The sequence below is a fragment of the Chanodichthys erythropterus genome, chromosome 12, assembly GCF_024489055.1.
Source record: "Chanodichthys erythropterus isolate Z2021 chromosome 12, ASM2448905v1, whole genome shotgun sequence".
In the NCBI taxonomy this organism is placed as follows: domain Eukaryota; kingdom Metazoa; phylum Chordata; class Actinopteri; order Cypriniformes; family Xenocyprididae; genus Chanodichthys; species Chanodichthys erythropterus.
In genome coordinates this window covers 35,842,631-36,969,723 of record NC_090232.1, presented here as the reverse complement: position 1 = coordinate 36,969,723, position 1,127,093 = coordinate 35,842,631, and the positions used below count along the sequence as shown (strand labels likewise).

Sequence of the window (1,127,093 nt, the reverse complement as noted above, 5' to 3'; positions counted from 1 at the left end):
TTTCCAGTATGTTACTTTTGAACTAAGAAGACAAATCACATAGAGCATTGCAATACCATTTGGTGTAAATGGTTATGACTTTGAACAGCATAAAGAGGTAGGCAAATCATTACATATGAAATGATTGATATCATACAGCTTATAATACTGTATAATACTTTATTTAATTTATACTATGTAAATATGTTATATGTCTACATTAGCCCCTGTATCTGTTTGTATGATTTGTTGTCAACTTGTATCAACTTTATATCAAAGCATGGTTGTACACCTTTCAAAACTGAATTGGGAATGCCTTTTAAATTACAATTGCAATTTTGAATTTGAATTGAAGGAAGAAAGGTGGGAAAAGAAAGGAAGAAATTAAAATTCGAAAGCATTTAAATACATTTTCAATTAGAAAAGCAAAGCAATTTTTTACATTTTTATCTTGAATGATCCTTGTTTGAAACTTTTGAAAAAATTATTGAAAATATTATATAAAAATAGTCTTAAAGTGAACATTTACAGGCCTTATGAACAGAGAGAAAGATAGAATGATAGACAGACAGATGCACACACACAGAGACAGATAAATGAATAAATAAATAAATTTATTTTACTAAAATACCCAACATACAACATGAAAACATATTAAATCACCATTCAACACTTGAAGCTAACAGCTTGAAGCACAGCTACAACTCTTCATTGAGATAATTAAAGTTTGTAAAATACAAGATTTAACTAAAGGAAACATAGACCACAAGCAGCAACAAGAAGCAGCATATGTGTAACGTTAAGCAGGGCTGTAACCATAGACATTGAGGGGGACAATTCCCACCCAGTAATTACAAAATGGTTCCTGGCTATGCAGCGCTCTCTATTTTATTAGGATGACAAAAAGGTTAAATTTTTAGTCTGGTCTGTCTCAGCGGTTAACATCATAATAGCGATCATCAGTGGTATAGGTTGACGTCAGAATCTGGAAGACTAATTCGCCACTGGTTCCTTCAAAATTTCCCTATGGGGTTTTACAATGGGGTTTTTCGATTTAATTGTAAAATAAAACCAATGGTAAACATAACTTGACTATACTTTGATGTTTTGTTTGATGATTATCTCCCAACTAGAATTAGACCTAGAATTACCTTCACTGTTCTATTCCCCTGTCCCCTCCCAAATATTTTCAAAAAATATGTTGAATGATATCCAAACTGCAAACCAGTAAACAAACCACTTAACAAACAAATTAACAAACCAGTTACCAAACCAGTAAACAAACAAGTTAACTAAAGTCCACTGGATGGCATTTGTAACATTTGGCATATATGTTGTTGAGTAGTCCACTGCATATGGCAAAAGTATGCATTGAAGCTGCATATTTAGCTACTAAAAGGGGGTGCTCATGAGCAGCTTTTTCAAACCTAACATGACAAATGAGAAATCCAATGGTCTTGGGGACTTCACAGACATCAGCATGTGACAATGAAGACCATCTATACACATCAAATGTATAATTTGGGTCAGGGCTTGATTAGTCAATAAAATAAATAATTATTATTATTATTATTATTTAAAAGCATTTAATGGCCAAAGAGATTTGTTTGTAGCATTACCATTGAGTAGAGCAAAGGAGAGTTATAAAACAAATCACTTATAACTTCTTTGGACTTCAAATATATATATTTTTTCTGTTAATTGGGAACAGGTTTCGTCTAAATTTAGGGCATACATGGTGAGTGTTGTCTAACTAATTCAAATTTTAGCTTTTCTAAATGATAACTATTTACTTTATTATACAGAATTCCTGCAAAATATATCATGAATATGAAACTCATACAATTACATTGTCAACTGCATTGACAATCAATGCGATACGATTGGAATTGGACCACAGTGCCTTGTATCTTATTGTCTGTAATCCATCCTTAGAGGTGCAATAGGACATTTTAGGACAGGCTAGCAATAGCGAGCTAGCTTTCAAATTATAACATCTCACCCTCCCTTCAGAGCGTCTCCTCCAAAACACATGAACGTACACACAGCTGCTCTCGGCAAAACGTCACAAAAGACAGCATTAAACTACCTCATGTCTCGAAGCACATAACATTACAATAATAATGAATGTAAACAACTTAGAGAGCTTGTACCTGACTACTGCAGATTAATTTCAGCATTGATACTATTGACATGGAGATTTTGATTCAGTGGGAACAGTAAAAGGTGGCTGTTGTGTGTTTGTGGTGCTCTGTGACTGACAGCATGAAACGAGCCGATGACGTATGATGTGTGTGCGAACGGTGCATGAGGGTATGTAAAAACATATGTTAACAGGCAGGTAGGACATCATATTATTTAATTCGGATTAAATGTAATGATTGGATGAACATTTTATGGTCCTACGCCTTCGATATATATTTATAAAAATACATTTAGACCATTTAACATTGATTGCAATCGGGACATGAGGAGACTTTCAACCTGTATAACAAAAATTATTTCTGTAGAGAATCAACTATTGAACCTTTAATCTGTTTCAATGTTTATTTGAAAGCACTCCTGTACTGAAAACAGTAGAACTTGACACCAGGGTGATGGGTTAGATTCCCAGGGAATGCAAGAACCTGCAGAACTGGTATATATTTTGTATGCAAACTGAGCTTCTTTGGATAATGAGTACATTGAAGGAAATTTTGAGACAAAAGCATACTAAATCAATCAAAAAGTGCTTTGAAAACTAATCCATGCAGTTGGAACTGGCTTTGGAGAATGATATGAAAAGCATGTTTGTTAAACCTTTACTGTGTTTGTGACAGAATTAATAAATAAAATGTTTTAATTTATCTAAAAGCCTGACAATTGTTCATAATTGTAGTCCTTTAAATCTTCTCTAAAGGAAAGTTACATAGATTTATTTCTACAAAGATTTATCATTTGTAGATTGGTAATTCTGCAAGAGAAACAATATCAGTACTGTATAGCACATAGCTCATAAAGCTCTTTGAGGTCACCGTGATTTTGCAAAGTATGACATGTTCCTGGATCAACATTCCAGTCTGAAAATTTTGTGTTAACCCTATTCCTAAACCTAATCCTACCCATAACTTATCCCTAAGATCAGAGGGGGACAATAGGTGAATAACACTGATGTAGAAGCACCTAACCCTGGTTGCAAGCCTAAACTTGACATAAATGGTAAACTTGTCCTTCAAATCTGATTGGTTGTTTGGAATGTTGTTCCAGGATCAACACAGATGTTTTACTTGGCAAAATCACGGTGACCAGCTCTTTGAATGTAAATGTTCTGAAATTTCAGAAATGTTCAAATTTCATAAAGACATAAAATAAATGATTTATCTTTTATTTTAGGTGGTGTTTCATTACAAAAAATGATGTCAGATGGACAGCTTTTCTCACCATATGTAAGTATACTTTACATTAAATCGGTACATTATGTGCTGAGAAATTCATAAAAAAAGAAAATGGCAATGACTTTCTAATCAACTTTTTAATCAAAAACTATTAAAATCAAAAATAGTCTCAATTGAATTTTAAAAGATCAAAAGGTAATGATGAAATATGTTTGTTTATTTTTTCTCGACAGTATGTGTATGGTGCACCGTTTGTGGAGGTGTATCCTCCCCAACTGCACCCACAACACCAGTTTCACAAACAGCCAGTGAAGTTTGTATTATAAAAACTAAAGCATCTATTACCACAGCTATGACCCCCAAACAAAATCAAAAATGCACAGCTGTGACTTTCACAACTACACCTCCTACAACTACTGATTCATCATCAATGGAATCTTCTAGAACAAATGAAACTTCTACAGAATATCCAACAACAGCTACAGTTTCAAACACAATGTCATCTTCAATAACAACAGGAACTGAATCTTCAATAACCACAGATTCTACAACAAATGCTGCTTCAACAACAACACTCATAATTATTACTCAAGAAACGACAATGTCATTGTCAATGTCAACAACTGATGCCTCCCCAACTACTATTGTGACTCCACTTATTGAATCTGGAGCTGCAACAACTCAAACAACAGCAGTTGTCAACAGCACACTGCTGTTCAACTCCTCATCTCCAGTCCCCAGTGAAGCTCTGGTCCTCAAAGCTATCAGCACTCTCCGGCGAAACAGAGAGTCACAGCTCAATGATTCAGTGAATGTGGTGAATGTCACCTATCAGAGTAAGTTTTATCCTGTAAGGTTGAAATTGAAATGGGAATGAATAAAAAAGTTATCAACGGCAAGTTTTAGCCAAAACAATTAAACAATAATAATAAAAAAAAACATTTCTCTCCAAACAGAAATCTCAGGAACCTCCTATGCTGTCGTCTTTACATTTAACCTGAATAACATCAGCATGCCAGTGAATTCTCATCTCAGAGACGACACCTACCAGAAAGTGCAGAATACAATCAATAATGCGGTAAATATAAAAATGTATCTGCTAAAATGGTTTGGCTCCAATGCCAATCTTCCCCAGAGTTTCATGCACAGTTTGATTTTCTCCTGCAGCTGAACACTCTTCTGAATGATCCTGGGAAACAAGTTTTTGTACCCAAGACCTCCAACTTCACGTGAGATGCGATCTTATTTCTTTTATGTTCAATTTTTGATTTCAGGACAGTAAAAAAAGCAAACAAAATAAATAAATTTTCTTGAAAGTTTCAATAAATCAGTATTACAAACTCTTTCCAAATATCTCTTTGATTTTTCTTGCAGAAGCACATCAAACCAGATTGATGGCAGTATGGGATACACCTTCCAGGATGAAGATGTCATACAACCAGTCAGCTTCTTAAATGAGCTTCGTTCACAGATGGGTAAGTCAATAATGATGATATACATCTAGACAAATAAGAAGAACAATCTTTTGCTCAAAATGTAAGTTTTATTGTGTGTTTCTGCCTTTCATTGCAGAACTGACCACTACAACAGTGTCTTCAAGCACAATAACCAGTTTCCCCTCGACTTCTCCAAGCCCAATGCAAGTGTTGATTTTACACTTGCAAAAATTACAACCTTTTATGGAGTCCTAAATTCATCACAAAAAAAGTGAACTGTATTAATCAAAAGTGGTGCTCTTTACAGATCTGGTACAGCAGTGGTCACAAGCAAGCTGCTGTTCAGCTCCTCATCTCCAGTCCCCAGTGAAGCTCTGGTCCTCAAAGCTATCAGCACTCTCCGGCAAAACAGAGAGTCACAGCTCAATGATTCAGTGAATGTGGTGAATGTCACATATCAGAGTAAGTTTTATCCTGTAAGGTTGAAATTGAAATGGGAATGAATAAAAAAGTTATCAACGGCAAGTATCAGCCAAAACAATCAAACAACAATAATAAAAAAAAAACATTTCTCTCCAAACAGAAATCTCAGGAACCTCCTATGCTGTCGTCTTTACATTTAACCTGAATAACATCAGCATGCCAGTGAATTCTCATCTCAGAGACGACACCTACCAGAAAGTGCAGAATACAATCAATAATGCGGTAAATATAAAAATTAACCTTCTAAAATGGTTTAGTTCCAATGCCAATCTTCCCCAGCGTTTCATGCATGGTTTGATTTTCTCCTGCAGCTGAACACTCTTCTGAATGATCCTGGGAAACAAGTTTTTGTACCCAAGACCTCCAACTTCACGTGAGATGCGATCTTATTTCTTTTATGTTCAATTTTTGATTTCAAAATAAATACATTTTCTTGAAAGTTTCAATAAATCTGTATTACAAACTCTTTCCAAATATCTTTTTGATTTTTCTTGCAGAAGCACATCAAACCAGATTGATGGCAGTATGGGATACACCTTCAAGGATGAAGATGTCATACAACCAGTCAGCTTCTTAAATGAGCTTCGTTCACAGATGGGTAAGTCAATAATGATGATATACATCTAGACAAATAAGAAGAACAATCTTTTGCTCAAAATGTAAGTTTTATTGTGTGTTTTATTGCAGAACTGACCACTACAACAGTGTCTTCAAGCACAATAACCAGTTTCCCCTCGACTTCTCCAAGCCCAATGCAAGTGTTGATTTTACACTTGCAAAAATTACAACCTTTTATGGAGTCCTAAATTCATCACAAAAAAAGTGAACTGTATTAATCAAAAGTGGTGCTCTTTACAGATCTGGTACAGCAGTGGTCACAAGCAAGCTGCTGTTCAGCTCCTCATCTCCAGTCCCCAGTGAAGCTCTGGTCCTCAAAGCTATCAGCACTCTCCGGCAAAACAGAGAGTCACAGCTCAATGATTCAGTGAAGGTGGTGAATGTCACATATCAGAGTAAGTTTTATCCTGTAAGGTTGAAATTGAAATGGTAATGAATAAAAAAGTTATCAATGGCAAGTTTTAGCCAAAACAAATAAACAATAATAATAAAAATCATTTATCTCCAAACAGAAATCTCAGGAACCTCCTATGCTGTCGTCTTTACATTTAACCTGAATAACATCAGCATGCCAGTGAATTCTCATCTCAGAGACGACACCTACCAGAAAGTGCAGAATACAATCAATAATGCGGTAAATATGAAAAAATAATCTTCTAAAATGGTTTAGTTCCAATGCCAATCTTCCCCAGAGCTTCATGCATGGTTTGATTTTCTCCTGCAGCTGAACACTCTTCTGAATGATCCTGGGAAACAAGTTTTTGTACCCAAGACCTCCAACTTCACGTGAGATGCGATCTTATTTCTTTTATGTTCAATTTTTGATTTCAAAATAAATACATTTTCTTGAAAGTTTCAATAAATCTGTATTACAAACTCTTTCCAAATATCTTTTTGATTTTTCTTGCAGAAGCACATCAAACCAGATTGATGGCAGTATGGGATACACCTTCAAGGATGAAGATGTCATACAACCAGTCAGCTTCTTAAATGAGCTTCGTTCACAGATGGGTAAGTCAATAATGATGATATACATCTAGACAAATAAGAAGAACAATCTTTTGCTCAAAATGTAAGTTTTATTGTGTGTTTCATTGCAGAACTGACCACTACAACAGTGTCTTCAAGCACAATAACCAGTTTCCCCTCAACTTCTCCAAGCCCAATGCAAGTGTTGATTTTCCACTTACAAAAATTACAACCTTTTATGGAGTCCTAAATTTATCACCAAAAAAGTGAACTGTATTAATCAAAAGTGGTGCTCTTTACAGATCTGGTTCAGCAGTGGTCACAAGCAAGCTGCTGTTCAGCTCCTCATCTCCAGTCCCCAGTGAAGCTCTGGTCCTCAAAGCTATCAGCACTCTCCGGCAAAACAGAGAGTCACAGCTCAATGATTCAGTGAATGTGGTGAATGTCACCTATCAGAGTAAGTTTTATCCTGTAAGGTTGAAATTGAAATGGGAATGAATAAAAAAGTTATCAACGGCAAGTATTAGCCAAAACAAATAAACAATAATAATTTTTTTTAAAAATTCTCTCCAAACAGAAATCTCAGGAACCTCCTATGCTGTCGTCTTTACATTTAACCTGAATAGCATCAGCATGCCAGTGAATTCTCATCTCAGAGACGACACCTACCAGAAAGTGCAGAATACAATCAATAATGCGGTAAATATGAAAAATTAATCTGCTAAAATGGTTTAGTTCCAATGCCAATCTTCCCCAGAGTTTCATGCATGGTTTGATTTTCTCCTGCAGCTGAACACTCTTCTGAATGATCCTGGGAAACAAGTTTTTGTACCCAAGACCTCCAACTTCACGTGAGATGCGATCTTACTTCTATTATGTTCAATTTTTGATTTCAGGACAGTAAAAAAAGCAAACAAAATAAATAAATTTTCTTGAAAGTTTCAATAAATCAGTATTACAAACTCTTTCCAAATATCTCTTTGATTTTTCTTGCAGAAGCACATCAAACCAGATTGATGGCAGTATGGGATACACCTTCAAGGATGAAGATGTCATACAACCAGTCAGCTTCTTAAATGAGCTTCGTTCACAGATGGGTAAGTCAATAATGATGATATACATCTAGACAAATAAGAAGAACAATCTTTTGCTCAAAATGTAAGTTTTATTGTGTGTTTCTGCCTTTCATTGCAGAACTGACCACTACAACAGTGTCTTCAAGCACAATAACCAGTTTCCCCTCGACTTCTCCAAGCCCAATGCAAGTGTTGATTTTACACTTGCAAAAATTACAACCTTTTATGGAGTCCTAAATTCATCACAAAAAAAGTGAACTGTATTAATCAAAAGTGGTGCTCTTTACAGATCTGGTACAGCAGTGGTCACAAGCAAGCTGCTGTTCAGCTCCTCATCTCCAGTCCCCAGTGAAGCTCTGGTCCTCAAAGCTATCAGCACTCTCCGGCAAAACAGAGAGTCACAGCTCAATGATTCAGTGAATGTGGTGAATGTCACATATCAGAGTAAGTTGTATCCTGTAAGGTTGAAATTGAAATGGGAATGAATAAAAAAGTTATCAATGGCAAGTTTTAGCCAAAACAAATAAACAATAATAATAAAAATCATTTATCTCCAAACAGAAATCTCAGGAACCTCCTATGCTGTCGTCTTTACATTTAACCTGAATAACATCAGCATGCCAGTGAATTCTCATCTCAGAGACGACACCTACCAGAAAGTGCAGAATACAATCAATAATGCGGTAAATATGAAAAAAATAATCTTCTAAAATGGTTTAGTTCCAATGCCAATCTTCCCCAGCGCTTCATGCATGGTTTGATTTTCTCCTGCAGCTGAACACTCTTCTGAATGCTCCTGGGAAACAAGTTTTTGTACCCAAGACCTCCAACTTCACGTGAGATGCGATCTTATTTCTTTTATGTTCAATTTTTGATTTCAAAATAAATACATTTTCTTGAAAGTTTCAATAAATCTGTATTACAAACTCTTTCCAAATATCTCTTTGATTTTTCTTGCAGAAGCACATCAAACCAGATTGATGGCAGTATGGGATACACCTTCAAGGATGAAGATGTCATACAACCAGTCAGCTTCTTAAATGAGCTTCGTTCACAGATGGGTAAGTCAATAATGATGATATACATCTAGACAAATAAGAAGAACAATCTTTTGCTCAAAATGTAAGTTTTATTGTGTGTTTCATTGCAGAACTGACCACTACAACAGTGTCTTCAAGCACAATAACCAGTTTCCCCTCGACTTCTCCAAGCCCAATGCAAGTGTTGATTTTCCAATTACAAAAATTACAACCTTTTATGGAGTCCTAAATTTATCACCAAAAAAGTGAACTGTATTAATCAAAAGTGGTGCTCTTTACAGATCTGGTTCAGCAGTGGTCACAAGCAAGCTGCTGTTCAGCTCCTCATCTCCAGTCCCCAGTGAAGCTCTGGTCCTCAAAGCTATCAGCACTCTCCGGCAAAACAGAGAGTCACAGCTCAATGATTCAGTGAAGGTGGTGAATGTCACATATCAGAGTAAGTTTTATCCTGTAAGGTTGAAATTGAAATGGGAATGAATAAAAAAGTTATCAACGGCAAGTATTAGCCAAAACAAATAAACAATAATAATTTAAAAAAAAAATTCTCTCCAAACAGAAATCTCAGGAACCTCCTATGCTGTCGTCTTTACATTTAACCTGAATAGCATCAGCATGCCAGTGAATTCTCATCTCAGAGACGACACCTACCAGAAAGTGCAGAATACAATCAATAATGCGGTAAATATGAAAAATTAATCTGCTAAAATGGTTTAGTTCCAATGCCAATCTTCCCCAGCGCTTCATGCATGGTTTGATTTTCTCCTGCAGCTGAACACTCTTCTGAATGATCCTGGGAAACAAGTTTTTGTACCCAAGACCTCCAACTTCACGTGAGATGCAATCTTACTTCTATTATGTTCAATTTCTGATTTCAGTACATTAAAAAAGCATACAAAATAAATACATTTGCTTGAAAGTTTCGATAAATCGGTATTACAAACTCTTTCCAAATATCTCTTTGATTTTTCTTGCAGAAGCACATCAAACCAGATTAATGGCAGTATGGGATACACCTTCCAGGATGGAGATGCCATACAACCAGTCAGCTTCTTAAATGAGCTTCGTGCACAGACAGGTTTGTCCAAACTGACAATGAATTGCTCCACAGACTCCAAATACTGTAAATGTAAGCCTCCTCCACTTATAATTTCTTTATTTTACAGTCTCAACAACAGCCAGACCTCTGACAACAAGCACAACTATTCCACCAAGAGTGTAAGTGCAATGATTCCAGTTTAATTTTCTCAAAGCTAGATGTTTTCTGAAAACGTCTTTACATTCCTGTTTTTTTATGTCATCTTTGGTAGGACAAGGAGGGTTTATATAAATATTCAGCTCGTGTTCATAACAGTGGGTCCAATACCGAGTGAGGATTTCATTCTACAACTGGTCAATTCTTTTATCAGCCCACGTTTCAAAACTATACGTGTCTCAACAAAAATTTCAGATGCCAGCTTTGTGAATGCCACCTATATAAGTGAGTTTTTCGCTCCTCTTAGGCTCCTTTTTGTTCTGAATATGACATTTGATTGCAAATAATGGATATAGTGTAGATCTGTGCGATACCTTTCTTTCAAGGAAAATAAGAATAAATATTTCAGTCAATTATTCCTTTCTAAAAATGAATGTGTAATGCAGTTTCACCACTCATATATAAACACACAACTAATTTTTTTTTTCATTCTATATTTTAAGGAATTAATGACACCAGCTATGCTCTCAAATTTGGATTTGAAATCAGCAATGTATCCATGTCAGAGAAAATTGAATTCAGGAATGAAACCTACGTTTTAATCCAAACCACTATAAACAAATTGGTGAGGTGGAGACACTTCGATAGAGTTTTTTTTGTTGTTGTTTTTTCCACAAAAACTTGAAAATGAATGAAAATGAAAAGACCCTGAAAATGAATATGCCTTATTCAAATCACACTAATCTTAACATATTAATAAACACATTAATTTTTATATTTATTGCTCCACTCTTCAGGTCACTGAGATCCTAAATGACCCCTCAGCTCCTCAGTTTGATATCAAACAAGTTGATTTCAAGTAAGTTCTGAATCTTTTTTTTTTTTTTTTTTTTTTTTATATTTTGAGCAGAAATGTCTCAAATCTGAATTTATCAGTGAGTAGTATTTAGTATGCAGGTAGTTGACTTTTGTTCCTCATTGCATGTTTAAATCTCCCTACAGTGATAGTAACACCGTGCTTCAGGCCAATGTTGCATATGTTTTCTCTGAAAGTAACATAAACACTAACAGCTCCTTTGTCAAGGAAATTCTCAAACTTAATGGAGGTATTACTACATTCACACCTGCTATGTCATGTTTTAAATGCCTTGCTCCACAAAAAACAAATAGCAAATCCTGTAAAGCAGGATTCTCCTCCACTAACCATTACTTTATTTTACAGTCTTAACAACAGCCAGCCCTCTCACCACAATCACAACCTCTCCACCGACTGTGTAAGAGCAATAATTCCAGTCTGATTTTGCAATGCCAGTCATTTGAATTTTCTCTTTACATTTCTCTTTATTACCATGTTTTGAAAACTTCCAAAACTTTTGAAAACATATTGTATTGAACCTATTGGTGACATTGAATAAATCATCGAAATAAATAAATGTACTATCTTTTGCAGGGTTGTGAAGGTTATTATACACATAAGCCTTGTGTTTAAAACACGGGGCACTCTACCAAGTCAGAGTACCGTTCTACAAGTGGCTAACTCTCTGTTAATTGGAATGAAACTGAGAACTAAACGAGCCCTCTCAGAAAAAGATCTGAATGACCTTGTGAGCTCTGTGAATGTCACCTATACAAGTGAGTTTATGTCCCTTTTTTGTTGTTGTGAATATAACATTTGAATGCAACACAGTAAGCTTTCATCTCTTTCTTTGAAGGAAAATGTTTAAACCAGTAATCCCCTCTAATAATGAATGGATAGGTGAAATTTATAATATCATCCACGCATAACCACACAACTAATTAATGTTTTTTTTGTTTGTTTGTTTGCTTTTTCTAAGAAATTGATGCTAACTCCTTCTCTCTGAACTTTGGATTTGAAATCAGCAATGTATCCATGGCTGAGAAACTTGATCTCAGGAATGAAACCTACACAGTGATCGAGAACTATATTAACACATTTGTGAGTTAGTGACGCTTCAATGCAGTGCCCACAAAAACTTGCCCTGAAATTAAAATTAATTTATTTCAATCACAATAACCACAACATATTAATAAACAATTGAATCTCTGTTTATTTCTGAACTCTTCAGGTGTCCAAGATCCTAAATAAAACAACAACGACTCAGTTTAATTTCAGTGATGTCAATTTCAAGTAAGTTCTGGCTTAGTTTTTTTTTTTTACTTTATTTCGAGCAGGAATATCAGTGGGTAGCTTTTGGTACATGGGTGAGGGAATGTATATTGTAGTCATTGATCAGTTTCATTTCTCATTGTACATTTTAATCTCTCCACAGGGACAATTCCAGCGTGATTGAGGCCAATGTTGTGTATGTTTTCTCAGACAGTGACATAAACAGTTTTGGCTTGGTCTCCATTTTTCTCGCCACACCTGCTCCAACCACTGCTTACCCTACAGTTCTGAACACTACAGTCCCAAACAACAGTACAAATGCAGCATGGGTTGTGGCTATCATTGTCCCTGTGGCTATTGTCCTCGGGCTTATACCTTGCTGGATTCTCCTTTGCGTAAGTTCTACGATGACTGAATGTCAAATATGTGCTTTGGTAGTAAAGTGATTCATGACAGCAGTCATGTGTTATGCTTAGTACAAATGGGCTTAGATTTTTGCCTTTTAAATGATGTTTATATTCTATAATGAGGACTAAAAGTTGTTTTTTAAAGTGTATAAACTCTCAATTTGTCTGTTTGTGTCTTCAGTGTTTACTCTGTGGATGCTGTGCAGCAATCAGAAGACGTTGGCACAGAAGACAGTCCTACAACGTGCAGTACACCACTCGAAACAGCCTCTTCTAGAGATATTCAAGAACAAAACATTGATGTTTAAAAGATACATTACTTTTTCCTGTATTGCTGAGCATACAGGACCTTTACAACTGTGATTTTAAAGCTGTAATTTAAGAAATGATTTTATTTATTTGTACATTCTGTCATATAAAGTGATGGTGATCTTGTTTCCCTAATAAACAATTTGGTAGTATACATTTAATGTGAAGGGATTTAGAATGTGTTGATCACATTTTTATTTACAATTCATGTGCTTTATCTTCATCTATGATAAAAAATATTGCTCCCTACTAAAAAAGTTTCCACAAATCCACTGTGAATGTTTTAAACTTTAGTAAAAATAACAAAAAAACAATTGTTCAGTATAACAATGTTACTGTATCCAGAATGGGAATACAATGCAGATTTACACAGGAAATGTTTAAAATTCACCTAACCTTACCATAATGTTTCATTAACCTTGATTTTCATCATATTTATTCACACATTCATTCACCATTAATAGTAAATCAGTCTTAAATAAATCAGTCAGCCTGTATAATGCGCACACAATTTGAGTGTTTGTTGATCCATGTTTAATTGTTAACAAAATTAACAGTATTATCAGAATTTAGTAATGGTAATTAATATTAAAAACATTATAAAACATTATATCATAAATAAAACAACAGAGAATGTTCTTGTTTGGTTCCTTAAATAATAACAAAACAGGAACCAAATGAGAGGGAAATCTGTGTTTGATAAAATGATAGGGAGAGAGAGAGAGAGAGAGAGAGAGAGAGAGATTCAAGATCCAAGATTGCTTTGCTTGAAAGATAAATTATTTTACGACAGCATGGTGGGTTTGAAGCACAGTGTGTAATTCGTTGACTCTGGTAGTTAACAAGGCTTACATGTGTAAATGTAAAGGAGGAAAAATAATTCAAATGAAAGTTTGTTAAGGTCACAATAACAATTCAACAACCATGTTTGTATCATGTCCTATCATTTCAACAATAGGCCTTTATTGTTTTCAACATCAATTAATAGATTACACGGTAACACTTTAGAATACTGATCCTTCATTAATGAATAACTACACAGGAACAAATGAGTAATGCATTATTAACACTTTAGTAATTACTAAGTAAATCACTAAGGGTAGGTTTACATACCCTTACGTAGGACAGACGTAACACAACACTTTCATTATTTTTACGCCCACTAGAGGGCGCATGACTTTAAAACATAAATATTGGTCGTAATAAGGTGCTTGAAAAACGACCTATAGCAACTACTGAAGTTATTGTAAACTTTTGTGGTTTTTGTAAAGTATTGGATAGTAATAACTCAAGAGTTACTACATAATTATAAAGGAACTACTACTTATTTGGATCAGTATTCTAAAGTGAAGATAGTAATTGTTAGCAAAAACATTAGAAGGAATTACTGTACAAAAATTTACAAAAAAATTACAAAAACCTCAAAAGTTTACAATGACTTCAGTAGTAACTAGAGAGTTATCATGTGTTTCACTTTAGAATACTGATCCAAATAATTAGTAGTCATAATAATTAATAAATACTAAATTATTAAATAAATACTAAATAATTAATAAATAATTAAATAATTAATAAATAATTAAATAATTAATAAATTATTAATTAATAATTAAATAATTAATTAATAATTAGTAGATTTGGTAATACAGTCATTAGGGTTACCATGATCTTCACTTTAGAATTAATTATACATTATGCAATGTTAATTATGAACCTGTATATAGTAGTTCTAGTAGTTCTCTGGGAGGTATGAAAAACTGATTAGTTAATAGTGAACTACCACATTCAACTGAACACTATTACTTACTAATTCATTCATCAGAGTTTATCAGTATTCTAAAGTGTTACCGATTACACTACTTTACAAAAACCGCATATCATGTGACAGTTATTTTAAATTTCACAATAATGCTGTTTTTACAGAATTTTTGATCAAATAGCCTAAATGCAGCCTCTGTGAGCAGAAATCAAATTCTTTCAACAACATTAAAATCTTACTAAATTCCTAACTTTTGACCTGTAGTGTATTTAAAATAAGATATCAAATAAGTAAAAACCAGCAAAACCTGGTCATTAAAAAAAAAAAAAAAAAAAAAAACTTTCTGCTATCACTAGTAAAAACCAGCTCTTACATTCATGCAGAGAAGACCATCTCAGAATGTTTTATAATGCTGTGACTAAATCGGACTAGAAAACATACTGTTTAATAAAAAAGGTTAAGATAACTCAACTATGGGTAACACTTTATTTTACAGCGCCGTAGTTACATGATACTTGTACTACGGGGAGCTAGAGGGAGCTCGGCTCCCCTTAATAAGACATGGGCTCCCTTGAAAACGTGATTTTGGGGGGTGTCAAAAAATATTGACAATGTGTTATTTTGACGTGCAATTTCATTGTGGATTATTATGTGTAAAATTGCGAAAATATCATTCATTCATGCTTGATGGCGATTTAAACCTAATTCACTTCAATAAAGAGTGGGGGCGCTGCGGTGCAAAATCCACTGATGTTTAGTACATGCTAACTCGAGCAGAAAAGGAAGCTGACCCAGGCCTGTGTTAAGGTGAGGCATGTTATTATGTGTTGTGGCTGGGTTGTTATAGGTCTGTGTGACGCTCGATGATTTAGACTTTATTTAATGGAGGAATTCTGGTATTCTTCTGTAACCTGGCGAGTAACTTTAACCGTTGTTCAGTTAATGTGAACTCAAAGACCGCCTGATGCTCTATTGTTTGTTTCACCTATCAATTCAGGTCGATTACATATAATAGGGTAAATCCTGTATAGTGATTTATTCTATATAGTGCTTGCATAAAGTAAGTAGTGTACACAGTCATAGCTGTTATAGGCTATCTTTGTAAGTCATTGTAATCCTTCTTTTGAGCAAGCGCACAAATACACTAAGACTACCAAAATCTCTCTCTCTCTCTCTCTCTCTCTCTCTCTCTCTCTCTATATATATATATATAGATAGATTTTTTTTTTTTTTTCCATTTTCTGGCAAGTCTTATAAATATTATCTTTTTCCTTTTGCTAATGGTACAACTGGTAAAGCAAAAAAAAAAAAGAAAAGAAAAGAAATGTAGTTTCCATTTGCCACTATTAAAGTTTACTGAACCATGATGGCTGAAAAGTGGTGTCCTTTTTTGTTTTGTTTTGGGTTTTTGTTTTTTTGGAAGGTCGGGCATAGGCTACATATAATATAATACAATATATAAAATGTAATTTTTTTTTTTTTTTGTCCAATTTCTACGGGACAGATCTCCAAAAACAAGTATTGTCCATTGAAAAAAATATGTAAATAAATAAATCTGAGAACTCTGGAAATGTGAAAAGTGTTTGTTTGTTTTTATTAAGGGCATACATATATAATATAATACCATATACAAAATGTAATATTTTCTGTCCGGTTTCTAAGGGATTGATCACCAAAAACAAGAATTGTCAATTGAAAATGGGAATGGGCGTTCGTCTTATTTGCAACGTTTTGTGCTGTGTTTCAGTATAGAAACGCCAGGTAGTATAGCCTGTGGCACCGCTAGTAGATAGTTGTCTTTTGATGACCTCACTTGACATCTCACTATGTGAAACCACCCTTTCCCTAACCTGTTGCACAGGATCAGTCCCACATTTGGTACAGCTCTTCTGAGAAGACGAACAACAGCAAGATGTCTCAATTTGTTAGAATTTGTGTAAGGAGGTGTAAAGCCTTTGGAGCAGGATTACAACAGAGAGATTTTCCAGAGGAGCAGGAATGCTACTTAAGAACAGCCAGAAGGTGAATTAAAGGGTTAGTTAACCCAGAAATTAAAATTCTGTCATAATTTACCATCATGTCACATAAAAACTGTAAGACTTTGGTTTTTCTTTGGAACAGATATTTTTAATGAAACCTGAGAGCTTTCTGTCCCTCCACATCAGTTATGGTAAACCGAAGCTCAGTGCTTGACATGCGAGAACCAATGAGGTTCATTGTCGCGTGTTACGCAGCATGGCTTAAGAGGGCTGAGCTTCAAGAGCTGATGTTGGAGCTTCAGTGAAAGAACAATCTCACACTAATAATGTCAGAAACTCTCTGTAGCTGTCTTTAGTTTCGAATCAGAGTCTGAAAATGAACCCTACAGAGCCAGAGAATATTTGCTGCATGGAGACAGAACAGGTATAGTTTAGTTTAATTGCATTTATATCTTATGTTGTCATCTTGCTTTTATGATGGCCAAATCTTTACTGATGAGTTTATGAAGTTTATTGTACATCACACAAAAGATGATGTGTACGTTACCACTCCATAAAATCACCATAAGAGCTGAATAAAACAGGAAGTACAAGTACAAGAAGTGTGCATAAGTCTTTTATCTATAAACTCTCCTTTGCATTATCATTAACATACACAGTGAATAACACATAAACACTCGTTACAACTAACAGTAATATATACATACATAACAATATATACACTGTGTGCAGAATTATTAGGCAAGTTGATTTTCTGATCATATTTTTTTTCCAAGCACATTTTACCAATTCCAATCCACATCAATCTTAATAACTACTATTAATATTGTTTTTAATCATTTATAAGTGATATATAATTGTTCATGAAGGCTGGAAATGAAAAATGCCCTATATTCAGGTGTGCAGAATTATTAGGCAGGTTTTCTTTTACAGATAAAATGAGCCAAAAAAGAGATTTAACTCAGACTGAAAAGTCAAAAATTATTAAATACTCATGAGAAGGACGCAATACTAATGTAATACTAGAAATTGAAAAGTTAAAGCATGACCATTGGACAGTGAAATGCTCATTGGGTCAGCGGGGTCATACAAAAACAGCTGGAGAAGAAAAGACACGTTAACTGCAAAATAATTAAGAATTAAGGTGAAGAATTAAGTGTGAAACCATCAGGAACCCTTTAGTCTCCAGCGCCACCATTTCCCAGTACTGAAACCTACCTGGAGTCTTCAGAAGTGTGAGGTGTCAGGATCTCAGAGACTTAGGTTAGGTGAAGAATCCTAAAAAATGACCCGCTCTTAATAAGAATCACAAGCTGAAGTGTTATAAAGTACATGAAGACTGGGTTTTTATAGGCCTTATAGACAGACAGCTTGAGAGTGACTCCTGAAGGACCAGCACCACATCCTCTTGTACCACTGTTTGAATAATTTATCTTCCAGAATCTGGCAGTAAGGTGTGGGAGTTCACTTTTAGTCCATCTCTTATCCTGAAATGTCCATCTTGCAGAGATGGACTAAATGATCTTCCAAAACTTACTGCCAGATTCTGGAAGATAAATTCTTCAAACAGTGGTACAAGAGGATGTGGTGCTGGTCCTAATACCTGTGTCTCCGTCCCCTTCTGTGTGTAACAGTTAATCAGCACTGATGAAATTAATGTTGTCTCTGTATGTGAAAATACATTGAGTGGATGGTGGTTCTGCCAGACTATGGGAGTGCAGTGTGCTGCGATAGGTCTGCTGTGCTGCTCATCATAACCCAGCAAGACTGGAGCTGATCACATGCACCATTTTGTCCTGTCTTTATTCTACCATTTTCACAGATTATTGGGAATACTTAACACTCTCGGGTCGGCAGGATTGGTTCGTGGAAATGGCAGTGACTGGATCTGATCGTGGTTCGGGATTCAGCGTTTTTTGCGTCTCGTAGATACTCAAGGTTCTTATGGTCTGTCAGAACTGTAAAGGGCTCCCTCGAGCCAGTGCCTCCACTCTTCCAGGGCAAGCTTGATGGCCAGAAGCTCCCGGTTCCTGATGTCATAGTTGACCTCCGCTGGGTTGAGCTTGTGGGAGAAGGCGGCACATGGATGGAGCTTCCGGGGATTCCCCTGCTGCTGTAGTAGAGGCATCCACCTCCACGATGAAAGGGAGATCTGGATCTGGGTGGACCAGGAGGGGAGCAGTTGTGAAGGCTTCCTTGAGTTCTTTGAAGGCTTGCGTGGTGGCTGGAGTCCAGGACAGAGACTTGGGCTTATTTTTGAGGAGGTTGGTAAGTGAACTGGTGATGGAACTGTAACCTTTGATGAAACAGCGATAGAAGTTTGCAAAACCCAGGAACCTTTGTAATTCTTTCACGGAAGTGGGAATGGGCCAGTCTTTTACAGCAGTTACCTTCCTCTCATCCATGCGGACGCCATTGCGATACTGGTGGAAAGTGCACTTCTCGGCTTTCAGGAACAGATGGAAGTCTCTCAGGCGTTGGAGGACCTCCGCAACGTGGTGGCAATGGGCGGCCATGCTCGGGGAATATATCAGTATGTCGTCGATGTAGACCAGGACTGACTTGTGGAGAAACTCCCGGAGCACCTCATGCATGAAGTCTTGGAATACGGAGGGGGCGTTGACAAGTCCATACGGCATGACGAGATACTCGTAGTGACCTGTAGGGGTCACGAAAGCTGTCTTCCACTTGTCACCCTCACGTATTCTGATGAGATTGTAGGCGCTGCGGAGGTCCAACTTGGTGAACACGGTGGCGCCGCGTAGTTGTTCCAACGCTGCTGGGACGAGAGGAAGTGGATACCTGAATTTGACGGTGATCTTGTTAAGGGCTCTGTAATCGATGCATGGCCGCAAGCCTCCGTAATTCTTAGCCACGAAGAAAAAGCTGGAAACAGCAGGGGAAGTAGACGGACGGATGTATCCTTGCGCCAGAGCTTCATTGAGGTACTCCTCCATGGCCTTCTCTTCAGGGATTGACAGTGAGTATATCACTCATGAGGTCGATGGCGCAGTCCCATGGCTGATGAGGAGGCAGCTTGGAGGCTCTTTGAGGACAGAAGACATCGCTGAAGTGGGAGTAACATGCAGGGATGTCTGTAGAACGTTTCTCGAGTGGACTCTCCACAGAAGTAGTGTAGACTTCTCAGAATTTAGGAGACTTGACACAGGAAACTCGGGAACAGAGACTTGAGTTTCTTTGGAACTTGGATGACTTGGAATTGGAAACTCAGGAAAACAGTCAGGAAAACATTGGTTACCCCACTTCAGGATTTCTCCTATCCTCCAGGAGATGATGGGATTATGCTGCTCAAGCCAGGGATGCCCTAGAATCACATCAGCCGTTGACTCCTCCAGAACCAGCAGATGAATTTCCTCCATGTGCAGAACACCGATTTGGAGTTGAAGGAGTACCACACTGCAACGACCTTGACAAAGAGGTTTTCCAGTTACTGAGTGGATTTGGTAGATCTTCAGCGTTGCAGTGGTTTTGAGCTGGAGCTGACGACAGAGGTTTCCAGAGATGAAATTGCCTGCTGACCCAGAATCGAGGAGCGCATTGACTGGAAGACAGAGATAGGCAGCAGTAAGGTTTACAACAATAGTGATTGGTTTCACCTTATTCAGTACAGGCATGATAACACTCACCATAAGGTGCACAGGGCGGAAGGGGCATTCAGAGATTAAATGCTCGGAACGACCACAATAGATGCACATATTCTGGGTCAGCTTCCTCTGTCGTTCAGCAGACGTAAGACATGAGTATTCAACGTGCATGGGCTTGCTGGCTGGTTCTGGGTGGCTGACGGATTCTGGCTGGCGGAGAGGAGATGGAAATAGAGGCTGGCCCTGGTGCTCATCGAGATACAGCTGCATACAAGTGGCAAACCTGATGGATAACTGGATGAATTTCTCGAGCCCAATGGAATCCTCGTATGCAGCGAAATGCAACCACACACGTGGATCGAGCCCTTGTCGATAGGTGGTAATAAGAGCTTGTTCATTCCAGCTACTTGCAGCAGCTAAAGTCCGGAACTGAAGGGCATAATCAGACACAGACATTAAACCTTGTTTCAATTGACAATCTCTCACCAACTGATGAATCCCAGGCTGGTTTCCCGAACACTTCCTTGAAGTGATTCATGAAGCTTGAATATGACTTGATGATGGGTAATTTTCTGTGTCCAGAGAGGTTCAGACCAGCGAAGAGCTTTCCCTTTGAGTTGAGAGATTATGTATGCCACTTTAGTGCTGTTGTCGAGATACAGGTGCGGTTGCATCTCAAGGACCATCAAACACTGCAGGAGGAATCTGTTGCAGTTCTCCACCGAGCCAGTGAAGGGCGCCGGTTTGGCCATGGGACTGGCAACCGCAACGGGTGTAGGAGATGCAGTGTGAAATGTGAAAGTGGCCTCTGGAGGTGCCGGAGTGGAAGTGCTGGCTAGTGTTTGACGAAGTGCATCGACCAGGTCTTGAAATGGATCTGGATGGCTCATCATGGTTGTTGACGGTGTTGGTACAGTCTTCTGTTACACACAGAAGGGGACGGAGACACAGGTATTAGTTAAGATGAGTTTATTGAACAACCAGAGGATGAATGACAGGTGAGTAATGGGAGGATTGGTTCGTGGAAATGGCAGTGACTGGATCTGATCGTGGTTCTTATCTTTTCCCAGGGACGTGGATGCAGGCAGGCATGGAACAGACTGGACATGATGAAACTCACTGGAGACACAGAGACACTAGGAATCACGGAGAACACTAGAGACAGGTAAACAGGCGTTGAAGGAGTCCTTAAGGTAAGCATAGCAGCAGGGCCGGCTCTAGCCCTTTGGTTGCCCTAGGCGAGAGCCCCCCCCCCCCCCCCTCGAGGATATTTACCAAAATAAGTAATAAACTTAAGGAAGAAGGAAGATATACTATAGACCAGCATATAGAGTATAATAGACCAGTAGTGTTTGAAATTAATTAATGAGGAATGTCAATGTTTACTTGGAAACAAGTCACTGAAGTTTTAAATTGTGGTTGAATAAACGGTATTCAAGGGTCTTGCTTGCTTCAGGCTGAGTATCCCTGGTCTCAGTGGTCTGTGTTTCACTGGGGCCTGGAATGCTAGATGTGATTTCGGTAAAGTTGGTTTTATATTCGCACATTCGAACATCCGTATTCAATAGCCTTGTTAATCACACTACATTGGACATTCGGTGGACATTCACAAGTAAATATGCCATTAAAACAATACTTGCCTATTTTGATCGACTGTGAAAAATGTTGTAAGTTGACAATCGTTGGTTGTCAATATCATGTCGCTGCTTAAAATTTGCAAACATTAATTTATTGCACATTTATTGGAAAGTACAACACCGACCAACTGTCACAACATTCTTGCTGTACAAAGACATTAACAAGCAGAGAACGGAACAAACTGGATGAGAAATTAATATTGCTGCTCTCAGTAAATACATAGCACTGTAATTTCACATTGTGTCAACATTTTAAGTCTGAAACAAATTACCTGCAAAATCAGTTATAAGTAACAGTGCCGCGGATATTTCGTATCATAGCAACAAAGCGTCTCAACGGAAAAAAACGCTGCGCAGCTGAAGCGCTCACAGACGGGCGTTTTAAGCAAAGCGCCTAGCGTTTTCAGCTGGCTAAAAACGCTTTGGTGGACACACGGCCTAATGGCTGAGATGAGAAGATTTACCTCTATACTGGGTTTTCCTTTTATCTTCTTGCTTTCTCCGTTTTCGTCCCTGTGCACCGGAGGGTTTATTAGACCGCTTCATTTTCTTCATCAACTGCGCACTTGCCTAACGTAACGTAACGGCGGCCCTAGAGGACGCCCGCGCCCGCGCCCCCAACATATTTGTCGCCCTAGGCAACCGCCTAGTTCGCCTATAGCAATCGCCGGCCCTGCATAGCAGGTAGGTATGCATTAACGAGACCGGACAATGACAAATGTGTGATCTGGAGTGTGAATCAAGACTATGATTCAAGTTTCTATTTTTTTATCCAAAAATCTTTCAGAAGTGGTTGTAACGTCTGGATGGATCCGTTCAGAGTCAATAAACTTTGGAGTTTTCAGAACGCTTTTAACCTGATGAACTTTGTTTGTTAATCACTAACTCGGCTCCGGACGACTGTGAATTTCGGCAGGTTTGTGGACCTGTGAGGGTAAACAGAAAACTGCAACTTCCTCACTTTGGTGACTTCAAAAGGAGCATAAAGGAGTCATAAATCATGCAGATTAAGTCGTGAGGCCAAACAAAGGGAAAGCTTTCCCGCCAACTTTGCGCCCATGTTATTGGCCACCCCACCTCAAGGAGGTGTGTCGGCTTATCTGTGATAAAAGCAAAGACGCACAATTTCTTGGGTGTTCTCTCCCGATTGTCTCACGAGCATCTCGTGCACGTTTTTCCCGGACATCTCCGGTGACCACGCGCTGCCATCGCGCTCAGCTTCGGGACCGCCATCTTCCAGCGAAACTCACTCCCAAGTCCTCCATTCAAACCTTCCTGCGGAACGGAGGAAGCCAACGAACTGCACCAGCGCTAACCTGAAATTCGACACACACAACCAATGCAAGTATACTGCCGTTTCTCAATCTTAGATGATGAAACTGATTTCCGTGCTGGCTTAGGACTGGTTGTGAGTTTTCTACTTGCCTTCTCTCTTTCCTTCTCTACTTCCACTCTTGTACATAAGTGTGTATATTCTTGTATATATATTTAGATGTATAACCTCTGTATTCGTAGTTTGCATATATTAAAACGTTATTCACGCTCGATTGTTCTGTTTGTTCTTTCAGCTGAAAACCAAGTCACTTTAACATTTTTCGATCGCTTTATGCTTTGATGCTATAATAGCAAGTTATTTTCATGGCCAGAGAATAACTCTGTTTATAATATTCTGTGAGGGACTTAGTTTGCTGGACAAACTAAGTCCAGCAAACTAAGTAGGCAGCAGAGTATCGTATACAGGGAACAGACAGGATCAAAAACAGGCAGGCAAACAAGAATGAATGCTCAGAAATGTAACATAAGTTAACAAGACCTCGTAATGAAGTGTGGTGAATGAGAGTCTTATATAGTCTGGTTAATGTACTGCAGCTGGGTGTGGTGATTAGTGATTAGTGTGAAGTGTGTGCAGGTGACTGGCAGGGAGGATTATGGGAATATATATGGCTGGGAATATTACACTTATGTTCAGCACGGCTGCATTTATTGGACCAAAAAAAGTAAAAACAGCAATATTCTGAAATATTATTACAATTTAAAATTACTTTTTTCCTACACCAGCTTTTATTCCAGGGCTGGATATAGTTTTATTATATAGGCCTATACAGTCTTCAGTGACGTGTTCAGGGGGGGGCAGCAGGGGTTCCTTTTGCTGTTGATCTAAAGCCCTTTTGAAACAAAGTCTTGAATAGTCGTGAATAAAAGTAGGCATGACTACAGTAAACAACAGCTGAGAGTTTCAATATATGAGGCAATATGCTGAATATGTTAAAAAAACATCTTTGTTCCTCTGAAACAGAACAGAACGCTGCACTCTGACTATTTCAAGTTTCAACAGGTATAATGTTTATTATCTTCTAGTGGTATGTTATCAGCAAAACGGATTATATTTTAACTGTTGAATCAGGACTGTATGGGAAATCAATCTGACTGAATTATTTTGCAAACTACAAATACAGTTGACTTAAAAGTTGTGGATTTTTAACAACACAAAAGCTTAGCTTGTTTTTATTTGTAAAAAAAAAAACAACAAATCTCTTGGCAAGGCGTAAAATAAATAAATATTTAATTAAATATCACTGATAGATTTTTTGTCTTTTCTTTTCACAATGCCTCACATTTGAGTAGGTTGGGCCAACTAGCCATACTGGTTCTACAGTCTGTAAAGGTACAGCAACAGAGCAACAGATCTGTGCAGCTTCAAAACAAACAACGGATAGATAAAGAATTTGATAGTTTATCGATAAATTGATTTTCATCATGTTTACACAAAACTCCATACCACATTTCTACTTTTCTGTTTACATTTATGATTCTGTTCACTGACAGTCAAAATATCACCCTGTGCTTATGTGGCAGCTTGTTCAGCTGTAACAAATAATTTACAAATAATTTATGTCTCATTTATAACTAATAATAGTGATAATAGCCATATCTATTAGTGTGTTTTGGATACATGCACTAAAGATAGTGAAAGGGTCTGCAAGTAAATAAACTATTTCTATCTCCTTTTATCTCTTTGTCTCTATGGTCCCTGAAATCTTCTCACAGACCATATGGACCATTACGTGTATTTATTTTATTATAATCTCCTTTGCTCTAATCGGTCTGTTACATGCATACCTGTCATTGCAGCTGGGTTTTGTTTGGATCATGGTAAAAGAGATAAAGGGAAAGAAATAGGATAGTGACAGTGTGGTTACCATTGAAAGAGGTAGAGGAGATGGTATAAGAGGTGTGTGTAGAAAAAACAGGCAGCAGGGTGGAAGAGAACAATGAGATTATGTAGAGTATACAGTGGGTACGGAAAGTATTCAGACCCCCTTAAATTTTTCACTCTTTGTTATATTGCAGCCATTTGTTAAAATCATTTAAGTTCTTTTGTTTTTCCTCAGTAATGTACACACAACACACCATATTGACAGAAAAACACAGAATTGTTGACATTTTTGCAGATTTATTAAAAAAGAAAAACTGAAATATCACATGGTCCTAAGTATTCAGACCCTTTGCTGTGACACAATATATTTAACTCAGGTGCTGTCCATTTCTTCTGATCATCCTTGAGATGGTCAGAACGATAAATTATTTTAGCAAATGGCTGCAATATAACAAAGAGTGAACAATTTAAGGGGGTCTGAATACTTTCCGTACCCTATATATATATATATATATTAAAGCTTAAATTGACTACATTATAACATTATATCTGCTGCTGTCTATGTTGATTGACTCAAATCAATCAAAACTAATGTTTTTTTATACAAACATTGTACAATGATTCTTATTAAAACTACAACAGTCAAGTGATTTGAGGGATTCGCTTTCATTCGCTTTCAAGAGTTTTTTTTTAACCCAAATGCTGTGTTCAGCCTGTTTGGTCAGTTTATTATTTTTACACATTATTTTTATACAATATAAGTTTTACTTCCCGCCAAATGAATGGCAGGACCAGAGCTGAAACACGACACAATATTGCTGCCATAGCCCATAACAAAGTTGCTCTGCACTCCACTGGCAACAACAGGAGCAACTACCAATTTGACGCTACAAAAAATCATAAAGAGATCGGAAAACTAATCCATATGAATCAAGCGGTTTAGTCCACATTTTCTGAAGAGACTTGATTGCTTTTTATGATGAAGATTCAATTTAGGCTTTTACTTGCATGCAAACATTGATCAGCGAACATAAGCAGAAGTTCAACCAAACATGTATAACGCACAAGAACAAACCTCTTCCGAAAGCTCAAATGAACCTCATTGGTTACTCCAGCACTTTTGAGCTTCTCGAAGATGTTTTTTCTTGTGCGTTATTCATGTTCAGTTGAGTGTGAGTAAACATGTGAGTAAAAGTATGAATTAAATCTTTTCATAAAAGGCTATTGATTTTTTTTTTTTTTTTTGAGTATTTTATGATTGTAAAGATTTGCCATCAAATACAAATATTTTATATGAACTATACCATAATTATTCAAACTGAAAAATCGTCAGTTTGAATGGATGACTTAATGACCCAGCATTATTCAAAAAACCCATGTATTCTGTCCAATATTTACCCAGCCCTAGGTTGCCAAATAATCAAGGTTGGGTTTGGGTTGCGATATAACAAATAGTTATTTTTTTAACAGCCCGTTTTAGAGCATTTTAGGCTGCTGTTACTTTATCTTCTAATGCACAAATCCAATATATTGACACATCCAATTAGAAATAGCCAAATATGTTTATGTGAATACTCGCCAAGCTTGGCATTTTGACATTAGTTAGTGTTTATTTTCAATTTTAAGTGCAATAAACCACAAAAAGTGTCTTAATTGCTCTATAATGCTTTAAAAGCACTTGAAAGGATCAACTTTAAGGACAATGCAACGTCACGTGAGCATGACCACCTGGTTGTTAAGACAAAGGATATCTTAACAACAACCAGGTTAACCTCTATAGTTAAAATATGTATTTCTATTTGGGTTAATCCCTTAGTTTCCTATTCACAGACAGAAATGTTTTTCTGTTTCTAGTGTAACATTTTCAAAAATGTTGTCATTGTGATGTATAATTTGTCATATAGGATGGGTAAAATGGGTTGATGAGCAGCTAAATATAACCCTGTTGTAAATATATAAAACAGCTTTAATAAGACATTTTAGGAGATCCACATTTTTTTAAGATTGATGAAAGCAGCCCCACCTGGAATTACAATAGTACGTTATATTGCATCACCTTCAAATTGTTCTCTGCTCTGTCCAAAAGGAATCTTGGTCCACCTCATTCTTTACACATTAAGCCATTAATTATATCTTTGTGAAGCCAACACCCTTATGGCCTTTCTTGGCCTAAAGTATAAAACAAATGTTTCTGATTTGGATCTTGTTTCTTTATATTAGATTAATCTTCCATCTAACACATTTAAATAGGAAAAATCTTGATTTTCCTAATTTTTTTATTATCTGGAATTTGTGTTTTTCTTCCTCACCCGTTAGTTTGTCATTTAGTGCATGTGGCATGTAGGTGCATAATAACTGGTGTCTACACCAATGACTTACTTCCTTATAGTAAAAAATATGTACAAAAACATGCATAAAGGAGACCAACCCATTGTCCTTTAAAAAAGAGAAAAGAGAGACAATCTAAGAAGACAATTTAGTGTCACAATGACATTATGCTGATATTGAATGTCTGATTCATCTGAGGTTCCAATGAAAAATATATAGCACAGAGATTTGTGATGAGAGGATCAGTATGGAAGAAATAAAATAGACACTAAACTATCTTATTGAAAGGACTTATGTTATATATCAAAATAATTTATTGAGCTAAACTAGTAGAAAATGAACAATATTTAATTAATACCAAATTAAAGGATATACAATTTAAAAACAAACCATATGGTAATGATGTAGAATGTTGGAAACCAAAAAGTTTTGTGTTCCACAGAAGACAGAAAATCATAGGTTTAGAACATTAGCAGGGAGAGTAAATGATGACAAAATTTTCATTTTTTGGGTGAACTATCCCTTTAATGTATTATCTGTATAAACCCTATTTCTAAACTTGTAACAGAAAATATACTTATGTGACATTTTGCCTTGAACCATATTGCACATACGAGAATAATGAATGACGTGCTGGAATATGCTATTCAAAAAGGATGCCTACCTTGCCCTAAACTTATTCTTTCTTTAATAATTATAGCCTTAATGATTTTCAAAAACTGCCTCTATGCAATAACTTTAAACACTATGGTGACAGTATAGAAAAAAAAGTGAATCAAACACGTTTTACCAAGTAACACACTGTATTTTGTCTCTTCACATCGGTTAATCTATTTTACGCTGTAGAATTCCATGAAAAGTCAAAAAAAGGCCACAGAAATTACTCAGTAAGGAAAGATGTAGGCCCTATGGTAAGAATGCAGAGCTGGTGAGGTACTAAAAAACAAACGTGACATCATGTTTGATGTCTCAACATTAGACAAACTGTAAAAAAGAGAAGGGTGGAGCTTTACTTGTTCCAACTCCAAAAGTAGTCCCAACTAAAAAGCTTACAGATCAGGTATCATCAAAACAGTCAGTTGAATAGATGTGTGATGACAATCTAATTATTGGCTGTTGTAATGTTTCATTCAGTTGTTCAGTATAATGCGAGTATATGCGTATATGAAAGTCTGAGTCACTTTGGACCTGCTAGCTTTCTGTTACACCAGAAGTTTCATGTATAAATCATATCAAGTTTTTATTAATGGCTGACAGATTAAATCTTAAGTCAATGTTTGTCTTGCACTAATACATTACACAATTTTGGACATCTTAATTTCACTAAGGCACATGAAGTTTCTGAGGTATATATAAATATATATGTGTGTGTGTGTGTTATACAAATTTGTATAATGACATGCACTGTAAAAAATTACCATGATTTTAACAGTAGAAGACTGTAAAAATGCTGCGGTGAAAAACTGTTAATTGGTTTACAGAAAGTTTCCGTACTATATACGGTGAATAACTGTAATAGATCTAACGGTACATTTAATGTAATTTTACGGTAAAATACCGTTAAATTCACAGTTTTTGAAAGTGAAAAATAACAATTCATTGTAAAATTTACAGTGAAAAACCGTAAATTGACATTCCCACAATTCCCTGCGTGACACTTTTGATATATTTTCGTTGAAATAACTCTGTTTCTTCTTAGTTTTTCTCATTTTTTTTTCTCATCAGTTATGTACATTAGGGTTTTATCTTACATCTAATGTTGTTAAATTAATGAATGATGAACTTTGATTCATCATGTGACTCTTATCACCACTGTGTTTGGTGACTGTCAGTGTATTATAAAGATACAAAACAGATATTAGTACTTCATTAGGTTGGTAAATTAACATTATATCAGTTAATGAAATATGTTATTTTACTGTAAATTTTACTGGGATTTTTTTTACAGTGTACTGAAATCCAATGTTAAATATACATATTTAAAATGTAAAATTCACATGTAACTCCGTAAGTATGTTTACGGTTCGATGTCATTTTTACAGTATTGTTCTGGTAACCACAGCTGCCAGTATTTTTCCGTAGAAACAACAGGATTTTTTTTACAGTGTGGGTATGACATGGGTATTACAAGGAGAACGTGTCTTATGAGGACATTACCCCATGTCCCCATTTTTCAAAAGGCTTATAAATCATACAGAATGAGTTTTTTTTTTTTTTTTTTTTTAGAAAATAAAAATGTTCACAGTTTTCTGTGATGGGTAGGTTTGGGGGTAGGGTTGTTGCAGGGCTATAGAGAATACAGTTTGTACAGTATAAAAACCATTACGCCTGTGGAATGTCCCCACAATTCACAAAAACAAACCTGTGCATGTGTAATTTATTTTAATATAATTTTATCTTTCGTTGCTGATATCCAAAATGCATGTAAGAAATATGCAATCAATTTCACTTGTTTTAGTTCAGCTTGTATTTGCAAAACAGATCATATCTGTTTTGACATGGTGAAGTTTTTTAAGGTTATTCAGAAAATGATCCAATTAAATTACATCTGTCAGGATGTATCTATCTATTGTTCGATAGAAAATGATGAAGGTGTGTCTTTGTGTACGACTATGTCTATTAATGCGACAGAGATGTTGATGTGATAAGAATTTGTGCGTGTTAGTAGCAATCCACACCCAAGAGGAAATCAACAGAATACAATATGATTGTGAAAGAGGAACAGTTTGTGTTTGATATACTGCTCACACCCAAAAACAAACTGAAAGAATGAGAGAGAAAAAAGAAAGATTTTTAAACCAAAATAACTGTAGAAATAGAAGAAATTTAGATTAAGAATGAAGAGGAATCTGCACACCAAACTGCACTTTTAAAGAAACAATAGGTCTCGTAATTGTGGTAACATTTTTTGTGTCAAACATTTCCTTCCTTTTTGCCACCAGAAATTTAGTCATGTGATCCATGACTTATGGTTAAACAGGTCTTTAATTAGTGAACAATTCTTACATGAACACATCCAATATTATGCGTCATCTTTATACCTTAATAATATAATTTTTTCTTTATTATAAAACAATGTAGGTTTAGGTGTGCAATCTGTGATGTGACTATTGAGAATGTGCCATTCAGAATGACTAAATCTGAATTCTGAATTCTTTTTCTATTTGTATTTGTTTCACAATATTTCGGCACTTTTATATATTAACAAATGGCTTTTTCTACATTTTTTGAGAACAGACAATCATGTTTATCAAAAACAAAATAAAAATAACGACTTTTTCATACACTTCTAGGTTCTACTTCAGAACGCCGAGTACAACCTGGAAGCGCTGGATGTTAAAAGCATAGGGAAATGACACAAAAGAGAAGATATTGTTGAATAAAGTTGTTATTTTTGTTTCATTTTTGCACACAAATGTATTCTGGTCACTTTATAAAATGAAGGTTGAACCACTGCAGTCACGTTGAGTATTTTAACGATGTCTTTACCTTTCTGGAACTTGAAAGTGGTACCTTTCTCTGTTACATTCATTGTGACTCCTGTACACAACAGATGTGGGACCACCCTCATTCACTGTAGCTGAAGAACTGTCAATGTTGTCAAATTCATTCCTGGGGAAACACATCATAGCCACCTTCTGCCCATGATACATGTGGTTGCATAAAGTGTAAGTATTTTACATTCATATTTTTTACTTTTTAGTGTACTGGTGGCTTGTACTTTTGTTCTGCCCCTCTTTCTTTCTTTCTACATTTTTAAAAAAAGTTTGAGGTAGCCAGTTTAAACAGCCGTTCACACCAAGAACAATAACTATATTATACTACTATATGGTTCTGTTTATTCTAAGCGTGTGCTGCAGTTCTGTCATCTGCCACTTTAAATACGTAAGCTCTTTGAAGCAGGATGGAATCTGATTGGCTATCAATGTTTTTATCCTTTATCAGCTGAAAAAAAATTGTGATTCCAACATTGTATCTCTGTTATCGTTATAGTTGTGCTGTGGACTCTGCTCTTTTATATTTAGAAACATTTTTAGAAATATATAATTATAGTTATTGTCCTTGGTGTGAACAAGACCTTAACAGTTGGGTTTCTGAAAATGGATTTGTCTTCTTATGACCTACATCAAAGGTCAACCTGCTTCAGCACACCTGCATGTGTAGTTTCAAGCCATCCTGAAGAGCTCGATTGGCTGCATCAGGTGTGGCTGGAGCTAAACTCTCCAGCATAGTGGGTCCCCAGGAGCAGGGTTGAAGACCTCATTCTCATCTCTTCTTGTTGCCATACAAATTTGTCTGTGCATGTTTTTTTTTTTTTACTCTTATAGATGGAGTTCCCATTGACATGCATTATACAACTGAGAGACCGCAACAGTTGGAGTTAAAAATCATCATTTGTGTTCTACTGAAGAAACAAAGTCATCTACATCTTGGACGCCCTGGAGGTAAGCAGATAAACATCAAATTTTCATTTTTGGGTGAACGATCCCTTTAAATGCATGAATGTAATGTAAATGTAAGAAGCCCTAATGAACATCTCTTCCTCTACTCCATTTGGAGCAGTATGTGGCAGTGACTGGCTTTTACGGCAACAAGAAGAGATGAGAATGACATCTGCTGAAAATAATGCATCACAACTGTGGAATAATGTAGGTCATAAGAAGACAAATCAGTTTTCAGAAACCCAACTGTTAAGGTCTTATTCACACCAAGGACGATAATGACTGACAGACTGATAAACATAAAATGTTCATTTTTGGGTGAACTATCCCTTTAACAGATGCTTCTATCCAACAGCTTCTCCTTCATCATGGTCTTATTGTACAGTAGCTCTCAAAAAGTACATGCTGTACTACACAAGATCTGTAAATTTGATTAAGTTGTCCTAGTTCAATAAGTCTTGATTTTTGTTGGCCTTGTCAAGCACTTTGAGAGTCTAGACAGAGGACAAAAGTTGAATGTTTTGCTTTGTAATAGAAAAACAATGATCAACAGTGCCTAAAGCTTTAGTGACATCTAAAATATAACTCCACCCTTGTCTAGTGTAGATTTAACATTGAACGATCTTGGATCTAAAGCCAAACTGCTTGGGGTGTTATCTAAAAGAATGGGTGCTAAGTTGTTCTGTCACATGCCTTTGAATGACCTCTGACATAACAGGTGGAATACTATTTGGCCTGTAATTGTAAAGCACTAATGAATTCCATGCTTTAAATTTAGGTGTTTCTGTTGCTGTCTTCCATGGGAAATTGATTTAGGGAAATCCCTAAATTGATAGACCTATTAATGATATTTTAAACTGGACCAGATAAACACTCACTAAATATGTTTGGCAACACTTAGAGAATGGAACATTTACTCTGTTAAGCTCTCAGAGTCTATATTTATTTTGCAGGTCTACAGCAATATGCGAGATTGAAAATATATGACTGGATAGGATTTTATGAGGTAAACTTTATTTAATTATATAAATTTACTTTATACTGTAATAATTATAATAATCTGTTCTTCCACTCCCAATGTTCCTCATGAGTATTTGCAGACTTCCTCTGAAGCTTGATGATGCTTGCCTGAAGCAAACTAAATAGTTCATAACCTGCTTCACAACAGGCCCTGGCTCTAATATGTACATATGTATATATTTGTTTTTTGTTTGCTTGTTTGTTTATCTTTAGATTTACACATTTGGTCACATTTGGTCTGTTTTAGTATTGCCTGAGTTGGACTTTGAGTCGATTTCCTATGTTTGCATTTGTTTCTATGATGATTCACTTTTTGATTGATTCTCTGCACCTGTTTCTTGTTTCTTTACATTGATTGATCATGTGTATATATAGCCCTGTGTTTGTTACTTTCTTTGTTGATTTGATCGTTTTTTCATGAAAGATCTACTGCTTGCAAATAGATCCAGCCTTTTTATTTCACTTTTGGCTCAATCATCTGTGGTGATGATGATAATAATAATAATAATAATAATAATAATGTTTTAATGTTGGTCTATTAGGCTAATATTAGGCTATTATCTTATCTTAAATGGTATTCTTTTATCATTTTTTGATAATAACAAACTTCATTCAAATGCTGTCTATAGGCAACATCGCATGCAATATAGGCTATAAAAGTTAATATAATTATTTCTTAATACCGCCCTTATTCTTAATTTTAAAAAATAAATTGTAATACACCTATCAAGAGCAGCTGATCATTCAGGTTTGTTTACGCATTTAACTCGTTGACATAAAGAAGTCGTGGCCATGAGAAAATATATATTGTTCCCCCAACATAGTTTCGAGGCCATGACTTTACATTCCGTGGCCACGAATTATTAGGCTTGTTCGAGATGCATCGGCGCTGTGCAGGCCGATCAGCGTGTGACATCAAAGTACCGCAAAAGCAATTGAAAAGCATAAGGAGTTGTATGCTCTCCAAATGCTCTCGCGGTACTTTGATATCATACGCCGACCGGTCTGCACAGCGCCGATGCATCTCGAATAAAGATTATCACGTTCCCACAAAATATGATGTCCCTACAAATTAATGGCAGTTTCTCAATATGAGTTTCTTGACTGTACTTGTTCTTGTAGACTTGTAAATTGTCATCCAATCTGATCCAGTCAGTTAAAGAAATTGATGAGAAATTATTTCTTTATTAAAAATTAAACATTAAAATTGCAGAAAAAAGAATAATCGATAATGAACAAATGATAATAAAGTTTATTAGTTGAGTAGAATTGAAAAGACCAAAAGGTCCAGAAATCAAAAGTTGACCATCTACAATTCTAATATTCTGAATTCTGTTTTGTGGTTGACCTTGCATATGCATTTGTAGGAGTTTCCCTTTCAGACGCAAAATTTATGGGAGGAGAGTATTTAAATGAATCACGCAATGCAAGAGAAGGGTCTGGCTGCAGACATAGGCCCTGTCCCAAATGGCACACTCCGGACTTGTGGACTTCCTCAGAGTCCACACTTTGGTGACGTCATGTAGTGCAGACCTATAGGGCCCTTGGCACGAGTCCACGAGGGCGCATTGAGAGGTATTTTTGGGACAGACTCGATCGTCACACCGGAAATAACGGTCTGGTTTTTTTTTTGACAGGAGCTGCAGGTTCGGGGAATATGCTGCCTATTGTTGTTGTTGTTTTTAGCATTTTACCTCTCATACAGAGCTGAATAAACCGAAAGATCATCTCATCATTCCCTTTATTAGATAAATATCACAAATAATTAGCATTGAGAACAGGTTTCTTTTGTTTTGCAACATATCTCCATGTCAACTACACAGCCTGCTTTTGCTTAATATATACATGCTTATTTAAATAATGTAATAATACATAATGTTCCATTTGAACTAAGATTACAATTTTAACACATAATAAACATGTTTCAGATGATTTTACAGGTTTAAATATAAATACTAGGTTTACATATGACTCAGTAAAGCCCTGAAATTCGGTTCTATTTATTTAATGAATCGTAATGTGATCGTATTATTATTTTGACAGAAGTTTGCAGGTGACCTACTCTGAATAATTGTTGTTTAGACGAGGTGTTGCTTAAAATTATTTAAAATAAAGATGGAATAACATCTTAATGTTGTTAACAATGGTTCTTCAAATCGAGAGATACATGGAATATTACCAAACAGATAATAAACATTCAAAGAATATTATACACATAATTATTTTAATTTCTGTCTCATCAATCAATAGTCCTAGCAGGTGTAAAGCAGCTCATACCAAAATGCACATCTTGTTGCAAATTGTATAATTGCCCCTTGTGCCCTTGAACAGAAAGTTAAGGATCACTGGAAAGTCCATATAAAAGTGCAATCTTTTTCCAAGGTATAGATGTTTTTTTGTTGTTGTTGTTTTTTTTTTTTTTTTTAAGCACTTTAAGAAGGGTAGTAATAAGCAAAAGAGAGACATTTCAAACATATTCTTGCTTGCACACACTATCAAACTCTTTCTCAAACATTACTGTAATATCTTTCACACTCTATCAAAGATTTTCATGCATGCTGTCAAACTCTCATAGCCTGACTTCGTCATACTCATATTCTAGGCAGAATGTGAGTCTGATACTGCTCCATTGCACTTGAATTATGGGGCGTGTCTTAACCGAACCAGTAAAAAAAAAAAAACTGCACTCAATTGGATAGACCTAAAACCAATCAGGGCAACGCAGTAAGTGATATGTTGAACTTGTACTTAAACTTTTGCCGAATCCCGTTGGAAGGACGGCAAACACATCTTTCCCATCGACAAATGCTTTGATTGCGGTTCTTTGTTCGTCTTTTAAAATTAATGCGCTGTCGATTTCTTTTATTACAGACGTGATAGCGGAATCTAAACATCTTACTTCTCCAGCTGCATTCAACCCAAGCGCTTTTTGATGACGTGGGTGGTTACGTACCCGCAGATAGCCTGTCCATCATCGATTAAAGCCCGCCCTGGCAATTTGATTGGCTTGGCCTTCTGGCAGCCGAGCATAAAGGTGCGTTCACGCGGCCTCGAAATTCCTGTAGTTACGAGAGTCTAGCTTGTAAGAAGCATTCACGTCCTCGTAGAGCTCGTAATTACAGCTTGTAAGCTGGGAGTTTTCTGAAAGCTCCCACATGTACCATGTGGCCGCTGTACCACCTGACCGCTGTAGATTCATTTAGGCGTTGATAGTGGTGCCATGGAAACGCTTAGCTATTTCCCAGTCCGAGGACGTGAACAGCTCCGAATATAACGTCACGTGTTGTCATTTCAAGAATCCGGTAAATACGAGGTGACGTGAACGCAGCATAATTACTCCACAATGGATCGAGTCCAGACCGAACATCCCGTCCAAAAAATGTTATGGGCGGGGTTCGGGCTGGCACCCAGGCTAAAACTCTCATTCACTACTACACTCTTTCTCACACACTATCAAAGCTTTCACCCAAACTACCAAACTCTTTCACAAACACACTATCTACTCTCAACTTCAAGCACATACTATCAAACTCATTGTCTGTGTATCATCAATTTCTTTTTTTTTAACATTCAAGATGTTTATTGTGTCTATCTTCTACCCCTGAACAAAAAGTACTAAAGATAATGGGTTCAAATTCAATCTTCATAAACGAATGGTTTAACCCCGGAGTCCCTGACCGGAGAAGCAGGTGGCTCCACAAAAAGTAGGTTTTATTAGAAGGGTTGCAGCCATTATGGTTTAGCATATTTTTAATTATCCTCTTTTGCATTGTTTTTTTTTCTTAGGTGCGTACCATGACGAATCTTAAAGGATTAGTCCACTTTTAAATAAAATTTTCCTGATAATTTACTCACTCCTGTCATCCAAGATGTTCATGTCTTTCTTTCTTCAGTCGAAAAGAAATTAAAGTTTTTGATGAAAACATTCCAGGATTATTCTCTTATAGTGGACTTCAATGGAGCCCAAATGGTTGAAGGTCAAAATTACAATTTCAAGGCTTTAAACAATACCAGATGAGGAATAAGGGTCTTATCTAGCGAAACCATCTACCATTTTCTAAAAAAATAGAACTGTATATGCTTTATATTCTTCTAAACGCTTACGCTGTATGTCCTACGCCTTCCCTATTCGACTTGCAGAATGAACGCGGCGCCAGTTTGTTTGTTTTTTTTCCGTAAGTTGAAGACACAAGGAAAGACATGAACATCTTGGATGACATGGGGGTGAGTAAATTATCAGAAAAATTATTTAAAAGTGGACAAATCCTTTAAGATTGCCAGTCAGCAGTGCTTGGAGAACTCTGGTGATCTTCTTGGCTCAGTTCAGCTTCCTCGTATACTGTGCATGGAGGATGAAGAAGCCATTGAGGCCTTGGAACAGTACTGCAGTGAGAAGCATATAGAGGATGATCTTGTAGAGCCACTGATGTTTGTCTTTACATTTATGCAGGACATGCACACATTTTTAGAGAATGTTGTGGACAACATGCATCTCGCACCAATCTTTTGTCACACACAAAATTTAAGAAAATGGTAAAATTTTAAATTGTCCATTTCTTTTTTTCATGTAACATATATGCAATACTTAGCATTGTAAAAATAAATACAAAACTCAACAACCTGTAATTTTTTTTTTCAACCTGCTTTTCAACCTTGTTTTTCTTATAAACAAACCCGATTCCAAAAAAGTTGGGACACTGTACAAATTGTGAATAAAATCAGAATGCAATGATGTGGAAGTTTCAAATTTCAATATTTTATTCAGAATACAACATAGATGACAAAAGTTTAAAATGATACATTTTCTCTGTTTAAAGGAAAAATAAGTTGATTTTAAATTTCATGGCATCATCACATCTCAAAAGTTGGGACAAGGCCATGTTTACCACTGTGTGGCATCTCCTCTTCTTTTTATAACAGTCTGCAAACGTCTGGGGACTGAGGAGACAAGTTGCTCAAGTTTAGGAATAGGAATGTTGTCCCATTCTTGTCTAATACAGGATTCTAGTTGCTCAACTGTCTTAGGTCTTCTTTGTCGCATCTTCCTCTTTATGAGGCGGCAAATGTTTTCTATGGGTGAAAGATCTGGACTGCAGGCTGGCCATTTCAGTACCCGGATCCTTTTTCTACGCAGCCATGATGTTGTAATTGATACAGTATGTTGTCTGGCATTGTCATGTTGGAAAATGCAAGGTGTTCCCTGAAAGAGACGACGTCTGGATGGGAGCATATGTTGTTCTAGAACTTGGATATACCTTTCAGCATTGATGGTGCCTTTCCAGATGTGTAAGCTGCCCATGCCACACGCACTCATGCAACCCCATACCGTCAGAGATACAGGCTTCTGAACTGAGCACTGATAACAACTTGGGTTGTCCTTGTCCTCTTTAGTCCGGATGACATGGCATCCCAGTTTTCCAAAAAGAACTTCAAATTTTGATTCATCTGACCACAGAACAGTTTTCCACTTTGCCACAGTCCATTTTAAATGAACCTTGGCCCAGAGAAAATGCCTGCGCTTCTGGATCATGTTTAGATATGGCTTCTTTTTTGACCTATAGAGTTTTAGCCAGCAACAGCGAATGGCACGGTGGATTGTGTTCACCGACAATGTTTTCTGGAAGTATTCCTGAGCCCATGTTGTGATTTCCATTACAGTAGCATTCCTGTATGTGATGCAGTGCTGTCTAAGGGCCCGAAGATCACGGGCATCCAGTATGGTTTTCCGGCCTTGACCCTTACGCACAGAGATTGTTCCAGATTCTCTGAATCTTTGGATGATATTATGCACTGTAGATGAAGATGACTTCAAACTCTTTGCAATTTTTCTCTGAGAAACTCCAATATTGCTCCACTATTTTTCGCCAGAGCATTGGGGGAATTGGTGATCCTCTGCCCATCTTGACTTCTAAGAGACACTGCCACTCTGAGAGGCTCTTTTTATACCCAATCATGTTGCCAATTGACCTAATAAGTTGCAAATTGGTCCTCCATCTGTTCCTTATATGTACGTTTAACCTTTCCGGCCTCTTATTGCTACCTGTCCCAATTTTTTTGGAATGTGTAGCTCCCATGAAATCCAAAATGAGTCAATATTTGGCATGACATTTCAAAATGTCTCACTTTCAACATTTGATATGTTATCTATATTCTATTGTGAATACAATATAAGTTTATGAGATTTGTAAATTATTGCATTCCTTTTTTATTCACAATTTGTACAGTGTCACAACTTTTTTGGAATCGGGTTTGTATTTGGAAGTATATTAACATTGAATATTAACATTGAATGTGACAGTAGCAGTAGCAATGTGACTTTGACTTGTTAGGCTATGATATAATTCATTATAAAGTTAATTTGGACATATTTAAAGGTGATTTTCTCAATATTTTGATTGTTTTTGCACCTTCAGATTCCAGATTTTGAGTTATGTATAAATCTCAATTTCTATATATATAATATATACACACTGAACTTGAGCAGCTATATATATGTACATCTATGTATATGTGTATATATAAATGTGTGTGTGTGTGTGTGTGTGTATATATATATATATATATATATATATATATATATATATATATATATATAATGTATAAAATTGTGAAATATTGTTGCAATTTAAAATATCAGTTTTCTATTTTAATATTCTTTCAACTACACTTCAAAAATTTAGTATCATTTTTATTATTTTCTTTGTTGAAAAAGTTATATTTGTATTCAGGATGTGTTCATATATTAAAATGTGAAATGTGTAAGTAAAGACTTTTTTAGACTTTAAAGAATTTAATATTGAATAATTTCTGTTCTTTTTTTATTTTTCACACAATCTTTAGAATAAAATCCTAACAGGCTATAAAAAGAATTAAGCAGCAAAAGAATTAAGTTGTTTGCAACATTGATGATTAATCAGCGCATTAGAATGATTTCTGACAGATCATGTGACACTGAACACTGGAGTAATGGATGATGAAAATTCAGCTTTGCATGACAGAAATAAATACATTTTTTAAATATATTACAATACAAAACTCTTATTTTGAATTTCAATAATATTTCACAATACTGTATCTTTTGCATCTGTACTTTTCATCAAATAAATTCAGCCTTGATAAGCATTCAAATTAAAAAACAAATAAATTAAAATCTCACTGATCACAAACTTGAGCGGTAGTATATACAGTATGAGCGGCAGAGCGTGCATGTCTTAATGCGCATGCGCGGCTGAGAGTGCATGTGTCTTAATGTGCATGCGCGGGCCGCGCGGCTAAGAGTGCATTTTGTCTGCAGCCAGACCCTATTGCAACGCAATTTACTAATGTTTGCGATAGTCAATTTACTGGTATTTGCGCCATTATTTAATGCCCAAAAAAGCATGTCTTAACCCACTATGTGACATGGCTGCAATTGTTGCTGCTAGGAGGAGACACCGCAGAGAACAGAGAGTATGTGGTAGAAGGGAGAAAATATTTTCCACTCATATTAATTTCTTTGGATTGCCAGAGGAAGATGTTATCTGTATATTACATGTAGCATAACATGAGCCTGTGTCAACCCGCACATGATTAGCATCAGCATCTGCTTATTTGCAACCCAAGCTAATTTGCACAGCTCTTTGTAGATTGCATAAATGATTTGACTGCGTCTGTGTTCTTTAATTTGCGCATCAGCAGTAGATCACGCGCAAAATTGCCACTCCCATCGGCGCATTTGTGGAATTGTGCTCTAACGCTAATTTGTCCCATTAAGTAAATCTGGCCCCAAATCAGTTATACACCTTGAGCATAGGAAAAACTTACATCCCACTTAAAGGGTCTGTTTTGACAGATATTAAAGGTCAGACTAAACTCAGTAATTTATGTTTTCCAGCCATAAGAATAATGACTGTTTGTGCCTGGTCCCATGACAGTTAACATTAACCAGAAAGCCAAAAATAACCGCCCAAGATGTGAGTTGAACACCTTTTCAGAACAACAGGAATGCAAAGTCAAGTCTTACGTGATGCACAAAATATTATTGCAGGAAAAAGGTTAATCAAGTTCAAATGAGCAGAAATTCTGAGAACATCATTGATTCTGAAGTACATGGCAGACGTCCATATTAACCACAAGTGTCAACAACCTGTCAAAATGGAACATTTAAAGAACTTTTGAATATAACAAGCATACACTCAAACGAATTAAAAAGATAAAACAAACTGCTATGAAGAATAACCATAAAATGAGTAACAATAATGAGTAAATACTTGAATATTCGATGAAGATTAATACATGAAGTAGGATTACATTAATAACCTATATGAAATTTAAAAATAATATTGCTAAATCATAAGCCACAACTGATTAAATCATTAATATGAAATATGAATAAAATACATGCATATAAATACCATTTTGGATCCACCACTTATACTTTTATAATGGCTATTATTATATCATTACCATTAAACATTTAACTAAAAGAGACAGGTTTGTGTTTTATGTCATATTTCATTTTATTACAGTGAAAATAATCAGATCACATATTGACTGAACCATAAAAAATATGTTCAATATTTATAAATGTAAACGAAAAGAGGAAGGGTTGTGTTTTTCGTTTTGTTATATGGCACATGCAGTGCATCAATGAACGCGTTGCACGAACCACATTTGTGCAGCCTAATATGTTTATTTTATTTTTTTTAAATGAAAACGAAAGGAGGCGGAGTGGTGTTTTATAACGTATTTCGTTTTATTGTTGCCTAAAATAAACATACAGAGATAACCAGAGTAGCCAGAGCGAGCTGAATGACGCTATCAGGAATGAAATGACGCTGCTGCAGAATCACCGGATTTGCGTCCGCACGTCCTCGGGAGTCCGTACTCCTGAGTCAAACTTGTCAAATCCGGAATTTGTCAACTTGTCAAATCCGTAGGCCTACTACTTGACATTGAGAAACGCCTAAAATCTCGTGGTCGGTGGCCACAACAAAACTAAGTGAACCTAACACGTAGGAACCCGGTCCCCGAACAAATATGACGCGCCCGCTATTGTCATAATGGAATTTGTGGAACAGGGTAGAATAACGAGGGTTCTACATGCTATTTAAAGGGCTAAACAATTATAGATGGCATAACTAAGTATTATTAAGTAACATACAAAAACAAACAAACAAACAAACAAACAAACAAACAAACAGAAATGACATAGCATATATGGTCAATATTAAAATACATTTATAAGTTAAACAAACGACAGCTTCCTCCGATCTGACATAATAAGCTACATAATCCAACCATTTGATTTATACCTTCAATACATAGTTGACTCTTAACCAGGGCCGGATTTACCTCATATTGTAACAGGCAAAAGAATATAGAGAAGCAACAACATTATACTAACATTTTATAAATCTATAAGGTAATTGTCGTACAGGGTTTTACTAGCCTATTAGAGTACAATAATGATAATAATAAATAGCTGAGAGTTATTTGGGAGGATTAATTCATTTAGTTTTCCCCTCTATTTATTTTAAAAACGATACAAATCCACCGCAATCGAAAAGACACATTTGTGTAATTTGAACTTCTGTTATTGTTTCACGACTTTCAAATGTTTACAAAATTTAACTCTTCATAGTAACTTGAACTACAGTCAAACCAAAATTTATTCAGACACCTTTCATTCATTATTTCAGTTCATTCGCTATAGTTTAAAAATGGTAATAAAACAAGATCTCAGAGTTAAATTGTGTCAGAAAAAAAACATCTTTATTATGTGACATAACACTAAAGCAAAACATGGTCAGGTCAAAGTGTCTGAATAATTTTTGGTTCCAATTTTTTATCAGTTTAACTGGTAGTCCACTTTATGAAGAATTTTTGGGTAGTTGTTACAGTTTACTTTATTTTGCTATCCTCACTTAGCTACATAAATTAACTAGCACCCACTAGTAAAATGTATCAAATTTTTTTTGGTTTGACTGTATATGATCTTTTGTGATTTCATTTGTTTTCATCTTTGTCAGTAAATGTATTGATAGGCTGTCTCAAATAGTCTGTGTCGCGACGTAATGAAATGTTTTTTACGTAGTTGCAACCCGGTACACCCTTTATTGTGAAATAACTTTGAAAATCCGAGGCTAGTGCGCGCTGCAGAGATTCATTTCCTAATTACACCTGTTCGTGTGCCCCACCTTATACGTCAACAAACCTTTGAAATACTCTGCTCCAAATTTTTCTTGTCAGTCTTTAAACTTTGAACTGAAACGCATCGCATATAGCATCGCAAGGACTATTGAAAGGAATATTATCTGTTATTTATGGTTATGACTTTGAAGTACGGGAGGAGGTAAGACACTAGATGAATGAAGAATTAATTAATTTATTTATTAATATATATATATATATATATATATATATATATATATATATATATATATATATATATATATATATATATATATATATATATATAATCTGATATGCCAGTTTATCAATTAGCCTAATATTAATTTATTATAATTAATACATATATGTGAATTTAGATTTTATTATTATCATTATTATTATTATTACATTGTTTGGAGCATAAGAAGTACATGTAATATATATATATATATATATATATATATATATATATATATATATATATATATATATATATATGTGTGTGTGTGTGTGTGTGTGTGTGTGTGTGTGTGTGTGTGTGTGTGTGTGTGTGTGTGTGTGTGTGTGTGTGTGTGTTAAAAACCGTTATGCTATGTTCACTGTAGTGGACATCAGGACTCAGTTATTCAAAAAATAATAAGGCATAAAAAGACATGTATAGGCAAAAACAATGGATTTTTTCATTCACCAATCAATTTGTAGGTTTCAGGATTTTCTTTAACCAAACATTGTATAAAGATGATTCTCAACTATGTTATGAAAGATATAACAGAATGATTGGATATACTATTTTAATTTATGTGATATGTGTGTAAAAGTCCCATTCTATACAAAGTGTCTATAGATTGTATCTAATTTGCACATTAATGTGTTCTTAGGTCAATATGTAATGAAAAAGAAGTGTAATAATGAGAGTAATAATTAGCAACATTTTCATAAGAATATCTAATATTTCATATGAATAGTGATATATAATTTATTTCCCTATTCAATTGTTGTGTCACTTGTTGTAAAATGCCTGATTTACAAGTCCCGGTATCCACTAGTGGATATATGAAATCAATGTACTATTTTGTAACAGAAAGTCATATTCTGATTTGAAACCCCATAACAATTCAATTTCCTGAGATGTTGATTTATGACAAACAATTTGAAAATTGGTCAGATTTAAATGATAATTACAAAATATCATATTTCCAGTGTTATATTTGATAATTTAATCAATCTCAGTCATTTTTAAAGAAAGGAGAGGGAGTTGTCATGGTGAAACCTCCAAACATTTGGTATCTCTAAAAAGTCCTGATATTAATCTGCATTTTGTTACCCCAGGTTTCCTTAAAGCGTCAAGTTAGTTACACTGGACATCACTTAACGAGGACCATACGCAAACCTATTAGGCGAAGCAACTTAAATGGATATTTTCCCCCTTTTTTTGCTAAATTTGTCAAAAGAAAAAATAAATAAATGTATGAATGTGTTTTTGATTGTAAACCTTAGTTTTTAATGCAAAACTGAAGTATATAATCCAAATGAGTGTTTTATTTCTTTAAATCGATACACTGCTATCTGTTCATGCCAGTCATGACAATCATGGTCAAGACATTCCTGTATACCTTTACTTGATAAGCACAACTTTCTGTAGGCCTAATAAACATAACTGTCACAGTTAAGTATTATTAGCCACATTTTCAGGTGACCACACAGTATTTTTAGTATTAGCACATTATAGTCTGCATAATGCAAATAATAGCCTGTATAATATAATATAATATAAATTATTTAAATATTCAAATACTTACAATTTTCCACTGTGTACCTACCAAAAATGTTATTGTTGTATGCAGTTCAAATCTTTTCCAGTCTATGGTTAGTCACAAGTAGCTATTGCACAGTGTTTAGACTGCAAAGTAGATTGTATATACATGCACCAAGTAGGCCTTGGTCAGATGGGGCCTAGCAATTTATAATATGCTTTTGTGCTTAATGTGCTTATATTTTAATAGTGGATTGAACCAAATATGTTATGTAGCATACATTAGAACATTGGCACTTTTGATTTCACCATACATTTCACAAAAAGTTTACAATTCATGCATATTTATATTGAACACAAAAGAAAATCAATGTGCTGGGCTCTTTACCTGCTTTAACTACATGAATACTCATTTGTAGAATACTCATTTGTAAAATAACTGATTTGTTTTTTTGTTTGTTTTTTTTTAGCATTTTTTATCTTTCCAAGCAGGATGGCACTGGAAAATTTTTATTCACCCTATGTAAGTACTTAAAATATCTGCATATTTTATGTTCTGTGTTCTGCAGATTGTTTTAGAATTGTTCTGTTTTATATACAAAAAAATAATGAAAACTTATACAGCACTGTGTTTCTCTTTACAGTGTGTTTGTGGTGTGTTATTCATTCTACAAAAACAGCTGAGTAAGTGTAATTAAAAATAATTGTTTGTATTCTCAGTCATGTAATTTTTTATCTAATACATTTTTTTTTTATTATTGTTTTAAATATATATATATTTTTTTTTTTTTTTTTTTTTTTTTTTTTTTAAATCAGGGCTTCAACAACTGAGCCTACAACTACAGCTGCAGAAACCACGACTACAGCTTCAACAATAACTGGACTTCCCATGCCTACATCAGTTCCAACCTCGTCTGATTCTCAAGGTACAACAACAGAGGCTCCAACCACAACAGTTACTTCAGAAATAACAACTGCAACTGAAACAACAAATCCACCATCCACATCTCCCACTACTACAACATCAGCTCCAACTTCATCTGAATCTCCAACTGCAACAACAGTTATTACTTCAGAAACCACAACTCTTCCTTCGACAACAATTTCTACAGTTTCAGAAACAACAATTGCAATTGAAGCAACAAACGCAGCATCCACAACCCCAACTGAACCTTCCACTAGTACATTAGCTCCAACATCCTCTGCAGCTCAAAGTACAACAGCGCAGACCACAGTGCCTCTTGTAACCACAACTACTGAAGCTGTCACAACCACAAATGTTAGTCCAGAAACCTCAACTGTTCTTTCAACAACAATTTCTACAACTTCAGAAACTTCATCTGCACCTCCTACGACCACAACTACAGCTGAACCCACAACATCCCCTGACCTCACAACAACTCAAGCTCCCACAACCACAGTTGTCAGTACAGAAACAACACTTCTTACTTCAACAGTGCAGCCTATAACTGCGGAAAGTACAGCTGCAGAAACTACAGCAACAGCTTTAACAACTACAACATCATCTCCCACTACTACAACATCAGCAGCTCCAACTTCATCTGAATCTCCAACTGCAACAACAATTGGAACTTCAGAAACTACAACACTTGCTTCGACAACAATTTCTACAACTTCAGAAACTTCAACTGCAGCTCCTTCGACCACAACTACCGCTGAACCCACAACATCTCCTGGTCTCACAACAACTCAAGCTCCCACAACCACAGTTGTCAGTACAGAAACAACACTTCTTACTTCTACAGTGCTGCCTATAACTGCGGAAAGTACAGCTGCAGAAACTACAGCAACAGCTTTAACAACTACAACATCATCTCCCACTACTACAACATCAGCAGCTCCAACTTCATCTGAATCTCCAACTGCAACAACAATTGTAACTTCAGAAACTACAACACTTGCTTCGACAACAATTTCTACAACTTCAGAAACAACAATTGCAACTGAAACAACAAATGTAGCATCCACAACCCCAACTGATCCTTCAACTACTACAATAGCTCCAACGTCCTCTCTAGCTCAAAGTACAACAGCGCAGACCACAGTGCCTCTTGTAACCACAACTACTGAAGCTGTCACAACCACAAATGTTAGTCCAGAAACCTCAACTTTTCTTTCAACAACAATTTCTACAACTTCAGAAACTTCAACTGAACCTCCTACAACCACAACTACAGCTGAACCCACAACATCTACTGATCTCACAACAACTCAAGCTCCCACAACCACAGTTGTCATTACAGAAACAACACTTCTTACTTCAACAGTGGTGCCTACAACCTCAGAAAGTACAATAGCAGAAACTACCGCTACAACTACTGCTACAGCTTCAACAACCACAACTTCATCTCCCACTACTACAACATCAGTAGCTCCAACTTCATCTGAATCTCCAACTGCAACAACAATTGGAACTTCAGAAACCACAACACTTGCTCCGACAACAATTTCTACAACTTCAGAAACTTCAACTTCAGCTCCTTCGACCACAACTACAGCTGAACCCACAACATCTCCTGGTCTCACAACAACTCAAGCTCCCACAACCACAGTTGTCAGTACAGAAACAACACTTCTTACTTCAACAGTGCAGCCTACAACTTCAGAGAGTACAACAGCAGAAACTACCACTACAGTTTCAACAACAACAACTTCATCTCCCACTACTACAACATCAGCAGCTCCAACTTCATCTGAATCTCCAACTGCAACAACAATTGGAACTTCAGAAACTACAACACTTGCTTCGACAACAATTTCTCCAACTTCAGAAACTTCAACTGCAGCTCCTTCGACCACAACTACAACTGAACCTACAACATCTCCTGGTCTCACAACAACTCAAGCTCCCACAACCACAGTTGTCAGTACAGAAACAACACTTCTTACTTCAACAGTGGTGCCTACAACCTCAGAAAGTACAACAGCAGAAACTACCGCTACAACTACCGCTACAGCTTCAACAACCACAACTTCATCTCCCACTACTACAACATCAGTAGCTGCAACTTCATCTGAATCTACAACTGCAACAACAATTGGAACTTCAGAAACAACAACACTTGCTTCGACAACAATTTCTCCAACTTCAGAAACTTCAACTGCAGCTCCTTCGACCACAACTACAGCTGAACCCACAACATCTCCTGACCTCACAACAACTCAAGCTCCCACAACCACAGTTATCAGTACAGAAACAACACTTCTTACTTCTACAGTGCTGCCTATAACTGCGGAAAGTACAACAGCAGAAACCACAGCTACAGCTTTAACAACTACAACATCATCTCCCACTACTACAACATCAGCAGCTCCAACTTCATCTGAATCTCCAACTGCAACAACAATTGTAACTTCAGAAACTACAACACTTGCTTCGACAACAATTTCTACAACTTCAGAAACAACAATTGCAACTGAAACAACAAATGTAGCATCCACAACCCCAACTGATCCTTCAACTACTACAATAGCTCCAACGTCCTCTCTAGCTCAAAGTACAACAGCGCAGACCACAGTGCCTCTTGTAACCACAACTACTGAAGCTGTCACAACCACAAATGTTAGTCCAGAAACCTCAACTGTTCTTTCAACAACAATTTCTACAACTTCAGAAACTTCAACTGAACCTCCTACAACCACAACTACAGCTGAACCCACAACATCTACTGATCTCACAACAACTCAAGCTCCCACAACCACAGCTGTCATTACAGAAACAACACTTCTTACTTCAACAGTGGTGCCTACAACCTCAGAAAGTACAATAGCAGAAACTACCGCTACAACTACTGCTACAGCTTCAACAACCACAACTTCATCTCCCACTACTACAACATCAGTAGCTCCAACTTCATCTGAATCTCCAACTGCAACAACAATTGGAACTTCAGAAACCACAACACTTGCTCCGACAACAATTTCTACAACTTCAGAAACTTCAACTGCAGCTCCTTCGACCACAACTACAGCTGAACCCACAACATCTCCTGGTCTCACAACAACTCAAGCTCCCACAACCACAGTTGTCAGTACAGAAACAACACTTCTTACTTCAACAGTGGTGCCTACAACCTCAGAAAGTACAATAGCAGAAACTACCGCTACAACTACTGCTACAGCTTCAACAACCACAACTTCATCTCCCACTACTACAACATCAGTAGCTCCAACTTCATCTGAATCTCCAACTGCAACAACAATTGGAACTTCAGAAACCACAACACTTGCTCCGACAACAATTTCTACAACTTCAGAAACTTCAACTTCAGCTCCTTCGACCACAACTACAGCTGAACCCACAACATCTCCTGGTCTCACAACAACTCAAGCTCCCACAACCACAGTTGTCAGTATAGAAACAACACTTCTTACTTCAACAGTGCAGCCTACAACTTCAGAGAGTACAACAGCAGAAACTACCACTACAGTTTCAACAACAACAACTTCATCTCCCACTACTACAACATCAGCAGCTCCAACTTCATCTGAATCTCCAACTGCAACAACAATTGGAACTTCAGAAACTACAACACTTGCTTCGACAACAATTTCTCCAACTTCAGAAACTTCAACTGCAGCTCCTTCGACCACAACTACAACTGAACCTACAACATCTCCTGGTCTCACAACAACTCAAGCTCCCACAACCACAGTTGTCAGTACAGAAACAACACTTCTTACTTCAACAGTGGTGCCTACAACCTCAGAAAGTACAACAGCAGAAACTACCGCTACAACTACCGCTACAGCTTCAACAACCACAACTTCATCTCCCACTACTACAACATCAGTAGCTGCAACTTCATCTGAATCTACAACTGCAACAACAATTGGAACTTCAGAAACAACAACACTTGCTTCGACAACAATTTCTCCAACTTCAGAAACTTCAACTGCAGCTCCTTCGACCACAACTACAGCTGAACCCACAACATCTCCTGACCTCACAACAACTCAAGCTCCCACAACCACAGTTATCAGTACAGAAACAACACTTCTTACTTCTACAGTGCTGCCTATAACTGCGGAAAGTACAACAGCAGAAACCACAGCTACAGCTTTAACAACTACAACATCATCTCCCACTACTACAACATCAGCAGCTCCAACTTCATCTGAATCTCCAACTGCAACAACAATTGTAACTTCAGAAACCACAACACTTGTTTCGACAACAATTTCTACAGCTTCAGAAACTTCAACTGCAGCTCCTTCAACCACAACTACAGCTGAACCCACAACATCTCCTGACCTCACAACAACTCAAGCTCCCACAATCACAGTTGTCAGTACAGAAACAACACTTCTTACTTCAACATTGCTGCCTACAACTTCAGAAAGTACAACAGCAGAAACTACCGCTACAACTACCGCTACAGCTTCAACAACCACAACTTCATCTCCCACTACTACAACATCAGTAGCTCCAACTTCATCTGAATCTCCAACTGCAATAACAATTGAAACTTCAGAAACCACAACAATTGCTTCGACAACAATTTCTACAACTTCAGAAACTTCAACTGAACCTTCTACAACCACAACTACAGCTGAACCCACAACATCTACTGATCTCACAACAACTCAAGCTCCCACAACCACAGTTGTCAGTACAGAAACAACACTTCTTACTTCAACAGTGCAGCCTACAACTTCAGAGAGTACAACAGCAGAAACTACCGCTACAGTTTCAACAACAACTTCATCTCCCACTACTACAACATCAGCAGCTCCAATTTCATCTGAATCTCCAACTGCAACAACAATTGTAATTTCAGAAACTACAACACTTGCTTCGACAACAATTTCTACAACTTCAGAAACAACAATTGCAACTGAAACAACAAATGTAGCATCCACAACCCCAACTGATCCTTCAACTACTACAGTAGCTCCAACATCCTCTCTAGCTCAAAGTACAACAGCGCAGACCACAGTGCCTCTTGTAACCACAACTACTGAAGCTGTCACAACCACAAATGTTAGTCCAGAAACCTCAACTGTTCTTTCAACAACAATTTCTACAACTTCAGAAATTTCAACTGAACCTCCTACAACCACAACTACAGCTGAACCCACAACATCTACTGATCTCACAACAACTCAAGCTCCCACAACCACAGTTGTCAGTACAGAAACAACACTTCTTACTTCAACAGTGCAGCCTACAACTTCAGAGAGTACAACAGCAGAAACTACCGCTACAGTTTCAACAACAACAACTTCATCTCCCACTACTACAACATCAGCAGCTCCAACTTCATCTGAAGCTCCAACTGCAACAACAATTGGAACTTCAGAAACTACAACACTTGCTACGACAACAATTTCTCCAACTTCAGAAACTTCAACTGCAGCTCCTTCGACCACAACTACAACTGAACCCACAACATCTCCTGGTCTCACAACAACTCAAGCTCCCACAACCACAGTTGTCAGTACAGAAACAACACTTCTTACTTCAACAGTGCAGCCTACAACTTCAGAGAGTACAACAGCAGAAACTACCGCTACAGTTTCAACAACAACAACTTCATCTCCCACTACTACAACATCAGCAGCTCCAATTTCATCTGAATCTTCAACTGCAACAACAATTGTAACTTCAGAAACTACAACACTTGCTTCGACAACAATTTCTACAACTTCAGAAACAACAATTGCAACTGAAACAACAAATGTAGCATCCACAACCCCAACTGATCCTTCAACTACTACAGTAGCTCCAACATCCTCTCTAGCTCAAAGTACAACAGCACAGACCACAGTGCCTCTTGTAACCACAACTACTGAAGCTGTCACAACCACAAATGTTAGTCCAGAAACCTCAACTGTTCTTTCAACAACAATTTCTACAACTTCAGAAATTTCAACTGAACCTCCTACAACCACAACTACAGCTGAACCCACAACATCTACTGATCTCACAACAACTCAAGCTCCCACAACCACAGTTGTCAGTACAGAAACAACACTTCTTACTTCAACAGTGCAGCCTACAACTTCAGAGAGTACAACAGCAGAAACTACCGCTACAGTTTCAACAACAACAACTTCATCTCCCACTACTACAACATCAGCAGCTCCAACTTCATCTGAATCTCCAACTGCAACAACAATTGGAACTTCAGAAACTACAACACTTGCTACGACAACAATTTCTCCAACTTCAGAAACTTCAACTGCAGCTCCTTCGACCACAACTACAACTGAACCCACAACATCTCCTGGTCTCACAACAACTCAAGCTCCCACAACCACAGTTGTCAGTACAGAAACAACACTTCTTACTTCAACAGTGCAGCCTACAACTTCAGAGAGTACAACAGCAGAAACTACCGCTACAGTTTCAACAACAACAACTTCATCTCCCACTACTACAACATCAGCAGCTCCAATTTCATCTGAATCTTCAACTGCAACAACAATTGTAACTTCAGAAACTACAACACTTGCTTCGACAACAATTTCTACAACTTCAGAAACAATTGCAACTGAAACAACAAATGTAGCATCCACAACCCCAACTGATCTTTCAACTACTACAGTAGCTCCAACGTCCTCTCTAGCTCAAAGTACAACAGCGCAGACCACAGTGCCTCTTCTAACCACAACTACTGAAGCTGTCACAACCACAAATGTTAGTCCAGAAACCTCAACTGTTCTTTCAACAACAATTTCTACAACTTCAGAAACTTCAACTGAACCTCCTACAACTACAACTACAGCTGAACCCACAACATCTACTGATCTCACAACAACTCAAGCTCCCACAACCACAGTTGTCAGTACAGAAACAACACTTCTTACTTCAACAGTGCTGCCTACAACTTCAGAAAGTACAACAGCAGAAACTACTGCTACAGCTTCAACAACCACAACTTCATCACCCACTACTACACCAGCAGCTCCAACTTCATCTGAAGCTCCAACTGCAACAACAATTGGAACTTCAGAAACCACAACACTTGCTCCGACAACAATTTCTACAACTTCAGAAACTTCAACTGCAGCTCCTTCGACCACAACTACAGCTGAACCCACAACATCTCCTGGTCTCACAACAACTCAAGCTCCCACAACCACAGTTGTCAGTACAGAAACAACACTTCTTACTTCAACAGTGCAGCCTACAACTTCAGAGAGTACAACAGCAGAAACTACCGCTACAGTTTCAACAACAACAACTTCATCTCCCACTACTACAACATCAGCAGCTCCAACTTCATCTGAATCTCCAACTGCAACAACAATTGGAACTTCAGAAACTACAACACTTGCTTCGACAACAATTTCTCCAACTTCAGAAACTTCAACTGCAGCTCCTTCGACCACAACTACAACTGAACCCACAACATCTCCTGGTCTCACAACAACTCAAGCTCCCACAACCACAGTTGTCAGTACAGAAACAACACTTCTTACTTCAACAGTGGTGCCTACAACCTCAGAAAGTACAACAGCAGAAACTACCGCTACAACTACCGCTACAACTACCGCTACAACTACTGCTACAGCTTCAACAACCACAACTTCATCTCCCACTACTACAACATCAGTAGCTCCAACTTCATCTGAATCTCCAACTGCAACAACAATTGGAACTTCAGAAACCACAACACTTGCTCTGACAACAATTTCTACAACTTCAGAAACTTCAACTGCAGCTCCTTCGACCACAACTACAGCTGAACCCACAACATCTCCTGGTCTCACAACAACTCAAGCTCCCACAACCACAGTTGTCAGTACAGAAACAACACTTCTTACTTCAACAGTGCTGCCTACAACTTCAGAAAGTACAACAGCAGAAACTACTGCTACAGCTTCAACAACCACAACTTCATCACCCACTACTACACCAGCAGCTCCAACTTCATCTGAAGCTCCAACTGCAACAACAATTGGAACTTCAGAAACTACAACACTTGCTTCGACAACAATTTCTCCAACTTCAGAAACTTCAACTGCAGCTCCTTCGACCACAACTACAGCTGAACCCACAACATCTCCTGACCTCACAACAACTCAAGCTCCAACAACCACATTTGTCAGTACAGAAACAACACTTCTTACTTCTACAGTGCTGCCTATAACTGCGGAAAGTACAACAGCAGAAACTACCGCTACCGCTACAACTACCGCTACAGCTTCAACAACCACAACTTCATCTCCCACTACTACAACATCAGTAGCTCCAACTTCATCTGAATCTCCAACTGCAACAACAATTGGAACTTCAGAAACCACAACACTTGCTCTGACAACAATTTCTACAACTTCAGAAACTTCAACTGCAGCTCCTTCGACCACAACTACAGCTGAACCCACAACATCTCCTGGTCTCACAACAACTCAAGCTCCCACAACCACAGTTGTCAGTACAGAAACAACACTTCTTACTTCAACAGTGCAGCCTACAACTTCAGAGAGTACAACAGCAGAAACTACCGCTACAGTTTCAACAACAACAACTTCATCTCCCACTACTACAACATCAGCAGCTCCAACTTCATCTGAATCTCCAACTGCAACAACAATTGGAACTTCAGAAACTACAACACTTGCTTCGACAACAATTTCTCCAACTTCAGAAACTTCAACTGCAGCTCCTTCGACCACAACTACAGCTGAACCCACAACATCTCCTGACCTCACAACAACTCAAGCTCCAACAACCACATTTGTCAGTACAGAAACAACACTTCTTACTTCTACAGTGCTGCCTATAACTGCGGAAAGTACAACAGCAGAAACTACCGCTACCGCTACAACTACCGCTACAGCTTCAACAACCACAACTTCATCTCCCACTACTACAACATCAGTAGCTCCAACTTCATCTGAAGCTCCAACTGCAACAACAATTGGAACTTCAGAAACCACAACACTTGCTTCGACAACAATTTCTACAGCTTCAGAAACTTCAACTGCAGCTCCTTCAACCACAACTACAGCTGAACCCACAACATCTCCTGACCTCACAACAACTCAAGCTCCCACAACCACAGTTGTCAGTACAGAAACAACACTTCTTACTTCAACAGTGCTGCCTACAACTTCAGAAAGTACAACAGCAGAAACTACTGCTACAGCTTCAACAACCACAACTTCATCTCCCACTGCAACAACAATTGGAACTTCAGAAACTACAACACTTGCTTCGACAACAATTTCTCCAACTTCAGAAACTTTAACTGCAGCTCCTTCGACCACAACTACAACTGAACCCACAACATCTCCTGGTCTCACAACAACTCAAGCTCCCACAACCACAGTTGTCAGTACAGAAACAACACTTCTTACTTCAACAGTGCTGCCTACAACTTCAGAAAGTACAACAGCAGAAACTACTGCTACAGCTTCAACAACCACAACTTCATCACCCACTACTACAACACCAGCAGCTCCAACTTCATCTGAATCTCCAACTGCAACAACAATTGGAACTTCAGAAACCACAACACTTGCTTCGACAACAATTTCTACAACTTCTGAAACTTCAACTGCAGCTCCTTCGACCACAACTACAACTGAACCCACAACATCTCCTGGTCTCACAACAACTCAAGCTCCCACAACCACAGTTGTCAGTACAGAAACAACACTTCTTACTTCAACAGTGCTGCCTACAACTTCAGAAAGTACAACAGCAGAAACTACAGCTACAGCATTAACAACTACAACATCATCTCCCACTACTACAACATCAGCAGCTCCAACTTCATCTGAATCTCCAACTGCAACAACAATTGGAACTTCAGAAACCACAACACTTGCTTCGACAACAATTTCTACAGCTTCAGAAACTTCAACTGCAGCTCCTTCAACCACAACTACAGCTGAACCCACAACATCTCCTGACCTCACAACAACTCAAGCTCCCACAACCACAGTTGTCAGTACAGAAACAACACTTCTTACTTCAACAGTGCTGCCTACAACTTCAGAAAGTACAACAGCAGAAACTACTGCTACAGCTTCAACAACCACAACTTCATCTCCCACTGCAACAACAATTGGAACTTCAGAAACTACAACACTTGCTTCGACAACAATTTCTCCAACTTCTGAAACTTCAACTGCAGCTCCTTCGACCACAACTACAGCTGAACCCACAACATCTCCTGGTCTCACAACAACTCAAGCTCCCACAACCACAGTTGTCAGTACAGAAACAACACTTCTTACTTCTACAGTGCTGCCTATAACTGCGGAAAGTACAACAGCAGAAACTACAGCTACAACTTTAACAACTACAACATCATCTCCCACTACTACAACATCAGCAGCTCCAACTTCATCTGAAGCTCCAACTGCAACAACAATTGGAACTTCAGAAACCACAACACTTGCTCCGACAACAATTTCTACAACTTCAGAAACTTCAACTGCAGCTTCTTCGACCACAACTACAGCTGAACCCACAACATCTCCTGGTCTCACAACAACTCAAGCTCCCACAACCACAGTTGTCAGTACAGAAACAACACTTCTTACTTCAACAGTGGTGCCTACAACCTCAGAAAGTACAACAGCAGAAACTACCGCTACAACTACTGCTACAGCTTCAACAACCACAACTTCATCTCCCACTACTACAACATCAGTAGCTCCAACTTCATCTGAATCTCCAACTACAACAACAATTTCTACAACTTCAGAAACCACAACACTTGCTCCGACAACAATTTCTACAACTTCAGAAACTTCAACTGCAGCTCCTTCGACCACAACTACAGCTGAACCCACAACATCTCCTGGTCTCACAACAACTCAAGCTCCCACAACCACAGTGGTCAGTACAGAAACAACACTTCTTACTTCAACAGTGCAGCCTACAACTTCAGAGAGTACAACAGCAGAAACTACCGCTACAGTTTCAACAACAACAACTTCATCTCCCACTACTACAACATCAGCAGCTCCAACTTCATCTGAATCTCCAACTGCAACAACAATTGGAACTTCAGAAACTACAACACTTGCTTCGACAACAATTTCTCCAACTTCAGAAACTTCAACTGCAGCTCCTTCGACCACAACTACAACTGAACCCACAACATCTCCTGGTCTCACAACAACTCAAGCTCCCACAACCACAGTTGTCAGTACAGAAACAACACTTCTTACTTCAACAGTGCTGCCTACAACTTCAGAAAGTACAACAGCAGAAACTACTGCTACAGCTTCAACAACCACAACTTCATCACCCACTACTACACCAGCAGCTCCAACTTCATCTGAAGCTCCAACTGCAACAACAATTGGAACTTCAGAAACCACAACACTTGCTCCGACAACAATTTCTACAACTTCAGAAACTTCAACTGCAGCTTCTTCGACCACAACTACAGCTGAACCCACAACATCTCCTGGTCTCACAACAACTCAAGCTCCCACAACCACAGTTGTCAGTACAGAAACAACACTTCTTACTTCAACAGTGGTGCCTACAACCTCAGAAAGTACAACAGCAGAAACTACCGCTACAACTACTGCTACAGCTTCAACAACCACAACTTCATCTCCCACTACTACAACATCAGTAGCTCCAACTTCATCTGAATCTCCAACTGCAACAACAATTGGAACTTCAGAAACCACAACACTTGCTCTGACAACAATTTCTACAACTTCAGAAACTTCAACTGCAGCTCCTTCGACCACAACTACAGCTGAACCCACAACATCTCCTGGTCTCACAACAACTCAAGCTCCCACAACCACAGTTGTCAGTACAGAAACAACACATCTTACTTCAACAGTGCAGCCTACAACTTCAGAGAGTACAACAGCAGAAACTACCGCTACAGTTTCAACAACAACAACTTCATCTCCCACTACTACAACATCAGCAGCTCCAACTTCATCTGAATCTCCAACTGCAACAACAATTGGAACTTCAGAAACTACAACACTTGCTTCGACAACAATTTCTCCAACTTCAGAAACTTCAACTGCAGCTCCTTCGACCACAACTACAGCTGAACCCACAACATCTCCTGACCTCACAACAACTCAAGCTCCAACAACCACAGTTGTCAGTACAGAAACAACACTTCTTACTTCTACAGTGCTGCCTATAACTGCGGAAAGTACAACAGCAGAAACTACAGCTACAGCTTTAACAACTATAACATCATCTCCCACTACTACAACATCAGCAGCTCCAACTTCATCTGAATCTCCAACTGCAACAACAATTGGAACTTCAGAAACCACAACACTTGCTTCAACAACAATTTCTACAGCTTCAGAAACTTCAACTGCAGCTCCTTCAACCACAACTACAGCTGAACCCACAACATCTCCTGACCTCACAACAACTCAAGCTCCCACAACCACAGTTGTCAGTACAGAAACAACACTTCTTACATCAACATTGCTGTCTACAACTTCAGAAAGTACAACAGCAGAAACTACCGCTACCGCTACAACTACCGCTACAGCTTCAACAACCACAACTTCATCTCCCACTACTACAACATCAGTAGCTCCAACTTCATCTGAATCTCCAACTGCAACAACAATTGGAACTTTAGAAACTACAACACTTGCTTCGACAACAATTTCTCCAACTTCAGAAACTTCAACTGCAGCTCCTTCGACCACAACTACAACTGAACCCACAACATCTCCTGGTCTCACAACAACTCAAGCTCCCACAACCACAGTTGTCAGTACAGAAACAACACTTCTTACTTCAACAGTGCTGCCTACAACTTCAGAAAGTACAACAGCAGAAACTACTGCTACAGCTTCAACAACCACAACTTCATCTCCCACTGCAACAACAACTGGAACTTCAGAAACTACAACACTTGCTTCGACAACAATTTCTCCAACTTCAGAAACTTCAACTGCAGCTCCTTCGACCACAACTACAACTGAACCCACAACATCTCCTGGTCTCACAACAACTCAAGCTCCCACAACAACAGTTGTCAGTACAGAAACAACACTTCTTACTTCAACAGTGCTGCCTACAACTTCAGAAAGTACAACAGCAGAAACTACTGCTACAGCTTCAACAACCACAACTTCATCACCCACTACTACACCAGCAGCTCCAACTTCATCTGAAGCTCCAACTGCAACAACAATTGGAACTTCAGAAACCACAACACTTGCTTCGACAACAATTTCTACAACTTCTGAAACTTCAACTGCAGCTCCTTCGACCACAACTACAACTGAACCCACAACATCTCCTGGTCTCACAACAACTCAAGCTCCCACAACCACAGTTGTCAGTACAGAAACAACACTTCTTACTTCAACAGTGCTGCCTACAACTTCAGAAAGTACAACAGCAGAAACTACAGCTACAGCATTAACAACTACAACATCATCTCCCACTACTACAACATCAGCAGCTCCAACTTCATCTGAATCTCCAACTGCAACAACAATTGGAACTTCAGAAACCACAACACTTGCTTCGACAACAATTTCTACAGCTTCAGAAACTTCAACTGCAGCTCCTTCAACCACAACTATAGCTGAACCCACAACATCTCCTGACCTCACAACAACTCAAGCTCCCACAACCACAGTTGTCAGTACAGAAACAACACTTCTTACTTCAACAGTGCTGCCTACAACTTCAGAAAGTACAACAGCAGAAACTACTGCTACAGCTTCAACAACCACAACTTCATCTCCCACTGCAACAACAATTGGAACTTCAGAAACTACAACACTTGCTTCGACAACAATTTCTCCAACTTCTGAAACTTCAACTGCAGCTCCTTCGACCACAACTACAGCTGAACCCACAACATCTCCTGACCTCACAACAACTCAAGCTCCCACAACCACAGTTGTCAGTACAGAAACAACACTTCTTACTTCAACAGTGCTGCCTACAACTTCAGAAAGTACAACAGCAGAAACTACTGCTACAACTTCAACAACCACAACTTCATCACCCACTACTACAACACCAGCAGCTCCAACTTCATCTGAATCTCCAACTGCAACAACAATTGGAACTTCAGAAACCACAACACTTGCTTCGACAACAATTTCTACAACTTTAGAAACTTCAACTGCAGCTCCTTCGACCACAACTACAGCTGAACCCACAACATCTCCTGGTCTCACAACAACTCAAGCTCCCACAACCACAGTTGTCAGTACAGAAACAACACTTCTTACTTCAACAGTGGTGCCTTCAACTTCAGAGAGTACAACAGCAGAAACTACCACTACAGTTTCAACAACAACAACTTCATCACCCACTACTACAACACCAGCAGCTCCAACTTCATCTGAATCTCCAACTGCAACAACAATTGGAAATTCAGAAACCACAACACTTGCTTCGACAACAATTTCTACAACTTTAGAAACTTCAACTGCAGCTCCTTCGACCACAACTACAGCTGAACCCACAACATCTCCTGGTCTCACAACAACTCAAGCTCCCACAACCACAGTTGTCAGTACAGAAACAACACTTCTTACTTCAACAGTGCTGCCTACAACTTCAGAAAGTACAACAGCAGAAACTACCGCTACCGCTACAACTACCGCTACAGCTTCAACAACCACAACTTCATCTCCCACTACTACAACATCAGTAGCTCCAACTTCATCTGAATCTCCAACTGCAACAACAATTGGAACTTCAGAAACCACAACACTTGCTTCGACAACAATTTCTACAACTTCAGAAACTTCAACTGCAGCTCCTTCGATCACAACTACAGCTGAACCCACAACATCTCCTGGTCTCACAACAACTCAAGCTCCCACAACCACAGTTGTCAGTACAGAAACAACACTTCTTACTTCAACATTGCTGCCTACAACTTCAGAAAGTACAACAGCAGAAACTACCGCTACCGCTACAACTACCGCTACAGCTTCAACAACCACAACTTCATCTCCCACTACTACAATATCAGTAGCTCCAACTTCATCTGAATCTCCAACTGCAACAACAATTGGAACTTCAGAAACCACAACACTTGCTTCGACAACAATTTCTACAACTTCAGAAACTTCAACTGCAGCTCCTTCGATCACAACTACAGCTGAACCCACAACATCTCCTGACCTCACAACAACTCAAGCTCCCACAACCACAGTTGTTAGTACAGAAACAACACTTCTTACTTCAACAGTGCTGCCTACAACTTCAGAAAGTACAACGGCAGAAACTACCGCTACAGCTTCAACAACCACAACTTCATCTCCCACTACTACAACATCAGCAGCTCCAACTTCATCTGAATCTCCAACTGCAACAATAATTGTAACTTCAGAAACCACAACACTTGCTTCAACAACAATTTCTACAACTTCAGAAACAACAACTGCAATTGAAACTTCATCTCCAATTCTAATTATATCTCCAGCTACATCAACATTAGCAACAACAACAAATAACAATCCCACCACTGAAATTCAAGCTCAAACATCAGCTTCAGCTCAAAGCACAAACATGCCTACAGCAGCAATAACAACTGCATTCCAAATAACAACTGCACCTCTATCAAGCACAACTATTGCTTTTACCAATACAGCTCCAACTCTAAGTCAAACAGCACTTACGACAACAACTGCACCTCCAATAATCACAACTGTGTCTCCAGAAAACATAACTATTGCTGTAACAAGTATGCCTATCTCCACAACACAAGTAACTATATCCCCAACTTCAACAACTGAACCTCCAAGAACACCAGCTGCATCTATGACAACCATGACTGCTCTTCCCACCACTACAGTTCTAGCTGATATCTCAGCTACAGTTCCAAGCACAATTGCAACTCAAACAACAACTGCATTTCAAGCAACTACAGGAGGTCTGTTAAGCACAACTGTATCTTTTGCCAGCACATCTCCTGCTCCAGCCACAAACCTAATGTAAGTGTTGATTTTCTATTTTGAGATCTTTCAATCTAAAATAGAGAAATAATTTTATTGCAAAAGTTGTGAAATAGATCAAATAAATATTGTGCTATCGACAGATCTGGTTCAGCAGTGGTCACAAGCAAGCTGCTGTTCAGCTCCTCATCTCTAGTCCCCAGTGAAGCTCTGGTCCTCAAAGCTATCAGCACTCTCCGGCAAAACAGAGAGTCACAGCTCAATGATTCAGTGAAGTTGGTGAATGTCACATATCAGAGTAAGTTTCATTATCTTGAATTGAAATGCATTTAAAATATAAATGTTTTAACAAGTGATTAATCTCAAGCTTTGACTGAATAAAAATGAGTGATTTTTTGCCAACAGAGATTTCCGAAACCTCGTATGCTGTGGTCATTACGTTTAGTCTGAGTATTATCAGCATGCCTGAAGTCCCTGAGCTCAGAAACAACACCTACACGAAAGTGCAGGATGTTGTCGATAATGCGGTAAACATTCATCATTAAGAAATACAGCAGTCTGTATACGATATAAACCTTCTTCAGAGTTTAATGAAAGATTTGATTTTCACCTGCAGCTGAACACTCTTCTGAATGAACCTGGCAATACAACATTACAACCCGAATCATCCAGCTTCACGTAAGATACAAACTCACTTTGCAATCTTCATTTTGTCCATGCACATTTTAGCTTATTAAAATGGACAAAAAAATAAAATAATTTTCTTGGCATTTTTTTGGAAATTCTTTAGAAATATGGACTGAAGTCCTTAAACAATGTCTTCTGATTTTCCCACAGGAGCACTTTCGACCAGATTGATGGCAGGATGGGATACACTTTCCGGGATGGAGATGCCATACAACCAGTCAGCTTCCTAAATGAGCTTCGTTCTCTATTGCGTATGTCGATAATGATGATCTGTGGCTATACTAAATTATAAAAGTTAAAATGACTTTTGCTGTAAATCACAAAAGATTAATTTTTTCTTTTAATATATGATTGTAGAATTGACCACTACAACAGTGTTTCCAGAATCAACAACCGGTTCCTCTGTGACTTCTCAAAACCTAATGTAAGTGTTGATTTTCTATTTTGAGATCTTTCAATCAAAAATAGAGAAATAATTTTATTGCAAAAGTTGTGAAATAGATCAAATAAATGTTGTGCTCCTTACAGATCTGGTACAGCAGTGGTCACAAGCAAGCTGCTGTTCAGCTCCTCATCTCCAGTCCCCAGTGAAGCTCTGGTCCTCAAAGCTATCAGCACTCTTCGGCAAAACAGAGAGTCACAGCTCAATGATTCAGTGAAGTTGGTGAATGTCACATATCAGAGTAAGTTTCATTATCTTGAATTGAAATGTATTTAAAATATAAATGTTTTAACAAGTGATTAATCTCAAGCTTTGACTGTTTTTTGCCAACAGAGATTTCCGAAACCTCCTATGCTGTGGTCATTACGTTTAGTCTGAGTAATATCAGCATGCCTGAAGTCCCTGAGCTCAGAAACAACACCTACACGAAAGTGCAGGATGCTGTCAATAATGCGGTAAACATTCATCATTAAGAAATACAGCAGTCTGTATACGATAAAAACCTTCTTCAGAGTTTAATGAAAGATTTGATTTTCACCTGCAGCTGAACACTCTTCTGAATGAACCTGGCCATACAACATTACAACCCGAATCATCCAACTTCACGTAAGATGCAAACTCACTTTGCAATCTTCATTTTGTCCATGCACATTTTAGTTTATTAAAATGGACAAAAAAAAAAACAACATAATTTTACTTGCCATTTTTTGGGAAATTCTTTAGAAATATGGACTGAAGTCCTTAAACAATGTCTTCTGATTTTCCCACAGGAGCACTTTCGACCAGATTGATGGCAGGATGGGATACACTTTCCGGGATGGAGATGCCATACAACCAGTCAGCTTCCTAAATGAGCTTCGTTCTCTATTGCGTATGTCGATAATGATGATCTGTGGCTATACTAAATTATAAAAGTTAAAATGACTTTTGCTGTAAATCACAAAAGATTAATTTTTTCTTTTAATATATGATTGTAGAATTGACCACTACAACAGTGTTTCCAGAATCAACAACCGGTTCCTCTGTGACTTCTCAAAACCTAATGTAAGTGTTGATTTTCTATTTTGAGATCTTTCAATCAAAAATAGAGTAATAATTGTATTGCAAAAGTTGTGATATAGATCAAATAAATGTTGTGCTCTTACAGATCTGGTACAGCAGTGGTCACAAGCAAGCTGCTGTTCAGCTCCTCATCTCCAGTCCCCAGTGAAACTCTGGTCCTTAATGCTATCAGCACTCTCCGGCAAAACAGAGAGTCACAGCTCAATGATTCAGTGAAGGTGGTGAATGTCACATATCAGAGTAAGTTTTATCCTGTAAGGTTGAAAAGCTTTTGAAATGGCAACAAATATAACAGTTATAAATGGCAAGTTTAACCAAATAAAAACGTAACATTTGTCTCCAAACAGAGATTTCCGAAACCTCCTATGCTGTGGTCATTATGTTTAGTCTGAGTAATATCAGCATGCCTGAAGTCCCTGAGCTCAGAAACAACACCTACACGAAAGTGCAGGATGTTGTCAATAATGCGGTAAACATTCATCATTAAGAAATACAGCAGTCTGTATACGATATAAACCTTCTTCAGAGTTTAATGAAAGATTTGATTTTCACCTGCAGCTGAACACTCTTCTGAATGAACCTGGCAATACAACATTACAACCCGAATCATCCAGCTTCACGTAAGATACAAACTCACTTTGCAATCTTCATTTTGTCCATGCACATTTTAGCTTATTAAAATGGACAAAAAAAACAACAACATAATTTTACTTGGCATTTTTTTGGAAATTCATTAGAAATATGGACTGAAGTCCTTAAACAATGTCTTCTGATTTTCCCACAGGAGCACTTTCGACCAGATTGATGGCAGGATGGGATACACTTTCTGGGATGGAGATGCCATACAACCAGTCAGCTTCCTAAATGAGCTTCGTTCTCTATTGCGTATGTCGATAATGATGATCTGTGGCTATACTAAATTATAAAAGTTAAAATGACTTTTGCTGTAAATCACAAAAGATAAATTTTTTCTTTATATATATGATTGTAGAATTGACCACTACAACAGTGTTTCCAGAATCAACAACCGGTTCCTCTGTGACTTCTCAAAACCTAATGTAAGTGTTGATTTTCTATTTTGAGATCTTTCAATCAAAAATAGAGAAATAATTTTATTGCAAAAGTTGTGATATAGATCAAATAAATGTTGTGCTCTTACAGATCTGGTACAGCAGTGGTCACAAGCAAGCTGCTGTTCAGCTCCTCATCTCCAGTCCCCAGTGAAGCTCTGGTCCTCAAAGCTATCAGCACTCTCCGGCAAAACAGAGAGTCACAGCTCAATGATTCAGTGAAGGTGGTGAATGTCACATATCAGAGTAAGTTTTATCCTGTAAGGTTGAAAAGCTTTTGAAATGGCAACAAATATAACAGTTATAAATGGCAAGTTTAACCAAATAAAAACGTAACATTTGTCTCCAAACAGAGATTTCCGAAACCTCCTATGCTGTGGTCATTATGTTTAGTCTGAGTAATATCAGCATGCCTGAAGTCCCTGAGCTCAGAAACAACACCTACACGAAAGTGCAGGATGTTGTCAATAATGCGGTAAACATTCATCATTAAGAAATACAGCAGTCTGTATACGATATAAACCTTCTTCAGAGTTTAATGAAAGATTTGATTTTCACCTGCAGCTGAACACTCTTCTGAATGAACCTGGCAATACAACATTACAACCCGAATCATCCAACTTCACGTAAGATACAAACTCACTTTGCAATCTTCATTTTGTCCATGCACATTTTAGCTTATTAAAATGGACAAAAAAAAAAACATAATTTTTCTTGGCATTTTTTTGGAAATTCTTTAGAAATATGGACTGAAGTCCTTAAACAATGTCTTCTGATTTTCCCACAGGAGCACTTTCGACCAGATTGATGGCAGAATGGGATACACTTTCCGGGATGGAGATGCCATACAACCAGTCAGCTTCCTAAATGAGCTTCGTTCTCTATTGCGTATGTCGATAATGATGATCTGTGGCTATACTAAATTCTAAAAGTTAAAATGACTTTTGCTGTAAATCACAAAAGATTAATTTTTTCTTTATATATATGATTGTAGAATTGACCACTACAACAGTGTTTCCAGAATCAACAACCGGTTCCTCTGTGACTTCTCAAAACCTAATGTAAGTGTTGATTTTCTATTTTGAGATCTTTCAATCAAAAATAGAGAAATAATTTTATTGCAAAAGTTGTGATATAGATCAAATAAATGTTGTGCTCTTACAGATCTGGTACAGCAGTGGTCACAAGCAAGCTGCTGTTCAGCTCCTCATCTCCAGTCCCCAGTGAAACTCTGGTCCTTAATGCTATCAGCACTCTCCGGCAAAACAGAGAGTCACAGCTCAATGATTCAGTGAAGGTGGTGAATGTCACATATCAGAGTAAGTTTTATCCTGTAAGGTTGAAAAGCTTTTGAAATGGCAACAAATAAAACAAGTTTAACCAAATAAAAACGTAACATTTGTCTCCAAACAGAGATTTCCGAAACCTCGTATGCTGTGGTCATTACGTTTAGTCTGAGTATTATCAGCATGCCTGAAGTCCCTGAGCTCAGAAACAACACCTACACGAAAGTGCAGGATGTTGTCAATAATGCGGTAAACATTCATCATTAAGAAATACAGCAGTCTGTATACGATATAAACCTTCTTCAGAGTTTAATGAAAGATTTGATTTTCACCTGCAGCTGAACACTCTTCTGAATGAACCTGGCAATACAACATTACAACCCGAATCATCCAACTTCACGTAAGATGCAAACTGACTTACTGTATATCATATGTTCTCACATATTATCTTTTTAAAGTTATATATATATATATATATATATATATATATATATATATATATATATATATATATATAAAATATTTGTATTTTCTTCAAAATGTTTCCCAAAAAAATGCACTATGAATCGATGTCCCTAACAGATATCTTCTGTTTTCCCACAGGAGCACATCAAACCAGGTTAATGGCAGTATGGGATACACCTTCCAGGATGGAGATGCCATACAACCAGTCAGCTTCCTAAATGAGCTTCGTTTACAGACAGGTTTGTCAAAACTGACAATGAATTGCTCCTCATACACTAAATACTGTAACTGTAAGCCTCCTCCACTAATCATTACTTTATTTTACAGTCTCAACAACAGCCAGCCCTCTGACAACAATCACAACTTCTCCACCGACTGTGTAAGAGCAATGATTCCAGTCTGATCTTTAAAATTTTCATTTTCATTTCCTGTTTTAATGTGTATTTTTTTATCATCTTTGTAGGCTTGGCAGAGTGATTATATTTATTCGGCTTGTGTTTGTCACACTTGGTCCCCTACCAAATGAAAATGAGATTATTCAGGTGGCCAACACTCTGCTCTACTCACGTCTCATAACTACATTAGGCAGCAGAGCACAACCCCTGAGTGATCCTGTGAACTTTGTGAATATCACATATACAAGTGAGTGTTTCTTTCCTCGTTTGGCTTCTTTTTGATGTGAATATGTCATTTGAATGCTAATGGTGTACATCATGTAAACCTGTAGTAAGCGCATATATACACTGATCTTTAAGGAAAATAGTCAATTCGGTAATTTAATAATCTTAAAGAATGCATGATTTTTTTACCATCCGCATATACTATCACACAAGTAATTATTTTTGTTATGTATTTTTCAGAAATTAATGAGACCGCCTATACTCTCAACTTTGGATTTGAAATCAGCAATGTATCCATGTCTGAGAAACTTGAATTCAGGAATGAAACCTACCTGATAATACAAGACTCTATAAATACACTGGTGAGTTGGAGAAACTTCAATACAGTGGTCTTTTACAAAAAGTCATTATTTTAACCACATAAAGTCATCTAAAAAAAATTTTTTTTTCACTTTTCAGCTGAACAAGATCCTGAATAATGACACAGCTCCTACAATTAAGTTCCAACCAGGCGATTTCACAGATTTCTCGTAAGCAATTTCGATTTCTTGAGCAAATATGTTCTAATGATTATTAAAAAATCTTCTTTGTTGTTAGTTTGATAGCTTTTGTATGCAGGTAGGTGTCTAAAAAAAAATTCAGTTATTGACTTTCATTTCTAACTGCAAATTTTTAATCTCCCAACAGAGGCAATTCCACCACGATTCAGGCCAATGTTACATATGTTTTCTCAAACAGTAACATCACACAACCCAGCATCTTTATCCAGGAACTTCTCCAGGTTATCAGAGGTATTACCATATCCAACCTACAGTCCGAAACAATCATGTTTGTCATGTTTTATGTCTTGCACCAAAAAGACCAAATACTATAATTGAAAGTCTGATTCTCCTCCTTCTCCTGTACAGAGAGCACTTTGACAACGACAAGCCCTGTGACAACAGCGAGCGCAACTACTCCACAACCGTAAGTCCAATGAGTAATTTTGTTAAAGCCAGTTGTTTTCATTTTCTTTACATTTACAATTATTTATTGTCTTTTTTTCTGCTTTCTTTTTTTTTAGTATTAATAAGGTGGTTATTAAGATTCGCCTTGTGTTTGTCACTCTGGGCCCAGTCCCAAGTGAGAGTGAAGTTCTAAGGGTAGTTAAATCTGTGCTGGCCTCAAATCTCACAACTAAACTATCTACCAGAGCAACAGTAATCCCAAGTGACCCTGTGATCAAGGCGGATGTCACCTATTCAAGTGAGTTTTTCTCTCTTCTTTGTGTGTATTTTTTTTATTTTTTTGTGAGTATAACATTTGAATGCAAACAGTGTACATCGCACAGACCTGTAGTAAGCTTTTATGGCTTCTTTAGAAGGAAAATAATCAATAATTATGGATAATGATTCATGAAAATGGATAATGAAATTTCTCCACCCACACATACGACTAATTATTCTTGTTATATATTTTTAAGGAATTAATGACACTGCCTATGCTCTCGACTTTGAATTTGAAATCAACAATTTATCCGTGAATGATAAACAAAGGAATCAAGCCTATGGAGAAATACAAAACAAGATAAATAATTTGGTGAGTTGGAGAGGCTTGGATATTGTGGTCTTTCACAAAGTATTTTAATCACATTAACTGCTATTCTCTAATATTTATTGCTCACTCTTCAGGTGATCGCGATCCTAAATAACCCCTCAGCTGCTCTGCAATTGATTCCAGCCAGTTTCAGGTGAGTTCTGATCCACTACTATTTTTCATTTGTTGAGCAGAAATGTCTAAATGATTTAAAGAAATCTACTTTTGCCAGTGGGATGTTTTTGATACAAAATGGCAAGATAATGTTTAGTTATTTCCTTTTTTGTTTCTCATTGTATGTTTTTATCTCCCCACAGTGATTCAGGAAGTTCCTCCATAATTATCGCCAATGTTACCTATGTTTTCTCACAAAATGACAGCAACAGTTACACAGTTTTTGGTCGCTTGGTCGGACAACTTTTCATCACTTTTACCACACCTGCTCCAACCACCATTAATACTACAGTCCCAAACAACAGTACAAATGCAGCATGGGTTGTGGCTATCATTGTCCCTGTGGCTATTGTCCTCGGGCTTATACCTTGCTGGATTCTCCTTTGCGTAAGTTTTATGATGATTGAATTTCAAATATGTGCTTTGATAGTGAAGTGATTCATGACAGGGATGTGTTTTCCTGTATAAACCTGCCATTTTAATGAGGTTTATAATTGTATAGCTGATTAAAAATGTTTTGAAGTGTAAAGTGTTCCCTTCCAGGACTTTAACTCTCAATTTGTCTGTTTGTGTCTTTAGTGTTTACTCTGTGGATGCTGTGCAGCAATCAGAAGACGTTGGCACAGAAGACAGTCCTACAACGTGCAGTATACCACTCGAAACAGCCTCTTCTAGAGATATTTAGAGTGCAAAAAAAGGACTGAACACCAGTGAAAACATAAATATAATTTAAGCTTTGGATTTTCAATACTCCCTCCTTTGTAGTAATTCATGTAATAAATTAATGCTTATTTTATTTTATAAATTATTTATTTTATTATGCCTGTATTGCTAGACAAACAGGGTCTCCATAAAATGTTACTAAATGTGATTTCTTAATACTTTCTCTGTAGTGTATAATGATATGTATTGTTTTTATTTATTTGTATATATTTATATTATTCAGTTTACAGTTGATTAATAATCTTGTGCAAATCATGTCTACTTGACATTACACATTTAACTTAAAGGGACAAAGGTAGAAGATTTGAATTAGAGTTGCTTATATACTCATACTTATATATTCATACATGCACTTTATAATTGCAAAGCAAATGTAGGTTCTGCAAGTCATTGGCATGAACATGTCAAACTGCAAAAAACTAATAAAAATACTATACAAAATTTTGTCTTTTTATCATTGGCCATTGTCTTGAACATCAAAGTAGTTTATACTACAATATTATCAAAACTTCTCAGTGTTTCTCAGTTGTTCCATTAGGCGGAAAGAAATGTATCTACATTTACAACTTATTCAAGCTCGATTTAAAAAAGTTCTAAAGTACTGAATATCCACAAAGCAACAGTTGCTTTGAGATTTGTTGAGGTTATGCTTAACATCATTGCTCAAATCATGTTTTATGTCAGATGTGCAACAAGGCAGCAGGCAGTAGGCCGCTGTGGTCTGGTTTGCAATAGGCCATTAAAGATAGTGGAAGGCACAAAAATAGCAAGATTTAAAATTGTCAAGCAACCTCTGTTGGACCACTTGAGATAGACTGATACTAAATTGCACAATGAAGCTTTATAAACCACTACTTTGCCAGTCAACATTAACTGTCAACTTATTTCTTTTTGCCATGATTTTTGAACATCCATGTACCATTTTTCTTGTTGCATTTAAAATCTATGCATTTTATGAATGATTCATATGGTTTTTTATTAAGGCAAAACACCCAGTACTTCCACAGATGATTGGTTACATTAATGCAAACATTTTTGCAGAACAGTAATCTGAGCATTGGATAGAGCCATGTTCAAAATTCTTGTTTCATTTTGTTGACATATTAGAGTGGGATATCTGTTTTTATCACTCCAAAAATGAGAAATACTGCCAGAAAAACAAAAAAAAAACAAATGCCACCATGTTTTTAAGAATAAAATGCTGTATAAAATCAGGCAAATTACCCAACAATCCCCTCTGCAAAACCTTCAGAGTATAAAAAGGAATAAGTGCATTTGAAGGGAAAAAAGCACATTTTGAGAAAACAGCATTTAAAGTACAATAAAATAAATATTTCTATCTCTATCTATTCATACTGACTAGTGCATAAAAACCATGTTTTTGCCTGTAGTGTCTGTAGTTCATGCAAAAAATGAACATTCTGTCATCATTCCTCACCCTAAAGTTGCTCAAACCTGTATGAATTTCTTTCTTCTGCTGAACACAAAAGAAGATCTTTTTAAGAATGTCGGTAACTAATCAGTTGACTTCCATAATATATTCCAAAGTTAACTGTACTATGGAAGTTAGTTGGGCCCATCAACTGTTTGGTTACCAACATTTTTCAAAATATCTTCCTTTGTGTTCAGCAGAAGAAAGAAATCCATACAGGTTTGGAACTTGAACCGCCATGTTCACTTAATCGTGATATTGTGCTAAAGTTAAACTAACTCGACATGAAAATCACTCAGTAGGATGAGAGCTTTTTTTAGCCTTTGTACAGATGGTTAGTCACACCGTGCCCAATCTAACTGAAGCTCTGCATTTACCATCTTTAAAAATAAATGGTCAAGATTTTTTTACAAGTAGTTTGCCAAATAAATTAATCAGAACTTTATTAACTCAATATAAATTTCCAAATCAAGCCAGCCGAAATAACGTAACTCAAATTTTTCCCAAGAACTCCATTCATAGATTAAGAACTTTGTATCTCTCTTTTCCCATACCTCCCAAAGCCAAGGAAGTACAAATTTTTAATGATATGTATCCGTCGTCAGAATTTCTTAGACATAGATTTAAAGGTGCCCTAGAACCAGTTTTTACAAGATGTAATATAAGTCTAAGGTGTCCCCTGAATGTGTCCGTGAAGTTTCAGCTCAAAATACCCCATAGATTTTTTTTAATTAATTTTTTTAGCTGCCTATTTTGGGGCATCATGAACTATGCACCGATTCAGGCTGCGGCCCCTTTAAATCGGGCGCTCCCTGCCCCCTGAGCTCTCGACTATAATACAGTGCATTTACAAAGTTCACACAGCTAATATAACCCTCAAATGGATCTTTACAAAATGTTCGTCATGCATACTGCATGCATGCGTCGGATCATGTGAGTATAATATTTATTTGGATGTTTACATTTGATTCTGAATGAGTTTGATAGTGCTCCGTGGCTAAAGCTAACATTACACACTGTTGGAGAGATTTATAAAGAATGAAGTTGTGTTTATGAATTATACAGACTGCAAGTGTTTAAAAATGAAAATAGCGACGGCTCTTGTCTCCGTGAATACAGTAAGAAGTTATGGTAACTTTAACCACATTTAACAGTATGTAAGCAACATGCTAACGAAACATTTAGAAAGACAATTCACAAATATCACTAAAAACATCATGTAATCATGGATCATGTCAGTTATTATCGCTCCATCTGCCATTTTTCGCTATTGTTCTTGCTTGCTTACCTAGTCTGATGATTCAGCTGTGCACAGATCCAGACGTTAATACTGGCTTGTGTAATGCCTAGAACATGGGCTGACATATGCAAATATTGGGGGCGTACATATTAATGATCCTGACTGTTACGTAACAGTCAGTGTTATGTTGAGATTCGCCTGTTTTTCTGAGGTCTTTTAAACAAATAAGATTTACACATGAAGGAGGAAGCAATGGAGTTTGAAACTCAATGTATGTATTTTCCATGTACTGAACTCTTGTTATTCAGCTATGCCAAGGTAAATTCAATTTTTGATTCTAGGGCACCTTTAATATTGACCACAATAATTGTACTTTCTGTAATTCTGACATTGAAACGACTGTAAATCTTTTCTTTGAATGTGACTTAAAGTTCCTATTAAGGTGAATTCTCAGTTTTCTAAAAATGATTTAATTTTTGGTATTATTATGGAAGATACACACATTCAATTTTTGCTAAATAATTTTCTTATTTTGGGAATATTTTTCATTCACAAATGTAAGTGCCTTCAGACAAAACCATTATTTTCTGTCTTTAAAAAATAATTTTCGTTGTACTGTAAATCTTTAGGTTTGTTAAAATGCATAACAGGAAGAAACTACTTAGCTTATTGAGGAAATTTAAACTAGAAGACCCTGATGTGTAATTTTTCTTTTTTTCTTTTCTTCTTTCTCTCATTTTACTTTTATATTTTGCTGCGCACTGCTCTATTGGATTTTCTTGTATTGCCTTATTGTACTTGTTTCTTTCTGCAATAATAATAAAAAAAAGGATGAGAGCTTTTATTTTAAAAATCCCAAGCGGATGTTTTCGACTCATTGTGGCCAGCTTCGCGTTTCGAGAGAGAACCCCAGACCCGTACATACACTCATTTGAAATGGCTCACTAATGTTATATAAGCTTAATCAAAACAGATTTCAGCGCAATGGCAAATTTTGTTACGTTTCAAACGCAAATCGCTTCAGTTATGGAAGTACTTGCAAACGCCGCTGTGGCAGAAATCTGCAAACTTGTTGAGGACAGCTATGCTGAATTGCAGCTTGAAATATCACAAACAAAAAAGGAGAATAACCACCTCAAAAAGAAATTAAAAACGATAGAAATCAGGGATTCATTTTATCGAAGAGCGCATAAACTGATGAACGAGTCAACTGCTATAACCAGAACCAGTGTTCACGAAAAAGCACCAGGTAAGGGTGGTTGCACCAGTTAGACTGGTTTCGGACTAACTCTGTTGTATTAAAAGCCACTATTGTAAATTAATTGTCAACGGTGAAGTGACTTATGCTTATTTCCAGGGCGAATCAGCGTAAAAGTCGCTTCGCTGTGTGATAACGATGGTAGTGATGAAGATGGATCAGTTCACTGCGATAACGTCTCGCTTCTTCAGCCCGAAAGACTTGACCAGGTCTGCATAAACAATGAACTGAGTGTAACTCCTTGCCTTAAAGGGATAGTTCACCCAAAAATTGTCATCATTTACTCATCCTCAGGTTGTTCCAAACCTCTATAAATTTCTTTGTTCTGTTGAACACAAAAGAAGATATTTTGAAGATAGTGGGAAACTGAACAGTTTTGGAGCACCATTGACTTTTATTTTTATTTTTTCCTACTATGGAAGTCAATGGTGCCCCAAATCAGCCTGGTTACAAACTTTCTTCAAAATATCTTCTTTTGTGTTGAGCAGAACAAAGACATTTATACAGATTTGTAACAACTTGAGGGTGAGTAAATAATGACAGAGTTGTCATTTTTGAGTGAAACCCTTTAAACTTCATTTTTGTGTGTGTGTGTGTGTGTCTTTTTTTGTTTTTTGTATTTTGTACACTCTCTGATAATCGTTGGTTATCTGCAAACCTCTCTTAAAGGGTTAGTTCACCCAAAAATAAAAAATTCTGTCATTAAGTACTCACCCTCATGTCGTTCCACACCCGTAAGACCTTCGTTCATCTTCAGAACACAAATTAAGATATTTTAGATGAAATCTGATGGCCTGCATAGGGAGCAATGACACTTCCTCTATCAGGATCCATTAATGTACTAAAAACATATTTAAATCAGTTCATGTGAGTACAGTGGTTCAAAATTAATTTTATAAAGTGGCAAGAATATTTTTGGTGCGCCGTAAAAACAAAATAACGACTTATTTAGTGAAGGCCGATTCCAAAACACTGCTTCATGAAGCTTCGGAGCGTTATAAATCTTTTGTGTCGAATCAACAGTTCGGAGTGCCAAAGTCACGTGATTTCAGCAGTTTGGCGGTTTGACACGCGTTTCGAATCATGATTAGATACACTGATTCCTTATGCTGCGAAGCTTCGTGAAGCAGTCAATATCAATATCTTTATCTCAAAGCACTCAAAATGTTTTCCTAACAATGCTTATTTTCCCATTTATCACAGATTTTGTCTTTTGTCATTATACTAGCAGCATCTCAATGATGCCTATAAAAATAATATAGAAATTAAGTTTTTAGAGTGATGTGGCATACATACGTAAGTGTGCCTTTATTTTGAGTTTCCCAAATATGTTGCTTGCCATCATTAAATTGTGTTTGTTTATAATAATATATATATATATATATATATATATATATATATATATATATATATATATATATATATATATATATATATATATATATATAATTATTTTCAAAAGTTTGAGGTCAGTAAGGTTTTGAAATATTTGTATTACTAGTAAACAGTAATATTGTGAAGTATTATTACAATTTAAAATAGTTTGTTTTCTATTTTAATATATTTTAAAATGTAATTAATTTCTGTGATTTGGATGACAGTGTCACATGATTCCTCAGAAATCATTCTAATATGCTGATTTGCTGCTCAAGAAAATTTCTTATCAATGCTAGAAACAGTTGTGCTGTTTAATATTTTTGTGTAATCAAAAATCCCAGGATTCTTTGAAGAATAGAAAGTCCCAAAGAACAAAATGTATTTGAAATAGAAAGGTTTTGTGATATTATAAATGCCATTACTCTCACTTTTGATCAATACAATGCATCTTTGTTCAATAAAAGTATTAATTTGAATTTTGCTTTTGAACACTAGTCTATAAGCTCTTGGCCACCCATATCTCTAGATATCAAGATAGTGTGTCTAGCCCCTATCAGTTGATAGTATCACCACTGATACTGTTCAGAACAGATTTTCTTTTCCATACACATTTCCTCTCGGGAATCATGGCAACCTTTTTATCAGTCTGTAGGGGGTGGTGATGAGCCAGATGTTCTCATTATTAAAGAGGAGAGACCTGACAATATGAGGTGTGAACAGTCAGAAAGTGAAACAGAGGCTACTGAAAATCGTGAGTATGGGGTCTTTTATGTTTTTGTTTAATTGTTTTGTCCTTTGTAACTTAGGTAGGGGTAAAGTGTATAACTTTGGTCAGTTCTGAGATTAGTTGACATGTAATTCAAGTCAACAATAAGATAAAATATGGTAAAGATTGTAAGGAGAAATTATTCAATCAAATAATAATGTAATAAAATATATGAAAAAAACTATTTTATTACATATGAATATTACACACACACACACATGCCTGGTACATCTGTCTTGCAGTTAAAGATGACACCCAGTACCGGAGTGCCGAAGTCTTTGTAACAATCCCCAGAGAAAACGTCATTGACCAGAACACAGTCCAGCACTGCAGTCAAGAGGTAGGAAACTGTGTCAATCAGTCTGAAGGGGATGATGAACCAGATGTTCTCATTATTAAAGAGGAGAGACCTGACAACATGAGGTGTGAACAACCAGGGGGAGAAACAAAGACTGCTGAAAATCGTGAGTATGGTGGGTTTTTTGTTATTATTTGTAACTTCTTTAAGGGATAAAGTGTATAACCCAGTGAGTTATTATGCATGTTATGTATAGTGTGGAATAGATTCATAAAATGTCAAACATATAAAGAAATGTAACTATTAATAATAGTGTTATTTTATCTTTTTATCGTTTTTTTTTTATTTTATTTTCATGAGAAAAATCTATTAACTTTTGAATGGATATTGAGATTTAAAATGAAAATTCTTCTTTGTTTACCCTAAATTATTACAACTTCTTGCTTTTTTGGTAAGATGACGCCCAGTACAGGAATTCAGGAGTCTTTGTAGCAGTTCATAAAGCAAACTTCATAGACCAGGACACAGTCCAGCACTGCCATCAAGAGGTTAGTATGAGAGATGGTAAACTTTTGAAGAAATCTGCCTTTGTTACAATCACATTACACTCATGACACACAAATTGCTTTTCTACAGCTGTGGCAATTTCCAAACTGCTGCCCTTTTTCCGGGACCAAGCCTCTACTCCGTTTCAACTTAGAATCTCAACAGCAATTTATAAGCACACTATTTAATTATAGCACACATTTAAAGGGTTAGTTCACCCAAAAATGAAAATAATGTCATTAATTACACACCCTCATACCGTTCCACACCCCTAAGACCTTTGTTCATCTTCAGAACACAAACTAGGATATTTTTGATAAAAAAAATTTATCCCCCATAAAAAGCATCATAGAAATCCGATGGCTCAGTGAGGCCTGCAGAGCCAGCAATGACATTTCCTCTCTCAAGATCCATTAATGTACTAAAAACATATTTAAATCCGTTCATGTGAGAATAATCTGAATCATGATTCGACACGCTGCTTCATAACGCTGCAAAGCTTCATGAGGCAGTGTTTTGAAATCGGCCATCACTATATAAGTCGTCATTTTGTTTTTTTGGTGCACCAAAAATATTCTCATCGCTTAATAATATTAATATTAAACCACTGTACTAACATGAACTGATTTAAATATGTTTTTAGTACATTAATGGATCTTGAGAGAGGAAATGTCATTGCTGGCTATGCAGGCCTCACTGAGCCATCGGATTTTAACAAAAATATCTTTATTTGCTCATTATTATTTAGTTAGTTGTAATGTATTAACTAACATTAACTAATGGGACCTTATTGTAAAGGTAACAGACAAATCAAATTTCATATTTCACAGTACAGAGGTAGTTTGTCAAAAATACAAACAATAATATTTTCTGCTAAAATTGCTTTCAGAAGTCAAAATGACAAAAATTCACCATCAGTGTTTTTTTCCTCTGGCAGTCCAATGGAATGCAACCTGATCTTCTCGAGGACCCAGAAGTGAATGATATAAGTGAAGATACACATTTACTGAATGGTAATTACAAAGTTGTATTATTTATTGAATGGCTTATTGAAGTGTCAGTTTTACAAACGAATTCTTGTTGCGAGCCTGTATTTCAGGGACATAATTACTAGATATTTGCTCACTTTTTTCTGTAATTGAAGCATGTTGTATTTCACAATAGGTGAAACCAGAATGGACAGACGTTGTGATGGAGACGTTGAGACTAAATTGCAGCCTGTCTCTTCCTATGCCTCATGGGTTTCCGGAAGATTAGATGCAACCACAAACCATCAATCCTACGCTGAATCTGAATGCAATGGAGGACCTTCTGTGAATCAGTACTTGATGTATAGAGGGAGCGCAGATCCTATGTGTTCCTATGCAACTCCAATAGATTCTAATGGCTTGTCTATGCCTGATATGGAAGGCCATTTAACACACAGCGATGGAGGTAACATTTCTCAATCCGAGCGGTCCCCCTTCACAACGTGCTTTTCTTTCAAACAGTCAGATTCTCCTCACATGCAAAGGAAAGACAAGTTTATGTGTAAACATTGTGGAAAAGCATTCTCTCAACCCAGCACTCTCCTTTTGCATCAAAAACTTCATACCAGGGAGAGGCTCCATAACTGTACACTCTGCGGTAAAAGATTCAGTCAGGCATCTAGTCTCAAAAGACACCACAGCATCCATAGAGGAGAAAAACCATTCAGATGCTTGCACTGTGGCAAGCAGTTCTCAGATCAAAGTAACCTGAAAAAGCATGTGACTGTTCACACAGGTGAAAAGCCTTATGGTTGTAACCTTTGTGGAAAAATGTTCAACCAGTCTTCAAACCTCAAAACGCATATGAAGATCCACACACGTGAGAAGCCTTTCAGTTGCGATCGATGTGGGCGGACCTTTGCACACAAGTACATTTTGGTGAAACACCAACAGAGAATCTGTGTTTCGATTGGACAAATGTAGACTTCACAAGTCTTCCACCTTATTTTTCAATACTGAACTTAGCTATTTTCTTTCTGAGACTTTCGACTCATTAGCTGCTATAAGGAAATAACGAGAAGTGTAGAAAATGGTAAAACAATTTGTGCTACAGACCAATGTATTGATAATTATATCAATAATTATAATAAATTAAAACAATATTGTAAGAAATACCAGTTTGCACCATCAAGCAGTGTAACGTTTTGTACAGCTAAATTAACTAGAAGCTAATGACACCGAAAGCCAGATGCATTCAGTTTACAAATGGCCGTACCTGCTCTTGCATGAAAAATAAGGTGGACAGAATATGGTATGTCTCTCACAATAGATTAGTTTTTGTTGGCTGCATCTGAAATCGAATACTTTGCTACTATACATTAGGCAAAAAAAGGTATGTGACAAAAGAAGTATGTCTGAATTCACAGTACTCATAAAAGAGTACGCAAAAGTACCTGGATGACCTAGTACTTCAGGCGAGATTCTGAAGTGTGCATACGATGGACACTTTACTATCCCATGAGGCCACTGGAGAGGATTTGTGAATGGCAGTGAAGCGACACAACTGATGCTGGTACTGCTGGTCATATGATAATGACTACATGGTGAATGTAGTACGTCTAGATTACATTCATACTTCACATATTCATACTATATAGACCTTACTTTTTTAGTGGTCGTGAAGCAATTGTTTATTCAAAATAATTAATCGAGAGTATGCGATCTTAGACGCTTTCTGAAACCATTTCCTTTTAGGTAGTTAAAGGGTTAGTTCACCCTAAAAATGAAATTTCTCTCATTAATTACTCATCCTCATGTTGTTCCAAACCCTTTAGACTTTCGTTCATCTTCAGAACACAAACTAGTATATTTTTGATTAAAAAAATTTTTTATCCCCCATAAAAAGCATCATAATTACCACATTCAAGGTCCAGAAAAGTAGCAAAAACTAGCAACAAGAATATTTTTCTGCACAAAAATAACGACTTTTCAACAATTCAACATTTTTGTCTCTTCCCTGTCTGTCTCCTACGCTGTTTTAAGTTGTATAGACAGTGCAGGCTTCTGTGAGCAGCACGATTTATGCGTATGATGCTGACGCAGGAGCCGGCCAATGATGAGTCAGCATTCTGACGTAGAACCCGGAAGCCTGCACTGTCTAAAAAGTATTCATGTTGCTTCATAACATTATGGTTGAACCACTGTAGTCACGTTGACTATTTTAACGATGTCTTTACTACTTTTCTGGACCTTGAATAAGGTAATTACATTGCTTTCTATGGCGGATAGAAAATTAAAAAAAAAACTTTGGATTTCATCAAAAATATCTTAATTTGTGTTCCAAAGATGAATGAAGGTCTTAAATTTTTTGGAAAGACATGAGGGTGATTACTTAATGACAAATTTATTGTTGGGTGAACTAACCCTTTGACATCACAAATCCCTTTCAACAACTTCCCACTAAAAACGTGGTTACGTTCTGAAACTGCCACTTTTGGTGATCCAGACAATTCTCAATGGATAAAAACAAGCTTCTTGCTGGGTTGGTGCCATCATGAACCCTAGAGTTCAGTAGCCCCTCTCACTGATTGGAGCACGACAAATAGTAGGTAAATAACATAGGTGACGCTAACACTGGATTGAGCAACTAAGTGATAAACATGCCTTTGAAGAGTGCTAAATGTTGTGCAGTGCCAGGTTGTGGAAAAACACAGTAGCTGCATTGGATTTGCAGACAGCCTGAAATGAAAAAAAAATGATGCTGTGCCTTCTATGTTGGATCCGACAGGAACGGTGCAACACACTTGTTTGAGTAAAAAAGTTTTTACTGTCTTACTATTGTTTTGTTACAGATCGTTTGATATGTACAGATTATGTGTACATGTCTAACCAAAATTACCAGTGATCAGTGATTTCTGATATGTAATGATTCATGTAGGCCAACAGTCAGATGTTTTTGTTTCAAAATCATTTCAGTAAATCAAACCACTGACTAAATGGTTAACTTCACATTGTTTCTCTTAGTAGGATGAAAATAATGTTATGTAAACGGTAGTTCAATTACATAAAGAAAGCAATCAAAGAATGCTTCCTTTACGATTGCTGGAACTGTCAATCACACAGCATGAGTGTTCAGGACTCTTGCCAAAACTCCTGTTTAGAATCAACAAATCTCCTATTTACATTGTGTTTGCTGCCAGTTACGATGAAAGCATTTGCATTCATTACACTGAAGTCTCACATCAGATGCCCCAAATCAGAGGGCTAAAATAAGGGTAGTAAAAATACTATTGTGCATCCCAGGAAACATAATTTAAAAAAAAAAAAAAAATGCAGTTTATGACCCCTTTAACTTTTTAGCCATGGGTCTAGTGATGTCCAGTAGATTACCCTTTCAAAAAAATGTGAAATATTATCCCTATGTTTTTGCAAATAAAATATCACTATGTAAGAGACAAACACATCCAATTCTCTTTCTTGCAAGAAAAGGTCAACAGTACAGATACTCAAAGTTGCTGCAGAATGTGACAAAGAACGGAGGGCTCTCTCCTCCCTCCCACATTTATATCTCTATAACTTCCAAGGCCAAAGCCTCTGTTCAATTATAGTTTCTTTTACCATATTAGAAACGTTTACCATGCTTCTATACAAGCGTATTCTTTCTTCACTACTTGTGGTAGTCACACATTTCTTATTTTCTGTCATACAATGATCATACACATCTATAAGATCAATAACTGTTCTTTGTTTAAGCAAAGGCAGAGAAGCATGTGAGATCACATGCAATCCTTGTGAAAATTAACTACATCCTGTCTCTTTAATCAATACAAAAATATAAACAACACAATGTTCCATAAGCAGAACATATTCATAAAAAGTATACATATGAATAAAAATTCTTCCACACCTACAATAATTGAAAGAAATGTTCAATATTATTGTATACATACATTTCACAGAAACAGGGGTGTGAAAGACAAAGCATTGCTCAGAGTAGATTGCAGGGATTGATCTCCTGTGGGAGGTCCTAACAGTTTTCTATTATTTGTGGCCATTTTGTCTTCATGTATAAAGTTCTGTCCCACAGATAGAACTTTGGGTTCAGATATTTTGAAGGCCGGCGTGCTGACATCGATACTGAAGAACTGTGCTACACATTGGCGAGCCACCCAAAAGTCTGCTCGGCTAAATACAGCAAAATCTAACATACCTCTAGTACCTTGTGTACATTTGAAAATGTAAATGTAAGAGAGAGAGAAAACGTTACCTTTGATGGTGTAGGCCTGTAATTAGCTAATGTTAATGTTCCAAAGGCCTATAAAGGTGCTATATAGCACTAAAAGTGGTTCTTGCCTCGTAATCATAGGGGAACCACTTTTGGTGCTATGTAGCACCATATCTTTAAAGGTGCTCTACAGCACTTGTGTCAAATGGTGTTATGTAGAACCCATGAGAGGTGCCATATCGCATTTTATTACTTCAACAAAAATTGTGCTAAACCGCACCAACAGTGGTTCTTTGGCTCGTAAAGGGGCTTAACAAGTTATTTTTATGGCAGTGGTGCTTTATCACCTTAACCACCCCAAAGAACCACTGAAGAACTACTGTTCCAAGACTTAGTGCTATACCACACTTATGATTACGAGCCAAAGAACCACGTTTAGTACTATATAGCACCATTTCTTTTTAGAGTGTACTTGATCAAGTATATTCAGACGCACTGTATAAAAATTGCCCACATGCTGAACCATCCCCAGTTTTCCACTTAATTCTTCATTGCTCTGAAAACCACCTGTGGAGGTAAATAATGCCATTAAAGAGAACTGATCATTAATAATGAATATAATCAGTTATATGCAATACTCAGCTCAACATTTGTCTACCTGATGGGCTTGTGAACCATAGAGAACTGCTTGTAACATAGATTATCATATTTTTCAATGAGGAGTCCACAAAGAAAGAGAAGGTTTCTGGTTTTCCTGGGTTCCTTACAATTATAATATAAAGATAATGTTGTATACATATTTATTGATTTGATACTTAAAGAGTTAGTTCACCCACAAATGAAAATTCTGTCATTAATTACTTACCCTCATGTTGTTCCACACCCGTAAGTCCTTCGTTAATCTTCGGAACACAAATTAAGATATTTTTGTTGAAATCCGATGGCTTAGTGAGGCCTGCATAGCCAGCAATGACATTTCCCCTCTCAAGATCCATAAAGGTACTAAAACATATTTAAATCAGTTCATGTGAGTACAGTGGTTCAATATTAATATTATAAAGCACAGAGAATATTTTTGGTGCGCCGTAAAAACAAAATAACAAGTGATGGCCGATTTGAAAACACTGCTTCAGGAAGCATCGGAGCATAAATGAATCAGCGTGTTGATATTGATGAAATCTGTATTAATTTCTTTCTTCTGCTGAACACAAAATAAGATATTTTGGTGACCAGCAACTCACATTCTTCAAAATACCTTATTTTGTGTTCAGCAGAAGTAGGAAATTCATTTAGGTTTAAAACAACTTGAGAGTGAGTAAATGATGAGAGAATTTTAATTTTTTGGTGAACTATTCCTTTAATGTTAATACATTTATTACTTTTATCTTCCAACAGGTCCATCTGAGCTGTTCATTTTATGTCATTATGTAAATATTTAATATTAATATTGTTAATTTTTTATCAATATTGTCCATTTTGTTCATTTTCATTTATTTTTTATAAGATACTGTTTATCTTAAGTTATTTTAACTGAGGGGCCCCCAAATAAAATTCTGCTTAGGGCCCCATAAAAGCTTGAGCCGCCCCTGATAGTGGCCTAGGGAAAAGCAGTAGGTGAGCGAATGCGCATGTCAGAAACCTCAGCAATCATAAAGGAGTAAGAAGTTCACGGATGGCCTACTGCTTCTGTGCAGATTCTGAAGTGTTCCTCGATGGATACTTTTCTATCCCAGGAGGCCATGGGAGAGGATACGTTGAACAGGGAGGAGAAAAGCGGCTCAGATGCAGTCAAATGTGAGTATTGAAAACCAAAAACACGTTTCCTTGTGTTAAAGTCACATTTTTTTAACTTTAAGGCATACAATGTCCGATCTGCTCCTAACTTCACATGTTCGATAATAGTCCTGGCCTGAAGACATCAAAATGGCAATATTCAGTTACGGTGAAAGCGCCACCTGTTGGCATTGTAGCATTTCGAAATGACTTTGGCATAATTCTCCTGTATTCATTCGCTTACATGCATGTCGTCCACTGTTCACTGTTTTCCTGAGGCCAACGGGTGGCGGTGAGCCCGGTCTGTATGTGTCTGTATGTTTGCTACAGAGCTTTGTGGTGGAGCACGACCTGCAAGGTAAGGTGATGGCGGCATTTGTGAAAAAAAGAAAAAAAAGGGAAAACCTGAAACAAATATATAAAGTATATGATAAAATTTTATTAATTCTAATACAGAAATTGGATTACATTGTGCTGTTAAAATTACTTTACTTTTTTAGTTTTTGTGTTATTTCTGTGCATTTTTGTAGGATGTGACTGGTGTGAGCACTGAGGATGGAGAGCCACAGCAGATCCTGGAAATGGTGTAGAGCCACGAGACCCTCCATCACTCCACCGGCCCTTACTGCCTCATCTGACCCCGATGATGCTGTGATTTCTTCATCCTCAGTGATTTCAGAGCCACCGAGAGCATCTAGACAAAGACCAAAGGACATTGAGGATGTGATTTTGGTCAAGTTCGTTCTGCTGGTTTCTGTTCATACAATGGAGCTTCAAAAGCATCATCAAATAATGTCATGAAGCTTCTGGAAGTCAGGCTCCATTACTGATATGAACAGAAACCAGCAGGAAAAACTTGACAAATCACCTTTAAGAAATAATGTCTGAATTGATATGTTTGGGTGAACTAACCCTTTATGCCCCCAAATAAAAACTGTATGAAATGTATGTATGCATTTATATTATAGAAGTACCTTGAAAAAGTAAACTTTAAGAAATAACAGCTTTAGCATTTGTACCCAAGACACTAACAAAAAAGGATTTGCAAAAATCAAATTTATATTTGTACATTTGGCAGATGCTTTTATCCAAAGTGACTTACAATGCTCTTATTACAGGGACGATCCCGCTGGAGCAACCTGGAGTAAAGTGTCTCGTTCAAGGACACACTGGTGGTGACGGCTGCAGAGATCGAACCAGCAACTGTCTGCTTACCAGCTCAGTGGTTTAGCCCATTAAACCTCACAAGTAATAAAATTACAAGATAAAGTAGCATGTAATTGTAAAAATATGAAATTAAATATGGCAAGAAACTGAATGCAGGAAGGAAAGAAGGAAATCAAGAAGGAGATCAATGTAACTGTAAAATAAAACATCTACAGTGCAAAAATTATATCAGACAGGTCAGCTAATCACAGGTGACTGTCTCTTTCAAAAGGACTTCCATTCCCTTGTGGTGTCGTCTTTAAATTTTTTATGTTTAAATATATAATAATATAACACAGAATTTGTGCCTTTGCAACTTATAATTAATAATAATAATAATTATATTCACATAAAATTATATATTTATTTATAGGCTACATACATGGAATATACATGCATGGAAAATGAGTCACTCAACCCAGTAGCAGAAAAACAAAAAATAAAATAAAATAAAAAAATAACATCAATTTAAAAAAACTCACTGCTCTTCTGCTATTTAAAACCAATAAAACAGGGTCTCATCAATAAGCACCATTAGGACCAAAGTATTTTACTTTCAGCAGGAACCTCTTGGTTTTAATATCTGGCTTTATAGAGCATATTTGTTTTATTTGACTTTACATAAGGCTGAATAATTTTATTTAAGTGCATCCACAATTTCCCATTAAACACACCTGAATGTCTTTTTAAATGTTCCAACATTTGGTTGCTTGTTCAATATTTGGCTTATACCAAAAACACAAATAGGCTACTGCGTACATGAACATCCCATAGTATTTGCAGTTTTATTGAAACATTAATGAAGGGAGATAACCTCACTTGCTTTCTGTATGATTACTCATATATTCGAGGATAGTACTTCCTGTCTTCTGAGACCTGCATTCAGCAATGAATGCAGTTTAACCAGTTCTAAACTGCTTTTTGTTTTTTGGGGTTTGTTTAGTGAGAATATGAGCCTAAAAACCACCATGCACACATTCTATAGAAAATGCATTTTCCCTCAGTGATCAAAGAATAATTATCAAGTTATCTTGTATAACTACAAACACACCAATACATTAAAAATAGCAAATGCTTTAAGTATTTAATTTCATTAAAAGTGACAAATTGAGAAATATCTCAGCTGGTCTTTCGGTCAATTTAGAGATATATGAAAATTACATTTTGTAAACAGATTTAAAACCAGTGTTGTGATTTATTTAACATTCAAATACCAAAAGTCTGAGAAAACCAGCTACAGATTTCCAAAATGTTTTTACATACCCACTCACTGAAGCCTACAAATATTCCAAAAAGGAGGTAAAAAAGAATTTTACAGAGTCGTGTTATTGTCGCCACTGCAGCGGTCGTTAGAAGCTCCGGTTTTTATAGAAACAGTCAACCGCCTCCGAAATGAGACACAAGGGATGCACATTTATGTCTGCGCATGCGCATTAGGTTGATCCAGCCTGAAAAATACAGTTTTTTGTCATGATTAGAGTGTTTAGAATCTGTTGTCAGATTTCATTGGTGTTTTCAAATATGAAATTTAATCGAAAACTTGCCAAACAGCTTTAGAGAATTTGATGTTTCCCCATTCAAAGAGATAGGAGCTGCACTTGGATGCCCGAGAGGCATTTCAAAGATGGCCGCCGAGTGAAATGACTTGTCTTAAAGGGACTTTGATACAAACTCGTGGGAACTTAATAATATGTTGTGGCCACAAGATATTAATTCGTGGGAACGTGATAATAACTCGTGGCAACGAGATCGTTTTGTCGAGGTAACAATATCCTTATGTCGTGGCCACGCGATGTAAAGTCATGGCCTCGAGATCATATGGTGAGGGAATGATATATTTTTCTCTTGGCCACGACTTCTTTATATTGAGTGAACGACATCTATTTCTCATGGCCACGAGTTAAATGTGTAAACAACCTGTGCTACCATAGCAACCTGGAATTACCAGAAATGGATCATGATAATATTTATTTTTAATTTAGAAAAAGAACAGAATTAAGAAATTATTATATTAAAATAGTGCATATTATATTGCGCGAGATGTTGCTTAGACAGCATTTGAATGAAGTTTATCAATAAATGTTTAAATGTTGTACATTTTAATCCCATCCAACAGTCTTTTAAATCCATTCACTTATAGTTTATTTTTAATTTCATATTTTTATACTATTATTAGTTACATTTGTGCATTTATTTGCTTGGTTTTCCCCTTCATTTTCATTTCATATATATATATATATATATATATATATATATATATATATATATATATATATATATATATATATATACATTCTAAAGTCCCCATGAAATCAAAATAACATTTAGTATATATATATATATATATATATATATATATATATATATATATATATATATATATACAAAAAGCCCCAAAATGTTATTTTGATTTCATGGGGACTTTAGAATGTCGCCAGAAATAGTATGCCACTGGAGGACTTTTATTTTGACCATTCATGTATGATTGTTGTCAGCTTCACAAAGAAATGCGGAAGTGTCCGTGCTGCTGATTAGAATGTTCAATAGAGTACTGACACGTCCGTAAGGTAACGTAATCATAAGTATAATTTGTGTTTGGCTTGTTATAGTAATTCTTTCATTGCTTCGTCCACCTTTAGTGCAGAGAGAATGATCATTGCAGACGCGTTAAATAGACAGTGAAGAGCTTAATCTCATTCATACATTCATCAAGTCGTTCGTTCATTATTTAATTTCTTCATTCTTTATTTCAGTTAGCCAATTCAATAAGCAAATTCTTGTATATTGACAGGTGTAACATTATAGTTATATTTTAGGGGCATATTCCTGTAACGTTAAATGCATTACTATAAGACAGAAATGTCAGCTTTTAGTTTATGAGCTTCTTAGGCTGCAATCACTGTCTAAACATTTTGTGAAAACCTCTTGTTTTTTGGTGATTTTCAGGTGCATTTGAATGATTGTCATTCTCAGACCGGCTTGGTCAGGTCAAAAGAAAGATGGGGCGGCGAAGGAAGAGGGTTGCAACAGGTGATGGGGTACCTAGCCCAAGAAAGGAGGAAAAAGCACCTGCTCCACCACGCAAGGAGAAGAAAAAGAAAACTGACATTGGGAAGGTGTTTATTAATATATCCATCGGTTTGTGTATCTTCAGCCTCATCTGGTTCTTCTATGCCCTTTATATGCGATCATCCTTGGCCAGGAGGGTTGTGACTTTGCACCCTTCTCCACGGGTCTTGGATGCTAATAGCTCAAGTCCTGCTGTGTCTCCTGAAAGATATTGGGGTTCCTATCGACCCCAGGTGTACTTCGGGATGAAAACAAGAAGTCCTAGATCTGTTGTGACAGGTGGGGTGCTTCAGATTCACACCTTGTCTTTAAGCACCATATGCTTTCTTTCTCTATGTCTTTGTGATGTTGTGAGGTTATTACAACCCTGCCTTTTCTTTTGATTTATTTAGGCTTAATGTGGATGCGTCAGTTCACTGATATGGAGGGAAATCTAAGGCACACTTGTGAGCAAGGCAACCATTTGCAGGGCTACGGATGGCTAATGCATGACGGAGTCTCTTTTGGAGTCCAGGAGATTCATGACCGTGATTTCACACTGACCACAGAGTTTGTGAAGCGTATGGGTGGAGATCATGGTGGAGACTGGACTTGGAGGATTACTGCAAAACAACATGTAATGCTTTTACAGTTTTTGTTTAAAAGCCAGCATTATCTGATTTATTATAACAAAATAGAAAAATATAAGGATATTTTATTGTAATATAATAGGAGTAATATAGGTTTTATTATAATACTATATTTAATATATAGTTTTATAATAAATAAAGTAAAAAAAAAATAAAGAAACTTTTTTTTTTTTGCTGTTAGGGGAGCTACCCCACCGTTCTCCAAGTTTCTAAAAAGACAAATTTGATAACGAATACATTAATATTTATTAATTTTGCAACAACAAAAAAATTATAAAATATCTGGCTTAATTTCAAATACATACATGTGAAATTACTAATATTTATTAGATTTTTTAAAGGACATTAAATCAATATGCATGAAGATCACAGTTCTCACAGTCATGGAAAACAATTGGTCATTCCGTATCAAATAATCAAATTTCGCAAACTTCCCTGGCTCAAATTTTTTTTCTGAAGAAAGACAAACATAAATAGTGATGAGATCCAAAATATCAAATGTCATGAATAAATTGAGTAATCCACTATTTTGCATACCTGTAACTCAAGAAGTATTAACAATATCTTAATATGTTATATATATATATATATATATATATATATATATATATATATATATATATATATATATATATATAATTTTCATTTTGAAGGCCCTATATGAATTAATTCCAGATATATTTGGATCTCAAATTGGCTTCAAGAATGAATAGTTAAATTTTACATATTTTCAATGGTCAAAAACCAAATGTGGGCTATATTGCATATAGATGATATTTTTCTCTTTTAAAAGGAAATGTCTGAAGAACAAATAATGTTAAAACTAGACATGTATCTTGTTTCCCTTGATCAAAACAATTGCATAGAACATTCCTGTCTGTAACCATTAATATTCTTTTTCCAAAGTTTGCATGCATGTAACTCAAGAAACAAAAAATATAGAAATATCTCTGTCTGTCTTTGTTTCTGATTGGCAGAGCATTGCTTCCTCAGCTCCAGTGATTTCACTGATGTTCTACACTGCCACGGATATTCAAGGTTCATTGCAGGCTCATGTTGAGGAGAAAAATCGCTTGAGCTCTGTGACAGGAACATCTGAGGAGCTTGGCAACTTCAAGATCACTTTTGGCAAACCCACTGCGGGGGAAGGTGCTGGTGGCAAATATGCCAGGTATCTTACTTTTATGATACACTAGAATCTTATTTAATAAGTAAAAATTATGAACAATTAAAACAGGAAGAAATTTTCAATTTTGAGCAATAATTATTCAGAATAAAAATTTTATAATATTAAATTAAAACCTATGTATTTTAGTATTAAAATAGAAAGTTTTTTTTTTTACAAAAACTAACAAATAAAACATGGAAAGCATTTTTAGTTTTAAAATGTAGTGGATTTCAAAATATAGGAAATCTTTAATTGTTCTCAAACATAAAAGCTTATTAGTAGTATGGTGCTCAGATGGGAAGTGGTGGGTGAGGGGTGTGAGGAAAATTAAAGACATTGAAATTTGCTGTCATATGTTTATGGAAGAGGATTAGGGCCAAGTAATAATAATAAAAAAAACAATCTCAAGATTAAAGTTATTATAATGCAAGATTAAATTTGTTAAATTTTGAGAAAAAAAGTCGAAATACAATGTCGAGAATAAAATCATTACATTTTGAGAATACAGTGATTGTGTTTCAAGAAAAAACTTGTTAAATTTTGAGAAAAAAGTCTAAATAAAATGTCGAGAATAAACACGCATTCAATCCGTGTCATATTTATTGCATACTGATCCTAGAGGAGTTGGATAACTATATATTATAGGCTTTCTTTCAATAACAGAGAAATGCAGCTTTAGCTAATTAGAACTGAATAATAAGTAGCATACGAACTTTAAAGAGAATATGCAAGCAGCTGGGTCTTTCTTAGAAGAAAAAAACAGTACAATTTATGCGATGTAGGCCTACAAGGGATGTGACGATTTCAAAATCTTAGAGTACACGATAATACCTCGGTAAAAAAAAAAAAAATACGGTACAATATTTGTGATATTTAAGAAGACAATGTTTGAACATTACAGTGATGTAGAAATTAAACATGTCATATCCTGTCCTCTTTTCTTTAGTCTCTAATCATAACTGTTGCTTAGAGGTATGAGGTATAGTATGAGATGGGTCAATTTTGGAGACAATTCTGCTATCGTGATACCACAAAATTGATAATACTGTTACTTCCCCAAAACCTACTCATTCTAAAACTCTTAACGAGAAAACGTTTATTAAAAGATTCTGTACACACCTTATTAATAAACCATACTATGTGCAGGTAAGCATGAATTCACCTTAGGCTGAACGAGTGTGTATAGACATTTATCTTTCTGTGTAGGCTATTTAATAAAGTTTGCACATTTACAGTAAAACACAATGACTCCACTTTTTTCATTCTTGAAGTGAACTTTTTGCCTGTATGGTGATTAGATTCACTGTTCACTGCACTGCACTGCTTTGTCCATCGCGCACACACAGAGAGCACACAAATAACTTTTCCTGCACTTGATAGGACAAATACACATCAAAGTATGGCAAAAGTTGGAATCGAGAATCATTATTGAAAGTAAGCCTAAAATATAGCTCGATTAAGTGATCTAACTATGTCATGTCCTCTATCAGCAATGAACACTGATCGAATGTGTTTATTCTTTTTTTTTTTTTTCTTGAAACACGACTTTATTCTCAATTTAGTGGTTTAAAGGGATAGTTCACCCAAAAATGAAAATTTGATGTTTATCTGCTTACCCCAGCGCATCCAAGATGTAGGTGACTTTGTTTCTTCTGTAGAACACAAATTATGATTTTTAACTCCAACCATTGCGGTCTGTCAGTCAAATAATGTGGGTCAATGGGAACTTCTTTTATAACAGTAAATAAAACTTGCTTAGACAAATCCAAATTAAACCCTGCGGCTCGTGACGACACATTGATGTCCTAAGAAACACCACTATGTCCAACTGCGTTCATCACTCGGTTAGTGAGGTCTGATTGCGCTCTGACACTCACTGAAGTATATGCGCGAGACATCACTTCTGTTGTCAGAGCGCAATCAGACCTCACTAACCGAGTGCTGAACGCATTTGGACATAGTGGTGTTTTAGAGGTAAAAATTATATAAATACTGTTCAGTTTCTCACACAAACCGATCGTTTCATGTCTTAGGACATTAATGTGTGGTCACGAGCCGCAGGGTTTAATTTGGATTTGTCTAAGCAAGTTTTATTTATTCTTATAAAAGAAGTTCCCATTGACCCACATTATAAGACTGACAGACCGCAACGGTTGGAGTTAAAAATCATCATTTGTGTTCTACTGGAGAAACAAAGTCACCTACATCTTGAATGCCCTGGGGGTAAGCAGATAAACACCAAATTTTCATTTTTGGGTGAACTATCCCTTTAATTTTAAGTTTATTTTGGCTTTTTTTCTCAGAATTTAACTTTTTTTTTTTTCTCAAAACATGACTTCATTCTCAATTTAGTGAGTTTATTCTCAACATTTTATTTAGACTTTTTCTCAATTCAACAGTTATTTTCTCGAAACGCTTTTATTCTCAAAATTTATTGATTTTATGTTGACTATATGGCGAGTTTAATCTCGCATTATAATGACTTTAATCTCGAAATGGTTTTATTATTTTATTTCTTGGCCCTAATCCTCTTCCGAATATGTTACTTCAACAAGTTACTGTATTGTTTTACTCTTTTTATTTTCAGATATAATTACCTGCAAACTAGGAGCCCTGGCCTTGATAAGCTGACAGACATAGTGAAGAACAGCCTGAATCACAAATTTGTCTTCAGTCCACCCAAAGGTGAAAAAAGATCTTATTTTGCCGTGGATTCTTACAAAGTCACTAACCACCAGAATCAACAGAAAGATCCCAAGATGGAGAGTGATTTTGTGTTGCATCAGGTGACCGTTCAAACCCCTTTTCAGATTGAAGTTTTGTTTGAGTCCGGAAGCTTCCGGGAACGACCGAATCAACTTGTGGGCTCAGTGCTTACAGACGAGCTGGAGAAGCGTAAGATGGCATTTGATGAGAAGTTTGAGAGTACATTTGGCCTCCAAGCAAAAGGATTCACATCTTCACAGATCGAATTTGCCAAGGCAGCTTTAAGCAACATGCTTGGTGGCATGGGATATTTCTTTGGACAGTCTGTTGTACAGTCGGTTTATAATGAGCACCCTGTGCTTTACCCTGAGGGGCCACTGTTTACGGCAGTACCATCGCGATCTTTCTTTCCAAGGGGCTTTCTTTGGGACGAAGGTTTTCATCAACTTCTCCTCAACAAATGGGACAGTCAGTTAACACAGGAGGTCATTGCGCACTGGCTCGATCTTATCAACGTAGAGGGCTGGATCCCACGTGAACAAATCTTGGATGATGAAGCACGCAGCAAAGTACCGTCCGAGTTTATAGTGCAGCACAATGAAAACGCAAACCCTCCCACGCTCTTCCTGGCCCTACAGGAGTTGCTGGAGAAGCGGGATGCTCAACCAGAGTTGTTGTCCTCTCAGACCATGCTTCCTTTCTTGAAAAGGTTGTACCCAAGACTACAGATTTGGTTTGAGTGGTTTAACGCCACACAAGCCGGACCCATCGCGAACTCCTACCGCTGGCGAGGCAGGGACAAAGACACCAACCTTTTCCTAAATCCCAAGACCCTGACTTCTGGCCTGGATGACTACCCACGGGCCTCCCACCCATCTGCTGATGAGAGGCATGTAGACTTGTATTGCTGGATGACCCTCGCCTCTGGCATCATGGCGAATGTGGCACGTATACTTGGGGAACCCCATCAGGTGTACGAGAACACCCATCGTACGCTCAGCAATAACAATCTGTTAAACGAACTGCACTGGTCCGAGAATCTGCACACCTTCAGTGATTACGGCAATCACACCCAGGCGGTCTCGCTTCAGCAGGAGAAAGTGTTTGTGCCTCCTGGACAACCACGGCACCAGTTCCCGGTCTCACGGTTGGTTCGCTCTGTTCGCAGAGCCCCTAAGCTGCAGTACGTGAATGCATTAGGCTACGTTAGCCTTTTTCCATTCTTGCTTCATATTTTGACACCAGACTCGCCAAAAATGGAGCATATTTTGCGAGACATTCAAGACCCTGAACGCCTTTGGACGCCCTATGGCCTGCGCTCACTCTCGCGTGCAGATCCCCTATATATGAAGAGGAACACGGAACACGATGCCCCCTACTGGCGAGGACCGATCTGGATCAACATTAACTACTTGGCTGTTAGAGCACTGCATCACTATGGCAGCATAGAAGGGCCATACAAAGAGAAGGCAGCTACCCTCTACCAAGAGCTCAGGACTAACCTCATAAATAACGTTTACAAGCAGTATCTGGAAACGGGATACATCTGGGAACAGTACAGTGATAGCACTGGACGAGGGCAGGGTAGCCACCCGTTTACTGGCTGGTCGGCTCTGACTGTACTGATAATGGCTGAAGAGTATTGAAAATCAGTACCAGGCCAGAATCAGAATAAATCATGATGCTCAATTGGTGCCATATGTTTGTTACTACAAAGTGTATTTCATTTTTACATAATTTAGATAATTGGTGGATTTTTTTTTTATTTTATTTGCTCTTTTAATTTAATAATCAAGAGCCCTGTTTAAATATTTAAATTTTATGTCTGGTTTAATGTGATTATATCCTCAGGTTTGAAGAGCCGTGAGCTTTTTCTGGATCAGACAAAACAATATCATATGTTTGAACCAGGAGAAGACTGTGCACTTTTTTTGGTCCATTTCTGTTTGGCTTCATTTAAAAGAATAAATTGAAATCTTCTTATAAAATCTTTCTTTAGTTGAAATGAATCTTGTACTTAAATATTCAAATCACATCTCTTTATGGATTTTTTTTAAAGCATTGTGTGATTTATTTTTTTTATTTTTTATTTTTTATTACTCTGATTATAGCCAGGATTTGCTTCTTTGTACTGTATGTAATTCATGTGTTTGAATATAAATTTAATTGGCCACACCTCATGGGAAGTTGAATTGCAATAACAGAGGAATATACTGAATTGCAATCTATAATGTTCATAAGGTCTACAGACCTTTAAACTTCAAGGCTTTTTTTCTTCAGTTTTCAAACAAGGCTCTGTCAAGCGAACATTCAAAGTGAGTCTTGACAATTACAGTTAAACTAAATTAAATTCAGTTTAATTTTAGTTAGCTGTAATATTTACCCAAAAAAAATGTCTGTTCATGTACTAAATACAACAAAAATTCAAGTTAGCTTTAAATATTAAAGTTGCTTTTGTATTGTTGCAGGAAAGTATATATACTGTGTAGTCTGTGTCTCTACTCTCTACATGTATTTTTATTCTGTTTCAGGTAGACAGTCTCAGTTTTCATTGTATCGTAGATATTAGTGAACATAAGGTAAGTGTCTGTGTAGAAATCCAGTCAGCATTTCATGCCACATGGTCAAATGAAGACCAGTGTTTACACCTTTACATAAAGAGTGAGATTCATTGAACTGCTTCATGAACACTGAAGCTACAAGTCTTAATACAGTCTGTTTTTAGAGAGTACTTAATGGTGCCATTTTAAAAAGGGTTTAACAATAAGGATGGCCTGATGAACCAGTTTCAGTGTGAGAGCATTTCAGGCCAGCTGAAAGATCACCTGGCCAGTTTTCTGTTGCCATGGAAACTTTCACATTAATTAATCTTGTACATCCATTTTTTAAGACATATGTTGTATATGCCCTGTATTCTACATTTCTGTTGCAAATTCTGATGATTTGTCACCAAGATAATGTAATACAGAAGTGTAATATATAGTATCACAGAGAAGTGAGTACACCCCTCACATTTTTGTAAATATTTTATTATATCTTTTCATGTGACAACACTGAAGAAATGACACTTTGCTACAATGTAAAGTAGTGAGTGTACAGCTTGTATAACAGTATAAATTTGCTGTCGCCTCAAAATAACTCAACACACAGCCATTAATGTCTAAACCACTGGCCACAAGAGTGAGTACACACCTTAGTGAAAATGTCCAAATTGGGTCAAATTAGCCATTTTCTCTCCCCACTGTCATGTGACTCGTTAGTGTTACAAGGTCTTAGGTGTGAAAGGGGAGCAGGTGTGTTAAATTTGGTTTTATCGCTCTCATTCTCTCAGTGGAAGTTCAACATGGCACCTCATGGCAAAGAACTCTGAGGATCTGAAAAAAATAATTGTTGCTCAACATAAAGATGGCGTAGGCTATAAGAAGATTGCCAAGACCCTGAAACTGAGCTGCAGCATGGTGGCCAAGATCATACAGCGGTTTAACAGGACAGGTTCCACTCAGAAAAGGCCTCGCCATGGTCGACCAAAGAAGTTGAGTGTACGTGCTCATCATCATATCCAGAGGTTTTGTTTGGGAAATCGACATATGAGGTTGAAGGGGTGGGGGGTCAGTCTGTCAGTGCTCAGACCATACGCCGCACACTGCATCTAAATGGTCTGAATGGCTGTCGTCACAGAAGGAAGCCTCTTCTAAAGATGATGCACAAGAAAGCCTGCAAACAGTTTGCTGAAGACAAGCAAACTAAGGACATGGATTATTAGAACCATGTCCTGTGGTCTGATGAGACCAAGATAAACTTATTTGGTTCAGATGGTGTCAAGTGTGTGTGGCGGCAACCAGGTGAGGAGTACAAAGACAAGTGTGTCTTGCCTTCAGTCAAGCATGGTGGTGGGAGTGTCATGGTCTGGGGCTGCATGAGTGCTGCCGGCACTGGGGAGCTACAGTTCATTGAGGGAACCATGAATGAGTAGAGCATGATCCCTTCCCCTTGTAGACTTGTAGGCTGCAGGGCAGTATTCCAACATGACAACGACCCCAAACACACCTCCAAGATGACCACTGCCTTGCTAAAGAAGCTGAGGGTAAAGGTGATGGGCTGGCCAAGTATGTCTCCAGACCTAAACACTATTGAGCATCTGTGGGGCATCCTCAGATGGAAGGTGGAGGAGCACAAGGTCTCTAACATCCACCAGCTCCGTGAAGTCTTCATGGAGGACATTCAAAATGGCGCCGCTGAGTTCGGACGCCGTCCAGGCCGCTCCACGTAGATTGTGTTTTTATTTATTTCTGTATTTTATTTTGCTCTCTTTTTTTACTTATCGTCTGCACTGATCACTTACGACAAAGGAATACTTTTGGATATTGGTTATTGTTTCACTAACCGGTTTCCGGACACTTTATTGCTTAATCCATCATGGCCATCCGAGATTCTCCGGAACGCCGAGAGGAACCACGGCCAATTGAATAATCACCTGAGGCGACGGCCTAAGAAACATCGCGGGAAATGCGCTGGGATCCGCAACAGACTAAGAAAAAGAGCTCACAGTCCTCCTCTGCCGAGCATTTTGCTCGCTAATGTCCAATCTCTGGTGAATAAGATGGACGATCTTAGAGCCAGGATAAGTTTCCAACGGGACATAAGGGACTGCAACATCTTTTTTTGTCTGAAACCTGGCTTACGCCCTCTGTCCCGGATACCGTTGTACGGATGGACAGAACAGCTGAGGCCGGTAAATCTAAAGGCGGAGGAGTGTGCTTTATGATTAATAAGAAATGGTGTGATCCCAGGAATATTTCTATTCTGTCGCGCTCCTGTTCGCCTCATTTGGAACATCTATCTATCATTTGCCGTCCATTCTACCTGCCCCGGGAGTTCTCATCAATTATTGCTACTGTTGTTTATATTCCACCACAAGCAGATACTGGCTTGGCCTTGTTTAAACTCCACGATGTGCTCAGCGGCTACATTAATAAACATCCTGATGCTGCTGTTGTCATCGCGGGTGATTTTAACAGGGCCAACCTCAGGCAGGTTATGCCGAACCTATACCAATATGTATCCTGTCCAACTAGAGGACCGAATACACTTGATCATTGTTACTCTCAACTTAAGAATGCCTATAAAGCTCGCTTATCACCAGCTTTTGGCAAATCGGACCATGCTGCCATTTTTCTCACACCGGAATATAAACAAAGGCTTGTTCAGGAACCCCCGGTGCAGAGGGCGGTAACGCGCTGGACCGCCGATTCAGAAGCTATGCTACAGTCGGCACTTGACGATGTAGACTGGGACATGTTTCGATCGAGTTCCTCTGATGTCAGTGAGTTCACGGATGTTGCATTAAGTTTTGTAAACATGCTAACTGAACAAGCTACGGACACTATAGTTGTAAGGACTTTTTCAAATCAGAAACCGTGGATGGACAGAACTATCCGTGTTGCAGTAAGCAAACGTACTGCTGCATTTAACGCCGGGCTCGAGTCGGGGAACATGAGTGAGTACAAAACAGCGTGCTATGCTCTCCGACGGGCAGTAAGAGCCGCCAAACACCGATACAAGGAACGCATAGAGTCACATTTTCAGCTAAATGACTCCCGACGTATGTGGCAAGGACTAAGAACTATCTGTGCCTTTGGAAACAAATCCTCTGTAGCTGTGAGAGCAGAACCGTCGCTGGCTGACGAGTTAAATTCTTTTTATGGCCGTTTTGAATGCAACCGTGACAACGCGAGTCTGCCAATCTGCGTGTCAGGGAGCGGCAGTCAGGGCGGCGATAACTATGTGGTCACCGTGTCTGAGGATGAGGTTCGGAGGGCCCTAAAGCGAGTGAATGTCAGGAAAGCAGCAGGTCCCGATGGGATTCTTGGCCGTGTTCTAAGGACCTGTGCTGACCAGCTCGCTGGTTTGTTTACATCTATTTTTAATGAGTCCCTTGCTACCTCAGTAGTTCCCACTGTTTTTAAAAAATCAGTTATTATTCCTGTGCCCAAGAATAATAACCCTTCGTGTCTGAACGACTATCGTCCGGTTGCCCTCACGTCAATAGTCATGAAGGTCTTTGAGAAACTTATAAAGAGCAATATCTGTTCTTCCATTCCTGACACTCTGGATCCTCTTCAATTCGCTTATCGCTCAAATAGATCCACTGATGATGCCATCTCTCACATCTTGCACTCTTCCCTTGAGCATATTGACAGCAGTAAGGGGAATTATGTAAGGCTGCTGTTTGTTGACTATAGTTCTGCTTTTAATACTATTGTTCCCACTAAGCTAGTTTTTAAACTTATGAACCTTGGCCTGAACTCCGCACTATGCAACTGGATTCTTGATTTCCTCACTGGCAGACCTCAAGTGGTAAAGGTCGGTCAGTATACCTCTAACTCCATCACACTGAACGTGGGAGCTCCACAGGGCTGTGTCCTGAGTCCCTTGCTCTATTCTCTCTACACGCATGATTGTGTGTCTTCCCATAGCTCTACATCTATTATTAAATTTGCTGATGACACTGTGATTTTGGGCCTTATTTCCAATAATAGTGAAGCTGCTTATTTGGATGAGGTAGAGAAACTCACATCATGGTGCCAGGACAATTGTCTCTCTATGAATGTGCGTAAAACTAAAGAGCTAATTGTGGACTTTAGGAAGAGATATCAGCAGCCTTACACTCCTCTTATGATTAATGGGACCCCTGTGGAGAGGGTGAGTAGTTTCAAGTACCTTGGTGTAAACATCTCCGAGGATCTGACTTGGACTACCCACATTCAAACTCAGGTTAAGAAAGCCAGACAAAGACTGTACCATCTGCGACAGCTGAGGAAATTCAGAGTCTCACCAGCGATTCAGAAAACTTTCTATGTAGGGGCCATCGAAAGTGTATTGACTCAGGGTATTTCAGTGTGGTATGGGAACAGTTCTAGTCAAGATTGTAAAGCCCTGCATAGAGTTGTGCGCTTAGCTGAGCGCATTTCAGGCTCTGCTTTTCCCTCTTTGGAGGACATCTATCTTAAACGCTGTAAAAGTAGAGCTGTTAAAATTTTTAAGGACACAAAACACCCTGGCAACTTTCTTTTCATTTTGTTGCCATCTGGTAAGCGCTTTCGTAGCTTGATGGCAAAAACTGAAAGATTTAGGAGGAGCTTTTTTCCCCAGGCCATCAGATTTCTAAATTCAAGCACACCGTTTTTAACTTGTATATGATTGTGATGCTGTCAAGTATAAACTCTGCACAATTTGTTGCACATTATATTTCTTTGTACATTTTGCTTTTGATAATATTTATTAGTCTATAGTATATTGTAATATAGTATATTGTATTGTATAAGTTCATCATTTTTATTTGGTTTTTCATATTCTTTTGTATAATTTTCTTGTTTGTACTCTTAATATTTGCATTGCCTGTGGAGCGGACCTGTTTTACATTTCACTGCTGGTCATATGTTCCATATAACCATGTACGTGACGAATAATAAAAGTCAAGTCAAGGAAGAGGACTCTAGTGGCAACCTGTGAAGCTCTGGTGAACTCCATGCCCAAGAGGGTTAAGGCAGTGCTGAAAAATAATGGTGGCCACACAAAATATTGACACTTTGGGCCCAATTTGAAGATTTTCAATTAGGGGTGTATTCACTTTTGTGGCCAGCGGTTTAGACATTAATAGCTGTGTGTTAAGTTATTTTGAAGGGACAGCAAATTTAGACTGTTATACAAGCTGTACACTCACTACATTGTAGCAAAGTGTCATTTCTTTAGTGATGTCACATGAAAAGATTTGATAGTTGACTTCATTCATTGGAAGTCTCTGTAAGAATGTGCTTAAAACTACAAATCAATAAATAACTTTTTGCATCACAATCAATTGTTTTACAGAAAAATGTACAGCTTCCCAGGAGCAATACATGAATAAAAAAAAAAAGTGAAATAAAATATATTTTTTTTTATATAAAATATAAATATTAATTTAAAAACAATTTAGCTATTTCTAGCATTTAACTATTTCTTGCAAATATAAAATGTATATTGCTTAAAAAAAAAAAAGAAGAACAAATAAGCAATAAAAATCTGAACTACCGGCCCGAATGAAAAAAAAAAAAGTTTTGTTGACCTATGTTTTTTGTCTAGCTTGAGTTTAAAAACACAAAACTGTGACGGAGTAATTATGTAGCATGACTTAAAACAATTATGATTTTCTGGTAGTATTTAAACCAGAACAGGCTTCCTGCTTTCATTCAGGTGAGTTGCAGCATCTGTAGGCAGTGCTGGGGAAATTTACTTTTAAAATTAATGCTTTAAAATTAATGCAGTTTTGAGGAATACTGAATGTTTTCGTGCTAGTGAGATGAGTAAATGCATGTTCACATTTAGTCTAGAACTACAATAACCATCATGTTCACACAGCAATCACAACACCTCTGCACTTTATTTCTCTCAACATGGGGACAGGAAAGCTGTCAGTCAATAAATGTGGAAAAGCAACTTGTTGTAAATTGAAAAAGTAATGCTTTACTAGTTAGGCGACTTGAAAAGTAATCTGATTATGTAACTCAAGTTACTTGTAATGAGTTACCCCCAACACTGTCTTTAGGTATCAACATAATTGATACAAATATATATTAGTGTATTTAACTGCTGTTGCTTACTTAAGGTGTGTTATACACCTCTTGTCATTCATTATGTATGCTTACACTGAAGCAACACTGTTGGGAGGCCTCGAAGAGGAAAGGTAGGCAAGCTTGTTGATTAATCATGATTGTTTTAGTGTATTGTTGATGATGATCGGAGGGAAAGTTCAAAAGTGTTGACATCCCTCTGTTTACACACTCTTGGTTTCGTCAACAGTGTTTTGGAGACTTAAGCCTGTTGATGAGTCATGCTGTATTTGGTGTTTTAATTATTATTTTTTACTTTACCATCTTTTCAGAACCATGTGACAACGTCAGCAATCTGATGGTTGATCAGAAAACAGATAAACACACATCTTCCTCTATATTTGTATTCCCCTTGGGCATCATAGCATGTGTGCCCTCATAGCTATTGCCATTTGAAATGCATCTCCCAGCCTTTGTAGTTTTTGGTTGTTCAGTGTGACTAAAACACTCAATGCGCAATCCCCCTCCCTCCCCTCAGACCCACGGTACAATGGGATAATAGCCAAAACAGCATTAGTGAGATCTAACGCACAGGCATAAATAGATGAGTCAGAGTTCCTCCATTTGCGCATTGATGAGATCCTGAGCCTCTGTTTGCATCCATTGGTAAGAGTAGTTGGGGCATATTTACGTGAGTCACACTTTCTTTTGCCCCGTAATGGGACAATTATTGCATTAAATTCTCAAAGCTTCCTGTGTTATGAAGTGTGAAGGATTCATTTTCTGATTATATCAACTGAAGGATAAGAATGGAGCTGTTCATTCACACCTCGTTCAGTCAAGCTCTAAAGAATCAATATTATAGTGTAGAGAGTGTAATAATGGCATACGACTGCTAGGGGGAGCCATTTAGTCACGCTCTGTGCGTCAAAAGAAATGATTTTGTGACGCCAGGTCTGACAGTGCTGCCTTTAAACAGGCTGTCAACTATAGAAGACTTGTCAATTAAACCTCTTTACATTCTTTCAGTCCTTCCACTATCGTTAACCAAACAGATTCTGACATTGTCATCTCAGGCCCTCAGCTGTGTTGTCTTGATTTTGTGTGGAATGTAGTGAGTGTGGTTCACAGTGCCAGTGGGTAAAATCATGTGTTTGTTATCCCTGACAGCGTTCTTTCCATCTGTCATTAGCACTTGTTACCTCAGTGAGTCGGGTGGTGATGTAATCGCTGATACAGTGACGTTCAATGGCGAACATCTCCCACCGCCACAGGCTGATATGCATCCCATGGGAGCTTGAGTTGCTGATCAACAAGCACATGCAAGCATTCACCCTTTAGCAGTGCAACCATCAAATCCCATCCGCTATCGTCTTTTCCCCTCTCTGTTCAAATTCTTTTTTTCCCACTTCCTCCCCCTCCTGTAGCCTTTGGAGCTTGCTCATAATCTACAGCGTAACCTCCAGACACCACTCTCACGCACTCAATTCTAGGGCCGCGGCCCCAGTGCCACTCACCCCGAAACCCAACCTCCCGCAGCCAACGCTGGTCTGTGTGGAGATTATGTAAGCCTGCCTCTATAAATAGTGGTGCCCGGGATCTTTTGTCTTTACCTGCTCGCTCTTAGCCCAACAGTTTTATTTCTGGAGAGCTTGTGGAAGCAGTGCCATGCAGTGCGCCTGTTACCATAGTTACTTATGTTAGCGAGGAAAGGGAGAGAGAGACGCCACATTCTTATTTTGTTTCCTCATAGCAGCAGTGCAATCTGTTTGAATAGACTCATCCCTTTTCAGTCTGTAGTTGTCCCTCAGAAAAGGTGATGAATTCTTTTATAGGCTTTTATTGAATCACCTTGGTGGGGTCAGTCGTTATGAAGTCTGCCTGGTGAAGAAATACGCAGTGCTAACTGCTCGAATTACACAGTAGGAAGAGAACTGCCATGCGAGTGCATGATGAGTTTGTTGATTTCTCCAAATGGCTCAGGTGGCAGCTTGGGAGTTGAGGCAAAAGTAATGGGCCTCATCCCCATAACAAGCAAGAGCGCTAAAACATTGAGCACCCTGCTGCGTAACATGAAGTGAGCCCTGTCGCTGTGGTGCTAAGCTAATTTATCCTCATTTATTGTGATTAGATAACTCCAGGTATCTGGAGGAGAGCCAGATTGGCCTGCTGGTGTGCTCTGTAGCTGTGGCTCAGAGTAGAGAAGAGGTTGCTGGGAATGTGGGGGAGTCAGTCAGAGCGGGCGGGGAACTGCTGGAACCCTCCGCAGTCACGATCAGGAAGAAAGCCGAAGCTCCGGCCCCTCCCTGCCTGAAAGGCGAGGATGGCTGTCCGGGGACAAGGGTGGGCGAGCACAAGGGTGTATTTCTGGAACTGCAAGGGAAACCTGCAGCTCGCTGAGTGGGGTTTTGGTTGTGCAATCGGGCTTCCCTAACCCCACTCCCACACTCCGTAGACGGAGGAGAGCGATAAGTCGCTGGTTCAAAAGAGACATGCTTTCTGAAAGGGGTTTAAGCACTGGAGCATAGTCATGCATGGGATTGTGAGTGAAAGGGAAAAAGAAGGCAAAATGATTTGGCAGTGTGATGCAAGCTTGCATTGAGTCGTGTTTCCGGTCGTGGAATCTCTGATGTTAGCGCTCCCAATCCCTTTTTTCGGTTTTCTCATTGTTGCTATGGTTTGAGGAAGATGAGCCTTCATCCGTTGCCGTTGGGGGTTTGTAATATGGGACATATACTGCAGAAATGTGATGTGGAGGGCGTATGATTCCTCTGCCTCTTGACAACCTACCAGACATTCTTGAAAGTAGTCCAAAGCCTCTCTTCTCAATACGTCTTCGTGCATAGCAAGCCCATGAGCTAGATCTTTTTGCAATGTTAAATCAGTTATCTTATCATAATATTTTAGAGGAATCTTTGTTGTTCCTTTTTATAGATGCAATATTTTTCTAACTTTGTTTTTGCAGTGCTGCTTCTTCCCTCAGCTCAATCATTGCCTTGGGAATTCGTCAAATTATGTGTGGAATACGATTATGCCATTTGTTAATGGTGTTGTTGAGCGTTCTACAAAAATGCTGCTATGAACAGATGGATCACACTAGCATAAAAGAAAATGAGTGAAGACATAGTAGAGATGCAGTATTCATTTCATGTTCACATGCTTTGCAATGTCAGGAGCTTATTTTGACAAACCAGTATTATCTATAGGCATCATAAATTTTGCCATTTGATTGTTTAAAGCTCTCAATGCAATGGACTCTGTAGATATCTGCAGATATTGCAGTGCCAGCTCAGATCATCTGACGTTTCCTTTCAAACAAACTTTCAAGAAAATACAGACACATCGATGGTCTCATTACACTTTTACCTTCATTGCATTTCTTTGGTATAATAATCTTGGTAAGTGCAGGAATTACATAAATCCATTACTGAGCTCCGTGGCATTTTGCAGAGGCGAGAGGTGAGCGCTACTCGGCAGTTATCACAACAGCGTCTCAGTGTTATGAACTCTTTAAGAGGAGAGCTTTTTAATAGGTTTAGGTCAACTGGGAGAGACCACTGGAGAGGGGGATATTAGGGCCTCGAATAGGGGAAAGTAGCGTGATGCGAACAGTTACCTCCAGAAAATGTCAAACTCGTTGTTAAGTGCGATTTTGTATCATCATAATAAGAGGGATATTTCGTGCACCGCCAAACCCAGTTCCATCACGCATACGGCCGCTTCTTTGTCATCGTGCATATGTATTTATGGAAACCTATTGTACACCTAAATGGGTTGCATGGCCAATCTATTTACTCAGGGCTGTTCCAAAATAAATGAAAAATACGGCAACTGCCAATATTTTATGCACAAGCTGTTCAATACAAAAAATAAGCCATAAAATAATAATAAAAAATACAAAAAATACATAAATAGATTTAGTGAGCTATGGATACTTGAGTAGGCATGTGCTAAATGAGTGCCTCGCTTTTTTCAGCCCACTGCTCAACATATTCTTCCTCATCTCTTTTTTCTTTCATTGGTACTCCAATGGCCTGTGCAAAGTAGTGGTGCACAAACAGCTATTACTGCACAGTTGGATGGGGCAAACTACAGTTCTCAGATGATTCCGAAGGCACCTGATCTTCTCATAAAGTTTCCACCTGCATGCTAGAGGACAAGTCAATGTATCTCTTCTGTGGTTCTTTCACAGGGATTTTGCAAACCATGTCATAAAATACTGCTTAAGCTGGTAGCTTTGTTTTTGGAACATGATAGTTAGTCATTAGCTGCTCCAAGCTGGTAGACCATCTTGAACCAGCAGTTCAGGCTTGTTTTTGGATTGTGGTGGCTGGTCAACCAGCTGACACATTCCATAACACAGTTTCTAGATTAAACTGGATTTTGCAACAGGGAATTGTAGTTGTAGAGAGTAAAGCCACCCGTGTAGGAGTTCCCATGTGCAACTGTTGTAATTTTTAGAACATTTGGCTAAGAAGCTTCAAAACATAACTTGGATTTTCTTATTGTATTAATCTAAATCTATAGGCTACAGTTTTGCTCAAATGCCTTGGTTCCTCCAAAACCATATTGTTCCATAACTTGGATAACTTCCATAATTTCTTGTTGAAGAGGCAAAATTCTAGAAATTATAGCCTAGATTCAACATCTTTGGATCTGACAGCAGTACATGGTCCCCATAAATTGGGATGTCCAAAGTGGGAGCGGGGTGTTGGGAGGGAATTTAAAGTCACATAATTTTCTACAAAAAAAAACATTATCTCTAAGAATAACTCTAAACACTTGCACCTTGAATACAGGAGTGTGGAATTTTTTTTTTTTTTTTTTTTTTTTTTTTGTGAACGGAAAAAAGCTCAACGTAGTGACATTTTATATATATATATATATATATATATATATATATATATATATATATATACAGTCAAACAAAAAATTATTCAGACAAGTTTTATATTTTTTGATATATTTTTACTAGTGGGTGCAGGACACTATAGTTCATCTATGTAAGAGATCTTGTCATATTTTATTACCATTATTTTAAACTATAGTGAAGTTGTCTGAATAAATTTTGGTTGGACATGGTGAATGTGATTTCACCAAGTACAACATGGTCCTGGATCAACGTCTTTGTTGATCCTGGAACATTATTCCAATTAACCAATCAGATTTGAGGGACAAGTTTAACGTTTATGTCAAGTTTAGGCTTGCAACCAGGGTTAGGCGCTTCTACATCAATGCTATTCACCTATCTTTCCCCTCTGATTTTAGGGATAAGTTATGGGTAGGATTAGGTTTAGGGGTAGGAATAGGGATAAGACTAAATTTTTAGACAGGAATGTTATCTATCTATCTATCTATCTATCTATCTATCTATCTATCTATCTATCTATCTAATGTGACTGCATTTTTTTTAAGGAAATAATCAATTATTAGGCAAACTTACGCACTCATTTCTTGATATGACTTTATTTACAATTTTCTACACTTGAATTGAATTTGAATTTTGATTACCTCTAAAAGAAGAAAAAATGGGCAATGGAAAAATAAACCGTTTTCTGTTCTACTTTTATATTAAACCCATTGCAAGAATGTCACCGATATGGCTTCATACACAGACTGCAGGCCGTGAACTATAATTGTAGAATGAAGTAGCCTGCTATTTCAAGTGGCGCTCTCCATGGTGCTGGACAACAGTCCACTTTTACCGCCAGCTCTGCGCGACGGATGTCTGAGCGTCTCCACAACCTACTTGTTTGGGGTAAATATTCACCTTCGTCTCAGGGCCGTTTCACTTAATGTTGTACACTATAATTAGTTTAATTTTCCATTCATTTTATTATGATCCAAACAAGTGTGGGCTTTTCTGTATCAAATTATATCTAGAAGCAGTAGAGCTCGAGTAAAACAGGAATGTTAGGGCTGCAATGTCTTGACAGCCTGGTCAAGGGAGTGACAAATCATTAGCAAGTTAATAAGGAGATACTATTTTGCTTATAAAAGCAGGGAGATATGAATGAGAGTTGCTTTATGCTATATTGTAGCACCGCAATACCTTTTTACCTCAGAATTCGTTTGCATGACAAACCGAATTATATGTCTACGTTCACAGTCAGTTAATTGCTAAAGTTCATGTTTCGTTATGCTATTATGTTGAAAGTTTCTCAAATGTCTAGTAAATTAGTCAAATTTTACAAGACGTTATGAAACGAAATCAAAGAAAATGGACTTCAATGTCAATTTTTTGAGCTTTGCTCGACATGAACTGAAAATGAACATGCCAATTGTATAAGCATTCTGTGACTTCATTAAACACTTCCCGTTTATTTTCGTCAGGAACGCGTGCAGATGTATACAAAAACGCATTCTAAAGCATAAAATGCTTAATTTTGAATTAGCAAAGAAACATACATAGCCGAAGCCATGGCTCTCCCTCGTTCCCTTACACTTAACGACAGACTTGTTGAAGCGTCAGAACCGTAACTCTCCTTTTTTGGGGAAGCCCGTCATATCCTCTGTCCATATATGGTCACGAAGATGACACGCAGCGGGGAATCCTCTCACTGGAGACAATGAATGGGGAGGAGGGCTGATCGGTGAGACGGAGTGTATAAAAGCCGAGCGAAGGGAAGCCGTTGGTGTGAGAATCAACAGATCTACACATCTACAGATAGCTGGAGAGCTATAATACCTTGACGCAGATCTCAAAAAGGGGGAATTCCAAAGTATTTACATTTCTTTTTTGGACGAACGCCTTCACGGACTTTACTATCGGATCCGTTTTTTGCTCTTTCTTGTGTTTGCAATACTCCCTTATCAATTACCTAATCGGACTGACAGCCATTGGAAAGCCATTTACAGAAAGATGCTTAACAACATGGATTTGAACTCTCAAGATTCTTTCTACTCGCAGTTTGAAAACTGTAACAGTTCTGCGATAGGGATGGAAACTCACGGCTCCAAAGACAGCCAGGATGTTTTCATGGATTCTGGAAGGACAGCACCTGCCCAGTTTGCACACGGTAAGTTTCTGACAAATCCAAGCTCTATTCATTATAGACCAGATTTCAGTACTGCTGCGTGGAATATAATATAGTGCAAGTTCATTCAAGCCACTCACGAAGCTATATATATAGTTATATAACCGATTGCACATTTCACTGAAGGCACTGACGCATGCCTGTTTTTTTCTCTCTCTCCGTATCAGGTACTCCTATTACCCCCAAAACGGAGCCCACGAGTGCTGATCAGTATAACTCTTGTCAGGGTCCGAAAGAAAGCTACGCAACCTCCTTAGCTTACTCAGGCAGCTTCTATGTGGAAACGTCTCAAGGAACACCTTGCAGCACGGAAACACTGCTCAACATGATCACCGAAATCGTTGGCATCTCAACAACCCCTGTGTCGGATGCGCATCAGTGTGCAGACGGTACGATGAACGCAAGCCGTAGCAGTTTTGGCGACGAGGGGGTCCAGACGCAGGCCTCCACGTGCACCACCCCGCCGCTGTATTCCCCGGGACAGACAGGCCACAGTTACCCGGACTCCCAGAGCGCCACGCAGGCCCAAGACTCCGCTGCATCGCATTTAAACTTTGGCTCTTCCGCGCAAGACGCGGAGCCGCTATCCGAGAGCGCGACGTTCCCGGTGGTCATCAAAAATGAATTCGAGAGCAGCTGTTACGAGTGGGGGACCTTCAATAAGTCTTACTTGGATGCTGGCTTCCAGTCAGAGCCATTCTCCATGTCGAATAGTTTTCAAGCTGATCAACAACAGGTGGACGTGAAAGAACTTTTAGACTCGTATTCTCCCATTTGCTCAAACCCAGAGACTGAATTCAAAGTGGAGAGCACTTTAAAACAGGAGCAGTGTTTTGGAGATACTTGCACACAGGGCTTCAGCGCTCCCATGTTTAACTACTCCACCCCAGTTATGGATATCCCACCCACCAGTCTTTTAAAACCGAGCATTTATCCAAATATTGAACTCCAGTCCAGTTGCGACACAATCTACTCGACTTCCACAATAGACTCTGTTCTGTATTCATCATTACTGCCCGAGTCTTTCAGTCAAACTTACACACGGGCTCAGAAACCTAACCGCGTAAGAAAAAGCCCTGCTTCCTCAACCGGGCCGGCCAAGGAGAAACCCTTCACGTGTCCGATGGAGACCTGCGACCGGCGCTTCTCTCGGTCGGATGAGCTCAACAGGCACATCCGCATCCACACGGGACACAAACCTTTCCAGTGCCGCATCTGTTTGCGGAGCTTCAGCAGAAGCGACCATCTCACCACACACACCCGCACTCACACCGGTGAGAAACCCTTTTCCTGTGATGTGTGCGGCAAACGCTTTGCCAGGAGCGACGAAAGGAAACGGCACGGCCGGGTGCATCTTAAACAGAAAGAAAAGATGGAGCTGAAGCCACAAGTAGTCAACGCTTGGCCGTTTACTTTGCCCGAGGCCATTTAAGCGACAATTGTGAAAGGCGTAAAGAGCGCTCGTTGTGCGTGATGTCAAATCTTACCGTCTTGGAAGATTCAAGCTTACTAAAACAGTTGCTTAGGCTACAGAATACAACTCCAAAGCTCAAGTGAACGTCGTGGCAACTGAATCAAGCGACCCGCATGAGTGTAAAGGTCTACTGAGGTGACGGATCCCCTTTTCGTGTAATAGGGGGTAGAATTTGAAAACTGGACCTCCCACAATGAACCTTGCGCGCAGCTTGAGGTGCGTGCAGCAAGTACATAAACTTAAATCAAGTGTTTTTTTTTTTTTATTATTATTTATTTATATTGTTCCTCGACCGTTTTATTTCTTAATCGAGGAGCGTGTTTTGCAGAACACATGAACTGCAGTTCAGCACTTTCACTATGGAACAGCTCCAACCTCGACCTTGCATTGTAATGCGGCAGTAAAACGCACAGCTGGAATGTATTGCACTTATCTCCACTTTCGAACTTAAAATGGTTTTAATTCGTGCTTTTTGGTCTTTTCTATTTTAAAGCTGTCACCTGTTTAAGAATTCTTTAAAAATGCATGTATATGTTTACGTGATATTAATAATCACCGATAGATGCTTCACAGCACAAGTCAGATTTACCTCGTTTTACAACATGGTGGCATTATTGATTCATTCGTGCCAAGGTTTTTACAGCGTATTTTCCCCTTTATATATGTTTCATTTTGTTGCTATGCTCTAGCGAATAGTAATTGTGTTGTACAATTAAAGAATCCAGTTCTAATGTTGTCAAATTTACACAGCGAATGGGAAGAAATAAATACATTTATATGCCAATGATCATTTGTATTTTTCTAACAAGTGCAACTTTTTACATTTTATTTTGAACTGAAAGACTATTTATATCCTTATTTTTGATGTTCCCCTTGTGTTATGGAAAGCACAAGCTACACAACAAAATTTTTTGAATTTTTTCAGTCCATAATTATAATAGAATATTTGAATGTATTGAGCTGGGTGTACCATTGTCTACCCTAGGTATCTGCTATTCAATAACAGGTACTCAATTCTTATTTTTTTTTTTTTTTTTTTTTTTTTTTTTTACCAGATCATACTTGTGTGTTATTGTGTGACCTTGTGACCCTAATTCATGAATTATGAATTATCCACTCCTATAATTTGTGATGTGATGAGAAAAAAAAAAAAATAGACTAGCACAGGGTTCAACACTGCTGTTGAGTGATTAGAAAAGCAAACATTGCTACAGTTTTCAGTAGTTCTTTCACATGATACTAGAACAGTTTCAACATGCCTTTCAGTCTGAAAGCTTTTGTATTGTACTAGCTGAATTAATCAATAGAGGTAATGGGGGAAATGTAGAAAATGTGAACTTGCCTTAAGTTATAATAATTATACCGGAGAAATGATTTTGTACATATCAAGACCGTTTATACGCAATACTTTGGATGAACGTTGATGTTTGTTATTTTTATGACAAATATTTATGAATAAAACAATTTCTTGAGGTGTTTAAGGAGAAAGCTTTTTACTGAAAATGGTCATTCAAATGATATGGGTAAGCAACATTTGCCATAAATGTTATTTGTATACACTCCTCCCATCTGTCCTGTCCATCTCATGCAGACATCTACACTGGCTCTGAGATCTTGCAATCTGTCGCCAAAGTGCTAAGCAGCAGCAATAGGGACTCCTCAGCATGTAGGCTGCCCTGTACACATGACGCGTCCCGCTGGCAGTACATCACTGGCTCCCACTCCAATGCGTAAGAGCCTGTGCTGCTTCCCTGACACTCATCTACTGTCAGTGATCAGCGTGTGATGGACCGCACAGCGTTACATTACGCCATGTATTTGATCAAATTGTGGCGTAGATCTCAATGAAACTAGCTTCTGATGGAACAGGGTGTGTCATGAATGATAAGTGTTTAAGTGCTGCTTTTGTACTGTACTGGCAATAGTTATAGTGTAGCACTTTATCTGTGAATGACATTTTCAACAGGGAGGACAACAGATGGAAGCCTATATTCAAACCAGAAACCACATATAATAAAGTCACAGAAATATCAGAGAAGAACCATTTTTGGTTCTCCAAAAAACCTTTCACTGAACAGTTCTTTGAAGAATATAAACATTTTAAAAATCTAAAGAACCCTTTTCTTTTATAAAGAACTTTTTGTGGAATATAAAGACTCCATTGATGTTAAAAGTTCTTCATGGAACCGTACACTGTAAAACTCGACAAGTTCAGACTACTCAAAACATTTTTTTTTTTTTTTTAGTTACTAGAACTTAAAATTTTTGTGACAAGTGGGGCATGACCGAGAGCCGTGCAAGCGGAGCAAGGCCAGTGTAGTGCACAGATGTCTCTCATTAACAATCACATCACCGGCATCCCTTCGATCTCAGCCCCGCCCAACTCATCACAATCTTAATTACATACAGTTCATTTACATAAACATCACATTCAGATCTTGGTTAAATGTTAGATAGCAAATAACACATGCTATTGTAACTATCAAAGAGATTATCATTATATATTTGCATGTAATCAAACAACATACAGTATATATGGTTTTAAATGTTTTGCAGCCCATCCTCAACCTAACCACAGGCTCTCTTTATCACAATGGTAACCCTAAACTATAACAGAACCCCCTGTAAATCCCAACATAACACAACATTGAACACTAACTTATGTCCCCCTATGTTAATCTTGTGCAAAAACACACAAAATAACACTTAAGTTCAACATTTATTAATACAGACTGACGCAAAGCATACTGGGAATTAGAAATCTGCTGCACCTCAACTCAATCATATTAAGTTCAGCTTACTACAATGAAATTTTCAGTTCACGCAACTTTTTTCTATTAAGTACAATAAACTTTCATTTTTATTTGAGTGAAACAAACTAATTTCTTTTAATTAATTTCACTGTTCAGTTTTACATACCAATAAAGAACTTATTTTTAAGAGTGTATCATATTTTATAAATAGAACCATGTCTCACTAGTGTCAGTTTTCCATATCTGAGAATAGGAGTTAAGCTAAATCAAAATGAAATCCTAGTTCCATTAGCTCAACTCATTCTACTCCCCTCACTAAGTAGGAAAAAAAAAAAAAAAACTATTAAAACTCAAACTTTGCTGAAAGTTTTTCTTTGGGTTGATGTGGCTCCATGTTACTAAAAAAGCAACAGCCTACGTTAGGCAGCCATATGTCTTATACAGATATCAACAGCCACATAATTGGTGTCCTAGAATAATTCAGAGTCTTCATTGTAATAGAGTGCTGCAGGGATGACGTATTTTTGTAGGCCAAAACTTGGAAATGTGTAAGCATTTCAGCACTTCCGGTTCCATCGTCCTTGAAGTCAATGGGTTTTTGGTTAAATGCTTGAAATAATGTCTGTGATTAACACTAGCTCAAGATTTTTTTATGTTCTATTCTACGACATAAAATATATAAGTAATACCCCCTTTTAAAAGCATTTACTTGCCTTGAAAAAGACTGTTGCTAAGAAGTGTCTAAATGGGATTAGAGAGGGTGTTGGGGAAAATAAATGCCATCACGCTGAGCAGGAAAACTCATCTACTCACAAGCCCTCTTTCACAGCCTCATTATGTTTATATAATCACGCTCTTGCAAAATATTCAATTCCTAACTCAAACTTTCAGGGAAAATGTTTTTCAAAAAAAGACTCAAAAAGTTTTTGGAAGCTTAGTGATGGTGACATTAAAATTATGCTAAAAAATTAGCTTTTTACTTCTGCCGATTGTATTTGTAAATGATGTCCAAACTTAAGGTTTATGTGTTTGAATTGCATATAAATTTTCCGTCCGTTTGTGAAGCTGGTAATGCTGTTTGTGGAGTTGTTTAATCAGATCTTTAGAGATTTAATGTCTTCTTTTATCTTCAGTTGATTTCATTGAAGGCTAAGGCTGAAGTCAATTGTAGTTATTATGTTTCTCTTTCCTTTGGTGATTCTGCTTGTTAACAGCAGGTGTTCATCATTAATGCACAATCATCACTTAATTATCTCATTAACTTCAACACTGCTTCAGTGGTACTTTAACTCTGTAGTGTAAACACACACACGAACACTGGGCAGTGTTAATTTAACATGGGTATTTTGCTGTGTATAATTACATAAATCTTACCTTTTTCATTTGTGTATGACTTACAAATATGATTCACATTCTGTTTATTAATTTATGTTAAAACTATGCAATCCAATTGGATGGAAAATTTATATGCAATTCAAATACATGAACCTTAAGTTTGGACATCTTTTTTTTTTTTTTTTTTTTTTTTTTTTTTTGAGTGTAGGCTTCAAAATTCATAAAAGTTGTTCATTGTGAAGATTATCATGATGAACAAAATGTGTAAGAATCATAAACTTTTGTTAGTCACAGAGCTTATTTTATGCAATAGCCCAAAAGCTAATGGAAAAATCCTGTTGGGCTTTTGTCAAGGGAACCAAGGTGACTAACTTCCTAGCCTAACTTCCGGTTTGGCATACAAATCACTGCAGCACTCCATAGCACAGATACCTAGATTGCCTAATTTGGGCAATTAAATTGTAGGGGCAGAATTAGCTGTTATTTTTCACTATGTAGGCTACATTTTTCTTTAAATCAGTCAACATAGTCAACTATTTACAGTTTAAAAAAAGTGGTCTGTTGTAGTTAAATTTAGTCCATGAGTGACTTATTAACAGGCAGTTCTAGCCTACATATATTCATTGTCTGTCGCAAGTCCGTCCAACTCCTCCAGTTCACTGCCAGTGAAATTCTCCATGTCCGTCAAATTAAGTGTTTGTTTTATGACGCGTAAAAGCCCGACTTTCAAAAGCCGGAGGTCTCGTTAAGTGTTACTAGCTATATAGGTCTCAAGTACACCTTATTAATCATAGTTGCACTTCAGACTAAGCTGAAAGACGATGCGGCCGCTAGATTGATCCGTCCCAGTGCAATCATTGCGTGATTTTATATCCACCTTGACGATGTGTAGCCGGCGTAGCATGGTCCTCGGGTGGGCTTCGTAATCAGGGTGCATAATCATAAGCTACTGATGGCAATCAGCCTTAGCGGATTAATTCGTCGGATGGCTTCCCGGCCCGACGGTCCTGTCTCTGATCCTGAAGAAGGGTGTGGGTGTTTTGGAGAGTGCAAATGATTAAGATGGAGAAGTGGCGAGGTAAAAGAGCTCGTTATGCAAACATTTAAGTGTTTGATTCTCACCATTGTTCCGAAAGCGAATTTCTTCATTAGTATTACTGGTCAGGGTAGACACTAGTGGATGGATTCGAGAACTTGCCGAGGTGTTTTTATTCCGCACTAAATGGCAAGTTAATCCAAGGGGTCAAGGAGTCTTGTCCAGGCTACCGCTGTTATCCACGGTGAAACATCACTATGGCAACAAGGGTTAAGCGTCACGGTGCGCCAAAACGAAATGGAGAGGTGAACATTTTGAGTGAGATGAATTGCCTGAAAGCAATTCAATCACATGATAGAACAGTTCAGAGCTGTCCTTGATGGTGCGGTGGAGGCAAAGAGCCTTTAGACCCCAGAACAGTTCATTTAAAACTGTTAGGAGTTAATGCAATGCTGTCAGTATAATAATGTGAGATTTGAAGCAGGAGAATGGTGCTTACAAACAAATAAAGCGTGTCTTTTTGTCGGTTACACTTTGTGCTAGTAAGGAAGTATTGTGTGAGTTTTGCGTTTTGATAGTGTGTAGTGCACCAATGAATGGAACTTTGTTGATTTTTGATGCTCTGTAAGGCCACTGCTATTCTTTCTTCCCAATATAAATATACAATATTATAAAGACTCCATCTTTTATATTACTGCAATGTGTAACAGTAAAAAAAATATGTTTTACCTGGGGCCAAGTGGAAAGAACACTGGTTCAGAAATCTGAGAAATGCATTAGAACAAGTTTTTCCAGCTTAATTTTAGATGTCAAAAAAGTAAAAACGCTAAGTGATTTTGGTTACATGCTCACTACTGACACTCTGCAAATGTATGCATAATCTACATGTAATCCAGTATTGCAGTCAGCAAATCCAAACTTTATGGAAAATATAAGGAAGATGTACTTCTGAAATCTGGAATCAGACTGAATTCATTTGGACTGATGAAAATGAATGCATGTAAACTGAACCACAAACTGAATTTGAGCTAGGACTTCTTTGCTTCCATTATCTAGAATGTGTAGCTTTCTAGTAGTGAACTAAACAAACTTCCAGCTTTAATTTTGGTCCTACATCTGATGTGAGGACAAATGGCTTCTATTGGTATATTACGGGTTTTCGCAACGGGTAGTTATAGGAACTCAGTTATATAGGAACTAGCCACCAGGATGGTCCCTGAGAACTAAATGTTCCCCTAAGGGGGATTTTCCTGGTTGCATTCGCACCGGAAGTAGGAACTCTGAAGCAACGTCATTTAAATGCAACATTCAACAACATCGACAACTAGTGTCAAATTTGAGAACTTCCATGTTCGCGGAGTTAGTTCCTGGAGTAAGTATATGTAATTTTAAACAGCTTTTTAAAAATGCCGGGTTCGGGTGTTTCATATGGCATGCTTTCATACACTTGCATCACTGGTAGTTCCTATTTTGCTGGGTTAGACTAATTAGCTAATTCTAAATTTAATTTAAAATTATGTTCAGATTAAACATAAATGTGTGAGAGGGAAACCTCTGCAATCTGAGCCTTTTAGTCCAAATCCAAATAGGCTGCATCAATTTGCTCCAGTTTGTTGTAAATATACAAGTTGTATATATCAAAACCCAATACTAAGATAATCATCCAGGTTACTCGACACTTTAAGCTAAAATGCAAAAATACCCATGCATTTATAGCTCATATTCTCTAGTCAAAAAAAGCATTGAACAGAGGCCGTTACTCTGTCCTCAGCGGGACAGTGATTGTGGTGTGGCTGACATTTGTGCCGCGGTAATGAGGCTTGGCCAGCAACGGCTATGTCACTTTAGGCCACCCATGTCAGCGTGTGTCAGAAAGAGAGGAAGAGGTAAAGAAAGAGAAAGAGAGGATGAAATTGGCTAAGATAAAAAGAAAGAAACAGCATGACATGTATTGGGATATGGAGAGCTATTGAGATTGTTAAGTGTGAGAGAGAAAACAATATGGTCAGTCACAGTCACCCCGCTGCCAATGGTTTCACATGCCATGTCAGGCGATTGAGTGCCACAGTGAGGCAACAGTTACCTCAAATGAAGTTTACCACATCTGAATCCACTATCAGAACCAGGCTCCAGTGTTGCACCACTATAATCATTTCCAACATATTTGGTATTTTATAACCTATTATTTCGGCCTGTGTTTTGGGTTAATAGATGTTTTTTTTTTTTTTGCTTAATATTGTTTGTAGATTAGATTTCTATATGGCAATAGATTCCTGCATGTTTATCCATTTTTTTATACCACCCCCCAACCCCCACCACCCCCACACTATCAGAATGTAATAGTTGAAATCCTGTTCCAAAAGGGCATTAGCAAATGAGTGGGTTGGCTGTGCTTAACTCACACTGTCAGGTCTCAGCAGGAGTAGTCTATACGTACACTTGCTGTACTATACCTCAATACTGCCTATGAATCATGGTTCCATTATATGTGCATGAGCTGTATGCACATATATCATTTGTGTCTGAACAGACATGTTGCATTTTATGCTGACACTTTCACAATGGTATATACTTGAGAACTGACAAGTTTGTGGGAAAAAAAAAACTCCAAAGTGACTTGCACATAAAATACCATTTACAAAGATAAAAGAATGTAGGACAGCAGCTCCCTGTGCACTCTTAAAATGTTATTTACAGGTTATGTTATGGTTAGATAGAATCTTTACTACTCAAATAACGTTTGTGTATCTCAGAGAGTGTTAATGACATTAACGTACATTTATAATGTTACAAAATATTTCAAATAAATGCTGTTCTTTTTTTTAACTTTCTATTCAATAAAGAATCTTGAAACAATGGATTTAAAAATATTTTAAAATAGAAAACATATTTCAAAAACATTAAACAATCTTATCAACCTCAAACTTTTAAATGGTAGTGTATGTTTGTATGCATGCAATCTCTTAAAAGAAAAGAAAAGAAAAAAAAGATACTTTTAGTTTTACTTCTTTGTTAGTCATTGGTGTGTTTGACTTATGCAATCTATAAAGTAAATGTCCCATTTAATCTTCAATCTAAAGAAAATTTAAACAAGATGAGCATATAATGACAACTAAATGCATAATCACTTTAATATGTCCTTGACAGGTAAATTAATATTTGTGTTGAATGTCTTTCTAATTTATAACACAAATTATAATAATGACACCTGTCTGCTCTTTAGTCCACAACTTTGTGCTTAATGTTTACCTGCTATTCTTTGTTCAGTTTGATTTAGTTGACTTTACTTCTTGATTTCTAATGATTGTGAAAGAATATATTCAGAAAAAAACTTTTTCAATTGTTAATCACATTTCACATTTATTAATTATTTAATTCATAAGTCATATAAGCTCTTCTAAAAATGGTGTTTTTGCATAGTATCTCTACACACACATCTCGCCAAACATACGCTAAACTACACTAAACAAAGTTAAACATTACTATGTTGTGTATTTTGTTCAATGTGCGGCGGAGTGCACAGGAGTTTGTCATAGCACTAACACACACATGTATGTACACAAAATACACTGTATATACAGTATGTATGCTCAATTGAGTAACTTTACATTTATTGAACTGAACCGAATCAACACTGTACTGACTTGAGCTGTATAATGACACTATTGGCTTGCTAGAGCTGCTTTACAGCTGAATTTGATTTTTTTTTACTATTGTAAAGCTGCTTTGAAGCAATCTGTATTGCATAAAACGCTATAGAATAAAGTTGATGACCTGTATGCATATTCAGTATATATTTACAAAATAAACAGAAATGCCAGGGTGAAAACTGATTTGTTTCTCAAAACATTGAGTTTTGATTTCTAAGTAATCAAATTAGATATATTTACACTTTAAATAGAAATGCAAGGGTTGAGTTTTGATTTTTAAGTGAACAAATTAAGTGTTTTCACACATGATCATTGGGTGTAGGTAATTGGAAAATGAGTGTGGCATTTAAATTGCAGTGTTTTCCTAATGAAACTCAAGAGCTGTTAGTTTTGAATGATGTGTCTGATGCATAAAATGGTCAAAATAACAAAAAGATGCCATGTTTTCAGACCTTGAATAATAGGGAAAAAAGTTTATATTTGTTTTTTTAACAACACTATGCTAATGTTTTAACTTTAGAGGTCAGAATATTCAATATTTGGTGGAATATCACTGATTTCCAATCAGCTTTCATGCGTCTTGGCATGCTGTCTAGCAGTCGGTCACATTGCTGTTGGGTGACTTCATGACACTCCTGGCACAAAAATTCAAGCAGCTTGGCTTTGTTTGACAGCTTGTAACCTTGTGTCCTTCCTCTTGATAACATTTCAGAGGTTTTCAGGTCTGGAGCTTGGGCTGGCCATGACAGGGTCTTGATCTGGTCGTCCTCCATCCACACATTTATTGGCCTGCTGTGTGGCATGGAGCATTGTCCTGCAGGAAAAACCAATCATTTGAGTTAGGGAACATTGACAGAGCAGAAGGAAGCAAGTTTTCTTCCAGGATAACCTTGTACGTGGCTTGAGTCATGTTTTCTTCACAAAGACGGATCTGCCTGATTCTGATCTTCACTGATGAGTCCAGTTTTCAGCTTTGCCCAACACCTGGTCCTCTACTGGTTAGACCTATAACCCACAGAGTCCCGCACCCACTATGAGATTTGGTGAAGGATTGGTGATGAGAATGGAATTGGGAAGATCCGTCTTTGTGAAGGTAAACGGTAGATGAGTGTGGCATTTAAATGGCAGTGTTTTCCAAATGAAAACACAAGAGCTGTTAGTTTTGAATGTGTCTAATGTAGACCACTGTGTTTAGTGTTTTGCAAAAAGTTTGTTTTACAATTACAAACTGAGTGCAAAGCAGATAATGTGCTTGCAGTTTGGCAGACTTGGTCTGAAGATTAGGTATATGAGTGAATGGTTTCACTAAGTGGGCCTCAAGTACCACTTTCAGTGCTTAAGCAATTTTTAAAAACTGTAAAATCTAATTAGTTCATTTCAAAAGTAATATTTTATAATTGTGTCTTATCTGTGTTACACATTATATGGGAGATTTAAGAGCATTATAACCTCATTAACCGTCTCTGGTGCACACTGATGACCAAGAATATTAAATTCTTTGTTTAATCGGTTTCATTTTCGGCTTGTTTTCAAGCTGTGTTATTTGTTATTGGTCTTTGGGGAATATATGCAGGGCATTGTGAAACAAACTAAGAATTTCTTTCTTCTGTTTGGGCAGAAACTGTAAAAGCCTTGTCATCTCCCCACCCCCTCTTCTTCACATTGTGGTACACTCCCTCCCACTGTGGCTTTTTACTGAAAATGGATTGTCACTGAGAGTGAAGGGGGACCGTGAAATGTGGGAGGTGGTCTGTCTTTTTGGGGACCTTGCTGTGAAAACACAGTGGCTCTTTAAGGACTTTACTTGATCATTAGGTAGGCAAGACCAAGAAGATGAAACTGACCTCCACTAGTATCCTACAGTGCTTGAGCACTTTGAAAAACCCTTCAATTATACCCTTAATTACCAGGCCATTAGAAATTGTGTAATTATTTGACTTCATCTAAAGCATGCTGATTACTGAGATAACATGGGTTGGATGTTTGGTTTATGTGCAAATTAAATAGGACATTACCTTTAAAAGCAGAGCGGGAAACAATAGTTGCTCTGATTTTTCTTTCTTTTTTTCTTTTTTTTTTTTCATTTTAGAAACCTAGTTTTCTTATCCTCACGAGGCCAGATAAGGTGAGATGTTTGTGAACCACTGGGAAGACACATGTAGTCTTTTCTCTACAGTAATTATCAGCATTTACTACTGAGAGGAAGTGTTTCCGACAGAGATTTAGCCTTTTCATTCTCTGTATAAAATTACATTAGGATATATATATACCCAGCTAAGACAATGTCACTCCCTGGACACAACACAATCTTCACCTAGGTAAATGTGTTATTTTCTCACAGTAAGGACACTCAAGGTATTTTTCACAGCTTTGATTTTAATCTTGTTCATTTTGCTGACAAATCAAAGAGTTTTGGTCATTATTTCTAGTCTTAAAATATTCCACATGAAAAGGTGCAATACATCAACCAGCAGGAGCACCTTTGATCTCCTGATGTTCACCGCTTGTTAGATACCGTTTACATCCTCTTAAGAGTTGGCTGGCCATTCAGATCTATTAGAAGTCAGTGGGAGACAGATCTCAATCCTGTTTCTCTCGTCCTTCTCTAAATGAGTGCTGACAGCGGATTGGATTGATGGCTCAATGCATTCATGAAGTGTCAGCCTACTGCCATTGGCGATCATTTGAGTGAGGGAAACAGTATTAAGAGGGAACCCCATTCCTTCATTGGGCCGATCTACTCTGTTTGCTTCTTTGTGCCTAACAGGCTGGTGGCAGGATGTACAGGTTAAGTATTAACCAAATACAGTGTATCAGGACGCCTGTAGTAAAACTTATGGGCATCCTGTTGGCTCGGTCTAACAATTGATTACGTCAAAGATCTCCATAGGCATGACGTCCGTCGTCCATCTTTATTTCTACAGTGATAGATATCTGCATTTCAGCCTGTGATGGATCTACATACTCCTACTACATACTCATACTATATAGTCTGAGCTTTGATAGATATAAAGCGACTGAACACTGCAAAAATATCCCATTAAACTTACAGCTATGGTTGGCAGAAATTCATCATAAAAAATATGGTAACAATGTTCCCAGTATTACGGCATGGCATATTGGTGCTTGTAGATATGAATAAATATAAAACATTTAATTATTTTTTATATAATATAACACAAAAGTCTTTAATGTACAATGTAAAAATGTAAAATTGTAAAATAAGTCAAAATTAAATAATTCTGGGACTTCTGGGAATGGTGTTTTACTGGTTTTCACGAAATTATATAGTAATTCATAGATTTTACCCCCCCCCAAAAAAAACCCAAACAAAAACAAACAAACAAAACAAACAAACAAACAAACAAACAAACAAACAAACAAACAAACAAACACACACACACACACACACACACACACACACACACACACACACACACACACACACACACACACACAAACATACATTTGAAAGTATTTTACAGTAAATTCTGTTGGGGAAAGTTACTTTTAAAAGTAATGCATTACAATATTGAGTTACTTCCTGAAATGTAACTGTATTAGTTACTTTTTATGGAAGGTTACATTACTTTTGAATTACTTTTTCTCCCCTGGGTTGGGCTTGCTTATAATGACCAACATTTTTGGCAAATGTTAAAGCCCTTTCACACCAAAAGTGAAATGGTGCAGGAGAAGAAAGTTCAACACTCTTACTTCAGCAATAAAACAAAAAATATGACACAAATGTGCTGTCGATGTAGTGTAGACGAGGATCGTTTTCATTTTAAAAAGCCTTTTTAAAACTAAAAAGCAATACTGTAAATGAGGCCTCAGTCAATAAATGGGAAAACAAAGTAAAATGTGTTACTTATTTGAAAAAGTATTTTGTTTAAAATTAAGAGAAATACGTTACTTTACTAGTTACTTGCAAAAGTAATCTGATTACGTAAAGAAAGTTACTTATAATGCATTACCCCCAGCACTAGTAAATTAGTATGTAATGTTATGTTGAACCATATATATGGTAAGGTAACTTACAGTTTTGAAGAATTCCTTCATGTTTTTTGTTTTGTTTTGTTTTATACATACAATAAAATTCAATTCGTCAGTGTTGTTTTGGACCCCATTAACATTCATTTTATGCACAAAAACATTTCTTCAGTATCTTCTTTTGAGTTCCAACTATTCTTTTAACATTTTTATTTATGTAATGTGGAGTGTTAAATTAATACTGAGATACGCAATCCACCATATGAAATTATACAAATGTGTTTTTACCTGCTGATGCTTTTCCTCTAAATACAATACAACATATGTAACTACAACCATTTTTTTTTAGTTTATACAAATCAGATATCCATAAAAATCTTCTGCTCAGGCCACCAGGGCTCAAAGTTGCTCCTGCAGTAGTCCAGCATAGGCCAGATGTACTTTTATGTGTTCAGAGCAGCACACCTCATTATGTACCCTCACATCAAACATCCTCATTATATTTGACAATGGGATGTGTGCCAGGCGATTCCCTGAGCTGAGCGGGGGCTATAAAGTGTAACAGTTTCAAACATTTTAGTCTTTAAGGATATGTAAGGGCCACCCATCTTGTTTTATGCAGTGATTGTTGAATCAAGGGGTAAGAAGGGGGAATTCATGAACGTTGCCTTACAGCTCACAGCAGATTGCATGAGCTTCAAAGTCATGGATTGGAACAGTTTCACCTGTCAATCATTCCTGCCTGGGATTGTTAGTTCCCTCAGGATGCAAACGGGCACATTATTTTAATCATTACGAAACTAGATGTGTTTCTCTAAGGTGTAAAAAATTTGCTCAATGCACAGTTAATACCACTGACAACCATATCCACCCTAATGTTAAAATCGCCATTGATTCGCTCCCATCTGAAGTGACTATTTTTAGTTTACAAGTATCTTATACCATTTACATAAAAGCCCATATTGATCCTAATTCAGGCTATATAACTGCAATGGATGCGAACCCTTGCTAGAGGTTAAACAAACACACCATAGCTGTTAAATCTATTAACATGCAAATCAGTGTAACAACTCAACAGCCTGTTGTCATACCTACACTGAAAGCCCAAATAAGTTCCAGAAAAAAAACACACACACACACACACACACACACACACACACACACACACACACACACACACACACACACACACACACACACACACACACACACACAAGAGCCATACTTGATAAGATATACTCTGTTACTATGGCAACATCTGTGGCTCAAGCTAAGAATGCAGAGGTCTGTACTATTGTCATTGCTGAACGTGATTTTCACACATTTATCTGCACAGTGTCACTAACGGATAAAGATTACTTGACTTTTTTTGTGCACAAGCTTGACTGTGAAATTCTGCCTGCGAAATTGCAAAGTCTTCAGTAAGCCAACAATCTTCGAAATCTGGTTTTGTGCATTTGGTGCCTAATCTAGGTTGATATGCATATTGTATGCCGGTTAAATTCATGCCCTTCTCTTAAGTCCTGTTTGTTAGCTTTATCCTCTCATTATGCTCAATGGCCACTTGAGTCGTATTATTAGCACATACTTGCCTTTTCATCGTTTGAATCACAAATTTTCACAGAGAAAACAAACTTTAAGTGTTTGCTGTACTTTCAATGCAGCTTCTAGTGAATTCATGGAATTCTGGTTGATTTCATACACACACACACACACACACACACACACACACACACACACACACACACACACACACACACACACACACATATAAATAAATATAGCATACCATTTTAGTATATCTTCTCAAGGGACAATACTATAGAAATTAAACTTGGATATATTTTAAAGTAGTCAATGTGCTGCTTGTATAGCAGTATAGATTTACTATTAACAGTTGTACCATGCATGTTGTATGTACCTGTTGTTTAACCATGCAAAGCCACATGTCCTATTCATCATGTTCATGTTTTTGTCTGCTTGACAGGACCATACAAATGTGTGGATCTTGTATTAGAGCAGTTAAAATTGGGTGCTTTGAGTACAATTCTTTCATATCGATCATTGGATGTTCAACATGGCACCTCATGGCAAAGAACTCTCTGAAGATTTGAGAATTAGAATTGTTGCTCTCTACAAAGATGGCCTAGGCTATAAGAAGATCAGTAACACCCTGAAACTGAGTTACAGTACAGTGGCCAGGGTCATACAGAGGTTTTCCAAGATGGGTTCCACTCGGAACAGGCCAAAGAAGTTGAATCAAAGAAGTTGTGTCCTCGTGCAGGTGCAGAAGCTGCTTCAAAAAACAGATGCATGAGTGCTGCCAGCATTGCTTTAGAGGTTGCAGGGGCCAGTTGCACCAGCTGTGCGCAAGTTACAACGTAGACTAGTTTTGACGTAAATGGGCACTATTTTTGTGTTGCACCATTAAACTTAGTTGAAGCGTAACTCTACGTATACACTAAATATTTACGGAAGCCTCCTATCAGGAGTAACGGTTGGAATAAAATAGCAGACTGACTGAACTGCATCAATAAGCTCTTGTTTTACCTGACAGACTTCATTCTTTACACATATATGATGCTGCTGACATTTACACTCTCTTAAATTTTAAGAGAGAGAACATCATGTGAAAAGATTACTTTGTTAGACACTCTTCAACACGAACCCGTTAAACAGCGCACCGCTGTGTGCATCGGTCCTATCACTCCGTGTTGTGCATGTCAAATAAAATCAGTCATAATCAATAAATGTAATTTCTTATGTTTTTGTTGTTGTTTCAGTATTTATTTATTGATCCTTATTAATTTCGTTTCAAATACAGTTTCTGAATGTTATTTACATATAAAAACATTTATGATTAAGTAGCTAGAAGGCTATTATATTTAATGGGAACTTATTTTTACTGTTAGCTACGTGAGGCAAAATAAGTCAGAATGAAGGATAAACTGAAATTCACGGAATTTCAACAACTTCTGCTCCTGTATTTGAAGGATAACTGAAGGTAAACGTCATATTATGCGACTACGCATTACTTTACGGAGACCTTACGAGCTACTAGCTACGTTCTGCCTTAAGAACAAATGGTGCAACCGAATAAAGTACAGCGTTAGTTACAAACTAGCTAGTAGTTACTAAGCCACTAGTGTGGACTTTACGTTCCAATTTAAGAAAGAACTTACGAACGGCTGGTGCAACCCTACCCAGGAGCGGAAGGTCAGCTTGTCAGTGCTCAGACCATATGCCGCACACTGCAACAAGTCGGTTTGCATGGCCGTCGTCCCAGAAGGAAGCCTCATCTGAAGCTGGCTCACAAGAAAGCCCACAAACAGTTTGCTGAAGACAACCTGTCCAAGAGCATGAATTACTGGAACCATGCCCTGTGGTCTGATGAGACTAAGATAAACTTGTTTGGCTCAGATGGTGTCCAACATGTGTGGCGACGCCCTGGTGAGGAGTACCAAGAAAATTTTGTCTTGCCTACCAGTCAAGCAAGGTGGTGGTAGCATCATGGTCTGGGGCTGCATAAGTGCTGCTGGCACTGGGGAGCTCTGTTTCATTGAGGGTAACATGGATTCCAACATGCACTGCGACATTCTGAAGCAGAACATGATGCCCTCCATTCAGAAACTGGGCTGAACAGCATGATAATGACCGCAAAGATAACAACTGCCTTGCTGAGGAAGCTGAAGGCGATAGAGAGGCCAAGTCAGAGTTTCCGCTAGAAAAAAATGGTGCCGGTCAAAGTGACCGGCAGAGGTTTCGTTTTCCGGACATTTTGATGATATGCCGGTCAAATATCGCCTCTTAATTAGTCAAGTTGAGGAAAGCTGAAAGCAGTTTATGTAACTTAAAAAATGACATAATAGCGCCGTATATGCAACATGTTTATTAGCCTAACTTTCAAATAGGCGAAAAAAAACACAAAAAAACATCAACGTCCGATTGGCGTCAATAATCAACCAATTGTTTTTTTTACTATGGTTTCACATTTCATAGTTTAACAAACCAACCCCCCTTCCCCACATAAAATATCCGAATATTGTTTTTACTCAAGCAAACTTAATTATAAACTCAGTATGTCTCATTTAGCTGGTAACATTTAAATTGGCCACCGTGTGAAATGACTCCTTGTCAAATGAACTTGAACAAACAAATGACTATAGGCCTATAACATTGTCTCGCGTCATTTTTGGCTACTTTTTACACTTTTTTGCAGTGCTGAATTGTGCAGCTGCCGACTTAAAATCAAAACTTCCCAGTGTCTCTCCACAACTTACAATGCGCATAAGCCGCGTAACCTTGTTCTCCGCAAGGCGACTTCGCTGCTTCCGATTCTGCAGCGAGAACCCCCTCTCTGCAGGAATAATCGAGATAGGGATTACACAGGCTATCTTGGCGAGCTTGGTCCACTCTGGATACATTTCGTTGAAATCACATATGAGGACTTCGCAGGCTGTGGAGAAATGCAATCCTCCATAGCCACGGAGCGCTGTCATGACAGCGAGGGCATCACGTCGCAGGCTTACGGTATCGATAAGAGGAGCGGTGTCCGCAGACTCAAGGCTTGTAAAATGGCAAATAATCCTTCTGATCGCTGGTGGTTCTGCATATTCTTGGAGAGCTATATGATAATATAATAGGTGAGAACGATTTATTTGAAATGCAACATGCATGTTGTTTAAAAACTTTCAAACGGTCGATTCAGATTGTGTTAGGGGGCGGGGCCGGGATTATTAGGCAGTTTTAATCTGACAATTTGACCGGAGAGATTTAATTTTGTCGGACATTTAATTTTTTTCCCGGCCAATGTCCGGTAATTACCGGACAACGGAAACCCTGGGCCAAGTATGTCTGTAGACCTGAACCCTATTGGGGCATCCTCAAGCGGGAGGTGGAGAAGCGCCATGTGCCAGCAGCTCCGTGATGTCATTATGGAGAAGTGGAAGAAGATCCCAGCAACAACCTGTGCAGCTCTGGTGAATTCCATGCCCACAAGGATTAAGGCAGTGCTAAATAACAATGTTGCTTATACAAAATATTGACACTTTGGACACAGTTTTGACATGTTCAGGGTGTACTCACTTTTGTTGCCAGTTATTTTCAGAGGACAGTAAATCTATACTGCTATACAAGCTGCACATTGTCTACTCTAAAGTATATCCGATTTTCATTTCTATAGTATTGTCCCTTGAGAACATATATGGTTGCTGAAATGTGAGGGGTGTAGTCACTTTTGTGAGATACTGTATATATTCGTGCTGTCAAATCAATTAATTGCATCTAACATAAAATTTTGTAGTTATATAATATATGTTACACACACACACACACACACACACAACAATAATATATGCTATATATACACAGTGGCATGCGAAAGTTTGGCAACCCCTTGCAGAATCTGTGAAAATTTTATCAAAATAAGAGATATCATACAAAATGCATGTTTTTTTTTTTTTTTTATTTAGTACTGTCCTGAGTAAGATATTTTACAAAAAATATGTTTATATATAGTCCACAAAAAAATTGCTGAATTTATTCAAATGACCCCGTTCAAAAGTTTGGGAACCCTTGATTCTCAATACTGTGTGTGGTTACCTGGATGATCTACTGTTTTTTTGTTTTGTGATGGTTGTTCATGAGTCCCTTGTTTGTCCTGAGCAGTTAAACTGAGCTCTGTTCTTCAGAAAAATCCTCCATGTCCTGCAGATTCTTCAGTTTTCCAGCATCTTTTGCATATTTGAACCCTTTCCAGCAGTGACTGTAGGATTTTGAGATCTGTCTTTTCACACTGAGGACAATTGAGGGACATTCACTGTTCAAACATTCACTGATGCTCCAGGAAGAAATACGATGCATAAAGAGCCGAGGGGTGAAAACCTTTTGAATTTGAAGATCAAGGTAAATTACTTAATTTGTCTTCTGGCAACATTTAAGTGTCTTTTGTTGCTTCTTAAGGGCAGTACTAAATTAAAAAAAAAAAAAAAAAAAAAAAAAAATATATATATATATATATTACACACACACACACACACACACACACACACACACACACACACACACACACACACACACACACACACACACAAACACACACATATATATATATATTTTTAATGGCTTTTTATTTTAGGTGTCTCAGTCTATCTGTTGACTGGTCAATGACAAATATACCTATTGATGTGAATATTGCAGATATCTTCCTAAAATTTCTTTTTTTTCCCCCCAGTAATATATTAAGAATGAAACAGAGAATATATTTACACTTTGCATTTATATTTAATTTTATTGACTGTGTATATATATATATATATATATATATATATATATATGTATATACATGTGTGTATATATATATATATATATATATATATATATATATATATATATATATATATATATATATATATTATTATTATTTTTTTTTTTTTACAAAATAAGAAAAAATTGGACATCTTTATCCTGTTCAAAAGTTTTCACCCCCGGCTTTTAATGCATCGTGTTTCCTTCTGGAGCATCAGTGAATGTTTGAACCTTTTTTAATAGTTGTGTTTGAGTCCCTCAGTATGAAAACACATCTCAAAATCCTACAGTCACTGCTGGAAAGGGTTCAAATACGCAAAAGATTCTGGAAAACTGAAGAATCTGCAGGACCTGGAGGATTTTTCTGAAGAACAGAGCTCAGTTTAACTGCTCAGGACTAACAAGGGACTCATGAACAACCATCACAGAACATAAACAGTCGTAGATCATTCAGGTAACCACACACAGTATTGAGAATCAGTGGTTCCCAAACTTTTGAACGGGGTCATCTGAATAAATTCAGCTATTTTTTTTTTGTCTTGTGGACTATATATAAACATATTTTTTTGTAAAATATCTTACTCAGGACAGTACTAAATAAAAAAACAACATGCATTTTGTATGATCTCTCTTATTTTGATAAAATTATTCACATTTTCACAGATTCTGCAAGGGGTTCCCAAACTTTTGCATGCCACTGTGTATATATATAAAGATGAATTTTGTTTTTAGTAATTTCAATTGATTAACAGCTCTATAGTGACTTATTATTCTAATTGTTATTATTGATTAAAAAATAATTTCTCAGGCAGTAAATGTGGATCTTTCAGATGAATTTGAGGAGTGCTAGTCTGGTCTTGGACTTGACTCGGTCTCGACTTGCCTTGGTCTTGGTCTTGTCGTCTTGGTCTCAACCCCCCAAAGTCTAAAATGATTAGATTTTTAATGGCTTTTTATTTTAGGTGTCTCAGTCTATCTGTTGACTGGTCAATGACAAATATACCTATTGATGTGAATATTGCATATATCTTCCTAAAATTTCCTTTTTCCCCCCAGTAATATATTAAGAATGAAACTGAGAATATATTTACACTTTGCATTTATATTTAATTTTATTAACTGTGTATAAAAAAATATTTTCCTGCAATAAATATAATGGTAATATAAACTAGCACACAATATTGAAGTAGTTGTACTGTGTGTAGATTCATATTTCTTTTTTCCTGATCTCATTCACTTAACATGCAACAGCCTTTTTGTGGTTGTGGAACATGCAGTTGTTTCTCCCCTTTGAGAAGCTCTATCTTTTGCTGTCCCCTGTTGATAGTACCCTTGTAATACAGGATGTGAGTAATGCATATTGTTTGCAGATGTATTGATTTCCATTTGGCTTTTAAAGCAATGCACATTTTATTGTCATGCTGAACATACCATTTACACACAAATACACAATCATGCTCAGTTTATGCTAAGAGATTTCATTCTAATTTCTTGCTTAGCTCCAATCCTGCATGTCTCCAATGTCTCAGTGTTTAAATTACAGAGAAAAAAACCGACACATTTCAGACACATGCTATCGTTGCTAAGCAAACAGAAGCTAATAATATCCTCAGTAAGCATTTATTGCTAAAAAGCTATGGAAAAGCACAGCACGTCATGAATGGAATCCATCAAAATACAAAGGTAGATGACAGGCTAGTAATTAGCCCATAGTGTGGTTGTCACTTTTTGAAATGTCTGAATTAAAAAGACTGTAGAGAGAATGTGTGTGTATGTGTATGTGTGTGTGTGCGTGGAAGGGTTAGATGGAGAACACTTCCTTTAATTGAGCAGTACTGAAGATGACAGTGTTTCATATGCAGCAGGTGTTTAGGAATTACTGGTCTCATTAAAAAGGCTATTCGAGGACACCAGAACGCACACAGCCATGTTTCCTTGCAGATAACAAGATAGAACATTGTTATCTGTAAGAGAACGGATGAGGTTAAGGGAACTGATGAAGGTCTGATGAAATACCTGTTACTGTAGATCATGTATGTTATGACATGCTGTGCTCATAGTGGACTTTGGTTGAAGTACTACTGAATAGATAGATAGATAGATAGATAGATAGATAGATAGATAGATAGATAGATAGATAGATAGATAGATAGATAGATAGATAGATAGATAGATAGATAGATAGATAGATAGATAGATAGATAGATAGATAGATAGATAGATAGAGTGCGTATTTATATTGCAAACACAAGATGGCGCTAATGTCCTACTGTTGTCTAACTGTAATGATGTCCTCCAAGTTTTTGCTCTTTGTTTCAAGGTTCAAACTGTAAGGTTGCTTCTCAATCTCTGCACTGCGCATATTTGATCAGCTGTTTAACATTGTCAAACAACAAACCTGTTGAGGAAGACAACAGGCCACAGATTAGACAAGTTTGAAACATTATTTTCTATTCAGCGGCACACATAGCAAATGTTAAGCCTATAGTTTCTGAACAACGTTAATAAGTAATTGATTTAGCCTACATCTCCTTTTGACTTCAATTCAGGAGAATCTTTCCTTTAATATGCACGTCCAGGTCGGGAAAGGAAGCTTGGAATGCACCGCAGTGTCTAGGTTAAATTTGGTGAATGGTTTGTCCAGAGTGAGCTACTGTGCATTTGAGGTAAGCAGCACTTTTTTATTTTATTTTTTATTTTAATCAGCATGTGTGTTTTCCCTGAGAAACGAACCGTTGCGTTTGCTGTAGCGCCATGCTGTACCAGTTGAGCTAAAAAGTTTCTAGTAGGCACTCTGTTGATTGTAATGCTATTCTTTGTAGGCTAAAACTGCTATCCAAAACATTTCAGCTGAGCTGAACATATTTATATTGACGTTTATAGGCCTAGTGTGTAAAACATACACTGTCAACTTAATACAAAGTAAATAAAATAATATTTAAATAAGATAATACTGTCCAGATAATATTTTTAACAATCTGCTTTTGGCTATGGCAATACTATAAAAGGCAATATTTAATTTTGTCATCACAATAGCCTAACACATTCAATACTTTCCTTACGAAGTATACATAGGTATTTATGCAAGAATAATTATATTTTAGCAATTTGGGAGTCTTTGTATGAAAAACCTCTTGCCATATGGCGACTGAATGTGATAAACACATAAAATGTAGCCTACGCTGTGTGGCGTACCTTCATTTTCAGCCTGACGATAAAACAATCCGCAGTTAATGCTTTTTATCTTCAATACACAGCTTTAAAAAAGCTGAATCACAGTCACCTCAAACCCCGACTCCAGGCAGGACAAGTAGGGCATGTATTCTGCTCGCTGCGGTGAGCGTCACACACGCCCCTTTTTTATTATTTCCCTGCGCTACGCGACGCGTGTTCGCGCTCGTCTTCTGCTGCAGAGAGTGGCGCTCGTGACGTCATCCTGCTGGAGCGGCTGCTGCTGGGCACGGGCGGAAAATGGGCACAGATCTGCGAGGTGAGAGGCACACTTTCTGACACATGTAACATGTTTTGGATGGTGACAATGGGAACGGTGTGTTTCTAGGCAGAGGTATTGCTGATATTAGCAAGCGGCGGTCATGTAAGGGGCTCGAGGAGACGGATTTGTACCGCGACTCGCCTACGTTATTGGAGAAAAATGGTGAAAATCTGTTGAACCGCGGTTGCGCCGTCGGGCACGAATTTGCAGCGAGGTAACATACCTCCAAATATATGCCCATGGTCGTTATGCTTGAATTGCGTTATTATTATTATTAGTCTCATAAAATGTGGCATCTCCAGGTTAATTTGAAAAGAGATAGAGCCGCATGCGGTATCATTTCTCACATCCACTTACCCAAGAGAACGAGAACATGAGCTCCATTTCTGATTATTTAGTACCTCCACCCTTATCTTACATGACATGTTTGCCCACGACCGCATCAGCTGTCAATGACACGGAGCGCAATCCTGATCATTTAGGGAGAGATCCCCTGTGAAATGATAGGTTGTATCTTAAAACCTAGTGAGCTGCCTAACTAGGCAGCATTTTCTGCTGCCTACGTAAACATGGCCATAATGTCGCCGGCCTTTTCCTTGTCTGGATGATAGTGTGGACAGTTAATAGTAGGCTAATGGAGTTTAATTAGTTTATCGACACTTTTTTTTGCAGTTTTACTTCCAGTTCGTTTTGTTGAGTAAAAAGTTGAGTAATTATGCAAACAATTAAGACACTTTACCTGTGAACACTGTTACTTCCTTTTGAATGGTGTATGAGGCATAATGCAGTTATGCAAATGGTCGGTATTTATTGAAAATAAAGAACTGATAACTAAATAGAATACTAGTGTTGGTCAAAACAATTATCTTTACTTACAAACTGCAGTGTAATTGTACTTATTTCATCCAATTTGCATTTAATTACTGATACAGTTGAGCTCGAGTTTATATACCCCTTGCAGAATCTTTGAAAATGTGAATAATTTAAAAGAAAAAAAAGAGAGATCATACAAAATGCATGTTATTTTTTATATAGTACTGTCCTGAGTAAGATATTTTACATGAAAGATGTTTGCATATAATCCACAAGACAAAAAAAATAAAATAATGACCCAGTTTAAAAGTTTGCATACCCCTGATTCTTAATACTGTGTGGTTTCCTGAATGATCTACGACTGCTTTTTTTTGTTTGTTTTGTGATGGCTGTTCATGAGTCTCAGTTTTCAAGCATTTTTTGTATATTTGAACCCTTTCCAGCAGTGACTGAATGATTTTGAGATCCATCTGAGGACAACTGAGGGACTCAAACACAACTATTAAAAAAGGTTCAAATATTCACTGATGCTCCATAAGGAAACATGATGCATTAAGTGAAAACTTTTTCTTATTTTGTTTAAATATAAGATTTGTTTTATGTAGTACTTCCTTTCGGAAGCAAAAGAAGATAGATATTCAAAATCGATATACCTCGTTATTCAAATTCAAAAAGTTTTCACCCCCCGGCTTTTAATGCATCGTGTTTCCTTCTGGAGCATCAGTGAATGTTTGAACCTTTTTTAATAGTTGTGTTTGAATCCCTCAATTCTCCTCAGTGTGAAAAGACGGATCTTAAAATCATTCAGTCACTGCTGGAAAGGGTTCAAATATGCAAACATGCTTGAGAACTGAAGAATCTGCAGGACATGGAGTATTTTTCAGGGCTGCCTCTTTTTTTAGCTCTGCAGATGTTAATACGAGTTAATGAGAAATGACAGTGAGACATAGTATTGTTTGCTGCTTCTGACATTGGTGGTCCCCTGTGTCTGATCTGCTATTGAACTCAAACATACCCACTACTGGTTTGTTTACCTCCTGTATGGAGTCACGTTTTCTCAGATTTCACGTGTTCTGTCAGGGAAATGCGTAACAAGTTGCTTTCTAAAATTAACAAAACGAATCTAAAAATATTTGCATTATAAGACCTTGTAAGGATATTGAATTCTGTAATTATTGTTTGAAGGAAGTAGAGTTTTGACAGGGTTTATGGGATCAGTTATTGTTGTCCTCCTGTGTAAAAATGGGTTTAGTCCTGAAACATACAATAAAGACACATTTTAATATCATATACTATTACATTTTTGGCTATACATTGCATTTACTGATTTGACACAGGATCCAAAGTAACTTTGAGCCCTTTCAAATTACACATTTATCAGTAGGCCCTATAATTTTTAAAACCATTTCTGTAGTGCAGTGATTGACAGGTGAGTATGCCATCGTTCATTTTGTCTAGAATGCATTAACTTTTACACTACAGATGACATGTAGTCACAAACATTTCAGTGATCATTCGGTGTTTCAGATCACACAACTTTTTGGACCCTGACACTGTATTTAGTGCGCACCACATCGATCAGATCATTGTAAATGAATGTTGGTAAACAGGGTCATAAAAGTATCTTATTTCTGCCCCTTTAGGTAGCTGATTAGGAAGCCTGACAGATTCAATTAAATCAGTTCAGTTGGGGGGAAAATAATGGAATATTGTTTTAGCAGAGCTGCACAAAGTGTAATTCCAGAGAGTTCCCAGTTGGCTCTTGGCTGTGTTTTGTGTTTCACAAATGTGCATAATGGTTCAAATTGACCAAATCTGTCCTGTAAAAATGTTTTCACTGAGGTTTTTTGAATATTATTGGAGTGTGTTTTGACATTTAAAAACAATTATGATTAATTCAATGTATTACTTGCCATTGTCTAACATTATTTGCTAAATTTACTTGCACTTTCTGAGTAAAAATAGTTTTTAAAGTAAATCATACACTGTTTATACAGTGTGCTTCAGAGAGCAGTGTAAACGTGTTCAAAGTGCACAGAGGATTGACCACAGGCTACTGATGGTGATTAAACTCAAATATCTAAATGGAAAACACACAGAGGCGAGATAATGCAGTAGTTATGTTTGTTAATTGCATCTGTTAACACAATAATAATGTGTAATTTTAGTGTGTGTCCTTCCTAACAACTGAACCACAGCACACAGTGCACTCAGTGGATGTGGATGTTTGCTAACCTGTATGGAAAATAACATAATTGTGAAATCGATTGGCCTGCATCAGCTAGTGATACAGAAATGCAAGTGTGAGGGGGCCTTTAGTGTTTTATTGGGATGTCTTCCCAGACTAGTGGCATGTGATGAGCTGTGGGTAATGAGGGATAATTGGCTCAGTGAAATCCCATGGATCAATAGTAGCCAGACAAGTCTTTCGCCAGTGGGGCTTCAACATTTTTTGGAATCGGCCATCCTGAGCAGCCTTGGCCTTCACTGTCTTCAGTTCAGCAGATTTTTTGCATGCTTCATACAAGCAGTAGCATTGTCCTTGTGATTCTGCTACTATGCCAGCTGGCTCTTCTGGTTTTGCTCCTTCATGTTATAGCCTATTCCTACAAGGACCTCAAGTTTATATTACCTTCTTTCCTATACTTGAAATGGCATTGACAACCCGTTTTACTCTAGTCTGTTTCAAGTGGTTTAATGGAAGTCAGATGTGCTCAGTAGATCATTTGTGTTTCAAGAAGCTTGGACCATCCTAATGAGAGATACTGGAGTTTTCTGTAAATGTCTGTAGCTATAACACAAAGATGGCTGCTGTGATTAAACCAAGACTGATAAAATAAAAAAAAATGGTGGTTTTGCAATATCAATACATAGAGGTATTCGCACTGAAATAAATTATGAAAATTAAAAACCGCTTGTAATCGACTGACCCTTCTGTAATGCATTTCTGGGCGCTTGATTTTATTAATTGAGAATTGATTGAATTGATTTGAAAATTAAGACAGATTGGCACTATTGGGAAAATGATTTCAGAGGCATAACAAATTTATTTTTATGTAATGAAATGTGCACAATAAGATCATAAATATGTATTATGAATTATGCCTTATGTAAATTGAGTTTTCAGGTACACACTTTGTGCTTAAATTTGCATATTGAGCTCTTTTCTTTTTTATTTCTTATTTAAACTATAAGATTGGGTGGGGCAGTAATTCTGTAGCTTTTTTTTTTTTTTTTCCAATGCAAAAAAATAAGTCCTTAAAGATTCACTATGTAACTTTTAGTAGCCCTCTAGTGGTTAAAAAACAAGAACATTGTTTTGGATGTGCTTCGGCTCTGCATGACTATGTGGATTAATATGGTTCTTTCTCATAACTTAAAAAAGAGAGATTATTTTACTGCTCATGAAACATTCACTACTTGGCTTGACAGATATAACCAGTTTAGATAGAAAGAATCTCAAGCTGACTAGCTAAAGACGTTACTGTTTCTATACCCATTACACGGTACTTCCTTGCAAATAAATTCCAGCACAGTGCTACAACAACCCATAATGGAATGACCCTTCACAACAGAGAATGCTTTAAAAAGAACCCTGTTAGAAGGTTACATATGGTAATTTATCTGTTCAATAAAATACCTTACTCACTCGTTGAGTAATGAAAAATCACCGAAAGCCAGTGTTGATTCTCCTTTTAACACGAGCTCTGTCGTGTTCTCTTTTTGCCAGCAGACTCTCCTCTGTTCGGTGTCTTTTTAAAATGGGTGATTCCTCAGAAGTTCAAGATTTAGCTGCTCCATGTCAACCTTTCTCACTCATTGTGACAACTAACCTATGCCACTCCAACACCATACACACGTCAATTTACGGGAATGATGAGACACACATGGGCGAGTGACGCATGTATGCAATTTCTTGCGAAAACCACCCAACAGTAACTATAAGCACTTATAATAAGCTTACCATGGTGAATCAGGGTAAGACAAAAACATGTTTTAGAAGAAGGCTTAATGATGTATTGACTCATTGACTTAAAAAAAAAATTATAGTGTACCTTGATTAAAAAAAGAAAAGAAAAGTATGTTTATTGAATGTTAATATTCTATTGGAATTGTGTTGCAGTGTAGCTTGGTGCTTTTCTCTTTATATCAAATAGAGTCAGAGTTATTTGCCTGTTGTCATTCTTTTTTTTGCTGAAAGTAGATTTATGATCCAAATTACAATGGACTGTAAAGGGTGAGCTATGTTGGCTACTACTTTTAAGTCACAGGGGCATTGTGTGATCATGCTAGCGTTTGTGGCTTTACTCTCTGTGGAGAAACCAGCAGTTCCAGAGATGAGAATGAGTGCTATGAGCTGTCGATGTAGCAGTTTAAGAGAGGTCACTTCATAAATAAAAATGTGAAATGCATTATACATTTAGGTAACAAGGATCAGACAAAATGTTATTCTGGGCCTAATAATATGAATAATATAGGCTTACAAATAATATGACTGTTCAGTTTATTTTCCTAGACATAAAAAGTAAATAATAAAAAAATGTCATTGTGTTGGCTCAATGGATGAAATGACAGCATTCAGCTTGTACAAAGCCTCTTTCTATTCCATGAATAGAATTCAAAGATGTCATCCTGAAAATTATGTAATACACTGATGTGGCATAAAAATACAGAGAACATTGCTCACCATGACCTGATATAATAACGCCTAATGACGTGGACACATGTGATTTGCATATGTATGAACCTTTCAGTAAAATGCTAAAACCGTGTCTCAACCAGTCACGATGTAACAATCATTTTTTTTTCCATCCACAAATTGAAAGTTATGAACGACGTAACAAAATCGCAGAACACTAAAAATAAGGCCTCGCTATTATTTGTGTGCTTTCTCACAACATGTAATTTCACAATGTCCCTGATACTTTTTAGATACAATCCCTTTTATGGTTTTTCTTCAATCACTTCCAGTCCATGTGCCTTGTTTATTAAACATGAGCAAGAGGTCCAATGAGATTTGGTGTGGCTTTTCATTTGTTGGAAGGCAAAGCAGAAACATGAACAAACTATGCATATTTCTGCCTTGAAAATCAGTGATGAACTGATATCAAGTATGATAGTGATAATGTTAACCAATAAATAGCTGATATTAAGGTCTATACTTTTTTTAATCTATACTATATTTTGTCAAAATAAATTACAATTAAAAAATAAACACATCTGTCATTTTAAATGCTACAAGTGAATTAAATAAAGAATATATTTGACAGTGTTGTTAAATCATTAGCATTTTTAAATGTTACCTTTAAGGGTGTGTTCACACTTGGCAGGTTTGCTTTGATTAAAACGAACTGTGTGATTGCTCTGTTAGTGCGGTTCATTTAAATAAGCCCAGCACACAGCATGGTTTTGGATGTTCGGTAAGTTACTTCACAAAATATATGTCATTAAAACATTTTTTTCTCTTTCCTTTATTTGTATCTTTAGGTTTGGTGTTAAAAATGACAATGTGAACACTAAGCGAACCAGGACTAAATGTTTCATTTTCTTTTCTGGTCTGGACCAAAAGAACCAAGAGAACCAAACTACAAGTGTGAACACACCCTAAGTGAGCATTAGATGACAGTAAAGGCAATCTAAATCACAACATATATAATTAAACGTATATAATCAATACAAAAATTCAGCCAATAACCAAAAAAGTAACAATATATCCCTATTGCAAATATATATGTCACAATATTCTCATTCTTTCAGTGATTGGAACATATTCTCTGCATACGCCCATCTCTATGAAAACGAATCCAGTGTCATTTACTCTCTTCTCAGTCCATTCCAGCATTCGTCCTGCGTTCTTTGACTTATCCACCCCATCCTTCTTTCCTTGTTACCTCTCTCTGAGGATTCATCATTACTGGCTGGCTTGTTTGTATCCATTTATTACTGTGCTTCTCATTCTGAGCTTGTATCCCTGGCAACAATGGACCTCCATCTTGAAAGCAGCAGTTTCTCTGCAAGATTCAAACGGCTCTCTGTCATCAAGGTCAGAGCTGATTGCAAGAATGTTGATCGTGATGTAGCCGCTCTTTCTAACCTCTGATAGCACTGGGCTATATCTCAGGCTTAAATGGCTGTTGTTAAAAGAGCCCTTTAATGGTTTTAGTTATGTTTTTGCTGCTAATGCATGTTAAGAAGGCCTTAATCAGAAGTCTTTTGTTATCCCATTACAGATCTGAGATGAGAGAGTCTTCAAGCCCCCTTAGTAATGAAAAGGTTTTCTCTGTCTCCTCAGCTAAAAGAGGAAGGAGGTTATAGAGAGAGACAAACCCAGACAGAGATCATTTGTGGCACAATAGAAACAGACCAAGAACGATACCAAGTGCCTATAATGATGTGCACTCCTGACAGAATGACATATGAAGACATCCATATAATGAATATGATTGCACAGGTTGAGGATTCGCGTGTATTTCTGCACTTTAAAATGTGTGTCACAATAGATGACATAATGATGATGCCCTTAAATCAGCAAGCATCCTCAGGGCAATAGCCCATGTTTTGTACCCTGTGGGATAGAAACGCCACTAAGGTAACCAAACGTGATTTGGTGAGCCAAGGACTGCAGATGCGGTCTAGATTTTGACATGATTCTTTAAGCATGTTGTCAGATTTGTTTTCCTTCTTTCACTTTTTCTGCAATGAGATATAGTCCAGTCAACCCAGCTCAATGTCACTCCTTCTGAAATCACACTCCATTTATTACCTCAGACTAAATTCCTGGAGTGTGGTCACTTAAATAGTTGTAAACCAGGCCAAGGTGGATTACTGGTCTTATGGTTTAATCAGGTAACTGACTAGTCTAAAATCATCATAACAGACCATCCTGAACAACAGAAATCAGATTCGTGGTTTAAAATCACTTGTTAGTAGGGTGTTGTCTGATGTAAATTCATCATTAAATGAACTTTTTGATTTGGAGCTTCTGATCTCTATATATAGTCCATCTGCTCATCCATTCCTGTGATGACAAAGGTGAATTTTCAGCATCATTACTTTCACATGATCCTTCAGAAATCATTCTAATATTCTGATTTCAAGAAAATATTCTGTATTCAAGAAACATTTATTATTAATATCAATGTTGAAAACAGCAATTATAATATTATATTATATTGTTTTGTAACAATGCTAAAGTCTTAAGTGACACTTAAAGGGTTAGTTCACCCAAAAATGAAATTTCTGTCATTAATTACTCACCCTTGTGTCGTTCCACATCCATAAGGCCTTTGTTTATCTTCAGAACACAGTATTTTTGTTTTGTTTTTGTGCACAAAAAGTATTCTTGTTGCTTCATAAAATTAAGGTTGAACCACTGCAGTTACATGGACTATTTTACCAATGTCTTTAGTACCTCTCTGGACCTTGAAAGTTGTGGTTAAATTGCTGGCTATGGAGGAGTCATATACCTCTCGGATTTCATCAAAAAATTCTTTATTTGTGTTCCGAAGATGAACGACATGAGTAATAAATTACAGAATTTTCATTTTTGGGTGAACTAACCCTTTAATGCATCCTTACAGATTTTAAGTATTCATTTCTTAAAAAAATAAAAAATAAAAAATAATGGTAGTGTATGTTTTATATATCATATATTTTGTTTTTAAAAAATTTTTATAAGACTTTTTTTGTTTTGTTTTGTTTGATATTGGAAAAACTGACATTGCTATATTTTGTTTTTCTGCAATATATATTGCGATATGAAAAAAAAATCAGATGACTTGAATAGCTCTATTTGGAAAGAATTAATCATTCTAGGATGATTGGGGTGATTTTGTAGGTGAGTGAATGCACATAGAAAATAATGAGCAAATTACAATCATAGATAAATATAATAGAACAAATATACAAATGAAATAAACAGTGCTTTATATCAGTATTCAGGTACAGAAATTGATTGATCAATTTTAAAATATCACTGCATTCTCACTGTATAAATTAAACAAAATTATTCTGTGTTAAAACTACAAAAGTGATTTTTCTCTGTCTTTTGTTGTTTGATTAACATTCATGACACAGAAACCAGCAGGAGCTTCTGTCACTTTAAGACTGCGCGGCGCGGATCCAAAATACTGTTACACATCCGGTTTTCTTTCTCAATTGTTTCATTCACCCTAAGCCATAATCAATTGTGTTTATGGTGATAGGCGATCTTTTATGTGCATTTATACATGTTTTTGCATGTATGTGTCCGTTCAGGCACAAATAGACGCGGAAGAGAACGGCATTCGGTGTTCACGTGCGTCTGCGCGGCTCTGGATGTGCGCGCGTGTGTTCAGAAGAGTTCTTTCTCGCCATCTTGCGCTCAAATGGTTTAAAATCATTTAAATGTTTAAACTGACAGGACCTAAATGCCTAGTATGCGTTCAAATGATAAACTTTAATTCCATGATGGTCAAACTTTGCAATTAAACAGAGAATCACTTGCATTTTGAACCGTGGTGTATGGTCCATACGGAATAAGGATCCCTATAGTAGACATCACATTGTGTAGCCCTACAAATGACTGTTACATATGTGTGACATGGTTAATGTTATTAAATGAAATAAATGAAGTACTCATGCACACAGAAAGCCACCTCTCAGACAGCGTGTGATCCCGAATTCAAGTCTCTTTCACAGCATTTGACCAGATACATGCAAAATGATGTCAAAATGCCCATCTTGCTGAGTATTCACATAAACACAGTCAGTTATGTCTTAAGTGGACTAAACGGTTGAGAAAGAAAGCAAACGTTAAAGTGACAGCAGCCTAATAAACCAGCTTCCGTCTGTGTGCTTAATGTTAATCAATCGTCAATAGACAAAGAAAATCACTCACTGCTCTTGGCTGAATCAGTATATATTTATTTCATACAGTGAAGACCAACCAGAGTTTTATTTTTAATAAACCTAATGTAGGCCTACCTGAAACGCTAACATTTATTTTGCACACTTGAAGCATTCTCGTATTGCAAATCGAATATCGCATTATTTAACAAGTTATTGCATTTTTCTTTAATATTGTGCAGCCCTAGTTCCAGGCTTAGAACACAAATGAGAAATAAACTTTTAGAGTCAAGACTGCTGGACAATTTAGTGGTGGCTAAACCACTTGTACTCCATGATATTGCTTGCTAAATGCACTGCTCATGACCTGCCATGGCAGATTATTTGATTCAGTATCTTGGATTAATTTTGGGGAATTGTGCACGTCTAATCCCTAGTTGAATGAATATATAACTCTCTCTTTTACTAGAGCCTTGGCTGAAATTCATTTCAGGATCATATGTGCAGAAAAAATACCCATCATTTCCATTTCATTCCCATTCTTATCTGCATTGTTTGCAATACCGTGGGAATGAAAAGGGTGGGAATTGGAAGAGTATAGAAGACTGGGGAACACTAATTGGGATCCATTACACATTTAGACATGTCTTATGTTGATGAAGTGTCTCTTTGGGAATAGTTAGATGAACTGTCATGGCATATGAACTCCTAATTGTACACAATAGGTGTTTCCTTGTCTGATTCAGTGTTGTTAAGAGACTTTTCCTTGATCTACTGCCAGACACTACATTGAGTAATGACTGTGTAGTGTGGCATATTGAAAGATATACTTTCTTGATAGAGGTCCGGACAGAATATGTTAATTTCCATTAGTGCATTGAAATGTTCAGATAAATCAGCTAAATCAGTCCATTCTCAGTTCCTTAGAGGCTGAAACAACTCAGAGAGATTAGCAAACTTAAAATCGTACTACTCAACTCATGCTTTAAATTGTCCTGTGGTTAATTTAATTTGGTTATTTTTTATCACTGTACACTTCCATGCACTGTTTATTTTTCTACTTCATGCATGCAGAGTAGTGGAAATTGTCCAAAGAAAGACCAAGGTTAGAATTTCCAATTTAGGAACAGATTTATATTTAACCCATGGTTAATTTTATCTTTGCACTACATTGCAATAGACAAATATAAATGTGTGCCTTCTGTGAGCTGACATCAGCTTTTTATATTGGTCAGGTTTTAGGCATGTCTGTACACACTGTTCTCACTGAGTTTGCTTAACATCAGTATCACAAAGCTTTATTGGCCATGTATACTCACAAGATATTGTGACAGAAGATTACAGTACTTGCAAAATTATTTGTAATTATGCACTCTAAAAAATGCTGTGTTAAAAACAACCCAAGTTGGGTTGAAAATGGACAAACCCAGCGGTTGGGTTAAATGTTTGCCCAACCTGCTGGGTAGTTTTATTTAAACCAACTATTGTTTAAAAATTGCTATATGGCTAGCTTAAAATGAACCCAAAATAGTTGGGAAATTAAAAAACAGATGCAATTAGAGGCAACAATAATAGACAAAAGGTGAATGTTTATTAGTAAGCTTTAATATTTTATTAATATAAATTTAATAATTTAATAGTTTATTAATTATAAATTTATTAATAAGCAATTTAATAAATGTTTATTGTTTAATAATTATTCATTGAACATTAATAAATGTTCATTTCCAACATACTTTGGGTTCATTTTAATTAAGCAATACAGTAATTTTTAAACAATAGTTGAGTTAAATAAAACTACCCAGCAGGTTGGGCAAACATTTAACCCAACCGCTGGGTTAAAACAACCCAATTGCTGGGTTTGTCCATTTTCAACCCAACTTGGGTTGTTTTTAACCCAGCATTTTTTAGAGTGTATCGGTATCCATAAATGTGACCTTTTAATGTCATCTGTATTGGTCTGATAAATTAAATAGACCAGTATATTTAAACCAATAAATTACAGCCAAATGATAAGATAGTTCTACTTGGGATACATATTGTTAAGCACAAATAAAATAAAATGTTATCTCCAAGCTTGTATTATTTGTTTTGTCCATGGCACACAGTCAATCACTAGGCCTACAAGTTCATATTTAGTTCATAGTAGGCCTCCATAATGAATTAATAACTGCTATAATAATTAATAATTGCAATAAAAAATGAAGGTTCTTTATTGGAACTGATGACTCCATTAGGGATTAAGTTTTCACACAAGTAAATAAACTTGCGACAACAGCAGTATTACTGATAACTCCAGGGTTGGGGGCGAATTCGCGATCACACTTAGCCTACTCTGTGTATAATTTGTGGGCATCAGGGAACCACTATCAATGGGGCATTGAAATAGCTTTTGAATGCGAGCTCACTTTGACTTTTGCTTACATATTCGCAGTCACTATACTCTTTGTATAGGGAACGGTGGTACTAACAGCACATTTTACATTTTAATATTTGTCAATGATGCTCAGAATCTGTTGAGCATCATTGCACTAAACCCTCCACCATCGTCTTGTCTTAGTCATCTCTCCTTATTCTCGTCATGTGATAAGTGAAATCTGACTCCTGCTGCAACTCTGCAGCTCATGCTGTATGGAGCAGAGCAGACAGTTTCAGTTTATAATTGTAGAGTATGTTGTCCAACTGAACTAAATGGTTTTTATTTGTATAAAAAAGCAAAATGGTGGGGGCGGTGCCGCGGTGGGCAAGTTATATTATAAGTGTATGGCCGAACACCGTATGACACCAGTATATTGACTACCACAGCATGCCTAGACTCCATGAAGAACCATTAACATCACTGGAACCTTTCCATTGCACAAAAAGTTCTTTATAGTGCAAACGTTTCTTTAGATTATTAATGTTTTTCGCAGGACAAAATGGTTCTTTTAAGAACAGTTCACTGAAAGGTTCTTTGGGGAACCAAAAAATTGTTCTTCTACTGCATCACTCCAAAAAAAAAAAAAAAAAAAAACATATTTTGTAACATTTATTTTTAGTGTATACATATGATTTTATTAAGGAATTAAAAAAGCGTTAACATAATGAATTTCAGTAAAGCTGATTTAAAGGTGCTGTAGAACGTGTTTTCAAAAGATGTAATATAAGTCTAAGGTGTCCCCCGAATGTGTCTGTGAAGTGTCAGCTCAAAATACCCCATAGATTTTTTTTTATTCATTTCTTTAACTGCCTATTTTGGGGCATCATTAAATATGCGCCGATTCAGGCTGCGGCCCCTTTAAATCCTCGTGCTCCCTGCCCCGAGCTTACGACTGCCTTAAACAGCATAAACACAGTTCACACAGCTAATATAACCCTCAAAATGGATCTTTAAAAAGTGTTCGTCGTGCAGCATGTCTAATCGCGTAAGTATGGTATTTATTTGGATGTTTACATTTGATTCTGAATGAGTTTGATAGTGCTCCTTGGCTAACGGGCTAAAGCTAACACTACACACTGTTGAAGAGATTTATAAAGAATGAAGTTGTGTTTATGAATTATACAGACTGAATTAATAGTCTTGTCTCCGTGAATACAGTAAGAAACGATGGTAACTTTAACGACATTTAACAGTACATTAGCAACATGCTAACGAAACATTTATAAAGACAATTTACAAATATCACTAAAAATATCATGGATCATGTCAGATATTGTTGCTCCATCTGCCATTTTTCGCTATTGCCCTTGCTTGCTTACCTAGTCTGATGATTCAGCTGTGCACATCCAGACGTTCTGCCCTTGCGTAATGCCTTGAACATGAGCTGGCATATGCAAATATTGGGGGCGTACATATTAATGACATCCCGACTGTTACTTAACAGTCGGTGTTATGTTGAGATTCGCCTGTTCTTCAGAGGTCTTTTAAACAAATGAGATTTATATAAGAAGGAGGAAACAATGGTGTTTGAGACTCACTGTATGTCATTTCCATGTACTGAACTCTTGTTATTCAACTATGCCAAGGTAAATTAAATTTTTAATTCTAGGGCACCTTTAAACAAATATATTGTGAAAAGCACTATACAGTATTTAAATTGACAAATTGACCAAATGTAGACTGATATCTGCCAGCATATCTGCTTAAAAAATATAAGTAATTATCATTTATTGCTTTGTATGCCAAAATGCTTACTGTATGCATACCTAATTTTGTAAATTTTTTGTGTTGTTCCTTTTCCTTCTTTTACTAGGACGAAAGGTTTCGACCCTGAGGAAGACAGATTAAGTGCCAGAAAGAGTCCAAACAGCAGTCAAGACCTTACTGTAGAACTAATTTAAGAACTTGTGACTCAGAAGGAGCATGTGTGATGATCCCCTGTTCCTCGCTCAGCCTGTAGCAAACCCGTCGGGTCTGAGATGAGTCGTCCTCTGTGGTGCCCGGCCGCTGTCCCTGCTTGCTCTTGGCAGCGCTTGGTGGCGTGAGCAGATTGCTCCATCCTGGCAGCCACGGGAGCGTGGAATGGCCTCTTTGGACCTGCCGTACCGTTGTCCTCGCTGTGGGGAACACAAACGCTTTCGAAGTCTGTCCTCTCTACGCGCCCATCTGGAGTACAACCACACCTACGAGACCCTGTATGTGCTGTCCAAGTCCAACAGCGTATGCGATGCTGCTGCTCTGCTCCCCCTAGTGGCCGACGGAGCCCTCGCCGCCGAATCTCGTTTCCCGTACCGCGAGTTGCCCTGCTCTGGCGAAGAGTTTGGCCTTGCCCCCTCGTCTACTGCTTGCTACCTGCCCAATGTGGAGTTTCCCCTGGGTGAGATCCTGGTGAAGACAGCCATGAGCTCTGGCGACGCCTTGTCCTCCACAGGGAACAACGCTGTGGCGGTGGCCGCCAACGTGGCTGCTAGCGCGGTGGAGGCGGCTTATGAGGAGGGCCTGGCTCGGTTGAAAGCTCGAGCGTTTGAGAGGCTCGAGCTGGATGAGAGGCTTGAGAAGTTGTCGGAGGAGGTGGAGCAAAAGATTGCGGCACGTGTTGGCCGTCTGCAGGCAGAGCTGGAAAGGAAAAGCTCAGAGCTGGAAAAGGCAAAACTGGAGAGTGAGAGGCTCAGTCAGGAGAAGCAAGACCTGGAGGACAAGGCCACAGAGCTTTCGCGGCAAGTGGACGTGTCGGTGGAGATGCTGGCCAGCCTTAAGCAGGATCTGGTTAATAAGGAGCAAGAGCTCACACACAAACAACAGTAAGTTACCGCAGTTCCATCTTGTTTCATGACCAACCTCTTGTGGCTTTGATTCTTTCAAGAAATAATGAGAAATGTGCTCGACTGCTAGGACCTCGTTTTTGCTCAAACGCTTAATCTGCTCTCTGGCAGACCTTTCATGTTCATGGCTGATTCAGTTTAATTTGTTTTATTGGCATAACAAATATTTGTACATTTGTATAGCGTAGCTGGATACAAACATAACAATGCAGAACACAACAATACCAGTCAAACGTTGCTAAGCTTTTTTTTAATGTAAAAAATAGATGATATTAATGAATAAAATTAATTTACAAGAAAAAAAGTAAATAATAATAATAATATACAGATGCAAAACTTCATAATAAATAAATATCAAATAAAACAGCTCTTCCACAACCCATAGTACTTTATAGCTTACAACACAAATGCTCTTCAGTATATAAAAATTGCTAGTGTTATTTTTCATTCACCTATGTATATTCTACTATTATAATTAATATTACCTACCCTACTATTATTCATGTCTTCAGTCAATCCTGATGAAATCTCTATAAACATTTTATGTTTGCTCTTTCACTCCCTTCAGCAGTATTTGCATTTCTTTCCTCTCTATCTTGTGTTTCCTGAGGGTCTACCAACCTGGTCTCATGACAAAAACGTACCGGTGGGCACTTTTTCGCGAGTCGCGAAATACGTACCAGTGAGTACATATCGCTGCAGTTTCGATGCGAAATGTCCACTGAGCGGCGCTAAAAGCACGTTTCTTTTTTCTTTTCTTTTTTTTGCCGGAGCAAAAAAATTTGACATTTGTGCTCCGTTTCATTTTAAAATAACGTCCCACCAACGCTATGCCTAAACCTACCCGATGGCGTTAACGAAAGCAAACGTGACGTAAGAAGCGTCCGCGATCCTATACCATTTTTCAACTCGTTTAGATCTTTTTTTTTTTTTTTTGCCCCAGTCAGTCGCCTTTCATGGGATTCGTACCCAGGCAGGGAATCGACTCCTCGTCGTAAGTCCAACTCCATATCGGCTGAGCTACCGAGCCAAAAAAGCAAAATGCATAGAGCCGGAAAGTCCAAAGTATGTTAGTTTACAAATCGGGCACTCTGGTAAGAAGCGTTTTGAAGTCGTGACATGATATTGCACGAGGAGACGTCAAAACGAGACTTTATGAATCCATAATCCGACCCCGGCCGTCATCGAAACCGAGCCAAAGCACTCATTGACGTTTTACCGGCCTCTAGCGTTAGTTTCTGTCGGAAACTGCAGCCAGACATACACGCCGGTACGTAATTTTGTGTCTCGCGAAAACGTGCCCACGGGTACGTCTCTCCTATGAGACCAAATTGAGGTCTACATTATTTTGCAGGTGTCCCAAGCATCCCATGTCAACTGCGATCAGTATTGAATCTGAATTAGTCCAGACTCCAAAAGAAATAGCAGCATATGGCCTATTTAATGCTGTTTTCTTAAGGCTTGTGCTCCTGTGGTCTGCAGATGTTTTTATTGCCTCTGCCTAAGAGCTGATGCAAACCGAATTCCATATGGGCCATTGCCTCTAATTGCCAGTGTCTTTCACCAGTCCCCTCTGCTGTTATAATGGCACTGTCACCGACTTGCTATCTCTATTCCTCTGTAGCAGCTTCTGCTGAAACTCACAAATACACGTTCATGTTATCATGGTAAGATTTCACTGTCATAATGAAGTGGTAACACCAAGAGAAAGTGATAAATGGAGTCCATCTGATAAATATTTAGTTCAGTCATGAAAGTCTAGAGGGTGCAGGCTGATAGGTCCTTTACATGCAATCTGCAAGCGATTACATCACTGCATGGCACAAGTTGATTGGTGTCTGCTGACCCTGCAGCCAATGAGATTGCTTGCTTAACATTTAAATAGTCTGGTTCATTGTTTGCTGTAATCTTGTCAGGTTTGGTTAGGGACGAGGCGAGGACTCAATGATGCAGAGAACAAATGGGCTTTTTATTATTAATAAAACCAAAACAAACAAAACTACCCCAGAGGGGAAAACTCTGGATCCAAACACCAGCAGGGAAGAGCAGAACCAGGCAAGACAAGGCAGGGAGCAGGACACAGTGGGAACACGGTGATGATTGACAACTGGTACAGGGGAGTATTCCAGAAAGCAAGGTTAACTTACTGTCTCATATACCCTGAACTCTTGATTGATTAACCCAAACCTTGCTTACTCGAGGTATGCTGGTTCCAAAAATGCATCCGGGAGTAAGTTCAGCCAACCCAGAGTATGTTCCCGGTTAACACACAAGACATTTTCAACAGAGCGACCAATCGTTCATTTACCTTGGAAACAGACACGAAAAAGCGCGCCATTTTACTACCTTCTTCTTGTTTTGTTTAATGACGATTTACATAACCTACTTAGTGCACATCACCATCTATTTGGTGGTTGTTCGATTATTATTTTTTTAAATCTTTTAATTTAAGTAATTTTTATTCACTGAGAATAAGAATTATATTGTTTGTTTGATGCTACTTATTTAATAAGATATCACATGTATTTTATTATATAAATTATAGCATAGAAAATGTCTTCTTATAAAAAGGGGAAAAAGCAGATCCATGTGTGAGATGACAATAAAATAAATACAAGGTTACATACCCTACTTATATACCCTGTAAGTTATCTCCGTTTTTTGAACCGGAGGTTGAGGTTATCCACTTACTTACTCTTAAACATACCCAGGTATGTCACATAACCTGCTTTCTGGAATACCCCCAAGGACTGCAAATACATGGAGAATTAATAAGGAGCAAACAAGGCAAGTAACAAGGGAGGACAGGTGGGGCAAATGCACTAATAATCAGATAACAAGATGATCGGGGTTAAGACAATTGACAGGATAGCACATGGCACAAAGAAAAAAAACTTGACAAGCCATATGTTTACACCAAACCTGACAAAAACACGAGCACATGGCCAGCGAACACAAACACAAGCACAAGCCATGTGCTCAAACAAAACAAGACACGAACATGCAGCTAATGAGAAACACTCATAAGCCGCATTTTCACACAAAACATAACATGAAAGCACGAAGCTGAAAAAACACGAGCCACATGCTACACAGAATGCAACACAAGCGCCTGACCAAAGAAAACAAACCAGGCGATCACAAAACATATGAGAAAAGAGCGCACGGCGAGTGAACGGACACATAAACTGTGCGCTCACATGAGAGATAAGACAAAACCCAGACACAGAACCGAAATCAAACTAGACATGAGTGCCGGGATCCAAACACCACACTCTAAACAAAAAACAAGGAACTGGGATAAGAGAGTGCACAGCTCGAGCACGCTCCAAACCACACACTCACACAAAGACAAGACAATACAGGAGTTTCAGGACTCTGTCACAAAACCAAGAATAAACCAGTCTGAAGTAACAGAACCCTAACAAATCTGTAGTCCTGGAGCGCTCAGATTTTCTCTGAAACCTTCCACCTCCCCCAGCTCCACCTGCCTAGATCTGCTATGGGATTTATGTATGTCTGTTTATGCAGCAGCAGCATATCTTACATGCTCATAGCAGTGTGTCTGTGTATAGCAGTAGCGTCTTAGAACTAGTCCACCAAGACCAAATGCATTAACATTGCCATATTCAATAATATGCTAAAACTATTTTGAGACTTAGTGTATTTCATTGCCTGATATGAGCTCTTGAACCATCACGATTGCTAAGCAGTTTGAAGACATCAAATGCAATATTTTGGGCAAGTTGCATATTACTAAGCCTTTTGATTGTTACATTTCTTATTTCCTTTTTGACAAAAAAAAAAAAAAAAAAAAAAAACTAAACAGAAAATTACATACACAATCTGAATGTTGCTATGACAGTTTTCAGGTATTAGAGTAGTATGAAATAATAACAATATTGAATATAGATGCTTTGTTGTCAAGAAAAAAACAAACAAAGAAATTATAAAATGACACTTCCCTTTGTTAAAGCCTAGGTTAAAGCCATAAGTGATCACAAAGGGTCTTAACTTTCTACCCCCTATTCCAATAAAATAACAGTTCTCCCAAAATTATTTTTGTTTTATAGATATAGAATATAGAAGTCCAAAACAGAGGGCCAATTGAGCTTGTGAAGTGGTCTGAGTTTAGAGACTCATGTGGAGTGGGATATTCTCAGCAGGACTTCATCTGAAATATATACCCGCTGTGATTGATTTGTAGCTGCCTGTGGATTAGAGCTTTCTTGAGAAACCGGTCACGCACTGCTGGCAGGTAGAAAGAAAGAGGCCTCATTTCTCTTTTCTCTCTCTCACCTCTCTGTTTTTTGACCCTCAATACCCTTCTTCCATTCTCTCTTTTTTTCCCTCTCACTGTCACCTTGTCTTGTTAGTGCCTTATGTTGACATCTGATCTCTGTTTCTTCTTCTGCAGACTCTGGTTTCTTCTCTCACTTGCTGATTTTTTTGCTTTATTTGCTTATCGTGTGTATGTCCTTTGGAGCTTTCAAGCAGACTTTCAGACTATTTTTACTCGGTGTGCTATACGATTTCTAACTGATTAAATATCATCAAGGCTTTTAAAAACATTTTTAAACATTCAAGCTATGCTTGCTTTGTTGGCAGCTACTGTGTCGTGGCATAGTAATTTTTTCATGATTCATATTAATTAAACAGATCATCCTTGAATTCACTAGATTCTCATTTGTGTCTTGTTCAGCTGTTTTAAATGTGAATATTCCTAGAACCAATGTCCATGGCAGCCATTATTTTGCAAACATAGGTTTGTGGATCATGATTAATTAATCTGTCTTGCAATCAGAATACATATGTGGTGCCATAGTATAGGGCTGCACAATGAATATGCCTGCAATTTAATTAAATAAATATATACACTTTTACACTTTTATATACACTTTTTTTTTTTGAGCATGGCGCCGTGTTCTTACATGTAAATCTCTGCATGAGTATGTATAGCTTTTATCATGTATTTGGGCAACATTTGTAATTTTACAGTTGTATTGTCAAATAAAATTATCATTATATTATTTTTCTGAAATATATTTCAACATTGTTACATTTTTAAAAAATCTTAAATTGTTTTTTTTTATTTTATGGTGAAATATCACTAATATCATATTTCTTATTTTGTTTTATATTTTTAGTAGTAGTAAAAATAATAAATATTATTATTATCATTTTATTACAAAAATTCTGCAGCCTTATAAACAAGCACAGCAAACCTGCAGTTTAAATAAAAAAAAAAAAATCACATTTTAAATCGCATTCGAAATGATTAGATTTTTTCCCCCACAAATCAAGCAGCAATCTTACAAGACTGTAAATGATGGATCAATATACTGTGTGTGTGTGTGTGTGTGTGTGTGTGTGTGTGTGTGTGTGTGTGTGTGTGTGTGTGTGTGTGTGTGTGTGTGTGTGTGTGTGTGTATGTTTAGTATTCTGTTCATAAGGGGGCTCACATAATAACCTCTCTGCATACAAATGTCTGCAAATGTTCTCTGTCTTTCTCTGTGACCTATCCTGTCATACCGATCTCAGAACTACGGGACAGACACAATTTGAGGATATGAGCTTGTTGGCATCGTCTAGACATATACAGTGGGTACGGAAAGTATTCAGACCCCCTTAAATTTTTCACTCTTTGTTATATTGCAGCCATTTGCTAAAATCATTTAAGTTCATTTTTTTTCCTCATTATTGTACACACAGCACCCCATATTGACAGAAAAACACAGAATTGTTGACATTTTTGCAGATTTAGTAAAAAAGAAAAACTGAAATATCACATGGTCGTAAGTATTCAGACCCTTTGCTCAGTATTTAGTAGAAGCACCCTTTTGATCTAATACAGCCATGAGTCTTTTTGGGAAAGATGCAACAAGTTTTTTATACCTGGATTTGGGGATCCTCTGCCATTCCTCCTTGCAGATCCTCTCCAGTTCTTTCAGGTTGGATGGTAAACGTTGGTGGACAGCCATTTTTAGGTCTCTCCAGAGATGCTCAATTAGCCTTTCGCCGAGCCCCGCCCCCCTTAGTTACTGTTGCTTTGTCCGACAAGCCGTGGCGCTGTCACTCCACACACAGTGGAAAATACATCGCGGAACGAAGAGGATACTGACCACACATCGACAGACAAGACAGAGCAGGTTACTTTTGATATTAAACAAAGTCCCAGCTTTCAAACTGTGTTAGTTATTAAAGAAGTTCAAACAATAAAAAACGTTTTGTTGCTCTTTAATGTGTAGTGACCATGGTCGTGACAGATTGCTGTAGATCCTCAGCTCAACCGCTCGTAAAAACCGATCATCTCTTCCTATTAGTCCATGAACATGAGAATGAATGTTGTTTCAAACGCGGAAAGACGTCAATACACACCATTTTTCAGGTTTAACTCCACCGAGGTTAATCTTTTAACTACTGGCTGCTTTGTCGGACAAAATGGCGGATGTGGCGTTCTGATTGGTTAGATCGCTTGTCAATCAAACTCCCGGCGAAAGGTCAATTGGGTTTAAGTCAGGGCTCTGGCTGGGCCATTCAAGAACAGTCACAGAGTTGTTGTGAAACCACTCCTTCATTATTTTAGCTGTGTGCTTAGGGTCATTATCTTGTTGGAAGGTAAACCTTCGGCCCAGTCTGAGGTCCTGAGCACTCTGGAGAAAGTTTTCATACAGGATATCCCTGTACTTGGCCACATTCATCTTTCCTTCGATTGCAACCAGCCGTCCTGTCCCTGCAGCCGGAAAAAAAAAAAAACACAGCATGATGCTGCCACCACCATGCTTCACTGTTGGGACTGTATTGGACAGGTGATGAGCAGTGCCTGGTTTTCTCCACACATACCACTTAGAATTAAGGCCAAAAAGTTCTATCTCGGTCTCATCAGACCAGAGAATCTTATTTCTCACCATCTTGGAGTCCTTCAGGTGTTTTTTTAGCAAACTCCATGCGGGCTTTCATGTGTCTTGCACTGAGGGGAGGCTTCCGTCGGACCACTCTGCCATAAAGCCCCGACTGGTGGAGGGCTGCAGTGATGGTTGACTTTCTACAACTTTCTCCCATCTCCTGACTGCATCTCTGGAGCTCAGCCACAGTGATCTTTGAGTTCTTCTTTACCTCTCTCACCAAGGCTCTTTTCCCCCGATAGCTCAGTTTGGCCAGACAGCCAGCTCTAGGAAGGGTTCTGGTCATCCCAAACGTCTTCCATTTAAGGATTATGGAGGCCACTGTGCTCTTAGGAACCTTAAATGCAGCAGAATTTTTTTGTATCCTTGGCCAGATCTGTGCCTTGCCACAATTCTGTCTCTGAGCTCTTCAGGCAGTTCCTTTGACCTCATGATTCTCATTTGCTCTGACATGTACTGTGAGCTGTAAGGTCTTATATAGACAGGTGTGTGGCTTTCCTAATCAAGTCCAATCAGTATAATCAAACACAGCTGGACTCAAATGAAGGTGTAGAACCATCTCAAGGATGATCAGAAGAAATGGGCAGCACCTGAGTTAAATATATGAGTGTCACAGCAAAGGCACTGAATACTTAGGATCATGTGATATTTCAGTTTTTCTTTTTTAATCTTCAAAAATGTCAACAATTCTGTGTTTTTCTGTCAATATAGGGTGCTGTGTGTACATTAATGAGGGAAAAAAATGAACTTAAATGATTTTAGCAAATGGCTGCAATATAACAAAGAGTGAAAAATTTAAGGGGGTCTGCCACTTTTATGAGGGTCAGCTTAGTGACTCTATAGCATGTACATCTCTGCAGTGTCATCTAAACCAATTTAGTCAAGCTAATAATCTGTAATACTTCCAAGCATTCCAAGACCCTGTTTTTACCCTCCTCTAATTTCATCTCATTAACCACTTCTTCTGTTTCTTGTATCTAATTATCATTTATATTATCTGAGGATCGTGTGTTGCTTACAGCCTTACATAATGATTTACTATTCTGAACACTGAGCGGTTGATTAGACCTTCACTGCTATTTTTATGTGCGCTTGAAATAATTGTCACTGCATTAGTGTGAAGAAATGTTAAATGTCAGATGTAAGGCTCCTATTTCCAGTCGACATCTCTGTATTCTCATCTGTTCGTTTCTGATGCCAGAAATTGCACAGACAATTTGCTTCAGTTCTGACAATTCATGTTCATGTGGTCAGTTAGTAGTCTTGTTTTAGCTCATTTGTATGCAATATACATTTTAATATGTTGTTGTACAACAACTAACTAGTTAAATAGTTAGGATGTCTAGTTCATGTGTTGTTATTATTAAAAATACTTGCAGTTTTAGTTATTTCAACATTCATATATACACTGCATCTGTACTCATTTCATTTCATTCTGTATTGTGCAACTAATATTCCGTAACACCTTCTATTAGTCATCTCACCTTTTGTGAATATAATCTGAATGAGATGGCTAATGAATTTTAAGTAAAAATATTCTTTAAAACCCCTGGTGCACTGTTAGTACAATCTTTGTTGTAGCAATGAAAAGCATTATTGTTTAAAGACATATCTGACAGCCAACCAATAGTTGTTCCCATGGAAACTAGTCCAGAAACCAGTCTGTATTCATTGTAAGATCAAGGTTTCTTTTTAATCATTTTTCTCCTTTTTTAGAATTCTCTGAATACATGCTGAACCTAGTATGCCAGCTGCACCGGTGTCTTACAAGGCTGAACAGCACTATAATAGAATCTAGTCCCCCAGACCCCAAAGTGCAACAGTTTGGTTCTGGAAGTAAAAATCCCATTCATTTTCTCCATAGGAGAATCGATTTTGAATGTTAAGGCAGACCTGCTCTGAGCTCTGAGTTTTTAATCAATAAGTTTTTGTTGAAGCCATCAGCCTGCATTATTTCAATGTATTTTTTTTAAATAATCATGTTTAAGAGCAAAATTCCTTGTGAAAAACTACACTACCTACAATTTCTACAGACAAATCACCACCAATCAGAGAATCACAATAAACAAATCGCACAAAAAGAAAGCTTTAGCGCCCACCTCCCACTCCCAATAAACACTGCAAATTATAAAATGGAGTCAGTTTCCCTATGCTCTCAAACTACTTAAATATTTGTATGCATGATATGCATATTTTGCAATAAAGTTATTTTGTTTCCATATATAATAAACATCTTTAAATCAGTAAATTATTTAAATTGATTATTTCTTCCGCAGTGCTTTATGGGATTGAAGTTCCTTCCCTCATTAAAGCCATTTTGATGAGGGAAGTCACATACAAGTCTTGTATCAATCACTTTGTGCTTTTTGGACCTGCTTGGACTCGGGAATGGTGACGATCAAGTCAGAATTAACTGCCAGATTGGCTGAAGTAACTTTTTATGGATTTTTCTGTTTTGGTGAAATTACAGAAAATTAAGACTTAATGATTAAATACATTGAATATAATAGGGATTTGAACATAAAAAAAATATATGTTGCACTTTATTTTACAGTATGTGCACTTACGTGTACTTACTGTGTACTAAAAAAGTACTTGGTAATATAATGTAACTACATGGGTTGAGGTTAGGTTTAGGGTTAGTAACTAGTCATTACCCAGTTATTGCAATTACTATAATAAGTGCATAGTGTGTGCATGGAACAAGACTAAAATAAAATGCTACCAAAATATCTATAAAATCATATGCCAAATTCTTAAATGTATATAAATGCTTACCAAGCTTACTGTTTCGCTTACATACCTTAGCGCTAACTGATTATTCTGTTTATATCTTAATGTTAATGTCTACCAATAAAAACATCACCTGCTATCTGATAACCTTTGCTACAAATGCATAACTGGATTTTTTAATTAGATACAACCAGCTATCAGGAGAACAGCATATGCTTTTGATAGGGCATTAGAAAAGGCTACCCCTTTGGAGTCCAAGCAAAACTGGTTTCTAGGGGGACTGTATCTTGAACAACACCAGCAACATCATATCTGAGCAGTTTTAATCCGTTGCTTTTAGATAAGGGCTGTGTGGCAGTAACCTGGCACAGAGGTTATCACACACACTCTGTCAGTCTCATTCAGACTGAGTTCTGTCATACATTTCAGTTTAAACCATGAGGCATGGCCTCAAGTTGAGATAATATCAGATTGTTATTTGTTCTTGGTTATAGGGGTTAGAAAACTGTTAGTTCATTAGAAGACGCAAACTAAAGCACTTTCTAACTGCTGAACTTAGAATTCCCACAATGTGAATCTGAAAGCCAGGCTGCCTCTCTCAGGGTGCTTTGCTTGTAGCATATTGGAATTTAGATATCAGCTTTTTGGGCAGGTGTTCTTATTTGTATTCATGTTCCCCTGTAAAGATGTTTCTGTCAGCTTCGAGACTGTAAGCTAGACTGGGAGAGTTTTGATTAGGGCAGACAGCGGGAGGCACACTAAAATATGTCATGCTGCTTTGGTTACTTAATTGTGCTCACTTTCCTCTGACACTTAATTGTGTTCGTTTTAAACCTATACTGTAATGGCCTTTTTGAAATTAGTTTCTGATATCTTTTGTCTGTTTGGACAAAAGTTATCAGACAAAAGCTATCTGTTATCTGCCTTTCCTTTATCTCTGATAAATGACAGACCAGAAGTAATTTATTTCCAATGAAGAGTAATCATTTACATTTGATTCGAGCTTTGGATGCATTTGAGTATTTCAACTTTTGTTGAAACAAACTGTATCAGTGATTAGTGAGAATAACAATATTTTTCCACTAAGATTCTTTAAACTGTATTTTAGTAATTACAAATAATTTATGAATATGAATAATTATGTCAGAAATTATTTATTTTATTAATATTATTATTTGTTTATGTTGATTAAAGGCCTGTTGACACCAAGGATAATAACTATAACGATAAATATTTTGTTTTAAAAATGTTTCTAAATTTAAAAGAATAGTAGAGTCCACATCTGAATAATAACGATAACGACACAAAGGAGTAATATCTTTGCAATCGCTTTTAGAATTATTTTTTTTCCAGCAGATGAACAGAGGAAAGTTACTTTTAAAAGTAATTCATTACAATATTGTTACTTCCTAAAAAAGTAACTAATTGGGTTACTTAGTTACTTTTTATGGAAAGTAATGCGTTACATTACTTTATACAGTCAATAAATGGGAAAATGAAGTAATTCGTTACTTATTTGAAAAAGTAACTCAGATATTTTGTTGTAAATTTAAAAGCAATGCGTTACTTTACTAGTTACTTGAAAAAAGTAATCTGATTATGTAATGATTTACCCCCTATACTGCTGATGAACGATAAAAACAAAGACAGCCACTCTGCTTTAAAGAGCTCAAGCATTTAGAGGGGCAGACAACAAAACTGTAGTGTGCTTATCAAAAATAGAATGTTATTGTGCATTGGTGTGGATGCTAATATAGTTTCTGTTATAGTTATCTTCATGGTTATCATTCTGGCTTTAACCCTAGACAGAAAACTTACTTTGTTTTTCTTTCAGACATATTGGTGTTCAGCTGTTTTGTATTGTTATATTCATACATTCATTATTAATTTATTTTATCATGGTGAATAAGCAGAGGGTAATTGCTGTTTCCAATTAAAAATTTTAAATTGAAAATCGAAAAAATAAAAATGGCAGTATACTTTGTGCTTAAGTGGTCAAGGTTTTGCTGGGTAGCATGGCTCTTTTAGCCCCTGCGTGTAGATCCTGCTGATAATTACACCATCTGGTTCTAAAAACATCCTCATTGACAGCCAAAAGTAATTAGCATTCTTGCATATTTTTGAAATCATTGAAACTGGAAGCATAGGGTGCGCGTTGCTAAAAATTGCGAGCATTTTTTATGCAGAATTTGCATACACCCCGGCATACAAGAGTCATCATTACTTTTGGTCCTTTTTTCCATAGAGAAAGACTACTTTTTTATTAAAAATGCATATATTTGCATAAACGTATCAAAAAAAGTGTAGTCTTAATGCATTATACATGGACTAAGATCCATAAAACAGAAATTTTGATTCCATGGGGTGTTTAATACAAACGCACACTGATCACAGTGTTACTTTCCCTTGAGGCCCCACACATTATGGTTAAACAGATTTATCAAGCTGACCGAAGAAATTAGGTGCCAGCCCTTTAATTACTGAAAAGTCACTACTGGAGTTCAAGATACAGTGTTCAGCAGAGGCAGACATAATGTATACGGATGTGCATGTGGTATAGCACACAGTGAACACACACTGCTCTGCTCAGCCTCCACATTACTGGGCCTGTAATTAGTCTCGTTTACACTGTGTTGATTGACTGTTATTCTCTCTGTTATGTACCTAGTACTCTGTTTGTCTCTGTTCCTACAAACATTGTTGACCTTTACAACAGTAAGAAAACTGCAGTCGAGTGAATAGAGAGCAGTCTTTTGAATTGAACAGTACATGCAAAAAACAACAACAACAACAACAACAACGAAAAACATGAAAATGTATTCACCCCTAGCCTAGGTCATTTTCAACTGATGTGACTTCATCTGTGGAACAAAAAAAAGAGATATTTTTTTAAAAAATAATATACTGGTTGCTTTTTTATGTTTTTCTTTATTTCCCCCATAAAGTTGCAATGGGGACTGAAGCCTTCATGCTTCAAAAAGGACACAAAGGCACCATAAAATGATCCACATGATTCCAAGCAGTGCTTTTTTAGTATTATTAATATACCATGACCCAGAAACCTACAGAGGACTGCTATTGCAGTCTTCGTAAATATTTTTTTAATTATTTTTAGTATTATTAGTGTACTATTACCCACAAACATACAGAGGACTGTTATTGTAATATTTATCAATATTTCGAATTAGCTTTTATTTTTATATTTTCGGTTTTCTTTTTTATTTTAGTTTTAATTTTAGCAATTATATGTGCTTTTTCTCATTTTTATATATCTTTAATTTATTTGTATTTCAGTTTTAGTAATTTTAGTACAACTCAAACATATTTATTTCAATTATTTGCCAAAGGCAAGATTTCATTTTAGTTTTTTTTTTTTTTTCTAATCTTTTTTTTTTCTAGTTTCTAATCATCCAATATTTATATTTCATTTTATTTCAGCTTTATTTCAATTACCGAAAATGAATTTTAATAGTTTTAGTTGGAAATAATAACACTGATTCCAACTCTGTTTAAGTGTTAGCTCATGTATTAAAAATCCTTATCACCTTTGGAGGTCAATAAGAAGGAGATAATTTTAATTCTGCTCTTTTTTTGTGCCTTTTTGTATCTGATTTCACTAATGAGCATGACATAAGTCTTGACTTACGGATGATTAATTATTATACAACAGAAACATACTGGAAATAATAATACTAACGTGATGTTACCAGATCCATGAATTATAAAAAGGCTGCACTGCAGACTACAGTCTGTCTGACATGATAATTTAATAGAGCTTGATCTTTATCATTGTTATTTACTTAAAAGATCATTTGAGATTACACACAATTACATAAATGCCAGTGAGATCACATTTACGCACATTAATTTTCCTGGTTTATAAAATGCCGCTTTTAATTTTGTGGATAATTAAAGCTTCTTCCTTGAGCGCCAGAACTGTTGCATATTCAGTTTGTCCTGTGACGTTGTTTGCAACCTATGTTGATGAAATACTCAAGATGTCCGTATCTCGAAATACTGTTTTCTTGGCGTATGAAAATGAAAAGTCCAACTGTGTGAGAATCTGCTATGAGTGTGAGAGAAGCTCAGAATAGCTGAGGTGATGGTGTCGACAGAGGCGCAAGCCAGTGTTTATGTGTACAGAGACATTTCCTACACTAGAGATAACAGTTGTCATGCTTTCATTGGCTGTACACATGCTCCAGGGATTTGCAGAATGCTGGAGGAGATAAACAAGTATGAGAAAAGGGACAAACGAGAGGAAGAAGGTGGTATCAGATGCCCTTTTCCCATTTGCCAAGGTGTGACCGGTTTAAATTTGGATGGACTGTAGTCCTTTAAAGAGGACCTATTATACTTTTCTACATTTTCAACTTTCTTTAGTGTCTGCGAAGTTACAAAGCACAAAGTCCACCCCAAAGGGAGTTATTCTCTATATCAGTAAGCACTGTTTCTGAACTCTCTGAAACATCTTGATTGTAGTCTTGAGTTTTTACAATATTCCTAATTTTAAAAAATCCCTCCCAAGGCATACGCAAAAAAAAGGTTTCGAGCTAATTACAACACACTTGTCCTGCCAACCAATCAGAGCACATTGCACTTTTCCGAAGGAGGGGCTTCATAGAGACCAGAACTAAACAGAGCGTTACTGACAGACTGGCAAGAGAGGTGCTGCAACAATGTAAGATATGTGAATAATAATACGTTTTTTGAACATCCAAGCATGAAAACCCGAAAAACAAAATGAAGACTTTGTAAAAGAGCATAATATTGATTTAATAAAGGAAAAGCTGTTGGTGGTCATACATACGCCACAGTAAACCGCCATATCTTTAAAGTTACGCAATTAATACTCTGAACGCAGTCAGTACTCCTTAATACATTGATCAAACTGACAAGCAATCACTAAAGACTTTCTTTCTCCTTTTCGTTCATTTCCTCCTCACTCAGAGAGGTGGCCCAGATCGACCAGTTCCTGCAGGAAACAGCTGCGCGTGAAGCCAATGCTAAACTGCGTCTTCAGCAGTTTATCGAAGAGCTGTTGGACCGGGCCGACCGTGCTGAGAAACAGCTCCAGATTATCAGCAGCTGTGCCACCACCCCCAACGGCAGCCTGGGACACTGCAGTCTGCAAGGATCCAAACCTAATGGACGACAGGTACAGTAACTGAGAAAAAACATGACATTGAAGTGATCAGAGATTACACCTGTATTTGTAACATTTTTAGCAACATTTACTATCGCATCCAGAAAAAAACTGTCAACTGTACTCACTTCAGAGCCTGGGCATGTTGAGAAATATTTTAGAGAATTATACATGGTCTTTATAACAAGTTGAGGGTAGGAAGTGGAAATTGCCTGAGAGTGCTTTTCCATGGTTATATTTCTGTCTGCAATTTTCTGTGAGATAAATCAATCTTAATGCAGCACTCAGGAGATATCTCTTACTAAATTCAATGCATACAGATTTGTTCTATTAACCTCCAGATAACCTTTTACAGTGTTGGTAAATTGCAGTGGTGCACTAGTCTTATTTTCTTGGATAAAGACCACTTTGGAGCAAACGTCACAGTTACGTCACTTGCAGCTGTGCGCGCTTAATGGTAGCAGATAAATAGCGGTAACAAGTGGAGGAAAATGGGCGAAATCAATAGAATAAGAGAAAAATGTTTTGTTGTGCCTCTAGATGTCAGAATCGAAAAATATAGTCCTAATTTTTTATAAAATACCATAACTGAAGACGGCCTTTGAAGCTAAACGCAGACGTTTATGTTGCAAGTCACAGACTGGACTGATGAAACCAGCGATGATTAGTCTACTATTAAAGCGTGAATTTCATGTAAACCGTAAGTCTACATAATATTCACATATGCAGTTCATAGCAGTTACAGCATGAAATAATATTTAAACCTATAACATTTTACATAGATAACTTTTAAACATAGCCTATAACATTTTTATCTCACAATTCTGACCTTTTTTTCTTGCATTTGCGTGTTTATGTCTCCCAGTTCGGACTTTATAACTCGCAATTGTGAGTTTATATCACAATTCTGAGGAGAAAAAAGTAAGAATTGTGGGATATAAACTTACAATAAAGAGTATATCTCACAATTCTGTTTTGACTTCTAAGAATTGTGATATAAACTCGGATTTGCAAAAAAAAAAAGTCAGAACTGTGAGATATAAACTTAAATGTAACTTTTTTTATTCTTTTATTTCGTGGCTTACAGACTGCTACTGCAGAACGTAAGTTATGTCTATAACTATGGATCTATGAGACCGAACGATGACCGTCACCACGGTCTTACCTGGATGAATGACGCCATTCTTCCGCCTATCCTCGAGACCTAATATCAACAATGTCAGGTGACTGACCTTAGGGGTTGACTATATAACATCCGGATGAACCAACCACTTCCTCTTGCCTGGAACGCCCCAGTTCGTCCCGAGTGACAAGGGATGGTGACGGTCATCGTTCGGTCTCATAGATCCATAGTTATAGACATAACTTACGATCTATTTCGACCTCACTCAGACCGTCACCACGGTCTTACCTGGATGACTAATAACATCAGGGTCACGAGGGACTAATATCTCCTCCCTCTCCTGGCAATTTAGCAACAGATAAAACGGTAGACCCCAAAGAATTCGGATTTGTCACATTAATCCTATAAAATCTTGTAAAGGTACATGGAGTACTCCAAGAGGCTGCAGCACAGATGTCTGAGAGCGCTACTCCCTTGAGTGCTGCCCAAGAAGTAGCCATGCTCCTGGTAGAGTGAGCAACCAGATCACCCGGAATGGGGAGATTCTGGTTCGAATATGCTTGTGAAATTGTATCCACAATCCAATGAGACAAACGTTGCTTAGACACAGGCTTACCTGTACACTTCTTGTCAAAGCATACAAATAGTTGTGTGTGTGAGTGCCGCAATGGGCGAGTGCGGTCAATGTATGTACGCAATGCTCTAACAGGACAAAGAGAAAAATTATCCAACCCTGTACCCGTACAAAGAGGGTCAGGATGGAAAGCATCAAGCTCAATTACTTGATTTATTGTACTAGGCTTAAGGACCTTGGGTAGAAATGACGGGTTTGGCCAAAGAAAAACCTCCGTTTTCTCCGCCTTCCATCTCAAGCAGTCTTCACTGACTGATAAAGAATGCAATTCACCAACTCTTTTGGCTGAACATATTGCCAAAAGGAAAACCGTTTTCCATGTTAAGAACTTAAGATCAGCTTGTTCCAAAGGTTCAAAGGGTGCTTTAGCCAGTGAGTGTAAGACAATAGTAAGGTCCCAAGAAGGTGATCTCATAACTCTCCCTGGGTGTAAACGATGTGCACCCTTAAGAAATTGAGATACCAAGGGGTGTTTGCCAACACTTACACCATCTATTAATGTGTGGAAGTGGGAGATGGCTGCAATGTAGACCTTTATGCTATTTACCGATTTCCCCGAGTCCAACAATGACTGTAGAAACCGAAGAACAACATTGGTGTCACAACTGGCCGAGTTTAGCTGACGGTCTTGACACCACGTTGAGAAAATTCTCCACTTGCTAGAGTAGTTACTCCATGTAGAGGGCGCTTTGGAACTATTTATTGTCCTCAATACAGCTTCATCTAAGTCTTTAGAGAAGGACTTATCAAAGGCCATACCCACAGTTGTAACGTCTCTGGTTTCGGGTGCCAGATTTGGCCCTCCGCTTGGGAAAGAAGATCGACTCTCTTCGGTAACGGCCAAGGGTGACCTTGGACCAAACGTACAAGGGCTGGAAACCAATGTTTCTTTGGCCACCTCGGGGCCACAAGTAAAACTTTGTGATGGCCCAATGCTATCCTCCTGAGCACCAGGGGAATCAACGGTAGGGGAGGAAAAGCGTACAACAATTCTTTCGGCCATTCTTGAGATAGTGCATCTATCCCCAAGGGACCTCCCTGGTTGTTCAAGGAGTACCATAGGTCGCAATGAGTTGTCTCTGTAGTCGCAAACAGATCGATCCTCGCCATACCTAACCGACTCCATATAAGTCTCACTACTTCGGGATGGAGACGCCATTCTCCCGGGAGAGGTCCAGTTCGAGACAAAAGATCTGCTGCTTTGTTTGCTACCCCCGGTATGTATACTGCCCTGAGTGATGAGAGTTTCAGAAAAGCCCAGGAAAGCAGTTCCTTTGTCACCTGGAGACATCGTGCTGATCTGGTGCCGCCCTGGTGATTGATGTGGTACACTGCAGACATGTTGTCCGTTCTTACCAAAACATGTTTGTTCTGCAACAATGGGTAAAAAGCCCTCAGGGAGAGATACACTGCCCTGAGTTCCAGCACATTGATGTGCTCCAAGGTCCAAGGAGATTCCCAGACTCCCCTGATGGACCTGCCTTCCCAAACTGCTCCCCACCCCATTAGAGAGGCATCCGTTGTTATCACAGACCGCCTCGCTGGGATGTTGCCCAACGGAACCCCTTGTGATAGCAACGTCTTGTTGTTCCAAGGGCGTAACATTTGGATACACCTTCGTGTAACCCTTATCCTTGCATGTCTGTGTAATTTGGGATGTAACTGGAAGTTGTTCACCCATCGTTGTAGTGGACGGGCTCTGAGAAGGCCGAGTGGGATCACAACTGCTGCTGCTGCAATCATACCCAGCAATCGCTGAAACTGAATTAACTTCATCCTCTTGTTCAGACGGAATGACTGGGCTAGAGTGAGCAAATGCACCACCCTCTGGGGTGATAAAGATGCAGTCATTAGTTGTGAACTCAACAAAATTCCCACAAACACGGTCTGTTGTCTGGGAATTAGACTGCTCTTTTCCCAGTTCACTTTGAAACCAAGAGACTGGACATGTTGAAGCACTATTTCTGTGTCCTTCATGACTTGATTGTGAGAAGGAGCACAAATTAGCCAGTCGTCCAGGTATGATAGAATTTTCAAACCTGCACACTGAAGAGGTCGAAGGGCTGCTGAAACCACCCTGGTAAAGACCCTTGGAGACAGAGACAGGCCAAATGGAAGGACCCTGTACTGATAGACCCGGCCTTGAAAGCCAAAGCGAAGAAACGGTTGATGATCTTGACAGATGGGCACGTGGAAATATGCATCCTTTAAGTCTATGGAAGTGAACCATTCTCCCAGTTCTATGACTTCCAGAATTTGCACTGTAGTCAGCATTTTGAAAGGTAACACCTTTATGAATCTGTTCAGTTGTCGTAAATCCAGAATTGGTCGAAGTCTGCCATCTTTCTTGGGTACTAGGAAATATTTCGAATAGAACCCAGTTAGCTGTTCGTTGGAGTTTACCTGTACAATCGCTTTTTTCTGTAATAAGACTGTGATCTCGTTGGCCAAAATTTGTGCCTGGACTGGGTCTTTGACCATGGTCATATGAACCCCTGAAAAAGTAGGAGGGCGTCGCCGGAACTGTATCCTGTACCCTGTCTTGATGGTATCTAGAACCCAAGGATCTGATGTCACTTTTTCCCAACTGTCCAGGCATAGTTGGGAGCATTCCCCGGCGACTCCTAGACCGCTATGCATGGCCTCCCCGGGGTTTAGAACCCCTGGTAGTATGCCTTTTAAGAGGTCCTCCCCTGACTGGAGTGTGAGGCTGGTCAGTTTGGGGATTTTGGTAAAACTGTCTGGTGCCTCGATCATGGAACTGGTATCCTCTAGTTCGTCTTTTGTCATACCCCCAAGGTTCCGAACGAGGAAATGGTAGGGGCTGAAAGGAATGACCAGCTCTATGGCCATATCTGGCAGGTCCACCAAAAGTTTGCTGAACTGTTTCTCTTCTGCGTCTTGCCTGCTCAGCAGTATCCAGTAAAGACTGGGAATCATTGTGGAATATCCGTCCTGGAACCACTGGCATATTAGTCAGTTCCTTCCTAATAGTCTCAGGCAAAGATGTTTGGGCTAACCAAATCTGTCTTCGAGCTAAAATTGCTGAAGACATAGATGCTCCAATATCTCTCGTAAGCTGTGAATGTGTGATGAGTGCTGTGTCAATCAAATTCATGACATCACGCTCCTCTGTATTGACAAGTTTCCTCAAAGCAGCCAAAACTATTGCCAAAGCATTTCCTGATCGGGCTGCCCGGGTAGCTGCATTATACGCTTGGCACATTAACCGATCAGTCTTCTGACACTCCTTACCAGGACAACGAGGGTTGTCTGTAACCTTATCAGGTCCCAAAGTGGTTAAGGCTGCGATCTCTCGCTCCACTGACGGCATGTTCCCCATACCACTCTCAGAGGGATAATTTATTTTAACAAACTGCCTACAACCCGCATTAAACTGAGGTGCAGCTTTTGGATTATTCCAGGCTTTCCTTAGCATCTGTGAATAATCATCAGCCACAGGAATAGATGCAAGGGGCTGTGTACGGGAAATGCTCGTCCATACACCTTGTGTCGGAGCAGGAGCTGTAGCTTCTTCCTGAGTATCAAGGCCCAGGATCCTTGCTGCACTTAAAATGCTAGAAATAATGTCAGAATGTGGATACCCTTCTGAAACATCAGATCTAAATTCCTCTTCCTCATTTTCTTCAGCATTCTCTTCACTACCATAGAGAGAATTATTTGCATGTAGTGATACGGCATCCATAGAATCATCCCTCCTTTCCTGATCTGATGTTAACTCATCTCCAGGAGGAGGTGCAACAGGGAGTACCGATGGTTGTGCGTTTACTGGAGGATTACGTGTTTCAAGCTTACCAGCTAAGTCACGCAATGCTGCCAAAATTTGTAATTGAGTGTCACCTTCGGGCTCTTGTACTACTGTGGCCCTTTCCCGTTTATCCTGAGGTATGCCAGGACATGAGGACTTAGTGAAATCATCAGGCCTCTTGCGTTTATGAGGGGAAGTGCTAGGAATCACTTCTTTGCTACCACCAGTTGAATGTCTGGCTCTCTGTCTTCTTTCCTGCAAAGATAGCTCCAATGCAGCTGCACAAGGGTTTTCAATATCATCTAATAAATGCTGCATACTCAAACAGGAGGGGCATTCCCGGTGCCCATCACGTGGGTGTAAACCAGTTTGGCAAAAGCGACATTTTGAGTGACTCATGACAATCCAGAGTTCAAGTCACTCGTATAAATAACAGTCTATGGTAAGGGGAAAATAATAATTAAATAAACAAATTTAACTGTAACGAATCACAGTATTTTAATCAATTGAAATTAAACTGCAAGATTTAAAAAATAAACAATCTGGCATTTAGTTTACCATAAGTAAAAATGCCATTAACATAAAGGTTGTGACGAATCACAATTCATTAATCATCCTTAAAGTCTGCGAACAGAACACTTGGATTGACAGAAAACCCCTTTTTAAACTGTAATTCTTTAGAATAATCTACTTGGTCTTAGTTGAAAAATACAATTAACAATGTACCATTAATATATAGATTGTGACGAATCACTCTTCATAATCATCTTACAAAATAACTCTGCGAACAGAGCTCTAAGAGAAAATTATAAATCCACCATTCTACGTGCGCACACGCAGTAGATAGGATGGAAAAACACTTGTCAGCTGCGAACAGCCGACCCAACAAAAAAACACCTGAATACAAACAAAAGAAACACTCACCGACGTATGTTCCAACGACGCGCCGAGATATATAAATGAGGAGAAATCCACCGCAATCCTCAGGGACGTGAAGCACCTGCACGAAAACGTGACGGATTGGAACTGTAATCTCTCCTATAATTAAGCTCAAATTTTACCGCTTCGGTCTCAGATGAGGCGAGAAAGGCAAGAGGAAGTGGTTGGTTCATCCGGATGTTATATAGTCAACCCCTAAGGTCAGTCACCTGACATTGTTGATATTAGGTCTCGAGGATAGGCGGAAGAATGGCGTCATTCATCCAGGTAAGACCGTGGTGACGGTCTGAGTGAGGTCGAAATAGATCTGTCATTTTCTGCCACCAGGTAGACTCCGCCCATATAAACGTCATCTCTGTTTGCAAACACAAAATAGGCCTATAGAGGGGGTTAAACTGTGGTTGGTTACTCAGCGGACTCAACTGGCTCCACTGAGTGTGAATGCATTCAGATTGCCAATGACCTATTTGTCTATTATTCCCTAAGGGGAAAAAAAGTAATTTTTGTCAAAAAAAGTGAACAAAGTGTAGCAATGAGTAAAGTTTTGAACACAGTACAGGTGTATGTACAAAGTGTATTGTACATTTATCTGTATATGTCATGGTTGGGCAAAATTCAGTGTGTGTGTGTATGCCACGGTTACTCAAACTGCCATTTTTAGGCTTCTTATTAACTGTGGATGGCACATTCAGGCAACACCCTAACATCTCACCCTCTGACATCATTGGGGACCCCCTTCGTCACCATGGAAACAGCAATCTACATTTGCCATTTACTCATATATTCTATTGCACACAGCGCTGTTGACTCAGTTTGAGTTCACACACAGCCTGTGTTCCCAAATGCCAGCCACAGCTTTCCAGTCTCCTACTATCTGGAAAGGAAGTAGTCTTAGTGATGTCAGAAGAAGGGAACAGCATTTCAGGAGCATGCATGCTGTGATTCAGGACATTAGGCCTAAATTAGAGCATAGACAGGCACTGTGCAGGGTTATGACTACAGGAAAAATACAGAAAAAAAGAAGGTAAGCAAGAAAGAAGATGCAAATTCCTTGTTCTCGTCTCAAGCATTTCCGACCATCCCAGCCAGCCCTTTATGCTGTGTACTACTTGTGAAATCAATAGTGCTGCTTTCCCTTTCTGCCCCATTTCTGCGGGCACTGCGCCCAGTGTGTGTTTGTGAATATGTGTGTGTGCCCTGTCAGCACTATGGCACCTTGCTTGGCCCATATTTTCTCGGGTGTATCACCTAACCAGCTAGAGCAGTTATTTAAAGGCACAGTTTTCCTGCATCCTGTATGAGATCGTAGGGCTGGACGATATGGCCAAAATTTATATCACGATATAATTCTTAATTTCGGTCGATACGATATAATTCCGATATCGATATGAAATATATAATAGCCTCAGAAAAACTGCCAAGAACGGCCACAACGTCTGAAAAATGAATTTGCCAAATCTATGAAATCTCTTCCTATAAAACTATATAATATTTAAGAAATAAAAACAGTACAAATAAATTTATGTTCAGCTTTTATTTGTATTTAGCCTTCATACAAACATAAAAAATAAACATAAGACTCACTCACTTTTGTAATATTAATATCTTTAACATTAAACTATAACGTAGGCTGATTTTATTATCCTTAATATAGATTAAAACAAAAGTGCTTCAGCCAAGATAAAGATTATGAAAAGTAAACAGAAAAAAAAAAACAGTGAGAAACAACAAAAACACATTGCTGGGGCAGGAACATTGTTGAGTGTTGATGACACTAGGGGTGCAATGGTTCAAATTGCTCATGGTTCGGTTCGTATCACGGTTTTAGGGTCACGGTTTTGGTACAGTTCGGTATGTGCTATTAGCACGTACCGAAACCGTGACCCTAAAAACTACTGTTTATTTGACTACTGTCAAATAAAAATAAAGAAAATAAGAACAAACGATCAAACTACAAGCAAATAAGTACATCACAAATAAGTACAATAAAGCAAATATTCAAATAAAATAAACAGTGCTTTTCAGGTATCTAACAGCAGTTTTCAGGTACAGAATGGATAAAGTAATCAAATATAAAATAACACTGCATATTATCTTTACTGTATAAAATAAATAATATTAATCATTATTGAAGTTACAAAAACTATTCAGTCAAGAGCAGTGAGTGATTTCTTTGTTATTTGTTGTTTGATTTAACATTAAAAACAGGCAGCAGGAATATTTTTTTTCCCTTTTAAGACATGCACGATCCAGTAGCTACATATACTGTTACACATGCATGTCTTTATCGACTGTTATACGTTCACTTAAGACATAACCGACTATGTTTGCTAGGATACTCGCCAAGACGGGCATGTTGACGTAATTTTTGTATGAATTTGTCCGCCGAAGCGCAAGACGTGAAAGAGAACTCAGTATTTGCGCGCTGACTGAAATAAGCGTGTGCGCGCGTCGCATGAGCGCACACAAATCTTCTCACAGCGCGTGCGAGTTCTCTTTCGCGTCTTGTTCTTGAAGGTTTAAATCAGCAAAGCTTAAATGAGTTTAGTTTAAACAGATAGCATCGTGTGCTGTTCAGGTCTCACCTGCGCTCGCGCGCTATCAACACCCGGGTGATGACGGCGTAAATGACTGGACATTAGAGCATACGGCACTCGCTGTTAACAGTTTACAAAGAGTTACTGTTTTGTCCACGCTTTCTGATTATCGTTGTTGTAACGTTTTGTGCATCCATCGACTGAAACATACATTATCTGAACTCTGTCTGTTTTCCACGTTGCTATTTTAAACAAACCATATTAACCAATAGATACGCTGATGGCAGCGTGTCTGTGGTGTACGTCATCACTCAAATAGCCAATCGCGTTCTGCTCTTTCTAACGGCTGCGCCTCAAGTAAGTGAGAAATGTTGTAATGTATATATCGAAATACCGGAAATGTGTTTAAAAATCATATCACCGTTATCGAAAAAAATTATATCGCGATATATATTGATATTGAATTATTGTCCAGCCCTATGAGATCGGTGAGTCTAATAACTACATCTGACAAATAAAAGTCATTAGTAGTTGACCGCAATGGTTTTTTAGAGCAGAACACTTTTTTTTTTTTTTTTTTCTTTTTTTTAACAACACCTGAAGTACTATTTTATAGGGAAATCAATGTAGGCCAGGCTAATTTCACTCATAAGACCAAAATTTCTTTATAAAAACAAGAAAAATAACCATTTTTCACTGCATTTTTAAATCCCACATTTCTGAATAAGCCCTTAAAAGTATAGTTTACATGAAAATGAAAATTCTGTCATCATTTACTCACCCTCAAGTTGTTCCAAATATCTTCCTTTGTGTTCAGCAGAACAAAGAACTTTATACAAGTTTGGAACAACTTGAGGGTGAGTAAATGATGACAGAATTTTCATTTTCATGTAAACTATACTTTTAAGGGCTTATTCACAAATGTGGGATAAATGTAGTTAAAATCAATTGTTATTAAAACATATTTAGTTTAATGATAAACACGATTTTAGACAATATTTGCTTTAAAAATTAGAAAGCAGGAAATGTGCATTACCCTTTGACAAGGCTTTCAGAAGATTTGTTAAACTGACACAATCGGTCAAGTGAGCCTGATCGTAAGGAAACAGTTTGGTGTAATTTTACCAAATATTTGGCCTGGTTGAGTCTTTCAACAAGGCACAGAACCGCAGGTTGCACGAGGGGGATTGCCCATGTAATAAGTGTACAGTAAGCCAATTTACAAAAAATAGCTAAATGACAAATTAGCAAATAGCTAAATTTGAGTAATTAGCAAAATGAGTAATCAGTGATGCAAAGCAACCTGCTGTCTCTTTGGCTGTGCCGTTATTTTGTACTCAGGGAGTTTTGAAACATTATTATCAGTGTTGACCCAAACTAAACCTAGCCTTAAAAAAGCATGAATAGTGATGTAAAAGCATGTTAGTGGTAATCTTGTCAATAAAGTTCTGATGAAAATGTGACATGTTTTTCCCATGTCTCTCTTTACCCTATAACTCTTTATCTGCTTTGATTCTATTTATATTTACCTGCTGATTTTGATCTACAGAGTCTCAGATGTGTTCAGTGGAATTTTGGAGCATCTTTCTCTGTTATACACACACTCTCACTCGATTTATCTCTTTTTATCTCATAGAGAAATTCTAGTATCTCCGGGACATCCAGGGGAATGTACCAAGTGTCCGATCGACGTTCCTCCCCCAGCACTGCGTAAGTCTCAGGGCAGCAGAATTCTTCCAGCATGACTTCACAAATATATGAATGTTTTGGCATCAGCCAAATTTTCTGCATTTTATAATTATGTATAATTTAATAATATCACTAATGTAAAAATAACTAATAGAATTAAATAATTGTATTTATTTTTTAATTTGTGTATTGATCTGCATATTATGAATTTCATTTGAGGAGTTAAGTATTTAAGGTTAAGGTGTTAAAATATTATGCAAACTCCTATTGCCTAGAGAAGAATGAAATACTTCACAGTAGTATCACTGGTGTTTTGTTCCTGAGTGAATTAGTGTTTTTGAACAAACCGGTTGAATGACTGATTCAGTGACTTGACTCACTCATAAAGTCACTTGTTGCCAAAATGTCTTTTTAACATAAGGGCAGTTTGTAACTTGAATGTGTCGAGGCTTCCGGTCTCATCCGCTTCCAGTTATTTTAGCTGTACAAAAACTGTCTGTTATGCTGCTTTGTATTAATGTCTTGTATTTTAATCATAAACAAACTGGTTTGTAGGGCAAATTATTTTACCATTTACTGCATTTTGTTATTCAAGTTTTTCACTTTATCAACTAATGAATTGGAAGTTGTGCACATTCACAGAAAACAGATTCCGTGTTGCAAAATAAGGTGCTTAGATCAATGGAAGTATAGTTTTACTTCAAACCTTGAAGTTTTAGATCTAGCATTCAATTTGGCACCAGACGTTTTGCAGATATATCTCAAATATGGCAGAGCAGCAAGTTTTATCTGCTGTGAGCCATGGGTATGTTGGAGTCAGCCCGGTTTGGGATGTGTCTAGGGAAAAACGCTAGATTGTTGCATTTGCCTCAGGGTTAAACCAGTCTGTAATCTCTCAGCCATGCAGAAGATATGCGAAAAGAGTCCTGTTGCACACAGACACACACACACATAAACACACTGCTGTGTGTGGAAACCTAAAGTGCCTAAAAGCACAAGGCCAAAAACAACCAGTGCCCAAGGCTCCAGAAGGATAGTGGTGAACACATTTTTCTGCTTCCTTGGAAAGTCTTGTTTTGTGTTGTATTGAAAGCATGTGAGTGTCAGGTCAGCGTTTGCCTACATAGTGGAGACCAAAATGTAGTAAATGTAGTAAAACCTTAAGTAAAGTAAATGGCAGAATTCTCAATATTATTTTATTTTATTTATTATTTTGATTATTATTTTTAGGCATATCATATAAATACAGACAAAGAAAAACTGAAATTGAGGGGTAGAGGCTATACAGAATCCCTATGGACTAAACAAGATAATTAACAGGACACAGGTGAGACACATGAGGGCAAAAAACATGGCAACAGAAGAGCATGAACAAAGAAAATACAGGAAGTTAAACTAAGGACAGTGCAAACTATCTCAAAGTCCAATATACGTATATATATATATATATATATATATATATATATATATTTATATATATATATATATATATATATATATATATATATATATATATATATATATATTGTTTTCAGTTTTATAAATACTGTTGTTTAATAAGAGTTTAATTAAACAGATAAAAAAATGTAGAAAAATTGAATCATTTTTAAGGTGTTATATTAATCTAGTGAGATTCTCAGATAGTCACTAAGCATGACTAATATACATCACAAACATATTACTCTTGCTTTTATTTTTAGGTCATCATCCGTTTATATGATTCCCTGTAACATACCATAACTAACCTTTGTGTGGCTGCTCTTTTAACAAGTTTCTGATCTGTGAATGAGACAGCAACATCCATCTGTTGTGTGTGTTCATCTGCGCATGGGCCGTATCGAACCATTTGGTGCTCGAATCGGAGGGAAGGAAGGAGCGTGGGTTTGCCCCGGATTCTGCTGTCCCTAAATTGACATCACAGACTCCACAGGTTTTCCTCCTGAATCATATGGGAGAGGACTGAAATGATCACTGCTGTTCCTTCATTATGGCATAACCACCATCATCCATCTGAGTCAATTATAAAGACATTAAATACACAAGTGGCATTAAATAAACAAGTGGAAAACACTGAAAAGTGTGGGGGCCGTAAGAAATGAAAAGCTAGAGCAGTTTGGCAAGCATGGATTAAATTGATTAAAAGACATACTACAAAAGATTTCTATTTCAAATAAATGCTCTTTTTGATTATCAAAATATCCTTAATCCTATCACGGTTTTCACGAAAATATTAAGCAGCGCAACTTTTTCAACATTGATAATAAGAAATGCGCCCTACAGTCCACAGCAGCCATTTTGAAGGCGGATGTCTTTAGCCATCGCATCCCTCTGTTTTTTCAGCATCTCTATTTTTGACTTCAAATGAAAGGCACGGAAATGTAGTTCTTACATGAAGTAAGGGGTGCTGAAACATTAAGAACACAATATGATACAATATAGAGACCGAACTCTGCCTTAAAGATCTTTTTTATGTCAGAAACTTTACATATAAATTCTTTTTAGCCTTTATAAGCATTCCTGTGTAAGCAGTTATAATGTGTCCCAGCTTCATTTCTAGTGGGTCGTTTGCTCTTTAGCCCACAGTAAAATAGAAAAGTAAGTCTGTCATTGTAGTCATTTGCCTACAGCAGAGCCTACAGTGACTATTGACAGCAGTAGCACAGTTTCTCTTTAAGTCTCAGTGTTGGCTTTTGAACTGTAACATCTGGAGAGTGACTAAATGTCTGGCTGGAATCCCCAGTGGAAATTCTGTCCCTGCTAAGCCTTGGAGGAGAACATTCTTTACCCACAATCCCATGCATATGCTCTAACTGTTCCCCGAGTTTAGTGATTTCTCTTGTAATGATTAAGGGAAGGTCTTGAGCAGTGGAATTGTTCAGAAGTGTCAGACTCAATTAAACTGAAATTAAGTTGCATATTTATTGGAGGTAAAAAGGAATCAGGAATGATGCATTGACATGTCTAAATTTAGTCAGCCAATTGAGTCACAGCTTCTTCAGATAATTAACTTTAAACTGTCAAACTTAAAATGTCAAAGCTGCTTTATTCTATACACTATAAAGGTCTGCTTATTACCGGCTGTTATTATATGTATAAGAGCTACTAAAAGCTATAAGAGCTACTGAGAAGTTTAAACACTTTTTTTTTCTTTTCATGCCTGCACCAGCACTGACAAAGGTGGCCAATCCAAAAAAAAAGAAGATGCATGACATCTCTAAAATTGTTGATTTAGTGGTGTGTACCCTGAGCTTAGTGTTGAAAAGAATCTTCTGAGGAGTGTTTTGATAGAAAACAACGGAGAGTCACTATTGCATGTGCAATTAAGGAAATAACCCATTACTCATTCCGACTTAAAAATAATATTTGAGTTATTAATCTTTCTTCCAACAAAGTGAGTTAGCAGAGTCTCTTATGTCTAAATTAGTGGGTGTGTGTTTGTGTGTATTATAGGAAGTCTGTCTAGACAGATCTGATCATATTTCCTGGTTAACTCTCTCTGTTCTTTTTACATACTCTGAACACAAACCCTGTATCCTAAAGCAGTGTATACATGTTAGGGATGTCAATCGATTAAAACTTTTAATCTAATTAATTACATACTCTGTGATTAATTAATCTAAATAAATCGCATACATAATTTTTGCTGTGAAAGTATTAAATATTTCAATTCAAATGAATCAATGCAGGGTTTTTCCTGGGTCAAAAATGGTCTTCGGTGGTGACAGACATGGTCATCCACACAAACAGTAAAAAGTGCCCCTCCCAACGTGATCTGCGAGCCTGATACTGACAATAAAGTACCCGTCACTCTCACTGTAATTCTTTCTTGCCCTCTTCGCAAAAAAAAAAAAAAAAAGATTTTATAGCTTTGTAAGAGAAGATGCTTTTTTGCTAAACCTGAAAAGTATTAAAAAGTAGCATTTAGAAGTTATATTAACTAATAATATAATTTTCTACCATATACAATTGAATGCACCTAGCTAACAACAACTTGCTTTGTTCTGGTTTCACCTCACTCCAGTCTAAACTAACTGATTTTATAGGTAGGCCTAATTTACTACACATTGTCATTTAAATAACCTGAAAATACTGTGGATTATTAAGGCTAATTTTACTAACCACTCTTGCTAAATGGGGTAAGCACACTTATGTTCTCATTTCAGAGTTGTTTGAGTAAATGATTCATTATAGACCGTGTGGACAGATCAGTTGTTGTCATGATTCATTAAAATGAATCTGTTCAAATGAGTCATTCGGTCGCGCGTTGCGCGCGAATCGCGACGGTTATTAGGACATCGCAAAAGATTTGTCACACAGAAAACACTTCACCACTGGATAGGACTTTCTTTTTGTTTACTGAAAGTGTGGTTTATGTCAGCTGCACGTGCAGGGCGCCTGTCAGGGAAGATGAGGTGACGTTCTTTTGAGCACTATTCACACCCAGCGGTTATTCAGGAAAAACATTCTCCAAATGCGCCTCGTGAAACATGGATTCGGTCTTACGAACTTTTAGCATTGTGTCAGTTGATTTAGATTATTATGTGTGAGGTAGAGAGAGTGCAAAGACGGTGCTTACTTTGAAGACACTCGCTTTGAACCTGGAGAGCTTGCGTGCACGAGAACGGCTCCAGGTTCAAAGGTCAATACGGAATGGATTAATCTGCGTTATTTTTTTTTAACACGTTATTTTTTCTCAGATTAATTAATCGAAATTAACACGTTATTTTGACAGCCTTAATATATATATATATATATATATATATATATATATATATATATATATATATATATATATATATATATATAACAATGAGGCAATGATAATTGGTTCAAATAAAATATCAAGAGCAAGCTTAAATATACATTATATAAATATAATCAACTTATGTACATTATGTATTATAACAAATACCTGCAGAGGGCACCAACGGCTTGGTGATTGTTGTTACACCTTACAGCATAATCTAATCCTTGTTTAACATTTAATTCAAATGTCCACTTAATATTTGGTCACTTCTTTACTGTAGAATGCTACAGCCAATGTAATTTCTTGAACAAGAACATGTGGACATTAAATGTTTACTTTTATTTTGAAATGTTCAATGTTTTATATTAAAGGGGTGGTTAATTATGATTTCACTTTTTTAACTTTAGTTAGTGTGTAATGCTCAAAGTTCAATGCAAAGGGAGATATTTTCTTTTAAAGAATTCTCTGTTTAAGAACTACAACAAACAGCTGGTAGGGACTGCAAGGAGCTTCTTGCCGAGTTAGTGACATCGCTAACCCTAAAATTTTACATAAACCCTGCCCCAGAGAACACACAACAAAGGAGATGAGGCCATATTGGGCTGCTTTAGAGAAGAGGAAGAGTTCTTGTAAGAGAGTGTTGTTGCCGTTATTTTACTCCGAACTGCTTCACAAATGAAGGTCAATTCAACGCTGGATTTACACAAAAAATTAACATAACGGCACATGCTAGTCGATGAGTTGAATCAACTCCACAGCAACTACATAAATGTATCCACTATCCATTCAGAAACGTCCAGTTGCATTCTATAAGTTGTAACTTCTTCCTGAGTCTCTTCATCAGTGTCTGACTCCGGTTTGAACAATGTAAGGCTGAACACCGTTACTGACAATCGTCATTTTGGCTGCGTGAGATTCTCCAGCTTTGTTGTTGTTGAGCAAACAAAGCACAAGCTGTTAAAAACTCCGCCCACTTCTGGAAAGTGGGCTGGGAGCAGCAGCTCATTTGCATTTAAAGGGACACATAAAAACAGCGTGTTTTTGCTCACACCCAAATAGAGGCAAATTTGACAAGCTATGATAAATGATCTGTGGGGTATTTTGAGCTGAAACTTCAGCCACATTCTTGGGACACCAGAGACTTATATTACATCTTGTAAAAGGGGCATTATAGGTGCCCTTTAAGAATTATTTGTATGTTATTCCTGCAAATTAACCACAACATTGTACCTGACTGTTTTTTTCCCCATGCTTCCCTTTGTGCTTTTTGATAAACAGCGCATCAGGACGAGGGAAGTCTGTGTCCCAGGGTTCAGGAGGTTACGACAGTGACAGTGTGGACCTCCATGCTCTGGAGGACTGCCCTGATGCTCAATACTACCACGTCCAATGCCGACTTGGGGAGGGAGGCGGAGGAGGAGGATATGAAAGGACGGGTGCTTCCCGGAGCTGGGGTCTCCGCAAACAGGCCATCCAGAACTGGCAACGACGGCCGTACCGGAACAGCACGGAGGGAGAGGAGGGTGACGTATCTGACGTAGGATCCCGCACCACAGAATCTGAGGCCGAAATGTGGGAGCAAGACAGGAGAGCAGAGCACGGGGGCAACCGTGGAGGATACAGACTAGCTACAGGTGCGTCATTGACTTGCGTGGGCAGGACTTGTAGAAACTGGTCCTGGGGTTTATTATTTTGTGTTTCTAAATGTTGGTGGAAGAGCATGGTTCATTTCCCAATAAACACAATTCCAAATGCATGTAATGTAAATCTCATTTTCTGCTTGTCAGTCATTTAAAACATTATCTGGGGCCGAAACGGGCAAGCTCTTTAGCAAATGCTGTTATGGTTGCAAATGTCATTTAGCGGTATGTAAGTTTGTGAGTTAACAGTTTGTAGAGCAGTTTGTCAGGCCCCAGGCCACAGTACCAACTCTCCAAATAATGATGGTATAGTCAGGTCAGAGGACCAGGACACCGGCTGAGAGAAATTAGGTCACATGAACGAACTACCGTCAGGACCACAGGCCAGAGAGCAGTAGAGAGCGTGTGTCATGGAGTCATGAGTAATGAGCACAATTTTCCACTTACTGACTCCAGGTCACTGTGGGAGGAGCGAAATGAGTAACCAATATTCTACTATATGCTCGTATACATAATCACTCCACATTTTGACTTAAGGCCATGATATCTTGGCCTGTATGTATTTAATTTACATTGATTAAGGCTCATTTGTGCTGTTCAGATTGTGTCACCTCTGCTTTGTTCAGCTATGGCAGAAAATGTAATTATCAACCTGCAGTAGGCCTGTTCACATCATATTGATCATTTTAAGGGAGTTTACAATAAATATGCAAGATCATGATGGAAACCAACATGAAATCGTACATTTGAACTGCAGCATTTGCCATCCATGCCAAACAATGTCAGCGCCAACCTGAAAAAGTATTTGGAAGCTCTGACAGAGAGTTGAAGGGATTTATTTAAGTGCAGATTTATTTTGACTTTAAAAGCTAATATTATTGTAATTAATAATAATAATAAATCATTAATTTATATATTTGCTATTAGTTTAATAGTAAAATATTTATAAAAAATAATTAAATAACAAAAAACATACTTTTTATTCCACAAATTACACTACACATCCTTATTTTAAAATATTGTGCCATTAAAATTAAGAATAAGATAAGTAATAAAAATAATGTTAATAAAACATTTAAAATTGTGTTATAATTTCATTACATTATTTTTTTTCCTGCAGCAAACAATGTGGAATAAAGTTGTCTTCATCGACTGATAGTCATCTTTTCCCATCCCACTGTTTAAATATATAAATTTGAATGTAATTTAAAAAAATATATATATTTTTTTTTATTTAATTTGTATATTTTTTATTATTTAATGGATTATTTTATAAAATATTTTTACAAATAAATTTTTAATATTTAGTATATTTTAATCCTTTTTATTCTACGATTACAGTACTCTTATTAATAATAATAATATTGTGTTATTTGTATGTGGGATGAAGATGCCTGCATCCATTAATAAAGAGTTGTCTTTTCCCATCCTACGATTTAAGCGCACGCAGACTTGTTAAGAGATTAAACACAATTAAAAAATGCTTGTTCGTTAATTATAATTTTATATATTTGTATTATTTCATGGATTATTTCATAAAATATTTTTGACACATTTGGACAAACAATTTTTAATACTAATATACCCTTTATTTCACAAATGACACTAGATATTATTATTTAAAAATGAACATTTTGGTAATTTCATTAATTTTGTTAAACATTTAAAACTGTGTAATAATGTCCAAAATCAAGACATTTTTCTCTGCAGCAAACAGTGTGGGATGAACTTGCCTGCATCCACTGATCCAGAGTCATCTTTTCCCATCTCACTGCTAGTTGATGTTTGGTTTTGGAACAGCAGTCATGGTTAGTTTATCCCAAGAGAATTTTTTCTAATGCTAGCATTTTTATTTAACTGTATGTATACAGTACATCATATCCATGCCATGGCCAGGGGAAGGCCAAGCTCCATTCTGTCTTCACCATTACATCTCAGTAATTTGAGAGCATGTTTGAGTCACAACTTTTAGCAGATTTTGCTTGATAGATTCTGAGCGTCTTAAAAATGTAGGCGAATGCTGCCAACACCTGTTTCTCCAGTCTCAATCTCGTTAGATTTTCAACAAATTGTGGATGACTCAAGAGACCTGAGCCTGTCAGACTGGAGCTGTGAGATAGAAATGGCCTGCTGATGGTATGATTTGGAGGATGTTCAGAACCTGTGGGAGGCACTGAGACATCTGAACAGAGCCTCATAACTGTCCTTTTTATTTGACTGTGGCGCCACCATATGGACATGCATGGAGCCAATTAAAGAATCACACACCAAAAAAAAAAAATATATGCAAGGAAGCTGAATGGTGACTACAGCTGTCATGCAAGTCTTCCTTTGTCTCTTATTCTTCCTGTCACCAGGTCGTGAAGGAGGATACAAGCCTTGCCGCCATGAGAAAAGCCCCTCTAAAGTAAATGAGGTGATCAGTCCTGAGGTGCTGAAGATGCGTGCCGCTCTCTTCTGTATCTTTACCTACCTGGATACGAAGACACTACTGCGGGCGGCCGAGGTGTGCCGGGATTGGAAGTTTGTGGCTCGTCACCCAGCGGTGTGGACCAGAGTTCTGCTGGAGAACGCTCGCATCTCCTCAAAGGTTTTGACACCGTTCACACAAACACTCCTTCAGTAATACTCCTGTTACATTTGGGCTCTGACCACCCAGTTTTTCAGGAGTCAGGAGTATTTCTAATTTATTTTCTTTGTGGCCATTTCAGAAAGCCTTGAGCCAAACCAATCAGCTCTGACAACATTACAAATGACAACATTACAACATTATAGATTCATTTGATTCAGATTGACAAACTGCTAATGAATGAATGAACTATTAATTCATTTTCACTGTGAATGTTGAAATGAAATCAGTTTGGATTTCCCTTTTTATCAGAAAATACTACCTCTGTATTTTATGCTCTTAACCTATGGAAGCCCGGTTTCACCACAATTGAATAAAAAAATAGAATTCTGTAAGTCATAATAATTAGAAACTTATGACTGATTAAGCACGGGGTAATTATGACTTAGGTATCTCATTATATTGAGAAAGTTTCTCATAATAATGACTTAGTATGTCAGAATAATGAGAACATTTCTCGTAATTATGACTTATTTTCTCGTAATAATGACTTAGTTTCCATAATAATGAGAAACTTTAGCGTAATAATGACTTAGTTTCTCATAATAACAAGAAACTCTCATAATAATAAGAAACTTCTACGCATGCGCAGAGCAGCGGAGCAGTGGCACGCTAGCGACATCTGCTGGTCAAAGTCTCGTAAATGCGAGAACAGCAAACATGGCACATTCTGCATTCGTGCACTTCTGTTTTCGTTAAAGTCAGTGTAATCTACAAAAGTGCAGTCTATAGTATCATTAAATAACATCAGTTCATTATTACGAGAAATCATTATTAAAAAAGAATCTCATAATAACGAGAAAGTTTCTCGTTATTATGACTTACATAGTTATTTTTTTTTTTACGCAACTGTGGTGGAAACGGGCTTCCATACTTAACAGTACATAATGACAATACTAAAATATAAAAAAAATTAAAAATTAAATCATATTTTATTATTATTATTTTTTTATATTTAATATTTAAAGAAAATTGATCAATTAAAATAGATGAACCAATCTATTAAAATAATAGTTTTTATATATATAGTCAAAGCAAAAATTATTCAGACATTTTTTTTATATTTTTTACTAGTAGGTGCAGGACACTACAGTTCATTTGTGACCAAAAATTATACCCAAAAATTCTTCATACAGTAAAATACCAGTAAAATTGATTCAAATTTGGAACCAATAATTATTCAGACACTTTGACCTGACCATGTTTTGTTATCTGACATAATAAAGATTGATCTTTTCTGACAGTTTAACTCTGAGATCTTGTCATATTTTATAACTATTTTTTAAACTACAGTGAATAAACTGTATTAATGAATGAAATGTTCAAGTTGTCTGAATACATTTTGGTTTGACTGTATATATTAATAAATTGCCATGCTAAGTCAGTACATAGCACCAGGAATGTGGCAAACCAAAAGTATATCAATATTATTCATAACTTACTCATTCAAATGTATAATATTGCGGTAGAAGTAAACCAAATAAACTAATTTCCATCTTTAAAAATTGGCATTGTAATATTTTATTAAAGATATATATGATAGATGAAAATGTACTGAATTGTGGGAATATCCCAAAAGACAGATCTGAATGAGATAACAGTGTAGCATAAATTATCTGCCGCCCACGTATTTTGTAATTGCTGAAAGTCCTGAAAAAGGCCACGCTCTCTAACTCTGTCTCTCACTATGTTTGTTTAGTTCTTGGGCACTCTGTCTCAATGGTGCACGCAGACGCATTCCCTCATCCTCCAGAACCTCAAACCCCGGCAGAGGGGGAAAAAAGAAACAAAGGAGGAATATCTGAAGAGCACACGGTAACACGGTCTCCCACTGCGCCTGCTGTTTACTGTACTGTACTGACCCTGCTGTTTGTGTGGCTACTGCCTTCCCACAGCTCCACGCACCTCCTCCTCCTCCTCTTGTCACTGTTTTATTACCTTCTAACTCTTCCCCGATCCTCTCATCACTCTTTCACACCAAACAGATACACACTCACTCGCTCACACAGTCTGCCACTTGTGAAGTGCTTGTTCAGAGATCCAGCGTGAGAAGGGAACAGAATGAGCAGCCTGTTAATTGCTCTGCTAAATCACCTCAACCAGAGTGCCAGTCGAAAACCTCATGAAAGAATTCGTCAGGGTTTTTTACAAACTAGAATTTGAATATTTGGTGGATTGAAAGTTCATCTTCAGAATACAAATGAAGATATTTTTAATGAAATCTCAGAGATGTCTGTCCCTCCATTGACAGCTATGTAACTACCACTTTGATGCTTCAAAAAGCTCGTAATCCCAATTGACCAATCGAAATTTTCTGAAGAGATGCTTTTGCTTTATATGATTAACAGATTTAATTTAGGCTTTTATTCACATATGAACGTTCATCAACTCACACATCAGTTGTGGTAAACAGAAGCTCAAGCATGCTTGCTTGATGTGTGAGAACCAATGAGAATCATTCTTCTGTGTTACGCAGCAAGAACCACTGAGGTTTGTTCTCTCACATCAGGCAAGTACGGTTGTGCTTCTGTTTATGTTCACTGATCAATGTTTATGAGAATAAAAGCCTAAATTCAGTCTGTTCATCATATAAAAAGACTAAACTGCCTTATTCAAATGGATTAGTTTTACGATCTCTTTATGAACTTTTTGAAGCGTCAAAGTGGTAGTTGCGTAGACTGTCAATGGAGGGACAGAAATTGCTCAGATTTCATTAAAAATATCTTCATTTGTGTTTCGAAGATGAATGAAAGACTTACATTGAAATACATGAGGGTGAGTAATTAATTACCGAATATTAATTTTTTGGTGAACTATCCCTTTAAAGGTACAATATGTAAATTTTTTGCAGTAAAATATCCAAAAACCACTAGGCTAGTGTTATATATTTCGTCCAGCTGATTACAAACAATATCTCAAATTTTTTCAACTACTTGTAAATCATGAGAAAATTCCCATTCTAAACAGTGACACGGGGCAGTGCAGTCGCCTGTCAATGACGTCAGTTACCTTTGTTACCGCCTTTACTGACGTAGAAACCACATGACAACAGTGCCGTGGACAAATGCGGAAGTAGTGTCTAGCGTCCAGCAAACCACTAGCTTGCTTCAAGCAGTTCCTTATTTACTTCTTGCACGTTTTATGGTGGATTGCGTTACTTATTTATGGAACATAATTACTGTTTACCATCTGCCGCTGGTTCTGTCCACAAGGACAGCTCCCTTAAACTCATGACCGGAAGCGGAAGCGGCGCCGGCGACTGTGTCATAATAAAAGTCCCGCTGCTCGTGAGGCGTGTGTTGATCAATCGCTCCAGCTCCTCGTTCAGCTCCCGCAACACTCGGTCCTGCTCTGCTTCATACTACAGTTAACGTTAATAATCGCATCCACGAACATGAGTTCTTCCAAACTCCAATCCCTATTCTTTTGCACCGTCCCTTGAGATGGAGACCATTTCCGCTCTAAAACTTGGCGTCATCAAACTACGCCTTTGTTTTGAATAGGCTTCTAGCGACCTCTAGCGGAAAAAAAATATCACAAATTGTACCTTTAAAGCTGAAAGACTTTATTTATTTATTTATTTTTAAATGTAAAATCTGAGACAAACCATTCATAAAACATTTATTATTATAACACTGATTGAATGAAAGTTAAACGTAATTATTGCACCAAATGGTGCCCCAGGATAATAAAATAAAGATTGTCTTAAAGGGTTAGTTCACCCAAAAATGAAAATAATGTCATTAATTACTCACCCTCATGCCATTCCACACCCGTAAGACCTTCGTAAGATCTTCGGAACACAAATTAAGATATTTTAGTTGAAATCCGATGGCTCCGTGAGGCCTCCATAGGGAGCAATGTCACTTCCTCTGTCAAGATCCATAAAGGTACTAAAAACATATTTAAATCAGTTCATGTGAGTACAGTGGTTCAATATTAATATTATAAAGAATATTTTTGGAGCGCCAAAAATAACAAAATAACGACTTATTTAGTGATGGCCGATTTCAAAACACTGCTTCAGGAAGCAGCGGAGCATAAATTAATCAGTGTATCGAATCATGATTCGGATCGCGTGTCAAACTGCCAACGGCTGAAATCACGTGACTTTGCCGCTCCGAACAGCTGAGTCGACACACTGATTCATCTGTGCTCCGATGCTTTCTGAAGCAGTGTTTTGAAATCGGTCATCACTAAATAAGTTGTTTTTTTGTTTTTGGCGCACCAAAAATATTCTTGTCGCTTTATAATATTAACATTGAACCACTGTACTCACATGAACCGATTTAAATATGTTTTTAGTACCTTTATGGATCTTGACAGAGGAAGTGTCATTGCTCCCTATGGAGGCCTCACGGAGCCATCGGATTTCAATTAAAATATCTTAATTTGTATTCCGAAGATTAACGAAGGTCTTACGGGTGTGGAACGGCATGAGGCTGAGTAATAAATGACAGAATTTTCATTTTTGGGTGAACTCACCCTTTAACTTTATTAGGACGTCTGGTCACTGTAGTCGTGAACTGAAATATTAATAGATTTTCTCTTTCTTTCTTTTTTTTGTTTAGTGGCTGTCTTGAGGAGGGTCTGGAGGCTTTGTTGAAAGCTACCGGCAGTAATCTGCTCATCCTGAAGGTGTCTCATTGTCCAAATCTGTTGACTGATCGCTCTCTGTGGTTGGCAAGCTGTTATTGCAGGGCACTACAGGCTGTCACATACAGGTTGGTCCACAAGGGAGCACTGTTTTGTATACCATATATCCTTTTAACGCACAATTTTCTGACACATTTCATTCTGATTGGTTAATTGCAAAATTTTGCAGTCAGATATTGTTTGTATTATGACCCCTAAACTGAATAAATGACCACTGTCCATAGGAGACATACATAGCTGTAATAAAAATAATATCAACTCTTGAATTTTTCATGTCTATTTAGTTATTCAGTAAGCAATCATAATCATATCACAGCATAAATTGGATGATGTTTAAGTATTGTTTAAGGATGCAGAAATCCTTTCGGGGTTTATGCAATGACCTGTAGACTTCACTTACATATAACTTAGCTTAACTAAGGGCATAAGTTCACAAGAGTTTGTAAGATACTCACTTTTGTACAGAGCCCCTAAAGGGATATGGTGATCTTTAAAAAAATGATATGGGAGGAAAAATTATATGTCAGTGCTTTTGTGTTCTTGAACTAAGCAACTAAATGCATTCATTAACATGTTTATTTCTACTATGAGCTGCACTGACCTTGGAGATAATTAAAAAAAAAGTTTTCTGGCTAATATATGTATGAATTTTATAAGCACGCAGTCAAAACCACAAAAGTACAGAGTCCTTAATGGGGTGGTGATGGTGATGGGGGAAAAATATGAGATGGGAGGAAAAATGGTATTTCAGTGCTTTTGCATTCACATACAAAATGTTTGGAATCTCTCGCAAAAAAAAAAAAAAAAAAAAGGCTTGCAAAACATTTGCATTCTCTCGCTTGCAGAAGCACTGAAATATAGTTTTTCCTCCCACCTCATATTATGTCCAAGTTTTGTGAGCGAAGTTTCTCAAGGGAACTCAATAGTTTTGTGAGCAAACATAACTGCATTGAAATACACTGTGTGCTAATAAAATTCATACATATATTTACCAGAAAGCTTTTCGAATTATCTCCAAAGGGCAGTGCAAATCAGAGTAGAAATAAACATGTTAATTAATGTATTTGTTTGCTTAGGTACTTTTGGCAGGTCAAAACAGGGTTTGCAAGGCAGAGAAAGAAGGTTTTTCTCAGATACTGATTATGTTTTAGGAGTGCAACAGACCCTGTTGGACAGGAGGTTATCTGGGCATTAGGAGCTGGTTGCAGAGACATAATCTCACTACAGGTGGCGCCTTTGCATCCATGGTAAGATCGAAACAGTAATTTGTTTCAAAGTTGTGCTGTCAAACGATTAATCGTGATTTACAAAATATATATGTGTGTACTGTTTATATTTATTATGTATATATAAAATAAAAAACTAGGGCTTGGACAATACATCGATTATATCAATTCGCGATAGAATCTAGAGCGATTCTGATATTTTCCGATGTATCGCGATTCTCTCTCGAATCGATTCTGAGCTTAGTTTAGATTCAGCAGATGTACTCTGCCTGTTTCCAGTTCCTTTACACACAACTTAAACCTAAAATAATCATTCATAAAGTTTGAAAAGGTTGAAGCAAATTACAAGGGTGTTTGCAGTGGGCTGTTTACATTAATCTCACGTCATATTCTGAGCCAAGGTGCAAGTATATTTAACCACTTACATGACTCAGCCGCATGCACAAGCGGTCTCCAACAGTCTTCTTCATGAGCATTTGAGTGTGCAGTTAAAAACGAGCCTAGAGCGCCATCTGCTGTTAAAAACTAAGCTCAGAATCGATTCGAGAGAGAAAATCCAGAATCATTGTATCACGATATGAGAATCGATGTATTGTCCCAGCCCTAATAAATACACACACATACATGTATTTATTTAAGAAGTATATACATGTATATATTTATATTTATTTACAATTTATATTATTCATAAATATAAATATGTTATACACTACCGCTCAAAAGTTTGGGATTGGTAAGATTTTTAATGTTTTTAAAAGAAGTTTCGTCTGCTCACCAAGGCTTAATTTATTTAATTAAAAATACAGTAAAAACAGTAATATTGTGAAATATTATTACTATTTAAAATATCTGTTTTCTATTTGAATATATTTGTCAAAGTAATTTATTCTTGTGATGGCAAAGCTGAATTTTCAGCATCATTGTTCCAGTCTTCAGTGTCACATGATCCTTCAGAAATCATTCTAATATGATGATTAGTTCCTCAAGAAATATTTGTTATTATTATCAATGTTGAAAACAGTTGTGTACTTGTTTTTCAGGATTCCTTGAATAGAAAGTTCAAAAGAACAGCATTTATCTGAAATACAAAGCTTTTGTAACATTTTATACTACCGTTCAAAAGTTTGGGGTCAGTAAGAATTTTTATTTTTATTTTTTTGAAAAGAAATTAAAAAAATTAATACTTTTATTCAGCAAGGATGCATTAAATCAATCAAAAGATGTTACAAAAGATTAGATTTTTAGATAAACACTGTTCTTTTGAACTTTCTAGTCATCAAAGAATCCTGAAAAAAAATATTGTACACAAATATTTTGTACAATTGTACACAATAAATGTTTCTTGAGCAGCAAATTGACATATTAGAATGATTTCTGAAGGATCGTGTGACACTGAAGACTGGATTAACGATGCTGAAAATTCAGCTTTGCCAACACAAGAATAAATTACATTTTAAAATATTTTCAAATAGAAAACAGTTATTTTAAATTGTAATAATATTTCACAATATTACTGTTTTTGCTGTATTTTTAATTAAGTAAATGCAGCCTTGGTGAACAGACGAAACTTATTTTAAAAACATTAAAAATCTTACCGATCCCAAACTTTTAAGCGGTAGTATAAATATAATATATTTTTGTTAAATATATACATGCATGTCTGTGTGTTTATATATACATAATAAATATACACATCACACACAAGTATTATGTAAACACAAACTTTTATTTTGGATGCGATTAATCGCGATTAATCATTTGACAGCACTGTTTCAAGGACAGTTATAGATTTTTTTTTTTGTTGTTCTACATGGCTTGATAGCTTAAATATTATATAAATTTTTTAACATTTGTATTTGACAGGAAAAAAAAAAACACTTTTAAAAAAGTGTAATGTAAATAATTTTAAATGTAAGTTCTCTTTGTGCAGTCAGCAGCCAGCACGCTTCAGTAACAGGTGCTTGCAGACTATTGGCAGATGCTGGCCACATCTGAGAGCTTTGGGAGTGGGCGGGGCTGGCTGTGGCATACAGGGATTGGCTTCTTTGGGTGAGTGTTTGCCATTTGTCATTTTTATTTTTGTGAATACTTTTATTCAGGACACAATAAATTGTTTGAAGGCGCACTAAAGGTGAAATATTGACAGCTAGCAGTTGAACTCGGTACTGCGGTCTAAATTCAAAATATTGGAGAGAGGTTTTTCACATCCCCTCCTCTTCAGACTGGATGCTCAGGCAGGCGGGTTGCCAGAATGAGGACACACAGCAGAAACGAGCGTAATTTACAATGGAAATTGATGAGCCTTACAGTGTAAATACATATGCAATGTTTTTATTTCCAAGGATTTTTATGTTTGGTTGAATTTGCTATCTCTGACCCAATTTGTTTGCTACCGTCACTGCGTTTTCCACCAACTGGCAACCCAAGGTGTCAAAATACTATTGGGTAAATTGGCAGAGGGCTGGATCACACAGACCAAAACAAAAACAGACATTCTGACATGGAGCGCACATTTCAAAGTAGCATTGTTTTTCGGAGAAACAAGCATTTGAGCATTTTTCCCACATCTCTGCAATCATGTTATGGGTTTTTCTATGATGTAGTACAGTCAAAAAATTACACAGAGCACCTTTGCAAGTTGACAGTAAAGACTTGTAAAGATTTGTTACAAAAAAAAAAGATTTCTTTATATTCATCAAGAATCATGAAAGAAAAAAAAAAGTATCAGTTTCCACAAAAATATTTAGTTGAACAACTTTTTACAACATTCATAATTATAAGAAATGTTCAGCATATTTCTGAAGGATCATGTGACACTGAAGACTGGAGTAATGATGCTAAAAAATCTGCTTTGCCATCACAGGAATACATGTAAAAATATATGAAAACAGAATACAGTTATACACAATAATACTATACTGTATTTTTAATCAAATAAATGCAGTCCTGGTCAGCTTTGGTCTGTGTGTATCTTTGTAAATTACCTATGCTTTGGATTTTTGGATTTTAAATTATTATTCTACTAACCGTAGATACCGTACAGTTGTCCTCATATCAGCATTACAAGGCAACATCACTCAACCCTATTATCTATCTAGAATAGACAAGAACTTGTTATTCACATTGAAAACTGGGGCAAAGAGACAACGGAAATGACACTTTTAACATGCTTCTGGAAGCACATTGTACTATAAATAAATGTTTTGAAGAAGGAAAGAGCCATTTTCTTTTATGCTGTCTGTTTTGTAACCTACTTTACTTTACCATTTCATTTAGATATAATGGTTTTGACCTTTCTAAATCAGAAGATTTCACCTGAGCTTTACATAGAGCACTCAGAAGCACTGAATCAGGAAGATAAACAGAATTGTTTTTGAATTTGTTATTTTACTTGTTTTTCTCAGTCTACCTTTCAGTTATTTTGTTCCAGTCCAGTTCAAAATGACAAAACACATCATGAAATTAGTTCATAGCCATACTACATGTGCACTATATTAGGTGAGTTGTTCTCTCCGTGTGCCCACCTAAATATAGTTCTCATTGGTGGTATGGGTAGGTTTAAGGTTGGGATAAGGTGTAAGGAATGGGTCAATATCCAGTGTATTTATAAATGTAATTACAGATGTAATTACATGCAGGTATTCTTAAAATTAGAAGTACAATGTAAAAACATGTATGTACACAATAAGTGCATTGTATCAAATGATTAATTTAAATGTGAGTACATAGTAGTTAAGGCCACCTAATAGAAAATGGGACCAGGCATTCTTTGTTGCGTTTCTCCACAAATGACCCTCTTTGTGTGTATATATCTTCAGCAAGGAACTGCATGAGGCTGCAGGTGCTTGAGTTGGACCACGTCAGTGAAATAAATCAGGAAGTGGCTGCTGAGATGTGCCGAGAGGGACTGAAGGGTCTGGAGATGCTGGTGCTCACCTCCACTCCTGTTACCCCTAAAGCCCTGCTTCACTTCAATAGTGAGTCCACACTCACTGATTCGGATTCTCAGTCATTATTATTGTTTAGTATTTTGTTCAACAGTAATTGTATTTGTGCATGATACTAATGAATATTCTGCTGTATTTGAACTTCATTTCAAATTATACTTATAAAGTGTCCAAAATGATGTAGGAAAACTCAGAATAAACATTAAATTTGCTAGCATCTCTAGATGTGGAGCTATGAATGAGATGAAATACTCCCACATTTCCTGTAAAATGATTCTCCTGCCTTCGTTCCCTTACTCACTCTCTGCTCCACTCTCTTCACAGGTGTGTGTCGTAACCTGAAGTCTATTGTAGTCCAGATCGGTATAGAAGATTACTTTGAAGACCCCAACAGCCCCGAGGCCAGAAAACTCTTTGATGAAATGGTGAACAAGCTGCAGGTATGGAATCATCAACACAAATAAGTCTTTGAGACATCTGAGGCCATCAAATATTTGACCCATCCATCTGCCAGACTAAAATTACCAGCAAAAGCTGTTCAGTAGTAATTTAGTCTTAGGCCATGGGGTTTCCTGTGTCTGAGACAGTGTTAAAGATGAGTAAGTGAAAGCAGAAGAACCTCTCACAGCTGCCGTGTCGAGGAACCATGAGTCAAATGCAAGTGATTCATCTCATCCATTTGCTGGCTTTGAGGATGCAGGAAGCTGCCTCTTCTCTGTTCTGACTCTAGATAAGCTGGGAGAGGAAGTGGAAGTGGGGTTATACCCACCCACGTTAAAACTCCTGTTTAAGTTACTTGCAGGATATCTTACACAAGCTGTGCCAAAATGGGCTGCTGTAGATGACCGAGTGCATTGCTCATCGTATATAATTTTCAGAAGAGGCTCAAAAATATTTTGTACTTGTTCAGAAACTGCCCACAGTTTATTTCCATCTCAGTGTGGAAGCAGATTTATAGTGTCCTTAAATATTCAAATCTATATCATCTCAGCGATTTGGCTTCTCCATGTGGTTCTATTGATGAAAGTTTGTTTAAAAAAAAGAGCCTATAATCACATCAAACCCACTGAACCCATCAAAATACACGTGCAGATTGTGATTTTAATCTAGAGACATTTTAAAATTATGTAACTTTAATGCCTCATTGCCAGGCATTTTCCCCCTTTTTATCCAAAGATACTTACAAATGAAAAACAAAGCAAGCAGTTTATTACAAACACTAACGAAATAAAAAAGAGAATGGTACATTATTTTACCAGGCAGGCACTTTCGGTTTTTGAATTTCTTTTAAATTCCAGTTAAATTCCTGCAATTGGATTGAATTTGAGTTATTGTAGCAACAGAATGTGGAATTGTAATTTGAATTTAAAGATGCACTATAGAACTTTGTATGGAAGCTTGTTTCTGCCACTGAATAAAAAATAAAAAAGGTAATTGCGACTTTTTATCTCAATTTGACCCTTTGGCGGGAGTTTGATTGACAAGCGATCTAACCAATCATAACGCTGAATCCGGCGTTTGTCCGAAAAAGCAGTCAGGAGTTAGAAGATTAACCTTGGTGGACTTGAAAAATGGAATGTACTGACGTCTTTCCGCGTTTGAAACAACATTCCTTCTCATGTTCATTCCTGTTTATTTGATGCTATAAATGAACTCGTATGAAGAGACGAACGGTTCACGAGCCGCTTGAGTTGAGGCGCTACAGCGATCTGTCACGACACAGTAAAGAGCCACAAAACGGTTTTTATTGTTCAAATTTCTTTAAAAAATTACAAAGTTAGAAATCTGGGACTTTGTTTAATATCATGTTACCTGCTCTGTCTTGTCTGTCGACGTGTTGTCAGTGTCCTCTTTGCTCCACAATGTATTTTTCACTCTGTGTGGTATGACAGTGATGGCTTGTCGGACAAAGCAACAGTAACTAAGGGGGACTGGTCTTTGCGAAGAGTCAATTCTGGCTTTTTCTCAGAATTGTGAGATATAAACTCACAATTGTGAGGTATAAATTCATAATTGTGAGATATAAACTTGCAATCCTAAGTTATAAAGTCAGAATTGAGTGATATAAACTCACAACTGTGAAATATAAAATTGCCTAAATTATTACATTATTAGCTAACTGCATTCTCTAAATTGTAATTTTGACATGCATTCTCTGTAAAACTGCTTTGAAACGATATGCATCATGAAAAGCGCTATACAAATAAATGTGAATTGAATTGAATTATAGTTAGAATTGCGATTTAAAGTCACAATTGTGCTTATATCTCGCAATTGTTTATATCTTCTGACTTTTTCTTGCAATTTTGACTTCTTTTCTTAGAATTGTGTGATATAAACTTGCAATTGCGAGTTATAAAGTCCAATTCTGAGGACTTTTTTTCTCAGAATTGAGAGTTTCTCACAATTCTGACTTTATAACTCACAATTGCGATTTTATATCACACAATTCTGAAAGAGAAAAAAAAGTCAGAATTGCGAGATGTAAACTTGCAAATGTGAGGAAATTACCTCTCAAGTCTCAATTACCTCTTCTATTTTTTTATTCAGTGGCGGAAACAAGCTTTCATAACTTTGACCTCTCTATTGCCATCTGTGGTTGAAACATTAAATTGTTCATTGTACATTGTTCTGTGTTATTTTAGTGTTGTTTATATATTATTATAGTATTTAATAATATTTTTAATTAACTTTTATTTTTGTACTTTCAGTTTTTTTTTTATTTTAGTGCTTTTGTTAATGTATTTTTAGTAATTTTGTTAAAATATTTTTATTAGTTAAATATTTCTATTTATCTAGAATTTATTTTTATTTCTGTTTTAGTATTAGCAATTGTAGTTCTTAAGTACTGAGTAATATTAATTAACTACATGTACTTACTATAGAGTTACGGTTAGGGTTTGTTTTAGGGTTAGTTACTTGTAATTATGCATAATTTACTCTTATTACTATAGTAAGCACATGTAGTAACGTGTAACTATGTCATCTTAAAATAAAGTGTTGCCTCACTTTTTACTATGAATTATCCATACGACATTCATATTTCCAGAAATATATAACCTGTTCATTCATATCCTTTCTGCTGCCTTCTCTTAGGCACTCAAGAAAAGACCTGGTTTCTCCAAAATCCTCCATGTGAAGGCAGATGGCTTGTGCTAACTGTGCTGTGTTGAGGCCAGAGCCATATGAAGGTTCACCGAATATTTCAACCTGATCGAGTCATTCTCTCCTTGATGAAACGAGGAAGAATCAAACACTTCCGCTTCAGTTTGAACCCTAAACACCAGTCTACCACACCAAGACGGGCGCATCTGTTAGCTTTGACAAGACGCAACCAAACAGAGGAGCCTGTAAAGATAATACGTAACAAACTCTACGAGAAGGCATGATTACTTGCCTTGGATCCCGTTCCAACAGTCAGACCCAATTCAAAACAAGTTACGATTATATACAAAGGATTTTTCTCCTACTTGCCAAACGCACTAAACTTTAAAAAGATCTCAGAGAACATGTTGTCTCTCTTCAGAGCACAGCGCTACAGGAGGGAACAGTCTCATATTCCAGATTGACCTGAAACGTAAAATCAATGTGAAATCAAAACAGCACAAATTTAAAATGCACATGCGTAAGTTATTAATCCGGGAGTGTGTGTTTGTGTGATCAGATCGATTGTTTCCCCAACATTCATCAAAGAGGCGCATTCGTTCATTAGTCGTCTGGATGCTTCAACCAGCCATATTACTTGGACAGTTTCGACATAACATAATCACCAGCTTCAAACATGGCTTACCGAGACCCTTCTTTAGGGGATGCCATAGAAACTACTATTACTTGCAGATATCTTGTGTCCATAAGCACGAGTTCAAACCGAATGAAGAAGCCAATATCCGCTGCCTCATTCATGTCAGTCCCTCCCGTATGTCCATAACCAAGGTCTCTCTGGCAAGAGATTGTTTCTCATCATTGGATCTGTTGTTCCAGACTCATTTGCTATGCCTTCTCCATAATGTGCCATCCATAGTTTCGACATCTTGTTTTCGAGGTTGAACTTTGCTCATTCCCAACGTGCCATTAGTGAATACCCTACAAGGTGTGCACTTATCTAAAGGGAATTTAAGGGCAAATTCACATAGTGATGGATATAGCTCATGGTGCTGTCACCCCAATCTACGCCTACTGTTTCACCTCAGATGTCAATGTCTCCATCTCTTTCATCACTTACTGTTCAAACTTCTGATGGGACTCAGGCTGGTGGAGTGGAATAGATCACTTCCCCATCTGCTCTGTTGACTTCAGATGGTACTTTCCATGTTCTAAAGGTAGACATCACTGAATGGAGAATTCAGATTCTGAGTTCTGAATGTACACACTGCACAATCGAATAGAAGGGTGTCGCATTAGGTTCTTCACGGAATCTATAAGAACTGCACTTTGGAAATGTGTGAGTTAGGTTTGGCTTTGGTTCCTCGGACCTTTAATTGTTGGAACTAGGACGTACGTTAACATTAACAATAGCCATATTAGGCTGGTGCAGTCAGACTAGAAAATGAAAAATGATTCTGCACAGCTGAGATTGAATTCAATATTCATAGCCTCGTTTTGTCAAGGCCAGCATTGTGAAGTTAACATTTACATTTGTTTTCAAAGAGAACAGGTTTATTTACTGGTATATTTTGGATGCACTTTTGAGTAGATCGCATGACATGTCAGGTTTTGCTTTCTGTTTGAATATCACTCCATGGTTAGGAAGAGGTTTACTCTGAAAATTAATGTTAGAGCACTTAAATGGTTTTAGCTAGAAGTCAATCGTACAAAGAAACTAGAATATGCCATTCTCATCAAGTTTCTTTTTTTAAAGAAAAATCATGCTGATGCAATAATACTGATGCAAGTAATGGTCTCGACCGCTCTCGGTGCTGTACCACTTACCCATCAGGCATTTCTGCTCCCCTTGGCCAGTCTCCGAGCTGAAATCACACAGTCTAAACGGTCTACTCTAAGTGCTTTAGTCAAGGCGAGCACCTCTTTGGTGCAACGTTCTACTTCCTGTCTTAAAACACATAATGGGGCTTGAATTAGCACGAGTGGAGGCCTGAGGTTACTTCCGGATGGCTGTTCAAATGAGGCGATGTGGACCAGAATGGAAACTACAAGACCATCTTAAAGAAAGAAGTTGCAGATGTAGAACAGGGCAACTTACCAACCCCAACCCCACACAACGACTTTTCACGTGTACTGGCACTCTTGTCTTCTGAAGACTTTAAAAAAACTGTATGTATATGTTGTTTCTATAGGAGGGAATTACAAAACGGTGTAAATATTTGAAATGTAACAAAGAAAGAGACGACCTGAAGCGTTAACGGGTATCCCGTGTGGTGCCCGTACTGACTTCCAGATTTTCAAAGGTATGGAATTTGCAGTATGCTGTGTATGATAGATGCTTTATATTGAATGTGTATCAGAGTCCTATAGAGATGGAAATAATTTAAACAGAGTACAGTTTATTTCAACTATTTATTTCTATAAAAAGAGATGTCTATGATGATGGCATGTTTGTGCTAAAGCATTATATATCATGTTGCCTTTTCAACTGTTCTGCTGTAGATGTTATTAGATTATTAGATCTGAGTGCTCTGGATTACTGCTTGCTGCCTTTCATTTTTAGACTGAGCAACCGTTGCACCATTATTATGATAAAAGGTAACTGCTAATGTTTAGTATTAAGCCGTTGGTGTTCTGTTTTGTTTAACGTCAAGCCTTTTTAAAGAATCTGACATGTAATGCACTTTTTTTTTATCAGAGCACTTCCAATGCTCTGTGATGGTTGGTTTCATATAATTCATGTGCAATTCCTCTTTTCCTAAGCTTTGCACTGGAAGACTATCAGCTTTCCATTCATCATGTGATCGGTCCGTTCAATAGCGTTAGTGACTTTTTATGAAACCCTTGCATTTGAGGCATAGCATTAACCTGCAATATAAAAATAAATAGTAATATATATTAATATAATTGCTTGGTCATGTAAAAACATTCAATCATGTTTTTATTTTTTTGCTTTGACTTCAGTAAGTGGTGAAAGCGATGATGGATTAAAAGCACTTTGAATTTGAAACTTTGACTAAAAGAGATTCTCAATTGATACTGACAGATTTAGAAAATGTTTGTAACTTGGAGGGAAGAAAAGGAGATCGATCACAGAATGAAGACCTGAAGCAGTCAGAAAGATAAATATAACTTTTATGTGAGCATAACCATTGTTTCTGTACCACTGAACAGAACTTCTTTAAACAATCAGTTATAGTGGTGTTAACTATTGTTAGGTGCCAGATGTTGTGACAATTCATGTGTAGCTGTAATTGTAACCATCAAATCAATGACCTCTTATTAAAAGTATGTCAAAAAGACAAATCTACAAACAGATGATTTATTAATTGTGGAGTATTATCAGCTTTTTTGTTCCAATTACGTTTTGTGGAAAATAACGACAGAATGGCATTTACAATCTACAGTAAACAGCCATATTCAAACTCCACAGCCCTGGAATGAATATATTTTATTTTATTTCTGCTACTCTAGCCATAAATATGGTATTCATTCCTTGATTTGGCGATATTCATATACATCTTCCTCGATGTTCAGCTTTGTGCCGTCGTGTTCTTTAGTCATTGACATTACCTCTTAGGCTCTCGTTTGAATGATTGTATTTTATGCCCATCTGTCTGAACTGCTTTCATGCATTACCTCAAACATCTTCTGGCAACATAAATTAAATTGTTTTGCTTTTTTTTATACCAACAGATTGCATTGATGTTATTTAATGAATACCCTGCACATTCTCTGCTGTTGCACAAAAAGGCAATTCATCACCCATTGTTTAATATTTATTGGAAAATGTTCATGTTTAAACAATTTTCTTGTCTATGGGAACAAGTGACTGCAGACCTTTTTCTTTTCTTTTTTGTTCATTCGTTGTATTGTTGTGGCCTGCTTAATAGCATTTCTTATTGTCTTTTCAACCGGTTATCCCAGTTTGCGAAAATCTGATTATAAGAGTGTGATGGAATTGTTTACATTCCAAATCTCATGCCATTTTGTTCCAGGCATATTCTTTGAGTTCTAATAAAAATCTGATATATATATACTCATATTGTGTGAAGAGGTCTTTGTATTACTAACCACTGCATACTAGGAACATCCCACAAGCCGTTTTGGAGATGATCTGACTCAGTCATCTAGCCACTACTAATGAAACTTCAAAATCACTCAGATATTTTCACTTGCTCATTGTTCCTGCTTCTAGCACATGGAATTCAAGAACTGACTTTTCACTTGCTGCCCTTTGAATACAATAGCAACCCTTCGAAAGTTACTATTGTAATGCACTGTAAATCCCAACGCTCAAAATAATTAATTAGTTTGAGTAGGGCAAACTCAAATGAAACAATTTAGTTCAATCAAACAAACTTTTATGAGTATTTAGAACTTTTCTTTTTTTTTTGAGTTCACGAAACTGACACATTACACAAGTAATTTGAATTGTTTCATTGTTTTGTTTTATGAACTTGTTTCTTTTAATTTAGATAAACTTAAATTAACCTGAAACTGGGCTGGGATTTCTATTTCCCAGCATGACACTTGAAAGGGAGAATAAATGCTAAAATTAATTGTATATTTGTTTGTTTTTTTGTGCAAGATTAATATTAAGTGTGGGATTTAGTAGCATTTAATGCTTTGCTATCCCAATATAGAAGAGTTTCTGTTAAAGAGATAGTTCACCCAAAAATGAAAATGTGATGTTTATCTGCTTACCCCCAGGGCATCCAAGATGTAGAGGACTTTTTTTCTTCAGTCGAACGCAAATTATGATTTTTAACTGCAACCGCTGCCGTCTGTCAGTCAAATAATAGCAGTGATTGGGAACTTGAACAATAAGAGTCGAAAAAACTTCCATAGACAAGTTCAAATTAAACCCTGCGGCTCGTGACGGCACATTGATTTCCTAAGACACGAAACGATTGGTTTGTGCGAGAAACCGAACAGTATTTATATAATTTTTACCTCTAATACACCACTATGTCCAACTTCGTTCAGCTTCCGGCTAGTGAGGTCTGATCGCGCTCTGTCAACGGAAGTGATGTCTCGCGCTCATTGAAGTATATGGGTGAGACATCACTTCAGTCATCACAACGCGTTTTTTGACCTCACTAGCCGGAAGCTGAACGAAGTTGGACATAGTGGTGTATTAGAGGTAAAAATTATATACTGTTCGGTTTCTCGCACAAACCGATCGTTTCGTGTCTTAGGACATTAATGTGTCGTCATGAGCAGCAGGTTTTAATTTTGATTCGTCTACATCTTGGATGCACTGGGGGTAAGCAGATAAACATCAAATTTTAATTTTTGGGTGAACTATCCCTTTAAGTGTTTTTTTTACCATTATGTTGACGAGTGGAGCATATCGCTATGCAATGCTAATGTTATCAAAGCATTTTGTTACCAGTTCGTATTTGCTGAATTAGCTAGTTATAGCTAGCTAAATTTCTGCTAATATAATTTAAGATGTCAGCGCTAATAGCCTCATGGGCAGCTCAACATATTGCGCCATTGTGGGCGATCTGAGTTCATGTCCCGGCTCACAGACCTTTCCCGATTCCGTCCCTCTCTCTCTCTCTCTCTCTCTCTCTCTCTTCCAACTTCGCTTCCTGTCTTCTTATGTAATATATGTGTGTGTGTTAAGATTACATGATAATTTTAAGTTTATATGTTTATTAACTTACTCAAAAATTTCAAGTGAAGAGCAATTAAAATACAGGCGAACAAAACTGAAATATGCCACTTCTCCTAAATTCAAAATTTTAAGTTAAGAAATTCAAAGTTTATGTACCTAATTTTTTGAGTTTTGCTAACTTATTCGGGTTTACAGTGTGAAATAATCAATGTTATTCACTTCACCTGTCAGTTTTTTTTTTTTTTTTTTGGTATAAAATTCATACATTGTCACATTTTATTCATGTTGTATGTGGTCAACAAATAACAATAAAGTAATACTGCCAAACACAAATATCAAACCAAGGTGGCAGACGCTACCAAGCCTCGGAAGCCTCGCAAGGCGTTAAGCTGAGGGATGGAGAGGTCAAGACAGGAACTTCTGCGCCATTTGGAACTTCTGGGATCACAATGACCTTGACATGGAGTTCTGCCATAAAGTTGGCTGTGAAGGGCAAGGTGCCAGACACTACTGTGGAGGCTCGCCAAACCCACAAGACTCTACGGCTCAGAGGGAAACCTGGAACTGTGATGGGAAGTAGTGCAAATAAAATTTCCATTTTCCTGTTTCTTCTTTCTTAAAGGGTGGCCTGAAACAAATTACAGAAATCCTTTTGTCTACATACATTACATATGAGCTCTGACTTTAGAATCGTGTAACAATAAACAAAAAACATAAATGCATATAAAATAGTGAGTCAAAATGTGAATATTTGAGTCATTAGTAGCTAATCTTAGGCTCAGTGCTGCTCATCATGAAGGGAGCAGGATTTCCTCCAAACCAATCTGCCAGTTTGGGTCCTGCTGCAGGAGACGCTGAATCAGATGGCAGATGAGAGTCAGATTATAACCTTGAACTTTACATCTGCTGTCTTTGTAATAATCTGTAAGATTTAAGACTTAAAAGAAATTCCAGAAAATTCCTGCATCTTTTATGAAGCCACCTGTCCCAGGTGCTACTTTTTTTGTGATGAATGTCATCTTACTGCGTGACATTCTGAGTAAAAGCACTCCCAGTAACCACACAGAGGCAGATTTCCCTCTGCTTTTAATTCAGTACACCACAATAGTACGGTTTAGTGCCTGTGGAAGTTTTTGAAATAGTTCGTGTGCCTGAAGGAAAGACATTTTGTCTGATGAGTGAGCTTGAAATATAGCTATTTATAGGCGGCTGGATATACTTCATGCCCACTGGAATGAACATGTTTCACCACATTTTGATCTAAAGCAGGAAATATTAACCAAAAACATGATTCAGTCAAATAATAATTAAATACGTACTCACATTATGATGATTCCTCAGTTAGAGGCATTTTTGATTAAGATAGGGTTAATTGAGCCTTCATTAATGGATAATCATATTTAGCTGAAAGTTTATTTGATTTACCATCAATGTGTCTCGCATAGTAAATTTTGAAATTAGCATTTAGACGTTTTTTTCATTGTTAGCATGTTAGCTAACTAATGTTAACAAATGGAACCTTATTGTAAAGTGTTACCTTTTAATTATTAGATTTTGATTTATTTATTTACTTACTTTTGGCACCAGTTTTTGGTTGTTAAAAGCAACATACACGGGTAAAAAAAAAAAAAGAAAAAAAAAAGACAAATTAGTGTTAAATAAAATGCAACGGGAGGTTAAGTGGGACCTCAGGCAATATCATTACAGTACTTTTATTAAATTTGGACCAGCTCATTGTCAAATGTTTCTCATTAAAATCACATATTTTGTCGTGTACTGAGCATTTTGCCGAGGGCTGATCAGTATTGTGCATTGTCCTGCTTGCACATTATTTAAAATGTAGAAGAACATCATTTTGCATTGATCACAGTGTCCACCAGAGGCCAGTGGTGCACAGTTTAAGCACGCAGAAAATAATGTGGTTTGCTCACTGTCAAAGAATAGGCCTATACCTTTAGTAAATGATACAGGGTTTTTAGTTACACCTAGTATAATATAGCCACATAATTGTTTACATATAAACATTGTTTTATCACTCACAGCAAGTGTGAGTTTAGCGTCTGTGGAAGTTTTTGTGTGTGATACAAATAGGCAAGTTCTCTGGAGGAATTTCCATTTAGAAAAGAAACTGATAGCTGTGTGTATTTATTTGTTTACAGTAAAGACAAGCTCTTGTTCCTCTGTCGGCTTATCTGTAGAGGGAATTGTGTTGTGTTTGATAAGCACGCTCTAAACATGCTGAGAGTGAAGTTAGTGGGTCAGTATGGCTGAAGGGCAGAATAAACATACCAAGTTATTGACCTTTCGGACGAAGAGAGTGAACTCGAGTTAGAAGCCAAACTATATTTATATTTTCAGAATAAAATGTGAGGTGCTTGCTAGTGCAACACTTGTAATCACGTTGAAAGGGGTGGGAGGGTGTTTGGATAACGATATACAGTATATTGGGGTGAGGAATACGACAGAGCGATCGAGAGAAAATCCAATTTAATTATTTTCTAAAATCCCCATTTAAATTTGATCTACAAGAGAATGAGCATTTAAAGCTTGAGAAAACAGAATAGGACCAGATGTTTCCTGCATATCCTCAAGTGATATGCAGGATTAGGCCTACACGTAAATTTATATAATCTACTTTTTGATTACTTTCAGATTACTTTTGACCTATAACTTGTTTATCACATTGATTTGAATAGGATAATCTTGTAGCCTACATATTGTTATACTGATATAAAAATACAAAGAGAAAGAAAATATATTCCATACTTTGTTACCAACAACACAAATTGCATTAAATATAACATTAAAACAGGGTTTCCCAGACTGGGGTTCGTGAGTTTAATACAAAGTTATTAATTAAATCATAATTTATCAAAAATAATAAATTATTTTAACATGAAAACAATCAAAATAAAACACTTACTAAAAAGATGAAATATTTTATTTGTTTGCCTACGTGTCATGTGACCTTTAACCGACCTCAGAGAACCGTGAACTTATTATTTATTATTATTATCGACTTTTATACTTGGCCTAACTTATTAACTTAAAATCTATGGGGGTACTTCAAGTAAATATATTAGGTCAAAGAGGTTCCCTGCATTCCATGTAAATATGAAATGTGAATTTGTATATTTTAATGTGTTTGAAAGACAAAAACCTTCCAGAGTCAGTAATGCATGGTTAACATAAGTAATACATGACAGAGTGATAATTTTAATAATAATGAATGTGTTCATCAGGAGCTGATATGCAATGTTGAGAAAACACTTCTTAAAAGTGAAATGATTCCCGTAAATCCAGTGATCATGCTGTAGGTCTGTTTTCTATGTCACATGACTAGTGGCTGGTCTGTGTGTGCAATTCCACAAACCTGGAAGAGCTTCTGAATGTATATAAGCAGTAGAATGTTTTTTAAAGGAAAATACAAGATAAAGATATTACAAGATAAAGTAGCAGTAGGGAGAATCAATGAATTATGAATAATTTACTGCCATTGTGGGAATAACATGTAGGCTAACCATGTCATCAATAAAAAAGTAAGTTTAATCTGAATACGAGTATTTTAGAACGTAATATATTCTAATTACAGGTATTTAAAGGGTTAGTTCACCCAAAAATGAAAAATCTCTCATTAATTACTCACCCTAATGTCATTCCAAACCTGTAAGACCTTCGTTCATCTTCAGAACACAAATTAAGAAATTTTTGATACAATCTGAGAGGTATATGACTCATTCATAGACAGCAATTTAACCACCACTTTCAAGGTTCAGAAAGGTACTAAAGACATCATTAAAACAGTCAACGTGACTGCAGTGGTTCAACCTTAATTTTATGAAGTGACAAGAATACTTTTTGTGCGCAAAAACAAAACAAAAATGACTTTATTCAACAATCTCTTCTCTTCTGTGTCATTCTCATTCATTGTCTACGTCCAGCACTTCCAAGTTCTATGTCAGAACAGAATTTTCATTTACTTTTACTTATTTATACATTTATTTACTTATTTATATTTATTTTCTGCTCAGCAGGTACAATTAATTTGCTGTCAAAACTAATTCATACAGGTCCAAAAATATCAATTTATGTCAATCACCAGTGGACAAAAGCATGTAAATTATTTAGCTAAAGATAATGAATTATTATAGTAGTTCTTCCCAAAACAGTGATTTGAAAATGAAAATAGAATTATTAGTTTCAATATTCTGAATATTAAACCTAATTTCTTGCTTAGAGGACAACTTAAGTTAAGGTGGAGCAGCTTACCCCACTATCCCACAATATACCTTTATTGTAACGCTAATACTGATCTTGAAAAAAATTCTTAATCTTAAGAAAGACAACAAATATTCTTTATTTCAAAAACTTGGCAACTTTATTTACAATTCAAGTCAGTCACATGCAACATATTTTAATGAATATAACACAAAATTAGCAAAAAAAAAAAAAAGCATCTTTGCATTTTTTATTTTCTTCAAAATGTTGATTAAATATACAAAAATATAGTTTACAAATACTATACAGAAAATATTCTGCTGCAGAATTCTTACTTATACAAACATGTTTGTGAGATTCACAAACATTAGCAGTGTTAAAACAAGACTGTGTTGGGAAGGGGTGGGGCTCATATGTTTACATCTGTGAGGTCACAATGGTGAGGGGCGGGGCAATATCTCAGAATGAGGCAAAAGAGTGGTGTGGGGAAAGAGGAAGTTGAAAATTCCATGGTGGTTCACAATGACTTTGGAATAGTATTGGCAGTTCAGTTTTGATAATCATGTATATAAAAAACAAAAAAACATTTGAATTACATTATGTGCCTTAGTGACTCTTGACCACATTCTACGAAATTACTACTTTACAACAGAAATACTGCCAATCTCTTTCCAACAGCTTTTTAAAATGTCTTCTTCTAGTCTAAAAAGCATGTTAGGAACAAACAAAAGTTGTAAAGTTGCAACTGAAATCCTAATTTTGTCTTTACAACATACAATTGGTCAACCAGATATGGCACTCTCAGTAATGATCATTAAATAAACATTTTGAATATGATGAGGAAAAATGTAACCTTATCACTTAACAACATTCCCAATCCACTTGAGGACTACCTCCTGTATAAACAGAGAGATGTTTCTTTTTAGATATGTTTTCAAACCAATTTTGGATCGGTTAAATTACTTTAAACAATGTCAAGAAAGCCTTTTTTGCCTAATCTGCATTATCACTAAATTAGAGCTGTTAGAACGTACTATTGAAATGTTATGGGTTTTAAACCACACAATAAATAAGATAACTTTTTTTTTTTGCCCCATTTAAGTTCCGCCTCAACGGAGAGGCACCAATACCACCAAAACGGAAGAATATGAAAAGTGCAGTGACGTAACTCGATTTTAGACACAATCAACTACTTTCACATTATAATGACACAGTTGAACCACAGCTCTCTATATGTATACATTCGTGATCAGAGCGACTCTTTAAGACCTGCTGTGTTACAAACACCAAAGAAATGAAGGAGACATCCTAATTTAGGACTCCCAATTAAACAATATTTGTCCATGATAAGGAATTACAAGTCTAAAGTAAACCCTCAGTGTTTTACTCTTCGTTAAGACAAAGTACCAGAGCAAACAAAAAAAAAAAGCTTTTTTTTTTTTTTTTTTTTACATTTTTTCTTTTTTTTAGGTAATTTATACAACTTCACACACTCAGCAAATGCGCAAAAAAAGAGAATAGAAATAAATAAAAATAAAACCTCATTAAATAAGCTTAACTTAATTCACAATCTGAATCTAGCCTCTCAAAAACACAGACACACTGCAGAACATGGGCAGTTTGCTTGGCAATGAATGAGTATCACAACATTCGATTCATGACCAGACAGCACTTTAAATAAAACCAGTGCAGATTTAGTTTGGGTTTACATAAAGCATTACTTGTGTCAGATAATTCTACTACAAAATTTTTCCACATTTGGCATCATTTCTATAGTGTTGTGGCCAGCCCATATATATAACAATATACATACTTTCCTAGACTGCCTTAACATGGAGGGCACAGAGACCCAACCTGACCTTAAAAGGTTGGTGGGATGACCCTGAAAAGAAAAAAAACAAACAAAAAAAAAAACCCAGGACTACTATAGAGCAGGAAAGAGCCAGAGCGTCCATTCTATTATGGAGAATAAAGAACGGCCCATCCTGCTGACAGCATCCACCTGCTGCATTTTAATGGCTGAAAATTCTGTGTTACAAAGTGCCGGACTGATTCACTGCTGAAAGATGCTGGAATGATACTAGACTAGACTGTGTATGTCAGCTGGGTCTGTACTGAGGGCATTTTCCAATCCCAGTGACTTCTGGTCAGATCTGAGTTTGTTTCTGTAGCGGGTCTAGTTTGATTTGCCTCACTAGAGCAGTATTTCATTTATTAATATTTGTTGGAGACAGATCTAGGGCTTTAAGCCAAGTATATTTTCAGAAAGCTATGTAGCACAATATGAGAACCACACAAACACACACACACGTTTACTGCTTTGCAAAGAGCCACAGCTTCATGGGAGATTTGTGATAGCTAAGAAAATATAATACATCTCAACAGTACCTGGGAGATTTATGTAACAATAATCCATGAAATCCATGAAAGACATAAATAAGACATGATAAGACACAAAACAATACTTTGGAAAATTTTGTTCAGTTTAAATTTAGTTAAAACCTTGTTTAACTATTTCCAGAAACAGATCTGCAAAACTCTACAGCTGATGAACAAACTGGACAAAAAATACTGTCTGGATTAGGAAACTGAAGCCAGAAACTGACTAATGCTTCAACTATGAACAGTTAGTGGAAATAGGAGGGGTTTATGGCAGCAGTTCCCAAAGTGTAGGCCGACAGCATACATATTGCAGGGGGCCTTACTAAATAAAAGGTATTATTTATATAATTGTCATGTCATATAGACTGGCTGGGAAAATCTGAGTTATTTAGAACATCTAATGAAGTCTAAGAGTGACAATAGTGTTTTTTCTTTTGCTTTCAGCCTTTTAGGTTACTTTAAAATTCTTATCAAATTCACCCTTGAACCCAAAGCCACAGACATGTGTGTGTGTGTGTATTTAACACAGCCCCTCAGTTAAAAAGCATGTCAAACATAAAGCATCCACAGAACACAGATCAAATACTGCTGGGTCACATCCTGACCTTAATAACACAAACTCTGCATTCACATTTGTTTTGGGCACCAGCTAAAGGTCACAGCGAACCGTATCTACCAATACAGCCATCCTACTGACCGTCACAACACAAACAAACAAACATATACACATTGGAGAGCTGCTGTCCCTTTAATATACAGTATAAACATAACCCTTTTAAATGAAAATAATACCAATGGTTTGCTCTGTGGCTCTGTGTACATCAACTAAAAAAGTTTGAAATCATAAAATATATTAAAAAAAAAAAGATCTTGCTACTATCACAAGCAACTAGGTTTGAGTAGACTTTGTGTAAAGTGCTTGTTAAAAAAAAAACTTATGTTAAAAAAGTATTTTTATGTTATTTTTAGTCCTTGTATTTTTTTTTTTTTGCCTCTCACTGGTGTCCTCAAAAAAGTGCTTTGGTGTGGAACGGTTACTTTAAACATGGCTTGGCCATGTAAACTTAATTCTTCTTCATTATCCCACAGGAAGAAAAGCTAAACCCAGATAAGACAGATCGAGTAAATCATCTATTATTGTAATTTGGGAAAAAATCCATTATAAAGCCACCGAGACGGGACAGGAACATATGCAGGTCACAGGTCACCGTGGCTCCGGGCACAAATCCTGTGGTCTGTCCTTGGATATGAGTGTGTACCTGTACAGGAGGGAGTGTGAAGGTAGTGGTGGTCACATTTTTAGGAGAAACAGGAGGAGCTACACCAGGTTCTCCACTCCGGGCAAAGGCTGCTGCATTGGGGGCACAGGCTCGGACATGCTCTGCTGCTGCGCCAGCTGCAAGACGGGCATGTTGCACAGCGGGCATACCTTCCTCACCTCCAGCCATTTGATAAGGCACCTGAGAGAGAAAGACACAGAGAAAATGTGGTAGATGAAAGGCAAACTAGATAACATTATGCTTAAAATTTCCCAGATCACAGCAGAGTATGTGAAACTGCCCACTACAAACAGGCTCCACTAACCCGAACTATTACTGGTAGCAAGTCAAAAGTGATCTCATATGATATCTCAGGGCTGGTTGTGTTGTGTGTTGGCGAAGCTGGGCATCTCCTTGCAGGAAGCCCATGTGGAAAGTGAGACTGAATCTCGGGTTAGTCTGAGTGAGATGTTGGCATCTCTGCTCTGATGAATAATTCACTGTAAGCACAGTTCTATTTTAGGACGTGTTGGTCCTATCAGGTACACAAACAGATCTATGATACAGAGGTCTACATTTAACCAGGGATTTGGGATTTTAGGGATTTGAATGTGGTATAAACATGAGTGTGAGTTCCTTTGTCTGTCTGTATTTCAATAACAGTCCATAACAATCATTATGCAAACATAAAAATGTATATATTTGATATTTTTTATAATTATTTTATAATCTTTCTAATTATGTATAATTATATTTTTATTTATGTTGTTATTTGAACCATGTTGATTGAGAAAAACCTGCTGAAGTCAAAGCTGACATATTACATACAAACTGTTCATTTTCTGTCCTTTATTAATAGTTCAAATGCATTTAGTTTTAGTTTACCTTTTTCTCCTTTACAGAAAAGAGGTAAGAATATTTTATGTGGTAAGAAAATATTCAAATCAGGACTGACTGAGATTCATTTTTGGTGGTTTCTTAATGGGAATACCCTGCGACTCGTACATCATACAGCGTGACATTCAAATGATATGCATCATGTGATGTAGTAACATTAAAACAAGAAATGCTAAGAGTTCTACTGGGGTAAAAATCTTCGTATCCAGGTGCCCTTTGTATAAGGAATAGTTAAACTTGTTAGGAAACATATAAGGCCAAGGCACTCAAGGACTAAGAAAATGTCAACATTATATATAGAAAGTGTCACATTATATTATGTTTCATGTAGTTATGTATCGGCTAGCATCTTTGTGGCATAACTACAACACTATGAGCTTCTAATGCACAAATGTTTTTTTTTATTTTTTTAAATGTATTTTTTCATTATTCTTTAATATATTTTTAATGACAAAACAGTTTTAATAATAACAATAATAATATAGCATTTAATATACAACATATAATATAATATAATATAATATAATATAATATAATATAATATAATATAATATAATATAATATAATATAATATAATATAATATAATATAATCAGAATCTGTCCAAAACTAGTTTAAAACTGAAAATTGTATTGTCATTTATTAGGCAAATAACAAACTGAAACAACTAAATAGTCCAACACTAACAGCTTGCATTCTTAATGGCATTGTTTTCATGTTCTTTTCCCACAGTCTCTGTTGTTATTTACTTCCAAATAGTTTCTAGTTGTTCCTAAAGACTTGCTTCTGATGAAACTTTTGTGTGATCTATCTTTAAATCAACTAAATCCCAACAAGAATTATATTTTAGCATTAGAAACACTACCACGACTAAAGTCAAGTCAAGTCAACTTTATTTATATAGCGCTTTTTACAATGTAGATTGTGTCAAAGCAGCTTTACATTGATAACTGGTACATAATTTTGGCTGCACAGCAGCTCTTAAAGAATAGTGTCAATGCAGGCAGATCAAAGCACTGTTGATTATCAAATGTCAAGTCAAATGTCAAGTGTCCCCAACTAAGCAAGCCAAAGGCGACAGCGGCAAGGAACCCAAACTCCAACAGGTGGCAAACTAAAGAGCCTACACATGGTGGTGTGGATTAAACATTATAGAAACATAAAAAAATGGTTTTGGAAATCACTAATAAGCACTGGATGGATGGATGGATGGATGGATGGATGGATGGATGGATGGATGGATGGATGGATGGATGGATGGATGGATGGATGGATGGATGGATGGATGGATGGATGGAGTTCAGGGTGATTGGGAGACTTTTTTTGCCATTGAGATGGCTTCAGAAAAGTGTCCCAATCAACCTGAACTCACCCTATATATATATACACACACACAGACACACACACAGACACACACACACACACACACACACACACACACACACACACACACACACACACACACACACACACACACACACACACACACACACACACACACAAAGCATTTCATATATTACTTGTAATGACTTTATGCTCTAAAATTTGGCTGGATTCCTAGAGAGGCAAACTAAAATGTTGAAATGTTTAAAAAGAACAGAGAGCTCCCAACCCCTCTGATAAGTGTCCAAACATTACTCTGACATTTACTTTGGCATTTACTCTGACATACAGCCCAGTGCAAATGTTTCACAAAGGGGCGAATGAGAAGATGGGTGAGGCAGACACATTTCAACTAGATCAATGACAGAGCACAGTTATCCAGCACACTTGAAACCATGTAACATTGCAAACTTGCGTTTAGTTTAATGTTTTAAGTTTGTAATTTATGCTTTTTCAAGTGTCCAAAACAACCTGTTTGCCACCTTTCGTAAAACAGGTAATCCAACCTCAAACTCCAATGTAATTTTTAGCCCAGTTAGGCCGCTGCTAGAGGTGCAGAAATTTTCCTCTTTTAGAAAACAACATATGCCAGGGTACTCACTTTCTGTGAAAGGCATGTTTACACGGGCAGATTCCCAATTCATCTTTCTGCTTGAATTCCTCCAAACACACCGCACAAATCTGGAGAGAGAAAACAATAAATTCCAATGAACACACAGATAAAAAGCTTAAATATAAACATTTTATCCTCAAAGAAGAAAACAGTTCCATTGAATACACTTGTCTCAACAAGTAATGGATGTTATCACCTTCAGAGATCAGTGTTGTAATGCAGTATTCATTCAGGACTGCTAACTTTATGAATATAAAACCAATATTCTCGATAACATTTTTTTCTCCATCTTAAGTCATGAAATGGCCTACGCTCAAAAAGTTCCTTTGTTATCTAGCAGTGAAGTGGATATGGCATTTTATCTAAAAAAAAAGAAAAAAAAAAAGGCAACATTTCATGGACACAAGCGTCAGTGGAAATATAGCTTTTTCTGATTGCTGCCTAACATGTCTAGACCTGGTGCTATAAAAGCCAAGCCAAACACTTTGATTAATGACCTGTCTCACATCAGAGGGTGGAATTCTGTGAACATTTGGACGTAATTAAATGGTGATGTAAACTGGAGATAGGCAAAAGACTCAGGTCTTGGCTATTCCATATAAGATTGAGGACTACTAGCTAGTTCCATTGACAAAGTAGTCATTAAAATTCAGAAGAATATATAAGAAAATGACAAAGTGAACTGAGGTAAAGCCAAATAGCGAGACAGGGTGTATCAAGGTAAACCGTGCTTAATTCATGCGAACAATGCTGGAAAATATGCATGAAAATTATGTTAGGGTTTCCCAGAAAGCATAAAATGCTTTTTTCATAACATGAAATAACCTGCAGTCAGGTAACATAGCAGTACATTTTAAAAATGCTTTAGAAACCAGTAATATAACCGGTTACACTTTATTTTACAGTGCCATAGTTACACTGTAATTACTCAAATAAGTACTATTAATTAACTATTAAGTACTATTATTAATTAAATAAGTATTATTAATTAACTACATGTACTTACTATAGAGTTACAGTTGTGGTTTGGTTTAGGGTTAGTTACTTGTAATTATGCATAATTTACTGTTATTACTATAGTAAGTACATGTAGTAACATGTAACTACGGCTAGTTGTTATATATAGGTTACTATATAACCTACATTTAATATAACCTTAATCTAAAATAATTTAACTAATTTTTTTTTAGAAACGTTAAAGTATTCTCAAAATGGTGTGATATTTTACTAAAAAACAAGAGATGCAATGTTTGTGGGACAGTGTATTCAGGTTCTCAAATAACATTGTTTGTATCTCATTTGAGACATTAAAAAACTATTGCAAAATTACTGTTACACTATTTTAACAATGTGAAAGAAAGAGACTTTCTGAATGAGTGCACAAGCCAAAAAAAGTTTCTCAAAGAAAAATGACAACAACAACAACAACAACAACAACAACAACAACAACAACCAAGACTACAGGGTTAAGACACTTTTACTTCAAGTGACAGATAGCTCATATTATCTTCCAGAACTGTGCACAAAGTAAATATTTCATTAACCTTGCTGACAGTAAATAAGGGAGCAGGGAAATGCACAACTAGTAATTGTAAGAGAACAAAAGAGGTTTCGGACAAATGTGCCTGGGCACAAGGGTGTCTGTCACAACAGTTATTTACTGTTCTGTTTGTGTATCATAAAATAAGATACGGTCCAAGTGCTTTAGGTGTCATTGACCCTGACTAGGGGATGGCCAGCAAATTATCGAGACACAATGGTTCTCTGTTTGAGATGAGCGAGACTGCAAGAATACGAAATTGTCTGTTGAATATTCACTGTTGGGTTCTGTCAGAAAAGAATAAGGGCAAGCAAGCAACAGAATACGCCCATGTGTGCGCATGTTTCTTCATAACACTAAACATGTAGCTGCATCCTGCAGACAACAGACAAGTGCCTATACTTCACTGCTGGTTTTATACTCCAAGCAAAGCTAATCTATTAATAATCAATCATCCAACCAGGCCAGTGTCATTCCTATCAGAATAGTGAGGCCTAAATAGTGATTGTATGCCACTGTGAAATATCTTTCTGAATTGAAAGATACGGTCTTTTTTAACAAACGGAAATAAACTTTCATAAGCATTGCTCAGTCCGTTTCACGCTACTGCTCTGGTCTGTTAGATCTCTCACCTAGAGAGCTGCAGTATTATAAAACACAAACCGTGGAGTTTTATTTCCGACTGTTTCACTGCAGTGGAATTACGCACGATAAATCTTACTCACTGATGCGGTGATATTTATGTCCATGCTGTTCTCACTGGTTGCCACATGAGGATCCATATCTTGGCAACTGGCACATATGCTAGTTTTCTGCACCAGTGTGTTTGCATATCAATCATCTGTGCACAAGCTGTACCGTGCAATGTGTCTGTCTATGTATTTAATCACCTTATAGGAAGGGCACTTATAATCTCAGCTCTCAAAACATTATTTACTCATTTTTGTGCTTAGGGCCGCTGTATGCATGACCAAGGACAGAGTTGATAGCGCAGTACGAAGCTGTATAATTCTGCTCATGAAGTCAGACGGATCACTTTTCCAACTCATGGAGGCTTGAACTTAAAAACCTAGGCTTCATGCTGTGGTCGGACACTCCTTAACTCAATGTTGGATCTAGTGAAGTGGATCTAGTTAGAGGGATTGTTCACTCAAAAATGAAAATGCTGTCATCATGCAGGCAGTAAATGTGGGAATTTTACAGGACAACATGTACTTATACAGTAAATCCATAGTCTTGTAGGTATTTAAAGGGATAGTTCACCCAAAAATGAAAATTATCCCATGATCTACTCACCCTCAAGCCATCCTAGGTGTATATGACTATCTTCTTTAGACAAACACAATCAGAGATATATTTAAAAATATCCTTAGTCCTCCAAGGTTTATAATGTTGTGAATGGGGGGCCGTGTTTGTGCATTCTGCATTCTGATATTTTCCTTACAAAAACGCATCGCTTTGCTTCAGAAGGCCTTTATTAACCCCCTGGAGTCGTACGAATTACGGCCTCAACCATTGGAGGACTAAAGATTTTTTTAAACATATCTTCGATTGTGTTTGTCTAAAAGAAGATAGTCATGTACACCTATGATGGGTGTATATGATTTTTGGGTGAACTATCCCTTTAAATGTTAGTACACAGTAGTTAAATTCACCTAATATAAAGTGTGACCTTATTTTTGAAGAGTCATACAGGTTTGGAAGAACAGGAGGGTGAACAAATAATGGTAGAATTCTTATTTTTGTCTTCAAATACAGTAATATGACAGTTTATGATATTTCAGAATCAATGAATCAATGCTCAGTGGCTGTGCATGGCTGTGCTAAACGTTTGTAATCTCTAACTATGCTAGTAAAAAACTCCCATGCCTGTGGCGTACAATCATAACATTGTTTTTGTGTGCACAGGATGGAGAAACCAATCAGCTTGTAGCTCGGCCCCAACCCCTTTATGCAAGACCTACCTTCCTGTCTGAGCACATACGCAAGTGCAATCCAGAATTACTAGTACAGGCGAGGGGACTACTGACCCGTTTATTTTCAGTTCCACAAATGCCCTATTGAAACATTGCAAGAAAGGGGAGTAGGGTTTCAGGTAGGCCTACATTAGGTTTATTTAACAACTGAAATGTAATAATCAAATGTGAAACAGCTTAGTCTTCACTGTATGAATTAAATATATACTGATTCTTATTAAAGCTACAAAAATAATTCAGTCAAGAGCAGTGAGTGATTTTTTTTCTTCTGTCTATTGTTGTTAGATTAACATTAAAGGATTCATGAATTGAAAAATTCAAAATTCCTTTGATCTTTTGACATGCAATAGCTCATTGCACTGTAAAAACATCCTGTACGTTTCAGGACTCAAAACTTCCTCTTTAGTCCAAGTTAGTTATTGAATCCATGCTCAGAAAACGGCTCATTTGGAATTTTGTCACATTATGATGTAATAAAGTGCCTCTGCAGAATCAGATCAATGCCTACTTCTACATCATCGCGTCTTTGGTCCCGCCCACTGGCACGTTACTGAGATAAGGAGAGAAGAGAGATACAGGATCACTGGACTAAAAACAACATTACCTTCTAAAGGAATCGTAATGCTAGGAAGTGGTTGAACTATGTGAATCTCTCAGTAGAGCATTATTTATTTGTTTGGTATATTTCACTGTGGATTCTTTGCAACATGTAATCTTGTTAATTGTAATGCCTAATCAGTGATTTCTAATTTGATTCATGTACAGTCAGATGTTCATTGTCTCAAAATCGTTTATTGTTGTTTATGCATCAGTAAACCAAGCCAGTGCAGGCTCATGGATGAAAGTGTTTCCCCAAAGCTCACATAAATAAATAAAAAATCAGTATCAAATATAAAACCTTTAAGTCTGACAAATGAGTGTCATGAATGCTGGCACAGAAAGTAAAAAAAAAACATGTACAATACCAAAAAAAAAAAAAAAAAAAAAACGGTGCTTACATGTGCGGCTGACATTTGCTTGGCACTTCTGGGCAGTGCTGACAGTTTTCAGGCAATGTTTCAAAAGATATGACTAATATAAAATCACTGAGAGTGCTGTTAATATTAATGACACTTCTAGCAGTTTTAGTGCTGGACAATAGTAGCTGAGAGAACTTTGTGTTCCTTACCCAGATAAAATGTTATTTAATGAATTGCTGTTGAACAAACTTGCACCATGCACACAACTTGCAATTGCTGTGCTGTTGTATCAAATACAACTGGGGAAAAAAAAGAAGAAAAAAAAGAAAAGCCAGACGTGACACAAAGCTGAGCTTTCCAACAAAATATAACTCAGCTCAGCACAATGCCATCATTGTTTTGCTTGAAGATTACATGGTATTCATGCACATCCACAGCCAATATTACTGTTTGGTTAACATAGCTGCTTTCTCTTTATAGAGGAATATCCAGCTTTAGCCAGGATGCAAAAAATACAGTTACCTAAAAGTGGAACCTATTCCTTGATAATGAGCTCTTATGAGAAACCGAGAGGGAGAGAAGAGCTACAGGAAATTCCAGGAGAGTTTGAGCTTCCAACGAGAGCATTGGTGTCTTCACACCTCAATATTGTCGCTGGCATTTCATTAGCACTCACATATGAAGTCAGTCTGGCCTATTAACACCAGCAAAATGATAGCAGTCATGTACGAACTGGTGAAGGTTAAACGTCATACGCTCATTATATGATTAAACATGAAGAGCGTGTTTAGAAAGTCCTTATATTCAGGGTAGAGGGTAGTTCATGTTTTGAGTTAGTGAACGGAAACAGTTGAGAAAGAAAATGTGTATTGGTATATTTGGTCCATGCATTAGGTCTCAAAGTCGAAACTTGGAATCGATAAGAATCAGAATCGGTAAGCAGAATCAGAATTGCTAAAATTCAAACGATTCATTAATATCATGGCTGACAGTTACTATGGTTACAGTGTAATCTCAATTAGGTTGAAATTACACTAAATACAACACACACAAAAAAACTAAACTGAGTTTAAAAGAGTGATACTTTTGAGTGATGATTTTTACAATTAAAATACGCAAAATCCCAGATCTTGAATCATTTCTTTTTGAATTGGTTCATTAACATAAAGCATGCTAAATAGAAAAAAAAAACAATAGTCTTTCCAACACCCGAAAATGTCCAAATACTGGCCATTTCATCAATCTATCACCACTTAAAGGGATAGTTCGCCCAAAAATGGAAATTTTGACATCATATACTCACCCTCATGTTGTTTCAAAACCTGTATGAGTGTCTTTCTTCTGTTGAATACAAAAGAAGATATTTTGAAGAATGTTGGTTACCAGACAGTTGACGGCAACAATCGATTTCATAAGTATTTTTTTCTTACTGTGGAAGTCAATGGGTGCCGTCAACTGTCTGGTTACTATTATTCTTCAAAATATCTTTTTTGTTCAACAAAAGAAAGAAACTCATAAAGGTTTGGAACAACATGAGGGTGAGTAAATGATGTTAAAGGTGCCCTTGAATGAAAAAGTGAATTTATCTTGGCATAGTTGAATAACAAAAGTTCAGTACATGGAAAAGACATACAGTGAGTCTCAAACTCCATTGTTTCCTCCTTCTTATGTAAATCTCATTTGTTTAAAAGACCACTGAAGAACAGGCAAATCTCATCATAACACTGACTGTTACGTAACAGTTGGGATCATTAATATGTACGGCCCTAATATTTGCATATGCCAGCCCATGATCTAGGCATTACACAAGGGCAGGCAGTAACGTCTGGATGTGCACAGCTGAATCATCAGACTAGGTAAGCAAGCAAGAACAATAGTGAAAAATGGCAGATGGAGCAATAATAACTGACATGATCCATGATATCATGATATTTTTAGTGATATTTGTAAATTGTCTTTCTAAATGTTTCGTTAGCATGTTGCTAATGTACTGTTAAATGTGGTTAAAGTTACCATCGTTTATTATTGTATTCACGGAGACAAGAGCCGTCACTATTTTCATTTTTAAACACTTGTAGTCTGTATAATGCATAAACACATCTTCATTCTTTATAAATCTCTCCAACAGTGTAGCATTAGCCACAGATCACAGCCTCAAATTCATTCAGAATCAAATGTAAACAATATAACAGTATACTATACTCACATGACCCGACGCATGCATGACGAACACTTTGTAAAGATCCATTTGAGGGTTATATTAGCTGTGTAAACTTTGTTTATGCACTGTTCAAGGCAAGCGTGAGCTCCGTGGGCGTGGAGCAGGAGAATTAAAGGGCCAGTAGCCCTGAATCGGCTCATTTATAATGATGCCCCAAAATAGGCAGTTAAAAAAATGAATAAAAAAAAATCTATGGGGTATTTTGAGCTGAAACTTCACAGACACATTCAGGGGACACCTTAGACTTATATTACATCTTTTTTAAAAAAGTTCTAGGGCACCTTTAACATTTTTATTTATGGGTGAACTATATATCTATTCATTTTCTGCTCAAATATATTTTGGCAAAAAATTGTCCTGGCACTACGAAAATGCAGATTGCAAATCAGTTAATACTATTACTGTTATGTATTGTTTTACTTTCATTAATTAATTTTGCTCAGAGATGTCCTTTAAATCTCATATGCCACATGCCCACATCACAGCACATTTTTAATACCAAGAAAGCACCTCTTGCCTAAACAATATGTAACCGTAAACGATTAATGATTGGCCACAAAAAAAAAAAAAAAAAAAAAACTGCACAGCTGGATGAAAGGGGAAACTCCTACCTCATGCAAGTTTAATTCTTTGACTTTTTCCTTTTGAATAACCTGTAAACAAAAAAATAACTTAATTAGTTATTAAATGTATTTAGAGTAAGACTCAATCACAATTTGGAGACTCCATAACCGGAAGGTTTGAAATTGCATGAGAAAGAAACATTCACACCCAATTTTAATCATACAGCAAATAATGTGCATTTATATAATACAGTAAAGTGTTTGAATAGACAAGTCTGCAGCTTACCTGCTTGTATGCATAGAGCTCTTTGTGTGCCTGGTGCCGTAACCTAGACAAAAGAAATCTTTGTTTTAGTTCAGAGAGTGACACAACATTTTCAAAAACCTGTTCTGAAGAAAAATGCATAATACCAAACTATATACAAACAAATGCCAAAATCATCAAGTTACTAAAATACAATTTTAAATGTCAGTGGTTTTGTAGGGTATGAAAAATGCATTGTATGTGCTTCTCTGTTTATATATTCCAGTTGTATATGGTCAACACATGCCTGGATCTTATTTTTTTAGTCACAATTTGACAAATTGTAGCCTTCACTACCCATACGGCATTACTTGATCATTACTTGATCAAAAAAAAAAAAAAAAAACTATACTGATTCACTACATATTTCATATTAAATGTATTTTGATGTGTTGCTATATTACATTTTTCACTGGATGCCACCAGAGTATACATTTTATTCACTACATTTGAGCTTAATCACAAAATCAACCTGCTAAACACACACTGCCGTTCACTTTCTAATGACTATTTCCTGGCTCATTTTTATATAAAAAAAGAACTTCCTCTTATTTAACAATGGCTGTATGCAGTTCCAGCAGTGCTGTGGGCTGCCTTGGTATGTTTAAACTATCTTTAGTCTTATAACTAGTCTTTCTAGGGTGATTTAGGTCTTGTATTGTCTCATCAAGCTTGACCCGACTTTAATAGCCTGTCTGAACCAGACTGCCCAGGCATTACCCACTCGCACCGCTGCAATGCTTTACCAAGTGTGACTGTCAGACTGGTGCCAGACCCTTTAAAAGAACTATATACAGATACTCTTGGCATGAACTCAAGAAATGGAGGCAGCCAAGCAATGGACAGTCTACATTTAACACTATTTTGATCTTGAGCAAGTGTGTGTCATAGAGAGAGAGAGAGAGAGAGAGAGAGAGAGAGAGAGAGAGAAAGTGAGAGAGGAACTCCGGTGGAAAATAACTGGAATGTGTCAGGCATGATGGAAGAGTCTCTAGTGTAAGAAAAAGGCTATTTAAAAAAACCAGCAGGCGCTTAACACACTATATTTAGCCTCAAATGTGCGAGCATACATTCTGAACTGTTAATGTCTGAAGGGGTGTTAGAACATTAGTAATAGTCCAATTAGCCTTATAAGACATTCATCTTGGCCTTTTATGATTGTTTGTCTTGCTGAAACCCTTTTCATTTAAATTCTCTAGAAGACATGACAATTAACAATTAAACAATTAAACAAACAAACAAACAAACACACACACACACACACACACACACACATATATATATACACATATACATATATATATATATATATATATATATATACACATATATACATATGATATATATATATATATATATATACACATATATATATATATATACACATATATATATATATACATATATATATATATATATACATATATATACATATATATACATATATATATATATATATATATATATATATATATATATATATATATATATATATACACATATACATATATATATATATATATATATATATATACACATATATACATATGATATATATATATATAACTTCCTGTACAAAGGAAAGGCACTGTGAACACAACATACAACACTGCAGTATCTTACAATCACATCCAGAAATGAATATAGTTCATTAAAGATAATATATATTCAGAAGAGTCTCAAGTGAAAAGAGAGTTGGATAGATGTGGAAAAAAAAAACTTGGATACGTGTTGTAAAATTTACCTCCAATACAAGTAAGCTTAAACTCTCGCAGCAGAGTGAGAGGGACCTGTAAAACAGGCAGCACAGTCTAGGAGAGAAACTGACAATCTGAAAGAGACCAGCAGGTAAAGTTGCAGATACTCCCTTTGAAGGAATTTAGGGGTGAAGAAGAGGGATTTATGGGTATTTTAGGACTTTTTTTGGTTTATACTCATCAATATGCAAAAACAAACCAACATAAAAAAAATTTGAATGCTGTGTTTTTAGAATGCCATGTCATGCGGAAGATGCAACATGTCCGTCTAGCGCATGTTTACAAAAAACTATGGAAAAGCAGTGCAGTAGAATGCTGTACGAATGGCCCCTAAAGGTTGTCATGGCTAGATGAAAGAAGTCATGGAAATATGATCATAACGTGAAGGGATTGCAAAATAACAAGATATTAATGTTGCATAATCATGGCCAAAGTCATACAGTGTTTTTCGGTCTAGGTCCTGAGGTGGGCTAGGTCAAGATGAAGTGTTGTTTGACAACTACAGGCAGTCATGATTTCTCACGCACTATTAGGCTAGTGCTACAATTCATCAGGTTGATAACCACCTTGTGACCATTTCCCTGCAATGTAATAAAACTGGTACAGCTATTAACATGTCACACTGAGTGCTCAATCTCAAACGTGTGTGTGAATTTCGATGTTCTTCCCATGAGGATGACCGCGCCAGACAAACACTCACCCACCCACCCCTTTTCTTCTCTAAGTGTGTGTTCGCCAGTCACAGGGGCATTTCACATTTGTGTGTCGGAGCTGGTGCATGGCTGCTACGTGCGACTGCGTGTGTTTGCTCTGAATCACAACGTCCTTCACAGATCCACTTGAGCTCACGACTCCCTCATCTATCACTTTGTGAATGTCCACACAAAATCGCACGACTCTACAATCTGGTGATCCTTGATTAAAGTCTTTGATGTTCATGATAAAATAGCAGTTTAATTCGACAATTAAAGATAGACCCATCTGCACTCATCTTATTCATTTCATCTTGGAAAGCTAAAAGGAAAGCCAAAATCTCTGCTGGAAAGACCAACTTTGTGCTTGTCTTGCTGGTGGACTAGTCTTGCCAAAACTAGCTGGATAAAAGGGTTAGTTCACTCAAAAATGAAAATGATATCATTAATTACGCACCCTCATGTTGTTCCACACCCTTAAGACCTTCATTCACCAGAAAGCTGTATTTAAAACAGTTCATATGACTACAGTGGTTCAACATTAATGTTATGAAGTGACAAGAATACTTTTTGTGCACCAAAAAAAAAAAAAAAAAACTTTATTCAAAAATATCTAGTGATGGGTGATTTCAAAACACTGCTTCATGAAGCTTCGAAGCTTTACGAATCTTTTGTTTCGAATCAGTGGTTCGGAGTGCGTATCAAACTGCCAAAGTCACGCCCCCCAGTGGTGAACCATTGAAATTTCAAAACACTTATGACGTAATGAAGCCTCGTTTACTGAAATCGCATGACTTTGGCAGTTTGATGCATGCTCCGAACCACTGATTCGAAACAAAAGTTTCGTAAAGCTTCAAAGTGTTTTGAAATCGCCCATCACTAGATATTGTTGAATAAAGTCGTTATTTTGTTTTTTTGTCGCACAAAAAATATTTTCGTTGCTTCATAACATTAAGGTTGAACCACTGTAGTCACGTGAGCTGTTTTAAGTATGTTTTTAGTAGCTTTCTGGGAATTGAAAGTGTTGATTGTCTTGCTGGCAATAGAGGCCTCACTGAGCCATTGGATTTGATCAAAAATATCTTAATTTGTGTTTTGAAGATGAACAAAGGTCTTATAGGTGTGGAACAACATGAGGGTGAGTACTTAATGACAGAATTTTCATTTTTGGGTGAACTAACCCTTCAAGTTAGCTGGAAGATTAGTTTCACTCACAAAAGGAGAATTCTTTCATCATTTACTCACCTTCATAATTTACTTTCTTCCATGGACATGGATCAACACAAGGAAAAGTTGAGTAATGTTCTGGTTGCCTTTTTAATGCATTGAAAATGAAATGGGACTGGAGCTTTTGAGGTTCATAAAGGGAACAAAAGAACTATAAAAGTATCTCACTTGTGGTCCATACAATTATATTCTAAATCTTCTGAAGCCTTTTTGGTGTAGAAAAGGCTAGTGAGCTGTTAAGCACAATTTGCCAGCTCAGTCTTACTGGATCAGCCAGATTATTTGTCATTTTGGACATGACAGTCCCAGTTCTCATTCACTTTCATTGTATTGAAAGAAAAGAGTAGCCAGGATATGCAAAAATGTACTTTTGTGTTCTACAGAAGAAAGTCATGTAGGTTAGGAAGGACAAGAGTTTGAATAAATGACAGAATTTTCATTTTTGGCTGAACTAGTCCAGTAAGAACCCTGTTGGGGACACAAGCTCACAGACATGCTGGTGACCAGCATTCAAAACACAGCATATGTTGGTCTTCTCAGTAGGGACGTCTCCATCCTGTCAAAACCAACTGATAAACAATGTAAAAAGCTGTGAATAAGCACTCTAGACTCTCGCCTATTGTTTCAATGATGCTGAAGGTATATGTGGAGGTGAAAAATAGCAAGCTAAAAATATAATGAAAAATGCAGCTAGGTAGAATGGTACCCTATTTTTGGTACTTGCTGAATTTGCGATTGTTGTCATTTCCATTTCCTCTGCTGGTGTAACGTATAATTATTTCAGAGCTGGTTTTCAGATGTACAGTAGCCCCACTGTACCTAACTAACATTTTTGTGAAAAGCGTGCTTGTGCAGTCATCTAAAATAAATGCCAGTTATTTTGACATTTTGTTATTTAATGCAATGATGTTAATGATTTTTAAGTGTGCCAAATACTTTTTGGAGCCACTGTATGCGTGTTTTTGTAATGGAGGCATAACGAATGTTTGCTGGATAATTCAAAGAGGAAGTCATGAATATTTGTGATCTAATGCAAGGGAGACTGCATCTTTGGAAGTCTGGAATCTGGGCTAAATACAAACTCTTTTTATAGATGACTTGGTAATCTGACAGCTTTTCCATTGAAGAATCCAGTGTTTTCATTCTTAAGATTAATAATATAAGACTATAAAAGGCTACCAATACATGTACACATTTGAAAATACAGTAAGGGGGAGGCAAAGTCAAATAAAACAGAACTAGTATATAATGAATGTGAAGGAACTTACCATCTCCCCCACTGGTTAGGCTGAATTTGGATGGGAGCTGCTGGTTCTCAGCGTCTTAAGTAAGAGATGCTACACGTTTCAATTGCACGTTAAAGCTACAATATCTCTGTTGCCAAAAATGACAACATTGGAAATTTGACTGGATAACATGCCGTAAAGCATCAGTGGTCATTTTGGTTGTTTTATCATTCCCAGGCTCATTCTCACTTGAAAAGTTAATCAATGTCCTTCAAGCTATTGAGCAGCTGCTGTAGAGTTAACTCAATCCATAAGGGAAGTTGGTGACACAATGTACAGTAGTTTCCTTTTGATTGTGCAACTAAGCTGCTTTGGATTCAGTTAATGTGCAAATAAAAAGCTTTACATACATCTACATGAAATTTCCAAGCAGGGGGAGCTTGTAATGGTGGGTTTTATTTTAAATTCAGATTATCAAGTCAGTAGCTCTCTTAGCTTCTCCAAACTGTGCTGTGACCTTCTCACTCTTCATGAAAAGTTTTGTTAGTGAATCGCACACACAAATACAAATGATTTAAAGTAACAACCATTTCAGGCACAAGTAATCTTTCTTCAGAATGCCATACAATTGCCTTGTTGTCCCGATTATCAGTTTTTAAGGAATGCTGCATTTCAATAGAGCTGTTCAGGCATGCCATCAAGACATGGTTTGCAGACCAACCTTGAAAGTTAATTTGCCATGGGCTCCCAATGGAATTTGGTCTAAATTTATAACTTAACAAATCCTCTTACGGTATGACTGTGTGCAATTTATGCTGTAAATCAAAACAGAAAAGTCTCTTCAAGTAAATGTTAACCGCAAACCTTATTTTACTCATAAATCCAAAATTCCCGACGGAACCCATGGATTAACAAGGCTAATTCTAAGACTAAAATTGAACATCCCTATTATATATTGTGGAATTCAATGAAGTTGCTCATTTATCCCTATCTCTTTATTGGGCAACCACTAATAATTAAAGTATGGCTCTGAAATTCAGAGTTGGTTCAGCCTTCAAAGTGAGCATGATAAAAGCTTCCTCACATGGTATGGTCACGGTGTGAAGATGAAAGAGAACTTCTCTGTTGCACCACCATCTGTCAGCTCTCCTCTATCCTCTCTATCCTATCCATTTTCTATTTTACCTTTGAGCATGGTGTATTAAACAGTTGTCTAGATAAACATCACTGCACAATGGTTAGTTCCAGCATTTGTGGCATAATCTAAGGCAGTCTGATGTCAGCACATGAGGTTCATAAATGACTGTTCCTGTTGGCAACACTGACTTCTAAACCACAGTTTTCAAATACACCCACTTGCACAGACTGGGTCAATTGCATTTTTCATGAATTTCCAAAAAACCCATGATGCAAATTACACTTAAATATGTGTTAGGTGTTTAATTACAGCAGTTCCATTTTGTAGCCTGTATATTTAGGATTAGATTACGATGTTCAAACACTGTAACAGTCTGAAGACGATAAACAAGCAAATGTATGGCATTCTGAGGCTTGTTTAAACACATTCTGCTGCCGCACACATAGAAGAGCAGGTGGTCTTACCGAATCAGGTAGCAGCAGAAGAGTAGGCTGAGGATGAAGACGAAAATGGCCGTCCCAAAGACAACAATGTAGATATTGAGGGGAAGGTTCTGAAACCCTATATTCGGCATCCTGAAAGTGTAATGCTGTAAATCTGAGGTCATGGATAACCTGGTCAGAGAATGAGAGGGAAGAGAGACAAAGAAAACATCAGAGATTGGCTCATTGATCACAACACTAAATGCTGATGCAAATGCTAGCAGACCACATGCCCATTAGTGCAGCTCAATCCCAAAGGAAAATAATCACCCTGTCTGCCGATACACGTATTAAGCGAATGCTCTCCTCAATATGACTGTGATTTGATATGTGGCTTGGCTTGATTTCTGAACTGTTTCCACAACAACTGCTTATGTACCCAACAGACCAATGAATAAACTCATTAATGCCTTAAATTGTGCATTGGGCAGTGCATGTAATATTCCAGTGGAGAGAGCTTGAGAACATTGGTCCTGCAGGAGCCATTAAGCAATACCCACACTGTCTATCTGTGGGAAATTAGTGTTAACTAATCTACTGAGAGTCAGCACAGCTTTGATTTGGTCTGTTATGAGCATGTTTTTTATATTTAATATATTCATTTCTGACTGGAAAAACACTCTAAATAAAACCTTAAAATTGCTAACAGAAAGATGAATAATTTTTTTTGCCAAAACTTAAATTAAGGAATGCCGTGAGAACAGTCATCCTAAAACGTATTTGGACACTTACCCCCAGTTTCACAGACAAGGCTTATGCTAGTCCTAGACTAAAATGCATGTTTGAGCTGATTTAACTGAAAGTAACTTGTACTGACATCTTATTATACATCAGTGCCATTGTTTTGTCTTAAGATGCACACAGTTATGTTTTTTCTAGGGTATGTTTAATTAGAGCTAATTAAATGTTCTAATTGAACTAAGGCCTAATCCTGACTTAGTCTAAGCCCTGTCTGTGAAACCAGGCCTTTGTTTTCTAGTACTTTGAAATTAAAAATCTAAATATCAAATAAAATGACATTGCATTTAAAGAAAGTAAAAACAGAAACAGAAGGCCACTGTTTTTTTCCCAACATTGTGAGGGCCAAATGTTTAAAAAAAGACCTGAAGTAAAACCTGAAATTGCCTGCATTATTAAGGAAACTAAAGGCACTGGTCAATTTTGAGCAAATGTGCTTCCATATTTTATATATATAATATATATATATATATATTTCCCTCCATGCACTTGGCAGGAAATCTCCACTTTAGTACCACTTGCATACATAAAACTTTCTAGTTTGTTTCCAATCTATATTCTGAAGGTATTTACAAAAGGTTTTGTTAATATATCTTTCACCTGAATTTTATTTCACATTTTATATTTTATTCCTATAAAATGATTATTTTACTGAGGGGATTTTGGATAGCTCATTTTATTACTCCATAAATAAGAAAATACTGTCAACAGCCAAAAGAAAAATCAAGTAAAATTCAGTAAAATTTCCTCTGGTTTCACATAAAAGGCTTAAGCTAGTTTCTAGACTAAAATGCATGTTTGAGCTGAGACATCTCTTAAAATATGTTAGAGCCATTGTTTTGTCACAAGATGCACACCAGTAATGTTTTTGTCTAGTATACGTTTATAAAAGCTACTTAATTTGAACTAAGGCTTAATCCTGGCTTAGGATAAGCCCTGTCTGTGAAACCGGGCCTTTATGTTCTGGAGATGTATGCAAATTAGTGCATACTGTATTTAATTAGATAAGACTCATTTGCATATAAAAATAGCATTTCAAAAAACCTGCAATACAAAACAGTTGTTTTAATGTACTATGATTAATCAACTGGGGAAAGTATGGTGATATCTATTAACTAAGTTTTAGTATTTTTTAGTATTAGTATTAGAGTTTCTGTGAGGTTTAAGGGTAGGGTTAGGAGATACATTTGAAAATATCATTAACTCAGTATAAAAACAAAAGTAAAAGTAAAAGTAAAAGGGAAGTTCCCAACATGATAGAAAAATAAACTTTTTTTTTTTTTTTTAAAGTAGGAAACCCCTCAACATATGGGAACTCATAATATGACTAAATAATGTCTAAATTCATGTGTAAAAAAAAAAAAATCTCAAAACTTTATGGATAGTCTACTAATAAAATCTTAATTTAAAAATGACAGGTCAATAGCAGATCCCCACCACTACATAAAGACAAAAATGTGTGTATGTGTGTGCATGGGTCTTTGTTTATTTATATGTGTGATAGTGAGAGGTTTCACTGGACATTGCGGATGTTACTCCCCCTAATGTGGGCATGTCTGGACATGCCTTTAGTAGATAAGACTGAATTAACACCACATGTGAGACTGTGTGTGTAAACAAAGGGGGAGGTAGAGAACCACTGTGTGATGTAATAGCACATGCAGCTGTGTGTTATCCATGCTTTGTTCTCACAGACATACTTGGAGCTTTACTTTCCATATAAACATTTTATGTCCTGGACCTGTCTGAATGTGAGGGCCTTTGACACATTCAGAATCACTGCCACTTTCACCCAGATTCTTACTGACCACCAACAGACTGTTTATTTTCCCACTCTGTCTCTGCCTGTCTTCCTCTGTCTGTGTCCATTACAACTCTACCCATGCAAAGCTTACTGACAGATGAGGGTAAATATCCAAACAGAAAATCAATAACCAGCTGGCTTTACACACAGCCTGTTATTTCAATAACAACATCCCTCACTCTTACAGATACAGTACGTACTAATAAACAGTACTGTTTTATTGGCTAGGTTGGAATGGAGGTTTGAATCTGCCGGGTCCATGATGCCATTTTGCCTCTGTGGCAAAATACGGTTCACTGCTCTTCCCATTCCATTATCTTGCTTTACAAGCATTAATCGTCTGAGCTCTAGTGGCCCAGTTTATGTCACACAGCCCAAACATACAAACTAACTGACGTTTTAATAACCTTAAACTCAAAGATGCATGCACTTGGGAAAACCCCACAAGTTCAAGACATGGAAAAGAATCCGGAAGGACCTATATATTAAAAGAAAGAGGGGGTTGGGCATGTTGAATGGATTCAAGACTGGGAGAAACTCCACTGGCTGCAGGCAATTACTTTTCCTCCTTTTAAGTGTCATTTGGCACTAAGAGGAAAAGAAGGAATTTATTCATTTTAATGTTGCTGAATAATTACTCGCTTACAAAAATGTTCACTTTATGTAATCTCACAACTTTTAACCAGCTCTGCCAGTAAAAAAAGAAGCACAAAACAGCTGCCTCGCTAACTTACTCAACAAACACTGCAGTCGCTCACTATGCAGCCCATGCAACAAAACTGGGCAAAGTATCTACTTGAGAAAAAGTATACACTTCTGTTTAGTCGTTTGAGGTCTCCAAGAATTTTCCAATAAAATATCTTACTGAATATTTGTATAAACTAACATATCTGTTTTGAAAGATTACACATTAACCTGAACAACCAAACAGAGAGCTAAAAAATTAAGATTCTCAGTATCAGCCAAGGTATTCATTGCTGATAATAAGTGAGCAAAAACAGGCTACAGTGAGCTGCTCAGAGACAAGGAGACAAAGTATGAATTTGTTACAAAATCACTTTCACCCCAGTTAACAGTCACAGCATTCCAACTGAGATTTGGGTTTGTGTTTATCAACCATAATGAGGGCAAACTGAGTACACAAATGGTTTTGGAAAAGAAGAAAATAAATAAATAAAAATCCACCACAATCATTATGTATGCACTGAAATACTGGAGCAATATCAATAACCAGTAATAAACAGCTTGTTGTGACTGAAACAATAACCAATGATTTTAATTTAATTTATGAAATATGATCATATGAAATTATTTTCATGATTTATCATCACAACATGTTTTGTTCTGTCAAATCAACTTCAATAATTAATGTGGTCCAGATAACATAATATTTGGAGTTTCTGTTGATTAAACGAATCGCCTTCATTGTATTAGCTCAAATTTTTAATTTCTATGAACTCAAAATTAAGGCAACCAGGTAACTTACTTTAAGTTAAACCAACAATTATTTTTTACAGTGTAGTAATCAAACAGGAATTGGTAAAAGTATCAGATCATTTATTGATGAAAAGGTTTTTGAAAAAACTTTGAAAAAAAACAGTAAGACATGAAGCAAAATAAGCAATTTATGAGTTCAAATAATGTGCTGTAATTCCATTTTTGGTATCAGTAATAATACATTGAATATATCCAGTAATTGCAAATACAGTATCTGCTGCTATTTCAAATATAGAGCTCCTTTTTTAAGAAGCAAATTGTACACTGGAGGTAATAAAACAATTTAATGAGTGTAGTTATGCATTGTTCTCATCCGACAGGGTTTCATGCTTCTGCAAACTCGTTTCTGCATATATTGTCTTTGCTGCTGCTTTCCTTGTCCAATTTTGCTTTGGTATGAGTTTGTTTCAGCAAAGAAAAAAAAAAGAACCATTCAAAGAAAACTAGCTTTCGCACATAGCTTTTCACTCAAATGTGATCCTGTGATTCTGAGAAAATGTTTCTTAAATGAGCAGTAGACATCTTTCCTTCCTGTCTCATTCTCAATGGCCAAAGTAAGAAAGTTGTGTAACTTTCATGAACCCTTGTCTGCAAAGGGAATCTCAAATAATGAGCCAGTCAGATGGCCTAAAAGCATGTCAACTTCTCAAAAGTGTGAAGAGAGAAAGCTTGCAGAGTTCACAACAGGGACACCATGAAGGAAACCTCCTTGTATACCGGAGTGACAGTTTCACGCACCAATTTCTGCTGGGCAAGAGAGTCGCAGACACCAAATGTTATCCCGGAGCCACTGTCCTGCTGTGGAAACTACCCAAAATACAAAAGGGGTTTTTAAAGTGTCTGTCAGGACATTGCTACCACCCAAAATGAAGGGAAGTAAAACTAAACAGCTTCTTGATCTTCTATACCACAGGGTGCAATATCAAGTCCCTTTTCACCCCTACTTCCCATTATGACATCGAACTGACCAGACAAGGTCATTCTGAAATGCTCAGCTTGCCATAACAACACTGCCAATGGTATTTTTACCTCTACTTAGGAGGAAAAGCATTTCAATAGCGCACTGAGTCACACTCAGAGCTGAAAGGAAGTAAAGAGTGACATTGGAGTGGTCCTTACTTATTCGAAATTTGTTGTGTTTTACAATCCTTAATATACTCAGATGGGTTATAAAAAGAAAACTCTTAGGCTTAAAAGCAGGTTCTGACTAAACAATGATTCATTTACAGTGAGCCATGTGCACTTAAGCAGTAAATCACTTTTTGGTTTTAATAAAAGCAAAGCAACAAAACCTACTCTAGAGTGCCATCAACTTTATTTTATTTTCAGCTTCAGGGTAAACCAAGGAGTGAGAAGTATAAAAAAAGGCTCAAAAGACAAACTGGAGCACTTGAAAAATAATAAAGTACTTAAAGGACCCTTGTTAAAGAAAACCAAAAAATTTCCATTTCCCACAAGATGACTTTCTCACAACACTATAAATAAAAAAGCATTGCTCAAAAACAAAAACTACAGTAGATTTCATGAAATAACAATAAACAACATTTTTACTTTTACATACTGTTGCAATATTATATATATATATATATATATATATATATATATATATATATATATATATATATATATATATATATATATATATATATATATATATATACACACACTTTACATTATTACATAACAAGATCATAGGGCACAATGTCACATTCACATTTATGTGCGTTTGCTAAACCCTAATTGTAATTCCAAACCTACTGTGCCCTGATGAGAACAACATAAACACTGACAGTATGCCAGACAACAGAGGAAAAGCCTGATTAACCACCAACATATCTTCCCAAGAGAGAACAACCCACTAGCAGAGTGGGAAAAAAATGGAGTGCATACAGCACATACATTGAATTCTTCCAGCTGTAGTCAATGCAGGCCTTGTGTCAAAGTCAAAGCATCTGTCTGGTCATCATTCACATTAGCAGATCACAACTGGTATATTTATTCAATGCTAAATCGACATAGTGATGCTTTCAGTGCACCCATGACATCTGTCTGGGGAAAATGTGTGTAAGGTTCACTCAAGATGACTGTGGTTTTCAGAGTTTCGTTTCAGAGTTCTGTAAAAAGAGAAAAGTTGAGGAGGCTTCTAACTTTAATTATAAAATGGTTAGTTTCTGTCCTTGATTCTGATTGGTCAATAGCTGTGTTTTATTCACAATAAAACATAGCTATGACCGCTTCACCCAACTGTTCTGCGTATCACTACACAACACCCTTAGCAACCACTCTTATAAACTACTCAAGTTATATTGTTCATTGAAGCTTACTGTATTATTTAGAAGAGTATTGTGAGAAAGAGATCGAGTGAGTGAGTTTATTACCTGCATTCAGTTTTAGCATTTTCCTTCAGATCAGTCCTATGTTCATAATAAAACATCTGTTTAAATGTCCGCTGCGATATCTTGTCCTTTAAACAGTTAAGGGGTTTTCCTGTGACTGACAGTCGCTAGTCCAAGCATTTGTCGGTTGCGTCTTGTTCCGTGTTCACAACAATTCAGTATTTTCAATATAAAAGTCTTCGCTACTGACTGACACACTCATAAAGATGCCATCTAATGGCATAACAATGTAACTTCTGGTGCTGTTCACGGTCAGGAACTATTTTTTTTCCGCTGGAAGGAAGGCTTTTAGTGATTTTACTTCATGAAAGTTGCATTGATACATATTTTTTGGCTTCAATATTTGTATTGTGTGGTAACCGTTTTATAAAAGCAATAAGGTACTTGAGGCTAGTACTGTATCCTGAATAACTCCGCTTCGCGTCGTGCCTAACAACGCCTTTCAGCCGTGACTGCTTCACGATACAGCGCAGCCTCTCATACCTTATTGCTTACATGTGGCACAGGGGTTAGAATTTATAATAAGTTTTTTGTGCAGAAAGTTTAGAAATGTATTGTGCAGTCAACCCAAGAAACTTTCATTTTAAGGCCTGAATACTACATTATAGGGCAATTAGTTAACTTCAAATGTCTTTAAACCGAATTATATTATTTAGGTAGTTAGCCAGCTGACTATTCAGCTAGCTAACAATTATTCAGCTAGATTTATACCAATATCCATTATAGCATCATCCGTGATAAAGCTGAGAATGTAATGCACATATGTGTTATGTTATGAATCGAGCGTTTGAGCTCACATGACTAGATTTTAGTTTCACATTTAATTTTAACCATTTAAGTCAGTTGTCATTTAGCAGATTACGTATCCAAACTAAGATACTGTACAATACTCTTTCTCAGGTTTCAAACTTACATCCTTTTTGGTTACCAGTCCAGATATTTAACCACCAGGCCACACCAACCACATATTTTACAAGAGAAAAGCTGTTATTACTTAGCAATTCCATGTTTGACAACCCCCTTATTACTGTTTTCTGGAAAAAATCTAAAACATCCTAACAATAAAAGCTGGAAATGTTGTGACCCCAATAAACGTCCATGTTTGTTACCAGAAAGGGCAAAAAATCATTCTGAAGTTTTAAAAAAAGCACCTGGGTATTTTTGGGATAGAGTATAAGAAACTTTCTCTTTCTCTGTATTTAAGCCACCAAGACAATTCTCCATATACTCTAAGGATATGCAACTTTCTGACATTTAACTTCACTTTCAAATTTGTTCATGAGTCATGTCTCACTTTGACACTCAACACAGACGCAAAAGGAAGCATTTATTGCTGTAAAGAGAACTATAATTACACACTCGGTGCACAACCCTGATTGCTAAAGTGTTTGCATAGCCAGTGATGCAGTGAAACCTAGTGAAGCAGACCATCAGCACACACCTTTATAATGACCTCTCTTACGTTGTCTGGCAGCTAAGGACCCAGTGGCACTGTTTAATGCATAGATATTTCACACATCCACAGAGTGGCCAAAACTTATTATAAATAAATGACATTAAAATGGACATGTCAACATTTTAAACTTTAAAGTGGACCTTCTAAGGCAGCATCCTAACTGCAATGCCGTTGCGCTCTTCAAATGTTATACACAGGGAACACTCAACTCACAATTGACTCCAACAGAGTTTGACATCAGCATGTTGCTAAGCTAATACTCTAACATGCAAAGGAAAATTCATAGTTTAGACAAATATTGGACATATTGGATATATACCCCAAGCCAAATCCAAGAATAAACTGATGTGACATAATTTTAAACAAAATCAGACCAAAACGAAGTTCATTTCAGGAGTTCGAAACAGTCTACCAAAGCGAGCTTTCTGTTAAAGTTTTCTTTTCACAGTGCATTTTGGGATTGCCTTCTATGCAAATGATACATTTGATTCTTAAATTTGGGCAAAAAATTATATAAGCATACTGTTTGCGTCAACCTTTTGCGTCAAACCAAGAGCGTACCTATAATTCCCTAAAATATTAGGTAGACAGACATTAGATTACTAGGTTTTGTAACAAAGATAAACTATATAATTTTTCCTTTACGTAAACTGTTTATTCAGCTTTTCATTCTATGACAGTAAAATCCATTCAACAAAACAAGGCAAAAATAACTACTACTCATAAGGACACCACCCTTTTTACTTGTGTAACTCCCATAAAAATAATTCAATATGTCACATTAATACTTGCTTCCATAACCCACCTATGCCTGTAAACTAAAATATTCCTTCATGGGAACACAGTCAAGCAGAAAGACGACTCCTCACAGAGTGCTTCTGGTAATCTTCCATCATAGAGAGGGTATAGTTACCCCCCACCATCAAAGGAGGAGCTCAATATCTCAAGGCTTAAGAACTAACTGCAAAACCATGTTTTTACTGTAAACATGTCCCTACTGAACAGCAAATGTTAACATAATTGGGTGATTGTTCCTTTTTTACAGCCGCCTGGACTATATTAGTGATATTAGTTCAGATAATTAGTATTCCTGATGACTGTCAGTAAAAAAGAGAAATATTTTATGCAATGCACATGATTCTGTGTTTCTAAAAAAGTATAGTCTACTGACCGTTAAAGGCTGAAAAAGTTGAATTGCTCAATATCCTTCTATTCACTGGAGACCTTTAAAACAGGAACATGCTTTGCCAGAAATTGAGACTGATTTTTAGATTGTTTTCTTTTTTATCATTATGCATTTTTTTGTCTATTTTTCTTGTTTTTGGCTATCTGTTTTCACTCTTTCACAACAGAGTCCCAAGCTAATTTCCAGTGGATTGTGGCAAGCCCTTGCACCAGAACAAAGGCTGCTGTCTGAAGTGGAAATTTCCACTGAGTCTTGAGCTCTGGCTATCCCAGTTGCACATTTGAAACTTAATATTACAACAAAACTAGAGGGCCTCCAACTGCGTGAGGGGGAGTGGTGTAGGTCCTGACGGTGTCTGTGTCAGGTTAGTGAGAATATGTGGTCATGAGTTTATTATCTCTTCTTACATATAGTACCTGACAAGATTTGATTTGAACCATGTCAACAGTAGTAGTTAAATGCACAATTATGAAAAAAAAAAAAAAGCCTGAAATTACAAAGCTTGCTTTTACGGCTTCAACTCAGCTGAGAGAATAACAGATTGTATCAGACAGCGACTTCTAACATTGGCATAAAACAACACTTTTCTTATCAGTGTTATGAGTAAATCTACTCTTTCGCTATTTTCCCTCTGTAGTTTACACCTGTATAGCGTCGCCACTTTTGATCCGATCGACCAAAACAAATCTTAAAACCAGGTGTAAACAGGGCCTTTGAGCAACTCTAAAACTCTGCTTGTAAAACAGACCTACAACTATTCAAAGTTTGATAAAGATTTTTTTTCAAGAAAATAATTTGTTTATATTTTACTTTTATATCAGCACGGACACATTAAATTAATCAAAAGTGGCAGTAAAGACATTTATAATGTTACAAAATATTTCTATTTCACATAGATGCCGTTCTTTTGAACTTTCTATTCATCAAAGATTCCTGAAAAAAATAAATCAAGAATTTACCAAAAAAAATATTAACCAACACAACTGTTTTAACATAAAAAAACTAAATAAAAAAAAATGTTTCTTGAGCACAAAATCAGCAAATTATAATGATTTTTGAAATATCATGTGGCACTCAAGTCTGAAAAATTCAACTTTGCCATCAAAGGAATAAATTGCATTTTACATTATATTACAATAAATAAATAAAAAATTACATCTTCTACTAAAACTCTGCTCTCTATGTGCAGCAGACCATTACATTAATTCAGAATTTAGTTTGTGCACGATAACAGAAAAAGACACCTTGTATCAATGCATCCATCTCCATTATCATCTAAGTCATCAAACATAAGTATAAAAAAAAGAAAGGTTCCTTCATGTAGTCGCCCCTTGGCTCTGTGTTTGTGGGCAGTGAGATTAAGGGTGCTTTCACACTGGCAGTGTAGTTTGAAATGTGGCACGGTTTGCATAAAAATTGGTAATGTGAAAGTTGTCGTGCGGACCCGAGAGCGCACTGGGTTTATCGAACCCGAGACTACCTGTAGGAGATGGTTTGAGTTCAGTTGCAATGGAACTGTGGTGCAATGTGAAAGCAACTGGGACTCAGATGCACACTTGTTCAGGAAGTGAAGTAACCTGCACATGCGTTTTAACCAAAGACAACTTCAATAATTCAACAAAACGTGATGATTTACCTTGAATACGAGCGTGAGTGAGCATGCAGTGTAATCAAGCTGAGTGAGTACAGTAACGTAAGTGTCATTCACTCTGCTGCGCATAACACCAAATTAATAACGAAAAACTATATATTGACCCGCATTATGTTTTGTGATGATGTAAGATGAATGCAAATGTGCCAGGGTTCAATAGAATCAAGTGTGAAACCAGAACAACGCTGAAGAGGCACTGATGTTGAGACGAATTTTGACTCCTCTCATTATAACCCCCCGCATTGAGGCCGCTACCTGGTTGCCTAATCCTAACCCAAGCCACCCCCACACATAATTGACTGAGGGGGCTAAAAAGGGAAAACTTTTAATGCGTTTGGCTGTTCATTTACACGACAATGGCGTTTTGGGGGCCTGAAAACGCAAGCTTTTGAAAACGAGTATCAAACTGCAAGTTTTTGAAAACAAAACCACGTAAACTACAAAAACACACATTTGTGAAAACGGTGACGTCATGCGCATATGTATTATGTGTTCAGTCTATAGGTGCGTTCTAGTAACCTCCCCAACTACTGGCCTGGTATGCATAATACAGCGCTTTTAATCGTTTTCCTGGATCCGTGTGAATGGAGTTTGTTTTGAAAATGTTATCATCATGCGCATGCATATTATATGTTCAGTCTATAGGCGCGTAGTGTTTCTTTACAAAGTAATGTCGCCAACTACTGTCCTGTTATGCATAATACTGTGTTTTACGTGTTTTTGTGTGAATGGGGATTGTTTTGACAACGTTGTCATCATGTGCATGCATATTTCATGTTCAGTCTAGTGTAGTGTTTCTTTACAAAGTGACAACGCCAACTACTGGCCTGGTATGCATAATACAGCGTTTTTTATTCGTTCTCGCAGATCCATGCGAATCGAGATTGTTTTGACAACGTTGTCATCATGAGCATGCATATTACATGTTCCGTCTACTGTATATGTGCATAATGTTCATTGACATCGCCAACTACTGGCCTGGTATGCATAATGCAGCGTTTTTATTCATTTTTGCTGATCAGTGTGAACGGGGATCATTTTGACAACGTTGTCATATATACACGAAAAAAGCAAAGGACAAAACTTTTCCATTTTTAGTACATTGTTGTCGTGTAAACATAACCTCAGTCAGGGGAGTAATAATCTGACGAGGGTCAGAATTCGCCACAACACTGGGAACAATCGCGCTTGGACTCTGACCGCAGCAAACGCGCCCAGTGTGAAAGCCTCCTAATACAGTGTTTAATCCAGGGCAATTATGTTTCTCCGACAGCTAATTAATCCACTTTAGGCAGAAGCTGAGCTGCAGGTGAGGAATTAGACAGGACAGAGAAGACAAACCAAACCCATATGACTTTATGTCAACCAGCACAAAAGAAGAAGTATTGTCCTTTTCTGTTTTACAGAAGAAATAATGTCATATGGGTGTGGAACAACATGAGGGTGAGTAAACGATGACAAAATTTTTATTTCAGGGTGAAAGGGAATATGCACTGCCGAGTTGACTACGGGAAGAGATAAGATTTATATGTCCAGAATGAATACTGTACATGCGAACAAATAGCTTATCTTGCAATAATTCTCTCTAATGCTCTGCTGTGCTGAAAGTGCAAGCTGGCTTGTTCTACTGATCTGAGAACAGAACTGCAGTCATTTTAATGAGGAATTCGATGATCCTAAATCTACTAAGAGAGCAAGTGTCCTGTCTTGTGAGCCTAAACAGTAACATGAGATGGTACAAACAAGTTGTAGAAGTGACACCAGCAGCTGTTGCCCCTAATTTACCCTCTCAGATGACATTCCCCACAGGGCTTCCTCATAAACAACTTTGTATTTTGTTTTGCCAGTCTTTCTTTTGGTCTTTTTTCTCATCTTCTGTTCATCATGTGGCTATGTATATACACAAATATGCACAAAATAACTCTTAGGTACAGTATTACTATTATAAAACTATCTAATGCTACAAAATCAGCATTTCTAAAACAGCACAAGGTGATTTTCTCTCAAAAAACACCAGATACCGGAAATACCGGAGCAACTGTTCATTAAAAAGACTTACAGGCTGTTGAAACAAGACATTATGTAGGCGAGCGATCTCAGCTGAGTGATAATTCATACAAGAGATAGTTTTATTCCTTCAGAATATACTGTATAGAGAATCTGTATAACTGCATTTTGGTGATCAGTTAAACTTAAATGACCAGACAACTGAGCTATTAAATATATTGTAAAGCATTATGATAACACTTACACTGGCAGATATATCATCTTTGTGGATTTTAGGCAGGATTCAGAATTCAGGAGCCTGTAAAACATGATGACTAATTCACATCTGTGTCTTTGAAAGTTATGTAATCTTTTTTTCTTTTTTTTAAACATAAAAGTGTATTGAGGGGAACAAACATGCAAATCCAGCTGATGACGAATCGCTTCACTATCCAGGATGTGTTTCCACATATATTCTACCTGAATAAAATAATTTCCGGTCTTATCAAACAGAAAGCAATAATTAGGTTTGGAATTAACTACACTTCCCACAAATGACCCATGAGTCACATCTGGCATGTGTAAAACTATTCTTTAGCGTCATGCACGACTCAAAGACAGGCTAATATCTGTTCAGCAGCTCATTTGCATGTTAAGTAACCTCAAAAGTTATATTAGCAAAGCTGAATATTTGTTAGTCATAAGCATACAGTAACATACAAACATTTTGCACATGATTACAAAGCAAAAACATCAGAAATGTCAGCATGTTGAAATTTCATAATAAACTTGCATGTATGTGAACGCAAAGTGAAAACAGATCACAGGTCAATTGCCCATGAATAAATTGCTTTCAACAGTGAGCTGTGGGAAAATGTTTATAGTTTTTGAGCACAGCTCCACATTAGGTCGCACTATTGACCTCTTCACCATAGGGAGCTGTTCCTTTCATTGTCTAGTACCAAGCAGCCAGGATGGCAAAAGCCAAACTGACATCTCTGGACATTGTGCACAAAAACAAGTTCCTGATTAGTTCTTATTACATGCCGTACATGTCGTTCAGCCAGCTAGACTGAAAAACAGCATACACCAGAGACCAGACCTGCCTGCTTGATGATGTGAGAGATGCAATTAAAGTAAATGAATTCCTTGCAATGACAAATTAAGAAGAATTCTGTTCTTTGGAGCTCTTTGGTTCAGAGGCAGTGCTAAAGTTTACATGAGGGCTTTAAAAATAAGTGGCAAATCAGTGGTTCACAATCCAAAACCAACCCTAAATTGTGGTGGGCCACAACCCAAAATGGTTGCAGTTGCAAGTTTGTTCTGATAGGGTCATGGACGTTTGAATCAAACAATGTTAAATAAATAATAACATGCTATAATGGCCCTTCACTTAGTAGACGCCACCAAATTAGGTAAATATAACATGGACATATGTTCATCACCTAAAATACATGACTAAATCTAAGTTAAAAGAATGTAAAACCCATAATACAAGTTTAATGTTGGATAGACGTGGAAAAAATGTTAAAGCATGTGTGTCATGTAAAATATCTCAAGGCAAAATGAAATAAAGTGTCAATGCAGCATAAACATTCTCCAGCGCTAGAGTTCATATTGAAGTGCACCGATTACTATTGTGTTTACATTGTGTAACAGAAGCACGTGGGAAACAAACAGCTGGGGTCAGGCCAGCACGCGACTAGAACATTCTGCTCACGCGCTTTCTTTATTATCATTATGACGTCGAGAAGTTTGACACAAATGAATGAACGAGCATTCAGCAAAAAAAGAGACTGGCGCAGTAGCAGACTCTTACACACAGCGGATAAAAGGCCTCAGTGCTGCTGAAATTCAAACGCAGAGTCGTTATGATTTGCTTTCGATTAGTTAAACCACTGCTGAATGCATTACTCCAGATATATTCGTATTCGTCTGATAGTATTGTCTCTGCCATCTGAGACTATACAGAGAAATGAAAGCTTTCTGCTTGTAGAAGCAAAAGTACATATGTCTAACTGTAATTAACATAAACATTAAACGTCCATTACCACCATTAAACACTTAGAGAAACTTAAATTAGCTCACTAGCCATTCTGCTATCAGCAAGAGTGAAAGGAAGTCCGACTCATTTCTGTGATTCGATTCGTTCGAACAGTTCGTTTCAAAGAATCAGTTAAATGATTCAGAGGTCTTTTCGTTATGACGTAATCAGTCATCCCGTGGTCCCTGGCATATAATATGCTTCAATAAAGTATTGTGTAAGCACATATTACGTTTTTATTACATTTTATTAATAGCCTACTAATAAAACTATTTAGTACACATACCAGGGTTTTGCAGTAAAGTACATTTAATGTTGCATTTAATAATCATTTTAAACTCTAATATAATTTAATCTCTTAACTGAAAAGTTTATTTAAACTTAAATTATATTAAAAAAAAGTGATATTAATTAACGTTGACGCTTGCATATTTCCAGGCTACATTTTATATTACGTAACATTTAAGCTATTCTTTTTTTTTTTTTTTTTTTTTTAAGTAACTTTCATAGTTTTCACTTTATCCCTGAAATTGATTCAATCCAAATCAACGCATATCGGATTACGAATTGGAAATGTTCGAAAGTGGAGTTTCTCGCTTCAATGAGTCGGCGAGATGAGTCAAGAACCGCACGGACTGATTCAGTCCGATTCGTGAAGACGTGAACGGACCGGTTGTAAAACGGTTCAACCGAATCATTATAAGGATCCGACTCAAAAGAACAATTCGTTACGGATTCGAACATCGCTAACCAGCAGGCTAACGGAGTCTATAACGTTACAAGACATCAGGTTATGTATTTTAACCTTCAGTTTAAGTCTCGCGCTTTAATCAGTACACTCAATGAATAAATGATGCCAAGTTAGAATGTCCGTTTATGATAGTGCAACAGCCATATGACTGCATTTATGTATTTGCTCATGTGGAGGTGTAGTATTATGGACTTACCAGCCGTTTCTCCGCCACTCCTCCCTCCTGCTCGTTCACAAACTCAAAACAGATGAAAAGAGCTCAAATTCAGTGCCTCCGCAATGTAATACACCTCCAACCTTTTTCTAACAACCGACCATAAATGAATCGATCCCGTTTTTTAATCTGCAGATATTCGAGCGCGATATTAACAAATCAATAATCATATAAACACAAGCATCGTAGGCTTTAAGTTCACAGATGCTTGTAAAACAAAAACTAAAATCGCTTCCCAGATGGCTTGAGACTGTAATGAAGTGTGTGCGCTCCTGATATACGTCTGCATGAGGTGGTAGATTGAGATTTTTGGTGGTGGATGTGAACTCTGCACGTAGCTCACGACACGAGCAGGTCCCTCCTCCTTCATCACAGAGAGAGGGGAGTCCAGTCTCTGGTGTGGGGAGGGATGCGGATGCTTTCAGAGAGGGAGGGGCGGATGCATACGTACTAGCTCCTGCTGTATGTCCTTACATAGACTGTACATTATATCCTCCTGAGATCCAGCAATCCCTTTTTGTCCACTGTAGTGTGTACATATTTAAACCGCTTATAATAGCTATAAAGTATAGAAGGCTATATATTGGCTATAATATAATATAATACACCCGCAATCCTATATTGGATAAGTACTTAAGAGAATATATTATAATAATGCACTCGCAAGTTGCAACCATAGGATAAGCGATTTGGAGAAAATATAATATAATATAATATAATATAATATAATATAATATAATATAATATAATATAATATAATATAATATAATATAATATCCTATGGTTGCAACTTGCGACCTTATTATTATAAGCAATTTGGAGAAAATATGATATGATGTAATATAGTATAATATAAAATATAATATAATAATACACTCGCAAGTCGCAACCCATAGGATAAGTGATTTGGAGAATATATAATATAATATAATATAATATAATATAATATAATATAATATAATATAATATGTTACATATTCTATATTATATTATATGTAACATTATATTATATTATATTATATTATATTATATATATTGTGTTGTGTTATTATAATATAATATAATATAATATAATATAATATAATATAATATAATATAATATAATATAATATAATATAATATAATAATAATACGGTTGCAAGTTGCAACCATAGGATAAACGATTTGGAGAAAATATGATATAATGTAGAATAGTATAATATAAATATAATATTAAACTAATATTATAATACACTCGCAAGTCGCAACCCATAGGATAAGCGGTTTGGAGAATATATAATATATTATAATAACATAATATAATATAATATAATATAATATAATATAATATAATATAATATAATATAATATAATATAATATAATATAATATAATATAATATAATATAATATAATAATACACTCGCAAGTCGCAACCCATAGGATAAGCGGTTTGGAGAAAATATAATATAATATAATATAATATAATATAATATAATATAATATAATATAATATAATATAATATAATATAATATAATATAATATAATATAATATAATATAATATAATATAATATAATAAACTAGTCACAACCCAAGCATGGATAATTATTTAATGGATATTAATAACTTTTTTCTTTGTATTTCTAATTAACATGGAAACCTTTGGCATTTATATATGAAAGTAGCAATCATATTTGATGAATCTAGGGCAGTCTTAGAGAGTTCGAATCAGTGCCCAGTGCAAACCATTTTGGATTCAACCGTCTCTGGAAGGCACAGTGAGTGGGCACACTTGGTTGAGACATAGCCATGTGCGTGTGCCAGTGCATGCCAATGAGGTGCCACTGACAGACACATATTGTACCGGAGCCAACTGAGCGGAATCATGGGAACCCATGAATAGCTGCCTGGGGGTGGGTCGAGAGACCGGGATGGCAGTGCTTACAAAGCCCTATTGAGGCCCACACACCGGGCACTAGACTGGCACTGAATCAAGTGACATGTGGGGTATAAAGAGTGCACGGAGGCAGGAAGCATTATCCTTGGTACAAACCAATGAGTATTATACTATAGGCCTATATGGTATCCGGACCTCTGGAATGACGGTTAAAGAGATCTCAACCTTTGACTACCACAGCAGGCCAAACCTTCTGCCCGGTATTCAATACTTAACAAAACATTCTGATGTCACAATGCTTAAACATGTTCTAAAAGTATTGGTATGGTGTGTCCCCTTAACACGCAGCGCTCAGAATCCTGCTTGCCTTTTAATAATGACTTTGAGGTTGAAGTGAATGTAAATATGAGGTTTGTTGAGTGTTTCTCTTTCCATTAAGGTTATTAAGATGTTTTGAATCTCCCCAATAGCCAAAAGGAATATTGATTTCCTTATTTGACCTGTTAATTAACATGTCTATTCAATGTGCAGAGATTAATTTCATAACGCCGCAATGTCTTTTATGAACACATAAGTGCTGATTTCACAATGCGATTCGAATTTCAAAGTGTCCAAGCACTTTGCTGTGGCGTTCTTTTTCATAGCTTGTGATTTGCAATACAGCCCCACAATAGTAGAGATGCCAGTCAAAGACTGTTGATGAATTTTACAGAAAAAGAATCCATTGGCCCTTGCGGAATTCTGGGAATCCTTTGAAACTCTGATTTCTGCCATATACACAGAAGAGAAACTGAATCATGTAAAAAGGCCACTGTGACAAACGCTTCCTGTTGACTTTGTGTTTTTTATATATATAAAAAGGATGTGTAGGTAGTTCTATGACTCATTTTGAGAAAATGAACAGAAAACAGGACATTGTGAGACAACAGGGGACCTTTATCTATAGTCTATCTCAAAGCCTCTTACAGCAGACCTGCTTCTGATTTGTATGTGAACGCCCTCTAGTGTTTACAAATTGCTATTACACTCAGAAAACACACACACACACACACACACACACACACACACACACACACACACACACACACACACACACACACACACACACACACACACACACACACACACAGTTTCCCCATCTAACAGGTTTGTCTAAAGCTTTATTCAAAAATTTACATTTTGTGTTGCATAACGTAGTATCTGCCACTACTAGCTTCATATTCAGAGCTAAATGTCCTTGCTATTTTACACACATCAGTCTCAGTTTAATTTGTATAGGTTTTTACATAGAGATACTAAGATTTAAATGTTTGGGGTCGGTAAGATTTTTTTAGATATTTTTGAAAAAAAAAAAAAAAGTCTGTTCTGCTCACCAAGGCTGCATTTATTTAAATCAAAAATTAAAGTAAAACAGTAATGTTACAGTTTCTATTTTAATATATTTTTAAGAATAATGTATTCCTGGTAAAGTTGAATTTTCATTTGTTATTATTATAGTCTTCTTTGTCATATGATCCTTTAAAAATCATTCTATTATGCTGATTTGATGCTCAAGAATTTCTTATTATTATCATGTTGAAAACAGCCTGTTGAGAAATGTTAAAAACAGTTGTGCTGCTTCATATTTTTGTGGAAGCTGTGATACAGTTTTATTTATTTATTTATTTATTTATTTTTTCAAGATTCTTTGATAAATAGAAAGTTCAAAACAACTTTTTTTGACATAAATCTTTTGTAGCATAATAATTTACTGTCACTTTAATGGAATGCATTTTTGCTGACTAAAAGTATTAATTTCTCAACAAAAAAAAAAAAAAACTTTTTGAACAGTAGCGTATGTAACCACCAGATTGTGTCAAACTAAAGTTGCCATATTTAAATAATCATTCAAGAAAAATACACTGAACTGCATAAAATGTTAAAGATTCCATTCTAATTAAGAAATCTCTAAAAAAAATCCTAGCATCAGTGTTGTAATCACTGTTTATTTGCTAAATATGATTATCTAGAGATAAATTGACACAACAAACACACCGCAGGCAGTGTTATTTTTGTTTGTTGTTTTGTATTTTGGTTGGAGCATCAGCTGTTCTAACAGTTATGGGGAATGTTATTTACACACCTGAAGGCAACAACTGACCTTTAACCAAGACAGAGAGAGACTTGACAGAGGTCATGGCTGCGAGAAGTGGAGCTCTGTTACGTCAAAATGAAGCAAGAGGGTGAACAGCTAGTTTGATTTGTCAGAGGCACTTAGAAATTCTAATAGGCTACCTGTTATTATAAGAAAAATATCGATTAAGAAATTGGTTAAGAAAAATGGTATCTGTTGCAGATGGAGAACAATAATAGGGGTCTGAACACTGATCCGTGTGGAACACCAGCGCTGCAGGGTGAGGAGAGTGAACATTTGCTGATTCCAGTTTAAAGGGTAATTTACTCACCCTCATGTCATTCCATTTTCTTCCATGGAACACAAATGAAGAGTTTTGTTCCAAAACAGTATAAATCCATTTGGATTAATTTGAGTAAAAATGCCCCTCCTCGAACCGTCACCTTAACGTGGTGGAGGGGTTTGAGTGCCCAAATGATCCTAGTAGCTATGTTGTCGGGGGTTATATGCCCCTGGTAGGGTCACCCAAGGCAAACCGGTCCTAGGTGACAGGTCAGACTAAGAATGGTTCAAAAAAGCCCCTTATGAAAAGATTTCCACCAAGATCAGTTACGTCGCCCGGCATGGCGCAGCCGGGGCCCCACCCTGGAGCCAGGCCCGGGGTTGGGGCTCGTATGCGAGCGCCTGGTGGTCGGGCCTCCCCCCATGGGGTCCGGCCGGGCTCAGCCCGAAGGAGCGACGTGGGGCCACCCTCCCGTGGACCCACCACCTGCAGGAGGGACCGTAAGGGGCCGGTGCTAAGTGGATCGGGCGGCAGTCGAAGGCGGGAGCCTAGACAACCCGATCCCTGGACGCGGAATCTAGCTCTAGGGACATGGAATGTCACCTCTCTGGCGGGGAAGGAGCCTGAGCTTGTGCGTGAGGTTCAGAGGTACCGACTAGAGATAGTTGGGCTCACCTCCACGCACAGTTTGGGCTCTGGAACCCAACTCCTCGAGAGAGGCTGGACTCTCCACTACTCTGGAGTTGCCCGCAGTGAGAGGCGGCGGGCTGGTGTGGGCTTGCTCATAGCCCCCCAGCTTAGCCGAAATGTGTTGGAGTTTACCCCGGTGAACGAGAGGGTCGCTTCCCTGCGCCTTCGGGCTGGGGATAGGTCTCTCACTGTAGTTTGTGCCTATGGGCCGAATTGCAGTGCAGAGTACCCGGCCTTCTTGGAGTCTCTGGGAGGGGTGCTAGAAAGTGCTCCGACTGGGGACTCCGTCGTTCTACTGGGGGATTTCAACGCTCACGTGGGCAACTACAGTGACACATGGAGGGGAGTGATTGGGAGGAATGGCCCATCTGATCTGAACTCGAGTGGTGTTCTGTTATTGGACTTCTGTGCTAGTCATGGCTTGTCCATAACGAACACCATGTTCAAGCATAAGGGTGTCCATCAGTGCACATGGCACCAGGACACCCTAGGCCGGAGATCGATGATCGACTTTGTGGTTGTTTCATCGGACCTCCGGCCGTATGTATTGGACACTCGGGTGAAGAGAGGGGCGGAGCTGTCAACTGATCACCACCTGGTGGTGAGTTGGATCCGATGGCGAGGGAGGAGGCTGGACAGACTCGGCAGACCCAAACGTGTTGTGAGGGTCTGCTGGGAACGTTTGGCCGAGCCCCCTGTCAGAGAGGTCTTCAACTCCCACCTCCGGCACAGCTTCGATCGGATCCCGAGGGAGGTTGGAGACATGGAGTCCGAGTGGACAATGTTCTCAGCCTCCATTGTAGACGCGGCCATTCGGAGCTGTGGCCGTAAGGTCTCCGGGGCCTGTCGTGGCGGCAATCCCCGAACCCGGTGGTGGACACCGGAAGTAAGGGATGCCGTCAAGCTGAAGAAGGAGTCCTATCGAGCCTGGCTGGCTTGTGGGACTCCTGAGGCAGCTGACGGGTACCGGCAGGCCAAGCGGACTGCAGCCCGGATGGTTGTGGAGGCAAAAACTCGGGTCTGGGAGGAGTTTGGTGAGGCCATGGAGAAAGACTATCGGTCGGCCTCGAGGAGATTCTGGCAAACCATCCGGCGCCTCAGGAAGGGGAAGCAGTGCCCTGCCAACACTGTTTACAGTGGAAGTGGGCAGCTGTTGACCTCAACTGGGGATATCGTCGGACAGTGGAAGGAATATTTCGAGGATCTCCTCAACCCCAGCGACACGTCTTCCTCTGAGAAAGCAGAGGCCGAGGGCTCAGAAGTGGACCCGTCTATCACCCAAGCTGAAGTCACCGAGGTAGTTCAGAAGCTTCTCGGTGGCAAGGCACCGGGGGTGGATGAGATCCGCCCTGAGTACCTTAAGTCTCTGGATGTTGCAGGGCTGTCTTGGTTGACACGCCTCTGCAACATCGCGTGGCGGTTGGGGACAGTGCCCATGGACTGGTGGACCGGGGTGGTAATCCCTCTTTATAAGAAGGGGGATCGGAGGGTGTGTTCCAACTACAGGGGGATCACACTCCTCAGCCTCCCTGGAAAAGTCTATGCCAGGGTACTGGAGAGGAGAATTCGGCCGATAGTCGAACATCAGATCCAGGAGGAACAATGCGGTTTTCGTCCCGGTCGTGGAACACTGGACCAGATCTATACCCTCTTCAGGGTGTTGGAGGGTTCATGGGAGTTTGCCCAACCAGTCCACATGTGCTTTGTGGATATGGAGAAGGCATTCGACCGTGTCCCTCGTGGCACTCTGTGGGGGGTGCTCTGGGAGTATGGGGTCCGGGGCCCCCTGCTAAGGGCTGTCCGGTCCCTGTACGACCAGAGCAGGAGCTTGGTTCGCATTGCCGGCAGTAAGTCAGGCCTGTTCCCGGTGCGTGTTGGACTCCGGCAGGGCTGCCCTTTGTCACCGGTCCTGTTCATTGTTTTTATGGACAGGATTTCTAGGCGCAGCCAGGGGCCGGAGGGAGTCCGGTTTGGGGACCATAGGATTTCGTCACGGCTTTTTGCAGATGATGTTGTCCTGTTGGCTCCATCAAACCAGGACCTTCAGCGCGCACTGGGACGGTTTGCAGCCGAGTGTGAACTGGCTGGGATGAGAATCAGCACCTCCAAGTCCGAGGCCATGGTTCTCAGCCGGAAAAGGGTGGCTTGCCCCCTTCAGGTTGGTGGAGTAGTCCTGCCTCAAGTGGAGGAGTTTAAGTATCTTGGGGTCTTGTTCACGAGTGAGGGAAAGACGGAGCGGGAGATTGACAGGCGGATCGATGCAGCTTCTGCAGTAATGCGGTCAATGTACCGGTCCGTCGTGGTGAAGAAGGAGCTGAGCCGTGAGGCGAAGCTCTCGATTTACCGGTCAATCTACGTTCCAACTCTCACCTATGGTCATGAGCTTTGGGTCATGACCGAAAGAATGAGATCCCGGATACAGGCGGTCGAAATGAGCTTCCTCCGTAGGGTGGCTGGGCGCTCCCTTAGAGATAGGGTGAGGAGCTCTGTCACTCGGGAGGAGCTCGGAGTAGAGCCGCTGCTCCTCCACATCGAGAGGAGCCAGCTGAGGTGGCTCGGGCATCTGTTCCGGATGCCTCCTGGACGCCTCCCTGGGGAGGTGTTCCGGGCATGTCCCATCGGGAGGAGGCCCCGGGGAAGACCTAGGACACGCTGGAGGGACTATGTCTCTCGGCTGGCCTGGGAACGCCTCGGGATTCCCCCGGAAGAGCTGGAGGAAGTGTCTGGGGAGAGGGAAGTCTGGGTGTCTCTGCTTAGAATGCTGCCCCCGCGACCCGGCCCCGGATAAAGCGGAAGAAAATGGATGGATGGATGGATGAGTAAAAATGTGTTTTCTTTACCAAGAAAGCGGCAAGATGAAAACCACTATTTTCTGTTTCAAACTTTCACATAGCTTCTTTTGGTTATAAAAACATTGAAAATCAAAATCTAGATTTGAATTTTTAAAGTTTTATTATAAAAACCCAAAATGCAATTAATCCATCAATATAAAAGTTATTTTTTATATTGAAAATACACAACAAAGTAAGTTGATTCACGTCTATGACAGCCTCTGAACTTTGTCAATACTATTCTTATATACAGGCATTTGACTAAAAATGCATTCAGTCGTCGCTCCCAAAATGAATTCAACGAGTCATCATGTTAATGTCTCCGTTTGTCAGTAGCCAACCGATTACAGATCTGGCGCCACCGCACGGTTAAAATAAACTCATTTGCCGAGTACATTAAAACGGCTTTTAAAAACTGTTCATTGTTCAGTTTTGGGGACCATGACAGAAGTTTGATGTTGTCGTGGAGAAGTTTGACAGCCGGCATATTGTTCCTCCTCCCGACATCTTCTCACGCAAATGATTACATTTCGATGACTTACGTTTCTTCCCCATCGCAGAAACCACCACAGGTTCATCAGTGCCGTCAGAATTATTATTTTTTCTGTTTTTGTTGATCACAATGTACAAAGCAGATAAGGGAAACTATAGGATGCCGCCATTACTGTTTACAGTGGGTGGAATGGAGCGATGTGATTGGTTGAGCGGATATATTGCGGTCTGCAGAGAAAGGAGACTGGCGTTTGCTGGGCGTTTGTCGCATTTTGTAAAGAAAGGGAGAAAACATGACGGAACACGACGGATATCGACTTTTGCTCAAAATTAATAAACGACTTTTCAATACCGACCAGATACAATACTACTGATTTTGGCGGAAAATCTTTTTTTTTTTTTTTAAATGCCGTTTATCGCGTTTTGGAACCAGACTCTTCAAATATTTTAAGGAAAGCTGGTGCCAAACAGTTTTGCTACCACTTACTTCCATTAACAACAACAACAACAAAAACTTAGGCTTCACAAAGAAAGTAAAACAGATATGGAGCGACACAATGGTGAGTAAATGACAGAATTTGTATTTTTAGGTGAATCCCTTTATTGTCTATCGTATCTTTTTATAGATTTATTTGGTAAGTGTAAGTATAATACGTTTCCCTTCACTGTGATAAAAGACATAATATATTAGACTAAAGTTTGTTTGATGAATATCAATAAATAACTGTTTCCATAACTGAAATGCTTTCTCTTCTCTGTTCTACATGTATCCTCTAGGTGGCAGCACAATACACTTCATGTTTATGAATTTTATAGAAGAAGGGATCCCAGCATATGAAACTTGATATAACTGTAGCGTTTTACCTGTAATAGCAATGACTTGACAGCAGACATTACACACAGACAAACTGCCATTTTCATCTGTCAATTGGAGCTGCGCTGATGGTAATGATCCATCAGAGAAAGTGTGAATGACTGGTCCGCTCTTCAGGAAGCTAGAGAAGATGCAAGTTTCCATGGTTTCTGTAGAAAATAAAACAGATTTTTTATTTATTTTTTATTTTATTTATTTATTTTTACAGAAGCAATCACAGGCAGCAGATGTATTCATAACTGCAATGACTAGTTGACTGAATGACTGATTTACTCCAACAGTTTCAAGGATACTTTCTACACCACATTATGTTTTTTTTTTTTGTTTTTTTTTTTTTAACTAGAAATGTACTTGAAAAATCTGTAATGGTGTTTGTTTTTAAACAAAAAATATGGCTGAAAAATGCAAATGCTAGAACAGATATGAATGTGAAACTAGTCACAGCTGTCATTTTCACATCACTAAATCAGAGGTATTAAAAAAGAACAATGCTAAGCAGCATGTGCAATGCAAAGATGTCCTTTTCAAGGCACTGTTAACAGAAGATGTCATACCCCTCAAATAATTGGTTGTTTGCTAGCCGTTAGAGGACACCAGACATTTCACAGTCGAGCCTGTGGCATTACTTGCAGCTAGAGAACAGTTGCATAACACATCATCATGGTCTCTTTTGCTAATGAAGAGATGTGAACACTGAGCTCTTTGACCTTCCTACACCATTGTTAACTGCTGTCAATCTCTCTCTCAATTCATTCATATGAGTTTTACATTCATATGCACGTACATTGCATTACAGTCAGGTCAATTAGTAGCTCTGGATTTGCAAGAGCTGTTTCTGAACAGTTTAAGGGTGACACTTCACACTGCAGGATGCATATTAGTCACATATACAGTGCTTGGTATATTACTTACATGTAGTAGTCCGTTGCAGATCGCAAATTACATGATGAAAATTGTAGTTAGTAACGTAATATGTTACATTATGTATTTTAGGTAACATATTCTGACTACTTTTTGATTACTTTTAGATTACTTTTTAACACTCATTTAACATATTAATTTGAAAAGAACAATATTATTGATACCATACATATTAAGAGCATTAAACATCACATTACATTAGGGTTTCCCAAACTGTGAAGGAACTGCAGGGCGTTAGTGAGCTCATGAAAGACTAATAATTAATTCAATCATAAAAATGTTGAATTAAAATAAGTAAAAACAATATCAACACATAAAAAAAAAAGATTTAAATTGTTTACCTGCATCAAAATCAGAGAACCATGAATACGAATGTGTTAAGTTAAATGTATTACAATCAATATGTAATTATGTAATCAATAAAATGTGATTATGAGAATTTTAAAACATAACAAAATCCAATTACATATGCTTAATTTTACCTTATATAGAGGGTATGCATCGACGTCGCTTTCCCGCCGAAAGCGCGAACCCTCAGCTGGACTGAGTGGCAAAAGAACCTGCTGTATGACTGGATTTAATAGGGGAAACCGAGAAAACGCGAAAAAACTAAGGAATTACACTAAAGGATGGAACTGAATGTTCCTTACAACTTGTCAAATAAACCTAATCCATGAATATTGACATGCAGCCAGGAGTCGTGTTTCCTGACATTTATATGTGCCTGATTTGACGCCGGGGACATCTAGTTACATAAAGCAATCTGCCTGTGAATATTTTATTTTACAAATGGTTTAAATCCGAGTAACGTTAATCATAGCTATCATTGTTATACATCGTCATATTGTCCAGCCCTAAAACATATCGTTTTATAGTAGGCCTCATACAGCAGGTGACTCCGTGCCGGATCCGTTTTCAAACCGGCAAATCCGCGTTACAGTCACCTCCGTTTCACTGCTCTAAAACGGATCCAGCCCGGTCCCGGTTTCCATGGGCGGGAACAACAGTCGCAAAGCAGATTCGGCCCGTATCCGTGGAAACGAGCGCGCGAATTTTTTTCTGGAGTTTAGAAGAGGCAGACACAGACGGTGCTCGGTCGGTATCCTACTTCAAAAACATCACCAAAGTAAGTCAAACTGTTCTATTAATGAATTAATTTCTTATTAATTATATTGTGTACTCGTTGGCTTAAAGTTTAAACTTAAGGTTTGGACTTTTTATTGCTTATTAGCTCGGTATTGAATCGTAATGTTATAGTTAACTCTTATGTTAGCAGAGGGCACGCTAACACGCAGACGATCCAGAGGATTATAATTATATAACTGACGAATTTTAACTGCTTTCATTTTCAGTTTTAACTGTGTGGTAATGCTAGTGATAAGCTAGTGTTAACTTAAGCTAGCTAAGGCCTACCGCAGACCCGTACTTTACAACAAGGGTTCATTTCTTAGTTTATAACATGAACTAACCATTAACATTATATAGTTATTTGTTAATCTTTATTAACGTTAGCTAATAAAATACAGTTGTACATTGTTCATGTTACTTCACAGTGCATTAACTAATGTTAACAAATATAGAATTTAATGTATTTGTAAATGTTGGAATTAACATTAACAATGATTATAATTATAATACATCATTTATTATAATAAATGATGTAGAAGTGGTTCATTCTTAGTTCATGTCAACTAATGCTAAGTAATGATATAGTCTCTTCTCCTAACCAAGGCTGCATTTATTTAATCAAACATACAGTAAAAACAGTAATATTGTGAAATATTATTAACCTGCATTCTATAGTAAAATATAATTTATTCCTGTGATCAAAGCTGAATTTTCAGCATCATTACCCCAGTCTTCAGTGTCACATGATCCTTCAGAAATCATTCTGATATGATGATTTGATGCTCAAGAAACATTTATGATTATTATCAGTATTCAAAACAGTTGTTGCTTTATATTTTTGTGGAAACAATTATATCATTCAAACATTTGTGGTAAGATTAACTTAATTAACTTAATTAATTAACATTTTCTAATCATCAAAGAATCCTGAAAAAGGTATCACCATTTCCACAAAAATGTTAAGCAGCACAACCATTTTCAACATTGATAATAATTAGAAATTTTGCATGAGCACCAAATCAGCATATTAAATGATTCTGCTAAATTTAAATTATTATTTAAATTCTTTATATACCTGTTTATCCTTTAACTGATCTACATTACAGATGAGATTTCAATCAGGATTCAGGAGGTTATTAGTCTGGAGGTTGGAGATGTTTACTGCACATATATATATATATATATATATATACATATACATATATACATATACATATATACATATACATATATACATATACATATATATATACATATATATATATATACATATATATATATATACATATATATATATATATACATATATATACATATATACATATATATACATATATATATATATATACATATATATATATATATATATATATATATATATATATATATATATATATATATATATATATATATATATATATATATATATATATATATATATATATATATATATATATATATATATATATATATATATATATATATATATATATATATATATATATATATATATATATATATTTTTTTTTTTTTATTTTTTCTCAACAGGAGCTGTAAGGAAAAACCAGTCCTCTACCAGTGCAGCGGATTCTTGCCTTTGACTGTGGCGGTGGCCAGAAGGAACGTGCCAAAGCCAAAGAGGCCTTAACTGAGGTAAATTTCAGATAGAACCAGCATAGTGGCGGGTTGTGTTTCATCACTATACCATTACAATAAGCAATAGTAGCTGACTTCATAAAGAAAAAAGGGGCAGTTGAGTTTGTATTGTCACATGTTAGTGTATGCCAAGCCCAGTTGCAGCACATTTATTTTTATAATACTGTACAGTATTATCTCTACATTTAGAGATTATTTTCTGTGGACTGGTCTTGTCTTATCTTTTTAGAAAACATTATACGAAAAGCATTATATTAATATTTTGAAGACACTTCATATTTAGTTCAAATTGTACATGAGAAAAGCATAAGGAGAAATTTACAGATTTTTTACTTGGATACAACGGTGAAAAATGTGTATAGGAGAACAGACTTTTATCACAATTATACATACATGAGTGAATTTTTTTTATTCTGGTAATTTTAAAGGATTAGTTCACTTTAAAATCAACATTTCCTGATAATTTACTTACCCCCATGTCATCCAAGATGTTCATGTCTTTCTTTCTTCAGTCAAAAAGAAATTAAGGTTTTTGATGAAAACATTCCAGGATTATAGTCCTTATAGTGGACTTCAGTGGTTCCAGACATACTGTATGTCCCATGCCTTCCCTATTCAACTTACAGAAAAAAACAGAATTGGAGCCGCATTCGTTCCTTAAGTAGAATAGGGAAGGTGTAGGACATACAACGTAAGCTTTTTAAAAGAATAAGGAAAGCGGAAGCACGTACAAGATGATCATTTGTGTTTATAAAGCATATACAGTTGTTGTTTTTTTGTTTGTTTGTTTTTTTTTTCGAAAATGACCGATTGTTTCGCTAGATAAGACCCTTATTCCTCGTCTGGTATCATTTAAAGCCCTTTGAAGCTGCACTGAAACCGTAATTATGACCTTCAACCATTTGGAGTCCATTGAAATCCACTATAAGGAGAATAATCCTGGAATGTTTTCATCAAAAACCTTCATTTCTTTTCAACTGAAGAAAGAAGGACATGAACATCTTGGATGACGTGGGGGTAAGTAAATTATCAGGAAAATTTTACTTGAAAGTGGACTAATCGTTTAATTTGCAGCAGTTGTTTAAAGTTGGTGTTCATTTGTGTGACGTAAATAAGTGTCAAATTTCAGCCAAAGCAGAGTGATCAGACCAATAGCACTAGATTTCTTTGGTGTGCTTTAACATAGATTGAGAAGGGGAAATTGAAAGACAAAGTACACAGCCTGTCTGATGTGTCAAAGGCTATGTTCACACTGTCAGTCTAAATACAATTATTGGTGTATCCGATAGGCGTAATGTCATTATACAAATTTGTATCCTCATAAATCACAAAAACACGCATGTATGCACACACGCATGCACACACAGTGTTGAGTGAGTCTACTCTAAGTTAATACTAGCTACTAATTACATCTTCAACATAATAAGATTACTGTACTAATTACTGTCTTTAAAAAGTATTGCAACCAGTTGAACAACACAAGGATAGACATGTAACTGCTCTTTTAATTCTTTTAAATAAATAATATTAAAATTGCTTAAATTATATTCTTGAACTGACCAAAGTATTTAAAGGGAGAAGGTTATATTATAAACATTCATTTTAATATTAGATATTGATTTAACATACATTTTAACAAAGCATTTTGATGTCACTATTGTTTTATATAGAATTGTTCTATAGTCTATAACGTATTTAATGCAATTACATCAGAAGTAACTAATTAAATTACAGAAAAATTAAGAGTAACCCCTACTTTAACTTTTCAAGGGAAAAGTAATTAAATTACAGTAATTAATTACTTAGTAATACATTACACCTGACAATGTAAATATATAGATTACAGGCAGACAATAATTTATCTGTAACATTTTACTGGGGATTTGTTTGGCACAAATTGTGAAAATTGCTTGGTAGGCTACATCTATGCTCCCAAGATGTCCTAATGGGTTTGCCTGCTGCCTTTTTTTTTTTTTTTCTCTGGCTTGTTTGCTTGATAACTCGAGACATTGTTTTTGAATTTAATGTGGTTACTATTCTCGGTTTTGGTTTAAAATTGGCATACAACTATATGATATTAAAAATAACTTCACAATAGAAACAGAATATTTATATTTAACCTTCAAGCAAAAAATGTTACACTACAAAACTTTTTTTTTTTTGTTCTTCAAAATTCACTAGTACTTTGGGAGTGAACATAAGTTCTAGTGAATCATAACCTGCAGTGTGCTTTCCTCTGTCATCTGAGACTGTTGGGAAATCTTGGCTGGCAGGAGAATAACAGCACGTTATCTGCGAGATGCACAGCTGTTGGCCCATCTGCTGTATGACAGACAGTTAGGAAAAATATGAATGGCTATGTGAGTCTGGGTGAGTATGGTTAATATGCACTGATCTGAGACCAGCCCCATCAAAAACAAACACACAGATATAATCATTACTGTAAAAAGAACCAGCAGGTTTTATCTTAGATCACTGTAAAATAACAAATGCAGGGAGGGGAATTATTGGAGTCCAGTGTTACATTGACACATTGACTTTTATTGTATACGGACAAAAATAGTTGAATGATGATTCACTTTTGGGTGAATTATATCTGCTGTCTACACTGAACGCGACAAACCGACTGTTACAAAGCAATTGGACTATGTCAGAAAATTAACAGGGAATCTGTCAGGAATTTGTGTTGCGTTGTGCCGTGCGGCATCCAGACAATATCACTGATTATAGTGGGTTCTATTGTCTTTTTACGCCGGTGTAGACACGGTGTAATTGTGCAAACACATATTTTAACATTGAAAATTACACAAATTTCCTTTAAAGTTGGCATGAAACAGAAGTTGAGATAGATATACATTATAATAGGGAAGAAAACACTGAGTGAAACAGCTTCCCAAACAAGACAAAATGTAGGGTGGGACTTGAATTTTCCATTGGGAATTGATTAGATGGTGGTGGTTTGCTATTGCTGTGACATCATGTGAGTGACAGGTTGTCCCGCCCTCATGCCAGTAAACACGTCAGAGAAAAGAAGAGATATTGCTGCAAGAGGGAGGGGAAGATATTTTGATTAAAGATTATGAGGGCTAATGAATTTTTAAAAAATTGCATGGATAATTCATTTATAATAAATACAATATTAAAAAAAGTGAATTTTGATTTCATGGTGACTTTAACTGATCACTAACTTCAGGCTAGTTACTGTGAGTATGAGTGTGTTTGTGTACAACATGATCCTCAGGCTCTCAGTCGGGTTCTGACTGTCTGGCAGTGAAGGTATGCTGACTAACCCAGCTGATGGACTGTTTACAGTATCATTTTACAGCATATAGAGGCAGGAGGTGGGGTGAGAACAGCATGAACCTGTAGCCTCTGACGCTAATAACCATCCACTATTACCCTCTCCACTGGTTTTGTTGTTTTTGATAAAAGACAGCAAAAACCTTCTTGTAAAGCACTTATGGTGCTCTTGGTATCAAATGTTTATTTACTGATACACATGAGGGCATTTTTCATATCAGTGGGTAATGCGTCTGTATTTAAGCAGTTCGACTGTGGGAGAGTGACCTGTTTGTTGGTCTGAAGGTCAAGTGTTCCGCTGTAAGAGACCTGGAAGGGAACCATCTCTGCTTGTGTTACAACACTCTGCTGATTTGTGCAATCAACTACCATGTATATATTGGTGATAAATCAAATTGCTAATAGATATAGTAACAGCTTTTAGTAAAGCTGTACCTATTACTCTACTGTGTTTTTTGGGCAGCTATAGATACTAATTTCAGTTAGGTGTCATGGAACCATTTGATATTTATATTTGGTCTGCCATCTGCCATCAGTTAAATGGCAAGTTTTTTTTTTTTTTTTTTTTAAATGGTGGAAAATAACTTTGAACTGCATTTTAACCACATGATGAAAATGTAAACAATTTGGGGTTAATTTCATCGCTAGTATTTTATGCTTCCTAAATACACACCATGAGCAACTTTGGACATTTTTTTATTTTGAAATAATTCAGATTTTTAAAAATGATTTCTGAAGGATCATGTGATACTTAAGACTGGAGTAATGATGCAGAAAATTCAGCTTTGCATCATAGGAATAAATTTCATTTTAAAATTGCAATAATATCTCACAATTTTACTGTTTTTACTGTATTTTTTTTTAATAAATATCAAATAAATGCTGCATTGGTGATTATATTAAAATATATATTTAAAACAAATTTATTATTACAAAATTTGACTGTTAATGTAGGCTATATTTTATGTAAATTACTGATTTTACTTAAAATTATGTACATTTAAACAAAAAAAAATATTAGTTTAAGATTTAAAATGAAGACAATTATACAAAAGGTATTTGATTTAAAAAAATAATAATAATAAATGTTATAAAATTACATGTAAAATGAAAACAAAATGTAATATATTATATATACACACTGTAAAACGTCAAATGTGTTTGTTTTAATAAAAAAAAAAAAACAACATCTGGGACATAAGACTGCCCATGAAGTTGAGGAAACATCTATATATAATCCAACTGAAAATACAAATTTGGAACCTAAACTTCCCAGACAGGGAAGGATTCCCTATTAAACCACAAAAAAAGATGCTTATAAAAACCTGAACCAGATTTCTGATATGCAGAGGGTCTTTGAACTGCACCCCAGGGCACATTTGCAAAATTAACCATGTGTCCTGTCCCCCACAGAGACCTAAGACAGATGAAAGTAATCAAGTCCATCACACCCTCTCCGGTCATGTCTTTCCCATGTCTGAGGAAAGACCTGACAGGAGGATACATGAATTGTTTGGGTCCATCACCGTCACAGGCTTCCTTCCTATGATTCAGAGAGGAGGATATGGGCCATGTTATTACAGACACACCCAAAGTGAGACAGGACAGAAGGACAGACGCCCACTGTCACCTCAGCCGGAGTATAAGAATAGCAGGGCGGAAGGCACAAGAAACATACAATGCATGTTTGAAGAAGAGGATGCATACTTCCAACATTCAGCATTGGTGTATCCTAAAGCATTCACTTTGATATTATTAATATTATTATTATTTTTTTTTTTTTAAATTGAGAATTTTGATGCAACTACACCACTCTAAAACAGATGGTTCTTTAACCATCTGGTGCTCTTCGATCATTTATGACTGAAAAATGAAAATGACTGAAAAAAAAAATTTCTCTTCATCGGAATGGTACGAAACTTGGTAAAAGTTTTTGTCCTTAGCACTTGCTGTGCGCACACACACACACACACACACACACACACACACACACACACACACACACACACACAAAACATGCATGGTTAAATGGTCCTGAAAAAAATAATCACATCTTGTCCTGTTTGTGGTCAAAAAAGATTGCATTGGAAGTTAATTTGAAGCGAATTTCATCTAGTGGAAACATTTGGGACCAAACAAAATCTTACTAAAAGCTAATTTTTTGAGATAAACACAGTAAGAAGTTAACTTAGATAATTAACGTGGTTCCGATATCATAATATTTTGAGTTTCTGTTGATTAAACTAATCGCCTTCATTGTATTAACTCAAATTTTTAAGTTCAATTAACTCAAAATTAAGGCAACCAGATAACTTTAAGTTAAACCAAAATTTTTATTGAAGTGAACCTCAAATTTGGAACTTGTTTAGATTTATGACTTTGATTTTCTTACAGTTTTAGAGTAAAACATGTTTTGGAAAATGTATATTTCATATAAAAATATAAAAATTATTCACTTTTTTAATTTACTTTTTTCACTTCAGCAATAATCTGCCAAGTGTTTTCTTTAAAAAGAGACCAAAGCATTTAAGTTTATGCCCAAAAAGTGATTAACAGTTAATAAATGGATCATTAACTATTCCATTAATATAATACCATAAAATCCCCTAATAATACAAAATATTAAATAAAAAACATTATCAAATAATAATAATAATTATTATTATTATTATTATTATTATTAAAACCATATTGTCCCGAAGAAGTGTTTAATGCTAAAATGGTTCTTTGTGTTACAGTTTAGGGCTCTTTATTCCCACCTTTTTGCATTCTGAATCGGTGTTCTGTCAAAAAAAACCAAAAGCCACCTCATTATTAATTTTCTGGAGCTCAACAATCCATATACACACTAGAACACAAGGTTATAGCACTTGCAAAATATGAATTATGAAACCTTATAAAAAGGGCACCAAAAAAGGTTCAGCTTTTGTTACAAGCCAAATAACCAGAATCTGGTAGTTTAGAACCATTTTTATTAAGTACATTTTTACATTAACTGACAAAATATTTTTACAGTGATAGATAAATAGATTTAACATGTCAGAGGCCATTCCAAAAATGTACTATTTGATTCCAGCTCAAGTCAAACCACCAACAATTTTCTAGTCCTATTTCTATTTACTTTAACTCCCTTAAACCACAAATATTTAGTTGTACAATGCAGACTGAATCACAGGTGTAGAAAAAAAAAAAAAAAGCCGTGAGCACAAAATGTGGTTTCAGGTTCTTAACTGATTTGTTATTTTATTGTTAAGTCTTTACGTAAGCAGCTTAAAGTGGGAGGGTGGGTGGCCCCGATGAGTTATGGTACATTGGAAAACAAGATTTACTCGTAACGCATGGTAACAGAGCACTGTGTCACATAACCACAATGAAGAGAAAGCCATCTCTCCAGCCAAGAGTGTTGCGCAACCAGACATGTGAAGGAAAGCATACAAAAGAGCTGGTGAGGAAGCAAGAGTGAGATAGCGAATGAGTGCAGGCGAGTGATGCGACTGTCTTGGCTTGCCTGGTCAGCCTGGAACTCATTCATTCTTGTTGCAGAGAACAGAGTCTTTATAAGCAGTCAATTAAAATTCCTCTCACATTCGGTATACAGCATGTTACAGCTGGCTGTGTTTGTGTCATTTAATGTCATGCTTTCTATCACAAAAACATATTGATTTTTCACCTTTTCTATAGCAAAATAAACAAAACTCAACTCTAAAATAAATATTTAAAAAAAAGTTTTTTGTGTAACCTAATGTAGTCTAGTTGTGATGGCCTTGAATAAACAGAAACAAAACCAATTAACTTTGAGGTTACCAAATGAAGCACATTTTTTAGGTTATCTGACTAACAATTTTAAAGTGCATCAACCTCTCTGAACATATTTTGCATATATTTATAACATTTGTAAAGTTAAAGGGTTAGTTAGTCCAAAAATGAAATTTCTGTCATTAAAGGGTTAGTTCACCCAAAAATTAAAATTATGTCCTTAATGACTCACCCTCATGTCGTTCCAAACCCTTTTCATTGAATTGATTCCATTGAATCTTTTCATCTGTCGGTGTTGGTAACGTACTTTTACGTTGTCGTGGTTGTTTTTGGTGATTAGGACATCCGCGACATTTTGAAGCATCGAAAATACATTTTGGTCCAAAAATAACAAAAACTACGACTTTATTCAGCATTGTCTTCTCTTCCGGGTCTGTTGTCAATCTGTGTTCACGACTCCGCTTCTTTTTCTTCTTCTTCTTTCCTGTTTTCAGCGGTTGGCATCCAGCTTATTGGTGCATTACCGCCCCCTTCTGCTCCGGAGTGTGGTTCACGACTCCGCAGTGACGCTGCTGACGTAAGATGCTGCTGGCGTGTTATCTGGTGCGCCAGAGCTTCGTTTACAGTCTGAGGGAGACGCACACTGTATTCAAGCTATTCTACATTGTTTGTATTTTGGTATTGCTATATTTTTTAAAATGGTGCATAAGTGTGCATGTCGCGGATGTCCTAATAGCCAAAAACAACCACAGCGACACAAGTGCATTACCAACGCCGACAGATTAAAGGATTCAATGGAATCAATTCAATGGAAAGGATTCCGGAAGAGAAGACAATGCTGAATAAAGTCGTAGTTTTTGTTATTTTTGGACCAAAATGTATTTTCGATGCTTCAAAAACTTCTAGCTAACCCAATGATGTCACATGGACTACTTTGATGATGTTTTTATTACCTTTCTGGACATGGACAGTATACCATACATACACTTTCAATGGAGGGACAGAAAGCTCTCAGACTAAATCTAAAATATCTTAAAATGTGTTCCGAAGATGAACGGAGGTCTTACGGGTTTGGAACGACATGAGGGTGAGTCATTAATGACATAATTTTCATTTTTGGGTGAACTAACCCTTTAAGTACTCACCCTCATGTCGTTCCAAACCCGTAAGACCTTCGTTCATCTTCAGAACACAAATTAAGATATTTTTATGAAATCCGAGGGCTTTTTTTTTATCTCCCATAGAAAGCAACAAAATTACCACATTCAAGGTCCAGAGAAGTAGTAAAGGCATTCGGTCTAATTCAGTAAGCGTGCGTTCGCAATTTGTGCGTGAAACGTGCGTATGAACGATTTTAAGAACAAATTTTTCTTATAAAATTTATTCTAAATTTACAAAAAATATATGGACAATTAAAACCACACGTAGCTTCAGCTGCGAGGTTTCTCTGAACAATGCAGATTTACATGTATGTAGGCCTACAGCTGCTTAATAAGAGCTCTGCCATTTGGTTCTGTATAAAAGGTGTTTATTGTGAGAATGGCACACGTGGCATTTCTTAAGGATTGTTTTTGCAAACAAAAACAAAAATGATGACTTCATTTAACAATTTGAATTGTTGTCATATGCAGTTGACGTAGTGAGTGCAGTGCAGGCTTCCATGTTTACGTCAGAACGCCGGCTCAGTATAGAGGGTATGCACGTGACATCACCGTCGGCCATTATGACTGCGGTCACGCCCACCGAGTGGCAAAAAGACTGGGCGGCAGCATTGGTTTTCAGTGTGAATGCTGCAAAAAACACACAAAACACATCCAAAATAGGAAAGAGCTTTGCAACTGACTGTACAAATAGCTTTGACACAAAATTTGAGGTATATTTTTACAGACTGCCAAAAGCTACAGAAAAAATAAGCAAATGGACCACTAAAATTCACAGAAACAACTACTCCAGGCCGAGAAACACGGATTTGCAGTTATCATTTTGTGTCAAAACGTTGGATTTTGGGGTAAAATCATACCCCTATATATTGTATTGTTATATATTGTGTTATCAACTTTTAATTATAACTATAAACTATATTAATTATCTTATATTCTGCATATATATCATATCGTCCAGCCTTAAAACTTGTATAGTTTTAAGGCTGGACGATATGATGATATATAACATTGATATAAGTGATCACTTGGATTTAGACCTACCTATATTGTATTTATATAAAGCATTCACAGGCAGATTTGCTTTATGTATTTCCCCAGCGTCGAAATCAGGCAAATCTAAATGTCAAAGAAACCTAATCCATGGTTATTGACATGTAGCCAGGAATCGTGTTTCCTGACATGTTATAATGAACACTTTTGAGCCCAACCTTAAGTGTAATTGTTTGTTTTACTCCCATTTTCACAGTTTCCCCTATTAACTCTAGTCATGCAGCAGATTCTTTTGCCACTCAGTCCAGCTGAGGGAGCGTGTTCTGGCGGGAAAGTGACATCAATGCATACCCTCTATTGGCTGATGCTGACGCAGGAGCCGGCCAATAATGAGTTGGTATTCGGACGTAGAACAAAGGAGCCTGCACTGAGTTCACTACATCAAATGTGTGTGACAACCATGTCTTTATTACTCTGAACCTTGAACGTGGTAATTTCGTTGCTTTCTATGGAAGAAACAAACCTCTCAGATTTCATCAAAATATCTTAATTGGTGTTCTGAAGATGCACGAATGTCTTACGGGTTTGGAACAACATGAGGGTGAGTAATTAATGATAGAAATTTCATTTTTGGGTGAACTAACCCTTCAAGCATTGTTGTGAAATATTGTTACAATTTAAAATAACTGTTTTCTATTTCAATATGTATATTTCTCTTTACTGATGGCAAATCTGAATTTTCAGCTTCATTACTCCATTCTTCAGTGTCACACGATCCTTCAGAAATCATTTTAATATGCTGATTTGCTGCTCAAGAAACATTTCTTCTTATTATCACAAATGAAAACAATTTAAACAGGTGATACATTTTTCAGGATTGTTTGATAAATAGAAAGTTGCTCTTTTGATCAATTTAATGCATTCTTGTTTACAGTTGTAAAAAAAAAAAAAAAAAAAAAAGAAGTAGTAATATCTTAATTTCCCAAACTGATGAACAGTAGTGTAAGTATAGCTCATAGTTTTAGCTTTAAGTGTGGAGTTGGGCAAACCTAAACGGTCTCAAAGAGAACTTTATATAAAAGTTGTTATGCAGTTCTAAACAAAAGGCAAACCACAAAGCCTGTGTTTTGTCAGGTATCTCAGGCTGATCCTGGATCAAATGGCTTTGTGAAACCTTTTGCAAGGAGTTGCATTTGAGTGTGACCTAAATTTTTAGACAACAGCATAGTTTCAGAGTTCAACTTCAACTTCTTTGTCCTGCAAATTTCAGAAGAAATCATGAAATAAATTACTAAAAATATAAAGATCTACTCCTTTCCCTACAAAATGATATCAAAATGAAATTGTTTTTTTGGGGGGGTCTACTAGAATAGGTTTTCATGCTTGGATATTTAAAACACATTATTTTTCACATATTTGACATTGTTGCAGCACCTCTCTTCCCAGTCTGTCAGTAACGCTCTGTTTAGTTTGGGTCTATGGCCCCTTCTTTCGAAGAATACAAAGTGCACTGTTTAGTCAGCTAGACTAATGTGTTATGATTGGTCAATCACTTCCAGGGTGTTTCAGAAATGTCACAGGCTTTACCATAACTGCGAGTTTCAACTCACGACCAACACAACTCAACCAGGCCTCATCCTCTTTTTTTGCATATGCCTTGGGCAGGAATTATTAAAATAATATTGTTGTGACATGTACATTCCCAGAAGAAAACCGAAGACTACAGTTGAGAGGTTTCAGAGTTTAGAAACAGTGTTTACTGACATTGAGAATTTGTAGCAATCTTTGTGCTTTGTAACTTCACAGACCTTTTTCATGCTCAAACAGCAGCATTACACACTAAAGAAAGTTGAAAACGTAAAAAAGCATAACAGGTCCTCTTTCAAAAGTAAAACAACACAAAATCTTAGTTCAGCCCACAAGGTAACCACTGCCAACATCCACATTGAAGCTGCCTGATGAGAACACTTCCACCCAGTTCCTGTGCTTGCTTTCTCCTCCCATTCATGAAAAGACACTTTCTTCCTTCTCTTTTGTATTGTTAAGGCACATGGCCAATGCCAATTGGACTGCTAGAGAAAACGGAGGCTAGGCGGGCAGCATTCACAATGTGCAGGCTATGCACCCTACTGAAGTCACCAACAGAAGAGCCATTCTAGCTGACTGGTCCACTGGCGAAGGCCTTTTACCACATTCCACTTTGTTCCACTTATTCACCAGGCTCGTGTCCATTCACGTGCTGGCCTCATAATGGCAGCCTTTCTATGTGGCCAAGCTTGCTTTGAAATCATCAAGATAACAGATGCAAAGTGGAACCCATGTGTTACTGAAACCAGTGACAGTGTGTTACACGTATATGACACGTTTCAATGCGAGTTCTTACTTGCTGCAATGAGATTCAAAATGGGTGATTTCTCAAAGATTAGAAAGACTCGTTGTGTTTATGGGTAATCATGCCCGCACCCATGTATGTTTGTGTGTAATTAAATCGGTCAGAAGATCATTTATATCCAACTACAGCATTTTCCATCCAGTCAACACTAATTTGGAGAATTTACAAAACAGCACAATAAGCATGTCTGAAATGCTTAATCTGTTTGTTTGAGTGAAATACAAATTGCTTTTTTAGAACAGAGGAATTTGACCAGCATTTCAATTGGAAGATTACACTGTCAACAACCACCTCTACTCCACCCGGTACCTCTCAGTTTTTTTTTTTTTTGTTTTTTTTTTTTTCCCACCCTGAACAAATATAAAACAGAATTTTATTCAAAGTAAAACTTTAAGTCACTTGGATATAATAATGTCTAAAATAAACCTTTGAATAACATAAATTATATCTCTATTGCAACAGTCAAAAAACAGGCCAGCATTGGACTTTTTTTTTAAACTGAATCTGGGATCTGGGATCACAAGCATATTTTTTTTCTAATTCCGAAATGGAACGCTTCTAATCCTCAGTGTTTTAATTTTAACGAGTTGTGCTTTGGCACCCATTCATGAATGAGCTTTAGTTTATTCAGACTACATCTCAGGAACGTAATGACCAATGCTAATCCTCTTGTGATTTTTTTATTTTTTTTAAACCATAGCCTGCAGAAAACAGGCCTTTAATCACACTGCACTTGAATATACTAAGCATTTATGGCATTTATCAAATCAAATTTTCTAATATAAGTTTCCTTAAGATCATATAATTCTACCATGAATTGATTGATGAACATTGTAAGTTTTAAAATTTGAGATTTCAAATTTTCTAGCATATTTTTGTTCTGTTCTGTGATTTAAAAAAAAAAAAAAGCCTGCAGAAAGCAGGCCTTTATAATGACTTTAAAAACACAGCACTGTATTAGGCATTTATCAAATCAAGTTTTCTAGAATAAGTTTCCTTAAGATCATATAATTCTACCTAACCCTAATGTGAGATTTCCTTTTTTCTAGCATATTTCTGTTCTGTACAAAACAAGCATAAGATTTTCTTCTCTTTTCGCATGTGCATGCTGAACTACGTCAAGGATCATTTGAAAATATATATATATATATATATATATTGAAAGTTATACAAAATTAATACGAAAACTGAGGGTACAGACTGCAGTACATTGTGTGCAAAATGATTAGATAAATGCATAAACCAAAGCATCCAGAGCTAAATCACTATCATGGTTTATTTGCATATGTAAGATAAATTATCTCTTCAGAATTAATAATATCAGAAGATGAATTGTAGAGACAAGACAAAATGAGTAACCACCATTTTGTCAAAACAAGGACAGAGTGTTCTACTGAACCTAAAAGAGGAAAGTTGTGGATCTGCTGCGTTTATATTGAAACAGCTAACAAGAGATGAGAACTAAAGAAATGAATACAAGTCTGATGGGATTGATCCCTTCAAAGTTACAAATATGCATTAAAATAAGTTTACCACTTAATTAAATTAGTCTCAAAGGTTGCATTTAATCTTTGTATGTCTAAAAAAGTACATCTTGTACACAATGCCATATTACAGTCGTTTGTGGATTCCATCATAGCATTTAGGTCATAAATAGTCTTTAGGCAAATCAATGATCAGAAATAACCCCAAATGTGTTGCGAGATGATATACATATAGGCCAATACTAAATCAATTTAATAAAACCTAGCTTTTAGAGAATTTTCCTTTTCTTTGTACCAACTCATCTAATCACAGCATTATAATGACTTAAAAGTAATTATATGACTCGATTTAGAACACTATTGATCGATTAATTCAACCAGCCTTTATTTACTTGTTTGCTTAAGGATAGGCATTTGGCGTACTCTAACAAGACTGAACAAATCCAGCTCTGTCATTTACTACAGAAAGGGTGAGCTTTGTGTTTAGTTCAAATGCCTTGTCAAACAGTGAGTCACGCCAAGACTCGCTCGAGCGCCGCTGCTGATTTCGTGGCGGTACGTCACACATCCTCATATTTATTCAGCGAGGAGGCAGCGGCATCGGCTAAACTGGCTGCTTCTGGTTTCAAGACATAAATACAAAGCGAGGCGCTGCGAATACACAAAGAACAGAGGACCGCTCTCCGCTTTACGCTGAAGACGATAAAGTCAGGTAAAGACCGTACTAAATATGATGATGTGTGTGTTTTTACCGCTACAGTATTGCGTGTTTAAATGGTGTGGGTTGTTAACGGAGACACGGTGAATCAAAAAATTGTAAACAAAACTGACTCGCTGGACTGATTAGTGTTTTCATATTGGACGTGTTTCTACGTTTTGTCTTCCGTTATTTTTCTTGAAAGAACAGTCCATTGTCTGTCACAGTTCAGTTTTCATTCAGCTGCTTATTATTAATGTGCTGTTATATTGGGGACATAAATAATGGAAAATGTTTAGTCAGCTGAATAAGGTACAGTAAAGGTTAATTTCATGAAAATATGATTTGGTAAATGTCATAGTTGACGTTTATTTTCGTATCACTGAAGGCCACTCACCCGTGACAGTATGCAGTTACGTGGCAGCGCTGATTCCACTAGACGCACTTTGTGCTGCACTTTATCAGCAGCCAAACTTCACTTACCTCAACTCAAATGACCCTGTGCTTCGTGTTTTATGAACGCACAGCTATTTAAAAAAAAAAAAAAAAATCGTATGGCTATATTGATTTTTAATAATAATAGGCTAGTATAACTGATTAATTCAAAACCTGTAAGCTACAAAATCAGGATAGAGATGTCTCTCTTGGCTTTTTGAAGGTTATCTTATCTGTGTATTTGAATTGCAAGTCTTTTTAACAATTCTAGTATGCTTTAATAATCCATGCTGATGATGTGGAGTGGGATAAGCGGAAACTGTACAGTACTGATATATACTTTGTCTTACAATGTGTGAGCGGAGAGGTAAGCATTATAGAGGATGTAGGTTGTGATTTCTAGGTCATAGAGTCTGTGCGTCCCCAAAGCCCACCCTTAATCTGCGGTATGTGAGGAGCTGGGACATGTGGGTTGGTTTTTATACTGCTTCAAGGATCACACTCAAGTCTACAATGGCTGGAGGTTAAAAGAGTTCTGGAATAAAAAAAAAAAAAAAAAAAAGAAGTACAATTGCTTCAGGGTGTAGTTCAGCAAAACACAAAAATATTTAAGCCACAGTGATGTGAGAATAGTGCTATTTGAGGTTGCTCAGAAGGGAGGATTTCAAAATACATCAGTTACTTCGCTTTTATGTTATGCAATGTCTCTGGATCAGCTTTATTTCTAAACACATTGTGAATAAGGTCAAACCCACCAGGCAGAGAAGTATCGCCAAACATACCCTTGTTCAGAAATGGCACAATCACATTATATGTGACCCTGGACCACAAAACCAGAAAAATTAAGTCTTTAGCAATGCACACACATATATATATATAAATATATATATATATATATATATATATATATATATATATATATATATATATATATATATATAATATATATATATATATATATAAATATATAAACACACACACATTATATATTATATATTTACGGTAGGAAATTTACAAAACATCTTCATGAATGTTTGGCATTAAAAAAAAAAAAAAAAAAAAAATCAATAATTTTGACCCATACAATGTAATTTTTTTTAAAAATTGCTACAAATATACCCATGCTACTTATGACTGGTTTTGTTGTCCAGGGTCACATATCGCAATCTTTGTTTAAGAGTCTTAAGACTTTTGAGAACATATTAAAACATCCAAAAGCCCAAGTACCCTGTTAATGGGAAATGGGCAACAGTGCCCTCAACATCAAAACTTTTAAGTGATGCTAACAAGGAACATACTGTAAGTGGTTGTTGGAAAAAGTTTGAGAAAAATCAAATGTAGGATCAGAACAATTGGAAACCATGCCTTACATACTTTCTCATTTTCTGTTATGGCCTCATCCTGACTTTAGATGTGACCTTTTTCCTTTGCCTTGAAACCCGATGTACCACAAGGCAACGACTTTCTCATGCATGCAGTGTTTCGTACACAAACCAACCCTCTCAACCATGACCATTGATTGAGGAAAAGATGAACGTCTTTAGTTATGTTTTATTTGGTACAACTGTTTCTAATGCCTTCAGCAACTTCTGATGTGCTCCATGATCTAAAATGTGCCCGTTAAACATTGCACATACATTTTGGTTCACCTCAAACTGCATACGATTGGAATGAGTGTGGTTAGGGCCTGCAGTTGTACTGAGGTTATCCAAACAAAACTTTCCATTTCAGGACACCATCAAAGAACCTCTCCACCTCACTGTAGACTAGAGTGACCTTTCTATAGGGGTTTCTGGTTGTGGGTCATGAATAAATGCCTTACTGCTTCTCTCAGTTCAACAGGAAATGTCTCCTTGACCTATACGATGACATCACTCTAACGTTTGCTAAAGAGACCCATTCACTAGACAAGTGTTAATCCAAGAATCTGCCACTTCCCATACTATCACTGCTGCCACTAACCAACTTTACATGATTTTGCTGTAATCATAAGAGAAATTGCAAAAGTAGTGTTAAGGTCACCCTTAGTATGTCTTTTATTGAATGTGGAAAAACTGGTCTGTATTTTTGAATATACAGCTGCACACTATTGTCTAGTGGATTCCCAGCTGTAAGCCGCATACTGAGAGATTTCAAGCTTGTCATGTGTCTAAAGCTCAGAGTTACAAAATCCTCAGTGTTTTAAGCTATGTGTGCTTAGCTGAATCCTTATTACATGCATATTACTTCACATGTTTTAGCCAGAATAAGGTTTCATGTTTTGCTATTTTTCCCAGACTTGTTTCCCTGGTTGTTTTGCAGGTGGAATTGATTGTAATCTTTGTTTCACAAGTTCGCCTGCCCATTCAGTCTTAATGGTTAATGGTAAAACAAACAGCTTGCTGTCCTCGAAGGAGGCTCGAACCCGAGGCTCGGCTCGAACTCAGAGTTAAACCCCCCTGACGTCACTGCATATCGCATTTAATTTACCCCACCAACACAAACAACTCTGATTTATATATTTTTTTAATATTTAAAAACACATACATATAGAATGCTACATTAAACAATTTTGAAGGGGAAAAATGAATCAACTCCATAGCGGATTTCAAGTGATCAAGGGCTTAGGACGTTCCAATTCAGCTCATTGCAAAGGTTCCGCCAGTAGTGGGCACTTATGCAACGTAAGCAATGACGTACATCTGGGTCACAAAGTTAGCGAGGGAAGGTCATAAAAAACAAACTGGAACAAAGCCAAGGTCTTAAAAGGTGTGGCTAAATTCAGTTGAGGTCACATGCTGAAAATTCTCAAGAAGGAAACGACCCATTCAGATAGTAGCACACATAATGCCGCCATCACACTAGCACCTTTCGGTGTTTATAATAAGTGTTCTGATTGTCATTGTGCGTCAGAGAACCCACAGGCAGCCCTTCCTGTCCTCTCCGTAGTCTGATAACAAACTGTGTGGATGAATTTGGCCTGTGCAAACTCTCAACAGGAGGTTATTGTGGTGTGTTCTGAGAGCATAGTAGCCACAACCTCATTCATTCAAATCATATTCATTCACAGTTGTCAATCTCTTCTTCATTGTGCGTGAGCGGCTATGCCTACTGGGTACAATAACAATGATGACAGATAAGGAGTGTGTGTGGTTGTGTATGATCATGTATAAAGAAGGGTATCACTGGCTGGATCCAGAGTGATCCATTACTTTTTAACTCTGATGTGAGGAAAGATTGCAGTTAAAGTTCTGTTTGGTCCACCATAATAACATCCTGTATCTAACAATATTCCATTATCACTCTTTCCACATTCAGGTCCTTAAAACAATAAACTTCTCTTATGAGGTCTGTCCAACATCAGGTGCATCTTGTTTTTCTTTTGGCTGTCACACATAAGCTGGTGTGTTTATGTGGAGACCTTGCCTGAAAACCCTGAACGGAAATGTGAAGAGCACATTAATATCCTTGTGGCTGTCACAGTGTAATTATTTTCACTGCCACATACAGACCTTTTCCATTGACTTGTGTAATAGACTCTGTGCAATGACGTTTTACATACTCTAGTATGTTGTTGCAAGTTCGTTACCCTGTTCAACACGGTGTCCTCAGATGGGTAAAAAGAAGACCAAATGAGAATCAAATTTACACTTCACTGGCATTTTTGCCTTGTCTTAATTCTTATTCAGCACTGCAGTGGTGATATAATAATCACTCTCAACTCATACACAAGAGGTTGGAGATAAGACACCTTATTTTGTGAATAGTGTTATTTAAGGTTGTGCTTTGAAAAGACATCATGTTGCAGTCAGTCCTTTGAACCACATGCTCGAAGATGTAAAAGTTTGGTATCTTTGATGCATTGTTTTCCTGTGAATAATCTCTATTATTAGTCTTGCTGGAGGGCTTGGTGTTTGCTCTAATGGTTTCTCCTCATCTCACCCTTCCCCAGATTCCCTAGAAGAAGAGCTTGGACGGCATGCAAAGTTGTGAAATATCTTCAGACAGCACTGATGATCCTCTTAGTAGAGCCCTACACAGACATCGACAACCGCGAATAGTAGTGATTGGCGCGGGCTTGGCCGGCCTTGCCGCCACTAAAACCCTCTTGGAGAACGGCTTCACCAATGTCACGGTGCTAGAAGCCTCGGACCGTATCGGAGGCAGAGTGCAAAGCATTCAGCACGGTGAGAACAACCGTCTTGTCAAATGCCAGCATCCTTTTTATTCTTTCTAAGTCCAAATTCATTGTCAACCTTTTCAGACCAAAAAAAGCTTCTTTTCAAGGTGCTCCATCTCCCTCTCTTAACAGGTAAAACCACTTTGGAACTTGGAGCAACCTGGATACATGGGGCAAATGGGAACCCCATCTACCACCTGGCTGAGGAAAATGGGCTGCTGGAGCACACCACAGAGGAGGAGAGGAGTGTGGGCCGCATCAGCCTCTACGCCAAGAATGGTGTGGCCCACTACCAGACCAACAACGGCAAGCGGATCCCAAAGGATCTGGTGGAGGAGTTCAGTGACCTGTACAATGAGGTGACGGAAGAGAGCTGAGTGCCTGGTTTTGTGCAAGCAAAGTTTGAACTTTTTGGTGTAGCCTCTTGTGGATTATAAGTCTTGAATATTAAAAAAAAAAAAAAAAAAAAAAAAAAACGCATCATGGCCCTGTTTTCACCTGGTATTAAGAAGTGAATTTAATGATCCAATCACAAGTGGTCTGCCAAGATGCATTTCTGTTTCCATCTGTATTGAGCAGCTAACGTGAAGAGCATGCAGTGTTTTTTACTTCAGTCCGGGACCCCTTGGGTAGTATTTCCACTACAAATGTGGTCATATGTGTTTTTGATAGGGGTGGAGAAAAAAAAAAAAAAATCTGGGACAGCAGAAAAAATCCTTCGCATTGAGCACTGCATGTGTTTTGGGATTGTTACCACATCCTGAGCTGAGCCTTTCACCTCCTATATCTCTCTCACAGTGTTTTGCAAGATCCCAGTCTTTTATTTGGACTGATGCCTCGTTTTGACAGCGTGGTACGGTACAGTACAGTTCAGTACCGTACACAATTTTTGCTGTTTCCATTGTCAGAACTTGTGAATGGTACCCTAATTGTAGGTGTTTTGAATCGCTACTTTCCGGCATACACCACGCCTATTAAGTAAGGGTACTGTTGGCGGTGGAAACGCAAGTCGGATCAGAGTTTACCATCCCGAATCGTACTGAACTGTACTGTACTGTCCTGTCCTGTACCTCTTGGTGGAAACGAGGCATTATATTTCTTTAATAATTTTGCATCTCTTGTCACACACTGTGTCATGAATACAGGAGATATTTTGGCTAGTTAATGAAAGAGAAAACACTTAAAGTGATAGTTCACCGAAAAAAGGCACCCATTTAGATAACCCTTATGTAATTTCCTTTTTCTGTAGAATATGCCAGAGATATTTTGATAATAAATATCTTATGGTTTTTTTTTTTGTTTTTTTCATTCAATAGAAGTCAGTGGTCACCAAAATTGTTTGATTACTGATGTTCAAAAAAAACAAAAGGGTGAGGAAATGATGACGGTTGAACTATCCCTTTAAAGTAATGCAATATTTTGACCATATTGTATTCCATCCAGAGTAACTAATGCAATTAAACCATTGTTTGTGGCAAGGATAGCTCCATGATCTGATGACTCAAGGATCTCTCTCTTAATCTTGTCGAACAACCTCCTTTGAGCAGGTGTACGAGCTGACTCAGGAGTTCTTCCAGAACGGAAAGCCTGTGGGAGCCGAGAGTCAAAACAGTGTGGGGATCTTCACACGAGATGTGTTGCGCAAGAAGATCATGCTTGATCCTTATGACTCAGAGAGCACCAAGAAACTTAAGTTATCTATGCTACAACAGTACCTCAAGGTGGGCGGGGCATTAATGCCTTAGAGAGATTTTTCATAAGCAAATCATGGTTCGTTGACTCATAGGATAGTTAAAATCAGATATTCCTCTCTAAACCTGATTTTGAAATTATAGGTGTGGCATCACATTTGCCAACTCAGCAACAAACCACAACAGGAAATAGCTGAATTCCTGTCATAAGCAAATTGACTACATGAAATACATTGCATGTGTCCTTACATTTGTAGAACAGTGACGTCAATCTTACTGCCATGCACACGTCCCACTCTGTTGCAACAGAGTGAAATGAAAAACTGTAGACTACTGCCCACAGAGGTGTGGATTCCAATAATACTTCTGTTTTATCATTTCCCACACTTTGACCTAGACTCACAATGGGCTTGTATTCACAATTCATGGAATATTTAAATTTCTTTATAAATGTCTCACACTACTGTTTGGTCAGGCTTTTCATAGAGATTCTGATTGTACTGAAAGCTCTGGATTATTGAGGTAAAAGTAGGACAGATATTGAATGTCATCCTGTAATACTAGAGGTTATGGGAAGAAGGGGCAGAACCAGAAAAAAAAACATTTAGCTGGCTATATGCCTGCTAGACTATGTCTGCCTGTATTTGTTTACAGCAATATAATTTGGAATAGTAAACTTAGAGTAAATGGTGTTTAGCAAGCATTTACTGTGACAGCATGAAAACAGTAGAAGATGCTATGTAAGTAGGGTGACCACCTGATTCTTACTCTGTTGCAGGACAGTAGATGTGTTTTTTCGAGATAAATTAATATTAAATATTGATTTACATTAGTTGGAAAGCCTAATTTGCTATCATGTTGCATGATAACATTTTAAATAACCAATAAGCTTTGTTAATTGTGACCAGCTCTGTGACTGGAACTCAATTTGCCCAGGTTTAAGTGATACAATGTAATTTACTCTACAATACCTCAGTATGCTAAATATTATGAACTGAGTAACGGGCCAGTAGGTAAAATCACATTTTATACTAAAATAAATTTCCATAAGTAGCAACTTGTTTATTTTCCTTTATTGGTATGCAAACATTAAATGGGTTTTACTGGATTCAGTGCATCTTGTCCCCGCTCTAGCTAGAACATGACGGCTGCCCAAATGGATTTTTAAATGGCATTCGCATTTTAGTGTTGTATTTCTTATTGTGGTATTGTAATTTTTAAGGAAGAAAAAAGACATAGCCTAACTGAAATGCAGGACACTGCTTGGGTCTCGCAGGATGCAGGACAAAGCTCCCAAATTTGGGACTGTCCTGCAAAATGCGGGACAGGTGGTCACCCTATGTGCAAGGCTATACATAAAGTGAATGGTCACATTATCTGAATTAGTATATTTAGTTTTGGTCCCAATATGTACCATAACAGCAAGATGCTGGTAAGACAAGTTTATGAGCAATTTATTACTTAATATGCTCTTTTGTGCCTCAGGTGGAAAGCTGTGAAAGCAGTTCCCCCAGCATGGACGAAGTGTCTCTAAGTGAGTTTGGTGAGTGGACCGAGATTCCCGGCGCTCACCATGTCATTCCTGTTGGTTTCATTAAAGTTGTTGAGATCCTGGCTCAGGACATCCCAAGTCGTGTCCTCCACCTCAGCAAGCCTGTCCGCCGCATCCATTGGAACTGCAGCTCCCAAGATGCAGAGGAAATTGCCGACCAGGCTGACCATAACCAGGACCAACGGCCCAGCCCTTCGCCAGTCTGTGTGGAGTGCGAAGACGCAGAGTGTCTGCTGGCAGACCATGTGATCGTAACGGCCTCTCTTGGGTTCCTGAAGAAAGCTCACGAGACTCTCTTCTCCCCAGGCCTGCCACAAGACAAGGCACAGGCCATCCAGAAACTGGGCATTAGTACCACTGACAAGATCTTTCTGGAGTTTGCAGAGCCCTTTTGGAGCCCCGAATGCAACAGCATTCAGTTTGTTTGGGAGGACGAGGCACAACTGGAGAGCCAGGCATACCCAGAAGAGCTGTGGTATCGAAAGATCTGCAGCTTTGATGTGCTGTATCCGCCTGAACGCTATGGCCACATGTTGAGTGGCTGGATCTGCGGTGAAGAGGCACTGCGCATGGAAAGGTGTGATGACGAGACTGTGGCGGAGATATGCACTGAACTACTACGCCAGTTCACAGGTCAGCACATGCGCAAGTGTAACACTGTAATTCTTTCACTGTACTTTCCATGATACCATGCAAGAAACTGATTTAAACTAATCAGGGTGTTACAAAGCAAGAAAATTACACTTAATCTCCCATTGAATTGTGACTCCCTCTGTTTCCCACCACTGAGATGTATTGTTGACAGTTTTTTGCCGATTGTCATTAACAGAAAGACCATTGTTAATGTGTTGTTTGCATAATGAATTTAGCTCTTCAATACCTTTCCCTCATTCTTATAATCCCCCATTTTGTTATTATGTCTCTCTGAGAGAGCTGCGCATACACAACAATCAAGGTAGATCATTTCCGACTGACAGGAGATTCAGGTGGGGGTCAGCAATTTAATGTAATCAAGTTGGTCATCCAAACAAAGAGTCAAGTGTTTTGCACATTTAACTGGCTATAATAATTCTTGTCATGCTTATAAGTTATATGTCTCTGTAACAAGAAAGCACATGTACCTGTTAAATCAGGACAGAAAAATGACCTTTGGTAAAGGTATAGACAAGGGCTCTAAAGTTTCCAGGGTTGTGTGAAAGATTGTACTGTAAACAACTCTGGTTTCTCTTCCATTGTAACCCTTTCATGACAGAACACTTATGTTATAAGGGTCAATCCACACACTCTCTGTAGATGATGTCAACAGGCTGGCATACCCCTAAACTAGGTCAGTCTGTTTTAATCCAGATCCACAGCAGGTTCCCCTCCCATCTGCACCAGTCCTATATAATTAGTGTGCTGAAATTGGATTTGGTCACAACTTACCACTGATAATTAAAAGGTCCCCTAATTTCTGTCATTAGCTATATGATCCAAGACTAACTTCACTTGTTCATCAGCATTTGTTCACTAAATACACACCACCAAAACAAACGCAGATCAGCATAAAAGAACAACACTGTAAATTACACTTTAAAAAAGAGGGATCTCTGTACAAAGTCTTTGGCAACAATAAGCAAATATTTACTTTTTCTAAATCAATTAGTAGCATTTGGCAAATAATCAATTTATTTTCATGTTTGATGTTTCCATCAGGGAACCAGAATATTCCTAAGCCTAGGCGGATTCTGCGCTCCTCATGGGGCAGTAATCCCTATATCCGGGGTTCTTACTCCTTCACTCAAGTGGGCTCCAGCGGCAGAGATGTGGAGAGGCTAGCTGAGCCCCTGCCTTACATTAAGAACACTAAGGCTCCGGTGAGTTGAAATTTGTAAAGTTGTAAAGTTTGTAAAGACTATTAAAGAAAATCTTGCACAACTGAAATATAAGCTTAACATAGTTTATATAACAGAATTTAAGCAGTATCTTTTTGGAACAACAAAGTATATCTGAGTATCGCTGCTCTTTAGTGTAAACAAGTTAATGTTTTTCCCCCATTAAATTAAGCTACCTGCCAAATTAAAGGATTAGTTCACTTTCAAATGAAAATTACCCCAAGCTTTACTCACCCTCAAGCCACCCTAGGTGTATAAAGGCCAGAACACACCAAGCCGACGCCGACGAACTTGTGGCAGACTGTGGGGTTGGCTCACGTCACCAGAGTCTGTGTCCAAAGTTGCCCTGACACACCAAACCGACGCTAAATAGCCGACGGCCAAATCCAGCAGGTGGCTGTAGCTGAACAGCCAATCAGAATGATCAGATGGCCCGACGGACCGACAAACTCTGACGCCGATTCAACATTTCGAATCGGACGAAAAAAAGCAGACGAGGACCAACTTTAGCCGACGGTGCGGAACACACTGAGAAAACTTAGTCGGCCAACGAAGAAAAACTGCCCGACGGCTTTAAGACTTTCTTCTTTCTGATGAACACATTCGGAGATATTAATAAATATCCTGACACATCCAAGCTTTATAATTGCAGTGAGCGGGATCAACGAGTATGAGCTGAAAAAAGTGCCTCCATCCACATCCATCCATCATAAACATGTACTCCACACGGCTCTAGGGGGTTAATAAAGCCCTTCTGAAGCGAAACAATGCTTTTGTGTAAAAACTATATCCATATTTAACAGGTTATGAAGTAAAATATCTAGCTTCCTCAAAACCGCCTTCCGTATTCAAATTACGAAGAAAATGTAAAACTCTCGCAGTTCAAAAAGCTTACACTACGTCCTACGCCTTAACTGACGTGATGCCAGTTCCGTTTTTTCCCTAAGTAGAATACAGAAGATGGTTCGTTTGAAAATGAACTAATCCTTTAAACCAAAGACAGCAGGTGTCCTTCCAAGGAATAAGTCTTGTTTCTGATTATTTTACTCAAAGACATTTTAATCCTGTTTAGAACCACTTACATGGCCTTTTCACCTCTTGTCATTGTACAAATTTCCCTTGACTGCTCTAAAGTCAAGCTGACCCAAATTGCTTGCGTGGTGTTTTTTTTAACCTGTTAACTGTCACCCCCACTTTTTGTTTTAGACAAGAATTGAATTCTTTGGAGTATAGACATAAGGCTGGTCTTGTTTTAAAGAAGAAATTTGGCAGATTATTGTAAAGGTGAAATAACTTAAGTGAAACAGAAAAAAAGTTATAGAAGTTTATGTTTATGAAAATATAAAATGTTAAAATATAATATTTTATATAAAATATATATTTTACAAAACAAGTTTTACTCTAAATCTGCAAGGAAATCAAAGCCAAAAATCTGAACAAGTTGTGTTCCAAATTTCAGGTTGATATCTCAAAAAATGAGCTTTCAATAAGATTTTGTTTGGGCGCAGTACCACACTTTTTCACTAGATGACAATCAAGCTCCATTACTGACCATATAAAGGCGCCTCCATTTCCATATATGGTTTGAGTGATCTGAACCATATATTTCCATTATTTTCATACAATTTATGAAGTATACATCCTATATAGAAGTAGTATGGGAAGTTTGGCAGAATTTGATATGAGTTTAGCCTCTAATAAACATAAAAATAACATGCATGTGGGTTATAGATCACCGCCACAATCATAAATGTATTTTTTTTTTCTATTAAAAACATTTTTAGACCTTTTTTTCTCAAAAAATTGAATGGATGTTATCTTTTGGCATGAAAACAAACAAGTTTCAACCAATCTTTAATGATTTTTCATGTTCATCGCTATTTCAAAATAAAGGTCTGAACATGCCTTATGAGTATGAAAATATGCTTGTTGCAAATTGATAAATTACTGCTCCTCTGTAATTTATTTTGAAAATCAGTCTCCAAATATGTAAACTACAGATTCTAAGCTTTCAAATGATATATAGTTTGTCAAGATTAGTTTAGGTTTAGTATAGAATATTACTGTTTTAAATATGTAATGGCTGTGGGCCCACCGGTGGGCCCATGACAGTTAACAGGTTAAATGTGTCTTATTGAGCTGTGGAGTGCCAAGACTGAAACTTGAGTCAGATGAGAAGGTTGGGTTGTACACAGGCCAAACAAACACATATATACGCGCACAAACATACTCAGGCCAATTAAATGTCTGAAAGGAACAGTCTGACCCCACAGAACATACAGCACAAAAAGAATAAGAGGCCTCACTTTTCTACATTGGAAAGATTGAGACTCATGCTAAAAATAGACAACTGGGCCACAGGGCAGTAATGTTGTAGAGCATATGTTCGGTCAAGCTAACTTTGTTGTCTTTTTCTTTTCTTCTATCCAAAGCCTCTACAGGTGTTATTTGCTGGGGAGGCCACCCATAGAAAATACTATTCCACTACACATGGTGCTTTGTTGTCAGGACAGAGGGAGGCCAACCGCTTGATCGAGCTGTACCAGTACTCCTTTGGTGCAGAAACCACAAAGCCTAACATTTAAAATACACAAATTGCAACAAAAACAAGAACCACTTACTAGTGACAAAAACAATTGTGTTATGTACTATATGTATTTCAAATGATTTAATTATGTATGAAAACCTAGTAGGGGCATTAAACTAATAACAATAAATCTTCTTTATACTATACTTAGATTAGTGCTCTGTAGATTTTACTTGGGATGTACTGTACAAGGCTGCCATGTGGCGCCATCTCTGGTCCTTATTTTTCTGATTATTTTTAATCCATGTTAATATGTTTCTATAATTTAACAATTTTTGTAAGTGCCTTCTGTATTTAATGTTATGTCTTTAAAAGTGAAAAAAAAAGACTTGATATGAATAAAGTGTATGTTAATGTGATTAAGCATGTCTTTCCTTTCCAAGTCTGTTTATGTTTATTTGGTTTTTTTTTTCTTCCTTTTTTTTATATTTGTTTTTTTTTTTTATAAACGTATCTATGAAATATAGTGATTGAACTACCTTCCAAAATTTAGGCCGTCTGGATTGATTGTGTGTATTATATATATATATATATATATATATATACAGCTATGGAAAAAATTAAGAGACCACTTAACATTGAATTCTGAACTTGAATTGAATTCTGAGTGGTCTCTTAATTTTTTCCATATATTATATATATATATATATATATATATATATACACATACACAGATATAGATATACACATACATACATATATACATACACACTACCACTCAAAAGTTTGGGATCGGTAAGATTAATGTTTTTAAAAGAAGTTTCGTCTGCTCACCAAGGGTGCATTTACTTAATTAAAAATACAGTAAAAACAGTAATATTGTAAAATATTATTACAATGTAAAATGACTGTTTTCTATTTGAAAATATTGTAAAATGTAATTTATTCTTGTGATGGCAAAGCTGTATTTTCACCATTGTTAATCCAGTCTTCAGTGTCACATGATCCTTCAGAAATCATTGTAATATGTCAATTTGCTGCTCAAGAAACATTTATTGTTTACAATTGTACAAAATATGTGTGTACAATATATATTTTCAGGATTATTTGATGAATAGAAAGTTCAAAAGAACAGTGTTTATTTGAAATCTAATCTTTTGTAACATTATAAATGTCTTTACTGTCACTTTTGATTGATTTAATGCACCCTTGCTGAATAAAAGTATTAATTTCTTTAATTTAATTTCTTAAAAAAAATATATATAAAAATTCTTACTGACCCAAACTTTCAAATGGTAGTATAAAATGTTACAAAAGCTTTGCATTTTAGATAAATGCTGTTCTTTTGAACTTTCTATTCAAGGAATCCTGAAAAACAAGTACACAACTGTTTTCAACATTGATAATAATAACAAATATTTCTTGAGGAACTAATCATCATATTAGAATGATTTCTGAAGGATCATGTGACACTGAAGACTGGAGTAATGATGCTGAAAATTCAGCTTTGCATCACAGGAATAAATTACTTTGTAAAATATACTCAAATAGAAAACAGTTATTTTAAACTGTAATAATTGTTCACAATATTACTGTTTTTACTGTATTTTTAATTAAATGAATTAAGCCTTGGTGAGCAGACGAAACTTACCGATCCCAAACTTTTGAGCGGTAGTGTAGGTGTGTGGAATATAAATAAAGATATAAATAAAGATCCACACTTAAGTCAGTTGGTGGCAGTACTGTACCAAGCAGGCGGTTTCTTGTTATATTAAACACAAACTAATAGAGCCATGCAGAATTGTTGGTACATTTTTGCTGTGTGGAAATGAGATTTATGTATTGACTGCCATCTTCTGGTCAGGAAGAAAATCACTATTCGTGGCTTGTTTTATAATTTACTAGAGTTTGCCTTTGTTCCGTTGTCATTGGCATGTCCAGGAAGGGTTTCCCTAACGTTTCAAACAGTGCACACCCTTCTTATCTTTTGTATAAAACACAGAGTCATGAACACATTCTAAATATAGCTAAGTTGCACACGAAAGACACGTTTAAATGATAAAAAAAGGAGATTGCTACGGGCTGCTTACCTTAGATGAGAGGGTCGGCAGATTAAACTGAGACTAGGCGTTTTTAAACATTCTTACTAACATGAAGTCTCAAATTTGTTGAGTGACTCGGAGGTTAATTAACTGCCACCTCGAGCCAGTTATGGAATTGGGCGGAGCAATTTGACGACATGGTTTCTTATCGCGAGATGCAAAGAAAATTAAACGGCTGATCATTAAAGTCCCCATTAAATCAAAATGCAAGTTTTTTGGCTTTTAGTATGAAAATGTTAGCCTTAAGGTTATCTATGAGCTAATGTGCTCCAAAACAATGAAAAGTAATGCGTTTGTTTAGCTCGAATAACTAAAAAAATAAAAATCAATTTTTAACAAGTTACTAAGTAAAATATCTAGCTTCCACCAGACTGCCTTCTGTATTCAAAGTACGAAGAAAGTGTAAAACTGTTGCAGTTCAAAAAGCTTATGCTACATCCTACGCCTTTCCTGTTCAACATATGGAAAAAGTGTAACTGACGCGAAGCCAGTGTAATGTGAATTTGTGAATGTGAATATGTGCAAACAGACAAACTTGTCAAACAAGTTAAAGGTGCTCTAAGCGAAGTCACGTGTTTTTAGGCCAAAACATTTTTTTGTCACATACAGCAAACATCTCCTCACTATCCGCTAGCTGCCTGTCCCCTGAACACACTGTAAAAAAACGCGGTCTCTGTAGTCGCCACAAGCTCCGAGAACGGCAATAAAAACAAACTGGTGCAGCCTGGACCACGAAACATAATAAACATGCTCCAGCCAATAACCGACAAGCAGCGTCAATACGCAAGCTACTTACATTTTAAATGCACGTTCATGACTGTTTCAGGAAGCAGGGAGGGGAGGGCCAGGAGGAGTAGGAGGGAGGGTCTTGCTAGCCTCTGTTTTGTTTGACAACACTTCGAACGTCAACAGGAAGTTACTCCGCTCAGAATCGCTTAGAGAGCCTTTAAATAAATTACAATAAGATACTTTTTTCAAATATTTTCTTATGCACACCCCCAGAGGTGCAACCCTTTTGTGAACATTTGCTTTTAAATCAGGAAGAGAGAGCAAACACAAAAAAATTATTTTAACTGCTGGAAAAAGCAACAAAATAGACATATTTTGATGTATATTTTCATCTCCCTTTCCTTGCAATAAAAATAGTTTGCATTTGTGTTTTTCATCACTGCTGTCGCTTGCTCACTGCTTGTACAATTTTATTGTCTTCTTTGAAATGATCATAATGAAAAATGCTATACTTTTGTTTTTCTTCTGAAAATGCTGAGCTTAACGGCCTTATTAAATCCCAGACTTTGAAGCAGAAAAATGTTTCTCCACTATTCCTGTACTATTTATATTCCCCTGCGTATTTGTGCAGTAACACAAACTGACCCCTAAATAGAATATGTTGTTTTTAAGTAGACATTTGGGTAAAAAAAAAAATAAACAACATTTATCTCTCTTTGTCATGGTGTTCAGCTTTCGTGCATTGAGAGAAGTTTCAAATGTTTTCTGGCTTGTGAAATGGACAGACACTAGAGGGCATTCCCACGATATAAAAGCATCCAAACAAAGTGCCAGTATGCAGGGAGCTGACACTGTTCTTATTTTAACTCTAACCTTTTGACCTCTCATTCTTGACCTGGCTGATTCTTGATCTATAATTGTTAATTAATGTACTAAATACACATTTATATTCTTCTTTCAAGTTTTCTTTGGGACACAAGAAGTTGGCAATTTAAGTGTATTTTAATTTACAGTTCCTTTCTTTCTTGCTATTATTAAATATGTGAAGAGCCTGCTTACAAACAACAAAAAAGAGCCCTTGTGTATGTAAGCAAAAAGCTACGCTATCACTCAAAGAACTGACAGAAAAACACTTTTTTTTTTTCCATCCAGACCTCGTAGACATGAGAATTCCCATAGACATCTGTAGACCAGTGTTTACTCATATGTTTTGTTTTTTTAGCTATAAACATACGTCAGAGGAGCACCACAGCTTGAGATACAGAGCAGTATTAATGTGAGACCCTTGATTTACAGTCACTCTGGGGAGATCATTGTTGTGGATGGCTGATTTCAGAGCTAAACCATATGGCCACAGTTTGCCACTGGATATTTTCCCATCCTCGATACAGGTAGTTTCTGATGCAAGGTCCCTTTTTTTTAATTTGTTTGACTAATTTTAATCATCCTCTGCATTGAAGCTGGACTTATTCTTTTGAAATGAGTGGTAAGTACAGTAATTTCAGTTATTATTAATTGACATGCTAAAATTAGATTAGATGTATTCATTTATACATAGTTTGCTTACAGGTGAAACATTTGTACAAATATATCTCTGTGTGTACTGTTACATATGAATGTATATTTTGACTAATATGCCATTTAGAGTTAATGAAGCACACTGTAAACCCGGATAAGTTCTACTAACTCAAAAAAATTGAGGCAACTGATTGCCTCTGTTTTTGTAAGTTTGCAAACTTAAATATCATCAGTAAGCATAGTTAGTTTTTTTTTTGAATAACTGTAAATTACAAACAAACATTATTTTAAATCAAAATATATATTTAGTGTTTTGTTCATTTTAATTTAATGCAACTCAAAGTTTTAAGTACACTGTAATCCCGCATAAGTTGGCAAAACTCAAAAATATATTTAGTGTTAACTTAAATCTCTGATAGGTGTTGAATGAACTCAAAAATAATAGTTAGTTAAAATTGTTTTCACATTTCCATTATAAGTTAGTTATACTGTTTTGGGTTTACAGTGCACTTCGAGAGAGTTCCTGGCTTACTGCTCATTTTGATGGCTCTGGTTCATCTCAGTTTGGGCACCAGATTCACCTTGTTGATCTCCATGCCCAACACCTCCATTTTTTTCAGCCTTGGTCGTATTGGGGCTGGAGCTCTTGTCGCTATCAGTTCTGTAAACAACAGTACAAACCTACTGCAAGGTCAGTGAACTATTTGTACCAAGTATAAAAGGAAGATGAGCAATATTTATATATCATCTTTAATGTAATACTTTGAATGATTTGTGTCAGGGCATTATCTGGATTACCATTTTGTGGATGATGAATGCAGTGATCTTCGTGGCCCAGGGAAAATTGTGTCGCTTTACCATAGACACAATTACAGCGCTTTCATCGGACCATCTTGCTCAAATGTATGTGGTTGCTTTAGCATTATTTTTACTAGACAATTGAAGGTCAAAATAAATAATAAAAATACAGCCAGCTCAAACGGAACATGTCAGAAATAACAATCACACTCACTCATTATATCATTACTCAGACAATAGACTTTCAAATTAAGGTATCTGTCTTCTACAAGCACGCAGTTCCAATTAAAGCTTAAAATTGACTTTTAACGCATGAAGGGCTATCAAAAAGTAATTACAAAACTCGTTATAATCTCATTTATCACAAGATATCATCATTACAAGACAAAGAACTATCTAATGTTCATTGAGTAGGAAATTGAGTATTATCATCTGTTGCTAATTCTTATTCAAGGTCTGTGCAGTGACTGCTAAACTAGCAGCTTATTGGAACATTGCTGTCATCAGTCCGTTATGTGCAGAGCAACAGTTTCTAGATAAGAAGGTTGGTTGTACCATTAATGTTTGTATCTTAAAATGCACTTTGAATTTTGGTTGCTAAATGTTTTTTTGGCCCCTTTGAATTCAGGCCTATCCGACTTTAACAAGAGTGTTTGGACCTTTCACTAAACTAGGAGCTTTCTTTGTGGAAATCTGTAAACGGTTCGGCTGGAAGCGCATAGGCATCATCCATGAAAGCAAACCTTTCTGGACAATTCCTGCCGAGGGGATCAAGTATGTAATGTACCATGAAACTCGATGTATATTACACTGTATGTACACTGTAAATGATCATTTTAACAGTAAAAGACTGTAAAAAAAATATGGCCAAAACCTGTTAATTGGTTAACAATCCCCTCTATAAACTGTCAAGTAATTTTACAGTAAAATACTGTGAAAAAGAAGGTCATCTTACAATTTACAGTGAAAAAACATTAATTTGACATTCCCAGAATTCTCTGTGTGCCTGACTGACAGCTCATATTTGATTATTATTATTATTATTATTATTATTACTGAAAAAGTTTATTTTTAGGCTACATCTTATGTTGTTAAATTAATGTTTATTACATTCTTTTAGAGTCGTGTGTTTTGTATTTGTGTGTATATGACACTGCACTTATGATAAATTTTGATTAATTATATGGCTTTCTCTTTACCACCTGTGTTTTCAAAGTGGTTGTCATACTATCATAAAGGTGAAGTTAATATGGTATATTAATATTATTTATTAATATTATTTTATATTTAGTTAATGAAATATACATGTTTTTTCCTGTGAATTTAATTTCAACACTAAACACAAAGATTTTAAAAGGATAGAAAATTCTGTTATTCCAAACCTGTATAAATTTCTTTCTTTTTTTTCTGCTGAACACAAAGGAAGTTATTTGGAAGAATGTTTGTAACCAAGCAGATCTCGGCCCCATTGACTACCATAGTATTTTTTTTCCCTCCTCCGCAAAGTGGTTTGCCGAAGAGTGTGTATTTTATTTTAATACAGTGTATGAAGGTATATTTTTTATGGGATTTTATGGGTTTTGATACATATTTGTAGTTGCTATTAAGCAGTCAAGAAGTTCATTTAAGAAAAGTGGTTCACGCTTTAATTTTTAATGTAATTATTAAACCTGATTTCTTCAAAGGTATCAAGCAGAGCACAATAACATCACAGTGACCAAGTATCAAGAGATCCATGGCTCTCTCTCCCAAGGGTCTTTATCGACCTGGTCCTGGGTCTTAACTGAGATGGCTCAAGTCTCTCGCAGTAAGAAATTCTTTGAATGAAAATGAGAATTTGTTCTCACAAAAACCTGTGAGGAACTAAACAACGCAACCATTTGTGTTTTCGCCTGTACAGTTATTGTGATATCCGCACATGGCAAGGTGGTTCGCAGCTTGCTAATTGAAGCTCACAAGAAAGGCTTGACTAACGGAGATTTTATTTTCCTTTGTTTCGAGCCTTACAAGCAAAAGGTCTTGTTTGGCAGTTTTGACTGGAAACAAGGTGTGTTGCATTACCACAAAAGCAATGACTTTGCTTACCTCATAAAATGAGATATTGCTGAATATGATGTAATTTTCTATTTATAGTGAATGTTTTTCTTCTCTCTCAGGTGATGAACATGACTCAGTGGCCAGGCAAGCTTATCAGGCTCTGTTTTTCGTGTCTCTATATAAACCCAGTGATAAACAGTATCAGGCCTTCTCAGAGAAAGTCATCAGAAGATCCAAAATAGACTTTGGCTATACATATACTCCTAATAGTGAGAAGGTTGGTTTTTACTTTATAGACATGAACAAAGGACGAGTCTATTATCAGTGACACCATCAGTGTTTTGGGGTAGATGGGGCAACCTAATTCAGAATTTAGATTTTCATTATGAGTTCAATTGTTTTAACTCAACAGGTGTCAGTGCTAGCAGCTATAGCCCACGATACTGTCTGGCTGTATGCCCATGCACTGAATGAAACTTTGGCAGAAAATGGAAATCCGTATGATGGCTTAGCCATTACTAGACGAATGCGGAACAGGACCATTAAAGGTTTGCAGAGCTTAAACTATATCTAGTAATTCCAAATTGGATAGCAAACACTGTGCAAATTTGTTATAATGAAATAATTTAACTTTCCCAAACCTTAAGCTTGCATGCTGAGAATAATAAGAGTTATACATAACCTAATTCTAATTTGGGTTTGTTGAGGGGGTACTTGAGCATTATCCTTCCTAAACCTGCAATTCATATCATTTCCAATTGTAAATAAAACTGCCACCAAGTTGACAGGATTTCATTTTGGTACATGCTTTGTGACTTTTTGTTATACAGGTATCCAAGGAGATGTAACTATTGATGCAAATGGAGATCGTGAGTTACACTACATGATGAAACAGATTCAAGATAGTAATGAACAGAGTCAGGTGAGATACCGCCATATGTTTACTACTTAGACCGACCGCAAGCACAACCACTGGAAGCCATCTGAAAACTGCTCTGCTATTCTGGATTACATTTGTCAAATGAGGCACTGGGTTCTCCACACAGGTCATTGCAAACTATTTTGGGACATATAAGGCAGTGAAAGGGGTTCACATCCGCTGGCCTGGAGGACGGACAACTCCTCCCAAAGACTCTCCAGATTGTGGCTTTCAAGGAGAACTCTGCATCAATCTAGGTATTTGGCAACCCAGGCTCATTGAAAAAAACATGTCCGTGTGTCTTATGTTGCTTCTTGCATGTTTCGCAACACTTTCAAATTTTAGAAAAATGTCTAGTGAGTGTCAGTAAAGGCATTTTCAGGTTTATCTGAAACAAATTAACTTGAATCGGCTGTTTTGAATAATGTTTTATTAATTTGGTATGTACGTAGAGGCAGAAATGAATTGTGAGTGGAGCTAAAAGATTAGAAGTCTATTAGAAGTTTATTGAAAATAATGTGCCACCTAAGGCTGTTACAATTCCTTGATTGAATTTGAGTACTCAAGTTAACCCTTTGGAATCGGAGGCTGATTTGGGGCCTGGAGAAGTTTTGACATGCCCTGACATTTGTGCTTTTTTCAGTTGTTCATAAACATAGAAATGACAAAAGTGTCATTACACTGTATTCAGCACAAACTAGGCTACCATAATATTTGAGGAACATGTATGTACATGTTTGTATTTTTGAAGGAATAATGTTTATGCGTGGTTATTGAAAAAACAAAAAACTTAAGTCACTGAAATAAGGCCAAAAAAATAATATTTAAATAATATATAGAATCGCATAAAGAGCTCTAATGAGCTGCATAAATAATGAGCTCTTTCAGTCAGGTAAGCTGTGAAAAACCCTCTGTTGATCATGTCTCAAAGCTCATCATGGTGTAAATCAAACATACAGAAAAAACAGCAAAACTGTGAAATATTATTACAATTTAAAATAATGGTATTCTATTATATACTTTAAAATATAATGTATTTCTATGATGCAAAGTGTCTGAACAATTATTTTACCTCTATGGCATTTCATATAGGCTTTTAGCTTAAAAAACCGACCACATTCCATGGATGAGAATCCATGAACTTCATTAGACCCCATTAGAACCATTCAAAAATCATAAAATAGCATTGTGTGAAATAGCACATAAATAAGTCTTTATTAATCAATAATCAGCCCCTGCAATCATAATTTGTATGAAAAGGAATAGTCAGTGTTTTACTGCCACTACAGTCTTATTTTCAGCTGGAAACAGCAGTGAATTGTATATATAGCTAAGTTTTGGGGTTTTGTAAAAATGTAGGTAGAGGCACATTTTCCAATCAGCCACATGTTGGTTTTGTGACTTTCATGGCCTAAAAGTTGCTGAATGTATTACACAATTGGCCCACTCTTCACTAATTTGTAAAGTGTCTGTGTGGTAATAACACACAGCAACATGATATGAAGCTTGGCAGAGTGTTCATTTGGTTATTGCTTATCAACTTCTTCAAGGAGTCAGTCAGAGGCCATAGTGCAGTAACTTTGCTTCCAGTAGGGGGCATCAAAAGCCCACCTTTACTCCTCACATCAGTGCATTCACACCCCACCACCCAGCCCTTGTTTTCCAACCCCTTCCTTTTCATTTTTTTGGCATTGCCCCATACCCTCGCTTTGATTAAAAAAAGGGGAGAAAAAAATCTTGAATTATGTACCAATGCCTGCAAGACCCAAATGTCCAACTCAACAGCAATATAGATTTCTCAGGTATTCACTGACTGAATCTCCCCCAAGCTAACAGGTCGAAGCAATAAAGCCAGGACAGTCTTATGCAACCAGATATAATCCTTCTATCAGAATTCTGAAAAGGTGACTGTTTCATATTGCATTCCTACAGAATTACCCTTGGCGGCTTCAAGTCTTGCTGTATCATACTTCTATAAATGGACGTAGTTGGATGTTGACACCAAGCGAGAGCTAATCACACTGCAGACCTGCAGATTACAAATGTATGTTTTATTTTCAGAGAGAAAATTGTTGATTGCCTTGGGGATTATTGCTGGCTTGGTGGCTGCAGGAACGCTTGCGATCTGTGTTCTTTACAGGTAATAGTCAAAGTGTGTATTTTTAACTGCTCTTAAACTTTCAGAATTGCTGAACCAAGCATCGAAATTCGATAATTTGCATAAATTAGATGTATATACTTTGATTCTCCTTTCCAAGAGATGTTTTTTGCTAGGCAAACAGCTAAAACATTTCAGCTGATATCCAAAATGCAGGCCTTATTCAGTCAAAACCTCTGCAGTTCTTCAGTTTTTCCTCAGTATTTATTTTTCTTTGTAAAAATAAGTTCTTAAATTTTCTCCAGTCTCTAGACTGAATTCATTTTTATTACCAGGAAGTACAAACTCCAGGAGGAAGCCTCCAAGATGTTGTGGACAGTCAATGCTGAAGACGTCATAATGATGGAGCATCACTCCTCGACCGTGCCAACAAAGGTTTTGAAATGATTTAATGCATCATATTTGGATTAAGTAACTCTTCTGGCCCGCATTTTTGGATTTACTATGCGTTATGAATGAATCTATTACATTAATAATAGGCTCTCCCTTTCTTTGGTTTAGTCCCACAGATCCAAACCCATTCAGGCTTCTTTGGAATCTATCATAATCAGTATGCAGGACAAGCCATCAGCACAGAGAACCGCAGTCTACAAAGTGAAGTATTTGGGATCTTAGTGATTAAACATTTACATCACTGCGTTCTGACTTGACACAGTTTATGCTACAAAACATTGGCCAAGCTGTCCTATAAATCTGTTCATAGTTCAAATTATTTTTATTTTTCCCTCAGGGGACGATTTGTTCTGTTTGTTTTCTGAATTTAAGAAGCACTCATCTGAACAGCGAGCTGCTGGCAGAATTCAAACAGGTGAAATCTCCTTAAAACATTGACAAATACTGAATTTTAGTCACAACAAAACTATGACACATGCATGTGGGTGTTTCAGTGCAGAGATCTGACCCACTATAACCTTTGTAAATTTATCGGAGTGGCCCTGGAGACCCATCAACCCTTCGTTCTCACAGAGTACTGCCCTAAGGGAAGTCTGCAGGTGATATTACACAACACTAAGATAACAGTTTATTTCTAACAGAGATGTTCAGGATGGGAAATCTGTGCATTCCCTCAGGAGTTCCCTATGGGTTTTTTATAATGGCAGTTGTGGATTTATGAATTAAGTAAGTGTAATGTAATATTCTAAAGTGAAGATCATGGTAATCCACTAGTAATGACTCAAGTGTTACTAAATCCGTCAAAAGCAATTACTATCCAAAAACTTACAAAAAACTCAAAAGTTTACAATGATTTCAGTCATTACTAGAGTTATCATGCTTTTCACTTTAGAGTACTGTTCCAAATAATTATATTTCCTTTAGAAGGATGTAGTAACACTCGAGTCTTTACTAGTGGGTTACCATGATCTTCAGTTTAGAATTAATTATACATTATGCATCATTCACATTAATTATGAACATGTAGTTCGTATTAGTCCTCTGTGGGAGGCATGAAAAAGTAGTAGTTGATTAGCTAATAGTGAACTACCTCATTCAATTGAACACTATTACTGTACTTACTAATTAGTAATCAGAGTTTCTTGTTCATTTTCAAATGAAAATTACCCCAAGCTTTACTCACCCTCAAGCTAATTCTAGATGTATATGACTTTCTTCTTTCTGATGAACACAACTGGAGATATATTAATAAATATCCTGAGCTTTCCGAGCCATCCGAGCTTTATAATGGCAGTGAGCGGGATCAGAGAGTATGAGCTGAAGAAAGTGTCTCCATCCACATCCATCCATCATAAATTTGTACTCCACATGGTTCCGGGAAGTTAATAAAGGCCTTCTGACGTGAATCAATGCGTTTGTGTAAAAAAATATCCATATTTAACAAGTTATGAAGTAAAATATCTAGCTTCGCCAGACTGCCTTCCGTATTCAACTTACAAAGAAAGTGTAAACTGGCGTCGCGTCAGTTACACTTTTTTCGTAAGTTGAATAGGGAAGGCGTAGGATGTAGCATAAGCGTTTTAAACAGCAACAGTTATACTCTTTCTTCGTACGTCGAATACTGAAAACAGTATAGCAGAAGCTAGATATTTTACTTCATAACATGTTAATTAATATATATTTCTTTTTTACACAAATGCATCGAGTCGCGTCAGAAGGCCTTTATTAACCCCCAGTTTCTTCAGCTAATACTCGTGAACCCTGTTCACTGCCATTACTCGGATGCGTCAGGATATTTATTAATATTTTTCTGATTATGTTTATCAGAAAGAAGAAAGTCATAGACACCTAGGATGGCTTGAGGGTGCACTGTAAAAAATGACCGTGATTTTAACAGTAAAAGACTGTAAAAATGCTGCGGTGAAAAACTGTCAATTGGTTTACAGAAAGTTTCCGTACTATATACGGTGAATAACTGTAATAGATGTAACGGTACATTTAATGTAATTTTATGGTAAAATACAGTTGAATTCACAGTTTTTGGAAGTGAAAAATAACAATATAGTACTTCATTAGGTTGGTAAATTAACATTATATCAGTTAATGAAATACGTTATTTTACCGTAAATTTAACAGATTTTTTTTTTTTTTACATTGCTACTGTATTTTTTACGGTAAAGTTCTGGCAACCACAGCTGCCATTTTTTTACTGTAAATTTTACTGGGATTTTTTTTTACGGTGTGAGTAAAGCTTGGGGTAATTTTCATTTGAAAGTGAACTAATCCTTTAACTGCTGTTTCTAGAAAGTTAATATTGAGTGTTACTCATTTGTTCATGTGTAGTTATTCATTAATGACGGAACAGTATTCTAAAGTGTTACCTATTTTTAAAACAAAATTCTTTAACAAATTTTAGCAATTCTATTATTAAAATGCTGTTGTCAGAATACCAGCTGCTATGTTCTCTCGTGAAGGTGGCATCTTATTATTTTAAGAATTACCATTGTAACAAAAGGTTTTTGTTCCCAAACTTTGCAGGACATTTTGAAGAATGAGTCGATCAAGCTGGACTGGACTTTTAAGTATTCCCTCATGCTAGACATTGTAAAGGTCACTGTCTCTGTGTCTTAGTCTAAAATGATTTTGCTGACAGTAGAATATAAAACAGTGATGGATAAATTTTGTCTCTCTTGTAGGGCATGGACTATTTGCACCACAGTCCCCTGCACTGTCACGGTCACCTCTCATCATCAAGCTGTGTGGTGGACAGCCGCTTTGTCCTGAAGGTCACTGATTTTGGACTTAACGCACTGAGGCGTTCAGACTCTGGATCTGACCCCTGGACCGGTAAGCTGGAAATGTGGAACTTTCGAGAAATGCTTTTCCACCAAGTTTGTTTGGAAAAAGAGAGAGAGAAAAAAAGTTTTTTTTTTTTTTCCTTAAATAATTTGTTTAGAGTTCAATTTTGCACACATACTGTATATACAAACATATTTTTATAGTTTTAGGATGAATTCCAAACTGCGTTTTTATGTCTTGAAGATCACTTTTGGAAAAGAAAAAGCCATTTGTAGGTGCGTTCCAAACAAAAGTGGACATCTGAATCCCTTCAAGAAAGGCCCTTCCACAAATCAGTTAGCAAAGAGCACATGTTATGGTCACTTCAAGGAAGTATTTTTATCATTCATGGTCATGTGACCCAGGGTGGCAAGTCCTCACGACTCATTTTATAGCTAGATGGCGGGAGAGTCTGAGTTAACATATAAACAGAATAATTCAAGTTGTGTTGTTTGTGATATCTTACACACATTTATGCCATACATTTCATATGAAATTTAAATAGGTTTTATAGGTAATAAATGAGTTTAATAGCTAGATACATTACGTAGTGATGATTTGCAGCGTTCAAACAAGAGACGTCAAGTTTTAAAGTTGAGAGAGGAGAGGGAACACACACACATATAAACTATATTTTAAAAAAATCATTATAAAATGTATATTTATTTGCAACAATTATATTAAGAGCAGAGCAATTATATTAAAAAATTCCTATCTAATAGTAACATTACAGGTTGTCTCAAATGGCTACATTGTGACACGCAAGTGCCCTGCTCCCTCTAAAGTCCACACTTCAAAGGCTCTGCCCTTTGGAGTGAGTAGGGCAGAAGTGATGCTCACTTCTGATTGGAATTCGTCCTTAGTTAGATTTTTGTCAGTCCTGTAAATATGCGTTTGCATTTTAAGCTCTGCTATGGAGGGCACCAGAGCTGCTGAGGCAGTCCATGCCTGCTAATGGCACTCAAAAAGGGGACGTCTACAGTTTTGCCATTATCGCTCAAGAGGTGGTATATCGCAGAGGGCCTTTCTACATCCCCAACAGTCACTTAAGTGCTAGAGGTACGGCAATACACTCGCTCTCTCCATAACACGCTTTTCTGTTGTTAAAACCAAAGTAAAGCACTGCAGATGGACACCTGGGAAGGACTCTCTCCGTGTCTGTTTTTCAGAGATTGTGGAAAGGGTCAGGGCGGGGGGCTGTAGCCCACTGAGGCCGCACATAGACCGAGCCGAATGTGTAGATGAACTGGACGGTCTCCTGGTCAGCTGCTGGAGGGAGAAACCTGCCGAGAGACCAGATTTCTCGTCTCTCAGGACTGCCATCAAAAAAAATTGTCCTAATGGGTCAGTAATGAAGCAAGACATAGAGCAATAATATGTTGTTCACCTCTAGTTTTTTTTTTGTATACATTTCTTTTGTAGTCTTGGGAAGTCTGAAATGGTTAATTCACTGAATTGTTTAAATAATAATTATTGTTGTTGTTGTTGTTGTTGTTGATACACTCTAAAAAATGCTGGGTTAAAAACAACCCAAGTTGGGTTGAAAATGGACAAACCCAGCAATTGGGTTGTTTTAACCCAGCAATTGGGTTGTTTTAACCCAGCGGTAGGGTTAAATGTTTGCCCAACCTGCTGGGTAGTTTTATTTAACTCAACTATTGTTTAAAAATTACTGTATTGCTTAATTAAAATTAACCCAAAGTATGTTGGAAATGAACATTTATTAATGTTCAATGAATAATTATTAAACAATAAACATTTATTAAGTTGCTTATTAATAAATGTATATTAATAAACTATTAAACTATTACATTTATATTAATAAAATATTAAAGCTTATTAATAAACATTCACCTTTTGTCTATTATTGTTGCCTCTAATTGCATCTGGTTTTTAATTTCCCAACCATTTTGGGTTCATTTTAAGTCAGCCATATAGCAATTTTTAAACAATAGTTGGTTTAAATAAAACTACCCAGCAGGTTGGGCAAACATTTAACCCAACCGCTGGGTTAAAACAACCCAATCGCTGGGTTTGTCCATTTTCAACCCAACTTGGGTTGTTTTTAACCCAGCATTTTTTAGAGTGTATTATTATTATTAAAGAAATTAGTACTACATTAGTTCTACAGTCTCGTCGGGAGTTGGGACTGACATATTAAAAGGTTACAAAAATGAAAGTTCTGTTATTAATTACTCACCCTCATGTCGTTCCACACCCGTAAGACCTTTGTTCATCTTCGGAACACAATATAAACAAAAATAACAACTTTATTCAAAAATCTCTTTTCTTCCCTGTCATTATCTTTACGCAGTTGAAGCAGTAAGTACAGTGAAGGCTTCCGTGTTTACTTCTGAATGCCGGCTAACTATTGGCCAAAGCTGATCATGTGAGCAGCACGATGCGTGTGTGTGATGCTGCCACAGGAGCCGGCCAATAATGAGTCGGCGTTCTGATGTAGAACCTGGAAGCGTTGAATAAAGTCGTCTTTGATGAAAAAAACAATGTCTTTAGTACCTTTCTGGACCGTCAAAATGGTGGTTATATTGTTGTCTATGGACGAGTCATATACCTCTCGGATTTTATCAAAAATATTTTAATTTGTGTTCCGAAGATGAACGAAAGTCTTACAGGTTAGGAACAACATGAGGGGGAGTACTTAATTACTCCCCAATAATTTCATTTTTGGGGAAACTAACCCTTTAACGTTTTTCCCCCCAAAAATTGTATGATTGAGTCAATTGAGACATTTTATTTACAATCATTAAAAAATTATTTTAATAAAGCTGATAAATAATAAAGCTGAAATAAAATACATATGGAAAACTGAAATAAAATTTGCTTAAGTACTAAATTACTAAAACTAAAACTGCAAAAAAGATAAAATAAAAAAATTGATAAAAATGACAAAAAGCACAGAACAAAACTTTCAAAATATGTATAAATACTATAATAGTGTATCAATAATACAAAAATTAACACAGAAGGATGTGTTATTATTCATTTTTATATCACAGTTAACTTCACTCACTTATTTATCAGCTAATAAACATTATAAACTGTATTTTAATTTAATGCCATATACAGTAGCCTCTATGGCCTGGTTTCTATGAACAGGTCTTAGATTAAGCCAGGATTAGGCTTTAGTTAAATTAGGACATTTAAGTAGCTTTTATAAACATGCCTAAGACATTACTGATGTGCATCTCAAGACATATTTTAAGATATGTCAGTGCAAGTTGCTTTCAGGTAAAACAGCTCAAACATGCATTTAAGTCTCGGACTAAGCTTAAGGCCTTGTCTGTGCACTTGCATACCACAAACCAGGGAGAACCAAAGACACTCTGACTTTTATGATCCTTTGTGGACTGCACTTTTATTAGAGTTTCTGTTGATTCAATCTTCCCCACTTGCAGAGTAAGTGAAGTCAGTGTTAACATTGAGATAAGTCTGATTAAAGGCAGTGCTGCGACATCAGTAGTGTATAGCTATCTCTCCCTTCCAATCTAATGCTGTCTTGATACTGTAACAGTTGCACATTCTTCCTCTTTGTGCTTGTTTCAGCTCTAAATGAGGGTAGTTGTGACTAATGAGCACTTTTGAGGTAATAAAGAAGAACAGGGCAGGGACACAGAGGATCATTAATTACACTTACAAATGACAGTGCTTAATCAGGTAGACAAACAAACAGGATATGAGCACTCTGGGACCAGAGACACACAGCCCAGCGAGCACAGAGTCCCGTGAGAACAGCACTGTCACAATGTATCACGCTAAACATTTATACTGGCCTTAGAGGAGCAAGGGCGAGAGAGAGAAAGACAGATTAAAAGAGCAATTGTGTTACATGTACTGTATGTTGATGAAAATTGTTTTGCAATAAAATGTTCCTTGAAGGGACAGTAAAGAATTGCTACTGCATCTTTAATGAGTATGAAAAGCTAATTAACAGTAATAATATTAAATGACTATTGCTAATCATTTGTGTGTGTTCACAGGGGGTCTGAGAACATTCTGGATGACCTGCTGTCCCGTATGGAGCAGTATGCATGTAATCTTGAGGAGATAGTTAGTGAGCGTACCGCTGAACTCCAGGAAGAGAAGAAGCGGGCAGAGGGACTACTCACGCAGATGCTACCACGGTAACGCTCCAGATTATAACCAAAAAAAAAAAAAAAAAACCCTAGACCTACACTGTAAAAAAAATCCCGTTGTTTCTACGGAAAAATACCGGCAGCTGTGGTTACCAGAACAATACTGTAAAAATGACATCAAACCGTAAACATACTTACGGAGTTACATGTGAATTTTACATTTTAAATATGTATATTTAACATTGGATTTCAGTACACTGTAAAAAAAATCCCAGTAAAATTTACAGTAAAATAACATATTTCATTAACTGATATAATGTTAATTTACCAACCTAATGAAGTACTAATATCTGTTTTGTATCTTTATAATACACTGACAGTCACCAAACACAGTGGTGATAAGAGTCACATGATGAATCAAAGTTCATCACAAGCAGATTTTCCACAAGATGAGGAGGACAACACTAATATATAGAAGGTGCACACAGTGTCATTCATACAAACACTAAACATCATCATGGTAAAATGCATGAAATTTTAAAAATGCAATAAACATTAATTTAACAACATTAGATGTAAGATAAAACCCTAATGTACATAACTGATGAGAAAAAAAATGAGAAAAACTAATAAGAAACAAACTAATAAGTATTTCAACAAAAATGTATCAAATGTGAAGTGTCACGCAGGGAATTGTGGGAATGTCAATTTACGGTTTTTCACTGTAAATTTTACAATGAATTGTTATTTTTCACATTCAAAAACTGTGAATTTAACGGTATTTTACCGTAATGTACCGTTAGATCTATTACAGTTATTCACCGTATATAGTACGGAAACTTTCTGTAAACCAATTAACAGTTTTTCACCGCAGCATTTTTACAGTCTTCTACTGTTAAAATCACGGTAATTTTTTACAGTGTAGAAGTCTTTTCTCTTCATTAGAATACTTCTCTTTTTTCAGTTCCTTGATTTACAATCTCACACTAAGTTTGTGGTTAAGTATGGGGGAATTGAAATCATGCGGTTACCATTGCACCAACTGATATTTTAGTACCTAATTTGCAAAAGAAAATATGCATAGGCCGTGACACGCCAAGCCAATGGTTGGTCCCATTGAACCCCCATTGCCAGCTTTTCATGGATTGATATGTTGAATTACTCTGATTGTCTGTTCAGTTTAGTAAACCAGTGAACAAGATGGAAAATGGAAGTGAAAAAAGCATGCAAATGACAGTCAAGAGGGCATACACAGAACGCTCTTTTGGCTGTGATCAATGACCAATTCAAACTACTGCCACCTGCTGGTGTGGAGAGTTATTTCCTCTCATCTAGGCACAGAAAACTGTGTTGGCTGTTGGCTAGTCTTTGTAGTGTGTTCAAGGTTTTTGTTCCTGACACAGGCGACAACAGACATTACCATAGTCAGCTTTCAGCGCCGCTATTTTTTTATGTCCGTTTGTTGTGTCTTGGCCTTAAAGGGATAGTTCACCAAAAAATAAATTCTGTCATCATTTACTCACATTCAAGTTGTTCCAATGAATTTCTTTCTTCTGCTGAACATTTGCAATCCACAATTCTGCGAAACTGGATATATGCTTGGGTTATAGTGCACTTGTCTGTCATTTGATGAATTATTGCTGCAATGATCAATAAAAATGTAATCAAATCTTGTTTTGAAAATCATCTTGTTTTAGTAACATTATGTATACTACTTTGTATTAAGGCAAAATCTGTATTAACATCTCATTTACATACAACAAAATCATGTTTGCACTGAAAATTGAAAATACTTGAATATGGTTTTGAGCTGTTTTAGCACATTTTAAGGGGATAGTTGAAAAAAAATTGGAAATGCTGTCAATTACTCACTCTTATGTCGATCCATATACATAAAGCCCGGAATACACCAAGCCGACGGTCGGCCGTCGGGCAGTTTTTGTTCCTCGGCCGACTAAGTTTTCACAGTGTGTCCTGCACCGTCGGCTGAAGTTGGACCTCGTTGGCTTTTTCCAACATGTTGAATCAACGTCGGAGCTTGTCGGTCAATCGGGCCATCTGATCATTCTGATTGGCTGTTCAGCTACTGCTGGTACGGAAAGGCATTTCTTCCTAGGCAGGCACAGAACAGACGTGCTACTTGGCCGTCGGGTGTCGAGCGTCGGTTTGGTGTGTCAGGGCAACTTTGGAACCAGACGCTGCCGAAGTGAGCCAACCCCGCAGTCTGCTTTCGTCGCCACTAGTTCGTTGGCATCATTTTGGTGTGTTCCGGGCTTTAGACTTTTGTTCTTCTTCGAAGCACAACTGGAAGATATTTTCTATGAAATCTGAGATATTTCGGTCTCTCCATTGACAGTCCATTCGCCCAAAACTTGAATAGTGAACATAATCCTTATTAATTAAGCACTGTAATCCAAATCTTCTGAAGATACGTAATCACTTTTTCGATGAACAGATTTAATTTGAGTATATTAGAGTAGAGTACAGTAGAGTAGAGTACAGTAGAGTAGAGTAGAGTAGAGTACATCAAATGTGGTAAAATGAAGCTCAATTGTATACTTGCTTGACACACAAGAACCAGTACATTTTTAGGTTGAGCTTCTGTTTACCAAATTTCATTTGGAGAAACAAAAATATCTAAAAATATATTCATTTGGGTTTTGAAGAGGAATGAAATATTATGAATGACATGAGGGTGAGTTATTAATGACAGAATATTTTGAGTTTAACACCTGGTTGAACTGGATGCTTAGTAAATAAAGATGCATGTTTTTGTGTTGACATACTGCACACAAAAGTGGCACAACTGTTCAGTGAATTCGTCCTCAACACTTCAGTTACTAAAAACTTACTTGCACCTGGTGTAACAACAAGCCTACGTGACCAGACCAGTGATAAACATCATCAAGGCCTCCACTTGAAACCTGCCTTTGAAAAGTGCCTGTCTTTTTTCTCATATTTTTAGATCTGTGGCTGCTCAGCTCATAGCGGGAAAGACAGTGAGAGCAGAGACCTACGACTGCGTCACCATCTATTTCAGTGACATTGAAGGCTTCACAGCCATGTCAGCATCCCTCACGCCAATGCAGGTGATGAAAGACACCAAGACTCAAACAACATCTCAGAGAGTTTCTGCCCGGTACTTTCTGAGTGGTCCTTGTGGGCATTTCGAAAACAATTCACAGATGTTTTTAAAAATGTAGGTCCTATGTGGGGTCATTTGTACGAATTTTGATCATATTTTGAAAAATACATATGTCCAGATCCATTCAGGCAGGCTTGAGGAGATGCTGTCTTGAGTTGTCTAAGGCTTTGAAATACTTGTTAAACAATGTGTGTGTGTATGTGTAGGGGTCTGTTGTAAGATCAAATACCCACATAGTTAGCTCTGGAATGGGTTTCATATGTCCTATGAGAGCTCCTGACATTACTAGATGACATGGCTCAAGTGCCGAAAACTCCACTCTGTCACGAATATCAGGCTTCTGTTAGCATAGCTGTTGGCTCGCTAGCTCGCCTGAGTCTTAAAGTGGAAATAATACATTCACATGAGGCTATTTTTGGACCATACTGAAGCCCACAGCTGAACCACAACAGAAAACTATTGTCACCTTACAGAAACTTTGATCTTTGTATCCTTAAGCTGACTTTAAACTGACCGCTCTTGTTTCCTTTCCTGTAGGTTGTGAACGTGCTGAATGATCTCTACACATACTTTGACAATATCATTGACAACCACAATGTTTATAAGGTGCGTAATACGAATGCCTCACCGTTCCATTGTAAGATATGGGTTGCTTCATGTTTCCTTTGCTGTATCCAGGTAGAAACCATTGGCGATGCCTATATGGTAGTGTCGGGCCTGCCTATAAGAAATGGAGATGACCATGCAAAAGAAATAGCCAGAATGTCATTAGCTATAGTGCAGGGCATGAGGAGCTTCCACAGTCCACACGTACCAGAGCAGCAGCTGAGGGTCCGCATTGGAGTCCATTCAGGTAATAACTGGATGGTGACAGCTCTTTGGCTGGGCTATTCTTGTATATTCATTTGCCTGCAATGACCCTGATCAATCAGGAAAAAGAATTGTGCTCAGAATATGAGTACTTAGTGGGGTCTAATTTATTTTACTGTATATAACATAAGATTAAACCTTCATGTACACGATTGGTGCTCTTTTACTAAAATATGAACAAGTATACAACATATCAGTGGGGCTCAACCTTAGCAGTAGTTCAAGAGCTAGGTTGGCAAATTCCTTTTGTCTGCAAGAGCCACATTTTAAAAATTCCCTCATCCTCCACCACAGCTTTGTACTTGGGAAAAAATTTGCCACTCAAAAGTTGGCACTCAACTTTGAGTGCCTGGTATGCCTCTCATATTCCCACTTGATTTTCTGTCCTGAATATTCACAAAATGTGTACTATTATTCAAAAGTTTGAGGGTAGGATTTAAAAAAAAAAAAAAACTTTCTGTCATGACAATTCTCTGAGTGTTTGGTATGGTAATGGATATGACAATGTAGATATGTTTGGTCTTGGCAGAATAGATCTGCTACGCTGCTGCTTAATTGCTGCTGCTGCTGTTGATTATTGCTGCTGCTGCAGAGCAAGTACGGGACTTGCTACTGCCAATACATACACGACATGCTGCTGTGAGCAAGTAAAACATGCTGCTGCTGTACAATATAGCGTACATGAATAACCGTAGCAGATCTATACAGGTGGAGCTGGGGAAGGTGGAGGGTTTTTGAAGCACGCTGCGCTACTAAGCAATGCTAACTCATTTATTTAAAGATTACGTGCGCAGCTCATTGGCTACTATTACAGCAGGAACCAATCATCTGTGGCCTATAGATATTGATGTGATGATTAGCAGGTGTGTTAAAGGACTTATTAGCCTGAGTTTCATGCCAGAACTTTGTATGAACACTTTTATTCAACAAAGAGGTATTAAACTAATCAAAAGTGGCAGTAAAGACTTTTATATTGTTACAAACAAATAAATAAATACATTTTCTATTCATAAAAAAAAAATCAGGTGATAATAAGAAATATTTTATCAGTAGCAAATCAGCATATCAGAATGATTTTTGAAGGGTCATGTCATACTTAAGACTGGAGTAATGATAAAATACAGTGATTTTAAATTGTAATATTTCACAATCTCAGTATAGTGTAGGAAACAAGTCATGCATTGCTCTACAGGTTTGAGAGACTTCTCATAAATATATTTGATTATGACTGTTTATTTATACAAAAGGTTTATACAGTACATTTCATTTCTTCACTCTCTTGCTTTTTTCAGATGTGTTTTCAATAGAAAACCAATGACGCATTTGTATATTCATTTTGATTGGTTAATTTATGCATCAGAGGAGTGTTTACATGCTCTGGCATTTGCGCCGTGATTCCAACTTGCCAACTTGCCACATAAGAAAAATTCAAATAAAATACATCATTGTACATTATATTACATAATACCATAATTAAAGAAGTGATTTAGGCATGCAAGCCATACTACAACGATAGAGGAATAGAAGAAACTTCATCTGAAATGCATTTGTTAAAACTACTAGAGGTTGAGGAAGAATGCAGAATCATGAAAAAATCATATTGCTTGTTACAGGGCCTTGTGTGACAGGGGTTGTGGGTCTGAAAATGCCACGCTACTGTTTATTTGGAGACACTGTGAACACGGCTTCCAGGATGGAGACATATGGATTACGTAAGATCGCTCATGAAGGATATGCTGACAGTAGATTAGTAAGATGTCAGAGAGGAGTTTTAAATGAAAGCCACGTGATTGATGTTGCTTGATCTTGCCACAGCCTTGACCCGAGCATATTTTTGACCGGCCTTTGATTGCGTAATAGTGTAGACAGGTATCATAACATTTTACTTTTCCCTCTCCAGCACTGAAGATCCATGTGAGCAGTTCCACCAAGTCACTCCTTGACACTTTCAGGACTTTCCGCTGTGAACTGCGAGGTGACATTCACATAAAGGTACAGAGTTTCTGTCACTTTGACATTCACCTCAGAAAAAAAAACATCTCTCTTTCATCTCGCTGTCTTACCACGTCACAACAATCCGATTCGCTCAACTGATTCCTTTCACACATATTTATTTTAGGATTGGTGCTTCAACATTATTTGTGCTAACAGTGACAAATCCATTGTGTTACAAAGCCATAATGTAATAAAATGACATCATAACTACAATCAAGGATGTAAACATCGATATCTGAAAAGTTATGTATACATAGCAACATACTTTCAGAAAAAGTGGAAATATTTCTTCGGTAACGAGCCACAGCTGGCAAGGACCTATAAATAGATCTCAATAGCCTCTTCTTAACAAGTTTTCAAAGCTTCGGAACTGCTTTCACCTCACTGTTCTCTTCCATTTCAGGGAAAGGGCTGGGTGAGGACATTCTGGCTTTTGGGAGAGGACTACTAAACCAGATGTCCCAGTTAAAGTCTGCATATACTACACTATAATTACTTTGTATGTTTGCAGCGTTTTAGTTCAATAAGCAAATTTCTTGGTACATTACCATTTAAAAGTTTGGGGCTGGAAAGATTGTTTAATGTTTTTGAAAAAAAAAGTCTCTTATGCTTTTTTATTGCATTTAGGATTTGATCAAAAATACAGTAAAACAGTCATATTGTGAAATATTATTACAATTTAACTTTTCTAACTCAACTTTAATATATTTACTCCAGCCTTCAGTATCACATGATCCTTTAGAAATAGTAATAATTATGATTTGGGATAATTATCAGTGTTGAAAACTCGTGTTGTGTTTTATGGAAACCATAATCCTTTTTTTTTTTTCAGGATTCTTTGATGAATACAAAGTACAAAATACTATTAAAAATATTTACTGTCACTTTTAAATAATTTGATGCATCATTGCTGAATAAAAGTATTCATTTCTTTCAAAGAAAATAAAATCAGTTAGACTTTATTTTAAGGTGTCCTTGTTGTTAAAAACGCAGTTTATGACATTTTAAGTGAATCTGCATGAGCCAATTGGCGCTGCTAAGTGCTAAAGGTACATTCACGCGGCCTTGTAATTCCTGTAGTTACGAGATTCCTGCTTGTAAAAAGCGTTCACATCCTCGTAGAGCTTGTAATTACAGCTTGTAAGCTGGGAGTTTTCTGAAAGCTCCCAGATGTACCACGTGGCTGCTATACCACCTGACCGCTGTAGATTCATTTAGGCGTTGATAGTGGTGCCATAGAAACGCATAATTCCCAGTCAAAGGACGTGAACAGCTCCGAACACAACATCACGTGTTGTCATCTCAAGATTTCGGTAAATACGAGTTGGCGTGAATGCAGCATAACATGAGCTCTTGAAACTCCGCCCTCTTCTTTAGAGCAGCAGCTTATTTGCATTTATAGGGACACGCACAAAAACGGAGCAAAAAGTGACAAATTTAAAGGTGATAAAGAGGATCTTTTCGTCGACTGAGAAACCAAAGACTGTTAGTGAGTTTTTGAAATTTCGAAGGAACGCCTCCCAAAACTCATGCACGAGTATTGGAACACGAGTGTTTGTTTACGACCGGCATTCGCTGTGTCGTGTTAGTGGATTCATTATGTCGGACTCACCGCAGGTAACTGTGCAGTTATTACTCCTGTCTCCTGACAAAAACATTGCATGCGGCGCCTGTGGAGTGTGGAAAGTTACTGGAGCGCGCAGCCGCACTCGTTTCTCACAAGGAACTTCACGGCAGTGATTGACAAGCCAGAGGGCCAATCTTTACGCGATGATCACGTAAACGATTGGCTGATGTTTTTAAGGTCCTACCTCATGCACAGATGATATCAATATTATTCCTTTCAGTGCACCTAATAAATAGTCTTTTATCAGTTAGTAAAGACAGTTTCAAGTAATATTGCAAAAATGTATAAAACAAAACATCCTCTTTAGCAACTTTAACATGCTATAAAAATAATCTGTGGGGTATTTTGAGCTAAAACTTCACATTCGCACTCTGGGGACATTAGAGACTTATTTTGTAAAAATAGCATTAGATGACCCCTATAACAACATATACTTTATAATTAGGGTTAGTTGCATGTAATTATGCATAATTTACTGTTAGTACCACAGTAAGTACATGAAACACATGTTGCAAGGACACTGCAACATTTTGTTACCAAAATATCTTACTGACCCCAAACTTTTGAACGATATCAAGTGTTTTCATTGTTATAATATTCTAGTTTTATCTTTATTACACACAAAGTTTACTGGACACTGTAATTGAACGGAGAATAGTAGCCAAAATATATTTCAGTTTTTATTTATTCATTTATTGTTAGTGTTTATTTGCATTTTAACACTCATTGCACATTAAATAACGCTAATAAATCAATTCTAGCACTGCATATTTTGTTGGACTGTTGTCTGTCACCTAAATGGACACTGCTGAGAGCAGGTCATTACATTAATAGCACTCCCATTCTACAGTTGACCCTCGGTGATTCATTCCCCCTTCTAGCTTTTAACCAGTCATCTCTGTCTTACATTGCCACTGGAGCTTTCACTAAAAGCCTTTAACTGTCATGCCATATTGACAGCAAACCTGTGAAAACTCTAGATGCAATCATAATGGTCTACACATTACAATCATTGAAAGGGACTATCCACATTGCTCCCTGGTAACCTTTGCTCCCTTATCAGTATAATTTATCACAGGGGTCACAGACACTATTTTCAAACAAGACATTGCTGTGTAGAATTGCTGTGTGTCTTGTTATGGGGGAATAAAACAGATATGTTTTAGGTATTAACATTGCGCTGTCTGCTTTTTTAGAGTTAATAGGAAACTTATCTGTCTTTGCCAGAATTTGTTTCTGCAGATAATCTTTGATTCAAACACAAATGTCTCATGAGATGAAGGCTTTAAATTTTTTACTTGCATTCAGAAATTTTGTTCAAAGTTTGGGGATTTAAAGATATGTGATGTTGAAAAGGTAAATTTGGGATTAAAGCTGATTAAAGTAAATCATGAACAAGGGTTTTTATGATATTTCAGGCTTTGATAAAAGATGTCTCTACCCGTCTCTACCTCTACTAACCGTCCCATTGACAGTTAGGTTTAGGGGTGGACTTTTTATGCTATATTCGTAGAAGTTGTTTCCATGCAAATCACATTGTATAAATTAATACGAAATCGTCGCCTCCTAAAAATAGTTAAGTTTTCTCATGTTCGGACTGACAACAAGTTTCTGATGTTTTACTGATGCACAACTGATGTGCCACTATTTGTGCAGTTTTTGGACACTCGCATTATTTTTCCCCAGAGATTTTGATATAAACACAGTTCAGTTCAGAAGAGATTCCAAAATCAAGTATTTTGACTCTAATAACTTGTCAAATTCAAATCCCTCATAACTACTTTTTTTTTTTTTATATCACTTATAAAGGCAAGGATTGCTGATGTTCTTGTTAATGTAAAAACAACAACAACAACAACAACAACAAAAACAGTTATTCTAGGAAGCTTGCATAAGCTGCACTTGCATTGTCACGCCAAGATATGTTTAATTTACTAAAAGCATAATACATACCGTAAAAGTAGGTTTTGAAATGCCAAAAATGAAGAAATACACTGCCTCTTTGCCTGATTAAACAAATTTTAATTAAGGCGAGACACTACAGGCTAAAACGCTGTTTCGGTTTTGGGCTTTTTGGCTTTTAATGAAGTGTTTTTTTCAGACTAGTGGTAAGAAAACATTCAAAATCCACAATTGTGCATTTATTTTTTGGTACCTTATCTATTTTTGTCTATAGATTTCAATTACAACACATATTTTTAAAGGCTGTTTTCTCAAAATGAGTTTTTTCTCCAACACTGAGCCATATAACTCTACCTCAGAGGCACTTACACGCACCAAACTTTACAGAGGGATTTGATCATCTATGATATATAATGTGATTTTTTTTTCTTCTGATTGTTTACAGTATTTTCTGAATTGATAAAAAAGATACCCAAAACCACCTTTGTAAAAACCTTTGACTCTAATAATGTCAAAAAACTATAAATATACAGTATAAACAGGAATTTTGAACCTGACTTCATCCAATGTTCAAAAATGTATACTAGAAATGTATGCAAATTAGTGCATTTTTAAATAAATGATGCCTCATTTGCATTATTTAAACATAACATTTTAGAAAACTTGCAATCCTTATTTTAATCAATCCACTGGGGAAGTATGGTGATAACTATTATTATTATTATTATTATTATTATTTTTTTTTACCCTATTCACCTGCAGTGTCTCGCCTTATTTTAAGCTTTTTTTACCATTTCTTTTTACACAAATTATGTTGTTCCATTAATATTTAATGTTATATTTAATATTTAATTAAATGTCATATGGTTGATCTTCATACATTTTATGTATTTATTTATTTATTTTTACCTTCATACTATTTTTTCTGTATGGTGGGCCTTTAGTCCCATTTTACCGTATATTGGGCATGTTAAATATATAAAATAAATATATATATATGTGTTTTTTCTTATGTTATTTACTGATGCAATGCTCAATGACATGCATTTGTGTATAGCTTTTGGACACTGGAATAATTTTAATATACACAAACTCTGTTTGGGAAAAATAAAGATTTTCACTCTAATCGTTCAAAAATGCTTAATCAAATTCAAATCCCTGATGAATACTTTATTTATGTCATTTAAAGGTTCAATGTGAGCTCCTGTGCAGAACTCAAAGATAATCATGTTTGTCTTGTAATTCATTTCTTGCTCAGTTTGCTGCCTGCTTCCTGCAATATAGTATATAATGTATCCCTTACGTGTCAACGGCACTCATCCAAAACCACTTTAGCAATTTCCCTCCGGTTAAGATTCTTGTCACGGCTCAGTGTCCTCTGAGAAGCGATTCCTTGCAATGAGCCACGACCCCAAATGGGTGATTAGTTTTACGCATTGAAAGTGCTGATGGAGTAACTTCTACCTCATGATCACCCTGTTGTGTTAGTGTTCATTGTTGTTATAAGCAACATATAGGTCATGTTTAAAGTGGAAACAGTTTGTGCAGTGTGTTTGCTTTGGCCTTGTGCCTGGTTGGCACTGGCATGCTCTGGACAATCATTGGCTGGATGAGGAATTATAAGGTGGGGTTAGTTCATATTGTATATGAGTGAAGCAGTGTTGGATGAAGTGTTTGTAGGAGACGGGCCTGCATGTGCTTTCCTCACTGACCTGTGACCGGCTCCGCTAAAGTCTAATCTATCATCAGGGACTGTCAATGTCTCCCTGCTGACCACTCAACAATTATGGGTTTGTTTTCATCTGTGATGACCCTGATAAGCGGCTGCTGTGAGTGGCTTTAAATACTTGATGCAGATCATTGTTCTTGTTACATAGATGCGACCGAACAGGAGAGTTTTAACCCAAACATCCTGGAGCAGATTGAAGGATATCCTGCTTTCTTCAGCCAGTAAAAGACAAAGACTGTCAACGTTATTGTTGTTGCATTAAAAAAAACAGATATAATGCTGAATATGCATTTTATGTAACACTTAGTTTATATGAAGCTTAAGTTGAACTTGCATTGTAGCTACATCTTTCATTTAGATAGATAGATAGATAGATAGATAGATAGATAGATAGATAGATAGATAGATAGATAGATAGATAGATAGATAGATAGATAGATAGATAGATAGATAGATAGATAGATAGATAGATAGATAGATAGATAGATAGATAGATAGATAGATAGATAGATAGATAGATAGATAGATAGATAGATAGATAGATAGATAGATAGATAGATAGATAGATAGATAGATAGATAGATAGATAGATAGATAGATAGATAGATAGATCAGTGTGTGTTGCAATGTAATAGGCTGTGATTACCTTCAATGAATTCTGCTGATTTATAGTCATACAGTATCCTTGATCATATTCATAATTAACAAAATTCTCATTATACAGGCCTCAATGCAACACATCGCTGCCTGTTGGTCTCAATCTGCTTATTCAATAGCGCAGATGCTCTGTGCCTCTCCTGACAAACACTCACATTACATATGAATGACTGGGCTGGAGACACCGCTGGCCAAGGAGTGAGCGTGCCTTTTATCTGGGAGCAATTGAAAACCCCACATGTTTAATTAAAGCTCATCCTACACACTTGAAGGACTTGAGCACAGACAGACGCTCCAGGTATCTGGAGGGCAGTTTCAACTGTCAGATGTAGCACAGCAGGAGCTTCTGGAGGGGAGAGGGACATGCATAGCACCTCATGTTTACGTCTGGCTTCACATATTCTGTTTGGGGTGAGAGAGACCCCTGTGCCAAAGGAATTACATGGCTTGGGTTGGGGGAAGATAATAAGCAGTTACAAGTTGATAGATAAAAATATGCATGTCAAGTCAAGGCAAATTTATCAAAGCAGAGCAGCTTTACAGAAAATCATTATGTTTATAATATATTGATATCTTTTCATGTGACAACACTGAAGAAATGACACTTTGCTACAATGTAAAGTAGTGAGTGTACAGCTTGTATAACAGTATAAATTTGCTGTCGCCTCAAAATAACTCAACACACAGCCATTAATGTCTAAACCACTGGCCACAAGAGTGAGTACACACCTAAGTGAAAATGTCCAAATTGGGCACAATTAGCCATTTTCTCACCCTGGTGTCATGTGACTTGTTAGTGTTACAAGGTCTCAGGTGTAAATGGGGAGCAGGCGTGTTAAATTTGGTGTTATCGCTCTCACTCTCTCATACTGGTCACTGGAAGTTCAACATGGCACCTCATGGCAAAGAACTCTGAGGATCTGAAAAAAAAGAATTGTTGCTCTACATAAAGATGGCATACGCTATAAGAAGATTGTAACGACCCTGAAAGACCTTACAGCGGTTTAACAGGACAGGTTCCACTCAGAACAGACCTCGCCATGGTCGAACCAAAGAAGTTGAGTGCACGTGCTCAGCATCATATCCAGAGGTTGTGTTCGGGAAATAGACGTATGAGTGCTGCAAACATTCCTGCAGAGGTTGCAGGGGTGGGGGGTCAGTCTGTCAGTGCTCAGACCATATGCCGCACACTGCATCAAATTGGTCTGCATGGCTGGAAGGAAGCCTCTTCTAAAGATGATGCACAAGAAAGCCTGCAAACAGTTTGCTGAAGACAAGCAAACTAAGGACATGGATTACTGGAACCATGTCCTGTGGTCTGATGAGACCAAGATAAACTTATTTGGTTCAGATGGTGTCAAGTGTGTGTGGCGGCAACCAGGTGAAGAGTACAAAGACAAGTGTGTCTTGCCTACAGTCAAGCATGGTGGTGGGAGTGTCATGGTCTGGGGCTGCATGAGTGCTGCCGGCACCGGGGAGCTACAGTTCATTGAGGGAACCGTGAATGAGCAGAGCATGATCCCATCCCTTCGGAGACTGGGCCGCAGGGCAGTAATCCAACATGATAACAACCCCAAACACACCTCCAAGATGACCACTGCCTTGCTAAAGAAGCTGAGGGTAAAGGTGATGGACTGGCCAAGTATGTCTCCAGACCTAAACCCTATTGAGCATCTGTGGGGCATCCTCAGACGGAAGGTGGAGGAGCACAAGGTCTCTAACATCCACCAGCAAAGTTAGTTGTCACGTGGTCATTCAAAGGATGTTTTATAAATGATTTAATAATTTAGTAATTACTTGTTCAGTAACTAATCAGTGAAAAAGTTCATTCACATTTCACACATGCTAACACTTTTCCACAAATGTGTTAGCAAAATCATATAATTTGAAACAGTAATCAAAAGAGATTGTTATTTTGAAAGATAGTATGGAAATTAGGCTTAAGAGGGTTTGTGAATTTATTCATGAATATTCAGTATTTGTAGCTTTAATTCATGCCATAAGAATCAGTGAGTGGCAATTAACCTTTGCAGTTACGATGTCTTCCATGTCTTGTGGTGTATCAGAGTTACTGAAAGCTTTTAAATGCACAATCCTACCTTAATAACCTGTCAAGGTCATGTAACCACTTTGAACTCTGTTCTTTGCAGATATTCTGGCACCTTATGCAATAACTGCATCTTGTTCACATTTTTTTTAATATATATATATATATATATATATATATATATATATATATATATATATATATATATATATATATATATATATATATAATAGGCTGATTTTTGAGTTATCATCTTTGTGTTGTATATTTAAACACTGTTTGAAAGTGAAAAGAGGCTTTATGGACTATTGTTCCTTTTTTGATATTTTAATGGATAATGCATTAAAAAAGGAACACTGGCACTCATCCCATCTTTGGCAAATTCGATCTGTCCTGTGACACTATTGTAGAGAGTAGCAGAGCTGCCATGAGCAGATGTTCACAATAGATCCCAAGGGAATCAATCTATCTATCTATCTATCTATCTATCTATCTATCTATCTATCTATCTATCTATCTATCTATCTATCTATCTATCTATCTATCTATCTATCTATCTATCTATCTATCTATCTATCTATCTATCTATCTATCTATCTATCTATCTATCTATCTATCTATCTATCTATCTATCTATCTATCTATCTATCTATCTATCTATCTATCTATCTATCTATCTATCTATCTATCTATCTATCTATCTATCTATCTATCTATCTATCTATCTATCTATCTATCTAACTTAGAAAAAAATGATGCTCTTTATTACATTGATCATTGTGGACATTGGCTTTCTATGCTTAAGTGTAGAATTATTTTAAGCGTGTGTTAGTGGTTCAGATGTTTCAGTTTCAGAGCTAAACCCATATGGAATCTACAGATTTTTACTGCAGTGAATCTGCAGAATTCTGTGCAATTCATTTAAAGTTGGCAAAATGTGCTAAAAAGAGCTGAATGTTCTAGAGATAAGAACAAATAAGTATGTCAGAAATGTTAAAAAGGAGAAATACATTGTATTACATATATGTACATTTCTTAGAAATGCAGCATTTGTATTCATGTTGGTGTCATGGTGAAACTCTGGATATTTTTTACTTTAAGCCCCACAAAAGTTCTCAAAATTAATTTTAAATGTGTGTATTCATTATTATCGAATAACTTATAGATCCAGGCAGCCGATAATGCCAAGATTTCATTGGAGTCGTGTGGGCACAGATTCTGTATATGGGCCTGGAGCTAAACTCATTCAGAGATCAGAGCGGAATGCAGCATGTCTACTGATATTATCTGTGAAATCCAGATTCTCAACACAGCAGTATGTATCCTTCCACTCTCCGCTTAGGAAAACCAATTATTTCATCTGATTCAAACATCAAGCACAATTTAGAAAACATGTAACCTCTCTGTTTATTACCCTGTGACTTTGATGTCTGCATTAGCCATACTGAGAAACAGCAAACAGTGCAGCAAATATCTCGGATGTGAGGATTATTTGCATAACAATGCCCAACTCTTAATACCCAACACACAGGCACCCACACACACACACGCCCCGCCTACATTCTGATCAAGAGGATCGTTTTAGTGCTTATTAATGTGGCATATTTAAAATAACACACACACACACACACACAGACACTTTACCATCCTTACTTTACCGATGGTGCTGCCACTGGTCTATTCATCCAGAGGACATGGAGGAAACAAGAAGAGTCAGATAAACATGGCATTGTAAAGAAAGAAGAAACACTCCCATTTAGGTGAGTAGATCGTCTCTGATTTGACCTTTAAAACTAGATTGTGATTGTAACATGCTAAAATATATAATAATAATAGTAATAGTAATAATAAATTATTATTATTACTAGAGCTCTCCCATGATTCCAGTAATTGTACAGAATATTTAAGCATCTTAATAATACTACTAATAATTTAGTATTTATTGTTAATTATAATAATAATATAGCTCTCTCCCAAGACTCCAGTTACTTATATGGCATATTTTAGCATGTAATTAATAATAATAATAAATTATATTAACATTATATATTTTATAATATAGTTTTTATCTTTCAAATGTAAATATTTTTTCTTTAAGTGTTTAAATCTGATATGTCTAGATCAACTTCAGCACTGTTATTCTTAATTTATTTAGTTTACAAAATGATGAACCCTAAATGTTATTTCAGTGAACCTCTTTATGACTGACAGGTCTGTTCGCCTCCTTGTTAGTGTGGGAAGGTGAGTTTTTTGCAGCCCGCTTTTCTTTTCTTTTTTTTGTAGATAATAAATATGTCTGAGTCAAATGGCCATTACTGCCCGGTCCAGTCTCTCCCTCCAATTCCTTGAAAGTAAAGTAAAAACATATTTTAAGTGAGCTGGCAGAATGCAGCGGTTTGATTTGGGTCAATTGTTTTGCTTGGAACATGCCAGAGATTGGTTTTGTTCAAGAATAACAAACAAAGCAACTGATAGCACAATCACATTGGATTTCCAGTGGCTTTCGTTTAAATATAAAGATTAAAGGGATGAATGGCAAGTCATCTGTAATAACTCCAGCAGTGGTTAGTTAAGTTCAAGAATATAAACAAATGAAAAGTGCATGGGTATTGTCTCACATGATGACCATGGAGAGATTTTGTTATGGAACAGCTGAGCGCTCTGTTATGGTCTGCATGTCTTTATGAACTGGATCAAAAATGGCCTCATATCTTTATTATGCACTTAGAATTAGTCAGTGTTTACATGTCTAATGTGGAGAGTGGGGTTGAGTTTAATTTGCTGTTTCTGAGAAGGGGAAAGACCACACATGCAGACACCTGTACAGTATCTGTTTCTCCCTATGTTCCTTTCAGAATGTCTTTAAACTGTATTCTCAGAACATTGTCTTACTGCAAGAGTGTCTGTACAAGATGTTTTTAAAGATCACCTGCTGTGTCTGAGTGGTCAGAGGGTCAGAGTGTGTTTGTGAGCGTGTCTGTTTATGTATTTCAGTGAACAGTGTCTGCAGTCCTAACCATTTTGTAAAATTGCTAATAAAACATCATCATTTAGCATTCTACTATTCCCATTACTTCTCAGTGTAAATTGCAATATAACATGTGCAATATAGCGTGCACAGAAAGCCATTTGGCATTCCTCTATTTTTAGAGCCAATTTTGATACTCAGTCAGTCTCTATAAAACATTTTGTTATAGGGACACACTGTGTAGATGCAGCATGCTCTATTTTGTTATTCATTAAATGATTATTAAAACAATATTCCACAGATAAATTAAAATTTATGTATAAGTCTCATGTCATTCCAAACCAAATATATGCTGTTTTCTTATATTGTGATTGATTTTTTTTTTAAGAATCTTTATGCGGATTTTCAATTTCAAGCAAGCACATAGCGACATTTGTCAAGCAGCACCAAAAAAACACGAAAACAAAAACAAAAAAACAAATCCACATAGTTCATACGACTTGTGCCCCATATTCCATATTTAACATCTGAAGTACAAACGTAATTTAAGTCAAAACAGCACTGATTCTAACAGATGTTTTTAAAGTTTAAAGGCAAGAATACACCAAGCCGACACCGACGAACTAGTGGTGACGAAGGCAGACTGCGGGGTTGGCTCACGTTAGCAGCATCTGGGTCCAAAGTTGCCCTGCAACACCAAACCGAAGCTCGACAGCCGACTGCCAAGCATGTCTGTTCTGCGCTTGCGCAAGATGAAATACCTTTCCGTACCAGCAGGTGGCAGTAGCTGAACAGCCAATCAGAATGATCAGATGGCCCAACTGACCGACGAGCTCCGACGCCGATTCAACATGTCAAATCGGCCGAAAAAAAGCCGATAAGGACCAACTTCAGCCGATGGTGCGGAACACATTGAGAAAACTTAGTCGGCCGATGAACAAAAAATTGCCAGACGGCTGACCATCGACTTGGTGTGTTCCTGCCTTAAAAGATCTATATATTAGTTGTATGGACTACATTTCTGATCATTTTATGGTGTTTTTGTCCTTTTTGGAGCTGGACAGATGTGGTTACTATAAACTGCTACTGTACATATTGAAAGAAATACAAAAAAAATAATTAAATGGTTTTGTGTTCCACTGGAAAAAAAAAAAAGACAAAAGAAAAAAAAGACAAAAAAAAAAAAAGACAAAAAAGGCGGTAACAATTTTATTTTAAAGTGTCATTGTTACACAAGTTTCATGTAGTAATAACTATAAATTATGCATAATTACATGCAATTAAGACTAAACTGAACCCTCATCCTTACCCTAACCCTACAGTATTGTAGTTAATTGTAGTTAATTATTATTACCCAGTATTTAAATGTATAATTACACTGTAACACGGACAACTTAAAATAAAATGTAACCGAAAAGACAAACAGTTTTGGAATTCATAAGTGTGCAAAAATACATAAAGATTTTTCATTTTTGGGTGAACTTTTCCATTTGTGCCTATGCGGACACCAAAAAATACTTCCAACATTATAATAAGCAATTGTTACAATGCTGATATCCATACAGGAGCCATAAAAAATGAGGGTAAAACTTTATTTTACAGTGCCGTCGTTAAACGTTACTGCATTTACTTACTATAATAATAACAGTAAATTATGCATAATTACAAGTAACTAACCTTAAAACAAACCCTAACCCTAAGGCCGTGTGTCCACCAGAGCGTTTTTTCCAGCTGCTAGTGTACTTTTTCAATTGTTTTCAATGGGAACGCCGCGTTTTTTAAACGGCGAGAGCGTAACGAGGCGCTGAGCGTCTTTTTCACGCTCAAGCGCTGAGAGCTGGGCGTTTTTTACTGGTCGCCTCGAGTTGAAGAATGTTCAACTTTGAGTAAAACGCTGCGCTCATCACTATCACTTTTTAGCCAGCCGTCCAATCAGAGTGAAGGAAAGGGCGGGACAAATACAACTCCGACCAACTGTCACATTCTTGCTGTACAACGACATTAACAAACAGAAACAAAATGTATGAGAAATTAATATTTCTGGTCTCCGAACAAGTAATAGCAAGTAATTCCACATTGTGTGAACATTTTTAGCCTGAAACGCTAGGCGCTCTGCTTAAAACGCCCGTCTGTGAGCGCTTGAGAGCGCTTCTGCAGCGTAGCGTTTTTTTTTTCCGTTGAGACGCTTTGTTGCTATGATACGGAATATCCGCGGCACTGTTACTTATAACGGATTTTGCAGGTAATTTGTTTCAGGCTAAAGATGTTCACACAATGTGGAATTACTTGCTATGTATGTTCGGAGACCAGAAATATTAATTTCTCATCCATTTTGTTTCTGTTTGTTGATGTCCTGTACAGCAAGAATGTGACAGTTGGTCGGAGTTTTATTTGTCCCGCCCCTCCTCCACTCTGATTGGACGGCTGGCTAAAAAGTGACAGTGATGAGCGCAGCGTTTTACTCAAAGTTGAACATTCTTCAACTCGAGGCAACCAGTAAAAAACGCCCAGCTCTTAGCGCTTGAGCGTGAAAAAGACGCTCTGCGCCTCGTTACGCTCCTGGCGTTTTAAAAAAGCGGCGTTTCCATTGAAAACAATTGAAAAAATACGCTAGCAGCTGGAAAAAACGCTTAGGTGGACACACGGCCTAACTGTAACTCTATAGTAAGTACATGTAGTTAATTAGTGCTCAGTACTTATTTGAGTAATTACAATGTAACTATGGTACTGTAAAATAAAGTGTAATCAAAATGAGTTACGCTTTATTTTAATGGTCCCTTTTGGACATTTTGTTGACTATAAGTAACTATGTAACTACATGTCAACTATAACTCTCATTGGAGTATTAGTAGACTGTCTGCTTAATATCTGCTAACTCTTTATTGTGATGTTCACCCAACAGACAACTTATTCTAACCCTATTCTACTAATACTCTATTAAATCCAGTTAGCAGACATGTAGGTGCAATGTTACTTATAGTCAAAAGAATATGTTAAAGGAACAATCAAAATAAAGTTAAACCCTAGATTGTAATAGAATATCTTAAGCAGTACCTCTCTCCCTGTCACACAGTCCCATTGGTGGTAATTAAATTTTTATTGTTACTGAACTAAAACCATTTTTTGGCACTTTCCTTGATTTCTCCTCTCTGTCAAACATCCCCAGATGTTGTTTTCAGGTTCTGTCATGGGCTGAGAAACATGCCTGTCACTCATTAGGAACTGACACTCTCTTCTGCTTGACTGGATGTGAGACAATTCATTGGTGGTTTCAGTTAAACACGAAATTCATTTTACATGAAGAACAAGCAATAGAGGGTTTCTTCATTACATCTTAAATATGTTATTTTTAGAATTTCATTAATTATGTAAGACATTACCCCATCCTTTTGAATTATTTCCGATAATGAAAAAAAAAAAAAAAGTCACTGCATGCTTTCAAACTTGCGCTTTTGCTCACATCCCAATAGGAACTGAGTTCAACTCTAACAATGCTGATGACATCTTAGGAATGCGTGTTAAGTTTAATCCCAAAAGGTCAAGACGGGGCACACTGCAGGGATACAATTCCTGAGACAAGGTCGAGCTGAGGGGCTTTTTATGATTCTTGGCCGATACCCAGAACTAAAGGATCCAAAATATTGTTTTTATTGCAGATTTGGCTTGGCTTTCCCAGTCTGTTCTGCTTTCCCAGCCTAACAGGAGCTTCAGGGGCAGTTGTCACTTAGCAAAATTATTAATGGTGAAATAGACTGATTATTATTATGTGGTGAAATGACACATCCATTTTTGTTCTCATATATCAGTATGGCGATTAATTAGCAACACTGGTCAATGTCTTAAACAAGCATTCTTGTTGGTTTTCTAAAACACAGCGTGTTGTGAAATCAAACAAAGCATTTATCAATGATTATGGGAATAAATCTTGAATGCATGTGTCTCGTTTATCACCAGGTTGAACAGCATGGAAAACTCCTCGGAATGGAGCAATATTTCACTCGACGCTGATTTCGAGCCATGTGCCACATTGAGGAGCTCTGGTTCACGAGTCGCCCTCTATGTCTTCATCATCTCTGGTATCATATGCACCGTTGTCGGAAACTTCCTGGTGGTGCTCGCCATTGCTTACTTCAAACAGCTGCAGTGCCCTACTAACTATTTCGTCATGTCTCTAGCTGTCGCTGACTTCCTGGTGGGCCTTGTGGTAATGCCGTACAGTATGGTCAGAACAGTGGAAGGATGTTGGTATTTCGGTCCGACCTTCTGCCATCTTCACTCCAGCTTGGACGTTATGCTCTGCACGGCCTCTATCTTCCATTTGAGCTGCATCGCTTTCGACCGCTATTACGCCGTCTGCAACCCCTTGGTGTATTCATTTAAGATGTCCCGTAAACGTGTTGGTCTGCTGATTGTGGTTTGCTGGGCCATTCCTTTCCTCATCTCCTTCGGTCCAATCCTCCTCGGGCTGCACAAGCTCGGCGTGGACGTTCCTTTGCCTGAGAACGTGTGCATCTTCTTAGTAAACCGCGTTTATGCCGTCATGGCGTCCCTTGTTGCGTTTTACCTGCCTATGGTGACCATGTTGGTGGCCTACTGGAAGATCTACAAAGCAGCCAAGCGGCAAGCCATGCAAATAAGCGCGATGGAAGCGCAGATGGCAGCAGGTGTGGGCAAGGACTCGAGTAAGAAACAAAAACATCGTAACTCCATAAGGAGGGAAAGAAAAGCAGCAAAAACTCTGGGAATCATCATGGGGGTTTTCCTTCTCTTCTGGCTGCCCTTCTTTACCGTCAATATCGTTGACCCGTTTATTGAGTATGGGACTGCTGGTGTAATATGGGATGTGTTCCTTTGGTTGGGGTACGTCAACTCCTCCCTAAATCCTTTTCTCTATGGTTTCTTCAATCGTTCCTTCCGTAGGGCTTTCCTTATGATCATGGGATGCAGAATATGTCTGTATGGCACAGCTCAAGGAATGGACCTCTCTCACTCGAAAAGAGATGCCAGTGAGCGCACAGACAACCAGTAGACTGTAGCAGCAGTTCACTTGGTTTAATAACTTGTTCCTTTCCAGCCCATATGGCAATATATACTGTATTGATATTATATTTACATAAATATAATAATATAATAAATATGTGTTTAAAAAAAAAAACAGCACAGCTCAAGGAATTATCTTTTTTTTTTTTTAAATTGAAAACCTTAAAAATGGCAATATATATTACAAAATTGTGTCTAGAAAATACCTTTTCAGTCTTAAAATACATTTGCGTAAATGCAATTTTGGACAATATTAATACATTTAGATTAAAAATATCTAAATTGCCTAAGAATAAAAATATCCAAGAAATGTAAGTAACTAAAATATGTGACCCTGAAACACAAAATCCAGTCACAATTCGCACGGGTATATTTGTAGCAATAGCCTTTTATGCCAAAAATCACTAGGATATTAAGTAAAGATCATGTTCCATGAAGATATTTTGTAAATTTCATACCGTAAATATATCAAAAATGTATTTTTGTGAGTGGATATGCATTGCTAAGGACTTCATTTGGACAACTTTAAAAGCGATTTTCTCATTTTTTTGCACCCTCAGATTCCAGATTTAAGTATTTCTGCCAAACCATACATCAATGGAAAGCTTATTTATTCAGCTTTCAGATGATATATAAATCTCAATTTCAAAAAATGTGACTGGTTTTGTAGTCCAGGGTCACATAAATTTATATTAATATATTTCATATATAAATATATACATTTTAATAAATATTTATTAGCATTTTTTGTATATTTTGAAAAATGCATCTAAATATATGTTTGCCGTATGGGTGACCAAAGGTACTTTTTGCTGTAAGTCTTTCAAAGATTTAAAGTATTAACACATTATGGTTTCCAAATAATGATGAAAATGACATGAATCCCAGTTGAACGGGAATAACCCAGCTAAGACTAACAGCACAGCAAGTGATAAAGTGCATGCAAACATTGTGATTTGGTGTTGAACTTCCTGTGAAATGTGTTTTCTTCTTATTTATGTTCACTCTGTGAATAAATTATGTCTGGACTGCATTTATCTTTTTTTTTTCAGAGATTTGGTGCTCTGCAGCAAATAATCCATCATTCTTTTGTAAAACACTAAGGCCTTTTGCAAAGTGCATTCAGGGTAACAAACGGTACTTTACCTTTTCTATAATGGCAGAATAATGAGTACAAGCTGTTACAGTTGAATTCTAAAATGGTTAATAACACATTTTAAACTCACATTATGTCCTTTGCAGAAAAAGTTCTGGTATGTCTTACAAAATATGGCAGCATGATAACAAACACAACAGGGAACAACCAGGAACAGAAGGTTTTTGGCATTTAAGAGTGAAGTTACAATAGACTTGCCCTGTACATAGAGTGCCTGTCAAAGGAAAGACTCCAACGGCATGTGACACATCCTCCCCTGTCACAGATTTGAACCAGTGACCTGTACAACATCAGAGTCATAGCTAAAATATGTATGAGAACAAATAATGATATAATGATGGAAACTAAATCTAAGTTGTGATCACGTTTTCTTGATATAAATGACTGGACATGCTGGACAGAGAATTGGCACCAGCTGGTCTGCCTGCTTCAATAATGAGGTAAGCAAAGATAAAGGAGATGGGGGTGGGGTTCTTTATAATGAAATATATATATATATATATATATATATATATATATATATATATATATATATATATATATATATATATATATATATATATATATTTATAATAATAATAATAATTTAAATAATGGAAATAATGTTTTCTCTGGAAAACATCTAACATAATGCGATGTGTTTTTAATTAAGCTAATGTTCCTTTAAATCTTTGCCCGGCCATTCACTGCATTTAAATCTTTGCCCGGCCATTCACTGCAGTGCTCTTCTTTTTAGACTTTTATGGCACTACTTAGGGAATTACAGGGAAAAACATTTTTGTGACAAGTCAAAACATACAAGCGCTTAGTTGAAGAAATCCATTAAGAACTGTTATGCATACTGATGTTAGTCTTCAGTAATCCACAGGAAACAGGGGAGGACAGGGACTCACACTGATTTACTCTTCAGTAAGTTCTCAGAAATCTTAATTGGAAAAGGAAACCACTTTTCAAGAATATTTAGTTTGCGCTTAAAGTGCTATCGTCACGAGTCATCTTCACACAGTCTTGTCATTTTTATAATCATGCATAATGTGAGATGATTCAGACTACTTTTAGATGCTGCCTATTTGCATTGAATGTAATTGTGTTGTAAAATTCGTTTTCATTAACAGCGACCTCTACTGGCGATCTTTTTTTTTTTTTGATAAGTGTATATAAATCAGTTGATGAGCTGATCATTTTAATTGCTCAGAGACTTCTTTTTCATGGAGTTCAATATCATGTAGTAAGTCTCAATAATGTTTTCCTTAAGTATCAACTTTGTTTCTGAGTTTCTCCTAAAATTATTTGGGATAAGAGTACATGCAGTAAGAGTACAGAGCTATAAAATGAATGTGGATAGCAAAGCTCTGTTTTGATTGCAGATTTGGTTTCCTGGTAAATCTGAGCACAGTGTGTAAAATTGTTAAAATCTCTTCTAGAGACATGCAATGAGTTTCATAATGTCTTAGTATTTGGTATTTCCTTCTTTTGCTTAAATGCCAGCAGCCCTTGAGCTGCATGAACTCCACAATTTTGTAAAACCTGACAATCGTGTTCTCCAGCATGATTTGATAATATTCCAGAGTGTTGTGTGCTTCAATGGGAGCAAGGACATCTGATCTTTTGTACAAAGGAGTCACAAATTTGCTTATTCGAGCAGTGACCTATAGGCTATGTTCAGACTGCCAGCAAAAATCTGAATTTTGCACATCCAGATTTTATACAGATGGGAGGTAGTTTGAAATGCAATTCCAATCAGATTTTTACAGATGTTTAGATCTGATTTGAACAGCAAGAGCATCTGTCTGCACACTCTGGCTGTTCAAAATGGATTTCAAATTGTATTTTGCATTACTCTTAAAGCAACACAATGACAACATCAAAACTGGTGATGGAAATGCCTAGTATACATTCATACATATACATGTATCCTCCGTTGCTGTGTTTTTTTTACTTGTTACTTGACAGGGCGCTTATTTGAATGATGCATCTCCATTTTTCCTGCATCCGTTTTGAAAGCCTCGCCGCATACGTGGTTAATGACTACTTCGTTACCAAACCAACTCATGCAGATATGTTGCTTATGTCTGGATACACAAACCTTGTTTGATAACTTGCAATTAAAGGCACAATATGTGAGATTTTTGGATTAAAATATCCAAAAACCACTAGAACAGTGTTATATATTTTATTAACTAATGTACTTACATTATCCCAAATGTTTCCAAGAATGTTTAAAGGGGAGGTATAATGCCACTTTTACAAGTTGTAAAATAAGTCTCTGATGTCCCCAGAGTGTGTATGTGAAGTTTTAGCTCAAAATACCCCACAGATAATTTTTTATAGCATGTTAAATTTGTCACTTTTTGAGGGTGAGCAAAAACACTCTGTTTTTGTGTGTCCCTTTAAATGCTAATGAGCTGCTGCTCTCAAAAGAGGGCGGAGTTTCAGGAGCTCATGTTAGCACTTAGCCTCACATTACCTCAGACTCACTGGAAATGTCAGAAACTGTTCAGCCTTTTATGTTCAAAATGGAGTCAGACAGTGATGGAGATACTCAAGAAGAAGTGACAACATGTAGAATGCAACAGGACGCTTCTGAATGGTTAGTTGATGAATCTATGTTGATGTGGCGTTAACTATCTTAAGGTCATTGATTAGCATATTCTGTCAAGATAATCTATAAATTGCTCCTGTGGGAACTGTTGTAAGATACCTACAGAGCCAGCGCCATATGTTGCATGAAGATAGAACAGATATGGTTGTTTAATTACAGTTATAACTTATGTTGGCATCTTGCTTTTATGACAGTTTATGTACATTTTAGGGTTAGTGATGTCACCAACCTGGGAAGAAGCTTGTTGTACCCACAGAGTAGCATTATAACAACTTTCAACACACAGTGTATTTAATATGATAAAACAGGGCTGCGTTACCCTAGATACTCATGACCAGAAAAAGCACTCGTCTGCAGTATAATAAAAGCTCCACTGCTCTCATTAACAATTGCTCCAGCGGCCTCGTTCCGCACCCTGCTTCATACTACAGTAATGTTAATAAACCTTTAATACATTAGCTCTCATCGGATTCTTTTCCACTGGCTGTAGATGTGAAGACAACACCTCCCATGAAATCAAGGCGTTATCAAGCTACGCCTTTGTTTTGAATAAGCGACCTCTTGAGGTGAAAACTACATAGTGTGCCTTTAATAGTCTGCCTGAGAAGATCTGATTTGAGAAAAAATCTGATTTGCCTGCACTCTGAACATAGCCCTAGAGAAGGTGTGGAACCTTAAATATTCATTCATATTAATTAATTCTCCCCCCCCCCCCCCCCCTCTCTCTGATGTAAATCTAGAGTATCAATATGATTTTAATTTAATCTCATTGCTGTGAAAGAATAACATTATTAAAGAGATCTAATTTTTGTTCAAACAGACAATGCCCATAAAAAAAAAAAAAATCACAACTTTCATTATTCATTATTCTCAGGATTCATCAAATACACAAGATCAACTGCATGCTCTTTTCATATTTATTATGTTTTGTAGTTGACACCGAAAGACGTCATCACATCAGCATTACAAAGAAACCCAAAGCTTTTATCAGCAACACAAAAAAAATTGAGTTGTAGTCCATGAATTATGATCTTTTTTCTTTTTTAATGTTGGTCCTTTTAGAGATGACTGAAAATCTCATGGTTGAAATAAGAGTAGCATGAATAGCACACAGTATTCAACTACCCTCTGAAAAACTGAAAACATCTGCACAAAATCCATTTCAATTACAAATTGTGCCTCACATTTAATGGTATGTACCTCTAAATCAATTTCGAGTCATTTAAAAGTGAATTCCACAGTAATCTGCGAATCACAGTGAATCATTATGTCAATAGAAATCAGTATCATGGATTCAACAGTCTCTTGAATACATCACAGTTAAATATGTTTTCCATTCACACTCAATGGACAACGGGTCAAAGTCGTAATAATCGCTCATTGTAAATACAGTTCAAACCATTGCTGGTCATCAGAGAATTTGAAACTTTTTCTCAAAGGCCACATGGACAACACAGTATACAGATACCCAGCAGCTATGAGTCTTTTCATTCTGGTCCAGTGCAGATAAGTTTTCATAATATTTCCATTCAGTGTACTTTTCCCACTTTTAAAGAAATATTTTTAAATTATCCATGTGAAAATACATTAATCTCCTTTAACACACAATGTCCTTTTTTCCCCTCAGATTTGCTTCTCAACTGTTTTGAAGCCAGTACTTTAAGACATAACAAGAATAGTACTAGTCTTTGAGGAAATATGATAGATTAAAAAAAAAAAAAATCAAACAATTCCTAAGAGCTGGCAGTGGGTCAGAGCTCTGAGAAAACAAACAGTAAACTCTGTCTTTGTTTATATGTCTGTTTCCTTCAGGCCGTAGCACTCTGTGAGGTCGTAGATCTGGTAGCTGCTCTGATCGGCGCAGTCGTTATAGATCCCCATGGAGACCGTGTCAATATCTGTCCGGGCCAGAGCAGACGTGCTACTCTTCCCCGTCCCGTTCTTGATCTTATTGGAAAGGTTGTTCATTTTCTCCTTCAGCTGGAAGGAGGACTTCTGTAAAGGGGGGAAGAAGCTCCAGCCCTTCAGACTAAGAGGCCGACTTTTGCTCTGGCAGGAATATATAGAGTTACCGCACTGCTCGTGAAAGGGGAATCCAGAGCAGTAGTCTCTGTGCGGATCCCTCCGGTGTCCCCGCATGGCCGTTCTCCAGCGCTGATCGTAGAACCGGCGCAGGATGCGGCGCCGGCGCTGACACTGGCAGCGCAGCAGACGGGTGAAGGCGCGCTGGAATTCCTTGCTCGAGCAGGGGTAAATTACGGGGTTAATGCAACTGTTGAAGTAGCCCAGCCAGAAGATTACTTTGAACACCATTTTAGAAGGCTTCAGAGCTGGGAAGAAAGAGCCTGAGGATGCAAAAAAGAGAGAGAGGTGGAGAAATATTTAGTTGTCGGCTCAAGAGAGATTATTTACATGGGAAATAACGCTGTGCCTCAAGTAAACTTAGCCTGAAGCTACCATTCTCCTCCCACGCGCTGAAGAGTTCAAATCCGCGAGTTCAATGTTTTAAACCATGTGTGCCTAATTATACCCAGCAGACAGATTATATACTTTGCACATTGTTTTTTCCTTCAGCTCACTGAAGAAATCTAATGCATTTTAAACAGTACGTGGCATGTCTTTCAACAGTCTTTTTGAAACTATTTCTTTCTTTTTTTTTTTTTTTACTGTCTGCAGGAGAAACAGAGTGGGAGAAATGCCAATATGTCATTCCCAAAATCTCCTCCAAACCAAACAAGCACTATTACCTTTGATAGACCAGCCACAGAAGCCCATTAGTCATCACAATCAACTGCCGTTTGCAGCCCATTTTACTGCAGTAATTTGACATATTTCTTAGCGAGATATGTTTAACGAAACAAATGCAATGCAAGACTTGATTTTATCCATTGGGAATTGATTGGAACATGAAAAGTAGGTGGACCAAACATAGGTTTGATAAAACATTGCCTAAATAGCTATTCACCTACAGCTTAATGTTACCCAACGTGACGTCAGTGGAAATAGAAAGTAGTTTCAGGGGAGGCAAGTTGTTGCATTTTGATTAAAGATTACAATGACAAATATTTTTCTTTGGAGTAACATAACGTTCACAATAAGACCAGAATCATGCAATAAAGAAGTACTAGTTCACCCCAAAATGAACTTGCTTTTAAAAATAAAAATCCTTTATTGGCATTGGTATTTCCAGGATGAAACTTTAAAATCCATAAAACCTTTCCAGTGCACAAAAGGTTTTTTATAGTGGGAAAGGGTTCTTTAGATTATTAAGATGTTCTTTACATTAAGAAAATAATGGTTCTTTTAAGAAACTGTTCACTAAAAGGAACCCAAAATGGAACCTTTCTTCTTCTTTTTTTTTGTTTTGTTGTTGAATTTTTCAAAAGTTTTTGTCCATACAATGGAAATCACGTCCAATGCTATCTCACGACCAATTTCGTACGTATTTTACGAGGTGGCTAAGTTGTACGAATTTGTATGACCTCACTTGTACGAATTCATACGATTTGTCTAAACCCCAGTGACGGGTAGGTTTAGGGGTGGGGTAAGGGGTAGGTCATTCATATGAATTCATATGAAATTTTGCAACTTGTAAAATACGTAAGATTTAGCAAAAAATGTACGAATTCATACAACCTCACTCGTACGAATTAGCCACCTCATAAAATACGTATGAACTGCCATGAGATCGGGTTGTCATATCAATCTAACATAACATTGGCCCCTTTTTAACTTCCATTGTATGGCCAAAAACACAACTGTATTGTTTTCCACAGATGAAAAAGGTTCTTCATGTAGATTTGGATCAACATGAAAGGTGACTTAATGATGACATTATTGGGTGAACTATCCCTTTAAGAAAGCAAATAGGCTCAATTTTATTTCATACTAACTTTAAATGCCAAATCATTGTTTTAGTTGCAGCAGGCATGCACAAACTGAAAATACAGAGCATACAATTTGGGCTTGATGGAATGTCTACATTGTGTCTGTCTTCACATTCTCTCCTCACACAGATACACATCTAAACTACCTGCAGATTTCCGCTCCTTCTACTTCCGACAAACACCACACATGTTGCCAATATCTCCTCCCTGCCTTGCTCTTTCCCCACAGGGAGTGAGAGGAAGCTAGCTTTGCATTATCTTGCACATAAAACAGTTGTCATCACCCATGCCATGCTTTTCAGTGTTATGAGAGGTCAGAGTCCCTCCCTGTCAGTAAAAATAGCACCAGAGGGAATAGCAAGGACGGACTGGGAGTAGTGCGGCCTTTTTGAAACATTTTTTGATGAACAAAGAGATATGCTGCTCTCCCTCTTGTGTAATTTGGACTTTGAGATGAAAGCTTTCCCTGGAAAGCTCCTTTTTGGTAATTGTTGTGATTATGAGATACACCAAGCAGGATGTTTGGTAGCTACTGAGAGAAAACTTCCTTTTTTGCCAGAGCATCATGTACAATATAGCAGCCCCTATTTTGGTGCAATCTGGAAACATTCTGCGTATTTCCACTGCAGAAAAATGGATCTTCTGACTTCTTTCAGATCTGCTGTTCTGATTTTAGGGGGGCATCTAAGGAATTCAGCTAAAAGGATTTAGAAAAGCAAGCCACACTAAAGTAGATGCTTATGGTAGCTAATAAGCCAAAATATTAAATATATGAATAAACGAAGGGGCAGGGGATGTGATTTCTGAATTATGGATGCGGATGGCCTAATTATAAGTTAAGGAAATGAGTTCAGTTGGTACTTTGTCAGCAAATATCCAATGTGGTATTAGATTGACATGCATGTTCTTTACACTCTTAAAAAGAAAGGTTCCAAACTGGGTTTTCACAGTGATGCCATACGCTGGTCATATAATTAGAATCATCAAAAAGTTGATTTATTTCACTAATTCCATTCAAAAAGAGAAACTTGTATATTATATTCATTCATTACACACAGACTGATATATTTCAAATGTTTATTTCTTCCAATTTTGATGATTATAACTGACAACTAAGGAAAATCCCAAATTCAGTATCTCAGAAAATTAGAATATTGTGAAAAGGTTCAATACTGAAGACACCTGGTGCCACACTCTAATCAGCTAATTAACTCAAAACACCTGCAAAGGCCTTTAAATGGTCTCTCAGTCTAGTTCTGTAGGCTACACAATCATGGGGAAGACTGCTGACTTGACAGTTGTCCAAAAGACGACCATTGAAACCTTGCACAAGGAGGGTAAGACACAAAAGGTCATTGCAAGAGAGGTTGGCTGTTCACAGAGCTGTGTGTCACAAAAGATGTGGGAGAAAAAAAAGTGTACAAGCAATAGGGATAACCGAACCTTGGAGAGGATTGTGAAACAAAACCTATTCAAAAATGTGGGGGAGATTCACAAAGAGTGGACTGCAGCTGGAGTCAGTGCTTCAAGAACCACTACGCACAGACGTATGCAAGACATGGGTTTCAGCTGTCGCATTCCTTGTGTCAAGCCACTCTTGAACAACAGACAGCGTCAGAAATGTCTCACCTGGGCTAAAGACAAAAAAGACTGGACTGCTGCTGAGTGGTCCAAAGTTATGTTCTCTGATGAAAGTAAATTTTGCATTTCCTTTGGAAATCACGGTCCCAGAGTCTGGAGGAAGAGAGGAGAGGCACACAATCCACATTGCTTGAGGTCCAGTGTAAAGTTTCCACAGTCAGTGATGGTTCGGGGTGCCATGTCATCTGCTGGTGTTGGTCCACTGTGTTTTCTGAGGTCCAAGGTCAACGAAGCCCTTGTTTTAGAGCACTTCATGCTTCCTGCTGCTGACCAACTTTATGGAGATGCAGATTTCATTTTCCAACAGGACTTGGCACCTGCACACAGTGCCAAAGCTTCCAGTACCTGGTTTAAGGACCATGGTATCTCTGTACTTAATTGGCCAGCAAACTCGCCTGACCTTAACCCCATAGAAAATCTATGGGGTATTGTGAAGAGGAAGATGCGATATGCCAGACCCAACAATGCAGAAGAGCTGAAGGCCACTATCAGAGCAACCTGGGCTCTCATAACACCTGAGCAGTGCCACAGACTGATTGACTCTATGCCACGCCGCATTGCTGCAGTAATTCAGGCAAAAGGAGCCCCAACTAAGTATTGAGTGCTGTACATGCTCATACTTTTCATGGTCATACTTTTCAGTTGGCCAAGGTTTCTAAAAATCCTTTCTTTGTATTGGTCTTAAGTAATATTCTAATTTTCTGAGCTACTGAATTTGGGATTTTCCTTATTTGTCAGTTATAATCATCAAAATAAAAAAAATAAAAAATAAATAAACATTTGAAATATATCAGTCTGTGTGTAATGAATGAATATAGTATACAAGTTTCACTTTTTGAATGGATTTAGTGAAATAAATCAACTTTTTGAGGATATTCTAATTATATGACCAGCACCTGTAGAAGAACCTCAAAGTAACCTTTCAGTGAACAGTTCTTGAAAGAACTTTTTGTTCTTAGTGTGAAGAACATTTTAATAAGGATGCATCAGTCAGAGAGGCAATTCATTTAAAGCTGTAAGAATGTGTTCTTGCGGTCTTTCCTTTCTAGCATTGCATTTGCCTGGCAAGAGCCACTTGAGCTATAGGAGTGTTTTGGCAGGTAGCCACATGTTATAGCTGTCTCATCTCATACTGATCATCTGAAGAACCATTTACACATGGTATGTGGCTATTGGCTACATGTGTAAGTTCCTGTCAAGCTGCATTCTGTGTCAATTTGATGTAAACGTATTAGAGGCTGACAAAACAGCTTGGGTCAAAAAGGAGAAAGGATCATTTTGACAGACAGGCAGCATTTTTCACGGAAATGATTCAGACTTACCAGATTTTGCTCAACTCAAATTTTGCTGCTCAGGTTTAAAATCAGAGAAATATTTCTTAAAACTTATATTCACAAAGCTCGATCACAATAGTCTAAAAAGATGGTATTTAGTGAAACTTGATGGCAAAATACAAAAATTAAAGTCATGGTGAAATTCATAATGTTGCATAATCTTATATTGCCATAAAATTAATTGCAAATGTATCACGTACATACATAAATAACCTGAAAAAATGGCTCATTCTATACTTTGGACTTGTTGCACTTTGGATTATTCATGTACACATACTCTTAAATTGCTATAATGCAGTGACAATGTTTACAATTATTAAATATTGAAAGCAATAAAGCTTTCAATGCAGATAATTGTCATGAAAATATATGTAATTTCATGAAAGTAGTTGGTAGTTTTTTTAGGACAGTAGGAACTCTCCTAAAGAAATGGTCTAAAGAGAAGGTATTTAGGAAACTTCATGGCTAAATAACAAAAAAAATAATAATAATAATAAAAAATAAATAAATTAAAATAATACTTATAAAATCATGGTGAAATTCATAATGTTGCATAATCTTACATTGCCAATTCACTGCAAATACTCAATATACTCAATACTCTCTCTCTCTCTCTCTCTCTCTCTAATAAATAAATAAATAAATAACTGGTTGCATTACCTTTTATAAGGTCAATTTACAATTGAAATCAATAAACCTGGCATTGCATTCAACAGTCACCAAATATTTACCTGTAATTTTTTTTTATTTTTTTTTTTAAGAAGAGCAGAAACATCTGGTTCTGTTTGTCACCAGAAGTAAGACTTTCACTGTCCAGCACAAACATATGCCATAAGGAAAGCATTCCCCTGATCCATCACAGCAATAACAGTGTGGACATGTTGTTGCCAGAAATATGACCATCATTAAGAGGGTGGACTTGTCATCTTAAAAACTTGCACCACAAAAAGTACAATTATATAAGAGAAGCAGAGGGGAGTTGTACTACCAAGAAGGGGTTTATTAACAGACTGATTGTACTTATCCCACTTTTTGCACAGCTACTCACAAAAATAGATGGACATGGAATGGAATGGATGGACATGGAATTTGAATGTAAATTAATTTGAGCTGAAATTTCCTAATCTTACTTGCGTATTACCTTAAAAGTTCCAACAAGAAAAAAAAAGGGATAAAAAGTCCATTACAATGTACAGAACAATTTGACTAGGAACAATACGATAAATATCACAGAAGGCCATTTCAGAGAGGCTAGCAATAGCAAGCTAGCTTTGAAAGCATGAGATCCCATCCTCCTTCAGAGCATCTACAAAGCCATGCCTCCTTCAAAACGCATGAACGCACAGCAGTCTGCAAAGCGTCACGAGACGAGAGACGGCGTTAATTTTCATCATGTCTCAAAGCACAACATTATGATAATAATGAACGTAAACAACTTAAACAACAATGTAAACAACAGAGCTCTTACTTGTACCGCCTGACTGCTGCAGATTAATTTCGGCGTTGATAGTGTTGACATAGAAACTCATAAATCCGAGTCTGAGGACGTGAACAGTTCTGGCTAGAATGTCACAGGACGCCATCTCATAATTACGGTTATGACATGGCGTGAATGCAGCATAAGCTCTTGTTTTGGTTCAGGAGGAACTGTAAAAAGCGGCTGCTGTTTGTTTTTGGCGCTCAGTGACTGTCTACAACTCTGCATAGCCATGAAATGCACTGATGACATGTGATGTCTGCGTGAACAGGGAGGTATGGAAACATATATGTTGACAGGCAGACATCGTATCATTGCATTCCACAGAAGATATACATATCCATTATTGATTGCTATCAGGATGTGAAGAGAGTTTCAACCAGTATAACAAAAAGTGTTTATAAAAATGTCCTACCCTACCTTTAATACTGAAGTGCTGTGAGGTTATTTTCACCAAGTGAGATGCCAGATGACATCAGTTGCATTTGTATGAAACAAGACAGAATGAGTCTGCAGTGAGAGACATGAAAGTAACGCTGGTTACAGATACCCGGATGAGTGGACCGATATATAGTGGGATATTAGGAAATATCATTCCAAGCGTTTCAAAGAGCCATGTAACTAAATCAAAATAACACTTTTTAATAATTATTTTGAATTACCAGAATATAGAATAATATAAAATAGAATATAGAATTAAATAAATGAATATTCCCCCAGATTTCCACATTCCCTCACAATGAAGCAAGCTCTAACGTCATTCAACCCTTCATTTCTAACGCAGCGACTCTCCAGTGTACGTGTGGATCTAAGCCATGTCATATCCCTCTTCTGTCCTGGTGGCTGGCTGTTTCTGAGGCTTTGGAAAACGAAAGCACCCTCTTTAACTCAACTCGTTAATAGCTGTGATTAAGGCAGTGGAGCGCTGGGCAAAAAGAGGTTAGGGACCTGACTGAAACTGCCTCCTTCATTTTCTCTAGCTGAACAAAGTCAGGCCCCCCTTCCCAAACCAAAAAAATAAAATAAAAAATTAGTTGATCCCAGAATTTCACCAGTACCACATGCAAATCTTGCCAGGAGATGTTATCAACCACTGCTGCCCTATTTTCCCCAACAGTGACTGTGAGTGGAATACCAGCAGGGACTATCAAAAACCGCACTTTTGGAATACCCTGGAGATGGATGGGATGGTGGGTTTGGGAGGAAGCCAATACATTGTGGGGAATGTACAATGCCAGCCATGTTTTTAAAATCTTTTCAATCTAGCCTATATTTTAATTATTTCAATAAATTACTAATAATAGTCAATATCATAATTTGTTTAGATACTTAAGACGTACCCATTTCATGTCAGCAACATCAAAATTCCTTCAATGTAATGGGAGACTGTTTTTTTCTTTTTCTAGCACACTTTCTGGCCTCTGTGACATATTCTTGGGTAATGGTTGCGTGACTGGAACACTGAATTTAATGTTTTTCCTTCAGTCTTCCAAAGGTGGACTTTGATTGATCAAACTTATAACAATGAATCATCTCTGTATTATGAAAATGCCTAGCATATTTTTTCGGGTATAGTTATCAACCCTGTGATGCAAAGAACTTAACTTAATCATTGCGCAATTTGACTGATTGCATGCATGATTCAAGAGAAAACAAAGCACATTTTTTATGAACTTTTCATGCCGTTGCCTTTATAAAAAGAGGACAATTGTGCATTAATCCCTCTCAGACCTCAGGCTTTCACTTTTGCATTCATTATTCTTGCTTTGTTTTGACAACATATTGGTCAGTGTGTGCACTGTAGTTATGTGCAGCTACATTATGGTCACACATAAAGGCAACATTCAATGTATAATTAATCAAACAATAGCTCTTTCTAGGCATCTTCTTGTGGCATAATGAAGAGAGCTCATTGTTAACAGTAGAAATGCCTTATTTATCCCAATTGATGTATATTTCAAAGATCTATCTATCTATCTATCTATCTATCTATCTATCTATCTATCTATCTATCTATCTATCTATCTATCTATCTATCTATCTATCTATCTATCTATCTATCTATCTATCTATCTATCCCACAGAACATTATGTTCTTCAATACAAAGACCGATGTACATACAAAAGATCTAAAGCACATCAAGTGTAGCAAATCAATCAAACACAATCTCCCCTCCAAAGGTTGAGCTGCTTTCAAATTCTGATCAAAACCCCATGCCATGTGCAAACATTCACCATCTAATTTAATCGTATTAACTGTGAATATAATAGAAAAAGTGATGCGTGGCACTGCTTTCGTCAGCGAGAAAAGCTTAAGTAATGATGACATTCAGATAACAGCTCTTGTGCTTTATATCAGACTACGCATTTCGCACATTTCTGTTTTTCCTAGCCACGGAGTAACAGAATATAACACAGTATCGCAACAAATGTGTATTTTACACGCATTTCAAGGCATACAACATGTACTTTACCATAACAAATACAATTATCAAATCACATATAGCAGCCTACATTGTCATTTGTTTACCTATGACAGATGCAGAAAATTATTTGCTAAAGTGCATTTTGTTTCAAAGTTACAAACGAACTAAAATAGACAACGAACGATATAGTTAACAAATAAACAGTGGATTCTCTAATAAACTTGATTTTATTTGAATGTTTGTAGAACCAATCCTGTTAAATTAATTGCCTTATTGGAAAAACATAACTAAAAAAAGTAGCCTATATTTAAAACACATATTTCCCAACAGAATCAAATATTTTTTGTAAGAACATCACAAGTAATTTTCAGAATATAGCCTATATTTTAAAACTTCTATATCTTTTGATTTCATTTAACTGTCCAGTAGCAATACAATCAAAAATAATGTTAGAATTTTATTTTATCCAATAGGATCTTATTAGATTAATAGAGGACTTTTGATTAATTCCATTATGATTGAGAAATTGTATTCGAAATTTGTACACAAATAATGCTGAATAACATGACTACACTGTCATACTATTTTCTGTCATTTTTACTCGGTGCAATGAAATGGTTTTACTTTTAAGGAACTGTAAACAACAAGTTACTTTTCATTTTTGCGCTAGTATAAAAGATGAAAAAGCGTACCCAAACTCATACGTACCCAAAGGCAAAACGAAGAAAAACGGTAGCCAACAAAGAATGAACATGCCTACGACGATGGCGAGGGTTTTAGCAGCTTTCTTCTCCCTGGAGAACTTCATGAGTCTCACGGACAGTGAACTTCTGAACGGGTGATTTTTTGTTTTCGAGTTCGTGCTCGAATCCTCCGGTGTGCTCCTGCAATGTATCCTCAGCACCACTTCCACTGATTTATCTCTCTCCCTTTTCACTCCCGCTTCCAAACTTTTTGTAGTCCTGCGGGCCACGATGTATACTCTAATGTACATGACTAAAATCACCATGAGCGGGAGGTAGAAGGAGAATAAGGAGGAGAACAGAGCATAACCCGGTTCCTCCGTGATGCTGCAGATGCTTTCATCAATAGGTGGAGGTTCTTTCCATCCCAAAAGCGGTCCGATAGAAATAACCATTGAAGAAACCCAGACCACCACGAGTATAACACCGGCTTTCCGTTCAGTCATGATAGTGGGGTATTTCAGACAGTGTTTCACCCCGATGTACCTGTCTATGGATATAATGCACAAACTTAAAATAGATGCCGTGCAACAGAGCACATCCACCGCTGCCCAGATGTTGCAGAAGACCCGACCGAACACCCAGCATCCCAACACCTCCAGAGACGCGGAGAATGGCAGGACAATGATACTCAGCAGAAGGTCCGCTATGGCCAGGTTCACAATAAAGAAGTTGGTGACCGTCTGCAAATGTTTGTTGCAAAGGACCGAGAGAATAACCAAAATGTTCCCCACGATCGCCACCAAAATGAAAATGGCCAGAAAGATTCCCACACCGATGACTTGAGAGTCGAGGGTGATGCCCTCACAGGTGGTGGTGTTGCTGCTGATGTTGGAGAGAAAGTCCGAGGGGAATTCATCATTGCTCTCGTTCAGCAGTTTAGAAAATGTCATTTTGAAACTCCATAAAGACGACTTTTACTGGTTTGGTCCGATGGTGTTGGCTGGTCGGTTCATGGTGAGTTTCATCTTCATCATCATTGTTGGAAGCTGTCTTCAGATTCAGATTTTTCAATTGAATCCGTTACTTTGTGAGCCTATTTATAAAATGCTGCCTGTTAAACATCTCGTTACACCTATACTTCTGTGTGATGGCATAACAAGAAATAACATTTGAACTATTTTAAACTATTTTTGAGGTAGAAGAAAAAACTAACAAGCTCATAAGTCTATAAAATCTATATGCAGGACATATGGAGAGGCTTCTTCTGGTGGCATCCTCAGCGACCACTCCAAACTGGATTACAGAGGCTCAATGTGGACCCCAGTGCTCCAGGTCTCCTCCTCCAGCTCTGAGAACTTGGTGACGCGTCGCACATTTGCTGCAGTTCTTCATATGACCACTAGAGGGATCTGTATTATTGTTGCACAGAGAAGGACTGCTTGCAATATATAATGGATCAGTAGAATATCATTCAGCAACAGCAATGGGAGGTAAACGTCATGTCAAATTTATTTGTATAACATGTTTCACAACACATTTTCTTGTCTTGTTATGACAGCTTTATATATATATATATTAGTTTTAAATCATGTTTACATAAATTCATCCCTATGTAAAAAATTAATTAATTACTGAATTAAATATTGAATATGTAAGACTGTTTAAATGGTAAGGATGCTCTTTCAGTTGCAAGTACTGTATAATGACTAATTTAGTCCTTAACTTTTTATAGTCCTTGAAGACCCCCCAAAAAAGACTGATATGCAGGCAGTAGTAAGTAAAGTGTCCCTCACTGTCTCCTGATATTATAGTCAGAATCACAATGAAAAACTTAAAGGGTTAGTACACCCAAAAATGAAAATTATCCCATGATTTACTTACCCTCTAGCCATCCTAGGTGAACACAATCAGAGATATATTTAAAAATATCCTGGCTCTCCAAAGATTTATAGTATAGTAGTGTTTTGAAGCCCAAAATAAATGCATCCATCCATCATAAAAAATAATCCGTACTACTCCAGGGGGTTAATAAAGGCATTCTTGAAGCAACTGGTTTTTGTAAGAAAAATATCAATATTTAAAACTTTATAAAGTAAAATAACTAGCTTCCAGCAGACAGCCGTACGCATTGATTTATGGCAGAAGAGTGACCTCTCACCTGACGCTTGATGCAATGATGAACGCGGAAACGTAGAGGATAGAGCAAGACAAAACACCGGTCACGAATTAGAAGTCTAAAACGAGACATTTTAAAGAGAAATGTCATAGATTTTGATATAAGAGAAGAGGAGCTTCATTTTGTTGCACAGCCCTATTTGTTTGAACCGATACCCTTACGATACTCTTCGTCATACAGGTTACTGAGTGGTTACTCATTTGGCACAAGTTGACTTGCACATATGCGTACGGTTGTCTGGCAGAAGCTAGTTATTTTCGATTATAAAATTTTAAATATGGATATTTTCACTTCAGAAGGCTTCACTGCATCTTTATTAACCCACTGGAGCTGTATGAATTATATTTATAATGGATGGATGCATTTATTTTTGGTTTTAAAACAAAAATTGTTTTAAATTGCATGCATGATTCAAGAGAAAACAAAGCACATTTTGTTTCCCCCCCCATTTACTACCATTATAAATCTGAAAGAAGATAGTCATATACACCTAGGATGGCTTTAGTGCGAGTAAATCATGGGATAATTTTCATTTTTGGGTGAACTAACCATTTAAGCAATATTTTCAGATTTTTGTGTAGAAACCCCTATGTGCAATATGACACTTTTCCATTTGTATTTTTGGTGAATGCCATCTACAAAGAAAGTAAATACCACTTTTGTGTGTCTGTCCGGTAGAAAACATTTTCTTGTCATGACAGCTTTTTGAGTAAAAATAAACCTCTGAAAGTGTGCAGTAAAGTCAGAATTAATGCTATTCCTAATGACTCTGTGCAGCTGCCAAGCTGCCACCTGTAGGACCAGATGCACACTAAAAGCTGGAGGGGAAACTGAAGAGCCACAGGGTCCCTTGATGAGAAGCTGGGAGAAAGCGATTATGCAAAGAAACTCTAGTAAAATAGTACTGGTATACACATTAAAAGTGCAGTAAGCAGTAAGCGATCCTTGTTGAACACTGTTAATGATTGAAATCAACCCAAACAAACACACCCCTCCCTTCATTGCTCTGCCCCCATAATCACAAACACACAATGATGGATGTCTCTTTAGCAGAAGCAACGCAAAATAAATCTTCATGAAAAATAGTGAAGATGACGTATGAACATCAAGGAAGAACAAAAAATGAACATACACGAGTATTTAAGCAAGAGTTTGTTGTTAGTTGCCAGCTCCACACACTCAAAACCAACATGGCAAACTTGGCGTTAATTTTCAGGCCTTCCCACTTAGGTCTCTCCGGTGCTAGAAAGCTTTTCCAACATTTTTGCCTGTTCATAACCCTTCTTTAGCCAGTGATATTCAACCTTTTCTCTTTTGTAATGTCTCTCAGCCATCTCTCTTCCAACATTTTTTTCAAATCTCCCTCGTACTCACTCACTCTCTCTCCTCCTTTGTCCTTTGTTATGGTGCTCGGCCCGATCCACTTTCAACAGCGTTTTTCAAAAAGTGCTTACTGCATGTTTAGAAATATGCAAGACACCACATCTGACTATCAGTCACAGTCAGTGTTTGAATATTTTATGATGCCTTCCAGGTAGTCATCACTGATGGCATGAGACACATATCAAAACCTGAAATTTACATTCTACATAGATATTTCATATGATCATTTGACGTGGACATTACATACTGCAACATAAGATAGTCATCTCAAGATTTGTAACCTAACTGTATGTAAGCAGCAGACATGCTGTTGCAAAGATGAATCTGTTGTCTGTAGTGTTGTCTGCAGTTCTTCCAAGTTCCTTTCCTAATCCTAAGCAAAGAAGCTTAGTTCCAGCTGAGAAGAGGAAAGAGAGGCTACAATTCACACATGATCACCAAATCTGAATAGCTAAAATTGGATAGACACTGCACGGCTTGCAAAATCCTGCCGGCAAAAGGCAGATGGTATGGCCAGAATCTGGCACATCGTAAATCCACACATCCTTCCTGCCTTGTGTCACCAGGGCACAGCGGTGACGCTGGTGTAACAGCCCTGGAAATGTTTTCTTGTGACACATTAGACCAACCGACCATCAGCCGAATGACGCAGGCTGCCTGAGCATTGCTTTGATTATGTGCATCCCCATATAGCCACAAACTACCCATTTTCAAATTTGACTATGGTGGCCTGTACAGCCCTCAGAGGAGGCAGAGTGGATGGTTTTAAAGAATGAATGTGAAACTGCATGCGAGTAAGCATGGACAAAAATCCCTAAGGAATGTTTCCAGCGCTCTTCTAAAACCATAATGCAAAGAATTCTGCATATTGTGAAGGCAAAAGAAGGTTTTTGAAAAAAAGACTTTTATAGGCTAAAGTGGCAAGTATTTATTGACTTCCCCTTACACTTGAGCAATAGCAGGCACCGGCTCTCCTAAACCTAAATAGAATAGAAAAGGACTGAAGGCCAAGAAAACTTACACTAAATACTGATTTTTGCTTAAAGAAGCCATTTTGTTCTGAATTGTACATGTTTGTTCTGAATTGCACAGGAAATATGTACATATTTCCTGTGTTTTCTGTTTGTATCATAAAGAAGACCAAAAAATAAGAGCCCGTCCACATGGAGATGCTTTTATATGTGTACATAAAAATTTTGTATTGAATCGGCGTTTTGTCCAGATGGATCTGATGTTTGGGAGCCTGAAACCGCTATTTTTTGAAACCAGGTCCCAGAGTGGATAAATCTCAAAACGACACCCTTGCGTTTTCGTGTATACAGCCAATCTGTATATTCTGTGAAACGATAATGTCATCACCCCACGTCTCGACCCTAGTCAGACACCGCTACGTCACGTAACAGCAACAACAATAAGAATAGCGGACTACATGCTTGTGTTTGTGCTGTAGAAGCTACTGAGCCTATTAGCTTTACTAAAATAAAGCTTTATTACTAAGCTTTACTAAAGTTTGTATACAGCGCACAAGGTTTATGCAAGCGCTCCAAGTCTTATTCTCTGTTTTTAGTGCATCTCTGTGGCAGAATTGAATGTATACTACATATTTTTAGCCGGTTTCAGTGATTTCGTGTGTACGCAGATATTTATTGAGACAAGGAAAAAAAAGAAGATCGGATAGAGAAAGCTCTGGCTTTGTGTGGATGTGGCCTAAAGGCTGATTTATACTTCTGCGTCAAGTGTACGCCGTAGCAACGGCGCAGGCTGTGCGTAGCACGCGTAGCCTACGACGTAGCCTGAAGTGCACCTCTTCAAAAATGTAACAACGCGTCAATTCTACGCGGACCGCAAGCGCAGTCAAAAAACTGGCGCGGAGCACTCGGAGAAGAGCGAGCACTTTCAACTTCACTATGAATGAAAAAGCACTCTGTTTCAGAGGACACATGAAGTCGACATGCAACAAAAGTCATTACCTATTTGCCGCTTCTCTGCTGTGTCTGTTTGTGAGCTTCTCTGACAACGTACATGACGAGCTGCTTCTTCTTCGGCTTTTTTTTTTTGATATTCAACATGACCGCGGACACTGCCTACTAGTGGTCTGCATGCATGTCGACGCGGACAACGACGCAGAAGTATAAATGAAAACAGACGCATAGCCTACGGCGCAGAGGCTCCGGCGTAGGTCCGACCCTGAAGTAGGCTATAAATCAGCCTTAAATATGGATGGTCATTAAAACATTGCTAAAACAACAAAGCTGGTGGTGGCTATCTATCTATATGAAGAGTTCAGATGCAAAAGCCTCTAAGTGCCATCTGAAATTCTTCTAAAATTAGCATTTTTTTTTATCAAGCTCGTATGTTTATGTTCAGTTAATTCACTTTAATGGCAATGAAAATGACCTATTAATTGACATTAAAGTGAAATTACTGAACCTAAACATACACGCTTGATAAAAATGCTCATTTTAGAAGAAAATTTCAGACAGCACTTAGAGGCTTTTGCATCTGAACTCTTCATTTAAATATATAATGTCTTAGATAACCTTGGCCATGACTCTGACATTTTATTTAGCCAATCAGAAGGTTTTGAGGTGCTATCTGCCTGTCAATCACTTCACACGTTTTCGGTGGGCAGTTCATATATGGAAAGCCGGAAGCTGAGAGTGTGAGGTGGATTTTATTTGGAGGGTGCAAAATGTTCATGAACATTGCTTTTCATCGCTGCAGGCTATTGAGTTTCAAAAGGCTAAAAAAACAGATGCTTGACAGGTAATTATATTGCTGTAGAAAGAGGGGGTGTGTCTAATTCGGTGGCTAAATGTGGCTGAAGTTCTAGAACAATTTGCTTAGGCTTAGCGGGTATATATTTAGTTGTTGTACAAGGCTGGGTTTCCCTATTGGTTTCCCTCTTTTATTATTTTCCAAGGCAATTAGAACACAAACAGATCACTCTCTTTTTCTATAACAACAGAACTGTTAATGTGTTTTGGAAAGGATTCGGTCTTGGTATGAAATTGTCAAATTTGACAAGACAAACGCAACAGAGTTTCCCTCTCTGTAGCTCTAACTGAAACAGTTTTTGCTCAGCTGTCAGACCCGCAATGTCATTACTCTTTCCTATCTGAGATGTTTATGAACAGTGGTTGTGCTGTCACACTCTCCAGGTCCAGGCCTGTTAGGTCCTTTCATGAATGAATGTTTTTTTTTTTCTTTTTTTTTTTCCCTTGACAAATCCTCCACCTGCACACCATCAGCTACCTTCCAAAATCAGCTCTGGAACACTTTTAGGTTTTATCAGGATGCTTCAGTCTACTGGCAGCAATAAAATAACCTAAATTATATATAAAATCGAAAACAATTGCTAGCAGGTCTTCCATTATAAATGAATGACTAACCTTTAATCATGCATTTTTAATTGACTGTTTCTGCTAAATAGGGTCATTAATTATGAATCTTGTGTTAAATAAGAAGACCACAAAGCTTCTTTCTCTTCATGCTTTTTGTCTAATGCATCAACTAATCTGGAATTTCCCTCAAATAATATGACATAAAAAGTTAAAATTATAACATACTAAGTCATAATTTTGACTTATGCCAGTTATAACATAAAAAGTCAGAATTATAAGATACAAAGTCGAAATTATGACATACTAAGTAACATAATTATGATATAAAAAGTCAAAATTAGCATAGTCAAAATTATGACATACAGAGTCATAAAAGTAAACAAAAAGTAAAAATTGATATAAAAATTCATAACTATGACATGCTAAGTGGCATAATTATAATATAAAAAACTGAAATTATGAGTCAAAATTGAGACATACTAAGTCACAATTATGACAAAAAGTCAAAATTATGAAATTCAGAGTTATAATTATGACATCCAAAGTCTGTATTTCATAATTATAACATAAAAAGTAAAAATTTACATAAAAAGTCATAATGACATACTAATTGGCATAATTATGATATAAAAAGTTTAATTTATGAGATAGTCAAAATTTTTATGTAATAATTATGATTTGCAAAAGCACAATTTTTTTCTCATGTGGCGGATATAGGCTTTCAAATATTCAAAATACTGAAAAAAATGTGTAGAAACAATTTTCACTCAGAAAGTAACAAGCAACTGAATTAAACATGAAATTGTGTTTTCTTGTAAAACATACTTCAGTAAAAGCTTTATTTACAACTTCGGAGAATCATTTTTTACAGTGTAGTACAGATCTCAAATGATATACTTTATGACTGTCACTTTTGGAAAATTTGCATTGCATTTCTGCTACAGGTATAGTTATTCATCTTTGACACTCACTGTGTCAGGGAATAAAGTGCAGTTGTTTGTTTGAAGCAGGATTTAAATTATACAACAGTCAGTCTTAAAAAGTCACTGATGAGCCTAAACTGAATACAGTACCACTGAAGGACTCAGTGCTATGCTCTAATTGAACTGACACTATGCATGCACTGTCTGCTTTACAACACAGTGACGTCCTTTGGGTTTGTGACTGACAGAATTTGCCTATGAGTCACACAGCAAATGAACACCAGGCACTTTTACTTCTCAGATGAGAGCCACCATCATCTCGTACATCAGAGATTATTACCTACCTACACGCAACCAGGTTACACACTACTATGTGCATCTGAGTGATGTGAAGAGACATTGTTATGCTGATTAGGAAGCAGTTTTGTAGTTGAGGTCTTTCTAATAGGTCTTGCACTGAAAGGATATCTGCTGTCGACGGATGTTATTTTGTCGTGCAGTGATGAGACATTCAAGATTCACAGCCGACACCATTTGAGGGGATGGTTTAGCCATTGCTCTAGCTAATTAAACCACAGAAAAACAACTGATTGGGCCAAACATAACCACAGCTGCAGAATCCGTAGGTTTCACGCACACACTTTTATTAGAGGGTGATTCCCCTGACAATGTTCCCTGTTCCCAGTCTACTTGTCGCAGCCCCAGTCCATTTCTACACCACTCAATGTGGAAAATTCTAACTGTCAATCATCTCTTCCAGCTGTCTGAGCTTCAAATAGAGAAGAATTTAAACCTAAAATTAGTTGTTATTAAGACTTAAAGTGTTTCTATATAATATGCTACTCTCTTAAAGAAACAAATTTAGCATTGGGTTGTTTTAGTTCACTATAATATTACAGCTATGTTTAAAGGTAACCTATTATGCCCTTTTTACAAGACGTAATATAAGTCTCAGGTGTCCCCAGAATGTGTCTGTGAAGTTTCAGCTCAAAATACCCCATGGATTTTTTTATTATGCCATGTTATAACTGCATATTTTTGGGTGGGAGAAAAAAAAAAGCGCTGATTTTGTGTGTGTACCTTTAAATGCAAATGAGCTTGTGCTGCCCGCCTCCAAGTTCGTGATTCCAATACACTGAGGCATAAATAATACAGGAGAAGCTCAAACAGCAAAGGATCATTACAAACTGTTTGTGATGCAGCATATCAGATCACGTAGGTATGGCATGTATTTTGTAGATGTTTGTTAACATTCGATTCTGAATGAGTTTGATAGTGTGCTGCACGGCTAATGTGGCTAAAACTACACACTGATGGAGGAGAGATTAAATAAGAATGAATTTGCATTTATGAATTATACAGACTGCAAGCGTTTTCGGGTTAAAAATGAAGAAAAAGACATGGCTCTGGTCTCTGTGAATACAGTAAGAAACAATGGTAACTTTAGCCATATTTAACAGTACATTAACAACGTGCTAACAAAACACACACAGAAAGACAATTTGCAAACATCATGAAATAAATACATATGAAACTGGATCATGAACAGTTGGTATTGATCCATCTTTGAGAATCAACATCTGTGAAAATCCCGTGTTTTACTGACCCCCGTGTACAAATCAGGGTGGTGTAAAATAACTGCACATACTGGTATATGAATATATCTGGACACATTCCCTTCATAAATAAAATTACACCACTTCGTCCTTAGTGGCTCAGATGCCAGGAGTTTATGGAGATTCATATGTTTACTATTATAGCCATTAACAGATCATTGATAATGGTTACATAGCTGAGACATATCACAAGCTCAGGGACGGTTGTTCTTGAGTGCTGCTGTGCTGCAGAGTTTTGCTCCGACCCACGACAAACGTTTCCTTCACATTGCTTTAGTAGTCATGAAGACATTCAGGAGTGTTTGATCAGGGTTGTAGTTAAACTATGCAGGGGTGCAGCATCGTTAGTCAAATATGGTCGTAAGTCCCATTGAAATCTATTGGTAATGACGGAACTTGCGACCATTTGCTTTGGGAAACACACCTCTGAACAGCTGCACTCCAGGACTAGTGTTACACAGGTGCAAAGCGACGCATCAAAAGACAATAGAACCCATTGTAATCAGAGATATTGTCTACACTGTCCGCGACACAACAAATTCCCGTCAGTAAACGGATCCCTGCTCTATTTCTGACGTAGTCCAAGTGCTTTGCCATGGTCAGTTTGTTGTGTTCAGTGTAAACAGATTTTAGCTGTTGCGGTGCAATGCCAAAAGTCGCATCTGGTGTAGACATGGTGTTACTTGCGGCACCGTGGCTGGAAACAAACAGTTTTTATGATATGTCCCCTTTAAAGGTGCCGTAGTTATTAAATATTGAATTTATATTGGCATAGTTGAATAACAAGAGTTCAGTACATGGAAAAGACATACACTGAGTTTCAAACTCCATTGTTTCCTCCTCCTTATATAAATCTCATTTGTTTAAAAGACCTCCGAAGAACAGGTGAATCTCAACATAACACAGACTGTTACGTAACAGTCGGGGTGTACGCCCCAATATTTCCATATGCCAGCCCATGTTCAAGGCATTACACAAGGGCAGAACGTCTGGATGTGCACAGCTGAATCATCAGACTAGGTAAGCAAGCAAGAACAATAGCGAAAAATGGCAGATGGAGCAATAATAACTGACATGATCCATGATATCATGATATTTTTAGTGATATTTGTAAACTGTCTTTCTAAATGTTTCATTAGCATGTTGCTAATGTACTGTTAAATGTGGTTAAAGTTACCATCGTTTATTACTGTATTCACGGAGACAAGAGTGCTGTCGATTTTTCAACACTGTATAATTGTATAATTCATAAACACAACTTCATTCTTTATAAATCTCTCCAACAGTGTGTAATGTTAGCTTTAGCCATGCAGCATAGCCTCAAACTCATTCAGAATCAAATGTAATACATCCAAATAAATACTATACTTACATGATCCGATGTATGCAAGCAGCATGCATGACGAACATCTTTTAAAGATCCATTTTGAGGGTTATATAAGCTGTGTAAACTGTGTTTATGCTGTTCAAGGCAAGCGCGAGCTCCGTGGGCGGGGAGCGCGAGAATTAAAGGGGCCGCAACCTATTCGTGCATAGTTAATGATGCCCCAAAATAGGCAGTTAAAAAAATGAATAAAAAAAAAATCTATGGGGTATTTTGAGCTGAAACTTCACAGACACATTCAGGGGACACCTTAGACTTATATTACATCTTTTAAAAAGAAGTTCTAGGGCACCTTTAAGTGTTTTTGAAAGAAATCTCTAATTCTCACTGTGACTGCATTTAATTGATCAAAAATACAGTAAAAATGTAATATTGTGAATTATTATTACAATTTAAAATTACTGTTTTATATTTTGAATTTTCAGCATCCATTACTCCATTCTTCAAGGTGTCACATGATTCAGAAATCATTCTAATATGATGATATATATATATATATATCATTTAGTGCATGCAGAAGGGGTTAAGTCATGAGAGAAGTAATTATGTTCTTGCCGAGGTCTAGAGGACCTTGATTTTATTTCTGATGCAAATAGCTACAAATTGCCATCTGTGGCCATATAAATATTCTTAATACACTTCACAGTGTCTCTAGCAGCAATTTAAAAAAAAGTGCACATAAAGGCAATACTTTTTACTTTGTTCTGTGATTCATAGTGTATTGTACATTTCAATGTGAATTGTTGTATATTATTGTCAGATTGGTAAAGCAGTGGTTGAATATTCGCTGTTTCTTTGGGTTTCTTTCATATGGTCTAGGTCTAGGGCATATCCTGTGTTTATTTATTTAGTTTTTCCCAACATTTCTATTGCAAAGGCTAATATGTTAGTCAGAAAATACTATTAAGAAAATAACCTTAACATCACAGTGAAATTACTCCATAAATGATTTCATATCATGCTAATCCCTTCAGTTTGGACATTAGATTCCATAAAGATAATTTCATGATCAGAATATTTCTGATGACCAAACCCCTGCCGTCCTAATGAAATGAACAGAACTTAAATGACTCCACATGCCTACATCCGAGAGCATCACTATTTTAGTGCTATTAAAACAACAAATCAAAGTCCATTGCCCTGTCCTCATGAAACATCTCTGATCTGGGAACAACATTCATGTCCTTAACCGTTATAAGAGAGACGGCAAATCTCCCCTCTCATCGGAGCAGAGGGTTAAGTTCTACCAGCTTTAAGTAGCACATGTTTTATGAGTTCCATGTTGTGTTCTCAGTTCCATACGAGTCCCATGGGCCGTCACTAGCGCCGCACCGGACACTGTGGTCCATGGGGTCACATTTTTCACAGATGTCTCCTAGTGGGGAGACATCCGCATCACACAGAGTGCATACACTCCCACACATAGACACAGCCCCCCACAGAACATGTGTCACACCTCTGCACACAATTACTAGCTTTATTTGCACAGATATACATATGAACATTTGCAGGATTTTCTCCATGATTTGAGGACCAGTCGTTATTCATTTCCATTAAAAAAACATTCTTCTGCATGCTTTCTTCTGCTTATCCTGACAACAGAACACCAAACAAAATATTTCTATTCACTGCAGATCAGTGTGATAATAAATACTACAGTATCCCATAAAAAAACAAAAAAAACAAAAAAATAAAACTTTGGTTTCATGTTGACCTTAAAGAGTTAATTCACCCAAAAATGTCGTTCCACAGCCGTAAGACCTTCGTTCATCTTCGGAACAAAAATTGATATTTTTGATGAAATCCGATAGCTTAGTGAGGCTTCCATTGCCAGCAAGATAATCAACACTTTCAGATGCCCAGAAAGCCACTAAAGACATATTTAAAACATATTTAAAATGTTATGAAGCGATGAGAATACTTTTTGTGTGCAAAAATAAATAAATAAATAAATAAATAACGACTTTTCAACAATATCTAGTGATGGCTGATTTCAAAACACTGCTTCGAAGCTTTACGAATCTTTTGTTTTGAATCGTTAGTTCGGAGCACCAGAGTCACATGATTTCAGTAAACGAGGCTTTGTTACGTCATAAGTGTTTCGAAATTTCAGTAGTTCACGTGACTTTGGCAGTTTGATACACAAGCCGAACCACTGATTCGAAACAAAAGATTTGTAAAGCTTCAAAGCAGTCTTTTGAAATCGGCCATCACTAGATATAGTTGAAAATTTGTTATTTTGTTTTTCTGGCACACAAAAAGTATTCTCGTCACTTTATAATATTAAGGTTGAACTCACATGTTTTAAATATGTCTTTAGTAGCTTTCTGGGCATTAAAAGTGTTAACTGTCTTGCTGGCAATAGAGGCCTCACTGAGCCATTGGATTTTATCATAAATATCTTAATTTGTGTTCTGAAGATGAACGACATGAGGGTGAGTAATTAATGACAGAATTTAATTTTTGGATGAACTAACCCTTTAAGTCCAATTAGGAAGGTAGGCCTAATAACTCACATGAACCTGTTCTTTTTTAGTAAGTCAAAAACATACAGCATGCCCAATTAAGTACGATTCCTATGCTAATGACACTTATGAGCTTTTTAATTAATCAAAAACACTTATGAATCAGTTGGAGCAGTTTTTCTATTAATCCACATCACTTGCTGAACTTCATTGTGCCCTATACTCCATGAATCAATAAGTGATACTGTCTTATGTTGGCCAATGTGTTCATATTCATGTTCATAGGATTTACTTTCTGCTTCATTTTCTCATTAGACCTCCATTGCAGTGAAACAAACCTAACATTTCACCTCAAAAAGATCAGCTCTACACCAGTACATCTCTTGGTATTTAAAACCCTCCCCACCTTTAATCTGTCTTTTTGTGCCTTTAGAACCCGAGATAGTGGCACTAAAAGCAGCTTCTGCATCCGGATGTTTAAATGACTGCATGGATTTTCCATTAATGTTAATGCAACCTGGGGAAATAGGGGTCTGTTTTAGCAGAGTTGGCTGTTAAATTATATAACGTTGCTCAAGGCTCACACTATAATTGTAGCATGCCATATATATTTTGTGTTTTGTGAGTACTTGTGCATGTGTTTTTGTTCATAGGTGCTCTTTCAGTGCTAATTTTTGCCAATTAAATTGATTTTTTGAAATGATGGGGTAGATGGGTTTCTATACGTGGAGATATCTATTATCTAATGAGACTCCAGGCATTGTGCCTGCAGCAGATGATACAAAATGCTTTTGTTCTAAATAGACTATTCACATCCACATTTAGTGTGAGAACTTGAAAACTACGATTGTGTCTTTTTGAAACATTTTTAGAACACCCATTTTGCCCTTGGCTGCAAGATAATTTATTTTAAAGCATTGCTGCTGATACATTTTTGGATTTATAAGTTGGTCATATTTTGCATTATTCTTTGTGATACTGTGTTTGTCTTAAATACAGTCATGTCTTACTCTGAAGACTAACATAAAAGATGATAATTCAGTCATTTAATCTTGTTTTAAAATTTTAAGGCCACAGCCTTGATTGAAATGGACACAAAATACTCAGCTTTCTCCCTTTTTGTGCGACCCAGACAGTTATTGTTAACTATTCAAAATTGTTACCGGCAATTTAAATAAAGCTGAAATAAAAAGATATAGATGTAGATATTAGATGGAAAGACTTATTAGAAATGGCAATTAACTGAAATAAGTTTCAACTTTCACTTATTTCAGTTAAAAATGAAAAAAGATAAACAGAAAAAAAATAAAAAAAATAAAAATAAAATCGTCAAAAGCACATATAGCAAAATGACAACCGGAAAATACAAAAATAAAAGCTAAAAAAGCTAAAATACGAATAATTACTATAATAGTATTTAAATAATACCAAAATATAACACTGGACTTGGGGACTGCTGATTTTCGTATGTATAGATCCCTCTCAGAGATCAATCCGTTCACTGTTCACTCGGATCACTTATTCAGCTGGGACGAATTATGCTTCCAGACCTTATCATAACAAGGTTATCTTCTCTAATAACAAGAAGCTAGAAGATGCGTGTCGATTTCCACATTTTAGTTTTCTTTGTATGTATCAAAAACGTGTGAGAAAATAAACTCTTTGACCCAATAATATTGAAGGAATGCTAAGTGGAAGTTGATGGGATGTTAGAGAGATTCGGAAGACAGTTTGAGATCTTCTGAAGTTTGATTAATGTTCCGAGGCAGAAAACCTTGAGCCGTCATGCGATAAGATGGTGAAACTAAAAAAAAAGAGAAATAAAAAAGGATTGATGCATCTCCTGATCTCTTACACCTTTCACAGAACATGAAAACATTTTGACAGTTTTTTTATTGGGTGAATCAATGCAAACTGTGATCTGTGATTCAGTTTCTGATGGGGTGAGAGTGGATAGAGAATACATGACCTTCTGGAAATCTGCAAGTGTGTGTGACAGCATTCTCTTCTGTACCCATATGAAGTAGAAAACAATTCTCTCTGGAATATATCCAATAACAGACATTCAAATTAGGATATAGCAAGGTTAAACTCCACACTAAAAGGGATAGTTCACCCTAAAATGAAAATTAAGTCATCATTTTCTCACAATGGTGTTGTTCTGTGACATTCTTTCTTTTTCGGACCACAAAAGGACAAATTTTAAAATATGTCTTGCTTGCGCTTGTCCATATACTGGCAGTGAATAGAGACCAGAATCAACTTTTTAAAAAAAGATGCAAAAGTATCACAAAATGATCCCATGCAACATCACATTTGCCAAGTGTTTGGGGGTATACGACAGGGTGAAAAACAAATACAAATTTAATGTATTATTTAATGAAAATCCCTGAGAAAAAGAAAAAAAAAAAAAAAAACACAAGATGTGAAAAATCGAGTTTAATGAAAACGTGACTTTAAAAATGTGTTTGTTTTAATAAAAAAAATAATTTAAATATAAAGCGTGTTTTGGCTCCTATATGGGGACTTTCGACTCCAAATACTGTCTTATATTCAACACTAGTAAAAAGGCATAGATTTAATCACATTTTACAAAATCATAAAGAAAGTTTTTGTATCAGAATATATGTGATTGTTTCAAGGTATATCATCAGCTTCATACACTAAATCCGGAATATTTCAAATATTATCAAATGGCCTAAAATGTATATTTTGTTCATTGCATACAATGACCTCAAGGCTCATACAAGGTTTTCAATTTTTAAAGGTGCAGTAGGTGATCTAGGAAATGCTTTAACTTTAACCTTCTAGCATTAAAAGCATACAATGCAAATCTCTGTCCAAAGCCATGCCTCCTCCAAAACACACGAACGCACGCAGCTGCTCTCGGCAAAGCATCACAAGAGACAACGTTAAACTACCTCATGTCTCAAAGCACATACATTACAACTTAGAGAGCTTGTACCTGACTGCTGCAGATTCATTTCAGTGTTGATACTGTTGTCATGAAAACACATAATTCCAAGACATCTGAGGTCATGAACAGCCGTTTCTTAATTGCGGTAGTTATGGCGTGAACGCAACATAAGATTGTTGTTTTGATTTGGTAGGAACTATAAAAGGTTAGTGCTCCGTGTAAGGCTGTCGCGATAACCGCAATTTCGTAATGCCGCGCTTTTTACGAGCCAACCGCAGAACACTGCAAAAACCGCAGCAACCGCGATATTTGCATGTTTTCTATTTTTTGAAAGGCTATGTCCTTCTCGTTTTACACTTCATACACGTGTACTAAATATTAAATAAGGTAATAATGATAGCATAATGTGTACCATGGTGATTTGTACAGAGGCTCCGTAGATTTGCACTAAACAAGCCTAAACAGACAGTGAATGTGAGAGAGATCGACTGAGCGCGTGCGATTACCTGTGTCTGTCCTTCAGGCCGAGATATATTCGTGAAAAAAAGTTGTCGTGTCCAAGGATAGCGAAATCTCTGCCTTAGCATCGAAGCATTACTGGTCAGCTGAGCCTTATAAAGTGGCGCTCAACGTTAAAATGATTTCAACAGCTTGTTTCATTTCATCTCTCTTGGAATGAATCTGCGTTTTTGAACGTGCAGTTGAATGAACGGTTTAAAGACTCAAAAACAGTCCCTTGCCGCCACCTTGTGTCATAACAATGTAACTGCACTGACTGACAGCCCGTCTAGAACGCGCAGAGATGAGTAACGTTAGTTCTGCTTATACTCGTGAAATATCAGCAGAAAGTCTTGTTTAGTCAGATTCGATGATCGGAACTAACTATTATACATACAACAGCTCTACCATCTTATTGTCAGGTTTATGTTCTGTTTTGTAGACCCTTATTTTGACATTCTCTTTACTTCAATGCTCTTTTTAGTTTCGTTATTGAATATGATCTCTCTCTCTCTCTCTCTCTCTCTCTCTCTCTCTCTCTCATATATATATATGGCGGTAATACCGCATATCGCGCTATTGAGCCACTCAAAAATACCGCAAGGGAAATTCCTTAACCGCGACAGCCCTAGCTCCGTGACTGACTTCCTACATAAACTCTGCATTTCATGAAACACGCTGAAGATGTATGATGTCTGCACGAGGGTTTGTAAAAACACATGTTGATAGGCAGGTAGGACATCTTATCATTGCATACTGACCGAATATAATGATCGGATGAACATTTTATGGTAATACGCCTTCCATAGACATTATATATTCATAAAAATACATTTAGACCATTTAACATAATGACTGCTACCAGGATACTTTCAACCAGTATAAAAAAAATGTTTCTGTAGAGAATATTGCACCTTTAATTATCAATAAACGGTTGAAACGAAGACATTAGGATGGATGTTGGTGGGTTTTGTTGATCTTTATGGTTTTGGGAGAAAATAAAGCTCCACTGTACCCTACACCTCCTGGAAAAGCTGTGTAGAAATATTTTAGAACCTCAAGTGGAGCAATTCCAGGTTATTCAATTGCAGACTTTGTCAGCCCTCATAATGTTATTATAATTTATGGAACAGCTTTTCTTTTTCAGTTAAGTACCAATCTGTAGCCAAAATGTTCAAGAAGCACATTGGCAACTTTAGAGTTCAGTGAGTTGGCAACCTGAATTTTTGTGAGTCCCCAGATGGCTGTCAAAGCATACCTGGTAGATTAGCTTGAAACAATGCAGATCCTTTTCACCAAAGTTTTCTTGTTAACACCCTTTTGGTGAGGTCAAACCAACAGAGAAGCCATAAACAAACACTCTTAACACTATGCACATATATACAGAGGTTTTCAGAGCCCTAGGCATCAGAAAGAGAGAGAGAGAGAAAAAAAAAAAAGGATGTATGTGTTGTCTCTTTACCCCTTCTGTCCACACAACACAAATAGCACAAATACAAGTATCTCAAGCTGCGAAAACGCTTGATGGGATGTCTCTTTGTCTGTGAATTTTACAAAACTGTCAGCATGATGGAGAAAAAAAAAAAAAAAAAAAAAAAATTTGGCAGAAAATACAAAAGAATTCTTTTAGAATGTGGTGTAGGAACTGTCACATTAATTAAGACACCGTTTAGTTTCATAAGACAGAATTTGATGCTGAACAGAAATTATAATGGAAAAAGTGCCTTACTTCAATATTTATTTTTTTGCAACAAATGAATTGTGGAAGGCAGAATGATGCACAGAGACGTTTGAGTTCTCATCAGCATGTCTTAATAATGATCTGTTTTAACAAAACTGTTTTGATTTGCAAATTTAAATTGGGTTGTTCACTGAATGCAAAATGCCACATTCAGGCAATAAATTCTTGGCTGAATGGGGCAAAAATATAATTATGTATTTAATTTGATCAATTTTCACAATTTTCAGAAAACTCTGTTATGGTAGTTTATATATAATTTGGAAGGATATTGTTAGTATAATGTTTTGCTATTTTGAGTAATTCACATTTCTTAGATTTTTATTTACTATGGTGGCCCTTTTTGGTACAACACACAAGCTTTAGTAAGGCAAACAAACATTGAAAATGCAATCAAATTATCCACAGCGTAATGAAACTGGCACAAAATACACATCAGTTAGTCCAGAATGAACCCACAACACAACAACATCAGTAGAAACTGAACAGAAAATCTTAATTCTGCAGTTTAATTCTGTTGTGTATCCGTCTGACACCAGGCTTCTTTCTAATCTCTAAACACAGACACTCTTCCTCTTTTCATTCTCTTTCTTCTTTCTATCTCCCCAGCTCTGCTTTCCCTGGTCTGTTATGATTTTCATAAAAAAAAAAAAAAAAAAAAATAGTAATGATGGTGCTGTAATGCTGATAGACAGAACAATTTAATCCAGGGTGTACCTTTATATATATTGACGGCATCAGCGACATTTCTGGCTCTCTTTGGTATCCTAGAAAAGATAAAACATAACCACATGATACATGATATATATATATATATATATAAAATTTATATGATACATGATATATATATATATATATATATATATATATATATATATATATATATATATATATATATATATATATATATATTATTTCATAATACAGTTTTTAATATTTTTATCAAATAAATGTTACATTGTTGAGCATAAGAGAAAGCATTATAATATAATATAATATAATATAATATAATATAATATATTATATTATATTATATAAGCTTGAATGGGTATGATCTTTTGTTTTTGCTCCTGTTTAGTCTTTGTCATTTTGCTGAGCTTCATCAATTCATCAACTTCATGGACATTTACAATTTGTCATTTAAAGGCAACCTGACTTAAATGTAACATTTTTACTATGTGTCTTTATAGAAAAGAAAAGTGATTTATGGGCTTTGCCACACAAATGCAATAGCTTAAGGAGCAGTACAAACTATTTTAGGACTGTCAGACTTCATTTTGAAGGAATGTACAAAATAAATTCAAGACGAAAAAAAAAAAAAACAAATGTGAAAAACAATGTGTGAAATTTGAAAATTTATAAAAGGTGGAGATGTCTGGTGGTTACTTACAGATCATGAAAAGATTTCATCTGTGATTATTCATTGCAAATTACAGCTTTTTCTTCCTAGAACCACATAGCTTCTGAGCTGTAGTTGTGTTGCTCAGGGTTAGAAATTTCATTTGTTCTGTGTGGGAGTGTGATACAAGTGAAACTTTTAATTAGCCTACAGTCCCTTATTAAAGAGCCGCTACAGCAGGCATGGACAAACTCGGTCATGGAGGGCTGCTGTCCCTGCAGCGTTTAGCTCCAACCCTAATCAAACACACCTGAACCAGCTAATCAAGGTCTTCAGGATTACAGGCAGGTGAGTTTTACCAAAGCTACTGGAAGGCAAGCCTGCAACCGGTACGCAGGGAAAGAGTTTTGAACGGCGAGCACTGATGTCACTGCCATTATAGGCTGAGAGGTGCCGCATGTGATTAAGTTAGGCTTTCTCCAATGGTAAGAGATACAGACCCTCTCATCTCCCTATAATATACAATCTCTGTTTTTACCAGGGTTGCAGCTAAACTCTGCAGGACAGTGACCATCCATAACCGATTTTGCCCATGCCTGCAAGTCTTTGTTCAAAGTGTGATTTTGACTAGCTTGGACTAATTTTTGTGATTAAATAAATTATTTACCAGATAGAAAATATTATTTTTATTATTTCAGTGTCACTTGATGCAACAGAATAGTATATTCACCTGTTTTTCTTGTTTGAAATGGTCTTCAAACACTGGCAAATTGTATAATGGAATTTTATTTTCATACAGAATAGCTATTTGAGTTTTGGCCACCCTAAGAGTGGTCATAGTAGTTCAAGAGATAAAATTTCATAGAGTCATCGTTGCTAAAGCAGCTCATGTGATTTCCAGAAGACCCACTAGCATCAGCATATATTTGCAGCATTGTCAGGCAACCATATATATAAAAAAAAAAAAAAAATAAAAAATAAATAAATAAATAAATATATATAAATATATATATATATATATATATATATATATATATATATATATATATATATATATATATATATATATATAAAATATAGGATTGTCAGGCAACAATATGTATATTTTTGTACAAAAACATACTATTTCAATCTTCACTTCAAAATTTCACATGCAATTCAATGTGTTATTTGCCATTTCTTTGTAATTATTTGTAAAATTCAGCAGCAATTTCTGGCCATGTCCACACTAATACGTTTTCGTTTGAAAACATATATTTTTCTCTCCGTTTTGGCCTTCCGTCCACACTGAGACGGCGTTTTAAGTCAACGAAAACATAGCTTTTGGAAAATGCTCTTCAAAGCGGAGAAATTTGAAAACGCCGTCTTCGCGTCGTAGTGTGGACTGTGAAAACGGAGGCTTTTGAATACGATAACGCATTTTTAGTCATGTGATGCAGTCGTATGACCAATTCAGCCAAGACCTGTCTCCCAGTTCACATTCTCACTTGCTTTGGCCACTTTATACTCCTGTGTTACTCGCAGCAACAACCACACTGTCGGTCCATTTAAAAAACTCAGTGCCTTTCCTTGACATTGCCTCAAAGTTTCAAAGAGCCAGAAAGTAAACGCCTAGCGGGAATGACGCAGGTCGAAGCTTTACTCATGCACAGTAGGGGGATGTAAGCGTTTTCATATGTTTCAGTGTGTGCAACTTTTGGAAAACTTTTGAAAATGATAGTGTGGACGCGGAGCGTTTTTAGACGAAAACTCAGTTTTCGAATATATCCGGATTAGTGTAGACGTAGCCTCTGAAAGTTACCAGTCACCTGCCACTTTATTAGGTTCACCTGTTCTACTGCTCGTTGATGCAAATATTTAATCAGCTAATCATATGGCAGCAATTGAATGCATTTAGGCATGAAGACATGGGCTGCGTCCGAAAACCTAGGTAGCTGTTTTGCTGCCTCACTGTCTTATAAGAGAATGACTTGTACGGCAGCATTTGTGCATGAAGGCACCTCACGAAACTGATTTCGGACAGACTTCTGAGGCAGTGTAACAGTTTAATGATCTACAGCAATATAGCGTGAGCTTTGGTGAGAACTAAACAAATATTTAATTACTACAGTAGTAATTTCTTGATAGAAATGATATCAAAATTGAAATATGTTAGTCAAAATCGTACATTTATACACAAACTGAGCAGCAAACGCAACTTTCGGATGCCATCTTTATTTTTCTAGCTCAACTATCACAGAATAGAAAGCACAGGATTGTGGGATATCAAAGGCAGCTAAGGATACATTTATGTTTCCTTCAAAAATCGATCTGAGGAAGGTATCTCATGAGACAGGAAGTGAAGATAACATTGGATTCGGACGTGCCTTGATGCCTTCCTACCTAGAAATATGAAGGCAGCATTTTCCAGTTTTCAGACGCAGCCTTGGTCAAGATCTGTAAAAGTTCAAACTGAGCATCAGAATGAAGGAAGATGGTTGTTGTTGACAGATGGGCTGGTTTGAGTATTTCTGAAACTGCTGATCTACTGGGATTTTCATGCAGTACCATCTCTAAGTTTTACAGAGAATGGTCCACAAAAGAGAAAATATCCAATGAGTGGCAGTTCCGTGGGCAAAAGTGCCTTGCTGTTGGCAGAACTCAGAGGAGAATGACCAGACTGGTTTGAGATAGAAAGGCGACTAACTCAAATAACCACTCGTTACAACCAAGGTTTGCAGAAGAGCATCTCTGAATGCACAACACGTCAAACCTTACAGAAGATACAGCAGCAGAAGACCACACCTGGTGCCACTCCTGTCAGCTAAGAACAAGAAACTGAGGCTGCAATACAAACGGGCCCACCAAAATTGCACAATAGAAGATTGGAAAAATGTTACCTGGTCTGATGAGTCTCGATTTCTGCGTTCGACATTCAGATTGTAGGGTCAGAATTTTTTTGGCGTAAACAACATGAAGGCATGGATCCTTCCTCCCTTGTATCAACTGTTCATGATGGTTTAAATGCCACAACCTACCTGAGTATTGTTGCTGACCATGTCCATCCCTTTATGACCACAGTGTACCTATCTCAGTATCTCAGCCTCAAACGTCACATCCATAGACTGTTGGCTGAACGTTGGCTCCGGGAGACTTGTGTTGTGTTCCTTAATGATCTGCCGAGAAACAAATCCGGCATGAAGCCAAACCCCCTCATGGAAAAAGAAAGTCTGTTGTGTTTACAGCTGTGACACTGAACACTTTTTAAAAGTATGTGAAGTTTGTGGCACCATTCTTGCAGTAAACTTGCACATGGTTTTAGAATGAATAATTTATTAGATGCACGCCGGTCTGTTGTCGTAGGGACATAGAGTTTACATTTTCATGTTCCTAAACATGACAAGGAACAAAACAAACTGTGATTGGTTGCATTACATGTCAGTCAGGCGTCCTCTTGGGCGGTCCTTAGCCAATGAAAGCTGCGAGTCCAGACCTTCTGCCGTCAGTCTGAAGGTGTGGCTATGCGAGACAACGGAAGATGATAAACCATCTTCTGGTTGCTACTTCCAGCAGGATAACGTGCCATGTCACAAAGCTCAAATCATCTCAAACTGGTTTCTTGAACATGACAATGAGTTCACTATACTCAAATGGCCTCCACAGTCACCAGATTTCAATCCAGGGAACTGGAGATTTGCATCATGGATGTGCAGCTGACAAATCTGCAGGAGCTGTGTGATGCTATCATGTCAAATTGGACTGTTTCTTGCTGAATCTGTGCCATGAAGAATTAAGGCAGTTCTTAAGGCAAAAGGGGGTTATTTGTACAATTTTGTAATGTTTTAATTTGGGCATGTTCTCAGCAAATATATATGTAAACTACTATTAAATTTGATCAGTTTATCTGTAAATGAATTATTTTGATTACGAATTTAAAATGATTGACAGCTCTAAAAAAAACTTTGTATAGATGCTGTGATATAAGTCATGAGTTCCATGATCATAACATGTTGTCTAGTTCTGGAAGGATGAGAAAAGGAAAGGGGATTGTGGGAGGAACAGTGGCAAAAAGACAAACTAAGTTCCCTTTCAAGAGCGCACTTGATTTAGTGAAACTCTGTCAACACTGTAAGTGATTTGATAACAAACAGTCATAAACATGTTGATCTACACACCAAAACACACACCACACACACTCATATCCTCTTGTCCTGTGCTTGACACTGAGTGTAAATCCCTCTTGATTGCAAAACAGTGACACAAGTTTACTTACTGAAGTCTCTAGAGAAGGGCTCTCTGTGTCCCTTTGACTCCTAGGGCCCGGATGCCTGGACAGGCCGTTCTCACGCTGACTGGACGTGGCGTAGTTTAAGAGCAAAGGGGCAGTGTGTCTCCACATGCCTCTGTTAGATTCTGCAGAGGTGGTGCCATGCTTTTCATTTCCTCTTGTTCTCTTCATCTGTGTTTCTTATGAAGGGATATGTGGACAGTCACAGGTTTACTTTAATTAACCTCAGCGTTAAGGAAAATAGGATACTTTTCAGTAACCACAGCTGAAATCTAATAAGAAATCTAATTCCCTGAACCTAATAAGATTATTGCATTTCCCCAGTGTGTTCTAGTATTTTATTGTACCTATTAGATATAACTGACCAATTCTAAAACAATAGATCTCTAATAGATCTATCTACTTCAGGCAGCTTCATAAGCCACAATGCAACACAATTGTGACGTCACCGCATATCACGTTTAATTTACCCCACCACAAACAACTTTATGATATAATAATTTTTTTTAATATTTAAAATACACATATATACATATAGAATGCTGCATTAAACAATTTTGTAAGGGTGAAAAAAAATATAATAATAAATCAACTCGATAGTGGATTCCAAGTGATCAAGGGCTTAGGATGTTCCAATTCAGCCCATTGCAAAGGTTCCGCCAGTAGTGGGCACTTATGCAACGTAAGCGATGACGTACATCCGAGTCAACGAGACCGAGGGAAGTTAGCGAGGGAAGGTCATAAAAAAAAGAACTGGAACGCAGGTTTGAACAATATAAGGTTGAACACCATTACCGTTATAATCGTCATTTTGGCTGCGTGAGATTCTCCAGCTTTGTTGTTGTTGAGTAACCGAAGCACAAACTGTTAAAGCTCCACCCTCTTCTGGAAAGGGGGCCGGGAGCAGCACCTCATTTGCATTTAAAGGGACACACAAAAATTACGTGTTTTTGCTCACACCCAAATAGGGCCAAATTTGATAAGCTATAATAAATGATCTGTGGAGTATTTTGAGCTGAAACTTCACAGACACATTCTGGGGACACCTGAGACTTATTACATCTTGTAAAAAAAGGGGCATTATAGGTCCTCTTTAAAATATTGATAACCACTGAAAGAGATGCAGAGCAATCTACAATATGTTTAATTAATATATGCATTTTCATTGCCCTGCCTTTGTCAAACCCAAGATTTATGATCAGTGTCTATCTGAGTGTTCACTTTGTGGAAAGGTTTGGATCAGAGCAGGAGCAGTTTTTCAGGAGCAGCGGTGCATAGAAGTTCACAGAAGTCCATCCCACCAGCTGGCAGCGATAATTTCAAACATGCTTTATCCTGTTGGAAGGTCGACAAGGCCATTAACTCAGCAGGGAATTGAGACGCTGGGACTGCTAATGCCCACCCACTGAGAAATGCGCCGACTCTCGAGTTTTATTTACATCATTTACGTCATTTGAAAATCAAAATATGACTGAACATCATCATAGTGAGATGCAGGACTTTATCCCTAACTGTTCTTAGACAGTCCGTTGATCTTTCACCTGATAATGCTAATGACAGTTATAGCACCACTTCCCACTGCCCTCTGGCTTAGCATGCAAGTAATCTTGTACAGTTATTACTGTAATTTTCAAAACCTGCTGAGAGCCTTTTCATCACACTAGAAAATCTGATGCAGAAAAGGTGTTGGAGATAAATGGATTGTGCTTATTACCTTAGTGTTACTTTGACATTATGAAACTTCTAGATGCTGAAATAAATTTGGTTGGAAACAGTACTATGTTGATATTCTAAAGTGAAATGAAGAAAAGAAAAGTGTGTGAGAAGCCTGAATAGATTAATATATGACTTGTGTCTGGTGCTGGTAGGAGGGCAGTCACTTACAATGATTGTGTATCTGCACATTGGTGACCTGTCAAAAAGAACTACTGGCCAGAAATTGGACTTTCAGAAAGGATGGAGTTGGTTTTTGTGAGGTATGAGTGTGTGTGTGTGTCTGTACTATTGAATGACAAGTATTAAAAAGTGAGTGAAAGGAAGAAGATGAGACAGAAGAGAAGGAAGAGGGAGACAGAGAGCTGGTGGAAGCATTAAGAGAGAGAGAGAGAGAGAGAGAGCAGAGACATGCAATTAAGGAGATATGCTGCTTTATGTGCAAAAATGACAATGAGGACGTGACCGGCTCTTCTTCTGTCATGCAATTTAAAGTTTCTGGACCAGCTCAGCATGTTTCTTGAATCTCAATAGAGACTAAAATGCTGTTATGAAATATTCCTATTATAGAGCAGTAATTTTCAGTAACAGCAGCTTGACATTTTTGTTCACAAAACACAATGCTGTAAACTCAAAAGTAATCTCTTATTGGAAATGTTGACCTGTTGGGCATGTTAGCAGCTGTCAAAAGACATTGTTTCTCAATTGGACCATTTTTAAAGGATTGTATAAAAGAGCTGCTTCAAAGATACTGTAGGTCAAAAAATACTGCTCAAAAGCTATCTAAAAATATTGTGAAAAGATGGAAGTTGTTTATGTATGGATGGATATTTCATCCTTTATGTTAGCCTGTATGCATGTCTGAGTTTTTTTTTTTTTTTTTGACAGCCTGTTTGACAGTAATCTAGTGTGTGATCTAGAAGGCAGACATGAGGAATGTAGAAAATTTATTTTTAGTATAAAAAACATCTCATGCAAGATTATATATATATATATATATATATATATATATATATATATATATATATATATATATATATATATATATATATATAATATACACTCTACAAAATGCTGGGTTAAAAACAACCCAAGTTGGGTTGAAAATGGACAAACCCAGCGATTGGGTTGTTTTAACCCAACTGTTGGGTTAAATGTTTGCCCAACCTGCTGGGTAGTTTTATTTAACCCAACTATTGTTTGAAAATGACTATATGGCTGACTTAAAATGAATCTAAAATGAAATTAAAGTGTTCATTTATTAAACATATTAATAAATGTTAATTTTCAAGATATTTTGGGTTCATTTTAAGTAAGCAATGCTGTAATTTTTAAACAATAGTTGAGTTAAGTAAAACTACCCAGCAGGTTGGGCAAACATTTAACCCAACTGCTGGGTAAAACAACCCAATCGCTGGGTTTGTCCATTTTCAACCCAACTTGGGTTGTTTTTAACCCAGCATTTTATATATACAGCTATGGAAAAAATTAAGAGACCACTTAACATTGATTTCTGAACTTGGAGTGGTCTCTTAATTTTTTTCCATAGCTATATATATATATATATATATATATATATATATATATATATATATATATATATATATATATATATATATATATATATATATATATATATATATATATATATATATATATATATATATATATATATTAATTAAACATTTAAAATGTTATGACATGGCATTTAATTAAACAAATTAAACCTGTAGTGAAAAAAAGCAAAAGACTTCAGACTACAGAGTGGCTACAGAAATTGAAATCTACAGGTAACGCTTATAAACACTAAATACACACAGTCACGCAAAACTGATGTTGTTAACATTAACAATTTGAGAAAGTATAAAAATAATAATAATTTGCACAGTTAGATTTAATCATCATTGGGAGCACAATTTTTTTGTAATGCTTTTTTTTTTTTTCAGTTGGTCAGAACAAAAGTGGCAAACATGTTGCTTATTTGTTCAAATGATATTTCCAGTGAGAATTCTTATTTTGGTCATACTTCCAAGTCATAGAATCTGTGAAGTACATATTCACACCGATTGCAGGTTTCAAACAGAGATGGCGACAAAGAGGCAAAACTTACGGACTTTAATGTATTTTCAGCTTTAATGTATTTATTAACACTAAGAACCCTATCATACACCAGGCGCAAATCGGTGCCATGCACAACGCAACAAGTGTTTTTTTGCTTGTTTCAGCCTGACACAGTTATCATTTTCACATCCTGCCACACGTTGTTTAAACAGCAAATACATTTGTTAATAACAAATAAATGTATGTGCGCAAATGTGTGTGTGTCTTCAACTTCTGGTTGCGTGTGAGAGTGTCAGTGTGTCCAAGGACTACTACTTCTTGTTTTGTCTAGGTAGGTACATGATTGGCACAATGGAAAAATCCCAAGACACAGAGAAAGTCAAAAAGTGAAGCCCAAGAAATAAGAAATTATTTAACATGCACCCATGGGCATGCTGGTCTGAAAATGAGGTGTGTTCAGGTGTATTGTTTGCGCATTATTATTTTGAGGCAACTGAAATAGAATGTGCCATTGACCAACTGACACCTGGTCTAAAGTCAGTGGCACAGTACTTATTTATTTTTTTGTTATTTAAAGGGCACGTTATGCAGGTGCACAACACAAGTACACTCTGCTTATTATACACACAGAGATGCAGCAGCACACAAACATGTCAAATATTAAAAATAAAAGGATTACAATGTAAAAGATTATTATTGTGAAATGAGACTCTGATTGGTTTATTGCACGTCACACCCAAAACACACCCATTACTCATTAAGAGAATAGGGTCAACCCTTTTAGACTATGTGCCGGGCGCACCCTTAATATACAATGCAATGCAAAAATATTCAGGTCATGTAGTGAAAGGTATTCCCAGGTAAATTCATGTATGCATCAGCACTTGCATTGACTTTTAAATATTCATATTTAAAATATGAATATGGTTACCATACCGGCTCTCCTAAGTTCTTCAGAACATCGTCAGAACATCATTCAGTTTAGCAAACTCTTTTGAGGCAGCTCTTTTGAAGATGCTTCACATAATCCTTTTTTTTCTGTAAGAAGAAAACAGTTCCCACAGGGGAATCTAACCTATCTCTCTCGTACATTGCCAAAAACCTGCTGCTGTTGCTTTAGTGCTGCTCTAAACTCTAAAAAGGAAACAAAACATTGCTTCATTACTTTTCAGTGTTTTGCAGCACAGTTTCTTCCCATCATGGTGGTCTGCTCTGAGGTGGGGTGTGACCTCCAATTAAGTTAATTATTCGGTATAATCAGATCCGCCATAATGGACGTTAATATGCTCTCTTGCGTAAAATTGTGAGATCTGGAAACGCCATAGGCCAACTAATAGGAACTCTTTTGTTTTGCACAACCTGAGAGACCACAGTGATTTGCTGACTGAGATGTTCAAAAAAAGCAAACATGTACCATACGCAAAGGTCTGTGCTTTGGAGCACTTTCACATACAGCTTCAAGACAGCAATATCATATGTATTTTTTTTATTTTTTTATTTTTGACATGCAATACAAAAAATAATTTCATTATTAGATCCACATAATTATTTTATGCAAACCCAAATCTGTTCTGTAAGCTAAAATATTTTTCAGCACAAGCACCTCTGTGTAAAGGTTAAGCAACAAAATGACTCACAAATTGGTTAAAATTGGGCCCTAATTACCATTATCTTTAATAGAAAAATATTGTGATATACACTAAAATATCCATTTTAGTGTATTTTCTACAATGGGATAAATTATGTTATCACTTTACATTACAGTGTTCATTTTACACATATTATTATAATTAATTCCAATAGCCATATCAGTAACTATGTATAATTACACGCAGCTGCACAAAGTAATTACATTAAGTACATGTTGTTTGTTAGTTTAACTCAGTACTGATGTAATTGCATGGTGCACCATAACATGAACACTGACGTTGAGGTTGACCAACATTAGAATTCAAAACTCTATCATGAGTATCAGATCTTGCATGTATGAAAATATTACAAGCTGTAATGTTGAATCAGTCAAACATATAAAGGACATTTTCCTTTATAATATATAACCAGTATTTGGGGTAACGCATTACAACTAGCGTGAGTTAACGTAATCAGATTACTTTTTCCAAGTAATAAAGTAACACATTACTTTTACATTTACAACAATATATCTAAATTACTTTTTCAAATAAGTAACACAAGTAACTTTGTATCCTCTTTTATTGACTGACACCTCTCCTGTCACCATGTTGAATGAAATCGGGAGTGTACTGAGGCATTTTGTACGCTGTGTAAACATGATGATTATTGTAGTTTTAGACTAAATGTCAGCATGCATTTACTCATTTACTCATTTATAGATTCTCTATGGGGTTCAGGTCAGGCGAGTTTGCTGGCCAATCAAGCACAGTAACACCAGGGTCATTGAACCAGCTTTTGTTACCTTTGGCAGTGTGGGCAGGTGCTAAATCCTGCTGGAAAATGAAATCAGCATCTCCATAAAGCTTGTCAGCAGAAGGAAGCATAAAGTGCTCTAAAATTTCCTGGTAGATGGCTGCGTTGAAAACACAGTGGACTTCAGAAAACAAAGTGGGCCAACACCAGCAGATAACATGGCAGCCTAAATCAACACTGACTGTGGAAACTTCACACTGAACTTCAAGCATCATGGTTTCTGTGCCTCTCCACTCTTCCTCCAGATTCTGGGACCTTGATTTCCAAATGAAATGCAAAATTTACTTTCATCTGAAAAGAGGACATTAGACCACTGAGCAACAGTCCAGTTCTTTTTCTCTTTAGCCCAGGTAAGACGCTTCTGACGTTGTCTTTGGTTCAGAAGTGGCTTTGGTACGTGGAATGTGACAGTTGTAGCCAATTTCCTGAAGATGTCTGTGTGTGGTGGCTCTTGATGTATTGACTCCGGCTTCAGTCCACTCCTTTTGAAGCTCTCCTAAGTTCTTAAATCGGCTTCACCTGACAATCTTCTCAAGCTTGCGGTCATTCCTTTCACTTGTATACCTTTTCCTACCACACTTTTTCCTTCCAGTCAACTTTCCATGAATATGCTTTGGCACAGCACTCTGCGAACAGCTCTTCCAGCAATGACCCTCTGTGGCTTACCCTCATTGTAGAGGATCTTGACGATTGTCTTCTGGACAACTGTCAAGTCAGCAGACTTCCCCATGACTGCTGTTGGGATTACTGACCTATACCCAGTATTTATACCCTGAGAATGGTAATTTAATAGAACTTGAAATTAAATATTCTAATAATTTGAGATATAGATTTTTTTTATTTTGATGAGCAGCAAGCTATAATCATCAAAATGAAAACAAAAAAATTCAGGAAATATTTTACTTTATGTCTAATAAATCTAGAATATATTTAAGTTTTACTTTTTGAATTAAATTACAGAAAACTTTTTCATGATATTCTAAGTCATTGAGATGCGCCTGTATTTGAAGCACCTCAATTTTTTCTGCATCTGTTTTGAAAGCCTCGTCACGTGGGTAATGCATATTCGTTAACTTACCAAAGCAACCCATGCAGATATATTGGTACGTTCTGGACACACAAACCTTATTTGATCACTTGCAGTTAATAGTTTTGTCAGTCTGCCTGAAAAGATCTGATTTGAGAAAAAAATCTAATTTGCCTGCAGTCTGAACATAGCCTAAGTGTACTCATAAATAAGAGCTCTTGCAAATCAAGCACTCATTGTACAGTGAACACCTTTAGATACCATGATAGAAACTTGTCAATCAGCTAAATTTCATCTGAATATTGAGATCAAAGCAACCATCACATTCTGGCAATGTGATTTCATAATTTTTTATGTGGTTTTTAATGTGGAACATGAATAGAGCAATCAATATTAAGCATGATTGCTTCAAGTGTGTCCAACCACTGAGTTGGCACATGAAAGATCTTTAGATCCTTTCCATGGCTGCACTTGGCTGTATTTGATCCTTTTCCCATGATCTCATGAGACTTTGTAAGCATTTGTACAGTGAACAGTGATACATAAAATTTCAATGTATAGCTTCTTAATCACATTTACATTTGTACGAGTTTGGAGACATACAAATATTTACGAATCCTTATTTAGTCTAATACCATATCCATAGAATTAATTGGTAGATTCTGTTGCATTTATGATAAATTATATTATGTTTTCAATCACATTTAGGCTATTTAACACATTTGCTGGTGGTGTACTGCAAAATGTTAAACAAGAATTCACTTAAAATCCTTGACTATCTATCTATCTATCTATCTATCTATCTATCTATCTATCTATCTATCTATCTATCTATCTATCTATCTATCTATCTATCTATCTATCTATCTATCTATCTATCTATCTATCTATCTATCTATCTATCTATCTATCTATCTATCTATCTATCTATCTATCTATCTATCTATCTATCTATCTATCTATCTATCTATCTATCTATCTAGAACCCAATGTGGGTCATATTTATTGGTTGCTTGTTTTTTCCTTTTGTTGTTTTGCTGGATGGTGTCAGGGTGAGTGACGTTACTATTACTGAGGACTTACACCTGTGTTGGAGCTGATGCTGGCAAATTTAAGCAGTTCCCATCAGTGTGATGGCTCTCGCTCTCCTCTCCTCGTGTCACGCTCGTTCTCCTTTTAGTTGTTTTGTTTTTATTTAGTATTTTCCCTAATTTATTCTTACTTTAAGAAATGTTATTCCTTTTTGACCCTCATCCAACGTGTTGTCTCCTTCTTTGTAGCAGCTTGCGAGCCAGCCGTGACTTGATCTTTCGATCTATCGATCGCAGGAATGCATTAAATTGATCAAAACTCAAAGGTGACTATATAAACATTTATAATGTTACAAGAGATTTCTGTTTCAAATAAATAATGTTCTTTTGAATAAAAGAATCCTTAATAAAATGTATTAGTTTCCACATAAATATTAAGCAGCACAAATGTTTTCAGTATTGATAAGGATTTTTTTTTTGAGCATCAAATCAGCATATTAGAATTCTGCTTTGCCAAAAATAAATTAGATTTTAAAATATATTAAAATAGAAAGCATTTATTTTAAATTGTAGCAATATTTCACAATATCACTGTTTTTATTGTAATTTTATGCAGCCATGGTAATCATAAAGAGACTTCTTTCAAAAACATTAAGAAATATTACTGACTTCAAATTTTTGAACAGTAGTACTGTATATGTTGTATGATACATTTAGTTAAACAATAAATTGTACCAATTAATGCATGAAACTGACATCCCTAACATTAATATAGCATTTTACATATTATGGGCATCATTTTTGTTATGTTTATCTATTTTATGTTTTATGTTTATCTATTTGGATGATCATATTGTATCACCTCTTATGGCAGAATTATTTTTAGATTTTGTAGCTGGAATAAGAATAATAAACAGCATTTTTTTTTTTTTTTTTGTCATCTCATTCCAGTTTTTAAACCACAAGTGTTTTGCGATGTCCCTGGCCTTTAAGACAGACTTTGATCAAGGTCACCGTGCATTCTGAACTGTCGCGACCTCCACTGAACTCCGAAGAAAGAATTAAACAAATAAAAAGATGTAGCGTTTTAGTCTAAATGGCAAAGTGCACTCTGATAGAGAGACTCCAGCATAAGTAAAGGAGATTTTGTTTTCTGAGAAGCAGTTTATGAAATGTATTATTTTTTATTTATTTTTCACTTACTGTTTTTCCCAGCTGTTAGAAAATAACTATTTGTCAGTCCCAAAAGAATGTAGTCAAGTCTTAATATCTCTGCCTTATATCTTTGGTGTCCTTTCCAATAACATCACACACACACACACACACACACACACACACACACACACACACACACACACACACACACACACACACACACACACACACACACACACACACACACACACACACACACACACACACACACACACACACACACACACACACACACACACACACACACACACACACACACACACACACACACACACACAAATAGTTTAGAGTTGAGACAAATAGTTGTCTCAACCCCTTGCTGAGAAGTTTTGCAGTGGGTCAGTTCACACAGCCTTGTCAAACAAAAGTAAATACAAAAATCAAAGTAAACTCAGATGCCGTAACTTTATGCAATACTCTATGGCATTTTGTCTTTGTAAATAATCAGCAAATATTCTCTCTGCACAGTTACTCTTAAAAAAACAAACAAACAAACAAACAAACAAAAACCCAAATTGAATCAAAGCTTCAATGTGCAAATGTCTCTTTCAATCTTCCAGTTCAGTTTCATTAATACTCTCCCTATTTCTCTAGAGCAAAAGAACATTAAGTGCAGGCAGTTGTTTGTCCATCAATTAATTTAGGAAGGAGACTAAAGAATGAATAAAATGTGCATTTTCTTTCGCTAGTCACATAGAGAACTGCAGTGTCATGTCCTTATCTTTCCCTGTGTATTTCAGGAACAGGACGTCCAGTGTTGTGGAGCAGACGACTGTTGTCCTACAGAGCTCCTTTTGTGCATAATAAATTTAAACATGGTTTTAGAAGAAAGGACTGGAAAGTGTCCAGTCCATTTATAAATCACCAAAGCCATTTCTCCAAGAGAAGCGGGCTAAATAAGAGTCCCTCAGTCAAACAACCACATTGTTAATTTATTTTAATGATACAATCTAAACGTGAACATTTATAAGTGCCACCACACAACATTGTGGATGTGATTATTTTTCACATCTGAGCACAAAAATTTCACATCAGCTGTCCTCCTGTCATGTTCATAACTATGAAGAGAATAGAAGCTGGTGCAGGTTATCTTATCTTTCCTCATTTTGTAACCTGTACAGACTGCAGAAGTGTGATAACACTGCATTATCACTCTGCTGATGGCTGAGTCTATGACAGCAAGAACATTATTACTGTATGTACACAAGAACAAAATAACAGTGGAGTACAAAATTTGACAAGTGAAGAAGATTCTGCTCTGCACAAACCAGAGAATATGCTGCTTTTAAAGCAAAAGGAAAGAATAACCAAGTAGGCCTACTAAAAAAAAAAAAAGTCATTCATTTACATTTTTAAATATAACTTTTAACCCAAATTGTTACAGATAGTATGATGCGCCTACGGATAGTATGAAAAGAAGGCAAAATTTTGGGGCTCCGCTGTAGTACATGTACAGTAGAAAAGATGCCAGAATCACAGTGAAGCTCTTCACTACAGCACACAGAATTCATCATGATCGCCTGTAATGGGAAATTATCCATTTTGTTTTATACGAGCTCTGCAATGTGCTCTAGAAAAAGTCACAGGTGCCAAAGTCAGTTTTTTATGAGTTTTACGAGGGTTGGGATGATACACTTATGAATGAGTCTCTGATGGGAAGTTTTGTTCCTGACTGCTGAATGTTAAAACACTCATTGTTTTGTTATCGCTTATATAATCTCTCCTGACATTTCTTGCTCACATCCATACGCTTCTATTTTTGGTTTCTGACTTGTTTCATCAATAATGTCATGATTGCAATCGCTCACTGTCTTTTCAGCTCCTCCAAATCAGAATGGTGACAGGTGTTTGTAATCGGATTCTGTCTTGTGTCTGTACTGTTTATGATTGAAAACGTTTTTCTTTTCATGACTCCTCCCAGTTGGCAGTTATGTTGACCTGTTACGACCTGCTTTCGTTGTACTTTATTTCCGTTTGATGCATTCCAAAGTATTTAAAAAAAATAATAATAATCCAAAATAAAGTCCCTGAAGTACACTCTAAAAAATGCTGGGTTAAAAACAACCCAAGTTGGGTTGAAAATGGACAAACCCAGCAATTGGGTTGTTTTAACCCAGCGGTAGGGTTAAATGTTTGCCCAACCTGCTGGGTAGTTTTATTTAACAACTATTGTTTAAAAATTACTGTATTGCTTAATTAAAATTAACCCAAAGTATGTTGGAAATGAACATTTATTAATGTTCAATGAATAATTATTAAACAATAAACATTTATTAAATTGCTTATTAATACATTTATATTAATAAACTATTAAACTATTAAATTTATATTAATAAAATATTAGAGCTTATTAATAAACATTCACCTTTTGTCTATTATTGTTGTCTCTAATTGCATCTGGTTTTTAATTTCCCAATTATTTTGGGTTCATTTTAAGCCAGCCATATAGCAATTTTTAAACAATAGTTGGTTTAAATAAAACTACCCAGCAGGTTGGGCAAACATTTAACCCAACCGCTGGGTTAAAACAACCCAATTGCTGGGTTTGTCCATTTTCAACCCAAATTGGGTTGTTTTTAACCCAGCATTTTTTAGAGTGAATGTAACAGTTTAGGCCTTCTTTATACTTTTAGGCCTTCTTGTGGAAACATGACATCACTTCCTGTTATTCCTACAGATCGAAAAACCTGGTATGGTAACTGACACCAAAAAATGTAGTGCATGACATTTAAAAAAGCCACACCAGTTCTTCCTATTCTACTATAATTCAAATAAATTCATGAGTTTTACAACTCATTAAATTATTAGTCTTTGAAAATATGCCTGTGTTTATGTGAAGCCATTTGCAATAGATGGCATCATCAATGACACAAAGGAATAAAGGCCATATATTGTTACTGGGTCAATCAACAAAAGAGGCTAAATATCATAGCTAAATGCCATAACGGTGTGTTTCCTCTCATCATAGACTGCAAATATGACATTTTATCCCTCGTATCAGAAGAAGCATCCTTTGAGAACCACTGCGCCTGCTTTAATAAAATGACCTGAAAAGGCTGGAATAGTCCTGTCATGTTACTGTCAAGTGTTCATCCATCAAAAGAACCTATGAAACTTAAAGGTTACTTAAAGTTACTAAAGCTTTATGCCTTTGATTTTTTTCTGCAGTTGAACCTCTCTCATGGAACTTCCTGACGATCCAGTAAATGCTTCTTTCAGGTACAATATAATTTGCAGCAATTTCATTCCATATTGATGTAAAGCAACGATAGCTGCACATCTTTCTTTGGAGGTAACCATTGCTAACACAAGAACACAATGACTGGAAGCACTTCTTTTATAGCAGCAAGTCTGCTTGTCTAATCCAATCAGAATGATTCTGTATTCCTTCAAACGTTCCCATGTGCCGATGATATGATTAGTGAAATGATTTTAGCTGGTCATTTTGTGTCAAGCCCTGGGTATACTTCGTTTTTTTACTGTGGTCAAGCCAGCCGGCAGCCGCTAGCCGCCACTATATTTTGCGATTCGCACATACACTGGCTATTACGGTAAGACCGTCAGAGAACTGATCTGAAAACAAGTAATCATCTGTCAAAGCAATTTCACATTCATTTATTCAGTCAGTCTGTCTGAATAAATGAAAATAACTAAATAAATACATATTTTACAGCCCAATTTCACAGCCCAATTTGATAGTACACCTCACAGCCTGTCACTGTATTATATGCTGAAATCCAAAATAAATGTCTGCCTGAATAATAATAAAACAGGCCTAAATAAATACATATAAATGAAAAAGTACATATATTTCACAGCCCAATTGCACCTGAAAATTATAGTACACCTCAGACCCTGTCACTGTATGCTGAATTCCAAAACAAAAGTCTCCCCGAGTAAATGGAAAAAAGGCCTAAATAAATAAATATAAATGTAACAGGCCAAAGTCACCTGGAAACGATAGTACACCTCACAGTCTGACACTGTCTGCTGCTAAATTCCTAAATAAAAGCCCTCCAACACCCATATATACAATATTTTGTCCATACATTCTCATTTGTTTTATTATGATTTTCTGAATGTATAGTCAAAACAGCTGATACACGAGTTTTCGGGGGATCTTATTTTGGAATACAACATCAGAATGTCCTAAAACGGTGTAGTTGACACCGTGAGCAGATGTACTGTCCATTTGAGGTGAATTTGGTCTGTGGAAACTAGGACTTTTCTAAGTTTTATAATGTATGGACAAAACATCGTATATATGAGTGTTGGAGGGCTTTTATTTTGGAATTTAGCTGCAGACAGAGTCAGACTGTGAGGTGTACTATCATTTCCAGGTGAAATTTGGCTGTAAAGTATGTATTTATTTACTTATTTTCATTTATTCAGACAGACTGACTGAATAAATGAATGTGAAATCGCTTTGACAGACGATTACTTGTTTTCAGATCAGTTCTTTGACGGACTTATACCGTAATAGAGTCTGGGAACGTGACGTCAGCAATGCAATGCATGTTGGGACTTTAGGTCACAGAGCTGCGGTAGACACTGTGTATGCGCGAACCGCAAAATATAAAATAAAATATTGTACAAATAGAACACATGCGCTCAACACATGCGCAGTTTTGAGCAATCTCTTGCTTCGAGTTACATCCCATGTAAACATATTTATATTCGTTCATGCTAGAGTTGTACAAATGAGGGTACTTTCTCACCTCTTCACACAATCTCTCATCTATGTAGCCCTTCATCGTTGCTGTAGCTTGCATGCACTCCAGTCTGTTCTGTTGCAGTTTTTCTTTGACTACCTTGTGAATTGATGGCCCCAGGGCATGGTTGCCACCTTGTGGATAAACTAATTACTGCAAAAAAATGTAATTAAAGATGCTCTAAGCGATCTTGGGTGGAGTAACTTCCCGTTGACGTCCTCCTCCTCCTCCTCTCCCCCTCCCCTCCATGCTTCCTGAAACAGTCCTGAACGCGCATTTTTTAAATCATTCTTGTTGGTTATTGGCTGGAGCATGTTTATTATGTTTTGTGGTCCAGGCTGCACCAGTTTGTTTTTATTGCCGTTTTTGGAGCTTGTGGCGACTACAGAGACTGCGTTTTTTTTTACAGTGTGTTCAGGGGACAGGCAGCTAGCAGATAGTGAAGAGATGTTTGCTGTATGTGACAAAATGTTTTGGCCTAAAAACGCGTGACATCGCTTAGAGCACCTTTAAATGCGCATGTGCGACAGGCACGTACAAGTACAGTACGTGTGATTACAAAAATTCGGCGGTGCATATAATTAGTTTAATTAAGACCCGATTGGATAGATGGATGCAGAGAGACATTTCTACGTTTGGTCGAATTTTATTGACCAAAGTTGAGTCATTCTCTAGATGCATTTACCCTGCAGGATCCCTTCCCATTTCTGATAAGAAAATGAAGTAAATTAATCAGATAAACTTCAACTATATTTGGAAAAGAAAAGCTCATTATATTAAAAAAGCGACAATTGTGAAAGATTATAAAGAAGGGGGTTTACAAACAATAGATTTTGATTGCATGAATGGTACTTTCAACATTAATTGGCTTAAAAACTTTCTAATAAATAACAATAGTTTCTGGTTCTGCACTCCTAGGACTATCTTTAAAAGTGTTGGTGGGATAGAATTTTTATTATGTTGTGATTGTTCAATACCAAAACTCCCTCTTAAACTGTCAGAATTTCATAAACAGGTTCTTTTATACTGGAAGTTGATTTATAAACATAACGTTTCCCCCACAATTCACCATTTTGGAATAATAGATATATTTTGTTTAGGAACAAGTCACTCTTTTTGAGAGAATGGTGGGAGAGAGGTATTTGGTCTGCTGTTCACTTGTCAGAACTTTATTAACCTAAGATAAATTTCCAAATCAAGCCAGCCGAAATAACGTAACTCAAATTTTTCCCAAGAACTCCATTCATAGATTAAGAACTTTATATCTCTCTTTTCCCATACCTCCCAAAGCCAAGGAAGTGCATTTTAAAATTTTTAATGATATCTATCCGTCGTCAGAATTTCTTAGACATAGATTTAATATTGACCACAATAATTGTACTTTCTGTAATTCTGACATTGAATCGACTGTACATCTTTTCTTTGAATGTATATTTAGTAGAGCATTTTGGTCTGATATGTATGAGTGGCTTAAAGTTCCTATTAAGGTGAATTCTCAGTTTTCTAAAAATGATATAATTTTTGGTATCATTATGGAAGACATATTCAGTTTTTGCCAAATAATTTTCTTATTTTGGGAATATTTTTCATTCACAAATGTAAGTGCCTTAAGACAAAACCATTATTTTCTGGCTTTCTAGAGAATTTTGGTTGTACTGTAAATCTTTAAGGTTGTTAAAATGCATAACAGGAAGAAACTACTTAGCTTATTGAGGAAATTTAAACTAGTAGACCCTGATGTGTAATTTTTGTTTTTGTTTTACTTTTATATTTTGTTGTGCTCTGCTCTGTTGGATTTTCTATTAAGATGATCTATTACCTTATAGTTCTTGTTTCTTTCTGCAATAAAAAAAATCAAAATAAATAAATAAATAAATAACAATCCGGCGGTGCTCATACTGTTCTGATGACGAAATTTGTGTCACGCTGACCCTTGCACACACATAAAAGTGAAATATACTTTGGGCTTCAGAGCCTAAAACAGTCAAATTTGGGTTTTTGTCATAAAGATCTTTTTCTTTTTTAATTATTTTAAATGCATCTGATAACTCTGCACAATAATCTAGAAATATTGTGAATCAATAACACAACAACTGAAGCAGCAGTTTCACTACCAAAACTTTTGGCCACAGCTGTATTAACTGTGTTATATGTTTGTTGAAGCTGTGTTATTAAATTTCCCCTCATACATGTCTAAGAGTGGTGTGTGAGTTTGAAGAGATTTACAAATTAATAAAAGTATATTTTCTTTATATCCTTATTAAGAACATTAAAGTGAGCCCTCATTTGAGTTTGCTATTGTTTTTCGAGGGGTCTTGGAGGTCACTTCCTATGACAGCGCTCTATAATTCTGACTCATTTAGATATTACAGTGAAAATATCCATTCATTCAGTAGCTGAATCTTCCCAGATCATATATTAAAAACAACAAAAAGAGCATACAGCAGTGACTCCAGTGATCAAAGCATATGCTTCCCTTCATGTGAAGTTAAGGATGTGCAGTTTGTTTTATTTCCCAAATGAGTGATTGTGTGATTTCCTTTGCCATAGAACTGCGAGTCTTGTTTTTTGGTGTAGTAAATAAATAGTTTTAAACCAACAAACGTTAATGTGGTGTGCTTATTTTCCATGCAAACTGCTGCTTAGATGACAAATGAGCTCAGGAGCAAGGAGTTAGCTACAAGACATCAATTTCAATCTTCAAGAAAAAAAACATTTAAATACTGAGATGCAAGAAATAGACAGTTTGGGGATATGTTTGAATGCTCCCAGTGTTATGATATCAGTCAGGTGTGATGAAACACTTCATCACTGTCAGGTACATGTGAAGATAAGTTACAGAATCTGCACTTTTGATCCAGATTCATTTGGGGAGTATAGTGTGACTTCTCATTTTCTCAGTTTTTTAAATCATTTTTTTTTTTTTTTTTTTGAATAATCAAACTTCAGTCTCACTATTTAGACATTGCAATTGCAACTCAAATTCGAAGTCAAATTTGCCGTTGTTTGGAGAATTTTTGCAGGTGAATAGTCCACGAGATCGAGAATTTGGCATAAGATTTTCCCACATACTTTTAGGGTGTAGTAGAAGTAGGCAAATTGGGACGTAACAACTGTCTTAAAGAATGAGTCATTGAATCATTCGTTCAACATATTTGTTCAAAACATCGATTTAGTTGTTAGGTCAGTTCTGGCTTTGTTTGTTGACTATTTGGGCAAAATAACTAGCCAAAGATAGGCTATTAACCTCTTATTTATTCAACTGCTGAACTGTTGGTCAAATATTCTGTTATATCGCTTAATCAGGTGTTTGCACTTCAGAGTAGTATTGCCAGTGCTATTGAATTAGTCAAGATTCTAAAAATGTTCTTTAGTTATGTTTGGTAAATTAGGTTTAATTTAATTTATACTAAAGAAAAGAGATTTTGACTGAAATTGAAATTATCTGCGTGTGAACATACTGACAATTATTTGGTTTTAATGGTCAACCCTTTAATTATAGGATTTAAATGTTAACATTATCAATCTGTAACCAGGAAATTATCTAATAAATTATCTTTTGAGTTTATTTCAAATGGTTCTTTATAATGACTAGAGATAATGATGATTTATAATCTTTTTTTTTTTTTTTTTTTTTCCTGATATTCATTATCAGCTTTATCAGTCCACAGATTTTCCCTTTTAATCTTACCTTCAAGATCAACCAGGGAAGCTTCAAACAATCCAAAGTGTCTGTATTCCAGACGGAAGTACAAAAATGAAACACCCCAGAGATAAGACAGATTGCATGACTCATGTGTTTGAGGGAGGAGAGGGGATGGGGGATGGGGGAAATAATAATAAAAACAACATCCAAGAGCAACAGATGCAGCCATTAGCTGTAGCCCTCCTGTAAGAAAACATTTGGGACTTTGTGTGAATTTGGCTGGACATATTGTACCTTTCAAAGTCAAATCACTTTGAACACTGTTTGAGGTGGGAGAAGAAGCTCCCTGACATCCCTAGGATTTGGGAAATATACCCTTTCCTCTCTTTTATTTATTAAAAGTAAAAGTATGAAATTGGTTTTGTGTTGCAGACAAAGATCTTGGTAACACTTTGTTTTGATAGTTGACTTTAGACATTCTACTTACTATAAGTAACTTTGTAACTACATGTCAACTTATTCTACTATAACCCAAACCCTAACCTAACAGTAATACTCAAATGAGAGTTAGTTGATATTTAGTTGCAAATTAAATGCAAGTTAGTTGACAGTTAAGTTACTTATAGATTATCTAAAGTGGACTGCTGAAATAATGTGTAATCTCTGTTATTTTGTGTTTGTATTTCTTTAAAAATTGGACTCCAGATATTTTTCCCTTTTATTAAATTATGCCAAGAGCAGAAATTTCTCTGTTGAACTCAAGTTAGAAGGGTCAGACGTGTCCCAATCAATCAGAGAGATAAGAATTTAGACCTGAATTCATTATGCATTTTAGAGTGCTAATTTACAGTCTGTTCCCGTCAGTCTGAAACTATATAGGTTCCTTGGGACTAATGAGCAATGACCTGCAATGAATCAGTTCTTTATTTCAGAAATCTGTTGTTAATAAGGTATTTTATTTATCAAACCATGTTTTGCGTAACATAAATATAATACATAGTAGATGCGAGCTTTACAAAAAACATAACATTTATAAATCTGTTTGTTTTTTTTAACTAATGATCTTTTATATCTCCTAAACCTCAAACAAACCTTTCTGATTTTTTATGAATACGTTATTTAGTATGTTCATTACGCAGTTTTTCAATGGCATGTCCTCACAAACACAAATAAATAATAAATCTAAAAAGCATTATTGTGACTAATTTAAGAAGTCTTACAGAGCTTTGTAAAAAAAAAAAAACAAAAAAAAGTGAGTCTGCTGAAGTACCCCTGAGGCATGCAGTTTGATCATTTGCATGAGTAATGCAAATGAGTTACATAGTTCTGGATAACTCAAAGTATGTGTTTGTATTTTGTGGGATGTTTCAATATAAAAGATTCATTAACACATTTTATATATACAGTTTTTAGATTTATATTTTTTCATATGTACTTTGATATAACACACAGTAAATATGCAACTCTCTCTCTCTTTTCTCTCTCTCTCTCACTCCACACACACATATATATATATATATTAAATTTAGTACAGACTTTTTTTTACTAAAGTACTTTATGACTTTTCCATATTGCAAGATTTTGTGTGTGTGTGCAATGGTTTCTTCGTTTGAGTATGTTTTAGCTTTGTGATGTAACACATAAGACCAATATTTAAGGCCAAAGCTATTTTCATTTGAAGAGAGTGATTTACTAGAGAAAAAAAAAAAAATAGATGCAGCACATGCCAGGACTCAGATGGTGTGATATATGAGATGATGCCATTTACAGGAGGGAGTGAGATGGGCTTTTACTGCCGCTGAGCTGCCTAATCCTTTTAACTGTGAGCTGAGGTGTGAAAGCTGAATATTAGCTGCTGGTGATGATACAGACTGCTGCATTCCAGAAGCGTTTATTCACACCGCAGATGGGTGAACACTATCAGTTAGGCTTTAACTTGCTGGAGACCATCCTGCATGCTATACCCAACCAAATTCCAGTGGTGCTTTCACACCATTTCACACATTAAAGCTACATTTTTGTCAGCTGTAAAGTACTTATTTCCAGTTCTGTACTGAAGAACACAAATCTCACATTACTTAAAAAGGTAAAAAAGACAAATTGCAGGACCTAAACCTGAAATTAAAACACAATAAGACATGCCAGATACCTCTCATGTTAAAATGGAAAACATTAAGTTTGCTATAGTCTATTTGGTTTCTGTCTGTTCTCAAAGCATGGCCCAGCCAGCTAACTTTTATATAATGGCAATCCTTTAGAAATGAGATTTGGATAAGATTACCGTTATTATTTCAAAGTCAAGTACATTGCATGAAACCCAAAAAGAAAGAAAAATACTGGCAGAAACTTTGAACAATGCAATGATTTACTTTTTATGAACTGAAATTCAGCTTTCATGAGAAGCTTTTCCCCTCAAATATATGTAATATGGATGTTTAAACCCACTTTGGTTAATTAAGGGATCAAGATCTGATCTGAAACATGCATGTGGTAAAAACTTTGATCAACATGCATAGGCTACAAATATTCTTAATACTACAGGTTATTAAGGTTATTATTATCCCTTAATAACCTGTAGTAGACGTTTTTATCCAGGACAAATTACATTTAAATGTGCATCGTCAGAGTCATCAAATGCATGCAAAAATAGTTTAATTAATTTTTTTGATATTAATATTAATGCAGTCAGTAGATATTTCCGTGTCTGCCACTAAAATTACCTTTTGGGAGAGAGTTTTCATTAATCAAGAGTACGTTCAGGTGTTTTACTCAGCACTGCATCTATTTGCTGCATCATTCACACTGTCATTTTTAATTTTTCTTTATGCTCCAACACTTTAAAAAGAGAAGCTCAATAAGAAATGTTTTTAGAAGCGTGGAGTGAAATTCATGCTATCGCATTTGTTTCCCTCTATTTTGTGTCATTTCAACTTTATATCTTATCAAAAATAAAGTGATCTTTCATGTATGCGGAAGCGTTCAGAGGGGATTTAAAGCACTTGTTTGTACAGACTCTGACATCACTCCAGAGACTGTGTCAGTCAGATAAATATCTGACAGTGTCAGATAAAGCTCTTTCCTTTCTGCTTTTATTTAAGTTTAGTTGTACATGATGTTGTTTTGTATGAGTCATGTTTCTGAAAAGTGTTGTTAAAATGCAAAAAAAAGTAAATAAATCGATTTGTTTTTATTATGTAAGCCAATTCAAACTCATTTCAGAGTGCCTTTTAGAGACATTTTTGCATTGTAAATGTACTGAACCAGGTTTTTAATGTCTATAATGGCCCTTTTGGAGCCTTGTGAAGTATTACCAACACACTTGTCATGTTATAGTGATACTTCACCCAATAATTTTCTTACCGTCATGTCGTCCCAGATGTATACGACTTTCTTTTTTCAGATGTAGACAAACAAAAAATTTTAGAACAATATAGCTGCAAATAGTAATTAACGGGTTTCAAGAGCTTTAAGGAATTCAAGCGCTTGTGTAAAAAGATATTATGTTTTATTTAGCAAGCATGTTCATAGAGATCATGGAAAAGACCATTTACAGCCAATACAGGCAATTATATGTAATAGACAAGGTTTTCAAAGCTTTTTAAAAGTTATAGAAGTTTAAAAGTTTGCATGCTTGTTTAGAATCATGTCGCATGTGCTCACCAATTTTTGTAAAGTTTCAAGCTTTTGTTTAAGATTTGTAGGCTTTTGAGTATATTTTGCCACTCTGCTTTTTTAAATGACCCTGTTATAGCTACCCAAAGGGTAAAGTTCAACTGTTTTTTTTTTTTTTTCAATATTTATTGATCTAGAGAGTCCAGGGAATTGTACTGCACTGGTTTGGTTCCGATGGGGCGAAAAACCTAGTACTCAAAAGTAGGTTTTTTTAATATAATCGCAAATATTTAATGAAAATTTTGATTGACAGCAGTGGTTCTTGAGGCAAAGTTGTTCAGTATGAGGAGATCTATTAAATGATATGAATATTGTGTGGATGTGTGAAACACCAAGTGATTACAGAAGTATAAAACTTGTTAGTGGCTGATTTCTTTTAAAATTCTTACAGACCTCTAGGGGCATGAGTCGAACAGAGTTTCGTTCTGATCTGCCTTCGTTAACCTTGGTGTTCAAACTGCATTGGCCGATGGCAACCATGCTTTTCGAGATGTTTTACACCAATGTCCTCATTGCTATGTGCTTGAACCCCTAAATACTCAATCTCTTTGAGACAATAGTAATGCATGTGTACAGGACCTACAAAGTTGATGCTTCAAAAACCACAAAAAGTGAACATGGCGGTTATCCATTCATGAATCAATCCCTGCATCTGAATATGCCTAATTCCATACTATACAGCAGGCGAAAACAGTGTGTGTGCCAAGTAGTATGTTCAGATTCATAGTAGGCTTTTCATAAATCAGTTGGCGAAAAGTACTCAAATGATCTATAACTTCTGCTGAGATTTCGAAGTGTGCATCAAATGGATACTTTATTTGGCCACAGGAAAGGATTTGTGAATGGCAGTGAAGCGATGCAACATAAAAGTGACAACATGGCAGATGTAGTCTGCCGAATTTCATTCATACTACAAACATACTGTATAGAATGTACCTTTTTAATGGTCATGAAGCAAGTTTCAAACCAGATGTAGTACCATATATGTGATTTCAGAAGTAGCAAATGTCTTCTGAAGCAAAACAGTATAGGTGTTTGTCACTACTCCCACAAGCTGATGCTTACATCAAGCGTGAACTTATGAATCCAGGTGTAACTATTGGCTGAAAGCTATGGTTCCCCATATGGGTTTGTTTTGCATGGTTTTTTAATCGTCAACTTTGTGGTCCTGTATACTTGCATTATATGGACTCACAGAAATGGATTATTTTTCTAAATATCTTAATTTGTGTTTATTTAAAGAAAAAAAGTCATATGGAATGGCACAAGGGTATTTTCATTTTTTGGTGCAGTATCCCTTTAAGCTAAGTGGTAACGTTGAGTTCTGTTGGGATGAATGCTATGTTTCAAAGGTTTTTGTTGTGAAGAAATATCCCATTGTACAACGTTATTAGTAACTTTAAAATGTCAATGAGATTGTCTGAACATAAGCCTTCACTTTGACCACTTCATCAGTGATCACAGGACGTAATAATTATGTATTATAATTGGACACGGTTGCTCAGTCATACTACTGTGTCTTGTGGAACAAAATAATTACTGGTTCTGGCCACTTTGAAAACATTCAGAGTGCGCTTGTGTTTTGGTGAGTGGGTGAGTCATGTCTCCAGTTTTTTTAACTTTCAGCTCCAGGCCCTTCTTCGTGTTTTCTCCCTCCTCGCACCGCTTGAAGACAGACACTGTCAGAGCGTTTACTTTATGGTCTTTGCTGCACATACATTGCCTCTGCTACGCATCTCGTAAATCATTTGGACACATGCCTGAGACACAAAGACTGACTCCAGCACCTGATCCAATTCCCTCTTGCACACTGAGACGTGCAGATAGTCTTTCTGTAATAGTTGTGTTGAAATATTTTGCTCTTTTGGCTCAGAGATTTAAATGAGTTTTGTCTCTTGCAAAATGGTCTTAGACAGCCCCTTGCTACACTTGTAGTGAATTTCTTTTGTATGATAATTTCCTCAGAGAAGTACTGATGTCCTCTGAGCAGAATGAGTCATGAATGAATGTTTCATTCTGGCTGAGTGTACACTCAGAATTGAACTTTTGAAAGATTTCATTGATGATGATGATAGTTCGGACAGTCCCTCTGTGTTTTTCTTGTCAAAAATTAAGTGCATTTCCACTGCCACATTTTGAAGTGCCTGGATAACAGTCTAGAATATTTTATGGCACACATTGTTGTTGTTGTATTATGACACACATTCTTGGATTTTTCACTGTTTGTATCATTCTGCTTTTCTTAGCTTTGACCATGTCTTGACCTTTATTTAAATCCTTATATATATATATATATATATATATATATATATATATATATATATATAAAATATATATATATATAGCAGTTCTTTCTGGTTCTGAAAGAGCCGTGTGATATTCCCACAGTATCAGCACTGGAACCGTTTCACTGTTTGTATCACTCCCCTAGCGACAACTGTCATGGCACTCGAGCTATTCCACCATATTTTTGACAAATACTGCTGTTGTTGTGTTATGGGATGAAGTTTTAAGAGTTATTTAGGTGAGAATGTAGTTATTTAGACCTCAAATATGTGGCTCATATATAAACATAGTGCCTATTTTACAATTTGCTTACACACTTTTGCAGATGTGAGCTCTAGGCCATCAGAGGCCATTCAGCGCTTATGTACCTGCAGAGAACTGCTTCATCTTGGCCAGTTCTTCGGGAATTGCCTCTAGATCTTATGTAGATAGTGGTTAAATATGAATTTGGCATATTTAATCCTTTTGAGTTAAGGGGACAATTAAGTTTTATAACTTTATATTTAAGCTATATTTGACTTAAATCCTGTACTAGAGCACTGCTTTTGTACATTACATTGTACATTGTACATTTTGTATATTTCCTTTTGTTTAATGGCTATTGTTGTTAATTTAAATATTATTGTTAAATAAAAATTATTTTATAAACAAGCCGTATTTGGTTTTGAGAAAGGGTCCTTTAGTGATTGTGATTTCGACTTCAGTGAAAGTTACATTATTACACCATCAGATGGTGGCAAATACTGTATTTTTGAGTGAGTCAGTAGCAAATTGAAAGGGACTGGTTGTAAACAAGGAAGTTGTTTTAGCACTGTAATAGGAAATCCCCTTAAATTTTAAAAGGCAAAGACAAAGATATCACTTTTTCTCATATTTAAACAGATTATTTTAATATTGGATATAATATTGTAAACATTGACCTGAAGAATGAATGCTATATCAGATGCAGGTAATACAGTGAATCTCAATCTACACTCAGTGAGTCTCTCATAATAACATAACTCTACAGAACACAATAAGCTTCAATGAAGTGACTCAACGTTCCTTTGTTAATAGTTCTAAAGTAACATTTTAGAATTAGTGATGGAGGCTTGGTCACAACTGTTAAACTGTCAACTGAAGATTGAATCCTTGGCAGAAGGAAGGAATCAGTGGCTTTTTGCACAAAAGAGGGCTTTTAAAGGCACGCTGTTGTTGTTTCTTATTTATCTACTCACTTTCGTACTGTTGTATAAATGCAATATCACACTAGTAGCCCTACGATATGGCTGTTTATCAGCATGGCTGTGATTCGACCATAGGCATTAGGCTGACTCATGCGATATTGCTCATATAGTGCCTATGGAAATTTATCAAACCCTGTGACAATTGTTACCTTTTGTCACATTACATCATGGAAAATAAGATAAATTAAATCTAAGATAATTAAGTAACTTTTTTGAGCTGTATGTACACATTATAACCTTCATCAAAGTGAAAATAACATTTTAAAACATTCTGGAGGATTAATAATTGAAAACCTAGAATAACAGGGTTTGGAAAAGCAATCAGTTCCCTCATTTAATATTTTGAAAGCCACCTTTTGCTTTAATTACAGCCATTGCTATTTTTTTATTTTTTTTTATATGTCTGTTCTAGCTTTGCACACCTACATTGGGAATATTTCCCTGTTAGGTTTTTCTCAAGAATTTGGATGTACTTGGCAGCATTAATTTTCACTTCAATCCTGACCAATCACCCTGTCCTATATATATATATATATAATATATTTCAGTGTCCAATTGAATTCCTCTTTAAATAAACTCTAATAATCCAAATATCAAGTCCAGGAATTGTGGCCCTGGTGACTGACCCTTAAATTTTTTGTGTTCAGGCCAATCATTTTTTTATTGTTGTTGATTTATTGCTTTTGGGCCACATTGCTGAAATATCCTAGTGTTTACCATCCATATATTTGTTTGTGTCCACACTATGATATCAAGTTAAACTAAAGCTTTCTATTGCATCAAACAAGCTGTAGTCTATTTCAGCATGTTGAATTTATGCCAAATGAAATCTTAATATTGGACATCACCCACTGACTTTTTCATCACCCTCTTTTATTTCTCTCCACTAAATAAAACTCATGGTTATTCCCAGTATTGACTATACTATATACAGTATTTCTTTTACCTAGAATAATGAAACATTAAGACTATTTGAATGAGACAGTAGGTATTAGCCTAAGAAGCAGAGATGACTGGAACCTTTCCACCCCTTTGGTAAATCCTGCTGTCTCCTTCCAATAGCTACCTCGATCCCTGCGTGATCCTTTAGATGTGTGTCCTGATCCTAACTGACTCACTTTGTTACACAGGACAAATATACAATCCTGTAAATAATGCTATAAAAGCAATCCCACAGTATCACAAGACTTTGATTTGCTTTTTACAATAACTGCAATAAAAAATGCTTAGTATATTACAGTGATGTGTTTTGTCTCCCCACCAAATCAAAATGGCAGTATTTCATAGAATATATACATAAAGAGAAAGAATGCATGTATATGTGTATAATATCCTTATGTCTCTGTTTCTGCTTATCAGCGCCTGGAAAACGGCTCAACCGATCCAGAGAAAGTATTCCCACTCTATAAGTCCAGGTCCTGAACCATTCTGTCTGCATCCACCGCTCTGGCCAAGAAAAAGGAATGAACGCTTTTATGAGGAGACATCAAGTCTTAGCCAGTCCTCATATTGTATTTAAGGAAACTCTCTGCACATCTCTTCGAAAGCTATTCATCTAGATTTAGCTGTCTTGCCTTGACTGTTACGTGCAAGGCACAGAAATGAATGTGCTAATGCTATTTTAATATGAAATCCTGCTGCTAGTCACCGGTATTCTAAACTATCCTTGCAGATATGTTCCTGTTTCCCATAATTTTTGAACATTTTAGGCAAAGGAATGTTACTTTTCAAAAGGCAATAGCAAAGTTTAAGAAATATTTTTCATATATAAATGTTAGGTTAGGGTAAGTTGTCACATGCTTTACATTTACAATATATTACAAAAAAAATAAATAAAAAAAAATGGGTTGATTAATTAAAGAATGGTTTAATTAATTAGTTTATTTTTCTGTTTCAAGAATAATGTACTTCATGTTTGCTACTTAATTTCAGCTGAAAAATCTATAAAAAAAAATGTGACAAGGCTCTGGCGTGGCGGACATGATGTGACGAGGCTCTGGTGTGACGGACATGACGTGACGAGGCTCTGGCGTGGCGGACATGACGTGACGAGGCTCTGGTGTGGCGAACATGACGTGACGAGGCTCTGCAGTGGCGGACATGACGTGACGAGGCTCTGGTGTGACGGACATGACGTGACGAGGCTCTGGCGTGGCGGACATGACGTGACGAGGCTCTGGTGTGGCGGACATGACGTGACGAGGCTCTGGTGTGGCGAACATGACGTGACGAGGCTTTGGTGTGGCGGACATGACGTGACGAGGCTCTGGTGTGGCGAACATGACGTGACGAGGCTCTGGTGTGGCGGACATGACGTGACGAGGCTCTGGTGTGGCGGACATGACGTGACGAGGCTCTGCAGTGGCGGACATGACGTGACGAGGCTCTGGTGTGACGGACATGACGTGACGAGGCTCTGGCGTGGCGGACATGACGTGACGAGGCTCTGGTGTGGCGGACATGACGTGACGAGGCTCTGGTGTGGCGGACATGACGTGACGAGGCTCTGCAGTGGCGGACATGACGTGACGAGGCTCTGGTGTGACGGACATGACGTGACGAGGCTCTGGAGTGGCGGACATGACGTGACGAGGCTCTGGTGTGGCGGACATGACGTGACGAGGCTCTGGTGTGGCGGACATGACGTGACGAGGCTCTGGTGTGACGGACATGACGTGACGAGGCTCTGGCGTGGCGGACATGACGTGACGAGGCTCTGGTGTGGCGGACATGACGTGACGAGGCTCTGGTGTGGCGGACATGACGTGACGAGGCTCTGGTGTGGCGAACATGACGTGACGAGGCTTTGGTGTGGCGGACATGACGTGACGAGGCTCTGGTGTGGCGAACATGACGTGACGAGGCTCTGGTGTGGCGGACATGACGTGACGAGGCTCTGGTGTGGCGGACATGACGTGACGAGGCTCTGGTGTGGCGGACATGACGTGACGAGGCTCTGGTGTGGCGGACATGATGTGACGAGGCTCTGGTGTGACGGACATGACGTGACGAGGCTCTGGTGTGGCGGACATGACGTGACGAGGCTCTGGTGTGGCGGACATGACGTGACGAGGCTCTGGTGCGGCGAGGACTGTGGAATGGTGGGGTTCTTCATTCCCACAATGAAAGCAAAGCCATCCAAACCAAAGCAAAGTTGATGTATTGAGTCAGAGTCCACATGATGCGGCATTAAACAAGATATATCTTACGGTAAACCAAAACGAAAATCATATCCTTAACTGGGGTATCATTAACATCCACTTGCTGACATGATCAACAAAAGTCTTTCACAAAATCCTGTATGGCCCAGTCTCCTTGATAGAGGCGAAGAAGACAAACTGCTGGGTTCATTGTTGAGTCTAGCTTTTTGTTACAATATCCGCTGATGGTAAGTAGAGTACACATGTGCAGTTTATTGAAAGAGAATACAAAACAAACCAAACTAAAACATGACAAAGTTAAACATAAATTAAATTGAATTTGCTTGGCAACACTCACCAACATTGGGTTACAAACAAAGCTTGCCAAGAGACAAAGGAATTGGGCTATGAAAACACAAAAGGTGTTGTGGCTGGATGTAACCAATCAGCAAGTGTTGGCGCTTGCAGTCGGGGAGGTGCTGAAAACAGAGACCTGAAGTTTGACACTTTCTGCTTCACGTAGTGATGCTTGTGTGGTGTTTGCATACTTTATCAAAGATTTGAATGCAATATTTGTCAAAGACACAAACATTTCAGAGCTGTTTTCATTCAGTACTGTATTGCTTAATACAAAGTCTGTTTGTACAAGAATAAAGCCTATACTATTTAAATACCATTGAAGTGGAGTCTTTTTTAATCAGTTTTATTTTGATAAACATGACACAATATAACATTGCGACTCCATGAGAAGAGCTTTAATGGTTAGAAAAATACAGATTTGTGAGCGTTAGTGGAACTGTAGGTGTGAAAATAAACACAAGACACACATGATCGTTGTCATGCGGTGAATCCAGCCAATTGTGGAACAGCTGTGTCATCATTAGAGCACGTGCAGCCGCTCTTGAGAAGATGCGCTGACTGAGTCATCTGTCTGCTCTGGATTCACTCTTGTGGTACTTTGATGGTATACGTCAAAGTGACGTGGCATCAGTGCTGTCTCAATTCGGACAAAATTTCTAACCGGCATGCACTGCTTCAGTCTAAAGACTAATGATTAAAAAGATACACCTGTGAGTAACCAAGACGATAAACCAATGACAAGACAGAACTAAGAATCACCTGACTAGACAAACCAATGAAAACATAACATGTAAAACAATGGAACCACACGGCCAGGGCTGCGTTCAGTCTGTCAAAACGTGCAAACGTGCAGCCTGCAAAACGTTTTTTTAAACGGAAACGGTGGTACGAACAACCTGTTCTGATGATGCAAGAGTTGCAACTATGGCAGGCGAGAAGGCCATTCTTTGTGTCCTTTTTGAAGAATTGATATGCTATATTTTTACTATAAAACTCTTACGACAAACATGTTTCCTAATATCTTCAATTGTTGCGTATACTGAACTGCAGCGGACACATTTGTAAATGACTTTGCTTGGACCCGAGCTGACTCTTTAATACCGCATGGTTTATATACATGTTGCTGCTGTTTGGGCTGACATTTTTGTCACACCCACCAAACAAGAGAAAACATATCTCAAACCCCGTTGCACACCGTTTCCAGGAAACATGTTGTTCAACCTGGAAACCGTAGCAAAACGTTGTGCTTGAAGTTTGAGCTTGAATGTGCCCCTGGTCACATGAGGGGAACAGGGAATCACACGATTCAATAACAGGAAACATGACAATGAGAAACTTCAAAATAAAATACATGAAAAGATGAATAAACAAAACCTAGAACAGACTTGACATCTTTTAAGTTGCGTGCCTATTCAGAAATTGACATTCAAAAATGATAATTATTCCCCTATATTAAAATGGATTGTCATACTGTAACTGTGTACAGTATGTTCAGTATGTGTCGTAGGTCACAGTTCATTATTGCCTCAATTGCATTTAACTGATATCAATCTGAATGCCTTACACATTAGTGAACTCATAATGAGTAAAAATTATTTAAGGATGCAGGGTGCAATTATGAATGTGTTTGAAGGTGCTTTGTTGTGTGTTGTGAGTAAACTTAAACCCATTGGCACCAGCTGATAATACAAACATCTAGCAATAAATGTAATTTATAAAAAAATAAAAAAAATAAAAAAAAAAAATAAAAAAAAAAATATATATATATATATATATATATATATATATATATATATATATATATATATATATATATATATATATACATAATCCACTTTTCTCAATGTAAAGTAATGTAAAAACATTTCTATATGGCATTCTTTAACTATCACTCACCAATTTTGTCGGGGCCTTGTAACCTGAACGTCTCATAAGAGATTATGCATTTTTCCACTCTGACAGCCAAGGCCATCATTCCAATCCAGTAGAATTTTGTAATTCTGTAATTCTTTCAGATTTGGGCTTTAAAAGAGTAATGTGGAAACTGAAGGGCAAAAGGCATGACAGGCCACACAAAGACCGGTCTAGAGAGAGATAGAAATGGCTTAAAGGATGAAGTCACTAGATAGTTTGTCCAGATTTATCTGTGTATTTGTGTGTTTATGTGGGAGCGAACAAGCACACGCTAGTGTGTGAACTCATCTGTTGAAACTGCCAGTTCAGACGCAGATTCTTGGTAATACTGGAGCCCCCCACAACCCCCTAACCATGGCTCAGCTGTGGGAAAATACTTCAGATGTCACCAGTGCACAACCTCCATCCCCTTCCTTTTCCAGAAGAAAGCATCAGCCAAGATAATAAACATCCTGAAGTTTGGGCCTGCAGAAAACACAATGGCGAACTGGCTTTGGGCTCAACTGCCCAATGATATTGTATAGATGATGCTGAAATCTTGATGAGACTGCTTGCTTGGTTCTCTGAGGATCTCCAGACAGACAGAGTTGACAGGAACATGTTTAATAGTCCTCTCCATATCAGCAATCAATCTTACTGCAATTTCATCTGACCACCTGTGGAAACTTTAAATGCATTGTATTTAGTTAGCATTGGGACAGTTTGTTGATCTTGATAAATTAGACTACGTTTTTTTTAGTGGTACGGCCAAAAGAAATACTGTTCATAAATTAAAACGGCCTTGCAACACCAGCAGTTTTGTTCTTTTCTGTCATTCAGAGAGGATTGTGATTGTTCAAGAGGTTATATTCTTAAAATTCACCTCATTATCAATTCAAGTCAGTTAAGCAATATAAAACTGATATAAAATGAGCATTTTTATCAAGCTTGTATGTTTATGTTCAGATATTTCACTTTAATGGCAATGAAAATGACCTATTAATTGCATTGCCATTAAAGTGAAATTACTTACTGAACCTAAACATATGAGCTTGATAAAAAATGCTATATATATATATATGTTATATTATAGTATGAATTATTATGAATATTGATGTTTTATTTTTGATCAAATAAATGCTGCCTTGGTAAGCATAAGAGATTTCTTTCAAGAATATAAAAAAAAAAAAATCAAATAAACCTCAAACTCTGAATGTTAATTAGTTGATTATGGATTTATTATTATTATTATTATTTGTAGTAGTAGTAGTAGTAGAATTTTCAACAAATAATTTGACTAATTGTTTACTGTTATGATGATGTAATTACTTCCCAGTCATAATGTTCTTTTGCCCTCTGTCACATTTGAATCCAAAACAAATGAGTTTAATTAATGCAGTGGTCTTACCATCAGGTCACAGGAGCCGCCACTGTAACGTATCACATGTCACAACATGCCAAAGCACAGTGTGCAAAAGCAATCCATCATAATGAACAATGGCCTTGAGCAGAGACTAGAGCTTAACCAGAAATCCTTTCAGGAGCTTTCTGCATATGTTTAGAGGAAATCTTAGCCATGCCCATGGCCTGATTTAATTACAGAGGCTTTCTGGCTTAGAAATCCTAGTACAATGCAGGCGAATCCTCAGAGCATAAAATAATTTTACATTCTGATTAAAAAGATTAATGAGATTTTTATGATCCTCTACTGATGCACTATATTTACTATCTAGACACAATAGACATATTTCTCTCAGTTCTTACAGGAGGTTATTTACTGTTTTAGTACTAAAGTCTAGCATTTCTTTAATGTATAATTTATTGGCAAGGAGTTACAGGAGTAGTTCAACCAAAAATGAAAATCCTGTCATCACTTACTCACCCTTGTGAGGCTCCAAACCCATATAATTTAATTTTTTCAATGGAACACAAAAGTTGTACAAACAGGTTGTACTGTTTTCTTTGTAGCCTAATTAGTCCCCAAGGGCACTGAAGTTTTCATGTTTCAAAAACAAAAAGACACAAAAGAAGCATTAAAGTCTGAACAAACAGAATTTTTTATGTAAGTTCTCCCCTTCTGAATGCCTTCTATAAATCAATAGTTGTGTTAGAAACCATGCACTTATAGTGCACTATTTGAAGGGACAGCCATGTGTTGTGGTGTCTGAAACCATAGTGGATATTATCAAGTGCACTCATTAAATCCATTAAGGCACCTCAATAACAAGTGACCAACTGTTGTATGCTATAGGCATATATTAGTGCATGACTCGTTTTCATTCACTTGTTCAGTAGAGAATAGTGAATGAGGGAATAGGGGGTGGTTTCAGATACCAATGAGCTGAACTCAATAACAAAATCAATTGGATTCGGCTGACTGAATCATTCAGACCAGCTTGGTTAACTAAATCAAATGATTTATTTAAGAAATCAGGCACAAAAGAACAATTTTAAGTAATGAAAAAATGTGAGTTTTGGTTTGAGTCGATAGACTCACGGGCAGTGCTCTGATGTGTAGTGCAACTGCGCTTCGGGTGACTGTAGTTTGGGTACTAATGTAGTGCAGAATTCTGTGACCCCCCCTGAATTAGGAGGTGCTGTAGTGATGGTAGGGTTAGGATCGGGATTAAGAGTAGGTTGGATTAGCTCAATACAGCGCTTTATAGGGTCACAGAATTCGGCACAACACTGGCTTGCAGACCTTTCCCGATCTCATCCCACTCTGCTTCCTGTCTATTCTATACAATTCTATAGCAAAAGTTCCAAAATCTTAAAAAAAAAAAAAAAGGTTTTAGTTTTAGGTAAAAATAATAACTCTGCTATGGAATATGGTGCATGATTCATGAGTCATGTGGACCACATTTATGATGCTTTTGAGACCTATTTGTAGCTTGAAAGCCATAATCCTCATTGATCTCAAAGGGATAGTTCACCTAAAAAAAGAAATCTGTCATCATATACTCACCCTCAAGTTGTTCCAAACCTGTATGCATTTCTTTCTTCCGCTAAACACAAAAGAAGATAGTATATGGGTATGGGTAACCAAACGGTGGGTCCCATTGATTTTAACAGTATGGAGAGGAAAAAAAAAAAAAAGTACTATGGAAGTCATGGGGTCCATCAACTGTTTGATTACCCATATTCTTCAAAATATTTTCTTTTGTGTTCAGCAGAAGAAAGAAATTCATACAGGTTGGGAACAACTTGAAGGTGAGTATGACTTTTCATTTTTGGGTGAACTAACCCTTTATCGAAAAAGAAACCAGTAGTGTCATATGGGTTTGAAACAACATGAAGGCACATAATGATTAATCATCAAACAATCAAAGGCAGTTGTATAACAGTAACATGTTACGAAGGGGGCGTTCTTGAAACACCATACAAATACTGTAACAAATTGGATATGTTGTTCTCATTGTGCAGGTTTGGGAAGGATCTGTGAAAAAGAGGGACCAGGTGGCAATCAATTAACTGGGGTATGGATATGACATCCATAAACCTCAACACTTTCCCCAACACACTAGGGAACCCAAAGCTGTATTTATGGCATCACAGACAAGGCAAAATTAGCATCAGGTGTGCCTCATCATGCACCGCCAGCAACGTTTAGTTTTCATGTCCTGCATCCTGTTATGAGCCTGGATGATGATGATAAGAGGATTGGTAGATCCTCTGTCACGAAGAGTAATTGTTTGTACATGGGTCAGAGAGGACTGACTTCATATTTATGGATAAATATTATTAGGAGCAATAAAGAGCTGGGGGTTGTTACATTTAATTTACTCATAATATTTTGTTCAGCTTGTGATATTTCTTGTGCATCTACCATATTTTGTTATGGATAAAACTGAATGCAGGAACGTATCATTAAAGTCATTACTTTTCCATTTGGAGGAAAATGGTGGATATAATTGAGTGTCTCTGTCTCTAAACAAACTCTATATGTACTGTAGAGTTTATTGTACTAGAGATCTGACACCATCAACAAGCAAGCAGTGTTGAAAGTTGGGTATACTGATGAGATGAGAAATAATGAGTCTAATTAAGGTGGAAAAGAGAGAGACTAGAGAAGAGATATAGAAACAGAGTGCAAAATGAAAAGGTAGCAGATGGAGATGGTCTTTCAAAGCAGATGGGATGAAACTACACAAACAGAGGGTAATGACTGAAGAGACAGAAGGGGATTCACAGAAGCAATTACACAATCTACAATATTTAGTTTGCTTGTTTGCTTGTTGTTTGTTATAAAAAAAAAAACAGACAAAATGAGAAAGTTGTTTTTGCGAAAATTACCACCAAAATAGCTACGGCTTAATACTTTAAAATCCTAATGAATTAATATGGGATGTCCTTCAAATACATTAGGAATCTTTCTGTAATTTTATTCATTTTTATATTTATTTGACTCAATAGACAACAGACATCAATACCAAGGTCATGGGTTTGATTCCTAGGTAATGCATGTTTTGTGGATTTTGAAAGAGGCATTTTAGTGTCAGCATCTATGAACCTGAGAAGAGGACAAGTAGAAAATAAAATAAGAGTCTGTCATTCTCTGCAGCATTATTCCTAAACATCTGGGATATAATATGAGAAAAATCTCAATTACAGATTACACATCAGGAAAAATTACAGATTACAGGAAAATAATAAAAATATATGTTTTCTAAAACTTATTCAGAAGCATGTAAATGTTTTAATTAATTACTTTTTTCAGTTAAAACTGGATATAGATTGAACAGAAGATGCTCAGTTTATGTCAGGGTAAAAGTCAGGGTATAAAGCTTTCAAAGTTGAAGAAAAAATAAATAAATAAAATGGATGAACACAATGTACACTGATTGTATAGATGTGAAAGTCATGACTTCCAGAAACACAAAGAGGCTCAAGCCCAACTGAGAAACTCAGAGTACTTGCCAGAACAGAAAACAACTCCCAAAATCAGATCTGGCCTGCAGCTCAATTGTCTAATGGACATATTGCAGGTCCTGGCAACAAATGGCTCAAGATTGAAGCAAAGTAACAATTTTTATCCAATGTGACTTGTGAAATAATTTTTTTTAAAGTAGTTCTCCCACCAACCTGGGGTTAAGTGTATTACTCAAAAGTTTGATGGCGATAACCAGGATAACCATCTAGGTGACTCTCCAGGTCAAAGGTCAGCCCCAGTGATCCTTGACCACTTAAGGCTGACTCACACTAAAAGATTTTTAAAATCTTATCAGATTTTCAAAATGTGAGAGACCACAAACATGTAATAAATAATAATAAACAATAGATTAAACAGTTTTGTTCCTATAGTGTGAAGATTAGAAATAGGAATGGGTCAAGTCTTGACGAAAAAGCTGTACGGATTGGATCTTAAAAATTAGGTTAGAGTTAGGCAGGTCATTCCACCAGCAGGGAACAGACAAGGAAAAAGTCTGTGATTTTGTGCCTCTCTGGGATGGCACCACAAGACCTCTACATGCTGGAAGGCCTGCCAAGAGAGCATTACAATAGTCCATTCTGGATAGAACAAGAGCTTGGACGAGAAGTGTAGAATGCTCCAATAGGAAGGGTCTAATCTTCAATCTTCCTAATGTTGTAAATTTGCAAGACTGGGCTGCTGTAGCAATATGCTTAAATGATCACCAATCACAACTCTGATGTTCCTGTCTGTCCTGGAAGGAGTTATGATTGACAAACCTACAGTAGTTAAATGGAGAGGTTGTGACGAAGTGTTGGGTTGGCCGAGACCACAAACAGTTCTGTCTTTGCAAGGTTGATTTGAAGGTGTTGGTCCTTCATCCAAGCAGAAATGTCTGTCAGGCAGGCAGTGCAAGCAGCTACAGTCTAATCATCTGGTTGGAATGAGAAGTAGAGTTGTGTGTCATCAGCATAGCAATGATAGGAAAAAAACATGTTTCTGAATGACAGATCCCAGTGATGACATGTAGATGGAGAAGTGGTCCAAGCACTGAGCCCTGAGGTACCCCAGTAGCAAGATGTTGCGACTTAGACACTTCACCCCTCCAAGACATCCTGAAGGACCTATTTGTGAGGTAAGACTTGAACCACTGGAGTGCTGTTCCTGAGATGCCCTTTGTTGTGAGGGTTGACAGGAGGATCTGGTGGTTAACTGTGTCAAAAGCAACAGACAGATCCGGCAAGATGAGTACTGATGATTTGGAAGCTGCTTTTGCCAGTCTCAGGGCTTCAGTAACTGAGAGAAGGACAGTCTCAGTTGAGTGGCCACTCTTGAAGCCAGGCTGGTTGTTGTCATCAAACCTGACTTTAGAGTAAACAAGCACGGTGGACGACGGGTAAGAAGAAATGGTGATAATAGTGTTTGGACTGCTTTTACAGAAAATTTGTGGGAAAAAGGAAAAGGTTTGGATGTAGTTGTGTTCATCCACAGCTCGTGTTCATGTTCTGTCAGCTCAGTTTCTGGGTATAGGGTATCATTTTGTTCCACGTGACAATTTACAGACAACACAACAGGATTTCTGATCGTATGTATTCAACATGTTGAATATTTATGCTTTGAGATCAGTGCGGCCTGGACATTCTTTCAAGCAGATTCAATCCCTCTTAACACACATCACACCACAGGAAAATCTGATAAGATAATCTGTAGAACCATTAAGGTATTTGAGACTTTACCTAGGATTGTCGGAAGGGGAGAATTGGCCCCAAAAGCGGCCATTTATCTTGTAGTAGCTAACAACACCCAATAACCTGGTTCTGCACCAAGAGAATGCTAAATGAGGAGGGGGTGGGGGGTCTTTCTAGGCCCCTAATGAAATTAATGGCATTGACCATGTGAACTCCTTCATACAAAAGGTCAGATTTCCTTTGCTTCCATTGACCCACACAAAATGCTTTCTGGAACATTTTCAAATAATTTTTTTCATATTGCCAAAATGTATACATGTTTAATCCATGCACTTTAATTGTAATATATTATATATATGTATATATATATATATATATATATATATATATATATATATATATATATATATATATATATATATATATATATATATATATATATATATATATATATATATATATATATATATATATATATATAAATACAGTAAGTTCAACCTATTAGTATGCTGAAGAACATTCTCCTTCTCCCTTCAACTTTCCAGCAATGGTTCGAATCTGACAAGAAACATTTGATTTTAATGTTCCAGAGAAGGGACTACTCTGCAAATCCAAGCCCACCAGTGGTGTTATTCTATTCCCTCAGTAGTTACCATGACAACCAGGCCTTTTCACAAGCCCGGATACTCAACGACTTGCCCAGAAGCCACTTAATTCTGGAATCAGGACAAATGGCAATGATTAGCCCAAATCTGTGTCTGAAAAGAGCTAGCGCAGGCTTCTTTCCTGTACTTGACCTCTTACGTAGCTGTGGTTTGTGCAGACTCATGTTGTGGCTAGATGAGGCAACAAACATTGAGCTTGAGACTGAGGTATGGTTGGATAACCTGATCTTAGATCAACATAAAACATTAGACTAGCTGAGCACTGGCACTGCACAGTATCATTAATGGTACGGGAATATGAGAATGAGGCTGCAAATGTAGTTTCTGGGATTAATACACCAATCAGTCATGGTTCTGACATGCTGGTGCATTTGACTGCATAGTGACCCCTCAGGGTGTTTAGTTCTTCTGTGCTGCCCTATGAAATGTAGTTTTTTGTTTAGGATTTCCAAATTGGCTTGAAACCAGTATGCTGTTACAGAATTAGCCGATTGTAAATAATATAGAGGCTTTCATGAAAACAGATGCAAGAGGATGTTTTGTTTCTTCCTGCTAATGTTAATGCCTGGCATACAGTGCATGTATACATACTGGGACATGAAATAATACATTATTTTATTTTATTTTAAATTATTTTATACTTCTATCTGTATGTTGCTTTAAATAGTCAATTATAATGTACAAAACAATCTGTTTTGCAACAAAATAAAAAACAATATTACAGTAATATTAATAAGCTTTCTATTCCATACAAAGGCTGCTTGATAGATTTATTATTATTATTATTATTATTATTTAGAAAGAAGTCTCTTACTGTTCACCAAGGCTGCATTTATTTGATCAGTAAAACAGTATTACTATGAAAAAATATTACAATTTAAAATTACTGTTTTCTATTTTAATATACAGTATTTTAAAATTACGGCAAAGCTGAATTTTCAGCATTATAACTCCAGTCTTCAGTGTCACATGATCCTTCAGAAATCATTCTAATATGCTGATTTGGTACTCAGTTATTATCAAATATATTATTGGTGCTCAGTTATTAATAATGGTTCCAATGGTTATCAATGTTGGCAACAGTTTTTGCTGCTTAATATTTTTGTGAAAACCATGATACATTTTGTTTTTCTTCTCAGGATTCTTTGATGAATAGAAAGTTCAAAAGAACAGCATTTATTTGAAATAGAACATTATAAATGTCTTTACTGTCACTTTTGATTTATTTAATGTGTCTTTTCTGAATAAAAGAAATACTTTCTTTCATTTAAAAAATCTTACCTACCCCACACTGGAGTAATGGCTCCTGTATTGTTTAAATATATTTCATCTGGTTTATCATTAAAATGAATGAACGGAGAATAAATCTAAATAATTTATTCTGTCTATACATTCTGCACAGCTGAAAGTTGTATCAAGATTTCTGCACTTGTCTTGTACCGTCAGTCACAAGTCAATGCTGTCTGATCAGAATAAAAGTGATGATTTTACCCATAGAAATTCAGCACGCAGAAACATTGATGCATGATGGGTTGGTAATGTGTTGAAAGCCTTGAACTTCTGCCATCACAATCTCCACTTTCATCCCTCTAGTCCTTTTATGATGTTTTTCACAGCGTCCTTCTGGATTTCCTTTCATGTCTTAATTTTGTGAGCTCAGCATACAAAATATGTTAAATACTGTGCATCATTTCTGAAGGCCTATTCTTGACAAACTCCAAAGTTTCAAAAATGATTACTCCAGCATTTGGGCACCTTTTTATGGAGTGGTGAATGCTGTCATAATAACGGACAATTTAGATCAGTGGATACTTTTTCAATTACAGGGTGCCAAAATCTAGATATCCTTTCTTTTCTTTGGCACATAATGTTGGTGGTGCCATTGGAGATACTTGTACATTGACTGCAAATATTAAATAATATTAGAGCTCTATGCCAAGAATTAATAAGACAGAATGCTGAGACCACGACATGATCTAAGCCTTCAGTATGCCATATTTCCACATGATACCTCCATAATTAAGTATGCTGATGGAAGTCTGGAAAGAGCACAGAGCATCCATTAAAGTGGTACTCTGGGATGAATACAACTTCAAATTGAAGTGTTATTTTTTGGATGTTAAAATACTTTTCTGATCCCATGCAGCTTAATATGCAGAGACAACTGTAAGTGAGCCGTTGGTCAGTTAATTTCAGAAAATTATGTAAACACTGTGGAACAATAAACATTGCTTTGTTTATATGAGCATCCAGACTTGGCTGACACACAAACTTCGGCTGAACCAATGGCATCAGTTTGGGACTGTAAATCTGTTTGATTTACTCATACCTATTGGGGACCTAATTTGTAACATATGCCGCTTTCAGAATGTAAATTCTACATTTCACCTTTAAGCTCTATCACAAACATCTCAAGCTGTTTTCATCTACAGTTGTGAATTAAACCTAGAATATCACATACGACATTTAAAAATAAAGCACTCACTGTGTCTGAAATCAAATACTTCCCTACTATAAACTGTAGTATGTGAAAAACAGTACGCCAACAGTATGTATGAATGCGTAGTATTTAAAAAACAGTAGCGAAAAGTTCCCAGGTGAACTATTAATTGACCCTTCGCCATGAGTTTGATTGACAGGCGATCTAACCAATCATAACACCGAATCAGACATTTTGTCCGACAAAGCAGTCAGGGGAGTTCGTAGATTATGTTGATATACATGAACTTGAAAAATGGTGTGTACTGACGTCTTTCCGCGATTGAAACAACATTCTTAATGATGTTCATTCATATTTATTTGATGCTATAAATGAACTAGTTTGAGATTATCGGTTCACGAGCCTCTTGAACTGGGCGCTACAGCGATCTGTCACGACACAATAAAGAGCCACAAAATTTTATTTATTGTTTAAATTTCTTTAAAAATGGAAAAATTTGAAATTTGAGACTTTGTTTCAGAAGTAACCTGCTGTCTTGTCTTTCGACGTGTTGTCAGTGTCCTATTTTCTTTGCTATGTATTTTTCACTGTGTGAGAACAGGATGGCTTGCAACAGTAACTAAAGGGGGTGGGTAATTGTAAACGGTCAATTCCAGTGAGATTCTGAAGTGTGCATTCGATGGACACTTTACTATCCCATGAGGCCACAGTAGAGAATTTATGAATGACAGTAAAGCGATGCAACAGACGCTGATAGGTCACGTGACAGTAACAACATGGTGGATGTAGTACGTTTGAATTCCATTCATACTACACACATATAGAACATACTTTTTAACAGTCATGAAGTAAATACAAATTCAAATGTAGTACCTTTGCAGACATCGTGAGTGTTTCCATCCCACGTTTTCAAGAGAGCAACATTTACACTTTCTGTGAAACTGGCGCAAAATATCAGTAATAAAATAATAATAAAAAGTTGAGGTCAATGTGTTTCCGTCATACAGTAGTTTATGTGCATAGTTTCTTACTGAAAAAAAAAGTTTCTATGCACATTTTGGCATTTCCATCCAGTTTTTTTTTTTTTATGTGATAGCCCAAAATTTGCATAAAAATATGTAACAAATGAAATTTATTCAGCTAATTTTTGTTATGAATTTGTTAAAAAAATTATATAAACTGACATAATAATGACATATCATGACATACTATTATAACTAACATAATAACAGATGTCTGTTCAAGCATTTTAATGCATATTTTTTTGCCAACCAGAAGCTGTCACTAACAAAAAAAAAAAAAAAAAAAAGGCAACCTATTTAGGTCATCCATACAACTATATTTCAATATTCATAAAATATTATATTTCTGAGGCCAGGCCGTAGCTATAGAACAGATTGTGAAAAACAGAATGAATTTAAAGTAATTAACTTTCATTGTAAGAGCAGCTTGGTCACTCTGCTATAAATAACTCCTTTTGTTTTCCACGGATGAAAGAAAGTCAAATGGTTTTGATGACAGAATTTTGCATTGAATTATTGCAATTCTTTCTAAAAAGAGATCAAACAAGTTAAAAAATTATAACCTAAAACAGACCTTGACATTTTCTGTAAATTACATTTATATACAGTAGATATAAAACACTTCCATTTTCACCAGTGAACTTCACAAATTGGTTTGTTATGCTCCTTATTAAACAGAATGAACAACAGATTTAATTTATGTCAGTGGTAATCAAGTCTGAATCAAATCCAGAAACATGTTACCGACAGGCTAGTAACAAAAATATAATTTTAATAATAATGGCATGGGCCTTGAAACTACAACAACATTAAAAAAAGTATTATTGAACCAAAAAACAAAACTGTTTTTCAACCACTTTTTCAGATCTTTGTGATATTCCAGGCCTCTGGAGAGTCAAATGCTCAGCCTTCAGGGAGCAAGCAGGTCTAATTACATTGATGGAAAAATAGAGGGACTGGCATTTGTTGAATAGAATAGAGAACGATCACTAACCAGGAAATGTTACAGCATGAGTAAAAAGACAGGCAGAACAGGCTCTCCTGTCAGAGCGTGATTGATATGTTTGTTCTTCTCGCCTGTGCTCCAATCAATGATGAATATGACATTCTGGAGAACAGGGTGCACTTTCAGGCATTATACTTGGGCGTCCATCAAAAGTGATGGAGCAACGAAACTCACAATGAAACTCATGTATCAGTGATGTTTTATGAATATTGAGTAGAGAGCACTTTTAGAGCTCAGGAAATAGACTAATTTTAGAGAGTATTTTTAGACTGTAAATGTGGAATGGGGAAAAAGCCTCTAATTGCTCCTTTGCTCATTAGAAAGTGTATGCTGGTCTGTTGCATGTGTCAAATAGTTACTACAAACATGATGTTGCTTCACCTATTAGCGAGTGCCAAATTGTGTACAAGCTGAACAAATAACTTGTGAGCTAAAGTCTGCACTGTCCTTGTTTTTGCTTAATTGCAAAATGTAATGTGTGGTCACAGATTAAAGATCATACAGTAGGCTATGTGTGAAAGTTTGTGGATGTAAATGCGTTGGTGTTGAAGAGAGACATGATAAAAGGAAGGGAAAAAAATTACAAAGAAAAATCCCTCTTTCATTTTCACAAGTCTTCCTTTTTTCACTGCTTCATTTTCATTTCTTTATTGAAATTATAAATGTTAGTATAAATGAAATTCAAACTTACTGCGTCCCACGTTACTACTTGGCGTCAGCTGCGTCACTTCACTGCTGTTCATAAATCCTGTCCCGTGGCCTCATGGGATGGTAAAGTGTCCATCGAATGCACACTTCCGAATTCTTGGAATTGCTGCACTGCATAAGTGTAAATCTATTAGACAGTCTATTAACTTTTCTTCCCGTTTTCTTCAAGAAAAAAAGTTCCATCGTAATGATGTCCTCTGGCCCGGAATATTAAGTGCAATGTTAGAGCAGGCCAGCGGGGGAAGGGGACCTTTTGACCCCCTTTATGCATTTATGTAGGTTTTTTGGTTCATGCATTCTCACATTAAATGCAGCATCGAAAACTCTTTGTTAGGTAATGGCACAAAAGGAACACTGACATGTGTAGTGGACAAAATAACTAGGGGCTGTTAGGCCCCTACTAAGAGCTCTTAAGTTGTATGAATAGTGTGGGAGAGGCATGATTAAGAGTGTGGGTGAGTGCCACTTTGATGAGGAACCATGTGTACTCTCCACCTTTGATATTCCGAAGCAGGGACACTTATTCTACAAATTTAAGTCTCGTTAGTCACGGGTAAACATCAAAATGGAAAGGGGTGGTGACAGGTTAATGATTATGGTGGCAGATACAAAGTCAAAACAGGTCTGAATCCGAGTAGGCGAGAGCAAGTTGAAGAGTTATTTATGTCCTCCACCCCCATTAGCCATCACTACTCTGCTCTGACATGTAATCCACACTTTTAAGGGAATGGTCACCGCTACAGTATAGAAGGGAGGGGGGAGCAGTGGCGTACTTTAAAAATGTATTTTTTTTTTCATTATTTTTTCATTTATTCTGAAATAATAAGTAGATAACATTGCTAGAGTTAACATTGCTAGGATGCATAACATTGCTAGAGTTTTTGCTAACATTTGTAGGGTATGATCCAAAACATATATATATATATATATATATATATATATATATATATATATATATATATATATATATATATATATATATATATATATATATATATATATATATATATATATATGGTTTGCTTTTGGGTCAAATATGGACAAACCCAACCATTGGTTTTAATTTTTCAATTAACTTTTTAAACCCAATGTTTGGGTTTGTCCATGTTTGACCCAAATATTGGTTAAAACATGGGTTGAAACAACCCAGCATTTTTAGAGTGTATGTTTTTGTGTATGTTACAGGTGAGATTTAATTGTTGCATGATTATTATAGATGTTGGCAACAAAAAAGTTCAGACAGAACAAGTATCAGAATCTATATCCAAAAGAACAAATGAATTTGACTTCCTTCTGTGTAAATAAACAGTTATTATCAGAGGTAAACATTTAAGCCAATCACTTTAGTCATGTCATCAGGACTGCCTGAGACAGGTGTAGCAAATTAGCTCAAAATAAATATGATAATTAATCATAACCAGTTATAATTAATTATAAATATTTGGATCAGTTAATAAAATTAACTTAATTTAATACAATTAATAGTACAATCGATTAACCTGTTTGGCCAATGAACACACAGTGTTCATTGTTTATTTCCAGGTTATGGAAATAACAATCTTATTGTGCAGTGCTACTAAAGATCGGCATAATTAGGGACTCCAGTATCTGAGCGTGAAACACGGATAACTTTACGTGTGACATGAACCAGTTGGATTCAGAGGATCTTTGGTGAATGGAAGGTCTTGGCTGAAGCCTGGCACAAGCTTGGGGTTTGTGATAGAAATATTTTATGTCAACATGGAATGCACAGAAAATGCAGACTAAGGATGCTCAGGTCAAAGACCAGTCACATGATTAGCTTAGATCATTACAAACCAATCACCAGAACAAATCACAGTGATGATGACATTGATTTTTACTCAACTGTAAGACTTAAATGAGCATGTATCTTTCTATTCATGGAGACTCACTTGGTTGTTGTGACCAGTGACCTCCTGGCTGTAAATAAAACTTAATTTCTAAGAGGAACTTGGAAGTCGTGTCAGGTATATGCTGTGCAGCTAAATAGAAGATCCTATGCTCAAAAGACAACAAAAGTAACAGCTAAAGTGTGATTGAGGTAGTGATAGTAGCTTCCTGATGGGACGCTGTCACCATACTTCAGGGAAGTATTGTATTGTATTGTATTGTAAGTATTCAGGAATTCAGGGAATTACCTTGAGATATTATAGAACAACTAGGAGTTGTTTAAATTATCAGTGGTGAAGTCAGATTTGTATTGAGAATTTCCACGACAGGTTCCTTAGAAGCTGCTAGTACAGCATCATCTTGATATCAGCATTTTTCAGTAAAGGAAAAGAGAGGAGACTGCGATCTTGTGATCAGTAATTTTAAAGGGTGAAGATGTCACACCCTTTTTAGGTGTCTGAGCCAATAAGGAGTTGTTCTCTTGGCGAGAACTTTATGAGTCTTTGTGCCTTTGGCAGGATATTAACATAAGACACTGGATTGGATAAATGAGAGAAGAACCTTCTAGATTCTCATACTAATGTGTCACAGAGTTAGTAACATTACCAAAAAAGTTGGCGTCCGTAGATATAGAATAAAGCCTATAAAAGGAAAGTCATGAGATGGGAAAATTGGATACATATTTATACATTTCTCAAGTGGTTATATAGAGAATATATAAGATTAAGAGAGTTTATTTGTCCTTCTCAGAAAGAATGAAGTCAAAGTCACTAGTCCCTGCAAAATTCTTTCTGATCATAAAAGTTCTTATCAGTTTTCCTGTGTCCTGTAACAGGACACCAAGTTCTGCCTGTGGTTTAGCTATGTTTGGGATTCTAGTTGAAGTTTTAGGGGGATGGATTCACAGAACTTTGAGAGAGTGAGTTCTGGATAATTCATTAAATATAATGAATAATTGTGTGTCTGATTGGTCCAGACGCTACACAGGTGATAAAAACATCTGAGTAGAGTTTTCCAAGATGGTGCATAACTAAAACAAAGTTTTCAGAGCTCCTGACCAAAGTTTTTTTTTTTCTTTTCAAAAGACTTGCTGTATCTGCATATTACTGTTATGTTTGCTGACTCAGACATTAGTACATCCAATTAATAGTGCTTTTAACATGCCAAAGTTAGAAAAACACAAAGCACAATGTTGTCAGCATTAGTATGGATGTCCATGATTATGCTTCCCCTGCTGGTAATGAGACACTGTCTATACAACATAAACAGCGTAGGAGAATAGGAAGTGGAAGGGAAGAGACAAAATTGTTGAATAAAGTCATTTTTGTTTTGTTTTTGTGCACAAAAAGTATTATCTTCACTTCATAACATTAAGGTTAAACCACTGTAGTCACGTTGACTATTTTAATGATGTATTCACTATATGAACTTTCACTGTTGTTAGTTTTCACTCAAACCATCCTTGTTCACATTACTTCAAAAACTCATGTAACTTAATTAAAGTAATTTAACTGAGTTGTTTAATCTAAAAATGAGTATTGTCAGCTTTACTTAATAAGTGTTTGTCAACTTAACATTGCTGAGTGAATTAATGTTGACATAACTAACTGAGCTAGTTCCCAGATCCATAGTGTATCGTAGTTTCCTATATTGAGAAATTTGTTATTTGTACAAATTACTCAATATAGTTGCATGGAACTACCTGACACTTTTTATTTTTAAGTAAATCCAACAGTTCATTTTTTGAATGTAATTTTTGGACCTTGAATGTACCAATTATGTTGCTTTCTATGGGGGATCAATTTTTTTTTTTAAAAAAACTCTTGGATTTCATCAAAAAACATCTTAATTTGTGTTATGAAGATGAACTTACGGGTTTGGAACGACATGACGGTAATTAATGACAGAAATTTCATTTTGGGTGAACTAACCCTTTAAATAGAGTTTAAAGAGAGGCCAGTAATAAAAGAGGTGAGGGCTGCTGGAAAAATGGAAAAATTACATGGGACTGTATGCGTTTATTGAAGATTCTTTTTGAAGATTTTTTTGTAAATTTCATCAATGATACCTGTTTTTTCTAAAACTGTTGATATTAAGAAAACCATTAATGGTTCTTAATATTAACTATTGTTGATATTTGGCGAGAAACATCCACAGCAGAGACTCTATACCTGGGGCAGCAAGGACTAAACAGTCTCGAATAGACTTATTCGAATAGGCTTATTTCTGAAAGTCTAGCAGCATAGTTGTAACTCTACAGACTGCAGTGCTATCTCTCTTAAGGTTAGTCTTTCAGCATTCTTTGATTTTAGCTCAACTCCTTCTTATTAGAAATTTAACAATTCTCTTCTCCAGTATGAAGATGTTAAAAATAATTTTACATTGATTGGGAAGTATTGGAGGAGAGCTTTAGCACTACATTCATATTGTTGCCAGTGGGAGCTGTTGAAATATGAAATTGGTAAGTATTTTAGAAAATGTGGTTGTAATTTAGCTGAACTTAAAAGAGCAAAGGAAAATAAGGAGGTGTGGTTTCTAAAATTGCAGCACTTCTGTTTTCTTTCCATGACATGGATGGCTGGTGCGTGTGTCTCTTACCTGGGGAACACATGGCACCAGGATGCACTATGAGAAGAGGGTAAGGCAGCGGAGGCAGTGTGATGCTTTGGGCAATGTTCTGCTGGGAAACCTTGGGTCCTGCCATCCAAGTGGATGTTACTTTGACAGGGACCACCAACCTAAGCATTGTTGCAGACCATGTACACCCTTTCATGAAAATGGTTTTCCCTTGTGGCTGTGGCCTCTTTCAGCAGGATAATGTGCCCCGCTACAAAGCAAAAATGGTTCAGGAATGGTTTGAGGTGTTGACTTGTCCTCCAAAATCCCCGGATCTCAATCCAATGGAGCATTTGTGGGATGCGCTGAACAAACAAGTCTGATCCATGGATGCCCCACTTCGCAGTTTACATGACTTAAATGATCTGCTGCTAACATCTTGGTATAGTGGTAGTCCATATCTTGACGGGTCAGGGCTGTTTTGGCAGCAAAAGGGGGACCAACACAATATTAGGTGGTCATAATATTATGCCTGATCGGTGTATAATATTCCAGTTAAATCTGAAGTTACATTGTTAGGCATCGTGATGACTAAAAACCAGGATAATCAATGTCCCTTTAACTTTGACCCCATTAAAATAAAAGCCCATAGAAGATTCAATTTATGGTTTCAGAGAGAATTGACCTTGAGAGTCAGAGTACTGCCTGCTAAAGCTGAGGGCATTTCCAGATTTACGTATGCAGCACTTTCTCTGTATGTGGACAATGAAACATGAAGATCAGTCTATAAAATTATCTTTAATATTGATAGCAATTAGTATGGGGGGGATTCTTCTTGTAGCCCTGAGTATTTAAAAAAAGATAGTTTCAGTTCGGGCATGAATCAGTAAGAAATATTGACTTTAACTGTGATTAAGAGTGTCGTACATAAAATGGCGGACGAGAGTGTTATCAATTCTAAGAAAGACTAGTAACTTTCAGCAAGATCAAAGTGGGAAGTGGGAAAAATACATATAGTTGAGATATATAAATGCAAACGAGTCATGATGATTAACTAAATAGACATGTATGAACATTGATTAGTCGTGTGTAGTGACGTGCAGCTTGAGTTAAGAAAGCACACATTAACATGATAAAACCTCATTTAGTGTCACTCTGTCACCCATTACATTTAAAAGAGCATTCAGGATGTACTGTTAATAAGAATTCCAGTAGGTAAAATACTTATTAATCATTTTATGAGATTGTTATTGAAAACATAGTAACTGCTGTTTGGTTAAAATCTAGTTATCAAATAGTTATTAATGCTGAAGTAATGGGGATAAATCCTAAATAGTTATTTTCATGTTATGTTTGAGTTTATGTATTACCCGCTTGTATTCATTTCAAAGAAGTTTGTAATACTCAATAGAATACTCAATAGAATTGAGTGTGGTATAAAGAGTAATATGTCCATTGCCACGTATCTGTGTAGACATTTGTACGATCAGACATATTATTGTTAATGATACTCTGTTAAGGTACCTGACGCTGAAAGAAAAGAAATAGTATTCAGTACGTGATGAGTGTCGTGCGCACGAAGCAGAAAGTGCTCCTTGTCAACCTGTCCAACAAATGTGTTGCCCCAAGAACGGACATCGCATCCTTCTTAAAAGTGTAACATTGTCCTAAGGGAGTTGTCATGCTTTTAAGGGAGTCTGTTAAATCACTTAGCACTTTACCTATTTCTATTTCGATCTCTTTGAAACCCCAGTAGGAAAGCTGTTTTTTTGTCACTTCCTTCATCACATAATTTTAGAATTAGGACTTTTTTCCAAAGGGAGTTGTTGACCATATTGACTGGAAAAATAGTATGGACTCTGCCTTTGAAATACGTAATGACTAACAAGGTAAGAAGGTAAGAGAAATCGCAGATTTTACCCAGCTAAAGCATACTTGGAAAAAGTTTAAGTCAGACATAGACACAAGCTACTTTCTTTGTGGTGCCCCTAAAGAAAGTAATTGTTTGGCTTCTATAACATTAACCACAGTAAAGTCTTTCGTCAGAATTCCTTATTTTATTTTATTTTTTAGAAAACAGTACATCCAAACTATTTCATCTTCCAAGACCTCTAAAGCCATTAAAGGGGTAGTTCACCCAAAAATTTTAATTTTGTCATTACTAACTCACCCTCAAGTTGTTCCAAATTAATATATATAGTGTGTGCAGAATTATTACAGCTATAGGCAAGCTGAATTTCAGCACATTTTATCAATTCCAAACCACATCAATCTTAATAACTACTTAATAACTTAATTTTGTATTTAATCATTTATAAATGTTCATGATATAATTGTTCATGAAGGCTGGAAATGAAAAAATGTCTTATATTCAGGAGTGCATAATTATTAGGCAAGTTTTCTTTTACAGGTAAAATGGGGGGAAAAAGAGAGAATTATTAAATGCCTGTGAGAAGAATGCAATACTAATGCAATACTAGAAATTACAAAGTTAAAGCATGGCCAATGGACAGCAAAATGCTCTTTGGGTCAGCAGGGTCAGACAAAAACATGTGGAGAAGAAAAGACACATTCAGTGCAAAAATAATTAAGAATTAAGGTAAATATTTAAGTGAAACCATCAGGAACTCTTAAGTCTCCAGCAACACCATTTTCCAGAACTGCAACCTACCTGGAGTCTCCAGAAGTGCAAGGTATTAGGAACTCAGAGACTTAACAATAAAATAATCCTAAAAAAACGGCCCCCACTTAATAAGAATCACAAGCTGAAGTGTTGTAAAATACATGAATATATATATATATATATGTATTTCAAAATGATGACCTGTATTTGGCTTTAATCTGACTCAACATGTTTCAGAATGCCACTTACATCTCAGCATCAGTGAACAGCAGCAGTAACTGGATCCTCCTACAAACTGTAATGAGGTTAAAGGCTTTAATGATCTATGCAGCGCCTGATATTATTGAGATCATGATGAATAGATCATATATATATATATATATAAGAGAAAAGGGCTTTATAGACAGACAGATTGAGGATTGAGAGTGACTCTTGAAGGACCAGCACCACATCCTTTTGTACCACTGTTTGAAGAATTTATCTTCCAGAATCTGGCAGTAAGGTCCTATCCATCTCCTATCTGTAAAGTCCATCTAATATATTAGAAAAAGTACAACCCTTTATCGTCACAATTCATGACTATGTTAGAGTTAAGGTGGTGGTTTCTGGTTGAATGAACAGGAATTTCAGTATTGTCATCACCCTGTCCCTGGCACAAATGACAGCTCTCCTTACTGAGTATTTTCTGCTCAAAATGAAATGAATATCCTCCAGTCGTGGGGCAGAGAGCAAGTGAACTATGCCTGTGAATCCGATCAGCTGTAGAATTCCTGATGCCATCCTGACTGTGGTTTGTCAGCTGAGAAAGTGCCTCAGCCTCCCATGTGAAAAACCTGCAGTTTGAGTTCATTTCCATCAGCCGCTGAGATGAAATAATGCCAATGCCATTCATGTTCACTGATGCTGAGATGTAAGTGGCATTCTGAAACATGTTGAGTCGGATTAAAGCCAAATACAGGTCATCATTTTGAAATACAGAAATGCTGCAATTACAATAATGGTGCACAATTCAACATTTACTGTTGTCTTATAAGTTAGAGAAAATATTTAAGAATTGAGTGTTGTTTCTGATACGTTGCAAGAACTGCTGAACTTGAGCCTACTGATGTATTGATGCTGCAGCTTTGCTGAAATGGGCAGAAAACTTCTTTGTGTTCCTAAAGGTAGGTATTTTGGTAAAGATACAGTAGGTGCTTTGACAGCAGCAGTAACTGGATCCTCCTACAAACTGTAATGAGGTTAAAGGCTTTAATGATCTATACGCAGCGCCTGATATTATTGAGATCATGATGAATAGATCAATAAATATCTCTCTCCAACCACGATTAAGTTGCGTTCAATTACAAGCCCACTGCAAAAGGTTCTGATGGGACTGATTGCTGCCCATTTGCAGCAAATGACTGTAATTTGAGTCACAAATCATCCTACCTGCATAAGGCCTTCCTACGATAAACACAAATTGCTCTGATAATACAGTAGTTCATTTGAATATGCTCCTCCTCTCTATTTGCGACACATGCAAGGATGTATTTGTTTGTGAGTGTGTGTGTCGGTTAACATTGTGTGCTTGTGTTTGTGTTTTTTTTTAATGGAAATCATGATAAATAGTTGAAAAATAGCTGAACAGTCTCTATGGGCAGTTTCTTGGACTTTAGCCCTGCAGCTGAGTTTTTTTTTTTTTTTTTTTAAATTGCGTAATTTTGTAATTACTACTTGCGTTATTACATTACAACATTTGAATTCGCCAAACGTGCATTATTTGGACATATTGAGATGTGGTGATGAGGTTTGTGGCTAACCAGCTCTTCTTTGAGGGCTTGAGGGCAGACGTTTTTCAACATGTTTTTCACGTGACAGCGATGTCTAGATGTTTCTCGAATGTAACCCTTTATCTGGTCTCCCTACCAAGGCTGGTTATATCCTGTTCAAACCAGCAGCGTTTCTCCGAATGTCTTCACGAGCCACTGTCTGTGGTAGTGTAATCTCCAGCTGTCCTTGCTGTCTATGGTTCATAGCCACCATTCAGGACTGACCATAATGTATTGAGCACCACTATGAAAGCACTGACTTTTAACTGGTCTTCTCATGCAGGTAATTGAAAACAGCTGGTGTTGTGGTATACAGCAAGACTTGCATGATGCTACAAAAATGTATTAAACCACTCTTGGCTCTATTTCACAGTGCATTTATCATAGTTTATTCTGTGACATTACCGGGAATGGACCATTCCAAATGAATTGCTCATTTCGGAGATAATAATCAAGGTCAAAAGCTTGGGTTTGCCATGGACAAACCAATGTTCCCTGTTGAAATTCAATTCAAACTACATTTACCTAATTAAAATCTAGGTAAAAATAAACATTACTAGGTCCTTTTCTGCTCCAGTTCAGTGGCAAGTTAATTATTTTGCAAAACCTTTTGCAATTAGCAATTATTTTATTGATGAGTTGGAGTCACTGAGCCATTAATCTTGAGATATATTAAATATAATTTCATTATACACAGCTCTCAATCAAGGTATATGTTTTTAAATAGCACTTTAAAGGGTTCAAAGATTTAGACTGGTGTTGTTTGATCACTTGAGTGTGAAGTCAACGATCAAAACAAACTAACTGGAGTGTGAGCCAACTAGTTCACTGCAGCTCAATAAAAATATTCTTTAAGAAGAGTATTATGAGGTTTTGCAAAGACCACTTCTGTTCACATTACACTCTTTCATGAGCATTGAAATGGAAGTGATTCACAAAAATGTTCAGGCCCTCTCTGGCCATCCTAAAATAGCAGGTGTTAAGCCACCGGTTTGACAGTTATGCCCATGGTAGCTGAAAGAGGGGTCCTTGTCAAGAGCTGGAAATTCAAGGAATTACACACTTTCCCAGGCACTAATATTTCCAATGAGGGTGACTTGGGATGTACATTCACATTCACTTCATTTGAGACAAGTGAAGTCTTGACAGTAGCTGGAAGAGAGCTCATGATATGAGCCAAATTGTCTCGCCACATATAGCCATTATGTAAATGTGGTCATATAATAGGTTTTCATGAGTTCAGTGATCAGTTTAGGGGAGGGGGCTGGGGAAGCAAGAGAAAATTAGGAAGACTGAGGCTAGTTGTCACACTTTTTACTAAAGTTTATATATATATATATATATATATATATATATATATATATATATATATATATATATATATATATATATATATATATATATATATATAATTAAATCAGCATAGTAGAATGATTTTTGAAGGATCATGTGACACTGAAGACATGAGAAATGGTTGCTGAAAATTCAACTTTGCCATCACTTTTAACAGGAAGTGATCTCCAAAAATGATTCGACCGTGCATTTCTTCATTTCTTTGCATGCTCAATGGCCTCTATTCATTAAACAGGAGCAGAACGAATTTCGTATGTAAGATGTCACATTCAGTAATTCAGTGCAACTATTTCTTTTAGAATGGTTTTTAGCAATGGTTTACACAAATTTGTTCTGCTTGTTTCATAAATGAAACCCTTTATGGTGAGTTCAGATCATTCAGTGGACAGAAGAACAGACAAGATCTGTTAGTTGAGATCATGAAGAAGCCTTTCCATGTTTGAGATAGCAGTATTGGTATATTTAAAAGCGTACATTTTGAGGTTGAAATCGGCTTGTTTTTCAGATTCTAGCACGCTGTAGGGGCGTGTTATTGTCTGTGTGTATTTCCATACTGGGAAGCGTGGCTACTTATTATGCAGCGCCCTGGCCGGCTCTAGCTGATATCAAAATTCAATGAAGAACCGTGGCCGTTACACCGAAAATGTTTTGAAGTACTTCTTCGACAAGCCGGATGCTTATGAACAAGCGCTCACTGATTCTGAAGACGATCTGAGCTACGATGAAAGCGGCATAATAAGACATTACCTCTCTGGCTTCAGCCCCGAATGTTTTGAGTCAAGCCCCGAATGTAATGACTGTCACTGAGAAAATATGAAACTGGACAATAGCCTATGTAAACCCCCGAAATCATAAGTTGCTTTATTTCATTGCGCTTTGGCTTTGCATATACTGCATACAGCCTGTAAAAATAGACCTTAAAAATAATCTAGCCTATAGAATACATTTCTTTGCTGTCGGTAGCCTATGGGCTACTCTGTTTCTTCCTCTCTGTTGAATATGCATCAGGTAGGGGAGGAGCTAGCACAGTCAACCGCAAGAGTGCGAGACAGTCAGCGAGAAGGAATTTCAGGTTAGAGGTTTCTTAACAGTGCTCTCAACATATAATTTTTCTTAACACATCTCTCTATTAAAATATGTTAAGCAGTTCAATACCGCTTTTCTACAGTATCCGACCATACACCGGCCGCGCTTTCTCTCTCGCACATTTGCGCACACGATCAGCTGGTGATGATCAAAATAAAAGCTCAAGGATTTATCTTTTAAAAATAAATGAGTACAAAAGTATTGTAAAAAAATATGTTTGAACCCTTTTTAATGTCCAGGTACAAGTCAATGCTGTTTCTTTGTTCAATTTGCACACTGTACATGTGTTGAAGCTCTTAATTTTGAGTTTCCAGAGTGCACCAGATTGATGCATTTAACCTTAAAATGTACAAAATTTTCTCCCGGGGGAGCATGCCCCCCTGACCCCCCTAGAGCTGGTACGTTCAATAAAGTTTTACAAATTACAGTGTCAAATAATGTACATTTTCTGAACAAAAATACGACAACAAAAGCTCCTCTCATGTCAGTAAAGCTGTTAATAGAAAATTAAAATGTCTTTGGACAAACATAGATTTGGGCTAAGCCCGAATGTTTACAATGTCTGGCTCCGCCCCTGGTGAATAGGCCTACTAATCACAAAAAAATTATACTTATGTCTGAAAAAACGTTGAAATGTCAAGTTTTAAATCGTGTAAGTCAAATCGAAAACAAACCTTCTGTGTTTATGTAATCTGTATGAAAAGAGAACCATGTCAGATGCCTGTGATTCAGCTCATTATCTGCTAATGCGGCCACGCCCATGGAGCCAGCGCTATTCAGACGCAAATTCTGAGTCAATTCATGCATTCATCGTCTCAATCGTGTATTTATTGTCTTGAAAAGTGTTTTGAATAGCCATAGTTAGCGATCTCTGGCCTCTGTTAGTTCAGTTAGTATCCATTATTATTAATAGTATGCGGTCCATGCAGCTTATGTGGCTTATCTAAATGAGATGTAAATGAGCCCTATTGTCACTCCCAGCAGGTGAGAACAGGCGAGAACTGCAACTTTGGAGGTGTTTTTCTCCCTATAGAGCTTTCTTAAGTGCCTACCTTCAAATGGCCACAACTTCTCCAAATATTATCAGATTTTCATGTGTTACACATCGTTGAAAAGCTTGGAGACTACACTTTCAGAATCTGTGAATAACTCAAAATGCCCCTGAACCGACTTGTGTCCCTACTTTCCATGACTGGTCACATATATCAGCACTGGAGTAAACAGTGATGTGATCCACATACAAGGTTGTTGATGCAGGTAGATCAAAACATTGTTGAATATCAAATGCCAAGTGTCCCCAACTAAGCAAGCCAAAGGCGACAGCGGCAAGGAACCCAAACTCCAACAGGTGACATCAGGTGGCAAATAGGTGTTAAAATGGAGAAAAAAAAACTCAGGCGCAGATCCTCAAGCTCACCTGGATACGGCCCGGATACGACTGACTATGGTAAACCTCGGGATAAACAGAGGGACTGATATTAGCATAGATGCCATTCTTCTTCTGATGTAACGAGAACACCTGGTGTTATAGGAAGTGTTCCCAGTTCCGGCTGACCTCATTTATGCAGCCTAATAATAATTTAACGGATTTGAAAATATAAATTGATAATGTGTTATGTGTATGCCAGGGTAAAGAGATTTGTTTTTAGTCTAGATTTAAACTGACAGAGTGTGTCTGCTTCCCGAACAATGCTAGGAAGATTGTTCCAGAGTTTAGGTGCCCAATAGGAGAAGGATCTACTGCCTGCAGTTGATTTTGATATTCTAGGTATTATCAGCTGGCCTGAATTCTGAGATCACAATAAACGTGAGGGATTATAATGATTTAAGAGCTCGCTCAGGTACTGGGGAGCTAAACCATTTAGTGCTTTGTAAGTAATTAACAAGATTTTTAAATCTATACAATGTTTAACAGGAAGCCAATGCAGTGATGACAGAACTGGGCTAATATGGTCATACTTCCTAGTTCTAGTAAGAACTCTAGCTGCTGCATTTTGTACGAGCTGTAGTTTGTTTATCAAGCGAGCAGGCAACCACTCAGTAAAGCGTTACAGTAATCTAGCCTTGAGCTAGAAAGTTGAATGCCCCAAGTAAGAAACATGAACACATTGCAAACTTTAAAGCAGTATATTGTATAAAGTGCTATTTAAATAAACATAACATGACTTGATCATAGTGCTGAATTGCTTGGCTTGTGCAAACATATCCACATCACTATGATCAGATGCTTTCTTAACTGCCATTTCTTTTCCACTGTCATTTTTATTGTTAATTTTGTTAGTGAGAGGAAACCGTCTGCTTCAGTTTTTCATGAGCTTTGTGAAAGTGATGAACCACTGTCTCCTGTTTCTTTCCTGTTTCAAATCCCATTATAAACTTTTTTTTAACAGTGGGAAAAAGGTCTTTATTAGTACTCTGCCACTGATTGCTGTACCTGCCTGTAAATATCTTGTGTAACATCTTCTCACTTTTTAATGGAACATTGTTAATGAAAGGTTTTTTTTTTTTTTTTTTTTTTGCCAGTTGCTCATTGAAGCTGCAATGAAAAGATTGACTGACTGAATGTGGCTATTTACATTTTGCTTTATTCAAACATAGTTTGCTATTGTGAAAACATCACAGGTGTCAAGCATCTTTTTGATGCTTAAACTTTAAAATGGTCGCTGTTTCCTTGAGCAGCAACGGTGTACATTCAAAACAAACTCCCCAAGGGCAGGCATGAGTGGGAGGAAGGGAATAGTTATTATGATTGCTTGTTCCTGCCTCGAGAGGCCACAGTCCATTAAGACTAATTGCATTAGACTCATAATGAAAGGCCCACACCTCAGAGACGTAATCGATTCACATCAAATCGTGCTCCTTATTATTGTAATTTTAATAGTTTGTATCTGGGGTCTGGAAACATTCATCTGTCTTTTACAGGGAGTCATGTCAGTAATACATTAGACCTAACCTTACGGATCACCCCATTCATTATAATTACCTCTCTTAGTCTGCTCTCTGTGTTTAATTGAATGATGCACCTTTTATGCATTCCACATTTTGTAAAATTTAAAGCCTGTAATATTAATTATTCATGCTCAGTCCCAAATACGCTATAACCACAGGGCATCACCTTCTAAAGCAGATGGGAAATGTTCACCTGCTCTGATATAAACAGACTGGCTTTGAAAATGCTTCTATCCTTGAACAAGGTGTCTGGATAACATGTAACATGATAATCATGAGAAATCAAATGCTTTTTGATTTTTTAAGATAAAATATCTTGATACTTGTACTATGAAAACACTACTTTTTTATTTTAAAAAAGTATGAAATGGACCCTTTAAATGAGTGCTCCATAACAGAAAGACAAAAATGGCTTTGAGCATAAAACATCAAATCAAAAATTTTATAATTATTCTATTAAATTAAAAGCATACAATAGTCCTTAAAAGGCTTAGAGAGTATCCAATATAATATGACATGATAACCTGTATTAAAGGTAACCTATTTTGTCCCCTTTTACAAGATGTAAAATAAATCCCAGGTGTCCCCAGAATGTGTCAGCTCAAAATACCCCATAGATTTTTTATTATACCATGTTTTAACTGCCTATTTTGGGGTTTTGCTGATTTGGTGTGTGTGTGTGTACCTTTAAATGCAAATTAGCTCATGCTCCCCACCACCTGAGGCATAAATAATACAGGAAAAGCTCACACAGCAAATATAACTCTCAAAATGGAATTACAAACTTTTCATGATGCAGCATATCAGATAACGTATGGCACATATTTTGTATGATGTTTGCTTAAATTTGATTCTGAATGAGTTTGATAACATACTGCACAGCTAATGTGGCTAAAGCTACACACTGTTGGAGGGACTCAATAAGAATGAAGATGTGTTTATGAATTATACAGACTGCAAGTGTTCTCAGGTTAAAAATGAAAATTACGACAAATTACGGCTCTGGTCTTCATGAATACAGTAAGAAACAATGGTAACTTTAACCACATTTAACAATACATTAGCAATGTGCTAACAAAACACATTCCGAAAGACAATTTGTAAACATCACAAAATAAATATATATGAAATTGGATCATGAACAGTTGGTATTGATCCATCTTTGAGAATCAACTTCTGTGCAAATCCTGTGTTTTACTGACCCCCGTGTACAAAACAGTCTGGTGTAATGACTGCAAATACTGGTATATGAATTCATCTGGACACATTCCCTTCATAAATAAAATTATACCACTGTGTCCTTAGTGGCTCAGATGCCAGGAGTTTATGGAGACATTAGGGACCTATTTATAGCATATAAACATGGAAAAAGTCAGATTTGCATGATATGTCCCCTTTAATTCATGGACAGCCATATGGTCTAGTTTAATGGTCACTTATTCTACCATTTTGAATTTTGGGCTCAGTAAGATATTATTATTATTATTATTATATTTTTGGAAAAAAAATAATGCATTTATTCAGCAAGAAAATGCATTAAACTGATCAAAAGTCAAAAGTGACAGCAAAGACATGTATAACAAAGAAGCACACGTTTTCAGCATTGAATGATAATAATAATAATGTTCTTTTGACCATCAAATCAGCATATTAGAATGATTTCTGAAGCATCATGTGACACTGAAGACTGGAGTATTGACTGCAGAATATGTTGGCATCACAGGTATAAATTACATTTTAAAACAGAAAACATACATATTAAAACAGAAAACAGTAATTTAGTAATTTATGTCACAATATTAATTTTTTATTGTATTTTTTGTCAAATAATGCAGCCTTGTTGAGTATTAGACTTTTTCCAGACTTTACTTCACTGATGGCTGTTGAGTTTATAATATGGATGATTCAACAATATGAATGTCAAAGAGATCCTTCAGTCTCATTCTCCTTGCTATCAACTGTCCAGCTTGGATCAATCACAATCTCTTCACTTCCTCTTTTCTATAACTTTTAAATGTCGAGGTTATGACGCTCTCACTGGTATGAAAATATCTGACAGCATAATTCCTCACCATCAGTGCAAATCTGTACAGTTCACATGAATTATTGCTTTAGCCTTCAAAGTGCGTTGAACTTAGAGTGCTTAATAGTTGTGAAGCTGTGCTATTGCCTCTTATGTAATCAGATATTTGTTTCATTTTATAATTTATGTTCACAATTACAGCTGTTTGTTATTCTTGGCTGTGTATTATGATTTCATGTTGACCCGCTGAAATTTCAGCATGGCTAATGAGACAGTCCTTTAAGAATGAAAGCAGACTTGCTCTTGCTGATTCTGGTGAATTTCTGATACAGATATAGATGCCAAAAATCTGCTGAAACTGAGCTAATGTCAAATATTTAGTGTGCCCATGGTCCACTATTTTTTATTTTTTATTTTTTTTTTGTGAATTGAAGGCTAATTTGAATGAATTTGTATAATCTCATTTGTACATTCCCGTGCAATCTGTTTACACCACATTGACGATGAGGTTTAGGCTGGGGTGGGGTTAATTTTGCCAAAAATCGAAAATAAAGTTCAAACTTATTTTATAATCAACACTCAGAGTACATAAAGTTACAAAGTATCACAAAGTACATAAACATGAAATTTTGAAATACAAAAAAAAAAAATGAAATAGTATTTTCTTGTAAAATATACTGCAGTAATCCGTTTTATTTACAACACTGAATATGGCTATGGAAATTAGTATATTTTTGTGTTTGTCACGGTTTGTCTATGGCCTGTCAACCTATTCACACGAAAATGCATATCAATAGTATGAGTGTAATTTCATGGAATGTAAAGGCAAAATTTAGTTTTGGTTTGCATATGATTATGCACTTTATGGTGTGTAATACGTACAAACCTGTGTACAAGGTCCTGTAAAGTTCTATAAAAATAAGGTAAAAAAAAAAAAAAAAAGTGATAACTAATAGTAAAGAGCAAGAGATGATTGTTTCATGCTGCTTAAACTGAGGCCACTACAGCGATCTGAATATTAAAGGTGCCCTAGATTCAAAAATTGAATTTACCTTGGCATAGTTGAATAACAAGAGTTCAGTACATGGTAATAACATACAGTGAGTCTCAAACTCCATTGTTTCATCCTCCTTATATAAATCTCATTTGTTTAAAAGACCTCCAAAGAACAGGCGAATCTCAACATAACACCGACTGTTACGTAACAGTCGGGGTGTACGGGCAGCCAGTTAATGTCTGGAGCTGCACACAGCCGAATCATCAGACTAGGTAAGCAAGAACGTCTTGGTTACATAGGTAACCCTCGTTCCCTGAAGGAGGGAACGGAGACGTACGTCGGACAGACCGACGAATAGGAATCTCGCTAGAGAGGCCAATCTACTTCGAGTGTAACTAAACGAGCCAATGCACATTGGCATGCAATCATATGCATCAGCTGCTTACCGGGTATATAATGAGCAGCAGGTGCGTTGCATCTTCAGGTTTTCGCTGAGGAGCCGAACCGAGCAGGCGGCAGCATCAGCAGGACAACGCCTGTGGCGACGGGACGTACGTCTCCGTTCCCTCCTTCAGGGAACGAGGGTTACCTATGTAACCGAGACGTTCCCATTCAGTCGGTCACGTTCGATGTACGTCGGACAGACCGACGAATAGGAATCCCTACCAAAGCGCCACAGGAGCTGCCCTCTTCCAGCGCTCTGTCGTGAGCCACCTGAACCCCCTTGCCTAAGGACGGTGGGACCAGGCTCACGCAGAGAGGGTCGATCACTGTTGTTCCCAAAACCCACTCAGTGCGACAATTGGATAACGCTGGGAAAGCGTAGCCTTACATGCGATAAGGAACGCTGCGGAAGCCATATTCTTCCCCGAAGGAGTTATATGGATAAGTACATATGGACTAACCTTGTAGGTTGTACAACATATGGAAGAACTGGGGTGACTCCACTCGATGAGAGATGGGTTCTCCCAGAGGGAAAGACACGGGCTTCGTTTAGGAGCAGCCGTGGAAAAAGCCATATGGGATCCCCGTAGGGTCACACATATGGAACCCAGCCTAAATCCGGTTCTCAAGGATACAACGGAGTATAGGCCTGGCGCCAGACGCTCCGCCACGTCGGCTGCCGAAGGGTAACCGGAGGACTCAACAGGGTCTGCCCGTAGGGACTCTCTGGAGAATAGAATGCGCATGTAGCGCAGCAAGCCGACACTAAGCCTGGGCCTCTCCGTGCCTCTGACCTGAGGCGAGAACACGGGAGGAGACCGGCTCGACACGAAGGCTATAGTATCTAGCGAACGTGTTAGGTGTCGCCCAGCCCGCAGCTCTACAAATGTCTGTTAGCGAGGCGCCACGAGCCAGCACCCAGGAGGATGCCACACCTCTCGTGGAGTGGGCATGCAACCTGAGCGGGCAGGGCACGCCCTGAGCTTGGTAAGCCAGGGCGATGGCATCCACTATCCAGTGGGCCATCCTCTGCTTGGAGACAGCCTTTCCCTTCTGCTGGCCTCCGTAACAGACAAAGAGCTGGTCTGAGGTCCTGAAGCTTCGAGTTCTGTCTAAGTACAGTCGCAAGGCGCGAACTGGACAGAGCAAAGCCAGGGCTGGGTCTGCCTCCTCCGAGGGCAGCGCTTGCAGGCTCACTACCTGGTCCCTGAAGGGAGTGGTAGGAACCTTGGGCACGTAGCCAGGCCGGGGTCTCAGTACCACGTGGCTGTCACCCGGCCCGAACTCTAGGCACGATTCGTCGACCGAAAATGACTGCAGGTCCCCTACCCTCTTGATGGAGGCCAATGCCACCAGCAGCAAAGTCTTCATAGAGAGAATCTTTAAGTCTGCTGACAGCAAAGGCTCAAAGGGAGCAATCTGGAGTGCTCTGAGCACCAGAGTAAGGTCCCAAGAGGGTATGGAGGGGGGACGAGGAGGATTTAACCGTCTCGCCCCCCTAAGGAACCTGGTGACCAGGTCGTGCTGACCAACAGATTTGCCATCTATGTGGTCGTGGTAAGCGGATATGGCAGCAGTATGGACTTTGAGGGTGGAGGGGACAGCCTACGCTCCAACCCTTGCTGCAAGAAGGAAAGCACGACTCCGATCGAGCATCTTCGGGGGTCTTCTCGGCGAGAAGAACACCACTCGACGAACAGGTTCCACTTCGAGGCGTAAGCACGTCTCGTAGACAGTGCACGTGCCGAAGTGATGGTGTTAAGTACCTCAGGGGGTAAGTCACCTAGAACCTCCGCGTCCCGTCCAGGGACCAGACATGGAGTTTCCAGAGGTCTGGACGCGGGTGCCAAAGAGTGCCCCGTCTCTGAGAGAGGAGGTCCTTCCTCAGAGGGATGGGCCAGGGAGGGGCTGTCGCGAGGAGTGAGAGTTCTGGGAACCAGGTCCGGTTGGGCCAGTAAGGCGCAACTAACAAGACCTGCTCCTCGTCCTCCCTGACTTTGCACAGGGTCTGTGCAAGTAGGCTCACTGGGGGAAACGCATATTTGCGCAGGCCCCGGGGCCAGCTGTGAGCCAGTGCATCTGTCCCGAGTGTTCCCTCGGTCAGAGAGTAAAACAACTGGCAGTGGGAGGTTTCTGGTGAGGCAAACAGGTCTACCTGAGCCTCTCCGAACTCTCTCCAGATCAGCTGAACCACCTGGGGGTGGAGTCGCCACTCTCCGGGCAGCGCAGCTCGTGATAGCTCGTCGGCCACACGGTTGAGCACACCGGGGACATGAATGGCGCGAAGCGACCTCAGATGCTTCCGACTCCACAGGAGGAGATGGCGGGCGAGTTGCGACATGCGACGGGAGCGTAGACCACCTTGGCGGTTGATGTACGCAACGGTCGCAGTGTTGTCCGTACGGACCAGTACATGCTTGTCGCGAAGCAGGCCTTTGAGGCGGCTCAGCGCAAAGCGTACTGCCAGCAACTCGAGGCAATTGATGTGCCAATGCAGATGGGGTCCCGCCCAAACCCCTGACACTGCATGCCCGTTGTACGTGGCACCCCAGCCGGTGGCAGAAGCATCTGTGAACACCACAGCATGCCGGGACACCTGTTCTAGGGGCACTCCTGCCCGAAGAAACAAGGGGTCCGACCACGGGCTGAAGGTACGGCACTCCTGAGTGATTGGCACCCGGAACGTGCCGCGTTGCCACGCCCATCTCGGGACTCGGCCGTGTAGCCAGTGCTGAAGCGGTCTCATATGAAGCAGACCGAGCGGTGTTACAGCCGCTGCAGCCGCCATATGCCCCAGGAGCCTCTGAAAAAATTTCAGTGGGACCGCTGTCCTGCCATTGAACGTATTCAGGCAGTTCAACACCGACCGAGCACGTTCCTCTGTGAGGCGTGCTACCCGTTCGACCGAATCCAACTCGGTCGAACGGGTACCGAGAAAAGAGATCCTCTGCACTGGGGCGAGTTTGCTCTTCTCCCAGTTGACCTGAAGCCCCAACTGGCTGAGGTGCCTGAGCACTAAGTCCCTGTGTTCGCACAACTGATCCCGAGACTGTGCTAGAATGAGCCAGTCGTCCAGGTAGTTGAGAATGCGAACACCCTGTTCTCTCATGGGAACAAGGGCTCCCTCCACGACTTTCGTGAAGACGCGGGGAGACAGGGCCAGCCCGAAGGGTAAGACTCTGTACTGATATGCTCGACCTTCGAACGCGAATCTCAGGAATGGCCTGTGTCGCGGAAGAATCGAAACATGAAAGTACGCGTCCTTCAGGTCGATCGCTGCAACCCATCTTGGGGACGGATGCACTCGAAAATGCGTTTCTGCGTAAGCATTTTGAACGGTAGCTTGTGAAAGCTCCGATTCAAAACTCGCAGGTCCAAGATCGGTCGTAACCCGCCGCTTTTCTTGGGTACAATGAAGTAGGGGCTGTAGAACCCTGACCTCAAATCGGCTGGAGGGACCGGCTCTATCGCGTCCTTCGCCAGTAGGACTGTGATCTCCGCACGCAGAACAGGGGCATCGACATCTTTCACTGAAGTGAAGAGGACGCCCCTGAACTTGGGGGGACGCCGGGCGAACTGAATCGCATAGCCGAGCCTGATGGTCCGGAGGAGCCAGCGAGACGGACTGGGGAGCGCTAGCCAGGCTCCCAGAGACCGCACCAGCGGCACCAAGGGGACCACCGGCGTACCCGCCGCGGGGCAGCGAGGTGGAACGCAGGGACGCGGCCCGGGAGGCTCTCTGTGTGAGGCGGCCCGAAGCGGGGTCACAGTGTGCTGTGCAACACTTACCTGCTTCCACGGGTGGACAGAGGGAGCAGTCGAGGATTTGCTTACCTGCTGCTCGCTGCTGTCCGCTGGCGACAGAAGAGGTGGATGAGAGTGGTGAGGTTCTAGCCCTCCCACTGCTCTCCGAGCCCTCTTCGGACCCGGAGATAAAGGAACTGCTCTTTTACTGAAAATTTGGGTACCGCTGGTTGTTGAGCCAGCGGCGGAACAAAAGGAAACAACAAAAGATTCTCCACCCGGCCCTCCTCCGGGGGAAGGAGCGGTGCAGTCACCACCTCCTGAAGAACAGTCCCCTCCATCTCCGGGTCGCCCGTCCTAGGGCCGCTTGGACTTGGCCTTGCCACCCTTCTTCTTGGGGGGTGGCTGGACAGGCTGGGCACCCCGCCCGCGACTGGCTCCACGGCGCCGCTTGGATGGAGGCTGCTGCTGCTGGGGCGCGGGAGCGGGGGCGGCTGCAGGGGGGCGCCCTCGGCGACGGGTAGTCTGAGGTGCCGCCGGCGGTGGAGGTGCAGCAGCTGACCGCCTCGGCAGGATGTGACTGATGGCCTCAGACTGCCTTTGTACAGCCGAGAACTGTTGGGCAAAGTTCTCGACCGCGTCGCCGAAAAGGCCGGTCTGGGACACGGGGGAATTAAGAAACCTGACCTTGTCGGTATCCCTCATGTCCGCAAGACACAGCCAGAGATGGCGTTCCTGGACCACCATAGTGGACATCGCACGACCCACTGACCGCGCCGTAACCTTCGTCGCTCGAAGCGCGAGGTCCGTCGCGGCACAAAGTTCCTGGAGAACTTGTGGATCATGACCACCCTCGTGCAGGTCCCTCAGTGCCTTGGCCTGATGGACCTGCAACAACGCCATAGCGTGTAAGGCAGAGGCAGCTTCCCCACAGGCCTGATAAGCCTTGCCGGTAAGATCCGACGAGTACTTACAGGCCCGGGAAGGGAGAGACGGCTCCCCCCGCCAGGTGGAGTTAGGGCACAGTTGCATAGCAACGGCCCGTTCATCAGGGGGTATGCGCGTGTAACCCTTCGCTGCCCCGCCATCAAGGGTGGTGAGGGAGGAGGACCCACCGACACGGTTTCGGGCAGTAAAAGGTGCCGTCCACGTGCCTGTGAGCTCCTCATGCACCTCCGGGAAGAAGGGCACTGGGGTGGGGGGCTGAGAACCAGCCCTGGCCACCCCGAGATACCAGTCATCCAACCTCGAGGGTTCGGGACACGGTGGAGGATTCCACACGAGCCCGACCCTGTTGGCGGCCCAGGAAAGCATAGCCATCATTTCCGGGTCCGTGTCGGGCACAGTTGTCACCCGCGAAGGAGGCAACTGCGCCGACTCATCCTCCCCAGAAGTATCAGGCTCACCCTCCGATGCAGCGATCGACATCCGGTCGTCTGGGGGAGCTCCGAAGGAAACGGATGGTACACACCTCTGGGGTGGTCCACCACGTTCCGCGGGCAGCTCTACTGGCTGCGGAGCGCATGAGGGGGGAGGGTTCCTAGGGGGTTGGTTCCCCGAAGGAAGCGCGCTCACCGTTATCCTCAAGTCACCAGCCCCGCCGCTCGCAGCATCCCTCTGAGGAGGATTGGAGCGAGGCGTCGGGACCGGGACTCCACCCCTTTGCAGAAAGTGGAGTCTCGACCGCAACTCCGCGATGGTCATCATCCCACAATGGGTACATGACTCATCCACAAACGCTGCCTCAGCGTGCCTTAAGCCCAAGCACGCGATACAGCGCTGGTGACCATCCCGAGGCGCCAGGTAACGACCGCATCCAGAAACACACAAGTAGAACGACATCTTTAAAAAGACGCGAACTACTCGTGTTAGCTCTTTCAAGGACTGACTCTTTTAGGTGCTGAAGCACGCAGGGGAATAGCCGCTGCAGCACAGACAGGGAATGTGCAGCCTGTCGTGTGCACTCTCCTTGAAGGCGCTCCTCTTACCAGCTGTAACAACAGCTTTTTAGCGCTCTAGGCGCACCGTTTCACCAGCCGTGAGAACGGCCTTCACGCTGATTACAGCTTTGCTCAATCAAACAAAAGGCAAAAACAAAAACAAAAGGAGAATCGGCCCCGCTGCTGCGCTGTCCGCCTGCACCTCGCAACAAAGAGACGTCTTGAAGAGAGACTCGTTCACCACACTCGCTTTCAGTAGCTGTCTTCATGGAAGGTTTGGCTCCGAAGCGAAAAGCTGAAGATGCAACGCACCTGCTGCTCATTATATACCCGCGCTGCGAGGTAAGCAGCTGATGCATATGATTGCATGCCAATGTGCATTGGCTCGTTTAGTTACACTCGAAGTAGATTGGCCTCTCTAGCGAGATTCCTATTCGTCGGTCTGTCCGACGTACGTCGAACGTGACCGACTGAATGGTAATAATAACTGACATAATCCATGATAGCATGATATTTTTAGTGATATTTGTAAATTGTCTTTCTAAATGTTTCGTTAGCATGTTGCTAATGTACTGTTACATGTGGTTAAAGTTACCATCGTTTCTTACTGTATTCACAGAGACAAGAGCCGTCTCTATTTTCATTTTTTAAACACTTGCAGTCTGTATAATGCATAAACACAACTTCATTCTTTATAAATCTCTCCAACAGTGTAGCATTAGCCGTTAGCCATGGAGGACAGCCTCAAATTCACTCAGAATAAAACTTTTAACATCCAAATAAATACTTTACTCACATAATTTGAAGCTTCTTGTAAAGATCCATTTGAGGGTTATATTAGCTGTGTGAACTTTGTAAATGCGCTGTAATATAGTCGACAGCTCGTGTGGCAGGAAGCACGCGTCTTAAAGGGGCGGCGCCGAGTGTAAATCAGTGCATTGTTAATGATGCCCCAAAAATAGGCAGTTAAAAAAATTAATTTAAAAAAATCTATGGGGTATTTTGAGCTGAAACTTCACAGACACATTCAGGAGACACCTTAGACTTATATTACATCTTGTGAAATAACATTCTTGGGAACCTTTAAACGTCACCGTTTCCGTCAATGGCTTTGGCTGAAAATTGCCGTTTTCCTGCCAAAACTTTTCCGTTTGCTGAAATTTCAGTGCATCACTACTTACTTGTTAGCTAAGAAAGGTTCGAATCACATCATACAAATTCATAAGAAATCACCACCTCTTAAGTTAGCTATGTTTTCTCATGAGATCGGGTTGGTTTCTCAATCGTTTCCCAAAAGCATTGTTAGCCCACATAGTTTCACTGAATTGTCTTGGTAACGACGGAACTTGCAACCATAGTTGGCTTCAGGAAAAAAGCACCCCAGATCAGCTCTGAACTGATTGGCCAGCTATCTATTCATAACTAAATCATAACTCATATGCATGTAAAAACAAAATAAACTGTGTTTAGTCAGTCAGTCAGATGGTCTCTCCACTGTAAACAAGGTCTGGTTTAGGTCTAAGTGTGAGCTAGCACAGAAACTACAGATGGAAGTGTCACAGGGAGGGTGTTGAGGTGACTTTGAACTGAGGTGACGTGGGTGAAGCCTGGCCGATGACAGGCTGGATGACTTGTGCATCTCTGAGATTAGTGGGTCATAGCGGGTTCATTGTTATTAGCATTCCGAGCGAGTGCAGTACGGAGACGTACGTGAGAGTAGACGCACTGCTTTAATTTATTTTTAGCAGGATTTAGGAGCACACAGAGTATGCAAAAACAATTGTCTACATGGATTTAAACTTAAGATATGCACTGATATACATAAAACGTTAAGACGTGCACAAAATTGTACATCTTACATAGAAATAGACTGCTCGCTCCAAGCCACCCACCCACACATACTTACAGCGAATGGGCTTCCCGACTGAGCAAGAACAGATGACAGAATCTGAATAATGAGCTCTCCACATGGGCAAATTACAGTTCAAAATTAACTCGGAGTACCCACAAAATCAGTCCCTCTCAGTCGAGACAGATACCAGAACTAATGTCCGTGTTGGCGTGTGGGTTGCTTTATCATCTCTCAGTATGAGCTACACAGGCACTCTTTATATGGTGCTCTCTGAACACATGGGCCCATTTACACAGATTTTAGATCAGTTTTGCAATTATTCCAAATGGTAAAAGGATTTGGGACTGTCTGTCTGTCTTACAGTTACATTCTTTATGTTTTACTCTGACGTGAAAAAAGACAAACAGCTGATCCCAGATCAGCACGGAAGACGCATTCAAACTCCATCATACATGTTAGCCGACGGTTGCCAGTGAGCATATGCTTTGATGAGGAGGTGTGCTAATATTGTTTATAATAAAAATGATGAAGGTTTACCTTCTAACGTTCAATTTAGCAGTCAAGGTCACAAACTGGACCTGAGATGTTAGTTTCAAGCTAAAAAAAGAAATCTCCATTAGCAGTACTTGACAGACAGATGGCAACTGTCCCCATGTGTCATCTAGGCTGCCCTCTCGGTGCCTGATTAAAACTGTGATTTACATTTGGTTCAGAGCATGAAAAAATCCTCTGATGCTTCATATTCAGCCAAAGGGTTATTTATAATCGTATAGTGGCAGAGTTTTATAGAGAATTTAGTGACAAAGTGGAGTTTTTTGCTACTCGACTAATGCCTTCCTATCACATGTTCCATTAGACGAGATTGGAAGCAGAGGAATTTTAAAAGGCAGGCATGGCCGAGTGATGGGAGAATGTCGGGTTGACATCGCAGTAACCCTGGCACACATGCAAGTTATTCGGTAATGTTTTTCATATTCCCTAAAAAAAATAATGGAGCTTTACTTGCATGTCAGGCCGTGAATGAATCACAAAAGCAATCGGGATTGTCATGAATCTTTATAAAATGCCTTCCCTGGCATTTCCTGTCAGTGTAAGTAGGCTGCTTTTAAAAATTCTAACAAATCTCAATGTCTACTATTTGTTCTCATATTAAGTTCTGACATAACCCCTGTCAGTTTTTCTTAACCCATAATGTAAAACAGGTGTTCTGTGTACTGTTCAATCCGAAATCCTGTATTTAACATCTTGGACAATACAGCAGTACTCAAATGCTGAGACCATACGATAAGGAGTACAAAAAGAAAAACAGGAGGTATGCTAAACATTTATTTGTGTATCTTTGCAGTGACAGACCTCATTTCTCTGTGCTGTTGTTGACAGCTGCCACACCTGTGGGCACCAGATAAAGACGATGAAGTGATACAGGCCAGCAGGCACAGCTGTACTGAGCTGATTCAAGCCTGCTGAAACATACTCCATTCTTTCTGTAGGTTCTTTCTATTGTTAAGCTATTCTTATTGCATTTCCTTTGTGGCTGGGGACAACAGCACCGTGTTAAAAGACTCAGTCTTCTCATTTGACGCATTATTTTTTGTATTTAGTTTATTTTGTTTTGTTGTTTGCCCAATTAGTAGCTTGCAGCAGCCGCAGTGGTGTGAAATGCATACAAAAAGGAACATTTATGGAACAAGCAACATTCATCCAAAATTTAACAATCGCATAAGTAATGAGGGAACAGTAAATAAGGGTAGCAGGTCCTTGAGTCATGACCGGAGGCTTTGTGTTGATAATATGAAGGAAATATGAGGATATTGTTATTTTAAAGGAACAGTTCACCCAAGAAGGTGAACTAAAAAAAAAAAAAAAATTATAGCAGTTGTATAGATCACTAGTTTTCTGAATAGCTTTATGCTGCTTTTCAGTCTTTTTTGTTTTGTTTTATTGACATTTCAGCATGACAGTTGTCATTAAAACCATTGTATTATTTTGCTGTTACAACAAAACATAGACCAGGGGCCGTATTCACAAAACATCTTAAGGCTAAAAGTAGCTCCTAACTTGCCGAAACTCTTAAAAATAATGGCCGTGTCAGTCCTAAATTTTTGCTCTAAGAGTATTTCACAAAGCATTTTAGTGCTAAAAGTAGCTCCTAAATCTGTGAAACATTAGGAGTAGTCAAGAGGACTTTTAAGTCACTAAGACCAAATCACAAACAGTCCTAATCCACCCAAAGACACTGTACACCATTGAGGCAGTAGCGATAGACCCTTGGGTGCTGAACCTTTTCTTCATAAATGCAATACAATTTGATTTATAGATTTGAATCTACGATGAGATGCCAAAAATCAATCTTTAACAAATAAATAAATATTGTCTGATTATCTGTGGCAATGGTTTTCATGAGTTCACACTTACAAATGATTGAATAGAGTAAAAAAAAAAAAAAAGAAAAAAAAAACAATTATATATATAAATAAATTTAGATACAATAATTTAAATACATTATTTCTATTTATATATTTTATAATATTTATTTCCATTTTAAATTTTAAGAACTTTAATGGGTTTCACTATGAAAATAGCAAAATAACATTGCATTAAAACAAACAAATTAAATAAACCAAAATTAATAAGAAATGATTGATAAGAAATGATTAATATAAAAGCTGATATCCCATATTGCAAACTAATTTCTAATATCTTTGAAGCTTGAATTGTAATTGCATGAAAGAGCAAGTAGATTCTACTTGTTAGATAGTTAGTTCACCCTAAAATGAAAATTCTGTCATTGATTACTCACCCTCATGTCATTTCAAACCCGTAAGACATTTGTTCATCTTTTTGTTAAAATCTGAAATCTTTTTCCATTGACAGCTATGCAACCCTTTTGTCACTTCAAAAAGTTCATAAAAAATGTTCTGAAGAGACTCGCTGGTAACACTTTACAATACGGGTGCACTAATATGTATTATTTCATGCTTAACTAATGAACAGATAATCATGAGTTAATGTATGAAGAACTAAACCATTAATTAATGATTACTGCATCAGCAACTACTGAAAAGTCTATATGATTAATAGATTAAGTAATATATGAATTGTTGTTAATTATTGTGAAGTGTTACCGACTCGCTTTATGAACAGCTTGAATTTAGGCTTTTATTCACATTTAAACATTCATCAACTCACACATCAGCTGTGGTAAACGGAAGCTCAAGCATATTCACTTGATGTGCGAAAACCAATGAGGTTCATTCTTGTGTGTTATGCAGCACGTTTGAGCTTCCGCCAGAGATTTGTTCTTCTGTGTCTAGAAAGTATAGTTAAGCCTTTATGTTCACTAATCAATGTTTATATGTTAAAGGGATAGTTCACCCAAAAATGAAAATTTGATGTTTATCTGCTTACCCCCAGTGCATCCAAGATGTAGGTGACTTTTTTTCTTCAGTCGAACGCAAATTATGATTTTTAACTGCAACCGCTGCCGTCTGTCAGTCAAATAATAGCAGTAGATGGGAACTTCAACTATAACAGTAAATAAAACTTGCTTAGACAAATCAAAATTAAAACCTGCGGCTCGTGATGACACATTAATGTCCTAAGACACGAAACGATCGGTTTTTGCAAGAAACCGAACAGTATTTATATAATTTTTACCTCTAATACACCACTATGTCCAACTTCGTTAATTTGGATTTGTCTATGGAAGTTTTTTCGACTCTTATTGTTCAAGTTCCCAATCACTGCTATTATTTGACTGACAGACGGCAGCGGTTGCAGTTAAAAATCATAATTTGCGTTCGACTCAAGAAAAAAAATCATCTACATCTTGGATGCCCTGGGGGTAAGCAGATAAACATCAAATTTTCATTTTTGGGTGAACTATCCCTTTAATAAAAGCCTAAATTAAATCTGTTCATCATATAAAGCGATCAAGTCTCTTCAGAAAATTTGGACTAAACCGCTCAATTCATATGGAATAGTTTTACAATCTCTTTATGAACTTTTTGAAGCATCAAAGTGGTAGTTTCATAGCTGAATATGGAGGGACAGAAATCTCTTAGATTTCATAAAAAAATATCTTCATTTGTGACCCGCTCTGGCGAAATGAGTTGGAAGTCGCAACGTTCTATTTTAAGATATGGGCCGATAATGTGGTGTTTCAAAGAACACACTTTCAAAAATAATCTCCCAAAGTTTCGTAGTCCAGATAATGGAGGAAAAGGGATTTAAATGGCTATTAAATTTGACATGGTTTTACTAAATTCGCTGGAAATTAACTTCTCAACTCTTCTCGTCACTTATGAGCATTTCCCGGTATTTCCTGAAACTGCTCTCCAAATATGGTGTTATTACACGTTGTATAGAACCAATCAAAAAGCTTAGAAATGTAAAAAATTATAATTATTTAATCTATAATTTTATTTTATTTTAGTTAGTTTTGCCAAACACACATTACAGTTTTGGTTAGTTATCGTTTTTTTTTTTTTTTTAATGCCTCGTTTTTATTTTTATTTCAGTTAACAACGAAGTTTTCGTTTTTTCGTTCCTTTCCGACAACGTTAAGTCGTCTCACCCGACAACCGCGACAATCTCCTTCTAGTGCCGCTCATGCAGGCTCAGCTCGGGTGCCGGTCGCATGCAGCGCTGCAGCCACCTAAACAGAGTTTGCCCTTCCCGGCTTCCCCTACTGACTTTCACTTTTGGACAGGTGCCCGAATATGGAAGTGAATGAGGCTTTGCGTTTTTTTTTTTTTTTTTAATCTAGGCCTACGTGAAATTCTGCATCCATTGTACGATCGAGAAGGGCATATGGGCAGTTGCCCGGGCAACCTGAGCAACCCCCCTGTGCACGTCCCTGTTTTAAAGCTTATTGTCTCATCTTTTCATTGATACCAAAATCTCAATTTTGAAATTTGGGTCACTGTGACTCTGTGATTTTGCTGGATCAGGTCACATTTGTGTTCTGAAGATGAACGGAAGTCTTATGGGTTTGGAACAATTTGAGGGTGAATAATTAATGACATAATTTTCATTTTTTGGGGTGAACTAACCCCCCTCATTTCCAAAACCCTAAATTCTCTCTGGTTGTGTAAAAGTTTTTTTTGTTTGTTTTTTTTTGTCAGTCATTATGAAATATGGGGAAAATGGTCAGTGGCTGATATGGCCGTTAATGCATCTTGTGACGCTGCATAATGCATGTCTGGTAGCATAGGTAGATTTGACTAGAGAGTTGTCAAATATCACATGACAAGAGAATGTCATAACAGCTGCTACATTTTCAACATGAATGAGAATTCAACATCTGCTTGAATCCTCTTTCATGACAATTATTGCTTACTGAAATTGCTTACTCAACCTACTCTTTGAACTGAATATCTAAATTCCACCTTTGCACCAGAATTTTTTTTTTCACCTCAGAAGTTTATAAGTAACAGTCTGGGAATGCTGAATAGAAAGCAGATTTTAGGTCTGCAGGAATGTACCTCTTGATGTTTAATGCCTGTAAAATGTCATGTTCTGGCCCTGTGATTTTGGTCAGATTGGACATTAGCTGGTTCTGAAAAGTCTTTAGTGATGCAAACACTCTTCTTCTACTTCTAATTCTATCAATACTGAAAACTGTTGATTGATGTGCAATCTGAATGAAATATTTTATCAAATATCTTATGGTTGTTAATTATTAGGGCATTGTGCTGATTCCAGAAAGGTATTCTTCTTTGTCCCTGATAGGCTGATCATTATAGTAACATGCTAACATCAAACTTGGATTCAGTTGTGAGTCCTATTTGTGAGGCATGCAGAATTAATGCCTGTGTAGTGGTGCGAGAGTGAGCGGTGTCTTTCTCGGATGCGTTGTAAGGCTCAGGCTCTGGGGCGATGGTTTGCACAGTCCTTGTTTCAGAAGTTGTAGCTGTTAATATTATTTAATGGACCTGAGCTGACATAAAGCAACAATGAAGAGTTATATTTTACATTAACAACTTACATTAACAAACATGAATACTGTAATAATTGTATTGCCCATTGCTATTAGTAATGCATTAACTAACGTCACCATAAAATCAAAATTGACCATCATTTTTTTTAATATATTTATTTTGTTATTCATCTATTCATTTTTTTTTTTTTTTTTCATGTGCACTCATAATTTTTAATCATGTCAAACACATTAGATCGCAGCAATAGCAAACCACATATTTATCCAACTTTCACATTTAAGCATCTGTTCTTTCAACCATACCGGTTTAAGTCTTTTTTCCCCCCATATTCTTTCCCAAGTTCTGTAATTCATAGTGCTCCAGCTGTCTGCCAACCTGTCATGATACGTTTTCCTATCAAAATACTTGTTTGGAATCCATTCTCTCATATCTTCATGTCACAGTCGAGACGGGTCTCCCAAGCTAGAGGCAAAATGATAAATGACGGCTTGATACGCCTTGAATAGAATCATGAAGCTTTTCCCAAAATTCTTGTATTTTGGGGAAAGGACCATAAAGCATGTATAAAATATCATTCCTCAAATCTACATGGCCAGTATTCTGCTGAATCTTTTAATTTATTGATATTACTCTAGAATTTTGAATTGTAGCCATTTTGTCCCTCAGCAAGTTGTAATATACTGATGCTTTGTGACTGAGTTATTTTTTTGAGGCTCATTCTTCAGCAGTCAGTGATGGAAATCACCTCCCACATATCAGCACTGGCTTGGCGAGAGGAGGTGGCGAATAGCGTTGGCTGTTTTATTCTGTGCTAAAACGGCGTCTAGCACTGAGACATGTTTAGCTTACAGCTGCCAGGCCTGTTGTTTCTTTTTTCATGATAGGCTCATTGATTGTGAAGTTTTCGCCTGCTTACATTCACACTGCGCTCATGAACGCCACCTCCTTAAGCCTCTGGGAGCTAAGGTTGGTAGGTTATGTCAAAGTTTGTGGGAACTATGTTGGACAAAGCATTTCCTTCCCCTTCAGATCACACACATTGACTCTCTACTGACTGAACTACACTAAGGCCTGTTCATACAGAAATCATTTTGATTATTCTGAAACCATAACACATTCTGAGAATGTCAAATTTTCACTCCTGCCAACTAAAAAGAGGCAAAACTTGTCTGATGTAACTTTTTAAAAGTTACATAAGATAGGTAGGGTAATAAATTACTACCCTACCTATCTTATGTAACTTTATAAAAAACAAAAACAAAAAAAAAAACAGCTTTACTAACTAGAAACCAATTTGTTGTACTATGCTGGAATAAAGTTCAAATAGGATTTTGGGAAATAACAGCTAACATACCCTATCGTTTAGGTTTGGGGTGGGGAAGACATTTATGTGACCCCTGTGACCCCACAGGTATATTTGTAGCAATAGGCAACAATACAGATGGGTCAAAATTGTCAATTTTTCTTTTATGCAAAAAATCATTAGGATATTAATTAAAAAATTCCATGAAGATACACTACCGCTCAATAGTTTGGGATCGGTACGATTTTTAATGTTTTTAAAGAAGTTTTGTCTGCTCACCAAGGCTTTATTTAATTAAAAATACAGTAAAAACAGTAATATTGTGAAATATTATTACAATTTAAAATAACTGTTTTCTATTTGAATATATTTCACAAAGTAATTTATTCTTGTGATGGCAAAGCTGAATTTTCAGCATCATTAATCAAGTCTTCAGTGTCACATGATCCTTCAGAAATCATTCTAATATGATGATTAGTTCCTCAAGAAATATTTGTTATTATTATCAATGTTGAAAACAGTTGTGTACTTTTTTTTAGGATTCCTTGATGAATAGAGAGTTAAAAAAAACAGCATTTATCTAAAATATAAAGCTTTTGTAACATTTTATACTACCATTAAAAGTTTGGGTCAGTAAGAATTTTTATTTTTATTTTTTTGAAAAGAAATTAAATAAATGAATACTTTTATTCAGCAAGGATGCATTAAATCAATCAAAAGATATAGTAAAGACATTTATAATGTTACAAAAGATTAGATTTCAAATAAACACTGTTCTTTTGAACAATTGTAAACAATAAATGTTTCTTGAGCAGCAGATCAGCATATTAGAATGATTTCTGAAGGATCATGTGACACTGACTGGAGTATTGATGCAGAAAATTCAGCTTTGCCAACACAAGAATAAATTACATTTTCAAATATTTTCAAATAGAAAACAGTTATTTTAAATTGTAATAATATTTCACAATATTACTGTTTTTACTGTATTTTTAGTTAAATAAATGCAGTCTTGGTGAGCAGACGAAACTTCTTTTAAAAACATTAAAAATCGTACCGATCCCAAACTATTGAGCGGTAGTGTATTTTGTAAATTTCCTACCATAAATATATTAAAATGTATTTTTGTGAGTGGATCTGCATTGCTAAGGACTTCATTTGGACAAATTTAAAGGCGATTTTCTCAATATTTTTGGGCACACTCAGATTCCAGATTTTTTAAATAGTTGTTTCTCAGCCAAATATTGTCTTATCCTAATAAACCATATGGAAAAAATTAGTTACAGTAAAAAATAATGCATTAAAGTATAACGCAATTAACACACTTGCTCTGCCCCACAACTATGTAGTTCATCTGACATTTCATAGTTGACTGATGACAAATATGATGCAGGGAAACTATAGAATGCTATCAGAAAGTCCATAAAATTAAAGATATAGGGGCAAACATGTCTATGTTCGAGAGTGATTCAAAAGTATAGAGCTGTCTGCTCTCTGTTCGCCTTTGCGGTACTTTACAACTTTGAAGTCATAGCCTACATGTCATCAGCCTGTGTAATGGCGCTTCAAGTTCAAGATGCCAATTTGAATGAATCGAATGAATTAATGACTTAAAGGTGCAATATGTAATATTTTTTGCAGTAAAATATCCAAAAACCACTAGGCCAGTGTTATATATTTTGTTCTCTTGAGTACTTACAATATCCCAAATGTTTCCAACTTTTTGTAAATCATGAGAAAATTGCAATTTTAACCAAGTCTCCGGGACGTGTGAGGAGTCGCCTGTCAATTGCGTCATACCTGCGTTATCCCTCAGTCTGCCTTGGTTTCCGGTTTTGCCAACTATATGGAAACACCAAAGACGCTTTAATATATTACATGCTTTAATAGACAAGGGAACAACTGTTTTGATATATTTCTATGAGTTAAATTGCTCAACACGTTTAGTCTTATTGTATAAATAAACGTTCTTGATTTTTTTACGTGTAACGTTACCATACTTTACCATGCCTCAGAGAAAAAAAACACTATTTTGTCAAATAGCTAACATAGCATAATCAGATGCAGCTTTATTTTTATCAGTCTTTGTCAGGTGACGTCACACTCGTGAAAACCAAAGTGCATTATGGGTGTCGCCGCCATTTGTGAGGTATCCAAACAATCTCTGTATCAGTGCAGAGTTGTTTCTTCTTTGGCTTCTTTTCATTGTAAAAATGGCACACTTTTGTTGTGTGAAAAGCTGCAATAATATATCCCACGATAGAAAATGTCAAAAACTTTACTACGAGATTAGATTTAGTCGGTTTCCTACTTGAAAAAAGGCTGTACGGAGAGTATGTAGAGGCAGTAACAGAGGCGCCGGATCGAACCGCGGTGAGATGCAAAACATCACTTTCGTCAAGATATCTCCATTCATGTATGCTTGCTCTCTACATTTTCACAAAGGTGAGTTAGAGATTTCTGTTTTCTAAAGTAGCAAACGTTATAGCAACGCATTGTTTTGGATTGTATGTGCTATGAAACAATATTCAATTTAAACTGAATCCCTTGAATATGTCTTCCTTTTTTTTTTTTTTTATTCTTAATTTTGCTAAGGCATTTTTATTTGATATACTTAAGGTACGACATTTTTGCTCTGTATCCATATGCTGATTCTAATTTTCTGACTACTTTTTACAGCTGTGGTCTTATGTTATGTAGCTAAAAACCTTCTGATTTCATTGCAGATCAGCCTGCTTAAAGATTATGGAGACTGACCCAACTGGACACCATCCCTCCCTACATTAAGGCCACATCAGCATTAAACACAGGCTGTGTCTCAATCAGCTCCCTAGTTCAGTAGTTAGGGCACTGATCAGGAGAGCTCAGAGCTGATTGAGATGCACACACAGACACTAAGTAAGGAAAAACAATGCAGTCAGCTACTTGGGTAAAGTTGGTTTTATATTCGCACATTCAGACTTCTGATAAATTCAGACTTTCCAATAAATATGCAATAAATTACATTTGCGAATTTTAAGCAGCGACGTGATATTGACAACCGACGATTGTCAACTTACAACATTTTTCAGTCGATCAAAATAGGCAAGTATTGTTTAATGGCATATTTACTTGTGAATGTCCAATGTAGTGTGATTAACAAGGCTATTGAATACGGATGTCCGAATGTGCGAATATAAAACCAACTTTACCCAAGTCAGTCAGCTGACACTATGGTCCATCAGGCTGGAGAAAGTGATCATCTTCACACTGAGAAGATGCAGGAGGCTGGAGGAGATGGTGATCTGCATGTGCAGAAGTAAACCGACTTGATATGTACAGGATGTCTGATGTTTGTTTTGGAGATGATGATGTTAATGTACTATACGTGTCTGCCAAACCTGGGAACCTTTATGGTGTTATTACAATTTTTTTTTTTTTTGGTGCCTCTGATTCCAGACGCAACAAATACAAATTTCAAATGCTTCTGTGAACCTTAATGTACCTCAGATTTGATCTGCCTGCACAACACTTCTAATGTTTCCCCTGAGACGGTATACAGAACATTCAATGAAACTGTGTCATATGTATATGCAAACCTGAAGCTTTCAGCTGTATGGGCAGACAGATGATTTGCACAGAAATATGTCTCCTTTGTTTAAATACAGAGTAGCAGAGATTATTGACTGTTTTGAGATTTTCACAGAGAAACCATCCAATCTGACAGCGCATGTTTGAATCTTTTGTAGAATTGAAGTGTAAAAATGTGCTGATGCTTTATCCAGTCTTGCATGAACAATAAAGCATGCATAATTAAATTTTTCATGCTGATTTGTAGATTTATTTTGTAAGTTCACAGGTATATGCACTTATAATATTAACAGGATAATTACTAATATACACAATCTGTAAACCAGATATTTAACTTGCACAACAGATCTTTGTTTTTATTATTATGAAGGCCTTTTGAAAAAAAAAAAAAAAAAGACCCATAATGTCATTGACCCGGACAGCACAGAGGTAGATGGAGGACAATAATTTACAAATTATTTTGGCTCTAAAAGGTATACTATATCAGAATGTACTATAATAAAATACACTATTAAATTCTACATACATCTCTGATGATGCCTTGTTTATTGGAACAATGTTTAACGTGTTATACATTGGTTTATGTACTTAATGCAATAAAGAAAAAATGCATAAAAAAAGGGGTAGTATTAGTTCAAAATTCTTCCTGATGACAACACTAAACCATCCTTAATCAGGCACTAATGACATACAGTTAACACGACATCATCATCATTATCGTTTACTGTGTTATCGCAGTCCTTCCTTCAGAATATAAATAAATCCTGCACCCAGCCATTAGTGAAATGTTGTGGGTTTCGAGATATTTATAGTTTTTAAATTGTTCACTAGTATATGCGTTTATACCATAAACAAGATAGTTTACAATATTTAAGTATGATGATTTAGGTAGCAATGCGGGGTCAGCAGCAGTCCAACTTACGTACAGATCTATGTTATGAATGGATGAAAATTTCTCCAAATAACGGTCCCTGGCATCTTTGGTGAGTTTATCGCGATATGACATTTTAACTTTTTTCTTGTGCTTCTTCATTTTTGCGAGTTATTTGCTTGTTATCTCAACTCGCGTAATCTCTTTCATTCTCACAGTCAGCAGGGATACCACAAATATGGCGCCGCGGTGACGTCACACACAACAAAATCACGTGTCTGACAAAGACCGATTAACAGTAACACATAATTTTCTCCATCATACAATACGTTTTAAAATTAATTGCATGTCATTTATCAACACAAGCCATCCAATATTTAATATGATATTCTAAAATCGATCTATCTTACTGCAGTGTGCTTCAAACAAGTGTCTCACAGCAGCCGCCGAGCGAACGCACAGAGTAGCCTAACATTATAACATTTTCAACACACTCAAATGTATCTAATATAATAAACAGAGCTGCTTTACCTCATACTCAGGACCGGAAAAGCGGAAGCGGCACCGGCGACTGTTTCATGATAAAAGTTCTGCTGCGTGGGTCTTTCTGAAGCTACTTTTTGTAATGTCTATTTGGTGCATTACAATAATGACTTCTAATTACCTTTTGCTGGTAATTTCTCAGCCAAAATTGATGTGCAATTAAATTGCAATTAGATTAATTAATCGCCACATCATGTAATTAATTAGATAAAAAATTGTAATTGCTTTACAGGCCTAATAATAGTAATAATAATAATAAAATTATATATTATATATATATATATATATATATATATATATATATATATATATATATATATATATATATATATATATATATATATATATATATATATATATACATATATATATATATATATATATATATATATATATATATATATATATATATATGCTTTTATTCAGGAAGGATGCATTCAGTTGATCAAATTTGCCAGTTAAGACATGTTATAATATTATAAAATGTCTATTTTAAATAAATGCTGTTCTTTTGAAATTTCTATTCATCAAAGAATTCTAAAAAAGAAAAAGTATCACAGTTTCCAGGAAACTATTAAGCAGCACAATCATTTTCAATACTGATGATTATAATAGAAATGTTTCTTGAGCATTTATTTATTTTACTTTATTTAACCAGGCAAGTCATTAAGAACATGTTCTTATTTTCAATAACAGCCTGGCAGGCGAGCAAAAGTTTCCTGAAAGACATATAGCCATACATTACAATACACAAACACACACACACAAACACACACACACACACACACACACACACACACACACAAAATCAGGTAAAACATTTACAGGTTGTAATAAAAGCACTCGTTTATATATATATATATATATATATATATATATATATATATATATATATATATATATTTATTTTTTATTTTTTTTTTTTTTTTAAATGCACAAACTGAAATATATGATTTTAATTTCAATAGCTTCTGTAACACATTCCAATCATTTGGGGCAGTAAATTCAAAAGCGGAACGACCATAAGTAGTTTTCTTTCTAGGGATAGTCAAAGAGATATAATCAGATGATCTAGTTGCATATGTATTAGTTTGTAATTGCAGCAATTTTTGAAGATAGTTAGGAAGCTTTATAAATGAAGATATGCCAGTGTATTTCGTCTTGTATGACGTCCAATTCAGAGAAGAATATAATTCACAATGATGCGTTCTATAGGGTGCATTATTATCAATCTAATTGCTGCATGATACAACACATCTAATTGTTCCAGAACACCTTTACGTGCATTTTTATATACCACATCACCGTAGTCAAACAAGGGTAAAACAGTGAAACCACAACAAGGTATTTCTTGGCTGATAAAGTAAATACAGATCTGTTTCGATATAGAAAACTAAGTCTAGATTTAACTTTCTTCTGAAGATGAGTTATATGCAAGTCAAAGAACTATAGAGCCAAATTCCGAGATATTTATATGAAGGTACCACTTCAATTTTTGCCCCATCTAAGGATGTAATATCTTTATTACCTTGTTGATTTTTCCTAAACCACATTACTTTCATTTTTGTACTATTTTAAACCAATTTTAAATCATTAAAAGCTTCTTGAATTTTATTAAAACAGTCCAGTATCTTAGCATGCAGCCATTCAGCGTATTAAAATGGTTTCTGAATGATTGTGTGACACTGAATATGTAATGATGCTGAAAATTCAGCTTTGCCATACAAGAATATTTTCAATCCAATAAATGCAGCCTTGAAGACCTTAAAAGTCTTCTTTCAAAAACATTAAAAAGTCTTGCAGACCCCAAACTTTTGAATGGTCATCTATGCACATGCTTTATTGCTTTTTTGTCACTTTTAGTGTAACCTATAAATTTATTTGTATAGGTCTGGAGATAGAGTTAGAGTTAAAGGTATGGGTGAAATATGAAAGCATTTTAATATCTAAATTATTATATCTCATATATCTGAAACTTGACAAGGAATTCTCAGAACTGAGGTGAAATGTTATTGATGTTTTTGTGGTCCGGAATAAATTCTGCTACAGGTGTTTCTTTTATGAGGCTAATTTGATTTATATGTTGACCTTGCCATGGCTGTTAAATGTATGCAGCAGTTCTATCATGCAAAGTGAAATGTGCTTTCCTGCCTACTCTACTTTGATTCAGAAAACTATGCAGAATTTTGAAAATGCTGATGTTTTGAAATGTTATAAAATTAGCAAAAGAAATTCTTATTCAGATCCCATTTCACCTCTTAACCTGTCAGCTTCTCAGATCAATTGATTGTCTGATTTGTCTCGTTTAATTTTGGAGATTACATTTTAAGTTGATACAAACTTTTTCTATCTCTTCAGATTTTCCTTTTAAATGAATTAGTTCATGGGGAAACAATTCAAAGAACCCAATCGCAACTTATAATGCATGCAATCAAACTGCAGCTAAATAATCAAACTGCAGTCATATGTAAATTTAAAAGTTTCTCACTTGATTTCTGTCTGACCATCTGTATATTGATTAACAGAAATTATCCTATATTTGCACTCATCAAGTATTCTCCACAGCAGACAATTTTCAATCAGACACAGTTGTACTCTTAAGGGATTTTTTCCCTAATCAACAAATCAGGCTGTGCTTGGCAACTCTTTTTGTCTTTAATTAGATGCAAGCTGTAGGGGAAAAGTCAGAGATGCAACATCTGCATGTTTAGATTGAGGGGGAATTTACTATAAACAGTTTCCTTTCAAGGGAACTTGTGCTGCTTAATCGCTATGGGAACACCTCTGCGTGATGTCGTCATGAAGCACGTATGAAATAGGGACTGTCCAATAGGGAGATGGTACGTCATAGGCGGGTGATGTCACTGACCAGGAACTATAAAGCCGGCCCGGAAACACTCTCATTCAGCTTCTGTGTCTTCAGCAAGCGCTACGTGTAATCTTGTCTGTCTTATTTATTGTTGTCTTCCTACCATACAGGTCTGCTCTACCTCCATGTCAGGCACTACCGTTTTTTCCCGACCTCTACACCGAGGTGTCGAGGTCATGGAAGAGACCGGTGTCATCCCGTGTTTATTCACCTCAGACCTCCACCTACAGCAACGTGGTTGGTCTGAGAAGACACAGGTATGGGGTGTTGCCAAGAACAGAAGAGACGCTTGCGAGCCATCTCTCTCCGCAGGCGGCATCGTCCCTCAAAGCCCTGACCTATGGCAGCAGCGTCCAACGTGATACCCTTTGGTCTGCTGAACATGAGACCACTGCAGTGGTGGCTCAAAACCAAGGGGTTCTCACCAAGGGGGAATCTTAGCTATACATCCCTGGGTACCTTAATGTGGGAGCGGACATCCTGTCGAGGCAGGGGCTGAGGCTTAGGGAGTGGAGACTTCACCCAGAGATGGTGAAGCTCCTATGGGAGAACTACGGTGAAGCCCAAGTGGATCTGTTTGCATCTCGAGAGACAACTCACTGTCCACTGTGGTTCTCAATGTCAAACACAGCACCTCTTGGGCTGGATGCTATGGTAAAGCCGTGGCTACTGCTGTACGCATTTCCCCCCATTGCGCTGCTCCCGGGAGTTCTGGAGAGAGTACGCCGGGACGGGGCCCGTCTGTTATTAGTAGCCCCGTTCTAGCTGGCCTGAGTATGGTTCTCGGACCTGGTATCCCTTCTGGATGGGTCTCCAATGGAGATTCCGATCAGGAGGGACCTTCTCTCTCAGGCGAGCGGGTCGATTCTTCTCCCCCGCCCGGAGTTATGGAAGCTGTGGGCATGGCCCCTGAGGGGGCACAGCTCATAAGCTCCGGTCTCTCAACTGAGGTTGTTGAGACCATTCTCCAATCCAGAGCTCCCTCCACAAGGAAACTTTACTTGTTGAAGTGGAGATTATTCACTTCATGGTGTGAAAATCACCAGTGGGATCCAGTTAACTGTCCTGTTAGCGCTGTGCTGGAGTTCCTGCAGGAAAGATTTTCTACAGGGTTATCCCCCTCCACATTAAAGGTGTACGTGGTGGCCTTAGCTGCTTACCACGCTCCTTTGAGTGGGGTATCTTTGGGGAGACACCCACTTATTACTCATTTCCTCCGTGGTTCTTTGAGGCTTAGACCTGCGGTCCGCACGAGAGTACTGGCTTGGGATTTGGCCGCTGTTTTGCAAGGCCTTTCTATGGCTCCCTTCGAGGCCATCGAAGAGGTGCCAGAAAAATTTCTAACACTAAAGACAGTGTTTTTGCTCACTATTACGTCTCTCAAGAGAATTGGAGACATTCAGGCCCTGTCGGTATCGCCATCGTGCCTCGAATTTGTGCCTGCCAATGTTAAGGCTTTCCTTCATCCCAGACCAGGATACATACCTAAGGTCCTCACTAATCCTGTGAGACCTATTGTGCTGCAGGCCTTCTGTCCTCCATTTAAATCTGCTGTGCCCGGTTAGGGCGCTGGATGCATATGTCCACAGAGCTGCCCTGTGGAGAAAAGCTGATCAGCTATTTGTATGTTTCGTGGCACCAAGGAAGGGTTTCCCCGCATCCAAGCAGAGAATGAGCAAGTGGGTGGTCGAGGCCATCTCACTTGCTTATGAGTCAGTTGGACAGCCTTCACCATTGGCTGTTAGGGCTCATTCGAATAGTAGTATGGCTGCCTCTAAGGCTTTAATTTCGGGGGTATCCCTACAAGATGTTTGTGATGCAGCAGGCTGGTCCTCACCACATACATTCGTGAGGTTTTATGAATTAGACCTCGACTCCACTCCAGGGGCGCAGGTGCTACTGTGAGTTGTGTGCTTCGGCTACACACGGACGGTCACTTACTCATATGGCAACGTTTGGATTGTCATTCCCATATCGATTATGAAAGGGAAAGGGAACGCCTCGGTTATGTATATAACCTTAGTTCCGTGAATAGGGTACAAGACGCTGCGTCGCCTTGCCATACTCCCGACATGCCCGTATGCGACTTGCTTCAGTATTTCAGAAGCTGAATGAGACTGTTTTTGGGCTGGCTTTATAGTTCCTGGTCAGTGACGTCACCCGCCTATGACGTATCGTCTCCCTATTGGACAGATTTCATACGTGCTTCACGACGACATCACGCAGAGGCGTTCCCATAGCGATTACGCAGCGTCTCGTTCCCTATTCAGGGAACTAAGGTTATTTACATAACCGAGACGTTTATGTGTTATTTTAGCACCTAATTCACTATAGGGCTGCCCCCAACCAAAGTTTCTTTAGTCAACTGATAGTCATCAAATAGTTTGAGTTTCAGGGTTCAGAAAGAATGGATTTCATGATGCAGTAAACATACTTGCTGTACTAATTTAGCTTTCACACTCCACACAAACACTTGGATATGTCTCTAATAATAGATCACATTTGTCTAGGTAAACATTAGAGCAAGTGGCCATGTAAAGTAGCAAAACATAGGTTATTGTTTATGTTTCAAATGATAAGCAATGTTTGAGGTTGATGAATGATTGGCGAATGTTTGGATTTCCTGCTAGACAATTACCACATGGACCAGCGTGACTTTTCCTGTGGAGTTTTTTTTTTTTCTGTGACCAACCAACTAATTAAAATTTGGTCAACCAAGCCTCTTCTCTTCAACTAATGTTTGGTTGACTATTAAGGGCAGGAATTATACAAATCAGATAAATAATTTGTGCTTAACATAAATTTTCAGATCTTTTGGGATGCTAGTTAGCTGAGGATGCAGCAGACTACCACAATCTGCCGTACTTTGACTTTTTGCACTGAAATACTGATGCTGCAGACTGAATTTAACCTATTAATCTGTGGAGAATTGACTCTTTTGCAACTTTTTAATGTTTTGGAAAATTAAAACAACTCTGCTGTTGTCTATTAGTTCTTTTATCACCTGTCATTAGTTCTAGGAAATCAAATGCATTGAAACTGTTTTGGCATTGTAATCAGCATCAGCAACACTTTATAATGTTCTTCATTGATTTCAGGCACTTCATTATGGATGAGCTGTAGATAAGCACTCTTGGCATTAGATAGAATCAATTAGCCTTGTTTTCAGCAAATAAAACCATTCTGAGCTTAAAAGCACCAGAGTGTTAGTTCCAGTAATGGAATGGCCAGTGAATCTGTTTGTGAGACAAACTTAAAAAAAAAAGTTACATTTAATTAAAATTGACTCTTGAGGAGTTCATGCTTTCATTTGAAACTCACATGGGTTGCTGCTGCTATCGAGTGACATTTTCTTACCTCCTTGACTAGTGGATGTTTATTTATCAGGGGTATTTTAAAGGACTTTAGCATTTTCTTAAAAGCTTTACTTTTGTTCTTATCAAAGAAACTGTCAGCATCTGTTACAGGTTTACTTTTTATTTAGTTTCAACTGTGCAGGAAAAACTTTGCTTTACCTTTTGACTTAATTTTTTTTTAAAAAGTGATGGCACTTTGTTTTGTCGTAAAATGGAACTTAGACATTCCACTGGGCATTTTAAATATACATTTCTGACCCGTAGTAACCTAGTATCACATTTCCCTGGAATGGAATCCTGCACGATAGGAAGTATGCTTTTTATCATAGTGCTTAAGAACTTCAAACTGAAATTTTATTTGCTGATGATTGGGTAAAAAAAAAAAAAAAAAATGTTTAGGTTAAAATGTTTAAGTGCACTCAAAGATTGCAATCAGTACTTATAATTTAACACTAAAGCTCACATTATCCAGATGATTACAGTAGATAATCATTTTGCATCCTTGTGCTACAGATGGCATTGCTTTAAACACACCTGGGGTATTCTGTCTGATTTTATCAATAATTAAAGCCATGTGTTTTACATCTAAATTACATTGAGTAAAATTAATATGGACATTGCAAAATAACCGCATTTTCCAAATAATTTCATAAACTTTTACAGGAGAATAAGGGTAGGCATGGCTGTTAAAATTTAAGGGGTATATATATTTCTGAGATATATATATATATATATATATATATATATATATATATATATATATATATATATATAATATATATATTTCTGTTTCATATATATATATATTTCTGTTTCATATATATATATATATATATATATATATATATATATTTCTGAAAGCGAATCAGAAAGAACATACCCAACTAACTTTGCGACTGAATGTCTTGTCCTAAAAAACACTAATTTTTGCCACCATCTACTGGTGTAATAATGTAACTTTTGTTGCCGTTCATGGTCAGGGATTATTTTTTTCCAGCGGAAGGAAGGCTTTTAATGATTTTACTTCATGAAAGTTGCATTGATACATATTTTTTGCCTTTAATATTTGTATTGTGTGGTAACATTTTTATAACAGCAAGACGCCGTGGTTTACAGTGAATTTATAACAGTTGTTAGCTGTTAGGCAATTCATTGTAAACCATGGCTTCTTGGGGCTTATTGTTTTAATTTATACATTGTTCACAGAAAGTTCTTTTCTGAAATGCTTTCGTTGACATTTTCTAAATGTTCTCACTTGTTACACTTTGTTCAGAGAACATTAAAAATCAATGTTCCTATAATTTCCCCTAGAATGTCCCCAAAAATGTTTTTACACTGTTTTAAATACTGGACATTATCGAAGTTCATAAAACATTCAGAAATATCATTTTCATAACTTAATGGGAAATGCAAAATTTACTTTGAATAATGAAGTCTGTAGATAACCATATTCATCAAATGCTTACCCAGCAAGAAATAATATATTCTGTCTATTATTACATCAAATAGCTAATAAAATGTGAATGTACTTCAAACAGCAACTTTGTGTTTAAAGTTCTTTTTTAACGTCATAGAAATGATTATTATGATTGTGCCTGCAGGCTAATTATGATGCAAGGTTAAAATGCATGATGTCATGTTGAAAATGCTTTTAAATTAAAGGTTTGACCATCAAATGAATAAAGAGCAAAATGCTCAGTCTATCTTTGAATAACAATGTGCACTTCATATACGATAATGTGTCTTCTGCATTTCCCACATGCTTTATGCTTTTGTCTGTGATGAAAATGGCTTGGAAATGAGCCCCAGACATTAATTCTTGTCTGCAAAACAGCCTTGTAGAGTTAAAAATTAAAATATATTTTATAATTGTGTGGTATGTTTGAGAGTTAAGAACATTTAATGAAGTGGAGATGGTCTTATCTGTTCATTTACTGGACAGCATATGAGGCCCACTCAGCTCTATGGACAATATATCTTCACAGACAAGCTTCTCATTACATTTCCAGCCAGCCAACGGTTCATGCAAAGCAATTTCAATATTTGAGAGTTAGGACCTTCAGATAACGTTTGCACGTTATGCAGATTATATGGAATAATATATTAGAGCTCAGTTGAATCATGGCCATAGAAGGCAACCCATGAATCAGTCATTCTGTTGTGCAGAAAAGTTGTGTATGTAATAGTACACATTAATTAAGCATTTTTTCCTGTCTAACAGTAAGCATGTTTTGCAAAATAACGTGTATAGGTTGACTGTTGACATTTTAGAGCATTCATCAAAAAATGTCTTCCTGTTTTAAATAAAACACATGATTTAAAGAAACAGTTGACCTGAACATGAAATTCCTTCATTCTTTACTCATCCTCATGTTCTAAATCTGTATTGAAATCCAGAGAAATAATGATGTTCTATCATTCTTTTGAGCCAGATTTTCACAGTGTATGTCATGAAATAGACTGTTGTGGTTCTCGAATTCAACTTGCTTGCTTCTAGCTATTTGCTCAGTGATTAACAAGAGTTATGAAGTGGTTAAAGGGTTAGTTCACCCAAAAATGAAAATGATCTCATACTCACTCTCATGTTGTTCCACACCTGTAAGACCTTTGTTCATCTTGGAACACAAATTAAGATATATTTTTTTTATGAAATCCGAGAGCTCTCTGACTCCTCAATAGACAGCAATTTAACCATCACTATCAAGGTCCAAAAAAGACATTTATAAGTGATAATAAGTAATAAGTGAATTCAGTACACACTAAGCGTATGTTCTTATATGGCATCGCTATATGCTAAACCCCCTTTTGGAAACTTAATTTTTAAGAGTGGAACACTTCTATGATATGTTTATGGTGTTTTTGGTTTGGGATGACATGAGTGTGAGAAAATAATGACAGAATTTTTATTTTTGGGTGATCTATGCTTTTTAAATGGAAATAAAAATGGGTTCCCCATCCATTCCAGTTATGTCTCATCATTTTCTTACACAATCTGTGATGGTATTCTTACATATTACACTCAATACCCTTCTTGACTGAAAGTTAAACAGCAGTTTATTTTTCTGTAGTCATCTCAACTCCTTATTCTCTATTAACTGCTTTGAAATTGCTGCAGGTGAAGAAGGAAGACTGCAGTTTGTTGTTTGTTGTGGAGACATCAACTCTATAATATATCTCTCCAATATATAGCAAATAAGTTTTCTGTTTAGTGCAGTGAATCCAGCTGCAGCAGACCTTGAACGTAACAGCCATTTTGCTCCAGACAAAATAGAAACCGAAGACTGTACACTACCAATCATGGTTCAGTAAATGATTCAGAGCATCGCTAAGATATAGCTCTGGAAATGAACAATTTATTGGCGTAATAGGGCTTCACCCATCCACATCTAAAAATGTGAATCATTTGCTGTGGCATGTTGTTAGGTAGTTTCATTAGTTCCCGAACAACAAGCATTGCTTTCCCATCCAAATGTACAAGAACCTGTGTCTCATTTTCATGACTAGTTTGAATAATCAACAACATATTCAGCTTTGCATATGCAATCGACGTTTAATGAGTAACAGTACTGAAAATAACAACGGTCCCATCAGCATAATATTACAACGGTGCACCTTGCATTTAACTGTTGTCTCGATGTGAGATTTTTTCAGTGAAGGTAATATGCAGTTGTAAATGCAGTATCATGTTATCAGTGATCATTTTCATTTAATGGAATTGTTCTTAAGCATAATTTCAAAACACTCGATTGTATGGAAATATTAAATTGATTGTTGACCATAGCTGTACAAAATAACAACTGTACTCATTATGGCGTCCACAGGGGTGTCATTTGGGAATGGTGGCTGCAATTGTTACATTTGCTGGTGTAGAGATGAGGCAGATACGGATTTCCACAATACATTCAATACTTTAATATAAACGAAGGCAGAGAACACCATACAAACACTAACACAAACAGAGAACGGACGAGGAGTGAAGGGAGTGAGTGCAATATATGGGGAGTGCTGACAATAGAGTCCAGGTGCAGGTGATGAGTGACGATGAGGAGCTGACGAGGGAAGTGAGTGCAGGTGTGGAGAACAGAAGGATCTTGGGAAATAGAGTCCAGGGGAACACGGGATCTGTAACAGCAATACCTTGCCTGCCTGGTCACTTCAATGCAAATCAATATTTTTATTGCAAGGTTAACGGAGTTATATTACTACATGTAACATATAATTTGTAATTGTTTAATAAAAGAGAAAAGCAAGTAATTTAAAGAGACCTGGTTGTGATATTCATGTCACATGAATTAAACAATGTGTCTATTTATAACGTGATTTTGCAGTGTAGAGTACTGTAGCCAATCACAGGCATTTCTTTTGGAAAATAATGACCAATCAGAGGCGTTTAAGTTACCGGTAGTGAGAATCCGCTCAGTATTGCTCAAAATGCTGAATGAGTTTGTTTTTAACACACACACAAATCCCCCCATTACAACCAACAAAGCTGAGAAACAATGTACATAAAATATTCATTGTGAAATTTAGTCAGATTCATTGATTAAAATGTGTTTTTGTACTCAATGAGTTTGCACTGAACTGACTGACAGCTTCGGTGATTATAAAGAAAGAGCTCTCTACTCATTGTCTGTGTAATTTCATTTGCAATTTGAAGAAAAATTTTTGGTTTTCATGAGACTTTGTGACCTTTCCTACAAATATATAGCCTACTTAAAACATACAAAAAGTGACAAAAATGTAAAAAAAAAAAATTATATATATATATATATATATATATATATATATATATATATATATATATATATATATATATATATACACTACCACTCAAAAGTTTGGGATCTGTAAAATGTTTAATGTTTTTAAAAGAAGCTTTGTCTGCTCACCAAGGCTTAATTTATTTAATTAAAAAAAGTAAAAACAGTAATATTATGAAAAGAATATTACAATTTAAAATAACTGTTTTCTATTTGAATATATTTTACAAAGTAATTTATTCTCGTGTTGGCAAAGCTGAATTTTCAGCATTATTACTCCAGTCTTCAGTGTCACATGATCCTTCAAAAATCATTATAATATGATGATTAGTTCCTCAAGAAATATTTGTTATTATTTTCAATGTTGAAAACAGTTGTGTACTTTTTTCAGGATTCCTTGATGAATAGAAAGTTCAAAAGAACAGCATTTATCTGAAATACAAAGCTTTTCACCCCACTGTTCTTTTGAACTTTCTATTATTCAAATCCTGAAAAAAAATATTGTACACAAAAATTTTGTACAATTGTAAACAATAAATGTTTCTTGAGCAGCAAATCGGCATATTAGAATGATTTCTGAAGGATCATGTGACACTGAAGACTGGAGTAATGATGCTGAAAATTCAGCTTTGCCATCACAGGAATAAATTACTTTGTACAATATTTTCAAATAGAAAACAGTCATTTTAAATATTACTGTTTTTACTGTATTTTTAATTAAGTAAATGTAGCCTTGGTGAGCAGACGAAACTTCTTTTAAAAACATTAAAAATCTCACTGATCCCAAACTTTTGAGTGGTAGTGTATATATATTTTTAATGTTATAATAGTGATTTGATCATCTCTAAAAAAAAATAGTGGTAATTTTAATGTCTTTCTTTTTTCTTTTTTTTTTCAAATAAAAGTGTTTGTGTCACGATCACCGTCTGCCCCTGTCAAGTTTCGGACTACATTTCCCATCATCCCCCCTGTCAATCACATGCACTCACTCCACCAATCACCTGTTGCCACATACAGTCATGCACACTCCACACTAATCACCACACCCAGCTGATACGCATTACCTGGACTATAAAGGACTCACACATACACCACCTCACCGCGAGGTCTTGATTACTCTGGTATCACTTCTGAGCGTTTATATTCCTGTCTGCCTGTCTGTTGCCGTTACTGTCTGTTCCCTGTTATTGACCCGTTGCTGCCTGTCCTGACCCTTGCCTTGTCTACCGTCCTGTGAATGATATCTGCCTGTCCTCGATCTACTGCCTGTACTCTGACCACGACTCTGCCTGTTCCTTGCTGTTCCTGTCTGATCCTGATTGACCCTGCCTGTACGACTACGATATTCTTAATAAAGCTTGCAAATGGATCTCTGTCTGAGTCCCGCCTCGTTACAGAAGACCTCGCCCCCACCACGATCCAGCAGCTTTCCCGGAGGATCTCTACACGGTATGGACATTAATCAATTATTGTTGTGGAGTACGCAGGGCACACGATCACTGGAGGATTACATCACAGAATACCTGAACATTGCATATTATTCAGATCTGCCTGACTGTGCACTTATTGACTTTTTCTGCGATGGTGTCAACCAACCACTCAAAGAACAATTAATTTGTGAGGGACCCCGTTCTTCTCTTAGTCATTTCCTGGACTATGTGTTATTGACTGTTGGTTCTCCGTTTACCGTGGGGGTCGCGGAGGAATGCAACACCGAGATAAACCACGTAATGGCCGCGGCGCCAAAGGACATTCACAAAATGGCGGCTACCACCATAACAACACCGAGCCACATCTCCGCTGATCGCCCAGAGCCACGTCAAGCCTTCGCAGATCGCCCAGAGCCACGTCACGTCTCCGCTGATCGCCCAGAGCCACGTCACGTCTCCGCTGATCGCCCAGAGCAACGTCACGCCTTCGCTGATCGCCCAGAGCAACGTCACGCCTTCGCTGATCGCCCAGAGCAACGTCACGCCTTCGCTGATCGCCCAGAGCAACGTCACGCCTTCGCTGATCGCCCAGAGCAACGTCACGCCTTCGCTGATCGCCCAGAGCAACGTCACGCCTTCGCTGATCGCCCAGAGCAACGTCACGCCTTCGCTGATCGCCCAGAGCAACGTCACGTCGCCGCTGATCGCCCAGAGTCACGTCAGGTCTCTAGATCAGTCCGGGAGTGGAGAGGGTTGCGTTCCAGTGTGACCGATCCACCGTTGATTTCAGTCCGAGCAGCTGGCATCCCCAAGTCTCCGTCGGCTGCTTCGCTCTCAAGCCCGCCGGTCGCTTCGCTCTCAAACCCGCCGGTTGCTACGCTCTCAAGCTCGCCGGTTTCAACGCTCTCAAGCTCGCCGGTTTCAACGCTCTCAAGCTCGCCGGTTTCAATGCTCTCAAACACGCCGGTTTCAACGCTCTCAAACACGCCGGTTTCAACGCTCTCAAGCTCGCCGGTTTCAACGCTCTCAAGCTCGCCGGTTTCAACGCTCTCAAGCTCGCCGGTTGCCATGGACTCTTGTTCGTCGATTGCAGTGGACTTATGCACCCTGGACGCGATGGACGAAATGGCTGCTTTGCCAGTGCCCACGGGCAAGATGGCCGCCCCTGCGGTGCTCAAGGATGCAGGGGTTGTTCCAGCCATTGAGTCCGCTTCAGCCAGTGAGTCTGCTCCAGAAACCGCTCAAGTCGGTGAACCATCGCCTCATCCTCGGAAGAGGAGGAGGAGGAGGAGGAGGAAGGCTCCATCTGTTCTTCCCCCTCTTACGTCCAAACGTCTTGTCCTGCCGGCGCCACCTGTGCTCCTCGCTCTGCCGGCGCCACCTGTGCTTCTTGCCCTGCCGGCGCCACCTGTGCTTCGTGCCCTGCCGGCGCCACCTGTGCTTCGTGCCCTGCCGGCGCCACCTGTGCTTCTTGCCCTGCCGGCGCCACCTGTGCTTCTTGCCCTGCCGGCGCCACCTCTGCTTCTTGCCCTGCCGGCGCCACCTGTGCTTCTTGCCCTGCCGGCGCCATCCACGCTTCTAGCCCTGCCGGCGCCATCCACGCTTCCAGCCCTGCCGGCGCCACTCAGGAGTCTTGCCCTGACGGCTTCACCCACACGCCTGGCCCTGCCGCCGCCACCCGAACCCCTTGCCCACGAACCTGCGACGGGCCCCGCTGAAATCCCTAAGAACTTTTTGGGGGGGGGCAGTATACCTAGGGGTGGGGAGTTTGTGGGTGGGAACCCTGCACGGCCGCGGTCATCAGCGGTCCCTGAACTGCCCAGACCACCTGACCTGCCGTGGCCGCCTGAGCCACCTGACCTGCCCAAGCCACCTGACCTGCCGTGGCTGCCCAAGCCGCCTGACCTGCCGTGGCTGCCCGAGCCGCCTGACCTGCCGTGGCTGCCCGAGCCGCCTGACCTGCCGTGGCTGCCCGAGCCGCCTGACCTGCCGTGGCTGCCCGAGCCGTCTGACCTGCCGTGGCTGCCCGAGCCGACTGAACTGCCGTGGCCGCCCGAGCCACCTGACCCGCCGTGGCTGCCCGTAGCACCTGACCTGCTGTGGCTGTTCTGGAACCTGCATTGGAGATTCCGTTCCTGTCAGCTGTTTAATCTCCAATGCACCCACCCCCCCTCCCTTATTGGTGTCATCTACGGCGCGAGGTCGCGCCTTCCGGGAGGGGGGCGTTATGTCACGATCACCGTCTGCCCCTGTCAAGTTTCGGACTACATTTCCCATCATCCCCCCTGTCAATCACATGCACTCACTCCACCAATCACCTGTTGCCACATACAGTCATGCACACTCCACACTAATCACCACACCCAGCTGATACGCATTACCTGGACTATAAAGGACTCACACATACACCACCTCACCGCGAGGTCTTGATTACTCTGGTATCACTTCTGAGCGTTTATATTCCTGTCTGCCTGTCTGTTGCCGTTACTGTCTGTTCCCTGTTATTGACCCGTTGCTGCCTGTCCTGACCCTTGCCTTGTCTACCGTCCTGTGAATGATATCTGCCTGTCCTCGATCTACTGCCTGTACTCTGACCACGACTCTGCCTGTTCCTTGCTGTTCCTGTCTGATCCTGATTGACCCTGCCTGTACGACTACGATATTCTTAATAAAGCTTGCAAATGGATCTCTGTCTGAGTCCCGCCTCGTTACAGTTTGTATTCCACCAAGTCTTAGTTTCCTACATCGTGAAACTTTTAGTTTAACAAACGTGGACAACCTTTGATGCATGAACAAAAAATGTGTTTGGTCATCACATTCAAAATAACATTTAAATTGGGTAATATTCAGACTTTTGAGATTTGAAGTGCTGGAAAAAGTTGTGTGAAGTACTTGAAAGTCCTTGAAAAGCCCTTCATTCAACAGTAGTCTAACTGTCGAATTTGATGGGTTACTTATGATCAAAGCTATATGTGATTCATCTTTGGACACACACACACACACACACACACACTTTGTCAAGTTGAGGGAGTAAGAGTTTGCCATACCTTGGCTTTTGGTGAATTGATGTCACTGGGGATTTAGTCAATGTAAAAAGGTAAAGCACAGATTACTTTTCCTATCTGGTACAATTTTGATCTGATACAATTAATCAATATTAAATACTCTGTTATTTTTAACAACTTAAATAGTAGACATACTGCACCTGACAACTAAAAAAAATAATCAATTTCCCTTCACAAACAATGCACTTTTCTCATAACTGGTCCTTTACATCTGGTTTGCGTCCAATATTTTTCAAATTACAAGGGAAGAAAGGTGGCAATTGATGATAAATACAGGATTAGTTGTGTCAGAGTGGAGCGGCAGTTTTTTTTTTCTTTCTTTCTTTCAATTCATATCGTTCTGGACCAAGGCCACATTGTTCCTTCTCCAATCAAGCACTTCCTCTGTGTAATGAGGTGTGAAGAGACCGTAAATATTTTGTAGTTCCATGTGGTGTTCAGATCAGAAGATTTCCAATAATATTAATGTAATCAACATCGGATATTCCTGTCTGATATTAAGTTACATCTGGTACTTCTTATATAGCCTGGAGGAGTATTATGTTTTTGCATAATCTGCTCCTCAGATCCACACTAATATTACATTTAGTAAAGTAGATTTTTATAACTTAATGAAAGCTGACATAACTTTTACTGAGTCATATCCTCATATAAGAGCAAATGGATAGTTTCTCCGGGTATTATAGACATCCTTGATTTAATTGAAAAGGCTTGACAAGTGTAGACTGAAATGAAATTGGTTTAAGACTGTTAAATAACATACTTAATGCAAAACATACAACTAACTCTTGTCCATCTCTTGTTTTTAGATTCTCTTGTCATGAGGGCTTTTACCTCAAAACGCCTCATTATAGATGCAACATTTATGTGAAAGATCCAGTTGACTGAGTGAGAGATCTAACAATCAGAAAGTTAAGCTTTAATTAGACTTGCTGTTCACCAAATTTCTGACATCTTTTGTTACAAACCTTTCCCTTTGACAAAGAAATATCTGCTTGACATTATGATTCGAGTAATTGGCAATATGCAGTTTTAAATGAATAGAGACGATCAAAAAGATTCTCTTAAAGGCATTTATCTGTCATATTAATTCAAGCTTGAAATATTACCAGACTATTTCATACTTATGTTGCAGAGTCACTCACACTGCTGAACATGTGAAAATTATATGTGCTCCCCAGCATCATGTGGGCGATTTATCTATTGTGGTCTATGGAGAAGGAATTACAGTGATTTACTACAGACACTGATTAAGCCTAATTGAGCATTATGACATGCTATCAAGGGAGTGTTAATTAGAGGTTGTCATCATGGCATGATGTGAAATCAAAAACTGAGCTCTTGTAACTGGTGCAGTGACTAAAACATGGCTTTGAACCCAGCTAGTGATCAAATTTTTTGAAATTGGGATTTTACATTTTAAATGTGACTACCTTCCTAATATTATGTTGGTCCTCCATTTTCTGCCAAAACAGGCATGGACTCCACTAGACCCCTGAAGGTGTGCTGTGGTATCTGGCACCAAGATGTTAGCAGCAGATCCTTTAAGTCCTGTAAGTTGTGAGGTGGAGCCTCCATGGATTGGAGTTGTTTGTTCAGCACATCCCACAGATGCTCGATTGGATTGAGATCTGGGGAATTTGGAGGCCAAGTTAACACCTCAAACTCGTTGTTATGTTCCTCAAACCATTCCTGAACCTTTTGCTTTGTGACAGGGTGCATTATTCTGCTGAAAGAGGCCACAGCCACCAGGGAATACCGTTTCCATGAAAGAGTGTACATGGTCTGCAACAACGCTTAGGTAGGTGGTACGTGTCAAAGTATCATCGACATGGATGGCAGGACCCAAGGTTTCCCAGCAGAGCATTGCTCAAAGCATCACACTGCCTCCGCCAGCTTGCCTTCTTCCCATAGTGCATCCTGGTGCCATGTGTTCCCCAGGTAAGTGCACACACACCCGGCCATCCATGTAATGGCCTCAAGGGCAAGCTTTTTTTCAGAGTCTTGAGCGCCCATGACCGGTTCACCATTGCTCCTTCTTTGGACCACTTTTGAGAGATACTGACCACTGCAGACCGGAAACACCCCACAAAATCTGCAGTTTTGGAGAAGTTGTCTAGCCATCACAATTTGGCCCTTGTCAGACTCCCTCAAATTCTTGCACTTGCCCATTTTTCCTGCTTCTAACAACTTTGAGTGCAAAATGTTCACTTGCTGCCTAATATATCCCACCCACTAACAGGTGCCGTGATGAAGAGATAATCAGTGTTATTCACTTCACCTGTCAGTGGTGATAATGTTATGCCTGATTGGTGTATATTTTCATCATTATGGTTATCGTTCTTATTGTGAATGGGCCTTAATAATGCTAGTGGACCTGCATGGTTTGGTAACCTTGTTGATTCTCAATAATGCCATTGTTTCAACATATAAATACATGCTACATTATGTAATGTTTGATTTATTTCAACATGCCCCTTTTGGTTCATTTCTAAAATATATATATATTTTTTTCTGACAACTTTATATTAAACCCTATAAAAGAAGTTTCCCATTAACCTTTAATTCAGTTTTCTCTAAATGTTAGTCCAAAAATAATCCTGCTAGGTTCCTGCTCAAATATTTTGCACTGAAATAAAAGATTTGATTAATGATGCATGAGTTTCAAACAGTACAGCCCCCTTCACTGGACCATCATAGGAGAAATCTAATATTGAACACATGGTAACAAATTTAAGGTATTGGGCAGTAAACAATGACTATGCCTCTAGCACCTCCATATTAGTAAGGAACTGTCAAAAAGCACATCAATTATTGATTTATACTTTACTTTTGGACCTTGCCGCAACTAAACTAAAGCTTGTTTGGTAATTTATCACGCTTCTTGATGATTTATTTCTGGGGAGTACATTTTGGTCTGAGTGGTGAACAGAAGATGTTATTTTGGCAACTGTGTCTAACTATGTATAACTGTTTCATTTTGTGGGAGTCCTGTCAATGAGCCATAAAAGATCAACATATGTGTCTTGCAAATTTACAGACATAACAGCAGTAGTTAGTAGCAACAGTGTTGATTCAGATGTTTTAAAGCTCTCTGTTGTTTATTCATGCCCTATGAGTCATGTTTCAAAAAACAAACCTACCAATTTAAATATGATGGTTGTGTTTCATCTTTGATCGGTCTATAGATGGATGACTGTTCTCTATCCGCATACAAATTTTGGAGCACTTGTTCTTTCGGCTGCTGAGAGGATCCTGAAGCACATTGTTGTTACTGGATGGGTCTCGCCAACAGTACGTCAGCTCCTTAAAATGAACTGCAGGTAACAAAGACTGCACGAACATCACGTACACCTGCTCAGATCAATACCCATGAACCTCTGCAGACCTACCCATACAGGGTCAATGACGTAAGGGTTTTTTTTTTAGCCCCCATCTTAAAATACATTTGTTATTCATGCAAAAATTACCTCTTGTAATATATTTTCAAAAATCATTTAAACCAACCATTTTTTTTTAAATAAAAGTGGTGTAAATGTTTTTATACAAACTGGCATGAATTACAACTTGTGCATTTGAAACAAATTTCACCTTTTTATGATCTCATACTTGCAGTGTTAGGGATAAGGCATTATGAATTACATCATGAATGTAATCAGATTACTTTTTTCAATTAACTAGTAAAGTAACTAATACATTTGTATATACTTTTTTAACTGCAAATGCTTGTCTTGCACGTCTTGCCCTTTACAATATATCTATATATATATATATATATATATATATATATATATATATATATATATATATATATATATATATATGAGAGAGAGAGAGAGAGAGAGAGAGAGAGAGAATGACCTATCATTCCTCAGAAAAACCTTTAATTCAGTTTTTCTCTAAATGTTAGTCCAGAAATAATCCTGCTAGGTCCCTTTTAAGCTTCATTCACTGTACCCCAGTGAAGTCCATGGAGAAAAATCCTGGAATATTTTCCACAAAAAGCTTTTTCTTTTTTTTTTCTTTCTTTTCTGCTGAAGAAAGAAAGACATAAACATCTTGGATGACATGGGGTTGAGTAAATTATTAGGAAATTGTAATTCTGAAGTGAACTAATCCTTTAAAAGTAACTTTCTCCAACACTGTGTACTTAAGTATTTTAATAGACGCATGTTTAGAGATGCATTGACCCACAAAAACAACATTTGTTGTCAGGACTCCATAAATTTTTCATAAAAAAAACAAACAAAACACATACACTGCACAAAAGAGCCAAAATAGTGGTTTAATTTAGGAGAGCGTACCAGAGCAAATGCTCTACTGTGATTGAGTCTTGTTTGAAATCTTTTCCTCAATGGTTTCCACTTGAGCATGGTTAAACAAGATGCTTATAAAGTGAAGTATGTCTACTCTAGAGTAAAAAATGTATTTTAAACGTGTAATTAGCCTTATGCGCATCCTAACCTTCTTTATAAAAGGGCTTAAACTCTTACAAAGGTATCCTTAAGGTCTGTAAAGTTTCAGAATGTACGGTTGGTGAATGAGACCTATTGTCTTTTGTTCAGGCATGACTCTCTTGAGCGCTGTCTCTGTGATAGATTTATCCATTCTCTTCACTGCATTGTCAGATCTATGCTAGATCTCATTCAGTAATCTCATTATTTTTAAATTGGCCTCTCAAAGATTATCGTCATATCATTGTCTTCTCTTCACGCAGCTTCTCCATTCACCTCAGCTGAGCCATCCACACATACCATAAATTCAGTCTTAAGTCTGCTCTTTTCATCTCTTCGGTCGCCAAGATCAGTGATGGGTGGACTGTGTTGTGGAATAATTGCGTGCTGGTACCGGTCCAAAGCACACATACTTTTTCATCTTATAAGGATTGGACTGCATTTTCCCTCCTTGTTCGTGACCCTGTAGTGGATGATTGGAAGGCAGTGAACTCCTCTAGAATAACAGCAGCAATCAGGAAGCCCCTGTTAACCCTTGCCCCGACTGCTTTGCTCTGAGCAGAAACCCACTTGATGGATGATGGCCTACCTGCTTTTGAAATGACATGTGAGGGGAGATCCGAAATATCTGAAAAACAAGTTTTGATTGTTTCAAGCTGCATATTAAGCAAATGCCAAATACTGACTGAAAACGGAGGGCAAAATGCCACATACAACATCCATTATTGAAGTAAAATAAATTAAGAAACATTTTTGGAAAGTAGAGCTGCCTAAAAGATGAACTTTCAAATAGCTGATATTTTCTGTCTTTTATTAAACACTTTTCCACTTTACATTTAAGTTGTACTTTTTGTCCCCATAATGCACTTTGAATTCCCCAGTCAGCCAGAGAATGAAAGAAAAAAGGTTTCCCTCAAGGCAAGTCTGTTTAAACTCTGTAAGCAGACAAAATCGCCGCTATCAAGCTTTATAACACACCATCATGATGATGGTATGTAACATTCCTGATGATTAATGATTGAACGATTACAAGCACTAATGATTAGCGCTTTAATTATTGCCATGAAATTGTTGCTGATGAGGATTTGATGAAGCCGCTCATGTTCATATAGTGAATTTCAGTGTTGGTAAACTTTGCCACATTTCCCGCTCATATTTATTACGAGCACAACTCTCTTATGAGTACAACTTGTAATGGCTAACTCATTTGTTGTGTTAGCTTAACTGAATACATGATGTTTACTAACCACATAATGTACTATAGCTATTATAGCTGTATTTTACAGCCCTTTGAATTACTCTGATGCAATCACCTCTTGTTGATAACAGAATACTTCCTAATTTGTAACATTGAAACAAGAATTTTCTGTAAAACTGCTTTGAAATATGTATTGTGAAAAGCGCTATACAGATAAACTTGAATTGAATTGAATATGCAAAATTTTTGAAGTGGTCTGAGGCCTCATTTATAAAACACACATAAGATCAGATTTGATTCTAAATTCCATTGATTTCATCCTACGGCAAAAGTGAGGAACAAATTGTGAAAGGCAAAAATGTACAAATATATAAAACAGTTTGTTCTGCTTCTCGAACCTGATTGGCTGAGAGGTCTTTCCAGCCATGTGATATTCTTCCAGTATCGGCACAGGAACCGTTTCACCGTTTGAATCGCTCTGCTGTCAGCATTCTCACAGCGAGTGTCATGGTGGACGAGCAAACCCCACCATATTTGTATAGATACTACTATTATTTTGTAACAGAATGTAGTTTTGTTTCGTTTTTTAGGCGAGAATGTAGTTGTTTAGACCTTAGATATACGATTTATATGTAAACATAGCGCCTATTTGAAAATTTGTTCAGATGCTTTCGGAGCTTCATCTCAGCCAATCCTTTGAGAATTTTCTGCTGTCTCTTATGTAGATAGTGTTTAAACATGAGGTATACTTCATTTTGGATATATCAAATGGGCAGTCTTTGGTCTTATTAATCTATTACTTGTTCCAGAGCTAGCAGATTTGGCTTAAGGGCAATATTAAGTTTCATAACTTTATATGTACATTGAAATGTACTAACTAGAGAGCTGCTTTTGTACGTTTGACTAAAAACCTTTTGCATGTGTTTATTTCATATTTGAATTCTTATACTGTTATAACAGCTATTGCTGTTAATTTAAATATTATTGTTCAATAAATAATATTTTTATATAAATATCATGCCATATTTTTTGGTATTGAGAAAAAGTCTGTAAGTAATTTCGACTTTAGTAAGTAAGTAAAAAGACTGTCTTTATGAGCGAGTCAATCAGTCGCAAAGACTTTTATATTGAAATGAACTGAAACAAGGATGTTGTTTTGTGTTTACTTTAAACATCTTTATGAGACGCAACTGACAACTGCATTGACTAGCACTGTCATGGGAATGTCTTAAATGTTAAAAAGACAAAGACAAAGATCACTTTCCTCAGCGGACATTCAAACTGATTTTGTGATTATGAATATACAATTGACCTGAAGAATATCAGCTAGATGCAGGAAATACACTCATTCAGGCGATCTCTGCCATCGACGCTTGACCGAAGGCGTGTCTGAAGCTTGGTACTGATGCGACCGTAGTAACAACAGCCAATCACATTACATTCCGGTGTTGCATGAACGCAGTTGGCTGCACTGGGCATTTGCACAATAGACAAAATAGACAATGGACAATATATTTATGTACACGTATGTTATATACAATACAAGGGAATGTGAATAAGAGGTGTGGTATGCTAAATAAATAGAATTACAAATAGAATTCATGAATTAGATGAGGTAGTTGTGCAAGGACTGTTTGTGTGTGTTTTTTTCCTTTGGAGGCACTTTAGATCAAGTTACTCTATTGGGGTGTCTCTGTAATTTGCTTTGGATAAAAAGGTGTCTGGACAAAATCAATATGTTGGTGTCTATGTCTTGTTTCATCCTGTTGTTGTTGCATCACAGTTGATTGCATGCTTTTGTCCACTATATCCTTTTTCATCTCATTTCAAATTGGCCCAGCGTGTAAACAATAATTGAGTCCCACATTAGAAGGACTTCTATTAGTACTGCATCTTATCAAGGAAATGGTCAATTCTAAAAAAAAAATAAATAAATAAATAAATAAAAGATTAATAATAACCTTGAAATTATTATGTGCTTCTGAAGGTTCATGGAAATGCTGTTGGCTTGAAGATTAATCATAGTATTTGTGGCTGCCGACTAAAATTAGCAAAGAAAAACTTGCAGAGTGAAAAGAACAACATGAAGTCAGTGCCAAATGAATCCAAGTTCTATTTTGGTATGGAGTGGAAGAGAAGGTTACAGCATGCATTGCTGTATTTTAAGTAGACCTATATCTTTATTCTCTTCATTAATAATGTGCAAAGTAATAATGGGTGACTAACTTATAAAGGGGTTGTGAGGGTTATTTATAGTGTTAGCTGATGTTTCTTATCCAAGTGATTTACAGAACATTAATTACAGGGACAGTTCCCTTGCAGCATCCTGGAGTTAACTGTCTTGTTCAAGAACATGATGGTTCATGGTTTCTTTCTACAACCTCCGAATATGAGCTTGTTGGATTGGATTGTTAGGTAATGTTGACTAGATTAAGATCTTATCACTTTATTTTTCTTCTTGTATCCTTTCTATTCAATTGTGTCCTTTCCTTTTTTCATACTTTGCTCTTCTAGCTAATATTCTATGTCCTTTCAGCTCTCACCATTTCCATTTCTTTTTCTTCTCACACCATTTCCGTTATTTCCCTCTTATACCCTTTGATTTTCCTTTCTTCTTGCACCATTTCCATTCTGATTTTTCCTTTCCTCTTGCATCCTTTCCTTTTAATTTCTTCTTGCACCATTTCTATTTTCTCTTTTTCTTTTGCACCATTTCCTTTTTGTACTTTTCCTTTCCTCGTGCACCCTTTTCATTTCCTTTCCTCTCGCTCTGTTCTTTTCCTTTCCACTTGGACCCTTTCCTTTTTGTTTCTTCTCACACCATTGTCATTTTGATCTTTTCCTTTCCTCTTGCACATTTTTCTTTTCATTTCTTCTTGCACCATTTCCATTTCATTTTTTTTCTTTTTCTCTTGCACACTTTCCTTTTCTTTTCTTTTCTTCTTGCACCATTTCCTTTTTGTTCTTTTCCTTTCCTCTCACACTATCTCCATTCTGTTCTTTTTCTTTCCTCTTGCACCCTTTCCTTTTCACACTGTAACACAATTAGTAGATCAGGGAAGAAGGTAAAATGGTAAAATGGCACCAGCCCCCCCCCACACACAAACATAATAAAACATAACATAAAGTCCAGGCCTGGTCCTCTCTCATCCTCGTCGTCAATCCTCCCTTTATGCTTCTGGGGCTCCTCCGTGAGAGATACGAGACCGGTGCAGCACGCAGATGACGTCCTTAGCAATCACACCACCAGCCTCGCTCCACCCTGCTTGTCATATACCCCCATCACCCCTCGCAGGCCGGGGGGTATTCCCAACTCTGTTCCCTGCTCTTCCCATCATGGCAGACGGCAGCATGCTTCGGCCCACGATGAACGCTGGCGACTCCTCCGCTCCCTCTCAGACGGCAACCACCCCACCTCGACTCAGGAGGACGGTAGCGAGCCGGTCTTCACTCCTCCGTGCTACCCAACCTCCTCAGCACCGCGATCCCCTTCAGCAGTGAGGGCTTTCTGACAGCATGTCCCTACTTCCTCCCAGGTTTCAGCACCAATGTAACTCTGTATGTTGATCAGACACTTTAATATAAAATAAACAAGCAACAAACAAACAACAAAACTAAATTAAAATAGTGGCAGTCCCTTACTTCTGCACTAGGGGTGTCGCAATATACCGGTATTGACAATAACCGTGATATTCAAAGCATGAAATATCGATATTGTGTTAATTTAGGGTGTGACGATTATACCGGTATTGGCGGTTACCACGATATTTAAAATGAATAGGACGCTTATGATATGAACGCTCATGACATACAAATGAAGAGTTCAGATGCAAAAGCTGCTAAACGCCATCTCTGTCAAATATGAGATAATGACATTGAACGAATGCTTACGGCACGTAGTACACGTGCTTCAAATCCTCTAAATCGCAGCGTCAGCCCATTCAGAAATATCAGTTTGTTGGCAAAAGCCTCTAGACGCCATTTCCCTTTGGCAGCAAAAGCCGCTATATTCTGAGAACCAATCAGAAGTCGCGAATCGAATCCAAATAGGTGGATTTAGAGGTTTTTGCAAAAAAAGCACAAGTGGATTTAGCTGGTTTTGACGCAAAAGAAAATCTAACTTGTTAAAAACCAACATTGACATTTTTGAAAAAAAGTTATTTTATTCACTAGCTAATAACCTTATCATTACCTTTAAAATGAAACTCCTGAACTTGATCATAAAAGCCTGGTAAAAAAAATGCTCATTTTAAAGAAAAGAAGTCTGATGGATTTAGAGGGTTTTGCATCTGAACTCTTCAAATACTCCAGTGCCAGTACCTGGTTGAGCTCTCAGGTGGCGGCATTGCACCTTAACACTGACGCCTGTCAAAGTGACGCAGAGTGAGAGGCTCTGTTCACACACCCGAAAAAAGTAAATAAGTTCGACAGTATGGGAGTTTTTCAGCTCCTTAAGCCCCGTTCACACCGCCAGTGACACGCTGCTTAGATGTTTCTAAGTAAAAGCATACACATCAACAGCATGGTTTCATTCAGTGTTATATTGTTTTGTGTAAAATGTATTGCAAGAGAGTTTTAAATTAAATAGAAATTACTCAACTTTTTACTGATAAAGTTAAAGTTACTTATAATTTTACTTATCTTAGCTAAGTAGAGTAACTTAAACCCATATTTGAAATTTACTTAAATAGTTTATGTGTGCAAAACTTAAGTAAAAATTAAGTAAACTTTATCTTTAGTTTATCTTGCATTATTGGAAGACTTTGCAAACAATGCGCTCCAGAGAGCATGTTTTCCAAGATCATGCTGATCTGCTTGGCAAGAGCTCTCTTTGCTATTATTGCGGTGAGGAAAAAACACAATCACGTGGCTTTTAAAGGGAAGTTTTGTCACCATATATGGTTCATTGGAAGCGTTTCCGAATGCCAATGACCATGAACGTGAACAAGCATGGCACTTATGCACATGTGGGATTTATCAACAATGATTGCTTACTCGTGTGCGTAAGAACTGTGTGCGCACGTTTGATAAATGCGTATTTTCTTGTACTTAGACACATTCTAAATTTCATTCGTTGGACAAAATATAGAACCTTTTCTACACACTGTTGATAAATGAGGGCCCAGGCCTGGTCCTCTCTCGTTCTTCACTGTCGTCGCTCCTCCTTTTATGTTTCTGGAGCTCCTCCGTGAGAGATACGAGACCGGTGCTGTGTGCAGGTGACACTCCTTAGCAAACACGCCACTGGCCTCGTGCCGTTCTCTCACGGCTTGTGAGACCCTGCTTGTCACACACACCATTTTCATTCTTTTTTATTTCCTCTTGCACAATTTCCATTCTGTTATTTTCCTATTGCACCTTTTCCTTTCGTCTCGCAACATTTCCATTCTTTTCTTTCCTCTTACACACATTTCTTTCCACAATTTCCATTTTTTTCTTTTCCTTTTGCAACTTTCCTTTTTCCTTTTCATTTCCTCCTGCACCCTTTCCTTTTCTTTTTTTCCTCTCAGTTTCCATTTTGTTATTTCTCTACCTTTGAGTGCAGGTGAGGACACGTTTGAGCTGCATGCGGTGCAGTTGGAACTGGAGGCCGTGGAGCGGCAGATCCGGATCCTTCTCGAGAAGCAGGCCGAGCTACGCGAGCGGCAGTCTGCGCTGGAAACTTCTCGCGCTGGCGCTCACCAACCCTCGGTAAGTTTGCAGCGCGATATTAAAACTCCTGCTTCCTCTACGCCGTGTGTTTCTCTGCACAGGGCCCGAGCACCAACGCGTTCATCCCAGCCCTCGTTCACTCCGGCGCCGTCACACCAGGGACCTTGGTTGCTTCAGCAGCGGAAGACGCGAGCCAGGCCTCGGACCAGGACCTCTCCTCCTCCGCCGCCCCCGGTCTTCGACGTCTCGACACGGAACCGCTTCTCCCCTCTTCGCGAGGCAGAACGCGACGCTGTGGTCATCGGAGACTCCATCGTCCGCCACGTCCACGCTACCACAGCCAAAGGTAAGGTGCGCAGTCACTGTTTTCCTGGTGCTCGTGTTCTCGATGTCTCTGCGCAGATTCCCGCGATCCTCAACGGTGCTGAGACCATCGGAGCTGTAGTGCTGCACGCGGGGGTGAACGACACCAGGCTGCGGCAGACGGAGGTGCTGAAGCAGGACTTCAGAAGCCTGATCGAGACGGTACGAGCCACATCTCCCGCGACGAAGATCATCGTGTCCGGACCGCTTCCGACGTACCGACGAGGACATGAAAGGTTCAGTAGATTATTTGCTCTAAATGAATGGTTGATGTCTTGGTGTAATGAACAGAAGCTGCTCTTTGTAAATAATTGGAATCTTTTCTGGGAGCGTCCTAGGCTTTTCCGTGCTGATGGCCTGCACCCCAGCAGCATCGGAGCTGATCTTCTGTCAGAGAAAATCTCCAAGACGCTTCGCACCGTATGACTAGTAAGTCAAACCTCAAATCACAGCCTGTGTTCTGCCCACTTCATTGATAGAAATGTGAGTGTAGTACAGTCTATAGAAACTGTGTCTATTCCCCGAATAGTGAGGTTTAACAATAAAAATAAAGGATCTAGAAAAAACCTAATCGTGATCAAACCAGATTTTTGTAAAATTACTGAACAAAAACAATCTCTAAAGCTAGGGCTACTAAACATTAGATCACTGACACCGAAGGCAGTTATCATAAATGAAATTATCACGGATAATAGTCTTGATGTAATCTGCCTTACTGAAACATGGCTTAAAGCAAATGATTATTTTGGTCTTAATGAGTCTTGTCCACCTGGCTACCGTTATAAAAATAAATGCCGCCTGATTGGCCGTGGCGGTGGTGTTGCAACAATCTATAGAGAGATACTTAATGTTACTCAGAGAACAAACTATAGGTTTAATTCATTTGAAATTCTTATGCTAAATGTTACACTCTCAGATATAAGTAAAAAGTCGCTACTATCTCTTGCTTTGGCTACCATTTATAGAACTCCAGGGCCTTATGCTGATTTCCTAAAAGAGTTTGCAGACTTTCTCTCAGACCTTTTGGTCAACGTCGATAAAGCACTGATTGTTGGAGATTTTAACATTCATGTAGACAATATAAATGATGCGTTAGGGGCTGCGTTTACTGATTTACTAAACTCATTTGGGGTCGAACAAAACGTCACTGGACCCACTCACCGTCTTAATCATACTCTAGATTTAATTATATCACATGGAATAAATCCAACCGATATAGAAATTCTACCGCAAAGTGATGACGTCTCTGATCACTATCTTGTAACATGCGTACTGCATACTGATGATATTTGTCAAATTGCGCCACGATATCGACTAGGTAGAACAATTCTCCCGACAACTATAGATAAATTCACAAATAATCTGCCTGATCTGTCTCAGCTGCTCATCGTACCCGAACACGCAAATGATCTTGAGGAAATGACTAGCAATATGTGCACCATTTTTACTAGTACATTAGATACTGTTGCACCGATGAGATTAAAAAAGGTTAGAGAGAAAAATACTGTTCCATGGTACAACTGTATTACTTGCGCTATGAAAAGAGAAACTCGTAATCTAGAACGCAAATGGAGACAAACTCGTTCAGAGGTCTTCAGAATCGCATGGAAAGACAGTTCATCCCGCTATAGAAAGACTCTAAAAGCAGCCAGGGCCGAGCATCTTCGCAAACTTATTGAGAATAACCAAAACAATCCACGGTTCTTATTTAGTACAGTAGCTAGATTAACAAATAAACAGATATCACCAGAACAAAATGTTTCATTACAGTTTAGTAGTGATGACTTTATGAATTTCTTTAATGAAAAAATCGAAAGTATCAGAAATAAAATTGTAAATGTACAACCTTTGACAGAGTTTTATGATTCAGCCTCAATTATCGCCCCTCAAGAACAATTACAGTGCTTTACAACTATAGAACAAAAAGAGTTAAATAAACTTATCACTTCATCTAAAACAACAACATGTTTATTAGATCCTATACCAACTAAACTACTGAAAGAAGTGTTACCTGTAGTGGAAGAGCCTCTCCTCAATATTATTAACTCGTCTTTATCTTTAGGTCATGTTCCAAGAACATTTAAACTGGCAGTTATAAAACCTCTCATTAAGAAACCACAATTAGATCCAAACGTATTAGCAAATTACAGACCCATTTCAAATCTTCCATTTATGTCTAAAATACTAGAAAAAGTGGTGTCGGTCCAATTGTGCTCCTTCTTGCAAAAAAACTCTATCTATGAAAAATTTCAGTCAGGATTCAGGTCTCATCATAGCACAGAAACTGCGCTCGTTAAAATTACAAACGACTTGCTTCTAGCTTCTGACCAGGGCTGTGTCTCAATACTAGTGTTACTTGATCTCAGTGCTGCGTTTGACACTATAGATCATAAAATACTCCTAGATCAACTACAAAATTACACTGGTATTCAGGGACAGGCATTACGGTGGTTTAAGTCATACCTATCAGACCGTCACAATTTTGTTTATATAAACGGGGAAAAATCTAAGATAACGATAGTAAACTATGGAGTGCCGCAAGGATCTGTGTTAGGACCTCTGCTATTTTCAATTTACATGCTGCCACTCAATATTATAAGAAAACATGGGATTAGTTTCCACTGCTATGCCGATGATACTCAGTTATATATTTCAACACAACCAGATGAAATCTCTAAATTATCCAAACTGACAGAGTGTGTTAAAGAAGTAAAACATTGGATGACTAGTAATTTTCTTCTATTAAATTCAGATAAGACTGAAGTATTACTTGTTGGGCCAAAAACCTGTACACAGAATCTCTCAGACTACAATCTGCATTTAGAAGGATGTACAGTTACTCCATCCACTTAGTACAAAATGCAGCTGCTAGAGTTCTTACCAGGTCAAGAAAATATGATCATATAACACCAATCTTATCATCTCTACACTGGTTACCTATTAAGTTCCGTATCGATTATAAAGTATTGCTAATGACCTATAAGGCTCTAAATGGTGTAGCTCCTGTATACTTAACCAATCTTCTATCGCCCTACAATCCTTCACGCTCTTTAAGGTCACAAAACTCTGGACTTCTGGTTGTACCTAGGATATCTAAGTCCACTAAAGGAGGGAGAGCGTTTTCACATTTGGCTCCTAAAATCTGGAATAGCCTTCCTGATAATGTTCGGAGCTCAGACTCGCTCACCCAGTTTAAATCTAGATTAAAGACGCATCTCTTTAGCCAAGCATTCACATAACGCATCTCATACCAGATCAACTGCACATGACTATCTTTGCTTAAAGTTATGAACAGCAGCTACGCTAATTGTTCTCCTTTTGCTTTTCTGTTTTACCTCGGGACACCCGCCCTGAGGTGACTAGAGAGTACTTCAGCTTCAGTTTGGATCCAGCCTCTTAAGAAGACCTCAGATGACCATCACCTGTGAAGAGACGGCGCCAGCTCCTGCGAGGACTTCAGGAGACGCAATCATCTAGATCAACATTCACATTGCACAATCTCTGTATCCTAATTTATTGTTAATGTAATTCATTTTCCAGGAGCTCATTACTTCTACCTTCAGTTAAACTGCTAACAGTGATTGTAATTACATAAAGTATATTATTTGCTAACTACATTCTTTAAATTGTAATGTTGACATCCATTTTCTGTAAAGCTGCTTTGAAATGATATGTATCGTGAAAAGCGCTATACAAATAAATTTGAATTGAATTTTGTTACCTCTTTGTTACCTGTTTCCTTTTCTTTTTCATTTCCTTTCACACCTTTACCTTTTCTCTTTCACCCTGTCCTTTTCCTTTCCTTTTTTATTTTCCATTCCTCTTGCACTGTTTCTTTTTCTTTTTCATTTTCTTTCACACCATTTCCTTTTCTCTTTTACCCTGTCCCTTTCCTCTCCTCTCACACCATTCTCCATTCTGTCCTTTTCCTTTCCATTTGCACCATTTTCTATTTTTTACTCTCTTCTTGCTCCCTTTCACACAATTTTCATTCTGTTTTTCCTTTCCTCTTGCATCCTTCCCATTTTGTTTTTTTTTTCCCTTTTCTCTTGCATCTGTCCTTTTCCTTTCCCCCCTGTCCTTGTTCTTTGTCCTTCCTTTTTCCTTTTCAGCTTTATCTTTTCCTCATACATCCTTTTCTTTTCTTATCTTTTTCTTTGACAGAGTTACAAACGAAGGTGTTTACTTTCTTCAAGTGACAGTTACTGATTTTTGGTTTCTCTAGAAAGGGAAGGAAGAGAGTTAAGATTTTTGGTTTCTGAGAATCAAAGACTTCTAATGCACAATGGCAATCATCAATGTGTCTTGTCAGGGTGCACCAAATTGAGAGGCAGCTCTCATACACTGGTGTGAAGACACAGCAGAATCAAACATGTCACAGGTGTGGTTAAAATGGATTGTTTGATCCTCATGAAGTGGTGAAGCATCCTGTTTATTCCTCTTCCTTTTCCTCAAGAGTGGTGACGTGATGTTCTTGGGTCTTGATTGCTCTTCACCATCCCATTATGATGTGCTATCATCACTGCCTTTCATTACTCAATATGTTTTCAGAGGGATTGATGTTCTTTTATGCTTAAAAAAATGAAGGCACACATAAAAAACATAGTGTGTGTGTGTGTGTGTGTGTGTGTGTGTGTGTGTGTGTGTGTGTGTGTGTGTGTGTGTGTGTGTGCTTTTGTTTATATTACATTGTGGGGACCAAATGTCCCCATGATGTAATATAAACCTGAGTTCACCTACATCGTGGGGACCAGCCAGCGGTCCCCACAATGTAAATGGGTTTATAAATCATATAGAATGAGTTTTTGTGAAAAAGTAAAAGTTTGCACAGTTTCCTGTGAGGGTTAGGTTTAGGGGTAGGGGCAGGGTAGGGGGATAGAATGTACAGTTTGTTCAGTGTAAAATGCATTGAAGTCTATGGAAAGTCCCCACAATTCACAAAAACAAACATGTGTGTGTGTGTGTGTGTGTCTGTACATTTAGTTACCGTATTAAATGTTTGTGCAGGGATGGCACAAAATGTTCCTTTCAAGATGGCATTTATGGCTACTTTATATGTACAGTTGCAAGGTCTGTACTGCCATTTTGTTCCTGTGCCATTCATTTAAATGGATACAGGACATATTAGTCATATACCCCAGCTATGTCAAACAACCTTTGGAAAATATTACTTACAAAATACAGCAAAACACAAGGTTTAAAGTGTTATTTGTCTCAAATTGTGAAGGTACATACATATAGGGCTGCGCGATTTTGGAAACTGACATTGCGATATTTTGTTTTACTGCAATGTATTGCTGTATCCACCAGATGACTTGAATAGCCCTATTTGGAAAGAGATTTAATCATTCTAGAATGATTGGGTTGACTTTAGTGTAGTGCATCTGCAGAGAAAATAATAAACACACTACAAGCATAACTAAATACAACAAAGATATAAATAAATAGTATATTTCTATGCTTCTAATAGCTTTATGTTTTTCAGGTACGTCTAACAGTATGTCAAATGTAAAATAACACTGCATACTCTACACTGTGTAAATTAAATGTAATTAATCTGTTAAAGCTACAAAAGTTATTTTCTCTTTGTCTTTTGTTGTTTGATTAATGACATAGATGGCAACAGGTTTATTAGGCTGTTGTCAATTTATGACCGAATGTACAGATCCAATATAATGATACGCATCACATAAGACATAACCAACTGTTTACGAGGATACCGAGACAGGCATTTTGACATTATGTTGTGTGTATGTGACTGCTCAAGGACAAAAAGACGAAAGAGAACTAAATTCGGTGTTCTGTGCAACTGTGTACGCTCACAGAAAACAGCGTGAGGGTTCTGAATTGAGTTCTCTTATGCGTCTTCTTGTGCTTGAACGCTTTAGACTCACTTGAATATTTAAACTGACATAACTTGCAAGTGCAGATGACAAACTTTCACTCTATGAAAGTGCCAACCTTTCACTCTATGACTTATTTGCATATTAATGCAAAGTTTAACCCAAAATTTTGCATTAATCAGCAAATCACATGCATTCTGAACCGTGGGGCCTGGTACAGATCAAAGATCAACTATGATGGGTTGAATTAATTAATTTTAATTAAGTTTCATTTTGATGAACCAAAATTGATTCTTAAATCCCAAGAATCGATCTTTCAGTCTACTCAGTTTTCTGTTCATGTATGAACAAAATTTCACTAAACATTATTTGTAATGCATGCCATCCAATAATCACAATAAGCTTTGTTCTTTTTTACATGAAGTCTCAGCTTTTAAATCAAACTTATAATGAAATTAAAACAACAATATATATATATATATATATATATATATATATATATATATATATATATATATATATATATTCAGACCCCCTAAAATGTTTCACTCTTTGTTATATTGCAGCCATTTGCTAAAATCATTTAAGTTCATTTTTGTTTCCTCATTAATGTACACACAGCACCCCATATTGACAGAAAAACACAGAATTGTTGACATTTTTGCAGATTTATTAAAAAAGAAAAACTAAAATATCACATAGTCCTGAGTATTCAGTGCCTTTGCTGTGACACTCATATATTTAACTCAGGTGCTGTCCATTTCTTTTGATCATCCTTGAGATGGTTCTACACCTTCATTTGAGTCCAGCTGTGTTTGATTATACTGATTGGACTTGATTAGGAAAGCCACACACCTATCTATATAAGACCTTACAGCTCACAGTGCATGTCAGAGCAAATGAGAATCATGAGGTCAAAGGAACTGCCTGAAGAGCTCAGAGACAGAATTGTGGCAAGGCACAGATCTGGCCAAGGTTGCAAAAAAAAATCTGCTGCACTTAAGGTTCCTAAGAGCACAGTGGCCTCCATAATCCTTAAATGGAAGACGTTTGGGACGACCAGAACCCTTCCTAGAGCTGGCCGTCCGGCCAAACTGAGCTATCGGGGGAGAAGAGCCTTGGTGAGAGAGGTAAAGAAGAATCCAAAGATCACTGTGGCTGAGCTCCAGAGATGCAGTCGGGAGATGGGAGAAAGTTGTAGAAAGTCAACCATCACCAGTCGGGGCTTTATGGCAGAGTGGCCCGACAGAAGCCTCTCCTCAGTGCAAGACACATGAAGGACAAGACACCATCTTGGGGTCCTTCAGATGTTTTTTTAGCCAACTCCATGCGGGCTTTCATGTGTCTTGCACTGAGGAGAGGCTTCCGTCGGGCCACTCTGCCACAAAGCCCCGACTGGTGATGGTTGACTTTCTACAACTTTCTCCCATCTCCCGACTGCATCTCTGGAGCTCAGCTGCTCATTGATGTCATTTTTCACAACTCTAGACACAAAACTCACAACCAATGATCAAAATGCACATTTTTCAAAACTCTAACCCTTTTCTCAATTGCTTGGATACAATACGCATTAAACTTAGATCATTTGTTCATTCAACAAAAATCACCTGTTCAATATGACACAACTTAACATCAAATTTCTACTATTTCAAAAGGCAATTCACACATTACATTTCAAATGAGTGTCTATTCATTTCCTTACAATGATCTAACTATCAATTGATATAACTGCTCAAAATGATAAGTAACTGTTGCATTACTCTTAATGCATATTTGTATGGAAACAGAAAAACAATCTTCCATATTTACTGTAAATCATGAAAGTTTCAGGTTAATGAGATTCATTGTCACCAATTAGCGTGGAGCATGAACCAATTAGACTACATTATCCATGGATGTAGCCCAGTATTTTATCATAATGCTTCATCAGACACTGTATGATATCACAAAATATCTTAAAGTTCTTAAATCAAGAAGCATTTTCTTGACGAATAAAAATTATTTTCTTGTTTTCAGGAAAAAATTACTTAATTTGACTTATTTTTCCTGAAAACAAGAAAATAATTTTTACTTGTCAAGAAAATGCTTCTTGGTTTAAGAACTTTTGACTAGAAACAAGACAAAAGCTCTACGTACGAACAGCATGTTTTGCAGTGCACTCCTGTTTTGTTTCTTACAGTACAAGCAAGCAAGTTGAGGAACACTGCATTTAATGTTTTACAGCACTGTCTTTTCTTTTCTATTTCATAGCCAATTATTATGCTTTGATTCAAATAAACCTATGTTGTGATTGTACTGTAGTGTTTTGTATCAATATATTACAAACTTTGTTCAATGATTCCACTGTGTCTGTAGTATTCTCTCTACTACTGCAGTACTTTTACAGAGTACATGTAGTTCCATAATGAAACCTGTATCACCTATTTTGTTCTACAATATTTAATGATTGTACGAACAACGACACAGTGAAACTATCGGTTGCTTGTGTGTTGGTGATCTATAGTTATGTAACAATGGTATTTCACAGTAAATTTGTGTTTTGAACCAATGATTGTGCAAGTGCAAGATTGCTTTAAAGATGTGAATGCACAATGAAATGTTTTGAACATTAGACAGCCTGTGTTACAAGTGATAACCGTTTTGAGTTTTGTGTCTAGAGTTTTGAAAAATGACATCAAGGTTCTGAAAATAGTAGCAAAGTGATTGTAATAAACTGTAAATGACAAAATAACCTTATACAATTCAAGCACTGTTTGAATTTCTTTGGGTCTTTGCGAAGGGTCAATTCCGCTAGGTATACATCCGCGCTAAAATATCAAGGTGAAAGTCATCATAGCTTGCGTAGTATAGACCCAGCTCCCAACCCAACTTTAAGAATAGATTAACGGTGATATTTTTTTTATCGCCCGATAAGTCTCACGTTAACGCAGCACGTTAACGCTGATAACGGCCCACCACTAATTATATATATATATATATATATATATATATATATATATATATATATATATATATATATATAAATAACATGACAATAGGGCACGCATGCACCGTATACCCTGAAAGTTACCTCCGTTACCAACCAAAAATTGAGGTTATCCCAGGTGAAAAAGAATTATATTAAAAATATACTTTAATAAAGTGTACTAAGTATATTTTGTACTATTTTCATCAAATCCAAGTATAGTTAAGTGTATTCAATTATGTATTAACTTCAACTTAACATCTATTTAACTACACTTCTAGTGTAAATAGTATACTAAAATGGAACAACTTTTTTTAAACTTCAAGTGCACTAAAATACACTAATGAAAATCAAGATTCATGAGCAATTAAGCACACTTACAGTACAATTGCATTGTATTGCCATTCTAATGTAAATACACTTAAAAAGGCATTGCAGTGCAAATTATATTGTTTAAGTACATTTTGTGCATATTGCTATCATACTTACAATTACTATAAACAGTTAATTTAGTATGCCTCTGTAACATTTCAAGTGATCTACAAATGCACTTCCTAACTATATTTAGTGCTTTTAAAGTGTCCCACTATGACAATAATAATGTTTTTGAAGTGAAGTTCAATTACAACCTAAACATCATAGACACGTACAATGTTATTATAGTGTAAGGTAGAAACAAATTGAAAGTACATTTCATTTGTAATTTTATCCCCATTTTGTTATACTTAAGCATGAATGTTGGTATTACACTACAAGTGTATTACATTACAATTCAGTTCAAATACATTAAATCAACAGATTACAAATTGCATTTCAGAAAAGGATCTTTATTATTAACACAAAAGTAACACACAAAAGCAGATATTGGAAAAAGGAGGAACCTTGAACAGTCGACTTTCTCTGAAATGCCGGGAACAGAACAATGGCAAACAACTTACTACACATGCATATCTACAGGTGCTGGTCATATAATTAGAATATCGTGAAAAAGTTCATTTTTTCATTGTAAATTATTTTAAAAAATGAAACTTTCATTTATACTAGATTCCCTACATGTAAAGTAAAACATTTCAAAAGTTTTTTTTTTTTTTTTATTAGAGCTTACAGCTCATGAAAGTCCAAAATCCAGTATCTTAAAATATTAGAATATTTACATTTGAGTTTCATTAAATGACCATCCCTACAGTATAAATTCCAGGTATCTCTTGTTCTTTGAAACCACACTAAAGGGGAAGACTGCTGACTTGGCAATGGTCCAGGAGACAATCATTGACACCCTCCACAAAGAGAGTAAGTCACAGATGGTCATTTATGAATGTGGTGGCTGTTTACAGAGTGATGTATCAAAGCATATTAAATGCAAAGTTGACTAGAAGGAAGAAATTGGGTAGGCAAAGGTGCACAAGCAACAGGGATGACCACAAGCTTGAGAATACTGTCAAGTAAAGCCGATTCAAACACTTGGGAGAGCTTCACAATGAGTCAAATGAAGCCGGAGTCAGCACATCAAGAGTCACCACACTCAGATATCTTCAGGAAAAGGACTACCAAGCCACTTCTGAAACAGAAACAACGTCAGAAGCATCTTACCTGGGCTAAGGAGAAAAAGAACTGGACAGTGAACAGTTGTCGAAAAGTCCTCTTTACAGATAAAAGTAAATTTTGCATTTCATGTTGAAATCATGGTCCCAGAGTCTGAAGGAAGACTGGAGAGGCACAGAATCCAAGCTGCTTGAAGTTTAATGTGAAGTTTCTGAAGTTAGTAATGATTTGGGGGGCCGTGATGTCTGCTGGTGTTGGTCCATTGTGTTTTATCAAGTGCAAAGTCAATGCAGCCATCTTCCAGGAGATTTTGGAGCACTTTATGCTTCCATCTGCTGAGAAGCTTTATGGAGATGCTGATTTCCTTTTCCAGCAGGACTTTAGCACCTGCCCACAGTGCAAAAACCACTTCCAAGTGGTTTGCTGACCATGATATTACTGTGCTGTATCGGCCAGCCAACATGCCTTACCTGAATCTATGGGATATTTTCAAGAGAAAGATGAGAAACAGTCGATCCAACAATATACAGATGATCTGAAGGCTCAATAGTGCCTCAGCAGTGCCACAGGCTGATCACTTCCATGCCACACTTCACTGATGCTGTAATTTGTGCTAAGAGCAAGTCATTTGCTGTAATATGTGCTGCCGACCAAGTATTGAGTGCACAAATGAACATGCTAAAGCAAGAACTTGAACTTTTCTGTTTTGAAAATCCATTTTTTGATTGATCTTAGAATATATTCTAATATTTTGAGATACTGGATTTTGGACTTTCATGAGCTGTACACTCTAATCATCAAAATAAAAAAAATTAAAAAAAATTAAAAAAACTTTTGAAATGTTTTACTTTACATGTAGGGAATCTAGAATATATGAAAGTTTCATTTTTAAAAATAATTTATAATAAAAAAAATGAACTTTTTCACGATATTCTAATTATATGACCAGCACCTGTAGCTCTGACTTGAGTTACTAGAGGCCTTGTAGCTCTCATTGTTGCACTTCCTCCGTAGAAGGGCCCGGATCTCTGCCACCTCGGTGTTGAGGAATCGCTCCCTCACTGCATCTGTGAAAACAGGAAAGAGACATGGGGATGAATGAAAACAGGATAGACAATGTATAACATTGAAATACAATCATTGATTATAATGGATTTGTCAATCAATCATGACAATGGATTTGGATTCATAACTATGATATTACTGTACCTAAAATTGCGTTGTTTTTTCTGGCTCAAGCTGCTCCTTCAGCTCGCCTTTTTTCCTTTCCCTGTGAGGGTTGCCTATAAACGCAATATGTCACTTGTGGTCACAGTATTGTTACCTGCGCCAATTTGCCAGAGGCCTTGTAGTTATTTCCGTACCAGGGCTGGGATGAACAAAGTTTCACATCGAGCATTCTGAGATAATTTTTTTGCTGAATTACCGCGGAGTGTAAGTTGTGCTAAAAAATAAACTGCCGGGATAATCATACAGCGCTTGCCGTAGGCTACACGTCAAGTCAAGTCAAATTTATTTATATAGCGCTTTTACAATTGGTAATTGTTTCAAAGCAGCTTTACATATTAGAAGCACAGAAAAAAGGGAAGTGGTTAAAAATAAGCTGTACAAGCAAGCGTGGTAATATGTAACATATACAAGATGGTGCTACATTAAGCCAATGTCGGCTGACTCCCAGGGGTGGAAAAAAAACCCCCTAGGAGAAAAACCCAGCGTGCTAGCACTGGGAAAAAAGTCCTAGGAGGGAAAAAAACCCTTGGAAGATATATATAATATATGTAAATGGATATGGAGATCAAAATCTGAATTATACATTTTTATTATAGAGATTAAAAATAGATTATATATAAATATATGTAAGCGGATACGGGGATTAAAAATCTGAATTATAGATGCAGCCAGAACTGGATCTGTAGGCCCATTGTCTCCTGGGCTACGTTGTAGTCAGGTCCAGACACAGGTTCTCCATCTGATCTGGATACGGCTTGGATCCAGCACCCAGCAAACTTCAGGATAAGCAGAGAGAGAGATATTAGCGGAGATGCCATTCTTATTCTGATGTACAGGTATATCTAGTGTTATAGGAAATGTTCTCAGTTCCGGCCGACCTAATTATTGCAGCGTAACAATCCTTTAACGGATTTGAAAAATGTTAATGTATTGATAATGTGTTATGTGTATGCAAGAGCAAAGAGATGTGTTTTTAGTCTAGATTTAAACTGACAGAGTGTGTCTGCTTCCCGAACAATGCTAGGAAGATTGTTCCAGAGTTTAGGTGCTAAATAGGAAAAGGATCTGCCGCCTTCAGTTGATTTTGATATTCTGGGTATTATCAACTGGCCTGAATTCTGAGATCGCAATAAACGTGAAGGACTATAATGCATTAAGAGCTCACTTAGGTACTGGGGAGCTAAACCATTTAGAGCTTTATAAGTAAGTAGCAAGATTTTAAAATCTATACGATGTTTAATAGGGAGCCAATGTAATGTTGACAGAACTGGGCTAATATGGTCATCCTTTCTGGTTCTAGTAAGAACTCTAGCTGCCGCATTTTGGACCAACTGTAGTCTGTTTAAAAGCCGAGCAGAACAACCACCCAGTAGAGCGTTACAGTAATCTAGTCTTGAGGTCATAACATTGGTTACACGTCCAATAATGACATGTCCGGTTCGCGAACTAATGACTCATTTGAACTGATTCACTTAAATGAATGGTTAAAACAACTGATCTGTCCAACACTGAACTCATGAGACGTCTGAATCCGTGTATAACAAATCGATACACTTTACAATAATGTTCCATTTATTAAATTCTAGTTACCTACATTAGTATTTTTTTTTTAAGAAAAAGGTGAGTGGCAGAGTGTATTACTACTATACGTTGTTGTTATTTTTATGTGAATTAAAAGATGCACTTTTTTCAGTAAGATATGCGTTTTCAACAAATGTTAAATTCTGTTGGTTCAGGAAGGACACCATGACAGGCTGCTGGCTCCCACTGTCGATGTTAATTTTTTGTTGGAAAAGCACTCTCTGTGTTAGCTTAAAGCCCTCAAGTTTACATTGGTTACTGTATTCTTTCAATTGCTCTAAACAAGTATTTTGGGCGACCTTTTTTTTTTATTGAATGCTAGACATCAATTTGTTGTTATTTTCATCTGAAAGAAGAATTACAATATGCACTTTTTTTTTTAGTAAGCTAGGCCTATGTGTTTAAGGCTTCAAGGTTTTATCGAACGCTACCTCTGACTAATGCATTACTTTGCACTTGTATAGTCTTTTATTTTGGACATTTTATAAATTGGTATTAGTCAATTAATGGGGAGATTATCGATAATCGAATCAAACCGAAATAGAATCGGACTGAAAAAAAAAAAAAAAAGAGTCGTTAGATTAATCGATGCACCGAAAAATAATCGCTAAATTAATCGTAAAAAAATGTATCGTTTATCCCAGCCCTAATCCTTACCAGCCCACTGTCACTTTTACCATATTGCTTAATCAGTGAAATTCAAACAAGAAGTTCCCGGCAAAAATGGCAGAGTTAAGTGGATTTTCAAATTTGTAATCTGGGAAGTCAGGTCTGTATTCCAAGACATAACGTGAACATGCATGTTCTTCAAATTAAAGGGTTAGTTCACCCAAATAGCAAAATTATGTAATTAATAACTTACCCTCATGTTGTTCCAAACCCATAAGACCTCCGTTTATCGTTGGAACAAAGTTTAAGATATTTTAGATTTAGTCCGAGAGCTCTCTGTCCAGAAAGGTAAGAAAAACATCATCAAAGTAATCCATGTGACATCAGAGGGTCAGTTAGAATTTTTTTAAACATCGAAAATACATTTTGGTCCAAAAATAGCAAAAACTACGACTTTATTCAGCATTGTCTTCTTTTCCGTATCTGTTGTGAGAGAGTTCAAAACAAAGCAGTTTGTGATGATATCCGGTTCGCGAACGAATCATTCGATGTAACCGGATCTTTTTGAACCAGTTCACCAAATCGAACTGAATCGTTTTAAACGGTTCTCCAATACGCATTAATCCACAAATGACTTAAGCTGTTAACTTTTTTAATGTGGCTGACACTCCCTCTGAGTTCAAACAAACCAATATCCCCGAGTAATTCATGTACTCAAACAGTACACTGACTGAACTGCTGTGGAGAGAACTGAAGATGAACACCGAGCCGAGCCAGATAACGAACAACAGACTGACTCTAAGATTACACTACAGATGAAGTGAAATCAGTGTACAAATTATACTTTATATTACAAATAAGCGTAGGCTACTTACTAAAAGTACACTAAATTACCACTATACATTTTTGTATTTTAACATATTTTATGAGTACTCTGATATGCCACTAAAAATAAACTTATTTTAGAGTGTACTGTATAAAGTGTACAGAAGTCACACTTCTAATGAAGTGAGAACATAGTACACTTTAAAAAAAAAAAGTATACTAACAATTAATTTCCAAAAAATATATACTTCCCATAAGTACACTGAATTGCCACTCTAAGTATGTCAAATTTAATACACTTAAAAAAAAAAAAACTTCAATACAATTTAAAATACATTAACAACAAAGTACACTTTCAAAAAGTACATTTAAAAAATAATTTGATTACTGATAAATTAGTATACTTACTGTTTGGACTATTAAGTTGAACTTAATTACATCTTTTTTGAAGTATACTTTTAAAAAGTACAAATCAAATACTCTTTAAATAAAGTACAACAAGTAGAAGTATAGGTACTTGTTTTATAATTCATGTACTTCATTCATATTTCAAATACACTAAAGTATAGCCTACTACTATTTTACCTGGGATCTTCTTACTTATCCTTTAACATACCCGGGTATGTCACATTAAGTGCTTTCTGGAATACCCCCCTGCAAATGTGTATACAGTTTTTTACAGTTCATGACAATGTTCAGTACTGAAATCTCAATCAAAACAAATAGCGGGCAAATAACTGTTACAACAGAGACACCGGAAGCAGAGATAAAAGCAGTTGGGTTGTTTATTGAGACAATCAGCAGAGCAAACAGGTAAGTGAATGGTGATAATGAAGGTCTTGGAGAAGAATGAGAGGTAATACTGTCCTTTTCTTTGTGTTGCAGGTGATGGTGGAAGGAGACGCTGGAGATGACTGACAGGAACACTCACACACACAGGCAGGTAGGAACACGAGGAGTACTGGAGACAATGGAGACGAAGGAGATGATGAAGACAGGTAGGTATCACTTTGAGAGTCCTTGAGGTAAGTGTACAACAGGTAGTATCACGAACGAGACCGGACAATGTGTGTGTGTGAGTGTGGGGTTCTTGTAGTGTGACTGATGACTGTGGTGATGAGCTTCAGGTGGCAGTGACTAGAATTCCGGTGATTGAGTGCGCGGGTAAGGGAGTGAGGTGGAACCTGACGTGTCTGTGACAATAACACACAAACAAAATATAAATAGCCTACCAAAGTCAATACTGCAGGCTTGAAGCAAAGCAGGCTTGGGATCGTTAGGGTTAGGGTTCACACCTAAGAGCAGAAATGAAATAATAAAATAAGCTTATCGTAAAGGCTTTGGGCAGTAGCAAAATCACTACTATTCGAATCTATTCGCTATTGAATCTCAGTCCCGGTCCAGCCTCGCCGATCGAGGATAATGCTTCTGTGACGTTTGAATTTGAGTGTTCTGGTAACTCAGACCTCTAAATGATGCACAATTATTTGTTCCTCATGAAGGAATGTATCTCTAGACACTTGGTCAGCAAACTTGTAGTATCTCCTCCGTGAACCGGATGCGCTAGCATTCTGCGGCTTGTTGATACACCTCTGCATCACCACTCACTGAATCAAACTCTTAGCAAAAGTTCTGTTCAGTGCTGAAACATATGTTCTACATAACATATATATGCAAGTGTTAGTCACCCTAACCTATAGGATAATGTTTAAACAATATGTTAGTCACATATTGCTACCTCTAACACAGATTTTCCATGTGCTCTTCTTTCTTTCCTCTCCCGCCCTGCCCTTCTGACGTCATCCCGATTCTGGATTGGCCACAATAATGCAGGTAAGTATAACATTTGCGAAATAAAATACATCTTAGATGTTAGATAACAGTAACAATTTTCATTTTTCCTTTTACAGAACTGGACAGAAATATAAAATAAACAGAGTTAACAAAACAGCATCTTAGTCGTAATTATAATCATATTTATTTATACCATATTTATTTTTAACTCTGACCAGTTTCATGGAGATGCCCCCATGTGTATGTATTTCTTCCTTGGGTTTGTGCAATAATCAACATGCGTGAGTTGTAGCTGTGATAGCCAGAACCTGTCATGTGTGCACTGAAGAGATTCTTTAATTTGATGCATTAAGGTCCCAAGAAGTATTGATTTCCTTGACTGATTTCTGCATGGATTATTCCACATGGACAATTTAGTCCATTTGAATTCAAGATAAAATAGGTTTTGTTATTCTGTCTGCATTCTTTTTTGAAAATATGAAAATATTTCCATCTCACTCCTCCAAGTCAAAGTTTTACTAATGAGGAAAAGCTAATGCTACTGAACACATTTGCATAATATCCATTTTATTCTGGGTTTCATAATCACAACTGTTGAACACAGACTTTGCAAAGTACAGGCTAACTAGTTCATACTTCTCCAAAAATATGTTGTGTGTTATGTTCTGCCTGAACATGTGTATAATGTTATTTGGTTTTGTTTTATATAGCTTTAATTCATCATTGCTTTTCTTTGGCAACATTAGAAACTTTTGCATTTGCATTGCTCATCTTGTTATTCTCTTTTTTTCCACACTAAATTTTGGGTTATACTTTATTATAATGTGTCTTTGTTACATTGTAATTATACATTAATATTAAGTAACTACATGTACTTATAGGGTTAGGATTAGGGTTTGGTTTGGAGTTAGTTAGAGTTAGTTGCATGTAATTATGCATAATTCATAGTTATTACTATAGTAACTTCATGTTACATATGTAACAATGACACTGTAAAATAAAGTGTTACCAAAGTTTGTCATATTGCTTTTATATTCTAAACTTTGCAAAACCCAAACTCATATTCATTCATATGTCAGAGATAATGTACTGTACAGTCAGCTCGTCATTATCACACACACACACACACAAAAAAAACTATAACTATATACTATTTGCGAAAATGACTAGCTGACTATATATTGTTCCACTTATTATCTGCATTATCCAGATTGTTAACCAAATAAATAATATGTAGGCATGAAATTATAATCTGAGTTGAGATTTTATTCGAATTTTACCTGTATGTTATATTTACCTGTATTAAGCTATAGTCTGAAATGAAAGATAGTGGCAGTTTCATTTGTCTGAAACAATAGCCAGAGTCCACAGTGTGGTATGAGAGACAAGAAATAGCAGTTAATCAGATAAGTGGTTTGATACACAATTTTGCCATTGACGACGGTGAATATTAGGAAATATCTGACTGCCAGATGACGCAATTGACCAATCAGAATCAAGTGTTTCAGAGAGCCATGTAATAAGGCTTATTATTTTTATTACAAATATTTTTCAGTGTAGTCACTCACATACAGTATAGTATATTATTCATTCTTTTATTTACTCTTATATCCAGATCCAGCAACACTGTAAGATTTGATAGGGCAGGGTCATGATATTTTCCCGGCCGCTATCTTCGTCAATATTGCCTCTGCCAGTGGCTAACCTCCATAAAAGTGTCAGGCTGACTCATCACAGCTGCCTTGACTGTTTTATCACCCCACCAACTCAAGTCCTTAATCAATCCCCCGTTGGGCATTGAGACTTCGGACTACACTGCAAATAATGTTACAGGAATAGCAAAACCTCCATTTGCTCCCAAAGCCAAACATTTATTCTGGTACCTTACCTTTATTAGGTGTTTAAAAGTGTGGATGAGTTTTTCCAACCGCCATAAAACCACACACGAAGAAGGGCATACATTTGTGAGTTACTTGAGATACTTGCTACTTACTCAAGTTAGCTGATTAAAATGAGCTAATGCAGCACAATTTTTGTGTTAATTCCATTTTAGATAGTATAATCCTTTTAAATGTGTCAAACAGAGGTTTACTTGATTTGTGTTGTATAATTGTGTTGTAAATTATAAAATAATTTACATGTTATTTGATGTACTTTTGAGCAAGATTAAAACGGACAAGACTTGTAAGTTGTTAATGTTCTGTTATGTTGGGATTTCCTGAACGTAGAGTTTCTTTGTTTGTTGCTTTGTTCAGTAAGAAGCCATGCAAATCAAACTTGAATGTTCAATGCTTCCAGTGTCAGCTGCTTGATTATTTTAGCTGTACAAACTGCCTAATATTCATCTTTAACTACACATTGTCAGATGAAATGTCTCTCAGTTAGTTGTGAGTCACTCTGTTTCGCTCTGTGTTTTGAATGAGAACAGGTTCTTGTTTCCCAACCTTAATTACATACGGTAAACAACAGACATTTTAGCGTGCTAATGTGTGCTGTTGCTAACTAGTAGTTAATTGCAGGAGACACAGATGGGTTAGTTCAACATGACTAATTTTATTGCATCTTTCTCAAATAGGTTTCCCGCTCCACAAGGTGTTTGAGTACACAGTTGAACATAATGTTAAGAAAACCCATTTCCTATGTGTGGAACCACTTTGAACAATTGAATTAGCCAAAGAATGACTTTTTGCTGTTGAGTATACTCATTATGCATACTGTATATGCACAAGTGCATCACTGTCCAATTTCTTTGTCACGGTCGATACAAACATCCAGTTACACTTTTAACAGAGGCTGTATATCACACTTCCTGAGCTCTGTTCTTTTAATAGATCTCCAGGGAGATATAATGCTTGATGTGATGCTCTCCTCCACCAGTCTTCCAGGCTGTCACACAATTTCAGCCTGAATCGTGATGACCAGGAGAGTTTTGTCTTTTGAAGTGGTGGCATATGTTTTGTTTTGACACTTGAGTTTGGGTACGATGTATTTAAAGTTCACGACACCGGCAGAATCAATAACTCCATATTCTTCAGAGAGACATAAGGGCTTCTGGTGAGGTTTTCCTTTTTGTTTTTTTGCTTTTGCTGAGCCAACCTAGGATAGCCTGTCATTTACATGAAATCACAGCAATAGCAAACGAGATTCAACAATTTAATTAAGTCCTGCCCTCATTTTTTTTCTTGTTCGAAAAGCTGTTTCACTCGAATATACATCACAATATGGAAGAAAAGACTATCGCAACCTCATATGTGTGAATGAGTTTTTCCAACTGCCTAAAACTTCACAAGAAGTAACCTACTTACATTGAATAATGTTTACTTGAGATGCTGCTTGATCTAGTGGCTTTTGTACATGAAATTACCATAGAAAAAGCTTAGAACAAAGCAGTTATATATTATGAATAAGGTTTAACAGAATGAAATATGATGCTGCTCAATCGAGAATATGTTTTAAAACTTAGGAACAGGACAACATCAGATTCAGATCCATCAATCCTCATGTTTAGATTGAGAGAGAGAATGGAGTATTGCATGTCGTGTTTTACACCTTTGAAGCCACAAATCCTGAACAGATTCTGTTAGAGACAGCCTTGATATGTATTACCCCATATTGTTAATGCAACTGAGCCAAAATAAAAATAAAGATTACATGAGTATCTCTGGAAGTAGTCTACTTTTTTGAACCTGTACATACCAACCTTTTTATATTAAATGTGTTTTGAGCCATGCCAACTGAGACTGAGGCTTGTACCTTATAAAATAGTGTCACCTAGAGGTGTTTCTGTGAAATTGCTCAAGTTCAACAGTGAAGAATGTCTCCATCTGCTGGTGACTTGGGGTAGCACTGAATAAGGACATTTGACCACCAGCTTCATATTACATCAATCTAGTCCTGGTTTTCTAGTCCAGGGCTTAGACTATAAGCCAGGATTAGGTCTTAGTTCTTTAAGATCTTATAAATATACCTTAGATGTGATGTATAAGCTAATTAATGGTCTGAAATCAGAAGGTAGAATTTGACAGTCAGATATTTCCAGGTCAAGCATATCCCTGGCAGCCGAGTCCGCTCTCTCATTGCAGTCAGGCCAATGTGACAAAAGATAATATCAAAGTTTTCCTTCTTTAAAAGATCTAATTTAGTTAAATTTGTGGTGGCCGTACTTTGCCTAAGATAAAGTTTTATGAAAGCTGGTCCTACTTTATATTAAGTGGCCTTAACTACTATGTATACATTTAAATTAATAATTTGATACAATGCACTTATTGTGTACATACATGTTTTTACATTGTACTTATATTTTAAAAACACCTGCATGTAATTACATCTGTAATTAATTTCTGTAATTACATTTATAATTACACTGTTGACCCATCCCTTACACCTTACCCCCACCCTTAAACCTACCCATACCACCAAACCTGTCCCTAACCTTACCCGTATCCCACCTCAATAGCAGCAAAGGTGTTTTGCAATTCAATATGAACCCAATAAGTACATTGTACTTATTTTTTGATGTAAGTACATAGTAGTTAAGGCCACTTAATATAAAGTGGGACCTGAAAGCTTGTTTCAGCCACAGACTAAAAAATAAAAAGGTACTTGAGTTTGTATCTCACAAATCTTTTTTTTTTTTTTTTCACACAATATTGAGTCTAAATATAAACTCAGAATTCCAAGATATAAACTCGCAATTGCAAGAAAAAAGTAAAAATTGTGAGTCGCAATTCTGACTTTTTTTTTCTTTCTTAGAATTGTCAGTTATAAACGTACTGTTGTGAATTATAAAGTCTGAATTGCAAGATATAAACCAGCAATAATTTTTTAGAGGAAACAAGCTTCCTAATATTGAAGGTGGGCCTCATTACGGGGCCTGGGGCAATAGTTGCCCTTCTGCATGATGTCTCCTACTTCAAATGCAAGCTTTAAGCCTGATTGCAATTATCTGCTGCTTTACACCTCTGTGCCAGAAGCTGAGATGCAATCTAATAATTGCACACTTGTAAATGTCAAAATCTCTTATCATGTATTCATGGTATTTTTTTTTTTTTTAAGCAATGGTAAGCCATGATAAAATACACCCAATACTGCATTTACCAATAAAAAGTAATAAAATAATGTCCAGTTGGAAAAACATTTTAGCATTTTAAACAAAAAAAAAAAAAAAAAAAAAAAATATATATATATATATATATATATATATATATATATATATATATATATATATATATATATATATATATATATATATATTATATTATATTATATAAAGTTAAATTGCATTTTAAAAATACTAGCAGTGCCCTACTATATATTTGGCATATTGACATAAAAAATGTACATTAGTGTGACAGATCTATGTATATGCAATGACTATGTCTCTTAGCAACAAGCCTGCTCATTTGTGAGTGGTTGTATCTTGTTCGAAGAATTCTATAAGTTGCCAAAAGGCATTTGAGAGAAATGTTCTCTGCTCTTTTCTGTTCCTCTGTGACTGGCTGAAGCCCTGGGGTGTCAACATGAAGACTGCTCATTAGCACCTGGCTAGAAAGATTCCAATCTTTCTAACCACACAACAGATCACATCTAATCACAGTCAAGTTTATCTTATTATTCTTCTCATTACAATCAAGAGTTGAGATAAGAATGAAATCTAGTTCTTTTGGAACCATGACATGTACCAAGGGAAATGACAACAGCAGTGCCTCTTCGACAGCTTTCTTCTGTAGGTTCTTTTCCCCAAACTTTTCTTTTCACCTCAAAAACTGCTTTCTGTTTTAATATATAAAATGTAACTTAAAATAAGTAAAGCTGAATAATTTTCAGTGGTCATTACTTCAGTTTTCAGTATCGCATGATCCTTCAGAAGTCATTGCAATATGCTGATTTGGTGCTCAAGTAACATTTTTCATTATCAATGTTGAAAACCAACATACATTTTTTCAGGATTCTGATATTAAAACAACAGGACAGGGACAGGAAATAGAATAGAATGACTTTTTGTTACAATAAATATTATTAATGTGTCCTTTACTTTTGTGATAACTATCACCCTGGGGTAAGTATATAGTCAAAATTGCTTATAAACAGACTATTATAGGCTTTCCAATAATGTAAACCATATAATAATTATAAAACAAGTTTTAATTAATTTTTATCATTTTTATTTTATTTTTGTCAAATAGGTTTTTATTCGATCATCGAATAACCTTAAAATAATTATGAATTACAGGATTAAATTTCCTTATATGTACAAAATAAACCCCAAAAAAAACATCTATTACGTATAGTTTTTTTAAATCCATACAAAACCACAGTAATTTGTGCACACTGACTTTAGACTTTAGATTTTTAAGATATGTCAGTGCAAGTTACTTTTAGTCAAGACAGTTCAAACATGCATTTTAGTCAGGGATTAGACTTAAAGGGATAGTTTGCGTTCTTTCAGACGAACACAATCTGAGATATATTTAAAAATATCTTTGCTCTTCCAAGCATTATAATGGTAGTTAAGGGGGGCTGCATTTTGGAGCGAAAAAATAAATTCATCCATCCATCATAAAAATAATCCATACAGCTCCAGGGGGTTAACAAAGCCCTTCTGAAGTGATTTTATAAGAAAAGGGTTTTTATAAGGAAAATATCCATATTTAAAACTTTATAAATTCAAATAACTATAGCTTCCGCCAGACAACCGTATGCAGAATGTGCAAGTCGCCTCGCCCTATTTAAACAAATATGGCTGCAATAAACTGAAGCTCCTTTTCTCTTATTTCGAAATCCTCCAACATGACTGGTGTTTTGTTTTGCTGTATCTAGGATACAGCAAATCAAAATAGGATACAGTATCCTATGAGCTTCCACGTCAAATGTCGGGTCAGATCTGCCGCAAATCAATACGTATGGCCGTCTGCAGGAAGCTAGTTATTTTACTTTATAAAGTTTTAAATATTGATATTTTTTTCTTACAAAAACCCATTACTTAGTTTCAGAAGGCCTTTATTAACCCCCTGGACTCTGGAGCGATATAGATTCTTTTTTTATGATGGACGGATGCATTTATTTTGTGCTTCAAAACACAAAAGGGCTACTTTAATAGCCTTTCTGATAACTAGTCCTTTATACTAGTCTGATAACTAGTCTCCTTTATAAGTATCAGTTCAGTAGTAATTAGTAAAGGTTTCAATATATAAACATCTATTAATTTGCCTTAGTGCATTACTTCTCTGAACTCAAAATGAACCCACAGCAGTTACATAGACAGTTCTCAGCCTTCCATGTTACTTGACTTGGTGATCCGTGAATCCCATTGTGTGCTCAAATACAGATCCCCGTGGGGTGAATGAGATACACACTCGCTAATTCCTTTAAGCTCTACTGAAACAGCCGCATGCTCTCACTGTAGCACTGATGGATTGTGGGGGGAGTAAGCTGATCTTTCTTTAGGTACAAAGGTGCAGTTCTCCAGATACTGACTCGGCAAGAGCAGGTTGGATTATGTCCTGTCACCCACCAGTGTCCCCATAGGGTAGTGCTATGGCTCAGAGATACTTTCCACCTGTGGTTCACTGGAAAACAGGATAAGTGCTCAGTGATTTCCATACATTTATAGTCAACCATCTGCACAGATTCTCAATCCATGTTGTTTTTCTACATGCCAGAGCTTGACTGAAATCATTTAAGGGAGGTCAGTTGACTCAGCGGCCATATTGATATTTTCTAATGCTCGACATTGCCAAGTCCCACTCTCATTCTTTTATACTGCTGAGAAGTGCAGCTTTGAGCAGAACTGGCAGGTTTAACTTGCTATCTGGAATTTTATTTTCTTATTGATTCAAGCAATAAACTATAAACTTGACTGTTAAAGTAGAGATGCTTTGTCACTACATTGACATCTATGCATTTGGCAGACATTTTTATCCTAACTTATGTTGCATTCAAGGTGCCTATTTTTGAGCTACAGGAAGGCTGTTTAAAATTAGTTCAACTTAAACTTAGTCTTCTCATGTTATTTTTTATCTATTTTCTATTGTATTCTTGTTGTGGAAGGAAATGTGCTTAACTTGCTATGCTTTGATGACCCCTTAAAGGGTTAGTTCACCCAAAAATGAAAATTCTGTCATAATTACTCACCCTCATGTCGTTCCACACCCGTAAGACCTTTGTTCATCTTCAGAATACAAATTAAGATATTTTGGATAAAATCTTATGGCTCAGAGAGTTAATTTAGACTTTCAAATGCCCAGAAAGCTACTAAAGACATATTTAATACAGTTCATGTGACTATAGTGGTTCAACCTTATTGTTATGAAGTCACGAGAATACTTTTTTGTGTGCCAAAAAACAAAATAACGACTTTATTCAACAATATCTAGTAATGGCCGATTTCAAAACACTGCTTCATGAAGCTTCGAAGCTTTACAAATCTTTTGTTTCGAATCAGTGGTTCGGAGCGTGTATCAAACAAACTCAAACTGCCAAAGTCACATGATTTCAGTAAACGAGGCAATTTCAATGGTTCACGTGACTTTGGCAGTGCTCCGAACCACTGATTCAAAACAAAAGATTCGTAAAACTTCAAAGTTTCATGAAGCAGTGTTTTGAAATCACCCATCACTAGATATTGTTGAATAAAGTCATTATTTAGTTTTTTTTTGTGCACAAAAAGTATTCTTGTCGCTTCATAACATTAATGTTGAACCCCTGTAGTCACATGAACTGTTTTAAATATGTTTATAGTACTTTTCTGGGCATTTAAAAAGTCTAAATGAACTTGCTGTTAATGCAGGCCTCATAAGCCATTGGATTTTTCAAAAATATCTTATTTTGTGTTCCGAAGATGAATGAAGGTCTTACAGGTGTGAAACGACATGAGGATGAGTAATTAATGATAGAATTTTCATTTTTGGGTGAACTAAAACTTTAAGACCTTGATACACTTCAAGAGAAATTGAAGGACGAAGTGATGTGATGTAATTTCAAACAAAATTAGGCCAAAATTAAGTTCGCTTGCCAAAGCGAACATTCCGAAAAAATGTTTGCTCCAGCTGGTAAACACCTTCAAACTACCATTGGTCCGTGGTCTTGCTCTGAGGCTCCGCCTTCTTTCACATGGAAATCTTCTCTGGTTCATTTCTTCCGTTCAGCCAGACATACGTAAGTAAAAACGTGAATACATACCTACACCTGTACAGCCACTTTATAGTAGAAATGAAGCAATAAATCGAATTAAAAGAAACACTGACACCGTTTAATATTGTAAAAGCTGCTTTCTTTAAAGCAATAAGCATGACATGATCTGACTGGAGTGCCGAATTGCAGGGCTCATGCAAGCATATCCATGTAGCCATGAAGAAATGCTTTCTTAACTGCTTTTTCCTCACCGCTGTCTTTGTTGTTGTTGTTGTTTTTTGAAAGGAAAGAGCAAAACACATTTACATATTCATAAACGGCACTCTCAGCAGAGTAGGAGGCGTCAGGATGTTTGCTAACAGTGTACCACTTGTCTCATATTTTGAACTTCTTTTTGCCATAAGTGAAGTACAAAAAGAACTTTGCTGTGGGCTTTTAGGCTTTTAATGGGATAAGTCACTCAAAAATTAAAATTCTGTCACCCTCATAGCGGTCCAAACTCAAAATAGTTCTTTTTTTAGTTATAGTAACAAAAATAAGTTATGTTTTGAGGGAAACATAATGTTTTTGTTTATCCAATGAAAATATTTGAAAATGTTAGTTTGGGCCCCCCTTTGACTTACTATGGGCAAAAACATCCTTCAAAATATCTTCTTTTGTGATCCACAGAATAGAGGATGTTGTGCAGGTTTGGAACATATAACACTACAATGAAATAATGCTGTAATGTAAATAAAGTATTAAATGTATTATTTGATTATAATGCTGCACAATATAGTGTGGCTTACATGTACTTGGAAGCATTTGTATAATTTTCACAGAGGAAACAATGAACAGATGTTTTTGAGTGCAGGTGCTGGCAAATGCAGCGTGTCTCACCTGACTGAGCACCGGATATTATGTGCCGTCTTCATTGATCTGCCTCCTCTCCTGACAGGAGCCACCAGACTCATCAAATTTGCATAATCCTAATGAATATAAGTGAACCTTGTCCTCAAATGCATTTTAAATAGACAACTTTTGTCTTTTCTTTTTTGCCTGAAAACATGAAGTTCAACCGCAGTCTGTCCAGACGTCTGATGAGTTGCTTCAGTGGGAATTTCAATATCGTGAGCCTGATTAAACCTGTGATAGTCAATTTGATTGCCCTGACAAAACTTGCTGAAAGAGCCCCATGTTTGAAGAGATGAGATCTGGCCGCATTAGATAAACGCATTAGTGCAAAAATCCCATATCTCCAAACTGTCATTGTCACATAAATGCTTTTTTAAGGTTTTTATGTCTGGGTCACGTTCAAAGCGAGGTCAGATGTCCATCTGATTTATGAGAGCTTGCAGGTAGCATTGGTAGATGATAGAATAAAGGACTAGTTCTGCCAAAATGAAAATCGTTTCATTTAATAACCCTCATTTTCTTGCAAACCTTTATGACTTGAAAGAATTTTTTTTTTTTTAAATTTCCTGGTCACTCTTTTTCATACAATTACAGTGAATAGGGACTAGAGATTTAAAGTCACCATGAAATCAAATTTGACAGTAGTTATTATAAATGATTTCTGTGCCCATCGTTATGTCTTATGTAATGTGCCCTCGGAATCTTGAATCGTTGATGGCAGGATAGATCCATGCTTTCATGATGTTTACGCCAACTTCTGACCCTACCATCTGAGTGTTGCGGCAGAAATCGAGATTCATCAGACCAGACAAAGTTTTTCCAAACTTTTATTGTCCAGTTTTGGTGGGCCTGTGTGAATTGTAGCCTTTCTATCAGCTCAAACCAGTCTGGTCATTCTCTTCTGACCTCTGGCATCAACAAGGCATTTTTGCCCACAGAACTGCCGCTCACTTTATATTTTCTCTTTTCAGACCATTCTCTGTAAACCCTAGAGATGGTCATGTATGAAAATCCCAATAAATCAGCAGTTTCTGAAATATTCAAACCAGCCCGTCTGTCACCAACAACTATATCACATTCAAAGTCACTTAAATCACCTTCCTTCCACAATCTGATGATCAGTTTGAACAATCTTGACCATGGCCCCGTTTACACGTACATGGTTATTTTGAAAAACAGAGACATTTTCCTTCGTTTGCGCCCTTCGTTTACACACAAACAGAGAATTCACCTCTGAAAACGAGTCTTTCTGAAAACTCCGGCCAGAGTTGAGATTTTGAAAATCTTCGATTGCATGTTTGTATGTAAACTGAGACAAACGGGTGTTTAGGCAGCCAACGACAGAGCTCCTAACGTCAAAAGAGCGACCTATGTTTACATGTGATCATGGAAGCGTTCAGAGTAGCAGTCGCATTTATGTTGGTGCAAACTCTTCTCGTGTGTTATTCGTTGCTATTTTCGGGATTCTGATTGGCTTACGTGTGCTTGAGCTTCTCGTTACACCGCCACCTACAGGTTTGGCATGCTCTTGACGGCATATATATACGGGCACGTGTTAATAAACACTTTTCTGAAAACTGACATGTGTGCATGATGTTATTTTTGAAACCGGAGAGGTTTAAATGTCCGTTTATGAAAATAGCCGCCCACGTGTAAACGTAGCCCATGTCTACATGTCTAAAAATGCAGTTGCTGCCATGTGATTGGCTGATTAGATATTTGTGTTAATGAGCAGTTGAACAGGTGTACTTAATAATGTGGCTGGTAAGCGTCACATAGGGAAGAAAAGACTATCGTAGGATTAGGCTTGTTTGAGATGAGCAAATTCTGCGCAGAACCGATCACCGGTGATCACCGCGAGATGCATGCCGGTTAGAAATGTGTCCGAGGGTGGTCCGCCTTGCTCTGATGTCATGCTGACGTGTGTCAAAAACCTCTCGCGAGTGCGAGGCGGACGTGTCGGATTCTGCAGTCGAGCGCAGTTCCTCTCCACCGACTGCGCTGACCAAAAGCATGATGGGAAACGACTTGCTGACGACACAGCTTAAAGCTTATTGGTTTAAACAACCGTGATGTATTGATCTCTTTTAAAATGTTTGATTTTAAAACACTAACACCATGATTTTACGCGTATAAATTATGTGTGAATATTCCAAAAGTCTCTGAGAGTGCGATCTCTGTGGGTTATGTGATTGTTATCATATTTATAAAAATATATAAAAACATGTCTGTAATTAAAATAAAAATGATTGATACAAACATCCTTCGAATGGAAATAAATAACAAGTACTTTGGGTATACTGTTCATTAGGTTTATTTTCATAATGAACTTCAGGCGAGGCTAGGCGCATCTCAAACAAGCCTAGTGTCTAACGTCAGTTCTGGAGAGCCACAGTCCTGCAGACCATAAAACACCATACAATTATTTTAATTGTGGTCTGTGTGACTCACTATATTCCAAGACTTCTGAAGCCATATAGTGGCTTTGTGTGAGAAACTGTGCAAAATTTAAGTTGTCAAAATGATTCATTTAGCAATGTGATCCACATTTGTGTTCTTTTTAATGGTGTTTTTATGTCGTTTTTTAAGCTTAATGTTTTTTTGTTGTTTATGTCTATTTGGTGTTTTTAATGTGCTTTAAGACAAACCATGTGCAAATTCATATGTCAACACCATTGTTGAGTATTTTCTCCTTAAAACTTCAGTGAACCAAAGACAGTCTCAAAAAACGCAGTTTGAAATCACTGGTGTTTCTGACATCACAAACTACCTTGTAACCAATCACGTTACATCTGAGACATCTCTGAGCTGGTGTGAGTGAGTGGAGGTGGGGCTAATTTGCATATTCATAGAACCACACATACTAAATGAGGCAAGGGTGTAGAGTTACATTCAAGCTATTTTAAGGCATGAGGATTTTTTTTTTTTCCAAGGGAAAAAAACATTTAAATATGCAATTTTGGTGATCAAAGATGAGTTTTAAGGAACAGAATGATTGACTACGGGGGGACTTTAAAAGCTATGTGCACATCCATTGTAATTGAATGGACAGGAGCAACAAGTATCTACTTTAGTATTTATTTTATTTTTTTTAGAATAGTTCCTTTTATGTTTCACAGAAGGATGAAAGCCACGCTAGTTTGAAACTAAATAAGAGTAAATGACTATTTATTTTTGCATCTATTCCTTCAGCACTGTTTCTTTAACCTTTCATTCTCTCAAGCTTTCTTTGTTGTGTTCAAGTGTATTTGCAGAGCGAGCTACAGAGAGGACACATGCCGCTCTGCATTAATTGATGTTGTAGTTGCAGACAATGTCCAGCCAACCAGAAATGTCTAGAGGAGAACTTCAAGCTCTCTTCCTTTATCAGAATCAATATGCCTACGTTCAGCTCTCTTTGTTCTTTTGAATTTACTCTAGCAATTCACTCCAGTCTCACAAAACTCTCTTGCAAAATTCCTTTTTTTTTTAAAAAAAAAAAAAAGAAGAAAAAGAAAATAGTATGCTATATACACTATGTAATTAAAGTCGTCATGAAATGGAAGTTGTGATAGTCTATACTTCCATATTGTGACATATATCTGAGTGAAAGGGCTTCTTGAACAAGAAAAAAATCTGGGGCGGGATTTGATTTTGTCCATCATCATTGGATGATTGTGGTTTGCTATTGCTGTGATGTCATGTGAGTGACAGGTTGTCCCACCGTCGCACCAGTAAACACGTCATCAGAGAAGAGATGTTGTCAATATAGATTGTTATTAATTTTTTGTTATTAATTTATTAATCAATTTTGATTAAGTTATTAAAGATTATGAGGGCATGTGAATTTTAAAAAAGTAATAATGTGCACTGATAAATCATTTATAATAAATAGTGCTATATTCCATTAAAAAATTAAGAAATTTTGATTTGATGGTGATGTAACACAGTTATATTACTTTTATTTATTTTTTTAACAACTAATGACCAGTACCTGGGTGAGAGAGACATCTCTTGGTGAGAATGAGAAGTACGGAAGATAATGACAAAACAAAAGTCAGAGACTCTTTGGCCACAGGGGGCCCCACATGGCTGTTTGCCATAATCAAACATCAGTGAGTGAAAACCGTGGAGTATCTGTGGATCAGAGGTTGTGAGGCCCCCACAGGATCCCCATTCTCTGGAGTTCAGACTGTTGCTCGCTCCCCCTCCCATTGTCATGCATTAGTGTCCCTGAGGTCAAAGGTTAAGTGAGCTCAAAACAACAGTGGCTCAGCATCCATGTAAGTCAGCAGATGTCTGGCATTGACTAAATGTATGTTTTTGTAGAGGGGCAGAACAGCTGTGAAAACCTGATAGAACACCTGCTGCAGTTAAACATTAAACTGTTTCCTTGTTTGCTATGTCTGCTAAGAGAAAAATAATATATGGGTCATTGACAAATTTTTATTAAGTGTTAACAATGAGATTATGTGGTTTTTATAATCAATTATCACTGCTTTTGTCATTTTTTACCAAAAAAGTAATTCGGTCTAACCAAAATTTTGGTTTTACCGAATGACAATTTTGGTTATACCGAATGATGAAATTTTCAAACAATGCCAACAGGCTGATATCTAGCTAGCTAGTTGGCAAAAGGACAATCAAACATTTTATATTTAATACAAGATACAACATTTTCAGTGAAAACATGAATTTTTCAAATAAGAGAGAGTTAGTTATTTTCCTTCACGACACCTTTGCAGGTGTCTGAATGATGTCACATCCTATTACATGATATTGACTGCATGACTTGATCCAAAATGGTCCCTTTATATTGATTACTTAGAATGACATCAATGAAATTCATTTTTCTGCACATTCTTTCTCATAATAAAGCAATGACTTCTACACATAATTTTAATACCATTTTGCACTATGTTGATATATGATGTTATAAAATCATGCCAGAATAAAAACTATAGACATTTAAGATATTTTAATCACAAATGAGGCTGTATTGGCCTTTGGATGGTTAAACTGAATGACCTTTTGACACTTCAAAATCTTTAAAATAACTTTATATTTAGCAAAATATAATTAACACCTTTTAGATTCAATAAAAGAGATCTAGTTGTACAACCTTACATACTTTTGATGTCATATTGTTTTTTATTATTATTAAGGCCTTTGGACAAAAAAAATGACCCATCACGTCATTGACCCATGTATATATATACATTATATATATATATGTGTGTGTGTGTGTGTGTGTGTGTGTTTTCAGTCCTAAAATACTATTTAGAAACTGTGATTATTGGAAGCTAATGTCAGTCTTTCCGGCTGTGCACAGGAAAAGATTTGTGATCATGTTTTTCGAACACAACAGCTTTAATTTCACTCCTTAAAACTATGCCATTCATTTGATTGCTTTCAGCTGAACTGCTCTAAAATCAGCCGAACCATTCAACGGTTTGCTCTTCAGAACAATTCATTTTTGTAAGGGTCCGATGAAGGCGTGATGAGTTTTTCATTGAACGCTCTTGACTCCCATTATTAGTGCGGTCATGCTGAGCGGATCTGAATGATTGAACAGTTTTCTTTATCTGTTCTGAACTCAACGCAAATAGCCTTGCTGGAATATATAGAGATGTTCTGTTATATGTTTTCCTTTTCTAAAAAGAAATTTGATTCTCTCGTTCTTTTCTCAGAGACAAATTACTATAGATGCATTGTCATATATATTTTTATTTTGACCCACTTTGATGTAATAAATGGATTTTCCACACAAATAATATGACAAAGTATTAATAAATGTGGTTTATAACAAAAAAAAAAGTGAAATACAGTTGGACTTATAGTTACAAAGTGTATTTATTGTCCTACAAAGGCCTGTGTTTATGTTTTACTTGGTGGATCTTGGTGATGCGATATTTAATTTCTTCAATTTTAATGAAGGCCAGATTAACTTTGAGCTTTGCGTCACACACATATAAAAATTAACTAGATGAAAAATGAATATTTCAGCCAATATGCAGTTCATCTACAGAATTAGAAACGTTGTAATTTTTTAAGACCATATTTTTTTTTCTTTTTACGGTGATTAATTGCTCTAGAATGTAATTGAGCTCACATTCTGTAGATTCTCTCTCATCCATAATAGCAATTTCTTTAGAAATCAATACAACTTAGTTTTAAAACTGACCTTAATGGACTTAAACTTGTGTACTGGCCTGCATTTCAATGAACAGAGGTGCTAAAAGGGCTACAGATAAAGCCTGTCCCTCCAGTTTGAATTAGTTTATCTGAATTTAATTAATACAAATATCCTTATTTTGGAAAGTGAGGATGTCTGGAAAAAGACATCTTGTTACTTGCAAGAAAAGTGTCTTGCCTCATGCTGATTATAATGATCTCTGCAAACTTGGCTTCTCAGCATAATTAATGTGCTGTTTCACAGTCGCTATTTTTGTAGCATTTCGTAATGTCAGTACTCAAACTCTGGGTCAATATGTCTTTATGCTCTGTCTCTTCTCGATAATTGCATGTGCACTGGACTGAGAGGAACATCCGTCAGAAACTACTTCACCAGATGGAACATTCTAAATGTACTGAAGGTAAATCAGAGCTAGGCCTATATGTGTGATCAGTATCAGAAATTCCACTAATTTTGAATCAATGTTGCATTGAACGGATTGACCCTAACAAAAAATACTGATTATAAGTTTTTTTGTTTGTTTGTTTTGTGATGTTAATAATGTCACGATTCATCAATTAAATTCAAATACTCAATTCAAAAAAATCCTTTATTGCAATTTACCTGTGTCGATTAACCGACAAATTCCAAGTATGACAATCCAACGGCGCCATACACAGTAAATGCTGCTTCACGCAAACTCTCTACATGTTTGTTTGGGTTTCTAATAACACAAATAAAGTCTGATGTGCTTTGTGTTTCATAGTGAAGTGTTGCACTGTTATCATTTTCATGCGTGAATCATGTCTTATAGCAGCTCAGATTAGCTCAGAAGCTGTGAGTTTGCGTTGCTTTCATCTATTATGTGCCATTTCACCAGATTTGTAATGTAAATCACTTATAAACCTACACCAACACAGGAAAATATATCAATATGTATCTAAATATGCTAATTGTTGTTCATCATGATTTGAAAATAAAAGTTAAACACTTGTTGTAGCATTTCTATCATAAAGAAGTGTCCAAATATTAAAGATTAAGTGGTCATATGATTAAATGTTGTTTGGCCAATCCCAACAAGGATTTGATTATGCTGTAAAGTGTAACAACAATCACCGCCCAACAATTGGCACCCTCTGCAGGCATTTGTTATAATACATAATGTATAAAAGTTGATTTTGTTTACATTATGTATATTATATTATGTATTTTAAAAGTGTTGTTCAATAAGCATATGTTACTTGCTTTTGATACTTTATTTAAACCAGTTAGTATTGCCTCATTGTTATTATACATGCATTTTAAGTCATTTTAAAGGCAATTGACCCTTAGCAAAGACCCGCCCCCCCCCCCCTTAGTTACTGTTGCTTTGTCCGACAAGCCCTGATGCTGTTATGCCACACAGATTGAAAAATACATCGTGGAGCAACAAGGACACTGACAACACGTCGACATACAAGACAAAGCAGGTTACTTATGATATTAAACAAAGTCCCAGCTTTCAAATTGTGTAATTTTTTAAGAATTGCGAACAATCAAAATGGTTTTGTGGCTCTTTAAAGTGTTGTGACAGATCGCTGTAGCGCCTCAGCTAAAATGGTTCACCGATCATCTCTAGTTAATTTATAGCATCAAATAAACATGAATGAACATGAGAAGGAATGTTATTTCAACTGCGGAAAGACGTCAGTACACTCCATTTTCCAAGTCCACTGAGGTTAATCTTCTAACTCCTGACTTGTCGGACAAAATGGCAAATTCGGCGTTATGATTCAAATATGTTTTGAAGAGTCAATTTTTTATTACCACATAATATACTTTTTTTTTTCTTCTTTTTTTTTTTTTTTTTTTTTTACCAGATTACTCAATTAATCATAACATAATACCAAAATAATCATTTGTGACAGCCCTACTACCGTTCAAAAGTTCAGGGACTATAGATTTAAATGTTTTTGAATGAAGTATACTTTTATTTGATCAAAAATACAGTAAAAGTGTAATATTGTGAAATATTACAATTTAAAATAACAGATCTTTATTTAAAATTGAATTGATCTTATTGATCAACATGATTGATAATGTCAAAAAAGGACACTGCAATCTGCAATTAATACTGACTTTTTTATGTTAAATGGTCAATAATTAGATATTTTATCTCTAGAAATCACTATAGTGTGAGTTGTTTTCTACTCCTATAGTAATTGCACTTACTCCTTAAGCTGCTTTTTACTAGCGGATTTTAAGTTTAATACTGCTGTCATATGTTATATACATGTTGTGTGCCTGGAAAAGCTGCCAACACAACAATAATATGATTCTAGGGAAAAATGTGAACTCTATAATTGGTGTTTGTATATTGGTGTGACACAATTGCTGAGTGTGACATATGGTGTATTGAGTGGAAAGGCCTCCTAGGGAGAAGCCTGAGAAAGAAAGAGTGATAGAGAGAGATGGACAAAGAGTGAAGAGGTGGTTGAGGGTGGGCACGAATATGTCAATAGTCAGCAGGATATTGTCAGGGAATGAATTACATTTGGTTGTGTAAGATGCATGTCCACACATGTGCTCTGGAACTGTATATAGATCAATAGGAAGTGGCGGGTGAAAAAAAATAGGATGCATTTTCTGCAAACAGTCTATTTAAACATGAAAACGTTGTTTTTAGCTGAGTGCCCTAACTGGGTTGTTTTACAGACTCTTTGGACAGTATCACAGGAAGATTCCCCCTGAAGCAACCTGCTGGGTTCAGGGTGTTGCTCAAAGGCACAATGGACACATGCTCTGGGACCACCCTGTTTTGAAATTTGAACTTTTACTTCACCATCTCTGAGAAGTTCTGAACTGTTCTGAATCTGTTTATTATGAATGAATACCACTGTGTGATGGCAAGTGATGGCAAGAGTCTTTGGATGCGTCTGCAAAATGAATAAATGTAACTGTGAATGTAAGAATTAAATCACAAATGCACAATGAATGAATTGTCAGATGTATAAAAAATCATGTTCTGGCTTGCTGCCTTTGAGTTCATTTAATGAAAGATTTTTTAAATTAATAAATTATCTTTTGCCATAGAGAAAATTTTTACTTTGAAGAGCAAAAACCGAATCACTGAGACGATGATAAACAAATCACGCATGAAAAGATAAAGCAGAGGCTACAGTGAACACAGAATGATGGAGCACAGTTCTTCTCAGGTCACCCAAAAGATTAAATCAAAGACATGAAAGTATTTTGACAGATTGTCACCGTGAGTCATCTAGCAATATTATTTTGGGCGAATAACAGGTGCTTTAAGAGAGCTTTAGTGTGTGTGTGTGTGTGTGTGTGTGTGGAAGTTTGATTAAGTTCCTCTTGTTTTAAAGACTCAGAAAGAAACATATGTGTCTTTCCAGACTTTTCTTTTCTTTTCTTTTCTTTTCTTTTCTTTTCTTTTCTTTTCTTTTCTTTTCTTTTCTTTTCTTTTCTTTCAGGTAACTGCAGGATCAACCTGGAACATTATGGGGTTCTTCTTTTGTTGTTGTTGTTGTTTTTGTGCTTTGTTGCACATTGTGTTGCTGCTTTGTTGTGGTTTACTTGTGGTAGCGTTTTTTTTGTTTGTTTCTTTGTTTTTTTTCTTGTGTTGTGCATTGTTTTGATGTTGTTGTGTTGTTATTTGTTATGCTTTGTACTGTTGAGGTGTTTTGCTTTTTGTTTTGTTGTGCTTTGTTGTGCATTGTGTTGGTGTTGTTATGTTGTTATTGTGGTGTTGTTTTGTTGTGCTTTGTTGTGCATTGTGTTGGTGTTGTTATGTTGTTGTTGTTGTGGTGTTGTTTTGCTGTGCTTTGTTGTGCATTGTGTTGGTGTTGTTATGTTGTTATTGTGGTGTTGTTTTGTTGTGCTTTGTTGTGCATTGTGTTGGTGTTGTTATGTTGTTGTTGTGGTGTTGTTTTGCTGTGCTTTGATGTGTGCTGTATTGGTGTTATTGTTTTATTGTGGTTTGCACTGTGCTTTTTTTGTTTTGTGTGTTTTGCATTGTGTTGGTGTTGTTATGTTGTTATTGTGGTGTTGTTTTGTTGTGCTTTGTTGTGCATTGTGTTGGTGTTGTTATGTTGTTATTGTGGTGTTGTTTTGTTGTGCTTTGTTGTGCATTGTGTTGGTGTTGTTATGTTGTTGTTGTGGTGTTGTTTTGCTGTGCTTTGATGTGTGCTGTATTGGTGTTATTGTTTTATTGTGGTTCTCACTGTGCTTTTTTTGTTTTGTGTGTTTTGCATTGTGTTGGTGTTTTTTTATGGTTTCGTGTTGTTGTGTGTTGTTTTGTGGGGGAGTTTTGAAGTGGTTTTTTTTGTTGTTGTTGTTGCTGTTGTTGAAGTTTTGTGTTTTTATAAGATTGTTTTGTTGTAGTCTTTCATTAGACGTAGACATTTTTTTATTTTTATTATTTTTTTTGGTTTGTGTTTTTTGTTTCTAAAAATCCCCACATCATTTATTGGAATTTATTTGTTTTGATTGGTTATCCCCAACATTAAACCATGGCCCCTCAGGCTGACTTTTTCACTACCTAGGGCGCTATGGGTAGTATTAGAAGGGTTTTGACCCCCTCTAGCCCATATCTATTTAAACTATGCTCCAGTTGAGTTCAAAAGGGAAGTGCAGCTTATTGTCCATTCTATTGTCACACTCAGGGTGTATTCACAATTGGCGCTCTGAACCGTGCCCGAGCGCGTTCGTTTGACTAGTGTGATCGCTCTGTTCCGTGCCCGGGTGCAGTTCGTTTAGCTGTCACTGGCCCGTTTGGAAGAGGTGGGCCAGCATTCAGTGTGAGCGCTAACGTGCTCGAGCGTGGAACAGCTATTACTTTGTGTGCGCTACTGTCATCATTTTTTCCTCATACGATCTCATACAAGGACTGACTTGGCTGTCAGTCAACATATAAAGTGCACTCAATGCACCTAAGTACGTAAGCTGGGATTCAGCCTCAGCATTATTTCTTCAGCTTGCTATCACTTATGTTGCTCTAATAGGACATCCTGATGCACTGTCCTCACCTTTCTGCCATAACATTAAATCACACTGGCAGTTCAGTTCCATACTCCTCTGATTCAGTAGGGTGGAATAGCATGGAGCACCATCTGATTTACTGTCTTTTAATACAGAGTGTCCTGCCAGTTATAATAGACTACTTCTTTGAGGTGGACGAACTTGTAGTTTTTAGCAGGGTGATTGCCCTAGCTCTGTAAATGTGGCCAATAACTGAAAAAGGTTTATTATTTAGTTTTTCTTTTATGTGCCTATGATCACAATTAGAATTTGACTTTTTAAAATAAACCCTCGAGCTGTAATTGTTTCTCTGAAGCTGAACTTCACCTATTCAGCTCTCACTAACTGAAGCTGACAGAATGTCAGCCAATTTGCATAACAGTAATCACAGAAAAGTGAAAAGGACAGCGAAAGAGACTACACGTGCACATATAAACTCATAGCGCATCTCAAATTGTTTGTTTGGCCCAAGATATGCATACAGATGTTTCCATATAACAGAGTGATGGAATTGCTGGTCAGCTGAGGTCAGATGATCATTTTCTGTCACTGCACTCTGGAACCTCCATTAGTTCACTGAGTGACAGGCGATAGATAAACCTGCTACAGACTCACAGGGATAATGAATCCTCTGACAACAGGTGCCATTGTCAGAATAGCAGGTAAGAGCATCCAGAGGCAGTGGAAATTTCTCTTGTCATTACAGAAAGTGACTCTGTGCCCATTCTAGGGGTTTTCTGAACATGTGTTTGAATTACAACGCCATAGCATAGCACAGTATGGATAATTGTTTGTTTGTTTGTGAGAGAGATTATATATTAGATTTACATGTACTGTAGCAACGTAGATACAAAATTGAAATCTTTCAATCCCATTGTAGAAATGCACTAAGTGATGAAAGCTCACCCCATTATCTGGTGGACTTATACATGTGGGCATTTGAGTCTACAGTATAATGGCAGATTTTATTTCAGCTTTATTTTACTGTCCATTTTACAGTACAAAATCACATATGGAAAATGTAAATGGGTAGCTTTTGAAAGATTTATGAGCCATTCCAACCTTTAATATAATTTATTTTGTAGCTGACTGTGTATTCCTATACTGTACTGTGCAGTACATAACAAAAAAGAGCAGATTTTTTATAACTGGGCCATGAAGCCAAAATAGTATATCTATAATAATATAAATCTATAAAAGTATCTAAAGGATACAGTGAAGTTATATCATACCACATTAGAAGGCCAAGTGAGCAAAGATTGACCCTCAGCCCTGCACGAGTAAATCACAAAACAAAACAGACCAAGTGTTGCATTATGTATTATGACTAAAGCATAATAAACACATACTAGACAAGTCAGACAGACCAGTGATAAATAATGGATACAGTACTGCAATGCCAAATGAAACTAGCATCCTTTTGTAAACTCTGCCAGAGGGGCTAAGGATTTGCTGGTTAGTGTGGTCCAGTTAGTGTCAGGATTAAGATTGCACTGCCATTGAGTTGAAAAGGAATACCAATGTGTTACAGACTTTTGAGGTGTGTCAACTTCTCTGAAGACCTAAAAACTTTTGGCCTACAAACTTTTGAGGAGAAAAAAAGCCTTGTCAGTGATATTAATTTCAGATGCTTCAGGTTCTAAATAAATTGCATTCAATGATTTGATAATACACTTTTTGCTGGAGTGACAAATAAGTCAAGCAAACAACTCACTCTGTGAAAGTGGGTCGTTTTCTGTCTTATTTTTGAAGTGTCAGGCATAAGTAGCTGAACCGAGAGCAAGTTACTGACCTGATTTTATCAACTTTTTATATCAATGTGCCATAAGACTTTGTGAGAGAACTCTCTGATAAAAATTGTATAAGTTAAATAAGCACAAAAATGCTGAATATTAAAATGGTTATTTCATTTGATTGCATGTTTGAAGCATTTGTTTATGTAAAGGATGTAAATATATTAAATATATTCTTGATGTGTTGTTTTTGTTATGTTATTTTGTCATCAGCAAGAACCCACATGATAATAATGCACAACATTCGAACAAGAAAGGCTCCAGTGGCATTACTGTAGAGCAGTGTTACTCATTGCGCGTCTTGCCAAACTTTATTTTGTGGCTCGTATGGCAAATAATATGGTAATATGACCTAACGTGAAAATGAGCGGGGCAGCCAGAAATCTGCCCCAGTGGCTCTCTATGAGAACATGCTGAAGTTCCATTTTTCACCACAGATTTACGATGGAAATTTTGGGGGCACTGTAGAGCTAGGGAGGGCTACACAAACCCTCCGAGAGACCGGCTGTCTGCTTAGTATCGTGAATACATGCCTGCTGAATCCATGCGCTACATTTTAACATATCCTGCTCACTTTACGAGTTAAAATAGTATAGAAAATCTGAAAAATCTCAACCACGAACACTATAAAGAGGAAACAGAGAAAACAGGATTGCAAACAACAAGCTACAAATACAACACAAGCAAAGGGCCTTTGCACCCGGGCTTACTGCCACCCGGTGGCCATAGGAGAACTGAACAGTTGCCGATATTCATTTAAGCGGATAAATAGAAGAGAGATTTCAAAGCAAAGTCATTTTGATGCAGCAGGTGGCGCTTTGACTATTACTGAATATTGTCAAGTAGATGTCTTCAGGCCAGGACTATTATCAAAAGTGAAGTTTGGAGCAGATCGAACATTGTATGTCTGAGTTACAACAACTTCATTTTTCGTGGCGTTAATCACATACATTAGCACTTAGCCAAGTGTTGCATGATTTAATGTGTTTCTAGCAATTTTTGATACTTCATGGCATATACAAATGTGCTTCTGGGAGTGAATTACAGTGCAAAGCATGCCATTTCCTGTTGCCAGCAGGTGGCGCTAAAACTAACTAAATATTGACATATAGATGTCTTTAGGCCAGGACTCTTATCACAAATGTGTAGTTTCGGACACTTAATGCCTGAGTTACAACAGCTACCTCTTTCATGGCGAAACATCAGACTTTGTAAGTCTGCCATGGACATGCCATTCAGCGAAAACTCAAGATCTTCGCAATTTAACATCATAAAGGCCTTTAGATTAGACTAATATGACATTTTTATGATATAAGCTCTAGGAGGAGGTTGTTAAAGTACAACGTCTGGAAATTGGAAAAACTGAAAAAATTTTGCAGAGAAAATTCAAAGTATCTCACTTCCTGTTGGGTTTACAGTTTTTGCACCTAGTGACTTGTTTGTAGGTATTAGGCTATTACATGTGTCTACCGAATTTCATACCTGTCTGTGAAACGTAGTGTAAATGGCGCTTAGTTGAAATTTTGTAGGTGGCGCTATTGAGCCATTTTGCCACACCTTATTCAGAAATCCATATCTGACGTAAATTTTCACCACTTCTGATGTGTGTGCAAAGTTTCATGAGTTTTTGAGCATGTTTAAGCCCTCAAAAATGCAATTCATTTTGGAGAAGAAGAATAATTGACTGAGAAATTCCAATAGGGTCCTTACACCACCGGTGCTCGGGCCCTAAAAATAACCTTCTGGGAACCAAAAACGAACATTCTGGAAATGTTATAATAACATTATAAGTACATTAAATTAACGTTAGAATAACGTTATACAAACCAAAAACTAACATTCTGGGAACACTAGATTAACGTTAGAATAACATTATGAGAATGTTATACAAACCAAAAACTAATGTTTTGGAAATGTTAGATTAACGTTAGAATAATGTTCAGGGAACCAAAAACTAACGTTCTCTGAACCTTAGATTAATGTTAGAATAACATTATGAGAATGTTAGATTAACTTTAGAATAACATTATACAAACAAAAAACTAATGTTTTGGGAACATTAGATTAACGTTAGAATAATGTTCTGGGAACCAAAAACTAACGTTCTGGGAACGTTAGATCAACATTAGAATAATGTTCTGGGAACATTAGATTAATGTTAAAATAATGTTAGAATAATGTTATACAAACCAAAAGCTAACGTTCTGGGATTGTTAGATTAACGTTAGAATAATGTTTTGGGAACATTAGATTAACGTTAGAATAATGTTCTGGGAACCAAAAACTAATGTTCTGAGAACGTTAGATCAACATTAGAATAATGTTCTGGGAACGTTAGATTAACATTAGAATAATGTTCTGGGAACGTTAGATTAATGTTCAAATAATGTTAAAATAATGTTAGAATAATGTTATACGAACCAAAAGCTAACGTTCTGGGATTGTTAGATTAACGTTAGTATTGTTCTGGGAACGTTAGATTATGACTGAACCACCGGTGCTCGGGCCATAATCAAGAAAGTCAAGAATATGCATGCTTCTGCTCATCCCAGCATTAAGGTAATCCTGCTTTTTGTCATTAAGGGATATCATTTTGTCTCAATTACAAATTTGACTGGTAAATGATAAAGAATGATTTTTTCCCCACCTTTTGTATTTATTGCATTGCATATCGTATGTTCAGGGATGACAGACTGATAAGCAGCTACATATAAACATGACAAAATACTATAGTAATTCATAGTAAATACTATAGTGTTTTCAAACCATACTATAGTAAAGTACTTAAAGTACAAAATTAATTTGTTGTGGTAATTCCATATTTGTTGTGGCAATTACAACTATAGTAATATAAACAAATTACTTTACCCAATACTGTACTAAGTTTTCTACAACTATAGGGTATATTACACTACAATACACTACAGTTTACTGTAGTAAAAACTAAAGTATACTACAGTATTTATTACAGTGAATCAGTTAATACTACAGTATGCTGTAGTATTTATTAACAAAGTGTTGTAAATACTATAATATACAATATATTACAATATACTATAGTATGGTTCAAAAACACTATAGTGTTTACTATATAAATTACTATAGTGTTCTTCATGTACTGGATGTAACTTTTGATACTTTGCGGTAAAAGTGGCTCTCCTATTGACTTTGTCCTATCGGTGCGGCTCTGATGAAAAAAAAATAGTGAAGACCAAGGCAGTTTAACTTTGAACTTTACTAAAATTAATTTTCATATTTAGTAAGAAAATGAGACATTTTGATTAGAAAATATAGTAAGAAACTTTTTTTAGAGTGCAATGGAAAAATGTAACTAAATACTTAAGACAAATTGGCATGAAGTGCATCACTGCTAACTCAGATCTGAGTCTATAACAATAACCCCCCCCCCCCCGCCCAATGAAAAAATGGAATAAAAGACTCGTTTATTTTTTTCTGAATATGATGAAATGATGAGAAATAATAAGAAAGTTCTTTCAAAATTGCTGTGTGGAAAATAAATGAGTGATAAGCCTTTGATTCCAGCTGTTAAAGTGAGTCTTACCTGAATCTGCATTATGTTGCAATTTCAGACATATTCAATCCAAATTATTCAGGTTATAAGATTGGATGAAATGATAAATACAACATTTTTCTCTTTTGGCTGCATTTTGTAATGATGTTGAAAAATGTTTGCAGGTATGTTTTAATTAGTCATGTGAAAAAGAAAGGATCCCCATTAGAATTTTATGGTTTTACTTATCAAAACATAATAAAAATAATCTGGTCGTTAACAGGTCTTAAAATGAGGTAAATACAACCTCAACCACAACAAATGACATATTACACAGAGTCATTATTTATTTAGCAAAAATAAAGCCAAAATGGAAAAGCCATGGGTGACAAACTAAGTACACCCTATCATTCGATTACTTGTACACCCACTTTTAGCAGCAGTCATTTTCTGTATGACAGTGTCAGTCTCTCACATCATTCTGGAGGAATTTTGGCTCACTCTTCTTTACAACGTTGCTTCAGTTCATTGAGGTTTGTGGGCATGTGTTTATGCACAGCTCTCTTAAGGTCCCATGATGAGGTCAGGACATTGACTGGGCCATTGAAGCACCTAGATTACTTTCTTTTTCAACCATTCTGTTAGGTTTGCTGGTGTGCTTGCTTTGTATTCATAGGTCTGCACTTTGTAATGTTTAGTACATGTCAGAGTTTTCCTTGGTAATGGTATGTCATAAATCATTCATTGGGCTATTCTGTGCATTTTTAACCCCTTTGATGGCATACTGAGTGTACAAAGTACACTCATTGTGCATATTAAATAGGATTGGAGTAAATGAAGAACATTTTCTCATGATTATAGGCTGTGAATATCTTTGATTAATGTTAACATTAACAATAGCTTTTTCAACATAAATAGACATCAAGACTGCATCTTACAACTTCTCCATTGTCTCCTCTTTTTAAATTGAGATAAATAGAATTAGTCTTTTGAATAATGAAAATTAACTCAAAGATAATGTTAGGATGAAGTTTCTAATTTTTGTGTCATTAGCATCACCAAACGGATTGGCAGTTGAATATTTTCACAAACCTTCCCCTCATCTTCCATTGGCCAGCCAAATAGAAACTACCACCCCATACTCATGCTAACGGTTGAGCCTATAGCTGTCTAATTTGGAAGACTACATTTGGAAGGTCACATTTGTCAGCTGTCGGCACATTCACTTCACATTTGAAAGCTGTTGTTTTTCAGAAAAGTAACCATTATAAAATTTTAATGTTTTTCCTTGTGACACATTTGATGTAATTTCTTTATGACTTGGGAATGTAATGGTTACTTTATTGAAATAAGGCAGCCTCAATGATGTATACGGTTGACAAATGCAGCCTCTGAAGGATGCAGCCTTCAAAATGAGATAAAGCCAGTGCTGCTTGTCAATATTGTTGCGATAATCAATTTATCAAATCGATGTAACATTTTTTTTATTTTTAAATTACACATAATTCAGCTAGACATATCTGCTGGAACTAGAACCCTGGATTTTTGCATAATGTCTTGGGGTGCATTATGAAATATTAACAAAAGTACTTCCAAATGTGGACTTTTTTTTAGAGTTAATCACAATGTACTGGTGAATTTTACAGTGACATATTGCCTTATATTGTTTTGTGTGAAAGGTGCTCTAAGCTGTCTGATAATAGACATAAGTCTGTAATACTCCATAAGTTTCCAAATGTCTTTTGTTCTTTATTTCATGGTAAGGATACTATTAAACTGGGGAGAGCACAAAAGATACTAAAAGGGGAATGAATCAAAAATCCAAAACTTCAATATTGCTATTTTTATTTTTTTATTTTATTATTATTAATAATAATAAACTTTACTATAAACAAATTGCATTTTTAAATTTAATTTTAAGTATTTCTTCTCAATTTCTGCACGTTTTTAAATTTTACACATTCCATACTTTTGAATGGGTCTCAACAATAAAAAAAACATTTGACAAATCTGATAAATTATCTATTGCAATATAGGCTAATTATTATTGTTGTTAAAATATAAAAAAAAAAATATAAGTCACATCAGATCATAAACAAACTGAATAAGCTTGGATCAAACATTTCTGTTTATGTTTGTTCTGATTTTATTTTAATGTTTAGCATTTTGGTTACTTTTAAAACCTATTAAAACTAAGCAATCATGTCTCATTTCCACAACTTGGGAATACACAGCCCTGGATATATAAATGTAAAGGGCTATTCAGACATCTAGTGGCTACAGTATGGTATTACAGATTATTTTTTAGTCCTTTGATAAAGAAAGTGTTTTTGTAGCTGGAAGGCAGAGTTTGCACTGTACAACCATGTCGTTTGAATTTTCTTCTTTGAAAACAAAATAACAGCAAAATTTCCATGAATTGAAAACATTTTTCCCCGCGGGCAGCAGTTATTCAATCTGCGTCTGAGGAGATTGTAGACGGGTGTTATTTGCGCATGCACCAGCGGGTGGCTAACGTGAATCATCACTGGTGACAGAACCAGGAAATACTGTATAATGAAGCAGTGCTTAATATGTGTTATTATGGCAACATAACTATTTATTTAGTTTTAAATGAAATGATTGTAATCCTGATAGTATCCCACCTTTTTTCAAAATGTTACTGTAATCTGATTACTATGCTTTTTGACGTAAATGTAATGAATTACAGTTACTGGATTTTTGTATCCTTATTACGTAATGCCGTTACATGTATTCCGTTACTCCCCAACCCTGATCATAACACACGGTCACCTAGTCTAGCTCAGGGGCTGAACTTCTGGGCATATAAACGAGTGTTAGACGTAGCTTCAGACGCCTTCACCATTTCTGGGTTCTCACCTGTAGAGCAGATAAGTGCTTATCTGCCAGCGAGGAACCATGCCAACGCCCAAGAAGAGGCAACACTCCAAATGGAGTGAGCTCTCACCCCCAGGGGGCATGGCTGGTCCTGACCTTGATACACTAAGACTATGGCATCCGCAATAAAGTGGTCCAACCTCTGCTTGGAGACAGCCTTTCCTTTCTGCTGGCCTCCATAACAGATGAGCTGGTCTGAGATCCTGAAGCTCTGTGTGCGGTCCACGTACAAGTGCAAAGTGCAAATGGGACAGAGCAGAGCAAGGGCTGGGTCTGCCTACTCCAAGGGCAGCGCTTGCAGGTTCACCACCTTATCTCTGAAAGGGGTGGCAGGAACCTTGGGCACATATCCAGGCTGGGGTCTCAGGATTATGTGAGAACTGGCTGGCCCAAATTCAAGACACAATTTGTTGACCGAAAATGCCTGCAGATCCCCTACCCTCTTGACAGAAGCGAGCGCTGTCAGGAGCACTGTCTTAAGAGACAGGAACTTAAGCTCCACCGATTGCAGCAGGTCAAAGGGCGCTCTCTGCAAGGCTGACAAGAACAGGGAGAGGTTCCAAGAGTGTACAAGGTGAGGATGGGGGAGGATTCAGCCTCCTTGTGCCCCCCAGGAACTATCAGTTCTATGACTGTGACTATCAGGTTGTGCTTTCCCACATACATATGATCTGCTGCATTGTAATGTGTGGTGATAGCAGCAGCGTACACTTTCAGGGTGGAGGGAGACAGCCTTCGCGCCAACCCTTCTTTCAGGAAAGAAAGCACGGGCACATTTGGGGTTCTTCTTGGTGAGAAGAACACCACTTAATGAACAGGTTGCACTTCAAAGCGTAAGCACACCTTGTAGAGCGCACCCTTGTTGAAGTGATAGTGTCTACCGCTGCTGGGGGTAAATCACTAAAATCCTCTGTGTCCCATCCAGAGACCAGAGGACTGGATGCGGGTGCCATTAGGGGAAAAGGCAAACAGGTCTGCCTTTGCGGCTCCGAAGCGTATCCAAATCAGCTGGACCACCTGGGAATGGAGTCTCCATTCTCCTGGGAGCATGAGCTGTTGTGAGAGCTTGTCGGCTTGTCCGGAATGTGAATGGCACAAAGCGACTTCAGATCCTTCTGATTCCAGAGGAGGAGATGGCGGGCAAGTTGCGACATGTGATAGAAGCATAGACTGTCCTGATTTATGCAATGGCCGCAGTGTTGCCCATCCAGACAAGCACATGCTTGCCCTGTATCAGCAATCTGAAGTGCAGCAGGGCAAGCTGTTCTGCTAGTAACTCAAGGCAATTGATATGACACTGCAGTCGAGGTCCTGTCCAGGAGTTTGAGGCAGCATGCCCATTGCACATGGCACCCCAGCCGGTGGTGGAGGCATCTGTTAAGACAACAACATGCCTGGACACTTGTTCTAGTTGGGTCACACTTTAGTTTGGGTATCAGCAATCTGAAGTGGAGCAGGGCAAGCTGTTCTGCTAGCAACTCGAGGCAATTGATATGCCACTGCAGTCGAGGTCCTTTCCAGGAGCTCAAGGCAGCATGCCCATTGCACCCCAGCCGGTGGTGGAGGCATCTGTTAAGACAACAACATGCCTGGACACTTGTTCTAGTTGGGTCACACTTTAGTTTGGGGAACACATTCACTAATAACTATGATTTTTTTCTTCAATAAACTCCTAATTTACTGCTTATTAATAGTAAGGTAGTTGTTGTAGTGGTTACATTTAGGTATTGGTATAGGATTAAGGGATGTACTGTAGAATATGGTCATGAATATGCATTAAAGGGGTCATGAAATGGATTTTTTATTTTATAATGTTTCCTGAGGTGCACTTATAATGTTAATATGAGTTTTGCATCAAATAATTGTCCTAATTTAGAAATAATTGGTTATTTTCTACCCTGATTTTAGCCCTCTGATTTGAAAGATCTGTTAGAAGGGGCGTGTCTGCTGTGAGACTTCAGTGTAATCAACCATGACTGTGATTGGCTGACAACTGTGCAACTGAAATAAGTATTACATGTGGAATCCTTTCGAATGCTTTTACCACATTTTTACTATTAGAGCTGTCGAGAAAATTGTCAAATTCTGAAAAGTGTAGATTATTGCATTATATTTATATTTAGATCTATTCCATCACATGGAAGGTTGCAGTGATTAACATTGAGCAGATGACTGTTGATCACTTGAATGCATTGATCTTGTCATTGCAACACAATTTCTGCACTCTCATGAAATGCTTTCACCATAACTAACAATGCAAACACGATTTAAATACAGTAAGAGAATCATTATGTAGTGTAAGAGCATCACGGGAGTTTTGGGAAGTGTCCAGATAAACTTGCGCTGTGTAATTGACAGCTTCAGCCATTATAAAGAGAACATACTTTGAAGTAAAAATACTAGAACTATTCATTATGAATTTAACTGTCATTACCAGTTAAAAAAAGAAATACGTTACTTACGGTTTGCATGGTCCCCGGTCCTTGCTGATTCCAGAACAGTTCTTTTTCTGATCTTTGAGCAAACACTGGTCACTGGTAAAATGTACAATACAAACATGCATGTCAGCACTGACATGACTAGGACATTCGTTAAAAAAAAAACGAAATCCATTTTTTCTGACATCGGGATCCTTTTTAGCAGCTTATGGAAAGATGATGTTTTTCCATAGCCAGGATCAATACAACATCTGCGTGGCATCGCAATCTTGCTATTATCACAATCTTATCCTAAACAACTAGGCCTAGTTTCTCGCTGCTCATCGACTGAACATCAGTGGGCGGGGACAACGATGCGATGATGAAAAAGTAGCCATTGTTGTCTTGCCCCAGAGGCAGTCGTATGCAAATGATTGTACCCCTGTGAAACTGGGAATCAATAAGAATCAGAATCTATTAAGCAGAATCGGGACTAAAATTCAAACGATACCCAACCCTACTTTTAAATAATAAATAAACTTACTAAACAAAGTTTGATTTCAATTAATTAGACATGCTATTTTGAATACTAAGATTAAATTCAATGATTAAAACGGAATCTAGAAACCCAGGGGGGAAAATGAAAAAAACTTGTGTAATTTTGTGAAAAACTGCTCTTTTCCAGGAAACCCTTCACACATCAATCAGATGTGCTACAGCTTGTGCCACATTCAGTAAAATCCTAGCGAGAAAATGCTACGACAGCATTAGTCCCCATCTTTCGCTTGGGAAAGAGCTTAGGAAGAATATTCACCAAACATCACAGAGAAGATGTTTCTTGTGTGCTTTTTTCTGTGTCACAGGAACAGGGCAAAATGTCTGGCTGGGTCGAAATGTGTGATCATGAGCCCTGCAGTCACACAGTCTCTATACTAGCCTGTACACCTCTGTATGGTCATAGCTCATTGTGACTCTCCTCTAAATGATTCATTCTTCTCATGTTATTAAATCATGAATCCTGTTTAATTCATGACCCAGGTGCCAGGAGCCCATGACCAGTGTTCTGCAATGGGCTCAGTTTTTACCCAAGGAATGTTCTTGCACTGCACTGAATGAAAATGTGCTGTCATGTAATAGTTCTCTCCCTCTCTCTCTTTCTCTCTCCACCCAGCCCAATCACATTCCCGGGGGGAGGGGTGTCCCCTGGTAAAAATCTCATTCTAGGGGGTAAAAATCAAGTTCCATGGGGGGTCCCCCAGTAAAAAACATGTTCCAGGGTGGCGGCAGGGTGGTAGCTCTGAAGCTGAAGTGGCTTCTATAGCTGCATGAGATAGGTAAGGTCATTAGCACTTTGATGAGCATACTATGGGCCTGAGAGCTCTGCTCATGGATGTGGAAGTAATGAAGTACTGTAGTGTTGGCAATGATGAATGACTGTATGGTGTTGTGCACTCTTATGAGTTGATAGTCACAGCGAATGAGCACTTGGTCAGGTGTGATTGAAGTGGAACTATTAGCATGTCATTGCACAAACACACTCCATTGGTTGAGCACATGCTAGACCACTCAAACGCTATGATGTTTACTCTTAGGTGATCAAAATGGTTTTGTGTTATCACCGTTAACTCTGAATTTCATACTCCGGGTTGACTGAACTTACTCCAGACAGCGGTTTTGGAACCTGTAATTTCCAAATTTTTCACATTTTCCCTCAGACCACCTAACAAACGAAGCTGCGAAGTGGTAACATTTTCAATTTATGTTTATGTTTTTAAGAAAGTCCTCTGACTTTTAATGCTTGTTTAGGTAAATTTTTGAGTAAATTAAAATACAATACTCACATTTTAATGTGTCTGCCACAGACATATCACCCACCATTTTCTGTCATCACTAGTGCTCAATGAATCTTGGGATAGGCTAGGCCATCAGGATCCACTGATATTTGTTAATAATAATATGATTATGACAATTTTCTGTTAGTCAACCAGTAGCCTATATGTGTACCGATATGAAGTGTACTGCAGACTGAATCACCATTTTAACATTCTGTATTGACCAATTTAAGTACCGGTAGGCTATTTTTGACTTAATATATAGAAACATAGTGGTGCCAATTTAAAGAGGCGCCATTTAGGCAATGGTCTCTTGCTACAGATTCTCACTGAGGGCTAAGCCCCCTTGAACATCAAATCCTAGGACCACCACTGATCCACTCGTTCTACCCTTCGTGGCCCAGGTAAAGAAGGACACACATTTGTAAGCCGCATTTGAAGGAACCTTGAATTGGGACAGCCTTTGTTGTGCCACTGTGACGCAATTGGCCTTGTGTGGCCTACAAAGGATGCAACCTCCGAATTGGGTTATTACAAAAAACATAGGCTCATTTAAGATAACATTAGAAAGCTGTTCCTCGTTGAAAGCTTCATCAGTGATTCGATTAAGCCGGGTACTGAGTGATTAAACTGACTGAACTTTTCTTTATGTTTCATATGGGACACATAATGATGGCAGCTGATTGACCATTACGCCGGTCAAGTCTAGGTCGGAGCACCAACTGCCAATGTAATTCTTCAGCAAAGTGGAATCTTAGTATGTTGCTGTGTGCTTATTTTTCTTTCAATTTTTAGGGGGTGGGGGGTTGCAAATATTCTTTTGCTTGATTTAATACAGGCATGTAAAATACTCAAGGGGTTTGTCACAGCAGGCAGCATCTTCTCTGACACAACAACAATTTTCCCTCTTTTTGTATCCACAGGTGTGTGCTCTAACATAAGCAAATCCACACATTGCCGAAAGCCGAAATTGCCGCCAACACACCCAGTATTGCATCACTAGATGCACTATTACAGCTGCCCCACCAGTCCTGTGCTTCCTACAAAATCAAATTGAATTCATCAATTCATCTATTATGGAGTCCACCAAACAACTAAAGGTAATGGGTTCTACCCATCTATCTTTGTTTTAAACCTTTTATCCCCCTTCTTGATTTGCTATTTGAAGACTGATAAAGACTCAGTGGAAGATAGTTAGAGCAGGGTGATGATGCAACAATCCCATAGTATGGCTACACTGTTTTGGTGTCAAACTGGGCCACATGGTGACTTTAAACTTGTGTACTCAACAGATGGGCAGGGTATTGGGACCCCCAGCGCATGGTCATGTCTGCATATTGCCTGTATAATAGAAAACAAGTTACATACTAGTAAATCGTGTTGTTTGACTAGAATCATGCAATATATAGAGCTGAAAAGGTAACGCTTAAAGGTTCAATAGTTAATGCAAACATGGTAACATGAACTAATTGAATAATAATAATTTAAGAGCATTTCCTAATTGTGTCTAATCTTCTAAAATTTCTACTATACATACTGTTTAAAAGTTTTTGAAAAAGGCTATGCACACCATTAATTTGCTGAAAAATACTGTAAAAACTGTAATATTGTGAAATATTATTTCATTTTAAAATAACTATTTTCTAATTTAATATATTTTAAAATGTAATTTATTCCTGTGATGGCAAAGCTGAATTTTCAGAAGCCGTTACTCCAGTCTTCAGTGTCACATGATACAAATATATATATATTTTTTTATATATATATATACCTTTTTTTATTAAAAGAAAGACATTTTTTGAGTGGAAAACTATTGTAACATTATAAGGGAATGTTTACACAACAACAATGTACTAAAAAGTTTTTCCTTTGCTTTTTTTGCACACAGATGATCGCACACGTTATCAAAATTATGCTCATTCACCCGGATCCACGAAAACCACTAAAAATGCTTTGTTCATGCATGCCAGGCCTGTAGTTGGCGTTGTCACTTTGGAAAGAAGCACTAAACGCCTACTTCACATGGGGACTACAATGGTATCGTTTTCAGAAACTAGCACGTTGAAACCCATTTTTAAAAAACTTGTTTTCAGACCCCCAGAGTGCTGTGTAAATGAAAGGCAAAAACGCACAGGTTTTCCAATTTAAGTTGTAAACAGTGTTGTGTAAACGACCCCTAAATAACTTTACTGTCACTTTGGATCAAATTAATGTGTCCTTGCTAAATAAAAATAAATTAATGTTAATTTAAAAATCTTACTGACCTTAAACTTTTGAAAAGTATAGTTTATGCAAATACATTTTTAACGTTTCAAGTTGTTTAAATCAACATAGATTTAATGAATTATGAACAAACAAAAGTTAAAAATGAACAATGGTACACTTAGAAATGAACCTAGATTAATAAATGCTGTAAAAACATGTTGCTGTTAGTTTCCCCCAGAATGCATGTAATGAAAGAAATGTATATTTTTAGTAGAGAGTTCAAACAAATTACTAACTTATGAGTTATCTTTACACCATGGGTGACTTATAAGCAAATGTACATACTGAACAAACAAACACAATCAGGTTTGGCTCGGATCGTTGTCTTCTCAATAGCTGATTTGTTCCAGATGAAGAGAGTGGAAAGCAGCAGATGGTGAGGTCTGAGAGGGGTTGGGAAAGACTAAGACTCTCCCTCAGACAACTATAATCCCCCCAAAAGCCCTGGATGCTGCCGACTAAAACCCAAATTCTCAAACAGTCTGAGCTGGGCTGCTGTCATACAGACAGCGGTGTGTGACCACATATTTTACTGTTGTAGTACAACAGAAGGCAAAGGGTAATTGTGCAGTTTTATTTATTACTGAACCTGTGCTGACCTCCATCGGTTAATTTGTACTGTTTTCAGCAACCATGTTTACATTTATTGCGTCCCAAAGGGTGCATTAAAATCACTCAGAACTGACTTAAAATTTTTGGATGGAACTCAAGTTTAATCCTGTTTCCAATGCAAAGCACAACCTTAGCTATTTGTAATTGCCTACTTACTCTGGGCTGTGCGATTTGTCTTCGAATTCAGCGGTCGTACAGTGCTCAAGTGGAACCCTCTGTAGTATTGAGGAGAATGTGTCTGTAAAGATAATCTGAAATGTGATGCAACTGAAGCAGAGCATTGCTCATGACCTTGAGATTTTATGGTGAAGTAGTTACTTAGTCATTTAGAAGGAATTTACTGTACATTAATTCATAAGCAAAACAGGATAGCTGAAAGGCGACTGTTGATTTGCATCAGTCAAGCTGCTGTGAATAGAGGTTATTTCATGTGAGCAAAACTCCATGTGACTTGCTGCTAGTTGCTACATGAATAATGTGAACACGACAGAATCCATTTTTAATCTGAATTGTTTAGGTCAGATGCTCTTTGAAAGCTGAACATGGTTTGAACATCATTTGATTTTAGGGATTTAAGGATTAGTTCGACCAAAAATAAAAATTTGGTCATCATTCACTGATTTGGTCATCATTTACATTGTTCACTCGCAAAGATTCTCACACTCTAAAAACTAATTCAGGGGACCTTTAGTCATTACTTAAATATATATTGTTGTGAAATAAAAAATCAAGTTCTGAAATGCTGTTACTTGTAATTGTTTTTTTATTGAGCTTGGATGACACACAAATTATGCCTATTGATTCGATATACTATCATGACTTGTCATAGTTTACATTTTCAGTTAATCAAAAATGTATTTAATTTTAAGTTCTGTTAATGTAAAATACAATCCGATGATGTGTAAACATGTTTCATTGTTTTGAGTTGTATGAACACTTCTTTTAATTTAGACGAACTTAAGTGAAACTGGGCTGGGATTTATATTTCCCATCATGCTTTGCCCATGGCACTTGAAAGGGAGAGTAAATGCTAAAATTAAGTGTTATATAATGTTTTTTGCACAAGATTAATGGTAAGGGAGATTTAGCAGTAATTAGTGTTTTGTTATGCTAATTTAGAAGAGTTTCTGTTAATGTGGGTTTTTGGAGATTTACCATCATGGTGACAAGCGGTGCTTGGTAAGTGTTACCAAGCATGTTACTTGTTACTTAGAAATGTGTTTTATTGTGTCCAAAAAGTGTCTACACCTTACTACACCTTACCAAATTTATTCTATTCTAATCAAATCTCACAATTCTGACTTTTTTATATATATTTTTTTATCATAAGCTCGCAGTTGTGAGAGGGAAAATGTCAGAATTGCAAGGTTATCTACTCGCAATTCTGACTTATACAGACTATTCTCAGAGTTATTGTCCTGCATTCAGACATTTTTTTCTCCAGATTGCAAGTTATTGTCCTGCAATTTAGATGCTTTTCCTCAGAATTGTGAAATATGAACTCACAATTGCGAGTTATAAAGTCAGAATTGCGAGAAACTGTATAAACAAACAATTATATGAAAAAACTGAGATAAAAAAAGTCTCATTTACTTAGTCAATTTTATCTTTTATGCCGTGGCAAAAACAAGCTACCATACAAATCATTCTGAATCATGAACAAATCATTTAGACGAGTTTTTCAGCAGATAACATATTAATTGAAAAGATCTGACTAAATACATCAATTCAGTATTGATGAATTCATTAACTGATTTTCCAGTGTTGCCAAAGCATAGTCCAAAAGTGCATGCAGTAGATCATGATTTTTAGAATGGATTTAACCTACCAAATTTCCAAGTCTTTGCCAAGAGACAGAAGGTCTTTCTGCTACTCTGGTACACTCGCTTACTACAGCTATGAATATGTAAACCTCTCACTTATTCCACACATTTATTATGCATACTGCCAATCTCTCACAGAGGTAGAAGTATGTGTATCAGCAAAAAAAAAAAAGAAAAAAAAAAAAAAAAGAAAAGGCTATTGTTACACTAGCAAGGCTGTATGAAGGCTTCAAACCATTCACTGTAAAAAGAAAAAAACCTTCCTATCTGTCCAGTGAAATCACATTTAAAAATGTGTGGACTAATTGATAATCTGATTGAGATACTGCTTTTATACTCTACAGAGCTGATTGTCGAGAACTGGTCAGGATATGTGTGGCATTGTTATGAATATATCTGTCCCTGTGGTCCTGACAGCCTTCTGATGTATAACTGGCACAGCAAGACACAGAATGGCAAACATACGCCTGAAAGAACAATAATGTCCACAAACCTGGGTTCACTGGGGATAGTGGCCTATATTAAAACAATTTATAGGTATAGTCTCCCAGAAGGGAAAATTATGTAATTTACTCACTCCAATGTTGTTGTAACATGTATGGTTTTATATATATTGGCAAACAAAATAATTGTAGTCACTTCAGAGGAAGATTATAGTAGCGAAAGACACAATTGCGACAAAAAGACAAAAAAGCTGGGCAATCAGCCAGTTAAGAAAAGTGTTTCGATTAGCCTACGAGTTCCAAAATCTACTAGCGCACATTTGTGTTTTTTTATGTATTTTGGCGACTATTTTGTAAAATGGTAGATCACGTAATCACAATTAGCCTATTTAAATATTGACAATTGATTATTTTATTGAATATTGACAAATTGCCTAGCTCTAAAAAGTAGCTCATTATTGACCGTTTAAAAAAAAAACAACTACTAAATATGAGTGAACAACATTTTTGTTCTTTTTTGGTACTTTTATTTATACGTAATTAAAAAAATCGATCGATATTATTCAATATTGACGTTAGTCAAATGTGCTTTCCATAAACACAGTAGGCCTGTTTACTAAGAAGCGGTTGAAACACCATTCAAAACAGTGTTAAACTCCCAGTAAGCATACATCATTGAGCACGCGCTCCATCCTCCAGCTGAGCATCTCTATTTAACAAAGATGCGCAGCACCATCTTCGCCCCGCCTATCCCAGGCTGCGCTCTTTCTCGCCGCGTTCACTGCGCAGGCGCATTAGAGAGCCTCCGCGCGGCTCACTATTTAGCAAGGAGGGAGCGCGCATACTCAGCACCTGTCGTGTTTGTGGCTGGGGATTCGGTGGGAGGGGTCATTATTTGGCAGGGAGCGGCAGAGAGACGAGCATTTCCTAGATACCCACAGCAACGCGTGGATTCATTCTGCTTCCATCACTTCAGAGGCGAGCCGGCGGATTTTTTCAACTTACTGGCCAGGTTTGGAAAGCCGTCCATTTGGAAATAAATCAAACCATCGTATTTCTTCGGAAGTGTTTTGTTCCTGCACCGGGGCTGTCATCACTGAAGGTAAGATCAATGGAAGCCACTTTGGAACAAGAACCCGTTATTAGATGTGTCAGAAAGGCGAGGCTTGTGCGTTTTAGCCTTATTGCGCTGATTATTAGAAGTCAAATATGGGGGGGAAAATATCAGATGTCAGATGAAAGACACATAGGTGAATTCCCTGAAGCTATTGTCTAATGCATCCCTCAGCTGTATAAATACAGTTATTCCAGCACCGAGGTGATGGCCAGTGCCTCCCATCTGCAGCCTGCTAGCATACCGGCTAACCAGCCCATATTATGTTAAATAATGGCTTGATTTTAACAGAATAATTGCACAATATTGTCCGCGTGATGACGGGCGTTGTTTTGCATACGCATGGTGTATTGTAATAATATAAAACCATTGGTTCGTCTAACCGCGGTCTGTAGACACCTTCTCTCCTCCTTGCCGGAGCGCCTCCCGTCTTTAATGTCCCGTTATTCTTTGTCTGCAATTACTATTGTGCTCTATTTTACATTTAAATGATAGGCTGAAGAGGCTTTTAGGATCTGAATATTTATAACAATCAAATAGTAAAGTTTTGTAAAATGATACAACTTTGGGCTTCATGACATTGAGATATTTTGCCGGTTCTTGCTGGATGAAGCCCAGTGTTGGAAAATTAACTTTCCATTTAGCTGTTATAGAATGATATTTGCGCCCTGGAATCGATTTTCAGGGGATTTTCTTTTTACCTTTTATGAGGACTTTTTTTTTTTCATACAAAAAAACAAACAAAAACAAAACAACAACAACAACAACAACAAAAAAATTCTGGAATGGGTATTCGGAGGTGTTTCAGACCCCGCTTATTTAGCTTTGATCCCCCGTAGGTCGTCAAACAAAAGGTAGAGGTTTTTATTTCGTTCTATAAAGTGTAAATTTAGGTTTCAAAATGATATTCATTTTTATTAGTAATTAGAAAAGTATTCAAAGCGCATATTTTTTACTTGTTTCCAAATAGACACAAACGGACACTAAACGTATTTACGTTTAGCTAACTGTGCTAGCGGCATAAATGACAGTTGATAGAAAGGCTGGTGAGTTACCTTTACATTTCAATTCAACCTACCTACAGATGTTTAAATGCTATTTTAAAAGACGGCATTTCTTTAAAATAGTCAACTCACTGAAAGTCGTTGAATAATTCACAGACTGTTATCGCAATTCACTGACCTGAATCAGTTAGGCCAACATAAAAACATGACTGTATTTTATTAAATTTAACAAATGTAACACTTTTTTTTATTTATTTTATTTTATTTAAAAAAAAAGAGGCATGATTCGCATATTTGCATGATAAGTGTATGCAACATTTTATCATGTTTTGGAGGCATTATTGCTTTGCGCCCTGCTTAATTTCCGACCCTAACCTATACTTACTATATGTTTAGTATATGATTATTGCTATCATTATACAATATTTAAGTTATATGCAGTGAAAAAAGTAGTTGTAAATTTGAACACTGTATGCCAGGGTATATATAGCGATTTCATATTTGCAGTGGGGTTGTGCGTTATTGAAGAAAAATGCAATATGCGATACCTTGTTAAATAATGCGATGTTTGATATGCGATACAATATTGCTGTAAGTGTGTAAAATCAATTTAAATTAAATTTAAAAAAAAAAATAATAATAAAAACTGAAAATTAACCAATATATATGTTTCACATTCTTTCTTGGAAATAAAATCATCATTACAACTTCTGAAAGTGACCAGAAGTGTTTTAGCATTACTTAAAAAGACAAACATCAGTGCAAACTAACAAAAAATGTATGCCAATATTTAAATACCAAAAACCCTTTGCTCAATAATATATAGTTATATCAACCTAAATCTTACCATCAAGAATATCCAGGTAAACGAAAACACCTGAAACTAGGGGTGGACGATTAGTTATTTTAATTTATCTTTGTTTATCTTCCTTTCTAAAATCTTAACTCGTTTGCTTTGGTTTGCATTGAATAATCATACATGCTTTTAAAGTTCTGCCATTAGATGTATGTATCCCATTTATATTCCACTAAGTGATTTTACTCTTAGGATGAGCTCAATGAAACAAACTGAAAGTACACTTTAAAGTGGGGTTAAATTGATTAGCATGCTTTGTGTGTTGAAGTTGCACAATACTAATCTTAAACAAAGGTACATGATTGCCTATATATAATAATATGTGTCTGTAAGAGTACTTGTAAGCATTAAGTTCCCCTCACTCAGACAAGAAAACATTTTAAATTTCCTCACAGTCCGTGCCACTATCTATATTGTGGGCGACACCACAAACTTGAATGTTCCTATTCTAATCAATGAAGCTGACTACTGTTTAGACAGCTTCCTCGATCATAATGGCAGTTTTTAATCGCTCACTTGCAGCGTAGATGTAAGTTTCCATGCGGTAACAGTAGCCGTAAGCAGAAACCAAATGGGTGTGAAAGGGCAACAGTGAGGCTGCATTTAGAAGTCAAGCATTTGATTGACAGGGAGGTGTGCAGCACTATTACAGTCTCCACAATCGTGTCAGGGGTTTTTCTCAGCACTGTAAGTCAACCTGTTAGTCAAAGAGGTCACATGCTTTCTGTTTTCATGCAGTATGACAGTGATATTTTAATATGCATAGTATTTATCATGTTTCATATACAGCAGTTTCAGCAGCAATTTCCTGAATTCACACTAAAACAAATACATTTTAATTCTGCCCAAATGGACTGGCATTGCACAGAAATAATGTTCTTTATTGTGAGTACCAGGAGAGCAGATTTGCCCTGTGTCAGCTCTTTAGGACTCCCTGTGTGCGTGATCTCAGTGAATCTGGTCGCTATGGTGTCTCCAGGCTGAGGTGAGGGGCTCTGTTTGCAAGACAAACACCCAGCTAGACGGCGAGGCTTTCCGATGTGAAGGCGTGCTCACTGCACTGAATGAAAGGAAAAATCCTAGCGTTCATTGTTCAGACTATTGATTTTAATGTGTGCGAACATCTATACAGATCTTGTCTTGTGAAATCACACTAGACGATTACTTGTATATTGGTCTGCATGTATACATCTATCCATCCATCCATTTATCTGCAGTATATAAATCAGTGGTCCTATAAAGTATGGTTGTGCATTAGCTTTTGAACAAAGTAACAAACTAATTGTCTTTTTCAAGCATTTCACACAAAAGAAGTTTGTTAGATTTTTAAATGAATCAATAGGTATGTTGTTCAAAATTAAATTTTAAGCATCAGAACTGTTTGAAGATGTTTCTTGAGCACAATAAGCATATTAAAATGGTTTCTGAAGGATCATGTGACACTGAACGCTGGAGTAATAATGCTGAAAATTAAAATATATTACAGTTAAAACAGTTCTTTTAAAGTGCATTTTTGATCAAATTCAGCCTTGGTGAGGGAATTCTTTCATAAACATTAAAATTCTTACCAACACCAAACATTTGAACAGAAGTCTAAAGGTGCGTTCACGCGCCCTCGTAATTCCTGTAGTTACAAGATTCTAGCTTGTAAAAAGCGTTCACGTCCTCGTAGAGCTCGTAATTACAGCTTGTAAGCTGGGAGTTTTCCGAAAGCTCCCAGATGTACCACCTGACCACTGTAGATTAATTTAGGCGTTGATAATGGCGCCATAGAAACGCATAATTCCCAGTCCAAGGACTAAAGGACTTGAACAGCTCCGAATATAACGTCACGTGTTGTCATTTCAAGATTCCGGTAAATACGAGGTGGCGTGAACGCAGCATAAGTGTCAAAATACCCTTTGGGGGTCCTGACAGTATATATCCTCCACACATTTTCAGGAGAAAAACCTTTCCAGACCTGTTTTTTTTTTTGTTAATTTTAAACAGATTTGAAAAAGTAAACATTTGTTTAGATTTAATCATCAGCATTTCTTTGCCGTTTCAGAACAATTCATTAAGTTAATTGCTTTTCTGTTTGTGAATCTGCTTATAAATGTGCCCATAAAGTGGTTTTCAGACTGAGATAAGCCTTAAAATAAAGAGGTAAAATTGCCTTTGAAACTTTCATTGTCACAGTTAAAAGTTATGAGTGCTTTTCCAGTGATGCAGAAATAAAGACTGAAAGAAATAGCTGTGAAGTTCAAGATGTACAATGTTGAAATGAGGTTTATATTTTGTGATCTATGGTTATGTTTTTTTTTTTTTTTTTTTTTTTAATTAAGAGGAATTTATATTGTATTAGTTTGTGCAATCACCACAGACAATATGCAAATTTCATGAATACTCCCACTTTGCTGACATGCTGAACTAATGCTTTGTACTCTGGCAAATGTGACTAATGTTGAAAGACGTGAAATACCCATTTACATCAATGTTAATGTGCCCAAGTGCATTTTGAGATCCCTACTGGGATAAAGATGTTGCTTTTGTTCATAGAAGTTCCTCATCAGGTTCCATGTAGAAGTTGTTCTTTGTACTGATCTTGATTAGTTTCTCATTAATTTATTAAAGAGGAGGAATTAAACTGATGTCAGGTGACAGTAACATTGTTCTGGATTTCCACTTGCAAAAACAAGCATTGCATTTTTACTCAACATACTTAAATGCTATCATTTAGATATCAGTATTCCTAGTTTAGATTTATTTTTCTATGTGGCCCTATGTCCACTTCTTGATATTTGCAGAAGTTTTTATTGGAAAAACTTTTTTTTTTTTTTTTTGGCTTTGTGACCCAAATGTAGCCACCAACGCATGAAATGAGCAGCTCTTGTTGTCAGTTGAGATTGGTCTTCCGAGAGCCATATTGTTGGAGAATTTGAGAAAAGCATGCTGGTGGTGCATCAGTGCAAAAGGGCAGTGTCTACCTGGAGATATAATTGCTTTTTAAAAGTCTGCATTACAAGTAGTGATTAGCATTTTCTGAGAGGAAAACTGTGGTATACTGCTTGTATTTTTCTGAGAGATGCTGAGCAAAAAGCCACATCTCTGATATTCTCATTTGAAAACAGCGGCGCCTTTGAGTTCGGAGACGGTGCGAGCAACTGCCTGGAGCGCTCCAGAACTAACTGAACCATTGATGCTGCAAGATATAACTAAAGCAACACAAACAAATCACCATTTATGAGATATTGCAAGTAGCACTGGATACACGAAGCATGTTAGAAGGTTTTTTTTAAGTTTGACACTTTTATTTAGTCTTATCTTCTTCAGAATTCAGTTTGTGAAAAGAAAAGTTATTTCTCCAAACACTTTACCAAAAAAAAGCAGATGTTTTTTAATCTGACCAGTTTTGTTATAGCGTCTCCCTGAAGACTTTTAAAGGGCACGAGTAAACCTTTTAAATTTTCTTTCTGTATGTTTGACTGTGATAAGTCAACAGAAGCTTTCTGAGACTGTATCAGTTCCTCCTCCTCTTTTTTCTTTCATCTATTCCTCCTGCTTTCCCCAGTTCCCTTCTTCCTATTCAAACAAGAGAACAGCATCCCACTATGGAGGAATCATTGAAGCAGTCATTTCCTTCCTTGCCTTGCAATATCCCCCTCTTTCCCTTCTCCTTTCTCTCTTTCCGTAACTTTAATTTTTGTTGTGCATTCCTCTAGATCTGTATGAAAATGTTTATATATATATATATATATATATATATATATATATATATATATATATATATATATATATATATATATATATATATATATATATTAGTGGTGGGCATAGATTATTTTTTTTAATCTAGATTAATCTCACTGTAATCTTGGAATTAATCTAGATTAAAATGTCTCATTTGAATTCTGCCGAAGACATGTATGAAGAATATGCTACTCAAATAATGACTAAACGTAATCCGCCATTTTGTCCAACAAAGCAGTCAGGAGTTAGAAGATTAACCTCAGTGGAGTTAAACTTGAAAAATTGTGTATATTGACATCTTTCCGCGTTTGAAATAACATTGATTCTCATGTTCATTCATGTTTATTTGATGCTATAAATGGACTCGTAGTAAGAGATGATCGGTTTACGAGCCTCTTGAGCTGAGGCGCTACAGCAATCTGTCACGACATATTAAAAGAGCCACAAAACGGTTTTTATTGTTTGAATTTCGTAGTCTTGCGTAGTATAGACCCAGCTCCCAACCCAACTTTGAGAATAGATTAACGGCGATACGGCCCACCACTAATATGTATATATATATATATATATATATATATATATATATATATATATATATATATATTAATATTACACATTGTATGTAGACAGAAGAAAAGTTAAAAATTTGTCAACTAAAGTCCTCCATGAATTTGGTGTCCAAATTAAGACCATCAAATCATCATTCTCAAAGTCATTGTACATTTTTAAACTCCTGGAGAAATGATTCAAAAAGGCCCGCACACTCTATCAGTGATGAAAAACAAACAAAAATTGCGTGATAAAACCACTGCTTTATTGGCAAATGTTTCGGTCACATATGACCTTTCTCAATGCCAAGTTTAAACTGACATTTACTGATATTTACATTATATTAAAGGTTTAGTTCAACTAAAAATGAAATTTCAGTCATTATATACTCATATTAAGATATTTTTGACGAAATCCGTGAGTTTTTTATCCCCTATAGAAAGCAACGAAATTACCACATTCAAGGTCCAGAAAAGTACTAAAGACATCGTTAAAATAATCAACGTGACTACAGTGGTTCAACCTTAATGTTATGAAGGGATAAGAATACTTTTTGTGCGCTGGTCGGCTCCTGCATCAGTACAGCGTCGGCCAATACTGAGTCAACGTTCTGACATAGAACTTGGAAGTGCTGAATGTAAACAGCATAAGAGAATGACGGGAGAGAGAAGAAATTGTTGAATAAAAATGGTTATTTTTGTTTTGTTTTTGCACACAAAAAGTTTTCTCATCCCTTCATAACATGTTTTTACTACTTTTCTGGACCTTGAATGTGGAAATTATTGCTTTCTATGGGGGATAAAAAAAACCTCAGATTTAATCAAAAATATCTTAATTTGTGTTCCGAAGGTCTTACTGGTGTGAAACGACATGAGGGTGAGTAATTAATGACATAAATTAAATTTTTGGGTGAACCAAAATTTTTTTTATTTTTTTTTAGTTGAAGAGATAATATAACTGTGATCTTATTTTGCCATAAGGATTTTGCCTTAAAGATTATTTACTGATGGTTTCATGAAGAACCTTTAACATCCATGGAACCTTTCAATTGCACCAAAGGTTCTTCGTGGTGGAAAAAGGTTCTACAGATACTTAAAATGTTCTTCAAACTAAGAAAAAAAAAAAGTTCTTTAAAGAACTGGTTGCTGAAAGGTTCTTTGAGAAACTCAAAATGGTTCTTAAATTTACAAAAAATACTGCTAAAACACCATGTTACAATAATTTTGATATTCTTTTAAACTGTTACTTACAAATTTTTCAGTTTGTCCAAATCTCGCTTTCTCTCAGTTTCTCTCTTTCTTTTTCTCTCTCTCACTTTTTTTTTTTGACATTTCTTTCTCTGTTTGACTCTATTTCATTCTCTTTTTTGTACATTCAAGGCCAGAGAGACCTGCACCAGTCTGTCTCCTGCCCCACAATGCACCAGGCCACTGTCCTCAAGCATTAACTCTAGTATTGTTCACATGGATCATGGCATTTTTAGGGGTTGCGCTGACTAGTTGATTGGTTTAGCCACTAGTTTATGAATTTGGAAAACATTGTCGACACTGAAAGATGAAACAACAGTGTTGGTCTGGTGGTCTTTTCTGTATACTGCGGACATTCATTTCGAGAATAAAATGCAATGATTATCAGATTTTTTTGCTTCAAGTCAGTCTGGCTACTTAAAATGATGCTAGCCCTAGTTTCCCCTCTCTACACATTTTCTTTACCTTACTTTCTCTTCATTTTCTCTCCATGCTTTCAGCACCCCTGAGGGAAATTCTACAGCACAAATACTTCCACAGTGTGTGTAGAAACACAATATATTATACTGAGCTGGCCTCCATTGTCTTTCAGATATGTCCTCTTCCTCCAGCTCTCATTTTTTTTTTCTCCTAATACTTCCCTGACCTTCTATCTTTGTGATTTTCAACATTAATTAACTTTCTTAATTAACTTTGGTTACCTAAGCCAAAATCTATCATGGGGTCAATGAATGTTTTAGCTCCACCATTAATGTTTGAAGCGCTCAGGTACAGATCAAGTAAAGTGACCAGTCTTCGTACTTCAGGGTGTTTTAGTCAAGCTGAGCCCATTTACCTCCTTTTGAGGTGTCAGCAGTCGCAGCTTTGGACAGATGGTAACTCCCCCTTCCTGGCTGGCTTCAGTTCTATTACTGAGGGAAATCAATAGGACTGTAGAAGTCACCGTGACCTGTAATTTAAGAACATCTATAAAACTGCTTGCTTTAAACTCTGTTCAATTATTATTAGGATTCCTCTCTGATGGGCAATTGTCATTTTGACCACAAACACAATTGATTTCTGGCCGTGAAATCAAGTTGTGGCATACAAACAATATCAGCTACTTCCAAATCAAATTTTCAGACATGTGCTTTTTATGCTCAGTATGCTGGGAAATTCAGCACCGTTAATGAAATCAACAATCCTGTTTCGTCTCTGAATATTAATCTTCAAAACAGATCATTTTTCTCTTTGGCATCTTCATGCAATATGTCTGCAATCAAAACCAAGGCCAGATCTCATTCACTGGTGTGTTAAAGAGATTCACTAAACTGCACAGACACAAACTTAAATGTATTGTTTTAAATTACAAAAATATCATACTTTTGCATACTGTAACATCAGTTCTTCTGTCATATAACAGCTTTGTGTAAGGAACAGAGCAAAAGTTATTCAATGAAAATTTTAACATCTGCCCTAGCTTTTATTGGGACATTTGTGAGATTTCAGCAGTGTCTGATTCATGACCAAATTGTTCTTTTGAGTCGGATCTTTTAAATGAATCAATACTCTAGTTTACAAAGCCTGTCAGAATGATTTGTTTATGAGTCAGAATCAATTCTCAAATCAATTCAATGATTCACTGATCTGGTCTTTCTTACTGGAAAGGAGATTATTAGAGAATAATGACATTTCAGCTTGTTAGGCAGTGTTCAGTGCAGACCACTTTTATGGTGCTTTTGAGTCCGTTTTGAAGTTCGAAAGCTCCAGGCCCTATTAATAATTATTTTATGGAAAAGAGCTACAAGTACAAAATTCCTACTTTCGTGTTCCACAGACGAAAGAAAGTCAAATGGGTTTGGAACAACATGAGGATGAGTAAATTAAAGATTTGTCATTTTGTGCAAATTAATCCTTGAACAGTTTTCCTCACGAATGCTGAAATTAGCTGTCAGCGCTCATTTACCTTTCTCAGAAATATTTGCCTGAAACTTTATTAGCTTCAGCTCCAAAGGCAATTGCTGCTGAGAGTAATTTGACTCTTGCTGCTGTTGTCAGTTTGTTTTGCAATGAAATGCTATAAAAAGTTGGAATTCTTGTGCACATCATTTGTCACCGGAGAGCTATAAAGCGAGAAATTCCCTCATCCATTTAGCTCAAACCTCTTTGTTATCTCTATACCTCTTCAAGACACAACGAAATAACCAATATTTGGAGCACAAGCTAATAACAGGCATCTAAAATGGAAATTGCTTTACCTGCTCTTTTAGACTTTTCCTAAAGAAATAGCTAACCTAAAGTCTATACAGCATACAGCATACTTAAATGGGACACCATGAGAGTAAATAATGACAGTTTAAATTTTTTCTTCTTTCAAATTTCTCATGGTCGGAGCCACTTAGCAGTTAGCACTCAGGCTAAGCCTTGGTGCTCATTTGGGCGACAAGTTTTTTGTACATTTAAGTTGTTTCTTTTTGTGTTTGTTGTTTTTGTGACACTTTTGGTTATACCGAATGATGATATTTTCAAACAATGCTAACAGGCTGATATCTAGCTAGCTAGCAAAAGGACAATCAAACATTTTATATTTAGTACAAGTTTTTAAAATATTACAAAAATGTCCATGCTTTAGCGGTTGTACCGAATGACCTGATGTTTGAGGACGTGTATCAGCAAGTGAAAACATGATTTTTTCAAATAGTTAAAAGAGAGTTAGTTACTTTGCTTCATGACCATGTGGACATTTGCAGCTGGTAAAGACTAGAAGGGATACAGCTGCGGCCACTGGACATGCGCACATCAATATGCGTCATTTAATATTTATTTATTTCATTTAATAACTGTATTTGCAGTATTGTAAGGGTAGGTTTAGGGTAGGTGTAGTCATTAATAAAACACAATCTGATAAGTAGCAAATTAATTTACTGTTATTTTATTGTGAAATTTTGCCTCACTTCTGGCCGTTGCTGTATCCCTTCGAGACACAACCTTTACAGCTGTCTGAATGATGTCACTTCCTGTCACATGATATTGACCACATGACTTGATCCAAAATGGTCCCTTTATATTGGTTACTCCGAATTACATCAATGAAATTCATTTTTCCGGACATTCTTTCTCATAACAAAGCAACGACTTTTACACATAATTTTAATACAATTTTGCACTATGTTGATATATGATGTTATAAAATCATGCCAGAATAAAAAAAAATATATATACATTTATTACATTTTAAGATATTTTAATCACAAATGAGGCTGTATTGGCCTTTGGACGGTTAAACCGAATGACCTTTTGACGCTTCAAAATCTTTAAGATACCTTTATATGCAGCAAAATCTAAGAGAGAACTAGTTGTACTACCATACTTTGGATGTCATATCTTTGTTTTTTTATTATTTTTAAGGCCTTTGGACAAAAAAATGACCCGTCATGTCATTGACCCTTTTGTGTTTTGGTGATTTATGACCTAACTGAACACTTTTTGACTATTACCATAGTATTATAAACTAAGTGGAAAGCCCAAAGTATACTTTTTTGTTTGGCACAAGTTTGAGTTTTTTGGACATTTAAGTAGTTTCTTTTTGTTTGTGTATGATGTGTGATTTATGAAGTAATTGATCACTTTTGACCATAGTAGTAAGCGCTGAGCGGAAAGCCCAATACCTCATATATTTGACAAGGTGGTAACACTGGCCTAGGCCATTGTTTCATGGTCGATAAAGAAACAGAGGAGACAGAATGCCAACAACAACAACAACAACAACAAAAAAACAGACACCAATGTTGACAGGGACTTGTGTGAGGGAATAATAGATACCTGCAACTAGCTTTAAACTAGATTTAATGTGATGCTTTTTTATCGCTCGTAACTTCTAGAGAGAAATAGTGCAGTCACTAGACAATAATGAATCTTTATGGAGTCAAATTAATGCCTTAAAGTTTTGCAGTATTTAGCAGAAAAAAATAAGTTTTGCAAACAAAAATAATAAATTGCAAAATAAAATAACGTAGTGCAAAAATAAAAAAATAATCAATTACAAAAATCAATGACAGCTGTAATCCTATTTTATCTTTGCCACATATTTTTCATGCTCAAAACTACTAAACCATTTGCAGCGCTCATTTTATTCTGCGTTTCAGTCAAGCGTGCGCTCACGATACCGGTTTTCCTTTGCGCTGCACTTTTCTGCGCGGTTCTCTTTATGGCACTGGTTTGACATGGGGGTGGAGTTAAGAAACGGGGGCACGCCCCCGTGAAACACGTCATCGACAGGAGACGCAGATCGCAAAAACCCAGAAATAAGTTTTTATAAGCTGTCGACCCCAAAAACCGAATGTTTAAGGACACAAAAGTGGATACAGGCAGTGAGACAGAGCGCAACGGGTCATATTACTATAAGAAATATATAAAAACTTATTTCTGGGTTTTTGCGATCTGCGTCTCCTGCCGATGACGTGTTTAGCGGGGGTGTGCCCCCGTTTCTTAACTCCACCCCCATGTCAAACCAGTGCCATAAAGAGATCCGCACAGAAAAGTGCAGAGCAAAAGAAAACCGGTATCATGAGCGCACACTTGACTGAAACGCAGAATAAAATGAGCGTTGCAAATGGTTTAGTAGTTTTGAGCATGAAAACTATGTGGCAAAGATAAAATAGGATTACAGCTGTCATTGATTTTTGTAATTGATTATTTTTTTTATTTTTGCACGACGTTATTTTATTTTGCAATTTATTATTTTTGTTGCAAAACTTATTTTTTTCCGCTCAATACTTTATTTTTCCTTTGCAATTCTTTACTTTTGTTTGCAAAACATTTTTTTTTTATTGCTCAATTCTTTTTTTTGTTTTGCAAAACTTTATTTTTGTGCAAAACTTTAAGGGCATTAATTTGACTCCATAAATCTTCCTTTTGCACATGTGTCGACCGCCTGTGTTCACGCATGCTCTCAAAAAGACTTTGAAAGGTTTTGCGTTCGGTTGTACATACGCGCTAACCGTTCGCACACCAAAACTGAAGTATACTTTGGGCTTAACACATATACATGCTTTCTTGCCTGAGGTTGCTCTTAAACTGCTGGGGAACAGAGATGTGAAGCTAATGGTCAGTGTGATCAGTGAAACGGTCTTGAATCACTGAGCAGGGACCTTTTTTTAAGGAATTTCATTACGAGATACAGTGCTTTATAATAATATTGGGAAAATGGAGGCTCCAGCCTGAGCTGCTTGTCCTGACCTTGTTTTACATGACTGCATGTGTTTATCTAGGTATTAACCTCAATTTGAGCTTTGACTTAATCTAAATAAACAGCAAGGTACTGTGAAAGAGAGAGGACTGCAGTATGAGTACTTTTATGCATGAATTTGTAATAGAAAAAGTGCGTAATGGAATTTTGGTGTTTGTGTGTGAAGTGGTGGGACTGTCCATTGTGACTCTAAAATCTTATTAACATCAGGTTAATAAGAACTGGCTGATCTTTTTCACCATAGTCCCATAATGAGAGCTTTTCATATCAGTCCATGATTCTGATAATTGGTTATTATGTAAAGCAGAAGGTAACTTGATTTGCATACCCTAAAGTAAATATCAGTGCAGGAATTTCAAGGCAGCAAAAGAAAAGCTGACAGTCCAAGCAGACAGGTGACATATCCAAAGGCCATTATGATATCATCAGATTGCTCCCATTGCAATTATTGGAGCCGTCTGTGCCGCAAGTGCCTGATTGCATTAGGTAGAACTTTAGTTAATGGATGTCTCACTTTTATTTTTGATTACTTTGATTACAGATACTTCAGCTGCATACTGTAACATCAATGCAAGCTTGTGAGGTTTCTAGTTTCTGGCCTAATGTTTTAAATAGTCTAACATCCATGTATACTGGATGTCTGCAGTTGTAATGTTCAATTTTACATCAATGCATTTCCTTTGAAAGTACAGTAAGAGGCAAAGGAATTCACCCCATTATACTTTGCTCAAGCTCACAGAGCATTGGTTCGTGTCAGGGTTAGATCGTGGCTCTGAGGTGATGTGGAGCCGAAACCTTGTAATTGCATGGGGAAAAAATGAAAAAAGGAGGGTATAAAGGGTATTTTAAATGTATTTGATTTTCAATTTATTAAAGTTTGTCCAAAAATAAAAAGCACACTCATGTTGAAAATTAAATTGATTGTAAGTAAATATTTTTGCTTTTTTTACACTGTCATTCAAAAGTTTGGGGTCGGTATGTTTATTTTAATATATTTTTTTAAATCTTTTTTCTTATAATTTTTTTTTTTTTTTTGTGAAAACTGTGATACATTTTTTTTTTTTTTTCAAGATTTTTCAGGATGATGAATAGAAAGTTCAAAAGAACAGCATGTATTAGAGCCCAAGCACCGATGGTGTGAGGATCCTATTGTAATTGCTTGGTCTATTATCCTTCTTCTCCGAAATGAATTGCATTTTTGAGGGCCTAAACATGCTCGAAAACTCAACTTTGCACACACATCAGAAGTGGTGAAAGTTTACATCTGATATCAGTTTCAGAATTAGGTGTGGCAAAATGGCTTGATAGCCAACAAAATTTCAATTTAAGCATCCTTATATGAAATTCGGTAGACACATGTAACAGCCCAGTACCTACAAAAAAAGTCCCTGGGAGCAAAATCTGAATTTAACCAGAACAACATCATATTTGATCATTTTAATCTTAAGACCTTAGCGATATTAAATTGCAAAAATCTTGAGTTTTCGGTGAAGGGCGTGTCCATGTCGGACGGACAAAGTCTGATGTTTCGCAATGAAACAGGAAGCTTATGTAAGTCATGCATGCTATGTCCAACCTGCCCCAAACTTCACATGTTTGTTAAGAGTCCTGGCCTGAAGACATCTACATGCAAATATTTAATTTAGTCATAGCACTACCTTTTGGCAACAGGAAATGGCATGTTTTACACTGCAATTCACTCCCTGAAACACATTTGTATATGCCATGAACTACCAAACATAGTAGAAACACATTAAATTATGCAACACTTGGCTAAGTGCTAATGGATGTGATTAACGCCACAAAACAGGAAGTTGTTGTAACTCAGGCATACAATGTCCAATCTGCCCCAAACTTCACATGTTTGAGAAGAGTCCTGCCCTGAAGACATCAACATGACAATATTCAGTTATAGTCATAGCGCCACCATCTGGTAGCAGGAAGTGTGGCAAATACATATGACTGACCTAGTCCTCTTATATTTATATACGTAAAGGCATTTTCCCACTGTGCTCTGTTTTCCTAAAGCAAGTGCAAGATACTTTTCATCTCTGCTTGCAGCTTTGAAATTAAAATCTTTGTAAATGTCCTTACTGTCCCTTTTGATCAATTTAGTGCATCCTTTCTGAATAAAAGTATTAATTTCTGTTGAAAAACTGTGTAGAGCTAGGACAAATAGAAGTACCCCAGTTCAACCACTGCTAAACTAGATTGCTTTGTTGTATATTGGATTGTACAACATGCTGTTTACTTCTTTACTAGCTTAATCAGCAGTACTTTTCTGGTCAATCAGCTTCACTAGAAAAAACCAAGCTGGTCTACCAAGCATTTTTTCCCCAGTGAAATCAGGAAAGAGGTATTTCTGTCCAGTGCAGGAGTTACACACTTTGTTCCGAACTGTTCCGATCACAAAGAAATCATTTCTGGATCGGTATAACGACTGTCTTGCGGCAGAGCAAACAAGACCGGTCGAATGGTACTAGTCATTATTCCCTACGGCTTCTCATCTGAGGTTGTAGACAATGCTCTGTTGATAATAGCGGTGGTTACCGCAGGCCTTGGGAGCATCTGTCCGTCTGCTCGGCCTGAAATAAAACAGAGCCCAGAGCTCATTCTCCGTCTGAATGAGGATTAGTGAATCAGATGGACGGTTTTGCTCACAATCCTCTTTTGAAAGGAAATCTGTTGGTTTGTGGGCTTGTTAGTCAGACTGGCCTGTTTGTCCAACTAAATTTGGCCTTTATCACATTTAGAGGACTCAGTAAACCCTATTTTCTGTTTATTTATTCATAAAAACTGGATGAGCCAAATACATTTTTATTAAAATATAATTTATTGCAAAGCAAATATACATCTTTAACTACTACCCATTGTCATATGATCAGTCAATCAATAATGATTTTGATTTAAGTTTCACAAACCTTAAAGTATACAAAACTTGCTTAATTTTTTGAGATAGACATTAGATAGAATGTTATAATTTGTGGAGTCAGATTTTGATTCGGAAACAGCTTCCGGATTCGTGAAACAGTTTCAAACTGGTAACTGCTGACTTTGTGAGTGATTAATTAAAAGAACTGGTTTCTAAAGCCTGGGACACACTGCACAATTTTTGGCTGTCCCAGGCGAAAGATTGCCATTGTGAAACAATTGTGGCGATTTTTGTGATCGTGGCCCTAAATCTGTGGTCCTATACCATACAGTGCGAGAGGTTCAAAGACTGCTGTTTTCCCGGTCTTGCAACCAAAGATAGCCTACGATCCTTTTCCGACAGTGTCAGAAATTCAGCACGATCATCGCACAGTGTGTTTGCTGCTACGACCTACGCTGACCAGCCAATAAAAATGCGATATGAAATCAACGCGACATGGCGCTAAAATTCAAAATGGCTTACCTCAAGCTCTTTTCCCTTCTTCTTTCGCCGCTTCCTTTTTTTAAGCACACATAAAAACCACAACTGCAAAAAGTGTGATTCAACATGGTCTTTTTGTTTACCACTAGCGCATGCTGATGACGTTTTATTCTTCTATAGAAACTTGCATCGTAGCCTACGAGTCAACAGGTGTCATCATCGTACAGTCTACATGCATGTCGTACCCAAGTTTAATAGATCCATGTCGCACAGTGTGATTTGTAATGATCTTATAGGACTGCTAAAATGTTGCAGTGTATCCCGGGCTTAAGAGGCAGTTACTTGTTAATGGCACTGCATTGTGCATTTGTTTTTGCATGCAGCCTATGAAGAAAACTCAATAGAGAGACGTGTGTTCTTACAATTTTTTTTGTCTTGCCATTATTTCACATTCAGTGCAGACTGCAAATTCACATTAACAGCTCTTTTTTTTTAGCTGCATCAAATTAAGCACACTGGTCTGGTCGACAAACTGTCCCAAACCAGCCAATTACAGTGGCATGAAAAAGTATGTGAACCCCTTGCAGAATCTGTGAAAATAAGAATTATTTTAATAAAATAAGAGGGATGATAAAAAATGCATGTTATTTTTTGTTTAGTACTGTCCTGAGTAAGATATTTTACATAAAAGATGTTTGCATTTAGTTCACAAGACAAAACAACAGCTGAATTTATTAAAATAACCCCATTCATAAGTATGTGAACCATTGATTCTCAATACTGTGTGTGGTTACCTGATGATCCACGACTGTTTTTATGTTTTGTGATGGTTGTTCATGAGTCTCTTGTTTGTCCTGAGCAGTTAAACTGAGCTCTGTTCTTCAGAAAGCATTTTTGCATATTTGAACCCGTTCCAGCAGTGACTGAATGATTTTGAGATCTGTGTTTTCATACTGAGGAGAATTGAGGGACTCAAATACAACTATAAAAAAAGGTTCAAACATTCACTGATGCTCCAGAAGGAAACACGATGCATTAAGAGACGGGGTGTGAAAACTTTTGAACAGGATGAAGATGTCACAATTTTTCTTATTTTGTTTAAATGTCATTGTTTTTCATTTAGTACTGCCCTTCGGAACCAACAGAAGATACTTGCATGTTTCCCGGCAGAAAAATTAAGTACGATTTACCTTGATCTTCAAATTCAAAAAGTTTTCAACCCTCGGCTCTTAATGCATCGTGTTTCCTTCTGGAGCATCAGTGAAAGTTTGAACCTTTTTTAATAGTTGAGTTTGAGTCCCTCAGTTGTCCTCAGTGTGAAAAGATGAATCTCAAAATCATACAGTCACTGCTGGAAAGGGTTCAAATATGCAAAAATGCTTGAAAACTGAAGAATCTGCAGGAGCTGGAGGATTTTTCTGAAGAACAGAGCTCAGTTTAACTGCTCAGGACAAACAAGAGACTCATGAACAACCATCACAAAACATAAAAACAGTCGTGGATCATCAGGTAACCACACACAGTACTGAGAATCAATGGTTCACATACTTATGAATGGGGTTATTTTAATAAATTCAGCTATTGTTTTGTCTTGTGAACTAAATGCAAACATCTTGTATGTAACATATCTTACTCAGGACAATACTAAACAAAAAAAAAATAACATGCAGTTTTTATTATCCCTCTTATTTTATTAAAATAATTCTCATTTTCACAGATTCTGCAAGGGGTTCACATACTTTTTCATGCCACTGTATACAGGAAAGAGCCATCTTTTATATAAATTACCAGTTTGCTTTTTGTGTTTTTTTCTGACTAGCCTTACTCTAAAATGTATTTGTATTCCCACTAAATGAAATAATAAAGACAGAATGACATTGAAAAAATGTCCATATTAGTCCATACTAACATTTAGAGATATTGTATCAGTGTGAAAGAGTCTGCTAGCTGTGTTTCTGAATATTAGAATGACCTCATGGTGATAAAGTTTTGAAATGTTGCCGTTCCCGTTGGAATTTCGTGGGGGTTTGCTAGAATGTGGGCTGATAAGGAATGTGCATTTGTTGTAGTGGCAGTCTGTGTTGTGCCTGTTCTGTCTCTGTGGTGACACATACAGGTTAGGAATCTCATTGCTAGCTTAGCTGTGTATAAGCAACAGAGCAAGATTAATTATCAGATAATCTTATCAATATAATTTATTTTTCTTGAATATCCAGCTTACCTCTTACATGTAAACAAACACATATTCAGCAGTAGAAAGGCAGTGCAGGTTTTTTTTTTTGCATCTGTGTCGGTAATGACTTTATTGCATGTATGCCAGTTGTTTCTCTGTGGTCAAGACTATTTTAAGAGAGCTGCTCTAAGCAAAAACAAGCCACCCATACCTTTAATGAGTAATCTCTTCAGTAGGGATCAGCCAAATGGAGATTTATACTCAGTAGGTCTATCGTTTGTAAAATGTAGGGTAACAGGCTGGAGAAACACATTTGGGGTTGTAAATCTCAGATGAACTGTGAATTTGCCACCATGTGACTACAGAGTATGCAAATATAACGATGACTACAAGTTTGATAGATTATCAGGTCAGTCCATTTCACAAATGAATAACTCTTATTAGCCGGTTCGTTTAATAAATCATTCAAAGATAATCACAAAAACAGAATTTTACCAGATCCCAGTAGTGTTGTGGCTAACTCTTTTGGCTCTGACTTTCTTTTTAATAAATAAACTAAAATTAGGGCATAGTTAAATTTATGCAATTTCAACATTTTAAACATATTTTTAATTGAGCTAAAAAAACAAAACATAAAACCCTTATTTTTGTGCTGCATAGCCTTTTGTCCTTGTGGGCATCTCACCATCAGCCACTGACATGTTCCAGAGACTTCCACTGTAATGTGACTGTCACTCTTTATCTGCTTTGTATGCTTTCTTTATTCTGGACCATCTCTCTCTCTAATACATCTCTATCCCCCTCCTCTTCCTATTGTATCTGCTATACTTCCTCTCTCTTTATTTGTTTCCTCTGCTGCATTTCCTCTTGTCCTCTACTTTGTCATTTTATCCTCCTCACTCTCTCACTCCGTCTTTCTCAGTCCCCTCTCGCCCTGTGGCAAGTTGAGAAAAAAAAACTGTTTGTGGAGAAAGAAATAAAATGAATGACTGGAGATATTTCTGTTGGCTATAAAGGTGGAAAGAAATATGTACTGTGAAATGGAACAGTGGGTTTAAGATGCTTCCTGTCAAATGCAGCTACGCCCTCTTGTCCTCCTCCTCAACATGTAGCAAAGTCCTTCACGCTGTGAGCCAAATTCCAGGCGAACTGCACAAGAACATTGGGAGAACATTCTTGGTTTGACACCAGTTTCATTGCTACCACCTACTGTAGTGCAGACCAGACTTCAGACGGTTTTTGCGTGCTGACAGAGTGCTGTGCTTCAGCGTGTTAACAGCCTAACAGTAATTAGACTGTCAGCAGCAAGCTAAAACCCTCTCGGAGAAGTTCTGTCTCTAACTTTATCCTCTTTAATGCTCCGCCAACTAGTTGATTAGTCATTCAGACAACCCACTGGGTAGTCGGTTTTGAAAATATTTGGTTTTGCACATCCCTAATAAAAAGCTGTGCGTCAGTGACTCCTGGAAGTTGCACAGCAGGCAGAATTGGTGGATTTCAGCACCTCCAATAACCCTGATATATTTTATGCAAAATCCAAGAAAGAACTGGTGTGACATCATTTAAACCAAAATCAGGCCAAAACAAAGTTCATTTGAAGTTCGATTCGGGAGTTCAAAACTGCAGAGCCCCAGCTCATGTCATGCAGGATTAAATATGTATATCGTGGCCATGAATTAAAGATCTCATTCGCCCCGATGGAAAGCATATTTATACTGTCTGAATCGTCCCCTGTCCCCTATATAATGCACTATGTGCCATTCATCATGTAGAAAAGAGTAAATGCGTGAAAAAGTGACACATTTTAGCAGCAGCTTCAGTGTCTGTTAATAATGTAGGGGGCGGGACGGCTCAGATTCTAGAGAGCATTTGATTGGACAGAAAATCTGATGAGAAGCTGAAGTGCAGAGTGATGTCATCAAAATCATTGATCCATATTAGCAGAAGTGAGAGAGCACACTAACAGAAAGACTAACATATTCATACTAAAAGGCAAAAACACTTTTTTTGATTTCATGGGGACTTTAACAATTTGTTTCCATGACTTGCTAAAACAGTACATCATCACGATTTACTAATTCATTCGTTTTTATATCGTTACACGATATAATAATTAGTTCCTTCATTTTACTAAATTGTGTGCATGATACAGTTTAATAATTATTCTCTCGTTTTACTAAATCATGGCCGAATCGTTGGCAGTTCATTCTGAATCATGATTCGATACACTGATTCATTTGTGCTCCGATGCTTCATGAAGCGGTGTTTTGAAATCGGCCATCACTAAATAAGTCGTTATTTTGTTTTTTTTTTGGCACACCAAAAATATTCTTGTCGCTTTATAATATTAATATTGAGCCACTGTACTCACATGAACCGATTTAAATATGTTTTTAGTACCTTTATGGATCTTGAGAAAGGAAGTGTCATTGCTCCCTATGGAGGCCTCACGGAGCCATCGGATTTCAACTGAAATATCTTAATTTGTGTTCCAAAGATTAACAAAGGTCATACCGATGTGGAACGGCATGAGGGTGAGTAATAAATGACAGAATTTTCATTTTTGGGTGAACTAACCCTTTAACTGTCCGACAGCGGTGCAAGAACTAGCGCGCCATTTTGTTAGCGTCTCAGCCAGAGTCTAAAATGAGCATTCTCCAAGCACTGAATGTGAGGAAAAATCACTGTTGGCTAGTGTATGAATTTACCACCTTCCTAATATTGTGTTGGTTCCCCTTTTGCTGCCAAAACAGCCTTGACCCGTCGAGGCATGGACTCCACTAGACCCCTGAAGGTGTGCTGTGGTATCTGGCACCAAGATGTTAGCAGCAGATCCTTCAAGTCCTGTAAGTTGTGAGGTGGAGCCTCCATGGATCGGACTTATTTGTTCAGCACATCCCACAGATGCTCCATTGGATTGACATATGGGGAATTTGGAGGCCAAGAAAACACCTCAAACTCGTTGTTATGTTCCTCAAACCATTCCTGAACCAGTTTTGCTTTGTGACAGGGTGCATTATCCTGCTGAAAGAGGCCACAGACACCAGGGAATACCATTTTCATGAAAGGGTGTACATGGTCTGCAACAATGCTTAGGTATGGCAGGATGGCAGGACCCAAGGTTTCCCAGCAGAACATTGCCCAAAGCATCACACTGCCTCCGCCAGCTTGCCTTCTTCTCATAGTGCATCCTGGTACCATGTGTTCCCCAGGTAAGCGATCCATCCCTGGATGGCTGGGTTGAAAAGAAAATGTCATTCATCAGACCAGCCCACCTTCTTCCAGTGCTCCGTTGGTTCTGATGCTCACGTGCCTACTGTTGGCGCTTTCGGCGGTGGACAGGGGTCAGCATGGGCACCCTGACTGGTCTGTGCTATGCAGCCCCATACGCAACAAACTGCGATGCACTGTGTATTCTTTTTCTTCTTCTTGTAAAATTTCACAGATCTGAGACCAGGTAACCTGAAACTGCTGATGACTGTCTGACAATGAGACCTTCAAAGAATATTCTTTGAGTTGTGGGAGAGAAGCTGGCACCAGATCAGCAAAAAAGGCTAAATTTTATGATATTTAGCATGGGTTAATCTAAGCTTTAATCTTCACCACTCCAGGGCAGGATCTCTGGGAATGCGCTGCAAAGAAGTTTAGGCTTAGGGTTTAAATTTAGGATGCGAGGCAGGAATATGCAAAACACAATCAGGCGCCCTTTGATATTTCCGGTGAGCCAGTGTACTCATTCTCTCGAATGAACAAACGCACAAAGTTTCATTCATTTTCATTTTATTTCTGTTTTGTCTCTATTTCTCAGTCTCAGATACACACTTTTTAAAACATACTAGCATCGGCATATTGAGGTCAGCATGAGGAGTTGGAGTGGACAAAAGAGGTCAAAAATGGCTGTGCTGGCTTTAGTCTGTGCTTAAAGTGAGTGTGTGTGATGGGGTCACGATGAGTCTGGCCTGATTGAGCTGTCTCTAATCCTCTCTAGTGTTTAAACGTCACACGGCATCACAGGTTTACAGCCCAGACGCTATCACTATTTATATGAGGGTTTTCAGTTTGATTTCGTTAATCTAGTGGGATTTCATTTTTTTTTTTAAAGTGGTAAATGCAATTAATCATGCCCTCTAACCCATATGTAATTTCCACGAAAAGGATATTTTTCTATCCCAGCCAGATTGATTTGATGGCTAAATGGATTGCTGTTAACTGTAGGTCAGTTATGATAAATGGCTTATATTTGATGAAATAAAACACAACAACCAATATATTGGCTTCTTAAGACTTTTTTTTTTTTTTTTTGTAGTGCCTGTATCTACATAATGTTTCACTCTTCTGTTGCAATAGAATATCTTTATATGCTTCCATTCTTCATTTGTGGGCTTTTCTGAAATAACAACAACAATAAAAGCATGTGTTGTCACATCAACAGTAAAGATTTCCTTGTCTTTGTGGCAGTCTCTCAGTTAACATGGCTGTTCCTCCACATGAAAGCTAATGGATCTGAACCAATCAGCTTGCTGACCCGTTCTGACTCCATTGTGTAGAAAATGCGTGTGTGAAAGCGTCACATTTCTGCCATTTCGCGCTCCTCGTTATGACTGCTGTTATTATCATCCTGGCAACCAGGCACAAATAGCGTAATTATTCCTGTTACCATTTCCGCAGGATAATTGAAGCATTATTCGGTGATAATGGAACTGAAATAGATCTTGCACAGCTTCCTTCTGACGTGCTTTTCTGGAAGTGGCTGTGTGACATACTGGTCAGCTCGCTGTGAAAATAGACCTTTTTCTTTCCTACAAATACATGTAAAATCTATTTCGCTTTTTTTGGAGTGTGCGGTTTTTAGCCTTAGAGTGAATTATTAAACCTGATTTTTTTTTTTAAAACAAAAATTATCTAGTACTAGAAAACCTATCTAGGGCGCTAAAGCGGTGATTCTCAACTAGTTTTGTTGGAGAAGCCAGATTTTACATTGAACATCAGATGGTGACTAAACATTACCAGAATTGTTCAAAAGTAGTAAAATTAACCAAAAACTGAAAATTATTAATATTACAATGAACCACACAGGCCCAACATTATTTACGTAACATGCAGTGTTTTTATTTTACAGTTTTTTTTGTTTGTTTTGATTAAATTTATGCATTATTTTAGACAATAAAAGTAACATTTTAGTCAGCAAAAATAAAAATTTAGTTTAGCATGTGCAAAATAACCATGTTGTGAAATCCTCATGCTTTAGAGACTTGTAATTTTTTTTTTTTTTTAAACACTGTTTAGGATATAACATGATGTGTAGTGCATATTTAAGATGTTTTTTCCTCATAATTTCGAAAAAATATGGGAAGTGTTTTATCCCTTTTAAATAACTATTTATTTTTCTGTCCTACCTACGAGTGAGCTTATTTTCTCTTTTCTTTTTCCTTTTTGGCATTTAGCAGAGTTTTCATCCCTACTGCTTATGACCTTATCAAAACAGACCTGAGATTCCGCCACTTTAAAGGACCCAGAAACTGTAAAAGTGATCCAAAGAGTCTATAATGCAACATCAAAGACCTTTTTTTGTTATCTCCAGGGAACTTCATAGAACCCTGCATAGTGAAGTATGGTTCTTGATAAGAGGAGGGTTTTTGTTGAACCTGAAGTGCTGCAAAGACCCACTGACCCACTTTATTTTTAAGTCGTGAAGTGTAAATGGTAAATTTGAAGGTGTAAATTTGGTGTAAAACTGAGCAGGAGAGATCTCAAACATGTGGTTTAATCACCTTTAAGTCTGTTGTGTAGGACTCTGGAGTGTGTGTTTTGACATTGTGCTTTAGGGAGTGTTTGACATGGCAACTGAGACTGTTGGGAGCCTCTCTTGAGTATTCATTGACAGCTACATCAGAAAAGAGGAAATATGAAACACAGTTTGAGCACAAAAGAATGGTGATGCTCACTGGCAAGCGAGGAACCGTGACTGGAGCAAACAGCGGAAGATGGTTTGATCTCATGCTGATTCTTCTCACACCAGACTGTTCCATTGTGTGTCATTCTATTAATGAAAAAAAGTTCAAGCCAACTTTCTTGTTTCTAATATTAGAAAAGATTATACATTTTTTTAACTGTTCCTCATCATGTGACACTATTATGGCACCTCATTGAACACAATCTTTATGAACCCCCTGAAAAGGAAAAACCCTGAATTGTCCCTGTTCAGCACGATATTATATCTGTCATATTCTCTCTTTAAAGTACTGTACAAATGATGTAAGGGTATCCTGTTGTGTGTAATTTCATATCTTGCTTTATTACAATATTTCATGTTCTTCCATGTGAACTGACTCCAGAACTGAAATAAAGCTGAAATATAGCTAAAATAAAAATAAAATAAAATATCAGAAATGTTGCTTTGGCAACTTACTGGAAATGAAATAAATTTGTTGAAGTACTAAAATTACTAAAGCTAAAACTGAAATAAATATAAATGAAATAAAAACCAAACTAATAAAAATTATATTGCTAAAAATTTTAAAATATTATTTAAAAAATACTAAAATGAAAACTGAAAATATAAAAATAAAATCTAATTAATAATAAGAATAATAATATAAATAATAATGCAAAAAACAAAAACAAACAAACAAACAAAAATACCCAGCAGTGATTTGTTCAGTGGTGGAAGTGTTCATTCAGTAAGTCCACACATTGAAATGTTCCTTCATAATTGGCATTCGAATGCTGTTTTACATAGTAAGTATAGTAATTATCTTTGAAGCCATGAAAGCAGGATACACGCTTCAAAAGAGAGAGAACTCACAGAAGTGATCTAGAATTATTCATTCACTCGAAAGATTTGTTCAAACATGCCGATTTATGAATGTAACATCAGTATTCCCGAACAGAGGTGAAATGGAACACTCAAATATAAAGAACAGAAAGAAAAACTGTGTAAAAGTTGTTTCTGAGAAAATCGCAAACTCTCTCTCTCACTCTTTCTTCCACATTTTCTTGCAGCTTGAAGGCTTTTTTTTTCTCTTAAGTTTCCCCTCAGTCAGGTAAACTTTTCTCCCCCCTGCTACACAGGCCTGATCCTGTACCTCAGATGTCTACCTTGATCAGGAAGCACCTGCTTACATTACCAGTGTTCAAAGGGCCTGGAGCTGGGCTTCGTACGTGCATATGTTTTTTGTAATGAGTATCTGTATGCAGGATCTAAAGATGCAGAAGGGAATCTAGGCCAGTGCTCCAATGAATGACAATATGATTGAAAACGCCTACGTTACAGGATCCCCACTACCAAAGGAAAGTCAATACTCACTAACCTAAGACGTCATGGACGGAGGGTTTCTAGATTTTGAGTAGTGGTTTTCCAAAATCATTTTTTCAGTAGCTGATTCAGGGTGGCTGATGGCCGACACTTAAATAAGTTATCACGAAGAGTGCAAACTCACACTTTACAGTTACACGCCGTGGCAATCTCAAAATGCCTGTCTTGGCAATGTAAACAGAATGTAAATGGCACTTTAGCTCTTTTATATACTTTACCCTTTTCTGTCCTGCAGTTCTTTCTGCTCATGTTGCTAGTTGTTTTGAAAGCGTAAATTTGGTGGGCTATAGCAATTCATTAAAAAGAATATTATTCAATAAAAAAACTGGATGTGAACTCAGATACCAAATGAACAGAAAAAGTTTGCGAAGTTTGAGAACATTGCAATTGTATTTTAGATTCATATTTACTATTTGAGAAATTTAGATCACTTTATGGTTAATATATTATGATCACTCTAGTCTCTCTGTTTGTTTTTCCTCATTAATAGTGAGATAATGCAGTCTGACTTGCACAACAATGTCTGGATCTCACATTAAGACTCAATCTGAAGTCATTAGCCTGTATTATAATGTGTCATCTGAATCTTTTATAGTCTCAATTTTAGCATTTTAGCGTGATGGATGTGCAACATTAAAAGACTTTTCAATGGAGAAGCTTTTCTGTTTTAATAATAGATGTGCGGCAGGCTCACCGGCCTTTGATTTTGTTAAGAAAGTCATGAAGCATGAAACTGATAACTGAGTCTGTGATGTGTGCACCTTTTCCTTTTATCGTCCTATTAAACTGTCATTCTCTGTTTTTAACATCTCTTTCATCCTTTCAAAAACTCACTCTTCTTTTTTTCTCTCATCTCCTTTCTTTCCACAGTAAACATGACGAGTGCTACATCCCCAGTCTTGCTAAAATGGGACCCCAAGAGTCTTGAGATTCGCACGCTGACTGTGGAGAGGTTGTTGGAGCCACTGGTCACACAGGTAATGTCCTGTTAGATTTAGAATACTTGAAGTTTCTTATTTGCAGGTCTGGTTGATTAACCTACAAACTCAACTGAAACTTGGTTTTGTTGATAATTTTAGCCTTTAGATGTGCTATATGTTTTTGGGTTGGGCTAAAGCCTCTTCACACCAAGAATGATGACTATATTAGCATCCGCCCCAACGCACAATAACATACATTTAGTATGCAAAATCAACTTGCTGTAGATCAATGATGATCGTAATGTCATTGATGGCGTGTTTGAAATCGGTCTTGTATTGGCTGATTACTGGAGAGTGTAGAAAACAGGCTTTGTCAGAGCAGTGCAGGCTGAATATAGGATGATGCTGGATATTACATTGTTCAGTTTCCAGACATCCAGAGCTCACAGCAGGAATCTCATTTTAACCTTGGTTTTTCGTTGCTCACTTGTGTCTAGGGTATATAGAGTTTGTTGGGTTTAAAATAAAAGCAAAGTTTGTAAATGAACAAACAAGAAAACTTCTTGCACTTCCATACCATCAGTCAAAAGTTTGGACACAACTTATTTGCTTTATTTTCCTCATGTTAGAAGTCTGAAAAAAACTGAAATCTTTATGCATTTTGGCCTTACATTTACACAACAATGCCGTTTTGGGGGCCTGAAAACGCAAACTTTTGAAAACGGGTTTCAAAGTGCACATTTTTGAAAACGATGCCATTGAAAAAACGCAAATCTGTGAAAACGGTGATGTTATGCGTATTGCATGTTTAGTCTATCCACCTTATTTTTCAATGTGAAGGAAAGGTGTTTTCTGTGAATGTGTGAGACTATAGGGAAATAACGAGAAGAATATCGAAGAGCAGTAAACTGAAAAAAAGGTGGATAGGTATGCACATTTGGCATGAGTGCTCTGTAAAATGCGTATGCACAGACACGTAGTCTTTCTTTACAAGGTGTCATCGCCAATTACTTCTCTGGCCTGCATAATATAGTGTTTTTCATAATTTTCGCAGATCCGTGTGAACAGGGATAGTTTTGATAACGTTGTCATCTGTACAAAGAAAAAAACTGTCGTGTAAAGGTACCCTTAAAGGTGCCCTCGAATGAAAAATTTAATTTATCTTGACATAGTTAAATAACAAGAGTTCAGTACATGGAAATGACATACAGTGAGTCTCAAACTCCATTGTTTCCTCCTTCTTATATAAATCTCATTTGTTTAAAAGACCTCCGAAGAACAGGCGAATCTCAACATAACACTGACTGTTACGTAACAGTCGGGGTGTACGCCCCAATATTTGCATATGCCAGCCCATGTTCCCAACATTATGAAAGGCATTAGACAAGGACAGCCAGTATTAACGTAACATAATCTGCACTGCCGAATCATCAGACTAGGTAAGCAAGCAAGAACAATAGCGAAAAATGGCAGATGGAGCGATAATAACTGACATGATCCATGATATCATGATATTTTTAGTGATTTTTGTAAATTGTCTTTCTAAATGTTTCGTTAGCATGTTGCTAATGTACTGTTAAATGTGGTTAAAGTTACCATCATTTCTTACTGTATTCACGGAGACAAGAGCCGTTGCTATTTTCATTTTTAAACACTTGTAGTCTGTATAATGCATAAACACAACTTCATTCTTTATAAATCTTTCCAACAGTTTAGAATTAGCCGTTAGCCACGGAGCACAGCCTCAAATTCATTCAGAATCAAATGTAAACAATATAACAGTATACTATACTCACATAATCCGGTGCATGCATGACGAACACTTTGTAAAGATCCATTTGAGGGTTATATTAGCTGTGTAAACTTTGTTTATGCACTGTTCAAGGCAAGCGAGAGCTCCGTGGGCGTGGAGCACGAGAATTAAAGGGCCAGTAGCCCTGAATCGGCTCATTTATAATGATGCCCCAAAATAGGCAGTTAAAAAAATGAAAAAAAAAAAAAACTATGGGGTATTTTGAGCTGAAACTTCAGACACATTCAGGGGACACCTTAGACTTATATTACATCTTTTTAAAAAAAGTTCTAGGGCACCTTTAAATTAAAACCTTTTCAAAGCCTCCTTTTTTTCTTAGATATATGAGAACCAAATTGTCAAGTTTTACTGGTATTTTAGTCACCTTCTATAGTCATAGAAGGGCAACTTAAAAAAAAGGCTGAAAGTTTTTAATCAGTAATATTTTTTTTTCCCCCAAGAAATTAATACTTTTATTCAACAAGGATGCATTAAATTGATCAAAAGTTACAATAAGGACATTTAAATACTTACAGAAACAGAAACATATTCATTTCCACCATTGAAAATGTAACATTTCCAACATTGATAATAATAAAAATGTTTCTTGAGCACCAAATCTGCATATTAGAATGATTTCTGAAGGATCATGTGACACTGAAGACTGGATTAATGATGCTGAAAATTCAGCTTTACCATCACAGGAATAAATACAACTTTAAATTATGTCAAAATGGAACTCAGTTATTTTAAATTGTAATAATATTTCACAATATTACTGTTTTTACTATTATTAATCAAATAAAAACAGAATTTGTGAGTATGAAAACATTAAAAATAAATGAATAAATAAAATGTATCATCTCTAAACTTTTGAACGGTTGTGTGTACAGACATTTTCCCTTCAAAAAAAAGCAGAGATCATCATTGTCTGATGGAAAATCACATTTCCCATTAAACAGTATTCTGAGCAATTATGTGTTTTTAAACCACTATTTCATAGTTTTATGTCTTTCTCAGGGAATTAACTGCTTGAATGAAGTGTTAGATCTTATAAAGCAAAACTATGTATTTCTATAAAAGCTTACAATTAAAAGGAGACCTGGAGCATTTTTCTCTTCTCAACATTTATGGCTGAGTGCAAATGCCGGGCATAACTGTATACGCACTATAAAGTTTTGGGATTGACAACCATGTCCTGTCCTTGTGACACCTTGTGACTGTAAACGTGAATGCCAGCTTGTTTGGTGTTTTTGACGAAATACATTAGCATCCATAGACGTAGTAATACAGATCCAGGTATCTGTCCTTGTTCTCTTCTGCATTCACTCACACATGCTTTGATCTGATGATGTACCTTGACCTCTCACAGAGATGCCATTTACCATGCACAGTTTTGAGGACAGTCAGTCCAGTTGTCTGGATCAAAAAGCCCTGAAGCTGAATTTTCAAAGCTAGGATGGAAAAATTTTGAGATATGAGGCCAGCAGTCTGTTTGACTATTATGTGAATTGGCTGCTTTGATCTCGAAGGGGGCGATTGTTAAAATGCCATTGCCTTGGGGGTTTCTGTACATTCAGATCTAATTCATAATCGGGATATTAGTAGTCAATAGGGAATAGGTGGGATCATGAAGGTTGACTGGTCCAACAACTAATGAGTGGATTAGTCATTTATATGATTAAGTGTCCCTGTGGTCTTTAAAACACTGTGAAGTTAAAAAAAAAAAAAAAAAAAAAAGATTGCAGAACACAGCTTTAATATACGGCTATAATCTGATACGGTAAAGGGTTAAATGACCAATTATGTCTTCTTTTTGCTTATTGGATAATTGGTTAGTTTGCTGATTGCCCTTGTATTTTATCAGGTGTGAGGATTGACTATGTAAATATAAAATCCCTTGAAATCTGTTGTTCTTATTGCTTGGTAGACTTGTACCGATATTCGGTAATGCGATAAATCGCGATAATGAATATGCACGATATTGTAATCGTCGGCACTTCAGAATTCCGTAAATAATAATTTATTACCAATTATTAATTTTTTATAAGGCAATTAAGAATACTTTACCCATCAATTGTATAAAATGCACAACACCGCTGTATTCTGCGTCAAAAGGACACGCGCTCAGATGTAAACAATCCCAACGTGCACGAGAAGCACATAGCGGAACCATAGACTGTAAATGCACAACAAAAAATGTAAAAAAATGGGCGAACCAGTGAAGGAGACGAGCTGAATGAAAGTGCGCGATCACTCTCTGACAGCAGAGGGCGCTGATGAAACAGCAGCGTGCAGCTGTTACCATGGAAACCGTGCAAACAAAGTAACTGCGCTAGTGAAGTTTTTAAAATGCTTCAAACAGCCAATCATTTTTTTTTTTGTAATCGCAGTGTTGTTCATCTCAGCACCAAATACTGAATACTTAAAAAAGACTTAAAAGGATATTTATTTTCAAACCTAAACATTTTTATATTTTAATCTGGACTACAACATGCCCTAATGATTAGAAATGTTCTGATTATTTGTTATTGTTCAGTAAAACTTTGAAAACATACAGCTTCATTAGTTAACATGTTAATTCATTATCACTAAACTGACAATAAAAATACTCAAAGTATTAATTATTATTAATTAATTAATGTTAATTTCTTACTGTTTAATAACATTACTAAAATCAAAATAACTTATTTAATGGACCTAAGATAAAACTAAAAATGATCAGTTGTGTTTCTAAACTAGCATTAACAAAAAAATAACACTTTCTGTAACAAATGTAGCTATTGCTCAATCTTAGTTAATGCATTAAATAGAGTAAAGTGCTATCTGTTGTTCTTTATAGCCTAATTCTTTTGCATTTTAATCTGTTAGAAAATTTCAGTCATAGTTGTTTTTGTTTTATTACAAAAAGAGTTCTTAAACCTGTTAAACTATGACAAAAATGGTTTTGCAACTTATTTTAATATCGTGATAATACCGTATACCGTGATAAAAGCTTCATCAATTAATCGCAACATGAAAATTTGATACTGTCACATGCCTATTGCTTGGTAAAGAAAGAAACATTGCAATTTATTAAAGTTTCACAGGTGCAGATAAAGCAGTGAGTCAGTTTTTTTTACACTTGTTTTGACCGAGTTTTGGATTTTTTACATACTATGTCAAAAAGATTAGTCAGGTGGACTAGTTTTATATAATTCATTTTTTGAATACATAGCTATTCAGCTTTAAGATTATTTGATTTTGAAAGTATGTAGTTTTACACATCCATAATAGTCAAGGTTGTCAGGAATTGGATATCTAGGGCTGTGTGAAAACCAGTTGAATTATTTCCAGAATTCTTTCGTTTCCATTTTAATGTCTCTGGCATCCATTAATAAAACAATGTAATAATTCATTAATATTTTAACAATAGTAGTGCCATATAAAATTTGAACAATTCCTTTAATTCTTTTTGGCACTTGTCAATTGTCAAGTGCATTCTACCCTACAATAGTAATATATTACTACACTCAACTCACTACAGTGACAAATAAAATAGTTGTTCAGCCATTCCTCTTGCAATATGTTGCACAGGAAGTGTGTAATAGCTCAGAACATAAGATGCAGCCTGTGGAAGAAAGAGTTTGATTTCAGATAAACAAGCAGAGAAAAACATTTGCTCTGTGGGTGAGAGACTGATTGATATGGCCAATTTAAAGCTTTTGTGGAATTTAGCTCTCAGCTTTCATCTCCCGACCCTTGCCATACGCTCCCTTTCTTTCCCTCGTTGTTTCTCTCTCGCACACTCCTCAGCACAATGTGACAACTCCCCAAAGTTGTTCGCCTCAGCTTTCTCATTGTTCTGTCACATAATGGGGGCATATGGCACAAGGAATCATGGGAATGCTAATGGATTCTTAACATGGCGTTAATACTTTATTTGGAATCGGCATCCCGGCTGAAAATGAGGCTTCGGTTCTCCATTCACTTACTCTATTATGATCTCAGGAGGATCTCTGGAAATGTACCAGCTACTTAAATGACGAGGAAGAGGTGTTGAGGTTGACTGGGGTCAGTTTATGTCATGATTTGTGAAAAAACACTCCCCTAATATCCAAGCTAGAGTCAAATGTCTTTGTTTACAAAGCAAATAGAAAATCGAAAGGGTGATGTCTCAGACGGATGCCCTCTGAGAACATGAATGCCAACTAACACAATCAAACCTGTTGTTATATTTTCCAAACGCCAAATTGTCTAGAGAACAGATCTTTAGGACCTCCGCAGTAACTATGAGACATGATAAGTTTGGTTATTGTCAAACTCAGGGCTCCAGACCAAAAAAATCATTAAGGCGCCATTGGCCATCGCTCCTATAGGGTGAAAAAACAGGCACCAAATAAATGTTTTAGGAGCCAAACAACTTAATTTTTTAAAAAATCACTTACTTTTAGTCATCCTGTTGTGTTTGTATATCTCCCCTTTACACTTTAAGCATTTTCATCTTATCATTTCTGATTTTTCTGGAAAATGACTGTCACTATTTTCACTCAATATATATATATATATATATATATATATATATATATAATTAACTTGTTAATAATAACATATTAACAATAATAACACAAAAAATAATACTTATTTCTATAACTTTGTTGTTTTTTCGATATCTTTTGAGTTATGGAACAGTTTTTGTCATCGTTTGTTTTTGTACAATACATTATTCAAAGAATAACAACCTGAGAAAGCTAAAGAACAAGCTGAATTCAACATACCCCACGATTGCTTAGTTCTGGTGAGTTGTGCTAAACTTCGATTCCGATTCTTTAGGCAGTGTTTTTCAGGTAAGAGGTAACAGCCCGGATAAACGCACTTGTCCAAACACAACTTGTTGAAACTTTGTATAATTCCGTCCTCGTAGTGTTTTTTCTCTCATTAAAACCAAAGGTGTTCATCAGTGATTGTATATCAAGAGCAAAGGCATGTTTGTGTGCATTTTGTTTTGTGCTTTTAGCAGAAAGCGCTTGATCGTCTGTGTGAAGACTGTGCATTGTGCACGAGCGCCAAGAGAACTGAGCAAAAACAACTAATTCCAGCGAGAGAGCGCTTCTTATTTAACACAGACCAACGAATTTCTTATCGAATTGAGAGGTTTCTTTCTTTTAGGTACGTCCGTGCATGCACAGACACATCCCACCCACAAATTATGTTTATACAATAAGCCTACTTTAAGGAAACTATTAAATATTCCACAGAATGAATAGTCTTGTTTTATATGTTATACCATTATGTCATTGTATTAGAAACACCCTCGCAGCATTAACATTCGCAACATGAGTCATTAGAAATTGTGCATCTCTTTAGTTTACAGATTACATTGCAGTAGAATATTTGTTTTAAATGTCAATTATTTTATTTAAAAGTAGACATTTCTTGCTTTCTTTAGATGTGTGTTTCATGTTTGTGTGATAATTATATAATTAGTTACATTTTTAGACATTTCAGAAAGATTCAAAGAGATGAAAGCGCATTGTTTTTTTTTTGTTTGTGTTACGAATGGGAGGCTCAGGCAGGAGATCCAAGTGCAGCGTTTTATTAAGAATGAGAATGGTCATACAGGCAGGGTCAATCAGGAACAAACAGGAGCAGCAAAGGTCAGGCAGGGTCGTAGTCAGGGTACAGGCGGTAGGTCACAAGGCAGGCAGATATCACTCACAGGTCGGTATACAAAGCAAGGATCAGGACAGGCAGCAACGGATCAAAAACAGGAACAGACAAGGTCGAGAACAGACAGGCAAACAGGGAATAAACGCTCGGAAATTGTACACTGGGGAAACAATACTTCGCGGTGAGGTGGTGTGTGTGGAAGTCCTTTATAGTCCAGGTAATGAGCTGCAGCTGGTGTGGTGATCAGTGATTAGTGTGAAGTGTGTGCAGGTGAGTGACAGAGAGGATGATGGGAGATGTAGTCCAGGAACAGTGACAGGAACAGACGGTGATCATGACATAATGCCCCCCTCCCGGAAGGCGCGTCCTCGCGACGTGAAGGAACAGCTAGGGAGGGGGGGGTGGGTGCATTGGAGGTTTAACGGCAGACGGGGACGGAATCTCCAATGCAGCCCCAGGGATTCAGGCAGCCACGGTGGGTCAGGTGGCTCAGGCGGCCATGGCAGGTCAGATGGCCTGGGCAGCCACAGTAGGTCGGATGGTTCAGGCAACCACAGCCGGTCAGGTGACTCGGACGGCCACGGTAGATCAGGTGGCTCGGGCGACCACGGCAGGTCAGGTGGCTCGGGCAGCCGCAGCAATGAGTCCATGAATGGCCCAAGTGGGCTACAGTCCATAAATGGCCCTGACAACAGTGACTGGGCAGGGTCCCCACCCACTAGCTCCCCACCCCTAGGTATACTGCCCCCCCCCAAAAAGTTCTTGGGGATTTCAGCGGGGCCCGTCGCAGGTTCGTGGGCAAGGAGTTCGGGTGGCGCCGGCAGGGCCAGGCGTGTGGGTGAAGCCGGCAGGGCAAGGCGCCTGAATGGCGCCGGCAGAGCTGGAAGCTCGGGTGGCGCCGGCAGAGCTGGAAGCTCGGGTGGCGCCGGCAGGGCGAGGAGCTCGGGTGGCGCCGGCAGGGCGAGGAGCTCGGGTGGCGCCGGCAGGGCGAGGAGCACGGGTGGCGCCGGCAGAGCGAGACACCTGGGCGCAGTGGGAGAGACCTCTGGAGTAGTCTCTGGACCCCCAACGGCCTCTTGAAAGGCTTCTGAGCCTTGAGGAAAGAAAGAAGCCTTCTTCCTCCTTCTCCTCCTCTTCCGAGGGTGAGGTGATGGTTCACCGGTTGGAGTGGATTCTGGAGCGAACTCAGTGGCTGGAACGTCCCCTGCATCCTTACGCACCGCAGGGGCGGCCATCTTGCCCGTGGGCACTGGCAAAGCAGTCTTTTCGTCCATCGTGTCCAGAGCACTCGAGTCCATGGATACCGGCGAACTTGAGAGCGTTGAAACAGACTCGCTTGAGAGCGTTGAAACGGGTGAGCTTGAGAGCGTTGAAACGGGCGAGCTTGAGAGCGTTGAAACGGGCGAGCTTGAGAGCGTTGAAACGGGCGAGCTTGAGAGCGTTGAAACGGGCGAGCTTGAGAGCGTTGCAACGGGCGAGCTTGAGAGCGTTGCAACAGGCGAGCTTGAGAGCGTTGCAACAGGCGGCCTTGAGAGCGAAGCGGCCGGCGGGCTTGAGGGCGAAGCAGCCGGCGGGCTTGAGGGCGAAGCAGCCGGCGGGCTTGAGAATGAAGTGGCTGGTGGATGCTTAGGGATGCCAGCCGCTCGAGCTGAAGTCATCGGCGGATCTGCCACACTGCAACGCAGTCCTCTCCGCTCCCTGACTGATCTAGAGACGTGACGTGACTCTGGGCGATCAGCGGCGACGTGACTTTGCTCTGGGCAATCAGCGGCGGCGTGACTTTGCTCTGGGCGATCAGCGGCGGCGTGACGTTGCTCTGGGCGATCAGCGGCGGCGTGACGTTGCTCTGGGCGATCAGCGGCGGCGTGACGTTGCTCTGGGCGATCAGCGAAGGCGTGACGTTGCTCTGGGCGATCAGCGAAGGCGTGACGTTGCTCTGGGCGATCAGCGGCGACGTGACTCGTGGTAGAGGCCGCCATTTTGTGTGTGTTCTCGGGCTTGGCTGCTATTACGGGATTCACCGTGGTGTCGGAATCCTCCGCGACACCCACGGTAAAACGTGAACCAACTGTTAACAGGGCAAAGTCCAGAAATTCACTGAACGATTCTCGGGGACCGTTGGTGATTAAATTGTTCTTTAGTGGTTCGTTTAACCCATAACAAAAAAAGTCAATGAGGGCACAGTCCGGCAGATCAGACAAATGAGCGATATCTAAAAAGTTCTGAATGTGCACCTCAAGGGTACGGGTACCTTGGCGAAGGCTGACCAATCGCACCGCTGGGTCCATGTTGAGACTGGACACGCTCGGAAAAGCTGCTGGATCCGGGTTTGGCGAAGTATTCTGTTACGAATGGGAGGCTCAGGCAGGAGATCCAAGTGCAGCGTTTTATTAAGAATGAGAATGGTCGTACAGGCAGGGTCAATCAGGAACAAACAGGAGCAGCAAAGGACAGGCAGGGTCGTAGTCAGGGTACAGGCGGTAGGTCACAAGGCAGGCAGATATCACTAACAGGTCGGTATACAAAGCAAGGATCAGGACAGGCAGCAACGGATCAAAAACAGGAACAGACAAGGTCGAGAACAGACAGGCAAACAGGGAATAAACGCTCGGAAATTGTACACTGGGGAAACAATACTTCGCGGTGAGGTGGTGTGTGTGGAAGTCCTTTATAGTCCAGGTAATGAGCTGCAGCTGGTGTGGTGATCAGTGATTAGTGTGAAGTGTGTGCAGGTGAGTGACAGAGAGGATGATGGGAGATGTAGTCCAGGAACAGTGACAGGAACAGACGGTGATCATGACAGTTTGTTTGTTTGTTTGTTTTTTACAAAAGCAGAAGGTTTTGTTTTTACTGAGCGTACACAAATAAAAGTAGACCATTTGTAGTTTGTGATGATGTCTTGCACTAAACTGTATCGCCAAAAATGATGGGAGGCCTATTTAAAGTTGTTTCAGCTGTCATGAGGAAAAATCCATCGAAACGCGCCGGCGCGTTCATCGGCCTGAGAGACAAAGAAAACGTAGCCTATTTAGTTTCATATTTATGTTTAAATATTAGACTATAAGACTTAAGTAGTTTTTAAATTTCATTTATGTTGATTATGAAAAGTGAACAGCATGACTGCAGTCGGTCAAACGTGATTTTCACCATTTCATTAAGTTTTGTTTTATAGTAAGCCTTTCTTTAAAGTGAATTTCGTTTTGTATAAATTGTATCTTAATTTTAATCAATGTTTTATCAACCAATTGCCTGGATTTAATAAATAGGAAGAAAACCAATGTCGGGTGTGAAAGTCATAATTAATTGATAAGATATTGTTGGTTGAACTATATATTTTAGTTGAACATTATCTGTAGACATACTGGAACCTTAAAATGATCATTAATACTGTTGTTTTACTATTTAAGGTACTGAAGAATTTTATGCCCTTAAATTTATCTGATGAGCATGAGCGGAGTAAAATAATGAAAGCAAATTAATATTTTTAGTCGCCAATGCGACCGTTTTAGGTGCAGCCTGGAGCCCTGTGAGTGTCAATTCAGTTCCTTTGAGGGCAAAAGCGACAGATATTGAATTATTAAGCGAACACACGCACTCCTACGCAGGTGTTTTTTTTTTGGAGTGCCGCCTCAACAAAGTATTCTGTAAAATGAACCCGTCTCCTTGAGACAGGTTAAAGTCAATAATCGTTGTAAGATAGATGAGTACTGATTTAAGGTCAAAGCTGAGGAATGAACTTGAATGCTTCACACTGCTTTCATTTTGATCTAATCTGTATGACACAAAGTTACTTTGCTGTATGCTGTGATGCTTCATCATTAGCTTCTACATATGCGTGAATATTGATTCTGTAATCCCTGGTAATTGATAGTGATCTTTCTGGTACCACATCAGTTATAGTTCCCCAAGGGAGTGATAGTTAGTTTATTTTTATATATATATATATATATATATATAATATAATATAAGCTACAAAAGTGTAGAATTAACCAATGTGAGAAGCTCATCTTAATCTGAGATTCAGCAATCTAAATTGAGAAACTCTAGTAGAGTGTGTTGATGTTCATGAGCTCAGTGTACAGAAGCGGTGCCTTGACAGGCTTTTGGTGAATTTTGCACCCTGGTCTCAATGTATTCTGCTTTTATTTAAAGAAACTGCTTAGAAGAGGCCAGAGGACTAAGAGGCAGGACTGTGAGAGAGTGAGATTGCCTGTTATATTTGTGTTCTGGTGTTTGTGCAGTTTTTCTGGCTCTTCCTCGCCCTGTTTCGCTACAGTATCTTTGTCCTGAGGTAAATTTATGCAGGCATTTTGATTTATGGCTGTCTCTAATTCAAACAATAGTTCAGCATATTCAGCTGAGGTGCCGCTTAAATCATGTTGCAGAAAGCGGAAGCTTAACGCCAGACGATGCGCTTAGGCTGTTGAAGTGCTGGATTTTTAAAGTGATTTAAAATGCGGCCATTTGGTGTAGACTGGCTACGAGTCAAGGTCGTGACTCTATTGACGGATGAGGAGAATCTTGCCCATCAGGGTGTGGACCGGACTGGACACCAGGGATTTGTGACTCAGTGATTGAGCAATGCCCTGTGGATTTAACATCCCAATGTAAGCAGTTATTCTGCCACCTGCATGGGATGACCACATAGATGATACATGTCATGTGCACTAATAATTTTTATCAAAAAGTATTTATCAAATTTTTAAATGCAGATATTGTCACAGTCTTGTTATGTTTAGTTTTATTGTCTTCTGTTTAATTAATGTCATGGTTTTCTTTGTCACTATTTTGCCTGTGTTCTAGTTAATTATTAGTTTACCTTCCTTGTTTTCATATGTTGCTTTCAGTTTCCTGGTTGTCATGGTTAAAGATCTTGGTTACACACCTGGTTCTTGTTGAGTTGCTTGTTATCTCTTACATTTAAGGGCACGTTTACATGACAATGTACCAAAAACTGAAAGCATTTTGCTCTTACAATGTTGTCAAAACAATCCCGTTCACACAGATCTGCTGTATATGATGCCAGGCCAGTAGTTGGTAATGTCACTTTATAAAGAAACACTACGCGCCTATAGACGGAACATGTAATATGCATGAGCATGACGTCACCATTTTCACAAATTAGCATTTTTGTAGTTTACCCAGCAATAATAATAGTTTCGTTTTCAAAAACGTGCACTTTCAAACCCGTTTTCAAAAGTTTGCGGTTTCAGGCCCCCAAAACACTGTTGTCGTGTAAATAAAGACCAAAACGCATAAAAAGTTTTCCATTTTTAGTTGAAAAGTATGTTGTGTAAATGGCCCCTCAGCCCTCAGTTTGTTCAGTTCCTTGTTCAGTGTTGCCTATGCCTATGCTGCCTCTTTTTTCCTTGTTTAGATTGCAGTAAGTGATATTTGAACGACGCTGTTGGACATTGTTGATATTTGAAATCAACCCAAACAAACACACCCTTCTCTTCATTGCTCCGCCTCCAAAACTCACACTCCAATTCTAACCACCCTGCTCGAGTTGTTCTCGAACCCCGGCCCAATCGCTTCTGGCATGCGAGGCGAATGAAAATTTTCAGACCAGAAGGTTACAGGTTTAAAACCTGTGTAAAAAGTCACTCATGCCCTTAAACCAGACTCTTTTCATCAGTCTTTTCCCCTCTTAGAGTTTGTAATTTATCACACTAACTCTGGCTGGCAATAAAATCTGAGTGCTGTAATAAAACAAAGGGAAAAAAGTGACAAACGCAAAAACACAGTTCTCTTAATATACCTTAAAGGGTTAGTTCATTCAAAAATGAAAATTCTGTCATTTATTACTCACCCTCATGCCATTCCACACCCGTAAGACCTTCGTTCAACTTTGGAACACAAATTAAGATATTTTTGTTGAAATCCGATGGCTCCGTGAGGCCTCCATAGCTAGCAATGACATTTCCTCTCTCAAGATCCATTAATGTACTAAAAACATTTAAATTACTTCATGTGAGTACAGTGGTCCAATATTAATGTTATAAGCGACGGGAATATTTTTGGTGCGCCAAAAAAAACAAAATAATGGCTTATTTAGTGATGGCCACTTTTAAAACATTTCTTAATGAAGCTTCGGAGGGTTATGATTCTTCTGTATCAAATCATGATTCGGATTGCATGACAAACCGCCATAATGCCGAAATCACATGACTTTGGTGCTCCGAACCGCTGATTCGACACGCTGATTCATTATGCTTCGAAGCTTCCTGAAGCAGTGTTTTGAAATTGGCCATCACTATATAAGTTGCTATTTAGTTTTTTTTGGCACACCAACAATTTTTTCGTCACTTTATAATATTGATATTGAACCACTGTACTTACATGAACTGATTTAAATATGTTTTTAGTACCTTTATGGATCTTGAGAGAGGAAATGTCATTGCTCCCTATGGAGGCCTCACGGAGCCATCGGATTTAAAAAAGAATATCTTAATTTGTGTTCCGAAGATTAACGAAGGACTTACGGGTGTGGAACATGGCATTCTAAATAAATTGAGTAATAAATTACAGAATTTTCATTTTTGTGTGAAGAAACCCTTTAAATCTCTTTTCGTAAGTTGGTAAATTTGCAAGAAATATATCAAAATCACACTCAAAATGATGCCACTTCCCATGCTGTGCAGGTGTTGAACTTTATTTTGCTTTTAGGAGCCCATGAAATCCCATGAGGTTTTGATCAAATAACTCATCTATTCTTCTAAAGAACTTCCAAAAAGAAAAAAAATCACTAAATATGTTTTTTTTTAATGCTTAGACTGTAGGCTACTCTAGAGCTGTTTGCTTGATTTTGCCAACAAGTTGTGCTCAATGAGCTAAAAACGACAGTTAAATATATGCTTTAAAGATGAAGTAACAACCATTGTTTTGTTGTTGTTTTTTCCAGTTAATTGTGCTTGTGTAGAAAGTGTTGGCCTTGTTCATGTTGTTAGTGCAAGCAATTTTCTGAAGCATCTAAGTTTTAATGAGTAGTTCTTTAGAATGTGATAGAGTTTACTGACCCTGATCTAAAGAAGGAATACTTCATTGAAACATCTAGAGCTTTATGGTTTGCTAGCTATAGTCTTTCCTTCCCTGCAGTTGAAGGTTTGTTAAATATTACTGCATAGAGGGGGAAAAAAACTTTCTTTTTAAGTCTGTCCCTAGATTATGTGATGAAGTATATAAATGGAGTGGAAATGAAAACTTTTTTATCTTTCCAAATCCCCACTTGTGACTGTTTGTGGAGAAGGAAGTAGGATTGTTTCTCTAGTCGATTTTAAGGGTTGATGATGTCTGTGGAAAAGGGTTTGTGTTGTTTTGTACAGAGATGAGAATTTCTTTTTATCACAACACCAAGCTCTGCTAGCGTCTAGAAGCCAGGCGCCCTGCTGTTACACACTATAGCAATCAATATTTACACCTACGTACACACACAACCTTGTTGTATCCTTGTGTGGACTTTACATTCATACTTTATTTAAGGTATTTAACTAACCCTTACCCTAAATACATTTCTTTTTAGATAGGAATTAACATAATTTTCTAAAAAGTGTTTTTTGTGATTCTGTGAAAGGCTTTATTTGATGAAAAATACAGTAATATTGTGAAAGACAGTATTATTACAGTTTAAAATACACTGTTAAAAGTAATACGCTCCATCTACTCTCAATTGTGGCAACAGATTACAAGCAATGTTATTAATTAAATTCAACATGTAAGAATTTGAGTTCAAATTAAATCCTTAAAAGTCAACCATTTAAAATGTGTAAAATTAGCAAACACCATTACAAAAACCATAAACTGACATAAAAAGCAAAGAATCAAACTGCCCAACTAAATGAAACACTGATCACCATAATAGTGACCAACCATTTAAAATAAAATCAACATCTAAACCTGAGTTCATTCATGTGTTTCTCTTTCCTTCAGTGATTCTGCTTGCTATCATCAGGTGTCTTCAATGTTGGCAATAAAAATAAAAAGTTATTCAGATATTTTTGTTTAATTTTTACTTAAATTTTACTCGTTTTAAATGGTTGACATTTAAGGAATTAATTTGATTAATTCTAACTCAATTCTATTTGTTGAATTTAATTAATAATATTGCTTGTAATCTGTTGCCACAATTTTATGGAGTAGATATAGTGTATTATATTTTAAAATGTACTATGTTAATATATGTTAAAATGTAAAGTAAAAGGAATGGAAGAAAATCACAAACCAAAACTCTTATCTGTCTGCGTTATTCCTTGCATGTTGTCATCTGTGGTAAGTGCTCCCTGACAGGCTTCCTCAAATGCTTTATTAGAGATGCATATTTCCTACTTGATTCCATTATTCCAGCTTCATGTCCGATGTGGTCAGGCCTCACTCTCCAGCTCACACTGTATCAAGTCTACAATGGCAGATGAAAAAAAAAGAAGTGCAATTTAGATTTGCATGGCGTTGAATTATAGAGTGTCCTGAGAAAAATTTAAATCTGAAAGGTTTCCAGCTGGTGATTGTGAAAGTGCATTTTGATTATGTCAGATCGTAAGGAGTTTTGAAGCAGCTGTGGCACAGTTGCGAGACTGAGCTGTTGTAAGTGTTATTGTGAGGTTGACAGTGGAATAGAGCTCACAGCTTCTGTTGGAATCGCAAAGTGTAGACATCAACAAGGACGTCTCTGTATAAGCCAAGAGGTGTGTGCGCATGCCGCAGGTCCTGCTTACTGCATGTATCGCATAGTATATGGTTCACTCATAATGGCATTGTTCCAAGCAGAAAGGATCTGTTGAGGTCTCAAGTCTTTTTCGCCTTAGGTTTGTTGTATTTCACCTGAAACACAGATTAAGTACAGATTACTAAAACCTGGACTATGGAGTCCTGAATTAAAAAAAAATAATAAACCAGATTAATTTAAAACCAACTAATGCTAATCTGAATTAGCATGAGAGAGGTTGCCTAAAACATGGGATGAACCAAGACAAGCTTAAAATTGCATGAAATTGATGAGCAAATCGAAGGAAAACAATGGCAGCAGAAAAAGACTGCAATCAAAAAACAAACAAACAAACAAAAAAAAAAAACGCTTTACTAAACAAGAGACCGTTCTTTTAAAGCAAGCAAAATACATCAGCTCTGAAAAAAAAAGAAATGCCTGAAAATCTGTTTGTAATGAATTTTATATAAATAGATGAATTCTATATACATAATAATACTATGATTATTAACACTTCTTGTTTTGTCTTGTGATTTACATAGCAACAAACTAAGCGTAACTATTGTTTACACGTGATGTTTGGTGCTGGCAGTCTAGAAATGAATTTGGATTACTGGTTTAATCCAAAGCACTATAATAGCAGTCAATTCGGTATTAAAACTGTTACAAATCTTGCTGGCACAGGTCCTCAACCCCAAGCACAAGCTCTACACTTCACCACAACGGTAATCTCCAAAAAACACTAACATAACAGAAACTTTTAAATACCAACATTATAAAACATTAAATATTAAGAAGTCTCTCCATTATCTCATCTTGCTAAAAATGCAAAAAATAACACTTTATTTCAACATTTACTCTCCCAATTCAGCCCGGTGCAAAGCATGATGGGAAGTGAAAGTCCTGTTTGATAGGGTTACTTGATTGAAACATCAAGGGAATTCAAATACACAGCAAAATCTCCAGAGTTAAATCAACTCTGCTCAGAGTACATTTGGTCCCTCTCTAAATAGTGTTAAAATAACACTGAAGCAGAGTTAAAGTTAATGAGATAATTAAGCTGTTAATCAAATAATGGTTGTTCATTAGTGATGAACACCTGCTGTTAACAAGCAGAATCACTGAAGAAAAGAGAAACACAAGAACTACAACTGACTTTAGTCACAGCCTTATTAATTGCTTAATTATCTCATTAACTTGAACTCTGCTTCAGTGTTACTTTAACACTATTTTGAGTGGGACCAAATGTACTCTGAGCAGAGTTGATTTAACTCTGGAGATTTTACTGTGTAGTAACAATTTCAAGTCAATTTAACACGAAGCAATAACATTTGAACCAGAAACAATGGAGTCAAATAAAAATGAATATAAAGTGAACAGCATCAAAAAAATCATATATATATATATATATATATATATATATATATATATATATATATATATATATATATATATATATATATATATATATATATATATATATATATATATATACAGTGTATATCGATATATGTCCAAGTAATACATGTCTTCTTTGAAACACAACGTTAATCTGAAGTTAAACCTGCCCCTGGTAGGTTTAATTTAAGCTTCAGTTTATTCCTGGAGTAGCTCTAGTCTTCCTCCAGGAAATCAGCTTAAACTCTGGACTATACTAAGTCTAGGACTATTTTAGACCATGACAGAGAAAGCAGATTTCTGTTAATCTGGTTTAAAGAGCCTTTTTACTCTAGGACTAGGCTTAATCTCTGTCCAGGAATCCACCCCCTTAAAGTTACGATTATGCTGGAATAATTTGCTTATTTTTATTTTATTTTTTAATATGTTAATTTTTTATTAACTCTACAAATGAATAATTTCACTAAAGTTAATCAGACTTTTATTTTATTGCATTTTATTTAACAGGTTTGTTCATATTAAAAAATGATTTCTTAATGCTGTGTGTTTGCATTATAGCTGTGTTGCTTTGTTCAGCTTTAAAGCTGTTTGTGTGCTATAACTATGACATAAAAACAACCATGTATAGTATAATTTGCTCTACGCCTCTACTTATTGGAAAATGTAGCTATTTACAGAGCTACTAATAGGCTTATATGTAGTTATACTAAAGATATGTTGTTTGTCCATAACTGTAATATACAAATTAATTATTATTCGGGTACGAGATGAGCTGATGAAATTATGTATGGAATATCAGAGGATATTTTAAGCATGTAATGAATTAAGGAGAGCACTTTTTCTTCTGCTAAGCTACCAATAGAAATTAAACTCTGAGAGTTGATAGGAGAAAGAAGCCTTGCAGTTCAAAAGCATGTCTGAAATATGATTGACAGACAATGAGATTCCATATATGCAGTACCATTTCCAGCAGGTACGGCAGATTTTTTTTTTTTTTTTGTCAGTGTCCTCTAGTGCTTGTTTGATGTTTGCTTGCTTGGATGTTCTATGTGAATCCTTTGCATTGAAATGATGTTAGCTGTCCTCCAAAGACCCTGATGTAAATTACAGCGAGATTGTGAAAGCAAAGAACTTTTGAATACATTTTGAATACTGTAGTTTTTTTTTTTTTTTTTTTGAAGTCTGAATGCTATTCTGAAATTAGATCTAAACATTCCGAGAACAAACTCTTGATGAAAACCGCAAAATGTTTTATGTATTTCATTTTATCTCTGCTGTACATTTTGGAGTTTGGGTAACATCAGGTGTTATTTTTACATATCCTTTCTTGTAAAGGGACACATACTGAACGTCATTGGTGAAGAATCTGGATGGCTTCCCAGGGGACATGAAATAAGGCAAGCAGGTGGCTTTAAAAGATGATGTAGCCCAAAAGCAGTAGTATTACTTAGAACCTACAATCGAAGAAATTAATGGTTGTGGATCTTGTTAATATATTAGTGCATCGAATTATGTGGATTAATGTGGATACCCTAACCTATAGCTCAGATAATTTGGTCTTGCAAGAATTTGAAGTATTTGACTTCATACTAAAATCTCTGACTTTAAAATTGCAGATTTGCTAGTTTAGATTGGTATCAATTGGCAGTGGGCAATAAATAGCATAGTTACACATTTTACTTCCAACAATGGCAGCAACTTTTCTAGTTTTCACAGATCTTTTCTAACTGGAGTGGTTTACACCCTCTCAACACCTCCACCCACCAGACATATTTAAAGCTTATTGAGACATTCTTCTGTGGCAATCAGACTGCAACAATTCCTTCCACATTTTCTGAAGAGACACGATCACTTTATACACTGTATGATGAACAGATTGAATTTAGGCTTTTATTCACAAAAACATTTTTATTCACATAAACATTGAGCAAACATAAACAGAAGCTCAACTGAACCTCACTGGTTCTTGCGGAAACTCAAACGTGCTTCATTTGCACGTCAAGTGAACATGCTTGAGCTTCTGTTTACCGCAAATGATGTGTGAGTTGATGAATGTTTATATGTGAATTAAATCTCTTCAGCATATAAAGCGATCTTGTCTCTTCAGAAAATTTGGACTGAACCGCTCAATTCATATGGATTCGTTTATGATGAACTTTTTGAAGTGTCAAAGTGTCAGCTGCGTAGCTGTCAACGAATGGACAGAAATCGCTCCGATTTTATTAAAAATATCTTCATTTCTGTTTTGAAGATGAACAAAAGTCTTATAGGTTTGGAACAACATTTGAGTTAATGACAGAATTTAAATTTCTGGGTGAACTATCCCGTCAGAACATACAGTCACGAGCATGCCGTTGACCTTAACCTCACCAAACTCTAACCCAGAAACTTTTCTTGCACTCTCTTCAAATACGATTTTCATATGCGCACAAGCTTTGTATCCAGGGAAGAGTAGGTGGATGTTTATCTGTTTCGTTCTCCTCCGTTTGACAGTCTTTTTGATGAAATGTAAATTCATTCACTTCAGATATGCTGAGCTGATTCCATCGAGCATTAGATTCCATCACCGCTAACAATCTCACTCACGGTTGGTCTTTAATGCGGAAAACTAACAGCATAACATTTAAATGCAATCACCGATTGAGAATTGTGTATCTTTACAATCGTATTAATCCTATCTTAAAGCTTAGAATTACATTTGTTTATTTGAAATATGTTTATCTTCTCTGCTAGTCTCAGTCCTCTGTGCTGGCTTTAATGCTCTGTTTATTGACATGGTCGACATTTGTCCCTCAGAACAGGTATTTGATTGGAGTCTGGAGATGCTTTTCTGTGGCCTTGATAGCATTGATTGAAACCAGGCAGGCAGGCAGTTTTAAAGCTATGGTACATTGTGACCATAGCATTTCTATCTCTCTCTTTCATTTTTCATCTATTTATCTTTATAGCTCTCTTTTTATACTTCATTTCTCTTCCTCTCTCATAATTTTTTTGCTGTTTTCCAAGTCATTCCTTCCATGTAACTTTCTGATGCTTAATCGTTGTTTTTCCTTTTCCTTTCGCTTAAAACAGCTGATTTATGATGTCTGTCTTGATAATATCTCCCGGAATTGACTGGCAGGGTCTTATGGCTGCTTTCTCTTGGTGAGAGCGGAGTTTTACAAAACAATTTGTTGCCGTCCTCCATCCGTTTTTACAGAGATTAGCTTCCTACTGCTAACCTGAAAGCTGCAAGCACATTGATCTTGCAGCTGATCCCCCTCTTCAGCTGTGTTGCTATCAGATAGTTCACTTGGGATAGGCTGGATATAGAATGTGGTGATGGTGGTGGTTGTGCATGCTCTATATAATGCTTGTCGACATGATCGTATATTCCAGTGGTATTCAAAATGTTCAAAGGTCCAGTCTATGCATTTCCCAATCACAAGTTAGACTATTTCAAAGGAATATGGTTTGATATAATAGTTGAGTAAGAAGTAATATGCCATAAATAGTCTTTACAGAACTGCTGCTTTGTCTCATAAACACTCATAAAACTCATAAAAAGCAAAAATGGTCTATTTCTGAATAATTCTGTATCTATGTTTTTTTCAGCATACATTCATTGGTATTGAAATTTCATTTGCATTGGCTGTTTTACAGTAGCAGAATTGAACTTTTTGATACAGCTGTTTATTATATAAATATGACCTGAAATCAGAAATCCAGAAACATTGCAAACTGGATTTGATGTTCTGAATACTCAGAATGATATCAATCCACAATCTGACTTGGGAACATTGACACTATTGTAAATACAATCGTTAGCAAATTACATTTCAGTTGGACATGGAAAATTTACTGGCTGAGTAGCTGAGGATTGTTAAAAAATAATAAACAAAAAACATTTGTTTGTGTTCTTGTTTGAGCATTAAAGGGTTAGTTCACCCAAAAATGAAAATTATGTCTTCCAATGACTTCCAAACCCGTAAGACCTCCGTTCATCTTCGGAACACAGTTTAAGATATTTTAGATTTAGTCCAAGAGCTTTCTGTCCCTCCATTAAAAATGTATGTACAGTATACTATCCATGTCCAGAAAGGTAATAAAAACATCATCAAAGTAGTCCATGTGACATCAGTGGGTTAGTTAGAATTTGTTGAAGCATCGAAAATACATTTTGGTCCAAAAATAACAAAACTACGACTTTATTCAGCATTGTCTTCTCTTCTGGAATCCTTTCCATTGAACTGATCCCATTGTATTGATTCCATTGAACTGATTCCATTGAATCCTTTCATCTGTCGGCATTGGTAATGCACTTTTTTACGTCGCCGTGTTTTTTTTTTTTTTTTTTTGGTGATTAGGACATCCTAATTTTGAAGCATCGAAAATACATTTTGGTCCAAAAATAACAAAAATTACGACTTTATTCAGCATTGTATTCTCTTCCGGGTCTGTTGTTAATTCGGGTTCACGACTCCACAGTGACGCTGCTGACGTAAGACGCTGCTGACGTAAGACGCTGCTGACGTGTTATCTGGTGCGCCAGAGCTTCGTCTACAGTCTGACGGAGACGCACGCTGTATTCAAGCTATTCTACATTGTTTGTATTTTGCCAAAATTAATCGCCAAAAACAACCACGGCGACGTAAAAGTGCATTACCAATACCGACAGATGAAAGGATTCAATGGAATCAGTTCAATGAAATCAATTCAATGGGATCAGTTCAATGGAAAGGATTCCGGAAGAGAAGACAATGCTGAATAAAGCATGCCATGTCCATAATTTATAGCAAAAAAAATCTAGCATCTCAAATAGATTCTTTTAAAGAATTTATTACTCCACCACCTGCATGACATTGTTAACTACCGTGGCTGAATGAGCAAAAATACGGTTTTGGGAAATGGTCCTGACTAGCTAGTTGATTTGCTCAACGATGCATTGTACTATGGTAGTGAAGCAGCGAGTTACTTTGTTGTAAGGGAACGCAGCCCAGAAAGAAAGAAAGAGGCAAAGAGAACAACCTAAGGCTTCATTAGTGAGTATTTGGTGATATTTTTACCAGGTTTCTTCATGGATATGTTTGTTCCGTGTTCCATGCAGGATAGCTTTAATCTATATGCAGGATGCTAACATTAAACACTCAGGTTACAAAGTCAGAGCTGAAGAGAGCAGATCATGTGTCAGATGAAACATCAAGACCTCACTTTGCTTTGTAGGAAGCTCAGATCAAAAGACAAGCGTCCTTTAAATGTCTGCATGAGAGGATGGCATCTCTGTATGGGCAGCATATTAGACGGGTCTAGTGTTCTGACTCTTCTGCTTTCAAAATTTACTACGGCTCTGCTCCAGAAGCGAATGAACCGTCTGCTACCTAAATAGATAGCTGTCTTCTAAGTCTGCTTGTAGCTGTTCTTTATAGGAAGCTTCTCTTCATTCTGACTGAAATTAGATGTAGGTTTTACATGTATCCACTGCATTTTACATGAAAATCTTGAACTGATTATGCTATATAAGCTAAAAAAAATGTAGTCATGTGTACCTTTAAGTGCCTTAAAATGTGTTTAATAAAACAGACAGACGTTATAATCGGTTTAAAAACCAAATTAACACACTTAGAATCAAGTTTCTAATTAAATTTTGCATGTAAACATCTATATCTCTGATTAGAGAATGTTTTTAGTCAATTCAGGCTCATGAAAAATGTACCTGTGGTGACATTTTTGCAAAAATTATATTACATTGCTTCTTGCATATTTCCTGGCATTGTAAAAGTTGTAAAATTGTCCAGTGAGTGGCACACAAAAGCATGTTTGATTTCCTGCAGAAACCAAGAAATCTAACAGTGTTAGCTTTTTATTACACTGGTTCATGCAGTTGGCAGTTTAGAAATGAAATGTCCGGTAAGTGGGGCTAAAAGGTTAATGCTCTGTTTTTTGAAAATAACATACCTCATACTAAACCCAACCTTAAACCCAATCGATAGTGTTAAAGAAAGAAAACGAGAAATAAAGACGCATTTGCTGAAGTAACCATGACATTTTACCTTACTTTTACACACCTTTGTGCTCATTTTTTGAACTGTGTTTCACAGAAATCTTACACAGACATTCTGCATTGAAGTTGGAATGCTGTCCCACCTATTTGTATTATATGTATAGGCATGGTATTTGAGTTGTGCAAAAATGTAGATATAGAGGCACATTTTTCCAATAAGTCTAGGTTGTTTTTTGTGATGCCAATACTCTAATTGCAAAGAACAAGGAGATTGTTCAAATTATTATTCTTCCAATTTATTTCAATTTTGATGGCGAAGCTACTGCACAAAAGTACTTTGTTCACCTTTTAGTCTAATCATTGTTGTTGTTATTTTTTTTTAAATGTTCAATATAAATATCATCATTCGTTCTTCTTGCTGAATGTCAAGAAAGATGTCTGATGGAAGTTCAATCTGAGCTGCAATTGTGATTTTGAATGCATCTTTCTATCCTGCTGTCTTGGATGCGGCTATTTGATTACACATGGCAAGTGGGTTTTTTCTTACAATGTGGCCAATAAATGCTATATTTTTTGTCTTTGTGTCTCTGTCCTGCTGTCCATATCTTTCTGTACAGTTGGTTCTCATTATCTGCTGGCACATTTTAGTGAACAATCAGTTTCATTAAATCTAATTCATTTTTTAGTGTCTTGCCTAATTGCACTACAGCTGATCCTATTTTGGTTTGCACTGACTGGACTGATCACCATCTGAACGTTGTTCGGTTTTCACTCATGCCCTTGACTCTGGAATCCCAATAAGGAAGGAGCTGATTCTCCATGCATTCTCATGGAGTTATCAAGGACAGAGAAGGGATTTTCACAATCTCTCTCCTTCCTGCCTGTAATCCTGCCCTTTAGATGTATTTGAGCCACCGTGATGGGGACGTTAAGGACTTTGACTTCCTCTTCCCACAGTATTGCACACTTTTCTTTACTTTTTGCAGCCATGTGCTTAGCTGTAGGATTAAGAGTGTGTGCTCCCTCTTTCAATCTGAGTTTTTTTTGGTTGGTACTCTCCTGACTCAACCAGAGCTCAACAATAAGGATGGCACAGGGTCAGTGTGAGAGTGTTTCAGGTATGTGGACTGTCACATGTTGCAGTGTTTCAGTACAAATGTTTGTAGAGTAGCCTACATAGAAATATTAACTATGGCAAAACAACAACAGCAAAACAACTTGTTTTTGAGTCCTGCCTTAAGTGATTGTTGTGGACAACCATCAGGATTACAGGTGAAAGAACAGCCTAAGTTCCTAAACGCATGCAGTCACATGGTTCTTGGGCCATCCCTTTTCCTGTATCCTAAATAAATGACTGTAAGAAGGGCTATTATGTGTACATTGTTAAACCTGGATGCACATTGATTGTACTGCCCTTTTTATTTAGTCTATTTGTAGCACATGGATGACACTGAACTTTAGGTTGAAATATGGGAGCTTATTAGCCAGGACAAGGAAATTTAAAAGATATTGTCCTGAAAACTGCTTTGAGATCTGATTTTAGCAAATCTGTTTAACCCTAGAATGCATATACCCAAAAACCTGCATGAATGCATGAAGGGGATCAAAATTACCTGTTTTAGAATTAATAGTTTAATTAAAAAATTAATTCCACTGTCATTATATATATGTATTATTATTAAAAAGATTAAAATGCATTTGCACTTAATCTTAAATACTTAAATTCTTTAATTTAGATCTACCATAGAGTATATTCAAGTCAAAACCTTCGCTCCCCACATTTCTCGCGGACCATGTGAAAATGATATTTTTTTAGAGAGAGAGAACCTTTCACATAATTTTTGCACCACTTCCTTTGTTTGGTCCTATCCTGTAGCCTTTCTTCACTCATCTACTGCATCTGAAATCATATAAACTGTCTGAAGTTCATCATTTGATGAAGAACTTCATGACTGTTACAAAAGTATGTATGTGTATAGTATGAATACTATCAAACATAAATGTGTGTAATATGAATGCAGTCTGAATGTACTAGATCCACCACCGTGTCCCACTTCAATCACCATTGTCATGTAAGCTATAGAGTGAGTTGCGTCATTTCCCTGCCGTTCTCGTGTCCTCTCCCATGCCCTATGGATAGTAACGTGTCCACTGGATGTGAACTTTAGAATCATGGCAGAAGTAGTAGGTCATACGGAATTTTTTTTTTGTCTACTCTTTTATGAATACTGTGAATTCAGACATACTATATTTCACATATTTCTTTTCACCTACTATGGGAGATATGCGTATTCAAACACTTGGTGTCTGAGGCAAATTCTTGGCTCAGAGCAAAAAGAAGTAAGATTTTTAAGTAATCCATAGTTTTAAGAAAATAAATGTTATTATTGACAATTTATCCAAAAATACTGTGTTGAGTCCAAATTCCATAGGAAATTAACTTTGTACATAAAAAAAAAAAATAACAGTTGATTTAGTCAGGTTCATTCTTTTCGAAACCTTTATTGCATTGCTATAGATAAACTTGGTTTAAATATAGAAATACAGCAGAACAGGAGTTTGTCAGATTGATTTACAGATTGACTTTTTACACTGTCAAAGTACTATGTCCCTTTAGGGAAATAACAGTCCTGTGTCTCATTTCAGTTCAAAATTCAAACTTTTTCCCAGCTCTGAATTAAGCACCTAATCCATTTCTTGCTGAACTGCATTTAAACTAATTCACAATGAAACTGCAAATGATTAAGAATATAATCTCTTCGAAACACCCCGGGTGCAATTTATACCATGGAGCAGACGACATGTTCTCCTTTTGAACAAAAAGCTACATGTCAAGAAGCTCACCAGAGGCAAAAAGAGTGGAGGTCTCTCGTAACGGAAGTCATTAATTTAAAGGTATTCGGGTCGTAACTTCTAGCCCGCTAATCTAAGCTCATTTTTATGGATCTTCACGAAATGAGTTCACCGATCATCCATGAAATGTATTTCTCTTCATAGATTAAACTTTCATGCGGCATTATTGCTCACAATCCAGAAAAGCAAGCAAATGCTGTTTCCTGTCCCCTAAGGAGAGAGGCTGTATTTGAATGCACTTTGGGGGGTCTTTTGAAAGCATAAGCTCAGTGTCCCGCTCTGCCCTTTCCTTCGATTGCCAGGTGTACTTTTGAACTGAAGTTGAAGAGCTTTGCAGTTTAATGAAGACAGAAAAGCAAGGAAGAGGGGAAACTTGCACAGAATTTAATACAGATATCTGCTTTGCTCATCTTTCATCCTGACCACAAACTAGAGCGGATGACTCTGAACTGTTTGAAGGATTAAAGGAAGTACACCCTAGAGATGATCATATAGAAACAATACTACAAATAAAGGAGAAAGAAGGTGAATGAAGTGTCAGGGATGGGTTTAGAAAGTCCAGAAAGGTTCAAAACAAGCGGTCAAGGTTTAGTTTGTTAGCATCAAAAAGGCCCATAGTACCTAGAAAAAACTTTCCATTAGCATTCCCGGAAGTTTTGGAGCCAATTTATCACCTGAGCTGTGAATGCCATGTGAAATCGCAAGTATGTCATTATATTATAGTACTTTTTTTTGTCAGTGACTGATTTCTTTTGGTGTAGAGATTCACTTCAGTGATTCTATCTTGACGTGAGTTGATAAATAGACTTCCTTGTTAAAGCAATACATATACAAGATGAATGACCACAGTCTGAGTTCAACTTGGAAAAGCTGGACTTGTGACTCTCACCAATACTTCATTCAGCATGTCCATCTGCATAGATTTTTTTTCTCATGTTCAGCCTTGAAAGGTCAACAAGTTTCTTTGACACTGCAGTTAAAAAAAATCAGAAAGCAATTTCTTGATACTTGATAGATGTTCCTATGAACTTGTATTGTTGTGTTCTACACATTTTTTTTAAAAAAAAATCTTTAATTGCAGGCAATAAAACACTTAGCAGATTCTTTTATCCAAAACGTTGTACCTTGCACTTCCCTGCTGGAACAACCTGTGGTTAAAGGAATAGTTCACCCCAAAGAAATAGTCACTACGAAGCGGTGCGAAGATTCTTCAAATACTCCATGAGGAAATAAACAACTTTTGGGTTCAGAATGACATGAGGGTGAGAGAATAATGACAACTTTCATTTTTCAATAGCATGCAGCCTTTCCACAAAAGCTCTTTTTCTCTCTTTTCCTGTAAAAAAAGATGAATTGCAATGCAGCTTTTCCATTCATAAAAGCATGAAGGTAGCAAATGTTGATCTACACTGAAATTAGGCAGTTTTGCTTGAAGACCACTAAGACTTCATTTCTAATGAAAAGCCACTCATACTTCATAAAGAGTGACTGTGACATACGTAAAGTCTTGTTTTGGAGGGCAAAGATAACTCTTTATTCAGTTGTTTTTATTGCTGTTCTTTTTCCTATACCCTCTGCCTTCAAAGGCTGGCAAATGGATACTCTTGTGCAGAACCCAGGGTCGGCATTTTTCAGAGAACTAAGTAAAGCTCTTAAATTAGCTTCTGTGGGAATTCAACCCGGTTGTGTTTGTGAGCGATTGAAGAGTGGAGAGACACATTTGTCCAGGGTGGATTTTTATAAACTCTCAGGTATTGATTTGGAATGGAATGGATTGGCACAAAGATGAATCAGTGTTAAGAAATTGGCCATTCATCTTTGCATGTCTGATTCCTAGAAGGGTGTGCTGATGCACTTTTACAAGTTTCCTTCAAACAGTGCATAGCTGCTGTCATTGGGTTTTGTTTTATCTCACGAGCAATGCAATTTCACCAAAACCAAATTTCTTTTGATCTAATGTTGAGATGGAATATTTTGGTGTGACAATGCTTTTGAAGTGTGCAAACCCTCATTTATCTGCAGACAACAGGAACGAGAGCAACAGGCAAGGGTGAATTGATCCAGAGCCCCATCTGTGAGTGGTGGAGACTGTGGGCAATGTATATGCCGTTCTCTTGGAGATTGTTTATTCTTTCTGGCTGACCTTTCTGCAATTCAAAGCAGTCCCTTTGGTCTCGCACTGCGGAGAAGGCAGAACGTTCAAGGGCACAGACGCAGACTGCCCCTTTGGCTGGCTTATTCTCAAACTCCCACTGCATCCTCTTGCTTTCTCTTTTTATGGCTTGTGCTTATGCGACAGCCGACATCCCTTTGTTTGCACGTATGTTGTTTCCAATGTTTACTACTGTTCGAATACCTGAGCTGTGTTTTATGTCCATAGCATTTTAAGGCAATATCTTAATCATGGACTTTCGTAAATGAGCATTTCCAGTTTAATGTTAGCATGTTGCTAATATAGATTCTTACAAGCACAAATCTACATAGCATATGCAAGTATGGGTAAAATAATACATTTTTAGATATAACAAACAATTTCGGCTTCAGTTTAGTGTTAGCATGTTTCTAATATAGATTCTTGGGTTTATGTAGTATACACAAGTATTGGGTAAAATTATCCATTTCTAGTTTCACCCGATTCAGGTCCAGTTTAATGTTAGCATGTTGCTAATATAGATTTTTAAAAGCATACAACTACATAACATGCAAGTATTGGATCAATAATCCATTTTTAATTGCAACAAATTACTGCAATTCAGCCAAAGCCACTGGAAGGCAACCCTGCAACCTTTAGCCAAAAAAGTGTAACAGCTAATGCTAACTGGCGGTATGGGTGGCACGCATTGGCGGTATCCATGGAGGAGTTTTGAACGGCGACACGATAGGCGGCACGATAGCTTTCTCCAATGGTAAGATATACAGACCCTCTTATCTCCCTATAATAATATGATCTCTGATTCAGCTCCAGTTTAGCATTAACATGTTGCTAATATAGATTCTTACATGCATAAATCTACGTAGAATATACAAGTACTGAGTAAAATATTCAATTTTCAGTTACAACAAACAAATTCAGCTTCAGTTTAATGTTAGCATGTTTCTAACATCTTACAAGCATAGGTCGATGTAGCACATGGGTAAAATAATCAATTTCTAGTTTCTCCAGATTAAGGTCAATTAGCATATTGTAAATAGATATTTACAAGCACAAAGTTACATAGTATATTCAAGTATTGGATAAACTAATCCATTTCTAGATGCACCAAACAAATTTTGCTGCAGGTATATACCTTAGCATATTGCTAATACAGATTCTTACAAGGATAAATCTACATAGCACACACAAGTAGTGGGTAAAATGATCTATATCTAGTTGCATCAAACAATTTAATTACTTTTAAAGTTGAAAAAAAATTAAGTTTATTTATACTTAACATTCTCTAGCTTTGTCTGCCATCTTGAATTTATTTTTGTCTGTGGTTGTACTTGTATCAACCGTTGTATAAGTTTAAAAGGGTAATTCCTACACGTTTGTAGCATTTTATTTTTCTCCCAGTAGTGAACTTGTAATGTTTAATGCACCACAAATGGTCCATTTAAATGGCAATAACCCATTCTTTCATAAAAAAGAAAAAAAAAAAAAAAAAAAAAAAAAAGAAAAAATGGTATGGATGTTAATTTCCCACCTTTATTGTTAAGACTAAGATTTGCCAGTTTAGTTCCATTTGGGAGCTATCCAGGAACTGGGAGGTTACTGAGATCCCAATTCTGTCTAATCACCATTGTTCCCTTGAGCAAGGCACTTCATCCTGGGCTGTCCCAGAATGACTGACTCTGCAGTTACTGTACTATAAATTGTACTATAAATTGCTTTAGATAAAAAGTGTCTGCTGAATGGCAAGTAACTGAGTTTAAAGTCTTATAATCGGCAAAGCTCAGAGCCCCGATTGCAAACTTCAGCTCTCCAGTGTTCCTTATCTTATTTGCTCTCTCTTTCTCTATCTCTATTCCTCCTTCCAGTAGTGTAAATCACAGTGCTGTGCTGTTTGCTATTTTGTGAGGACCAACCATGCTGTTTTCTTCATAGCTGTGCTTTGCCGCAATCTAATCAACTTAAGTCCGACCGGAGATGCTACTTGAAGTGCGTGTGGTCACAAAGAGAAGACGACACACTTCGTCTGCCGGTTCAGCTCCTCTATGTTTCAGTGGAATATGGATATTGTGTGGTATTAGAATAGATGCATCAGCATAAACATTAGCCACTGGGGATGTGTAAATGGGCTTAATTTAATTCTAGCTATGTCTGAAAGATTTTTTAAAGCATACATTTCAGTTGAATGAGGAAGTAAATACATTTCCTTGTTGTTGTAAATGAACCCTGAATGTAGCAAAATAAACAGCTAGTGTTGTGCTGATGTCGCAATTACATTTAGTAATAGCTTTAGGTCCTGACTTTACTAATTACTTAATACTTTTTTAAAATTACTTATTATACTTTTAAATTACATTGTTATTCAAAATACAATACAATTTTTACAGTTTCAATCACTGTGATAAGAACATAATTTCCATGATATAAAGTTTATGCCACAGTTACTATGATATAGTAATTATTATTAGTTACCAAAAAATTTTTACTACACTTTTTTTTTTCATTCATTAAGTTCATTCAAGTTATAAATTATATTTACATGTAGGTAAATGTATGTAACGTGCCAGAAGTTTCATTGTGAAAAAGGCATGTAGCATCAAAATTAAAACTTCAAGTGATTTTTTTTTTCTTTTATCAATTCCTGTAGCTTCAGGGTACTTTTCCCTTTTGCTGCCTCATATATTGATAATAATACAAAAATGAATGTTAAACCTTTGTAGGCAGTATTCAGCGCACAACACCAAATGTTGGCACCACGCAGAAGGAAATAGCATCTGACTCCATGTCTCAGACTTGAGGGCGATGTGAAGACAACATAATCACAATTTTTGGCAAAGCTGAATCTAGCTGAATGGGTTTTTGTGCTGTTTGGCTTGGTGTCCCACAAGGCTGTGCCATTCAAGGGAGAGTGCAGAGAATATTGAAAGGCACTGATGTTGGCTTCTGTTGTTGGACACAGGGAATACAACAGCATTTAAATGCTAATACATAATTAGCTTAAAAGAATAGCTCACCCTAAAATTAAAATTCTGTCATCATTTACTCACCTTCATGTCATTCTAAAACCCATATGGACCACAAAAGAACTAGTACATTCTCCTAAATTTTTACTCTTTGTGTTTCACAGATAGAACAACTGCATTTTTAAAAGAACGTTTTTATCAAAATTAATTATTTAAATTAAAGTTCTGTATAATTTATCAAGGATGAGTCAGTCTGAGATCTTGTTGAGGTTGTGAATTCGGAAATAGGCCTAATTTTCCACCAAAGTCATATTTTTCATGTTTTAGTTACTGTTTTTTTTCTCAGCCTTTACTGAGATATATTTCAGTACTTTATTTGGTGTAACTTGACCTTATTTGCATTTGTTTGCAGGGGAGATGATCTATGATTCATATTTACTGCAGAGAAACTTCCCGTTGCAGTGGAAAAGAGTAATGAGAGGAATTTGAGAAACAGTCAAGCCCTAGTAATGGATCTCAAACATAAGGACTCTATTCATTAAAGGGGACCTATAATGTTCCTTTTACAAGATGTAATATAAATCTCGGGTGTCCCCAGAATGTGTCTGTGAAGTTTCAGCTCAAAATACCCCACAGATCATTTACTATAGCTTGTCAAATTTGCCTCTATTTGGGTGTGAGCAAAAACACACCGCTTTTGTGTGTGTCCCTTTAAATGCAATTAAGCTGCTGTTCCCGGCTGCTTTCCAGAAGAGGGTGGAGCTTTAACAGCTTGTGCTTCGGTTACTCAACAACAACAAAGCTGGAGAATCTCACGCAGCCAAAATGACGATTGTCGGTAACGGTGTTCTACCTCATATTGTTCAAACCGGAGTCAGACACTGATGAAGAGACTCAGGAAGAAGTTACAACTTATAGAATGCATCTGGATGTTTCTGAATGGTTAGTGGATAAATTAATGTATTGCTGTGGAGTTGATTCAACTCATCGACTAGCATGTGCCGTCATGTTAATCTTTTGTGCAAATCCAGCATTGAATTGACCCTCGTTTGTGAAGCAGTCCAGCATAAAATGATGGCATGGTAACAACACTCTACTACAACAACTCTTCCTCTTCTCTAAAGCAGCCCAACATGGCCTTGTCTCATTTGTTGTGTGTTCTCAGGGGGAGGGTTTATGTAAATTTTAGGGTTAGTGATGTCACTAACCTGGGAAGAAGCTCCTTGTAGTCCCTACCAGCCATTTGTTGTAGTTCTTAAACAGGTAATTATTTAAAAGAAAATATCTCCCTTTGCATTGAACTTTAAGCGTCATAACTTTATCTAACAGCAACATTACACACTAACTAAAGATAAAAAAAGTGAAATCATAATCAACCACCCCTTTAAGCACTTCATTAATGACCCATATGACTGGAAGAGGTGCCCAGGTACCACAAAGAATGGTACATTTGAGTACAGAGAGACAAAGTGAATATAATTACACAATTTCTTGCAGGGAAAAAAACAGAAAAGAAGAAAACATTTTACTTTAGCCTGCATTATGCTAGGACCATATACTGCAGAGGAAGCTACTTCACTTAATGCAACTGTTTCACCAGCTTTCTCTTTCACTCTCTTGGTAGTACCTTGCATGTGCAGATTATTAATAAATTGTCTGATTAAGAGGGATTACATCACACACTAAGCACACCGTATTAGACAGTCCTTTGAATGTGGTGCTTTAATATAAAATGTGCGTATTCGAGAATGTCGATGTTTTCAGTAGGGCGTCTCTGAAAACACACACTCAGCCATTCACATGCTTATACAGCACAACACAGAACCAACATGTCCATTTCCCTTCCCCTCTGATGTTATGCCATGTTCCAGTGCTTTCCATCCCAACCCTCCTGCTCCATTATGAGAGCTCATAAATAAGACATGCACAAAAGCAGGGCACACTGCATTATCTCTCATGCTCCCCTCCACACGTCACTCCCTCGCACCTCCGTATTTGAGGTGGATGCATCAATACTTGAGTCACTGAAGAGAGAGGGTGAAGTCTGTGTAAATATTAAACTTGGGGCAGAGAGGCTGAGATCATAATCGTGTGAAGATGATGCAAGTGATCTTTTGAAAAGGTATCAGAGATTGATTAGCTGAGGGTATATTAGAGGTATCAAACAGACTAATGAGAGTGGCCTGGGGCAATACAAACTGTTCTTGTCATTGATTGCTCATTATTGACTTGCCTGGTTCCACCCCCAACATTTGGCTTCCTCATAAAGGCAATTAAAGTCCTTAAAGAACTTGTTAGCAAGAGAGTATAGCTGGGATTTAGTAGTACTAGGAGCTACATTTTGGTAAGTTTGTTGTTTTTACTCTGATCGGAAGATTTTTTTTTTTTTTTTTCTAGTTGTGGGTATATGTTGAGGTATCTGGATACACACACAATTATATGATGTATTATATGATTATATGAAGGCTATATGAAACTTATCCAAAGCCCTTCTGACCAATAATTTTCCATCATTTTTCTGTTTTTTATTTTCATAACTACTGGAAAAGTGATTTAAATGTAATTTAATAGAGGTGATCACTATATAATATAATAAGATAAGTGCATAAAAGACTAAATAATGTACTTATAAATTATCAAAATATATTGATTACTATTTTTTAATATATAATATATATATATATATATATATATATATATATATATATATATATATATATATATATATATATATATATATATATATATATATGTTTTTACACATTTAATATATATATAAGTATAGCTGTATCATATTCAAGTATATATTTTTATTTTGATATGATGTGTGTGTGTGTATTTTATATAAATATATATATATATATATATATATATATTTATACAAACAAATATGAAAAAATATATATATATATATATATATATATATATATATATATATATATATATATATATATACAAACTCAAAAAGTTTCTCGAGGGAACGCAACACTTTTGAGAGAGAACACATATATTTTTCCTCCCATCTCATAGTTGTTCCATCACCATGTCCCTTTAGGGGCTCTGTATATATACATACACTTTTTAAAATTTGTTTTCATTTTTTGATTGCTCCCTTGGTGTCCCCTTAAATGCCCATGATGCTTCTGTCTCTGATTTACAGATTTAAGGGAAGTTGGCATTTTGTAGTATAAACTCTTTTTCTGCAAGCGATGGCATGAATCAATTTTTTTTTTAAAACATGAGAAAGAGAATGGTTTTGGGACATGATGGAGGATGTACTGAAACAGGGCATATTCATCCCTCTCATGGGCGCCATGGCTCAGTGTGTCTGGAGCACATGTGATAACTGCTAAGCCACGGCTTCAACCATTTATCATGTTTTTGTTGTCTTCATTCCTACTACTCGGTTGGAAAAGTCTTTGTAGCCCACTCCGTTTTGTGGAGTTCAATCTTACACTTTTTTTAATTTTATCTTAATGCACTCATTTATAATTTAGCTTAGCTGGTCATGACTAAGCCTAAACCTTAAACCCTAATGTGTCTCATTCTGGTTTATTTTTTCCCTTCGTACTCTCGCCTCTAGCTTCAAAGCTTGGAAAACTTAACCTTGTGTCTCCTCCCCCTCAGCAAAGACATGACACAAGACACCACAAAAGATCTTGTCCTCTCTGCTAATGCAGTGTGGCACTTGAGTCACTTCCCAACCCTGTGAGAAAAGCAGGGTTTTTTTTTTTGGTTTTTTTTCCTCGACCCATTTATGTAATTTCATTCTTTATTTCTGTCTTTTTTGAGGTCTTCTCTGGTCTTTTTATTTATTGATACGGTCTATATTGCTAGCTTTAAAATGCTGCCCTGTCTGAGCACTCATGCTATGCTAATAAACGCCTCACTTTGAGTCAATTTTAATAAAAATATTCACGCTTTAGAGTCTGCCAACAACCTACAGTCCACCACTGAACTTTTATTTATACATATGCCAGTTCCTACAGTTTTTTTTTTTTTTTTTCATAGCTAGACCAGTTAGACCAGCAATAAACCTGACCTAGCCTAAAGGCCAGAATTAAATTCTCTGTTGTATTTTAACCTTTTTATTTTTTGATTTTTAAAAAATATTACAGTTTTAAGGTCACAAATAAAAATAAATTGGGTGTTATATTGTAAACATGAATATTATTATTATTATTTTTTTTAAATTTCTCACTTTGTGTTTCATCGGTTATTTATCATCATCATCATTATTGTTATTATTATTATTATTATCATCATCACCATCATTATTATTATTTATATTATTATTATTATTTATTTTACAAAGAAATAAAATTCTTCATGTTAAAGTTAAATATATCAATGACACATAATTCATATTCATGTTTACTGTTTTATTATTTTCCTAACTTTAACATTTACAAGCATTTTTAAGCAATTTTTAACATTTACAAGCACTTAAATGTTTATCAATGTACATCAATGTAGTAATGTTTTTTTTTTTTTTTTTTTGCTTGATCCCTGCATAAAGAGTTACTTTATGCAGTTGTCTTACCATTTGTGTGATCCTTTGATTCGGTGTGTTTCCATATCCATTTTCTATGCATTTACTGGAGCAGCGCGTGGCATGTTAATTTTGGGTTGACAGTGGCGTTAAATTTTCTGAAAGCTTGCGTGTCACACAGCCTTGTAGACACGCCAGTTTCAATAAACAGATTAACTCGAGCTTGTTCATGGGTTTTGTGCTCGCCTGAGTTCATTCCACTAGTCGCTGCCTTATGTAAGCATCATGTTAACACTTCCTGTGGAATTATATGGACAGGAATGTTCTCTCAGATAGCATCCTCTTGCCTTTTGTTCACTCTTGTTTAGCTTGTGTGCTCATTTACTGCACCGAAGAGACATGATTTTTATTTAATAAATATGATTATGACTTTCCCAAGTCAAGGTTGTTTAAACAGATCATCTGTAACAGATCACCCATCATTCTGTCTGCAGATGATGCAAAATATATGCGTGTTGACGTGTGTCTTGCATTGACATTGACCCTGACACACTAAATATATTTTCTTAGACGCACTGACTGCAGGTGTCTTCTGCATCTGTCTCTCACTGTGTGCATATAGACATCATTTCAGTTGATTCACTTCATTCAGACAGCTCAATTCAGCAAACAAAGTTCACACTTGCTCAGTGGTTCATCAGGAATGTTTAGTGGGAAGCAACAGCTCACAAATTCATTGTTCTCTATCGAACAGGAGATTTAATTGTTTGAGAAATATCCTTACTGAACTGTATGGAGAATCTACGTAAGAAGAGCATCCTACTGAAATACAAAGTTCTGTCATGAAACTGTAGATGACGCAGGCTAATAGGTCCTTAAAACTCAACCTGCTCGTAATCACATTGTTATCTATAGGGCACAGCTGATTGGCTCCTGCTGTATCAGTAGCCAATAAGCTTGCATGCTCAACCTTCAAAATACTTTGGTAGCATTGCATTAGCAGTGCAGCGTGCTTCAGTAACCCTCCACCTTCCCCAGCTCCACCTGTTTAAGTCTGCTACAGGTAATTCATGTACATTATATTGTACAGCAGCAGCAGCAGCATGTCTTACTTGCTCACAGCAGCATGTTGTGTATGCCCCCGTACTTACTCTGCAGCAGCAGCAATAATCAACAGCAGCAGCAGCAATAAAAGCAGACGCGTAGCAGATCTATTCCGCCAAACCAAACATACAACATTGTCATACCCATTATCCTGCCAAACACTCTGAGAGTTGTCATGACAAAACTTATGTTTGTGTCAAATTGAAGAAAATGTGTGTGACAAATAACTTTAGTTCCTGTAGTTTCCTGTAGTTTCCTAGGAAGAAATGTTTCAGAACACCAAATTCACTATTAGAATGACATCATAAAGAGTGTTGTGACATTGAAGACTGGAGTATAATTCAGCTTAACAACATAACATAACATAGCAAATGTTTAAAAGGAGAAATTTTACACTTTTATCCACTAAATGAGCTCATTTCAAATTTGATGCCTGCTACAGGCCCTCAGACACTGCATCACTCACCGGCATGATTGTGTCAATGACATTATTAAATGGGCCCAGGAGTACTTCCAGAAACAACGGTCGGTAAACACAATCCGCCGAGCCATCTGCAGATGCCAACTAAAGCTCTATCATGCAAAAAGGAAGCCGTATGTGAACATGGTCCAGAAGCGTCATCGTGTCCGGTGGGCCAAGGCTCATTTAAAATGGACTATTTCAAAGTGGAAAAGTGTTTTATGGTCAGACGAGTCCAAATTTGACATTCTTGTTCGAAATCATCGTCACCAAATTCCAACACCAAAACTCCAGAAACTCATAACTACTGTTGGGTATGTTACTTTAAAAAAGTAATTAGTTATAGTTACTAGTTACTTCTCACAAATAGTAACTGATAAAAGTAACTAATTACCAGGGAAAGTAACTATTGTGTTACTTAAAAAAAAAAAAAAAAAAAAAATCAAATATGTCAAATAACTGCGATGCCCCCAATATTAAATATAATTTTAGAAATAAATTAAGCTTGATCTGACTCGTGCAAGTCCTATGGCTGATCTCTACTTCAGTGACCTCAATAGTAATGCCGCATTTTATTTTCTCAGTAACAGTAACGGCTTTGTAACGGGGGAAAAGTAATTTGTTTGATTACTCGTTACTGAAAAAAAGTAATGCCGTTAGTTATTTATAATGCCGTTATTCCCATCACTGCTCATAACCTCGATGCCCAGACATCTCCAAACTGTTTTGAAAAGAAGAGGAGATGCTACACCATGGTAAACATGCCCCCGTCCCAACTATTTTGAGACCTGTAGCAGGCATCAAATTTGAAATGAGCTTATTTTGTGCTTAAATTTGTAAAATTTCTCAGTTTAAACATTTGTTATCTATGTTCTATTGTGAATAAAATATTGGCTCATGTGCTTTGAAAGTCTTTTAATTTTAATTTTATTCAAATTTAAAAATCGTCCCAACATTTCCAGAATTCAGGTTGTAAAATAAAACACAACATGATTTTGCATATTGTATTTTTGATCAAATAAAAAAGAAAGACTTCTTTCAAAAACATTTAAAAAGTCTTAATTATTCCAAACTTTTAAATAGAGCTTCCACAAAATATACACTACTGTCTCCTTTGCCTCCTCAGAGAAAACACCCTTGAAATAATTATACTGTTATTTTTTCCTTATCCTAATCTTTTTGTTAATTTAAATTAAGGCAGACTAATCTGGGTTGAGCAAGTATGCTAAAAGGGAGGAGGGGGCTGTTTGTTTTTCTTTAATAATTTTAGAGCTAATTTATTTAAATTCCTTTTTTAGTGCAAATCTTGCAGCATGTTGCGTAATCTTTCCTGTTTATCAGTAAATAAATAAAAATCTGTTTTTTTTCCCACAATAAAATTATTTTTGCCTCTGATCTCAGCTGTGATGTATCGTGTTCTAATTACAGTTTGCAAAAACCAATTCTCAAATCGCTGCACAATCACAAATACTCTGGGTGTTTGGGATGAGAAAAATATTGATGCAATCAAGAACTTCCCTCTCCTACTCGCGGTAGCATTCAAACTGATCAGGGAAATTAAAAGGACCAATGTGTTCTCTGGCTCTGCCACGTGCCTGCCTGTACATGTCAGTTTGCTCTGTGTATTTTAAAACTTTGCTTTTGGCTTGTTGAATATGAATGAATCAACTCTGGGCCCTTGTCGGCAAGCACAGAGTGAGAAAACATGAAGGGGGGGAGGACGAGTAGGCAGAAATCGCTCTCCTCCATGCTGCAAACATGAAAGAAGGATGGGCAACAGGGGTAAGAGGCTTCCGAGCGCCCTTGCTCTTTTGGAATCCTTGACTGTGACTAACACAGAATTGACGTGTGGCCACGGTATCGCCGCCTCATAATTCTGTCGAGACCCGTGTGACAAGCTGAGTCATCTGCCAGCCAGCACTTCTCATGTAGTCTAAGCTCAAAGCGCTTGCTAATACTGCTGCATTTGCAGAGTCTGTCTGGTCATCTTTAGATCAACCAAAAATGCTCAAGCAACCTGTCTGTTTGAGGAAGGCTTTGTCAAGGAATGTGGGCGTGAAAATACAGGATGAAAATGTCATCTGAGGATCAACAAGACCGTCTGGCGACATCTGGCTTTTTTTTTTTTCTTAGACAATATTGTCTTGCACAGTATTCTAAAGAACAAAATGTTTTTCTGCTGTAAACAAGGCCACATTGACAAGGCAGAATGACAACTAACAATTTCATAACCGGTTTTCTACATTATTTTCGACTGAATATATTCTTTTAAATACAAAAATGTGTCACATTGTGGAAGTTAAATGAAACATTACAATTGCATGTTGTATATGGGTCAATGACGTGACGGGATTTTTTTTTTGTCCAAAGGCCTTAATAATAATTAAAAAACAAAGATATGGCATCCAAAGTATGTAAGTTAGTACAACTAGATCTCTTTATTGAATCCAAAAGGTTTTAATTATATTTTGCTACATATAAAGGTAATTTAAAGTGTCAGAAGGTCATTCGGTTTAACAGTCCAAAGGCCAATACAGCCATTTCATTTGTGATTAAAATGTCTTAAAAAGTAATAAATGTATATATTTTTTATTTTTGGCATGATTTTATAACATCATATATCAACATAGTGCAAAATGGTATTAAAATTATGTGTCATTGCTTTATGTTCGGAAAAAATGAATTTCAGTGATGTCATTCGGAGTAACCAATATAAAGGGACCATTTTTGGATTGGATCAAGTCATGTGGTCAATATCATGTGACAGGATGTGACATCATTCAGACACCTGCAAAGGACCACATGGTCATAAAGCAAAGTGACTAACTCTCTCATAACTATTTGAAAAATTTCATGCTTGCTTAGACGCATGTCCTGAAACTAGTGATGGGAAACCAAGGCTTTCTGAAGCATTTGAGGCTTTCATCAAATTGTGTTGAAAAACGGTTCATTATTTGAAGCTTTTAACACAGTGCACATTAGTGACATCTAGTGGTCAGACTTGTTTTCTCCACCATATGTAAATCATCACGGAACAGATGAAAAAGTATGTGACTAAAGCTTCGGAAGTCCGTGACACACGGAATCACTCTTGTCTTGAATCAGTCCTATCTAATATAAACTAGTCACACATAAATTAATTTGTGACAATGAGATCACCACTCGTGTCATGTGTAACCTGATCAATGGATTCACATATTGATCAATAATATAAAATATACAATGATGTGATCATAACTGACGTTTGTAGTTAAAAAAAATATTTTGGGTGAGCTATTTAAACCTTATATTCTGTTCAGGGTCTCTGAGGCCCCAGCAATAAAACATGATTAAATGCATTTTCCCTATGTATCAATAAAGCGCCATTTTTTTCAAACCAGCTATCCTGACTTTCCGATACTGCATGACGTTCGAAGCTTCAAACGTCGTCAATCACATGGTATTGTCATTTGGAAACAAGCATCGCTACAGTGTGTGATACAATAGTGCTTTGAAAACTGCGTCAGAGCATCGGAGCCCCGGTATCAACCGTCCCATCACTACCCGAAACATCAGGTCATTTGGTACAACTGCTATAAAACATGGAACATGTTGTAATATTTTAAAAATGTGTACTAAATATAAAATGCTTGATTGCCCTTTTGCTAGATAGATATCAGTCTGTTAGCATTGTTTGAAAATATGGTCATTCGGTATAACCAAAGGTGTCATTTGGTAAAACTGAAATTTTTTTTGGTGACAAAATAAAAAAAATTACAAAAGGAGTGTTAATTGATTATAAAAACTACATAATCTCATTGTTAAAACTTAATGAAACTTCAAAATTAATTATATCTCCATTATGTTTTTTTTTTACGCTTTTAAAAACCTTATTCGTTAATGACCCATTTAACTCTTTATCATGGTGTCTGCCATGGATGATTTTCTGTTAATTATTCTGAATTATACTAATTAAATTGTATACCAATTAGTAATTTTACCCCCTTATTTTATAATTTTATATGAATAATTTTAAAAAGGCTCACAAAACTGGTTTTACATCAGTTATTTTTGAAATATTTACCATAATGTTGTAGAAATGAACATATATGTCCAGATAATACTTCCTCAAATGTCTACATCACAGTGTAAACTATTAGCATAATGACCACCCAAAGGCATACGCAAAGAGAGAAGATGAGGCTTCAGTGAATTGTAGTGTTGTCTTCATGTCATGGAGATGTTGTGTGTTTGGATGTAAAAGAAAAACCTCTTTGTTAGAAATCAGTGGTTCATTTATAATGCTGTTCCTGAGCATTACAACTCAAAAGTTTGGTTGTGCACAGTACATTTTACAGAGGACAGCTTACTGAACCTGGGAAAGTACAATGGTGGCTATATAGAGGGTAAGCATGAAACGTCACTGTTAACCATTGTGACTGTGGTTAGGCCCACTGAGTGGCAAAAAAAGCTGAATAGCAGCATTGGTTTTCAGCGTGAATGCCCTGAAAAAAACTCAAACATCCAAAATGGGAAAGAGCTTTGCGATTGACTGTACAAATAGATTTGACACAAAATCTGAGGTATATTTTTACAGACTGCTGAAAGCTACAGAAAAAAAGAAGCAAATGGATCGCTGCAATTCACTGGACTCCAGGTAGAGAAACGTGGATTTGCAGTTATCATTTTGTGTCAAAATTTTGGATTTTGGGGAAAAAATCATACCCTATATATTGTATTGTTATATATTGTATTGACAACACATTACATATTTACCATCTTATATTCTGCATAATTGGGTGTTTTTAAATAAACACTGAAAAAAACTATACAAGTTTTAGGGCTGGACGATATGACGATAAATAACATTGATCACTTCGATTTAGACCTATACCTATACTGTCTTTATATAAAGCGTTCACAGGCAGATTTGCTTTATGTATTTCCCCGGTGTCAAAATCAGGCACATATAAATGTCAGGAAACACGGTACCTGGTTGCTTGTCAATATCTATGGTTGTCAAGATCTATGGGTTCTTTGACAAGTTGTTAGGAACACTATCGAGCCCACCCTTTAGTGTAATCATTTGTTTTACTCGCATTTTCGCAGTTTCCCTATTAAATCCAGTCATGTAGTAGGCTCTTTTGCCGCTCAGTCCGACTGAGGGATTTGCCAATTTACCCAATAGTATTTCAACACCCAGAGTTGCCATTTGGTGGAAAACAGAGCGTATTGTAGTCATGAAGCCAGAAAACAAACTAGGTCAGAGATCAAAAATTCTTTGTTCAGCTCTATGTCCAGAGGCACATTGAAATTTGGATAAATCATCTTATCAACTTATAGTGTAAGGCTCATCACCTTCCGTTGTCCATTGCGTGTTCTCAAACTGGTAACCAGTGTGCGTGTCGAGTTTGAGGAGGAGGGGCGGGAGAAACAACCCTCTCCAATATTTTGAATCTGGACTGCAGTACCCAAAAAACCAAAAACTGGAAAATGCTGCCTTTTGAAGGACACATTTCAAGGTAGGAAGGCATCAAGGCATGTCCAAATCCAATGTTAGCTTCACTTCCTGTTTCCTGAGATACCTTCATCTGATGGATATATGAAGGTAGCATTGATGTATCCTTCACTGCCCTGTGCGTTCCATTCTGTCACAGTTGAGCTAGAAAAATAAAGACGGCATACGAAAGTTGCATTTGCTGGTCAGTTTCTATCTAAATGTACATTTTTGACCAATATTTTTCACTTTTGATGTCATTTCTTGAGAGAAATTACTATAGTAGTAAGTAAATATTTGTTTAGTTCTCATTAAAAAAGCTTGCGATATTTTGTGGTAGATCATTAAATTGGTACGCTGCCTCAGAAGTCAGTCCGTAATCAGTTTCAAGAGGTGCCTTCATGCACAAATGCTGCCTTACAAGTTATTGCCTGAGAAGCCAGCGAGGCAACAAGTCAGCTGCCTAGGTTTTCTTATGTCTTAAGAAATTAATGCATCTCATGTCTTAATTTGAATGCAGTTTTGGTACATGGCATGAGTGCGCTCTTGCTTGGCATCCACTTTGTCTGCTTCTCCCTGAGGAGATAACGTGTTCTGACTAAATCCAGTGGGTGAGGAGAGACAAAGGATTTTCTCTCCAGCCTCTTTTGGCAGGGCTCCCATCTCTCTGTGAGAGTATCTTTGACCTTCACCTCAGGTCAAAGCTTCTCAGGGAGGCCGTATTGTTTTAACGGTGGAGCGTTCGGTCACACTGCTTTTCAATCAGGAATGATATTTATGGTCGTCCTCATGCTAGTGATTCAGGCAATGTCATTTTCACTCTCACTGAATGGAATTCTGGAATGGAAATCTATCTGGGAATGGATTCTCAACACACAGGAGGAAAGATAAGGTGAAAAGCAGAGGGAACGGTGAGATCCTGCTGATAATATAATAAGATGCTGAAATCTCTTCTCCACTTTCACTGGTAAACCTGATGGTCTTTACTTAGAATTGGCGGCTCCCTCATGCTTAAGGTGTAAATATGGATATATTCTCATTGTGGGTAACCCAGAGGCCAGTGCTGTTTTTGAAGATGATTTTCCGACACTGACGCAGAGCATACATAGGGTTTACAATACAGTGTTTTCAGTCATTGCAGGGCAGTTTACTATATGCAACCACTTGTAATGCAAATTCTATTCTATTGAGTACGATTCACTTTCTACCCAAGGTGTAGTTCACAGTTATGTGCACTGAGAATTCAAAGCAGTGAATATTTGTTATTCGTATGTTTCCGTAATTCCAAACAAATCTGTTACTACTGTATAAATCAAATTTCACAGTTTTACAGAGTTGACAGCATTTACCCAGATTCAGAATAATAATCATATTAAAACTATTTTGAAACAATTAAAACTATAACTAGTGTCGGGGAATGTTACTTAAAAGTAATGTATTACAATATTACATTACTCCCTAAAAAGTAACTAATTGTGTTACTTAGTTACTTTTTTTGTAAAGTAATGTGTTATGTTTCTTTTGTGTTACTTTTTTCACCTGGGCTGGGTTTGTTTTCTGCCCAAAAAAAGTTTTCTGGGTTGTTTTGATCCATGTTTGGGTCAAATACGGACAAACCCAACCGTTGGGTTTAAAAAACAAACAAACAAACAAACAAACAAACAAACAAACAAACAAACAAACAAACAAACAAACAAACAAACAGTTGAGTTTGTCCCTATTTGACCCAAACATGGGTGGAAACATCCCAGCATTTTTTTGAGTGTTGAGATCCTGTTCTGAACTAAACAAAAACTATTGAATTTAGTGTAGATACAATGCCACATTAAAGCCTTACTAAATTTTGCCTGTTCTGATCACACCTTAGCCGCTAGTATCAAAGTATACACTTATTTTTTTGCAGTGTAAATGTCACCTCTGAGCAGCATTAAACAGTCTAAGACACCTAAATGCCACTTCATTGCTTTTGTGCCATCATTATAGTGTTAATTTGGCAATAGAATGCAAATAAAAAAACAGCTTAGTACTTTTTTGCTTAGTTCTGGTTTTAGCTTCAGTTTCAGTGTAAATTTCTGCATCATTGTGAAAAGTTTAAATGTTTATCATATTAAAGTTCAAATTATTGATTTTTTTTTACCAAATCACAAAGCACTACCTCCTCCCCTTCTGTAGTTAAAGCTGCAGTCCAGAACTTTTTTTGGTTAAAAATGATCCAAAATCAATTTTTGAGCAAGTACCTATCCAGCCAGTGTTCAAAACTATCTCCTTATCTTATCTTGATTCACAACGGTAAGCTTGTAATAATGTTTTATAATAAGAGCTACCTGGTGGATTTCCGTGGGAAATTCAAGCATGCAGCAGTTTGTCTTTGCATCATTACATCACATTTATAAACAAAGGAAGGAGTCCAGGCTACTCGGCTTTATCATGTGAGGATGCAGCTTGTAGCGCATCATTTATCATAGCCTTTTCTCATAGCGAATGGCGGATTGTAATCCAGAAAGATCCAAATGACAATCATCAGTGACAACTGGAGATTCAGCCATAGTCAAAAGCAAAAGACTTCGGACTGCGGAGTCACTACAGAAATTGAAATCTTCAGGTAACGCTAATACACACTAAACACACAGTCACACAATGCTGATGTTGTTAACATTAACAATTTGAGAACATAGTATAACAGTAATAATAATTTGCATGGTTTGGTGTGATCTGAGCTAAGCGATCGCTAGATTAAATCATCATTGGCAGTGTGATTTATTGTAGGCCTAATGCTTTTTTCCTCAGTTGGTCAGAACAAAAGTGGCAGAAATGTTGTTCGGCTGATATTTTCCAGTGAAAATTCTTATTTTGGTCATACTTTCAAGACGTAGAATCTGTGATTCTGAAGTACAGTATCCACACCGTTGTAGTGATTGACAGCAAACATTAGATTCATCCGCTGAGGAGTCGTGCCGATGCACAACGCACGTAACGATAACAATTCCGCATATGACTGCAATCGCAGGTTTCAAACAGAGATGGCGACAAAGAGGGAAAATGGCGAACTGCAGCTTTAAACCAAAAAATATTTTGATGAAGGCTTCAGTTAATGCCAAAGCACTAGATTGTCCCAAGATCTGAGCAGCAGGCTTAGAAAACAGCCAGCAGAAATCCGAGCAGTATTGTGGTGTCCTTTTAATTATATGTGGCTGGATTCACTGGTGGGCCCTCTGAGCCAAATGTTCGTGGAACATTTAGTATTATTGATTACTGATAAAACAGAACTGTAAAGGTCTATGGACCGTGGGGAAAGGTCAGCAACGGTAGCTAGTGATGTTTTCGAGATGGACTGTGCCTTTTATTGGACCTCATTTAAAGTTTTCAGGTCACTTATCACACTTGGGGCCTTTAATATGCCATTGACAGTTTTATCATGCTCAGACCCTCAGTGGTTCTTGGTTCCACTACACTAAGCAGTTGTTTTAAATAAACGGATGTTTATTTCTTTGGTTTTCTTTGGTTCACAACTCATCATGTCTCCACTCTGGCTGTGAGCATGGTTTTGCAGGCTAAAGCGAGCCTGACTAAGCGTTAGATCTCATCGCATGGATAGGTTGGTGCTTTTACACCGAGCTGCCAGTCTGTTCTCCAGGCCACCTGCTTCATCTCGGCATGATATGTCTCTCAAATTGGGCCTCGGGACAGCTCAAGCACACGTGTCCTCATTCTTTCCTTCTGACTTCTCATCCCATAGGGCTTCCCTCCCTTTCTTCTGTCAGCATTTTTTTCCCTTTTTCTCCTTTTCGCTGTAGGAAAAAGTCCCTGCCATGTATGGCAGGACGTTGGACATCTATTGAGATCTATAATTAGTGACTGAATTCTCACAATGCTGATTCACTCTGTGGACAGTTGTCTAACTAATCTGTCAATGCACAGTTCAAATGTGCTAAATATAAGATTAAATCCAGTTAATGAAGTGGAACGGTCACATCTCAAGACAGTGGCTAGAATGATGCTGAATACATTTATATTGAATGCTTTCTGGCTGCTGCATGATTTCCTTAGTCAATTGTTTGCTTTAAATTCAGCTCAGAATGTTCCTAAATTATGTGATTATTTGAATGTCTATAATAATGGTCGACTGCTTTATCGCCAAGTTGATATATTGGTCAATATTTTAAATTTTTTTAAAATGATCAATATCGGTCTGTAAGTTTTTCTGTTTGGCCAATGTGTCGAAATTGGGAATTTTATTTAGACATTGCCAGCTTTTATATAGTGTGATATCATATGTGTGTGTATATATATATATATATATATATATATATATATATATATATATATATATATATATATATATATATATATATATATATATATATATATATATATATATATATATATATATATATGACTTTATATCAGTCATCGGTATGTGGTTGAAATGGCTATTTGAGATGCATAAACAACAACCACATGACCACTTACTCTCTCCGGGTCAGCGGCAATGACACAGTGCATGGAATTGCACAAATGCAGATTTGAATTTAGTATGATTAACTCACACACTAAATGTTTTAATCACACCAGTTTGATTGTACTTGTTTAAATACACTTTTAAAGAGGCCTTATCACATGACTTGCTTCAGTGTTGCCCAGTGCACTTGTTGCAGGTCAAGTATTATAATGTGACACTCAGTTCAAACAGTTTCTACTTTGACCATGTTTTCCATTGAGCTTTTAAAATGCAGCCATTAATTACTAAACAATTTGCATGATTTACCATTATGAGGCCTATTGTGACATTGAGAGAATAACGATCATATGATATTCGGTGTGAATTAATAGTAAAAGGGTATGACACAAATGCTATTTTACTATCGAACACTTTTCATGTGAAATTCAAAGAGGCTTTTTGGCTGTATTTTGTTGCTTTGCATTAGACAGAAAGAAAATATGCCTCCATTACCATTATGTTCTTTCTTTTATCCTGTTCTTTTCTCTTTTTTCTGTTTCAAGAAAATGGACTGACACTGAAAATGTTATACTTTTCTTTCATTGTTGTCATGCATGACTATTAAGAGTACCTTATCTCCACCAGCACGTCCTTGAAATCAAAAGTAGGTGGAGCGGCTGTGCTGATTCATTTGTCATTTTAGGTTGAGGTTTTCAATTAGGTTTCCCAACTCAAGCAGACTTCCCTTCTTTTAGGCCCCCCATGTAGGATTACTGCCACCCTCTGTGTTTTTCTGACACTATGAAAGGATTGTGGGCTGGCTGGTAGAAACGGATCTTTCTTCTTAAGATCCAGCACAGGGGGGTTTCACACTTTTGTCTGTTAGATGGCGTCTTTTCTTCCCCTTGACATCCTCTGCTGTTAGCAACCGTGATCGTTTTTGGACACCTGAATCACAGTCTTAGGAATCTTCATAGGGAAATAATGAGCTTTCCCACGGCACTTTCAGCCAAATCATCCATCTTGGCGAAATTGTCTATATAGAGAATATCAAAAAATGCTGTTGCAGAAGGGAATGTTATTTATTAAGGCTCCATTTATTTGTTCAAAAACACAGTAATATTGTAAATTATTCCTGTAGTGGAAAATATGCTGATTTGGTGCTTGGTTTCATTTTTTTTTATCAATTTATTATCAATGTTGTAAATAATTGAAAACATGCATTTGTTTTCAGGAGTTTTTCGATGAATAAAATGTACAAAAAACAATGTAAATGTCTTTTTTAACTTTGTTTTTCAATGCATCATTGCTGAATAAAAGTATTAATTTCTGTAACTAAAAATAACTTATAAGTACATATATAGGCACACACTATATGATAATATATAAATAGGCACATAAGGCACAGTTCAGTTAAAAATGTATTATGTCTTGGAAATAAATGCCAATTATTATAATAATGCAAAGAAATATAGCACATTTTTCAGTCAATACTTTTCACAAGAAGCTTTTTTTTTTTTTTTTTTTTAGGTTTGTTAGTTTTGGTTTGTTTAGCAGTGTTTGTATAATTCCCACACATCAAGTTGTTTTGTTTCATAGTTTTGTTGACTTTTGCCACACCACCTTGCAATATAATGTGGCAGTACAACTTTTATTTTCACCTGGACCCTTTGTTGACAGCTTTGACAGGACTGTGGGCATCTCCATGGAAACCCAGTCGATAAAACCCCGGCAGTGGAGTGTGTCTCCAATTAGACCAGAGTTGTCAGATGGACTTGAAGAACTTTGCATGAGTTGTGCAGTTGTGGTAACATTTGGATCAATTTGTGAATCTGTCTGTCTGACTCTTAAATATATCTTTCTGTGATCACATTCTGTGATTTCTTCACTTTTTTTCTTCAGTGAAATTTAATTTCACTCCTTGCAGGCAGCTCATAACAATATTTTAGTTGACCTCAATCATTAAATCTTTTTTTTTTTTTTTTTTTTTTTGCTGTGATGAGAGAATCATTTTTATATGCCAGTTTTAATGATGTCAAATATTAAGCAAAAATAAATGAAGAAAAACCTTAATGCTTAGCAAATGACAGTCAGTCGTGTGCCTCATATTCACAAGCTTTGGTCTGTCATGGAAACTCAATTGGAAAGTAGTTTGAGGGGAAAAATGTCAATGAATTGGAGTGAAGAAAAGACTGTTTCATTGTTACCTTTGTAGTCTGACAAGTCCATTCAATTGGCAATGTGTACTATGAGGACATGCAATGCTAGAGCCTTCATTTTTAAACAGGTTGCATACTGCGTTCATCCAACCAATGACACTGGCAACCCTATATGCAAATAAGGATTTTAAGGATTTAGGAATGTATATTGTAAACGTCAGGATTCCATTTACCTGGGGTTTAGAATGACACAGGGTTAACTATTTCAAGTGTGAAAAGCCCTCTAGAATGATACTTACATCATAAAAGTGATCTGATCTCATGGTCAGTGCAGATGAGATCATGATAATGATGAAAGCCAGCTCAGCAAGCATCTGGAAAGTTAGCCTCTGGCACTATGGGTAAATCAATGCCCTTGGCACTGGAGGGTAGTCTTCATCTCTCTGTGTTACACAGAACAAGGAAGGAGGACATGTTCACACAGAAATCCCTTTGTGACTGTCTTTCTATTGCTACCATTTTTTACACTTTTGTTGTCATAATACTATTGAAAACTTCCCCACTGTCCTTATCAAAGGACTGGAGTTTTATTGTTCGCACGTTATTATAGAACAGAATTCCAGAACTGGGGTTCATTTATGAAGTTTAGTGCTTCATTTGTCTTGCTGACGCTGCTATTGATGCTGACAGTGTTATTCAAGGAAAGGTAGGTCTCAGTTGGGATTGATTGTGTGGTGATGAGTGATAGTAGTGTCAGGGAATTCCCTTTACAGGAGCACTGAACTCATCTACAGTGAAAAAGGATTTTTCAGGAAGTTTAACCCAAGAATGATAATTCTGTCATTACTCACCATTATGTACAGCAGCACCAAACCTGTATGAATTTTCAAAGAATATTATGACTTCACTTTTCAATATGATGCATATGAATGATGAAAGCTGGCTGTCAAGATTCTAAAGGGGCACAGAATGGCATCATAAAATTGGTCTAAATGACTTGTACATTGTATTAAAAATCTTCTGTAGCTACAAACAATTGATTGGAAAGATCTGACTCTAAATAACTATTCCTCCTTTAATAACTCTGAAATACTTGATTCAGTTTTTTGTAGCCTGAGGCAACCGATTCCCAGGAGAGCTGTCATAGTTTCTTACCTAAATCTTTCATCTTCTCTTCATGCCGCAACCTTGCCGGGGTTTGTTTTGTGATAATGACCGTACTGACTGTACATTTATCTCTAATGCATCTTCTGAACTTTCTGAACTCTGTTTAGTGGAGAGTGTTAGAATGAATACCATTTCTCCAGTTCCTGTAATGAAGCTTAATGCAACATTTGCTGGCTATGCCTTACATAAGATTCGCCTTGCAAAGTCATTTCAATCTTTTGTCCATTTCGCCCTGTTTTTTTATTATCATTAACTCAGTCTAAGCTGAAATTACTAAAGATCACTTGCAATGTTCTTCTTTAAAAGTCTACAGTGGTTTGTTTTGTAAATCTCTCTTAATGTAATCCAGTGTTATTGCATCAGCTTTGAGAATAACTGTGATAAATGCTCAGGCAAAGGTGGTCTTAAGATTTATCATCTGTATAGGCTGAGTCTGGACAAGGTACTCAAGTTAGTCCTTTGTTGTACTATGGTAATTGCTTAGCGTGGGTGTCCTTGAAAATACATTACCCTGGGAGAACGGTCCCAGCAGAGGCCTGCAGCAGAAAGTCAAAACCAGCACTGTTTTATAGCCCCCCTGCGAGCTTAATGCCTGACTATTGAATGAGTCACTATACATCACATAAAATGTTCATCACATAAAACCAGCACAGGCTTTATTGGGAATGTCTAGATCTAATAGTGTAGACAAATGTGGTAAATTGCTAGAAATGTATGCTATGCAAATAATCTCTTCTGTCAAAGCAAGGAAGCAATGTTATTTTTTTACACTGTCCAAATGCAAGCTTTTTCTTAATGTGGAAATCTTGAGGATTTTGATTGCGATGCATTGTTAAATCTAAGTCAAACTCTTCACAGTTCAGATTTTTTGCTACTTTTCCTATAAACCATTTAACAACACTGATGTAAAAGGTACATTTTGTAAATGCCTATACAAAGAAGAAGAAAAAAGAAAGTACATTGATGGAATTTGATGGTAAAACATTTGTGAATTTATATAAATATCTTGGTTTGGTTTATATGTACTGATTATAAATATTTAATATTTATGTGCCGTAATTATTATTACATGGTACATAAAAAATGCCATGTTATAACAATTAATCAAGTTTGGGATCAGTAAGTTGTTTTATTATTATTATTATTATTATTATTATTTACTTTATTAATTATTCAACATTAATAATAAGTGTTTCTTGACTACTAAATCAGCATATGAGAGTTATTTCTAAAAGAACATTAAAATAGATTAGTATATAATCTTACATTTGCAAGAAAAAGTATGTGAACCACTTGCAGAAACTGTGAAAATGTGAATAATTTTAACAAAATAAGGGAGATAATACTAAATGCATGTTATTTTTTATTTAGTACTGTCCTGAGTAAGATAGTTTACATACAAGACATTTACATATGATCCAAAAGACAAAAAAATAGCTGAATTTATTAAAATAACCCCATTCATGTGAACCACTGATTCTTAATACTGTATTTCATTACCTGGATGATCTACGACTGTTTGTTTGTTTGTTTTGTGATGGTTGTTCATGAGTCTTTTGTTTGTCCTGAGCAGTTAAACTGAGCTCTGTTCTTCAGAAAAATCCTCCATGTCCTGCAGATTCTTCAGTTTTCCACAATCTTTTGCGTATTTGAACCCTTTCCAGCAGTGACTGTATGATTTTGAGATCTGTGTTTTCATACTGAGGACAACTGAAGGACTCAAACTCAACTATTAAAAAAGGTTCAAACATTCACTGATGCTCCAGAAAAACAAACAAAAAAGAAAAAATGATGCATTAATAGAGACGGGGTGAAAACATTTGGAATTTGAAGATCAAGGTAAATTGTATTTAATTTGTCTTCCAGGAAACATCTTCTGTTGCTTCCGAAGGGCAGTACTAAATGAAAAAATTATATTCAAACGAAATAAGAAAAATTTAGACATCTTCATCCTGTTCAAAAGTTTTCACCCCCCCTGACTCTCAATGCATCGTGTTTCCTTCTGGAGCATCAGTGAATGTTTGAACCTTTTTTAATAGTTGTGTTTGAGTCCCTCAAAATCCTACAGTCACTGCTGGAAAGGGTTCAGATATGCAAAAATGCTTGAAAACTGATGAATCTGCCGGAGCTGGAGGATTTTTCTGAAGAACAGAGCTCAGTTTAACTGCTCAGGACAAACAAGAGACTCATGAACAACCATCACAAAACATAAACAGTCGTAGATCATCAGGTAACCACACACAGTATTGAGAATCAGTGGTTCACAAACTTTTGAACGGGGTCATTTGAATAAATTCCAACACGATCACATGAGAATGTGTATCAATAGTACGAGTTGGTAATCTCGTAGAATATATACACCAAAATGAGTTTTGGCGTGCTTATGGTACGCAGTTTTTCGCGTGCATATGATACGCACTTTATGCCGTTTATATGATACGCTCTTGGTTAGGATGGGGGTGGGGGAGTGGGGGGTTCGTACGTATAATATGCCATAAAGTACGTATCATATGCACGCGAAAAACTGCGTACCATAAGCACGCCAAAAGTCATTTTGGCGTATATATTCTACGAGATTACAAACTCGTACTATTGATACGCATTTTCGTCTATCTATCTATCTATCTATCTATCTATCTATCTATCTATCTATCTATCTATCTATCTATCTATCTATCTATCTATCTATCTATCTATCTATCTATCTATCTATCTATCTATCTATCTATCTATCTATCTATCTATCTATCTATCTATCTATCTATCTATCTATCTATCTATCTGTTTTTTATTCATTCCTAATATATTTCGTCTTACACATTTCTTTATAATTATTTGAAAATAAATTTGACATACATTTCTTGAACTACCATTTGAAGGTTTATGACATATGACATTTAACTTTGTTTGGTGACATTAACTTATGTTTGATATTAAATGGGGAGTTTGAAGGGGACACTTGAGGTCTGTTCACATCCTTGCGCTTGACTGCATTTTTTAAATTGTTGGTCTATGTATGTATGCTACAGATTTATGTCTTTGACTGTTGTGAACGTCCCCTTACTTGTTCATAATTCTGAAAGCAACACACAGACCCAGCAGTTTTTCTGACCCATTGGTTTAGAAACAAACGCATGCTCGATCATCCTTGTGTACATTACGCTTTTCATCAAATGTGCCATATGAGCTTTTTTGCTGGACCTACTTTATGCAGTTCATATTTATCTTCATCTTTAACTCTTCTCGTCCACAGGTGACCACCCTGGTCAACACCAGTAACAAAGGCCCATCCAGTAAGAAAAAGGGCCGCTCTAAGAAGGCTCATGTGCTGGCTGTGTCCGTGGAGCAGGCGACCCAGAACTTTTTAGAAAAGGGTGAGCAGATTGCTAAGGACAGCCAGGACCTAAAGGAGGAGCTTATCGCAGCTGTAGAGGACGTCCGCAAGCAAGGTGAGCAGCCTGTTATCACCCTGAGGAACTGTTCCAAACAAAATTCAACAACAACATAGAATGAAAACGTTTTGCTAATGTTACGTTTACCTATTACCTTATGAAAATGTTATTTCTGAATGTTGAGAACATTATTACAGACCAGATAAATTTGAATGAACATTCTATTAATGTTGTTTTTTTTTTTTTTTTCCATAGATCTTATTTTTAATGAGAATGAAAGCGAGGCTGTGATGGATAGACATACATCTCTTCAGTGGGTTGCACTGTTATTTAATGTGTTTTTGGATTGTTCTGCTGACGAAACACTACAAAAAATATACAGAGTAGACAGAAAACTCGCTGTGGAAAATAAGTGATCTGGGAGCTTTATACAGCTTTCTTACTGCAGATGCCATTGAAAACACAGTAAACCTATCCCTCACAGCCTCACTTTCATACCTGTCAAGGCGCTGTTCTGAATAACGTCTATAATTTTGAGAGAACCTTGCCAGAATGGTAGCCAAAGCTGCTTATTTGTTCCAGCATGCCATCAAGCAGCCAAACATACTTATATTAAAGCTCTAAAGGTTTTATAACTGAAGATGGTGTGACATAGTGGCTAAAATGCTTTTTTCTGACTAGTTGCCTTTATTAGTCTTGCTGGTTTCTTGAGAGACTTTTAGGGTCATGTGGCAACCTATGAGATACATTATCTATCATATTATCTGACCATTAAAGTCATTAATGTGGCAATTTACTGTGGTCTTGGTGTTTTTTGCCCATGTGCAGCAGTTTGCAGACAGCTAAGCTAGCTTTTTTCTCCTCCTTCACCTATAAGTCCTGCCTGTTTTTTACAGCACTTATCTGGCAGCACATTACACACACACACTCTCTTAGTTTTCTCTCCTTCCTTTTTTCTTTTATGATTGTTCCCATACACACTGAGTCCCTTTCCAGACCTTGCATACTTATTGGTCTGGACTGAAGTTAGTGTTTGCTCAGCCAAATTACCTCTATGAAAATGGCAAACAGTTATTGATGGTGTTTCACAGAACATTCATCATCCATAAACTCAGTTGAAGAGCAATTATGAGGTTGTGGAGAAGAGAGAGAGAAAAAATCCACTTTTAAACTCCAAAAGCTGAAATGTATTACCTATCATTGTATTGAATTAATTATAATCTGTTTTCTCTTTTTTTTGTGGTTTGTTTTGAGGACTGCATGATGTGGTAATAAATGTTAAATCTTCATTTAATTTGTTTAGTTTAAATTACTTGCTAATATAATGTTAATAGGGTGTCTGGTGTGAGTCTTTCTCTATCTTAAGGACTTTAAACATAAATTAATCCATGAGTAAAACAAATGAAAAAAAAAAAAAATCAGCTTATAATGACAGTGCAAAAATGTTCTCACAGCCATGGAAAGCCTGGAAACATTTTAAAAGTCATGGAAATTTCTAGAATAAATATATAAAAGTATTTTATACTATATTTATATAATTGTCTAATATATATATATATATATATATATATATATATATATATATATATATATATATATATATATATATATATATATATATATATATATATATATATAATATAGATGTTTTTATAGTTAGATGTGGTGAAAATGCACAACCGTTCTCAGATCTGCAGTGAAGAGACTGCTGTACTGACAGATGGAGACTGAGCCAAGCTCGGCTGCAGGGGCAGAATGAAGTGTGTTAAAATACTCTGTGTGGACCATTAGCAAGCTGACCTTTAGCTGGGATGAGGTTAATAAACACAGGTTGGGCATAATGTTCCAAGTGGCTTGCGGCTCCCAAGGCTGACCGTCTGTTACTCTGTGTGAAACAGGGGTCAACGGACAAAGGAAATACTTAAAATAGAAATTAAAAGTTGTCCTTTTCAGTCTAATTGTCACTTGTGGCCCACAGTTATTAATATTATTCACTTACTGACAATGAAAAATGGTAAAACTTTAAATCAAAAGATAGGCTAATTAAGCTACTATTAGTCAATTATAAGACCGAACCAGCAGACATACGTTTCACTGTCGCTAGCTGCTCGTCTTACTTGATGTTATTTAAAACAAGTTAGCAATGTCTCACCCTCCCTTAATATATATCATGGCCTGTTTGTGCAAAAACAAACAAATAGAAAACACTTTATTTACAAAATATTAATCTCCAGTGCACGTTCACAAGAGCACCACGTTGTAAAAGTGTTGTGTTGACACAAGAACAGACTCGCAGGTCAACACGACACGCATGCGCGTTCATGCACACGTGTTGTGTTGACATGAGAGCAGACATTGCGTGAACGTGTTGGAAATTCATATTTTGTAGATAAAGTGGTAAATTATGTTTTTTTTTGTGCAAACAAAGCACTTGAGTCAGAATGGATGAATGGTTAATCGTTCTTCTGGCAAAGAATATACACTAACAAGAAGAGAAACTCAATAGAAAGTTCCATTGCAACACCAGTGCCCAGCAGCAACCCTGCTTTTCCACCATTTTGGGGTGAAACCAACTCGTCAGTCCACTTTCTTTGGCAATATCAGCTGCTTTGTTAAAAAAAAAAAGAAAAAAAAGAAAAAAGTACATTAAAGCTAAAATCCAACACAAAATAAAATACTATCGCTAGTCGCTAGTGATCATCAAATCCTTTTAACAGTTTATTTTACAGACTTTGTGTTTAAGTCTTCAGCTTTTTTCACAAAACCTTTGCTCTCTAGAAACCCAGTCAGTTTGGGTTAAAATTTTTTGAAGTTCAAGTATTAGCATTATAAACACTGAATTAATGCCAACATATGAAATTAAATTAAGGACATGAATCAGAAAAATTGGGAACGTCGGACAATAAATATATAACAGAAAATAACGGCTTGTTTTTGCAGTGTTGTATGTTAAAGCAAAACTGTCCAAGAGTGAGAATTATGCAATAACGGACACAGCACTGCATCATGTATTATAAGATCAATATGTTTGTAGCGTGATCCATTAAAATGTACAATATAGCCTAATTCAATTCAGTTAGTGGAGTATTACTATTATTATTCCATAGGTCTGATCTATATGGTTTGCTGCAAACATGATGATCTTAAATGTATTAATTATTAATTTACTATTAATAAATGTGTAAAGTTGCATAAAATGGAAATACTCAATAATTTAGGCTATCTTCGTTACCTCAGATAGATGAATGGTTGGGTCCCAAAAATAAAACATAAGACAATACAACATTTACTGTAGGTGCCTGTTGCCCAAAAAGGATAAGAGTTTCGCCTCGGGGCTTGAAAGTAGTTGAGTAGGCTGTTACTGGAGGGGCAGAAAGCTCTCAGATTTCATTAAGATCTTCTTTTGTATTTGGAAGATGAACGAATGTCTTTGTTTCGTTTGGAACGACATGAGGGTAATGACAGAATTTTTATTTTTGGGTAAACTCTGTACCTTTAATGCGATGTTTTCATTGAAACGCGCGCACACACACGCATACGTCACTCGCGCCGTTTTCTCATACGTCACTCGGAAATCGCACTGCGCTCTCACGCAGAAACATTCAGGAGCACAGAAACTTGTTATTAACTCTGCCCCGTGACTTTTATTAATACAATATTTTCACTACTGAATAGCTACATTATATTTATCAGCAATGAGAGGATAACATCGCTGGTTTTGGAGCAATTAACCTCACAGTGTCGTTAACATTGAGAGACGCTGAACAGACTCAGGTACGAATCTCTTAATCAATTCAATTCAATTCAGATAGCTTTATTGGCATGGCAAATTTTTTTGACATGTTAATCTCTCTCGATAATAATTTTAAATAAATGCTATATAACTCATTCATTCAAATAACAAATGTAATCTTGTGTACTATAACGTTATCTGTGTCTGATTCAAAGCGGACAAAAGGCTTGCTCTAACCAGTAACTTAACTGACGAAAATAACCGTCAGTTTTACCTTTCCGGTCAAATATCGCGCTGAAAATAACGTTTACAGCTTTAAATGCTGGCAAATGACTATATTGGGAATGGCGTTCCATAATATATATATATATATATATATATATATATATATATATATATATATATATATATTTAATTGCATCTACCCACCCACATTTGTTTTTTTTTGCTTCCGACGCCCTTGAAATATATATATCATCTTAGAAAATGACAAACTAGCACAGTTTTAGAGATGGGGATATAGTATTTTCTAGTGCCGAATTTGACCAGGAATTTAGATTTTTCTGTTTTAAAGGTGCCCTAGACTTAAAAATCGAATTTACCTTGGCATAGTTGAATAACAAAAGTTCAGTAACGTTACATGGAAATGACATACAGTGAGTCTCAAACTCCATTGCTTCCTCCTTCTTATATAAATCTCATTTGTTTAAAAGACCTCCGAGGAACAGGCGAATCTCAACATAACACCGACTGTTACGTAACATTTGGGGTGTACGCCCCAATATTTGCATATGCCAGCCATGATCGAGGCATTAGACAAGGGCAGGCAGTATTAACGTCTGGATCTGTGCACTGCTGAATTGTCAGACTAGGTAAGCAAGCAAGAACAACAGCGAAACATGTCAGATGGAGCAATAATAACTGACATGATCCATGATAACATGATGTTTTTAGTGATATTTGTAAATTTGTCTTTCTAAAAGTTTTGTTAGCATGTTGCTAATGTACTGTTAAATGTGGTTAAAGTTACCATCCTTTCTTACTGTATTCATGGAGACAAGACTGTCGTTATTTTAATTTTTAAACACTTGCAGTCTGTATAATTCATAAACACAACTTCATTCTTTATAAATCTCTCGAACAGTGTAGCATTAGCCGTTAGTCACGGAGCACAGCCTCAAACTCATTCAGAATAAAATGTAAACAATATAACAGTATACTATACTCACATGACCCGACGCATGCATGACGAACACTTTGTAAAGATCCATTTTGAGGGTTATATTAGCTGTTTAAACTTTGTTTGTGCACTGTTTAAGGTAAGCGCGAGCATGAATCGGCGCATTTCTAATTATGCCCCAAAATAAGCAGTTAAAAAAAATGAATCAGGCCATCCTTAAAAATATTTTGGTTTGCAGTAACAGTAAAAAAAAATTAAATAAAGGGTCGGTAGGTCGGTCTATATATTTTTTTTCAAGTTTCAATGTAAAAAAAAAAAGTACAATTTTGGTGATGGTGATTACATAGGTATGAATTTAAACAAAATAGCATATCGTGACGTCACTGACTGGGTCTTTCAACCTATGCCTTCTGGGGCAGCCGTGTTTCCACTGTCGGGCCTAAAGCGGGCATGCTAGTGCGTGCCAGGGCCAGTCGCGTTTCCACTGTCACTTCCGGGGCTTGATCATGCCTCATCATCGGGGCTTCCTCGGGGCCAACGGCCAGGGTTTTTCGGCCCGCCGAATACATTGGTCCAAAGCGGGCCAACTCGGGCTTGAGGAGGGAGTGGGTACGAGCAAAGGCGGAGTTTATCTGTGTGTGGAGACGAAGGCACCGATAATTACATGTAGGTTATCAGCTAACACCAGCATTAAAGACCTTTAAAATCATTTTAGCTAAAAACTCACTTTCAGACAGCAGCAAGTGTTTTAAATAACTTATGTTTGTGATCCGATGTGGATTCTGATCACCAAGACTATGCGCGCTATTACCATAGTAAACATGGTAAATATGACGGCTTGAAGAAATCAGAGAAATATACGTAGGCTATCACAATCATGTAATTACTTTATCTTTCAGCACGTCTCGTCTCTCAACGGGTTGAGACGAAGCGAACGCACCGGCCATAGTGTGACATCCGTCAACCAATAGTGTAAACATAGATGACGGTTTTTATTTAAAAGAAAGAACGTAGCCTTCGTTTGTATGTAGGCCTAGGCTTTTTATACATTTACAATAATTACTAAAATATAATTAATATTATTTTATTGCTTTTGTATTAGTTGTTTGAAGAGTAAAAAAAATAAATTGGTCGGTCTTAACGCAAATTTACAACCGGCAAGTTGGTCGGACTTAAAGCAAAAAAATAAATAAAAATTTGAGTCGGTCCTAAATTGACAGGGTCGGTCGGGTTACGGCAAACAAGAATATTTTTAAGGATGGCCTTAAAAAAAAACTATGGGGTATTTTGAGCTGAAACTTCACAGACACATTCAGGGGACATCTTAGACTTATATTACATCTTGTAAAAAAACGTTCGATGGCACCTTTAAGTAAGTTACTCTCTGCTATTTTGGGCGTTACTTTACCCTAAACTACCCTACAGTTTTACAGGATTTCCACGGGTCTTAAATTTAAATTTAGTATTAAATTTAAAGCCATACAAATTTTTAAATGGTACAAGAAAGTCTTATTTATCATTTTAAGCGGCTTAAATTCGGGGACGGAAAGACAAGAATAGCGATAAGTTACATCTTTACTATTAAACTTCAAACGTCTATGATTTGATTTAATAAAAATGCACATTTCAAAGTCAGGTGCAAAGCTTTGTGTGCGCAGCTGTTACCAAGGAAACTGCTATATTTCTACCATTCCGAAAGTGCCATCTGCTGGCAGTGATTGAATTTGCATTTTCAGTAAGCCTTTCTGCTGTTTTGTCTGGTAGTCTACCTGTTACATCAACTAATAGAGTTAGCCTACAGGATTAGCAGTCCAATGGATTACATGCAAAATTTGGCGTGGCGGAGCAGCGGAGGTGGCCTTGGATGGAGTCAAATTGTCACAGTCCACCACTTATATAGCAAAAAGAAAATGCAGAAGATGCAAAACAAAAACAAGACTTCAGTGGTTTTTCAACAAGGTTGCAGTAATTAGAGTTGGGGGTCATCTTAGGGATCAATATGATGTTCGGCTAATTCTACCTGATGTGCTCTGCACCAAGGTCTCTAATACTTAGATAATCCCTTTAGCATCTCAGTAGCAGCTGCTCACTTTTGCAGAATGACCCCCTGGAAGTATGCAACATCTAATTTCTGGACCTGTGCCATAAATGCAATGGAACCTGTCAGCAGCGGCTAATTGAACTATGCTAATCAGACAAACCTTAACCCATTGGTGGCAGGTGGTATTAGGTGGAGGGACTATAAATTCTAAATATTTATATCTGATATCTGTTTTATTTATTTAAAGGGTAAATTTATTTCTAGCGAAGTCACTCTCTGACAACTGTTGGACATTTTATCAGTCACTGTCAACACTTTTCTCAGCTATAGTTAAATTAACATTTTATCCAGCACCCCCCACCCTCCCAAGTCTTCCTCCTCCTAAATTCTTCAAAGAAATTATTTAATTAATTTCAAAATTTACATGGGGCAGCAAACGACCCTAGTCCCATCCTAATGTAACGTTTACTACCATACTTTACAGATTAGGGCCATGTGTATCTGGGAGGGGTATTGAATTTGACTGAGTTATCCTCTCTCTCTCTCCTGCACTTTTATTTTAACATGACCACACAGAATAATGGTGGGCTGATGATTATTTTCTCAGTAGTCTTAATTTGCTACCAAGCTGAAGTAGTGACATCCCAACGGATGGAGAATAATGAAGCTTACAGTTTCTCCTCATTTAACAAAGCTAATTATTCTTCATATAAATATATAGATAAACTTTGACCTCTTTCAAAATCCCCTCTCAAGTCAAATAATCTATATACTACCTCCCTTTAGAGAGGACAAGTATGTGTATGTGTCTAAAACCTTGAATGCTCTCTTGTCAGGCAGCATCTGGGAGTAGGCAGGCTGTCAACATTGTGTCTACTAAGATAAAGTCTACTCCATCTGGTTTATTATATATTTTTTTTAAGTCAGCATGGATGAATTCACTGCCCTCATTACCATACATTTCTGTCTGTGTGGTTCAGTGGTTAGTAGAGAGAATAACAAATGATTTCTGACAGTGTGAGGTGAAGGAATTTAGTTTATTTTATATATATAATATATATATATATATATAATATATGGCTTGAGGTAGGCTTGCTGCAATAGTCGGTGTTATCGGTGTTCAGCCGCAACACAGGTTTCATCACTTGCCCACTGTAGCACCGCCTCCCACCGTCGTTTAGATTTTTTATAGTAATAAAAATCATTTAGTTCAGTTAGAGAACAGACACTACAATTAAACACTAAATTCAGCATGAGCTGAATGAACGAGAGTGCGTGTATTCGGGGGAGTGCAATTTTCAAATAATAATCGAATAATTCCCAGCGATCGTTGAATATTATTTTTGCTTGAAATGCCCATCCCTAATATATATATATATATATATATATATATATATATATAATATATATATATATATATAATTTCTCTGGCGAAATAAGCATTGCACTCATTAAGTATTGGCTTGATTTTCTCTAATGCTTACTTTCATTTCTTTCATTTATTCTCGGTCATCGGATGTGTTATTACTGTATGGTGCATTGAAAGTTAGTCTAAAACAAGTTTCATTTGAAGCATTTCATTTCTGTGTCTTTAACATCACCAATCAATATTGCAAAAATAACCATTGTTTCAAACAGATTAGATGAAATTTAGAGAACAATATGTCTGTCCTTTTGACTCGGTTCAGTTGTATTGTAGAGGTTAAAAAACAGCTATAATGGAAATAAGATTATAACCTCCTGTGGTAATCTGTGAAGGTAGAGCTGCCACAACAATACACAGAGCCAGAGGACAGTGCTGACATTTCCTCTGGAAGTGGAGGAACAGCAGCAAGACACCGTTAAGAATAGCTGGCATTCTGTCATTTCAGTTCACTGTGTGAGAGAAACAGCAAAACTCACACATACACTAGTACAGCCTTATTTATTGTGTGCATGCAAGTGTTTACCCACACAGAGCCTTAAAAACAAATATTCCCGTTCTCTCTTTCCCTATGCTCAGTGAAGTCAGTTTGCCACAAGCTTGAAGCTTTCATCTCTGTATATCATTCTCAGATTCAATGACATTTGTTAATGTCCCGCCGGCAGCTCCTGTTCAGATGGAAGGTGGGAAGTCCACTTACTGTAGGGTCATTAATAGATTCTGTCAATGAATCTTGAGACAAATTGCTCATTTTCACTTTAGCGAGCATGCCACAGTAACATACTGACATAGTCGGAAACATTTTTTAGGCTTTTTCCCCACTAAAATTACACATAAATAAATGAAAATGCAACTTTTGACAAATGGATTGCTAAATAAAAGTTCAGAAAGTGCATGGCCATCTAATACTGTCAATTGAAATGCAACTGTATTAAACAGCTGCTTACATTACTATTATGTATGTTATATTATATGTTATATTATAACCTACAAATGGCTTTCTTTATTCTGGTTTTATTATTCTTTCCATATTATTGAGCTCTTCTTTTGTGGTTAAAGTTTTGAAATGTTTGTTAAAAGTTCGAAAGGCAAAATGCACTGCGCTGTATTTCATGGACAATATAGTTTGACACAAAACTGGCACATTGTTTTCTAGACACCAGCAATCCACTGCACAGTTTTTTTTTCTGAAGTGTGCTGTTTCACTAATGAACACTCTTGGCAATCTTGTCTATACTCGCAGTTTATTTCACTGGTAAACAGATGCACAGCTATTAATAAACCATTGACATGTCCAGGCAGCTTTATTTGGTTCCGAGTTAAAATTCCTAGATATGCACAAGGGATTTGCTTTGTGGTATAACATTATAACATATGTTGTTTTATCTTGTCCTGGATGTTTTTTTGTCTATGTGCAGGTGAGACGATGCGTGTGGCCTCTTCAGAGTTCGCAGATGACCCCTGCTCCTCTGTGAAACGTGGCACTATGGTCCGTGCCGCCCGCGCCCTCCTCTCTGCCGTCACTCGTCTCCTCATCCTGGCTGACATGGCTGATGTCATGAGGCTCCTGGCTCACCTCAAGATAGTATGTTTTCTTCTCGTTCATCTCTCACTGGTCACCCCCCCCCCCCTCCACACACACACACACACACACACACACACACACACACATAGTTGCAGTTAATTTGTGAAATTAATCAATTTATTTATCACTAATAATTTTGTGTGTTTATAGTCACTTTTTTTTTTTTTTTTGGCTTTTTGTTTTTAGTTTATTTTTGTTTAGTTTTGTTTTATTTTGTTTACATTTTTTTTTTTTTTGTTTAACAGATCATACAGCCCTACTCTCTACCCACTTTAAACATTTTTGCACCTGTACATTTACGCTTTTACACATTTGAACCTAATTTCTTTTGCCAGTGAGAGCTGTCTGCTGGAAAATTCATTGTCATCTTTCTGTTCCTTTTTCGTTCTGACTGGGTGTTCAAAGCTGTATCACTGTGGCTGGTCTTCACAACTGGTCACTGTCCACTGGGCCAGAACGAGCCAGACCTGCCTCTCAATTTTTTTTTTTTTTAATATCCAAGTACAAACACCTGCCTTTATTTCAAGGGCACAGGAAGTTATATTGTACTGCCTTTATCTCCAGTCCTGCTCTCTATTTGCATAGCACATATTGCCAAAGCGACAACCTCCTGGCAAAACTTTGCAACAGACTATTAAAATGCATAAGTAACACTCTCAAATAACACTTCTCTTGCCTCTGGTCGTCAAATAGGCTTCATATTTTGCATTTGTATTTTTGTTGTAGAAAATGATATTTCAGAGTGGCTAAATTTAGGCTTTTTGCTCTTATACATTTATTTTCATACAGTTTTGCCCTTAATCCTTTTTTTTTTCTAGTTGCATCGTTCTATTTTCTTTTGATTTTTGTTCCCCACTGGCACAAAGGAAACAGATACAATCCTTTCCATTCTAACCGAACTATTATTATTATTATTTTTTTAAGATTAAAGTGTTTAAACTTTTTTTTTTCCCTGTTCTCCCTGTTATATAATCACTAAACACATTTGAGAAGTAAGATCTGTGAAACTTAATGGTTGTGAAAAGATAACTTTAATAGTGTAGGATGTGACTTAAAAAACTTTTAGATGTCCAACAAGGGAAAAGCACCTCCTTGTTCTTCTGCTAGTCTCATTACAGAGCGTGAAAACTGTCAGAATTAACATTTTATGTGTCCCAGAAGAACCAATAATAAGCACTGCAAAAGTCAATCCTCACTCAACCACATAAGTTGATGTGCTTTATGGAACTTTAATTCTACCTTTTTGGATGATGTTTAAACAGTTGGATGTGTGTGTGTGTGTGTGTGTGTTTCCAGGTGGAAGAAGCTCTAGAAGCTGTCAAGAATGCCACCAACGAGCAGGACTTGGCCAATCGCTTTAAGGAGTTTGGGAAAGAGATGGTCAAACTTAACTATGTAGCTGCTCGCAGACAGCAGGTATTATTAAATATCACACTTATGTTTTTTTTTTTTTTTTATATTATTTTTTTTTAACAATGAATTTAAGAACATCATGAATTTTATATAGTGTATATATTTAGGTTTTATAACAATTGGCTATTATAATGATTTGTTTTCATTTTAAGAAGTGTTAATTTTATCCATAGTGAAAACTTGCAAAACTTAGTATGCATTAAGGGTCTTTGACCAATAGCTTTTTGTGCAATTATGGAATGGATAAATGCCTAGCAAATAGCAGTTAAATTTGAAAACGTATTTAACTTTAAACTGTCCTCATTTCATTTGTTCATTTCATCTGCTGCTTTACCGTAACTTTTGATTGCTACCAAAATACAGCTGTTTGTGTATGTGCGTGGCAGGAGCTGAAGGACCCTCAGTGCAGGGATGAAATGGCGGCGGCTCGAGGGGCTCTTAAGAAGAACGCCACCATGCTCTACACTGCCTCTCAGGCCTTCCTGCGCCACCCCGATGTGGCTGCTACACGTGCCAACCGTGACTACGTCTTCAAACAGGTCCAAGAGGCCATCGGAGGTATCTCCAGCGCTGCCCAGGCCACCTCACCCACCGACGAGAAGCACGGTCACGCTGGCATTGGCGAGCTGGCTGCCGCTCTCAATGAGTTTGATGTGAGTACACCAAGGGGTCAAGTAATTTTTATTGCAGCATATTTAGTATGCTGTCACACTAACTGTAACATGATGCAGTTTGTTCATTTTTTTTTTAATGTTTTAAGCTTTCACTTTTTGCAGTTTAATGTGTCAACTTATATGTAAGCTGTTTATATATCTTTGTAGTCCCTGTAAGGTGCTTGGCGCTTTGTTTGAACAGTTTGGCCTATCAATATTTAGGGCTTAAGTGTGTAATTTCTGCACAGCAGCACATGGCATTGTTTATCTTCTTCTATTGTTTATTCAAACAGGAAGTCCTGGCCCAGACTCATGACATTTGGCACAAAACAAAACAAAACAAAACAAAAGCAAAGATGGCCAATTTAAAAATATAAATTCTTCTAACCACAATAATCTGTAAAAGCAACATTTCGAAAGTAGCCGTAGTGTACCAAAATTGTTGGGTAACATAACAATTTTTATTTATTTTTTTTCAAATTCGAAGTCACTCTAAAGAAGATTCTAATATAAACCTCAATGGGAAACCATCACAACAGTATTAACTTCCTGTGAGAGACTGTTTGGAATATAAAGTTAGACTGCCATCTAGTGGTCATGAAGGATGTGTAAGGTGATCATAAACACTGAATCAATGCCATATTTTATTTTCATAAAAAAAAAACAACAACTAAAAAATTACTTTGACCTGCCCTGCTTTTTGACTATTCCCTCCCCTTTATTTAAAAATAAATAAATAAATAAATAAATAATTACATGCCTTGGTGTGAACATCCTAAGTGAGATGTTTGCAACAATCACAATATCAATCATGACATTCGCTAACCTTTCACACTTCTGAAGAGGTTGGGATAGGGTGGGTGATAATGGTGATTTTTGCAGTGCGAGTAGCGCTTCATTGTTTTTATAGTCAAACACGTCCCATGCTTTTTTTCCTCACACTGTAAACCCAAATAAGTTGGCAAAGCTTAAAAAAAAATAAAAAATTCAAAGTTCAAGTAAGCAGAACTGGCAGATTTTTATTTTGTACTTTTTTTTATTTTCATGCATTTTAATTGATCTTAACTTGAAATGTTTGAGTACACTAATTCATACATTTAACTTGTATTTATTACTTGTATATTATATTCCATGTTAACAGAAACGTTTCTAAATTAGCTTAACAAAACATTAATCACTACTAAATCTCCCACTTAACATTAATCTTGCATAAAAAAAAAAAAACAAAACAAAACAAAAAAATTATATTAACCTTCATTTTAGCATTTACTCTGCCTTTTGAGTGCCATGTGCAAAGCATGCTGGGAAATAGAAATCCCAGCCCAGTTTCAGTTAAATTTAAGTTTGTTTAAATTAAAAGTAACAAGTACATACAACTCAAAACAATTAAACAGTTCAGTTTACTTAAAATATATCAGTTCTGTGAACTTGAAAGAAAAAGAAAGTGCTAAATACTCATAAAAGTTAATTTGACTGAACTAATTTGTTTAATTTAAGTTTGTCCTACTCAAACCAATTAATTATTTTGAGTGTTAGGGTTTACAGTGCATGCATGCATGTTTCTTTGATGCTTTCTTTGTCATGGGCTGCACAGATTTATTTTACTCCCTGTAGGGAGTGGAAGCAGAGCTCTGTGCACGTCCTGACTCCTGCTGTCACACATCTACGTAAATTGAGAAAAACGGCTCTTATTAGAATTTTGTCATTCTCTCATAAAAAATTGTATCATACCGTTTTAATAGCAGGGTATCGCAATACCTTTTTGCTGCTTGTATGATTGTATTACCACTAAATCGCCATCACCTGCTTTCAAATGGAGCGGCATTTAATAGACAGAGCCGTAGTTCACTGACAAGCCACGCAATATCATGTTCAATATCGATATGAATCGCCGTCGATATTGAATGCGATATTGCGTGGTTTGTCAGTGAACTACGGCTCTGTCTTTTAAATGCCGCTCTATTTGAAAGCAGGTGATGGCGATTTAGCGGTAATCAGGGAACCGGCTTTACTGACGAAATGCGCGTGACAAAAGCATTCGATATATCGCCCAGCCCTATTGTATATTGTGCAACACTAGTGTGGATAAATAGTACCAAATCTGTTTAAAATTATGTACACTCGAATGAGATGAAGACTTGTAGCATCAGTAGTTTAGAATAAGTTGTTTAAGTATGTTGCCTGGAGGCAGCACAGTGAAACAATGGAAACACATTAATCTAGAGAGAGAGAAATGAGAGAAACAAACAAACAAACAAACACAAAAAAACCCTGACAACCACTGTAGCACAATGGTGCTTTTAGACAACTATATAGACAACATACATCATATATGATGAGCCAAAACAATATGACCAATCACCGGTGAAGTAAATATCGTTAGATACCACAGAACACTTTTAGTGGTCTTCAGTGGTGGCAGACCCACCAAGGATTTCCTAATGATTTTCCTGTTTTTTACTCACAGTGTCACTTTCATTAAAAATAAAAAGTCATTAAAAAACTAAAACAATGAAATAAGGGTTAATAAATGTTGTAAATGTGCTCAGGTATGGCACAAGCATTAGGAATAGCGATCATATTAAGCTCATCATCAACAGCAATCATATTGGAGAGTTAGGAAATATGAAGCAAAAGACCACAGATTTTAGAGACATCTTGAAATAGTTCAGAAGTTAACAACAGAGATATTGTCCTTTTGTAATCTGCTATTGGTTAGTAGCTACCCTGATCTCTCAGGTTATAGATGTCAAATAATATAGATTTTAATATAGATTCTTGCTCTTTGTTTGCCCTAGCTAGCCTAGTGGTGATGAAAAATAGAGAAGAAGAGAAAAGGTTGTTTTAGACCTAAACATTTAACAGTTAAACAATTGTCTTTGATCATTGCATCTTGTCTGCTTTTTAATTTTCTCACGCTGCATTTTTAAATGGAGTGTCAAGTTAAAAGTTCAACTTTACAATACATCTCAACACCCCACGCTCTTTTCCATTTTGTTTTTGTTTTAAAAGCACAAGCGCATTCCTTCATTTAGCTCACTGCAGGTTTAACCCCTTAGCATTCCTAAGGTCTTGTAAAGTCCATACCTCGTCGGGTTGGCGCTGTTTTGGCAGCATGTGGAGGACCAACAGCATATTAGGCAGGTGGTCATAATGTTTTGGCCCATCTGTGAATACAGTGCTTCCCACACATAGACTTTACTTGGGCGGTCTGCCCAGGTATATTAACGGCCGCCCACGTATATTTGGAGACACATTTATGTTTTTTTTTTTTTTTTTTTTTTTTTTAATCGTATACTTTTGTATCCGCCCAAGATAATGAAACCATCCGTAATCGATTATTTAGTGTAAAATCTACCCTCGCCCTACGCGTTTCGTACCTGCTCCTTACGTGTGCGCCAGAACTCTTTACTCCCGCTGACATTCCCACGTGCGCTACAGAGATGCGGTTATTTTAATATTATTTATGTAGTATTATAACATTTATTAATATTTCTAATTAGCTTTTATTTTTATATTTCATATTTCGTTTGAGTTAAAATGATAGTAATATAAAATTATAATAATATAACCTCTAACGACATAATTTCAGCTGTGAAGTAACTTGTAGCTTACAGGTCAGAAATAATTGTGTTGGAGGAAATTACTTTAGATTTGCATGATTTTAATGGTTAAGAGTACTTTCTTCTATTCTTGTATAGATGGCTATACTGTACTGTAGCTCTTTATAAAAACTGCTCTGTTTATGTCGATTAAAATAGAAATGCATTTTATTCGATGCAGCAATATGCTAAAATCTAAGATGAGAATTTTCTGCCTGCAATATAGAAATAACTGCATTAGACAAACTGTCTTTTGGATATTTGTATGAGGACTTTAGATTTAGTTTGTTGAGAATATTACTCATTGGTTGACCATATGTGACTTCTGGCTGGGCCAGTGGCATTTTGTTTGAAAAGGAAGACAGAAGACATTGGGGAATGGTGAAGTGTTTGGGAAGTTAAGTATTACTTTAAGAATTTACATGTTTGCCTTTTAGCGACTCAACTTGGACATGTGGCCACAGTTTCCTGTTCCTGTCTCCTCTGTGCCTCAATGTTTCATCTCCTCACTTTTTTGAGGTCACTCTTTCTTGATAGTCAGTCTAAATGGAGGTTTTCTCACACCTGCTGGACAGTATTAGACTGTGTGTGGCAGTGATGCATATGATTTCTGGAAGAGGAATCACAGCTGGATGTGTGAGACGGGTGTGAAGTGTGGAGATGTCCCGCTAATGAGTCTCTTTCTCCCCAAGCTCCTGCATTTCTCATGAAGCTCAGACGCACAGCTCACCCAGCTTTCACACTCTTATTTATCAGAGTGAGTATGCATGCGGGTAGATAGTAATGACATGACAAAAATTACACACAATAATTTTCACAGAAAATGTTATCTACTAGGGAATGTTCTGCTTTGATATTCATTCTGACCTGTTTTGAAGTAAGGGGTGTATGACCCTGTTTACACATGGTATTAAGATGCATCTGGTCGATCAGATCACAACGGGCAGACACATACCCATTTACACCTGGTATTTTAATATGTCTCTTTTGTCCACTTTCAACCACTATCCTGATTTCTTTGAGGGGAGGGTCTATGAGCAGATAACACAACGACAAGGAAGTTTCAGCAAAGGATAAATTGTTTTCTAGCCCTTGCATATATTTATGGAGATATGAGAACTAAAAACCCACCCTGTACAGCTATGATCAGATGTTCGGTGAGCTTTCAGTGTTTTGTTACAGAAAAAAAATGTTAAGCTTACAGATAAAAATGTGTGATTAAAGGTGATAAAGAGGATCTTTTCGTCGACTGAGAAACCAAAGACTGTTACTGAGCTTTTGAAATGAGTGCATGCGTAAGAACAACCCCCCTCCTTTCGAAGGAACGCCACCCAAAACTCGTTTACCACCGGCATTCGCTGTATCGTGTTAGTGGAATCATTATTTCGGACTCACCGCAGGTAACTCATAATCTGCAGTTGTTTCTCCTGTCTCCGGACAAAAACATCGCATGCGGCGCCTGTGGAGTGTGGAAAGTTACTGGAGCGCGCAGTTGCGCTCGTCTCTCACAAGGAATGTCACGGCAGTGATTGACAAGCCAGTGGGCCATTCATTTACGCGATGATCGCGTATACGATTGGCTGATGTTTTTAAGGCCCTACCTCGTGCACAGATGATGTATATTAATATTATTCCTTTCAGTGCACCTAATAAATAGTCTTTTATCAGTTAGTAAAGACAGTTTGAAGTAATATTGCAAAAATGTATAAAACAAAACATCCTCTTTAGCACCTTTAAGTTGTGATTAATCACAAGTTAACTCATGACAATCATGCGATTAATCACAATTAAACATTTGAATCGATTGACAGCCCTAGTTTTTTCAGATCTTTCGATCTAATGGTTAGAAATGGTGAGAGAACATTGTGCTTGGTATGTTTTTCATCTTCAAACCAAACTTTGGTCTGGCTAGTGCACTTGCCATAATATTTACACATTAAGTCAGTAGGTAGAGTAGATGGTCTTTTGTGGCTGTTTGAACGCATTCGACCACATGAGCATCTACACTATGAAAGCAATCCGGTCAAATGTGTTTTCGACTACTTCTGAAAGTGGTCGAAAGTGAACAAGCATTGTCCACTTGTGATCCGACTGACCAAAATGCATCTTAATACCAGGTGAAAAAAGAACCTATGAGAAGGTTCTGCCTTTGTTAGGGGGACAAAATATTTGCATGTCACCAATATTTTTACATAAAATGCCATTTTTAAAGTAATATTTAATATAATTATTTTTTCATCATTTTAATCTTTCTTTAATTATACTTTAATCAACACTAAAACCTTAGTTACTGTTACATTATATGTACATTATATATTATATATTATTATCCACTATCAATTGCCAATAGCAATAAATGCAATACAATCAGAGTAGTTCTCACTTTTTTCTGTTATTGATGTTTTAATCAGGCTCCTTGTCCAGTCAGGCAAGTAAAATTCTCTTTCACTTGTCCCTTCCAATCCTCTTGTCTCGGACAAGCGGACAAGCATGAATGTCAAGCTGTGATAATACTTTTTTATTATTGATAAAGATTTTTAAATGCTTAAAACATTATATATTATTAAAGTTAACAGTCCTTTTCTGGTGTCATTGCGCATATTGTGGTAAAGCTACTGGGTTTACAATTTTTACAGTTTTATCAATATACTTCTTGTGGCCATACCTTCAAAACACTGTTTTTTTAAACGCTTCTCCCAGTGCAATGCCTTCTCCCATAATCTTTCTTTGTGAGTGTATTACTGTTAACATGATTTTTGCTTGATTTGACAAACTGAGGGATGAGACCAAATTATTTTCTGTGGTAATCGACGCACCTCACAGATGCTGTCGATAGAGCTTAACTGGTATTGAACCCAGGACATTGCTTTAAAATCTTACCGAAAAGACACAACGGCAGTAAATGGAAGATAAAGAATGTGTAAGCCCTGTTTGTTGATCCAAAGCTCAATATGCTGTGATCTTATTGGGTTTCTAAACGAAGTGATACAAAATTTGGCTCTAAACTCACTAGAGAGCAAGTTGGCAAGTTTTGCAGTTTATACAGCATTTACCACTTCTGTGGAAATGACTTGTGGCACTATTGGGATGTTTATCAAATCTGTCATGTGGAAGTTTACAGGCCTGAGGGACAAAGAGAGACATTAACTCTGTGCCAAAACCTAGTGATTTAGGGCCTTATAGGCACTCCTGATGCGAAGGCTGTTCCAAAATGTAGACCTCTTAATTATGTTCCCTTTTAAGGTAACTTGTTTTGCGCCAAATTTTAAGACAGCATTCGATGTATCCTACAATGAAGGCAATCCCAGAATGCATTTCAATAAGCTCAGTAAAAACAGTAATTCCAAGATTTTGAATGAAGCTAGAGTTAATTATAATGCTGATTATAATAAATATGTATTATTATTATTATTATATACACTACTGTTCAAAGATTTTTTAAAGATTTTTTTGTTTTTGAAAGAAGTCTCTTATGCTAATCAAAGCTGCATTTATTTGATCAAAAATACAGTAAAAACAGTAATATTTTGAAATAGTATTACAATTTAAAGTAGCTGTTTTCGAATATCTTTTGATATAAAATGTATGTAATAATAAAATGTTATATTCATTTAATAATGCAATTTATTCCTGTGATGGCAAAGCTGAATTTTCAACAGCCATTATTCTAGTCTTTATGGAAGCCCGTTTCCGCCACTAAATAAAAAAAATAAAAAGAGTAATTGCGACTTTTTATCCCAGAATTCTGACTTTTTATCTCGCAATGGCGAGTTATAAAGTCACAATTCTGAGATATAAACTCGCAATTGCGTGATATAAAGTCAGAATTCTGACTTTTTTTATCAAAATTCTGACGTTTTTTATCGCAATTGCAAGTTATAAAGTCAGAATTCTGAGATATAAACTCGCAATTGCATGATATAAAATCAGAAATCTGAGATATAAACTCGCAGTTGCGTGATATAAAGTCAGAATTGCGAGATATAAACTCGCAATTGCATGATATAAAGTCAGAAATCTGACTAGTTTTCAAGCAATTCTGGCTTTTTTTCCTCACAATTGCGAGCTATAAAGTCAGAATTCTGAGACATCAAGTCGCAATTGTGTGATATAAAGTCAGAATTCTGACTTTTTTTCTCACAATTGTGTTTTCTCACATATAGCATGTTTCCACGGTAACCTTGTACAGGAGTACAGCATTTCAAGAAAAAAAAAAAACAGCTTTTACTGCCATCTAGTGGGCTTAATACTAAAACACCAATACCTGTCATGTTTCATCAACTTTGTAACTTTGCAACTCAAGTCTGGTGGCTTCATAAAAGGGGAATGATGAACACTAATGAATTTGACACAAAAATAACAATAGTAATAATAATAAGATTCAGCTGTGGCAGAGGCGCAATAAAACAGACAAAGCCGAAGTGGCACATTTTATACACCAACAGATTCAGACTTCACGACAGCACAGCTATCGTTGGATGCACCAGAAATGTTGGATGTCCGGAATTGTTACAGACAGAGAAACTGTCCATCAGTTAATTGCGAGAAAAAAGTCAGAATTCTGAGATAAAAAAACTTGCAATTCTGACTTTTTTTCTCGCAATTGCTAGTTTATATCTCAGAATTCTGACTTTATAACTTGCAATTGCGGAAAAAAGTCAGAATAGCGAGAAAAAAAAGTCAGAATTGCAAGTTTGTATCTCAGAATTCTGACTTTATATCACACAATTGTGAGAGATAAACTCGCAATTGTGAGATAAAAAGTCGTAATTACTCTTTTAATTTTTTTATTTAGTGGCAGAAACGGGCTTCCATACGTCTTCAGTGTCACTTGAACCTTCAAAATTATTTTTATATGCTGATTTGGTGCTAAAAGTAAAATGATCAAGTTTGACACCATTTGTTTAAAAATTCGGTGGAACCATTTCTTTGATGAAAAAGATCAAAAGAACAGCAAGTATTAAAACTAGATTTTTTTGTAACATTATAAATGACTTTACTGTCATTTTTGATCAATTGAATGTGTCCTTGCTGAAAAAAAAAAGTATTTTAAAATGTTATATTATATATATATTATATTATATTATATTATATTATATTATATTATGTACAGACTATCAATAACATACTTACTTGAGTATTATACAGTTAGCTTAGCAATTTAATAATGTCAAACATTTAGAAGGCAGCTGTCTATGTAGGCAGTAGGCAGCTCCATAGGTTTTTGGAAAAGAGCAATGCAGTTTACTGTGCAGACATGAGCCCTGCAAAGTGTGCACACTTACTCTCTTACAAACACAGTCACACACATATCAGGTCTGCTTAGAGCACATTGGGACTTCTGGATCATGGAGAAACATTAGATTAGTGCAGCAGCCTTTGTAGTGTACCACACACACACACACACACACACACACACACACACACACACACACACACACACACACACACACACACACACACACACACACACACACACACACACACACACACACACATGCCTGTTGTTTTCCTCAGAGAACTCTTTTGTTTTCCTTTTTTTTTGACCTGCAGGATGCCGTCTCTGAGCAAATTGAACAGAGCATCAAAGAAACTGTTTATACCCCATACGGCCATTTGTTTACCCAGCGTGCTTCGGTCTTAAAAACAAATCAGTGTCTTGAGCATGTATGTTCTCTCCACTAAAGTGCCTGTTTTGTTTTTTCATTAGTGCAGAAGATAGACTGCTGCTTTGACAGCTATTGCTGTTGCTGATATTATTTTTGTTGACTTTTAAGATGATTGCAAATTTAGCAATTTTCCCTTCAAAAGCATACTGTGATGTCATGTCGTGGTTAAGTATTGGAGTATGTTTATTAATACAGCAGCACTGGTGTCACTGTGTGTCCTATGGAGCGACGCTGTTGTGTCTGGGCAACACACCATTAGTCAGACTATACATATCACACAGTAAACAGTAGGGGGCAGTGTTGCACCACAGCAGAATCCTCTCACTATCTGAAAACAAGCATGATTCATGTTGTTTCTTTCACGTCGTCTCTGGTTTGGTAGTTACAAACCAGTCTTGCTCCTGTCTGTCATTGCACTCAAAGTTCTGTATTGATACTGTATCACAGGATTGGTATTGGTTCAGAGTCTGAAGTGTCTGAAGCCACAGTGTGTGTATATATGTGTGTGTGTGTGTGTGTGTGTGTGTACTTGTTTTGACTATACTTGTGAGGTCCAAATGTCCTCACTTATATTGTGAGATACTTTCATAACCCACTAGTGAGGACATTGACTGGTCCTCACTAGTTTTATCTCAGCCAAGAGGTTTTTATTTAAATCTAATGATTGGCAAATGTTTTTGTGATGGGTAGGTTTAGGAGTAGAGGTTGGGGAAGGTGGTAGAAAATATTGTTGACCTGATATAAAATCAATGGAAGTCTATGGAATGTCCACACTAAGATAGCAAAACAAAACCTGTGTGTGTGTGTGTGTGTGTGTGTGTGGTGACCTTAGTGACCATCTTATCTACTCATTGGAACCTGCTGTGAAAATAACCATCATCCGCACTCCTGTCTTCTGCAATATTCTGTAATATGTTTCTTCCTCTCTTTTCAATTTTCTTTGTTCCTTGGTTCTTCCCTTCCCTCACTTCCTTCCTTCCTTCCTTCCTTCCTTCCTTCCTTCCTTCCTTCCTTCCTTCCTTCCTTCCTTCCTTCCTTCCTTCCTTCCTTCCTTCCTTCCTTCCTTCCTTTGTTGCTTCCACTCTTTTGATTCTGTACTTCCTTCATTCTTCTTTTCACCTTTCTTTTTCTCCTCCTTTAATTCCCTCTTATTTCATTCCTTCTTTCTTTTCCCTCCTTCCAACTTTCCTTCTTTTCCTTCCTTTATTCCTTCTACCTTCTTTCTTTTCTTTCTTCCCTTTATTAATTTTCTTTATATTCCCAACTCCTTTCCTTTTCCCTTTGTTTCTCCTTTCCTTTACCCTTTGTTTCATTTCAGTAATTATTTGCCTCTTTTCTTTCCTCCCTTTCCTTTCTTGCTTCATTCTTTTCATTCTTTCTTTTTCCCTTCCTTGTTTCCCTCATATTTTTCTTTCTTCTCTTCATCATTTCTCACGTAATTTCTTTATTCATATTGCTGCCTTCCCTCCTTCTTCCTTCCCCTTTTCTTTCTTTCTTTCTCTTTCTTTCTTTCTTTCTTTCTTTCTTTCTTTCTTTCTTTCTTTCTTTCTTTCTTTCTTTCTTTCTTTCTTTCTTTCTTTCTTTCTTTCTTTCTTTCTTTCTTTCTTTCTTTCTTTCTTTCTTTCTTTCTTTCTTTCTTTCTTTCTTTCTTTGCTCTTTTCCTTTCTTTATATCCTTCACACCACCCTCCCTTTCTCCCTTTGATTTTGTGCTTCTTTCATTTTACGATTCCTTTCCTCATTTCCTCCCTCCCTCAAATCCTTGTTCTTTCTTCGATTCTTTTCTTTATTCATTTTGTTTTCTTCCCTCCTTCTATTTCATTTTCTTGCTTGCTTCCTTTTTTTCTTTATTTGCTATTTTGAAAATTCCCCTCTCATACCTGCCCACAATCATTTCAGGTTGCTGATGGAAGTGTTCTGGGAAAAGACCCCCCTCTGGCTTGCACACACACACACAAACACACACACACACACACACACACACACACACACACATATACATATACATATATATATATATATACACACACACACTGTAGCAAAGAAGTTGTCATCCTCTATTATTTTTACTATGTGTCTGTGTCTGTGCCTCTGTGGATTTTAGAATAGTGTTTAGGTGTAATATGTTTGACCTTTTTTCATACTGTCATATAAGTGGATATCGAAGCTCAGGGCTGCCAGGAAGTAATCTCGTTGTCAGAATTGTCTCATTCATGACCCCACCCCTGCTATGTCACTTCCTGTGTCAAACTGATGGAGAATCCAAAATGGCAAAGGAACCCCTGCTATTAGATTAATTTGTAGTACAAAAGCACCTGTCAAATTAGCTCTCACACCTGACAGACCACCAATGGGGCATGTCAGATGAGCTTCCTGTGCTCCTTAAATCATCTTATGTCAGCACAATGACATGGATTAAATAATCTTTATGTAAAGGCCAGAACACAACTACAAGTCCTAAACACACTCGCACACATACCCATCTGTTACAGTGTTGAATGATGAATTGAGAATAAAGGGAAAGTAGTGTTTTGGTTGTGAAGGAGTTTACATGTTTTTATAATAGGGCTGCCCTTGACTAAAGATTGTTCTAGTCGACTAGTAGTTGTTCATTTTAGCGATTAGTCGACTAAATGCACGTGTATATTAATAAGCTACATAAATCATAATAATAACCCTTTAGTTGCCTATATATAAATATAGGCTCAACAGTAAGGACTGCCCGATGGCCTGGGGCCAGCGTGAAAGACTCTCGGGCCAGTTGGTGGAACTGCCACTTGCCCGATTGGGTCAGGTTTGCATCTTCACAGAAGTTTATAATTTGCACATTTATAGGCCTTGCTAATTTAAATGTTCTAGTGCATGTAGACGTGAAAGTGCCCGCGTCTCTCAGTTTGGTACTGCGCTGTGTTATAAGTTTTGTGTGCGCAGCAACACGCATTCAAAATGCATGCTCAGAATGTTGTGTCAGGGCAAGTAAAAATTTGAACCACACATAAAGCTTGCCACAGCACACCAGCAAAAGTAATGATTATGAATGTGTCTTGGGAGGAAAAAAAAAAAAATCTGCAAGGACACTGAAACATTTTACTAATTTATTCATTATGTTTTCTGTGTTTTCGGCTGCAGAGATTATGTTGACATTGCTGACTTGTTATCTCCGCAGTAGTGGACACACCTATTTGCCCGTTTCATACTGATTACATAATCTGTGAATATTTGTTTTCCTCGTTGGTTGACAATCGCTTGACATTTCAAGCTTTCTATATATATATATATATATATTTCTCATGTCTGTGAGGCAAGTATACACTGAACTTTGGTTTATTATTTTTTTGATGCGCTCAAATTCACTGAGACGGCAGAAAGTGCATTCTGTTTGTTTTCTTTATTTTACAAAGGCACAACATTTTCTTGTTATTGTGAGTTTACACAAATAAAAGTAGACAGTTTCAGTTTCGAATGATGTGTTACTCGTACCTGTATGACCAAAAATATCTGATAATTTTAAGTTGTTTCTGTTGTTATCAGGAAAAAAATGCAAGTGATTGCGCTGGCACTTAACTTGTCTTATAGTAAGTGCACTATACTTCAGCTTCCACACTCCGCACATTTATCTAGGTTAATGTTAGAGCAAGCAGCCATGTAAAGGTGCTACTACTAAAGTTTCAAATGATAAGCCATATTTGAGGTCAAAGAATGACAGGTGAACTGAATATTTGGATTTCCTGCCCAACATACTGTAATAACCACAAGAACCTGCCGTTAACGATCTGTCCCTCATGGACTGTGTGACTTCGCCATGAGGATTTTTTTCTTCTGTGACTAACAGACTAATACATTTTTTGGTCAACTAAACCCCTTCTAGTCGACTGATGATTAGTCGAATACAATGGGACAGCCCTATTATATAATCTTTGAATGAGATCAAATTAAACATATTTGGTTCAGAGCTTATAAAAAGTCTAGGGGTTTATAGGGCTGTGGAAAAAAAGAGAAATTATACATTGCAGGATGTAAAAAAAAAAATAAAATAAAAATAAATATATATATATACAGGTGCTGGTCATATAATTAGAATATCGTGAAAAAGTTCATTTTTTTATTGTAAATTATTTTTAAAAAATTAAACTTTCATTTATACTAGATTCCCTACATGTAAAGTAAAACATTTCAAAAGTTTTTTTATTTTTTTATTTGTTGATTAGAGCGTACAGCTAATTAAAGTCCAAAATCCAGTATCTCAAAATATTAGAATATTTATATTTGAGTTTCATTAAATGACCATCCCTACAGTATAAATTCCGGGTATCTCTTGCTCTTTGAAACCACACTAAAGGGGAAGACTGCTGACTTGGCAATGGTCCAGGAGACAATCATTGACACCCTCCACAAAGAGAGTAAGTCACAGATGGTCATTTCTGAATGTGGTGGCTGTTTACAGAGTGATGTATCAAAGCATATTAAATGCAAAGTTGACTAGAAGTTAGAAATTGGGTAGGCAAAGGTGCACAAGCAACAGGGATGACCACAAGCTTGAGAATACTGTCAAGTAAAGCCGATTCAAACACTTGGGAGAGCTTCACAATGAGTCAAATGAAGCCGGAGTCAGCGCATCAAGAGTCACCACACTCAGACATCTTCAGGAAAAGGACTACCAAGCCACTTCTGAAACAGAAACAACGTCAGAAGCATCTTACCTGGGCTAAGGAGAAAAAGAACTTGACAGTGAACAGTGGTCAAAAGTCCTCTTTTCAGATAAAAGTAAATTTTGCATTTCTTGTTGAAATCATGGTCCCAGAGTCTGAAGGAAGACTGGAGAGGCACAGAATCCAAGCTGCTTGAAGTTTAATGTGAAGTTTCTGAAGTTAGTAATGATTTGGGGGGCCGTGACGTCTGCTGGTGTTGGTCCATTGTGTTTTATCAAGTGCAAAGTCAACGCAGCCATCTTCCAGGAGATTTTGGAGCACTTTATGCTTCCATCTGCTGACAAGCTTTATAGAGAAGCTGATTTCCTTTTCCAGCAGGACTTTAGCACCTGCCCACAGTGCAAAAACCACTTCCAAGTGATTTGCTGACCATGATATTACTGTGTTTTATTGGCCAGCCAACATGCCTGACCCCTGAATCTATGGGATATTTTCAAGAGAAAGATGAGAAACAGTTGATCCAACAATATACAGATGATCTGAAGGCTCAATAGTGCCTCAGCATTGCCACAGGCTGATCATTTCCATGCCACACTTCACTGATGCTGTAATTTGTGCTAGGAGCAAGTCATTTGCTGTAATATGTGCTGCTGACCATGTTATGAGTGTACAAATGAACATACTTTAAAGAACTTGAACTTTTCTGTTCAAAAGTTCCATTTTTTAATGATCTTAGGAAATATTCTAATATTTTGAGATACTGGATTTTGGACTTTCATGAGCTGTATGCTCTAATCATCAAAAAAATCAAAAAAAAAAAAAAACTTTTGAAATGTTTTACTTTACATGTAGGGAATCTAGAATATGTGAAAGTTTCATTTAAAATAATTTACAATAAAAAAAATTAACTTGAAAAAATGAAATGAAAAAATGAACACGATATTCCAATTATATGACCAGCACCTGTATATATGTGTGTATATTTATTTATATATATATATATATATATATATATATATATATATATATATATATATATATAATATAAAAATAAAAAAAAATAATGCTCATGGTTGTGAACCCCAATGCCATGACATGTGCGCACACACACACACACACACACACACACACACACACACACACACACACACACACACACACACACACACACACACACACACACACACACACACATACACAGAGAGGTGCACAAGAAACAGGGCAGGCTAATTTATGGATATGTATTCGTTGCAGTTGAATAAGGTTCGGCATAATTGCTATATCAATCTATTCTCTACATTCCTGGCTGTCTTTGCAGTCACACCCTCCCTTTATCTCACCCAGCATCTGCTTTTCCTTTTCTTTATTATTTGTTTATTTATTCTGTTTTTGGATCTTAAGAGAGGACTTACAATGACTTAACATCACTAGGGAGCATTTTTATGGCTTATACGGAACATAACTTCATTGCATATTGAAGGTGTCTGGAGTCAGAAATGGATGGACAAGACATGCATACAAACACCCACACAACACCCACATTAAATCAAAATCTTTTTTTTTTTTTTTTTTTTTTTTTTTGATCTCTGAAAGTTTCAAATGTATGCCTGTTTTGGGCCTGAGTGTGTGGACTTTAGGATTAGAGTGGATTAAACAGACACAGCAGTGGGTTTACTAGTGCATGCCTAGTTCCTCAGACCTAGGCTTTTGGTCCTCTTTTTCCTGCAGAGGAGCCAAAACCCTTCACAGAGGTTACCCAAAATCAATAGCTGTCTCTCTTTCTGTGTGTTGAACATATTTAGTTATTTATAGGCCAAAGAGGAGCTCCCCTTCATCTCGACTACAGTATGGTTCTCCGAATAACAGACATTAGAAATATTCGCAGTTGCATTGATGCTGTGGTTTGTAGGTTTTTTTTCCCCTAGCCGACTAATACTGAATGTTCTTATATTATTAAAACATCTCAGCTTTATATGGCATGCCTACAGACCACTCACAGTCCAATTTTAAAGCAGCATTTTTTTTTTTTTATCTCGAAATAGCAATTTCAAAATAATTCTGATAGTACACTGACTTCTTAAAGGTTCTTCTTCAAAAGGTTTCCGTTTCTTTCCTTTCCACAAATGAGTTTTTCTGGGAGTATGTAATTGATGACTTTTGACTTGTAGTGGAGTTATTTCCTCTGTAAGGCCTCTCTACTTTTACTTAAGTATGGTTTTCAGGTACTCTTTAATCCTCTGACAATATGTGAAATCATTAACAGTATTTCAGCAAAACCAAAAATTTCTGACAATTCCAACTGTATGGTATTCTTTTTATTAAGGTTGTAATATGGCTAAACTTATCAGTCGACATGGTTCTTCTTTGCTTTTGAAATGAATTAGCTTGTCAACGAATTCGCAGAAATACACAAAACAAATTTAAAACTTGCTATAATTCTTGACATGAATCTAGGGCTGATTGATTTTGGTATATCATCTAATTGCGATTTTTTTACCACTATTGCAATTTTGATTTAAAATGTGATTATTTTTAAGCTATTTATCTTCTGTATTATTTGACATAGACAAACAATAAATTATTGTATAGTAGGACTGGGAATCTTTAGGCACCTCACGATCCGATTCTGGGAGTCATGGTCCAATTCCAAAACAAACTTTATGAAAGATTATTTTACGGAAGGTTCGAGTGGTGTGTGCGAGTGTGAGGAATTGGAAGCAAGCAGAATACATCATCACAAATCTGTGGTTAAAAACTAAGTTTAGAATTTATCCAGAAACCTTGGAGAGAGAATCTTTTCTCCCACTCCTATTGTATGACCAACACAATATTAGATAATGTAATGTATGTCTGAGTGAAACGGTTTCTCAAACAAGACAAAACAAGTAGCGTGGGACTTCTGGAATTTATTGGATGGTTGTGTGCTATTACTGTGATCTCATGTGAGTGACAGTTTGTCTCTCCCTTGTATTAGTAAACATGTCATAAGAGAAGAGAACATACAATTGACTACAGGGGGACTTAAAGGATTAGTTCACTTTCAAATGATTCAAATTAGCTTTACTCACCTTCAAGTCATCCTTGGTGTATATGACTTTCTTCTTTCAGATGAACACAATCAAAAAAATATTAATAAATATTCTTATATATATATATATATATATATATATATATATACAGCTATGGAAAAAATTAAGAGACCACTTAACATTGATTTCTTAACTTGGAGTGGTCTCTTAATTTTTTCCATAGCTGTATATATATATATAAGACTGCTGGACCTGAGTATTGTTAATAAGAGGTTTGGATGCTGACCCCCAGCAGCCGTCTATTAAAGCTGTCTGGTCTCACGCTGTTCTTATGCAATGCAGCAGGGATTCTTTTAAAAGTGTTTCCTGTCTGAGACAGCTCTTCAAACGTCATTGAAAGGGGTGATGCTGCTTTGCACAAAGAATGCATTTGATGCTGGCACATAGTGTTGTCACGGTACCAAAATCCCAGTAGTCGGTACAGATACCATGACAATTTTACGGTTCTTGGTACCAATTTCGGTACCACAGCAAAATCTATTGGAACTATTTTACTATTTTATATTGCTTATTTTAAAAACATTAAATATGATATGGAGTGTGTGTGTGTGTTTGTATATGTTTGTGTGTGTATATATAGGCTGCCTCAATGAAATACATTTTGAAATATATATATATATATATATATATATATATATATATATATATATATATATATATATATATATATAAAAAAAAATAATAAAAAAGCTCAAACATACATTTTGTACTGTTGAAAAAAACAGCATATACTGGTAAGGTAGGTTTTGAAGCTGGTATGCTGGTCAAATGCTGGTCCTAAACTGGTCCTGCTGGTCCATCCTAGTCCTAAACTGGACCTGGACCAGCATAGACCAGCTCAAACCAGCATACCAGCTTCAAAATCTACCTTACCAGCATGCTGTTTTTTTCAACAGGGGTGACAGACGTGTGTGTTTATATTAAAAAAAAAAAAAAAAAAGCTATTCTATCAGTGAAACAACACACTACAGCCTGTAAAACTATGAAATAAATATCGGTAAATAGTGGTAACCTAAATAATAAGATATTTAAATATTATTTAAAAAAACATTAGTTTATTTCCACACAAAGATGCATCATATAGCCAAAGTCCCGTTATTCCATAGTCTTTGATATAGCCACTTTGCGCTTTGAGAGGGATGTGGGACACGAGCAGGAAAGAGACCATTCCTCTTTAATAATATCTTCATATTATCTCTTGATGTTACAAGCAACTGACACTTGTTGTAAAAGGTCTGAAGAGTGAGTTTTATCTCCAGCAGGGGCAGGACATTCAGGCTGTGTTTGACTTTGCGCTGTCAAAGAAAATGAAAGTAAAAATCAGCGTGTGTGAAACGCTCTAACGTATATACAAATAAACTACGCACATTATAAAGTCTAATAAAAAGCACAAAATGTGTTAGATAGAAACTGACATGCAAGAAAAGTTTCTGTCCTACAGTGATTTTTTTTCTACTTTACCACAGTAAATGCGAATATAATAGGCCTAATTAAAAGCAAACAAAAAGAAGAAACGTTTATGCGTGAGTGAAGATTTGGGAAAATAAACAGAGGTTCCATGTTCAGTGGAATAACTAATGGAATATTGTTTAATTCTCTGATAATCAGGTGACCAGATCGCGATTGACAAAACAGAATACAAATCTTAAATGTATGGACTCGCGTCTCTCTCTCAATCGTCATGAACCAAAATGTTTCCATGGCTGTGATGTCACATTTAATTACTAACCTATTATTTATTCGATAAACAAAGCTTTGTGCTTCACTCGTGTCATATTCACGTAAATACTGCCACAGCCCTATCAGTGGGTACCGAATATACCCGGAATCTCGGTACTACCGGTACTACAGAAATGCTGGTATCGTCACATTTTCAAAATTTTAGTACCGACTTGGTACCGAAGTACTGGTACTTTTGACAACACTACTGGCACATGATTTCTGCTGGTTAAAATGCAGCTGAATAATGTACAAAATGTAATTTCTTTTCTTTTTGTTTTTTTATAAAATAAGTTTGGTCTATAGAAGTGTCTTGTCTTCAAAACGTCGCTGTTGACTTGCTATATAAATGGGGTCAGTGAGTTTTTTTTAAATTAAAATTAATATTTTTATTCAGCAAGGATGCATTAAATTGATAAAAAGTGACAGTATATTTCTATTTCAAATAAATGCTGTTCTTTTGAACTCTCTATATTTATCTAAGAATCCTTAAAAATAATATATCGCAGTTTCCACAAACAAATATTAACCTTCAAGATTGCTATATATACATTAATGTGTGTGTGTGTGTGTGTGTGTGTGTGTGTGTGTGTAAATAATTAATAGAAATTACAAAAATTTGGAACACTTTTGAACTCTTAAGTCACAATTAAAAATGTCTGAGGCTGAATTTTGGTTGACCTCACAGTGTCTCTTGTGTAAAACCAGCACGACTTGTTCCATATGTAATTCTTTTCAGACTGGATATTGTAACCTTCAGTGCATGGCACACTCATTAGCATTCAGTGGATACCACTATATTCTTAAGGCCTGCATGTGATGGGTTAGCTTTCACATATTCCCCTTCACGCTACTTTGCCTTGAAGTCAAGGTCATTTGTTCAAGGATTACAGGAAGCCAGTGTACCCACTCACATGTTTCGGAACAGCCATTGAGCTGAGACCAGAATGAGTGCGGTGCCTAGGCCAACGCTAAACCTTCCTGAACCGAGTGAGGAGAAGAGATTGGGAAGGGATATTGAGCTGACTGCTTGGTTCTTGCCAAATGCAAAATGCAAATGCAGCTTCTTTTCCTGGCAGCATGTCCAAGGCTTCTTTGTGAAAGTTTCCTATGTCTCTTCACCAACCCAGGTAAAGAAACTTTGTTCAGGAATATGTGCGCGCCCCCCCGGGATGCTAGACAAAACCTGGAATAGAGATTACAAGCACCGCAGCACAATTTTATCTCCTTTTTGCAAAGCTTTTTTCTTCAGCGACTACAGTAATGTAAAATATCTTGCACCCTGCGGTCACAACGGAAATCTAAACCTCCAGTTAAGGCTTTTTTTATACAATACATATGTTTTAGAATATTTAACAGGAAGATATAGAAGGGAAAATCTTTCTTGAGTTCCATGTTAAACAAAATCAGAAATGCGGTCACAACATAAATCTAAAAACCCCCAGCTAGGTTTTTTTTTATTTTTTATTCCAAATGTATGTTGTATGTTATTTATCAGAAAGACAGAAGCAAAGCCTTTTTTGAGTTTCATGTTGAACGAAATAAGAAATGATTTATGCTTTTTAGGAGAAAGAGTGCTAACTTTATGGTAACAGTAGGAAATATATTATTGCATTCTGCAGTATATGTCATTTACTACACTTCTCAAGTGTTATATATGACACGTCATCTCATGATGTAGTGTAACATGAAATGACCTCATCTCCTTTTGAATTATTTCAGTTGTATAAATCCGTGGCCTTCCATATCTCTTTTTAGAAGGAACATCAATCACATTTATTGAGGTATACCCAGTGTGTTGATTGCTATTGATTCAGTTGACATGTTCAAACTGTCTACATGTTTGATATAAGTTCAGGCCATCAGTAGGTTCTAATCCTGAATGAAGATATTCTCAAAGTCTTGTGGGACTGAACATTCCAGCACTCTTGTTTGTAGTGAAGGTGTGAGACCAATATTCTCCCAGACTATATCTGTCGACCTGCCTTCCTGTCTGTGTCTAGATGACACATTTTAAGATGTAAGTTGTTTTGTGTGTGTGTGTGTGTGTGTGTCCGAATGTGGGCATTGTCTTTGGGCCAACAGTAGTTTTATTGCTTTTCCTGCACAATATCAGCGAGCAAGGCCACATCATCAAGTTGTCATTCCCCAAGCAACACTCATCTCTTGAGTTCACAAACAACACATCCTTCTTTTCCACATTGCTGTCAAACTCACCTCAATACACAGAGGAACCCATGTTGGATACTGTTCTTTCTTCTCATGGCATAGATTTTATTTGATCTAATCAACATTTTTAGCATTATTTTACTGTAAGATGTTCAGTGCAGGATTGGACAAAATTTTGAAATTAAGTATTGAATTGAAATATTGAATTGGACCAATGGGATGAGGATTTCACTGATTAGTAATTCAATCTCTATCTATCTATCTGTCCGTCCTTCCGTCCAATTTTTTCCCTTTTGAAACTTTAAAACAAGGCTTTGTCCAGCCAACATACAAACTTGACAATTTTTTTAATACATTTGTTTGAATTAGATTTTTTAAAATACATATTGCAGTTTTTCTCAGTTTTCTCATATCATTCTTAAAATTTACAAAATTGTATGTTCATTTCTCGAAATAATTTGTACAAACAGCACAACATATTGGATTACCTGCAAAAGCCTGTAACTTGCTCAGAATCCTTAGCCTGACTACGTCAGACTTCCTACTTCCGCTCAATTTCATTTCGCTTCTGTACTCAGTCTGATACAGCGTCAGAGCTTTCTGTTTGCCACCGGTCTGGAAACAGCCGGGCCAATCAACGAACAGAGGGCGGGCTGAGAGCCGTGACGTAGATGCTAAGCGCCGAGTTTTACATTGTAGGTTAGAGAAATCGAAAACCGAAACGACCGTGAAAATGGGAAAAGAGACACGGATGCAATTCGCTCTGTTATGGAGAACATTCAACTCTTTTTCAAACTGAAGCCAGAACAAGAAGAGTGTTTGATAAACATTTGTTTTATCATGTGTTTACAACAGGTTTACAGTGGAAGTTCAATCATAGATTTGAGTTCGATGCGTGATGTCTGTGCTTCTATACAGGCGCATAACATACGTCATAACTAAACGTATCTGATTGGCTTACGGGTAACCAATGATTTTAAACTTCAGACAAGCGCCCCCTAGCGAGAGAGAAAACACTTCTCTATTATGCCATTCCAGACTCTGTCTACGAAACAAAGTGAAGTAGCAGAGTCTGGTATTACCAGGCTACAGAATCCTTAGTTAATCTCTCAAAAGCAAGTATTTATGTCAATGAACATATCAGTGCTGTCAGAATGACAAGTCCTTGTGTCATTGTTCTCAAACAAGATAGTCAAAATGCTTAGCCATGTTAATATAACAGTGATTAATATTTCAGATGTAGCCTAAACTATGGCTATGGTTTTAATTATTCATGTGTATGTGTGTGATATAGTATGTATCTCTATAAAGTTAATTTAGCCTACTATACAGTAAGTGTAAAGCAAGTGTAATATGCTACTGTAAGTGTAAAAATGCTACTGTAATATTAAGATTGTAGCATGCATACCATATTAGAGTACAGTTCACATTGCTGAAATACAAACCTGTTATGTCTACGAAATGCTTGAATGATTGAGGAAAAGGTTTTTCTCCAAACGTTGCACATTTAGACCCGCATAAGCCATTGTAAGGTCATGATTGAGCCTCATTTAACCAGAGACGTGCCTGTGCCCTTTACCTTATCTACCTCTTCCTCTATTTTGCCTACCTACCCTTCTACCACACATCCTTACTCCTCTTCTTCTTCCCAGCTGTTGACCCTGTTTTTTCTTGTTGTTCTTCCTATATCAGAAATTGTAACTCTTGTGTTGTACTCTGTCTATATATTCTTTCCAGTAGAAGATTCATGACATGCATCTTTTAGCTGCTTTAGAGAACTGGTTGTGTCATTGGTTGATCTAATGCTTTACATTTCCCTGAATACATCAGTGAAATTCAGGATTCACCTGCAAAATTCATCAATTCAGGACACATTTACAAAAGACTAATAGAAATGTATAGATAATATACTTTAGGGCTGCACGATATATCGCATGAGATTGTCACGCGCATTTCGTCAGTAAAGCCGGTTCCCTGATTACCGTTAAATCTCCATCACCTGCTTTCAAATGGAGCGGCATTTAATAGACAGAGCCGTAGATCACTGAAAAGCCACGCAATATCGCGTTCATTATCGAAGGCGATTCATCTGCGATATGAACGCGATATTGCGTGGCTTTTCATTGAACTACGGCTCTGTCTATTAAATGCCGCTGCATTTGAAAGCAGGTGATGGAGATTTAGCGGTAATCAGGGAACCGGCTTTATTGATGAATTGCGCGTGACAATCTCATGCGATATATCGTGCAGCCCTAATATACTTGACATTATGATAACTAGGTCAACCATTTTGCATTTAATGACTTGTGCAATGAACTAATGAATGGATGTTTTGAAGGGTAAGATTGTTATTTAAGATTATTATTCAACAGAGAACCATATAACACATTTTGAGCAACATGACATTAGCAATTAATGTAGGAAATAGCAGACAATTGTACACAGTGCTTCCTACACATAGACTTTACCTGGGCGGGCCGCCCAGGTATATTAACAGCCACCCAATAATATTTGGTCATACATTTTTGCTTTTATTGTTTTTATCTACTTTTACTTTTTATCCGCCTGAGATAATGAAACCATCCGCATTCGATTTAAAGGCTGTTCACATGTCGCGTCTAAAAACGCGTGGAAAACACCAGCCGTGACACTTTCTCCTCTTTTCAAAAGTACTCGTTGCTAAGCAACCATGAGCCACGTTCTCCATGAAAACGAATACTTTTCAGAAAATGATAAATGTATTTCCAGACCTTGCATTAGCTTTACTACTAGATTATACTACTACTAATGGAGATGAAAAATAAAAAACCCGCCCTGTACAGGTATGATCAGCTGTTAGTCCATCTTGGCAGAGCTTTTGATCTCTATTTGAGCGCGTCCGTCCTGCGTCTACATTTAAAATAACGAACTTGAGCTTGCAAAAGACGCAACATGTGAACGGCACCTAACTAGGTTTTGGAAATTCTCCCCTCGCTCTACGCGGTTCGTACTTGCTCGTTCAGTGTGCGTGAGAACTGTTTACTCCCACTGACAATCCTACATGTGCTGCAAAGACGCGGTGGATATTTCAGACAACGGCCTGGTGCGCGCGTGTGTGTGTGTGCACGTGATCATGTTCCTTCCCCATTGCATTTATAAGAGCAGTTGGACACATCCAGAAAAATAAATGGATCTCTATGGGTCCTCTGCTGGATGTATATGTAATTACACTAAAAATGTATTTCCTACAGATTTGTCTAACCAGCAGATTACAGAATTCTGCCTCTAACACCTAGATCAATACATTTTGATCATCATTAAAGTGTTTTTTTTTTCCTCCATAAAAATGTAATATTTCATATGCATGCACATGGTGTAGTTGACAAATTTTGCAGTAAATGGATAAAAAAAGTACTTCATATCCCCCAAAACACAGCATAATCTGTATCAAAATGAATTTCAATAAATAAAAATATTTTTAAAAGTCACACATTATTTGATGTTTGTCACATGTAGTAGATTATTTTTTTGCCGTGGGTAACAGGAGGTTTTGTCTTGTATTCCATTCAGGTTGTGCTAGGCATTTAGCAATATGTTCAGATAATAGTATTGCTGCCGCTCTTCTAAACTCTCGGTGGACTGGTGTATTATCTAAACAAGTCTAATAAAGCTCTGCTGTGGGTGTTAGCATTTTGTTGCTGCTGGCTGTTCTCTCGGGGGTCTCTGCCATAGGCTTCACTCACTAAACGCATCTTGGCTCCTTTTCTGAGAGATTTGCAGACTGTTGTTGCCCCAACAGTTCAATTAGAACTTATGGAAATAATCTAGGCAACTGCCAAGACGATTGGCAGGCTTCTCGTCATGTTCCTCAGATGTGTTTTTTCCAAACACAGAGGTGAACTTGAGGGTTAGCGTGAAAATGGCGTTTCGAGAGCTGTTGCTCTCTGGGCTTACATGTTCTTCAAAGTCTGGGGTTGAGGGGGCGTAAAACTTTCCAGAGTTAGTGACCTCTTCACTATATCTGGAGGACAGAACGTTCTCCTGACCTCAGTGGCTTTGATATTGTAAATGCACTCACAGGCTAGACTAGCACTTAGCTACAGATGAGATTTTTATAAAAGCTAGTGCTTTTATTGGAGAAATCTCCTATTTCTCTCTCTCCAGCACCCACTGGGGTCTATCAGTATATGGCAGAAGTCCATGTGCTGTGGTTTATAGATGTTACATTATTAGAGACCGCATCTATCACCACCCTAGCCAACAGATGATTGCCGGTGTGTGATCCAATAGATCTGTTGTGTTTGACTGGCTCCCTCTCTCTTTCCCCCCAGGCCTTGTGCTGGAGGATCAAAGTCAATATTTAACAGAGAACAGGCTAATGTGGCTCAATACCTTCTGACTGTGGCGTCCTTGAGATCAAAGCAGGACTATGGGACTCCATTGTTTCTCTAGTGGTGAACACCCTGCAAGCTTTCTGGTTATGGGAACTATATGCCTTAGGGGAAACAATGTAGTGAACACATTGTAAGACTAATGCCAGACTGTCTGGACTGAGAAAGGGCTACTCGTTGAGAAAACAAAGGAAATTAACATTCAAACTCTCTCTTGCAAAATTAGCATCCCCATTTGAGACGTAATCACACCTCAGCAATGCCTTAATCTACATCTCCCTTCCTTCACCCCCTCTTCTCTCTACATGCAAAGATGACCTGAAATTCACCCAAAATCTATATCCTTCAGACACTCAGCAATGTGCATTTTTCTAATGTCAGGTATGCATCTTTTACTGTTTCTGAGCATTTGATGTTTGTATTGATCATCTTTGAGATGATTATGTAATTGGCATGATACATTTACCTGACTAATAAATTGTTACATTTGACTTTATTCTGACTTACTCTGAAATTATTGGCTCTAGTAGATTACGTTAAGTCCATAACCCCACAAATCTACGCTCAGGTTAGTAACGGACTAAAGTACAGTTTAGGTGGAGCAGTGGGGCACACCAACTGATGTTTTAGAGCTCCGACTAGCACATTGGCATTAGTTAAGTATGCTTAGACTGTGTAGGCTAATAATGGGTTTTTTCCTTTTAGAGCAACAGAGTGTTGCTAGATCAATCTAAACAGGGTGGGCCTCAACCTCTGGTTATGGTGAGATTATTCTAACTAAGTGTCTGTGGGTAAACCACTGCGTGATTATGTAAGTTACCACTAGAGGAAGCTAAATTGGTCAGCCTGATTTTATGGTAATGGTCATGGCCCCTAGTTAAAGTAATCTTACCTTAATTCGGTGTGTTCAGATCTATGGGGACTAAATAAACGTATTCTAGAATGAGCAAAGTGGGTACGGCCTCTAGAATATTAGTCATCACCTCTGTCTAATGACCAAGACTGACGAGATTGTGCGTATCGTATGCCCGGCCGGTGCGAGACTCAAAGCGTTATAGGAATCCGAATGAACGAGTACAATAAGAGTAAAGAGTTAAATAGAATATTTAAATGTCTAGATAAATTATCGTATAAATTGTCAATTATCAATTGGCATTCAAACCTAAATTCGAGGTCATAATAAAATGGAGTCAGATAAACGTTTAATTGGAATTAAACTATTTTGCCACACTGAAAAGACCGAACACGCAAGAAACCTTCCCTGCCCGGTGGGAAACCGCCGTTGGGCCGATTGGGCAGGCCTTACAAATCAATGTAGCTGCATTTTGCTTCACTTACCTTATTGTTTTTACTCGCATTTTTATTATGTCAAAATTAACACATTTACAAGCAATGATGTTTTTTTGATGTTTTGTAACTCATAGCTGATACAAATTCACATTATAACTTTTATTTACACGGTTTTATGCCAAAAGTCCGGCCTTTATGTTGGCAAACCGAACAATCAAAATGATTGACAACCACATTGTTTCTGATCACCTGACAGATTTTTTATTTTTTTTGCTTTTCCCAGCTTTGAGAACTGTCACAGAGACAGGTGTTATTACTCTTGACACCTATTTCAGTGAGACTGTCATGTTCTAGGGACATTTTGTGTGTAGTATACTGTTTGTACCATATGTATGTGCTTAATATATGCATATACAAAATAGTCATTAGTGGCAGCCCTAAAATATATATGTGTGTGTGTGTGTGTGTAAATTGTAAAAAACAAAAATTATATATTTATATATATATATTTTTGTTATGAAAGTTTTGATGGATAAGGATTGCAATCAATGTAAAGATGATTGCGGTGACATACAGTGGGTACGGAAAGTATTCAGACCCCCTTAAATTTTTCACTCTTTGTTATATTGCGGTCATTTGCTAAAATCATTTAAGTTAATTTTTTCCTCATTAATGTACACACAGCACCCCATATTGACAGAAAAACACAGAATTGTTGACATTTTTGCAGATTTATTAAAAAAGAAAACGTCTCGGGTTGCGTGTGTAACCCTGGTTCCCTGAATAAGGGAACGAGAAGCTGCATAGTCGCTTTGGGAACGCCTCTGCGCGTTTTGTCTTGAAGCACTCGTGAAATCGAACCAATAGTGTGACGGGACGTCAGTGCGGGTGACGTCACGGACCAGGAAGCTATAAAGCACTCCTGAGAACAAAGAACGCCAGCTTCTGATATGGATGAAGCAGACGCTCACAGGCGTGCAGGGAGTATGGCTAAGCTACGCAGCGTCTCATTCCCTTATTCAGGGAACCAGGGTTACAGACGTAACCCGAGACGTTCCCTTTCATGGGAACATCGACGCTGCGTAGTCGCTTTGGGAACGCTATCCCAACTAGGCCATAAGACCAAGTGCCTGTCTGTTATCTTTCGACGAGAGCACCGAGGACCCTGGAGTGGAGCCCAAATCAAGGTTATACAACCTAATGAAGGTATGCTGAGATGACACCCAGCCGCATCACATATCTCGTTAATGGGAACCCCCGAGATCAAAGCCTTTGAGGCAGCCATACCCCTAGTAGAGTGTGCCTGGACAGCCAATGGTGACTGTGCCCGTATGACTCATGGGCAAGAGAGATGGCCTCGACCACCCACTTGCTCATTCTTCCTGATCCGGATTAATCAAAGGAGGAGGACAAAAGGCCTGCAGTACAATCGGTCCTGGGACGTTGGTGGGGACCTTGGATTTATAACCAGGTCTAAGATGAAGGAAAGCCCTGAACATACCAGGCGCAAATTCCAAACATGAGGGAGCAACCGAAAGTGCTTGAAGATCTCCAATTCTTTTGAGAGATGATATTGCCAACAGGTGGACAGTTTTAAGAGAGAGGAATCTTCCAGACACCTCCTCTAATGGTTCAAAGGGAGCCTCAGCTAACCCTTCCAACACAATAGCCCAGTCCCAGACCGGAGTTTTGTACGCACCGAAGGCCTCTGCCTCTGGGTACCACAGAGAAAGCGTATAAATGGGGAGTCTCTTCCACAGAAGAGTCCCCCAACAAAGCATGATAAGTGGAAATAGCCACTATATAAACCTTCAAGGTAGAAGGAGATAAACCATCCAAGTTTTATACTTTGTGAAATTGCAGCACAAGACTGATAGAAGAGTGGAACAGGTCCAGCTGACGTTGTCTACAGCAAGTAGAAAACAACTTCCATTTATTTGTCTGTATAGCTTTCTCGTGGAAGGGGCTCTGGAGTGGAGTATAGTCTCGACAACCTCAGTTGGGTGACCGGATTCTATGAGCCTAGCCCCCTCAGAGGCCAGGCTCAGTTTCCACAACTCCAGGTGGGGGTAAATTATCATGCCGCCCGCTTGAGACAGAAAGTTCTGTCTGATAGGGATCTCCATTGGGGAGCAGTGTAGAAGAGACACTAGGTCTACAAATCAAACTCGGGTTGGCCGGAACGGGGCTATCAGTATGAGATAGACCATCTCTAGGCAAACCCTCTCCAGAACTCCTGGGAACAGAGCGATCAGGGAAATAGTGTGTACAGACGTAACCTCTGCCACGTCTGCACCATGGCATCCAACCCCAGAGGGGTGGATTAGTCAGAGCATCACAGTGGGCAAAGAGATGTTCTTTCGAAGCAAATAGGTCAATTTATGCACGACCAAAGTTCTCAAATGAGCTCCATCACCTCAGGGTGGAGACTCCATTCCCCGGGCCTTGGCCCCTGCCTCAACAGGATGTCTGCCCCCCCATTTTGATGCCCCGGGATAAGTGCTGCTCTCAGGGAGAGGAGCTTCCCCAGGGCCAACAAGAGGATCTGATGGGCTAATCTGCACAACTGGCAAGGCCTCAGACCCCCTGATGGTTGATATGAGAGACCACTGACATGTTGTCTGTGCGAACCAACACATAGTGGCGACCCTTGGGTCTGGGAGGAAGTATTGAGTACTCAAAATACCGCCATCATTTCCAGATGATTTATGTGCCAGGAAAGTAGATGGTCCTCCCAAAGACCCTGAGCCAAGCAACCACTCATGATCGCCCCCCAGCCTGTGAGGGAAGCATCTGTCGTTAGCATTACACGACGACAAGGAGCCCCCAACACAGGTCCCTGGGACAGGAACCAAGGCTTCTTCCACATGACTAAGGCACGAAGGCATCGCCGCGTGACCTTAATCATGCGAAAAGATTTCTTCTCTGAGAAAACACCTTGGTCCTGAGCCACCACTGTAAGGGTCTCATGTGCAGCAGGCCAAAAGGTACCACGTTGGACGCAGCTGCCGTAAGACCCAACGGTCTCTGAAACTGTTTTGCAGTGTGTGACTGGCCTAATTTCACCCCATTCACGGCTGAGAGAATGGAACACACCAGAGCAGGAGACAGACGTGCCTGCATCGTGATGGAATCCCAGACTACCCCTAGACAGTTGGTAGTTCAAGCTGGAAGAAGCACACTCTTCTTGGCATTAATTCTCAACCCTAGCCTTCTGATGTGAGACAGAACAACATCTCGATGTTGGACTGCTATATGCTCAAACGAGCTAAATTCAACCAAGTGTTGGTATAATTCAACACGCGAATGCCCTGGAGTCTCAGAGGAGCCAGAGCTGCATCCACGCATTTTGTGAAGGTGTGGGGTGAAAGAGATAGGCAGAAAGGAAGAACCCTGTATTGATAAGCTTCGCCCCCCGAAAGCAAATCTGAGGAACCTCCTGTGCTGAGGATGGATGGATACATGAAAATACCCTCCAACCCTCTTTGGAACAAAGTACAGACTGTAAAACCCTGACAGCTTGCTGGGAGGAGAAACCCCTTCTTTAGCTCCTTTTTGCAAGAGCGCCAGAACTATGTGTTCCAATACCAGAGACTGCAAGGGGTCCACCACTATAGGGAAGACCTTGTTAAATTGGGGCGGGCGAGACCCGAATTCTGTAACCCTTTTCTATTGTGAGCAGTACCCATTGAGAAATACTTGGAAGTTTCCATCTACCAGAAATCTATTAAGGGAAGCAGTCTCTCAAGACTGGCCTCTGGTGTTTCTTTCTTTTTTTTTTTTTTTGAGCATTTGACTCAGCGCCCTGAAGCGGCGAACCGGCAGGGAACAACCGAATCAAATGTTGACCGGCCCTCCTCAGAGGGTCAGTGGAGACTGCTGCGCCCTGAAGCACACGAGGTGGCAGGGTTGGCAGAACGGCCCCCTGAGGGCACCGAGGAGGGGCGGATACCATATAGTGTGGTAAAGAACCCTCTTCGGAAGGGGGCTACCCTCGATTGTCCCATGCCACTGGCGTCAGGACCTTTTCGAAGCCTTCTTGGTGATAATAACAGTCCGCAGATTCCACAAAGACTTCAGCTGTGTTGCCTGTCCTGGTCCCCAAGCTTTCTGCGGGGGAGCACGGGTGGCAACATTTTTTTTTTTTTGAATGAACGGTCAGACCAGTGCCCTGAAATGGCGAACCGGCAGGTAACAACTGAACTGACCACTCTATGACCCTCCTTTCCTTGGAGGATCACTGGAAACCGCTGCGCCCTGAAGCACACGAGGTGGCAGGGTTGGCAGACCGGCCTCTTTTCTTTTTAAATTCCTCAGAATTTAATGTATTCAATATTCCAATTAATTCTCAAATTAAATGCAGCCAAAAACAAACAGTCAAAAATGACAGCCTGAATATATTAGAATACAAAAAGAATTATAGCTCGAAATAATTTGCAATATTATAGGGAAAGAGAGAAAGGGAACTCCCGTCTACTCAGTTCCCTCCAAATATATATAAACGTATTATATATATATTTATATATATATATATATATATATATATATAAAATATATTACGGGCACGATATCTATGCGCAGCCTCGGCAAACGCGAGATCCCAGCCGTATATTCTTTATTGCAGACTTGATCTGCGCGCTGCCTTGGCAAATGCGAGATCCGAGCTATATGTTCTTTATTGCAGGCTTAATCCACGCGCTGCCACGGCAAACGCGAGATTCGAGCCTTGTGTTAGACTTTTATTCCCTCGAGAATAAAGCCAACAGGAGCGGAGCTAAAAACTCTCGCTAGTGCATACTTCTCTTTACACTTCGGAACATTTTTATGAATGAACACTGTCAGCTGTGAACTGACGTGCATGCTCCACTCTCAGCAAACAAAACATTGTGTGCATCCTTACTCGCTTTGTAGTATAGCACTGGAAGGAACGAAACTCAAACAACTGTTCACTTTCTTTATATATACAAATATATCTTCAATATTTGTAAGTTGACAAATTCAGAAAGATATTTAACTTCTCAGTTAAATCGAGAAAATAATCAGACAAGTATTTCACGGTCTGAATATTAAACAAAATAATCATGGCTTTCAAACACAACTGATTTGTTTTTGATGTTAGAATAAACGTGTAATTTTGAAACACGATATGTGTGTGAGGTGGCGAGTCCTCAAATCAATATCACAATATCCACCTCCTCAGAGCTGGACATGTGAAGTACCGGTGCCTCAACCCGGGGGAAGAAACCGCAGAGCGTGCTTCCACCTGGGAGACGGCACTGAAACTGGCAGGTAAGGGCAGAGAAAGGGCAGCGCCCGTCTCTAACCCCTCTGCCAAATTCATTTGCGAACTCCATGATCTGAGCCGACCACGAAGAACGCGAGCCGCGGCACCTTCCTCAGAGAGCACCCGGCGGGAGTGAAGAGGTTTTATATTACAATGCTCGCAAACAACCCCCTCGAGGGCCGCCTGGGCATGCTCCGCTCCCAGACAAACAACACAGAGCTTGTGTGTATCCCCACCCGTGAAGTAATGAAAGTAGGGAAACACACGGTCTGATGCTGTTTGCTCGCCATTATAGTGTCTTTTATATACTAATATATATGTGGTGTAATACTGATACTCTTGCTCTCAAACAAAAGAGATCGTTTCTGTATATGTAAATGACAGACAACACCAAATAAGACACACGATAACACAGAGCGCTGCTGAAGACACAGAAGCTGGCGTTCTTTGTTCTCAGGAGTGCTTTATAGCTTCCTGGTCCGTGACGTCACCCGCACTGACGTCCCGTAACACTATTGGTTCGATTTCACGAGTGCTTCAAGACAAAACGCGCAGAGGCGTTCCCAAAGCGACTACGCAGCGTCGATGTTCCCATGAAAGGGAAACTGAAATATCACATGGTCCTAAGTATTCAGTATTTGCTGTGACACTCATATATTTAACTTGGGTGCTGTCCATTTCTTTTGATCATCCTTGAGATGGTTCTACACCTTAATTTGAGTCCAGCTGTGTTTGATTATACTGATTGGACTTGATTAGGAAAGCCACACACCTGTCTATATACACTGTTTGCAGAATTATTAGGCAAGTTGATTTTCTGATCATATTATTTTTCCAAGCACATTTTACCAATTCCAATCCACATCAATCTTAATAACTACTATTAATATTGTTTTTAATCATTTATAAGTGATATATAATTGTTCATGAAGGCTGGAAATGAAAAATGCCCTATATTCAGGTGTGCAGAATTATTAGGCAGGTTTTCTTTTACAGATAAAATGAGCCAAAAAAGAGATTTAACTCAGACTGAAAAGTCAAAAATTATTAAATACTCATGAGAAGGACGCAATACTAATGTATTGCAAAGTTAAAGCATTACCATTGGACATTGAAATGCTCATTGGGTCAGAGGGGTCATACAAAAACAGCTGGAGAAGAAAAGACACGTTAACTGCAAAATAATTAAGAATTAAGGTGAAGAATTAAGTGTGAAACCATCAGGAACCCTTTAGTCTAAATCTCTTTTTTGGTAAAATGTGCTTGGAAAAAAAATATGATCAGAAAATCAACTTGCCTAATAATTCTGCACACAGTGCAAGACCTTACAGCTCACAGTGCATGTCAGAGCAAATGAGAATCATGAGGTCAAAGGAACTGCCTGAAGAGGTCAGAGACATAATTGTGGCAAGTCACAGATCTGGCCAAGGTTACAGAAAAATCTCTGCTGCACTTAAGGTTCCTAAGAGCACAGTGGCCTCCATAAACGACCAGAACCCTTCCTAGAGCTGGCTGTCCGGCCAAACTGAGCTATCGGGGGAAAAGAGCCTTGGTGAGAGAGGTAAAGAAGAACCAGGAAGAATTGGTAGTCAGGAGATGGGAGAAAGTTGTAGAAAGTCAACCATCACTGCAGCCCTCCGCCAGTCGGGGCTTTATGGCAGAGTGGCCCGATGGAAGCCTCCCCTCAGTGCAAGACACATGAAAACCCGCATGGAGTTTGCCAAGATGGTGAGAAATAAGATTCTCTGGTCTGATGAGACCAAGATAGAACTTTTTGTCCTTAATTCTAAGTGGTATGTGTGGAGAAAACCAGGCACTGCTCATCACCTGTCCAATACAGTCCCAACAGTAAAGCATGGTGGTGGCAGCATCATGCTGTGGGGGTGTTTTTCAGCTGCAGGGACAGGGCGACTGGTTGTAATCGAGGGAAAGATGAATGCGGCCAAGTACAGGGATATCCTGGACGAAAACCTTCTCCAGAGTACTGAGGACCTCAGACTGGGCCGAAAGTTTACCTTCCAACAAGACAATGACCCTAAGCACACAGCTAAAATAACAAAGGAGTGGTTTCACAACAACTCTGTGACTGTTCTTGAATGGCCCAGCCAGAGCCCTGACTTAAACCCAATTGAGCATCTCTGGAGAGACCTAAAAATGGCTGTCCACCAACGTTTACCATCAAACCTGACAGAACTGGACAGGATCTGCAAGGAGGAATGGCAGAGGATCCCCAAATCCAGGTGTGAAAAACTTGTTGCATCTTTCCCAAAAAGACTCATGGCTGTATTAGAAACAAAATCAAAAGGGTGCTTCTACTAAATACTGAGCAAAGGGTCTGAATACTTGAGGACCATGTGATATTTCAGTTTTTCTTTTTTAATAAATCTGCAAAAATGTCAACAAATCTGTGTGTTTCTGCCAATATGGGGTGCTGTGTGTACATTAATGAGGATTTTAGCAAATGGCTGCAATATAACAAAGAGTGAAAAATTTAAGGGGGTCTGAATACTTTCCGTACCCACAGTACAGGAGCATGCGTGAGTCTGTTATATTGATGCGCAAACAAATAATGTATGAGCACTCTCGACGAACTGATTGCACATTGTATTTATGCACAGACACATTTCAGTACATTCACATTGTTTTTACACACATTCAGGATGATGTTTGGATTTGTCCTGTGTGTAAGGAAAGGAGCAAAATTAGCTCAAATAAAATAATTCATAGGGATTATAAAGAGTGATTTAGTTTATGACTGAGCAACTGAATCGTCCAGCGTTCATCTGCTTGAGCCGTAATAACCTCTTGTAATGGATATGAATATCCACTATCGTGAAAACACTGATTAGAGCCTGGTAACTTTAAGATCGACAGTTTGACTCATTAAATTTTACAAGCACATAATAAAAGACACTTTGTTTTAAAATCTACAAGAGACTTTATTTATTCTAACACAAACTAATCTAACACACACACACACAGACACACACACACACACACAAACATTCATACGCATTGCAGAAAGATTTAGCAAAATATGCACTTCAAAAGACCTGAACAAACCATGAATCGTTAATGCACCAGTTCAGCTTTAGAATCTGGAGGTACTTGCTTGAGTCGACTTTAAATGTGATTCTTCTCATCGGCGTGCAGAGAAGGGTTTTCCTTGTCGATGATTTGTTGCAGGGTCTTTTCAGGTCCGGATTGTGTTAGGTAAAAGCACTCACGTTTGAGCGTGCTGGCAAAATGGAAGGAAGTCTCTTTGTCACGGCTGGGGTTAAAGTTGAAGCAACAAAAGTCGCTGGTTAAACATTGCGGTAAACCTTAGAACGTGAGACTCTCAACGGAAAAGAAAATTAAGTAAAAGAAAAGAAAAGTGAGTGAAAGTTGGATGGCTTGAATGAGCTGCTTGTCTGTTCTTCTTGTTACTCCATGGTTACTCGTTACGTTACTCTGCTTACTCTATTCACCAATTCTTTGTCTTGTGATATGACTATTTAAACTTAGGTGTTTGTCCCACCCGGGTGTGTCTCATACGTTCTGAAAAGTGAAGCCACGGGCTCTTTGATCGCCCCCTGGAGGCTGGATGCAGTACAGGTCATAAACACCGCCCTCTCAATGCAGTCGAATGAGACTTCAGTGAAAACTTAAAAATAAATTCTGCTTCAAATAAAACTTTCTGAAAGATGGTTTTGGTCATTTAAGGTAGTTGTTATCACACTGATATATATTCAATTGTTCACTTTTGTGATGATTTAGATTTTAGCTAGCAATTTGATTCTATAAAAACGGGGCGTGTCGTCATGATTCGAAGTTGATTGACAGGTTGTCTGAGGACTGTCGGAGCTTCGAGGGGAGATTGAAGATGTATTAACTAACTGTTAATTTTCGATTTTTTTGTCATTAACACTAACAAAATGAGTTGTTCAGCAGTAAACTGTACTAACCGACCTACAGGATCTGACGGATCACTGAACTTTTTTTCTGTAACATCAAATGTGGGCGTTATAAGCTAATTAATAAATGCTATTAGTTAAGATAACACACCTAATGTTAACCATGTCGGGAAAAAGCAGGTGATCGTTATCTGGCAGTTACTTATTATTTTTATGGGTATAAAATAATAATTAGCAGGACAAAACTAATGATAGCTTACTCTAATTACAGCAATCGATCTCCTGTAACGTTAGTTGAACTTGATTTAAAATGGCAGGACCGTTTCTGACGATTTAGAGTTGTTTCTAGTGGCATATTATATTGATTTTATCTACTGAATTTGCTGTTTCAAAAATATTATTGCTCTAGAAACAGAATAGCCTTTTATTTTATAGGTAGAATTTTAAATTGTGTTTAATTTTTATAGTCTATTTAAAATACATGAATGATGACGCAGTCGTCTGGGCGCAAGTTTGATATCGCGACTCCGCCTCCAGCTCAACTGACGATTCCTTCTGCGCATGCCCAGGCTCCAAACTTTTTTTTTTATTTTATTTTTTTATGTATTGCGTAACGTGTCAGCGCCCATTCATCAGCCCATTTTGGCTTCAGTTCAATACAATGGAAGTAAGCGACGTCGCGTCGTCCATCTTTTTTTACAGTCTATGGTCCCACCTCTGAGAGGAGTTTTGGCCAATCAGATATTGTCCTGCTTTTCAAAAGGTGGCTTTTCTCCGCCCCAATCATACATAAGTGTTATCTCCGTCTCTGGAATTGCCGGCTTTGGCAGAGAGTACTTTTTTAGACATAATTTCTATTAAATGGAATATGATACATTTTACACAGATTTTTATTCAAGCCATGATTTAGAGGAGAAGAAGATAATTAAAAACATATCCGACACCATTCAAAAGTTTTACATGAGTTCACATTTACATGAATTGTGGGTGTTCTAAAGCATAACTGATTACAGGTAGTATGTGTGGATATGATATGAAATGTATGCAGTTAAAAGATGTTTGATAAGTCCATTTCAGTCTTTGTTGGTTTTTCTGTAAAGTTAGGTCACTCAGAGAAACAAAAGAGGCCTGCATTGTCTCTCTGTCTCTTTGACCTGAAGATCAAAGACTCTTTATCTTCTTGGTGACCAATTGGTTTGTCACAAATAGCTTCAGTTTGTCACCTCTCTTTCTGTCAGGAAACATGTCATAAAAGTACCTAGCAGAGTATTTTCTGTAGATGGGCTGGAGCCAAAAATTTGATTCTCTGAGTTTGTATTTCTGCAGTTTATATATATATATATATATATATATATATATATATATATATATATATATATATATATATATATATATATATATATATATATATATATATATATAAAATTATTTTTATTGTTATTTTAGACACTTTGTATCGCTGATAGTGACTGGATAAGCCATGGTCAATGTGATTTCACCAAGTAAAATTCCAATCAGATTTGAGGGATAGGTTTACAGTTAATGCCAAGTTTAGGCTTACAGCCATCGTCAGGCAGGGGTCTCAAACTCAAATTGGCTGGGGGCCGTTTCTGTGATTGACACCTTATAGGAGGGCCATTTTAATATTTAAGCACAAGAAAGCGCAAAGTTTCTGAAAATTTACTTTCCTTCGCATTATTTCTCATGTACTTCAAATTTCATTTCTAAAATTTAGATCCGCTCTAATAGATAGATAGATGAATTTAGATCCTCTCTGACGGACAACAAAAAAAAAAAAACTCCCTGAAACTTCCTAACTCTTCCATCCAGATAGCGGAATTCTCTGTTTTAACAGTTTTTTCTATTTCTTATGCGTTTCATTTTTATTATTATGTATTTGGTTCTTCTTTATGTAAAGCACTTTGAAATAGGCTTACCATTGTGTATGAAATGTGCTATACAAATAAAATTGCCTTGCCTATTTTTGCCCATACTTAAAGAAAATGAAACAGCAGTGTCTCTATCATTGTTATCATCAGTATTAATTTTTAACAGTTAGTGCAAATATTTTCCCTTACTTTATTTTAGCTTAAATAGCATCAAAATCTTGCACTGAACAACGCTGAACAAATGCAATCCCTGAATACATTTGTACACTATTCTATTTCTTGCCAGACACCTGGCAACGCTTCTGCTCACACAGCTGAGCCACATTTGCCCAAGATTCCATTTGACGCGCATCAGACGCATTTCAGTAGTTTAAATCGACACTCGCGACTTGCGCGAGTGCTTTTACTGTAATTTAAGCAAATACGCTCATAATAGTAGCGACGCGGTCGCGAAGCGCATGTGGTGCAGCGTGCTCGTTTTTTCCAGGCACGCCTATGCCGCAGCAAGATGAAAACAACTCAACTTTTCATGTGACAAGGAACAACCAATCAGCTTCGGCCTTTCCTTAAAAACATCGAAAGTTCAGCCGGACAGCTGATCATAGGCGGGTTTTTATTTTCATCTCCATAAATATATATAGCAGTAGAGCTAATGCAAGGACTAGAAATCAATTTTTCTTTTTTTGAAATTTCGTTATCGTGGAGAGCGTAGTTCATGGTTCCATAGCAATGACGGACGCCACGAGAGCGAAAGCGCTTTGGAAAGAAGGAGAAAGTGGCGTGGCCACTTATGTGACGCGATATCTGTGAATGGCCTCTTAGAACAGTGGCTTTTTCTTTGCATGTGGAATATTATATGAGACAACTAGAGAATAATAATAAAAAATAATAATAATAATAATTTAGCGGCCCGGATTATATTTTACTTTTGAGATCAGTTGTGGGCCGGGTGGAGGGGGAGGGCGGGCCGTAAATGGCCCGCTGGCTGGCAGTTTGAGACCACTGCGTTAGGGGCTTCTACACCATTCTTAATCACCTTTCAGTTCCCTCGGATTTTAAGGGATAAGTTATGGGTAATGTTATGTCAAGGGGTAGAGACAGTGTTAGGACTATGTTTTTGGACAGGAATGTCATTCCAGCATCAACCAAAGGTTTCGATCCAAGGACATGACTTTCTTGATAAAATCACAGCGACAGTAAGGTAACATCTACAGTATAGAAATGGTTGACTTTCAAATTATGTTTTAACGTGTTTGAAGTCTGAAACATGCTATTTTTGCAGTTTTATTTAATACTTTTTTTATTCTTTTTTTGTGTTTTTAGTTTAAAATGTATTCTTACATAGTATATTAAAGCTTTAAAAAAAAAAAAAAAAAAAAAAGATCAAGGGGATTTTTTTTTTTTTTATGTTACCTTGTTCATGCAAGTAAGAAATAGTTAATGGCATTAATTCAGTAACCCACAAGTGTGGGTTTTTGAGTACAGAGAGATTCTGGAACCGCTTTGACAATGAGCAACAGGTGTGGGATTTGCAGTATAGACAGTTGCAAATCTGTGTTCATTTGTGCGGTCATTGTGCAAATCTGCTGTCGGGTCTTTGAGTGATAGAGATTAAGAGAGGTTTTTATTCCTATTGTTCATGCTTATTGTTGTTCTGTATAGCCTTGGACACAGCAGTCGGCATCAGGGCGGAGATGAGTAGGTTTATCACCAGTCCATAGAATGAATAAAAAAAAAAAAAAGCTACAGAATGAAATGAGTAGTCTATTCATATTCAAATGATCTCAGTCTCCCCTGCAGGCTTTTCAATTACTGTGATGAATCTATTTATCACATCATCACTCAGGAATGCAGTTACTGAACACAGTATCATGAAGTTCAGTCTTTTAGTCACTAAGGGATCGTAGGCATGTTCTTGCCTGTGTTTGTCATTTTGGTGATAGTGGTATTTGTAATGACTACATTTTTACAAGAGAAAACTTCTACTGCTCACTCCTTTTCCCCCAATGGGGCCTGAAGCTTTCATGCTTCAAATAGAACAAAAAAATCAAAAGAAAAAAAAGTGATTTGTATAATTTTATAGTATGTGTAAATAAATGCAATATACTTTTAAATACAATATATTTTTAAAACATTAAAAATGTGAGGTCAGTAAGATTTTTTAATTGTTTTTGAAAGAAATCTCTCATGCGCACTGATTTTAGGGATGCACCGATGTATCGGCCGTTGATATTTATCGGCCAATTTTTGCTCAGTTTACAACCATCAGCATATTGGCTTTAGCAAGAGAAAGGCCTGTATAACAAACCGATGATTTATTAATTAACTGCGTGAAGGCACTGAGCTGTATATAATGTCTGTTACATTATCCTAGCGCTGCTGTCTGCCCTTTAATGTTAATCAAATCACAAAAAGATCGCACACTATTCTTGACTAAACAACTTTCATAACTTTCATAAGTGTAGTGGACCCCATCTGAATAATGACCAAAACTTTACTGATGTTTTATGAAGTTTATTGTGTCCGTTTTCATTCCAAAAAAAAAAAAAAAATCACCATATCACCTAAACAAGTAGTGCACTTTAAAATCTCTCTCTCAGTTGCATTATCATCAACATACAGCGAATTACACAAAACACTTATTACAACTAAAAGTCAACAAATACATACAGATCTTATACCTACGGGGGCTGCTTAATAAACGGACAAATTTCAAATCTGCAGAATATCTCTGATTAACTGTGTGCTCTCCTTCTCAGTCCATAGACTAGAACACCTGTCAAAATAAGAGTCCCGCCTTAGTAAAGGAGATCTCATACATATTTAAACTTACCAAAAATGTTAAAATGTATACAAAAACAAATAAGAAGATTAATCATAATAAAGTCTGTTACAATAAAGGATTAATATGTATTTAATTTATACAGTGAATAATATGCAGTGCTATTTTACATTTGTTTACTTTATTTCTGTAGACTACCTGAAAACTATTAAACCTACCTAAAAAGCTTTGCTTATTTCATATATATCTTTGATCAGTTGTATTTATATAGGCCTGCTGAATGTTAAATGGATCCAGTCAATGTTCATTAGAAATTATTTGATGATGCAGCAATAAACCTGCTAGTATACTTTAATGCAGGTGTTTTTGAACTTTGCTGATTTAAAACATCATCAAAATACTATCTTTTAAATTACAAAATTTCAAAACACAGGAAATGACAAATATCGGTATCGGCCAATAATTGTTTGTTAAAATCGGTATCGGCCCCAAAAAATCCTATCGGTCCATCCCTAATTGATTTAATACATTATTAATTATTTAATATATTTTAAAATGTAATGTATCCCTGTAATGGCAGAGCTGAATTTTGAACAGCCATTTTTTCAGTCTTCGGTGTCAATCTCTAGAAAGCTATCATATTGCTTCAGAAGACTTTAAATATAGTGTACAGGTAATATGGACCAATTTTACGAATATTTAAAAGTGCTTTTGCATCCTTTATGAAGTCTCAGTCCCTGTTCATTTTAATTACATGGAAAACAACGACCAGGTCAATTATTTGAAATTACTTCTTTTTGTATACCTTTTTATAGATTTCATGCTTGTTAATAAAGAGCAAATGATGACAGAATTTTCATTTTTGGATGAATTAATCCTTTAAGTGAGACAAATTAGAATCACTGAAGCACAGCTGTAATCTAGCTGTACCTTTGTATAATTGTATTTTAGTCCATCACACATGTAGCCTGATGAGACAGTTTTTTTTCTTTTTTTCAACACTCACCTTCACACACTGTTATGTCCTGTGCCCCTTAAACCATATAACCAGCCGTGACGAGACAAGCAAGAAGAAAATGTATAGACAACCTTGTCAAAGGTGTGGAATACTTATTTTTTTTCTTCATGTTTTTGGAAGAAGTCTCTTATGCTTAGTCATTAAAAAAAAAAAAAAAAAAATATTATTACAATTTAAAATATCTGTTTTCTATTATAATTGAATTCAAAATGTAATTTATTGCTGTGATGGCTGGATTTTCAACAGCCAATACTCCAGTCTTCATTGTGATGTGATCATTCAGAAGTCATTCTAATTTGCTGATTTGGTGCTTCATTATTATCAATTATTGATGCACAATTATTAGTTAAAAATGATTATTATTATTATTTTTTAACATTGATAATAAGAAATGTTTCTTCACTAAATCAGCAAATTAGAATGATTTTTGAAGGATCATGTGACACCAAATTCTAATGGTCACTGAAAATTCAACTTTGCCATCACAGGAATAAATTATATATATGGGCCCCATTTTAGCAATTTAAGCACATGGTCTGAAGTGCATGGTGTGGGTGCACTTAGGTCTTGTCCAAATCCTCTTTGGCTAGTTTGACAACAGAAGAAAATAGTTGGCGTGCCAGGCACATGGTCCAAAAGGGTTTAGTTGTACTCTTAATGAGCCATGGGTATTTTTTGGATGTAATGTACAATACACCAATCTCCCATTCCTTTTAAAAGCCAGTTGAGCTTGCACCATGGCAGATTCGCCATTTACATGTAATAGAAAGACTGAATGCTTCTCCAGAGAGAAATCTTTTTATTTTTAATATTTCAAAATGTTTGTGTGCTGCTGTGCATCCCTGTGTATGTAAAAAGTAGAGTGTATGCATGTTGTGCACCTGCTTAGGCGCATATTACTAACGCACTCTTTAAAAAAACAACAACAAACGAAATAAATAAAAAAATAAATAAAACTGCTTACAAAGGAAGAAAACGTTTTTATTGTCTGATTTGGTTGCTGCATTTTTGTGCTTCTGTAGCTTGTATGCTGTATACATTTGCATTATGGTCCTGGCACAGTCTACCGGCCATTCCTTGCCATGAGAGACACGTCCTAGTGTCTTACTGCTCTTAATCCTCATTAGGAGCTGAGCAGACACAGCTTGTCAGTTGTCGTACCACTGGGCTCTTAGAGAAAGCTGTTCTGAATTATTAATAAGGTTTCTCTGGCCTCTGCCGAGGAGACATGTATTCGAATGGTAATTGCATGTTTGTATCCCTGTGATTTCTAATTATATTCTCCCTCTTCTGATGGATAATAAATAAATTCTAATGACTGGGGTGAGCCGGACTGGTAATTACTTCAACTCCCAGCAGGCAAGTTAGTCGCTACTGAAAAGTAAACACATGAAAACACACACTCAACCGTATATAAAAAAGTGTTGATGGGTAGGGGAGATACATTTTGGTTCTGCAGCAGCTGCCACAGTGGCCACACAGGTGAGCGGGACTCCCGCTGGGCTCCGCCAGCACCTGCAGGGCCCCGCACGCTTGAGCCCAGAGACTCATTTGATTTTCTGGCTGGGTGAACGATCGTCACATCATTCCTGTTGCTGCAGAGAATATGGTGTCATTAGGGGGCATTCGAACTCTTCAGTGACTCCATTAGCTCCTCTGCTCATGCACAAATGCTCTCCGCGCTGCAGATGTGCACAAACCGAGCCAGAATGGCTACTCTGTTTCAGCCAAAATGACAGCCTAATGTCCCACTTATTGTGTTGGAGCTGAGCATGATTTCCCAGATCTGCCAGGTCCCCTTCATTTGTCTTTTTCTCATGCTTTGCCCCATGGATGCGTAATTCCAGAGCATTGTGGCTTGGACATGTGGTTTTCAGCTGGCGCTATGGCTCCCACTTGACCTTATCTCCAGCTAACAGACAAAAAGCACACCCACCTCTGAACGACACTCAGAAACAAAGCCACGATCGTCCCAGGTACAGGAGAGATGGTGGTTTTTTGAAGGTTTTGTTTGATATCCACACAGAGGTTAGCCAACAGATATGAACTTACTGTGATGCCAATTTTTTTGTCAATCTGTAGCCATCTGGTCCTACTTTGATACTTTTAAGAATACTGTATTTGCGTCATATCTACAGTATACTGTCCTTTGGCCCAAGCAATTCAGTAATACCTGGTGAAAGATCAATCATCATTCCAATTCATTTCATTTTACACTGGTGGGAAAAATAAAAGTCCACACTTTTAAGAGCCATCCAAAATTCATTAGGGAACTGTTAAATTGTCTACTGTAATATAATGAAATATTTAATGAATAATTATTGATATGCTTTATTTATATAAATAATTTTTACTCTATTTAAATTTGTGATATTTCTGAAAGGCTGGAAAATGCTTTTTGCTGCCAGATGGTGTAATTACGAAATCCCCCAGCAGGAGCTAACAGGAGCAAAACCTTGGACTTTTGTTTTGGCCTTTTTAAGTGGGCACCAGACTGAAGGGTCAAGATGCTATGGTAACTGTAGCCAGGGCACAAAAATCTGGCACCATGGATGTGGCCATGTCCTCTTGTTCCCACATGTATCCCTTACCCCTGAGTGATTTTTCCAGTATACAGACATGCAGTCCTGATCCCGAGAGAGATAGCCTTCAGCTCTGCTGAGATTTATACCTCCTTAAAGCCAGCTTTATAGGTAACAGAAGAACACTAAACCGAGCCTAGAAGCCTGTTCATAATCTGCCCATGGGCCCGTCTATAGCCTTTTTGCTTTTTACACCAACAACCTGATAGTTTTTGTCATCTGTCTGTATAAATCCACTATTGTGGGCTCTTTTTGAAACATTTAAACAGGTCGCTAAGCAATACAGTCACAGTGACTCTCCCTAACACCCCTCAAAAGCTTGTATCTTTGTTTTCTGCTACCTACATTGGTAGAGTTCTAAGGAAGCAGGTTTCATGATTGAGCATGAGTTCCTGGAGCATTTCAAATTTTGAGCACCAGTGTTGAAAAAAAATAAAAATATAGAGCCGAGACAAAAAAATAAAGATGCTGAATGTTCTTATCTTTTCTGAGAATATATCATTTTCTTTCAGAGAACAATTTTGTACTTGTGTTTTGAACCAAATAATCCATCCAACATTAAATCTGTTTTTGTTTCTAGGTAAGAAAGTATTTTTTAACTTTATATGAAATTATCCAGGTAAGTAGCCAACTGTCTTTACATTAATGTACGGATCCCCCTAAGGAACCTCTAAATTAAAGGGTTAGTTTACCCAAAAATGAAAATTCTGTCATTTATTACTTAGCCTAATGCTGTTCCACACCCGTAAAACCTTTGTTAATATTCGGAACACAAATTAAGATATTTTAGTTGAAATCCGATGGCTCCGTGAGGCCTCCATAGGGAGCAATGACACTTCCTCTCTCAAGATCCATAAAGGTACTAAAAACATATTTAAATCGGTTCATGTGAGTACAGTGGTTCAATATTAATATTATAAAGCGACAAGAATATTTTTGGAGCGGCAAAAAAATACAAAAAAAACCCCGACTTATTTAGTGATGGCCGATTTCAAAACACTGCTTCAGGAAGATTTGGTGCACAAATAAATCAGTGTATCAGCATTTCATGCTGTTATTTTTTCCCTTAATTTTATTAACATTTAGGAGCACCTTCCCATATCCTTCAATGACATCATATCTTACAAAAGTACTTTTCTTCAATGTCAGGCCAGTTATAGCTCATCCATGTGCTCCTCAGTCTGAGCTTAACCCAGTATGGGCTGTGCTGTCTGAGGAAGGGCCTGACTTCCCTTTCTGCCACATTAATTACCCACCATGTTTGTAGTATGTTGACAGATTTGCCGCTACACCTCTCGGAATTCCCTGTGGTGCCCATCTGCCTCTGCGGCCAATGGGTGCCATGCTTTAGCAGCCCTGTGCTCAGAACAGGCTCCCTTGACACCGGGAAGTTGTGGGGTCTGTTCCCTTAACTCTCGGCTCACGAAAAGACATCCAAACAGGCCAGTGCCAGAGAGAGGCCGGGCCGAGCTCCAGCATCGTTAAGAAGCCGCGAGTGCTCTCTGCTGGCCCATTAGAAGAAGCCATGATTAATGAAGCTGCTCCACCAACCTCACAAGAACAAAACATTTCACCATATGTTCATCAGGCCAAATATGGATATGAGATCGACGCCTCATCGATTTCCAAACACTGCCAAGAACAGGTCAATGAGATAGTCTATCAATAACGAAGCGCTCTTACCAATGCACAGACTCCGTTTCGACGAGTAAAGTTGTTGATGAATGTTTTGTTTGGCTAATTAGCATATTTTCCACCATCGAGAGACCCTTTATTCCTTTATTATCATGTGTAAGCTGCAGCGCTGCATATTTTATGAGGGTAACGCTTTCATAATATATTCCATACTGCTGTTTGTCAAGCGAGAACTGTTTTGATAAGATGTGAGATGAAGAGGCTTTTTGCTGATTTGTGCGTCCACTGAGGGAGACTAGGTGATTACATTCCAGTGTTTGAAATGAGGAGACATATTAGGAAGCAGAGGAGAGGCGATGTGGGACATGAAAGTGCCGAAATGCTAGGAGACTCCAGAGTACCGACAAAGCTGATAGCTTATGGAAATAATAGCAGTCATGTAAGCAAATCGGTTAGAATAAGGAAATAAAACCACATTTCGGCAGCGTTGAGAGGATTTTAAAAGAGGCTGTTTCCAAGAGGAATTCCCACATTGCAAGAGCTTTCAACACATTGATGGGCAGACTTATTTTTTGAAGATTAATTTGAAAGTTATCTGAATGTTTTTTTGTTGTTATTGTTGTTGTTGTTTTTTCACAGAACTCATGGTTTTGTAATGACTGGTGTGGTCATTAATGATTTAAAAAAGAATATGATTTATTTCATTTTACTGTTGTGCTGGCCATTCAGTCAATCAAAAAAAAAAAAAAAAAAACAGTTGTAAGAGCGATTTAATTTTAGTTTACAATGAAAACCTATATTATATAATAGTAATAATAATAAACCTGGAGTGATCTGTTAGATTTAATATGCACCATTTATTTATTTGAGAGAACTCCCATCCACAACCGGCAGACTAAACAGAAGGAAAAAAAAAAGAACTCATTCATTTATTTATTATAATTATCAGCCATTCAATCAAACAAATCAGCCAGTCAGTCAACCAATCATTTGTAAGTTATGTTTAAATTGGTTTTATAACAGGAAACTGTTTGTACGTAAAGGCATAGTTCACCCCAAAATGAAAATTCTGTCATCATTTACTAACCCCTTAATTTGTTCCCAACCTGTATAAATTTCTTTGTTCTGTTGTACACAAAGGGAGATATTTGGAAGAATGTTTGTAATCATAAGATCTCGCCCCCCATTGTCTACCATCATGTTTTTATTTCCTATTATGGTAGTCAATGAGGGCGAGATCTTTTTGATTACAAATATTCTTCCAAATATCAACAAAATTTATAAAGGTTTGGAACAACTTAAGGGGGGAATAAATGATGACAGAATTTTCATTTTTAGTACTTTAATACTTAGAAATAATAATAATAATAATAATAACAATAATAATAATAATAACCTGGATCGATCTGTTAGATTTTTTAATGCACTATTTATAATAAAGTTTTAGAGGATTCTGCAGCTGCTAGATCAAAAAGAAGAAGAAGAAAAAAAAAAAAATTATGAAAATAAATAAATTCATATGAAATTAGCGTCTAGATTTTCTGAAGAGACACAATCACTTTATATGATGAACAGATTTAATTTATTAGCTTCTATTTATGTTCGCTGATCTATGTTTATGTCAGTAAAAGCCTAAAGTTAATAAAGTTAGTTGTTCATCATACACTACACACTTGCATTCTCTAAAGGATTTATTGATGGTTTACTGAGTTCTTGTCCCCAGTCAGCTGTTGCTTTTGTAGCAGCATTTCCAAGTATCTCTACTCATTAAGATATTCAACACAAGTTTGTTGTCTTATTTGAATAGTTTATCTGTGAGATACAAGATGTCACCAGATGTCCTTGCCCATGGTTTAATGTGAGAAGCACACTTCTTCTTCTCAAGGGGAGGCAACACCTGAGGAAGGGAATTCTTTAGTATTGTCCTGCAGAGTGCACATCCTTCAATGAATGGACTCTCATCATTGTTCGCTTTTTGAAGCATGAAGGATAAAGCTGTGAGATGGCGAATGAGCACTGTGCAGTATAGCTAAAAAACAATGTCTGTTAGTTACATGTACTCTAAAAAAGAACACGTGTTTAAATGTTTTTGCTCATTTTACTGGTAGAGAGACTGAAGAGCGGTCAGCTATTAAATATCAATCTGTGGTGAGTTTTATCATTACTCACACACTACACATGAAACATGTTCCCAGACGCAGCGTCTCGTTCCCTGTTCTCAGGGAACCGTGGTTACATGTGTAAAGGTGTTTTATTTGCTTGTGCCATTAATTATCATCACTTTTATTTATTTATTTATTTGGTTTTCCTTCTAGCAGTACTCTAAAAGTAATGTCTAAAATTATACATTTCTTATAAAACATGGGAAGGTTTAGTGAGGTTTATTTATTTGTTTATTTGTTTGTCTAATTCCTGAAAAAAAAAAAAAAAAAAAAAAAAAATATATATATATATATATATATATATATATATATATATATATATATATATATATATATATATATATATATATATATATATATATACATATATAATAGCCTGAAATCATCCTAAATTGAAAACTACACTGACAGCAGTTACATGGATTTCATTTTAATTCATCAAAAATTCAGAATGACATTGTGCATAGTTTTTGCTACCGCAATTCAAATATAGACAGTTTAAAAATCATTCTCTATTAATTTCTATTATTTTGAAATGTGCACAACCCTGCTTGGCAGTGACCTCATGTAGGGTCAGAGCAAGTGACCCCCTTTTGACACTTCATTTCTATTTCCATCTTTCACACTGATAAAATATATAACAGTGTCCACAGCATTACCTCACAGTGCCTGGGGGAGCCCCCTTTGAAATATTTACACAGCCCACAGGTGGCCTGGAATTACCGGCCTGCAAATTTGATGCAACGCTCCAGTCAGCTCTCTCTATCTGTTGTACTGCCTAATGAAAAGTGACAGCCAAGAAATAAGTTGCTCTTGCGTGGGTGCCCCTGCCACCTTCTCTCTCAGTTTTGCTCCACATCTGTGATTTTAACCTCTAACACTTTATAGTTTGTTGGTTCCATAAACTGCAGTGCATGTGTCTCTTATTACTTAAATATAGCAGCGACTTCTTTGATTACTTTACCGGGTCACATGTGTTTATGAAAGTGTAGACACTACACAGAATGGCTGTTCTAGTAGTTTTAGGTCGGTGGACGAAACAGTCACTTCTCCCATATAGCCAGTGCTCTGTTGTCTCTACATATTGCATTTGTTTTTTGTCTTTAATGCTTGGGAAGTTAACAATTTGGATTTTTGTGATGCATTGAAGATTGTTTTTGCAAATTCTTTTCATTTAACCAAGTCACCAAGGTAACATTATTTAGCTAGCTAACATAGTTTTTGTCAAAACTGTGAGAATGACTTAGTGTGGGCAGAAAATTATAAAACACAATCAGTAACGTTTTGTACCATATGCCATTATTTTTGAGAACAGTATGTTGTTTTGAAGGTTGAAGTTACATTTATAGCTGTATAATTTGCAGCTATTTGTGCAAATTAAAAACCTAGTATTTTTATTATTAATTTTATTATTGTTTTTATTGTTTTTTTATTTACTTATTTTTTGATTATTTTTTTTATATGAAATCTTTCTTTCTTTCTTTCTTTCTTTCTTTCTTTCTTTCTTTCTTTCTTTCTTTCTTTCTTTCTTTCTTTCTTTCTTTCTTTCTTTCTTTCTTTCTTTCTTTCTTTCTTTCTTTCTTTCTTTCTTTCTTTCTTTCTTTCTTAAACCTAGTGTAAATTTAAGAATTTTTAAAATTGTAAAAATTGTATTTTTGCGTAATGCACATTTCCATTTTTCAATTTTCTATGAATATTAGGTTGAAATCAAACCATAATTTGCGACCCACATGCAATATCTCTGTGGACCCCTAGGGGTCGCGGGGCCCCCTGTTGAAGACCCCTGCTGTAAGGCACTTTTATGCAGTTTTATAGGTCACTGTAGGAGCCTCCGAACTCATAACTGTCCCGGTAAAGCATAGCCTTGCGGGGAGTGAGATGACGACACAGGAGGATGGGACGTACAGCAGAGGCCCGAAACCGTGCCTTGAGAGCTGACTCACTGTCTGTTTAGCATAGAGCCTTAATATGTTTTGACTGAATGGTGGTGAGTAACCCGGCTTCCTCTCCATTCGACTCCAGGCAGGAGAATCACAATTGCAAGCGTGCCTGTCGGAAACTTATTCATACGTACACACATATACGACCATACATGAGTGGATGGCTGTACCCAAGGCCTAGCCCTTTGTGTTTGTCTTGAACATCAGTAGGCAGGCCTGGCTTCCTCATTGTTTTCGTACATCGCCCATCAAATCAGGCCCCAGGTCTCGACTCCATTGTCTGATCATGCCTGATAATAACTCAATTTATCAGCTTTCTCAGCTGGTCTCAACCCTGCCGCTAGCTACCAGAAGCTGAGCATGGTCTCGTCTCCATAGAGCAGGGCTCTTCAAGTAGTTTCATTTGAGGGCCGGATTATCAAATGAACATATTATCAAATGAAAATATTGTCACAGTGAGACTTGGTAACCGCAGGTAAAACCATACATGGCTACTCACTACCACTATCAAATGATATTATATTATGATATGTTATATAGGCCTATAAAAAACGACTTAAACACAGGTACAAACTACACCTTAACAAAGACATGAATTCTATATTCCCCTACCCACCTTAGAAATATTGTAATATAAATGGCTATAACATAGTTTTCAATATTCCACATTTTCACAAACCATGGTAATTTACTACAGTTCATTCATGTTAATGTTTGTAAGGGTGGTGATTTTGGGATTTTAAAGTCTTCTATCTTCATCCAAGGCACGTTTCTCCTGTTTTCCTTTGTTTGGGAATGTTGGCTGTTTCATCCGATTTAAAACTAGTGAATTGTAGTTTAACGAGAGGTGTGTGTCAAATTGAAACGCTTCTCAGTAGATGTCACAACGCTGTAATAATAATGGTGACCGGGAATAAATACGGGACACGCATAATAACTTCTGAAATATTCGCAAACGTTTCTCGGGTCAGTCGGAGGAGCGTGCATGGTATGAACAGTGCGTATATAGCTGTACAGCTACAGGTGCCACTGCAGCCACGTATCTAACCGAATTTAGCCACACCGCCAGGAAAAGAGGAGGAGGGGGATTGAAGTGCCGCGGGCCGGATGAAGATGATTGGCCGGCTAGATTTGGCCCACGGGCCACCAGTTGACGAGTTATGCCATAGAGTTTAGTCTGTGGATTGCTCAAAGAAGTGTTTTAGAGGAACTTATGGCCTAGCATTCGTGATGTCACTCTAAGAACACAAAATGCAACTGTGACTTTGTGTTTATACTATGTTAATTATTTATTTGTTTGTTCATCCATCCATCCATAACAGGGTTGTGTATAATATAATATAATATAATATAATATAATATAATATAATATAATATAATATAATATAATATAATATAATATAATATAATATAATATAATATAATATAATATAATATTTCCACCTCCACCTGCCTAGATCTGCTACAGGATTCATGTATGTCTATTTATGTAACGGCAGCAAATCTTACATGCTCACAGCAGCCCGTCTGTGTATCTGTTAGCAGTAGCAAGTCCATACTTGTTCTGCAGCAGCAGCATAGCAGATTCCAAGACCAAATACATTAACATTGTCATATTCATATTCAATAACATGCTGAAACTATTCAGAGAGTTGTCATGATTGAAATATAAAAATATAATTCAGGTGATGAGGCATTACTGTGGTATTTAGCATCAAGACATTAGAAGCAGACCCTTCAAGCCCTATAGCTGCTGTGGATCGAACTTGTTTTCCAGCACATCCCACAGATGCTCAGATCTCGGAAATTTGGAGGCCACATTTGAAGGGTACATTGTATTGAAAAAATAAGAGACCACTTAACATTGATTTCTGAAATTGGAGTGGTCTCTTAATTTTTTCCATATCTATATATATATACATGTATGTATGCAGGGCTTGACATTAACACCCGCCAACCCGCCAAATGCGGGTAGATTTCAGCTGTGGCGGGTAAGACAGCCACTCCCACTAGCCACTTTGGCGGGTTGAATATAATTTCAGTTTACAGCCAAATGATCGTCGAAGATCGTCGTAGCACAAAATTAAAATCCAATCACACAATTCGTTATTAAGGCTACGTGCAGTTAGTGAATGAGGGATAGGCAGAATTGCGCTGAATGACACAACAGAAGCGCTCTGTCGCGCGCGCGATCAGTTCTCCTCGCGCCTGAATAGTTAAACAGAGCACACAGATGTCTAAATGTCCATCGTGTGGAGTATCTCGCGTGAATACAGTCGGTTATGGCTTAAGTGGACGTAAACAGGTGGGTAATAACTGGATATGCGTCAGTTACGTCCATGCATTCAGCAGCCCAATTAAATACCTCTCTGTCATTAATGTTAATCAAACAACAAAAGATGTTAAGTAATCTGAAAAAAGATTATTTTTAATTTACTATTGTTTTTGTAATTTGCTTCTTTGTTCTTTTATATAGCCTAACACAAATAACTTATACAATTTCTCATATTAGCCCATGCTTATATTGTCCACCTCTTGCCCACCTGTACATACCAGCTGATATACAATGTATTCTTGATTTGGGTGGTCAATCTGCATTTAAAAGTTTGAAAGGGTTTTAAATCTTCTAAATCAAGTAAAATGACTCAAAATAAAGTAATTTAAGCATAACAAAGTCAACTTTAATCATATAAAATGTAATTTACCAACATCAAAATTGTGGCCAGTGAAAATGCTCAGTGGCTAGTAAATTTGGAAAACCACTAGCCACAGTGGCTGGTGAGCAAAAAATGTAATGTCAAGCCCTGTATGTATGTATGTATGTATGCATGTATGTGTGTGTGTGTGTGTGTGTGTGTGGTCTTTCCTGGTGTATGTAGAGTAATTATACAGTAAAAAATAACACTTCCTCATCTCTATCTTTATCCTTTTTAACATTTAACCAACCGCTGGGTTAAAACAACCTAATCACTTGGTTTGTCCATTTTCAACCGAACTTGGGTTGTTTTTAACCCAGCATTTTTTAGAGTGTAGACACTTTATGAATATTCTCAATTAAATTTGGAATGGTGCACAAGTGACCTCAGTGTAGGGTCAGAGCAAGTGACCCAGAGCAGTAATCTGTCAGTATTTAATCTATTTAAATCAGGGATTAGATAATAACAGTCATTTGTATATTCTATATAGTCTTGTGGAAAATGTAAAACCCAGATACTCAAATGGAAGGACATGAGAGGTGTAGAATCCAGGTTTTACAGTCTTGCGTTACTCGGCTCTAGCTGTTCTCTGGGGCCGTTGGCGTGATGAATGGGGCACTTAGTGTGTGAGCACATGTGACTTAGATATCTGTGCTGCTGAAGGGTATTCACAATCTCAATTCTGTCCGCTGGAGGTTAGGAACATTACCAGAAACCAGCTGCTGCTCTGTGGGTTTGGGAAACAACATGTGTCTCTTCTACCTTAGCAGGGTCATATTTAACTGGATATGGCTATTTTTGACTATGTACAAGTGGCCTCAAAAATATTTGGAAACTTATTTGCAGCTGCATAGGTAAATAACCTTTACAACCTTTATTCATATAACTGAAAGAATCAATATTATGAAGATGCAATACTTGTTTTGAGATGTGGACTTTGTGCACAAGGAGACATGACAGTTTGAAGCTGGCTAGGTTGTTAGTTCAGTCACCGCTACAAAGAGAGCAAGAGAGAGAGAGAGAGAGAGAGAGAGAGAGGATTGGTCACTATATATTTCTTTTTTTTTTTTTTTTTTTTTTTTTTTTTGCAGGCAGGCAGGCAGGAGGATTACAGGTGTGGCTAACAGTGCAGAATTGATCGAGGAAGCAGTCAGATGGAAGACTGTTTCATTCAGCCTATCACAGAGCACAGATACAAATTGAAAATGAGAACAGGAGTTGAGTCGAGTGCCAGAACCACCTTTTAAATTTGAAAGGCATAGTTCAACCAGCAATGGCATTATTTACTCACCCTGATATCATTCCAGATCATCTGACTTTCATTTGTGGAACAAAAATAAATATTTAAAGCATCTTCAAATAGCTGTTTTCCATTTGTTACAGTTCATAAAATGTGTAGTGACAACCACTGTTAACCTCCTACAAATGAAAAGACTAAACAAATAAGCATAAAAGTAGTATGAGAACAAGTATGGTCAGAATTGTTGGTACTCTTGGTAAACATGATCAAAGAAGGCTGTGAAACTAAATCTGCATTGTTTATTCTTTAGATTTTTTATTAAAAGTTTTAATTTAATTTCAATTGGCACCCCTAGTAATTCTTATGAGTAAAATATCTCTAAAGTATATTCCCACTCATATTTACCTTTTTTAGCATACCAGGATGAATACTTGACTTCTGTTTCACAGACTTCTGTTTCACTTCTGTTTTCAGTGAAACAGAAGCCATTTGTCATCTATCACAAAGGGTAAAACCAAAAAATATAGTTCTGATGTGCAGCAAAAGATTCACAAAATACAACGTAGCTGTAAGAAAATAACTAAAGCATTGGAAATTCCACCATCAGGACAATGGGATCTATCCAGTGTTATTTTACATTTGATTTATATTTTTTTTGTAGAGTTTCTTACCTGAAATACCTGAAAAACTTAAAGCCATGTTTCTTTCGTTTGTCTCTCTATTGTACTGTATTTATGGTGGTACGGCGATATATATGGTAGTTTTCAGACACCATTGGAACTTCAAACGAGAACAGATTCTATGGTCAGATGAAACTAAAACAAGAGCTTTATTGCAGCAAACCCATCAGATGGCTCTGGTGCAAACAGGGATAAAAAGTACCCCATGCCCCCAGTTAAATATACTGCTGGATCTTTGAAACTGGGGACCTATTTTTCTGAGGGAAAATAGTCTGTCCTGGACAGCTTCCCCTCTAATGAGCTTTTAATTTAAAAAAACAAACAAACAACCAACCAACCCAAAAAAAAAACAAAAAAAAAACCCCAAAACACTACAGCCAAACAACAATTTCATTGAAAAGAATAAGCAACATGTAGGTGAGTAAATAATGACAGAATTTTTTTTTTTTTTTTTTGGATGAGCTATTCCTAAGTATTTCCCCCCTCTATTTCATTACATCAAAATCATCACATCTGTTCTTTTTATTAACTTTGAGCACAACTAGCTCTCAGGAGCCTGATCAATCATGGACTGTCTCTTTGTCTTAACATCTATAGGCTGATCCTTATGGGTAATGGTGCCTGCAGTCACTGTCTGTTACAGAAATCATTGTTGTGCAATGTTGAGAGTGGTCCAGATGAGCTCTTCTTAGCTAGTATCTTTGTGAAGCTAAACTCAACTGTCATCCGTCAGCCTCGTGGTGGGATCCCACTATGGTCAGGCCTGACCTAAACGTACAACTTGTTTCCAAGTTGCTGAATGTTGATATGAACGGAAGACCGGCTAATGCTATGGGCAATGAAGACATACTGTTTCAGTCTTTTATGTATAAGAAAATGCCCTTAAAGCTCCCATTGTGTCTTCTAACAATGCAGCCCAAAGAGAGACTTGAAAAACATGTGTGCAGATGACCTTTAAGGACACCATGTGTGCCGCTGTTCTTGAGAATCTCTGTCTTTGGCAACGATTTTTTTAAACCTTCTTTTATTCCTGATGATAACAGTTAAAATGCAGCATCCACCCCAGATGTTAGACTTTGCCAGTATGTCCTTATGAAACCTGTGATTATTGAAACTCAATTTAGGTGCTTTTGTCCAGATCGTTCGACCTCCTGGAACTGTCTGCTGAAGTTGTTTTTCTATGTTCTGTGTACGCAGCAAGGTCACAGGCCCTTTCAAAGTTCTTCACAGCATTCATAGATTTGGGCATTCATTTATCACCTTACTGAAATAGTGACATGGTGTTTTTTTCACCAAGTGGTCAGTTGTTTGTGGCCTAGTCCCAAATCGTTTGACCCAGACAGAATCAGACTACTACAAATTTATTTTATTTTAGATTTTAGCTTATGTTTTGGTTTTTAAAGGGACTATATGTAAGATTTTCACTTAAAGCATAAACATACCCCAATATGTTTGCAGATATTTAGGAAACATGCTAAGTTCACCTACTTGTTTCTCAGAAAAACAATTCTACAGCCAGATATTCTACTTTGAAATGTGCGTTCCATGTCGGAATGTCTGTCTTTGTTTTGGTCTGTGCGAAACTGCTTGCTGCCAGTTTATCCAATAGTATTTCGACATCGACATCACAGGTTGCCAGTTGGCAGAAAACACCACATATTGTATCCATGGAAACCACCATACAAACTGGTTCAGAGAATCGCAGATTCTACCTGACCTAAAAAGCCTCTGCATCCATCTAAAAATTTCTATGAACGACAGCATATTAAAACGGATAAATCAACTCATCAGCTTACAGTGTGTAAGTCTACTCAGCTTTCATTGTCAATTGCGCTCCCTCTTGTTGTGTGTTCTCAAGCTTGTAACCCGCATCTTTGAAGGAAGGGGCAGGGCAAACAATATTTTGAATTTGGACTGCAGTACCTATTTTGACCACTGGGTGTCATTCCTACATAGAGCCCCTAAAATGTGTAGTAGTGCAGTTTTTGTTTAATCATTAATTTACATACAGCATATGTAATTATACATTTTTCTATTTTTAAATCACGTCTCAATGTACATCATCACTTTTGCGTCTCACCATTGTCACAGCAATCAACACACTTGTATCACCTCTTGTATCACCTATCTCTCACCTATGCTTAAGAATGAACTTCAACTTCCAGAAGTGTAATATTGAGATTCTAGTTTAAGTACAATTATACCACATCTGTGCATTAAAAATGTATGCAAGTCTACTTTTTCATAATGTATATAAATTATGTCTCAGATGCTTCTTCTTGGCCTCCTCAAGTACACAAGTAAAATGTTAGCTGACTATTTGCTAATGTTGTACTACTCTTTATTTTTAAGTCGCTTTTGGATAAAAGCCTCAATGCTGAATGAATAAATGTAAATGTATTTATTTCACCCAGAGCAATAAGGGTGGGCTTCTAAATCTAAAGCCCCATATGTTTTTTAGTGAAGCACCAAATGTTTTTATATCAACATAGTGGCAAATATTTCATGGCTGACAATTTGTAACACCATTAAATCCATTTAGAGCTGCAATTATGTTCTAATTCAGGCTTAAATTAAAGTATAATTATTACAGTATTGTCATCTTGTAGCTTATTCTGCAACAAAGTGAATGCATGTGTAAATTGTGGCATTCTAGCCTAATTTTTTTTAACAAACGTTTTTAAATGAATACAGCAAGAGTTCAAATACAAGACAACACAATATATTTGTCCTTTTCTGAGGCCTAGACAAAAGGTTAGATGATCTTTAGCTCCAGCTGTGAGACTGACTGGGAAAAATTAAGATCCACAACTACATACGTGTAACCATGTTAACAATATTGTCAGGCAATAATAATATATTATCTATTTTCATTGTAAAACATTAAAATACTAGCGCTGTAGCCATCGATCTGATCACATCCCCTTGTGTTGCGGTTGGTAGGCTATACACCGTTTTTAAAACTTTTTTTTTAACGCGACCCTTTTTTATTTATGCGACCCATAGGCAGATACAACCATGTGCAGCTAAACAAGCCAAAACGAACTCATTTAAAATTAAACTAACTTGAAACTAACTAATTATTATTTTTTTTTTTACTGTGTTTTATTTTTTATAATGAACAAGCTGCGATGTCACGTTTCCAGTACTTTGTTGTGTGTGCGTGAGGTGCCGGCGCGATCAAACAGCTGTCTTTGCAGGGAATTTGTCTCATCATCATGGCAACGGTTCGTGGCCAGGTCATATTACGTCGTTGTCGTTTGTTGGAAAACCTTTCACACTGCTCAGACATTCCACGACCCAGCAAACGGCGATTAAACATGTTCAGTCTGTGGAAACAGACTCCGACCAATGGCAACAGACGCCGACTGGGCTATCACACCGATCCAGCAAACTCCAACAGACGTGTTTGTCGGTGTGGTGTGAATTGGCTTTTATATTAGTGTATCATATTCTGTTTCTTCAAACAATGGCTCCATATGCATCCACAGAGGCCCCAGATATTCACTGACCCTTGTCCCATCTCTGACACAGAGTGGCATCAGTGGCAGGGTTGCCAGCCCAAAGCAGACTCAAAATCTGCCCAAAAAGGAATGAAAATTAGCTGTGGGCATTATATGTAAATAGCAAGGACATTTAGGTAGCGGGGTATTCATTTGAATGATCTCATACAGATAAACCTTTTGGTGGCCACGGTACATTATAAAAGTAGCTCAAAAAACCTTCAAACTGTGGCTCAGTAATATTTTTTCAACTGCTTCATAAGAATAGCCCAATTGTGTGGGAAAACTGTAACCCTGGCAACACTGATCAATGGTATCATCACATGGCACCTGGCATCCACATGGCATATTACAATGTTCCAAAAGAGCCATATATAGGCAAATGCTACTGTTTATTGCATTTTTTCAATTAAGTTTCATTAATAAGGGTGTTTATTGTGATTGTCTCCTGGTGCGGTTTGTTGCAGCCATGAATCAGCTCATAAAAGCATTTATAATATAATTTGCATTTGCAATAATATCAAATTTAATTTACGTCCCTTAGCTGCATAATGCTTTTTATCAGAGCTTTTTTGTATGTGTGTTAATAAATCTGTCACGCAATCTAGCTATAAAGATATTTCCAGTACGTTGTATATTGCTAAATTTACTTTTCATCTGTTTAAGGGATAGAATGCTCTTAGTGTCAGCTCACTAATCAGTTTATTTATTTGGTTTTTATTTGGTTTTAGGGTGCTTTCACACTTGGTTCAGTTGCCTGGTCCGATCCAGAGTTCGATTGCTCCCCCCTCCCCTGCCCCCGCTGAACTGTGTTCACACGTTATCTGAGTTGGAACCGCAATGCGCTTTCATCATCAAAGCTGCAACTGTTTACCCCTGTTGCTTGGTAACAACGCAAAAGAAGGTGACAAAATGCATAGCGTTGCTCACCTCATATGTATATTTTGTTTTTGATCCTTTGGTTTTGTTTTCAAAGCGTCGGCACATAACAGCACTTGCGTCTGTCTGCCACGTACAGTATGTACTGCAAATGTCCTGAAGAACACGGGAGTCCATTTCTGCTGAAGACAAGCAGAAATTAGATATGCATTCTCTCTGTCTGCGTCAGTCACACTTGTCAGGAAAGTGAGAGAGAACACACACAAACACAGTTTTATCGAATCATACATCATCAATAGCAGTTCAGTAGTCAACCATACCAGAGTTTACATGAACCGTACACCAGACTACCCTTTTTATGTGGAGTTTGGAAAACAGCATTCATATCATCCAAGTGAACCGAACTCTGGCGTCAATCGAACCCGGGTGTGCATCAAAAGTGCTAGTGTGAAAGCACCCTTACAAACCTGTTCTTGATTCAGTAAGTCGGTGAGTTGTTGACTCGTGAACAATTCATGAACTTCTTGTTCAGTTTTGCGAACCGGTTCAGTCGAATCATTACTATTTGTTCATGAATTGGACATTGCTAGTAAAATTAAAGTATCAGCTACATCAAGGACAAGTTGGACTCCTTCTCTCTCTCCTTCACTGTCGTTTCAGTCTGTCACTCAGACCCTGTGCCTGCAATAAGCACCAAATGGAATAACAATAGGGGCTATTCCCCAGGCGCTCTCTCTCCTCTGCGTTTTCTCTCATGTATTCAAACGAGCTGTTTTCCAGAGGCTCCCATGGCTCTTTGTGCCCTTTCAAACAAACCCGTTTTTAAAGTCTCTGACTCTTTGTCTCTTCCACTGTGATTGGAGGTTACATTGCATTTTTTTTTTTTTTTTTCTGTTTCATTCTCCACCCCTTTCAAATACCACACATTGATTAAAATCAGTTTGCCATTTGGAGTGAAAGTTAATTAAATGTATTATGAATGCAGAAATCTAGCTTTTTCCTTCTGTGTTGACCGCTGACTCTGTGTAAGGTTTCTTTTATAAATAAACTATAGATTATATTATATCATTAATTTATATATTAATAACAGTAAATTATAAATGATATATAACAGTGTATCCCATCACTCTATTTTTAACTTCTCACTGCTCAGTGTTACTTGTGTTGACTTTTCAGCAAACTAGTTTCTTCTATTGCTTCTTATCTTGAAAGGACAAAGCAACGATTCATGAACCACAGGGGAACTGATTTACAAACTCTTTTTGTCTCTGAATCACTGATGCAGTGGTGATCTTTGCACGGTCATTCCTCATTCTTTCAACGCTAAATGAATCTAAAACAGTTTTGGTGATGTGCTTATATTTGTTGTCATTTCTGGCTTGCCAGCATGTTATGAATCCAACCAGTTCCTCTGTGTGTGTGTGTGTGTGTGTGTGTGTGTGTGTTTAGATACATTTATGTATTTCATGGTTTTGAGGATTTGCAAAAAAAAACCTTGAGCCTCTCATACCAGGTTAAGGTAGTTTTGAGAGAAAGAATCTTGGAATTTGCACTCTGCATTTAAATATTTGCATTTAATAGTAATTGATTCTTCTCTTTAAGGGGTCAGGTACAAAAAAAAATAAAAATAAATAAATAAATTGTATTATGAAAACATATTGTAACTTCAAGAACTCAAAACTTTCATTGATTGAAATGGGCTACCCAGTGCCAATATTGATCTGCATATCTTTCTGAATTGTCACAAATTTCGAGAAAAAAAAAAAAAAAAGTAAACAAGGTTCATTTTTTCCTAGGTCCACAATTGTTTCAGATAAACCTGTTACAATGCAATATAGGCCATTATTAACGGGGCAACACATATTACGTGACCTGATTGCACCCTGGCACCTTATGTGTGATTATGGAAGACCACTGAATCTCATTTCACACATAAATAGTGAAGTGACCTCTTTAAGGGCAGACTCATGAATTAATATTGTTTGCTGCTTTTGGCCATTGTGGCATATATGAGATTTTCTTGGCAAATCAGAAAACCAATTCAACACATGCTTTGTCATTCTTCCTTTGCATCTGTCACCCAAATGTTTTTACTCAGGCTTTTCAGAAATATTTTACCCTACAGACTGTGAGAACTCATAATTACAAGTTGGTGTATATAAACCATTGTGGTGGACAGAAGGCTCGCCAGCAACAGAAACACACTAGACAGACTTCTAATGTGGGCAGTCGCTTTACAGTGATGACAGAAACTTTTTAATAGCGTAGCAAAGGGTGAAGTGTTGGTGGCACTGCAATGGAGCAGGTGGTGTTTGTATAACTCAATCGGATGGAGCACCAGCCCTCTTAACCTTGCTGTATGTCCGTGCACTCACAGACACTCATTGAATGTAGGACAACGGTTTGCTGGATTCCAGCCAAAATTAGAGACACCCTAGATAGACAGTAGCCATTAATAACCCCCGCAGACTAGTCACCAAGCTAGCCAACTTTGTTGTTCGTCACACTCTTTCTGTCCTTTTTGCTCTTTCTCTCACCCATGTTTTCTTCTTTTCCGTCCTCTCACTCCAAAGCTCTTTATTCACTGTGTAAAAGTAGGTTACGTTCAATGCACCGCTCTCCTGTACGCTCCCTCATTATACCGTCCTTGACAAACAACCTGTCACATTCTGTGAGAGGAGTAAGTGGCAGTCCCACCCACTTCTAAAACATACACGCTCATGCATACAGTACGCTACATAACTGATTGCGTCTGGCCCATCTTGATCCATTTTTACAGATGAGTTTGTGTACTCCTCAGCAATCAATCTGGACTAATTATGTTTGCGCTGACAAATTGATGGCACCCTTTCAGAAAGGCTTTTTACATTTCACTTCATACAGTGCTCAGTGTAAAGGAGTACACCCCATTGAAAAGTAACATTTTAAACAATATCTCAATGAACACAAAAACAATTTCCAAAATGTTGACAAGACTAAGTTTAATATAACATCTGTTTAACTTATACGATGAAAGTAAGGTTAATAATATAACTAAGATTGCACATTTTTCAGTTTTACTCAAATTAGGGTGATGCAAAAATGAGTACACCCCACAACAAAAACTACTACATCTAGTACTTTGTATGGCCTCTTCCAAGTCTTCTAGGCATGGAATGAACAAGTTGGTGACATTTTGCAAAATCTATCATTTTCCATTCTTCAAGAATGATCTCTTTTAGAGACTGGATGCTGGATGGAGAGCGATGCTCAACTTGTCTCTTCAGAATTCCCCATAGGTGTTTGATTGGGTTCAGATCAGGACACACTAAATCACTTTCACCCTGTTCTTCTTCAGAAATCCAACAGTGGTCTTTGATGTGTGTTTAGGATCATTGTCATGTTGGAAAAGTGCACGACGCCCAAGGACACAGAGTGATGGTAGCATCTTCTCTTTCAGTATAGAGCAGTACATCTGTGAATTCATGATGCCATCAATGAAATGCAGCTCGCCGACACCAGCAGCACTCATGCAGCCCCACATAAGGACACTGCCACCACCATGTTTGACTGTAGGCACCATGCATTTTTCTTTGTGTTCCTTACCTTTGTGACACCATACACTTTTGAAGCCATCAGTTCCAAAAACATTTATCTTGGTCTCATCACTCCAGAGTATAGAGTTCCAGTAGTCTTCATCTTTGTCAGCATGGGCCCTGGCAAACTCTAGGTGGGCTTTTTGTGCCTGGGCTTTAGGAGAGGCTTCTTTTGTGGACAGCACCCATGCATGCCATTCCTCTGCAGTGTACGCTGCATTGTGTCACGGGAAATAGTCACCCTAGTTTGGCTTTCTACTTCTGTAGATAACTACAGTGAACTTGCATGCTGATTTTCTTCAAACCTTCTCATCAAAAGACGCTCCTGTCAAGGTGTTATCTTCCGTGGACCAGCTGTCTGTGAGATGGTTGCAGTTACATTTTTTTTTTTCTCATTTTTTTACCACTTTTGCTACAGTATTCTGACTTATAAGTAAAGCTTTGCTGATCTTCTTGTCGCCTTCACCTTTCTGGTGTAAAGAAATTATTTCTTTTCTTTTGTTCTTGTGACATTTCTTTCGTTCTTGTGACATGAATTCTTGTTAAATTTAGCTTTGCTCCAGAGACTTTCAGTGGGGTGTAATCTCGAGATTGGATGGACCCAATACTTCCTCTTTCTTTTTCTCTTTTTAAGAAGAGAGGAGACAACTAATCGTGCTCACTGCTTGAAGACTTAATTTTGTATTGTTTTGCGATTTTTTTTATTTATTTTTTTTTTCGCAACGCATTTATTTATACACATTGGACTCAGTGTGCAAGGTCTCTGTGCGTGACAAATTTTTAGGATTGCGAATACGAAAAAACGCATGCGAAAAATTCGGACTCAGTGTGCAAAGGCCTTTAGTCTTGTCAACATTTTGGAAATTGTTTTTGTGTTCATTGAAATATTGTTTAAAATGTTACTTTTCAAAGGGGGTGCACTCATTTACGCTGAGCACTGTATGTCTTTTACATACAGTGCATATTGTATGGTTTAAGTTTTTTTTTTTTAGGTGTGTGAGGTCTTACATATGGTCTTAGATATTCTTATTGAATATAAACTTTATCTCCAAATAAACTGAGATTTTTATTTCTAGATATTTTTATTTATATTGTTCTCAGTTACATACTACCATTCAAATTTGATGATGTAATTTATTTCTGTGATGGCAATGCTGAATTTTTATCACCATGATTCCAGCCTACAGTGACACATGATCCATCAGAAATCATTATAAAATACTAATTATGCTAATACGCCCCACACATTAAAGCCAAAGTTGAGGTCATTGTGTCAGTAGTACAAATGTCATATATAAAAGATTTGTCTCGTGATAAAATAGCACCTGTCACAAACATGAATAGCCATTGTGAGTTTTTTCTTCATAATATTTAACATTTTAAGAGACATAATAATAATAATAATAATAATAATAATAATAATAATATTAAATCTATAATGTGTAGCTATGTAAATAAACATTGCAATGTCTGTTATATATTTTTTAAAGAAAATACAGCATATTATAAATAGTTTACTAGGCATATATTTAAAATGACTGTTTCAGTTAATATAGTGATATCAAAAATTTGAGAGCTCATTCCTGTCTCAAATATTCTTTTTTTCTGAATTCACATTGTTGTATATGTTTGTTAGTGTAAACAATCTTTTAGGGATGCACCGATATGATTTTTTGGGGCCGGTACTGATTTTAACAAACCATTATTGGTCAATACTGATACCAATATTTGTTACTTCCTCTCTTATGTGAAATTTTGTCATCAAAATAGATTGTATTTTGATCATGTTTTAAATAAGCAAAGTTCAAAAACACCTGCATTAAAATATACTAGCAGGTTTATTATTGCATCATCAAATAATTTTTAATGAACATCGACTGGATCCATTTAACATTCAGAAGGCCTACATAAAGACAACAGAACAAAGATACATATGAAATAAATAGTGCTTTTTAGGTAGGTTTAATAGTTTTGAGGTAAAGAAATAAAGTAATCAAATGTAAAATAACACTGCTTCACTGTATAAATTATATACATATTAATCCTTCTTTATTGTAACAGACTTTATTGTGATTAATCTTCTAATTTGTTTTTGTATACATTTTGATATTTTTTATAAGTTTAAATATGTATGAGATCTGCACTCCTTTAGACTCTTATTATGACGGGTTTTCTCGTTTACGGAGCTACGCGGGTAATGGAGAGCACGCAGTTCTTCAGAGATATTTTGCAGATTTAAAGTTTGCTAGTTTATTAAGCAGCCCCCGAAAAGGCATGAGATATGTATGTATTTGTTTACTGTTAGTTGTAATAAGTGTTTTAATTTGCTGTATGTTGATAATAATGCAACAGAGAGAGAGATTTTAATGTGCACTTCTTGTTTAGCTTTTGTGGTGATTTTTTTTGGAGTGAAAACGGATGCAAATAAACTTAATAAAACATCAGTAAAGTTTTAGTCATCACTCGTATGGGGTCCGCTACACTTACAGAAGTTACAGAATTTATTTAGTCAAGAATAGTGTGCAATCTTTTATGATTTGATTAACATTAAAGGGCAGACAGCAGCGCTAGGATTACACAACAGACATTATACAGCTCAGTGCCTTCATGCAGTTAATTAATAATCCATCGGTTTGTTATATCTGCCTTTTTCCTGCTACAGCTGATATGCCGATGGTTCTAAATTGAGCAAAAATCGGCCGATACATCGGTGCATCCCTACAATCTTTCATTTATTTAGACCAAGGGTTCTCAACCACTTTCCTGCAGAGTTAAGCGCCAACTCTAATCAAACACACCTGAACAAGATAATCAAAGTCTTAAGAATTACTTGAAAGAAAGCCACTTAAAGGCAAGCCTGCAACCTTAGCCAGAAAAGATGTAGCATCTGCTAACGCTGCGGTAAGAATGCAAGGAGACAAGAGGCTGCTTTTTTTTTTTTTTAATGGATGTCAATGGAGGAGAGGCTTCACTACGTTGAATAAACTGCTTTTTTGAGGAAATAACTTAATAGCTTATCATTTGGTTTAAAGCCCATCGGCTAATCTTTAACATGTTTGCTATTAAACATTAGTTTTAGATTGAACTATTTTTAGAGTTTACATCGAAAAAAATGCTGTTTTTTAATAGAAGTCACAGACAATTGTGTGACAGGTATGATTCAGTTTACAGCACTTCTCATTCATTTGGTATTCGCAAACAGTGATTAACTAATTTACTCACCCTCAGGCCATCCAAGATGTAGGTAACTTTTTTTTTCCTTCTTTGGAACAGTAATGAAGATATTTTTTGGCTGAAACCATGGCCCTCTGTTATTCATATAATGGAAGTCAATGGGTGTTGTCAGATTCAAAATGGGTGGCATCAGATAAAAAAATAAATAAATAAAAAAAATAAAAAAAAAAACATATGCAGACAAAACAAAATTAATACTCGTGGCTCCTGATGATACACTGAGGTCTTAAGAAGCGAAATGATTGGTCTATGCAAGAAACTAAACATTATTTACAACATTTTTACCTCTAATGCACAGGCTTGGCAAACGGTCACGACAGTCTGGAGTACGAGTTTCCTGTTGCATAATGACGTATGTGCAGGAGCAACCTCACACATGAGCTGACACTGTGTTTGTTTACAACAGAGAGGGAAGATGCTTGTGAGGCTCTGGATTACAGTTAATAATGCTGGAAGTAAAATTCAGTTTCTTGCATAGACCGATTGTTATTCTTCTTAAGACCTCAATATATCATCAGGATTAATGGTATTAATTTTGTTTTGTCTGCGTATGTTTTTTTGAATCTCAAAGTGACGGCACCCACTGACTTCCATTATATGCATCACAGAGGACCACAGTTTCAGTTAAAAATCTTCTTTACAGTTTTATTAAATATTAAAAAAAGTCACCTAGGTCTTGGATTGCCCGAGGGTGAGTAAATTAACTGCAAATTTTCATTTTTGGGTGAACTATCCCTTTAAGGACAACATGACAAATCGGTCCTGTTTACTTGTGTGATAAAAATCTCCCTGGTCTTATTGTGCATAATTAATCAGTTCTGATGAGTGAATGCTATTGTAAAAAACAAAACAAAAACAAAAACAAAACAAAAAATGCTGAAGGCCGTGTAAGCAGGGGAAATACTTTTAACCACAAATTTTCACAATCCAGATCAATTCCAGCTAAATATTGTTTCATTCAAATATATGCTGCATTACAAAAGTCAAATGTTTTTGTAAAGGCTGTTTCATGTTGTCTTTAACTAAATTGAATCATAACTGGAATATGTAGTCAGTATACGAGTCACACAAGATCTAAGTAATCTGTACAAATTGTTTTGCAATGGCTTTTTGCCAGCCTTTCAGCATCTGAAAGATCTGCTTGTCGCTTTCCAATCAAACATTTCACATTAGTCTTTGTTTTAGTCCCTCAATCAGACAAAAGCGGGCAGACCGCAATAGAGCCGGGAACTTGACGCCAACAGATTTCAAACAAACCAATAAATGTCCACATATTTATCATTGAGTCATTGAGTTGGCCAAGACTGCTGCTACAGCTTTTACTTAATAGTTGATCTCCATGGTAACAGGCTATTATGGGAAAGTGCTCTCTCTCTCTCTCTCTCTCTCTCTCTCTCTCTCTCAAGTTGTGGTGTTGTTAGCTGACAATACTGCTTCTGGATTAGCACATATGAAAGATGCAAACATCACCTGTGGACATGCTAAATAACAGGAAGTGCATGCCGAGATATAAATGATGAAAGATCTGTGAACTTATTATTAACTGCTTGGTGAAGTGGCTTTCTGAATATTAGTCTCAAAAGTAAAGGGCACTAGCCACCTCTGGTTCCTCTAAATGCCACCTCCACCTCATCTGCACTGGCAAAGTCCACAAAATGCAAACTGCTGCTGAAGCCGTATTCATATATAGCCGTAAAACATAATATCGCCACTATCAATATGGTAATTTTCCCATTCCAGCCCTAGAGATAATAAAGCCTGTATTTGGTAGCAACTTTTCAATAATAAAAAGGGAGGCTGTTCTTGAGTCTGCATCCTGTGTTTAAAAGCCCCATTAAATCACAATGTGGTTGTAACCGAGGCCCTGGATCTCTCCTTGAAGGTCACCTTATAACAGCCTCTGGATATAGGCTCCAGCTGAATGTCTTCAGTGGTTCACTAATGGAAACTATGACAAACATCTCACAATGCTTGTTATCTCCTATCTGCTACACAAAACCTCTACCATTCATTTTTATTTATTTTTTTTATTTACAGTTGTGAGACTAATCTAAAGATAGTGTTTGATTATTTTATACAGTACATCAATTGTTCATGACTGACTATAGGGTCTTAAAGGGTTAGTTCACCCAAAATTGAAATTTCTGTCATTATTTGCTCGCCATCATGTTGTCCACACCCGTAAGACCTTTGTTCATCTTCAGAACACAAATTAAGATATTTTTGATGATATCCAAGGTTTTGTTTTTATTCCCTATAGAAAGCAACATAATTATGATCATTCAAGGTCCAGTAGGTGCAAAGACATGGTTAAAATAGTCATCTCGACTACAATGGTTCAACCATAATGTTATGAAGTGACCAGAATGCTTTCCGCAAAAACAAAACAAAAATAATGTCTTTATTCAACAATTTCTTCTCTAGCCTGTCAGGTGATGCAGTGAACACAGTTCAGCGCTTCTGTGTTGTACATCTGAATGCCGCATGTGTGTGATGCTGATGCAGGAGCCGGCCAATACTGAGCTGGCGTTTGGACGTAGAACACAGAAGCGTTGTGACTCACAATGCTCATACCAACAATGCTGGAAATGAACCTACTAGTGACTTAATTTGTTTATGGATTTTAATGTTTTAAACAGAAACTTAGTTCATAACCCTGGCTATCTTTTGTTCTGTTTCAGAATAAGATCATTCTGGACCCACTAACATTTAGTGAGGCTCGCTTCAGGCCGTCACTGGAGGAACGTCTGGAGAGCATCATTAGTGGCGCCGCCCTCATGGCCGACTCCTCATGCACACGCGACGATCGGCGTGAACGCATCGTAGCAGAGTGCAACGCTGTGCGCCAGGCCCTGCAAGACCTTCTGAGCGAGTACATGAACAATGTAAGCCCTGAACATTTTTTTTAAGCAAATTTTTTTTTTTTTTTTTTTTTTTTTTTTAGATTTTGTTTTAGATTTTCTGTTGTCTTTAGGTTTAGTGACTCACAAGGCTTACTTGCTGTTTAAATACTGCAATGCATTGATTGTGATTCATCCCTAATGCCGTATGGCTAGAAAACAAACATCAGTCATACCTTTCAGGGAGTTGACACATACCATATGAGTACACACAATATTTCTCACAGAGTAGTTATTTATTTATCAGTGCTGACATGGAACATGAAGAGCTTTCTGCATAGACAGTTTGTATGACGTTATGCTGCGGCTGTAGTATAGGGTAAAGCGATCAGTTTTATTGCTTCCAGATTTTGCAATATAACCAAATATATTTTGAAGACTTTGTAGTGTTCACTTCTGTTTAGTGTTTTTATTTATTTATTTATTTTTTAAGTATCTTATTCTCACCAAGGCTGCATTTATTTGATCAAAGCTACAGTAAAAGCAGTAATATTGTGAAATATGACAATTTAAAACAACTCTTTTCTTTTTTATTATGTTTTAAAATGTAATTTATTCCTGTAATGGCAAAGTTTAATTTTCAGCATCATTACTCCATTCTTCAGTCTCTCTTGACTCTTCAGAAATCAGTCTAAAGAGCTCAAGTGACATTTCTTATTTTTATTTATTTATTTATTTTTTTTCAGTTATCATAGTAAAACAGTTACAGTACTACTTAACAATTTTGTGGGAAACAGTGCCATTTTTTTCAGCATTCTTTGAAGAATAGAAAGTTCAAAACATTTATTTGAAATATTTATTTGAATCTTTTATACCATTTACTGTCTCCTTTGATCAATTTTATGTGTCCTTGCTAAATAAAAGTATTAAATTCTTAAACAAACAAACAAACAAACAAACAAACAAACAAACAAACAAAAACAAACAAAACAAAACATAACTGGTATGGTGGTGTGTTACATACAAGCAAAACTGTATTCTCCCTGTCTATCCCCTTCTTTTCAGTCCCTATTGGATAAATACTGGCTGTTCATCTTGGGAAAGTTCACCAGTAAAAGGGTCTTAATATTCTTTGATAAATCGATACACTGACCTTTAGTCTTTCACGAACCCTTCTCTTATGTGTCTCTCTGTGTTTGTTGTCCTTGGCCCAAATGAAAGACTTTAAGGCATATAATCCTATATAATTATCATGACGGCATGGTTCTTTTTATGTGTACATGTCAATTACGTTAAAACAGGTGTTATAAAGCCATTGGCAAGTGTTCTGTAATATTGATCGCTATGGTATCAATGGGCCTGTCTGGCTCTGATGCTATGCAGTAATCAATGGCTTCCACCCAGCTATAATCTAATGCATGTTTCCTAGTGCTGGTGTGCTCAAGCACCATACGGGAACAGAGGGATATTAAATACAACCTCTCATTCGATTAGCAATGCCCCTTTAGTCAAAACACAACGCCAGTGGAGATGAATATCACATCAGCACTCAAATTGCTAGCTCCTGCTCTGGGAGGAAATGTGTTTGTGTTGCCAGGACGCTTGTTTTATATGAGTTTTAGTTTCTCAACAGATTCATTTTGGTATCCTTTTTTTGGTATGTTTGCATATGCATCTTTCACATGAATATTTTCAATAGCACAACTATGTTTTCCTTGTGCACTTGTTATATAACATGTGTTAATGTGTTTTGCATCCAAATAGTATCTTCTTCAGTGCTGAATAGTATATTCTTCAGCTGCATTTACAGGCTGATGCTCTTAGTATTCATAGGTTTTATTATTAATCTTAACATTTACACACATTTATAAATATGTTGACACATGCACAGGGCCTAAAACTTTCTGCCACACCTGCCAATGACCGGTGACTTTATGAAAACTTACCGGCCAAAACTATATTTACCAGCCAGTTTGGCCAGGATGCTGGGGTTACACCCCTTCTCTTTTTCAAAGGACATTTTTAATTATCTGGGATTTTTAATTATCACAGAGGGTTAGGAACTTAGTGTAACGTCTCATCCGAAGGACGGTGCTTGTTACAGTGTTACACTTGTTACACTTGTTACACTTGTTATAGTGTCCCCATCACTATATTGGGGCATTAGGACCCACACAGACCACATAACCTGATTTTGCTGAGTTCAACATGTTCCTGGGTCAACATTTTTGTTAATCCTGGAACAACATTCAAATCAACCAATCAGATTTGAGGGACAAGTTTACAGATCTACATCAGTGTTATTCTCTATCATTTCCCTTTGATTTTTGTTATAACTTATGGGTAGGAATAGTGTTAAGACTAAATTTTCAGACTGGAACGTTGTTCCAGGATCAACAAAATATGTTGACTCAGGAACGCATCTAACTCAGCAATATCAGGATGTGCCAAACAGACCACAGGGTGAGCACCCCCTGCTGGCCTCACTAACACCTCTTCCAGCATCAATCTAGTTTTCACATCCAGGTTCTGACCAGGCTCAACCCTGCTTAGCTTCAGTGGGCAACCGGTCTTGGGCTACAGAGTGGCTGCTGATATAGTATCTGGTTGGTATCGTATATAGAATTGGATGGTATCGGATAGTATACTTCTATTAGTATTTGTTAGAGTTTTTGTAAGTAACATTTAAACTTTTGTTGCCCCTTCTACATTACAATCTCCTGAGTTATTGTACTGTATGTGTTCTGGGGCTTTTCTGTTGTAAGTTCTCAGTCCCTCAGGTGGAATTGCTGTAGTTTCTCAGTTCACTCCAATATGCTTCATTAATTTTAGTAGTTGCTGCTGGCAATCTACAGCTGAAGGCTTGGAAGTATGTGCTAGTCATCTAAACCATCTAAACTATCTAAAGGGCAAAGAGATGGCAAAATTTAAATCAGGTTGAATATTTTGTTTGTTTGATTGTTTTTTTCATATCTGATGCTCAGTGCTTCGCACAGGTTTGAAATATACTTGCAGTGGTAGCCGTGTGAAAAATCCTCCTATTACCCACGGCACAAAAATGGTCTACTACATGTGACATACAAATAATTTGTGATATTTAGTTATTGAAATTGATTTTAATTACATAACATACTATTACATTTTAATGTTCATTAGCAATCGTTTTGCATAAATCTCTGCTTTTCATTGATTTTAACTCACTTTGAAACAGTCTGAAGCGCTGTTATGTGAGCCTGTAGAACGCGCAACAACACCACCTTGTGACTTTGCAACATGCAGCGCTCTTTGTGAAATATCTACCTCATCTCTGCAGCGCACGTGGGAATGTCAGTGGGAGTAAACAGTTCTGACGCACACATAACGAGCAGGTACAAAACACATAGGGCGAGGGGAGTTTCCACTATTTAATCGACCTCGGATGGATTCATTATCTTGGGCAGATACAAAAGTACAAGAGGATACATGTAAATGTATAAATGTGTCTCTAAATATATGTGGGTGGCCGTTAATATACCTGGGCGGCCCACCCAAGTAAAGTCTATGTGTGGGAAGCATTGTATGCTATATGTCAAAACTCTACAGATGTCTCAACAGATTATAGGTAGTACAGAATATCACAAGTCAACATTATTGACTTCTAGCTTCTGGGAATTATGGGTACAGTAGGTATCCAGAAATGGTGTTTGATTTCTGCATTGCTTTAGTTTCTTCTCTAACACCTCTTTGACTTCTGCCACCTTCCACCTTTTGCTCTAATCGTTTCTCAAGCTCAAGCCTGAATGACTTGTGGTACGGCACAAGCTTGATCAATGTGACAAGTGAATGTCCATACTTGTCCTGGCCGGTGGTGATCGTTGATTGGTGACACCCGCCCAGGCTCCCAGACCACTGCTGAATCATCAGAATTGGCTGATTTAGTTACGGCAGCCTGGACAGGCCAATCTATCAATTGATCGGTTGGAGTAATGCATTGCTGACCTGGGTCAAGGGAGCTTGGCCTTGTGGCTAGAGGTTGAAGGGGTCCAGGGTTTTGTGGGTGTGGTGGTTCACCTCGCTAGCCTGGCCTGTAGAGCGCTAAAGGGGATTTAGGGAGTTTGTTAGTAGAGCTTAATCTTACACTTAGAGGGACGTGGCACTCCGGTGGTCACACTGCGTTTAAAGAAGATGGATGCCTATGTTCTTCGGGCCTCCAGGGGGCTACACAGAAAGGCTTGATCAAGAGGCAGGTTCTCCGAACACTCCATCAGCCTAACATTGCAGCTGCACCAGCCTGTGCAACCCAAAAGATTACTTGAGAGGAGCAGCAGATCAATGAGTGACAGAGAAGGAAATTACAATTAAATTAAATAGATAGATTAGAAGCACATATGTGATTTGGTGTACCTACTCCATATTGCAGTTCTGGGGGTGGATGAAGATGCTGTTTTGACTATATATGAAAAGGAGGTTCACTAGCACTTTATGTGGATCCAACACCCCAACTAATTGTTTGACTAGGGAAATGCATTTGATGCACTGTTAGGGAAATTAGCTACACAATACAAAACTCCAGTTTTTATTTATTTTTTCAAATCAAGACTAGAGTCGGTTTTATTTTTTTGAACAGCAAACAGTAGTAGTTTATTCAGTTATTGAATTATTTTTTTTTAAGTGTCTTTGAACAAATCAATAAAGTGAATGAATCAGGCTCAGTTCTGCTAGCAAACTACTGTTTTCAAATTCAGTCCAAGTGACTTGTTTCATTCCTGAATTAATCAACATTTGTAAATAAATTGTCCGAGTGAGTGATTTAGTGACTCAATTCAGAGTCACTAAAAAAACAAAACAAAACAAACAAACAAACAAACAAACTAGGATTACTGTACAGGAACTATTATATTATATTATATTGTATTGTATTGTATTGTATTGTATTGTATTGTATTGTATTATATTATATTATATTATATTATATTATATTATATTATATTATATTATATTATATTATATTATATTATATTATATTATATTATATTATATTATATTATATTATATTATATTATATTATATTATATTATATTATATTATTGTCATGATCACTGTCAGTTCCTGGACTCCAATTCCCACAATCCTCCCTGCCAGTCACCTGCACACACTCCTCACTAATCACCACACCCAGCTGCAGTACATTAACCGGACTATATAAGACTCTCACTCACCACACATCTTTGCGAGGTGTTGTTTCCTGGGTTTGTGATTGTTATCTGCCAGCCCTGACCCATTGCCTTTAGCCTGACCACGATTCTGCCTGCTCTCTGCCATACCTGTTTGCTACTGTTTGACCCCTGCCTGTCTTACGACGAACTCTGTTTAATAAAAGCCTGCAGATGGATTTTACCTTGAGACCCGCCTCGTTACAATTATATTATATTATTTGTTTTTGATGGGCTCTTAATAATGCAAAAAAAAAAAAAAAAGAATTGATATTGTAGCTAATTTTAAGTCTATTGAATGCATAGTTCAGAATGTTCCAGAACTTGTGCAGTTTCTTTTTTTTTTTTTTATAAATATTGAAATAAAGGGTCTGAGTTCTAAAAAAAAAGTTACAGAATGTTGTGACTTTCTGCCCATCTCCCTAGGATAGCTAATAACAAGCTGTCGTGACATGACACGGTAATGTCATGTGACTGCTGGTGCCTCTGCACTGTGTCCTCCCAGCCGCACAAGCACTTTGATGCCTCGATTTGGCAAGTGCTAGACACCATCTCACTGGACAAGACCAGTCATTTCAGAGAAAATAACCCACAGCATGCACAAGAAAAAGGCTTTTCTTTCGCTCTCACCACACATCTCTGTCTGCATTGGTGCAAAACCTGCCCCCAAAGACACAAACAAAAATACACATGCATATCACACATTCTCCTTAGAGCTTTCAAGCAAAGCTTCCTGCAAACATCTCCTGTGATATGCTCTCTCTACTTTTATCTTCTGCTAGCACAACTTTCACTATTCTATTTACCTGGCTACGAGAATGTTGAGTCATCTTAGTTCTCATGTAGCCTGGCTAAAGATTGAGGTCTCTTTCATAGCTGTTGGCTACAACTGGTATATGTAGCATTTGGAAGTTTGGCATCTCCTGCATCCATCACTGATGACTGAAGAGGAACACAGCATGATAGTCTTCAGGGAGTCTGGACTCGTGAGCTTTCCCCCCCCCTGCATCTGTAGAGAAGAACGAGGCTTTACGGTTTACAAGACTTTAACTGCATCTCTACTTGATGGCTCATGCTGCTTGTTTAACTTTCCCACCTTGATCTTTCCAACCTCATTAGACATCATACTCCTTTTCCTTCTCTTGGCTTCTCCTCGCTCACAAAGGCATCTACTCTAGCATCATTCATAAAATACTCCTCAAAACATGACACATTCTTCCTTTAACTATTCCTCAGGCAGTTGAAGCTGACATGGACACAGGTAGCAGACAGAGAGACCCAATTAACTTTGAACAATAAAGCAACAAACATTTCACCTAATTAAGGTTTTTCTACCAGCATGTCACTGAGTCGAGCTGCTTGCCACATAAATCTGACTTAATGTCAAGACTCGTATTGGATCGTTAAATCAGATCACCATTTCTGAGGTCCTCCCAAAAAGATCTTTCTTACTGACGTCAAGTTAGAAAAAATGTCATAGTTTGTGGCTCTTCCTTTGAGTTACGGATGCTCTTTGTGCTAGATGTCTTTATTGCTTACATCCTCACTGGATTTGACCTTTCTGGGGTCATCACAAATCAAAAACCACATTAGGCATTTCGGATATGTTTTGGCAGCATTCTTCACCCACCTCCTCATCAAGAGCTTCTTTTCAGCCAGATTCCACACTTGCGCCCTATTAAGCGGCCTGTATTGGGCGATCCATCAGCCTTTTCCCATAGCGACTTGTACCTTCCCTTCCATCTGTCAGACCCTAATGCCCTCACTTGTTTTGCTCTACCAATGAGAGATGCTTACTTTACAGATGTAGGGATTAAAAATATACATTTAAATAAAAATATTAAACATACAATTTAAATTGCACACTTTTAATTAAGTTAATATATAGAAATGACAATCTATGGACATCAGACAGAAATTTAATATCAGCTATTTCTTACTCAAAAGTGCTCTAACTCTGTGGACAAAAGGAACTTTTGACTTTTGTAGATCCTCTGCAACTTCACAAAGGCATCTGAAACAGTAATGAGAAAAAGTAAGTGGACACATAGTGGCAAACTCTCAAGGAGGGACCTTTTATCTCCCAATTTTCTTTACAAGGACTCCTGCCTGCATGCTGGCCCTTGGCCTTGCTCTGGTAATGCAAGGAGAGAAGCATTCCTTTTACATTCTCTTCTCCCTCTTCTCCCTCTCACCCACCCCCCCACCCCCCTATTGGTGTTAATCTGGAATTTCACTGCCAGCGACTCCTGTTCCTCCATCCAAAAAATATTTTTTTTAGGTTATAAAACAAAATTGGTCTCTATATATATTTAAAGGGCTTGCTTGCAAGATAATTCAGGCAAGGTAGAAGCAAAGTGGAGTTTCTAATTCCCTAACATTTTCATTAATTTGCTCCTCATGTTTGCTGCCTGCAGTAATCTGGGAATGAAATAGGACTCAGAATGATGATAAATCACTCGGTTGCCATGTTTTCTGTGGTACTGCTTCATTACTGAATGCTGATGAGAGTGAAAGTAGTTTTTGCATTGCTTTGTCAGTCAGGGGAGGGTGGAGTGTGTGTGTGGGTGTGTGTGTGTGTGTGTGTGGGGGGGGGGGGGGGGGGTCATTTTCTACCCTCTTACCAGCTGTCGTTTTTGTTTATTTATTTATTTATTTATTTATTTATTTATTATTATTATTATTATTATTATTATTATCATTATTTATTTATTTTTTCTGTTTGTGTGTTTTGGGTAAATAAGCACTCATGTCTTAAGATTTGTGAGTTTAACTCTGTGTGCATTGAAAATATTTTTGTATAGGTGAGTATATGGAAGGCTACTTATTCTCCCTCTTTTGTATAGCATCTTTTTTCCTATTGTATTTGTTTGCTCCAGGCTGAAAGAGCACCTCACTCATTTCATTTCAGGGTTGTTTTTGTCTTGAGCCTGTCTGTGTGTTTTTGTGTCTGGTTGTATATCAGTTTTGGGGTTACCTGGGTTTAAAGGGCTGAATGTGAATACAAACAGGCCAAAATCAATCTTGTTGAGGTACTTTCCTTTCTTTGCTTCTTTTCTTCCTCTGAATGACTCGCTGGTCATTCAGCTGTATTGTTGGTGCCAGTATCAATATGCTGAGAATGTGATGTCTGTATGTCTGTATCCCTGCATGTCAAGGACTGAAGATTCTAATTTCCTGTAAAACCATGTTGAAAATATCTGTGGTATAAGAAAAAGCTATTGAATCACCTCAGAACTAAAAACACAAAGTCACTTTTTTTAAGGGAAGTTTGTGTTCTTAAGGTGTGGAAAGTAAAGTTCTTTCATTTTGTGTGGTCAGATTTATTTTTAAATGGATAGTTCACCCAAATTGATAAATCCTGTATGTTGTGTTTTTTCTTCTTCTCTCTATACAACTCTAAAGTAGAACTTTTAATCAATATCGACTCTTGACAACTTAGAGTGACCTTAGATTTCTACCACAGCACAAGTCTAATAAATGTTGTCCATGTTATGCACTTTATTCCAAGCATGAATGCACATATTAAAATTGCGATAAGCTGATAATTATTTTCATGCTATTCTTGATAACCACCAAATGTAACATATTAAAAACATTTAATATTTTGTGTATATAAATTAAAACTATCTTTAAGTTATTTTAAATGTTACAATGTTAGACATTATAATGTACAATATGGGAAATGGAAATTCATTTTGAGATTTGCGGTTTACATTTAACATCGCAAATTTTTAAATTCTAAAGCCATATATGATAGCTTTGTGTGAGGAATAGAACAGAAATTCGCACCAGAAATATCATTCACTTAAGCATTTTGAAGAAAAAAAAAAGAAAGAAAGAAAAGCCAATGCCAAAACCTCCAGTGGTCCTCCTTTCATGTGCTGTAACCAAACATAAAGTGACAGATGGAATAAAGGCCTTTGCACACTGAGTCCGAAATTTTCGCATGCGTTTTTTCGTATTCGCAATCCTAAAAATTCGTCACGCACCGAGACCTTGCACACTGAGTCCGATGCGTAATAATGAATGCGTTGCGAAAAAATCGCAAAACAAATCGCAAAACAATACAAAATGAAGTCTTCAAGCAGTGAGCACGATTAGTTGTCTCCTAGAGAAAAAGAAAGAGAAAATATTGGGTCTATTCAATCCCGAGATTGCATAGAGAGAAAGGAGAATTCACCTCAACAAAGGAGCTGCGGGATTATCCGAGCGTTTCAAAGTTTACTTCAGAATGTCAGTGGCTCTGTTTGATGCTTTACTACTGGCACAATCTGTCTTTATATTCGGTCTCTTTGTATTCCTCACGTTGTTAGTCATTCAGTGCTGCTGTTTTGTGCTGTAGACGACGTGGATCAACTTGTCAGATGGCATTCTGGATTTTTGCATTCGCGTACGGTGGCTCTGAATTGTCAAAACGTCTCTCAAAATGCGTGCCACGGATGCGAAAAACGCAGAAAATCGAACCTGATCCGAATATTTTTTTGACGGACGAAAGTTTCGGAGGCAGTGTGCAAATGCGATTGACATAACGTGAGGTCGAATTTATTTTTTAACGTGCGAAAGTTTCGCATGCGAATTTCGGACTCAGTGTGCAATGACCTTAAGGAATAAAATTTGAGACCTAATGCAATGCAATATTAAAACAAACAAACAAACAAACAAACAACAACAACAAAACTATTTATTTATTTGTTTGTTTTATTGTTATGAAGGTAAATTTTGGTGAGAGTCTGAGGTAAATTTTGCCTGTCAATCAAACTCCTGGCGAAGGGTCAATTATACCTTTTTTTTTTTTTGGCAGAAACAAGCTTCCATAGTTACCTGTTACTTTAAGCTGTGTTTGTATAAATATGCAGAGTGGTATATTATACAAAGTCTAAATCCTTCACAAAAAGTTGTTTTTCTGTTGTATTTTACATATTTTTACTTTCCCTTTTCAGAATTTGACAGTTTGTCAGATCGGTCAATATTTTTCTGTAATTTTAACAGGTAATTCTATGGATGACGCTTTGCAGGTCAACGAATCTGGTTCACTCTTAGTAATTCACATGCTGCTCTTCAAATAATCACTTGTCTGGAAAATGTCAGCCTCTCTAGAAAAGTCTCCGCGTCCATTCGGTGAATTAGCTTTCTGCTTTGGTTTGACGTCAACATTCCCTCAGCAACCTCATTGTGTGCTTTCTTTAATAAAGTCAGGAAAGTGCTGTCTGACAACAGTCATGCTTGCTTTCAATTAAGGATGTTTCAGATGCATCATGCTGTGAATCAGAACACCCGCCGCACGAGCAAGCAAGCGAGGCCTGAGATGCTCACACCAATACATGCAAGGCCACGCCATTCTCTGCTGAGGTGATGCAGTCAGCCGGGATTTAATTGTGTTTTTAGGCTATCTCATGTTAAGGGGATGAGATGGAATTAACTAGAGACAAATGAATGTAATAAAAGCTCTTTGAGCTACATGCCCATCGCATTAGCTGCAATGGCATTTCCCCACTCCACCCTATTGAGTTTCAACTTGACCACGCCCCCCCACCCACCCTTGAGAGTGGCTAACGCAATTGACATTGATAGGAGGATGGAGCTGTGGCATCGTGTGTAATTGCGTTAATCGGGCAGACATGTATCTGAGGAGCAGGGCTCTAACTGTGTTAGCGTGCTACATATGTTAGCGTTATGAATGCAGGGGGTGAACTTGGTTGGGTGATGGAGCATGCAGTTCATCCTGCGGCCCGAGCGGAAGGGGGCGGGTGGAGAAATGCGTGCTGGTCTGTAGGGGTAAACCATGTGGAACCGTTCAATCAGAAACCAAAGCGAAAGAGCGAGAGAGATATGTGCAGAGAGAACATTGGAGGATAAAGGAAATGTTTAGAAGAACGCTGAATTATGGGACTGCTCTTTGCCTTTAAACAAGAATCAAATCATTTTGTTTTATTGCTGCTGTTATTGTTCACACTGTTGTCAGTTTGTTAGTAAAGATAATACACTCATACTCTGAGTTGACATGTCATTTGACTTAATTACAGTCACGTATATGCTTTTACTTGCCCGCATGTGTGCTTTTATATTGTCAAACTAAGATCAGTTGTCAACATCAGTGATTGCCAATCTGGGGTTTGTGTTCCACAGTGGATTACTTATAGAGATTTTAAAACAGACATTTCTAATTAAAACAACCCAATATTTTATTTCTTATTATGTAATATTTAATATATATATAAATGTAATTCAGGGGACCGGTTACCACAACTTAAATAAATACATGGCTTCAAGTTAAAAATTCAAAGTTATTGTTTTAATTAAACCTTTTGGGGCAGTTTCCCGCACAGAGATTAAGCCTAGTCCTAGAATAAAATGGCCCTTTAAACCCGATTAACAGAAATCTGCTTTCTCTGTCATGGTTTAAAATAGTCCTAGACTTAGTATAGTCCAGAGTTTAATAAGCTGATTTCCTGGATGAAGACTAGAGCTACTCCAGGACTAAACTGTGGCTCAAATTAAACCTACCAGGAGGTTTATTTCCAGGCATTTCTTTTTCTTTTTTTTTCTTTTTTTTTCACAGCTATATATATATATATATATATATATATATATATATATATATATATATATATATTATATATATATATATATATATATATATATATATATATATTTTTTTTTATTATTATTATTTTTTTTTTTTTGGTGCTGTTCACTTTATTTAAACACCATTGTTTCTGGTTCAAATATGATTGCTTCATGTTAAATTGACTTGAAATGGTTACTAGAACTCACTTGATGCTTTAATTTTAAAATAACATGTTTCAGTCAAGTAACCCAATCAAACAGGACAGAAAGTCAATGTTGAAAAAGTGTTTTTTTTTTTAGAAAGATGAGAATATGGAGAGACTTCTTACTGTTTAATGTTCTATTATGTAAAGGTTTTTGTTATGTTTGTGTTTTTTGGAGATTACTGTTGTGGTGTGTTGTGTGCCAAGTGTTAAGCTTGTGCTTGGGTTGAGGACCTGCTACCAAGATATGCATTATTTTGTGTAATAAAGCATCCACTATGATAGTGCTTTGGATCAAACCAGTATCATTTCTAGACTGCCAACACCAATAATCACATGTGTAAATAGTTATGTTTAGTTTGGTGCTATGTAAACGACAAAACAAAAGCATTAATAATCATGTGATTTTATATATATATATATATAATATTCAATATGGTATTCATCTATTTAAAAATAATTAATTACAAACAGATTTCCAGGCATTTCTTTCTTTTCTTTTACAGCTGATGTTTTGCTTGCTTTAAAATAGATGTCTCTTGTTTAGTTAAGTTTTTATATTGGAGTCTTTTTTTCTGCCATTGTTTTCCTTGGATTTGCTTCTGAGTTCCATGCAATTTTAAGCTTTTCTTGGTTCATTCCATGATTTACAGGCAACCTCTCATGCTAATTCAGATTTGCAAAGTTGGTTTTAAATTAATCTGATTTATTTTAATTCAAGACACCATACTCCAGGTTTTAGTAATCTGCACTTAATCTGTGTTTCAGAAAGCCATTTTTTAAACCATGATTAACTATTCTGGTTTAAGGCCTATCCTGGCTTAATTTAAACCCTGTCTGGGAAACCGCCCCTTTAAGTTGTTGACATAATAATGTTGATCATTACATCAATTTAATATAATCTGTAATTTACTTGGCTTAAAAAAAAAAAAAAAAAATGGTCATAGTAACTTAATTAAATTGTCTTAACTTTGGAAATTAAGCAGTGGATTTCTAGTTACCAGCACACTTTGCCTAGGACTGGATAAGGAGAATAAATGTTAAAATTAAGTGTTAATTTATCTGTTTTTAGTGATGGGAAAGACCTGTTAGTGTTTAATGCTCTTATATTTGACATTTAAAAGAGTTTCTGTAATGTTGAATATTTTGTGGTTACCATGGTGGTGAAGAGTAGATACATGAATGTAAACGCTATTGACTCTGTAAGCAATGACTGCACTAATGCCAGCGACAAGTAATTACTTGTTTGTTGTTAAATAAGTTATGCTAGCATATGCTATAATAACATTTAATTTTAATTGAAATAGATAAGATTACGCTAATTTGTTCCAGGGCCACAACTCTGGTAGTTTGAGTGACTTAATTTTTTGAGTAATCGACTTAAAAATGTGTGTTTATACTATAAATTAAGCTTGTTGGTTGAACTTAAATTCACTCAAAGTTGTCATAACTCAAAACATTCTCAATCAAAAGTGACTCAATCAAATTGTTGCGTTATTTATTTATTTATTTTTTTTTAGAGTGTACAGAGTGCTTTCTGATTTCCTTTAATTGCTCTTGACTTGCACATATATTACACATTCACCATAATTCAGAAGCTATGGCTACAAGACCATGCTCAATGAATCTATTGATGTCTGCTATTGTTGGGTCCTTCCTCATTCCCCCAACCATGGCTGCACCGCACGTGAGAATCCTTCACCAGTCTTTGTTAATGTTTCTCTGAGGGTCTTTATCCCATCAGCAGGCACCAAATGTGTAGTTTTAATCGCGTTTCTGCTTGGAGCTCAGAGCTCCATAAATATTTTCTGTCAACATGCAAACATTTATAAATAAGTCATACAGCCCCAATGTTTCAGCCTGGTTGCTTGCACACCCTTTCGATGAGTGAAAATGAATGTCCGTCTCGCCCCAATTTATTGTGCCTTCTTGTTTACTACATGAAAACATAAAAAATAAATGCAGGTATGAAGACCAAGGCATTAGGGTCATGTATTATGCATGAGCTTATCCACCCTGATTCTGTATTTTTTCTACTTTATATTTCACACAGTACAGACAGATGTGAGGGTGGAGTGACTCAACTGTCATTTTTTTTTTTTTTTTTTTTGTATGGATAGTCATAACGGACTGTGTGTTTCTTTGTGTCTCTGAGACCGAAGCAGTATGTTTAACATACTGTGTGATTCAATAAACAAGGAATTTGATTTGCTATACGACATTCACAATGACAAAACATAGCAGGATGTCTCATATTAAATCCTGCATGAGTTTATATTGTTACAGATCCCGTGTTTCCCTGGACTCTATTTCCCAAGATCCTTCTGTTCTCCACACCTGCACTCACTTCCCTCGTCAGCTCCTCATCGTCACTCATCACCTGCACCTGGACTCCCCATATATTGCACTCACTCCCTTCACTCCTCGTCCGTTCTCTGTTTGTGTTAGTGTTTGTATGGTGTTCTCTGCCTTCGTTTATATTAAAGTATTGAATGTATTGTGGAAATCCGTATCTGCCTCATCTCTACACCAGCAAACGTAACAGAAGAACGGACCTAAAACGACCGGATTTTCCACAGGAAAAAAAAAAAAAAAAAAAAAGAAATAATGGAGACTTTCACCGGCTCCCTGGATCCAGCTCCTCCAACGCCTCTCACCCTGACAGCCGGCGATCGCCTTATCGGGCTCCTGCAGGTAGGTCGTTCGCTGGAGAGGTATGTGGAGGAGTTCGTTGAGCTCGCTTATTTGTCTGACTGGCCTGAAGCAGTTTTGATCTCCCTGTTTCTGGATGGACTAGATGATGACACCATCCGTTTTAGTGAACCCGATTATCGTTTCTCCTTAAGCGAAACCATAAATTCCATTTTATGGTTAAATGATTCCAAATTTATCGTGGATTGGGTTCAGGATGGGTGTCTGTCTCTAGTCCATCCAGAGACACGGTTGGGCCAGTCAGTCAACCTCCGGCTTCCTCTGCATACCTTTCCAGCGAACTCCCTGCCTGCCCCACACGGGACCCACAATCCTCAACTGGGTCCCGTAAGCGGAGGAGGAGGAAGCAAGCCGCTCCAGTGTCTCCAGAGCCCGTTCCAGTATCTCCAGAGCCCGCTCCAGTATCTCCAGAGCCCGCTCCAGTATCTCCAGAGCCCGCTCCAGTATCTCCAGAGCCCGCTCCAGTATCTCCAGAGCCCGCTCCAGTATCTCCAGAGCCCGCTCCAGTATCTCCAGAGCCCGCTCCAGTATCTCCAGAGCCCGCTCCAGTATCTCCAGAGCCCGCTCCAGTCCCAACAGAGCCAGCTCCAGTGCCTGTGGGGATTTAATTGTATTTGAGGGGATGAAATGGCCCTCAACCCCAGTCTCCTCCGAGCCAAGTTCTCCAGTCTCCGCCGCCGAGCCAAGTTCTCCAGTCTCCGCCGCCGAGCCAAGTTCTCCAGTCTCCGCCGCCGAGCCAAGTTCTCCAGTCTCCGCCGCCGAGCCAAGTTCTCCAGTCTCCGCCGCCGAGCCAAGTTCTCCAGTCTCCGCCGCCGAGCCAAGTTCTCCAGTCTCCGCCGCCGAGCCAAGTTCTCCAGTCTCCGCCGCCGAGCCAAGTTCTCCAGTCTCCGCCGCCGAGCCAAGTTCTCCAGTCTCCGCCGCCGAGCCAAGTTCTCCAGTCTCCGCCGCCGAGCCAAGTTCTCCAGTCTCCGCCGCCGAGCCAAGTTCTCCAGTCTCCGCCGCCGAGCCAAGTTCTCCAGTCTCCGCCGCCGAGCCAAGTTCTCAGTCTCCGCCGCCGAGCCAAGTTCTCCAGTCTCCGCCGCCGAGCCAAGTTCTCCAGTCTCCGCCGCCGAGCCAAGTTCTCCAGTCTCCGCCGCCGAGCCAAGTTCTCCAGTCTCCGCCGCCGAGCCAAGTTCTCCAGTCTCCGCCGCCGAGCCAAGTTCTCCAGTCTCCGCCGCCGAGCCAAGTTCTCCAGTCTCCGCCGCCGAGCCAAGTTCTCCAGTCTCCGCCGCCGAGCCAAGTTCTCCAGTCTCCGCCGCCGAGCCAAGTTCTCCAGTCTCCGCCGCCGAGCCAAGTTCTCCAGTCTCCGCCGCCGAGCAAAGTTCTCCAGTCTCCGCCTACGAGCCCTCTGCTCCAGCCGCCGAGCCTGCCGCTCCAGCCGACGCCGCCGAGCCTGCCGCTCCAGCCGACGCCGCCGAGCCTGCCGCTCCAGCCGACGCCGCCGAGCCTGCCGCTCCAGCCGCCGCCGAGCCTGCCGCTCCAGCCGCCGCCGAGCCTGCCGCTCCAGCCGCCGCCGAGCCTGCCGCTCCAGCCGCCGCCGAGCCTGCCGCTCCAGCCGCCGCCGCCGAGCCTGCCGCTCCAGCCGCCGCCGCCGAGCCTGCCGCTCCAGCCGCCGCCGCCGAGCCTGCCGCTCCTGCCACCACCGAGCCCTTTGTTATGAACTTTGTAAGGACTGTGTTCCCTCCCTGCCTCCCTCTCCCGCCTCCCATGTGTTTCTTCACTGAACCTTCACCTCAAGCCCCCACGCCCAGATCTCCACCACGGACCACTGGGCGATTACCTTCACCCCGGCACCCACCTCCCACAGCTCCACCGTTGTCCATCAGTCCACCAGCTTCACCAGTATCCATCCTGCCTCCACTCACACCTTGTTCACTCGTCGGCCTGCCCTCCCCTCTGGACTACACTCCTCCGGCTCCGCTCCGTCACTCCGTCCCTCAGTTCCAGTTGGCCTCCTCACTCCCCCCGGTGTTCGTTTTGTTGGCTGTCCTCCTGCTTCCACTGCGGCCTTCTGGAGCCCCGGCTGCGCTTCGGTCGGCGGAGCCTACAGTTCGGCCATCACCCGCCGGTCCCTCACCGCCGCCTGGGCTCAACGCCTCGAAGGCTTCGGCCCCTGACCCGCCATGGCTGCCCACGGCCCCTGACCCGCCATGGCTGCCCACGGCCCCTGACCCGCCATGGCTGCCCACGGCTCCTGACCCGCCATGGCTGCCCACGGCTCCTGACCCGCCATGGCTTTTGAGCCTGCCCTGGAGACCTCCACTCCAGTCTACTCCTCCCCCTGCTCCGGTTTGAGGTCTCCAGGGCGCTGGAGACCTCAAACCGGTTACAGATCCCGTGTTTCCCTGGACTCTATTTCCCAAGATCCTTCTGTTCTCCACACCTGCACTCACTTCCCTCGTCAGCTCCTCATCGTCACTCATCACCTGCACCTGGACTCTATTGTCAGCACTCCCCATATATTGCACTCACTCCCTTCACTCCTCGTCCGTTCTCTGTTTGTGTTAGTGTTTGTATGGTGTTCTCTGCCTTCGTTTATATTAAAGTATTGAATGTATTGTGGAAATCCGTATCTGCCTCATCTCTACACCAGCAAACGTAACATATATGACCTTAGACATTGTCGTCTTAGGTATGCAGTGTACATTTTTTGGTATTTTGTAAAAATTTTCTTTTTCACTAATTATATAGACAAAAACCTTTTTTTTTAAGCATAAAAAGCATTAAAAGTAAATGACTTAATGGTTTCTATCTATAAGCCCACTTTGTTGTCATAGTTACATAATGATAACTAATGACAATAAATATTTTTTTCTTCTTGGAAATTGAAGACTGTTTGGAATTATGGTTAACATGACCTCCATTAAACACCCACAGTTCCAACAAATGACAAGCATTGAAGTCCATTCTTCAGTTAGACTATTAAATCAGTATAACACAAAAACCTTAAAAGCATTTGAAGATGAAATGTGTAATTTCAGAAATGACAAAAATCCAAAAATCCAAAAATATACATTTATTTATTTATTTATGGATGAATGGATGGATGGATGGATGGATGGATGGAGATTCACTCTCAGTAAAAAGTCACCCGGATGTTCTTAAAATATTTACATTTTGTGAATTTGCATTTTAGGGTGCACTATCCCTTTAACTAAACATCAGCAAGGCCAGATCAGATCAGTCACTCCACTTCTTCACTTACTGGAGAAATCAAGCTGATAGAAGACATAGACGTGTGGTCAGATTATAGTCAGGGTGGTTGTAAATCTGATCAGTGTTGTTTTTAACCTGCAGTGGTGCCACAAATGGCATTAATTGTTCTTATCTGACCAATAAGACCCTCCTCTCCTCCTCAACCCACAGATCAGAGCGACCACTCATCAATTTATCTGATACAAGCTGTTGCTATTAGTCTGTCTGGGTTTTATGTCCCTATCCTGTAAACACAGGGGTAACTGGGGCCGCTAAGTCCAATTTATAGAAGCTCGACAGGCTATTTACAGAAGCCAGACAGAAAAATGGTTCTGATAGTAGATCTTGTGATTAAAAGAACAGATCTCCTGTGCAGTGGTATATAGCTGAATGCATTTTAACCTTGCAATATTTAAAACCTCTTTGCTGATGGTTACTATTAAAACAATAATATAGGCACAGGAGGCTTCTAGAGCTTTTATTGTGGAGTCCATTTATCATCAGAGTTTGGCTTTTTTGGTTGGTGTGAAACACTGTTTGGACCAAATAATCAAACAATAGTCAAAACAAACAAAAAAACTATTTCAGTATTTGTATTTGAATTGTATATAACATTTCCATACATTTTTACCATTATCATCCCCATGTAAACCACAAAATCACAATTTGTGAAAACAATGATGTATTATGTATTACGTGTTCATTCTATAGGCGTGTAGATAGTTTCTTTGCAAAGTGAAATTGCCAACTACTGGCCTGGTATGCATAATACAGCGTTTTTAATTGTTTTCGTGGATCCATGTGAAAGGGTTAGTTTTGACAATGTTGTCGTCTGTATGTGAAAAACGTAAAGGGAAAATATATATATCTATATATATATATATATATATATATATATATATATATATATATATATATATATATAATTTACAAAATATCTTCATGTAACATTATCTTTACTTAACATCCTAATTATTTTTGGCATAATTTTGACCTATATAATGTATTGTTGGCTATTGATACAAATATACCAGTGTGACTTATGACTGGTTTGGTGGTGCAAGTGTGAAAGCAGTCATGCGAATGAGGTAGTTCAGGAAGAGATCGAATAATTTGCTGCATCAAACTGTCACAGAGATTTCTAATTTTTCATACCAGTAGTGCACTTTGCACCCCAAGAAATCGCCTTCTCTCCTTCTCCTCTGCTGCTTCTCTCCTCCTACGCCATCAGATAGGTGAGGCTTTGACCTTAATTCTTCACGGTCTGTCAGCTGCTCCCGGGCTGGCACAGTGGGTCATCAATAATGTCTGGCCCATCATTGCCCACTGTTGGCATGCCGAACCTGCGGCTGCACTGCACCCTGCCAAGCCCTGGGAGAGTTTATTAATGAGAATAGCTTGAGTGGGCATAGGTGAGAAAGTGTGTTTTTGTGTGTGTTTGCGTGTGTGTATGTGTGCGTTTCCGTGTGTGAGAGAGAAGGAGGCCTTTTTCTTGCTGCTGGGGTTCTAAACTGTAGTACTAGGGGTCTGTCTCCAAGACACCCATTTATTAGAGGAACCGTTTCACCAGCTATCTCTGAAACACTGGTAAGAGTCAGGAAATTTCCTCCAGGTTAGTTCTTTAGTGAACAACATTCACTGGATTCAGTCACCTTCACACTCTTTCATAGGAAATGTGAACTTCATTGTTCTCCTTAGGTGCACTGCCCACTAAAGTAATTGTTAGTGGAATTGTTAAGAAGAATTGGAACCACATTTGTTTTTATTATTATTATTATTATTTATGATTTTCAGTCCTGTTCCTTGCTCACTGTACTTACAACTGAACAAGGGAGCATATTGAGACAGTACTCCAAAACCAACTAGTGTGCTGTTTATGGGGGGGGGGGGTGTGCTGTGCATCATCATTTTAGCAGGGTTGACACTTTGAATCAGTAGCCTTGCTTTCTCTGGGTCGCTGTGGTTTTCACTAAAGAAGCAGTGTCGTCTTATCTTCCCACATCTATCCACCTCCACTCCCGTAATTACCTGAAAGCATTTGAATATAGTGCACAGAATGGCTTTCGAGTGTATAATTGAGCTGGGCTGTAATGTGAAGACTGCTGTTGATGTGTCCATGTTTGCTTGAGTGAAAATTATATGTGAGTGTGTTGGTATGCAAGTTTACCCTTGACATCTGAAACATCAGAATTTCTAAGTAAACATTTGAGTCACATATTCAAATGATTATACTTCCTCCACAAACTTTTCCACATATATATATATATATATATATATATATATATATATATATATATATATATATTTATTATTATTATTATTATTATTATTATTATTAAAAAAAATATATATATATATATATATATATATTTGGCAGAACAAATTTAATGTAGCATGTTTACATAAAAAATAATACTTAATAATAATAATAATAAAAAAAAAAAGGTTCTAGTTTCTCCCTCTCTACTCCTATTCGATCCTGATCTTTCTCTACTTGATTCTAGAACAACATTCCTGTCCAAAAATCAAATGATTTGTAAAATGATTATCTAAAATAAGAGGAAAATGACAGGCGAATAACACTGATCGAAGCACCTAACCCTGGTTGTGAGCCTAAACTTGGCATAAACTGTAATCTTGTCTCTCAAATCTTGGTTGATTTTTATGATTTTTATTTTAATGACAATATTATTTAAATTGAATTCAATAGTTTGAAAAGTTAACATGTTGCTAAACTAATGTCATGATGCTTACATAGCACACACAAATAATAAATAAGAAAACCATCATTATTATGGGGTTAAAATAATCTAAATCTAAATTTATTTATTTAGATTGAACTGATTTTTAAAAGGTATGTTCAGTAAGATTGACTGCATTAATAATTAGCAATCAACTTTTATTTCTAATCCCCACTGATCTGGTGGCAGTGCATTCTTGGAAGATTATTTCCTTCTCTCTGAAGGATACATGCAATGCTAATGATTTTGGCCAAAAAAGAAGGTATCTAAGGCTGTGAGCATGTTACTAACCAAAAGGAAGTTAGCATGATAGCAAATGCTTCGGAAGTGGGCCTCGAAAATGCTATCTAGATAGGGAGCTCGTTACATTTCCACTGTGCTTCTATCTTTATTTCCCAGCAGACTGACATCACTGTCTTCTAAGGGGACTGGGGAGAGTGTGTGTGTGTGTGTGTGTGTGTGTGTTGCTTTAGCATCAGCAGAGGGCCTTTTTGTGTGTGCACAGCAGGATGGCACAGCCATAATTAAGACAATTAATTCAAACGGAGAAGAGCGTTGCACATTAGCCAAAACATTTGCACACTGCTGATTTCAGCCGCTGGCTTTAAGAAATGTCATTGGCATCAGGGCTAATCTGATTAAGTGTTTGTTGTCTGTTAATGCACAATTAAAGGAAGGGGTAAAGTAGTGTGCATCTCACATATACTCACATTCTTCCCTCCCTCTTTCTTTTTTTCCATTATCCTGCTGGGAAAAGTGTGGTGGTTTGCTAGTCTTAGCTATATTAAACTTGTCTCCCAACCAGGCCAATCTGGTATTTAGCTAGTTAAAGATGCTCAAAGCTGGTTGTTAACTGGTTGAGCTGATCGGCCTAACAAAACCATCCCAATATAACCAAATTCATACCCATTTAATACAGAAGTTACTTCAAAACCAAGCAGCTTTCTGTTGTTCAGTGTGGAAAATTCACATGACCAACTTGATCATGAACGAAATCGGCATGGTGAACTTTTTCACCGTCACACAAAACTCACGAATGACTGACTTTCGCTGTCAAAATTTCACTGAGCAATGGTAAATATGACCACACCTTTAGGTACAAGTAGTGAAAATAATGGAGTGAACATAATGGCTAATCTCATTTGTAATGTTGATATCAATAGCTACGTTGCAAAATGGGGACGGCCGGCCTATCAGAACACCCTCTTCTCCTTTCAAATCTCGAGAAAATTGGTGTATCTGTCTGTCTTACTCTCTTTCAATTTGTGTCTCTTTGTCTACTTTTCTCTTGCCCTCTGACCTTGGCCTTATCATATTAAAGCTGCTCCGTTTCCTGTAAGAGCTGCTCAATGGCATTGTCTCCAGATTAGTCTGTTAGAAAAAAAGTTCACCAGGTGCCTATCGGGCACATTTATCCCAGACTGTTCCAGAAATGAGTCAAGCAAATAAGCAGGGGAGGAGGCACTGGCTGTGCAGATGGCTGTCTCTGACACAGAGAACAAATTATTCACCCCGCAGAGGCTAATGTACATTAGCGAGGCGGCGTCTGCTGCCGGGAGGAGACGACAGGGACAGGTATCCCCACAACTCTTCTGCTGCAAGCCTCACAACTGGCTTTACAAAATGCTCATTAATCCACCGGCAATCGTTTGGTCTCGCTACAGTTGTACGCCAGGGGAGCTGGAAGTACAGGTAGAAGAATAGACCTGGAGTTATCAGTGCTAAGAGGTAAAGAAAGAGAGACAACAACAGATAGTACAGCAGGGAAATAATAATTATTGACTCATTCAGAGAGATTAGTTTAAAAAACTCTTTCAATTTAGTTTCAAACTCTTGTGGCCACCAGCCAAACTGTTTTTACAACTATCAGGGCTTGCCAATAAGATTTGCATTGGATGGACTGTTGAATAACTCATCTCACCTAACATTCTGCTCTGTTTGTTGGACTAATGATCCCTGAGACTGTTTTCCTTGAGGAATGCATTTTCTCCTTGCATGTCATGTAGTCAACAGTCTCATTAATAGACCATTATAATCTTGTTTTGATGTTAGGGTAATAAGTTAAGTATAGAAGAATTAAAGTACATAGTGGTCAATTAATACAAATTATTTTTTGATTTTATACCTAAAATCATTTTATTTCTGATAAAAAAGCAAAATAATCCTTGTGAAATTTTGTAGCTTAGATTTAATTAACCTATGAGAGGGTCGTATGTAACTACCAAATGCCACTAGCTTAAGATGGCTGATTTAAAGATGGTTCAAGTGTCAAGTCATTTTGGGAAACTGCTTGTTCTGCTCTGTCAACCCTAAACACTCTTCAAAACCACCAGACCCCCTGCCCTCGCAATACTTGATACAATATTAGCTGTTATCCCTCTGTCTCTATCCCTGCAGAGTAACTTTAAAACTGTGTTCACCTCTCTCCTCTTGTCATGATCACCGTCTGTTCCTGTCAGTTCCCGGACTACATCTCCCATCATCCTCTCTGCCACTCACCTGCACACACTTAACACTTAACACTAATCACTAATCACCACACCCAGCTGCAGCTCATTACCAGGACAATAAAAGACTCTTACACACATCACCTCACTGCTAGGTCTTGTTTCCCCAGTGTTCAATTCCGAGCGTTTCTATCTTGTCTGCCTTTCTGTTACCGTTGTTGCCTGTTCCTGTTTCTTGACCCGTTGCTGCCTGTCCTGACCCTTGCCTGGTATACCGTTCTGTGTATGATATCCGCCTGCCTCGATCTACTGCCTGTTCCCTGACTACGATCCTGCCTGTCTCTGATGTTCCTGTTTACCCCGTTTGACCATGCCTGTACGACCACGCTCAACATTTAATAAAGCTTCGCATGTGGATCTTACTCTGAGTCCCGCCTTCGTTACAGAAGACCTAGCCACACCCAGATCCAGCAGCTTTGTTGGGCGTCCTAGTCCCAGTATGGATCCCGCAACACATCTGGTCAGCCTTCGTCAAGGTAACTGCACCCTGGAGGTTCATATCCAGAAATTCCTGGACATTGCCCATTTTTCTGATTTACCGGACTGTGCCCTCATTGACTTTTTTGCTTATGGACTAAATGAACCTCTTAAGGGTTATTTAATCGCCAATGGTCCCCGAGGGACGTTTATGGAATTCTTGGACTTTGCCCTGCTTACCGTTGGTTCACGTTTTACTGTGGGTGTCGCGGGGAAATGCGACACCATAGTAAATCACGTAATGGACGCCGCATCAAAGAACATTCACAAAATGGCGGCCACCATTACAACAACACCAGTCTATGTCCCAGCTGATCTCCATGAGCAATGTCACGTCTCCGCTGATCGCCCAGAGTCACGTCACGTCTCCGCTGATCGCCCAGAGCAACGTCACGCCTTCGCTGATCGCCCAGAGCAACGTCACGCCTTCGCTGATCGCCCAGAGCAACGTCACGCCTTCGCTGATCGCCCAGAGCAACGTCACGCCTTCGCTGATCGCCCAGAGCAACGTCACGCCTTCGCTGATCGCCCAGAGCAACGTCACGCCTTCGCTGATCGCCCAGAGCAACGTCACGCCTTCGCTGATCGCCCAGAGCAACGTCACGCCTTCGCTGATCGCCCAGAGCAACGTCACGCCTTCGCTGATCGCCCAGAGCAACGTCACGCCTTCGCTGATCGCCCAGAGCAACGTCACGCCTTCGCTGATCGCCCAGAGCAACGTCACGTCTTCGCTGATCGCCCAGAGCAACGTCACGTCTCTAGATCAGTTCGGGAGCGGAAAGGGTTGCGTTCCAGTGTGACTGATCCACCGCTGATTTCAGCACGAGCGGCTGGCATTCCTAAGCCTCCGCCGGCCGCGTCGCACTCAAGCCAGCCGGCCGCGTCGCACTCAAACTCGTCGGATGCTACGCTCTCAAGTTCGTCGGTTGCAACGCTCTCAAGTTCGTCGGTTGCAACGCTCTCAAGTTCGTCGGTTGCAACGCTCTCAAGTTCGTCGGTTGCAACGCTCTCAAGTTCGTCGGTTGCAACGCTCTCAAGTTCGTCGGTTGCAACGCTCTCAAGTTCGTCGGTTGCAACGCTCTCAAGTTCGTCGGTTGCAACGCTCTCAAGTTCGTCGGTTGCAACGCTCTCAAGTTCGTCGGTTGCAACGCTCTCAAGTTCGTCGGTTGCAACGCTCTCAAGCGCCCTGGATGCGATGGACAAGATGGCTGCTTTGCCAGTGCCCACGGGCAAGATGGCCGCCCCTGCAGTGCTGAAAGATGTAGGGGGTGTTCCAGCCATTGAGTCCGCTCCAGAACCTGCTTCAGCCAGTGAGTCTGCTCCAGAACCCACTCCAACCGGTGAACCATCACCTCACCCTCGGAAGAGGAGGAGAATGAGGAAGAAGGCTTCTTTCATTCCTCAAGGCTCAGAAGCCTTTCAAGAGGCCGCTGGGGGTCCAGAGACTACTCCAGAGGTCTCTCCCACTCCGCCCTGGTGTCTCGCTCTGCCGGCGCCACCTGAGCTCCTTGCCCTGCCGGCTCCACCTGAGCTCCTCCCTCTGCCGGCGCCACCTGTGCTTCTTGCCCTGCCTGCGCCACCTGTGCTCCTTGCCCTGCCGGCGCCACCTGTGCTTCTCGCCCTACCGGCATCTACTGAGCTCCTCGCCCTACCGACATCTACTGAGCTCCTCGCTCTGCCAGCGCCACCCAAGCTTCCAGCCCTGCCGGCGCCATCCAAGCTTCCAGCCCTGCCGGCGCCGCTCAAACGCCTTGCGCTGCCAGCGCCACTCAGGTGTCTTGCCCTGCCAGCTTCACCCACACGCCTGGCCCTGCTGGCGCCACCCGAACTCCTTGCCCATGAACCTGTGACGGGCACCGCTGAAATCCCCAAGAACTTTTGGGGGGGGGGCTGTATACCTAGGGGTGGGGAGCTGGTGGGTGGGGACCCTGCTCAACCACTGCTGTCATGGCCATTAATGGACTGTAGGCCACTAAGGCCATGTATGGACTCCGACCTGCCATGGCTGCCCAAGCCGCCTGACCTGCCGTGGCTGCCCAAGCCGCCTGACCTGCCGTGGCTGCCTGAACCACCCGACCTACCGTGGCCGCCCAGGCCACCTGACCTGCCGTGGCCGCCCGAGCCACCTGACCCGCCGTGGCTGCCCGAGTTCCAGGGGCTGCATTGGAGATCCCGTTCCTGGCTGCTACTAGATCTCCAATGCACCCACCCCCCCTCCCTAGCTGTTCCTTCACGTCGCGAGGACGCGCCTTCCGGGAGGGGGGCGTTATGTCATGATCACCGTCTGTTCCTGTCAGTTCCCGGACTACATCTCCCATCATCCTCTCTGCCACTCACCTGCACACACTTAACACTAATCACTAATCACCACACCCAGCTGCAGCTCATTACCAGGACAATAAAAGACTCTTACACACATCACCTCACTGCTAGGTCTTGTTTCCCCAGTGTTCAATTCCGAGCGTTTCTATCTTGTCTGCCTTTCTGTTACCGTTGTTGCCTGTTCCTGTTTCTTGACCCGTTGCTGCCTGTCCTGACCCTTGCCTGGTATACCGTTCTGTGTATGATATCCGCCTGCCTCGAACTACTGCCTGTTCCCTGACTACGATCCTGCCTGTCTCTGATGTTCCTGTTTACCCCGTTTGACCATGCCTGTACGACCACGCTCAACATTTAATAAAGCTTCGCATGTGGATCTTACTCTGAGTCCCGCCTTCGTTACACCTCTCCTCTCCTCTCCTCTCCTCTCCTCTCCTCTCCTCTCCTCTCCTCTCCTCTCCTCTCCTCTCCTCTCCTCTCCTCTCCCTGATTTTCATCCAGTACACATTTTATGTAAAGCTCAGGGTTTTGTATAATTGTCTAGATCGAGTCTGCTATTAGTGCAAAAAGACTCAAATTTGGTTGTTTATTTCACCAAGTTAGTTGGCTATTGCACACATAAGCTGAGAGCTTTGCTTTCATCCACTTGATTTGTACAGATTGATTTTAGAAGTCATATTCAATTAAATGTTACCCTGTTTTTTCCGAATTCACATTTAACTGAGAGTGAATAAGATGAAGGATACAATATTGTTATATTTGCCATCCTTTACTGCAGCTGACAACTGAACTCCACATGCTGCAACACCAATGTGCAACACCAATGTTCATGTGAATCTTTCAAGTCTGCTATTCAGGGGTCTGCCATTCTTACTACCCTTACGGAACAAAAATATATGGGAATATACTGCAAAATATAATGTGATAAATAACATAATATATTTCCATATACGGGAAACTAGTGCTTATATGTTTCAGTATACTGAAATATATGCATTGACCATGTATGGCTATATTTTGATACATATAAAATATTTAGAAATGAAGACAACCATAGCATTACATGTACTATTCATTAAGTTTTATCCTTTATTGTGTACATATATTGCACGTACATGTTCCAATATAAATGTGAATGTGTTGTACACACATATACACACATTCACGGAATGAGTTAGTCAGTGGTAACGACATATTTCTAGTTCCCAGTATGCTTTGCTTCTAACTGTTAAAGGAGTGGATTGGCCAAACACCATTAAGACTATAATTACTTTATTTAAAAGTAATGGCTGTGCTCTCTTCAGCACAGTGATAGTCTCTTAATCTAAATACCTTAGTACATGCAGGTGTGCTTGTACTATTGTTAACTAGCATAGGGCTGTGACGGTAGGCATGACAACCTACCGTCGACCGCGCCACCGCGGTCGTGGACTGTCACCGGCGGTAGTGACATCATATATATATATATATATACATCTCAGAGGTGGTGTTAACCGAAAATTTTCCGTCATTTATGGATTTTTTTTTAGCAGTGATGGAAAAAAATCTGCAGCCCATCCATCATTTTGACAGATTATGTAGTTTGTAACTGTAATTCCCACACCTGTCCAGTAGGTGGTGAGTGCACTCCAGTGTGGCAGCAGAGTGCGAGTTCAGTCTCCAGAATAAAATGAAAATGATGTGCTTGATTACACACAGACGAGCATCCTAGTTTAAGTCAATTTTATAATAATAAAGTTACTTATGCATGCTTACTTAATTAAGTTTTGTTATTTTTCTTGCAGATTTCGGTAAGCTACTGTATATTTCAACATATTTTTTTTATTTTCATTAATGTTTATTTCGTTATGTACATTAGTAAAGAGGAAATGATGATCCCATTCACTCACAATCCGTGACAAGTGTTCAAGATGAAAACTGAAAAGTGACGCAGTCTTTGATCAACTTTCTTTTCACAATATAAATAAATGCATAGCCTATGCCTATTTGTTCATCAAAATGACGGCGAAAGGCAAGGCTAATGCAACCTATAATATATATAAACACCACCCCCCACCCCCCTTCGGACCCCACCACCGCAACACCGGCAGTTGTTGGTGATTTACCACCGCGTTAGTAAACAGCCCTATGGAAATATGAAACATGTATAATGTAAAATAAATATAAAATATAAGAAATACATTACATTATATATTTCTCTTTATAAATGTGTTTATACTAGTAAATATATCTGCTTTATATTACACATGCAGTACCATATCTGATCACATGTACATCTATATATTATAAAGTGTTTTACTGAATATAAAATTACATACATTATGATGTATTAGTAAATATATTGTCACATTTTTCAATTTATGAAAAGCAACAATTCCTTATGTATTATTCAATATATTGTAATATTGTATATTAACACAATATATTATTCTGTATATTTTCAAATATGCCACTGAATGATTTATTATATTGATCATTCATATATAGAGAAATATATTTTCTTTGCGTAAGGGTATGCCTCGACAACCACATATAGCTAGTTGGTTAGTCATAAAGGCCACTATAAGGGACAATTAGCAATTCTGTTAGACAACCATGCAGGAAATATTAATAAATGTATAGAACAGGCCAGTGCTCTGTGAAGCTCATATAAAGTGATGTGACATGAATAATTTGAAAGGGTTTGTCTGTGATAGATTGTTGATTGATTTAGTTTTGCTTTGCTTTCTCGTCTCATTTTGCTTTGCTGTGTTTTGTTTTTTCCTTTGTTTTGTTTTGTTTTGTCGTCTTGCCTTGTAGTCTCGTTTTGCTTTGCTTTGCTTTTTGTTTGTAACAGCAACATGATAACCACACAGTTTTAGTTATTTATTTATTTATTAATTCATTTATTAATTCATTCATTCATTTATTTGCTTGTTTGTTTGATTGATATGATTTGCAATATTATAGTCTGTTGAAGATATGATATTTGTAGAACATCTATTGGCTTTTTTTAATCTTTGCAGTAAATTGCATTTCTGAGTTTGAAACTCATTTTGAGGGTTTGCCATCTGAGTGCCATCTGTGTCGGCTCTTGCGGTTTTAACTTTAGCTTAAATCTGATGTATCTTTGAAAGCCAATACGGAAGCTGACATCTGTTGAATTTATCTGAATGCTTCTTGCCTGTAGTAGATCTTTCTGATTGCCCTGTGGTCTTCAGAAAAACCTCAGTCTCTGTGGTGGACAACGACCTGCTGCGGCAGCAACAACAATTATGTGTATGATTTGATTTAACATACTGATTCAATGTGAGCTTATCCAAGCAGCAGGTCTTTGATCATAAGAGCTCTTTCCAAGCAAACACATTGAGGTTTTGGTATCGACATTGAATTTTATTGAGTTAGCAAAATCCTTTTGCTTTCTAATAACAATGCAAATGAATGGACATGCAATTTTATCATCCTATAATAGCAATTCAGTTGGGAAAAAAAGGCATTATAAAGGCCATTGAAACTATAATAACCAACCCATTTAAGCATTTGGTAATAAAGACAATATTTCTGCTGGAAATAGGGCATAAAACACAAAGAGTGCAATGTGTGGAACTGAAAAACATGCCATATGGGTGGGTGAGTCTTTTAGAAAAAGAGAGAGACATTGAAAGTAGCTAATACGAACATGACCTTTTCTAGAAATATATTGCATTGGAAACAGACCACATTTAGCCAAGCTATACTGACTCATGCCTAGTAATGATTTATGGATTGAGCCCCAGCTCTTATGATTAAAAAAAAAAAAAAAATCTGGGGTTAATATCTGCACACCAATCTTTTGTTATACCTCTAGTCTGTCTGTGCCATTTTGAGCTGACTTGTGTAGGTATTGCCAGGGCATGGAAGGGTCCGATTGAAATTGTTATTGATTGTTGAGTTTCAGAAGTGAACCCACGCATAAACAACATCTTAAAGGTTCTGTAAACAATTTCAGTCATGCTTCCGACATTTTGTTAGTTTGAACCACCATATATATATATATATATATTTCTACCAGAAAGACTCTGGGAGGTAACCATATTTATTAACAATCAGCAAGCAAAATGTTGTAAGAAAGTTCTTTGGCCCTGTCCATAGCTCAGATCCTAAAGGGTTGCAGACTCTGCATTTCCTGCCTGAAGATGAAGGCAGGGGCATAGCCGACCCCCTGGGAGGTATGGACAGGGACCATCCTGGTGGTGGTGGGGAGGATAGAGGTGAAGGTTTGCGTCAGCATCTGCGGACTCAAACATGTGTCAGCAATCTTTTATACTCCAAGTGCAAGACAATGATTGGTTAGCTCTAAACTAATTGGTGACGTAACTTCCTGGCAGAACTTACACTAGAGCTTTCATATATATATGATTGCAGAGCAGCTGTCTTAATTGTGGGAATAGTGAACATGCTATCATGCTGGTAAATAATGTTCATGTCTAATTGTGGAAATAGTGTTCATGCTGTCACGCTGGTACATAATGTTCATGATATTGTATTTTTCATGTTACCATGCTTCAGGGCAGTTTATACTGATTTGAAATCCCCTTCTCTATTTTTCATAACCATTAATATGTTAGAGCAGGGTCAAGCCTTTTACGTTTGCATTCTAATTGTGTTCCTGGGTCTTGTTCCTTCATGCTTGTACAGGGTGTTAGGAAGCCTTTGACCCCTGGGATATTTTTTTCATTCTTCTTACCCCTATCTCTTATGCTCTTTTACCTTATTTGCTTTGTCACTTGCCTTTTCCTTCTCTAGTGTGCACTCAAATTCCTGTGTACAGTATGCAAATATTGATACATAAATCACACAATGTAGGGTAATGGGAAAGCTTTCAACTAGTTTTACCATGCATAACACCATCTGCATGAAATTTTCATATGAATATTCCCATCCACGTGATACCATGTTTAATGGTACAACACAATAGGAAAATTTGAGATATAGACTATGTACCATCACATTACATTGCTAAAAATAATTTTATATCCTTGCCTTGTTTTAGAATAAATAAATCAAAATTGTATAAAATACATTTTAGAGAATGCGTATCTGCGATAGTCACATCGCAGGATGTGCGATGTCTAGTATAGGGAACGTTAATCCGTACGGACCAGACACCACAGTTCAAAATGCAGGTGATTCTCTGATTAATTGCAAAGTTTGACCATCATACAATGAAAGTTAATAATTTGAACGTGTTTAGGTCCTATCAGTATATACATACAAGAGATTTTAAACCATTTGAGTGCACAAAGATGCAAAAGAGAACTCTATTCTGAACGTGTGTCTGTTTTATGTGCACACACACACACATGCACACAGAGCCACGCAGATGCACGTGAACACTGAATGCCGTTCTCTTCCACGTCTATTTGTGCCTGAACGGACACGTACATGCAAAAAAAAAAAAAAAAAAAAAAAGTCTAAATGCACATAAAAGATCGCCTATCACCGTAAACAGAATTGATTATGGCTTAGGGTGAATGAAACAATTGAGAAAGAAAACTGGATGTGTAACAGTATTTAACAGCATTCTGTCTTAAAGTGACAGAAGCTCCTGCTGCTTTCTGTATCGTGAATGTTAATCAAACAACAAAAGACAAAGAGAAAAATCACTTTTGAACTTTTAACACAGATTAATTATGTTTAATATATATATATATATATATATATATATATATATATATATATATATATATATATATATATATATATATATATATATATATTAAACATTATTATGTGACTTACCTAACAACTTGACAGCTGAACCTGAGCGCGTCAGCGTGAACATTTCACTCACTGTAGAGTCTGAGCGTGGCATTTCACACACTTTGGATACATCAGCATCACATTTGCATAGGCTGTACTATTTGAATTTGTGATTGGTTGACTGCCAAATCAAAATATTAAACAGAATGAAAAAAACAAACAAAAAAACGTTATTATCCGGTTAATGGCCATTTCAAATTAGCGTTTCTGTTCAGAATGAGTACATTTGATTTCGTTTCCATTTCTGGTTACATTCCGGTTTTCGTTTTCATTCCTTGAACCGGTTCAGAGCCCTGGTGTCATCAGACTTATTCAAACCAGCCAGTGGACTGTTCGATCACTGAGCGAGTCCTTCAGTGTCTGTCTGGTGGAAGCTAGATATTTTACTTCATAACTTGTTTTACTTGTTTACTTCATAACTTTTTATTTTTTATTTTACACAAATGCATAGCTTTGCTTCAGAAGGATGTTATTAACCCCCCTCTGAGCCATGTGGAGTGCATTTATGATGAATTGGTGTGGATGGAGGCACATTCTTCAGCTTCATACTCGTGACCCCTGTTCATTGCCATTATAAAGATCAGATGCGTCAGAATATTTATTAATATTTCTCTGATTGTGTTCATCAGAAAGAAGAAAGTCATATACACCCAGGATGGCTTGAGGGTGAGTAAAGCTTGGGGTAATTTTCATTTGAAAGTGAACTAATCCTTTAAGTGCATAAAGTATCCAACATTCCACACTTTTTGGTGGGTTGAACAAGTCATTTATTTGCATACTCTACTGCTCTTAGTCCACTGCTTCTCACTGTGTTTTTCAGTGTGAATACGCTACTAGTGCTGCTTATACTACAAATGGTGTAGAATAGTGAAGAAATATACAAAATGTGACTTGTTTTCCAATTTAGACTGTTTGAGAAAAGCCAACTACACATGAGTAGTTCTTAAAAGCGTATAGTTCGAGGAAACAAAGCTACTCTGCTTAAGCTTAATGCCCAAAGGACTTTCTTCGTTATTAGCCAAAATGACAACGCCATGGACCCAGAAATGCAATGACAATGTTAATTTGGTTATGTCTGAATTTTTTCTATCTCTTGCTGCCAGATGGGACTATCTGTAATTAGCCCAGTGAAGGAATCACTTTTCCGTTTTGGCAAGGCTTATTATGAATCTCTTTCAATATGGTATTCAAAAAACCACGTGGGTTTTGCTAAGGCACCTGGGCCAGTCTCTCTATAGTGCTAATGAAATCCTACTGGAAACAAACTGGCTGGTCTAGAAAGTCTTCAATAAAGCAACAGATTCTACCATTTATCCTTCTTGATTGTGCCAGAAATGAGACCTTACGGTTTTCATATCCTTTTTCTCCGGCTTCATGTCTTTCTCATCCTCTCTGAGTCCCTGGCCTTGCCCTGTCACATCTGTTTTGACAGATGTTTGACTAAAGAGATTTGGCTGGCTGTTCTCTCTGCGGTAACTTAAGTTTTTCCGATCCCTGTTTGATATTGTTCCAGTTACAGAGAACACCTGCTAATGTTAACTCAGATTAACGCTTACCAGTTGGAGAGTCGTTTATGTTCACTGCCACGTTCCACGTTTCTGCACTCGCGTGCGACCTTGCAGGTACTATCGAACCACTGAGACTCAGTTATTGTCAGGGATCATTGAGGGGGACGAGTCGTGGTATTTTAGCATACCTATGTAATTGTACAGAGCTTGATTAGCTATTTCAGTGAATGATCCCTGTGCATCTTAATGAGACTAAAGAGAAGCTTGATTTTGTACAGTGGAGTTTGGAGTCTGCAACAGTTCCCTTACTAAAAAAATAAATAAATAAACACACATATATATATATATATATATATATATATATATATATATATATATATATATATATATATATATATATATATATATATATATATATATATATATAATTTGTTTATTTATTTATTTTTTTAGTAAGGGAACTGTTGCAGTGACCCAATCATTCAGCTACAGAGAGGGACAGAGACTGCAAGGTTTTGGAGTGCACACTTGTTGCTCCATTTCCATTAGATACCTAGTGTTCATATTTTCATTGCTGGTGTGCTACATTATAAATATAGGCAGTGGCTGCTACAATTACATCATTCACCATTTAAAAATAAATAAATAAATAATAATAAATAAATAAAAAAAATGTAATGAATTGACCAGGTTTCCATTATGTGGTCCACTAAAATTCAAAGTCTATCTGCCTCTGTCTATCTATCATTCCGTCCAACTTGTGCATTTAATGTATTTACTGACCACAGTTATCCAACACTAATAGTCCCTGTGTGTGAAAAAAGAATTGCCCCCCAGTTAAAGAAGAATAATTAAAGGTGTTATTAGAATCAGGCGACTGCACACGGCCAAGCCTGATTTCAGTCACACAGTGCAGTCAGTTAAAGTCACTTCTTTAGATGTTCCAGCACTATACAACTAGAACATTGTGTTGTGATCCCTGTAACTATCTGATACATTTATGGAATCTTTGGTTTGTCTGCAGATTTGAAAACATCTCCAGCTGAAAATTTCATAAAGATAATCAAGAATGCTCTTATGGAGCTTTGTCCACCTGTTTTTTTTTTTTTTTTTTCCTCTATCATGGGTTGTGTGGAGTTACACTTACAGTATTCTTTCACATATCGGCTCTGAACCGAATACTCACACACACTAACCTGCACAAAGCCATCGTCATAGCAACAGACCATCTTTCTTTCTACGACCACCACTCATGCCTTCATGTCTTTAAGTACTTTTAGTATGTTTAGTATGAACATCTATTACAAACATGTTAGTTGCCTGTGCACATCTGAGCTTGAGCAAACATACCAGATTCAGTACAATTTAAATCCTTGAGCTTCACCCTTGCACTCTTTAGCGAGTTAATAAGCATTTATCAGAGAAGAAACAACATCTGATTTGTGGATGAATTATTCCATTGAGTTGCAGTCTTTTAGATAAATAGGTTAATTTTACCCATATTCTTCAAAATATATTATTTTGTGTTCAGCAGAAGAAAGAAATTCATACAGGTTCGGTACAATTTGAAGGTGAGTATGATGACAGAAATTTCATTTTTGGGTGAACTATCTCTTTAAACGATTAATAATAATAATAATAATAATAATAATAATAAATAGAAATGTACAACAAATCATAAAAAAATGACAAAAGCATTTAACAAACTTACTAAAACTTAAACTAAAATTAAAATGACAACTGAAAATAGGAAAAAAAAAATAATTTATTTTATTTATTTATTTATTTTTTTTGATGTCATTAAAGAACAATTTTAGGTTCCTTAAATAACCTTTTATGGAACCGTTCTTAAAAGAGCCTCTTTTTTCCATAGTGTGAAACACTTTTTATTAATCTTAAGAACCTTTTTCCACTATAAAGAACCTTATTGTGGAATGGAAAGGTACCAGTAATGTTCAAGGTTCTTCAATGAACTATAGATGCAAGAGTGTGACATTGTTTTGGAAAGACACTGGTGTAAGTAAATAACAACATTTTTAGCAAACCTATTCCTCCAAATTGAACTCAGTCTCCAACCGAACATCTCACACATATATAAAAACTTCACTGGAACCATGACGCCTGGCTCACAAAGTGCCCTGCTTTCTCAACTGCACATTTTCTTACTTTTCTCTCTGTACATGATTAATGGCGTAATCAAGCATCCCTGCACGTAAGACTAGGGGGGATGTGAGAATAAGCATTTTTCATGCTCGGCTAGATAAGATTATAGCTTATAGGATCAGATAAAATGTCTCTCTCTCCCGTTGCTTTATTTTTGAAAGTGGCCTAGTTTTAAAAAGTTCAACACATCAGAGAGCCGAGCATGTGATTTGAGGGACGGAGAAAGAGAGGGGCAGTGTGAAGCCAGATGCTGAAAGGTGTGTGGATGTGTCAGTTTTATTTTTGAAAGAGCAATGCAACAACTAAAAAAAGTAAACTTTGTGAACTCTGTAGTATTGTACTCCCAGAAGCACTGTCCACATTGTGGTGAAAAAAAAAAAAAAAGTGTGTGTGTGTGGGGGGAGGGGGTGCGGGACATGACTAGAATTTTCTCTTCTCTTTCTATTGAATGAAGATGTCCCTCAGGCTTGAGGGCCAGAGTGGTGTTTAATGGCAAACTTTTATCAGCGTGTGTGTCTGTTTGTGTGTCTGTACAGGAAGTCAAGCAGGCACAGACAAATAGTGCCATCACTGTGTGTGACATTGACTGATGAAACACATTTCTTGTAGCGCGCACACACACACACACACACACACACACACACAAACACACTGAAAGCTGCATCATTCCATGACAAAACTACAGTGTCTGTCCTATGTTGAATCCAAGTCATCTGGAACTCCTTTGGGTCAAACAATTCTCCTTGTTACACACTGCCAAATTCAGTGATGCTCCTGTTTTAAAGGGGACCTATTATGTTTTCACAAGATGTAATATAGGTCTCTGGTGAAGTTTCAGCTCAAAATACCCCACAGATCATTTATTATAGCTTGTAAAATTTGCCTCTATTTCAGTGTGAGCAAAAACACTGTTTTTGTGTGTCCCTTTAAACACATGTGTGCTGCTGTTCTAGAAAGGGGCGGAGCTTTAACAGCTTGCGCTTCGGTTGCTCAACAACAAAGCTGGAGAATCTCATGCAGCCAAAATGACGAATGGCAGTAGTGGTGTTCAGCCTTACATTGTTCAAACCGGAGTCAGACACTGATGGAGGGACTCCAGAAGTTGCAACTTTTAGAATGCAACTGGAGATTTCTGAATGGTTAGTGGCAGGGGCGTGGTTTGTGTGTGTGTGTGTGTGTGTGTGTGTTTGTGCATGTGTGTGCATGTGCATGTGTGGGGTAAACATGAAAATCACAGTAGATCAAATGAAAAATATGTAGAATTCATTTATTTTTTAACAATAATTTTGGTTCTAATCAAATATGTGTTTGTCATAATAAATTAAACAAAAACATACTCCCCCTCCATTGAACCGCTTGGTAACGCCCAACCAATGCGTGACACACTTTCACCAAAACAACGCGAGTGGTGCTCTACTGTTTTTATGAGAGAGCACTGGTAGCACCAAAAATGAAGAGAACCGCTGCCCAGCCAACTGTATTAAACTGCTGGTCAAAGAGGGACGTTAAAAAGAATAAAGCATGTACTGAGAAGGAGGTATGAGAATGTTGTGTAATACACTCCACATATATTTTAGCTAGCTAATCCATTGCAATTTAGCCATAACTATCACTGTAACTGTAACCAGTTAGCAAAACGGCTGTCTGTTTTGTTAGTTCATTTTTCAATAGTGTCTGTAATTATCAATGACAAAAGTATTCACATGGGTGTTTGTTTTCTTCCTAAATTAATCCGACTTTTGAACATATTGGCTGAATGAACGATTTAAAGGATTAGTTCATTTTCAAATACAATTTTCCTGATAATTTACTCACCCCCATGTCATCCAGGATGTTCATGTCTTTCTTTCTTCAGTCGAAAACAAAATTAAGGTTTTTGATGAAAACATTCCAGGATTATTCTCCCTATAATGGACATCAATGTCCTCCAAACGGTTGAAGGTCAAAATTACAGTTTCAGTGCAGCTTCAAAGGGTTTTAAACGATACCAGACGAGGAATAAGGGTCTTATCTAGCGAAACGATCAATCATTTTCGGAAAAAAAATGTAAATTTATATGCTTCCAAGTGCTTCCGCCAAAACCGCACTTTCGTATTCATCAAAATGCTTACGCAGTATGTCCTACGGCTTCCCTATTGTATATACGGAACGGACACAGCGCCAGTTCCATTTTTTCTGTAAGTAGAATAGGGAAGGCATGGACACACAGCTTAAGCTTTTTGAAGAATATGAAAGTGCACTTTAGCGGAAGCACTTGGAAGGCAATCATTTGTTTATATAAAGCATATACAGTTTTTTTTTTTTAAACGACAGATCGTTTCGCTAGATAAGACCCTTATTCCTCACCGGTTATCATTTAAAGCCCTTTGAAGCTGCACTGAAACTGTAATTTTGACCTTCAACCATTTGTAGGCCATTGAAGTCCACTATAAGGAGAAAATCCTGGAATGTTTTCATAAAAAACCTTAATTTCATTTTGACTGAAGAAAGAAAGACATGAACATCTTGGATGACATGGGGGTGAATAAATTATCAGGAAAATTTTATTTGAAAGTGAACTAATGCTTTAAGTGATTTACTCAATAAAAAAGCGAATCGCTGCCGCCAATTTTTTGTGTAAATCCAGTGTTGAATTGACCCTCGTTTGTGAAGCAGTCCGGCGTAAAATGACATCATGGTAAAAAACACTACAACACTACAACAACTTCTCTAAAGCAAATCGACATGGCATCGCCCCCTTTGTTGCGTGTTCCTGGTGGCAGGGTTTATGTAAATTTTAGGGTTTATGATGTCACCAAACCAGGAAGAATCTTGTTGAAGTTCCTACCAGCTGTTTAGTTGTAGTCCTTAAAAAGCGACTTCTGTAAAAGAAAATATCTCTCTTTGCATTGAACCTTAAGCATCGTAACTTTACAGATGTTGTTTATACTCTAACAGCAACATTACACATTAACTAAAGTTATAAAAGTGAAATCATAATCAAGGACCCATTTAAATCTGGAGTAATGTTGTTTAGGCCATGTTGAATCATACAGTGTTTCATGAACACAGTTGACAGTGTGTGGGGTTGGATGATATGTTAAATAAATTGGTAACACTTTACAATAAGGTTCATTTATTAAACATCAATTAACATATTAATTAACTTGAACCTCAGTAACCTTGAGCAATACATTTGTTACTGTATTTACTAATCTTTGTTAATGTTAGTTAATGAAAATACAGTTGTTCATTGTTTGTTCATGTTAGTTCACAGTGCAAAAACTAATATTAACAATATTTTAATAATGCATCCATAAATGTTAAAAGTAAATGTTAAAATTAACATGAAAAAAGATTAATAAATGCTGTATAAGTGCAATTCATTATTAGTTAATTTAACTAATAAACCTTATTGTAAAGTGTTACCAACATATTATTATATTTTAATGTAATATTATATGATGTTATAATATATTGTGTCATATATTAATATATTGACAGTGATTGTGCATTAGTCCCATTTTGACAGCACAGTGGGTTTTGTTGGATTTTGAATGCAGAGCTAGAGCTGGAGCCGAGCCTGTTTTGCTGGCAATATAAACTTAAGGAACATTGTGATTGATGTTAATGTGCTTTTTATTTGGCCATTACATTTCCTAAAGAGCATGCATTAGACTATTTCCACGATTAAACTAGAAAATGCTCATTAGAGTAGTTTTGCATTCCCTCTGTCTTGTGACAATATTATGAGAACGTTAGAACAGAGATGTTGTTTAGCTTACTTGAGTACCCCCCCCCCCCCCCCAAAAAAAAAAAAAAAAAAAAAAAAAAAAAAAGGTTGAGTTGATAACTTTGAATGATGTGGCTTTATGTGAATAATTTAGTTTTTTAATTAGTGCTGTCAGTTTAACACATTAAATTTGGTATAATTAATTGCATTATACCTTTAAAAAGTTTGGGGTAAGTACTTTTTTTTTTTTCATGTGTCTTATGCTCACCAAGGCTGTATTTATATGATCAAAAATACAGTAAAATCAGTTATATTGTGAAATATTATTACACTTTAACTATTTTTAATGTATGTTAAAATATTTATACATTTTAATTTATTCCTTCACATGGTCCTTCAGAAATCATTCTAATATGCTGATTTGATGCTCAAAGAAAAAACAATTAAATATATTTAATGTGTTTTTACAGAATAAGTGTATTTCATTAAAAAACAAAACAAACAAACAAACAAACAAACATACATAAAAAAAAAAAAAAAAAAAAAAAAAAACTATAACCAATGTCATTTAAAAATGCAATCAATTACTGAACATTTTAGGAGCACAAGCAGAAAAAAATAGGGACACACTTTGAATCAACCTGCAGCGCAGTTATTCACATAGACATTACTATGTGCAGTTTTATTTTGAGTTCGCAAGGCTCCAGATTAACATTTGAGGGCAGCATTATCATTCATTATGTCTAAATAATAATTCAAAAGCAAAACGATTGAAAATATATGTTGGGGTAAGGAAATGGCAGCCAGCTACTGGTTACAATGGTAATTTAATGTCTCTTTTATTTTTGAAGAAGTGTGAGTTTTCCTACACATTGAAACTTTTAGTTTTATAAATGGGGGTAATCTATGAAGGATGAACAAATAATGTTTTGGTCATGACATTAAAAATAGCATTTAAATATGATAACAGATTTTTGAAGTGCTGGAAAAAGATGTGTGAAGTGCTTGAAAGCATTTTACTATTCCTGCCAAAGTTCCACGGTTACAGTTAGTGTTAATACATTAAATCCATGGTGAATGTTGCTAATTTGTGGACAGAAAGCCCTCTATATCTTGTTCATTCATGGTACAATGTTTCTCTTGGTTTCCACGTCAGTACTGTTTGGTCTTATATCTACGATTAATAACGGAGAACTCTGCACCGTATTTGAATGCTTCTCACTAGATCTCACAGCGAAGTTATTAATTCTGTGGTGAATTTAAATGCTTTCTTTACTGGATCTCCCAGCGCTATGTAGTAACAGTGTCGCATGATCAAGATCGGCTTGTGAGTAGCTCGCGGCTCGCGCTGCACTGACATTGGTCCAAATTGATAAACGGTCCGTGAAGCACAAATGAGTAGCGCAATTTCATTCCACTTTCATTACATTTGTCATTTGATGTTGGACAATGCTATGGTGGTAGCGTCAGCGCAACTGCTAACAAATTTTGATCGCACTGGAAAGTTGTCACAAAATGCTGTCATCCAAACAATCCAATTCAATTGTTAATACTGATGTTTGCAATTTATTGTGAATTTGTTCATGGTGGTATTATTATTATTGTTGTTGTTGGTGGTTTTGTATTTTTAAATAGAGGGCCAAATTACTCAGAATTACATCATTAAATAAATGTTGAAATATTTGACATTTAAACACATATTTAAATTATTAATAAAATATATAAAATATAATTTAATTAATTATTAAATCACCAAAGAAATTAAGAAATGTACCTTTTATTTCATTTTTGGATTGCACCCCTTCATTCACATATTTTTATATTGAATTCCATAATATTGAATATAAATTTATTTATTTATTTGTTTGTTTGTTTGCAACGGTATCAGCCAGCCTTGGAGCAAATTCACCTTAGGAGTCTATTTAAACACATGGATTGAGAAAAATCCTTGGCCACAATAACCTCTAACAGGAGGGGTGGGGAAAGAGAGTGCATTGCATGAATAACAAATATAATTGTTATCTGGCAGGAGGAAATGGGAGTCTGAAAACAGAGGAGTGACAGAGACGGTAGTAATGCTGGATGTGTGTTTGAGAGGGGAGTAGGGCTGGGCGATATGACCAAAATCTTATATCATGATACGAGTAATTTTATATCACAATAATGATATATATCTCATACTCTAAAAAATGCTGGGTTAAAAACAACCCAAGTTGGGTTGAAAATGGACAAACCCAGCGATTGGGTTGTTTTAACCCAGCAGTTGGGTTAAATGTTTGCCCAACCTGCTGGGTAGTTTTACTTAACTTATCTCTTGTTTAAAAATTACAGTATTGCTTACTTAAAATGAACCCAAAATATCTTGAAAACAAAATATCTTAACGTTTATTAATATGTTTAATAAATTAACATTTTAATTTCATTTTAGATTCATTTTAAGTCGGCCATATAGTCAATAGTTGGGTTAAATAAAACTACCCAGCAGGTTGGGCAAACATTTAACCCAACAGTTGGGTTTAAACAACCCAATCGCTGGGTTTGTCCATTTTCAACCCAACTTGGGTTGTTTTTAACCCAGCATTTTTTTAGAGTGCAATATATTTATTTTTGCTTTAAATAAGATTCTTATGATATTAACATTTTCCATTGCATTGAAATTTAATAATTATCATCAATTTCATTATAATTTAAGGGAAAAGAAATAGCCTAAAAATCTCTTAAGCTTACTGAAGACAAATAAACTGTGATAAAGAAAGAGCAAAGAAGAAAAACTACAATAGAACAAAGAAAGATTAAATAGACATACATGAAAAAACTTCAAGCACTAGATCATGTTAAAAAATAATCAAAGGTATAGAAAACAATGCAGTATTTGCTGTGTAAATTAAATATACATTTATTCTTATTAAAGTTACAAAAGCAAGCAGTGAGAGATTTTCTCTCTTTTTTACTGCTTGATTAGCATGAATAATGACAGCAGGTAAATTTGGATGCTGTCCCTTTAAGACTGACTGCATCGATCCATTAACTCGAAGCTTGTCTTTCTCAACTGTACCTTCACTTAAGACAGAAATGGCTCTGTTTACTTGCAAATACGTGGTTACTTTGGGACATAGGTATGTGTATTTAACTGTTCAAGCCCAATTAGGCGTCAAAAAGTACTCGGTTCAGTTCTCACATGTTCTATGAGCAGCGGTTTCGTGACGCGTGTCTTTCAGACAGCGCTGAGATACAGTCTCTCAGAGAGTGCGTGCATATGCTGAAATGAGTTGTCTTTCGCTGCTAATTGCACTTAAAAACCACTTGTTTCTAAACCATGATCGCCTTCTGGGAGAGGCAGGTTTCATGTGCGCATTTTGGCAGCGTGCCAGTCAGCACGAGCGCTGCACAGAGTTCCTTTTCAGGATATATTGCGCTTCTAACTCTTTTAACATCAAGCATGTCCCGCTCTTTATATTCTCATTCATGCATTTCATCACTTTGAGGTGCAATATTTTTACATACTATGATATATACGACATAGCAAAATCTCTAACGATAGACATTTTATTTTGTGGTAACAATATATATCGTCATATCGCACAGCTCTAGAGGGAATGTTTTGATGGGCTTTTCTTTTGCTCTGCAAATCAAGTCGTTTGAACAGAGTGCATGGAAGATTTTAGGTGACTCAAAGGACAAACATTTTTTTTTGCTTTAATTTCACACACGCGCACACACATACACATTCAAATGGATCCTGTTATCAGCCACTTAAAACCTGTGAAGCTAGATAGGCTCACGGCTAAATTGCTATACATTGCTCTCTAGAGAACTGACCTCAACTGACCTCAAATTATTCAGCAACTCGTGAGGTCTGTTAAAGCATCTTTAGCCTGTTAGTGTCTCTTTAATTGTTCTTTCTTTCTTTCTTTCTTTCTTTCTTTCTTTCTTTCTTTCTTTCTTTCTTTCTTTCTTTCTTTCTTTCTTTCTTTCTTTCTTTCTTTCTTTCTTTCTTTCTTTCTTTCTTTCTTTCTTTCTTTCTTTCTTTCTTTCTTTCTTTCTTTCTTTCTTTCTTTCTTTCACTCTCCCCACTCCGAGCACTAGTGGCACTTTTCACGTCACCCCCTTTATTGATCCCATTAATTGTTTGTTAGATGTGTAATTAAACAGTAGAGAGGGAAACATCTTGTTAGCAGCTGGGGTCTTTATGTGCTCTTTGGACTCCGCTCTTAGTTAAGCTGCAGTGAGAAATTAGGAAGCCGTCGCTAAGCCCAGTGGGAACATCTGCGGGAGACTGGAGCCCCAGTTTGGGAGCTTTTAATAGCTGATTGTGTAAACGGCTTCATTAGAGTGTATTCGATGTCAGATATGCTGGAATAATATTTTTAATGCCAGGCTAATGGGTGTCTTTATATATAAATTATATAATACATTATTATTATTATTTAAAATAATTAATTAATAATGATATTAGTAATACTATTACACAGTTCTGCTGTTTTTACTTGATTTTGAACACATACATGTATCTGGTGAGCATAGAAGTCTTCTTTAAAAAAATAAATAAGAAATAAAAGAAGTAAATAAAATAAAAAGTCTCATCAAAACCAAAATTTGAACAGTATTGTATGAATATTTTAAAGGGTTCACACATGGTGTGAAGGGTCGTGGAGGTTTGGTAATTGTTTCAGTTGGTGGACTTTATTATCCTACTGACTGCGACAAATTACTCTTCTGCACTGTTAAACCTGCCTGTTTGAAAAACTACATCAATTCTGGCAACTGCCATGCAGAATGCAATTAATATCTCTTCTTGTCCCTTCTCTGTTCTTTCCTCTTATGCATTTTATTTATTTTTCTTTTGACGTTTGTTTATTGTGACTTGACTTTCTCTCTTTTATGTTTGCGGCCTCTTTTGCATGTTCAATGAATGCATATTTGATAATCACAGAAAGAGCAATTGCCTTGTGAAATATCCAGTAGAGTGTTGTAAGCAAGTGTAAAACAAACAAAAGCTATTACTGTTATGCAAAATTGGATGTATGAAACACACACACACACACACACACACACACACACACACACACACACACACACAAACAGGCGCACCTATCTTAGTGGGGTCTCTCCATAGGCTTAATGGTTTTTATACTGTACAAACCATACTTCCTATCCCCCTACCCTACCCCTATCCCTAAACCTAACCATCACAGGAAACATTCTGCATTTTTACATTTTCAAAAAAACATCTTTTAGTATGTTTATTAATCCATTTCCCTCGTGGGGACCGCTGGCTGGACCCCACAACGTAGGTGATCTCAGGTTTTTATTACATTGTGGGGCCATTTGGTCCCCACAATGTAATATATGTCAGAACACACACACACACACACACACACACACACACACACACACACACACACACACACGCACACATGTTTGTTTTTGTGAATTGTGGGGACTTTCCATAGACTTCAATGCATTTTACACTGAACAAACTGTACATTCTATCCCCCTACCCTGCCCCTACCCCTAAACCTAACCCTCACAGGAAACTGTGCAAACTTTTACTTTTTCACAAAAACTCATTCTATATGATTTATAAACCCATTTACATTGTGGGGACCGCTGGCTGGTCCCCACGATGTAGGTGAACTCAGGTTTATATTACATCATGGGGACATTTGGTCCCCACAATGTAATATAAACAAAAGCACACACACACACACACGCACACACACACACACACACACACACACACATACACACACTTTATTGTATTTCAATACTGGTAAATTATTGCATTCTTATAAAACGGTTAGTTCCTGTCCTTGATTCTGATTGGTCAATAGCTGTGTTTTATTTATGATAAAACACGGCTATGACCGCTTCACCTAACGGTTCTGTGTATCACTACTAGGGTTGGGTATCGAGAACTGGTTCCATTTTAGAACCGGTTCCAAATTTCAAAGAACCGGGGATTCGATACAATGCGCGCATTTCGATTCTGTTTATCAATTCCTGACTTTTTTCAGTCATTCTCACACGGTGAATGGCAGTGAGCATTTTATGTTGTATCTATCTGCTAGGACCTGCGACAAAGACCTTATCTCATCACGCACATACGCAGTTCCTTACAATCGGCACTGACTTTTGCTTCAACACGGCATTAAAATGAAGGAATGCACTGTGTTTGGGGCCATTCACATGTCGCGTCTAAAAAATGCGTGGAAAGCGCGACCGCACCACTTTTTTCCTCCTTTCCAAAGCTCCCGTGGTGTCTGTCGTTGCTATGCAACCATGATCTTCGCTCTGCAAGATGACGAGGAAGTATCATCAAAGGATTAATTGATTCCTAGCCCTTGCATTAGCTTTACTAGATATATTTGTGGAGATTTGAAATAAAACCCGGCTGAGCTGTTGATGTTGTTATGGAAAGGCCGAAGCTGATCGGTTGGTTCTTGTCACATGACCTGCGGTGCACTTGAGGCATTCTGAAAAGCATATGGGCGCGCCTGGAAACATTTGAAATAACGAACTTGTGTGTACAAAAGACGCAATATGTGAACTCTAACCCAGCTGCAAGTCCTGAAGCACCAGATACAGCTAGTATTAGCAATAGCAGCGTCTCACACTCAGGTACAAAAGCAGTTACAGCCTACTGGTTAAAGCCTAAATGTGGCAAGAATAAAAGGTAAAAACATTATTATTGATGTATTTGCTGTATTTTCCCATAAAAAAAAAAAAAAAAAAATTGGAATCGGAACCGAGAATCGATAAGAACCGGATTTGATAAGCAGCATCGGAATCTGGATCGCTAAAATTAAAACAAAACCCAACCTTAATCACTACACAACACCCTTAGCAACGTAAACTGTTTGTTCTTAATTGATACTGCTCATTGAAGCTTTCTGTATTATGTAGAAGAGTATTGCGAGAAAGAGATTGATTGAGTGAGCGAGTTTATTACCTGCATTCAGATTTAGCATTTTCCTTCAGGTCAGTCCTATGTTCATATTATCTTGTCCTTTTAACAGTTAAGGGGGTTTTCCCGTGACTGGCATCGCTAGTCAAAGCATTTGTCAGTTAAGTCTTGTTCCGTATTCACAAAAATTCATTTTTTTTAATGTAAAAGTCTTCGCTACTGACTGACACACTCATAAAGACAATATTTATCAGGGCTGTATAAGTCACGACTGAAGGGGTTGCAGGCACTCCGCTTCGCATTGATCGAACTTGTTTTTGCTGTTATTGTTGCATTTACACAGCTTTAACCAGCAGATGTCATCAGCATGCTATGTTGCATGCTATACGATATGCTATACGATATTGTTCCTCTATATCGTTATCATTATAGCTGTAGTGTGGACTCGAGTGTTATTTTGAACTATATCTTAATCGTTATCGTTATAGTTAATTTATTGGTATGAATGGGCCTTTACAGCACTATATTAATGTTATCATGCATACTTTATGACGGTTACATTGAAACCCCATTAAAACGATTATTATCAAATTAAATATTTAGCTGAACTTTACCTTTTTAATTTTTTGCTTGAAGTTATTTAGTGTGTGCGTGTGTGTGTGCAAATATTTATACATAAGTATTTTGATATTTAATCAATAATTGACGGACCACTTGCGGTACTGCTGTTGACCCCCATAGGAGTCACAAACCGCCATTGAACCCTCTCAAATGCATTTTGCAAACTTTAAATTGACCTGTGTTTGCTACTGTGCACAACAGGATTTCTTTTTTATTATTTATTTTATATATTTTTTCAAAAGAGAATATGAAAAGGAGGGCATCTGTTCACTTTCTTGTTCTCTTCCAGCCACCAGCCTCCAAACCTTTCGGTTCAGTACAGCAGTAAGTAACTGATATAAATGCTTTTGAAAGAAAGAAAGAGGGAAGTGGGAGCCTGATAAGGGCATTAAGTGGGGGAAATGGATTTTAAAAGTATGGTAAATCCTCCCTGGTCTTTGGTTTCTATAAATATTAATGTTATTCCCAGCTGTTCGACAGGTATGCATGGAATAAAAAGCCAGTGATAAGTTGCCCTCGCTTGGTGTGTGCTGCATTCTCCCCCTCTCTTTCGATTGTTCACCCGCAGAAGTTAAAACGCCTTGAAAAATGAATAGATCCCCATCCACTCATCCCCTTATGCCTAATTCTTTAGCTTCTTTTACGCCCTAATACCCACTGTAAACAGCGCGGCAGCCCCGTCTCGTTGTGTTTTTCCACTTGAAATCACACTCATCTTTGAGCCAGTGGAGCAAAAGGGAGAATGCCTTTGGAAGCAAAGTACTTCTGGAAAGTTCTATCTCAGATGAGTTGCCGCCTTCCTTGCACTTGTGAATCATTTGGCTAAGCAAAACATGAACTTGATGTGCAATGTCTCAATGTAAAGTGCTAAAAGCAGGGCATTATGGGTCATAGAACTCAGTACTTTGTGGGAATGGGTGAATTTATAAATAGAACAGATGCATTTATTTATTTATGAATGAATGAATGAAAACAGTTAAGGTAATAGTGAAACTTGAATTATAATAATGACACCAAAATTGGTACTGTGCACAAAGCTGAACTTATTTACAACATTTTGAATTGGATCTGTATGTTAAATAGTTTGGGCTGAATTAATTGTATGCATGATAGTGTCATTAATGCACCCAGAGTCTTGGTTCCCAGACTCAGTCCATGATCATAAAGGGATCATGACCGTTTACTGTGACCATAATCTCTGCCATAGGAGGGCCACTGCAGGGGTAATTGTCTTTTAAGAAGCACTAATGAATCCAAAGAAGCTTCTACAGTGACCGATCGATGGCCCTCTGCTGTGCTGTTTAATTGTCTGTGCTTTATGTCAGCATTCACTGTGTGTGACAGTGTAAGGAGCTTAAGTGCAAATGCGTTATCTAAATAGAAAGAGGTCTTTGCTGCTTTTTGCACCATTACGCTCAACCTGGCAACCGTAATGTGCAAATTTCTTATGAGAATCTCTGTGAGTAGTGAACTGAGATGAAGAATTGAAAGAGATTATGGGGAAGGATGGTGAGAAAGACAGACATGGTTTGAGTTTTCTAAAGATATTAATTATCAGATAGGACCCATTAATGTGAAGTCCAACATTCAGACAATATGAACAACAACAACAATACTAAAATGACTTTAATATATGTCCCTGGTCTGCTTCTTCATGATTCAGCAGTGTGTGCTTGCTTAATACATGAATACATACATACATACATACATACATATTTATTCATACTCTTTCATCAAGATGCAGTATGGTCATTGAAAATTAATAGGAACACTTTATTTTGCTAGTCCACTTTATACATTCTATATAAGTAACTGTGTATTTACATTTCAACTACCAGTCATTAGATTATGAGTTTGCCTAATATCTGCTAACACTTTATTTCCTCCAACGGTCATTCTACTGACTACAAGTAACTTTGCAAGTACATGTTGACTTTTTCTGCTGATCATAACCCTAACCTAACATTCTACTAATACTAATGAGTGTTAGTTGACATGTAGTTGAAAAGTTACTTATAGTTAGGAGAATGTCTAATAAGGACTCAAAATAAAGTTTAACCAAAATTATATTAACCAATAAAAAAAAAAAAAAAAAAAATAAAAAAAAGTTTTTTAATTTATTTTTTATTTTATTTAAATCTTCCCATCTTCCCATCCATCCATCCAAAATCTCAACTTCTTTTGTGTTGATTTTTAATTTTATTTTATTTTTTAAATCTCTCTCTCTCTTTGCGCGCATGTGCGGGTGTTTGTTGAGTGATTGGAGTGAGTGGTGTGGTGAGTGTGTGGTCTTTTGTGCCCGCCGTGGCTTTAAAAGATTATTTTTTTTCTTTTTTGTTGTTGTTGGGTTAAAGTTTTATTTTGTTGTGAAATTAACAGAGAAGCCTATTTATTCTGAGCACCTAAACCAGTCCTTGTACTGGAATCATGGCGACTAATAGCTAATGCTCTAGAATCACACACACGGCATCACAGAGTGAAGGTGGTGGCTATGGGAAGTGTGGAGGATTGTAGTTTGGCGGTTGGTGAGGTAGTGGGTCGTGAATGTATGTTAGTGGCATCCAGAATGAACAACTCAATTGTGCTGTTCCTGAGTATAGTAGAGAAAGCGAACAAAGTGGTTGGAAAGGGAGTTGATATCCTGTTTTTACAGGAGACACATAGTGCTGGAAGAATTGCTACTGAATGGGCATAATACTTCACTCAGTGGAGGAGTTGCAGTTTTGTTTAGCAAAAATTTCACTCCCTCATCTTTTTTAAGAGAAGAGATTGTTAAAGGTAGATGTTTAAAGATAGAAGCTCAATTTAAAGATCATGTTTTTGTTTTTGTTTGTATATGTATAAGAATGTTTTTTTTTTAACACTCTGAGGTCTAAAAACGCGCCGGCGCGTTTTGCAGTTTTTTTTTCACATTGCAGCAAAACAGACTTAAAATACTCCGTCATTTTTTGTCATAGAGACATAAGTAATATATCAATTGAAACTATAGAATGTCTTCTTTTTTTTGTGTACACTCACAATCAAAATAAAACTTTGTGCTTTTTAAAAATAAATAAAATATACAGGGTGTGCTGTCCTGCCGTCTCCGTCTCTGCAAACATCGTTCTAAAACGTCACTAAAAGTAACTAAAATAGATGGCTTATACATGCTACATGGACATGAGAGATATGTCTTTGGAAAGCTTTAAGTGTCTACTTTTAAACAAAACAAATAAATTCTAAAACAAATATTCTCCCTTTATGTAATCAGTATAAAAGTAAAGAGAGGTACTGTTTCTCCTGTCTGACCTAATTATCTTTAATGTGTGCCCGCCCACGCGCAGAGCGCTCTATTCATAAGATAATGTGCTGAGGCGATTTATGCAAACTGTAAACGCCCCTAACAGCGTCTTAAAAAGCATCAAGTTTCATCAGATTCATTCGCTGTCCTTCGCGTTTGGAAGATGGCACACTACACAGGTGAGCAGGCTCTTCAGATGGTCCTGGACAGTGAGGAAGTTCACTCTTTCCTCGGAAGAAGAACACGACTCTGACGATGAACGTCTGCATTTTGAAGAGCGACTTGATCCAGCTGAAGATACAGTTTCTGATGAGTAAGTGATTTAGTTTTACTTAAATTATTTGACGTGTTTTTTTTTTCTATATAAGCGTACATATATTTGCCTTATATTTACATCTATCTATATAACTATATATATAACTTTATCTCATAAAAACGCTTATAAATAGAATGCTTTTCTGTTGATATAGGGCCTACTTAAATTATTTATATAAGCGTACATCTATATTTGCCTTATATTTACTTCTATCTATCTATCTATCTATCTATCTATCTATCTATATATATATATATATATATATATATATATATATATATATATATATATATATATATATATAACTTTATCTCATAAAAATGCTTATAAATAGAATGCTTTTCTGTTGATATACTCAAATTATTTGACGTGTTTTTTTTTTATATACAAGCGTACATCTATATTTGCCTTATATTTACATCTATCTATAAATATATATATAGCGTATCTAAGTACTGTATATGATAGGCGTGAATGTGCTAAAATATGCTTGGTTGTGAAATGCGCGAACATGTTGCTATTTGCTAAATGTGCTAACTGATATAGCAGACTGTAAACGTTTACACATTCGCACACTTTGTCCGGTAATGGCCAATTGACAGACATATACAGCATGCTTGTATACCTGTTACTTTCCTGTCAGTTATGCATAGCTAATGGTATGAGAGTATTATCTTATATGCTAATAATAACAGGGTTTTTTTTTACATTTTTTTTTTTAGGAATGTGGATCCATCACTCTCACATTCACCTGCAATTCCCACTAGGAGGGCACGCAGCAACACAGTTGAGTAAGTACACTTTTACCCACTATATGGTAGGCCTATATTGAAATCTGTAAGATTTTTCATGTTTTTAAAATAAGTTTCGTCTGCTCACCAAGGCTGCATTTATTCAATTAAAAATACAGTAAAAACAGTAATATTGTGAAATATTATTACAATTTAAAATAACTGTTTTCTATTTGAATATATTTCACAAAGTCGTTTATTCTTGTGATGTCCAGCATCATTACTCCAGTCTTCAGTGTCGCATGATCCTTCAGAAATCATTCTAATATGATGATTTGCAGCTCAAGAAACATTTATTGTTTACAATTGTTCAGAAATGTTTCATAAGTAGCAAATCATCATATTTGATGATAATATTTGATGATAATATTAATAAGATTCATATTTGATGATAATATATTTGCAGAGCTCTGTGGTGTGTCGTCACAGAAAGCAGCTCCAAAACGGACCAAAAGTGACCATGTACCGGTTCCAGGAGCAGAGCTGACATCAGATGCAAGGAATAATGCCACCGCTGGTCATCGGAACTGCATGCTTTGCAAAGTACAGCTTGGTAAAAAGCAAGACACACCTTGGAAATGCCAGGCATGTGACATTTACTTGTGTCTTCAGTTGAACTGTTTTCAAAAATGGCACACAGATGTGTGACTGTTCAGATTCTCTGTTCACCACCTCTCACTGACCATTGGGCTGCAAAGATTATCTATATGTGATCAAGCAGGTTATGTATAGGGTGTAAAAGTGGGCTTTTTTTTATAAACCTTACCTTTATTTGCCTGTATACACAAAAAATGTGCCTTTGACCCTAGTTTATATGTGGATTATATTGTTAACTTTATTTTAAATAAAAAAAGAAAAAAAAACAAATATATGTTTTGTCTTTGCATTTTCTTATTTGACTCAGTCACATTCCTGACTGAATGGCTCATTATGCGGCTCATTAGGGGCAGGGTCTTAATCTCCCCAGGTGTAAATCACTTCATTATTCATGAAGAGTCACACCTCTTCGCATATGGCCTACCTAAACAAAAAGTGTCTTAGAAATTTAAAATCAATACAATGTTTTATGTGTCAGAGTAGGGAGGATCATTTCCACATCATTTTGAAGCAAAAACTCTACACTAAAATATACAATTCTCAAAAGTCTTGTGAAAAAACATTTAGTATGCATTTTTAGGTTTTGTTTCAGTTACTTTTTTTTTTTGTTTTTTCAATAACCACGCATAAACATTATTCCTTTAAAAACACAAACATGTACATACATGTTCCTCACATATTATGGTAGCCTAGTTTGTGCTGAATACAGTGTAATGACACTTTTGTCATTAATATGTTTATAACCAACTGATAAAAGCACAAATGTCAGGGCATGTCAAAACTTCTCCAGGGCCCAAAATCAGCCTCAGACTCCAGAGGGTTAAATAAAGTTAATACAGTAATAGAAAAGTGTGACAGTGGGGAATTTTTGTTTTTGGGAGGATATTTTAATTGCGTTGAAATAAACATAGATATGAATCATTCAGAGCCACATGTCAAAGACTATAGAATAACACAAGACGTGTCACTCGTATTGTTTTGAATGGGAGAAAGTGCAACGCGCAATATGGCGGAATAAGTCCCACCTTCTAAATAAGAGACAGTCGCCAATTGGTAAAGTCATTGCGTCACTGCAGTGACCGTCAAAAGCTCTGGTTTCTATAGAAACAGTCAGACGCGCCTCCGAAATGAAGCTGAAGAGACGCGCATTTAGGACTGCGCATGCGCATTAGCTTGATCCAGCCTGAATAATACCGTTTTTTGTCATGATTCGAGTGTTTATAAACAAAATTTGTGAGACAGTTGTCAGATTTCATTGGTTATTTCAAATATCAAATTTAATCGAAAGCTTGGTGAACAGCTTTGGAGAATTTGATGTTTCCCCATTTAAAGAGATAGGAGCTGCACTTGGATGCCCGAGAGGCTTTTCAAAGATGGCCGCCGAGTGAAATGACTTGTCTTAAAGGGACTTTGCACATATGGCGAAAATTGGTACAAACGATAGAAACAAATGAGCTATGTGATGTATGGAGAATTTGAGGATGTTTTTAAGTTTTATTGGGAGTCTTTTAGAGAACAAATAGATCGATTTTCCTCTTTACAAGAATGGTGGGACTTTGGGAAAGTAAATATTAAGCTATTATGTCAACTAGGGATGCTCATTTCGGTTAAATTTCTCGACCGACAACCGACGCTCGTTATCCGATTATTAACCGTTAACTGATAAGATTATAATATTGTATAGCCTATATGATGATAATATGACATATATAGGCTATGACATTAAATAAAAAATACAATTGACGAGTGTCTGTGTCTTCCACGGGTTTATTTTAACATGCAAACAGCAGCATAGAACAGATAAACAACAGAACCTGAATTCACATTATCAAATTGTCACGCACCTGCAGCGTTTCTGACAACATAAAAAAAATATTTAAATAAAAGGCATAAAATAAATAGGCCTACACCAAATATTTTCACTTAAATGTTTAACAAATTAAGATGACAAAACAAAAACACGGTGAATCCATTGAAGCTTTGAACAACCGGTATTTTAGACATTTTTTCCGTCAAATAAAAATAGCAGGCCTACCTCAAGGATTGTTATTGTTATGACCACGCACGTGTGCATACCGAACACGTCTTTCCGCGCTCATGGGCAAAAGAGTATCTTTGAAAGGCCCGCGCACGAGACTAAGCGGAATGCGGGAAATGAAGTATACCATGGCCCTAAATTGTAATGGACTGGAGCTCACGGTTCACATCGAGAGAAATGGGAATGCGGGGGCACCACGATGCGACCGCAAAAAGCACTTTCACTTTCGTGATCAAAGTGCATGCCGCTGATAAGCTTTGTAAATGCAGTATTACAGTAGCTATACACATACCAATTAAACGCGCAGGTCTCCTCTCGTGCGTCCTCCCCACGGTGTCGCCGGTCGAGGCAATAATTTTCGTTTCGCTTTTAGATATCTCTTTTATAGATGCCATCAATGCTTTTAACTCAAAACAGTCCATAAACTACAAATCCTTCAGTCAAGCTAGCTCGCGCGTCAATCTGAGAGATCAGCCTCTTACCTTAAAGTGTCAAATTTCTCGGTTTCTGAATGGACGGATTTGCTTGATTGACAAACGCTAACGTTCGGCCACGATTTATATACCATCGTCCTGTCCCAAAACGTTAGCACGCTGTGATCGATTGTTTGGAGATCACGTGTTTCTCTGTTCGAGAGCGCATTTCCTCTTCTTCACATCTGCGACAAAACGAAAAGCTCACAGAAACGTGAAAATGGTCTCATTTGAAAGAAAATATCCTAAGCTAAAAGATGATATATTGTGACTGATTGAAGCAGCCCTTATCAAAAGTGCGGGGGTCGATTTCTGTCTTTTCAAAACTGCGGGGGTCCTCCTGACCCCACTGTCCCCCGTGCCAACGGCGCGCCTGACCCTTTCTATCGAAATGGTCAGAAGCCTACTTCTTTTCGCTCGCTTCATTTTGCTTGTTGCTTAGCGAAATATGTCTGGCACGTGTGAAACGCCCCGCGAGTTAACAAATAAGCATATATGTATATATAGCATATTTTTCTTTAACCATGCAGCAAAAAAACAAAACAAAACAAACAAACAAAAAAAAAAAAACGTTTAACTGATAGTATTAATCGGTTAAAATTCTTACTTTCGGTTAACGGTTAAACGGTCAATGTGAGCATCCCTAATGTCAACAATATACTCTAAATGTCACAAAAAAATGTAACTCAGTCAATAAAGAAGTTAGAAAATGAAATCTTAGAAGCTCAAGTTATAATTCAAGAAACAGGAAATCAAGACCATTTAGATTGTTTTTTTTTTTGGCCTTATCTGGTTTATATAAAAGAAAGGCACAATGGGCATTGGTCAGATCACGTTTCCAGAATGTGGAGCAGATGGATGTTAGATGGATGATAGAAAAGAAGAATGGTCAAAGGCGGAATATACAAAATTTACGTTCAGAAACTGGGGTTCTGTTATCAGATCCAGTTGAAATGAGAAAAAAGAGCAGTAACATTCTATAAAAATCTTTACAGTTCTGATCATAGGACAGATCAAGATTTTAATCATGCCTTTTTTGAAGATCTGCCAAAAATTTCTGAAAGTACCAATGCTAAACTTAGTAAAGCTATTACTTTAAAATAATTGTATGAAGCTCTCCAGAGTATGGAGAATGGGAAACTTCCAGGGATAGATGGGATTCCTTCTGAATTTTATAAAGCATACTAGGACATTTTAGGAGAGGACTTTCTTGAGGTTCTTAGCAATAGTTTAGTTTGTGTTTTTTTACCAATGAGTAGTCGGAGAGCAGTTCTCACTCTCCTCCCAAAGAAAGAAGATTTGAGTGAGATTAAAAACTGGAGACCAGTGTCATTACTGTGCTCTGATTAAAAAATCCTGTCCAAAGTGTTGGAGATTAGATTAGGGAAAGTATTAGATTATATAATTTATCCTGACCAAGCCTACTATGTGCCTGGTAGATCTATATTTGATTTCATTTAATGGTGGGCTTGTGTTTTCCTTTTAAAGTTCAGCATGGAGTAAGGCAAGGTTGTTCTTTATCAGGTATGCTCTACATCTTGGCAATAGAACCACTTTTGCACAAATTAAGATCGGTCTTAAAAGGCTTTTCATTGACGAGTTGTGAAAGTACTTTTGTTCTATCAGCTTATGCTGATGATGTAATTGTATATGTAAAAGAGCAAAATGATGTGAGTATTTTAGTGAAAACTTTGGAATATTTTCAAATGATATCAGCTGCTAAAGTTAACTGGGTAAAAAGTGAAGCTGTTTTGGTGGGAGAGTGGGCAACAACAACTCCCAAACTCCCAGATGGACTAACATTGAAAAGAGATGGTTTGAAGTATTTGGTAGTTTATTTTGGAGATGAGTCATTTTAGTTAAAACATTGAGAAGGGATGGTTGAGAAAATAAAGGGCCATTTGGATAAATGGAAGTGGATTAAGCAAACATTGTCTTATAGGGGTTGAACCCTTATTATTAATAACCATGTAGCTTCATCTCTTTGGCATTGGCTGACTATATTGACCCATCACCACTTTTTCTTGCTAAGATCCAATCGATGTTGATAGACTGTTTTAGGTTTGGATGAAGTTTTTAAGCCAAATTGAAGATCTTTTTACAAGCCACCATTAATAAAAAAAGAAAAAAAAAAATGGTGGAGTGGAGAATTTTATATTGCATTATTGCTGTAAATGCTTTATATCTGTGGGGAATCCTGATGTTAGCGATGAATGTCCTTTTTGCTATCAGAGATAGACCGTCTTTCATGCTTTTATACACTGTCTTAGATTTAAACCTTTATTTGAGATTTTACAAAATTTAAGTCATTTGATGAACAATTTTTGATGCAAATTTTTATCTTTGGTGTTAAATATACAAGGAGACGACAGCGAGAGTTTCAGCTGTTAAATTTTGTTTTGGGTAAAAGTAAACTCGCAATATACATGAGTAGGTTTGAACAAAATCAGGAATTTAATCTTGTGTCCATTTTTGGTGCCATGGTAAAGTCAAGATTGTTGATTGATTTTAGTTTTTTGTAAAGCTATTTCATGTATTGCATTGCATTAAATGCAATGTGTGGACTTTTTACACCATTTGTCTACTATTTCCATTTAGCAAAACTCTTTTTTTATTTTTATTTTTTTTATTAAGGACTACAACCACCCCACCCCAAAATCTAGCCTTAGTGATTTATAGTGCATATACACTTTATGAGCACATGCACTTTCTGGGATCTAACCCACGATCGCACAATCGCATGAACACATGATTGCATATTGTTATATATTCCAATGCTCTGCCAACTGAGCTACACGTAACCCGAAATATGACGCAGATAAAAGGGAACAATGCATTAAAATTAAAGTATCCTGTTGTCGATAGGGGCGCAGCTTTAGTAAACACTCATTTGGGTCGTATTTCAAGTGACAAACGACCTATATATGTGTATTGGTTGGAGAACATGTTGGGAGAAACAGAGTAAATTAAGTTTAGTTTACTAAAATCATTGTGATAATCAATTAGTTGATATTAAGTAAAGCCATTTCTTATCTGATGCCTCATCTGATGATTTTTGAAATTCAACTTTATGGTCCTACTAGTGCTTGGAGTAATGAGAGTAAGAGTGATCATTTGGCAGACACCTGGTGCTGTGTCATGGGATCTTTAGCTATCCTCAGCTAACCAATTTAAGGTCCTAACCTGTAATATCACTCACTATCCTCCCTCTATGACTCTGTCTGTCCCATCTGCACTTGTTCATTCCAGAAAAACACAAGTAAATGAAATAACTCCCATTATGTGCTATTGTTCTGAAAGTGGCAGGGAGGGGCAACCTGAAGCCCATGTGCTTGATTGCATTAATTACCACAGTAGCTTCATTAGTGTTATTAAGCAATAAACCCAGGCAACTGGGAAATGAAGCATGGTTTTTCCACTTTTCCTCTCCCCCCCCACCCTCTTTTTATTATTAAATTATTTTCTCAAAATTAATAACAGAATTCAGCAATCTTGCTTAGAGCAGGATGAGTAACTCACACGCTTTAAAGCACACAGAATTTAATGATCATCTATTAATAAATGTGACCTTTATTTAAACACAACCACACCAGCCCCCACTTGCTGCAGAAACATTTCATTTTTGAGTAATCCTGGGAGGGGGTGTGGTACATCTGGAACTAATGGCCTTGTGCTTTGTTGACGAATCATTGAGGGTCAAGTACAGCATTAGTGGAACTAGTGTCTAAACATGAGCAGATCTTGTTATTTGTCTTCACGCCTGCCTCTGAAAGCTCACTGGCAGAGAATAACAAACAAATATGGCACTAACAGGGAATCGAATACACCACTAAACAAAGGCATGAGAGATTTTATTTTATTTTATTTTTATTATTATTATTATTATTAATTTGTTTATTTATTTTCAGGGCACAGTTTGTATTTTTTTTTTTTTTTTTTTTTTTTTTACCCAACCTCCACGGCCCTTACGGCAGGCAATTTGCAATCTCAGTGTTTGATTGTTAAATCATACAGACAGGTCTGAGTGAGAGAAGACAGGGAAATAATGTTTTTGTTTGAGGGAGTTCAAGGTGATGAAATTCAAGCTAAATGTGAGGAGCAGATAGCAAGGATGGATGCTCATTACTGGAAAATAAATCACGCCCCGATCTCCCTCGTTAGCAATTACTAGCGCACATTAGCGTGTAGCACCTCAGGCTCTTTGTCATTCGCTGTCAGAAGCCAGGCAGCGCGGGCTTCGGCACGTTGTACATCATCTCCCAGGATGCATCAGTGCCGCCAGCTAACATCCTGACAGAAACGTTACGGTATCTGCTCCTATCATCAAGGTGAAATGTGTGTGCTAGGGTCATAAGAAGATAAAACCTGCTTTCTGATCCACATTGTGTGTGTGTGGGGGAGGTTATGTTTATTTATGTGGGAGAGTGTGTGTGTGTGAGATGAGTGTTTTTTCTGTTAATATGGAGCGGACATTTCTATATGCAGAAATTATGTATCCAAAAACATCATAGGGATGGAAGACTGATGGAATCAATCAATCAATCAATCAATCAATAAATAAATCTATCTATCGATCTATCATCATCTATCTCTCTATCATTATCTCTTAGATCCTTTTTTTAATCTTTATGCATTTACATAAACACACTTATTTTTCTCTTGTTTTGAAACAAAAAGTCATTTGGAATAGGCCTGTCCTTCAAAATGCATATTAGAGAGATAGAAGATGGAAAATGTGGGTGTTGGCATGGTGAAATGTATCAAGCAATTTATGATTATGGCAAACAGCTGGCTAGATCTAGGTCTGAAACATCTTAAACATTATGCTCCCAGTGACAGTATTGCTAAAACAGCTGCTGGAAGAAGTGCTATATAGCATTATCCATTAAACACAGACGTGTAATAAAAGGCGGTGCATAAAATTGTGCTGCAAAGAACGTGTTGATGGCTATAGCTAAGGAATGCTTTGCGGTGCTAAGTACTTCTTAGAATTTGAGCCTTATGCCGAAAACTCTTCCTGGTTTTTCATGCTCTGCTCACTCACATTCACATGACTTGAACCGAATGGATTCTGCTATTGTTTGCTGCAGGCATCTTAAGGAAAGGCCAGTAATAGGTTTCTCAGGGACAGGCGGATAAGGCACGAAAGCAAAGCTGGAAATCAGGGGGATAGAGAAAATATAAATGTGGGGGAATCGCATTCAATGCACTTTGTGTCGTCTCTAGCTAAACATAGTCTTGTGCCTGCAAAGGTACTCAGGCCTAAAGCTTTTTTTCCCTCTTCAAATTGTTTAGCACTGCATTTTGCCAATACTGACTTCAAGCTTCCCTTTAGGATGACTTATTGATAACCGTGGTCTGATTCTGTTGCTGATTATGTTTTCATTCCAATTTAGAGTTAAATTGCTAAATTAGAATGAGGCTTATTAGTTGTATTATGCTATCTTGATAATTGTATTGAATCTGGGGTTGACACAAATTCAATTTGTCTGGGATGTCCAGTTGTCAAATAAATTGAATCAATTAGTAATTTCTTTTAGGGGGTAAAATTAAATCTGTAGATTTTCTTTGGCACTACTAATTATTTTAAAACATTTATCATTTTAACTACAATCAGAGAAAAGAGAATAAAATAAATGGGGGAAAAATAGGAAAACTAAATATAATAATAAAATATAATATAGGTTTGTTATAAGGTGTTCAGATTAAAGGAATCTCAGTAAGCAGCACCGATCATCCATCAAAAGAATCTATGATCACTGAAGGAATGCTGAGGTTTCACCATGTCAGCAGGTCATGTCAAATGTGTTCAGAAGTCAGGTTATGTTATTAACCTCCAGTCAACACAAGTAATTGGTCAAGAGTAAATAATCACCAGGAGTGCGTAGCGTATGTCATCTGACCTCAGTTTGTGCTGACTCCATTGAAAACTGAAGGTTTTTGAAGGTACAAACACATGCATAATATGAAATGAGCAGTTGAGAGGTGGGAACAGTGGTGTGATTCAGAGATGTGGAGTGCTGGACCACATGTCTCATGAGACGTTTGTGGCAATCACCTGTTTTCTATTACCACTCTGTGCTGTCAGCTCTCTGTAGTCTGTCAGCCTCTGATGGAATTGTTTATACACTAACACAAATATTACCCTGTGATAGTGTAACAGAGAAGAGGCTGAGTAAAAATAAATAAGTAAATAAGACTTTAACTCTTGTTTTATTATATATTTCATTTTATTTTATTAACATTTTTCAATAAGATCCCATTAGTTAATCTTAGTTAATCAAGTAATGTAACAATGATCAGTACATTTGTTGCAGTGAGATATATTATATATACATACATATATACAGTACAGTCCAAAAGTTAGGAACCACTTACGTTACGTTACTGGTGTGTAGAAACACGCACGACTAGGAGAATACGATCAAAGTCCAACTTTACTAGATAATCCAAAGTAGCATACAGGGAACACAGGAGATAAACACACACTAGCATACAACAATTACTGACAAAGACAAGAGTGCAGGGTGAGTGGTAATATACAAGTCCTAATGAGTGCTGATGAAGATCGTCTTCAGGTGCGTGTGATGGAGATGACGTGCAGGTGCAGGGCAGAGGGGATGCTGGGAAGTGTAGTGCAGGTACCGGTGGTTGTAACACCACTAAGATTTTTAATGTTTTTAAAATAAGTTGCTTCTGCTCACCAAGGCTACATTTATTTAATTAAAAATACAGTAAAAAACAGCAATATTTATAAAAAATATAAAATATATAAAACATATATATAAAAATATTATTACAATTTAAAATAACTGTGTACTATTTAAATATATTTGACAAAGTAATTTATTCCTGTGATGACAAGGCTGAATTTTCAGCATCGTTACTCCAGTCTTCAGTGTCACATGATCCTTCAGAAATCATTCTAATATGCTGATTTGCTGCACAATAAACATTTATGATTATTTTCAATGTTGAAAACAGTTGTGTACTTTTTTTTCAGGATTCCTTGATGAATAGAAAGTTCAAAAGAACAGCATTTATCTGAAATACAAAGCTTCTGTAGCATTATACACTACCGTTCAAAAGTTTGGGGTCAGTAAGAATTTTTATTTTTATTTTTTTGAAAAGAAATTAAAGAAATGAATACTTTTATTCAGCAATGATGCATTAAATCAATCAAAAGTGGCAGTAAAGACATTTATAATGTTACAAAAGATTAGATTTCAGATAAACACTGTTCTTTTGAACTTTCTATTCATCAAATAATCCTGAAAAAAAATATTGTGTATATATATACAATATTTCTACTGTATATATTTCAGGTCCATTACAAAATTTTGTGATGTTATGTTGTTAGACCTGATTTAGACTCTACACTGAACTTGTGAACATTTCTGTTGTTAGCCTCGAAATTACAAATTGAAACCTTGAGAGTGCCATCATCATCAGCAGCACTTTTATCACTCCCCTACCAAATAAATAAATAACACACAGTGGCTACACAAATCACCTTTGCATTTCAATAGCCATTAATGCCCATTCTCTTTTCCATGAGCAAACAAGCATCAGTTGTCAAGTTTGGCAGTCCATTAGAACACAGGGCACCGTAACCAAACATCACACTTTGTGCCAGTGGATATAAGCGGAACTGATGTCATCCAACTGTGTTGATGCCCGTGGTCTGTATGTCCTATGAATAGGATCAGTCATTTAGTAGCTGAGAGCTCTATGAGCTTGTTGGCTGCAGTGAATGGTCATTATCCAGTGTGGTCTTGTTTGAAGCTCTAACTGGTGTGGTTGTAGCCAGCTACCCATGCTGTTAATCCTTTCGATCAGGGTGATGATTTAAACAATTAATCCTGTGGTACAGTGAAAATCTGAACCACTTACTTTTTGGCTGCAGCACAGGTCTTCTGATGCTGAGAGGGGGGCTTCAGATTACTGTGTCCCTGCTGGATCAAAAATATCCTGTTATCCAAAAAGCTGGGAATAATGTTGAATAGAAATATGCAAGCATTTAAATTTGTATTGGTGGCCATATGGATAAATGTTGACCACCCATGTGTATTAATGACTTTGTGGAGGTGTATTTACAATAGCACAGTTGCAGCCAAGGTCCAAAATTAATAGCAAATGAAAGTAAACAAATTAGATGTTTAAATAAATAGATATTTGGCAATATTATGACTGCTAAATGTCCTTACCATTGTCAGATGCAGTTTAGCAAGGTAACCACAAAAGGTAGATGTCCATGGTGCTGAAATACTCTATTTTTATTAGATGACTTTATTTAACTTTTCAAGTTTTGTAATGCTGGATTTTAATGCTGAAGCATTTTTTTGTTTAATATTATCATTATATATTTTAACTATACTTTCCAAAGCCGTATAGTTTGCAGCAATTGAAGTGGAGGTGACATGGCCAAGTATTTGTCTGACTTTTTACTGATACACTTTTGAACTGCCAGAAAAGTACATACTTTCATTGCACAGTATAAGTGAACTGGGACTTATACTGTCTACTTAATTCTAAGAAATAAAAGTAAAGGCAGCATGAGAACCCTCAAAAAAACATAAGACCTCCAAATCATTACAAACACTCCTTAAGTTAAGTAAGATATTTACTTATGTTTTAAAAGGTTACTCTGTTAAAATCAATGGAATAATCTTTCAAACATAAGTAAACAACAGGGGTGGCTTGGGTAGAGGACTGTAAATGTGGCTAGTGCAATAAACTGCAATGACCATAATGTAAGATGCATAAGACAGTGCTACAGGGAGAGTTGATCATCTTTCCGATGCCAAACCACGTGTGTTAATTTCGTTGACAAATAATTTTCGTCATAATTTTCATCAACAATATTTTTTCACAGACGAAAACGAGACATTAACTTTAAAGAGTTTAATCATATCTTTGTACATTCACAATAAAAACCAAACATTTTGTTTTGTAAAATAAAGATAACAGGTAGGCCACTTTCTTCCGTCTTAGTTTCCTTTTGAATGTGTTTATGTGGAGAGCGTCGAAAATAAATAAATAAATTAAAACAGCATATGGCTTCAGTTTTTTTTTTTTTTTTTTTTCTCTCGTTTTGTTAATCTGTTAATTGTTTAAGTGACTATATTCTGTGTATTTATTAGTTTTATTTAGGCTATAGGAATTTATTTTGCTGCAGGTGCGTGATGTAAATCCTCTTCTGTTGTTTGCGCGTGTAAAACGAAACCACTGGAAAACAAATGTGGTTATTTTTAACGAGTCATAGACATTTAGGCTATCCATTCTAATTTAATTTAATTTAGCCTTTTCATTCTAATTTAACAATTTTGTCGGTTTAAACAGAAATGTACATTATTAGCACCACGGGTATAGGCCAAGGATGTCAATGCACAAATCGAAATATAGTCTGTTACACACACATGCGTGACAAAACTGTGTTTATGTGAATGTTTAAAAAAATAAAAATACATTGTTAATATGCAAAATCAAAATGTTAATTTTATAAAGAGTAGCCTAGGCCTATTCGATTCCTGGACTTAAGTAGCCTCAAGGCGATTCCAGAACAGATTATTTTATTCCTAACCCTATTAATTAGCTACTATAGGCTACAAAATATTTCATTTATGCTATTGCATGTGAATATATATGTGAATGGTAACTACGGGACTATGTAAATTATAATTTTTTTTCTAGATATTGGCGATTATCGTCTGTAACTGACTTTTAATATCGGCATCGTGATACTTCCAAGACATCGTCGATATACGATAATATCGTCATATCGCCCAGCCCTAATTTGAAGTGTAACGTGCTGATCTAACCGCGGGAAAAAGCGGCACTGTTGCACCCTCTACAGGCTCATCTCTACAGCAGCACTTCAGCTAATGTTGATGAATTATGACAATGTTTACTACACAATGTTTATCTGGTAATATATTTTAGAGGGTTGTAAGAAATAGAATTTTATCTCCCTCATCTGAACTTAAATGAGCAGCCTGCTACAGTGCAGACTGCAGACATTTCAGAATAAGAGTCACGGTGTATTTCGGGATGGTTTATAATTATAATTTTCCTGGTCATTATTGTTATTTTGTTTACACAATAGCCTGTATTTAATTTAATTTAAATTTCACAGTAAGGAAAGACTAAGAACATTATTTGACACATTATTCTATATATTTTACATGTATAAGGGTTATTATAGTTAACTAAAACTAAAAGCATAAAAAAAATGTCATTACTTGAAATAAACGTTAACTGAACTAAAATAAATATATAACAAATGCAAACTTGTTTTATTTCATTTAGTTTCCAACTTTAACCCTAACCTGATGTACTAAAATAACTAAAACAGAAATTAAAAACTATATAGACATTTAAAAGCAAAAACTAAAAGACATAAAAAAAAAAAAAAGAATACTAAAACTTTTAACTGAAATTACAATGAAAGCAGAAAAACTAAAAATCAAATCTAATTTAAAAAAAAAAAAAAAAAAAAAAAAAAACTATAATAGTACCTCACTTTCATGTCTTTTTGCACTTGAACGGTCAAAAACCGTCCGCCTTGAAGAGTAAAATACAGTTGGTTGTCTTTAGTGAACATAAACAGTTTAGAGTATATCAGTGTATTGGATCTGTATATTGTTAGAGAAATGCGTAATGCATTAAAATTTAACTAAATTAGATTTTAGTTGACTAAATCTACTGTAGATTTAGTTGACTAAAATCTTATGATATTTAGTCGACTAAAACTAGACTAAAACTAAAACAATTTCTGATGACTAAAATATGACTAAAACTAAATGGCATTTTAGTCAAAAGACTATGACTAAAACTAAATCAAAATTTGCTGTCAAAATTAACACTGCACACCACATACTGACTTCTACTCATTCCATTTCTGTTCACCAAATGTCTGTGAAATTGTTTCTTTTTTATGTTCATACAAATATTTACATATGCTAAGACATTTGCTGTTGGAAAAAAAAAAAAAAAAAAAAAAAAAAAAAAATTGAAAGTGAGAGGACAGTTTTCATTAAAAATTAAATAAACATTACAAGTCATTATATCCACACAGGGACCACAAATGTTTTGGTCAACGAGTCTAACCAGAGACAAATAGGGTTCTCCCCCTGAGAGACAGAGGCAGAGAATAATACTGCAGTCTAATAGTAAATGAGGTTCAGGTATCCTGGAGATAGGGAATAGTGGGCTTTCCAAGACTCCCTCACCAGATGCCAAAACAAGGCCCAAACATATAAACAAACAAAAACAATCCAACAGTAGCTTTGATAGGGAGCTACTCACACAGCAAGACTTATCGATTCACCCACGATAACCTTCAGGCGCAGACTAAAATGATGGAATTGTTGAGGGTGGAGAAAGGTGTGTTGTTGTTTGTTTTTGTGTGTGTGTGTGTGCGTTGGGTTGAGAGAAACAGACGCTGTCATGTTTTGATTATACCTTCTTTATTTATATATTTATTTAAAGCTTAGTTTTCATTCTGTGTTCAGAATATCATACTATCACTTGTTTCTCTAGTGTGCCGTGTGTATATTGTACATATTATGCAAATGTTTTGCATGCATGGAATCCCTAGATGACCTGCTATTTTTGTCAAAATGTATATTATACAGCAGACCTTTGCATTGACATGCACTGCATTCAGGACATTTCCCTTACCTACAGTCATGGAAAACCTGGAAATGTCATGAAACCTTAATATTTTTTTTTTTTTTTTTTTTTTTTTTTTAGAAATTGGAATGGCAAATGGAATAGTCATGTATTTCTTATGTAGCAATGTGCTTTATCACTGTGACAACATAGCATACTGCTGTTTATTTTTTAATGGTAACACTTTACAATATAATGTCTGATTTGTTAACATTAGTTAGCTAACATGAACTAACAATGAACAATACCTTTGTTACAGTATTTATTAATCTTTGTTAATGTCAATTAACACAAATACAGTTAATAAATGCTGTAGAAGTATTGTTAATTCTTAGTTCATACTTATTGTAAAGTGTTATTTATTACAAGCAGGCAGGAGTGTGTGAGTGTGATATTTCTCCAAAATCCACTTTGTACAATCACTTGGATGAAAGTCATTCACTTGGATGAAAGTCAAGTACCTTACACATCTGCTTGCAGATTGCATTGGGTCCAAATGTAACAACCACACTAGCTGCTCTCAAAATCATTCATTCACACAGAATGTCACACACAAACATGTTGCATATTGAACTGGTTGTACATAATGACATTCTGACTAAACACTATTATGTGTCCCATGCTATATATAAGACCGTATTTATTGGTGCCTATACTGTCACATATTAAGTAAAATAGTAAGTGGTATACAATGAGTATTCCAAAGTGGTATTCTATATATTCACTTTTTTCTCATGTTGGTCATGGGAAAGAAAAGCTCTGCAGCATCCTCAAATTGCTGTAAAATCTGAAGAGCTGCATGCAGCACAGTTCACACTGCAGACTTTCCCGCTCTGCTAGCTGCACACAGCTTGACTCAGTTGATTATCTCCCTCGTGTCAGACGATGGTGCACAGTTGAATTCATTTGTTTTCACTGTAACTTTCTAAAAACAAAACACGTTGGAAACCCAAGCTGTATTTGTAAACCTCACCAACCCTGGCTGCATTTTTCTCGACCGTTGTCATGCTAATGGCCTGTGGCGCAGCATTTTTCATGAAGTGAAAAATACTGATGTGCGACGTTACTCCACAGAGAGAAAAACAAATACAGACAAATCAATTGAGTCTGAGCTTGGGGGTCTGTCACATCTTACACCTTATTGGTGTCATGTGTTCTTTGTTGCCTTCTTCATCTACAGGTAGATTTTACACAAGGCAGGCAGGTGAAGAAAACAACTTACCAGATCAGTCAGTTAGGTCATTCTGAATCGTTATACATATTTTGCATTTAAACTTATCTGAAAACCCCTTATTTGATCAAATTTACTCTCTTGTTTGGCATTTTTTTTTTATCACCAGCATGCGACATTGCCAGTGTGGCAGGATCACGTTGAAACAGCAGTCTCTCTCTGGTAAAGGTTTATTAACCTTGAAATGAAACCCAGGTTGTGGAGGCCACGGCCCCTGACACGCCATGTGTAGCAGAAAATGAAAAAGCACTTGATATACAGTCTGGGGGTAATAGACTCCTCTGGCCCTGACTGATAAGTCATTACAAGTCTGTACCTTTTTATAAATCAGTTTTTGTCCTGGTCTTTTCAGGCTGGGATTGATTTTCCTTTCTTTTTTAAAATCTCTTTATTAGGGCCTAAGCCACTCAGGTGCAGGGCCCTTTTGTTTTTCTAAGGATAATTTTTTTCTGTCATTTGGGGCTTTTGGGGGCCTTAACGTGCTCAAAAAAACTTGAAAATTGGCTAACACATTGGAATCTGCGGCCATTAGGACACTGCAAAGGATGGGACCCAGCCTTGGCAGGGTGGCTCGACATCGCCCCCTTAAATGGTGTCTGAAAACTTGATCAGTATATCAAACACGCTTGCATGTATACATATAGTACTCGGTACACATATAGACCTCATCGGGCCGAAAAACTTTCATGCTCTATATTATACGCCAGCTCAACAGGAAGTCGGTTATTATGGGTTGTTTGAAAATGCATGCTCTTGAATTTGATATACTCCTTCTAGGCGATTAATATGATAACCACCAAACTCAGTCAGAATGAAGTCAAGACACTGAGGATGTAAAATTGTGAGCGGATTTTTGATATCTCAAACGGTTTGGCTGTGGCGAGGCAACAAATTTATGGCAAGAAAAGGGAAACAGGAAATGTGTTATGACCTGTGCATACATTGATTTTTATGAAACTTCAGCTGTGTGGTCGTTGTAGGAGGCTGATCACATGGGTGTGACTATTGTGAGTCAAAGTTATAGCGCCACCAACTGGCAGCAGGAAGTGTGTTACTTTCAAAATGCTTTAAGATCACCTTCTAATTTTTACCCAATTTGCTTCAAACTTCATTAGAATAATGTCAAGACATAACGGATGTAGACCTGTAAAATTATTGTTCAAACACTGTTGCCATAGCAACTGATCAAACTTCAATATTTGTTTTGGATGGGTTCGAGACACTTAGCATTCTTCAAATTGCATGAAACCTGACTCATATGTCAGGATTGTCATCCAGCAGACATGGGCAAAGCCTCAGAAACGGGCAGGAAGGAGGGCCTCTATAGCACCACCTTTTGAAAAAAAGTCGGGGGGTTAGTTTAACCTGCAGTCACCAAACTCGGTACACATATTGTTCTCAGTAAGCTGGACAACTTCCTAATTTTCAGTCATTAGCTCTGACCAACAGGAAGTCCGATATTTTGTTTTGAATGTGGATTTTTTCACTCTATCCCTCTCTCTAGGGGAAGTGTAGGGCCATAGAAAATACGGTTTGTACAGCATTAAAACCATTACGCCTATGGAATGTCCCCACAATTCACAAAAAAAAAAAAAACCTGTGTGTGTGTTTACCCATTTTTTGATAAACTTATAGAAATATTGAAATTCAAATGATAACTTCACACATATTTGAAATTGAGCCATGACATTATATCATTATTTGGACAGGACTACTTTTCAAATGTCATTTGAGTTACAATTATTATTACCAACACCTTTGATTTCATGTTTTGATTCATACAAGACTTAAATCTTTGTTTTGTTTTTACAGAGTAGAGTGTGCGTTTTCTAGACATGGGTGTTATGGAAAGTCATGTGCTGTGTTTGCAAACATCATGTCCAACGCATGTCTTTAAATGAATATTTTATTGATCTAATTCAAATTTATTAAAAATCCATATTTAAGTCAATTTCACTTGATTTTATAAAAGTGGCTGTTTAAAATAAACTTGCATAAGTGAGCATAACAATTTAGACATGTACCTTACTATTACCTGAGACTGATATTAAAATCGTCTTTGCAGGTTCTGTGATTTGGCTCTATTGATTAACTTTATTGTATTTTTTTCGTCGTATACCACACATATTGAAATTAACTGAAAGCATGCTATTGGAGCATAAGACTGGTGCACAAATGATAGTTCAGGGAGGTAAAAACAAACAAACAAACAAGAGAAGTGTTAAAATAATACAACATCAGCAGTCACAGACATTTGCATTAGACTGGATCTCTCTCGCTCTAATTTTATATTTTTTAATGACCCTTCAAGTTTGATTAAACTATCAAAATATGATAAATAAGAGGAGAACAAAACACTAAACTTGGTTAGGGAATTTATCTGATAAAATGATTTCTCAAAAAAAAAAAAAAAATACAGCTACAGGTTTTATTTTGCTATGCACAAACACAAAATGCATAGAAAATATAAAAGCTCAAAAGAAAAAGCATACATTGATTCCAAGATAATCAGTTATTAATTATATATATATATATATATATATATATATATATATATATATATATATATATATATATATATATATATATATATATATATATATATATATATATATATATATATATATATATATATATATATATATATATATATATATTTATTTATTTATTTATTTATTTATACTTTTTTTATTTATTTATTTTTTTTTTTTGTGCATATAAGGGGCACCTAGAGAACAAGTCGACCTCTTTGCATCTTCAGGGACTGTTTTGTCTAACGCTGTGGAAAAGAGTGGCTTTTTAAGCAGGATGCTTTGTCTTTTGCATCCTCAATATCAGCTGTCTGTGCTTCTTTACGTTTGAGTGATGTGTGGATTGGTTCGAGTTTCTCACACTTGATCACACACATTACTAGTGCATTGTTTGTTTGGTGGAGGAGGAGTGTGTGTTTAGTTTTTGAGGAAACTGTTTGCTCGCGCCGTGTGTGTTTCCCATGGCAACCCTAGTTTTGCGTTGTTTATCTGCACCCGCGTATATGAGCCTTCCTTTCCCTTTTGATCACCATTTTGAGATCGACAGGGCATGGAAAAATCTTTGTTTTCCTGCATCTGTTTACATCAGCATGTAATTCATACAGATTTCGAAGCTCTGGTCCTGCTCGTATATGACAGGACATTAGCGGCAGCAGATTACGCTCTGTGCTCCCACCCTAACCGTGGTTGAAGCTGGGTCAATGTTGAGTTTGTTCCATTATTACAAACATTGGTTACACTTTATTTTACAGTGCCGTAGTTACATTTTAATTACTCAAAGAAGTACTGAGAATTATTAATTAACTACATGTACTTACAATAGAGTTACAGTTAGGGTTAGGGTATGGTTTAGGGTTAGGGTTAGTTACTTGTAATTACGCATAATTTACTGTTATTACTATAGTAAGTACATGTACTAACATGTAACTATGGCACTGTAAAATAAAGTGTTACCCAAACATTTCTGTTGTCCCCCATCGGGATTGATAGTGAGTGCATCATTTCAGTCTGCATGAGTATGGCACGCCTTATTTACATTAAATCCTCTGCTCTTTGTAGTCACAGGTTGAGTTTGTAGGTCGCCTCACTTTTGTGAGGTCGGTTATAATTTTTAGCGACCTCAGCTCCCTATAGAAAGGATTAAAAGGGGCATGTATTCATCTCAGGTGCTTTAATCAGGCCTGAGGCTTGACCGATGATGTGTTTTTTCCATCATTTGGAACACTTCTGTGTCCGGCACAGAGCTTTTTAATCAGTGCATCCTTTCAGACTGCAGAGTATGGCAGGCCAATTTTTTTTTTTTTTTTTTTTCATTTAGGCCTCTGCTCTTTAAGGTCTCAGGTTGAGCTTTAGATTACCTCTTCTTTTGTGACCTCAGCTCCCTGTAGAAATGAATAGAGGGGGTGGTTATTCTTTGTGTTAGATTGTTATACATTTGTGCATGTATATTAGGGCTGGACAATAATTCAATATCAATATATATCGCGATATAATTTTTTTTCGATAACGGTGATATGATTTTTAAACACATTTCCTTTATTTCGATATATACATTACAACATTTCTCACTGACTTGAGGCGCAGCCGTTAGAAAGAGCAGAACATGATTGGCTATTTGCGTGATGACGTACACCACAGAAACACGCAGCCATCAGCCAGTGCTCAGCGTATCTATTGGTTAATATTAGGGCTGCACGATATATCGCATGAGATTGTCATGCGCATTTCATCAATAAAGCCGGTTCCCTTATTACCACTAAATCGCCATCACCTGCTTTCAAATGCAGCGGCATTTAATAGACAGAGCCGTAGAACACTGAAAAGCCTCGCAATATCGCGTTCATATCGCAGATGAATCGCCTTCGATAATGAACGCGATATTGCGTGGCTTTTCAGTGATCTACGGCTCTGTCTATTAAATGCCGCTCCATTTGAAAGCAGGTGATGGCGATTTAACGGTAATCAGGGAACCGGCTTTACTGACGAAATGCGCGTGACAATCTCATGCGATATATCGTGCAGCCCTAGTTAATATGGTTTGTTTAAAATAGCAACGTGGAAAACAGACAGACAGTGTTCAGATAATGTATGTTTCAGTCGATAGATGGGCAAAACGTTACAACAACGATAATCAAAAAGCGTGAACAAAACAGTCACTCTTTGTAAACTGTTAACAGCTAGTGCCGTATGCTCTAATGTCCAGTAATTTACGCCGTTATCACCCGGGTGTTGATAACACGCCAGCGCAGGTGAGACCTGAACAGCTCACGATGCTATCTGTCTAAACTAAAATCATTTAAGCCTTGCTGATTTAAACCTTCAAGAACAAGGTGCGAAAGAGAACTCGCACGCGCTGTGAGAAGATTTGTGTGCGCTCATCCGAAGCGCGCACAAGCTTATTTCAGTCAGCGCGCAAATACTGAGTTCTCTTTCAAGTCTTGCGCTTCAGCGGACAAATTCATACAAAAATGATGTCAACATGCCCGTCTTGGCAACTATCCTAGCAAACATAGTCGGTTATGTCTTACGTGAACGTATAACAGTCGAGAAAGACAGCGCATGTGTAACAGTATATGTACTGGATTGTGCATGTCTTAAAGGGAAAAAAAAAACTATTCCTGCTGCCTGTTTTTAATGTTAAATCAAACAACAAATAACAAAGAAATCACTCACTGCTCTTGACTGAATAGTTTTTGTAACTTCAATAATGATTAATCTTTATTTATTTTATACAGTAAAGATAATATGCAGTGTTATTTTATATTTGATTACATTATGCATTTTCTGTACCTGAAAACTACTGTTAGATACCTGAAAAACCTGAAAAGCACTGTTTATTTTATTTGAATATTTGCTTTATTGTACTTATTTGTGATGTTGCTTGTAGTTTGATTGTTTGTTCTTATTTTCTTTATTTTTATTTGACAGTAGTTCTATTTTTAGGGTCACGGTTTCGGTACGGTTCGGTATGTGACCCTAAAACCGTGATACGAACTGAACCGTGAGCAATTTGAACCGTTGCACCCCTAGTGTCATCAAAACTCAACAACGTCCCTGCCCCAGCAATGTGTTTTTGTTGTTTCTAACTATTTTTTTCTGTTTTTACAGTTCACAATCTTTATCTTGGCTGAAACACTTTTGTTTTAATCTATATTAAGGATAATAAAATCAGCCTACATTATAGTTTAATTTTAAAGATATTAATATTACTAAAGTGAGTGAGTCTTATGTTTATTTTTTATGTTTGTATGAAAGCTAAATACAAATAAAAGCTGAACATAAATTTATAAATTTATTATTACTGTTTTTATTTCTAAAATATTATATAGTTTTATAGGAAGAGATTTGGCAAATTCATTTTTCAGACGTTTGTAGGTACAGACATCCGTTGTGGCCGTTCTTGGCAGTTTTTCTGAGGCTATTATATAGTTCATATCGATATCGGAATTATATCGTATCGACCGAAATTAAGAATTATATCGTGATATAAATTTTGGCCATATCGCCCAGCCCTAATGTATATATATATATATATATATATATATGTATGTATGCATATATACTTATGTATTGGGCCGTCTAACTGGGGCCCTGGAGCTCCCATGTTTAGGGAAGGTTATCGTGATACCCTTACTATGTGCCACCTCTCTTGTGAGGTTTTTATATAGTGAGGTAACGTTTAGAGCGAAATATCACCGGTATTGAGTGGCACGGACTCGGTTTTCTAGGCTGTATCTCATCTGAACTCTAGATAGTCTATATGTTAGGTGCCCAGGCCTTCGAGGCTGCCCTGATAATCCTTCTGGTTGAATGAGTTGGCTTCCTCTCGTTGGAGAGAGTCATTTTGCTGAAGCCACCGCTCTGTTGAGCTCCAGGTAATATCACGATTAAGGTCTATGGCCTTTGATAGGCCCCCTTTATACCCTCTCTAGGTTGAGTGAAGTGGTTTCCTCTCGCTAGAGAGTAAAGGGTGATATGCTGAAGCCTCCGCTCCCCTGAGCTCCAGTTAGATCATGACCATGGGTGTCGGCCCCCTCTGGGCCGCCTTCACATTACCCTGTGGTGAGTGAGCTGGCTTCCTCTCTTTTGAGAGTTTCTATTTGAAGTCACCGCTCCATTGAGCTCCAGGTGGTAAGTTCACCTGTGTGTTTCTTTAGAGTCGTTAGGCTGAAGTCTCCACTCCTTTGAGCTCCAGGGAGGTCATGAGTGCTTGTGGATTGGCCCTTCTTTTTGGGCTGCCCCTATATCTGGCCTAGGCTAGTACTTTATGAGTGTCTTTTAGACAGAGGCAGTTATGCTGTAGCTTTTCCGCCTCCTAGCATGCCATAGCTTGGAGTAGGCTACTCTTAGGAGAGTCTCTCCTGCTTAGAAGTGGCAGCTAATGATCCTAGTACGCCTCCTCTCATTGTGAGAGTCGTCCCCGGTCAGGGCCCGCCTTCTGCATTAGGCTATTTATGCAGGTAGCAGGCTTTGCGGCCTCCTCAAATTGCCTAGGTCAAGCTGGGGCTCCTCTTGATATTAGAGTAAAAGTGTTATGCTGAGCTTTAGTTCCCTAGTGGTGTTAGGCACAGACAGATAACTAGGTGTTGTAGGCCTTCGTAGAAAGCCTCCCCAGTGGTTGATCTCTGAGCGTTGTTAGATTTCCTCTCATTTAGAGAGTGGAAAGCACTATGCTGAAGTCTCTGCTCTCTAGAGCTTTGGCAGTAGCTTTATCTGGTCAAGCTTAGATCAATCTCTCAGCCATAAGCTCCTTGATTTTTATCAAGTCGTGGGGTCGAGTGTTGCAGGCCCCTCCTGTGGAATTGCTTCCTGAGCTGAGCTCAGATTGTCTTTCTCGTCTTGGAGCGAGAGTTTTTGCTCAGGTTTCACCCCTGAGCTCTTTTTCAGTTTAGCTCACTTCGCTCCCAGAGCTCTGTGCCCCATATGTGCCCTCCTTTCAGGGCACGCTAAGCACACTCCCTTGGAGCTCGAGCATTAGCCCCGGGCCTGTGGCCGTGCTAGAGTGGTAGGCCCTACCTGAGGCCTCCTCATAAGCCCGGTCGCATAGATTTTTAATTCCCTTGTTTTAAGGGTAGAAAGTGATATGCTGAGTACAAGGCTCATTTTGGCAATGCAAATGAGTATTCCAAGCCTGCAACACCTCTAATGGTTGTTTTTGCTGGAGTTGATTTGCTGGCTCTCCTTGGGTCTCCTTGGTAGCGATCCTACCAGTTGAGCTAGGTTCCTTTGTGTCCTAATTCCCTAGAGTTGAACAGATGGTTTTCAGGTAGCCCAGGCTCTAGTGGAACCTTCCTCATACTAGCCCTGGAATTCTAGATCTGCTAGCAAGTAGTAGGCCCTCAAGTGGGCCATCTTGAATGTGATCCTCTGGGTCGAGTAGGCCCTTAGCACATCCAGCCAAGTTTGATTCCTAACTCCCTAGAGTTATATAAAATTGTAGGCTCTTCAGGAGCCTCCCTGGTACTTGCATTAGCTTGGTTAATACTTGTCTCGGTTGAGCCTAGTTTGTATTCCCCTCGCATTGAGTGTCGTTCCTACGACATTGAGTACAGCGCTCCCGAGTTCTGGTCAGAAGGTTTAAGGTCTTTTGTGAGACCTCCCTGGTAGATCAGTATTTTAGGCAGTAGTTACAGGGAGTACTTACTGACTCTCTTGTGTGGGTCGTCATATAGAAGACCTCGCTCCCTAAGTTGGTCCTAAAGGTTTAAGAAATTCTTTCAGTGAGAACTCCCTTGGTAGATCAGCTCCTGTTGAGGCTGGAGGTATGCCTCTCGTTAGGGGCCCTATGTAGAGTACTCAGCCTCCAGATTGCCTTGTTTTAGAAGTGCTCTGTAGATCCTAGGTGGAGCGGTGTAACTCCCCCTGATTGCGAGGGTTTATACGTGCTTTGCTGAGTCCTGCTCCCCAGGATTCCCGTCTATACGATCCAGTCTGAGTTGTTTACTGCCAGTTTGCAGTCCCTCTTTCTGGACGCCTCCTCTGGAGGCAAGTGCTTTAGAGACTTTTTGGGTAACAGACAGGTCGTTGGCCAGACTAGATCACTAAGTTAGGACCACGTCGGCCTCCCTAGTGGCATTAGAGGTAGACTATTCTCCCCTGAGAAGTGACTGGTCGGGGCTCCATTTGGCTCTCTGGCCACATTCCCTTAAAGCAGTGGTCGCCAACCCGTCGATCGTGATCGACCGGTCGATCTTTATCACTGTTCCAGTAGCTCGCGAAAACAACAGAAATATGTGTGCAAAAATACATTACATTTCTCCAGTCTTTGTACTGTATTTTTGTATTTATTTTTCTGTTATTTTCGGGAGCTACTGAGACAGTGATAAAGGTAAATAGCACACATCATGTCCGAGTCACATCATGTCCGAATATGAGCCCACATCATATTTTCCTCTTACCTCCAAATAAAGTAGCTAATTATTAGCGCAGTTCAGCTTTGTTTACAGCGGTAACCAAGGAAACACTGTATCACTGCTGCTCCATAAGCGCCACCTGCTGTCAGAGAGTGAATTTGTGTCTCATTCAGCCTGCTGTTTTTGTTTCAAGCTCTTTTGTGTAGCATATAATTTCACAAAGATAAAGTCAGACCATTGTGTTTTTGCTTTAAATATTGAAATTAAATCTCAATTAATTAAAAAAATAAATAAATAAAAAATGCTCATGCAATGTGATAGCGTCTTTGTTTGGATTGTGATAAAAAGCAGTGGTTCCCTCTAATTTGAAATGGCTATGTATTTTTGTTTATAATAATAATAATAAATATCTGCAACCACTATGAGAATCTGCCAATTTGCTTGTAAAAATAAATAAATAAATCAGAATCTAAATTGGCCACGAAAAAAAAATACTAAATACAATCTGGGCTGTCTTTTTCTATCAAGTAGATCTTGTCTTTCATAAAGGTCGAGGTCAGGGATCTTGGGCTTAAAAAGGTTGGTGACCACTGCCTTAAAGGAACCCCTTCTGTTTGAAGTTGTTGGTTCCAAGCCCTTAAGCGGCCTTGGAAGGCCTCTGGATGTTTCTAGGGGCTTCTTTGAGGCTTGTAGCTTGGGCGTTGGCCATAGCGAATGCTGTCACTGACAGCCTATTAGACCCGTAAGAGGAGTCACTTTGACATTTCTGTTGAAATTGTCCATCTGTTTTTTTGTCAGACATTATTTGGCATGCACTCCCCTCAGCATGGCGGAGTGGGTATTTAATTCTCCATTAGCGTTCTAGGACTCAATGCGAGTTCCCTTTCGAAAGGGAATGTCTCAGGTTACGCATGTAACCATGGTTCCCTGAGAACAGGGAACGAGACATTGCGTCTCCCTGTCATGCCTCGGGCCGCCTGCAGAACAATCCCTTCAGATCCTAAGTGGTCGACTTGTTCTCTAGGCGCCCCTTATTTGCGTTCAGGTCGCACTAGTAGTGATGTCATAGGCTGTCGCTGGCCAATACGATTGGTGTGATTTCATACCGTTCAGACACCGGTTCCTGCGGAGACGTTCCCCATTAGCGTTCTAGGATGCAATGTCTCGTTCTCTGTTCTCAGGGAACCATGGTTACATGCGTAACCTGAGACGTTTTCCTTATTTTGTATCTATTTCATTTACTTTTAGTTCAAACAAGTGGAAGTTTAATTTAATCATAATAAAACATGGGCATCTTATTCATGACTGCCTACTTCCCATTTCTTACAGACTCATTAAATGGAAAGCTAGAAGTTATGTTTGTTTGTTTTCAGGAAATGCCTTCACATGCCAGGAACAGGTTGTTCAGAAGTCTTGAAAGCTGTTTTGGCCAAATTAACTTGGAAGCTAGAAAACTGTGCCATTAAAGCTATATTAAAAGCCACATTTTCCAGTGAATGTATGTTATTAGTGTCTGCTGTTTTTTCTTAGATATACTGCGTCAACCTAGTTAGACTAAGTGATTGAAACATGGAACAAAGTTTTGCCATCACATACTTAGCATAATTTTATGAAATCTTAGCTTAAAAAGTTTTGTTTGTTTGTTTATTTATTTATTTAAACTCCCCTTGGTTTCATATTTCATCTAATGCAGTGACATTCACATATATCAATGTGGCTTATATGTCCAAATAATTTTGGGGTCAGTGTGTATCTGGTTTCTTGCTTTGACTTAATTATTCATACTACCCAATATATCATATCATATATTCATACACTATTCATCATAGCTCGTTATAAATTATGCAGCCATTTTATTTATCACTTGTGGTGTGAAACACACCATCTGCAGATGATGTTCAATGCAGTTCTTTTCAGTTTTTGATATTCAGTGTTGATTAATTGCTTTAAATATTCTCACAAGGGTTAAGAGGTCTGTTTCAATAACTTAGCCAGAAGGCTGTGGACATTTGCACAATTCCAAGTTGCAGACCTCTGACTATCGGCTTGAAATTAATACTGTCTTTTAATGTAACATGGGACGTAGTCAGTTAGAATGTCAGTATATGCAGGAAACATCCAGTTCATTATACAACATGTTTGTGTGTGCCATTCTGTGTGAATGAAGGCTTTTGAGAGCGGCTAGTTGTTACACCCAATGTAATCTGCAAGCAGGTGCATGCTGTATTGAATGACTTTTACCCAAGTGATTGTCTAACGTGGAGTTTGGAGAAATTTCACACTCGCACACTCTGACCTGCCTATAATGACCCCATAAGGGAGCCCAATAGCTTTGTGGTGGTCTGACCTTTATTATGGGCTGATATGGGTTCCAAGAGAGCTCAAAGAGACTCAACCCATCTTCCCAAATGGACATGGTGTGTCAAAGTAGGCCACAGTAATGCCAAGTACCAAGTATCACTCAAAATAAGACTTTATTCCAGCCTGGTACTTCAGGCCAGCACCAGTCATTTCTTCCACAGCACTCAGGGAGACAGGACACCCACAGGGAGAGGGAGGGAGGGAGAGAGAGATAGAGAGCGAAAGAAAGAAAGAAAGAAAGAAAGAAAGAAAGAAAGAAAGAAAGAAAGAAAGAAAGAAATCAAACAAACAAACAAACAAACAAACAAACAAACAAACAAACAGAAGAAACACCCTTACATTTTGTTTGAAAAACAAACAACAAAAGAAAGAATCTACAGAAAAAGATAACAAATGGAACAAACAAATTAATAAACAACTGGACATAAAAGAAAAGAAAAAGAGCAGAGACAACAAGGAACAAGCAAACATGCTAGAATGAGTAAACAAATGAAATAACACAGTAAAAAGAAACAGAAAAAAATAATAATAATAAAGGGAGAGAGAGCAAGCGAGTTAAAGAAAGCAGTTTCCCAGGTCTGGCTGATATCATTTTCTCTTGTATTAGCCGTCTGGCTGAGTGGCATCTCCTGAGATTGGCAGGGTCTGATAGGGAGCAGTTCACACTTGTCACTGGCTCAATAACACCAAAACAAAAGCAAGTGTAGTGGAGAGCACTGCGGCCATATCTCCCTCTCATTCTCCTGTCTTTCTCATTCTCCCCGTCTCTTCACATCTCTCATCCTCTCATCCTCTCTAAGATATAAACTTCATTTTAAGACACGAAGAGATTGCAGCTGCGGCCCATCTCCGTCTGTGTGAGACGAGGAAAAGAATCACCACCTTGACCTTTCCCGGCATTCTCTGAAATTCACAGCAGCCTGTCAACATGCACTGCCAATTTCTGTTTGACACATCTTTAATGACGCCTTCTTTAACAAGCCCAAGTCACAAAGTTCAAAAGCAACATTTTGCTTTTGTTTATGTAAATAGCACGGGTGCTCACGGAAAGTCATCTGACGCACTGCTTATCCTAATTAGCAGGACGACCCGCGCGACCGCTTGTCTGTTTGAGTCTGCTCCCGCACGACAACGCTGGCATTTACAAGGACGACTTTCAAGACCGCTTCTGTTTTTTTAGCAAAATAAATCCATGGTGCATTGTCGTATTTTGTGAGGTGAGTCAAAGATAATTGTGTGGCATTCTTTACACACTCTGAACTAGATCTTAAAAGGCAAAGCTGAATAAGTCTCTAAAACTTCATTCGGTTTCTACAATATCAGTCATGGCTACTTGCACAGTCTTGCCACCATTGCAAAATTCCTCATGAATTTTTAAGATGGAGCATGATTATATATTTATTCACTTAAAATAATTACAAAATAGATGTATGAGATGATAAAATCATAAAATCACACACATATATATATATATATATATATATATATATATATATATATATATATATATATATATATATATATATATATATATATATATATATATATCTATATCGCCGTTAATGTGCTGCGTTAACGTGAGACTCTTATCGGGCGATAAAAGAAAATATCGCCGTTAATCTAAGCTTTAAAGCTGGGACATTGTTTAATATCATAAGTAACCTGCTCTGTCTTTTTTGTCGACTTATTGTCAGTGTCCTCTTAGCTCCGCAATGTATTTTTCACTGTGTGTGGCGTGACAGCGCCACGGCTCGTCGGACAAAGCAACAACAGTAACTAAGGGGGGCGGGTCTTTGTGAAGGGTCAATTCGGCTAGGTATACATCCGCGCTAAAATTTCAAGGTGAAAGTCATCATAGCTTGCGTAGTATAGACCCAGCTCCCAACCCAACTTTGAGAATAGATTAACGGCGATATTTTTTTTTTATCGCCTGATAAGAGTCTCACATTAACGCAGCATGTAAACGCTGATAACGGCCCACCACAGAATTGTTGACATTTTTGCAGATTTATTAAAAACGAAAAACTGAAATATCACATGGTCCTGAGTATTCAGACCCTTTGCTGTGACACTCATATATTTAACTCAGGTGCTGTCCATTTCTTCATCCTTGAGATGGTTCTACACCTTCATTTGAGTCCAGCTGTGTTTGATTATACTGATTGGACTTGATTAGGAAAGCCACACACCTGTCCATATAAGACCTTAGAGCTCGCAGTGCATGTCAGAGCAAATGAGAATCATGAGGTCAAAGGAACTGAAGAGACATAATTGTGGCAAGGCACAGATCTGGCCAAGGTTACAAAAAAAAAATTCTGCTGCATTTAAGGTTCCTAAGAGCACAGTGGCCTCATAATCCGTAAATGGAAGACATTTGGGACGACCAGAACCCTTCCTAGAGCTGGCCGTCCGGCCAAACTGAGCTATCAGGGGAGAAGAGACTTGGTGAGAGAGGTAAAGAAGAACCCAAAGATCACTGTGGCTGAGCTCCAGAGATGCAGTCGGGAGATGGGAGAAAGTTGTAGAAAGTCAACCATCACTGCAGCCCTCCACCAGTTGGGGCTTTATGGCAGAGTGGCCCGACAGAAGCCTCTCCTCAGTGCAAGACGCATGAAAGCCTGCATGGAGTTTGCCAAGATGGTAAGAAAAAAAGATTCTCTGGTCTGATGAGACCAAGATAGAACTTTTTGGCCTTAATTCTAAGCGGTATGTGTGGAGAAATCCAGGCACTGTTCATCACCTGTCCAATACAGCCCCAACAGTGAAGCATGGTGGTGGCAGTATCATGCTGTGGGGGTGTTTTTCAGCTGCAGGGACAGGATGACTTGTTGCAATCGAGGGAAAGATGAATGCGGCCAGGTACAGGGATATCCTGGACCAAACCTTCTCCAGAGTGTTCAGGACCTCAGACTGGGACGAAGGTTTACCTTCCAACAAGACAATGACCCTAAGCACACAGCTAAAATAACTTGGCTTCACAACAACTCCGTGACTGTTCTTGAATGGCCCAGCCAGAGCCCTGACTTAAACCCGATTGAGCATCCCTGGAGAGACCTAAAAATGGCAGTCCAACAACGTTTACCATCCAACCTGACAGAACTGTAGAGGATCTGCAAGGAGGAATGGCAAAGGATCCCCAAATCCAGGTGTGAAAAACTTGTTGCATCTTTCCCAAAAAGACTCATGGCTAGATCAAAAGGCTGCTTCTACTAAATACTGAGCAAAGGGTCTGAATACTTAGGACCATGTGATATTTCAGTTTTTTTCTTTTTTAATAAATCTGCAAAAATGTCAACAATTCAAAACAATTGTCAAAAAAAAAAATGTAAATATGGGGTGCTGTGTATACATTAATGAGGAACAAAATGAACTTAAATGATTTTAGCAAATGGCTGCAATATAACAAAGAGTGAAAAATTTAAGGGGGTCTGAATACTCTCCGTACCCACTGTATATATGAAGAGTTCAGATGCAAAACCCTCTAAATCCATCAGACTTCTTTTCTTTAAAATTAGCATTTTTTACCAGGCTTTTACAATCAAGTTCAGGAGTTTCATTTTAAAGGTAATGATAAGGTTATTAGCTAGTGAATAAAATTACTTTTTTCAAAAATGTCACTCTAGACAATTTATTGTTTTTTAACAAGTTTGATTTTCTTTTGCGTCAAAACCAGCTAAATCCACTTGTGCTTTTTTTGCAAAAACCTCTAAATCCACCTATTTGGGACAAGACATGGTAAATAGTTGAAAAATCACTAAAGATGCAACTAAAAACCCTGAAAAAGATGAGAGCACTTATCACTTAAAAACTAAAAAGTAAACAAACCTCTTTACACAGGGATCTAACACGTCTCTTCTATTCAGCCTCCACTTTTTGCCTCCTCCGTTTATATGGCACAGCTTCCATATGCGACAGAAGAATATCATCTTGTTTGACTTTGTCTTTGGCGAAATAGAGCTGTTGTTTGATGTATAATAAATCTGATTCCTTCAAAGTAACGGCACTGCACGAAGAACTGTTATGAGTGCATGATACAATTGCGACCAAGCCATTTCCACTGTAGGCTATTTTGCCTTATGACAGGCAGAGTTTTGAGGTAAATAACGTTTTCTTCTGCCATTCAATATTAGTAGGAAAGGCTGATCCATTTCATTGTACTCCATCTTTTATTTTAAAAATCTGAATCTGAATCTGACTCTAAAAAAATCTCCTCAGCGCCCCGCTATACTGAAGCCTTCTGAATGGTTCTCGGAATATAGCGGCTTTTGCTGCCGAAGGGAAGTGGCGTCTAGAGGCTTTTGCCAACAAACCGATATATCTGAATGGGCTGACGCTGCGATTTAGAGGATTTGAAGCACGTGATTTTTTGAACGTGTACTACGTGCCGTAAGCAATCGTTCAATGTCATTATCTCATTTTTGACAGAGATGGCGTTTAGCGGCTTTTGCATCTGAATTCTTCATATATAACTCTGATCATCTTCTGGAGCAGTGGTGGAAAGACTGTGCAAGCAGCCATGTACAGTACGTACATGTATTTTCCCACATTGGGCCATTGTTGCTTTTATTTGATATGGAATAAGCTTAAATGCGTGTACATATAATAGCAGATGATAGTGAGGAGACCGCAAGGGAGTCCATGCTGTTTGTTTGCCGACGGTGCCTTGCGACTCCCGCCTTGTGTGTTTAGGTGGCTGGCAGCCTGTGGGTGGATCTTATCATATGTAAATAAGCATCCCCTCAGGCTCCGCCTTTCCATTTGAGAGCATGAGGGAAACACAAATGTTTGCTGCTTTTCTTCAACAGAATGCAATAATAGAGTTTGAAGTTTGATAATGTTTTCCGTTGCCAATAAAAATGTAATACCCTTGGTTATGTTTTACTGTGTTCCTTTTTGTTTTTTTGTTTTTTTTTTTGTCCTTCCAAAATCACTGGAGAAAATGATCCCCTCCCCAAATTTTACATTCCTTCTAGTTTTGGTAATATCATGAATCATCCATATATTCCCTATTCACATTTTTTTTTTTTTTTTTTTGTAATGCTAGATATCTCTTTGATGGGCTCACATTGTACTGCAAGCATTTGCTGGGTTCAGAGAAGATTGGATAGTGTTAGACCAAGACTTCCTGTGTAAGGGGAAAGTTTGGGGTCTGTTCCTTCTTCCAGGGTCTGGTATTTTATTCTGGAGGTTACGGTTGGCTCCTCTCACTTTTTCAACTCTCAGCACACACACTTACACCTGAGCCGGTTTGACCTGGAGCCAGTCAATTCCAACCTCAAACTCTGGATAGATGACAGAGCAGGGTCTTTGTCTACGCTCCTGTGCTCTTTTTAAAGCAGTCGCCAGTAACCTCTGACCCATGACTCTACCAGTTGCTGATGTGCTCTCCTTTTTGCCCAAGTGTGTCTTCAAGATAAGGAAAGGGATTGGGCCAGATTTTCAGCTCATGCAGGGAGAGACTAGAAGCGCTCTCACACATAAACATCAGTTAACTTTTTAATTCCTGTCTGCAGACCTTCGGAATCGGCAAGAGAAGTTCATCATGTCCTTTTGGCCATATTATCCAGCCTTGGCTTTTAACTCACACCTTAGGATAGGTTCAGAAAGATAAGAAACCATAGAAACTCAAAATGACTAAAAACACCTAATATATGCTATGAGAAATACAGGTTTATAGATTCAAACAACCTCAGAAGCGTGACTTATGAAAGAGACCTGTGTTCTGAGGTAATTAGCCTCCTGATGGCAAACATCCCCTCTTATCCTTGCTTCATTAGGGCTGTAAACTCTCTCTCTCGTTCTCTCTCTGAGTAACCACAACCTTAATTGGCATTGTATACTGAGGTTTATGACCCGAAGCAAATCTGCCTAGACTCTGCATTCATTTGGCCACTAAGATTGTCTGTGAGCTTGCGATTGTGTGCACCACCTTGTTAAATATTCCCAGCATCTTCTGCATAATTTGTGTATGCAGGCCTCGGAATTAAAGGTATCAGATTTGAAGCAGCTTGTAATCTAACAAAGATTTCAGTAATAAATGGAGAAAGGCATTAGGTTTTCTGGCACCATTTCCTCTGTAATTCAGGATCTCTTACCTCAGAGAAATGTGAAAGCAAGTAAAGGCATGTAAGGGTGGAACTCCTACAGAGGTTCAGGCTGGTTTGCCGAACGACTAAAGAAACTTTATCAGTACGATGGTAGAAAACTGTACATTTCTTGTCTATTACCACCCACTGCAACTTATACCAACGACGGAAATAAGCACAGTTATAATAGTAAAATATGTGGGAGAGCGTTGCTATAGTGTGACAATATCGTTTTGCAATAGGGAGCACATTAATGTTAATACTAAATCAAAACTAGTTTGCACATCATTTGTAATTGAAAGGGTTTAACGACAATATCTTATTATGGTTACACTAAAAAAAATAATTACAAAATAGATGTATGAGATGATAATGTCATATACCATTAATCGTACACAGCATGTATGGAAAAGGTTATCTGTCTGAGAGATAGAGTGAAGAGAAAAAGAGAGAGAGAGAGAGAGAGAGGGGTGGGGGAGGGGGGGGGGGGGGGGGTTAATAATCAAAGAGAGACCGAGCAATAGTTACAATCTTCTTTCATCCCTTCCTTGACCATGTGACTAAAACCCAAATGTGAGACATTCAAACTGACCAATCAAAAGATTAAAACTTCCCCCACTGTACTAAAGGTGTGACCATTTGTAGACCCCACATTTTGGCCTATAGGGCCTGATCACTATCAGCACCTTTGTGCCTTCCAAATGGCCCTTGTAGCAAGAGAGAGGGGTTGAAACAGTAAAGCAAATGTCTTTGTTCATTTTAAAATATCTTTGGATATTTTCAATCTTACAAATCCCTCCTTGGCACCGTTGGCCACATTCATGGAGTCCAAAGGTGGCACCTCAAAACGATGATAAGATCAAATCTATGTGGCTGCATTTAGCTGTGGCTATGTGCAAATTCAATCATGCTCCAAACAAAGGTGAGGACGTTTTACAATTGTAATGCAAATTTGGTCCTGTTGTAACAGGGAGCCAGCTTGAAAATGTGTGTATGAGTTGTGATCTGGCTCAAAATCTTTCCACACCAATGTTTTTGTTTAGGAGCATGATAAAGTGCAAAGTTCAGAGTTACTGAATACTGTTGTGAGGAAAGTATTTTCATGGTTAATACAATTGTGAATCAGATTTTAGCCAAATGGCAATTATGTGCTCCTTTACATGGTTTTACTCTAGCTATATGGAAAATAGCAGAGTTTTCCACTTAGTAGGCAAACAAATTCAACATAGTCACACATGCAACTAGAAATTCCAGTACTGCACTTATTATTCCAATTAATAAGGGTGTGACTAGATCTCGTGTTACGAGATCTCGCAAGATTAAATTGTGACGAGATTTCTCGTTGAGGTGAAAAGCAGTCTCGTGATAGTGTGAGGGTGAAATTGAAAGAATATGCCACTGCTACGTTTATGTTACGCCTCCACTGTTGTTTTGCTTTTTATAGAATTAAAAAAAAAACACATTTAATTCAGTTGGATAACGGTCGCCGCTGCTCCCTATTCCCTGTTCAAACACGATGTCAATACCCCGCATTTGAAAGCGGCTCCCTGATGCATGTAAATATCTTCCAATATGAAAGCTATCTTAGGCTGGGCTGTGTAGTTGTAACCGTCTCTCAGCTCTGTATCATGCTTAAATACAAATTTGGCACTTTGAATATTGAGAGAGTGCTTTGATTATGGTTGCACTTGTTGTCTTAATAAGACATTGTTAAAAATCTTGTCTCGTTCTCGTGAACTCAATTTTGTGTCTTGTCTCGTCTCATGAGCGAATTGTTTCGTCACACCCCTACCAATTAACACAATATACATGGTGTAGAATGGATAACATCTACAACCTTTAACCTAAGTGTTTCATACAACACTTACAGTAAAACAATCATGTGTTTTAAAGAATAAACTCAGCTAGTCTATGTGTACATGTAGAAGCACAAACAACTGTAATGTGTGTTCTATGGGTACAATGTGTTTAGCACAATTACAAATTTGAAAATACAAACAGGATCATTGCTATTGGGCTGATAATCCACTAGCAAGTGAAGTCAATAGTGGGAGGCCTTGCATGAGCAATGCACTTAACTCACTTAGAGTTTTACCTGCAATTGAGCACTGATCTTTGCCCTTAGAATGTGGTTTCCTATTTTGCTGAAAATAAGGTGGAGGTCTACCCCTACCCAGTGACCAACATTTTTCGTCTGTATGGCCTATTTTCTGACCGGAACTGCAAAACCTGTTCTCTTTGCCACAGGGTTGTTTGCTGTGTTCTCATGGAGTTTGAGTATTTTCATGACTCTAATGCTTGTACACCATGCATTCTGGTACATGACTCTGCGCTATTCCAGTGCTGCATCACCTTAAGAACTGAAATAGGCACACTTTCTTGAGCAGTGGCGTCTGAACAAAACATTCCAGATTCATTAGAGCAAATCCCCTCATCTAAGAAGTGAACATGCTTTTTAGCCCCATCGCTGTTAAACGTTTGGGGAGACATGGACCCTTGAGCATTTAGCTTAGCCTTGAGATCTGCAATGGTCTCTTTGTGTTTTTTACACTTTTCAGTCAGAGCTAACTGTTTAGCTAGTAAATTATCTAGCTGTGTTTGAAGATCCTGAATCTTTGCCTCATACTTTTGTACCTCTGCATTTCTAGAATGCACTTCTTCACATTTAACATCCATAAATGAAGATTGGAATGTTGTTAACTCATGTAGCCGTTATTTCACCATGTTTTGATTTATTATGATGTTTACCAATTATGTCCCAATATGTGAGCATGTCATCATCTGAATTGAGATTTTTTTGGTATGTATTTCCCGTTAAAGATAGGCTCAACTTTTTTGCTCCAGAAAGCAAACGATATGTCACTCTTTTCAGAAATTTTCCCTTCCATCCCTGAGGAGATCTGAATATCATACCATTAAACAATTAAAACAGACTTACCCATTCCTTGGTGAGAAGGTCAGCTTTAATCCATTCACAAGATCAACTGTGAAAAAAATGTTCTCGTTCTGATGACCGATCAAAGTAGATTTTTGGGGCAGAGACTCCCCCAAAAAAGCCAAGAATCAAAGAAAAAAGCCCAGAAAAGAGCAGAGAATAAAAGACCAGAGCAACAGTTACAATCTTCTTTTATCCCTTCCTTGACCATTTGACTAAAACCCAAATGTTAGACATTCAAACTGACCAATCAGAAGATTAAAACTTCCCCCACTGTACTAAAGGTTAAACAATTTGTAGACCCCCAATGTACATACATTTTGATCACTATTAACACCTTTGAGCCTTCCTAATGGCCCTTATAGCAAGAGAGAGGGGGTTGAAACAGTAAAGCAAATGTCTTTTTTCATTTTAAAATATCTTTAGATATTTTCAACTCTACAGGCAAAAGCATGGATATAGAATGAAAATGTTCCCTTGTTGGATAAATGGGTGAGAAGTTAAAGTTTCATATTTATTTGGGAATTTGAACTGTTAAAATGGAGTTTGAAAAGTTAGTTCATTTTGATTTAGTCCTAGAGTGTCAGGTAAAGTGGCTCAGATGTGACTGTTTGTGATGAAGAGACTCCTAAAGGAAGAGCCTATGCTGAGACCATACAAAGCAACTTACTAATACATCATCACTGCGTAAAACTTTAGATTTGCCACAGTACAATAAATTGTAGTACTTTACATTACAGTGCCCTGATACTTACACTGTGTGGGCTCCTATTTAACCATATTCGGGTTGAAATAGAAACAATTAATTATTTAATTTACTTTGAAATACTTTGCAGACTGAATTTGGAATTGTTTTTTTTCCTTCACTTTTTTTTTTTTTTTTTTTTTTTTTTATCGACAACTTAGCAGCACGGCCCTTGTGGCCTCCCATCTTGTGTGTTTCAAAGAGGGCAGGTCTCCTTTAGTTTGAAGTATGAGCACAAAAAGAAGGAAAACCAGGTGCAAATGAAGGGGACTGGGGTTAGATGTGTGGGAAGCAGAAAAAAAGAAAAAAACGAACAGCAAAGAATAAAGCCAACCTGGACCCACACATGGTACCCACTCAAGGTGAACAGCTCGCTTCTGCCCAGAAACAATGGCCATTACTCACCCAGCAGCAGACACACAAAATTAGACCGTGGAGGGAAAATGAAGTTGAGGAAGGGAGGAGAAAGAGAGAGCTTTTCATAGGTGATGTATTTCAAGCTCAGCTGCTTATGCTAAGCAGGAACAAAATGGCTAAAAGCAGTGGATAAATATTAATGTGGAATGAGGGCCCTCTAGGAACCTATAAACACTCATTGCTCAAGCTGTGGATTAAAACGCCCATTAGCGAGGAGGCCATGGGTTCATCATTCACTGCTTACAGGAAGCCAACACATGTGCTAATCATGTTACTACTGTATGCTCACCAGTTATCTTGGGTTGGAGGGTTGGCATGGTATGTTTAATGATGGCCGTCACACAGTGTTTCACCTGTACATATGAGAGAGAGAGATGGCTCCTTTTTCACCAAAAAGTCAAGCACAGGTGATAATTTAACATGTGACAGATTTTTCAGTTCACTCACAGGTATTGTCTTTTGAAACCTCACAAACAGGCCGATGTGCTTCAAGTTTAGAGAAAAGCAGCTCTCACTCCACCGTGTGCTGAATCTAGACGAGTTTGGGCAGAAGATTATATCGATTTGTCTGTGTGAGGTTGTGACAGTGATATCTGACTTCTCATACGATTGGTCAAGGGTACACACACTGCTCTCGTAAAGTGTGTAATGGATGTATGAGTGTGTTTACCTATAAGAGCTGGTATTGCCATTTGTATTGATTGGCACTGATGCACCGTTGTCTTGCTGTGAGGGAGATATTTTCTTCAATTGTTAGGGCTTTGGTGATCTGTGAAATACAGATGGTACTTTGGCAGCAAAAAAAAAAAAAAATGTATGCTGATTAAGTTGTGGTACTAATACTCCATATTTCCATTAATTTCTCCATATTTCATTAAAAAGGCAATGCCTACTAGGCATATGTTTAATATTTTCCTTGTAATAAAAAAAAAAAAAAAAAAAAAAAGTTTTCTAATAGCCTACATGAATTAGTAGGGTCTGAAAGGGTAAGACCATAGCTTTGTGGGTAGCGCTACAACACATACTGCAATTGTGCTTCAGGCAATCCGAGTTCAAATCCCAGCTTGATGTTCTATAGAGTCGACAGAAACACGTTTATAGTTCATGTTTAGGCAATGCCAGATTGTTGACAATCATAACACACTGCTCAAACATTCTAAAAACGAATTGAAGCAATTAGATTGAATACTTCAATGGATTAAAATTTTTTATGTAAATCCTTAAAGGGTCATGAAACCCCCCTCTTTCCGCTCAAGTCTAGCTCACAATCTTTTTGAAAAATGCAACTTAAATGGGCGTGGTGGCTGTGAGAAGAGGGGAGAGGAGAGGAGAGGAGAGGAGAGGAGAGGAGAGGAGAGGAGAGGAGAGGAGAGGAGAGGAGAGGAGAGGAGAGGGGGGGAACTCTCATCGCCAGTAGCCCATGCATATCGACTGTCACTAAAAATCAGTGGTAAAACATGAGGAAATACTACATTTAAAAAAAGAAAAAAAGAAAAGTTAAAATCTAATGAAATACACTGACACTTTATTTTTGTCTTTTCAAGAGTTACTGAATGCCCTGCTACATATATCCTACAGTAATCGAAATTCTATTTAAAACATATTAATGTACATGTGTAATTACAGTCATTATAAAATATATAGTTCTTTATATACACACTATACATGCATATATTTGAAAAAAAAAAATAACGCTTAAAAAAAAAACGTACATAGCATAGATCTACGTGCCGAACCTGCAACACGCTCAGTCAGTCAGGCTGCGTGTCAACTGGAGCAGAGCAAGCGACCAGAGCATTTTTAGATTAATTCCTATGGAAGTTGAGAGTCACATTTAACTTACGCGTGGCTTCCATAGGAATGAACCGAAAACACTCGCGCTTACCCGCTCGCTCCGCGCCAATGGACACGCACCGTCAGTCAGTCAGTCAGTCTCTCTCACTATTTAGTGCCGTTAACCGTCCTCGTCATTGGAAAGATCCACGTGGTGTCATGAATAATTAAGAGAGTGTCTTCTCATTGGATAAAAAACTCAGTCTCGTTAATAATTATGAAACACCGATGAGTCATCAAAGCACTATCGTGCTCTGCCACGTCACAGCCTGTGACACAGCCTGTGTTTGCTGATATTCTGATTGGAATTATACAAATGTAAATTCAGTCTGTTGGCAAAAATTTTTTTGCTAGGTGTAAAATGGAAATGTATGGTAATTTTATAGCCAATAATAAATAAATAAATAATGTGAAAACAGAAGCAGTATACTTTATAAAACATTAGTAAAGGTTTGGTCATCATTCGGAGGATGTCCGCTACACTTGTGAAAGTTACAGAATTTATTTAGTCAAGAATAGTGTGTGATCTTTTGTTATTTGATTAACATTAAAGCGCAGACAGCAGCGATAGGATTATGCAACCGTCATTATAAAGCTCAGTGCCTTCACACAGTTAATTTATAAACCTTTGGTTTGTTATATCAGCCATTTTCCTGCTACAGCCCATATGCCGATGGTTGTAAATTCAGCAAAAATCGGCCGATAACTATTGGCGTCCGATGCATCAGTGCATCCCTACAATGAATGTTATTGGTTTAATCAACAGAAACTCAAAATGTTATCTTACCACATTAATTATTGAAGTTAATTTGACAAAAGAAAAAAAAAAAAAAAATGTTGTGATAAATCATGAAAATCATTTTTTTTTTTTTTTTTTTTTTTTTTACAGTGTAGTTTACAAAGGAACAATTTAATACAAAGTGATTAACAATTTCTTAATTTATGGACATTTTTTTTTTTTTTTTCCTGCATATTATGAAGGAGATGTTTTCTTTCAGTTATTTTGTGATCTGTGAAATACAATATGTTGCCATCAATTTTAATATTTCTTTTTCTCTCTCTGTCTGACCCCCCCCCCTCCCCCCCATCACACACACACTTCTCTCTCTCTCTCTCTCTCTCTCTCTTTCTGAGTCTGAGAGGGTTGGGTGTCCGAGGGTTCCCACGTGGAGAGGGCGACTTTTTGGTTTTTTCTATTACTATTCTTTCGTTTTTCTACTAAAACTAAATTATTTTTTTGTAAAGGAGATTATAGTTTATTTTTGAGGGTATTTGTGTTTTGTTTGGGATCGGGATGGCGTCCCTCTCCATGAGGGTGACGCCACCTGTGTCCCTCCGTCATGGCGTCAGGTGTGTTCCTGCGTCAGGTGTGGCGGTGGAGGATGTGTTGGTCGCGGTAGGAGAGGAGATTGGATATGAGAATATTACATCTGCGTCTCGTATGAATAAAGCGGTGGTGGTGTTTGTGAAGGAGGAGGTGCACGTAGGCCGGTTGATTACAAACGGGATTGTGGTAAGTGGAGAATTTATTATTGTTTCACCGCTTGTTGCTCCAACCACAAAAGTAACCGTGTCAAACGTGCCTCCATTCATTCCCAACGAGGAGATTGAGCGTGGACTTTCGCGCTACGGGAAATTCGCTAGTGCAATGAAAGCGCTTCCACTCGGCTGTAAGAATGAGTCGTTAAAACATGTAATGTCTTTCAGAAGACAAGTGTTCATGTTCCTAAACGAGCCGAGTATTGACGTGTCGTTTAGGGTGATGCATGAGGGAAGGCTTACATGATTTATGCCAACACAGGGAGTATGAAGTGTTTTGTATGTGGGGATGTTAGCCATAAGCGATTAATGTGCCCACATAAGGTTGGTGTTAGCGGGGAGAACGCGTCCGAGAACGCCGGGCCGAGTGCCGCGGGCGTTGGGGAGAACGCGTCAGAGAACGCCGGGCCGAGTGCCGCGGGCGTTGGGGAGAACGCGTCAGAGAACGCCGGGCCGAGTGCCGCGGGCGTTGGGGAGAACGCGTCAGAGAACGCCGGGCCGAGTGCCGCGGGCGGCGGGAGAACCGCGATAGAGAGCGCGCTGCCTTCAGCTGTGGAGGAGCGGGAGGATCACAGTGGAAAACAGGCAGAAAGCGTAATTAATGACAGTCATACTGAGGAAGCTGGTGCTGAACCAGAAGCAGGTGAAAACAGTGTAACGAAAAACGATGTGAGTGAACGTGGAGATACTAAAATGGAAAGTGTTGATCTATCAAAGAGTCAAGAAAACTGTGAGACAGAAATGAAAGATGATGATACTTTTTCTGAGGTTTCTGATGTGGGCTCGCAGATAGAAAGGGACGTGTACACTCTAAAAGAAATAAATGATTTTCTAGACATGACTTTTGGCAAGGCTTTCGATGTCACTGATTTTTTCCCAGACCCTGAGAAGTTCATAGCGTCGGTACTGTTATTTCAGAGAACGGTTAGTTATGAGGCTTTAGACAAGAAAAGAGGTTTAGACTGAAGAAAATGGTAACAAAATTGAGAAAAGATAAAGTTGTTTCCCAAAGACACCAAAATGTTTAAACATCACGTGGTGAACTTTACTTTTTACTGTCTCTTTCTGTCTCTGTCCTCTTTATTTTTATATTCCTACATGGATGTTTTAAGGGTGGGATCTCTAAATATAAACGGTGGACGAGACCGGGGAAAACTAGGAATGGTTTCTGAGTTTATTAAAATTAAAAGGTTAACGTTTCTTTTTTACAAGAAACCCACACTAACAAGGACAATGAAATTGAGTGGGGAATGTGGTGGGAAGGCAAGTTTGTTTTAAGCCATGGCACAAACAACAGTGCAGGAGTTGCCATTTTATTCTCTTCCAACATGAATATCAACATTTTAAATATAGACAAGATTGTTGAAGGCAGATTGTTACTAACAGAAATTGAATATGAAGAAACTGTGTTTGTGCTGGTAAATATATATGCTCCCAATAACGGTCCAGAACGCAAGGATCTGTTTAGGAAATTAAGAGATGCTGTCCAGAAGTATGATGAGAGTGTGTGTCTGGTAATTGGTGGTGATTGGAATTGCACAACTGATTTTATTGTAGACCGAAATGGTGAAGAGCCTCACAGTCAATCTGCTGCTACCCTGTTAAGTTTTATTCATGAATTTCAGCTAATAGATGTGTGGAGAACAAGAAACACGGGTGTGAGACAATACACATGGCTGAAAGTGTGTGATGATAGAGTCTCTGGAGCAAGATTAGACCGGTTTTATTTGAACGAAATGTGGAGTAATAGAGTTATTGATGCTTCTATTTCTCCCAATGGTTTTTCAGATCACCACATGATTACTTTGGTTTTAAACATAAAGAAGACACAAAAGTGTAATTATTACTGGCTTTTAAATGTTAAGTTTTTAAATGATGTTTTATTTTGTGAAAGTTTTAAAGTGTTTTGGAGCAACTGGAAGTTGAAAAAGTCTTCATTTGAAAGTCTGTGTCAGTGGTGGGATGTGGGAAAGGTGAACATAAGACTTTTCTGTCAGAATTATGCTTCCCAAACATCAACTATAGTGAAAAACACAGTAAGGACTTTACAGAAGGACATTGAGTCGATGGAAAGAAATCTTGTATCCAGTAGTGAAGCTGTGCATTGCGATGTTTTAAAAAGAAAAAACAAGAACTGAACTCTTATTTGCAGGAGCAGGCAAAGGGAGCGTTGATAAGAGCCAGATTCTGCTCTGTCAAGGACATGGACGCTCCAAGTGCTTTCTTTTTTAATTTAGAGAGAAAAAAGTGTCCATCAGAAGCAAATGTGTCATCTCCGTCGGCAAGATGGATCGGTGACTTCAAATCCAGCTGAAATGAGGAAGCTAGCGAGAGACTTCTATAAGCAGCTGTTCAGCGCTGAGAGCTGTGATGCTGCAAGCGTTGAGGATCTGCTGGAGGAACTGCCTCAGCTCGAGCACCAGCAGAAAGAGGCACTGGACACTTTAATCTCTTTTAAAGAACTCACGGAAGCAGTGCATCAGCTACACACTGGCCGTTCTCCAGGGATTGATGGCTTATCTGTGGATTTTTATCAGCAATTCTGGGATATAATAGGACCAGATTTTTATGAAGTATTGTTGGACTGCATCAAGAACAAAACACTTCCCACAAGCTGTCGACGAGCCGTCCTGTCTCTCCTTCCAAAGAAGGGGGACTTGGGATTTTTAAAGAACTGGAGACCTGTATCCTTACTGTGTTCGGACTACAAAATATTCTCCAAATGCTTATCAAACAGGCTGAAAAATGTTTTAGACCAGTTGATTCACAAGGACCAGTCATACTGCATTCCTGAAAGATCAATTACGGACAACCTGTTTTTATTAAGAGACATGATCGACATTAATCAGTTTTATCATGGAAATCTTGGGTTTTTATCGTTAGATCAAGAAAAAGCTTTTGATCGAGTTGATCATGAATATCTTTTTAAGGTTTTAAAGTGTTTTGGATTTGGTGACAGTTTTATATCTTACATTAATTTGCTGTATTTTAATGTGTCTGTGCTGGTGAAAGCAGGAGGTGGTTTGAGTGAGCCGATCCTGGTGTCCAGAGGCATCCGGCAGGGATGTCCACTGTCTGGACAACTATACAACCTGGTCATAGAACCTTTGTTGTGCAGGTTGAGGAAGAATCTTAATGGAATAGCAATTCCTAATTCACAGGACAATTTTAAGTTATTTTTATCAGCATATGCAGATGACATTACTGTTTTTATTTCAAATCAGGATGACATCACAATTTTAAATCAAACTCTTGGTTTGTATGAAAGAGCTTCCTCTGCAAGAGTCAATTGGTCCAAAAGTGAAGGTTTTATTGTTGGTGGGTGGGAAGGCACAGGTTTTCCTCAAATCCCGGGTGTGTTACGCTGGAGACAAGATGGGTTTAAAGTTTTAGGTGTTTTTTTAGGTAATGAACAGTTTCAGAAGAAAAATTGGGAGGGTCTGCTGGAAAAGGTGTCTGCCAAACTGACAAAGTGGAAGTGGCTGTTGCCACAACTGTCTTACAGGGGGAGAGTCCTGGTGATCAACAACCTCGCTGCATCGATGCTGTGGCACAGGACTGCAGTCATGGAGCCACCTGAAGAACTCATTTTAAACATTCAAAGGACACTGGTCAACTTCTTCTGGAGTGGACAGCACTGGATCCGTGCAGCTGCCCTGTATATTCCAGTCCAGGAGGGTGGGCAAGGCTTGGTGGATTTGAGGAGTCGGATCCGAGCCTTCAGATTACAGTCTGTGCAGAGACTTCTTTATAAAGATGTGACATGGGCCAAAACAGCAAGTGCTTTGCTGAAGCAGGCAGGAGGACTTGGTCTAGACAAACATTTGTTTTTAATGAAATTAGAGGAAATAAGCCTGTCAGAGCTTCCACCGTTTTATAAGTTTATGCTGCAGACATGGAGAACTGTTTTTAAAGTGAAACGAGACATAGATGAGCAAGAACACTGGACTCCAGAGGAACCGTTGTTTTTTAATCCGTTGATCCAGACCCGATTGCTCTCCTCCGTGACTGTGCGGAGAGGCTTAATAAGGAATGGCATCTACAAACTTGGACATCTTCTTGATGAGAGGGGCTGGAAATCTACTGAAGAACTCCAAGAGTTGACGGGTTTAAGGTCCTTGCGTCTTGTTTTTAAACTGAAAGAAGAGATCTCCAATGCGCTACCAAGTGGCTGCAGGTCTTGGATTGCACGGAGACAAACACTGGACATGAGAAATAACCAAGACTTCCCAGACATTAAGATCTCACCTATCATAAATGAGGAAGATGGTGAAATTGCGGACTCGATTTTATCTTTCACGACCCCCAGCTTGATCTTTTTAAAGATGCGTCTAAGAAAGCCTTATATTGCACTTCAGTGAAAATGACACACCAGGAATCACTAAAAGGAATAAAAGCATCTAAATGGCCTGAACTGCTACAGCCAGACTTCCTGGTGCGGGACAGGTGGAGGACGCTGTACAAACCCCCGGTGGAGAAGAGAACGGCAGACCTCCAGTGGAGGATCATCCACGGGGCCATCGCTACGGACCGGCATGTGGCGCACCTCAATCCAGCAGTGGGGGGAATGTCGGTTCTGTGGGATTGAGGAAAACCTGGAGCATTTGTTTTTAAAGTGTAACAGATTACAAGGTCTTTTTAATTTGCTTGAGATTTGTTTTAGAAGATTCAATGAGGATTTTTCTGAAGTAGTTTTTATTGGGGGTCTGAAATACAGTTTTTTAATGAGAAGGAAAATGGTTTTACTAAATTATTTGATAGGAACTGCCAAACTGGCAATCTGGAAAACCAGAAAAAACAAAGGTTTGCAACTCTCTACAATAGATCCTGAGATGATGTTTCGGCATCTGGTGCAAGGAAGGCTGAAACTTGAATTTGCATATTACAAACTTACTAATAATTTGGTGTGGTTTTGCGATGTTTGGTGTTTTAATGAGGTGCTATGTACAGTTCAGGATGATCAGCTTGTTGTGAATTTTTAGGAATTTTTTTCTTTTTTCAGTAATGTGATGTAAGGTGTAATGGAAAAATAAAGTGCTTTAAACCTCTCTCTCTCTCTCTCTCTCTCTCTCTCTCGCTCTCTCTCTGTCTCTCTCTCTCTATGTGCTGTTCCCTATCTGCAATCACAAATCAGGTAAGTGCCTTAATATGTTGTTATTTTTCCATTCATTTATTTTCTTTTCTTTTCTACCCTTTTCATTTGTTATCATCATATATTTAAGGCATATTGGCTTTAGGCATGTACAGGAACAAACATTTATATATTTTTTATTTTATACTTTTTCTATCTCTCTGCCAACAAAAGTAGCTCCAAAAGAACTAGTTCTTGAATTTACATTCTGTATTAATGTGCCAAATGCCTTGGCAAGCATAAACACCATATACATTTATGCTAATGGGTAGTTATGCTATTGCATGATTGATTGGTTTATTTATTCTTCTTTTTACTAAAGGTGCACTATACAAATTTATTTATTTAGTTAGTTTAAAGTTTGCAAAATTTGACAGGGAATTTCAAGTTCATGTTATCTGCCAGTGTGTGTTTAATCTGAGTCATGCCCCCTTCAGAATTGAATTAAGAATGCATTTTAAATGAAAACCAAATTGAATTTAAATTGAGGTAGCAAACAGTATGTAACTCTACAGTTAGAATTACCTAGTAAAGCAAAGTTCAATGAATCAATGCTGATAGATGTTTAGATATTTGTATGATAGGTGTTTACTCTTGGCACATTCTACACGTCATTACTGTCCTTTTTATTTTTGTTGTAGAACATATATTAGGCTGATTATAAAAAAAATACATTTTATGAGTTAGGATAATTAATTTGGCCTCAACAGGTACCTCATACTGAGTAATAACCCATTACAGATTCAGTGTATACAGTATTTTGAAATCGATACTCTTTCCGGTTCAAACACAGTTAAGAAGAATGTGTCTTGCTGAGGTGGTCTGGAGAACCAATTTACAACTCCAATTTTGTTAGACCAATGGGACATACAACATAACAAGATAAAACATGCTAGAGGCACTCTGTCTTGTTTAGGAATCCACTCAAGTTATATAGGCATAAGTGCAATCTGGGTTGCATTTTTGAATTTGTTGTGTGTCTCTGTGAACACTTGTGTATAAAGAGAGAGTTCAATATGTCTAAATCTGACATTCTTTGCACAAAATCAAGTAATGACCATTCTTGCATGTGATGATTCTTGCATGTGATAATTAGAGCTTTGGAAAAAAAAGAAGGGAACAAAAAAAAATCATGAATATGTGGTTACTTTGTTGGCATAGATACAGAACTTTTGGTTGGCCATCATGCCAGTAGACTGGGGTGTGCTGCTGTAATGCTGGTTCATGGCCTAGGTGTTCTTAATGCATTGTATGGCCTGTGTTAATGGAGACAGAGTGAAGGCCTGGCTGCACCTTCTGTTGTCACTTAATAAGATTGCTCTTGGGCCCTGACTACCCAACACAAAGCTACAGAGCTCAAATTAGCCTCAGCTTTTTTCTTTTCTTTTCTTTTCTTTTCTTTTCTTTTCTTTTCTTTTCTTTTCTTTTCTTTTCTTTTCTTTTCTTTTCTTTTTTATTTATGTATTTATTTTACCCGCACATTCATAACAAACTATACAAATATATACATACTTAATTCCTGTATTTTATCCATGGGTTTCAAATACGTCACTTCTGCTATGCCTGCCGCCATATTTGTGTCCGAGATGGCAACTAACACAGCAGCGCTTCATTGTATTGATGGTCAACTTTAGCTTCAGCGCGAGTGCTCCAACAGCAACACAAAACATTATCTACTATTGTGGCTGTCATATTAATAATATTTTAATTGTCTACACTATTGTATTAAAATATGGTGAATTCTAGTTGCTGTGTTTTTTACAACGCTTTATTACAATAGTGTTCTCGTTATAATGTTATGTAAATGACAGTCCCAGCAGTTATTAATGTTGTGCATTGCTGTTTGGCCGCCAGTGGTGTGGTCCCTTTTGATTGAAGCCAACAATTCCGCCGATCTAACTCCTTTGGGATCGAATAAAATTGTAGTTCGGGGTTTCTCTGACGAATGTTAAAACGGCTAATAACACAACATATCCCAGATATATTGTAAACTTGTTTTGAACCTTCTGAGAGCATTTTGTTGGTTTTCCTCTGGTAGGTGTAGCTGCTGTCACCATAGACTTAAACAGGGCGTGCAGCTGTGACTGGACACAAATATGGCGGCGATAACATACAGTGACGTCACATGATGGATAAGAATAGTAAATTTGTTCATTCTAGCTGTATAGTGGCAATTCAATTGATTTGAATTTCACCCCCCCCCCCCCAAAATAAAAAATAAAATAATATTAATCTTATATTTCATACATATACATACACTTTTTGTATGTTTTATTTTATTTATTTATTTATTTGTTTGTTTTTATTTTTTTTCCCACACATCATATGTTCATTACTAGTGTAGTGATTTTTACTGTGTCCATCCAAGGACGCAAAGCAAAATAGGGATTGGTACTCACGTCACCGCTGACCACATCAGATGACCACATCCCCCTTTTCCTAGCTCAGGGCACCAGTCAAGGTCTTTTACCTTGGTAGTATGTGAACACTCTCAACAGGGGCTTTTCATTCATTTAGAATTAATGTAAAATGGTCAGCTGATTTATTTGAAAGATTGGTGAGATTGCGAACTTGTAGAGCCGCTTCTGTATTATCAGCACAAGAAAGACAAGTGCAATAATATAAATTTTATTAACAAAAAGATAAACAAGAATAACTATTTTTATGGTGGTCTGTGGCCAATCTTAGGAAGTAGTCTCTAGATGGGTGAAGGACAGAAACTCCATGTGGACCAATGAGGAGTCCTGTCCTTCTCAGGCTTGGTACAAGAGGTCTTCCTCTTGCCCTCTAAGAGGTTTTTGGATGTTGTCCTTGCATCTTTATCTGATGGCTTTGGACAGTTTGTTTGTGTTAGTCCACCAAAATGTCCCCTGGAATGTGCTGTTCACTACACTAGGAACAATCACTTTTGAATTCTGACTGCAAAATGCATCCATAGCATAGACTTTTATTTTATTTTATTTTATTTTATTTTATTTTATTTTATTTTATTTTTTTATTTTTTTTTATTTTTTTATTTTTTTATTTTTTCCCACACATCATATGTTCATTACTAGGAACAATTACTGTTGAATTCTGACTGCAAAATGCATTCATAGCATAGACTTTATTTATTTTATTTTATTTTATTTTATTTTATTTTATTTTATTTTATTTTATTTTATTTTATTTTATTTTATTTTATTTTATTTTATTTTATTTATCCCATACATCGTAGTTTCATAACTAATGTGCTGTTCACTACACTAGGAACAATCACTTTTGAATTCTGACTGCAAAATGCATCCATATCATCGATTTTATTTTATTTTATTTTATTTTATTTTATTTTATTTTATTTTATTTTATTTTATTTTATTTTATTTTATTTTATTTTATTTTATTTTATTTTACTTTATTTTATTTTATTTATTTTTATTTATTTTCCCCACACATCATATGTTCATTACTAGGAACAATTACTGTTGAATTCTGACTGCAAAATGCATTCATAGCATAGACTTTATTTTATTTATTTTATTTTATTTTATTTTATTTTATTTTATTTTATTTTATTTTATTTTATTTTATTTTATTTTATTTTATTTTATTTTATTTTAATTTTATTTATCCCACACATCGTAGTTTCATAACTAGAAACAATCATTTTTTTAATTTTGACTGCAAAATGCATCCATAGACTTTAATGATATTATTGTGCAGTCACAATTGCTGTTCCTTTGGATTTCTCTGCATGCAGTTTAGGCGTGTTTGCCTTTAATATAAATGCCCATAAATGCGAGTTATTTTCTTTTAAAGGTGCATTCAGTACTTCTCTAGCTAGTGTTAGCATCACTGTACTTTGTACTTTAAATTCTGATACTGCAATGGTGTTAGAAGCTGAACTGCTATCAAAGATATATAGCAGTTTTAGAGAGCATTAGAGAGCATTCTATACAATAATGAATTCAATTCCCTGCCTTACTGAAACCAACCAGTGATGGTTTCTGCTCACACTTTAAGGCATTTTAATGACAAAAAATTTAGTTCACCTCTATTTTGTGTCAGTTTTTAATTGTTGTATTATGTACACATGCGTGATGGGTCTTGTCTTTTTTTTTTTTTTTTCTGTCTCACCGCATAATGTGAAGTTAAAAACATTTCAACTCTTGAGAGCTCTGTGTTCTGTTCCTTGCCTTTTTGTAAGAATGCATCCACCATTCTATGTCTCCTAATCTGGGCTGGATTTCCCAAAACCTTCTTAACTCTGTGTCATTCTGAAATGATACCTTAAGCTTTACCTTAACGTTAATATGTGTTTCCCGAAATGTTCTTAGTTCTTAGTTCTTAGTATATCTATAGTAAATCATTTATTCGTAAGGTTAGTCTGGACCACTCTTAGCTATACCTTATCACTGTTGACAGTCTATATGAATATAATTCTGAAGTTGTAATACACACAGTGTTCAATTAGGATAATGGCAAAGAATAAAATGCAAAGATTCACTGCTAAATTCAAATGTGCTTTGGCGCTGAGCCAGAGACAGACACGCTTAGCGCTTGTCATATTCTATACACAGATGTCTATGGAAGCTGCAGTAATAACCCTTTCAATTATAGAATTTGACAAAGTGTTTTATTCACATCAGATACACATTGTGTATGAAACGATAAAGTTTACTCTATTCTTCTCCCAGTTCACTAGCCACATACCACAATTTCATAAATCCGCCAGCTATTGCAGTGCAAACTCACCGTGCGACAAAACACATTCACTTCCACATATTTTACAATCTGAATATATTATAAAATTCACGATACAGATAACAATTTTGTTATCCAAGGAATTAACACGTTCTAAATTAATGTTCTAAAATAATTGTTGCCTTAAACTCACACTGGGGGCTCAGCTACAATATAAAGCTCCTAGAATATAGATAGATTACAATACATTTGGATTATTTTATAAGATCCCATGAGCCCTGATAAATGCAATTTCTACTTCTGGAGTGCTTCTTTTATAAAGACCAGCGCTTTCTCACATAACGCAGTGAAGCAGCCCCTGTATAGAGTGAATTATTGATTCTCAAGCCATTGATATTAACCAATTCAGCACCAGCGCCATGGACAGCATCTGGGAATGTTGCACTTAAGAAGATATTCCTTAAGCAACCTCCTAAGGTATAGTTTGGGGAACACGCCTACAAAAGGTTTATCTTCAGTTAAGGTATACCTTTAGAATCTTTGTAGCCCGCTAAGAGACAACATTATCGGGAAATCCAGCCCTGGGCTGGGTTTCCCGAAACCTTCTTAACTCTACGTCGTTCTTAAATTATACCTTAAGCTGTACCTTAACGCTAATACATGTTTCCCGAAACGTTCTTAGTTAAGTATACCTTCTGTAAGTCATACTTTCGTAAGGTTGGTCTGGACCACTCTTAGCTATACCTTATCACTGTTTATAGTCAATACGAATATAATTCTGAAGCTGTAATACACCCAGTGTTCGATTAGGATTATGGCAAAGAATAAAATGTAAAAAAAAAAAAAATCACTGCTAAATTCAAATGTGCTTTAGCGCTGATCCAGAGACAGACGCGCGCTCTGCGCTTGTCATGTAACTTTATCACAACTATTCGGTGTTTTTAACCTCATCGCGCTTTATTTTAGGTTTCAGACATTTAAATACACATTTGAATTAAGTAGGCTACTGTATAAAAAAGACATTTATAGTTTGTTAAATTCAAATTACACTGATGTCTACGGAAGCTGCAACAATAACCCTTTTTTCATATTTGATATGTTTTATTCATATCAGATACACATTGTTTATGAAACAATAAAGTTTACTCCATTCTTCTCCCAGTTCACCGGCCACATACTTTTATGTATTTCGGGGAAGATTTCGTATAGGCTATCCGACAGCTCTAACTGCCGTGCAAACTCATCGCGTGACAAAACACATTCACTTCCACATATTTTACAATCGTAAATTCATGATATAGTTAACAAGTTAGTGAATATTTAAAAAACAAAACAAAACAAAACAAAACAAAAAAAAAAAACGATATAAACGAGATACCTACATGTCTGTCAGCTGCATGACGCGTCTCCAAGGAATTAAAACTTTATTCTAAATAAAGGTCGCCTTAAACTCACGCTGATGGAAGCTCCGCGCCCCCAGAATATAGATAAATTACAATATAGATTTAGTTTGCAATTTAGATTACTTTTATAACATACCATGAGTCCTGATAAATGCAGTTTCTACTTCTTAAGTGCTTATTTTTTTATAAAGAACACTGATTTCTCACATAACGCAGTGAAGCAGCGACTGTATAGAGTGAATTATCGATTCTCGAGCCATCGATATCAACCAATTCAGCACCGCCGCCATGGACAGCACCTGGTAACGTGGCACTTAAGAAGATATACCTTAAGAAACCTCCTAAGGGATAGTTCGGGGAACACGCCTAGAAACGGTACATCTTCAGTTAAGGTCTACCTTTATAGTCTTCGTAGCGCGCTAAGAGACAACGTTATCGGGAAACCCAGCCCTGGTCTTTTCAGCTGAGTTTCTTGCCACCTTCCTCCCACTGTTATGCAGAAATACCATAACATTATAAACCAGTGGTGTTCCATGGGTTCATATTTGATTTTCTGACCCCCTTTCCTCTACTTTCCTGTCTTGCCTCACTTTTCTTTTCATTAAAGGCATAGAAAAGCACATAGCATTCAGACACAAGCAGACATGCTCCTTTGGAGTCTCAATAACTCCATGTTTTACATGCATAAATGAAAGACTCTCTGGACTCTGAAAGACTTCATTGGATTTCCTCTAGTTGCATATAGTGAATAAGAATACTTTAGCATTGTAATGATTATGGCCGCTCTTGTTATATCCTATATAACCTTATATTAAAGTCTTGTTCATACGTTCCGGCCAGTGCCTGGTGATTCTTTCTTTCTTTCTTTCTTTCTTTCTTTCTTTCTTTCTTTCTTTCTTTCTTTCTTTCTTTCTTTCTTTCTTTCTTTCTTTCTTTCTTTCTTTCTTTCTTTCTTTCTTTCTTTCTTTCTTTCTTTCTTTCTTTCTTTCTTTCTTTCTTTTTTTTATTTTTCTTTTCAAATTTAGCCCTCACTCGCAACCCCTTTGTTTTCCATTCAAAATTTCAGAATAATTTCAGTGCTCAGAAGAATTTCCATAACAGGATTTCAATGCATAAAAGGGAACAAAACAAGGTTCACACACTTTCTGGATTTGCTTCTCCACATTTGCCAGCGGAAGGGGGTCTTCTCGGAAACAAACATTTTCACTTTCATCTAATGGCACTAAATAGCTGTGAATCTGTGATTTTCCCACCTGTTGGTTTTTGCTGAGTGTCATTAATAGCAGCATTAAGCTGAAACTCTGGTGATGCAGATCCATGGCTGTGAATGCCAGACAAAAGGCAATGCATCATTGTTACACAAGACCATAATATCTGCATTAACAAACATTAGGTTAACCTGCTACAGTATCTTTAGGAAAATAAGCCTCAGGTTTAGTCGTGCTCCACAGGGGCATTTGCCCATACCTTACTCGATGTGAATGGACTGAGTTGCAGAGAGGGCTGACAGACTTGGCCTTTACATTTATTTATTTATTTAATAAACAAAGAAAAAAAAGTTAATATAAAATACAAAACATTTTCCCACTGCCATGCCAATTCCAAACAAATATAAACTCAAAAGGAGAACTGCTGAAAACTGCTGTGTAAATAGTGAAAGTAAGTAGTAAATGAGGACTGAACCCTTATATGAATGGGGAATGGGAGCAAATCAACCCCAACATATCATAAAAAGTGGTTCATATTGTTTCTTAATCTAAATGATAACTTTGTGTCCAGTAATGTCTGATTCATGGGGAGGAGGGAAAAAAAAAAAAAAAAAATCTTTTGATTGGGATCTTCTCAGTAAATCAGTTGATCTCGTCAGACAGCACATTGGAATTCCCACAGAAGAAAAGAGGCATGCAGGTTTGAAAGCACGTGAGGGTGAGTAAGTAATGACAGAAATGGCAATTTTTAGGTGCAACTATTCCTTGAAAACAGTCGTCCAACTGTCTACACACTATTCACTTGTGACTGTTCTCTACATCTGATATAGAGTGCAATATTGATCTAACAATGCATGTAGCCAAGTAAAATATTTATACTCTTTTAATGGGGTTTCATTTCTCTTTCAGCAACAAGACGAAATAACACTTACTAACTCCCTCTGTTATTTCCCTCCAGGCTCTGACCATTAAAACCACTAATTCTAGTCTATTAGACAAAAAAACAAGAACAATAGACGTGATATTCCTTCCTATTAGTAGGGCAGGTTTCCCTGTGTTTTGTCTATTGCTAGTCTATTGAGGCAATAATTTCTCATATTGATCAGATGGTGATTCTGTTTAGGGCAATTCCAGCGTTATGGACGTGACATTTGGAGTCAAAACTTGAAATATAAATGCTCAAAGAATGCATTTAATAGCAACATATTGAACCGTCTATTTATATATTCATAATCCCTTACCAAAGGAGTCCAGACATTAGAAAAATGTCAGTCTACTCAACTGTTTTATTTTTTAGATGAGGGAAATATACAGCGTTACGGACGTGACAAAAAAAGTCACTAAGTTTTGGGTGACAACATATTTTTTAAGAATTCTGTGAATTACATTGCGCAAACCAAAAGTAATACTGCCCACCGAATAAAGAAGGGTTGGCTCTCCACAGAGCATAAAATAATAATTTTATTTCATTTTTCGTGTTCGCATTAATGAGGAAAAAACAACGTTACGGATGTGACAGTTTTCCGTTACGGATGTGACCGGTCTGAAAGCGGCACAGAAGACTGCTTTAAAACTGCTTTAAAACTTTCACAGAGACCTCAAGCAAGCATGTACACCACCAAATATTGAAATCTGGGATACCAGTATGGTAAGACTCCACAATTGATCAACTTTTTACTAAACTTTATACAAATGTAACGTTATACTCTGTATTGCAAAAGGTTATAGATTAGACCTATTTCTCATGTTGACAAGCATGTGCGTTGTTCAAGAATCAATTTAGAGACCATGATTTTCCTTCTTACAGAACTGCATGCTAAAATACATTGACAAATATTAATGTTTATCATAAAGCAGTTTAAAATCGCATGTTTTCCCCACAGTCAGGTGAACCGATTGACACTATTGCCAATCGCAATCATGTCAGTTTTATGTTTTGTGTATGAATGACCACACGGTTTTTTTCGTCTAGTTTTCAGAGTTTAAAGCGGAGTCTTGAGTCAAAATGATCAAACTTTATTTCAAGTCAAAATTATTGCAATCGTATTATTTTCATTTTGTTTGATCGCGCGGATTGTGATCATTATAGGCTAGGCTATTCATTTTTAACCAACAGGTAACGCGACATCCCAATTCCCGAGGGAAGTGTCCTATGAGACACAATGCTCTTCTATAAGTTGTACTGTATCATATAGGCCTACCTTTTGATGTTCATATTTCGTTCTCTGGCAAGAGGAAGAGAAGATCGGTTCATGTGCGCCTGATCCGCCGCTTACAGGCGCTGCAGAAGCTAATCTGTCACACGCCGTAGGCTATTAAAGAGCGACATCTATTGTTTAATTTTTGAAAAAAAAAAAAATAATAAAATCGACTGAATTTGAAAGTTAAACCTTTTTCATATTAAAACTAACAAAGCACAAAGAGTATTGCGATTATTGGGTATGTTCTGATATGGTAAGCCTGAAACAGATGATAGCAATATAAAGAAGCAAACTCATAGGATTTAATATGAAGCGTCCGTAACGGTCACGTCCGTAACGCTTATTATGGTTGTTCACAGCAACGTAGTGAAATGAATTGTTGATCCTAATAAGCATAAACATAATTTAGCTTTGCATATAAAGTTTCAAGTTATTTGCATTTATAATTGTTATATGACATAAACTTAATCATTAAAACGTTACGGACGTGACAGAGCACTGAAGCGTCCTGACCTCTTTATTCTAGCCCTTATAAATTCATCAGGCAGTGCTGTTATGACTAAATGAGTGTATTTATTTCTCAGGCATGTATCCATCTTTCTACACAATGCTTACTGCTAAAATTAAAGTTTAAAAAATGGGGTCTTTGATCCCTTTTTTGAAAGCATGAAATATGGTTGGTTGAAAATTTAATTTAAGCATTGTTACTTACCACATATATTGTGGATAAACAAGGCAATTTTCTTAAAATTTCTGTTAGAGCACATTAATACAGTATATTACAGACCTAAATGGACAATTTAAAAAGGGTTTTGTTCTTTTGGTTAAAACTTTTTTTTTTCATAGTAAAGATGACCTTTGCGTGGAATTGCCCTTTAATAGATTTTCATAGAGTATAGTCATCAGTGCTTCCCACAGGTTTGAAATATACTTGTAGTGGTAGCTGGGTGGAAAATCATCCTTTTACCCATGGCACAAAAATGGTCTACTACATGTGACAAACAACAACAAATGTGTGACTTTTAACAATATTTTTATTTACTGAAATTGTAATTTAATGAAATTTTGATACAGATTATGCAGTGTTTGGGGGAAACTAAGTACTTTTTACCTATTTACTGCAAAATTCCTCAACTACACCATTAGCATGCATATGGAATATTTTTTTGTATTATTTTTTGGGGGGAAAAAATTAACCCCCTGGAGCCGTAGGGGAGAGTGGGGTGATTTGTGCCAGGGGGGAAGTAGTTCCACCCATTGTTTCTTGAAAACCATAGAAGAAATTGGTCATGTGACCACATCATTTTGAAAAGCCATCCATTTTACTTATCCTCCAAAGAAGAGAGACACATGGCATGAGAGGAAAAAAAAAACAAACAACATTTTTTTCCCTTTCAAAGTAAAATTTCTATGATCAAGGTTTTTTGATTGTAGTGTCTGAACAATTATAGACAAGTTTGTAAACATTTCACACATGTTTTAGTGTTTTAGCAGGCTACACAATGAGATACAGTTAGCATGATGTTAGCTCTTAACTGCTGGATCATGCTAGTTTTTCAAACTTGTGGGTCTGGGGTTAAGTTGTGCCAGTGGCACAACTCACCCCCACGTATGATATTTTCAACATATTATTAATTTGTAATTATACATTGTACTCTTACATTTTAGCAGTTAAACTATGTGACATTCTTGATTTGAGACCAAAACCCATCATGCCACACACTTATAAAACACACTTTCTGAAGATGAAAAGCATGAAATGGTCCAATGTTGTGCAAAAGGCATGAAAACAACTAATATTGTGTGAAACTGAATGGAGATTATTGAATTATCATTAATTTGTGAGTGATTTAGAACACAGCAGAACTCGGTCAGATAAAGGCTTGTTAATGAAAGTTCCTGTCAAAAAAAAAAAAAAAAAATGTATTAAAAGGGTAGCTATAAAAAAAGCCAGTGTTGGAGCAGCAAACAGGTATTTTCATCTTCAGAAAGATCTTTCTTCTTCCCCATTTTGCATGAAAACTGTGACTTGCTTAATAATGTGGAACAACCTCTAAGTAGGGTTTCCATAGACCTGGCAAATTATTTTGTCTGAGATTGATACCAGTTATAAGACATGGATAAATAAACAGACAAACATTTTCTTAGAAAAACTAAACTCTGAATGTTTATTCTACTGAAATCTTACTGATATGTCACTTGCATAATAAATTGGAACGTGGCATATTCTTATATGTTATTCTTATAATTGAGAGACAGCGTTCTATGTATGTCAACAGGCATCTATTGCCAAAGCCTTTTTGCCTGAAATGATTCACAAATATCATATTTTGTGTATTTAAGTTTTTTGTGTTTTCCCAAAAACTACAAAATATGACATAGCCTATTTCAACAGTTTAATATTTAATTCAATTCAATTCACATTTATTTGTATAGCACTTTTCACGATACATATCATTTCAAAGCAGCTTTACAGAGAATTCATGTCAACATTACAATTTAAAGAATGCAGTTAGCAATAATGTAATAATTTAGGCAATTAATTTACAATCACTGTTAGCAGTTTAACTGAACGTAGAAGCAATGAGCTCCTGAAAAATGAATTACATTAACAATAATTAGGATATAGGAAGGTGCAATGTGCATGTTGATCCAGATGATTGCGTCTTCTGAAGTCCTCGCAGGAGTTGGCGCCGTCTCTTCATAGGTGTTGGTCATCTGAGGTCTTCTTAAGAGGCTGGATCCAAACTGAAGCTGAAGTACTCTCTAGTCACCCGTCCCGAGGCAAAACAGAAAAGCAAATGGATAATAATTAGCGTAGCTGCTGTTCTTAACATTAAGCAAAGATAGTCATGTGCAATTGATCTGATATGAGATGCATTATATGAATGCCTGGCTGAAGAGATGCGACTTTAATCTAGTTTTAAACTGGGAGAGCGAGTCTGAGCAACGAACAGTATCAGGAAGACTATTCCAGAGTTTTGGAGCCAAATGTGAAAATGCTCTCCCTCCTTAAGTGGACTTAGCTATCCTAGGTACAACCAGAAGTCCAGAGTTTTGTGATCTTAAAGAGCGCGATGGATTATAGGGCGATAGAAGATCCGTTAAATAGACTGGAGCTAAGCCGTTTAGGGCTTTATAAGTCAGTAGCAATACCTTGTAATTAATACGGAACTTTATAGGTAACCAATGCAGTGATGATAAAATCGGTGTTATATGATCATATTTTCTTGATCTCGTAAGAACTCTAGCGGCGGCATTTTGGACTAACTGTAGCTTATTTATTGAGGAAGCAGGACAACAAGCTAATAATGCATTACAGTAATCTAGTCGAGACGTCATGAAAGCATGAACTAACTTTTCTGCATCAGAAATAGATAACATATTCCGAATCTTAGCAATGTTTCTGAGGTGGAAGAAGGCTGTTTTTGTAACATATGAAATATGATTTTCAAAGGACAAGTTGCTGTCTAATATAACACCCAGTGCCCGGTTGCATAAAGCACCTTAAGTTTTTCCCTTAAGTATGACACTTAAGGCGTGATTTCCCCTTAACTAAGGGAATGACTTAAGGGTGTTGCATATAATCTCTTAAACTGTTCTCTTAGGTAAGGGAAACCGTTAAGTGTTTAACGACAGTATCCCAGGTTCTGCCGTTAAAAAATTCTACTGTTGCCATGGACACGTTATTTGTTAATGCGTATCGTGGTAAGTTTTCACAGAAAACAACATAATATGGATAAGGAAAACAAAAAAAGAAAACCAAATATGAAAGAGACGAGAAACTCAAATTGATTGTTTACTCAAAATTGAGATTTCTGCCGTCATTCACTCACCCTGACACCTTCATGTCGTTCCAAACCCATAAGACTTTCATTCATCTTTGGATAACAAATAAAGATATTTTTTATATTCTCTCATCATTTATGTCCATTTATTGAAAGACATCCATATGATTACGGCTGTGTCGGAAGCTCAAATGTGCGCGCAAGAACCAATGAGGTTTGTTTTTGCGTGTGATGCACGCACGTTTGCGCTTCCGTTGACCATATAAGATATGTTATAAGATATGTTATATTTCATCAATGTTTATGTGAATAAACCGCTAAAGTACAATTTGTCTATCATATAAAGCGGCCGATCGTGGCACGTTATACGACTTGGATTGAACCTGCTCACTCTGTGTAACACTTAAGGTGAAGTTTTACAAACTTTACGATATACTTAGGGAAATGAAGGTTAAGGGGCTTTATGCAACACTTACGCATTACTTAAGTGAAAAATATATACTTAAGGGAAATTCTTAAGGGTTTATGACGTTTCGCCTAAAGAAACCCTTAAGTAACACTTAACGGTTATTTTCTGCAACACCCTTAAGTTTAAGGGAAACATAAGGGCGATCTTAAGGGAAAATTACACTTAAGGTGCTTTATGCAACCGGGCACAGGTCTTTAACTGTAGAGGATGGAGTAACGGTACATCCTTCTAAATGCAGATTGTAGTCTGAGAGAATCTGTGTACAGGTTTTTGGCCCAACAAGTAATACTTCAGTCTTATCTGAATTTAATAGAAGAAAAATACTAGTCATCCAATGTTTTACTTCTTTAATACATTCTGTCAGATTGGATAATTTAGAGTTCCCTTTCATGGGAACATCGAAGCTGCGTAAGCGCTTTGGGAACGCCTCTGCGTGTTACGTCTTGAAGCACTCGTGAAATCGAACCAATAGTGTGACGGGACGTCAGAGCGGGTGACATCACGGACCAGGAAACTATAAAGCACCCTTGAGAACAAAGAACGCCAGCTTCTGAAGTCTTCAGCAGCGCTCTGTGTTATCGTGTGTCTTATTTGGTGTTGTCTGTCCCTTTATATTTACACAGCAAACAAAATATCTCTTCGTCCGAGGACAAGAGTATTTTAGTTCACCAAAGCACATATATACATACATATATATATATTAAGACACAAATGGCGAGTTCAAGCAACAGTTTGTTAAGTGTGTTCATCCCTGCCCTCGCTTCATCTCGGGCGGGGATACACACGAGATGTGCGTTGCTTGTTTGGGAGTGGAGCATGCACAGGCAGCTCTCGAGGGAGCTGTCTGTGTACATTGTGAAAAGCTAACGCTCCGTGTACTCCGATCACGCCGCGCGTTCTTTGATAAAAAAGAGGACGCCGCGGCGAGTGTTCCCCAGGGCTCGGGTCCCGCTGCTGCCGAGGCACAGCGGCGGCTTCAGTCCTGGGGTTCACAGATGGATCTGGCGGAGGGGCTAGAGACGGGTCCTGCCCTATCTCAGCCTTCACCCGCCAGACCCAGTGTCTCTCCCCTGGCTGCGGAAGCACGCGCTGCGGTTTCTTCCCCCAGGGTAGAGGCACCTGCACCGGCGCTTCTCTTATCCAGCTCCGAGGAGATGGATGTAGCGAGCGTCGGGGCTGGAGATGAGGACCCGCCATCCTCATCTCCAGCTCATGAGGAGCTTTTAGATGTTGTGACTCGGGCGGTGGCAAAGTTAAAAATAGAATGGCCAGAAGAAAGATCAGAAGCGCAAACAAAAAGCAAACTGGATGAGCGCTTTCTCCCCGCCCGATCACAGCCTCAGCCCCGGGGATTGCCGTTTTTCCACGATCTCCACACTGAGTTGTCGAGATCGTGGCATAAGCCAGCACAATTTCGTGTTTACAATCCACAAACCACTCTATATAGTAATATAGTAGGAGGTAAAGAGCACGGTTATGGGGCGATGCCTCAGGTCGAGGAGACGCTCGCGAGCTATCTCTCGCCTGAGACAGCATCGTCCCTAAAATCCCCGACTTTGCCCACCAGACCCCTGCGTACAACATCAGCGCTGGTGGGCAGGGCTTATGCCTCAGCAGGTCAGGCGGCCGCATGTCTCCACACTATGGCCATCCTCCAGGCATATCAAGCCGACCTGCTGGGGGAGATAGACGAGAGTGGCGAGGCGACTTTTGATGCGATCCAAGAGCTCAGGAAGGCTACCGACTTATCTCTCCGGGCCACCAAGGAGACGGCGAAATCAATAGGCCGCTCTATGGCAGCCCTGGTGGCCACGGAGAGACATTTATGGCTCAATCTGTCAGACATAAAAGAGCGAGATAAGTCTGTGCTTCTAGATGCACCTGTGTCTCCCCTGGGCCTCTTCGGCGACTCGGTTACATCTGTCGTCGAGAGGTTCCAGGAGGCAAAAAGACAGTCGGCGGCCTTCCAAAAGTTCCTCCCTCGCCGCTCTGCCGAGGTTGCTGAGCGGGAGCAGCCTTGGCCATCTACAAGCTCCTCGACTGCGCATAGAGCGCAACAAAAACAAAGTGTTGCCACCCGTGCTCCCCCGCAAAGATCTTGGGGACCGGGGAGGGCAACGCAAGCGAAGCCTTCCAGGGGTAAGACAGATCTGCGGACTGTCATTATCGCTAGGAAGGCTTCGAAGAAGTCCTGACGCCAGGGGTTCAGGACTTCTGAGGGCAGCCCCCTCCGGAGAGGGTCTTGTAAAATTAAAATCTATAATACTAACCCCTCTTCGGCGCCCTCAGGGGGCCATTCTGCCAACCCCGCCGTCTCGTGCATTACGGGGCGCAGCGGTCCCCACCGACCCTCTGAGGAAGGCCGGTTAGCGCTTGATTCGACTTCTTCCTGCCGGCGCGCCGCTCCAGGGCGTCGAGCCAAGTGCTCAAAAAACACCAGAGACCAGCCTCGAGAGGTTGGTTCCCTTAGTAGAATTTTTGGAAGAATGGAAACGTCTTCCCAATATTTCTCAGTGGGTACTGCAGATGATAGAAAAGGGTTACAAAATACAATTCGGGTCTTGCCCACCCCAGTTCAACGTGGTCCTCCCTACAGTGGTGGGCCCCCAGCAGTCTCTGGTCATGGAACAAGAAGTTATGACACTTTTGCAAAAAGGAGCTATAGAGAGGGTTCCTCCTCGCGGCAAACAGTCAGGGTTTTACAGCCGCTACTTCATAGTTCCGAAGAAGGATGGAGGGTTGCGTCCTATTCTAGATTTACGCATGTGAAATCGCTCAGTACAAAAGCTCAAGTTCAAGATGCTTACACTCAGACAGATCACTACACAGATCAGGTCCGAGGACTGGTTCGTGACAATAGATCTGAAAGACGCGTACTTTCATGTGTCAATCCATTCTTCACATTGGAAGTTCCTCAGGTTCGCTTTCGGGGGCGAAGCTTACCAATACAAGGTTCTTCAATTTTGGCCTATCTCTTTCACCCCGCACCTTCACAAAGTGCATGGATGCGGCTTTGGCTCAGCTGAGACTCCAGGGCATCCGCGTGCTGAATTATATCGACGATTGGTTGATTCTGGCTCAATCAGAGCAACAGGCAGCTCAACATCGAGATGTAGTTCTGTCACACATGAGAAGGTTAGGGTTGAGACTCAATACCAAGAAGAGTGTGCTTCTTCCAGCTCAAACTACCAGCTATCTAGGGGTGGTTTGGAATTCCACGACGATGCAGGCACATCTGTCTCCTGCCCGGGTGAATTCTATTCTCTCAACCGTGAAAGGGGTGAAATTAGGCCAGTCACTCACTGTAAAACAGTTTCAGAAACTGTTAGGTCTGATGGCAGCCGCCTCCAACGTGATACCTTTTGGTCTGCTGCACATGAGACCGTTACAGTGGTGGCTCAGAACCAGGGGGTTTTCTCAGAGGGGAAATCCTTTTCGCACAATCAAGGTCACGCGGCGGTGCCTTCGTGCCTTGGCAGTGTGGAAGAAACCCTGGTTTCTGTCCCAAGGTCCTGTGCTGGGGGCTCCTTGTCGTCGCAAAATGCTAACGACGGATGCGTCTCTCACAGGCTGGGGAGCGATCATGAGTGGTCGCCCAGCTCAGGGTCTTTGGGGGGACCATCATCGTTCCTGGCATATAAATCGGCTGGAGATGATGGCGGTATTTCGAGCACTCAAATACTTCCTCCCAGACCTAAGGGGCCATCATGTGTTAGTTCGTACAGACAACATGTCAGTGGTCTCCTATATCAACCATCAGGGGGGTCTGAGGTCTCGCCAGCTGTGCAAATTATCACATCAGATCCTCCTATGGTCCCAGGAAAAATTTCTCTCTCTGAGAGCAGCTCATATCCCGGGACATCAAAATGTGGGGGCAGACATCCTGTCGAGGCAGGGGCCGAGGCCCGGGGAATGGAGGCTCCACCCCGAGGTGGTGGAGCTGATATGGAAGAATTTCGGTCGCGCAGAAGTCGACTTGTTTGCCTCGAAAGAGACGTCTCATTGCCCGTTGTGGTATTCTTTGACTCATCCAGCCCCTCTGGCTGGATGCTATGGTACAGACGTGGCCGAGGCTGTGCCTGTACGCATTTCCCCCGATTGCTCTGCTCCCCGGAGTTCTGGAGAGGGTTCGACGGGACGGGGTCCGTCTAATATTGGTAGCCCCGTTCTGGCCGACCCGGATATGGTTCACGGATCTAGTATCCCTCTTAGAAGGCTCCCCTATGGAGATTCCAATCAGGCAGGACCTTCTGTCTCAAGCGGGCGGCTCAATAGTTCACCCCCGCCCGGAGATATGGAAATTGTGGGCCTGGCCCCTGAGGGGGCCGAGCTCATAGAATCCGGTCTCTCAACTGAGGTTGTAGAGACCATTCTCCACTCCAGAGCTCCATCCACGAGAAAACTTTATGCGTATAAGTGGAAGCTGTTTGCTACTTGGTGTAGCCGATTACAGGTGGATCCGTTCCACTCTTCCATCAGTCATGTACTGCAATTTCTCCAAGAAAAATTCTCGGATGGTTTAACCCCTTCTACATTGAAGGTATATATTGCAGCGATTTCTGCTTATCACGCTAAAATAGAAGGCGTTTCTGTGGGTAGAAACCCTTTAGTCATACGTTTTCTCCGTGGTACTCAGAGGCTGAGGCCTGTGGTACGCACAAAAACTCCGTCCTGGGACCTAGCCATTGTGTTGGAAGGGTTGGCTGCGGCTCCCTTTGAACCTTTGGAAGAAGTGTCTGAGAAGTTTCTCACTTTGAAAACCATATTTCTTCTGGCCATAACATCTCTCAAAAGAATTGGAGATTTACAAGCACTTTCCGTTGCTCCGTCATGTCTAGACTTTGCGCCTGGAATGGTCAAGGCTTTTCTGCATCCTAGACCTGGGTATATTCCCAAGGTCCCTACAAGTGTCCCGGGGCCGATTGTGCTGCAGGCCTTTTGTCCTCCACCTTTTGCAAATGCGGATCAGGAAAAACTAAATCTGCTCTGCCCAGTGAGGGCTTTAGACGCTTATGTCCACAGAGCTGCCCTGTGGCGAAAATCTGAACAATTATTTGTATGTTACGGATCTCCTAACAAAGGAGGTCCGGCGTCCAAGCAGAGAATGAGTAAGTGGGTGGTCGAGGCCATCTCGCTTGCCTATGAGTCCTCCGGGCAGCCTTCTCCGTTGGCTGTCCGGGCACATTCCACCAGGGGTATGGCTGCCTCAAAGGCTTTGATGTTGGGGGTCCCCCTCAATGACATATGTGAGGCTGCTGGGTGGTCGTCTCAGCATACCTTTATTAGGTTCTATAACCTTGACTTGGGCTCCACTCCAGGGTCCTCAGTACTGTCGTCCTGAAAGATAACAGACATGCATTTGGTCTTATGGCCTAGTTGGGATAGCGTTCCCAAAGCGCTTACGCAGCGTCGATGTTCCCATGAAAGGGAACGTCTCGGGTTACGTCTGTAACCCTGGTTCCCTGAATAAGGGAATGAGACGCTGCGTAGCTTAGCCATACTCCCAGCACGCCTGTGAGCGTCTGCTTCATCCCTATTTCAGAAGCTGGCGTTCTTTGTTCTCAAGGGTGCTTTATAGTTTCCTGGTCCGTGACATCACCCGCTCTGACGTCCCGTCACACTATTGGTTCGATTTCGAGTGCTTCAAGACGTAACACGCAGAGGCGTTCCCAAAGCGCTTACGCAGCGTCTCGTTCCCTTATTCAGGGAACCAGGGTTACAGACGTAACCCGAGACGATTTCATCTGGTTGTGTTGAAATATATAACTGAGTATCATCGGCATAGCAGTGGAAACTAATTCCATGTTTTCTTATAATATTGCCGAGTGGCAGCATGTATATTGAAAATAGCAGAGGGCCTAACACTGATCCTTGCGGCACTCCATAGTTTACTATCGTGATCTTAGATTTTTCCCCGTTTATATAAACAAAATTGTGACGGTCTGATAGATACGATCTAAACCACCGCAATGCCTGGCCCTGAATACCAGTGTAAATTTGTAGTCAATCTAGGAGTTTTTTATGATCTATAGTGTCGAACGCAGCACTGAGATCAAGTAACACTAGTATTGAGACACAGCCCTGGTCAGAAGCTAGAAGTAAGTCGTTTGTAATTTTAACGAGTGCAGTTTCTGTGCTATGATGATATCTGAATCCTGATTGAAATTTATCATAGATAGTGTTCTTTTGCAAGAAGGAGCATAATTGGACCGACACTACTTTTTCTAGTATTTTAGACATAAATGGAAGATTTGAGATGGGTCTGTAATTTGCTAATACATTTGGACCTAATTGTGGTTTCTTAATGAGGGGCTTAATAACTGCTAGCTTGAACGGTCGTGGGACATGACCTAGAGATAAAGACGAGTTGATAATATTGAGAAGAGGCTCTTCTGCTACAGGTAACAAATCTTTCAGTAGTTTAGTGGGTATTGGATCTAATAAACATGTTGTTGTTTTAGACGCAGTGATAAGTTTATTTAACTCTTTTTGTTCTATAGTTGTAAAGCACTGCAACTGTTCTTGAGGGGCGATAATTGAGGCTGAATCATAAAAATCTGTTAAAGGTTGTACATTTACAATTGTATTTCTGATACTTTTGATTTTCTCAGTAAAGAAATTCATAAAGTCATCACTACTAAATTGTAATGAAATGATTTGTTCGGGTGACGTCTGTTTATTTGTTAGTCTAGCCACGGTGTTAAATAAAAACCTTGGATTGTTTTGGTTGTTTTCTATTAGTTTGCGGAGGTGCTCAGCCCTGGCCGCTTTTAGGGCCTTTTTATAACGTGACATACTGTCTTTCCACGCGATTCTGAAGACCTCTAAACGAGTTTGTCTCCATTTGCGTTCTAGATTGCGAGTTTCTTTTTTGATAGAGCGAGTAATACTGTTGTACTAAGGTACAGTATTTTTCTCTCTAACCTTTTTTAATCTCATCGGTGCAACAGTATCTAATGTACTAGTAAAAATGGTGCACATGCTGCTAGTCATTTTCTCGAGATCATTTGTGTGTTTAGGTACGATGAGCAGCTGAGACAGATCAGGCAGGTTATTTGTGAATTTATCTAGTAGTCGGGATAATTGTTCTGCCTAGTCGATATTGCGGAGCAATTTGACAAATATCATCAGTATGCAGTACGCATGATACAAGGTAGTGATCAGAGACGTCATCACTTTGCGGTAGAATTTCTATATCGGTTGGATTGATTCCATGTGATATAATTAAATCTAGTGTATGATTAAAACGGTGAGTGGGTCCAGTGACGTTTTGTTTTACCCCAAATGAGTTTAGTAAATCAGTAAACGCAGCCCCTAACGCATCATTTGTATTGTCAACATGAATGTTAAAATCTCCAACAATTAGCGCTTTATCGACGTTGACCAAAAGGTCTGAGAGAAAGTCTGAAAACTCTTTTAAGAAATCAGCATAAGGCCCTGGAGGTCTATAAACGGTAGCTAAAGCAAGAGATAGTAACGACTTTTTACTTATATCTGAGAGTGTAATATTTAGCATAAGAATTTCAAATGAATTAAACCTATAGTTTGTTCTCTGAGTAACATTAAGATTATCTCTATAGATTGTTGCAACACCACCGCCACGGCCAATCAGACGGCATTTATTTTTATAACAGTAGCCAGGTGGACAAGACTCATTAAGACCGAAATAATCATTTGGTTTAAGCCATGTTTCAGTAAGGCAAATTAAATCAAGACTATTATCTGTGATCATTTCATTTATAATAACCGCCTTAGGTGTCAGTGATCTAATGTTTAGTAGCCCTAGCTTTAGAAATTTTTTTTGTTCAGTAATTTTGCAAATTTCTGGTTTGATCATGATCAGATTTTTTCTAGATCCTTTATTTTTATTGTTAGACCTCACTATTCGGGGAATAGACACAGTTTCTATAGACTGTACTACACTCACATTTCTATCAATTAAATGGGCAGAACACACACTGTGATTTGAGGTTTGACTTACTAGTTATACGGTGCGAAGCGTCTTGGAAATGTTCTCCGACAGAAGATCAGCTCGGATGCTGCTGGGGTGCAGGCCATCAGCACGGAAGAGCCTAGGTCGCTCCCAGAAAAGATTCCAATTATTTATAAAGAGCAGCTTCTGTTCATTACACCAACACATCAACCATTCATTTAAAGCAAATAATCTACTGAAACTTTCATGTCCTCGTCGGTACGTCGGAAGCGGTCCAGACATGATGATCCTCGTCGCGGGCAATGTGGCTCGTTCCGTCTCAATCAGGCTCCTGAAGTCCTGCTTCAGCACCTCCGTCTGCCGCAGCCTGGAGTCGTTCACCCCCGCGTGCAGCACTACAGCTCCGATGGTCTCAGCACCGTTGAGGATCGCGGGAACCTGCGCAGCGACATCGAGAACACGAGCACCAGGAAAACAGTGACTGTGCACCTTACCTTTGGCTGTGGTAGCGTGGACGTGGCGGATGATGGAGTCTCCGATGACCACGACGTCGTGTTCCGCCTCGCGAAGAGGGGAGAAGCGGTTCCGTGTCGAGACCTCGAAGATCGGGGACGGCGGACAGGTCCTGGTCCGAGGCCTGGCTCGCGTCTTCCGCTGCTGAAGCACCCATGGTCCCTGGTGAGATGGCGCCGGAGTGAACGAGGGCTGGGATGAACGCGTTCTGGGAGCTCGGGCCCTGTGCAGAGAAACACACGGCGTAGAGGAAGCAGGAGTGTTAATATCGCGCTGTAAACTTACCGAGGAGTGGTGAGTGTCAGCACGGGAAGTTTCCAGCGCTGTCTGCCACTCGCGTAGCTCGGCCTGCTTCTCGAGAAGGGTCCGGATCTGTCGCTCCACGTCCTCCAGTTCCAACTGCACCGCATGCAGCTCAAACGTGTCCTCACCTGCACACAAAGGTAGAGAAGCATCCGATACACTCGCCATTAGAATAGATGAACAATAATATAGTGAGAGAAGAGTACAAACACTAGTATGCCATTCCGCTATTGCTAACGGGCTAAAGCTAATAGCGAATGTTCGGGAAGTCGGATAAATCTAGCGATATCAAGGTAATCCGAGCGTTTTATGTAAAATATTGGTGGGGGTGTGTTCCCCCGCCGAAAATGAAAGAGTGATACGTTATAAGTTTGATTTTGAGAGGCAAAAACAAGCAATTAGGAATCAGCTCGACGGAGCTCTAGTTCAAACAGTGCGGCAGCAACAGAGTCAATCCCAGAAATGATGGGTGAATAACACTGATGTAGAAGCCCCTAAGGTGACAATAGGGTGACAATATCTAAATAAACCTTAAATGAGTAATTTTGTATTGAATTTGTCTTGCTTTCATATAGCATTACAGTTCATAACATTAAAATGTTCTGTTTTACTTCAGAAATGACTGGCACAAATTACCCTTACATATTCTCCCCAAAGGCACAACTTACCCCGCACCAGGGGCAAGTTGTGCCACTAGACCACTTTTTTTTTTCCAAAAGCTATATTTCTGAAACAATTTATTTCAGATTTAAAGTTATTGTTCTCAGGCATGCACCACATCCTGAAATATATGTACATTCTTAAGTTGAAGGCATTACTGCCATGGCCTCTCTTTAAAGTCACATTGAGTAAAAACTGGCACAACTCACCCCACTTTTCCCTATGTATTCTTTTTTTTTTTTTTTTTTTTTTTTAATGGATGCATGCATTTTTTTTTATAAACCTTGTAGGACTAAGGACATTTTTAAATATATCTCCAATTGCGTTTGTCTGAAATAAGTCATATACACCTAGGATGGCTTGATGGTGAGTAAATCATGGGATAATTTTCATTTTTTTGGGTGAACTGTCCCTTCAAGATAATGACCAGTGCTTCCCACACATAGACTTTAAGTCATGCACTATATACTTATGTTATATATTGGTTGATAAGTCCTTAGTATTGTTCAGATAAGCAAAACTTTTACGTGGATAAATGGATGAATGGATGGTTTTATTTAATATCCACTTCATTCATTGACATCATTCTTCATTGTGTTCCTCACAGTACATCTGCTCCAGCCTCACTGAAGGCTATTTTTGTAAGAGTGTCACTAGTTCATGCACCTAATTCCCCCTCTCTGCAGTACACATGCTCTCTACACATTGTTATATTACCAAAGCTACCAACGTTCTGTCCTTGTTTGAGCTTCTAATCAAGCAGCACGACTGGCACTAATGCAAAGGGGAGTAAACACATTAATAAACATTACGCCCTAATCACACATTCAAAAGGTGCTTATTGCTCCGAGGTGCTTGTTAATTAAAGACACTTTTTCGCAAGTGTTTTAGCATGCAGCACTCTGGCAACAGCCGACCACCTCCCCACGATTTTCCCTGATCAATCGACAGGAGTCCCTCGTCTCTCAGGTTTTATTTGTTTGGCTCTCTTATTAATTTATTGTCTGTGTATTGATGTACAGTGGGTGAGTAATGGATTTGCTGCACAGCAGAAGGGTGGGTTGGAGTCTCGGAGGGCCCTTTGCCCATCAAGCAGTGCTGAACGCTGCAGTACTCCAATAGCAAGTCAATTTGCACCCTTAAATTGGTTGATTATGCTGAATGGGGGTGGCTGAATGGAGGCTCATAACTCAAATAGATTTCATATTATGTAGAATGGCCAACGCTATGCTAATCTCATCTGCTCATTGATGGTGGGAAACAAAGCAAAGCAGCATGGGAGACTTTTGGTGTAGGAATGAACTAAGGGGACCAAGCAGAAAGTGTAGTGCCAAGTGTTTAGACATTTCTCTTTCTCTTTGCAATTCTTCCTTACTCTCTATCTTTTTCATTTATCATTTTCCTCTCTCCAGGGCTCAACAATAAGATTTTTTTTTTTTTTTTTTCTGCTGTCTCAGTAGGCCCAGTAGTTCAGATTAGTACATTTCACAGTCTCCACCACCAACCATTTTATTTTTAGCAATACATTTTTATGTCAAAATGATTTTTAGAATGTCTAGACTAAAGGTTTAATTTTCTTGACCAAAAAAAGGAAAAACAACTATGCATGCTTTGAAAATTGAAATGGGCTAATAATTAGTAATTCATTAGTTTAAATAAATGCAATTCATATTATATTTTTATGCATATTTGATTTATACTTTAATTTATTTTATTTTATTTTATTATTTGCAATGCAACTAAGTGACATCTACAAATTTATAGCTATGCTGGAAAAAAATGACACAATGGTTTATCATAACTTACACAACAGCTGGATAAGTTTTGGTAACTTTATTTGTGTGTTTGTTTATTTATGTATTTATTCATTATTTTATATATTTATTATTTATTTATTATTATTTAAAGTTACAAAGCATGAAACACAGCTTTCCCAGAAGTATCTCACACTGTCCCGAGGCCATCGGGCCATTCTTAAGGCCCTGATATACTTTAAACAGAATCGAAGAACAAACTGATGTGACGCCATTTCGAACAAAATCAGGCCAAAACGAAGCTCGTTTGGAGTCCGTTTTGGAAGTTCGAAACAGCTTGCCAAAGCGAACTTTCTGGAAAAGTTCGCTTCGGCTGGTAAACGCCTTCATACTACCATTGGTCCATGGCCATTATGTAAGGTAGGTGTGCGCTGAGGCTCTTTTCCAGTTAATTTCTCCTCTCGAGTGTCATATTTGTTGTGTTTATTTTGTTACTGAGAGAAAAGCGTGCTGCACATATTTACATATTCATCTAACCGTCACTCTCAGCAGTGTGGATGGGGTTAGATGTTCAGTGACAGTATATCGCTGCTCACATATTTCGAACTTTGTTTTACCCCTAAACGAAGAACAAAAAAGAACTTTGCTTGAAGTATATCGAGGCCTTTATGGTTAAGCCTTTTCTCTCTGTCCTTATCTTTATTTCACCCCCTTTCATAGAAACACACACACACACACACACATTAACACACACAAAGTATGAGTCATAAACCCTGTTCTTAGACTGTAACTCAGCTCAGAGATAAAAACAGAGGTCTCCCCCACCCACCCTCCATCTTTACCAGTGAAGGCCACAGCTGTAAATTTGGCCTGTTCTGAGTCAGCGAGAAGTCAAAGCTGTGACACAAAATTAGTGTTCTCCTCGACCAAACTGCTCTTCATCTCCTAAAGATCTTTAAAGTGTTCAAAGATTTTCCTTCCATCAGATATCTGTAATAGGCCCAATCAAATAATAAATGAACAACATAAATTACATTCATGGCTTTTTTGGAAAGGAGAGAGAAAAAAGTAAAGGAGGAACTTTCAGAAAATCTAGATGAAACTAAAAGTGTTTTTTTTTTTTTGCTTTGCCAGTGTTGGCTGGTGTCTCCACAATAAACTTCAGCTGCACAAATAACTTTAGCTCACAATAATCTTGAGCTAAACTATTTTGTCTTTTCAGCAGAAATTTTATTAAGTTTGTGTTGCATAAACTTCCCAAAAACGGGCATCACTATATTTTCCCAAACCAGCATTATAACAGTCTTGTTGACTTACATTTCAGTTGAACCGCCATGCTCTTCATGACCTTTCACTCGCAGCTCTCTTTATTACATTGTATGAGACAGAGAAGTAATTGCTTTTGACAAGTTCTGAGCCATGGGGTGACCTTTAGTCTGCTGATGCTCAGTTCATCCATGTGAACTGCTTCTAGGGCATCAAATAATCTCAAAAAAAGTATGGCTAACTCAGGACTGCTCAGTGTCTATACCTAGAAAATTCCACTTTGGGCAGCTCCGCAAGGGGCTAATGACTCAAAAACCCAAATCACTGAAAACTACTGTAGCATTAACTGTCCTCATTTGATCTGATTGTTGTATTCAGACTCCAACATTCAGAAAGGCTAGACACAAATAATAGTAATGATCTTTCTTCACAGAATAATCTTTATGTGCTTGTCTCCAAATTGTGCCACAATTGTATTGAGCATTCAGTAATCATTCTAAACTATGTATTGTATGTTGTCTGAAGTCTAGATATCCCGCTGCTTTTAATTTCTGCAATTCATTTGACTGTAGTGCCAATTACATTTTTTATTTATTTATTTATTTATTATTATTATTATTATTATTATTATTATTTTAAAATATCCATATGAATTGTAAAATATAAATATAAAATATAAATCTTACCACAGTTCTGTGATGGACTGGCCATCTGTTCAGGGTGTTTCCCCTGCTTTCTGGCCTACATAGGACAAGCAGTTTGAAGAATGAATGGATGGATGGGAATATTACCATACATTTTCATCATGGCCGGCTTGATTGTGCATATTAGAAACAAACTTAAAAACACAATGATAAAGACACATTGATGCACGGGCAGTCGCAAACGGGACCATATTACGCTGATTTTACGTTCACTGCACTGACTACCTATTCATTATTGTATTGAATTTAAAATGTTGTTGTTTGTTTACAAAGCCTTAAACAATCTCGCTCCTCAATACCTGTTGACTACTGAACACAATCCAGTCAGATTACTCAGATCACAGACCAGTCATCTACTATGGGTATCTAGATCTAGACTGCAGTGCAGTGGGGACAGAGCCTTTGCAATAGCTGGCTTAAAGTTATGGAAGAAATTGCCTTTCACAGTGTCTGAGTTTAAAAGTCTTTTGAAAACCTATTTGTACTCTTGTGATTTTAACGTCTTATGAATGTCTATTTAAATTTTATTGGACATAGGTAATTTTGTACAGCACTGTGGTCAACCAAGGTTGTTTTAAATGTGCTTTATAAGTAAATAAAACTTGAAACTTTTTTTTTTTTTTTTTTTTTTTGCTTCACTTCATTTAGCTTTGCTTTGTTTATTTTATTTTATTTTATTATTTGCTTCATTAAATTAGTTTTTTTTTTTTTCATCATATTGTTTTGTGTCATTTTGTTTTGCATTGTTTTTTTTATTTTTTGCCTTTTTTTGTTCATTCATTCATTCATTTTGTGTTGCACGGTACTAAATTATCAGTACTATTGAGATGCCTTCTTGTTATTTTGTATTTAATTTAGCACAAAGCACCAAGGCAATCATGTCTGGAGAAAAGTTTCATCAATGAGGGTAAACTATCCTCCTTGTGGGAATTTGGTCATACAGACCCCTGGGGATTCTGTAGGATAATATAGCATTTGTCATGGGCATTGGTACTAAGAGCTGTGGCTACTCGATGTGTTCTGATTTCAGGACCTGAGGGTTGGTATGTGTGTGGCCGCCTGCATGTGTGCTTTTTTTTTTTTTTTTTTTTTTTTGAGTCAGGTGAAACAGTGTCTCCTATCGCTTTCTGTAAGTGACACCATTCATCTGGGCTCAGACTGCTGATTCAAGACCTCTAGTACCAGCACTCCGTCTCAAACCTTCTCGTCAGCACCTGACCCACTGCCTTGAACCTCTCACCTCCACGATGATTGCAAGTTATTGCACCTCATTTCATACAGCAAACTTTCAAATCCACTCGGCCCTTATGGATTGCACTACACTTACTCTTGCTTACATCCCCCTGAACTGCACAATATTGGATTGTGATGAGGATGGGATTTTTTATTATTTTTTATTTTTTTCTTCTGATCTCCCCCTGTTAGACAGAAAGAGGAAGACATGACTTATTCATCTAGCTCAAAGTTTAACATGGCAGATCATCAGATCAGAAGGCCCAACACTGCACTATCCTCATAACAAAGCATAGCCTGCGGGGCCAACACGTGTATCAGCCAAACTAGAAACAGTTTTTGTACACATTTTGAAAACATTGTGCCATGTTTGAGTCTATTCCACACATTTCCCCGTGACATTACCGGACAAAATGTGAGTTTCACCCTGTGAGTGATACCTGACTCTGATCTCTAATGAAGCATTTAAGTATGTCCATATTGTCAGAGACATGGCGTTGCAGTAGTGCACATATCCATGATGCTTAGAGGCTCTCCCCGGCCTGAGTAATAAAGGGAACCTTTAATGAAACACTATGTTTCTGCACTCCCATGTCTCTTTAATGGCCTGCATGAATGAATAGGTGCAGTGGCTATAGATGACAGTCACCCTGTTTTATTAAATTAGGGACCTTTCCAACAAGCCATATCACTGCAGTTTCTTTGATCTCTCTCTCTCTCTCTCTCTCTCTCTCTCTCTCTCTCTCTCTCTCTCTCTCTCTCTCTCTCTCTCGCTCTCTCTGGTATTTATTAGTTCACCTACTCAGTACTGTGAATAACGGTAGCATTTGCTGACACCCGGCTTTTATTTGCCCCTCCTCCAGGTCCGCAGCTGGTGTTTATATATTGGATTGAGCCTGCTGTCAGTGTCAGAATATCGTTAAAGTGCCCCCCTCTAAGGTGATTGATATAAGTGTGGGCATTTGGGAAAGAGAGGTCTTTAGAGAAGACAACAAAAGATACAAATGTAGTGAATCTTTAGATTACAAAAGTTTCAGATCCATTTGATTTGCAGGGCTGTCAACTGATCCATATGTTTAGTAAAATTATCCACATTATCAACAACGTCGACAATAAAAAAAAAAAAAAATGTTGAGAAATATTTTTGTTGTCAAATAGTCTTTTGATCTCATATGACCTATTTGAAGGGCCTGCAATAACGCAGTTTGACCAGTGGGGCACTATAGCACAATACTGTAATGCAGTCCTCCCGAATCCAATCCAATAGAAAAAGACACAGCACTTTGGAGTGCAAACGAAACCGTAAAATGTTGGAAAGTTTAACATAACTACAAAAAATACTATGCTGTCTTGAAGGGCCACCAGCTCTCACTCATTCAAACTCACGTAATTGACACTGTTCTCATGCCACACGTCTATTTTCTCACAAAATCGCAGATCAAAGAGGACACAGACAGCACGCCGACAGATAAGACAGAGCAGGTTGCTTTTGATAACTCAATATTTTAACTAATTGCAAACGTGGAATAATGGATCAAAGCCTACTGATCAGTGAAATAATCGACAATTAGTTGATTAATCGATCAAATAATCATTACATTAATCGATTATCAAAATAATCCTTTGTTGCAGCCCTAAATAAATTTACTAACATACTATGCCAAATATTTAATTACAGTTTATTTTTTTAAGCAGACATTAAAATCCCTTTTATACATACAATAGCATTCAAAATATATTTTTTAATGATTTTGAATTAAATGTCATGTTCACCAAGGCTGCATTTATTTGATAAAAATATGATAATTAAATTAATATTGTAAAAAAACAGTGACTTTAAAATAACGTTTTGTTATCCTATTTGGATTTCAAGTAGCATTTCTTATTATTATCAATGTTGAAAACGTCTCAGGTTACATATGAAGAGTTCATTTGCAAAAACCGATAAACGCCATTTTTAAAAAAAATGAACTAAGTGCTGTGCATTATTCTCCATATATAGCACGTTCTGTACCCTAAATCCATTTTGTCAGAAGAGCCGGTTTTGTCCACTTTCAGGCATCGCAAGTTCACGTTTTACAGCAGAAGCCGACAAGCGCCCTTGTTGTTTGTGTACAGAAACCGATAAGTCCGTTTTAGCGAATCAGCGCGCAGTATTCAGGTCAGGTGACAAGGCTTCTAGTCACTTCAAAAAGACGTGCTAGCTGAGGGAAGTTTTATCAAAGCTCACTAAAAGTGATCGAGGATTTATGATTTCGACTCCTGTAAGTCCTTGTACACCATATACGACTTACATGCTGAAAAATTGGTTGTCCTTTTGTGTGTGTGTGTATATGTGTGTGTGTGCGCGCGCGCACATGCGTGTGTGGATGAGTGCGTGTGTGTGTACTTGTGTGCCGATCTGTGTGTGTGTGTTTGAGAGAGAGAGAGAGAGAGAGCGAGCGAGAGAGAGGGCGTGCGTGTGTGTGTATGTGTGCCGATCTGTTTGTGTGTGTGTGTGTGTGTGTGTGTGTGTGTGTGTGCGCGCGCGCGCGTGTGTGGGTGGGTGTGTGTGTGCGTTTGTGTGCACATGTGTGTTTGAGAGTGTTTTAAATGCAATTACTTGGGTTTTGTTTAACTATGAAACATGAAATGTGGAGTTATCTGCTTTTGCCAAAAAAACGACTGTTGGAGTTATCTGCTTTTGCTAAAAAACAAACTTTTAATATATATATAAAACATACTTTCACTGAATTTTAATTTTTTAATTTACCTGTATTTTTTAGAGTTATCTTTACTTAATCAAAACAGCCCAACTGCAGTTTGATTGTTATTACTTGGAATGCACAATAAAAAAAAACATGATTTGTGAGAATTCATAAAAATGGAGTTATCTGTTTTTGCAAATAAACTCTTCATATGTAACCCTGGTTCCCTGAGTAGGGAACGGGATGCTGCGTCATGACGCATTGGGAACCTTCTGCATGATTACGTTGTTGAAGCACTCTTGTATCTAACCAATCGTGTAGCGAGACGTCAGAGGCGTGTGACGTCACGGACCAGGAAACTATAAAGCATGCCAGGATTCAGAGAATCCTAGCTTCTGAAATAAGTCTGAAGTAAGCGCTCACAAGTATGCTGGGGGTACGGCAAGGCGATACAGCATCTCGTTCCCTACTCAGGGAACCAGGGTTACATACGTAACCTGAGACGTTCCCTTTCGTGGGAACTGTCGCCGCTGCATCATGACGCATTGGGAACGCAATCCCAACTACGGCATAACGTCAAGTACATGCTTTTATGTTAGCTTGACAAGACAGACAACCCCGGAGTGGAGCCAACATCAAGGTTGTAAAACCTAATAAATGTGTGCTGGCATGACCATCCAGCTGCATCACATATATCATCAATGGAAATTCCAGACATCAAAGCCTTTGATGCCACCATACCCCTGGTAGAATGGGCATGGATAGCCAATGGAGAAGGCTGTCTGGCCGCTTCATATGCAAGTGAGATGGCCTCAACCACCCACTTGCTCATCCTCTGCTTAGATGCTGGGCCCCCTTTCTTAGGGGACCCATAACAGACAAATGATTGATCTGATTTTCGCCACAGGACAGCTCTGTGGACATACGCATCCAAAGCCCTCACTAGGCAGAGCAGATTAAGTTTTTTCCTGATCCGAAGATTCAAAAGGAGGAGGATAAAAGGCCTGGAGTACAGTGATAGCAAATAGGAAGACAGTATTTAGAGTGAGAAACTTTTCTGGAACCTCTTCTAGTGGTTTGAAGGGAGCCTCGGCTAACCCTTACAATACCATGGCCAAGTCCCAGGTCGGAGTTCTTGTACGCACTGGAGGCCTCAACCTCAGTGTACCACGGAGGAAGCGTGTAATGAGGAGGTCTCGTCCTACCAGGGAATCTCCCTCAAGAGGAGCATGATAGGCTGAGATAGCCACAACATAGACCTTCAAGGTTGAAGGAGATAAATCGTCCGAGATTTTTTCTTGGAGGAATCGTAGCACGAAGCTAATAGAAAAGTGGACAGGGTCTATATTATTTTGTCTACACCAAGTAGCAAATACATTCCATTTATAGGAATACAGCTTCCTCGTGGAGGGAGCTCTGGAGTTAAGGATGGTCTCCACAACCTCAGTTGGGAGACCAGCATCTATGAACCTGGCCCCTTCAGAGGCCAGGCCCATAGCTTCCACAGTTCCAGGCGAGGATGTATTATTATGCCGCCCGCTTGCGACAGGAGGTCCTGTCTGAGGGGAAGCTCCATTGGGGAGCCGTGTAAGAGGGACACTAAGTCAGAGAACCATATCCTGGTTGGCCAGTATGGGGCCACCAGTATTAGGATGGCCCCTTCCTGGTGTACTTTCTCCAGAACTCCCGGGAGCAGAGCGAACCCCGCGAATGGAGCCTCCGTCCTGCCTCAGCAGAAGCGGGACCCGATCCACAGGGAACACTGGAACACAGTGTCCTGAGAGTGAGTTTTTTTACAGTGCACACAGACAGCTCCCTCGAGAGCTGCCTGGGCATGCTCAACTCCCATTTAACTGCTGTTTCTCGCCATAATACGTGTCTTTTTTATATATAAATATATGGATTGGTGTGAGATACTCTTGTCCTCAGACAAAGAGATTGTGACTTGTTTATATGTAATAAGACAAACAACACAAAATAAGACACACGATAACATAGAGCGCTTGCTGAAGACAACAGAAGCTAGCATTCTCTGAATCCCGGTATGCTTTATAGTTTCCTGGTCCGTGACGTCACCTGCCTCTGATGTCTCGCTACACAATTGGTTAGATACAAGAGTGCTTCAACGACATAATCACGCAGAAGGTTCCCAATGCGTCATGACGCAGCGTCGACAGTTCCCATGAAAGGGAACCGTTGTGTTGCTTAATATTTATTGTGAAAACTGTGATACTTTCTTTCAGGATATTTTGATGAAAGTTAATAGGCATGATTAATTAGTTGTAATCACACTAAACATGTTTAAATGACATCAAGCACTGTATCTTTTTGCAAACTTTCTCTTTTTGTTTGTGTATGTACATTAAACATTACATGTTTCATATCAAATTCTAGGCTGAGGCTGGCTGTGAGATTAGGTGGGCTGCTTGCACCCTGCTGTTTCTCAGTGGAAAGAGACCCTGCTGAGAGCCCAGTCCATCCAGATGGACCGTGCCACAAAGAGAGCACACAACTCGCATAACACAGGCTCTATACTACCCTCAGCAGACACTTGACTATATACACGGAGCGTTCTTTAGAACTTCCGCAATAATATAAGCCAGCTCGAAAACATCTGATGAGATGTCACTTGCTGGTGTGTTGAGCATCAGTAGTGTAATACTTAGTTTATAATCAGAATATGGTAACTTAAATAGTCAGGCATAGCATTAATTTAGTTATTCAAACGTAAGACGGCATAAAAAGTAAATGAATAAAGATGTACCTCAGTGTACCTCTTGCGCTGCACGGTGCTCGCTTTCTGTGTAATTCATTCACAAGAAAAGTTATTGTTTTTCATGAGATTTTGTGAGTACTTCATACTTCACATTGACAAAATGTATTTACAATGGGGACAATCTCAGAAGGATGAACAAGTAATGTTTGTTGTCATCACATTAAAAATAACATTTGAAGTGCTGGAAAAAATAATGTGTGCACGTGTCTAATTACAGACACAGCATTTTTTTAAACGGTCCCAATAGCTTCGTCTTTATTGCAATCAATAAAATTAGGTAAATGTGATAACTGCATTAAAATATGAATACAACATTAAAAAGTCAAAAACTGATGGTTTTGTGTTGATGTACAGCGGGTACAGAATTAACAGCTAACAGTTCACCGGAAATGCCCAAGCTGGCTTAACGACAACCAGGAAGTAACCGTGCATATAGTCACTTCTAGCTGAGATCTCATTCTTTTTTCAGTTCATCATACAGGAGGCCACTAAATCAATGGTTAGCCTGCTCTCTCTCTCTCCCTCCCCCATAATTTCTACTCATTTATCTGCAGTTACAGCCTGTTTGCCAAACGTTGGACAAAGTGTACCTTGAATCTGTAATCTCTCAGTCTTCATAATTCATAAGCCTGTGCTCAGCACCTCATGAATTACTTGGCACAGCTTGTTGAGGTATACAGCCTGAGATACTATATCATGCATAAAAATTACGCATTCTGTCACAAGAATGAATATCAAATGTGAGGAGTATGGCAGAAAGATGATGAGGGAGGGAACGGAAGAGAGAATTTAGGAAAAACTTGTAATCAATTGACTACGTGTTGTGCTTGAGATGAAGGCCGCGGTTTTACTAATGCAGCGCTCACTTCTCAGCGATGTCCCTGCTGCAGTCATCAATTCACTCAAATCCATAATTAAAATACATTAAGACTCCAAGTGCAAAGCAAACACCCACAGGCAATGTTAAGTTTGCTGCTGCATTTCAAGTCAGCACTTATTTTTGTGTTTTAGTCTTGTCCTCTCCATTCCATTGTTGTTTTATCACTTCAGGACACATTTTGACATGCCTTGAAGGCAAGGGAAGTCTAAAAAAAAGGCTTTGTGCACTTAAATATTAAATTTTTTTTTTTTTTTTTTTTTAATATTTAATTCTTGATAAATGATTTAATTAAAATACATACTTTACAAACATACATTAATAATTAGTCATTAATAAATACTTTAAAAAAATACTGATAGAGGTCATCTTAAAAAAAAAATAAAATAAAAAAAAATCACTATTTTTAGATTACTCATCCAAGTGCACACACTGTGAACACACATCAGAAGCAGTGGGCAGCCATTTTGTTTTGCTGCGGCGCCTGGGGATCAATTGGGGTTAGGTGCCTTGCACCTCAGTTGTGGGTAATGAGAGTGGAAGAGAGTGCTGTTCAGTCGCTCCCCCCACCTACATTTCCTGCTGGTACTGAGACTTGAACTTGTGACTGTCGGGATACAAGTCTGACTCTCTAACAAATTGAATCAGCATATCATGTAATTAATTCAATACATGTTGTGCTTAATTGACAGCACTACTTACAGGTCATGTGAACTAGGCAGAAACTTGTTTGAGTGATGAAATGTGCTAGAAGGGAGGAAAGTTTTAAGTGGAGTGCCAGTCTAAAAGCCCATATATTCCCTCACTTCTTTTTTTATCTTTTAAATTTAACCCTGCTATTCTCTTTCTTAGACCTCTTTGAAAGAAGGCTGTGCCCTTTGGACTCTTTCTCCACTTTCTTTCTCCATCTACTATACCATCTACCTGATCCACTCTCTTTTATCTCTGTCTTCTAAAATTAATGTTTTCTCTGTCAGAGTTCTTGGCATATAAATGCAATGAGAGAAACTGCAGAAGGGAAGGTATATTGTTTTGTGCTGAGGAGAGATTGTTAGACATTTGCAAGGGGACATTTGGCAAATTGAGGCACAGTGAGGCGAGCGGGTCCCATTATAGTTCATGCTCCTCCTTTGTGCATTGTGTTGCCTGCTTTCATTGCTTGATTGTTTTAAATGCTGTTTAGACATTGAAAATGGTGAAGGAATAATTGCTGGAGGGGTTAGCCAGGGCCAGAGGAGACCTTTCTAATATAGTCAACAATGGAGGAAATAATGGTGGTTTCAACATTAATGCTGAACCCAGGTGGGCTTTCTTAGCAAAACATTAAAAGCTTTCCAAAAAAGTCAATTTTAAATATTAAACTGAATTCTCAATGGGTCTTTTTGAAAGTAACTATTGAAACATTACTAGAAAGCAGAAGCAAGTCTGAAATACAGTAATACCAAAGAACCACCTTTAATAATTTGAAATTGGCTTTTTGACACTTTTTAGACAATTTTGCAACAGGATGAAAATATACCCACCCTACCGAGTATAAAGAATATATAAAGTTATGAAGCACATATTAATGCCTTATTCTGCATGGCCATATTCAATATCCCCTTATCCTACCCAATACCTAAACTTAACAACTACTAACTATTAATAAGCAGTAATTAGGAATTTATTGAAGCAAAAGTTACAGTTTATAGTTACTTAATAGTGAGAATTGGACCCTAATCTAAAGTGTGCCCGCAATTTATGAGTGAACATTGTTTCTACACCTTTTTGTTTGTTTGTTTTCAGTGTACTCAAATTGTTAAAATGACAACAATGTACATCTCTAATTTGGAATATGATCCAAGCCAATCTTTTAATCTCAGATTAAGATCTACAGATTAAATTTAAAACCAATTTTAAGACCATAGCCACATTTTCTTGTAGGGATTTGAGATAAAGCACTTGAGATGACGTGAGCTCTTCTAGTAGTTACATTTTGAAACAGCACAGGTGGAATGTTGATCTTTTAGCTTAACTGTTCTCATGTGGTAAGATAAAAAAGACAAACAGAAAGAATGCTGGTAGCACTGCTGTAAAAGTCCATGGGGCGCTGTGCTTGTTTATGTGTTGGTTGGGATTATACGTGGCAGTGCCTTCTGTGTCTACCTTGGGAGAAAGTGAGTAGGTCTTGTCAGGACTGTTTAGCTTTGCAGCTATAATATGTAGTTATTGTGAGAAGCGATATGATTGCACAAAAATATACACATTTAAATTGTCCCATTGTCAAACGGATACTGTCAATGATCTTGTGTACTACATCATTTCCTCACTGAAACTGTTTTAAGCAGTCCATTAGGCATTTCATCAAAGCCTCCATTGGTTTAGTACGTTTCAGACCATTGACCAAGCCATTTAATAGCACAATACCCATACAGTTCTGCAGGGAAACAAAGCACAATTATTCTGTATCATAGAGGGGTCTTTGCTTATTCACATCTCAACTTGACCTTAAAAAAAAAAAAAAAAAAAGTACTCATTAGTGGAGAAATTGTGTGTAATTATTGAGTCAACCAGTTGAATATGTAATAATTGCATTATGCATTATGGTATGTGGCATTGTTACAGTGTCCCATATGTTTATGCAACTGGCCCCAGACCTTGGAACACAAAATATTATATTGTCACTGTAGGGTGGAAAACCTGTATCTTCATTCATTCATTCATTCATTCATTCATTCATTCATTCATTCATTCATTCATTCATTCATTCATTCATTCATTCATTCATTCATTCATTCATTCATTCATTCATTCATTTAGATTACTATTGGTCACCCTGTCTGCCTGGGTTTTGCAAATATTTAACCAATGAAAAGTATTAAAAAGAGCTTTTGACTAAACCTCATAACTCCTTTGGATCCTCAATCTGTTGACAAAACCTCATAACTCCACCCCTCCTCTTTCTCAAATGAGGTGCCTTAGCATTTTGGACCATCTCTGTTTATTTGCAATACAAGGTTAAATAAAGACGTGTTTTTTTTTTTTTTTTTGTACGGACCCCCGCACATGACATTCAGGAAAAAAAAAAGTAGTAGTCTAAATCGTGCATACTCAAATTGAGGGAGCGAAATAGTAAATTCTGTGCATGATTTAGCAAATCGAGGGAACAAAATAGTAAATCGTGTGCATGATTTTGCAAATCGAGGGAGCAAAATAGTAAATTGTGTGCATGATTTTGCAAATCGAGGGAACAAAATAGTAAACCGTGTGCATGATTTAACAAATCGAGGGAATGAAATGGTAAACCTTGTGCATGATTTAGCAAATCGAGGGAGCAAATTTGTAAATTGTGCACATGATTTAGCAAATCGAGGGAACAAAATAGTAAATCGTGTGAACGACTTAGCAAATGGAGGGAAAGAAATGGTAAATCGTGCACACAATTTAGTAAATTGAGGGAACAAATTAGTAAAAAAAATGTAAATTGTCATGCGGGGAACTGTATATTTGAGGAGTGGAAAAGAGTGTCTAAAGTCTAGCATTTTTTTGTCAAGTCATAGCCACTACTGTGTTAAATAACCTGTGTGTAGCACTGCATCATTTATTATGTGGTTTTGACAGAAAATTACAGAAAAAAATTCTGAGTGCCCACATGGCTTCAGTAAAGTTCATAACCTGTAAGATGGTTAAAAATCCTGTAACTCTGGAAAATTGAAAATTACCTGGTTATTGATTGGGATTGAATAATATGATATATGCATCTGCCTGACCGCATATACAGACAAAATAACTTGGACAACACAGCCTTAGATTATTTTAAAATGCCCCTATTATGGATTTTTGAAAATTACCTTTTATGTACAGTGCTCAGCATAAATGAGTACACCCCCTCTGAAACTTCTGAAAGTCAGCAATTATTCAATTACTTAGAAGACATGTTAGGGTTCTTTATAGATATAATGGTCCAGCAAGTCTGCTTAATCAATTACAAAAGGAGCATATCAAAATTATTCAGGAAAATAAGATTATCTTATCAAGGTGATAAAATGTTGTGTAGCAAAAATGAGTACACCCTCCTAAAAGTTACAAAATAAAACAAAATAAAAATTTCCTGGTTTAAGTTTAAGGCAGTGTTTGGTCAACAGGTAAGCATGTTGAACCAAAACATTTAAAGGGAAGTAATTTCTTGACAATTAAAAGTGTTATATAGCCCACTGAATCATTCTCAGACTTAATGCTGACAACATTGGAAGCACTTGGGAAAGAACTGTCAGGAGACTTCTTAGCACAAAAGAGGACAGTGGTACAAGAGGATTACCAAATCAAGTGTGAAAATATAGCAAAAGTAACACAGAAATTAAAAAACAATGGACTTGTGACAAGGCCCTTGAAATAATCAGGCATGCATTTTAAGCTTTCATTTAGTGATGGGGGAATTTTTTGCTGGACAAAGAGCAGGATAAATACCAAGCGAGTGTCTATGAAGCCAGCAAAAGCTATGGAAAGAGTGACTGTTTATCTCACAGAATAAGATGCAGCCTGCAGAAATAACATGCATGGTTGTTGTTCTCACTGGGACTACCTACTGTAGCCAAAGCACAATAAAGTCAGTTACCCATTTCCAAAGCCCATATTTACAAAATATAGATTCTGGGAATCAATACTCTGGTCTCATGAGACCATAACATTTTGGATGCTGTTAGATCCAAAATGATTGATTTGGTGTTGCTAGAGGAGGAGTACAGTGAGAAGTGCCTGGTTCCCACAGTAAAGTTCAGTGGTAGTAAAGCTCTTACATAGGGATGAATGAGTGCTGAAGATGTGAGAGAGTTGTGCTTTATCAATGCTGTCATGAATTCCCACACCACTTTGTAATTTAATACTCAAACTTGAAAAAGAAGATGTTACCTTTTCCTCATTCCCTGCATTGTAGGGCATTTTTTCAACATGACAATGAGGATATGCATTCTCCCAAGGTGAAAAACCTTCTGTGGACATGCATTGCACTCAATTTTAATATTCTTGAGCACCTGTGATCATTCTGTAGAGATGAGTTGAACAACACTCCTCATTAAAGATCAGGGCATTTAAGGAGCTCATCATCCAGGAGTTAAACGGGACAGATGTGACAGTTTGTCATGAACTTGTACACTCCATGCCAAGAAGGGTCAGAGCAGTATATTCAAAATTATGGAGGGCATACTGAGTACTAGAATACTATACATTTGTTGAATTAAATCTAGTGTGTACTATTTTCTGCAATCCTTAATTTAAACAAAACTGGTTAATTTACTTATTTTATGGCTATTAATGGCATATATTTCTCAGTTTTTATTATGTATATGTTTAATACATTTCAGTTTTGTATGCTGTAAATTCCCACGTTAGCCGAGCACAAATGTGAATAGCTTATAATGGATTAGACTTTGTAAACAAAAGTCAACATTACTCCAAGTGATAAGACAGACAAGCTGCATTAATTGACACATTTTTAGACGATATTGGACCCACATCTGAAGGCAGACTAGGGTTAGCTGGGACAGACTAGGGTGTACGTTACACAACATAACATACAAAACTACGAATTTTGAACGATCACTAGAAAATATAAACATCAATTAAAGCTGCAAGCAGCGATGAAAGGGCCCTCACACCTGGGGCCACCACCACCCAGTGGCCTTAGGAAAACAGTGAATAGTGGGTGACATGCATGTAAGCAAGTACATACAGTTGAAATATGGCAAAGTCATTTCAATGTGCCATACTTCCTGCTTCCAACAGGTTCCACTTTTACTATTACTGAATATTGCCATATATAGATGTCTTCAGCCTAAGACTATTATCATATCAGATATTGTTTGCCTAAGTTACAACTTCCTGTTTCGTGGCGTTAATCACAAACATTAGCACTTAGCCAAGTGTTGCATGATTTAACGTGTTTCAAGTATGTTTGGTACTACATGGCATATATAAATGAGTCTCTGGAAGTGAATTATTGTGCAAAGCATGCCATTTTCTGTTGTCAGTAGATGGTGCTATGACTAACTGAATGTTGGCATAGAGATGTCTTCAGGCCAGGACTCTTATCACAGATGTGAAGTTTGGGGCAAATCGGACACTGTATGCCAGAGTTACAACAGCTTCCTTCTTCATGGCGAAACATCCAACTTTGTCAGGCCGCCGCAGACAAGTCCTTCAGTGAAAACTCAAGATCTTTGCATTTTAACATCACTAAGGCCTTAAGATTAGAATGACCAAATATTATGTTGATCTGATTAAATCTCTACGAGGAGTTAATCACAGTGTAAAACATGTAATTTCCTGTTGCCCGCAGGTGGCACTATGACTGTAACTGAATATTGCATTGTAGATGTCTTCAGGTCAGGAATCATGTGAAGTTTGGGGCACATCAAATATTGTATGCCCAAGTTACAGCAACTTCCTGTTTCATGGTGAAACATCGAAATTTGCCAGGCCACCACAGACATGCCCTTCAGTAAAGTCAAGATCTTCGCAATTTAATCTCACAAAGGCCTTTAGATTAGACTGACCATATGACCTTGATCAGATTAAAGCTCTAGGAGGAGTTTGTTAAAGTACAACGTCTGGAAATGGCAAAAACGGCAAACATTTTGCAGATAAAATTCTAAATATCTCACTTCCTGTTGGGTTTTCAAATTTTGCACTCATGGACTTGTTTGTAAGTATTGGGCTGTTACATCTGTCTACCGAATTTCATACCTGTATGTGAAACATAGCGCAAATAGCACTTAATTGAAATATTGTAGGTGGCGCTATCAAGCCATTTTGCCACACCTAATTCTGAAACCTATATCAGATGTAAATTTTCACCACTTCTGACGTGTGTGCAACGTTTCATGAGGTTTCGAGCATGGTTAGGCCCTAAAAAACTGTGATTCATTTTGGAGAAGAAGAAGAATTGACTGAGCAATTACAATAAGGCCATCACACCACCGGTGCTCGGGCCCTAATTATTAATCATACTCACAGGTTGAGATTCAGAGGAGAAAGCTGGTCCAAATAAACTGGGCATTGGTCCATATTTTAAGACCAAGCGTTTTGTGAATCCTGCATTAAACTCCTCGAGGTTTGAGAAGCAGTCGCCAGTAAAATGACTGGAACACAACAAAAGATTTTACTGCTGTGGTATTGCTGAAAAAAAAAAAAAAAATGGTATTCGGTTTACAAACAACTTGTTTAATTGACTCTCAGTCGACTCTTATTTTTGAGAGACAATAACTTTATATATGGTGCACTTTCAGATTTAAAACTTTGCTGGATGTTTTAATTCACTTACAGCTATGTTACACACTACAGTGCACAGCATAAATGAGTACACTCCCTCTGAACAAATACAAAATATGTATTTTCTTTATGGTCACTAATACAATTCATGGAAAGATGGCAAAACAAACATTTTTTTTTTTTCCTCTGCATTTTTATTATTACAGTAGTAGAGCTCTATCTGTATTGTAATAGGATGTGAAGATGCTAGTCTGCACTAACTAGTTGAAGTATTCTCTCTGTAAACGGTAAACACTCATTGTAACGCCAAACAATGATATAGCCATTTTTTCTTTGTTAATAGTTGTGACGAAAAAGTCTGTACATGACTGGCCTAAATGTGTATCTTATGTTAGAGGTTTTCAGCTACGCTTGGCATTCTGATACAGTTCCTACAGGTGCACCTACATAAAGTATAACAGTGACACTGCTATCACGTCTTATAAATAACTAGGTGACACTTACCATATAGAACTGTCTATAGTGTTGTTTGACCTTGCATGCATGTAAACCTGTTGTAGGTGACTCCCAAAACAATATTATGAATCCAAAAAAAAGGCATAATAGGGGCACTTTTCCTGAAAAGTAGTAGTTTGGGACATACAAGGTTTGCCAGACAGCAACAATATATGAATACTATATACTATTAATCATATGAAGAATGTTGGGGTCCAAATATCTTTGAACCCCACTGACCTTGATTGTATGGATAGTAAAAAAAAAAAAAAAAAAAAAAGAGCCATTTTTTAAAAATATATTTTGTGTGTGTGTGTGTTCCACAGAACAAAGAAATGAGGTGCACTATGCTTTAACATTTAGACCCTGTTAAGCCTAGAACTGTTGATTCATATATTCAGTCACTTGATAAGACTGTATTTTTGAAATCTCCAATTATTTTGAATGGATAATATGTAGAGGTGGACCAGTATTGTTTTTATGATGGCTGATGCCAATATCTTAGAGAGCAGGGTGGGTGATAGCCGATATAAAGCAGATTCTTCTTGATTCTATAATCACTATAACCAACAGGACACTTAGTAATCTGGTAAGTTTGTGCGCACTGGGAATCATATTTTTTCAAGTAAAGACAAGGTAACACTAATTTTACATACAGCAGACAGTGAATATGACATGAATTTGACTTAGTGGGCAACTGAATATAGTGCAGCATAGTTTAAAATCAAGGGTTTAAAGTTTGTTGATCGTGTGTCTCCAGTGAAGCTGAACTCTGCATTCAATTCACACAGACCGTCACGCACAGAGTAAAACGTTTGTGCAGGCTACAAATGTGCACTTCAGAATATCTCACAGCTCGATTCGACTAGGTCTGCTAGGTTTTTTTTTTTATTAAATATTTATTAGATATTCAAAGATTTATTTAAATTTTATAATAGCGTATTTGCTGAATGCTGATGGTAAATGAGAAAGTATAGTGTTTGTCTTTCTGTTAACTAATAATATAAAAGAAAATGCTATAAGTAAGGGATAATATCCAGCTGGTTGTTATCACAGAATAAACCCTGACAGGGTGATCAGGACCAGTGCTGATATTTAAAAATGCCAACTATCAGCCAATATCTCGGTCTTGGCGATATATCGTTTGACCATTATGCAGACATTGCCTTTGGGTAGCCATTCTTGAAACTTTCTACTAGCTCTTGACATGTAGCTTTCCTGGAACAATGTAGCTGACATATGGACAGATCTTCACTTAAGTCCTCTCAGTAAGCATCTTTAGGTCAAGATCCATACTGAAGTATAGATCTTGCAATTGACAATCTTCCCACGCACTGCTGTTGAATTCTATAGTAGGCTTATGGTTGCGTTAAACCTACTCTTACTTGTGATTGATTGGCCTCTATATAATATGACAAAGCCTTTTCCAGGACTCCATGCCTCATTGCATGTAAGCCCTGAACCCCCTCAACTGAACCCTCTAACATAAAAATACCAGTATTGGTTGAAGCATGTTGTACTGGTGCCACGGTAAGTGTCTTAACACACACTCCTAACCCAACGGGCCTTATTATACAGTCTCTGCAGACAGAAGCAGCACACACATGTGTATCAGTGTATGTGTATGTGGCCTTGAGCGTGACTAACAGTTTCACAAACTATCGATTCTTCCTCTACAGGCTTCATCTTCCACCGGCTTCCCATTTTCTATTAGCATGAATTATCTGATGTTGTAATTGTAGAAGCATTAGCTCAGCACAAAGTGGTCAACCATTAGGGGAGGTATGCCGTCATTCTTTTTTAGGGCCGCCAACAGGGTTGTATTTGTTTATGAGATGATATTCCATCAGGGTGCGATTCAAGAGGGCACAGATTTGAAATAAAACGCCGTCAGTCAGTTTTTTGGACCGAAGAAAGCAATTACATGGATATCACCAGATGCCTGTTGTGACTTTTAAAGAGTGATGACCATCATTGTAATGATTTGCTACACTGAATCAACAACAAAACAAAACAAAACAAAACAAATATTGTTATGTTTGTGGCTAAAATGTGGAACAATATCCATCCATCCATCCATCCATCCATCCATCCATCCATCCATCCATCCATCCATCGATATTCTTCCAGTATCACACGGTAACCGTTTCACTGTTTGAATCGCTCTGCTGTCAGCATTCTCACAGCGAGTGTCATTGTGGACATGCAAACCCACCATGTTTTTATAGATACTACTGTTATTTTGTAACGGAATGTTGTTTTAAGAGTTTTTTAAGACAGAATATAGTTGTTTAGACCTCAGATATGTGAGGTAATGTAAACATAGTGCCTATTTGAAAATTTGTTTAGACACTTTCGAAGATGTGAGCTGCAGGCCATCAGCGACCGTTCAGCGCTCATATACCTGCAGAGAACAGCTTCATCTCGGCCAGTCCTTTGGGAATTTGCCTCTAGCTTTTATGTAGATAGTATTTAAATAAGGTATTTGTTTTGAGTATATCGAACGGGCAATCTTTGGTCTTATTAATTTATTACTTGTAGGCTATATTAAGTTTCATAAATTTATTGAAATTAAATCCCGTACTAACTAGAGTGCTGCTTTTGTATGTTTGACTGAACTGTTTGCTTGTGTTTATTTCCTATTTTACTTCTTATACTGTTATAATGTCTATTGTTGTTCATTTAAATATTATTGTTCAATAAATAATATTTTATATAAATAACATGCCATATTTTTTTGGTATTGAGAAAGAGTCAGTTAGTGATTTTTACTTCAGTGAAAGTTACATTAATACGCCATGAGATCGCGGTAAAGACTGTCTTTATGAGTGAGTCAGTCAGTCGCAAAAACTGTTCTATTTAAATGGACTGAAACAAGGAAGTTGTTTCTACTTTAAACAACATCTTATGAGATGCTGACAAATGCATTGACTAGCACTGTCATGGGAGTGATGACAGTGCTTAAAAAGACAAAGACAAAGATTACTTTCCTCAGAGGACAATCAAACAGATTTTTTGATTATGAATATAAGATTGACCTGAAGTATATCAGCTAGATGCAGGTAGCATATTACAATGAGTTTCAATGAAGCGACTCAACATTCCTTCGTTATTAGTCCTAACGTGGCGTTTTATAATTAGTAACTGGGGCTTGGGCTCAACTGTTAAACTGTCAACTTGAGATTTGAATCCATGGCAGAAGGAAGATGTTCCTCACAAAAGAGGGTTTTTAAAGACAATTCGTTGTTATTTATTATTTATTTACACATTCGTGTCGCCAAACTGTTGTATAAATGCAATAACACACTTGTAGCCGCACGATATAGCTCTATATCAGCACACTGTGATTATATATATATCAGTTTTGGTGGTTCTTCCTTTTTTTTTTTTTTTTTTTTTTTTAGTAGAACATTTTGTTTGTGTCATTTCTCTCTGCAGACCACAATCCAACAATGCTGTGCCCCCTTCTTTCCTCACAGCAAGCACAAACTGCCTTTTTTCATGCTACCTCTGTGGTAGCTTTTGAGTGCTGGGACCCAGATACTAAATGCTAACTAAAGACTGAAAGAGATTTTTCACAATCTGAAAAGCATCTCCTCTGACTCTTGTGGGAGGTTACAGTCATCCATACAGAGATATGGCGCTGTCATACTAGGACATACCTGTGCACTGTGTCCCTCAGCTAGGGCTTGTTCTTTTCATTCTTCCCCATTTACTCATCCTCTTGCTCTATCTTCCACGGGCGGCTGCTATTAAATACAATGCGTCCAGGCCCATCATGCTGCATTTAATTGAGTTAGCTTTCATTGCCACTTTTCGGCTTTAGAGGCTGTTAACATTTATTTTCCTGTCTAATGTATTAGCCCCGGGTGCCTTAATGAAGTGTCCCTCGAGGGAGACTCTCGCTCACTTGCTCTCTTTTTTTTATCTCTCTCTCTCTTGCACTACCTCAGTTTCTCTTTCTACTTTTTCCTCTCAGAGTTGCTGAAGACAACCAGTTCAGGCCACGTGCTTTTAGATTTGCAGAATCACTATTTCTGTAGATACAGTGGGGTCCACTAGTGAAAATGCTTCTATTTTACATTGGTTTCTTATTTTAAAGAGTTTGTTCACCCAAAAATGAAAAATCTAGGGGTGTGACGAGATCTCTTGTCACAAGATTTCTTGTCGAGGTGAAAAGTAGTCAAGTGATGTTGCCATGACAGAGTGTTAGGATGATTAGGAAAGAATATGCCACTGCTACATTTACAATACGCCTCCACTGTCCTTTTGCTTTGTCTTTTAAATAAAAAAAAAAAATAAAAAAAAAAAACATTTAAGTTAGATAACGGTCGCCGCCACTCCATATTTAAAGAGTACGCGTGATCGCTGAAAGTGAAAGTAAACGCGTGCGTGCGCATTCAAATGTGATTTCAGTACCCCGCATTTTGAAAGCGGCTCCCTGATGCATGCGAATATATCTCAATATGAAAGCTATTTTAGGCTGGGCAGTGTAGTTGTAACCATCTCTTAGCTCTGTATCAAAGAAAAAGTTGGTCTTATTTGCACTTTGAATATTTAGAGAGTGCGATTATGGTTTCAACTTGCAAAGTGTTACCATAGAAATGAATAACAGTTTCTCTTAATCTTATTAAGCACAAACAGTAAGGTTTCATTTGTTAACATTAGTTAATGCACTGTGAACTATCATGAGCTAACAATGAATGACTATTTTTATCAACTAACATAAACAAAGATTAATAAATACTGTAGCAAATGTATTGCTCGTTAGTTGATGTTGGTTAATATGTTAATGTTAATAAATGAGACCTTGTAAAGTAAAGTGTTACCATTTTTATTTATACTGTTTTTTGTTTCTATGATCAGTTTGTGGAAAGGAGTTCAGTTAGGAGGTCAAAAGTTGTAGAAGCTCATAAATCATGTACAGTAAGGCCGTGTGTCCACCAGAGCGTTTTTAGCCAGCTGAAAACGCCCGTCTGTGAGCGCTTGAGAGCGCTTCAGCTACGCAGGGTTTTTTTTTTCCGTTGAGACGCTTTGTTGCTATGATACGGAATATCCGCGTCACTGTTACTTATAACTGATTTTGCAGGTAATTTGTTTCAGGCTAAAAATGTTCACACAATGTGGAACTACTTGCTATGTATTTTCAGAGACCAGCAATATTAATTTCTCATCCATTTTGTTTCTGTTTGTTGATGTCGCTGTACAGCAAGAATGTGACAGTTGGTCGGAGTTGTATTTGTCCCGCCCCTCCTCCACTCTGATTGGACGGCTGGCTAAAAAGTGACAGTGATGAGCGCAGCGTTTTACTCAAAGTTGAACATTCTTCAACTCGAGGCGACCGGTAAAAAACGCCCAGCTCTCAGCGCTTGAGCGTGAAAAAGACACTCAGCACCTCGTTACGCTCTCGGCGTTTAAAAAACGCAGCGTTCCCTTTGAAAACAATTGAAAAAGTACGCTAGCAGCTGGAAAAAACGCTCTGGTGGACACACGACCTAAGGTCTGAAGAGACTGAAATACAGAAGAGAAGTCAGTCAGTTGATATAGTGTCAAAACCTTTTACAGTACTTGAGTATTGTTGTCTTTTACTGCATATGATAATTCATACTAAGAAAGTAGAACTGAATGACATTCATTATAAGATGATTAGTTAAAACATTTCAAATACACCTGCAGAATATTTTTCCTAGTCATATGTTTCGCCATTGAGGATTTCTTAAAAATAGTGTGTCAAAATCTTGTCTCGTCTCATCTCGTCTCGTGAAATCAATCTCGAGTCTCGTTTCGTCTCGTCTCGTGAGATACCCATCTCGTCACACCCCTATCATTTACTCATCCTAATTTTGTTCTGTAACCTTGTGATTTATTTATTTATTTATCCATTCATTCATTCATTCATTCATTCATTCGTTCATTCATTCATTCATTCATTCATTCATTCATTCTTTTAAGAAGAACATAAAATGTGAACAGTTTTACAGGATGTCTGAGATTTTCTGTCATATACTGAATAGCTTTTGTGACAAAAAAAAAATAAAAATAAAAAAATCTTGCCTTAAAAATTTGTTTGAGCAGCTTGGATATCCCTCCATTAACACATTTTTGGTTCTATGGAATAAATAAGTCATGTTTTGAAAAACATTATGGTGAGAGAGAGAGAGATAATTTCAAGAGAATATTAAATATTTTACAAATTTAAGTTTAAAATTTCTGTAGCCATTACTCCAGTGCTGCTCAAGAAATGTTTCTTTTTATTATCAATGTTGAAAACAGTTTCAACATTTATGCTTACTTTTTTTTTTTTTTCTTTCTTTGATGTGTACTGAATTTTACTTTGTCCATCCAAGGACGCAAAGTAAAATAGGGATTGGTACTCACGTCACCGCTGACGTTGTGATTTTAGAATCACACGTCTCTTAAGGTGTGATTATGAGTACATCAGATGGCCACATCCCCCTTTTTCCTTGTTCAGGGCACCAGTCAAGGTCTTTTACTTTGGTAGTATGAGAACACTTCCGACAGGGGCTTTCATTCATTTAGAATTAATGTAAAGTGATCAGCTGATTTATCTGAAAGATTGGTGATATTGCTAACTTGTAGAGCCTCTTCTGTATTATCAGCACAAGGAAGACACAAGTGTAATAAAATAAAGTTTATTAACAAAAAGATAAACAAGAATAACTAACACAACTACTAAATGAATACCATGAATGGTAAAGGAATAAAGTGCATAAGATACATAGAATACAAGTGATTAAGTTGACTGTGGCTATGGAAGAGTTACGTTATCTTATTGAAAGATAAATTGTTTCTCTGAAAATAAGGTGGAGAACTATATTGATCTATAACTATATTGACTATATTGATTCTAGGAATAGGAATTAGAAAATTATATACTGATAATATACAACAATGCCAAGGTCTCTGGAAAGAGGTTTGGTTAAGTGATATGTACGTTCCACTTGGTTGAGTCTGATGACGGTGACATCTTCCACTGGTTGTGCTGGGTGACAATGCAGTGGGGAGAGGAGCCAGAATCAACAGTTTTGAACACAAAGCTCTGTGGGATGCTGATCTCCTGGAGCACCAAAGGGTCCTAAAATCTGGAACACACAGATGAGGCCCTGGTGTAGGTGCAGAAGGTCCTTAACAATCTGGAACACACAGGCGAAGGTACCTTGGATTGAAGGTTTGCTCTCCTGAGCTTAACCTTGTTGCAGATGTCGTTACTGTCTCGCTAGGCGGAAACTCTGAACGTAATGTTCGTTAATGTCCCTTTCCTCACTGGCTGGAGGCTCAGAACGTGGTCGTCTCTGTTGCTGCCTCACAAGCTGTAGACTCAGGTCATGGGACCTTTGTTGTCTCTATGGATGGACCAGAGGCTGTATCTGTTAGAATCTCAGCTTTGCAAGCCGGGACTCAGAACGGTGTATCCGTTGTCTCACCCGATGTGAGACTCAGAACTGTGTATCTGTTGTGTCTCAGCTGATGGGAGACTCAGAACAGTATATCTGTTAATCTCTCACTCCTTAAAGTGTTGAGACCCAGAACGCTATTTCCGTTATATTTTCCCCCTTTGAAGTGCAGACTGAGAACAAGGAGTGTCTGTTGAAAGAGTACCTTTATCCCTTTCTGATGAGGAGAAGATTTCAATGTGGCGCTTCTCCATTCGAGTGCTGTGATTGGCTGCTGGCATCGGAGGGAACACACAAAGTGTGGCCCACCCTTCTTTCCCCTGTGGAACACATTTGCATAAAGGACAAAGTTGGAAATCTTTACAGTGTCTTTAAAGTTTACCAATGCATTTCTCACTTTCCGAACCACCACCAGAACACCTTTGGCAATATTCTAAACAAATAGACTAAAAATGATGGAAAAAGATTGAACTGTCATTCAATTGTACATTAACAGATGAATTTGTATCAGATGTTGTACTACAAATAGCTGTCACTGAGAATACTTATTTCTGTGAATAAGTATGAAATGGATGTGTAGTTGCATCAGTTCTAAGGTTTTCAAACATAGTTTTGAATGGATTTGGATGGATCTTTGTGATCTCTCTGTTTCACCCATTGCTGCTAAGTTCCCAAGAAGTTTTATGGTGGTCTTTGGCCAATGTTAGGAAGTAGTCTCTAGATAGGTGAAGGGCAGAAACTCCATGTGGACCAATGAGAAGTCCTGTCCTTCTCAGGCTTGGTACAAGAGGTCTTCCTCTTGCATTCTAAGAGGTGTCTGGATGTTGTCCTTCCATCTTTATCTGATGGCGTTGGACAATTTGTTTGTGTTAGTCCACCAAGATCCAATCAAAATGTAGCAAACCATTGTCTGCTGTTACGGACAGAGAGGGGCCCGGCCATAAACGGGGCCTTGGAATGTGCTGTTCGCTACAGAAAGTGCAGTTTTTTTTTTGGGTTTTTTTTTTGTTTTTATGTCTATCATCACTTTTGATCAATCTAATGCACCATTAGATTGCTGACTAAAAATATTTCTATTAAAAAATTTCTTTGAGGGAAAAAAAAAAAAAAAAGTTACACTAAACTTTCGAATGGTACCAGTGTTAATTTTGTTGAGGAATTTTCATCATAATTCATCTATTTTTTTTTTTTTTGACTGATGAAAACGAGATGATAACTAAATAAAAAACAGCTTTGAATGTTTTGAATGACAAAAACTATGACCAAAATTGATTGACCTTTTCGACAGTGAATAAAAACAAGATTAAAATGTCAGAAAGGGACAATTTGGGAAGAGCTAACCAGCCAGAACCGATGTCCTAATTATTTAACGTTTTATACAAATAAATATGTCTGCATGAAAGAATGAAGAATGTTGTAAGCAAGTGGTTATAAAGAATGCATGTTACATGTCACAGCAGTTAAATCTGTGTCTGTATTGCATGTTCAAACCTTAATATCATTCATATTAACATGCTAATAGAAATTTTTTCCAGGAGTGTTTATTGAATTTGAAAATTTTACAGAAATGCTTAATTTATGCATTACAATTTAACTTAACACATTAGATTTTAGACGACTAAATCTACTGTTGATTTAGTTGACCAAAATCTTATGATATTTGTCGACTAAAACTAAAACAATTCAGATGACTACAGTATCACTAAAACTAAATGGCATTGTAGTCAAAAGACTATGACTAACACTAAATCGAATTTGCTGTCAAAATTAACACTGAATGGTAATGTTAATTTAAAGGTTACGCAGGCAAAAAGATAAGGCTGTCATAGTGTAAGAAAATGTGTGTGTGTGTGTGTGTGTGTGTGTGCGTGTGGCAGTGAGTCTTGTCTTAAGATCAGGAAGGCCTCCAGAGCTTGCTGAGCATCTGTTCCTGTTCTGTCTTCATGCAGCGCTCTGTGACCCATGTGATGCAGTCTGCTGGAATTGTCTTTTAATGATGTAGAGCCCTAGTCTTTTACCTCACACACACTATGAAGCGCTACAGCGCCGCAGGAGTCCCCGCACCCACCTGCTTACTTCACTGTTCTTTTCGCCCTCAATAAGGAGTATTTGTGTGTGTTTTCGCGTATTCATCCAATAACAAACATCGCTCGCAGAAGTTTCCCCGTTCCGCTAAGACTTCCACACTTGAAATGTAGGCTGCGATCAGGCCCGCGGCACAGCTTGATCCTTCCCATTAATCTCAAAATTCCCCTAAAATCACAGAGCGACGGTGCGAAGCCAGGCGCATTACTCCACTTCAGGAGCCACGCAGATGAGGAGCCAAACAGGACGCGACGCCCAAGTTTGTCACAAAGCAGGCAGCGGCTTCCATTGAAACGATGATTAAAGCGAGAACGGTCGGGGCTTGTGTTCATCTCAGAGGCCAAAAATACATCCTGGAGCAAAGGAAGTGTGCGTGGGGCTGAGAAAAGAGAGAGAGAGAGAGAGAGAGAGAGAGAGAGAGAGAGAGAGAGAGAGAGAAAACGGTTGCTGCTTTTGTCTCTCGCATCTGATCTCTGGGTTCTACACTCACACGTGGCAGCTGGGAGTGTGGTGATAGAGGCTTCTCGGCGTTAGCGTATCGGTGACACTGTGCAAAGATAGCAACAGGCTACATTTGAACTCCTGTTAATCTAAAGCACAATACACACACTGCACTCTTGCTTTATTCCTTTACTTAAGACCCATTAAATCCAACCTGAAGTCTGTGAATGTTTTATACTGATGTTTCATCCCTGTGTTTCATGCCTTATCATAATTGTTTTTTTTGTTTGTTTGTTTTTTCCCCCCGTAGATTAATATTATTATGATTTTTATATTAGACACAATATTTTTACAAAAACTTTTACTATTAATTCTGTAAAGCCTAACATATGAAATAATACTCATTAATCATTAAAAATTAAAACTTTATTGAATGTTTGGACAAAATAATAATAATAATAATAATAATAATAATAATAATATTAATAATAATAATAAAGTATGTAATATTTGATCTGTCATATTTTTCCCCATATATATATATATATATATATATATATGCAATTTGATTATTATATTATATATATATATATATATATATATATATATATATATATATATATATATATATATATATATATATATATATATAGTAATAATAATTATAATTTGCCAAAAAGTATCATTTGACAGAAGGCATGTAGAGGATTGTGTACATGTTTTTCAGCAAAGTTTTGATCATATTGATATTTTAGAGGCATTAGATATTTGCATATCAAATATGATATATGATATATGGTTGGTTTAAGCTGAGTTTAGTTTTTTTTTTTTTTTTTTTTTTTTTTATATTTATATTTTTCTTATATTGTTTGCTTAATTCTCAGATGCCTATTAGAAGTTAAAAAGTGCCTGTTCAGAAAGATGCAAATTAATGCACATTTTCAATCATATTGCAAGCCTGTCAATCCTATGAGAATTAAGGAAGCATCAGTCAGAAAAGGGACAAAAATATCATTTTGTCTGTTTTTTTTTTTTTTTTTGTTTTTTTTTTTTTTGCACTCATTGAAGTATTTAAAAGCATGCTCATCAGTTCCCATCAGGTTTGGCCATTAGACTCTGTCCTTGTAAGTTTTATGCCTCTTTTTAGGCATCCTTGCAGCATTAATTGCATGCATTAGCGGCCTTCCTCCAGGAGCTAGATGAGCTTGTGAATGATTTCGGCCCTGCTCTAAAACCACACTCATTTAGACTATTCACTTAAAACAATCACTGTAGCCATTGAGGAGGTCAATATCATTTTTTTGCCTTTGTTACTTTCATAGGAGAGTAGAAAAGGCAATGGATGATGTGGAGCAGAAAGAAAGAGGAACTCATGTCACTCACATATGGGTGGCACAAACAAGATTAGATTAAGATACGATTCAAGTTGAATTTGAATCCACATCTCCTAAATGAGAACCGTGCTCAATATGTTGACGCACATACAACCACTAGACCACATATCAGAAATTCCATCATTTTGAAGAAATGGTAAATTATGGTGGATAGTGATGGGAGGGAATGAAATTGGGACAAGCTAAAGGGGATACATTTTGTGAAAATTTCTGTGAAATTGTGCCCACAAAAAAAAGGTCCATTATCAATAGTGTAGAAATGTATCAAGCACAGCTCACACAGAAGTTACTTTCAAACCAAGCAGCTTTCTGTTGGTCAACATGGCATATTTGCTTGAGCAACTTGAATCCAATGTTCAATCTGCATGGGAATGTCTTTTGTCCTTGTGTTTTTCATGTGAATTACTTTTGAAATACTTTTGAAATGACTAGATGAGAATTCACAGAACAGTAAAAATGTGACTGCACCTGGAAGTTGAAAGATGACAAAATTACTAATTTTAGTAATTTTAGTCATTTAGTCATTTTAGTAATTTGTCATTTATAATCCAATTCTTTGTATAATGAGCACAGTCAGTTTACAATTGACGTCCCAGAAAACCATGTGTACTGGAAAGTGACATTCTTTTCTTGACAGTTTGTATGTTTGACAGTGAATGGCTTATTTCATTCCACCCACTGCTGATAGTCACAGAACAGATGAATCCAACATCTTGACATTTAACTCAGCTGGAAGAACATTGCCCTAGCAACACCAAGGTCATGGGTTCATTCCCAGAGAACACGCTGGCAGGTAATATGTATTTGTTGAATGCACAGTAAGTTGTTTTTCACAAAGGTGCCTGTGAAATGCATAAAGGTAAAAAAAAAAAAAAAAAAAAAAAAAAAATCAGCTGTGACGTTAGACTTTGTTAGGTCTTCCTAAAAAGTTGACATTAAATAATTTCTCAATCTGAAAAGGCTTTGATCCTTTCCAGTGCAACTTCAAATAAAAACTCACCTCAGATTCCCTCAGCTAAACTGTCCTCTTTCACATTAGGGAAATATTAGCTGTCATAACACATGCCATGTCCAATTTGTTAGCCCCCATGTTCATGATGCAAGCTCATTTGATCTGTCTCCTACTCTAATACGGCCTTGCATTCTTATTTTCTGGCTCTAAGTGAGTTTTTTTTTTTTTTTTTTGGAAGCCATGGTCATGAAACAGGACAACAGACAAAAGCATCTTCAAATACCTCCTGACAAGCTTAGTTTTTAAGATCCAGTATTCACTTCCAGTGCTCTGGATAGGATTTGTTCATAAACAGCTGTTGCATCTTTGGCACATAGAATCTCTGTTAGCATTCTGCACACTTGATTTACAGTAAACTTAGATCAAGTGCAACTTTGCAAAGCTTTCATCATTTGCCAAGTGATAGTGATTGGAATCTCAGTGATGACCCTCCTCAGTCAGAGCCCGAGGCAACAGAACAATCTTCCCTTCCTGGGTGCCAAAGGTCTTTGGATAATGTGTTTTCAGAAATCCCAAGCACACTAATGATAGATGACGGTTAATTCCATTAATAGGCCTGACAGAGAAAATTAGGCCTGCGGAGACTGACTGCATGAAGGATATAAGCTTAAATCCTAAGAGAGAGAGAGTTCCAGCTGAGATTGACTTTGCAGCTTTTCTGATGATTGAATTATGGAACCGTTCATAATGAGAAGCATCGTTTCATTGAGCTACCAACCTCCTCACAAAAAAAAAAAAAAGTTGCAGTGCTGTTGATCAGAATAGAACATTTCCAAAAAACCCCTGTGGTGGCGTTGCACTGTCTGACAATAGTTCTGAAATCTCCCATTGGTAAGCTAGATGTTCTAGGGATGTTTGCGTCTCCCAAACCCCATTAAGAATGAGCTGAGGCTTGATGGGCATGCAACGTTGACTCATACTGATTCACGTGGGACTCGCCGTCACGCGCCTGTATGTCGTTGTATCTGTTTGTTTATCACTTGCACGGTTTTGAGCTGAACAAAACCAAGACAATGAAATTATAAACTGACAACAAAACAAAAACAACCAGAAAGTGGCAATAGTGTCAGTTTCCACATGAAGTTTTGTTGCGCACTGGGGAGCTGCTCTAGTTTTGGCACGCAATTGCCTTAGTTAAGCAAGGAGCTGCTGGGTAGCTGAGTAAAAAGAGGGGAAAAAAATAAAATAAAATAAAAAATAAATAAAATCAGTGCCTTCCAAATGCAATTGTTTGCATGTGTATATTGCAAGGCAGAGCATTAAGAAAATAATTTTAGCAGAGTTGTCAGTCTCTCTTGTTTAGTCAATCTCTCTTGTTTGCTAACTGGAATCTTTTATGCATAGCTTCACAGCAGCTCAGAAAATCTTGATCTCCAGCAGAGCCCAGACTGCCATTTAACCCAACATATATATATATATTGCTGCGCCTTGATGAAGAATGTTTGTGTTTATTATATGAGTAAGACAGGAGACAGTGTTTAGCCCTTAGGGGCACCTGTGTTCATGACTGGAGGGGGGGTTCTTGCCAGACCATCTGCTGCTTCTCTGTTAGGATGTCAGAGATTTGAGAGCAGGTGTGAGAGGAGGTGATGACTTCAGCTAGTTTATGGACACATCCCTGTATAATAGTGTTGACAGCCAAGATGATTCACAACCATATGCATCAGATATACGCTCTGTATAATCAAAAGATGTCTGTACAGGGATGCATGCATGCATTTATTTGTTTGTTTATTCATTCATTTATAGACTTAAATGATTTTGTGTTTTCAATTTAAGTATCAGGCAAGAAATATTTATACATTTGTCAAGACTAGTACCAAAAATGAAAATGATGCCATTAATTACTCACCCTAATGTCGTTCCACACCTGTAAGACCTTCGTTAATCTTCGGAGCACAAATTAAGATATTTTTGATGAAATCTGATGACTCAGTGAGGCCTGCATAGACAGCAATGCCACTGAACTTCTCAAGGTCCAGACATTTAATAAAACATATCCAAAACAGTTCATGTGAGTTCAGTGGTTCAACCTTAATATTATAAAGCGACGAGAATACTTTTTGTGCACCAAAAAAAAAAAAAAAAGTAACAAATTTTCATGGCTTTTTGATGGCCGATTTCAAAACACTGCTTTGAATATTTTGTTTCAGATCAGTAATTTGGTGATTTCAGCAGTTTGGCAGGTTGACACGCGATCCAATGAACTTCTCAAGTGGCATTGCTGAACTTCTTGAGAAGTTCAGCAATGCCACTGAACTTCTCAAGATCCAGAAAGGTAATAAAACATATCCAAAACAGTTCATGTGAGTTCAGTGGTTCTACCTTAATATTATAAAGCCACAAGCTTTATTCAGCTTCAGTTTGGATCCAGCCTCTTACGAAGACTTCAGATGACAGTCACCTGTGAAGAGACAGCACCATCTCCTGCGAGGACTTCAGAGGATGCAAAGTCTGGATCAGCATGCACATTCCCAAATTTCTATATCCCAATTATTGTTAACATGTAATCATTAATCTGCTAACAGTGATTGTAAATTAAATTGCCTAAATTATTACATTGTTAGCTAACTGCATGATTATATATGTACATTTCTGAAATTACATACATTGGACATTCACCTCTGATAACAGATTACTCTAAATTGTAATGTTTACGTGCATTCTCTGTAAAGCTGCTTTGAAATGATATCTATTGTGAAAAGTGCTATACAAATAAACGTGAATCAAATTGAATTGAGAATACATTTTGTGCACCAAAAAAACTAAATAACGAATTTTCAACAATATCTACTGATCAAAACACTGCTTCAAATCCTTTGTCACGCGATTTCAGTTTGGCAGTTTGACAGGCGATCCAAATCACTGGATTGAAACAAAAGATTTGAAGCAGTGTCTTGAAATCAGCCATCACTACATTGTTGAAAAGTAGTTTTTTTTTTTTTTTTTTTGCGCACAAAAAGTATTCTCGTCGCTATATAGTATTAAGGTTGAACCACTGAACTCACATGAACTCACATGACCTTTCTGGATCTTGAGAAGTTTGGTGGCATTGCTGTCTATGTAGGCCTCACTGAGCCATCAGATTAAATCAAAATATCTTAATTTGTTCTCCGAAGATGAATGAAGGGTGTGGAACGACATGAGGGTATGAGACATGAGAGTAATAAATTACATTATTTTCATTTTTGGATGAACTAACCCTTTAAGTTTTGGTACATTTTGTAAGTATTTTGATTCCTTCAAAGGTTCTTTAAATGTCTCTGATCTTCACAATAACTTCTGGCTGTGCAATGTTTTGTTGCTGAGATGCAAAATGGCTGACCATGATCTGTCCATCATTGATGAAATGTCTAGCCTTCAAGCCCTGTTTGAATAGCGCTCTCACTTAATTGACTTTATTTTTACCTGCGCTACATTAGCTTTATATAAGCTAACGATCATTAGCACCCCGGGGTTAATAACTGGGCATGAATAGTTGGCCTCTCTTACCTGCTGTGCCTTTCTCATCTCAAACAGAATTGCTCTGCTGTGGAAAGAGAGAGAGTTAAAACGCATCACTGACTGGAGAAGGAAGGTTCCATGTTGATCTGCATCAGCAAATTCTTTTATGAATTCACACGACCTGCTCACCGCTACCTGCAATTTGTTAGCTCTCTTTTGACTTTATGAAGTGTCTGTGTGAAGTGAACTACTCATCTATGGAGCATTTGGCAAGCGTGTAGGCACACTAGTACATGGTGCAATGGTGCATTAACCTTCTTGTTGTTGGGCTGTAAGTGGGAAAAAACATTTCAAAAAACAAAAAAGTGGAGATATAGAGATATAAGTTCAAATGGAGAGGGACCATCTCCCATCTCCTCTCACCTTCACAGTCAGACACAAAAAAGTGCAGTCCCATGCTCCAGCGAAGCAAACAATAAATTAAAGCTGGAGGAAAGTTAGGTGGTGAGAAAAAGGAGCGGACCAATTCGCTATTCTCCTCTGTTTTTGTCTAACCTTTCAAAATCACCATTTATTTGCCAAGGCCAGGGTAGCCTGTCATTGTGTGAAATAAGAAACATGGGATTTAAATCCATTCTCCATTGTGGTAGGAGCAGGGGGGGGCTTAGATTCAGATAGATTCACCCTTCCGATGACTTTACGAACAAAACAGTAGAAACACACACACACACACACACACACATATATATATATATATATATATATATTTATATTTTTTTTTTTTTTTTTTTTTTTAGAAAGACTAGGAATGGATATTAAAAAACAAAAAAAAAAAAGCATGATATGTTAAGATTGTTGACGCCAAGCATCCTACTATCTGCATCACACCAACAGCGATGCTTTACTCCACTTCAGCTAAAAGCCGCTTTTATCAGTGGTCCTGAGTGCTCAGGGTTTTGGGAAGATTGGTTTAAAGTGCCGGATTCTGATGCATGCTCCACAAACTGAAGTAGCTGTGCTATTATACAGGCCGGCATTTATATCTTCTGTACTTCTCATGGACAGTGGATGAATATGTGTGGCTAGCTGTGCATTGTCAAAGAGGATCAGAAAATCAATTCAGCTGTTGCCTGTTTTTGAGAGTAACTTAAGGTTGTGTATAACTGAACCGGCAAACCGGGAGAATTTGTTCCACTCTTTGCTTGTCTACAGGTGTTGGAATGAAGATAAGACCCTTTCCAATGGCCCCACTTTCTCATAGCACCGTGATCTGGCCCAGGGGCAGCCCTCCTTGGCCTATTAGAGACAGTTTTAGATATGTGTTTGAATCTCAGCTTTGGCTCTTTCCTCTCAGTCCAGTCTTTCTTTCTGACCTGCTGTTTTCTGGAACAAATGTGTTTGTGAAAGAGGAATAGGGATCTGCTTTCTTGGTTGAAACTAGGGTTGGGAACCAGAGACCCAGTTATTAAACAAGAAATTATGGTGTTTCCTGGAATACTATTTACTCAGTATACAGAACAGAACATACAGTGACCAGTGTAGTCTGATTTCTGAACAAATTAAAGGGTTAGTTAACCCAAAAATGAAAATTCTGTCATTTATTACTTACCCTCATGCCGTTCCACACCCGTAAGACCTTCGTTAACCCATTTGTGCCCAAATTTTTCTGAATGATTTCATGCATATAGTCCTGTTAATAGTGTCCTATGTGCACATGTGCGCATATATGTTGTATGCACCCCTCAATGTAAAATTGGAATAGGAGGAGAACATTTATGCATCTAACTCAAAATAACTGCTTTCAAAAGATCAACAGATCAATCAAAGTTGAAGAACATTCAATGTGAACACAAAAAAAGCTGCATTTAGCTTATGATCTCTTGAATATGAAAACACATCAAACAACAAATCCGCTTGTCTTAAAGTGGTGGAACATAGTACAGAACAAAGTGCATCCATTAAGTTGCTCCAACAGAGCATTGTGAATTCAAATGTTAAATTACATTGTTCATTAGAAAAAAAAAAAATGCATCTATATGTGACCCTGGACCACAAAACCAGTCATAAGTTGCACGGTTATATTTGTAGCAATAGCAAACAATACATTGTATGGGTCAAAATTATTGTTTTTTTTTCTTTGCCTTCAATATGCTTGCTGGAAGTAGGGGTTGGAAGTTGACAGCCTCATGTCACAGGAAGGAAGTAAATACCTTTTTTTTTTGTTCTTGAAATCCTTTATTTGGATGTTTTCTTGCATGTCATTGAGAAATAAAACATGGAAAACATCTAGAAAAAAACTTACAAAAGTAAAATGACAACCATACACTGCGGCAACTATAGTTGCCGGTGGGCTAAAATGGGTTAATCTCCGTGAGGCCTTCATAGGGAGCAATGACACTTCCTCTCAAGATCCATAAAGGTACTAAAAACACATCTAAATCAGTTCATGTGAGTACATTTGTTCAGTATTAATATTATAAAGCGATGAGAATATTTTTGGTGCGGCAAAAAAACAAAATAACGACTTATGGTTGATTTCAAAACACTGCTTCAGAAAGCATCGGAGCATTATGAATCACTGTATCGAATCATGAATCGGATCGCGTGTCAAACCCACCAAACTGCTGAAATCATGTGACATTTGCGCTCCGAACTACGGATTCGACACACTGATTCACAATGCTCCGATGCTTCCTGAAGCAGTGTTTTGAAATCGGCCTTCACTATATAAGTCGAAATCTCGAACCTCGATTGCCAGTTAAAAAAGAAAAATGAAATGCCAAACAGGGGAGTCTGTTGGCAATAAGAGCTTGTAATAAAACAAGAATCAACACTGTTTTGGCTTTTCGGAGATGGCGAGAACTGAGGGATTGGAAAGGTTGTAAAAGTGATGTGGAGATGTTTTTTTTTTTTTTATTACTTAACTGGTTAATAATGTATTTGAACAGATAAATCATCATGTGTAGCTCTATAACAGAGTTATTTTCTGTTGTGAAGTGTCATTTCATTATGAGTTATTGTAGCGCTGTGCTGGAATTTATTTTCAAGGATGTAATGTGTCTATTAATGCATATAGTAATGTCTTCAGCTAGTCAGGTTGAGATCCTTTCCATCTAAACTGGTTATGTCTCTTAAGCCCAACAGTGAATGTTTTATGAGCAGTAAGATAATCCTTCTATCTTTTTTAGCTTTGAGAAAGAACCATATTCATCCACACAGTCATGCAGAGCCGAAGCACACTAAACAATGTTCTTCCACAAAAATGCATGCAGTTTTAACTGCTAGCCAGCGGTTACATAGTGTACAGTACCTTTAAGAATAGAATAATTGTATTCAGCAAAGATGCATTCAATTGTTTAAAAGTGACAGTAAAATACATCCGTTATCTGTTATTGAAATTTTATAATATTCCACAATATTTTTATTTATTTATTTTATTTATTTATTTACCTTTTTATTCTAATTAATTAACCTTTGGTGAGCATATAACTGTTCTGTTGAAATATGAAATTATCATTTGCAAAATGATTGCTAAGGGCAGTAAATACAAGAGGAATTATAAGACATACCTCTTCCTCAAAAGTACTAAAATAATCATTAATGACATCATTAAAGAACTTAAACCAGAATTGTTAAATTCCTTACAATTCTAATCTCTAGTTAAACTAAACTGAAACATCATTATTTTATTAATCCTTTCTCCCGTCTTTTCACATTTCTTGATCTTTTTCTTCTGGCTTTTTCTCCCTCTGCACTCTGTTACTCATTTGTTAGTCTCATTAGTGTAGTACATGCCCCAAGGCTGAGCCAATGTATCTGCCCCATTTTTTACAAACCCATGAGGAAATCGTGCACATTGAATATACGTATACAAACAAGCACATACAATGACTAATGCTCACTCTCTATATTTAGCTCTACCTCTCTTTCTGTTCATTTAATCTGTTCATCTTGTGGGAACCATTCATATTCTCTTAGCAACAAAAACAACATCATGCCACGTGTATATAAACGTTAACCTCAGCTTCCTCCACACAGATGGCAGAAGGGAAACTGATGCATCAGTATGTGCGTTTGACAGAACAGAATCGCAGCTGATTCACAGGTCAGGTTGGGGCCACACTAATCATCATTTCAAACTCCAGAGGAAAGAAAAAAAAAAAAGAGGATAAAACATACCAAAATGACAAGGACAAAGAAATGACACCTAATTGATAGAGGCTTATGGTTTGCTGGCGGACCATAACTAAAGACAGCAACATGTAGATTCTGCAGGAATAACATGAATGGTGTTTTGAGAGCCCTGTAGTTATAGTTTAGAAATGGTTGTACACCCTAAGGCCAAAACACTCCACCCTTTCTCCTTTATGCCCCCTCTACTTCATTCTGTATGTATTTTTCTGTCTAATTATCGCTAACTCATATCAGAAACCCTCGGGCAGTATGGTCAGATACGGTCTAGATCAGTAAAAATTAGCTTTTTGCTTTGGGTCATTGAACTATGGCTTTTCCCTTTTTTTTTCATTTAATTAAACACATCTTCTTTGAATTAAACAGTGAATCTTTAATTCTGCTGCTTTTGTGCAAATTAAACGGGCATATAATAAATCATTATTATATGCTGAATAATTGCAATACATTTTTTTTTTATTGTTGTTGAAAACAGTTTTGCTGTTTAATATTTTTGTGGAAACTATGATGCGTACTTTTTTTTTTTTTTTTTTCCCTTCTTTGTTCTCACACTCACTTTTGATCTATTGAATTCTTGCTGAAGAAAAGTATTAATTTCAGTAAATAAATAAATCTTTCTAACCCCATACTTTTCAACAGTAGTTTAGTATGTTCATATTATGCAAGGAACACCCAGATGACCTACTTTATATGTCAAAATGTGCAGTATACAACATCACACTGGGTTTGATACTGTATCTCACAATGCAGTGTGCCTGAGGTGACCTTCCATTTCAAGTGTGGTGAAATAACTGGAAGATATTTTTCTTAATTCATTATTTCAAATTGTCAGGAGACATTTTTACGTGGATTAGAAATGTCCGCAAAATAACCATATTTGCATCCGCTAAATTAATAAATGTAAATGAGGTGATAACTGGACTCCACTTGCTGAATTAAACATGCACCGTGCTGACAATGTTGTGTACCACCATTTGAAATATTCATTGTTGGACATTACATATGCAGTTTTTTTTTTTTTTTTTTTTTTTTTTAAACACAGGAAATTATTATCTGTAACCTGCAGTATTTGGCCACACACCCACAAAAACAGTACATCAGTTTATATATCACCCCTTGCACAATTTAAACCAACAGTCTTTCAGTTAGCAACTCAATTTTTAACAATTAGGCTAATAGATGATTGTTATAATTCATTCTTATTTGTGGTAGTTGTTGTTGCTGTGCTAATCTTGTTGTTGTTTTGCTTTATTAAAAAAAAAAAAAAAAAAAAAAAAAAAATGGATTACATGCAGCTAATGTCACTGTATCTGCCAGTGTTAAGCTCATGTAATCACCTGCTCTCTGTCACCAACACTTCATACCCCTATTTTCTCTGTGTTATCCCCCTTTCCTCCCTTCCTTTTCTAAAGCACAGAGCTTCATCTATCCGTGAGATCAAAGCACGTTCGTATGATGTAGCAACGGCAGATATCAAAGTTGTTAGCATGTGCACGCTTGAAGGCAGGGCCGATAACAGTATCCGTCTCATCACAGAGGCCATTTTATTAGCACCCCACTCATTTACAACAAACATTTCATCTGAAGCTCACTGAGCTGGGAAATCATCCAGGAGATAGCTCTTAGAAATCAGGAAGCAACAGTGTTCATACTTTGTGATGAGGATGTTGCAAAACAAGACTATGGGTGTTTCTGTAAAAACACTCCATTCCGATTACGCTCCAGGGTTTTCACTTACTCCACTTTTCCCATGCTTCCCACTTGCTTTTCATAGGAACTTCAGCTTATTCTGTGGCAAAATGTACACTGTTATTTTCATAAAAAAAAAAAAAAAAAAAAGATGATGATGATGATGATGGTAATAATAAATAAATATAATTGTATTATTATTTAACAGAATACATTATTATTATCACTATGATCCGATTTCCCCGGTCTGAATGCTGCAAGAGCTCTTGAGACAGTTGCGCTCACATCAAACACAAATTATAGACATCCCTGGAACTGCAAGTGATCTAGAAGCTGATGTTTTTGGCTAGGATAAGCCAATCATCCAAATAGTTCAAAATGTGCATTCCACTCTGCTTGAGAGGAAGAAGAGCTTCATTCAAACACTTTGTAAACATCCACATAGTATGAATGGCGGGTGCCCGGCTGCTATGTACGCCTTCTCTGCAATGTTGGCAGAGCACGGCATCGGAAGCAATGATGTGGACTTCCAACCACAGGTGGGCTGCAACGGTCGGCTCCATCAACAGAAGAGAGGAGATTAGTTCACTCTGTTTAGGCTCAGGTCAAATAGGGGGAGCTCCAAGCCCATGAGATTTCCTCATGGACCTCGAGGAAAAATGGAGCGGGTCTCTGGGAGGCAGTAGCATGGTGACCCTGCTGCAGAAACCACCTGTCCATCCTGTTCCTCACTGGCTATTCCAGGGGTGACCGGTCAAGGCCTAGGTCCTTAACAGCTTCTAAAAGGATCACCAATAGCTCTTCATCCACTGCAGCCAGAGGCTCGGTCACCTCAATGCAGGGTGCCTCGGACTCCTGACAGGAACAATCACCTGATTCAGAGGCCGCAGTTCAAGACTGTGAAAACCCTGGCATGGAGGGTCCTGATTGTCATTTCCTTGCAGAAAGGACAGTCATATTCAGTGCTGCCCAAGCAGAAAATGCACGCATTATGAATGTCAGGGAGTTTGATGGGTCCACCACATACACAACATTCCTTGATGGACATCATCTTCTTCCTGCCAGAATGCAGAAGGGGAGCAGCAAGAGAAAGTGTCGTCCTCTTAATGGCGAAATCAACAGTGACAAAAATCCGATGCTTGCTTCGTGAAGGAGAAAGATTCTGAGGCAATGGCACTCAGTTGCCATTGGCCAGTAATTTGTATTGCCGCAATGCTATCAGGCTTCAGTATTCAAGGAAAGAGATACCCCATAGCATTAGCACGCAATGTCGAAAGACCGCCTTGAAAGGGAACTGTACCTTTGCCACATGTCAGCCTTTTTTCGGTCTGTACCTTTCATTCAGTGGATTAACCTGCAAGCTTCGCAGGGTACGGCCACCAGTTGTCATTATCATCTCCATCCGTAACAATCACTCACACACACACACACACACACACACACACACACACACACACACACACACACACACACACACACACACACACACACACACACACACACAGTATGGAACCATCATTACAGTCCTTAACCTCAGATGTCTGTGTTTGTCTTAGTTACCCTAATCATATTTCCCCCCTTAGCCTTCGCCTTATTGAGATAAATTAGCATAATGTTGTGGCGACAGTGTTCCTTGAATAGAAATGTCTTCTGCCTAACAAAACCCTGTTCTGCATCAGATCATGTAATACATATGAAACACAACACTAGAAACACATTGACCATATTCAGCAGGTATTGATACATACAATATGTTCCAGTTTCAACTTTAGCTCTAAAGACCGGATTTTCCTGAGCGTTAAATGCTTAAAAACAGTTTTGCAAATACTAAATAACATAGCTGGTGGTTGCTTGAAGTTGTTTTCAGAGTCAGTCATTAATCATATTAGGCTATCAGCAGGTGACCAGCCATACTGTGTACCTCACAATGGATACTATGAGAAAGAATTAGCATGAGCCCAGCAGGAGATCAAACGTGTGGCAGTGGTAAAGATTGCCACTTCTACTGAAAGGACATTTTAAAGAATTGAATTGGTTGCTCTTTTTCATACAGTTACGATGCATGGGAAATTAGACTTTTCAGCTTCACAAAGGATGCAAAATAATATGTATCATAACATATGGTCCAAACTACTTGTATTTAGACTTCTGAATTCATACAATAGATTTGTTTGAGGTACAGATGATGTTTTCATTTATTCATTGATCCTTTACCTATAGTCAGCTGTTAACCACTGAAACCAGATCAGTCTGATTTGTGAATTAATCTTCAGGGCTCGACGATAACGACTGCCCGATGGCCCGGGGCCAGTGTGAACGACGCTCGGGACAGTAGACGGAACAGTCTTGCCTGATCGAGCCGGTGCTGTAGGGTCTGCGTTATATATCTTCTATGATATCGCAATTGTTGATTTAACGATCTGAAATTATCGAGCATGTCCCTCACTAGGTGACGAAGTCTAGGAGGTTAGAATAGTGCATGTGCATATTTTGAGTGCACAATTTCACTGCGTGATTTAGTCTACTGAAATGCCTTTAGAATGTACCAGAAATCAAGATAAGGGGCAAAAATGTCCCTGTATATATTTCATATTTATACAATTTAATATAGTTAAACAATATTACACAAAGTGCACTATATTTCTCCAAATATCAGCATGATTACAAATGTGATATTGATTTTATTCAGAGTACAGTTTAATGAACAAGAACTTAATATCAAGTGACTTACATTTTAGACATCAAATTTTCTGTTTCGCTCTATTTCACCAACAAAAATCGTTCCAAAGTCCACAGTATTGTTTTGCGTCTCTGAGCAATGAATTGGTTGAATCTCAATGATTCACTGCCACCTACTGGCGGGTTTAATTTCACATTTAAAGTGTCTTCATTTTTATTTATTTATTTATTTATTTATTTATTTATTTTATAATTTCAAATAACATTATTTAACGTTTTATATTTTCAACATTAAAAACATTTTTTTATGCATCTGTAACTGCACTTGACTGAATAACTTTAATAATGTTTAACCTATTCTATAGTTATATAGTTATACATTAGATTACAATTTCTGTACCTGAAAATCTCCTGTTTAAACCTACATGAAAAACTTGGAAAAGCACCATTTATTTCATTTATATGTTTGTTCTGTTGCATTTATTTGTGCTATTACTCGTAATTTGATCATTTGTTACTATTTTATTACTTTTTATTTGTTTAACAATATTTAAAATATAAGTTAATCTAGTGGCTTTTGGTATCATAACCCTATTTATTGAGGTTAAATGTAACAAAGACAATGGAAACAATAACTATGCTTATTTTATAGGCCCATTTTCTTGTCTTTTACTTTTATTATTTTTTTGTTGTGGGGCCAGTGAAAATTTTGGCGGGGCAAGTAAAAATAATAATAAACCACTGGCCCGACTGGTAGTAGCATTGAGCCCTGATCTTTCTGAACTGGATTCAACTGATTATTTGAAAAGATCGAAAAATGGAAAACTTTTCTGCACTTGTTGGTGTTTTTGAGGGTGAGTAAACGATGAAAAATGTTTAATCTTGGGGTAAACTTGGATGTACAGTAGGTCAGATTTCCGTATATTGGATATGTACTGTATCTGATTTAAAACAACAGGTGGAAGTTGCTCGAAACGAAAGCAGATTTTGCAGCCTTTGACTCAACCAGTTGTAAAAAAAAATGTGTCTTAAAGATTTAATTTACACTACGTTTCAGAATTTTGTGTGCAGATTTACTTATGCTAACCTTGGCTGGATTTATTTGATAAAAACAGTAATATTATGAAATATTACAATTTATATTCTATTTCTGTTTCTACTTTAAAGTATTTTAAAATATATTGTAATATAAATATTTATTTATAAGAATATTTATGTGGAAACCTTTCTATTTTTTGAGGAATATAAAGTTTAAAAGAACAACTTCTGTCACTTTTGATAAATTTAACATGTCCTTGCTGAATTAAATTATTAATTTCTAAAAGAAAAATCTTAAATCTTACTGACCTAACTTTTGAATAGTTTAAATTTTACTCCTCACTTAAAAAAAAAAAATAAAATAAAATAAAATAAATAAATAAATAAAATCACTGAAGGAATTTAGACATTAGATATGTCCACAGCAAACAACAAATGGATACTATGATACGATGTTGCTCCCCATGAGGAAAACAGCTTATAAATCATATGCTTAACATTTTCTACGATAGGGTAGGTTTGGGATAATATACAGTTTATACAGTATGTCTATGGGAAGTCCCTATAAAACTTGAAAACACAACTGTAAACCCAATGTGTGTGTGTGTGTGTGTGTGTCTGTGTCTGTGTGTGTGTGTGTGTGTGGACATGCAGGGACCTGGAACAGAATTTACCTCTGTAGGTTATCCTCCTTCACTTATAATGATTTATTCAGCAAATACAGTCTCATCAACATGCCTAATAAGATTTTGCAGCACTGCGGGCGATGCCGAAGGGCACAGGATTAAGTAAACAGGGGCTTTAATCAAAGGCTCACATTAAAGGCTCATTACAATTAGCAGACCTTTTTGGATTTTATTAGTGTTATGGCACAGAAGCTCTCAGGAGCACTGTTGTCTGCTGTGAGAATCTGTCGGCGGGTTGATGCTGAGGCGAGTTGGAGGGAGTCGAGGATGAGGGTGTCCTCTAAAGAGGAGTTAGCTGTAACTGAGTGCAGGTGAGGACCAAATGATGGTGTTCCATCACAGATAAGTGAACCACATGGGGCACTGTGGATCCTGCAGTGAAGAAATTATTATAGTAATTCTTCTCCCAGTATTTTCTGTTCTAGACCCTCTGCCTCTACAAATAATTGCATAGAGCATCAGATATGTGAAAATCTTTTAAATTTAGGTCTATGGGATTTTGTGCATTTTGATTGTCCATTACAGAGGCAATCAAAAAGCTTAAAGGAACACTTCACTTTTTTTTTTTTTTTGAAAATAGGCTCAGTTTCCAACTCCCCTAGAGTTAAACAGTTGAGTTTTACCGTTTTCTAATCCATTCAGCCGATGTCCAGGTCTGGCGGTACCACTTTTAGCATAGCTTAGCATAGTTCATTGAATCTGATTAGACCGTTAGCATCCTGCTCAAAAATGACCAAAGACTTCCGATATTTTTCCTATTTAAAACTTGACTCTTCTGTAGTTACATTGTGTACTAAGACCGATGGAAAATGAAAAGTTAAGGCCGATATGGCTAGGAACTATACTCTCTTTCCAGTGTAATAATCAAGGAACTTTGCTGCCATACCATGGGTGCAGCAGGCGCAATGATATTACACAGTGTCTGTGACCCCCTGTTTGCACAGGGGGCGTGGCTTGCAACTATGGAGACATTTGTGAGAGGTGCTGTGTAATGTCGTTGCGCCTGCTGCACCCATGGTAAAAAAAAAGTAGTGAGTTAGTAGAGGAGTGTTCCTTTAAATAAGAGTGAGTTTTGGTACTCATGTTTGGTCACTTTTTATTTAAAAAAAAAAAAAAAGTGTATATATATAGATAGATAGATACAAAAACAAGACATTTTTTTTTTTTTTTTTTTTTTTTTTTTTTTTATTACCCAATGTTTTCTTTGCTTCTTAAAGCACCACGTTGTGTAGTTTCTTTCCCTGCAGATATGTCCTGGGTGATGTTGTGAGATGACATCTCAATGTAGTCCTCTGAATGACAAGAAAAAAACAGAAGAAAGAATACATAAAGAGAGCTAAACTACAAAGAGTCACCGCAAGATGACACACGTGCACGTGCACAAGCACACACATCCCAGCTGAGTTGTGTTGATGGAGAGTCAGTTTGTTGCAGATCGGCCTCACACTGCGTTTCCTCCCACACGGTCTAGCCGAGCCATGCTCCAAACCAGCAGTTTACTGATCCATTCTTTGTTTCTCTCTCTCTTTCTTTCTCTCTATGCTCAGATATTTATTATGTTCCTTGTGTCTTACTTTTATTATTCCATGTGTAAGGCTACTGTAAAACATACAAACACTCATTACGATTCTCAAAAAACTTGATTTTGTCAATAAATTTGAAAACAAAATTGTTAAAGAAATGTTTGCAGATTCCATTTCTTTTTGTATACATACACACACATAAAGAAAAACACATTATATTAAAATATCTTCTGCTTGATCATTTTTATTGTTTTATTTGTGAATTATTTTAAGGAATGGTATTATTTTTAATGGTTACTTAAGACTTAAGATGTACTAGAAACTTGATTAAAACTAGTAAAAAAATAATTTTAAGTTTTTTTTTTTTTTTTGATTTTATATATATATATATATATATATATTCATTCCCTCCGATCTTCTATCAGCTTATTACATTTTGTTTTTCCTATACATCCAAATAAGATGAGCTGTCGGAAAGAGTGTTTTCAGACTGTTTAGCATTTGCCCATATATTTATTGTTCGTTTATAGTTGCAGGGCTTAGCAATTAGTGTCACGCCTCTATCTGCACTTCTCTCCTTGGCTTCATGCTTGCGTTCACCGCAATTAAGAACAAACTGCTCATGTGGATAGATGTGGCCTTCCATTTTTAATTAGCAAAGCTAGTGTACATAGCCTAGACTGTTTGGCCTGCATGTTGATGAGTTTGTTTGCTGTCTTACAACAAGACTGAAGAGGATCTTATGCTGTAATGCAAACATTTCAAATGCAACAAACTTTTATGACTGGAAAAAAAGTGATGAAGTTGCACCAGTTTTTGTCAAGTTTTTGCACCAGGCTTTTGTGTGTATGTGTGTGTGTGGGTGTGTGTGTGTTACTTAATGCCACATTTTGAATAATAGCAATTAGGGCTGGGCGATATATCGAATGCTTTTGTCAAGCGCATTTCGTCAGTAAAGCCGGTTCCCTGATTACCGCTAAATCGCCATCACATGCTTTCAAATGAAGCGGCATTTAATAGACAGAGCCATAGTTCACTGATAAGCCACGCAATATCGCGTTCAATATCGATATGAATCGCCGGCGATATTGAACGCGATATTGCGTGGCTTATCAGTGTACTACGGCTCTGTCTATTAAATGCCGCTTCATTTGAAAGCATGTGATGGCGATTTAGCAGTAATCAGGGAACCGGCTTTACTGACGAAATGCGCGTGACAAAAGCATTCGATATATCGCCCAGCCCTAATAGCAATATTCCTGTTGTTCAGATAAATGATGGTGTTGTGAAGTCCACATCAGTTCATTGACTGTCATTTTAGGCAGGATGAATATTAACTTGCATGAGTTAATTTGTTGGATTTGCTGTCCAATTCAAACGCATCAATAATATAGTTTGGGATACGAGGAAATGTAGCCAGTCTTCTAAATGTTTGTATGTCTTGGAACATGTGAAACCGCCCTGGTTGCATTATTGATGGGCAACCATGCTCAAAATTGAGTGTGAATCCAGTTTTTCTGAGTCTCAGGCAGGCTGCTCTTTAAAGGTGCTTCAAAAAATCAACTTTGAGGAGCAACTTTGAGCATGGACTTAAATTACAGTGCGCAATCAGCACACCAGCGCCACTGCACAGCTTGACAACAACAGAACACCTATTAGTTATAGTGTGGGTTGTGCATTAGAGCAGGGGTCTCTAATCTTTTTTTATAACACAGACTGGTTTTGTTTTGAAAATATTCTCACGGGGTGGGTGGGGGTTGATGCAGAACAAGTATTCAATAAACATAAAATCGTCCAACTACATCTCCATATCAGCTGCATACAATAGTGATGCGCGGATCACGGTTAGAGGGTCAAGTAACTTTTATGTGTATTGGACCCACATCTGAATAGCAGAACTACAGAAACGTGAGTTAGCTGGTTAGCTGGTTAGCAGGGGACATACAGACTAGGGTATACATTACACAACATAACATACAAAACTATGAATTTTGAATGATCGCTAAAAAATATAAACATCAATTATTAATCATACTTACAGGTTGAGATTCAGAGGAGCAAGCTGGTCGAAATAAACTGGACATTGATCCATATTTTAAGACTAAGCGTTTTGTGAATCCTGCATTAAACTCCCCGAGGTTTGAGAAGCAGTCATCAGTAAAATGACGGGAACACAACAAACGATTGTACTGCTGTGGTATTGTTGAAGAAAAAATAATTTTCCCTGGCGTCTGCATGTACAATAAGTGGGCGGGCAATATGCTAATGTTGTTAATGTTGTTACACACTACATGGAAGGTAATTTTCAAAAATCCATAATAGGGGCACTTTAAAACAAGCTGTGTTACTACACTCTAAAAAATGTTTGGTTAAAAACAACCCAAGTTGGGTTGAAAATGGGCAAACCCAGTGATTGGGTTGTTTTAACCCAGCAGTTGGGTTAAATGTTTGCCCAACCTGCTGGGTAGTTTTACTTAACTCAACTATTGTTTAAAAATTACAGTATTGCTTACTTAAAATGAACCTGAAATATCTTGAAAATTAACATGTATTAATATGTTTAATAAATTAACATTTTAATTTCATTTTAGATTCATTTTAAGTCAGCCATATAGTCATTTTCAAACAATAGTTGGGTTAAATAAAACTACCCAGCAGGTTGGACAAACATTTAACCCAACAGTTGGGTTAAAACAACCCAATCGCTGGGTTTGTCCATTTTCAACCCAACTTGGGTTGTTTTTAACCCAGCATTTTTTAGAGTACATGATGAATGACCTCAAAATGTACATCTGTATGTGCAGTGTACTTTGAATAAATGGTATTTATTCATCTTATTGGTAAAAAAAATAAATAAATAAATAAATAAAAATATTATATATATATATATATATATATATATTTTTTTTTTATTTTTTTTTTTTTTTTATTAGGCTTAAATGAAAATATTCTCGCAGTAAGACTTGGCAACCACAGGTAAAATCATACATGGCTACTCACTACTACTATCAAATGATATTGCATTATGATATGTTATATAGGTCTATAAAAAAACACCTAAACACAGGTAAAATACACCTTCACAAAGACATGAATTATATAATCCCCTACCCACCTAATAAATGTATTGCAATATTAATGGCTATAACATAGTTTTCAATATAAAAATTCCACATTTCCATAAACCATAGTAATTTACTACAGTTCATTCATGGTAAATGTTCCTAAGGTTGGTGATTTGGGGATTTAAAAGTATTCTATCTAGTTTTCCTCATCAGTCTTGTCAGGAATGTTGAGGCTGTTTCATCCAATTTAAAACTAGTTTAATCATTGAGTGATTTGTATTTTGAAAATGAGAGGTGTGTGCCGAATTGAAATGGTTCTCCCTAGATGTCGCAACGCTGTTTAATAATGGTTACTGGGAATAAACACAGCTCCTTTAAGTTTTCATTCCGTTATCCACTGGGCCATGCTGCATACTTCAAAGTAAACTATAGTGAAACGCCTGAAAATTTGTTCTGTATTTGTTGTTACTGACCAAGAAACAACTTCAGATGATTCAGTGACAGAGCGGTCCAAAAGAATCCAAATTGTTTTGAATGATTATGCAAGCGTGTTTGGCCATTTCACGGAAAAGAAAGAATTGAGAAAATCGAGAGATTAATTCACGAATGACTGGTATCGCTGGTTCCGTCGACAGAAATACAAATATTTGCACAGAAAATGTTTCTCAGGTCAGTCAGAGGAGTGTGCATGGTACGAACAGTGCGTATCTGCAGGCACCACTGCAGCCACATATCTAACCAAATTTAGCCACACCACCAGGAAAAGAGGAGGAGGGAGACTGGGGTGCCGCGGGCCAGATGAAGATGATTGTAGGCCGCCAGTTGACGAGCCCTGGCCTAGACATTTATATTTTCTTGTTTTCCTAGAACGGTCTAGCTGAGTAAGGAATTTTTATTTTTTATTTTATTATTTTTTATTTTTTTTAGTTTTAGTTTTCTATAATAACCCTGCTATGGAGACAATTGCAACTCCCTAAACCACTCCTTACATTACACAGGAAAGCATTTTCAGAAGAATAAGAAGTGTTGCTCTCTGCCAAAGACTGTTATGTCTGCAACCCTGGCTTTCCGGTGCTATGAAGTATTTTTTTGACAAATGTCCAGCTGTGCCTCCTTGTACACAAGTAAATTTTAAAATCCCCTTTCTATCCTCAGTGTATAGCCTGTCCTTAAATGAACTCAAGGCTCTCATGTCAAACTAATAGTGAGTCCTCGCAATGTTATGAGCAGGGTCCCTTTTGTGTTGACAAGGTGGATGATAATAGTATAGGCGGAAAAGTCATTGTTTGCTGGTTCTCACTGTCATTGTTTTGCTCAATCATTATTAGTCTTTCATGGACTGATTTTAGATTATTTGCACTTTCTACAGGCAAAATGTTTCATCAGATTCATCTCTTAACTTGTTTCAAATTCTCTTTTGCAAATGTTGTATTGTTCTCTTCTCCCTCTGTTTTCAGCTGTAAATTATAAGAACTTCTCACTCCTTTTTAACTATATTTTAGTCTCGTATTTTTTCGTCAACAACATTCCATGTTGATAAAGTTACAGTTATTGTTTAATGACATTGGTGTCTTCTCGTCATCATCTCATCTTAGTCACACTAAAAGGTTGTCAATGACATTTTTCATCAGATTTCGATAACAAAATGAACACTACTTGTGTAATATTTTGTTGAAAAGGCCTCAACTAGCAGATTACAACAAACATATTTGTTTCAGTTAGACCAAATTATACCAAGTATTTGTATGAAAAAGTGCATCCCTAATCTGTATCTAATATTTTTCAGCCTATGTTAGGACAAACGCTTGTTAAGACTCAAAATGTCAGGATTCTGTTTAGGTGTCCCTGTTTTCCCTTTCTGTCTCCTTGGTTACTCATTATGTGTTCATAGGTTGCTATTAATTAGTGTCACCTGTGTTTCATTTAGCTCCTTTTGTTTTCCCTCTTTGTGTTCTCAGTTGTTGATTCCTCTCTGTGGTTGTTCTGCTCCTGCATGTGGATAAGTGTTTGGTGTTTTGCTTTGTTGTTTATTTAAGTTTTACTGCTGCATCAGTCTGGAAATTCCAGCACTGGTTCTGTGGTGATTGTTCGTTGGCTTGAGGAGCAATTGAACACACAACAACTGATTCACTCCCCTTCCTTTAATCCCTCAGGTGATACACGCTTCAAAGCACCATTTATTTGACTGATTTGATCTAATCCAATTGGATTCGATTTGATTTTCTTCCTTAGCCCTTCCCGCCAATTGGACCTGATCTCTTTTTTCAGGGTGGTAATAGGATGGAGGGGGAGGGGATCAGCTCTCATTTTTGAATCATAGAAGAACAAGCTCAGATGAAATTACATTATGGCCTGCTTTGCTAAGTTAATGCACATTAATGTCTGATCAGACATCACCATATGCCTGTCAGTGAGGCCTCGCTTGGCCGCTAGATGCCAACAGGCGTTTGCTAAGCTCATTGAACATGGCTCCAAAACATATATGTCACAAAGAGTCAAGAAGGAATTAGATTACTTCTGCCTGCAGTGTTGCCCATTCCTATCATGAATAACTGTATTGTGATACATATAGTTTGTAGCAATAAATAGTATGACTTGGCCTGCTAAATGCCCTGGAGATTGTCCATGCCATTGTGATTAAACCTCTCTTTCTCTCTCTCTTTTTCTCTGTCCATGACTGTTGCTTTTGAAGTGCTTCTGAGAAATGCATGGGGGCTGCTCCAAGCTTCTGATAACACCCACACCAAATCTGTACGGCACAGCAGAAACACTAGAGTGCATATGCAAGTCACTTAACTAATTGATGGAATTGGACTAATATGCTTTTACTTGAAGTTCTAGAATCCCTGGGGACTTGCTCGCACACAACCATATATCCAGCATACTTTTTTTTTTTTTTTTGTCCTCGCTCAATATATAAATAGCTTTAAATGTACTTTGACTCTATGTTGAGATCATTTTCTCATGATCTCATTTGTTTATGCTTGGTTATCCACATTTGCGGAAAACACGAATTTGGAAGTTTCATAACGAGGTTTATTCTTGCACGCACTGTATTCTTGAGAAAGTAGAAGCTCAATCTGTTCTCTTTTCCAATAAGAATCTTCAGTAGTTGTCAGCAACAACAGTAGTAATGATTGCATCCAATTGAACAGAAGCAGTATCATTTATCTGCACTTTGTGGCACTTAATTTGTGGCTGTTTTACTCAGTCTCTCCTGTCGGTTCTTCTATAACATTCATCTGTAGTGTGACATTTGTGTCTGCAGGTGGTGTTGGTCTCGTGACAGCTTGAGACTATGGTTTTGACTAACCTGTTCGCTGCACAGTAAAACTATTCTCAGGCAGTTGGGTTAGGGTTACTCAGACAGGATTACTGTAATATCTGAATATTGTGGTCATATTATGCCTTTTTACAAGGTCTTGAGTTTGTTTTTGGAGTCTACTAGGTTTTATGCTTGAATGTAAATAAATAAAAATAAATAAATTAAAAAAAACCCCTCATCATTCACATATTTTACACATTATTTTACATTGTTGCAGCACCTCTTTTTTCCAGTTCATCTGTAACGCACTGTTTAGTTCTGGTCTCATTTTGCACTTTTCCATTGCTTGGTACTCGGCTCGGCGCACTTTACTTTTGGTTTGCTTTTCCATTGCAGTTAGTACCACTTCAAAGTGGGAGGGATTATAGACTGATTATTGTAGTTGTGCCACCTCTACTGCCGTGGATCTGCTCCTCGGCTGCCAACGAGTATGCACCTCATCTACTGAGCATGATGCAGCCATTTCTTTTTTTTTCAAGTTGAGCACGACTGTCCTTTAAAGCAAGTTGTTTTGCGAATAAATGATACTGTGGTGGCTGTTACCGACTATTTAAATCTAGCAGGTTTGGTGTTTCATATTTCAAATCCAATGACGCTGCAGTGACAATTTTTTCATGTCCGAACAGCAATATTACACACTAAAAAAAATGATGAAAATGTAAAGAAAAAATATAATAGGTCATCTTTAAAGGCTTAAAAGAGCTTTAAAAAAAACCTTGTTGTTAGTTTTCCTAATAGCACACAAACGTTACCAAGTCTTTTGCAGTATCTTGCTCAAACATTATCTTTATGTTCAAATAACATCAAGCAGATGTTTTTGCAACGTTTATCACTGAAATAATTTGAATCTGCTCTTATTAAGATGTTTGCACACAAATTATGTTTAAAACAGCATATCTTGTCTTGTTGATATATGCATTTTCATCTGATAGATTTGAACTGTAGTACGTTTCTAATTGGACATTACACAGATTTTGATGGATGGAACAACATATAGCAGATGTTTTTGCAACTATGTTGATTAATGTTTGTGAAATAATCATCTTATTTTAAGGCATATACCCTAAAGGTGTAAAAAAAAAAAAAAAAAAAAAAAAAAAAACCTTAAAATTTAAAGGCGTAAAAAAAAAAAAACTTAAAATAAAACACAATAGTACACCACCCAGGCATATACATATGTGTTTTTCATCTGGAAGACAGCTCATCTACAGTACATCCCTAAAACATATCCTTTCAGATTTTTTTTTTTTTTTTTTTTTCAGTGTAAAATATCTATGAATCTGTTTTTTGAAGATGTTTAAATGTGCTTAAAATGAACACAATGCTTTCCAGATTTTTTTTTTTTTTTTTTTTTTTTTCACTAGGTGATTGTTATTTGTGTTTGTAGTGAATCTTTTTGAACTCACTGACAGTAAGGGTGGCCTTTCTTTTAGAATATTGAAAAGCGAGATGCTTTGCATTCTTTTCAGAGCATTAGAAACCTTGATACGCACACAAATTCATAGATATCTCTCTTTCCCCCAGCTCTCAGGCATATAAAGAGAAAGGGAAAGGAACTTGTTTTATCTGCAATGCAGCAGCAAAGCAAGCTTCTTAAAATCATGGAAATATTCATGAATCACAACAGCATCACAAACACTCCGTCGAACTCCCCTCGGCTCATTCTGCTGTGCGGGGTAATGAACAAAGCTGAATGGGTGACCGATTCCCACACACAAACTCACCCTACATATCATAAATAAAGATGAAATAGTTGTAAAGCACTATGAGAGCTGAAAAAGTTGAGAGGAAAGTGTTACCCCCTCGCTTCTTTCCTCAAGGCTGCCTTGAAAGGCCGTTTTTCTCATTGTCTGTCTCTGATCCGCCTCGTCTGGCTGCTCAAAGGCCAGCAACTTAGCCCTACATTGATTTTTTCCAGATTTATAAAAAGCAGTTAGAAGGTTAGAGACCAACTTAGAATTAAACAATCTTAAACTGTAATGACCCATCGCAAACCTTAGAATCACTTTCAGGCCTCCATGCAGCCCAAGGCAACAAGTGTAATGTTACTTCCCCAAAGACAAAGCTGGCCTTCTCAGATGCATTTTAAAGGGGTTTCCCTGAATTAAACACCACCCCCTCTGATTAAATGTCTAAAGAATACTTATTCATGTCCCAGAACAATTAACCTAAACATATTGTGCTTCAGTTTAGCTGTAAGTACATTACAGAAACATAAGAATGAGCTGTGCATGCTGAGTCGAGTGCTGGGAGTTTTATTAATCGAGCATTAATGCTGCTGTAGGCTGATAATGATGATGTATGTGAGGGATTATGGCCCATGAGGGTTGGGCGATACATTAACATATGTGCCGTTGTCAAAGGAAAAGAAAACCACTACTTCTCTGTATGAGTGATGTTTCTGTAGTTGAAAATCATTTGTTGTTTTAGTATAGTATCACAAATAAGTTTGGTTTTGCCTCAAAAAAAAAATAAATAAATAAAACAGCTGTGAGATAAAGTGTAAAATAAGAAATTGTCATATTGTGAGATATAAAGCGACATTCTCATTGTTGTATATAAAGTCACTATTGTAGCAAATTAGCTGAAAAGGGAAATATGTATAATTAATTGCAACAAATTATAATTATTTATAAATATTTGGACTATTTTCAGAATTGACTGTAGCAGAATTAATATTACATTTATTTAATCAGTTTGTCCACCAAACAGACATCATGATCAGTTATCAATTCTAGAACATAAATTATCTTCCTAGAAAGAATAAGTTGTCCTACTTTATACAGTAGTAGCAGTGTAATGGCATGTAGCAAGATCAACCGTTTAAGCGACTTTGATTTGTGAGCCGCGAACACAGACAATCAAGCATGGGTATAATGGGTTCAATAAATACATATACGGATACATAAAACTAAATAAGCAAAGATTATATACAGAATAAAGAAAGAGTCACTTTTCACATTTACAGGGAAAGAATAAGTCGTCATAGTTGGGTAAACTTCTAAAGTGGTGAATGTGATACAACAGCAAATATAATTTTTGTATTCTCATTTGCCCTTGCAGCAGTGTTTGTTTGTATATTTATTTATTTACTGCCAAGGTAATATAACACAAAGTATAGCATTATAAATGTATACATTATTATTATTATTATTATTATTATTATTATTATTATTTTATTTTTTTATGATTTGCAATGTTGATAACAAATGTTCAAATGTGTCATCACTTTATGTGAAAAGGGTCAATGATGTGACTCATTCCAGTTTAAAACACTATACAAAAAGTGTACAAAGACATACTTTCCTTGCACTTCCCAGTTCTCTATTTCCCTATTTTTTTTTTTTTTTTTTTTTTTACTACAAATAATATGTTTTATGTGTACTATAAGTAATGTGTCTTTTTCTTTCTCACATGCTGCTCTGTGTGAATGATCACAATATAAGGTAAGTGTGACTGTCCTTCTATCACCCCTGAGCTTTATAATGTCTGACACTGAAGTGCTATTATAGCATGATGTATAGGACTCGAGGTGAATTTGAAATTGGTGCTTGCATGTATCTGATGGTCTTGTGCAAACAGGAATACAGAGGTTACTTAGCAACAACACTCAAAACAGCAGTGATTTATTATTATGTTTTCTTCTATAGTCTTGTATAAACCCTTCTGGTGGGTTGAGGGATTTGTCTTAAATATTATATCATTTAGTGCTGACATCTACTCATTGAAAAGAAACAAACAAACACAATAAAAAGTAAAACCTCCTATCTTTTCAGCATTACTCTGTTGGGATGAACTTTGCATTTACTTCTCTGTCGCTCGTATTTAGGCCTGTGCCGCCCAATGGCAGATTGAAAGCAGCATTTCTTGTGCTGCCAAATTGTAGTCTCCTCCTGTACTTTTTGTTCCCTCCTCCTCTTTCTTGCTTTCTCTCTCTCTCTCTGTAAAACAGGTTTGATGTAGGCTGGATGCTCGCAATTGATCTAAAGCGCTTTTATAGAATAGGAAACTTTCTCCTCTCGTTTGATTTGGCCATGTGCAGCAGAGGGAAGAGCAGATAAACACCTCTGTCTCTTCTGATTCTCGCAGACGCCGCATGAGGCCCGCAGACCACCACGCACGGCCGCGAGCACGAATGTGTGTGCGGCTTTTGTGTGTTTCCTTGGTCTCTGCAGTTATTTGCTAGCTCATTAGGCTTTCCAGCTAGCTTGAGCAGAGCACCCTCAAAGACCAGCCTCAGCACTGGCTCTAATGATTCACATCAGCAGATGTGTGTTTGTGCGAGTTTGTCAACGTGAGCGTGTGTGAAGATGCCGTTCAATGGTAGAGGAGTTGTGGTACAGCATTGCACTCCACAACCATGTATCTTAAAGGGGTCATGACATGTTTTTTTTTTTTTTTTTTTTAATTAAGTTATTTCAATGTTCCTTGAGGTTCACTTATAATGTTAATGAAGTTTAGCTGTGTTTGAGGTTGCATCAAAGTAGACGTTGTTCACGGGCAGCCAACAAAGACCATAGGCAGTCATTATGCAAATGTGTTACCACCTTACATATGCAAGTTACAGAAGTGAGACTGGAATTTCTGGTGACTCGTTTAGGTGGTTCAGAGCCAGTTCTTTCTTTTGGGAAACAAAATACTTTATGTATCGTGCACTTTTTTGACTTTACAACTTTGCAGACCATTTACTTTCACAGACAGCTATATTAGTGCATGAAAGGTAATATTTGAAAAAGCACAATGGGGCACTTTAAGAAATGTATTTAATTGGTTATTGAAGTTTGATGAAGATTATTTATGGCAAGTCTGGTAAAGTAATTTTCTGATATCAAAGACAACTGTAGGGCATATGCATAGACGTGCGACCAGACTGTACTTTCTGGCTCGGCGTGGAGGTCAGAGAGAAGATTGCATCGGCAGGGCTCACTGTGCGGCGCATCAGCTTTCAGCTCCATTCCATCAGGCTGACATGCCGAGATCAATTTCTGAGAGGGGCAGAACCATGTTCAGCCTGCTGTGTCCACTGAAGCCGGTTCTGACCCGGATTACTGAGTGCAGGCTCTGGGTACCAACCAACAAGATAGTTTGTTTTAGTAACTAGTACCCACAGCCTGCACTCAGTAATCCAGTTCAGAATTAAATATCTATCTATCTATCTATCTATCTATCTATCTATCTATCTATCTATCTATCTATCTATCTATCTATCTATCTATCTATCTATCTATCTATCTATCTATCTATCTATCTATCTATCTATCTATCTATCTATCTATCTATCTGTCTATCTGTCTGTCTGTCTGTCTGTCTGTCTGTCTATCGTTCTATTGTTCTATCTATCGTTCTATCTATCATTCCATCTGTCTGTCTGTCTGTCCGTCCGTCCATCCACCCATCCATCCATCCAATTTTCTCCCTTTTTTTCTGCATTTTTTTTTTTACTCCTACAATGAATATTTAAAAATGTGTTTCAATTAGTATGAGGTCAACTGCATGTACAGTAGTTCTGCAAAATTTAGGATAGTGCATGGTCATACCTGATCTATCTATCTATCTATCTATCTATCTATCTATCTATCTATCTATCTATCTATCTATCTATCTATCTATCTATCTATCTATCTATCTATCTATCTATCTATCTATCTATCTATCTATCTATCTATCTATCTATCTATCGTTCTATCTATCGTTCTATCTATCTATCTATCTATCTATCTATCTATCTATCTATCTATCTATCGTTCTATCTAGCATTCTATCTATCGTTCTATTGTTCTATCGTTCTATTATCTATCATTCTATTGTTCTATCTATCATTCTCTCTATCTATTGTTCCATCTATCATTCTATCTAATGTTCTATATATCGTTCTATCTATTGTTCTATCGTTCCATCTATATATCATTATATCTATCATTCCATCTATTGTTCCATCTTTCTATCTGTCGTTCTGTATATTATTCCGTCTGTCTGCTACCGGTATAATCCTAAATCAGATTCCATAAAGAGGTACATTGTGAATATTAGCTGGTGTGTTGACTGGTTTTAGCAGGGTTTTGAACACTTGTCAGCTGATTAGGCAGGTGATGTTTTAAAATATTTCTGTCAGAAACTCTGGTTACCATAGTGATCGTAGATGTATGCATGGGCTAGTTTTATTATAAATTTCTTAGTGACTGGTGTTTGGGGGGGGTGGTCTTCATATTGGCTCAGTCATCACTCTAATTCTACACTGCCAATGAAATGCCCCTCCTCTCAATATGTCCACTGAGAGACACGCTGGCCACAGTCAAGGGAAAACGTCCTTAAAAGTATTCTTCTGTTCTTATGACCATAATCCTTTTTTTTTTTTTACTAATTTCTCTCTGTCTCAGACAATTATTAACTTCATGTGTCACATCCCCATTTCCTCCATCATTTGCTGTTCCTGTCAAGCCTGAGAACACATTGCTGTGATTCAGAAACCCATCTGATACAGTCTAGTGCTTAGCTACACAAAAAAATAACTTAATGGGAGTTGTTTTAATGAAATCCTTTCCCTCTCTGACTGTTCTTCTGTTGCTTCTGTGTACCCTAGTTATTAACTCATGAAGTTAATGTTTAATAATGCGTGTACACACACACACACACACACACACACACAAACACACACTGTCATTTTGTGTCCTTCCTGTTATGCCTCTGGGGGTGTGCGTGTGAAGCGAGCCCCCAGTGATGCACATTAAAGATGAAATATGCCATACGCAATTAATTATTAACCACGCAAACATGTTTTATCTTTTTATCTTTTATTTTTCTCTTTTTCATCTCTTGTAGAGATAAGATGCGACTTGAATTTCACAACTGAATATGGAGAGGGGCTTATTCTCCTGTTCAACAGCTCTCTGTTCTATTCTAAAGCAGCATACTAACCTCATATGGAACATCATAAGTGACTGTCTCTGGAACACTATAGGCATATGTGCATCATAAAAGCTAGCTTAGTATACGTGAAGTAGGACTACACAAGATAGCTAAACTGCAAGTCTTTAATTAGCTTTAACCTCACTATTTTAAACGTTCCTAATGAGTCTGTGTTACTGGCTTAACTGATAAAGAAAGATCAATGCGACGAAGGGTGTGAGAGAGCAAAATTAACCCCACACTCTCCAGGTGACCCGAGATGTCTGTCATCATATTGAGAATGCTGCTTAATAAAATCGCTCAGCGCTCCCATATCAGGAACGGTTAAGATGTCTGGTTGCTCTTGGTTCGTTGTGCAGTTTGGGTTCTTTTTAAAGCCCTTAATTGAAAGACTAATTATAGATTCACTTCAGTAAGTGTCCTTGAAATACATATGAATACATTGATTAAGACAGAGAGGGTGATCTTCTCTGTTGTTCTTTTTTTCTTCTTCTTCTTCTTCTTCTTCTTCTTCTTCTTCTTCTTCTTCTTCTTGGCCAGAGGAAAAGGAAAAGTAGTAGGAATGAAAGAGAAAGGGAGGATGACTGAGCGAAACAGTGCAATAAAGCACTGCTGTGGGTGTCAAACTCTGTTTTTCTATTCATGTATGCCATCATTTATTTACCACCGGGTTATGGTGTACATTTTTCTGCTCATTCACTCATCTGCCACCTCCTCTTGTTGACACTTTGTCTTGCCTTCACTGTCACATCCTTTGTTTTATCCAATCAGAGGAGTGGAGACAGTTGTGCTTCAAAGGCATTGATGAACATAGCATCTATCTATCTATCTATCTATCTATCTATCTATCTATCTATCTATCTATCTATCTATCTATCTATCTATCTATCTATCTATCTATCTATCTATCTATCTATCTATCTATCTATCTATCTATCTATCGTTCTATCTATCTATCTATCTATCGTTCTATCTATCGTTCTATCTATCATTCCATCTGTCTGTCCATCCGTCCATCCACCCATCCATCCATCCATCCATCCATCCATCCATCCATCCATCCATCCATCCATCCATCCATCCATCCATCCATCCATCCATCCATCCAATGTTCTCCCTTTTTTTCTGCATTTGTTTACTCCTACAATGAATATTTAAAAATGTGTTGCTTCTCAATTAGTATGAGGTCAAGTGCATGTACAGTAATTCTGCAAAATTTAGGATAGTGCATGGTCATACTGCAGGACATTGCTGACGCTGCTTGGCATGTCATGTCAACTATCCAATTGCCGATGCAAGTGATGCTTCTGCAAGCTAATAGCCAGCCACTTACCTCTGCAGGGCTCTAGATCCCTAATCGAACACACTGCACAGTCATCGTGACAGCTTCAAATTCTTCTAGAAGCTGCAAAACCAGGTTATAACAGAGAAAGAACTCTATTGTGCTGTTACATTCAGCAATTAAGTACTCCAGTCCATTCTCATTACCATATACTTCAATGGAAATTGCTTTCATTTTCTTTATAGCATAGTCACAAAGATATAAACGTGCTCGTACAGTGATGATCAATACCTTGGTGATATTGGCAAAGATTTCAATTTATTTTAGGTTTTCTTCCTAGTTGCAGGGGAATTTGTAGTGCACTTTTTCCAGATGTGGTTACCAATTGAAGACTGTAATTAGCACCTTGCCAAATAAAACTTTTTTTTTTTTTCTTTCTTTCAAGGTAATTTAGCAATTTAATCATTAAAGTAATATCTTATATTGCAATGAATGTAGAGTAGTATGCTTGTGAACAGGATCCAAATTGACCATTGCCAGTAGTCTTTTGCAAGTGAATTAAGCAAAGTTGTGAGGAGCTTTTTGCCAGGGCTGATCTTGTCCCCACCACTTTTTGAAACATCTCGTGGCATGGATGTATATTAATAAAAACGAAATATCTCTAGCTGATTAGCAATTTATTTGTTTGTGTTAAATAATACGCGTTGTGGCGCTGGGATTTGTTGTTTTTGAAATCATTTTGAGTGCTTGTTGCCGCTGTTGTCAGTGGCGCAACATTGTTCTTTCTGAGCTCGTGCACACTGCGCACTGCTCAGTCTTCAGATGGACGAGCACTTCAATCTATCACTAAACGCTGTTGCGGCCAGAGACTCTATTCGTTCCAGTGAAATCACAAAAGAAAATGCACATAAACGCAAACGTGTCCCTGCTCTTGATACACAATCACTGATGAACCTTTTTGGTTTCAATTAGAAAAAAAAACCTAAAATAAATTACATGAGGTTGGATAAGAACCCAGAACCCCTAGTCCATCAGAACAACCTAATATTGAATGCGGATCCAGGTATTTATTGGCTAATGTAAATACTCTCGAGACTAACAACATATTGTATTATAGTAGATACAAGGACGAAACTATCATATTTAACATGAGGTCTATGTCAAAACAAATTTAAATCTGATCTTCAATTCCTGCGCTATATGAAAATTTAATGGAGTTGACGTCAATGAAAGCAGCAGATATGCGCTGCATTTTACCTATCATCAGCTAATTTCAAGATCAAAGACCAAAATACGAAAGAGAGCTGCATTAACACTGGTAAGATAATTTAGTCTCACTACTTTTAATGAAAACAATTGTTTGTTGAGTGTCTGCGACTTACTTTCAGTTTTATTTGTGTCAGTTTCTGAAGAGACTTGCTGAAGAGATTCTCAGCTACTCATCTGCACCGATCCATGTTGCAGTATTGCAGTACATCATATTTGCCTATAACATGTCATGAAGCCTATAACACGCTCCTACATGTTTATTTTATGTGGTTTCGACAACCAGACGCATTTACACTTGTCCAGTTTCACTTGGAATGTGTCTCAGACCACCTCCTAAAGTGGTTTGAGTGATCTAATTTAAATCCGTCTTGAAATCGTTTTGGATGGCATTTACACCTGATCGCATAGAAACTGTCTTATCTCGACTGTAATAATAACTGTAACAATAACTATAACTGTTTTTGATGCTAGTTCTAATTCTGGAGTCCACACCAACAACTACAGTGGTGATCAGAATTGTTGGCACCCTTGGCAAAAATGATCAAAGATGACTATAAAAATAAATCTGCATTGTTTTTCCTTTTGATCTTGAATACATTAAATTAGCGAACATCGAATATTTCATTGAAGGAAAAGAATTGAAAGTAGGGGGAAAATCACATTAAGAAATAAATGGTTTTCTCCAAAACACGTTGGCCACAATTATTGGCACCCTTTTATTCAGTATTTTTTGCAACCTCCTTTTGCCAAGGTAACAGCTCTGAGTTTTCTCCTATAATTCGTGATGAGTTTGGAGAACACCTGACGAGATCAGAGGCCATTCCTTCATGCAGAACCTATCCAGATACTTCAGATTCCCAGCTCCATGTTGGTGCTTCTTCTCTTCAGTTCCCTTCACTCATTTTCTTTAGGGTTTAGGTCAGGGGACCATGGCAGAAGCTTCATTTTGTGCTTAGTGACACATGTTGGTGTTGGTTTTGTTGTTTGTTTTGGATCATTGTGCTGATGGAAGCTCCAACCATGGCCCATTATTGGATTTCTAGCAGAAGCGGCCAGGGTTTGAGTTTTTTTATTTATTTATTTATTTTTTTTTATCTGTTGTTATTTCATAGAATTCATGAAGCCATGTATCTGAACAAGATGTCCAGGACCTCCAGCAGAAAAAAAAAAAAAAATAGTATATTTAACCGTGGGCATGGGGTACTTGTTATTCATGTGTGCACCAAACCCATCTGGTGGGTTTGCTGCCAAAAAGCTTTTTTTTTTAGTTTCATCTGACCATAGAAGTCGGTCCCATTTGAAGTCCCAGTCTTGCCTAACAACTGAATATGCTGGAGATTGATTCTGGATGAGAGCAGAGGATTTTTCTTGAAACCCCTCCTGAGCAACTTGTGGTGATGTAGGTGCTGTTTGATAATTTTTTAGGCTTTCTGAGACTCAAGACTCAACTAATCTCTGCAATTCTTCAGCTGTGATCCTTGGAGAGTCTTTGGCCACTCAAACTTTCCTTCTCACCACGCGTTAGGACAATTTAGACACGTCCAATTCCAGGCAGATTTTTAACATCTTTAGTTGATTGGAACTTCTTAAGTATTGCCCTGTTGGTGGAAATGGGGATTTTCAATGCTTTGGCTATTTTCTTACAGCCACTTTCTATATTGTGAATCTTTTGCTGCACATCAGAACTATATTCTTTGGTTTTACTCATTGTGATGAATGATTAAGGGAATTAGTCCTTTTTGTGTTTCATCATGTTTGTTGTACTCTTAAGTCATTGCTGGACAATTTCATGCTCATGATCACCCTGGAGTGCTAAAAAAAAAAAAAAAAAAAAAAAAAAAAGTAAATATGAATGGGAATATACTTCAGAGATGTTTCATAAATATTCTAGGGGTGCCAATAATTGTGGCCAACATGTTTTGAAGAAAAACATTTCATATGTTATGGCTCACGCACCTGGTCAGACCCTTGATGTGAGGTTAGCTCCGGGGCGATGGTACCGTCCAAACCCTTCCTCGGTCCAGGCTCATCCATCGCGGCAGTCTTGCCTCCTCGGTCTGTGGTGGGCACGTGAAACATCTCCGTTGTGACGTTCGTCGATGGTGGCTGACTGGTTTCTGGCAGTGGAGTGGGGCTGGTGGCGAAGTCATCCTCCGCGGATTGGCGAGTCGTTACACACCAGCACCCACTTCACGAATGCGGCAAAGTCCTTCCGAGGACCGCTCCCTGAGAGGCGTGCCCGGGACCACTCGCTAAGGCTGGAGATGTAGAACACGCAGAGCGAGCGGTCAGGATAGTGTGTGAGGCACGCCAACTCCAGAAAATCCAAGGTGTGCGATTCCAGCGGTCCCTCTGCTCCAGGCACAAAAGGGCAACAGCAGGGTCCATGGTGATGGGAAAAACAAGGGGGAAAAAAAACAAACAAAAGGAAAATCGCCCCAAACTGTTTTGGTCTGGTATTCTGTTACGGTTGCTGGTATACAACGCACACAACGAGGAGATATATAAGTGAATATAAGTCTTTACTTGAGGAGAAACAGGAATCCAATGGAACATACACCAACATAATATGAACAATACCAGACAGCACAAGACTAGAAACACAGGGTATATATACAAGGGACTAACAAAGGAACTAAACAAGGTGATGGGATGATTAACAAGACACAGGAAAATAAAATTAACTAATTAACAGAACGGGGAAACTAGGTCACAGGGGCAGACAGAAGTATGAGGATCTGTAACACCTTCAATGAAGGGTTTGATTTTTGCTAATTTTATTAATTAAAGATCAAAAGGATAAACAATGCAGATTTATTTTTACAGTCATCTTTGATCATATTTACCACAGGTGCCAATAATTCTGATCACCACTGTATGTATCGATAATGACACGTTATACCAATGAGGAATATCATTGGAATCACTTTCAGATTTTTTTTCCCCAGCTGATGAATGATAAAATACATTGACCATCCAATCAGATTTCATTGTGCTTTAAAGAGCTCAAGCATTTAAAGCAGCAGACAACATAACTGCATTGTGCACTTATGATAAACAGAGCGTTATTTTGCGTTTATGTGGATGCTCATATAGTTACCATTCTTAGTGTGATCTGTCACTTATATACAGGGGAAAAGCTAAATAATTCCCTTCATGATCAAAATATATTTAAAAAAACAAAAAAACAAACAAAAAAAAAAAAACGAATGCAAAATACAGTTTCATCTGTGTTGAGAGATATGTAAACATTCTCAATTAACGCAGGTTTTTTTTTTTTTTTTTTTTTTTTTGTTTATCACGAAAGGGAGTAAACAAAGGGAAAGATGAGTATTTTAGAGTGAATTTAGCTTGCACCGCATGACCAGGATCTGGTGAGTTAGAAGAGGACCTTTGTGCTGGCTTCACACCAGCCTGCCTGATGGCCTTGTCTCTAAGGAGAGAGAGAGAGAGATACAGAGAGATGGCTTTACAATCACCCCACCAGCCTCAGACTGTGCTGGCATCTCTAATCAGCTTCCCTCGCTCGCCGCATCCTGTTGCCCAGGCAACAGCCAAGCCTGCTCGTGTCCTGCTAAGGAGCGAGGCAGAACATTGAGAAATGAGAAACAGCGATGGTGAGAGAATACCGCTGCTCACACAATCAAAAAAACAGGACTGATCTGGAATGCTTAATAACTTTATAATGTATGCTGAAAATAATACACAGTCTCGCAGAGGAGAGAGCTATCAGATTGCTCACAGATACGTGTGTGAATTAGATCACTCCAAATTCTGTGTGAAGGTGAGGGAGGAGCGTGCATCAGCTAATGTGTGTTTTTGTAGTTTCGAGAACGCATGAAAGGGTTATTAGGCTATTCTGCAACCCTTGTACTGAATTCTCACTCGCACACGCAGCTCTTCTAATCTGATGACTGCTTCTCACAGGGGGAATCACCAGCTGTCTGTGGCCCTCCACCTCCTCATCACCTCCTCACAGCAAATCCCCTCCCCATCCGATGAGTGCAGAAAGGTGCCTCGGAGGAGAGAGGGAAAGAGAAAGCGTATTGATTGGTTCTTCAGTTAGGCTATACTAAATGGAAGAGTGTGGATGGCTGTGCCACTAGAGGCTAGCCGCACAGGCTCAATTTTCTGAACCTTGTTCTTCTGGTGTGTAAAAGGTCGGGAGAGGTTAGTGAGTGTTAGCGCTGCACTCGCTGTCTCACTGACTCTTTCATTACTCTCCTTATTCCCCTTTCTTTATCGGTTTCCTTCTTTCTCCATCCTGCTACTTGACAGCACTGTGTGAGCTTTATTTCAATCTGCCACAGGGGGACAGTCTTCCCCTCGGCCCTTGTCTTGCCCGACTTTGACCTGTCAGAGCACAGTCTGGTCAGCTTAGTTTGACCAAGAGGGTGCCGTTGAGTTAAGCTGAGTTAGCCCCTGTTGGTAGATATTGTACCTACACCAACCAAAAAGCATCTTTATGCTGTAATAGCCTTTCAAAGGTAAATGTATTCTGAGTCAGTTAAATTTAAACATATACACTACCACTGAAAAGTTTGGAATCTTTAAGATGTTTTAATGTTTTTGAAATAAGTCTCTTATGCTCACTAGGGCTGCATATGTTTAATAATAATAATAATAATAATAAAGTAAAAATGGTAATATTGTGAAATATTACTATTTAAAATAACTGTTTTGAATTTCTAATATATTTGCCAAGATTATTTGATAAATAGAACCTTTTTTTTGGTTTTGTTTTTTTTTCTTAGCCAAAACTTTTGAATGGTAGTGTATGTTCGTACACACACACACAGTCAGAAATGGGAGCGCCAGGCTTGCAGCCGGGCCTCTAGGTGATGAGCCTGTAGACTAATTAAAAGATTTGAGATCTAGCATATGGGCTGAGTTCTTCCTCTCCACCTGACACTTCTCACCTCCGTCCCTATGCTGGGATTTACATTAGCTCTTAATCACAGCATATTCAGCTGTGCATCACACTCTAATTCAAGTTGCATTGTTCATGTAATATGACTCTGAGTGATATACTATATAGCAAATTTTGATTTATTTAATCCCTTTTTATGGAATGTGTCAGTTTGTTTAACTGATATGGATGTCACTCCACTGAAAAGACAAGCAAATGCTACGTTTTTGTTTTTACCTACAGTGGCACTAAAACATATTCGAATGCTTAATGTAGGAATTAAAGAAAACTCTGAAGCCACTTTTCTTTGTTGAACAAAATACAAATCCAAGTTGCGCAGACACTATGAAATAACTAGCAAAAAGTTTTCAAATTATGCATCAACAAATACACTCTAAAAAATGTTTGGTTAAAAACAACCCAAGTTGGGTTGAAAATGGACAAACCCAGCAATTGGGTTGTTTTAACCCAGTGGTTAGGTTAAATGTTTGCCCAACCTGCTGGGTAGTTTTATTTAACTACTGATTAAAAATGACTATATGGCTGGCTTAAAATGAATCCAAAATAGGTGAGAAAGTAAAAATCAGACACATAATTACTAGAGGCAACAGTAATAATCAAAAGGTGTACATTTATTAATAAGCAATTTAATAAATGTGTATTGTTTATTATTCATTATCTTATTAATAAATGCTCATTTATTAAACACATTAATAAATGTTAATTTACAGCATATTTTGGGTTCATTTTAAGCAAGCAATACAGTAATTTTTATACAATAGTTGAGTTAAATAAACCTACCCAGCACGTTGGGCAAACATTTAACCCAACCACTGGGTTAAAACAACCCAATTGCTGGGTTTGTCCATTTTCAACCCAACTTGGTTGTTTTAAACCCAGCATTTTTTAGAGTGTACAAATACTTCTGGAGGCCACTGTAATATATATATATTTATATATTTATATATATATATATATATATATATATATATATATATATATATATATATATATATATATATATATATATTTATATATTTATATAATTTATAAATGTTTATATAAATCTAAACTTTTTTTAAAGGATTTTCTTTATTGTGTGTTGTTTCTTTATTGTATTCATGTTATCCAAACAACTACACAGCCCAAGATCCATGTCTAATCCTTGAGCTTTGTACATGTAAGTGTGTGTGTGTGTGTGTGTGTGTGTGTGTGTGTGTGTGTGTGTGTGTGTGTGTGTGTGTGTGTGTGTGTGGTTTGTAGTAGCTCTGTGGATTATTCATACTGCTGGCCTGATGCAGAATAGCTCCTCATTCTCTGTGTTCCAGTCTGTTAATTACTGCCAGAGGCCATGTGCCACTCATTAAATACATTTAAATGAATAAATGTAAAGTAAACAGGACGTCACATTATTTTCCTTGTATAAACATAGAGAGGGGATGTTTGTAAAGTAGGTTAATTATATTTATAGTATATGTGATTATATTAAATATATTGACCAGATTAATATGTTTATTGACAGGTTGAGTTAGTAAGCAAGAAATAAGAAATCCAACTATAACTGTTTATATTAAATTATGTACAAAAATAGGTGTGTTAAAAGTTGTGTGTTAATGTGTCTACTTCATGCATCCTCAAATAGCATACCGCAAGACAAAATGACAAATGTAGCACCATTTTACTATTTCTACAGTTTAAAGTGAGCAGTGCATCAAAGCAACAGAGCTGTTCTCACCACAAGCGCGCTGGGCCGTTTATGGTAATGATCTTTCTGTGCTAATATTTGTATTTAGAGCCAAACTCACTTCAAGTCCTTTCAACTTCATGTGAGATGCTTCTCTCCCCTGCTAAAAACATGAAGCGCTACAGGAGCTGCAGATGACGCGGTTATTTTAACATGAGTAGCAAAAATTTGGTGAACTTTTTTTTTTTCTTTTTTTTCCTGCCACACATACATATATGACTCCAACCCTTCGAACCAGTTATAGACCTCTTGAAACTTTAATTGAATGCACCTGGTCTACTTGCTGTCATATATGCTGTCATAAGTTTTGCATAAGTAACCTCTTCTAGGTCATGCTGAACTTACTCTGCTCTGTAAAATTGCATTTATTGCGGCTCAGATCCTTCCAATCTATTGATTACTTTGACATTTCCACTGGCTTTCAGAGTGGAATGCTTTCTTGGTAGATTTGTGCCATTTTTGTTGTTTCTGTTTGCATGTACGTGCGGGCGTGTGAGCAAAATATACTCCAAACCAGCTGAATTCATCAGGAAAATCGACACTTTATAGGTGCAATCCATGGCATTTCCAGGAGCGCAAACAGATAGAAATGCATCTTAATGGCAGAGCATTCCCAGAGATACCTTAGACGTACATTTCTAGCTGTCAGAGAGCATGCCGGCGTGTCCTCGTACAAATTCAAATGTGTGCACAGCAACTCACCAGGGAGGCTGTCCATGACTTACCCACAATTGTCTTTTTTTTCCCTCTCTTTCCTCCTCTTCTGATCGTTTCATCACTCGCCCTCTCTGTCTCCTTCCTGCCCTGAGACAGCCATTAACAAAAAGGCAGTGTTTAAATGGCTTTGCCAGCACGGCTGACATGGCTGTCAGTGTCCCAGAGATTACCCCCGTCCCCTGTCTATCCCACTGAGAAATGATGGAAGGGCCATGACAAAGTAAAGGGAGGAAAAAATGGACAGAGAGCTGGGGAAGATGATTGACTGATTCATTACAGGCAGCAGGAAATGGTGAATGACTGTTGCCAAGGTGCCCATTATGAGGTCCTCAATGCATCTATGCCATTATGGGGTCATCAAACTACATTCTAAAGTCAACATGGAATCAAAACTGAATTGTCTGTTTGTTCTTATAATATTTAATCAACATTCTTATATACATTGCCATTAAACAAGTTTGGGGTCGGATTTAACACTGAATTTATTTGATCAAAAATACAGTAAAAAAACAAGAAAAGAAAACAAGCCTTTTGAAACACCATAAATGTCTTTACTGCCACTTTTTATCAATGCAATGTGTCTTTTTTTTTTTTTTTTAATATGCAAGTTGATAAGCCTCTTTCATTCAAAATGTATGGTACAGTTTTATTTTGTATAATTACATTCAAAGAAAACACTGTTGTGATGAAGTGAAAATTTGTTTCATAAACAGTTAATTATGTATTTCTTTATTCTGTTTAGTTAAATTTGCATTTGTTTCAACTGTATCGGCTTCAAGCAGTTATTATCCATCCGTCATGGATGTGTCCTTTTTGTTTTCCGGAAAATCCAGTAAGACATAACATGCCAAATCAGCGAAAGCATGAAAAACTAAACATTCAAAGAGAATTGTGACAGATGTCTAATGATTCTGTATCTCCAAATGAGATCAGTTTCTTGTAAGATTAGTGTGTCAAATTAAAAAGTGGACAAGATGAAGAGAAAGGCAAACCACTGACCATGAATGAATCTGAAGCTAGTTGGCATAGTAGCTGCTTCCAGTCCTCTTCATCCCTTTATAGATTGCTGTCTCACTAACAGTCTGGATACTAAGACAATTTATGTTTAGATATACAAACCTTGAATCATATTATTATAATACTGTAGTCTTTAGAAATTGTGTTGTGTGCGTTACTTGCCTCAATATCAAAGACTTTTAATGCTTTAACAAGCACATACGGCAACCGTATTAATGGGTTACTTACCATTCATACTAAAATGCACATTCTGGCAGTTGCTTAATATGCGTTCTTATGCATTCAACTGTGAAAGTTCAGTTCCAATACACAAGAAGGCAAGTACAGAGGACGCACAAACATAACCAGATGTGTTCTTAGTTCTTTATATCGAAGATGCTTTGAGTGCAGACTTGAGAGAAAAGAACCATTAAAATTCCTAGAAGTCATCACCGGTGGATGACGTACTGTAGCTTTAAGATTTAAACTTCTCGTTCTCGCTCGAGAAATTCCTGCTGAAAGCTTACAAATACGTGACGGCTGATACAAGTAAACCTTTGTTGTTTGTTTGGCATAATTTTGATGAAGTGATAAATACCTGGAGAAAGCCTGCAGTACTTTTTAATTGGCATATTTAAAAGAATCTTAATAATTAGTTCACTTCTGAATGAAAATTTCCTGATGATTCACTCACCCCCACATCATCCAAGATGTTCATGTCTTTCTTTCTTCAGTCGAAATTAAGGTTTTTGAAGAAAACATTTCTGGATTTTTCTCCATATAGTGGACTTTTTGAATAAAAAAATTGCAAATTGCAGTTTCAGTGCAGCTTCAAAGCAATCTACACAATCCCAGTCAAGGATTAAGGGTCTTGTCTAGCGAAACGGTCATTTAAAAAAATAAATAAATAAAATAAAATAAAATGTATATACTTTTTAATCACAAATGCTTGTCTTGCACTGCTCTGTGATGCACCATGCATTACATTGAAAGGTCGGTGGAAATACTGTGGTAGGGCGAAAAACTTTTTAATTTTCTCCTTCAACTTCAAAATCATCCAATATCATTGTTTTACCTTTTTTTTTTTTTTTTTGTAAAGAGCGTTTGGCTTAATCTTTCCACATCCGCTTTGTAGACACTGGATCATTAGTTCTGCCTACGTCGCGCATGACCTTTGTAACATGCGGATTGCAGAGCAGAACAAGATGAGCATTTGTGGTTAAAAAGTATATACATTTTTATTTTTATTTTTAGTAAATGACTGATCACTTTGCTAGACAAGACCCTTATTCCTTGTGTGGGATCGCGTAGAGCCCTTTGAAGCTGCATTTAAACTGCAATTTGGACCTTCCACCCGGTGAACCCCAATGAAGTCCACTATAAGGAGAAACAAAAACCTCAAAAACCTTAATTTCTTTTCGACTGAAGAAAGAAAGACATGAACATCTTGGATGACATGGGGATGAGTAAATTATCAGGATATTTTTATTCAGAAGTGAACTAATCATTTAACGTTGACAAAGCATAATTAACATTGAATATACACACTTATTTACACAAATACTCACTTAAAATAACAAAAATATATCAAATTATAATGATATAAGTAATTGCTTTAATAGATCATGACATCTGTGATGGTCAGTTGAGCAACAAGATTACAGCACACCGCAATTCTCACAAAGATGCCTTCCTCATGTCCTTCCGTGTTCATTCTAGGTAGCCTGGCAAGACCAATCTTCATGAGAACACGAGTCTGTTCTTTGCATTCTTAGAATTAAGAAACAGCTACTGTCATGATTTATTTACTTTTATGTCATTCCAAACTATTTTAGTCTTTATTAAATTTCTGCTGAACACAAAATATGTTTTTAAGAATTTCCATGCTGATACTATGTGTTGGTGAATAAATAATGACAGAGTTCTCATTTTAGATGGACTGTTCCTTTAAAAGTGACTTGTAATATAATAACGTATGTTATCCCTGGATTAAACCATTGTGCTTTGCACAAGGGCACAGCGCTTGCAGATCGCTATAATTTGTCAATTGTTGTCATTGCGTTACGTAATTTGCGCCCCAGATTCTAATCCACTTTGCTTACAGCACCTGCAAACCGAAGCAGAGAGGTCCAAACACAAATGATAGCTGTGTTTAAGGCTATAATTATACTTGATGTGCATATTGTATATTATGCGATTTTGTGTTGGTTTTGCTAATCCGTTTTACTTACTTAAGACCTCTTAAGAAATGTGAATGTGCTGTACAGCTACTCACCAAGGCAAAATATGGCATGGCAACCACAATATCATCTAGATGGCAAGGCACCCACTGTGCTTATATCCTTTCTTTGTTCACCACAAGTACAGACAGTCTACAGATGGCACAGTATGTACTCCATACACCACGGAGAATCTTCTTAAATTCAATATGATGGGACAGAGACTTGAATAGAGGAGAGAAGGAGCTGCTCCAAAGCTTGTAATATTTAAGACATAGATCAGAAGCCGTTGCAAATATTAGGATGTTTACATTGACGTAAAATCTCTTTTAATTAAGCTGGAATCAGTCCAAACTGTTTGTGTCTGCTGCATTAAACGTCAGCTATTGAAATATAACCTGCATAATATGCCTAAGTGGCTGAAACCTCACCAGTTCAAAGCTCACCACCCTCTGGCACTGTGCAAAATTGTAACAATACTAAGTGTTATCTAATGAAATCAATTTAGCCCAGAGACCTTTCCACTGTGTTTCCAGTCTAATAACTAGAATTACTAAACCTGTTGTTGTTGTTGTTGTTGTTGTTGTTCGATCCTAATTGTTGTTTGTCTTTATTTTTATTGTATGACTGATTTAACCCTCAAATCATTTAAGTTGGATTAGTGCACTTTTGTCTTCTGCTTTGTTTTATCAGTAAATCCCTAAAACCAGCCCCCAAACCAAAGTAAATCCATCGGAAATGGCTGTCAAATAGCAAAGGATTTCGATCAGTCTAAAACTGTGTCCTGTTGTGCTTCAATGTCATTGGCAGATTCAGAACCATTTAACATTAATGAAGGCCTGTACCATAACCATTAGAAAAGACAGAATAAAACTGTCTGTAGTTTAGAATAAAACGCCACCATCAACCCTCCCAATCCATTATGGTCCACTGCTCAAGAACAGAGATGTACCTCTGCCTGAGGTCATGTTGATTCTAGGCCGATCAATGAGACAGCATTACTGTAAAATGAGTTCAGTTCATTTTCAATAGAGACATAGTGGTGATATTAAGTGTTTAACTGACTGTAGCAACATGATAATAAAAGACAATTTCAGTATGTCACAGAACTTTCTCTTGTTCTGTCCTCAAAGTTAACTGATTAAAGACTAGTGCAACATTTTATTTTAGATGTTGACTTCTTTCCACTAAAATTCTGTTGTTTGTTTGTTTATATACGCTATTTTAAACCATTTATTTATTGTGTATTATTATTATTTGTATTGTTTATTCTTTTTTATTATTATTTATTTGTGCTGACAGTAACTGTAACAAATATATATTGTTGGGAAACCGATGACCATGGTAACTTGGTAACTTTGGGAAATGTTATTTAAATAATAATAACAATAACAAATATAGCTGCAAGCAGCAATTATGGGGCCAAGCACAAAAACGGCACAGGAAACCAGCCAACACGGCTGGGAGCATCAGACCAACTGCAACAGTGAACAATTAAAGACGTATTAAGATCATTTTAGGCATAAGAGCTGAAAAATTATCAAAAATGAGGATTTACTGGTTCATAACTTTCGACCAATAGGTAGCGCTGTGTCCAAATTGTTGTGGTATGGTCAGAGTGAGGTGACAATGACACTTCCAAAGTTTGGTGTCAATATGTCAAAGCACTGAAGAGATACAGCTTCAAGAGTCATTTTTGAATCATGCCTCAAATTCTTTGCTCTGGTATACAAAAACGGTTTGACATATGGACTTGAAATCCATAACTTTTTGTCGGCATGGTCTGAAGATGACACGGTTCAATTTTGGTGAAAATCGGAGCAACGGTCTAGGAGGAGTTCGAAAAAGTAGGTTTTTAAAGAAAAACAATATGGCGGACAGGACGTTTAGCTGACTATGGCAAATTTGATATCTATGTTCTCAGCATAACCCAAGGAATCTACAGAGACCAGTTTCATTACAATTGGTTAATATAGACAAAAGTTATTAGCATTTTTGTAAATTTTGTTATAACTTTTGACCACGAGGTGGCGCTGGTCCGAAACTTCTCAGGCTCCTTTAGGGCATTGTCCTGATGACCCATACCAAATTTATGAATTTTGGTCAAACTCATCAGAAGTTATGAGCAAAATAACAATTTTTCATATCTCCACTCCAGTAGGTGGCGCTGCACCGAAACAGAGTATGCTGCCTCAGGTCATGCTTGTGAAGACACATACCAAGTTTGGTCTGAATATGTCAAAGCACTGAAGAGATACAGCTTCAAGAGTCGTGTTGCATCATGCCTCAAATTCTTTGCTCTGGTATACGAAAACGGTTTGACATATCGACTTGAAATCCATTACTTTTTGTCGGCATGGTCTGACGATGACACGGTTCAATTTTGGTGAAAATCGGAGCAACGGTCTAGGAGGAGTTCGAAAAAGTAGGTTTTTACAGAAAAACAATATGGCGGACAGGAAGTTTAGCTGACTATGGCAAATTTGATATCTTTGTTCTCAGCATGACCCAAGGAATCTACGGAGACCAGTTTCATTACAATTGGTGAATACAGTCAAAAGTTATTAGCATTTTTGTAAATTTTGTTATAACTTTTGACCACAAGGCGGCGCTATGCCGAAACTTCTCAGGCTCCTTCAGGGCATTGTGCTGATGACCCATACCAAGTTTTGTAAAGATACGTTAATGCGTTCGTAAAATACAGCATTTTAGCACCAAATTTAAAATGGCCGACGGCCAAAATGTCCAATATGGGAAAATTGGATATCTTTCGACTCGGCATGATTCCCCGAATCCAACGAGACCAAATTCATGATTTTTGGCCAAACCCATCAGAAGTTATAAGTAAAAATAGCCATTTTTCATATCTCCGCACCACTAGGTGGCGCTGCGCCGAAACGCTGCATGTTGCCTCAGGTCATGCTTGTGATGACAGTTACCAAGTTTGGTCTGAATACGATAAAAGCGTTGCGGAGATACAGCCTTATGTCTATTTTCGCAAGCACTACGTACAATTCGTTTGCGTGTTTTTCGAAAACGGTTTGAGAAATCAACTTGAATTCCATAACATTTTGTCGGCATGGTCTGAAGATGATCTGGTTCAATTTTCGTGAAAATTGGAGTAACGGCCTAGGAGGAGTTCGAAAAAGTATGTTTTTCAGAAAATTCAAAATGGCGGAAAAATTTTCATGACGGAAAATGACGTCATATGGTGCAATCGATTCGTCTTGACCCAAGGAATCAGAGGAAAAAAGATTTTTGTTTCTAGCCCTTATGGTTCAAAAGTTATTAACATAAACATAAGTGCAACTTTGGACAGCTGATGGCGCTAGAGGGATTGAGTTAGAGACTCCAAATTTGCTATGGACAAAGGTCAGACTGTCCTCTAACTGTGTGCCAAATTTCACAACTTTCCCGCAAGCGGTTCTATGGGCTGCCATAGACTTCAAGAGCGGAAGAAGAAGCGGAAGAATAATAATAAGCGTACGGAACGCCAACAATAACAATAGGTGCCTAAGCACCTTCGGTGCTTGGCCCCTAAATATAGCTGCAAGCAGCAATTCGGGGCCAAGCCCCAGAAGGGGCAGTAGCGCAATACGGAGCAGGAAGAGCAAAAACAGCAGAAATCGAATGTACATGCAAAACAGCTGGTTCAGAAGGACAGGTGGAAATGAAATGAAAATCAATAGAAGTTCAGAGAATGAACAGGGAATGAACTAAAAACACTTGTATCTCATTCAAGAGGAATAAAGATTAGTACAATGCTTATTTGGATAAAAAAGGTATCAAAATGACTCATTACACACAATTGTATAAAGGAACCCCACACGGGATTCGAACCCACGACCTCCGAGTCCAGTGTCCATTTCTCATCTCATTGCACCACTGTGGAGGTGAATGTTGGCACACCTGCCGAAGTTCATTAGTTCATGTGAAAATGAACTCAAAATGAAGAATTTTTATAAAACTGCACTGAATGTTATATTTAATAACTACTTTAGATCATTCTGCAGCTCATCATGCTGTAGCGCAATACAGAGCAGGAAGAGGAAATACAGCAGAAATTGAACAAACATGAAACAGCTGGTTCAGAATTACGGGCGAAAATGAACTCAGAATGTACATAAGCTTAGATGAAAATGAACACAGCATGAAACAAAAAGCATTTATTTCTAATCCAAGAGGCAGTAAAGGAATCAAAACACACTATTTCATAAAACTGCTCCACCTGGGATTCGAACCCACTATCTTGGGGTGCAGAGCTCATCAGGTAACTGGCTTTACACATTGAGCTACTTGAGGATGCACATTCAACAATCTGTGGAAGAGAACTTTTAGTGTAAGAAAGAATTTACAAAAAAGCATTACTTAGCATGCTAACCATATTAGCATGCTAAGCTAACTTAATGCTAATGAAGCTCATGGTTAACTTGATAGCTGAAGAGCCACATTAAAGAGAATGACAACTGGTTAGCATGCTAAGCAATTAGCATGCTAAGCTAACTAGCATAAGACAACAAACACAAGCAAGGTCACATTCAGAATCAGTTGTATTGACATTCATTTTTCTGGAACAAAGGGTTCAAAAGTTATAACCTTTACAAAAGTGAATATTTGAACTGGTGGTGGCGCTATAGACTTAGTCCTAGATACTCCAAAGTTGGTCAAATTACTTTTAATTACTATCACTACAAGCATGCCAAATTTGATAATTTTCCTTCTTATGGTTCATTGATTACCATACAGGGGGAAGAAGAATAACTACGAATTTGGACATAAAGGAATTGCATGTGATAGCTTCAGATTAGACCAGTTTTAGGCAGAATGCCTAGAACAGACACAAGTTCTGCATCTTTTCCTGCCACAGTACCTCATGCGGTCTGGGCATGTGTCACACTGAGTTTCGAACCCACGATGCAGAGCATTCGGGATCCGTGGCGTAACACATTGAGCTAATCAGCCATGCAAGTTCATCAGTATGCTAAGCAGAGGTTTCAGTGTGAGAAAGAGTTCACAAAAAAACCATATTAGTATGCAAAGTTATTTAATGCCAACTAAGTTTTGGTTAACCTGTTGACTGAAGACCACATTAGAAAGAATAGCAATAGTTTAGCATGCTAAGCAATTACTGTGCTAAGCTAACTAGCATAAGACAACAAACACAAGCAAGGTCACATTCAGAGATGAATATCTCGGAATGGTAGCTATCAAAAATCCGTTCAGTCATTTCTGTGCGGCTCGGTCCAAAGATCATCTGAGCTGATTTTGGACAAAATTGACCAAAATTTGTAGGAGGAGTAGCAAAAAAACTGTTTTTCATTTACTTCAATATGGCAGACAGGTACATTTAAGGAAAATGACAAATGATACATTGTCGGAATCGGCATAAGCCAGGGAATAAAATGACATGAAGCATACACATTTTGGAAAGTGTTTTCAAAAGTTATAAGCGTTTTTGAAATAATCATTACATCTGTGGAACAGTAGGTGGCGCTGTGCTGAAACTTCTCAGGTACCTTCACGACCTTTTAAAGGTCATACATACCAATTTTTGTGAAGATATGTCAAATTGTTTAAAATATATCGCAATTTATGAAAAAAATTCAAAATGGCGGACACGTGATTCATCCAATATTGACAGAATTGGTATCGTCGGATTCGGCATGATCCAAGGAATCCATAGACACCAAGATCTTGATTTTCTGACAAACTGTTCAAAAGTTATTGGCCAAAATAGCCATTTTTCATATCTCATGACCTGTAGGTGGCGCTGTTCCCAAGTTTGGCATAGACCCTCAGACCATGGTTCTGATGAAGGGTACCATTTTTTGTTTCGATTGCTCAAAGTTTGGCCGAGATACAGCCTCTATACTAATTTTGGGTCGACCTCGTTAACTTCGTGACATCATAACCTTTGAACAAAGATGAATAAAAAAAATCTGTTCAGTCATTTCTGTGCGGCTCAGTCCAAAGATAATCTGATCAAAGATTGGACAAAATTGGACAAATTTTGAAGGAGGAGAAGCGAAAAAAACAAATACTGTACTTTTCAAAATGGCCGCTACTGTAATGGGTGGAGACTTAACACTCTGAGGTCTGACGGTATCGCCGGCGATACCACCATGGTTTTTTTCTTATCAGTGTGAAAGAGACTCAAAATACTCCGTCAATGTTGCACATACAATTAAGAGTTATACACCATTTTAATCTGTGGAATATCTTCTTTCATTTGTGTACACTCAGAGTAAAAACAGAATGTTGTGCTTTTTGTAAAATAAAGAAAACTAACATGATGCGTGATCTCTCCTCTCCCTCTGAACGAACTCCAATCTGATAGTTCTCAGAAAATGAACTGTAACTTAGTGAATACTAATGACAAAAAAATTACACTTATGTCTAAAAAACGTTAAGATGTCAGGTTTTAAATCATGTAAGTCAAATCGAAAACAAACCTTCTTTGTTTATGTAATCTGTATGAAAAGAGAGCCATGTCAGATATCCGTGATTCTGCTCATTATCTGCTAATGCGGCCACGCCCACGGAGCCAGCGCTATTCAGACGCTAATTCAGTCAATACATGCATTCATTATCTCAATCGTGTATTTATTGTCTTGAAAAGTGTTTATCTGGATGTAAAAGTCATGGTTAGCGATCTCTAGAAGACATGCAGTTACTTCCTGATTACTTGTCTTCTACAGATGAAGTTTAGATGAGTTTTTGTTTCTTTAGAGCCCTCCTGCTGCTGTATGAATTGGAAACTCCATTCATGGAATAGCCTCTTCTTCTTCTAGATGAATTTGTGGACTAAAAATGCACAGAGCGCCCTCCGACTTCAAGGATGAATTGAAAACACCAGCGCTCATAGTAATGACAATGAATATTAAGTTAATATAACTCCTTCTGTATAGAAAATTGACATAAGCATATGAGAATCCAATATTTCTCCAAATGTGCATGCTTTTAAACTAAAAGTCTATATTCAGACTCTTGCATCACAGAAATACATTATATTTTAAAGTATAATATAAAACCATTACTTTATATTGTAATAATATTTTTCTGCATGTTTCATATATCATAATGAGCTTGAGACATCACAGAAGGTTTTTTTTCACAGCCTACCTGACTGAAATGCCTCATTAATATGCAAGTCATTTCAGCTCATTACTATCCAATTCTTTTGTCTTCTCAGGTGAGAATGGCCCATTTTCAGTGGTGATTCACGCCTCCTCGCATACTGTGTTTCTTGGCAAAAAGTGTCTTACAAAAACTAAATCAATATATTGTTTTATATGAAGGAGTAGGCAGCATAATTTTTACATAATTTTGAAGCAAAAACTCTAGTCTACAACCTCCAATACCCTAAAGTCTTATGAACACAGATTTATTATACTTTTTTTGGCCTTATTTCAGTGACTTAAGTTTTTTGTTTTTTCAACAACCACGCATAAATGTTATTCCTTCAAAAACACAAACATGTACATACATGTTCCTCACATATTATTGTAGCCTAGTTTGTGCTGAATACAGTGTAATGACACTTTTTCCATTAATATGTTTATGAACAACTGAAAAAAGCACAAATGTCAGGGCATGTCAAAAGTTCTCCAGGCCCCAAATCAGCCTCAGACTCCAGAGGGTTAATGTAAGAAGTTGAATAGCATCAGCATGAAGAGACGAATCAGATGAACTAAATTTATTTTTTCTATGACAAACAGTTCAAATGTTAAAACCGTTAGAATGTTGAAATTTTGAACTGGTGGTGGCGCTATAGAGTTGGTTCTAGAGACTCCAAATTTGGTCCAATCACTATTCATGAGCATCTCTACAACTGTGCCAAATTTCATCATTTTCTCATGTTCCGTTGATAGGGCTGCCATAGACTCCCATTCGGGAGGAAGAATAATAATAATAAAAGGGAAAACGTACAATTACAATAGGGGCTACAGCCCCTTCGGGGCTTGGCCCCTAACAACATACCCTTTATTTCTGAGCCAACATACTACATTTTTTCAGTGCCTAATTATGTCTCTAGTCTTTGCCTCTGCAGAAACATTAAGATCCTCTAAAGTTATTTTTAGGATCTAAAATAATGTTCCCATTGTAACAGGTTTGCCCCACTGCACTGATTTTTAAGTTTCTTTTAATGTTTAATATGCTTTCAAAATGGTTAATATACAGTTGTTTCAACACTGTCTGAAAGTTCATGCTAACTCTGTTAACATCTGCCTTTTTCCCCTTTGTGAAAAAGATGGCTACTGATTTCCATAAAACCCCAATCCCTGTGCCATGTTCAATATAATGAAATTTGACTGTTGTTCCTTGCTTGACTGTAATAGTACTTCAGCTTCAATTGATTTGATGTATCAGGATCCAATGCTAATAGCCTTCAATTTGAATACCAAATGGCAGCTCTTCCTCCTCATCCATCCTCTCTGATAACCAGTCACAACGATCAGTCAATCAGACGATCTATATCTGTCGCCATGGCTTTCATTGACACCATTTGGCCTAATCTAGGAACATCAAACTCAATAGCTTTTTATTTTTTTATAAGATTAAAAAAGGTGGTGTTTTTTTTGCCTTATATATATATTATTATTATTATTTTTTTTTTTTTTTTCCCTCCTGTATGCAAACTAGTGTCATGGAAATTCCCAATACTAATCTGACTTCACCACTGACAATTCAAACAAGCTCCAGTTGTCAATATAATATAATACACTGCTACAGCACCAATACAGTACTGCAGTACTACAGTACCTTCGAGGTAATTCCCGTCCTGAATATAATACAATAAAATACTACAGTACCAGTACAGTACAACAGTACCTTCGAGGTAATTCCCATCCCGAATATAATACAATATAATACAGCAGTATCTTGAGGTAATTCCCTCGGATACTTTCCAATACTTCAAGGTAATTCCCTTCCCGAAGTAAGGTGATGGTGTCCCGTCAAGAAGCTACTATCACTACCTCAATCACACATGAGCACCAGGTCTTTAGCATCTATACACTCTCACTGTCCTTCTCAGGTGTACACTGGTCCGGCACAGGATCATTACAGTTTTTCTCAGTCGCTTTGGTGCATTTCTCACATTAGTATTTACATTTACATGTTTTGACAATAAAGTATTATATCATATCATATCATATCTCATATCATATCATTTGCACAACAGTTAGTTCAACCTCCACAACATTTAGTCATTTGTGCACATCATAGTAGCAGTTTCTCATTCCTTCTAACAAATTGCAAATTCTTATATACATGCATCAATTGCTTTCATACAACTCTCTGCTGTTTTATAACATTATCATTCACTTATGTCATGTCAGTCAAAATTAACTATACTTGTGAATGCTGAATAGTCATTCCATATATCATTTCATTGCTTGAGTCATTACATACAAAAATGTTGAACTAGTTGTCAAAATCTGTCAAGCAAATTTTACACATTTTTTAAAAACTTTTTTCCTGAAAATGTCTCCTAAATATAATAATTTCTCTCAAGTGAATCTCAACTTTCACTGATGATAAGGGGTGTGTGAAGCATTAGTTGCAACCAGTGATAAGCCACTTCTCTGCAATCACTGTCAGAGCTGAATCCCATAAACCCCCTCTTTACAAGCATATATGAACCAAGCAGGACATAGTGTGTACCATTTCTACAATACTGTGAAACAGAAATGGAAGGTCAGCCTCGTGGAAGAGGGGTAAGGGTGCGGGGAAGAAGGGGAAGGGGACAAAACAGGGGAAGAGGAAGAAGAGGCCAAGTACATAGGCAGATCCCTGATGAAATCAGGGCTACAATTGTGGATCATGTTGTCAATCACGGCCTCACAATGGCTGAGGTTGGTCGAAGGGTGCAGCCAAATGTTGGGAGAACCACTGTAAATTAAATTAGTCAAACATTTTGTTGGGAGAACAGGTGTGTATAAATGGACAGTAATTCAGCACTAAACAATCTGCACTGCACTACTGTCATTGTGTCATTCATGAAGCTTGCAGTGGGACAAGAACTTGTCACTGTACATTTTACATTTAGACGTACAGCTTTACTGCATCACACATTTAGTGTATTGTAGTGTACAGTAGTGTTACAGTAAAGATTTGCCATATGTACTAAGTAATGTGTAACTTTACTGTATTTTTCAAATGGCTGTGCAAATACTGTAGTATATAGTGCTGTCTTGAGCATTTTCAGGTAGTGTCACCAAGATCTGATTTTTTTGCATTGGAAAACACTGACAGAGTAAACTGTCATAATGAAAACATGACAAAGCCATTTGACTATCTTGTTCATAAACAATGGTGTCAGGACTTTTCATCTTGATGACACTGACACTTTGATTGACACGAATATTTGCTTTTGAGGAATAATCTATCCATTTTGAGCAAGTGACACTCTTTTGCAGGTTATCAACTAGGTTTTGCAGTTTGTACTAATTGTTTTGAGAACTGCATTAACTGTTGTGCAAATGTGAATAGTGATGTGAGAAATGCACTAAAGCGACTGAGAAAAACTGTAATGCAAACTCAGAGTATTACAGCCTCACCCCGAGGGCGACTTTATAGTCTTCCAACACTATTACTGTCTCTGCTGTGGTCTTTTGAGCGTAGAATCTTTAGTACTTCTATTCCTTAGCTGTGCATCATATACCTTACATGACTTCCAAGTGGCTCTTTGCAGAAATTAATTTTTATTTACGGCCAGGAGGTCACTCATCACAACAACAGAGTGAGTCTCTATGAATAGAAAGATACATGCACATTTAAGTCTGACAGTTGAGTAAAAATCAATGTCTTCTTTACTGTGATTTGTTCTGGTGATTGTTTTGTAATGATCTAAGCTAATCATATGACTGGTCTTTGACCTGAGCATCCTTAGTCTGCATTTTCTGTACATTCAATGTTGACATAAAATATTTCTATCACACTAGAAAATGCTCTTTTCTTTTAAAGACATGGTTCTTCAAAGACAAGAAATGTCAAAGTGGATGTCCTGTGTTTTTTCTTCTCGTATCTCAGCGGAACCCCAGTGAAGCGTCCTGGTCAAAAAGACACCACTGAGCTCTTCACAGTTAGCCTCCATTAGTGTTTTCACTGGATCTTTTTTTCACTGCTCAGCTGCTTTGAAGAGACAATCAGACTTCTCCTCCTGCTGAGGTGACATAAAACACAAACGCCTGATCCATCTCGAATCCTCCTCTGCCTAGCTTTGCTTTTGTTGCGGGTTTTCTTTTCAGTGCTATTTTTTCCCCGAGTTTCAAAATTGATTCTTTTTTTTTTTTGTCCCATAGTTCAGGCTTTTTGCTTTTTTGTGAATCCTTTTTTTCCCTCTCACACACACTTACAGCACAGCACAGAAACCCTATTCATCCAGTAAGTTCATAAACTGTTCTCTTCTTAAAGGGAAAAAAAATAATAAAATAATGCAGATTCAGAGGGCAGAGGGCTGAGAAAGAGAAATGGACATGAGCGATGTTTCAATGTGAAACCCATTGAATTCTGGAATGCGGGCCTTTGCTCACTGTGCCGCCCTAAGGCAGCTGACCTCATCTATCTCTAACTAATGGATGGAAAAGAACAAAGAAGATATAGACCGTGCCCTTCCAACTGTACACATTGTTTTCATCTTAGACATCCTCTGAACAGTGACTTTCCATGACAAGCCCCTCTAAGCTGTGACTTCAATTGCATCAGAGCCTTACTGACTAGTGTGTGGACTGTTCTGGTTTGTATTATTCAAGAAACGGCCTTGACAGCACTGTGCAGATGTTTTATTCCAAAGTCATAAAAGCAGACAGCATGCTTTTCCAATGCTTTGTACGAGAAAATGAATGGGGAAAAAGACAAGAGATGGAGATTTTGACGTGCCACAAAGCGTAATGTGTCACCAGCAGCCATCACTTTTGCTTAGTGTTACGATGTGTCTAAAAGAGCTTTCAGGATGTAGACCGATAGACCATCTGAAGGCGCCTCAGGCAAGAGAGTTAAGGCGAGACGACCCTCAGTCTCGGAAGGAGACAGTTTTGAGGACTGATTAGATCAGTGGTTTTCTACTGGTTTTGCTTCAGGGCCCAGATTATACATTGGACATCAAGTGGCGCCCTAACACGGTGTCAAAATCCTGCATTTATTGTGGGTCATTTTATTTCATAATTGGCTGCTGGTTTTTGAAGGTGAGGGAAACTTGCATAATCTGTTCATGTAGACACATCGGTTTTTAATCATTTTATGGAACTTTTTTTTTTTTCTCTCTCTCAAGATCATTACTTGCACACCAATAAGCTGATAACTCACAAATATCAGCTTATTGAAATAACCAGTTTTCCCTGTTTACATGCAAACCAGTATGCTGACAACACAAGTAACCAGGTTTACATGACTTTATTGAAGTGGAGAAGTTGGCCTTGGAGAAGTTTTGACATGCCCTGACATTTGTGTTTTTTTCAGTTGTTCATAAACATATTAATGGAAAAAGTGTCATTACACTGTATTCAGCACAAACTAGGCTACAATAATATGTAAGGAACATGTATGTACATGTTTGTTTTTGAAGGAATAACGCGTATTCGTGGTTATTGAAAAAAAAAAAAAAAAACTTAAGTCACTGAAATAAAGCCAAAAAATATATATTAAATCTTTGTTCACAAGACTTCTGGGTATTTGAGGTTGTAGACTAGAGTTTTTGCTTCAAAATGAGGTAAAAATTATGCTGCCTGCTTTTTCATATAAAACAATAGAGAGATTTAAATTTTCTAAAACATCTTTGGTCAAGAAACACAGTATGCGTGGAGGCGTGAATAATCATGAATAATGGATGATTCTCACCTGAGAAGACAAAATAATTCCATAAAGAGCTCTAATGAGCTGCATAAATAATGAGCTCTTTCAATCAGGTAGGATGTGAAAAAACCCTCTGTAATCATGATTCAAATCTCATCATGGTGTAAATCAAACATACAGAAAAGATAGCAATACTGTGAAATATTACTACAATTTAAAATAATGGTATTCCATTATATTCTTTAAAATATAATGTATTTCTGTGATGCAAAGTGTCTGAACACTAGGCTTTTAGCTTAAAAGCATGCACATTTGGAGAAATACTGATGGATTCTCATATGTTTGTCAATTTTCTATACAGAGGAGTAATATTTATTCAGGATTTATTGTCATTACAATGAGTGCTGGATACTGTGTTTACAATTCATACTTTGCAGCCGGAGGGCACTCTGTACACCTTTAGTCCACAAATGCCTGAGCACTGAAGAAGAATAGGCAATCCAGGATATAACTGAACTAACAGAGGCCAGAGATCACTAACTATGGCTATTCAAAACACTTTTCAAGACAATAAATACACGATTGAGACCAATGCATGAATTGACTCAGAATTTGCGTCTGAATAGCGCTGGCTCCGTGGGCATGGCCGCATTAGCGGATAATGAGCTGAATCACGGATTTCTGACATGGCTCTCTTTTCATACAGATTACATAAACACAGAATGTTTGTTTTCGATTTGACTTACACGATTTAAAACCTGACATTTCATTTTTTTTGTCATTCGTATTCACTAAGTTACAGTTCATTTTCTGAGAACTATCAGATTGGACTTCGTTCAGAGGGAGACGAGAGATCACGCATGTTAGTTTTCTTTATTTTACAAAAAGCACAACATTTTGTTGTTACTCTGAGTGTACACAAATAAAAGAAGATATTTCACAGATTAAAATGGTGTATAACTCTTAATTGTATGTGCAACATTGACAGAGTATTTTGAGTCTCTTTCACACTGGTTAGAAAAAAACCGCAGTGATAGAGTGTTAATACATTTCCCTGTAGTGACGCAAATAATAATCATTTGTGGATCTTAAGCCGAGTTCAGACTGCACGATTTTAGCCCCAATTTTGGCTTGCCGACAGGTTTTGAGAAATCGCCAACAAATGCCTGAAATCACAAGCAAATTGGAGCTCGTTCACGCGAGTGACAATCATGCAGTGTGAATGAGCAAAGACACAATCTGAGAGAATTGCCGACAAGTCGCCGACGCCCATGAAATATTTGGCACGCTAAATATCTGGACCTGTCGGCGATTCAAAATCATGCTGTGTGAAAGTGTTCTGACTGAAAACTACATCGGCGATGACCGACAGCCAATGAGAGAGCAGGATACAGAGCAGCGGGGAGTTCGGGGAGGAGTTATAGACCACAACATCAGCAAGCATGGCTTCATTTCAGATAAACATTACAATTCTATCAAACAGAAACAAAGCACAAACATTTGCTTGACCATCCGCAACTGCAGCACATTGAAAAGTTATGTATTTACCTCCAACTCTCGTTGCAGAACACATAATCCACAGTCTCCTCAACCATTTCCTCCTCCATATTCTTTTTTTTTCTTTTTCATGTTTTCGCTACAAATCAGCGCACCGGCAATTCATATTGCAAGCTTCTTGCCGGCTACTGTTTTTAATAATAATAATAACTCTGGTCTTGCGTGATATCATGTTGTTTCCATGTCACATCTCGCGTGTGTTTGGTTGTGAAACATAGTTTGCGTGCCAGACAGAGTTGTCGGCGATTCTTCCTATTGTAAAGTCATGCAGTGTGAAACCTTCTGTCGCCGATCCATCGTGCAGTATGAACACAGCAGCGACTGAATGCTGGCCAACATAGTCATGCAGTGTGAAAAGATCAGTGACCCGACTAATTTGAAAACCGTGCAGTTTGAACTCGGCATTACTCAGAGTATTCCATATGTTATGTCAGTTGTGTTGTTAAATAAAGCTTGCAACATGTCAGCGATAAACTTACAGCTCATTTATTATTCTCTAATGCAGTTACAGATGCAGTGTTTTGACTGAACCACTTCTACTTCTGCTGCACGAGAGATGAGGACACATTTTTACAATTTTCTGGAACTTCGTTTGTGATATATTTCCTTCTTCCATTCCTGTAAAACGCTCGCTCTGTCTGGACACGTTTAAATCTGCACTAAGGATGTGTTTCTGTCACATATCAGACATGCACACTTCAATAAGCCAACAGAAAGCAGGTTAATGTGTTTGCATGCCATGCGAAATGGGGGTAAGAGGCAAAAAACTATCTTAAGCTGTTTATGACCTTATTCTGGTAAAAGAAAACGGGTTACCGCATTTGAATGACCATGTTCGTTGTCAGCTTATTAAACATAATCGGCTTATTTTTTTTATTATAATTATTATTTTTATTACATTGAAAGTCTGTGGGGTTCAATATTTCAGTGTTTGTTTTGGATCCAATTGATTTTCACTGTATGAGGAGTTTTTCACATTCTTCAGAATATTGTTATGTTCCACAGAAGAAAGAAAATCAACAGGTTTGGAATGACATAAAGATGAGTAAATGTTGACAGAATTTGTATTTTTAGTGACCCATCCCTTAAAGGTACAATATGTAATAATTTTGGCTGCTAGAGGTTGCTAGAAGCCTATTCAAAACAAAGGCGTAGCTTGATGGCGCCAAGTTTTAGAGTGGAATCTTGGGAAATGTGGTCTCCACCTCAACGGACAAATCATGTTCATGGATGAGGTTATTTAGTATGAAGCAGAGCAGGACCAAGTGATGTGGGAGCTGAACGAGGCCGCTGGAGCGATTGCGCAAAACATGCCTCACACGCAGCAGAACTTTTATTATGACACAGTCGCCTGCGCCGCTTCCACTTTTCTGGTCATAAGTATGAGCAAAGAATATACTCTTTGATATGAGGTAACACAGCTCTGATACATTTGAGTGTGTTGAAAATGATTTTATATCGTTACTCTGTGCGTTCGCTCGGTGGCTGCTATGAGACACTGTTGCACACTGCAGTAAGATAGATCGATTTTAGAATAGCATAGCCTATTACATATTGGATGACGTGTTGATAAATGGCATGGAATTAATTTTAAAATGTATTGTATGATGGAGAAAATTATGTATTACTGTTAATACAAATAATTTTGTCTTTTAAAACATGTAATATATTAAAGCGTCTTTGGTGTTTCCATGGTTTCTACAAATTAAAACCGGAAACAGAGGGTTAACGCGGGTATGACGCAATTGACAGGCGACTCCTCACACGTCCCGGAGCCTTGGGATATTGTAAATACTCAAGTGAACAAAATATATAACACTGGCCTAGTGGTTTTTGGATATTTTACTGCAAAAATATTACATATTGCACCTTTAAAGTAATGATTAATTGATAGCAGAATTTTCCTTTATTTTAACATTTTCAAGTTTAATCTTGGGAAAAGTAACAGGATATTCAAAACAATTTGACTATGGCATCTGGAATCAGAAAAAAAAAAAAAATAAATAAATAAAATAAATAAATAAATAAATAAAAATATGAGCCTATAATTTTCTGAATTCAATGTTCTTTGAACCTAAAATGTTTCATAAAATGATTTAGCATATTAACGTTGTTCACACAACTCGCTAATAATGTAAATTGTAATGTCAATGAGAGAATATGTGTGTGTACTTTAAGCATGGAAATCCTAATGAAATCACCTTGGAATTGAGACAAAATACTGCTTGTTTCAGCTGAGCAAATTATATGGGAAGTGTTTTCTCATCCCTTTTAAAAGTCTGTAAGTCTAATTATTTTGTATACATCCTCAATGCCAGATTGCACTTAAGAGTCTTTTCCTTCTCTTCATGACGGAATAGACCTGTGACTCACTTTTTGTTTGTGACCCAGCTGTTGAAAACAATTGGATTATCCTATATCTCACCAATTGCACTCAGATGTGTGCCTATTCCTTCCCACTCTATTTTCAGAATATGTTACTGGGCCTCAAAGTTCTAGAAAAGAAATAGAAAGGTGACAAAGACTAACTTTTTTTTTTTTTTGCACTTTAAATTGTCATAGCCCCCCTGACTGTGGTCCATTTGCACCCCTGTTGAAAGTGTCCGCTCATGATTTCTCATGTACAAATGTGTTTCCCGTCATCTCTAAGAGGTGTTTTAGTGCCATTACAGGGTTTACGTATCCTGGAAATGGGGGTCAGGTATTGAAGATGCATCGGTCACAAATCTCAGTCCATAACTACAACACTTTATATCCTCCATCTGCTGGAGAGATGCTGCTAAACAGGGCCACTTTTCTCTTTCCGTTCTTCTCTTTCATTCAGTAGTTTTGGATTTGAGCCTGGACTAGCCATCCTCCATATTTTATAACATCAATGAAAGGAAACTGGCTTCACACTCAATCAGCTTGCTGCCTCTAAGCCCTGGAGAGAACATGCTTAGAGAGGGAGAAGAAGTGAAATACAGACAGAGAGAGAGCTAAAGAGAGAAAATGGGAAGCAGGGAGAGTGGTAAAAAGAGATATAAAGACTGAGTGGAAAGAGGATGTAAGCAGATAAGAGGTTCTCTTTCCTTTGCATAGTCTCGTCCTGTTTTGCGGCTGTAGGTGCTGCTCTGTTTGCGCTCCACGGCCCGTCTTGACTGGGTCATTGGTTGCTTCTGCTAGATAGCTGCATGGACAAATGCATGCTGAGGGAAAGTGGGGTGCATTTCACAAGCTGGCCATTTTTCTTTGCCAATAGGTTGGTCGTGCATGCTCGGTACTGCTTTCTTACCAAATGGGATCAAACAAAGAGCAGCACAGTTGCTCGTTCAGAATTTGTAAGGGGAATTCATGCATTACTTGTTTCCGAACAGTTTCTGCCTACCATAGTTTGTGCACTTAACTGCAATAACTTTGTGATATTAATGGATTTTGAAGGTCAAAGTCATGCTTTAAAATTATATTTTATTTGTTGCCTTTTTCTGATCCTGTCTCTGACCCAAACCTTCCGAGATTAGCGCAAAAAGAATTACTCGTTTACTCTTTTCCATTCACAGTGGATTGTAGTCATTTAGATTATCCTTAGATTGTCCTACTTCTGTCTTGTAGCTCCTGTATCAAAACAACAGCATTTGGGGCATGGTGCACATTCTGTTCCATATTGTTTCCGTATGTTTTAGAGACTTTATAATCTGTTTTTAGTTTAGATCAATGTCAGTTTCTGTTATGGTAATGCCAGGCATTACATTTGGGAAAATAAAGTCTTGTTAATCCACAAAAGCATGTCCTTTCCGTTGGTTGTGTCGAACCCTCCCCCAATTCTGGCACAAAGCCTGTTGCTGCTTTGTGTTCCCCTTCCCCCTTTTTTGCAGGCACTCCCAAGTGCTGCTGGGATCTAGGGAAAGATGGAAAGCAAGATGTGTGTTACACACAAGCACATACAGTTGAAAAGTTTCTAGAAAAGAGTTTATTTGTGGTTGTGTTAGACTTTCGCATTGTTCATCATTTTGTTGTAAAAATCCCATCATAATCTGTTATTACCCTTAATTTTGTTCACAAGACATCTGGGTATTGGAGGTTGTAGACTAGAATTTTTGCTTCAAAATGATGTACAGTATGCATGGAGGCGTGAATATTCATGAATAATGCTGTGATTCATACCTGAGAAGACAAAGACTCACATAATGAGCCCTTTCAGTCAGGTAGGCTGTGAAAAAACCCTCTGTGAACATGCTGATAACAGGATCATATCAGCTATTGTATTAACGTAAATATAATGTCCACTCTTGATAGAAAAACATGATTTTTTGTGATTTCATGCATGCACGTATTATTGCACATCATGTGAAGGAAATTTTGTATAGGCCTATTATAGTTTAAATTACAGCACCAGTGAAAAGATTGGACACATTACTATTATAATGTGTTTAAAAGAAGTCTCTTTTGAAGACACTTTTGAAGATAATAAATACACGATTGTGACGATGTATCTGAATAGAGTGTTTCTTTAGACATAAGTCTCTTTTTTGTGTGTGTGTGTGTGTGTGTGTGTGTGTGTGTGTGTGTGTGTGTGTGTGTGTGTGTGTGTGTGTGTGTGTGTGTGTGTGTGTGTGTGTGTGTGATTAGTACGCAGCCCCTAAAGGCACCTTTGCAAAAATAAAAAATGAAGGAGTTTCGCATACGCACGAGAAACTTTCGCGTGCTCATGAGATACTTTCGCGTGCGTACAAGATACTTTCGCGTGCGCACGAGATACAATTTCCGGTTTGTGTATACTATAACCTACTTCATTTGTGCGTCACTGCCTATGAAGAATGCCAGAGTATGGATGCACATAAACTAATAAAGATCATGAAAATTAAAGAGAAAATGAGAGTGGATGCACATGAACTAATACAGCTGTATTTGCTCAAAATCCGGCTTTCTTAGACCAGATCGTCTAGGATGAATCCAGCTAATTATTCGTTTTAATCAAACACGTGCCTTCCTTATATCTAAAGTGCTTTATGTCAATGGCTCTGCTCGCAATAAGCGCTGTTAGAATTGAATGGAGAAAATAAGCATGTCTCTGCCACCTGTAAGGATGCGTTTAATCCGACAAAGTGGTTTAATAAAGGGCCGTTTGATCTTGTGAAATATGAAATTTTAGTACGCCTACATTTTACAGTTTCAGTACTTTTACATGGGAAAATATAAATATGGCCTACTGCCCAAACAAAATATAAAGGTTCATAATTTTTACTGTACCAATGTTTTTTCATGAACCATTAAACGTGGCATTATGACAGTGCACACTGAGCCCATTTCCCAGCGCGATTCTTGGATGCCACAAATGGACATAAGTTCTTGAAAAATTATGCACTTCCCTAACGAAAGCCACATTTTGAGCACTTTTTACTGTATCAGCCTTATTTATTTATTTTTTTAACTTGGCAAAACGAACAATGCACACAACTATTCATATCCCAGCCGTCACAGAGAATGCTTTAAAGCAGACAGACTTAAGGCCGTGATATAAACTGCCCTACGAAAGCCACATTTCAGCAAATAGATCGTTATTAATTCATACTCGCATTTTCTTTATAATTTTGAGCAAATAGATCGTTATTAATTCATACTCGCATTTTCTTTATAATTTTGAGCAAACAGATCTTTATTAATTCATACTCACATTTTCTTTATAATTTTGAGCAAATATAGCTTTATTAATTCATCCATACTCGCATTTTCTTGATAATGAGCAAATAGATCTTTATTAATTCATACTCACATTTTCTTTATAATTTTGAGCAAATAGATCTTTATTAATTCATCCATACTCGCATTTTCTGCATATTTTTGAGCAAATACATCATTATTAATTCATTCATAGGCTACTTCAATTTTGAGCAAATATATTTTTATTAATGTATGCACATGCATTCTAGCATTTTTTGCATAATTTTGAACAAATAGATCTTTAATAATTCATGCGCATCCATACTATCTTCTTCTTTATAATTTTGAGCAAATAGATCATTATTAAAGAAGAAAATAGTATGGACATGCGTTAATTATTAAAGATCCATCAAACATATGCAGAAAATGCGAGTATGGATGTGCATCAATTAGTAACGATCTATTTGCTGAAATGTGGCTTTCGTAGGGCAGTTTATATCACGGCCTTAAGTCTGTCTGCTTTAAAGCATTCTCTGTGACGGCTGGGATATGAATAGTTGTGTGCATTGTTCGTTTTGCCAAGTTAAAAAAATAAATAAATAAGGCTGATACAGTAAAAAGTGCTCAAAATGTGGCTTTCGTTAGGGAAGTGCGTCATTTTTCAAAAACTTATGTCCATTTGTGGCATCCAAGAATCGCGCTGGGAAATGGGCTCAGTGTGCACTGTCATAATGCCATGTTTAATGGTTCATGAAAAAACATTGGTACAGTAAAAATTATGAACCTTTATATTTAGTTTGGGCAGTAGGCCATATTTATATTTTCCCATGTAAAAGTACTGGAACTGTAAAATGTAGGCGTACTAAAATTTCATATTTCACAAGATCAAACGGCCCTTTATTAAACCACTTTGTCGGATTTAACGCATCCTTACAGGTGGCAGAGACATGCTTATTTTCTCCATTCAATTCTAACAGCGCTTATTGCGAGCAGAGCCATTGACATAAAGCACTTTAGATATTAGGAAGGCACGTGTTTGATTAAAACGAATAATTAGCTGGATTCATCCTAAACGATCTGGTCTAAGAAAGCCAGATTTTGAGCAAATACAGCTGTATTAGTTCATGTGCATCCACTCTCATTTTCTCTTTAATTTTCATGATCTTTATTAGTTTATGTGCATCCATACTCTGGCATTCTTCATAGGCAGTGACGCACAAATGAAGTAGGTTATAGTATACACAAACCGGAAATTGTAACGCGTGCGCACGACATAAGTTTCTCGTGCGCACACAATACATTTCTCGTGCGCACGCGAAAGTATCTCGTGAGCACGCGAAACTCTGTATTTTTTTTATTTTTGCAAATGTCCCTTTAGGGGCTCCGTAGATTAGTATAAGTCGATTTGCTCATTCTGCGTACAGTTGTCCGCTGGAAGCTATTATAAAGTTGTAAATATGGATTTTTTTTTTCTTACAAAAATGCATTGCTTTGCTTCAGAAGGCCTTTATTAACTTTATTATTTATTAAATCATGGGGTAATTTTCATTTGTGGGTGAACTATCCCTTTAATGTGGCGTATCAGATCTCTGTAGTGCTTCAGATCAAGTGAAGTGGAAGAGTGTGTGAACTGATCATCTGCTCCGCTTTACTACATATTACAGCATGAAATAAACATGAATGAGCATCAGAATGAATGTTGAAAGATACAGTACAACTTAACGAAATCCGTATCATGTCTCATGTAATCTCTCAATCAATGTTTCAACCATGGAAAGATATCAATAAAACAGTTTGTAAGCAATATGTTAACCTCCCAGCTTCTCGCAGGAGAATACGTTTTAAAACACTTACTTTTAAAGACTGATAAAATAACTATTTATCAGTCTGTTTGTACATCCTGTAGTAGACCAATAAAGCTGAACCATACAAACCTGCACTTTCTTGATTAAAGCACCACCACGAATCAAACAAACAGTTTGTGAATATGCATACTGAGGTCTGACGGTATCGCCGGCGATACCACCGTGGTTTTTTTCTTATCAGTGTGAAAGAGACTCAAAATACTCCGTCAATGTTGCACATACAATTAAGAGTTATACACCATTTTAATCTGTGGAATATCTTCTTTCATTTGTGTACACTCAGAGTAAAAACAGAATGTTGTGCTTTTTGTAAAATAAAGAAAACTAACATGATGCGTGATTTCTCCTCTCCCTCTGAACGAACTCCAATCTGATAGTTCTCAGAAAATGAACTGTAACTTAGTGAATACTAATGACAAAAAATTACACTTATGTCTAAAAAAACGTTAAGATGTCAGGTTTTAAATCATGTAAGTCAAATCGAAAACAAACCTTCTTTGTTTATGTAATCTGTATGAAAAGAGAGCCATGTCAGAAATCCGTGATTCAGCTCATTATCTGCTAATGCGGCCACGCCCACGGAGCCAGCGCTGTTCAGACGCTAATTCAGTCAATACATGCATTTATTATCTCAATCGTGTATTTATTGTCTTGAAAAGTGTTTATCTGGATGTAAAAGTCATGGTTAGCGATCTCTAGAAGACATGCAGTTACTTCCTGTTTACTTGTCTTCTACAGATGAAGTTTAGATGAGTTTTTGTTTCTTTAGCGCCCTCCGGCTGCTGTATGTATTGGAAACTCCATTCATGGAATAGCCTCTTCTTCTTTTAGATGAATTTGTGGACTAAAATGCACAGAGCGCCCTCCGACTTCAAGGGTGAATTGAAAACACCAGCGCTCATAGTAATGACAATGAATATTAAGTTAATATAACTCCTCTGTATAGAAAATTGACATAAGCATATGAGAATCCAATATTTCTCCAAATGTGCATGCTTTTAAACTAAAAGCCTATATTCAGACTCTTTGCATCACAGAAATACATTATATTTTAAAGTATAATATAAAACCATTACTTTATATTGTAATAATATTTTTCTGTATGTTTCATATATCATAATGAGCTTGAGACATCACAGAAGGTTTTTTTTTCACAGCCTACCTGACTGAAATGCCTCATTAATATGCAAGTCATTTCAGCTCATTACTATCCAATTCTTTTGTCTTCTCAGGTGAGAATGGCCCATTTTCAGTGGTGATTCACGCCTCCTCGCATACTGTGTTTCTTGGCAAAAAGTGTCTTACAAAAACTAAATAGGCAGTATAATTTTTACATAATTTTGAAGCAAAAACTCTAGTCTACAACCTCCAATACCCAGAAGTCTTATGAACACAGATTTATTATACTTTTTTTGGCCTTATTTCAGTGACTTAAGTTTTTTGTTTTTTCAACAACCACGCATAAATGTTATTCCTTCAAAAACACAAACATGTACATACATGTTCCTCACATATTATTGTAGCCTAGTTTGTGCTGAATACAGTGTAATGACACTTTTTCCATTAATATGTTTATGAACAACTGAAAAAAGCACAAATGTCAGGGCATGTCAAAAGTTCCCCAGGCCCCAAATCAGCCTCAGACTCCAGAGGGTTAAAATATTGAAATAAAATTGAATTCAAACTATTAATACATACTACAGTAGTATTTCAGTGATACTAAAATAACACTAAGTTGTAATGCTTATTGGTGCTGACAGGGCATTGGTTCTGGTGTGACTATAACAGCCCACAACATGTGGCCAGACCATCACCGCAACTTCTAACCTTGCTCTCTCTTGCTGCTCAAAGAGAGAACGTTTTGGAAGACATGCGGCTCGAGCAGAGCAGTGAGAAATCCTTGCCAGCTTATCGTGCTATGCTTGCGGCCATTGATACCACATCTTTATCGGCCAGATCTGGCTTGCCGACCGCCCAGATTATAAAGGGTCTCTCAAAGTTTGGAGAGGAACAGATAGTCTTCTCTGGCTTATCTACATTATAGATGGCTTTCTTCCTAGGCTTATAGTAGTGTTAGTTTTACAATCAGCAGCAACTGATCTCAGACAGAACAGGCAGAAATAGCTTTTATCCTCGTATTTGGATTTGTATTGTTTTCCAATTAAAGAGGCCCTGGAATTGTGCCCTGACTTTGTAATTGCCTTTGAAAACACGATTATACCAAACAGCGTAGTTCAAGTGTCTTTGATTGAAGTGCGCGGAGAAAACTGACCGTATGTGTTTATATTGTTAATTGTTTTTTTTGTTGTTGTTTTTTTCCCCTTTGTTAAGCAACAGCTTATCCAAATAAAGATCAAAGCAGAATAGATATCGTAACCATGAACAAACATGAATTCAAATGTAAATGAATTGAGATGATTTACACACATTCAGTGAGAGAGAGAGAGTGAGAGCGAGAGAGAGAGAATTTGAAATTTAAAACACCATTTTATTACAATTTAAATAAAAAGGTCACACAAGAGTATTTTCTCTACCAAGCGGAGAGACTCTCATAACAAACTGTTAAAAATCAAAACATCATCTATAATTTTACAAAGAACATTTTTTACACACCATCTTTGTTCAAATTACATCATTTTTTTGTTGCTTTATAATAACGAAAGTCCGTTTTCTCAGAATTCTTGACTTCACCAAGAATGAAAAAATCATTGTAACATCTGTGTCAAAATTACCCTCCATTTTTCTTTTTCTACTCACATAAATTGCCATTTTCGCTTTACCCAACAATAAATTAAATAATTGACATTTAAAGGAACATTTTCTGGAATACTTAAAACCACAAATAAAAATCTCCATAGAAAACACTTCATCAAACCATTTAAACAGATCGTGTAACAAAGAAAACAAAGGTCTTAATCTATTACATTACATGAAAGCATGAAACACTGTTTCTTTTTGTAAACAAAAAAGACATTCTCGATTTACTTCACAATTAATTATTGAAACAAAAGCATTAACAGCTATAATTCCGTGCAACTCTCTCCATTGTAAATCCCCTGTTTTTTTTTTACTAAGTGGTGACTTATAGAGTGCCCCCCATTCAGGTCTTACATTTTCACTCAAGTGTAGAACATTACGCCAAGGTGTGTCTATTTTAACATCAAGACTTTTTTTTGTTGAAAACTTTAACACAACATCTATACATAACTTTACCAGATGCCTTCTCTTTCCCTGACAAAACTAAATGACTACACCTTAAAAGAAACCCATTACACATTTCTAAATCAGGTATCAAACACAAATTCGGGAAACTATCATCATCCTCAGGCTGAATCCGCCCTTCTGCAAAGTCTTTGATCATTTCAAATTCTTTTTTCAGTAATGCTTTCTTTCCACTTGGTCAACAGCTGAGTTATTACTCGTATTGACTTCAGACCCAACTTTTCTGCCATTGCTTTGGTATTAGAAAGTTCGGATCCAGTTATATGAATTAGCCTCCCAAGTGTAGTGACATAAGACTTGATAAGTAAGTCCGTCAAAACAGGAAAAAAAAATTCACTCTCAGTATCAATTTGACTGGAAACAACTTTATACATTCTTTTTTTTTTTTTTTTTACTGTAATGATGTTGCTTCATTCTTCTCTTTTGTGGTGCCTTAAAAACACACTCATCCTGTTCTTCCAATAAACAATGATCTCCTAGCAGTTCTGCGTCTTGATTTTTGTCAGAACTATGCCTACCACCATTAGCTGACTGCATCTAATCAGATACAGAATCTTCTTCCATCTCAACCACAGTTTGTCCTTCATCAACCGTTTGTTTCACAACTGCTGCATCACTTGATAAATCTATTAGGGTTACATATTTGGTTTGCATTTTGTTTTCTCCAACTACATTAGCTGTTGTAAGCAGCTCCTCTCTAACAGTGTGTACTACCTCCTTATCTTCAATGGTCTTTTCAACCGAGACCGACAAAACATTTTGTTTGAATTTTTCTTCTTTTTTCGGGCAAGCTCTCACAAGGTGTCCTATTTCACCGCAACAAAGGCACCGCATGTTATTAGTTGAAGCATAAATCACATAGTTGAATTCATTGTGTTTAAAGTTAAACGTTAAGTCTAACTCTTCTCTGTTATCCTTTAACACCACGAACACGAAGCATCTAAACGACACTACATGTTTTAGTAGTGGCGATTTACAGCCAATCTGAATCATTTTTATTGGAGAGACCAATTTACCATATTGCTCTAACATTTGCACAAGCAACTAATTTTTAATAAAAAGGCAGTACGTTTGAAAGGATATCCTTCTTTGACGGCGTGGACAACGGTAGCACAGGAACAAACGCATTGTCAATTATGACTCCAGTTTCAACCACAACGTTCACCAACCCCCCGGTTTTCATAAAAACAACAACCGCGTTGTTCATTCTTGAAGCTAACACAACATTCTCACAACCAACTACCTTTCCCACCGCTAAGATACAATCCTCAGCACTAGCCTTCAAGTCTATTTTCACGGCGTGATGCCGTGTGAGGAAGTCTAAACTCCCCACACCTGTAGTCATTCTGCCAGTAATGAATACTGGTAGATAGACAACCTTCACAGACTCGACACTACAAAAAACCCACAATACGAGTGAAAAAAAGAAAAAAAAAAGAAAGAAACTTTGTTTGGCACAGCGGCCAAACAAAAGTAAATTCACGCACTCACCACGCTCTGTTCACCCACTCACACACTCAACAAATGCTCACGGCCACGCATGCACACAGAGAGAGAGAGAGAGAGAGAGAGAGAGAGAATCATAATTATTCTAAATTTACATGAGTATTGTACTTTTATTTATCACATTTATTTGTTAATTCATTCATTCATTTATTTGTTCATTCTTTCATTCAATCTCTATTTTTTGTTAATAAACAAGAATCCAATCTAGTGGATTATGTCTAAACTCATTCACCTGCATATGCAACCTCAATTTAATTTCTGATAATATCTCAAGTTATAATATAAAGTTCTTAAAAGCATTCCTGTTTTAGATTGTTATTGTGCGATGGATGGAGGGATGGAGGGATGGATGGATGGATAGATGGATGGATGGATGGATGGATGGATGGATAGATAGATAGATAGATAGATAGATAGATAGATAGATAGATAGATAGATAGATAGATAGATAGATAGATAGATAGATAGATAGATAGATAGATAGATAGATAGATAGATAGATAGATAGATAGATAGATAGATAGATAGATAGATAGATAGATAGATAGATAGATTTAATGAAGTTCTTTTGTATAGTTATTGGCTCTGTAAATTACTTCCTGGAGGTTAGGTAAAGTCACACAAGAAGTACAGTAAGGAGAAGGGGATTTGAAGTATGAGGAATAGGGACAGGAATGGGCGAAGGTCTTGATATCCTGCCATCCATCAAAGCAGACCAGCATCTGGCCTGGCAGGCAGAGGGCACCGGTAAAGCCAGCAGCTTCACTGAGACAAAGCCTCTCTGGCTGAGGCTTGTCATTACCGTCGCTGCAGGGTTAGGCTGCGTGGGACCATCTGTATTAGCAGGCCGTCTGATGGAGCTCCCAGAAGAAGCACAAATGTATCCACATGAATCTAGCAGGCATTTCCCAGGCTGTAATTAAGCTCCTAGCTGTGGCCCCGCTTGCCAGACTTGAGCGCAAGGAGACCTAATCCTGCTCATTAGCACGGCACCCAGAGTCAGAGTGCTAACGCTGCTATAATTACAGTCCAGACTCTAGATCCAAAATGCATTGACTTTGGTCTGAGGCTTTATCCTTAGCGCTTCACTAGCTCTACTGAAGCTAACCTCCCAGCAGATTGACTTGCACAATGAGAAATGAAACTAAAGCAAAGCTGGAGGAGATGTTTTGATTGGCTCTACGTTAAAGGTTAGGATGCTAAACACCATCGATCGTGGTTATGTTACCATGTGGATAAAGCGGTGTTTTTCACAAGTGTCACACAAGTGATTTACCTGCTATACCAGTTGGCAGCAGTGGTTGTGCTTTAGCTGGAAGACCTGCAATTAGCAAAATGAAGCATTTAGAGCCAGTTTGGTGTTTTGAGCCAGCTGGCCTGGGTGTAAAGCCTGGGTGTGTATATATGAAGAGTTCAGATGCAAAACCCTCTAAATCCATCAGACTTCTTTTCTTTAAAATTAGCATTTTTTACCAGGCTTTTACAATCAAGTTCAGGAGTTTCATTTTAAAGGTAATGATAAGGTTATTAACTAGTGAATAAAATATTTTTTTTTTCTCAAAAATGTCACTCTAGACAATTTATTGGTTTTTAACAAGTTTGATTTTCTTTTGCATCAAAACCAGCTAAATCCACTTGTGCTTTTTTTGCAAAAACCTCTAAATCCACATATTTGGGACAAGACATGGTAAATAGCTGAAAAATCACTAAAGATGCAACTAAAAACCCTGAAAAAGATGTGAGCACTTATCACTTAAAAACTAAACAGTAAACAAACCTCTTTACACAGGGACCTAACACGTCTCTTCTATTCAGCCTCCACTTTTTGCCTCCTACATTTATATGGCACAGCTTCCATATGCGACAGAAGAATATCATCTTGTTTGACTTTGTCTTTGGCGAAATAGAGCTGTTGTTTGATGTATAATAAATCTGATTCCTTTAAAGTAACGGCACTGCACGAAGAACTGTTATGAGTGCATGATACAATTGTGACCAAGCCATTTCCACTGTAGGCTATTTTGCCTTATGACAGGCAGATTTTTGAGGTAAATAACGTTTTCTTCTGCCATTCAATATTAGTAGGACAGGCTGATCCATTTCATCTTACTCCATCTTTTATTTAAAAAATCTCAATCTGACTCTAAAAAAATCTCCTCAGCACGCCGCTGTATTGAAACTGTTTGGAATCATATGATTTGATTCACGCCTTCATTTTTGACAGAGATGGCGTTTAGCGGCTTTTGCATCTGAACTCTTCATACATAAATATATATATATATATATATATATATATATATATATATATATATATATATATATATATATATATATATATATATATATATATAAAAATACTATTTATTGATTGATTGATTGATTGATTGATTGATTTTTATTTTTTAATGCATGTGTGCATGGACTCAAGAACACATCCTTTCCTGAGCCGGAAAAGTCTCCCTTGTGGCCTTGTGGAGCCTGGCAGACGTAATGACACCATAATGATCTCCCATCTTGCCATAGGGCATATGTGGCATGCTGGTCCTATGACTGGTCTAGGTCAGCCAACAAATCATGTAGGCATATTGAAGCACAGAGATACAACATGGCAGTGCATGCTCCTTTGTATGCGTCATGTGTTGTTGTTTGGTCTCTGCCCGTGGACCTCTGGACAGGCACTAGCATTCTTTAGGCATTCAGTGGCTTTTGGATGTTGATAGCCTGTTACAGTTAAAGGGTACATCAAAAATTGTATTTATATAATTTCCCCCCAATTTGTTTGGGTTCAAGTATTCTTCTTCTTCTTCTTCTTCTTCTTCTTCTTCTTCTTCTTCTTCTTCTTCTTCTTCTTCTTCTTCTTCTTCTTCTTCTTCTTCTTCTTCTTCTTCTTCTTATTCTTATTCTTATTCTTCTTTATTTATTTATTTATTTATTTATTTTTTGTTTCTGATTTAAGAAAATTATATATTTGTTAAGGACAATAAATTGATCAAAAGTGACAGTAAAGACATTTGCAATGTTACAAAATGTTTCATTTTCAAATAAATGTTTGCCTTTTGAACTTTAAACAAAAAAATATTAATTGTTAACTATTATCAACTATGATAATAATAATTACAATAATAAATGTTTCTTTAGTACCAATCCCACATCTTAGAACGATTTCTGAAGGATCATGTGACAATGAAGACTAGAGTAATAGATGCTGAAAATTCGTCCTTTACCATAATTGGAATAAATTACATTTTAAAATATATTAAAATAGTAAAGTTATTTTAAATGAGGACAATATTTCACAAATTTCTGTACTGTATTTTTATCAAATAAATGCAGCCTTGGTGAGCATAAGACACTTATTTCAAAAACCTATTACCTACCCAAACTTTTGAACAGTAGTGTCCAAATAAAGTCATATTCAGAAATATTATGACATTAAAACGGTAACTTTTTTAAAAAAGTATTATTATTATTTTACTTCCTTATTTCCCCCATCCTGTCAAAGCCATCAGAGAAACAAATATGCATACTAGGCTTTAGAAGGATCTGATGCATGAGACAAATTTGGATGTTTTAATCTTCAGGCTTGGCCACCAGTCCTGTTTTCCCTCTCTATCTTTGTACTGAAGTCTGGCCATCCCCTCTTGTTTCTGTGAGCTCAAATCACATTAATAGCTGCTCCGATGCGTCCTTTGTACCTTTTCTGGGTGCTGATGCCTAATGAACCATACAATATTAATTTAATCACTTTAGGGTGGCCAAATAGTTTTGTCAAACAAGTTTGCAATGTGTGTAATCGTTAACCATGTAGTCTTATTTTTTTTATCTTCTTTTTTTTTTTTTTTTTTTTCCCTGGGGAAAAAAAGTGAGGGGTGTACATAAAAGTGACAATGAACAATGAATTTCCACTTTCATTGGACATATAATTGGATTGATAGTGATGAAGAGGAGAGGAGAGGTGGCCAGGCGTGGAATACCCAAGCCATCTTTGTTCTGTCAGCTTATTTTAGTGGGATGAGTGGCTGCAAGCAGGAAACAATAGAACATTAGTATTGTATTGATCCCTGAGGGGACATTCAGGTGCAAAATAAACAAAAAACAAACAATATACATAGTTTGCATTTAAGACTGTGCAAGACATAGAGTGCAGTGGCATCAAATGCGCAGCTTGCAGTGTGAATCCATTACGTGGTATTGTCATGTTGGAACATGAATAGGAAAAAAATGTCCTTGTTGAATGTCATTGTTCCTCTTAGGAACACGTGAGCAAGCATGTATATACAGACGGCATTGCAATGACAAAGCAGAAGACAAACACAATCAACTGTAGGGTTTCAAAGATCACAATGGTGGAATAAGTTGGTGGCTGAAGGTGCTTCAAGATCACTGTTCTCCAAGGGCAAATTTCTCCCAGGAAAAACAGGACAAGTCTGGTTATTCAGTTGGCATTTGTAATTAATTTGTATATGGTGTTGTTTCCAGCACAGAAAGAAAAAAAAATAAAAAATGCAGACTTGTAAAACATCTGTTTTGGCTTGCTACACACAGGCCAGTCCACATTTAGAAATGCTTGAAGGATTACAGCACCTCCACAATCCTGCTCTGGGACCCATTTCCCAAAAGCATTGTAAACACTGCTTAATCTCAAGCAAAATGACTGAAGAAAATGTGTGGCAGTCCCAAAAGCCTCAGTTTCCCAAAACCATCTTAACTGTATTATTTGAAAAACATCATTGAAAGAGATAGGCTTCAGTGGCTACTGAATGGAAAGTCTTAGCAACTCTTAGGTAACATGAAAAACACAATCTCACATAATTATGTTAAAGTCCCCCTTTGGCGAAAATCAAGTTTTTAATGTTGTTTATATGTCAATGTTGTGTTTTTAATATGCTTTAAGACAAAACGTGTGCAAATACATAAGTCAACACCATTGCTGAGTATTTTCTTTTTAAAACTGCAGTAAACCAAAGACAGTCTGAAACCTGTGGCTTGAAATCGTCAACATTATGAATTGTAATTGGCAAGATGGTGCCTGTGTGCGTGGCAAGCAGTCTGCCCTGTTTGTTTCATGTGTTGTTGTTGGCTTTTTTAGCTATTTTCACTTCAGTTTTAACTACTGTGAACTCTACAGTATTAACCTATGACCATCAAACATTACTTGATATTGGGAATCTAATCTCTTACTCACATGATGCCGTGTGGAGTGGAGTGCCGCAGAGAAAGTGTCACAGGAGACGAGGAAAGCGGGCTGGTGTTGCTTTCAGGATCAAGCTTCTCTTTGGACCTACACGGTTTTCTGACTTTCCCTCACTGTCACCCTGGCCCATTTCTGATCGTTTTGTGGCAAGACGCTTGCTGGAAAAGCCCTATCGTTGGATTCGTCCGATTGTCCCCCATTCCTCCCCGGATTCACGGTGGAGGAGTCAATCACGGCATTCTCCTCAACTGAAGCGAGGGCATCCTTTGCCTTGCGAGCCCCCGCCGATCAGAATGGGATTAATTAACATTCGCTCCCTGGTCAACAAAACTTTTATCCTGCACAACGTTTTTACTACAAAGGATATGGATTTTATATTTTTGACGGAAACCTGGGTTAAAGAGGGTGACTCTAGTCCCTTTTCTGAACTTGTTCCTCAGGATTACATGTTTAATAATTGCCCAAGGAAAACTGGACGCGGAGGAGGACTCGCAGCTGTTTTCAAACGAAAATTTGCTACGCGTACCATTCCGTCTTATGTCTACTCGAGCTTTGAGGTACAGCTTCTTCAAATAGATTTGGTACAGCCAGTTCTCTGTGTTAATATCTATCGTCCACCACGCATTAACAATGCCTTTCTAAATGAATTATCTGATCTTCTAGGAGAACTCTTTCCACGGTTTGATTACATCCTAGTGTTGGGTGACTTTAATATTCATTTATGTTGCCCCACTAAACCACTGGTAACTGATTTTAAAAATCGTATCGACTCATTTGATTTTGTACAATGGATACAAGAGCCTACTCACGCTCATGGGCACACGTTGGACTTAGTTCTCTCACATAGATTCCAAATATCGGATATTGAAATCAGTGAAACTTGTTTTTCTGACCACAAACTGGTTCTTTTCTCCTCTCATTTTCCCGATCCAGTAGTTGCCACACCCTCAGGGACTCGTTTGAATAGTTTTTTCTCCACTCAGTCGTGTGAGAGATTTGCAGCCTTTTATGATATAACTGATTCACATGTGCTTGATGAATCCTCTCCTGTGCTGGATGTAAACAGACTTTTTTATTCTTTCAAACAAAAATGTTTGTCTACTCTGAATCTTATTGCTCCGTTAAAGCCTAAACGTATTGTTACTAGACCCCAGCCTTGGTTAAATGATTTAACTCGATGCCTCAGAAAGGCTTGTAGAAGAGCAGAGTGAAAATGGTGTAAGGATAAGTTACAGGTCTCATATGAAATGTGGAGAGATTCCTTATATGTGTACCAGATAGCTGTCAAGGCCGCCAAGTCCAAATATCTATCTGAATTTATTGGTGACAATTTACATAGACCCAAGACCCTCTTCTCTGTCATTGATTCTGTACTCAGTCCCCCTGTCAGCACTTTTCCTGATGCTTCTGTTTCACTGTGTGAACAATTTTGTACCTTTTTTTTAATGAGAAAACCGTTCAGCTAAGATCCAACCTGCCCTTGGTAAACTCCATTCAATCTGAGAGTTCAAGCTGTCCGATGCTGTGGAGTGATTTTCAGCCTGTTTCCTTTGAATCCTGTAGAGCCATTGTTGAAAGTCTAAGATCAACTTCATGTTCTCTCGATATTATTCTATCTAGATTTCTAAAACAGATTTTCAGTACAGTTTGACATGATCTTTTAACTATTTTTTTTTTTTTTTTTTTTTTTTATACCAGTCTAACTACTGGGGTTGTTCCTGACTGCCTAAAAACAGCTACAGTAACTCCAATATTACAGAGGCCCAATCTTGATTCTTCGAACTTTAATAACTTTAGGCCTATATCTAACCTGCAATTTCTCTCCAAGATTCTGGAGAAAATTGTATTGACCCAGCTTCAGTCCCATTTGTCATCAAATAATATTCTTGAAAATTTTCAATCAGGTTTTAAGTCTCAACACAGCACGGAAACTGCACTTTTAAAAGTTGTAAATGATTTTTTACTAGAAACTGATAAAGGCAATACTGTGGCTCTGGTGCTATTAGACTTAAGCTCTGCTTTTGATATGGTTGACCACAACATCTTGATCTCCAGGTTGAAGAGCTGTGTTGCTCTACAGGGGAAGGTATTGAATTGGTTTCAATCTTTTTTAACTAACAGAAGCTTTAGTGTTTCTATTGGCCAGCATAGTTTGTCCTCACACCCACTTGCTTGTGGGGTGCCACAGGGCTCAATTCTTGCTCCTATTTTATTTTCTATATTCATGTTGCCAATGAATATAGAAAATTCATGTTTTTGTTTTGTTTTTTTTTCAAAACTTCCCAGATTTTCCCACATTCAAATGTAGATAAAAAAAAAAAAAAAATGCATGAAGCTAGAATAAAACAAATAAAATGTATTTATTTATTCTGTGTGTTTACCCAGAGGGTCTGTTCTTTTTCTTTTTTTTTTTTTTTTTTTTTTTTTATATATATGCCGATATGCATACAACTAAATTTTCTGGGGGCCATCTAACTTTTGTGAAAAGGATCAAAAATGTTTGTGCTGGCTGGCAACTTTTTTTTTTTTTTTTTTAAAAACGCTGGCGGGGAAAGAGTTGAGAGCTGCAATATATGGGAAAACAAGGCCCTTGATCTATACAGGTTTTAAAGGTTGTGACATGGTATAAGTCCACCAACCAATCATTTGTCTTGCTGTTGTTAAGCTGCAGGTCATTTACCTGAAACCCAAAGACAAAGTGCATTAGAGTAAGGATGACCATGTATAGAAGTGGTATTTATTCCTTATGCTTGTGAACTACAGGACAAATGAGAAAAGTTTTGAGAATTGTTTTATTATTTTAGTTAAAGTTGTCTATCAGAGACTGTTTAATCTATGAGGTTCAGATTTAGACACCATTAATTAGTTTATTATTTTTTATGATTATAATAGTTTGCCTCAATAGTTTTTCCTTATGTGGTTAATGCAGCTTTTAATTGAGAGGGAAACGAAACAGATGTAAAGCCTTGGGGCATTTTGCAAGGCTCAGTAAACTGTGCTTCAAGCAGTCAACATGATTGAAAATATAGAACAAATGCAAGTTTAAAAATTCAACTCCATTGATCCCACAACAGAGCACATTAAGTGCACTATGGGACCTTTGTGAAAAACAATTGATTTCTCATCACAAGGGCTTGTGTTTGTTGTTATTGGGCAATACACTTTACACATTTGCAATGCTTATTTTGTCCATGTTTAAGCTGCACTTTTAATTGGTTCTTTTCATTTACATTTATGCACTTAGCAGACACTTACCCAAATGATGAATACTACAACAGAAGTGATTCATCTGAGGATCATTGTAGAAGAGTATGAATTACCAACTTGTGAAAAGATGTAGGTGATATAGATGAGACATTAAGGCAATAAGAGTGTCCAGTGTATTGTTTCACTGTAAGGGACTGAAAGTTTGTTTATTAACATGCACATTGCTCTGATCATGTTAATATCATAGGTTGATGGAGCAGTGGTAATAAAGTGCTATGGAAGTGAAGGGAGACGCCCCATAAAAGTTTATTGACTCACACTTGTTCCACCGAGGTAATTGTTTAGTGGCTCTCTTCTGGATATTAGAGTGACATGCTTTAATGAGGTCATTTCTGACTGATTTGAGCCTCATCATAACAGGTCTTGTTTGGTGACATTGCCTCTGCACACTGACCTAGGGCCACTTTCTCACTTTCCTAACTAAACTGATGATCAATTAGAAAATTGCTCTGAATTCACAGTTAAAGGGAAACAACTACAAATTCAGTGCAGTTGAATTTCATTTCAATGCAAATACACAAATGCAAAACATGGCTTTTTGGGGGCCAAGGAAGTGTGTTATGTGGTCTCCATCAGAATTGAAACCATGATACTTTTTTTTTTTTTTTTTGGCAAAATTACTCTGGCTCAAATTGGATGGACACAGTTTGTGAGCTGCAATTTTTATAGGCATTCCAGGGGTGCTGAATTGAATTGAAGTCTGGGTTTTGACTGAGCCTCTTCGGGATCTGAACCTTTTTTGGCACTCTGATGTGGTTTTTGCTGTATGTTTCAGGTTGTTGTCCTACTGAAGGAACAATCATCTTGTATGTCCCAGTGCTCTTGTCAATTGCAGCATGATTTCCTCCAGGATTTTTTTTTTTTTTATTCTTAGTGCATCTCCAATTTTTCCTTCTGCCTTCAAGGGTTTTACACACCTCGCCGCAAAGAAACCTCCCCAAAGTGAGATGCTGCCATCACTGTGCTTCGTGTAGTTAATAGCTTTGTGTTGAAACCTAAAACACTATAGAATCTCTTGCAACATTCCTGAGCCTCTCACATGCCTCTGGGCAAACTCTGGGGGAGATGTGATATCAGGCTGTGTTTTTGTCCCCCAAAAGAGTCTTTCTTTCTGACACTCTCCCATGCAAGTGAATTGTGTTTGCTATCATTGTCTTGTAAACATTTCACCAGGGTCATCACCAAAACAACCTGATACAATATTTGTTTGAGTTGGTCCCATTGAGGATCATAGTCCATGGTGCCTAGGAGTACATAAAGGTTTTAGGGGCCCACATAATTTATATATAAAATATGTATAATTTTCTTTAAATGTTTAAATGCTTTTCTGTTTTACTGTTTTGATGTTCCTGATTTGGTTTAGAGTTTGGAATTACACTACTGGTCAAAAGTTTAGAATAATTAAGATTTGTAAATGTTTTTAAAATAAGTCTCATATGCTCATTAAGGCTGTGCGTATTTGATAAAAAAAAATAAAAAATACAATATAAATAATAATAATATTAGTTCTAATAATATGAGTTCATGTTTTCAACTTTGATAAGAACTTCCAAACTTTTAACCGGTAGTGTATATTTTTGTAATACAAAAAATTGAAAACTTGCACTGCCATGTGAATTGATTCCTCTTAAACATTCACATAAGCATATGTAATAAAAAAAAAAAAATCCGCTGTGTGCATGGCTTCCATATATTCTTTCACAATTGCTCTGGGCATTGGGAGAACAATTATGGGTAATTGGCTTTTGCAAATTGAATGGGATAAAATGAGCGTGCGGACGTTTAATTCTGTGTTTGAAAGATGTCTAGATGTTACTCATCTATGATGACTGAGCTTTGATTACGGCACATAAAGTATTGTATTTGGGGTGGAGTCTAATCACTGTCAGCAGTGTTAATTTGATTGGCCCTATTCATCTGACTCCGAGGAGGAAGTTGTCAGAGGTTGTGAAGGGTTCGGGTTTTGGCCTGTATGGCCGACAGTGCATTAAAACTGGCATTGAGAGGCCAACTCCATCTGCATTTATTTATTCACTTATTAATGCAATGAATTAGGGCTGCTGCCAGGCTCTGCCAAAGTAAGTTTGTCAGACTTGGCACCAAGAAACTAGTTGGGAGATGATGTGGTGAGGCGGGGATTCAAGCGCCTCAATAAAGCTCCGAACATTAATCTCTTTCTGTCTGAAATCTGACTGAGGCTTTTAACTAACCGGTGTTCATGAATCGAGGCCAGACATTGGCAGCCCCCTTAATCCCTCACAGTTTGGATATGAAGATCTTGGATCAACATTTGCTCACCAGTGGCATCTTCTGTCTTGAACCTCAGCCAAACCACACCACTCTACTATATAAAGCTATATGACAGACAAGATATACAGCTCCTTTGGTAAAACGTGTGCTCTAGTGATGAAATGCTTAACTCAAATACTGTTTTATTGATTGTGCCAGTTTGGATCCAGCTCATTTTGAAGAACTAATGGAAAACTAGCAGTTTGTGGTAATGGTGCAATTACACACTGCTAGAGCCTTGAATGAGAGTCAGGGCAGATTTAAACCAGTAGACCGTGTTTGGTTAATGACCGGTTTTGGTGTCGTCCTGTGGGTTTTAACCTTGGTTAAAACTGTGTCCATTATGATACTGTTCACTGCCTGATAATGTTTCCTGCCATGTATGGCCTTTAACAACTGAAGAGATGAGAAATGTGTAGCATGAAATTTAACAGCCTATCACACGCTTTAACTGGTCGTAATTTAAAGATACTATTCTGGTGTTCAACGCAAAAAAAAAAAAAAGATGTGTATCTCTCAGTGCTCACAAAGTTATTTGTGACTATACATCGTCATCAGTTCTAAAACAAAAAAGGAACTAATGTAATGCTACCTTAAAATGTAGTTTAGGTAGTAGCGTCGCTGCCTTTAGTAAGTTGAAGTGGTATCCGTGTATATTTGTGTATATGTTCATAGATGTGTGTGGCTTGGGGCATCTTATCCCACAGTATCTCTGCAGTTCTCCACTCTCAGAGCTTTGATGAAACATGGCTCACACCTCGCTAGAGCGTTCCCGCTTCCCTCCATCACTCCTTTCTCTTCTTCTCCCTCAGTGAGGGGTGGCAGGGGGCTCTGTTTCCCTTTCTAGTGCTTGCTTTTGTTCTGTTTTTCTCTTTTGTTGAGTTTGTTTTGACAGCGTGTATTACCACAGCTCATGAGGGTTTGAAGAGACTAGCTGTTCCAGGCTAACATTAGCATGGTAGCGTATTTGTTTAGTTTTTTTGCACACACAAAGCCATCTTTTTGATTAATTCGGGTTCAGAGTACTTTGAAATGTAGTTTTGTATATCGAATTGTTTTTTTGTTTTTTTGTTTTTTGTTTTTTTCCATCAATGTTCGTTTTCTTTCTTTTTTGCATTACTTCCTTCAAATCAGTTGATTGTACGCACAATTAATTGTCTTTCATTTGCATTGTGAAGAATGAGTCACCTCAGTGATTAAAGATTGCCTTGTTTTTAACCTTGCTACATCTCACATATCACCAGAGGCTGTCTGGCCTTCAATCAATTGAGACCTCAATTAGATCAATCATCCCTCTTGGGTACTGACCTGCACATCGATCATCAGTAAGGCCCTTGTGATGTGTGATGTGCTCCGCTGCTTCATTTAAAGCCTATTCCATTGCGATGGGTGACTATGGATTACCATGAAAGCCACCTATTCTGACCTGCCTCAGGCCACTAAAGGCTGATCAGTGGGCTCTCAGCACCTATAAAGCCACTAACGATTGTAAAGGCTTTAGGTTGGGAGTCATTTGCTCTTTTTACTGCCATTCATAAGCTCATTGAGCGTTTTAGGTTCTGGATCACATTCACTTGCCACACCACACTCCAGCGAAGCTTTAACTTCATTGTAGGGCTGCACAATTAAATGAATTAAACCAAAACATTCTGTAGTGTAACAATTAAACCACAGAAGGCTGTGATTTATTAAATATATAATCTGTATGCACTGCATGCTTCAAAGTGACTTCAAAGTTCTGCCATCTATTGCATATATATATATATATATATATATAATTTTAAAAAAAATCTATTTTAATATGTTTTTTTTATTTTTTTTATTTTTTGTGCAGCACTTCATTATAACCAAAACTGGTTCCCAAGCTCTGACAAGCCAGTCCTGACAGACTGTCTCTGTCTCTGTGTGCGTTCTCTTCCTTCCAGCACAGACATGCGGCAACAGTAGAATGATGAAACAGAGCCACAAAACAACGAGTCATTTCACTCAATGCTTCAGCAATTTCTTTTCTTTAAATATTCTTTTCTTTTTCTTTTTTTTAAATCCCCTAATTCTGTTTGACGGGCTCAAGACGCTGTGGTTCCCAGCTATTACAAGGTCGTACATCATAAACATGAGGATTGAATGTCTGAGACTGAAAAGCGAGTCCCTCTGTCAGATCTGATATTTGGAGATCTGCTGTATTTGCCTGTGGCTTGGCTGAGGGTGCTTCTGAGATCTAATGCCTTTGCCTCTTTTACTCTTTGAGTTTTTAATAGCCAGAGAAAAAGCTATTTTCTGTCTGAGTAAGCTTAACATCATATATCATAAATATCTCAAAGCTCTGAAGATAAATCGTTTTGGTTTCTCTCTTGAATTCCTTGGTTATATAAGTATAATTCTGCTTTGCTGGTGAAATAGATTCATAGATGCTTTGCACAATTGAACCACAAACAATTTGGATTCTGTCACAAACTTCCTCTGAATCTCTCTTTTTCCTCTGTCCTTGGTTTTTGCTTCATACTTTTTACACCCACACGGACTTACTAAGGAGATTAAAGACAAACAAATAAATGTATCCAGCAATACTTTTGCCTTTGTTTATTTTGTTTAACTGCACAATGGTATCACTTTCTTAGTTTTCTGTTTTTAACTTTCAATTTTAAGTGGCAAACAATTTATAGTATATTATACACATTAGTATATAATACACATTTTTAGGCTCTAGCATTCTCATAGAACAAGTTCTGAGTTCTGTGACTTGACTGTCAATAATTGCATGCGGCTGTACATTCAGATGGTGTCCAATTCTTGATCAATGACAAAAACGATTTGCATTTTCTGTTGGAAGCAGTGCTTGTTAGTTAACCAAAGAGTAGGTTGAAAATTCCCAGTATGCTTAGGTTTTAGGCTTTAGTTGATTACTATAGATTATTAAATAGATGCAATGAAGACAAGACACAATTAATTGTATTCTTAACTTTATTAATAAATATCAGTATTTGTTAAAATAATCACAATAGTCACAGCATCTGTAGCAAGAAGAAAGAAAACAGCGACAAAAAACTGAGGTGTCCAGCTACTGCATGTTTTACACCAACAATTAAAAATAGTGCAGGTATTTTGGAAACTCCATAACCAGATAAAAAGAGCATTAAAAGCTCTATTCATAATGCTAGTTAATTGTATATCACTAGCAAAATCGAATCATTGTGAATACAGTACAACAAGAATATTCAATTGCACTGATTTTAGTCCAGTTGTATAGTGTATATTATATATGCATAAAAGGAAGTTCCATCACTCTGCTGAATTATGAAACTCATGACCTTTTATGCATGTGGAGATTTCAGTCCTGTTTTCAAGCCCACAGCTAACTTGGACTCCCTTTGTTCCTAAATCAAAAATTGTGAAAATACCAACTGGCAGTTTTTAGACCAACACATTTTGAATCGTAGTGCTGTCTGTGCTGCTATCCCTCAGGAGAGCATGTAGGTGTGATTGTAGATAAAGGTTAGCAAGCACTTACTCACTCATATTAAATGTTTGATGGATACTGCATAATGCAAACAGGCACAGTTCTTCTCAGCTGTGTGTATGTGTGTGTGCGTGTGTGTGTGTGTGTACAGGTTTGGCTATTAGGCCAAATGTTCTAATTTGTATAGTGAAATTGAATGACAACTGACTAGTGAGGGCAAATTACTGGTCCTCACTAGTTACAATGGCTTATAAATCGGCCAATACATGTTTTTATTTAAACCTAGTGTTTTGTATGTTTCTGTGATGGGTAGGTTTAGGGGTTGATTGGGGATGAGTTAGGCCATAGAAAATATAATTTATGTGATATAAAATCAATAAAATCAATGGAAGTCTATGCAATGTTCTTACTAATATAGTGAAACAAATGTGTATGCGTGTCTGTGTATTTTGAAGTAGTGAACTGTTTTACAATGATGCAGCTGAATTTACATTTATTTTAGCGTTAGAATGCAAACAGCGACATTTGTATGGCGATAAACAGATAATTTTTTTTTCTGCTTTGAGGTGCATGAACTATGGAGACAATTAGAAAACTCAAATGAACAAGGGCAAGGCACCTCTATGTCAAAGATTCAGTTTCATGGTGATGATTTAGAATAATTTCTATAATGTAACAATCAAACAACAGTAAACATGAGAAAGAAAATGTTCTTAACCCTAGCAACATAATCTTAAATACTGAAAGCACTCTTTGTTTATTGCTTGTAATGTTTCGTTGCTCCTCTTTATTATTTGCTGCTTGCTTGTATGTTTTGAAGTTATATTAGTTTAAAATTATTAGCATACAATTGTTTTATTTTTTTATTTTTTTTTTCAATTTATAATTTTAAAAAGTACTTATAATTACTTATGTAAGCATATGTAAATGTAAACTAATATGTAAACTAATAAATTAATAATAATAATAAAAAAGTAGCTCAATATTTGTTTTGCAATCGGATTTTGTGACTCCCAGAATCGGAATCGTATCGGATCATAAGGTGTCTAAAGATTCCCACCCCTAAAATATATATATATATATATATATATATATATATATATATATATATATATATATATATATATATATGTAAGAGTAACCCACCATTCAAGCAATTGCTGTTAATTTGAAAGTGAAAGTCGGCCTTTCCGTAACAAAACATTGAAACCTCAGCCGAACAGCTGATCATAGCTGTACAGGGCGGGTTTTTATTTTTCATGTCAAAAAAATTCCTCGTTGCGGAGAGCGCAGTTCATGGTTGCTTAGCAATGGCAGACGCCACGGAAGCGCAAGCGCTTTGGAAACAAGGAGAAAGCAATGTGGCTGCGCTTTCCACGCATTTTTAGACACGATACGTGAACGGCCCCATAAGCGATTAAAAAATAAAAAAATAAATAATAAACGTAGAGGCCCCGCCCCCTGGTGACACTGGTATTACCGGTGTTGTCAAATGTTGATTAACCGCTGGGAAAATTTTCTCACCGTCACATCCCTAATATATATATATATATATATATATATATATATATATATATATATGCAAAGATGACTGATTGTTAAACAGTTTCACAAACGTTTATGATTGGATAACTGAACCAACCATCAGACCAATTATGTTGCCCAGCATCTCAAATGTTGGTTTGGTCATTCATCAAAATGATTGGGTATAATGTCTTGTCTCACACAATTTAATTCCCAAACACCAGGAATCCGCCTTCCGAATGCAATATGACATGAGTGCATTTATTGTGTTCTCTGAAGTGCAAATAATTGTATGAGAAAAGAACCACAGTGGCTTCCCCGATTGCACCAACTTTCATTTTTATTATAGATATTTTGCGCCAATATCCTACAAAAATGACTATTGTTTTCTTGAACAAATGGGATGAAAATGATGCTTAATGTTTTATGCGATATTCAATTTTTGCGCCTAAGTTATATTCACAACTAGAAGCATAACTAGTCTCTTCAAAGCAGAACATTGTACCATGAACTTAAGCTTTGCATTAATCTTCACATTTACCATTGCACAATACGGTGTTCCATATGTTCATATCCACTAAATTTGCATGGGGAATGCACATTTGACCCTAGACGTGATTTGAAAGTGAAATCTCACTGATTCTCATTGCTGAGAAGGACAAGACTGCTGATGTCTGTTATCTGGCCTCACAAGTCTCACAAGTCAGACTCTCACTGCCCCTTCAAGAGTGAATGGCATATTGAGGTTGTTGCAAATCCCAACGCTGAAGATCCCGTTTTCCCGCCTTCCCACTCAACCCTTCGTCCCCTAGCATTGTGGGATTGGGAATTGACAGAGTGATGCCTTGCCCAGTGATGAATTGTCCTCTAAAAGCAGGCTGATGCTGGGCAAGCAGTGTCCCTCTGCCTCTGGAATGCCCTGGTAAGATGATAGCCAGTTGATGTATTGTGCGCTGGAAGGCAGCCAGGGTGTTCTTTGTCTAGTTTCAGTCCGTTGTGACACAGGTCACAGAAGGTCAAGTTCAAAAACGGACATCTCCCATCACACCACCGACTAGCACGCATGGCTTGTATAAGTTGACCGAACCAGTTTCAAATGGCACGTCGGTCAATAAGCTGTTTATGACAGAGGAATATGTGTTATATTGGCTCATTTTGTCTTGTTTCCCCCAGTGTGGTTTTGATTCACACACAGTCGTAACCTTTCAAAATCCATTTCCATGAAACACAGTAGCCACATCTGAATTTAAGATGAGCTCTGTAAACACGCAGGGGTACGTAGCTGAGCTTGGTGAATTGCTCATTCTGTTTGCCTGAAGTATGGCCTTGGTATTTTCAGGAGCTGTTTATGTGAAGTAGGATTTGTGATGTTCAAAGAGATCCAAGCACAGCAAAATGTTTTCAAAACAAAATAGTTGCATTATGGAAGGCCAAAATTGACTCTTGTTTTGAGAGAGAGTTTTGTTTTAGACAGCTAATGAACACTTTGTACACACAGCAACATTTTGAAAATGTAATATCAGTAACATTTAACATGATGGATGGTTAGCATCGCAGTATCACTGCATTGTGAAACAGCATTGACTTTTTTTTTCTTTTTTTTTTTTTTTTTTTTTGACACACTATATCACACTCTAAAATCACTGGGTTAAAAACAACCCAATGGCTAGGTAAATATAGGTTAATTTTACCCAGCAAATCGAGTTGTTTATTTTTAACCCAGCATAATGGGTGTTTCAATCATATTTTATAGCGAAGAATATTTTATATCGTTTGCAATACATACTGCCAACATTTAAGCTCGTGTAACAAATATTAGAAGTAAAAATTAAACATTTAGAAGTAAATCAAGTGTAACTGACCAGTCTCTGTTGTCCTGTTTCCACCATAATGCCACTGGATCTCATGCCAGAGATGGCTTGCATTCAGCGGGGGAACTGCTAACTTCAGACCGCCGCCCTGCGTTTCACTCGTAGCCGAAAAATTCTGTTACTGACTCCATAACCTGTCCATAAATAATCAGTGTACAATTCTGAGAACATATTTTAAAATCCTAAGTATTTATATTCTGTATCTTTTTGAAAAAAATAAAAAATAAATCATAAAATTGTATGCAAGGCATCAGGTGTTTCCATCATGTGAAAAGACAGACGTGACACTTGTTTAGGTGATTCACATCGCTCCCCTCAATGTACAATAACGATTTTTATAGATAAAATAAAATACATACATAACTCATTAACTAGAGTGCATGGTGTAATTTGTTTAATTAGTTTGGATGTATAGTGATTCATTTGATTGTATTTTGATTTATTTTATTTTATCTTATTTATGTATTTATTTTTAATTTAATCTGGATCTATGAATATGGACAATGCATTTAACTTAATCGAATTTCATCAGTATGGGTTTATTATTATTAGTATTAATCATCATCATAATAATCATAATACACAATTTGAGTTACTTGTATCTTGATGATGTCCTAAAAAAAACAGCGCTCATGGTGTGATTTGCAGCACAAGGCCAAAGACCATCTGACGTCCATCTGTATCCATCTGATGAATGGGTACACAGACCAAGAATTCAAAAAAAATAAAAGCTCTGCAGAAAAAAATGGAAGAATGTCCTGTGCCTCTTTTTTGAAACATAAATACAATATTGAAAATGGTTTATTGTTATTTACAGCAGCTGTTACTGCTGTAAGAATGGAAAAAATAAACACATATTACAATGTAAAATCTACTAGAAAAGAAAATTATTAATTTTAAGCAGGCACTGTATTTGTTCTTTGCTTTTTACATTACGTTTCCATCTTTTCATAACATTTCTCATACCTATAGCACTTTGCCTGACTTTTTCTACTTACACATGAACTTTATTTAGCACCTTTCAGCAATGCCCTATAAGCTGTCTCCACATGTTTAATCCTTAATGGCAGCATGGCACTTAAGCTGGTGTAAGAGTGGCAACAAGTCATTTCCTGATTTCTCTCTCTCCCTTTTCTGCTCAACACATGTTGGCTCCCCCCACCTGGAACACTTCTTCAACCGTTATACGACTCATTTTGCATTTCTATAACCACTCTGACTGCTCTGGAAGAGTGCTCTGACCGTCCACCCCTCACCTGTGGATGTGATTAATTGTGTTTCATAACACCCAGGAGGCCATCGGTGCTGCCGGAGAATCCAATGAACTCGTTTGAGTCTGCTACCCTCCCGCATCATTTATTTGATTTTTATTACAGGAGTGAGCTCGGAGAATCTCCTTAAAGATGTAATGTGTTTTAAATACAGCACTGCAAGCATATGTGCGTGATTAGATTGGATTATGGGTCTTCCAGGCAGGTCTAGAGTTGTCAGCAGCATATACTCAAATATTGTAAATATCAGTACATCCTCAAAAAATTGAGAAAAGAATCCATATTGCAAAATATATATTAAACCGTAGCATAACAAAGGAATGGAACTATGAAAGAGTAATTTAACGAGCTGGAAAAACCATCAGTTTCTCACTATAAAGCACATTTGTTAATAAAGGGGCTCACAACTTAATACTAAATCACTGTTTAGTGTTCAAATGTATGATACTTGCAATTGCCTTAGCTGTTGAGGAGCGTCCAGATCTGCAGTCCCGGAAGATATTATTGATGGTTCAGTCCGATCGTGCTGAGCTTGTGCTGTTAATTTGACCCTGGCACATGGCTTGCTGATGAGGCCTGTGGGCCAGGTGAGGTCTCACATGAACAACAATCAGTAGCAGCAGCAAGAGCCAAAGAGGGAACTTTCTGTTGGCTTTTAAGTTCCACAGAGGCCACAACCTTTGAGTTTTGGCTTGACCAACGAGAAAGGTGGAATTCTCAAGAGGGAAAGTTCCTTTGTTTGAAAGCTGACTCAGTTTGCATGAATGGAGTAAGTTGGCAGTTTGTGTCTATTTGTGCTCTGATAAATATAACAAACATACAATGCATTCTGTGAGATGATGTCCACCAAAGTCATTAAACAAGGAATATTTTGATAGGAGACACCACACAGATTGGGCTTCATCTACTCTTCATATAAACAGTAATAACACACAAATCGTCCTGGGCAAATGCATGCTAATTCATTAGGCAGATTTGTCAATGAAATAGTGGATAGAATTCAATTTCTATGGGACTGCATGTCTTTTTCTTGTAGCCTGTACTGTTCTCTCATCCCAAGTGTCTTTGAAGTATATATATAGAGAGAGAGAGAAAGAGAGACTTAAAACACCTTTCCTAATTCACAGCAAACCACTGTCAACAGAGGTTAAGTAATATGTATTCTGGTTCATTCCTTTGAGCAGGAATCTGAATAGTGCAATTATTGTGTGGGAATGTAATTCCAGACCTGTAATTCATTCAACATGGTGCCCAGAAATTAAATCATGTGGCTGCAAAGCAAGTCGACAGGGTCAAACATGCCATATCAAGAGGCTGTTAACCCATACATCAGTAACATTGCGAGTGTAAATACACAAATATTACTGTAGTTACTAACGCAGCACCCATCCCAACCGCACCCCCAAATTGAGTAATTATTTAACATGGGGGTATGATTAAAGGAATGAGAGATTTCATTTTTCTGTGCAGAATGATTAGAGCATTGAATCACAGTTCAATTTAATTAAATTGCTTTTGTGATCCAATTTTTGCTGTGAGTGTCAGGGAGATGGTCTGGCCATTAAAATGTGTGATTGATTGATGAATTTTAATCTTGGTCAGGTCGACAGAGAGAGAGATGGAGGATAAGGAAAAAAGGGGATGATTTTGTGCTTTATAACTTGGCAGATTAAATTATTTGTTCTGCTTTGTAACATTTTGATACAGTAGGTAATTCATCTTTTGGATTTAATGGACATCAAGAATTTGGCTGTTTTGCTTCTACTTAAAAAAAAAAAAAGAATACAGTTTGCATCTGAATTGAATATTTTGTTTTAGTAGAACACCATTGCTCTTCATTTACCTTTATGTTTTGTAGATTACAGTCTGAATATGCTTACATAAATGTTTAGTACCCAATAGTACATGCAGTGCTGGATATCACAGTAAATAATATCATCAAAAGCCTTCGTTCAGGGTTTATTGCTATTTCAGCATTTTTAAGTCATGCAGGATGGGAGGCAACATGCTGCCATGTTTTCCTCCCCCTATATAGGGCATTCATGCTGATTTCTCCTCACCAAGGGAAAAGGAAAACATGACCTCTCTCAAAAGTCTGACTTGTAAACTAATTAACCAACCCTTCCTGATTGCTAATTCCCACAGTCCACCTCTGCAGAGACAGATACCTTTTCACCCTCCATCCTGACATCCCTCTTACCTTGTCTAATGGTGTAAAGGGAAGAAACCAGTGAAAGTGATAGAGAAAAGGGAGGGTGCTGGCCTTGGGCAGGACTCGTTCTGAATGCCATCTGCTTTCATTAGATTTTGTTCTCATTTGTCTTCGCTCCATCTCTCTCTCTAACCTCTTAATCCCTGCATTTCCCTCTTCGCATAACAAGACCAATTCTGCACCGTATAAAGTATCTTTGATTTAATACAAGGTCCCTTTGACCAATTAAAGCTGTATTGGTTGGCTTTATTTTTGATGTTCTGCTTGATTTGATTTCAGTTTTATTTATAATTACACCCGCCCTTGTTGGCAAGGACGGGCTGTTTGTGCAGGCCTTTGGAAGCTTCGGTCAAATGAGGCAGCGGTTTCAGGGCTCAACACTATGGGTTTATCCAAAACGACTTACAAACGAGGAATACCACAAGTAGTTCATCGTCAAGAGGCAGTAAAAATGAGAAGTGCATGTAATACAAATTTTCAGACATCGTTTAGAATAGTACAAGCTAAAACAGGGAGATATTAAGAAATAGTGAAAGCATAGATTTCTTTTTTTTTTTTTTTTTTTTTTTCTCAGGATTCTTTTAAGTACTGACGGAAGAGATGGGTTTCTCAACTGTTTCTTGAATATTGTCAGGGATTTGGCATTCCGGATAGGGTTGGGAAGATCATTCCACCAGTAAGGAACAGTGAATAAAAATGTTCTGGAAAAATAATGCTGTGCCTCTCATTGAAGGTAACACGAGGTGTTGCTTAATTCCCTGTGCTCAGGCTTCTGAAGGGTATGTAAGAGCTGGTGGAGGTACGAGGGTGCAGAGCCCATTGCTGTTCTATATGCAAGCACCATTGTATTGAATATGATGTGAACAGTAACTAGAAGGAAAAAAAAAAAAGAAAAAAAAATGGGGTATCATATTTGATCAGACTTTAAGGGCACATCGTGTGATATGGTGATAATATGCAGCTCATGGGAAAAGAAACCCCTCAATTTTAATCAGATAACAATTTATTCACAATTTGGTGCAGATGCTGGTATTTATATGGCCAAAAGGATTTAAATAATTTCATGTAAATCTCTGATATTTTTATACCAGTTTAACAGACTACTAGTGTGCCATGTATTAAAATAACCGTTGTCAGTCTATATCACTCAATAATATCTTAGTATATTCAAATGCTTAGTTTTATGATCAAAGTTTGTAATGTGACGGGCAAAACATGCAATGCAATACAGTGATAAATGTTCCTCATAGCCTGATGGATCATATTTGATGCTCACATTTTAGCGTGATTTTAGCATGATTTATTTTTTTTGTTTGTTTGTTCGTTTTTTCTTTTATTATTATTTTTTTATCATGTTTATAATTTAGAGGTCTTAGAAATGTGTGTTACATATGATACAGTATGCTTTATAGGGTTGAGAAATGAGTAAAAATGACAATGTGGCTGACTCAAAATAGGTTGAAAATTAAAAATCAGACACATAATTACTAGAGGCAACAATAATAATCAAAAGGTGAACATTGGTTAATAACGAATTTAATACATTTTTTAGTTATTATTCATTAAACTTATTAATAAATGTTCATTTATTGAACATATTGATAAATGTTAATTTCCAACATATTTTGGGTTCATTTTAAGCAAGCAATACAGTAATTTCTAAACGATAGTTGAGTTAAATAAAACTACCCAGCAGGTTGGGCAAACATTTAACCCAACCACTGGGTTAAAACAACCCATTCGCTGGGTTTGTCCATTTTCAACCCAACTTGGGTTGCTTTTAACCCTGCATTTTTAGAGTGTACCACCAAAACCTAAAAGGCATGTGGACTTTTGACAGATTAGGTTGATTGTAAAAGAACACTTTAGATTTTCTCAGCAGCAACTGAGAGCAGGCTGCAGTAAGTGGCCAAATGGTCTGTGTATGACTCCCACAATCCATTGCAGCTTTGAAGTAATTCCCTTTTCACATGGCCATGCCCGCAGGCAAGGTTCTCACACTCAGCTGAGCCAGACACTTTTGTCGGCATTTTCCATCCATTGCCATCCAGTTGTCGTGAGCGAGAGGGAAGGCTGCGTGGTGAGTGAGTGAAACCAGAGGAGGAGGGCGTGCAAGCGATGGATGAAGTGATTGTTTAGCATGAAGTAGAGGCAGACGACATTCATCAGCTGCCACATAACCATAAAAAGAGAGCTCAGTCACACATGACACTGAGTGTTTGTAGGTAACAGGTAAGGCCCTTGGGTCTGAGCACTGTGTGCCACATACTGTACATCTGTGTTAAGATTCAGACAGGGTTTAGAACTTTGAGTTCTTGATGAATGTGTCTATCTGACCATTCTATTGAGTGAGGCACTAAACTTTTTTCTTAGGTGTAGCACATGCACTGATAGCTTTGTGTCCATGAGGAAAGTTGCAAGGGTCATAACCATAGAAAACAGGAGTGAAAAGACTTACAGTAAATAGATTCTATGTTCTGTCTCAAAGATCAAGCAATATGCGATTGGGCACACTATTCATTTTAAAATGAAAACATGAATAAAACATAAATTTGGGCTTGGGTCGAGTAGAAGGTCTCTAATACCAGCTTGTTTAATTCTAAAAGTCTGAAACCTTTGCCACTGTAAGTCGACTTTGTGGGGGAAAAAAAGACAAAAGTGTAGAATATGGTTCCTTTAAAGGGTCTTTAAATGGATTATTATTATTATTAGTATTATTATTATTATTATTATTATTATTATTTTGTTATGATGTTAATATTATACATTATAATCACTTATAATGTTATTAAAGATTTCTGCACAAAAAAACAGTTATATATTTGCAAAAATTATTATTTTCAACTTTCATTCTGGCTCCATGTCTGAAATTATCAATTTTAGGGCCATCCCGCCTCAGTCTTGTCAGTAAATGGCATTGTTGTGGTTGGTAAATGCAATCGCAAGGAAAAATATCAACCTGCACGTGAGTAAGTGTTTTGAGAATATTATCCATATACAACTATAATTTGCTGACAAAGCATTATGAAATTGTTAACTTATGCTTTGCATGTAGCTGCTGTCAGATGCAATACTGTTGGCTGATTCATCAATCAACAAGTTTCTTTGCAAAAACTAAATTACACTTTCCCTCGCGTACAAAATAATCTGCAGTCAAATGCTCTGAACAAACATAATTTTCGGACGCGCATAATCTTCCTTGCACTGGGGTCCTTCTGAAAGCTGTATAGATGTAAACATGCTGTTTAAACTGGGCACATCAAAGCAGCTGTCCCTTTGCTATTCCATTTGTCCTGTTGTCGGCAGTATCTCAAGGGCATGGTGTACATCAGAAATTGACAGTGCATCTTTATACTGTATCCACTTTAGAGAGTGGCATTGATTATAATGAGTCCTATTTGCTTTTGATTCTCATGTCCAGTGTAGACAGGTGTCATATCCAAATATATATTGCCTGTGTGATGTCACAAATCACACCGTATCTAAACAATATCCAATATCCAATATCCGAAAATACCCTGCTTGTTTACATAAATGCTTATTTTGTAGTGGGTATGTTTTAAGCTATACAATTTGTAGGATGTTTTAATGGTACAAAGATCTCTTGTATGTCAAAATTTGATTTCTCATGTCATGACCCCTTAAAGGTACTTTGAGAAACCATGGTGGAAGTGCAGCAGATCTATTTGTTCCATCAGATTAACATGTATGACAAGATTTTATTTGTACAGTATGCAAACATGCTTGAAAGAACACCGTGCAAGCTGTCCTTAGACACATTTGTTAGCATCAGTTGCATCCTCTAAATGTCAGAGGTCGAGTCACACACATTTGACTGTTCTTTTCCTCTGCGGGCATCCATGGTCCTCAGCATGACTGTATCTTTCAGAACAGTCTAAATGGAGCTCAGAGAAAAATGAACGAGATAGAGTTGTTTTGTCGATAGAGAAAAGTCTCTTTTCCACCAATTTCCTGGCCAATTTCCTCCAGCTGCATTCTGCTCAGTCTCTGGAGTTGACAAGTATACTCTGAGGCATCTCCCTTGAAGCAGCTACAAAGTGCTATGCTTCATTTCACAATTCATCCTCACTGCTTCAGAGTTATTGTCCTCTTTAGGTTTCAGGCTACATTTGAGTTCTTTCCAATAAGTTATACAATCATGATGCAGATGTTATTTGGTTGAAAAGATGTGCAGGTAAAAAATCGCAACATTACAAGATATGCAGCTCATTTTCTAAATTGCTGAATAGACAAAGACTTGCGCCATTGTCGTTTTTGTAGATATTTGTACATAAAGTGCACATGTATCATTGAATGTATATAGACAGAGACATTACCAGCATTAACGACATCATAAAGACCTGCAAATTTATATGAATCCTGTGGTCGTTAGTGAAATTGACTATTCCATTAATTCAATGTTATATCAACCTTAAAGTGTTTGTAGACATTTGTAGTTTTATTTTTATTTATTTGTATTATTTTTATATAAAGTTGCTTGGATATAAATGGGTTAAAAATTTCAGATACTGTAAATACTATGACATTGTACATTTCAATGTCAGTTCACACAGAAATCTGTATGTGCTCGACTCACATAAGAAATTGAGATGACATTATAGTTGTTGAGGAGAATAATTAGCGTTCCAAATCGATCATTAGTTCAAACTAGTGTTGGAACATCTCAATTACTATATGTGCCCTTTAGAGCATCATTGTGTACTTGGCACTGTTCTTATATTTGGCACTGCAAAATATCCAACTCTGAGTAAACAAATTATTAGTTATATATATATACAGCTATGGAAAAAATTAAGAGACCACTCCAAGTTTAGAAATCAATGTTAAGTGGTCTCTTAATTTTTTCCATAGCTGTATATATATATAAAGTGGTTTGAGAATAATCCAAGCTTGATTCTCACTTGGATTGCCTGCACAATAGCACCATCGCGCACTTTTTTCTTTCTTTTTTTTTTCTTCTTTTGTTTTAATCTCAAACTAGTGCAGGTTTTGTTTGTTTGTTTGTTTGTTTGTAATATGAATAAAGCCAGCATATCAGACAAAAAAAGATATACATTCTAAATGTGAATACTTCAGCTAATAAATGTAAATACCCCATAAACAGGAGGGCAAAAAGCAGTAGTTGTCTAGAATATGGCTGACGGTGATGGCACATGCACAGAAAATAGCTTACTTCTGCATTCAAAAAATAAAGTCTTCCTTTCCATTAAAACTGAATTTAAAACCAGAATACAGGGGACAAATTTAACATTCTGAGATAAATGTAACATTACGTGACATAGTTTACAAGCTGGCTTTCATTTCTCGTCACACAGATCATACATGTCAAGCTATGCGTATGTTTACATTCAGCCTTTTTCCTGGACTCCTGCCTTGGATCACATTATGGCTTGGCAGAGCATTGCGCCAGTTTAACGTTATTATAGCAGACTGACTCACATAAGCTGACACTGACTGATCATGTTGCACGTAGTGTGGTCTCGCCCAATTCATCTGTTTTAAAACAAACTCCCTCCAATTTATCTGCCGCCTCTGAGCCTGGACAGCATGCTTATGCTTTGATAAAGTGTGCTAAGCTAAGAGTTTCCCCATTCATTAGCATTAGTTATTCCCTCTGGTCCGAAACCTGTTCAATATTTACACTAGAGAGGATAAACTGTGTTTTTCTGCAGGGGATGTTGGCTACACTACAGACCAAACGCCAAATGCACCCCACCACATCAACCACGCATCTGGCCCCGTCGCCTCCAGCCTGCTTCGTGCTGAAATAACCCTCTGAATGGGATTCCGAGGTGGATAGATAATCTCAGTGGAGTAAATATTCATTTGGGTAGTTGAGCCAGTAGTTTGGGACACAGGGAATGAAACTGAAAAAAATATTTTTTGCGCTGCCATTATTTAGAGTGCGAATGGGGCCGCTCTTTGCCTGAGTCTGCATTCATAAATCTCCTCTTGGCTCCATGAATGTAATCAGGTGCTTTGCAGAGGACACACACTGGCACAACACACTCCATCTCTCTTGTCAACAGCCGATGCAACTATATGAAGGGGTGTGATGGTGAAACTTGCGCTTTTGGATTCAAATGGGGTGGAGGTGGGGGTATAAAGCAGAAGCCTTTAGTGATCTTCTCACTCAGTCATTTTGTAACGCAGCGAAGTATTTTTTGTTTGTTTGTTCATTTTTTTGCCATGCCATGTTTTGCAAAAGGAAAAGGAGTTCAGAGTTCAAAGAGTGGGCAGCGAGAACAATGATATGTGTGCCATATATTTGTGTTGATCTTTTGAACACACAAATGTAAGCATAGACACTTGCTTTAAGGATTGTCAGGGGCCTGAGCTTGAAAAGTACCATCTGTCTAAACTACAGCACTATGGGTCTTTGACACCTCTTTATTCTCACATCTTTACACGCTGCACAAGGTTTTCTATCTTTATTTATTTATCTATTTCTCTCTGTCTTTGTGTCTGTCTTTCTCACTCTCATTCTTTCACCGTCATGCAGCCTAATCACAAATCCATTTGAAGGATTGCTCTGTGTTATTCTGTTGTCTTTTGTTCTTCTTTTGGGAGAATTTGTGAAAGTCTTGCTCTAATATCTATTTTATCTTAAAGGATTAGTTCTCTTTAAAATGAAATTTACCCCATGATTTACTCACCCTCAAGCCATCCTAGGTGTATGTAACTTTCTTCTTTCTGATGAACACAGTCAGAGTTATATTAATAAATATCCTGAGGCGTTCAAGCTTTATAATGGCAGTGAATGGGGCTCAAGCTCAAGGCGCCAGAAAGCCTTCTGTATTCAGCTTACAAAAAAGTGACGTCACGTTTTCGTAAGTTGAATACGGAAGGTGTAAGATGTAACTTTGAACTTTTGAACTGCGAGAGGCGTTACACTTTTCTTTTTTCTTTTTTTTTCTTTTTTTTTTGTGTAAGTTGAACATGGAAGGTGGTCTGGTGGAACTAAATATTTCACTTTAAAACTTAAAATATGGATATTTTTCTTACACAAATGCATCACTTCACTTCAGAAGGCTTTTATTTACCCTTTTTATTTACCGTATGAAGTATTTTTTTTATTATGGATGGATGCATATTTATATATATATATATATATATATATATTAAGGGGGCTCATGGAGAAAATGAATAAAACACACACACACACACATATATATATATATATATATATATATATATATATATATATATTAAGGGGGCTCATGGAGAAAATGAATAAAACACACACACACACACACATATTATATATATATATATATATATATATATATATATATATATATATATATATATATATATATACACATATTTACAGAGTTACGCGCGAAAAGTAAACATAAGCGCGTATTCAAACGCGATCTCAATACCCCGCATTTTGAAAGCGGCTCCCTGATGAATACAGATATCTCTCAATATGAAAGCTATTTTAGGCTGGGCAGTGTAGTTGTAACCATCTCTCAGCTCTGTATCAAAGAAAAATGTGGTCTTATTTGCATGACTGACATGAAAACGAATAACAGTTTTCTCTTAATCTTATTAAGCACAAACAGTAAGGTTTCATTTGTTAACATTAGTTAATGCACTGTAAACTATGAACTAAAAATTAATGACTATTTTAATTAACTAACATATATGTTAGTTAATAAAATAAACAAAGATTACTAAATACTGTAGCAAATATAGGTATTGCTCATTGTTAGTTGATGTTGGTTAATACATTAATGTTAATAAATGAGACCTTATACTGTTTTTATTTCTATGATCAGTTTGTGGAAAGGTGTTCAGTTAGGAGATCTAAAGTTGTAGAAGCTCATAAATCATATACAGTAAGGTCTGAAGAGACTGAAATCATACAGAAGAGAAGTCAGTTGAGTTAGTAGCAAAACCTGTTACAGTGCTTGAGTATTGTTGTCTTTTACTGCATATGATAATTCACACTCAGAAAGTAGAACTGAAATGACATTCATTACAAGATGATTAGTTAAAACATTTCAAATACACCTGCAGAATATTTTTTCTAGTCATGATTTCACCATTGAGGATTTCTTAAAAATAGTGTGTAAAAATCTTGTCTTGTCTCGTCTCGTCTCGTGAACTCAGTCTCGAGTCTCGTCTCGTCTCGTCTCGTGAGATACCTGTCTCGTAACCCCTAATATATATATATATATATATATAATATGTGTGTGTGTGTGTGTGTGTTTTATTCATTTTCTCCATGAGCCCCCTTAAGTAGCTTCACTGGCCCATGGCTGAAAACCTGTGATCGAGGAAAAAAGTGCTAAAGTTTAGCATTCTGACCATGTTTCTTTTTGTTTTTGTTTTTTGTCCTATGTTTTCACCTATACCTGCTGTTCTGAATGTGTCTCCTGAACGTGCCCTCACACCAAACTCTTCTTAAATAGGTAAGCCCTTTATTTTTAAATTATTCCATCATGCTTTATGTGGCTTATTCCTACATGAAAACATACTCTATTGTGAGTTCATGAATATTGAGAAACATGTTGATTGGACAATGTAAACGTTTATTTATTTATTTATTTTCCCCTTATTTTCTCATTGGCCGTTTTTTATTTTTATTTTTTATTTTTTTTTATGTCAGTTTAACTACCTAATTTCATGTTGTTGTTGTTGTTTTTTTTGTTTGTTTGTTTTTTTTTCACTTATTTTCTTTTAACTTCAACATTAACTTTATATCAGTTTAAATGTAGCTTACATTTTCTAATCCAAATGTTTCTTGTTTACCTTATCTTCTTTGCTATTTTCGTGTTCTATATTTGATAGTGCAGCCGCACCAGAATATTGTCTTAAATCTACCTGGATTCGTGAATTTTAAGATGCCCAGCAGTCCGTCAGTCCCATTTATTAGGAAAAAAAAGTGAAATTAGTTGATCATCTAGGATGAAAGAATGAGAAGAAAGATGCGGGTGTTTGACTCTGTTCAAAGTGTTAGTAGCCTGGATAAATGTAATATCTCTCTCTCTGTTTATGTGGACGTCCATCTGTGCTGACACTAACTACATAAGTGACACTTTTTCAGTTGAAATCCACTACTAAATTTGAGATTGTTTTTTTTTTTTTTTTTTTTTTTTCAAAACACTGCTTCACTGCTGTTTCCTTGTTGTTGATTCAGAGATAGAGAGTCTGTGCATAATGTATACTCTGTTCTCAAGCCTAGTGAACATCCTCTATAGATGCAACATTTATAGATGTGCTCCTGAAGTTAAGCCTGTTCAAAAAATAGGCACCTTAATAATGCTGTGTCGTAAGATTTCTTCTTGGCCAAATTCAAAGGCAGCATTATATATTTCCTTTCTAGACAAGGCAATCACAGAATGCATTGTGCCAAGCTCAGTGGAAGCTAAATCTAAGATGGCAGATGATGTGAGAAAAAATTTGATCATAAATATACCAATTCGCTTAGTAAAGTTTCAAATAAGTCACTTATAACTTTTCATCTCTGTAAGTATGTTTATTAATTATGATGCTTATGAATCTGCCAGTATTTAGTTATTTTTAAATACCGACATCTAATTGACAATAAAGATTGAATTTCATTGTCAATAAAATATTACTGACATAGTGTACTGTACATACTGTATGTATTTAGTTCACTTGAGCTGGTTTGTGTACATCTTAGGTTCTGTATATAAAAAGTGCTCTTTAGTATCATCGGTTATTGAAAAGCCCATGTTGGCAGACCAATAGTTAAATAGGCTTTTTTTTTTTTTTTTTTTTTTTTTCTGCAGCATTCATTGTCCTTCTCAAAGCAATCAAGATTCCTTATGCTTCCCTTCTAATCCCATTTTTGCGCAGCATCTTTGATATCCCGTGGGGCAGAGGAATTACTGCGGAAATTACAGCTCTGCAAGGTTTCTTTTTTCATCCTGTCAGAGCAGAGAGTGTTCAGCTGTTCAAACACAGATATCAGGTGGTTTATTTTGTTTTTGTCACTTTGAATCTCATAATCTACCATTTGCACTTCAAGGCACTGAAGAGATATTTAATGGCCTCATAATAGATAAATCAGCAACATAACCTAAAATATAGCAATTAGCGGAGTCCAGCAGGTATAGAAAGTTGCCTTTGTCAATCACATATCCATTGGACCATTTTTTTTTTTTGTGAGAATATTTTAAAAGATTTTACCTACAATACAAAATACTGAAGAAAAAAAAGAAAATAATTGCAGAGATTGTGTCCTTGAAGTGAATTTATTTATTGCAAGTAAGAGTCTGTCATGTGAAATTGTAAGAATTTACCTCAAACAGAATAGCAGGGCTTATGTTCTGAATATTGCAAATTGAACTGCTAGTTGCTTGGTAACCACACATTCCATCTATCCCATAATTATACAAAATGCAATAAGATGTGTCTTATTTCATTTCATTTCAAATGCTGCATCCTCCAGAGGACGCATCCTGTGAAGGCTGCGGTATACGGAGTGTCCTTAACCAGAATTAAACGAGACGTCCTTTGTAGGACACACGGGAAGGAAAGGAAACAGGAAATATCACGTTGCTATGCCAACACATTCACGCCAGTGTCATTGTGCTCTCACAACAGTTAAATGAATGAAAATTATTTATAAATTTGGAAAGTAATTTGAAAAGAAAATGCATTTACTTGTTTTATTTTGGGTAATGCTTGAGGAGCTGTGGTGTATGTACAACAGATTGCAACAGAAGTACCTGACTGGGTACCTGTTGCAGAGACAAAGGAGCAGGATATTAAGAAGAACAAAGTTTAAAACAAAAACAACTTTGAAACTACTCACATTTAAACAAAACATCTTTGCTGTACTGTACATGTACATCTGCCGACACCGCCTTTTTTTTTTTTTCAAATAAATGACGGTTGTTAACAACGACGTAAAGAGTTGTGGGCTATCTGCAGCTGTGAAGGATACACCTCATGCATCCTCCGAATTCCTGTGAAAGAAGGGCACATTTGGAGTGTCCTACTTACTTTTCTGAAATGATACAGCCTCAATGACGTAAGCAACCTTCGAATGCAACCTCCAGAGGACACAGCCTTAGAAATGAGACACAGCTAAATGCAAATTGAACTGCTAGTTGCTAGGTTACCACACATTCCATCTATCCCATAATTATACAAAATGCAATAGAATGCTTTATAGGCCATTATAGTTTTTAAAAAACCTTTTACTTGTCTTGAAACTACAGATGTTGTCTGACATATTAAACATCACCACACCGAAAAAGAAAACTCATCTGCTCACTAGTCTGCTTTCACTGCCTTTTTTGACCCTATCATACACCCGGCGTAATGCGGTGCCAGGTGCGATGCAAGTGTTTGTTGCTAGTTTCAGCCCAGCGCAGATATCATTTTCACGTCCTGTGCCACGCTGTTTAAATAGCAAATGTTTTTTGCGCCCATGGGTGTGCTTGTCTGGAAACGAGGTATGTTCAGGCGCGTTGTTGGCACGTTACTATTTTGAGGCAACTGAAATAGATTGCGCCATTGACCAACTGAAACCTGGTCTAAAATCAATGGCGCAATATTTGTTTTGTTATTTAAAGAGCGCGTTAGTAGCAGAGACCTCCACAATAACTACATATTTTGACCACCCAGTAGAAAATATAAACATCAATAAATAATCATACTTACAGGTTGTGATTCTGAGGAGCAAGTTAGACCAAATAAAGTGGGTACTGTCCCATCTTTAATGGAGATTTGTAAATCCCATTTAGACCTCATGGAGATTTGAGAAGCAATCGTCAAAAGGTTATACTGCTATTGTATCACTATGGTAATTTTAACCACTGACTCTTCACATCCTCAATTTTTAGAAGTATTTACAAAGAGAATTTGCTTTAGCAGAGCCAAAAGCAGCATCTTCTTGACATGTGCACACAACACGAACCAGCTATGGTGTTTGAGGGTGGGTCAGACGTTATTTGAATTTCTGACAACTCGTTTAGGCTGTTGAGAGTCTTTTTTTTTTTTTTTTTGAGAGAGAGAGAGAGAGACAATAACTTTATTTATTGTGCACTTTTGGCTTCACAACTTTGCAGTTTGTTTACATTCACGGACAACAACATTACACAGTGCTTGAAAGGTAATGTTCGAAAAGCATAATAGGGGAACTTTAAGTTGTTTGTTGTTTACATTATGTCAGTGATTATATCTGGGCGCAGTGTATTTATATAGCTTAGGCACAAATACAGAAGGAAAGAGAAATAGAGACAGAGAAAAGCAAAGCATTAATATGCCCTGATCTCTGCAGTGCTGTAACCTCCTCCTGTGCTCTCTCCCGCATGCTAATCATCAAAATGCTCTCAGGTAGCTCTGTCTCTCAAGGGTTACTGGGAAAAGTCACTGTCAGGGTCAGCAAATAAGTACCTCTGTTTTCTCATATTTCAGATATTTTTTTTCACATATCTGCATAAATGGAGAACAGCGAGCTGTGTGCTGGGTGTGATCCATGAGATATTCCGCTAACTTGCAGAAAATAACAATCGGCATTGTTTCCACCCTACGACTGTGTGCTCGGTGCAGTGCCACAAATGTGCGAGCAGATGTTGCTGAACATTAGCCTGAAGCATTACCATTCAGCCATATGATATCTGACTTCAGCAGCGCATTATTCACTAATGTAATGCTGAGGATGTTTACATTGGTTATGACTTAAATTGCAACTGCATTAGCCTCTTTTTTGCCATCATGTATTGTTTCATAGAGCATGTTGACGTATATGTCCTCTTCCCACTCACTTCAGTCTCTGCATCTGTAAATAAAGACGTGGGTGTCTATATCTGTTTAAATGAGCATTATAAGCCATGCAAATTAGTCTTATCTGACACTCTATACATTTATTATATATAGCTATTTTAATGATTTGGTTACATTTGGAAAATGGCACAATACCCCTGCGGCGATGCTTAATATGACACCATTGATGCAGATGCACATATAAGAATGATGATGTTCATGATGATGTTGGTAATTATAATGATGAGTTGGAGGATGATAAAATCATTTTTGCTCAGTTTACTCATATTCCAATAAAAACAAGTTCTTCACTACAACTTTATATTGCAAATAATAAGGATGATATCGACTTGAATACATTTATGAGTCACCGAGGGAACCAACAGTCAATTCTTGTGTAGATTCCTAATGTCCTCTTCTGGAGTCCCGGTCAGTCTTATGCGTCTTGGCAGGATATCTGTTTATGTGTGGGTGTTTTATTATGCGAGACCAGAGGCAGGGAATGGCACACAGGGGCATTCAATCAACACTGAGAGACAGCAAGCAAGGTTAATTAATTTGTTAAGCATCTGGTGCTCTATCAAGAGGCTCTGATGAAATATCTGGATTTTTATGTATGCCAATACCGTGACACTTAATCTAGTTTTCCCATACCACCGACCTTCTATGAATTAATGCAAGCCATTCCTTATTTCTTATGAAATGCAATCTGTTTGTGTGATACTCGAGGAAACTTGGAAAACGTGGTCTGTTTTTTTTTTTTAGGTTTTTGAAAACTAGATATACCAATACACAGGACTGAGATGTCCTGTGTTTTTTTTGTTTTTTGTTTTACACACAGAGTAAAAGAAGTTGCATTTTCTTAGATGCAATGCTTCCGTTGTTTAAAGTATACATTTTCTCTCAGATGTTCCTGAATGAAAATAGACAGAAATGAAACAATTGTTGACATAAGAGTATAGAGATATTAAATTAATGTGAATCACTTGACTTAGGTTATTTGTCCCCTGAGTATTTTGTTGAGAAATAGTTTTGGTTCATTTTAAAATATCTGCTTTTTGATTGAATACTGAATCTGTGTTACTTGAATAACAAAATTAACGTAAAGTATATTAAAAATATATTTTATCTAGTTGCCAAGGAAACATTTCTCATCATCATTTAGTTTATTTATTAAAAAATAATAAAAGCCATATCGACATAAACAATGACACAACAAAATTAGTGAAACTAAAATGAAAATAAAAAAATATAAAAATAAAAACTAATTCAAAATATTAATAAAAACAATCATTAATAGTATCTCAATGATACTGAAATAACATTGTTCTGAGCCTAGTTTGTGATGTAGTTCTCTTCTAATTTTATATACCAGGGACATTGTCTTTCCTATTTGATATAGACTTGTAATGTTGCAGTCAGTCAAACGGTTTGATTTTATGTGCACACTTAAGTCTGTGAGATTGTTCTGATATTCTTTACCCACATGATTTGCATAGATTGAGAATTTGTTTTACTTCTCTAGGTATTTGTAGCATCCCATTATCTTGCTTTGTTTACCAGTGTTGACCCCGCTCAACTCAGTTCTGTACAACATGTAAACACACTAAAACCCTCAGTACTCACTTGAGAGCTTCATATTCAGCTGCTATTTGCATGTAACACACACACACACACACACACACACACACACACACACACACACACACACACACACACACACGGTCGCTCAGGCTATCAAGGTCAAAAGCTAATGTCTTGTCCCGTACCACTTGGCACAACTGCCTCCCCACTGATCCGAGGGCTTGCGCCTTTTCTCTCTGTTTGAATCCATGTCTTAGTGATCGACCATTTCATGTCTTTCTCTCTCTCTCCCTGCTTGATAGTGCTGGGCATATAGACAAGTGCTCCCCACACTAATTAGCCATAAACCAACCACTTTTTTTCTGTCAACACCAACACAAGATTTTTGTTTGTTTGTCTGAAAAAGCAACCGGCAAGAAAGTCTGTAATTGGCTACAAGCTATATGAATTGATCTGCCTCAAACCTCATCAATAACGGTATTAATTATTAGAGTTAATTGTCAGAGCAGTAACTCTAGTTGGAGTGGGTTTGTAAGCAGCATAAGTAGGAGGAGAGAGATTCAGATTAAACAAAACCTCCCGCCACTTCAAATATTCATTTTCTCCTTGAGAAGAAAAATAGAAAATAATAATAATTAAGGGAAAGGGGAATTCAAAACAACTCCCAGCAGTGGCAAGATGAAATGACAAACATGCAATATTGATACAAAGCTAGAATGGCTAAAAATAGGCCACAGAAGTACTTTGATTGGAGCAGCTTAAATTCGTTGAGTGTTAGAGTAGAGAAGGGTGAATGAAATCAAACAACTCACTCTATGTCTCCATGGTTTCCCCTGTTACCTCAATGCTGGTATGGTTAACAGCTATTGTTAGTGAATGTTTTGCTACCCTCAATTCAACCACCTGTTTTGAGAAAGGGGATCGTGAATAGCTACAATTTCTTTTCTTCTTCTTCTTTTTTTTTTTTCTTTTTTTCCCCCCGCCCATACAGGGAACAATGCCATCATTTCATTGTTGTTTTGATGCTAGAAATCTGCCACTGAGTCAAATAGAGATTTGTTTCTTTGTTTGCTTTTTGTGTTTTTTTGTTTTTTTAATACTCTCCAGAGGATTCATTAAAAAGCCAACCACACATTGGAGTGTACATATTTAGGGGTTTGATTTAAAAAAATGCAAGGAAATGAAAAAAAGGGGGGTAGTCCAAGGAGTGTCAGACCAGAAGTTTTAAATAATGCATCAGCATCTTCTTTGACAGAAAATAAGCATAAACAGAATAATAATAATAATAATAAACAGCATGACTAGATTAATCAGAAAAGGGCAAAGCGTGTCACAATGCTTATCATTTACAACAGTAGGAATACATTTTATTGGTTTAGCTTGGCTTAGCTTCATATACGCATCAAATACAGTGCTGAAAATAGAACAGTTTCATATCAAGTATTAAAGGATTCAAAGGGGGGTGGGACTTTGGAATCCATAATAAAACTGTTTAATTTGATTGTAAAAATATTTACTCAGCCTTACATTTTTCCTTTAAGGCATATCCCAGTCATTTATGACAAATTAATATAACTTCACACATGCAGCTGGCCAGAACAAACTATATTCCACCTTTTCAGGAGAGGGTACAAAAAAAAACAAAAAAAGAAAACACTTAAATAGTCAAATGTAAATGCATACACGTACACTCTTACACACACATTCACACACAAACATACATTTAGTACCTCACTCACAGCATCTTCACAGTGGCATGTCCCCTATGCTTAATAAACAAATCTATTATTATAACAGCCAAGTGAGTGAGGTGACAACACAGTGAATGCAAAGTGAGATCTCCCTTATTTGTAACCAGCCTGCTTTTGATGTTTAGTCCAGATACTTTACTATGTGGCAGTAATCCTGAGCTGAGCTTAGAGAATGCATATCGACAAGCAACAGGCATATACACGAACACACACAAAGCCTGGGCAAGAAAAATTCAATGGCTTGTTTGCTGCGGTATCTCGTCTTCCTCTGCTGCTGGTGTGAACACTAGGGAGCAGCCTGTACCTTCTCTCAGGAGCCCTGTGCTTTCACCAGCTCAGTAGCCACTGATGCGGGATGCACACAATCTAACAATCCCTGACTGATTGTTAGATTGATCACTCACACAATAACAACGGGTGACCACAGGGCGTCTTTTAAAGTAATGTCACATTTAAACAGAAATCCACAATGAAATATACATCTTGAATCAGCTAAACTTTTTTTGGGAAAAACAAAATAAACAAACAAACCAAAAAAAAAACAAAAAACATGGATTGTTAATCACCCATTTCAAGTACATTTAAATTTATATGTTTAAGGCCTCCTCTCACTCTGATTTTTTACCCCTTGGTTGAGGCGCTTTGTACATCTTGTCTCTGTAGTCTGTGGAAGCAGTGAAGGAATTAAGGTCTTAGACACTCCTTGTCTTGTTTATTTGCACAGCACACAAATGTTTGACTTTATCATGTGAGATTTGATCAAACCACGTCAGCCTGTTTTGTTTTTGCTAGTTTGCTTAATCTATTCAGGATAGGTACAAGGGGGGCAACTGCAACAGCCATAGCAATCAAGCTTTGCACAGTGATTATATCTCGGGGAGAGACGAGGAGATCTGAATCTTAGACTGAGGCTTAACATTTCAAATGAAGTGAAGCGCTCCCAACAGCCCTGCTTATTTACATCCTGCAATACTGCAGAGCTCTCTGAACATTTTTTTTTTTTTTTTTCCCCAGGATCACAGACAAAAAAGTAACCCTCCAACTCACCTGCAATAATGAGTACTGTGAATTGCAATTCATTTATTTAAACATTTGTATTTTACTCTTTTTTTTTCTCCATAGATTACAAAAGAAATAGGATAACATCTTGCATTTTTATCCCTACTCTTGCATCTCTGCTGTTAACATATTTTACATAGAATCTTTTAATTATTTAAGGGTTTCTTTGTTTTGTTGTTTTCCTCTCGAATTTTGGATGTTCATATGTTTGTTCCCATGGTAAAAATGTTGTTGTGGATGTCCTCGGTAGCTTTAGAGAGTCCTATAATATCCTGAAGTAGAAAGACACATTAAAGCTCAAATATCCACTCTTCACAAGAGAAGCCAGGACAGGTCAGCATAATTATTCCACATCTTTTGCATCAAGTACAGAGGTTTCACAGTCAGATTATCCCACAAAGCTTTGAGGCTGTTGAAATCAGCACTAAATCCCTGTTTTCAGTCTATTTGCCCTCCAGAAATGTAGCTTTCTCCTGAGAGCAGCGAAATGAGGTGCCAAGTTAAAGTATGTTCCATATCCAACCATACATTGAAACCATTGACTTTTAAAAACAACATGGGTGGAATATCACACCTCACACTCTCGAGATGTCTGCTGCTGGCATGTGCAAGAGCCGTACTCGTTGATGATGACAAGTGCCCCCTCAATATGGTTGGGTTTGTAGTCAACGTAGTACTCAGATGCAGACGTAGTAGCCATCTGTTGCATGGTCTGCTTCTGCTTCTGCTTGCGACGCTGGCTGGTGAAGCACTGCCTCAATTGCCTGATGCCCGCTGGGAAACATTTCCAGGACACATAGAGCATGAGGACCATGATCAGGAAAGAGAAAATGAGGGCCATGGTGCCTGTCACAACTTTGTGAATCTGCATGGTGCTCTCCAGGTCATCAGTGGATGCAGTCACTGTTAAGGAGTTGGTCACCACTTCCCCACCCTCCATGTCCTGCAGGTCGTATGTATTTCTCGTTGGGCCATCATATATGAAGCCTCTGGCCCGGTTTCTGGTGACAGTGAATGACTGTGTGGTTGCTTCCACATTGTCCTCGCACAACTGGAAAGCGTAGACGGCGTCCAGAATGTCCTCACCCTGTGCAATGTCCGGGCTGGCGCACAACAGGCCACTGTCACGTTGTCCCTGGAAGTTGCTAAGCCAGGAAGCCAAGGCACAGACATTCCTGCTGCATTCCCAGTCATTCCCCGTCAGAGAGATGCTGCTCAAGGATGTCCATGAGTCCAAAATCCGCTGATCTATGTAAGTCAGTTTATTAGAGTCCAGCATAAGAGTGTTAAGGTTGGGCACACTCTCAAAAACATGTGGCTCAATGTACTCAATCTCATTGTTGGAGAAGTCAATCTTCTCCAAGTGGTCCCAGGTCCATTCAAGGGTGCTGACCACAATGTTGGCCTTATTGTTTCGCATGTAGAGGGTCCGCAGGGATATGAGGCGGGGGAAATGGGCCAGATTGACTTTCACCAACTCGTTGTGCTCCAGATGCAACTCAGTGAGCTTGAAGAGTCCGGCAAATGAATTACGTGCCAGGCTCTGCAGCTGGTTGTAACCCAGATCCAGGAATTGCATGCTCCTGCAATCCTGGAAAATCCGCACAGGGATGAATTTAAGGGCATTGTAGCGCAAATGTAAATTGGTAAGCTTCCTAAGGCCATGGAAAAGGTCTGGCTCCAAGGACTGAAGTCTGTTATAGGATAAATCCAATATTCGCAGGTTGGGCAGAGGTCTAAAGGTCCCGTTGGGCAGGCTCTCTATCCGATTGGTGCTCAGATCCAACTCTTTAACCCTTCGCAGCCTTTCAAAGGCGCTCTCCTCCACAATCTCAATATTGTTATGATCCAAGTAGAGCCAGGTAAGCTGCGACAGGCCCACAAAGTTCCCCTCCCGCAGCTCAGAGATATTATTTTCGCGCAGGGACAAACCAATGGCGCTGCTCAGGTTTTGAGGGATGTCGGTCAGGTTGAGCCCCTCACAATACAACAGCTTGTTGTCGCATCGGCACGGCCTCGGACAGCTCCCTCCCACCAAAGGAACTATTTTCAGAACAATGCTCAGGGAGCACAGAATCAGCCCAGGGGGCTTCCTTAGCGGCCACTTTAGGTACAGACCAATTAGGAGGAAATCCATTAGCATGAATATCCTGCAGTGTCGTAGAGAAAAAGTCCATTGAATCTTTCAGATCTTGGTCATATTGGATTTTGTGATTTGTAACTCCCCAAGTCTTTTAGTTGATTTATAGAGAATATGGATGGTGATTTGTTACTTAAAAATTCATGAAATCCTGCCACATTGAAAGGAGAAGAGCGACGGCAAATAAACGACAAGTCACTTTGCTCATGTTAGATCAGAGAAAGGAAAAGAGAGACAGGGAGGTAAAAAAAAAAGCACTCCTTGAGAATCAATCTCACATGAAAGGATGCCTACTCACCCCTTTCCAGAGGCTGACAACCTCTATTCAGTTGATCCCTTTGTGCCGACACTAATTATGTGCGAAACTAAAAAAGACCCCAGTGTGGTACAAATTCAGCCCCCCCTCCTTTTCATCGGACACCAGATCCTGGCAGACTTACAATGTCTTAGTTCTCCTCGTGTGAAAGAGCCAAAAAGAGAACGAATCCAAGTGGCATTCAGCAGACTGGGAGGAAGTGCAAGTTTCCCGGACTGCATGCATGAGCGCTGTCCTCTCTCCGCCGTTGCTCTGCATTGACTGCTGCGCCGATCTGTGGGAGAGATGAGCGGGGGAAAAATGCGCACGAAGGAGGGAATAATCCACTCCAAACTCTCACTCTCCCTCTCTTTCCTCCCTTCTCATCAAAGACTCCCGATTTGTCGTCGCAAATCACCATCCATAACCTAAAGTGATCACTGACCTGCACAATGTACATTGAGTGAAGCTCGTTGGCATTCTGTCAGTGGTCGTTTCTTCACAATTATACACATTCAAAAGCTGTGTGATCTGCATCATATAGTTGTCTTTTTCCTTTCCTTTTTTTTTAATTGTTTGTATAGTGATATCCAAAGATCAATGATGATACTGTTTCTAGTAAGACTCAAATCTTCAGCAAGGTCTTCTTTGTATGAAGCTCATTTCCAGTGGGCTGCGGAGGCTGTAGATGCTGAGGCTGAAGGCAGGCACGGTGTACGGGGAGGAGAGAGATGCTCGATCCCTTGCAGCAGACTAGTGCACTGGCAGTGCATGCAGAAACACCTTCTGTTCACTGAGTGTCGTAAGCCACTCACAATTCAGACCAGGCGCTCTCTCTCTATCTCTCTCTCCCTCCCTCCCTCCCTCCCTCCCTCCCTCCACCTCCTCCTCCTGGTGCTCTTCTGCTCACCCTTTTTTTTCTTCAATGTGCGCTCTTTCTTTTTCTTTCTTTCATTCTCTCTTTCTCTCTCCCTCTCTTTTCTCTGTGCCTGAGACAATTTGATATTTAAGAGAGGCTGGGCTTAAACTATGGTTTAAATGAAGCACACAACTGAAACATTACAAGCCAACCCCCACCCCCCCAACTCTCCCTCCTTAAATGAATTGGAACACGCCATCTATCTGCCAACGTCTACTGTTATTAGTATGTGGTTTGCTTATTATTGCAGATTAATATCCTTCTAATGACTTAAACAGTGTGTCAGTTCCCTGTGGTTTTGATCTGTTAAAAGTCTTGTGTAAACAAGAGGATTTTGTGTTTGTTTGTTTGTTTATTTATTTATTTATTTATCTAGCTGTTATCCGGCACAGCGCATGGTTACCGGTGGCCAGCACTCTGCTTACTCAATAGAAAATGTAATAAATTTGTATCTGTTCTTTCTTTCTTTGTATCTGCTATTTGTATCTTTCTTTCTCTTTCTTTCTTTCTTTCTTTCTTTCTTGTTTTTTAAAACAATTTGTTTTTATTAGGTTTTTATATATATATATATATATATATATATATATATATATATATATATATATATGGCATTGACAGGCATTCAGCTTTCTTAAATCTAGATTTATATTGATTCTTTTTGGAGACTTGATAAATAACAGCATGTCACTGTGAGTTTCAATGGCTAGGTACTCTCACTAACCAATGGGCTATCCTAGACCAATACTGATACGGTCTCTGAGCGAGATGAATGTGTTTTTTTTTTTGTTTGTTTTTTTGCCAGTCTCCAATCGGACCATTACAGTGAGTTCAAAATGGCATTGTAGTGTAAGCATTGCCTTTTCAGGCTGTTAGGTTGTTGAAAAATGAGCTTGTGCGCAGCGAGCATGGTAATGGCATCACACGCCATACAATATGTCATTGCAGTTAGCTGGTAGTACACGTAAGCTCAGATATAGTCCAGGGCAAGGCGACTCCTCTCTCCTCCCCCTCACGCCCCCGTCGCACCCTCACACGCCCTCATTGGCCTAATTCTGAACCCGAACCGCTACATTTACATTTCATAATGCCGCCTGCCCAGGCTTGTTTATCACAGCCATTTCAAGTCCCGCCATCCAGTTGGAATACAGATATCATCTGTTGCCACTTAGCCAGGCTTACATAAATATTCTGCTCAGGAGCCTTGTTGCAGTGCACCGCGGAATGCAGTCCCCAGGCTTGTCATTTCATTCCGATTAATTTTCAAGGACAATGAGCTGTGACGATCCTGTACATGAAGCTAGCATGCGTCTGTTTGCCTGCTTTTTGATGGCTGCCATAATTTTAAGATGAGCCTTTTCCTTTGCTTAGCACACTGTGAAATATGAATTAATCTCATGTTGAAAATATGCCACACATAGTCTGCTTAGTCTGCTAATTGGCGCAGGAGTCTGCAAACAAGGGCAAGTGAACAGCATCTGCTCGGATTACCTTAACTCATGACTAAAACTCCTACGCCTTGAAGGAAAAAGCACACTAAGATTTTATCTTTTTTTTCTTTTTTCTCAGCATTGACTTGAGAGAAACACAGGGGTATTGGACCAGCCTCAGCCTGAATTTGGGGTAAAATCAACAGATCTTAGATTAGCTGACAGGACAGCAACTATTCTGAGCACATCCAACTTGTACCCCATCTTAAAAAATAAATCTAAGAAAAATTTAAATTTGCTTTCTATTCTCCAGGTGATTATATAAAATAGCTTTTCTTTCCTGTTTCATTGCATTCTGCCTCAAATCTATTACTTCTTTTGTCACCTAAATGCTCAGCAAAGATCTGACAGAGAAATGGATGTGTTGAGCTCTACAGGCGGAAGGAAAAAGCCTGCGACCATGGCCATCCTAAAGCCTGATCTGTCTCTCCTCCACCTTGGCCATCGCTCTTTAGCTGTAATAAATGGGTGCACCATCAGCTAATGACTTGGTGCCCAGTAATGACTTGACACAGCGATGAGGAAATGTGAGAATCCAAATCGTTCTTTATAGTGACTCTGAAGCACTTTGGCTAGAAAGAGCATAGGCCCCAGATGTGGTTCCAACATTTCTCTCACTTTTAAAGGAATGGTTCATCCAAAATTAAATAAATGAAAAATTATGCCATCATCTTCTCACCCATATTTTGTAAAAGAAAGATTGGTCCACATGACTTATGTGCTATATTTAAAGTTTTCTGGAGGCATTTGATGGCTTTTGTAATGAAAAGACCAAATCATCGATCCTGATTTGAACTCAGAATATTCAATGTTTTAACTTTATTTTACATTTCAAAAATTAAGTTTTTTATTTGGTTTATTGAGTTGACTCTATTCATCGTCATTGACTGTATTCACCCGGTTCGGGATGAATAAATGTTCCGTTACACTCCTACACTGCAAAAAAATGCTGTTCTTACTTAGAGTTTTTGTCTTGTTTCTAGTCAAAATATATTAAAGTTCAAGAAGCATTTTGTTGACAAAAAATAATTTTCTTGTTTTCAGGAAAAATAAGTAAAAATTAAGTGTGTTTATCCTTAAAACAAGCAAAATAATCTGCCAATGGGGTAAGCAAAATAATCTTAATCCAAACTGAAAACAAGATTATATAGCTTATTTTTGGTTTGAAATAAGATTATTTTGCTTACCCCATTGGCAGATTATTTTGCTTGTTTAAAAGGATAAACACACTTAATTTTTACTTATTTTCCCTGAAAACAAGAAAATTATTTTTACTTGTCAAGAAAATGCTTCTTGATTTAAGAACTTTAAGATATTTTGACTAGAAACAAGACAAAAACTCTAAGTAAGAACAGCATTTTTTGCAGTGTAGACAATAAGTCTTATGGGGTTAGAATAACATAAAAGTCATATTTTCATTTTTGGATGAACTATTCCTTCAGTGAGATTCAAAAACAAATTTAAAACAAATCTAATTATAGAAATAAATGCATTTAAGAGCAAGGTGTAATTAAAATATTACTGTGAGATTGTATTGGTTATAGAATATAAATGTTGTTTAAATGATCTCTTAAACAAGTGAGAAATGATCCTTTAATCGTTCAGGGCACAGTTGTGTCTATATTGTACAACCCCCACAATTTATAGCACTAAAGAAATCAGTTGTCTGATAAATATGACTCATTTTCATTTCCATACTTAATAGAGATGACACAGATGAGGTGGACCTGAAATTACTTTGATTGTCAATTAGATGTGGATTGTGTTTATGCGTTATACACCTAATCAATACCCTGTTGTGTTCCATCTTAATGTTTTCTGCATCGTTAAGTGTTTAACCCCACATTCCTGTGGAACTAAGCCAGTGAATCGCCAATGCTTAAGCCCACCGTAGTTCTCCTGCCTTTATAATGGATACCTGCTCTGCCCTGTCCTGATGAGACTTAAAATGGCCGCACTTGCCAGGCAGAGCACAGCATTAAGGGCCGTGTTCAATCAATGGCTCTGTTCGGGATTAGCAGTCCTGTCAGTGAGGTCTACCTTCCCACATCAGTCGTGCTGCAAAGATTTGCATGCAGACCAGCACACAGTCAGTACTATTCCTGACCAGGGGAAGCATTGCTTTTTTTTTTTTTTTTTACATCTTGGATAATAGACTGCTGGTGCCAAAAAAAAAAATCACCCATTTCCCCGAGGACCTGACTCCACAGGCCTACTCTCAGATGAGAATGAAAGAGTCACTTCTCTCAGTGGGCCATTTGGACACTGTGAGCCATCAAAGGAATGTGGAGGTTTTCTTGGAAACAATGAGTACTCCTGGGTGACCCTCTTCACTGCTCATTGGGCCATTGTAGTGTTTTAGGTTTGTAGGCCCTCATTAATGCAAGTAGGATATTTTTTGAGTTGTCGGAACAAAACAATATGGGAAATAATCACACCTCTCTCTTTCTGCCTGTGTTTTTCACCTCCTTTGTTCTCAGCTCAAGCAGTTTTCACTAAACCCTTATGGAATATGGACTCATAGAAAAACTTTTGCCAATAACAAAATTCTGGAAGTTCCTCGCCACTTGCATGTTGCATTTTTTCATTATAATTACAAAGAGTTTTGAACATGTATCATGTAAATAAAAGATATATATTTAATATTTTTGCTTATAAGTCTGGTGCTCTCAGCTCTGTTTGATACACTGTAACATATTTAATTCCGTTCCAGAAAATTTCAAAGATTTATTTTATTTATTTTTTTCCTCTCAACGGGGGGGATTCTGTGATTTCAGTCTCCCTCACCTGAGAATGAGCTCAGATGAATATTTAAGTGAGTGGTGCTGAATTGGAATCTTGTTCAACTGACATTATACGTTCAATTAAATGCAGCCTTAAAGGATTAGTTCACTTTAAAATGAAAATCACCCAAATATTTACTCACCCTCAAGCCATCCTAGGTGTATATGACTTTCTTCATTCTGATGAACACAATCGGAGTTATGTTAAAAAATATCCTGAGGCATTCAAGCTTTATAATGGCAGTGAATGTGGTCAATGAGTTTTTGAGGCAAAAGTTGTAGCCAATAGTTAGTTAATGGTGAGAATTGGACCCTAATCTAAAGTGTGACTGAAAGTTCAAAAGAACAGCATTTATTTGACATATTTTGAACGGTAGTATATATGCACACACTTAAACAGAGGAAACATGAAGATTCTGTGTGGGCTATAAAATCTACTTCGGCCCTGTTTCCAACTGGTATTAAGATGTGTTTTGGTCGATCGCATCACAAGTGGACGATGGAGACACATACCCATTTACCGTCTCTTTTGTTCACTTTCAACCACTTCTGTCCTGATTTCTTTGAGGGGAGGGCAGGTCTATGGGCGGGTAAATGTATGTTTTGTTGTTGTTGTTGTTGTTGTTGCTGTTGTTGTTGTTGTTGTTGTTGTTGTTGTTTGTTTGTTTTTTAAAGATCTTTCGATCTAATGGACAAAATAAGCTTGTGCAATTTACATATGAATGTGATTGGAGACGACAGAAAAACATATGGAGAGCAGCAGCTTTCGTTTGACAGCCGCAAGACCTAAGCGAACACAGTGAGCGTGTGTTAGAAATCAGGAATGGTGAGAGAACATATTTCATCTTCTAACCAATATTGGGTGTTCAGCCAACAAATTTTAAATCCCGTCTGGCTAGCGCACTTCCCATAATGTTTAGGCATTAAGTCAGTAGGCAGAGAGACGGCAATCTTTGGCCAAATGAGCATTTACACTACAAAAGCGATCCGGTCAAATGCGTTTCGACTGCTTCTTAAAGTGGCCAAAAGTGGACAAGCTCAAAATGTTTCACACCCTGTTAATGAATTTTGCATCATCCATTCGTGATCTGATCGACCAAAATGCATCTTAATACAGGTGTAAACAGGGCCTTTGATAATATAAATGTAATCACTAGGAATTTTTTTCACTATTTTAGCTTTAAAAATCAAGTAGTCTAAAGACTGACAGTAAAAGTCTTAAAGTAATAAAAAAAAACAAGTATCATGATTGTGAAGTTCCAGAAGCCTTTGCTGCTCAGCCCCATTCCCTAGCCGGTTCCTGCCCTGTGGCTAAAGGCTTATTGATTTGGCTCTCTAAGCAACTCCATCTCCACTGAGAGGTTCTTTAGGTGTACCGCAGCTGAGGCCTCCTGACTAAGATACTTTGGTGTGATAAAATTGTGTAGTGCTTGTTCAACTGAGCCACACTTCATGTGTTTGTACATTTACAAGAGAACAGACCGTTTTCTGCTCCCTACAATCATGGGAAATACTAATCTGAGGGCATGGAGATTTATTGCATGTGTGTGGATTAGATTTGCTTAGTTGTAGCTGTTAATTGATTCATTGAATCAATGATATGGTATGCAGAATGATGCGATTGATCTACTGTAAATTAATTGATTATATCTGTATTTCCTGAGAAAATCCAGCAAATGAAAATAATTTATTGTTTATTGAATTGACATTACAAAAAGTGACTCACAGTGCCTAAATTGCCCACTCAGGGGGCGTTGACACAATGCCGTTTTTGACTAAAAATTCATGCGTGTTGGCCGTTCATTTACATGACAATGGCATTTTGGAGGCCTAAACTAGTATCAAAGTGCATGTTTTTGAAAATGGCACCGTTATCATCTCTGTGTAAACTACATATGTGTGAATTTGTGAAAACGGTGACGGTCATGTGTATGCTTATTACATGTTCAGTCTATATGCGCGTAGTGGTTCTTTACAAAATGGCATAGCCAACTACTAGCCTGGCACCACATTTTTTAGTCGTTTTCACGGATCCTTGTAAACAGAGATTGCTTTGACAATGGTTATTTATTTATTTCAATTAAAGGAAAGATGCTAATCATGATGGAGCCTTGTTGTAGTCAAATGTTCATGTTTAGATTCATGTTTGGATCAATTCATGGTACATGATGAACTGAAAAAAAGAAGACTATTTACCCATCCATAATTGTGTAGCTCCTGACTTTTGGAACAGATTGAGAGATGTGTGATTTAGTTCATATGTTGTTTTGTTATAACATGTTTTCCTGGATTAAAGCATTCTTTGTTTTGGCATAAGATCTTCCCAACAGCCTGGGCATGTTTTTGGCTTTAATATATTGAGCAATTTGAATTAATCCCACATCAATCCTTCTCAAGTATCCTCAATGTACTGTACAAAAAAGATGAGCGTGAAGAGCCACTGAGACAGTTTGAAACCAATACATATCCTTATAGCATTTTGAATAGCACCTTTGTGATCAAACTCCCATCAGTGACAATAAATTTTGTACAGTCACTCCATTAAACATGTAAAAAGAACCACATCCCAAACGGATAATGCTGTGATATGTAGTCTCACAAGTTCCCCATAAGCTCAATATTCAGACCAGCTATTTTGTCTGTCATTAACATCACAAGGGAATTTGTCATTACCAGTCAGTCGCTGTCATAATGGTTGCCCATAAATCCTACTCATGATTCACTCGTTGAATCATTCAATGAATCATTTTTTTTTTATGTGTGATGTCCTAGTCTCTGTCTACCATTGTCAATATTGTTTTTCCCCCTCTGTTTTTAAATGACACTGTCACTGGGGCTCATCACACAAGTTCATGTTAGTGGGCAGGTTTCATGTCGCCTGACAATTAACAGCATTTCCTATTAAAGAGCCTCTATGGTAATGTGTTATTGAGCCCAGCGGTGGCTAAAGAGGGGTCTCTGGATGTATAATGTGGTTAATGTCTAATTGGCCCTCTGCTGAGATAATGTGGAGGGATGACAATGAAGGGTCAGGCCTGACTGAGGCTTTCGCTGCCTGGGGAGAGGGAGGGCAGGAGGGAGAGAAGGGACCACAAAGCTTAGCATGAGCTGGATCTTTCACCAGACAGCTGATCCCATTTTGTATTAGTGGAAGGGAGGAGACTGGAGAGGGAGGTGAGCATTGGTTAATGATCAGGGATGCCAACCGTAAGGTTGCTGGTCTGATGCCCACTTGGAGTGAGTCATGGGGTCATCACCATTGTTCTCTTGACCAATGCACTTAACCTCATTTTGCTCCAGGGGGATTTTTGTGTCATTCTATGGAGACAATGCAATATGTGAAAATGTGAAAATTCCACTGGCCCTGGTTCTGTGGTCATAAAAAAAAAAAAAAAAGCTCTATTTGGAGAGAAGAGACAGGAAAGATTTAGAAGGACTATGGATAAACTAGAAATTATGCCGTTTTTGAGTGTAAAAACTGTGAAAAGAATAAAGTGTCTTATTTTAAATTCATGTTGTCTACTACTACTTATTTATATATTAATTTAATCATAGAAATATTTTATAAAATATTATAAAAATGTTTATATTGTACTAATGTCAAAATATTAAAGCTGTTACGGGTGCTGGTATATCACACACACGACGAGAAAGAGTAACGTATAATAAGTCTTTACTAGATAATCCACAAGGAGAAACACAGAATCCAGAGTAGAGCATACACCAAACACATCCAAGTACAAACAACTGAACACAGACGGGAACTTAAATACACTGACACAAACAAGCTAAACAGGTTAACAAGGGGGCGTGGTCCAATGTGGTCCAATGAGTGTTTTTTTTTATTGTATCCATATAAACTGCTGTTTTTATAAACTTGTTACTGTCAGATTTTACAATCTATATGAAAAAAACTAAAAAGATTCTAGTAAAATATTGTTTGATTTATTTGTTTTTATTTAATACACAATAATAATGTATTATTTATTATAAATTAAAGTAATACATCAATAAATAATTGTTATTGCACTAATGGCAAAAAGACATCTAGAATATTATAAACTTATTATTGTTAAAATGTTAAATGTATTTGAAAAAAAAAACAGTACTAGTAAAATATTGCTTTGTATGTATTTATTTATTTATTTATGTATTTATTTTCACCCCTTTGCGGCTCCCTGGGAGTCCACGGACCCCATTTTGAAATCCCCTGGGATAGACAGATAGATGGATAGATAGACAGCCAGAATACATGGTTTGATAGGATAAGGTTAAATGAGAGGTAAGTTGGAGCAAAGTAGAATGGCGGTAAGTGATGGCAGATCTGCTGTAGTAAAAATATGTTGTTGTCTTACTGAGCAGTGGGGGAGAGCTGTTTCTTTAGTAACCTCTAATAAGTGTTGTGTGTTCAGAAAAACCCTCATGAAACTAAAGCTGGCAGTGAAAACATAGCTGTCCTTTGACACCTGTCAGCCCAGCCCTATGAAAGGCCTGTAACCAACTATAGCAGAGAACCAACACATACATGTCACTGGTCACCGGAGCATAACTGGACTCCATCAACACAGACATCACCTCAAGTGGTGTAAAGCACTCACTTTTGTGTGTATGAGTTTGTTAGAGATTTTAGCCAGATCCCATGGGAATGTGCAGTGCTGTATGTGCTCAAATAAGCACCTTCCAGTTTCCCAAATGGGAAAATCAATAAAACTTCATCTTTACAGCCTTCGATGTTTGCCTGGTGGGAGAATGTGTCACGTAGAGCTGTGTGGGAGTTCCCATTGGGATTGCATGTATATGTCTATGCGTGTTTGTGTCTGTCAGAATCCTTATATTTCTTAAGTGGATAAACCCAACTCTCTAGCTCTCTAGCAGAGACTGAATTAAAGCAAGCAGAAGTAGAATGATGGAAGCCTGGGTTTAGTTCATCCATTAGTTTCCAAACCAGCAGTAGTCACAGTAGGCTGCATTATGGTAATGATTATGATAAGATGCAGGACCATGCTGATGGTTCTGGCTACTGGCTTCATCAATGACAACTGCTTGAGGATGACTAGACAGGGTTCTTCAACCGAAGTCCAGAGTAGACAAGTAAATACTGTGATCCTAGATTTGAAGTTGTTTTGCTTACAGCTCTTAGATGCCCATTCTCTACTTCTTCACCATGCATGCAAAGCAGTTTTATGGGATTTGCACCTACTTTAAGTACTGCGCACCTCCTCTCATTTAAAATCTGTTTGTACAACAATAACAAACAGCTAGCACATCTCTTCATCCAAAACTAATTCCAAGTATGTATGTTACATTGTGTCGACAGTTTTATATTCAGAAACAAACGGTTCAGCGGATATTCTGTATCATATAGCACACATAGCGTCTCAACTGGAAAAAACGCTGCGCCACCAAAGCGCTCTCAAGCGCCTGCAGCAAGGCATTTTCTGAAGAGCGCCGGCATTTTCAGATGGCTAAAAACAATGCTTTGGTGGACACTAGAGCTGCACGATTAATCATTAAAAGATCACAATCTCGATTCAAACACCCACACGATCTCATTCCTAAATGACAACAATCGATTCGCCTTTGTCTATTAAATCTGTGTTCAAAGAGCCAGAGAGAGCAGTTATCCTGTACAGTATTGGTATGAAACAGCTCCACTACTTTTCAACCACACAGTTTGTTTCTTTATTTCTGTGTTATAAAAAAAATTAATAATATAAACACAGAAGTACTGGGATAAAATTTTATAGTTCAGATATAAACACTGATGTCTATGATATTGATCAGAGCAAATCACCTTTTGAATGTAACTTTTGGCGCTTCAAATAATGATTGTTTAAGCCACAAGGTGGCAACAAGTGTAAAAATAAAATGTATGTCATTGAATCATTCATTCAAAAGATTCATTCAAAAATGCTCATCCAGCAAAATTGCGCAGTTCTAGAAGGACACACGGCCTTAATGTACAGTAATGTAATGTACAGTCTACAGAAGCTCAGCTGAATGCTTTTAAAATGTGCATACAGTGTGCTTTGCAAGAGTCTTGCACTAAAACATTATTTTGAAGTGAGGCAGGCTTTCTAGTGCCAGAAACCTGGAATCATTGAAATCCCTTGTTCTTCTGTGAGGAATTACAACACACGTGCTAGGAAAATAAGACACTGCCATTTATGTGCTTGTTTATGGTCAAAGGTGAGCAAACAATGCAGCTCTCTAATAAGTTTCAATCCTTTTATACTTACATATGTTGACATTCTTTATGGGCATATGGGTGTTTTGATGGTTTATTGTGGGAGGCAACACATATCGGGTAAGCCAGCCACTTTAATTACTGCAAAGCTAACACCCCCTCTCTTATTCCATGGCCAGCAACCCACAAGGCAAACACATACACACTCACATATCCTCTCTCTCTCTCTTTCTCTCCATCTTAACTTACCACATACAGTCTTAGCATGTGACAGTTTTTTTTTTTTTTTTTTTTTGGTCATCATCTCACCTGTTGTCATGGTTACCATCAGGGCTTTATTGAGAGTCAAATCCAGGCACCAGGCCCAATGCACTCTCACTCTGCTTAGGTTGAGTGGATCATTCTCATGCCCTCACAACCTTTCCACCTGCCAAAGCACCACACAGCGCATAATTTGCTCCAACTCAGAGGTTTGTTTGGCTTGCACTCGCTGCCTCTGTTTTCATGTGACGTCGGGCACACGTATGTCAATCAACATTTAAAAGCAACATCGAGTCACAGAACATGAGTGGAAACACGGGGAGGGAGAGATGCTTGTCACGACGCTGCTTTGTGAATGTGTGTTTGAGACAAAAGAAAAAATAGTGTTTACCAACGGTTGTTTTACATGCAGTGGGCGTCTTTCAAGAGACAGTTGGAAAATGTGACATGCTTCTCTGATATTAGCTAAGAACTATGAAATCCATCATAGCAGAGACTTTTACAAACACATTATGATCATCATTCATGATGCTTCCCTTCAGATATAAAAGAGTAAATCTCACATATAAAGCATTGTTTTGATGGGATTGATTTTATGTGTGATGTTTGAGGTAAAATAAAGCAATCTCAAAAGCAAATTTGTTATTGTGTGATATATAGTTTCCATTCTGCCATTTCTCTTATTATTGAATTAATTTTCTTTTTACTTCAGATTGGATGCCAGCAGCACAACCATCCGTTATTTTATCCAGGCAAAAAGTTAACAAAAAGGTCCAAATTCATAATGAAGGTGTGCCATGCTGTGCTTAATGTAATGTACAGTAGCTTAAGGTTTTTGACAAAGGTCAAAGTAAATGAGAAGAAGCATTGTGAAAAATATTATATACCAAAATCACAGACATTCCTATCAAGATGGGATTAGATTTCTCAGAGAATGTATGTGTAAGATGGAAATCACTAGGTGTCTTGTAATTTTTATGAGTTTGTGTGTAGGAAGAACACAGACATGTTCATATCAGATGGGTTTAAAATTGTAAAACATAATGTCACTAAACCATACAGTACAGTCCAAAAGTTTGGAACCACTAAGATTTTTTTAAAAGAAGTTTCGTCTGCTCACCAAGGCTACATTTATTTAATAAAAAATACAGTAAAAACAGTAATATTGTGAAATATTATTACAATTTAAAATAACTGTTTTCTATTTGAATATATTTCACAAAGTAATTTATTCCTGTGATGGCAAAGCTGAATTTCCACCATCATTACTCCAGTCTTCAGTGTCACATGATCCTTCAGAAATCATTCTAATATGCTGATCTGCTGCTCAAGAAACATTTAATGTGTACAATTGTACAAAATATTTGTGTGCAATATTTTTTTTCAGGATTATTTGATGACTAGAAAGTTCAAAAGAACAGTGTTTATCTGAAATCTAATATTTTGTAACATTATAAATGTCTTTACTGTCACTTTTGATTGATTTAATGCATCTTTGCTGAATAAAAGTATTCATTTCTTTAATTTCTTTTCAAAAAAATAAAAATAAAAATTCTTACTGACCCCAAACTTTTGAACGGTAGTTTATAATGCTACAGAAGCTTTGTATTTCAGATAAATGCTGTTCTTTTGAACTTTCTATTCATCAAGGAATCCTGAAAAACAAGTACACAACTGTTTTCAACATTGAAAATAATCATAAATGTTTATTGAGCAGCAGATCAGCATATTAGAATGATTTCTGAAGGATCATGTGACACTGAAGACTGGAGTAACGATGCTGAAAATTCAGCTTTGCATCACAGGAATAAATTACTTTGTCAAATATATTCAAATAGTACACAGTTATTTTAAATTGTAATAATATTTCACAATATTACTGTTTTTTACTGTATTTTTAATTAAATAAATGTAGCCTTGGTGGGCAGACAAAACTTATTTTAAAAACATTAAAAATCTTAGTGGTTCCAAACTTTTGGACTGTACTGTAAATTAGTTATTTTGATAGTCCACTTTATATACATGTACTGTAGTAGCTATAAGTAACTTTGCAAATAGTACTCGAACAACTCTCATTAATTTGCAACTACTGTCAAACCAAAAATGATTTAGACTTGTTGGATATTTTTGATATATTTTTACTAGTGGGTGCAGGACACTATAGTTCATTTATGTAAGTGAGGATAGCAAAATAAACTGTTACATATTATACCCACAAATTCTTCATATAGTGGACTACCAGTAAAATTGATAACAATTTGGGGTCAGACACATTTTGTCCTGACCAAGTTTTGCTTAAATGTTATCTGACATCATTAAGATTTTTTTTTTTTTTTTTTTTTTTTCTGACACAGTTTAACTCTGAGATCTTGTCATATTTTATTACCATTATTTTAAACAATAGTGAATAAACTGTAATAATGAATGAAATGTTCAAGGTGTCTGAATACATTTTGGTTTGACTGTACATGTCAACTAAATAATGATAAAAGGGGCAACTTTTTGAGCAATGTTGCTTGGGCACTTTCCCATTGAGAATGGGCAACAGATATCTGAATACTTCAGGTTGGAATTTGTTGCCAATTCTCAATGGGAAAGTGCCCAAGCAATATTGCTCAAAATGTTGCCCTGTGAACCATCGCCATAACGTTCATTAGAGTATTAGTAGACTGATAGGTTAGGAGAATAAGTTGACTTGTAGATGCAGATTTACTTAGAATGTCTTTCAGGGTGTCATCAAAATAAAGTGTCAGCAGATAAGTTAACCCTTTAAGCCCAAAGTGTACCGCCAGCAGTACACCACCCCCACGAAAACATAAATAATTAAATTACAAAGCAACCACTGACAGGAATAACACAAAATAAGGATCATTTTAAAGCTCAGCTTTTTAATGTATCCAACCATTTTGATCAAGTGTTCTGAGTAGTCCCTCTAAGCCAGAGTGTACTGCCCATGGGCACCACCTAGTTACGAAAAAAAAATTATAATCAATTTTTTTAAAAAAACTGCCTTGATCAACACAAAATAGATGCCATTTGAAAGCTTAGAATCTGAACTTTACAATGAACTTTACAATGAATTTGATAACTAAGTAGTGCTGAGTTATTTGCTTAAAAAAAAAAAGTTAGCTTTCACATGACGTTTTTCACTTATAAATGATATTATGAGATATTCCTCAAGTAGGAACAAATGTACTTGATGCTATCACCACAAAATCAGCTCACATGTAGGGGAACAAAAAAAAAATGTCATCCTACCTTATTTACTTACTGAGTTATTGCATGTTAAATAAGAAAGATATGTAAAATTATAATAAAAAAAATTATATATATATATATATTTATATTTTATCAGCAGCATGAGAATGTCCAAATGTAATCTTTTTTTTTTTCCTTTTAAAATTAAAAAGAAAGGTTTTTTTTTTTTTTTGACTCTCCTTTCTATAGTGTAGTATAGCATATATTTTGTGTGTAACTCAGAAAAAAAAAGAAGAAGAAAAAAACTCTAAAAATGCCTTCAGGGCTTAAAGGGTTAAGCAGGCAGTCTACTGATACTCTGGTAGTTGACATATACTTGCAAAGTTACTTACAGTTAGTAGAATGTCTAAAGTGGACTACCGAAATACCGAAAACAGTGTTAACTGTAAATGTACCTGACTCTATCATAGAAAATGAGTCACATCCCAATAGGGCTTAATTTGGTTAATGGCACATTGGACTGGCTTCACAGATCCCACATACAAAGTCTTATGCCTTATGTAAATCTCTCTTGTCCACGTCAGCTCTTCAGTTGGCCACAGTTAATAAGTACACATTCTATTGACAAAGTATGAAATGGTCTGGATGCCTCTTACTGCAGTGCTCTGAAACATACAGAGTCAGAGCGAATGTCTTTTTTTCTTCTCCTTTCTCAGATGGTGACAAGAAGAGCATTTTAATGAATATTTACGTTCTTCCTGTCTTTTCAGAATTTGTAATTCACTCAGTTTTCTCTTACAGGAAAATCAAAGTCAATTATTGCTCTGCTTTTCGACAGCGGGGTGAATCAGACCTTTTGATTCTGTGTCTCAATGAGGAATAGAAGACTCTTAAAGTTCTTGTCAAGGCCTCTGCCTTGAGCTCCACTTAGCAAAACTGGGGTTTGAATCTGCCCTCTACATTTTTTCCTGTCATCTTTTATAATCAATCAAATTTTAAAAAAGTTCAAAAGTCCACATTCAGCTTTTGTTGATGATATCTCTTCCAGGTTTGGCTGTATTGTATATATTTATAACTACCATATTATGTGGGATGTAAGTTTTTTTTTTTTTTTTTAATCAACTGAAACATGATGCAACTTATATTCCAAAGCAACTAGCAAAACGTGCACATATTTGGATTTATACTGAATGAGATGGATTTGTGCATTTTTCTGCATTTTGGGTAGTTTCAGTTTTGAACTAAATACATTTTTTAGGCTTGATGTTTATGAGAAATGTTGTTTAAAGGAAAAGTAAAGGAAAGTAAAATACATGCTTATAAAGTTTGTAAATGTTTCATTTTATTTAACAGTATTTTATATTATTTCTGAATATAATAATAAATGTGACTTACACACCAGTGGTGGTTTTCCCCCCTCTTAACAATGCAATTTTGACCTGGTGTGACTTATAGTCAGTTGGGACTTATTATCCGGAAAATACAATAGATTTTTTAATGTTGTGTCACAGATATACTGCAGTATGAACAGTATAGCAAAATCTCTACAGGACTTTATACCTTTATACCGTCACATTACAACACTCTGCCAACCAGACTCTTTCCTTCCATCATTTCCAAACTTTCCAGACTTGCTCACTTTCTCTGATGTTTGTGCTCAGTTCAGATGGCAGCATGTGATGAGCTGTGCATTTTCAAGCCAATCACCTATTAGTTGTTGTTAAGGGTCCAGAAAGTAGAGATCCCGGGGGCCGCTGGTCTTTCTGAGGATGTCCACACATGGCAGTTGTGACTGCTGTGAGCCTCTCATTCAGCTGCTGCATTGGCACACAAATTATCCCGGTGCTCGTGCATCTCCATGGAGACATGTTTGGATCCTGTGTGGGCACTGACTCTCTCCAGCTTAGTCTAGTCCTCTGGCCTGCAGTATTTGGCCTGTTTTGCACATCCTGTGTCTGCAAAACATCAGCGTAGCAGGAGTGTAATGGTAAGATTGGGTGCTGCTTTAACTATAAGCACTTTTGGCTATGCTAGCCTTAAGAAAATAAACATAAAATGCAATGTTTAAAAGTTTGGGGTCACTTTTTTGTTAATTAAATTAATACTTTTATTCAGCAGAGATGCATTAAATTAATTAAAATGGCAGTAAAGACATTTATAATGTTACAAAAATAAATAAATTTAATTTAATAAATAAATAAATGCTTTGAACTTTCTGCTCATTAAAGAATGTGACCCTGAAAGCTGGAATTATGTCTGCTCAAAATACAGCTTTGCCATCACATGAATAAATTAAAATTTATTAGTTATTTTAAATTCTAATAATATTTTATGATATTGCTGTTTTTACTATATTTATGATCACATTCAAAAATGTACATTTTGTACCTTCACATTTTTTCTCCTTAAATGTAAATGTCCAAAAGTGTGTATATATACTACATTTTGGAGTAAATTTTGGTCATTGGATTCGGTCATCCGTACTGAACCGGATTGGAAATATTGTGTTAACTGATACAGTGTAATTTCACCATATTTTCAAGTTTTTTGTGAGATCAGTGTTTAGTGCTGGTTCTGCTACACAGCGCTGTGCCGTGCAAATATGTAGTGGTAATGTAACGTGTTAGACGCAAAGATGCCTCCCAGCCTCACAAATGGTTTTGATGATTGTTAGCATTATATGTTGCCTTTGATGTTGTGGACAATAAACGTTAGGATGAATTGGACAAGAATTACTTTCTTAACCTTATTTTCAAGACAACGCTAAAAGTAAAAAAAAAAAAAAAAAAGTCAAAAATCATTAATCTACAAAACTTTCAAACAATCTTTCAATTTCTTCTTGTATAAAAGTCTCTTCAGAATGGTGAGTGCACATCCTTTTGAGCGTAATGAATGAAACATGCTTGTAATGTCTAATTCCCATTTTCAGAGTCTCCCAGGACAACTCAACTGTAATATTCAGCTCTTCAGAAACTTTCACTTCCATATAGATTAAATATGAAAGACTCATATATGAAATACCTTTTTTTTTTTTTTTTTTTTTTTTTTTTAGTCTGCACATCTTTTTTGAGGTACAAGGTCTTGTGCTCATTCAGAGATGTCTAAAGCAAAGAATGACCATTTTCAAGGTTTTGTACAGAACAAAATAGAACCATGTGGCCTGTATTACAACAAGGATGTAACCGTGTCAAAAGTGTCCACTGTGTGCAAGTGTTCAGGAGAAGACATGGCCCTTCATTTTCTTTCTTTCTTTCTTTCTTTCTTTCTTTCTTTCTTTCTTTCTTTCTTTCTTTCTTTCTTTCTTTCTTTCTTTCTTTCTTTCTTTCTTTCTTTCTTTCTTTCTTTCCAAATGTCACTGTTATCCCTGCTTCGAACGTTTTATCAAACACATTTTTTATTGATATCGATCACGTGTCTATCGCGATACATATCGTTACCGTTTTATCGCTAAGTTTGACTGAGAAAAAAATACATACATACATTAACGTGACATAACGTGAAATATTAACTGGGCGATAAAACGATGACGATATGTATCGCGATAGACACGTGATCGATATCAATAAAAAATGTGTTTGATAAAACGTTCAATATTTATTATCCTCCGTCGCGAAGCAAGTTTGTTTGCATTAACAAAGGCACTCTGGTAACCTAGCAACGTAGGGAGTGACACGCTTACAACATCAGGATGGATGATTACATGCTTTAAATCATCGATTTGGGCAGCTTTGAGCAGCTCTTGAGGTTCTTATCCAGTACGGAAGATGAAATCCTTTCTGGTGTAGTTGTGTTTACTGACTTTGATAAGGCCCGCTCTTTGCGCTGTCCACTCAGTTGACATCAGCGGGAAAACCTCTCTCTATGATTGCGCTGGTTGGTTATTTTCACAGCTAGAATATGATCACAGTTTTTATTATATTTCTTACTGTGGTATTGTAATTTCAGGGATAAAAAAAAATTTACAGACATAAATTAAATGTCCCAACACTACTTAAGTCTTGCGGGACAAAGCTCCTAATTTCGGGACTGTCCCGCAAAATGCTACTTTAGACTTATGTTTACATTTTATTTATTTGAGTTTTCCATGGTTGTTGACATTTCTGTCTTAATAACTGAGGGGATTATGATCAGAGGAAGGTTAAGTTTAAAATAAAAATGTTTAAATGTAATATATTTTTCTACTGGTCCTTATTTTAAAGGGGGTCATAAAAATATCAATAATTATCGATATCGACCGATATGAAACACTGATATCGTGATACAGTTTTCAGCCATATCACCCAGCCCTAGTCAAACGATTGTTTTGAAAACCATGTATGGATTTGTCTCCAAAAATGAAACACATATTTGTCGGCTGATCTTTAATGTTAGTAAGGCTTAATGTTTCATATTAATCCAAATATGTTTCACCACTCAGGTTGAATCAAGACCAGAGACCAAAACCTGTTGTCAAAGAGCCCAACTTTACCTTTAAGATTTTGTTAAAGAAATTCAGGAGTATCATTGTTCACTGAGTTTTTGGAAATCAGAATAATATTGGCATATAAAGATTTTGTTTATGCAGCAATCCTCCTTCAACCTCCTTCTTTTCTGTAGTTTGAGTTTGAGCTGAGTGTTGTGCTCCATTACAGACTGCAAGCCGGTCCTGTCTGGCGTCTTAGTGGGTGTCATCTATCACTAAAGCAAGTGTGATTTACACCGTTGTGCTGACACAGGTTCATGAGACACGAGCATGAACTTACCACAGCTGCAGTGTAATGGCACTCTCACCTTTGCTTGCCAGCGAGAGACACTAGTAAAATAACAGTAAATACATTGTTTGTTTTGTGTACCTCTGTCTGTAAGCATTTTTTATTGAATGTCATCCCAATAACAGGGCTAAATGCGATGCTAGTACGATCTCATATCCTAGTCGGTCACAAGATGGGGGTGAAAAATAAACAAACAATACTTGGCTGTTTATTAACCACTACACATTAATTAGAAAAATGCACTGTGTTTTTATGGCGGGATAATTGAATACTTTAAATCTAATGTTATACTTACATAAGAAAATGTTTATTTCACCAGTGTTGCAAAAGTAATATAAGAACATTACATTTCCTTTAGATACTGCATATACAATTTTGGATTATCAAAGAAATATCATGATGCTAATAATTATAATTATAATAGTTATTACTAATAATGAATAACTATTAGAATTATCAGTAGTTATGTGTGTGCTTAAGTATGTTTGAAGAACTACAGTAAAGCTGCTGACTAATGTAGTTAAGTTAGTAGCTCACTACTACTAGTCAGTTACCCCCCAACAATTTGTATGCAATGTGCATTTCCTACAGTTGTTTGTGGAAGAGAAGAAAAAAGAAGGAGAGGAGAAATGAAGTTAGTGAGAGGAGAAAAAAGGTGAGCCGCAAGCTGTAAACTAATAGAAGGAGCCTGTCTGATTTGTCTGATGCGGTGGTGGGAATTGATATTTCCTGCAAGCCTCAGGGGCTCGAGTGGAAATTCCTCCTCTGAGCCGCATCGTTCCCACTCCATCACCCTGATCCATAACTCAGAAGGAAAAATGAAATGAGAGAGGAAGCGTCAGGGGAGAATGAACTGATGAAATGGGATTATGTCCCTGTATTAAGAGCAGTTCCTTAAAGGGATGCAGCGGCTCCCCTTGAGTCTTTGCGTTGGAGTTGGGCCTCTGCATTCCAAGTTTGTGTGCGTTTAAATGCAAGGCTGCGAACGGCATCTGAGTGCTGGATCCGCCAGACATGAGAGACATGCAAATGTGAGGATAGTGAAGCCAGAGCAGTTATGAGTGTTGTGTATGGGCATAAGAATGTGTGTAAGAGCAGTGGACAGAGAGATGAAAGCTGAATCTCAATTCAAGACTTCTACCAAGTACAAAAAATATGTATTGTTGTTGGTGGTGAAGTACATCATTTATGAAATTATCTCATTAACCCATTAACCCACTATGCCACCCCAGATGTATATACTTTCTGTCTTCAATACAAATATTTATTTATTTATTTATTTTTTAAAATCCATCCTCCAAAGTTGATGCTTCAAAACCCATCAAAAATTAATGTTCTCTGGAATTGTCTTCTGAATAGGTGTGTAGGGGGGAAAAAATGACTATTTTAAACTTCTTCTTTTTTTAAGTATGAACCATTGTGTCCGATCATCGGTATTATGTGGGCTCATGAGTTCACGATTGATGTAAATGTGACGTAATATATATTTGATATATATATAAATCCTTTCATCATATCAAAAAGACTTTTTAAAAAAATCTGTAAATAACAGTTATGAAAATTAATCATTAAAATAAATAAAAACCCTGAAAAACTAGAATAACATATATATATATATATATATATATATATATATATATTAGGGCTGGGCAAGTTAACGCGTTTTTATCGCGTTAACGCATTAATTAATTAATGCCGACAATTAGTTTATCGCGCGTTAACGTACTTTTTATTTTGAAAGTCCGTTGCTCACTGCGTTTGAATACACATAGATAGACTACAACCGAATACAACACAAACCGTGGGTCACAGGAGGGGTGGGATGTTTATCAGTAGGCTACTGGCTGCTTGGGATGAGCGTCATCACGCGTCTCAACCAATGAAAGCATTTGTTGTGTGCCTAGAGAGCTACAGCGCAAAAAAGAAAATATCTGGTGCGGACAGAAAAATGGAAAAAGGTACCCACTGCTTATCACTCAATAAAATAATCACATTGCTAAGTTTTTGAACGTTTTGATTTCGTTTGGTTTAATAATTAACATTACCTTTGCGAGTCTGACTCTCACTGCGCTCGTGAATTAGCAGAACTTGACGGGGACATTCAAATGCTTAACAAAGCGCTTCATGTGACCAACAATTCTGTACATGTTTATTAAAGCATACTGTGTGGAGATACACAAATGAGCCCAAAATATGAATGCAGCACGTTTATATCTTAAATGGTTTCCTCTCATGTCATCTCAAGAAAACGCTTAATGCACTTAGACTGATATTAAAGATACCAAATTCTATTTACAAATAAAGCACATGCAGAAAAACGGATGACACCAAAATATAAACTTTCAGTATCACTTAAAATGTAACCATTTTATAAATTTTCTTCATAACGGTTTTATAAAGGTAGCTTAGTGTGGTTGTCATTTGTTAAAATAAATATAAAAATACAGTGTGTTCGTGTCCGTCTGTCCGCAGAATTTGACCCATAATCTCTGATTCTCCTCATCTGTGATCATGGGAAAGGGAATTACAATGACAACAGTTGTAGGCCTACTCAATATGCTCGGTTAAGCATCATTAAAACGTTTCCAACAAATAAATGAATCGACTTTTCTCAGTGTGTTAATTACATAGATTTATTTGGATATTCATACGATGATATTCATACGATGGCTGAAGCAGCAGTGAGCGTCCAGCGTGCGACACGGTAAACAAATCAACACTGTAAACGAAATCCTACAAAACTTCAGTGAAAAAATAAATAAAATGATCATGCGATGTGATAAAATAGCTTCTATTCCATGCAAACGATACCATTAAAAATGTTAACGTTCCACTTAATGGGAGAAACAAAACAAAAGGTAAGCAAGAATCCATATAAATTTCAGTACGAGTAATAGAGGGCGACCCTGTCAAAATGGCGGTGCCGCCCCGGCATGCAACGAGGTGTGACGTCGGTTCGTATTCTCTATTGCACTTTTGTTCATACAGCAGTACTTTGAAAGAATAAAATTACGCAATACACTACTTTTGATTTCATTATTGAATTTTGCGCATGCTGCGATTAATCACAGAAAAATCATGTGATTAATCGCGATTAAAATATTTAATCGTTGCCCAGCACTAATATATATATATATATATATATATATATATGTATATATATATATATATATATATATATATATATATATAAATCCTTTCATCATATCAAAAAGACTTTTTAAAAAAATCTGTAAATAACAGTTATGAAAATTAATCATTAAAATAAAAAACCTGAACAACTAGAATAACATGATTGGAAAAGTAATCAGTACCCTAACATAATGCTTCATAGATCCAACTTTTGCTTTAATTACAGCCATTAATCTTTTTGAATATGTCTGTACTAGCTTTGCACACCTAGATTGGGGAATATTTGCCCATTCTTCCATGCAGAATTGCTCAAGTTCAGTCAAATTCTATGGTGAGCAGCAATGGACTGCTCTCTTCAAGTCCATCCACAGATTTTCTATCAGATTTAAATCAGGGCTCTGACTTGACCACTCAAGGACATTGACCTTCCTTTCTTTAAGCCATTGCGTTGTTATTTTGGCGGTATGTTTAGGATCATTGTCGTGTTGGAAGATGAATGACCTGCCCATCTTCAGCTGTCTAGCAGAGGGACGTAGGTTTTTGTCAACAATTTGGATATACTTGGCAGCATTCATTTTCTCTTCAATCCTGACCAATTGCCCTGTCCTTGCTGAAGAGAAACACCCCCACAACATAATGCTGCCACCACCATGCTTCACAGTAGGGTATGGTGTGTTTTGGGTGGTGTGATGTGTTTGCTTTTTGCCAAACATAGCGCTTGGAGCTTAGTCCAAAAAGGTTAATTTTGGTCTCATCAGAGATTTCCAGGTGTATTTTTGCATAGTGCAAACAAAACTGAGTCTGGAAAGGCTTCTTTCTTGTCACCCTGCTTGTGAGATAGTTGCCACATGCACAGACCGACCAGTCCCAGCCATAAGGCCTTGTTAGTCATTCAAAGTTGCCTTTGGCCTCTTGGTAGCTTCTCTGATCAATGTCCACCTGGCTCGGTCATCCAGTTTGGATGGACAGCCTGATCTAGATAATGTGTTGGTGGTTCCATACACTTTCCACTTCCTAATGATGCTCTGAACAGTACTCAATGGGATAGCTAAAGCCTTCAAACCATTTTTGTAGCCTTCTCCTAACTTGTGCCTTTCTACAACTTTATCCCAGAGGCCTTTTGAAAGCACTTTCCCAACCATAGTGAATTCTTTGCAGTACCATGCACTACTAACAGTGCAATCTTCAAGAAACAGCTGGTTTTATTTTGAACTAATCCAAACCACTACAGCTGGCAAATGGTCAACTGGGTTCAGTATCCCTTTAACATTTCCAGTCGTTTTTGACTATTGAACAATTTACATTTGTATGTTAGGTACCAACCTTTTTTAATTAATAGACAAATTTAAATAATAAATTATACTTTATACTTTGTAGTGTACTAATGTCTCCAATAAGATAAATAAATACACACACTACTGTTATGGGGTTGGTAATTATATATATATATATATATATATATATATATATATATATATATATATATATATATATATATATATATATATATATATATATATATATATATATATATATATATATATATATATATGTGTGTGTGTGTGTGTGTGTGTTTTGAAAGAAGTCTCTTACATAGTTTAACAATATTACTACTTAAAACTGATGTTATTGTAAAATATGTTTTATAACTGTCATTAAATATATTTATGAATGTATTTTATATCTGTGATGACAGCTGAATTTTCATGCATGATCCTTCAGAAATCAATCTGATATGCTGATTTGCTGCTCAAGAAACATTTCTTATTGTTATCAATGTTGAAAACGGTTTTGCTGCTTATTATTTTTTTTTTATCTTGATATTTTTTTTTTTTTTTCAATATTCTTTGATGACATTATAAATGTCTTTGTCACTTTTTTGTATACTTTTTGTTTGTAAATGTAATTTATTTATAAAAACAGTCTTAGCCAAGCATATTGCAAACCAAATCTCTTGAATAGCACCAGATATTGTAAGGATAAAATCCAATAAAATATCACAAATAGCATGCTTCGAAAATACACTGGAAATGAGGGTTATCCATGCACCTTTTGACATACTGTTCAACATATGATGTGGGTCTTGCTAATCTAATCCCGCACAGTATGACAGATAGTATGGGAATTGTCTTTCCGCTGGAGCCAGAGGGAAAAGAGGAATTGTTGCCTTGTTTCTCTCAATGAGTTGCTCGTGTCACTGACCTGGTTCACTGAGCCCTGTGTGCCAAAAATAGTCTCCAGTTGTTTCTGACAAATCGTTCTTTTCAGGCCTTCCATCAAATCCTCCAAACAGAGCAGCATTCCCAAACTACTTATTTCTCATCCCTCTTAACCTTTCTCATTCATTAGTGTAGTTCTTTGTTTCCCCGTACACTCATTCTCATTGACCTCCTTCCCTTTCTTTCTCTCCATCTCTTGCTTTCCTACTTGCCATTCAGTTCATGCTTTCTCAGACTGCATGGCTGCTATGTGCTCCGCTCTGCAGCAGGAATAGACAATCAGTTTTGTGTTGGCCTAATAACTCTTCCTTCTCCTCCTCCTTTTCTCCGGCCTCAGATCTCATAGCACGGCCCCTCCCTGCCTCCATGCATCAAGCCATGTCTATTTTTAAACGTCTGCATTACACCACATTATGATCCCCGGTAAGTGTCCTGTCTTTTCAGGGGACCATCAAAAATGAACACATCCATCAACCAGTCACATTTAATTTGTTTTGCAAACTCCTGGATGCTCAGGAGACTTTAGCTCAAAAGGACAGTTGTAAATGTATTTTCCGGGTACGCTGTCCTCTTGTATTTCTTGTACAGTCATAGGAGAAAGATGCTATTGTTGATTTGATGTATTATGAAAGCGGTAATCTATTTCTAGTTTAGCGCTAGTCATCTGTTGGACAAATGCTGACTCTACTGCATTTGTTTGTACATGGGCATACATTTTAAATACAAAATAAAAGGTTATATTTTAAATAATAATAATAATAATAACATTTTATATGATGTTTCCATTAGATTTTCATTTAGTTCGTTTTATATGCAATCACACCACCAGACAAAAAGTTAAGATTTACTTTAAATACAAAGAACAACATACTGTTAGTTAGTATATTAGTTTGCGAATATTTTCACGTTATTATACTATAAAAAAAAATCTCAGTAATAAAATAATACCTTTCCCCATTTCTTATATTGTTTATGTCCTATCTCTATTATAAACTATACCATTCAACAGTATGCTCAACATAGCTGCATTTATTTGGTAAAAAAAAACAAAAAACAGTAAAAGCAGTGAAATTGGGAAATATTATTACAGTTTAAAATACCATATTATTATTATTATTATTATTATTATTATTTAATATTTTAATTTATTTTCTCTGAAACTTTCTCTAAAGATTTTCCGCAGCCTTCGGTGTCACATGATGCTTCAGAAATAATTTGAATGTGCTGATTTGTTGTTCAAGAAGCATTTCTTTTTATTATAAATGTTAAAAACAGTTGTGATGTTTATTTTCATTTATTTATTTATTGTAGAAACCATTATACATACAGGATTCCTGAATAGACAGTTTAAAAATGACATTTATTTGAAATAGGGAAAACTTTTGTAACATTGTAAATGTCTTTACTGTCACTTGTGAATTTAATTCATCCTAGTTGACTAAAAGTATTACTTTATCAAAATGAATAAATAATCATGTGTGTACCTGTCAATACAAATAGAAAAAAAAAAATAAAAAATACAAGATTTAAAGGGTTAGTTCTACAGCCGTAAGACCTTCGTTCCTCTTCGGAACACAAATTAAGATATTTTTGATGAAATCTGATTTCTCAATGAGGCCTCTATTGCCAGCAATGTCACTGAACCTCGCAAGATCCAGAAAGGTACTAGTCCATGTAAGTACAGTGGTTCTACTTTAATATTATAAAGCAACAAGAATACTTTTTGTGCGTAAAAAAAAAACTAAATAACGAATTTTCAACAATATAAAGTGATGGCCGATTTCAATACACTGCTTCGAAGCTTTACAAATCTTTTGTTTTGAGTCAGTGGTTCGGATCGTGTAAATAAAGCCTCTTTCACTGAAATCACGTGACTTTGCCACTTCGAACCACTGATTCGAAGCTTCATGAAGTAGTGTTTTGAAATCACCCATCACTAGATATTGTTGAAAAGTATTTTTTTTTTTTTTTTTTTTTTTGCCGCACAAAAAGTATTCTCATCACTTTACAGTGTAATATTAAGGTAGAACCACTGGAGTCACATGAACTGTTTTTAAATATGTCTTTAGTACCTTTCTGGATCTTGAGAGGTTCATTGACGTTGCTGGCAATAGAGGCCTCACTAAGCCATTGGAATTTATCAAAAATTCATCAGGAATTCATCATCTGTGTTCCGAAGATGAACGAATGTCTTACAGGTGTAGAACGACATGAGGGTGAGTAATTAATGATATTATTTTATTATTTTTGGGTAAACTAACCCTTTTATACTCATTTTAAACTCATTTTACAAAGATTTTCCCAAACTCACTGATGTCTAAATCAGCATATGTAGCAATTGACATTTGCCCATCATGTAGTGATTACAGGTGTAGCCAAGAGTTTAACTGTGTTGATGGGAAGTATTCATTGTGTGATCTGTCTTACAAGCCCACACACAATCTGCACAGTTGTCCCTTACCCACTCACCCTCATCAAGTCAGAGCTGGGGTATAATTACACCTAAATACCCTTATTAAAATCATCTTTTCATCGCAGGACTCTCTTATGAAATCAGTGATTATGTCTGATAAAACACACAAGACAATGAAGGTGCTGCTGCTTTGCCACCTCAAACAGCCAGTCTGTGACAGCTGCTTTTCGAAGCAGAAGGGTGAAACTATCGTCACCTCCCTCGATTCTGTTCTCAATCTTGTAATCACAATATTCTCACTATTCTGCACCTCACGGCAGTGCTTAACACAGCCCCATCAAAGCAGTACTTCCTGTGAATTACAGCTCTGCAGCTGAACGGATCTTAATTATGATCTGACTTCCTATTATGTAGAGTAAACTTAACAAATCTCTCTCTCTCTCTCTCTCTCTCTCTCTCTCTCTCTCTCTCTCTCTCTCTCTCTCTCTCTCGTGTATTTCGTCTTTATTTTTGGTGTTTGAGTGGATGCAACATATGCCATGCTAACATCGAGTTGAACGGAAATTGCATCTCACATTTAACAAGGAGCTCATTTCAACTCATTCATCTGACAGTAAGATGACAAAGAAAAAAACTGCAGCACAAATCTGGATGTTTGATTCTGGATGCTCCAGAATGATCTCAGATGTTTAGGGGTTTGTGGCATCTAAAAAAATTGAAAACCCCTGTATTAGATCATGTCACATTCTTTAAAAACTTTGATCTGCTTGTTAACGGCACAATATGTAAGATTTTTAGATTAAAATATTCAAAAACCACTAGGACAATGTCTTATATTTTGTTGACTTGCATACTTTCATTATCCCAAACATTTCCAACAATGTTTAAATCCAGAGAAATCAGCAATTTTAACCAAGACACAGACTGTGTCATTGCGTCGCCTGTCAATGACATCAAATCCATGCTACCCTCGATTTCCCATTTAACTAATGTTGATGTACATTACTGCAAAGTGCAACTAGTAACATTATAACATAACTTTCAACACACTCAAATGTGTTTTTAGTATGATTGTTTTAACCATGTAAAATAGCGCTGCGTTACCCCACATACACAACCAAAAGTGCGGAAGAGGCCAAATGCAGCATAAGCATAATAAAATCTCCACTGGACTGGAGATCGGTGTGCATTGCAGGTGTCTATCATTAGCATTCGATCCAGTGGCCTCGCCCCGCTCCCATGGCTCTTGACCCATCTTGCTTCATACCACTGTTACGTTAATAAAACTTTAATACATTAGCTCACCCATGAACATGATTTCTGCCCGAGTCCATCAGATTCCTTTCCATCGGCTGTGAAGGTGAAACCACAACTCCCATGATTCCACGCTCATTCACAATGTCATAAATCTATGCATTTGTTTTGAATAAGTGATTTCATATTGCACTTTATAATCTGGAGAGTATTTTAACAAAATTTGTATATGTTTGTGAGTCATGTTAAGTATATTGCAGTTTAATTACACTTGCATATACAAGACTTTAAAGCTGCTAGACATAGACTTTGATTTGATTCCATGAGTTAAGTTTCAGATGTCAGCTGCAGAGCTTATTCTTGGCCACCAGCATCCAAGAAAGTGTAATTGAACTGTTCTCTGTAATAAGATACCATACTAGTAGAATGCTACAGGCTTGCATCCCAGTGTCCTCATGAGAATTTGCTTTCCATTGGGTGCACACTGCTCCTGTCTAATTAACATTTAGCCCAAGGGCTATCTGTTTGTAGATCTTAACATGTAGCTACAGTTAAAAGTTTGCAAAGAGGGTATGGTAGCTGCTAAAAAATATGGTTTGAACAGTTGGCTAGACATTAGATCAGCTGTCAACACTATACTTTGTCAGTTGTGAGTTGCATTGTATAGTTATGACTCCACTTCATGGATTGTAAAGAAGCAGATGGCTTTACTTGGGTCTGGGGCCCAGCTAAACCTTCCCTCCTAGTGATAGGTAAATGACACATTAGCATTTGGCTCTGAAAGCAATAGGGGGTTGAGTAACGATGCTGCAGCATCTTGGGCTGGGCTCTGCAGACGTAAGCAGCCTGCATCTAACACTCTCTTTTGGCACCAGATCAAAGTGAACAGAAATTTGAATCTGAAATCCAATCTTTAAATGTAAGTTTACACAAATCTAATAAAAGAGATGGTTCAGTCAAAAATGAAAATCATGTCATCATGTACTCACCCTCGTGTTGTTCCTAAGCTGTATGACTTCTGCAGAAAAAAAAAAAAGGGGGGGAAATATTTTGAAGAATGTTTCAACTGTTTTTGACTCTGAAATTCAGTTGGGTCCACAACAACACTGCACTGCTTTGACTTTGACTTTGATGCATTGTATGTATAAAATCAATCAATCAATCAATCAATCAATCAATCAATCAATCAATCCAGTACAGAATACAGTTTTCATTTAAATTAGAATTTAACAAAAAAAAAAAATGAAAACTCATGATTTAATTTCTAGTAAATCATATTTTAGCTAATTAGGAAAATACTTGTGCAATATAATTAAATCATTTAATTATGTAAGCCACTGAATACACGGACACATACAATTTGAATTTCCATCTTACTAGCAATAGGTCAGCCATATATTCCCAACCACCTGATGAAGTCAAACGGTTGAGTAACTGATCAGTAGTAATTTATTTAATAAATGCAAATTATGCTGGCATGAGAACAAAATAATAAGTTGGAAGTGGTCCATTTGGCTGTTCCTGTGCTGTTTATATCTGCCGTCTTTCCAAGGTATCGTGTATTTCAGAGGAGTCCAACTGTGATTTGTGTACCTGCAAAGTATGAATTGCACTTCTCTCTGGGATGCCTTAGGAAGGTGAGAGTTAGATTGGATCTAAGCTTGTTTGCTCTTTCCTTTCAATTTTTTGAAAAGGACAATCGATGAGACATTGAAAACTTATTTAAATTCATCTGACTGAATTCAATATGAAAATCTGTATATGCTTATCTTTTCCATTTTGGAATATAAGCTACCTTATTTTTCGACTATTTTTGAATTGCTGTCATACAGTAAGAATTCAGTATATTAAAATATCAAAGATTCACAGTGAAAATATTCAGTAATATTAAATTGCATTTTATTTCATGCCTTCGATGGCTTTTGAAAGTCAGTTTCTGTTGACTCTGATCTGATGCCATAGCCTCAATTTCAGCTCCATTTCATTCTCCAAAGTAAATACAGTGTATGAAGCATGCATAGACTGAATGCTTGCACACAACCTAGTGCTAACTATACTGAATGTGCAATGGTTTCCAAAAGTCTGAGACCACAATTGAAAATGTGGTCTTGACAAGCCAGTTATATATTTCATTCATATCTTCATTCTTTCTGCCTGTCTTCCATCTACAGTAGTGAAATGTTACAGAGTGATGTGAAGAATATATGTATATATTCACATTGAGTCCTCCGTCAGCCAGCATGCTCATCAAGTTTGACTTTGACTATTTGCAACTCATGCTGTGTTGCAAGATGTCGATTACTCTTTCATGGCTGTGATGTCTGTGAGTGTCTATGTGTATATATGTGGTTTGCAAGAAATAAATGATTACTTGAGCCTTATGGAGGTGCATAATGGTCTTTAAAGCATTCTTCTGGGGCGTCCTTGTCTCCTGCTCTTGATCGAAGCAATTTCTCCCCTTAATGTGAAATAATGCTGTTTATAACTGGAGACTGACAAACACATACTGTAAGGAGTGAGAAAACTAGTTACCCTTAATGTCCAAACAGGGAGCAAGAAGGCAAATCAACAACAAATTTAACAGTTCTGTGTTGAGGTGTAATACATTTATATCCATTACATTATGCATTACATGCATTAAATTGTTAAAATCTGTTTTGGAGCAGTTTTGTCTGTCATTATCTGTGTTAACCAATAAATAATTGTAATATTGCAGTTTGCAATCTACAGGCATGTCTTATCATTTAATAGTAATACACCTATAGTAAAGCGAATGTATTTATTGCTTTCTGACAACATGATCTATATTATCTCCAGATGCTGGTGCGATAAATTCACCCTTACAGCTGCAAATGTATCGAAATGGAGTTAGAAACTTCTTTTGGAGTTCCTTGTGTACATCTCAGACTCTGACAGGAAGCAGAGGAGTATGAATTCTAGTTTGGTGAAAACTTGGAAACAATTCTGAAACTCACTTTTTAGTTTGACTCCTCATGTGTTTTTTCCCTTTTACCTGTCCATGTCATCATTTCCATGAGAACCATACTTCAAAGAGGGGAAATCTGTAGAGTTGCCTCTGGGTACTTCTGTTACCTTCAGATTTCAGCTGAAAGATGCAAATTCATTTTGTTGTGGCCTTACAATGGTTGGTTAAGTATAGGCTCCCTTTCAATTCATAAGTTAGAATTTGAAGTGAACTGAATGACTGAATTAGAATTAGACTTAAAATCCATGGAAATTATAGTGAAACAACAACAACAAAAAGTTCTATTGCAAAAATTTGTCAAATTTATTTACTTGATATTTAGATTTTTTTCTTTTTTTCTTTTTCGGTAACACTTTATTTCGATAGTCCACTTTAAACAGTCTAGTAACTATAAGTAACTTTCCAACTGCATGTCAACTACCAGTCATAACTACCAGAGTATTAGTAGACTGTCTGCTTAATGTCTGCTAACACTTTATTTTGGTGGTCCACCAACTAGGGATGTGTCATGATTTTCAAATATTCAATTAGTTGATTAAATTATAGAATATCGAATGGGTTGTGCGATTATTGTCTTAAAAAAATCATTTTTGCAGCCTAAAATCATTATGGCTTGAGGTAGGCTTGCTGAAATAGTCGGTGTTACCGGTGTTCAGCCGCAACACTGGTATCATCACTTGCCCACCGTGGCACCGCCACCCACCGTCATAAAAGTAAAAAAAAAAATTTTTATATATAAACATTTAGTTCAGTTAGAGAACAGACACTACAATTAAAAACTAAATGTGTCTGCTCAATTCAGTGTGAGCCAAATGATAGTTGCAGCAGGAGTCAGATTTGTCCTCACTTCACCCATTTTACCTCACTCTTGACTGACAAGACGACGGCAGAAGATTTGGTTTCAAAGCAAAATGTAAAAGTGCCCATTAAAGCAAGCTTGTCATTGTACTGTTTTGTTGTTGTGTTTTTCATTAAGAAAAATAATGAACCCGCCGAATTGGCACTAATTTGAAAGTGAAAGTAAAATGGGCACAGCCATTCATAATGGTGCATGTTCACTGGCGCAGAGCGAGCGTTTTCAGTTAATTTCTGTGGTATATATAGGAAAATGCTCACTCTGCTCCTCACCGTTATGAGTGGTTGAGCGGCCTTGTGCACTTTACTTTCAGTTTCAAATTAGCACCAATTTGGGAGTGGCGATTGCTTAAACACCCATTGTGCGTGCATGTGGGGGTGGAGTGTGATTTTTGAATAATAATTGAATAATTCCCAGCGATCTTTGAATATTATTTGTGCTTGAAATGCCCATCCCTACTGCCAACAGACATTCTACTGACTATTATTAACTCTGCAAGTATGTCAACTTATTCTACTAACCCTAACCCTACCTTAACAGTCTACTGATACTAACTCTAATGAGAGTTAGTTGACATGTAGTTGCAGAGCTACTTATAGTTAATAGAATATCTAAAGCAGACTATAGAAATAAAGTGTAACCTATTTTTTTCTTCATTCTTTCTTGCATTTTATAAAACAAGACATTTTATACGCTTTTTTTGCTGTCAAATTCATGTTCTAGGAGAACTTTCTCTTGTACGCAATACCTGCCATTTTCCTGACTATGAATAGTGTGCCATCTGTTGCAGATCCAGTCAACTTTTTTCCTGAAGGCCGTATTTGTGAGACACCCTTGTGTTAGAGTCACATACAGATGATTGCCTTGTCATGATTGCACTTGTAGAACAAAGGAAAATGTTTTTAGATAGCTTCTTGTTCTGTTGGGTTTGCTGATTCTGAATTCCATGGAGATTTGCTTGCCTCTTCATCCAGTTTAAGAATATTGATTGAACTAGCCAATTTAACGTGAGCCAGCTTGCACTGCCTGTGTATTAATAACATCTAGGCGGAACTGGAGGACGGTTGCTTGGCAACATGGTCATTAATTTTGAGCAATCTCATAACACTCAGGCTGAATACAACTGTTTCTGCTGTTTCAACTGTTGCCTCTGATTTGCAATTCTCTGGTCAGATGCCTCGCCTTTAGTCAGCATTGATGAAAGATTCCATTCAGTACAATGATGGAAAAGGTAATTAATTTGTTAATTAATATATCCCCATTTTTGAATCAGATATCCATTTTGAAATTTTCTTTGAATTAGCTCTCTTTTGATCTCACTCTCTTCCAATTTCAATTTCAAAACACTTTTTGGCATGATTGTTTCTCATTCAGTCTTGTCAAAGCATCAGTACATTCAATACAAGCAGAGGAAATAAAATGAATATTAAATAAACACCTAAATAACAACTAAATAAAAACAAAGTGCTAAAGGTAAAACAAAATATAGAGACCTCTCAACTAATTTAGCTCAAAGCAATGGCTGGTTTGTAAAGGTTTCCCATATTTTTTTTTTTTTTTTTTGCAATAGTTGCATGAGTGCCTTGGTTTGAAAGTGATGTTTGTTTGACGTTTGTGAGTTTCAGATGGAACTGATTCAGGGCTCTGCTCTTGTGTTTTAAGAGCTTTATGCTGCATTGTATTTGATTTCAGATGGGTCCTGAGCTGTCTTACTCTCTCTCTCTTTGCTGGACAGTAGAGGGGGGTTATTGCTTGGCCCCTTAATTGCACTCCATGGTGCCACCAAAAAAAAAAAAAAAAAAAAAAAAAATGCTGCTTTTAAGGATAGCATTTGAAATGGCAGCTCCGGTAAAGGTTATGATGGCTTCAGTATTCAGTATTCATTCTGAGGGTCATCTCCCAAATGAAAGCGGATAGCCTAATTAACAGTCTGCTTTGAATATCAATTCATACCTGGCAAAAACCTTTGCACATGGATCATTATGTATCTAAAATATTGTCCATTCAGACGTATTCTGACCTTTCACCATTGTAAAAATGTAATGTCACATTCAGCTTGTTTATTCAAAGTTGCCTTGGTTTTGGATTTTCTTTGTGATGGTTAATTTCACTGTTGATGAAGACATTATTTCAGTTACACATATGTGGAATTTTATGTATTACCTTTAGGCTAATACATATATTATCATGCATTTTCATTGAAAAGGTGTAACTCCACAGAAAAAGAGTGAGATTCTGAGTGATAATTGTTATTTTGGGGCAGTGTTCCTAATAAAACACTTTAAATAGATTACAAATGGCCTCTTAAATGTCCCTGCATTGCACCATCATCTTTTCCTCTCATACACTGACCATTGTATAATTTTTTAGCAAATCATTGAAGGCATTTAGCTGTTTCAGTCCTGCTGTCCATATTTAATAGGGTACTGTTTGTGTTTGCACGGAGCCACAGCCTGCAGTCTTGCTGCTGAGAGAGAGAGAGAGAGAGAGAGAGAGTGAGAGAGAGAGAGAGAGGTTTAAAGCACTTTATTTTTCCATTACACCTTACATCACATTACTGAAAAAAGAAAAAAATTCCTAAAAATTCACAACAAGCTGATCATCCTGAACTGTACATAGCACCTCATTAAAACACCAAACATCGCAAAACCACACCAAATTATTAGTAAGTTTGTAATATGCAAATTCAAGTTTCAGCCTTCCTTGCACCAGATGCCGAAACATCATCTCAGGATCTATTGTAGAGAGTTGCAAACCTTTGTTTTTTCTGGTTTTCCAGATTGCCAGTTTGGCAGTTCCTATCAAATAATTTAGTAAAACCATTTTCCTTCTCATTAAAAAACTGTATTTCAGACCCCCAATAAAAACTACTTCAGAAAAATCCTCATTGAATCTTCTAAAACAAATCTCAAGCAAATTAAAAAGACCTTGTAATCTGTTACACTTTAAAAACAAATGCTCCAGGTTTTCCTCAATCCCACAGAACAGACATTCCCCCCACTGCTGGATTGAGGTGCGCCACATGCCGGTCCGTAGCGATGGCCCCGTGGATGATCCTCCACTGGAGGTCTGCCGTTCTCTTCTCCACCGGGGGTTTGTACAGCGTCCTCCACCTGTCCCGCACCAGGAAGTCTGGCTGTAGCAGTTCAGGCCATTTAGATGCTTTTATTCCTTTTAGTGATTCCTGGTGTGTCATTTTCACTGAAGTGCAATATAAGGCTTTTCTTATACGCATCTTTAAAAAGATCAAGCTGGGGGGTCGTGAAAGATAAAATCGAGTCCGCAATTTCACCATCTTCCTCATTTATGATAGGTGAGATCTTAATGTCTGGGAAGTCTTGGTTATTTCTCATGTCCAGTGTTTGTCTCCGTGCAATCCAAGACCTGCAGCCACTTGGTAGCGCATTGGAGATCTCTTCTTTCAGTTTAAAAACAAGACGCAAGGACCTTAAACCCGTCAACTCTTGGAGTTCTTCAGTAGATTTCCAGCCCCTCTCATCAAGAAGATGTCCAAGTTTGTAGATGCCATTCCTTATTAATCCTCTCCGCACAGTCACGGAGGAGAGCAATCGGGTCTGGATCAACGGATTAAAAAACAACGGTTCCTCTGGAGTCCAGTGTTCTTGCTCATCTATGTCTCGTTTCACTTTAAAAACAGTTCTCCATGTCTGCAGCATAAACTTATAAAACGGTGGAAGCTCTGACAGGCTTATTTCCTCTAATTTCATTAAAAACAAATGTTTGTCTAGACCAAGTCCTCCTGCCTGCTTCAGCAAAGCACTTGCTGTTTTGGCCCATGTCACATCTTTATAAAGAAGTCTCTGCACAGACTGTAATCTGAAGGCTCGGATCCGACTCCTCAAATCCACCAAGCCTTGCCCACCCTCCTGGACTGGAATATACAGGGCAGCTGCACGGATCCAGTGCTGTCCACTCCAGAAGAAGTTGACCAGTGTCCTTTGAATGTTTAAAATGAGTTCTTCAGGTGGCTCCATGACTGCAGTCCTGTGCCACAGCATCGATGCAGCGAGGTTGTTGATCACCAGGACTCTCCCCCTGTAAGACAGTTGTGGCAACAGCCACTTCCACTTTGTCAGTTTGGCAGACACCTTTTCCAGCAGACCCTCCCAATTTTTCTTCTGAAACTGTTCATTACCTAAAAAAACACCTAAAACTTTAAACCCATCTTGTCTCCAGCGTAACACACCCGGGAGTTGAGGAAAACCTGTGCCTTCCCACCCACCAACAATAAAACCTTCACTTTTGGACCAATTGACTCTTGCAGAGGAAGCTCTTTCATACAAACCAAGAGTTTGATTTAAAATTGTGATGTCATCCTGATTTGAAATAAAAACAGTAATGTCATCTGCATATGCTGATAAAAATAACTTAAAATTGTCCTGTGAATTAGGAATTGCTATTCCATTAAGATTCTTCCTCAACCTGCACAACAAAGGTTCTATGACCAGGTTGTATAGTTGTCCAGACAGTGGACATCCCTGCCGGATGCCTCTGGACACCAGGATCGGCTCACTCAAACCACCTCCTGCTTTCACTCAGCACAGACACATTAAAATACAGCAAATTAATGTAAGATATAAAACTGTCACCAAATCCAAAACACTTTAAAACCTTAAAAAGATATTCATGATCAACTCGATCAAAAGCTTTTTCTTGATCTAACGATAAAAACCCAAGATTTCCATGATAAAACTGATTAATGTCGATCATGTCTCTTAATAAAAACAGGTTGTCCGTAATTGATCTTTCAGGAATGCAGTATGACTGGTCCTTGTGAATCAACTGGTCTAAAACATTTTTCAGCCTGTTTGATAAGCATTTGGAGAATATTTTGTAGTCCGAACACAGTAAGGATACAGGTCTCCAGTTCTTTAAAAATCCCAAGTCCCCCTTCTTTGGAAGGAGAGACAGGACGGCTCGTCGACAGCTTGTGGGAAGTGTTTTGTTCTTGATGCAGTCCAACAATACTTCATAAAAATCTGGTCCTATTATATCCCAGAATTGCTGATAAAAATCCACAGATAAGCCATCAATCCCTGGAGAACGGCCAGTGTGTAGCTGATGCACTGCTTCCGTGAGTTCTTTAAAAGAGATTAAAGTGTCCAGTGCCTCTTTCTGCTGGTGCTCGAGCTGAGGCAGTTCCTCCAGCAGATCCTCAACGCTTGCAGCATCACAGCTCTCAGCGCTGAACAGCTGCTTATAGAAGTCTCTCGCTAGCTTCCTCATTTCAGCTGGATTTGAAGTCACCGATCCATCTTGCCGACGGAGATGACACATTTGCTTCTGATGGACACTTTTTCTCTCTAAATTAAAAAAGAAAGCACTTGGAGCGTCCATGTCCTTGACAGAGCAGAATCTGGCTCTTATCAACGCTCCCTTTGCCTGCTCCTGCAAATAAGAGTTCAGTTCTTGTTTTTTCTTTTTTTAAAACATCGCAATGCACAGCTTCACTACTGGATACAAGATTTCTTTCCATCGACTCAATGTCCTTCTGTAAAGTCCTTACTGTGTTTTTCACTATAGTTGATGTTTGGGAAGCATAATTCTGACAGAAAAGTCTTATGTTCACCTTTCCCACATCCCACCACTGACACAGACTTTCAAATGAAGACTTTTTCAACTTCCAGTTGCTCCAAAACACTTTAAAACTTTCACAAAATAAAACATCATTTAAAAACTTAACATTTAAAAGCCAGTAATAATTACACTTTTGTGTCTTCTTTATGTTTAAAACCAAAGTAATCATGTGGTGATCTGAAAAACCATTGGGAGAAATAGAAGCATCAATAACTCTATTACTCCACATTTCGTTCAAATAAAACCGGTCTAATCTTGCTCCAGAGACTCTATCATCACACACTTTCAGCCATGTGTATTGTCTCACACCCGTGTTTCTTGTTCTCCACACATCTATTAGCTGAAATTCATGAATAAAACTTAACAGGGTAGCAGCAGATTGACTGTGAGGCTCTTCACCATTTCGGTCTACAATAAAATCAGTTGTGCAATTCCAATCACCACCAATTACCAGACACACACTCTCATCATACTTCTGGACAGCATCTCTTAATTTCCTAAACAGATCCTTGCGTTCTGGACCGTTATTGGGAGCATATATATTTACCAGCACAAACACAGTTTCTTCATATTCAATTTCTGTTAGTAACAATCTGCCTTCAACAATCTTGTCTATATTTAAAATGTTGATATTCATGTTGGAAGAGAATAAAATGGCAACTCCTGCACTGTTGTTTGTGCCATGGCTTAAAACAAACTTGCCTTCCCACCACATTCCCCACTCAATTTCATTGTCCTTGTTAGTGTGGGTTTCTTGTAAAAAAGAAACGTTAACCTTTTTAATTTTAATAAACTCAGAAACCATTCCTAGTTTTCCCGGTCTCGTCCACCGTTTATATTTAGAGATCCCACCCTTAAAACATCCATGTAGGAATATAAAAATAAAGAGGACAGAGACAGAAAGAGACAGTAAAAAGTAAAGTTCACCACGTGATGTTTAAACATTTTGGTGTCTTTGGGAAACAACTTTATCTTTTCTCAATTTTGTTACCATTTTCTTCAGTCTAAACCTCTTTTCTTGTCTAAAGCCTCATAACTAACCGTTCTCTGAAATAACAGTACCGACGCTATGAACTTCTCAGGGTCTGGGAAAAAATCAGTGACATCGAAAGCCTTGCCAAAAGTCATGTCTAGAAAATCATTTATTTCTTTTAGAGTGTACACGTCCCTTTCTATCTGCGAGCCCACATCAGAAACCTCAGAAAAAGTATCATCATCTTTCATTTCTGTCTCACAGTTTTCTTGACTCTTTGATAGATCAACACTTTCCATTTTAGTATCTCCACGTTCACTCACATCGTTTTTCGTTACACTGTTTTCACCTGCTTCTGGTTCAGCACCAGCTTCCTCAGTATGACTGTCATTAATTACGCTTTCTGCCTGTTTTCCACTGTGATCCTCCCCGCTCCTCCACAGCTGAAGGCAGCGCGCTCTCTATCGCGTTCTCCCCGCCGCCCGCGGCACTCGGCCCGGCGTTCTCTGACGCGTTCTCCCCAACGCCCGCGGCACTCGGCCCGGCGTTCTCTGACGCGTTCTCCCCAACGCCCGCGGCACTCGGCCCGGCGTTCTCTGGACGCGTTCTCCCCAACGCCCGCGGCACTCGGCCCGGCGTTCTCGGACGCGTTCTCCCCGCTAACACCAACCTTATGTGGGCACATTAATCGCTTATGGCTAACATCCCCACATACAAAACACTTCATACTCCCTGTGTTGGCATAAATCATGTAAGCCTTCCCCTCATGCATCACCCTAAACGACACGTCAATACTCGGCTCGTTTAGGAACATGAACACTTGTCTTCTGAAAGACATTACATGTTTTAACGACTCATTCTTACAGCCGAGTGGAAGCGCTTTCATTGCACTAGCGACTTCCCGTAGCGCGAAAGTCCACGCTCAATCTCCTCGTTGGGAATGAATGGAGGCACGTTTGACACGGTTACTTTTGTGGTTGGAGCAACAAGCGGTGAAACAATAATAAATTCTCCACTTACCACAATCCCGTTTGTAATCAACCGGCCTACGTGCACCTCCTCCTTCACAAACACCACCACCGCTTTATTCATACGAGACGCAGATGTAATATTCTCATATCCAATCTCCTCTCCTACCGCGACCAACACATCCTCCACCGCCACACCTGACGCAGGAACACACCTGACGCCATGACGGAGGGACACAGGTGGCGTCACCCTCATGGAGAGGGACGCCATCCCGATCCCAAACAAAACACAAATACCCTCAAAAATAAACTATAATCTCCTTTACAAAAAAATAATTTAGTTTTAGTAGAAAAACGAAAGAATAGTAATAGAAAAAACCAAAAAGTCGCCCTCTCCACGTGGGAACCCTCGGACACCCAACCCTCTCAGACTCAGAAAGAGAGAGAGAGAGAGAGAGAGAGAGAGAGAGAGAGATGGGACGTGTGTTGTCATCTACGGTGAGAGTTTCCTCTGACACTGACATACAGGAGCCAGCTGTGAGCTGTCTGGCAGATCGGACCTAGGGGAGACGGCCGCCACCGCTGCAAAATCTTTAATTACTCGCTAACAAGAGAAACCGTCCTCATTTCAACCCGAGCACATTTCACCAGCTCACTCTGACAGGAGAAAGAGAATCCATTTTTGAGGGCAACAGCCACTGGAACAATCAGACAGGAAGCAAACAGGGGCATTCAGATTATATGGTGCATGACACTCCTAAACTAGTCACGCATAGCCAGACTTTTCCCACATGGCATCAAGTCTAGTCCACATTGCAGTGTATTCTGGCTAAGAACCACCTTTTTAGACAGGAAGAGATAGTCTGACCAACATATAAAGGGAACTTTTGTGTGGCCACTAGGGGCGGGGCTTATCTGAAATGAATAATAGCACAACAGTTGTACATAAATCACTGAAAAATGTGTGGAATGTCTATAGACCTTGTGATTATTGTTCACCCAAACAAAGAAATATGGTTTATTTCCTAGATTATTCACAAACAAAGTGGAAATATGCTGTTCTGCTTGTTTACTTGCTGTTAAGCACCTCAAATAACTTGATTCCACTAACCTGAAAGACTTTAGAAAATTCAGTTATTTATTGGTGATTCAGAAAGCATGACCCTAGTCAAATTAGTTCATTTCCCCTCTAAAGTTAAACTGTCAAAAGATTGAATAAGAGATTTGGAAAGACAAAAACACAACTGATTTATGCTAGGAATATAATAGAGAATTACCTCTTTTGAAGACCCTGGGTTTGTTTTATGTTAAGCTTCAATTCATTATATAGAGTATTGGTGAAAGAACATGTAAGTTGTGCAGCATTCAGAGTTGTGTGCAATTTTCAAATTGCTCCAGGCTATAGTGTCCTCTCGGCTTCATCAGATGGAGTTCTCTGCACCCCACGATGTGGCTTTTATATTGCAATAAAGGTTTAATCCCTGTCATTTTAGGACTTGCCTGTGGCCAGCCATTTTTGTAGAGGAGAAATGTAGCACAGAGGATTCTTTCATGTCAGTCTGTCTGCAAAATGTTCTACTGTGCTCTGTCTTTTTTATCTTTGGTCGTGTCCATTTTCTATTGTTGCTTTATGAGGCACTTGCTTTATTCCATCCCTGCTGTGTCTACATTTACAGGCACTTAAAGGCCTCAGGTTTCAAGAGGTTTCTAAAAACCTTCGCCAAACCCTACTCAAAGCATGCAACACTATTTTTAACTTAACACTTCCTATCTTTCTTGATTTGTTTGTTACTCTTTCATGTTCTTCAGGTGTGAACTTGTAGGGCATGAAATGGCAATATTATACAAGTAACACTATTTTTGTAACACATTTTTTCCACCATTCTCCCCTTTTATTGCAGACTGGAAGAAAAGAAAAAGGAGACCCGCTGAATTCAGCTATTGACAAGATGACCAAGAAGACCCGTGATCTTCGCAGACAGGTGAGTCAGTCTTCTGTCTTTCTAGAAAAATACTACACTGAAAGGAAGAGACTCATTAAAGGTTTACAGCAGTTCTGTCTTTCTTTCTTTCTTTCTTTCTCTTTCTCTTTCTCTTTCTTTTTCTTTCTTTCTTTCTCTCTTTCTTTCTTTCTTTCTTTCTTTCTTTCTCTAAGTCATGTCTTTATTTCACAGAACACATACAATTATATTTTTTGTTTTCTTTTTTCCCCCATATGATATATTGTGTTTCATGGAACATAAAAGGAGATAAATAAGGGATGAGAGGATGGTGATTGTACCCGTCAAGATGTGTGTGTGTGTGTGTGTATATATATATATATATATATATATATATATATATATATATATATATATATATATATATATATATTATAAGTCTACTGAGGCCATTTCATAGCCTTGTGTGAGGAACAGACTGACATGTAAGCCATTTGAGAAACACTGGTTTACTCAGTCGTGTTTTATGAAGGTTGATGCATCAGCTATTCATACTTGCTAAAGGAAACATACATATATTGAGACATGAATATGCCTGAAGATGGTTTTAAACCTTTAAATAAAAACAGACAAAAAAGTAATTGTAATGCACAGCACAGAGCTATCTGTTGTATTTTTACTATGCATTCAAGAGAAAAAGTCTTTTGAGAATGGTTTAGGCTTAAATAACACCTCACATTTCTGAACATCTGACTGTCGTGTATAAGAACATCAAACAGCATGATGTCTCTAACTCAAGAAGCTGAGGTCCACGCTCTTGACTTTAGCAATCAGCAGAGCTTAAAAGCTCTTTTGATGCATTTTCTCTCTATCACCATGACAATGGAAGAAAGTGTCAAATCGGTCAGCACTGGTCTAAACCAAAAACACAGCCTAGAATAATATTTTAAGACATTAGACAGAGGGGCATTCCCATCAGACTGAAATATAATTCTCAGTCAAATAGAGTTTTTGCTGTAAATTTAATAGAGAATGAACATTACATTATGCTATTATATGATACTATTGCCTTACACTATTACCTGACACTTACATCAAGAAATGTAAGTATTCTGTCAGCTCATCAGTGTAAAGAATAAGGCTAGATAAAGTTATTTCACTGATTAAGAGAAACATAGGCTCTCCTGTCAGCCCAGTTAGGGCAAGATTTTTCTCACATAGTTGTTGTAAGTTTTTTGAAGAATTGACATAATTATTTGATACTTTAATGGTGCTTTTTATCATTCTGAAGTTTGATAGCACCCACCCAATTTACTACTTTTTATGGAAAACAGCAAGTAGGATATTGTTTACCAAAAAAAAAATCATCTATTGTGTTCCACGGAAGAAGGAAAGTCACATCCTAGGTTTGGAATGGCTTGAGGGTGTAAATGGTGACAGAATCTTGGGTGAAATCATTTTGGGTGAAATATTCCTTTCATAAACTTACCATATAACACATTTCAGAAAGGAATACTTTGTCCTACACTCTAAACATCAAAATGTCAGCTGTCAGGGAACATACAATCACCATAGTCACCCTCTCATTTGTGAGACTTCACCATATTGTCTACGAGATTGTATTTTTTCCAGTTTTCTGAGATTGATGTGTTCGAACATTCAAAACTTGTTTTGTATTCTGAGAAAAAAAAAAAAACATTTTTCCATGATTCTGTTATAGTACATGTTTACCAGTGCCTGATTCTCACATACTTCAAATGAATCAAATTTCCCTGTCTGCTGTTTTTGAGACATTGTTGTGTCATTCCATTGGCCAGTCACAATGTCATTTACTTGGCACGTTCCCTCCACCAACAATTTGCCTTTTCTCCCTGGTGTGTTTTCTTTGATTTGTTTAGGCATATAAAAACACGGTAATCATGTCCAGATCCACACCAAAACAACTGGTCCAAGATTGCCTTGGCCTGAATGAAAATGTACTCTGTTCGATTGTGGTGAAAAATGTATCCGACTCAACGGACCAATGAACCAATCTGTATCATAATTCATAGATTCAGTGTCTGAATCTATTGATGAGCACATTAGGTATCCCAGTTGAAAACCAAAGAACACCTCTCCATCTTAAACTGTTGCCTTGTGAAAGGGAACTGAACCAAGAAGAAGATGCAACATTGTAACAATTTACCTTCCTGTTTCGGAACAAAGCATACAGTACAATCTACAGGTTTGAAAATGCCCTTAGTCACAAGACATTCTCAAGTGATTGGTTTAAAAAGTTCTGTGTGGCCATGAGCAAGTATGGCAGATTTCAAATCTCACACTTCCAGGTGGTCCAGGATGAATATTAATGCTAACAGATAGCTTTCTCCAGGTATTATAGACCTCGTTGGCCTGCCCCCTCTGAGAGAAGACCCTCTTCACCCCACATCACAGTAAATCCATAGAGAGAGCAACTAATGTGGAATGGATGTTCGTTTTGAGCGGCCTGCTTTAATTACACACTTGGAGTTCAGGAGTGTGTTAGTGGGTGTATAAATCAACCGGCGCAGAGGTTAAAAAACAGTGCGCACACACACACACACAGCTGGAGTTAGCACATGAACGTTCGCCGTTTACCCTCCACCCGGTTTGTACAATCTTTTATAATTGGAAAACATCTTTTAAAATCTTCCCACTCCCACCCCCTTCACCAAGACTATAAATTCGATGGCCGCTTTTTCAGACTCAGCAGTCGTACATCACCTTCCTCATTTCTACTCCTCTACGCTCCTTCCCCCTCTCGATGAACCCTGTGGCGGTCGTGTTGCTGTGTCTTCTGTCACCCGCTTCGCTGGACCAATATTTGGAAAGCTGTAAACTTTCCTTGACACATGTATTGTAGTAATGTGTCGGTTGAGGGAGCTGGTTGTTTACAGATTTGCCAGGTCAAGCATTTTTAATCCTCTTAAGACATTTATTTAATTATCTATCATGGTCTGAGGCGGGGCAAGATGTTTCCCTCATGGATACATGGAGGTTTTATGGTACAGTAAAGTGGTTTAAAGGAAATGAAAAGTGTTTGATGGCCCTGATTTACCCCAGCTCACTCATCTCCTTGTAATTCAGACCAATCACTTCCTGTTCCTCCACTGCTGGTGGGCTCCATATGCTCTTGCATCTGATAAACCACCTCTCACCTTAGCAACATGTCACTAGAATCTCATTGCAAAACAAATTACATTTTAATCACTTTAATGGGGTTTGAGATCCCGAAAAAAACTTGCCGAGGGATCAAGGAGGATTCTAAGCGAATTGCAGACCAAGCTGTTGATGTATCTGATGTAAAATCCATGCACATATGTTGGATGTTCTCATTACGTATTTTAATTTCAGGCAGTGATCAACGGGCAGCAGTTGCCTGCTGTGTTTTTGCTGTTGTTTACCGACCCCACAGAACAGCAGCCACAGGCTTCATAACAGAAAAAAAACATCTTGATTCAATCAAAATGACTTATTAGGATTTTATTAGTTGATTGCGGGAAGGTGATGCATTGAGGGGTTAAGGCTAACCAATGCACAACTCACCATGCAGGACACAAAACAACCCATACAGAACACAGGGGAATGTGATATTTTGTGTACATTTGCATGTATGGATCTGGGTAGATATATGTGCTGCTTATGGCATGGTTTGTGTGTGCGTACGTGAGTAAATGCATTTCTTTCTCATGGCACAATCACTGAAGATATGAGATGCGAACCTCTGTGATCCACTCAGGGCTTTTCAGGCCCCTCAGTCAAATGAATGGAGGCATCGCCATCTCATCAAATCAGTCTCACCGGGGAAACATCCGAGTGTCTGTGGCAGCCGGCTTTGAGTTATTACTGTCTACCTGGCAAGAGAATATCCCAGCCCGACCAGTGTAAATCAAGCTATAATGGCGATCCTGTTCACGATCACAAACATTGCAGAGGACTATGGTTGATTTTCGTATTGCCCTTGCTGCTTAGTCTGTGTTGTGTTACATTTGCACTGTTTAGGTTTAGCATGTATTTATGAGTTGCTCTTTTTTAGATAGATAGATAGATAGATAGATAGATAGATAGATAGATAGATAGATAGATAGATAGATAGATAGATAGATAGATAGATAGATAGATAGATAGATAGATAGATAGATAGATAGATAGATAGATAGATAGATAGATAGATAGATAGATAGATAGATAGATAGATAGATAGATAGATAGATAGATCAAAAACAAAATAAAGAGAGTAGTCCATACTGGTTTGCATAAATGCATAAGCAGGTCTTTATGCTATACACAGGCATGCGTAGAATAACTACGCAACTTCAGCCCTGCAGTGAGCGCTCTGACTAATGCATTAGCATCGCTATCAGATCCATCAATAGTGCCGCAGAACAGATTAGACTAGTTCATATATACAGTAGAGATTAACCTCAAAAGAATCTTCCATTGCCTTTAGCCTCCTGAGCACTTATATCTCCTTCCGCATTGCGCAGAGGACAACTGATGATTCCCACACTCTCTTCTTAATTTTTTTTTTTTTTTTTTTTTTTTTTCCTTTGTATTAATGGAATGACATAGTGGCTCTGGGCTGTTAACCAAAAAGTTACTAGTTTGAACACCGCAACAGGCGATCCATGAACTATCACCATTGCGCCCTTGAGCAAAACACTTAGGTTGCTCCAAGGGGACTGTCTCTGTAATGAGTGTACTTTAAGCACTTTGGATAAAAGCATCGTGACGAAAAAAAAAAAAAAAAAGTTCTATGGTTCAACTATGTTGCTGTGATGGTACCCATTTAGCAGACACTTTTATCCAAAGTGACTTAGAGCAAACTTATTACAGGGACAGTCTCTCTGGAGCAACCTAGTGTTAAATAAAGCAAAATGGGGGCAGTTGGAAATCTAGTGGAGAGTGCCTTCTTCGCAAGTTCAAAGGAAGTGTTTGGTGATTACTGTTATTGTTATTATTAGTATTGTTTTTAGTATAGTATTGTTAGCAATAATGATAGTAGTATTCTGGGCAGACTAGCTTCGAGCTTAATTATAGAGGTTGCACCTTAAGTATTAGGGCCTAATTTAACCTCCTGTCCTCGTACGAGGACATTCTATTTTAGTGAATTTATCTGATAGCATACATCACAGTTTTAAGAGATACCAAGAGATAACAAATGTTTGGACGTTTGACCAGGACAATAACTTCTCCTTGGTCTTTAAAAATGACTGAATGATCAAATTTAGCACTCTTATGGAAATGTGATTATGGAATCATGTAAATCTGACTAATTTTTAAATTGTTTGTTATAAATCAACATCTCAGGAAAATGTTATGGGGTTTCTAATCAAAATATAACTTTCTGTTACAAAACAGGCCATTGATTTCAGACATGTCCTTAGAGGACACCCGGACTTAAATCATGCTGATCAGGCATTTTACTTATCTGATACTTATCAATATTCCTATGAAATATTAGATATTATTATGAAAATGTTGCCAACTATTACTCCCATTATTACACTTCTCTTTTCACTACATTTGTTGCTCTAAGAACACATTAATATGCAAATTAGATACAGTGTACATATACATTGCATTGAATTGAATGGGAAAACCCATGAATGGCCATTTTACTCACATGTTGCATAAAGTAAAATGGTATATCAATGCAGTTCATTATGTCTTTTATAAAATAGTTGAGAATCATCTTTAAACAAAATTTGGTTAAAAAAATCCTGAAACCAAAAAATTGATTGGTGCATGAAAGAAAAAAATCCCATTGTTTTTGCCTATACATTTCATGTCATTTTATTTTTTAAACAACTTAGTCCTGGCGTCCACTTATGAGGCCATAGAATAAAATATAATTTTTCAACAAAAAAAACTCCCCTCAACCCATACCCCCCCCCCAAACATAAACAAAAACATGTAACTAAACATGTTACATGCTATATGACAACTTTATTTTTATTTTTTTTCTTTACTATCATTCTACATGAGAAAGAAGGAAAGAAAGAAAGATGAATTTGTGTCACATCACAGGGTGTTTCGCTGAGCTAGTGGACCTCCTAGTGGAGTAATTCTGCAGTCATGGGGCCAGTCATGGAACTAAACCCAGCATTTGTCAGACCTCTCCCCCAGAGGTGCACCTCTCAGATGCTACCGAGTGCTTGAGCTCCCATAATGCTCTGCCACTGAGAACTATGGAGAGAGAGAGAAATAGAGAATGAAAAAAAAAATAAATAAATAAAACAAGAATAACAGCATGTAAAGAGAAAAGAAAACAAAACAAACAAAAAAAAAAAAAAACTTACAGACTTTCACCTATTTAGAAACTAGATAAGTGATACTGGAGGTGTGAGAATGTAATGTGTTGAACTTATACCCTTAATTATCTGTTCTTATGCAATTAGCAGTCCCCACACACATCCCTTTACTTTGAGCTATGTGTCATCTGTCATCACATTCCTAATAAATGTGTCTGTCAAGTCCTCCCTCCCAGCTCTCTGTTGACGGATAGCTTAGTTCAGGATGCTCCTCTAGTGCACAACATTTTTCTGAACATATGTTTAAGCAAGCTCTCTCTCTCTCTCTCTCTCTCTCTCTCTCTCTCTCTCTCCCTCTCTTGTTCAGTTTCTCTTAGTGGGGATCCATTTTGTAAAGTGCAAATAGAAACAATCTCGAGTTCCTACAATGTACAGTACATGCTTTGAAAAAAAAAAAAAAAAAATTGGAATGATTAGTTATCCTGTAGATACACAAAGCTTTCAGATTTTTCTTAATATTTACTCTGTGTGGATGAGTGCAATTATTGCTATGGGCATATGGCTTGTTTTTGTGACCTTGAGAGTGTTGGCACCGACTGCTATTCTGACGGTGTCTTGTTACTGCAGCCGCTTTGACTTCTTTGGAACTGTTTAGCTGACAGCTACTCTTAATCTACATCTAAGAAATTCTCCTAGAGACAGACACACAGAGAGAAGCTCATAAATCTTGCCTGCTCTCAAACTAAAACTGATTTTCAAAGCAGAGCTCAGTTTAACATTTCTGAATCAGTTGTACATTTCCCACATTTATAAAATTCTTGAGCAGAAATTGTTTGAACTTTAAACAATCGCTCTGAGTGATGTCTGCAGTCTGGAGAGTTTGGGTTCCCTCAGCGCTCTGAACTGTCAGACTACTACTGTACAGTATATGGCAGTCATTTCTGGATTGCTTGTGCACAGCATGTACTGTAATATATGCATGCTTTGACAGTTTATGTGTCAACATATGCAGTTCCCATTTCTTTTAAAACCTTTGGGCTGAGCCTGTTACAGATCTGGCTTTATAAATTTGTGTTGTATTCAGAAGCAGTTCTGGTGAAATGTGTTAAACAGCTGTTTCAGAATCCCACAACATTAGTTATTCTGCCATTCGAAAGTTTGGGGTTGGGAAGATGTTTTATTGTTTTTGAAAGAAGTTTCTTATGCTTATGCTTATGTGTTTTTTGTTTTTTTTGTTTTTTTTAATACAGTAAAAACAGTAATATTGTGGAATATTATTGCAATTTAAAATAAATGTTTTCTATTTTAAAATATTTAAACATTGTATTTATTTATTTATTTATTTTTATGTTTTATTTTTTTTTTTGTGTGTGTGTGTGTTGGCACTGCTGAATTTTAGCAGTCTTCAGTGTCACATGAACCTTCAGAAATCATTCTAATATGCCTATTTAGTGCCCAAGAAACATCTCTTATTATTATCAATGTTGAAAACAGTTAATATTTTTGTGTCTTTGATGAATAGAAATAAAATAATTCATTTACATTTATGCATTTGGCAGACAGTTTTATCGAAAGCAATTTACATTGCATTCAAGGTATTCATTTTAGCAGTTAATGTATTCCCTGGTAATCAAACCCATGACCTTGGCATCATGTTCTATGGAATGCTCTTGAATTTCTTACATACTCCAATTTTTTTAGTGGTAATGTATGTTTACATGGAGTGAATATGTGAATAATCATACTGATAGCTCAAACGGAATGAAAAGGCATCATGTAAACATTTCAACAGGATAAAAATGATTAGAATATGAAATAAAGTTCTGTCTTTAAATTAAATGAATAACCAATGTGATCTCATGAGAATACAAGTGTATTTTCATGTAAAGTTTGGTTCTACCACACATACATTTACTTACATTTTCATACACACAAAAATGTACAATATTGACGTATTTATAGCACTAAAACATAAAAATACTTATGTATTAACAGCAATAAAACGTAAATTATTTACGTATCCAAGTGTGAATGTGTATGAATTCCCATGTATTAATATTAAAATTGTGGCATTAATGTTTTAAATCAGTTGTATTCAATTGTCATATCAATACATGTTTTTAGTCAAATTTATTGAATGCAGTTTACTCATCTACTTATATGGAATAACATTTCTGTTTGTGACATGTGCTGCAAACTTGTTTCGAAGGATTACAAATGTTAAACAAGACTACACTTTGAAACCTTAAAATTAGGGGTGTAACGATTCACTCGTTTTCTCGTTGCATCGATTACAAATCCTGACGATGCATATGCATCGATATTGAAACATGTTTTTTTAATCGTGAATCATTCATTTTGGTCGATATTAGATGTAAAATGCTAAGAATCGGATTAAACGTGTTTCTATAGCTATTCAGTGCTTTAAAATATATAAACATTAAATTACTACATGCGCGAATTGATGGAGACGTTGCGCGCCGTCATTCACGCCCTCACAGCTCTCCTTCACTGATACGCGCTGCACTCTTTACCGCCTTTCACTGGTTGCGCTCACGCTCCGTCCATAGTTTTAATTGACACATTTTTGTGAAGCCCACGATTGAGCTCTCCTCAGGACGGCCACTGCTATTCTCATGAGCAGATTACAGCTCTCTATTGAGACAGCGATTAGTCCTGAGTCAAAACGATCAAGCCATTGATAAAGCTGCCAAGTCATTGCGTGGTCACTACTGTTGAACTAAAACACTTCCATTGAGTGGAAACGTCACCATTATTTTCTATAAGGTAAAATATTTAAGTTTTACGGAAATGGGACATAACCATTGATATTACCTGAGAAGCTGAAGTAAAACCCTGCTTATTCAAGTGCGCACATTTATTGCATGGACGGAGCAAACACATAATGTAAGTGTCTAAATGCATACGCACAGTTCCAATGAATGACAATGAATGAATGAAATGGAATTTAACTTCATGTTTTTAAACTGAATATCAGAAGGAACCTGATGAAATAACTACAACATTAACAGACACATGCAGTTTATCTATTAATCAGATGTGCATTAAAGTTGAATTCATTACTATAGCAACAGTAGACACCCAGCGCCTTTCTTTCAGAATCACCATAAGGAAAATGTTCTGTATAAAGAGAACAAAGAGGGCTTTTATAACTATTCCATGAAGAAAAGTTAGTTTAGGATTAGTTGGGAGAGTGCATGATATTCTAGGGTAGTCTCTCCATTATAAGCATTGGTATGTTTAATGTATATGGAACACTTTAATAAGGTTGTGAAGCCGTTAATACTATCCTACACTATAGTTAACACAAACTAACAATACTTTTAAAGCCTTTTACAATTTTGGCTTATGTAAATTTCTACAAATGCCAATTTTTAGGCTATTAAAATAAAGTTATATAGCATCATTAAGAATGAACATGAACTTACACTAACAATGGACAAAAGGTTGTTTTTTGCACTTACTCTCTGTAGGCTGCTGAGTAATTTACACCTTAAGACACTTTGGGGGAAGCATTTCAATAATCCTAATGAATGTAACGGACGGCTAACCTGCAAAGGAGAGTTTTCTAGCCTTTATCGATCCATTTTATCAAGCTTCCTTAAGGGACTTTTATTTTGATAAGCGACTTGACACGCAACATTTGGACTGTATAAAGTGCGGCCCATTTGCACCAGGTGTGTGTGTGTGCACGCTGATTGAAGGACGCAGCTTGCAATCTGTGATGTTTTCTCTCCTATTGTATTTTTGCACATCCCACTAGAGGGTTAAAAGGTGAACGAGTTTATTTTATTTATTTATTGTATTCTACTATTAACTGTATTGTTTTATTCTGATGTTGGTTTTTGTGTAAGAGTTATAGTGTGTGTTTTTTTTTTTTTTTGTTTGTTTTTTTTTTTGTTTCTTGCTGTAGCTCTTACGGTGTCTATAAAACGCTAATGGAAACATCAGTTTAAGGAGTATCTGACCATCATTCCAGTGGGGTAGCAACAATGAATGCATATAAAAATGCAGAATTGAATCGAATTAATCAAATTGCATTGAATTTTAATGTGAATCGTCTCAAATCAAATCATTCTTAATTTGCAAAAATCATTCTTGAATCGAATCGAACACGGGAATCGGGAATCGAAACGATTCACTGACTACCAAAAGATTCACAGTCCTATTTAAAATTAATACAATTTCGATCTTCTTTCGGCGATCTTCATCTTCATTCTCAGCAGCGACCGCCACAGTCAAAGCCTGCGCTTGTTATGATTTACATTTGAAAGTTGCGACCTCGAAGCGTGACATAGTTTACGGCACTGATATTGAATGCTCTTTGTTTTTCACCGGCTTCGTCACAGATTGCGACATGCCGTGTTTCTGTGGACTGACATTTGAAATGAGCGTGCGTCTTCATGGAGAGAAGCCGGATTCATATTTTCATGGATTAATAAGTCAAATTCTGCTCTGTACCCTATAAAAAAATATTACCGCCAGAGAGGACTGCGACTGCATCATCATTTGAACTACTTTTGGTACCACTTTTGACATTTTCGCAATAAATTAATTGTGATTATGCTTGTTTGTCTGTTATTCTTTTATTTATAACAGTATAGTTTTAAGAAATGGTTATGGGTAAGTTTAGGGGTAGGTGTAGGTGTAGGATTAGCGGCTCAAAATATCATTTTAATGTTTTTTGTTTTTTTTTCTAAAATTGTAATTTTCCGACACATTTCTTTCCATTATGTTTTATTCTTTTAATATTCTGTATAAAATGGGTATGTTTAGGTTTGGGGTAGGGTTTAGGGATCTTACATTTATCTACAAAATGATAAAAGAGAAATTATACATATACTGTATCTTTATGACATGAAAGATTCGTAAATATTTTGTTTGTTTTTTTGTTTTGTTTTTTGCTGTAAAAAAACGTAAGTATTATTGTGTTTTAGTGCTATAAATACATCAATATCACACATTTCACCACCTTTCTAAATGTACAAAAATGTATGTTTTGTGTCTTTGAAAGTTACGTATTAATACCCACGTATTAACAATGAGACCAGGCTGGAATACTTGAATCCAGTAAGTGAACTTTTGGATTCAACTTTTTTTTTTTCACAATTACAGTCATAAATAGTATATTGTAGAACTCTTTTTCCAGGCCTTGGTGAAAAGAGATGGTGAACAGACCACTTGTTTCATAATCTGTAAAATTTAGTGTTGTATTTTAAGCATGGCCAGTTATAATATGCATATAATACCATGTGGATCTATTTACATACTGTTTTATGATGCATAGATTGCAAATCCATTAAAATGATCATTAATGTGCAGAGTCATATACTTGCACATTACATTTTAATGTGGGAAGGACAATGAACCATTTAGCCAAATATTCACTTTAGTTGAAGTTAACTTAATATTGTATTTTTGGTTAATGCATTTTTATTGTCAGACCCCCTGCAGTACCACCACAGACCCCCTGTTGAAGACCCCTGGGCTAATGTTTACACAAGGGAAATCTTTTGTAAAGGAATTGTTAACCCAAAACTGAAAAATAAAATTTTCTTAGCATTGCATCTACAGTTGGACTGAATTTATTCGTACTGACACAAATCTGTGCATGTAGTCAATGTCACAGAGACAGACACAGAAAGCGAGAGCCCCAGAGAGGCGCCACTCCCCGTTTTTGCTTCTAAAAAAAAAAAAAGCCCTGCATTGCAGCGCAGTCAAGGCTGAAGTCAGTGGGCAATACATTAATGCAGGCAGTCGGACTCAAGCTGGAAGTACAGTGCTTCTACTCACCGATAAAGTCCTCAGTGGGCCCTCACCGATCAGGGATCAGGGTACAGTGGTACTTCAGTCGGTCATAGTGAAGTATGATAACAGCAGCAGCTGATAAACCCATGTGCACACCTCCTCACATCAGCTCTCATTAACAGTCTAAAAACACCTTCCCACAGCCTGTCGTCTTATTTCTATTTCAAGAAATTGCCAATTGTCACACTGCCACAGCGTCCATCACATTCGCTTATAGATGTGTGTATTGACTCCAGTGTTACGTGATTCTGTGTCTGAGATTGGACATTTTTGTTATGCGAGAGATGTGTGAATGTGAATGTAGAATGTGTTATGTAAGGAATTGCTCTTAATTTCTCAGAAGAGTTTGCATTACATGTACAATTTCAATGAACTACAGAAATTTAAAACCTTGAGTTAATGTCCAGCATCGATTGTTGTTTTGATGAAGTATTGTGTCATTTTGCTGAATCATGTGCATGCTTGCTCTAAAAACTATTGAAGTTTAGTTGTGACACTATATTTAATTTTACACTCTAAAAAATGCTGGGTTAAAAACAACCCAAGTTGGACAAACCCAGCAGGTTGGGTTAAAGGGCACCTATTATGCCCTCTTTCACAAGATGTAATGTAAGTCTCTGGTCTGGTCAAGTTTCAGCTTAAAATAGGCCACAAATTTGCCCCTATTTGGGGGTGAGAAAAAACATGCCATTTACTATATTAATATATTGCTGGCTAAAAAAAATAAATCCAAAATTGGTTGAAAAAAATGTCTGGGTGAAAACCACCCAATCCCTGGGTTTGTCCATATTTAACCCATCATTGTTTAGAGTGTAAGTAGATTAAAAAAGTTGCGGCAAAAAAAAAATTAAACAGCAGAAGGATTTATCGAAACATGGCAACGCGAGCACAATATAGTAAAAGATCTCTATAAAATTACAAAAAAAATTAACTTCTATATAAACCCGATTCCAAAAAAGTTGTGACACTGTACAAATTGTGAATAAAAAAGGAATGCAATAATTTACCAATCTCATAAACTTATATAACATATAATATAATATAGATAACATATCAAATGTTGAAAGTGAGACATTTTGAAATGTCATGCCAAATATTGGCTCATTTTGGATTTCATGAGAGCTACACATTCCAAAAAAGTTGGGACAGGTAGCAATAAGAGGCTGGAAAAGTTAAATGTACATATAAGGAACAGCTGGAGGACCAATTTGCAACTTATTAGGTCAATTGGCAACATGATTGGGTATAAAAAGAGTCTCTCAGAGTGGCAGTTTCTCTCAGAAGTCAAGATGGGCAGAGGATCACCAATCTCCCAATGCTGCAGCGAGTTTGAAGTTATCATCATCTACAGTGCATAGTATCATCCAAAGATTCAGAGAATCTGGAACAATCTCTGTGTGTAAGGGTCAAGTCCGTAAAACCATACTGGATGCCTGTGATCTTCTGGCCCTTAGACGGCACTGCATCACATACAGGAATGCTACTGTAATGGAAATCACAACATGGGCTCAGGAATGCTTCCAGAAAACATTGTCGGTGAACACAATCCACCGTGCCATTCGCCTTTGCCAGCTAAAACTCTATAGGTCAAAAAAGAAGCCATATCTAAACATGATCCAGAAGCGCATGCATTTTCTCTGGGCCAAGGCTCATTTAAAATGGACTGTGGCAAAGTGGAAAACTGTTCTGTGGTCAGATGAATCAAAATTTGAAGTTCTTTTTTGGAAAACTGGGACGCCATGTCATCCGGACTAAAGAGGACAAGGACAACCCAAGTTGTTATCAGCGCTCAGTTCAGAAGCCTGCATCTCTGATGGTATGGGGTTGCATGAGTGCGTGTGGCATGGGCAGCTTACACATCTGGAAAGGCACCATCAATGCTGAAAGGTATATCCAAGTTCTAGAACAACATATGCTCCCATCCAGACGTCGTCTCTTTCAGAGAAGACCTTGCATTTTCCAACATGACAATGCCAGACCACATACTGCATCAATTACAACATCATGGCTGCGTAGAAGAAGGATCCGGGTACTGAAAAGGCCAGCCTGCAGTCCAGATCTTTCACCCATAGAAAACATTTGGCGCATCATAAAGAGGAAGATGCGACAAAGAAGACCTAAGACAGTTGAATAACTAGAAGCCTGTATTAGACAAGAATGGGACAACATTCCTATTCCTAAACTTGAGCAACTTGTCTCCTCAGTCCCCAGACATTTGCAGACTGTTATAAAAAGAAGAGGGGATGCCACACAGTGGCAGAAAGATGGCCTTGTCCCAACTTTTTTGAGATGTGTTGATGCCATGAAATTTAAAATCAACTTATTTTTCCCTTAAATTATACATTTTCTTAGTTTAAACATTTAATATGTCATCTATGTTGTGTTCTGAATAAAATATTGAAATTTGAAACTTCCACATCATTGCATTCTGTTTTTATTCACAATTTGTACAGTGTCCCAACTTTTTTGGAATCGGGTTTGTATATATGTGCAGTGGGTACGGAAAGTATTCAGACCAAGGGGGTTTTTTCACTCTTTGTTATATTGCAGCCATTTGCTAAAATCATTTGTTCATTTTTTTCCTCATTAATGTACACACAGCACCCCATATTGACAGAAAAACACTTCCACAGCATGATGCTGCCACCACCATGCTTTACTGTTGGGACTGTATTGGACAGGTGATGAGCAGTCCCTGGTTTTCTCCACACATACCGCAAAAAGTTCTATCTTGGTCTCATCAGACCAGAGAATCTTATTTCTCACCATCTTGGAGTCCTTTGGGTGTTTTTTAGCAAACTCCATGCGGGCTTTTATGTGTCTTGCACTGAGGAGAGGCTTCCGTCGGGCCACTCTGTCATAAAGCCCCGACTGGTGGAAGGCTGCAGTGACATTTGACTTTCTACAACTTTCTCCCATCTCCCGACTGCATCTCTGGAGCTCAACCACAGTGATCTTTGGGTTCTTCTGTACCTCTCTCACCAAGGCTCTTCTCCCCCGATACCTCAGTTTGGCCGGACGGCCAGCTCTAGGAAGGGTTCTTGTCGTCCCACACATCTTCCATTTAAGGATTATGGAGGCCACTGTGGTCTTAGGAACCTTAAGTGCAGCAGATTTTTTTTTTTTTTTGTAAACATGGCCAGATCTGTGCCTTGCCACAATTCTGTCTCTTCAGGCAGTTCCTTTGACCTCATGATTCTCATTTGCTCTGACATGCACTGTGAGCTGTAAGGTCTTATATAGACAGGTGTGTGGCTTTCCTAATCAAGTCCAATCAGTATAATCAAACACAGCTGGACTCAAATGAAGGTGTAGAACCATCTCAAGGATGATCAGAAGAAATGGGCAGCACCTGAGTTAAATATATGAGTGTCACAACAAAGGGTCTGAATAATGTGATGTTTCAGTTTTTCTTTTTTAATAAATCTGCAAAAATGTCAACAATTCTGTGTTTTTCTGTCAATATGGGGTGCTGTGTGTACATTAATGAGGAAAGAAAAATGAACTTAAATGATTTTAGCAAATGGCTGCAATATAACAAAGAGTGAAAAATTGAAGGGGGTCTGAATACTTTCTGTACCCACTGTGTATATATATACATATATATATATATATATATATATATATATATATATATATATATATATATATATATATATATATATATATATATATATATATATATATATATATATATATATATATATATATATATATATATATATATATATATATATATATATATATATATATATATATATATATATATATATATATATATATATATATATATATATATATATATATATATATATATATATATATATATATACATATATATATATATATACATATATATATATACATATATATATATATATATATATATATATATATATGTAACAATCAAATTAAGTTCTTCATATCTTCTAAAGGGGCTTCCTGAGACAGCACGTGGGGATATATCTTTCAGTTTGGCCTGGAGCAAAAACATTTAAATCAATGCTAAAGCTTTAACCTAAATGCCATCTCTCCAGAGCAAGAAAATAATTTCTCTGGCTTTCTCCACTCTGCCCTTAGACCTCTGCGATGATCACTGAAGGGGAGGGGGTTTTGCTATCAGATTCATTTACAGACATGACAGGAAGATCAAGCAGCACATCTCCACTTGCTCTGTTCCTTTCCCTCCATCCCCTTTCCTTTCCAGATGTCATTGTTAATACTATAGAAATTCTGTTACTTCATTTTGATATGTATTGGCTGCCTTTTCTGTTAACCAGGTACAGAAGCATGTTTATCACCTGATTGTCCTTGACATTTTAGTAAGAAACGTTGAGCTATTGACCCAAAGCTTCTGTCGTTATCTGCAGAATATTCAAATTTTAAGACTGAAATGCAAAGTTTAAGCCACTTATCATTTGTTTTTGATTTTGCCATTTATTTTTATTTATTTATTTATTTTGATGGAGAATGCGGGAATAATTTAACAGCATAATGAACTGCTCTTGTTTTCTCGGATTAAGAAGTAAAACATCTGTCGGCTTTGTTCTGAGCCTTACACTGAGTAAATTACAGAAGATCACAGAATTTCATTGTCAGTTTGACTTTCTATCTCGGTGGCATCTGTTTTCATGTTGTAGCAGGTGGTTAATCCTTAAAAATACACTTTCCTGTTTGTAAGCAAAATTAGCAAACACAAGCTAATCTCATCTCAAGATCTCCCCTATTTGAGACAATAAAAGATTTGTTCTCCGGCATGGCTAAGTGCATGCTTTCGTCCTTATTTTGACTTTGTTTCCTTTTGAATGACTTGATTAAGTTTGCTATGCTGATTTTTACCGGTGCTCTGGTGCCATTTGGAGGAAGAGAACAAAGGAATAGAGAGAAAGTGTGAAGAGAGGCAGAAAGACAGAAAGGGGTAGATGACAGGTAGGATCACAAGATTTCCAGTTTTTTTTTTTTTTTTTTTTTTCACAGCAATTTAAAGCAAAGCACTTCCTCTCCTCAGTGTTTCCAATTTTTGGCTTGCTGTTTTTGTAGTCTGCGAGGAGTCGGCGGCACACTCCATTCGTCTTTTTTTTTTTTTTTTTTTTTTTCCAATTTAGTCCTGAGATTACATGAGTATAACTTCAATTCCCTCTTTGAAAAAGACATTAGACATGAGGGGCTTCACCGTGGACTACTTGTTGTCTTGCCAATGCTATATGCTATTGGAACATTTAACAAGCTTTTGTGAGTGTGTATGATTTAACATGCTGGAACATTTGTAACATGCATTATATTAAATAAAGGATTAAAGGTCTGCAACCTGGAAATGAGATTTTCCCAGTAAACAGTAATTAATCTCACTGGCATAACGATGATAAGATGCAAACGGAACTGACCCTAAAATGTCATGGTCGATGTCAACAGAAAATAATTATGGCTTAAATAATCTTAATAAAAAAGCAGAGACAGATGACTTGCTCTCAAGCTCCGTGAGAACTTAGAAATTAATTTTAAGAAGGGGTGAAATGCCATCAGACTGAGTCCCAGTTTAAGATTATTAATATATTCAAATACTAGTACGGTAGTGTTCTTCTTTTTTCATGTAGTCCATTTTTCACACATGTACACTCTAGTTTTTCAGTACATATTTCTATTCAGTATATCCAGAAAAATTATAAATTTTAGTCACTTTTTTTTTATTTCATTTTCTCTGGGGTTGCACCCAAACCATTACGAAGACAAGCACACATCCTTTACCAGAGGTTATTAGAGACAGAGCACCAAGGTTCATTAAAACATTTCAATTAAATCATCGCCACACAGGGAGAAGGATCATTACCTTCGAACTGTGCTCTGTTTTCTGAATTTCATGCTCAGGTGGCCAAGAACTCCTCCACTGAGTGCTGCACATTGATTGAAAAGATGACGTCCTCATGCTTGGCTCCAGTTTCATGGCCTGTTCCACATCCCAGCATGGCCTTAAACTTCCTTACTTGCCAGCAAGAGGGGCTGTGGCAGTTACTGAGTTATTCAGGGTTTCTTGCAACAAAAACATAATTTTCTTTTACCAATAATTTTGGGAGATTTTCCATCTGGCTGTGAATGTACATTCAGTCTTTTTTGTGAAGACTTTTTTGTCAGTCTAACCAAGTAAAATAGTTCCACAAAAAGAAATAAGTATCACTTTTTCATTAGATCACACCACCAGTTTAGTACTACACTCTTTGTGGGGTGGGCTGGTTCAGTGGGGTTCTGTATGGAACCCTAGGGTCCTTGACTCAATTTTAAAGCTTTTATGCCAAAATGGTACTATATAAAGAGAAATGCATAATACTTTCATGTTTAATGGGTTACTTTTTCTTTTCTTTTTTCTAGTGATAAAGCATATTTATGAGCTGTTTATTTCATAAAATAAAAAATAAACCTTAATCCATAAAATGATCCCATGATGGGAATCCCAAAAGGGTTCTATAATTAAGTTTTTTTTTTTTTTTTTTTTAATTTAATCAAATTAATCATAGCTTTTGAATAGTGCATTTCTACAATTATTGGCTACAATCTATGCATATGAAACTGAGCCCAGTCAAGCTGAAGCTACTGAAAAGTTGTATATTAGGACTGACTGAGAAAGAGTAAGGAAAATCCTGTTTTCTATGACATGTCCCCTTTAAGGGCAGCTCAAGTTCTGACTGTTTCTTGCCAGTGATGGATTATGCGTCGCCTTTAGCCATAATTCATCATTACTGTCTACCCACCATGGCCTAGCACAGGGTTTTTAATTGGTTAAGATATGTGCTTGCCTCACTGAATGATAATTATTGCTTGTTAGGTGTGTTTCCCATTATCCATTAGGGTACATGTGTCCTGGGATTCTACCTACTGCCCCATTAGAATAGCCCACAATGTTTTTCCTTCCTGCATATAAATGTGAATGATGCCAATGTGTGTTTCTGCTAAACTAAAATTGTCTATTAAAGCCATAATGAAATCAAAATTGACCAGTCTCATTTGTTATGGAATTTTTTAGTATTTATAATTTTTTTTTTTATCTGTGCACATCATATATATATATATATATATATATATATATATATATATATATATATATATATATATATATATATATATATATATATATATATATATATATATTGTTCTTAATTCATGTGCCCTCATAGTCAAAATAACTTCCTCTCCCTCTCGTGACGGCATCTCTTCTCTTCCCTGATGTTTACTCCTGATTTTTACAACCTGTCACTCACATGAGATCACACCAACAGCAAACCACAATGGTCCAATGATCTAATCAATTCCTAATGAAAAAATCATGTCCCACCAAACTTTTTTTTTTTTTTTTTTTTTGAAAAGCCATTTCACTTAGATATGCATCTCAGTAGGGAAGAAAAGAATATTGTAACTTCTATTTCATGCCAACTTTAATACTGATTGTATAGCTATAACCTGTTTTATAAGAGCATCGTGTTGTTAATTATGACATATGTTTCAGGAGATATAATAAGCTTTTCTCTTACCTTGAGGCAAAATGTTTGACTGTGTGTTTTGGGTTTATGTGATACTGGCTTATGCTCAGAGCTAGTGACCAAAAGGTTTCTAGCTTGATCACTGCAATTAGCAAGCCATGTGATTTCAGCATTGTGCCCCTAAGCAAGGCACTTAACCTTTAAATTGCTTACTATTCCTTCCTTGCCTGTTGTTTTCTTAGGTACTGTAGAATTTGCATGTATTCTCTCTTGCTATGCCAAAACATTGCTAAAATATTTGAAGCAACATAGCTTTTATTTCATAATAACATAGTAGATGTGTTAGTTTCTTTTTTAAGGCCTCTTTGACATCACCGCTCCGGAAATGTGCCATCAGACATTTTACCCATGAGTAAAGTGGTAGATTTCAAATCACACACTTCCAGGAAAAAACTGCAATTAAGATGGATGTAGATGGTAGCTTTTTCCAGTTATTACAGACCTACTTGAAGCATCTCAATGATCAAGTGTTTACATAACAGTGCATCAGAGCAAATGCCACCTATAAATGTGCTTTCTGTTCAGTCCCGTTGCGCTCCATCTAGCTGTTTTTAACACAAGAACGCACTTAAGCTCTCCATTAGAAAATATGTTAAACCTGGAGTTTACTGCTTGTAAATGCCCAGTAGTAGGAGCTCAGAGTACAAGTTCAAGTACCGGACAGTTTATGTAGGACAGCAGCTGATCCCACTTCTCTCTGTCTTTTTTCTCTAGCTAAGGAAGGCTGTTATGGACCACATATCTGACTCTTTCCTGGAGACCAACGTGCCTCTGCTGGTGCTGATAGAGGCGGCCAAGAGCGGTAATGAGAAAGAGGTTAAGGAGTATGCACAGGTCTTCCGTGAACATGCCAACAAGCTGGTGGAGGTGAGTAACATATAACACCCCCTCACTCAACTCCCTCATCTCATTCAGCCAGAGCGGATGATTCTTATCTGGGGCACTGCAGGCCACTATCATTCAGAGCACGAGGTGGCCTTTAGGAAGTCATCTGCCAAGCCAAGGCAATTTAATGCCGGAATATGGTGCAGTGGAGCTCAATTCTGTAATGACAAATTTGTGTTTGATAACATGGATTCGGATCACAGAGTGGGAATGACACCAGGGAATGGCTTTAACATTTTTTTTTTTTTCCTCTTTAATATCTCTCATGACTCGACTTCAAATATGCGGTTCATTCCCATTATCGAAAAGCAATATGGTGACTGAGGTAAAATGGCTGAAAGGGAAAGAGACGCTTATCTGAAGGGTGGTGTTAAAGGTTGATATGTCAAAAATGCAAAAGGGCATAAAACGTATACTGAACAGAACTTTTCAAAAGTATTAGAGGATCACAGTTAAACTGATAAATCCTGACATGTTCTCACACTCACTTTTGCACACAGTAGTTTTGAATTTCACATACTAGCTAGTGTGGGTGCACACGTTTTCCTAGCTAAGTACAGTGCTCAGTGTAAATGAGTGCACCCCCTTTGAAAAGTAAAATTTTAAACAATATATCTCAATGAACACAAAAACAATTTCCAAAATGTTGACAAGACTAAGTTTTATATAACATCTGTTCAACTTATAACATGAAAGTAAGGTTAATAATATAACTTAGAGAACAACATTTTCAGTTTTACTCAAATTAGGGTGATGCAAAAATGAGTGCACCCCACTGACACCCTGCGTTCCAATGTCCATACTATCCATCCTAAATAGTATGTGAGATTAAAATAAGTGTGTCCCAAAGCATAGTATGTTGAAAAGAGTATGCCAAAAGTCCCCGGATGGTCTACTATTTCCGGTAGATTTTCGAAGTGTGGATCCGTGCACACTATAGGGGCTAATATTGCCCACAACCCATTGCGCATTGGACGAGGATTCAGTTCAGAACTACAAACACGAGTAAAAAGTGTTAAAAACTACAAAACATGGCGGATATACGCGATCGACGCTGAGAGATTTGAGTGACTAATAATCAGTTTAACCTGATAGAAAATATATATTTAATGTTACCCGTGTTATTTTTCATCTGCAAATACCAATGTGGACTTTTATAAAGATCCGAATGGCCATTAACTTTTAAATGCATCATTATGCATTAATATGAGGAGAGTTCTCCACATGAAAGATCCGCGACTGCAGATCAACGTGCTGCATTTCTCTCCGATACGGTAGGAAATTAACTAAATGAAATGTGGAGGATGTAAGATGATTGACAAGCCAGTTTACGGTGACAGTATGCGACAGAGAGAAAAGACGCGATTGTATGACATGTTAGTATGTCCCAAAGCTTGTCAACTCTTTTACTACACACTCAAAAGTAAGTACTTTTTGTTCACATAAAGAGTATATACTTTTAGGGTGTAGTATAAGTAGGCGAATTGGAACGCAGCAAAAGTCTCTGGAGTAAAGCTAAATTTTAGACTACAAATGTCTAACAAGACTTCAACCACAGGTGAGTCTAATTATTCATTACACAGGTGTCCAGCAGACAGTTGACTATAAAAGGGTGTTAAAACCCCTTCCCATTTCATGCTGTCAGCAATGGCACCACATGGAGGAGAAATGTCACAAGACCTGAGAAAGAAAATATTTTATTTACACCAGAAAGGTGAAGGCGACAAGAAGATCAGCAAAGCTTTACGTATCAGTCAGAATACTGTAGTAAAAGTGGTAAAAAAAAATTAAAAAGATGAAACTGCAACCATCTCACAGAGATGTACAGGTCGTCCACGGAAGTTAACACCCCGACAGGAGCGTCTTCTGATGAGAAGGGTCAAAGAAAATCGGCATGCAAGTTCACTGCAGTTATCTAAAAAAGCCAAACTGGGGTGACTATTTCCCCTGACACAGACGGCGTACACTGCAGAGGAATGGCATGCATGGGTGCCGTCCACAAAAGAAGCCTCTCCTAAAGCCCAGGCACAAAAAAGCCCACCTAGAGTTTTCCAGGGCCCATGCTGACAAAGATGAAGACTACTGGGACTCTGATGAGACCAAGATAAATGTTTTTGGAACTGATGGCTTCAAAACTGTATGGCATTGCAAAGGTGAGGAATACAAAGAAAAATGCATGGTGCCTACAGTGAAACATGGTGGCAGTGTTTTTATGTGGGGCTGCATGAGTGCTGCTGGTGTCGGCGAGCTGCATTTCATTGATGGCATCATGAATTCACAGATGCACTGCTCTATACTGAAAGAGAAGATGCTACCATCACTCCGTGTCCTTGGGCGTCGTGCACTTTTCCAACATGACAATGATCCTAAACACACATCAAAGACCACTGTTGGATTTCTGAAGAAGGACAGGGTGAAAGTGATTTAGTGTGTCCTGATCTGAACCCAATCAAACACCTATGGGGAATTCTGAAGAGACAAGTTGAGTATCGCTCTCCATCCAGCATCCAGTCTCTAAAAGAGATCATTCTTGAAGAATGGAAAATTATAGATTTTGCAAAATGTCACCAACTTGTTCATTCCAAGCCTAGAAGACTTGGAAGAGGCCATACAAAGTACTAGATGTAGTTGTTTTTGTTGTGGGGTGTACTCATTTTTGCATTACCCTAATTTGAGTAAAACTGAAAAATGTGTAATCTAAGTTATATTATTGACCTTACTTTCATGTTATAAGTTAAACAGATGTTATATTAAATTTAGTTTTGGAAATTGTTTTTGTGTTCATTGAGATATTGTTTAAAATGTTACTTTTTAAAGGGGGTGTACTCATTTAACAGTACACGTTTGCATAGATTATTTATGCAGTCCTATCACCACAATTTTATTCCACAAACATACACAATTTTATTCCACAAACAAAAGCTCCCAAAAAAAATAAAGAAAAAAGAAATGAGAAAACTTCACAAACGGTGTGCATTTCTGTTACCTGTCAAAGCCTGTGAGTGGCATCTAGATGCTTGTTTTCCAAAAGGAGAGCTTAAGGAGAAATCTCCTTTTGACTTAGGAACACTGCATTCAGCACTCGATTTTGAGCATGGTATCAACAATATAATCAATCTGACAGAGCAATTCCTAGCACTTCTAGACAGATGGGAGAAGATTTAAGATCAAATTCAATGTGCTTGAATTGGACTTCAAAATATATGCATTCTATCACATGCAATTATATTCAGATCTTTTCTGAAAGATTATTAAATTTGGCATGTGCATGTGTGCGTGTGTGCGCGTGTGTGCGTGTGTGTGTGTGTGTGTTCTTGTTTATATTACATTGTGGGGACCAAATGGCCCAACAATGTAATAAAAACCTGAGATCACCTACGTTGTGGGGTCCAGCCAGCGGTCCCCATGAGGGAAATGGATTAATAAACATACTAAAAGATGTTTTTTTGAAAATGTAAAAATGCAGAATGTTTCCTGTGATGGTTAGGTTTAGGGATAGGGATAGGGGTAGGGTAGGGGGATAGGAAGTATGGTTTGTACAGTATAAAAACCATTACGCCTATGGAGAGACCCCACTAAGATAGGTGCGCCTGTTTGTGTGTGTGTGTGTGTGTGTGTGTGTGTGTGTGTGTGTGTGTGTGTGTGTGTGTGTGTGTGTGTGTGTGTGTGTGTGTCTGTGTGTGTGCTTTTGTTTATATTACATTGTGGGGACCAAATGTCCCCATGATGTAATATAAACATGAGTTCACCTACATCGTGGGGACCAGCCAGCGGTCCCCACAATGTAAATGGGTTTATAAATCATATAGAATGAGTTTTTGTGAAAAAGTAAAAGTTTGCACAGTTTCCTGTGAGGGTTAGGTTTAGGGGTAGGGGCAGGGTAGGGGGATAGAATGTACAGTTTGTTCAGTGTAAAATGCATTGAAGTCTATGGAAAGTCCCCACAATTCACAAAAACAAACATGCGTGTGTGTGTGTGTGTGTGTGTGTGTGTGTTTGTGTGTCTGCTTGTGCATGAGTGCGTGTTTGGCGTGTTTGTATCTGTCCTGTTGCAGTTTATCTGACCTATTGGGACACTGATGTTAAAGGTTGACATTTAGTTCACAGGCATTTTGCAGCAATTTTGAGAAATATATAATGTATATGATTGTGGTATAAATTCTTAACATCAAGCTTTTTTAATAAAACTAATTTCAGATAGGATTTCTTCATTTTGGTAGCAAATATTTTGGTCATATTGCCTAGATCCAAGTATTTTTATCAGGAAACTTATAAAGTTATTTCATAATAAAGCTTGGGGTCGGTAAGATTTTTTTAATGTTTTTGAAAATCTATTATGCTCGCAACAAAAATACAGTACATATATTAAACAACTGTATTCTATTTTAATATATTTTAAAAATGTAATTGAGCTTTGGCTGTGATGGAGAAGCTTCAGTGTCATATGATTATTCAGAAATCATTCTAATATTCTGATTTGGTCCTTAAGAAACAGTTTAAAATGGTTGTACTGCTTAATAGTTTTGTGATAAAAAAATATTTGAAAATGATAATGATATTTTTTTTTCAGGATTCTTTGATAAATAAAAATTTCAAAAGAACAGTATTCATCTGTAATTATATTTTTATTTTATTTTATTTTATTTTATTTTTTGGAATGGGGGAGTGGTGTGGGGAGACAATATAAAAGTAATTCGTTATCGATTAGTGAAGGGAGAATCACGCTGAATGACACAGACCAGAAGCACGCTCTCTTTCACACTCTCTCTGTCTTTCTTGTGCGCGATCGGTTCTCCTTGCACCTGAATGGTCAAATGCACAAATAGTTGTCAAAATGTCCATCGTGTGGAGTATCTCACGTAAATACAGTCGGTTATGGCTTAAGTGGACGTAAACATTTGGGTGAAAACAGGATATGTGTCAGTTTCATAGACGGTCAGTATCCAAGGATTCGGTCTTAAAGGGACCATAGCCTATTTGTCATTAATGTAAATAAAACAACAAAATAAGTTAAATAATGTATACATGGTAAATAAACCTACTGAATCTGAAAAAGAAGTTTTGAATTTTTTTCTAAATTTGTTAAAAACTACAGTGGAGCTATTATACTATGCGTTCAGTCCCATTTATTTTTTTGATCACAGTGCATACACATACACGTTTACCTCTGATTTCATTAGATAGAATAGAACCAGGGCCGTATGCAGGGTTTCATAATTACAGAGGTCAGAAAATGTAGTTTGCTAGGGAGGTACAGGGGCATGCTCCCCGAGAAAATTTAGATTTCCCTGGTGTACATATGTGCATTTTTAAGACGTTTTAAGTTTTTAACAGCTTAAAAACCATGTCAACAAATACATGCATGCCTGCACAGTTTTGAGGCAGATTTAATCGCGTGTTTGGTAATTTCATGACTTAACTTACAACAGAACAACGACGGTCAATGCTCGTAGTTTCTTTTGCGCTTTATTTAAGCTGTAATAAAGTAATAATGCAGCGCACGCCAGCGCATTTGCGCATGCAATTCTTGAGTGCGTGCCGCGAGCACAGTATAATGGCTGATTGGACAGTCATGTTAATTTTTCTGAGTTTTACCGACATAGCCTGACAAGATCTCATCTGACCGCAGTTCACTGTTGTTCAACTGAAGCTCCCTCGTTGTCACCTGCACCTTTTCCGTGTTTGTTTGATTTGCGCCTGGTGCTGAGGCGAAGTCGGAATGCGCGTCTGAAAAGTGTCCCGTTTGTTGTGGTCGCAAAGAGACAGTTCTATATAAAAGCAGCATTTAACTCAGCGATGTTTTTTAAAAAAAAAGATTTTTATTTTTGGTATTTTATATGCTCTGTTGGTGGTTATTTTTATAAAAATAATTTAGCAGAGGTAGGGATACATAGACCAGAAGGGGGGAAATCCCCCCATCCCCCCCTACAAATTGCGCCCTGTATATATATATATATATATATATATATATATATATATATATATATATATATATATATATATATATATATATATATATATATATTACTTATCCACCTGTTTTTCCTTTGAGGACGTCCCCAAAATGAGTTTTGTCAGATTTACCTACATTCTGGGGACATTTTCTGAAAATTTGTCCCCAAAGCATAGCTATGTTAGGACAACACACACACATAGTCAACCTAAAGTGAGTGACACTCCCTGACTTCATCAAATAAAATGTTCCCTCTCTGGTATGATCTCAGAATAAAGAACAGCTGAGCAGCTCATGTCCGTTTCTCCAGCCGATCAATAGTCACTGTTTCTTGCTGGGGTCAAGGAGCCTGATGAAATAAAAGTCACGTGTTACAGCTGTACCCTGATGCAATGTCTATCTTGCTGTTAAAATAAATAAATAACAATCTCTCTCTCTCTCTCTCTCTCTCTCTCTTGCAATCAATAGCAACAAAAATGGGAACATGAATATGAATATGGATTATATTTTATTTGGATAGCAATAATCTCACAAAATGTTAATGATTTCATCCTCTAAGAAATGCAAGCTAGTAAATGCAAATATGATGAAGGCCTGCTCTCTTTTGAGAGCCATTCTGACATTCACTTAATGGTTAATGTTAATAATTTCAATACATTTTAAAGAATACTTTCTCATATTCACTTTGTATACTAAAATGACTGCACTGGCGTCTGGTTCTAGTGTCTTTTGTTCTACATTCCTGTAATGTATTGCACTATAAAAGAACTGCCAATTTAAAAGGTTATTAAATTATTTGCAGCACAGCTGAGATGTGGGTTATTAATGTGAACCTGTTGACACACTTGTATTGTCTTGCTCTCTTTCTGTCTCTCTCTTTGTCACATGCACACACATGAATTGGCACACAAAAACACAAACACAACCATCCCATACACATACAGTGTGTCAACTGTCAAAACAGTGTAGTGGTGTAAACTTTGTTGTTTCATACACTGTGTTCACCCAAAAAAAAACGAATGCAAATTAGGTGCATTTCCATCAAGTTGTCCGAGCGGATGACGATGGTATTGGTAACATAGTAATCAACAGTAAATAAAACACTGTGACAGAGCAATCGTGAAGGGTTTGCCTAAACAGAAAACAGTAAGAAACGGTAAACGTGCGCCGTCTGTATAACATGTCTGTTACAACGTCATCAGCAGAAGCAGCCGATTAGTCACATGGGTTTAATGTTCTCTATGTCAGGATATATTTGGTAAATGTTTCCATCTCTCATTATTCGCATTAGCTCTTTTTTGCACTAGAGCATAAAACCTTTTTTTGTGAATTAAGGGATTTTTTTTTTTTTTTTTTCAAAATTTGGCATTTCCATCACTCGTTTCTGATGCAATACTTTAAAATGTGCATAAAAAACAGGGTGATGGTAACATAGCTAATGACCTGTACATTTATTCACCTGAAAAATCTTATATTATTTCCCTCATATTGAACTTACTTAATGTCCCCCTGTAGTCATTAATTTTATCCCTTAAAACTTATCTTTGATCACCAAAATGACATTTTTAATAGCTTTTTCTGTGGGGAAAAAATAGCTTGAATGTAACTCTGCACCCTTGCTTTAGTATACTCAGACCCATGAATATGCAAATTAGCCCCACCTCCACTCACACCAGCTCAGAGACCCACTCTGTCAACTTAACTGTAGTAAACGCTGCACAATGCCAAGTGGAAATACTGGTTTAATTCAGCTATATATGTTTGAACCAGAAACTGATTCAGAAGAAGTGGAAGTGTGAATTACACAGGGTTGTCAACAAAGTTGATGTATTAGAATGGTAATGCGTTTTATGTATGCTCTTTACAATGTCAGACACTTAACGGTAATTAATATGATTAGCCTTTTAGCATGACTACAATATCAAACAGCTACACAATTGTTACGGTATGCTGGTGCAGAGATGAGGCAGATACGGATTTCCACAATAATAGATGCTTTTTAATAAACAAAGGTAAGGAACGCCAGACATACACATTAACAAAACAGAGAACGGACGAGGAGTGAAGGGAGTGAGTGCAATATAAAGGGAGTGCTAACAATAGAGTCCAGGTGCAGGTGATGAGTGATGATGAGGAGCTGACGAGGGAAGTGAGTGCAGGTGTGGAGAACAGGAGGATTCTGGGAAATGGAGTCCAGGGAAACAAGGGATCTGTAACAGTACCTCCCCCTCCCGGTAGGCGCGTCCTCGCGCCGTAGATGTAACAACCGGGAGGGGGGCGGGCGCCCTGGAGACCTCAAACCGGAGCAGGGGAAGGAGTAAACTGGAGTGGAGGTCTCCAGGGCAGGTCCAAAAACCATGGCGGGTCAGGAGCCGTGGGCAGCCATGGGGGGTCAGGAGCCGTGGGCAACCATGGCGGGTCAGGGGTTGAAGGCAGCCATGGCGGGTCAGGAGCCGTGGGCAGCCATGGGGGGTCAGGAGCCGTGGGCAGCCATGGGGGGTCAGGAGCCGTGGGCAGCCATGGCGGGTCAGGTGCAGCGGGCAGCCATGGCGGGTCAGGTGCAGCGGGCAGCCATGCAGCGGGCATACATGGCGGGTCAGGTGCAGCGGGCAGCCATGGCGGGTCAGGTGCAGCGGGCAGCCATGGCGGGTCAGGAGCCGAAGCCTTCGAGGCGTTGAGCCCAGGCGTCGCTGAAGGACTGGCGGGTGATGGCGGAACCGAAGGCTCCGCCGACCGAAGCGCAGCCGGGGCTCCAGAAGGCCGCAGTTGAACACAGACGACAGACAACAAAGTGAACACTAGGGGGAGTGAGGAAGCCAACTGGAAGCGAGGGACGGAGGGACGGAGCGGAGACGGAGGAGTGCAGTCCAGAGGGGAAGGCAGGCTGACGAGGGACCAAGGTGTGAACGGGGGCAGGATGGAGACTTGTGAGGCTGGAGGACTGATGGGCAACGGTGGAGCAGAGGGAGGTTGGAGCCAGGGTGTAGGTAATCGCCCAGAGGTCCGAGGTGGAGATCTGGGCGAGGGGGCTTGAGGTGAAGGTTCAGTGAAGACAGACATGGGAGGCGGGAGAGGGAGGCAGGGAGGGAAAACAGTCTTTGGGCTGGAGGGTTCAAAAACACAGTTCATAGGAGCAGTAGGTTCGGCGGCGGCGGCGGCTGGAGCGGCTGGCTCGGCGGCGGCGGCTGGAGCGGCTGGCTCGGCGGCGGCGGCTGGAGCGGCTGGCTCGGCGGCGGCGGCTGGAGCGGCTGGCTCGGCGGCGGCGGCTGGAGCGGCTGGCTCGGCGGCGGCGGCTGGAGCGGCTGGCTCGGCGGCGGCGGCTGGAGCGGCTGGCTCGGCGGCGGCGGCTGGAGCGGCTGGCTCGGCGGCGGCGGCTGGCTCGGCGGCGGCGGCTGGAACTGAGGGCTCGTAGGCGGCGGCTGGAGCTGAGGGCTCGTAGGCGGCGGAGACTGGAGAACTTTGCTCGGCGGCGGCGGAGACTGGAGACGTTTGCGCGGCGGCGGCGGAGACTGGAGCACTTTGCTCGGCGGCGGCGGAGTCTGGAGAACTTTGCTCGGCGGCGGCGGAGTCTGGAGAACTTTGCTCGGCGGCGGCGGAGACTGGAGAACTTTGCTCGGCGGCGGAGACTGGAGAACTTTGCTCGGCGGCGGAGACTGGAGAACTTTGCTCGGCGGCGGAGACTGGAGAACTTTGCTCGGCGGCGGAGACTGGAGAACTTTGCTCGGCGGCGGAGACTGGAGAACTTTGCTCGGCGGCGGAGACTGGAGAACTTTGCTCGGCGGCGGAGACTGGAGAACTTTGCTCGGCGGCGGAGACTGGAGAACTTTGCTCGGCGGCGGAGACTGGAGAACTTGGCTCGGAGGAGACTGGAGAACTTGGCTCGGAGGAGACTGGAGAACTTGGCTCGGAGGAGACTGGAGAACTTGGCTCGGAGGAGACTGGAGAACTTGGCTCGGCGGAGACTGGGGTTGAGGGCCATTTCATCCCCTCAAATACAATTAAAATCCCCACAGGCACTGGAGCTGGCTCTGTGGGGACTGGAGCTGGCTCTGGAGATACTGGAGCTGGCTCTGGAGATACTGGAGCTGGCTCTGGAGATACTGGAGCGGGCTCTGGAGATACTGGAGCGGGCTCTGGAGATACTGGAGCGGGCTCTGGAGATACTGGAGCGGGCTCTGGAGACACTGGAGCGGGCTCTGGAGATACTGGAGCGGGCTCTGGAGATACTGGAGCGGGCTCTGGAGATACTGGAGCGGGCTCTGGAGATACTGGAGCGGGCTCTGGAGACACTGGAGCGGGCTCTGGAGATACTGGAGCGGGCTCTGGAGATACTGGAGCGGGCTCTGGAGATACTGGAGCGGGCTCTGGAGATACTGGAGCGGGCTCTGGAGACATTGGGGCCGCTTTCTTCCTCCTCCTCCGCTTACTGGGCCCAGTAGCGGAATATGGGTCCAGCCTGGGGCAGGCAGGGAGTTCGCTGGAGAGGTGTGCGGAGGAAGCCGGAGGTTGACTAACTGGCCCGGCCAACCGTGTTTCTGGATGGACCGGACGACAACACTGATCCTGAACCTCTTTCACTAAGAATTTGGAGCCATTCAACCACAAAATTAAATTGATAGTTTCGCTTAAGGAGAAACAAAAAACAGGTTCATCAAAACGGATAGTGTCGTCATCCAATCCATCCAAAAACAGGGAGATCAACTGAGCGTCGGGCCAGTTAGACAAGTAAGCAAGCTCAACGAACTCCTCCACATACCTCTCCAGCGAACGTCCTACCTGCAGGAGCCCGATAATGCGTTCGCTGGCTGTTAGGGTGAGAGGCGATGGAGGAGCTGGATCCAGGGAGCTGGGGAAAGTCTCCATTTTTTTTTCTCTGTGGAAAATCCGGTCGGTTTTGGTCCGTTCTTCTGTTACGGTATGCTGGTGCAGAGATGAGGCAGATACGGATTTCCACAATAATAGATGCTTTTTAATAAACAAAGGTAAGGAACGCCAGACATACACATTAACAAAACAGAGAACGGACGAGGAGTGAAGGGAGTGAGTGCAATATAAAGGGAGTGCTAACAATAGAGTCCAGGTGCAGGTGATGAGTGATGATGAGGAGCTGACGAGGGAAGTGAGTGCAGGTGTGGAGAACAGGAGGATTCTGGGAAATGGAGTCCAGGGAAACAAGGGATCTGTAACAACAATAATGTTACACAAACAGTGTTCCCATTCGCCATCTCAGTCTGCCTTGTGAGTATTGTGAGTAAAATAAGTATTGTGGTGAGTTGGACTAGCCTCACTCAAGGGTACCACAAATTTAGTGGTTTATGGTCTTACATATTAATATTTTGTTAAGTCGGATGATTCCTTCCAATATTTCCGGGGCACCAGCCAAGTCTCACCTTGACAATAAAGAACAATCATGGAAGATTGTTGATTGAATTACAATTATATAAATTGGAGGAAGTTCATCATCTGACCAATCTGAAGGGTTTTTGAGATATCGTTCACTTGTAGAGCCTCTTACTGTATTATCAAAACAAGGAAGACATAAGTGTAATAAATGGATTTTATTAACAAAAGTATAAACAAGAGTAACTAACATCTACTGAATGGATAAAGTGCAAAAATATTAATAAATGCAAGTGAATGAGTAGGATGTTACTATGGCAGTTACAAGTTAATCTTATGAAAAGATAAACTATAGTTTCTCTAGAAGAAATAAGGTAAACCTTATTTTGAACTAAACAAATAAAAAGAGAGATTATTTGTTATTAACAGATATCAGCTATGCAAAATCGAATGCAAATTATTAGTGTATACTGACAATATACACTAATGCCAAGGTCTCTAGAAAGAGGTTTGGTAAGTGATGTTTACATCTACCTGGTTGTGCTGAATCCAAGGGTGACGTCTTCCACTTGTTGAGTTGAGCAGCATTGCAGTGGGAAGAAAGAGTTGGAATCCATTTCACAGCCTTGAACACAAAGTACATGTGAACAGTATATTTTAAATACTTGTTTAATTACATCTTTTTATGAATGAAGGCCAGTATCACTGATACTAAGAGCCGTCTTGATGAAATTGATTTTTAATTCTAAACATGATATATAGCCATTCAACATTACAGTGTAATTGAAAGCTATCTTTTTTTTTTTATTATTATTATTATTTTTTTTACATTTATTAGGCTTCAAAAATATAACAACTTTTAATTTATGTGAACTTAGAACAATCCTCACATAAACCAATAATAAATGTTTTACCTGTGCCTATGCATTCTCTTTTTCTCTTCTGGCTTGTTTAAATGGTTTAAAAGCATTTGCATGAATGAGAGTGTGATCATATTTTGTCATGATAGCCAAAGGATTACAGAAAAAAAACGGAAGCTGTGTTAATTGTGTTAATATTTTTAATGCGTTAAACTAAAAAAAAAAAAAAAAAAATTGAGTGTGTTAATGTTGACAGCACTAATAGATATGTGTGTGTGTATGTGTATGTATATATATATATATATATATATATATATATATTATTATTGTTATTATTATTATTATTTTAAAATCTGTTCTCCTATCCCAGTTTAATGTTCAGAGAGAGCTTAAAGGGATGTTTCATGTTTTTCCAAACCTGTATGCTTTTCTTTCTGTGGAACACAAAAGAAAATATTCTGAAAATGAAAAACAATGTGTCCCAATGTTGTTTTGGACATTGAATTTAATTATATGGACAAAAACATTTGAAATTCAAAATGTTCAAAATGTCTTGTGTGCACCACAAAAGAAAGAAATGCATACAGATTTGGAACAACATGATGGTGAGTAAATAATAAGTGGCTTTTGAGTGAACTGCCCACTTAAGCTATTTGTGGGCCATTTGTAGGGCAAAAAAAAGTACAGACTGTGATTGTGTGGTGCTTTTAACATTGTGGTTTATTTAAATTTTATTTCTTGAGGTTAACGTGAAACACTGTTTTCTTCATATTTTACTTCCTGATGTTTTGAATTTATTATCTGATGTTTTGAAATGGGCTACTTAATTTTAGGGCAGGAATTATTTTTATACATTTACAGATTTACAGTACATACAAAGAATAGTTTTATCCTTTTGATAAAAGATAATAAAGACAACAACAAATGACAAAGCTAACCTTTTTGCATTAATTCTGCACAATAAGACATGGCATGTGCATTGAAAAAGTACATTGTTAAATTCTGATTTCATGTTTAATTTTAAAAGTTCTCATTTAAACTTTTGAGCGGTATGGTCCCACATGTGTTATTTTTTTTCTTTCTGTGCCCCTGAGAGTACGGTACGCCATATTCAAACTGTGCTTTTGTGCCTTGGCTGCGAGACAGACGCGCTCAAACACAGACTTTACTCCCTTCAAACTTATATTTTGCCATAGTTTGGCATTGTTGGATATATAATTATATATAATATATAATTATATCATTTCTGTTAGTTAAGCTTGTGTATATTTTTAGTTAAAGCTGTTAAGTTATAAAGCAATATCTCATGTAGGGTTTTATATAATGACCACTAGGAGGTGCTCTAGGCACATGCTTTACTTGATTGGTTTTCTCTAAAGAGAAATATGTTCAGTTGAAAACGAAAGTAAAAGAGTGACGCACGTTCCTTGTGTCTTGCCGTGAAATGAGAGTTCCTTGTCTTTATTAAAATCAACACATTAATGATTTATCACTCATCCATTAATATAACTCATTAATTGGAATGTTATTTTTTATTACTTGGCCCGATCCGCGGATCATAAACATTATATATATATGCTTTTTCAGGAGACAACAATTTGAAAATATCCACTCTGAGGGTGTGGTTGATGCTTGTGGATGCTGTGGTTACGAACCGGTCGCTAGATTCCATAGACTTGAGGAATGAACGCTGATATAACGCTGCTGTGTGTTGTACCTGCCTATAACAAGTCTAAAAACTCTGTGCATCCTGCTGTTTGTGCAGGCAGTGCGGCACTTCTGTTTTGCTGTTCTCAGTATCTGGAGTGACTGTAGTGAACCGGCTGCTCGCATAAACAGCCGGTACTCTCACTCGTCCTTTTTGGAGATAAACTGAAAGTGAAACTGTTGATTCACTCGCTCTCTTGCACTCAGGGTGTTACAACAGAGACACCGGAAGCAGAGATAAAAGCAGTTGGGTTGTTTATTGAGACAATCAGCAGAGCAAACAGGTAAGTGACTGGTGAATATGAGGGTCTTGGAGGTGAAAGAGAGGTAATACTGTCCTTATTCTTTGTATTGCAGGTGATGGTGGAAGGAGACGCTGGAGATGGGTGACTGGAACACTCACACACACAAGCAGGTAGGGACACGAGGAGTACTGGAGACAATGGAGACGAAGGAGATGATGTAGACAGGTAAGTATCGTATTGAGAGTCCTTGGGGTAGGTGAACAACGAGGTGTATCACGAACGAGACCGGACAATGTGTGTGTGTGAGTGTGGGGTTCTTATAGTGAGGCTGATGACTGTGGTGATGAGCTGCAGGTGGCGGTGATTAGAATTCCGGTGATTGAGTGCGCGGGTAAGGGAGTGAGGTGGAACCTGACGTGTCTGTGACAGTACCCCCCCTCCCACGGCCCGCTCCTGAGGGCCGAGGACCCCGACGTCGTGGTGGTCGTCCTCGAGGTCGTGGGGCAGGTCTGTCCGGGTGGTTGGTGTGGAAAGTCTGTAACAGAGTAGGATCAAGGATATCATTCTTAGGGACCCATGAGCGTTCTTCGGGACCGTAGCCTTCCCAATCCACCAGATATTCTAACAGACCACCACGGCGCCGGGAGTCCAGGATCTCTCGAACCTCGTAGGCAGTTCCATCGTCCAGGATGAGTGGAAGGGGGGGCTCGACGGCTGCCACGTCAGGTTCTGTGGAAGGAAGAACAGAAGGGTGGTGAGGTCTTAGGAGTGACACATGGAAGGTTGGATGAATTCTTTTATATTGTGCAGGAAGTTGTAACCGGTAGGTGACGGGGTTGATCTGTCGGAGGATGGTGAATGGGCCAATGAAGCGGGGACTCAGCTTCTTGCAGGGCAGGCGCATCCTGATGTCTCTGGTGGACAGCCAGACCTTCTGCCCCGGTTGGTAGTTAGGAGCGTGGGAGCGCCGAAGGTCGGCTGTCATCCTGCGCCTGCGCAGGGCTCTCTGCAGCTGGTGATGAGCTGAGTCCCATACCCTCTCGCTCTCCCGGAACCAGTAGTCGACCGCTGGCACGTTGGAGGGTTCCCCGTCCCAGGGGAACAGTGGGGGCTGGAAGCCGAGCACGCATTGAAAAGGTGTTAATCCTGTTGTAGCTTGACGGAGGGAGTTCTGGGCGTACTCGGCCCAGCCCAGGTACTGGTTCCAGGAGTCCTGGTGGCCATGACAGAAGGTACGCAGGAAGCGCCCAATCTCCTGGATCTTCCGTTCCGTCTGCCCGTTCGACTGAGGATGGTATCCAGACGATAGGCTGACGGTCACACCCAGGAGGGAGAAGAACGCCTTCCAGACTCGAGAGATGAATTGGGGTCCTCTATCAGAGACTATGTCTTCGGGGATTCCATAATGACGGAAGACATGGTTGAACATTAATTCCGCTGTGGCCATGGCAGTGGGTAGACCTTCCAGGGGGATCAGACGGCAGGCTTTGGAGAAACGGTCTACGACTACTAGAATACAGGTGTGACCATCAGATTCTGGGAGGTCGGTAATGAAGTCTACTCCCAGGTGTGACCAGGGTCTCTCAGGAACGGGCAGAGGATTGAGCTTGCCGGTTGGAAGATGGCGTGGGCTCTTGGAGATGGCGCACTCCCTGCAGCCCTGCACGTACCTTCTGACGTCGCTGGCCATGTTTGGCCACCAGAAGCGCTGTTTGAGCAGCGAGAGGGTCTCATTGACCCCCGGGTGACCAGTGCCAAGTGAAGAGTGTACGGAGTGCAGGAGTGGAGTGCGTCGTGTCCTGGTGATGTAACGCAAGCCTGGGGGACAACCCGGCGGAGTGCGTGAGGAGGCATTGGTGGAGGGTAAGGTCTCTTCCGACCATTCGATGGGGCTCATGAAGAGAGACTCGGGCAGGATAGTTTCAGGGTCATCGTTCTTCTCCTCGGGGGCGTGGAGACGTGAGAGAGCATCGGCCTTGAGGTTCTTTGATCCAGGGCGGTATGAGATGGTGAAATTAAATCTTGAGAAGAACATTGCCCATCTGGCTTGACGTGGGTTGAGTCGTTTGGCAGCTTTCAGATACTCAAGGTTTTTATGGTCAGTAAGAACTTGGAAAGGGTGGTTAGCTCCCTCCAACCAATGCCTCCACTCCTCAAGGGCGAGCTTGACAGCCAGGAGTTCACGGTCCCCAATGTCGTAGTTTACCTCCGCCGGGTTGAGCTTGCGGGAGAAGAAGGCGCATGGATGGAGCCTACTTGGATTCCCCTGCTGCTGTGAGAGGACCGCTCCCACTCCGGTGGTGGAGGCGTCCACCTCCACGACGAATGGTAATTCTGGATTGGGGTGGACGAGGAGGGGAGCGGTGGTGAAGGCTTTCTTGAGGGTCTCAAAAGCTTCTGTGGCAGGTTGGGACCAGGACAGAGACTTGGGCTGTTTACGGAGCAGGTTGGTGAGTGGGCTGACGATGATGCTGTAGTTCTTTATGAAGCGACGGTAGAAATTGGAGAAGCCGAGGAAACGTTGGAGTTCTTTAATGGTAGTGGGAGTTGGCCAGTTCTGGATGGCGGACACCTTCCCCTCGTCCATCCTGATGCCACTGTGGTCAATCACATATCCCAGGAAGTGGACAGAGGACTGATGGAAGGAACACTTCTCTGCTTTTAGAAAGAGTTGGAACTGCCGTAAGCGCTTGAGGACCTCCGCAACGTGGTGGCGATGTTCGGCCAAGCTCCGGGAGTAGATGAGGATGTCATCAATATACACCAGAACGAACTTGTGGAGGAACTCCCGGAGCACCTCATGGATGAAATCCTGGAATACGGAGGGGGCGTTGACCAGGCCATACGGCATCACAAGATATTCATAGTGGCCGGTGGGCGTGACGAAGGCGGTCTTCCACTCGTCCCCCTCGCGTATCCGGATGAGGTTATACGCGCTGCGGAGGTCCAGCTTGGTGAACACAGTGGCACCGCGGAGATGTTCCAGGGCCGCTGGGACGAGGGGAAGTGGATACCTGAACTTCACGGTAATCTTGTTTAATGAGCGATAATCGATACAGGGCCGCAAGCCTCCGTCCTTCTTGGCCACGAAGAAGAAGCTTGAAGCAGCAGGGGAAGTAGACGGGCGGATGTATCCTTGGTTAAGGGCCTCTTTAATATATTCCTCCATGGCCTTCTCCTCCGGTACAGATAGGGGGTAAATGCGTCCCCTAGGCACTGGCTCACCCGGTAACAGATCGATGGCGCAGTCCCATGGCCGGTGTGGAGGAAGCTTGGAGGCGCGTTGCGGGCAGAAGACGTCACTGAAGGGGGCGTAGTCGGGTGGAACATCGACGGAGCGTTTTTCCACAGGACTTTCGATGGAGGTAGCGTTCACGGAGATATTCTTGGAGAGAGGAGATCTTGGAACAGGAAGTTCTGGGAAACAGCTGGAGAAGCAGTGGTCGCCCCACTTCAGGACTTCGCCCGTGCGCCAGGAGATGGTGGGATTGTGGAGTTCCAACCACGGGCGCCCTAGAACCACGTCAGCGGTGGATTCCTCCAGAACCAGCAGATGGATGGTCTCAGAGTGGAAGATACCCACTTGCAGTAGAAGAGGACCAGTGACGCGACGAACCATCTTTCGGCTTAGGGGTTTGCCCGTGATGGAGTGGACCTGGTAGTTAACCGGAGAAGGCGAGGTCTTGAGCCCGAGGTGTCGACAGAGGGCGCCGGAGATGAAGTTTCCTGCTGACCCTGAATCGAGGAGCGCCACCACTGGAACGGAAGCATTAGCAGCAGTAAGGTTTACGATAGTAGTGAGTGGTTTCATCTTTTGGATTGAAGGAATGATAGCACTCACCACAGGTCGAGGAGGACGGGTTGGGCATGTGGAGATGACATGCCCAGGGGATCCACAGTACAAGCAAAGATTCAGGGTCAGCCTTCTCCGCCTTTCTGCTGGAGACAAACGTGAGTTATCCACTTGCATAGGTTCGGTGGCTGGTTCTGGAGAGCTGACGGGTTCGGACCGACGGAGGAGGGTGGTGGTCAGTGGTTGGCCCTGGTGCTCAAGGAGACACGACTGCATACGAGAACCCACACGGATGGCGAGTTGGATGAATTGTTCGAGTCCCATGGAGTCCTCGTATGCAGCGAGATGCAACCGCACATTAGGCTCCAAACCTTGTCGAAAGGTGGTGATGAGGGCTTGTTCATTCCAGCCGCTGGTTGCGGCGAGCGTTCTGAACTGCAAGGCATAATCGTTAACAGTCTGGTTTCCTTGTTTTAAATTGTACAGTTTCTCACCAGTAGAAGAGTCAGCCAAAGGTCTTCCGAAGACTTCTCTGAAGTGGGAGACGAACGCTGGATAGGATTTAACGACTGAGCCTTTTTGAGTCCAGAGGGAATCCGCCCATTGAAGGGCCTTACCTTGCAGTTGGGAGATTATGAACGCTATCTTCGCCGTTTCGGTGGGATAGAGGTGCGGCTGCATCTCCAGGACCAACTCGCACTGAAGAAGGAATCCGCTGCAATCCTCCGCCGATCCTGAGTAGGGCGCTGGTTTGGCCATGGGACTGGCGGTGTAAACAGGTGAAGCAGCGGTGACAGTGGATGCGGAAGTGGCAGCGGTGAGGGGTCCTGGCGACGGTGACTGTGGTTGAGGGGTGAGTGCTCGTCGCAAAGCGTCCACGAGCTCTTGAAATGGGTCAGGGTAGCTCATGCTGATGTATGGCTGTTATGGTCCGGTCTTCTGTTACAACAGAGACACCGGAAGCAGAGATAAAAGCAGTTGGGTTGTTTATTGAGACAATCAGCAGAGCAAACAGGTAAGTGACTGGTGAATATGAGGGTCTTGGAGGTGAAAGAGAGGTAATACTGTCCTTATTCTTTGTATTGCAGGTGATGGTGGAAGGAGACGCTGGAGATGGGTGACTGGAACACTCACACACACAAGCAGGTAGGGACACGAGGAGTACTGGAGACAATGGAGACGAAGGAGATGATGTAGACAGGTAAGTATCGTATTGAGAGTCCTTGGGGTAGGTGAACAACGAGGTGTATCACGAACGAGACCGGACAATGTGTGTGTGTGAGTGTGGGGTTCTTATAGTGAGGCTGATGACTGTGGTGATGAGCTGCAGGTGGCGGTGATTAGAATTCCGGTGATTGAGTGCGCGGGTAAGGGAGTGAGGTGGAACCTGACGTGTCTGTGACACAGGGTCTCTATTGCGTGCATAGTTTTATATATTTAGATATAAATAACAATGTAGTGCAACGTTATTACATTGCTCAACGAGACAACGACAGCATTTCTCCGCCCACTCTCCCCTGCTCTGTTCGAAATTTGGTAAATTTTAAATTTTGTTTGTGTGGCTACAGTGTGGTACATGACAAGCATGACGTGTCGCCATGGAAACAATAAGGGCAAACGTTCTAAAATAATGGTCGCCTTAAAAAACTCACTCTTGGGGGTCAGCTAGAATATTTTAAACTTACGCGTGAAGGGGTTAATGTAATTAGAAAAGAGAAAGATTCCAAAAAGATCACAAACTCAATCAGTTCACAGAGGTTTTCAGAATTGTGCCGTGGCTTCACAGATTTCACAGAGTGACCCTTTTACTTAAAAGCAATCTAAAACAAAATCTGCAAATATAATGTGTGAATTTACCCTTTCGATGGAAAACAAGTTAAATGTCAACGCTGCCTTTCACTAGCACCCCTTCGGGTTAGTCTCAAAGCACATCACATAGGTGTCTGCTTTAGGAAGGAAACATTGTCATTTAGTGGTCAACGTGTGAGAAATGGAAATAGTTTCCTCCCATCTGCCTCCTCCTGACACAAAGTGAAAAACCCTGCTAATTACCAGATGTATTCTTCTCTTGGCCTTGAAATGGAAGAGGAACGGAAGAGAATGGGAGAAAAAAGAGATAGTTTCCAAGCCCAAGGCAATGCTGCCGCAGCTAACAGACCTTGTGTGTGGGTGTAGAGAAATATTTATGATGTGGGTATGGTGACCTTAATTAGCAGAGATTGCATTAGAGAATGGACTTGTGTTAATAAAAGGAGGGGACTGGGGCTTCGCTCTCTCATTTTCCGTTCTCTCTCCGTCTTACCACCCGTGACATCACAGCACGAGGAACAAAAATCTCTGTAACTGATGATGGACGATTAGTAGTAAGCACTGGAAAGTTAAGCAAAAATACCTGTTTTTTTTACCCTATGTTTTGCATTATTCACACAAGTGATAATATCCAAAGATTGCCAATACTCTTGGATCACCATTATAAGAAAGAAATGCAAAGCGAGTCTCAGATCAATGATGAAGACCAACTTTTGAACGTCTGGCCAACAACAGATTGTAATAAAAGTCAGTTCTTCACCTGCCCCTCATCACCAGTCTGACTACTGCAGTCTGACTTTTACACAGTCTTTAATTGATGTTCTTCCCATAATTCTCTTGTGCTTATTAACAGTCCCTTCACCATGCCTTAACTGCGCTGATTAAAACATTCACATGCTTTTGTTCACTGAAACACAGGTTATAGAGAGTCCCATTCAAGCCGAGATGAAGAATACATGTACGCTTTATAGAGGTAAGAGAGGCTGATGGGAAGGTGGATAATGCAAGGATGTCCATCCCATTTCAAATAGTGGAGCTACTTTGGTTCATCATTCTGGCTCTCGGCCCCCAACACACCCTTGAAAATCAGCATTATGTCCTATATCCTTGAGCCTTTTCTCCAAAGTTTCCACAACAAACTTTTTTTTTTTCTTTTTTTTTCTGTTCATCTTTCTTTCTCTGTAAACTCGCATCTAGAGCTCACTGGGTTCATGTTCAGCCAATCGCTTCCTGTCCTTTTCAACTTTTGAGGACGGTACACATTTTTCTGCCTCCCATGTTCTTCAGGAATTGCAGTTTTTAATGCACTTTCTGTTGACCAATGCAATGTTGTCTATTGGGATGATTGTAGCTGAATTGGTCCGTTACCAAATTAAGCTCTTCAGCAAGATACTTAAACCTCCAGGGGTTCTGCAAATGTTCCGTAAGTTGCAGGTTACACGCAGTTTTTAGTGTTGTGAATAGTGAGTCTCTTTGTGTCTTCATAATAAAGAAAAGGAATACCTGCTGAGCAGTCCTGACCTGCATCTGTATGCGCTTGAATCTCCATAACCTACTTTTTTAGCTAGCTGGCTCACTAGGGATCCTATCCTAGAGAAAGAGCTTTCAGCCTGGGCTTCAAAAGGTCTCTGCGCTCAGGTCTTGGGAACAAAACTCCCCAACGTCGTCCCTTGAGGACGACTCCACACACAGTTGTGCTTTTCCTCATTAATTTGACATCTCAACATCCCTTGTTTAATCTGTAATCTGTTTGTACTCCCTCCCATGATAACATTTTATCCTCCTGTAAAGTTTTTGTTTGCATACATTTGAATATTATCTTTTATGGATCACTCCTTTTATACCCCGCTTTGCGTTTTCTTTGTCATCTTTTATTTTTTTAATTTTGTGTTTGCATTTTTCATTACTATCCGAATGCATCATTACTATTGTCTTGTTTTGATCCCCATATCTCTGTGGAGAATTCCTTGCTTTTTATGTTCATTATAAAAAAGAGCTTTAGAACAGAATTCTTGCAGCTGTATCTAAAATGTGCTGTAGTTATTTGTTGGAGGTGCCAAGCGGCAGTGTTAACTAACAAAGCGCTGCTTAAATTCTAATGTGCTATGTAATTTCTTAGAGTCTTGATTGTTCAGACATTGAGTTTTGTAAAAAGTGCTTTGTTCCAGTTAGTGCCTAAATGACTTTGGTAATCCTTTGCATATTTAATAAGTATTCATTTAATTAAAACAAATTAATTGAAATTCGATTAATGTAAAACATAGATGTGTTAAATTATTGCCATCTGAAAGGAATAGATAATTTACTAGGAGTATCTTAAGGTAGAAAAACGTCGACAGACACAAAAAACAACTGGTAATGGAAATTCAATTTATTTATTTATTTTTTTTATTTACAGGAAAGCATTCTGGCCATTTCTCGAGACTGTATAGGTCAGTTATTGAGGTTTATCAATTTTTGTTGAGTTTCTGTAGGGGTGTGTGTGTGTAGGTTTGGAGTATGATATGTTTTTCTCCTTGAGGATGAAAATGAACTTCGGGTAGTTTGGACTTCTTGCCCTTGAGTGCTGAAAGACCCTGAATAAAATCCCAAATGAACTTTCCAGATTTCATGCATCTATTAACCCAGTAAGTGTCCAAATATTAAAATCAACCTAATTTTAGAGATTTTTTGTTTCATGGAATGAAAGACCGTTGTCTTATGTTTTGCGAGTCACCTTACCAACATAGCTCAGGTCTTTTCAGGTCACCCTAATCTGGAGCAGCTCCCCTTCCTTTATATTCAGGGCAAACAGCACCCGTATCTCTTGTAGAGTGTGACTTTAAGTGCCACTCCAGTTCATGAAGTCGCATAGACTGGAATTTAAAGCACTGACCTTCCTGATGAGATGAAGGGTGGAAAGTTGCCTTCTCTAACGATTATGCAGAATAAATATCGACCCGAAAATAACCAATATTGAATCGGCCTTCAGGCCTTCATGATTCCAAACGCACTACTGCAGGCAGTAAATATTATTCCGCAGGAAGGGGGGGGCCATGCTGCATTAAATGGTGTGCTGAACACGATAGATGGCTATTGGAACAAGTCTATTTGTGGTGACCCAGACCTTTGGACTGGCGTAATCCCTTTTCAAGCAGAGTTATTGGCCTCTGAGGAAATCTAACGCAGAGGCGTCTCTACATTTGGGAGGAGCTCTGGACAGATAGATCAGCTCTCCCTCCCTCACCTTTTCCCTGGAAGGCATTACTTTCAGATTTCTCCCTCTGCAATACACCTGTACTTCAAGGCTGCCCAATGTCCCCTATCAACTTATAAAACTTTTTTGTTGTTGTTGTTGTCATAATGAAAAGTATATTTATGTACTCAATTTCATAAATAGTATAGTCAATATTTGTTCAAAGTTTACAATTTGCAAATGCTGAACATGACATTTCAGTATGACTATGGACAACATTGCTTAAACTAAGCAAACTGCCACAGTCATGACTGATTTTGCTTGTGCTAATGTATGTCTAAAGGTGATTAAGACATGGACAGGCAAGAGCGAATCAATTGCCTGATTGGATCATTGGATAATTTGCGGTTAGAGTTACAAGGAGCCATTTTATGAGCCACTTTATAGCAGGTATCAATTGGAGCCATAGCGTTATAGCAGGTCAATGCTGTTTAAAGTGTCAATACCAGGATTGATGGTGCTCATCTAATCCTCAACTGATAAATTAACAATGCATATGCTGACTGACTGATATTTGTGATGATTCTAAAGCTGGTCAGCAAAAACTACATTTGTCAAAAAATGGACCATTTGAGTTGTAAATGCATCTTTCTTGGTATGCTGCTCCCTATAATAAATCTTCTTAATAAGGAATCCACAGTAATGAATTTCCAAGTTTTTTAGACATTTTATATTTGCTGGAAATAAATGAAAGCATGTTCTCATGATACTCTGCATTTTGTAGATAGATAACATGACAAAACAAACTTTGATTAATAGAAGTTAGAAGGTATTCTAGAAGGTTATTTGAAAACATAATCATTCAGGAATGATTATGTTTTCAAATAAAATGTGAATAGTTAGTTTGTGCATTTTATTTGAATTCAGGACAATCCTGAATTTATTTATTTATTTATTTATTTATTTTTAAATACCTTGCACAAACAGAAGGAGATAGAACTTTTATGTAGAAAAGAACTGTTATTGCCAGTACAACTGTTCCAGCAATGTTGCACCATAAATTTCTGTTTGTAATGTTATAGTACATTATTGACATTGTTTTGACAGATAAAATCTCCAGATACAATCTCTAAATCAATATATCTGTGAGCGGTAAGTTAGTATATATATATGCTTACATGTAATTATGTATTTATTTATTTATTTATTTAATTAAAACAATGTAAAGTTGACCTGATTTTGCTCCCTTAAGTTGGTGTTGTATATCTGCAAGACTTTAAAACTAAAGCAAATCTGCATAGGGTGCATTTTTACCATTTCTATATGGCTACAGTTTATAAATATTAATTAGTTTATCTGCAAGGCAGTTCAATAAGGTTAATCTAATTAATATTTATGAGATAAGGCATCATTGTGTCATGATATCACACAAGCAGTCCATCCCGGCTTCAAAACTCCCTTATGGTGCCGCTGGTTTGAACGAAGGTGAAACATTTATCACTAACATAAGTAAAGTACCTGCTGTGGAACAAATGATCTCAGAAAGTAATTTTTTGAGCAACAGCTATAGCCATTTTTTCTCTCTCCCCGTATGACAGTTACTCAGTCTGTAGCATCTTGCCTTAGACAGACTTTTGTGAGATCAGAGATGGCGCCAGATGCACTTGTTTGCACGGGTTAATCTCCGGTAATTGAATATCTCAGGCAATCGGACAATCTAAAGCTGTCCAATTTCAACTTTTATTGCTCAGGGCCAGGCTAGCCATGTTAAAAAGAAAGAAAAATAACATTAGAGGGAATCAGAATGCTGGCTTGTGGAATTAGCTTATCATATCCAATTGAAAACACTGTAAATGCCGCTTAGCTGGCCATTCCCCTGCGGGTGGTCAGCCAGGCGAGAAAAGGACAGAGGAGGACATCTAATGCCGCAGATGTCAGTGTGAGGGAACAGTGGGGAGTTTCTGTTCTGTATTACAGGGATTTCAAACCTTTTTTTTTTTATTTCAAGAACGGTATTTTGTCCATCAGTGCCCACCCATCTCTGATTAAGTGTGCAATTTGACAGTACATTCTGATTGTTCCTGATGATAAGGGCTTGTCAGGGTGTGAATGGATACTAACCTGCAGTGTAGCATGTAAAAAATATACATGCTTGAACTCTATGTGCAGGGTCCGCGAGAGAAGTTGTTTTTTGATGATTGTCAAGTACTAGTAGTTCTCTGTTAAATGTATGTTTGCTCTTCTTGACAACACATTTTCACTTTACCACAACTTTTCACTTTGGTTGGCAGTGCAAGTTTTGAATTTGTCGCACTTTTGTGCTGATTGGAACTATACAGTAGCCTATATGTTTGTTTGTTTGTTTGTTTGTTTGTTTTGCAAGACCTGGTTTCCATATATTTTCCATATCTTATCTATATATATATATATATATATATATATATATATATATATATATAGGCTCCTCCTCCGTGTGTGCCTGTCCTCCTCATGGACAGGCACACACACACACACACACACACACACACACACACATATATAACTAACAATAACTGTCATCTCTGCCCATACAGTATACGGCATTCCTTTGAAACAAACAAAAGTAAATAATAATATTTTTATATATATATATATATATATATATATATATATATATATATATATATATATAAAAGAAATTATATCTAGTATCTGAATAATTTTTGGTTTGACTATTGTGTAACGAAATGTAGCGGTTATTAATCAATTTATGGATGAAATATGAATATAATAATTCATAAGGTTATGAATAAATTATGATTCATATATCGACCCAATGGGGAATTAAACATATATTGTGAATCAATTACAACGAATTATAATCAATTACATATATGATTAGTTCTGGTTTAATAATTATTTAGAGAAACTGCTCGTTTGTCCAGCAAACTAAGTCCCTCACAGAATATTATAAACGGAGTTATTCTCTGGCCATGAAAATAACTAAAGCATAAAGCGATCGAAAAAACGTTAAAGTGACTTGGGTTTTCCGCTGAAAGAACAAACAGAACAATCGAGCATGAATAACGTTTTAATATATGCAAACTACGAATACAGAGGTTATACATCTAAATATATATACAAGAAAATACACACCTATGTACAAGAATAGAAGTAGAGAAGGAAAGAGAGAGAAGGCAAGTAGCAAACTCACAACCAGTCCTAAGCCAGCACGGAAATCAGTTTCATCATCTAAGATTGAGAAACGGCAGTATACTTGCATTGGTTGCGTGTGTCGAATTTCAGGTTAGCGCTGGTGCAGTTCGTTGGCTTCCTCCGTTCAGCGGGAAGGTTTGAACTGAGGACGAGAGTGAGTTTCGCTGGAAGATGGCGATCCCGAAGCTGAGCGCGATGACAGCGCGTGGTCACCGGAGGGGTCCGGGAAAAACGTGCACGAGATGCTCGTGAGACAATCGGGAGAGAACACACAAGAAATTGTGCGTCTTTGCTTTTGTGACAGATAAGCCGACACACCTCCTTGAGGTGGGGTAGCCAATAACATGGGTGCAAAGTTGGCGGGAAAGCTTTTCCTTTGTTTGGCCTCACGACTTAATTTGCATGATTTATGACTCTCAGATCAGATCTCCAAATGGAGTGCGTTCTTCACAGTATCATTAAACACATAGAAAAATGCATTTATCAGCGGTGTGACATATCTCAGTGAATAGCTCGTGTCCGGAGCTTTACGGAGAGACCAAACTCGATAGGTCAGAAAGGCATAGGAGAGAAGTTATGGTTTACAGACAAAATTATATCGTTAAAATGCACACTAGCACAAATACACTCATTTAAACACTAGGAAACATGCATAGGCCCTAGAAATATATGAAATATATATTTCAGCATAGTGGTAGTTTACAAATACAGTTCAAAATGTATGATTGTGTGTTTCTGTGTCTGTCTGTGTGTGTGTTTTTGTGTGTCCCTGTGTGTGTGGGGTGTTGGAATGTGGATCTGGTCAGTCTCTGGGGGGGTTTTACAACCCAGTCCAGCATGCTAAAAGCGTTCTGAACATTCCAAAGTTTATTGATTATCCTGATACGTGTGCATACGCTACAATTGTTTGAAATTAGAAATTAGATTTTAAGCACAATAATGCAAATATCACCTTTCATGACAGTGTATGCAAATTCAAACATCATCTTTCTGAGGCACAAGCATCCTTTTGGAGACATTAGCTAATCAAAGTAAGCTTTGTTGTGTGTGTCTGGCAGCTACATAAAGAAAGCATGAAAGCAGCCTGTACCTTTCTACAGCTGAACCTGTGCGCTCTTTAAGCCCGACAATCAGTTTTTCGTTCACACTGTTTTCCCATAGCGATAAAGAGACTCCTTGTACCTAGGGGCCCAATTCTCTGTGCCTGTGTGAGAGATATAGAGTGTGAGTGAAACTGGATGCTAATACGCATGGAATTTATTTCCTTGCAGATGGGCGATTCTCAAGTGTCTACTGCATGATGCTCCATCTCCCCTGTGCAATTGGTCTCAAATTAAAGGCTATCTCTATTTCCTCCTACAGGATCCTCTGTGCGCATTTCTCTGCCTCTCTCTTCTCCACCTGCTACCTCACTACATCTGTACAGCCCCATATTCTGTGTCACCTCACCACTTCACTCTATTATCTAAAAAAGTCAAGACCTCATTACTCGTTCTCTTGTTACTCTGACTAAGCTCTTTTCACTTTGTTCAGTTGTGAAGAGAGACTCATTATAACATAACTTTTATTTTAAATGGAGTGATGCAGCTGTTTTTCAGGACCCTTTTCCTTACTTGTCTTAATAAATATATAATAATAATAACTGTTCATCAAATGATCAACATGCATTTAGAAAATAGATGCTGGCTTTAACAATATATATTGTTTCAAAAAATGTAACTATGAGTGCCTACGGCCAAGTCGCAGTCTGATTTTCAACTCAGCAGTAAACCTGTGTACTCTTGTTCTTACTTGCTTAATTGTACATTATAGTCTAGTGATGATGAAAAATGATTTATTGTTAATCAATAGCAGAATCATTTGAGATCAACTGCTACAACTACCAGCAGGGGGATTATTTCATACATATGTAGCCTGAATGAATCAAAGTGGAATGTTGTCATAACATGGAATTGATTGTCCTGCCTTTAAAAAGCTTTTGGAACAATTTAAAAAGTATGTTTAATTAAACTGAAGTAAGCAATTACACACCCTGCTTCATATAACATAAATGTTGATATTAGAGGGACTTCTCCAAGGCCGACAGCTCGGTGTACGCGATCAGTTTTATAGATTGCCACAATGAATGTCGTCTGCTGATTGCGATCATGGTATTTCCTGCGGCTGATATTGATTAAGAGTCATTTCATGAGCACAAATTAATGCACTGCTCTCTACCAGACAGAAGGTTAATGGTTCACTAAAGAGCAGTGGTTATTATTGGGTGGCTGACGTCAACGCTAGTTGTAAGAAGTAGGAACTACATTTACAATTCACAACAAAACAGAATATCGCTATTTGTAACACATGCACACAGGTCCATTTCCTGCTGGCCGCCTTCCATAGTATTTCTGACACTGCAGGATAGCAAGTATGCCACATCACCGCCAGCTAATACAGTAATCTCATAACACTCACAATTTGTTCTGTATTTTTCCTCTCCACAGTAGCCATCCAAATATTGGACACATTAGAAAGTTTTTGTCACCATGCCATTTGGAAAGACTTTCAGGTGCCACAATAGGAGGTGTTGCAAATAATTTTTTTCTTACTGCCTTATTTTCTTTCTGCCATTCACGCACTGACATCAGGAGATTCTATGAGAAATCTTCCTGAAAAATTACCTACAGCATGCTCTGAAAATTAGTTACAGTGTGCCTACCCCGTTGCTCTTAACGGTCTTTAGTAATTAGAGCTAATGAAATGACAATTTACCATTATTAGGGCACGTGGCTAACAGAGCTGAGCTCGCTGCACACATCTGCGTCTCCAGTCGGGCCCTTGGGGGAAAGAAACTTTGAAGCATCCACCACATTCTTGCAGTGTATATGTGATCTGGTGATGGGAGCGGTCCTTTTTATTTCATTAATTATTTGTTCCTTACTTCTATCTGCTTCTGTTGATGGGACATTATCATAAGGTCATGAGTTGAATTCTAAATGTCCGTCCAAAGATGGTTCTTCAGGGTTTGACTTTAAATAGCAATCAGCAAAGCGAGTATCCGCCATTGCTATCAAGTGCGAGAAGATATCTGAGAGTCATCTCACAGAAAATGTGTGGATATGTCATCATTTCCTGGCTTTACTTCTAAAGATTTTTAAAAATACACACTTAGAAAGTGCAAACACTTTACCGGTAACGTATTATTTTAGAGCATCTTTGTTACATGTTACATGTACTTACTGCAGTAATTAGAGTAAATTATACAGAGCAACTAACCCTAATCCTAACCCCATGGTAAGTACTAGTTAATTAATATTAATTGGTACTTAACTATTAAATTTCACTGTAACACCTTAAATAAAGTGTAACCATTTGACCTTTTAGGGGAAAATGTCATTGCAGTACCCTTAAAAGGACAGCTTTGTCCCTCTTTTTCCCACATTGTAAAATATGTCCACCTATTTCAGCTCTAAAGCTGCCTAAACTTTTAAGTATAATGAAATTGATTGTAAAGCTGAATATTGTATATCTTATAAAAAGTTGAAATGCTTAAATTAGTCTGATGAGTTAAAGTAATGTTAATGACTACCATTTTTCCAGTACATAAGAAGTTCATATTAGTACCATAAGGGTACATATTACTAATCTAAAGTACTAAAATGCACATTTTACAGGTAAATAAGGTACACTTATGTCCTTTTAAAGTTTCTATCCTAGTGAAAAGCTGTTGTACCCGTAAAGATACAGTTGTTGCACATTTCTTATGAAGAAAACAGTGAGATCATGCTGTTACAGTGAAGAAATAGTCTATTTTTGTCTTTTTCTTTCTTACTTTCTTTCTTTCTTTCTTTTTCTTTCTAAAATATGTACAAGCTGTGTTACCAGCTTTAAAAAAATACCAACGCAGAGAACAAAAACGTTTCCTGGCAGCGATGTCATCTGACTCTAAAGCGCAGAAGAGAGAAAACAGTCAAGGCAGTCTCCCTTGAGGCAACGTTGGGTTTCTCTTGGGGAAAGCCCTAGTTTTTGCTTGTCCTACATCATCAAAGCCCGGCTTCACATGTAATATTAACAGGATTTCTATCAGAAGTCACTGTGTAAGAGTATTAGAGACAACATTTACTCAACAATGCAGTGACCATCTTTGTGTGCAGAGATAACAAGGACTGACCCACTGGGTTATGGGATTACTCGATTAAACTTTTACAAGGCTGCCAAATTCTGCTGTGTTTCTTGGACCAGATTGAAGTGATGTTGGCTTTTATGCTGAGTGGAATTCATTTTGAGATGTGCCAGTGAAGCGCTCTTCTGCTCTTTCATGCTCTTCCAAAAACAGGTCTTCTGTGTAAATGCAGACTTTAACTAATGATAAGATAAAACGCTGCTGGTAAAATTGCAACTTCAAGACATCGAAAAGAAAACATTTTAGTGTCCAGATTAAGAGGTGGCGATTTGACCAATATCTTGTATCGCAGTAATGGCATATATTTAGATATAGTTACACTACAATTAAAAACGTTGGGGTCTGTTAGATTTTTATTTTTTTTTATTTTTTTATTTTTTTTATGTTTAATAAAAGAAGAATCTTCGGCCCACTAAGGATGTATATATTTGATCAACAATACAGTAAAATCAGTAATATTGTAAACTATTCAAATACATTTTAAATGTAATTTATTCCTGCATGGCAATTATTATTCCAGTTTTCAATGTCACATGATTCTTCAGAATTTATACTAATATGGGTGCTCAAGAAACATATCTTCTTGTTTACAACAGTTGTGCTGTTTTTTTTTCTTTTTTTTTTTTTTTGTGAAATCCATGACACATATTAATTTAACTTATTTTTGGATGATCCAGTGAAATTCAGTACTTTAACTTATAAATATAACATCTTCTCTTTTTGTTTGGAATTATTTGGACATAATTTGGAAATTGTCTTATGTCTGCAAGTCTGGTATCAGTGCAGAAACAACTGTGTTTTATGTAACACTACAAATAGTAAAAACTTATATTATGAAACTGATTGTTTCAACTATGAGATAAGCCACATACAATATGCATTATACACACACCTGTGATCACACATCAATTCAATTCAACTAGACTCCAACTCTAGTTCCTCATGTGGAAATACACACTATCTCTACCAGTTAAAGTAGTGGTATAAACACCATCTCTACCAGTTGACACGTATATAAAGTCACACTGTCCACAGTGTATGTGTGCTATCAGGGAGTGGTTTGGTACATTAGCAAAAATAACTCTTAACGTTTATCTTCTAGGGCAAAAGTCTTTGAAAAATATGTAAGATATGGGAATAAAGTTGCTGTTAATGGTTAGCGAGTGCATCAGGGAGGTGACTGCAGTAGAGGGAGGGGTTCGGGGACACTTGTCTGTAAGCTATTTGACTTTTTGACACAGTCTAAATCTAATCATCAGAAAGCTTTAGAGGTGAAGTGGACTATCGTAGCAGAGTCAAATCCTTTGAAAATTAAGCCCATTAATCAAACACACAGGCTCATTTGCTATTTTTATAGAAGTGGCTGATTTGCAGTTTGGTTCGTAGGGACAGCGGACGAGGGGGATGAAACAAAAGAGAAAGGGATTCACGAAGCAGGCAAATATCCATCAATTCTCATTAAAGGAAACTAGATCATCTCTTTTTTTTACCACAGTAAAATACAGAGTAAAGCAAGTTAGCCGTTGCACTGCCATCTCTGATTAATTAGGTAAATGCATAGAAGGTAGCAAGTTCATGATAAAGGCTTATTAAATGCAAAGTGTAATTTATAGGAGGTCGAGTCCACAGAGAAAATATTATCACCATTTCCCTGGAGGTAATTTACTGATTCCGTCCCACTTTGCTTTTTCATTATCATTTTACTCCATTCTTTGCCCCTCTCTCTCCCTCAAACACACTGACTCACTCTTACTTAATGCAGACATCAGCAAATGTAGGTCTCTGCGCACCTTAATTCAAACAACAATACAGAAAATTGCTATAATAAATCTGATAGTTTGTTCAACGTTGACCTGGTCTTTTGAATCTTTCATCATATCATTTCACTGAGCACATCTTTGCTGTAAAATCTGCTAACATCAGTGATTTTGTGCAGATACAACAAATACAATAGATGATGCATAACAGTTCCTCTGAAAATGGACACTTGGTTTTACAGTATCCATCTTGCACCCTCTTAATTTACTATAGAAATAACAGCGATGTTTAATTATAAGCAGCTTACCTGAAAATACTATTTATTTGTGGCTTAGTCAGGGGCGTAGTTCGTGGGGGGATGGGGGGGAGGTAACCCCCCCCCAAATATTCAAATCCATCAGTTACAACCCTCCATTTCAACATGAAAATCACAGTAGATCTAAACTAACATATGTATAATTCATTTATTTTGAAACAATAATTTTGTTTCTAATCGAATATGAGTTTGTCATAATAAATTAGTCAAAAAAGTACCCCCCTTCCATTGAACCGATTGGTAAAGCCCAACCAATGTGCGTCGCACTTTCACCAACACAACACGAGTGGCGCTCTACGGTTTGAATGAAAGAGAGCGGGTAGCAACAAAAAGTTAAGAGAACCGTTGCCCAGCCGACTATATTAAACTTCTGTTCAAAGAGGGACGTTAAAAAGAATAAAGCATGTACTGAGAAGGAGGTATGAGAATGTTGTAATAGCTAGGTACACTCCACATATATTTTAGCTAACTAATCCATTGCAATTTAGCCATAACTATAAGTGTAACTGTAACCAGTTACCAAAACAGCCATCTGTTTTGTTACTTCATTTTTCAAAAGTGTCTTATCAATGACAAAAGTATTCACATCGGTGTTTGTTTTCTTCCTTAATTAATCTGACTTTTGAACGAATTGGCTTGAATGAACGATTTAGGTAGCTCACTCATTAAAACATCGAATCGCTGCCACCTACTGGCATTTGTAAGTGGATCCTTATCAAATACTAATTCAAGTTGAAATAGTTTTATTATGCAAGAAGAGAGTGTTATGGTAGAAAAACCAGCACAGTTCATATACATGAATATACATAAACAGTCATTATACAAAAATGTGGACAACTGAATGCTGTGGTTGGCCAATCAGAATCAAGTATTCCAGAGAGTCATATAATATTATGCAGAAACATTTGCCACAAGGCATTGTAAATATGTACGCAGTGAGTTCACGCACTTTTGAGTATTACTCTGTATGTAAATACACAATAACGTGACCACTCTGTTATAAAGTAAGATAGTAAATATTCAAAGACGATTGCTTACACCTGGAAGATCTGAGGGGAGAAACGTTGCTCTCATTATTTAGCTTCGGTCGAGTTCTTTGTCTTTCAGTTGGAGTGATTGACAAGATATTTTTCAGCCTACTTCCTCAAAAACAACAGTCTTTGTCACACCGTCTTTCTTTGATGCTTTCATGTCACGTCGTGCTATCCCATCCGACTCGCCTGCCTTGGTCCGCCGTGACGAATCTACCATTTTACATGAGCCACACACGGCCCGAAGATCATTTCAAGCCGCCTCTCAAACAAGGCCTGTTCAATACAGCGGCGTATTAACACTGGCTGGTGTGCTAGGCATGTCTAATGCATTCAGCTGACTGACAATGTCAGTGTGAGAGAGGAGCAGGTTCCTGACACTTGTACCACAGATGAGATATAGGTTGAAAATAAAAGTTTGGCCCAAATTGTTTTCAAAAGTAGAGCTTCAACTTTGATGTGTGACAGTGTACTCTATATGACAAGCTGTATGGTTGCCTTGAGACAGACAAAATATGGTGAAAAAGAGATGTGTTGGATCTCGACATGAGAGCATTGGCACAAAAACCAGAAGAACAGAGCTTCTGTGTTCAACCACACAGATAAGCACTGTATATATTTTAGTTATCAATGCTAAATAACAGCTAGGATAACAGCATATCCTTCCACTGTTTAGGAATAACAGGAATAATGGCTGAACAGGCCAAGTTGCTGAGAACGGAACAATCATCACTGGCATGTGAATGTTTTTTGCTTGGGTTGCTCATGTCAGAACAAAATGTTTTTAAGTTTCAGTAAATGCACTTTTGAGCTTGAATAGGTTGAATATGAGCTGGGCGCTCTCTAAAGAGGCTGGGGCTTTTTTTTCTGCTGAATGCAGAGATATTAAATATATAGAGAAGAGAGATGGACTGTGTCTGTGTGTGCTGTGTATTGTATGTGGGCCGACTGTCATTGGGAAAAGGTGATGGAGGACCTCATTTTGTAGCCCTAAAATGCGCTCTTCTCTGTTACTCACATATACACACACACACACAAACCATAGAGGTTCTGTCTGGTGGTTTATTAGTCTATTTAGGCCATACTCTTTTCATATATGTCCTTTGTTATCATAGCAGGCTGCAATCAGTGTGTTTTGAGGAATGCATTGTGAACCCATATATACTGGTTTATTTCAGTATGAAGTAGCTTCAGCGCAGGCCAATCTCACACAGAGGGATGTGAAGATGCATTCTGTGACAGAGCCCTGTTGTTCTGATGGTTAAGACCATGCACTTGGGCAATCAGGGTTTGGTTGGGCCATGTGTTTGTGTTGTGCTTGGCAGTGCAGAAAAATGCTGCAGAGCTGCTTAGCTTACAGCCGCAGAAATGTGTGCATACTTTCTCTGATTTGTGTGTGCATGTGTCTGTGCATGCATGTGTGTGTGTGTGTGTGTGTGTGTGTGTGTGTGTGTGTGTGTGTGTGTGTGTGTGTGTGTGTGTGTGTGTGCATGCATATGTTTTTGTGACATATCAGGACACAAATGGAAACATTACTTTTTTTTCTTCTTTTTTAGTGCTTTAGTGCTAAACACAAACTTTTATTTTGGATGCGATTAATCACAATTGTTTAACAGCACTTTTTTTTTTTCTTTTTTTTTTTTTTTAGGTTTTTGAAAGATGCACTCTTATGCTGACCAAGGCTGCATTTATTTAATCAAAAGAGCATTAAAATCAGTAATATTGTGAAATATTATAAATAAATAGAATTCTTTTCTATTTAAATATATTTTAGAATGTAATTTATTCCTGTGATGGAAAAGCTGAATTTTCAGTATCACTACTCCAGTCTTCAGTGTCACATGAGCATTTCAATAAATAGATGGTCGCAGTTATGCATGGCAGAGAGGTTATGCAAACTAAACATGTCGGATATAGGGTTTTGTCTTTTGTCTGTCTGTGGATTGTTGAAGATGTTACACCTCTATTGCAGGCTAGGTGTCAGACCAATACATTTTCTTCCTCTTGCTTGACTTTCACATTCGTAACACAAACATACTCTCTCACACACACACACACACACACACACACACACACACACACACACACACACACACACACACACACACACACACACACACACATTCTCTCTTTTCTCTTTTTGAATGAGAATTCACTCTTCAGTCTGTTGTTAGGTAGCATTGTTGTGCTCCATATTATTATTAGTTTGACTCTCGAGGAAACATCATACAGTCCCCTCTGCTCTCCAAACTACATCAATTACAGGGTTTGTTTTGGTTTCATCCCTGAGTATCAGCCCTCAAGGACACCTTTGTCTTTATCACACAAACATACCACACATACACTCACTCACAGCCGCACACGCTCCTTCCCCAGCATTCATATATTCAGAATCAAAATCACTGTCTCACACACAGTGCCAGGTTGACATGTAACAATATAAAGCGAAAGCATTTGAGCATGGCCGATCACATGCTAAAATGTCACTCCGTCGCTTGTTAGCAAGAGACTGTGAATAAAGCAACATTACAATTAGACTTGCCATTTCTCGCCCTCAAAACTGATCATGGCAGTCAGCAGCAGGGCGGCGTTTAACCTGGATGCCCTTTTGATAAGTGTTGTTTACGTAACCAGCCACTGGCCTTTTAGAGCCAGACTAGCCCATACATCCTAAAGAGTGCCTCCAGAAGAGAGCTTGTAGATAACGTGCATGTGACCTCAGTAACCCATTGCAACTAGGAAATTGACATTTTTATAATCATAACTTGTGCAGTGAAATATTATGAGTGTGTGAGAGATGCTACTAATATAGGTAATCCCAGCACACTTACAACAACCTTCACTCTTTCTGTTCTGCCACGGTGGATTGAACCTCAATCTGATTTGCACTAACCATCTTACCTACAGTACATCCATGCTGTAAATAAATTGTGCCGAAAAATGAAAATTCTGTCATCATTTACTCAACATCATGATGTACCAAACCTTTGACTGTTTAATATGTGATACATAGATTTGTAAGGAACAAAAAAAAAAAAAAAAAAATATTTTAAAGGTGTTTTGTTGCTTTCTGGCCTACCTCTCCCTAGTATTGTGAAGCCAGACCTTCTATGTCCTTAAAATAACAGACCGATGTGAAATCAATCAGATGACAACTTCTGAGGCTGAAACTAACATCTCGTTGGCATGTTTTGAGAGTGGATCATTATGTTGAATTGGAACTTTTCAATGATCTGGATCTGTTTACAAATTTATTTGTAATTGCATGTAGACAAAGACCAATACATTTTTGTGATCCGTATACTATTCCTTCAACTATCCCTTCTTACACCTGTGCATTTGTACTACTGTACATGTGTTTGGTCTTAAAATTTGGTATTGCAGTACTTTTATTATTTGATCCTTTATGAAATAATTTTTGTGCTTTTTCTCATTTATAATCTGTGTATAAATGCGTGTAAATGTAAATGGCTCAGCAGCTACACATGAATAGGTGTGTGTGTGTGTGTGTGTGTGTGTGTGTGTGTGTGTGTGTGTGTGTGTGTGTGTGTGTGTGTGTGTGTGTGTGTGTGTGTGTGTGTGTGTGTGTGTGTGTGTGTGTGTGTGTGCTTTTGTTTATATTACATTGTGGGGACCAAATGTCCCCATGATGTAATATAAACCTGAGTTCACCTACATCGTGGGGACCAGCCAGCGGTCCCCACAATGTAAATGGGTTTATAAATCATATAGAATGAGTTTTTGTGAAAAAGTAAAAGTTTGCACAGTTTCCTGTGAGGGTTAGGTTTAGGGGTAGGGGCAGGGTAGGGGGATAGAATGTACAGTTTGTTCAGTGTAAAATGCATTGAAGTCTATGGAAAGTCCCCACAATTCACAAAAACAAACATGTGTGTGTGTGTGTGTGTGTGTGTGTGTGTGTGTGTGTGTGTGTGTGTGTGTGTGTGTGTGTGTGTGTGTGTGTGTGTGTGTGTGTGTGTGTGTGTGTGTGTAGGTATACACTTCTTGTCATGCAAACAGCTCTCATCTACCGTCAGTGGGAATGGGCTTTCATTTCAAAGTGGTTCTAATATTCACACTCTTTTTTGATAACCAGCGGGATGGTGAGTGTAGGGCTTATTGTGTCTGCGTGTGCAATGTTGAAACAGTTCAGAAACATGGCCTGGAACTCTTATACAGTGTCTCTGTGGGGCAGTCTAAGCAGCTTATATTAATGGGACAAGATCAGTGCGAAACCCTCAATGGTGGTGGCAGGCTCATCAAGCCCCATTGCTTCAGTAGTGGCTGAAGAGTGGCATAACACAGCCAGGTTCTGAGGTCTATGGCCATCAGGGAGGGAAAGAGACTGGCGTGAGTCTGTGCTGCTTATCGAATGGTTATTAAACTAATGATGGAGGAAAGGTGGGGGAATGGCAGAGAAACGGCATTCCTACTGTTTTCTAGAGTATTCTGCTGGGAAGCATATGGCTCAGAGTCTCTTGATGGTTGCTTCTGGCAGTTTGCATCCTCTTTATGTGGTTTCTTTATCTTTTTATTCTTATGCATTTCTCTTACTCACATACTCTGCACTAGGTGTTGCACTGCTGATAAAATGAAGCAGAAATGAATGCAGCAAAATAAAAAAAGCAAAGAAATAAAGTTGTAAGTGGTCAGAAGGCAAAGAACTTTCCAAAAAATGTTTCCATGGAGAATAATCCTAATACGATGCGCATTGCTGCATGCTGCCAATTACCCAGACTGCCGTTTTTTTATTCTAGTGTCGTAGACAGTCTGCGCACAGTTATTGTTGGCAAAGTTTGTAGCCGCTTTCCTTTCCACTTCTGACATGTATGGACTCAACAAATTCTATACAAGAATGGACATTTCTCAGACGGTCAAATGTTCTCGACACATTATAAGACAGACCACTTGTCTGTGTGTACAGTATACACACAGTTTTAGGGTCAAGGTTTAGGGTCAGTAGGATACTTTTTTAAAAGAAGTTATTCTTTTATTCAGCAAGGCCACATTAGATTGATGAAAAGTGACAGTAATGGGTTTTACATTGTTAAAAAAATAAATAAATCTGATTAACTCTATTCATATTCATTCATAGATCTGTGTTCATAAACAAACACTAAAAAAAGTATCACAGTTTCTAAAAAAAAAAAAAAGCATTGATAGTAATAACAAATGCTTCTTGAGCAGCAAATCAGCAAATTAGACTGATTTTGATTAGACTGATTAGAATAATTTCATTTGTTTCTGTCTTTTCCTATTTCAATATATGCTGTATGTATGTATAGCTGCCAGGCTTACACATTAAAAATCGAGTCATGATCCTTTTTTCTAGTCATAAACATGTTCGGCATGTTTTATTTTTTCTTCAACACTTCTTGCAACAATCATGTAGAGGTCCTCACTGGTGTGGTAGAGAGGCACAGCGGAGCTGAGGATCGGATGGAAGAGTGATGGTTTCCACCTTGTATCCACCATGAGTCCCAGAGTGTGTTAACCTTTAGAGAATGCAGCCCGTGAGGAAATGGATCTTTACTTCCGTTGGGTGCATCTCATCATACGGCAGACTCTACCTCTGCCCTTCATTTACTATTGGCTTGTCACTTTTTTACCTCTTGCTCCTTGTCACTCATTATTGGTATATGAAAGTGTGTTTTTCCTAGAAGTATTCTTTGCTTATTTTAGTGTGTTTCTCTGAAAGAAGCAATAGGATATGTGTCCTCTTTCCTCTGCTGGTGTTCTAATCACTGCATTTGTTTAGTTATGCCGCTCCCTGCATGGTTGCTTCAGCATCTCTTTCCTTTGGAGCTGAGAGAAGCAGATGGCTTTCTTAATTTTCTGCAGCTCCCTTCCTTTACACAAAGTATAATATATATATATATATATATATATATATATATATATATATATATATATATATATATATATATATATATATATATATATATATATATATATATATATATATATGAAGCTTTATGGAGATGCCATCTTAAATGCATACGCACATTTGCACAAGAGAGACATCAAAAAGATGGAGAATGTGTCCTACTAAGAGACACCAGCATCATGGTCTATTAGAGTTCAAAGGCTTGTGGTTCTCCTGAAACAAGATCAATTATGTTCTTTGCCATAATGGCATTCTCATGTTTCCTGCCCACTAAAAAGGGGGAAAAGCTAAATCAAAGCATTAATGAATCATGATGAATAAAACATAGCTAAATGTAAGCATTACCAACTTTAATTCCAGTTTTTTTTTCTTTCTTTTTTTCTTTTAAGAGCTCTGTCTTTTAGAATACACAGGAATTGCTATTTATAGTCAAAGGACATATTTATGGCCCATTTCCACACCACTTGCTGATGCAGTACAAATGACATTGTGAATATTAAATAGACATATTGGAAAATAGAAGGACTGTTTCCACATTCTTATCATAATATGTCTAAAAGTGCTGACAGGAACAGGCAGTCACAGATTGTCGCTTGCTAAATAGGGTGAGAGGTTAAATATATTTTGTAATAATTTCAGTGAGAATCTCAGATGTCGGATGTCTAAATGACAAATGAGTCACAAAGAGTCTATTTTAATGAAGGGGTGATGAAAAGCACTTCATGTAATACACAGTGCAGCATTCAGGTTTGCATTTGCATTCCGCACACTAGACAAGAAGAAAATTCCTTAAAGCTGAAATTGTTTTTTTTTTGTTTTGTTTTTGTTTTTTTGTTTTTTTTGTTTGATAGGAAATGTTTGAAACAATCTCTGAAATTCCATTCTCTAGTGGTGAAGAACTTAACTCAGCTTTAAGTTAAAAAAACCCTATCCATTTACTTTGCAGAGCTGAACACATTACAGTGTCTGTCACTTTAGGCTACATACAGTAAAAATATCTTAATTACCAAGCTCTGTCCAGGTAGGCAATTTGAAATCCCGTTTGAAGTAAGAAGGAATAGACATTTTTGCCATATAAAAGAAAGAAGGTAGTTATTATTGAAAGTTCGAAGTAATGGTACAGCATGTTGAATTTATACTACATAATGCACAGCTCTTACATTGGCTTCTGAAGCAAGAATAAGTTTAAATCTGAACAAAGAACTAGTGTACGGCTAGTGTAACTTGTATGTGTGTGTGTGTGTGTGTATGTATATATATATATATATATATATATATATATATATCAAAATCTCTCCTCCAAGAATTTATGAGTCTCACCATCTGTACAAAAAGCTACACATATTGCGAATCAGCTTATTATTTTACAGTCATCTGGAGTTTTACGAGTTCTGAGACTGTATATAAATTATGTGCAATCAGCAACCGCACATTTCATCTACAGGATGAAATCAATAAAGGAGGGAGACATACTCTGTAATATGAAGAAAAGAAAGATGGCATGCACTACACAAACCAAAATGTTCAACTCCATATGGAAAATTGTACTGATATGCAGGAGAAGAAAGTGACACAGATGGGATTTTTAAATCCTGACTCAGTGTTCTTAATAGTGAACTAACTGCAATTAAAAGCACAATGAAATTTAATTGGATGCGCAATCAATGTTGTTATTTCTTTATAAAAGAAAAGCACCTTTCAAATATTTATTTGGGGAGCCTTAACTTGATGTCCACTTAATGGACTAATTTGATGAAACAGTGTTGATGTATTGCTATGTTAGCTCTTATGAGATCTCTGAGCTCCTTTGGGATTATGTATATAAATGTCTAAGCAAATGCATTGTTCCAAAATCTAGTGAGCTGCCTAAGGCAGTTTCTTTTAAGAAATCATATGCATAATTCTGAGATGAAGGCTGTTCCAAGTGGCAGGTGTCCTATTTGTGTTTTCCTAAGATACTTTTAGCTAAATTCTTAGCATTACCATAGCATGTATCCTTCATGGAGAAGGCAGTCTCAGAAAGACTTCAATCATATTGGTATGTTTATTAGAGCACTGCAGTTAGCTTAGCAACATGTTAACATCAAACTCTATTGAAATCAACTGTGAGTTGGTTCTCCTGTGCAGAAAACTGTTTGCATGGTGTGCCAGTGTAGATGATTCCAAATCGGTCACTTATGACGCTTAGGACGCTGGAACAGAGCTAAAGCAGGCTAAAAAATCCTGTGCAAAAAAATGAATGTCAGAGCTTCCTAGTTCATGTAATTATATTTTGATTGCATTCCAAAATAATAATAATAATAATAATAATAAATTAAAAATCAGCTTTTAAGAACTTTTAGATCCATGGTAACTGTCCAACATGTAATTCTGTGCTTTCAGTCGTTCTTTCTCATTCACTCACTCCCTGCCCTTTTATTTTCTCACATCCACCCCCTTGTTCACACCACCTCCTAATGGATAACGTGTGAATGTAAAGTACATCCGTTGACGTGTAACATTAGCAATTTCTGAACACAATCTGGACAATCTGCTCTGATTTAAAACACTGTGCCTATAATGTGTTTCTTAGAAACCTACTCTTACTATCTGAAAGCATGTACTGTTTTAAAAGAAATGAAATAACCAGAAAGAGACACAAAAGCATTGCGAGCATAACAAAACAATCCAGTTATGGTTAATGTATGTTAATATGCTGACAATTTATTTGTATTGCACTGGAAGTTAGTGAAGGTGAAAAATAGAGACATTTCTTACTATTATTGTAACAAGAAACTTCTCCATAAACCCTTTTGATTGAGGTCCCGATGTAGATTTTAAATCAAATCTGCTAACTCATTGGGGAGCCATGCAGCTATGTTATGAATTAGCTCTCCAGAAAGCATTGAAGAAATAAAGTAACCTGCTCCCCTGGTACAAATCATTGTCCGTGTCCATTAATCAAGAAAAGGCACGGTGTCTAGCGTGACCGAGTGTGCAGCTGTAGATCAAAAAGCATGAACAAAGGAGACATAGAGGAGTGACGGACTCAAATTGGCTGTGAGAGTCTTGAATTATCAATACATTAGGGATATCAGTGATGCCTTTTGCTCCAAACTCAAGGAAGCCCCGCTGCGCAAACATGCAGACATTGAGAGAGGACATCGCCTATTAGCTGTGAAGATGGATAACATATCATCATGCTATTTGTCGATGGAGATAAATAAATATTCAGCTGATGTTTACTATGCTGCTGATTGGGGGGTGGTGCATTGGTAACATTTGAATATGATCAGTCAATCTCTCAAGCAACACCATGTCTAAGTGGGTGGATCTTGGAGATTGGATGTGTTTTTATCATGAATATGTACCCCTTTCCTTAACCCTTCTGGGACAATATTTGATAATTTCATATCTGTTAATCTTTTACAGACCTCGATTTTGTTGTTAGACAGGCAAATATTGGGTCAAAAATGTGACAGGTTTTCTATTTGATTTAGATGAAAAATAAATATGATGTTGTGCGTGTATTCAAGTTTTATATTCAATATACTATCACTTAAACATATAGCATTTACATTATTATATATATATATATATATAGTAATACACATTTAATAAATTATATATTATAATATATATAATATTATATATATAATATGTATGTGTGTGTGTGTATGTGTATGACCATGAGTGTTAGCTCTTGAATATGGAACATTGTAGAAATGCTAAAGGAGTTTGTGCTTTCCTGGAAATGCTGGAACACTGTGTGAATAGCATGAGCCTCCCAAGTCTACTGCAGGTGAGGAGATCAGTAATTGCCTTTCTTCACACTGGCAATACACAAACACAGACTCACACAGGCCTCTTTGCAGCTCATCCAGACAGAGCTGTTGAGAGACAGCCAGCAGCTGATTGGCACCGTCTCAGTCTCAAGCTTTGCTCGTTTTTCACACTCAGGTAGAAAAGAGGAGCTATCCAAAACCTGCAACTGCCACAGTTTACCCAAGGAAAAAAAAAAAAAAAAGCTGCAAGATATCTTTCTCTTTTCGCTCCAGCACGCCTACCCCTCAAATCCTCATCCAAGAGATCTCACTTGCCTGGGTCTGAAATGCAGTCTATCAGAAGGGTATCTCTGGCCCCCTTTACTCTATGTGTTTAGTATCTGGATAGTGTCTGGATATTTTTGGATAGATTGCATTTACACCTTGCATTCCGATGCATTTCCAATGTGACAGAAAAAGACACTGTTCATAGGATGCTTAAGCCAATTTTTCTTGGCATTTTAAAAATATTAGTGGATAATTCAACTTATTGCTATGACAGTTGTCAGCAATATCTGGTCTGTTGTGTTTCTCCAAAACCTTTCCAAAGTAAAGGATGCAGATATGGATTAGAATTGAAGATAAGGTTAGCAAATTATATTTTAAAGTGAAAATACTCCAGAATAGCAACATGAGTGAGGATTTGGGGAGAAAAACTAGAGATTCCAAGCATTGTCAAGCGAAATAATTCATGGGATATTTTTCATTACATGGGGTGAGAGGATCATAAGATATGCCTGTTCTATTTTTTACATTGTGTGATAAGAATATAAAGAAAATTCCAAGAACCAACAACAGTATTGGTAGGAATAAAATAGCTATCTATAAATAAATACAATTAGTTTTAGATATTTTGAAGGTGGCTCGATAGCGCCAGACAAACTCCTCCTAGAGAATTAATCAGACAAACAACATATTTGGTCAGTCTAATCTTAAGGCCTTTGTGATGTTAAAAAGATGTTGAAAAGATCTTGAGTTTTCATTGAACTGTCTTTCATTGAGCTTTCATTGTCTGTGGTGGCCTGATAAAGTTCGATGTTTCGCAGGAAATTTTTGGAAACTTTTGTATGTCAGACATACAATGTCCAACCTGCCCTAAACCTCACAAGAGTCCTGGCCTGAAGACATCTACATGCAAATATTCAGTCATAGCGCCACCTGTTGGCAACAAGAAATGGCATGCTTTACACTGTAATTCACTCCCTGAAGCACATTTGTGTATGCCATGAAGTACCAAACATGCTAGAAACAAGCTAATGAATGCGATTAACTCCACGAAACAGGAAGTTGTTGTAACTCAGGCATACAATGTCCAAATCTGCCCCAAACTTCACATGTTTGAGAAGAGTCCTGCCCTGAACACATCAACATGACAATATTTAGTTATAGTAATAGCGCCACCCACTGAGGAATGAGGAAGTGATGTGTTTAAAAATGTGATGCACTACTAGCAACACACTAAAATATGCAATTGAGTACTAAACATGCTAGCAACATTTACCTGAGTGTTAAAGCATGCTATTATCGTCATGAAACTGGAAGTTGTTGTAACTCAAGCATACAATGTCCAATCTGCCTCAAACTTCACGTTTGATAAGTGCCCTGCCCTGAAGACATCTACACGCCAAAATTTAGTTATAGCCATTGTGCCACCAGCTGGTAGCGGGAAGTGTAGCAAATACAATGACTGAAGTAGTCCTACTATATTTATTTCTATACCTAAATGCATGTGGCACGGTGTGCGAGAGCCCTTTCATTGCTGCCTGCAGCTTTAATTTATATACATTTTATATGCTGACTTTACAAGAACTTCTATTGTAAGAGCTGTTTTACTCTTATTAAGTGCCCTGTTGTTGGTTTTTGGCTATTTTATTATTATGATTATTATTATTATTTATGTTCTGCTCCCGCAATGTGAAAAATACACAAACGTCTTTAGTATATAACATTTACTCATGTATTTTAATATGGTGTTTTGGAAATTCTCAATATGAATATATCCTACTTATTACAAATGGTGTGTGCATAAGACTGACATGACACCTTCATAATCATGACATGACACATGTCATGAATATGAAGGAGGTTTTATGAATGTTTATGACAACTGTCATTAAGTGTCATTCGCTCAATTATGTCATTTTTAATGCAAAGATGACATTGTTTGAGATGTCCGAGTTATGACAACTTGACATAAATCAATACATCATAACCTGTCAGTGTCTTTGTCATGACAACTTGACATCATTTAGCTTTATGGGTTAACATTACATTAAACTGTCATGTGGTTGGTTTTGACATTGGCTGTCATGAGGCCATTACAATAGTGTCATGAATATGTACCTTGAGCTCAAGTACAGTGGTACAAATTGAACTTGTCATTAAAATGTCATTAACTCTGACAAATCATTCAACAGCAATCAACAGCGTCATGACTATTTTTAATTTCATGTTTTTTTTGTTTGTTTTTTCCTCCAAGTTTCCTCCAACAGAAGGTCAGATAATAGACAATTTCAAATTTCGTAAAAAAGATGACACTGTTATAAAATAATGGTAACACTTTATTTTAGGGTCTTTTAACTAGTTGCTTATTACTATTAGCAGTCATATGGCTAAAATATTGGCTATTAATTAGTACTTATAAAGCACATATTAATGCCTTATTCTGCATGACCATATTCTACATTCTTAATCCTTCCCCAATACCTAAACCTAACAATTAACTATAATAAGCAGTAAATTAAGAGTTTATTGAGGGAAAAGTCATAGTTAATCGTTTATATACGTGTTCCCTAATACCAAAATAATGTAATGTAATGTTAACCCATAAAGCTAAGTATTTTTTTTTTTTTTTTTTTTTTTTTTTTAAGTTTGATAATTAATCTGCTATGTCATGTTTATGATGTTTTGCTAATGTCAAGTTGTCGTAACAAAGACACTGACAGGTTATGATGTGTTGGTTTATGTCAAGTTGTCATAACAAAGACATCTCAAACAATGTCATCTTTGCATTAAAAATGACATAATTGAGCGAATGACACTTAATGACAGTTGTCATAAACATTCATAAAACCTCCTTCATATTCATGAAATGTGTCATGTCAAGATTATGAAGGCGTCATGTCAGTCTTATGCACACCCCTTCAAGTAAAGTGTTACCTTACAAACTAATTTGACTTCTCCACCACAGACAATTTGGACAACCTACGGTTGTCAATACAATATACTACAGTATTTGGGGGAAATTCCCCTCCCGAAGTATGGTAACAGCATCCAGTCAAGAAGCTACTATCACTAACTCAAACCACAAGTGAGCACCAGGGGCCGTATTCACAAAACATTTTATCTTACCACTAAGAGTTCTCCTAAAAGTTCTTAGCTAAGAGTTTTCTCTTAAAACCTATTCACAAAGCTGCTGAGACAAACTTTTACTAAGGAATAGACTGAAGTCTTAAGTAAGAGTAAGGGCGGGGCTGACCTCGTTGCTATGGAGTAAACACACAGTGATTGGCTGATGGGAGGAGTCAGTGATTTAATCACAGAAATATTGTAGAATGAGGTGTCATGTTTCCATATTAAAATAAAGGTTTAAAAATACAAATGTTGCCCTATTCAAATAAATGTTTTTTTTTTAATAAAAATGTTCCCACAGTCAAAATAAAATGTTGACATATTTTTGCCATAAAGGTTTTAAAATGTAGGCTAAGTGTCACTAATTAAACTATCCAGTTAATTGTCCACCTCTTGGATGTCTGCATCTCAAGAGAATGCAGAATTCAACCGACAAATTATGTTTTATAAACAAAGTTTGGGAGAAACACATTCAAACGGTCTTTCTAATCAGCACGAGAAGAGGAATAAATACACAGATGATATTATATATATATATATATATATATATATATATATTTTTTTTTTTTTACTCTATTCAATTATTTGTAAGTGTGAACCCATGTAAACCACTGCCACAGGTAATCAGACAATATTTATTTATTTATTTATTTGTTAAAGATTAATTTTTGGCATTGATTCAAATCTATAAATTACATTTTTTTTTATTGCATTGCATTTTATTGCATTTATGAAGAAAATGTTCAGCACCTAAGGCTCTATCCTCTATTCCCTCAATGGTTTTCAGTGTCTTTGGGTGGATTAGGACTGATTGTGATTTGGTCTTAGTGACTTAGGAGTCCTCTTGACTACTCCTAACGTTTCACAGATTTAGGAGCTAGTTTTAGCGTTAAAATGCTTTGTGAAATACTCTTAGAGCAAAAATGTAGGACTCCTAAAATTAGGACTGACACGCCCATTATTTTTAAGAGTTTCTCTTAAATCGGCAATTTAGGAGCTACTTTTAGCCTTAAGGTGTTTTGTGAATACGGCCCCAGGTCTTTAGCATCTATACACTCTCACCACTCTTCTCAGGTACACGGTGGTCTGACACAGGATCATTAATACTAACTCCAAGTTTTACAGCCTCATCCTGAGTGCGGGTCTATAGTCTTCCAAGACTATCACTGTCCCTGCTGTGGTCCTTTGAGCGTTGAATCTTTAGCACTGCTATTTTGCACCAGTGTAGCATATACCAAGATGTGACTCCCAAGTTGCTCTTTGCAAGAATTAAGTTTTATTCACGGCCAGGAGTTCACTGGTCACAACAACCAAGAGAGACTCCCCAAACAGAAAGATACATGTACATTTAATATCTTACAGTTAAATAAAAATCGATGTCACTCAAGTCTTCTTTTATACTGATCTAGTGATTGGTTTGTAATGATCTAAGCTAATCATATGACTGTAAGTTCTACTGTGTTAAGCACTTTTTGGGTAAGTCTAGATTCTTTGATCATGTAATGTATATAGATATACATGGTCTTTGACCTGTGCATACTTAGTCTGCACTTTTCTGCATATTCCATGTTTAAATACACTTCTGAGGCCATTACATAAAACATTTCTATCATAATGGTCAAGTGCTATGTAATTGTGATCTGATCACTGAAATCATGTCAGTGCCAAGTGCAGGGGGACTGTCTGTCTCTCCTTCCCTCTCGCTCTGCTTCGTTTCTGTTGTTTTGCACTCTGCGAGCATTCTCTCCATCCAAACACTTTTAAATGCATTGTTTATCTCCAAACTGTTTTAAATGTTGGCCCTGGAGTATTCTTAAATATACAGAGAAATTACAAAGAACAAGCTTGGCTCCATTTTCATAATTGAGCTTCGCTGCCAAGCACAACTGCTTGGCTTGCACCCTCACTAGGAGAGATCGATAGTTCAGTGAAAGCTGAAAGCTGCCTGCTTATACTTTGGGAAGATGGGGAAGCACACAGTGCCTTCCAAGTTTCTCAAGCTTTTTTATGTTGAAGACCTATTATCTACTCTGATTTAAAGGCATGTTGGGATCCGAGGGCAAGATGTGTGAGTAACATCAATCAATCCAAATGTTCTCTGTGGGCGCATATGTCCGTGAGAGCTGACCCCTGGTTTGAAGCAAAGCAGCCCACACAGCCTTGAGCTGCAACAGGAAGTCACTTTTCACACTGAGCAGAGATCTTTTTGTAATGATTTAGCTAGGACTTCGGTAGGGCATCTCTGAGTGCCACCACAGCTGGGTAGCAATGAACCACCTGGCCCATACCGCTCTATCACCCTCTCGGGCATCCATCCTTCTCAATTCTCCACCCATGAATACATCAGCATTGTCCGATTGAACGGCATCTCCGCCGTTGCCCTCGGTGATTAAAGTCGCCACCCTTCCCCTTGCCTCTCCACTTGTACAAAGTCAAGCATGTCCACTCAGCTTTATGGATTGTTTATATTGCTTTCAATTACCTTCTCATGTCCCACACTGAAGTCAGTAAAGTTTTATATGCTGGAAATTACTCTCCAGGCACCCATCTCCACCATAACTGCCAGAACCCAGACAGAAGCTCCCCTTGCCCTGGAAAATAAATCATATTTAGAATTCATCAAAATAATTTAGAGTTTATTAGGGTTTATATGCCAATCTGAGCAGTGCTTTGAGACTCGACTTTTTATACCTAGCGGTCGCTTGTCAGTTGTTACACTCATTAATAAAGCTAAAAATCACACAGCATTGCAACTAAATTAAATTTCTCAGCGCCGGTTGTGCTCAGTGAAATGTGGCTCGTATGAACCCTTAAAATAGACTTCTGAAATTCTTTGATGTTATCTTGGGTTGCTGTGCACTTTATTTTCCTCTATTCTGATATGAAAGAAGCTAAATATAGCTATGTTTAATATTGGGATTATAGGAAATGTAGGCCTACTCATCAAACACACACACTTGAATATGTGGTTTACAGGTACTCTCCATAGTCTTAATGGTTTTTATACTGTACAAACTGTATATTCTATCTATTTCTGCATTCTTTCAAATTCATTCTTTCTTTTTTTTTTTTTTTTTTTTTTTAAGCCATTTGGTTTACAAGGACACAGGAAATGTCCCCGTAAACCTTGTTTATGTTGCAATACCCATGTCATTATACACATTTGAGTCCATATAAACAAGAACACACAGACAGATGGAGATATTAAATGGTAAAACTGATATATTATATATATGTGTGTATATATGTATATATGTATATATATATATATATATATATATATATATATATATATATATATATATATATATATATATATATATATATATAGATAGATAGATAGATAGATAGATAGATAGATAGATAGATAGATATTATTATCTTAATATTTGTCACAAAATGTAAAGCTGTTTTTTCACTTATATCAGACATATAATTAATTTTATATAAATGAGTACCTTTCAGTTTAGTAGACATTGCCACATTAATTAACATATAAACCACTTTTTCTTTGAATTACCAGGAAAAAATAACTACTGAATGTACTGTTGTATAGTATATTGTTACTTTAATATAAAATTCCTATCACCCCTATATATTTCATTAACAACTCAGAGTTTCAAGTAAAAAAGAAAGAAAAAAAAAAAAAAACTAAGAGGAACAGTCTGATTTAAAAACACTGACTGCAATCACAAGAATAGCAATCAATATCTAATCTAGCTCAAATCAGTCCTGACGCAACAGAACTAAATGCAAATGCAGTACGAGACAAATGAAAAAGACACAAGGGGTATATTTTATTGCAGTCAATAAATGTCTCTACAAGAATTAAGTATTTTGCAGATTTTGCATGCTGTATGATATATCAATAACTACGCATAATGTTATTTTGAGATATATATATATATATATATATATATATATATATATATATATATATATATATATATATATATATATAATTTTAAATGGGGGGGGGGTCTCATTATGAAATATCTTTTTCTCTAATACACACTGCTCACAATTAATCATACCCTTTTATTCAATACTTTTTGCAACCTCCTTTTTCCAAAGATAACATGTGTATAATGAAATATACAGCTGTATCTTTAATGTTGTGAGCCTATTTTTCTGTATTTAATATATATTAGGGCTATCAACGTTAACGTGTTAATGGATGCAGTTAATTCAAAATCCTTTACGCGTTAAAATAATTTAACGCAAAAAAATTATGGAAGCATGTGAAATTTCGTCATAACGTAATTTACCTCACGTAGTTAGATGATCTTAAAGTCCATGCTGATTATATCAGAGATGGCAGAGAGAATTATTCATTCATCCAGTGTCTGTTTCGCTTTAAAACACGAACTCTCTGTCATATTGTGTCATTGTATCTGAAGAGTGCAAGCCCTCCCGCATCGCACTGTTCCTGTCTGAACAGAATGTCAAAACATCCCACCGCTGTATGACCAGATGATATGAAATCTATGTTTCTCTGCTGGATAAAGAAAATCCCCTTCTTGCTATGAAAGTTTTGATGGATGAGGATTGCAATCAAAGTTAAGACGATTGCGATGAAATACAGGAGCCGTACATTAAGCACACGTGAGTCCGTTATATTGATGGGCAAACAAATCATGTATGAGCACTCTCAACGCACTGATCGCACATTGTGTTTATGCACTGAAACATTTCAGTACATTCACATTGTCTTCACACACTTTCAGGATAATGTTTGGATATGTCCTGTGTATGTTGCTATGTACTTCATATATACACAGGTAAAGGCAGCTGGTTTAGGTTTTTTTGGCATCTCGATGTAATCCTGTTCAGTATCGCAACTTGATTTGTCTAAAATGTAAAAATGTAAGCTTTTTGCTGTTGCACATACTATACACTGTGAATTCGGAAATGTTTTTTTATTTTTATTTATTTATTTATTTTGCTGTGATATGAATATGAAAAAAATATTTAGTTATTTGGTGTCCTTTTTTGGAACGACATCTAAATTTACCTTGAAAAAAGCTGAAAAATACAGTTTTGTGAGAATCACACTTCAGTCTGATGGTTTTCTTGGCTGGATAAAGGCAATGATGGCAAAATGGACATGTTAAACAAGATAAATGGTGTATGCCTAATTTCACGATAAGTATGCGATTAATCGCGATTTAAAAAATTAATCTATTGACAGCCCTAATTGTTGTGTGAAGCAGAAGACCTGGAAACGAAAGCACTGATTAACAGGATTTATTCCACAGTCAAATAAGTTCAACAAAGGCAGACTGCCAAGTGTCGTCACACAGGGACGCTGCAGCTGGTAAACAGAGAAAAAAGAAAATGAGTTGCAGTATCTAGCAAAGGCTCGCAGAACTCAGTAGTTCGGTCTCAGATCTGGAAGCGCCTCAGGTTGTAGATGGAGAGTACAACGAGGGCGAGTATGGGATGACAAAGTCTTCTTTCTCTCACTCTTTTTTTTCTTTCTTTTTTTTTTTTCAAGTTTAAGTTATCTTAATATTATTTTAAGTTAGTGTCAGTGGTTGGCTTTACTTGTGCACCACCATATCAAGGAAGTAGCAAATGTTGTTCACTTTGTGAACTATAAGCCAACAATGGCAGGCTGCACCTTTCCTGAAATAAGAAGAAAAGTAATTAACATGGCTTTCGACAGGCTTTCTCTTTTCATTTGGTTGGCTCTCCTTTATTTGCCTCGATTCAGGCTTTGTTTATCAACTGGATGATTGTGAGGCACTTAATTATGCCACACTCCAAACTGCAGGTTTCCCAGGCAATAAGCTCCTTGGCACAGTGACTTAGTCGAGGAAAGTGGTGTGGACGCTTACTGACTTCTTAAGCAAGGCCTGTGACTTGCATGATTAAGATTACAGACTCTGGAGACAAATAAGACTTGACCTGGGACAGCGTGTGTGTGTGTATGTGTGTGTGTGTGCCTATGTACTTCTAGGTGGTTGAAGGCACTTTTGATAGTTGTTACTGTGTCCAAGGTTTAAATTGAAGAAGCTTATCACTAACTCCTGTAGTGGAGTTGGTCTTTTAGCATTTCGAGCAAACATCTGCAGAGTGCTGAAAGAAGTGTTATTCTGTTAAATAGGCAGGAATGTAAAATTACCTAGCTATTTTCCAGCATATTAGGACTGAAATTGTCATGGTTTTGTCCAAAATATTACTCTCACTTTCAGTGTTAAAGTGTGCCTATTTACTGTAGCCTGTGCATTGATAAAAATAATTTATATATATATATATATATATATATATATATATATATATATATATATATATATATATATATATATATATATATACATAGTAAAAAGTAAGAAAAAAAACTTAAAAAAAGACAAAAACAACTTAATTACTTAAACTAAAATTTTACAATAAAACCCACTCCAAAATATAATTAAAAACTATAACAGTATCTCAATGATACTACAGTAACACCGACACTATAATAATATCATGGTATTTTTGAAGTACCTTGTTATGCAAGGTGATAATTCAATTTAATGGTTTATTTCAAAGAAACGTATTGTCATATGATAACACTATACCATGGAAATTTCAGAGCATCGTTAAATTGCTAATGATTGTTTGTAAACCACAAGAAACCAAATATTCAGTTCATATACATATAACATATACTAGTACCTATAATGATTATATCAACATAAATATATTAATGGCAACAGGGAAGCCCCTATTGATGAGGACAATGGCAACAACAAAAGCAGCAACACCAGCAAACAACATCAACAATATAGTATGCATAGTAATGACAATAGTACCAGTGGTATTTCTTCTAATATCAGGTGAAATAGACCAGGAACAGAATTTTAGAGCATAACATTTATTTAATGTTGTTTTTATGGAGAAAGATCAAGGTTTGTCCTAGACTGTTCATGGTGGTTCTCCATTAATCTCCTTTTAGATCAAGACTTGCTCTTAATGGTCCTCAAAAGCCATTAACTTACACTTTGCTGAAATGTACCCATGCATACACTGAACCCTTCATTTTCACCAAGGCTAAACCTCTGAAGGGGCTGGGACAGTTTTTCATATTGACCTTCATGCCAGATCTCATTATCTCCACATGATGTCTATTTATGACAACCCCATACATCAAATTCAAGCCTCTTACTGCAACTTTGGTGACAGTTAACATTTCACTGCGGTACTTTGGAGACTTCTGGCTATAATGGGGACTTTGCAGGTTCTCAAAAAGAGAACCTGACAGAGAGAAGAGTGGAAGAAGAGAAGAATCTAAGGGGAAGAAAGGCCTCTTGGCTAATGGCCAACCTGCTCCAGACCGCAACCGTGTGACCCAGTTGAGCGTGCTAGTTGGAGGCATTTAATGTTGCATACTGGCTAAGGACAGGTAGATTTTAATAATATAGCTCCATTGTGAGATTCAGGCTTCCACAGCTATGACAGGCCCACCAGCTTTGACTCTATTACACTCATCCACGTTGAGCAGAAATGTCAGTGTAAGAAGCCAGAAAGGCTAATTCACTACCATGAGATGTCAAATGAGAAGATGTGCTGTGTTATTAGCACATTTCTCAGCCACATCCTATCCATAGCATTTTCGCTTGGTTCCCTTTGCTGAGAAAGCAATACGACCCAACGGACAAATAAACCACGCTGTATTATATTATACAGTAGGTGGACAACCAAAATGGGTATTACCGCCGCGCATACCGCTGCCGCAGGGCCGTTGTGTTAACTGAAATTCAGTCGCGTGTAAAAAACTACTGCCAGGTGGCGCAAAGGGACGGATTGGAAAGTGACTGTAATAATAAAATGTTGGTTTGTAAACGGAGATGAAAGGATGAAGTAAAACGACAATAAGATTATTATAATATAACATTTTAACATCCTTAAAAACCATTCAAAAATTTAAAGTGAGAGTTAATTTCAAAACGTGGGATAGTCTTAGGCTACAGTCTATGCATCAAAAATTAAAAGACCTTTACACAAAGTCTTACTGCATGCTATTGTCATTAAACAGTCATTACTAGGCATATATATATATATATATATATATATATATATATATATATATATATATATATATATATATATATATATATATATATATATTAGGAGCACACACACACAGATTAAAAATGTTATATTTTCATTCTGGTTTGCTTTTAGCAAAAAAAAATCCTTCAAGTTCCATATGCGGAGCGAAATGAGAACGGTCCAGCATTAAGACCGCATTAAGAGCAATAATTCTTATTAACTGCTGTTGTTCTTGATTTTATTTATTAGTAGCATAAATAGTACCATATTTAATAAATACGAAGAAAACCAAGAACGTCGGGTGTGGAATGGATTGAAGTGCGTAACAAACGAAACGATGTTTCTGCGGCCTTTAAATAAGGCTGAATCAATATACATCTTTCAGTTCTAATTAAAGTATTTATTACTTTATTACATGTCTTTATTACTTAAATAATTGATACGATTTTTTTGGTCGAACAATATATTTTAGCTGGTCTAGTTAGACACAAATTTGCGTGGTGGCTTATTGTGCAAACTTTTTTTCCTACCACACGCCAAACTCATAACATTTCTTGCAAAAAAAAAAAAAAAACATGGCGCTCCGACTTTTAAAAAATCCCTCCTCGCTCCAGTCAAAACTGCGCACATACTCTGCTCGGCAGCAGACGCTGGCAAACGCGCGGAGGGGGGGGATACAGAGTCATAACAGAGTCTAACAATTGTGTATTTCGTCAGCTTATTTCATATGATCAGATCAGGATGTTAAAATTAACAAAAAGCACCAAGATTGCAAAAAGGTCTGTCACACGCATAGCTTAGGCTAATATTTTGAGTCTCCCGCCCTCTGGATTAATGGCTTTGGTGACAAACATTTTAAACAAAGCGCCCTTCCCCCTATCTCAAACTTGTCAAGCACTGTTAGTTTGGGTGAGTGCTTTTTATACACACAAGATAATATAAACATTATACATTGATATATAAGTGGAACGCAATCGGTTTGTTGTTTTTGTTTGTTTTTCTTTAACATTTTTATTTTATTTCTTTGTCTTTAAGGAACATTGGATGGCAGTAAATATTCTGTACAGTTATTGTTCTAATAATACGGAGCAATAATGTTACATATTTTGGTCAATTCTTTCGAGCTGCTTTACAGCTTAACCACAGTTTGCAACATCAGCAGTTACTGAAATGAACTGAATCAACACAGATCTGCTGATATAAATAAATAGGCCTAAATAAATAGCAAAAACCAAGATTGCGTTTGTACGGTTCATTCGAACTATAATGTAATGATTTATGTTATGGTTTTATAGAGGTACAATGCCTAGCCTATATGATTTGCATAAAGTAAGAATATTTAATAACCTATTAGGCCTACTGAAAATTTGCGGCCGAAACAGCAATTTACGCGCTTGTCTAGAAGGGAACCTTATATAGCCTAGCCTAACGCAAATTTGTGTCTAACTTAGAATTTAGACCAGTTAAAATATATTGTTAGACCAAAACATCTTATCAATTAATTAAGTAATAAAGACATGTATTTAAGAAATTTAATAAAAACAGAAAGACATCTATTGATTCAGCCTTATTCAAAGGCCGCGGAAACATGGTTTTGTTTGTTACGCACTTCAATCCACTCCACCAAATCCATTCCGTTCATGGTTTTCTTACTAATTATTAAATATAGGCAATTGGTTGATGAAACATTGATTGAAATTATGATACAATTTTTACAAAATGAAATTCACTTTAAAGAAAGACTTACTATAAAACAAAACTTAATGAAGTGGTCGAACTCATGTCTGACCCGCTGCATTTGTCTCCCAACATTGCACATCCGTCATGCAATTAACTTTTCATAATCAACATTGGTGAATTCTTAAAAAAAATCTCAATTCGATACTAAATTCGTAGGTCTGTGTTAAATAAGAGGCGATCTATCCTCTGGAATGTGTTGTTTCTGAATTTGATATTTGAAGGAATAGAATACACTCCTGCATTTAATGCGGCTGCAGGAGTTGCAGTTTTTTTTATGACGTTTTATTAATCCGTCCATTCTTTTTAGTTTCAATGATTTAGCTAAATCATGCCTTAATAATGGGAGCGAAATTATTCAGTGACTCACGTTTTACTAAAATATATCCTTAATTCATGAAACACGCAACAATTTCTTAATCAGTGTCCAAACAGATAGGCTATATTTTTCCTAAGTAGTTAGCCTATCTGTCAAATAAAAGACAGGTAACCAATAACAAAGAATGTGTGTGTCAAAAATCCATGCTGTTTTATTAAAGGAGTTTAAAATATAAATAAAATAATGTATTTGTGATAAATATAGGCTTATTATGTGAGAAAATTGACATTTTGCATAAAGATAAATGTGCTTTGATGCATTTGTTGGATAACATGTGGTTAAAGCGACACTCAGCGGTCAAAAGCTGCAAATGCACTTTGCGACGCGGTGGACGACGGTAGAAACACCGTTTTGGATGGCCACCTACTGTATATGTAATAATATATAGCAGCAGTGTTTGTTTTGAAATTTGGTCGGACAAACATATTTCAGAACAACTGAAGTCTTGATTATTACTAAAAATTATAATACAATGACAGCTACAAAGAAAGCCACAATCAGCCCGCAGAGCTGTTGTCTATCCATCCTGACTGATGACCACTATGAGCCGAATCCTGGAACATAAACAGGTGCACTTTGACCAATGAAAGGAGAGTTTACTCGGACTTGATTTGTATTAACTAATTTTGGTCCATTTAGAAATGTTGCCTTGTGAAAGTGAACCGAACCAAGAATAAATGTTAACATTGTAACAATTTAAATCCTTGTTTCGGAACAAAGTAAACAATCTACGGGTGTCAAAATGGCCTTAATGTGCACGAGTTTTCTAAAGTAATACCAGTGATCTTTTTGCTGAATTCGAAATTCAGTAACAACTCTACAAAAATGAGTCAAGTAGACACCTCATTTTTTAAAAAATGGGGTACGTTTACACGACAACGATATGCTTAAAACGGACAAGTTTTACCGTGTACAGATGACACCATTGTCAAAATTATTCCCATTCATACGAATCCGTGAAAATGACTAAAAACACTGTATTCTGCTGGCAGGCCATTAGATGGCGATGAAACACTATAGCAACACGTATGAACATGTAATATGCATGTGCATGACATAATCGTTTTCACAGATTCACGTTTTTGTTGTTTATACAGAGACCGTTTTCAAAAGTGTACACTTTGAAACCCGTTTTCGAAAGTTTGCGTTTTCAGACCACCAAAACGCCGTTGTTTCAAAGTGTCATTGTCTCAGGAATGGTTTTTAAAAAGAGCAGCGTAGACGCGATGGTCTCGAGATGCACTTTTGAAACATGATGCAATGACGGCAATAACAAACAAATAAAACAGTTGCTACGCCAACTTGCTACTGTAAACAGAAGCTCGCAACGCTTGCCCCACCTCTGAGTTCCTCTGATTGCTCCACTGTTTTGGAACTGACATTGATGAGAAGTACTAATAGGAAGTCTTTTGTCCTCACATGGAATCCCTGATCGTGCGAAATTTTGCCAAGCATCAAGAGCACAGGGAATGATGAGAATCAGAGGGGGAACGAGAATAAGTTGACGCAAAACTGACTCAAACTTGCATCATCTGCATGAACACCACTGCAAAATGTGTGCAACTTAGCATGCTAACCTCAGGGTCACAACTCTGACAAGTCCAGCACTTCCTGCATTTCTTGCATTTAAATCAATATGTAAACTTGTCTGGGCCTTTCTAAATCTCCCTGTAGACACGTCAGGGGTTATCAGGTTTCAAACATCTGGGATTTTATTGTTGAGGTTTGTTGCTAGCTCTCACATGGTCACGCTTAGTGACCTGTGTTTGTTTCAACCCCCCCAGTGGGCCGTTCTGCTTCATCTGTGCTGACAGGCTGATTTATTTGCACTCTGACCGGGGTATGGTTGGGGAATAGGGGGAAGCACTCAGGCTAACACCTTCTTGTGCCCCACTCTTAACTGACTCTCTTCTGACATCAACTTCCCCTCTCTCTCTTAGATTCTGTCTGTGAGTCCTCTTTCAATTTTTTTCCCCCCCTTTCAGATGGAAATACAATAAACAATACCTATTTCTTGACAGGAATGGTTCGACTAAGAAATGCTGAGATGTCTGAAATACTGATTTAATGTGAGTGGAGGCACAGCCTGTGTTCCATGAGCTAGTGAGCTGCCTTTATACTGTAGATTGAAACCTAAAAGGAACCTCAAAAGTGACCAAACTGAAATAAAATGCTCTACATATTATAAGTAACTTTGTGCCGTACAAATAGAGCTCCTCATGTGAAGTGCACAGAAGACTCGACCATGTTGCAATAATGCAACACTCATTAGCATAAAATAACAAAAAAACTAATTTCAATTAACATTTTTAATAGTATATATAGTAATAGTTTAATAGTATATATTGTAAATAATCATTTATGTAGATAATCATTTATGTGGATAGTTTAATAATTTAATTTTAAATTTTAATTGTCAATATATTATGGGTAATATGCAATATCTAATATGCAATATTTTGTCATTGTTTTATTGTATTTATATATTTATTTTATATAAGAAATCTTCAAGGGTATAAGGCTGACACTCTGCACACTGATTCTCTAGATGTGGTTGTACAAATGAAATGCTCAGAAATCAATAGTTCTTTTATAAAGGTCTAACTAGACAACACATAATGGTCGGTCAGAGAGACAACACAGTTACGATCCATTCCCTTTCTCTGAAATATTCTAACATGCAAGGACACAAGCACACACACGCTTGTCTCAACCTAGCATGAAACTCATGAATATTATTTTGACATCCTTGGCTACCTAACAGGGGCCTTCTCTTTGAGAAAATAAAAAGGACTCACAAAGGAGGAGTGGTTCTTTAGATAATTGCAATTAGTATTTTTGGCCGGACACTGTGTCTTGGCTGGGATCCAGCTCTGAGAATTGAGTGCTGGAGCATCGGCCAGTTCTGGCTGCCGTCCAGGAGCTGCTGCTGGTTTGACTGTGTGTTTAGACCATGAAGGACTAGTGAGGACCAAGGGAAGAGTGGAATTACATGACAGGATATTACTTCCTGCAAACACTGTGAGTCTCACACTGCCAGCCTGGTGTATAAAACAACCCCCTACCTTTCCATCCGGTCTTTTATGCTGCTGTCTCTTGCCCCTTTTTTACCAAAAAAGGTGGTGGAACTGGTGCCCACTTCCACTCAGGTCCAACTGCACCTCTAAGATACAAGGTGGACCTGACAGTTGGGGAAGGATTGGTACAGAGGTGGTTGCCACACTCTCAGGAAAAAAAAGCCACAAAATCTATCACTGGGGCGGAACCTTTTCAAAAGATACTAACATGTACCATTTTGGTACTATATATACACCATAACTTCTTTATCTTGTGGCTATGCTACATTAAAAATAATTAATATTTATGATAATGAATTTTTGTGAATAGATCCAGAATCATTTCAGAAAGAATTGATGTGATGCATCAATGAATCATTTTTTTTTCCCACTGGTACTCTTATGCACACATCATCACCCTCAAGCATTTTAGTCTTTACACTTTTTAGCTGCACAGGTAAACACACACACACATGCAAGCACACACTTAAACGCAAGAGCGATCCATCAAAGCATTCAGAGCTGTCAGGGGTAAACAGGAGAAAAGGGCCGTAAGCAAGAATCTTCTAACACAGATTTGATTTGCCTCGATTTACCTTTAAAAAGAAGAGAAGCCCGCTGATATGGCTTCAGTCGTATTGCATTTGCCAGCAGGCATATGTCACTTTAGCACCGTCAAAATCCTTACTCATGTCTGCTGTGTAATCTGATTTACCAGCAGAGGATGAGATGCTTGGAACACCAATTCTGAATTGTTATCAAAACATCACTGACACGCCTATTAGCGCCTTTCATCGAGGTTTGACGTGTCACAAAATTATAAACTTTCTGAGCAATATTCCAGTGTTTTCTGTCGGATCTGACGTTTTTGGCAGAAGGGGAGAAGGGAGGCAGCCAGATTTTTAACATCCAATCTGGCCAGTGCTCCTTGCGCAGATGCTTTTCTGATGATGGAAGCGAATAAACATGAGAGAGAGAGACCTTTTCTCAACGCACACGTGTATTCACGTGTACGCACCGATCCGGCGTTGCCAGATGCACTGCATGATGGGTAACCTGAGGGCTGAAGGCAGGCAGAAATTAGACAAGGAGGTATTGTGCATAGAGGAGCCATCTGCTAGTTTAATTACACTCTTTCTGTCATTTTTTAAATAGTTTTTTCACCCAGGTACACTGGGCTAATGATTTACATGGGAACATGAAGTTCAGTAATGAACCCTGGTTATTCCACCAGTGCTTTGTGGTGACAATTTCAGATTGAAAATTCAACATTACTTTATGAGTGAATAACAGAAACATGGCAACCTCCAATTAGGACCCCTTTCTGTGTCCGTTTTGGGGTAGATTTTTTTTGCGATAGGAGCTTCTATAGCGAATGTGAACAAACCACTGTCCTTCTGTCTATAATAGAATATGTTGCCCTACACTTCACTTCCTCTAACTCGCACTGGGCCCTACCCTATGCTTGGGATGGCTCTGTATATTGTATGTGTAAGCATCATATTTTCCTAAACAGGTATACAGACTATGTGCAAACCATTATCTCTAAAACAAATATGCAAATTCTACAAATTCATAGCCTTTTTCCCCCTTTTTCCCAGATAAACTGGCTTAATGATTTACATGTGAATATGAAATTCAGTAATGAACCCTTGCTATTCCAGCAGAGAGCTTTGTGGTGGCAATTCGGATGGAAAATTCCACATCAATTTATGAGAGAATAACAGAAACGCGGCAACCTCCAATTAGGACCCCTCTCTGTGTCCGCTGACATTTTTGGGGTAATTGTGTTTTCGTGATGGGAGATTATATAGCACATGTGAACAAACCTCTGTCCTTCTGTCACTGCAGATGCATGAGAACATGAAGCGGCAGTTTCTAAATGTCCAGGAGATTGGCCGGTAAAAATTTAAATTACAGTGTGTGAGATGTCAATTATTCAAATAAAAGCTATTTTTAAAATGGTAAAAGAGAGACCAAGGTGGGATGATTTGGGGCCAGGGGAGTGGAGGGGAAGAGGGAACCACAAATCATGTTCTTCACGCTGGGAAATAACAAATACCAATCTAACACTTGAATGAGCCCTAACTCTCTGTACATATTTTGCCCTGACATTGCCTTTCAAGCCAAGCATTAAATCCTTATCCATTGCACACAGCACTGATAACTTCAAACATGAACAGCAAAAAGGACTATGTGTTTGTGTATGTGTGCACTCTGCTCTTAAGCTTTATTTGCCCCTGTCTGAATGCTAGTCTAACCTGCCTGATTTATAGAAATCTGGCAACCAGAACCCCAAGGTCACTTTATACTTTAACCTCAACATACAGATGACCCAGTGGCTCACTAAAATCTCTCTCTCTCTCTCTCTCTCTCTCTCTCTCTCTCTTTCAGGTGGCCAACCTGGCATGTTCCATCTCCAACAACGAGGAGGGTGTGAAGTTAGTGCGCATGGCAGCTACACAGATCGATAGCCTGTGTCCTCAGGTAAAAGGCCTGAACCTTTTCTTTCCACCCATTGTTCAGTTTAAACCTCTTGCAGCAGTTTTATATGTGGTGATACATAGAAATCCACCAATTATTCAATATAATGCACCAAATTTGCAAAATTCTATTTATTCCATATAGCCCTATTTGCCTGCCACAACTACCATTACACTATTACCGGCCACAGAAAGCACAGAATTTCCTTTAGAAGAGATGTTTATGTACATTTTTTATTGATGATGGCAGCAGAAGAGCATATCCAGGCACATATCCAGACCTGTCAGATGTATTAAAATATGACTCACATTAGATTTTTTTAGCTATTCAAAGTCAACAAGAAATGCTGTTTGCAACCCATTGAGAAAAAAATTGTGAGGAATCAGTGAGAGGAAGCATCCACTGGAAACAGAAAAAAACAGATTGGTTTTCGTTACGACATTTTTTTTTTTTTTTTTTTTTTTTTTTAAGAGATAACATGCACACTGGTAATCATTCACAGTAAGACTAGGAGTGTGTATTAGAAAGAATATAAGGAAATAAATAGGGTCAATTCAAAGTCAGCATGAAATACATTTATTTATTTATTTATTTATTTATTTATTTTCACAAAAAATGTGAAAGTTGTTTAACCAACAAAAATGAAGGAGGGGCTTCATAGAGCCTGGAACTGAACAGAGAGTGACTGACAGACTGGGAAGAGAGGTGCTGCAACAAATGTAAAACATGTGAACAAATGTTTTTTGAACATCCAACCTATTTCAGTAGACCACAAACAAAATCAAAACTTTGTAGGGCCTCTTTAAAAGGGAGATACATTTGATTTGTTTTAAACTTGCTACTTTTCATGCTAGCCCTGCATCCCAGTGTCTATCCATCCTAAATAATATGTGAGATTACATTAGCAAACCATTTCTTCTTATTATTATTTGTAATGTGACATTTATGAGAAATGTTGAGAAATTTCAAGAAGATTCAAGAAACATTTTCACTGTAGTCCCCTCTAACAGATCTCACAAGCTGATTCTGATAAAGCAAGTCCCCTGCAAGTGAAGCTAACACTAGAAAACTCTGGAAGCAATTGTGAATTGCAAGATTGTTTCCTCTGATCAATGTAACAGGCTACTTGGAGAATATGGCAAAGGCAAATTTGACTCTACAGTAGTAACCTCTATCCACAAGAGACCTTTAGATTTTATGAATCATCATATGACTCAAAGGTGTCAAAGCAGCAGGTATTCTGAGGCTTATAGGTTTATAAATAATGCAAAGAATGTGCATAGCTAAATAATTTACATTTTGACTTGAAACCTGCACATACTACACTTGGATTCACTCATGTGTCTACACCATTTGTCAGTAGCATGACCCTACAGTTACTTTTGTAGTTTTTCTTGTTTTGGTAAGGTTCAGAGTTATGCCGTTATCCTCCTCACAGGTAATCAATGCAGCCCTGACCTTGGCCGCACGCCCTCAAAGCAAGGTGGCTCAGGACAACATGGATGTTTTCAAGGACCAGTGGGAGAAGCAAGTACGCATCCTGACTGAGGCCGTAGATGACATCACTTCCGTTGATGACTTCCTGTCTGTTTCAGGTAAAATGGAAACAGATCAGAGGTCCAAATGATAGACTGCTTGTCAATGGTCTGTCAATTAAAAAACTAAATATATAAAATCCTTTTTTCCTGCATAATACTAAGTGAATGAACAGTGTGCTTAAGCTACAGTATTTGTGGGTTATAATATGTTTTTTTGTGAGTTTACCATTGAGTACTTACTTCCTGGTGGTGAACAGTAAATCAAGCAAGCATTCTGGTTCCAAAACTATTACAACATTTTAAGGCTTTAAGAGCTTTTTAAGCATAGAATGTGAATGTCCATCATCCTCCTCTTGACGTCTAAACTCTCCACACTCAGCACAGCGGTAGAATATAGCAATGTCTATTTTTCCCTCTTTATAATGGACACTCTAAAATGTCAGCTGCCTCTACCATCAAGATCCCATTATCTTGAATAGGAATGTCCATCTTTCTAACAGATGGAGAACAGAGCACTGCATAGGAATGTAAATGCCCATATAATTTAACATAAAAATGAACAATTATGACCCTTTGTATGTGTAGCCTTGCTTTGAACCAGTGTTCACTCACACTGTGTTACTTTTTTCCACGGCTCTAAGTATTCTTGTTACATGTGTCTACCGAATTTCATACTTGTACGTGAAGCATAGCGTGAAGGGTGCTTAATTGAAATTTTGTAGTTGGCGCTATCGAGCCATGTTTAGGCCCTCAAAAATGCAATTCATTTCGGAGAAGAAGAAATATTGACCAAGCAATTACAATAGTGTCCTCACACCATCGGGGGAAAAAAAAGAAAAAAAAAAAAGGTTTAAACACCTTACCTGGTGTAGAATATAATTTATATGCCACAAATACGCTCTGAGAGTTTTTCACTGATAGTTCATCATTTTTTGCTGATGAATAAGGTAATCATACAATCAGATAATTCATTACAAACAAGGCACACCAACTTCAGTCTCACCTTCCACCTCAGGTAAATCCGGCTTTCCTCTACATCAAATTATTATTATTTTATTTATTTTTTATTATATTTTTGCAACATTTAGCTGGATAAAGTATAGTATATCCTGTCTGGATCCAGCACAAATACTATTTGGATTAATAGTACATACTTGTTATATAGCCAGGGATTTCAAGGCAGGGATTATAATAAGTCAATACTAAATACACAGTAAATGAATGAATGGAATCCTGGTTGTTGTGGGCCAGATCCTTTGTATATCTGACAGGTCTATGTGGGCTGTATGAAATGAAGCAGGAGGCAATATTGGTATGCATCTCACCTCCTGTTGTCCATTCCAGCAGTGCATTCCAGTTTGGAAATATTCTTTTGCAAATCTGTAAATAAAACATGTCAGGATTCAACAATAAGGATTTATTATTATTATTATTCCTGAAATTCTGGTCTGGTCGGACAAGTATTTGAGATTAGTACTTGCCCTGCCAACATTTGCACTGGACACAAAAGAAATATCATTTTTTAGCAACATATTGTTGTATGTGTTAGAAAAAAAATGAATAGCTGACACTTGGATATGCATTCCTTCTTTCTTTTTTTCTGTCAACAAAAATATTTACTACCCAATCTACTCATGGCCTGTTTACATTGGTTTTAGATTGAGTATATCAGACAATATATTAATAACATATTTTAATGACAAAAAGTTTCAATTTATGAGGCATAAAAATGCATATATATGATCAGCCAACACAAAACATATTTACACTGGCTCAATAAGGCATGTGACAGATCTGTCAACTGGCCCGAAACGCTCTCACATTGGCCCAGGGCCATCTTTATTGTTGAGCCCTGCAATTGCTTGTAAAATTAATATATAATTGATCTTTTGCTTGCAAAACCAATTACAATTACATTTATTTCACAGGAAAAATGTAAACTGTGTTTTGCCAGAGCAGGGGAATCATCAATACTTCTACATGGAAATGGAAATTAAAGTTTAAAGGCTGAAAATATTTTTTAGCACTACTGCGCTAAACTAGAACATCTGAATAGCCAAGGTTTTTCTTGAATCTGTTGAAAAATATATCGTAATTGTTTTTCCCCCGTTTTCATTTGGTTTAGCCTCTATGCAAGTTCATTCCTCATTATTCATCTGCGCTGCTTTATCTAAACTTAAATAGATCAACTTATACAGTAGATCAGTTAAGGCAGTGCTCTTTTGACCTGTTGCCATAAAGAAATGAGAAGATAAACAAAGCGTTTTTTCCCCAGCTATTAAAGACAGCTCTTATCAGAATAGGAGATAAATAACACCCTCATTAAGAAACCACTGTTTAATGAGGTCCAACCAGAGAAGCATTTTGGTCTGTTGTCTTGCAAGTAGTTATAGGAGAATGTCAGAGCATTTAGAGCACATGCTCCAACACACAGAGCCATGGTGTTCATGGGTGATTCAGGATTAAGAGTACAAAGTATTCTGTGAAAGTCTATGTTTTTGTATTTATTTATTTATTTTCACAAAAAAAAAAAAAAAAAAATGGGAAAGTTGTTTAACCTACAAAAAAAAGGAGGGGCTTCATGGAGCCTGGAACTAAACAGAGAGTGACTGACAGACTGGGAAGAATGTAAAATATGTGAACAAATGTTTTTTGAACATCCAACCTATTTCAATAGACCACAAACAAAATCAAAACTTTGTAGGGCCTCTTTAAAAGTGAGATATATTTGATTTGTTTTAAACTTGCTACTTTTCATACTAGCCCTGCATCCCAGTGTCTATCCATCCTAAATAATATGTGAGATTACAATAAGTGTGTCCCAAAGCAAAGTATGTTTGAAAAGAGTATGCCAGAACAAAAGTCCCTGGATGGTCCACTATTTCCAGTAGATTTTCGATGTGTGGATCCGTGCACACTATTAAGGCTAATATTGCCCACAACCCATTGCACGTTGGACGAGGATTCAGTTCAGAATTACAAACACCAGTAAAAAATGTTATAAAACAACAAAAAAAAACACAAAAAAAAAAAAAAAAAACATGGTGGATATGTGCAACTGACGGTGAGAATAACAGTTTGAGTGATTAATAATCAAAGTTTTACCTGATGAAAAATGTTTATTTAATGTTATCAGTGTTATATTTCATTTGCAATAACAATGTAGACTTTTATATAGATCTGTTTGACCATTAACATTTAACTGCATCATTATGCATTAATATGAGGAGAATCTCTGCATGAAAGACCCATGACTGTAGATCAACGTGCTACCGCATTTCTCTCTGATAGGGTAGGAAGTGAAATGTGGAGGATTTTAACTGTCACAAAATGATTGACAGGCCAGTTTACGGTGACAGGATGCGTGTCAGGACACGATAAACAGCAACCGTTTAAGACGCAATTGTATGACGTGATAGTATGTCCCAAAGCTTGTCTGCTCTTTTGTTACACACTCAAAGTATATACTTTTGAGTGTCTTCACAAAAAGAGTACATACTTTTAGGATGTGGTATAAGTAGGCGAATTGGGACACAGCAATACTTCTTAAAAATAAAGGTTTTTTATTGGCATCTGTGGTTTCACAAGGAACCTTTAACATCCATTTCCTTGCACTAAGGGTTCTTTATAGTGGAAGAAGTTTATTTAGTTTATTAAAATGTTCTTCATGTGAAGACAAAAGTGCTTCTTTTTTAGTATTGTTCACGGAAAGGTTCTTTGGGAAACCAAAAATGGTTCTACTATGGCCCTGCTGTGAAACCCCCCTTTTGGAACCTTTATTTCTAAGAGTGAATGGTGATTTATTTATTTACTTACTTACTTATTTGTTAGAATTTATCTGCAATGCTTTAAAAAAATGTCAAATGTCAAAAGTGAACCTTTGAAAAAACTATTGTTCTTAGACAACAATAATGCTTGAAAGTGTTGTCTCATTGTTTTATCTCATCTCTCCACAGAGAACCACATTCTGGAGGATGTGAATAAGTGTGTGATCGCCCTGCAGGAGGGGGACGTGGACACACTGGACAGGACAGCAGGGGCGATCCGGGGCCGAGCCGCTCGTGTGGTGCACATTATTAATGCTGAGATGGAGAACTATGAACCTGGCGTTTACACTGAGCGTGTTCTCGAGTCCATCAAGCTCCTCTCTGAAACTGGTGAGAAAGATCACAGACACACCTGGGTCCTGAACTTATCTTATGCTCACAAAAGCGTGAATTTATGGTAGAGATGGGGACAGATGGACAGAGGAGACCAGGAAGCTCTTGGAAGAAGGAAGTTAGGGGGGAGAAGGGTAGATAGATGAGAAAAGATGGTGAGGCCGGAGATGCCACCTGTTCCCTCCTCTGGCACTCATCCTTTGCTCATTCATTTTTCATCTGTTTTCCCCCAACCCCTCCACCTTTCTACAGTCTAGTGCCAGCTTTCAGGAGGTGGCAATTTAGACTCTGACAGACAAGGCCGAGGGCCAAAACATACCAAGTAATGCAGAGATTTGTGCATAGCCTTCCCAATGCTTTCAAGACACAATATCTGACAAGAAGCAAAAAAGGCTGCTATCTTAGGTGTTAATGTGAGAGAAACATCTCACCTGACACTTTTTGATGTAGTTGTTCCATCTTAATGCACTTCTACGATTGTTTGGAATCAACAAATGGAGGGTGGCTGGAAAATGAGCACTCAAAATATTATTCTGGCGGCGACGCTTTGTCCTGCCTCCCTTGTTGTGTCTAAACCATTACATTAGACTATTCTGACAGCCGGCTTTGTTTAGAAGAGCGAGCGGAATATGAGAGGAAGAAAATAACATTCCGGCTTTCATGGTAGATACTGCAATATTTTGTCATTATGAAATTACCACTTTAATGATATTATTACTGCTAGTTTGACAGCTAAGGGCAAAAAAACAATGAATATTTGTGACGTCTGACCAACTAAAGATACAAATGGACTCTTAATGTGTCCAAATTGATCTTCCTTGGTTCTTCTCATCATCTTCTACTCATATGCCCCATAAAGTTTTTTGTTTCTTCACATCACTAAAATGAAACCTTTAAATTTCCCTGTCAAAAATAGCATTAAGTCAAAGTGATGTGATAATGAGTGGTATGGTGGTTAGACCTTATCCAGTAATCTGATCTGCAAGGTGAGGATTCGAGCCACTTTCAGATCAGATTGTATTTTTGTGTTTGCACAGTTTTGCCTGATTCCTTTAAGTGGGTGCAATTCAAAGTTGTTCCAGGCCCTTTGACGAGAGGGACAGTTCTTCTGTCATATAGCCTACAGGGGAGGGAGGGACACCCATAATTTAGTCAGAGGCCCTGTGAATTTAAATGACAGACATGGTGACACCACATAAATGGAATTGAACCATAAAGCATTATAGCATTGATTCTTCTAGACCTTTCATTATTTCATTCTAGACCTTTCTTAAGACTTGGCATGCAAAATGTCAATGAATTTTTGAAAGTTTGAAGGTTTAGGCCAGACGTAGTGTTGAGGCTGGGGGGTTAGCGCATTAGTATAATAGAAGTGCATTGCATTTCAGTGTGTTTTCTATTTAATTATGATGTTTGCTACTCAACTAAGTGGCTTTATCAATTTAATAATGGAGGGAATTCACAGGGATAGTGTTCTAGTTGGCAATGGGAGTTTCGGTTCTTTATTGGTAGACAGCCTAATTAGGACATACCGAACTTTATCCTGCCTTTATTTATTGTCCCAAGGCAGTGTAAATATAACAAAAGTGCATCGCTAAAGATACACCGCTGAAGGACCTTCAGCACATAGCACTCACGAATCTCGAATCGTGTCCTTGAGCCTGAAAATCAATAATCTAATAGCAAAGCCGTGATGACTTTCCCCTCTCTCCTTATCCTTTTCCATCCTTTCCCTCATCCAAACTAATCTTCATGCAGGAAAAATTACCCCATCATTAAGGTTATGCTCAGGCCCCCAGTAGATTAAAAATGAGAAATATGGCTGATGTAATAGTGCCAAGTAGAAGGCAGGAGTAGCAATACTGTCATGGAGTATGGCAGAGTGAGTAGGGCTCATGCCAAAGGGTGACCATGCAGAGATGAAATATGGCTACCTAATCACTGCCCTCCGTCTAACACACATACAGAGACTCACACATGATTTTTATAGCAAATATAGTGTTTCACTGACAGGTTGAAGGGCATGTTTGCTCAGGTACTAAAAACAGCAATGATTTCATACAGCCAAATGACCCCACAAAATGTTATTCCTCAGCACGTCACGACCCAAGGGTCTGCGTGGTGAGACACAGGAGGCATGCAAAACAACAAGGATAATAGAATTAGTCCATTCCTGTCTGCTACAATGAGTCCAATAGATTATTGTTGAAAAAGAAAAGGGAAGAAAGAAAGAAATACAGATCCTGAAGAAAGGGCAGTGCTAACTAATTCCACAGCCGAAGGGGCAAAATGTAAATGAAACCAAACTACAAGTGACCTCATTGTTTTCAAATGAATTTGTTCTCCATTTCGAATTACTTGCAGTGTTTTGTAGGGCCTATTAGCTTTAGAAATGTCTCATTGCGTTTTCAAGTATTTCATTTTGAGACCATTAGGCTGGTCTGACCTCAGCCTCTCGAACTAAAACCCAGTCTGAACATTTTTTATATAATTCAAAATGCTTTTAAAAATAAATAAAAACATTTTAAGGCTCATAGAACAGATCTGACTGCTTGCTTTATCTGGAGTTAAACACTTTAAGAAAATAATCCCTTCCAACATGGTTTTCATTAGCTCCTTTCATCATTTCTCACTGGTCTGAGTTAAATTTGCTTCTCACTAGCAGCAACTTTACTCATTAATGGCTTGAAGAACATTTAAATATTTCTATTTAAAAGTCACATCAAAATTCCCTAAAGCTCATTTTACGCCTCTACAATAAGTGGATTAAAATGAATTAAATATGTGTTAAAGCAAGATGTGGTTGGAAAGAAGAAAGGAAATCATATAAAGAGCCTTTACTGCACCTTTTTGAGTCTTTTGCATAATTTTGTATTTTTTATGTGTTCATTTGTAATTCAAATCTAACCTTTTCTGCATTAGCCGATACACATTCTGAACTTGTCCATTTTAGAAGGCAAATAGGCAAAATTGCTATCAAAATAGATTGTTTACTGGTCCCCTTTTAAGTCAATCTCAAGTCGGATGCCTGTAATCAAAACCATCAGAAAGAAAGGTTGGTCTTTTCTTCGAGATCTGCATCTGCTATTATTGTGAATAGCTCTCTAGGCTTGGATTTGGTTAGATGGTTGATGACAACACTCTAAAATTTTCTTGTCACAGATGTGTCCTCACAAGACCCACCTTCCCCACGGAAAAGTGTATCTTGGGTCATAATATCCCAGTTCCTGGCTTTTAAAAATCTTCCCCTCCTCCATACATGTGTTGAATATTTTAAGAGCATCACTTTGGAGTTTGCTCAAGGGTTTAATACGAGGCTTTTTACTGTGCCCATCTTTTTTTTTTTTTTCATCATCGACCAAGTGGTCTTGGATGTTGATATGAGCTTGATGTCAGGGTTAGATCACAATATGGTTTCCCTCCACCAGTGACATTTTCATGAAAACGCAAAACATTTACTTCACTTTGGATATTACACCCTTGATGTGCTTGGCCACTTCCTCAGAGTAGGCAGGTAGATCATTCAGTGTCTGGTCCAAAGGTTGAGCACAAAGGAAGTTACCTGTTGAATACAGTCTAACTAGAGGCATTCATTTATTAAACCTATTTTTTGCTCTGGAGTCGCCAAGGTTTAAAACTCATGATTCATAACAGGGTTGTCGGAGCCCTCTAAAATGCTATTAACATTTTATATTGACATTTCACCAAAATTAAATTGACTTAAAAGGCTTCATTCACTGTCTACAGCCATATTTTTGTCAAAACGGTTACGCAAGGGTAAGTGGTCCAAACACATTTGTTCAGTGTAAACAATGAAATACGGCTCATCAGAAAATCAGATCAAGCTAATTTCACATTAGCAGACCTTTCCAAACCCTCCAGCTGCACTCAATCAATGTCTGTCAACATAGTTCGTACTCAACTCTTGTTCGTCAAACATCCCTTATTGCAGCCAGAGTTTAGTGGCGGAGGGGAAGATCTCGCTACCCGTCACTGAAGAACGGTGCGGAGGGTGAATTCAAGGAGGATAAGGTAGAGAGCAAGAGGATGTGATTTTTGGTAACACTTTACAATAAGGTTCCATTTATTAATGTTAGTTAACTATATTAGTTAACATGAACTAACAATGAAGATGCTTCTAGAGCAGTGGTCGCCAACCCATCGATCGCGATCGACCGGTCGATCTTTATCACTGTTCCAGTAGCTCGCGAAAATAACAGAAATAGGAGTACAAAAATAGCCTACATTACATTACATTTCTCCAGTCTTTGTACTGTATTTTTGTATTTATCTTTTCTGGTATTTTCGGAGCTACTGGGACAGTGATAAAGGTAAATAGCCCACATTATGTCTGAGTCTGTAAAACGGCCGTAAACAAGAGACCAGAGATGCTGAAGACGGACGTGAAGAAGAGAAAATTCTGTAGCAGGCAGAGCAGCTCACTGTTCACAATGCTCGAAATATAGGAAGGAAATATAAATATTGAATTAGGGGTGAAGGGTTATATGAATGCATCTCTAAAAGGAATTAATGTCTTCTGAAAAATTTTGATGGCAACGGCATTAAAGTAGCTAATTATTAGCGCAGTTCAGCTTTGTTTACAGCGGTAACCAAGGAAACACTGTGTCACTGCTGCTCAATAAGCGCCACCTGCTGTCCGAGTGAATTTGTGTCTCATTCAGCCTGTTGTTTTTGTTTCATGCTTTTTTGTGTAGCATATAATTTCACAAAGATAGTCAGACTGTTCTGTTTTTGCTTTAAATCTTGAAATTAAATCTCAATTAATTCAAATAAAAAACAACTGCTGATTGTGATTAAAAAGCAGTGGTTCCCTCTAATTTTAAATGGCTATGTATTTTTGTTTATAATAATAATAATAATAATTAATATCTGCAACCAGTATCAGAATCGGCCAATTTGCTTGTGAAAAATAAATAAATCAGAATCTAAATTGGCCACGAAAAAAAAAAAACAAACTACTAAATAGAATCTGGGCTGTCTTTTTCTATCAAGTAGATATTGTCTTTCATAAAGGTCGAGGTCAGGGATCTTGGGCTTAAAAAGGTTGGTGACCACTGTTCTAGAGCATTTATTAATCTTAGTATTAATTTCAACATTTACTAAAAAATTATTAAACTATAACATGAACCAACAGTTGTATTTTTTATAAACTAGCATTAACAAAGATTAATACATACTAGGGTGTAACGATACCCTCATGTCACGATTCGATACATATCACGATACTGAACTCACAATACAATATCATTGTGATACTCCACGACACATAGTAAAAGGTTAACAAAAAATGTTGATTGACTGTTGATTAAAAAGCTAAATTTGGTATTACATTGAGGGTGGAAATGAATAGGTTTAGACTTGCTGGTAAACAAATGCACAGGACAATGGTGACACCACAGTAAAAATAATCATGATTCTGAAGCTGAAAATACAGAATTATTTTAGACGAATATGCTTGCACTCTGTCACTGACTAGATATATTTAAAATAATACCACTTTTTACTGGTAACGTAATACATTTGGCATTATCAGGACCTACAAATATTCCCCCATTGCATTATTATACATTATATTCAACATTATATATTGTAGTTAAATGTTGTGTGTGATTTTTTTTTTTTTTTTTTTTTTTTTTTTTTTCTCACAGAGTAATTTTCATTTAGGGTGAACTATACACAATACATATTGTCACTATATCCACAATACATATCGTTGCATTTTTGTATTGTGATATATTGTGACACAATATATTGTTACACCCCTAATAAATACTGTAACAATTGCTTGCTCATTGTTGAATGATGTTAGTTAATGCATTAACCAACATTAAGTAATGGAACCTTATTGTAAAGTGTTACCTAATTTTTTCTTGGGTTAAGGAGGTCTCACTGAGGCCTTTTATTGAGTTGCTATGCCTCCGCTCACTGATGTTCCCAGCAAGGTGAAATGGTTAATTGGCAGACGTAGGGCACCCTTTCCACAAATTTTCAGGGTGACATTTTCTCGTCTTCCTCTCCCGCTGCTGTCCATGTCCTCAGGCCTGACTGACAGGTAGAAGATGGCAGAAATAGACATGCCTGCCTGAATTTCGACACTTAGCTTCTTAAGATCACATATTCGCATTTTTCTCACCTCTCACTCTGTCTTTTCTCTGATATGTTTTGCACCTGAGGGAAAGACTGGCTTTTGAGCGATGCATGTAATCCCTTTTTTGAAAATGTTTTTTTCTGTGTATCTGTCTTTCTGTTTATGCTTTTTCTCAGCCTCTTGCTCACCTCAATACTTTACGTCCTTTTTTCCCATCAGTGATGCCGCGCTTTGCAGAGCAGGTTGAGGTCGCCATCGAGGCTCTTAGCACCAGCCCCCCGCAGCCATTCGAGGAGAACGAGTTCATCGACGCCTCTCGCCTCGTCTACGATGGTGTGCGTGACATCAGGAAAGCAGTCCTCATGATAAGAGTGAGTAGCGTACAAATTAGAGAACCACATGAGGTGCTCGCTCTTCACAAGCGGGGCTTTAACTCCGCTCATTGCCCCAGAGGTTTGTATTGATAAATAACAAAACATCAAACACATTTCATCTGAAAATAATGTAGCGGCTTATGACTCCACAGGGCCAGGGTTCTCAACCTGAAACATCCACAAACATACTCGTTGGAAAGGTTATATAAAACATATCAAATTTTCTTAAACAATTCATGACATTTCTATAGAAATGTAAATTGTTTGAATGAACATTAATTAAGCATTATCATAATGCAGGGTTTTTGGTTCCAAGGATGATCCAGTATAAAGGCCCATTTGTACTGGGTGAAAACATGTTTCCAAAACGAAATAATCTGCTTTTATTTTGTTACTGTAATGAAGCCAAAGCACATTATTAAAATATTGTCTAGAGAATATTTACTTAAAACAATTGAAAATGTGTCAGATCATGTGATATTGACTGCTAAATTATTGTTGTGTCCTGGACAAGAAACATGTCAGATTACATGTTGCTTCCCGACCAGTCATCGCTTGCAATCTTTAATGACATGCGTGATGTCATAGAGAAGGAGGAACTAGTGACTGACTTCTGGAAAAAAAGAGTGTTTAGGATGACACTAACACACTACGGTCATAGCTTATACACATATATGCAATTTGAAATACAACGGCGGGTACAATTAGGCACAGTCATATTTGTGCATAAAATCTTTGTGCGGGTTTGTGTGTGTGTGTGTGTGTGTGTGTGTGTGTGTGTGTGTGTGTGTGTGTGTGTGTGTGTGTGTGTGTGTGTGTGTGTGTGTGTGTGTGTGTGTGTGTGTGTGTGTGTGTGTGTGTCTATTAGGATTTGGCTGGAATGCCCCCACATGGCTTGCAGTAATTCGATCCGAGTTGACCACACTCGTTTGAAGTCGCAAGCAAGATGTTCAGGAATCCATCGAAATAGCCATAAAACGTGTCCGGTGAGCTGTTTGTGTCCGCCAGGCCGGAGCTAATGCGAGATTTACAAACAAAAGTTTGATGGGTTAAGTCTTAAACACAGTTTATGGTGGGCCTGCTAAATTTTGATCCTGTGCAGACCTTACATTATTTTACGCTAATAATTGAAGCTTGGGCTTTTCGAATGCGGAAGTGTGATAAAGGTCTATGGTCAACTTCACAGATGTGACAGAACCCGTCGTGGAGGATTGAAAAAAAAAAAAAAAACATGGTAGTCTTTCTGTCGTGAACATCGTGAAGCGTTGCAGACACAGCGTCAGTTATTATTCACTATGACACAATATACGAGACACAATCGATTCTTGTGTCCCAAAGCCCATTGTCATTTACGATGTAGTAATGTAATATACATTAATGTTCTTAATGAAAATGTTTCAGGAAAAAATTGCTTTTTTATATTTGGGGTCTCTGGGTCTGTAGCAGTTGAAAACCCCTGGTATGGAGAACAAGCGGATACACTGAATTGTGAAGTAATGTTATATGTTATCATATACAGGGTTCCTACATAGTTTGGAAAAGTATGGAATTTGATTTGAGTAATTTCCAGGTCTGGAAAAGTATGGGGGAAAAAAATCAGAGTATGGAAAAATATTTGTGTTTCCAGACTATTGGCTCTATTCAGTTTTCGAAGTTATCATGCCTGCAAACTAGTCACCTTACGGCGAAATTATCCGTTTTGAATCAAAATACACCATTTATGTGAATCATGTAGATCCGAAGAGTTTTTTTGGGGGGGGGTAAGTGTGTGTGTCACAAGATTCTCACAAGAATCGAAAATGGGCTACTTTCCCATATACTGGATTGAGTTGAGATCTTTCTTGACTTTCTTGGTCAATATTTTGCTGGGGGTGGATGCCCCCAGACCCCACTACAACAGTTCAATACGGTCAACAGAGCAAACAGAGAAAACAGAAAAGGAGACCGAGGCTTACCCATGGCAGAAATCGTTTGGAAGGAGGTCTGGAAAAGTATGGAATTTTCAAATGGAAAATTTGTAGGAACCCTGTATATATGTTGTATACAGTATACCTTGGTTAAATAATAACAGTGTGTTAGACTGCTGTTTTGTTATGCCTTTCCCTTTGTGTGTATTCTGTTTTCCAAGACCAATGGTTCGATATATCAAACAAACACATGTTGTTTTTGTTGCAAAGATGCACACTTCCTCTGTGGGAACATCAAAAAATATTGAACAGTAAATAATAATTTATCAGTAAATAATGTCAAGCTGAGTTTGGAGATGGTTTGGAACAGAGTGATAATTGTAAATAGAGATCCTACTTTTTTTTTTTTTTTTTACTTTTTTATTGATTCCCCAAACCACCCCCCACCCCAAAAATGAATCACAAAGATAGATCATGCAGAGAGCTTGTATGATTTCTGCTGACTAGAAAAGCCATTGCAGTCACCATGTGCTGGTAGCTGCTTTTAAGTTTTGAAAATAGTACAGCTCCCAGAGTAGAATTGAAATGAAAGTACCAACACACACACACACACACACACAAACAGTTATTTGTCAAGGATTGTATCCTGCTGAAGAACCATGGGAAGAATAATCAAACCAAGATGGGTTTTCGCACAAATTCACACTCCTTTTTCATTGTCTATACACTTCCATGTCTACGTGAAATCTCGATCCACTGGGATCTTCATTAAAACAAGTAACAAAGAAGACTTTGCCAGTTTGCAATAAATTACTTGGCTTATTCAATCAAAAGAATATCTCTATAAGTTAGTGCCAATGCCACTCAGATTGGCTGAAACGGTGGCAGCTGTCAAGATACACTGTCTTTTCTTCACTGTTTCCAATTTGCTCATTAGTCAGTTAGTGGGACTGATGTTGAAACTACTGGTAGGCAGAATACAAGAAAACAGATCACATCTAAACCCTGAAAAACCTAGAGGCCTTTCCCCCTTCACATATTGTTTGATCCCACTTTACGAGGGAACTTTTTTTTTATATCACAAGAAAGCCAAAAGGGAATTGAAGAACAATGATGCAAGTCACTAGTAACTCAAACTGTGGGACGAATGAATTATTTACTGAGATTTTACTGGTTTAATGGTTGACACGTCTTTATGTTGGATCAGAGGTCCTTCGCCCCTCGTTGTGTGGCAATGCACAGCCGGTTGTGACATCTGTCAAATGTTGTGTCCCAAATTGTCACCAAGTTGGAGCATTAGGACAGAGGACATCAGTACTCTAGTAGAGTACATTTAAAATATAGATGTAAGGTTAAACGAGGCAAAGAAAGTTGTTGACTTTAGAAACCCAGGAGTTAATGTCTCTCCAGACTAGTTTTAAAGCTAAAAGGTGAAAGTAAAAATGAAATTTAAGGAGAATAGTTCACCCAAAAACGAATCATTTTCTGTACACACTGTAATGTTGTTCAAACAATAAAAAACAATAAGAAAAATACTTGAAATTACATGAGGTTGGTTAATTAATGACAGTATTTTTTTTTTTTTTATGAAATGCCATAAAGGTATGGTGTGATATGGTAACTACAAGGATGGTCAATATATATATATTTTTTATATATATATTTCAGACTCCAGAAGAGCTTGAAGATGACTCAGACTTTGAGCAAGAAGACTATGACGCCCGTAGCCGCACCAGCGTCCAGACAGAAGATGACCAACTTATTGCTGGACAGAGCGCAAGGGTGAGTGACTCCTACATGACACACAAACAACATCTCCTGTTCCTCCTGTCATTTCCAGCAGGTTTATGCTCACAATACAAAACACTTATCACTACGCTGAGCATGTCTGCTGTAAAATTACATCTAGTTTCAGAATAACAAGAGGGCCAGTCACTCAAGTGCATGCACATAACAATGTGTCTTTCAATTTTTTTGAGAACGAAACATTATTTAGCCTCCGCTGCAAATAATGGTGAGAATTTTATTTATTTATTTTATTTTTTTTGTCGATTTTTTTCCCCCTTCAGCACACACTGCAGTTACAAAGTCTAAAATAAATATCTTGTGATGTTTATGCTTTACATCAGGTCTGGCACATGGCATCTAACAGTTCTTTTTCATCAATATTTAACATAGCAGGGGAGCAGATGTATGTATCAAGATCGAATCCTCCATAAATTAACATAATTTTGGTTCCAGTTTCATAAACACTCTGTGATTGAAACTGTGAATGTTTAGCTCGGTTACAAACCCCAGTGGGAATTTTAAGGCGTCCTATGCACAATTTCAATGCAAAGGTGGTTTTAAAAGCTAACAGGTTCATACATACATTTGTAGCATTTTTAAATACTAAATCAGCACTGCACGTATCCTTTTTGAAGAAAGCTGAAGCAAGATAAATGTTGATTGGAATTCTTTCAGTACAGCAAGATTTTTAATAAACATTTTAGCTTAGAAACATGTTAATGGCTAACTATATTCATTCACTCATAAGGTTTTGGTTAGGTTAGGCTGCCTTAGAAGGGAATGTAGGTTTTGGAACACTACAGTATATGCTTTAATATTGAATATAGCAGGGGACACATCTAAGATGGTGGACAAAGCAAGAGAAATGTTGATTGTAATTCCTTTTAATACAGCAAGATAGAAAGAAGTCTAATAAAAAGGGCATTTACCTCTGCAACAACTAACAGCAAATTAAATTTAATTAAATTAGGTGTGACCAAAAAAATATTTCACAGAATTGCTACCATGTAGAATGTTCGGTCACTAATAAGGTTTCATTTTAGTTAGGATGCTGCCTTAGAAGGGAATGTAGGCAGCAATGTTGGTTTTGGAACAGAGCCTATATGTAAGATTCAATATTTAACATAGCAGAGGACCATGTTTTATGAATCAGATGCATACATTTCCAGCAGAATCAAAATCTTTACGCAAGAATCATTTTGGTCCCAGTTTCGTAAACTCTCTGCAGAGACTATAGTTGTTAAAATATGATTGCAAATGAGACTTCTGGCAATGTCACCCCCTCAGTGTGCTTGTGTCAGCCGGCATTTGACGGCGAAGCTCACTGGGGTTCAAGGCTTAATCCACATTAGTGTATGTGTGAATAGTGCACAGTGGGCTGCTTATGAGACATTACAAGAATATCAGTATGTAGCCGTGGAGTACCGCTGACATTCACGCACAAATACACACCATAACCCTGTTTGATACCAATTACACTTGAGAAGAAATTATCTTCCATGAATGAGAGGAAATTATCATTTGTTTAGGAATAAAAGACTAGGCTAAAAGAAATGCTGCCATGGAGAATAAAAACAAGGTCATTCCTTAGAACAGCAACAAATTGACAAAAAGATGACTGTGGAAAAACATTTTGCTCACTGGTAAACTTGGTTCATTGGAGTTCAAGTGACTCCGTATGCGTGAATGCTGAATGTTACATTGGGTAAATGATACTGTAAATCAAATATGCGTGTCACTACTGTCACATTGATATAGTTGGTGACTTTAAGTTTTATGGATTTTGAGTTCTCAAAAGAGAAAAATAAGAGCAGGCATTTGTCCACTGACTCACACTTTCAGACACACACATATACACACTGCTCTATCTCATGGCTCCATGATAGGATAACAGTGCTGATAGGTCAGCCATAAAATTGAACTCTGGTATCTAGGCCACTTTATTTCAAATGAGAAAAATTAAAAAAAAACTTTTTTGAGGGATTTCTAAACCAGAAGCGCGCACACAAGCAGACGTTCAGCACACAATACGAGTGTGTTGAATGAATCGGCACCGGTGCGTATGGGGAAGGATTTGTTGGAGCATTAAGCTGCCTGCACCCTCTCTTGTTATCGGTTAGGAGCCAGAGAGATTTGGGATAAGTGAATTCTGAGCAATGCAAGAAGAAGAAATAGGCTCTCCCCCTTCTATTCACCTTCTTTCCATATATCACATCCACATTTAGAACCAGAGTAGTTGTGATTTACCATGCAGGAGCTCATTAATGCTGATAGGCTGCTTCAAAGACATGCAAAGAGTGCCGATTGGCTCATGGGATGGGTATGTTTCTGATGCACAGGTGGTAAACTAGTGCGGTAATAACTTCCTAGCTAGAACGAGACAACCTTAAATTTAAATAATGACCTTTAAATGAGCTTTAGTCATAACCAAAGCTAAAATTTCGACCACACTTTTAGACACTATCGGACAGGCTTGTGGGATATCAAAGGCAGAGAAGGATATTCTCTTGTATTTATTCCCTTATATTTTATTCGGACACAGCCACTGTTACATCAGCCCTCCATTTGAAATCCCCAGGAGTGTGCGCTATCTGAAATAGAAATCATTTTCATCTTTTAATCGCATTTTCTCTGAGGACTTCTTTTCTTTTTAGTGTGTAATTGCTTGTTAAATAAACAAGCAAAAAGCTACAAATCTTAAATGAGCAGCTGGCTCTTAATTAGCTCTTATGTTATGACATCCTTTGGCTATGATGGCATATTGCCACTTATAAATTCCGACAAAACTGCGGAAAAGATCATTTATGAGTTGTCACACTACAAATTCAGACTTTGTATGCCACAGACTTTTTGCAAAACCCATCTTCCACGGTGATCACGCACTTAACGGCATCCAGAGTCCCTTGCCATGGTCCGGTCCATCCGCTCTGACAGAATGTTGAACAAATGCATAATTCATTGACTGGTGTAAGAAGTAAGGTAATTATACATTTATCTCACAAATAATACTGCGCCTTAACGGTGCCTATGACCTTGCAAAGAGATTAATGCCCTTTCGGACTGGCTCAGAATCGCTACGGAGCGAGAATTTATTCCTTGACAAGGAGAGGGGGAAAGAAAAGAGGATGGATTTTCTCTTTATGAGCATGAGATGTCATGGGGTTCCAGAAGGTCTTATGATTAAGTGTTAAGTTTCAAAACCTCGTACTGAGGCATTTCAGTGGGGTTAAAGAAAGTCACCCTTAATGGAAATTACTTTCTTCACAAACTTTTAACAAGAAACAAGGGCACATGTTTGCACAATTGCAAAATGTGTGTAATTGATCTTTATCTTTTGTCCTGCCATAGGCCATCATGGCTCAGCTGCCTCAGGAAGAGAAGGCCAAGATTGCCGAACAGGTGGAGAGCTTCAGGCAGGAAAAGAGCAAACTGGACGCAGAGGTCGCCAAGTGGGACGACAATGGAAATGACATCATCGTGCTGGCCAAGCAGATGTGTATGATCATGATGGAGATGACTGACTTCACCAGGTACCTCCATTCACATGTCAACAATGAGAATGCTGGAAATATTTAAGAGATAACAAAGCCAGAAGGTCTCATTTCAAGCTAAATTTTGTGATAATATTGGCACATTATCCTACAAATAATTGCATTACATTGAAATATTAAGAGCAAAGATCAAATATACATTCTTTAGGTCATTATATAAAAATATTTCATCAGAATGAAGCCATGTGGAAGAGTATTATTTATTATTTAGGTTACTTACTCTAGCTGCTTCAAATCTGTTAGCATATTCAGGGGTCTTGCTTGCTTTCATGCTCTGTGCAGATTGCTTTCTGCCTCGTTGTGAAGAATAAGCTAATAGAGTAACAAACTGGGTTTTTGTGCTACCGCAGGGGCAAGGGGCCTCTGAAGAATTCTTCTGACGTGATCAATGCCGCAAAGAAAATCGCAGAGGCCGGATCCAGAATGGACAAGCTTGCCCGTGCCGTGGCTGACCAGGTCAGAATACCCTTTTATTCCCCATTTGTCTGTGAGGATGTGAGATCAAAGCCCTGGGTTGTGTTTAAAATAATGAGCTCCTATGAGGTGTTGAATTTATTATTAGATGAGCACCATCTTCAGAACCTGCTGACTGACACTTTTTAATGTTTAATCAACTGTACTCCTTGTAAAGTAAAGAAAGTATAATGCTGCGCTTATGAGTGCGTCAGTTTGCATGTCTTGATTGCAGCTACTATACCATGCACTGTTTTTGCCTGTTCCTGCATGTAGTGCATTTTCATGTTCTCATAAAATATTATGCACTTTTTTTAAAGATGTAAGTCATACAAGTTAGGTTTATTTACTCATAATTAAGAAGAGAGAACAACACCAGCTTCTGATTCTTTTTTATTTTGCTCCGAGTTAAAAGCATCAGAGCTTCCCATAACGCATGCTGCGATTAACTGTTACATGCAACAAAATAAACATATATACATGGTTTTGTAAGCTCATCATAAATTACACAAATGCATACATATCCCGTGACAGCTATAATTTAATGGACAAAAAAAAATGCACAACCATTTGCATTTTTACGAATTGAAATCATATATGAACTCACTGTTGCATCTATAATAACTAGGCTTATTTTGAGGTGTTTTTATAAGAAGTTAGATTGGTTATATTTAAGGAGCTTCAAAGACCTGTTATACTCACTGTGTGGATGAATCACATTTGTGTTGGAGGCTTGGGGTCTATGGAAGAAAACCTGAGATGCTCTTACAAAGCAAATACAAACACTCATTGATGATCCGTTAATGCATCTCTCACTTACTGTATGAAACTTCACAGCTTGAAGCACCTGTCATTTGAGATCAACCAACATGTGCTGTCATGAATAATTAAGCGAGCACCGGTTAGTCATAGGTGTAAGAAAATGCCACATCCTGTGACGTAGACAAAGACAAATTCAAACCCAGGAGATGAAAAAAACAATGAAAATGAAGATGAACTTTTTTTCCCTGACAAATAAATCTAATGGATGGTAGCATTGTCTTCTATTAGGTGCAACACACATACCTCTGCTAAAATATCCCTGCCGAGGGCGAGAAGTGTGGAAGAGGACAAAGTTGGTAGTGAAGGCTGAAGGAGTTGTATGGTTGTTGTTGGCAATCCATGTTTCAGTCAAAGGCAGAATGTTTGTTCATTGTGTTTGTTCAACTTGTTCACTGATTACTTCACCTGACTCCACCTCCTTAATTAACTGCTACTCCAAAAGAACTGCTCTATTCTACCAACTAATTAAGTCTTACCTTAAGGGGAAAAAAAAAAATAAAAAAATTCAACTCATATTCCCTAATGTCACTAATCAAAGACATCCTTAATGATATCTTCCAGCCCAAAAATCAATTATTACTTGCCTTGTTACACTATAAAGCATTCCATTCTGTTTAATAAAAAAGATATAAATTGGTATCACAAAATGGAGCAGAAGGTGTGGAATCCTGCTCCTGAAAGATCACCATTAGGGAAGACACTAATTAAACGCACATGAAACATCTAACCAGGGTCTTCATGATGGCTAAATAGGGGCCATTCTTACATTTGCAATCAAAATTATTCAGGACTCTTGACCTGCAAGACATTTTGCTGTACCAAGTTGTAACTATTTCAGTAAACTCAGTAAACTATTATAGAAAGTTTATTAATAGACATGTAGGAGAACATAAAGTTGATGACAAATTAATTATTAATAATAATTATTATTATTATTATTATTATTATTAATAATAATAAATCAAATTGGTTTTAAACATTCATGTACAAAATTATTCAACCCCCACAAGTCAAATTTTGTGCAGCATCTTTTATTCTTTATAACCTCCAATAAATGCTGCCTGTCAGTGCTTAAAATCTTCTGTCCTCTCTCTACTGCAATCGAGGCCCATTCCTCGCTTGAAAAGGCTTCCAGATCACTGATAATCTTTGGTTTTCACATTGCCACTTCTTACTTCAAATTCCACCAAATATTTTTAATTATATTTCAATCTGAAGACTGTATAGGCCACCCAAGAACATTCTGAGACTGATCCCTGAACCAAGCTTTAGTAGATTTGGATGTACACTTTGGGATGTCTGTTCTGCAGGAAAGTCTATTGATCATCAAGCTTCAGTCTCTGCACTGAAGGCATCACTATCTTTGCCAAATTGTCTTGATATTTTAAAGAATTCATGATGTCCTTCAAACAGTCAAGATTTCCACTTCCCACAACAGCAAAGCACCCCAATAACAAGACTGAAACTGGAACACCTCTATGTTTGACCATGGAGATGGTGTTCTTCTGCTTATAAGCTTTGCCTTTTTTGCACCAGACATACTGGTTTGGTCACATCACTCCATAAAACATTCTTCCAGAATTCCACAGATCTATTCAAATTAATTTTAGCATATTCAAGCCGGCCTTTTATGTTCTTCTTGGTCAACAGTGGCAATTGGCAAGATGTCCCAACATGAAGGCCATGCTTGTCTAGTGTTCTTATACTCTACTTTTTTTTTTTTTTTTTTTTTTTTTCATCAGGTCATCTTGCAAGACTTTAGCAGTAAATTGATGGTTTTTCTCAGATGCTCTGATCAAACATTTTATTCCCCTTAATGATATCATGCCTTTTCTTCAACAACCTCAAAGTTTTTCTGGTACAACAAATTTTACTATAAATAATTGTAATCAAAGTAAGTAATCAAAATGCATTATAATATTTGAAGATTCCTTGTTACAGTACATCTGAAATTGGTTGTTTGTCATTTGTTTTAATGCATTATACTTTCTAAAGGCGTAACATAAGTATTTTAATGTGTTATAACTGTGGTTAAAATTATTCATGAGACCATACAATGCATTATTAGATGCATTACAAGGCATAATCAATGCATTAAAAATACTTTTATAATGCATTATATATAAAGGATTGCAAGTAAAGTGTTACAATTTGTTTGTATTTAAAATAAGTCTAGCTAAGTTGCATGTACAAAATATGATAGCACTGTACAATTACGAAAATTAAATTTACAGCACCTTGAAACTAAATAGAAACATATAAAAGCAAAAACACACCTGATGTGCATTCTTTATTCATCTGTTTGTAGAAGTATAGTTAAAACAAAATCTTGCTTAATATTTTTGTAGAAAAGGTACATTGCCATTTTGCTCCAACCAAAGTGACTTGAACTCATCTAATGTCATAATTACTTCACAACTCATTAATACAAATTTCCCAGAATCATTAGCTCTAACACCGGCAGATTTATTTGATCAGGGATGGAGCTAAACTCTGCAGGAAAGTGGAACTCCGGGTGCCAGAGTTAGTCCTGTTTTAGGAGCTAAATGTTGCTGGAGATTGGTCCTCCAGGAGCATTGAACAACCCCTGAGCTTGACCAGTGTGGTATACCTGTTTAGAGACATATTTCCTTAAATTACATTAGCGCATTCATTGTCAAAAGGGTACTGCGTAATAGGAATGACCCTTTTGTTGTCATCAACACTGGGACACTGATCAAAAAGATATGAGAAGCATGAAACTTGCTGTGTCACCACTGGCCAGGCCTCGTGTTGTTTTTGTTGATTTCTTGCAGTATTTCTTTCCCCTTAGATAATGGGAAAAGAGTGAGGAGGAATCTGATCACACTGCTGATCAGAGTGTAATCTGAGTGTACAAGCACATCGAGACGTCCAGACAGTTCCTGCTTTTCAAAACAGAACACCCCTCCCTTTAGGTCAATGTGTTCCTCCCATAGCAACGATACATCCTCTCTACAACCAAATATAACACACATGTTGTGTATATTGGGTAGTCTGAACAGGTGGTTTGACATGTCCCTTATCAAACCCACTAACACAGTATTTACATCTAATGGCCATCTGGGGTTCTCAGGACGCATCAAGGGACCGCATTCATTTCAGAAAGAATCTCTGAGTAGGCGGTGTTAAACAGAACTGGGTGCTCAGTAATCAAGCTGTTCCTCCGTGCTGAACAAGACAAAACAATCTAGAAACAAAGGACTTTGAATGGTTTGGTGCATGTAAAATGGTAGAATATAAACAACTATGCTAATTGAAGCTATTCATATAACAATTTCAAAAGGAAGTATGTATTTTAGTGCAAATATCTGCCTAATTTAGTTATATTCTACCAAATGACAGGTTAACTAGCATGGACTGGACATGGATGCAACTGGAAAGAAAATGTGACCCTGACTGCACAGCATTTGTAATACATTTAAATGATTTTAAGATGTTTTTTGCTTACATTTGTAAACAATTTTGTTGGATTGCAAAACCACTGCCGTTTAGCGATGCCAGGCTGGGTCGCAGTCGTGCATGTGTTCACGATAGCAGTCAGCCCTCCTTAGAAACACACTATTACAACTCCTGTAACTGCTGCACTTGACATGGCAGACCTAAAGCTGCTGGGCCCTGGAGGCGAGAAAAGAGGGTTCTCCATTTCTCCACTTTTCCCTTGCCAGTCCCCACCACAGCGAGAGGTTGCTTCCTGCAGAGGGACACTTGAACGCTAAACACTAAGGATGTTACAGCTGCTCAGCCTTGTCAAAGATAAAGCAGCTTCAACTGTTATTAAATGTGTCTCATCAGTCTTTTTCACTCAAAGTTCACGTGAAGCTAGGGGAGAAAAAAAATGTAGCCAACTATATTACAACTTCTGACAGGACTTATTGTCAGGACTTAAAGTCACTGAGTTAACCGCTCTGTCTTGGCATTCAAGGTGCTGTGTGTTTAAAATTATTAATCCAAAAAATCATAACGTTAAATGGGACAAGCTCATGTATTTCTTCAAAGAAGAGACAGAAATGGCACACAAAATAGGGTCTGTTCTTACATATAAATGCAGTAGATGGACATAAGCAGATTGAAACTATCTAAAAAAGTATGCAACCAGTAATAGTGATTTAATCTGACTGCTCAAATTACAGTTTTGATGCCTCTAAGAAGACAAAATGCTGAAGATCAGATCTCCATATAAATATACTTGTAGGACAGGAGTATGCTGACAAATTTAGGATATGAGTGCTTTCAAAGAGTTAACCCTCTGCAGTCGGGAATTTTTTTTGGCAGGATTTTTTTCACATTGCAAAACAGATTTAAAATACTCCATCCTTTTTTGTCAGAGACAGAAGTAATATATCAATTGGAACTATAGAATGTCTTCTTTTATTTGTGTACACTCAGAGTAAAAACAAAATGGTGTGCTTTTTGCAAAATAAAGAAAACTAACATGATGCGTGATCTGTCGTCTCCCTCTGAACGAAGTACAATCTGATAGTTCTCAGAAAATTAAATTAGTGAACTTAGTGAATACTAATCATGTCTAAAGAGACTTATGTCTAAAGGAACGTTGAAATGTCAGGTTTTAAATCGTGTAAGTCAAATCGAAAACAAAAATTATCTGTTAATGTAATCTGTATGAAAAGAAAGACATGTCAGACGTCCGTGAGTCAGCTCATTATCCACTAATTCGGCCATGCCCACGGAGCGAGCGATATTCAGATGCATACATGTATACATCTTCGCAATCGTGTATTTATTATCTGCAAAAGTGTCTATCTGCATGTTATAGCCATGGTTACAGTGATCTCTGGAAGCCTCTGTTAGTTCCTGGAATGTCACATGGAATGCCTGTTCTTCACCACGTGTCATTTGTGGACTAAATGTGCACAGAGCGCCCTCCGGCTGCAAGCATGAATTGAAAACACAGTACATCAGAGTATCCAGCACTCATAGTGATGACAATAAATATTGAATAAATATTACTCCTCTGTATAGAAAACTGACATAAACATATAAGTATCCATCAATATTTCTCCAAATGTGCATGCTTTTAAGCTAAAAGCCTATATGAAATGCCATAGAGGTAACATGAATGTTCAGACGCTTTGCATCACAGAAATACATTATATTACACAGCATGATGAGCATGAGGCTTCTTTTAAAAACATTATAATAGTAATGCATCCAATCTTTTGACTGGTACTGTAATTTAAACTATAATAGGCCTATACAAAATTTTCTTCACATGATGTGCAATAATACGTGCATGCATGAAATCACAAAAATCATGTTTTCTGTCAAGAGTGGACATTATATTAATGTTAATACAGTTGATATGATCCTGTTATCAAAGGTAAAACAGTGAAAGTCAGTTAAATGATGTAAACACGTGCACATAATGAAAACTGGTCTGATCTCAATGGAAAGTCTGCACACATTGCCAGTTATTTTATGCAAAAGCCCTGGCTTATGATTATTGAGTAGTTTGTGACTGCAGGAAGGTTACCCAGCAACATCATCAAGACCTAATTAATATTCATGAGATAAGAAATCGCTGTGTCATGACATCAGAAATATCATCCATGGTTTCAAAACTTTTCAAGGAAATGAAGGAAGTTTCATTTACTGTGATATGGGCTGGTGTCCATTATGAAATGTTTCTTCAAACCCTCATGGGTAAGAAGTAATGTCTATTTCATTTTGCTTGTTTACCGATGTGCTGTATATTTATGTGTACAGTGTTCCCATTAACAGAATAAACAATCGTGATGATAGTGGGAGATTTACGAGATTTAGCCAATATGTGATGATGACAAACCCCTGAGTCATCTTCAAGATGGAACTAATTTCAAATTCAGTCATCATCACTTTACCACCCTCCCCTCATCTTTGCTCTACACAGTGAATATGTAAAGGTCATGTCTCTGCTATGTATTCCCATCTCTTTTAGTGTCCGGACTCAGCCTGTAAGCAGGACTTATTGGCGTACCTCCAGAGAATCGCCCTCTACTGCCACCAGCTCAACATCTGCAGCAAGGTCAAGGCTGAGGTTCAGAACCTGGGAGGAGAACTCATTGTTTCAGGGGTAAGACATACGTATTGTGTTGCTATTTAATTATGTACATGAGGTTTGCATTGTTGCAAGAAGGGGAATATATTTTTGCATTCTGTATTTATTTTTTTTTTTTATTTATTTTATAGCCACAGAGCCTGATGTCTAATCACAACCTGAAAGTGTGATCATGGCTTTAGTCTGACTGAAATCATACCAGTCTGGTTTTTGTGAAGTTGGACTAACAGACCTAAATAATGGGCATGACAATCGGACAACAATTGGTCTCAGCGTTTTGCGCATGCTCTAACAGTGGTTCCCAAACTTTTTAGCTTGGAGTACCCCCTGAAGGGATTACCATCCTTCAGCGTACCCCCTCTCTTCCACTTAGACTGCAGTCACACCTTTACCATTAAGAGACAATATTTCCCCCTAAACTGATTTTCCAGTGCATATTTTTACCTTTATGAATAGCTATAAAATAAATAATGTTTTAAATAAAAATGTTCCATAAAGAAATATGCAATGTTGGTAAAACTAAATAAAACTTTTAAATATTAAACTAAAACCGCCAGTAGGTGGCAGCGAGTCACTGTTTTTATGAGTGAGTCATCGAGTCATTCATTCAGTAACGAAACAAGTGGCTGTGAATGAATCATTGAATCATTGACTCTCCTGATTCGTTCAAAGCCGCAGAATTGTTCACGAAACACAGACGTGTGTTGTAGTTCTGCTGTGGTTTTCATTAGAGCTATTATTTAATTGCAAAATAGAGCAAATACTGACAGTTCTGTGTTTAAAATGTATATTTTGTTTTTTTGGCCTGTTGTATAATAATTTCATGTTTGTAGTCATGTGGATATTTGGGAACAATTTCGTTCCTGCTCGTTATCATCATTAAATAAAAGAACTCACACAACAAGGTATGTTTTTGTATCGGAGAAAGTTCGAGTCTTAAATCGAAATTAATCCACTATATGTGACCTATTTGTTCTTCATGTGAGTAAGTGCCAAGTCCCCACTTTTACAAAGGTACATTGTCGAGAAAGGCAGTAATTTAGCGTGATTTAAGGCAGCAGACTGAACGCAATCTATCATATGTGGATACAGTCATTTTTGACTGCAAATGATGAGGTAATTTGATTAAATGTACTGGATTTACGGCATTTTGGCAGTTAGAAAAACATGCTCGGTTTTAATATTATTTTAAGGTAGAATTAAATGAAGTACTCAGCATTTTTTTCACGTACCCCCTTTTGTCACCTCACGTACCCCCAGAGGTACGCGTACCCCAGTCTGGGAACCACTGCTCTAAAACAGCTGTGATACATTATGCATATTTAATCCAGCAAATATCCAATTAGGGTCATTTATACTTTGACAAATAGTTGAAGACTATAGCACAATTATGCAAAAACCTTTTTTTTTTTTTTTTTTTTTTTTTTTTTTTAAATATTATGCATTTATCTCAAAACATTTTATTAATAGCTCATTCCATACTGTATATAGCCATATTTCAATCATTATAACTCTCTTGACAGCTGATTTTAAAGGGTTAGTTCACCAAAAAAAAAGAAATTTCTATCATTTCAATCAAATTTCAAGTACCCTCATGTCATCCTAAACCTCTAAGACCTTCATTCATCTTTGGAACACAAATTAAGATATTTTTAATGAAATCCGAGGGTTTCTGAACCACACATAGGCAGTAACGTCATTGCACCTTTTGAGGTCGAGAAAGGTAGTAAAGACAGCATTAAAATAGTCCATGTGACTACAGACATAGCAAATCTACATAGCGAATGCAGTGCAGTGCTTCCGTGTTCTACTTCCGAACGCTGACTCATTATTGGCCAGCTGCTGCATCAGCATCACACACGTGTTGTGGTGCTCACTCACATGTACAGCTTCAGCCAATACTTAGCCAGCGTTTGGAAAATGAACAAAGGTCGTATGGGTTTGAAACGACATGAGGGTGAGTAATTAATGACAGAAATTTCATTTTTGGGTGAACTAATCTTTTAATGGATATAAAAATGCATTAGGTCTTGGTGGACTAGATCTGCATGTTGCTGCTGCAGAGCAATTATAGACTCTGTACTGCCAATAGATAGACACGCTGCTGTGAGCATGTAAGATATGCTGCTGCTGCTGCTACATGAATAGGCACATAAATCCTGTGGCAATTCTAGACAGGTGGAGCTGGGGGAGGTGGAGGGTTTCAGAGGAACTCTGATAGCACATTGCAGGACTAGCTTTCAATAAACATTGAACCAGACTATTTAAATGTTGAGCATGCCAGCTCAATGGCTGCAGAATCAGCAGAGGCCAATCGATGTGACTAAATGATGCGACTGCCAACAAATTGCACGTAATGGACCTATCAGTCTGCGGCAAGTTTCATGTCTGAACAACTGTTCACTAAATACAGACACTAACCTGAATGTTCTCATTCCCTGTTGCCTCATATGCAGCTGGACAGTGCTACATCCCTCATCCAGGCAGCCAAGAACTTGATGAATGCCGTGGTCCTCACGGTCAAGGCTTCCTACGTAGCTTCCACCAAGTACCAGAAGGTGTACGGCACAGCAGCAGTCAATTCCCCAGTGGTTTCTTGGCGTATGAAGGCCCCGGAGAAGAAACCCCTGGTGAAGAGAGAGAAACCGGAGGAGTGCCAGACCCGTGTCAGGCGAGGCTCGCAGAAGAAACACATCTCCCCCGTCCAAGCCCTCAGCGAATTCAAGGCCATGGACTCCTTTTAACTCTGCACCACGGATGCCCAAAACTCCTCCTCCTCTTCCTCTCTTGATTTCTTCTCCTCTCCTTGTTACGGCTTATTTTCTTGGAGCTGTATCTTGTTCCATGCAGCGACGTGTGTGTATGTGCCCAGTAAATGTCTGTGAGTTGGAGGGTTTGGCTACCCATCCTCTTCGAACCAAATTCCGCTGTAAATGAGAAACAAACAAACTCATGAAGCAGACGTTTACAGTGTGGGCTGCGGTACAATTCATGTGATGTTCATTCTCGCTGACTGGCCATATATACACAGAGATATTAAAGAATATAATCTATGGTATAGTAGTGTCAGCCCTAACCGAGGCAGAGGTGCTGCTTTCCTTCCTAATAATTTTTTATTATTATTATTCTTATTCTTATTTAAAATTAATATGACCCATAGTAATAGGAATAACTTATGTTGAGGCATTTTCTTTCTTCTTCCCAGTTATCCATATCGTGACCTGATACACTAGTTTTTGCATTTAAAAATCCATTTCTTTAATTATATTACTGTATCACTAACCATGGCAGCCAGGTTTGCTATAGTATTACATTTAGAAAAGGACTAGTTGTGTGGTTTGCTCAGAGACTAGTAGAATCCTGCATACCTTTATAGTCCCGATTCTCTAATAAACCTTGCAACTGTGTGTGCCGAGTCGAGTTCTTTTCCTATCTGTTCCATTTGACTTCATGATGTTTTAGCAAACGTACCAGTACCTAATGTACTATATTTGATGGTGCAAACACATTTTCTGATTAATGAATGCTAAGTTATGAATACTTACTGTGTGACTGACATACAAGATCTTCTATCAAGCTTATATCCATCACCAAACAAGTTTTGTGTTTGTCACACACAGTGTTCTGAAATTGCTTATCTGTGTCCGTACACATCTTGGTGAACAAGGTAATCACAAATAAAGTATGCTGTTGTTGGCAAGAGTTTAGTAAAAATTTAATGTTAAAAAATAAGTCGGCATGGAATTCAATTGAAATTCATCCTTTTTCTGAGTTTCTAAAAGGTCCAGTGTTGCTTTTATATACAGTAATTATCTCAGGGCTGCATTTGGCTGACCAGGATGAGAAAAGCAAGCCTGCGGCTCACAAAGTTTTTTTTTTTTTTAACTGGCAAGAAGGTAAGTATGTCAACGCCACACTGCGACCCCCTCCTGACTTCATGTGCGCTGAAGACTTCCCTGCCATTTCTCAGGTTTTAATACAGTGACCTTTGCCTAATGAAAGGATTAGCTGCCAGACTGCTCTGCCAATATCTGCCATTTAGCTTAATTAAAATCTCCTTTAGCCACCACTTTTCACAACATACAGCATTACTGAACACAGAACAATGTCTCAAAGTCTTAGTTCAAATGGATTCCAGAACAAACAGGTAACAGCGTATACCACATAATTCTACAATGTGAAGAAGAGTGTCATTTTTGGCATCTAGCAGGACCACAAGAAAAATATCTCAGTTATGTTGTCTTCTATTATATGACTAATGACGGTAGAGCTAGAACTCTGAACATGATGTTGTCAGAACGCTTCAAAAGCAGCAGACAGAGTTTGTAAGAGCCCTCCCAAAAACAAAGTATTTACAGTAGTGATGACAGTAAATAATGCATAACATATGCACTGTTAATAAGTATTTCTCAGGATTTACTTATACTGCAACAATTGTGACCGAATTACTAAACACACATTTTGTCAAGCTTGACAGAAATGATAGAAAAGGGCCATTTGGTTGGCTTCATAATATTTATACTTATTTGCACTTTTTAGGGACATTTAAAAAATGTGTCAGCTGTTTCTGCATGTTGCTATGGGACTGAGAAATTATATTAACTTAAAAAAAAAAAGTGCACATTTCATCTTTAGCTCTGCGACTGAAAAAATGATTATACATGAAGGTCAGATCGTGGTTTCAGATAAGATATTTTTCAGGCTTTAGTTTACTTCAACACTGGATATAAACAAAAGCAGAATGGAGATAATTTCAATCAGATTCACACACGCTAAATGGCAGTACTTGAATGAGCTTCAGGCCATGATAATTCTCTTTAAAGCACTGCCATCTTATGCAAAAGGAATTTTTGAATATGCTGTTGCATATTTAATGGCCAACTTGTTTCACAGATGTTTCTCCAGACATCCGTACCTCATAAGAGTGATTCAATTACTATTTCATCAAATCGCTCACATCTTTTGTTTTTATAATACAATATGCAGCTCATAGCAAAGCTTTGATGTTCAAATGAATTGCACTGTACCTACTAGTACAAGTAGAGCCCTGTAGAAAAGTAGACGTCTTACAACATCTACACACATGCGTTTACGGGAAACACAACACTAGAGACTGTATTAATATCTCAGTCCAACATCTAAAATGGAGACCAGGCCAAATCTCAAGGCTGCTCAAGAGTCTTCCCGTATTCCGCTGACAAAGTCAATTTGTATGCAGTCTCCGGTGCACTTCTTTACCGAATGTCCATTTAAACATTTTAAGGGCAACCTTTAAAAAATATCCAGGCTGCAAGAAAAACGGTGCTCACGGGGCTTTCTGACAAAATGAGCCTCAGTCAAATTGCAAATAATAAGACCAGCCGCAGTGGGAAGTGCTTACCTAAATGATCATTACCATGATTGGAGGCAAAATCAGAAAGACTTATACTGTACCACAATCTGAGCACCATGGACCTGACATTTACAGACCTGTGATTGGCCACAGCATGAAATCTTTTTTAAAACTGAAAAGGACAGGGTACTAATGCCATTAAAAGAACAAAAATAGTGGAACTTTCTGTTCTCACAGGCTCAGAAAGTTCACTCAACCATATCCGCCCTGGCAAGTCCTTGAGACAACCATAGAAGAACCATTCTTCTCCCGCTGTGGACTCCAGTGCCAAATGAGAAGCGGCTTTTCTTTGTTTACTCCATGTCTTCTTCTTGGTCCAAATGTGCTTGGCTGCCTATTTTAGTACGCAGTCATTTTGAGCACATCCTCAAACTTCTGATTTAAACACATTTCTGTTCTCTTTACAGCTCCTAGATTAGAAAAAGTGTATGTTTGCTAATGCATTTGCTCAGTAACATTTCAGGAAATGCTATTTTAGTTTCTATAATGATGGAAAAGAGCAAATTTGTGTTTCCAACTTCTTGACTGTTTCCAATGTGTCTTTTGTATGCAATGTTACAAGTTAGTAGATGCATTTTCCCTAGAATCTTTTTCTAACCTGTACGACTATGATTTTGTGCTAATTTCCAAGGTCTTACTATTACAACCAGTTCATAATCTATTAATCTGATTAATTAATTATTCAATCACTGTTTTTTTTTTCTTCTTCATATAATTTATTTTTTTTAATTAATTCGTTTATTTATAATACATTAAATATTAAAAATATATTAGTGAATGTAGAATTTTATATTTTTTTACAGCATTTATTAATGTTGCTTAGTTCATAATGCACTGATCTTCATCATCAAGATGTTTTATTCCTGTCATCATACACATTTACATAATAACTATAAAAAAAAACTAGGGCTGTCAAGTGATTAAAATGTTTAATCGAATTAATTGCATAATGTGGTTATTAATACATCTAATTAATCACAAAATAATCAAATTTGCCTGAGAAATTACTCCCAAATGAAACTGTGAAATCATTATCGTGTAAAGCATCAAATACAGTAGACATTACAAAAAGTAGCTTCAGCAAGTAATATTTTATTTGATTCAACATAGAATTGATTATACATTCTCTTTTGGACCATGAGGGTGAGTAAATGATGACTGAATTTTCATTTTTTGGGTGAACTATACCTTTAATTTTAGTTTTAATTATTATTTTTACTACTATAGAAATATGATTTTTTTTTTTTTTTTATGAAATTATACTCTAAAACTGCCAGTAGGTGGTGGTAAATGTCTTAATGATTAAGTCATTGAGTCATTCATTTATTTGATTCATTCCAATGGCTGATTCATTCAGGAGTGAAGTAAATGGTTTTCTTTATGAATGGTCCATTGAACCATTAGGCTTGTTGGGCTTGTAGTGGCTATGTTGTTCAGAGACAAGCAGTTCTGTTTGTCTTTATAATTTCATTGGCAAAATTTATCAAAACAGAGAATATTATGTCTAAAATATCACAATATTAAGTTATTATTTATTGAACCATTATATAAAATCAGTATAACATTTGCACTCATGCTGTTCTGGACAGAAAAACAGCATTCGTGTGATATCGCCCTCATTTCTCATGATAAAGCTTAACTATATGTAAACATGTACATGTTTACATATATGTAAACATGTACAGTGCTCAGCATAAATCAGTACACCCCCTTTGAAAAGTAACATTTTAAATATCTGTTTAACTTATAACATGAAAGTAAGGTTAATAATTAACTTGGAGAACAACATTTTCAGTTTTAATCAAATTAGGGTGATGCAAAAATGAGTACACCCCACTGAGAGTCTCTGGAGCAAAGCTAAATTTTAGACTACAAATGTCTAAATTAACAAGAATTCAACCACAGGTGAGTCTAATTATTCATTACACAGGTGACCAGCAGACAGTTGACTACTGTATAAAAGGGTGTTAAAACCCCTTCCCATTGCATGCTGTCAGCAATGGCACCACATGGAAGAGAAATGTCACAAGACCTGAGAAAGAAAATAATTTAATTACACCAGAGAGGTGAAGGCGACAAGAAGATCAGCAAAGCTTTACGTATCAATCAGAATACTGTAGCAAAAGTGGTACAAAAATTAAAAAAAAGATTGAACTGCAACCATCTCACAGAGATGTCCAGGTGGTCCATGGAAGTTAACACCTTGACAGGAGCGTCTTCAGGGGCCTTATTAATAAAATGTTGCTTAGAAACTGTCCTATGTTTGATCTAAGATTATTTCTCAAATGCGTTTACGTGCGATTCCTGAAAAACAAACGTACACACAAAAAAATGAGCGTACACCTCTCTTTCACATGTGAAATATATAAATCGCAAATGATTTTGAAATTGTGCGCACATGAATGGTTTCAGATCTCCGCCTTGTAAACGCCCTCTTATTAATATCATTAACATATAAAAAAGCATCATTCAATGTCCAAATTCTTTACTTGAGAATGGCGAGCGGCAAGAAAAAGAATAGTGGGCCGAAATCAGGGTCCTGTTGGCGGAAGTAGAGGTCCAGTCCAAATATCTAAAAATTCTTAAACCAAGAAGCATTTTCTAGACAAGTAAAAAATATTGTCTTGTTTTCAGAAAAAAATGTCGAAAGTAAGTTTTTCCTTAAAACAAGCAAATTAGTCTTGTTTTCGGTTTGAAATAAGATTAGTTTGCTTACCCCATTGGCTGTTACAATTTTTTTGTATTATTATTATTATTATTATTATCACTATAATTATTATTGCTGCTGTTTATAGATTTCCAAATACCGACTCTGCCACAAGGAAAAGTGTGTACGTCTGCTCAGACCGTGACGTGGCGGTAAGTACTTTTCCATGTCAAAGACCGTTTTTATAAATATGAACTTTGCCCTGGATTTTAGCATATGCACACTTTAAGATCAAATTTGTGCGTACGCACGCTTTATAAATGAGGCCCCTGATGAGAAGAGTTGGAGAAAATCAGCATGCAAGTTCACTGCAGTTAAGCAGAAAGCCAAACTGTGGTGACTATTTCCCGTGACACAATGCAGCGTACACTGCAGAGGAATGGCATGCATGGGTGCTGTCCACAAAAGAAGCCTCTCCTAAAGCCCAGGCACAAAAAGCCCACCTAGAGTTTGCCAGGGCCCATGCTGACAAAGATGAAGACTACTGGAACTCTATACTCTGGAGTGATGAGACCAAGATAAATGTTTTTGGAACTGATGGCTTCAAAAGTGTATGGTGTCACAAAGGTAAGGAACACAAAGAAAAATGCATGGTGCCTACAGTCAAACATGGTGGTGGCAGTGTCCTTATGTGGGGCTGCATGAGTGCTGCTGGTGTCGGCGAGCTGCATTTCATTGATGGCATTATGAATTCACAGATGTACTGCTCTATACTGAAAGAGAAGATGCTACCATCACTCTGTGTCCTTGGGCGTCGTGCACTTTTCCAACATGACAATGATCCTAAACACACATCAAAGACCACTGTTGGATTTCTGAAGAAGAACAGGGTGAAAGTGATTCAGTGGCTCCTGATCTGAACCCAATCGAACACCTATGGGGAATTCTGAAGTTGAGTATCACTTTCCATCCAGCATCCAGTCTCTAAAAGAGATCATTCTTGAAGAATGGAAAAAGATATTCCATGCCTAGAAGACTTTCTACTGTCATTAAAAATCATGGAGGCCATACAATGTACTAGATGTAGTAGTTTTTGTTGTGGGGTGTACTCATTTTTGCATCACCCTAATTTGAGTAAATGTTACATAATAATAATTTTACATACAACATTAGCTTGTTTTGCTTATTCATAATAAACAACATATAAAGAGGGCAGTCCTACTGAATTATGATTAAGGGTCACCCATAGCATCTCGGTAAATGGGTTAAAATGGCTTCTTTTCTTTTTTCTTTCTTTCTTCTTTTTTTTTTTTTTTTTTTTTGTGGGGGACATTTGCTTGAAAATGGTGTTATAGCATCTCATGATCTACTGCAAAAATTAATATAATGATTCAAACCCATTCACTCAAAAGAAGTAGGACATGATTTCATTATTTAGGTTCATTCATGGTACCTATATGTGACTGAGTTACCAGCACACACTAAAATCAACAGGTTTTTCAGGACTGTCTGTGTATTATGAACATAAAAACAGCCTGTAAACAGCTCTAATATCTTCTCAGTTCCTGAGTAGAGGCACCACTAGATTACAGCCTTGTATTTGTGGAGATGATATATTCTCATGAATGAGATACAAGGCTCCTTATCAGCATGTCATTTATATCCTTTCTTATCACTCTTTTTGAAACCTATTCTTAGGGGAGCTTTACATTCTCAAGTCTATTACTAAAACAACCTATCGGGGTAAAGATAAAGGTCATCGTCAATTACTGTATCAAAGCCTCATTCATTTTGCATTAAACTATCAGACTTTTGTGGTGGAAGAACTTAAGATTCGCCAGATTCTTGACTAAATGCAGTTGGAACTGTTTCAGCTACCAAAGACATGCTGACCTTCAAATGGCAAATATTTAACAACATACAGTATGCAAGCTCCAAAAATGACTAAAATATCCAGAAGCCACCTAGATTACCTGGGGCATTGTTGTGTATCAACCATGAAAAAGATGATTTGCCACTTCACTGTGGAGGACTTGTTTCATCCAATGGATGTCAAAAAGAGCTAAATTCAAATTAAATGTTTGCTGCCTGCAGATAAGGCAGTGCAGAGACAGAGGCTTGTTAAACCGAGCGCTATCTCCCACAGAATTGAGCAAAGGATATTAAAGAACATCTATTATGGGCTTTCACAACATGCCACGCATCCTGGTGTAAAACCCTCCCCAGCACACTCGCATGCTTTCATGAGGTGAGATTCAATTCTATGTGAGACGGAAACAGCGGAACAAGTGGTAGACAAATGATTTAAATACAATGGAGCAAGAATAAAGCTGTAAAGAGAGAGAAAAGACCTTACTATACTGTTACAGGATGTGAGGTTGAGAAGTGCGCCAAACTATACGTTCCAGACATATGCTAGGAGAACGGTGCAAGATAATGCCACAGTTATACATATATATATATATATATATATATATATATAGAGAGAGAGAGAGAGAGAGAGAGAGAGAGAGAGAGAGAGAGAGAGAGAGAGAGAGAGCTTGAATGTGCGTGTTTTGAATATTCGACAGCAGTGTTAGGACTGTGATGCACTTGATTTGAAAATGTGCACCTGCGGTACGGAAGGCCAGCTTTAATTTGACTGCATTTACATCCATAAACCGTGAACTGTGTAGAAATTACACCCTCATTTATTCACAACCCAAAAGTAATTGGACAGTCGGCTGATCTGTTGTTTCCTAGCCAGGTGTGGATCATAGCACAATTCACTGCACAATTGGCAAGGGTGTGATTTCTTTTTTTGGTCTTCTGCCACTTCTAATGATGAGAGAGGAGAGAGGACAAGAAATGGGGAATGAGACAACAAGTCTTGACTTGTCAGAGCACATGCGACTACTGTTAATGGTGCCCTCGAATGAAAAATTGAATTTATCTTGGCATAGTCAAATAACAAGAGTTCAGTACATGGAAATGACATACAGTGAGTTTCAAACTCCATTGTTTCCTCCTCCTTATATAAATCTAATTTGTTTAAAAGACCTCCGAAGAACAGGCAAATCTCATCATAACACCGACTGTTATGTAACAGTCGGGGTGTACGCCCCAATATTTTCATATGCCAGCCCATGTTCCCAACATTATGAAAGGCATTAGACAAGGGCAGCCAGTAACATCTGGATCTGCACAGGTGAATCAACAAAGGTAACGTTAAGCAAGCAAGGACAATAGCGAAAAATGGCAGATGGAGCAATAATAACTGACATGATCCATGATATCATGATATTTTTAGTGATATTTGTAAATTGTCTTTCTAAATGTTTCGCTAGCATTTTGCTAATGTACTGTTCAATGTGGTTAAAGTTACCATCGTTTCTCACTGTATTCACGGAGACAAGAGCCGTCGCTATTTTCATTATTAAACACTTGCAGTCTGTATAATTCATAAACACAACTTCATTCTAAATCTCTCCAACAGTGTAGAATTAGCCGTTAGCCACGGAGCAAAACCTCAAATTCATTCAGAATCAATGTAAACAATATACAATACTGTAAACAGTATACAATACTCACATATTCCAATGCATGCATGCCGCATGCACGATGAACACTTTGTAAAGATCCATTTGAGGGTTATATTAGCTGTGTAAACTTTATGCACTGTTCAAGGCAAGCGCGAGCTCCGTGGGCGTGGAGCTCGAGAATTAAAGGGCCAGTAGCCCTGAATCGGCTAATTTATAATGATGCCCCAAAATAGGCAGTTAAAAAAATGAATAAAAAAAAAATCTATGGGGTATTTTGAGCTGAAACTTCACAGACACATTCAGGGGACACCTTAGACTATTACATTATATATTATATATTACATTATATATTATATTATATATTACATCTTTTTAAAAAAGTTCTACGGCACCTTTAAACCAAGGCTCAGGGCCCGGTTGCATGAAAGCCCTTGAGTTATAAGTTATATTGTTAAGGGAACCCTTAAACATGGGTTGCAAGAAAAAACTCAAGGGTCTACTTAAGGAACCTAAAGGCTGTCATTAAGTATTTTGCCTTAGTAAAGTCATTAGTAACCATTTAGACATAAAAAAATTAAGGGACCAAAATAGGCCCTGTAAGTCTTCCGCTGCCCTGTAAGTCATGTCAAGTCAAGTCAAGTCACCTTTATTTATATAGCACTTTTTACAATGCAGATTGTGTCAAAGCAGCTTTACATTGATAACTGGTACATAATTTTGGCTGCACAGCAGCTCTTAAAGAATAGTGTCAATGCAGGCAGATCAGAAGCACTGTTGAATAAATGTCAAGAATACTGTTGAATATCAAATGTCAAGTCAAATGTCAAGTGTCCCCAACTAAGCAAGCCAAAGGCAATAGCGGCAAGGAACCCAAACTCCATCAGGTGACATCAGGTGGCAAACAAGTGGCAAATAGGTGTTAAAATGGAGAAACTTGGGAGAAACCAGGCTTAGTCGGGGGGCCAGTTCTCCTCTGGCGAACAGTGCTTTGTTACGATTCAGGTTGCTATCATAAGTCTGATAGGATCGCAACATTCAAAGTATTTATTTCAGTTCCATCCAGTTGAGGATCGTATTCATCACACCAGTATGTTGAGGAGCTGCGCAAATGGTTGCCGTGTAGATGAGGCCTTCACGATGGATGATCTAGTTGACTCGATCTCTGCTGATACTTCAGGGCTGAGTTGTGGTCGCGTCATGGCGTCGGTCCTTGGTCTCAGCTGGATACGGCCCGGATCCGGTTGACTACGGTAAACCTCGGGATAAACAGAGAGACTAATATTAGCGTAGATGCCATTCTTCTTCTGATGTAACGAGAACATCTGGTGTTATAGGAAGTGTTCCCGGTTCCGGCTGACCTAATTTATGCAGCCTAATAATCCTTTAACGGATTTGAAAATATAAATTGATAATGTGTTATTGTGTATGCCAGGGTAAAGAGATGAGAGATGATAGTCTAGATTTAAACTGACAGAGTGTGTCTGCATCCCGAACAATGCTAGGAAGATTGTTCCAGAGTTTAGGTTCCCAATAAAAGGATCTACTGCCTGCGGTTGATTTTTATATTCTAGGTATTATCAGCTGGCCTGAATTCTGAGATCGCAATAGACGTGAAGGACTATAATGTATTAAGAGCTTGCTCAGGTACTGGGGAGCTAAACCATTTAGAGCTTTATAAGTAATTAGCAAGATTTTAAAATCTATACAATGTTTAACAGGAAGCCAATGCAGTGATGACAGAAATGGGCTAATATGGTCATACTTCCTAGTTCTAGTAAGAACTCTAGCTGCTGCATTTTTTACGAGCTGTAGTTTGTTTATCAAGCGGGAGGAACAACCACCCAGTAGAGCGTTACAGTAATCTAGCCTCGAGGTCATGAATGCATGAACTAACTGTTCTGCATTCTTCATTGAGAGCATACGTCGTAGTTTATATTTTTAAGATGGAAGAATGCGGTTTTACAGATGCTAGTAATATGGCCTTCAAATGAAAGATTGGTATCAAAGAGCCATCTGTCATCTGCTGAACTCAATCGCAATGGATGATTTTGTGTTAATTGAGAAGGAAGAAGTACTGACTTGCATTTAGCAATCCTCCTTATTACGTCTTTCCCCAGTCTTCTAAAAGAAAATATTTTTTTGTCTTTGGTCCAGTACGGTTTAGATTTCTTGTTTCCAGTACCTTAAAAAGACAGTTAGCACACAGGACTAGGCACTGTGCTGCATGGCGGCTTGGACACCGAACACCGGATGCGTCATTTTGACGTGTGGCCACATATGGTGTCCCATACTCATCATTTCACCAAGTGCACACACACAGTAGTGAACACACACACCATGAACACAAACCCGGAGCAGTGGGCAGCCATTTTGCTGTGCCCGGGGACTGGGCCGCATTAATGCACGGGCTTACCTGGGCTTAAGCCCAGGGCCCCGGGTGAGGGAGGGCCCCGGTGATGCCGGAAAAAATATAACCGCATTTTCTAATGTGATGACTGTCGCTTTAACATCGCTTTGATATGAATACATGTGCTGTTCTGCGCGTGAAGTTCATACGACGCGCTGCGTCAGCAAGCAACTAAGTAGGCTATCAGTATCTGGACAACGCGGACAGACCCAGTGGCGCTGCCTGTGTGCGTACACAACGCGTTTTTGCAGTTGAAAACGCGAGACGCGGGCAGTGGAATGGGGGAAACCGCAAGGTCTCGAGACGCTTTTTAAAACTTTTTTTTAAGCTGAACTGATTCATGGCTTTAGATCGCCATGTCATGCATCAAGACGCGAGCGCAACGGTTCTGCACGTCCTTCTAGCGCATGTTTACATAGAAAAACAAAGAAAAAGTAACGCAGAAAAGCGCGTTCTGTGTGAACAGCCCCAAAGAAGACAATGTGTTCGAATTTTAAAGACGTGGTGCGGCGCTACGCTTCTCGACCGATGGCGACCCTTCATCACTGAACCCTGCAGTCCTCAGTAGTCCAATAAAAATACAATTCATACAAAAATACAGTTTCTGAAAACGTTCAATGAGAAACTGCACTTAAAATGTTGAAATTAACAATGAACAATACTTTCATTAACCTTACAGATGGAATCTTATTATAAAGTGTTACCATTTCATATAAATCCAAAGTCATGCTAAATGCATAAATCCAAAAAGTCATTTAAAGATGACCATCTTTAAATATCTACACAAAGGCCATAACATTGACATTAGACACATATTGTATGTATGTATACATTATTTGCTTCCATTTTAGAACACTGATTATTATTTAAATAAGATGTGTATTGTATTACAGTGATGATAAAAGAGAACTGAAATCAAATGCATTTCTGATTTGTTTATATATGTCTGCTGCATGACGATACAGTTTGCTTTCTCATGACACTAGTTTTAATTATGAAACTTTGCTGCATAACGAAACAATAAAAGCAACCAGCTGGATATAAACTAATGCAAATAGATGGTAACAATCATGACATTAAACATTTGGGTAGAACTTGCGTGTGTTTTTGTCACATTGTTTTAAAGATCAAAGTACAGGATAAAAAAGTAGCCTAATTTTTGCCTTAAAGAATTAATTGATTCTGAACTGCCGAAATGAGCAATTCCAGTCTCACTTCCTGTTACAAACCTACATAACAATGTAAAAATTTGTGTAATGGCAGCCGGTTGCTCGCGAACAACATCTATTTTGACCCGCCTTCAAACACTGAGACTGGAAGACTGAGACTTCAAAAGCTGAGACTGGAAGAGTTTGGTTTGTGTTGTTGACATGTTGACATTACATCTTTACGGTGTGAAAGCAAATCCACTTTGCATGCACTTCCAAAAGACAAGGACTCACACTGGAATTGAAATGGTAAAACTGGCGCCTTTGTTACTGTTCGAATCTGCGCCTCATTTCAGAGGCTGCGTCCTCCAGAGCTCACATTTGAAGGCTGCATACATCATTAAGGATGTCTTATTTAAGAAAAGTAAACATAATAAAATTGATGGTTATTCCTCATGAGGTGCAAAATGCTGTATTTTCTTTCTTACTTTGCAATCCAACGGCTGTTTTTCTTAAATGAGCCGGCCTCAATGACGTATACAGCCTTCAAATGCGACCTCTGGAGGATGCAGCCTTCGAAATGAGTAGCCTGTACAAATAGTTCAGACTATGTGCCAATATGTAGTTCATGCAGTGATATTTATATTTTATAACAGACCAATAGATTTGGATGTTTTGGTAATGGCATTTATTCATGCAAAATAAAAGGCTGATAACTTGCACTTTGTGATTAAGAAGATTGAGTGAATGTAGGCAGGGGTTAAATTGGGATTTGTTATGTGGGGGGGCTCTGTGGTTTCAGGCTTTCGAGGGGTGCATGTGTATGCAAAGACTTCAAAATCATATCATTTGACAAACTGTAAAATATAACAAGTTGAGAGAGCCTCTGCTATGAACAATAAAATGCTGATCAAAATCATTCTATAGATGCTGGTAGTGTTCAAAGCTACATCTGATGACAATAAAATCTTTCTATAGGCCTGTGCCTTCTCCTTTGTGTCAGTATCAAATATAAGAGTGAGGCTACCATTAAAGGACAGAATATAAATACAAAATACAGTGCTCGACATTAAGCCTGGTTTTGTGCTTGTCCTTTGTACGACTAAATTGGTAATTTACTTGTCAGAGTAAAAAAGTAGCTTGTCTGGGAAAAAAAAAAAAAAAAATTATTACTATGCAAATCTTTTATCTTTTATTTCATATTCTTACATTTGATAAATTAAAATAGTAAGACACTAGGGCTGTTACCAAATTAAATAATTTACACTGAAAAAGTACAGCTGCGTTCAATAATGTTATGAGATTCTTTAAATATTTTTGAATAAACAAATAAGAAATGCTGGTGGGAAATTTATACTTTTAAACATGAAATTAAACCGCCAGTAGATGGCGGCAAGTGACCGTCTTAATGAGTGAGCCACTGAGTCATTTATTCAAACGATTCACTCTGAATCAAGAATGAAGCAGTTGTTTATGAATGGGCGATTGAATCTTCACTCAACCGATTCGTTCAAAACGCTGAATCATTGGAAACGTCTGAGCGCAGCTGCGAAATGCGCTGCTTCTGCTTTGTTTGGAACTATTTTCGCTGCTACAACAGAACAAAAAACAGGCATATTGCATCTAAAACGTAAGTGATTGACATTAACTACTTGTTTATTGAACTGTTGTATGAAATTAGTGTCCATTTCAATCGAGGTGATATTCAGGAATTCAGCACTTTCGGTCGTGTGATGCTTAACTTTATCATATGTCGTAAATAGCAAGCTAAACCCCATTGAATTTTTATTGCAACATGATAACGGAGTTTCTTTGTGTGAACAGAGCTCATTTGTTTTGAATTCTCCTCAAGGGGTTACGTGATCCTCAACAGCGCAATATCACCGCCAGTACATCCACTATCAGTCGCCACTTAAGCTAGATTAATCATTCTCGCGTTCTGGTTGTTATTGACATTTTAATCAAGCTACTTATCTGGTCAGGCAAGTAAAATTCTCTTTCACTTCAAAAAATCCACTTGTCCCGCAGTCCCGGACAAGCGTATGTCGAGCCCTCGTAAGCCTATGTGCCGGGGCTCAGCCCCGGACGGCCCCGGCCCAATTTAACCCCCGAATGTAGGTAATAGTGCTGGTGGATGAAGGGCCCCCTCAAGAGGTGAAGCCCAGGGGCCCCTTGTAGTCTTAATGCGGCCCTGCCCGGGGAGCAATTGGAGGTTAGGTGATGCAGCTTTTTTACACAATTTTGAGAAACGAACAGTTTATGGGCCAGATTTACCAAACGGGGGAAAATTAGCGTGAGAGCGCAATTCCACCAATGCGCCGATGGGAGTGACAAGTTTTGCATGTGATCTACTGCTGATGAGCAAATTAAAGAACACGGACTCAGTCAAATCATTTACATAATGACCAATGCAATCTACCAAGAGCAGCGCAAATTAGCATCGGGTCACAAATAAGCAGAGTTGATGCTCTTATCAGGTGCGGGTTGACACAGGCGCAACTTGTTATATGTAATCTGACAAACACATACACATATATAATATTGTTTTTTATTATTATTGTGAATAAAAAAGGAATGCAATAATTTACAAATCTCATAACCGTATATTTTATTCACAATAGAATATAGATAACATATCAAATGTTGAAAGTGAGACATTTTGAAATGTCATGCCAAATATTGGCTCATTTTGGATTTCATGAGAGCTAAACATTCCAAAAAAGTTGGGACAGGTAGCAATAAGAGGCCGGAAAAGTTAAATGTACATATAAGGAACAGCTGAAGGACCAATTTGCAACTTATTAGGTCAATTGGCAACATGATTGGGTATAAAAAGAGCCTCTCAGAGTGGCAGTGTCTCTCAGAAGTCAATATGGGCAGAGGATTACCGATTCCCCCAATGCTGTGGTGAAAAATAGTGGAGCAATATCAGAAAGGAGTTTCTCAGAGAAAAATTGCAAAGAGTTTGAAGTTATCATCATCTACAGTGCATAATATCATCCAAAGATTCAGAGAATCTGGAACAATCTCTGTGCGTAAGGGTCAAGGCTGGAAAACATTGTCGGTGAACACAATCCACCGTGCCATTCGCTGTTGCCGGCTAAAACTCTAAACATCTAAACCATATCTAAACATGATCCAGAAGCGCAGGCGTTTTCTCTGGGCCAAGGCTCATTTAAAATGGACTGTGGCAAAGTGGAAAACTGTTCTGTGGTCAGACGAATCAAAATTTAAAGTTCTACCAGAAAGACTCAGGAGGCAAAATGACGTAACACTGATATTTATTACCAAACGGTAAGCAGAATATATAGAAAGTTTATGATCTTTGGCGTAGGCCCCGTCCGTAGCTCACGATACTGAGGGTTGCAGACGTTGCGTATCCTGCCTGAAGCTGAAGGCAGGGGCGTAGCCAACCCCCGAGGAGTATGGACAGGGACCATCCTGGTGGTGGTGGGGAGGATGGAGGTGAAAGTTTCCGTCAGCATCTGCGAACTCAGACAAGCGTAAGTGCTGATCTTTTATACTCCAAGTGTTAGATAATGATTGGTTTGATCTGAATTGATAAGTGACGTAACATTTGAGTCTTCCCAGCAGAACTTGCGCTAGAGCTTCATTTCTTTTTGGAAAACTGGGACGCAATGTCATCCGGACTAAAGAGGACAAGGACAACCCAAGTTGTTATCAGTGCTCAGTTCAGAAGCCTGCATCTCTGATGGTATGGGGTTGCATGAGTGCGTGTGGCATGGGCAGCTTACACATCTGGAAAGGCACCATCAATGCTGAAAGGTATATCAAAGTTCTATAACAACATATGCTCCCATCCAGACGTCGCCTCTTTCAGGGAAGACCTTGCATTTTCCAACATGACAATGCCAGACCACATACTGCATCAATTACAACATCATGGCTGCATAAAAGAAGGATCCGGGTACTGAAATGGCCAGCATGCAGTCCAGATCTTTCACCCATAGAAAACATTTGGCGCATCATAAAGAGGAAGCTGCGACAAAGAAGACCTAAGACAGTTGAGCAACTAGAAGCCTGTATTAGACAAGAATGGGACAACATATCTATTCCTAAACTTGAGCAACTTGTCTCCTCAGTCCCCAGACGTTTGCAGACTGTTATAAAAAGAAGAGGGGATGCCACACAGTGGTAAACATGGCCTTGTCCCAATTTTTGAGATGTTGATGCCATGAAATTTAAAATCAACTTATTTTTCCCTTAAAATGGTACATTTTCTCAGTTTCAACATTTCATATGTCATCTATGTTGTGTTCTGAATAAAATATTGAAATTTGAAACTTCCACATCATTGCATTCTGTTTTTATTCACAATTTGTACAGTGTCCCAACTTTTTTGGAATTGGGTTTGTATATATATATAGAGAGGCCAACATGGATTGGCAAACGATATGTGTGGATAACGTATTTCTCTGGCATTCCAAAGAAATTAATATGAGTGCAAAATATTTTCTCCCTTCACGCACTCTCTGTTCCCTTTCGATACTCTCACTCATACTGCGTATGGGGAAAAGCTCCTTTTTCCTCCTTGCTGAAGCCTTTTACAATAGCGCAGTGAAAACTGCACGTCTATTGGCTCAAAGGAATGAAACTCTTTGAGCCAATGACGGTGCGGCGTGGCGTGGCGTAGTCGCGCGAGCCAATGGTGAAATAGCGCGCCAACAAGTCCGCCAAAACAGACGTGGCATATGGCTATATAAGCCAGCGTTTTGCCGTTGGATTCAGTTCTCTCTCCTTCAGCGACGATCTACGCTTCACTGGATCCTGCTGATCGCCTTCGCCGCCGAACGAGCTCTCTACGCCATGGAAGAGGCCCCGCAGAGGATCTGCTCCCGCCGGCGACGCCGAAGACTGCCGCCCAGAACGCTGCTCTCGCCGCCCGCCGCGAACTTCCGGTTTCGCTTTCAGCGAATCTCCTGCTGCCATCCAGCAAGCGTTTTTCAACGCACCAACGCGGTTCACCGCCGCTGCTTCAGAGCTTCCGTTCGCGGTCTATACCACTCTAAAAGAGCCCCCCCAAGCACCGTTTTTACGGCGGCGGCATCCCAGTATGCCGCGCCACGCCTGTGGCCCCTCTGCAGGACGACGACGGCCATGGTGAGTGCGTCGGATGTCTGGGCAGGCCCCACGCTGATGCCGCGCTCAATGAGACTTCATGCCCGCACTGCGAGTGCATGAGTCTCGCTTCTCTCCGCGCTCGGATCGCTTTCTTCTCTGAAAGCGCTTCCGCCACCTGCGCCTTCCCGTCTTCTTCCTCCCATCCGTATCCTTTCCAAGGCTGTCGAGGAGCTCGACTTGGAATGGGCCACACCTGAAGAGCCGACTCGCAGCAGGCTGGACGAGTGGTTTCTGCCGGGGCCCTGCCAGACCCCTCGCCAGCGATCTGCGCCCTTCTTCCCCGAGGTCCACTCAGAGCTCACGAAGTCCTGGTGCGCCCCTTACTCCGCCCGCCTTCGCACTTCTTCACCCGCGGCTCTCACCTCAGTTGACGGCTCCTGTGAGAAGGGCTACGAGCAGATGCCACCGCTCTACGAAGCCGTGGCCGCTCACCTCTGCCCGCCCGCTGCCGTGGGCTGGAAGAGCAAGAAGGCCCTTCCCTCTAAGCCCTGCCGTACGACCTCCGCCATTGCCGGCCGAGCGTACTCCTCCGCAGGGCAAGCAGCTTCAGCGCTCCACTCAATGGCCGTCCTCCAGGTCTTCCAGGCCAAACTCCTCCGCTCCCTGGACGAGTCTGGAATCGACGTGCCGGCCTTCCATGACCTCCGCAGCGCCACCGACCTGGCCCTGCACGCCACGAAGACCACGGCCCAGGACATAGGCAGGTCCATGGCCAACCTGGTTGTGTTGGAGCACCATCTCTGGCTTAACCTCACAGAGATCAAAGACGCAGACAAGATGGCTTTCTTGGATGCCCCTGTCTCGCCCTCAGGTCTCTTCGGGTCAGCTGTGGAGGGGTTCGTTCACCGAGCGCTTCTCGGCCGCGCAGAAATCGTCCCAGGCAATGCGACATTTCTTGCCGAAGTGCTCCAGCTCTTCTTCTGCTGCAAGTCGGTCCAAACCTGCGCCGACCCAGCCTCAGAGCAAGCCTGCCCCTTCCACATCACAGCCTCCCCAGGCCTTTCTTGAGATTCGCCTTCGAGGATGTGGCTTATCGATACAAGGTCCTGCCCTTCGGGCTGTCTCTAGCTACCCACACGTTTACCAAGTGCATGGACTCGGCGCTTCTCCCTCTAAGGAAGATGGGGATCCGAGTTTTGAATTACCTCGACGACTGGCTCGTACTGGCCCAGTCTCGTACCGAGCTAGAATACTACAGATCCGTGCTCCTCAGCCACCTTCAGTGCCTGGGACTCAGGGTTAATTTTGCCAAGAGCTCACTGCTCCCCAGCCAGCGTATCACGTTCCTGGGCGCAGTCTTCGACTCAGTCCGCATGAGGGCTGTAGTCTCTCCAGAGCGCGCTCTGACGATTCAGAAGCTCTCGGCATCAGTCAGGAACAATGCCCGTTACCCTCTGAAGACTTTCCAGAGGATGTTAGGGCTGATGGCTTCCGCCTCCCCAGTACTGCAACTCGGCCTCCTACGAATGCGGCCTCTGGTTCCAATACATGCTTGGCGGCACGGCCGCTTCCTTATCAGGGTCAATCTGGCCTGCGTCAGGCCCAGCTGGTTCAAGCATGGAGTCCCCCTTCAGGCGGTAACAAGAAGGTAGGTGCTTTCGACAGACGCCTCCAACATGGGTTGGGGTGCCGTTTTTGAGGGCAGACCAGCCATCTGCACATCAACTGCCTCGAGATGCTGGCAGTAGAGCATGCCCTGAACTCTTTTCAGGCGTTCCTGGTCCAGTCGGACAGCATGACAGTCGTGTCGTATATAAACCACCAAGGAGGCCTTTCGTCCAGCCGCCTTTACGCCCTGGCAAAGCGCCTCCTCGAATGGGCAACGCCCGGGTTGCAGTCGCTCAAAGTGACACACATTCCTGTCAAGTCGAACTTTGGGGCAGACATGCTATCGCGGAGCAACGTCCCCTCAGACAAGTGGATGCTCCACCCTCAAACGGTACGAAAGATTTGGGAGATCTTTGGGAAGGCAGAGGTCGACTTCTTCGCCTCAGAAGACAACTCTCACTGCCCAACCTTCTTTTCAAAACAGACGAGACCTCCTCTCTCAGGCGAACGGGACAGTCTGGCACCCCCAGCCCCAGCTGTGGGCTCTGCACCTATGGTCCCTCGATGGGAGCCGCTAAGCCTCCCCGGGAACATTTTACATACCATTTCTCAGGCTAGAGCTCCGTCCACCAGGCGTCTCTACGCCCAGAAATGGTCTGTCTTTGTTGACTGGTGCTCTGTGGAGAGTGACGTATCCCAGATACTGTCTTTCCTCCAAGAGCGGCTGGATAGCGGTCTCACCCCTTCCACGCTCAAAGTCTATGTTGCAGCGTTTCACGCACCTATCGCTGGCCAGACGGTGGGCAGAAACGGCCTTGTTGTCCGTTTCCTAAGAGGCGCTAGGCAGCTTAATCCCCCTAGACCACTTACCGTTCCCTCTTGGGACCTTTCCATTGTCCTTGCAGCCCTCAAGGGTCCGCCCTTCGAGCTACTGCAGTCAGCTGACCTTCGGCCCTTAACGCTTAAAACTGCTCTGCTACTTGCGCTAGCATCGGTTAAGCGCATCGGCGACCTGCAGGCCCTCTCTGTGAGCCCTGCATGCCTTGAGTTCGGGCCCAACGACTCCAAAGTCGTTCTAAAACCCAGACATGGTTATGTCCCCAAGGTGCTCTCGACCCCGTTCAGAGCCCAGGTTATTTCCCTCTCAGCGCTACCTCCTTCCACGGACGAGCGAGAGGTGCATTTACTCTGCCCCGTCAGGGCATTGAGAATCTATACTGAGCGGTCTCAGCCATTCAGGCAGTCAGACCAGCTCTTCATCTGCTTTGGCGGCCGCACCAAAGGGTCTCCGGTCTCAAAGCAATGTCTCTCGCGTTGGATAGTCGACGCAATTGCTCTATGCTACTCCTCTATGGGCCTGGACTGCCCCGTAAGAGTAAGCCTCATCGTGGGCGTGGTCTAGTGGCGTTTCTCTCAAAGACATCTGTGAGGCGGCCGGCTGGTCCTCGCCGTCCACTTTTGTCAGATTTTATAACTTGGACATCCCGACCTTACATGCTCGGGTCCTCTCAGTGTGAAAAAGACGGCCTCCCTGAGCACGGCCTCCCGGCCCCTGTGTCCAGGGTTCAACGGCTTTCAGCCCTTCGCATATCCTCTGGGCCCCTCGGCGCTCAAGCTATGTTTTGTCGTTCCCTGTCGCGGCACGGCGTGATTGTATTCGTTCCCCATACGCAGTATGAGTGAGAGTATCGAAAGGGAACGTACTCGGTTACATACGTAACCTCGGTTCCCTGAGATATGGGAACGAGTACTGCGTATTATGCCGTGCCCCGACACTGCGGCTCAGTATCGTCGCTTCAGTCGAGCTAAAACTGAATCCAACGGCGAAACACTGGCTTATATAGCCATAAGCCACGCATGTTTTGTTGTTGTCTTGTTACATTACAAAATAAATTCAAAAAGAAAGTCTACACTTATTCCAGTTTCCAAAACAAGAAATTTTCACGGTCAAAAGACTGTCAAGTTTCAACCCTTCCTTCCTTCCGTATTCTTCTTCCAAGTTTTTTTACGCATGTGTAATATGTATATATCTAGTCAAAGTCACGTGATACAAATACAAAGAATACAAAATACACATTTTTTCGAAAACATAATCATTCTTAATATAAGGAAAAAATATTACAAAATTATTAATGTTGTTATGGCTCTAACACTCCAGCCCCTAATTGTCTATGCCGGTAGCATAACAATTAACTTTTTCTATACTTGAATAGAGTCATAACAGTAATTTCTGACCTTTTAATCAGTTATGTCAGAAAACTCAGAATGTCCATGAAATTTAAATTCACAGTCTTTAGGTAAAGCTCTTATTCTTCTTCAGCTTCTTGCAATAAGCAGAGCTTTGTTATTGGTCTGTCCAACTGACATGTTTTTGTCTGAACACAAGCACGTTGAACAATACCAGAAGCATCTGGTGTGGTCTTGAGGATTGTTCCCATAATCCAAGAATTTCTTGGGGCAGAATTATCCACAATGAGAAAAATGTCTCCCGGTACCAAGTTTCTTTTCAATTTCTGCCACTTCTGTCGCTCCTGCAATAGCGGCAGGTATTTTTTAGTCCATCTTGACCAAAAAAGGTCTGCCATATATTGAATTTGTCTCCATCTTCGGCGAAAATAACAGTCCTCTTTCACAAAAACTCCTGGTGGCATGACTGTTTTTTTTTTTTCATCAGCAAGAGATGATTTAGAGTCAGTGGCTCCAAGTCATTTGGATCATCTGACGCTTTAGTAATGGGTTGGTCATTTATAATGGCTTCAACTTCACATAAAACTGTGTGAAGCCCCTCATCGTCTAATATCTGTTGATTTAATACAGAATCCAAAATCTTTCGAACTGTGCAGATTTGTCTCTCTCACACTCCTCCTTGATGCTATGCTGTAGGGGTATTGAAGATCCACTTGATTCCTTTTTGGACAAGAACTTCGGCTATTTTGGACTGATCTAATTCTTGGATGGCTTCTTTAAGCTCTCTTTCAGCACCAATGAAGTTCGTACCATTGTCCGATCGAATTGTAGACACCTGCCCCCTCCTGCAGATGAAGCGTCGTATGGCATTTATGCATGATGAGGTATCAAGACTGCTGGCCACCTCAATATGAACTGCTCTTATAGTCAGGCACGTAAACAGTACTCCATACCTCTCGACAATGCTGCGTGCTAGCTTTATTAAGAAGGGACCAAAATAATCCACACCTACATGTGTAAAGGGAGGTTCATCTGGCAAAAGACGATCTCTCGGTAGTTCTGCCATTTTCTGTTCACTGACTCTGGCATTTAACCTTCTACACACCGTGCATTTAGAAATGAGCTTTCGAATGGCTGTGTTGGCAGCTCCAAGCCAAAACTTGTTTCGTAGTTTTGCTAGGATTTGATTTCTGCCGCTATGACCTGTGTTTTTATGTATATCTTTCAGAATCAAAGAAGTTATATGCTGCTTTTTGTCAAGAATTGCTGGATGCTTGGCAGATTCTGGCATTGCAGACTGATTTAAACGTCCACCTACCCTGAGTATGCCGTCTTGCACTACTGGATCCAGTTTGGACAGAGGGCTACTTCTTTTGACATGGTTACTGCTTTGCAAAGACTTGAATTGTCCGGAAATGTCTTTGACTGTAACGAATCAGGCTCAGATCTTCTACATCTTCAACAGAAAGAGGTTTTTTGGTCAGTGTCTGTTTCAGCTTGAACATTTGAGTTTGCAAATGAGCTTGTTGTTTGTTTGGATTATTTTCTGTCTGACTTATGGTAGCTTGAATTTCGCATCTCTTGTTTGATAAGAGCAGTAGTATTTCTTTCAGACGTAACATCCAAGTGATAGCCCTCTTCAACCTGTACCATTCTGATTAATACTCAATAAGTTTATCCATATGTTTCCCTTTTCCTGTAGCACTGACACAATTTACTACTGCTGAGTTTTTCAATTCTACCTCCATTGCACTTGACTGATCTGGTCGCAAAGGCCATTCATTCTTGTGTTTGCAAAGGAATTCTGGTCCTTTGATCCAATTTCGCTTTTTCATGAAGTTTTCTACTTTGATGCCTCTAGAGGCTCAGAAGCTTCTCTGATGAAGGAAACTCTATTTGCAACAAATGCTTTAAACCGTGAGGCTTCATTCTCAATGCATTGCAATACTGTGAGGCTATCAGTCCAAAATACAGAATCTTTAAGTTGTAACTGAAGCTCTTGTTTTAACGTCCTGTCCATTTTCGCTGCCACCACTGCTGCAGTCAACTCCATTCTAGGGATTGTTACCTGTTTCAGTGGCGCAACTCTGCTTTTACCCATTACGAATAAACATTGTTTTTCTCCATGCTCATTAGTGAGTACTAGATAGGAAACTGTTCTATATCCATTTTCACTTGCATCTGCAAAATTATGTAATTGGACAGACTCTGTGGGTCCAAAGTTGTTTGGCTTGAAACATCTGCTTACACTGAAGTCTGACAGTTGTTGTATGTCCTTTTGCCATCAGAACCATTGTTGTGCTTGTTTTTCTGGCATATTCTGATCCCAGCTCAGTTTATCTTTGCACAGTTGTCTCAAAATGAGTTTCGCTGGAAGGATACAGGGTGACACAAGACCAAGAGGATCGTATATAGAGCTCACTACAGAAAGCATTCCTCTTCTCATAGCAGGTCTTTCTTGTACATTTATGGAGAATCTGAATGTATCTGATTCTGTGCACCACTGTACTCCTAGAGCTCTTTCAACTGGCAGATTGCTTTTATTGAAATCTAATTTCCTGACTTCTTTGGATCTTTCTGTTTCTGGAAAAGATAACAGGACTGATCTGCTATTACTCACCCACTTTGTCAAGTGGACTCCACCTTTAGAGCACATGGATATCAGATTTTGTGATAATTTGATTGCTGCATCCTCTGAGGCGACAGATTTTAAGCAATCATCCATTTAAAAGTTTTGGAGAATAGTATTGGGGGCTTCAGCCGTTTCCTCTGTTTTTCCATCCGTTGCAGCCTTTTGCAAAGCAAAGCATGCGCAACTGGGAGAAGAGGTTGCCCCGAACAGGTGCACCATCATCCTGTATTCCTCTGTAGGCTTACTTAGATCTCCTTCCGGCCACCACAAAAATCGCAAAAGATGTGAGTCATGATCTGGGACTTTCACTTGGTAGAACATTGCTTCGATGTCTGCCATGATAGCAATTGGTTCTTGTCTGAAACGGTTCAGTACACCTATGAGAGTGTTGGTTAGGTCAGGTCCCTGCAACAATTGATTATTCAGTGAGAAGTTCTGGTAGGTTGCAGTGCAGTCAAAAACAACTCTAATTTTGTTCTATTTTGGGTGATATATCCCGTGATGTGGAATATACCACACCCTGTCTGTGCTTTCCAGTTGTTCTGAAGGGACTTTTTCAATTATAGTCTTTATCAATTATGTCTGCCATGAAAGCTTTATAGTCTTTGTGAAACTCTTGGTTCTTGCTGAGCTTTCTTTTAAGACTGATAGCTCTCTGTTCTGCTATGCATCTGTTGTTTGGCATCTTGACAGGATTTCTTAAAGGGCAGTCCAATACAGCAATGTTCATCTTTATACTGTACTGATTGTTCAACGGACTGCATGAATTTCAAATCTTCTTGTGACATTTCATTTTTGTCCCTATAATTGCGTTCAGGAAAGTCTGTATTGAATTGCTTTACCAACAGTGTTTCAATGTCTGACACTGCAATCCTGTTCACAGTGAAACTTGGAATTCTGACCTGGTCTGATTCTGCGCTCACATCTGTTCGCAAAGGTCCGTTAACAATCCATCCAAGTGCCGTCCTGATAGCATATTGTCCATTTCCTTCACTGTTTATTATTTGCCACGGTTCTATGGCCTTGTGCGCATTGGCGCTGATCAGCAAGCCTACCTCTGCATTGAGATGAGGAAGGTTAACTTGTCTCAAGTATGGCCATTTTTCTAGGTCCTGTTGATGAGGGATATTTTCCTGTTTTACAGGAATCTCTTTCTGAGTGAAAACCTTAGGAAGTTCTATGTAGTCTTCGCTTTCAAAACCACTTATTTCCAGGTCTGACAGAATATGACTATGTACAGGTTTTTCTTGTCCCATAGTACGAAGAAGAATCTGTTTTTCTGCCTCTCAAGTTCAAATCTCTCATTAAAGACATTAAAGAAAACGTTGCCGAACTTCCTTGATCAATGAAGGCAAATGTCTTTTCTTTGACTTAATCTTCACTGGAACTATGGCAAGAATGCATTCACTGTTTCCGGCCCCAGTGTATCCACAAGTTTCATGGTCTATGGAAGCTGTTTTCCTGCCAGGTTTGTTCTCATCACAACTGCTGGATGTGAGACTGTTCTCCTTTGCAATGTGCAGAATGCTTGGGTGCATCTTGGAACATTCTTGACAAGTAAGTCTTCTCTTGCAGTTTTTGCTCAAGTGTCCTTGTGTGAGACACCCAAAGCACAGTCCTTTTGTTTTCAAAAACTCAATTTTATCTAAGTATGCTTGTTCCTTAAACTTGAAACAGGAATTCAAAGCATGATTCTTTTGACAGAACAAGCATGTGACACAAACTGTTTTGTCAAGTTGAGCTTTTGTTCCTTTCTTGCTTGTTTCACTTTTCTTTTTTCTGTTCAGTAGAGACACTTGTAATGAAACTACTACCTTTGGTAGTAACCTATTTGTGTTTAAAATCATAAGCTTTGCTTTTCTTCCCAACATCAGCACTTGTTTGCTCCTGAATGTCTCCAAACAAGGGGTCATTCTTTACTTTGGCTTGATGGTCGATATATTCCACTAAGTCTGAAAACCTAGCTATTCTGCCTGTCCGTTCATGAATATCATATGCCACATTTCTCCAGTTCTCTCTCATTTTGTAGGGAAGTTTGGAGATGACAAAACTCATGTTAGTAGGGTTGTCCATTTCAGCCATGTGATCTACATCCTGCATAGTATTGTGGCATCCAATCAAGAAAAGAGCATATGCACTTATCAACTTTTAGTGCCTTCTCAATGCACGGTGATGCAGTTTTGAGTGCAGTTGTCGTCGTGATTTATTAAAATGAATCTGTTCAAATGAGTCATTAGGTCGCGAATTAGACATTAGCGGACGTTGACGCATTGCGTGCAAATCGCGACTGTTATTAGGACATCGCAAAAGATTTGTCAACACAGAAAACACTTCACCACTGGATAGGACTTTCTTTTTGTTTACTGAAAGTGTGGTTTATGTCAGCTGCATGTGCAGGGCGCCTGTCAGGGAAGATGAGGTGATGTTCTTTTGAGCATCACACCCAGCGGTTATTCAGGAAAAACATTCTCTGAGTGAGCCTCGAGAAACATGGATTCGGTCTTACGAACTTTTAGCATTGTGTCAGTTGATTTAGATTATTATGTGTGAGGTGGAGAGAGTGCAAAGACGGTGCTTACTTTGAAGACAGAGAGAGCTTGCGCGCACGAGGGAGGAGCTCTGCACGTTCTGTCTGTCAGTGCAGGAGTCGTCTCCCTCCTTCATTTTACAGTCGAATGGTGGCTAGAACGGTTCCAGGTTCAAAGGTCAATACGGAATGGATTAATCTGCGTTATTTTTTTAACGCGTTATTTTTTCTCAGATTAATTAATCGAAATTAACGCATTATTTTGACAGCCCTAATATATATATAATATACACACACATATACATACATACATACATACAACCTACCTAGTTGAACTTCAACATTAAACCTCAACATTTTAATAGGTTAAACATGGTACAGTATCTGAGGTGATAAATAAATTTGTGGCCGACAGAAGAACACCATCGTTTGTGAAGTGAATTGTATCAAATGATGAGTGGTGAAAAATGCACACCTGCATAGCCACTATACACTCAAATCATATGAAAATTGTATGGCAGAGATAAGATGCAGACACCCATTTACAAGATTACACAGATGCAAACGTCAGCATGCAGAACAAAGGAGGGTGATGATTCATAGCCACGGAGGGAAAGTAATGATCAAAGAATTATCTATAATGGGCAGAGAACACACAATAACTCCAAACAAAAGGTGTTAATCACAGTGACAGCCTTGTTAGGCATGGTGCATTTATAGGAGACACCAGAGAGAAGTTACCTATTAAACTCCAAAAATATTGTAATCTTCACACCTAAATTAACAACTTGATGTCTATTGACCTATTAACACTTGGTATTATTTCCTGAGTGAGGTCCATAATTACACTGCACAGACAACCCGTTAATGAGAGTACCATTACTGTCCAACTCTTGCTCTGCTCTAAGTCATCACCACTAAAGGTTGTACAGCAGATAAGTGGCTATTTATGACTGACTAAACATTAGGTACACACACTCTCTCAGCACAGGTCAGAGGTTCAGTTCCTCAGTTGAAACCCTGCATAATGATATAAGCTTCCAAAATTAAAATTAAGTCAAATAATTAATGGCTGCCATTAAACCTGGAGCAAAGTGGCCATAGAAAGTCATCTGTTTGTTTGTTGATGAGGGTTCATAAGAATGCTTATGAATTCAGAACGCTTAGAGCAATATATGCCTGTTTGACCCTGTGCCATGCATCGGTGCAAGGTCAAAATATTGTGTGGTTGTAGGGACATGGCCTACATTTTTACATATTAATATAGTGAAGTACAGAGTAAATACTGTTGTAAAGAATAGTTCTCTCTTGAAAAAAAGAAAGAGAATTCAAAACAACTACACTGGACAAGGATATATATACATTTAGGAAGGCCATGTTTTTATTCTTCGGTTGTAAGGCTGTATATATGGCTGTAAAGGCTCACAATTTACAGTTATTCATTTAGCAGATGCTTTTGTTCAAAGCTTATAAATAAGGAAAAATATGAGAAATTTAACAATGGAGCAAACATATTAGCAGAAAAGTTGTGCATTTTACTCTCGGCTTCAATTTAATTGTTCTGTTAAGTGAAAACTGAATCACGGAGGGGGGGGGGGGATTAAATGTCAACATTAATTTATTTAGTTTTTATTATTCATACTACTACTGCTAAAAAAAAAGGTCTAAAAACATTGTTCTGTTATGTTGCTTTTACAAAACAAAATAATAATAATAATAATAATTTAAATGAAATTAATTAATGAAACTTTCCATGGTTCAGTTTGGGAAATAACTTTTAGCTGAAGTGTAGTTAGCTGTTTATTGTCGACGCTGGTGAGTCATGATATAGATTTGGGCTTTGAATGAAATTCAGAGAAATGCACTCTTTCTTTCATAAAGTGATGCCAATCTGTTCAACAGTGTGGAGAGGCAGATAGAGCCAAACAGCACGGTAGGCTACCTGTTGATTACTGGCTCAGGAAATTACAAGCAGCCCAGAGCAGCTACAACAAAAAGTAAAAGAACTCAATGAGATGTTTTGGTGCAGGAGGTTCATGGTGGAAGAATTTGTTTCCAACTGAGGTCTTAAAGAAAGGTTGAACTGAGCTTTTAAATACTGTATCTCAGTCTAAATTTTCACCAAACACTGCAAATGTCATTCTTCTACTAGTGAAATGGCCATCAATTTCAATTTGTTGAAGTGTCATTCTAGCAGCCTTGAGGGGTAGTGCCTAAGAGCGATGTCTAGTGAAAGACGCCTCTTCACCTTTTCATCCCGCTCCGAGTGTTATGGTTTAAAGCAGGAGATGAAGGTGATGCACGTTTACCACTTTTGATGGAGTGTCAGATCAATAAAGCAAATACTGAGGATTTATGGGCAAATGCCTGAAACATTTAAATGAGAGAAACAGCAGAGACACTCCATTTATCAGCATGACAAGATGGAACTTTGACGTGTTAAATTGGTAAATACTACAATATGTGCATCTAACAACCTCACATACAGTAGACTTATTTATTTGCTATTTTCATGTAATACTTGCAGAAGCAATCTTATAGTCCATGTAAAATCAAAACTGACTGCCATTTACTGCATTTTCCCTGATCTTATTGTGAACAATACATGCTGTTCCAAAGAAAAACAATGTTTATCTTTTTAACCGTCAATTGAAAGGTAACACTTGCAAGATAGCAACAGAGTCTGGGCCAAATCTAACTTACATTCACACTTCTGACTTGATTCGGGCAGGGTATTTTTGTCTTGAGCCAATTTGCTATCTAGGATAACTCTCAATAGAGTATTAACAGACTGTAGTTGATTGTTAGACTGTTTGTTAATTATGACAAAAATTCTTAGAAATAAAGAAATAAAGGTTTTTTTTTTTTTTTTTTCCATAGCAATGGAATACAACACCCCTGTTCCCAATCCTGCTCCTGGAGGGCCACTATCCAGAGTTCAGCAACAACCCCAATTAAACACACCTGAACCAGCTAATCAAGGTCTACAAGGCATACTAGAAACTTCCAGGTAGGTGTGTTGAATCAAGTTGGAGCTTAACTTTGCAGGACAGTG

General features: G+C 37.5%; 12 protein-coding genes and 1 long non-coding RNA gene across 21 annotated transcripts; 10 read left to right on the top strand and 3 right to left on the bottom strand.

Moving 5' to 3' along the window:
* Nucleotides 1-3,954: 3,954 nt before the first annotated feature.
* LOC137032356 (uncharacterized) lies at nt 3,955-12,995 on the top strand. Its single transcript, XM_067404112.1, has 40 exons — nt 3,955-4,189; nt 4,310-4,431; nt 4,521-4,582; nt 4,728-4,828; nt 4,944-4,992; nt 5,097-5,251; nt 5,373-5,494; nt 5,584-5,645; nt 5,770-5,870; nt 5,960-6,026; nt 6,131-6,285; nt 6,403-6,524; nt 6,615-6,676; nt 6,801-6,901; nt 6,991-7,057; nt 7,162-7,316; nt 7,437-7,558; nt 7,649-7,710; nt 7,856-7,965; nt 8,054-8,120; nt 8,225-8,379; nt 8,497-8,618; nt 8,710-8,771; nt 8,896-8,996; nt 9,086-9,152; nt 9,257-9,411; nt 9,532-9,653; nt 9,744-9,805; nt 9,950-10,050; nt 10,139-10,190; nt 10,283-10,452; nt 10,671-10,792; nt 10,965-11,026; nt 11,170-11,303; nt 11,390-11,441; nt 11,618-11,799; nt 12,003-12,124; nt 12,255-12,316; nt 12,459-12,690; nt 12,884-12,995. The coding sequence occupies exons 1-40, from the start codon at nt 3,955-3,957 to the stop codon at nt 12,977-12,979; spliced, it is 4,332 nt and encodes a 1,443-aa protein (XP_067260213.1). The 3' UTR covers nt 12,980-12,995.
* Nucleotides 12,996-73,271: 60,276 nt separating this feature from the next.
* On the top strand, nt 73,272-83,685 carry si:dkey-56e3.3 (uncharacterized). Of its 3 annotated transcripts, XR_010896721.1 has the most exons (8): nt 73,272-73,731; nt 73,840-73,949; nt 75,763-75,868; nt 76,126-76,356; nt 76,638-76,729; nt 77,665-77,740; nt 77,892-79,308; nt 83,615-83,685. XR_010896721.1 is itself a non-coding variant. In XM_067404401.1 (7 exons), the coding sequence occupies exons 1-7, from the start codon at nt 73,467-73,469 to the stop codon at nt 78,677-78,679; spliced, it is 1,659 nt and encodes a 552-aa protein (XP_067260502.1). In that variant the 5' UTR covers nt 73,272-73,466; the 3' UTR covers nt 78,680-81,144. The 3 variants fall into 3 exon arrangements, 2 of the variants coding, with proteins under 2 accessions (XP_067260502.1, XP_067260501.1); XM_067404401.1 differs by lacking the exon at nt 83,615-83,685 and having other exon boundaries at nt 76,126-76,347; nt 77,892-81,144; XM_067404400.1 differs by lacking the exon at nt 83,615-83,685 and having other exon boundaries at nt 77,892-81,144.
* Nucleotides 83,686-87,400: 3,715 nt separating this feature from the next.
* On the top strand, nt 87,401-95,089 carry mogs (mannosyl-oligosaccharide glucosidase). Its single transcript, XM_067404399.1, has 5 exons — nt 87,401-87,466; nt 87,846-88,247; nt 88,361-88,584; nt 89,575-89,768; nt 92,353-95,089. The coding sequence occupies exons 2-5, from the start codon at nt 87,899-87,901 to the stop codon at nt 94,115-94,117; spliced, it is 2,532 nt and encodes an 843-aa protein (XP_067260500.1). The 5' UTR covers nt 87,401-87,466; nt 87,846-87,898; the 3' UTR covers nt 94,118-95,089.
* Nucleotides 95,090-107,921: 12,832 nt separating this feature from the next.
* Nucleotides 107,922-109,528, top strand: LOC137032588 (early growth response protein 1-B). The gene is made up of 2 exons (XM_067404403.1): nt 107,922-108,078; nt 108,264-109,528. The coding sequence occupies exons 1-2, from the start codon at nt 107,922-107,924 to the stop codon at nt 109,526-109,528; spliced, it is 1,422 nt and encodes a 473-aa protein (XP_067260504.1).
* Nucleotides 109,529-131,103: 21,575 nt separating this feature from the next.
* fbxo41 (F-box protein 41) lies at nt 131,104-198,412 on the top strand. Of its 3 annotated transcripts, XR_010896783.1 has the most exons (14): nt 132,063-132,130; nt 146,005-146,992; nt 161,602-161,809; nt 172,436-172,509; nt 178,514-178,869; nt 181,233-181,465; nt 183,204-183,319; nt 186,076-186,228; nt 187,312-187,407; nt 189,317-189,435; nt 191,205-191,363; nt 191,658-191,773; nt 194,430-195,652; nt 196,628-198,412. XR_010896783.1 is itself a non-coding variant. In XM_067405063.1 (13 exons), exons 2-13 carry the CDS (start codon nt 146,274-146,276, stop codon nt 194,490-194,492), a joined length of 2,412 nt encoding a protein of 803 aa, XP_067261164.1. In that variant the 5' UTR covers nt 131,104-131,306; nt 146,005-146,273; the 3' UTR covers nt 194,493-198,412. The 3 variants fall into 3 exon arrangements, 2 of the variants coding, with proteins under 2 accessions (XP_067261164.1, XP_067261163.1); XM_067405063.1 differs by lacking the exon at nt 132,063-132,130 and adding an exon at nt 131,104-131,306 and having other exon boundaries at nt 194,430-198,412; XM_067405062.1 differs by having other exon boundaries at nt 194,430-198,412.
* Nucleotides 198,413-206,145: 7,733 nt separating this feature from the next.
* Nucleotides 206,146-240,965, bottom strand: rnf24 (ring finger protein 24). Of its 2 annotated transcripts, XM_067403555.1 has the most exons (7): nt 240,603-240,965; nt 237,877-237,930; nt 224,880-225,029; nt 218,358-218,400; nt 218,120-218,161; nt 210,801-210,880; nt 206,146-208,121 (listed from the first exon to the last, which is right to left on the bottom strand). In XM_067403555.1, the coding sequence occupies exons 2-7, from the start codon at nt 237,891-237,893 to the stop codon at nt 207,980-207,982; spliced, it is 474 nt and encodes a 157-aa protein (XP_067259656.1). In that variant the 5' UTR covers nt 237,894-237,930; nt 240,603-240,965; the 3' UTR covers nt 206,146-207,979. The 2 variants fall into 2 exon arrangements, with proteins under 2 accessions (XP_067259656.1, XP_067259657.1); XM_067403556.1 differs by lacking the exon at nt 237,877-237,930.
* A 26,196-nt stretch (nt 240,966-267,161) lies between these two features.
* Nucleotides 267,162-280,034, top strand: smox (spermine oxidase). 2 transcript variants are annotated; one of them, XM_067402691.1, is made up of 7 exons: nt 267,162-267,281; nt 271,633-271,867; nt 271,993-272,219; nt 273,408-273,581; nt 275,037-275,736; nt 276,799-276,959; nt 279,410-280,034. In XM_067402691.1, exons 2-7 carry the CDS (start codon nt 271,660-271,662, stop codon nt 279,560-279,562), a joined length of 1,623 nt encoding a protein of 540 aa, XP_067258792.1. In that variant the 5' UTR covers nt 267,162-267,281; nt 271,633-271,659; the 3' UTR covers nt 279,563-280,034. The 2 variants fall into 2 exon arrangements, with proteins under 2 accessions (XP_067258792.1, XP_067258793.1); XM_067402692.1 differs by lacking the exon at nt 273,408-273,581 and having other exon boundaries at nt 279,410-280,031.
* A 3,624-nt stretch (nt 280,035-283,658) lies between these two features.
* On the top strand, nt 283,659-303,881 carry si:dkey-37g12.1 (atrial natriuretic peptide receptor 1). Of its 2 annotated transcripts, XM_067403348.1 has the most exons (27): nt 283,659-283,821; nt 284,359-284,544; nt 284,635-284,756; nt 285,106-285,195; nt 285,280-285,425; nt 286,337-286,458; nt 286,552-286,698; nt 286,808-286,965; nt 287,101-287,236; nt 287,519-287,610; nt 287,735-287,864; nt 289,669-289,747; nt 290,041-290,140; nt 290,267-290,359; nt 290,496-290,573; nt 290,653-290,757; nt 292,697-292,768; nt 292,855-293,005; nt 293,903-294,055; nt 294,166-294,340; nt 296,995-297,138; nt 300,056-300,179; nt 300,773-300,841; nt 300,914-301,088; nt 302,719-302,817; nt 303,006-303,097; nt 303,504-303,881. In XM_067403348.1, exons 1-27 carry the CDS (start codon nt 283,815-283,817, stop codon nt 303,549-303,551), a joined length of 3,093 nt encoding a protein of 1,030 aa, XP_067259449.1. In that variant the 5' UTR covers nt 283,659-283,814; the 3' UTR covers nt 303,552-303,881. The 2 variants fall into 2 exon arrangements, with proteins under 2 accessions (XP_067259449.1, XP_067259450.1); XM_067403349.1 differs by lacking the exon at nt 302,719-302,817.
* Nucleotides 303,882-313,179: 9,298 nt separating this feature from the next.
* Nucleotides 313,180-319,059, top strand: LOC137032355 (5-hydroxytryptamine receptor 4). The gene is made up of 2 exons (XM_067404110.1): nt 313,180-313,303; nt 317,985-319,059. The coding sequence occupies exons 1-2, from the start codon at nt 313,263-313,265 to the stop codon at nt 319,057-319,059; spliced, it is 1,116 nt and encodes a 371-aa protein (XP_067260211.1). The 5' UTR covers nt 313,180-313,262.
* A 4,493-nt stretch (nt 319,060-323,552) lies between these two features.
* On the bottom strand, nt 323,553-335,600 carry adra1d (adrenoceptor alpha 1D). Its single transcript, XM_067404911.1, has 2 exons — nt 334,302-335,600; nt 323,553-325,173 (listed from the first exon to the last, which is right to left on the bottom strand). The coding sequence occupies exons 1-2, from the start codon at nt 335,227-335,229 to the stop codon at nt 324,620-324,622; spliced, it is 1,482 nt and encodes a 493-aa protein (XP_067261012.1). The 5' UTR covers nt 335,230-335,600; the 3' UTR covers nt 323,553-324,619.
* A 186,481-nt stretch (nt 335,601-522,081) lies between these two features.
* ctnna2 (catenin (cadherin-associated protein), alpha 2) lies at nt 522,082-1,098,064 on the top strand. 2 transcript variants are annotated; one of them, XM_067402995.1, is made up of 18 exons: nt 522,082-522,137; nt 548,472-548,578; nt 602,556-602,751; nt 612,490-612,656; nt 613,953-614,072; nt 614,456-614,722; nt 682,955-683,158; nt 985,475-985,555; nt 1,005,858-1,006,010; nt 1,068,020-1,068,112; nt 1,069,548-1,069,704; nt 1,073,604-1,073,804; nt 1,080,136-1,080,287; nt 1,083,866-1,083,979; nt 1,087,334-1,087,515; nt 1,087,887-1,087,992; nt 1,094,768-1,094,902; nt 1,097,344-1,098,064. In XM_067402995.1, exons 2-18 carry the CDS (start codon nt 548,477-548,479, stop codon nt 1,097,629-1,097,631), a joined length of 2,718 nt encoding a protein of 905 aa, XP_067259096.1. In that variant the 5' UTR covers nt 522,082-522,137; nt 548,472-548,476; the 3' UTR covers nt 1,097,632-1,098,064. The 2 variants fall into 2 exon arrangements, with proteins under 2 accessions (XP_067259096.1, XP_067259094.1); XM_067402993.1 differs by lacking the exons at nt 985,475-985,555; nt 1,005,858-1,006,010; nt 1,068,020-1,068,112; ... (6 more) ...; nt 1,094,768-1,094,902; nt 1,097,344-1,098,064 and adding an exon at nt 932,430-932,562.
* LOC137032953 (uncharacterized) lies at nt 732,640-734,961 on the top strand. The gene is made up of 3 exons (XR_010896768.1): nt 732,640-733,353; nt 734,079-734,147; nt 734,554-734,961. It is a non-coding gene; the product is annotated as an uncharacterized lncRNA (long non-coding RNA).
* Nucleotides 941,722-943,296, bottom strand: lrrtm1 (leucine rich repeat transmembrane neuronal 1). Its single transcript, XM_067404640.1, has one exon. The coding sequence runs from the start codon at nt 943,294-943,296 to the stop codon at nt 941,722-941,724; it is 1,575 nt and encodes a 524-aa protein (XP_067260741.1).
* Nucleotides 1,098,065-1,127,093: the final 29,029 nt, after the last annotated feature.

What these genes read in the sequence shown, in the direction of transcription:
- fbxo41 (XM_067405063.1), top strand. Translation starts at nt 146,274, where the DNA reads ATGGCCTCTTTGGACCTGCCGTACCGTTGTCCTCGCTGTGGGGAACAC. An exon ending in CGTTCCTCCCCCAGCACTGC is followed by an intron (nt 172,510 to 178,513) that starts GTAAGTCTCAGG and finishes TTTGATAAACAG; the next exon opens with CGCATCAGGACGAGGGAAGT. An exon ending in AGGATACAGACTAGCTACAG is followed by an intron (nt 178,870 to 181,232) that starts GTGCGTCATTGA and finishes TCCTGTCACCAG; the next exon opens with GTCGTGAAGGAGGATACAAG.
- LOC137032356 (XM_067404112.1), top strand. Translation starts at nt 3,955, where the DNA reads ATGTCATTGTCAATGTCAACAACTGATGCCTCCCCAACTACTATTGTG. An exon ending in TGAGCTTCGTTCACAGATGG is followed by an intron (nt 5,871 to 5,959) that starts GTAAGTCAATAA and finishes GTTTTATTGCAG; the next exon opens with AACTGACCACTACAACAGTG. An exon ending in AGAATACAATCAATAATGCG is followed by an intron (nt 8,619 to 8,709) that starts GTAAATATGAAA and finishes TTTCTCCTGCAG; the next exon opens with CTGAACACTCTTCTGAATGC.
- rnf24 (XM_067403555.1), bottom strand. An exon ending in TTCTGCTGCTACCTGATTCG is followed by an intron (nt 218,401 to 224,879) that starts GTAAGACCACCT and finishes TCTTTTGTCTAG; the next exon opens with GTTACGGCACCAGGCACACA. An exon ending in AAGAATTAAACTTGCATGAG is followed by an intron (nt 210,881 to 218,119) that starts GTAGGAGTTTCC and finishes TTCTCTCTCCAG; the next exon opens with ATTTGTGCGGTGTGTTTGGA.
- si:dkey-37g12.1 (XM_067403348.1), top strand. An exon ending in GATGGCTCAAGTCTCTCGCA is followed by an intron (nt 286,459 to 286,551) that starts GTAAGAAATTCT and finishes TCGCCTGTACAG; the next exon opens with TTATTGTGATATCCGCACAT. An exon ending in ATAGTAATGAACAGAGTCAG is followed by an intron (nt 287,611 to 287,734) that starts GTGAGATACCGC and finishes TTCTCCACACAG; the next exon opens with GTCATTGCAAACTATTTTGG.
- ctnna2 (XM_067402995.1), top strand. Translation starts at nt 548,477, where the DNA reads ATGACGAGTGCTACATCCCCAGTCTTGCTAAAATGGGACCCCAAGAGT. An exon ending in TAGCTGCTCGCAGACAGCAG is followed by an intron (nt 614,073 to 614,455) that starts GTATTATTAAAT and finishes TGTGCGTGGCAG; the next exon opens with GAGCTGAAGGACCCTCAGTG. An exon ending in CAAGCTCCTCTCTGAAACTG is followed by an intron (nt 1,073,805 to 1,080,135) that starts GTGAGAAAGATC and finishes TTTTCCCATCAG; the next exon opens with TGATGCCGCGCTTTGCAGAG.
- si:dkey-56e3.3 (XM_067404400.1), top strand. Translation starts at nt 73,467, where the DNA reads ATGGCAAATTTTGTTACGTTTCAAACGCAAATCGCTTCAGTTATGGAA. An exon ending in TGTTCACGAAAAAGCACCAG is followed by an intron (nt 73,732 to 73,839) that starts GTAAGGGTGGTT and finishes GCTTATTTCCAG; the next exon opens with GGCGAATCAGCGTAAAAGTC. An exon ending in TCCAGCACTGCCATCAAGAG is followed by an intron (nt 76,730 to 77,664) that starts GTTAGTATGAGA and finishes TTCCTCTGGCAG; the next exon opens with TCCAATGGAATGCAACCTGA.
- LOC137032588 (XM_067404403.1), top strand. Translation starts at nt 107,922, where the DNA reads ATGCTTAACAACATGGATTTGAACTCTCAAGATTCTTTCTACTCGCAG. An exon ending in ACCTGCCCAGTTTGCACACG is followed by an intron (nt 108,079 to 108,263) that starts GTAAGTTTCTGA and finishes TCTCCGTATCAG; the next exon opens with GTACTCCTATTACCCCCAAA.
- adra1d (XM_067404911.1), bottom strand. Translation starts at nt 335,229, where the DNA reads ATGACATTTTCTAAACTGCTGAACGAGAGCAATGATGAATTCCCCTCG. An exon ending in TTTCTTCGTTTTGCCTTTGG is followed by an intron (nt 325,174 to 334,301) that starts GTACGTATGAGT and finishes TTGCATCCTCAG; the next exon opens with GCTCTTTCTTCCCAGCTCTG.
- mogs (XM_067404399.1), top strand. Translation starts at nt 87,899, where the DNA reads ATGGGGCGGCGAAGGAAGAGGGTTGCAACAGGTGATGGGGTACCTAGC. An exon ending in TCCTAGATCTGTTGTGACAG is followed by an intron (nt 88,248 to 88,360) that starts GTGGGGTGCTTC and finishes TGATTTATTTAG; the next exon opens with GCTTAATGTGGATGCGTCAG. An exon ending in GGATTACTGCAAAACAACAT is followed by an intron (nt 88,585 to 89,574) that starts GTAATGCTTTTA and finishes TCTGATTGGCAG; the next exon opens with AGCATTGCTTCCTCAGCTCC.
- lrrtm1 (XM_067404640.1), bottom strand. Translation starts at nt 943,296, where the DNA reads ATGCTAATGGATTTCCTCCTAATTGGTCTGTACCTAAAGTGGCCGCTA.
- smox (XM_067402691.1), top strand. Translation starts at nt 271,660, where the DNA reads ATGCAAAGTTGTGAAATATCTTCAGACAGCACTGATGATCCTCTTAGT. An exon ending in AGTGCAAAGCATTCAGCACG is followed by an intron (nt 271,868 to 271,992) that starts GTGAGAACAACC and finishes CTCTCTTAACAG; the next exon opens with GTAAAACCACTTTGGAACTT. An exon ending in TGCTACAACAGTACCTCAAG is followed by an intron (nt 273,582 to 275,036) that starts GTGGGCGGGGCA and finishes TTTGTGCCTCAG; the next exon opens with GTGGAAAGCTGTGAAAGCAG.
- LOC137032355 (XM_067404110.1), top strand. Translation starts at nt 313,263, where the DNA reads ATGACTGACAGGTCTGTTCGCCTCCTTGTTAGTGTGGGAAG. An exon ending in CTCCTTGTTAGTGTGGGAAG is followed by an intron (nt 313,304 to 317,984) that starts GTGAGTTTTTTG and finishes GTTTATCACCAG; the next exon opens with GTTGAACAGCATGGAAAACT.